Source organism: Microtus oregoni, unplaced genomic scaffold (genome assembly GCF_018167655.1).
Source record: "Microtus oregoni isolate MIOR12 unplaced genomic scaffold, Mior012 000067F_000, whole genome shotgun sequence".
NCBI classification, from domain to species: domain Eukaryota; kingdom Metazoa; phylum Chordata; class Mammalia; order Rodentia; family Cricetidae; genus Microtus; species Microtus oregoni.
In genome coordinates this window covers 1,350,614-2,504,046 of record NW_024543953.1, presented here as the reverse complement: position 1 = coordinate 2,504,046, position 1,153,433 = coordinate 1,350,614, and the positions used below count along the sequence as shown (strand labels likewise).

The following is a 1,153,433-nucleotide window of genomic DNA, read 5'->3' as shown; positions in this document are numbered from 1 at the left end:
GATACATGGGAGCCTGTCCGTATGAATGATCTCAAAGAAATTAAACAGGCTGTCATGACTTTTAGGATGCACGCCTCTTTTTTTAAAGAGATGCTAAAATCTTGGGCCACAACAAGCAGAGCAACCCCCTCGGACTGGCTCCAGCTGAGCTCCGCGGTCCTTGAGAGTGGACCGCAATTAATATGGAAATGCTTATTCAGGCAAGAGGCTAGACTTTTAGAGCAATAGGAAAAGGCAAAGGGAATTGACATTTCCCTAGATAAAATTCTAGGTGAAGGGCTCTTTTCGGACCCTCAGGAACAAGCTAATTTGGATGAAAACACACTCTCCATGTGTACTACAGCAGCCTTAAGGGCTTGGGACAGAGTACAAGACCCAGGACAGAGAATGGAATCATTTGTCACAGTTAAACCGGGTCAGAGAGAACCCTTTAGTGACTTTTTACAAAGGTTAACTAAGGCTGTACAAATAGGGATATCTGACCCAGAAGCAAGACGTATAATGATTGAGTCTTTGGCTTATGAAAATGCAATAATAAACATGGTTGAGCAAGCAGTTTTGGAATAAAATATCTAATCCTCTGGGCAGATGCCAATGAGTGGTATAGCTGTAATATATGATAATTTTAGTTTTAGTTTTTTGAGAATTTTGTATTTTGATTTCCAAAGTGGCTACACCTGTGTACAATCTCACAAACAGAGTCTTTCACCTTTCCTCAGCAGCATCTTCTATTGGTTGTTTTGTTGATCTTAGTCACTCTGACTGCATCATATGTAAATTAGTTTGAAATTATCATATATCCTAGAAAATACAAATTTTACAAAATTTAGACACATGGTTTAAGCCAGAATATGTGAGATCCATGAAAGTTATCCTTGTGTGTTTTGCTCTTAGGGCACAATACCTAGGACTGTTAAAATAAAAAAGAAATCCAATAGTAAAATAAATGAAATGAAAAATACCGTAAGATTGTAACTACCCAGTCCCAACACTGCCAAAGAAAAATAAAGAAGGCCAAAACACAAAATAAGCTTGAAACTACTGATAAGTTTAGAAATGTAAATTTCCCTTTCATTGTAGTTTGGGTGGCTTTAGTTGTTGTACCTGCCATCATGTCAGTAGTCCTTCCCCTGGATTTAATGGGAAGGCCTATAAGATCAGAATTAGTGTCCCTTTTAAAATTCTAGTCTATGTTTTTTTTTATTTTTGCTTTGTATCTTTGTGAATCATTTTATTCATTGACTTTCTTCTCCTATTGGGTGTTTAAGATGCTGGGTAACCAAAAACCAGTCATTTATTCTTTTTATTGTAAAGGTCAGTTGGTGCTATTTTAGGGACTTAAAGGAAACACCTAACTCCTTTACTTTTTTGTCAATTATACTATATTTTGGGATAGAACACAGTCTTATTGCCTATGTAGGTTCTTTTGGAAGCATCAGGAATATTTTCCTTTGTCTGAGTTTCCTTGGCCTCTCTGATCAAGAAAACAGATGACTCATTGTAGCATGAATTCTAACTGGTCTTAATAAATAAAACCCAGAGTCAGATACTAGGGGGTGGAAGCTGAGAGATCAGAGAATCAGAGCAGCAATTTTACCGTTACCAATGCTCAGCCCAAAGGGGTGATCCTGTCCTCAGACTGCCTACTCAGACTGCTTCAGACTGCACCTCAGACGGCATCCTTGGACTGCAATTGTCTCCACATAACCTCAGACTGCATCAGAATGTCTGTCTCCTCCCACTTTAGATTCATATCTCTGCCCAGTCATATCCCTTCCTGTCTCCACCTTCCTAGTGCTGAGATTAAAGGCCTATTACTCTCAAGTACTGGTATTAAAGGTGTATGTCACCACTGCCTGGACTCTAGTGGCTTAGCTCTGTGCTTTGATCTCCAGGCAAGCTTTATTTGTTAGAACAAGCAAAATAGCACTACAACTCACCTGGGCTGTATAACCCTATAAGAAGAGTTTTGTTATTCCCTAGTCCCACGAGATCTAGGTGACCTGGGGGCAAGGGCCAAAATATTGGTTGTTCTTTTACCTCTTATATCCTCATGCAGCCTCCAAGTGTTCATTAACTACACAGAAAGTCAGTTACACCTATGCTGAAAAATTAAATTATGGTTCAAATTTTAGTTAAAGTTATAACAATTAAGTAGGCATGATGGTACATAACATTAATCTCAACACTCAGGAAACAAAACCAGTTGGATCTCTGTGAGTTTGAGGCTAGGCTTGTCTACAAGGTGATTTCCAGGATAGCCAGTACTGTTAACTATTAGATTAAATTTGACTGAGACATATTTTTTATTAAAAATAAGCATGCACTTTATGATTCAGGTTCCTAATTAAAAGTCTGAGATACTCAGTAGAAAGTATAAGTAGTTATCTTGATGAAAGATAAAATATTTGTTCTTCATGGAAGTTTTTGTGAATTCATACTCTTTTAATTTTAATTTTCATAGACTTTTGGTTATATAGTTAAATTTTTGTTTTTCCCTAATCTCCTTGTTTTTATTTTGAAACATCTTTACCTTAGAACAGACATATCTATATAAAATGATCTGTCATTAAAAAACTTTATGAACATTAAAAAATAAAATAAATAATGCATTTTATGTTTTTAATGAAAAACAGAAAATGTGTATTTGCCCTAAACATCTTTGTTATTTAAAAAGGCAAATCACGATTAATGTCCTAAATTTGAATTTTTAAAAATTAATTTGTTAAGGATTTAAATTTTATTGTAACAAGAACTTACAAATTGTTTTTTATTGAAAATATTTGTTCTTATTTTCATGTATGAGGAATGCAAAGCAGGATAAAGTTTTATCACTCTTGGTTTTATTTTGTGCCTATTCCATTCCCTTGTTTAAACTGCATCTGTAGGCAAGTATATTAATTACTAAAAAAATACAGTAAGTTACTGTCTTAATCTTTAGGTTCTAAGAATAATAGACCTAAAGGACCATGCCCTTTATGAGAGCATTTATCCATGAGGGTGATTTTGTGAGTATTTATTTATGAGGGTGATTTAGTGCACCACCATTTCTTGGGAGCCAGTTAATTTCCCCAAAACAAATGAACTTCTTTAGATTTCTTTTAACAGCATAGTTGGGACAAAAATCAACCAGCTAATAACTTCAATAAGACTCCTAAAATATGTATTTAAAAGTTTTAGTTACATTATGAACTAAGAGGAATTATTTGGGTTAATGCAACCATTTAATATATGTGACCATTTATTTACAAGCCAATTTTGAATAATGTAAACAATCTGTAAACAAAATCTGGCGCTGGAGAGAAGGCTTAGCTGTTAGGAGCATATAATATTCCTGCAGAGGACCTGAGTTCAATTCTTAGAACCTATGTCAGACAGCTCACAACTATCTTTAACTCCAGTTTGAGGGGATATATTTAAGATCTTCTGGCCTCTGCAGATACTGCACCCATGTAGTGCACAAACAGTCATGAGTGCAAAACACCCAGACATATAAAATAAATGTAAGTCTTAAAAAAGAAATCCCTATTACAAACTCTGTACTTTGTGCTTAGAATGTTTTGCCTTATTTTCTTGAAGAGCAACTAACACTCTTAACTGCTGAGCCATATATCTGCCTAGCCCCTAAACCCTGAACTTTTAAGGTACAGCTTTCAATCTGAGTAAAACATTTTAAATGTCAAAGACAAAATGCTTAACTGATTTTTGATGAGATTATAGGGCTTTAAAGGGATTTTTTAAGTTTAAATTAGGCATAAGAACTTTGAAAAACCTGGTTTATTAAGAGATTATAGCTGTATAAATACTAGCTTTGTATTTTAATGTGGCAAATAGAGTAGATTTATCTTAAAATCTAAGATGTTGGTTATTATTATTAAAGACTTAATGGCATAGCTGTTTTATTATAAAAGGAGTGAGGTTACCTCAATTCTGGATGTTATTTCTTGAGATTTTATTTCTTTTACTTTTGAAAACGAAAAAGAAATTTAACATAAAAATGTTTGACAAACATATATGCTCATCATTTTACTCATATAACGGCTTTACCTAAAAATGTTTAGATTTAACACTTGCACATTAATATTCTTGAAAATATATCTATTGCACTTATTCCAATAAAATATTTTAGTGATGGTGTTTTTTTTTGTTATTAAAGTAAGATAAAATTGAGACTCTTTCCCCAGTGCTGGGTGAACTCTCCCCTGAGGGGTAGGACCAGCTGACATGCTACAATATCCAGCAAGGGACAGGACCAGTCATCCCAGAACCATTGAAGGGCAGGGATGACTCAGAACAGCATGGTTTCAATGTCCCCCCCCCCCCATGTTAACATGGGCCATTGACATCACCACAGATCCAAACTGCAGCAAGATCATGTACTTACACATGTTCCTCAGCAGCAGCTCAGACCTGGATGCTACCACCACCCCAGTGGCAACACAGGCTCCTCAGATCAGCACTGGCCTCCGCAGCAGCATGGCCCTAGCATCAACATGGTCCCAGGTGGCTATTCAGACCCCAATCATCTGCATAGTCCTCAGTGACAACAGAAGCCTTGGACATCAACTCAGACACTGGCTGTCATAGGACCACAGACCTACACATGGTCCTCAGTCACAGCCCCTGATTTGGGTGATACTATTACCATACTTGCCAGACCTGGCCACCCAAATCAGCAAGGCCCCAAGGACCCAGACATGGCCCTCTGCAGCAGCCCTTGCCTAGATGACACCATGGCCCTGGGTGATAGTACAGGCTATTTAGATCAGGATATTCCTGGTGGCAGCACAGCCCTCAGATGGATCCTGACCTTTCCTCTCTCCTCTGCCAGGCTCTAGAGACCTTGGACAATATTTTGTATGATGGTATTTGATTGTCCCGCACCTCTGGTGCTGAACAGGTTTTTTGGTGAACCCTGCAGACCTCAAAAGTCTTTGGGGGGCACCATCGGTGTCCACTGCTGATTCAGGTCTCTCATTTTAACAGTTTTAAGAAATTTAAGAATACCTTAGTTTGTAACTATTTATCAGACATGCATATTGTATATTCATATTCACACACACACATACGCACAAACACACACAAAATGTTCCTGTGGTATTTTGAATATAATTGGTCCCTATAAGTTCATTGTAAATGGCACTCTTAGGAGGTGTGGCTTTGTTGGAGTAAATGTGGTCTTGTTGAAGGAAGTGTGTCACTATGGGTGCTGGGCTTTAAGGTCTCCTATACTCAAGAATCTCTGCCCTTTCCCTGTCTTGTTTTCTGGAGCATTTTTGGCATGAGATGTGCATCTCACTGGAAGGGAAAGAACAGTTCCTTGTGAATCCAGCATTTATGAAGATGATGTGGGAAATCCGTCTGTAAATGTGTTGCTTTTATTGGTTAATGAATAAAGAAACTGCTTTGAGCCTATAGCAGGGAAGAACAGAGCTAGGTGGTGAAAACTAAACTAAATGCTGGGAGAAAGAAAGCAGAATCAGGGATATGTCATGGAGTCACCAGAGGAGAAAGACACAAGCTGCAGATGGAACCTTGTTGATAGGCCATGAGCCTCATGGTAAAATATAAAATAATGGAAATGGGTTAACCAAAGATATAAGAGCTACCTAACAATATGCTTATGCTATTGGCCAACCAGAGTTTTATTTATTTATTTATTTATTTATTTATTTATTTATTTATTTATTTTGTTTTTCGAGACAGGGTTTCTCTGTGGCTTTGGAGCCTGTCCTGGAACTAGCTCTGTAGACCAGGCTGGTCTCGAACTCACAGAGATCCGCCTGCCTCTGCCTCCCGAGTGCTGGGATTAAAGGTGTGCGCCACCACCGCCCGGCCAGAGTTTTAATTAATATAGTTTCTGAGTGATTATTCTGGGAGTCTGGGTGGCCTGAAGTGAACAAGCAGCCTCCCCCAACAAATTGGCGCTCCAGTGTGTGCTAGCTAAATCCACATAAAACCTGAGAGGGCTTGGAAAGAAATTCCAGAGACTAAAAAACAAAGTTTGGCCACATTTTTTGGGGGGGATGGGCTCTGCTTGACAGCATACCACAGTTTCTTTAAGAGAGGTCTCCCTGATTCAGCAGTAGAAAAAACTGCTCAGTTTCAAAATGGTAGTTTCCTGGTTCTTCAGCACAAATGGCTCTGACTCTCTTAGGAAATCTGCCTATGGAGTATTTGAATGGGGTCGGTGAGCAACATATTACAAACTGCTTAATGACTCGACGTAGACCTGCTGTATACTTGGAACTGGGGCAGTGTGAGCAGCTTGCAGAGAGACATTTGATTCTAAGGACTACTAAGCTAAACCAATATATGCATTTTAAAGATTTCTTGACTTCAATATTTGAGACTAAGGGTATGTTACTTTGGAGAAGAAATTCCTCTTTTGTTTCCACAGAAGATGAGAACCTGTAGGTCTCTTCCAGACTAATGTGCTTTGATTGACCAAGAACCCCCCACCCAAAGGTTGCCATAAACACCCCCTAAAATTACTTTGATTACAAAAAGCAGGAAGCAGTTTGGAAAGAACTATGTCCAAATCCCCTAAATGATTGTTTATAAATGTTTGTTTACATTTAAAGGGGATATGATATAAAGATGAATGCTTTGCATTGATATGGACCTTGTTCTACTGATACAAATTTAAGGACAATTTTGTTACACATATATTTCTGCTCTTGATTATTGTGTTTGCAGCTCATTTAAAATGTAATATAGAAAGTAGGCCTGAGACAGCAAACTGTAAGTGAGCAGAGCAAGGCAGAGGAGCGCTGACCTATCTTCAGGAACACTGAGTAACTTATGGGGTAACTAGAACCGTGACACTGAATGTACCATGAGAAACAACCATCTGAGCTTTAGATTCACTGGCACCTTGAAGATTATTCAACAGAATCTCAGACAGCCCCAACAACACCTATTAGAGGAAAAGATGAATAGATTTCACCAATACCGAGCCACAGACCTAGCCCTACACAAAATACTTGAAGGAAAACTCCAACACAAGGAAGTTGGCTACACCAACAAAAACACGGACAATTGATGGTCTCATAACAGCAAATCCCAAAGAAAAATGCACAAATTAACATCACCAATGATGAAAACTAAATTAACAGGAGATAGCAATCACTGGTCTTTAATATCCTTTACTGTAAATGGACTCAACTCACTGATAAAAAGACACAGACTAACAGATTAGATACAAAAACAGAATCCATCCTTCTTCTGCATACAAGAAATACATCTCAACCTCAAAGACAGACATCGTCTCAGAGTAAAGGGTTGGGAAAAAGATAACAATCAAATGGACATAAGAAACAGTGGGTGTGGCTATCCTAATATATAACAAAATAGACTTCAAGCTAAAATCAGTCAAAAGAGACAAAGAAGTTCATTTCATACTAGTCACAGGTAAAAGCCATCAAGAGGAAATTTCAATACTGAACATCTATGTTCCAAATACAAGGGCACCCTCATATGTGAAAGAAATGCTTCTAAAGCTTAAAACATACATTAAACCCCACATACTAATGGTGGGAGACTTCAACACTCCCCTCTCACCACTGGATAGGTCAATCAGACAAAAAAAATAAACAGAGAAATAAGAGAACTAACAGATTTTATGACTCAAATGGACTTAACAGACATCTATAGAATATTCCATCCAAACAGAAAAGAATATACCTTCTTCTCAGCACCTCAGGGAACCTTCTCAAAAATTGACCACGTACTCGGTAACAAAACAAACCTCAACAAATACAAAAAAAAAATGGAATAACCCAATGTACCTTATTAGATCACCATGGTATAAAACTAGAAATCAACAGCAATATTAATTCCAGAAAACCCACAAACACATGGAAATTAAACAATGCTCACCTGAATCATCAGTGTGTCAAGGAAGAAATAAAGGGAGAAATTAAAGACTTCCTAAAATTCAATGAAAATGATCACACAACATACCCAAACTTATAGGACACAATGAAAGCAGTGTTAAGAGGAAAATTCTTAGCACTAAGTGCCTACATAAAGAAGCTGGAAAAATCCCACACTAGTGAATTTACAGAACATTTGAAAACTTTAGAACAAAAAGAAGAAAACTCACCTAGATGGCAGGAAATAATCAAAGTGAGAGTTGAAATAAACAAAATAGAAACAAAGAAAACAATACAAAAAATCAATAAGACAAAGAGCTGATTCTTCGAGAAAATCAACAAAATAGACAAACCTTTATCCAAACTAACCAAAAGGCAGAGAGAGAATATCCAAATTAACAAAATTAGAAACGAAAAGGGAGACATAACAACAGACATGTAGGAAATACAGAGAATCATCAGGTCATATTTCTAAAACCTGTACTCCACAAAATTAGAAAACTTAAAGAAAATGGACAACTTTCTCGATAAATATCACTTACCAAAATTAATCAAGACCAGATAAGCAAATTAAACAGACCTATAACTGTTGAAGAAATAGAAACAGTCATCAAAATTCTCCCAACCAAAAAAACCCACGCCAGATGGTTTCAGCTCAGAATTCTACAAGACTTTCAAAGAAGAACTAATGTCAATATTCCTCAAATTATTCCATACAATAGAAATAGAAGGAACATTGCCAAACTCTTTTTATGAGGCTCCAATTACCCTGACACACAAACCACAGAAAGACATTACTAAGAAAGAGATTTACGGACCAATATCACTCATGAACATTGATGCAAAACTAATAAATAAAATGCTGGCAAATCAAATCCAGGAGCACATCAGAAACATCATCCACCATGATCAAGTTAGCTTCATTACCAAGATGCAGGGATGGTTTAACTTACGAAAATCTGTCAACGTAATTCTCCATATAAACAAGCTTAAAAATAAAAACCACATGATCGTCTCATTAGATGCTGAAAAAGCTCTTGACAAAACACAAAATCCCTTCATGATAAAGGTCTTGGAGAGAGCAGGGATAAAAGGAACATACCTAAACATAATTAAGGCAATATACAGCAAGCCAACAGCCAACATCAAACTAAATGGAAAGAAACTCCCAGAGATTCCACTGAAATCAGGAACAAGACAAGGTTGTCCACTCTCTCCATATATAGTTCTTGAGGTCCTAGCTAAAGCAATGAGACACAAAAAGGAGCTCAAGGAGATACAAATTGGAAAATAAGAAGGCAAACTTTCACTGTTTGCTGATGATATGATTACATAAGAAATCCCAAATATTCTACCAAGGGACTTCTACAACTCATGAACATTTTCAGTGATATAGCAGGATACAAGACTAACTCAACAAAAGATGAGCCCTCCTGTACACAGATGATAAAAGGGCTGGGGAAGAAATCATAGAATCAACACACTTCACAATGGCCACAAATAGCACAAAATATCTCAGAGTAACTCTAACCAAACAAGTGGAAGACTTGTATAACAAGAACTTTAAATTTTTGAAGAAAGAAATTGTAGAAGACACCAGAAAGTGGAAAGATCCCCCATGCTCTTGGGTAGGCTGAATTAACAAAGCAATCTACAGATTCAATGCAATGCCCATCAAAATCCCAGCATAATTCTTCAAAGACCTCGAAAGAATAGTACTTAAGTTCATATGAAAAGCAAAAAAACCCAGAATAGCCAAAACTATCCTGAACAATAAAAGAACTTCTGGAGCATCACAATCTCTGTCTTCAAACTCTACTACAGAGCTACAGAACTGAAAGTAGCCTGGTATTGGCATAAGAACAGAAAGGAGGACCAGTGAAACTGAACAAAAGACCTGGATATCAATCCACACATTTTTGAACAACTGATTTTTGACAAGGAAGCAAAAAAATATCAAACGGAAAAAAGAAAGCATATTAAACAAGTGGTGCTGGCATAACTAGATATCAACATGTAGAATAATGAAAATAGACCCATATCTATCACCATGCAAAAAACTCAATTCCTAATGGATCAAAGACCTTAACATAAAGCCAGCCACACTGAACCTTATAGAAGAGAAAGTGGGAAGTACACTTGAATGCATTGTACAAGAGACCACTTCCTAAATATAACCCAGCAGCACAGACACTGAGAGAAACAATTAATAAATGGGACCTCCTGAAACTGAAAAGCTTCTGTAAAGCAAAGGACACAGTAAACAAGACAAAATGACACCCTACAGAATGGGAAAAGATCTTCACTAACCCCACATCAGGCAGAAGTCTGATCTCCAAAATATACAAAGAATTCAATAAATTCGTCATCAAAAGAACAAATAACCCAATTAAAAAATGGAGTACAGACTTAAACAGAGAACTCTCAACAGAGGAATCTAAAATGGCTGACAGACACTTAAAGAAATATTCACCATCCTTAGTCATCATAGAAATGCAAATCAAAACAACTCTGAGATTCCATCTTACACCTGAAAGAATGGCCAAGACCGAAAACACTGATGACAACTTATGCTGGAGAGGTTGTGGGGTAAAGGGAACACTTCTGCATTGCTGGTGGGAATGCAAGCTGGTACAGTCCCTTTGGATGTCCATGTGGCGATTTCTCAGACAATTAGGAAACAACCTTCCTCAAGACCCAATAATACCACTTTTGGTTATATATCCAAAGGATGCTCAATTGTGCCACAAGGACATGTGCCCAATTATGTTCATAGCAGCTTTGTTTGTCATGGCCAGAACCTTGAAACAACCCAAATGTCCCTCAATCAATGAATGGATAAGGAAAATGTGGTACATTCACACAATGGAGTACTACACAGCAGAAAAAAAATCAATGATACCTTGAATTTTGCAGGCAAATGGATGGAGCTAGAAAACATAATTTTGAGTGAGACAACCCAGACCCAGAAAGACAGTTATCACATGTACTCACTCATAGGTCATTTTTAAACATAAATCAAAGAAAACCAGGCTACAATCTACAATCCCAGAGAATTTAGACAACCTTGAGGACACTAAGAGAGATTTACATAGATCTAATCTACATGGGAAGTAGAAAGTTGAAAAAGAGAAGATCTGAGTAAATTAGGAGCATGGGGACCTTGGGGGAGGAGTGAAGGGGGAGGGGAGAGGCAGGGAGCGGAGCAGAGAAAAATTTTTAAAAAAGAAAAAAGAAAGAAAAAAATTAATATATAATTAAAATTATAGGTTAATAGAAAATCATCTATAATAGTCAAGCTTGTTGTCATGTTAGTTTTTTAGATATATAGAGATATATTTCAGTTAGTTAGGTATTCATCAAATCTTTCAAAGACTACAGAATTAGAAATTAAAATGTTTTAAGAACTTAGACTTTTCATGACAACAAGACACATCTGTTTCTGGCAGCACTAATTACTTCAAGAAGACATTGGGGCATCAAAGAGGCTCCTTATGGAATTTGTTAGTCATTTGTGTAAGAAACTGCTCTTGCCTGGACTGCTTGATTTTATGCTGTATGAAATGGACATACAAGACCCACAGAGAAATGACTGCTGAACATGCCTTAAGGTGAGACAATTCTTCGAAGTTCCTGCTTCATGAAAGAGTCTGCCAGCCATTCTGCAGGACACAGAAGAAAGTTACTGACAAACGGCCAATATAGGTGAAAATGTCTTTGAAATTTCTTGCTTCATAGAAAAGTCTGGTGGACCCTCTGTCTCTGTCTCCTTTCATCGCCTGATGAAGGTTAATATTCATGAGGATGCCTATGTGTTTGTCTTTGGATTCACCTTCTTATTTAGCTTCTCTAGGAACATGAATTATAAGCTCAATGTCCTTTATTTATGGCTAGAAACCAAAAATGAGTGAGTACATCCCATGTTCCTCTTTTTGGGCCTGGCTTACCTCACTCAGGATAGTGTTTTCTATTCCCATCCATTTGTATGCAAAATTCAAGAAGTCCTTGTTTTTTACTGCTGAGTAATACTCTAATATACGGACAGAAATCTCATGGTCCAAATCAGGAGCAGAAGGAGACGGAGCACGAGCAAGGAACTCAGGACCACGAGGGGTGCACCCACACACTGAGACAATGGGGATGTTCTATCGGGAACTCACCAAGGCCATCTGGCCTAGGTCTAAAAAAGCATGGGATAAATCCGGACTAGCTGAACATAGCGGACAATGAGGAATAATGAGAGCTCAAGAACAATCGCAGTGGGGTTCTTGGTCCTACTGCACGTACTGGCTTTGTGGGAGCCTAGGCAGTTTGGATGCTCACCTTAGGAGACCTGGATAGAGGTGGGCAGTCCTTGGGCTTCCCACAGGTCAGGGAACCCTGATTGCTCTTCGAGCAGATGAGGGAGGGGGACTTGATCGGGGGAGGGGGAGGGAAATGGGAAGCGGGTGCGGGGAGGAGACAGAAATCCTAAATAAATAAATAAATAAATAAATAAATAAATAAATAAATAAGAAAAAAAAGGAAAAAAAAAGAAAAGTCTGGTGGATACTATGGGCCTGTATGCTGAAGATGGATACCCCAATGGTACAAAAGAACTTTGGGTGACTGTCCAGACAGCAAGATGTCCCTGTCAATTCTGGAGTTTTGGATGTTGCTTACAATGCACTTCCTGTTTACTTAAGTGATATTATATCCTTCTGGAGTCTTTAATGGAGTTGAAGAATAGATAGTAATAATTATAGTTTTCCTTAGTTATGATGAAAGATAAAGTAGATATAAATATTGTAACTGTGATTCTTGCTTGATACCTGTTTTGTTATATCTAATTTTACTATGTTAAAGTCCAAACCTTCCTTTTTATTTAGACAGAAAAGGGAATATAATGAAGGAAGTCCTTCTGTAAATGTGTTGCTTTTATTGGTTAATGAATCAAGAAACTGCTTTGAGGCTATAGCAGCGTAGAAAAGAGCTAGGATGTGCGGAACTAAATTGAATGCTGGGAAAAAGAAGTCAGGGTCAGGGATATGTCATGGAGCCTTCAGAGGAGAAAGACACAAACTACCAGCTGAAACTTTGCTGGTAGGCCACAGGACTCATGATAAAATATAAAATAATAGAAATTGGTTAACCACAGATATAAGAGCTAGCTAGCAATATGCTTAAGCTTTTGACCAAGCAGAATTTTAATTAATATAGTTTCTGAGTGATTATTTTGGGAATATGTGCACCCAGAAAATGAACAAGCATCCTTCTTCAATATGAAGCCTCCTCCAATTTGACCCAGCTACTCCACAAGCCTCTTTGAGTCATCTAAGAAACCTCCATCCTGCCATGCATCCCACAGCCCTGTCCCTGTTTATACAAAAATACACATGGTCTACCCACAACCCTACCTTTGCTCAAACATTCTAAATCTCTTCCTTTTTCTGCAACCCAACTCCAAATGCCTTAAGATAAATAGCTCTCTCCTGAACTTCTCTCAGGGCCACCCTACACAGCTTTGCTTTTCCTCATTTGGAAGCCCTGAGAACTCCTGCCAACTTCTACCTCAGCACACAGTCCTACCCAACTCCTCCAGCAGACACTTTTAAGTCTATATCAGAAATCTCAGCAATGAGGTCCAACACCTCCAGCAGTCCCTCTCCGCATTATATCAGAATTCTATGCAAGGTTCACTCACACTTCCTAGGTCCCATCCTGATGCTCCCTAGATTTTCCCCACTAGGTCAGTATTCATAATGCTACCTTCAAATCCTACCACACCACTACAGCTCCAACTCTAGTTTGGTACTCTATGTGTCTACCTACCTAGGTCAGGATTCACAGCTGTGACTCCAATTCTTACCTCAGAAGTCAGAGCACAGTCCTATTAGTTCTTCAGCTCTTTCAATTCTACTTTAGTACCCTCAGTCCCAGTCACATCCTAGCTTTGCTATTCCTATCTCTCTGCCTACCACTGTCAGTGTCAGTTGCAGGAGAGAGCTGTTTGTTCACCCTGCTGCCCAGTTCCCAGCCACCTGGCTGGCTTAGCCCAGAAATAATCACACAGAAACTGTATTAATTAAAACACTGATTGGCCCATTAGCTCTAACTTCTTATTGACTAACTCTTACATCTTAATTTAACCCATATCCATTAATCTGTGTATCATGGCCTACCAGCAAAGTTCTGGCATGTCTGACTCTGGTGTCAGTTCCATAATGTCTCTGACTCCACTGTTCCTTCTCCCAGCATTCAGTCCAGTTTTCGTCACCTACCTAAGTTCTGCCCTATCAACAGGCCTATTTCTCTATTCATTAACCAAGGAAAGCAATACACAGACAGAAGGACTTCCCACACTATTTCCCCTTTTCTATTTAAACAAAAATTAAGGCTTTAACATAGTAAGATTCTAGCAAGAATTATAGTTACAATATTTATATCTACTTTATCCTTTATCGTAACTAAGCAAAACTGTAATAATAACTATCTATTCCTCAACTCCATCAAAGACTATGTAAACAGAAAGTGTATTGTAAGCAACTTCCAAAATTCTAGAATTGAAAGAGACATCTTGCTACCTGGACAGTCACCCAAAGTTCTTCTGTACCATTGGCGCATCCATCTTCAGCCTACAAGCCCATATTATCCAGCAGACTTTTACACAAAGGAGGAAATTTCAAAGTCAGTTCTGCCTATATTGCAGTTTGGCAGTCACTGTTTTTTGTATCCTGCAGAATGTTTAGTAGAGTCTTTTATGAATCAGGAACCCCGAAGGATCGTCTCACCTTTAGGCAAGTTCAGCAGTCATTTCATTGTGGGTTCTACATGTTTAGTTAAGCAGTCCAGGCAGGAACAGTTTCTTGCCCAAATGGCTAACTAGTGCCTATCTACCTCTTGAAGTATCTTGGTGCTTCCAGTAACAGATGTGTCTCATTGTCATGAAAAGTCCTAAATTTTTAAAAAATTTAAATGCCATATTCAGAAGGTCTCTGAAAGATCCGAAGAAAACCTAACTGACTGAAATATATTTCTATACATCTAGAAAATCTAACTAACACGACTACAAGCTTGACTATTATAGATGATTATATATTAACTTATATTTCTTAATTATACACTGCATTTTTAAATAAATACACAAGCACAATACCTTAATCAAGGGAAGAAATATACATATACAGTGTAACAAAATTTACCTTAATTTATATCAATAAACCAGATCCATACCAATGCAAATTATTCATCTCTATAGCATATCCACCTTTAAATGTAAACAAACATCTATAAGCAATATTTGGAAATATGGGCGTAGTTTTGTCCATACTGCTTCTTGCGGACTGGGGGCACTGTTAATCTGGTCTTTTATGGTGTATCCTGTGTACTAGTTTCATCTCAGTCAGCAGTTGGGCAAAGTAATTTTTTGAGGAGTGTTCAAGGCAACCTTTCAGGAGGTCTTATTCCATGAAACCACACCAGTCTGGAAGCAATCCCTAAGTACTTATCCTCTGAGGAAACAAAAGAAGAACCTCTTTTCCAAAGTAAAATAATCTTAGAGCTAAATTTGAAAGTCATGATTCCTTTATAAGATACATGCTGGTTTAGCTTAGCAGCCCATACAACAAAATGTCTCTCTGTAGTTAGGTTATTTACAGTCAAATGATTTAAAGATAACACAATAATATACTTAATCCAGACTCTCTGTGAATTTTCCATATTTATGTGGCTTATTTTTCCTTACTCCTTTTAATCTATGACTATCTGTAGTCTGTCTCTTTAAAGACTTTACCCCCTTTAAAAAAAAAAACATTTGCTTCTTTTTCAACTATCTATACTCTTTTTCTTCTCTTTCAAGCCTACATACATTTATCTAACATTGTGACCCATTTATATATCTTTTTATCTGGGTTTGTCTTTATTGCAATTTATAATTATTTTCTGACCAGAAGCACTTCTTTTTTTTTTTAACTTTTTTTTTAACTTTTTTTTATTGAGAAAAGAAAAAAAAATTTCCACCTCCTCCCAGCCTCCCATTTCCCTCCCCCTCCTCCCACCCTTCTCCCCCTCCCCCCCACTCCTCTCCCCCTCCCTCTCCAGCCCAAAGAGCAGTCAGATTTCCCTGCCCTGTGGTAAGTCCTAGGTCCTCCCCCCTCCGTCCATTTCTAGGAAGGTGAACATCCAAACTGGCTAGGCTCCCACAAAGCCAGCACATTACGTAGGTTCAAAACCCCGTGTCATTGTCCTTGGGTTCTCATCAGCCCTCATTGTTCGCCATGCTCAGAGAGTCCAGTTTTATCCCATGCTTTTTCAGTCACAGTTCAGCTGGCCTTGGTGAGCTCCCAATAGATCAGCTCCACTGTCTCAGTGGGTGGGTGCTCCCCTCGTGGTCCCGACTTCTTTGCTCATGTTCTCCCTCCTTCTGCTCCTCATTGGGACCTTGGGAGCTCAGTCCAGGGCTCCAGTGTGGGTCTCTGTCTCTGTCTCCATCCATCACCAGATGAAGGTTCTATGATGATATGCAAGATATTCATCAGTATTGCTCTAGGATAGGGTCATTTCAGGTTCCCTATCCTCAGCTGCCCAAGGAACTAACTGGGGACCTCAGCTTGGGCATCTGGGAGCCACTCTAGGTTCAAGTCTCTTGCCAACCCTAAGGTGGCTCCCTTAACTAAGAATTGTGCTTCCGTGCTCCCCTATCCAAACTTCCTTTATCCCAATCCTCCTTTTTCCCCAAGTTCCCCCCATTCTCCCCTTCTCCCTTTTCTCTCCCCATCTCCCCTTACCCCCATCCCACAGCACCCCCAAGATCTCAATTTTCTCCCCGGCAATTTTGTCTACTTCCCATAGCCAAGAGGACAACTATATGCTTTTCCTTTGGTTCACCTTCTTACTTAGCTTCTTTGGGATCACCAATTGTAAACTCCGTGACCCTTGTTTATGGCTAGAAACCAATTATGAGTAAGTATACATCCCATGTTCATCTTTTTGGGTCTGGGTTACCTCACTCAGGATAGTGTTTTCTATTTCCATCCATTTGCATGCAAAATTTGAGAAGTCATTGTTTTTTACCGCAGCATAGTACTCTAATGTGTAGATATTCCACACTTTCTTCATCCATTCTTCCATTGAAGGGCATCTAGGTTGTTTCCAGGTTCTGGCTATTACAAATAATACTGCTATGAACATAGTTGAACAAATGCTCTTGTCATATGATAGGGCATCTCTTGGGTATATTCCCAGGAGTGGTATTGCTGGGTCCAGGGGTAAGTTGATCCCGAATTTCCTGAGAAACCGAAACACCGATTTCCAACGTGGTTGCACAAGATTGCATTCCCACCAGCAATGGATGAGGGTTCCCCTTCCTCCACAGCCTCTCCAGCAAAGGCTGTCATTGAAGTGAAAGATCTATTTGACAAGAACTTTAAGGCATTGAAGAAAGAAATTGAGGAGTATACCAGAAAATGGAAGGACCTCCCTTGCTCTTGGATTGGGAGGATCAACATAGTAAAAATGGCAATTCTACCAAAGGCAATTTATAGATTCAATGCAATCCCCATCAGGGTCCCATCAAAATTCTTCACAGACCTTGAGAGGACAATAATCAACTTTATATGGAAAAACAAAAAACCCAGGATAGCCAAAACAATCCTATACAATAAAGGATTGTCTGGAGGCATTACCATCCCTGACTTCAAACTCTATTACAGAGCTACAGTGATGAAAACAGTGTGGTACTGGCATAAAAACAGAGAAGTCGACCAATGGAATCGTAGAGAAGACCCGAATTTTAACCCACAAACCTATGAACACCTCATTTTTGATAAAGGAGCCAAAAGTATACAATGGAAGAAAGAAAGCATCTTTAACAAATGGTGCTGGCATAACTGGATGTCAACCTGTAGAAGAATGAAAATAGACCCATATCTATCACCATGCACAAAACTCAAGTCCAAATGGATTAAAGACCTCACTATCAGTCAGAACACAGTGAACCTGATAGAAGAGAAAGTGGGAAGTACCCTACAGGAGATGGGCACAGGAGATCGCTTCCTATGTGTAACCTCAACAGCACAGACTTTAAGGGCAACATTGAATAAATGGGACCTACTAAAACTGAGAAGCTTCTGTAAAGCAAAGGACACTGTCACCAAGACAAAAAGGCAACCTACTGACTGGGAGAAGATCTTCACCAACCCCGCAACAGACAAAGGTCTGATCTCCAAAATATATAGAGAACTCAGGAAACTAGACTTTAAAATGCTAATTAACCCAATTAAAAAATGGGGCACTGAACTGAACAGAGAATTCTCAGCAGAGGAAGTTCAAATGGCCAAAAGACACTTAAGGTCATGCTCAACCTCCTTAGCAATCAGGGAAATGCAAATCAAAACAACTTTGAGATATCATCTTACACCTGTCAGAATGGCTAAAATAAAAAACTCCAGAAGCACTTCTTAAACTGCTAAGTACTTAAGAATCTAGGTTGTGACATTACTAGGTCAAATATGGTACTTCCTGCTTGCCCTGCCCAGTCTAAAACTTAAGCAGTGCCATTACTATGATATATACAGTACTGCCTGCTCCCTCAGCACAGTTGCTCAACACAGTCCAGCATGGCAGAGCTTCTCACTGCTTCTGAGAGACATGCACAGTACCCCATCTCTAGGTATAGAGCTAGTCCATCCCAAAACAATGGACTATGGATATTTTCCTTTGTTTAGAATGTTGGTTACAAGTTATTAGGCATAATTCTTAAGAGAAAAGCTATACAAAGAATATTAGATTCAGAGTTCTTGGTTTTTTTTTTTTTAAAGTGGAGGAACGAAGTGCTGTGAGAAAATGGTCTGTACCCTGTCACTTATATTTTAAATAAATGCTGATTGGCCAGTATCCAGTCAGGAAGTATAGGCAGGATGACCATGCAGGAAGTAGAGGTGGGGCAATGATAATTTTGGGAAGAAGGAAGCACATTCTGTAGTCGTGATCCAAACACAGTGCAAGCAAGATGTGACTGACCCACTGAAAAAGGTACTGAGCCGTTTGGCTAACATAGACAAGAATAATGGACTAATACAAGTTATAAGAGTTAATAAGAAATCTGAGCTACTAGACCAATCAGTTTATAACTAAGATAGATCTCTGTGTGATTTCATTGGGATTGAATGACTGTGGGACAGGCAGGACAGAAACTCAGAAAACAAGTGTCAGTTCCCCACGCCATGTTTTTATGTCATTACTCAAAGACCCACCTTTTTTTTTTTACCTCAACAAACTTTGCAGGGCTATTACTCCTATAGGACTCCAACTGTTCTGAGCACTCATTGGCCTGCCTAGCTCCTTCCATTGCCCCACCTCCCAGCTCATTTCTTAAGGCTCACAACTTTCCTTTGCTCTTTTCCAGGTCTTTCACCAAGGCCTCAATACTCTAAGTCCAACTGTTGCATGGCCTCACTCTCACCAGTTAGTCCTCTTATTTTTTCCTCAGTTCTATCTGCTTCCTGGTTCTGTGCCAGAGACCTTGCTCTAGCATTGATTAATCAGAGCTCCCCAGATTCTGATGAGTTCAACAGTGTCTTCTAGTGGCCAACCCAGATTAGTGTATTGTTACATACACGACTTTCTAGTCCTTGATGCAGAAGTGGTGGGTCTGGGCCTGATTGGATTCATACATTGCTGTGGTGAGTATGAACTTATATGTAGGTGCAGGTGTGGCTGTATGTCAGTTTATACCTCTTGTCTAAGAGATGTCAGAGTTTGGACAAAAGCCTTGGAGATTAAGCATGGGAATAGCAGTTAACTGGGAGTAGCCTCAGAAATCCACATCAACACTGGTACCATGTGAACTGAACTTGGTCATATATTCTCATCCATAGCTCTGAACATCCCTTCCCTAGGTGTGAGAGACATCTATCCTTATATTGAAAATCTGACTGGGAATCCTGGAGGTGGAAGACTGTGCTGTCCATGACCAAAGAGAGCTTGATCCCCCATAAACCTGCCTCTTGCTTTAGTTCTTACTATTGTATAACCCAATATCCATGGATGACTGGTCAGAGGCCACCCTGGCCAACCCAAGCCTCCTGCCAGCCTATCATGGCCTCTCTCCTTCTAAGCATGGATGTACACAGGTAGAAAGCCTGGACCTTTCTCTACTTGAACCAGGCTCTCTTTGCACTTAGGTTGTAAACTCACCAAGACACAAGACAGGGAGGGATGAAGGTCTGTGATCTGTGATACCATGCTGTGTGTGGTTTGCTAATTACATGAAGGACAGTGGAATTCAATACACCCAAACCCTTGTCTGAAACTAAATTGGAAGAGATGTCATTAATCTGGGAAGATGTAATCTTTTGCCTGTTAGATCCTGCCTACATTGTATAATAGTTCAGTCTACTAACTAAACGTATTTTCTGATCCACTGATTGTTGTCTCTTGTGGTCCTTGAGCCAGATAAGCAAGAAACTTCCTCTGGCCTTGATGAACAGAAACAAGTTATGTTCCGCAAGGAGTATGCTTTTATATCTCTGCTGGTGAGCTAAGAGTATTGGTGGCAGTGACATAGACAAGTATGAGACACAGAGGATCCAAGAATGTCCCTCTATAGTAAATACCAACTTATTCAGCTTAAAATAAACCTAACTAGGCCCAGGGGGCCCTCCCTCCTGTATATTCCTCTAGGGCATGGTGACCTCCTTCAGCACTGACAACACATTGTACTCTTGATAACTTTCTCTACAAATCTATCCTATTCTGAGAGGTTCTCAAAAATCCCACAGACTGATACCAGTTATCTCAATCACAGTCCTTAGCATTGAATTTGCCACTGAACAGGTAGGTAACCATTGACCTTTGAAAAGGAGGGGCCGTAGGCCAAGTTTAATGGAGTTTCAGGTAACATGGAAAATGTCTCTGAAACTGAAGGGCTGGGTTGTGATATCTTTCTCTATTTGGAGCCTGAGAAAGTATCTGAGAAAGATAAGGTTTACTTGCCCCTCCTTCCAGCAGTTTTATGTTGTTTGTCTTATAATGGGTCAAACTGTGACTAGTGCTTGTGTTCTATGCTCAGTACCTACCAGAAATGTACCATCAGCAATCACAATGAACACTATGAAAAAAAGGTATAGAAGAATGGTGCTGTGGAAGCTCCTTCAGGCAATAACTTTTAAGATACCAGCCCACTTGGGTGTGGTCTCTTATAATATAAATGCCAAGGTAAAGAGTGAGCTCACTCTCTCTCTTCCAGCTGCTGGATTCAGTTCCTGTTCCCCGTTCGTGCAGAAGACTGTGATCTGTGGGTCTACACCTAAATAAATAACCCTTTATTATACTCTATTATAAGCTAGTGTGGTATTTCTTTATAGTGTCCATCTTTAGAACATGCTGTGAATGACACCAAGGAAATTAAGGCCTCGCCTTGGCAAGAGTACAGACTTGACAGAGCAGTGACAGGTGCTTCATGAAGGTATGTAGAACATGGTGCTGACACATCAGAGAAGAGACCTTAGGATGCCACTCAGTAAACTGGCATTTCTGTTTTGGTGTGAGCTGGAGGATATATGCTGAACCTTCCTGAAACAGCACTCTGTCTTTAGGCTCACCAGAGGAACTGGGATGGGGTAAATAGGACAAGGTTCCTCGGACTCAGATAGTTACTGCTCCACTCTTGTTCTCTGGTCCTATTTATAATCTGAGAGCCAATGTCAGGAAAGCGTCTGTAGCATTGCACTCTGTGTGCCTGATTGTGTGCAAATGGCAATGCTTGTGACAGGCAGCACGGATACCAAGTGACTGACATGGTTTCTAGAGCTCAATCCCTTGCAGAGGAGGGTGTGACCACTATGGGCTCTGGGGGTGGGGTGTAATGGTGCTGAGAAAGCAGCTAAATAACACCTCATCAACTCACCAACTCACCATCACAGTGCAGACTCTAAAGTCAAAGCAGCATTGAGCCACCAATGGCTTGCTGAGTGAGAAAGACACACTATGGACTGTCCCCAGATCCACGCAGACGGCTATGCTCTCATGAATTGGACGTCAGTGAGGACTTTCCTCTCTCACTGTGCTTCTGTGGCCTTAGTACCTTGGCCTTCAGGGGAATGGAAAACTACCAGGAAAAGACTCTCTTACTTTGGTTGCCTGCTGTTGCCTGGATGGTACATAAATGGTGTTTAATGTCCTGGGACCCCCATGTGCTTTCCCATGTGTTGTTTCTGTCAAAACCCAGGAAGTTCATGCACAGCATCCTGGGGACCAGGTGGCAAGCCTGGGGTCAGGCACAGAGTTGACACCAATGCCCTGGAAAATCTGTGCTGAAGAGGGCAATCAATAGAGAAGCGCAACAATGTTGGGTTCTCCCACCTCCCAAGGTGCAAGAGCTCTCTGGAGAGGTTCCTCCAGGCACAGAAGGGTGGCTCTCACCCAGCCATTTCTTATCTTAAATGTCCTAAATCTAGCTCTGACTCTGAGGTTGATTAAGAAAGGATAAGTGGGGGACATTTTGCAGCAACATTTTGCAGGTTCTGTTGCAAAGTTTCTAGTGTCTGTCTTCCTTTTGTGTCAGGTAGTTTCCCACCCCCATGTGCTGAGAGGAATGGTCTGTATCCCAGGGACCAGGACATAGTAGTGCTCACTCCTTAGCAGATGGGCAGCCAGTTTAAGGCATGTTCATACAGGGCTAATAGATGCTTGATAGTAACCCTCAGGTCTTGCACAGAAATTTCCTGATGACCTCTGTTGGGGGTGCAGACACAAGACAATGGAATCTCCTAATTCCAGACCCCTGAGCAATGTGAGGTGAAGCTAGTATCCAATAAGCAAGTGCCAGGGGAGCATATATTTCCAGGCTTGTTTTCCACCCTGCTGGGAAGAATGCTTTGCTGAGATCCTGAAAGTATTGCTGGTTCTCCTGAAAAGATAAAGTGAATCCAAGATTGGGGAAGTCAAGTATACAGGATGGTACAGAGGGTCAGATATGATACAGACTCTGGATTCTAGTTTAGATTATTTATTTACCATCATGATATTTACGCTTCTGATGCCAAAAGTTGAAATATTCTTAGTAGAAATTTTCTACTGGTCTTCAGGGGCCTGCGAGTTCATAAGCGAGGACTATTCTTTATGGGCTCACAGATTACACACTTGTAATCTGAGGAGCCCTCCTGCTCTTCATCGGGAGATTCGTTTGTTGGCCTTCCTAAGAGGGTAGACAATAGGGCAGAACAAGAACTGTTGTACAGAGACATCATAGAACTTAAAATGGGTTGATCTGATGAACTAGCACTTGGATTTTCTTCTGTGCCTTGAATTCCAGGAGCAGTTGGGGGCCCACATATAATAGTGCCTGAGGTATCATCTGCAATTGGGTTACTTGACTCCCCCGGAAGCTGCATTTCTAGTGAACATGGAGGAATAAATTTCATAGCCCACACAGCAGAGAATACAAAGCCTTGATTTCCTTTGGATGCCTGGTCATTGGAGCTTTTCTTCTTGGCATCTTCACAGTCTTCCTCAGGTTTGCGATGGAATCGTGGAGAATATCTGGTAGGTGACTTCTTCTTTTTTGAAGTTGACTCTTGAGAAGATCTAAGTGGAATGGGTACACAGAGAGCTTGGTGGGCAAGATTTTTTAGGTCTTCTTTGCCCCAGATATACTCAACAAGTCCAGGCTTATCTCTCTGAAAGTTGAAGTGACGGTACATCTGAAACAAAATGAACAGTTTAGCTATCCTAAGATGAAATATGTGTTGATCCCCACAACCCTCTTCACCACCAGTCACATTCTCCTAGTTTGTGATTAAAAAATAATGAGTTGGTAATGATTCTTAAACAGTATGTAAGTTAAGACGGTCACACATACATACATACACACACACACACACACACACACACACACTGTTGTACATGCATGCACCACTATATGGCTTTTCATAGCCATTCTTCTTGTTTGAATACTTTTAGGTGGGCCTTATGTAATTTAAGAACAAAGCCATTACATTCAAAATCTACTTTTTTGACATTTTAGTGACCCTCCTGCTAAAATAGAACTGACATCATGTATGGCATGGATTGGGGGAGATACGTGTATGCTTCTGTTGTTAAATTAGGACAAAAATACTTTGTACATTACCATTATTCTCTTGTACTCTTCAGAGAAAGCCACAGATGTCTCAGGGTATATCTTTCTGAATCCATATATGTTGAGCTGGCGAATAAAACTCTTCAAACTGTCTGTTTCAAAAATCTTCTTTGCCCCCTTTAGATGAAGGACCTCTTTCTGGAAAAGGTCTACCTCAATCATTATGGTGTCTCCTTCCTTAGTCCACTTCACTGACTTGAATGCCTCATTCTGCACAATGGACCAAAGCTTCATGGGAAAGGGCAGACTGAAAAGGTTGGTGTTATCTTCCTCACTGGCTATAGGTTGGCTTTGGTCTTCAGGTAGTGGGATCTCTACATAGGCTTGATCTTGTATGACATCTTGATCATCTTGTCTCACCAGACCCTCTTTTGAATCTGCTTCTGAATCATGTGAAGAATTATATCTATCAAGAGCCTCGCTTTCTGGATCTTGATTAACAACTGGGCTCACATTGATTCCACAATTCTCTTCTACACTCTGACTAGCCATGATGCTATAATAAGTCCATCAGGAATGTTGTGAACAGCAGACCACAAGTCCCTGTCCTAGCAAGTCAGAGTGTTGGTTCCAGTAGGAACACCCAATAAATAGTGACTATAAATTCTAGATTCTCAGAAGGCATCTGTTGAAGTCATCATTCTCTTTGTTTGTCATGTCACTAAGATGGCTCATAGTCAGTCTGGAGAGGGAGGTCAGGCCAAGTATATGGGGTAAGCAGATAGATAGATAGGAAGGCCCAAGTTTTTCTTTTTTCTATTCTAAGATATTATGTAAATTCTCAGAACAAGAGCCCTATATGATGAGACATATCTTGTCATGGGACCTGTATAAGTTGAAAAGCACAAGCACCTTTGCCTCTCTCAATCCTCAAGATTGGGAATGGTTGTTACTATTTTCTCTGTTTAGTTCAAGGACCAGCCAATCTTGGGTATTAGGATGAGTATATATATCTTAGGCAAAGTGGTCTAGCTTTGTTTATACCATATACTTGTCCCCCATCCCACCCCTATCTTATTCTTGCATTGGTTTCTTCCAACCACTCCTCTGATTTTCATAGAGATCCTGATAAATAACTCATTTCCCTAAAATCTAATCAGCTTGTCCCCTAAGTCATGTTGTGTGCCCAAGTAGGATAAGATGGACATACTCATCTGATTAATTAATGGTAGAAATTTTCTAAGCAGTTTTGTTTGATTACATGGCCACATCCTCATTGGTATTTTGAATTTCCATGTACACCTTGACTTGCCAACAAATCACTTTGTTCTTTGGGTCAAGACAGAATAACTAGTCACTTCTGCTTCTTTCCTTTCTTTCTGTGCCTTTACTTTCTCCAACCCCCTTGTTCCCTCTCAAATTTGTGGCCCCTTTTTCTTTGATTGTTACTATTACTACACACAAATTGTTACATATACACAAATAAATAAACAAACAAAACCATATAAGTCCATTTAGTGTTGCTTACATGTATATGTTTTTAGGCTGACTGACTTCTTATTGCATAATCAATTGGGGGCTAATCCCTGAAGAATGATAACTCTCCCATTGTCAGCATTCCTTAGTTGTCTATAGTTCTTTGTCTATGGATATGGATCTGGTGAAATTTCCCCCTTCCATGTATTGGTATTGTCCTTGTAATCTGGTTTCATTGAAACCTATGTTAAGGAAAGTTTCTATCTGTTTAACTAGACACAACTAAAATAAGTCAAACTGATATATCCTACTGTGTAGTGATAAGGAGCGGCGGGCTACACTCCTGGCACCTGGCCGCCCGCCCGCACGGCTAGCTTTATACCTGAAATAATTACACAGAAACTATATTCTTTAAACACTGCTTGGCCCATTAGTTACAGCCTCCTATTGGCTTGCTCTTACATATTGATCTAACCCATTTCTAATAATCTGTGTAGCCCACGAGGTGGCTTACCAGGGAAGATCTTAACCTACGTCTGTCTGGAGTGGGAGAATCATGGCGACTCTGACTCGGCTTCTTTCTCCCAGCACTACTGTGTATTTGAAAACCATCTACACAGTTGTAGTGCTTTAGCTGTGGTAGAAGGTGAATTTCTTCTTGAATTTTAATTATATATAACTTATATAAATATATAAATAATTATATGATGAATATATTTATATATATTTATAATTATATATATCCACATTTAAATACAATCTTCTGAGTTCTTTTAATGTTTGTCATATGTATTTGTGTTTAGGGCTTACCACTTGGGATTAGAGAACCTATCATGGGTTCTTGTCCATGGAGAAGACTGAATCTTCCTCTCTCAGAAGTCTTTGGTTGCCTATAGTTTTTAATCTAAGTATGGAGCCTTATGAGATTTCCCCATGTTGTCATTGTGCTAATCTTACATAAAAGGCTATCTCATAGTAGAAATCCTGGTCCTCTGACTCTTACAATCTTTTTATCCCCTCTTCCATTATGTTAACTGAGCTTTGGTTGTACGGTTGTATTTTAGGTGTATTTTTTAGAGTTGGGCACTCCACAGTACGTTTCTCTCTGAATTTTGACCAGTTGTGGATTTTTGTAACAGTCTGTGTTGAAGGGAACTTAGAGGAATGTAAGCAGGAGGGGGTGGGGTGGCAAAGGTAGGCTCCCTGGGATGGTGGCTTATTTTTCTCAGAAGATGCTGAGAAATATCTGGAATGCACAGGGGCATATATATAAGCAGTGCTAGTGGGGGAAAGGGAAGCACCAAGGAAGAAAATACATTACCCAAGCCAGCACCTGTTTAACAGACTTCAAGCCTTAGGCTTCACCTATCCTAAAGGAATAAGGCTGTTCCTTTCCTTTTCTCCATGACTATAATTTGCTGTCTTTCCCTATTGTTCAGTTCTTTGTTCATGCAAGAGAGTTTCATGCCAGTAATTCCATAAAACATTGCCAACCACACTGGTCCTAGTTATACATGGCACCCTTTTCTTTGCAGTTTTACATTAATTTATTTATTGTGCTCTCAGAGTTGGTAGTAAATGAAACTCTGCCATGTTGCAAAGCCAAGGAGGGAGGAAGCAACAGCCAAAGTGGCTGCTATGGTCCTAGACATGCCTACTTAACAGTTCACAGCAGTGATCAAAAAAGGATTAAGGATGTGCAATAAAGACAGATTCAGACAGAAATAAACCTGCGAACCAGTCATGGTGTGTTTTAAAAAAATGTACATAGGCTTAAGAAAAAAAAGAAAATAGGTATAGGCAGTTATAGAAAGAAATAGTTTTTTAAAATAAAACAAAGTCTTTAAAGAGGCAGTAAAAGTAATATAAAAGAGTACCACAGATTAAAGGAGTAAAGATAATAAAATAAATATTAAAAGTAATGGAGTAAAAAAATAAGCCATGTAAAGATGTAATAAACACAAAGAGTCTGGATTATGTATATTAATGTTGACTGTTAATAAGTTAACTGCTGAAAAACATTTGATTCTAAGCTAAACTAAACCAACATATATACTTTAGAGGTATCTTGAGTCTAAGGATATGTTACTTTGGAAAAGAGGTTCTGCTTTTGTTTCCATAAAAGATGAGAACCTGTGGATTCCTTCCTTGCTAATGTGGCTTGATGGACCAAGACCCCCCCAAAAAAAGTCTCTGTGAACCCTAAAAATCCTTTGTCCAACAAACAGCAGAAAGCAGTATGGAAAAAAACTATGCCCAAATTCTCAAAATGATTGTTTATGAATGTTTGTTTTCATTTAAAGTGGGTTGATTGTAAGTGGTTAATGGTCACAGTAAATCTCTTTCTTAAAGGGGTAATATGATATATGAATAATTTACACTGATATGCTCCTTGGTTTATTGATACAAATTTAAGGTCAATTTTGTTATATGTATATTTCTATTCTTGTTTAAGGTATTATGTTTATACAGCTCACTTAAAAATGTAATGCATAATTTAAAAATATGGATTAATAGATAGTCATCTATAATAGTCAAACTATAGTCACATTAGTTAAGCTTTCTAAATGCACAGAGATATATTTCAGACGGATAGGTATTCCTCAAACTTTTAAAAGACCTACAGGATATGACAATTAAAAGGTTTTAAGAACTTAGACTTTTCCTGACAGTGAGACATGTCTCCTTCTGGCAGCACCAATTACTTCAGAAAGGTTGATGGACATTGAAGAAACTGGTTATGAAATTTGCCTTCAATGTGACAAGGCTAGCCATTTGGTCAAGAAACTGCTTTTGCCTGGACTGTTGATGCATGCTATATGAACTGGACATGCACAGAAAAATGACTGTTGAACTTTCCAAAAGAGAGAAGGGTCCTTCAGGGTTCCTGCTTCACAGAAGAAACAGCCAGACATTCTGCAGGACACAGAAAAAAGCAGCAGATGAACTTTGCCAGTACAAGGCAGAATAGATCTTCAAATATCCTGCTTCACTGAAAAGTCTGACAGAAATTATGGGCCTATAGGCTGAAGATGGATGCTCTAATGTTACAAAAAAACTTTGGGTGACACTCCAGGCAGCAAGATGCTGCTGTCAACTCTAGAACTTTAAAAATTGCTTACAATGCTCTTCCTGTTCACTTTGGTAATATTATATCCTTCTGGGGTCTTTGATGGAGTTGAAGGCAGACAGTAGTAGTTATAGTTTTCCTTAGTTATGAAAAAAGATAAATTAAATATGAAACTTTGGAACCACAAAGAAATATTGTAACTATAGCTCCTGCTTGATATCTGTTTTGTTATATGTAGTTTTACTATGTTAAAGTTAAACCTTCCTTTTTTTTTTGGTTTTTCAAGACAGAGTTTCTCTGTAGCTTTGGAGCCTGTCCTGGTACTAGCTCTTGTAGACCAGGCTGGCTTCGAACTCACAGAGATCCGCCTGCCTCTGCCTCCCGAGTGCTGGGATTAAAGGCATGTGCCACCACCGCCCGGCTCTAAACCTTCCTTTTTATTTAAAGAAAGGGGAAATGGTATGGGATTCCCCTCTGTACACTGTGAATATGTTTTATTACTATTGGTAAAAAAGAAGTTGCTTTGGACTATGGCAGACCAGAATATATGTAGGTGGGAAAACTAAACTGTATACAGGGAGAAAAAAGGCAGAGTCAGGCAGACGCCATATAGTCATGGAAGAAGAAAGATACTAGAAACTTACCAGTAAGCCAAAGTCTCAAAGAGATACACAGATTAACAGAAATGGGTTAATTTAAGATGTAAGATCTAGCTAGAAATATGCCTGAGCCATCAGTCAAACAGTGTTGTAATTAATATAGTTTTGTGTGATTATTCAGGTCTTGGTGAATAGGAAATGAAAGTCTCTATTTATATGTCCCCATTCAAGACCTACACACCAATTTTCTAGGATTGGCCCATGATTTTAAATTTGATAATATTTTTGTTCAGAAATGTTAACTGTTGGAAGGGGGCTTCTTGTTTGTTCTGGCTGCCCTGAACCGAAATAATCACACAGAAAACTGTATTAATTAAATCAGTGTTTGGACCATTATCTTTGGCTTCTTATTTGCTAACTCTTATATCTTAATTTAACCCATCTCCATTAATCTGTGCATCACAGTGAGGTTGTGACCTATCAGCAAAGTTTCAACTCGTCTGTCTCCAGTGGCGGCTCCATGGTTTCTCTCTGACTCCACCTCCTTTTTCCCAGCATTCCATTTATTTTCCCCTCCTAGCTCTGTTTCCCTATAGCTCTGCTATAGGCCCAAAGCAGTTCCTTTATTAACCAATGATATTCACTGCATATAGAGGGGAATCCCACATGAGTTAGCTACAGGAAGTACATCCTAAGAATGACTTCCAGGCAGTTCATTGATTATCAAAGCATACATCTCCCAGAGGACACTTTTTACAACAACTTTAATAGTTATTATTGTTTCCTTGATTTTCTGTGACCCAGTTTACAACTGTAGGTCCAGTTAGGATATAAAGTGGGGCCATTTGCAAGTCTCATTGTTGTGGTGCTACAGCTTCCTACTCCCTGGGGACATAAAAACTCTCCCTTGCGTCAAAGAGTTCCAAAATGTGAGTCACAGAGCACAAACAAAGCAGAGATACTCACTGGTTTGTTGTGAAAGGCAGCACTCAATCCCCTTTGCATAAATATTCCTCTGAGTGGCCTCTCTCAGCTTCCCTTATGTTCATATGTTCCTTGTATACCTAAGAAAGGTTGTGGTGGAAAGTTTCTTCTCTCAGGTGTGATTAGTCTTAACCACCAACTACTAGAAACTCAGTTATTGTAAGTGCTACAGATGAAGATGAGGATATGAAGAAGGAGGAAGAGTAGAAGTCAGAGGAAGAGCTGAATGAAGAGGAAAAGGAGGGGGAAGAAATAAAACAGAAGAGATTGGTAAGAGGAATAGGAAGTGGAAGTAGAAGGGAAAAATCTTCACAAATTGTTGTTGTACACAGTGAGACCAGATATCTTGCCAGCACCCAGGACTACAGAATAGTCATGGCAGACATATAAGTGATGTTATTACCTTTTCTCCTACATAATCCCAAAGCTCTTATTTCTCTGTCAGAGAAAATTATCTACTAGTGAGCACCTTCCAGTCCGCAACTAATCTAATCATTTCTAGACAGCAATTTCCCTTAGCCTTGATGCTTCCCCTACATTCCCATCTGCCAAGGCCATGCCTGCTTTCAGAAATGCTAATGGAAACCACTGTTCGCATACATAAAACCAGGTCCATTTCAGAGACAAGATGAGAGCAGAGGGTAGACTATGGATGCCAAGGTCCAGATATGCAGACGCTGATCCAGCAGCATCCTTGCAAGTGGGCCTCCACCAAAAGGGAGTGACTTGTGAGGATGAGAACTATGTAGAAGTTGGTCCCTGCATTCTCATCTGTGTCCCCGGGGAGCTGGTGCTATTTTGTGAGGTGCCTGGAAGTTGGGGGTCGCCTCATTGCAATAGCCAGACTGGAGTCCCCCTTCTACCTTTCACCATTTACATTCTGGTTAGGGGTGGGATGGTGACCACTTTGTGAGCTTTCAGAAAGAGAGATGGCCATGCCACACTTTCAGAGTGGAGGTGAGCACTTCAGGAGGCAAGAAATGGGCCCTTTTAAGGAGAAGCAGGCCCCTACTGAGGCAGCCCTTGCCTGTGGACAGCCTAGACACAAGGAGGGCCACATAAGCAAACAGGAACAATCTAGTTCCGTGAATGCTCTGCCTAGGCTCCACCTTCTGGAAGGCATTCGCTGAGGGAATGAGTGTCACTTAAATTGCAGGGTGCAAGTAGAACCTGAGTGGACCCTGGAAGGCCGGCTGTGGTCAGCAGGTCCCCAGGTCCCCAGGAGCCTAGTGAAGTCAGTGTGGTGTGTGCTGCCCCAAACAGGGTTGTCCTGTGGAAACTAGGCCCTTACCCTCTCCCTAGACCATCAGCCTTCCCGCTCGGGCTGGAATTCTGAAGACCCAGAGATGTGGAGACACATAACTTCCTCGGGGAATATGGACATGGGGTCTCAGAGGTCCAGCTGAGTGGACGTGAAGTCTCAAAAGCCCAGCTGAATGGATGTGGGGTCTCAGAAGCTGAGATGAATGGAAATGGGGTCTCAGAAGCCCAGCTGAATGGACGTGGGGTCTCAGAAGCCCAGCTGAATGGATGTGGGGTCTCAGAAGCCCAGCTGAATGAATGTGGGGTCTCAGAAACTCAGATGAATGGACGTGGGGTCCCAGAAGCCCAAATAAATGGACGTGGGGTCTCAGAAGCCCAGCTGAATGGACGTGAGGTCCGAGAAGCCCAGCTGAATGGACATGGGGTCCCAGAAGCCCAGCTGAATGGACATGGGGTCTCAGAAGCCCAGCTGAATGAACGTGGGGTCCTAGAAGCCCAAATGAATGGACGTGGGGTCCCAGAAGCCCAGCTGAATGGACGTGGGGTCCCAGAAGCCCAGCTGAATGGACTTGGGGCCCCAGAAGCCCAGCTGAATGGACATGGGGTCTCAGAAGCCCAGCTAAATGAATGTGGGGTCCCAGAAGCCCAGCTGAATGGACGTGGGGTCTCAGAAGCCCAGCTGAATGGACGTGGGGTCTGAGAAGCCCAGCTGAATGGACGTGGGGTCTCAGAAGCCCAGTTGAATGGACGTGGGGTCTGAGAAGCTCAGCTGAATGGACGTGGGGTCCCAGAAGCCACATCTGAAGCACACAGGCCTAGAGCATACAGGCTCGACTGTATGTGTTCACAGTCCTCCATCCAAGGTGAGAGCGACTGTGGGAAGAAGCCCCCTCAAGCTTTGGCAGCATCCACATCCGGGGACCTAGTGAGGCTCCGAGCCATTTTGTGAGGCTCCAGAAGGTCCCAGCCAGGCTCGTCTTCCTACATCTGGGGACCTGGAAGGGCTTGGAGCCATGTTTCTTGGGGACCAGAAGGGTGTCAGCCACATCGCCCTCCAGGTATCCAGGCATTGAGGGTCTCACATGCATTTTCTGAGGGCCCTGAAGGGTGTGAGGGATGGACGAGGCGCCTCTGGCATCAGGATATGGGGGATTGGAGCCATTTTCCTAGGGCCTAGAAGGTTGAAGGGTGAAGGACAAAGCGGGATCCTTCTATCCGGGCCTGAGGGGCTTGGAGCCATTTTGTGAGGTTCCCGGGAGGGAGACCATCAGGCTGGGCTCCTTCCATCCGAGGCCTGGGGGACTTGGAGTCATTTTGTGAGGTTCCCGGGAGGGAGACCATCAGGCTGGGCTCCTTCTATCCGGGGATGGGGGCTTGGAGTCATTTTGTGAGGTTCCCAGGAGGGAGACTATCAGGCTGGGTTTCCTATATCCGGGGATGGGGGCTTGGAGTCATTTTGTGAGGTTCCCGGAAGGGAGACCATCAGGCTGGGCTTCCTACATCCCGGGATGGGGGCCTCAGAGCCATTTTGTGAGGTCCAGAAGGACCCAGCCAGGCTCGTCTCCCTACATCCGGGGACCTGGAAGGGCTCGAAGCCATCTTCCTTGGGGACCAGAAGGGTGTCCAGGCATTGATGGTCTCACAGGCATTTTCTGAGGGTACTGAAGGGTGTGAGGGATGGACGAAGCGCCGCCGGCATCAGGATATGGGGTTTTGGAGCCATTTTCTTAAGGGCCTAGAAGGTTGAAGGGTGAGGGCTAAAGCGGGCCCCTTCTATCCGGGGCTGAGGGGCTTGGAGTCATTTTGTGAGGTTCCCGAGAGGGAGACCATCAGGCTGGGCTTACTACATCCGGGGCCTGGGGGGGCTTGGAGCCATTTTGTGAGGTTCCCAAGAGGGAGACCATCAGGCTGGGCTTCCTACATCTGGGGCCTGGGGGACTTGGAGTCATTTTGTGAGGTTCCCAGGAGGGAGACCATCAGGCTGGGCTTCCTACATCTGGGGCCTGGGGGCATTTTGTGAGGTTCCCAGGAGGGAGACCATCAGGCATCTCATGCTGCATTGGGCACCTTTAGGCCAATGTCCTAATTTGTGGTGCCTGGGGTCAGTCAGAGGGCTCTTCCTGCTCCCTGGAATTGGGAGCCTGGAGCCATTTTGTGACCTGACTAGAAGCGTGAAGGCCATGCCATGTTTTCTGAGTGGAGATGAGCAGTTTCTGGGTCGTCAGAGGCCCCTTTAGAAGAGAAAGTTGTCAAACATGCTAGTGTTGAACCTTTGCTTAGCTTTGGAGTTGGCCTTAACTTTGGAGTTGGCTAGGAGCAAGTTCAAGAGTTGCCTAGACAGAAGCTCCTCTCATTTCCATGGTCAAAGTCAGTGGGGAAGAGTAGACAGGGGAAGAAGCTCCAGAGAGAGGGGCCTACAGAGTTTCTACTGTGTTCCGGTAGTGAGCACTGCAACAAATGAGGGCCCAGTTGCCCTAAAAGCATTGAACTAAGTCAGTCACTGTAGACAAAGGAGTGATGTTTTTCTCCTCTTTGGTTTGTTGTTCTGTTTCTTGAGACAGGGTTCCTTGGTGTGAGATTGGGCTGTCCTGGAACCAGCTGAGTCGACCAGGCTGGCCTCGAAGTCAGGGAGGTCTGCCTGCCTCAGCCTCGCTAGTGTGGGGGTGAAAGGTTTGTGCCACCACCACCTCCGCTCCTCTCAAAGGAGTGACTTTTAAGAGGTCCGGTTAACCTGACACTGGCTTTGCATTCAGCATGTCTGTGGGACCCTACTGGACTGAAGAAATGCGCTCTGCCTAGAAGGTACCCAGATGGTATTTCCACTGTGGTGCACCTGGAGGAATTAACCTGTTTCCCCCTCCTTCCTCCTTGTATGCGCTGTGCCGTTCCTTCTACTGCACTCTGTGAAGGAGGAGGGGGATTTATCCTAGGATAAGGCCTCAGAGATGTAGTGGGAAGGATCCAGGGCCACCAAGGAGGAAGCAGTCAGACTTCTGATACAAGACATACAAAAGCAGCCCTTGCTGTCAGCACAGACTAGGTCGACTGTGGAACGCAGGTGTCACCTCTGACTTGGGGTTGAGGGGATGAGGTGGACGCTCACAAGTGGCTTGGACCTGAAAGATGGATCTGAGAGTCAGGAAGGGCATTGTGAGGAACAAGGAGGAAGGAAACTTCAGAATGTGTGAGAAAATGCAGGGCCTGCCCCCTTTGTCCGTCTTGAGCAGTCGGGGCCCTGGCATATCCAGAGTCGAGACAAATTCACATCTGTGTCCTTTCTCAAGGCTGTGAGCCTTTTCAGCGTCGGGGACCACCACAGCCCAGAGGGGAGCAGGCCTGATCGCCAGAGGTGATATTCATTTTCCATCAGGACTCCAGGTGAGCTGTCACGGTCGGAAATGAACATGCAAAGAGGGACTCGTTCCCCAAACAAGAAGACTTCATAAAGCATGGGCACCCCTCTTCTCATGCGGGGGGGGTGGGGGGTGGGGGTGGGGGGATGGGTGGGAGGGTGCGAGTGGGGTCTTCTGTGCCTGGCTTCCTTGGACTGCATGACTTGGGTTGAGAATTCTACCGGGAATGATTATTTTGTTCCTAGGGTTGATATCAGATCAGCAGTGGCAGCCACGTCTGGAGAGCAGCGGGATTCTGCAGAGTGTGGGCCTCCCCTGAGGACTGAATCTGAAGGGAAGAGCCAGAGGACCTCATTGGCTAGGTACGACCCGGATTCGATGCCCAGGGGCACCAAGGGTTTGCATACTTCAGCGCGCTAGAGTCCTTGTAGAGGTGGGAGCCCTGTAGAGATGAGCCCTGAACACATGGCCATCATGGCTGTTCCCCCACAGGAGTTGATGAGCTGTGCCACCAGCTCTTTTCTCCTGAGAGGATGGTTATAGGGCCGCCAGGTATGGAACTTCACCGGAGCAGGAGACCTTGTCTGAGCCGAGTTCTTGGTTAAGTCAGCCCCTGGGAAGTTCCAGGAAAGGATCCCAGGAGGCAAGTGAAGGAGACAGTGGTCCCTCCAAGGACTTCCCTGAAGCCCTGTCTCACAGACAGTCCTGGGAGGGGCTGCAGGGCTGAGTCTTCTGCCCTGGTTCCAGGGAATAGTCTAAGGGAGCTGAGGTGCCTGCTAAGAGCACCTTGGCCTGGGTCATCAGAGGGAGGCTCGGGTCTGTGAGGAATCATGGTGAGAGTTGAGAGAGTCCCATTAGCCAAAGACAGAGAGTACTGCCTACCTACCTGCCTTCCTGATGGCTGTGGGAAAATGGAGACTTTCTTCCCCTCTCCCATTCTTCTTTCTTTCTTATAGGCATAGTCTCTTGCCTTAAAGACATGGGACCCAGGGGTCACGGGGAAGCTCCTGGAACAAGCCATTGATATAGGTGAGAATCGGGCTGGTAGACTGTTCTAGACCAAATGAGTCACACTGAATCAACCTAGCTCTTTTAGCTCTCTTAACTTCTGCCCCCACAAACGGGTGTCAGGAGGTATAAGGTGTCCTCACTGCCTTCTCTTCCTCTCAGAGACACAGAAACTTGTTTTGAGACTTTACACGAGAAGAAGCACACACCTGGGGAGCTTCCAGCCTCTCAGAGGCACAAGCAGTACCAGAGTACTTTGGCCATAAGTGCACTCCCCAGGCGAAATCCTGTGACAGGTGCTTTTTGAGAATTGCCCAGGGAATAACTGTCAGAGTCCTCTCATCCTCTCCCTTCCTCCCCCAGGTCTGTGAGTCTTCATCTCTGTGAACCGCACCTGCCTGTCCTGCCTGTGTTCCCAAGGGAACTCAGCATGGATCCTACCGAGACCAGCCAGGGCCTCCACCTCCCTGACAGCGCTCAGTCCCAAAGGGAGGCAAGAGGTCTGGTGGGAGCCCAGGTCCCCCTATCCGAGGCAGGGGAGGAGGAGGCCACTGCCACCACCTCGGGTGTGTGTCTCTTGGAGGAATGCTGAGTTCTCCCCACAGTGCTCAGAGAGCCTCTTCTCCCACCGCCATGGGCTTCATTGCAGTGGCACCGTCTGCTCAGGCCTCTGGCAATCAAGCTAGCCATGTGGTTAACCCCGAGTCTCCACTGCAGAATGGGCTCAATAGCAAGAGTGTGGATTTGGTTCTCTTCCTACTCCTCAAATACAGGAGGAAGGAGATAACGACTAGGGCAGAAATTCTGCACATGGTCATCGGAGATCATGAGGCACACTATTCCGTGATCTTTACGAAGGCCGCTGACTGCATGCGGCTGATGTTTGGCCTTGAGATAATAGAAAATAACCCCCTTGGGAACCCCCTTGTCCACTCCTACTCTCTTGTCCATGCTCTTGGGATCGCCTATGATGGGATGCAGCATGGTTTCCCAGGCATACCCAAGACAGGCCTGGTAATAGTCATACTGTGCATCATCTTCATAGATGACGACTGTGTCAGTGAGGAGGTGTTGTGGCGTATATTGAATAGGATGGGGCTCTATGCTGGGAGGGATCATTTCTTGTGCGGGGAGCCCAGGAGACTCATCACTGAACATTTTGTGCAGAAAGGGTATCTGGAGTACAGGCTGGTGCCAGATAGTCATCCTCCCAGCCATGAGTTCCTGTGGGGCCCGAGAGCCCATGCTGAAACCACCAAGGTGGAAGTCTTCAAGTTTTTTGCCAGAGTTGTTAAGCAGGATCCCATATCGTACGTTTTCCCTATGCAGAGAGATGAGATTGAGAGGTGTGAGGCCACGATCCCCCAAACAGTGGCACTCCTGCCCTGACCAGCACACATTCTAGTGCACTGGCAATTTCCAACCAACATCAGGTTGGGCGGAGTCACATCTAAGAGCTGTACCCTCATTGAAGTGCAGGTCGGAGGAGTTGGGAACCTTTTCTTCTTGTTCTGACTTGGTGATTTGAGCATTCTTGGTATTTCAAAATGTTGCTACTTTTACTGCAAGGTTCATTAGGTGGAGATGTTTTCCTTTTACAAATGGAATTAGGAAAGCATGTATTGTTTATGCTGATTAGGAGAATTTTATCATTCTGTAAACACTTGAGAATGACTCATATCTAACTTGTAACATGTTTCAAGATACTGTGGCATTCTATTTGGGATTACCCACTCAATCTGAATGAACTTGGATTTTCATGAAACAAAGAATAAAATTATTTTTGATTGCCTTACTAGTTTTAGCTTCCTATTCTGGTTAGCTTGTGAAAATGAGAGTTAAAATCAGGTGAATGCAGTCTCTTCCCCATCCCTTCACTGAGCAAGCACCTGCTCTGTGAAAGGACCTGTGTTACCAGTAAGACGTGACAAAAGGATTATCCATCCTTTTCTGTGAAAAAGTCAAGTTCAACAGCACCAACCCTGTCAGAAAGAACATGGGAATTCCCCTTAGGTCACAAGTGTAAGCACAGGAACTGTGCAGAGAGGTCCCCTAGGGTGAGAGTCGTCAGTGGTGTAAGCCAAGGCATTTCATTATGGGTCTCAGAAATAATAGGCAGGACCAGGCCCTTGGGAGGAGATGTGAATGACTTAGGACTGTGAGAAGTGAAACTCCTCTGAGCGGTCACTGTTGCTGGTGGACTTGGCAAGGAGGACTCAGGCTGAGGTGTCACTCAGTGATTGAACACTTGGATAACACAACTGGGGGGTTGTATCCTAATCCCCTGAAAAAATTCCAAAATGTACAGAGAGTAATCATGTCCTGGTGCTAGAGTTACAGATGAACACTGAACACTTGGATAACACAACTGAGGGGTTGTATCCTCATCCCCTCAAACAAATCCAAAATGTACAGAGAGTAATCATGTCCTGGTGCTAGAGTTACAGATCAACACTGAACACTTGGATAACACAACTGGGGGGTTGTATCCTCATCCCCTCAAAGAAATCCAAAATGTACAGAGAGTAATCATGTCCTGGTGCAAGAATTACAGATGAACACTGAACACTTGGATAACACAACTGGGGGGTTGTATCCTCATCCCCTCAAACAAATCCAAAATGTATAGAGAGTAATCATGTCCTGGTGCTAGAGTTACAGATCAACACAGCCCATGTACTGCATGGTTTACCCCCACCCTCTGCAAGGGATTTCTGACCCATGTGGTACAATTATGAGAATGTGAATCCTAGAACTCCTAGGAAGATCACTTCTGCATCCCTAGTCAAGAGAGACAGAGCTGACTACCAAAATAACTTTAACAGCTTATAATGTGTGTTAGTGTTGTGCCTACATAGTAATGTATCATACATGACCCTGGTGCACTCAGAGGAAAGAAGAGAGCATAAAACCAGATTTCATAAAACCAGAGTTAGAGATTGTTGCAAGTCTCCATGTAAGTGCTGGAAACTGAACTTTTGTCTTCTGCAAGAACAGCAAGTTTGTAGTCAAAGCTCCAGCCCCAGACAAGTTTTAAGTTAATAAAATTATTCATCTATGTATACATGAGTGTGAGGGTGTATACATGCATCTCTCAGTGCTGGTGGGGATGCCAGAGGACATACATCAAGTTGGCTCATCCTTCCACATTGTGATGGCAAGATCTCACTTTTTGCTGCTGTTGGAGTGTGTAGTCAAGGCTGGCTGACCTGAGAGGTTCTGACCCATTCTGCTTCTCACAATCCCACCAAAGTAGTGCTAAGATTACAGGTGCACCCTGCTGCATCCCAGTATAATGCAGTTTGCAGGGAAGGAAATGATAACCTCAGGCATGAGCAGCTATCGCTTTTATCATCTGATCCATTACCCAGCCTTAAGATTGCATTTTAACTCACTTATCTTTAGTGTAGTTGTACACCCTGCTGCATCCTACTATGTTGCAGGTAGCAGGGAAGGAAATTATATCCTCAGGCATGAGCAGCTATCACTTTTATCATCTGATCCATCTCCCCAGCCTTAGGATTGCATTTTAGCTCACTTATATTTGGTATAGTTGCAACCCAGATTTCAACATGTGTCCAGTGAGTGGGAGGATTTAGTGACATTTATTCATGGAATATCATTTTGTTTTCATAGACATCCCATGTCCACCTTTCACTATAGTTTTTTTCACACAAGCAACTTGGAACCAGGGCTTTACTGGCAGACAAATAATCCGGCCATGCTGATGGGCATTCCATTAACCATCTGAGGAACCCAGAGGCTCCAGCATTGGGAATTGTCATGTGATTCTAATTGGTCTTAACAATAAAAACCTCTAGTCAGATATTAGAGGATGAAAGCTGAAAGGCCAGAGAAGCAGAGCATCCAGCCCCTTGTTCTTACCTCCACAAAATCCTCATACTGAATGGGGTATCGTCTCTCTACAAGTCCTCACACTGAATGCCTTGAGCTCCTGTCTCCTCCTGCTGTATATTCCTCTCTCCTCCCAGGTATATCCCTTCCTGTTTCCACCTCCCCAGTCCTGGGATTAAAGGTCTGAGCCACCACTGCTTGGGTCAGTTTCTCATTACGCTGATTCAATAGCCCAGAGTGGCCTTGAACTCACAGGGATCCCTCAGCCTCTGTCTTCTGATGGCTGAGATTAAAGGTGTCTGCCACCACTGCCTGGCTTCTTTGGCTAACAAGTCTAGTTGGCTATACACTTTGATCTTCAGGCAAGATTTATTTGTTAAAGTACAAACAAAATTGTCACATTTCCCCATTATGTGTCTAAAATAAAAAAGAATGTTATAACAAATATACGAAAACCTATGTCCAATAAGTACAATGGCTATATAAAATACACACATGCAATAAGTACATCAACAATGTCTATTCCATTTGCATTTGAAAAATTCAGATAAAGTATCCACTACATATTCCATCTTGGTGAGTCCAAAGTGTTGTGCATAATTCACTTTTTATTCTAACGTGTACTGCTGCTGTGGGACAATGGTCTGTACCTTGTCACTTGTATTTTAAGTAAACACTGATTGACCAGTAGCCAGGCAGGAAGTATAAGCGGGGCAACCAGGCAAGATGTAGAGGTGGGGCAAAGAGAATTCTGGGAAGAGGGAAGTTTCAGTCTGCAATCCTCACCCAGACACAGAGGAAGCCAGACACAGAGGAAGCAAGATGTGGCTGCCTCTCCGAAAAAGGTACCAAGACACGTGGCTAACACAGATAAGAATTATGGGCTAATATAAGTTGTAAGAGTTAATAAGAAGCCTGAGCTAATAGGCCAATAAGTTTATAATTAATGTAGGCCTCTGTGTGTTTCTTTGGTCTGAATGACTGCAGGACTGGGTGGGACAGAAATGTCAGGCAACACCTTACCAACTGAAAAATATCTTTTAATGTCTTTCAACCGTATACACTTGACATTCCTTTAGTAAAATTCTTTTCTGAGTCTGGTAAACAAAGAAAAATTTAACTATAACTATCTAGTCTTCACTCCCTCAGACACTTGAGAAGGAAATAATATTAACTTAATGAGCAGGAAGTACAAGCAAGCGATTTCCACAATTTGTAAGAGATGACAGAATCAGTGTGCTGCCTGCAAAGACATCTAAGTTTTCTCTGCAACATTGGGGCATCCATCTTAAATCTATAGGCCTAGAATATTTGACAGACTTTTCTATGAAGTAGGATTTTTGAAGGACTGTACAACCTTGTCTTGGCAAGGTTTGGTATTGTCACTCTCATTTGTGTCCTGCTTGTCCAACTGGACAGCAAACTGTCAGCAGTTGAGGTAAGAGTGCGTTCTTGATCAGTGACTTACTTTTACTACAAAGAAAATTAGCTCCATTTGGAGTTTCTCTGATGCCCACCATCTTCTCAGAAGTACATTAGTGCTGCTGCCAAGAGCAGACATGTCTGTCTCTTTGTCATAAAAAAAAATCTATGCTATTAAAACATTTATAATACCATATTATGCATATCTCTGAAGTGTTTGGAGACTACCTGTCTACCTAAAATATTACCTTTTTGATCATGAAGAAAATTCCTAACATGACTACAATTTCAAATATATTAGATATCTAACTGCTAACCTGAATTTCCTTATTAACCTAAATAGTTGGTAATAATAGCTTTCAAGAGTTCCATCTGGACGGGTGAGTTTGTGCTATCCAGGGGCAGATTGTCCCAGAAGAGAGCACAACCCCTCGCCCCCAGCTCCTGCTGCAGGGCTAACTTTCTTACATACAACCCAGTCCCCCAGTTCCCCCCAAGCCTGCCCTGCTGTCTCCTAGGTCCTTTGCTCAAGAACAATTTTCCGCTTCTACGCTAAGGCTACCCACCCAGAGCGGTGAGTGCCTGCCTACTGGGCAGGCCTCAAGGTCCCCCGCAAGGGAGCCTGGGAACCTTCAGCTTGTGCTGCAGGGTCTCCTGTGCTCTACTAGACCCCACCCTGCCTGCCACGTTCTTCCTTTAGTCCCCAGCTCATTGGGCTACCAGGCATCCCTGTTTAGGTGCTGAGGTGTTCCATCTGGATGGGTGAGTTTGTGCTATCCAGGGGCAGATTGTCCCGGAAGAGAGCACAAACTCTCTCCCCCAACTCCTGCTGCAGGGCTGTCTTTGTTACACATGAACCCCCCCGCCCCGCAAGCCTGCCCTGTCTGCAAGGTCCTTTGCTCAGGAACAGTTTCCTGCTCCTACACTAAGGCTACCCACCCAGAGTGGTGAGTGCCTGCCTATCGGGCAGGCCTCAAGGTCCCCAGCAAGGGAGCATGGGCACCTTCAGCTTGTGCTGCAGGGTCTCCTGTGTTCTTCTCGACCCGGCCCTGACCCCCAAGTTCACCCTTTTGTCGGTGGATCATTGGACTACCAGGCATCCATGTTTCAGTGCTGAGAAGTCCCATCTGGATGGGAACGGTTCCTGCTTCTACCCTGAGGAGATACACCCAGAGAGTCAGTCACAGCAAAGTCTGGACCAAGACACCAGGCCTCTCCTGGCTCCATTTGAAGGAAGAGATGGGCAGGCACCAATGCAAGAATTCCTCCAACAACCTAAAAGGCAACATGACATGACGAGAATCCAGGGATCCCAAAACAAGAAGAATTGTACACCTTACTCCAGAAGAATTAGAAGAAAATAACTCAAAAGTGAATAATATGAAAATAATAGAGGACCTTAAACAGGAGGTGAAAAACTGCCATAGACAATTAGAGATTACAAACAAAAAGGTAGAGGAAATGAATAAATCTCTCAAAGATACACAAGAAAACCAATAGAAACAAGACAAAGCAATCAAACAGGTAAGGGAAATGGTTCAAGACTTGAAGAATGAAATGGAAGTAATGAAGAAAACACAAACCAAGGGAAGGCTGGAGATGGAAAATCTGGGTAAACGAACAGGAACTACAGAGACAAGATTACAAGAGATAGAAGAAAGAATGCCAGGCACTGAAGACACCATAGAGAAAATAAACACACTGATCAAAGAAAACAGCAAATCCAACAAATTCTCATCACAAAATATTCAGGAAATCTGGGACACAATAAAAAGACCAAACCTAAGAATAATAGGGGTAGAAGAAGAAGTAGAGCTCAATGGTCCAGAAAATATATTTAATAAAATTATAGAAGAAAACCTTCCCAACCTAAAGAAAGATATTCCATTGAAGGTTCAAGAAGCATACAGAACACCGAATAGACTGGACCAAAAAAAAATCTCGCCATATAATAATCAAAACACAAAACATACAGAATAAAGAAAGAATATTAAGAGCTGCAAAGGAAAAAGGCCAAGTTACTTATAAAGGTAAACCTTTCAGACTTACACCTGACTTCTCTATGGAAACCACGAAAGCCTGGATAGATGTACTGCAGAAACTAAGAGATCATGGATGCAAGCCCAGACTACTATACCCAGCCAAGCTTTCGTTTACTATAAATGGAGAAAACAAAATTTTCAGGATAAAAACAAATTTAAACAATACGTAGCCACAAATCCAGCCTTACAGAAAGTAATAGAAGGAAAATCACAACCCAAGGAGTCCAACAATGACCACAATAACTCAGACATCTAATGACCCTTCACCAGCACAACTCAAAGAAGGAAAACATAAAACTCTACTACCAAAAAAAAAGAAAAGGAAAGGAAAAATGACCGAAGTTATCAACCACGGGTCATTAATATCACTTAATATCAATGGACTCAACTGACCTACAAAGAAGCACAGGCTAAGAGATTGGATACGAAAACAGGATCCAACATTCTGCTGTTTACAAGAAACAAACTGCAGCCACAAAGACAGACATCTACGGAAAAGGTTTATCAAGCAAATGGTCCAAAGAAACAAGCAGGTGTGGCCATACTAATTTCTAACAAAGTTGACTTCAAACTAAAATCAATCAGAAGAGATGGAGAGGGACATTTTATACTCATGACAGGAACAATTCATGAGGACAAAGTCTCAATCCTGAATATCTATGCCCCTAATATAAAAGCACCCACTTATGGAAAAGAAACATTTCAAGGCAGTCATCAAACCACACACACTAATAGTAGGAGACTTCAACACTCCTCTCTCACCAATGGACAGGTCAATCAGACAGAAACCTAACAGAGAAATAAGAGAATTAATGGAGGTAATGAATCAAATGGACTTAATAGACATCTATAGAACATTCCACCCAAATAGGAAAGGATATACCTTCTTCTCTGCAGCTCATGGAACCTTCTCAAAAATTGACCACATACTCGGTAACAAAGAAAACTTACACAGTTACAGAAAAAAATATTAGTAACCACCTGTGTCGTATTGGATCACTATGGATTAAAATTAAAATTCAAGGCTTTGTTTGTGAGCTGCCCAACCAGCACAGAGACCTGATCTCAGCGCCAGGAGACCCAACATTGGGGTGAGTTTCTGACCCCGCGGCACCAGCCCAGGACAGGGAACTCAGAAGTTCCTCAACCCCTTATCCTTCTTGGGCTCTCTGCAGGGCCTCTACTCCCTGCATACTGCCTCTTTCTTCCTATCCCACCCAGCTTGCATCCAGAACCCTCCCCACCTCGGCCCCCCTGCCGACTTTGGGCACATAACATCACCCAGCTCAGCCTGTCTAGGCGCTGGGTCCCACTGAATCCTCAGGGCAACCTAGCGGGCAGGAGTTTCTTTGTTTCACTAGCCTGCCTGCATTAAGCAAGGTAGGCACTTTGTGAGCTGCCCAACCAGCATGGAGACCTGATCTCGGCGCCAGGAGACCCAACATTGGGCACGGAGATCTGATCTCTGTGCCAGGAGAGCCAGCATTGGGGAGAGTCATCATTGGGCATGGTGATCTGATCTTGGCTCCAGGAGAGCCATCACTGGCAAGAGCCATCACTGGGAAGCTACATCAATAGGCAAGGAGACCCGATCCTGTAAAAGAAGATCCATAGGGGAGCATCCGGAGGAAGAGATGGGCAGGCGCCAATGCAAGAATTCACCTAACAATCTGAAAAGCAACATGAAGCCACCAGAAACCAGCGACCTCACAACAGGGGGACAAGAACACCTTAATCAAGAAGAAGTAGAAAAGATTGACTTCATGAAAGTGATTGATGCCCTTAAACAGCATGTAAAGAATGCCCTTATAGAAATGGAAGAGAAATATAACAGAAAATTTGAATAATTGAATAAATCAGTGAATGATACCCTAGAAAACCAAGGAAAAATAATCAAACAGATAATGGAAACAGTTCAAGACTTGAAAACTGAAATGGAGGCAAAGAAGAAAACACAAACAGAGGGCCGGCTGGACATGGAAAATTTAAGTAAACAAACAGAGACTACAGAAACAAGCATAACCAACAGAATACAAGAGATAGAAGAAAGAATTTCAGATTCTGAAGACACCATAGAGAAAATAGACACACTGATCAAAGAAAACAGCAAATCCAACAAATTCTCATCACAAAATATTCAGGAAATCTGGGACACAATAAAAAGACCAAACCTAAGAATAATAGGGGTAGAAGAAGGAGAAGAAGTAGAGCTCAACGGTCCAGAAAATATATTTAATAAAATTATAGAAGAAAACTTTCCCAACCTAAAGAAAGATATTCCTTTGAAGGTTCAAGAAGCATACAGAACACCGAATAGACTGGACCAAAAAAAATCTCGCCATATAATAATCAAAACACAAAGCATACAGAATAAAGAAAGAATATTAAGAGCTGCAAAAAAAAGGCCAAGTTACTTATAAAGGTAAACCTATCAGACTTACACCTGACTTCTCCATGGAAACCATGGAAGCCAGAAGGACCTGGATAGATGTACTGCAGAAACTGAGAGACCATGGATGCAAGCCCAGACTACTATACCCAGCCAAGCTTTCATTCACTATAAATGGAGAAAATAAAATTTTCAGGATAAAAACAAATTTAAACAATACGTAGCCACAAATCCAGCCTTACAGAAAGTAATAGAAGGAAAATCACAACCCAAGGAGTCCAACAATGACCACAATAACTCAGACATCTAGAGACCCCTCACCAACACAACTCAAAGAAGGGAAACACACAAACTCTACGTCTAAAAAAGTGACTGGAGTTAACAACCACTGGTCATTAATATCACTTAATGTCAATGGACTCACCTATAAAAAGGCAGAGGATAAGAGATTGGATAAGAAAACAGGATCCAACATTCTGCTGTTTACAAGAAACACACCTCAACCACAAACACAGGCACCTACTCAGAGTAAAGGGCTGGGAAAAGGCTTATCAAGCAAATGGACCTAAGAAACCAGCAGGTGTGGCCATACTAATTTCTAACAGAGTTGACTTCAAACTTAAATCAATCAGAAGAGATGGAAAGGGGCATTTTACACTCATACCAGGAACAGTTCATCAGCATGAAGTCTCATTCCTGAATATCTATGCCCCTAATATAAAGGCACCCACGTACGTAAAAGAAACATTGCTAAAACTCAAAGCAGCCATCAAACCACACACACTAATACTAGGAGACATTAACACTCCTCTCTCACCAATGTACAGGTCAATCAGACAGAAACCTAACAGAGAAATAAGAGAATTAATGGAGGTAATGAAGCAAATGGACTTAACAGACGTCTATAGAACATTCCACCCAAATAGGAAAGAATATACCTTATTCTCTGCAGCTCATGGAACCTTCACGAAAATCAACCACATAGTCGGTAACAAAGCAAACATCCACAGTTACAAAAAATATTAGTAACCACCTGTGTATTATCAGATTACCATGATTTAAATTTAGAATTCAACAACAATGCTACCCCCAGAAGCCTACAAACTCATGGAAACTGAACAGTCAACTACTGAACCATACCTGGATTAAGGAAGAAATACAGAAAGAAATTAAAGTCTTCCTGGAATTCAATGAAAATAAAGAAACAACATACTCAAACTTATGGGACACTAAGAAAGCAGTCCTAAGAGGAAAGTTCATAGCACTAAGTGCCCACTTAAAGAAAACAGAGAAATCACATATTGGAGACTTAACAGCCCACCTGAAAGCTCTAGAAAAAAAAGAAGCAGACTCACCGAGGAAGAGTAGAAGACTGGAAATAACCAAACTGAGAGCTGAAATCAACAAAATAGAAACACAGAAAACAGTCCAAAGAATCAATGAAACAAAAAGCTGGTTCTTGGAGAAAATCAACAAGATTGACAAACCCCTATCCAATCTAGTCAAACGGCAGAGAGAGAATTTGCAAATTAATAAGATCAGAAATGAAAAGGGGGACATAACCACAGACACAGAGGAAATTCAGAGAATCATTAGATATTATTACAAAAGCCTGTATGATACAAAACTGGAAAATGTAAAGGAAATGGACACTTTTTTAGATAAATACCATATACCAAAGTTAAATCAGGACCAGCTGAACAATCTAAATAGACCTGTTAGTCATGAAGAATTAGAAGCAGTTATCAAAACCTCCCTACCAAAAAAAGCCCAGGACCAGATGGTTTCAATGCGGAATTCTACCAGAACTTCCAAGAAGACCTTATACCTATACTCATTAATGTATTTCACAATATAGAAACAGAAGAGGCATTGCCAAATTCCTTCTATGAAGCTACAGTTACTCTGATACCAAAACCGCACAAAGACTCAACCAAGAAAGAGAATTATAGGCCAATCTCACTCATGAACATCGACGCAAAAATCCTCAACAAAATACTGGCAAAAAGAATCCAAGAACACATTAGAAAAATTATCCATTATGATCAAGTAGGCTTCATCCCAGAGGTGCAGGGCTGGTTCAACATACGAAAATCTATCAATGTAATCCATCATATAAATAAACTGAAAGGAAAAAACCATATGATCATTTCATTAGATGCTGAAAAAGCATTTGACAAAATTCAACATCCCTTAAGGATAAAATTATTAGAGATTAGGAATACAAGGATCATACCTAAATATAATAAAAGCTATATACAGCAAGCCAACAGCTAGCATCAAATTAAACGGGGAGAAACTCAAAGCCATCCCACTAAACTCAGGAACACGACAAGGCTGTCCACTCTCACCATACCTCTTCAATATAGTGCTTGAAGTTCTAGCAATAGCAACAAGACAACATAAGCGCCTACCCTGCTTGGTGCAGGCAGGCCACAGAAACAAAGGAACTGCAGCCCGCCCGGGCGCCCGGAGGACTTGGACCCAGCGCCCAGACAGGCTGGGCTGGGCTGGGCGATGCCACACACCAAAAGAGGGCGGTGGGGCCGAAGTGGGGAGGGCTTGGACGGAAGCTGGGTGGGCCAGGAAGAAAGAGGCAGCACCCAGGGAGTAGAGGCCCCTCAGAGAGCCCAAGAAGGACAGGGGGCCAAGGAACCCCCGAGCTGCCCATCGCAGGCTGGCACCATGGGCCAGAAACTCACCCCAACGCTGGGTCTCCTGGTGCCGAGAGCTTAAATTTAAAATATTTTTAAAAAGTAAAAAAAAAAAATCAAGAAAAACAAGCAAAGAATTTGTGTAAGAAATTGAATATTGCTCTGTAATGAAGGGACAAAGTCTGGTCTGTTCAGGTAGGTCCAATTTGGCTCTCTGGAACTTACAAGAATGTTTAAATTTATAAAAAGAGATAAATTTTAGATACATTAAGAAAGTCATGGTTATGATAGTATAGTGTTAGAATAGATTGCTAGGATTTTATAGGTTGCTGTTAAGATTATGAACAGTTATATAATGAGAGATGAGGGAAGGGAAGAAAAGGAAATTATTAGACCTTTTAATGTTTTACCTGAAGCAAACCTTAAGGCACATGTGTTGGAGGAGAGCCACTTGTTCATCCCGGCTGCCCAGAACTGAAATAATCACACAGAAACTGTATTAATTAAATCACTGCTTGACCCATTAGCTCTAGCTTCTTATTGGCTAACTCTTATATTAATTTAACCCATTTCCATAAATCTGTATATTGCCATGTGGCTGTGGCTTACCGGGTAAACTTCCTAGCATCTGTCTCTGGTGACTCCATGGCATCTCTCTCCACCTCTTCTTTCTCCCAGCATTCTTTCCAGTTTTCCCCATCTACCTAAGTTCTGCCCTATCAACAGGCCAAGGCAGTTTCTTTATTCACTAATAGTAGTCATAGCACACAGAGGGGACTCCCACATCACCTCCCCTTTTCTGCTTAAATAAAAAAGCTTTAACTTTAACATAGTAAAATTACATATAACAAAACAGGTATCAAGCAAAAATTACAGTTACAATACTTCTATTTACTTTATCTTTTATCATAACTAAGGAAAAGTATAACTATAACTATCTATTCTTCAACTCCATTAAAGATTTCAGAAGGATATAATATTACCTAAGTAAACAGGAAGTACATTGTAAGCAACTTCAAAAACTCTAGAATTGGCAGAGATATCTCACTGCCTGGACAGGCACACAAAGTTCTTCTGTACCACTGAGGCACCCATCTTCAGCCTACTGGCCCATAGTATCTATCAGACTTTTCCACGAAGCAGGAAATTTCAAAGACAGTTCTACCTATATTGGCAGTTTGACAGTCATTTTCTTCTGTATCCTGCAGAATATCTCTCAGACTCTTTTATGAAGCTGGAACCCCCAAAGACCATATCACCTTTAGGCAAGTTCAGCAGTCATTTCTCTGTGGGTCCTGCATGTCCAGTTAAGTAATCCAGGCAAGAGCAGTTTTTCCCAAAAAGCTAACCAACTCCATAAGGAGCCTCTTCAATGCCCATCTTCTTGTTGAAGTAGCCTGTGCTGCCAGGAGCAGATGTGTCTCACTGTCACGGAAAGTCTTAAGTTCTGAAAACATTTAAATGCCATATTCTGAAGGTCTTTGAAAGATTTGAAGAATACCTCTCTAACTGAAATATATCTCTATATATCTAGAAAATTTAAGTAACATGACTAAAATCTTGACTATTATAGATGACTATCTATTAACCTAAATTTTTAAATTATACGTTACACTATTAAATGAACTACACAAACACAATACCTTAATCAAGGACAGAAAAATACATATACAGTATAACAAAAGGTACCTTAAAATTGTATCAATAAACCAAGATCCATACCAAAGTAAATTATTCATCTCTATAGAATATCCCCCTTTAAATGTAAATAATTATAAATACTATTTGGGAATATGAGCGTAGTTCTGTCCATACTACTTCTTGCTATTTAGGAGCACTGTTAATCAGGTCTTTCATGGTGTGTCCTGTGGGCTAGGTTCATCTCAGTCAGCAGTTGGGCAAAGCATTTTCTTTTTGGAGATGTTCACAGCAACCTTTAAGGGGGCCTTGTTCCATGAAACCATATTGCTCTGGAAGCAATCCACAGGTTCTAATCTTCTGTGGAAACAAAAAGAGAACCTCTTTTCCAAAGCAACATATCCTTAGACCCAAATTTGGAAGGCATGATACCTTTATGATATATGCTGATTTAGTTTAGCAGCTCATACAATGAAATGTCTCTCTGTACTTAGCTCATTCACATGGTGCAGGAAAATTGTCTATATTCTGTCGATTGTGTTTCAAATAAATGTTGATTGGCCAGTAGTCATGCAGGAAGTATAGGCAGAACAACCAGACAGGAAGTAGAGGCAGGTCAAGGAGAACAGGGTGAATTCTGGGAAGGAGGAAGCCCATTCCTCCACAGTCCTGTGAATCCTAGTAGTGCACAGGGCTGGGCATCTAGTGCATTTGAGGCAGTCAAGGTAATTCCCCCTCTTGAAGATGAATATCCAAACACTGCCATAGTCGAATTCTTTCAGTATTTTTATTTTTTTTCATAGCAACTTGGCTTGTCAAAGTAAAAGAACATAAAGACAATGTTGATATAATTTTATCATGGTATTCAGGATAAGAAATCCCCATGGCCTACCCTAGAGGGAACTGCTAAAACTGAATTCATGACCCCATAGAAAAGTGTCTCAGTTCCAGGAGTACCCAGTAATATACCAAGAGTAGCATTGGTACTCTAAGCAACTTACCACGAATCTTTTGAGAAAACCATGATTCGAGTTATTCAAGAGTTATAGCTGAAAAGCTGTTTTCTTGATGTCTGCTTGAGGTGAAACCTTCGGAAAATAAGATGATACTGGCTACTCAGTATATTGGCAGTTAACTTTTGTTAGCACTCTGTTTTGCTGAAATGTTAAGTTGCAACTTTGTTTCTCTGCCTTCACTAGCAAATTTGTACTGGGCGTATTATGCAAGCTTCTCTTTGCTTTAGCTTTTCTGCACTTTGCTATTCACTGGGAGAGACTTCACGGCTAGAGTTTGGACATCATCAGGAGAGTGGTCAGAGAAGGTGGTGTAGTCAGACTTTTTGTGTCCTGCCAGCCAGCTCCTGAATAACCACATGGAGGCTTATTAATTATGACAGCTCCAGCTGATAGCTCAGACTTGTTTCTCATTAGCTCTTATAACTTAAAATACCCATTTTTTTTATTAATCTATGTTCTACCATGTGGCTTTTACCTCTTTGCCATTTTGTGTGTTTGACTCGTTCTGCATCTGGCTGACTTCTCAATCCTTCTTCTTTCCAGTGTCCACTGTGCCTGGAAATCCTTCCTAGCTACTGACCATTTATCTTTTTATTAAACCAATCGCAGTAACATATCTTCACAGAGTATAAAGGAATATTCCAGCAAGATGATAAAATTCTAAGAGAGGGTCATGGTGCTTCAGTAGCTGGTTGCTTCATTCAGGTTAGTCACTCATAAACGACTCATATAATAATGTCCATGTCTCAGTGGGTGTTAGGGAGAATAATTACCACTTGTGGAATGTTTTCAAGTTTCCAGAAGAAAGATGATACATCATGGCAAAGCATGATTCTCCCAACTGTGTTCATCTTAAGCTTCCCCTGGGGCTAACCAACATAAAATTGTCATTCATGAAACTCAGCTATTGTAACAAAGTTGAGTATTACTCATAATGAACCCAAGTTAATGTTTAAGGTATTGCTGTGCTGATGAAAACAACAACTCTTAAATTGGTTGGAAGTAAATATGGTAGACTAAGTCCTCTGCTATGACGTTGTACTATTTTTGAAGTTGAAAAGTAAACAGAATTCTTTAAAAAGGTTGGCACTTAAAAGAACAACAGCTAGCAACAGCATTCTTGGAACATCTAACATATGGTAGGGCTATGCATTATGCATGATCTCTCTGAACTTTCCTAACCAAAGTGGAAATGTAGGGATTTTTGTGTCCGTTTTGCAGAGGACAAAATCTGAGCCACCAAGATGTTAACTTGTCCAATAAGATGAACCTGGCAGTTCTAAATAGTATGACTGGGAATGGGAAAAGCCCAGCTTGAGCCACCACAAAGTTCAGACAGGAGCCAAGGAGACTCTAAACTAGATTAGGATAAGGATAAGTTCCACATCTTCAATTTGGGCATCCCGATGGATAGACCTTCTGCTAACGACAGTGGAAACCCAGGATGGGGACATGGTTGACAGGGTAGATAGATGACTTTGGTGAAAGATAATGTGAGTTTGAAATTGTCAGGATATCACAGTATGCTTGGAGCATGGAAAGGAAGTTTATATGCAAACTGGATTTAGTGGCAACTCTGGTAGGTGTAGCTCAAAGGTACAGTCAATTTTGGGGAATCCTCCAGACCTTGGTATGGGCCTGGGAGACAGGTGGGTGACAGGTGTCTATGATGATCTCACCCTGGGACTCCAGTTTGGCTTTCACCCTCTTAAGGGCTTCCCCTCAGTTAGCGCTCTCCATCCCTGAGGTTCTCCATCCCTTCCCTCCTCTTTTTGTAGTCGCTCTGCCCAGCAAGCTGGTATTGGGGAGCAAAAATAACCACAGCCGGTTATCCAATAACCTCCCGGCCTGGCGAGCGTGGAGCCTCAGCGCGCACGCGCGTTCTGGCTACGGAAGCCGGAAGAAGTGTCAGAGGCGGTTGGTTGCTCGGGTTTCTGCTTGCGGCGGCGTTGGCGACGCTGCTGGCTTTGGCAGCATGAACCCTCTGTGAGGCGCAGGCTTCGCGGCGCGGGGGGCGGGGGAAGAGGAGGACGCCTCTGTGAAGTTCTCCGCCATGAACCTGAGGGGCCTTTTTCAGGACTTCAACCCGAGGTGAGGCGGTTACGTTGGCGGTGCCAGGCGGGGGCTTGGATTCGGGCAGCGGCTGGGAGAGGCGAGGAGGCCGCGGTGCTGGAGCCTGAGGACCCCGGCACCGGCCCGAGGCTCCTCACGGCTGCCAGCTGCTCTCGGAAAGCTGTTGTCGGCCTCTTAGTCCGTCCATCCACTTCTTCCTCCCGCACCAACTGGAACCAACCGGCCGTGGCCCAAGTTGCCCAGCTTGGAGCGGTGTCCTCCTGGAGGGAAGCCCATTGCTCTCCACTCGTCCTCTCTATCGTATTCCAACTTCTCTGTCTCGATTTCTCTTTTTCCTCACCTCACCGCTCTGCCTGCCTGTCCCCATTCTCTGTGCTAGAGCCATTTCTCTTGACCCTGACAACACCCCACCCCCCACCCCCGGCCACCTTCCCAGATGTTTCCTCTAGTTCCAGCTCTTGGAGTTTTCCTTGGATTTATGCCTGTCTGCCGTTACTTTGCTTATTTATCGAACAGATATCTGAGATACTGAATTTTTAGAGTCGTTGCCAGGGTATTGTAAATCTTACATAATACCTTTGGGGGATGAACCTGATCGTTTCCATACGCATTTTCTTAGCCTTTGTTGTAAGTTTATTCGCAAGAAGTCGGTATTGCTCTGCTTATTTCCAAGACTTGAAATCCGTAGTGGGCAGTGCAGAGAAAACACTGGCTAAAGTCTAAATCTCTGTCCGTTCACTTGCCAAACTGTTGTAAAACTGTTCTCTCTGCGAGGTGTGAGCTTCCAAAACAGAAACCACTTCCTGATTGTCCCCTTCCACAGCACTTCCCACCCACCCACCCCATCTGTCATATAGTAAGTACTTAGAAAACGTCTTTGGAAGTAAACTGAGTCAAGACCTAGATTGGAGACGAGGCCATAGGTAACCAAGTGATTCTTTGTTCCTCTTTAATAAGCTGTGAGGTGAGTTCACTTCACTGATCTCTTTAGTCCATTACTGTGTAAAAGGAGGATCGAAGACAGGCATTCAAGGAAGCTAGTCTTGTCAGTCCCAGCCTCCAGTGCAGGGATAGACGATTGGATGTATCGTGCATTCCTGAACTTTTCTAGCCCAGCAAGATCACTTTCTTGGCTGTTTGTTGGACATGAAAGGAACTAAAGAGAGAGGGAGAGGGTACTATTTGGAGTGCAGTCTTCTTTAAATTCTAAAACCACTGCTAGAGACTGGGTGCTCTCATTTGTCTTTGTGTTCATATTCTGACCTTGATCTGTGGATGTCACTGTTGACCTCGAAGTTATTCTGCAGAGAGGAGTTCATTTAGAATAACTATACTGGAATTTTTTCCTCTGCTGCTCCTAGGACAACTTGGGGATGGCACTGAAGCTGGGCACATCTTGTATATTTTCTAGAAAGAGAAATAAAAGCTGAATAGTTTTATGTCCTTGGGCAACTCACTTATCTGTCAGTTTTATCTATAGAATGAGTATAATTGTTCACAAGGCTATTGCGCCTGAATTAATGGCTGATTCCAGTGTTACAAATAGAAAGTTCTGTGACTTGTTTATTAGGGATCAGCTAGGCCAGAAGCTGCAAGGGGCTGTTTCAAGTTACCTGAGAGCTGTGAAAGCAGTAGTGCGCCACTGACAACCATTTTTTTTTCCTTAAGCATTTTTTCCTCCCAATACAAGTCTAAAAATGATAATGAAATGCTTTGAAGAGATTTATAATAATCATTAATACACTTATTAGTGCTTGAATTCTAAATGGAGTACAATGCATCTCTCCCTGAAATAACTTAAAAGGTCTCCTGTAGGCCACCATTGTCCTGATTCAGTGTTATTAGTGGGAAGGAATAGTATTACCTTAAAGATGTTCCAAGAATACAATGATGAGTTTGATATTAACAGGTTAGATTTTCTTAGATAGTGGTGTTTTATGTATTATGGTTGATCTAGTTTTTAACATTGTGTTTTAATCTTCTCCATGCTGACAAAAGCCTTTCAGACACCTGGAGAGCAAACTGAGGGGCGGACCTCAGATCTTTGTGCTGCTGTCTTTGTCTCTATTCTGAACCAATTCGTGCATGTTCCTCTTACTCCCGGGCTTCATCATACCTACTTATTTAATAGGGACTTTGGTAACTTCTATTTACCATTGAAATCTCTACTCACTTGGTAGTTGCTGAAAGAAGTTGTCCTAGTTTCCCCAACCCCAATCTCTGTGGAATAACATAGTCCCCTGTTTAGAGCACTTATCTGTGCCCTTGCATGTGTCCTTTTGTTTATTTAATATTTCTCTCCCCTACTGAAATTTAAACCATGTAGGACCAAACCTGTGACTTCTATTACTGTTGTTTCTATGATATAACAGCTGGCTCTGTAAGTATTTGCAAAATGAATGGTAACTCAACAGAGCTTGTAGGAACAGTCTAGAACTGCTTTGTTCAATGACTGCTTTCCTTCTCGTTGTATGGACTATTTTCCTTTTATGTCCCTTCAGAGTGCAACTATTCCATTGATGAGATGGGAAGGACTTTGAGAGTAAAGAAGAATGTGCTCTGGAGATTATTTCTGTAGCACAGATATAGCCACTGTTATGGTTTGGTGGTTCCTACCTTGCAAGTCTTGGTCAGCGAAAATTCACTGTGATATTGTCATTTTTCTAGAAATAGTAGTAACACAGAATGATTCAAAAGTGTTTAGCACCCAGCTGTGAAGGGCTAACAGCTGACCCTCTACCTATTTCCCTCTGCCACAGAAGTGGTTGATCATGAACTTTCTTTCCCTAATTGCCTTTTAGTTAAACAAGTTAAAATTCTTGAAACATACTATGTCTACCAAGAATTCTTTTTGACTGCCTGAAGCCTCTAACAGCTTTACAGATTAAACAGACTATTAGAAGTTTACAGAGATGGGAATCTGATTCCAGAATGTCTGTCCCTGGGAGGTACAGATTTGGGTGTATGTGACGTTAAATCGGCAACCTGACTATACCACAAGGCCTCAGGGTTGTCTACTCTTTTGGTAGAGTTGTTATTTGTTAGAGAAGGCCCTTCAGCTCTGCCAGCCAAACAGCATTGAAAGGCTGTGAGAACTCTGCTTGGCCTACTGACTCATCTGTAGTGGGCTCGTGATGGGAGTGCAGTGTATTCCTTGGGTATTCTAGACTGAAACAAAGACTGAAAAATGCCTTTGGGGTGGGGATGGGGCTTCCTTATATGGACATGTAATCCTAATGAACTAAATTATCTTTGCAATCTTCTTGTATACTCCTTATTCTAAAGCTTCTCTTTAATCTTTGTAAGTTGTCTTTTATTTGAAATCAGGAGAAAAAACAATGTGATTGCTGGTGACAGTTCACTAAAGGCCTCTGCAGCCAGCAGATATGCACATGGTGTACAGACATGCATACAGGCAATACATCTATTCATATAAAATAAAGTAGTATGTTTTCAAAAGAATTGTTAAAAAGGAAGGATAGTGTAGTATGATCACTGCACATAATGTGTGCAGTGTTAAAAAATACATGCTGTTGACGTTAGGGTATAGTTCAGTGGTTGAGCTTTTGTCTAACATGCAGGTTTGATTCTCTCTAGCATTGTAAAAACTACATTGTGTTAGTTACTCCAAATAATCCTTAAACTTTTAGAAGTTGGCCACTGATCTGTCATTATGAGTGTACTGTCAGTACTGATAACAAATTACTGTAGGGATGACTGCATATCCATTGGTGGGCGTATAAAGCCACTGATAGAATATTGCCTTGACTTTTACTGATTAATAGTTGTTAATAATAGCAATGACTTATGAGCATCCACCATGTGTCAACACATTTTTGGCACTTTATTTTTCATTATCCTTACTCTTTACAATAGCCCTACATATCAGATATCAGCCTCATTTTATTTGATTTTCTAATTTTAATACTTTTTTTTGTTTTGTGTATGTCTGGGTGCACATATGGCACAGTGTGCATATGGAGGTCAGAGGATAGCTTGCAGAAGTCAGTTCTCTTCTTCCAGCATGTTGGTCTTGGGGATTAAATTCAAGTCAGGCCAGTGGCAAGTGCCTCTGCCTATTGATTAATCTCTCTGGCCCCAGCCAGTTTCATTTTAGAGAGTCTGGACTTCTCTAAAGTCAGACAGGCAGTTGTGAAGTAAATCGAGATTCTAATCTAGGTCAAGTTCCTTCTGAAGCTTTTTGCTCTACCCTACATGTCCTTCCTTCTATGACAGTATGTTCAGTATACTGAGGGGCCATTTTGGCTAGTGTTTTTTCAACTTGGCATCAGCTAGAGTCATTTGGAAGAGGGAACCTAAATTGAGAAAATGTGTGCCACCCCCACAAGTTTGGTCTGTGGACAAGCCTGTGGGGGCATTTTCTTGATTAACAATTGATAGAAGAGGGTTCACCACTTCTAAGCTGGTGGTCCTGGGTTCTGAAAGAAAGCAGGCTGAGCAAACCTTGAGGCTTAAGCCAGTAAGAAGCTCCCCTCCATGGCCTCTGCATCAGCTCCTGCCTCCAGGTTCTTTCTCTGCTTGAATTCCTGCCCTGACTTCCCTAAGTGATGGACTGTTACCTGGAAGTGTAAAATAAAAATCCTTTCCTCTCCAAGTTACTTTTGTTCATGATGTTTTAGTACAGCAATTGAACACTAAGACAGGGACCTTTTATTTAGGAGTTGTAAAATGATTATACAAAGCAGACCTTATATTGGTGTTTTTATATTCAAATGTTATCATTCAAAGAAGTTGGGAAAATAAAATATACCCATTCCACTGCTTAGAACCCTTGTTAATATTCTAGAATGGCCTTTGGAGTCAGTTTTATAAATCACTTAAGAAAATCTATCTCAGTGCATTATAATAATCATTTTTGAACCAAAATAGTGACACCTAGTTTGATCATATATCTTATTCACTAAATTTGGCACTGGTTTAATTTTGGCAGTTTCCAAAACTCACATCCACTCTCAGCAAAGATTTGGCACTATTTATATAGTCGAAATAATGTATGTCAGGCTCTTAAGGCACTTCTGAGAGGCATGTTCTAAAAATGATTTGAGCAATCATAGTGGAATTAATGCTTTACCTTCAATGGGAATCGTCAAAGGATGTAAATTCCATTTACATGTATAATTTCTGATTGTTAAAATATTGCCATTACTTGATAACTTACATAGTTTTTATTGACTGTGATTTCTTTGAGGGTCAGGATTTTGAGGCACTGAGTAAATGTGCTGCATGTGTATATGTTGAGCATAAACTGGCATAAACCATTGGAAAATTCTATCGTAGGAAGGAAGCAGAGTATTGGAGGAGTATTGGTTTCTTAGGACACTAGAAATTAAATTTACCAATATTATGCTATGACTTTCTGATTGTTTTTCCCAGTGATGAGTCATAAGTATATAAGGTGACCAAAATTTTCAGATAAAGGTCTCGTACTGAATTTAGGTGTAGATGGTGTGTGACTGATAATATATGATCAGTCATATCTAATGGTTAAACCATGATTCAGTAGTCAGGAAAATTATTACCAAGTGAGATTTTTACAACTTGTCTCTTCAGTAATACTACAGAAACAATATATAAAATATATTATTTGCACAATATTTCACTTGCTTTTATCTTAAAGAATCAATGCATAACAAATCAGATGAGATAAATAGGCTATAAAGAATTTGAGTGTCCATAATAGTTTGTCAGTTAGAGCCAGTCTCTCACATCATAAACATAAATATGTTACCTAGAGTATGGTGTGTGTGTGTGTGTGTGTGTGTGTGTTGGGAGGTAGCTTACTTGCATCTATTTATACCTGTATTCATACTCTAGTTAACCCAGGAGATTTCACTGGAGAAACCCAGTGGGTCTAAAGGGTCCAGTTGCATTCTTTTAGTTTTCAGAAAACAGTTTTTAAAATTTTATACTTAGAGTAAGCTCTTTGGTGTCTGTTCATGAGCCTGAGCATTAAACTCCTTATACATTTCAGAAAGGTATCTTTTAAAAAGTATTATTTTTATTTTATCAGTATGAGTATCTTGTTTAATCTATGTACCATATGCATGCAATACCCACAGAGGACAGAAGAGGGTATTGGATCCCCTGGAATTGGAGTTCTAGAACTCTAGAACTCTAAAGCTGTTGTCATGTGGGTACTGGGAACCAAAGGTTAATCCTCTGTAAGAACAGAAAGTGCTCTTAACTGCTGGGCCATTTTGTAGCCCTTTAAATTAAAATTTGATGGCATTTAGAAGTAACTTGAGAGATTATTAGGGTACCACATGCTTGCGTTTAAAAATGCCAGCTTCAGAAGTAGGACACTTGGGTACAAAACTAATTTAATACTTCATGTGACGAGTTGGGAAGAACAGTAAGTACATTGATACAACAGTGACTGAGTGAAGGAAAGCACACTGGTGTGACTGATTTTAAAGCTATTGTATGCCTGGCATACTTCGTTTAGAAGACAACCAACGGACAATACTGATTATTTGTATTATGTTCTTTGGCAAGCATTATCTTGAAAATGCTAGACATTTCTAGGAAAAACTACTCATAATACTTTTTTTTAAATGGTAAACTCTGAATTTTTATAGGAAAATGAGATTTTTATCAAAAGCTTGTAAACACTACCATTGGCGTGGACTAGCTCTCAGCATTTAAACCACTGCAAAATAGGGCTGTTCATATTCAGCCCTATTTTGCAGTCCTTTATTCTCCCTTTTCACATTCTACGTCTTTTCCATGTCATTTCTCTTGAAAATATAACAGTTGTCTTTTTGAAGTCTTGCTTATTTCACATAACAGGGTAATCTAAAATTCTATCAATTTTCTTGCAAATGATATAGTTTTATTTTTCATTGTGCTAAAATAATACTGCATTGAGTATATATTCTACATTTTCTTTCTCCATTAATTCCCTTGATGGGTACCTTAGCTGATCCATAATCTTGCTATTGTGAATACTGACTGCCACAATAAACTTTTCCTTCAACTATCTTATTAAAAGCTGACTTATATTATTTTAATTTTATACTTCATAGTACAGTTGGATCATATGGTTAGTTCTATTTTTAAATATACTAATTTCCATAGTGGCTGGTCTCATACATTCCCAATAGCAGTAAATAAGATCCCACTCACTGCCTCCTAGCCAATATTTATTTTTATTTGTTTGAATTTGTTATGGTTTTCTTGATGATAACCATTCTGTCTGGGATGAGATAAAATCTCAATGTAGTTTTGATTTGCTTTTCCCCTTTATCATGTATTCATTGACTGCTTGTATTTTCTCATTTGAAATTATTGGTTCAGTTTATTGGTTAATATATTAATTTACTTGTGTACTCTTTACATTTTGAGGTTTTTAAATGTTCTGGATGTTAATATCAGGTGAATAACTGGCAGATATTTTCTCACATTTTGTAGACTCTCTGTTCACTTAGTTATATAACTTTTTTTTTTTTTACTGTGAAAATGCTTTTAAATTTACTGCAATCTTATTTTTCTCTCCTTGTTCTAACTACCTAGACTATTGGGTCACCACTTCTGACTACGTCTTGAACTGTTCCATATGTTTTCCTTTAGTAGTCTCAAAGTTTCCGATCTTTTGTTGAGGACTCAGCTGTTTGAAGTTTATTTTTGTACAGAATGAGAGATAAAGCTGTAGTTTCAGTTTTCTCCATGTGCCTATCCAGTTTTCCTAGCAGCATTTAACAGGCTGTCTTCTATCCTGTTCATGTAATCAGATGATTTTTGACAAAGATGTCAAATACATTAGTTACATGTGGTTCTGTGATGCCATTTGAAGTGAGGTACTGTGATACTTCCAGCATTGTTAATATTACCCAGATTTACTTTGTGTATTTAGGGCCTTTTCTGTTTCATATAAATGTTAGGATTCTTTTGTCTCTATTTCTGTGAGAAATGTCATTGGAATTTTTTGGGGAAATTGAGCATTGAATCTGGAAATTACTTTTGATAGCGTGACCATTTTGACAATAGGAAATCTACCAATTCATAAACATCAGAGATCTTTGGATCTTCTGGTGTCTTCCATAGTTTCTATTATATTATGTTTGGCACAATGGTACCCCAAAGATATCCATGTCCTAATTCTAGGCTCCTGGAATATATGGTATGACAAAAGAGACTTCATGGATATATTTAAACTTACAGTATTAATTTCTGTTATTAATGTGAAAAAATGCCACAGGCTTATTTCTCAGTTCTATCTACCAAAACGCTAGGAATAGCATGTACTATTTGGATCCTTTGTTTTGAGTCTGACATTGTTAAAATCAAATCATCTGAAGGCTCTGGGCTATTAGTCAATTTCCAAAGTAATTTTGGCTGTTGTGAAAATTTAGGTCCCTGTACAGAAAAACATTGCAAAAATGATTCTGATAATAAAAACATAGAATGTATTTTCTTGAAATTATAGGACTTAAGTTGCCCTATTTGCTGTCTGTCAGCCAAAACTCATTCTTAGGTTTCAGAGGCTACTTCCATTCTGTGGCTTATTTTTCCTTCTTTTCCTTCAAATCCAGCAGTAAGAAATGGCAGAATGAACTCTTACATCTGGAATGTGTCTAATATTTCCCCCCTTTGCCATATCTCTTTGATTTTTTTCTTCCTGGTTTAAAATTAATTAATTGGTGTGTGTGTGTGTGTGTGTGTGTGTGTGTGTGTGTGTGTGTGTGTGTGTGCGCGCGTTTTCAGGTATGTGGCTTACATATCAAAGTCAGAAGACAGCATTCAGCAGTTAGTTCTCACCTTCCACCTTGCTGAGGCAGGATCTCTCTTCTTTCTAATACTATACGGGATATTTAGACTAGCTGGCCTGGGAAATTCGGCTGAGTCCCCTGTCTCCACCTCCCATCTCTCTGTAAAATTGCTGGGATTACAGATTTGCCCCACTACATCAGGTTGTAAGGCTTGTTTGTATTCCTGCTTTAACTCATTGAATCATTTCCCCAACCCATTCCTGTTATGCTTTTAGGAAGTCACATGGTCACCTTAAGCCTACCTGAAAAATTCAGGGCAGTCTCCCTATTTTAAGGTTACCTGATTAAGAGCCTTAATTCTGTTTGGAAGTTTCCTAACACTAGGAAACTTTTGTATAACTAAAGAACAAAAATCTTGGAACACTCTGGAATTAGAATAGGGATATTAGTCAGGGGTTGGGCTTAGTGCTTAAGTATTTAACTATCATGTATGAGGCCCTGGAGTCAGTCCTTGGCACTGTAACAACAGGAAAGGGAATGATTAGCCTGATTTAAGTGAACCCAATCTAATCATATGAATTCTGAAAAAAAAAATCCTGGTATTGGGAGAAATATGGTAGAAATAGAAGTTTAAAAAATGAATAATGAGAAATTTTCAATATGCTTTTGTTGGCTTCAAGATACAGGAACCTATGATCAAGGACTAAAGATATACCTGTAGTATTTAAGGACAGTCCCCAACTAACAACACAGAAACAGAGACCTTAGTTGCGCTTGGGTCTTCCAACACCTGGAATGAATGAGCTTGTAAACAGATTTTACTTAGAATTTCCTGATGATAAACAACTTGACTTTGCGGCTGAGCAGATTTCATGAATTCACGGAGAAGGAAGCAGCAATCACAGGGCAAGAACGGGTCTGCATGCGGTCCTCTGTATATACACTATAGCTTTCAGTTTAGTAATTTTATGGGTCTCTTGACTGTGGGAAGAAGTAAATCTCTAATTCTTGTGCCTTTTCTTGCAGCTCCTTTATTTTTCTTTTGGCTTGGCTTGTCCAGCCTCAGTATGATGGTTTTTTGTTTTATTATATTTTATTTTGTTATGTTTTGATATCATTCCTAGAAGCCTGTTCTTTTCTAATAAGAGATAGAAAGGGATGGATCCAGGTGGGAGGGGATGTGGGGAGAAATTTGGAGGTGGGGGGAACTCTAATCAGATTATATTGTATGAGAAAAGAATCTATATTTAATAAAAGGGGGGAAACAAACATGATTTTGGTCTGCTGAGATTCTAAAATCCAATTATGACCATTTGTCATAGAGAACTGTGAGACAGTTGATACTGTAAAAGATACTAATGAAGTCACTCCAGCATTCTTTTGGATAATATACCTGTTTGGTATACCCGTCTCCATCTTTTTGCTTTTAATTTATCTAACTTTATACTTACATGGGTTTCTTTTTTAACTTTGCTTATTGTTTGTGGCTTTCACATCATGCATCCTGATTCTGTTCATCTCCCCGTCCTTTGGTATCCTCCCTCTGCCCTTGAACAGCCCCCCCCCCCATAAGATAAAATTTAAGAGAAAAGAAAAAAGAGAAAAACTATCATCAGGAAGCTGTAGTGTTACACAGTGACTCCCAGAATATATACCCTTCAGCCCATACATCTTTACTTGCAAATGTTCAGTGCAAAGTCATTGGTCTGATTCAAAGCCTCTGGTTTCTGCTATACTATTCATACTGGGCCCTCACTTGGACTCCTCTTAGGTATCCTGTTGTCCTGTGTCATAAGATTCTGCAGCTTTGGCTCTGCAGGAACGGCCCCTTCAAGTGCTCCTGCAGATAATACATGGGGTGAATGGTGGAGTGGGCTAATACATAGTGTTGGTTCTGTGTCTGGTGGTTGCACCGTTAGTCAGCCCTTCAGCTCTCACCGATCCTTAGCACCAGGTGAGCTCTATCACTGCTCCACCTAGTTCACCCTATGCAGCAAGGAGCAAGGGCTGGGGCTGGTTCTCCTGCTTTCAAGTCCTCTGGGCTAGCTCACCCACACCTACACAACCAGGGCCAGCTCTACTCTGTTGCACAGGTGCAGGAGCCACTCTCCTGAGTACTACAGCCAGTGAGGGGCAGGGACAGCTCTCCCACTCTCATGACCTCAGAGCCAGCTCTCCTGCCTGCCACAGATGGTGAAGGGGGTGGGGTGGAAGACCATTTCTCCCTCACTGGTCACCCCACCATATGGCAGATGAGGGGTGGGGCTAGGTCTCCCACACTCCTGTTCTCCTGGCAGTTCACCTGAGCCAAGTCAACAGGGTCAGCTCTGCTATGCTGTCCAGGTAAGGTACAGGGCCCACTTCCCTGAGTGATGCAGCTAGGGGGCTAGGAGGAGGAGGGTGTAAGCAGAGACTGCTTGTTTGTTTCCCAGCCACTCGAATGATCACACAGAAACTATATTAATTACAACACTGTTTGGTCAATGATTCAGGCATATTTCTAGCTATCTCTTATATCTTGAATTAACTCATTTCTATTAATCATCTATCCGCTTGAGGCTGTGGCTTACTGGTAAGGATCCAGTGTCTGTCTCCTTTGGCAGCTACATGGCACCTCCCTAACTCTGCCTACTCTCTCTCTCTCTCTCTCTCTCTCTCTCTCTCTCTCTCTCTCTCTCTCTCTCTCTCTCTCTCTCTCTTTCTCTGTGTGTGTGTGTGTGTGTATATATATATATATATATATATATATATATATATATATATATATAAAAATTCCCACCTGGCTTTGCTCTGCTAAGCCCTAGACTAAAACAGCTTTATTCACTAACCAATAAAAGTAACACATATACAAAAGGACATCCCACATCAGGAGGTCATCTTTCCCTCAGCACCACATAGCAGATGAGGGTTGGGGCCAGATCTCCCACACTCATATTCTCTGCTGCTCACTCCCCACCCGCTGCTTCCTTCACTCCCCCCACCCTTGTCATCAGGGTCAACTCTATTTTACTGCTAAGGCAAGATGTAGGACCTGTTCTCTGGAGTGCTGCAGCAGGTAACAGGCAGGGCCAATTCTCCCTAGTGTTGCAGCCATTGAGTGGCATGACCAACTATCCTCTTGGCCTTTGGTGCCATCTGTCTATCTATCTATCCACCCATCCATCTATCTAGGTTTTTTGAAACAGAGTTTCTCTGTATAGCAGTCCTGGAACTCAACTCTGTGGACCAGGCTGGCCTCACTTAAAGAGATCCACCTGTCTTCCTGCTACAGCCTACAAACTACCTCCTGTCAGTAAACCCTGGCAATGCTGCTTTTGTCCTCTTTGTTACTTTTCCTAGTTCCTTCTGTTCTTCACTGCCTGTTGCCAAACTGTTGTATATTTTGTTCAGTTCCTTTTTTTATGCTGGGGAGATAATTTTTAAATTTGATTAGCTATGTTGATTATACTAAATAATGGGTTTCTTTATGGCATTTTCACATGTATATAATGCATTTTTTTAAAACTCATATTCACTCGCCATTGGCCCTTCCTGTTCATTTCCCACCCCCACAGATCTTCCGCATTTTCATGTCTTTATTTATTTTAGTGTGCCACTGGGTTTCATTAGGGTCACTTACAGACTCCTGGGGGAGGGATTATTTTCAGAAACATAGACTCCTTATCAGTGACTATGCCACTGAAGGAAGTATCTTTCCTTTCCCCAGGGGCCACTAACTACCTGTAGTCAGCAAATGGTGGGGCCTCACGAGGTACTGGGGACAGGAAAGGTAAATCTTAGTCCTGTTTTTATATCAAGGCTAGAAGTAGATGTGCTTGACAATGTAATATCATATTATTTCGAAGACATCTACCAAAGTCTTTTCTATTTGTGACATGAGTATGTGTATATATAGATGTATCTGTAATTTACTCAGGCATTTAAAGTAATATATATTATTTTAAATATGTGCGCCATATGAATATGACAGATAACTGCTTTTTTTCCTTTTGTGTGTTTTTTGTTTGTTTTAAATATTTTTTATTTATGCATATGTGTATGTGTGTATGAAGGAATGCCACTAGTGTGGTTGTGCCTGTCTGGTCCACGGGAGTTGGAGTAATAGGCATTTGTGACCCATCTCCTGTCCATGCTGAGAAGTAAACTCAGGTCCTCTACAAAAGCAAGTAGTACTCTTAACTGCTGAGCCATCTCTGTAGCCCCCTTTGTTTTGTGTTTAAGATAGGGTTTCATGGGAGCTGGAGAAATGGCTCAGTGGTTAAGAGCACTGCCTGTTCTTCCAAAGGTCCTGTGTTCAATTCCCAGCAACCACATGGTGGCTCACAACCATCCGTAAGGAGATCTGGTGCCCTCTTCTGGCCTGCAGGCACATATGCAGACAGAATACTGACAATACTGTATACATAATAAATAAATAAATCTTTTTAAAAAAAGATAGGATTCCATGATATTTTGCAGGCTGGCTTGGAACTCACTATTTAGGCCAAGATGATCTGGAAGTCACAATGTTCCTCCTGCCTCAGCTACCTAAATGCTGGGATCACAGGTCTGAACCACCATACTTGGCTATTTTTATTTTTATCAGGACATTAATGTCCAAAGGGATACCTTTATGAGAATAGAATCAAATAGTCAATGACAGAGCTTGACTTTCCCCCACTCTCCATGTTGTGGTAAAACTAGCTCCTTCTGTTTGGCATGCTTCCTCATCTAATTTGTTTGTCTGTCTAACAAACCTCCAGTTACCTCTGAAGTTCTGTGGTCACCATGTCTCTTCTTCCTACTACCTCAGCCAGATCCCATACTTTCTTTTTCTAGCCGCCTTCTCACCATTTACACAAATATTACACTGCATCTTAATCATGCCTTTCTGTATACAGATTCTATCAGAAATTCTTTGGAAGCAGGAGACTTAATTACCTGCTTTTGTTTTCTTGTCCCCAACACAATGTCTTCTACATAGAACTTTTAAATAAATAATTGTTGAATTAGTGATTTTTAAATGTGTTATTTATTTTTATTTTATGTGTATGAGTATTTCGCCTGCATGTATGTATGTGCTCCCTGTGTGTGCAGGGCTTCAGAGGCCAGAAGAAGAGGTTGTACCCCCGGAACTGGAGATATAGATAGCAGTTAGCTGTCTTTTAAGTATTGGAAACTGAATTTGTGTCCTCTGGAAAAGCAGCCAATGGTCTTAACTATTGAACCATCTCTGCATCCCTGAATTAATGACTTTATGAACTGAAATATGTCTCTAATTCTCTTCATTATCAGCTGTTTATTAAAATGAGTTCTTTTTATCATTTTTCTTTTCTTCTAGTAAATTCCTCATTTATGCCTGTCTGCTGCTGTTCTCTGTGCTACTGGCCCTTCGTTTGGATGGAATCATTCAGTGGAGCTACTGGGCTGTCTTTGCTCCAATATGGTTGTGGAAGTTAATGGTCATTGTTGGAGCATCAGTAGGAACCGGAGTTTGGGCACGAAATCCTCAATATCGGTAATACTGCTTTATAAAACTCACTGGTCTATATCTTGAGAGAACAAAATCTTGGTGGTTCTCACCAAAGATGCCGTAAGGACAATTTCTTCCGATTCAAAGTTTTGTGAGTAGTGCAGTCCAGCAAACATGCTTGTTATTATAAAAAAAAAAATGTGTTAGTTTGGACGGTTTAGTGCCTAGATAGCCCAAAGATCCCAAATACAGAAATGTTATACCATAGCTGATTAAGAAACACAGAAATACTCTGTGTGTCTTCTCCAGTTTATTTTTAGATCTAGGGTTCATTTTCTCCTACTCTTCTAGTCCTGGAGTAAACTGGTAATGATGTCAGAGAGTGAGCTTGGTCCAAAGGCCATGAGTCCCTCAGATAGGAACTAGGGAATGAGATAAATTGAGAGTCAGGTGTTAAGAAAGGAGGCAGAGCTTTGGGGGGTCATGGAAGTGGAGGAAGCCTGGTGTGTCTGGATTCTATGGGAGCCTCTCCCTTTCCTTTTTCAGAGAAAAGAGAGGCAAGGGGAAGAAGTAGCGAGTGAGAGCATGAAGAAAAATGCAAAAGTTTCTGATAGAACAGCTAGGGAGGTAGACAGAGAGGCAAAGAGCTGCTTAAGGGAAAAAGGATAGAAGAAAGCCACTTCAGCTTTAAAGGTTCTTGATTATCAACTCTTTAAAAAAGCTAGGGACAAAAGCAAGTGGTGGTGGTGCATGTCTTTAATCACTCGGGAGGCCAAGGAAGGCAGATCTCTGAGTTGGAGGCTAGCCTGGTCTACAGAGTGAGTTCCAGGGTGGCCAGGGCTACACAGAAAAACCCTGTCTTGAAAAACAAAGAAACAAAAAAAGCTGTAGTTTAGACTGTGTGAAATGCATATCCTATAGGTATGTAGGACTTCTAAAGCTACACACTAAGAATCTTAGCAAATGAAGCATGTTCTTGTGTGAATGTTTCTTTTTTGTTTTGAGAATATAATATAATTTTTCAAGATTTTGTTTTTGTTTTTTGAGACAATTGTTTCACTGTGTAGCCCTGGCTGTCTTGGAACTCATTTTGTAGACCAGGCTGGCCTCAAACTCACAGAAATCCACCTGCCTCTGCCTTCCAAGTGCTGGGATTAAAGGTATGTGCCTCCACTGTGCAGCTATTTTGTATTTTTAATCATGTGCCTGTGTGAATGTGTGTCCCATGTGTGAGGGTACCAATGAAGGCCAGAAAAGGGTGATAGATGCCTAGGGCTGAGTTATGGGTGGTTGTGAGTGCTGGGGACTGAACTTCAGTCTTCTGGGAGAATAATTATAGGTGGTTGTGAGCCACCCATTGTGAGTGCTGGGGACTGAACTTCAGTCTTCTGGGAGAATAATTATAGGTGGTTGTGAGCCACCCATTGTGAGTGCTGGGGACTGAACTTCAGTCTTCTGGGAGAATAATAAGCACTCTTAACCATTGCACCATCTTTGTATATTTATCTCTTTTATGACAAAAATTTCACATCTCTATTATATGTTTCTCAAAAATAAATTAACTAATTGATACCTAAAAGTTATATGCCCCCTTTCTCTGTTTTGATATTTTCAAGTAAGGAAAGTAAAGAAGTTGTGTTTGTGGCTGGCTAGATGTATGTTATGCACAGGTACAGTCATCCCCTGTGACCATTAATCAGTAGTATGCCAGTGAGTTGTACAGGAATTACCTGCAACCTTCTTTCTTTTCTCTTTGTCCTAATTTCTAGAATACTTATCACCGATAGGACAAATGTGTCAGTAATGGTTATCTGTACTTTGAATGGAATTTTAGGCCTCTCAAATGCATTATATTTTCAATTTTAATTTATTAAAAGTTAATGTTTATACAGTTAATTGAACTTTGAGCACAACTTTAACTTTTTATTTTACAGTATATTATACTGGAATAAAGATTAATAAAAGAATTTTATTACTTTTTATTTGTGTTTTAAAGTAGCACCTAAGAAAATTGGTATATCTTCTTGAATTTAAACTATACCTGCAGATAAAACTAAAGTAATATTTATAGTATTACATGAAATATGGTGTGTATTGTTTTTAACTCAATGGAAAGGATCGTGAGACTTAAGAGATATCAGAACTTTTTTTACAACAGAAGTAGCTAATAGAATAATCTTGGAAGTGTCTCTTTATAGTTGAATTTAAAGTTATGAACATAAGTGGTTATGGAGATTTGAAAGATTGTCTATTAAAGATAGGTTCAAGTTAGCTCTCTATGTCATCTCCTCTGTGCTTTTTAATATTTAAAAGTTGAAAATCAGAATGTGAATTGAGTTGGTATTTGCTGTGGATTTTTTTCCTTGTACTGAGGATTCTGAATTGTATTTTTTCTTTCTTCTCTTTTCCTTCCATCCCCTTTTAGAGCAGAAGGAGAAACATGTGTGGAGTTTAAAGCCATGTTGATTGCTGTTGGCATCCATTTGCTCCTGCTGATGTTTGAAGTTCTGGTCTGTGACAGAATTGAAAGAGGAAGTCATTTCTGGCTTCTGGTCTTCATGCCATTGTTCTTTGTTTCCCCGGTATCTGTTGCAGCGTGTGTCTGGGGCTTTAGGCATGACAGGTCACTAGAGGTAAGATTTGTGTATTTAATCATCTTTTAAAATCTTACTCTAATGTCAGTCTCTTACCCTAGGTGAAGAACAGACTAATCCTTAACTCTGATTGTGGTTTACAGAGGAACAAATGTCTTCAGCTTTCTCCTAGCTTTCTATATTATAAGCTACCTGTGTCTATCAGTCTTGTGAAATAACCGAGAGGATTTACAGAGATACAGACACGAGAGCGATTTCAAGGAATGGATCCACATGGCTGTGGAGCTGGTATGAACAGACAGGAAGGCTGGGGACTCAGCAGGAGTTGACACTCCAGATTGGAGGCTGAATTTCTTCCTTTCCAGGAAACCTCAGACATTGCATTTAAAGCCTCCATTTGGATAAGGGTCACTTACCCTACAGTATTGAGAATAGTCACCTTTAAAAACTTGATGCTGTCACAGCAACACTTATCCTAGTATTTAATTAAATAACTGGTACAATAGTTCATCTGAATTGACACATAAAATTTAACTGTCTCACTATCTCATCCCCTATGATGTCACTTCTTAGCTGCCTTCTAGTTGGCTTGTCCCGATATGCCCATATGTTATTTAGTCTTTCAGCAAATTTTTTTCAAGTATCTATATACACAAGCCCTTTAGACCCAAGAAGAGGAGCTATAGAATTAAATAAAATACTAAGACTAATAATAGTGAAAACAGTTGTAGATGATATTTATAGTATTCTTAATCTGGGCCAAGCATTTGCATGGTCACCTCATAAATAGCAGCAGCATAGTAAATATTTACAACAACCTTGTGAGAGAGGTGCGGTTGTTTTCCTGAGAAGGATAGTTAAATGCCAGAGCATTTAACTACAAAGGAACTGAGGACACAAAGCAATGCACTAATAGATTTGGAGGACAGTGGGATGCGTTAGAAATCCTCCCACACATACTTCTCATCTGATATTTCATTTTCTGTGATTTTTAGCTGCTTGACGTCAACTTTGGTCTAAAAATGTAGTATAAAATAAGATGTTTGGGAGAAAAATTAGTGTACAATTAATAAAACCTCAGAGAAAGATATTGGGGTTCAACCTGAAGTTCAGAAAAGCAAAACAGCCAGCCACTGGCTCTTACCTTCTTACCTCTCCTTCAGTCTGAAATGGTGATCCTGCCTCCAGGAATCTCAAAATGAGACTGACTGAGAGCTTTCTCCTCCCTTTATAATCCTCTCTAGGGCTGGGATTAAGGGCGTGCAGCACGGTTTCTATGGCAAACTAGTGTTGCTACTAGTGGTGTGTGTCAGCACTGTCTGATCTGTAAGGCTGACCAGTTTGGCTGTTTTACTTTTCTAATACTCAGGTATGCTTTATTCAAATACAAATTAAATGCAACTACAAAAGAGCATATGCATGCTACTTTGATCATAGTATTTTGTTAGAGTTGTTCTGTTTAGTGATTATTGTTGTTAACCTCTTAATTGTTACTAATTTATAGATTAAACTCTTATCATAGGTATGTGCATATTGGGAATAAAACAATATATAAATGGTTTAGTTTAGTCTGCAGTTTCGGATATCCACAGAGAATTGTAGAGAATATCCCCCACAAATAAAGTACAGAGTGTGACTGAACATGTCTTGTTTTAACCTGTGTGGTTAAACGGGAGACTGCAGCTGGTCTGGAAGGAACATATAGAACTGGAGGCTGAACCTAGGGATAGGTTTAAAACAAAATCCCAAGAGAAAGGTATAGTGATAGAGCTAGGTCACAGGAACAGTACCTAGAGTATCAAGAAGGATTTAGTCTTGATGGACAGGGATCTTTCTATTATAGAAGTGTTGAAAAGGCATGGAGTGAATGTGATATACTGTAGAGGGAGAGTACCTTTCTCAGCCCTCATTTACTCTTTTTGTAGTTTTTAAAAACCTTCAGTAAATCCAACCACTTCTTTTTTTTTTTGTACTACTCCCCTCTGACTTCTTACCAAAGACTGCTGAAAAAAGTCACCTGATTGATGGACAAAACCATCATAGGTTTATGGTTTGCAGCTTCAGCCAGACATGGATTAGCAGGGCCAGAGCATTATCGACCTCAAAGAATATATACTGATTTGTGGTTAAGAATGGGGAAAGTTGTATTCTCTTTATAGGTAAGGTACAGGTTTGCACATAGTATATTATCACCAAAATATGCACAACACTAAAATTTTATGAGAGGTATAATTAGGAAACAAATATATCACAGTGATTTTTAGAGTTGGAGAGTCAATATGGAAGCAAGGATATAGGTGGTACAGTCCAGTACCCTCTGTCTGTACACATGACCTCTAATTTCCCAGGGGTATTTGAGTCTTTGCCCTTCTTAAAAACCTCCATGTTCTCCATCTTCTCTGTTTTCAGGCCTGTCTCTCCAGAATTTGTTCTAGAAGTTGGCTACACTTATCCCAGAAACTTTGTTTGTGCATCATCCTCTCTCTCTCTCTCTCTCTCTCTCTCTCTCTCTCTCTCTCTCTCTCTCTCTCTCTCTCCCCTCTCTCTATCCTCTCTCTCTCTCTCTCTCCCTCTCTCTCTCCTCTCTCTCTCTCTCTCTCATCTGAATGAGAAAAAAAAGTTGTCATCTTTTTTTCTTTCTAGTCACAGAGCAGCTCTTCCATATTACTCTGTCTCCAATGCTTTATTCACTGCCTTATTTCTTACTTACTCTGTGCTTGCTGAGCTCTATTCCACATTCACTAGGACCTGGCACAAATGCCTCGAACCAAATAGAGTAGGTTTCTTTCAGTAACTTATCTTTTCAGACCACTGACCACTGTGTGGTGGTACCTTTTGCACTTCAATGACCAAAATATCTCACAGAAACACTTAATCTCTGGCCTCCCTGTGTACCTATGTGAGTGAATCCTCGTGCATACACAAACACACACACACACACACACACACACACACACACACACACAGAGAGAGAGAGAGAGAGAGAGAGAGAGAGAGAGAGAGAGAGAGAAAATAATTTCTTATAAATATGCACTGAAGTGCTCTCATCATCCTAGTGAACTCTGCACCAGGAAAACTGACTGGCACCTGTACCATGCATACTCCTAGCTTGAAATAGTTTGTTTTTCCCCTTATCTTCCACTGTGTTATCTGTATTGGTGCAACAAAATTACAAACAGTATTTTCAGCAGCTGTTAGAATTAAAAGCTGGATTTGGAAGATGTGGGTGAAGAGCTGGTAGAGCGTTCTCTAGAGTAAAAATATGTTTATAGACGAGGACGAAGTCTGTCACCAGATAAAAGCAGCCTGGGGACCTTTCGGTGCAGAGTCATTCATCCATCTTCAAGGGACTAGAACTGTGGAATTGGTTTTTGGAGGGTGAGTGAAAACCTGGGCTAGACTTAGGAAGTCATAATATCAGTAAAGAGGGAATAAGGTTGCCTGGGAGAATGGGCAGAATGTGATGACTGAATATGAGAATGTGGAGACCTCAATAGGCTGCCGTGTTGTCTTACAGTGGTACGAAGGGGAGAGACAGGGTTCAGGAGATGGTGAGCTAAGTTGGGGATCAGTTTAATGACAGGTGCTTTTAAGAGAGCCATGTGACACCTGCACACTGGACCTGTCGTGCAGCAGTAAGGCTAGCTTGCAGGCAGATTTCAGAACCAATCACTAGGCAATATGGTAAGCTGCAGTGTTGCTTAAACTTTCCCCACCCCAGGTGAGGTGAATGAGTGTTTGTGTGATTCACTAGTAGGGATACAGTTTGGAATGCTAGAAATGTAACCTTTTAAGGACTGGAAAGGGAACCCAAGGAGAGATTTCTGAGTACTCACAGGATATCAAGACTGTACAGTAGGATTCTTAAAACTCAGATAGTAGTAAAAAGGAAGATGGATTGGCCAACCATGAAACATTCTCCAAATAGACCAGTAAGATACAGGTACAAATATTCCACCTATTGGTACTGAGGGCCTTTGTGGAGACAGTTTTCTTGTAGGATGGAAGTTGTCAGTAGCTTGGAATGGAGGACGAGACAATAGGGCCTCATGTACCCATTTCTATCTCAAAAAGCTGGACTGCAGCAGAAAAGGGGATTAGGCTAGGGGTACTGAATCACAGGAGAGATTAACTTACATATATTTGGACATTTGGAGTTTAATTGGGAATTGACAGTATCTTACTTAAGGTTTCTGCTGTGAAGAGACACCATAACCACAGCAGCTCTTATAAGGAAAACATTTAATTGGGGTGGCTACTGTAGTAATAAGGGCGGCGGCGGGGCTGCGTCCCCAACACCCCAGCCGCCTGCCCGGCTAGCTTATGCCCGAAATAACAACACACAAACTGTATTCATTTAAACACTGCTTGGCCCATTCTCTTCTAGGCTAATTCTCACATATTAATTTAGCCCATTTCTAATCATCTGTGTGTAGCACCCCAAGGTGCGCTTACCGGGGAGATTCTAGCCTAGTCCATCCTGGGTCGGAGCTTCATCCCGGGAGCGGGGCATGGCGTCTCTCTCTGAGGCGTCTGCTCTCTAGAGGAGAGCTGTCGAGACTCTGAGCTCACTTCCTCTTCCTCCCAGTATCCTGTTCTGTTTTCTCCTCCCACCTATCCTCTAACCAATAAAATGGGCCAAGGCAGTTCCTTTATTAGCTAATGACCAATGACCTTCCTCCATCAGGCTACCTTACAGTTTTGGGGTTCAATCCATTATCATCATGGCAGAGAGCATGGCAGCATACAGGCAGACATGGTTCTGGAGAAGTAGCTGAGAGTCCTACATCTTACAAGCAACAAGAAGTCAAATGTAATACTGGGTGGTATCCTGAGCATTGACACACTTCCTCCAGCAAGACCATACCCACTCCAACAAAGCCACACCTCCCAGTAGTGCCACTCAGATGATGGGACTAGTCACATTCAGGCCACTACAGGCAACTAGTTTCTTACTGGGAAAGGTCAGTAGCATAGTCAGAATTAGATGTAACAACGAATCTGTGAGTGTTAGCTTGAGGTGAGAAGGTCCTCAAAGAGTTGGGAAAGGAGGCATGAAATTTAGGGCAGAGTCCTGGGTAGAAGTAAAAAGAAGTCTGAGGGTGGTTATAAGTACAGATGATTGTCGGTAGGTATGGAAAGGAAGCTGGGAGGAAATCTACTGCAGATTGCCTATTTTTCTTTCTTTTTTTCTAGAAAGGTCATGATCTGGCCAACAGCACTCAGATCTTGAACAGCGAAATGGCCAAGGCACCAGCTGACCATAAGGATTAGACAAAAAGACCTGTGCACAGTTCCCCTAAGCATGATACTTCTGTGCTTTTCTAATGGCAAATAATCAGAAGCAGCACAGTAGTATTAAAGTTTTACCATATTATAATTTGCCTTGCCTGCTAGCATGTTAAACATATAATCACTATGTTAAATGCAACTTGTTTAACTGGTTCTTTTTTTTGTTTTTAGCTAGAAATCCTGTGCTCGGTCAACATTCTTCAGTTTATATTCATTGCCTTAAGACTGGACAAGATCATTCATTGGCCCTGGCTTGTATGTAGCTTTTTAAATCCTTAAACAAACACTTTATTATAAAAGTAATTCATATTTATTGCAGGAGACGTGTAAAAAACAAGCAAGCATGTGAGCAGCAGACTAATGATCACATATAACACCAGTGCTGGGGGCTAACATAGAGGGTTTTATTACCTTGTACATAAGCTCTTGAGGTTACTCTGTATGTAAGATTTTGTATCCTGCTCTTTTGTTTTAATGTAGTGTAAGCATTTGCTCAGATCAAGAAATTGTCATTGTAAATGTGACATTTAAGGCTTCATTGATTCATTAGTTGCATTTATGAAACATCTAGTTGCTGCTAGTACTTTTGATTTCAAAATGTTCCCATATGTATATATATTCTTAAATTTTCTGAATTTTTTTAACTGACACCCTAGTTACATTTATGGGGAAGAGTCTGACCCTTTATTGTATATTTATAATATGTAATAATTAAATCAGCTTAATTACCATATCTATTACCTCAGACATTTATCATGTTTTTGTGCAAGGAGTGTTCAAAATGTTTTTCTCTTTTAGCTGTTTTAAACTATTTAATTATTATCAATCATAATTATCCTGCTAGTCTATAAACATTACAAGAACTTTTTATCTCAAATCTCTGGTGTATTTTTGGCTATAAAAATCCTTGTTTAATATTTTACTGTTTTCTTAGAAAGTATTCTAGGAAAGAGTTACTGAGTTATAAGACAGAAACTTTTAAGAAATTTTTAAAGATTTTTTAAAGATTTTATTACTTTTATGTATATGAGTATTATATGTATGTCAGTATACCATATACCTTTAGTGGTTGAGGAAGCCAGAAGAGAGGTCATATGATTCCCTGGGGTTGGAGCTACAGATGATTGTGAGGCACCATGTGGGTACCATGTGTGCAAGACCAGCAAGCACTCTAATCCACTGAACCATTTCTCCAGCCCCAAGATTGAAACTTTTTAACAGATTCATTAACTATTGATATGTTTAGTTAGTGTATACAATAATGGGGTTAATTTTTACATTTTCATGTGTATATGTTATTCATTGTTGTTTGCCTAAGTTTGTCCCCATTACCCTCTCTTATTCCCCCATCCTGCTAGATCTTTCTCCTCTCCAAACCTATAACCTTTTACTTTTGTGTCATATATACATGTTTAAATCTAAATTCCACATATAAGAGAAAACATGTATTTGCCTTTCCTTTACCATGTTTTACTCTCTCTTGTCCCTACCTTAGACTCCTTCCTTCCCAACATATTCCCCATTTTTCTTTTCTTTTTTTTTTTTTTTGAATTTTCGAGACAGGGTTTCTCCGTAGCTTTTGGTTCCTGTCCTGGAACTAGCTCTTGTAGACCAGGCTGGCCTCGAACTCACAGAGATCCACCTGCCTCTGCCTCCCGAGTGCTGGGATTAAAGGCGTGTGTCACCACTGCCCAGCTCCCATTTTTCTTTTACTTTCCTGCCATGCATGTCATGTCATTCATTCATTCATACGCGCACACACACACAGACTTTTTTAATAATATGGAGTTGGATTGATGGCTTGGAAATAGCTCCTATTCCAGAGGATCTGTTGCCTTCTGGCCTCCATGGGCACTGCACAAACTTGGTGCACAGACATACATGCAGGTAAAACACCCCACATACATAAAATAAAAGTAAATCTTTTTAAAAAGAAAAGTGTAGGTTGGGTGGATACCTTTTGAGATTATTCATATACATACATTTTATGCTCCTGAGCAGTGAAGTTGTAAGTCATTCTTCTAAACCATGGCTTCAGTTAACACTTGGTTAAAAGTGAGTGTGTGGGTGGAGAAGATAAGATAAACATTGATAAACATCAGAAGATATGCACTAGAGAATACAGTATTGTTTCAAGTAGTAATAATTTAGAAAAGAAGATTGGGCTGTGGCTGTAGCTGTTTGTAATGTTTGCCTACCATGCACAAGGCCCTGGATTCATTCCGATTACTGAGTAAGCCAGGCCAGGTGGCACATGTTTGTAATATTAACACTTGTGAGGTATAGACAGGAGGATAAAAAATTCAAGGTTAGCCTTGGCTACATGCAAGTTCTGGGCCAACCTATACTACATGAGACTGTATCTCAAGGTGTTATACCAGTGTTTTAAATTTTGAATGGATTGTGTTTTCTTTGGTGCTTAATATATATTTGGTGTGTGTGTGTGTGTGTGTGTGTGGCCAGCCATCCACTTGTATATGTTAAGAAAAAAGGAATCTTGAATGCTTTCCACAATTAGGTAACAGGAACCTGATTCTTAACCCTGTACTAATCCAAATGAATGAAGCAGTCTTACTGCATGTATCTTATAATTGATAATAAAGCAAAAGAAGATATTAAAACCACTATCCTTCTATTCGTGAAAGAAGTACCAATAAATTAACACCATCACGGATGTACTTTAGAGGAGCTATTGGAAGCAATACATAGACAGACATTGTAACAAAACCTGTCATCAAGAACTCCAAGCTACTCAAGAGGCCTAAAAGTCATGAAACAACTCAAATCACATGTGTAAGCTGAAATGGCAATTATAGCACTGTTAAAAGAAAGGTGGGAAAAATTTTGAAGCCTGCAATTAAGTGAAGCATTCTTTATTAATGGCATCAATAATATGCTCTATAAGACAAAATTATAAATTTAGACTTCTTAAAATAAAGGAAAAGATAGATCACTGGCTGAGGAAAAGGTTTTGAAAGTACATGTCAAAACTTTGACTCAGTTAAAAAATAAAGACTTACTTATGTGTATACCCCATACATCCCCCCACACCAATACACACTAGTGATTGAGGAAGTGAGTTGCTGTGAAAATAAAGTGAAGACATGAGTACACGAGATTGCGTGAGTGAATGAAAATGAGACTGAGTGTGAGAGTGGGGGTGAGAAAGTGTGAGTAAATTTGATAGAATGCAAATGTGTGAGAGTTAGTTGTCCTGGAACTTACCATGTAAACCACAGAGATCCGCCTGACGAGTGCTGGAATTAAAGGTGTGCGCCACCACCCAGCTGAGGAAGAATTCTTATGTTGAGTAACTAGACAGAGGGAGAGATTGAGTAAGCATGAGGGGTTATTTGAGTAAAAGACTATATGAATGAGCGATGGGAGGAGGTAGGGATGTAAAAGAGGAAGTATGAAGAAGTGAGTGAGAGTGACTGAAAGCAAGGGAGTGTGAATAAGTGTGTGAGAGGAAGTGAGGAAGAGACAGAGTGGTTCTGGTGCTGAAAGCAGAAATGATTCTAGTGGTATAGAATGGACATGAGTGACAGTGGGGGAGAGAATTATATGAATAGCCAAGAATGAGAGAAAATGAGTGGACTGACAGAGGGTATGTAGAGCCAGCTAGGAAATATGAGGGAGCATGGCAGAGTAAATGATTGCAGACCTGAGGGAATGACCGGTGTGCATGATGGTTAAATATGGGATTGGGAGCATGTGTGTAATAGTGACCATGTTAGTGATGAGTTAGAGAGCAAGAGACCGGGGATGTGGTAATAAGTGACTGAGAGGAAGGAAGTGGGAGTGCCCGTGAGTGAAGGATTATGGGAGTGATTGAGAGAAGGAAGGGAGTGTGGGAATGACTGGGAGTGAGGAAGTTTGGGAGTGAGTGAATGACAAAATGAGTGACTTGAGAGGGAGGGAATTTGGTAAGAAAAACTTTAAAATATGCTGAAGTGGAGGTCCAACTGGAAGGTTGTTACCTGAAGGGAAGAGGGCCTAATGACAGCATTCCTGGACAGAAATCCCACGGCAAATGTGATATTTCCCATACCATCTCCATAGAAGTCCTAGACAGGAGGACTGTCTGTAGTCATGCTTCCCCTTGACTACCTGAACAGACCCAGCCAAGTGATAATGGTAGCTACTAGAGGCTACAGAGGAGCTCTGAAGACACTGTTTCTACTCCTCTGCAGGTCGTGTGTGTCCCTCTGTGGATCCTCATGTCCTTCTTGTGCCTGGTGGTCCTCTATTACATCGTTTGGTCTGTGCTATTCCTGCGCTCTATGGATGTGATTGCAGAACAACGTAGGACACATATAACCATGGCATTGAGCTGGATGACCATTGTGGTGCCTCTTCTTACTTTTGAGGTAACCTTTCTACAGGAAACTTCTTGTGCTCCCACACCCCACCCTTATCTGGGGCCCATCTGCCATAACTAGGTAGGTATACTGTGGTCTGTGTGGAGGACAGGAAGTTCAGAGTGAATTTAGGACAATGAGATATGCTTGCAGAACTCACAGAGAGCAGTACAACTCTAGATGTAAGGCATCTGCCCATGTTCACCTTCTACTTTCTGCAAGTGAGTGTTGGATATCCTGGTTTTGTATTGAGTTTGGTGGGGAATTCTAGACTAGATACTATTGATTCCTTTGAATAAACCCTGGGAGGAGTTTCTCATAAAACTTCTGGCAGTGGGAATCTTTCAGCTGGGTGGACTTTGACCCTGGGAAAGGATGCAAAATAGCCCATGGTCTTTTTCCCTGGATAAATGTTTTTGTGCTATTGCCTATGGTGGCCTTCTTTCTTCTCAGACATGGAGTAGGTGACATGGGGAAGGATTATAATGGGGACAGCTGCAGACTTGGTCTATTTACTGGTGACACATCAATAACACTTTGACTTTGTCTTTCTGTAGATCCTGCTGGTTCACAAACTGGATGGCCACAATGCTTTCTCCTGTATTCCAATATTTGTTCCCCTGTGGCTGTCATTGATCACACTGATGGCAACAACATTTGGACAGAAAGGAGGAAATCACTGTATGTCCATAAACTAAGACTCTCTCTCTCTCTCTCTCTCTCTCTCTCTCTCTCTCTCTCTCTCTCTCTCTCTCTCTCTCTGTGTGTGTGTGTGTGTGTGCGCGCGCGCGCGCGCGTGCGCGTGCACGTGTGTCTTCTGTCTGTGCATGCACTGTGCTTTGTGACATGATGAATCTCAGGACCCCAGTTTAGAAGTTGTTCTGGGTACTATAAAGATGAGGAAGAGCAGTAGTGCTCCTCAGAAAGGACATACTATCACATTTGCTTTGGGATGCTAGTCTGTATTATACCTCATTTGCAGTGCACACTACAGGGACAAGTGGAGGTAGAACCAGACATGGCAGGTGTCTCTTTGAGTTCTCATTCTATGCTCCTTAAAAATGGACTCTAGATTTTTTCAAGGTCCATGAAAAATCCATATCTTTCAGCAAAATGTCAAGAATCATCCCAGGTCCCTTTCTACCCATCTCTCCTCAATAGAATAGAATATTTTCTGTTTCATGGAGCTAGGCTACTCTGTCTTAATTAATATACTATGGCACGCACTTTGGAGGTAGTCTTTGGTTGGTGTACAAAAGAGTTCCACGATATTCTGGAATGGGGTATAAGAAAGGTTTATTTATTTGGGGTTAAACTCACAGAAAGGGTAGCAATTCACAGTCCTTTGCCAGTGCTGGGGACTGAAACCAAATCCAGTCACATAAAGCTGCACTATTTAGCCTACCTCACCATTTTCAACTATGAGCTCTGATTGGAGGCTGGAAAACCACCTTCCAACAGGGACTTGGGGATGCTACCACTACTGGCCTGTGGTCCCACTCTGAGAACTTTGGATGTGGAGATCTAAATCCCTCTGCATACTGGGCAATTAGATCCTGGTCAACCTTCACTTGTGAGGAAACTGAATGCAGTGGTATATAGTGCCATTAAAACTCATTGTTCAGGAAAGAAATGTGACATGAAACCCTAGTGTTTGAAAGAAAAAAATTCTTATTTTTCAGGGTGGTTTGGTATTCGCAAAGATTTCTGCCAGTTTCTGCTTGAAATATTCCCATTTTTGAGAGAGTATGGAAACATTTCATATGATCTCCACCATGAAGATAATGAGGAAACAGAAGAAACTCCCATTCCAGAACCTCCTAAAATCGCACCTATGTTTCGCAAGAAGACCAGGGTGGTCATCACCCAGAGCCCTGGCAAATATGTCCTCCCTCCACCCAAATTAAATATTGAAATGCCAGACTAAAGCACACCACCGGGGCTGGAGTGTGAGTGCACTGGAACGCACACTCCCACTTCCCTTGCCCTCAACCCAGGCCTAGAACTGCGGACCTCCATCTGAAGCCTTGTTTGCGTCCAGTGCCAAGCAGCCACTCATAACAGAACATAGGTGGCAGGAACTAAGGGTGTCTACCAATACGGATGCCAGTGACACATCAGAAAAAAAAAAAACCACTTCTTTCTGTATGGGTACCTGAAGTGTGTTCTCATTCCTGTGGTACCCACCAAGGGATAACTGCTGCCAAGACCTGCAGAAGCACATCTGTGGTCTTGGCAGATTTTCTAGTGCTAAATTTCTTTTAAAGTATTGGAAGATGTGGTTCTTATGGGACCACTTCCATTTGTGGCTCAACTGTGCTGCTATAGGTAGCCAGTGGGGACTGTAACTAGGTCTGTGCACACCTGTTGTGTTCAGATACAGTCCAACCTTGCTTTCCCTGTCCCTGCTGTACAGAAATTTCGCTTTAGGCAGGATGACAGCAGGTTTGCAGGGCTTCATCAGTGAGCCCTCCCCAATGGCATGATTCCATGCCTGTATAGTATTTATATAGCTATTTTAGCATTGTAATATACAGTATCAAATCCTAGTTCTGTACAGCATATTCTCTGTTAAAATATTTTTTTACAAGCTTGTGCTGGAGATGGTTAAGCCATGGTAGAAGCAGATGGCTCAAGTGTTTTGACCCAGACAGATCCCCCACCTTCACTTACCATGACCACCAATACCCTGGAGTCCATCTTTTACATATTAGCTGCTCCTGCTAGCACAGTTTCTATAAGTGAGAAGAGGTCTGTGCTTTTCCAACATGGGGGTGGGAGAATCAGCCTAAAATCCCAAGAAGTGCCCACTTGAGACCAGGGCACTGGAGAAGGTTGCCAAGGTAGAGCATAACAGCCAGGGACCTCTGTCCAAGTACAGAGAGGTGTGCCCATCTGCAAGAAAAATTCTACATGCTGGCTGGTACATAGATGCCCATCACCTGTCAGCAGTTTCTCCAGGTTCGGCTGGTATAGTCAGCCCCAAACCCACCATACAAGAACAATAATTTTTAGTCTAAATCAAATGATTCATTTCCCAATGGAAGTAAAGGGAGCATTGATCTTCTTGATCAGGAGGTGCAATGGATTTTGACAGTCACCTGATAAGTGGCTTCAGACACACATAATTGAAATCTCCTATGACCCTGATCCTACCACTGGCACAGGCCTCTAGCAAGCCTGTTCTGTTTCAGGAGAAACAAGGAACAGAGTGTAGCATTTTTTGCTTGGTCTGTTAAAAATGTGGCTAAATCCACTATTTTTGCTCCTGTAGTAGTTCAATAAAGTGGTTCATTTTACACATGTACTGTGTGTATTTCACTTTGTAGAGAAACTGGAGTTGTTCTTGCCCTGTGCCGAGAACATCATCTGGCTGCCACTGACAAGTAAAGCAGGCAGGTAGGGTGAGCATCCTTTACTGGGTCTCTTCAAAGCAGCAGTAGAGGGTATACAAAGGGAAAAACCACCTGCCATCCATTCATAGTGGCTTGATGATGACCTTCTGCCATTGTGGAAGCTTTGGATGCCTTCTAGACGGTTCCTAGGGTTTTAGAACACTCCAGCAATTGCAATGCACAGTTCTGTCTAGCTCTCTTAGCTGTGTCTGCAATTCAAAAGGAATTTTACTGGGTGGTCTTTCAGGTCATGGTTGACAGGAACTGACAGGAAAATCAAACAGTTGCTATTGGTGAGAAATACCCTGCATGTAACCAGAGATCAGGCATGAATTCTTGAGCTTCGTGGATTTCAGAAAATGCCTTGTTCAGTCAAAGCAGTAGCTGAGATTCACCTGCCAGGTGCTTTGCTCCTGTTTTATGAACCAGCAGTTCTCTGCTCCCTGTGAGGAAATTAAGAAATTTCTGTTCCTATTGCTTCAGCCTACTGCTCCCAAAGGCCTGGGACTCTGGGGTCACTATGTGAACACTGTGGAGATTTTGTTTATTGTAACACGAATGGGGCCTGCTTGTTGGGGTTTCTGTCCCGCCCGGTACCCCACAGCTGGCAAGCCCCAAAGAAAATCACACAGAGATCTCTATAAGTTATAAAAGCTGATTGGCCCATTTGCTCAGGCTACTTATTAGCTCTTGTAGCTTATATTAACCTATTATTCTGATCTATTTTTGCCATATGGTTCGGTACCTTTCTCAGCAGGGCAGCTCACATCTTGCTTCTTCAGAGTCTGGTCAGGAGTGGGAGGAATCAACTTCCTCCTTCCCAGAATTCTTCTGTTCTCATTGCATCATTTCTACTCCCTGTCTGGTTTTCCCGCCTATACTTCCTGCCTGGTCAATCAGCGTCTATTTACAACATGATTGACAGAATACAGACAATTCTCCTGTACCAGTTTATTCTTGGAAATGTCTGAAGAGAGGTAGTTCTATGTGGAAGGACAATGGGTTATCAAAGCTGCTTTGACTTGTCATCTCTGCTCACCTCTCCGCACCACACCCCAAATGAATAATCGATTGCATAGATCAAATGTGGGTACAAAACCCAACCCACATCTTTCTTGATATGTTTCCTGGTCAAGGGAATTGAAGTTAGCTGTGAGGCTAACTGCCAGGTTTCCAGTCCTTTGCAAAGACCCAGTAGTAGTCTATGTTTAGGAGGGGCACATATGTAGGCTAAAGGGATTCAAGAAGCAGGCCACCATTTCCTTTTCTATGAACTGTGACACTAATAGATAGCTAATGCTCATGTCTAAATAGCCATCTGTCATTTCTCTCCTGGTCAATAGCATGATGAGCTTTGTCAGGAGGGTCTTTAAATTTCATGCTACCCCCTATTTGTGTGATGATCAAAAGAAACACATTATTGTAGCTGCATCATTGTTCACCATGCTTGAATTAACAATGTTTGACAAGCATCAGTGTGCAAGGAAGGGCATGTGGTCTATGGGTTCTGACCAGGAGCCTTGTATTTCTTAACCATTACATTCCTATGATACTGCCAAACTTGAAGAGTGTTAAGACAAGGAGGCATTCCATGGATTGTGCTTAAAGTTTGGTGTATCACATTAAACAGCAAAAGACACTTATGTTGTATTTTTCATGATAACTGTGGAGCAAATGTTCACATGATAACACATCTCTTGTCTAGCCAGGACATTTATGAAGTGACTGACTGGATATGTTATGATGCCCCTCTCTCAGGAAACCTGCAGTCACTTTATGATGCCTTTGGCAATATCCTGATCAAGAGTGCACTATCCACATTGCACTCTCTTGTCTACCTCACCCAAAGGTAGGCCATCACTAAGTATGGCCAGACATGAGGAAGATGATCTAAGAAGCTAGGGACTAGTTTGGGGTTTGGAAAGGTACTTTTTCCTATATATACAAGGGACCCGAGGATAAACATAAAAATACTGGAGAGGAGAAAGGCCTCTCCAGCTAGGCCTTCACTCAGGATATTACCATTTCCACTCACTGAGCCAGACCCTAATAGCTCTGCAGATTCCAAGACAAGGCTTAATACAAGAGTCCTTTGGAGTAGAAGTAGAATAATGCCTTCCTATAAGTCTATCTCTTTTGTGGGTTGCATTATTGGGGGTACCTTTTTCTGGCCTAGGGCTTTATCCTTTATTCATCGTCATGTTCCCCCCACAGATCCAGTGTTCTCTCTCTCCCCCCCTCTGTTTGTGTGTGTGTGTGTGTGTGTGTGTGTGTGTGTGTGTGTGTGTGTGTGTGTGTCTGTATGTTCCGTTAACCTCAGAAAAGAGGCAGCTGTGAGAATTCCTTCCTGAGAGAAATACAACTCCCTCTTCATAAAGTTCTAACAACAAATTGTCCTGTGATTTCAACATAGTTCACCCTGGGTATATAATGAGGTTTTGTTTTGTTTTTGTTTGTTTATTATTTTCTATCCTGACCAGTTTCCCCTCCCTCCTTTCCTCCCAGTTCTTCCCCCACTCTCCCTCTGTCCCCACACCCCCAGTCCACTCCTCCATTTCTGTTCAGAAAAGGGCAGGTCTCTGATGAGTATCTATAAAACATGGCATATCAAGTTGCAATAAGACTAAGCACCTCCCCTTGTATTGAGGCTGGGAAAGGTGACCCAGTATGAGGAGTAGGGTCCTAAAAGTCAGTAAATGGACCACAGAGATAGTCCCTGTTCCCACTGTTAGCAGAAGAGGGACAGAAAGGATTGTAGGACCCAGAGGCGTCATGGACACCACAAGAAAACCCACAGAGGTCCAGACGCACAGAGGCGGAGAGGCGCGGCGTCCAGACACGGCGGAGAGGCACCACAATCAGGAAGAGGTTTTGGGGGACCAGTGTGGTGGCAGACGCAAGCGGTGGGGACCGGCAGGGAGGCAGATGCAAGCGGTAGGGACGGGTGTGCAATAACGAGAGCAGATTGCCCTACTACAATTAAATCAAAGAGGTAGGCCTTTTGTTTGCGAGGTCACTGGCAAACGGGGAGCCTGGTCCTCTCCTGAAGACCCTTCGGAGGGCAGAGAGGGTTCTTGGCCTGCGGCAGGAACCAGGAAACAGAGCGAGGGCATTTTGTAAGCAGAGCCCTTGGCCAGCAGGGAAACCTGATCCGGTTTTTAAAAGACCTATTAGATAGGATCAATAGGAGGAGATGGGCAGGCGCCAAGGCAAGAATTCACCCAATAATCTGAAAAACAACATGAAAACGCCAGAACCCAATGATCTTACAACAGAAGTATTTGAACAACCTAACACAGAAGAAGTGGAAAAATTGACTTTATGAAAGCAATAGAGTCCCTTAAACAACATGTAAAAAACACCCTTATAGAAATGGATGAGAAGTATAACCAAAAGTTAGAAGAAATGAGTAAATACGTACATGATACCCTGGGAAACCAAGAAAAAACGATCAAACGGGTAATGGAAACAGTTCAAGAATTGAAAACTGAAATGAAGGCAAGGAAGAAAATACAAACTGAGGACCAGCTGGATATGGAAAATCTAGGTCAACGAGCAGAGTCTACAGAAACAAGCATAATCAATAGAATACAAGAGATAGAAGAATCTCAGATTCTGAGGACACCATAGAGAAAATAAACGAACAGATCAAAGAAAACAGCAAAGCCAACAAATTCTCAACACAAAACATTCAGGAAATATGGGACACAATAAAAAGACCAAAACCTAAGAATAATAGGAATAGAAGAAGGAGAAGAGTCACAGCTCAAAGGCCCAGAAAATATTTTTAACAAAATTATGGAAGAAAACTTTCCCAACATAAAGAAAGATATTCATTTAAATATTCAAGAAGCATACAGAACACCAAACAGACTGGATCAAAGACAAACATCTCCTCACCATATAATAATCAAAACACAAAATATACAGGTTAAAGCAAGAATATTAAGAGCTGCAAAGGAAAAAGGGCAAGTAACTTATAAAGGTAAACCGATCAGACTTATACCTGACTTCTCTATGGAAACCATGAAAGCCAGAAGGTCCTGGATAGATGTACTGAAGAAGCTAAGAGACCATGGATGCAAACCCAAACTACTATACATAGCCAAGCTATTGTTTACTATCAATGGGGAAAACAAGACATTCCAGGATAAGAACAAATTTAAACATTACGTAGCCACAAATCCAGCCCTTCAGAAAGTAATAGAAGGAAAATCACAACCCAAGGAATCCAACACTGCCAACACTGCCTAAAATAACTCAGGCATCTAGCGACCCTTCACCAGCACATCTCAAAGAAGGGAGACACACAATCTCTACTACCAAAAACAATAAGAATAACCAGAGTAAACAACCACTGGTCATTAATATCACTTAATATTAATGGGCTCAATTTACCTATAAAAAGGCACAGGCTAAGAGATTGGATACGAAAACAGGATCCAACATTCTGCTGTTTGCAAGAAACACATCTCAACCACAAAGACAGGCACCTACTCAGAGTAAAGGGTTGGGAAAAGGTGTTTCAAGCAAATGGTCCTAAGAAAAAAGCAGGTGTGGCCATACTAATTTCTAACAAAACTGACTTCAAACTAAAATCAATCAGAAGAGACCGAGATGGTCACTTTATACTCAAACAGGAACAATTCATCAGGATGATGTCTCAATCCTGAATATCTACGTCCCTAATATAAAAGCACCCACTTATGTGAAAGAAACATTACTAGAACTGAAGGCAGACATCAAACAATACACACTAGTAGTAGGAGACTTCAATACACGTCTTTCTCCAAGGGACAAGTCAATCAGACAGAAACCTAATAGAGAATTAAGAGAATTATTGGAGGTAATGAAGCAAATGGACTTAACGGACATCTATAGAACATTCCACCCTAATAGGAAAGAATATACCTTCTTCTCTGCAGCTCATGGAACCTTCTCAAAAATTGACCACATACTTGGAAACAAAGGAAACCTCCACAGATACAAAAAAATATCAGTGTCCACCTGTGTCCTATCTGATCACCACGGATTAAAGTTAGAAGGCAACAACAATGCTTCCCACAGAAAGCCGACAAACTCATGGAAACGGAACAGTCAACTATTGAACTACACCTGGGTCAAGGAAGAAATTAAGAAAGAAATTAAAGTCTTCCTTGAATTTCATGAAAATAAAGAGACAACATACTCAAACCTATGGGACACAATGAAAGCAGTGCTAAGAGGAAAGTTCATAGCACTAAGTGCCCACTTAAAGAAAATGGAGAATGCATACATTGGGTACTTAACAACACACCAGAAAGCTCCAGAAAAAAAAAGAAGCAGATGTGCCCAGGAGAAGTAGAAGACTGGAAATAATAAAACTGAGGGCGGAAATCAACAAAATAGAAACACAGAAAACAGTCCAAAGAATCAATGAAACAAAAAGCTGGTTCTTGGAGAAAATCAACAAGATTGACAAACCCCTCTCCAAACTAATTAAACGACAGAGAGAGAACACGCAAATAAATAAGATCAGAAATGAAAAGGGGGGCATAACCACAGACACAGAGGAAATTCAGAAAATCATTAGATCTTACTACAAAAGCCTGTATGCCATAAAACTGGAAAATACAAAAGAAATGGACATTTTTTTAAATAAGTACCATATACCAAAGCTAAACCAAGACCAGGTGAATGATCTAAATAGACCTGTTACTTGTGAAGAATTAGAAACGGTTATCAAAAATCTCCCTTCGAAAAACAGCCCAGGACCAGAAGGTTTCAATGCAGAATTCTACCAGAACTTCCAAGAAGAACTAATAACTATACTCCTTAATGTATTTCACAATATAGAAACAGAAGAGTCATTCCCAAATTCCTTTTATGAAGCTACAGTTACCCTGATACCAAAACCACACAAAGACCCAACCAAGAAAGAGAATTACAGGCCTATCTCACTCATGAATATCGACGCAAAAAATCTCAATAAAATACTGGCAAACCGAATCCAAGAACACATTAGAAAAATCATCCATTATGATCAAGTAGGCTTCATCCCAGAGATGCAGGGCTAGTTCAACATACGAAAATCTATCAATGTAATCCACCATATAAATAAACTGAAAGAAAAAAAACCATGATCATTTCATTAGATGCTGAAAAAGCATTCGACAAAATTCAACACCCCTTTATGATAAAGGTCTTGAAGAGAATAGGGATACAAGGGTCCTACCTAAATATAATTAAAGCTATTTACAGCAAGCCGACAGCTAACATTAAATTAAATGGAGAAAAACTCAAAGCCATCCCACTAAAATCAGGAACACGACAAGGATGTCCACTCTCTCCATACCTCTTCAATATAGTGCTTGAAGTTCTAGCAATAGCAATAAGACAACATAAGGAGATCAAGGGGATTCGTATTGGAAAGGAGGAAGTTAAGCTTTCGTTATTTGCAGATGATATGATAGTATACATAAGCGACCCCAAAAATGCTACCAAAGAACTCCTACAGCTGATAAACAGCTTTAGTAATGTGGCAGAATACAAGATCAACTCCAAAAAATCAGTTGCCTTCCTATACACTAAGGATAAGGAAGCAGAGAGGGAAATCAGAGAAGCATCACCTTTCACGATAGCCACAAATAGCATAAAATATCTTGGGGTAACTCTGACCAAGGAAGTGAAAGATCTATTTGACAAGAACTAAAAGTCTTTGAAGAAAGAAATTGAAGAGGACACCAGAAAATGGAAGGACCTCCCTTGCTCTTGGATTGGGAGGATCAACGTAGTAAAAATGGCAATTCTACCAAAAGCAATCTATAGATTCAATGCAATCCCCATCAAAATCCCATCAAAATTCTTCACAGATCTGGAGAAGACAATAATCAACTTTATATGGAAAAACAAAAAACCCGATAGCCAAAACAATCTTATAAAATAAAGAATTGTCTGGAGGCATTACCATCCCTGACTTCAAACTCTATTACAGAGCTACAGTATTGAAAACAGCTTGGTATTGGCATAAAAACAGAGAAGTCGACCAATGGACTAGACCTGGATAGAGGTGGGCGGTCCTTGGACTTTCCACAGGTCAGGGAACCCTGATTGCTCTTCGAGCAGATGAGGGAGGGGGACTTGATCTGGGGAGGGGGAGGGAAATGGGAGTTAGTGGCGGGGAGGAGGAAGAAATCCTTAATAAATAAATAAATTTAAAAAAAAAAAGAAAACCCACAGACTCAAGTATCGTGACTTTAACCCACAAACCTATGAACACCTGATTTTCGATAAAGGAGCTAAAAGTATACAATGGAAAAAAGAGAGCATCTTCAACAAATGGTGCTGGCAAAACTGGATGTCAATCTGTAGAAGAATGAAAATAGATCCATATCTATCACCATGCACAAAACTCAAGTCAAAATGGATTAAAGACCTCAATATCAGTCCGAACACACTGAACCTGATAGAAGAGCAAGTGGGAAGTACTCTACAGCACATGGGCACAGGAGACCACTTCCTACGTGTAACCCCAGCATCACAGACACTAAGGGCATCATTGAATAAACGGGACCTCCTGAGACTGAGAAGCTTCTGTAAAGCAAAGGACACTGCCACTAAGACAAAAAGGCAACTCACTTACTGGGCGAAGATCTTCACCAACCTCACAACTGACAAAGGTCTGATCTCCAAAATATATAAAGAACTCAAGAAACTAGACCGTAAAAGGCTAATCAACCCAATTATAAAATGGGGCACTGAGCTGAACAGAGAATTCTCAACAGAAGAACTTCAAATGGCCAAAAGACACTTAAGGTCATGCTCAACTTCCTTAGCGATCAGGGAAATGCAAATCAAGACAACTTTAAGATACCATCTTACACCTGTCAGAATGGCTAAAATTAAAAACACCAATAATAGCCTTTGCTGGAGAGGTTGTGGAGAAAGGGGTACACTCACCCATTGCTGGTGGGAATGCAAACTTGAGCAACCACTCTGGAAAGCAGTGTGGCGGTTTCTCAGGAAATTTGGGATCAACCTACCCCTGGATCCAGCAATACCACTCTTTGAAATATACCCAAGAGAGGCCCTATCATACAACAAAAGTATATGCTCAACTATGTTCATAGCAGCATTGTTTGTAATAGCCAGAATCTGGAAACAACCTAGATGCCCTTCAACGGAAGAATGGATGAAGAAAGTATGGAATATATACATATTAGAGTATTACTCAGCAGTAAAAAACAAGGACTTCTTGAATTTTGCATGCAAATGGACAGAAATAGAAAACACTGTCCTGAGTGAGGTAAGCCAGACCCAAAAAGAGGAACACGGGATGTACTCACTCATATTTGGTTTCTAGCCATAAATAAAGGACATTGAGCCTATAATTCGTGATCCTAGAGAAGCTAAATAAGATGGTGAACCCAAAGAAAGACATATAGTCATCCTCTTGGAGATTAACTTTCATCAGGCTATGAAAGCAGTCAGAGACAGATACCCACATTGGAGCACTGGACATAAATCTCATGGTCCAAATCAGGAGCAGAAGGAGAGAGAGCACGAGCAAGGAACTCAGGACCGTGAGGGGTGCACCACATACTGAGACAATGCGGATGTTCTATCGGGAACTCACCAAGGCCAGCTGGCCTGGGTCTGAAAAAGTATGGGATAAATCCGGACTAGCTGAACATAGAGGACAATGAGGAATACTGAGAACTCAAGAACAATGGCAGTGGGTTTTTGATCCTACTACACGTACTGGCTTTGGGGGAGTCTAGGCAGTTTGGATGTTCACCTTACTAGACCTGGATAGAGGTGGGCGGTCCTTGGAATTTCCACAGGTCAGGGAACCCTGATTGCTCTTCGAGCAGATGAGGGAGGGGGACTTGATCGGGGGAGGGGGAGGGAAATGGGAGGCGGTGGCGGGGAGGAGGCAGAAATCCTTAATAAATAAATAAATTTAAAAAAAAAAAAGAAAACCCACAGACTCAAGTATCGTGGGCTCTTAGGGGCTCACAGATACTAACTGACAACCAGAGAGCCTGCATGGGACTGACCTAGGTTTGCTGCATTTATGTTAGTTTTGTAACAGTGAGTTTTTGATGTGTGCATAGAATATTGCCAGCAGGTATCTGGTAGGTGTGGCTAAGCAACTACAGTGGAAAGTATGGACCCAGCATGGAGCCTCCCTGTATTTCTCCACCCTGATGAACTTGGTGGGGCTGGTGCATTCTGCTCCACCAAAGGCCAAGTGGAACTGGGGCCCCAATCACATTTGCTGCTTAGGCTGGTTCCCTGGATCCAAGAGGCTCTGTTTTAGTACCATGGCATTATCTGCATTTGTTGCCTCTCCATTCACACACACAGCTGCTAAGAGATACCATCTCCACTCCTAGCATAACTTTTTGTCTATGGGAAATATACCCTGCTTAGTCCCAGGAAGGTTAATGACCCACTTTGGGACAGGTCTGATTGTCTTCCCCTATGTTGTTTTATTATGGAAACTTTTTTTGAACTGATTGCTCTTCAGACTTTAAAGCCTTCCAGAAGCTTATTATCACAGAATTTGGCTGTCTATCACTTTTACCCGTTAGGAACTTGGGCTTGATATAAATTAAATTTTGCCATATTTGCCTCCGACAGAACTCTTCTTCTGCTTTGCCTATTTTCTAATTGTAATTGGATGTTTCTTTCCTGCCTGCCAGTTCCTGAATAATCACTCTGAGTCTTAATATTAATTACAAACTCTTTGTCCTACTATTAGCTCAGACTTATTATTAACTAGCTCTTATAAGTTAAATTAACCCACTTCTATTATTCTATATTTTACCACAAGGCTCATGGCTTATTACCACACATCTTTCTTCCCCAGTGGCTGCTGGTATTCCTAGACTGCACCTTTCTTTTCTTTTTATCTTCACTTAGATTTCCTGCCTGGCTCTATTCTGCGTGGCTATTGGACAAATTTAGCTTCTTTATTAACCAATGGTAATAAAACAACATATTCACACCATACAGAAAGGCATGCCACATCACCCCCCCTTTTCTAATTAAAACAGAAGATTTTAACTTCAACATTATAAAATTACATAAAACAAAGCAGTTATCAAATAAGGGTTACAGTTATAATATTAAGTCTATTTGTACTTGATAAAATTAAAGAAAATATTCTATCATCTGTTCTATCTTTGTGAGTCTAAAGTTTCATATCTAATTATCTTTTATTATAACTAAGAAAAACTGTAACTATCCAATCTTCAACTCCATCAAAGACCCGAGAAGGATATAATATTACCTAAGTAAACAGGAAGTGCATTGTAAGCAACTTCCAAAACTCTAGAAATGGCAGATATATCTGGCTACCTGGACAGTCACCCAAAGTTCTTCTGTGACGTTGAGGCATCCATCTTCATCCTAGAGGCCTATAGTGTCTGGCAGACTTCTCAGTGAAGCAGGAGATTTGAAACTGTCCTGCCTATATTGGCAGTTAATATAGTTTCAGTCATTCTGTGTCTTACAGAATGTCTGACAGACTCTTCCATGAAGCAGGACCCTGAAACCCCATCCCATCTTGTTTTGGCAAGTTCAGCAGTCATTTTTCTATGGGTCCTGCATGTCTAATTTATATAGCATACTGTCAAGCAGTCCCAGCAAGAGCAATTTCTTGCCCAAATGGCCAGGCTAGCCACACTGAAAGCAAATTCCTTAAGGAGCTTCATCATTTCCCACCATCCACTTGAAGTAAATGGTACTGCCAGAAGTAGATACGTCTCACTGTCAAGAAAAGTCTAAGTTCTTAAAAACATTTTAAGTACCATATTCTGTAGGTCTTTGAAGTATTTGAAAATTACCTATCCATCTGAACTATCTCTACATATTTAGAAAACCTAACTAACATGACTATAAGTTTGATTATTATAGATGACTATTAATTTGTATTTTAACTATGTATTACATTTTAAATGAGCTGCATAAGCATAATTTCTCAAACATGAGTAGAAATATAAATTTAACAAAATTGACCTTAAATTTGTATCAATAAACCAAAATCCATACAATATAAAATATTTTGATATTAGCAATTTTTTATATTGGAGTAGATTCAATAATCTACCTTTTTAAATCATTTGTATTACATATCCCTCTTTTTTCTCTAGAAAGAGATTGAGTATGACCATTAATCATTTATAACCAACCCCCTTTAAATGAAAACAAACATTTATAAACAATATGTTGGGAATTTGGGTGTAGTTTGTATACTACTTTGTAGGAAGAGGGCCCATTTATTTGTCCTGGCCATCCAGAACCGAAATAACCACACAGAAATTGTATTAATTAAATCACTGCTTGGCCCATTAGCTCTAATTTCTTATTGGCTAACTCTTATATCTTAATTTAACCCATTTTTTATTATTCTGTGTATCACCACGAGGTTGGGGCCTGCCAGCAGAGTTTCAGTACATCTACTTCTGGCTGCGGATCCATGGTGTTTCCCTGACTCCTCCTTCCTCCCAACATTCCATTTAGTTTTCTCTGCCTAGCTCTGTTCCACTACATCTCTGCTATAGGCCCAAATCAGTTCCATCATTAACCAAAGAAAGCAACACATAGACAGAAGGACCTCCTACACCACATTTCCTGCTGATTGGGGGTGCTAATGATCTTATGGGGATCCTGAGAAAATTGAGAATTATGGTTAAATCTTTACTGGAGTAATTTGTATGGTTGATCCATCTCAGCCAGTAGCCTGGAAGCTGATTTGGATGTTGGATCACCTGGGCCGTTACTCCATGAAAACTTCTCAGAAACTTACTTGATCAAACTGTATTAGCCTGGAAGGAATCCACAGCTTCTCATCTTCTGTGGAAACAAAAGCAGAACCTCTTTTACAAAACAACATATCCTTAGACCCAAATTTTGAAGTCAAATACCTTTATTTGGGTTTAGCTTAGCAGCCCCCACAATCAAATATTTCTCTGCAGTTAGATCGTTAGCAGTCAAAAAAGTCAAAACACAATAGTATACACAATCCATTTTTATGTGTCTTATTATCATTTATCACTCTATTTCATTTTTAAGAACCTAGGTTTATTATCTTTAAATTATTCTTTTAATTATAACTCTGTCTTATCCTTTATCCTCTCTCTACCAAGCCTATGCATGTTTATCAAACACATTGTAACCGGTTTAGAGGTCTTTATGCCTGAATCTATCTTTATTGTATATCTGTAATCATTTTTTGACCAAGAGAGTCTTTTTAAATGATAAGCAGCCATGGCTAAGACCAACATGGTGGCTTTGGCTGTTGCCTCTGCCCCATTCATCTTTCCAACATGGCAGAGGTACATTCACCATCAGCACTAGGAGCCATGCTCAACCCCTCCCCCAACTCTGGGAAGCAGTGGATCTACTCTGCCACCAAGCTGCCTGAAGCATGTTGCCCTTAAACCCTTTTTCTCTCTATGAAGAAAAACTAAATCTACCAGACAATGCATGGCTGATTAACATCTTTGTACAAAGGCCTATGTGAGATTGCAGAAACTTGCCACATAGCTTAGCTTATGGTGGATAGTGGCCAACACCATCTTGCAGGCAGCTATTGGGAGATGTCAAAGCCTCTCCAAATTTATAGAGATCCTGTGCCACTAAAGTGCTCAGCAAAGCCATGAAAGCTCCATATTAATTTTTCTATTGCAATTCCCTCTTGAGGAAGTCACCTTGGCCTCAGATATATTTCTCACTACAGGTATCAGTGATTAGGAAGCCTCTGTACTCCATTACCAAGACCCCTGTTCCTCTCGGGGAGCATGCAATAAGGGTTGGCTTGTACATACAAATGACTGGAAATAAAGGTGAAGGTCCAATGATCCTCCCCACCCTCTCATTCTGTTGAGCTTATAGGCTCAATCATAGTTGATGCTTGCAAACAGACATAGCTGGTCTAATGAGGATTGTGGCTTTTTTTTAGTTAGATGATAGTGCTCTCAAAAACCCTGCTAAATTAATTTGTCATTTAACTTAAGAATAGAGTTCTATCAGGCCTAGTAAATTTGGCATCATTTATTGCTCTTCTTATTCAGTAGTGACTCTCCTTCTCTATTGTTCTCTAGCCCATGGTATCCATGGAACCTCAAGAAATGATAACCACCTATCTCTAATGGTTCCTTTGAACCACTCCACCAGGGACTGTTTCCCCTCAGACTGCCTCAGGTTATACAACTTGTGTCTCAAGAAAGGATAGGTGGTTATATCACTTAATTTATCTGCCTCTACAGCACTCAACCTGATCCCATCTGCACCTGTTTCTCACAACTTCACAAGGAAGGTGGTTAGAAGATCCTTTGTTACTTATTTTAAAATGTTTCCCTAATTCCTCCATCCCAGTGCTGAATAGTCCCTTATCACCAGAGTCTCTGCATTGACCCATTGTTAAGTGCACCATCTGCCTGATGGATTATTGATTTTTCTTTTCAATCAAACGTTGACAGTTTGGTGATCTTTTGTTGCCTCTTTTTCTCTCTTCCTCTTTGCTACCTGACTTATCCCATAGTTTACAGTTTTTAGAGCTTTAGGAAGGGCTCATTAATACAGATACAATTTGGCGTCTCTTTACCTTTCCCTGACACCTCTCATACAACCATGAGAAGTGGTAAGCCAACATCTCCATCTCATCCTCTCATTTACCAATTTTCCTGAAAATTCAGAGGCTAACATGAAGGATGTCCCTACATGTAAATTTTCTATTGCAATTCCTCTCTTGGAGCAGCCAGCCACTTTGGCCTCAAATGTATTTCTTTTTTCTTTATGTTTTACATACCAAGCAGTTTCCCCCTCTCCATTCTTCCTGCCCCCCACCTCCCTTCTACATCCCCCCATCTCTTCCTTTATCTCCATTCAGATTGGGTAAGGCCTCCCATGGGAGTCAACAAAGCATGGCATATCAAGCTCTCCCCACCCCTTATCAAGGCTGAACAAGTCATCCCACTATAGGGAATAGGTTCCAAAGAGCCAGCTCATACATGAGATATAGGTCCTGGTCCCACTGCTAGGGGTCCCACAAAAGACCAAGCTATACATCTGTCACCCAGGTGCAGAGGGCCTAGGTCAGTCCCATGCTATCTCCCTAGCTGTTGATCCAAAGTCTGTGAGCTCCCACAAGTTTGGGTCAATTGTCTCTGGATTTTCCTGTCATAACCTTGACCCCCTTGCTCATATAATCCCTCCTCCCTCTCTTCAACTGGACTTTCACAGATATATTTATAAAGGAAACTTCTGTACCCTATGGCCAAGAACCCCATTCCTCTTATGGTACTACTATTAGAGACTGTAATGTCTGCCCTAGACCTTAGAGGTTGACAAAAAGAATGTGTGAGGTAAGTTTGAGAAAAGAGTTTTGTAGAAGACTATCCTCTCACTAAAACAACCACAATCCTCATCAGATCAGCTGTGCCTACTTGCAATCATCAGCTATGTTTGAGCCTATGGGCTCAATGGAATGAGGTTCAGGGCAGAATTAATGGACCCTCACCTGAGTACCCAGCAATTTGTATGCAAGGTGACCCTTACTGCATGCATCCCATGGGTCTGTAGGAGGTGTTAAAGTGCACAGACTGGAAATGAGTAGGAAAAGGAGGCTCCATCTGTGTGGCTGTGGGAAACTAATCATCTATAAGTAAGCCTAATAACCTTATTGACTTACCAGAGTGAACCATGGTGCATTACTACTTTGGTTTGTCATTAGGACCTTAGAAGAGGGGAGTTCTTGTTTATGCATTCTCCACATTTCTCACAATCAAGGGTCTAAGATCTGGAGCCCCTGAGGTAGATGAGTAAAGTACTCTCCCGACAAGTTTGCACACATTTGGTGTAGGTCTGATGACAAGGCTAGCTTATTTAGATTCCCTCTATTTGGGGTGGTTCTGCTTTTACCCTTTTCAGAGCCTGGTAACTCTCTGTTCTGCAGACCTGATCCAGGGAGCACAGAATAGGCTTTCATCTTACTCTAACAAACCAGGAAGAACTGAACGATTGAGATTTTCAGAACCATATCTGAAATTCATTCCCTCAGGGCTGGTAGCAAGGACAGAATGAAATTATCTGGCAACTCCTAAGCTCTCTCTTAGCATCTTTCAATTGGTTTATTTCCTTCATGAATGTTGGTGGAGACTGCTTGTTCATTTCCCATCTTCCCAGATCTGAAATAATCACTCAGAAAGTATATTAATTATAACACTGCTTGGCCTATATTAGCTTATGCATATTTCTTGATAACTCTTACATCTTCTATTAACCCATTTCTATTAATCTGTGCATCACAATATAGTTGTGGCTTACTGGGCAAAGTTCCAGCATCTGTCTCTTCTGGTGGCTAAATGGTGTCCCTTTGACTCCGCCTACTCTCTCCTCCTCTATCTGCTTGGAATTCCTGCCTTGCCCTATTGTGCACTGCAATAGGCCCAAAGCAGCTTTATTTATTAATCAATGGTATTTGCAGCATATAAGGGAATCCCATATCATGTCCCTTTTTATATCAAATTAAAAGGAAGATTTTAACTTTAACATAGTAAAATTACATATAAAAAAGGTATCAAGCAAGAATTACAGTCACAATATTTATATCTATTTTATCTTTTATCATAACTAAGGAAACTATAATTATAATTATCGATTCTTTAACTCCATCAAAGACCCCAGAAGGATGTAGTATTACCTAAGTAAACAGGAAGTACATTGTAAGCAACTTCCAAAACTCTAGAATTGACAGAGACATCTTGCTGCCTGGAAAGTCACACAAATTTCCTCTGTAACATTGGGACATCCATCTTCAGCCTACAGGCCCATGGTATCTGGTAGACTTTTCCATGAAGCAGGAAATTTCAAAGACAATTCCACCAATATTGGCAGTTTGTCACTCACTTTTTTCTGTATACTGCAGAATGTCTGGCAGACTTTCATGAAGCAGAACCCCTGAAGGACCGTCTCACCTTTAGGCATGTTCAGCAGTCATTTTTCTGTGGGTCCTCCAGTTCATTAAGCATACCATGAAGCAGTCCAAGGAAGAGCAGTTTCTGGCCCAAATGGCTAGCCAACCCCATAAGTAACCTCTTCAATACCCATCATCCTCTTGAAGTAGATTTGTTTTGCCAGGATCAAATGTGTCTCATTGTCATGAAAAGTTCCAAGTTCTTAAAACACTTTAAGTGCCATATTCTGTTAATCTTTGAAAGGTTTAAAGTTTATCTATCTAACTGAAAAATGTTTCTGTACATCTAGAAAACCTAACATGATGGGGGAAGCTTTGTTAACCAATCATCTTTAAGAGGTGGATCCAAGGATGAGGTGTGGATTTTTGGGACCCAGAGAAAAGAACATGTGCACAGACCAGGTGCCCTCTCTCTGTGTGGTTCTGCCGTGACCAAGCAGAGCCTGGACTTTCCATTCTTGTGGCCCGACTTTCCCCTTATAATAAATAAAAATCTGTTTATCCTTTAAGCTAGCCTGGTTATTTCACAAATCGAGTTAACTTCTACAGTTGACACCCAACGTCTGCCAGCTCGTTCTCTGCCAGGCTCTGCACACATCCAGCCCATGTTACCTCCTTCAGCCCACCTCAGCCATGGTCTGTGCACAGAACCAGTGTTCATTTGGATATAGAATTCTCACACAGGAGCCCTGAGTAGCCACAATTCTTTATATTTTCTCACGAAACGCCTCAGAGCCGGTTCAAGTCCCCATGCCCAATCCCGCACACCCCTGTCCCTGTGCCCCACCATTCATCTCCCACTGCCGTGCACCACAAAAACTTCAAATGGGACACAGGCTTTCCTGGGTGCCTCTGTTATCTTGTCATTCCTGTGCTTGTACAGCTGCTGACCAGTCAGGGACAACCACAGAGCACACAGTCTATGATTTACACTAAATAAATGTTTTTAATCTTAGCATATCTTTTAACATTTAACTCTAAAATCAGATTCAGACCAGTCATGTAGCTCCAAGTGCGCCAACGACACCTACTGGCACGTAACGGTTACTGCATGTACTCCAGCTCAAAATCAACCACAGGTAAAATTTAAAATTTGAAATATAAGTTATGAATTTACAATTTAAAAGGGCAAGATGACGAACAACTTAACCATCCAGGGTTTCAATAGCCTTTTTACTTATACCATGTATGAGGTTATGCAAGACTTATATGATTTCCCTCCTACATCATTATCTTTGAATCTGGGGATTAGTTTTGTCCTCCATAATTTCTCCTTAAAAACATGGTTTGATAATAGGGCCAAGAATGAGGCACTTTTAGAAATAATATAGTTTTTACAGACTGACACTTATCAATTAAAAGAAAAATTCATAACTCTGGAGAAGGATACAAACAATTTGACTAACAAAACCCAGTCGAATGTGGTACTTTTAAAAATAATACAGTCTTTACAGACTGATAATAATCTACAACAAGAAAAATTCAACACTCTGAAGATGGATACAGCCAATTTGACAAACAAATCCCAGTCAACTTCATAGGGTTCTAAGACATTGTCTGAGAAAATTTGTACTGTTAAATGCATTCATTGGACTCTGTCAAAGGGTTATGGTAGATTAACTAATAAACTGTTTCTCCAGGAAGGTAATATGCATGTTATAAAAACTATGTCCAAGGATGAGACATTATCTCTACTGGACAGACTTTTTACTTCAACATTACAAATGAGACCTTGGGTGATTGCTCAGGTAGCCAATTGTCTCTGTCATATACTACTCACTTTGAAAGCTGTTTGATTGTACTTCCTACCTACTCAAATTATATTTTCTCCCTTCTCAAGCCTACAATGGGGTTGAAGATTAGATAGTTGTAGCTATCTTCCTCTTATAACTTAGATGAGACTCTTTGGAATGGAATGTTTATAAACAAACATTTGTCATGTGTTCCTTGCTTAATATTGTTTATGTTGGTTTTAATTCTATTCTTAATATCTGTTCCTATTGTATATAGTTGAATTGGGTTTGGATCACTCTGTTTAGACAAAAGGAGGAGGTGATAGGGGAAGCTTTGTTAATCAATCATCTTTAAGAGGTGGATCCAAGGGTGAGGCATTGTAAGAGGAGGGCCTGCTTGTTCATCATGGCCACCCAGCTAGCTTATCCCCAAAATAATCACACAGAAACTATATAAATTAATTCACTACTTGGCCCATTAGCTCTAGATTCTTATAGGCTAATTCTTACATCTTAATTAACCAATTTCTATTAATCTGTATATCGCCATGTAGCAGTGACTTACTGGGTGAAATTTAGCACATCTATCTCCAGCGGTGGATCCATGGTGACCCCTGACTTTGCTTTCTTCCTCCCAGCATTCAGTTCTGTCTTCTCTGCCTACCTATGTTCTGCTCTATCAGGCCAAGACAGTTTCTTTATTCATTAACCAATACAAACAACATACAGAGGGGACTCCCACATCACCTCCCCTTTTCTGTTTAAATAAAAAGGAAGGTTTTAACTTTAACATAGTAAAATTACATATAACAGGTATCAAGCAAGAATTACAGTTACAATATTTCTATTTACTTTATCTTTTATCATAACTAAGGAAAACTAGATCTGCAACTATCTATCTATTCTTCAAAACCATCAAAGACTCCAGAAGGATATAATATAACCTAAGTAAACAAGAAGTGCATTATAAACAACTTCTAGAACTCTAGACTTGACAGAGACATCTCACTGCCTGGACAGTCACCCAAAGTCCTCCTGTACAGTTGGGGCACCCATCTTCAACCTACAGACCCATAGTATCCAGCAGACTTTTCCATGAAACAGGAAACTTCTAAGATAGTATTGGCAGTTTGTCAGTCACTTTCTTCTGTGTCCTGCAGAATGTCTAGCAGACTCTTTCATGTAACAGAAATCCTGAAGAACCGTCTCACCTTTAGGCAAGTTCAGTAGTCATTTCTCTCTGAGTCCTGTATCCAGTTTATACAGCCAAGCAAGAGCAGTTTCTTGCCCAAATGGCTAACAAACTCCATAAGGAGCCTCTTCGATGCCCATCTTCTTCTTGAAGTAGTTAGTGCTACCAGGAGCAGATGTGTCTCACTATCATGAAAAGTCTTAAGTTCTTAAACATTAAATTCCATATTCTGAAGGTCTCTGAAAGATTTGAAGAATACCAATCTAACTGATATATGTATATGTACATGTATATATATGAAAATACCTATCTAACTGATATATATATCCTAAGTATCATGACTACAATCTTGACTATTATAGACGACTATTAACCTATATTTCTTAATTATACATTACATTTTAAATGAACCACACAATCACAATACCTTAATCAAGAGCAGAAATATACATATAACAAAATTGACCTTAAATTTGTATCAATAAACCAAGATCCATAACAATACAATTTATGCATATTTATATCATATCCCCCTGTAAATGTAAAGTAGCATTCATAGACAATATTTGGGAATATGGGCATAGTTTTTTCCATACTACTTCCTACTATTTGGAGGTGTTGATAATTAGGTCTTTTATGCTATATCCCATGTATTAGGTTCTTCTCACTCAGCAGTTTGGTGAAGTAATTTTTTGAGGGTTTTCATGGCAACCTTTCAGGGAGCGTGGTCTATCAAACCATATTGGTCTATAAACAATCCACTGGTTCTCATCTTCTGTGAAAACAAAAGAAGAATCTCATTTCCAAAGCAACATATCCTTAGACCCAAATTTGGAAGTCATGATGCCTTTATAATATATATGTTGGTTTAGTTTAGCAGCCCATACAATGAAATGTCTCTTTGTACTTAACTCCTTCACAGTCAAAAAATTCAATATATAATATATATAATCCAGCCGGGCGATGGTGGCGCATGCCTTTAATCCCAGCACTTGGGAGGCAGAGGCAGGTGGATCTCTGTGAGTTCGAGACCAGCCTGGTCTACAGAGCTAGTTCCAGGACAGGCTCCAAAGCCACAGAGAAACCCTGTCTCTAAAAACCAATATATGAATTTTGATTTTTTCATGAATTTTTCATCTTTACATGGCTTATTTTTCTTTACTCCTTTTAATCTATGACTGTCCGTACTGTCTCTTTAAAGACTTTTTAAAAAATGATTTACTTTTCCAACTCTCTGTCTTCTTCTTCTTCTTCTTTCTTCTTCTTCTTCTTCTTCTTCTTCTTCTTCTTCTTCTTCTTCTTCTTCTTCTTCTTCTTCTTCTTTTTTCTTCTTCTTCTTCTTCTTCTTCTCTTCTTCTTCTTCTTCTTCTTCTTCTTCTTCTTCTTCTTCTTCTTCTTCTTCTTCTTCTTCTTCTTCTTCTTCTTCTTCTTCTTCTTCTTCTTCTTCTTCTTCTTCTTCTTCTTCTTCTTCTTCTTCTTCTTCTTCTTCTTCTTCTTCTTCTTCTTCTTCTTCTTCTTCTTCTTCTTCTTCTTCTTCTTCTTCTTCTCTCTCCCAAGGCTATGTACATTTATCCAAAACTATGACTCATTTAAAGTTCTTTTATGTCTGAATTTGTCCTATTGTGAATCTAAATTTGTTTTCTGCCTAGGAATGTTTTTTAAGATGCTAAGCACTTCTTAAAAACTTAAGTTGTGTTATTGCTAGGTCAAATATGATAGTGCCTACCTACCCCACCAAGTCAAACAATGGTGGAGCCTCTTGAGCCTCTGAGCTGCTAGTGCCTCTGAGCTGTGTGCACCGCCCCACTTCTAGGCACACAGAGAGTCCACATTGCCATCAAGCAAGCCATAGCACTTTGCTCACAAACCCAATTCAAATGCTCTGTAGCCGGACCTCCTTCCTGAGTCAGAGGTTGCGCTGACAGCCTGGCACAGAAAGCCTGCATTTCAAAACAGCATGGCATTTTTTCTGCTGCTGCTTCTGCTGCTGGGTCAGGAAAATCTCTCTTAAAAGATCTGTGGCACAACACCAGCAAAGAGCAAAAATCTTTGTTAAACTCTGTATTTTTTTCTAGAATTACTTTTCAAGCTTTCTCAGGTTTTACCATGAAGTTAGTTGACCATGTTGGAGCGCCAATTGTAGGAGGAGGGCCTGCTTGTTCATCCCAGCTGCCCTGCTAGCTTACTGGGTAAAGTTCACAGCATCTGTCTCTGGCAGCTCCATGGCTTCTCTCTAACTCTGCCTTCCTCCTCCCATGCTAAAGGCAGGCTACTTTGGTATAAATGGACAAGAACTTGATGATTTGTATCCTATGATACAGTGATAGATACAGATAACAACACATGGATAGCATACGCATATTGTATGAAATGAAAGATTAATACCACCTCTGACAAAGAAGAGGTATACAAACCCAACAAGATACATATGATTAAGACCCGATCACCTAGTTTATGATTGCTAATTACTACTTTAATATTATATGAAGCAAATAACCCAGACTCTGAAAAATAAACATTATTTGTCCTCTTTATATGTGACTTGTACATTTTAATTTTTACATGTGTGTATATGTGGTAGATGTCATGATACAAAAAGGCAAATGTGAGAAGGGAAAAGAACTCTTGGGAAAATGGGGAGGAGAAAAAGGTGGAAATAGATTAGATATGAAATTAAAATGAAATGAGGGATCCTGGGATGAGGAAAGAGATAAGGGAGGGGGGAAGGCTAGAAGAGAGGACTCAAAGAGAAAAATCAGCAAATACAAAATATGTATGAAAATGCTATAACCAAACCCACTATATTCTGTTCTAGCAATTAAATGTAAAATAAAAAATAAAAATAATTCCAAAGTGAACCTGGCATACAAGACTGAAGAATTTTTTTACTCCATTGTATATACATTGTGGGCCTCCTTCAGACCATAATCTCTGGTGTCTTCAAAGATATCTTACTTTAAAGGGGAGACAAGTCAGCGAGACACTTGAAATCCGTGCAGTATCCACTTGTCTTTAGGGTGCTATGCATCACTAGCCCCAGTAATGGAGCTTTCTCACATGCCATAAATGGGAAAGTCCCACTGAAAACCTAAGTTGTTTCTGGAAAGAGGAGACCATTCAGCTAGAAAGCAAGGGAGTATAGATGTAGCATGAATTCTAATTGGTTTTAATGATAAAACTCTTGAGTGAAATATAGGGGTAAATGCTGAAATATGACAGAAGGAGAATAAATTCACATATTGAATAGATGATCCTGTCTCTAGGAATCCTTAGATTGAATGCTCTATGATACCTAAGACTGCATCTGAGCACCTGGCTCCCCGCATCTTATATGCCTCTCTGCCCAGCTATATTACTTCCCATCTCCATGTCCCTACAACTGGGATTAAAGGTATGAGCAAACACCACTTGGCTGTTTCTCTTTTAGACTGATTCAATCTTGTGAATTCCAGGGTGGCCTAGAATGCACAGATATCCACATGCCTCTGTTTCCTGAGTACTGAAATTGATGGTGGACTAGAACAATCCCCAGAAAGGGGAGAGACAGGTCAAAAGGACAGAGCTCCAGGCACTGGACCCCGTTCTGAGCAGCTGCTAATGAAATGTGTGAGACAGTAGCCTGTGATGAACAAATGCTCATAGTACTGATCAGAAGCATGGAGGCAGGTGGTCTCCTGTGAGACCTTGTGAGGATGAGAACTTTGTAGATGTTGGTCTCTGCATTCTCATCTGTGTCTTTGGGGAGCTGGAACTATTTTGTGAGGTATCTGGATGATGGCGTAAATCACAAAACAATCCCACACCAGTTTGGATTAATAAAAGTTATGATTAATAAAATGGTTATTTATTTAAAAGGAAAAACTTACAGATCACTTTCCTAGACAACAGCCCTCAGCATGACCAGGAAAGGAGTCTAGTAACCGGAAGCGGAGCCGGAAGCAAGAGAGCAAGCGCATGGCTACTGCTGCATTTTAAAGCCAAAGGGACCACGCCCAAGTAGGCTGGTTTCTTAAAGGCTATTGACTGAAGGAGCAGGAGGAACTTCGACAGCACCTTCCCCTTTTGTTCAAGTAAGAGAGTTCTAAACCCAATACAAAACAATATACACTAGGAACAGATATTAAGTATAAGATTAGAATTACAATCAGCATAAACAATATTAAGCAAGAAACATATGCTAAATGTTTTAATAAATATTCTATCCTATGGAGTCTAAGTCTTGTATAGGAAATGGCTTGGCTAGATCATAAGAGGACAGTAACTGTGATTATCTAATCTTCAACCATATCGAAGGCCTGAGAAGGGAGATAATATTACTTGAAGAGGAAGGAAGTACAATCAAGTAGCTTCCAAAGCGAGCAATATATGACAGAGACAATTAGCTACGTGAGCAATCACCCAAAGTCTCATTTTGCAATGTTGATGCAACCAACTTTGGCTATGGCCTAGCGTAATTGACAGACCATTTTCAGAGGCAGAAACTTTTCAAAACTGTCTTATCCTATCTTGGCAAGATTTGAAATCCTGCTTACCCATTTCTGGATATCATGTAACTTATCAGTGGTTGAGGCATTGTCAGTCCTTGCCCAAAGGCCAGTTTTGCCAAGAAGAAAACAAGCTCCAACTGGAGTGTCTTTGGTGCTCAACATTCTCTCGGGAATATATTGGTGCTGTCAGAAGCAGTCATGTCTCATGTCAACAGAACCCTAAGTTATTTAAATGCCATGTTCCACAGAACCTTGAAGTAGTTGAAGATTACTTATCTAGACAGAATATAATCTCTATGTATCTAAGGAATCTAATTGATCTAACTCTGTGTACAGCAAGCATGAACAATTGACCTATAATAATTAATACCTGTATAACTTAAAGTTATAAGTTGACTTAAACTTCATGTCAGAATATTAAATAACCTGTAAACAAATGTGCAACCTGTAAATAAATGTGCAACATATGAGGACAATGACCTCAAAATGTAAATAATATATAAGTATCTCTCTAAGTAGGAGTAATACATAATTCAATATGAAAATATATCCTAAAAGTTGTATTGATGTACAAAATGTCCTAAACAGAGATAATAACATACATATATACAATCTGACAAAATAATTTTGTATAGGTGTACAAATAAACAAAAGTAACATATAATTTGAACTTATATCAATATACAAAAATTATACCAACATAAATTATCCATGAAAAATAGCTCACAAGTATTCACTCTATTACCCACTATTACTATCCTGCCCCTTTTTAAAAACAAACATAGTTTTCACCCTAACCCTCTATCTAATACAAGTAATAGTCAATAACTCCTAAACAGTGTTCCCAACCCTATGAACAAACTTTTTGGGAATGGGGGCATCATCTTCTAGAATTACTTCCCGCTGTCATGGGGGTGATGTTCTCTTAATGGGATCCTGTAACGGCGTAAATGAATGCAGACAGAGTGTAAAAATATATATATAGCTTTAATGTAGAAATAGACTTACAGAACCACCGTTCCCGCGGAGACCAGGAAAGCAGAAGCGAGAAGCTCGGAGCTTGCTCGCCAAATTTATAGGCAGACATTAGCCCGAGGCGAACACGCCCCTTAAGGGGCGGGACTTATCCCTACAGGATCCTGCAAAATTAAAGTGATGGTTAAGTTTCAAAATTACTGTCTAGTATAGTTGGAAATAATTTCCAAGCAGTCGATAGATAGGTTTCTTTGTTTGTTTGTTTGTTTGTTTGTTTCAAAGTTCTTATTTGGAGTCCTGGCCAGGATGTCATGAGAAAGTGCACCATTTCAGCAGCTGGTAGCCAAATAAAGAAGTGGTCTTATAGTAGCGCTGTCTGCATCATGCTGTCATCTCAACTAGGTAGAGTTGTTGATGTTGGGCCCTATCTTATTCCTGGAATCTTCAAAGATTACCGCAGGAAAAGGATCTATAGAAAAATCTATTGTTCATCATGAAAAATTTAAACATCATACATATATACATACATTCAATGAAGAATATGATATAGACAAAAAAGGCATGGAGAAAGTAAAAATTTTTCCTAAAGTCTTTCTTCTGTCCCATACCAGATGGCTCCTGATATGAGACAGAAACTCTGAATGTTTCTTTTAACAACATGCTTGGATTTAGAGAAGTACAGAGCCATTGTCCAACTCCAAAACCAGCTGAATATATTAATATATATATATGTGTGTGTGTGTGTGTGTGTGTGTGTGTGTGTGTGTGCATGTATGTGTGTGTGTGTGTGTGTGTGTGTGTAAATGTAAGTGTAACCCATACCTGGATTCATAAACCATATTCTGTTTTCTAGATGCTTCAAACCATATTCTGTTTTCTAGATGCTTCTTAGTGGATAGTTATTTTTTCTTTTGTCAGCATTCAAACATCAAGGGTCTCTTGAATTTTTGATAATTTGTATTTTCCTGCAAAGATAAGAACATAACCCTACACTAACACTTATGAGCTTTGCTTACCACCTGTATGATAGTCACCATTGTGGATGTGATATCATTTCTCTTTTTCAAGAGGTCTCTCCTTTCCAAAGCGAATCTTTATTAATTTTGATGGTATCTATAATTTTTCTTCTCCTGTGGAAACAAGAGTGAACCCCCTTCCCCATTGTAGTACATCTCCTGGTTTCCATTGTGAGGTCAACACATCCTTGAAATATAGTGGTTGATTCAATTCAGAAGTTTTTTCCATTATCCAATGCCTCTCCCACTGCTGTTGTTCTTTTCTCATTAGCATTAAGAAAATTCAAGATTAATAAAGCATTATGCAATCTATTTCTGGGGATATTTTCCTTCACTTTCTGTTTGTTCAGCATATCCTTTATAGTACAATTTGTCCTTTCTATAACCACCTGAACTGTAGGATTATTTGATATACCTGTAATGTGCTGTTAATTCTCTGGGACTATTCAAATCTTTATCACCATCTAAGGTTTTGTTTGAACTATTAGATCAGGTGTTATCCCAACAGCTGGTCATAGACTGGAAATGTCTCTTAACAATCTTTGAAAGTCATTAAGAGTTTGTAACAAGTCTCTCCTAATTTGTGCCTTTTGTGTTCTAATTTTCTGTAAACCTATTTTGTAACCTAGGTAATTAACAGAATCTCCTCTTTGAATGTTTTCAGGAGCTATTTGTAATCCCCATTTAGGCAAGACTTTCTTTACTTCTTCAAACATCCTTTCTAAAGTATCTTTCTTTGAATCAAATAACAAAATGCCGTCCATGTAATGGTGAATTTTAGACTTAAGAAATTGCTTACAAATTATTTCCAATGGCTGATTTACAAAATATTGGCACAATGTGGAACTATTGAGCATCCCCTGTGGGAGGATAGTCCATTGATATCTCCTAGTAGGCTGAGAATTATTATAAGTAGGCACTGTGAAGGCAAATTTTTCTCTATCCTTTTCTTGTAAAGGTATAGTGAAAAAACAATCTTTCAAATTAATAACTATAAGAGGCCTTTCTTTTGGTAATAGAGAAGGGAAAGGTATTCCAGATTGTAGAGGACCCATAGGTTGAATTACCTTGTTGACAGCTCTTAGATCTGTCACCATTCTCCATTTACCAGATATCTGTTTTTACAACAAACACAGGAGAATTCCAAGGGCTGGTTGATTCTTCAATATGGTGAGCATCTAGTTGCTCTTGTACCAGCTGTTCCAATGCCTGTAATTTATCGTCAGCTAGAGGCCACTGTTTGATCCATATTGGCTTCTCAGTTAACCATTTTAAAGGTAGGGGTGTTGGTACCTCTAAAGGTTGGCTAGTTGCTGTATGTTCTTGTACATCATGAATGGCTGGTGACCATTTTCCATAATACCTCATTATATGCTTCCTAGAATTATGAGTTCCTGGGACTGCAGGAGTGTTAATCTGGGTATTCCATTGCTGTAGTAGGTCATGGCCCCATAAATTTATTACAATATTGGCTATATATGGCCTTAGTCTTCCTATTTGCCCTTCAAGCCCTATGTATTCAACCCATCTCGTGCTTTGTTTTACACGAGATAGGGTTCCAATTCCCAGGAACTAAACAGACATCTACATCTTGAAGAGGCCAATTCAGATGCCAAGATTCTTCAGTAATGATACTTGCATCCGTACCTTCAATAAAAATGCCATTTATACAAACTCGTAGCTTTGGTCTTTGATTGTTAATAGAAGTCTGCCAAAATATATGTTTCCTCTGTCCTACTGGATTTTCTGACTCATCTTCCACATTTAACCCATCATTCAGACCAGTACTGCTTTTTACAGCAGGCACTGGATTTTTTAATTTTCTTGGTAAGACATGTTCTCCACTGTAATTGGGAATGACTAGGCCACTTTTGGCTTGGGGGCCTGTGATAAGCCCCTCAAGGAGTTTCCCAAAGGTATTAGGTTGCCTTGTCTGTCTGTTGTTGACCCGCATTCATTGGTTCAATGTTGTCCTTACTACACCTCTTACATATACCTGAAGGCTGAGGTCTCCCATTTTTGTCATTCTCAGAGGAGATATTATTCCTAGAAATTCCTTGCCTGCAATCCCTTTTCACATGTCCTAATTTACCACAATTAATACATTTGGCAGTTTGACGTTTCCTCATTTCTTTGGAAATTGCTTCTCCTAACCAAGATTCATTATTATAGCCAAATGTCTCAACATTCATTGTATGGTGAATCCATTCATCCATAGGTGCTAATATAGACCTTAAAGTCCCAATTATCTTTTTACATTCTAAGTTTGCATTTTCAAAAGCCAGAGATTCAAGAATTATTTGACTAGCTTCTGGGTCGGTTGCTCCTATTTGCAGAGCCTTAACTAATCTTTGCAAAAAGTCAGTACAGGGTTCTCTCTGTCTCTGCTTAACCCCGGTATATGATTCAATCCTTTTCCCTGATTTTTGTATCCTATACTAAGCATTCAAGGCTGCTTTGTGGCATAGGGACAATACTTCTTTATCATAAAGAGTTGGGACCTGTGGATCAGCATATGCTCCTATGCCAAGAATTTAATATTGGGAGACCTCCACACCTTTTGCTCTTCCTTGCTGTTCCATATGTTTGGATTCTTCTCTGAAATAAATTCCAAACATCAAGAAAGGTACATCATCCAATACTGCAGACACTAACTGAGAGAAATCATGGCAAGTAGCTCTGACATTAAAAGCCCAAGTCCTTATCATGTCCTTAAAAAATGCAGAGTATAGCCATAATTAATGAGGACTTGCTTAATTTCTTTTATATCATTCATTCCTATTGGCATCCATCTACCTACTTTGGCTCCCTTTGAGCCTTTAGAAGTTGATGCTTTGTCAGTATAAATTACAGGGTATGATGCTAAAACCCTTGGTAAACCAGTTCTGACAGCTGGTAGTGACGTTGTATCCTGTCCTTGGGCTTTCTTACCCTGTTCGCCAGCTCCAATAATTTCCTCAATCATTTCAAATATTTTATCATTGTCTCTTGTAAAGCCTGAATCTCTTGACCTGCATATGTTTCTAGTGATTTCACTAAGGTATCAATTTTTTGATCCACATTCTGCACTTGGATTCCAAGGTTTTAATGTTTCCCTTCAAAGGTAACATGTCCTTCTTGAACTTTTCTTGGATATCATGTAGATTGCCATCCTAGAGGAACATTCTGTCTGTTACATTATCAAAATTTTGTGGTAACTTCTAAATGTCAAATTCAACAGTATGAACCCTTTCAGGTAACTTCCTAGTACCTTTGAATATGGAATTGATTTTGCCTATCATAGTATCCACTTGTTCAGATAACCTCTGATTGTCAATAATTTTAATCCATTCAACTAGCTCTTCATTATTACTCTGTAAAAGATTGTATTGTTCCTAAGAGTGCCATATTCTTCCTTAATGATAGAATATAGAGAAGAAAACTGAAACCTAGTAGCCAGTAAATTGAGGTATCCCAATAGTCATATAAACCTCACATGAAATAATCCACTGTATTAGTAAAGAAAGCAGTAAAAGTTGCAATGGAAATGAAAATTGCCAAATTACCTATTATCCAGCAGGTGGCGTTGTTGCAGAGTTGCGCCTAGAACCAATGCAAAGGTGACAAAAACAGGGTCCTGTTTCAGTGTCTGCCTTAGTATTTGTTAAAGACTGGGAAATATGAGTTGCTCAACCAAGTAAATGTAATTAAATTAATTTCATACATGGAACCAGAAACCCAGAATCCAGGGGTAGAGAACAGCAACCGGAAACTGCTTATGCCTCCAAGTGACAAAGATTCGCCATGAGGGGTTGCAGCATTCGGCAACCGGTTGTGCTCTGACTCATGCTGCTTAAGCACTGTGCTGCAAGGGGGACTTAAAAGCCACTCAGAAAAGAGCAAACCAAGCAGCCAGAGACTGTCTAGGCCTGTGAAGCTTGGGAGGTGTGGAGTTTAAATCCACATGAGGAGTCAAACAATAGGGTATGGAGGGACTTGAAGAAATCTGAGGCCTGTAAAGAAAAAATATAAAGAATTGCAGGAAGAAAAGCTACTGAGCAATATTCTGTGTTGAACTGCTGGCTCCATGAACAGACTGTGGCTGAGGGAGGGCTTGTGCCAAGCCAAGCTGATAGCAGACAGCCTAGCTGGGGGGGGGGCAGTTCTAAAACCAAATGTTGGGCACCAGATGATGCCATTAGTCACAAAACAACCCCACACCAGTTTGGAATTATGATTAATAAAAGGGTTATTTATTTAAATGGAAAAAACTTACAGATCACCATCCTAGACAACAGCCCTCTGCACAACCAGGAAAGGAGACTAGTAGCCAGAAGTGGAGCCAGAAGCAAGAGAGCAAGCACATGGCTATTGCTGCTTTTTTTTTTTCTTTCTTTTTTTTTTTTTTTGGATTTTTGAGACAGGGTTTCTCTGTAGCTTTTGGTTCCTGTCCTGGAACTAGCTCTTGGAGACTAGGCTGGCCTTGAACTCACAGAGATCCGCCTGCCTCTGCCTCCCGAGTGCTGGGATTAAAGCCATGCACCACCATTGCCCGGCCTATTGCTGCTTTTTAGAGCCAAAGAGACCATGCCCAAGTGGGCTGGTATCTTAAAGGATATTGACTGAAGGAGCTGAAGGAGCTCCCACAGCACCTGGAGGTCTGGGGTCGCCTTATTGCAATAGGCAGAATGGAGTCTCCTCTCCACCTGTCACCATGTATATTCTGGTTAGGGGTGGAATGGGGACCACTTTGAGAGCTCTCAGAAAGAGAGATGGCCATAACACACTTTCAGAGTGGAGGTGAGCCCTTCAGGAAGCAAGAAATGGGCCCTTTGAAGAGAAGCAGACCCCTACAAGGCAGCCCTTGCCTGTGGACAGCCTAGACACAAGCAGGGCCCACATGAGCAAACAGGAACCATCTGGTTCTGTTACTGCTCTGCCTAGGCTCCAACTTCTAGAAGGCATTCACTGAGGAAAAGAGGGTCACTTAAATGACAGGGTGCAAGTAGGTCCAGAGTGGACCCTGGAAGGCCGGCTGTGGTCAGCGGGTCCCCAGGAGCCTAGTGAAGTCAGTGTGGTGTGTGCTGCCCCAAACAGGGTTATCCTGTGGTAACTATCCTCTTTCCCTCCACGTGGACCATCAGCCTTCCCTCTTGGGGTCCACTTCTGAGGTCCCAGAGATGTGGAGACATGTGGCTTTCTCGGGCAATATGGACATAGGGTCTCTGAAGCCAAGCTGAATGGATGTGGGGGTCTCAGAAGCCCCAATGAATGGACATGGCCTCTCAGAAGCCCAGCCTAATGGACATGGGGTCTCAGAAGTCCAGCTGAATGGACGTGGGATCTCAGAAGCACAGCTGAAAGGATGTGGGGTCCTAGAAGCCCAGCTGAGTGGACCTGGGGTCTCAGAAGCCCAGCTGAATGGACGTGGGGTCTCAGAACCCCAACTGTGATAGAGGAAGGTCATTGGTTAAAAAAGAAACTGCTTGGCCTGATAAGTTAGAACATAGGTGGTTGGAGTAAACAGAACAGAATGCTAGGAGGAAGAGGAAGTGAGGCAGATGCCATGCCTCTGCTCTCCAAGTCAGATGCAATGAAGCTCTGACCCAAGAAGGACGTAGGCTAGAATTTCCCTGGTAATTCATCACCTTGTGGTGCTACACACATTAATAGAAATGGCCAAGCAGTGTTTATATGAATACAATTTGCGTGTTGCTATTTTGGGGCATAAGCTAGCCAGGTGGCTGGGGGCTGGGTGGCAGGAATGCAGCCCACAGGTCCTTCAACAGAATGGCACCCACATGGATAATTACATTCACAAAAAGCCTGAGAAAGCTTGGAAAAAAATAGAGCAAAGCATGTTTTCTTGGTAGCAGCAGTTTCTAGGGTCTGCTCTGCTTGCTGTAGGCAAGCAAGTGCTCTTATCTAAGAGAGGCTTCCTGACTCAGCTTTAACTGCAAAATCTTGCAGCTCTTTTAAGAGGTCCTGCCATGAAACACTTGAACAGTGTTGATGAAAAGCTGAATGGTTGCCTTTCGGTTTTCAGCCATAGCAGGAAAAAAGCTGCGCTGTTTGAAAATGCTGGCTTTCTGGGCTGTCCTGCCAAGGCAAACTCTGACTCTTTCAGGCAGGCGGTCCCTGTGATTAAGCACACTGCTGCAGCTTGCTTGCTGGCAGGGACTTTGAAATGCCAAAGAGCTGTGGCAACAAAAATAGCTCCAGCGGTACCTCCACCATGAGGCTGGAAAGCTAAGTAATGGGCTAGATCCAGCCGCCAAAGTCACGGCTTTAATCCTACCCATATTGCTCAGTAATTTAAAGGCTCATGTGGTCAGAAAAAGAGAGAGAGATATAGTAAAGTGAGATTCAAAAAAACCCTTTAAATGATTTACAGAATGTTAAAAATAAATGCAGGCTAAAAGTTAAAGTTCTTAAAGTAAAAAACAAAAAAAGAGAGTAATTGGGTGTGGTGGTATACACCTTTAATCCCAACACTTGGGAGGCAGAGGTAGATTGACCTCTGTGACTTCAAGGTGTGGTAGGACACATCTTTAATCCCAATGCCTGGGAGGCAGAGACAGAAGGATCTCTGAGAGTTCAAGGACAGCATGGTCTATGGAGTTATTCCAGGACAAAGATATACAAAGAACCTATATCAAAAAAAAGTAAAAATAAACGAAATAGAGGTTAAAATTAAACTGCACAAAGATGGAAAATACAGAGAATCTTGATACTGTATGCTATTATGCTCTCTTTGAATTGTTTGAATGCTGAAGAAGGAGCAATAGCTGCTAAAAGATATTTGTTTATAAATGCTGTTGAACTTACCCAAGATAGATATTTTGAAAATACCTTGACTTTAAAATTTGGATCTAAGGACATGATGCTTTGGGAAGGAGTTTCTTCTTTGTTTTCACAGAGGATGAGACCCTGTTTATTGCTTCTATCCCAATAGGGTATGATAGACCATGCCCTCCTAAATGGTTGCTGTGAACACCTTCAAAAAATTACTTCACTCGACTGCTGACTGAGATGAATCTAGCACACAGGTTATACCATGAAAGACCCGAATAACAGCGCCCCCATTCAGCAGGGAGCAGTTTGGAGAGAAATAACTGCACCCATATTCCCAAATATTGTTTATAAATGTTCTTTTACATTTAAAGGGGGATATGATAGAGATATGAATAATTTGCATTGGTGTGGATTTTAAGGTCAATTTTGTTATATGTATTTCTGATATTGATTAAGGTATTGTGATTGTGTAGTTCATTTAAAAATGTAATGTATATAGGTTGTTGATGGATAATCATTGATAATATACAAGCTTGTAGTTATGTTAGATTTTCTAGATGTGCATAGATATAGTTCAGATAGGCATTCATCATATCTTTCAAAGACTACAGAATATGACATTTAATGTTTTAATTACTTAGGGCTTTTCATGACAACGGGACATGTCTGCTCCTGGCAGCACCAATCTACTTCAAGAGGACAATGGGCATTGAAGAAGATCCTTATGCAGTTTGATAGCCATTTGGGCAAGGAACTGTTCTTGGCTGGACTGTTGCATAAACTGGACACAGAGAACCTGCAGAGAGAGGACTGCTGAACTTGCCTAAAGGTGAGATGGTCTTTCGGGGTTCATGAAAGTGTCTGCAAGACATTCTGCAGGACAAAGCAGATAGTGACTGAACTGTCTTTGAAATTTCCTGCTTTGTGGAAATGTCTGCTGGAAACAATGGGCCTGTAGGCCGAAGATGGATGCCCCAACGGTACAGAGGAACTTTGGGTGACTGTCCAGGCAGCAAGATGTCTCTGTGATTTCTAGAGTTTTGGAAGTTGCTTACTTCTCATTTACTTAGGTTATATTATATCCTTCTGGAGTCTTTGATGGAGTTGAATAGATAATTATAGTTGTTTTCCTTTGTTATGATAAAAGATAAAGTATATGTAAATATTGTAACTGTAATTCTTGCTTTATACCTGTTTTGTTATATATATAATTTTGCTATGTTAAAGTTAAAGCCTTCATTTTTTGTTTAAACAGAAAAAGGGGAAATGATAGAGGAAGGTCATTGGTTAATAAAGAAACTGCTTGGCCTGACAGGTTAGAACATAGGTGGGTGGAATACACAGAAAAGAATGCTGGGAGGAAGAAGAAGTGAGGCAGATGCCATGCCTCTGCTCTCCAGGACAGACACGATGAAGCTCCAACCCAAGAAGGACGTAGGCTAGAATCTCCTTGGTAAGTCACCACCTCGTGGTGCTACACACATTAATAGAAATGGCCAAGCAGTGTTTATATGAATACAATGTGTGTGTTGTTATTTTGGGGCATAAGCTAGCCAGGCGGCTGGGAGTTGGGTGGCAGGAACTAAGCCCACAGCTCCTACAACACAACTTCATGGACATGGGGGTCTCAGAAGCCCAGCTGAATGGACGTGGGGTCTCAGAAGCCCAGCTGAATGAACGTGGAGTCCCAGAAACCCATCTGAATGGACATGGGGTCTCAGAAGCCTAGCTGAATGGACGTGGGGTATCAGAAGCCCAGCTGAATGGACTGGGGTCTCAGAAGCCCAGCTGAATGGATATGGTGTCTCAGAAGCCCAGCTGAATGGACGTGGGTCGCAGAAGCCCAGATGAATGGAAGTTTAGTCTCAGAAGCCCAGCTGAATGGACGTGGGGTCCGAGAAGCCCAGCTGAATGGACGTGGAGTCTCAGAAGCCCATCTGAATGGACGTGGGGTCCGAGAAGCCCAGCTCAATGGATGTGGAGTCCCAGAAGCCCAGCTCAATGGACATGGGGTCCCAGAAGCCCAGCTCAATAGACGTGGTGTCCCAGAAGCCCAGCTGAATGGATGTGGGGTCTCAGAAGCCCAGCTGAATGGACATGGTGTCCGAGAAGCCCAGCTGAATGGACATGGGGTCTCAGAAGCCCAGCTGAATGGATGTGGGGTCTCAGAAGCCCAGCTGAATGGACATGGTGTCCCAGAAGCCCAGCTGAATGGACATGGTGTCCGAGAAGCCCAGCTGAATGGACGTGGGGTCTCAGAAGCCAAGATGAATGGACGTGGGGTCTCAGAAGCCCAGCTGAATGGACGAGGGGTCTCAGAAGCCCAGCTGAATGGACGTGGGGTCTCAGAAGCCCCAACTGAATGGATGTGGGGTCCGAGAAGCCCAGCTGAATGGACGTGGGGTCTCAGAAGTCCAGCTGAATTGACGTGGTGTCCGAGAAGCCCAGCTGAATTGACGTGGTATCCGAGAAGCCCAGCTGAATTGACGTGGGGTCCCAGAAGCCACATCTGAAGCACACAGGCCTAGAGCATACAGGCTCGACTGTATGTGTTCACAGTCTTCCATCCAAGGTGAGAGCGACGGTGGGAAGAAGCCCCCTCAAGCTTTGGCAGCATCCACATCCGGGGACCTAGTGAGGCTCCGAGCCATTTTGTGAGGCTCCAGAAGGATCCAGCCAGGGTCGTCTTCCTACATCCGGGGACCTGGAAGGGCTCGGAGCCATCTTTCTTTGGGACCAGAAGGGTGTAGGCCACATCGCGCTCCAGGTATCCAGGCATTGAGGGTCTCACAGGCATTTTCTGAGAGCACTGAAGGGTGTGAGGGATGGACGAGGCGCCTCTGGCATCAGGATATGGGGGATTGGAGCCATTTTCCTAAGGGCCTAGAAGATTGAAGGGTGAGGGCCAAAGCGGGCTCCTTCTATCCGGGCATGAGGGGCTTGGAGCCATTTTGTGAGGTTCCCGGGAGGGAGACCATCAGGCTGGGCTCCTACATCCGGGGACCTAGCAGGGCTCGGAGTCATTTTGTGAGGTTCCCGGGAGGGAGACCATCAGGCTGGGCTCCTTCCATCCGAGGCCTGGGGGACTTGGAGTCATTTTGTGAGGTTCCCGGGAGGGAGACCATCAGGCTGGGCTTCCTACATCCGGGGATGGGGGCTTGGAGTCATTTTGTGAGGTTCCCGGGAGGGAAACCATCAGGCTGGGCTTCCTACATCCGGGGATGGAGGCTTGGAGTCATTTTGTGAGGTTCCCGGGAGGGAGACCATCAGGCTGGGCTTCCTAGTGGGGCTCAGAGCCATTTTGTTAGGCTCCAGAAGGTCCCAGCCAGGCTCGACTTCCTACATCCGGGATCCTGGAAGGGCTTGGAGCCATCTTCCTTGGGGACCAGAAGGGTGTCTGGGCATTGAGGGTCTCACAGGCATTTTCTGAGGGCCCTGAAGGGTGTGAGGGATGGACGAGGCGCCTCCGGCATCAGGATATGGGGGTTTGGAGCCATTTTCCTAGGGCCTAGAAGGTTGAAGGGTGAGGGCCAAAGAGGGCTCCTTCTATCCGGGGCTGAGGGGCTTGGAGCCATTTTGTGAGGTTCCCGGGAGGGAGACCATCAGGCTGGGCTTCCTACATCCGGGGATGGGGGCTTGGAGTCATTTTGTGAGGTTCCCAGGAGGGAGACTATCAGGCTGGGTTTCCTATATCCGGGGATGGGGGCTTGGAGTCATTTTGTGAGGTTCCCGGAAGGGAGACCATCAGGCTGGGCTTCCTACATCCCGGGATGGGGGCCTCAGAGCCATTTTGTGAGGTCCACAAGGACCCAGCCAGGCTCATCTTCCTACATCTGGGTACCTGGAAGGGCTCGAAGCCATCTTCCTTGGGGACCAGAAGGGTGTCCAGGCATTGATGGTCTCACAGGCATTTTCTGAGGGTACTGAAGGGTGTGAGGGATGGACGAAGCGCCGCCGGCATCAGGATATGGGGTTTTGGAGCCATTTTCTTAAGGGCCTAGAAGGTTGAAGGGTGAGGGCTAAAGCGGGCCCCTTCTATCCGGGGCTGAGGGGCTTGGAGTCATTTTGTGAGGTTCCCGAGAGGGAGACCATCAGGCTGGGCTCCTTCCATCTGTGGCCTGGGGGGCTTGGAGTCATTTTGTGAGGTTCCCGGGAGGGAGACCATCAGGCTGGGCTTCCTACATCCGGGGCCTGGGGGGCTTGGAGCCATTTTGTGAGGTTCCCAAGAGGGAGACCATCAGGCTGGGCTTCCTACATCTGAGGCCTGGGGGACTTGGAGTCATTTTGTGAGGTTCCCAGGAGGGAGACCATCAGGCTGGGCTTCCTACATCTGGGGCCTGGGGGCATTTTGTGAGGTTCCCAGGAGGGAGACCATCAGGCATCTCATGCTGCATTGGGCACCTTTAGGCCAATGTCCTAATTTGTGGTGCCTGGGGTCAGTCAGAGGGCTCTTCCTGCTCCCTGGAATTGGGAGCCTGGAGCCATTTTGTGACCTGACTAGAAGCGTGAAGGCCATGCCATGTTTTCTGAGTGGAGATGAGCAGTTTCTGGGTCGTCAGAGGCCCCTTTAGAAGAGAAAGTTGTCAAACATGCTAGTGTTGAACCTTTGCTTAGCTTTGGAGTTGGCCTTAACTTTGGAGTTGGCTAGGAGCAAGTTCAAGAGTTGCCTAGACAGAAGCTCCTCTCATTTCCATGGTCAAAGTCAGTGGGGAAGAGTAGACAGGGGAAGAAGCTCCAGAGAGAGGGGCCTACAGAGTTTCTACTGTGTTCCGGTAGTGAGCACTGCAACAAATGAGGGCCCAGTTGCCCTAAAAGCATTGAACTAAGTCAGTCACTGTAGACAAAGGAGTGATGTTTTTCTCCTCTTTGGTTTGTTGTTCTGTTTCTTGAGACAGGGTTCCTTGGTGTGAGATTGGGCTGTCCTGGAACCAGCTGAGTCGACCAGGCTGGCCTCGAAGTCAGGGAGGTCTGCCTGCCTCAGCCTCGCTAGTGTCGGGGTGAAAGGTTTGTGCCACCACCACCTCCGCTCCTCTCAAAGGAGTGACTTTTAAGAGGTCCGGTTAACCTGACACTGGCTTTGCATTCAGCATGTCTGTGGGACCCTACTGGACTGAAGAAATGCGCTCTGCCTAGAAGGTACCCAGATGGTATTTCCACTGTGGTGCACCTGGAGGAATTAACCTGTTTCCCCCTCCTTCCTCCTTGTATGCGCTGTGCCGTTCCTTCTACTGCACTCTGTGAAGGAGGAGAGGGATTTGTCCTAGGATAAGGCCTCAGAGATGTAGTGGGAAGGATCCAGGGCCATCAAGGAGGAAACAGTCAGACCTCTGATATAAGACTTATAAAAGCAGCCCTTGCTGTCAGCACAGACTAGCTATGGTGTCGACTGTGGAACGCAGGTGTCACCTCTGACTTGGGGTTGAGGGGATGAGGTGGACGCTCACAAGTGGCTTGGACCTGAAAGATGGATCTGAGAGTCAGGAAGGGCATTGTGAGGAACAAGGAGGAAGGAAACTTCAGAATGTGTGAGAAAATGCAGGGCCTGCCCCCTTTGTCCGTCTTGAGCAGTCGGGGCCCTGGCATATCCAGAGTCGAGACAAATTCACATCTGTGTCCTTTCTCAAGGCTGTGAGCCTTTTCAGCGTCGGGGACCACCACAGCCCAGAGGGGAGCAGGCCTGATCGCCAGAGGTGATATTCATTTTCCATCAGGACTCCAGGTGAGCTGTCACGGTCGGAAATGAACATGCAAAGAGGGCCCTGTTCCCCAAACAAGAAGACTTCATAAAGCATGGGCACCCCTCTTCTCATGCGGGGGGGAGGGTGGGGGGATGGGTGGGAGGGTGCGAGTGGGGTCTTCTGTGCCTGGCTTCTTGGACTGCATGACTTGGGTTGAGAATTCTACCGGGAATGATGATTTTGTTCCTAGGGTTGATATCAGATCAGCAGTGGCAGCCACGTCTGGAGAGCAGCGGGATTCTGCAGAGTGTGGGCCTCCCCTGAGGACTGAATCTGAAGGGAAGAGCCAAAGGTCCTCATTCGCTGGGTACGACCCGGATTCGATGCCCAGGGGGACCAAGGGTTTGCATACTTCAGCGCGCTAGAGTCCTTGTAGAGGTGGGAGCCCTGTAGAGATGAGCCCTGAACACATGGCCATCATGGCTGTTCCCCCACAGGAGTTGATGAGCTGTGCCACCAGCTCTTTTCTCCTGAGAGGATGGTTATAGGGCCGCCAGGTATGGAATTTCACCGGAGCAGGAGACCTTGTCTGAGCCGAGTTCTTGGTTAAGTCAGCCCCTGGGAAGTTCCAGGAAAGGATCCCAGGAGGCAAGTGAAGGAGACAGTGGTCCCTCCAAGGACTTCCCTGAAGCCCTGTCTCACAGACAGTCCTGGGAGGGGCTGCAGGGCTGAGTCTTCTGCCCTGGTTCCAGGGAATAGTCTAAGGGAGCTGAGGTGCCTGCTAAGAGCACCTTGGCCTGGGTCATCAGAGGGAGGCTCGGGTCTGTGAGGAATCATGGTGAGAGTTGAGAGAGTCCCATCAGCCAAAGACAGAGAGTACTGCCTACCTACCTGCCTTCCTGATGGCTGTGGGAAAATGGAGACTTTCTTCCCCTCTCCCATTCTTCTTTCTTTCTTATAGGCATTGTCTCTTGCCTTAAAGACGTGGGACCCAGGGGTCACAGGGAAGCTCCTGGAACAAGCCATTGGTATAGGTGAGAATCGGGCTGGTAGACTGTTCTAGACCAAATGAGTCACACTGAATCAACCTAGCTCTTTTAGCTCTCTTAACTTCTGCCCCCACGAACAGGTGTCAGGAGGTCTAAGGTGTCCTCACTGCCTTCTGTTCCTCTCAGAGACACAGAAACTTGTTTTGAGACTTTACACGAGAAGAAGCACACACCTGGGGAGCTTCCAGCCTCTCAGAGGCACAAGCAGTACCAGAGTACTTTGGCCATAAGTGCACTCCCCAGGCAAAATCCTGTGACAGGTGCTTTTTGAGAGTTGCCCAGGGAATAACTGTCAGAGTCCTCTCATCCTCTCCCTTCCTCCCCCAGGTCTGTGAGTCTTCATCTCTGTGAACCGCACCTGCCTGTCCTGCCTGTGTTCCCAAGGGAACTCAGCATGGATCCTACCGAGACCAGCCAGGGCCTCCACCTCCCTGACAGCGCTCAATCCCAAAGGGAGGCAAGAGGTCTGGTGGGAGCCCAGGTCCCCCTATCCGAGGCAGGGGAGGAGGAGGCCACTGCCACCACCTCGGGGTGTGTGTCTCTTGGAGGAATGCTGGGTTCTCCCCACAGTGCTCAGAGAGCCTCTTCTCCCACCGCCATGGGCTTCATTGCAGTGGCACCGTCTGCTCAGGCCTCTGGCAATCATGCTAGCCATGTGGTTAACCCCGAGTCTCCACTGCAGAATGGGCTCAATAGCAAGAGTGTGGATTTGGTTCTCTTCCTTCTCCTCAAATACAGGAGGAAGGAGATAACGACTAGGGCAGAAATTCTGCACATGGTCATCGGAGATCATGAGGCACACTATTCCGTGATCTTTACGAAGGCCGCTGACTGCATGCGGCTGATGTTTGGCCTTGAGATAATAGAAAATAACCCCCTTGGGAACCCCCTTGTCCACTCTTACTCTCTTGTCCATGCTCTTGGGATCACCTATGATGGGATGCAGCATGGTTTCCCAGGCATACCCAAGACAGGCCTGGTAATAGTCATACTGTGCATCATCTTCATAGAGGACGACTGTGTCAGTGAGGAGGTGTTGTGGCGTATATTGAATAGGATGGGGCTCTATGCTGGGAGGGATCATTTCTTGTGCGGGGAGCCCAGGAGACTCATCACTGAACATTTTGTGCAGGAAGGGTATCTGGAGTACAGGCTGGTGCCAGATAGTGATCCTCCCAGCCATGAGTTCCTGTGGGGCCCGAGAGCCCATGCTGAAACCACCAAGGTGGAAGTCTTCAAGTTTTTTTGCCAGAGTTGTTAAGCAGGATCCCATATCGTACGTTTTCCCTATGCAGAGAGATGAGATTGAGAGGTGTGAGGCCACGATCCCCCAAACAGTGGCACTCCTGCCCTGACCAGCACACATTCTAGTGCACTGGCAATTTCCAACCAACATCAGGTTGGGCGGAGTCACATCTAAGAGCTGTACCCTCATTGAAGTGCAGGTCGGAGAAGTTGGGAACCTTTTCTTCTTGTTGTTCTGACTGGGTGATTTGGGCATTCTTGGTATTTCAAAATGTTGCTACTTTTACTGCAAGGTTCATTAGGTGGAGATGTTTTCCTTTTACAAATGGAATTAGGAAAGCATGTATTGTTTATGCTGATTAGGAGAATTTTATCATTCTGTAAACACTTGAGAATGACTCATATCTAACTTGTAACATGTTTCAAGATACTGTGGCATTCTAATTGGGATTACCCACTCAATCTGAATGAACTTGGGATTTTCATGAAACAAAGAATAAAGTTATTTTTGATTGCCTTATTAGTTTAAGCTTCCTGTTCTTGTTTGCTAGTGAAAATGAGAGTTAAAGTAAGGTGAATGCTGACTTTGTCCCATTTCTTCCCTGTAAATAGTATACAATATACTGTACTTTTTGGGGGGGGGGGGTTCGAGACATGATCACTCTGTAGCCCTGGCTGTTCTGAAATTTGCTCTACAGAACTAAGAGATCCACCTAGCTTTGCCTCCCAAGTACTGGGATTAAAGGCATGCACCACCATGTCCAGCAATGCTGTACTTCTCAATAATCTTATTTGGCATAAGATATAGCTTGTCCTATATCTTCTGACCCCAGCTTTTATCTTCTCTGTCTTTTCTATCTTTATTTCCTGGCACCTTCCTGTTCTGTGATGTTTTGTTTGTGTTCCAACAAATAAAGCTTGCTTGGATTTGGAGGGTGGAGCTAGCTTCTAATTAACCATAGAGGTCTAGAAGCCTGTACAGAGAGACAGGAAGTGGAGCATTAACAGGAATTCTACCTTTTTGGATGGAGGAATGGGAGAGAGGTAGGTGTTAGTATTCAGGCACACCCTGGCACAGCACTTCACATACTGTGCCTGCGTTCATAGCAGAAGGTACCCTGTCCCTTTAAGAGACATACTCTGACCACTTCCAGTTTCCTTTCCTTCCCACCATTCTTTTAAAGAGGCAGCTCTCTGTCTCTCCCCCTCCTTTCTCTCCCCTCTCTGTGTCTATATCTCTCCCTTTTCTCCCCCCGACCCCCCACAATACCCTTTTCTGAAATAAATTACACACTCAAGTTCGCTCTCTCTGCATGGCATATATTGTTACCTGCTGCAGTTCCTCACCTACCATGGCACCCACCGAGTTCTCTCTCAAGCTGTATCTTACATTGGTGTATGAATCAGCCAGGCTCTCTCCATGTTCCTTCTGCCTGCCAGTGGGCAGACAGCTTGAGGCACCTGGACACAAAACTGCCCAGACCAATACTTAGCAATGAAATTTCGTACAATATCAGCACTAACAGTGGGTCCCTACCCCTGCTTCTGGCCATGCCCCCATGAACATAGATTCATCTTGGCTGTGGTTTCATGTGTGAAAAGACCCAGTAGTGGTCAACTACATGCCTATTGTGCTTAAAGCCCTTCAGGTCCCTGATCCCACCTTGTGCTGACCCATTCCCAAAGCTCCTGGACCTTGTAGGTGATGCCTCAAGGTCAGTTTGAGTCACAGTCCATACTCAACCTCTGGGATGCTGGAGTTCAGTCACCAGAACTTTTTCTTTTCTACCTCACTCATGGAAATTGTGTCACTCCCACACCTTATAAGTCAAATTACATACCTGTTTACATTCTGCCAGTGAAAGTAAGGCCTCTGCTCTTTTTTTGTGTTCTCTTTGATTATCTGACCCTCTCTCTTGCCTGCTGCAGGAGCTTCCTGTGTTATACCCTGATCCGCAAAGTCCCCACCAAACCAGCAAGGAGCCTGAGTCCCATATGTAAAAGCAAAGAGCCTTTATTTTATGCAAGTTTGCAAACTCGTTCTCTGATCATGTCCAATGTATTAGAATAATGGAGAGCCCTGAGCTAAGTTAAAGTTGGGTTTTTATAGTTTTAAAGGTGGGTGTGAGGGGTTTCTGAGGTTCCAGACCCTTGATTGGCTGACATTTGTCTAGGGGTGTCCAGGTGATTGTGTGCTGGCAGGTGATCCTCATCTACATAGGTTGGAACATTGGGCATTTCCTTTGGATGTTCTGTTCTTGGGTGGTGCTGGGGTAATCTCAGTTTGTGGTCCTTCCTGTAACCAGATATTGCTTCAGGGTAAACTACTGAGAATCAGGCCTCCATTAAACTTATCAACAGCTGAGGCCTACACTGGCAGGTGATAATGGTAGGAAGTGAAGGACTTACTTTAGGTGGTCTGTTTCTTTTTAGCTTATCATGGTTGGCTCCTACACCTGGTGCCTCCCACTGTGGCTAAGCATGTCTGAGGCAGGATCCTTCCTCTGCCTGGAATGTTCTGATCCACTCACTGTAATTATTCAGCCACAAATAAGGCTGCACTTTTGGGTTCTAGAATTATGCATGCCCTCAGGCAGAAGTGCCTGAATGTTAAAGGGCCCAGTGTGACTTACGGGTTACATCCATTAAGACTCAGCTAAGCCCTTGACCCGGGGTAAGTCCTCCTGCAACTGGAGGCTCAGAGTCCCTCAGATTCTTTTTTCTCTTTTCTTTTCTCCCCCCCCCCCCACCCCACCGTGTTGTTTGTTTTTGTTTTTGGTTTGGTAAAGGCCACTCGGAGGGAGCCTCTGGCTTCTCTGTCTTCCGCGAGTCACCTTGACCAGATCCAGTCAGGCAATAGCACACCACCAGGAGGCAGGAGATGCTCTCCCACGGATTCACACCAATTTACACCCTACCTATAGAGGAATAGACATCTCCCTGTAGGCCTTGTGGTGTTGCTGTTTCATTTCGCAGGTTTACAGGGTTTCAGCTATGGGTAGCAAGCCATCCATGTCCATTCCCCCTGGGACAGATGCCCCAAAACCCCAGGTCTTAATGTCCTAATTCTTCAGCTCCTTCCCTCACTCCGCCAGTGTCCCGCCAGCTCCACTTTTACGGGAGCTTTCTAACTACTGTCAGAGCACAGGCAAATGGAAGGAGATTCCTCAAACTGTCCCTGCCATTGCTACTGCTGCCAACAAGATTGGTCAGATCCACAAGGCGGCTGTTTTCAATTCCAGCCTTTTGCTTCCTGCCGCAGCTTGTGGCATGGCAGCTCAGCAACAGGGTGGAACACACCTCTAGGTCTCTCTTATTATTAAACTTAAAATCCCTGCAGCTCAAAAATTGTGGCTTTTCCATACATGTGACTGCTGCCATTTTGACTGAGGTTAGTGATTTCACTGTCATCTTAACTGAGTGGCTTTTCCATACAACATGAGATTGATGTCATTTTTACTGAGATCAGGTGACCTTACCGCCATCTTAACTGAAGTTGGGTGACTTCACCGCCATCTTAACTATAGGCCCATATTTCAGACAAGATATTTACAGCCAAGTTCTCTGGTCATGCTTGATCTCCAAGGCAGTCACTATTCTGCCAGACAAGCTGTGGCTACCTAACAAAAGCCTCAGGATGTACTACTGCTCCTTCTCTTTTGTTATTATGTAGATCACCTGGGGAGAGGTGTGGATTCCAAGCTGGTGACTGAGTTGCAGGTGTGATGCTACATCCCCAGAAAGAGAATATTAATGAGTTTCCACCTTATTTTACCGAGGGGAATAAAAGGTGTTTGAATAAAAAACACAGGTGATCTTCAGGAATAAATGAAGCCTGAAACTCCTTTCCAATATTGCTGTGTGAACTGTGTCTCATTTTTTCCCCCACGCCTCAGCACTGGTCCAGTTAGGGAAAAGTAGTTTTTATGTTGGGGCATCGGACCCTAACTTAACTCAGTGGCTTTTCCATACAACATGTGAGCACTGTCATTTTGACTGAGGTCAGGTGACCTTACCTGTGGGAACTGCAGCCCCTAGTTGACATCCTTGCCCACATTTGAGGTGCTTATCTGCAAGGAAAACATAATAAATTCCCTCTGCTCCTGGAGCGGGGGAAGGAATTTTGAGTGCATGATGACCCTTCCTTGATCTCTGCCAGGGTCGGTTTACAGTCCCTTCGCAGTCCCCTCCTCATTTGGTGCCATGGTATAAAAGCCAGCCGAAGCAAGACAGTAAAGCAAGTTGTTCCACCTCAACCTCGTGCTCTGTGCATTCATTCAACCTGGACATCCCCTGCCGAGATTCTTGGTTCCAGACTGCGCTGGCGCAGCACTTAACACCATCTTAACTGAGGTCAGGTGTAGTAATAAGAGTGGCGGGGCTGAGGCCCCAGCACCCCGGCTGCCTGCTAGCTTATGCCCCGAAATAACAACACACAAATTGTATTCATTTAAACACTGCTTGGCCCTTTAACTCTAGCCCTTACTGGCTAATTCTGATATACCGATCAACCCATCTCTAATAATCTGTGAGCGCCGGTCTTACCGGGAAGATTCTAGCCTACGTCCATCCTGGGTCGGAGCTTCATCGCGTGTGTCTGCCCGGGAGTGGGACATGGCGTCTCTCTGAGGCGTCTGCCCCCGAGAGGAGAGCTGTCGAGTCTCTGAGCTCACTTCCTCTTCCTCCCAACATTCTGTTCTGTTTCCTCCACCCACCTATGTTCTAAGTTATGAGGCCAAGCAGTTTGTTTATTAACCAATGAAATCAACAGATTGATATATGACACTCCCACATCAGTCAGGTGACTTTAACACTGTCTTAACTGAGAGCCAGGTCAAGTGACCATGTCCTGCCATCTTTACTGAGGTATACCCTGCCTGTTTCCCTGATTTACTTATGTTTTTCTCTTTAAATTCTTCTTATTGACTCTGTTGCATGTGTGTTTTGTACAGTGGCATGCCTTTGATAGGGCCCACCAAGAGCATCCACTTCAACCAATGCCTGTTCACTCTGTGTGTGCATGTTGATTCATGTAACTTAAATGAATCTATGTTTACTGTTAAATGTTATAATTGTCTTTTTCTTGAATCTCATTTCAGACTACAAAAAACAATAAGTCTCATGTTTTAAACTGGTATGTACTTTTAAGTCTCTTACAAAAATACTTTATATTTAATACAACCCTCATTTAAAATATATTAAGCTGTTCACTTAATTCAACCCTCATTTAAAATATATTAAGCTGTTCTCTATTATTGTCAGTTCTGCCATTAACCTTTTATTGCAAGCAGTTTTTTACTTCTTTCTGTCTTTTTATGAGTATAAATTTTACCTGTTAAGCTGAGAGCCAGTATAGTCAGGCTTGGACCCAGCTCTCCAGGCAGATTCTATACTGTAGCTATACCTGATAAATAGCCCTCAACTGTTCAGAGATCTGGGGAATATGGCATTTAAATATTTAATTATTAAAAAAATTATAACAAAAAGAAACAGGTTGGCTCCTAGCAGCAGCACTCTATTTCCTCCAAAAAAGAGAGAAGACAAATGGGCAAACAACAACATCCATCTGCAATTCGCTTCAACTGCCAAGCGCTGACCACTAGGCAAAATTGCCTTTCATCTAAACTAAAGATCACCAGACAGTGGACAGAATCACTGGACTTGACAGCCTAGCTGCTCAGGTCATGGTAGGCTTGTCTTCCTATAGATTTCTTAGACCACAGGATCTTCAAGAGCCTGGCAGGCCCAGCGCTAAACAGCAAAAGGCAAACACGACCTTCAACGAATGTGGAGGACCCTGAGCAGTTGCTCTAGGTGCCAACCAAGTAAGTTCTCTGTCACTTTTTAATCAGTAACTCAAGTAAAATTTTATCCTTCCCAAAGATCTCTGATGCAGTTTGACAGCTGAGAGGTTTTGACAGTTTAAAAGGAGAACCTCACTAACCAAATTTCAGTAAAATACAAATACAAGATCTGCAAGTTATAAAGGTATGAGGACAAAAACAAGTTAACAAATTTCTCTCACATGCTGCCTTCCATAATCTCAAAAATACTTTTCATTATACAAACATATCTGTCACAGTCATTCTGGCATAAATATGCTGCTGTTTATACAATATATATGTCTAAAACTTCTGTTTTCACAAGCCCAAAGAATTTTTGTTAAATTCCAGGGAGCCAAAATGAAGAATCCACCTTAAACAGGTCAGATACACCCCTCTCAATTCCCTGGTCCTAATATTTTTTTCCTTAACTTTGTCCTCTGTTCTGCCAATATCTTAAACAGGTGTAAGATACACCAGACATTTCTATACCACAAACACCAGACAGGAGCAAAGAGACCAGTTATGCCAGGATGTGACAAGCACCCAGCCTTCTCAGGTGCCCCCCAAAGACAACACCCACAAATAAGCAGGAAGCAATCTTGAAAATCCGGCACCCCAATTCCTTTAACCTGTGGTGCTTAACCTCCTACCTTTTTATTATAAAAAAGAGATGGGAATGTAATGATCTGTCCTGTTCCTTTAAGAGACAAGCCCCACCCACTCCCTCCCCTGTTGACTAGGCAGGCAGATCTTTCTTCCTGCTTGGAGCCTGAGTCTCTTCCTTTTCCATCTCTCCCCCGAAGAGGCAGCATCTGCCTCTCTTCGTTCTCCCCACTTCCCCTTTCTTCCTACTGTTTCTCTGCATGTGTCTCTCTATGTGTCTCTATCTCTTTCTCTCCCTCCTCTTCTCCCTCTCCTCTTCTCCCTCTCCCCTTCTCCCTTCTCTCCTTCCCTTCCATAATCCACTAAATAAATATCCAACCTCACTCTGTATAGTGTGCCTATCCATGTCTCTGTCTCTCACCTGCCATGCAGCTCCCTGCCCAGGACCAGCCACCTTCAGAGATCTGCAGCATGGTCTCATGCACCGTCCCTGCCTGGGACTGGCTGCTCTGGGGCCTACTGCCTGCCCCCGCTCGGGAACCTGTGGCATAGTTAAATGGCCCTCTGCCCACTGCAGCCACTCAGGATCCTACAGCATTTTACACTCACCTGTTCAAAATGAATATTCTCTTTCTCTCTCTCTCTCTCTCTCTCTCTCTCTCTCTCTCTCTCTCTCTCTCTCTCTCTCTCTCTCTCTCTCTCTCTCTCTCTGTCTCTCTCCTGTTCAAGCCACCACTGCTATCGTACCATTCAGCCCAGAGGGCAGGTCCCTCTTTCCCACCAAACTGCAGGCTGGCAGTGTATTCTGGGAAAGTTTCCTGTCTACTTCATGTGTGAATGGTGTGTGGCCACATGGATGTAATTCTGTTTAAAATATGTTTTACACATTTTGTATGTCTGCCTTGTTATTTGGAACCCTTTTGAAATTTGCATGACTGCTCTAAAAACCACATGGTTTCTCCATGCCTTGCAACATATATGCAGGCACCCTCTTTGCTACACACATGTCAGATGACCTCACCACTGCCTTTGCTATGGGTGATCATGTAACTCCTGCCATCTTGACTAAGGGCAAAGAGAGCAGAACAGATGACCTCACCACCATCTTTGCTTTGGGCAACCACATTACCACTGCTGCCTGTTGGCTCTCCCAGCTTGCAGTGACCCCACCCACCTGCATCAGATCTGTTCACTCCAAACTTCTAGAAATCTGAAACTTTGATTCTCCACTTTCTCTCTCTCTCTCTCTCTCTCTCTCTCTCTCTCTCTCTCTCTCTCTCTCTCTCTCTGTCTCTCTCTGTCTCTCTCTGTCTCTCTCTGTCTCTCTCTCTGTCTCTCTCTCTCTTTCTCTCTCTCTCAAAATTTTATGTGCAAATGTAAGCTAGTTTTAACTATAAGTGGATATGTAAATGTTATGTATCATGTAAAAACTGTATCAAAATTAAAACAAAATATTAAAATAAAGCATAAATATCTTTTTAAGTGAAAAGCTGGGGTCATAGGCAGTTTATGGTGGCTGGAGAAGAGAGGGAAATGATAGTATTTAAGTCTCTAAGGAAATCGTACCAGCTCAATTTTAACCTTTATTTTTGTATTTATCCTTTAGGATGTTCTGTTCTCCTTTTTTTCCTGTCACAGAGCCAGAGGGCCAACCAGATGGTTTGACCCAGGAGAGGGCTTTAAAGAACATTTGGAGAAAAGGCAAGTTAAATCTGAAATGGGAGGACCAAACCCCATATTCTAGACTTGCTTTTGGGCTTAAACAGCCCAGGGCATTTTGACAGAAGCAGCTGCTCTGTTTTGATTGAGAGGGAGTTCATTGGCATTATTTGCATCCAAACGAGTGTTTAGAATTAGAAGTTGGAACTTATTGTAAGACCTGATTGATGTGTAGAAATTGAGTGGAGATCAGGAATGAGAACAGAAAAAGGACTGGAAGGTGAGAAATGTTTTAGAACTTCTGTCATGAAGTTGTCTGAGTTAGTGCCTGCCTGTCGCACTCAGGCACTTTTGCCCCACCTACTCTGCACCAAGGCCGTGGCTCCACAGGCCTGTACTTTTGAGAGGCTAGTAGGTAGGTCCAGAAGCTAGGCTTGGGCTGCTGTGTCTTGCGAAAGCAGCCTGGGGCTCCAGTCTTCTCAGCCACCATCACTCTTCTGGCCATCTTTAAAAAACACATACACACAAGCTTCCTCACTTTCTAGTGGTTTAGCTAACCTTCCAGAGTTAATGCAACCACTGACCAGCATGGCCTCCAGCTCCTTGCAGCTGCTGTGATTTTGTTGTTGTTTTATTTGTTTGTTTTGTTTTGTCTTTTCTCCATTTGTCTGTAAAATACCTTGCTGTAGTAGGGGCATTTGGCTCAATCAAAGTGGTGGGAGCCATTTTTGGTGGTTTTTATAACAGTATCATCAAACAAGGAAATTTTTCTTTTTTTCTGTAACATCATGATGCAAAAGAAATTTAAAAACTGGCATCACATTTTGTTTTTAGGATCTTTTTATCCCTATTTTTTGACTTTTTATTTTTTCCTTTTGTTCTCTTCCCCCAAGTCTATTGTGGAAGAGACTCAGCAGAAATGCGAGGCTGTTGAACTACAATTAAATCAGTTTTAGTCTGTGGATCTGTTAAATCTAATTTCATAGTGCAAATCTATTAATAGGGAACTTATTTGGGCTTCATAGGTTTTTAAATTTTTTACCTACATGTTCACATGTGTTTAAATTTACGGGAAATTTGTCAGAGAAACAAGGGCAGATTTTTAGAATGAAAATAAAAACATTTTGAAGTGCTTTAGCAATTCATTCTAAGAACTGAAGAAAAGCAAACAAAGCATCTCAAGGGGAAAAAGTGCTCTTTAAAATTTAGCTGCCCCATGTTTTACTTCTCTTATTTCAGGCAGTTTTCCTACCATGATGTGCGTGTGTATGCATGTTAATATATATAATATATTTATATACATATAATATATAATGAGTTTTACTGATTATATTGTGTATAATTATATATCATATCATATACTATATATAATGAATATTGCTGAATATATATATAATGTCTTTCTCCTGTACTCAGGAATCCTTGCTCACGTACAAGTTTGACCTGAACCAGCAGGTTCATTTTTCACTGACTAGATCCCAAGGGGAAGGCAAAGTGTCAATCTAATTAATCTTATCAATAAAAACAGGAGTCAGAAATCAGTGTAAACACCTGAAAGATCAGAGAAGCAGACAAGCAGCCACAGTCCCTTCCTACTGTAAGATACAGCACAAGAGAGACCTTGGTGGGTCCCTGTAGTGGCATTTCATTTGTATTTTAGTTAATAAAACTTGTCTTAGGATCAGAAAAGTAAAACAGCTCCACTGTTCAGCCTTACAGACCCTTTCCACTCTGCCATCTTGTGCACGTGAAAAGAGCAACATCCCTTTAAGTGCCCCAGACAACTGTTCACTTTAGGAGACAAGTGGTCCACCAGAAAAGGCTGCATCTGAGAATAATAGAGATTCCCCTTTGGCCACTCTTAATATGGAAGGACTGGGCATGTGCACAGTAGCTCCTCAGGGTACCTCAGATATGTGTATGTGACATCTCTATACAACACTTGCCATTCTATCCTGAAAGCTGCCCTCTCTGCTGTATCCTTAAGCGAGTCGACTGGGGAGGAAGAGGAGGATGAGGAAGAAGAGGAGGAGTAAGAAGGGGGAAGAAAAGGAGGGGGAGGGGGAGGGAGATATTGAGGAGGAGGAAAAGGAGGAGGACTACTCAGAAAACACGTGTATAATCTGTGTACTGTTTAATAACCAAAAAAGTCCATGAACTCGCAGGCCAAAAAGGACTGAGAAAAATCAGCTTTTTTTTTTCTTTTCCTGGAAATGAACCAATTTTAGTTCTTACTAAATACAGATCTTGTGGTGGTAAATTAAAATCCTAAATGTGCGCCTAGAATTTTGTGCTATCTAACCATCTGTATAGATTCTGTGTCCTTGTCTTCCTCACCCTAGGGTTCACCTTGCCCTCTCATGAGAAGCAGCTGCATTTTTATAGCAGACAAAATGGGTATGGCTTATATCAGAGTAACTTCATACTAGTTAGGTATCTCAAATCAGGAGACTGTGTTCTCTCAGGTCCCCAATCCCAGTCAATGTTACCATGAATTTTCTGATGTCCAACTCTGGCTGTCAGTTTGCCAAAGGATAACTAATATTTCTTGGAACTCAATGATACATAGTTCACATAGCAAGTAGGGCATTTGCTTAAAATTTTGCTACAAGATTAAAACTACCACATAACACTTAAACTTCATGCTACCCGAGTAATATTTAGGATTCTCTAGGTAAAAAGTAGCTGAGTGACACCCATTCTTTACTGCCTGAGGGAAACTCTCCACAGAACAAGAGCAAGGATGGGCCACTGCTGATTTTCTCTTCATCACAGATTTCTCAGTGCATTGGTCTTGATTCCAGACTTGTGACATGGTCCCTGCATGTTGTTTATATGCTGCATGGGGTTTGACTATAATAAAGACATGGGGAAAAAGGGCAAAGGGAGTCCAGACACTAACGCTTATCATCAACACATTTATTTATGCATTCCAGAAAAAGTAGGACTAAGGTGAACGTCAGCAAAAAGCCATTTCATGGCAGTTTTCCTTTTCCCTAAGGCCAAGGTTCTTGAAGCTTTGTGGGTTCACTGCCAGAGCCACCGCAGGAGGGATTTCCTCACTTCTGTCCCCTTTCTTGACGGCACAGCAGTCTGGGTCTGGCAACAGCACAGAGTGGGATGTAGCCTGCATGGCAGTAGGGGCTTAGAGTCCCCCTGATATTTAGAGGTTTATGCTCTGATGGACTAATGATAGGGCCATTATTTAGTTTTCCTGACACTGTTCTGCAGAGCATTCACTGCTCCAACCCTTCCCCAAAGGGATCAGGTGCTCTGGGATGTCCACCTGGAATACATCTTTCCCCCCTTTTCTAGGTATGGGCTCTAGTAACCATCTGGGGTTTGAAATCGGAGTCAGGTACTTCTGCTGCACATTGGTTAGCACAGCTTGGGTTTCCAGTTCAACAACCTCATCAGCAGCTAAGGTTTCTGGACACTGCAAAGTCTCTCCAATGTCAACAAGTCCTGGGAACAAAGAAACATACAGATGTATTCTCTTCTATACAGCAAGGTTATGGTTATGACAGCAGGGTCACTACAGTGTCATTTGATGGGGTATAACATCACCAAATGACAGGAAATAGGAACTGTTCTTGTTGAATACTGCTGACAAAACCAATTGAACTAAGGAACCCTGGGTGAGGCAGCCACAGGCATCAAGGAAAAGGAGAGTGGCTTGTCCTCTGTGCCTCCTGTTTTAAGGGAAAGTCAGATTCTAGCATACTGTGAAGGCTGGCGTTGATCTACTAAAAGAGCATCAGCCCCAGCCAGGAAGCCTACCGTCAATAAGATTCCTAATTAGGTCACCAGGAGACTGAATGAGATGTTGATTGCTGTCTTAGCCAGGGTCCTTGTGACAGGCATCAGAAGTCAGGAAAGCAGCCTTCCTCTAGAGAGCACACCACTTTTTTAACGCCTATGCTGAACTGTCATAGGCAATGCCTTCTGCATATATTCATGCTCAAATAATCCAATACTACAAACAGGTACTGACTTGAAACAGGCTTTCAGGTCACAACATAAACAGGATCTGACACCCAGAATCAAGAGTCTGTGAGTCTGTGGAACTCACGTGAGTCTGTGGAACCCAGGCCTATGTACACCAACCTAGTTACTCCAGCAGCTCTTAAGACAGGCTGCTTAGAAACTTTAGCCAATACCCTCTAGCTAAAAGCAAAACAGAGTGTGTTTTGAATTATTTTGAATCCTGTATCAATTGTCTACTTCATATTTGGTACATCCTCACTTACCAGCAATCACACCTCGGCCATATTTTTCTCCTTCCTGTAGTAAGGTCTGAATCTGCACCAGGGTCATTCCCAACCTCTCTACCAGCACCTGCTGCCAGGCATCATCTTCCCAGTCCCTGTGAGCAATATGGATGGCGATGGTACATTTCTGATGGTTCCTCAACAAGGGATGCCAACGAGTCTCAAGAGTCTTGACTCCATTTAAGATTAAACCAGCATAGGGCTGCCGGAAGGAGAGGCAGGGAAACTTCATTTTCCTCAGAGTCTTTGCGCCTAAACACAGAAGCACATCACAACTCAGCTCTCCAGGCTCATGTTCATGAGGCTTCACCTTCCCCAAAGGCTTCCCATGTGTCCTGAAATGCCATTGAACTTGACATGCTTCCTGTTACAAGTTAATGGTGCCCTGCTCAATACCAGGCCCAATGCCAATGGTTGCAATTAGGATGATGCATGGTCCATGTAGTCTTGGGGAGCTCACAGAATAGGATGGAGATAGCTAGAGGAAGGTACCATAAGAATAGCGTGATCAGTGCTGACAGAGGTCACTGAGCTCTAGGGAAACACAAAGGAGGGAAGGCCATCTTGACCTAGTCAGGCTTCACATCTGAGTAGGCTGGCTTTTTAGCAGAGAGGGACAGTCTAAGCTTTTGTCTTTTTCTTTCTCTCTATGTCACTGTACAATACTCTTTGATTCCTGGTTCTGTCATTATAGGTCATATAGGACTGGAACTGTCCAGTTCCAATCAGAGTTACTGAACACCAATTCTTGAAATGGAAACTAGATTTACTTTTGGAATTCCCTTTGAACTCAAGTAGCCTCATCTATGTCTCCTCCTGGGTCCTGTGGGTGTCATGCTTCTCAAGCAGTTTGTTGCACCCCATGACCGGAGCCTAAGGAAACAAATGATGACACGAGGCACTAGGGTACCAATCCTCATATACTTTCTATGTTCCAGTTCCTAGGTGATCAGAATCTTTGGATAGTGAATCGCATCTTCAAAGGACTCAGCAGAGTCAGTATGACTATTAAGACCCTAGTATAGCCAAGGGGACAAAGATGCTGAGTGAGAAAGCAATGGCCTAGGGTGGCAGTGACCTGATTTTGCACACCTCCTATCCAGTTCCTTGCAGTCGTGTGTGTCCCTTGTGAGAGACACACTGTGCCTTAGAAACTGATAGGGTCGTACTGACAGAGCCAGGGACATGAGGTCAGAACCTCTGCTCAGTGTTAGCATACCACCCAGTTTCCATTTGCATGAAGTGCCAAGAATACATTTCCTGTGGAAGAGCCAAGGGTGACCATCTTCAATATCGTGGCAGCAGCAAAAACAGGGGCACTGAGCACAGGGCTCCATCCTGGCTCTGCCCATGAACTGCCCCCCCCTCCATTCTGGTTTTGGCCTTTCTGACCTTTTTAAAGTATATTACCGTAGTCTCATGGGCCTCCTTCAGTTACACGACATGGCCCTTCCAAGATAAAGGCAGTGTGCCAGGCATCCCTTTCTCCCATCATATTTCAGCTTGTCAAGGCTGGCAGCACTAACAGTCCTACTTAGTTTTAACTATCAACTTGACGTAGCCTAGACTCACCTCAGAAGGGAGTCAATTGAGGGACTGTCCAGATAAGATTGGCCAGTGTGGACATCTGTGCGGGGAGTTTTAAATATTAATTATTGTAGGAGGGTCCAGCCTACTGTGGGCAGTAGCACATCAAGGAATGTGATCTTGGGCTATACATGAAGCTAGCTAAGCCTGAATCTATAGGCAGGCAATCAAACAGCATGCCTTCTTGGTTTCTGTTCCTTGCCTGGGAGTGAGCTCCTTGGTCACTACGCTGAATAGTATACAGGTCTGGCTTCAAGTTTCTCCCTTAAATTCCTGCCCTGACTTCCTCCAATGACAGGCTGCAATCTGTAAAATAATTTTCTTTCTACATCGGATTGGCCTGTGGAAGAATGTCTAGATTATTAATCCCCAGGCAGGTGGCCCTGAGCTGTACAAGAAAGCTAGCTAAACATGCGCCTATGAGCGAGCCAGAAAGCAGTGCTCTGCCTTCTACATTCCTGTCTTGACTTCCCTCAACGATGCACTGTGACTTGGAAATACAAGTCAAATAATGCTACCCCCTCCACACAGAAGTTTTTTATCAATATTTTATCACAGCCAACGAAAATCAAAGTCTAACATTTTCCTATATTGCTTTTGGCCATGGTGTTTGTCACTGCAACAAAGTGAAACTAAAACATTTCCCAAGTCAGTTCTGTGTCACTCAGGACCAATGGCACTCATTCTAGGTCCTAGGATCTAGAGCGTCTGTCCTGCCAGCATGCTCTTGCTCGGCATCACTGTCTGCACACCTCTTTTACCACACAAAGGAAGTCTCTTCTGCGAGGCACTCATGCCTTCAGGCTTAACCTAACTCTTTAAAAATTGTTTGCTAGATTTTAATGTTCTGTTCTAATTCAGAATTTTATAAACAACAAAGGATATCTTCTTATTACTTATGATTGAACAGGCATGACAAAAATAATAAACACATCTTTCTCCATAAGATTCATGCCATGACAATGTATATATATTTTCCACATTTTAAAATTAATTTATTTTAAAAAGTATCTTTTCTCATTTTACATACCAATCCCAGTTCTGACTCCCTTCCCTCCTCCTACTCCCTCCATCTTTCCCTCCCATTTCACCCCCCTCCATTCCTCAGAGAGGGTAAGGCTTCCCATGGGATGTCAACAAAGTCTAGCATATTGCTTTGAGGCAGGATGCAGGCCCTCCCTACTATATCTAGGCTGAGCAAGGTATCCCTCCAAAGAACATGCTATCCTACCTTCTTTACACAGCACTCACAGCAAAAATCTCACAAGACTGCTGCACACACAAGTCTCTGACCTTCCTTCCTTTCATGCTCCATCCCCCGACATGCCTCACAAACCTGGTTTTATAGGGAGAACAACTGGCCTACGGCAACTCTGCCTTCACAATACTTAATACCTCAGCATCCCTGGTTGCTCCCTTTCTGTGCTCGCTGGCCTGCTCTAGCTCCTATGACATGGCCCACACCTTCTTACTCAGGTGACTCATCCAGGCTGTTGGACTTGGGAATTCAACTTCTATGAACCCAAATCCACTGGCTTCCCCTTTGTAAGTGCGGTCATAGTCTGCCCTATTTTTGTTGCCTAGATGTAGTAGTAGCTCCTATGCTTTCTCTTTCCTCCTCCCACCACCTGGTATACAGCAGTACTTGCCTATGAATGCCTCCCTCAACATCTTCCCTTATCTTCCCAGCCACCATCCTATCAGGCCCCCACCATCCACTGCCTCTCCAAGCACTAGTTTTTGGAGGTTCTGGGCTGTGAACCTTGCCTGCTGCCCTCCACTATCCACACTGCACTTAGAATGACCTTGGTACTGGAGTCAGCAGCTCACCTCATTCTTTGGCTGAAACCTGCCAAGGGCTCCTGTGCCACCCAGCCCAGACTCCACCCACTTCAGTAGGCCCCTCAGGGTCTCTTGTAATCTGGCTGCCCACCCCAGACATTTCCTCTTTCCCCACTTCATTCACTGTCCTGCAGTGAAACCAGCTGAGTGCCCTTCTTCAGGGCAATGCAGACAAGCCTGCTCTGAAGATGAAGGAGTTGCCTGCTTCCCCTTGTCTTTGCTTCTCCACTTGCACAAGCAGAAGGCAGATAAAGAGAAAACAGCAAGTAAAAGATAGTTATATTGGCTACTGGCAGCAAGTTTTAGAGATAAGAATTAGAGCTGACCTAATTCTTTGAGTGAGAAGCAAGCTGACACATGCTTCTCACTCAAAGATTGGTTCAAAGTCCCTTTCTGGCTGGGACAAGGACCACCTGATGTAGAAAGTTAATTCTGCAAGTGGTTCCCATTATTGATCCAAGCACGCACGATCTAACAGGAGAAAAATAATGCCACACAGAATGTGGTTGCATGGAAATGTTCAGGTATACCGAATACCAGTGTTTTCAGTCTAAAAGTAAGGAGGGTCCGGGGCCTGTGGAGTAGCATGGTGTTCATCCGCCTGCATCCACACTTCGGAGAGACAGTGAGATGCTGCCAAGATGAAGCAGGCAGAGACCAACCAGCTTCGAGCTAGACCAGCCTTGTGGGATGGCCCTGCATGGGTAACAAGTTGCACAGTGGGGGAAGCCAGAGCCTGGGGTACCTTCAGTAGGAATGGGGAAAGCTCACAGACTGACTCAGAGGTTACCTGTCCTTTGCTGTGGGTCTCTTCAGTGTTACTGCTTAGCATTCAGCAGACTCGAGTTTACAGCAGTCTTCTGCCTTTCAGCGTTCCTGGAGGCCTCCAGTACCAAAGGCTCCTAAGCTTGGGTGGCTAACATTGGCTTGAAAGGAAGGAAAACATTTGGGTGGTGCCGTCCAGTGTTCTGGGACTTTTTAACTCTGCTTTAAACAGAGGAACGCTCGCAGAGACGAATCCACATCCTGTGCACGTAATCTTGCGAAAGCACGCACACCACGTCCTTCAACGTGCTTAAACATTCGCAGCCAATTAGAACTACAGATACCATTCATGCATCAAGGATAGGAGGGCATGGACTTACGTAATTGAGCAGTGAGACACACTGAATGCTAGGATATATTGTAGGACTTACCGGTTTCTTAAAGCAGTCTGGCAGATAAAGCTGGGTCAGGGTCTGTAGTAGGCGGCTGAGAAAGGAAAGAAGTGAGAAAAGGAACCGAATATTTAGTCAGATGGGTCTGCAGAGACATTCGGAAGTAGGAACAGTGTGCCCTGGTGCAGGGTGGGAACTGTGACGGGAGAGACTTGTTGAGGAGGGGCTTGGAATGAGTCCAGGGAAGAGCTGTGAGTTCTGAGGTTAGGCATTGGTCTGGGGCGGGGCGGGGCGGGGCGGGGCGGGGCGGGGCGGGGCGGGGCGGGGCGGGGCGGGGCTGGGATGTGAGTACCAGGTAGGAGTTGGGAATGGGAGTTTCTACACCACAGAATCCCTTGGGAACAGACGGATTTGCCAATGCTTGTAGCCTGGGCCAGGCAGTGATCCGAGTTGGGCGGGATTGTGAGTACTGTTCTGCTTGGGTGCGGCTACCGGGGTACTGGATCCCAATTTAATTTGGCCCAGATCTGCTAAAGGAGAAGGGAAGGGCTGTGCGTTTTGAAATGGCAGTGGTAGCCAGACTGAATATTTAACAAGGTGGGCAGGACCTCAAAGTACCAGCCAGTGAGCGGTGAGATAGGTTGACGGAGCTGAGCTTTGGATCCTGGCAAGTGAGATGGAGGGCTACAGGAGGGGAAGAGGAGGGAATGGCTGTGCTTGCTGAATTAGGAGTGGTGGGTGGGGCTGTGTTTGCTGAGGTAGAGGTTGGAGGCGGTTTAGGGATTGGTGACGTACGAAGCAGGGACAGGGTTTTGGACATTGACATAATAAAGGCCTAGAAACTCTGAAAGAGAAGGGGAGGTGTTTGTGGTGATAGAGTGGCATGTGGGGCATGCATTCTGGGTTAGTAGTGGTGGGTGGTACTGCGCATGTTTAATGCCCGGGGGCGGGACTCTGGATGCTGAGGTTGGAGCGGTGGGCAGTGCTGTGCATACTGAGGTAGGAGTGCTGGGTGGTGTTGCAAGTGTTGCCCTAGGCATGTAGGGTCTACAGAGTACCAGGAAGAGGCTGTAGTTATTAATTTACGGAGGGGGAGGGAGACCTTTGACTACTAAGTGACTATGGCAGAGCGCCGCTAGATGGAGAAAAGCTAGACTGTATGCTGAAGTAGGAGTGGTGGGTACAGCTGTAAGTGCTGACCTAGGGTATGTCTCAACAGTAACAGGCTTGGTTCTCAGTGGTGCCATACCCAATGGTGCTGGAGCTTTGGATATTGATACAGTATGATGCGGGGAGTGGAGGGCAGAGCAGTGCATGCTGAAGTGAGAGTAATTGGTAAGGTAGTGAGTGCTGGCCTAGGTGGGCAAATCTTTGGGAGAACCAGGGCAGTGCTGCTAGTGGCGAAGTATGATGTGGAGCTTTGGCTGCTGTTTAGTGGAGTTCGGACGGCTGCTGAAGGCTGCGCTGTGACTGCTGACCTCTGAGGGTGAGTACCTGGGAGCAGTGATGTAGGAAGTAGGGAGAGAGCTTCGGCTTCTAACGTGACGTAGGCTGGTGCTAATGGAGAAACAGGGCAGAAGGGGTTGAGGATAGCCAGGGGCAGAGATGAAGGAGAAGCAGGGTGGGCCAGTGGGTGGTGTAGTACAGGTAGAGGGGCTTCTGAGAGAACAAGGTAAGGCTGTTAGTGGTTGAGTACTGTGGGACAGGAAGAAGTTCAGGGCAGACCTGTGGGTTACCAGGTAAGGCATTTGGAGTGGGGCTGCGGGAAGAGGAGCAGAGCAGGTTGTGAGAGCTGAGGTAGAAATAGGAGCAGTGATATGTGTGTTGCTGGATAGATGCTGGTGAGGCTGTGGAGGAGCATGGTAGGTACAGTCAAAGAGGCTTGGGAGTGGCTAGGTGTAACTGGAAGGAGACACTCAGAGATTGTGAGGCAGATCCTTAAGTAAGGAAAAATGACAAGGAAGGGGTAACTTAGGGACCTAACCATATCCTGAGGGTGCTTTCCAGGGGAGCACCATTGAAGGCATGGGTGCTGTAAAAAGGCCAGGAATTTTTGTCTGGGACTCCGGTGGCCTTAGGCTGAGTGTTACAGGTCATGGCTGAATTCCTGAAGTCAGCAATCTTTTCTCCAGGTACACTGTCCAAAACTGCCAATGGCCCTGATCTTATTAAGGCTTATTTCAAGTGTGGACTTGGCAGCCAAGCTATAGGTTCTTACATCTGAAGCACCTTAAGGAAACATGTCCTCTTCCAGGTTCTTAGGGCTCCTTCTTGAGGACAGCCTTTATCTGCTGCTTGACTCTCTCCTGAGCCTCTGGATGAGACTGTCCTGGAGAGCTCCTCTCCAACCATCCTCCACATACAACCTTCTACGCTACAACGCTACAACTTCTCCTAACCCCATCACTCTTTGAGGTCTTCTTGTTTTGGGGTCCCAGCACAAGATCTCAATCCTAGCTCTCTTCATCCATATTCTCTAGTGTGGATCAGGGCCATGCTGTGCACTTCCTTGTTTCTGACCCAGTAGACTTCACTAGGTCAACTTCTTAGGACTTCTCAGTGTTCATACTCTGCAATACCTATCTCAATTCTGTCTTAGCTGCCCCAGTCCTTCAAGACCTAACTTTTCATCGAATGCCCCAGATTTAGGCACTTTTGTCTCTCAGCTCTGGAAGCATTTTGCAAGGATCCCTATGTTTCTTGTGTTAGACTCATGGAAGCCACCCAAGACTGTAGCTGTTCTCTCAGAGAGAGAAAGAGTTCCTGCATTCTCCAAGGTAAAGGGGAGAGAATCTGCACAGCATGTCAGGGCATTAAAGACTGCTTGTCAAGATTCCCTTTTGGGTTGGCCTCTCGTGGTGGACTTCTTCCTCCTTGGATGGCAACTGGCTTCCTTCTGACACCTGAGCACATGCTTGGAACAGTTTCTAATCATGAGCCAGGGCACTCCAAATGTGGACTGCCCCCTTCCCCCATACCTGCTGTGTCAAAGAGCTGGAATTTGTCCTAGGAGCCAAATTCTTAAAGTAGGTGTTTCCTGTAGAAGGGCTCTCTATCCTGATTAGTACAGCTCCCCCAGGAGTATGTTGTAGTGAGTATGTTGAGTGGGGTACACACTATAACACAGTTTCCTTGGGGGCCAGACTGAACAGCAGAAGCCTGACCTGTTCCCTGGAATGAAAGTACAAGGTTAGTTTTCTACTGCGGTATCCACAAGGCCTTGGAAGAATCACCTTACCAGGTGCAGGGAGAGTCTAATGGCATTTCCCCTGGACACCAGAATGTCAATCTGTCTTACTTTCATTTGACTTAACAATTCATAACTGTGGTAGCTTGAATATAATTGGCCCCCACAAACTCATAGGGAATGGAGATGTGGCTTTGTTGGAGTTGGTATGGACTTGTTGGAGGATGTGTATCACTGTGGGGGATGAATTTTGAGGTCTCACACATGCCTCAAACTCAAATCCATGCCCAGTACTTTAGAACACTTCCTGTTGCCTCTGAATCAAAATGCATGGACTCTCAGCTCCAGTACCATGTCTGTCAGCGTGCTGCTCTGTCTCATCATGATAATGGACTGAACCTTTGAGAATGTAAGCTACCACAATGAAATGTTTTTCAGTTATGAGTTGCCATAGTCATGGTGTCTCTTCACCGCGATAAAAACCCTAAGACAGCTACCAGTCCTGGAATGAGCTGCTTTCCTACCACTCCTCTCAGACCACCTTGTCCTTAGAGCCTGCCTTCCTGACTACTGCTCTCATAGTGTCCTGGTGGGCACTCAGCCAGCACTCTGGAACATCAGCCTGAATTCCTCTACCCACCAACATTATATGGCCCTTGCCCAGTTGCTAGGGAGATGCTGCTCCATAACAACTCCCGTGCTCCTCGCCTGGTGCTTCTCAGCCTTTCTAATATTAGTGCAACCTTTTGATGGGCCTTCTCATGTTGGGGTGACCCCAACCATGACATTATTTTCATTGCTATTTCATAACTGTAATTTTGCTACTGCTATGAATCATAATGTAAAGCCCATAACTCCTTTGTCTTAACCCTTTTGCACGTCTAAAAACGCTGCCACCATACCTCCCTTACTTATTTGACTCAGAAATACAGGATGAAGGTTTCCTCCACCTGAGAGGGTTTGTTTTTGTTTTTGTCCCGAGTCCTAGGTTCCCTGAGTCTAGCATCCCTTCAAATATTCCTTACTCAGTCCAGCTTCCTCATCTGGGAAACATCTTTGGCACATTCCCCCCCTGCAGTTACTTCTCTTGTTTGATTGGAATGATAGGGGGCCACTTTCTCTTTGTTATTCCTATGAGTATCTATTTCAGTACCTTAACTCTTCCTCTCCAGGGATCCTTTGTCTCTGTTTCAGGGCTACTTTTGACTTATAATTAACTAAGTGCTTGTAAAGATATTTGCATATCAATGAATATCCCATTCCAGGTCCTTGGAGTCTGCAGCCTCCCAGGGCTGGTGAGTTTTTCCCCTGAAGGAGCCTTCCAGGGCTGGTGAGTGTTTTCCCTGAAGGAGGTGCTCAGGCACTGACTCCTGGAGAAGGACTTGCCTTTCTTCTCTCACACACTTAGCGCTTAGACACCACATGTGCTGGAGAAGATCTGGCCTTCTGGGGGCCTATGTGGTGATTGGATTTTTTTTTCTCTCTCTAGCCATTCCTGTTGTGTCCCCTCTCTTCCTGATCCTGTGCTGCCCTGTTCCCCAGATTCCCTTCCACCACCTTCTTTCTTCCTCATCTAGGCAAATGAGATCATATGGTACTACCCTGAGTCCTACATTTACTGCTGGTTTTGTAAGCCCAGTAAGTAAGACATGGACAGGCTACTTCCACTCTCTTGGGTAGGCTTTGTTTTCTCATATACTACATGTGGATGGGAAGAAGTGGCATCCCAGTGACTCTGCAAGATGTGGCAGGCTGCTTTTGCTTCACTGGAGAGCTGTGGTGCCTGCAACAGGCTGGAGAAGCATACTTTGGATCTTCTGAGTTACTTTAAACTGGCTTGTTGAGTTTTGAATTACAAATGTCCTCCTTAGGCACATATATTTGAACAGTTGGTCCTCGGTGGTGCTCTTTGGGAAGGTTGTGGAACCTTTAGGACATCAAGCCTTGCTGGAGGAAGCGTGTAACTTGGGGTGAAATTGGATGGTTTATAGCCTCATCACACTTCTGCTTCATTCTCCCTGCTTTCTGTGTGGAAATGAAAGGTGATCAAGCAGCTTCTTGCTCCTGCCACCATGCCATGCCTTCCCTGCCATGTGAAGTCTATTTCTCTAGAACCATGTGCCACAATAGTCTTTCTTCCTTTAGCTTCTTTTGGCCATGGTATTTTATCAGAGCCACGCGAAACAGTAGCTAAACTGTTGTATGAGCTTTATGTTTGAGGCATTCATTCCCTTGCTTCTAAGACTCTGCTCTCTTCAGCTATCATTCATTTTCTTCTAATACTTAAATCGTGAAATTCACACATGACCCACATGTTATGCTGGAGGGAGGGCTTCCAATGGCCTGTGACTGTGTGGTCCTGCTCACTTGTTTATATGACTCAGAGGTTGGTGCACTAAAGGCCAGTAAACAAATTCACAGGAAATGGATCATCTCACTTTGAATTTAATGACATCATTTGTTCAGAAGTGTAAGTACAGGAGATCCTACTGAGCCCATCTTTCAGATGGACTTCCTTGAGAAACCAGGTATAAAGCTCACATAGGACAAGGCATACAATACCGTTTTCCTGGTGTTTCATGACCCAGCACACAGCTGTAAGTCACTTGGGATGCTCTTTGGGGCCATTCAAGCACCTCCATGTTGTGATGCTGCAGCATTCTCTTTTTTTGGGGACCTGAATTCCTCTCTAGTCATCAGATATAGGTCTAAGAACTGGGAACAGGGCTGAAACAGAGTGGTGGCTGGTTTGTTGGGGTAGCAGCCTTCATACATCCTTTCTCTCTCAGTGACCATCCTGGAGTGTTGGCCTTATGTTCTGTGCACCCATAAGGAGACATTTCATCTGCCGGCTATATCTAGAGCTAAGCTGTGAGCCTGGGCTGCTCAGTGGTTTTCAGTGTTGCATATGACCTTTACTTTTGCTTTGGTTGCTATGAAGAATGGGAGTGGGAAGAGTAGGGGACTACATCCAGGACAGGCTTTGTTTACATTGAGAGCTGCTCTAATAGTGTCTCATGTGGTCTTTCAGGCGGAAGGAGGATTTCCGAGCCCTCTCTCCTGATACCTGCGCCATAGCATGGCCTCTGAGCCCTCCAGGAGCTGCGCCAGTCTCTTCTGTTTGGCTTAGTTACAGAAGTGTACTTCTCTCAGCCTAGGTCATTTCTGTTCTGCTGTGCTTATGAAGGCCTTTCAAGCCTGGTCGGTGTGGATAAGATTTGTTTCCAGGCTCAGGTACCTTCAGCATTCCCTGAGACCCATGCCAGAGATTGAAGACTTATTTCCCAATTGGTAACCCCCTAGTCCCTCATGTCACCTTATTTTGCAAAGCCACTGCTTAGCACCTTTTATTCCCATCCTGTGTTGATATCTTGCCCATACTGATGCAGGAGCATGCTAGTCCAGTGTCTCCTACATGTGCAGCCCTTTTCATAGTGTATTGACCCTTCCCTCTGAGTATGGCTTGGCAGCAGCTTCTCTGACCCTTCCTGATTTACCCCAAACAACCCTGGCGTTTGCATTGCAATTCTAACACTCAACCTAGATGGGCAAATACACTCTAAGAGACAGGTAGGGCCACCTCATGTGAGGGAGGGCCTCTAGGGGGAGAAAAATTATGTAATGTTTTTCTCCCTTCAGTGGCTTGCATCTACTACATCTTACAGGAAAGGAGGAGGCATTAATCAGGCTCAAAATTTCAGAAGCATTTGGGGTGTGCAATACTCAGAAACCTCTACCAGGTGCCAGTGTCCTATACCCAGGACATAAGCTTCAAAGATATTTGACCTGACACTACAGACCTGCTTGGTTCCTCAGACCTTGGCTATCTTTGTTCTTCAGCTACTTATAAGAAGCTTGGTTTATTTCAGCTTCTCCTGCATGCCTACCCCTGAGATGTGGAGCACTATAGGCCTGAAGTGATGATTCCTTACCAAAGCCACTGAGTCACCTCCTGTTGGTCACCATAGCAACGCAGACACCAGCACCCTTATCCAGTGTCATTGGAGATGGCATTTCCAAATGTCCCCGGTATCTGGATGTCCTCAGCAGCAAATGGTCTGTCTCTCCACAGGACAGCCAATTTCTAATGTGACGTGCACAACTACTGGGCTGCCACGTCATGCCTGTGCCTAACTGCATGCCACTTAATCCTCATGGCTTCCTGTGTAGATTCAATGGTGATGTCTAGCAGTCCTTAATTGACCCTTTCTTGCCTAGAGCCCTCTGGTAGCAGGTGTGTCACCTTGGGTCTTCCAGGAAGCCCGGAACTCGGGAGCTAGAGCTATGCTTCTATTTAGATCCACCTCCCACAGTATAACAGGAAGTGGGAGAATTGAAAAGGGTAGGACCCAGCATGACAGTCTTGACCAGTCAGTCAGGCAGGTGAGAACAAATCTTCCTGTTTTGAGCCTGGATGGTGATGTCACATCCTTCTAGCACACGAAACACAGCAGGCCATGGGGTCCATAATGATTGACTGCTGACTCACTGACTGATTCACGGGGTGCTTTGGAAATGGGAGAGTCAGTGTTGGCTGAGAAGCACAAGGACGCTGCAGCACTCCTCATACACCACATTCAGCTTTTCCCCACGGTGCCCTTTCCCCAGACCACACTTCCTAGAAGATGCTTCCACCTCCCCTTGTGCATTAGTCAGCTGTCTGGACGGGAACTCCTTCCAAGGCAGGGCATCTGGAGAGCTGTTAGCATAGATGTGCACAGCCTGCTGGAAGAGCGCGTTTCTTCCAGCACCAAGACACAGCACAGAGAGAGATGAGCAGACACTATCCTGTCTGATACTCCCTGCAGGTACATACCGCCCCCTCCATTGCCCACTGCCCACAGGGCCGCTGGCTGTGTTGTCCTCCTCATCTGTCAATAACGTGACTTGAACAGAGGGAGCAGGAGTTAGGGATGAAAGAAAGAAGGGCCTGATCCATGGGCAGAGAGCTCCCAAGACCTCACAGAAGAGAGGTCACTGCAGCTGGCTTGTGAGGTCCAGAGGATTTTGTTAGGTGGGGCTTCAGGAGGCCCAACCCAAGATGGTTTCTAGAGACTGAGACAGGACCAAGGATGGAATAGACACACGTGTGAAGCAAGGTGGTGGCAGAGAGGGGAGAATATCGGATGGGCTTCAATTCCTGCAGAAGTGTGGGCCCGACTAAGGTCCGTCCTTGGGTTTCACAGCGATCACTGGGTACAGGTGAACAGTCTCTTGTTTCCCTGATGAGATTTTGATGCTGGGCTCATTTGGCTGGTCATCCTCTGACAGAACTTTGTGTGCTTCAGATGCGCCCTGAGCATGACGCCAGAGCCACGGAGATGATAAGCTGCAGCCCTACGACAATGTGTGGGCAAGAGACTTCTGCTTGCTTCACCTCCTGCTGTGTCCAGAACATGCCAGAGTAGCTGCTGCTGCTGCTGCAAAGTCAGTCACAAGGCATCTACTACATGGCCTGAGCTGCCACTGTGTCCAAGGCAAGGTTAAATTTAATCAGAGTCCCCTCACCCACTGCCTCTAAACACAAGAAGCGGCAGGGGTGGATACAAGATGATAAGGAAGGGTGGCCTTGATTGTGTGCAAATGATGTTTGCAGAAAGCTGTAGGAGAAAGGCCCTTTTGCTGGATGAAATGCCACTACTTAGTGTTTTTCCACTGTCTTGAGCAGGACATTTCCTCATAGTGCCACCTGCTGGCCGAATCCTCCAACTTCACTGTGAATTAAATATGGGGTGATCAGAGGCAGGTTAAGAGAGCACCTTCTGTGGCAGAAGTTCTGTCATGCTTAGGAAGCAGGAGTAGAGGTGGGGGTGTGTAAAAGGAAGGACCGCTTCTTGGTTCCCACCCACCTGGCTAGCTCACACATGAAATAAATCACATAGGAACTGTATTAATTAAATCACTGCTTGGCGCAATAGCTCTAACTTCTTATTGGCTAACTCTTACATCCTAATTTAACCCATTTCGACTAATCTGTGTACCACCACATGGTTGTGGCTTACCGGCAAGGTTCTGCGTCTGACTCTGGTGGCAGATCCATGGCATCTCTCAGACTCTGCTTTCTTCCTCCCAGAGTTCAGTTCCATCTTCCCCGCCTACCTAAATTCTGCCCTATCAAGAGACCAATGCAGCTTATTTAGTAACCAATGAAAGCAACACACAGACAGAAGGAACCTCCTACACCAGGGGTGCTTTGCCTTCTGGGTGGATAACTTAGGAGACATTTCTTCTCCACTCCCCTCAGGGTCTTCCCTCCTCCACTTCCTTCTGGACTCCATGTTTTCTGATGAGAAGCCCATCTCTAATTGTTTTAGGCATGTCAGTATAGGATCAATCCTCTTTTGCTGCTTCGAAGGTTTTCTTTTCTTTTTTCTTTTTCTTTTTTTTTTTTGTTCTCAGAATTCTGGTGTGTTATTGCTGTATTTTTATTTGGGTTTGATCTGTTACAGGATTGCTCGGCTTCTGAAATGTGTCTTTTGACAATGTTTGTACTTTTTCTGTTCTTGCTCCTAGCAGTGTGCTAAGTACTGCCACCCTCAGCTTCTGGAGACCCTGTGACAGAGACATTAGATTTATCTGTATAGTCGCATATGTCTCAGAAGCACCTATCATGTGGTGTGTGTGTGTGTGTGAGCATATAATTTCATTTTTTAGGGTGAATCCTTCAGTGTGGAATTTCTAGGGTTATTAGGTATACATTTGATTACTGAGATATTGCCAAACTTTGTTGAAACTCCTTCTTGTTTTCTTGGTATATTTTCTCTGGGTCTTCACTCTGCTCACCCATTGCTGCTACTGACACTCCTCCTGATGATGTCTTCACACTTCAGCTCTCATATTTTTAAGTTTAAATTTTCAGTTGGGTTCTTTGTTCATTCTATTATTTACTGAGACTAGGTCTTTTAGTTTTTCTTTCTCCAAAAAAGATTTATTTATATATTTTTATTTTATATGTATGAATGTTGTGCCTGCATATAAGTATATTCAGCACATGCTTGCAGTTCCCCCAGAGGCAAGAAGATGGTGTCAGAGTCCCTGGAACCTGAGTTGTGCTCACTGGTGGGTGTGGGAATCAAACCGAAGTCCTGTGGAAGAGCACTGAGTACTGCTAACTACTGCGCTGTCTCTCCTGCCCCCAGTCTTACTTTCTTTAAAAGTGAGTTTCTCTTGTTCAGTGAATCATTTTTCTGATGGTTCACATGACAGAGAGTGTTACTATGTATCTGCAGTGTAGACACTGCTGTTCTTTGATGCTACATGATTTTCTGTTGAAATCCGCACTTGCTCATATTGTCTGTCTCAGGATCTTATTGAAACTGGGTTGTAACTGGCATCCTGTGGCACCGCCACATCAGAGGAAAGAGGAGGGAATTGTCTCCTGAGTGAATGGTGGCTTTACACCTCCACGAATCTCTGAATCTCCAGAGAAACTTCATGGGATTTCTGGTCAACTGGAATTTGGGTTCTGAGCAGGACTTCATTGTTGCCTTCTGGCCTGGGGAGGTTGGTGATGCCTCATAATTGCCCTCTCCTGTGTATGTAGCCTGCTATGATATCTTGGAGGATTGGTCTTATATATTATATATGTTATAGGTAGCTGGTGCTTGACCAATATAAATATATATGATTATAACTATATAGTATATATATTTAACCAATATATAATATATAATTATCTATCTGCTAATCCTCTTAACACCATAAAGATGGGTAAGAGGTGACCTAGTGTGATGGTCTCTAAACAGGATTGGAATCTGATCATAGCTGACACAGCTCCCCTATGAAGATGCCAAATTGAAATGACCTTCTGAGCAATCAGCGATCAGATGAGAGATCGTGACATTGTGGATATTTGAGGGTTGTTGTAAGCTGTGTTTAGAAAGGGGGTGTTAAGTGATGTAGAGTCCATAGATCAGTCAAGCAGACTGGGTGAGGGGCAGCCCTCTCTGTCTCTGTCTCTGTCTCTATCTCTGTCTCCTGTCTCTCTCTCTTTCTCTCTCTCTGTCTCTGTCTCGCTCTCTCTTTCTCTCTCTCTGTCTCTGTCTCGCTCTCTCTCTTCTCTCTCTCTCTCTCTCTCTCTCTCTCTCTCTCTCTCTCTCTCTCTCTCTGTCTCTGTCTCTGTCTCGCTCTCTCTTTCTCTCTCTCCAGGAGAGTAAGGCAGCATTGAACCACAAAGTTGAGTGCGTTTTCAGTGAGGTCCTGGAGCATTAGCAGAGGATTCGATTTATTCTCATCTGGCAGGAAGCTAAGAGGTTGTGAGTTGAGAAGCCCAGGGTCCAGGAAAGTAAGAGAAGCCAGCCGTGGGAGCACGGGAGTTAATACTGGAATTCAGGAGTGAGGTGCATGGACAGGTTCATAAAGTATATCAGCCAAGCTGCCAGTGCCACTCCGGGCCTGCATGACTTGGCCAGTCCTGGTGCGGTGCCTGTCACCATGCAAAACCAAATCCTGGGCCCAACACAAATGCCGGCACACAACAAACATTTAGTAGACAGCTGCTGTTCCTAGCTCTCAGCTGCAGCAATATTTTCACTCGTCAGTGTACATTGTTTGAGCTCGGAGCCAATATGTAAGATCCCGGGTTCCTGAGCTCCTAAACAGGCTGATTAAAGAGCAGGAAGGTCGAAAGTTGGAATTCCTGGGCAGGAAGTTCCCAAGTTTGCTGGCTCCTGCTCCAGAGTCCTGGAGTAAGGATAGACAGCCCAGAATGGCCAAATAAGCATAAGTTAAAGAGGAATTTGAGCCACCGGAGGCTGTTGTAAAAGGGTTCATCTCTTGTGCCTAGATTCGTGACATCTTGTGCATACACACATACACACACACACACACACACACACACACACACATACACTCCACTTTCTGATCTTACTCACAGAGTGGACAGTAGCACCCCAAACTTAGCCCTTTCACTGGATGGATATCAAGTACACACAATATTTTGGGCCCCATGTGAGGTCCTCACATGTCTCCTCCTCACCCATACTTTACAGGTAGAGCATAAACATGGCAAAGAGTCAGGCCCCCAAACTGAACTTACATCCAGCATTTCTTCCCACAATTAGAGCCCTCCCCGACGCAACCAAGAAGCAGAAGGACCCTAAAGCACCACTACAGCTTCTAAATGAGTCTAAGCCCTTCCTACCTCTTGGCGCTTTCACGGTGAACCAAAAGTCAGGTGGAAAAGTGGTATTTTTTCTTTTCTTTCTTTTTTAAAGGGCATCACTGAACAGAAAGGCATCCAGCTGGACGGAAGAGCTTGCTGCAAACAGGGTTATAACCAGCAAAGGATCCCAGCACTCAGTCACAAAAACCAGGAACAGAGACTTTGGGTATAGAGCAGCAGCAGGGAGATTTTTTTCAACCCACACAGTCATTTAGTGGATCCACCTGAGCGGCAGGGCGGCATAGAGGCTTTTCCTACACCCACCTCCAGGAGGCAGGTGGGGTCAGCTGCCTGCCGGGGAGGAGGGATATATGGCATAGTGTACAGACTGCTAGTTGTTAGGGAGCAGAAACGGGTGAATGTCACCACAGAAAAATACCTCTGCAGCCTGGAATGCAACGGAGCAACTTTCACATGTCCTCAGCAACAACCTGGCAGCTCAGCCATGCAGATATTAAAGCCAAATGGAGGGATTTGGGCTTTATCTACTTGCTGCGTGTTGCAAAGGGAAGGCAGAAATCAGTATCTTTAACCAGCACAAGCTGAACCCTGCTAAGTGATGCCGTCCCAAGGTGTGCTCAGAGGGCAATGGTCTTGAGAGTCCACCTGAGCAAAGGCTCAGCGAGGAAGGCCACTATGGCCCACGCAGCTCACTTTTACCCATTCACAGGTCAGTCAGCAAACCCACAGTGACATTCTGAAGCTCAAGGCAGTTCCCGTTTCTGGGAGAAACCTGAGCAGGCCCATCTTGAGTGTGTCAGGGTCAGGCCACAGCCTTCATTCACTTGAGGAAGAGGGGAAAGCTCACAGGTACTAACTTTCTCTTCTTTTAAGGTTGATTTGTACTTAGTGTGTGTGTCTGTGTGTGTGTGTGCATGTTTTGTGTATGTATGTCACAGGTGTGTTGCTCTCCTTGGAGGCCAGCACAGAGAGGGCTTTCCCTGAAGCTGAATGTGCAGGTAGTTGAGAGCTGTCTGCTGTGTGTCCTCAGACCCAAACCCAGGTCCTCTGGAAGAGCAGGAGGTACTCACCTGCTGTGCCATCTCTTCAGCTCTAGCTACAAACCTTCTTATGAGCAGACAAGACACTTTCCCAAGCTACAGTTTTCTGTACATTGTGCTTCCTTCTTTCATGGAAGTGTCTAGAGCAGTGAGAACCCCCTAGAATTAGCTAGACGGCCCCCAATTCTTACTTGCAAGAGGAGGAACACAGCCAGGCCTGTCAATCTGCATGAACTTGGGCAAAGACATCCTGGAAGATTAGACTCTGGGACACCCCGTGGTTGATATTTTGGGAGTTCTCTAGATTGCAATGACTTTACTCGATCTCCTCACAGGAGTATAGATGACCCACAAACAGCTACATCCTAAAAACTCCCAACCTAACGTGAATGGCAACTTCCCCAAAGCTTCAAAGATGGGGTCTTCTCTTTATTAACTTTTCACCACCTACATGCTCTAGAACCTCCTGAGACCACACACAGCTGGGAGGGGTGGCAAGAGGGAGTAAGTGACTCTAGTCTGAGGAGAGGATCAGATGAGCCCAGCCCCCACTCCTGTGAATGAGTGCTCAGAATCCCAACCTTGGCAAACAGACACAGCCGCAGTGGTGAAGGGGAGATGATAGCCATGCTCTGCCCAGAGGTCTGCATTCCACAACAGCTTCTTTGTGTCTGCCCTTCCCTGAGAAGCTTTAGGAAGACAGGTCAGTTTGGAAATTCAGAACCCTTCCTGGGTCAACGTTAGAGAGTAAAGGGAGGTGACCAGAAAAGCCCCTCCATTCAGACAAAATAGAATGCAATGGCGACAGAGGGAGCCTGCTCACTTAGTGACAGTGACATACTTCAAAAGATCTGGTGGGGCATTTGAAGCTTAAATATTTGGTTTTGAGCTTATGTTTCACAAAGTAAGGAAATCTGTTGCCTTTCAGTGTTAATAGCTGAACATCTGCCCATTGGCGCCCTCTGGTGGATACATTTAGAATCTCTGCTTTAGTCTGGCAGCCCTTGGGCTTGCCTGCTCCAAACAGCTGGCCCACCAGAAGCTGAGCTGGCTGAACCAATCATGAGGGGAAAGTGGGCTCGGAAAGGAGGAGGGAGGAGAGTGGTGAGATCTGTACTGAACGTGGGGAGAGTGAAATGAAGGGCCACTGGGAAGGTGATGTGCACGCCAGAAGCAAGCAAGCGTGTGTGTGGCCTTTTGCAGGAGCTGTTCATCTCAGAAGCTACTTGACATGTGTGTGAATGGGAGTGGTTGCTAGGCAAAGGTCAGGACTGCTGAGTGGTGCAGCCCTAGTCTGTCTGCTCCTGTTCCATGGGCTGCACATGCACCTTTCGGGAAGGAAGACAAGGTAAAAGTCTGGTCCTGATGCAGTTTACTTTCACTGTCCTCTGAAGCCAAGGGCAGGCCGAGCTGCCACAAATCATGTGACCCGGATATGTCCATGCACAGATTCACAGTTTCCAGACAGCAGGAGAGGAGAGTCGCACTGCTTCCTTGTGTATCTTCACAGCGCCAGTCCTTGGAACACTGAGCTGCCTCCTCAGCATACTTGGCTAGTGCAATGAATGTTATATTCCAATAGGAGACATAATTTCAAGTGTTCACAGAGTCTACCCCTGCCCTTCTTACTCCAGAATGAGTGTCCTTACAGGCTGGGTACGCACACTGGGCTATTCACTCTCATGGAGGTTGCTAGCATCGTGCTTTTTTTTGTTTTTAAAAGAGATTTACATATTTATTATGTATACAACTTTTTGCCTCTGTGTAGGTCTGCAGGCTAGAAGAGGGCACCAGATCTCATTATAGATGCCTGGTGGGAATTTAATTTAGGACCTCTGGAAGAGCAGCCAGTGCTCTTAACCTCTGAGCCATCTCTCCAGTCCAGCATCATGCTTATTTTTTTTTTTTTTCGAGCCAGGGTTTCTCTGTGGTTTTGGAGCCTGTCCTGGAACTAGTCCTGTAGACCAGGCTGGTCTCGAACTCACTGAGATCCGCCTGCCTCTGCCTCCCGAGTGCTGGGATTAAAGGCGTGCGCCACCACCGCCCGGCTCATGCTTATTTTTTTATTGATATTTATTGAGCTCTACATTTTTCTATGCTCCCCTCCCTGCCTTCCCCTTTCCACTTCAACCCTTCCCCAAGGTCCCTATGCTCCCAATTTACTCAGGAGATCCTGTCTTTTCTACTTTCTACTTCTCATGTAGATTAGATCTATGTAAGTCTCTCATAGTGTCTGCATTGTTGTCTAAGTTCTTTGGGATTTTGGTTTGTAGGCTGGTTTTATTTGCTTTATGTTTAAAAACCACCTATGAGTGAGTACATGTGATAATTCTCTTTCTGTGTCTGGGTTACCTCATTTAAAATAATGTTTTTTAGCTCCACCCATTTTCCTGCAAAATTCAAGCTGTCATTATTTTTTTTCTCCAGCATCATGCTTCTTATTCTTGTGAGTCCTTGAAGTCTACCAAACAATGCAAACAGGGATACAGCAGTGAGTGGAAGCCTATCTCAAAGAGCCATCCAATGAGCCCTGGTAACTAAAGAAATAAAAACTTGAATTGTCTTCAAAGATTTCATCTTATGAGTGGAGAAGAGGCTTTCAAACGCTACAGTTTTCTGTACATTGTGCTTTCTTCTTTCTTTCATGGAGGTGTCTAGAGCAGTGAGCAGCACCTAGAATTGGCTGGAGGGCCCCTAATTCGTACTTTCAAGAGAAGGCACACATCCAGCCCTGGCAATATGTATATGCCTGGACAAAGGCATTCTGGAAGATTGGAACTGCTAGAAAGATAAAAACAATAATGTGGAGAATATTTCAATAAGATCTAACATATCAACCCCTGGGCTGCACATGCACACTTGCAAGCACATCCACATAAACACATACAATAGCCACACCCTGCCACATGGCAGACTCATGTGTTCTGTCTCTTGTTGCCCTTGAGACAGAATCATAGGTGGGGGTACAGTAGTGGTCTAAGGGCAAGAGGACTTGTAGCCCCTATCTGTGTAGTATCTCAGAAATTTCCTGGAGTCTCAGAATTGTCTTTTGCAGTACATGAGCATAGCTCTGATACATAGGTGCCTTGAATATGCCCCTGTGAATCCTTGATAATATAAAATCATATGAAGGCTGCTTAATTTTCCCATGCCTTCAAGAAGTATGTCTGGGTGTTATTATAAGGCAATGCAGCTTGGACCAAGGTTAGTGTGAGGAAGACAGTATAAATGTGTACTGCCTCTAAGGGCTGGCTAAGATTGTCCTATGCGGGTCTTGTTTGTTTATTTTGCAGTAGTATGGATTGAACCCTGCGCCTTGCACTTGCTAGGCTGGTTCACTACCACTACCACTAGGCTGCATTCCCTCCTCTAGATAGGCTCTAGGTCAGTTCCCCAGCTGCCTTGCACTTGCACTGCCCCTGCCACAGCCACCTGAGTAAGTACAATCACAGGCCCATACCTCTAGGCCCAGGTTACCATCGATTGTCTTAAGCTTAAGTTGCTTTTAAAGTTGTGTTTGTTTTCTAAGACTGTTGTGTTAAAGTACTTGTGCTACAAATTGTGTGGCTTAGACAATTGTGCCTCACCATTCTGGAGGGCAGAACTCTTAAATTCAAATATCAGCTGACTCTACTCTCTGAAACCGATGTGGGAAGGATCATTTCTTGCATGCTCCTAGCGTCTTGTGTCTCCAATGTCTCTGACATTCTTTAGGTGCAGCAATTCATTTTGCTTTCTTCACATATACCTCTCTTTCTCTCTTGGTTTTTTGAACCAGGGTTCCCCTGTGTAGCCCTGGCTGTCCTGGAACTCACTCTGTAGACCAGGGTGGCCTCAAACTCAGAGATTCATATGCCTCTGCCTCCAGAGTGCCAGGATTAAAGGTGTGCACCACCACGGCCTGGTACATGTATATCTCTTTATGTGTATTTGTGTTCAACCTGGCTCTCATATTTTTGTGTTTGTGTATGTATTGTGTGTTTTTGTGTGGATGTGCCTGCACGTGTGCATGTGGAACCCAGTGGTTGACATGTTGTATCTTACTCGAATGTTCTCCACCTTATTTTTTGAGACAGGGTCTCAGTGACCCCAGAGCTCACCAACTGGCCAAGAGTAAGTGGCTAGTGAATCTTAGGAATCCTCCTGTATCTGACTCCCCAACACTGGGACTACAGGTGTTCTCTGCTGTGCCTGGCTTTTTACGTGGGTGCTGGGGGTTGAATTCATGTCCATTTATTCTTCAAGCACTTCACTGACAGCCAGCTCAATAACTTCCTAATCTTTTACATTTTATAAGGATACTAATCATATTGGATCAGGAACTACTGTACTTTAACTTGGTTACCTCTGTAAAGACTGTCTTTTCAAATAATGATAATATTTTGAGGTGTTGAGTGTTAGGATTTCAATGTATCTTTTCAGGGTCAATAATTCACCGCATACTAAGGTAACACATTTGGCATATAGAATAAATGAAGGTCATTCTTTCTACTTCTTTAAACCATACTTTTCATTTTAAATGTTTCTCACATCAGTTTTGAGACTTTATTTCTATCTAAATTCTGTGTCTATATCTATACTGTTATTTTGTCTTATTTCAGCTTTAGATGTTGTCTGCTGACTACCTGTTGTGATACATGAGATTATAGTTCATTTATTTCTTCCTATTTCTATGTGCATATTTTAAACTCTTGATTATGGAAAGTGATCATATATATCATGACTCAACTGATTCTGGTGTCGATTCTTGTTATTCTCCTTTCTTTCCACAAATGTTCCTTCTGATGGTACTACATAGCAAACATCATGCATATTTAACTTTAGAGTCAGTTTTCTGTTTTTCCTGCTTTTTTGAGAGTGAGTGATAGGATGTGTGAAGTATACATACATGTGTGTGAGAGAAAATGCATATGTGCCTATGCTTAGAGGCCAGAGATATTGGGTGTCTCTTTCTATTACTCTTTGAATTGTTCCTTTGAGACAAAGTCTATCAGTGAACCTGGAGCTCCTTTTTTGTTTTAATTTGTTTTTCAGTTAGGCTGGTATTCAGCAAGTCCCAGTGATGCTGGTGTCTCTGCTCTCTCTACTCTCCTCAGTGACAGAGTTACAGATGTGCTTGGGGATCTTGTAAAGATTTTACTTCAGTTTTAGCATATGAAATCCAGTACTTATGCTTGCAGAGTAAATGCTATTAATCACTGAGCCATCTCTCCAGCCTCTGGAGTCAGCTTTCTGATGAAATCAATCCACAGCAAGAGATAATAAATGCATGTGTTTCTCGTTGGTTGTTTTACTTTTTGTCTTTTTTGGAAGGTCCACCATCCAGCTCCCAAATAAACCATACATATAGGCTTATTATTATTTACAAAGGTCCAACCTTAGCTTGACTTATTTCTAGCCAGCTTTTCTGAATTTAGATTATCCCATCTACCTTTTGTTTTTGGGCTTTTCCCTTTCTATTACTTCTGAATATCATACTTTCACTCTTACTCCATGGCTGGCTGGGCGGCTGGCTGGGCGGCTGGCCCCTGATGCCCTCCTCCCCTTGTTCTCTTGCTCCTCTATCCTCTTTCTTTTTCCCTCTTACTTATTCTCTTTGCCTGCCAGTCCCTCCTATCCTTTCTCCTGCCTATTTATTGGCCATTCAGCTCTTTGTTAGACCATCAGGTGTTTTACCCAGGCAAAGAATCACAGCTTCACAGAGTTAAACAAATGCAACATAAAAGAATGCAACATATCTTTGCATCATTAGAACAAATGTTTTACAACATAAACAAATAATATATTTTAAAATAATATTTTGCAGCATGCATTGGGATTATTAATTTAAATTGGAAGGGAGTCAGTCACAAATTATTTAACATTCTAGAAATTTGTTTAATATTTTTGTATAAATTTTATAGAGAGAATTTCTTGTTTTATTTGGATTTGTTTATTAAATCTCATGCAGGCATTGACCTATACAGGAGTGTTGACCTTTTCCTGTTTTAAAGTTATTTGTGTCATTTTATGAGTACAAATGTTTTACCTGCATGTATGTATGTGTGCCACATGTGTGACTGCTGCCTGCAGAAATGAGAAAAGGGTTCCAGATCCCCTGAAAATGGTGTTATGGGTGGATGTGAGTCATTATGTGGGCACTGGGAAGCTGCCCCGGGTCCTCTGCAGGAGCGCAAGTGCTCTTAACCATTGTCTTCAGCCCCTAGAGGCCTGATTTTATGATGATTTCAGTTAAACATTTTCGATTTTAGTGAAGTTATGTGATTTCCTTAAAAATGTTCAATGAAATAAAACATGAATGTAGATGATGGAGGACATTTCATATTTTGTCTGTTGAAATAAATATTTCAGTTCTTAGAAAACACGAGTTTTGACTTTTCAGTAGTAGGAACCATTCAAGGCCAGAGAGAGTCTACAACCAATTAGGGCCACTTTGTGTTCCTTAAGCCAGACTGTGTGTCATCCCATAGCTTTGACTTTCATTTCTCCTATGCTACCATTGCCATCCTCTTCTGTATTTTTGGCTTCTACGTTTCTCTGGTTGCAATATCAGCTGCAGCTGTGCTTCTATTTGAAACTGAACCATGGCCATGATTGTGGAAAAGACTGAGGATGTCTTCAATATTCTTATTCCTTATGTTTCGTCCTACCCTAAAGCTAGATGTCAGAGTGCTCAGAAAACTTGCTTGTGAACCTGAAGAGTCTACCAAAGAACTGCAGACATTTTTAGAAGTAGGAACCACATGTGGCTTTTGCTTCTTATCTCTCATTCACCATGGGGTTATTTAGACTGCATGTTTTGATGGCCATTTGATAAGCATGCTCTGGCTAACTCCTAAAGAGGCGTGCCCCTCATGGAGACACCCACTGTCCCCCATTTCCTGATGAATGGCTTTGTTTTAGGCTTTCAGACTTTTCAGTTTTGAACAGTAATGGAAATATTAGTAGCATAAGCACAAAGTGTTGATATGAGAAGAAACTATTGCCCTTGGTTTAACATGTTGCCTGGAGGGTAAAATGCCACAATATCAATGTTTCTGCACTAACAAATGCTAGATTATTTTATGGGCAGAGAGGGGTTAGGGATGACTCATAGATAGAGGGTCTAGTTTTTCAGAAGTTCCATTTGGTAGAGATAGGACACAGAGTCCTTCTTGGTCTTCAGTCCAAAATGAATAGGGAATAATTGTTGCCACAGGAGTTCAATTCCCAGTCACTGTGCCTATTTCTGCTCTTCTCTCTGGTGCTCTTCTTCTCTCTGGCTCCAGCTGCCATCACTCTTAACTATGCTCCATTAATTGCTGGTCCCTCTTTATACAGACATCAAGTGGCTTGTCCTTTCCTTCTCACGTTTGTTTAGCTATCTCTTTACCAGTGAAGCTCTGCCTAGACAACCTCATATAAAATAATAAGATCCTCCCAGTTTTATTTTGTCCAGATCAGGAACGCCCAGGAACGTTCTATAAGTTTATTTTAAGTTCAATCAGAGCACGAACTGAGAACTCCAGCACCAACAGCGCCCATTGTATTTGCGTGTGTGTGTGTGTGTGTGTGTGTGTGTGTGTGTGTGTGTGTATGCAGTGTTTAATAAGGATTTGTTTAACTGATAAATAGGGGAAAAAGGTCCTTTTAGGTATAGGATGGAAGTTTTCAAGGGGCTTCTTCGGAAAATGGGCAGCAAGGAAAATTAACATTTATAGAGAGATAAGGGTAAGATTGGAGTTACAGCTAAAAGGCACAGAACCATCACGGAAAAAGCAAGAAACTAGTTCAATAGCAAAACCCTCACAACATCAAGAGTCCTGTCACCGCTTCGTAAAAGGTGCTCTGGAAAAGCCACAGCCCCTGTGCTTCCGGTTAAGGTCCCGCCCACTATGGCTGATTATGCCCACGTACCTCTGTAACCACAGACTCCACCCTCTAGAGGGAGGAGCTGGGGGCAGTTGCGCAAGTGCGGGCCTGCGCCTGGGTCTTTGGGCCTGAGGCTGTGGTGTCACGCAGTTTTCTCTGTTTGCGTCTGTTGGAGCTGCGGCGGCGGCGGCGACAGCTACCCAATGGTCTAGTTGTAACCCGAAGCCACTTTTCTTCAAGGTTGCAACAAAGCAGCAATGTCGCCGCTGCCGCCGCCGCCGCCTGACTGGCGCCTTCTTGGCTTCAGCTTGTTGGTAGGCTCCTTCTGCTTCGCCCTGGAGTCCGCAGCTCAAGGCAACTCTGCTACAGGTGCCAATTGCTCGTTCTTTGCCCTGTCCAACTCTGTCTCTGTCTCTGCCGATGTTTCTTCTTCCATCCATCCTACGTTCTTTTTTTCGCCTCCTTCATTCACCCCCCCCCATTTTATTCCTGCTTACCCTCTAGCCATCTTTTCCTTCCTTCCATCTGTTCAGCTGGCATTAATCTTTCATCATTCCTCCTTCCTACCTCTTCCCCTCCTTTCTGTCCCATCATGTTTTTCTCCATCATCCCATCTTTCTTTTTTCATTAATTTTTGAAGAATTTCATAAGTGCATGCGACATATATTTTTGTCTCACCCCTATTCCTCCCCCCTAACTCCACCCCCCTCAACTTCACGTCCTCTTTTTGTTTTTATAACCCACTGAGTTCAGTTTGTGCTTCTCATACTCACATGGGTGTGGGCCCATCCACTGGTGCGGTGCACAGTCCATCTGTCTAGCAGTCCATCCTTTTCCTTCCATCCCCCTCCCTCCCCCCGTCTCTCCCTCCCTCCTTCCATCTGTCTTTTCCTTCCTTCTCCCTCCCTTCTATCTGTCCTTCCTTCATTTAACTGTCTTTCCATTTTTCATCTGTCTCCTCTATACCTTCTCTTCGTTCTTTCATCCCCCCACCTCCCTCCCCAAGTCCCTGTCTTTCTTCTTCATCTAGGTGTGAAGACATGGCTGACACATAAGATGCTGACCTTAGCTGAAGCAGAGCCCTGGTTGCTCCTCTCTAGATGGACTGTTAAGGAACTGGGGCCAGCCTTGATCTTCTCATTACCTTGATGGTGGTGGTGGTGGGGTTTCATTGTCAGGGCATGTGATGTAACCAAAGCCCCTCCCTCCTGTGCAGATGCTCTGAATGTCCTTCTGATCATTGTGGATGATCTTCGCCCCTCCCTGGGCTGTTATGGTGATAAGCTAGTGAGGTCCCCAAACATTGACCAGCTGGCATCCCACAGCATTCTCTTTCAGAATGCCTTTGCACAGGTATGTTTGGGAACCTTTTGGTGTGGGTAAGTGTCTCTTTGTGTATACACAGCAGGGAGTTGAATGTTGCTGCCCTAGAGATGATCTTGAAAGAGGGAAGCAGAGCTTGGAAAATGGAGGCCTAGGCTAACCTGTTCTCCACTTAAAAGGAAGCTTGTACCTGCAAGGCTCCTCTCCTCCTTGGGTGGAGACTATGCCTGCTGTTTGGAAAGCCTGATGACTGTCTTCCTTTGTTCAGAAGACAATAATCTCTAGTACCTGGGGGAGGCCCAAATCCCACTGGTTAGCCTGGAGATCTGCATGACTCAGCTGCCTGGCGGTTGCTGAGGACCTAGGGGGGTTGCTTAGTTACCTTGAAGACTGCAGATACATTTGGCTGTGATGATGTTGACATTTGCTTCTGCTCCCTAACAGCAAGCCGTGTGCGCACCAAGTCGAGTGTCCTTCCTCACCGGAAGGAGGCCTGACACCACCCGCCTGTATGACTTCAATTCCTACTGGAGAGTACACTCGGGGAATTTTTCCACCATCCCCCAGTACTTCAAGGAGAATGGCTACGTGACCATGTCGGTTGGGAAAGTCTTTCACCCTGGTACTGTCGAATTACCAAAGCCTGGGCTCTCTGTTTCTGTTCCTGAATAGTGGAATCCCTTGCTGGGTTGGGGCTGTTTGTAGTTATCTTTCCTGACAGGCTGGGTAACTTGGTCATTGCGACATTTCTATGAAACAGCAACACCAACAAAACAGTTCTTTAGCCTAGTTTCACATTCATAGTCTCAATGAAAGAGAAGAGAAAGAAATGGTTTTTCCTCTAGCTGTTGGAGGTAACGCTTTGGGACTTGAGCTGCTTGGGTTGCGGAAGTGCATTAGCTGTTGCAGACGCAGCTCTGGTGACAGTCCAGCCCTGGACCTGAGCCTGTGCCTTGCAGAGTGCCTGTCTGTAAAGCTGGGTATGAGGCAACCACATCTCAGGACCTCGGATGTCTAGAGGGCCTGTGTGGACTTGATGTCCACATAAGAGCTACAGCTTGGTGGAGGTAATGCTTTCTCTGTGAGTCATGTCAGAAAGAGGAAGGAAGTTGGGTGTCAAGTTCTGGCTTTGAATACTGCCTGATAAACTGGTTGTTCACTTCCTAAATGAAGCATAGCCATCACTTTAAAACACTGACAGAAGGATCACTTGATTTCAAGAATGGAAAGAAAGCAAAGAATATAAAGGTGTAATTGCACCACGCCGAGGAAAGCTGTGTTTGATGTACTCCTGCCTGTTTTTTGGACATAGTATTTTTCTGATTTGTACTCATGTTGTGTAGCATGAATAATAAAATCCCAGAGGCAGAAATTGAGGTTCAACCTGAAAAGCAGAAAAGAAAGGCAGTCAAGCTACTAGAGAAGTCTTACCTCTACCAAGGCTTGGGCAACCTCAAACTAAGCTGACAACCTCTTTTTCTTCTCTCATTTCCCTCTAGTGCTGAGATTAAAGGCCTGATTCCCTACTGTTATCATTCATGATGCGGGTGACCTTAGGCTGTCCTGGTCCCACGAGGGGCTGTGGCTGGTGACCCATAGCAGGTGCCCTGGTGGGTGGGATATGGACAGATACACCAAGCAGAGAAAGCTTACGTATAAGAGTTTATTTAGTGGGTATTGGGAATGGTTTAAAAGTAAGAGGTTATGGAGGTAGGAGAAGGGGAGACAGAGAAAGACAGGAAAAAGAGGGGAGGGAGAGGCAGAGACTGCCTCTTCAGAAGAAGGGTGGACAGAGAGAGATAGAGAAGGGGGGATTAGGAGTGGGCAGGGCTTGTCTCTTGAAGGGACAGAGTACCCAGGTTGCAGGCCAGGCCAGCAGATTGCAACACCTAGTACTGGGATTATAGGTGTAGGCCACCACCACCTGGATTTATTTCTGCATTGATCTTGTGTAGCCCAGGGTGGCCTTGAACTCACAGAGATCTGTCTGACTCTGCCTCCCAAATCCTGGGATTAAAGGTATGTGTCATCATTGTCTGACCTCTAGTGGCTTTAGCTTTGCCTCTGGTCTTCAGGCAAGATTTATTTATCAAAATACAAATAATATACCACTACAATGTCATGTTTATAATTTTATAACCCGAGTAAATATTTCCCATTATATTACACTCCACTCAAATCCCTTTTTAATGACAGCATTCACATTATTTTGGCTTTTCACTGCCATGGGCATCTCTGGAAGCAGAATAGACTACCTGGGCAATAGATAGCATCAAGGATGTGGGCACCTGGTTGTGGTCTCAGTGCTGCCACGACTTAGCCATGCTGCTGACTTTGACTTTCATTCCTTACTTGGGAAGCTGGGACTGTAGTTATTTTGATGCCCAACCAGGGGAGCTTGTCAGTGTAGGCATCCGGGAGTGTAAAGTGTCTTCAAAGTGCTAGATCCATTCAGATGATGATGCTTATCACCAGAGGGGACAGCTTGAGTGTCTCCAAGAGCCTTTTGTACATTGATTATAACTGCTAGGCTCAGGAGCTTTCTTCTGAAACCTAGCTGGCAGTTCAGGATGAGAATAGTCATCAGGTAGACTATGCCCTGCTCCGTTTTGAAAATAAATGTATCAGGAATCATTTTGTGTGGACTAAAGCTGAATATCAGTTGAACTTGCTAGTTTGGTACTTAGAACACTTGCTTAAGGGCATTTGTAGTAATAGGAGTGGCGGGGCTGCGTCCTCAGCACCCTGGCCACCTGCACGGCTATCTTTATACCCGAAATAATTACACAGACACTGTATTCATTTAAACACTGCTTGGCCCATTTCTATCTAGCCTCTTCTAGGCTAATTCTCACACCTGGACTAGCCCATTTCTAATAATCTGCTGTAGCCCACTAGGGAGATTCTAGCCTACGTCCATCCTGGGTCGGAGCCTCATCACGTGTCCAGGAGAGGAGAGCATTGTGTCTCTGCTCCAGAGAGCAGAGCTGTCGAGTCTGTGCTCACTTCCTCTTCCTCCCAGCATTTTGTTCTGTTTACTCCTCCCACCTATGAGGCCAAGCAGTCTTTTTATTAACCAATGACCTTCCTCCATCATTTCCCCTTTTTCTGTTTAAACAAAAAGGAAAGGCTTTAACATAGCAAAATTACATATAACAAAACAGTTGTTAAGCAAGAATTACAGTTACAATATTTATATCTACCTTATCTTTTATCATAACAATGGAAAACTATAACTATAACTAACCATTCTTCAAGTTTATCAAAGACTCCAGAAGAATATATTACCTAAACAAACAAGAAATCCAAAACTCTAGAAATGACAGAGACATCTCGCTGCCTGGACAGTCACCCAAAGTTCTTTTATACCCTTGGGGCATCCATCTTCAGCCTTCAGGCCCATAGTATCCAGAAGACATTTTCATCAAGCAGGAAATTCCAAAAACAGTTCAGTCACTTTCTGCTGTGTCCTGCAGAATGTCTTGCAGACTCTTTCATGAGTCAGGAACCCCAAAAGACCGTCTCACCTTTAGGCAAGTTCAGCAGTCCTCTCTCTGCGGGTTCTCTGTGTTCATTTTATGCAACAGTCCAGGCAAGAGCAGTTTCTTGCCCAAATGGCTATCCAACTCCATAAGGATCTTCTTCGATGCCCATCTACCTCTCGAAGTAGATTGGTGCCGCCAGGAGCAGACATGTCTCATTGTCATGAAAAATCCTAAGTTATTAAAACATTAAATAGCATATTCCGTACTCTTTGAAAGATATGAATGCCGATCTAACTGAAATATATCTCTATATATCTAGAAAATCTAACTAACATGACTACAAGCTTGACTATTACTGATGATTATCCATTAACCTATATTTCTTAATTATACATTACATTTTTAATGAACTACACAATCGCAATATCTTAATAGCAGAAATATGCATATACATATAACAAAATTGACCTTAAATCTCTATCAATAAAGCAAAATCTATACTAATACAAATTATTCATATCTATATCATATCCCCCTTTAAATGTTAAAGAATGTTTATAAACCATATTTGGGAACATGGGCGCAGTTTTTTCTCTCCAAACTGCTTCCTGCTGAATGGGGGCGTCGTTAATTAGGTCTTTCATGGTACAACGTGTGTGCTAGTTTCATCTCAGTTGGCAGTTGAGCGAAGCAATTTTCTGAAGATGTTCACAGCAACCCTTCAGGAGGGCGTGGTCCATCATACCATATCGGAATAGAAGAAATGAACAGGGTCTCATCCTCTGTGAAAACAAAATAAGAAACTCCTTTCCAAAGCATCATGTCCTTAGATCCAACTTTCAAAGTCAAGGCATTTTCAAAATAACTATGTTGAATTAGTTCAGCAGCATTTATAAATAAATATCTTTTAGCAGCTGTTGCTCTTTCCTCAGCATTCAAATAATTCAAAGAGAGCATAATAGCATACAGTATCAAAATTCTCTGTGTATTTTCCATCTTTGTGCGCTTTATTTTAACCTCTATTTCATTTATTTTTACTTTTTGCTTTTTGAGACAGGTTCTCTGTATCTTTGACCTGGAATAACTCTGCAGACCAGGCTGTCCTTGAACTCTCAGAGATCCGCCTGTCTCTGCCTCCCAGGCATTGGGATTAAAGGTGTATGCCACTACACCTTGAACTCACAGAGATCTGTTTGTCCCTGCCTTCTAGGCACTGGGATTAAAGGTGTGTGCTACCACACCTTGAAGTCACAGAGGTCAATCTCCCTCTGCCTCCCAAGTGTTGGGATTAAAGGTGTGTACTACCACACCCAACTACTCTCTTCCTTTTTTTTTTGTTTTTTACTTTAAGAACTTCAGCTTTAGTCTGCATATATTTTTAACACACAGTAAATCATTTAGAAATTTTCTTTGTCTTTGAATCTCTCTTTACTGTATATCTCCTTTTTTCTGACCACATGAGTCTTTAATGTACCAAGCAATATCAGTAGGACTAAAGCCTTGGCTTTGCCAGCTAGATCCAGTCCATTCCTTAGCTTTCCAGCCTCATGGCTGAGGTACTCGCTGTAGCCATGTTTACTGCCACAACTCTATGGTATTTCAAGGTTCCTGCCAGCAAGTAAGTTGCAGCATTATGTCCACAGACAACACACAAGTCCTCTCTCTGTAGTTGGCCCTCCTGCCTCAAACAGTCAGAGTTTGCCCTGGCAGGATGGCCCAGAAAGCCGACATTTTCAAACGGCACAGTTTTTTTTCCTGCTACGGCTGAAAACTGAAAAACATGCGTTCAGCTTTTCATCAACACCATTTAAGTGTTTCATGGCAGGACCTCTTAATGAGCTGCAGGGTTTTGCAGCTAAAAGCTGAGTCAGGAAGCCTCTCTTAGATGAGACTCAAACCCATGCCTTCAGCACCAAGACCAAGTACGTAATTGTAAAGCATAACTGCAGCCCAAAGTTTAGTAGTTTACTGTGTACCAAGCAAAACAAATAGCATATGAAACCAAGAAAGAACTGCCACCTGCCAAGAGTGCAGAAGTGCCTTGGAAGTAAGAGTCTGTAAGACACAGAGAAGCTCATCCCTAAATCTAGTTAGTCATCAGGAAGGAGATCAACAAACAGGCCTTGTTTGATTTCCCTTCCTAAAGTATAATCTCCTCTGCTAGAAAATACTCACTTCCCTCCCAATGCCTGATGGAGGAAGGTCATTGGTTAAGTAATAAAAAGACTGCTTGGCCTCATAGGTTAAAACATAGGTGGGAGGAGTAAACAGAACAAAATGCTGGGAGGAAGAGGAAGTGAGCACAGACTCGACAGCTCTGCTCTCTGGAGCAGAGACACAATGCTCCCCTCTCCTGGACAAGCGATGAGGCTCCGACCCAGGATGGACGTAGGCTAGAATCTCCCTAGTAAGCCACCTTGTGGGATACAGCAGATTATTAGAAATGGGCTAGTCCAGGTGCGAGAGTTAGCCTAGAAGAGGCTAGATAGAAATGGGCCAAGCAGTGTTTAAATGAATACAGTGTCTGTGTAATTATTTCGGGTATAAAGCTAGCCATGCAGGCGGCCAGGGTGCTGGGACGCAGCCCCACCACTCCTATTACTACAAAATGGTGCCCAGAAGTGTGGACAACTGAATCCACTGAAAGCCTGAGAAAGCTTGGGAAAGAGTAAAGCATGTTTTCTTGGTAGCGACAATTTCTCGGATCTACTCTGCTTGCTAGAGGCAAGTAAGCGCTCTCATTTAAGAGAGGCTTCCTGACTCAGCTTTTAGCTGCAAAACCCTGCAGCTCATTAAGAGGTCCTGCCACGAAACACTTAAACGGTGTTGACGAAAAGCTGAATGCATGCTTTTCCGTTTTCAGCCGTAACAGGAAAAAAGTTGTGCTGTTTTAAAATGCTGGTTTTCTGGGCCATCCTGCCAGGGCAAACTCTGACTGTTTGACTAGCCCATTTCTAATAATCTGCTGTATCCCACAAGGTGGCTTACTAGGGAGATTCTAGCCTACGTCCATCCTGGGTCGGAGCCTCATCGCTTGTCCAGGAGAGGGGAGCATTGTGTCTCTGCTCCAGAGAGCAGAGCTGTCGAGTCTGTGCTCACTTCCTCTTCCTCCCAGCATTTTGTTCTGTTTACTCCTCCCACTTATGTTTCAACCTATGAGGCCAAGCAGTCTTTTTATTACTTAACCAATGACCTTCCTCCATCAGGCATTGGGAGGGAAGTGAGTATTTTCTAGCAGAGGAGATTATACTTTAGGAAGGGAAATCAAACAAGGCCTGTTTGTTGATCTCCTTCCTGATGACTAACTAGATTTAGGGATGAGCTTCTCTGTGTCTTACAGACTCTTACTTCCAAGGCACTTCTGCACTCTTGGCAGGTGGCAGTTCTTTCTTGGTTTCATATGCTATTTGTTTTGCTTGGTACACAGTAAACTACTAAACTTTGGGCTGCAGTTATGCTTTACAATTATGTACTTGGTCTTGGTGCTGAAGGCATGGGTTTGAGTCTTGGCTCTATCATCTATTGGTTGGCACTGTGAAAGACATGAGCCTTCTCTTAACCTCTCTATGCTCATCTGTCTCATGGTGGTGACAGTGCTTTTGCTTTCTTCTTAGGTGGTTGTTGCTTCCTTAGGGTGGGCAAGAGTCTCTAACTTGGGCTCCAGGGAACTGCAGGATGTGGATGGGCAGAGAGGGGACTATATGGTGGGAGGAGACAGGAGCTCAGCCCATTCAGACTGACTGATCTTGTCATTTTGAGGCTTAAGAATTAGGAAGTTAGATGTTCAGTACTAAAATGATGATCTGGAGAGTTGATCTTAATGGAAATGTATCATCTAGCTTGAGCTCTTGATTTTATAGGTAAGGAAACTAAGGCCCAAAGAGGGGGGAAGCTATTTGTATAGTTGTTCAATTTTAATCTGGCAGTGGGTATTAAAGGACCTTTCACATTTTGTTCAGCAACTTTCTTTTCTCCAATTTAAGGTATCTCTTCCAATCACAGTGATGATTCTCCGTATAGCTGGTCTTTTCCACCTTATCATCCATCATCAGAGAAATATGAAAACACTAAGGTAAGTCTATCCAAGGGCCGAGGAAGCACTGTTTTCTTGCCTAGCAAATGGTCTATTAAATATATTGCATTTTCTTTTAAACTATTAAATATATTGCATTTTATGCTGTGATGTGTGTAGCTTTTGCTTGTTGTAATGTCTTATAGAAACAAGCATTAGGATATTTAACAATTGGTTTGATAGGCACAATGATTATTTTTTTGTGAAATTCTTTCTTTATAATATTTTACTAAATGGTTCAGGCAGGCTAGTTTGGAACTTGCTCAAACCCAGGCTGGCCTCAGACTCAGAATCTTCCTGCTTCAGCTTCTCTCATGGTGCTGGAATAAGAGGCATAGGCCACCACACCTGGCTTATGGGATGTTTTTTATTCTAAAACTTTAAGTTGGGCCAAAGACGTAGTTCAGTCAGTAAAGTACTTGTTCTAGAAACATGAGGACCTGAACTCAATTCCTAGCACCCATCAGAAATCTAGTTCTGGGGACTCAAGCAGGTCCCTGGAGTCTGCTGCCCAGCTACTCTAGCTTAAAATCTCAGTGAGAACCCCTGTCTCAAAAACCAAGGTAAATCACTTCTGAGGAACAACTGAGGTTGACCTCTACTTTTCTTGTGTACTCCCCCCCCCCATGTGCACTGGCAAATATACAAACACACATGTGTACACATACACAAGTAATAAATTAAAACCTTAACCTTATATCTAATCATTTCACTTAATGGATTCTTGATGTTCACTCTGGATTGAACTATTGAGCTAAGGATCATAAATGTTGAGATAGTTTTCGATAGTTTATTTGAATATTCTCTAATTAGTTATGGCCTAGAGACAGAATTCACAGGAATAAACTGAATGGTATGTGTTTTTTTGCCCCTGTCTGGAGAAAGGACAAACACTTCTGGTTCAGTTTTGCTTCCAATGTTTGTGTTTGTTCTAAGTGACTTAACAGTTTGAGGGCTGGTGATGTGTTATTTGTTCAGTGTGTGACTATCAGAATCGATTTATTGAATTTAATAGACCAATGTTATGCATTTTGTTAAGACATGTAGGGGACAAGATGGAAAACTCCATGCCAACCTGCTTTGTCCTGTGGATGTGGCAGATGTGCCCGAGGGCACCTTGCCTGACAAACAGAGCACTGAGGAAGCCATTCGGTTGTTGGAAAAGATGAAAATATCAGCCAGTCCTTTCTTCCTGGCAGTTGGGTATCACAAGCCACACATCCCCTTCAGATACCCTAAGGTGAAGAGCTGCTTGAGGGCTGATCCAACACAGTCACTATTATCTGTGTTACTTATTCATCAGAAAGGCATTTGTGTATTGAAAGGTGGTCATAACCCACTGGGATGCCCAATGGCTACTGGTGTACTTGCAATAATGGTAGTCTTAGAACTTGTAAGAATCATGTAATAAATGCTTAGCTTTCTTCCGCTGGAGGTTTGATTTCTTTTGTTTGAGCTCATCATGTGAATGGGATTGTATAATGATGTCCTGCAGAGGTGAGATAAAGCCACCAAAGGGATTGTCTTTGGGAGAAAATATGAGGAAACATGAAGCCAGCTTCCCCAATTGTCAATTCCTCCCTAAGATTCTCATATCAGACCCTGTAGGAACAGGAAACAGAATTGCTTGTTGGCACTTCAAATCCTATGTTTCTCTATATTATTTAGAATGTATAGTCCTTTTAAGTAATCCTTTCTAGATATTCTCTGTTTTCTTTTTCCTGGGACTGAGCAGCCCAGCCTTTTAACTTTACAAAAAATGTCACTTGGTTATAAATGAGAGTACATACCTGGAAGTATGCTCTTTGATGTTGTAGGCATCTTGTTTGATGAGCCTTGAGGATCTTGCCCTCACACAGGAGCTCTCAGCCCCTTTGGAAGAAGCTTGTGACACTCAGTCTCTTCTGCTCCCTTGCAGAAAAGAATTCTCAAAGCTGCCTAGCTGCAAGCCTTTCAGAGGTCTGCTTATTAGGCTGGCCCTTATCTGGCAACTGGGACCTTTGATTTGGGAGTGCCTAAGTGGTTCTGGCAGACATGGTATATGCTGGATCACTGCTTGCCTTATGAAAGATTGAAATTTTGTTCTGGTTCAGGCAGAGTGCCTACATGATCAACCCCATGTCAAAACTGGGTACTGCAGTTTTTATGAGCTTCACTAATTGGTAGTATTTTATATGCATTGTCTTTGAACTAACTGGGGCAATAAGAGCCTCCTATGTGAAATCCGTGGGAAGGACTCTGAAGCTTGTCATTGGTTTCCTCCAGAGTTAGCCACATGTTTGGTTTTGATTTTTTTTTTTTTTTTTGCTGATTGGGTGTGAAATCTTTTCACTCTAATAAAGGATCACTGTAAGTGGGACCTTCTGCCAAGTCCTGTGAGCTCTCCTCATGACTCACAGAAGCTGAGGGAGGTTGTGGGAGCCCATTGTGCTTCACCATGCCTTTGGATGTTGGGAGTAAGATAGGGACAGGAGAAGGAGGGCACCTGTATATGAGAGGAGAGGACAGTTGCTGCTGTCATTGTAGAAAACATGTTTTAACAACACTTTGTTGCTGTTTGAGCCATATGAGAGTGGCTTAAGGTAGAGAGTAGATAAGGGTGGGTGAGTTCCTGGGGAGTATTAGCACCAAGTAAATGGATTATAGGCTTTCAGAAAGTGCAACCTTGTGCTTTTGCCAAATGAGCAGCAACATTGTGGCTTTGTATGTTTTTTTCCTAGGAATTTCAGAAGTTGTATCCCTTGGAAAACATCACCCTGGCTCCTGATCCCCAGGTCCCTGATGGCCTACCACCTGTGGCCTACAACCCCTGGATGGACATCAGGGAGCGGGAAGATGTCCAAGCCTTAAACATCAGTGTGCCCTATGGCCCAATTCCTGTGGATTTTCAGGTACCAGTGGTTTACTTGGAGAGATATGTCAGGCACTGATGGTGTAGTACCAATGGTGAGGCCACATTTGAGTTCAAGGCCAACCTGTTTACATAGTAATGAGTTCAAGGCCTGCCCAGGCTGAGTAGTAAGCTCCTGTTTGAAAAAGCCAAAACAAACAAAAGCCTTCTTTGTGGATTTCTGTCGGTATTTACATGGGCAGTGGTAAGTAGACCAAGTCTCCTTACCTTAGCTTCTAAAGAAGGTAGCATTCAGGCTTGCTATAAGCAGACACAGGTTTGGGATGTAGCTTGGGTGAACCTCCCTAGCCCATGGAGGATTAATGTGAACCACAGTTTAATAATTATAGGATGTTAGAAGCTGTGTAGAAGCCCAGACTCCTTCATTTGCTAGTACTTTTGTTTCCTCTGTGGGAAAGCCTAAATTGGAAGCTGCCACTCTTGGGCTGACTGAGTGAACTGAGCCTTGGTACAGAGGGAGGTGGGATACTCTGGTTAGTGCTGCCAGCTATGGTGTCTGGCATCTCTTTGCTCTGATACAGATATAGGGCAGCCTCCAAGTTACTCATTTGTTAATATTGACTCATCCCTCCTCATCCCTCAGCTTCTCTCTCCTGTAAGTAAAAACAACACAAGGAGCCATATTTTGTCTGAAGTTTTATGACATGAATGCTAAAGCAGGTGGTAGTGGATAGAAGAGGGCAGCATTTTCAGAATGTGTTCCTTGGACTGATGGTATCAGACTTATTGGACAGACTTGCTAAAAGTACAGAGCTCTGGCCCACCTATAAAAGGCTATGAGCATCCTTTTTCTCTCTTTTCCCTCCATTTTCTTTTTTTCTTTTTTTTAATTTTTGCAGTACTAGTGATTGAACCTAGGGCCTCACATGCACTAGGCAAGTACCCTGCTACTGAACTATATTTCCAGCCCTAGAGCTGAAGAAACCAGATTTCCTGAGAAAGCATATCAGGTGATTGTGATGTACTCAGTCCAGCTGTGAGAGCTGCTGGGGAGAACCTCTGTTGCTACTAAGCAGAGGTTCTCAGCTGCCCAGGTGAGCTCTCTGCTTGTTTGGTGAGGTCTGTTTCTACTGATGTTTCTGCAGCCTCTTTGCTCACATCCTGCTATCTTCAGAAATACCATTTCTCTCATCTCTGCCCTGTTTTCTTCTCTTTCCTGTTTGCTGCTCTGCTCCCTCAACTATTGTTTGAGGGCAATGAAGAGTAATCTATTCTGGCTGTATCCATGATCTTCTTGGTCTGCGTGGGTTTTTGCCTTCCTGGATCACTAAGAGTTCTCACTGTGGCAAACTCTGATCTTGTTGGCAAACTCTCTTCTAAGTCTTCACCTTCCCTGGGCTCAGTGCTACTTTCTCATTGTTCACCAATCTAATATGGGATGATTTGACTCCTCTGCTTCCTTCCAGCTTTTCCAGGTCCCCCTCTATTTCACTATGCATAGCAGGGTCCTCCTATATCTCCCACTTAGGTACTGCTCCTTGTCATTTTTAGCCCCCACCTTGGCCTCTCTTCCCAGAGCCCTGTTATTAGATTAACCCAAGAACTACTGCAGCCTAAGCATCCATCCTGACTTTCTGACACACACGCCTCCTTCTTGTGAGTAACTCCCAGGCAGATGATTGTGGAGACCCTGGTTGTAGTGATGAGGTGAGCAGGCCTGCTTTTCATCCCGCCTGGCTCCTGCATGTCTAGCTTAGCCCTGGAATAATTACACGGAAACTGTATTCATTTAAATACTGCCTGGCCCATTAGTTCTAGCCTCTTATTGGCTAACTCTCACATCTTTGTAGTGATGAAGCGAGCAGGTCTGCTTTTCATCCCGCCCGGCTCCCACACAGCTAGCTTTATACCCGAAATAACAACACACAAATTGTATTCATTTAAACACTGCCTGGCCCATTAGTTCCAGCCTCTTATTGGCTAATTCTCACATCTTGCTTTAACCCATATTTAGTAATCTGTGTAGCACCATGAGGTGGTGGCTTACCGGGAAAGATCTTAACCTGCGTCCATCTCAGGTCGGAGAATCATGGTGTCTGACTCACTTCCCTTCTTCCCAGCATTCTGTTCTGTCTACTCCACCCACCTATGTTCTGACCTATCAGGCCAAGCAGTTTCTTTATTAATTAACCAATAAAAGTAACACATAGAAAGAAGACCCACCTACATCACATCTTGATTAACCCATTTCTAATAATCTGTGTACCACCATGAAGTGGTGGCTTACTGGGAAGATTCTAACCACTGTCCGCCTTGGGTAGGAGAAGCATGGCGTCTGCCTGACTCTGCTTTCTTTCTCCCATAATTCTGTTCTGTCTCCTCCACCTATCTAAATCTGCCCTATCAAAAAGCCAAGGCAGTTTTTTTTATTAACCAATGAAAGTAACACATAGACAGATGACCCTCCTACATCATTTCCTCTTTTTCTGTTTAAACAAAAAGGAAGGCTTTAAATTTAACATAACAAAATTAAATATAGCAAAACAGTTATCAAGCAAAAATTAGTTACAATATTTATATCTATTTTATCTTTTATCATACCTAAGGAAAATATAACTATCTATTCTTCAACTCCATCAAAGACTCCAGAAGGATATAATATTACCTAAGTAAACAAGAAGTAAGCAACTTCCAAAACTCTAGAAATCACAGAGACATCTTGCTGCCTGGACAGTCACTCAAAGTTCTTTTGTAACGTTGGGGCATCCATCTTTGGCCTACAGGCCCATAGTATCCAGCAGACATTTCCATGAAGCAGGAAAATTCAAAGACAGTTCAGTCACTTTTTTCTGTGTCCTGCAGAATGTGTGGCAGACTCTTTCATGTAGCAGGAACCCCGAAAGACCATCTCACCTTTAGGCAAGTTCAGCAGTCCTCTCTCTGCAGGTTTTTTGTGTCCAGTTTATGTAACAGTCCAGGCAAGAGCAGTTTCTTGCTCAAATGGGTAACCAACTCCATAAGGAGCCTATTTGATGCCCATCTTAAGTAGATTGGTGCTGCCAGGAGCAGACGTGTCTCATTGTCCTGAAAAGTCCTAAGTTATTAAAACATTAAATGCCATATTCTGTAGTCTTTGAAAGATATGAAGAATGCCTATTTAGCTGAAATATATCTCTGTATATCAAGAAAATCTAACATGACTACAAGCTTGACTATTACTGATGATTATCCATTAACAACCTATATTTCCTAATTATACATTACATTTTTAAATGAACTACACAATCACAATACCTTAATTAAGATCAGAAATACATATACATATAACAAAATTGACCTAAGTTTATGTCAACAAAGCAAAATTATACCAATGTAAATTATTCATATCTATATCATATCCCCCTTTAAATGTAAAAGAACATTTATAAACAATATTTGGGAACATGGGCACAGTTATTTCTCTCCAAACTGCTTCCTGCTGTATGGGGGCGCTGTTAATCAGATCTTTTATGGTGTAACCTGTGTGCTATGTTCATCTCAGTTGGTAGTTGAGTCAAGTAATTTTTTGAGGGTGTTCACAGCAACCTTTCAGGAGGGCGTGGTCTATCATACCATATTGGAATAGAAGCAATCCACAGGGTCTCATCTTCTGTGAAAACAAAAGAAGACCCTTTCCAAAGCATCATGTTCTTAGACCCAAATTTGGAAGTCATGATACCTTTAGAACATATGTGTTGGATCAGCTTGGCAGCTCACACAATGAAATTTCTCTCTGTATTTAGTTCCTTCACCGTCAAAAACTTCAAAGAAAATACAATATACAGAATCTAAACTCTCTGTGAATTTTTCATTTTTACGTGGCTTATTTTTCTTTATTTCTTTTAATCTATAACTATCTGTACTCTGTCTCTTTAAAGACTTTTCCCCTTTTTTTAAGGCATTAACTTTATTCTCTATATTCTTTTTCTTCTCTCTCCCAAGCCTATGTATGTTTAACACTATGACCCATTTAGAGGTCTTTTATGTCTGAATCTGTCCTATTGCATTGCCTGTAACTTTTTTACTGTCCAGGAGCACTTCTTAAAAACTTAAGTTGCACCATGAAGAGATAATATGGTACGGCCTGTTTCCTTCCCATTCTAAACCTTAACTGCCCAGTTATTATGATAATTACGATAGCTCCTGCCTGAGGTCAGCAAAGTTCAGCATGGTGGAGCTGCTGCTCCTTCCTCAGAGCCATTTGGTGCCCATGAGCCAGTGCACAGTTTCAGGCACACAGCAAGTCCACATTGTCATCAAGTAAGTAAGCAAGCATTTTACTCACAAAACCCCATTCAAATGATCTGTCTCCTGCAGGAGCCAGAGGTCGCGCTGTCAGCACAGCCCAGAAAGCTGACATTTTAAAACTGCATGACTTTTTTTTTGCCTCCAGGTAGGAGCCATATTCAGCACTTTAACTCTGAGAATGAGCTTTTTATCTGAGTTACATCCAAATCTGCCAGGCAGAGCACTGCACAGCCTGGAAACATCTCTGTGTATGGTGGCAGAAATCTGCCATGCTCTCCCGACTGCCTAAGACTGATCCCACTGTCTGTCCAGGTGGGGAGTGCAGGCATGGTCTCAGAGTACTTTGTTCCCATTCCCAAGCAGGAACACAAACATCCAGTCTTTTTTTTTTCCATTTGAATGCTGCCTGGCTCACTAGTTCTAGCCTCTTATTGGCTTACTCTTACATATTGATTAACACATTTCTAATAATCTGTACCACCACGAAGTGGTGGCTTACCAGGAAGATTCTAACCTACGTCTGTCTTGGGTAGGAGAAGCATGGCGTCTGCCTGACTCTGCTTTCTTTCTCCCACAATTCTGTTCTGTCTACTCAACCCACCTAAGGGCTGGCCTATCAAAAAGCCAAGGCAGTTTCTTTATTGACCAATGAAAGTAACACATAGATGACCATCCTGCATCACCTGGTTCTGTTGTTTTCCATGTGGCTAGGTCACTACCCCTACTCTGCCTTTTCTCCTTCCTCTTGTACTATCTCCTATCAAATGGGAGCAAATCATGCTGTTGCTGACTGTGAAATTTTGTCACCCTTGGCTTTCTCATCTTCCTCTGACACCATGCTTCTTACCTGTCTCCACACCTGCTTGATCTCCCCAAATTCCAGTTCTGCCCTGTTCTCTGAACACATTTTTCTGGACCAATGTAGTATATTTTGTTTTTTATTTTTTTCCCCATTTTTAAAGAAAGGTCTCACTCTGTAAACCTAGCTGAACAAAAATGCATGGTGATCCTTCTGCCTCAGCTTTCCAAGTGCAGGGATTACAGGTATGCACCCCATGCTTTTCTGATTTTCTTCTAGCAAGTGTTCTGAATTCTTCTTAGGGACCAGCAATGGCCTGATACTATTTTGTCTAAAGCCCTTAGAATCTGACTGCTGTTGCCACAGGACTTTTGCTAACCTGCAGTCTATATTGCATTGCATCTATGTCTTGAAAGACCTTCTTGGCCTACAGCCTGAGACTTTCATTTTCTTGAAGAAATTCCAATTGTATGTCATCTGGCCCTAACTTACTGTTTTTGTCTGCCTTTTATGTCATCATATAGCTCCAAATGAACCCTGTTCTTCCATGACTCCACTCTGTTGTATGCTGTTGCTTTAGAAGCCTTCTGTGACCCTGATTTATCTACACCAAGTAACTTGAAGGGTCATTCACCTGTCTCAACCCTGGCCCTTCCCATAATGTGTATGTTTACTTATCTATAGTTGTATCCTTATTAGCTAGTGGCTTAATAGGTCTGAGCATTATACTTGCTTCTTTATTGCCTTCTTTCTGTGACCAGCATAGGCAGGAGGTGTCTGCCTAAAGTTCTCCAGGCTCCAGACTGAAAAGTTAATTTACTAAACAGTAAATGTAGGTAGAGGTTCAGCATAATCCTTCTATAAGCATAGCAAGCAGATGAAGGGACAAGTCTCATGACTGCCATTACCCTAGCAATGACAAGTAGGATATCTTACAGGTCCATCTCATGAGTTAGAGGCCCTCAGGATAGTAGAAAATGGGACTGATTTGGTAAATGGTTCTTTTGTTTCTTACTGCTTGGGGCGTAGTTGGGAGGAAGAATAGTATTTGCCTTAAGGCCCATGAACAGTATTCAGGAGTCAGTCCAGGAAAGGTTTATGGCTCCTTTACTTGTGGGTGTAGGCTGGCTAGCAGTTCCAGCAGTTCCTCTTGGGTTGCCCCTTATTATTCTTCTGCTCATTGAGAGTTTGTTAGAAACGAGCTACACTTAAAACCTTGGTCCATGAAGTTAATCAGTTGCCATTTCTTGCTTGGTAAGAGTGTGGGCAGAGGAGAGGCCTACTCCGGGTCATTATTAGAAGTTAATTTGTGTCACCCCCAGAAAGCTATATTGAACTCTTTAACTCTTTATACCTTAGAATGTAGTCTGCTTTAAGTTAAGATGTACTCATACTGATCAGGTAAGCCTCTAACCCAATGTGACTTTTGTCCTGATAAGGAGAACAGGTAGGGAGGACAGAGACAGAAACATATGCAGGAAGAGCTCCATGTGATTATGGAAACAGATTTTAATGACTGTTGCAAGCCAAGAAACACAGGTGGTTCTCAACTTGTGGGTCTTAACCTCTTTCGGGGCCGAATGACTCTTCCACAGGGGTGACCTAAAACCATCAGAAAACATAGATACTTACATTACAATTTATAATGGCACAAAATTGTAGTTATGAAGTAGCAATGAAATAATTTTATGGTTGAGGAGTCACCACAACATGAGGAACTGTATGTATTAAAGGGTTGCAGTGTTAGGGAGGTTGAGAACCACTGCTCTAGAACATTCAGAAATGGCCCTCCCCAAACCTTGATTTTGGACTGTTGGGTGTCCATGGCCGGGAGGCAATCGATTTCTAGTGTTTCAAGTCACCTGGTGGCTTGAATGGAGAAGAGTGGTGTCTTTGGCATCCTCCTCATTAGAGAATGGGTAATTCTGGAAATGCAAGGATTAAGGGATCATTTTCTGTTTCAGTGGTCATTTCTAGAGACTCCAGAATATGCAGACCAGAGACAGGAACAGTTAATGCCATCCATTTGTCTTGACATGTATCCTAAAGTGGAAGCTGATTTGTTTTCAGACATGTCAGTTTGATCCTGCGGATTGTTAGTCTGTCCTCTGAAGCAAATGGCTGCAGAAGGGAGGAAAAGGAATGTTAGGTTTAGGCTAACAATATCATCAGTCAATGGAGAGGTTGGGATTGGGAGAGATGTTCAGGCATACTCTTTGTATGCCAAGGCATTTAAAGTTGCTTTTACTCTTGTAATATTCTTTTCATTTGCAGCGGAAAATCCGTCAGAGCTACTTTGCTTCTGTGTCCTATTTGGATACTCAGGTTGGGCATCTTTTGAGTGCTTTGGATGATCTTCATCTGACCAGCAACACAATTATTGCTTTCACTTCTGATCATGGTAAGCATTTTGCAGTGCACTGGTGAATTGAACATCTCAATTTCCTGTAACACCCGATTTTGTGTTACACCCTCGGTACAGTTCGCGTGCCCCTGTACCTAACGCGAGTCGAGCGAGGGCCTGGAGATTGAAAAGAACACACAGAGAGACCAGGGTCATTCAAAAGGAGACCAGCTGAATGCCAGTTTATTCAGACTTGGGGAAATCCTTATGTATCTAACTGCTGCACAAGGATCTCAGCCCAGGCAGGTGGGAAATTACCATATTAACAATGGAGTAAATGCCCTGCAGGTGGGGCAGGGAGAGCATAGAAACACACAGGAAGCTTAGTTAGCTGATCATAAACTGTCCCCGCAAATGCACCCCAGGAATAAGGGAGACCAGGGCCCTACAATTTCCTATGAAGCACATGTTGGGCAATTTCTACATACACAGGGGTATACTGTTGTGTAAAACAGCAGTGCTCTGAGTTCAGGATCATGGGGAGCTTTTAAGAGCAATTTACTTGTTCTTGGCCCTCCATTTTGGATATATGAGATGAAGGCAACCAGCTAGAAGAGGAGCAGAGGGTACAGGAGATGACAGAAGAGGGTTTCAGAGCCTCTGCTGCTGGAGTCATAGACAGTTGTGAACTGCCTTACATGGGTGCTAGGAATTAAACTTGGGTCCTCTGGAAGAGCAGGAAATGCTCTTCCTGTGAACTGCTGAACAACCCCTCCAGTCCTCATGCACATTTTAAAAAAGTTAATATATATAGTTATGGGCTTCATTACAGCATCATCAAATATATGTCATTATTCTCTATTAAAGTTATTCTTCCCCTCTGCTGCCCTCTCCTGTACCCTCTGCTCCTCTTCTAGCTGGTTGCCTTCATCCACTAATATGGTTCCTTCTGCTTTTGTGTCACATGCATTCCAATGATACATCCAACTGTCCTTCCTTCTCCCTTCCTTAATATCTCTTTCTTGGAGGAAATTGTTTTAGTTCCCATTTCTAATCTAGAGATCTGGAGGACGTTTATGTGGAGGTTCTCTGCTTCTTGTCTAAAGAAAATCCTTGGGATATGTGCTTTCTTTCTTACATATTTTTATCTTTTATTTTTTCCTTTTCCTTTATTGAAAACAGATTTTTTTCCTCACACAGTACGTCCTGATTAGAGTTTCCCTTCCTTCTGTTCCTCTCAGTTCCTCCCCACTCCCTTCCTATCTGATTCCAAGGGATATTAAAATAAAATATAAGATAAATTAAAAGCTAACACATTGGAGTTGGACAAGAAAAACAGTGGGAAAAGAGCCTAAGAGAATACACAAGAATCAGATCCACTTGTTTGCTGATGGAGGAGGGTCAGGAATCCCATAAAAACATTAAACTGGAAGCCATTATATATACTCCGAGGACCTGGTACAGACCTGTTTAAGCCCTGTGCATGCTGCCTCAAGTCTCTGAGTTCATATGAGCTTTTATCATGTTGATTCAGACGGCCTTGTTCTGGTGTCCTCCATCCCCTCTGGCTCTTACACTCTTTCTGCCTCCTTTTCCACAGGGTTCCCCGAATCCTGAAGGGAGGGAACTGATGGAGACATCCCGTTTAGGGCTGATGAGTATTTCAGGGTCTCTTACTCTGCATAATGTCTGTTGATCTCTGTATCTGTTCACATATTTGTTCCTGGTTATAGCAGCCTAGAAAGGAGCTTAGCAAAAGAATATTTATTTATTTAGTTATGAACTAATAACAACAACTCTGTGCTGAATGTTGTGGATTAGGCTAAGTGCTGCGCCCTCTAGAGTTGCTGAAGGCCTGTGTACTCCATATTTTGAATGCCAAATGAGAGCTCAGTTTATTTCCCTGCTAGTTCTGTGCATGCACATCGGTCAAACTTCCCAGAGCTGACTCCTGATGTTCCACTGCTGGACTTCTCACTTTTGTGTCCCCTAAGCCTCTTAACCCGCAATCTTTTAGCTTCATGCTACACAGGAACAACTGTGCTAGTGCCCTACAAACGCACTGGGTCATGGCTGCTTTGTCTTGGAGAGAGCAGGGCTTCCCCTCACCCAGTCCACAGAGGTGATAATCTGGAAAACTTATTGAGCTCCTTCAGACTTTTTGAACACTCCTGTCTTACGTCTCCAGTGTTACAGACAGAAGGATGGACAGATTGCCAGAGCCCTTGCACATCCTCAATAACGTGATGTCCTTCTGAGTAGAAGACTGCTAAGGAGATCAGTCTGAGTTTCTAAGACCATAATCTCCCCTCTCTCCCCCTCTCTCTCGAGAGTTATTTTATCATCATTATTTGATTTTTAAATGCATATGGGTGTCAAAACTGCATGTATGTCTGCACATCACATACGTGCAGTGCCTCAGATGGCCAGAAGAGAGTCAAATCCCCAGAGACTGGGTTAGACAGTTGCTTGTGAGCCTCTATGTGGGTACTGCAAAGACTCAAAGCCAGATCCTCTGGAAGAGCAGCCAGTGCTCTGAACTGCTGAGCCATCTCTGCAGCCCCAGTTTATCTTACCTTTATTTATGTGTGTATGTCTATATAAGTATCTGCTATGTGAGTGTGGGTATCCTTGGAGACCAGCTGGACGTGATTCACCAGACATAGGTCCTGGGAACTGAACTCCAGCTCTCTGCAAGAGCAGTAAGCACTCTTTCCTCTTGACCATAATCTCTTAATAGTTCTGACACTTGTTTGTAGCTCCAGCATTGTTTGAAGAATGAATAAGGGAATTTGAAGGCTAGTCTCTGCAACCTCCCTTGGCAAAAGTCACCAAATTTGACTGTGATAAAGTACAGGTGTATGCCTGCACTTTCCTCAGTTCACTCAAGCTTTTAGTGTCTGTGGTTGTTTTTATAACATGAGATTCTTCACATACAATCATTGTCACTCACTTTTGTCTTTAAAGCTTGCTTATATATAAGTAGGTTGAGACATTATCTTTTAGAGTGGACACTTTAAATGAATGCTGAAGATTTCTTTTTCTTACTCAGGACTGAAAATTTGGATTATTTTTTCTTTTTTTTTCCATTTCTTTCACATATGAATGTACATGATATGTCTTTAAAAAATTCAAGGTATTCTTATCTTGTGCATAGTTCTGTTGCTCTTCAGTCATTCAACCTCAGTATTAAGAACTTGAAGCCCATGTCATAGCCAAGAGTTAGGACACAGGGCAAGGTAGTGGAGTGATTAACTTTTAGGACCCTATCATCCAGGAAGAACTGCTCAGTACAGCTGAGTGGTAGAATATGTGCCCAATAGGTACTAAAGTGTGGACAGGTACTTGGCTTGGCAGGAGAGGTGCATTTATTTGGAGCCTTTTGAACAGATAAAATTCAATGTGTGTGTGAATTTCTAGTTACTTTTAAAAAAAGATACTATAGTTTGAGAATTTAAGGTTGTCCCATTTGAAGGTTTCTTCTTTGTGGATAGATATCTGCCTTCTAATAAAGCAGCATTTATGTGAACTAGCTTTTATAATTCTAGAGGAATTTCCTTCAGATATCAGCTTTAGTGTTCTCTGCTTTTTACATTGAGAAATGAAATGTTATCTAAAGTAAACAAACCATAATATTGTCACTAATTCTCTTTCATTGTGTGCTTTTTATGGCCCAGGGTGGGCCCTAGGTGAACACGGAGAATGGGCTAAATACAGCAATTTTGACATCACTACACGTGTGCCACTGATGTTCTATGTTCCTGGAAAGACAACCCCACTTCCTGGAGCAGGCAAGAAGCTTTTTCCTTACCAGGACCCCTTTGATTCCACCTCAGAGTCGATGGATCCAGGTATAATATATATAGAAATGACAGTGCCTTGCAGTGAGAGCACCTTTGGTTTAGATGGGAATTACTTCATCAGACACTAGCTGTCCCACTTTGTGGTGTGTTGGAATTCATTCTCAATATTGTTTAGTGTTCATATATTTTTTTTAAGCATCTCCCATGTACTAGGTTGAGAATGCATGGCAGAGCTAGAGTTGACAAGAATGGTCACTGTATATCGGGGCCCTTAGAAATTACAGAGGGTAAGGAGCAAGTGATATTCCCAAGGTGGGGAGGGCTGTTTGGAGGTGATAGCAACATGTCAGACCTTAGAGGAAGTGTTTGTAGCCTGCTGAGACAAAGTCTCTCCAACATATGAGTGGAATGTTTGGTGTGCATGCTTTTTTGGGGGACCCAGTGCTTACTGAGAGGTGTTTTCCATTTTGGAGCTCATTGATCTACTAAAACACACCAGGTTAATATGCTCTGTACTCCCAGCAGCAAAGGGCATTTTCTTTCATTTCTACATACTATGCCTTCACAGCCTTGAAAAACAGGCACTCTTCCTACCTGTGTGAAATGGCAGATGTAGGTTCTTGAGAGTTATAGCCTGACTTTCCTGTCTGGTACACTTTCAGGTGCCAGTTACATACTTCCAGTGACATTTCTCTTTTCAGAGTGCTTTTCTGTGAGCTACACTAAGTCAGGTGTTCCCTTTTCTAGACTGACTGGCCCCGGGCTCCATCTTTAATACCTATGTCTTGCACTTTATGTTCATTGCTATGTAAATTGATCATGGTTTTAGATCATCATTCTGGCCTTTCTAGATTTCTGAGTTTGCTTATATCATCCAATTTTCTTTTTGCATTTTTAATTTTGTATGATTCATGCTCTATGTTTCTTTCCCAACACCAAGAGAAAAGTTATAGAGTTTCATGGCATGAGCTTGATTCTTTATTGCTGGGACAAATCTGATAGGACTTTTTTTGAAACTTGTTGGCCCCCAAACAAAAAAAAAAAAGCCTGCAGCCACGACCCCCCCCCCCCCAAAAAAAAACCAACAACCTGCAAACCAACCAACAAAAAAATCCTGTAGAGAGATTTGTAATCATGGCTACTGAGAGGCTGAGGTATAAGAGATCACATGCTTAAAACCTGCCTGAGATACAGATTGAGTTCAAGGCCAATCTCTGTAACTAACTGAAAACTCAACTCAAAAATCAAAATTCAGGCCCAGGATCTAGCTCAATGGTAGAACATTTGCCTAGCATGCATAGGGACCTGGTTTGAATCCCAGGTAATGAAAAAAGAAAATTCTGAGTCTTTTCAACCCATCTTTTTTCTTTATTCCATGTGTGCTATGCAGTCCATCAGCAAGCATTCTCCTTTCCATTCAGAATCTTTCTCTGCCCCATTCTCATTAATTCCACTGCCACCAGCCTTCTGGTGTAGCAAGTTTCTGAAGTCTCCTTGCTTGTGCCCTAGACTGTTTCCTTCTCAAGTAACAATTTTGAAACTCAAAGCAGAGGTAGGGATATAGCTCAGTGGTGGAGTTCCTATCTGAATGGACTGAGCCTCAACTTTTATCCCTACCACTGTAAAGGTGAAAGTTAAAACCAAAAACGGAACCGCCAAAATCCAGCCCTCCTGTGTGCCCATCTCACTGAGGAAATTTCTTTACAATGGCTATCAAGGCCTTTCATGACCGGTTTGCTTCCTCATCTCTTCTTCCTCTTGACAAGTATCCAGACCATTCTTTCTGTGCAACGTCCCACAGTCCTAGTTCCTCTTGGCTAGATTGTTTTCTCCAATGATGTATACATTAGGTCATGTTGCCTTCTGCTTTCATAGTGGTGTTTTTTTTTCTAGGGAGATGCAGCACATATGTGCATACACATCTCCTCACCTCTGGAAAGGGAACCCACAACAGACCAAAGTAACAATTACACCAAAGCCTAACTTGGTGAATTAGTGAGTTTTATTGGGGTTACTAATAGGAAGATGGGTGAGAGGATCCTCACAGGAGCACTGATGACTCAGAAGCAGCTGCATTGCTGAATAGCCCACATGAACATGGTTGATGACTCATAAAAGCTATGGCCCTAGAGTTCTCGACATAAGTTGCAAGGGAGCTTGGCAATTCTAAGAGATGGCCTGTAGGCTTGTGGTGAGTCTCCTTCTCCAGTAGTTGTTTTCTGCTCTCAGTCTATGGTGGATATACATAATGTGATATATGTATTCAGTAGAATATTATTCATCCTTTAAGAGAAAGGAAATGCCAGTGTATCCTATAGAATAGATGAACCTGGAGGACTCATGTTAAGTGAATTAAACCAGGCACAAAGGATCAAATGTGGTCTGAGACCATTCCCATGAGATATCTCTTGTAGTCTAGTAGTCAAATTCATAGTTCTAGAAAGTAGAATGAGTGTCCTCAGTTGATAGTAAAGAGTTAAGTGCTGAGGTGGTGGGGACAGATATAAAATGAATTGCAGAAGTGATAATGATGATGACACAATGTGAATACATGTATTGTGACTAAAAAATGGTTGGGTTGTAACTCTCAAGTTTTGTGTATTTTACCATAATAAAAACAAAATATGAATCAAAAACAAATATTTAGAAATGAATAATCTTCAATAGACTTTTACACCATGGGTAGAGGTGTAATTGGTTGAACTTGTCTGGATCAATTATTTGGCTCCAAAATTTAAGTAGTTTAAAAATGCTTCCAGCAGGCAGGAAACACCTTCACTGTTACTGTTAGTGAAGGGAAACGTCCTGTAGAGGCAGCATTTCTAAGCTTCTTTTTCTAAAAATTGGATGTTGTATATGAAAATGAAATGGGTACCAGGTGGTTGGCTCTGCGGTGTACCAGACAAGCTGTGCTGCTTCCTGTTTCAGGTGGGCACGTCACGGACCTTGTGGAACTTGTATCTCTCTTCCCCACACTTGCTGGACTTGCCGGACTACAAGTTCCTCCTTGGTGCCCCATCCCTTCTTTTCATGTTGAGCTCTGCAGAGAAGGCCAGAATCTCCAGAGGCATTTACAGCTCCATGACTTGGAAGAGGATCCACACTTTCTTGGTAATCCCCGGGAGTCAATTGCCTATAGTCAGTACCCCCGGCCTGCAGATTCCCCTCAGTGGAATTCTGACAAGCCAAGCTTAAAAGATATAAAGATCATGGGCTACTCTATACGTACAATAGACTATAGGTATACAGTGTGGGTTGGCTTTAATCCTGCTGAATTTTTGGCTAATTTTTCTGACATCCATGCAGGGGAACTCTATTTTGTGGATTCTGACCCACTGCAGGATCACAATATATATAATGACTCCCAACATGGAGATCTTCCCCACTCATTGAAGCCTTGAGTTCTGCCAGCCTTGGAGGACTGCATATGTGTCCTCTTGCCCCCTTCTGTCTCATGAAAGGTGGCATTAGAGGTGGCTATCTTTTACTACCTATTGTATTAGATATAACCTTAGTGGGTAGCAATCAAAACAGCATCATCAGTTTGGCTTAGGACTATGTGGCAGACAAATCTTTTCATTTAGTTCTTCTTAAGTTATAAATGATCATTGGATTTAGGCTAGGCTGAAGCGCTTCCATTTTAAAAGCACTCATCACTTAAGTAAGTACAAAAGTGAACTTAACAAAATGTAATCATACCTTTGTATATGTAATCCATGATAGCCAAGAAGAGTACTGTACTAAAGAAATAATTTACTGTTGAATTTAGTGCATTTCAGAAAGTGACCATATTATCTTAGGTAGCCCAGTGTAGTCAAAACATGTTAACATGGGATTTAGTTCTTTCTCAAATATGAAATTAAGTACTATTTCTAGAAGCAACTTCTATATGATCTATGATCAACTTTTGTTTATAAGACTACAGATTTCAAAATGAAAGATAAAATACACATGGGATTATTAATGCAGCGTTTCTTCATTAAATAATAAGTAGTGCTTAGTAAAGTATGAATAAAGGTACAAAATTCAGTTAACTATTTCAGTACTTGCTGACCCAAATAATAATTTGCTAGTAAATAGTATAACTCTTGAACTTGGTATCTGTTAAAAAGTCTGTTATTCACAATGAAAAGCATTTAAAATGTAACTATACCCATGATTTGAATCATTCAAAATCATATTCCTATTCCAAGTTAGAGAATTGCAAATACCCACTTATCCTGGAGGCGGGAGCTATTCTACTTCTACTTTTTGGTAAAGAAAACATAAACTTATGAAGTGTACATTATCTTATGGCTTGTGGAAACTTTAGGGTATAAGTAATTTTCAGAATGTACTTCTGCATTCCCTGAATATTCCCTAAATATGGAAGTAATAAGAAGGTATGTAATAGGGATAAGGTTATTTCATTACCTACCCTTGTTTAAAAAAAAGTCAATTCTGTAATGTGCTGAAAACTGTTCAGTTATCATTAATCAACAGCTTTCCAACATACAGTGCTTTTAGTCTTGTATTAAATGAGTAATTTCAATAATTTTCTCCTTAAAAATGCCTCAGTCTTTCAAAGTAAATGTTTTAAAAACAAAATATAGCAAATAGTTAAGTAGATTTAATTATTCTTGTATATTAAATTGTAACCCAAAAGCCAAGTTATTATTTTTAAGTCTGTAAAATCTCAAAGACAGATTGTTTTTATGAGTTGACCTACAGTAGAGGGGTAGCTGATAGCACAGTTATTTTCCTGAGCAATCAAGTGACTGTCTTGGCAACAGCAATTTGTATTTGGGGATTGATGGTCCCATTTGTTTCTCCTGATCCCTACATTTGCCTCTCATCTAGAAACTGGCTTTTGTAGATGGTTTATTTCAGTTTCTTCTTGTTCTTCATCTTTATTGCTCTCATTGTATTTACTCAGTGCCATTTTTACAATTTAGAAGTTCTTCACAGCATGTTTTTATCTTGCTTAGCTTCATCTCTTACTCCACAGTTATAGGGATAGATTTTGATAAAAGGTTTTTTTTTTATTTTACATTCATTTATTGTTTCTGTTTGATCATAGTATATACATTTCAGTTTTCTTATTTTATCTCCTGAATCACAGTTTTAGTGTCAGCCCCCTCCAAATTCTGCCTCTGATGAAATCATAAGCCCAGTGGTGCTATCCACATAGTAGTTACAAGACATTTGTGATTATTCAAATTTAAATTCATCGACATGAAATAACATTTTAAATGATTTCCGGTACATCATAATTCAAGTGCTCAGTAGCTAGACATAGAGTTTTTCCATCATAGCAGACTATTCTACTGGGCAGAACTATCCTGGATTCCAACTGATTAGCAGGTTCCTACTGTCATGCATTTGCCCACAATGAGCAAACTATGTTTTGTTTAGGCATAGAGTAGGGAGTTTGCTGTGGCCATCAGCCTCTTCCTTTCATTCTCATCACCATTGCCTCTCTCCTTTTTACTCTCCTTCCCAAATTGTTTACCTCCCCCCTTTTCCCTCCCCTGTTCCTTAAGGAATCCATGTGTCTTCCTAAAAAATTCCTCTTGACCCTGCCCTTTGAGAACACCGTCAGTGCCTACTAAGGGTCTAGAAAGACCTCCGCTGAGCAGTCAGAGTCTTCCCTGGCTCCACAATGCCCCTTTCCTTGGCTAACATTTCCTTGCCAATCCCTGCCTCCCTGGCCCTTCTAGCTTGTGCCCTCACTTCTTTGCTCCAACCACTTCATGGTCATTATTCATAGCCTGGCTCCCCTACCCCACTGCTTAGAGGCTGAGGCTTCTGGGACTCTTTAGATTATATTTTGGGGAAACTGAATGCTTTTAAAAAAAATCTTCTATTTACTTCACTTTTTAAAAGGCGCTTTTTATCATCATGAATTTTATGTGTTAATTATAGAAAATTTGGAAATCAGAAATGTAATAAAACACAAGAAAATGTCTGAGTGCTTTATCCTGAGATTGTCATGTAATATCTTGTTCTTTTGGGTGTATAAATGTTTGCCATTTCTTGATCCTCTATGTTCTTTATAATGCAATTTCTGTTCTTACGTTTTCTCTAAATATTATGTATAGTTTTTTAGTGACTTTCTCAGATATTTTATATTGCTGGTAATATGTTTTATTGTATAGTTTTATTGTAATTTTCTTAACCTTCTTTCAGTTATTGGAAATTTAGATTATTTACAAATTTTTAGCATTACACATAATGCTATGATCAACTTTGTGAATAAAATGTTGGGTTTCAAAGTATTACCATTGGATGGTCTCTCACTGCCGAGTCATCGAAAGCAGCTCTATTTTGTCCTTTATTGCTGATATAGCATACTAAAGTTAGAAAACAAAGTCAACAAGCCTATACATAAAACCATAGCATCGAGAAAGCAAGCCTGTGGTCCAAAATAATAGGTGAAAGTTGTATCCTGCTTTGACTTCTGATTCTTTGCATATTAGTGACATGAGCCATTACTCTCTCTGTGTGACAGTTGAGCTTTGCATTTCTAGTTGTCTGACTTTGTGTGGTCATATTATGGGTGTTACCTTTTAATATAATAAAATAAATTGCTCTTTTCTGGTGTGATAATTTTTCCTTCATTTTTGTATTAACCATACAAACAATTCCATTTGAGAACTGAATAAATACTTGTTTTCCTTTGGGTTTTTTTTTTGGGGGGGGTTCTTGGTGTCATTGTCTTTCCACCTACTTATAAGAGTAATGGATGTTCATTATTTAAAAAGGTAAAAAATGATGAAGCTAGAAAGAAGCCTAGTTTCTTAGTTGGGTTTTTGAAATTATTTTTATTTTCTTTGTATGAATATTTTGCTTGCATGTGTCTCTGTACACCTTGTGCATGCCTGATGCTGTCAGAGGCCAGAACAAAGAGTTGGATCCCTTCGAATCACAGTTACAGACTGTTATTAGCTGCGTGTGGGTGCTTGAATTGAACCCAGCTCCTTTAGAAGAGCAGTCATTGTTCTTAACTGCTGAACCATCTCTCCAGCTCCCTTAGTTTCTTTTTCAGTTTTGACAGCACACATAAGCAAAGGGTGTTTTAGCTCCTAGTCCATGAGGTTGCAAGCAAAGGTATCACAGTCCACTGACAGAAGAGAGTAATTGATATGTGTTTGCTAGTGTGCTTGCTCGCTCCGTCAGTCCTGGGTTCTCAGACAGTTAAGGTGAATCTTCCCCACATTAGTCAATGTAATGAGGATAATCCCTCACAAGCATGCCTAGATGTCCATTTCCTGGGTGATTCTGGATTTTTATCATTGTGACAACACTAAAAATCATGCCAACCTTCAGAATATAGCTAATGTTGACATCTATATGTATTTCTACTCCTTTTTTGTGTCAAATACATAGGAGTAGATAAGGACATTTTATCTTTTCATAAGTGGAGTCTACTACCACATAGTCTCTGTCTTAATTGTGATCTAGTGTAATGTCAGTAGCTTTTGGAGACAAAAGTTTATTATGTTGCCCAGGCTTGCCTTAAGCTCAGTATACTCTTACTTTTACAGTTGTCTGTAGCTATAGCCTAAATAACAAGATATTTTGTTTTCCAGAACTGGAGATCAAACATAGGCTTCATCCACTCTAAGCAACTGCTATAGAACCAAGCCACACTCAAGCTTTAGCATGGTTTTTCACAGTAGTTGGCAGGTATTGGTTAATAATTGTAACTACCACTTTTCCTGCACTAGTCTGTTTTTGACAGAAATTCTCAAATTTTAATATGCATTTAAAAATCAGTAAAATACAGGTCAGAAAATTTACCATCTTAACCAATTTTTGTTTATTTAATTTTTACATCCCAATCAGTTTCCTCTCCTTCCCCCATCCCCCATCCCATCAATTCCTCTTCCTTTGTTTCTCTTCAGATACAGGTAGTCCTCCCATAGATATCAGCCAGCCATAGTATATCAAGTTGCAGTGGGACTAGGCACCTCTTCTACTAGGACTGGATGAGGCAATTCGGTAGGAGGAAAGGATCCCAAAAGCAGGGAACACAGAGGCAGCTCCTGCTCTCACTGGTCAGAGTCCCACATGATGACCAAGTCACACAACTGTAACATATATGCAGAGGTCCCAGGTTAGATCCATGCAGGCTCTCTGCTTGTCAGTTTAGTCTCTGTGAGCCCCTGTAAACCCTGATTAGTTGGTTCTGTGGGGTTTCTTGTGGTGTCCTTAGTACCACTGGCTCCTACAATCATTCCTCCCCCTCTTCAACAGGATTTTCTGAGTTCTACCTAATGTTTGACTGCGGGTCTCTGTATCTGCATCCATCAGTTGTTGGATTATGCCTCTCTGATGACAGTTAGGCTTGGCATAAATTTATAGATATAGCGAATATTATTAGCAGTCATTTCATTGATTTCTTTTTGTTTTGCAATTTGTGTTTGGTTCGATCCTAGGTCTCTGGGGTATCCCACCTCTGGCTCCTGGCCCTCAGGGGTAAGTTCCCTCTCGGGGTATGTGTCTCCAGTCACAACTTTTGTGCCATCTTTACTGTGGTACATCTTGTAGACAGGACAAATTGTAATTCAAAGGGTGTGTGGCTGAGTCGGTGTCCCAGTCCCTACCCTGGAAGTCTTGCCTGTTACAGGAGGTGGGTGGTTCAGGCTCTGTTTTCCCCATTGCTAGGAGACTTAGCTAGGGTCACCTTCAAATTTCTGGGAGTTTTCATTGCTCTAGGTTTCTAGCTCATCCCAGAGATGCGATACCCCCAGATTCTAGTTGTCTCTCCTAGTACTCTCTCCTTCCATTTCTCCTATCCTTCCTGTTTCCATCACCACCCTCCATCCCCATGTCCACTGGCAATGTCCATTCTATTTCCCCTTCACAGGGAGATTCACGCATCCCCCCCTGAGCTCTCTCTGTTACTTAGCTTCTCTGGGTCTGTGGGTTGTAGCTTTGTTATCCTTTACTTTACAGCTAATATCCACTTATGAATGAGTATATACCATATTTGTCTTTCTGGGTCTGTTTGGGTTACCTCACTCAGGGCAATCTTTTATAGTTCCATCCATTGGCCAGGAAATTTCCTGATGTCATTGTTTTTTTTTTTACCACTGGGTAATAAATACTCCATTGTGTAAATGTAGGACATTTTCTTTATCCACTTTTTGGTTGAGGGACATCTAGGTTGTTTCTAGTTTCTGGCTATTATAAATAAAACTTCTATGAGCATAGTTGTACACATTTCCTTGTGATATAGTGGACCATCCTTTGGGTATGTGTCCAGAATTGGTATTGCTGGGTCTTTAGATATATTGATAACCAATTTTCTGAGAAGATATTGATTTCCAAAGTGGCTGTACACGCTTTCACTCACACCAGCAGTGGAAGAGTGTTGCTTTTGCTCCACATCCTTTCCAGCATGAGCTGTCCCTTGTGGTTTTTATCCTACCCATTTTGACAGGTGTAAGATGGGATCAGAGTCATTTTGATTTGCATTTCCTGATGGCTAAGGATGATGAACATTTCTTTCAGCGGTTCTTGGCCATTTAAGATTCCTCTGTTGAGAATTCTGTTTCGATCTGTACCCCATTATTATTTATTTATTAAAGAATTCCTGTTATATCTTTTTAAAAGGTTTATTATTTATACAGCATTCTGTCTGTATGTGTGCCTGCAGGCCAGAATAGGGCATCAGATGTCATTACAGATGGCTTTGAGCCACCATGTGGTTGCTAGGAATTGAACCCAGGACCTCTGGAAGAGCAACCAGTGAGTGCTCTTAACCGCGCCATCTCTCCAGTCCCTTACCCCATTTTAACTGGTTTATTTTTTGATGTCTAGTTTGAGTTCTTTATATATTTTGAATATTATTTCTCTGTCATGATGAGGGTATGGTGAAGATCTTTTCCCATTCTGTAGGCTGCCATTCTGTCTTTTGACAGTGTCCTTTGCCTTATATAAGCTTGTCAGTTTCATGAGGTCCCATTTGTTGATTGTCAGTCTTAGCGTCAGCGTTATTGGTGTTCTGTTCAGGAAGTTGCTTCCTGTGCTAATGTGTTCAAAGCTATTTATTCCTCACTTTCTCTTCTATCAGGTTCAGTATATCTGGTTTTATGTTGATTAATCACTTTTTTTTTACACAGTCTAATTGTGTAGTCCTGGCTGTCCTGGAACTCACTCTGTAGACCTGGCTGGCTGTGAACTCACAGAGATCCACCCGGCTTTGCCTCCAAAATACTGGGATTAAAGGTGCACGCCGCTGAACTGTCCTGTATTTACTACTTTCAATGGTGTACTTCTGAGGCATTAAGTAAAAGTACATTTAGTGCTTTAATCACCTCTATCCATCTAGAGAACTTTGTTCTAGCAAAACTGACTCTGTTCTATTAAATAGTAACTCTCCATTCCCCCCTTTTCCAACTCCTACTACCATGATACTGTTTTTGTGGCTTTGACTATTCTAAGGTTCCATAGATTTTTAGACATACATTTGGGTCCTTTTGTGACCAGATTATTGCAGTCCTTATAATGTCTTCAGTATGCTACCATGTTGTAGGATGTTAGAAATGTCCTTCCTCTTGAACTGAATATTATTCTGTTGTATGTATATACTACATTTTGCTTAGCTATTTATCTGTGGATGGGTTGTTTGTATCTTTGACTATTACTCACAGGGCTGCTATCAACATGACTGTAAAATGATCTGTTAAAATTCATGATTGTGGTTCTTTTGTTGTGTGCTACACTAGTCATTTATTGTTAAGATGTGCGAGTGTGGTATGAGAGGTGGCAAAGTGACTGGAGAAGCCTCACCTGGGTTACAGAAGAAATTTTCTGCACAGCTGTAAGTGGGTGGGTCCAACCCAAGCCAGCCATAACTACCCTGTGTGAATGGCTTCTATTATAACTTCTCAGATGGATGCTTGACTCCTTTTCCTTCCAAAAGGCCATCATTTTGGTTCCAGTTTCTTTGGAGGGGTCTCGTGAATTCTGGCCTGAGATCTGGGCAGACTGGGATTACCCTTGGGCCTCGGTCCTTTATCTCCTTTTGTCTATTATAAAAAAACTATCAGCTTAGCCTACTCTGAGCTGTCTCTGGAGACTACAGGGTAGTTCTTCTCTGCTCCATATGTGTATGTGAAACAGAAATCTGTCATCAGTGGTTACTGTTAGGTCACCTGTGTGGCTACTGTGGGTCAGAGTTTGAAGGCGTAAGTCATAAACAATGCCACACCAGTTTGGAATTATGATTAATAGGGTGGTATTTATTTAAAGGGGAAAAAACTTACAGATCACCGTCAGCCCTCTGCGCAACGAGGAAGGGAGTCTAGTCGCCCGCGGAGCAGGAAGTGAAGAGAGAGAGGAGAGGGAAGTGGCCGCTTTTTTTAAAGGGAGAGAGACCACGCCCCAATGGGCTGGTATCTCAGCGGCGATAGGCTGGAGGAGTGGGAGGACCTCCCTTAACAAGATTTCTCACCACTTTGGGGTATTGCCTTTACACATGTCACTGGAAGCTCCAGCAAGCTTCCTTGTTCCTTCATGCACTAGATGTAGCAGATGCTATGTACTGCTTGAGGTTTTGAAAAAATACAGGGCAGTCTGTTGTGGCAAGGAGGCCACTGTCAAGAGTTTCCTTGAGGGTTCAAAGTTTTCCAACTGTAACTTCAAATATTGCCTGAGACCATTGTTAGCCATAATGCAAGTCTATTTTTTTATTGATTTTTTAAAGGGAGTTACAGGTCTGCCTATGTAGCCTAGGCTTGCCTCAAATCTTCCTGATTTAGCATCCTGAGTGCTGAGATTTTCATGCTTGGCAAAGATGCGAAATTTAGACTCTGGATTCTAGGCAAAGGTTCTTATCCTCTGATGGGAGAAAAGTCCAGATTAGAGGAAACAAAGTTAGTTAAGATTGACACCAAATGGGGCATCCTTGAGACTAACTTCAGGAGTCGGATACTGGTGGTGCAGCAGAGCCCACTCAGGAGTCTCACTGCTAAGAGGAGTAGTAGAAAATCATCACATGCTAAGGAAGCAAGAGTTAAGATGAGCCTGGGCTTACTTACTTTGCTTTCTTCCTTCTCTAGAATTCGGAGACTATGATTTATGTGGGTAAGAGGGTTTAGAGCAGGACTATTGTGGCATTTACAAAGCCCTTTCACTAATTTATTGCCCTTTTTGGTATGTTGGAAGGAGCATTTTTCAGGTTATATATATATTCAAAACTCATTATTTACTTAGCAGGTTTTATGTATTCATCTCTTTTACACTATTAGAAGCATGCCTTTGTATTTGTGTTAAGAGCAGCCTGAGTTTTCATATGAATAAATCCCTCTATTTTTTTTTAAGATAGGGGTTCTCTGTCTAACAGCCCTAGCTGTCCTGGAGCTAACTCTTTTAGACCAGCCTGGCCTCGAACTCACAGAGATCTGCCTATCTCTACCTCCTGAGTGCTGGGATTAAAGGCATGCGCCACCACCACCTGGCTTAAATTTGCCATTGCTAGTGTGTGTACAGTTCTTGCTGTTCTGTCAGCGCTTTTCAGTGCTTCCTTTAAATGAATGACACTATTGATCAGCTACCTTTGATCAAATTGATCAAATTGTGATAGCACTGACCATGTTTGTTCTTTCCAGGTCCCTAACCTGTTCTGTGTGAGGCTGAGGCTGCTGTGTTGTGGATATTGCTCAAGACTTCCTTTTCTTTTGCTTATTTTTTAGTTATAAAATGGTGTGTTTTGTTTGATATTTTATACCTCTATGTAATTGTGCTTTGCTCATATTTGCTCCTCTGTTCTCTCTTTTTTGTCTCCCACTCCCATGTTGGTCTCCTTCCTCTGGCCAAATACCTTCTGCCATAGTTTTGGGAACTTGATACAAAGTTAGACATACCTGGGAAGAGAGAGTCTCACCTGAGGAAATATCTCCATCAGATCGGCCAGTGAGAATATCTGTGGGAGCATTTTCTTCATTGCTAATTAATGGAGGAGCATCCTGGATGTGTGGATAGCAGGAGGTCCTGTGCTTTAGAAGAAGGTTCTTATCAAGTCATGGTGAGCAAGTCTATACTCAGTACTTCTCCATGGCCTCTACTTCAATTCCTGCCTTGAGCTCTTGCCCCTATCTCCTTGATGGTGGACTATCATATGTCAGTTACATAGACCCCCACTCTCCTTGATGGTGGACTATAATCTATCAGTTAAAAAAACCCCTCTGCTCTCCTTGCTGGACAATAATCTGTCAGTCACATAACCTCCAACTCTCCTTAATGGTGGACTATAATCTGTCAGTCACATAACTCCCCTGCTCTTGTTGAATGTGGACTAACAGACTAACAGGGAAGCATTGTCACCGTAAGTGATGTAGCTTTATTTTTTTTTAAAAATAGAAGTGTATTTGTTAAATTAATTCATACACATGTAGGTATAAATATATAAACTAGCAAGTGAAGAAGAGTTAATATGATTCCCCTATGGCTTGCTCAGATATCACTCTTTGCTCCATCTCTCTTTTGTTGCCATTCCACCCCTTTTGCCAGGAACCTCTCCCCCTTGCCATTTCTCCATTTCCTCCTTCATAATAGCACCTGTATTCTGCTCTTCCCCTCTCGAGCCACCTCCCCATCACCACTTTTTACCTGTCTGCTCTCTGTAGTTGCTCCAGGTTACATGCTTGTATTATAAAGGTTTGGAGCTAGGTTTCGCAAATAGGAGAACAAGTGGTGTAGTCAGAGGACACTTTTCAGTAACCAGAGTCTCTTATTTATTTATTTATTTATTTATTTATTTATTTATTTTTTCATTTGTCATTGCTAGTACCTATTGGATGGAGGCCAGGAATTATAGAAAGCAGGCATTGATTAGACTTCTACAATATATAACTATCTGGCCCAAAGTATAGTCTCTAGCATTAAGTAACCCTAATCCACGCTGTTACTGCACAGAGAATTAACTACTAAGACTTCTGTCTTTTAGAGTTTTGGTTGAATAATGAATATTAATTATTAAAAATAATATGCTTAACTGTATGAAGTCTGGGGAACTTCTCATATAGCATTGGAAATACCTTTAAAATGGTAAAAGAGTTCAAATATAAATAAAAATTCATAGTTTTTCTCTAGTGGTAGTCAGTTGGATTTCTTTCTATTTTCTTTATGCCCTCTTCCATCCAGGTTTTGTCTCTTATAGAAGTTGAGTGATTTCTTTTAAAGAAATAATATATTCCTAGCCGGGCGGTGGTGGCGCACGTCTTTAATCCCAGCACTCGGGAGGCAGAGGCAGGTGGATCTCTGAGTTCGAGACCAGCCTGCTGTACAAGAGATAGTTCCAGGTCAGGCTCCAAAACCACAGAGAAACCCTGTCTCGAATAAACCAAAAAAAAAAAGAAAGAAAAAAAACAATATATTCCTTATTTATGAAAAAATATTAGTTATCATAGAAAATTTGAGGAAATGTACAAGGGCAAAGAAAATTCCAGTGACTGAGGAGACTGGAGCAGAAGGATCAGCCTTATCTGAGCTGCAGAGTTCAAGGCTAGCCTGGACAATTTAGTTAGATTCTGTCTCAAAATTTAGAGAAAGTAAAAAATAGACGTGGTGATAGAAAAAAGTGACCAATGCTTGTTTATAATGCACTAGACCCTTTGTTCAAACACCAGGACAACCAATAAAAACAAATAAACAAACCCAATAACAAAACCACTATCACAGTGCTTACCCAATGTAGCCTTTCTTCTGTGTCATATATTAAAAGTTAGAGTGATAGTATACCTCTTTTTTATTTCCTACATTCTACTTTTAAAACATGTTTTTTTTTTTGTTTTCCATGTCCTTGCTCCCCTCTCCTCCCTCCACTCTTGCCTACTCATGCTACATACCTTTTCAAACATTTTTATTGAAAAAACTTTTTATACGATATATTTTAATCACAATTTCCCTTTCTCTGACTCCTCTCAGATCTTTCCTACCTCCCCAACCACCCAAATCCATGCCTTTTCTCTCTCTGTAGAAAGCAGACCAACAGGCAAACAAAGAAACCCAAATAAATCAGAAAAAAAGAAAAAAAACACAACACAATACACATACCATAAAGCAAAATCAGAAACTATAATATACAAGCAAAAGGCCAGTGAGGCAAAAATGCCTAAACAAAACAATATGAGATTAAAAAGTATACAAAAATATTATTGAGTTCATTTCGTGTTGGCATGTCTACCATTAAGTGTGGCTAATATACCCAGTGATATTCCATTGGAGAAAACTAACTTTTCCTTTGTAAGCAGGTGTCAGTTGCAGATGGCCTTTTGGCTAAAGGAGGGAGCCCATATCTGCCTGGGACCCCATCAGACTTGGACCTGTGTAGACCCTGTGTATGCTGCCACAGTCTCTGTGAGTTCATGTGTGCATCAGGCTGTGTCTGGAAAATACCGTTTCTTTGTAGTCATCCATCCCCTCTGGCTCTTATAATCTCTCTGCCTCCTCTTCCTCATAGATTCTGAGCCCTGAGGGGAGGAGTTTGTTGAGAACATCCCAATGAGGACTGACTGTTCCAATGTCTCTTACTCTGTCTATTGTTCAGTTGTGGCTTTCAGTGTTACTTCCCATCTACTACAAGGGGAAGCTTCTCTGATGATGACTTTGTTCTTGTCCACCCTAGCAGTGTCAGGCATGGGTTCCATCTGATTGAGCTGGCCTTGAAGCCTACCAGAAAGGGGTTGGTTACTCCTATGATGTTTATGCCACTCTCACAGCAGCATATCTCATAGGCAGGTCACCATTGTAAGTCACAGTGTATAGCTGGGTTTGGGTTGTGCTTAGCTTTCTCTTCTGGTAGCATGTTGAGTACTTTACAGTACTGGCTGTTCTAATAGGGAATACATAGGTAGGTACTTGCATCCAAGTATCCAAATCTACCCATTTCCATTGTGTGTCACCGCCTCCTAGCACTTGAACAGAAGCCACCTTCTGCCTGACCTTGCGCCCTTGCTGCAGTACTGTCCAGTCCACAGTTCACAGAGAGCCTTTAGGAAGGCTCCTCTTGTCTGTATACTACGTATATGTTTCCTCCTGCCTTCCCTGGATACGCCAGTGACTTGTCATGACTATGAGGACAAATAGAAAGTTCGTTAAGCTGGCCTTGAGACAGACCCTTTGTTTGGCCTATACTAACCTGCCACATATTCTAAAAATCTACCCTGACTGGCGGGGGCAGCTTTACCCTCTCCGAGGGCATCCTTCCCTTTGACTAAGTCACAGTGCAACTTGCAGCATCTGCATCCCACTTCATAAGTCTCAGTTCATTGTGCTTTTGTACTCATTTGTGCAATGATCTCATTTGCATCTGTTTCCCTAGTCAGTGCTTTGAGGGCTCTGTCTGTGCACTGTCATCTTCCAGGTCCATCTTTATCATGGGTGCCATATTTTCTGTCAGTTCCCTAAACTGTTGCTGACTCTTTGGCTTGTTTTCAGGGCTGTTGCTCCTGTAGATTATGACATGGAGAATTCCATTGTGTGTTCTTCTGTGTATTAACATATCTCTAAAGGATAAAATTTCAATTGTAGTTAGCTGGTCCAAGGCATGTGTCGAGGACATAAGTCAATATTTTGGCAACTAACCTTGGGAAACTCCTGGCACTGTCATTTTGCCAGAGTGGAGAGACAAAATGCTAGGTGCTCATGTTCTTTACACATTACAATGAGACTGTGCTACCTATAAAGTTAATGCTGGAAAACTGTGCAATCTAGTTTTTAAAATATCATAAAAAGCTTATGTTTAAGTAAATTTATGATTTTGTGTTGGGACACATTCATAGATATCCTAGGGTGTATGTGACCCATGGAACACAGGTTGGGTATGCCAGTGAGGGAGGCTTTTCGTGACCAGAAAGCAGGCATGTGACTTGGGACCTAAGCTCTCATTCAGTTTGCAGTAGGGAGCAGTGGTGTCATGGCTCTGTTGTAATGGTGGCCACCACTGTTCAGCAGAAGCAATAAACATTGCTGCTAAAATGCTTTTTGTGTATGTGTGTCTGGACCTTTGGTGGTAGTTATTGGAATATTCCTAATCATTTTCTCTTGCCCATTATTAAGGTCTAAAACTGTGGCCTTCCTTGGGATTTATAAGTCACTTAGTAGATTTTCTTTTTTTTTTAACTTTTTTTTTATTGAGAAAAGGAGAAAAAAAAAAAGTTTCCACCTCCTCCCAGCCTCCCATTTCCCTCCCCCTCCTCCCACCCTTCTCCCCCTCCTCCCACTCCTCTCCCCCTCCCTCTCCAGTCCAAAGAGCAGTCAGGGTTCCCTGCCCTGTGGTAAGTCCTAGGTCCTCCCCACTCCGTCCATGTCTAGGAAGGTGAACATCCAAACTGGCTAGGCTCCCACAAAGCCAGCACATTACGTAGGATCAAAACCCCGTGCCATTGTCCTTGGCTTCTCATCAGCCCTCATTGTTCGCCATGTTCAGAGAGTCCAGTTTTATCCCATGCTTTTTCAGTTACCAAAATAAAATAAAGCAAACAGCCCCAAACAATTGCAACCCAACAAAATAGCTTTTCTAACTAACTATAGCCATCAAAACACAGTGTATACATTTGAGTATGTAGACTCCTGTGCCAAATTGACCTCCAAAGAGGTGACAGAGGTTCCTATTCCAGTCCGCAGGGTCCACTCATTCAGATTCCTGTGTCTTTCCTCCAGAACTATATATATTGTCTTGCAGTGATCTGTTTCCAAGAGGGATATTTCTTACTCTTTCTCCTGTATTAAGCCTGTAACCTAGAGACTGACACATACTCATTTATGTCTGCTAAACAAATGAATGAAATGAATTGTCTCTAAAGTGCTTGAGGCAGGCCAAAGACAGTATAGTCAGAACAGTGACTGGGAGTTGGAAGACTGTCCACTCAGCTCCTTATTTTGAAGTGGGAGCTAGTACCCAAATGAGGCAAGTGACTTGACCATGAGTTCATAGTTGGCTAGGTTGAAGCAGCTGTCACACCCATGTTTGCCAGGTCTGTTGGAAGCCCACCTCCAAGTCCTCTGTGCGGGAACCTGCTGCTGCTTCCACAATGTTTTTTGTCCTAGGCCTTATGACCAGGGGTAGATTTTAGCTGAAATGATGTACAGAGCAGCCAGCCCAAAGCTGAGGCGCTGCCAGAAAATAAAGCTGGAAAAGGAGAAAGGCTGTCGACCACCGGTTTGGAAAATTGCCTTTGTGTGTAACTGGAGGGCACGAACATGTGCATAAAGATCAAGCGCCCTCCTATCTGTGCCTAGATTTTTCATTTCCCTTTTTACTTTGTATTGCTTTCAAATCAAAGGGAAGCCACCGCAGAGAACCTGAGCTCCATATATGAAAATGAAGAAAGTTATGGGATGGGAATGTTTTCAATAATGGGTCAGAGATATGGTCTTTCATAGAAAGTGAAGTGAGGCTGTTGCAAAGCTGTTGCTGAGGAACTGGGGTGGGGTGGGATGGGGGCTACTAATTCCAGTGAATTTTATCCCCCACTCCCAAAACCCCCAGTTCTTTTATGTACAACCAACTGGTTGATTAAGAATCAATTTTGAGTGGAATGGGCAGTTGCTTATCCCATTTAAGGGCTTAGGGTTTTTTTTTTTTTTGACATTTCTATTACCACAGCTTGATTGCTAGAAAAATATTCATAAAGCCAAGTCCATTTTGAAGAGAACATCTATAAAATTGGGTCAGCAGATACGTTACATGATGGAATAAAAGATGAAATACAACCCTGTCTGGTCTGTGCTTCACAGCAACAGGGAAGAGCTTTGTTTCCAGTGCGTGTGCTTGGATTGGTGCCTTTTGGCTCTGAAGACTCTGACCTGCCACATAAACCAGGCCTCTTTGCAGCCACCGCCTTTTGCCCTGGCTTTATGGGCTTAACTCCAGTCCAGAGGCAAAGACAGCAAGCATGTGGTTTCTCAAAGAAACCACTGGAGGCCGCTGTGGCACCAAGAACGCAGTAAGGGCGCCCTTCTGGTGGCGCGGGGTGTCTCTAAGGAGTAATGATTGTCACGCATACAGACTGTTTTTGAATTCTAGTCCAGGATTTTAAAGACACTGTTGTGAATTAACGTGAATAAAATATTCGGTAGATGAAGCTCAGGTCCTGGACCCCATGGGGTTCATTTCTAACTGCTTTCTAACTCGTTTTTAGCCCTCTGGGACTGGGTCTCATTTGCAGCCCAGAGGCACGGGCTTTATCTATGGCGAGAACGTCCTCCCCAAATGACACAAAGGTTGCTGCTGCAGCCTGTAGTATTTATTCTCAAATATTTTGCAAAGCAGGATATTATGCAGTCTTTTCTGTCAGCCATTACTGGCAGCAAGTATCAGCCATCATGTGGACCAAAGAACCAAGCTTGCCTGATTTAATGTGAAATACCATGTTAATATGAATTTCAGACAAGCGGCTAAGAATTTCTTGATAAAATACATCCTAAATGTTGAATGAGTCATCATGCATACCTACATTGACAATTATTTATCTCCCATTCAAATGAGTCGAGATGTCTAATATTCTTGACAAAACCTGCTCTTTTTACACAAGAAGAGTAATTAACTCAGGTTTGGCTATTGGAAGTCGTCCAGGGGGAGCTTGGAGTCAGGATCATCAGAGCTGAAATCGGGCTTTAAGAGTTCTATTTCAAGAAGGGTGGGAAAAAGTGCCACATGTTCACAGCAAGAGCAGACATAACCCTACAGCACGGGAAGGCAGTTCAGAGCAAGGAATTTGCTGGCAGCTAGTCAACTGAAGTAATGCTCTATTCCCCCTCTTTTCTCATTTATTCAGGTGCACATGTGCAGTGCATGCATGCGTGTGTGTGTGTGGGGGGGAGGTGATGTGTTGGTGTATGGCTCATGTGTGGAGGTCAGAGGACAACTTGCAGGAGTCTAGAAATCTGTTTTCTTCTTGCACTATATAGGGTCTGGGGATCTAACTCAGGTTGTCAGACTTGGGAGCAAGCACCTTTATCCACTGAGCCATTTTGCCGGGCCCAATTTTCTTTCTTTTAGGTTATGCCCTTGTGTTAATGTTTATACAGGTATGCCAGCTTCTGGTGACTTTATTCTAAAGGCATGGTTCATCTTTAAACAATGGCCGTATTGCATTGGCTGTGAGAGACCTTGTACACACACATGCACAAGGCTAACCCTGGCATGATCATTCTAGGACCCTGTGCAGGTCTGGGTCTTTGATCTTGTAAGAGAAAACCTGGAAACACCTGGAATTTGGAGTGTGAATTCAGACCTATCCTTGACTAACGGTGTAGTTTTAGGCAAGTGCATAGTCTCTCTGGGTTGTTAGCCGTGTCCTCATGTGTAAATGCTACGTGAGTCTGCTTACCTCTATGTGTTGTTTTATCAGAGCATGTGAGCTGTCAGCCTGTAGCAAACCTGAGCATCAGAATGGTGATACTGCTATATTATCACCTTGATTTTGGCAAGTCCTCAACCATGGAACATCCAGGGAATGGGTAGTGATGCTGACATTAGGAGTTTGTTCTTCTCATCCCTAGATGATTTTTGGTTCAGTATTCATGGCCTTATCAAAGTGACATTGATGAACAGTATGCACTTTGTGGGAGAAAGACTCAGCTTGGAAATATTAATTCACAGCATCTTTGATTTCCTACCTGGACCTACATTGCCCTTCTAACAGGATGACAGACCAAAGATAGGTATGATGGAGCTGAAGGTGGGCCTCATTTGCTAAAATATTTCCTCTGGTGAAGGCTCTGATGGTTAGTTTCAACTGTCAACTTGATACAATCTAGACTTACTGGGGAAGTGATCTCAATAGGGGAGGGACTGTCTGGATCAGGTTGGTCAGTGGGCACGTATCTCTGGGACATTGTCTTGATTACTTTAATGGATAGCAAGACTCAGTCTAAAAGCAGGTGACATGATTTCCTGATTTGGGGCGTGGCTGTCTAAGTAGAGAAAGACAGTTGAGTATTAAGCATGCATGCAATTATTCTCTTCGCTCCTGGGCATCATGTGGCTACATGCTTCAGATTCCTACCCTGGCTTTCCTGCAGTGATGCACTGGAACGTGGAAATCAGAGCTAGAACACACCCTCTCTCACCCGTTGCTTTCTGTTGGGGTACTTTACTACAGCAAGGAAAGGAAACAAGAACAAAGACTGTGCTCTCTCACTGTTTTCCATGGAGTCTGCCACCTGGGCTGTTTTCCTTGTCTCCCTGGCAGTCTCCTGTCAGGCTGCAGCTGTTTCCCTTGCAAGACTGTAGCATGCATAGGGTAGGACTGAATTTGCTAAGGCTGAAGGCACACCCTGACCAAGGCACTGTGCATTAGGAGCTGCCCAGACCAATGCAGACAGCATTGTGCTAGGAGATAATTTCAAGAAGTCCAGTTGTGCTGGAGGGCCTTCAGCAGCTCCTTTGGCTGCTATTAACCTGCTTGCCATCGCAGTCAAGTTTATCTTGTAAATCCACTTCCCCAAATCAATGGCCTTCATTAGATTGTAACTAAAGAGGTTTCAGCATCTGTAAGCACTTTGGCAAATATATGAATGAGCTTATATGTAGGGTCTCTAGAGTAAGAGGATCAGCTTTGTGACTACTTTTTTGCCAGTTGTCCCCAGAGCCAATTGAATAAGAGATTTTGAGGTATTTCATCTCTCTTAGAGGTATTCATTCATTCCTTTTTTTTAAATCTGTTAATGTGGGATACCACCTGCACTTGGCCTGGCCGTGATCGGTTTAGAAGTTTAAGAGTACCCAGGGGAAAGGTGCCCAAGCTGTGGCTGGACTATCATAAGATCTGGGCCCTTGGGCTGACACTTCATTTTAGGCTCTGGTCACTTGGGATTTTTTTGGGAGGGAGATTGAAGGTTTCATATATTGCTTGAGGAAATGCAGTAAGATTGAATCAACTTGTGTGTTAACAGAGAATGGAGTAAGCTAGAAAAGAATAGAATGAACATCCTGGACTAGAATACAGAGCAGAACAGAGCGATGAAGAGGCCTCTTCTATACCAGGCACAATTGACAAGGTCTGCACAAGGATTCACAAGGCATATGATGGCTGATACATTTCTTGAGACTGGAATGAACCTGGAGGAAGTGATCAATTCATAATAACAGCAGCAATGGGTACAGGAATGGGAGTGACGGGCAAGTGCTAAGTCTTCATATATACAAGCAGTGTTTGTTAGCAGCTAGGGATTTAGTTTGAGCTTAGATATAAATAAGTTTATGACCTTAGCTAGTCAACTCACTGTTTTCTGCTATAGAATATTTATCTGTGAGATGGGCTCTCCTGGAGTCAAATGATAAATTAAGGTTTTGGATATAATCAGTTTATTTGAGAGATTGTACTAGTTAGGATTCTTCAGGGAAACAGAATCAATAGGAAAGGTATATTATTTCACCAGTACATATATACCTCACATACTTATCTATCAAATTCATATAGGTTAAGGGGTTTGCTTATGTAATGGTAGGGGCTGACAATCCCAAACTCTTTTGACAGACCAACAGGATGGAGACTTGGAGAAGAGTTACTATTGCAGCTTTAGTTCAAAGGTATCTTGGAGGTGAGGTATCTTCCTCCTTGGGATAACTTAGTCTTTTTATTTTAAGGTTTTGAATTTTTGAATGATTCCTAAGCACATTATGAATGGTGTTATGCTTTATTAAAATAGAATGACTTAAATAGTTACATTAAAAAGCAATATGCCTTCATAAAGCATTACATAGGTATTTGACCAAAAACTCAAGAGTCTGTGACCTAGCCAAGCTGACACACATGATGGACTATTACAGAAGTGAGCTCTGAGATACAAGTAGAGGCCAGACATAGTGACACACACTTTTAATCTTACTACTCAGGAGGCAGAGGAAAGTAGATTTCTGTGAGTTCAAGGTCAACCTGAACTACATAGTGACTTCCAGGCCAGCCAGTGCTATATAAAATGTGATACAGGAAAGTAAATATAATCAATGAAATGTGTACTATCAAGTAAGTTATTGCTTTGGGCAATTGGAGTTGAACCCTGGAGACCTCTGGATATCCCACTAGAACACATGACACAGGGTGAAGGACTTGAGTTGCTGTGTATCCACTAACAATGTCTATTGGTTCTGGGTTCAAAGCTTCCTCATTTGGAGGATAACTCATTATTCTTTGGGGCTGCCATGTGACTCAGACAAAGACAATCTCAGATTTGTGGAAGATGTATTCATATGTTATGAGGGCTATGGGGTATGAGTATATACAGAAAGTCTATAAAACAGTCTTCCTCACTGAGAAATTGTTATTGTAATATGAGAAAATAGATGTGAATGCAATTTTAGTGTATAAATGAGGCATTCATTATCTAGCTAAAAGTCTAGAAGTTTAATAAATTTATTCTAGTAAAATAAATATAATCTGTCTTGAACTCAATTCAATCAATATTGTATTGATAGATGCCATGCCAGGATTATCAATAGTCATCTTCTTCAGTGTTGTGGAGGATGCTGTATTTCCTAGGGACCTTTTCTTTCTGTCGCTTCTCACCAGGTCTCATATTATATACTATTAAAGCACCCTGCTCCTTTCCTTGTGAACACTTGTCCCTAAAAAAAAGGAACCATTCACTTCTTGTTTATCTCTGACTCCCCAGCCAAGCAAAGTCATTGGGATGCATGCTTAATAAATAACTAATTTTAAATTTAAGAAAATGTGACAGAAATCTTTCTTAGACTCTACAAGCAAATTAGTGAAAACTGTAAAATAACTTTGGGCAATAACTCAGGTAAGGATTAGATATATCTTTAGGATTCTGCCTAAATAAGAGAAGATAATACATTTTAATAAACATAATAATTGTTTATAGGTAAATGGTCTCTTTTCAGGTATTTCAGGAAACCTTCTTTGGTAGCTCATTTTTTAAAATTATTTTTTTATTTTTAGTGTTCTAGTGATCAGACTCAGAGGCTCATGCATGCCAGGCAAGCTCTACCACTGAGCTGTTTGCCCATCTCAGAATTATGCTTTAGGAATGTTCTGGCCCCGAAATTCTGTTTACATTTCTTCTTTCTTCAAAGACAGTGTGAGTTAATCATCTGAGTTAGGTTATGCCCCCGTGATCATAGTGTAGTGCTATTGAATGACAAAGTCCAGCTTGTCATTCCACGGAGGCCTTCCTCAATGTAGATCAGCAGGCAGAGTCACACCTCATAATCACTCACAAATGCAGGTCATTGGAGGCCCCAGAACAAGGTTTGGAGTCTGAGAATTGTGGTAAGAAGACTTCAATGGCTACATACACTACAAAGGAATTAAAAGACTTAGGGAAAATTTTCAGCATTCTTCTAGAGCAGGAGTTGAAGGACCCAAGACCTAAACATGGCCTCTTGTTTGCTTTTGAAAGTAAAATTTTATTGGAACACGGTTAAATTAACTCATCTATATGCTGTCTTTAGCTACTTTTTCTCTATAAAGGCAGACCTAAACAATGATCACAGAAATTATATGACTTGAAAACCATAAAACATTTACTCAGTTTTGTCCTTTACAAAGTATTTCTAACTTCTGTCCTAGTGGGTACACAGGACTGGGGCATTTACATTTGTAGCAAAGGGGAGGGAGGATAATGATTTCTGTAGGAATTGACACCAGCATTGAGTGAAGAAGCTGAGGTCTAGAAAGAAAGGCACCCGAAGACAAATCCTGTGGCATGTAAACCAAAGGTTAAGTATCTAATTTTTGGTTGTGATTTGTGTTCTTTTCTGTGCTCTATGCAGTGTTCCTTTCCAGTGTTTACAAGCATAAGAAAACAGTCTGTTATCAGAATAACCTAGTTCATAAGTGCTCGGAAGAATGAAGACAATGGGCTCTGCTGCTTAACAATGAAACAGGAAAGGAGGAGGTAATATTGGGAAAGAAGGTGTCACGGGGTGGAAGCACTTTAGAGAATGCAGATGGAATTTTCTTTGGGCTGTCAGCTCACAAAAAGTTAACACAGAGACTTAATAATTATAAAATCCCAGTCTTTGGTTTAGGCTTGTTCTCAACTAGCTCTTATAACTTAACCTTTTTATATTAATCCATAGTCTATCATATCACCTCTCTTCCATGTTGTACCTCCTGTTTCCTCTCCATGTGGCTGACAACTCTGCCTTTCTTTCCAGAGTTTTCTACCCGTAAGTTCCTCCTATATCTCCCACCTAGCTATTGGCCATTCAACTTTTTATTACACCAATCACAGCAGCACATTTTTCACAGTGTACAAGTATCCCACGACAAGAGAAAATCCTGAAAAGCTTGAAGATACTTTTAGTTTTGTGTCTCATTACTGGATCAAACACCTGATGAAGACAACTTCAGGAAAGAAGCCTCCATTTTGGCTTCCAGTTCCAGGTCATATAGACTATCATGTTGGGGAAGGACATGGTGGCAGGACCATGAAACTGGTTGCTATGTCCATCTGCATGAACTAGAATGATGAGGGGCTCAGCTCTCTTTCTCCTTTTTATGCACTCCTAAATCCCTGCTATGAAATAGTACATCCACATTTAGGGTGAGTGTATTCAACCTCAATTAACCTAACCTATAAATGCCTTGTAGACAGTACTCAGTGATTCTAAATCCCATCAAGTTATCAATCATGATGAACCATCCCAGATGAATCTATATCTTTCACTGTATAAACTGTGAGCTTCATTTTACTTAGATTTCAGAAGAAATTATGAATCAAGAAGCTTTTATGATTTGAGGTCATTTGTGTTATATTAGAATGTGTTGAAACCTTAGGGATCAATTGATCACCCCCCCCTTTTTTTCTCTTATTGTCTGAGTCCCAATCCACATGGGAAACAGAGGCTGATGGAGTTATAGTATCAACATAGTGCTTTCCCAAGATGCAGAGAATGTGTGATGGATGTAGATCCAAGTCACTTATACCGTCATGAATGTAAGAGACAGAAGATAAGGTAAAGGACTGCAAAATGCCATCCTGTAGTCACAAAACAACCACTGCAATTGATAGTTCAAGTGATCTCTAGTTACCAGCATTGGACCCACATGAGAGCAGCTCCACCAAGTCAAGGAAGGAGGAGGGACTCATGGGGCTCTCCCTTTAACCTCTGAAATGTTTACTAGTAATAGATTCTGAGGGAGGGGAATGATTGCCTTAATTGTATACCCTCTACTGAACAGATAGCCTCAAACCCATAGTCACACAGATGATAGCCTTGGGTAATCTTGATGGGTCAGAAAGCAAAAAAAATGAATTAGCATGAATATGAAAGATTGATTTGTGAAAATGGGTGGGCAGGCAAACAAGTCTGATATAGAAACAGGTGATCATTGTGCAAAGTATGTATATGTGAAAGGTTAAAAATAAAGATTAAAATAAAAAAATGCAGTCATTTCTGAAAGACTCATCTTGGAAGCTGGAGCCTGATCCTCACCCTATTTCAATTCCTGGTTTTCTCTTAATGTCTGTATTGTTAGAGGCTATTTGGGCTACAGCTGTCCTCCTTGGATAGAGAGTGCTGATCAGTAGTCACTCAGCAGAGTCCTCAGCTTATTCTCCTTTTAATACCAACCATTTTCCCTTTGGGTACTCTTAGGAGGCAAGATATATCTGGCTTCCAAAAGGCTTTGGAATGGTCAAAACAAAGGCCTAATTAACTTTACTTGAAGACTGCTTTATGTTCAAAGCTAATGCCCCCATCTTGTCTAGTAGAGCTCTTCAGGGATTCTGCAGTGAATTTGAATGACAAATTAAAGACTCTCTAAGAATACAATGCTGGCAATATTAAGATGTCTTGATTTTAAGTGTAACATTCTTCTATGATATAATCCAGGTGAGAAATGAAAGTGAAAGATTAAATCCTTTTGATTTTAGAAGGTAAAGCCTAAAGAAGTTAAGGTCAAAAATTGAAATCTGATTTCCTTATAAGTCCAAAGCTTAGATTTCCAAAGTTCAAGGAAACCAAAACCAACATTTATTCTGATTCCTTATTCTGCTCTGGCAGCTGATGCCTGGGTCTCCTCCTCCAGCAGAAGTGTTCCTCAGAAGTTAGTCTCTCCTGTGCCCCACAAGTTGGACTTAGCTCTCAAATTGTTGCCATCCACTACCATTATTGTGCTCTACTCTAAATCCAGTGTCTTTTTCATTATATAGAATAGATTTCTCTTTGTTTCTAATTTTTGACCTACCTGAACATGTAGCACATATTGTAGCCAGAAACAGTAGTTCCTCCTGGTAACTTTCTTAACCACAGAATTTAATCAGTTGCCAAGTCTTTATAAATTTACTTTCTCATTTCTTTTGTATCCATCCAGTTCTTTCACTAGCATTTTAGTTGAGGAACTCGACTTTTCATCTTTAAAATCTATCAGTATTATGGTGGTTTGAATAAGAATGGTCTTATAGGCTCATGTGTTTGAATACTTAATCATCAAGGAGTAGCACTCTTTGAAGGAGTTAGAAAGATTAGGCGGCATGACTTTGTTGGAGGAAGTGGGTCATTAGAGGTGTGCTTTGAAATTTCAAAAGCCCATGGCAAAGCCTAGTGTAGAGATACTAGGCTTGTGCTTTGTGGATCAGGATGAAGCTCTCAGCTACTTCTCCAGCATCATGCATGCTGCCATTTTTACCACCATCATAGACAGAAGTTTCTGTCCAATCTGGTCCTGCAGCTGTTCAATCCCAAAGAAATATACAGAGGCTTATATTAATCATAAACTGTTTGGCCTATTATCTCAGACTTATGATCAACTAACTAGCTCTCACAACTTAAAGTAACCATAATTCTTATTTATGTTTAGCTATGTGGCTTGGTACCTTTCCTCAGTGAGGCATTCTCATCTTACTTTCTCTGCTTCTGGATGGCAACTGCATCTCTGCCTTTTCTATTCCCAGAATTCTCCTATTCTGGTTGCATCACCTATACTTTCTGCCTGGCTACTGACCAATCAGCATTTTATTAAACCAATACGAGTTACAAATCTTTATGGTGTATAAGAGCATTATCCCATAATATAGTTGGAGGCTGTTAGTTCGTTCCCAGATGTCCAGACTCCAGAAATAATTACAAAAAAATCTGTATTGATTGCAGTACTGTTTGGACAATAGCCTAAGTGTATTTTAGCTAGTTCTTATATCTTAAATCAACCAATCTCTATTAATCTGTGCATCACCACGAGGTTGTGGTCTGTCAGCAAGGTTCCAGCATCTATCTCCTACAGAGGTGGCTACATGGTGTTTCTTCAACTCTACCTACTTTCTCTATATATCTTTTCCAGTCTGGCTATGTTCTGTTAAGCCATTGGCCAAAAGCAGCTTCTTTATTGGACAATGGCAATAAAACATTGTAGTAAAAGGAGCAGCGGGCTGTGTTCCTGCCACCTGGCTCCTGGCTAGCTTAACCCAAAATAATTACACAGAAACTATATTCATTTAAACACTGCCTGGCCCATTAGCTCTAGCCTCTTACTGGCTAACTCTCACATCTTGATTAACCCATTTCTATTAATCTGTGTTTACCACAATGTCGTGGCTTACCGGGAAGATTCTAACCTATGTCCACCTTGGGTCGGAGAGCCATGGCGTCTGCCTCACTGCCTTCTTCCTCCCAGCATTCTGTTCTGTCTACTCCACCCACCTCTAAGGGCTGGCCTATCAAAAGGCCAAGGCAGTCTCTTTATTTAATCAATGAAAGCAAAACATAGAAAGAAGACCCTCCTACATCAAAACATATTCATAACATACATCACCTCCCACATCACCTCCCTTTTCTGTCTAAATAAAAAAGGTTATAATTTTAACATAGTAAAATTACATACAACAAAGCAGTTATCAAACAAGAATTATAGTTACTACATTTATATCTACTTTATCTTTTATCAACTATAACTAAACTATACCTACAACTAAAACTATCTATTCTTCAACTCCATTAAAGATGCCAGAAGGATATATTACCTTAGTTGTAAACAACTTTCAAAACTCTAGAATTGACAGAGACATCTTGCTGCCTAGACAGTCACCCAAAGTTCTTCTGTAACATTGGGGCACCCATCGTAAGCCTACAGGCCCGTAGTATCTGGCAGATTTTTCCACGAAGCAGGAAATTTCAAAAACAGTTCTGCCTATATTGGCAGTTTGTCAGTCACTTTCTTCTGTATCCTGCAGAATGTGTGGCAGACTCTTTCATGAAGCAGGAACCGCAAAAGCCCATCTCACCTTTAGGCAAGTTCATCAGTCATTTTTCTGTGGGTCCTGCATGTTCAGTTCATATAACATACCATCAAGCAGTCCAGGCTAGCAAAATCCATAAGGAGCCTCTTCGATGCCCATCTTCCTCTTGAAGTAATTGTTGCTGCCAGGAGCAGATGTGTCTCATGGTCATGAAAAGTCCTAAGTCCTTAAAACATTTTAAATCCCATATTCTGTAGGTCATTGGAAGGTTTGAAGATTATCTGTCTAACTGAAATATATCTATATATTTAGAAAACCTAATTAACATGACTACAAGCTTGACTATTATAGATGACTATTAGCTTTTTTAAAATTTTATATTACATTTTTAAATGAGCTGCACAAACTCAGTATTTTAATCAACAGCAGAAATATACATGTAACAAAATTGACTTTACATTTGTATCAATAGACCAATATCCATTACAATGCAAAGTATCCATTTCTATAGAATATCCCCCATATATATATATATCTATATATATATATATACATATACAATATTTGAGAATTTGGGTATAATTCTCTCCAAACTGCTTCCTGCTTTTTGTTGCAAGAAGTATTTTGGGGGCTTTTCACGGAATCCTTTCAGGTGGTCTTGGTTCATCAAAACATATTGGTCTGGAAGGAATTTGCAGGTTCTCATCTTCTGTGGAAACAAAAGCAGAGCATCTTTTCCAAAGCAACAAATCTTTAGACCCAAAATTTGAAGTCAAGATACCTTTAAAATATATATGTTGGTTTAGTTTAGCAGCCCATAAAATAAAATATCTCTCTGTACTTAGCTCCTTTGCAATCAAAAAATTCAAAGAAAACACAATACAAATAATCCAGACTCTCTGTGTATAGTCTTTACATGGCTTATTTTTCTTACTCCTTTAATATATAACTGTCTATACAATTGTTTATATTCCCCCCCCTCTCTCTTTCTCAAGTCCACATACATTTATCAAATACTGTGACCCATTTAGAGGTCTTTTCAACTGGATTTTTCTTTATCACATATCTGTAATTATTTTTTGATCAGGAGCACTTTTTTAAATATAATAATTTTGATTTTTATTTTCAGGAAGGGAGAGTCAAAACTCTTTTTTTATTTATTAAAAATTTCCACCTCCTCCCCTCCCCACTCTCCCCATTCCCCCTCACCCTTCCCTCTCCAGTCCTAAGAGATGTCAGAGTACCCTGCCCTGTGGGAAGTCTAAGGCCCTCCCCCGCTCCATCCAGGTCTAGGAAGGTGTGCATCCAAACAGACTAGGCTCCCAAATATCCAGTACATGCAGTAGAATCAAAACCCAGTGCCATTATCATTGGCTTCTCAGTCAGCCCCCACTGTCAGCCATATTCAGAGAGTTCAGTTTGATCACATGCTCGTTCAGTCCCAGTCCAGCTGGCCTTGGTGAGCTCCCATTAGATCAGGCACACCGTCTCAGTGGGTGGATGCACCTCTTGCGGTCCTGACATCCTTGCTCATGTTCTCCCTCCCTCTGCTCTTCATCTGGACCTTGGGAGCTCAGTCCAGTGCTCCAATGTCTCTGTCTCTATTTCCATCCATCGCCAGATGAAGGTTTTATGGTGATATGCAAGATATTCATCAATGTGGCTATGGGAGAAGGCCAGTTCAGGCACCCTCTCATCTGCTGCCCAAGGACCTAGCTGGGGACATCTCCTTGTACACCTGGAAACCCCTCTAGAGCCAAGTCTCTTGCCAACCCTAAAATGACTCCCTTAATTAAGATATCTTCTTCCCTGCTTCCCATATCCATCCTTCCTCATCTCAACCATCCCACTCCCCCAAGCTCTCCCAAATCCTCCCCTTCTCCCTTCTCTCTACCCCTCTCCCCTTCCCCCCACCCCACCCCCATCCTCATGCTCTCAACTTTTGCCCAGCAATCTTACCTACTTCCAATTTCCAGGAGGATAAATATATATGATTTCCTTTGGGTTCACCTTGTTATTTAGCTTCTCTAGGATCATGAACTATAGGATCAATGTCCTTTGTTTATGGCTAGAATCCACTAATGAGTGAGTACATACCTTATTCATCTTTTTGGGTCTGGGTTATCTCACTCAGTAAAGTGTTTTCTATTTCCATCCATTTGCATGCAAAATTCAAGATGTCATTATTTTTTATTGCTGAGTAGAACTCTAATGTGTATATGTGCCACAACTTCTTTATCCATTCTTCCATTGAGGGGCACCTACGTCGTTTCCAGGTTCTGGCTATTACAAAGAGGAGCACATAAAAAAAATTATGTGGGCATGGCTTGGACCAACTTTTTCCAGTTCAAAATGGCAGAGGTATGTTTACTGCCTCTGAAAGCCATGCTCACAGCCCCATTTTCAGGCACACAGTGGGTCTATGCTCTCATTAATCAAGATGTATTACTCTGCTCACAAACCTCATTTAAATGTTCTGTAGGCAGACCTCTTGAAAGAGTCACAGCTGTTTATGCTGGCGAATCAGGAAGCCCCTGTTTTTGAAAGACTGTTTCAAAAACATCTCCCTTGCAAACAGAGCCTATCTGAAAAAATGCTGTTACCAAGAAGCTGTGTTTGGCTCCCATTTTTGTGGGTCTAGAAGCATTTTCTTTTAAAGCTTTCTGAGACTTTACGTGGAGATTCTTGCCCCACGTTGGGCACATGATGAAGATGTACTCTAAAAAGAAATCTCATATTTGCTCAGAGTTTAGTATAATAAAGGGTTATTTATTTAGGGGTAGATGCACACAGATCATGGTCTGCTGCATGAACAGGGAACAGGAACCAAATCTACCAGCTGGGAGTTAGAGTGAGTGCTTAGACTCGGCATTTATGGCTAAAGGAATTTCCACACCACCATAGCATGCCATAATAATAATGAACTAACCTCTAAAACTGTAAACAAGCCCTCAAATAAATGCTTTCTTTTATAAGAGTTGCCATGGTCGTGGTGTCTTTTCACAGCAGTAGAACAGTGACTAAAACAAGTAGCATCCTTAGAAGCACTTTACTGTTGCTTTTCAAATTGTGGCTCTGCCTGTAATGGTAGCAGAGGTTTGCGATCATCTGTGTAGGTCCTAGAAGGCCCATCTAGCCCCCTATAACCAACTCAACCACATGTCTTACAGTCTTTTCTTTCCCATCTTAAGAATTCACATTCAACAAGGTATTATGTTATCATACTCCTATGCAGACTTTTCTTGGCTGCTGAGACACCCATCTCAGAATCTTTCACTTTGCTTTTTCCTATCCATTGCTTAAGACTCTGAGTTGTAGAAGGAGCTGCGGGCTATGTTCTGCCACCTGGCTCCTGGTCGCCTGGCTAGTTTATTCCCCGAAATAACAACACACAAACTGTATTCATATATACACTGCTTGGCCCATTTCTATTGATGTGTGTAGCACCACGAGGTGCGCTTACCAGGAAGATTCTAGTCTACATCCATCCTGGGTCAGAGTTTCATCACGTCTGCCCTGGAGAAGAGTGGCATTGCGTCTGTCTGAGGCGTCTTACCTCACTTCCTCTTCCTCCCAGCATTCTGTTCTGTTTACTCCACCCACCTATGTTCTAACCTATCAGGCCAAGCAGTTTCTTTATTAATTAACCAATGACCTTCCTCCATCACTGAGTATATATCTACTTTACTCCAAGGATGTACCCTGGATGATTTAGGAATCTCACCTCTACCCAAACCACCAGTGCTTATCTCTAAAATGTCTTATCACACAGTGGATGCGGATTCTCCCACTGTGATTTTTAACTGACCTAAGATCATCTCTAAATTCACAGTGCCTGGTCTAGGTCAGGTGCAGCTGATTTAAAGATTTAATAAAATATTGATGTATACCTTTTTGATGTATTATTAGTATAGTTTTGTAGCCATTTAAAATACGGAAACATTTCTATTTATTTTGTGTAATTGGGATGCATTGCTAGGTTACAATTTCCAATATTTCAAGCATATCTTAAAAGGTTCCTCTTTTTTTTTATAATTGCACAGTCCATTTACATGTGTCTAGTGAGTATCCAATTAAGGACAAATGTTTGTTGCTTTCAAAACCTAATGATTCCTATCTATATCCCAAAATACTAAGATTGTGAGATCCATGTTTCTTATCTCTTGAATCAGCACTATAGTTTTTTTTTTGTTTTCACTTTTTTGTGTAACAATAATGATATAAAACAACAAATAACTTCACAAAAATACTCAGAAAAAGAAAGTAGTCATGCTGAAACTGGCCTGGCAAGCACTAGCTTGAACTATTCTTTCATGGGCATTAGAGAGAAACCAGAAATTTACAAGACACAAAGTGGTTATATCAGTGCACAGTGATGCATGAGGATGAAGTTTGATAGTCAACCTCAGAAGAGCTTTAAGGAATTCCTGTTAAATTAAATTAGTAGTCTAATTTGGTCACCAATGTATTTCTAGTACCCCACCCAATTCCTGATGTACACAGATTCCTTCTTTTCAGCAGGAGTTTAGTATTTTGAATTCCTTAGATATAACAAATCAGTGCCTAAAAGATAAGAAGCAAGGCTCTCATGTGCTCTCTGTATATGGACAGAGCTATGAGTGTTAAGGAGGAAGGTTGTAGCACAATTAATAAAAACCCAGACGCAAGAGACTGAATTTCAACCTGAAGGTCAGAAAAGCAAAACAGCTAGCCACTGGCTCTTACCTCCACCTTAGTTCAAAATGGCGATCCTGCCTCCAGGAATCTCAGAATGAGACTCTGTCTGTGAACTGTCTCTTGTCTTATATTCCTCTCGAGGGCTGGGATTAAAGGTGTGCACCACTACCGCCTGGTTTCTATGCAAACTAGTATGGCTACTGAGATCAAACGTATGTGTCACCCCTCCTTGTCTGTAGGACTGACCAGTGGGGCTCTTTTACTCTGATCTTCGGGAACGCTTTATTTATTAATATAAAGATGAAATATCATTACAGAATGTTCTCTGCCTTTTATCAGGTATTCCATCTCCTTCCCTAGTAGGTGTTATTCCTCAGAGGTTAGTCTCTCTTTTGCCCCACAGGTTAGAGTCAGCCTTCAGGATGATGTCATCTACTATGGTTATTGTGATGTATTCTAGGTTCAGTGACTTTGTCACACAGAGTGCATACTTCTTAACTCCTATTTTATTGACTGGCCCTAGAAATTAACACATGACCAGGGCAGAAACAGCAGTTTTACTCAAGTTTTTTTTTTATCATGGTAGTAAATGAATCAATGGATTTCATTTTCTAATATCTTTTGTATATAACTACCAAACACAGAATCTGATGATCTTATTGAGAATGGCATTGCATTTGGACATTTTAGTCATTTTGCATCTCATAAAGGAAAGATTTGTCAATGACTATCTTAAGGCTTTGTAAACCTTCATTGAAATCACAGAGCTAAAAGAGAGTATTGCTGATTTAGTGTGTGTCAGTATTCAGATGTGTGTCCCTTCAGCATAGATGGATACCTAGTCCTCTTTAGAAGTCCAAGGGATTACATAGCAATATTTTATATGACCTACTACTCTCCTTTGAATGCTTTGTTTTTACCCTATTTTAGTAAGTTGCATATTTTTCTTTTCTTCTTTTTTTTAAGCTAAACCCACTTTTAAGCAGTTAATGTGATAGCTAAATACAACTGTCTTTGTATTAACACCACAGGGAGAAAGTCACTTGACTGGAAATCACTGATTTTTGAGATAACCTTGCTATAGTCATGTTTTGGCTTTTGTTTATTGTGTTTAAAACAAAGAAAGGGCTATACTATTTGGTTTTGGAAAGTCTTCATAGGTATAATATTGACAGTTGGTTATTCCTGATATTTTAATACAGACCCCTTGCTAGTTAGAATTTCCTTAGAAGATAGAAAAAAATCTGCTTGGACTGGAAGATTTTTAAACTGGATAAATCTCTATAGTTCATTTTCCTTTTCTTTAGGTGTCTAATACAACAAAGTCATATGACATGTCTCCCTGGAACCTATCACACACACACACAGAGACAGAGACAGAGAGAGACAGAGAGAGAAGGGGAGAGAGAGAGAGGGAGAGAGAGAGAGAGAGAGAGAGAGAGAGAGAGAGAGAGAGAGAGAGAGAGAGAGAGAGAAGAGAGGAGAGAAATTTGGTGGTACAGTTTATAGTTATTGTTGTTTTTTTTAGTTGTAGTGCTGAGGATTGAATTACCAGATCTTTGTACATACTAGATAAAACCTCTATCACTGAGCTACTGTTTCAAGTTTACTGTTATGGATGAAGTTTATTGATTTTTTTCCACCATGAGAAGTGGAGAGAATATTCTAGAGATATACTTATAATTCTGGTTTAGGCAATTGGGTAACATGATATGGCCAATATGTGGGGAAGATGACAAAGAATGTAGACTGACTGAAAAAATGACATACTTTGTTCATTTTTTTGAGGATTCATTCTGTGGATTCAAGTATGATATTTAGACAGATTGCCTTTGAGGTGTCCATGGGACATACTGATGGAGCTATTCCAAAGTCCATCAAAAAATAATATCTTTGTAAGGGGCAGTTATGTTTATTTGCATGACCTTAATTTATTCTTAGGCAAATTTTAGATAATTACCTAAAAGATAAATTTCTTTCTTTTTTTATTTATTTTATTTTTTTTGTTGAAAAGATTTCTGCCTCCTCCCTGCCTCCCATTTCCCTCCGCCTCTCCCCACTCCTCTCCCCCTCCCCCCACTCCATTCTCCCTCCCTCTCGAGTCTGAAGAGCAGTCCAGATTCCCTGCACTGTGGGAAGTCCAAGGTCCTCCCCCGTCCATCCAGGTCCAGGAAGGTGAGCTTCCAAATAGGCTAGGCTCCCACAAAGCCAGTTTATGCAGTAGGATCGAAACCTAGTGCCATTGTCCTTGGCTTCTCATTAGTCCTCATTGTCCGCCATGTTCAGAGAGTCTGGTTTTATCCCATGCTTATTCAGTCCCAGTCCAGCTGGCCTTGGTGAGCTCCCATTAGATCAGCCCCACAGTCTCAGTGGGAGGATTCACCCCTCGCAGTCCTGACATCCTCGCTCATGTTCTCCCTCCTTCTGCTCCTCATTTGGACCTTGGGAGCTCAGTCCAATGCTCCAGTGTGGGACTCTGTCTCTATCTCCATTCATTGCCAGATTGAAGTAATAAGAGCGGCGGTGGGGCTGCGTCCCCAACACCCCGGCCGCCTGCCCAGCTAGCTTATGCCCCAAAATAATTACACAGACACTGTATTCTTTTAAGCACTGCTTGGCCCTTTAGCTCTAGCACTTACAGGCTAATTCTCACATCCCGATCAACCCATCTCTAATGATCAACCCATCTTTGAGCACCGGTCTTACCGGGAAGATTCTAGCCTAGTCCATCCTGGGTCGGAGCTTCATCCCGGGAGCGGGGCATGGCTTCTCTCTCAGGCGTCTGCTCCCGAGAGGAAAGCGGTCGAGTCTCTGACCTCACTTCCTGTTCCTCCCAGCGTTCTGTTCTGTTTACTCCTCCCACCTATCCTCTAACCAATAAAATGGGCCAGGGCAGTTCCTTTATTAGCCAATGACCTTCCTCCATCACCTGATTGCTAAGGAGGTTGAGCATGACCTTAAGTGTCTTTTGGCCATTTGAAGTTCTTCTGTTGAGACTTCTCTGTTCAGTTCAGTGCCCCATTTTTTAAATGGGTTAATTAGCATTTTAAAGTCTAGTTTCTTGAGTTCTTTATTTGTTTTGGAGATTAGATCTTTGTCTGTTGCGGGGTTGGTGAAGATCTTCTCCCAGTCAGTGGGTTGCCTTTTTGTCTTAGTGACAGTGTTCTTTGCTTTACAGAAGCTTCTCAGTTTCAGGAGGTCCCATTTATTCAATGTTGCCTTTAATGTATGTGCTGCTGGGGTTATACGTAGGAAGTCATCTCCTGTGCCCATAAGTTGTAGAGTACTTCCCACTTTCTCTTCTATCAGGTTCAGTGTGTTCAGATTGATATTGAGGTCTTTGATCCATTTGGACTTGAGTTTTGTGCATGGTGATAGATATGGATCTATTTTCATTTTTCTACAGGTTGACATCCAGTTATGCCAGCACCATTTGTTGAAGATATTTTCTTTTTTCCATTGTAAACTTCTAGCTCCTTTATCAAAAATCTGGTGTTCATAGGATTGAGGGTTAAAATCTGGGTCTTCTATTCGATTCCTTTGGTCGACTTCTCTGTTTTTATGGCAATACCAAGCTGTACCATACTGTAGCTCTGTAATAGAGTTTGAAGTCAGGGATGCTAATGCCTCCAGAAATTCCTTTATTGTATAAGATTGTTATGGCTATCCTGGGTTTTTTGTTTTTCCATATAAAGTTGATTATTGTCCTCTCAAGATCTGTGAAGAATTTTGATGGGACCTTGATGGGGATTGCATTGAATCTATAAACTGCCTTTGTTAGAATTGCCATTTTTACTATGTTGATCTTCCCAATCGAAGAGCAAGGGAGATTCTTCCATTTTCTGGTATCCTCCTCAATTTCTTTTATCAAAGACTTATAATGTTCCTGTCAAATAGATCCTTCATTTCCTTGGTTAGAGTTACCCCAAGATATTTCATGCTATTTGTGGCTTTTGTGAAAGGTGATGCTTCTCTGATTTCCCTCTCTGCTTCCTTATCCTTTGTGTATAGGAGGGCAATTGATTTTTTTGGAGTTGATCTTGTATCCTGTCACACTACTAAAGGTGTTAATCAGCTGTATGAGTTCTTTGGTGGAGTTTTGGGGGTTGCTTATGTACACTATCATATCATCTGCAAATAATGAAAGTTTAACTTCTTCCTTTCCAATTCGAATCCCTTTGATCCCCTTATGTTGTCTTATTGCTATTGCTAAAACTTCAAGCACTATATTGAAGAGGTGTGTAGAGAGTGGACAACCTTGTCATGTTCCTGATTTTAGTGGGATGGCTTTGAGTTTCTCTCCGTTTAATTTGATGTTAGCTATTGGCTTGATGTAAATAGCTTTTATTATATTTAGGTATGACCCTTGTATTCCTAATCTCTCCAAGAGCTTTATCATTCAAAGGAATGTTGAATTTTGTCAAATGCTTTTTCAGCAGCTAATGAAATGATCATATGGTTTTTTCTTTCAATTTATTTATATGATGGATTACATTGATAGATTTGTCTATGTTGCACCAGCCCTGCATCTCTAAGATGAAGCCTACTTGATCATAATGGATAATTTTTCTAATGTGTTCTTGGATTCAGTTTGCCAGTATTTTATTGAGGATTTTTGCGTCAATGTTCATGAGTGAGATTGGCCTGAAATTCTCTTTCTTGGTTGAGTCTTTGTGTGGTTTTGGTATCAGGGTAACTTCATAAAAGGAATTTGGCAATGACTCTTCTGTTTCTATAACGTGAAACACATTAAGGAGTATAGGTATTAGTTCTTCTTGGAAGTTCTGATAGAATTCTGCATTGAAGCCATCTGGACCTGGGCTTTTTTTGGTAGGGAGGTTTTTGATAACTTCTAATTCTTCGCGACTAATAGGTCTATTTATTTTGTTCACCTGGTCCTGGTTTAACTTTGGTATATGGTACTTACCTAAAAAAGTGTCCATTTCTTTTGCATTTTCCAATTTTGTGGCATACAGGCTTTTGTAGTAAGATCTAATGATTCTCTGAATTTCCTCTGTGTCTGTGGTTATGTCCCCCTTTTCATTTCTAATCTTGTTAATTTGCGTATTCTCTCTCCGCCGTTTGATTAGTTTGGAAAGGGATTTATCAATCTTGTTGATTTTCTCCAAGAACCAGCTTTTTGTTTCATTAATTCTTTGGATTGTTTTCTGTGTTTCTGTTTTGTTGATTTCAGCCCTCTGTTTGATTATTTCCAGTCTTCTACTCTTCCTAGGTGAGTCTGCTTCTTTTTTTTCTAGAGCTTTCAGGTATGCTGATAAGTCTCCAATGTGTGCATTCTCCATTTTCTTTAAGTGGACACTTAGTGCTATGAACTTTCCTCTTAACACTGCTTTCATAGTGTTCCATAGGTTTGAGTATGTTGAGTCATTATATGCATTGAATTCAAGAAAGACTTTAATTTCTTTCTTAATTTCTTCCTTGATCCAGGTTTGGTTCAGTAGTTGACTGTTCAGTTTCCATGAGTTTGTAGGCTTTCTGGGGCTAGCATTGTTGTTGAATTCTAAGTTTAATCCATGGTGATCTGATAAGACACAGGTGGTTACTAATATTTTTTTGTAACTGTGGAAGTTTGCTTTGTTACCGAGTATGTGGTCAATTTTCGAGAAGGTTCCATGAGCTGCAGAGAAGAAGGTATATTCTTTCCTATTTGGGTGGAATGTTCAATAGATGTCTGTTAAGTCCATTTGCTTCATTTCCTCCATTAATTCTCTTATTTCTCTGTTAGGTTTCTGTCTGATTTACCTGTCCATTGGTGAGAGAGGAGTGTTGAAGTCTCCTACTATTAGTGTGTGCGGTTTGATGGCTGCCTTGAGTTTTAGTAATATTTCTTTTATGTACATGGGTGCTTTTATATTAGGGGCATAGATATTCAGGATTGAGACTTCATCCTGATGAATTGTTCCTGTTATGAGTATAAAATGTCCCTCTCCATCTCTTCTGATGGATTTTAGTTTGAAGTTAACTTTGTTAGAAATTAGTATGGCCACACCTGCTTGTTTCTTAGGTCCATTTGCTTGATAAACCTTTTCCCAGCCCTTTATTCTGAGTAGATGTCTGTCTTTGTGGTTGAGTGTGTTTCTTGTAAACAGCAGAATCTCTTAGCCTGTGCTTTTTTATAGGTCAGTTGAGTCCATTGATATTAAGTGATATTAATGACCCGTGGTTGTTAACCCCGGTCATTTTTTTCTTTTTTTGGTAGTAGAGTTTGTGTGTTTCCCTTCTTTGAGTTGTGTTGGTGAAGGGTCTCTAGAAGTTTGAGTTATTGTGAGCATTGTTGGACTCCTTGGGTTGTGATTTTCCTTCTATTACTTTCTGTAAGGTTGGATTTGTGGCTACGTATTGTTTACATTTGTTTTTATCCTGGAAAATTTCGTTTTCTCCATTTATAGTGAACGAAAGCTTGGCTGGGTCTGGTAGTCGGGCTTGCATCCATGGTCTCTTAGTTTTTGCAGTACATCTATCGAGGACCTTCTGGCTTTTGTGGTTTCCATAGAGAAGTCAGGTGTAAGTATGATAAGTTTACCTTCATAAGTAACTTGACCTTTTTGCTTTGCAGCTCTTAATCTTTCTTTATTCTGTATGTTTTGTGTTTTGATTATTATATGGCAAGGGGATTTTTTTTTGATCCAGTCTATTCAGTGTTCTGTATGCTTCTTGAACTTTCAAACGAATATCTTTTTTTTAGGTTGGGAAAGTTTTCTTCTATAATTTTATTAAATACATTTTGTGGACCATTGAGCTGTACTTTTTCTCCTTCTTCTACCCCTATTATTCTTAGGTTTGGTCTTTTTTATTGTATCTCAGATTTCCTGAATGTTTTGTGATGAGAATTTGTTGGATTTGCTATTTTCTTTGATCAGTGTGTTTATTTTCTCTATGGTATCTTCAGTGTCTGAGATTCTTTCTTCTATCTCTTGTATTCTGTTGGTAATACTTATCTCTGTAGTTCCTGTTCGTTTACCCTGATTTTTCATCTCCAGCCTTTCCTTGGTTTGTGTTTTCTTCATTACCTCCATTTCATTCTTCAAGTCTTGAACCGTTTCCCTTACCTGTTTGATTGCTTTGTCTTGTTCCTCTTGGTTTTTTTGGGTATCTTTGAGAGACTTATTAATTTCCTCTACCTTTTTGTTCGTCATCTCTATTTATTTATGGCAGTTTTTCACCTCCTGTTTAAAGTCCTCTATTATTTTCATATAATTCACTTTTGAGTCATTTTCTTCTAATTCTTCTGGAGTAGGGTGTACAATTCTTCTTGTTTCGGGATCCCTGGATTCTGGTGATGTCATGTTGCCTTTCAGGTTGTTGGAGGAATTCTTGCATTGGCATCTGCCCATCTCTTCCTTCAAATGGAGCCAGGAGAGTCCTGGTGTCTTGGTCCAGTCTTTGCTGTGACTGACTCTCTGGGTGGATCTCCTCACTGTAGAAGCAGGAACTGTTCCCGTCCAGATGGAACTCCTCAGCACTGAAACAGGGATACCTGGTAACCCAATGACCCGAGGGCAAAAGGGCGAATGTGCGGACAGGGTAGGGTCGAGTAGAACACAGGAGACCCTGGAGCACAAGCTGAAGGTGCCCACGCTCCCTTGCCAGGGACCTTGAGGCCTGCTGGATAGGTAGGCACTCACCGCTCTGGGTGGGTAGCCTTAGTGTAGGATTGGGAAACTGTTCTTGAGCAAAGGACCTATCAGACAGCAGGGCAGGCTTGAGGGGGGTGGTGGCTGGGGGGCTGGGTCCTGTGTAGGAAAGACAGCCCTGCAGCAGGAGCTGGGGGAGGGGGGTTTGTGCTCTCTTCTGGGACAGGCCGCCCCTGGATAGCACACACTCACCCGTCCAGATAGAACTCCAAAGCACCGAAACAGTGACGTAGCCCAATGAGCCACAGACAAAAGGGATAAATTTATTTCTTAGGTAACTTTTATTATTTCTGTCTGGGAGATAAGAAATCCATTGAGACTAAGTCAAGTGAAATGAAGCGATGGATGGGACAATGTCATATAAACAACAAAGTATGATGTACTTGAGAAGGGTGATTAGCTCCTATGGGACACCTATAGGTTACTGTGGTTAGATTAGATCCTCAATACTGGCATTTGTTCCTCTGTTCTCTAGAAATTGCATTATGCATCTATAAATCACTCAATACAACAGAATTAATGAGCCAATGGTTAATGGGCATCTACATGTGAAAAATAACCTGGATTCTGAATCAATATCCTTTTTATGAGCTTCTATACTGTTAGGATACCCATTTGGAACAGAATTGTTGTAACTTTCATTCAGTTTAACACTTTTACTTGTAATGTATAGAATTTGGATATGGTAATTTGTGTGATATTTTTTTTTATTGAGAAAAGGAGAAAAAAAAACAAGTTTCCACCTCCTCCCAGCCTCCCATTTCCCTCCCCCTCCTCCCACCCTACGCCCCCTCTTCCCACCCTTCTCCCCCTCCCCCCACTCCTTTCCCACTCCCTCTCCAGTCCAAAGAGCAGTCAGGGTTTTCTGCCCTGTGGTAAGACCTAGGACCTCCCACCTCCGTCCATATCTAGGAAGGTGAACATCCAAACTGGCTAGGCTCCAACAAAGCTATCACATTACGTAGGATCAAAACCCCGTGCCATTGTCCTTTGCATCTCATCAGCCCTCATAGTTCGCCATGTTCAGAGAGTCCAGTTTTATCCCATGCTTTTTCAGTCACAGTCCAGCTGGTCTTGGTGAGCTCTCAATAGATCAGCTCCACTGTCTCAGTGGGTGGGTGCATCCCTCGTAGTCCCGACTTCTTTGCTCATGTTCTCCCTCCTTCTGCTCCTCATTGGGACCTTGGGAGCTCAGTCCAGTGCTCCAGTGTGGGTCTCTGTCTCTATCTCCATCCATCACCAGATGAAGGTTCTATGATGATATGCAAGATATTTGTCAGTATTGCTCTAGGATAGGGTCATTTCAGGTTCCCTATCCTCAACTGCCCAAGGAACTAACTGGGGACCTCGGCTTGTGCACCTGGGAGCCCCTCTAGGGTCAGGTCTCTTGCCAACCCTAAAGTGGCTCCCTTAACTAAGAATTGTGGTTCCGTGCTCCCCTGTCCAACCTTCCTTTATCCCAATCCTCCTGTTTTCCCAAGGCCCGACCTCCTTCCCTTCTAACTTTTCTCTCCCCATCTCCCCTTACCCCCATCCCACCCCACCCCCAAGATTCCAATTTTCTCCCCGGCAATTTTGTCTACTTCCCTTAGCCACGAGGATAACTATATGTTTTTCCTTGGGTTCCCCTTCTTACTTAGCTTCTTTAGATTCACCTATTGTAGACTCCGTGACCCTTATTTATGGCTAGAAACCAATTATGAGTGAGTACATCCCATGTTCATCTTTTTGGGTCTGGGATACCTCACTCAGTATAGTGTTTTCTATTTCCATCCATTTGCATGCAAAATTCGAGAAGTCATTGTTTTTTACCGCAGCGTAGAACTCTAATGTGTAGATATTCCATACTTTCTTCATCCATTCTTCCATTGAAGGGCATCTAGGTTGTTTCCAGGTTCTGGCTATTACAAATAATACTGCTATGAACATAGTTGAACAAATGCTTTTGTCATATGATAGGGCATCTCTTGGGTATATTCCCAAGAGTGGTATTGCTGGGTCCCGGGGTTGGTTGATCCCGAATTTCCTGAGAAACCGAAACACTGACTTCCATAGTGGTTGTACAAGATTGCATTCCCACCAGCAATGGATGAGGGTACCCCTTCCTGCACAGCCTCTCCAGCAAAGGTTATTGTTGGTGTTTTTGACTTTAGCCATTCTGACAGGTGTAAGATGATATCTCAAAGTTGTTTTGATTTGCATTTCCCTGATTGCTAAGGAAGTTGAGCATGACCTTAAGTGTCTTTTGGCCATTTGAACTTCTTCTGTTGAGAATTCTCTGTTCAGATCAGTGCCCCATTTTTTAATTGGGTTAATTAGGATTTTAAAGTCTAGTTTCTTGAGTTCTCTATATATTTTGGAGATCAGACCTTTGTCTGTTGTGGGGTTGGTGAAGATCTTCTCCCAGTCAGTAGGTTGCCTTTTTGTCTTAGTGACAGTGTCCTTTGCTTTGCAGAAGCTTCTCAGTTTCAGGAGGTCCCATTTATTCAATGTTGCCCTTAATGTCTGTGATGCTGGGGTTATACATAGGAAGCGATATCCTGTGCCCATCTGTTGTAGGGTATTTCCCACTTTCTCTTCTATCAGGTTTAGTGTGTTCGGGCTGATATTGAGGTCTTTAATCCATTTGGACTTGAGTTTTGTGCACAGTGAAAGATTTGGGTCTATTTTCATTCTTCTACAGGTTGACATCCAGTTGTGCCAGCACCATTTGTTGAAGATGCTTTCTTTCTTCCATTGTATACTTTTATCTCCTTTATCAAAAATGAGGTGTTCATAGGTTTGTGGGTTAAAATTCGGGTCTTGTATACGATTCCATTGGTCGACTTCTCTGTTTTTATGCCAGTACCACACTGTTTTCATTACTCTAGCTCTGTAATAGAGTTTGAAGTCAGGGATGGTAATGCCTCCAGAAGATCCTTTATTGTATAGGATTGTTTGGGCTATCCTGGGTTTTTTTTTGTTTTTCCATATAAAGTTGATTATTGTCCTCTCAAGATCTGTGAAGAATTTTGATGGGATCTTGATGGGGATTGCATTGAATCTATAAATTGCCTTTGGTAGAATTGCCATTTTTACTATGTTGATCCTCCCAATCCAAGAGCAAGGGAGATCCATCCATTTTTTGGTATCATCTTCAATTTCTTTCTTCAATGCCTTAAAGTTCTTGTCAAATAGATCTTTCACTTCCTTGGTTAGATTTACCCCAAGATATTTTATGCTGTTTGTGGCTATCGTGAATGGTGAAGCTTCTCTGATTTCCCTCTCTGCTTCCCTATCCTTTGTGTATAAGAGGGCGACTGATTTTTTGGAGTTGATCTTGTATCCTGCCACATTACTAAAGCTGTTTATCAGCTGTAAAAGTTCTTTGGTGGAGTTTTGGGGGTCGCTTAAGTATACTATCATATCATCTGCGAATAACGAAAGTTTAACTTCTTCCTTTCCAATTCGAATCCCCTTGATCCCATTATGTTGTCTTATTGCTATTGCTAGAACTTCAAGCACTATATTGAAGAGGTATGGCGAGAGTGGACAACCTTGTCGTGTTCCGGAGTTAAGCCGGATGGCTTTGAGTTTCTCTCCGTTTAATATGATGTTAGCTGTCGGCTTGCTGCATATAGCTTTTATTTTATTTAGGTATTACCCTTGTATCCCTAATCTCTCCAAGACTTTTAACATAAATGGATGTTGAATTTTGTCGAATGCTTTTTCAGCATCTAATGAGATGATCATATGGTTATTTTCTTTTAGTCTATTTATATGCTGGATTACATTGATAGATTTTCGTATGTTGAACCAGCCCTGCATCTCTAAGATGAAGCCTACTTGATCATAATGGATAATATTTCGGATGTGTTCTTGGATTCTGTTTGCCAGTATTTTGTTGAGGATTTTTGCGTCGATGTTCAAGAGTGAGATTGGCCTGTAATTCTCTTTCCTGGTTGAGTCTTTGTGTGGTTTTGGTATCAGAGTAACTGTAGCTTCATAAAAGGAATTAGGTAATGACCCTTCTGTTTCTATATTGTGGAATACATTAAGGAGTATAGGTATTAGCTCTTCTTGGAAGTTCTGGTAGAATTCCGCATTGAAACCATCTGGTCCTGGGCTTTTTTTGGTAGGGAGGTTTTTGATAACAGCTTCTAATTCTTCGCGACCAACAGGTCTGTTTAGATTGTTCACCTGGTCCTGGTGTAACTTTGGTATATGGTATTTATCTAAAAAAGTGTCTATTTCTTTTACATTTTCCAGTTTTGTGTTATACAGGCTTTTGTAATAAGATCTGATGATTCTCTGAATTTCCTCTGTGTCTGTGGTTATGTCCCCCTTTTCATTTCTGATCTTATTAATTTGCGTATTCTCTCTCTGCCGTTTGATTAGTTTGGATAGGGGTTTATCAATCTTGTTGATTTTCTCCAGGAACCAGCTTTTTGTTTCATTGATTCTTTGGATTGTTTTCTGTGTTTCTATTTTGTTGATTTCAGCCCTCAGTTTGATTATTTCCAATCTTCTACTCCTCCTAGGTGAGTCTGCTTCTTATTTTTCTAGAGCTTTCAGGTGGGCTGTTAAGTCTTCAATATGTGCTTTCTCTGTTTTCTTTAAGTGGGCACTTGGTGCGATGAACTTTCCTCTTAGCACTGCTTTCATAGTGTCCCATAAGTTCGAGTATGTTGTTTCTTTATTTTCATTGAATTCAAGGAAGACTTTAATTTCTTTCTTTATTTCTTCCTTAATCCAGGTATGGTTCAGTAGTTGACTGTTCAGTTTCCATGAGTTTGTAGGCTTTCTGGGGGTAGCATTGTTGTTAAATTCTAACTTTAATCCATGGTGATCTGATAAGACACAGGTGGTTACTAATATTTTTTTGTAACTGTGTAAGTTAGCTTTGCTACCGAGTATGTGGTCAATTTTCGAGAAGGTTCCATGAGCTGCAGAGAAGAAGGTATATTCTTTCCTCTTTGGGTGGAATAATCTATAGATGTCTGTTAAGTCCATTTGCTTCATTACCTCCATTAATTCTCTAATTTCTCTGTTAGGTTTCTGTCTGATTGACCTGTCCATTGGTGAGAGAGGAGTGTTGAAGTCTCCTACTATTAGTGTGTGTGGTTTGATGGCTGCCTTGAGTTTTAGTAATGTTTCTTTTACATACGTGGGCGCTTTTATATTAGGGGCGTATATATTCAGGATTGAGACTTCATCCTGATGAATTGTTCCTGTTATGAGTATAAAATGTCCCTCTCCATCTCTTCTGATTGATTTAAGTTTGACGTCCACTTTGTTAGAAATTAGTATGGCCACACCTGCTTGTTTCTCAGGTCCATTTGCTTGATAAGCCTTTTCCCAGCCCTTTATTCTGAGTAGATGCCTGTCTTTGTATTTGAGGTGTGTTTCTTGTAGACAGCAGAATGTTGGATCCTGTTTTCTTATCCAATCTCTTAGCCTGTGCCTTTTTATAGGTGAGTTGAGCCCATTGACATTAAGTGATATTAATGACCAGTGTTTGTGAACTCCGGTCACTTTTTTAGTAGTAGGGTTTGTGTGTTTCCCTTCTTTGAGTTGCGCTGGTGAAAGGTCTCTAGATGACTGAGTTATTGTGGGCATTGTTGGACTCCTTGGTTAGTGATTTTCCTTCTATAATTTTCTGTAAGGCTGGATTTGTGGCTACATATTGTTTAAATTTGTTTTTATCCTGGAAAATTTTGTTTTCTCCATTTATAGTGAACGAAAGCTTGGCTGGATATAGTAGTCTGGGCTTGCATCCATGATCTCTTAGTTTTTGCAGTACATCTATCCAGGACCTTCTGGCTTTCATGGTTTCCATGGAGAAGTCAGGTGTAAGTCTGATAGGTTTACCTTTATAAGTAACTTGGCCTTTTTCCTTTGCGGCTCTTAATATTCTTTCTTAATTCTGTATATTTTGTGTTTTGATTATTATATGGCGAGGGGATGTTTTCTTTTGATCCAGCCTATTTGGTGTTCTCTATGCTTCTTGAACCTTCATAGGTACCTCTTTCTTCAGGTTGGGAAAGTTTTCTTCTATAATTTTATTAAGTATATTTTCTGTACCATTGAGCTGCACTTCTTCTCCTTCTTCTATTCCAATTATTCTTAGGTTTGGTCTTTTTATTGTGTCCCAAATTTCCTGAATGTTTTGTGATGAGAATTTGTTGGTTTTGCTGTTTTCTTTGATCAGTGTGTTTATTTTCTCTATGGTATCTTCAGTGTCTGATATTCTCTCTTCTATCTCTTGTAATCTGTTGTTAGTACTTGTCTCTGTCGTTCCTGTTTGTTTACCCAGATTTTCCATCTCCATTCTTCCCTCGGTTTGTGCTTTCTTCATTGCTTCCATTTCATTCTTCATGTCTTGAACCACTTCCCTAACCTGTTTGATTGCTTTTTCTTGTTTCTCTTGGTTTTCTTGAGTGTCTTTGAGCAATTTATTCATTTCCTCTACCTTTTTGTTTGTAATCTCTAATTGTTTATGACAGTTTTTCACTTCCTGTTTAAGGTCCTCTATTATTTTCATATAGTTCACTTTTGAGTCGATTTCTTCTATTTCTTCAGGAGTAGGGTGTACAATTCTTCTTATTTCGGGATCCCTGGGTTCTGATGTTGTCATGTTGCCTTTCAGGTTGTTGGAGGAATTCTTGCATTGGCACCTTCCCATCTCTTCCTTCAAGTGGAGCCAGGAGAGGCCTGGTGTCTTGGTCCAGTCTTTGCTGTGATTGACTCTCTGGGTATATCTCTTCAGTGTAGAAGCATGGACCGTTCCCTTCCGGATGGGAATACTCAGCAACTAAACAGGGCCGCAGGTAGCCCAATGATCCAGGGCCAACAGGATGAATGGAGCAAGGGGGTGTGGTATCCAGGAGCACGCAGGAAGCCTGGCGCCGGAGCTGAAGGTGCCTGGCTCCCTTACATGGGACCCTGAGGCCTGCCCGGTAGGCAGGCACTCACAGCTCTGGGTGGGTCGCCTTAGTTTAGGAGCTTGAAACTGTACTTGAGCACTGGTCCTAGCATACAGCAGGGCAGGGTTGGGGAGGGGTGCTGGGGTTGCTGGGTGGTGCGAAAGAAAGCTTTGTGTGATATTTTTATTTGAAAAACTTTCATAATAAACTTTATAAAGTTTAGAAACCAATAAGATAATTTTTGCCCTGGAAAACTTTTCAGCCCAGAGAAGAAGGCATATCCCACTATATATATGGGCTCTGAGTTTGATTTATCACTATAAAACAAAATACTCCCACACTTAGCTGATTAAAGCATCCATTTTATTTTGTTCACCACTTTGTAGGTTACAAATCTGGGGAGCTTGCTGTATATTTTTTCTCTAATTCTCATGGTATCAACTTGGGGGTGGTTAGGGTGGAATAGGGTTGGATATTCTACTTTCTAGTCTGCTCTTTCTTCATATGTCTAGTGCTTCAGAATTCCTCGACTTCTTTCCTTTCATGGCTATATATCCTCCAGAATGTCTCTCTCTGGGAATTTAGATTTTTATATACAAACTGGTGGTTCACATTGAGGTCTCTATGAAATCCAGGCAGAAAGTAACTTAGATTTGGAAGTCCAAGTATTTCACTTTTTCAATATTCCATTATTTCAAGTTAGCCTAGACTCAGTGAAGGTGGCAGGAAGATTTTTACCTCTTGGTTGGAAAGTAGCTGTTAACAAAGAATTCATATATGTGCATTATTTTTCTAACTATTGTAAGGAGTTTGGTTTCCACTCCAAGTGCTTTTCTATCCATTTATAATGCTTTAATAAGAATGTCCACATGCTGATGAGGTATGAACTCTTAAAGATAAAATATTTTAATTGATTATTTGAGAATTTAATACATGTATGAAATATATTTTCGTCATACTCACACTGTAACCTTCTCCAAGTAGCTCTTAGATCTAATCCCCACTCCCTAGCCCTATCCTCCTTCCAACTTTGTGTTCTTTAAAAAATAATCCATAAACCCAATTTTCATGGGAGTAGGGCCATCCACCAGAGTGTGGTAGACCCACAATGAACCACACATTTAAAGAAAATGTTTTTCCCTTCCTCAGAGGCCATCAGTTGTCAATAGGTCTTCAGAGAAGGGTTGGGACTCATGAACCCTTCCCTATTATATGCTGGAATGTTAACTGACTTGAATCTTCTGCATTAGACTTGACTTTTTAATAGATTCTATATGTCTGCAGAATAGAGTATAATATGGTAAGGAGGTTGATGTGAGTGGATGAGAGACCTGCTATGGAAAGTTTCAAGAGTCCCATCTAGACTTGATGACAAGATGATGGCACTGTGATGTGGGAGTGATTTCTTATTAATAAAGAAACTGCCTAGACCCATTTGATAGGCCAACCCTTAGGTAGGCGGAGTAAACAGAACGGAATGCTGGGAGAAAGAAGCTGAGTCAGGGAGTCGCCATGGTTCTCCCACTCCAAACAGACGCAGGTTAAGATCTTTCCTGGTAAGCCAGCTCGTGGGCTACACAGATTAATAGAAATGGGTTAGATCAATTTGTAAGAGCTAGCCAATAAGAAACTGAAACTAATGGGTCAGGCAGTGTTTAAAAGAATACAGTTTCCGTGTAATTATTTCAGGTAAAGCTAGCCATGCGGGCGGCCGCGTGCCAGGGACGCAGCCCTGCTGCTTGTAACACAACAGAGTGGCGCCCGACGTGATGGACTAAATCCACTTAAAAACCTGAGAAGGCTTAAAAATAAGGGAGAGAGACTTTAACACAGATTTTTGCTGTTTGTTGGTGGCGTGCTGTAGAGAGATTTCCTGATTCGGCAACAGCAGCAGAAAAAAAAGCTGCGTCATTTTAAAGTGCGGCTTCTTGGGACTGTGCCGCCAGTGCAAACTCTGGCTTTAAAGCATTTCAATGGATTTTATGGGACTGGATGTTTGTGTTCCCGCTTGGGATCGGAAGGAGAGTGCTCTCAGCACTCCCCGCCTGCACCTGGGCAGATGGCAGAATCAGGCTTAGGCAGGCGGAAGAGCATGGTGGAAGAGACGTGTTTTCAGACTGCGCACTGCTCTGCGTGTCAGATTTGGTTGTAACTTGGATAAAAAGAGTTTCTGTGCTGCATGCTCAGTCTCAAAATTAAACTGCTGAGTGCGGCTCCAATGAGGACTTGCTGTGTGCCTGAAACTGTGCACAGCTCAGGGGCACCAAATGGATCTGAGGCAGGAGCGGCTGCTCCTTGCTGAACTGTGCTGGTTGGCAGGAACTACCGTAATTACCATAATAACAGCACAGTTAAGGTTTAGACTGGGCAGGACACAGGTGGTACCGTATTACCTGTACATGGTGCAACTTAAGTTTTTAAGAAGTGCTTAACATTTTAAGAAATGCTCCTGGATAGTAAAAATATTACAGATTCACAATAAAACAGATTCAGACATAACAGACCTCAGTGGATCACAGTGTTGGATGAATGTACATAGGCTTGAGAGAGAGAAGAATAAGAATATAGAGAATAAAGTAAATGTCTTAAAAAAAAGGGTAAAGTCTTTAAAGAGACAGAGTACAGATAGTTAAGAGATTAAAATAAATAAAGAAAAATAAGCCACGTAAAAATGGAAAATTCACAGAGAGTCTGGATTATGTACATTGTGTTTTCTTTAAAATTTTTGACTGTAAAGGAGCTAAGTACAGACAGACATTTCATTACATGGGCTGCCAAGCTAAACCAGAATGGATATAAAGGTATTACGATTTCAAAATTTGGGTTTAAGAATATGATGCTTTGGAGAGGGTCTTCTTTTGTTTTCACAGAGGACCAGACCCTGTGGATTTCTTCTATTACAATTTGGTATGATAGACCACGCCCTCCTGAAAGGTTGTTGTGAACATCTTCAGAAAATTGCTTCGCTCAACTGCAGACTGAGATGAAACTAGCACACAGGTTATACCATGAAAGACCTAATTAACGACGCCCCCATTCAGCAGGAAGCAGTTTGGAGAGAAAAAACTGCGCCCATGTTCCCAAAATATTGTTTATAAATGTTCTTTTACATTTAAAGGGGGATATGATATAGGTATGAATAATTTGCATTGGTATGGATTTTAAGGTCAATTTTGTTATATGTATATGTATTTTTGATCTTGAATAAGGTGTGATTGTGTAGTTCATTTTTAAAATGTAATGTATAATTAGGAAATATAGGTTGTTGATGGATAATCATAATAGTCAAGTTTGTAGTCATGTTACTTAGATTTTCTAGATATATAGAGATATATTTCAGATAGGCATTCTTCATATCTCTCAAAGGCTACAGAATATGGCATTTAAAATATTTTAATAACTTAGGACTTTTCATGACAATGAGACACGTCTGCTCCTGGCAGCACCAATCTACTTCGAGAGGAAGATGGGCATCGAAGAGGATCCTTATGGAGTTTGATAGCCATTTGGGCAAGAAACTGCTCTTGCCTGGACTGTTGCATAAAATGGACACAGAGAACCCGCAGAGAGAAGACTGCTAAACTTGCCTAAAGGTGAGACGGTCTTTTGGGGTTCATGACTCATGAAAGAGTCTGCGAGACATTCTGCAGGACACAGCAGATAGTGACTGAACTGTCTTTGAAATTTCCTGCTTCATGGAAATGTCTGCTGGATACTATGGGCCTGAAGGCTGAAGATGGATTCCCCAACCATACAAAAGAACTTTGGGTGACTATCCAGGCAGCAAGATGTCTCTGTCATTTCTAGAGTTTTCTTATTTCTTGTTTACTTAGGTAGTATTATATCCTTCTGGAGTCTTTGATGGAGTTGAAGAATGAATAGATAGTTATAGTTTTCCTTAGTTATGATAAAAGATAAAATAGATATAAATATTGTAACTGTAATTCTTGCTTGATAACTGTTTTGCTATATGTAATTTTACTATGTTAAAGTTAAAGCCTTTCTTTTTTGTCTAAACAGAAAAAGGGGAAATGATGTGGGAGTGATTTCTTATTAATAAAGAAACTGCCTAGACCCATTTGATAGGCCAACCCTTAGGTAGGCGGAGTAAACAGAACGGAATGCTGGGAGAAAGAAGCTGAGTCAGGGAGTCGCCATGGTTCTCCCACTCCAAACAGACGCAGGTTAAGATCTTTCCTGGTAAGCCAGCTCGTGGGCTACACAGATTAATAGAAATGGGTTAGATCAATATGTAAGAGCTAGCCAATAAGAAACTGAAACTAATGGGTCAGGCAGTGTTTAAAAGAATACAGTTTCCGTGTAATTATTTCAGGTAAAGCTAGCCATGCGGGCGGCCGCGTGCCAGGGACGCAGCCCTGCTGCTCGTAACACAACAGCACTGGTAATAGAGAAAATTGGAGGAATGACTTTCAAAATTTCAGGAGTTAAATCAATAGTTTTATTTTAATGAATCAAATGAAGAAACACTGTTTTTATCTTTTGCATTCCTTTTACGTTTCCTTGTACTCCTCTCTTTTATTCATGCACATATTGAAAAACATTAATTGAACATTAATCACATTAATATTATTTTTTATGAACTGTGCTGGGTACAAAGAGGCATACCAAAAGTTATTTTCTCTCAGACAGCTGAGTCCAGCTATGAGACAATAGCAATATTTTTCATGTATGAATACTGAGCCTATACTGAGATATTCTCTTTATGTATTTAAGAGCCCTTTGTCCTTTGTACGTATATGCAGTCAGTAAGTAGTTTCAATGATTGTTTCATATAATACAGCCATATGTAACTCAGATAGAGGCATTGGGAGATTGGTGTGTGTGGAGAGGTCTAGCTTGATGATCAACACCTGCAAGTCCATATGGTTTTGTTCCCTTGTACTTACTATTGCTCACAGAAAATCTCAAATTCATAATCCAAAAGCACCCATGAAGAATGTGAGTGATATTGCTTTCATGGAATGATCTATATGTCAAAGTCCTTTTAGATCTTGACTACATCATTACAGATATTTTGAGCCTTTTTTATTTTTATTTTTTTAATTTAATATAAAGGTATATGTATAATATATAAACAGTACATAACATGTACAACATGAATATACTTTGTAACATTAAGCACACATACAAAGAAGAAATACATAAGTACATAACATACATTTTAAATGCATTTTCCTTTATTTTTAAAATTTATTTTATTTTATTTATCTTTTATGTTTTTTAATTAATTAATTTATTCATTTATTAAAAATTTCCACCTCCTCCCCTCCTCCCATTTCCCTCCTACTCTTCCCACTTCCCCTCCCTCTCCAGTCCAAAGAGCAGTCAGGGTTCCCTGCCCTGTGGAAAGTCCAAGGTCCTCCCCGCTCCATCCAGGTCTAGGAAGGTGAGCCTCCAAACAGAGTAGGTTCCTACAAAGCAAGCCCATGAAGTAGAATCAAAACCCAGTGCCATTGTCCTTGCCTTTTCAGTTTGCCCTCATTGTCAGTCACATTCAGAGAGTCCGGTTTGATCACATGCTCCATCAGTCCCAGTCCAGCTGGCCTTGGTGAACTCCCGTTAGATTATTCCCACCTTCTCCATGGGTGGACGCACCCCTTGCGGTCGTGACTTCCTTGCTCATGTTCTCCTTTCTTCTGCTCTTCATTTGGACTTTGGGAGCGCAGTCCAGTGCTCCAATGTGGGTCTGTGTCTCTATCTCCATCCATGGCCATAGGAAGGTTCTATGGTTTGCAAGATATTCATCAGTGTGGCTATGGGAGAAGGCTAGTTCAGGCACCCTCTCCTCTGTTGCCCAAGGAACAAGCTGGTATCAGCTCCAACTCTCCACACTTCATTTTGGTCTCAGACACCAGATTCCTTAAAAATCTTTTGTGCAGGTCATTGCCATTATTAACAGCACAGGAAGGTGCCACCTTTGCCTTCTTATTTTTCCACTATGTACATGTATGTGTGTGTGTGTGTGCATTTGATGTATGCATGTATACATGCATGTGTGTGTGTGTGGAGGCTAGAAGAGAATGTTGGGATTCCTCAGGAGTTGCTTACAGGACATATGAGACAGTCTTTCACTGTTCTCAAGCTTACCAAGCAAATTAAGCCGGCTTTTCACAGAGATATACCTATATTTTCATATTATATTATCTATAGATATAACATCTTCATATTATATATATATATCATATAGATATATATGTATTAACTGTTGGCAGAGGCTGTTCATTCATTCTAGGCTGCTCAGACCTGAAATAATCACTCAAAAGCTATATTGTTTGCAATACTGTTTGGTCAATAGCTTAAGGGTATTTCTAGCTAGCAATTATATCCTAAACTAACCCGTCTCCATTAATCTGTGTATCATCATGATGTTGTGGCCTACTGGCAAAGTTCCAGCAGGATCTGGCAGGGTCATCTGTCTCCTGTGGTGGCTATGTGGCATCTCACTAACTCTGTGTAATCTCTCTTTATATATCTCTTCCAGCCTAACTATATTCTGTTGAGCCACTGGCCAAAAGCAGCTTCTTAATTAGCCAATGGCAATAAAACATATTCATAGCATACATCATCTCCCCTTTTCTGTCTAAATAAAAAAGATTATAACTTTAACATAGTAAAAATTACATAAAACAATACAGCTATCAAAAAAGAAAAAAAACAGCTATCAAGCAAGAATTATAGTTACAATATTTATATCTACTTTGTAACGGCATAAATGAATGCAGACAGATTATAAATATATATATAGCTTTAATGGCGAAATAGACTTACAGAACCACTGTTCCCGCGGAGACCAGGAAAGCAGAAAGGGACCGCTGGGAGCAGGCTGGCAAAATTTATAGGCCAACATTAGCCCGAGGCGAACACGCCCCCTAAGGGGCGGGACTTATCCCTACATCTCCCCTTTTTGTCTAAATAAGACAGAACTAAACCAAATACAACTATATACAATAACAACAAATAATCAATATAACAAACAATATTGAGAATAAAAGCTTTGGTAAACATTCTATCTCAAGGAGTCCAAATAATGTAGAGAGTAACTACAATTATATAATCTTCAACTCCATCAAAGATCTGAGAAGGGAATAAACACTACTCAACAAACGAGATATATCCAAAATGTGCAACAATTGACAGAGACAACTGACTACCTGGGCAATCACCCAAAGTCTCGTTTGCAACGTTGAGTCAACCAATTTTGGCTAAGGCCTAACATAACTGACATACCATTATTAAAGGCAAGGAACTTTTCAAAACTATCTCACCCTGTCTTGGCAGGATATGACAGTCCTGTTTTATCCATGGATGCACGCTCTGTATCTGTGTCAGTGGTTGAGGTATGGGCATTTCTTTGCCCCAAGGCCAGTTCTGCCAAAAAGAAAGGCTCCAGGTGGAGTATCTTTGATGCTCAACATTCTCTCAGGAATAGACCGGTGTTGCCAGGAGCAATAGTGTCTCACTATCACGAAACTCTGAGTTAGATTAAAGGCCATTTTCTACAGCTCTTTGAAGAGGTCGAAGATTATCTATCTATACTGAGTATAATCTCTATATATCTAGAGAACCTGATTAGTCTAATTATAAATGACAAACTTAGATGACTATCTATATAATTCTCAATATCTATCTAACTTAAAGACTAAGACAATAAACAACTGTGTAACAAATGAGGATAATGACCTCCAAATATAAACACTGTACAAATATACATTGCAATATGGCAAATATATATCAATACACAAACATTATATAAGTACCTTAATCAGAGGTAGAAATGTACACTGCAATATGGTAAATATATACAATATATATATATATCAATACAATATATGTCAATACATAAAAATGTTTTAAACAGACATAGAAACATGTATGCATACAATAGTCAATATAATTTAACTTTGTATCAATATACAAGAATCTATACCAATATATTTGTCTCAAAGCAGTAACTCACAATTATAAATCTATTATCCCATCATTCCCTCTTTTTTTTTTTTTCAAAATGATCCCTGAGCTTATAAAATTCCTCCCACAACCTCCCAACCCCTAAATGACGTCCCTAACACAGGGGTAAACTTTACTGGGAGAGGGTACGTCGTGCTCTAGAATTACTTCCAGCTGTCATGGGGGTGACGTTCTTTCTGGGGGATCCTGTGAAAGTAAAATGATGGTTAAATTTCAAGATCAATGTCTTTTAAAATTGCAAATAGTCTCTGAGTATTTTGTGGAGGTCTGGCCAGAATGTTGTACAAGATGTGCACCATTTCAGCTAACCAAGTTGGGATCGTCTTGTGTAGCTGGTATCCAAAACAGGTCTTGTAGTAGAGCTATGAGTATCATGACGTCACATCAACCAGGTAGAGTTGTTGTGGGGCCCCATCTTCTTCCTGGAAACTTCAAATGTCACTTCAGGAAAAACTCATTGTTCATTGTGAAAAACTTAAACATTAATCATATAGACATATATAGACATACATATATATTCAATGAAAGGCATGATAGATATATTCAATGAAAAGTATGATAGATATGAAGAAAAGCAAAGATGTTTTCTAAACTCATATTTCTTTCTGTCCCTTATCATGGCTCTTGACATGAGACAGAAACTCCAGAAACTCTGGGTTTTTCTCTTACTAACAGGCTTGGAATTGGAGAGGGACTGAGCCAGAGTCCAACTTCAAAACCAGCTCTGTATATTTATGAAGAAATGTTTAATAAGACATATATATATATATATATATAAATTAATACTTACAAAATGTGTCCATCCATCAGTAATTAAATATTCAGGGTCCCTCAATTTCTTTGAAGATGAGTATTTTCCTGTGGAGATAAGAAAAGAACCCTGCCCCCAACCTATCTGTATTTCTTACCATCAGTATGCTCACCATCCTTGTGAATGAATTGCTATTTATCTTTTCCAAGTGGCTTCTCTTCTTCAAACCGAACCTTTATTAATTTTGACGGTATCCACAATTTTTCCTCACCTGTGGAGATAAGAGCAAAACCCCTTCCCCAACGTAGCACATCTCCTGGCTTCCATTGTGAGGTAAGCACATCCTTGAAATAAACTGGTTGATTTAGTTCAGTAGACTTTTCCATTATCCAATGTCTTTCTGCAGCCGTTGTTCCCTCCTCATTAGTGCTGAGAAAATTCAAGGTTAACAAAGCATTATGTAACCTATTTCTGGGGGTGTTTTCCACCTCTTTCTGTTTGTTCAACATATCCTTTATAGTTCGATTTGATCTTTCTATGACTGCTTGACCTGTAGGGTTGTATGGTATACCTGTAACATGCTTGATATTGTAATAATCAAAGAACCGTTTCATTTTCCTAGAGACATAAGCAGGACCATTATCCATCTTTATTTGTGTAGATATACCCATGATAGTCATGACTTCTAATAAATGAGTGATTACTGAATCAGCTTTTTCTGAACTTAAAGCAGTTGCCCACTGAAAGCCTGAATAAGTGTCAATGGTGTGATGAACATATTTTAATTTGCCAAATTCTGCAAAGTGGAACACATCCATCTGCCAGATTTCATTCCTTTGGGTGCCCTTTGGATTAACCCCTGCAGGCAGTGGTGTTTGGTTATAGAAAGAGCAAGTAGGGCATTTCTTTACAATCTCCTTAGCTTGTTGCCATGTAATTGAAAATTCTTTCTTCAAACCTTTGCTATTAACATGATGTTTTTTATGAAATTCAGAGGCTTGTAGCACACTACCAATCAATAATTGATCAATTTCTGCATTACCTTGTGCTAAAGGACCTGGCAGACCCGTATGGGATCGGATGTGTGTTATGTACATAGGGCAAAGCCTGTTCCTGATCAAATCTTGAACCTGGAGAAACAATGAGGTTAGTTCTGTATCATCAGGTATAAATTCAGCAGTTTCAATATGTAAAATAACTCTTTCTGCATATTGTGAATCAGTGACTATATTAATAGGTTCTTTAAAATCCCTTAGCACCATAAGAATGGCATATAATTCCGCCTTCTGGACAGAATTATACGGACTTTGTTCCACCTTACCCAAGTCTTCTGATTTGTAACCTGCCTTCCCTGATTTATTGGCATCAGTATAGAATGTATGGGCTCCAGTTATTAGAGCATCACGGACGATTCGAGGAAGAATCCACGAAGTTCTCTTTATGAAGTTAAGCCTCTTGCTTTTTGGATAGTTGTTATTAATGTCTCCCCAAAAATTAGCACAAGCTCTTTGCCACGGTTCATTATCTTCCCATAATTTCTTTAGTTCATCAGCAGTGAAAGGCACTATAATTTGTGCTGGGTCTATGCCTGCTAGTTGACGAAGTCTCAGCTTGCCTTTTATACTTAACTCAGAGACTTTTTCCACATAAATTTTCAGTTTCTTACTTGGTTTATGTGGTAAAAAGATCCATTCCAAAATAATATCATCTCTCTGAATTAAAATTCCTGTAGGAGAAATTTTTGATTGTAGTATGACGAGAATACAATCGAGCTCTGGATTCACCCTGTCCACATGTGCCTGTTGTAATTTTTCCTCAATCATTGTCAGTTCCTTTTCTGCTTCAGCTGTTAATTCTCTGGGACTGTTTAAATCTTTATCACCATCCAAGATTTTGTTCAAATGAATTATTAGATCAGGTGTTATTCCAATAGCTGGTCGTAGACTGGAAATGTCTCCTAACAGTCTTTGAAAGTCATTAAGAGTCCGTAGGCGATCTCACCTAATTTGTGCTTTTTGTGTTTTATTTTTTTGCAAACCTATTTTATAACCTAAATAATTAACAGAATCTCCCTTCTGAATCTTTTCAGGAGTGATTTGCAATCCCCATTTAGGTAAAAGTATCTTTATTTCTTCAAACAGTCTGTTCAAGGTATCCATGTTTGAATCGGATAACAAAATGTTGTCCATGTAATGGTATACTATAGATTTGGGAAATTTCTTGCGTATTATTTGCAAGGGTTGCTTCACAAAATATTGGCACAGGGAGGGGCTATTTAACATACCCTGGGGGAGGACAGTCCAGTGGTACCTCCTCGAAGGTTGACAATTGTTATAAGTAGGCACTGTGAAGGCAAATTTTTCTATATCTTCTTTTTGCAAAGGTATAGTGAAAAAACAATCCTTTAAATCAATTAACTATGAGAGGCCATCCTTTTGGTAATAAAGAGGGCAAAGGAATTCCAGATTGCAGAGGGCGCATAGGTTGAATAACATTGTTGATGGCCCTGAGATCTGTCACCATTCTCCATTTACCTGATTTTTTCTTAACCACAAATACAGGAGAATTCCAAGATCTGGTAGATTCTTCTATATGTCCAGCATTTAATTGTTCTTGTACCAGCTGTTCTAAAGCCTGTAACTTTTCCTCAGCTAAAGGCCATTGCTTTGTCCATATTGGTTTCTCAGTCAACCATTTTAGAGGCAAGGCTGTTGGTATCTCTGAAGGGACATCAATTGCTTGTACAGCCTGAATGGCCGGTTTTCTCCGTTTGTAATATCTTTTAATATTCTCAGAAATATAGGCTCTATAAGTAGCAGGAATGTTAATTTTGGTATTCCATTGTTGTAATAGGTCACGACCCCATAAATTCATTGCGATATTGGCTACATATGGCTTTAATTTCCCTATTTGTCCCTCTGGCCCTATAAATTCAACCCATCTCGTGCTCTGCCTTACTCGAGATAGGGTTCCAATTCCCAGGAGCTGAACATTTACATTCTGAAGAGGCCAATAAGGATGCCAAGATACTTATATCAGCACCTGTGTCCAGCAGGCCAGTAATAAAAATGCCATTTACACACACTCTCAGTTTAGGTCTTTGATCATTTATAGAAGTTTGCCAAAACACACATAACTTATCTTTCTGATCATTATTGCTTTTAACAGTAGGCATGGGGCTTCCTAATTGTCCTGATGAGGCACGTTCTCTGCAGAAACTGGAAATGACTGAACCATGTTTGCCATGGGGGCCTGTGAGGCCCCCCCTCTCATGTTTCCCGACTGTATCAGGTCGCCTTGTCTATCTCTTGTAGACCTGCATTCATTCGTCCAATGTCTGCCTTTTCCACATCTTCTACATAAACCTGAAGGCAGAGTCCTCCTATTTCTGTTATTTCTAGAAGATGCATTATTATTATTATTTCTGAAAGATGCATTATTATTATTATTATTATTATTATTATTATTATTATTATTTCTGAAAATCCGTTGTCTACAATTCCTTTTCATATGACCCATTTTGCCACAATTAAAACATTTGGTATTCTGGTGTCTCCTTTTACCATTGGAAATTGCTTCTTCTACCCATGCTTCAGTGCCATAATCAAATGTATCAACATTGAGTGTATGCAAGACCCGTTCTTCCAAGGGCGCTGATCTGAGCTTTAAAGGCCCCAAAATCCTTTTGCATTCCACATTTGCATTTTCATAAGCCAAAGACTCCATTATACGTCTTGCTTCTGGGTCAGATATCCCTATTTGTACAGCCTTAGTTAATCTTTGTAAAAAGTCACTAAAGGGTTCTCTCTGACCCTGTTTAACTCTGACAAATGATTCCATTCTCTGTCCTGGGTCTTGTACCCTGTCCCAAGCCCTTAAGGCTGCTGTAGTACACATGGAGAGTGTGTTTTCATCCAAATTAGCTTGTTCCTGAGGGTCGGAAAAGAGCCCTTCACCTAGAATTTGATCTAGGGAAATGTCAATTCCCTTCGCTTTTTCCTGCTGTTCTAAAAGTCTAGCCTCTTGCCTGAATAAGTATTTCCATTTCAATTGCGGTCCACTCTCAAGTACAGCAGAGCTCAGCTGGAGCCAGTCTGAGGGGGTTGCTCTGCTTGTCGTGGCCCAAGATCTTAGCATCTCTTTAACAAAAGAGGCTTGCATCCGAAAAGTCATGACAGCCTGTTTTATTTCCTTGAGATCATTCATACGGACAGGCTCCCATGTATCCTCCTTGATGACCCTAGGGTTTTTGGAACCAATCACCTTCTTTGTTGTTATTACTGGAAAGGCAGGTAGAGCTGTAGGTAGAGCTTTGTGGAGATTGTCCCGGAGAGATTTACCCATAGATGTAGTTAAAATTTGCCTTTCTACACTTTGCTCTTCTTCATCAGAATTTAGAAATCCCTCAATCTTTTCAATTCTATTCACCATTGCCTTCTGCAATGTCTGAATCTCCTGTCCAGAATTATGTTCCAAAGCCTTCATTGAGGATTCTCAAGTATGAAGTTTGTCTGTTAGAGATAACATCTCATCTTTGGACATAATTTTTATGGCATAAACCGTGCCTTCTTGTATTGACAATCTTTCTGTCAATCTGTCATAAGCTTTAGACAAAATCCAATTGTCACATTCAGCAGTTTTGATTCTCTCAGTTAATGTTTTATTTCCTACAGAAAGGGACTGAATCTTATGGTCCAAATCAGCTGTTCCCTCTTCCATAGTAATAAATTTCTCCTTAATATCAGCCACTAATGTTTCAGTTCCTACAGAAAGGGACTGAAGCTACAATTCAGATCAGCTGTTCCCTCTTCCATAGTAATGAATTTCTCCTTAACATCAGCCTGGAGAACTTCAAACTGATTCTTGAGAAGATTGTTGTCATTCTCAATTGTTTTTAAGCGTTCAATCTCTGCCTTAAGAATCCTGGATTCATCTCGTAAAGACTTTATCATATTTCTATTATCAAACCATTTAGTGGCAATGAAAACTACGAATCCCAGAAGGATCCATAGATGTGGGGTGTTAGACACCTCTTGTAAAATCTCCCACATGGTACAATTAAAAAAACTGTTAAATTCTTGAATACTAATGTGTTCAGACATTTTATTTATAGAAGAAAAAAATTTCTTACCTGCAATGATCGGTTCCTGTCAGTGATGGTCTCTGTGTTTTTGGAGCCTGTCCTAGAACTAGCTCTTGTACACCAGTCTGGCCTCGAACTCACAGAGATCCGCCTGTCTCTGCCTCCCATGTGCTGGGATTAAAGGCTTGCGGTACCACTGCCTGGCTGGCCTCAAACTCACAGAGATCCTCCTGTCTCTGCTTCCCAAGTGCTGGGATTAAAGGCGTGCGCTACCACTGCCTGGCCGGCCTCAAACTCACAGAGATCTGCCTGCCTTTGCCTCCTTCAGCAAATCCTACCAGCATGCGCCACCACAACTGGCCAAGTCACTTTGTATCAGACCAAATCTGCTGCTGTGGCAGCTTTTGTTGCAAAACCACAGGTACTTGAGCTTCTGCTAATTCAGGCAGTGGGGTTCCGCTGCAAATTTAGCTAAGGCAGGCAGAATGGGCCTGTGTGGCTGAGTATGTCTCGGACTCGGCACTGGGGCCGGAGTCACAAACTAAAAAACAGCACCCGGGAGGGTTAGCTAGCGGGCTACCCGCTTGAGTCGGGGGCAGAATAGCCCACGTTGGACACCAAAATGTAACGGCGTAAACGAATGCAGACAGATTGTAAAAATATATATAGCTTTAATGGCGAAATAGACTTACAGAACCACAGGTTCCTGTGGAGAACAGGAAAGCAGAAAGGGACCGGAGCATGCTTGCCAAATTTATAGGCCAATATTAGCCTGAGGCGAACACGCCCCCTAAGGGGCGGGACTTATCCCTACACTACTTTATCTTTTATCATAACTAAGGAAAACTATAACTAAAATTATCTATCCTTCAACTCTATCAGAGAAGCCAGAAGAATATAATATTACCTAAGTAAACAGGAAGTACATTGTAAACAACTTCCAAAACTCTAGAATTGACAGAGACATCTCGCTGCCTGGACAGTCACCCAAAGTTCTTCTGTAACATTGGGGCATCCATCCTCAGCCTGCAGGTCTATAATATCCAGCAGACTTTTCTGTGAAACAGGAAATTTCAAAGACAGTTCTGCCTATATTGACAGTTTGTCAGTCACTTTCTTCTGTATCCTGCAGAATGTATGGCAGACTCTTTCATGTAGCAGGAACCCCAAAAGACCATCTCACCTTTAGGCAAGTTCAACAGTCATTTTTTTGTGGGTCCTGCATGTCCAGTTCATACAACATACCATCAAGCAGTCCAGGCAAGAGCAGTTTCTTACCCAAATGGTTAGTGAACTCCGTAAGGAGCCTCTTCAATGCCCATCTTCCACTTGAAGTAATTGTTGCTGCCGGGAGCAGATGTGTCTCATGGTCATGAAAAGTCCTAAGTTTTTAAAACATTTTAAATGCCATATTATGTAGGTCATTGGAAGGTTTGAAGATTATCTGTCTAACTGAAATACATCTATATATTTAGAAATCCTAACTAACATGACAACATGTTGACGTATAGATGACTTTTAACTTGCATTTCTTAATTATATATTGCATTTTAATTGAGCTGCACAAACTCAATACCTTAATCAAGAGCAGAAATATACATATAGCAAAATTGATCTTACATTTGTATCAATAGACCAAGATCCATAACAGTGCAAAGTATTCATCTTTATATCATATCCTCCTTTAAATGTAAATAAACATTTATAAGCAATTTTGGGAATTTGGGCATAGTTCTCATCAAACTGCTTCCTGCTTTTTGCTGGGTGAAGTATTTGGAGGTTTATGGAAACCTTTTAGGGTGGTCTTAGTCCATCAAATCTTAGTCTGGATGGAATCTACAGGTTCTTATCTTCTGTGGAAATAAAAGTAGAACCCCCTTTCCAAAGCACAAATTTTTTCCTTAGACACAAATTTTGAAGTCAAGACACATTTACAAATATTTATGTTGGTTTAGTTTAGCAGCCTGTACAATGAAATGTCTCTCTGTACTTAACTCATTGACAGTCCAAAAAATTCAAAGAAAACACAATAATATACATAATACAGAATTTCTGAGTATTTTCCATATTTACATGGCTTATTTTTCTTACTCTATTACGTTTTCTTCATTTTATTATCTTTCTTCACTTAATATATGACTGACTGTACTCTGTTTCTTTAAAGACTTTACTTTTTTTTGTAACTGTCTATACTCTTTTCCCTCTCATTCTCAAGCCTATGTACATTTATCCAACACCGTGACCCACTTAGAGATCTTTTTCATCTGAATCTTTTTTTATTGTGTGTCTGTAATTATTTTCTGACCAAGAGCACTTTTTTTTAATGTTAAGCAGATATGGCTAGGACCAACTTCAAGATGCTGCCTGTTGCCTCTGCCTAGTTCAACATGGTGAAGGTGTGTTCATTGCCTCTGAAAGCCATGCTCATTGCCCCGTTTTCAGGCACATAGTGGGTCTGTGTTGCCATTAAGCAAGTTGTAGCATTCTGCTCACAAATCCCATTTAAATGCTCCATAGCCAACCCTCCTGAAAGAGTCAGAGCATTCTTTTTGAAACCACATAGGTTTTTTTTTTTTCTTCTGCTAATGTTGAATCAGGAAGACTTCTCTTAAAAGAGCCACTGTGCTCCAGTTTGCTGCCAGTAAACAGAGCCCATCTGGAAAAAGAAAATGTGACTAAACTTTGTGTTTTTTGTGTCTAGAATTTTTTTCAAAGCTGTCGCAGATTTTATGTGGATTTAGCTGGCACACATTGGCAGACCAATCTGTTGACTAAGGCTGTTTGTTCATTCCTGGCTGTTCAGACCTGAAATAATCACACAGAAACTGTATTATTTGCAATACTGTTTGGCCAATAGCTTAAGCATATCTAGCTAGCTCTTATATCCTAACCTAATCCATCTTCATTAATCTTTGCATCACCATGAGGTTGTGGCCTACCGGCAAAGTTCCAGTGGGGTCTGGTGGGGGTGTCTGTCTCCTGATAGTGAAATGACATTTTCCTAGCTCTGCCTACTCTCTCTATATATCTCTTCCAGCCTGGTTGTATTCTGTTAAGCCACTGGCTGAAAGTAGGTTCTTTATTAGCCAATGGCAATAAAACATATTCACAGCATATTTCATCTCCCTAATCAATTAACTCTGTGTATATCTGCCTCCTTACTTCTGTAATTACAAGGATATATCACCATGCCTGGAATTTTGCAAAGTATGGGTACCAGAGATTAAACTGAGGTCCTTTTACTTGCTTAGCAAGAGTTTTTACTTAGTGAGATTTCTTCTTGACCTCCATTTCAGTTTTTTTTTATTCCAAAGAATAGTCTACAGTATTTCACATCTTGAGCAAAGAATAAGGAAGATTCATTCTCATAGATAGTGGATTTAAGACCATTTTCCATGGCCTCTTCATGAGAATGTCCCCTCTCCCCTTTTAGGGGGCATGGACCCTAGCTGACCCATTTATTTGGAGTCCTATTTAATTAACCTTTCCCATTGCCTCTATTTGGCACTACCCTCCCCACTTGTTTCTAATACCCTCAAAGTTAAATATTTAGAAATTAATCGTTAGTGATGTGGTTTAGTGATTAACTATCAGCTCAAGGTGGATTCAACCTAGCGACCTCAGTGGGAAAGAAATTTTTAATGTCTTGGTTTTCCTTTCTTTCACTGTTTCAAAGAGTTGGTATTATACTTTTCACACATCACAAATTTGCATCTTCAAAAGCTGGAAAACATCAACACTTTAGAAAAATATAGTGCAAAATATGTCACCATCTACTTGCCTGGAATAGTCATCAAAGAGAAAACTATCATCTCCTGGACTAGGTCAGCATTAGGTGTGAACGTTCAGACCCCACTTAGGGGCATCTTCAATCTTCCTAACTCCATATATCATAAAAGCCTGGCAGCACATACCCTAAACTAGGCAGTTGGTAAAGCTAGAGGCTTGTTTCAACAAAAAGCCAACAGTGTTTCACTGTTTCATTGGCTAGCTTAGCTTCCCACTGTGGTCTAACACCTTCCACGAGGCCTTTCTCTCTAGCACAGGCATGTTGGGTTAGGAGTCAGCATTCCACAAGTATTTCCTGAGGGCCTCTCTCCCAGACCCCTCTCAACATGTGCATTCATGGCCACGTCGTTTATCCTGCCTGCCACTTTGGGCTGATGAAAATGTTACTTTGACTTATGGCTTGAGCACTTCCTCAGAAAGTCGGGGACCCCAAGTGAGTTTTATCCCTAAGTTTTCTTCATGGAAAGGTTTTCATTGTTTATAGTCTGTGAATTTTGGATGACAGCCAATGCTGTAGCCAGGAGGAATGCTTTCTCAGTGGGATTTCTCCTGCAAACACCACCATGATAAATACACAATGTTTTATCAGTCTATTCACCTTTATAGAAATGCTTTCTTTGAGAGGATGATGGTGTAGTTTTCAAATTCGTAGTTATCTTATGCTCTTAATAGTCGAACATATTTTCATTTAATTATTATCAGATTAGTGTAATCTCTTTTTGGATCTGAAGGTAGGACGAGGTGAGAATTTCAGTTATTTTTGTGTTGTGCAGAGCTAGTTTCCCACCAGAACTACTTTTATTTTTGAATGATGAGATAATTTCAGCAGGAATTACTAGTGCAAACCCCATAAAGCTGTCTATGGGATGAGGAATTGGTAGCTGACAAAAAGTTAATTATTTGACTTTGATAATATCTCCTCTAGTGACAGCTTTTAGACAGAAGTGATGTGGTTAACACTATGTAGTCATTGTGTTGTTGCAAGTGGAGGGAGAGGAAAGGTGCCAAGCAAAGCCACTAAGTGCTACCGAGGGCTGTTGGATGGTGGTAATATTTATCAGAAACCATTTCTTGGTCAGGTTACCACATTATAAAGAAGTGTATTTTTAAAACTATTGTTGTTTTGAGACAATCTGTCATTACATAGCCTTGGCTTGCCTGATACTTGTTTTGTGGCTCAGGATATCCGTAAAATCATGACAGTATTCCTGTCTCAGCCTCACAAGTGCTAGGTTATGCAATACAATACCAAAATAAGTTTGAACTGATTTTGAACAATGAGTTATTTGGGGAATCCAAGGGAGCCCATGTTTAGGTTCACAATGCCATGTACCCATATGCACATTGTATCTACTTTTATATATAGTTTCAGAGAGCTCACTGATTTATAAAGCCTTCTCTCTAAAAGAAAATAGAGCTATTATCTTTTACTATGCTAAGAAATCCATTTATAGGGTCTCATTCTTAGTGTTTAGTTGTCTGAAGATGCCAGAAATAGGTATATATTCAAGTTATTGGAAACACTAGACAATGATGTATAAGACTAAATCGTTAAAGATTTTTTTGAGGGCTTTTCTCTTTCTAGTGACAGAAAGGATATATACTAATTTTCACTATCCCAAGTCCCGGGAAGTAGAATCATTTCCAAATGTCACTCAGAGAGGTAGGTGACCATATCTTATTTTACTACTGAGGGAGTTTAGTGCCTGTCCTTGTCCCTCAGCAAAGATCTTGTTCTTGATAACTCCAGACCCAATGATTCTTTCCTCTAGACATCACTGATCATACATAGCAACTTGGACTTTGAACTCTTTTCTGTACTGATTAGTCTCACCCTATTAACATGTTTTTCTTTCCTTTTCAGCTAGACTGTCTGGCCAGTAAGTTTTAGGGGTTCTCCTCTCTTTTCCCTGCACTGGGTTTACAGACACATGTTGCTGTACCCAGCTTTTTACATGGGTATGGGGGATCTGAACTCAGGTCCTCATGTCTGTATAATTCCTTTTCCAACTGAGCCTTCTCTCCATCCATATTTGATTGACCCTGTAGCAGTCATGCTTGTTTTGTGTCTCTTCTTACCCTGTACTAGAACTGCATGTGGATAAAAGTGGAGAAAGTTGTCAAGGCTATTAATCAGGGATAGCTCCCTGTTAGTCTTATAGTCATTTCCCCCAACTGAAAAACACAAATGTATTTTTAAAAAGTGTGTGTTTGCATTTACAACCATGTTTCTAGCCACTTACCAGAAACCCATGTGTACAGTGTGCCCCAATGGGTCCACATTTGAAAATTTAAGGTAGGTTACACAATGGAACAGATAACTGCCTACTTTGTATGGTCCACAATCCTCTTAAAATATTGGGACATGAGGGTTATCTGATGTCTCCAACTGTTGCTGTTCATTCATGTATCCAAAGATGGCAAAAAGGACAACTTGCTACCATGATATGAAAACAAAAGGGGCCTTTCCTGGGCTCTGACAGGACAAAGTTACTTTGGAATATAAGGGCACCTGGTAAAATCTAAACCGCAGTGATGTCTGGGAAGGGAGCTGCACTTAATGCTTTCATTGCTCAGTAGGTGAGTGGGACATCTGGAAAGATGATAAGGATCTTAGCCCGGTTATTACTTTCCTGTCAAAGTTTGACAGTTGAGCTGAGGTCAGATATTTCCAACAATAAGAACCAATGTTGCAAACTAATGAGTGGTCTCGGAGAGAAAGGAGTGTCCATGGCACAGAGCATAGATCCTGGGGCACTGTTCCTTAGACTGGCCTTACACCTCATAAATCTGTCAGTCATTTTGAATGAAATTTCTGTTTGCATTGGGCAAACCATTTGCAGCATTTGGTATAAGCTATTTGGCAAGCGTTAAGACAATGAAGTCTGGAATTCACATTGAAATTAGGCACGGTGATGAAGTTTTATCTTAACTGATCATTCCTTTGCTACCTCTAATGCTGCACACCTATTAAAAATCCAGTGTCACATATTCTTCAGTGTAGAGAATTGAATTTGAATCTTCTCATTTGGGTTGCCATCTGGTGTGCTACTAACAATCTCAGAGAGTAAGAGGCCATCTGTTAATACTTTTTCCAGGAAGCCTTTTATAGTGCCGTGAAGTGGCAACTCTCAAAAATACATTGTAGTGACTTACATGATCTTGGACATACATACAATTTGAGGCTAGTATTTTATTTCTATATACATAACTTTTTTTTTATTCAGGGAAAAGAGGAATCAGGAAATACTTGCATGCACAAAAGCTCCTCTTCAACATGTGAAGTACAGTTATGGGCCTCATGGCATTTAAAAAATAAAGCTATAAATACACACTGAAAAATAATGATGATGATATTTGCAGTCATGGGATATTCACTGCCTTTCAACTTCAATGGCAAAGGCCTTATATGCATTGTATTATTTCTCCCTGACACTTATCCTCAGAGGTAATTGCAGATAACATACAAGTTATGAATGGAAAAACCTAGGCTTCAGACAGGTTAATAACTTTCTCATGACATATCAAGTAGTAGCCATCACTTGAACAGTTTGGTTTTTAAAATTTTGTTTCTGATCTTCAAGCTCATGCTACTTTCACTTTTATGAAACAGAAAAGTCCGCCCTTTTGAAGTCAGTCAAAAACAAGCAATGAGACCTTCTATTGCCAAATGTAACAGTTTAGAAAAATGTAATCAAGGACAGCTGATGGTTTTGATCCCACTCATTCTATTACCTGCTCCATTTCTCACCTCCCTTGAGAAACCCTCCTCCCCTGTTATGATCCCCTTTCTACTTTTATGACCTACATCCACATATAAAAATAAACACACAGAGTATGGGTCCTTATGGGCTAGGTTTTGTTGTAGTTAGAAATAACCCCTAAGTCCCAGGGTTTAGCAGAAAAACCTATTTATCATGCTTGCTGCCTGTCTGAGTCAGGTCACCGGAATTCTGTTCCATGTGATCCCTCATAATGTTGGGCCCTTTGTCCTTCTTCATACTATCATGACCATAGTGACAGTGTCCCCTTCTCACTTCCTTACATGTCTCATCAGCCAAAGCCAGGAATTGGCTACATTAAGAAGGAAGGTTAAAGTATAGTGACTAACTACAGTATTGTTTGTGAAGAAGTTAACTTTAACCTTCCTTCTTAGTTTGGCCAAGTCCTCGCTTTTTATTCATGTTGTTCCCCTCCTGCACTTTCCTCATTGGTGGCCCTCTCCTTCTGGTTCTTTGTCTTCTCCTAGTTAGTCCATGTGTTCCATTATCTCTTTGTTTCTAACCTCTATTAAAACTCTTCCTCCCCCACATGATCCCTTTTCTAGTTTCATCACACACACACACACACACACACACACACACACACACACACACACACACACACACAGACACGTATATATGTACATACATACATATACACTCAATAAATAGGTGAAAAATTAATGTTATCCTATTTGTCAATTTTTGAGATTATTCTATGCTATTGGAGTTTACTCATAAAGCCATTGACTATGTTTAAGTCTCAAAGTATGTTTCCTGTTTTCTTTCTTCTCACAATATTAAAGTTTCAGTACTGTTTCCTCGTGCTATGGTGGCTAGGATTAGGAACTTCAGTGTTTCAGGATTTACATTGAGATTGTTGAAGCATTTTGAATTGACTTTTGTGGGGGGTGAGTGATATGGTTCTAGTTCCATTATTCAACATGTGGAAATACAAGTTTCTCAGTACTATTTGTTAAAGAGGCTATCTTTACTTCATTGTAGGTTTTTTTTAAAAAAATATTTATTTATTTATTATGTATACAATATTCTATCTGTGTGTATGCCTGCAGGCCATAAGAGGGCACCAGACCCCATTACAGATGGCCATGAGCCACCATGTAGTTGCTGGGAATTGAACTCAGGACCTTTGGAAGAGCAGACAATGCTCTTAACCTCTGAGCCATCTCTCCAGCCCCATTCATTGTAGGTTTTTGAGACTCCTGTCTAACCAAGGTGTCTGTAGGTATGTGGAATTATGCCTAGGTTCTTTATTCTACTTTGCTAGTGTCAGTCTTTGTTTGTACCAGTACCATGCTGTTTTCACTACTATTGGTGTAGGAGGTCCTATTGTATTTGTGTTGCTTTCATTGGTTATTAAAGAAACTGCCTTGACCTAGTTGATAGGGTGGAACTTAGGTAGGTCGGAAAGACAGAAAAAAATGCTGGGAAGAAGAGCAGAGTCAGGCAGATGCCATGGTTCTCCTCCTGGGGATGGACGCTGGTTTGATTCGTGCCGGTAGGCCACAGTCAAGTGGCGATACACATTAATAGAAATGGGTTAGATTAGGATGTGAGAGTTGGCCAAGAAGAGGCTAGATATAATGGGCCAGGCAGTAATTTAATTAATACAATTTCTGTGTGGTTATTTCGGAGTGTAAGCTAGCTGGGTGGGATGGAACAAAGGGGCCCCACACTCTTATAACAACTATGGTTCTATAATAAAGTTTGAGGTCAAGTGCTGTGATACTTGAAGAATCATCTGTGATTAACAAGACACCAGAACTACTAAAGTGAACCCTTTGCTTTGCTGGAATACTCCATGCTGGTCTTTGATGAACAGTACTGTGTGAAGAGTAAGCCAAATAAACCCTTTCTTCCCCAAGTTGCTTTGGTAATGGTGTTTTGTCACAGTGCTAGTAACTCTAAGACAGTATACTGGGGTTTGCTACGACAGATCTGACCATGTTGTTTTGGGGAAGATTGTGGAAGGACTTTGGAATTTGGGGGTAGAAAAGCCATTGAGTGTTGAGAGTTCAGTGGGCTGTTCTGTAGGAGCTTGAAAGATAAGAACATTGAGAACAGTGCCGATGATGGAGGCCTGGCCTGTGAAGTTTCAGAAGCAAACAAAGACTCTACTGGACTTTTTGTGTGAAGAACCTGTGAGGACTGGTCAGCTGGGGCTGAAGAATCAGCTGTAATTAACAAGAGACTAGAACCACTAAAGTAAAACCCTTCTTTTACTGGGACAATTGATGCTGGTGACCTGGAACTGAGAATTTAGCAGTGATTAAGTAACCAGCATTACTAGGGTGAAATCTTCTGGGAAGTGTTTCCTGAGATCTCAGAGAGACTGTGTTCCAGAAGTGACCAAGGTTGTATATTAGCTAATATACGTTAGTTCCCTAGACCCAGTGAGCCCATTTTGTGTTGGATATGTGGCTTTTCAATGGATCCTGGTCAGTCTACTTTTAAAGAAACACAGAATATACTTTTTTTTCTTTTTCTTTTTTTGGCTCTTTGAGACAGGGTTTCTCTGTAGCTTTGAAGCCTGTCCTGAACTAGCTCCTTGTAAACCAGGCTGGCCTCAAACTCACAGAGATCCCTTGTCTCTGCCTCCCAAGGGCTGGGACTAAAGGCATGTGCCATCACTGCTCGGCTCTTCTGAATATACTTTTAAAGAAAACCAATTTTCCTTCTCCCAGCTGGTAATTGGACTTAATACCCACATCCCCTCTCTGTGCTTAGATTTGGACTGGCTTAAGCTTTCACAGGTCTTGTGTATGCTGTTATAGTAAGCATTGTGAGTATGTGTGTGCAACTCTCTTGCTGTGTCCTGAAGATATTATTTCCTTATAGTCATCTACTACCTTGCAATATTTCCATTTTTTCTTCCACAATAATTCCTGATCTTTGGGATAAGAGGATGTGATGTTGATATTCCATTTAGCATTGAATATTCCTTAGTATAGTATTCTCTGCACTTTTACCAGTTGTCATTAATTACCATCTACTCTAAATAGAAGCTTGTCTGACAAGGTTTGAAAGACTCTATAATCTATATCTGTAATGAATTGTTTGGAGTTGGTTTAATACTATATGTACATTTGGAAGAATAATAGTAGTTTCTCCTGTAGGGTCTATGATCTGTCTCTACACAGGTTCGTGTCTCAAAATAGTGGTGCAATATATGGAATTAAATCTAGTGGAGTGGGTCCTAAATCCAATAAAAAAGTAGCTGGTTATTCCCGTGATGTGTATACGACTATTGTACCTGTCAACAGTCATTATTTTAGTTTTCAGAGTTCACAGATGGATAAGATTGATGGTTACTTTTCTCCTCTGGTAATTTACATGACACCTTCTAGCACTTTGAAAGCTATCCACTATGAATGAAGCTTCCTGGTCGGTACCAGAATTATTTCTTTATGTTCTATGACTCAAGTAATGTACTGCCTTCAGTAATGGGGTTATCATCAAATTTTTTAGAGGGCAACTATTTTTACCTTATAGCATTTAGTATTATTTCTTTGTATTTTTGGCATTTGTACTATAATATTCCATGGAGAGGCTCCTCTCTGGTCATAAGTGTTTGAAGTTATAAATGCCTCATCTTTTATGGCTATTTTTATCTAGATTAGGGAAGTTTCCTGCTATAATTTCATTAAATAAATTATTTAGTATTTGTTTCAGCTTCTTCTATGTAGATTCTTGGAGTTGGATACCAGAGTTCATGTTCTCTGTGTTATGCTCATTTATTTGGCTTTTCTTATTAATGTTTTAATATTGTATCTCATCACTCTTGTCCTCCATCCATAATTTTTCATCTTCTTGGTCGAATCTATTATTTTCAGTGAGAGTGAGTTTTAACTTTGATTCAGTAGGTTTTTATATTCAGAATTAACTTTGTTTTATTTTTTTCACAAAATCTCAGTTTACTCACTGAAATTTTCTTCCATGTTGCTGACTTTTTCAGGTTATTGATCATTTTGACTAAGAACATCTGGTATTTTACCATTTCAAAAGTACCTTTGACCTCAGCCTTTGAGCAGTTGTGTGTTTTGGAAGAGTCATGTTGTCTTGATTGTCATTGTTTTTCAGTTTCTTTGTTGCAATTTATTCTTTTTTTTTTTTTTTTAGATTAGTGTTGTAGTACGGAGCGGCGGGCTGTGTCCCGCCACCCAGCTAGCTTTACCCGAAATAATTACACGGAAACTGTATTCTATTAAACACTGCCTGACCCATTAGTTTCAGTTTCTTATTGGCTAGCTTTTACATATTGATCTAACCCATTTCTATTAATCTGTGTAGCCCAAGAGCTGGCTTACCAGGAATGATCTTAACCTGCTTCTGTCTGGAGTGGGAGAATCATGGCGACTCCCTGACTCAGCTTCTTTCTCCCAGCATTCCGTTCTGTTTACTCCGCCTACCTAAGGGTTGGCCTATCAAATGGGTCTAGGCAGTTTCTTTATTAATAAGAAATCACTCCCACATCAGATTAGGGTGGAAATCTTATTAGGAACCTTCTTGAGGCTCAATTCCCTGTACCACTTGACCATAAAGAAACAAACTGTTGTAGTAGCATCAGACCATAAAAGATAAGAAATGCACTTAAAATTACTTCTGTCTCACTACGCCAATGGACGTGAAATTGGAACTAAATAGCAAAACTAACATAGAAAGTGCAGAAATTATTAATGAGTACTATAAAGGAATGTGTATTGGTTCCCTTTCTTGTTGTTGTGACCAAATATCTAAAAATGAGCAACTTAAGGGAGGGTTGATTTTCACATATAATTCAAGGGAATAGTTAATTATGCTGTGGAAGGCACAGGGGAAGCAATGGGAGGCATCTGGTCACATTATACATACTCAGGAAGCTGAGAAATGACTGATGGAGCTTTGTTTAGTTTTTTCGTTTATTCAGTATGACACCCAACCCATGAGATAGTGCCACACACATTTAGGGTGTGTCCTTCTTCAAATAAAGCTTTATGAAAACATCCTTATAGACCCACTCAAAGTTGTGTTTTCATGAAGATTAATATCTAACTAAATTGTCAATCAAGACTAACCATCACAAGTTTACCATTTGTAAACTTGATACCCAAACATATTATTTTTAAACACGAAAATTTAACTCTCATCCCTAAAGTTTTACTGTTATCACCAGTAGAAAATGCATTTAATCTAGTGCTTTTGTTTAATGTCATTAATTGCCTTTTGAGGATCATGTGTTGTCCTTCCTATTCAAGATCTAACAGACTTCTCTTTTGACTCCATAGCCTATGAGCATAGGATCCTGCTACACATAAATCACCATAGTATTTTTTCCATTCAAATTAGTGTTGAATTCAAATCACATTGTATTTTCTTGTGTTATTATCTGAATATTTACTGTTTTTGAGAATTTTACATATGACTACTGAATTTCCTCCCTTGTCCCCTGCTCTGTCTTCTCAAACTCACGGCCTCTTATTTTTTAATTATCATTGTTATTCAATACAGACTCAGTCACACACACACACACACACATGCACACACACACACAGAGTCTCTTTCCCTTCAGTGTTGCTCATTTGCATATGTGTTTAGGGTCTGATCATTTGGCATTAGATGGTCTTTAGGGGTCAATTCCTGGAGAAGACTGATTCTATCTCAGCAGATACTAATTTAGTAGCTATTCATTTAGGGATGTGGCCTTGTGAGATTTTTTTTTTCATCCAAATTGGCTGCTGCTCCAGCAAAAGCCGTAAATTCTCTCTGCCATACTCTACTCCAGCGAAAGAAGGTTTTCGTCTAAACTTCATTCAGGAGATTTATTCAGATGGAGGAATCCAGAAGAGTAGCTGCCTCTGCCAGGGTAGAAAAAGACAGTCCCCAAATGAACAGATATGGGGCTTGTATAGTGTTTCTTAGAGGCAGAGATTTTCCAGGGTGAAGATTTTCAGGATGGGAATTGGTTAGATTTCAATCCCCGAGCTTGGGCAAATTCAGAGGTTGGCTGGAGTCTGTTCTCAGGGATTGCTTGGTTTTGTCTCAGGAACTTGTTGCTTTTCATGCGCAGTGATTGGGGAAGAGTTGTTTCTTTGGCTCTGGTTACAGCCCTAAAGTCTGTTTCTTTTCCTGGCCCTTTTTGACATTTTGGCTCTGGTTTCAGGAACAATGAATTGGGTCTGATTTCAGGGTTAGAGTGTGTCTTTTTTTTATTTAAATTTATTTATTTATTAATGATTTCTGCCTCGTCCCCACAACCGCTTCCCATTTCCCTCCCCCTCCCCCGATCAAGTCCCCCTCCCTCATCTGCTCGAAGAGCAATCAGGACCACATGGGAGCACCGGACAGAAATCTCAAGGTCCAAATCAGGAGCAGAAGGTGACGGAGCACGAGCAAGGAACTCAGGACCACGAGGGGTGCACCCACACACTGAGACAATGGGGATGTTCTATTGGGATCTCACCAAGGCCAGCTGGCCTCGGTCTGAAAAAGCATGGGATAAATCCGGACTAGCTGAACATAGCGGACAATGAGGAATACTGAGAATTCAAGAACAATTGCAGTGGGTTTTTGATCCTACTGCACGTACTGGCTTTGTGGGAGCCTAGGCAGTTTGGATGCTCACCTTACGAGACCTGTTTGGCTGGCCTTTTATCCTACACTATTTATTCCCCCCTCTATATTGCTGCCTCTTTCCCTTCCTTGTTCGAGTCTTCTCATCTAATTGTCCCTCTTCATAGCGCCCCTTACTATTCCCCTGTTTAGAACATCTCCCTCAATCCCGGTTCCTTTTTACTTTCTGGGGGGGGGGGGCATCTGTGGTGACTCTAGGTTACATACTCACATCTAACGACTAAGAGCTAAGATCCACAAATAAGAGAGAGCATGCAGTATTTGTCTTTCTGGATCTGGGTTACCACAAATTTTGTTTTTTCTTTACAGTTGAACATACAATTGTGTATATGAACCACATTTTCCTTATCCATTCATCATGTCAAGAACAGTTAGGTTGTTTCCATTCCCTAGCTCTTGTGAATAAAGTAGTAATGAGCATGGCTGAGCAAGTATCTGTGGAGTAGGATGCAGAGTCCTTGGGGTGTGTGACTGAGAATGGTGTATGTGGCTTGAATGATAGATTTATTTTTAGTTCTTTCGGATTTTTTTTTTCATTTTTAGTTTTTTTTTTTTGAGAATTCTCCACACTGTTTTCATAGTGGCTACAATAATCAAATGACAAGAGGTGATTATTCACTGATGGAGGTGCAGCTACATTGCAATATAGAAATCTCACCCAATAGTGAACGAGGACTCTCATTTCTCCACGTTCTCATGAGCATTTGTTCTTTTGTTGATCTTAGCCATTCTCATTGGGGTAAGATTAAATCTCAAAGTAGTTTTAATCTGCATTTCTCTAATTGTTAAGGATGCTGAGATTTTTTTTTTACATATTTTGAGATATTTATTAGCCATTTTTTCATTTCTTTGGAAACTCTCTGTTCAGATTCACAGTCCATTTTTAATTAGGTTGCTTGTGTTCTGGGCTCTGTTTTTCAAGTTCTTTATTTATTCTGTAAATTGATCTTTTCACAGATGAATAGGTGGCAAAGATTCTCTCTGACTTTGGGCTTCCTTCCCACTCAGTTGATTGTTACCTTTTCTGTATGGAAGTCTTTTAGTTTTATGAAGTCCCACTTATAAATCCTTGGTCTTAATTTCTGGACAGAGAGCCCTATTCAGAGAGTCCTTTCCTATCCCCATATATCTTAGGGTACTGCTGAGTTTTCTTCTTGCAGACTCAGTGCTTCTGGTTTCACTTTGATCCATTGAGAACTCTGTGTGTGTGTGTGTGTGTGTGTGTGTGTGTGTGCGCGCGCGTCCATGCGCGCAGGGTGATAGATTGGATCTAATATCATGTTTCTATGTGTATACTTCCAGTTTTCCTGGTAACATTTATTAGAGATGTTATCTTTTCTACAGTGTATGGTTTTTGAAGCTTGATCCTAATTAGTCTCATCAATTCAGAAATCAAGGTAAAAGCTGAAAGATCAAAAAAGCAGAGCAACACTCAACAGACTTCTTACCTCTCTGAATTCTCTGACCAAAAAGGCTGAGGTCCTGTCTCTGTCCCGCCTTATCACTTCCTGTCTTCTCTTTGTACAAGCCTCAGACCTCTATGGTTAACTACTGGCTAGCTGTGCTCTCTGGTCTTCAGGCAAGCTTTATTTGTCAGAAAACAAACAAAATATTACAACAGGTTTTTTTTTTAAATCTTTGCCAAATAACAGATGGCAGATCTTATGTGCACTTAAGTATGGGTTTGTTTGTTCCACATGTCTGTTTTTTGTTCCAGTATCATGGTGTTTTTACTAAAATATATCTTAAACTCTGGATTGGTGATCTCTCTCGTGATGCCTTCTTTGTTCAGGATAGTTTTATCTATTCTTGATCTTTGTGTTTCTTTCTTTTTTTTCTTTTTTTATTGAGAAAAGGAGAAAAAAAAAACAAGTTTCCACCTCCTCCCAGCCTCCCATTTCCCTCCCCCTCCTCCCCCCTACGCCCCCTCCTCCCACCCTTCTCCCCCTCCCCCCACTCCTTTCCCCCTCCCTCTCCAGTCCAAAGAGCAGTCAGGGTTTTCTGCCCTGTGGTAAGACCTAGGACCTCCCGCCTCCGTCCATATCTAGGAAGGTGAACATCCAAACTGGCTGGGCTCCCACAAAGCCATCACATTAGGTAGGATCAAACCCCCGTGCCATTGTCCTTTGCGTCTCATCAGCCCTCATTGTTCGCCATGTTCAGAGAGTCCAGTTTTATCCCATGCTTTTTCAGTCACAGTCCAGCTGGTCTTGGTGAGCTCTCAATAGATCAGCTCCACTGTCTCAGTGGGTGGGTGCATCCCTCGTGGTCCCGACTTCTTTGCTCATGTTCTCCCTCCTTCTGCTCCTCATTGGGACTTTGGGAGCTCAGTCCAGTGCTCCAGTGTGGGTCTCTGTCTCTATCTCCATCCATCACCAGATGAAGGTTCTATGATGATATGCAAGATATTCGTCAGTATTGCTCAAGGATAGGGTCATTTCAGGTTCCCTATTCTCAACTGCCCAAGGAACTAACTGGGGACCTCAGCTTGGGCACCTGGGAGCCCCTCTAGGGTCAGGTCTCTTGCCAACCCTAAAGTGGTTCCCTTAACTAAGAATTGTGGTTCCGTGCTCCCCTGTCCAACCTTCCTTTATCCCAATCCTCCTGCTTTCCCAAGGCCCGACCTCCTTCCCTTCTAACTTTTCTCTCCCCATCTCCCCTTACCCCCAACCCACCCCACCCCAAGATCCCAATTTTCTCCCCGGCAATTTTGTCTACTTCCCTTAGCCAAGAGGATAACTATATGTTTTTCCTTGGGTTCCCCTTCTTACTTAGCTTCTTTAGATTCACCTATTGTAGACTCCGTGACCCTTATTTATGGATAGAAACCAATTACGAGTGAGTACATCCCATGTTCATCTTTTTGGGTCTGGGATACCTCACTCAGGATCTTTGTGTTTCTATATGAATTTTATGTTTTTTTATATTTCTATGAAGAATTTTGTCGGGATTTTGATTGAGGTTACATGGAATCTATAAATGTCATTTAGTAGAATTTTTCACAATATTAATTTTTCACAATATTAATTCCACCAATCCATGAACCTAGGGTACCTTTCCATATTCTATGGTCATCTTCAAACTTTTTCTTCAGAAATTTAAATTTTCATTGTAGAAGTCTTTCACCTCCTTGGTAGGGTATTACTATATAGTATTACTATATATTTTGTGTTTTAAAATTTCTATTATGAATGGGAATGTTTATATGAGCTCTTTCTGAGCATGTTTATTATTGATATATAGTAAGCCTACTGATTTTTATAAGTTGACTTTGTATCCTGTCACTTTGTTTAAAGTAGTGATTATTTCTAGATGTTTTCTGGTGTAATTTGTAGCATCTCTCTTGTGTAATATCATTTACAAATAGGAATATTTTGAGTTTTTGCCTATTTCCTTCTTTTGGTTTTTCAAGACAGGGTTTCTCTGTATATCTCTTGCTGTTTTAGAACTTACTCTGTAGACTAGGTTGGCCTCGAACTCATAGAGATCCACCTGCTTCTGCCTCCATGAGTGCTGGGATTAAAGGCATGAACCACCACTGCCAGGCTTATTTTCTTTTAATTTCCTTATCTCATTATTCTACCTAGTGCTTCAAGCACTATATTGAAAAGGAATTGGATAAGTTGACAGCCCTGTCTCATTCTCCTGATTTTAATGTAATTGCTTTGAATTTTTAGGATGGGTTTGTCATACATAGATTTTATTATGTTGGGGTGTTTATGTTTATTATGTTGGATTTCGTCAAAGATCTTTTCTATATCTATTTGAGATGGTCATGTGGATTTTGTCTTTAAGTCTATTTATATATTATGTCTGTTGAGTTACATATTTTGAACCACCCCCAAATCACTCTAATAAAGCTAACTTGATCATGGTATATAACTATATTTGATTTGTAAATACTTTATTGAGGGTTTTTTAAATATATGTATAGATATATATTTATTATGTATATAATATTCTGTCTGTGTGTATGCCTGCAGGCCAGAGAGGACAACAGACCCCATTACAAATGGTTGTGAGCCACCATGTGGTTGCTGGGAATTGAACTCAGGATCTTTGGAAGAGCAGGCAATGCTCTTAACCTCTGAGCCATCTCTCCAGCCACCTTTATTAAGGATTTTGCATCTGTGTTCATATTACTTGTAGTTTTTGTTATAACTGTATCTTTATCTACTCTAATGCTGACTTTCTAGAAGGAGTTTCTTTTATTTCTATTTCTTGAATAATTTAAGTATTGGTTGTAATAACAAGTAGTTAGAAAAAGAGGCTATAAATTTGAAGGAGAGCAGAGAGAAGTTTAGGGGAGAAAGTAATTAAATTATAATATCAAAAATAAATGAAAATAAACAAAGAACTAATTTGGGTCAATAACCATGAAAAACAAACTCCTTGAAAGTCTGGAAAAATTCTACTGTCAATTCATCTGAGCCTCACCCTTGTTTGTTTGGTTGTTTTGTTTTGTTGTTTTTTGGTCAAAAGGCTTATATTACTTTTCCTAACTCCTTTGTTATGGATCTGTTTATATTGTTAATCTCTTTTTGATTTTTTTTGTGCTTTGGATGAATCTAGAAATTTGTCCATTTCTTTTAGGCTTTCTACCTTAGTGTAGTGCAGATTTTGAAGTATTCTTTTAAAATAGTCTGTATTTATTTGGTATCTGTTGTAGGAGGATGCCTTCAACAGGCAATAATTTCAGAGATACTTTTTCTGTGCTGCTGAGTAGTAGAATGTATATTTTACTACTGTGTGGGGGTGAAATATTCTGTAGGTATCTGTTAAGTCCATTTGATGTATGATGTAAATTAATTCTGAATTTCTGTTTATTTTATCCCAGATGAGCTGTCTATTAAGAGAGCTGGACATTGAAATCACCTACTATTAATGGATTACTGTTAATTTGTGTCTATAAATCCAATAGTATATGTTGTATGTGCCAGAGTTTGCTAAAGTAAAATAAGCAGAACACCCAGTTAAAGAGTATGAGTGCTGGAGGTTTGGTAAACTAGGCAGTAAATATTTTTTTCTGTGCATTATTTGTACTTGTTTTCTTTTACATTTATTTGTTTCTATGATTGTCTCTGAAAGTAATACATATTGTCTTACTCCATTTGTGCTGTTATAACAGAATACCATATGCTGAAAGATTTGTAAAAAGTTGGCATTTATTTTCTAACAGTTATGGAGTGTGTAAAATCCATGATCAAGATGTCAGCATCTCACTGTCTGGAGATGTGACTCGATAGGTTAAAGTGCCTACTGTGGAATGGAAGAAAGACCTGAGTTTGGATGCCAAGCATCCGCATAAAAGCTGGGTGTGACAGCGCATGCCTGTGCCTTCAGAAATGAGGAGCACAGAGACAAGAGGATTCTGGGACTTACTGGCCTGCCAGTCTCGATGAAACAGCAAATGCTAGGTTCGGTGAGAAACATACACATACATGCATGCATGCATGTACAACATCAGCATGTTGCTGCATTCCTAATAGAGAGACAAACACTATGTCCTCAAATAGCAAAAGGGAAAAGAAACAAAAGAAAGCCAAACTTGTCTTTCTTTTTTAACCAGCATTAATGTATTCAAGATGGCAGAACATTCATGGCTTAAGTACTTTCCACACTTCCTCATCTTTCAACAGTACTTGCACTGGAGATTAATTTTCCAACACATGGTTTCTTGCAGAGGGTGGAGGGATGCATTTAAACCATAGCAAATATATATTGCTGAGAATTTGGTAAATAAGACAAAATTGTTAAAAAAGAAAATCACTAATAATCATCAGTGAGCTTTTATTAAAATAATATGTAACTTATTGTACAAAATTTTTAATTCTTTTTCTGCTTTGCCCATTTCAGTCATCTAATCAGTGGACAATTATGTGCTACAGTGGCAACCACTAATAGTCTCTTCAAGGTACTTATTAAAATATGTAATTATATATTGGTGTATTTAATGTTTAATATATCTGCTCCACAGGCATGTAAGTGGCATGAAGAGAGGTTTGAGTTCTTGTTCACAGTTGTATCCCTAGAACCTATTGCTTGACATAATGAATGCTTCACAAACATTTTAATATTGAAATGAAATATGCACATACAGAGTTCCAAAACTACATAATTTGATTCTTTTGTGAAAATACTACAATATTTCAGTTTAAGTGTTTTTTTAGTATTTTATTTTAGCAAGTTTCCGGTATACTAAAAACAGACTTTCTTTCCCAGATGTGGTAGCATATGCCTATAATTCTAACCCTTGGCTGGTAGAGACAAGAGAGTATTCAGAATTCAAGATTATAGCAAATTCAAGGCCAGCTGGGCTACATGAGATCCTGTCTCAACTTCCCTTTCCAGACATTTGAAATAAGCCAAGTGTGTGTGTGTGTGTGTGTGTATGTTTGTGCACATGCTCATGAATGTGTGTCTGTTTCTATGAGTATTTTCAAAAGTAAGATCGTATGTAGCAACTATTATAGCATGATTTTACTATACTATATTCTATTGTATTTTGCTTTATTTTATAAGTACTTCTGTTGTTGAGTCTGGCATAGTTTTTTAAAAATTTTAATTATTCTTAACATTCCACCAGATCTCTTCTCTTCTCCTCTTCCCCTCTCACTGAGCTCCTTCTTCCCAACAAGCCTCCCTCCTACTCTCATGTCTTTTTGTGACCTCTTGCATTTAAATAGGATTGCGTACAAGAACATGGGTTGGGACTTATTTTTATGAGAAAGAGCAATGTAACAGTGGCTACAGTACCGATGTATATGATGTCCCCTTCCCTAGCAAAAAAGAGATAAAGAGATCTAGTGGACCCATTCTCTAATCCAACTTCAGGATCCTGAAGTGAAGAAGTATGTAAGAGGAACGCACATATAGAGTTGCCAGTCAAGGTGTGGTCTTGGTCATTGTCTGAACTCTAATTTCTGTAGCAAAGTGGACTTACAACGTTGTCAGCACTGTTTCTAGGAAGCATGTACTTCCTGTGTCAGGCACCAAGCTTTAGGATTTCTCTTTTCTCAGCATGAGATTCTGAGAAGGGTTCCTATTTCTTGTTGTCTTTCTTTTCAATAGGCTGATGGGCAAGAGGAGAGCATGTCCTCCAATGATCCTCAGTCATGCCAAGCCAGTTTACAAATTCCCTTGCATTTTCAGTGTGAAAGTAGACTGTGATAATAATTATAAATATCATAACAGTGATAATGAATTTTCCAAATTATAATGGATTCAGAAAAATAAACACGCATGTGCATGCACACACACACACACACACACACACACACACAAACAAATTAGCCAAACAAATGGGAAAATTAATTGAAAATACAGCTCTTTTAAAAAAAATTATGAGCAAATACATGAAAAATGTTCAACATACTTATCCATCAGGGAAATGCGCTGATAGGAGGAGGAATGTAAATCAGTGGAGTCATTATGGAAAATGTAAAGGAATACTTGAGAAAACTAAAAGTGGAACCTACTATATATTACTACTATATCACTGGTCCCAATGGAAGTTAACTTATAGTATAGCAGAAATATCTATGTTTGTGGTGGCACTATTCTCAATTGCCAATTTTCAAATGAGCCTGCTACCCATAAATGAAAGAATGGATAAAGAATTTTGGCGGCATATATGTACAAGGTTATTTTATTCACCTTAAAGAAAATGAAACCGTATTATTTTCAGGAAAGTGAATGGAAGTAAATGAATAGCATGATATTCAGTAAAAGCCAGCATCAGAAAGATAATTCTTATCCCTTTGATTCATATGAACAGTTTAGATGAACAAATAATATGAGAGTAGAAGAGGACTAGTGGGAACAAGAAAATAAGACAAAAGAATGTAATGGTGTGAACATGATCAAGCTGCATTATAAACACATATGAAAATATGACAATAGAAGCAACCCATTATGTTTATAATAAGCATATGCTAATAAGAATCCAAAATTTCTAATACTATCTAATTTATTTTTTCTTTACTTTTTAAGTATCTCTGGTTAGATTATGCAAAATTGGGATCATATAGAATGTATAATTTATATTTATTCATATATAATAGAATATATGTGAGATGCAATATTACTTATAGTAAGAAAATGTACCATAATTTATTCCTTAGCACAGTATCATTTTAAGAGAGTCTTACATTTTTCAAACTTGCATAAAGTTTTATAGTAAAAATGCAGTGTGATTTAGTTTTATGTTCTTTGTATTTTTCTATATATCTTTTGATTTTCAAATAATTACAGATTTTGAATTAATCTGCACAATATTGCTGAGAGTTCTCAGAGACCCTTCATTCAACTCCCTCAAAAGTAATTGTTTATTTGGTGTGTGTGTGTGTGTGTGTGTGTGTGTGTGTTGTTTTGTAATTCTGGTTATCCTTGAAATCACAGTTCTCCAGTTCCATCCTCTTAAGAGTTGGGATTTGTCTTAGTTTGGGTTTTTACTGCTGTGAAGAGATACTACAACCATGGAAATTCATAGTGAAAACATTAATTGGAGTGGCTCGATTACAGTTTCAGAGGTTCAGTCCATTATCATCATGACAGGGAGCATGGATGCATGTAGTCAGATACGGTGCTGGTGCTGAGAGTGCTACTTCTTGTTCATAAGGCAGCAGAAAGTCAACTGACTGTTATACTGGGGGAAGCTTGAGAAAAACAGACCTCAAACCCTGCTCCCACAGCGACACACTTCTGCAACAAGACCACATCTCGTAATAGTGACACTACCTTTGAAGATTATTTTATTTCATATCACCACAGGATTATAAGTATGTGTACACTACCTGGCTCAAAAATTAAGATTTTATATAACACTAGTATAAGTAGGAAATTAACCTTTGATACAGTACAAATAATAATTATATAAGCTGTGGTGGTTTGAATAAGAGTGGCCTCCATAGGCTCATATACTTGAATGCTTAGTCACCAGGGAGTGGCACTATATGAGAAGGGATTAGGAAGTTTGAGGATTAGGCCTTGTAGAAGGAAGCATGTCTTTGGGTTGACGAGGGAAGGGGACTTCAGTGGGGGAGGGGGTGGGAAATGGGAGGCGGTGGCTGGGAGGAGGCAGAAATCTTTAATAAATAATTAATAAATTAAGAAATAAAAAATTAAAAAAAAAGACCAAGGGCAAGGGCTAACATGCTTGCTTGATCCACGTGTGAAGTACTAGGCTTGATCATGACACCACAAAATATAGAAAATATGAAATAGTTTTCATTTTTGATTTTGTATTTTAAAATTTAAATTAATAAAATTCAATTAAAAAATAAAATACAGGCTAAGGGAAACAAAAAGAAGGAAGTATGTCACTGGAGGTGGACTTTGAGGCTTCAAAAGCTTACACCAAGCTCAGAGTCAGTCTCTCTCTCTTTCCTACCCTCCCTCTCTGTAAACATTTGAGCAGGTTGTATTTATATATTTAGGAACGTGTGTGTGTGTGTGTGTGTGTGTGTGTGTGTGCATAACAAAAATTAAATAAAAGAAAAAGAAACCATTAATTTGAAGGAGATAGAAAAAGAAAGGGGAAGATGTATGGAAGGGTTTGGAGGAAGAAAAGGGAAGGAAGAAATTATGTAATTATATTATCATTCCAAAAAGCATTTTATTACTTAATGTGTGTTCATAATTGGTATATTCATACTATATTAAATATCCTTATTTTGTTTTAAAATAATACATTTCTGATACCTTTGGTAGAGTCTGAGCTACTTTAATAAGCTCTTATCATCTTTTTTCTTTTTTCTTGATTTTATTGAGCTATACATTTTTCTCTTTTCCCCTCCCTGCCTCTCCCTTCCCCTCAACCCTCTGCCATGGTTCCCATGCTCCCAATTTTCTCAGGAGATCTTGTCTTTTTCTACTTCCCATGTATATTAGATCCATGTATGTCTCTCTTAGGATCCTCATTGTTGTCTAGGTTCTTTGGGATTGTGATTTGTAGCTATTATCATCTTAATGAGCTATTAGTTTTGCCACTTACTATAGAACATCAGCCTTACCTTCCAGTCCTAGTGTTGTCTGCTGAGAAGCTATTTGAACTTGTACAATGAGCTGAAATTTCAAAGGGCATGCATATATGCATATTGTCTTTTAGACTTGGGAAATAATATGATGCAGAACAAGACAGAGCAGGAGTTTGCCAAGCTCTGCAAGGAGCATGTGTGACTGACAGGAAGATGGGAGGAAGGGTTACTGGACCAAAGCCAACTTGGAGATTGGCAATTTTATGAAGGGTGAACAGGAGAATGCAAGCTCTTATGTTCTTTTCACAGAGACTGCTTGAAGCTCTCAAATCTTATGTACTTTTAATTTCATTTATATAAAGCTGGACAATTCTTGGAGGTTCATCTGGCCTTGAAGCAGCAGTGTTTATTTTAAACTCACCCAAACATATGAGTGTAATGAGTCTTTTTCTATCCTGACACCTAGCTCCCAAATACTGACACAGAGACTTATTATTAGTTATGAAAGCTTGTCTTTTAGCTTAGACTTGTTTTTAACTAGTTTTCTATTGATTTTATCAAGCTATATATTTTTCTCTGCTCCCAATCCTTCCTCTCCCCTCCCTTTCAACCCTCTCCCGTGGTTCCCATGCTCCAAATTTACTCAGGAGATCTTGTCTTTTTCTACTTCCCATGTAGATTAGATAAATGTGTGTCTCTCATAGGGTCCTCATTGTTGTCTAGGTTCTCTGGGATTGTGAATTGAGGTTGGTTTTCTTTGCTTTATGTCTCAAAGTCACTTATGAGTGAGTACATATGATATTTGTCTTTCTGGGCCTGGTTTACCTCACTCAATATAATGTTTTCTAGATCCATCCAGTTGCATGCAAATTTCAAGATGTTATTTTTTTTTCTGCTGTGTAGCACTCCATTGTGTAAATGTACCACATTTTCTTTATCCATTCTTTGGTTGAGGGGCATTTAGGTTATTTCCGTGTTCTGGGTATGGCAAACAATGCTGCTATGAACATAGTTGAGCACATGTCCTTGTGGCACGATTGAGCATTTTTTGGATATATACCCAAAAGTGGTATTGCTGGGTCTTGAGGAAGGTTGTTATCTAATTTTCTGAGAAATTGCCACAATCACATCCAAAGAGGCTGTACCAGCTTACATCCCCACTAGCAATGCAGGAGTGTTCCCTTTACCACAAACCTCTCCAGCATATGTTGTCATCAGTATTTTTGATATTGGCCATTCTTATAAGTGTAAGATGGAATCCCAGAGTTGTTTTGATTTGCATTTCTCTGATGGCTAAGCATTTCCTTAAGTGTCTTTCAGCCATTTTAGATTCTTCTCTTTTTTTTTTTTTAGAATTAGTTGGAGTTTAATATTTGTATTGATATAAAATAACCATAAAACACATTTAAAATGTTCTTTTCCTGCTAGAAGTAACCAGTTAGGATATATAACATAAAAGATGCTAACCATAGCATTACTAAAACCTAGATTCTTCTTTTGAGAGTTCTCTGTTTAGGTCTGTACCACATTTTTTATTGAATTATTTGTTCTTTTGATGACCAATTTCTTGAGTTCTTTGTATATTTTGTAGATCAGCCCTCTTTTTGATGTGGGGTCGGTAAAGATCTTTTCCCCATTCTGTAGGCTGCCGTTTTGTCTTGTTGACTGTGTCCTTTGCTTCACAGAAGATTTTCAGTGTTGACTGAGGTTTCTGTCCTGCCCAGTTCCTGCAGTTGTTAAGTCCCAAAGAAATCACACAGAGGTCTACGTTAATTATGCTCTGATTGGCTTAGTAGCTCAGGCTTCTTATTAATTCTTATAATTTATATTAGCCCATAATACTTGTCTGTGTTAGCCACGTGGCTTGGTACCATTTTTGGCGAGGCAGTTACATCTTGCTTGCTCTATGCCTAGCATCCGCTGTGTTTCTGTGACTGACCCTTCCTTCTTCCCAGCATTCTCCAGTTCTCATTGCCCTGCCTCTACTTTCTGCCTGGTCACCCTGCCTATACTTCCTACCTGGCTACTGACCAATTAGCATTTTATTAAAATACAATTGACAGGGTACAGACTATTGTCCCACAGCACTTCCCTTCCCCCTTTTTTTCAAAACAAGAACTCTAAATCTAATATCCTTTGTGTAGCTTTTTGTCCAGATCATTATCCATAACCTCTTATAACCAACACTCTAAACAAAAATAAATATCCATAATCCATTTTTTGGGAATATGAGCATAGTTTTCCAGGATACTTCCTGCTGACTGGGGGTGCTGATAATCTTATGGGGACCTGAAGGAAATTTAGAATTATGATCAAGTCCTGACTGGAGTATCCTGTGAGGCTTGATCATCTCAGCCAGCACTCTTGAAACTGTTCTGGATGCAGAACTCAGAGGAAACACCATCAGAGGTCCTCTGAAATGTTCGATCATCTGTACAATCTGTTCCTATTAGAGATTCTGCAGGGGGTCTTCCTTGATCAAACCTGATTTTTCTTAGCCCAGAGTGAATCCACATCCTTTCATTTCCTGTGGAAACAAAAACAAATCCTCATCTTCAAAGTAGCATACCTTTTGACTTGAATGTTGAAGTCAATGCATTTTCAAAATATATATGTTGGATTAATCCAGCAGCATTTATAATCAAATATCTTTTAGCAGCTTTTGCTTCTTCCTCAGCCAACAAACTATTTCATGACAACACAAGAACTTACAGTGCCCATACTCTCTGAGTATTTTCCCTCTTTACATGACTTTATTTTAAATTCTATTTATTTTATTTTTATTTTTTGGCTTTTTGAGACAGGGTTTGTCTGTGTAACTTTGGCTATCCTTGAACTCACTCTGTAGACCAGGCTGTCCTTCAACTCACAGAGATCTGCCTGTTTCTGCTTCCCTAATTTTGGGATTAAAAGTGTGTGCTACCACACCTTGAACTCACAAACACCCATCTGCCTCTGCCTCTGAAGTGTTTGGATTAAAGATGCATGCACCACACCCAACTACTCTCTTTTTTCTTTTAAGGACTTTATCCTTTTTTTCCTCACAAGCTAACATATATTTTTAAACACACAGTAAACCATTTAGAAATTTTCTTTGCCTTTGAATATACCTTTACTGTATATCTCTCTTTTTCTGACCACACGAGTCTTTAATTTGCTAAGCAATATGTCTAGAATTAAAGCCGTGGCTTTGATGGCTGAATCCATCCCATAAATTAGTTTTTTTCTGAGACTCTAGTGTAACATGAGGACCCGCATGCCAGAGGTACTGGCTGAAGCCATGTTTTTTGCCACAACTCTATGGTGTTTCAAGGTCTCTGCCACCACCAAAAGGTACGCAGTCAGCTTTTTATTAATACCATTTAAATGTTTCATGCCAAGACCTCTTAAAAGAGATGCAAGGTTTTTCAGCTAAAGCTGAGTCAGGAGGCCTCTTAAATGGGAGTGCAAGCCGAGCTCACCCAAGAAAGTGCTGCTATCAAGAAGTCATGCTTAACTCTATTCTTTTCTTCTTTTTATTTTTCCTTTCAAAAATTTACACTCCCTCCCCTCCTCTCATTCCCCTCCCACTCCCCCCTTTTCCTTTCCCTCCTTAAGAGGGGGCAGGGAATCCTGCCCTGTGGGAAGTCCAACGTCCTCCCCCCTACATCCAGGCCTAGGAAGGTGTGCATTCAAATAGACTAGGGTCACAAAAAGCCAGTACATGTCAGCCTCATTCAGAGAGTCGGGTTTGATCACATGCTCGTTCAGTCCTGGTCCAGATGGATTTGGTGAGCTTCCATTAGAACAGGCACTCTGCCTCAGTGGGTGGACCAACCCCTTGCGGTCCTGACTTCCTTTCTCATCTTTTCCCTCCTTCTGCTCTTCAGCTGGACCTTGGGAGTTCAGTCCATTGCTCTGATGAGGGTCTCTTGATATAGGTGGGTCTAATATCTGTTGCTTTCATTGGTTAATTAATAAAGAAAACTGCTTGGCCTGATAGGTCAGAACATAGGTAGGTGGGGAAGACAGAACAGAATGCTGGGAAGAAGGCAATGAGGCAGACGCCATGGAGCCAGCTGCCAGGTCTGACATGCTGAATCTTTCCCTGTAAGCCATCACCTCGTGGTGCCACACAGATTACTAAATATGGGTTAAAGAAAGATGTGAGAATTAGCCAATAAGAGGCTGAAACTAATGGGCCAGGCAGTGTTTAAATGAATACAGTTTCAGTGTAATGATTTTCGGGTGTAAAGCTAAGCATGTGGGAGCCGGGCGGGACGAAAAGCAGGCCTGCCCGCCGCTCCTTCTACAGTCTCTCTGTCTCTATTTCCATCCCTTGCCGTATGAAGATTCTATGGTGATATTCGAGATAATCATTAGTGTGATAGTGGGGCAAGGATAGTTCAGGCACCCTCTCCTCTACTGTCCAAGGACTTAGCTGGGGGACATCCCTGTGGACACCTGGGATCCCCTCTAGATCCATGTCTCTTGCCACCCCTAAAATGGCTCCCTTAATGTAGATATCTTCTTCCCTGCTCCTATAGCCACCCTTCCTCCATCTCCACCCTCCCACTCCCCCAAGCTCTCCCCAGTCTTTCCCTTCTCCCTTCCCTATCCTCCTCTCCCCTTCCCCTACCCCTATGGTCCCAACTTTTTCCCAGCAATCATGTTTGCTTCCAATTTCCAGGAGGATCTATATATGTTTTTCTTTGGGTTCACCTTGTTATTTGGCTCCTCTAGGCTTGTGAACTATAGGCTTAATGTCCTTTGTTTATGGCTAGAGTCCACTAATGAGTGAGTACATACCATATTCATCTTTTTGGGACTGGGTTAGCTCACTCAGGATAGTGTTTTCTATTTCCATCCATTTGCATGCAAAATTCAAGATGTCATTGTTTTTTACTGCTGAGTAGTACTCTAATGTGTATATATTCCACACTTTCTATATCCATTCTTCCATTGAGGGGCATCTAGGTTGTTTCCAGGTTCTGTCAACCCGTAGAAGAATGAAAATAGATCCATATCTATCACCATGCACAAAACTCAAGTCCAAATGTATTAAAGACCTCAATATAACTCGGCCACACTGAATCTGATAGAAGAGAAAATGGGAAGTAGATTGCAACACATGGGCACAGGAGACCACTTCCTACATATAACCCCAGTAGCAAAGACAATAAGAGCAACATTGAATACATGTGATCTCCTGAAACTGAGAAGCTTCTATAAAGCAAAGGACACTGTCATTAAGATAAAAAGGCATCCTATTGAATGAGAGAATATCTTCACCAACCTGGCATCAGACAAAGGTCTAATCTCCAAAATATATAAAGAACTCAAGAAACTAGACATTAAAATTATAACTAACCCAATTAAAAAATGGGGTACTGAACTGAACAGAGAATTCTCAACAGAAGAAGTTCAAATGGCCAAAAGACACTTAAGGTCATGTTCATCCTCTTTAGTGATCAAGGAAATACAAATCAAAACAACTTTGAGATACCATCTTATACCTGTCAGAATGACTAAAATCAAAAACACCAATGATAGCCTATGCTGGAGAGAATGTGGAGTAAGGGGAACACTCATCCATTGCTGGTGGGAATGCAAACTTGTGTAACCACTTTGGAAATCAGTGGGGCATTTTCTCAGGAAATTGGGAATCAACCTACCTCAGGATCCAACAATACCACTCTTGGGAATATACCCAAGAGATGCCCAACCACACAACAAAAGCATTTGCTCAACTATGTTCATAGCAGCATTATTTTAATAACTCTATTCTTTTCTACCTAGAATCACTTCCCAAGCTCTCTCAGGATTTTAAGTGGATTTGGTCAGCCCCACATTACAGAAGGATCTCCCACGACATTTCAATTTTAGGAGGTCCCATTTATTAATTGTTTTTCTCAGTGCCTGTGCTACTGGGGCTATTTTAGGAAGTGGTCTCCTGTGCCAATGCATTTAAGTATACTTCCCAGTTTCTCTTCTGTGAGGTTCAGTGTGGTTGACTTTATGTTAAGGTCTTTGATCCATTTGGACTTGAGTTTTGTGCATGGTGATAGACATGGATCTATTTTCATTCTTCTATATGATGATATCCAGTTATCCTAGCACCATTTGTTAAATGTGTTTTTTTCCATTTCATATTTTTTGCTTCTTTGTCAAAAATCAGCTGTTTATAAATGTGTGGATTAATATGCGAGTCATTGTTTTGGTTCCATTGGGTCTCCTGTCTGTTTTTATGCCAATAACTGCAGTTTTTAGTACTGTAGCTCTGTAATAGAGTTTGAAGTCAGGGATTGTGATTCCTCCAGAAGCTCCTTTATTGTACAGGATTATTTTGACTATTCTGGGTTTTTTCTTTCCACATGAATTGTAGTACTGTTCTTTCGAGGTCTGTGAAGAATTTTGCTGGGATTTTGATGGACATCGCCTTAAATCTGTAGATTGCTTTTAGTATTATTGCCATTTTTACTATGTTAAGTCTACCTACCCATGAGCAAGGTGTCTTCCATTTTCTGGTGTCTTCTTCAATTTCTTTCTTCAAAGATTTAAAGTTCTTATCATACAGGTCTTCCACTTGTTTGGTTACAGTTACTCTGAGATACTTTATGCTATTTGTGGCTATTGTAAAGGGAGATGTTTCTCTGATTTCTTTCTCAGCCCATTTATCATCTGTGTAAAGGAGGGCTACTAAATTTTTTGAGTTAGTCTTGTATCCTGCTATATTACTGAAAATGTTTATGAGTTGTGGAAGTTCCTTGGTGGAATTTTTGGGGTCACTTATGTAAACATATCATTAGCAAATAGTGAGCTTTCGGTTTCTTCTTTTTTGATTTGTATTCTCTTGATCTCCTTTTGTTGTCTTATTGCTTTAGCTAGGACCTCAAGGACTATATTGAATAGATTTGGAGAGTGTAGACAACCTTGTCTTGTTCTTGATTTCAGTGGAATCTCTGGGAATTTCTCTCCATTTAGTTTGACATTGTCTGTTGGCTTGCTGTATATTGTCTTTATTATGTTTAGGTATGTTCCTTGTATCCCTGATCTCTCTAAGACCTTTATCATGAAGGGATGTTGTATTTTGTCAAAAGCTTTTTCAGCATCCAATGAGATGATCCTGTGGTGTTTTTTTTCAGTTTGTTTGTATGGTGGATTAGATTGACAGATTTTTGTTTGTTGAACCATCCCTGCACCTTTCTTTGGGATGAAGCCGACTTGATCATGATGGATGAGTTTTTTGATGTATTCTTGGATTCAATTTGCCAGTATTTTATTGAGTATTTTTTCATCAATGTTCTTGAGTGAGATTGGTCTGTGATTCTTTTTCTTAGTTATGTCATTATGTGGTTCGGGTATCAGGGTAATTATAGTCTCATAAAAATAGGTTGGCAATGTTCCTTCTGTGTCTATTGTGTGGAACAATTTGAAGAGTATTGGTATTGGTTCTTCTTTGAAAATCTTGTAGAATTCTGGGCTGAAGCCGTCTGGTCCTGGGCTTTTTGTTTTTGTTGTTTGGGAGACTTTTGATGACTGTTTCTATTTCTTCAGCAAATATAGTTCTTTTTGCTTTCCTTATCTGGTCTTGATTTAATTTTGATAAGTTATATTTATTGAGGAAGTTATCCATTTCCTTTAAGCTTTCTAATTTTGTGGAGTACAAGTTTTCTAAATATGACCTGATGATTCTCTGTAGTTCCTCCATGTCTCTTATTATGTCCCCGTTTTCATTTCTGATTTTGTTAATTTGGATATTCTCTGTCTTTCTTTTAGTTAGGTTGCATAAAGGCTTGTCTGTTTTGTTGATTTTTCTCAAAGAATCAACTTTTTGTCTCATTGATTCCTTCTTTTGTTTTCTTTGTTTTTATTTTGTTGATTTTACCTCTCAATTTATTTCCTGCTGTCTAATTCTCCTGGGTGAGTTTGCTTCTTTTTGTTCTGAAGTTTTCTAATGTTCTGTTAATTCACTTGTGTGGTATTTTCCGCAGATTCTTTATGTAGGCATTTAGCACTATGAACTTTCTTTTTAATACTGCTTTCATTGTGTTTCATAAATTTGGGTATTTTATGTGGTCATTTTCATTCAATTTTAGGAAGTCTTTAATTTCTCCCTTTATTTCTTCCTTGACCAGTTGATGGAGTCAGGTGAGCATTGTTTAATAACCATGTGTTTGTGAGCTTTCTGGAATTAGTGTTGCTGTTGAATTCTAATATTGAGCCATGGTGATCAGATAAAATACATGGGGTTATTACATTTTTTTTTGTATTTGTTAAGATTTGTTACCTAGTATGTCATCAATTTTTGAGATGGTTCCATGAGGTGCTGAGAAATTATATTCTTTTATGTTTGAAAGGAATTTTCTATAGATGTCTATTAAGTCTATTTGATTCATAGCATCTGTTAGTTCCTTTATTTCTCTGTTAATTTTCTGTCTGGTTGACCAGTCCATTGGCGAGAGTGGAGTGTTGAAGTCTCCCACTATTAGTGTGTGAGGTTTAATGTGTGATTTAAGCTTTAGAAGTGTTTCTTTATAAATGAGGGTGCCCTTGTATTTGGGGCATTGATGTTCAGTATTGAGATTTTTCTCTTGATGAATTTTTCTTGTGACTAATATGAAATGTCCTTCTTTGTATCTTCTGATTGATTTTAATTTGAAGTCTATTTTGTTAGATATCAGGACAGCTACACTAGCTTGTTTCTTAGGTCTATTTGATTGGGAATTTTTTCCCCAACCATTTACTTGTAGGCGATGTCTATTTTTGAGGTTGAGGTGTGTTTTTGTATGCAGAAGAAGAATGGATTCTGTTTTCATAACCAGTCTGTTAGCCTGTGCCTTTTTATAGGTGAATTGAGTCCATTTATATTAAGGGATATTAATGACCAGTGATTGCTGTCTTGTGTTATTTTAGTTTTCTTTGCTGGTGATGTTATTTTCTGTGTTTTTCCCTTCTTTGGGATTTTTGCTGTGAGATCATCTATTGTCTGTGTTTTGGGTGATGTAGCCAACTTCCATGAGTTGGAGATTTTCTTCTACTACTTTGTGTAGGGCTAGGTTTTGTAGGGATAAGTCCCGCCCCTTAGGGGGCGTGTTTGCCTTGGGCTATTGTTTACCTATAAATCTGGTGAGCATGCTCCCAGTGCTCGCTTCTGCTTTCCTGGTCTCTGCGGAATGGTGGTTCTGTAAGTCTATTTCTCCATTAAAGCTGTATATATTTTTACAATCTGTCTGCATTCGTTTACACCGTTACAAGGTTTGTGGCTAGGTATTGATTAAATCTGGTTCTGTCATGGAATATGGTGATTGAAAGTTTTGTAGGGTATAGTAGTCTGGGAGGGCATCTGTGGTCTCTTAATGTCTACATAACACTTGACCAAGACCTTCTGTCTTTCATTGTTTCCATTGAGAATTCAAGTGTAATTCTAATTATCTGCCTTTATATGTTACTTGGCCTCTTTCCTTTGCAGCTCTTAATATCCTTTCTTTATTCTGCATATTTAGTGCTTTGATCATTATTATTTTGTGATTTTTCAGGACAGGGTTTATTTGTAACTTTGGAGCCTGTCCTTGAATTAGCTGTTATAGATCAGGCTGGGCTTGAACTCATAGAGATCCACCTGCCTCTGCCTCTGAGTACTAGGATTAAAGGTGTGCGCCACCACCACCTGGCTTAGTGTTTTGATTATTATGTGGCAAGGGGACCTTTTATTGATCTACTTTATTTGGTGTTCTGTAAGCTTCTTATATATTCATAGACATATCTTTCTTCTATGGGAAATTTTTCTTCTATGATTTTTAAAATATATTTTCTGTGCTTTTGAGTTGGACTTCTTCTTCTTCTATATCTAGTCTTCTTAGGTTTGGTCTTTTCATGGTGTCCCATATTTCCTGGATATTTTGTGTTAAGATTTTGATAGATTTAATGTCTTCTTTGACTGTTGAGTCTATTTTTCTCTATTGTATCTTCAGTGATTGAGATTATTTCTTCCACTTCTTGTATTTTTCTATTTATGCTTGCATTTATGGTTCCTGATCATTTTCTCATGAATTCTGTTTCTGTGATTTCCTTGGCTTGTGTTTTTTTATTGTCTCTATTTCAGTTTTCAAGTCTTGAATAGTTTCTTTCATATATTTGATTGCCCTTTTCTTGGTTTTCTTTAAGGAATTTGTTGATGTTTTCCAATTTTTTTTTGTTTGTCTTTTCCTCCATTTCTTTGAGAGAATTTTTCATTTCCTCTTTAAGGGCCTCAAACATTCTCCTAAAGTTATTTTTTTAAGTCATTTTCTTCTGCTTCATCTATATTTGGTTGTTCAAGTCTTGCTGTTGTAGGGCCACTAGTTTTTTATTGGTGTTGTGTTGTTCTTTGTGGTGTTGTTTGTGTTCTTACCTTGTCTACCCATCTTTTTCTCAGATTAGTGTAGTTGTGGCTGTCTGTAACTCTGGTGATTAGTCTTCCAGGTGCCAGTAGATCCAAGGCTCAGATGGTTGCTCCTCATTGTGCGGTCAGGACCGTGGTTACAGTAATCCCACTGGTCACTCTGTGTTCCTGGAGGTCAGTTGGTACTCACAAGGTTCACTCTACAATACCAGCGGTCATTCAGGCCTGCTGTCAGGGAGATTGCTTGCTTGGGGCTCTTTCTGCTGAGGTTGTTGTCTTGGGCCTGCTCTGGTAGAGGTCCTGGCTCAGGTCTCCTCCCTTGGAAGTCCCAGAGTCATGCCTGCACCAGCAGAGATCCAGGCTCATACCTACTCCCTCAGAGGTCTCAGACTCATGCCTTAACTAGTTCTTATAACTTAAAATAACCCTTATATTTATTAATCTATATTCTACATGTGAATTTTTCCTCTGTCCCATTCTGTCCAATTTGTTCATGTTTCTCTCATGTCTAGATTCATTTCTCCTTTGTCTCTCTGGAAGTCCTGCTTATACCTCCTGCCTAGCTATTGGCCATTCAGCTTATTATTAACCAATTATAGCAAATACATGTTCACACAATGTACAAACATTCCACAACAGAAGAAAGTCAGTTAAGATCCAGAAACTGATATATGTAGAGTCTTTGAACATTTCTATTTCTATATTTATTTATGAATTATGTTTTCTTATTTTTGTTAAATAAGGTCTCCTTCTGTAGCTGAGACTTGATGTGGAATTCCCCTCTTTATGCTGTGAATATGTTTTATTGCCATTGGTTAATAGAGAATCTGCTTTATTTAACAGAGTAAAGCCAGGTGGAAAATCCTAACAGATATGTAGAAAGAAAGTAGGCAGGGTCAGAGAGATGCCATGTAGCCACCAAAGGAGACAGATGCCAGCTGAAACCTTACTGTTAAACCATGAGCCTCAAGGTAAAATACAAAATAATAGAAATGGGTTAATGTAAGAGTTAGCTAATAAGAAGCCTAAGCTAATGAGCCAAGCAGTGTTGCAATTAATACAGTTTCTGTATGATTATGTTTGGTCTGGGCAGCTGGGAAACAAACAAGCAGTCTCCATTTACAGAGAGTGGCATCAAAATTGCAGTTGGCCTTTACCTTAAATACCTTAAATACTTCTACTTCTATTTCTCAAGTCAGTAGGATTATAGACATTGGTGATGCATATGAGCTGTATCATTTATACTCATTTTGTATGCTAGCCAAGTTTTATGTCATTTTGGCCACATAGCTAAGAAAAACAACTTAAAATAAGATGACTAATTTTGGCTCATGGTTTGAGAGATTTCAGTCCATGATCACCTGACTCCATTGTTTCTGGACCTGTGATAGAAGGGTCTGATAATTAAAGATGCTCCGTGACAGTTAGAAAGAGAGGGATGGAGGGAGGCCCACAGACAGACAGACAGACAGATACACACACACACACACACACACACACACACACACACACACACACACACACACACACGAGAGAGAGAAAACCAGGTCTTGTAACTGGGTCTCCCAGTTAGTTTCTACAGCCTTGGATACTGAACTCTGAATATGAGCTTCTGCTATATATTAAGATCTGAATCTTCAGAATAAGTAAATATTTCATGATGTTCTCTCAGTACCTCCTATAAAGTTGAACATGCAATGATAGGCAGCAAGTTTCTTTACCACATACTTTGTAATCCTCACAGAAAAGCAAATGACAACCACTTCAGAAGCTAAATTAAAGAATTTGCATAAGCCACTTACAATAGTGAATAGCTATTTATAAAATCAGTTTCCTAATAAACAATCGGAGGACACTAAAGGTAAAGAACGTATTCAAAGTCATTAGGACAGGCAATAGAGTTGAGATTCCAGTGGATTTGATGAAGCTCAGAGGCCATGGCTTCCTGACGGTACCATGCTAGAGGGAAGTGAGCATACCTGTGTGGAATAAAGAAACCCTTTAAAGGTTATTCAGACAAACACACTAAACTCCTTACGTGTCTTAATTATTCTCTAACTAATATGATATATACTTAAATCCAATTGAAATGATTACATGTAGGTTTTAGAGAAAAGATTGGTACAAGCAGGATGGAGAAAAAGAAATGGAGAAGTGACAAGGCACAGATCTTTATCGTACTGTCATGTGCCTGTTTTTCAAATTAAACATTCCAAATTCTTTCATTAGAGTGCTTTGGAGTGTCCATCTGGAAAATGTACAAAGGTTTTTGTTCATCATGAAGGAATTTTTTTCATTCCCACTTATAATAATTGCCAAGAATGAGATCTGTTACATTTATTCCAAGGAATAATTGCCTTCTTTGCTTAATGCCTCACAATAGAATTCAGGACCACTTAAGATGCTGAAGAAGCTGCAGCTTTATGTGTGGGTCAGTGGTTCTCCTATGTGGGTCTTAAAAGGTGTGCTTGGGTTTCCTTTTAGAACATAATAATGCTTAGAATTAATTATGTTCATGGAGAATCCAGGGTATCTCAGCCACCATAGGAGCCTTTTTGCTTTTTGAAATTAGATTTACTTTTATAAAAATTGCTTTCTTGTAAAGAATTTACAAGTTAAAAACACAAAATTAGATATACATAGCAACGCAGGCAAACACTTGTGGAGACCCAAAGCTTCCATGTTTCAATGGACTCCTCCTGTACAGTTAGAATAATCATTCAGAAGTTGTGGAGCTTTAATTATCAATTGTATTCCATGTCCTTATCCACCACAGAAATTGAAAAATCCATGGCTAAGTTAAAACTAGAAAAATATTAAGCCTTTATCCCCTTTCAAGACTTGGGTGTCCTCTTCCTGCATTCTATCCTTCTCTGTCCCCTAATATTATCCTTTTCTTCTTCTCCCTTCTGCATGTTATGCTCCACTCACTTATGGATTTTTGAGTTTCAGCCACTGGAGCTGTCTGTAGAGAGGTGCACCTCTCTTGCTTTTAATATGTAAAACCAAATCACACATCATGTTAGTGGCAGACCTGGGCCATGAACCCAGTCTTCTAGTTTCTGTGGGGAAAACTGAACTTCACCTAACCTTCCTGAAGAATACTGAAGGATGTGATTAATCAAATGTGCTAGGTAAACTGTCAGTTGGAACCAAACGAGGAATTATAAAGAACAAATGTCAGAGTAAGCTTGACAATTGGGTAAAATGACTCCAGAGCAACTACTGTCAAGGTAACGACTGATGTGAGGTGAATATTTGTTGCTTCTTGATGAGAAAATGATATAGAGCAGCCACGGCTTTAACTAATGTAAGAGAAGTGCAGATCCACTGGAGCTTTGTAGAGGCTAGCTGTGTGTATTCAGAACATTTGCCTGATCTGTGCTATAGTCTGCTAATCCTACACTTAGGACTTGGCATGTTCTTGTAGAGGTTGATTTTTTCATTGCTCTCACAATACTTTCAAGCCAGCTTATTACTCTATATTAAACTTATTACCTGTTTGCAGTTAAGTACCTAGGAATTTCTCTGATAATGAAGGATTGAATATTCTGTTTGGAAGAAAACTAAGTGAAATACATTGTATGCTAATGTCCATGAATTCCATTTTACTTGAAATGGTAATGGTATTATTATTTTATTTGAGTGTCTAGAATTCCCTGAAGTTAACCTATCCCCCAAATGTATTCATGCTGTGACAAATAACACATAGTCATCAATGGGCCAATGAATGCTGTGTTTGATTGAAATATGAGCCCCATATATATTAGCTTCTTTCTAATCAAAGGAGATAGAAATATGATTTTACCTGAAATTCATCTTGGTAGACTTAATTAAGTCAAAATCTTGTAATGGGTAGATTGTCCTGTATTATATGAGTGGGCAGCAATTGTGAGCATATTTGCCTAAAGAAAAGGAAGGGAAGAAAGAGGGAGGGGAAGTGAAGATGAATAGAAATGGCTGAAGATAAATTGGTTTTGAGGAGAGGCATGATATAGCCAAAAGCCAAGGAATGTTGATATTGATCAGATACTTTAGAAGCGAACATTTGAGTGCTGTCTTACCTTCACCTTCATTTTAGAAAAGTTAAACTGATTTTCGGTTCCTGGTATCCAGAACAATAAGAACAGAAATCCCCCCTCAATTTTCATAGTACTTTCATTTCATTTATTTTATTAATAAAAAGTGATCGGGAGTCAGCTATTAGGGTAAAACTTGATAGATCCACTGGACAAATGGAGAGAACAATCAGCGGCCTCTATTCTCCATGTATCTCCACTTAATTCCTTTGTACACTTGTGTTCCTCTGTGTGCCTGTCTATCATTCCTAAGTCAGCCAGAAAACTCTATGGTCCAATGCTGCCAGCTGAATGTGGACCCATCCCCCAAACCAAGGCCTGATTAGGCAAGGGAAGTTAGAGTTAAGGATTTCTTTCTGAATGAGATGCCTACTTTGAGTTCCATCTACCCTGTTATTTGATAATTTTGTTTAGATTGACTTCATATATGTATATATTTTAGGAAACTTCTATTGTATTAGCTCTTATTGGCTCTTAATTTTAGCAGTTCCTCCCTGCATTTCCACCTTTGACCACCTTTTCTCTCCCCTTCCCTGTTTTATCCTCTGTTCCACTCCCCCCATCCATAACTATATAGTCTAGTTCTTCCTGGAGACATCCATCCCTACCCCGTACTCCCTTATTCTATACCTAACCTCTGTGGGTTTATGAATTGTAGCCCGCTTATCAAAGCCTTACCTGCTAACATCCACACATAAGCAAATAGATACCATATTTTGTCTTTATGGTTCTGGGTTACCTCACTAAGAATGATGTTTTTCTATCTCCATCTATTTACCTGCAAATTTATTTTTTAAACAGCTGAGTAATACTTCATTGTGTAAGTGCACCACATTTTCTTTTTCAATTTCTTGAGTTTAAGCTACTGAGTTTTTGATAATGAACAATCAGAAGAAACTGACATATTTGACAGAAATTAACTAGTAAAAAGCAGAGAAAAGGAGAGCTCAGGTTCAATATGTATTGAGTTAAGAGTAAAATGGATGAATAGAAGGGATTTCATTGTAGTTAAGGTGGAGCTGAACTGAGGCATTGGGAGACAGTTATGGTTTAAACTTTCTACTAGAACCAAGGAATAGAACACCAATTTGCTCAGAAATTCAGGTATATGAAATTTGGAGATTCATAAACATTCAGATCATAGCACAAGTGCTAGACAGGATATAGAGAAATCCAAACCTTCATGCTTTGCTGTCAGGAATGTAAATTAGTATAGCCATTGTGAATGCAAGTTTGGAAGCTCCTTGAAATATTGCAGCTGGAATGGCTATGTTACCAAGTAAATACAGCCCTAGATAGCCATTCAAGAGAATTCAAACTATGTCTGCATAAAGACTTGTAGACAAATGTTCATAGAATTAATATTCTTAATAATCAAAAGATAGAAATAACCCCAAACACACCAATTAAAATGGATAAAGTAGATGTGGTCCCTGCATGTAATGGGACATAATTCATTCATAAAAAGCAATGATATGATCCATGCTAAAATATGTATGACTCATGAAATCATTATGGTATAAGAAGGCAATCGGAAGAGAACATATAATATATCATTCCATTCACATGGAAGTCCGGAATTGGGGAACCTGTATAGAGAAGAGTATATTTGTGTTGATTAGAATTGGGAGGAGGGCATAGAAGTAAGTAGAGGGGTTATAGTAAAAGGGTACAACTTCCTAAAGTGATTCAAATGTCCTAAAATTGGGAAGGCAGTTGAATATATTTGTGAATGTCCAAACACACTGAATTGTCTACTTTAATTGGATGAATTTATGGTGTATTGTGGTAATTTATGTTTTAGTAAAGCTATCATAAAATCCAAATGAAAACACATTCAGAAATAGTAAATCTTTTTGATTTATTGATTAATTTTATTATGCCTTGCCTACACTCTGCCAGTTCTTTTAGATTGATAGACTCGACTATTTTCAATGGGAAAAGAAAAAAATTTCCATTAAGAAAGAGGCTACTATTATTAAAAATGAAAATAGAATGCTTAAACCTCTGTGGTCAATTTTATAATGTTGCTTGCAATAGAATCTAGCATATTGCCATGCACTAGCATGTCCTCTATTCCCCCACCACTTACGTTTTATCTCCACTACTTTCTTGCCACACCACCTTTTCCACTATCTTAGTCTTATCTTTACTTCACTGCAGTTTGCTTTACTGCCCTTTGTGACTTAAGTGCTTATTCTGGAGTAGGGTAGGGTGGAGTAGGTCTTATCTAACTTCTCATTCAATTCTTGGACCAAAGATTATCTCTGAGATTTGTCTTCTTTTACCTCTCTAGCCTCAATCATTTCCATTAGTGTTGATTTTTTTGCCAACATTATCTTTTGACAATATTTCTATAATATGTATGTGTTTTCAGCCTCCTACACGATACAGTGGAAACCCATGGGATCAGGAACATATTTGAAATTCTCAACAGACAAATTCCAATATCTAGCATAGTGATAAAACAAAGGGTAGAACCTCAGGAAGCGTTTGTTAAGTGAATAAGTAATTTTAAATTCTAAATTAACTGGAAATAACCTTTCTACAGTGTATCCTTTATTTTTTTGTGTGTGCATGGTGCATGCAGGCCTATATGTGGAGGTCAGAGCTGAAATGAATTTGCTGCAAGCTCCCTGGCAGTTTGCTGTAGTAAGCAGCCAGTCCCAAGCAGGCTGCTAGTGCCCAGCAGCTTGCTGCAGAAAGCAGCCAGTCCCAAGTAGGGAAGGTGTACAAGACCTCACGGCAGGTCTCCAGGTCTCCATGTGATGGTGGCCTGTGGGAAAGAGACAGAAACATGGATAGGTACATCATGCAGAGTGAGGTTGGATATTTATTCAGGGAATTATGGAGGGGGAATGGAGAAGGGGAAAGAACAGAGAGAGAGCAAGAGAGAGAGAGAGAGAGAGAGAGAGAGAGAGAGAGAGAGAGAGAGAGAGAGAGAGAGAAGGGAGAGAGAAGAGATAGACAGAAGGGGAAAGGGAGAAGTGGGGAGAGAGGCAGAAGCTGCCTCTCCAAGAGGAAGATGGAAAAGAGAGCAAGCTCAGGCCAGAAACTGAAGATCAGCCTGCCTCAGTGGATGGGGAGGGGAGGGAGTGGGTGTGGCTTATCTCTTAAAGAGACAGAACAATCATTACATTCCCATCTCTTTTATAATAAAAAGGTGGGAGGTTAGGCACCATAGGTTAAAGGAATTGGGAGAGCAGATTCTCAAGACTTCTTCCTGCTTATTGGTGGGCATTGTCTTTGGGGGGAACCTGAGAAGGCTGGGTGCTGGCTACATCATGGCATAGCTGGTCTCTTTGCTCCTGTCTGGTGTTTGTGGTATGGAAATGTCTGGTATCTCTTACACCTGTTTAAGGTATTGGCAGAACAAAGAACAAAGTTAAATTAAGGAAAAAAATAGTACCAGGGAATTGAGGGGGGATGTATATGACCTGTTTAAGGTGGATCCTTCAATTTGTCTCCCTGGAACTCACAAGAATTCTTTGGGTTTGTGAAAACAGAAGTTTTAGACACATACATTGTATAATGACTGTGACATATTTTTGTACAATGAAAAGTATTTTTTAGACTATGGAAGGCAGCATGCAAGAGAAATTTGATAACTTGTATTTGTCCTCATACTTTTATAACTTGCAGGTCCTGTATTTTTATTTTACTGAAATTTGTTTAGTGAGGTTGTCCTTTCAAACTGACAAAACCTCGCAGCTGTCAAACTGCATCAGAGATCTTTGAGAAGGACAAAATTTTACTTGAGTTACTGATTAAAAAATGAAAGAGAATTTACTTGGTTGGCACCCAGAGCTACTCTTCAGGGTCCTCCATAGGTACTGAAGGTCGCATTTGCCTTTTGCTGTTTAGCACAGAGCCTACCAGACTCCAGAAGATCCTATGGGCTAAGAAATCTGTAGGAAGACAACCCTACCTTGACCTGAGTAGCTAGGCTGTTGATTCCAGTGATTCTTTCCACATCTGGAGATCTTTAGTTTAAATGAATTCAGTTTGGCCCAATGGTCAGCACTTGGCAGTTGAAGCAAATTGCAGATGGATGTTGTTGTGTGCCCATTTGTCTTCTGTCTTCTTTGGAGGAAATAGAGTGCTGCTTCTAGGAGCCAACCTGTCTTGTTTTGTTATGGAAAGTTTTTTTAATAATTAAATATTTAAACACCATATTTCTTAGATCTCTGAGCAGCTGAGGGCCATTTATCAGATATAACTATAGTATAGAATCTTCCTGGAGAGCTGGGTCTGAGCTTGACTGTATTGGTTCTTAACAGGTATGCTTTACACTCGTAAAAAGACAGAAAGAAGAAAAAACTGCTTGCAATATAAGCTTAATGGCAGAACTGACAATAATAGAGAACAGCTTAATATATTTTAAATGAGTGTTGGATTAAATATAAAGTATTTTTGTAAGAGACTTAAAAGTACATACCAGTTTAAAACATGAGACTTATTGTTTTTTGTAGTCTGAAATGAGATTCAAGAAAAAGACAATTATAACATTTAACAGTAAACATAGATTCATTTAAGTTACATGAATCAACATGCACACACAGAGTGAACAGGCATTGGTTGAAGTGGATGCTCTTGGTGGGCCCTATCAAAGGCATGCCACTGTGCAAAACACATTCAACAGCGTCAACAAGAGGAATTTAGTGAAAAAATCATAAGTAAACCAGGGGACAAGGCAGGGCATACTACAGTAAAGATGGCGGAACTTGGTCACCTGACCTGGCTCTCAGCCAAGATGGTGGGAAGGTCACCTGACCCCAGTCAAAATGGCAGCAGCCACATGTTTTATGGAAAAGCCACTCAGTTAAGATGGCGGTGAAGTCACTTGACCTCAGTTAAGATGGTGGTAAGGTCACATGACCTCAGTCAAAATGGCAGCACTCACATGCTGCATGAAAAAGTCATAATTTTTGAGTTGCAGGGATTTTAAAGCTTAATTAGAGAGACCTAGTGGTGTGATCTGCCCTGTCGCTGAGCCTCCATTTCACAAGCCGCAGAGGGGAGCAAAAGGCTGGAACAGAAAAAAACTGCACCATGCCACAGCTGGAATTGAAAAAGACCAGGGGACTGACATGGATAGCTTGGTACCCACAGCTGAAATTGTAAAAACCCACAAAACATCCCTCTAGGCGGGGTGCAAATTGGCGCAAACACCACAGGGACTCATGGCAAGGCATCTCCTGACCCCAGCTGGAGTGCTATGGCCTGGCTGAATCTGGTTGGAGTGATAAGCCAGAGAGGCCAGAGGCTACTCTGAGCAGCCTTTTATGGCAAGGGAAAAAAAGGAAAAGAAATGGAAAAAAGAGAAAGAATCTGAGGGACCCTGGGCCCCCAGTTGAATGCACTGCACAGAGTATGCAGTTCTAGCATGGGCTGACTGACCCCAGGTCAGTACAAACACAATTTTAGCTGAGGGAAGCAACCATAGCAGAATGGGGAAAACTCACCAATGGAAGTCGGTGGTGGGAGTAGAAAAAACCCTAGTTTAGGATCCCGACCCATGGAGAATAACTGGGCAGGGGAGCCCCTCAAGTCTTGGCACCAATGTAATAGATTTGCTGTGGGTCCCTGGCATCTTGCTGCGGTAAGCAGCCAGTCCCAAGTAGGGACAGTGCATGAGACCTCGTGGCAGGTCTCTAGGTCTCCATGTGATGGTGGTGGGTGGGCGAGAGAGACAGATACATGGATAGGAATGCCATGCAGAGTCAGGTTGGATATTTATTCAGGGGGTTATGGAAGGGGAAGGGAGAAGGGGAGAAGAGAGAGAGAGAGAGAGAGAGAGAGAGAGAGAGAGAGAGAGAGAGAGAGAGAGAGAGAGAGAGGAGAAGAGAGAAGAGAGAGACAGAAGCGGGGGAAGAGGAGAAGTAGGGAGAGAGGCAGAAGCTGCTTCTCTGAGAGGAAGATGGAAAAGAGAGTGAGCTCAGGCTGGAAGCTTAAGATCAGCCTGCCTCAGCGGATAGGGGAGGGAGTGGGCATGGCCTGTCTCTTAAAGAGACAGAACATTACAAGAGCAACCTTAGGTGTCTGTTATCCCCTACCTTGTTTGAAACAGGCTGTTTTCTTTGGTGTTCTCTGCTGCATGTGCCAGGTCAGCTAGTCTATAAACTCCTGTCTCTGCCTCATGGCTTCCTGTAAGACCACTAGGTAGACTGTGTTACCATGTGTGGCTTTTGCATGACTTCTGGGAATTTGAACTCAGTTTCTTAGGCTTCTTGCACTACATGCATTTCTCCCACTGAGACAACTCTTCATATCTAGTATATATGTATGTGTGTGTACGCTCTTGAAAGTGCCTGTCCACAACACTGCACAATTAATCAATTCTGTTTCTTATCCTTCCAAACTCTTTCCAGTTTGTGTCTGTTTATAGCGTATTACTTGGTACTCACATTCCCAAAACTTGATGATAATCCTGCTCCTAGAGGCATCTGTTTCCTTTTTCCTTGTAGCTTCTACTGTAGCAGAATTCTAATGTTCATGGCAATCTTTGAGATATTTATTCAGTCATTGCTGAGGGCTCCAGCCAACATTAGAATGACAACACAAAAAAGGTATGTGACAAATGACAGAGTGCTACTACTGAGCTGGCCCCGACTGAGCTCTGGGCCAGCTCTTGGAGCTGAGTCAATGACTGTCCTATGTCCCAGCTGTATCAAGTGAATTGCTTCTCATAAGTAACCACATTCATGAAAAGTCTGGAGGTGAATGCCTCCCTGCATTGCCCTAGCTCTCTACTCATTGCCTATTCATACATGAATATACTCTTGTTGGCTCTGCTCAAACCTGGCAGTTCTTATAAAGGTGGGAAGGGGATAGGCCCTCTGGGATGGCGAGGAGTTCTGCCTATCTATACTATTAGGGAGCAGCTACAAAGCAGTAATCTCCATGGTCATTAGCTATTCAATTGGGAATTATCTTTGAATGCAAATAGTGAGGAGAGCTCTGAACCAGGAAGTGCTTGACTCAGGACAAGTTCCCTACTCTCCAAGCCAAAAGGCCTGGGAGTCCTGTCTGTATATAACTCTGTTAAATCATAGACATATAAATAAACTGATAGAATACAGATTAAAATACCAGTGAGTATTAGAAGACAAGAAGGAGGGATAGTTAATAGCTCAGCTTTAGATCACAAATGAAGTAATTGCCTCTGAGGTTGTTTCTATCCTGCACTCTATTGGAAATGTTTTAATTGTTCTTTCTGTTGGTTCGAGCTACCAAGACTTCCCATTTCTGTTTTCTGGGTTAAAAAATATACCTTGGGAGTGCAAGGCTTTAGCTTGAAGAAGAGACAGTAGTATCTTAAGTCCCTTTTAGACAACACAATAGATACATGGAAAACTTGCTTCCAATGCATTCTGAAGTTTCTTGCTAGGAATACATACACAATTATAGTGAATCCTGGGTTCAAGGATGGCATGTAGAATATTGTTTTTTGTTCTTTGTAGGGAGTATGGATGGAATTTAGATGCCTGGGTTAAGCCAGGTCTAGTGGTATAAGCCTATAATCTCAGCTACTTGGTAGGTTCCAGGTTTACCTGGGTTCAAGGTCAGTCTAAGAAATTTAGTGAGAAACTATCTCAAAATTCTAAAAGTTAATAAAAATGGGATGATGGTGATATGATTTGTCAGGTAAAGACACTTGTTGCCAAGTCTAACAACCCGAGTTTGAGCCCTTGAATTCACATGGTGGAAAGAGAGAACCAATTAGTATAAGTTGTCCTCTGACCTCCACCTATGTGCACCCCCCCACACACAAATAACTAAAGAAATGGAACAGATTTTTAAAAACTAGAAAAAAGAGCAAATAGTTTTGTAGCATGAATCTAATTGCTCTTAATAATAAAAATCTGGAGTCAGATACCAGGATAAATGCTGAATAATCAGAGAAGCCAAAGAGCCAGTCACTGGAGAGATTTTTTTTAAACCTCTAATGAATCCTCAAACCTAAGGGGGGCAAGATACTGTCTACATGAATCCTCAGACTGAATCTTGCCTTCCTGTCTTCTCCTATCTTATATTCCTCTGCCCAGCAATATCACTTCCTGTCTGCACCTCCCTGGTCCTGGGATTAAAGGATTAGGTCACCACCACTTGGCTTTGTTTCTCATTTAGATTGATTCAATCTCATCTGCCTCAGTCTCCCGAGTTCTAGTGGTGTGTGCCACCACTGCCTGGCCTCTATGGCTAACTGATGTGGCTAGCTCTGCACTGTGATCTTCAGGCAAGCTTTATTCGTTAAAACACAAACAAAATATTACTACACAATTTCAAACCCTAAAGGAAACAATAAAGATTAAGTATAAATTAATAAGAATAGAGACCAACAATGTACAACAAATCCAGCTATCAATAAATCTAAAAGTCTTTTGAAGATCAATGCTACTGGAAAAGTTTTGGATATAGGGCCAAGAATATAAAAGTAACAAAAGTTACAAAAACATTAAAAATATTAAAGAAACATGGTAAAACTTCAATGACTAAAATAAAGAGTAGAAGATATTAAACTTGACCCCTCAAAAAGCATACAAAGCATGCAAAAACATTATACTTACTCCAGTTTTTGGTGCTGTGTGACTGAATATAGGGTTATAGGAAAACTTTTGGCAACCATGAAGGGTTTTTGAATATACAACAAGAAAAATTAATTCTAATCCATATGCCAATAGATATGCTAAGGTGGAAGAAGGGGCTCTGCTCCTAGACAGAGAACTATAGGCACCTAACGATTGCTGAGAAAGGGAGACTTAGTCTCTACCAGGAATGAACCCCCTAATTGCTTACTCAGTACCAAGTTCCTGAAATACTATATGTTGACTGAGTTTTCTGTCCTGCCCGGTTCCCGCTGTCATTAAGTCCCCCTAAAAATCACACAGAGGTCTGTTAATGATACACTGATTGACCCATTAGCTCAGGCTTCTTATTAACTCTTATAACTTTTATTAACCCATTATTCATGTTAGCCACATGGCTCGGTACCTTTTTCAGCAGTGTAGTCACATCTTGCTTCTTCTGTATCTGGGCAGGACTGTAGAGGGATCTTCCCTCTTCCCAGAATTCTCCTGTTCTCATTGACCCATCTCTACTTCCTGTCTGGTTGTCCCACCTATACTTCCTGCCTGGCTACTGGCCAGTCAGCCTTTGTTTAAAACTTAATTTACAGAATATAGACAATTGTCCTGCACCAAATATACATATGAGAAATAGACAGACTTGAGAGGGAGTGGAAGAGCTTGTATGGAGGAAAGGGAAGAAAGAAATGATGTAATTATATTTTAAGTAAAATAAAAAATAGGCCTAAAGCAGGAGTCTAGGTGCCAGGAGGCATAATGCTAGTGGGCTGCCAGCTGAGCCAACCAACTGTGAGTGCCAGGTGAGAGTACACCTAAGCCATAATTCCGAGTTATTTTCAGTGCTCCCTAACTTCTTAGCTGATGGACCAGAGAAAGATCTTAGCAAGGCTATCACAAAATGGCACTTCTCAGTTGTAAGAAGTCATTGGCCAAGAAATAGAATAGTAAATTAGAAAAAATATACACCATAGCACCTTCATATGAGTTTGAGCACACTAAATGTGAGCTTGATAGACTTTGGAAACTACTTGATAGAATTTTGCAAGAAAAGAAATCTTCTGTGGACTGAGGGAAAATCCTTCAGAAGATTCATTTCAGCCCTATGGAAAGACAAAGGTCAAGAGCTTGCATGGTAATATTTCATCTGTGTTGAGCAAAGTGCTGGTGATGAAACTCATTGGTGGTTTGGGAACTGGCAAGAGTTGCAAGCCCCAAAAATGCTGGTTAATATAAGAAATGAGAACACCTTTTTGGATCTGGCTGTTAAGCAAATAGAACATTTGAACAAAACATATGATACAGATGTTCATCTTGTTTCAATGACCTCTTTTAACATGGATGGAGATACAAAAAAATCCAGAAGTATTTTACATTCAATGCAATCATTGTTGTGGGAAATTCTTTTTTGTTGTTTATTTGTTTGTTTTTTGTTTATTTGTTTGTTTTTCTTTTTGTTCTTTTTTATTTATTTATTAAAGATTTCTGTCTCCTCCCCGCCACCACCTCCCATTTCCCTCCCCCTCCCCCAATTAACTCCCCCTCCCTCTCCAGCCCGAAGAGCAGTCAGGGTTCCCTGCCCTGTAGGGAGTCCAAGGGCCTCCCACCTCCTTCCAGGTCTAGTAAGGTGAGCATCCAAATAGCTTAGGCTCCCACAAAGCCAGTACGTGCAGTAGGATCAAAACCCAGCGCCATTGTTCTTGACTTCTCAGCAGTCCTCATTGTCTGCTATGTTCAGCGAGTCCGGTTTTATCCCATGCTTTTTCAGACCCAGTCCAGCTGGCCTTGGTGAGTTCCCGATAGAACATCTCCATTGTCTCAGTGTGTGGGTGTACCCCTCGCGGTCCTGAGTTCCTTGCTCGTGTTCTCTCTCCTTCTGCTCCTGATTTGGACCTTGGGGTTTCAGTCGGGTGCTCCAATGTGGGACTCTGTTTCTGTCTCCTTTCTTCGCCTGATGAAGGTTAATATCCAAGAGGATGACTATATGTTTTTCTTTGGGTTCGCCTTCCTATTTAGCTTCTCTAGCATCACGAATTATAGGCTCAATGTCCTTTATTTGTGGCTAGAAACCAATTATGAGTGAGTACATCCCATGTTCCTCTTTTTGGGTCTGGCTTACCTCACTCTGGATAGTGTTTTCTATTTCCATCCATTTGTATGCAAAATTCAAGAAGCCATTGTTTTTTACTGCTGAGTAGTACTCTAATATGTATATATTCCATACTTTCTTCATCCATTCTTCCATTGAAGGGCATCTAGGTTGTTTCCAGGTTCTGGCTATTACAAACAATGCTGCTATGAACATAGTTGAGCATATGCTTTTGTTGTATGATAGGGCATCTCTTGGGTATATTCCCAAGAGTGGTATTGTTGGGTCCAGGGGTAGGTTGATCCCGAATTTCCTGAGAAACTGCCACACTGCTTTTCAAAGTGGTTGCACAAGTTTGCATTCCCACCAGCAATGGATCAGTGTACCCCTTACTCCAATGTGTAGCCCAGGCTGGCCTCGAACTCGTGATCCTCCTGCCTCTGCCTCCTTCAGCAAATCCTACTGGCGTGCGCCACCACAACCGGCTGTTGTTTGAAATTCTATATCTTCAATCAAAGCAGGTACTGGAGGATTAATAAATAATCTTTACTTTCTGTAACAATGCTGGTCACCCTCCATGGCATGGTGATGTCTGTCTCAGTGTCTACAGCTCTGGCTTGCTTGATACCACTTTAAAGAAGGCAAAGAGTATATTTTTGTGTCTTAGTGTCTTAGTTTCTCAGTGATCTTTATATTCTTAATCACCTGATGAACTTACCCTTGGGAAATGAGGCGAATTTGTCACGAAGTCACAAATAACCTATGGATTTTTCTTGCAGCAAGCAGTTAAAAGGCCACAGAAACAGAATACCATTGACACGAAAAATCATTGTGAATCCAAAGTTGTTGGAAGGAGGCTTGGCTGTCATTCAGTTAGAAATTGAAATTGGACCTGTAATTAAAAGTTTGGAGAGTTCTTTAGGTATTAATGGCTCAGGAAGTTGTTTTTTTGTTTGTGAAGACCACATCAGCTCTCTTGGTTATGATGTCAAACTTCTGTAGGTTTAGTTCAGAATCTTTAACCATGAATAAAAAATGAGAATTTCCTACACTACTTTTGGTTAAATTGGGAAGTTCTTTTATTAAGGCTTAAAATTGTCTAAGAAAATTTGAAAGAATACCACATATGCTAGAATTGGACCAATTATTGTTTCAGGAGCTGTGACATTTGAAAAATGCTTCATTAAAAAAACAGTTATCATTATTGCAAATCATGGTGAGAAAATTGATATCTGTGTGGAGCAGTATTAGAGAATGAGGAAATCTTCCTATCTGGACTATTGAAATAAAACCTTGCCCGATACTTTGTGCTAATTGTAAACTAAAGTATCCTATAAAATTCTGAAATAGGCAGGTACTTTGTTATTTTGAACTCTGCAGTGTTGATTTTTAAAGCAGAGTTTTATATAATATGCTTTGAGGAGAAGGAAAGCACAGATGGGGCAATATGTTCCTTCTTTCGGGAAGATTCTAAAATGGAGTTCATCTTAAAGTGCAATATTGTTTAATTTTATAGCTGGATCAAATTCTGCGAGAAGGTCTTTTATAGGAGCTCCAATGATGGTCACTTTGAATTACCTGTGATTTCAAAATTAAAGTGCTAAAACAATAAAAAGAGGAAAGATTTGCCAGATATATTCCCCAACTGTTGTGTTTTCCTATTCCAATACTTGATAAATAATAAGAAAAGAACAACTATAAACCAGTATACCTCATAAATGTAAATACAAATTGTTAAACATGATATTAGGAAATCAATACCATAACATATAAAAATAATTTTAGCGCCAAGGACAAATGAGATCATTCCCAGGAATGCAAGCTGGGTAATCCCAGGTTGGGCAAATCATGGTAAGATTGACTATATCAAGGTTGAATAGAAATCATGAACAGAAAATTAATAAAGAATATTTACTTCCTGTAACAAAGGTTGCAATCTTTAGTAATATATATGTCAGTTTCTACAACTCTGACTTGCTTGGCATTTTTAGAATATGGACAAAATGAGTGCCTCAGTGATCTTTATATTCTTTGGACATTTTGGAAAACCTCAGCTATTCAGATATTAAACTGTGTACTTCAAAACAAATCTAACTAAAAGGAGAAACCACAAAGAATTTAGAGAATCAATTGAGATAAAAAAAAAATTAGCACAGCAAAATGTAGCAGGATTGGGTAGCATTGTGGCCTTCTAAGGCCACTTATAGGTTTAAAAGAATTGTAGTAATATGGGCAGCGGGGCTGCGTCCCCCACACCCGGCCACCCACATGGCTAGCTTATGCTCCGAAATAACAACACACAAACTGTATTCTTTTAATCACTGCTTGGCCCATTCTCTTCTAGGCTAATTCTCACATATTAATTTAGCCCATTCCTAATCATCTGTGTGTAGCACCCCAAGGTGCGCTTACCGGGGAGATTCTAGCCTAGTCCATCCTGGGTCCGAGCTTCATCACGTGTGTCTGCCAGGGAGCAGGGCATGGCGTCTCTGCTGAGGCGTCTGCTCCGGAGAGCAGAGCTGTCGCGACTCTGACCTCACTTCCTCTTCCTCCCAGCGTTCTGTTCTGTTTACTCCTCCCACCTATCCTCTAACCAATAAAATGGGCCAGGGCAGTGCCTTTATTAGCCAATGGCCTTCCTCCATCAAAGAATGTATTAGGAAATCAGTCGAAGCAATACACCATAGTGATAGAATGATGTATAAAACATAATTACTTTACTAGCAGTAAAATTAAAGAAATCCAAATACTCCTTTATGGCTGAAATCATTAACATATTAGTAATAGAATGGGACATTTGCAAAAGATACACAGCTAACACAGTACTTAAAGGACAAGACTAAATTCATTCCCCCCATATGTAAGGAAAAGAATGGTTACAAAGCAGGGGGTGTTTGTTTGTTAATTTTTGTCATCTTTATGTAACACTGTTTTGGAGTTTCTAGACAGTCTAACTAGGCAAAAAAGAAGACATAAAGGACATTAATATTGTCAAGGAAGAATAAAATATGCTTATTTATTGAAAGCATGTTTTTATGTAGAAATTTACCATATAATAACAAAACTGTTACAGCTACTGAGTTAAGAAAGATTAAAGACTTATATGTCATTATAAAAATAACAGTTGTGGCCATGTATGGTGGTAGCTGTCTATTATTAGCAGAAGGATGGCAAGTTCAAGTCTAGCCTAGATTACATAGTAGGAGCCTGTCTGAAAAACAAATAAGTCTTTTCTGCATGCTATCCTAAAATTTCTACACAAGCAATCCAAATTGAAATTAAGAAAACAGTTTTATATATTATAGCATCTAGGTTAGAGATTTAGCTTAGTGATAGAGCAGGCACAAAGCCCTGGATTTGGCTCTCAGCTCTGAAAAAAATTACAGAAAGATTAATAAAGGCAGCATTACAATATCAGAATAATAATCTGTTAGGAATACATTAACAATATAAGAACAAGATCTGCACACTGTAGAATTCAAAACATTGCAGTTTTTTTAAAAAGAACATTAAATGTAAAGAGGAACATTCTATGTCCATTTATTGTTAAGGTAACAGTTCTCTCAAAACTGATCTATTGATTCAACATAATTTCTATCTAAATCCTAGCAGAAATGTTTGCAGCATTATTTTTCATAATGCACAAAAGTTAGAAATAGCCCAAATTTTTATCAAGGAATGGATAAGTAATATGTGGTTTGCCCTGACAATAATATCATTTATGTGCAAGAAGAAACAAAGTACCAATTTATGGTATAACTTGGATAAACCTTCAAAAAGACTGCTTATTGTGTGATTCATTTATATTTTAGTCTTCAGAACAGGTATATTCATCAATATAGAAAGCAGATAGGTGGTTGCATAAATCTTAGTAAAAGATTAGGGAAATTGATAGTAACTGTGAATAGTCACCAGTGATTTCCTGTGGTAAAAGGAACATTCCAAAGTTGAGGTAAAAATAGAAAGAAATACATGCTGTAGCAATATATGAATAAATGTGAATTTACTAAAACTCACTTGTTAATTTATCTTTAAAAAGTATGAACTTGGGGCTGGAAAGATGGCTTAGAGTTTCTGAGCATGTGCAGCTTTTGCAGAGGACTCTAGCACCCGTGTTGGGTGGCTCACAAATAACTCTTAAATAAGATCTTTATAGAATATTAAAATGGGTGAATTTTAGTGTGTAAATTACATTTTAGTGAAGCTATTATAGAAACATAAATGGTCCCGAATCTATAGGCTCTGAGCCATTTTCTAGAAATATGGCAAAATCAAGGAAGTTCGTGATTAGAATGGCCAAATATACAACTAATATCTAGTTTTAATTTTCTACTAATTTGCTCTCGATAACTCTGATTGTCCCTCTAACCCCTGCCCAGCATGATAACTAGAATAATCTTTCAGCAGCCTCTGACTGACAAAGCTGTATTTTTTTTTTAAAAAAATCATCTTTCCATCTTTGCATCATTAAAACCTGCACAGTTCTATCCAGTGAACTGCAACAACAGCTGAACCTCCATTTTAATGTGCATGCGAGTCCTAAGGCCAGCCCGCAGAAGCTGTTCAGTGTCATCTTTGGATTTTACTTTCACAGTCTTCAGTATGTGAAGCCGGCAGTAGCTGTATGTGATAAGCTCAGTTTCTATTGCCCCTCCAGAATGTTTATTTCTCTCCATCACCCAGACATTCTATGAAATCTATAGTATAATTTTATTCTGTCACAGTGCTATCTGCAATAAAATAATGTTTAATATGGTTTATCATAGTTGAAATTTGTGTATATGGAAGAAGGCTGGGAAGAAGCTATTTAAGCATAGACAAATAACAGAACATCTGCAGCCCTTCAACAGGAGAACCTGTTTGCTTTTAATCTTTAGGAGTTCAGAATTAGCTTCAGACTGAACAGTTGAAAAATTTACATTGGAATATACCAAAATATTCCAGAAGGTAGGGGTGGAGGAAGCTGGGGTGAAGTGGAAATGCTCTCTTCCAAGGGCAAAACGGGTGCTTTCAGCAGCCAGCAGCAGGCACTGCAGGCTCAGGAGACCCAGAAAGGATTCCAGGTCTTTCTGTAGCCTGTGCAGGCGTGTAGAGCAGCACTGGTACTGTTGTTTTCAAATTGCTGTTTTCAAATTGCCTCCTAGTGAACAGGAGATTTAGCTGTAGGAAGAAAACCATCAGCCTGAGGAAATCAGCATGCACTATAATCTGAAAGTCAAGGGACCTTTACGGGCTGTTCAGTGTTTTGATGGAATTAATGCTATTTAGTGAGGTAGCCACTAGTCACATGTTCCATTAGAGATTAAATTATCTAAAATTTAAGGAAATGAAAAATTCCCCTCATCACATTAGCCACATTTCAAGCGCTCAGTGGCCAAGTGAACTTAGTAGCTACCATTGTGAACAGTGTAGACAGAAAACTTGGTTATTATGTGCAGTGTAGACAGCAAACTTTATTATCTTTGCAAACTCTTTTACTCCTCTGCACAATGCTCCTTCATCTCGGACACTGAAAAATGTTGTTTGGCTTTTCGTTTGTTTGTTTGTTTGACCCCTTTATCTTACAAGCAGGGGAACTATATTTGATTTAAAAATGTGCATTTTGGGGATTGCATTTGGGCTCAAATTGTTATTAGGCTGTAGCTCCTAGGACTTGCCTAGAGTCCACTCTCAGGACCCAGTAGGCTGTATGAAGAACGTTTAGAATTCCCAATGTCTAGGCAACAGACAGATCAATTTAGTCAGGATTTCAGTTGTTTGGGAGACAAGGCATCAGGGTTTTCTTTATTTATTTGATTGACTTTAGAAAAGAGTTTACTTTTGCTTTAGAGTTCTCTTAGCTGTATAGAAAAAATTGAAAAGCAAGTAGAGAGTTCATGTAAATTCCAAACTCATTTTACCCTTATTATTTATTAGCATCTGACTTTATTGTGACAACTTGTCACAATTCATAAACTAAACCTAACAAATTATTATCAATACCAGATATACTTTTGATTTTCTTAATTTTTACCTATTATAATTTTTGTCTCTCAACATAGATACCTGTTATCGAGCATGCCTCTTTTGGCTTCTCTTGAATTAGATGGCTTCTAAGTTTTCTGGCTTTTGATGATCTTGAGAGTTTTAAGGAGTAATGGGTATTTTGTAGGATGCCCTTCAGTTGTGTCTGTCCTGGTGCTTTTCTCATAACTAGAGTGAGGTTGTGGGTTATGATGCATGCTGTAAAGGTACAGTGTCACTTTAATCACATCATTCAAAAGCATAGTCACCATGACTCAACTCTCTCTAAACAACAAGACATCTTTTTAGCTTGTTCTATCATGAGTCACTTCTCCTGCTGGCATTTTGGGAGAAAGTCACTGTGTTTAGAAAGCATACAGAATTAGTCTCCATTTCCTTGAGGGGGAGACACTTACAAAGTACTTGAATTTCTTGTGTGAGTGACTTGTGTCCTCTCTCATTCACTTATTAAATAATTTATTTTATAGTACAGACTCATGGAAATTTATTTTACATGTTGAGATGTATTCTCATAATAAATTACTTATTGTATCACTACAATTCTCTACTTCCAGGTATTACAAACTGTTTCAACTAATTTTTATCCTTCTGGAAGACCTCCTCAATGTAATATGGAGACTTTGAACTCTTATGTTATGGTGCTACCAATGATCATATCCAAACTAACTTTGACAAGGATTTCTTGTTTTCTCAGTTGGTGAATGGCATTTGAGGCCAAGATTTAGATACTGTATTTGTTGTTACTGGACTGTTATTTTTTCATATCAGCTGACAGAAATAAGAAACATGACTATATAATAACCTCGTATCTAACACATACCTGTACACAAACATTTTTAATGTAATGAGCTGAACATGCTTTCCTATTGATATTTGTAATTTTCTACTACCATGCAGCTCCTCTTGGTCAACACCACTGCATATTCTCACACAGGAACCTGACACCTATCACATGCCTCCATACATCTCTTTACTTCTACAGTATATACACAGTGAACTTAGAGTTGGTAATCCATGTCCCTGTGTAGAAGCAGCAGCGGGCTGCATTCCTGCTGCCCAGCTCCCAGCCCCCTGGCTAGCTGATGACCCAAAATAATTACACAGAGACTGTATTCATTTAAATACTGCCTGGCCCATCAGTTATAGCCTCTTATTGGCTAATTCTCACATCTTGATTAACCCATTACTAATAATCTGTGTAACACCACGATGTGGTGGCTTACCAGGAAAGATTCAGCATGTCTGACCTGGTGGCTGGCTCCATGGCATCTGACCTCGCATCCCTTCTTCCCAGCATTCTGTTCTGTCTACTCCACCCACCTATGTTCTGACCTATCAGGCCAAAAAGTTTCTTTATTAATTAACCAATGAAAGCAACAAATAGGCAGATGACCCTCCTCCATAACCCTGTGGCAAATACATGCATCAACTTGAGTATAGTGCTTATACACAGTTTCTATTGTCGTTGGTCTTACCAACTAAACTCGAAGTACTCTTTTTCAAAGTTAATTATATCAGCAACTCTCCCCTGGTCCCCTTTCAGTAAAGCTTGTTTAACACATTGGTAATACAGTAATACAGTTCTTTTTCACATGCATGTCATTTAAATATATTTGAAGTGATAAATAATTTTTTAAACTTACACAAGACTCATTTTTGTAAAATTCTATGGGTTTTAAGGAAAGACTAGCATTATGTATCCATAATTACATTATTTTTGTAGATAGTTTTGCTGTTCTACAAGATCTCCTATATTCACCATCTAGTTTCCTTTCTCATTCTACATCTTTGAAAACCATTATTTTTTCCACCTCTACATTTTTGCCTTTCCCTGAATGCTGAATAGATAAATGTATTCAGTAGATAGCCTCTTCAGATGCACTTTTTTCTCTTAGAAAATATATTTAATATTCACATATCCATTGTGGAATATTAACTTTAAGATGTGTTTCATTTTTTTACGCTGTGGAACCTTTGTTTAATGATGCAAAGATGTGTTGTATTCTTTTATGTTGCATTTCCTTAACTCTTTCAAACTGTGTTACTTTGCCTGTCCAAAACACCTGATTGTTCTAATAAAGAAATGAATGTTGAATAGCAAGGCAGGAGAGAGGGATACATAGGGCTTCCAGGCAGATAGAATAAATAGGAAGAGAAATCGAGCTTGAAAAAGGAAAGGGAGGAGCAAGAAAAGGAGAAGGAAAGGAGGACTCCAGGAACCAGCCAGCCACACAGCCACACAGTCAGCCATGGAGTAAGAAGTGAAGAAAGACATGTAGAACAAAGGAAGATTTAAAAGCCCGGAGACAAAATAAAGTTAAAGAGAAATGGGATAATTTAAGTTAGAAAAGCTGACAAGAAACAACCCAAGCTAAGGCCAAGCATTCATAAATAAGAATAAGTCTCTGCATTTATTTGGAGCTGGGTGGTAGGCCCCAAGGAGTAAAAAAGAAAAAAAAAGCAACTACACACATCTTCCCATGTTTTCACAGCTCATTTCTATTTACTACTGAGTACTACTTAACCTACTGAAGGATGTGCCAGTTGTTTGATGGCCTTGGTGACAGTGAATAAAGCTACTTTCCACATTTATAACCTGGCCTTTGTTTGGGCAGACATTTTCAAATCAGTCAGATAGATACCCAGGTGCTTGACTACCACATTCCATGGGAAAAAAAAATGTGTATGGTATTATTAGAAGCTACCAAACTTCCCACACACAAAAAAAGAAAAACAAAACAAAATAACAATGTTGGGCTGTGGTGGCACATGTCTTTAATCCCAGCACTCAGGAGGCAGATCCAGCTGGATCTCTGAGTTCCAGGACAGCTTTGAAGGCTACAGAGAAACCCTGTCTCGAAAAACCAAAAAAAGAAAGAAGACAGAAAGAAAGAACCAAACTTCCAAGAGGTTATATTTCTACCACCAATGAATGAAAGGTTTTCTTCTTCTTCTTTTTTTTTTTAGTGAGAATCTCACTGTTTAGATCAGTCTGCTGAACTCATGGTTATTTTTCTAACTCAGCCTCTTGTTTAATAAATTGTCAGTGTTTAGATCTTACTCATTCTGTTGCTTGTACTTTTCTGAAATCTTAATTTTTATATATAATTTGCATAAACTTTATGTTTTTACATTTCATTTTACAATTGGAAAACTTGTTAAATTTGTGTATATACCTTGGAACTGTAATCACGTTGATAACATAAATAGTTCATTACTTCTGTCCCCCAACACCATAGGTTGAATTTTTCTTAAAATTTAATAAAAATGGAAATAATTGTATGTTTTCTTTTCGTGTTTTAATGTGCAGCTAAAATTTTGGAAAATCATTCATTTTGTTGTATGGATCAGCAAGCATTTATTTAAAAACTTTATTTCCTTCAGTGGCATTGTTATTAACATATATAATTGTATAAAGGTTTTCATTATGACACTTTCATCCAGGCATGTAATGAACTTGGTTTGGACTCATATCGTCGTATCCTTTCCCCCTTTGTTCTTACACGTTCCTAGGAGTCTCTCCTTTTATTTTTATGTCTGTTTTTGTCTCCTAGTTTACAAATTTGAGAAAAAACAAGCAATGCTTTTGTTTAGGTGAACTGGTTTAATCACTTAGCACAATGATACTCAATTTCATTCATTTTCCTTCAAATGAAGTACTTTTGTTCTTTATGGCTAAAAAAGTAACACTGTGTGTATATCACACTTTCTATTTTTAAATGTCTTTTTAAAAATATTTTCTTTTATTTTATATATATGAGTGGTTGCCTGCATATATGTCTGTGCACCACATGCATGCCTGGTGTTGACAAAGGCCATAAGGGGATGTAAGATTCCATGGAATTAGAGTTACAGATGCTTGTGGACAGCCATGTGGTTTCTGGAAACCATGTCCAGCTCATCTGCAAGAATAGTAAGTAATTTTAACCATGGAGCTATCACTCCAGTCAAAATCACATTTTTCTTTTTCTTTTCATTCATTAATGGACACTTGGATGACTGATTGCATTATTTAGATATTTTGAATAGTAGGCTGGCATTGATATTTTGGGTAATTTTTTTCAGAAGTAGTTTGGCTGGATCAAATGAAAGTTCTAGTCTTAATTTCTGAGCAACTTCCATACTGATTTCTGTAATAGCTGAATTGATTTATGTCCTCACCTGCAGGTGAATATGGATTATTTTTCTCTGCATTTTTACTAGCTTTGATATTTGTTTTCTTGATGGTAGCCATTCTGACTGTGATGAGATGGAATTTTAATGTACTTTAATTTACATTTCCCTGGTGGCTAAGGATATCAGATATTTTCATGTATTTATTAGCTACTTGTATTTCATTTGAAAGCTGTCTATTCTGTTACATTATTGTGGATATTTGCTTTTATCTATTTTATCTTTGTTTTCAAAAATATTCTAGATATTAAACCCCTGTCAGATTTTTCCTCTCCATTTTTAGGTTATTTCTTTAGTATGTTGATTATTTCTTTTGCTCTGCACAAGTTTTTTCTTTTCTTTTTTGCCATTCTACTTGTCAATTATTTTATTTCCTGAGCTATTGGAGTTCTATTAATAAATCATTGCTTCTGCCTGGATTTTCAAGTGTTTCCTTTATAAATTCCACTAGCAGTTTAAAATTTCAAGTCTTATATTAAGTAAGGTCTTTGGTATATTATGAGTTGAATTTTGTATATGGAAAAAGATAGGGACCTAGTTTCAGTCTTCCACATACAGATATCCAGTTTTCTCAGCATCAAGAATTGGATGTTTGTAGCTGTTTGAGCTTATTTTTGCCTCTTCCAGTTGATCATATTAGTCAATATATCTGTTTTTATTCCAAGACCATTGCATGAGTCTTACTATTTCTTTTAAATATAGATAATAGTCAGGAATAGCTTGTTGAGTACTTTGGGTATGGGCCAAGGGGTGGTGTAACTGGTGATGTGGTAGATTTATTTTTAGGATTATCAGAAAATTAGCCTATAGTTTTCTTTTGTTGTTGCTGCTTATCCAAACTTTTGTATCCTGGTAATAATAGCCTTGTTGAATGAGTATAGAAATGTTTCTTATGCTTCTATTTTGTGTGATAGTTTTGAGGAGCATCAGAACAAATACTTCTTTAAAGACTGGATAGAATTCAGATTGTTGAGTTCATCCAGTCCTGAACTGTTGGGAGATTTATGTTTATCATTTCAAACATGTTGCTTATTGTTGATATGCTTATGTTTTCTTTTTAACTATATCTTATTGGTTCAATTTACAGGACATTTATGTATAGAAATTTATTTATTTCATTTACATTTCCTAGTTTATGTGAGTACATGTTTTCAAAATATTATTTAATAATTTTCCAAATTTCAGTGGAATCCTTTTTTGTTCCTTTAACTTAAAATTTTAAATCAAAACACAAAGAAATTAGTTTTAATATATATAAAATCATACTATATATATATATATATATATATATATATATATATATATATATATGCCATTGTAATTTGTTCTGTTCATCAGTCTGCCATTTGTCAACCCCAGTAGGCTCCAACCGTTCTTACTGGTCCCTGCTTGTTACTGAGATAGTTCTCTCTCTGCTTTCATGTAACATATATGACGTCATCCTCTTTTATTCTCATTCCTGCTTTCATATCTTTCCATTCACTCTCATGGTCCCTCTTCCACTTTCAATACACACACACACACACACACACACACACACACACACACACACGTGCACATGCATGCATGCTCATGCACAAGTTCAAACTCAGCAAGGTAGCATGTGTCATTCTCTCTAGCTTATTTTGCTTAACATAATAATTTGCATTTATATGTGTTTTCCTACAAATGCCAAAATTTATTTTTATTTATGCCTGAAAGATCCTTTGTGTGTGTGCTACCTTTCCTGTGTAAGTCTTATGCTGATGTAATATATAGGATGCTTCCATTTGTTGGCTGGGCTGGGTAGTGTCACAATTAACCTAATGCGATGGTATACCTATAGTGTGTTGATTTATAGTCCTTTAGGTATATACTGTACCCACAAGTGGTAAAATTGGATCATATTGAAGTTATAGCTTAGAGTTTTTGAGGTATCTCCACAGTGGCTGGAGTGGTAGCGATGCAGTTTACATGCCCACAAGTAGTATGCAAGAGTTCCTCCTTACTCACCTCAGCAGCTGCTGTCTTCCTTTGTTTTCTTGGTCACAGCCACGATAACTTGTATGAGATCTCAAAGCAGATTTAATTTGAATTTATTTAATGGTTAATGATATTAAAAACAAAATATTTTTGACTCTTTTTACTTCTTTTGATGATAGTCTATTCAGATAAGTATTCCATTTATTGATTAAATTATCTTTAAAAAATTTCAGACCCTTAACATATTCTAGATATTAATATTCATTAGATGTTTAGTTAGTAAAAATATTTTTTCAATCTATATGTTGTCTCTGTATTTTTACTATTTTTTGCGTGTGCATAAATAAATATTTTTTAACTTCACAGGATCCCATTTGTGATGGAGGAGGGTCATCTGTCTATGTGTTATTCTCATTGGTTAATAAAGAAACTGCCTTGGCTTTTTGATAGGGCAGGATTTAGATAGGTGGAGCAGACAGAACAGAATGCTGGGAGAAAGAAAGCATAGTTGGTCAGATGCCATGAAGCTAGCCGCCAGATCAGACATGCTGAATCTTTCCCGGTAAGCAATCACTTTGGGGTGGTACACAGATTATTAGAAATGGGTTAGTCAAGATGTGAGAGTTAGCCAGTAAGAGGCTGAAACTAATGGGCCAGGCAGTGTTTAAATGACTACAATTTGTGTGTTGTTATTTCGGGTGTAAAGCTAACCATGTGGGAGCTGGGTGGGACGATAAGCAGGCCTGCCCACAGCTCCTTCTACACATTTGTCTATTCTTTCAGTTATTTCCTTTGCTATTGGAGTTCTTTGCAGGATATATTTGCTTATCCCTATATCCTGAAGCATTTTTCTCTTCGCTGTTCCAAAGTTTCAAGTTTGACATCTAGATTCTTTACCCTTTCTGAATTGAACTTTGTAAAGGATGAGAGACATGGGTCAAGTTTCATTTGTCTACAAATAGATATCCAGTTTCCTTTTTCAACATATGCCTTTTACTTTCATTGAAAATTAGATTGCTCTAGCTTTATGGGTTCACTTCTGGGCCTTCTATTCTATTTCAGTTTTTGTGCCAGTAACATACAGTCTTTGTTACTATAGTTTTGTAGTGAGGTATGAGATAAGGTGTTGGGATAACTATTGGATATTTTTGAGTTGGATTTATGTGACTATTCACTATTTTTTGTTTATGTGCATGAAATTCAGAATTTTTCTAGATTCTAATGAATCACATTAGAATTTTTGATGGGGAATGAATTAAATCACATTGGAGAATATAACTTTTTATATGATTTTAATTCTGTCAATCTATGAACATAAAAGCATGATGGTTAGTATTAATTTTTATCTTTAACACAATTTAGAATCATTTAGGAAAGAAGCTTCTAGGCATGCCTGTGAGATATACCTGAATTAGGTTAATTGAATGACAAGACCCAATTCAACTTTGGGTATCATGAACTGGGGAAAAGAGGGAGAAAGAGAGTTGAATACAGTCATTCATTGTACTTTGCTTCCTGTCTGTAGATACAGTGTGACAGTTGCTTCAGGCTCCTGTTGCTATGACTTCCCTACCATGATGTTTTTTTTTTTTTTTTTTTTTTTTGGTTTTTCGAGACAGGGTTTCTCTGTGGTTTTGGAGCCTGTCCTGGAACTAGCTCTTGTAGACCAGGCTGGTCTCGAACTCACAGAGATCCGCCTGCCTCTGCCTCCCAAGTGCTGGGATTAAAGGCGTGCGCCACCACCGCCCGGCTACTTCCTACCATGATGTTTATACTGAAAAAGTGTAGTAAGATTGAAGGGGAGGAGCCAGAGAGATAAAGAAAAATGCTGCAAAACAGGACATTCTAAAACATTTACTCTGGGTTCTTGAAACTTGGAGAAATGGTTTGGTAGGATTCTGGACTCTTGATTTTTCTGTGGCTAATGTCACCATTCAGTATCTATTGGAGAAGTGCTCCACATTCTCTAGAGCTCTCTTCATTGTAGGAGCTCCTACTTTTGGGTTCCCAGTTTTGCTTTGTAGTTTATGATTTGAGCAGGTTACCTGACCCTCCTGAGGCTTCCCATTGGGCTCACAACCACTCATAACTCCAGTTCCAGGGGATCCAGTGCTCTCTTCTGACCTTTGTGGGCACTTGACATGCAGATGATCACATACATACATGCAGGCAATATGCATATCCATAAAACTAAATACAAACATCTGAAAGAAGCTAACAAGATAATTTGTGCTTTCAGCATGTAACCTAATACCAACTTTCCAAATCAGTCAATCAGCCTGGCAGAATGTTTAATATAGGTGTGGCTTTTTATGGGAACTTATTTCACAGACTTTTCTTCTCTTTCCCAGGTTTGCCTGGAATTCACAATGCTTCTGCTTCTGCCATCCAGGTGCTAGGAACTGTCATTCACCAACATGTCTTGTAAGATCCCTCTAATTTTTAAAAGTCATGTAACTTCCTTCTTAGAACCACTTCTTTGTATTCCTGTAGTTATGCATATTATGTCTTTATTTTTATTTGACTCTAGAAAGTTTTTGTATCCCCACAATTTCATCAGTGGCATACTGCTTGTTAAAATATATATTGTTTAATCTCTTCATGTTTATGTATTTTCTGTAATTTTCTTTTGTTTTAAGATTTATTTATTTATTATGTATACAATATTCTGCCTCCGTATATGCCTACATGCCAGAAGAGGGCTCCAGATCTCATTACAGATGGTTGTGAACCACCATATGGTTGCTGGGAATTGAACTTATGACCTCTGGAAGAGCAGTCAGTGCTCTTAACCACTGAGCCATCTCTCCAGTCCATTTTCTGTTATTTCCTTTTTATTTTATTTTATTTATTTATTATGTATACAATATTCGGTGTATATGCCTGAAGGCCAGAGGAGGGCACCAGACCTCTTTACAGATGGTTGTGAGCCACCATGTGGTTGCTGGGAATTGAACTCAGGACCTTTGGAAGAGCAGTCAGTACTCTTAACCACTGAGCCATCTCTCCAGCCCCCCATTTTCTGTAATTTTCTTTGCTGCTTATTTCTACTCTTATTCTACTGAAATATGAGAATTTACAAGAAATTATTTCATATTATTGAGCTTATTAAGACTTGCTTAATGTTCTAAGAATGATGTATTTTGTAGAAGTTTCATGTCCTCTGCACCAAACATGTGGCTGTTCCAGTGGAATATTCTGTAGATATTTGTTAAGTCACTTTGTTTTGTAGGTCATTTAACTCTGATTTTTTTTTTTGTTGATCTTTCGTTTAGATGACCTATCCATTGGTAACAGTGTGGGTATTGAAGTCATCTACTATTATTGTGTCAGGTTCTATCCATGCATTACCATTTATTTTGTGAAATTGACTGCATTAACATTCAATGTATATACATTTAAACCAGTACACCAATTGCCTTGGAGAATTAAATGTTTGATCTCCTTTCAGGCTTGCTTTCATTTAATCCTTACTTTCTATGCTCCTGTTCCTGCTTTATGAAAAGAAAATGCTAAAACTGGGGAGTTTATGACTTTTAAAGTTTTATGAGGGCTGTCAGGTAATAGTTTCCTTTTACTTTTCGAGAGGAGTGAATATAGACATTTGAAATAATGCTGGAAATGTATTAAGATTATAATGACTCACAGTCATGGACAAAATGCTTTATGAGTTATGAGAAGACTATGAACCTCTTGGATGGCCAAGGGTAAAATGCTGTTTTATTTTATTAATAATTTTACTTGTTCTTGATAATTTTATATATGTGTATAATGTATTTGTATCATATTCATCATCTATTGGCCTCAATTACCCTCTTTCTCCAATGCTGGAACCCTTCTTCTTTCCAACAAGTTCCTCTTCCTACTTTCATGTCTTTTTATGTGATTAGATAAGTTTAATTTGGGGTTACTATAGGCTTACTAATGAAAGAACATGAACATGAATGAAGAGTTATTAAATGAAACATGGACAATTTGCTAGTAGGTACAAAAGGAAGTGACTTCCTCTCCCTTTAGTAGGAGGCTGCTTATATTTTCCTGGCTGCTTAGCCCTGAAATAACACACAGAAACGATATTATTTCCAATAGTGTTTGGCCAACATCTTAAGCATATTTTAGGCTAACTCATGTCTTAAATTAAACCATTTTTACTAATTTGTGTATAGACATGTAGCTGTGGCTTACCGGGTGAAGTTTTAGCACATCTGTTCCCAGAAGTGGCTACTTGGCATCTGCCGACTCTAACTTCATTCTCCCAGCATTCACTTTAGTTTGCCCTGCCTAGCTCTTGTTATTCTGCCCTGTGTAGGCCTAAGACACTTTATTAACCAATGGTATTCACAGCATCCAGAGGGGATCCCATATCACCTCCTCTATCAGCAATTAATTTCCATTTATACATCAGGGAGGGGTGAGGCATTATCAGCCCTTCCTTTATGTATGATTGTCTTTGGGTTTCTATTGCTGTGAAGAGACACCATGACCACAGCAACTCTTATAAAGGAAAAACATTTAATTGGGCTTTCTTACATTTTCAGAGGTTTGGTCCATTATTATCATAGTGTAACATGGTGGTGTGTAGGCAGACATGGTGTTGAAGAAGTAGATGATGGTCCTATATCTTGATAGGCAGGCAACAGGAAGTAGTGGTCTGAGATACTTGGTATGGCCTGAGCATAGATGAGACCTCAAAGTAGATCTCCATAATGACATACTTCCTCCAAGAAGACCACAATTACTCCAAAAGGCCATACGTCCTAATAGTGCCTCTCCCTTTGGGGGCCATTTTCTTTCAAACCACTGCATTAATGTGGATATGATCCAGTTTGTGAAGATAATCATAACTGCTATGAATTCATCAGTGCAATGGCTATATTATATCCAGAAGATAGCATTTCATACTAGTCTTCCTTATGACTCATTCCTTGTTGCTCCTCTTCTATGATAATCTATGAACCTTGGAGAGAGTGACATAGATATTCTCTTTATGGCTGAGCACTTTATAGTCACTTTGTTTTGGCACTTTGATCAATTTTGAGTCTCTGCATTAACTACTACCTAATGCAAAAAAGATGCTTTTCTGACCTGTGTTGAGAGCAGCACTGATCTATAGCTATAATCTCATAAACTTTTAGAAAGCAGTTTAACAGCATATCCATTTAGCAAAACAACAGTGGTAAGTCCTCCTTCAGGATTTTGATCTCCCCAGCCTTGAGTTTTTGATTATGTTTACAATATGTAATTTTTCTCCTATGGAGTAGGCCTAAAGTCCAATCAGAAGGAATTCGTTACCATTAAAACAGTCATGCCACTCTTGTATTAGTGGGCACATGTTTCCTTGCACATTGGTATTGTGTAGCACATAGGGTTTACTGCTAGATAGACTATTGTATTGATGAATATTCTCCCTTCCCAGCCCACATAGCACCATCTTGCACAAAGAAAGCTATCCAGTATGGAGAAAGGTTCCTGGTTTTACCATCTAGTTCTGGTGAGCACTTAAAAGTAATAACAATTTCCTATATTATTTCGAGGGCCTCTGGGGTCTTCTTGACCATCACTAATAGGAATAAACCTGATACTTGTTAAGGAGATTTTTGTTTAATAACAGCATCTCTTAGAACATCATTTTATACCCGTAAAGTATACTTCTGTCTGTTTAAGTTATTTTTATTTTAGCTATATTTTTAAACCAGCTTATAAAATAGAGGGCTTCCATGTAACTTTTTTATAGTTCTTAGTTTGGATCATATCAATCATTAGTCAAGAAAATATCCCACAGATTTGCCCACAGGACAATCTGGTGGCTCCATTTTCTCAATTGGCATTCCCTCTTCTCAAATTATTTTAATCTGTGTTAAATTTACATACAAACTATCTAGCATACCTCATGTCTTTTCTTCTGGGTATAATGTCTTTTGAGATGTTTTTCTCATTTCTATGTTTTATGAACTTTGGTGATGATATGTAGTGGTATGTTTTTATGTGGTTAGTCTATTTTGGGTGTGCTTCAGATTATATATTTATTGTTTTCAATAAGTTTGGAAAATTCTAGTAATAATTTATCTATTTATTGTCTGTATTTGTTATCTATATCTGTCTTTAGCCATCACCTATATAACGTGTTCCCTTTTATTTTTGTGGCAATACAATAAATGTGTATGAAAACTTGAACTTCTAAGAATAGACTGAGTGGGGTTTGTCGTTCTTTATAGAGTGTTGGGCTTTATCCTGTTATGCAAGGATGTATTCATTGGGCTTCTTTCTGAGGACCACTGGACCTCTGTACTCAAATGTGTTCTTTCTTGATTATCATTTCCATTCTAATATAATATTATCACCTCAATCATTACCATAGAGCATTTATTATGATTATCTTTGAGCCAGGAGCCTTTGTGACTATATTCTTCTCTGTTGAATGTGCTTTACTAAGTAACCATGAGTTGTTAAGCAATTTAAGATATATTTGCTGTTAGCACTTCCCCAGCTGTGCACATACTTTCTTTTGTGCTATTTATATGCCTATGTATTTGAGTATTGATGTTTGCCTAATAATGTAAAAATTAAATTTATTATGTCTACATGGGAGCCCATTTGTTGTAGGAGTCTACTTGTTTGTTCCCTGCTGCTCAACCCCAAAATAATCACACAGAAAATATATCATTTGCAATACTGTTTGGTAAATAGCTTAAGCATATTTCTGGCTAACTCATATCTTAAATTAACCCATCTGCATTAATATATGTATTGTCACGAGGCTGTGGCTTACCTGATAAAGTTCTGGTGTCTGTCTCCAGCGGGGCTACATGACTTCCCTCTCACCCCACCTTCTTTCTCCCAGGATTCAGTTTAGTTTCACCCACATAGCTCTGTTCTGCCCTGCTCTGCTATAGGCTCATAGCAGTTCTTTACTAATTGATGGTAATCACAGCATACAGAAGGGAATCACACAGCACCTCCCATTTTCTGTTTAAATAAAAGGGAAGATTTTCATTTTAACACAGAAAAATTACATATAACAAAACAGGTATGAAGTAATAACTGCAGTTACAATATTTATATTTACTTCATCTTTTATCATAACCAAGGAAAACTATAACTATTTTTCAACTCCATCAAAGATAGATATAATATTACCTAAATTAACAGGAAGTGCATTGTAAGCAACTTCCCAAACTCTAGAATTGGCAGAGATATCTCACTGCCTGGACAGTCACCCAAAGTTCTTCTGTACCACTGAGGCACCCATCTTCAGCCTACTGGTCCATAGTATCTATCAGACTTTTTCATGAAGCAGGAAATTTCAAAGACAGTTCTGCCTATATTAGCAGTTTGTCAGTAACTTTCTTCTGTGTCCTGCAGAATGTCTGGCAAACTCAACCCTGAAGGACTGTTTCACCTTTAGGAAAGTTCAGCAGTCATTCTCTATGGGTCGTGCATGTCTAGTTCATACAGCATAACATCAAACAGTCCAGGCAAGAACAGTTTCTTTTTCAAGGGATGAATGAGACCAGGTTCCTACAGGTTCATTAACCCTGAATGAGTTTATAATTACTAGTAAAGACTGAAGCAAACATCAGATGCTGTACCATAGGTATTTTGTTTTAATAGATATACAAGGTTTTAGAATTGACATTTTTAAGTTCCTTCAGGTACTTTTAATATGTATTTAGAATTTAAGGTACTAAGTAGATATATTTATTATATTGCAATTTTTCTTATGCAGTAAGTAAAAAAATATTTTGCGATTCATTTGATCTGAAAATTACATTCAATAGTTAATTTACATGTTGTATGTGAGCTATTAGAATGTATCAATAAAAATAACATGAAATGTTAAAAAAAGAACAATTTCTTGCCCAAATGACTAGTTCCCAGAAGCAAAGACCTGTATTTTGAGATCTGCATTTTGTTTACAGCCATCTTAAACTCACAGATTAAGAAAAAATATTTACCTCTATCCCCTCTGCAGGGTCTAGGAAATCAACCTGGCATCTTATCTCCTAGCAGAGACCTGCAGGTACCAGGCTCCGGAATCTATTAGCTTTTTCCTTTGTTAGTCAACAATCACAGACCCTCAGTATATACTTATCAGCTAGGGATGTCTCCAGACCAGAATTCCAGCAGACCAGAGTTTCCTGACACCCTGCCCTCCACCCTGACACCCCCCCCCCCTTTGCCCGTTTGCTGTATAACAGCTTCTGAGGAAATAATAAACTAGACGGCTTGATCAGAAATCCTGTCTTGCCGATATTTCTCGTGTCTCTTGTCCTTTCATTCCTCTCCCCAAGGTTTATCAGGGACCACCATTTGTATCCCACTGGCTGGGATAACTAGTACATGCCATAAGGAGCCTCTTCGGTGCCTGTCTTCCTATTGAAGTTATTGGTGCTTCCAGGAGCAGATGTGTCTCGTTGTCATGAAAAGTTGTAAGTTCTTAAAACATTTGAAGGGGCACTGAACTGAGCAGAGAATTCTCAACAGAAGTTCAAATGGCTAAAAGACACTTAAGGTCATGCTCAACTTCCTTAGTGATCAGGGAAATGCAAATCAAAACAACTTTGAGATACCATCTTACACCTGTCAGAATGGCTAAAAAAAAAACACCAATGATCGCCTTTGCTGGAGAGGTTGTGGAGAAAGGGGCACACTCATCTGTTGCTGGTGGGAATGCAAACTTGTGCAACCCCTTTGGAAATCAGTGTGGCAGTTTCTCAGGAAATTTGGGATCAACCTACCCCAGGACCCAACAATACCACTCTTGGGAATATACCCAAGAGATGCCCTATCATATTACAAAAGCATTTGCTCAACTATGTTCATAGCAGCATTGTTTGTAATAGCCAGAACCTGGAAACAGCCTAGATGCCCTTCAATGGAAGAATGGATGAGGAAAGTGTGGAATATATACATATTAAGAGTACTACTCAGCGGTAAAAAACAATGACATCTTGAATTTTGTATGTAAATGGATGGAAATAGAAAACACTATCATGAGTGAGGTAAGCCAGACCCAAAAAGAGGAACATGGGATGTACTCACTCATAATTGGTTTCTAGCCATAAATAAAGGACATTGAGCCTATAATTCATGATCCTAGAGAAGTTAAATAAGAAGGTGAACCCAAAGAAAAACATATAGTTATCCTCCTGGATATTGAAAGTAAAAAAGATTACCAGGCAAAAACTGGGAACTGGGGGAGGTGTGGGATGGGGGAAAGGGGAGATGGGGAGAGAAAAGTGAGAAGGGGAGGATGGGAAGAACTTGGGAGAATGGGATGGTTGGGATAAAGAAAGGGTGGATATGGGAGCAGGAAGGTATATATCTTAGTTAAGGGAGCCAATTTGAGAGTTGGCAAGAGACTTGACCCTAGACGGGTTCCCAGGTGTCCAGAGAGATGTCCCCAGCTAGTTCCTTGGGCAGTTGAGGAGAGGGAGCCTGAAATGGCCCTACCCGATAGTCATACTGATGAATATCTTGCATATCATCATAGAACCTTCATCTGGTGATCGAAGGAGATAGAGACAGAGACCCACATTGGAGCAGTGGACTGCGCTCCCATGGTCCAAATGAGGAGCAGAAGGAGGGAGAACATGAACAAGGAAGTCAAGACCTCGAGGGGTGCACCCACACACTGAGACAATGGGGCTGATCTATTGAGAACTCAACAGGGCCAGCTAGACTGGGTCTAAAAAAGCATGGGATAAAACCAGACTCTCTGAACATGGCAGACAATGAGGACTGCTGAGAAGCCAAGAACAATAGCACTGGGTTTTGATCCTATGGCATGTACTGGCTTTGTGGGAGCCTAGGCTGTTTGGTTGCTCACCTTCCTAGACCTGGATGGAGGGGGAATGTTGAAATAGGGGCAGCGGGGCTGCGTCCCTAGCACCCGGCCGCCCACATGGCTAGCTCTAGCTTTTGCCCCGAAATAATTACATGGAAACTATTCTTTTAAACACTGCTTGGCCCATTTCTATCTAGCCTCTTCTAGGCTAACTCTCGCACCTGGACTAGCCCATTTCTAATAATCTGCTGTAGCCCACGAGCTGGCTTACCAGGAATGATCTTAACCTGCGTCTGCCTGGAGTGGAAGAATCATGGCGACTCCTTGACTCAGCTTCTTCCTCCCAGCATTCTGTTCTGTTTACTCCACCCACCTATGTTTTAACCTATGAGGGCCAAGCAGTTTCTTTATTGCTTAACCAATAAAATCAACAGATAGAAAGATGACACTCCTCCATCATTTCTCCTTTTTCTGTTTAAACAAAAAAGAAAGGCTTTAACTTTAACATAGTAAAATTACATATAACAAAACAGTTATTAAGGAAGAATCACAGTTACAATATTTATATCTGTTTTATCTTTTATCATAACAATGGAAAACTATAACTACCTATCCATTCTTCAACTCCATCAAAGACTCCAGAAGGATATAATATTACCTAAGTAAAGAAGAAATCCAAAGCTCTAGAAATGACAGGGATATCTCGCTGCCTGTACAGTCACCCAAAGTTCCTCTGTACCGTTGGGGCATCCATCTTCAGCCTTCAGGCCCATAGTATCCAGCAGACATTTCCATGAAGCAGGAAATTTCAAAGACAGTTCAGTCACTATCTGCTGTGTCCTGCAGAATATCTCGCAGACTCTTTCATGAGTCATGAACCCCAAAAGACCGTCTCACCTTTAGGCAAGTTCAGCAGTCCTCTCTCTGCGGGTTCTCTGTGTCCATTTTATGCAACAGTCCAGGCAAGAGCAGTTTCTTGCCCAAATGGCTATCAAACTCCATAAGGATCCTCTTCGATGCCCATCTTCCTCTCAAAGTAGATTGGTGCCACCAGGAGCAGATATGTCTCATTGTCATGAAAAGTCCTAAGTTATTAAAATATTTTAAATGCCATATTCTGTAGCCTTTGAGAGATATGAAGAATGCCTATCTGAAATATATCTCTATATATCTAGAAAATCTAAGTAACATGACTACAAACTTGACTATTATTTATGATTATCCATCAACAACCTATATTTCCTAATTATACATTACATTTTTAAATGAACTACACAATCACAATACCTTAATCAAGATCAGAAATACATATACATAAAACAAAATTGACTGTAAAATCCATACCAATGCAAATTATTCATATCTATATCATATCCCCCTTTAAATGTAAAAGAACATTTATAAACAATATTTTGGGAACATGGGCGCAGTTTTTTCTCTCCAAACTGCTTCCTGCTGAATGGGGGTGCTGTTAATCAGATCATTTAGGGTGTAACCTGTGTGCCAGGTTTATCTCAGTTGGCAGTTGAGTGAAGTAATTTTTTGAGGGTGTTCACAGGAACTTTTCGGGTCGTCGTGGTCTATGATACCATATCAGGATAGATGCAATCCACAGGGTCTGGTCCTCTGTGAAAACAAAAGAAGACCCTCTCCAAAGCATCATATCCTTAGACCCAAATTTTGAAATCATAATACCCTTATATCCATTCTGGTTTTAGCTTGACAGCCCATGTAATGAAATGTTTCTCTGTACTTAGCTCCTTCACAGTCAAAAATTTTAAAGAAAACACAATGTACATAATCCAGACTCTCTGTGAATTTTCCATTTTTACATGGCTTATTTTTCTTTATTTCTTTTAATCTCTTAACTATCTGTACTCTGTCTCTTTAAAGACTTTACCTTTTTTTAAAACCATTAACTTTATTTTATATATATATATATATATATATATATATATATATATATTCTTTCTCAAGCCTACGTACATTCATACAACATTGTGATCCATAGAGGTCTTTTATGTCTGAATCTGTCGTATTGTGAATCTGTAATTTTTTTATTATCCAGGAGCATTTTTTAAAATGTTAAGCAGTTCTTAAAAACTTAAGTTGCACCATGTACAGGTAATATGGTACCATCTGTGTCCTGCCCAGTTGAAACTTTAACTGTGCTGTTATTACAGTAATTACAGTAGTTCCCTCCCTACCAGTACAGTTCAGCATGGAGCAGCCACTCCTGCCTCAGATCCATTTGGTGCCCCTGAGCTGCGCACAGTTCCCGGCACACAGCAAGTCCACATTCGAGCCGCACTCAGCAGTTTAATTCTGAGACTGAGCGTGCAGCACAGAAATTCTTTTCATCCAAGTTACATCCAAATCTGACATGCAGAGCACTGCGCAGTCCTAATCCGCCATGCTCTCCCGCCTGCCTAAGCCTGATTAGGCCGTCTGCCCAGGTGCAGGCAGGGAGCGCTGAGCCTTCGGCAAGGTCTCAGAACACTCTCCTTCCGATCCCAAGTGGGAACAGAAACATCCAGTACCATAAAAGCCTTTGAAATGCTTTAAAGCCAGAGTTTGCACTGGCAGCACAGTCCTAGGAAGCCACACCTTAAAATGATGCAGCTTTTTTTCTGCTGCTGTTGCTGAATCAGAAAATCTCTCTACAGCATGCCACCAACAAACAGCAAAAATCTGTTTTAAACTCTCTTTCCCTTATTTTTAAGCTTTCTCAGGTTTTTAAGTGGATTTAGTCCATCACGTCGGGTGCCACTCTGTTGAAATAGGGGCGGCGGGGCTGCGTCCCTGGCACCCGGCCGCCCACATGGCTAGCTCTAGTTTATGCCCCGAAATAATTACACGGAAACTTTATTCTTTTAAACACTGCTTGGCCCATTTCTTTCTAGCCTCTTCTAGGCTAACTCTCGCACCTGGACTAGCCCATTTCTAATAATCTGCTGTAGCCCACGAGCTGGCTTACCAGGAATGATCTTAACCTGCGTCTGCCTGGAGTGGAAGAATCATGGCGACTCCTTGACTCAGCTTCTTTCTCCCAGCATTCTGTTCTGTTTACTCCACCCACCTATGTTTTAACCTATGAGGGCCAAGCAGTTTCTTTGTTGCTTAACCAATGAAATCAACAGATAGAAAGATGACCCTCCTCCATCAGAGAAGGACCTTGGACTTCCCACAGGGCAGGGAACCCTGACTGTTCTTCGGGCTGAAGAGGGAGGGGGAGGGGACCAGGGGAGGGGGAGGGCAATGGAAGGCTGAGGCGGGGAAGAGGCAGAAATTTTTAATAATAATAATAAAAAACATTTAAAATGCCATTTTCTGAAGGTCTCTGAAAGATATGAAGAATACCTATCTAACTGAAGTATATCTCTATATATCTAGAAAACCTAACTAACATGACTACAAGCTTGACTATTATAGATGACTATTCACTTGTATTTCTTAATTATACATTTCATTTTTAATGAGGTACACAAACACAATACCAGAATCAAGAGCAGAAATATACATATACACAGTTTAACAAAATTGACCTTATATTTGTATCAGTAAATCAAGATCCATACCAATGCAAATTATTCATATCTATAGCATATCCCCCTTTAAATGTAAACAAACATTTATAAACAATATTAGGGAATATGGGCACACTTCTCTTCAAACTGCTTTCTTCTTTTTGTTAGGTGAAATATTTTTGGGGGTGTTCACAGTGACCTTTTGGGAGGTCTTGATCCATCAAACCACATTAGTCTGGAAGGATTGCACAGGTTCTTATCTTTTGTGAAAACAGAAGAAGAACCTCTTTTCCAAAGCAACATATCCTTAGACTCAAAGTTTGAAATCAAGAAACCTTTATGTTGGTTTAACTTAGCAGTCCATACAATGAAATATCTCTCTGTACTTAGCTCCTTCACAGTCAAATGTTCAAAGATAATAGTATTCATAATATTATAATAATATACATAATTCAGTCTCTCTGTGTATTTTCCATCCTTATGTGGCTTATTTTTCTTTTCTACAAGTTTAATATTTATTTTATTATCTTTACTCCTTTAATCTATGACTTTCTATACTTTTTTATATTAAATTTACTTTCTCTTTACACTTTTTCTTCTCTCTTCCAAGCCTATGTACATTTTTAAAACACATGGTGACTCGTTTAGAGTTCTTTTATATCCGAATCTGTCCTTATTGTGTATCTGTAATCCTTTCTGACGAGAACTGTTTTTTTTTTTTTTTTTTTTTTTAATGCTGAATGAGTGTGACTAGGGACAATGCAGCCCTTCCTTCTTGCTCTGCTCGGTCTAGCATGCCAGAGGCATGGCATTGATTGCCTCTGAGAGTCATGCACATTGCCCCATCTTTAGGCACACAGTAGGCTTTAGTCTCCATTAAGCAAGTTGTAGCACTCTGCTTACAGACCCCATTTAAATGCTAATTTTCCTGACAGAGCCAGAGTTTGTGCTGGCAGCAAAGCCCAGAAGGCCCAGAAAGCTGCAGTTTCAAAAATGCATGTGTTTTTTTCTGCTACCGCTGCATCAGGAAAATCTCTCTTAATGGGGCCACTGAGTTAAGCCATGCTTAACTCTGTTATTTTTTTTTTTCCTAGAATTCCTTCCCAAACTCTCTCAGGTTTTAAGCGGATTTCAGTTGGCCATGTTGGCATCAATTTGTCGTAGGAGGTGGCTTTTTTTTTTCCTAGCTGCCCAGACTCCCAAAATAATCATACAAAACTATATTGCTTAAATCACGGCTTGGCCCATTAGCACTAGATTCCTGTTGACTAGCTTTTGCATCTTAATTTAACCCATTTCTGTTAATCTGTGTATCACCACATGGCTGTGGCTTACTGGTAAAATTCCATCTTGTGTCTGTGTCTGGCAGGGCTACCTGGCTTCTTTCTGACTTTGTCTTCTTTCTCCCAGCATTCAGTTTAGTTTGCCCTGCCTAGCACTCACTATTCTGCCATTTCTGATAGTTTCTTTGTTAACTAATGGTATTCACAACATACAGAGGGGAATCCCACATTATTATACAGCGTTTATTATAATTGTCTTTGAGCTAGGAGCCTTTGTGACTATTTTCTCCTTTGATGAATGTACTTTATTAAGTAACCCTGAATTGTTAAACAGTTCAAGATATATTTACTGTTAGTCACTTCCCCATTTGTGCACATACTTTCTTTTGTGCTATTTATATGTCTATGTATTTGAGTATAGATGTTTGTCTAATATTATAAAGATTAAATTTATAATATCTACATACAGTGGGAAACTTAGAAAATAACAGAACAAAGAAAGGAAAATGTAAATTATCTATTTTCTAACCCCAGATAGAGGTAAATGCCACAAACTGTTCAATATACATAATTTACACATATCTTTCTATCATAAGTGCTCACTTAAAATTTTATTATTGCTATACATTAATTATACATAATGCTTGGTATCATTTTGATATTTTCATGCTTATACATAGTACGTTTTGATCATATTCAACACTCATTTTTCTCTTTTGATCTTTTACCTACCACTCCTGATGATCCCCTTTCTCTTCCTAACTAATCCCATTTCAATTTTCATGTCTTTTTATTTTTGACAACTTAGTGGGCTTCATTAGGATTGCTAATAGGCCTTTTTCTTTACTGAGCATCTTGTGTCTTATATGACACACTATGAAAATAGTACATTTATTTCTCTGTTAAAAGTGTTTGCAGAAAGTATCAACCATGTTATTTTCCTCCAGGATGACTTTTGCCTGACACTGCTCCCTTACAAAGGACTCCCCTATTAAGACTACATAGCCAGCCTCCAAATTCACCTGGATATAATAAACACACCCCATTGTTCAGCTGTCTATAATAAATGTATTGAGCTTTTGGGATGCTGGTACATCTCCATCAAAGCACATACCCTACCTGATCCCAGCTTTTCTATAAGTGTGCCTATTGTTTCATTCAATGTCTCCCTAGTTTGATCAGTTCCAAATCTGGGCAGGTTGTGGCCCTAAATAATCATTTTACTTTGGGCTTCAGATATAATCTTGTTGTTGGAATACTTCTACCAAGTGTTCTAACATTCATAAAGTTGAGATGAAGAAATCACCATTGCCCTATAATCTATAAGCTCAAATTGAATTTTTAAAATTTATTTATTTTGTAAAGTTCATTTCCTTTCTTCACACATCCCTGATTTCTTTTTGGCTGCTTAGTCTATTGTATTCAGTCTTGACAGTAAATCTGAATGAAAATAGAGTAGGACCTTTAGCAGTTCCTTTGGGCACTTCCTCTGTCTCACTGACCTGATAAACTTGAAGTACTATAAAACTTAAGCATGACAAACTATATGCTGTATAGACTTAAAAAAAAGCCAGCACTGATGATGGGGCACCATGGTCTTCTATGCTATAGGTGAGCATTCTACTACCAAGCCATACTTTAAGCCCCAAGATTTGGATTTTTAAAAAGATTTATTTATTTTTATGTGTATAAGTGTTTCATTTGAGTATATTTATCTGTACCCAGTGTGTACTTTGTACATATGGAGATCATCGAATTCTGAGAACTGGAGTTATAGACAGTTGTAAACCTCCTTTTGCTTGTTGGAAGAGCAGCCAGTACTCTTTTATTTATTTATTTTGGAGCAGTCATTTGCTGTGAGATAATGCTCTTCTACCCTTCAGAGATTTGTCACTTGTATTGGTTTAATAAAATGGTGATTGGCCAGTAACCAGGCAGGAAATATAGGTGGGGAAACCAGACTAAGAGAATTCTGGGAAGAGGAAAGGCAGAGACTCAGTCACTAGCCCGATGCAGAGGAAGCAAGATGAGAATGCCTTACTGAGAAAAGTTACCAAGCCACGTGGCTAAACATAGACAAGAATTATGGGGTAATGTAAGTTGTAAGAGCTAGTTAATAAGCCTGAGCTAAGAGACCAAAGAGTTTATAATTAATATAAGCCTCTGCATGTTTATTTGGGACTGAATGACTATGGAACTGAGAAGGGCAGAAAATTCCACCTATAGCCACTACTCTTACTATTGAGGCATTTCTTCCACCCAGAGGATTTGGATTTTTTGAAGTTTTGATTTCATTCATCTACTAGCTGCATGAAGGCAGGATGTTTTTAAATTCTGAGATTATAATAGAATTGCAATATTTGTCTATTTCCTTCCCCCCTCCAAGCCCTCCCATATATTTCTCCCCACTCACCTTCAAATTCATAACCTTCTTTTCATTAACCTTTGTTTAGGACTATATTTTAGTGCTTTATACAGTATCTGTATACCAGTACTAAGTACAATATTTTTAAGATAAATGATAAATATATGAATACATAGTATCCTTGGCACTGTCAGTCACAGAGTGGATGTTCTTATAATTTATGACATCTAGTTGAAACATTAATCTGTATCAACCTATCTCTCAGATTTTTCAGTACTATGTTTTCTATATAAATGGAGGACTCAAGGCATATGATTTGAGATGTAATCTCTGTGACTAGTTGAAGATGTAGTGTTTACCATGATTTTGTCATTCCTAAGACACTTAGGATATTTATTGCTTTAAGATTCAGTAGTATAGTTAATGTTAGGACGGTTATGAAAAGAGGGGGCCAAACGTTTCCTGTATCTTTATCAGTTACTTAAAAGGACTCTCCATCTTCAAAAGCAAATACCCATGACTTGCATTTCATGTATACTACATCATATGATTTAGTGCCAAAAGTTCTCGGCATGAATTTATCTTTGTAAATCATTCACTAAAATGATATCTTTTATAGTATGAATATAAATGCACCCTAGACTGATAAGTTTGGATTCTTGGCCTCAGCTTATAACACTCTTTTTGGAAGGTTATGCAACCTTTGAGAGGCAGAGTCTTGTGCCTTGATGGAGGAAATAGGACACTGGAAATAGGGGAGGCTTTGAGATTTTATGACAATGCCCTACTTGCTGTTTTCTTTATGGTTAGTGAAGATACAATGGGAACAGACTTCCTTACTCTGGCTACTTTCCCTACTTTTTGCCATGTCTTTCCCATGGTGATGGATTCTTTCTCTATGGAATTGTGAGGCAAAATAAACCTTTTTTCCATTAAGCTGTTTTTTTTTTTTTCAGGGTATTTTATCACAGAAAAAAAATGAAACTAATACGGAGTCAAACCCATTCATCAAATGACTTTGGTAGCACAGAATCAACAGTATAATGGGTAATGCTTAGAACAAAGCAGTCCATTAAAGACCTAGTCATTTGGGAACTATAACATGCATTTCTTGAAACACAGTTCCTGATGGAATAATGAAGTGCTTCATTCTCAGATCTAGAACAGTTTAAAAACAATATCCACTAATTTTATATTCTCTTTTTAAAAAGCCTCTATGGATCAAAGTACAAATTCTGAGATGATCTACATACAGTTAGATAGGCAACCTGGTTCAACATCTATACCATATCCTTTATTTCCTTCATTTTCATTTTGTTTTGCAAGCCTTTTCAGCTCTTGGTTTATGAGAGGTTGTGGGGTTTTCCTGAGGGATAGATTTGCAAGAAAGATAAGGTCTATACAGGTGAATAGTACAGGTGTGCATGCTGGGGTTTCAGAATATCTATTTTCACATATGAAGGGTTTTTTTTTGGTGGTCTCCAGCTTCCAGCTGTTTCCCTATAATTTTAGGATGTTCTTCCCAAGATGGCTATGCAGTGAGACATGCAGTGAGAACTGCTTAACACAGTGGTTCTCAACCTTAATGCTGCATCTCTTTTAATGTATTTATTCATCTTGTGATCTTCAAACATAAAATTATTTTTATTGCTACTGCTACTTCATAACTATAATTTTGCTATTTCATAACTGTAATTTTATGATTATAAATGTAAATATTTTGGAGATAGTCAAATGTGTTGTGACCTGCAGGTTGATAATTACTACCTTAAAGAAAGGGATCATATAACTGTGTATCTTCAATGTCCAGATCAAGGCCTAGTTGCTGGTATCCAAGGGGCCCTGGCTATCAGACAAACAATGTATACAGGAGTTACTATCCTGTGTCAATACCTTTATTTGCTCAGGGCTAACAGTAGCAATACTGAACGTTTCATTGCTAATGACTGAAGCACCTTTCTCCTACCTATGAGAAACTGAAAGACTGTGGAGGCAACAGTAGGCCTGCATCAACTAAGACTTTAGAGGCAGAAGGTTCTTTGGATCACTTGTACAAAAAACATTTGCTTAGAACTATTTAAGTATTTCTAAGGGCAGGAGCAGACCTACATGCTTCTAATCATGCCCACTACAATTACAGGGCAACTGTGTAGAATCCATGCTAGGCCTTCTGTTTAGGTTAATGGTCTCTGTTTTGTTTGGCTTTTTTTTTTTTTTTTTTTTTTTTTTTTTTTTTTTTTTTTTTACTGTCTATCCAGACTTAGAGCTTGGTTTACTCTGTTCATCTTTCAACTGCCTATGAAATCGTTTGCCATTAACTCCTAAATAGAGACATTGAATTTGTATAGGAACTCTATCTTTACCCTGTGGAAAATGTCACAGGATCCATGATAGAGCTTAAACCATGCCATTTGATTTTCTTCTGTTCTAGATGTTTGTACCTAATACATGATACAAGTATTTGTGTGCATTTATGGATGGGAGTACTTGTCTGACAGCTTTCTTGTAGTCAGTGCTGTTATTTTCTTCCTATCCCCTACCATGTTCTGCCTACTGAGGAGGATGTGTGTACAGACTCCATTTATATGTTCCTTTATCTCTCAATATTTCATTAGGGCTAGTTATTAGAGGCTTTGTGTTTTTTGGTTTTTATGTTTCTTTTTTAAATTTTTATGGTTTTTTTTTTGTTTTGTTTTATATACTGACCACAGTTTTCTCCATCTCCTGTTCTTCTGTTCCTTTCCCTCAACTCTGCTTAGCCTTCCATCCACATCTCCTCCATATCCATTCGGAAAGGGGCAGGTCTCCCACGGGAGTCAACAAAATATGACACATCAAGTTGAGGCAAGACGAACCTCCTCCCCTTACATCAAGGATGGGCGAGGCAACCTAGCATGGGGAATGGGTTCCTAAAAGTCAGTTCAAGCTCCAGGGACAGGACCTGAAACCACTGCTAGGAGTCTCACAAACAGACCAAGCTACACAACTGTTACATGCAGAAAACCTAGATTGGTCCCATGCGGGATCCCTAGCTGTCAGTCCAGAATCCATGAGCTCAGTCCAGCTCTCTCTGTGGGTTACCCTGTCATGACTTTGACACCTCCACTCCCACTGGCTAGTACAATCCTTCCTCTCTCTCTTCAACAGGACTCCTGGAACTCAGCCCAGTGCTTAGCTGTGGATCTCTGCATCTGCTTCCATTAGTTTCTGGATAAAGGCAACAATTAGGATAAAGACAACAGTTAAGATAGTCACAAATCTTATTACAGAAAAGGGCCAGTTCAGGCACCCTCTCCACTACTGCAGAGAGTCTTAGCTGGAGTCATCACTGTGAATTGTAAGAACGCCATCCTCTTCCTGACTCCCTGAACACTCACTCCTACCATCCCCAGCATGATGCTTAGCCTCCTGTCGGCCCTGCTCATGCCTTCTTTGGCTCCCCCATCCATTTCATTTCTCTCCCATCAGGACATGGAATGGAAGCTTCCATGTGAGTCTGTGTTTCTCTTACGCTGTTTTACGTCAGCTTCTAGTTACAAACAGAAGTGGAGGGGCTTTAAGAATTCACATAATCTCACACAAAGTGCTTGCTTCGTGTTCTTTTTTTACACATACATACACACACATGTATACACACATGCACACAGAAGAGAGACAGACAGACAGAAAGAGAGTATGTTTCTTTGTCTCTTTCTGTCTGTCTATTATCTAGCCATCTTTTTAAACCATATATACTTTACAGGAAATCCCAAATCCTCTGGTAATAGCTGAATATAATTATCCATAATCACTCAGTAAATTTGTGTGTTAAACTGAGCTTTTCCTGCTGAATATTCCCGGTTTACTCAAGGTTGAACCTAGTACTGTTTGTTTGAGTTTCAAGGGTTTGACTGATGGATGTGAACATGCAAAACAGTCCCTGATGCTACCTGAGTCATGACTGACATATTTTCCCTTTACTCATTTTAAATTGAGAACTTCAGATAGGCAGTGTTAATATTCTTCTTTTCTTGTATTAATGGTCTGTATGTCTTTGTGCTATATTGTCTGGACTGGGGATTATGGGACTCAGGGTTTTGTCTCCAGTGTTTTCCTGATGCTGATGGATGACATCACTTTATGTTTTTTTTTTTTTTTATAGAGTTCAATGGTAGAGCTTTTCCTTTTTTTTAAATTTATGTATTTATTAAGGATTTCTGCCTCCTCCCCGCCACCGCCTCCCATTTCCCTCCCCCTCCCCCGATCAAGTCCCCCTCCCCCGATCAAGTCCCCCTCCCTCACTGCTCGAAGAGCAATCAGGGTTCCCTGACCTGTGGGAAGCCCAAGGACTGCCCACCTCTATCCAGGTCTCCTAAGGTGAGCATCCAAACTGCCTAGGCTCCCCCAAAGCCAGTACATGCAGTAGGATCAAAAACCCACTGCGGTTGTTCTTGAGTTCTCAGTATTCCTCATTGTCCGCTATGTTCAGCTAGTCCGGATTTATCCCATGCTTTTTCAGACCCAGGCCAGCTGGCCTTGGTGAGTTCCCGATAGAACATCCCCATTGTCTCAGTGTGTGGGTGCACCCCTCGCGGTCCTGAGTTCCTTGCTCGTGCTCTCTCTCCTTCTGCTCCTGATTTGGACCTTGAGATATCTGTCCAGTGCTCCAATGTGGGTCTCTGTCTTTGTCTCCTTTCATCGCCTGATGAAGGTTAATATTCAGGAGGATGCCTATGTGTTTGTCTTTGGATCACCTTCTTATTTAGCTTCTCTAGGAACATGAATTATAAGCTCAATGTCCTTTATTTATGGCTAGAAACCAAATATGAGTGAGTACATCCCATGTTCCTCTTTTTGGGTCTGGCTTACCTCACTCAGGATAGTGTTTTCTATTTCCATCCATTTGTATGCAAAATTCAAGAAGTCCTTGTTTTTTACTGCTGAGTAATACTCGAATATGTATATATTCCATACTTTCTTCATCCATTCTTCCGTTGAAGGGCATCTAGGTTGTTTCCACATTCTGGCTATTACAAATAATGGTGCTATGAACATAGTTGAGCATATACTTTTGTTGTATGATAGGGCCTCTCTTGGGTATATTCCCAAGAATGGTATTGCTGGATCCAGGGTAGGTTGATCCCGAGTTTCCTGGGAAACCGCCACACTGCTTTCCAGAGTGGTTGCACAAGTTTGCATTCCCACCAGCAATGGGTGAGTGTACCCCTTTCTCCACAACCTCTTCAGCAAAGGCTATCATTGGTGTTTTTGATTTTAGCCATTCTGACAGGTGTAAGATGGTATCTTAAAGTTGTCTTGATTTGCATTTCCCTGATCGCTAAGGAAGTTGAGCATGACCTTAAGTGTCTTTTGGCCATTTGAAGTTCTTCTGTTGAGAATTCTCTGTTCAGCTCAGTGCCCCATTTTATAATTGGGTTGATAGGCTTTTATGTTCTAATTTCTTGAGTTCTTTATATATTTTGGAGATCAGACATTTGTCAGTTGCGGGGTTGGTGAAGATCTTCTCCCAGTAAGTGGGTTGCCTTTTTGTCTTAGTGGCAGTGTCCTTTGCTTTACAGAAGCTTCTCAGTCTCAGGAGGTCCCATTTATTCAATGATGCCCTTAGTGTCTGTGCTGCTGGGGTTACACATAGGAAGTGGTCTCCTGTGCCCATGTGCTGTAGAGTACTTCCCACTTTCTCTTCTATCAGGTTCAGTGTGTTCAGACTGATATTGAGGTCTTTAATCCATTTGGCCTTGAGTTTTGTGCACGGTGATAGATATGGATCTATTTTCATTCTTCTACAGATTGACATCCAGTTTTGCAAGCACAAATTGTTGAAGATGCTCTCTTTTTTCCATTGTATACTTTAAGCTCCTTTATCGAAAATCAGGTGTTCATAGCTTTGTGGGTTAAAGTCAGGGTCTTCTATTCGATTCCATTGGTCAACTTCTCTGTTTTTATGCCAATACCAAGCTGTTTTCAATACTGTAGCTCTGTAATAGAGTTTGAAGTCAGGGATGGTAATGCCTCCAGACAATCCTTTATTTTATAAGATTGTTTTGGCTATCCTGGGTTTTTTGTTTTTCCATATAAAGTTGATTATTGTCTTCTCCAGATCTGTGAAGAATTTTGATGGGATTTTGATGGGGATTGCATTGAATCTATAGATTGCTTTTGGTAGAATTGCCATTTTTACTATGTTGATCCTCCCAATCCAAGAGCAAGGTTCTGGTGTCCAAGAGCATTTTCTGGTGTCCAAGAGCATTTTCTGGTGTCCTCTTCAATTTCTTTCTTCAAAGACTTATAGTTCTTTTCAAATAGATCTTTCCCTTCCTTGGTCAGAGTTACCCCAAGATATTTTTATGCTATTTGTGGCTATCGTGAAAGGTGATGCTTCTCTGATTTCCCTCTCTGCTTCCTTATCCTTAGTGTATAGGAAGGCAACTGATTTTTTGGAGTTGATCTTGTATTCTGCCACAATACTAAAGGTGTTTATCAGCTGTAGGACTTCTTTGGTAGAATTTTTGGGGTCGCTTATGTATACTATCATATCATCTGCAAATAACGAAAGCTTAACTTCTTCCTTTCCAATACGAATCCCCTTGATCTCCTTATGTTGTCTTATTGCTATTGCTAGAACTTCAAGCACTATATTGAAGAGGTATGGAGAGAGTGGACATCCTTGTTGTGTTCCTGATTTTAGTGGGATGGTTTTGAGTTTTTCTCCGTTTAATTTAATGTTAGCTGTCGGCTTGTTGTAAATAGCTTTTATTATATTTAGGTAGGACCATTGTGTCCCTATTCTCTCCAAGACCTTTATCATAAAGGGGTGTTGAATTTTGTCGAATGCTTTTTCAGCATCTAATGAAATGATCATATGGGTTTTTTTTCAGTTTATTTATATGGTGGATTACATTGATAGATTTGCGCATGTTGAACCAGCCATGCACCTCTGGGATGAAGCCTACTTGATCATAATGGATAATTTTTCTAATGTGTTCTTGGATTCGGTTTGCCAGTATTTTGTTGAGGATTTTTGTATCGATATTCATGAGTGAGATAGGCCTGTAATTCTCTTTCTTGGTTGGGTCTTTGTGTGGTTTTGGTATCAGGGTAACTGTAGCTTCATAAAAGGAATTTGGCAATGACTCTTCTGTTTCTATATTGTGTAATACATTAAGGAGTATAGGTATTAGTTCTTGGAAGTTCTGGTAGAATTCTGCATTGAAACCATCTGGTCCTGGGCTTTTTTCGAAGGGAGATTTTTGATAACCGTTTCTAATTTTTCGCAAGTAACAGGTCTATTTAGATCATTCACCTGGTCTTGGTTTAGCTTTGGTATATGGTACTTATTTAAAAAATGTCCATTTCTTTTGTATTTTCCAGTTTTGTGGCATACAGGCTTTTGTAGTAAGATCTAATGATTCTCTGAATTTCCTCTGTGTCTTTGGTTATGTTCCCCTTTTCATTTCTGATCTTATTTATTTGCGTGTTCTCTCTCTGTCGTTTAATTAGTTTGGATAGGGGTTTGTCGATCTTGTTGATTTTCTCCAAGAACCAGCTTTTTGTTTCATTGATTCTTTGGACTGTTTTCTGTGTTTCTATTTTGTTAATTTCTGCCCTCAGTTTTATTATTTCCAGTCTTCTCCTTCTCCTGGGCGCGTCTGCTTCTTTTTTTTTTTTCAAGAGGTTTAAAGTGTGTTGTTAAGTCCCCAATGTATGCATTCTCCATTTTCTTTAAGTGGGGACTTAGTGCTATGAACTTTCTTCTTAGCACTGCTTTCATTGTGTCCCATCGGTTTGAGTATGTTGTCTCTTTATTTTCATTACATTCAAGGAAGACTTTAATTTCTTTCTTAATTTCTTCCTTGACCCAGGTGTGGTTCAGTAGCTGACTATTCAGTTTCAATGAGTTTGTCATCTTTCTGTGGGTAGCATTGTTGATGCCTTCTAACTTTAATCTGTGGTGGTCAGATAAGACACAGGTGGTTACTAATATTTTTTTGTATCTGTGGAGGTTTCCTTTGTTTCCAAGTATGTGGTCAATTTTTGAGAAGGTTCCATGAGCTGCAGAGAAGAAGGTATATTCTTTCCTATTTGGGTGGAATGTTCTATAGATGTCTGTTAAGTCCATTTGCTTCATTACCTCCAATAAATCTCTTAATTCTCTATTAGGTTTCTGTCTGATTGACCTGTCCCTTGGAGAGAGAGGTGTATTGAAGTTTCCTACTACTAGTGTGTGTGGTTTGATGTCTGCCTTGAGTTCTAGTAATATTTCTTTTACATAAGTGGGTGCTTTTATATTAGGGGCGTAGATATTCAGGATTGAGACGTCATCCTGATGAATTGTTCCTGTTTGTTTAAAGTCCCTATAAGTTAAGATTCTGTCATTGCATAGGCTAGACATGAAGACACGTTCAGAAATCAAAAGGGGATAGTACCACAGAGTTCTGGAACATCCATGGTGGAAGGGCCTATGGTAGATTAATAGCTGGTTTCCAGGTACTCTTCTTGGGGCTTGGAGTATGGTATAAAACAAACATCATCTAATCCAATCCCATCTCTAAGAATACAGACATTTTAATTTCTCTAAAGAATAGTTGGCTTGTTTAAGATCACAAAACAAGTTTAGGACAGGGATAGGTTAGGACCCTGAGCTCCTGACAACTAGACAGCTGTATTAAATATCTTCTCTACTGTTAGCCTGGATTATGATACAGTCATGAGTGGACAGATTCTTCCAAGTGTCTTAGTGCAGGAAGGTGCTTTTCAAAGTCTTCAAGTGTCTTGAGCAAATAGTACCAGGTCCCCCTCTTCTCATTCTAAACAAAACAAGCTCAGGCCAGGCAAAATAGGTAGGTATTTGTGGGGTATAGTCACCTGAACGGCGTTTGTTTGGTTTGTGCTTATGTGTGTGTATTCAACTTGGTAGATTTTGAAGTAGGTGGATAGTATCTTAAGAGTCAAAACTGAGGAAAATTCTGCCAAGACTAGGTAAATATAGCTTAGTAGTGGTCTCTAGGACTGATGTTATATATTTCTCATGAACTGAAGCTCCTTAAAATGCTGTATTTTACCTGATTAATGATCAGAGTCCCTGGGGCCTTGCATATAGCTGGTGCTCGTGAGTTAGTTGTAGGCAAGCCTGAACTAAGTTATCAAGTAGAATACTATTGAAGAAGATGATGACATTATTGAATGCAGAGTGCATGGTCCTGATCTTCTGAACCCTGAACTTTTACCCTGCTGTCAGGTGACTTCTATTTAGTTTTCCCTTCCTCCTCCAACCCACACTCGACAAATTTCCCTGAGGAGAGATCTGGCCTACATTTCCGCACAGAGCTGAGAGCTATGAGGATTAGGAGGCTTGTCACATTAACACATCTTATTCTCTAAGACAAGAGTGCCAGTCACTGTGATTGGCAGGGAGATTCTGTTCATTGTTAATTAATTATACCTGTCAATTCAGAGACTTTATGGAACTAGGGAGATTCAGGCAGGTTGTTGATTTCCTCATTTAAAACTTGACCACAGCACATTTTTTTTGGAGGAAATCGAATACCTTTAATTATCAAAGTCTACTTACTTTTCCACACATGTTTCTGCTAGTGGCAATGTGTTTCATAAGGTTTTACAGTTTTGTGCTCTTATCTACAATGTGGTACTTGTATGATGAGATAGGAAGAAACGAGAGACCTTCATTTGCTGTAATTTTCTGGAATATTTTAAAAGATTTCTTATGCTTTCTAAAGAAAAATCTACAAAGAGTCGAATGAGTCCTAGTGTTAAATTTTTAGTTTGAATATGTGACCATGAGATGTTAGAGATATACATCATAAGGACTGGTTTAGGGGGACTGGAGAAATAGCTCAGTGGTTAAGAAGTCTTGCTTCAGTTCTAGGGCAAGTGAATTTAGCTCCCTGATCCCAAATTGGACTGCTTATGACCTTTAACTCCAGCTCGAAGGGATCTAATATCCCCCTCTGGGCTCTGCAGGCACCTAGACATACGTGGAATTCACACATATTAACACGCACACACGTGCATGCACACACACATTACACACACACAGAGAAACAAATGTAATTCATACATATTAACATGCACACACAAACTAATAAAAATTTTATAAAAAGAAATATTTGGGATGTTTATCTATTTTAGACTAGACGAGGAAACTTTAAAGGTCATGGTCTCTTTTTCTAGTGCTGAACACTCACTTGACATACTTTTACACTTAATGTACTTGATTCCCTCTTCTGACTTTTCTAAATTTCCATTAGAAGAAGCCACTTTTATAACTATTATCTGCTAATTCACTAATTTCAAAACTTGTTTTGGTGATTTTCTTTTAATTGGAACATTTCCTCTAGGAAGGAGAAAGGGAACTCATGAAACTCAGGAAGTAAATACCTCACAAGTCTGTGGAAATTCCTGAAACTAACAAGATTCACAAAACCCCTCCCTAAAGTTCTGGAAGCAGTATATGACCGCTGAGAGAGCAGTCTTTGAAGGGACTCTATCTCATCAAGTAGCCTACACATAAAGCAGAGAACTCCAGGGTTACAGTGCCTGTGAGTCATCACCTGTGCTGTGGTAGAATTTTGTGTGATGCAGGTACTTTTGAGTTGTTCATAATCCTGTAAGTAATCTCTCTCCCATATTCCTGCATGTAAATCCAGTAAACTCACTAGTTTCTCAAGGTGGACTTTGTTAGAATTTTAACTCTGGTCAATCATTAGTTCCCTATATGGAGAGTATAGGCATTCCATATCTCCCAGAAAATATTTACACAACAGGTGGTAAGATGTAAATTGTGCACTAGGTCAACTTCTTTATAGATCCCATAATTCCTCTGGTTTATTGTCTTGGGAAGAAGGCTGTTTACTATTAGTTTTTCTCTGTTATTTACTAAAAATCTTGGGAAAATCATACTCAATTATTGACAGTCGTGGGTTTTTGTAAATGATGTTTAGAATGGTAGATAGCTACATGTTAAAACTTCATATTTATAAAGTGGAAAAATCCACCATCTGTCTAGGTCCATAGCCCCAACATAAAAACTATTTTATCCTAACTGGACTGGTATGGAGGCATGGGAAATAATGAGACATAGTTCACACAGCAATACCGGAAGGGCATCTCAGGCTTCATTTATTCCTGAAGATATACCCGCAATTATTATTCAAACACCTTTTATCCCTCAGGTAAACCAAGGTGGAATATTCTCTTTCTGGGGATGGGGGGGGGGGGAATACCAAAACACCTGCAATTTAAGTCACCAGCTTGGAATCAACACCTCTCCCCAGGCGATCTACATATTAACAAAAGGGAAGGAGCAATACATCCTAGAGTCTTTTGTTAGGTGGCTACCAGTGGTCTGGCAGGATTGCAGCTGTGCTTGGAAACTAACCATGGCCAGAGAACCTGGCTGCAGATATTTTGTATAAAATATGGGCTTACAACCATCTTGGATGTTTCCTTTAGGAAATAGAACAACTCAGCTTCTAGCCATTCAAATCATAATCTGAATGGAGCCTTGTCATTCAAGGTGTGGTCTTACTTCCATAAAAGCCAGTATTTCTCTTGGGAACTTTTCAGAAATGTGTAGTTTTAGTCTTTTCCTAGACCTAGAAACAGAATTTTAAGCAAGATCCATGAGTTAAAACTGGTCTTAAAGATTTTTGGTTTTGTCTGAGTTTAAATTCTAGATCTGTAAATTATTCAATGTTGTAACTTTGAACATGCTCATTAACTGCTCTAAGCCTGTGAAATTGAAATAGGGGTAATGATCATCTCTGTTTCATGGGTTTTAGATGATGACTGCATGCTTAATTACACACAGAGCATTGAGATGAAGCCTGTTATATAGTAAGTCTCTAAATAGGGGAGTGACCTGGCCATAAGGTGTGGTTTAAGAACATGTACTGGAGTGAGACAGGAGTTTGGCCCTTATCACAAAGGATGATTCATCTTTAAGAATTGTTTCTTCCCTAAGGATCTCGTGGTTTTTTTAGTGCTGGGGAAAGTTGTGGAATGTCTATTTTAGCTCAAGGAAGATGTTTAATGTCATATACTGTGCATGTGAAGAAATATACTCCTTGATTTTTATCAGACAAAGGAAAAGAAAAAAAAAACAGTAGACAATGGGCTACACCATACGGGCATCAAACTTCTGCTTCAGCACTGGAAGAAGGAATTAAAAAAAATATTTATTTTATTGCTTTTAATTGTGTGTGTGTGTGTGTGTGTGTGTGTGTGTGTGTGTGTGTGTGTGTGTGTATTTGCACATGCATTAAAGGTGCATTGGGAGGTTGAAGTGGATGTCAGATTCCTTGGAGCTGGAGTTTCAAGTATTTGTGGACTGCTTTATGTGGGTGCTGGGAATGTGGGTGCTGGGAATCAATCTTGTGTCTTCTACAGGAGCAGAGCACATTATTAACTGCTGAGCCATCTTTCTAGGTCTCAGAAGAGAAGATTTATAAAGAGCCAACTATAGACCCAATTATTTCTCTTAGGGCTAAACACAATGCAACCAAGAACTTCCAATATAGTTGGAAGCAGGGGCTCTAGCTTTACACACAGTTGTTTGAGATACTGCTGTGATATGATTTTCCTAGCTCCTTCTATGTCTTGGCAGTGATGCAGAGAGATCAAGGTACTATTAACTCACATCCTCTGTTGTGAGCAATGAGTTTGGGCACTGTGTTTTCTTGGGCAAGTGGTGTTGAACTCTGTCTATACCTTCCTCTTGTTTTACTTGTTCTCTTCCTTGTCTTGGCAGGGCCGTTTAAAGTCCACTTTGAGGTATAATACCATACCACGGGCTTGTGTGCAGCCCTAAAAGCAGTTTCTCTGGCCCATATTCCTTGGACTTCCTTATGGACCTTATCTCTCTTTCCCTACCATTTTATATCAAATATTTGCTTTTATTGCAGCTGATAAATTATCATTTTGTTATGCAATTCTTTTATTTAAACAGGATTACTCTGAATCTGAAGCTATTTTGTTGTGTTTGGAGTCAGAAAACATGAAGAAAGAGCCATTTTGAGACAAGAACAAAAAAGACTCCCACATTTTAGTTGAGATTTTCTTTTCTTTAAATGGGATTATAGACTTCTGAGTCTAATATTGATTCTGACAAATGAAAAACAATTGCTTCTATGGGGTTTTATGAACCCTTATGCTCTTGAGCTGGTATTATCTAAGTCCTCCACTTCTGCTAGATAAACCTTTGGACTTTGTGATCTTGCTATGTTCTGTCTATTCCACCTGGCTGCCGGTATTCACAATCCAGTAGATGACAAACTGAATCAATGTCATTATGCACTGAATCACATATGCCATGAGAATACTGAAACCATCAAAATGTGGCTTCTTCCCTCTGGTAACTCATGACCTGTCTGTAGCGGTGGCTGTATATTATGCTAATGTGTTTTTATTCTTTGGTAGAAGCATAGAGACCAAATAAATTATATAGTACTCTAGTGAGAATTTTTCAAATATTCTAGTTATTTTAGATATTTTGTTTCTCATTGATCACAGAAATATCCTAATGAATATGTTCATTTTGAAGCCCAAATTCTAGATGATTTCCATGTAAGTTTATCATCTTGTGCAATATATGCCATACATAGCTGTGCATACCTGCCTTGCTCTGCTGTTATTAGGGCAGTTATCAAATCTTCTCTGTCAGCACAATAATTATGCAGTGTTTATGTCTTTAAAATTAATTTTTTAAACTTATACATAAATTGGTTCTAGGAAGAATAACTTAAGGTAGAAAATAAAGATAACAACCTCATTATAAATCATGAAGAGCCAAAGATCATTGATGGCAGGGGGTTGAAACTCAAAAGCTCACAGTGGGCACAGAGATAATGAGTAAAGATAGTGAACAAGGGACTAGTGAGATGACTTAGGGGCTCTGAGTTTGGGTTTGCAGAATCCACATAAAAAGCTGAGTGCAGTTGTTATTTCCTGCGTCCCGGCATTGGGGAAGCAGAAACAGGAGGATCCCTGGAGATCACTAGCCAGTCAGTCTAGCAAATTAGTAAATTCTAAGTTCAATGACAGATCTTGTCTAAAAATTTCGGTGGAGAATGATTGAGGAAGATACCCAGCAGCTCCTCATCTAAACATCTGTACATGTGTACTCAGATACAACCCTGCACATATACAGACACACATGCACACACAGACACAAACTTTCTCTCTCTTCTCTCTCTCATGCAAATAGAAGTTCAAGGTTAAGAATGTACCGATAACTTTCTACCACATAGATTTTTCTGGATTTTGCTCCTTCCTTTTGGCCTGTGAGGGTTTCTGTATCTTTTGCAGTCTGAGTAAGCTTTGAATATGTCTAGTGTTATTCTTACCCTACTTTCAGCTCTAACAGTCCCTTGTAAGACATGTTTAGTGTGTTGTATTCTTAATTGTTAATGATTAGGCTAGGTGGTCATTTTATGAGTAGCTAAACCAAGAAAAATAAAAAAGCCTGGAGAGACTGCCGAGCTGTTAAAGGCTAGACTCACAACCAAAAATATGAGTAACTAAACCTTTAACTGACACACAAACTTCCACAGAGTTGCCTATCTGGTGACTTCCTCAGGTTCTCTTCTGTCACATAATCCTCAGTGCAATCATGTTTTCAACTAGTCCTTTGAACACTGTTTTTAGATGGAGACACTGTTCTGTAAGTTTTTAATTTCTCCAAAAGGTGACATAGCTTGAAAGCGCACACTGTCTAGTTTTAGCATGCATATATCAATGCAGATATACACACAGAATTTGCAAGAGAATGCTTGCACATTCATGAGTCACCCAAATGATGGAGTGTTTGAATTCTGGATTTTCTGAAAGTTTCTTTTTTTCTTAAGGTTTGGAATTTCAAAATTATTTATATAAAATAATATTTTAGGAAGCTGTTGATATCATGAAAGGGTGTTATATAGCCAAGGTTTGCCTTGAACTCCTATTTCTCCTGCCTTCACTTTCACAGTAATATAGGTGTGTATCACGACGCCTTACTCTGACATAATTTATTTATTTATTTTTGAGAATCCTGGCTATGCTAATTTTTATTTCTGTCATTTATAATTAAGATTCATAAATAAGGCTGATAGCTAGTCATCTTTGTTTGTGCTTTCTGAAAAATATCTAAAGAATGAATTGTGAGAGTATCTGGAGCATTTGCAATACCGAGGACATAGTCAAAGAATAGCAACTGATCCAGAGAATGGTTAACTCTGGGCGTCATTTTATTCCTACTTAAGTGAAGGCATCATGTGGATTAACAATATGCACTGAAGAACCTCCAGTTTCTTGCAAGTCAAATTACTGAGTTACATTTCTTCCAGTGACTTTCTAGAATTTCCTCAGAATAATGTAATACCATCATCTTTCAATCCCAGCTGTGCTACTTTCTCATCATATGACACCAGGGAAAATATCATTTTAGTGTTTGGGTTCCTTCTCTGTCAAGTGACTGGGAGCAACAATGGCATCCTAGGAGCACTGGAAAGTTTAGATGAAGTCGTGTACATGACAGCACCTAGAAACACATCCCTGCTCTGTGGGAACAATGAGAATTGATTGTCTTCTGTATGCTTTTTCTGCTGTTGAATGCCTTGAAGGGGCCATACTGATGCTTCCTGAAGAGCCCTTGCTGGAGCTATTTACCTATAGAGGCTCATTTCAACATTGAGCCAACTATTAGCTATCTGTTCTTAGCTGTTTTGTTTCTAATCATTTCTACCTTCCCTGGTATTGTTTTCTTGCCCTTTCTCATGCTAAAAAACTCCTGCTTGCATGTGAATTCATTTTATAGAGAAAGAAAAGCATGCACAAGAGTCATTCTTTATAGTGTAGGCTTCCTCTCCTCACCAGCATGATCCGAGAAACATGATCTTAGCATTGAAGATGTTGTCGATTAAAACCATAGTCCTGAAATGTCGGAGCAAAATGAAAGCTTTAGAATGTTATCTGCTCTTAGGGAAGGCTACTTTGTAAAAGTAGGTCTGCATGATATTTATCCTTGTCGCTGATGAAGGATAAATCAAGATTAAAACCATTGGACACTTTTGTTTAATTATGTCATTTTATAGTTTTGTTACCAGTGTATATCTGGAAATGAGAATTCAGAGAAAGCTTGAAAATATGCACCAAGGCTTCAGGGGTAGAGGAGTACTCCAAGATGCTTAGCTGTAGTGACTCTCAGGAGAATTATCTTACAAGCTGTAGATTCTGACAGAATGCACTCTGCCTTTTATTATCCTGTTTACTTAAAGGGAAGTGGAGGAAGGAGTCAGTCTCTGGTAAATGTCCTACAGAGGAGTCATAGAACTCTGTATTGCTTTCAACAATGTGTTTCCATCTCCTTTTCTTACTACCCAAACTATCTTGTGAGCCAAGTAAACCACAGAAAATTAAGAAAAAGGGAATGAAGCCTGTTAATCACCAAGAGATTTCTTATATGCAAATTGAGTGGCAGTTCTGAGCCATGACTTCATTTAGAACAAATAGCTCAAATATCAGAAACTACTGGAGCCTTGGATCCACTTCCTGGAAGAGAGGTTGCCACAGCTTTCTGGATAGAGGTTGGCCAGAACCAAATGGCACCTTCACAATTGGAGGTCTAGAGTTTCAGTTGATGAGCAGTTCTTGCTTAAACAGCCAAGGATACATAAGGCCAAGATTGGGAATAAGATCAATTGTGTGGACCTCTGAAGCAAGTCTTCTTGGAAACCACACAGGAACATCATATATGTCATTGGAGATCTGTATTCTGAACAAGACTGTGAGGGTTTTCAGGTTCTCCCTGGGCTAACTTTCTATGGCAGATCTTCAATGAGAAAACTGGCATATGAGAGGCAGGGGAATGTAGGAGAGAGCACAGCATGCGGAGTCCAGGTCTATTAGTGATCCATAACTCAGGGAGAGTGAAAACAACTTCCATTTTCAGCATAGTGTTTTGGTGACAAGTATAGATTCTAGAGATAGATTAGTTAGATTCTAGCTACATCTTTGCTACTTCTCAACCTTGTGACTTGGGATAAGTCAGTAAATACCTCTCTGTGGCTTAGTTAGTAGTGGCATCTAACTGGAAGATTTATGAAGATTAAACTAGCTAATATTTGTAAATGCTTCAAGACATTGTTTAGTGTATTAATAATAATATTTGGTCATTAAATTTCTTTTACTGTTCCAATATTTTTCATCTAAATCTGTTCTTATAACATTACAGCTATAGTTTATGTTTTAGTAAGCTTCTATAGAGAAAGGAACAAATATATTTACTAAGAGGGGACTAGCTCATGTGACTACAGAGACTGAAAAGGGCCATGGTCTGTTGTATGTAATCTGAAAGCTCAGAAAAGCCAGTGCATTGCTAAATTTCAGGCTCCAAGGTTTAAGAACCAGGCAAACCAAGGATGTAAGTGTCAGTCTGAGTTTAAAACCCTGAGAACCATAAGTCCTAATGTCCATGAACAGTAGCTGCTTGACCTAGCTTAAGCAGAGGGAGTGATATTCACCCTTCTCTGTCTTTCTATTTTCTACCTGAACTAGAAAGGATTGGGTGGTACCCACCCAGACTGGAGAGGGTCATCCACTTTATTCAGTTCACTAATCCAAATGATAAGCTCTTCCAAATAAAATACTTATTTTCTTACCTTAAAATCATGCTTTACTCACGGTCTGAGCATCCCTTAGTACAGACAAATTGACACATATAGCTGTTACCAATAAACTCATTATCATTTGGGCATCTATATGCATTTTTAACAATACACTTAACATCTTAATAAACAATAACAAGGTGATGATAGTTCCTACCTACATCATACAAATGTCTTATATGCAGTTGAGAAACACCAATCTCTTCTCCAGAAGAGGATATAAAGTCCTAAGTGATGTTTTGCTTTTTCTTACATCCTTAACTTAAATATTGTAGCTTAAAATGTTACTTAATTTGTCATATAAAGTTGGTGCATCTTATGGTAACTGATAAGGAAATAAGAGAGGAAAGGAAATAATGATATTTTCTTGTATATTTGCACACTCAGAAACATTGATGGAAAAATGAGAAGATGGCTCATGATATCACAATCCCCATTTCTGTAACTGTAGTTGTCCCTGATATTTATACTACCTTTTTCTTCTACGCATTTTGTGTTCCCATTGCCTACAAGAAACACCTGTTTCTGAAACTGTACTCTGCTGGTCTAGAGGTCTTAGTTCCAGCAAAGTATAGTTTCAAGAGCGGGAAAGTAAATTTTTTTTGTCATATAACTAAGGTTCTGTTTCTACTCTGTGATACCTGAACTCCTAAATCATGGCGTTTGGGAGAGGCAGAACCTTCCATTTGACACTGATTCAAAGGATATATACATATACAAATGTGTGTGTGTGTGTGTGCGTGTGTGTGTGTGTGTGTATTTATACTTCTGGAGAACCTAGCCCAGTCCTACAAAGTATTGTCATCTTTCTGTCATCGTAACAGACTTTAAAAGGCCATTCCACTGTTTTATCGATAGTTCTTCTACATGGCTGGAAACATGCTAAAACCTACTCAGTTAAAAGAAGCACAGGATAATTTTTGCTGTTGCTATTGGGTTTTTTTCTTCACCATAAGCAATGCTGTGTGTGCCATGATGATAATAGGTCAGCCATTTTATCAGTCCATGTGATGGCAGTTACATGCACAGATGGCATATCCTGAATGTCTATTCATTGAAGGACACAATGCTAGTACTCTTACGATTAAAACACTCTGCTGTAATTTGTCTGCCACCAGATAGCTTGCAGATCACCCCAAGCGTGCTATATGCAAGAATTACCTGACACTGAAGGGATTAAAACAGGTCCTGTACTAGCTGCTGCAATGGGTTCCCTCATCACAGAAGGCTACACTGCCTGCTCTTAAGAGTGTCTAAAAGTCTAATTGTCTCAACCTTTTCTCTGAGGCATTATGCCACTGATTTTTGCGTGACTAGTGTTTTTGGTAGTGCAAAGGATGTGCTAAGTAAGTTCTGAATTTTTTTGTCATAGTGCAAAATTGTGCAAGGCTAGGGAAGTAGTCAGCTACACTGAACAAGCCTTTCCCAAGTCAGTATTAAGGAAAAAATAACTCCATTAAATGTGCTAAATGAGGATAATAATGAGATATCCAAAGTCTTGCCAACTGAATTTAATCACTTTCTGATCCCAACAGCCACACAATTCAACTCTTTCTTAGCATAATTAAGCAAGTGACAATGAACATACTATTCTAAGACACTGTAATGAGATGCTGAGGGGCCTGGATTCAGCTGCAGGGAAATTCCTATTAAATATTTATTAGACATGCAAGTTCTTTAATAGCTAGAAAAAAATAGGAAAGGAAATTTAGTTAAGTGAGGTCCATTTCCTTTGAAATTAAACTGTTAAAAACAGAACCTGCTGGGTCACTATTTGTAGACACCTTCATCTTTCTAGCTTGAAGGCTTGGCTAGACTCTGTAGCTATAAAATCTCTTGGTGAGAAGGAGTCATCAGAAAAGTGTCTTTGCGGGGATGATGGAGTTTTCTGACTAGCAAAGAAGGAAGGACCTAGTGAGGCATCAGAATGAACATTAGTTTGATATTTGTAATCTCCACAAAGACTAATGTTTGAATTTGGGTTACAAATAGGTGTGTGTGTGTGTGTGTGTGTGTGTGTGTGTATGTGTGTGTGTGTGTGTGTGTGTGTGTGTGTGTGTGTGTGTGTGTGAGAGAGAGAGAGAGAGAGAGAGAGAGAGAGAGAGAGAGAGAGAGAGAGAGAGAGAGAATATAAATTACTCACTTAACCACTCTGCACCTACCTATATTCTCCTGTACTTTATAAGCCAGGAATGGCAGTAGTTCATGCTTGTAGTGCCAGCTAAATCCAGATGATCTGGCAGAAGGATTGTTTGAACCCAGGAGATGGAGACCAGCCTAGCCAGCATAGTCAGACCCCATTTGCTGGCCTGAAAATTTTAAAAAAGCAAACAATAAATGGCTTTATTTATATCTACCTGACAGAGTTATTTTGAGTTCAATACTGAATCCAATAATGGTTTGGAAAGTGTCTTAGAAACTGGAAAGCACTGTTAACACAGACTAGGGCTTCTCTAAACCTTTTAATCCCTGAAGGGGAATTCTCCTGCAGTGCTAGCAAGATCTTAGGAAAATTCGAGCACCTCATTCAGTTGTCACTCAAGGAGAAAACACCTGGAGCTAGCTGGAAGATTGCACTTTGAAATTTTCCTCTCTGGCAAGGGATAGTCAGCAGACTTACAAGGTTCATGAACCCATGTAATTCCTAACTAATGTTAATCAGGATGAAAATAAGATGTAGGCTCCAGGTCTGGCTAGCAGGAAGGAGAATTCACTTTCTGATAGGTCTCTCTCTCTTTTTAAAGATTTATTTATTTATTTATTAAGCATACAATGTACTGCTGGCAAGGAAGGCACCAGATCTCATTATAGATGGTTGTGAGCCACCATGTGTTTTCTGGGAATTGAACTCGGGACCTCTGGAAGAGCAGCCAGTGCTCTTACCCACTGAGCCATCTCTTCAGACCCCTGATCGGTCTCTTAATAGGAATGTTTTGGGCATGTATGTATCCTGTCTATGCAAGAGTGTAAACAGAGGCTACTGGTTTGTTCCTGGCCACCCAGACCCAAATAATCACACAGAAATTATATAAATTACAATGCTGTTTGTCCTATTAGCTCAGGCTTTTTATTAACTAGCTCTTATATCTTAAATTAACCCATTTCTATTAATCTGTGTATTTCCACGAGGCTGTGGCCTACTGGTAAGGTTCCAGCATGATGTCCTTCTCCTTCAGCAGCTCTCTCTCTCTCTCTCTCTCTCTCTCTCTCTCTCTCTCTCTCTCTCTCTCTCTCTGTTTGGATTTTCCATCTGGCTGTACCTGCTAAGCCATTGGTCAGTAACCAATAAAAGGAACACATATACAGAAGGACATCCCACATCACAGGAGTAGACTAGAATGGGTTTTCCTTTAATCTTTAGGCAGATAATAGGAACCCTGTTTGAGCATGGGTGAATGAATAGAAAGATATTATACATTTGTGTGTGTTGTGGAATCAAATGACTGACAAGACATTGATATATGAGTACAGCAGAATATCATTAGGAATCATTTTATTGCTTGTTTGTTTTATACCAGAGGTGTTTATTTTGGCCCTAGGTCTTTGGGCTATCTAGTCTCTGGTTCTTGGTTATGCAAGCCGTGTCAGGTATGGGTTTCTTCTCATGAAGTGGGCCTTAAGTCAAATCAGACATTGGTTGTCTACTCCCACATCTGTGCCACCATTGCCCTAGCATTTTTTTTTTTCAGGCAGGACAGATTGTAGGTCAAAGGTTTTGTTGCTGTGTTTGTGTATTTGAGATTGCTTTCCTGTACCAAAGACATTAGAACATAGAGTTAAAGGCTCCATATAGGCAATAGCGTGACTTCTCCATATTCAATGAGTTGTCTGGATGTTATTCAATGGGGTCCCATTGCCATTTTGTAGGGAGCAGCTCTTTATCTTATCATCAGCCTAGGTTATTTGGGAATTTCCATGGGACTCCCTTGACCAACAACTCATTTGAATACAACCTAGACCCATTACTAGAAGCCTTTCCTATCAACAAGAGATGGTCAGTTGAGACTCCAAATCCCCCATTACTAGGATTCCTCATTAGAAACAGCTTTGTAGATTCCAGGAAGTTTTCACTGCACTGTTTCCAGAATAACCCACAAAGGCCCTTCGCCAGCTATCTCTGCCTACACTCTCTCCCTCCACCTCCCCCACCTCCCCCTACTGCTCTCATTTCCTTGTCCTCCCATTCCACCCATAAAATCTATTTCTTCCTCCAGGAAAATCCATGCATCTCCTGCTAGACCCCTCCTATCATCAAGTTAATGGTCTAACATACACGTATAAGTGAACGCATGCCATATTTATCTTTCTGGGTCTGGGTTACCTCACTCAGGATGATTTTTTTTCTAGTTCCAACTATTTGCTTGTAAATTTCATGATTCCAGTTTTTAATAGCTGTGTAATACTGCATTGTGTAAATGTACCACATTTTCTCTATCAAGTCTTTCATTGAGGTATATCTAGGCTGTTTCCAGTTTCTGGATTTTAAAAAGAAGCTTCAAAGAACATGGTTGATCAAGTGTCCTTGAGGAAGAATACAGCATCCTTTGGATACAGCATCCAGCCCAAAATAGTATAGCTTGATCTTGAAGTAGATTAGTTCCCAACTTATTGAGGAACAACCACCATATTGATTTCTATAGTAGCTATACAAGTTTTCATTCCTGCCAGCAATGTCCACTTGCCAGCATGAGTTGTCACGTGTTATTGAACCTATTAGACTCTCTGACAGGTATAAAATGAAATCTCAAAGTATTTTTAGCTTTGCATTTCCCTGAAGGCTAAGGATGTTGAACATATTTAAGTGTTTCTCAGCCATTTGTGTTTCCTTTACAGAGAATTCTCTTTTTTATGTTTATACTCCATTTAAAACTCTTTTTTTTTTGCACATTTTATTTACTCTATTGAGAACTCTGTTCAGATACATAGAACACACTTAGTGGAGTACATTGTCTTCTTGACTCATTTTTATTAATTAAATTCATTCATTTATTTTACATCCCAACCATTGTTTCCCCTCCATCTTCTCCTCCCACTCACTTTCCCCCACCGACCCTTCCCCATGCCCCTTAATCTACTCCTCCTCTGTTTCTGTTCAGAAAATGATAGGCCTCCCATGGGTATCAACAAAGCATGGCATATCAAGTTGAGGCAGGACTAAGCTTCTTCACTTGTATTAAGGCTGAACAAGGCAACCTAGTATAAGGAATAGGTTGTCCTAATACTACAAATCATTAGTGATAGCACCTGCTCCCACTGCTAGGAGTCCTACAAGTAGATCAAGCTACAAAACTAACACATATATGCAAAAGACTTAGGTTGGTCCCATGCAGGCTCCCTGGCTGTTGGTCCAGACTGTGTGAGCTCCTATGAGGCCAGGTTAGTTGTTTCTGTGGGTTCCCTTGTGATGATGCCCTTGACACCCTGGCTCCCACAACCTTTCTTTCCTCTCTTCAGTATGATTCCCTGAGCTTGACCCAATGATTGGCTGTGAGTCGCTGCATCTGTGTCCACCAGTTACTGGATGAAAGATCTCTGATGATAATTGGGGTAGTCACCAGTCTATACTGAGTATGGCAGAATATTGTTATCATTGGGTTGACATTTTTTCCCTAATTGTGTTTAGGTCTCTGGGCCATTCAGCCTCTGGGTCCTGGCACTCCAAGAAGTGTCAGGGGTAGGCTTACTCTTATGGTATGGGTCTGAGGTTGGACCAGTCATTGGTTGTCTACTCCCACAATCTCCATGTCACACTGACCCTTTGACATTTTGACATCTAGTTTCTTGAGTTCTTTATATATTTTAGATATTAGCCCTGTATCAGATATGGTGTTGGTAAATTTTTTTTCCTATTCTGTAGGCTGCCACTTTGTCTGACTATGTCCTTTGTCTTACAGAAGCTTTTCAGTTTCATGAGGTCCCATTTATTAATTTTTTGATCTTAGAGCCTATGCTATTGATGTTCTGTTCAGAAAGTTATTTCCTATGCCAATGGGTTCAAGGCAATTCCCATTTTCTCTACCATCAATTTCAAAGTACCTGGTTTTATGTTGAGGTCTTTGATCCACTTGGACTTGAGTTTTGTGCAGGATGGTGGATATGAATCTATTTGCATTCTTCTACATGTTGACATCCAGTTTGCCAGCACTGTTTGTTCAAGATGCTGTCTTTTTTCCCAATGTGTATTTCTGGATTCTTCATAAAAAATCAGGTTGCCACATGTGTGTGGATTTATGTCTGAGTCTTTGACTAAATTTCATTGCTGAGCATATTTGTTTTTATGCAAATACCATGTGGTTTTTATTAGTATATCTCTGTAGCACAACTGGAAATCAGGCATGGTGAGACCTCAGTAATTCCTTTATTGTTCAGGATTATTTTGGCTATCCTAAGTTTTTTGTTTTTCCATATGAGATTGAGACATGTCTGTTGTTTTATATTTGGCACAGTGGCTTTAGCTTAATCTACTGCTAATTCTGCCAAATATTGCAACTCCACAGTTATGGGCTTGCTTCTCTAAGTGGCCAGGCTGCTCAGGCTGCAGACTGATGGAAATTCTGTTCCCACAGGCACTGGCTCTGCTGCTGCTGCTAATGGTAACTTTAACTAAATCTCTATCGTTCTATTTATAAATAAAGCATGAGGCTCAAAGGCTGGGGTGAAAACTGCCAGCTCAGGAAGGTTGAGTAGAACCTAGCTAATCTGCTCTCCTTACTGGTGTCTCCCAAAGAGTCCATCCTTCCACTGTGCCAAAACAGAAAAGGCCTTGCCACTCAAAACCCTTCCCTATGTCTCCTGGTGCACATCTTTATCTGTTTCAGATGCCCTCTGATGCTCTATTGTTACTTTCTGATAACTAGTTGCTAACTCAGCCTCCTGACCCAGTTTAGCTTTATTTAATTAACACAAATACAAACTTGGGGTTCACAGTGTACTCAAACACCCCCCAACAATTGTCCTTTCAATGTCTGTAAAGAATTGTGTTGGGATTTTGATGGGAATTGTATTGAATTTAGATTGTTTTTGGTAGGATGGCCATATTTTCTATGTTAATTTTATTGGTCCATGATCATGGGAAATCTTTTCCATCTTCTGATATCTTCTGTATTCAGAGTCTTAAAGTTTTCATCATACAAGTCTTTTACTTGCTTAGTCAGAGTTGCTCCATGATATTTTAAATTATCTGAGGCATTTGGGAAAGGTATTGTTTCCCTAATGTCTTTTCAGTACCTTTATCATTTGTATATAGGAGGAATGCCAAGTTTTTTAGTTAATCTTGTATTCAGCATCTTTGCTGAATGTGTTTATCAGCTGTAGGAGTTCCCTGATGGATATTTAAGGGTTGCTTATGGATAGTTTGATATCATCTGCAAATAAAACAATACTTTGACTTTTGTATTTTGTATCCCCTAGATCTCCTTCAGTTATCTTATTGCTCTAGCAAGAGCTTCAAGTGATATGTTGAATATATATGAAAAGAGAGGACAGCTTTCTCTTGTTTCAGATTTTAGTGGAATTGCTTTGAATTTCTCTCAGTTTATTTTGATATTGCCTATAGGTGTTCTTTAAATTGCCTTATTATGTTTAGGTATGTCCCTTGTATCCCTAATCTCTCCAGAACACTTAGCATGAAGGAGTGTTAGGTTTGTCAAATACCTTTTTTGCATCTTTTGAGATTATCATACTTTTTTCTTTCATTTTGTTTATCTGATGGGTTACATTTACCATTTTCATATGTTGAACCATCCCTGTATCTCTGGGATGAATCCTACTTGGTCATGGTGGATGATCATTTTGATGTGTTCCTGGATTTGATATTTAAGTAAAAAATACTTAAATACTTAAATTGAGTATGTTTGTATCTATGTTCATAAAGGAAATTGGTCTGTAATTTTCTGTCTTTGTTGAGTCTTTATGTGGTTTGGGTATCAGGGTAACTGTGTCCTTATAAAATGAATTTGGTAATGTTCCTTCTGTTTTATGGAATAATTTGAGGAGTATTAGTGCTAAGTTTTCTTTGAAAGTATAGTAGAATTCTGTGCTAATACCATCTCACCCTTGGCTGTTCTTTTGTAGGAAAACTTTTCATGACTGCTTCTATTTCACTAGGGGTTATAGGTCTAATTAATTGTCTATCTGGTCTTGGTTTAACTTTAATAGTTGTACCTATAGAGAAAAGTATCTATTTATTTTAGATTTTTCAATTTGGTGGAGTACAGTTTTCTACAGTATGTCCTTTTTAATTCTCTGGATTTCCTTAGTGTCTGTTATATTCCCCTTTTTGTTTCTTTCTTTTTTTTTATTGAGAAAAGGAGAAGAAAAAAAAACAAGTTTCCACCTCCTCCCAGCCTCCCATTTCCCTCCCCCTCCTCCCACCCTTCTCCCCCTCATCCCACCCTTCTCCCCCTCCCCCCACTCCTTTCCCCCTCCCTCTCCAGTCCAAAGAGCCATCAGGGTTTTCTGCCCTGTGGTAAGTCCTAGGTCCTCCCCCCTCCGTCCATATCTAGGAAGGTGAACAACCAAACTGGCTATGCTCCCACAAAGCCAACACATTAAGCAGGATCAAAACGCCGTGCCATTGTCCTTTGCGTCTCATCAGCCCTCATTGTTCGCCATGTTGAGAGAGTCCAGTTTTATCCCATGCTTTTTCAGTCACAGTCCAGCTGGCCTTGGTGAGCTCCCAATAGATCAGCTCCACTGTCTCAGTGGGTGGGTGCACCCCTCGTGGTCCCGACTTCTTTGCTCATGTTCTCCCTCCTTCTGCTCCTCATTGGGACCTTGGGAGCTCAGTCCAGTGCTCCAGTGTGGGTCTCTGTCTCTATCTCCATCCATCACCAGATGAAGGTTCTATGATGATATGCAAGATATTCGTCATTATTGCTCTAGGATAGGGTCATTTTAGGTTCCCTATCCTCAGCTGCCCAAGGAACTAACTGGGGACATCGCCTTGGGCACCTGGGAGCCCCTCTAGGGTCAGGTCTCTTGCCAACCCTAAGGTGGCTCCCTTAACTAAGAATTGTGGTTCCGTGCTCCCCTGTCCAACCTTCCTTTATCCCAATCCTCCTGTTTCCCCAAGGCCCCCCCTCCTTCCCTTCTAACTTTTCTCTCCCCATCTCCCCTTACCCCAATCCCACCCCACCCCCAAGATCCCAATTTTCTCCCCGGCAATTTTGTCTACTTCCCTTAGCCAAGAGGATAACTATATGTTTTTCCTTGGGTTCCCCTTCTTACTTAGCTTCTTTAGATTCACCTATTGTAGACTCTGTGACCCTTATTTATGGCTAGAAACCAATTATGAGTGAGTACATCCCATGTTCATCTTTTTGGGTCTGGGATACCTCATTCAGGATAGTGTTTTCTATTTCCATCCATTTGCATGCAAAATTCGAGAAGTCATTGTTTTTTACCGGAGCGTAGTACTCTAATGTGTAGATATTCCATACTTTCTTCCTCCATTCTTCCATTGAAGGGCATCTAGGTTGTTTCCAGGTTCTGTCTATTACAAATAATCCTGCTATGAACATAGTTGAACAAATGCTTTTGTCATATGATAGGGCATCTCTTGGGTATATTCCCAAGAGCGGTATTGCTGGGTCCAGGGGTAGGTTGATCCCGAATTTCCTGAGAAACCGAAACACTGACTTCCACAGTGGTTGCACAAGATTGCATTCCCACCAGCAATGGATGAGGGTACCCCTTCCTCCACAGCCTCTCCAGCAAAGGCTATCCTTGGTGTTTTTGACTTTAGCCATTCTGACAGGTGTAAGATGATATCTCAAAGTTGTTTTGATTTGCATTTCCCTGATTGCTAAGGAAGTTGAGCAGGACCTTAAGTGTCTTTTGGCCATTTGAACTTCTTCTGTTGAGAATTCTCTGTTCAGTTCAGTGCCCCATTTTTGAATTGGGTTAATTAGCATTTTAAATCTAGTTTCTTGAGTTCTCTATATATTTTGGAGATCAGACCTTTGTCTGTTGCGGGGTTCTTCACAGATCTGGAGAGGACAATAATCAACTTTATATGGAAAAACAAAAAAACCAGGAAAGCCAAAACAATCCTATACAATAAAGGATCTTCTGGAGGCATTACCATCCCTGACTTCAAACTCTATTACAGAGCTACAGTGATGAAAACAGTGTGGTACTGGCATAAAAACAGAGAAGTCAACCAATGGAATCGTATAGAAGACCCGGATTTTAACCCACAAACCTATGAACACCTCATTTTTGATAAAGGAGCTAAAAGCATACAATGGAAGAAAGAAAGCATCTTCAACAAATGGTGCTGGCACAACTGGATGTCAACCTGTAGAAGAATGAAATTAGACCCATATCTATCACCGTGCACAAAACTCAAGTCCAAATGGATTAAAGACCTCAATATCAGCCCGAACACACTGAACCTGATAGAAGAGAAAGTGGGAAATACCCTACAACAGATGGGCACAGGAGATCGCTTCCTATGAATAACCCCAGAAGCACAAACATTAAGGGCAACATTGAATAAATGGGACCTACTAAAACTGAGAAGCTTCTGTAAAACAAAGGACACTGTCACTAAGACACAAAGGCAACCTACTGACTGGGAGAAGATCTTCACCCTTTTTGTTTCTGATTTGCTAATTTGGATATTCTCTCTCCATCTTTTAATTAGTTTCATTTTCAGATCTCAAATATTTATTTTTGCCTCCTTCAACTGGTGGATTTCTTTAAGAGATTCATTCAATTATTTTGTTTGTTGTTTCCTTAAGGGATTTATTATTTTCCTGTTTAAGGACCACTATCATCTTTATAAAGGCTGTTTTAAGTCTTTTTTGTACTTCAGCTATGTTGGAATATTCAGGGCCTGATGTAGTAGGATAGCTGGGCTGTAGTGGAGACATATTGCCCCAACTGTTATTGATTATGTTTTTATGATGTCATCTAGGCATCTGGGTTTGGGGTGATTATGGTTCTAGGTGCTGATTTTGGATTTTTTTGTTTGTTTGGTGGGTTTTTTCCCTTGGCTTCTATTTTCTCTGTGAAATTTTGCAGAATGTGATGGTTATGGTTTTACTGCCTTGCCCATCTTGTGTGCTCACAAGTAATGCCTGGAGTGTTGGAGACTGGGATACTGGGATGAGATGGGGGAAGGAAGGTTAGAGGAGAAGGTCTTTATGATCCACTGGTGTGGGCCAGTGTGGAAAGGGAGACCACAGCACATTTCCTGCTACAGAGATGGGAATGAGGCTAGGGGGAGATTGGATCTCAGGAGCAGTAGGAAAGGTGTGGGTCTTCCTTCACACTGTCTATTGCCTAGGGAGGAATGGCGCTTTGGTTTGCAGGGGATGCCTTCTGCGGTTGGGGTCTGGGACAAAGCAACAAGTGGGAGGAGGAAGGTTAAAAGGGGAAAATCTGCTGGAGGGAAGACTGCCATGGGATTTCTGCTGCAGAGCTAGAGATGAAATGGATGTTGGAACTGAGAAGACAGGAGAGAGAAGAAAAGGTCTGTGGGTAACCTGCCTCATTTTTGGCAGGTGTGGCCTGTGGGTTAGCAGAGAGGACCTGTTGGATTTATGGTCTGGGAAAAAGGAATGGATTGGTGGAGGGAGGTTAGAAAGGGAAGAACAATGGGATCCACAGGAGATAGGAATGGGAGTGGGGTGCAAGGAACAATGCCACAGGTATTTTATTTTGCTGTGGAATTGGGGGTGAGCCTGTGGATTGGATCTGGGGGAGCAGTGGGTGTCTAGTTTTCTTTAACAGGTAAACAGAACTTTTGGATTTTACTGTGCCTGATGCTTTTAGTTTTCTGGAATCAATAACATCATCTTTGTTATTTCTTGGGTACTTTCTTTCCCCTTTGTCCCAAACTGAGTCCAGTTCAATATATCTAGAATTGCATATGCCAGTAACTCTGGCTGTGACTTATACACAAGGTCTTATTATCCTGATAATTTCCAGGTTCTGGATATTATATATAACTGACAGGTATGGGTCATAGAAATGTCCAGAATTTCTACTATAATAACTATTTTTTTTTCTAAAATTGGAGAAGATGACTATGATGTAAGCTAAGATTAAGTTCTAATTTGGGAAGAGGAACTTCAAGTCTATAAAGACATGTGGATCTGAAATGTGAGTAATCTGACTGCCATCCAAACTGAGGGACTTTCCTTTCGGAAGACATTGCCCATGCCTATAAACTCTAGGAAGAGGCAGCTGTAAGAGATTGTACCCTGTGTCAGGTGATATGTTCAGACTATGGAATGTAGCAGCATTCCTGGAGCCCTGGAACTGGAGGCAAAACAAAACTTCGGTGGGAGAAAAGGCTATGGCAGACACCCCAGTTAATGAAATATGTACTTCTCCATGCTTTCTGGGTGAGACATTGAAGATATGCAGGTCCTCACATGAATTTTTTAGAGGTATAACAACTTGTAAGAAAGAAGGGAGGAACGCTCTTCCTCAATGGATGGTAAAAGACGAACATTTATTCATCCCTGCACCTGGCTGCCTAATCGTTTAGCTTTTCACACATCATTTACATTTTTATATGTGCCGTGTAGTTCACAGTATGTTCACACTTAATTCAGTTGGTTTTTCAACACTGCTGCTTTGTTCAGATTCATGCTGTTCATTTTATAGATAAGGAAACATTGGTTAGCATGTTTGCTTATGGCAACCTAAGTCTGAAGTGGCACAGATGCAATTTTTACTTCCATCTATTATTTTACTTACTAACATAATTTTTCTTCCATTGAGTTTTCTATTCAATCACTTACTTAACTGTTTCTCCAGATATTTTTATATGTAATCGACAAATAAAATACATATATACTGGGCCTGCATATTGTAAAATTTTGTTATGTTCTTTAAGCTTAGGCCCTGTTATATCCAGTTCAAGGTTCTTTCTGTATAGTCACCACTGTTGTCCTCTCTCATTGTGAGCCATAACAAACAACCATGTTTGGGGTGTTGTCTATGGACCTTTAAAATACAAAAAAATGTATGTCTGCAAAACATTGGGTTTTTACAATTGTGATTCACACTTAAACCCTCAGGACAGAAGAATTATAAAACTATTTCACTAAAATATTTAGGTCAACTGACAGTAGTAATAATTAAACACTTGTAAAAGCATTAAGCTGTATTTCAGATTACTATGAGTGCTAAGGTTCATTCTTTTAGGAAAAGAGCTTCTGCTGAACAACTGTAGGTCATTGAGGACAGGAGGCAGAGCAATGGGAGAATGTTGAAGTCCTGTCAGGGCAGGGTGCTCAGTCCCCTGAGGATCAAAGAATAGGTCCTGATATGGGAGAGTCTTCTGTTTTGTGTTGATTTCATTGGTTAAATAAAGAAACTGCCTTGGTCCTTTAATAGGACAGATAATTAGGTAGGCAGAGTAGACAGAAGAGAATGCTGGGAGAAAGAAGCCGAGACAGGCAGTCGCCATGATTGTCCCACCAGACACAGATGCAGGTTAAAATCTTTCCTGGTAAGCCACACCTCGTGGTGCTACACAGATTATTAAATATGGGTTAAAGCAAGATGTGAGAATTAGCCAATAAGAGGCTAGAACTAATGGACCAGGCAGTGTTTAAAAGAATACAGTTTGTGTGTAATTATTTCCGGGTATAAAGCTAGCCGTGCAGGGAGCTGGGCGGGACACAGCCCACTGCTCCACACTACAAGGTCCATCTTTCTAATGATGGCTTGTTTTATTTGCAGTAATGTTTTTGATCTTGAGATGCTGAAGGATTCCAATGCGGGTATCAAAAGGATGGAGGAAGATTACAAATATTTCTTCACTGTCCGGCCATAGTTTGTCCATCACTGGTGCTAGAGAAAACACTTTTTTACCCTAGAGAGGCTACTGAGATATAGATATGGAACTCAAGGCCTTGTGAGTTGACCGTTTCCCAAGTTACATTTGTCTCTGAGAGACTCTTGATTGGAGCTTGGCATTGGGAATGCCTCATGGATAGAAGAGGTTGACTTATAAAACTTTGGACTTTATGTTGAGCTCTATTCTAGATTCTTACCTACTGGATCTTATATATCTTTTTTAATATTTCCTTGTTTTTGTTTGAACATGAAATATTCTCTAATAAGGATCATTTATTTCCAGGTGTACTCCCTGATGCAGATAGTCAGAGGTGGGACTTTGAGGAAGTGGTTGCTTAATGTGAGTCCTTTCTTCCTCAGTGGATTAACTCATTGATGAGTTAAAAATGTGAATAGCCTATTGTGATAGAAGTATGGAAAGTAGGCTGTAATTGTAGGAAGTTGGGCACTAGGGGAATCCTGTTGAAAGATATACCTTGTTTCTGACTCTTTTCTGACATTCTTTTTACTGCCTGGCTACCAAAAGGCAAATAGGTTTTATCATACACTACTTCCACCATGAGGTTATACCTCACTTTATGCTTTCAGCATCAGCATAAAGTGGGATTGTGGAATGAAGCCATGAGCTGAAATAAACATCTTTCTTTAAATGACTTAGTTCAGATATTTTCATAATGATGAAAAGTTGAGTGACACTAATATATGTATATTATATCATTATATTATATAATAATATATAACATATATAATATATATTAGTGTCACTCAGCTTATATAAGTCACTCAGAATACACACACACATTTGTATGTGTGTGTGTGTGTGTGTGTGTGTGCATGTGTGTGTGTATTCAGACTCTTTCACCTGTTCCTCTCTCATTTCTTCGTTCAGTTCAAGAAGCGCATGTATTTCCTTATCTAGTGGCATGTCTGTAAGAGAGTACTTTTCAAATTGCTATGATTCTATCATTGAATTTTAGTAATAAATATGGTCAAAATCAAGTAACACAGAGGGTCCTAAAATAAAAATTCACAATTTCTATGGCATATCCTTTCCAAGTCCTATCCTGATTCTCTAGGAGTAGACATCAGGAATTACTGTATATGTGGTTTATTACCTGTTGACTCAATGCAATAAAGGAGCAAGATAGTTGTAGATATTACCTCCTGGGGACAGTCAGATTCCTATGTGACTCCTAATGTTCCTTACTTTCTCAGATTCATGTTTCTGTATAATTCTCTCTCACATTATACCAGGGTGCCAAGGTTAGACTGTATGACTATCAGGATATGGTTGAAGTGACACTATGCCACTTTTGAAGTTAATTTATGAAAGATACTTTAGATTCCACTGCGATGTCTCATTCTAGTCTCTGTGGGAATAATGTAGAGTCCTTTTCTTTGCCTTATTCTTTTCTCTAAACTTCTCACCACTTTGGCTAGGTGGAACTCTATTTTTAAAAATATTAGGAATATATCATACACAAGTCTGGAGAGAATAGTATAACAAACCCCTACATAGCCATTAATCTGCTTTGATAATGACCAGCCAATTAGTATTGTTGCATCTATGGCTATACATACTTTTATTCTATATTATTTTGAAACAAATCCTAGGATGATATATCATGTGCATCCATAAATATATGATATATTGCTAAGTATCATGGCATGTTTCACAGAATAACCACAATGCTATTATTAAATGTAAAGATAAAAGTCATTTCTTAATATACTTGTAGTGATATTTCATTTGTATTTTAATAAATAAAGCTTGCCTGAAGTTCAGAGAGTAAAACAGTCCCACTGATCAGCTTTATAGACCAGGCAGTGGTGACACATACCTTTAATCCCAGTAACCATGCTAGTTTGCCCTAGAAGCTGAGCGATGGTGGTGTATACCTTTAATCCAGCACTCAGGAGGCAGAAGAGGCAGATTTCTGTGAGTTTGAGGCCAACCTGGTCTGCAGAGTGAGTTCCAGGACAGGCTCCAAAGCTACAGAGAAACCCTGTCTCAACCCTTCCCCCCAAAAAAGAAGCAAAGAAAGAAAGAAATGACAGTTCATCCACAGAGGTGACAATCCTACAAGTTGTAAGATTATGACAGGATTCTGTTCTATTTTTTGTAGGAAAATAAATAAAACCCACTTTCAAGAAATCCAGAGATCTTGAACATCTAAAGCCTAAAGACGAAAAGATAGCTAACCAGAAATAACTACCAAGCAAAGAAAAATCTGAATTATGATACAAATATTCTCAGCAAGGTAAAATCTCACTACCTAAACATACATATATATGTCCTTACTTCTCAATATAATGGTAGTCCTGACCCGTTTAACAATCAAAGCTGGCTTTGGAGTTGGACTATGTCTCTATCCTTCTCTAAATCTAAGCATGTTGTTAAAAGAAAAATTCAGAGTTTCTGTCTCATATCAGAAAGAGAAAGAAAATAAAAACCTAGGAACTAAGGTTATAAAAACTTAGCCCTCAAAAATTTTTTTCCCATTCCTATTTTTGTTCCTATGGTATCTATCTTTGAATACAGATCTATTGAAATTCAAATTTTCTGTTTTCTCATGAATAATGTTTAAGTTTTTTACAATGAACAATAAATTTTCCCATAATAATCTCTGAATTCTCCAGTAAAAAGATGGGACCCCACAACGACAATTACACCTGGCTTATATGATGCCCTTTAGCTGATAGCACCACTTAAAGATTGGCTTTGAAGTACAAAATGCTCAGAATAATTTTGAGGTGACTAGCCAAGATGATCTAGCCTAGCAGACTATTCTAGCCAGGAGTTGAGACAAGCCATGTACTTTCCCATTACACATAGACTTGACAAAAAAAAAAACGATACAACTAACTCTCCAAGGACTTGGCAACCCTTTTTTTTTTCCAGGATCCTCTAAAGTCACCATCACCCCCCAGACAGCAGGAAGTAAATTTAAGAATACAATGCTCACATTCCCAAGAGATAGTGCAGGTGATTTTTTTTTTATCGTTCAATGTAATATGGATATTTGTCATTGTTTAGGGGGAGCTAGTTACAAGTTCCTATTGGTAATGGTCAGGAAAAAAACTAAACAAAGGAAAATAGATTCAAGGTTCTTGTTTTTTTTTTTTAAAGGTGGGACATCGATTTGATAGGATAAAAGGGTAGATTGTTTAATCTATTTTTAAAAAGCAACTACTATATTTTACATTGGATGGAACTTTTTATATTATATACAAATCTTATATATTGTTACAAATGTAAGATTAATTTTGTTAGAACATACGGTACATGTATTTCTACTATTGTTCAAGGTATTTTACCTATATAACTCATTTAGCAATGTAATGCAAATTTCTAGTCCCCGAAAATTTTTATTAACCACTGTTTAGGATAATAAGGAAATACAAGATTAATAATTAGTTATCTATTATAATCAAATGTGTAGTCATATTAGGTATGTTTTCAAGGTCAAACAAAGATGTATTTTAGGCAGGTCATCTTCAAATACTTCAGAGATCTACAGAATATGGCATTTAAGATGTTTTAATAACATAGGTTCTTCTTTTTGTAACAATGAAATATTTCTGCTCCTGGCAGCACCAATCTACTTCAGAGAAGATAATGGGCATTGAAGAGACCCCACATGGGTCTTTGTGGCAAAAATAAACCACTGGTCAAGAAAATGCCCTTGTATTGACTGTTGACAGTATGCTGTCCTAATTGGACAAGCAGGACAGCCTTTCAGAATATCCTTCTTCACAGAAAAGTGTATCAGATATGGTAGGCCTGTAGGCTGAAGATGGATGCCTCAACATTTCAGAGGAACTTTGGATGACTATCTAGGCGGCCAGTTGTTGCTCTCATTTCTCAATTTTTTGGACATTGTTTGCTCACACTCCCGGCTTACTTATTTCCTTCTTGTGTCTCTGAGGAAGTTAAATATTAGATAGTTATAATTCTAGTTTACCAAATGCAGAAAGCAAGTTATGATAGAAAGTAAATTAGGTACAAGACTTTGAATTTATCAAGTTAGGATAGATGTAGAGTATTTTCTCTAAATTTATCAAATGCAAATGGACTAGTCATTGTTGATGTATTTATTGCCAGTCTATATTTTATGTAGTTATTGTACTTATTGTATATAGTTATTTTAGACAAAAGGGGGAAATGTAGTGGCATTTCAATTTTATTTTAATAAGTAAAGCTTTCCTAAAGTTCAAAGAGTAAAACAGCCTCATTGATCAGCCTTATAGACCAGGCAGTTGTGACACACACCTTTAATCCCAGTAGCTGCACTAACTTGCCATAGAAACCAGACAGTAGTGGTACATGCCCTTAATCCCAGCACTAGAAAGGAATATTATATGGGAGGAGACAGCTCTCAGACACAGTCTCATTCTGAGATTCCTGGAGGCAGGTTAGACATTTCAGACTGAGGTAGAGGTAAGAGCCAGTGGCTGGTTGCCTTGCTTTTCTGACCTTCAGGCTGAACACCAATTTCTGTCTTTGGGTTTTTATTAATTGTGCTACATAATACTATTATAAAATATCTGGCTGATGTTCAAAATTTTCAGTTACACACACACACACACACACACACACACACACACACATACACACACACACACACACCACAGTTTGCTCCAATTGAGTTAAGTGCATTATGTTTCTTTCAGAACTTTTTCCATCTTTTTACCTTTACAATTTATTTGTTGGAGAAACCAAATATGTTTCATCTAGAAATTCTCAAAATGTGGACTTTTGTGCTCAAATCCTTATGTTAACCTGCCCTTTGTATTTATGATTTGATGATTAGAATAGCACCAACTGGTTCTACAAAATCCCAGAGGAAAACTGAGCAATGATTTTTTACATTCATTCCTTTTTTAGCAGCTTAACAGAAATTTACTGAACCCCTGCTGTGAGTTGGGTGCTAATATTATAATAGTGACCAATGAAGGCTTTGTTTATGTTTCGCTAGAACTCCCTTCAAAAATCTAGTTTTCATACAAATGCCTTATTCTGTATTCATTTTTGGGCAGCACCAGCTATGGCGTTTGGTATCTATCAGTAGAAGAAATCTTAGCTTTATTTGCTCAGTTAAAGATACTTTTTTCTTCTAGATAAACTTGCACTGTGATTTTTAAATCACTACCACAATACCCTTTTTAAATTTAGTTTTGTGGTTCATACCCCATTTACTCTTGCAATCTACTTGAAATCACATTCTTTCTCATTATAGGAGTGTAGATAAGATATTTATCCCTATGCCTAGAATAGTAGCTATTTACAAAGCATTGAAAAGAAAGCAATCAGGTAAGTGGGGAATGTTATGTTATTTAAAAATGATTTGATTTGTTTTTCTTCACTACCATGTGTCCGGGTTGGCATCAAAGCTTTGACTCTGGAATCTGTTTGCATTTCTGCATAATTTGAGTTCATTAACAACACCTACTATCGAAAATTATAAGGCAAGCATGTAACTTCGTAGAACCAGAACCCCTTCTCTGTCTGTAGTTTCCAAGAACAAATCATTGTATTGTGTTATACATATGAATGCCTTGACTAAGAAATGAACACAGAGGAAAGTACTCTGTAGAGCAACTGCTGCAATTATGATGCCCCTGAGCTCTGTGAAATGCCTGGGCTCAATCTCAGACAACGACCCTCAGATCCAAAAGCTTCCTGAAACAAGGTAATGGAAAGACTTGAAAATCTGTTTTCTCATAGGAATGTGGATAAGTAGCTTATGGTGGGGAAAGGAAGGAAGTTGTCAGTAATCCATTTATTTATTTTGTAAAAAGTTATCAGAGTCTGAATATGTGCGTCTGGGTTTGAGACTGTGGGTTTTAGGGGAATAAGGCATTATTTGGGGAATGAACCCCATTCTTCCTCATTTCAGAAATACAGGGACTTCTCATGTGACAGAGCCTGTGCCACAACATTGATTTTAATGGAATGAGCAGATTGCAGGAAGACTATGATGCTGCTCAGTAAATTGAATGACTTTATGAAGATAAATGTTTCTCTTCCGAGGCTCCTTCTTGTCAGAATACATTTAATACTGCCATTCCTTTGAGAACTAAATTCCTGTAGCACTTTGCAGCATATTAACATGTTTTTCTCACCACATGAAATTGCACTTCAAGCAAGAAATAATGTTTTTGCCTCCCCTTGTACATTTTTATTACTGCCAATGAATAGGAGTAAATTAACGATTATGGCTAACATTATTCATAGGGACAAATTCCTAACTCATTTCACTGAGAATAATAAATAACTGAATGAATAAGATGCCTTTAATTTCACATATGAATTATCCAAGATTCCGCAGAGTAACAAGAGAGAGACCATCATGTTTATACACAACATACAAATATCTATGTGTCCATTGCTTAGCATCAGAAGCTACATCATGTAACAGCCATAATGCTTCTTTGATTCTGTGGCATCAAATTGCTACTCATTGATTACTTCCAACTATATAAAACACACCCTAATTATACACTGCAAGAGCTATATTTAGCCTTTACAAATTCTAGGTACAATTTTATTTCAAATATTTATTGCTTCATTCCACAAGCAACCTGAAGGCTGGACAATTCTTGTGAATGAAATTGCAAAGCAAATTCCATTCTAATGGAAACTGCCAGTTCTGTCCAGTGGATCGTTCATTTGGAACAACCTTCAAAACACCACATTCCAGGCCAATGACATAATTTAAACACCTTCTTCCCTGTTCTAATGGGATTGTTGGCTATGCCATAAATTGTCAAGGACTTGAAAGGTACAAACAGCAAGGATAATAGGGCACAGAGCAGAATCCATACCCTTTTGGGATTTTCTCCATAATGACCTTCCCAGATCTCCATGTCCATACTGCCACATCTGTGCCCTCCCTGCCAGATGTCTATTGAGCAGGATCTGTGCTGAGGTGTAAGAGAGAAAGCTGAGGGATTTATGGCATCAATGGCAAGGCATATGCTGCCTGGTATTTTTGGTTGGCTGCCTAAATGGGGATAGAAGCTGGAGCTCTGGTGTTGGTTAGGCGGTGAGGGTGTGAGGTAAGGTGGGGTAGCAAGAAAGGGCAAGGCAAGAAGGCTTTCCAAGCAGGCACACAACAGAAATAGGTGTGTGTAGGTATAGTGTGCAGGGTGTGCTAGGGCAGAGGGCTAGGAGGGGGCTATCTTATTTGACTAGAGCTGAAGAATCCTGGGAAGGGATTGGGCATAAAAACAAACTGTCTTCCCGAATGCATTAATGAAGAGAGGACTCTCTAGTTTCTCTGAACACTGAGAAACTAGTAGAATGTTTACATAGATATCTGTTCCAATAACATCCATGAGTATTTTGAGACAGACACTCTCTTATCTCAAATTAGCTTTAAACTTAATATATAGTTGAGGAAGATCTTGAATTTTGAACCTGCTGCCTCCACCTCACTAGTTCTGGAATTACAGGCTATACCACCAATATTCTTTCCCTCTGTTGTTTCCCCTCCTTTTCTTTTCTCTTTCTTTTCATGTCTGGAATTGAAATCACAACCTTGCACAGACTAGGTAAGTGCACTATGATGGAGCCAGACAACTAGCCCTGCCTTAAAATAAATTTTCTTTCTAAATTTTTCTCTTTCTAATTCTTTTCCTCTTTTTCTGTCTCTTTAGAAAATATTTCAGTACTGAGATTGAACCTGTGATCTCAAGCATGCTAGACAAATACTACAGCACTGAGCTATGTTGCTAGCCCTTTTCAAAGGTTTTAGTTAGAGATGAACTCATTAAATAGCTAGAATTGACCTGGAGTCCATTGGAGTCCAAGCAGGTCTTGAATTCCAGTCCTGAGGGGTGTGTGTGTGTGTGTGTGTGTGTGTGTGTGTGTGTGTGTGTGAAAGAGAGAGAGAGAGAGAGAGAGAGAGAGAGAGAGAGAGAGAGAGAGAGAGAGAGAGAGAGAGAGAGAGAAAGGAGAAGAGAGGGAGACATGGAAAGAGACAGAGACAAAGATATGTATACACAAATTGGGGCTCTTCTGAATGTACTGTTTACTTTTTGTTTATATCACAATGTATATTGATACATATAAATTTAGTGTTGTTATATTTTACTTCATATATAGGGTAGATTTTGATTGACTGACTCATCTTCTAGTATAATGTTAAATACTCTTATGTAAAAGTAGTTGCACTTTTCTAAGTATTGTATAGGAAAATTTTTATAAATATAAATACTGAATAAAAGAGTGTAGATTTTAAAAGACTTTATATTTTGTTAAATTATCTTTTAGAAAACATTTACATATTGAACCTTTAATACTAAAGTATAGGTATTCGTTTCTACCTCTTTTCCAATTGTATGAATTTTAATGTTTAATTTTTTGCCAACTTGATGTCTAAATAATTTTGCCTATTTTCCTTTGTATTTCTTTCATTACCGGTTGTATTGGCATTTTAGTATTTGTTGAACATATATGATATATATTCTGCAATTGTTTACTTGTGTCTTTTGTCTCTTTTATGCTGAACATTTATTAAGTTTTGAAAGGAGTTTGTGTATAAAGGGCATTCACTTGTCACATTGGTTGGAATACGTATTTACTTTCTCATTTGTTTCATTTTCCTCTGCAAAGTAGAGATGATTCTATTCACTTTGTAGGAGGGGGCTTTATGGTTTTACATGCCATGAGTAATGTTTCGCTTGTGATTGATGCTTATAGAGCATAACCATGACTTTATTTGTCCCCAACCAGATTCACAACTCACTCTTTTTTTTTTTTTGAGATGATCATGTCGTTTTTTTATTTTTCAGTTTTTTTATGTTATGGTTTTCTTTCTCTTTAAGAGACAAGCCACGCCCACTCCCACTTCCTCTGACCTTCTATAGCCATCTTGGTCTCTCTCTTCCTGTTCTTTTGGGGTGCACACCTACGGGTCTTTGCCTCTCTCCGCCTTTTCTCTTTTCCTTCTCTCTCTCTCTCTCTCTCTCTCTCTCTCTCTCTCTCTCTCTCTCTCTCTCTCCCCCTCCCTCCCTCTCTCCCTTAATAAATGCTTTATGGCTATCTTCTGTGTCTATGGGTCTGTTTACACAGGCTTGCCTGTTGGAAATTCAGCTGCTCAGCCCCCTGCTGCTGGGAATCCACAGCCCACAGCCGCTTGGCCGAAGGTGATTATGGCTCCTCAGTTCCTCCTCCTCTCTGCCAACCCGCCCTGGACACGCAATATATTTTTTAAGAATAAAAGTTTATATGGTGGATTACTTTGGCAGATTTTTGTATATTATTTATTTATTAAAAATTTCCACCTTCTCCCCTCCTCCCATTTCCCTCCCCCTCCTCCCACGCTTCTCCCCTTCCTCCCATCCTTCTCCCCCTCCTCCCACTCCTCTCCCCCTCCCTCTCCAGTCCTAAGAGCAGTCAGGGTTCCCTGCCCTGTGGAAAGTCCAACCCCCCCCTCCCCCCTCCATCCTGGTCTAGGAAGGTGTGCATCCAAACAGACTACGCTCACACAAGGCCAGTCCATGCAGTAGTTTCAAAACTCAGAGCCATTGTCCTTCTTCAGTCTGCCCTCATTGTCAGCCACATTCAGAGAGTCCAGTTTGATCACATGCTTCATCAGTCCCAGTCCAGCTGGCCTTGGTGAGCTCCCATTAGATCAGTCCCTTAGTCTCCATGGGTGGATGCACCCCTTGCGGTCCTGACCTTCTTGCTCATGTTCTCTGTCCTTCTGCTCCTCATTTGGACCTTGGGAGCTCAGTCCAGTGCTCCAAGGAATATGACTTTCCTTTTTAACATTTGGCACTTCTCTTAAAGTGAGGAAATTGATCACCTTCTCACACGTTAAAGAGTTGTTGTGTACTTATATTAAAACTTGTTGGTAATAGCGACAGAAAGGGTCATTCTCCCTCTTCTAACCTCAGCTTCTGGAAGAAGCTGCATTCTTCAAACATCTGTTGTTTAGTGCAGGGCTCCTGAATTGCAACTTTCTCTCTAAAACAGTTATGGATATGCTCTCATTTCTGGCCTTCTTTTCTACATAATTCCTGGGAATGAGTGAGGCCAGCTTCTTTTCTTTAAATATTTAAAAAATTGTTTATGATGGTCATATGTTTTCATCATTTTCAGTTCCTTTTCCTCCCTGACATTACATATGATACATACTTCGTGTTTTGTGGGTAAAGGAAGTCAAACATTTAAATTTAATAACAGGTAACACATCTAAGTTTTTAATGGAAAATGCCCTTGGGAAAATGCATTTTAAGACCCCAAATGCCATTAATGTCATTCAGTGTCTGAGAAACTTATCATTCAGTATCAAAAATCTTTTTCAATATCTTCAGTTTTGATTTTTACCATTGGTCTGTATCAAAATTACAGATGCTGGTTCTGTGGTTAATGGTACTCTTTTCCTTACAAGTTTCTAATCCGCTGTTATATGCGGAGGTTAGAACTACTAGTTACAGGACCAGTTGCAACCACAGCAAACATGAGCCTTTGTTGTCTATTATTTGCCTATTTTATTTTAGATTTTAATAATTATTTTATGTGTATGAGTGTTTTGCTGTATGTGTGTAACACACAATGTATGTGCATTGCCTGCGTATGTCATAAAAGGGCTTGTGAGCCAACATGTGGGTGCTTAGATGTGGAACTATGTCTTCTACAAGAGCGTTAAGTACTTTACCTCTGAACCATCTCTCTAGCTCTGTTATCTTTGTCTTTGTATTCCATTCTCACTTAACATTCTAGCCTGTAGGAGACAGCCCTAGTTTGTAGTGATGTTTCATTTGTATTTTAATAAATAAAGCTTGCCTGAAGATCAGAGAGTAAAATAGCTGCACTGATCAACTTTACAGACCAGGCAGTGGTGACACACACCTTTAATCTCAGTAGTCACACTAGTTTGCCGTAGAAACTGGTCAATGTATACTTTAATCCCAGCACTAGAGAAGAATATAAGACAGGAAGAGACAGCTCACAGGCACAGTCTCATTCTGAGATTTCTGGAGGCAGGATCACCATTTTGGACTGAGGTAAAGGTAAGAGCCAGTGGCTGGCTTTTTGCTTTCCTGACCTTTAGGTTGAACCCTAATTTCTGACTCTGAGTTTTTTATTAATTGTGCTACATTTATAAGTGAAGACTGATTTTGTTTCCTGGCTGCCTAGACCCAAATAATTACACAGAAACTATATTAATTACAATACTGTTTGCCCGATGTCGCAGGTATATTTCTAGCTAGCTCTTACATCTTAAATTAACCAATTTCTATTAGTCTGTGTATTTTCATGTCTCCATGGCGTTACCTCATTTTCTACAAGTCTTGTTCTCTCAGTGACTGTCTGATATCTTTTTGACTCTGACTACTCTCTCTCTATTCTGTTTGGATTTCCTGCCTGGCTTTATTCTGCTAAGCCATTGACTGAAATAGCTTTATTCATTAACCAATAAAAGCAACACATATATAGAAGGACATCCCACATCACTAGTGTAAGATACTGCAACAATCTGAATGTTGCCTTTCATGATTTTGTGCATAAACACAGCTTTAGGAAGGCTGTCCAATTGCAAACAGCTGCCTCCTATTCTGTAGATCTGATTCTCTTGCACTGCTCTGTAATTTTTTCTTTAGGTTTTTCCTCCATTTTTGTCATTTGGGGTCTATCATGGGAATATTTGTTAAGGACAGGCATCATACTTGATTCCTCTCTAGAGCTCTGCAGCCCGGCATGAGGTCTGATTAAGTGGACGAGTACAGCCTTGGAGATTTTAAGAAGAAAACAAGAGGCATTACATGGTGTATTGCCACGATTATGTCAGTAGTTTTTGTCAGTGCAATTTTCTTTTGCTAAGTGTACTCTTAGACTCTAAAAAGTCCATTGCTAAATGTCACTTGAATCAGCAGGATTGACCTGCCAGAAAAAGACTAGTTGGTTTCCCTTATTTTCAGAGAAACCTCCTGGGGATTGCTGCTTGGTGGACTTGGTAATTTCCTCAGGGGATCAATAGCTCATCATTTTGTTGTGTCCAGCACTGTTAGGACTTTAAAACACAGCTTCCAACACTAATATTGCTTTTATATTTTCAGGTCACTTATATACATACATACATACATACATACATACACGTGTGTGTGTGTGTCTGTGTCTGTATCTGTATATCCCTATATGTGTGATGTTACAGTTCTTCCCCTTAAAATTGAGGCAGTCATGTCTTTTCATCCTTATATTTGTTTTCTTACCCTCTCAAATTAATACTAGAAGATGCTTTTTAAACTTTGAGAAACAACAATACTTTATGAATGGCTGTATCTCCAAAATATAACCATGGGATTTTGATTTGATAGACATTGTCTTCTTTCCCAGACATGTTTTTTCCTACCATCTCATCTTGGCCATGCTATGGCTATATTTATTGACATTCTTTTTTTTTTGCCTGAGGGATTTTTTTTTTTTATCACATAGCTGCCTCAGCGTCTCTGTGCAGGGTTGGATGAGACACAGCTCTTACAACTTGAAGTGTATTACAAGAGAAATAATTTTGTATGTGGGAGGAGGTCCCATGGACCATCCCCAAATGTGCTTCAAAAGAACTGTTTATTAGAAGGATTACTGCAGACCACCTGGCTTTTTGTTAGCTCCTTAACCTAACAAGTTGTGTTTAGGCCTGGCTTCTGTTCCTTTCTAGGACAATGCATTCATTTTACCTTAGGAAACTCATTCTATAAATATTTATTGGACATGTAATGTATTGTATGGCAGGGTTCTAGGTTACAGGTTATGCTCCCAAGATCCCAATGAGGAGCAGATGGAGGGAGAACATGAGCAAAGAAGTCGGGACCAAGAGGGGTGCACCCACCCACTGAGACAGTGGAGCTGATCTATGGGAGCTCACCAAGGCCAGCTGGACTGTGACTGAAAAAGCATGGGATAAAACTGGACTCTCTGAGCATGGCGAACAATGAGGGCTGATGAGAAGCCAAGGACAATGGCACGGGGTTTTGAACCTACGTAATGTGCTGGCTTTGTGGGAGCCTAGCCAGTTTGGATGTTCACCTTCCTAGAAATGGATGGAGAGGGGAGGACCTAGGACTTACCACAGGGCAGGGAACCCTGACTGCTCTTTGGACTGGAGAAGGATGGGGAGAGGAGTTGGGGGAGGGGGAGAAGGGTGGAAGGAGGGGGAGAAGGGTGGGAGGAGGGGGAGGGAAATAGGAGGCTGGGAGGAGGTGGAAACTTGTTTTTTTTTCTCCTTTTCTCAATAAAAAAATGGAAAAAAAAGATGTTTCCAGAACTAGTAGTAAGATCTTGGCAACATTGGGATGTCTCCTCCCTATTTTCTTGTCAGATACCATATCCTATAGGTTTCCACTTCATTGTGTTATCCTCGTCCTCACCTCGTCATTATAAGCTAAACATCCTTTGTTTGTGATTTCATGCCACATTTTCTCAACATTGCTCTGCTGTCTGGAAATATCAGTTGACTTATCTGTGTTGTCTTTAATAAATAATGAATCTCCAGTAAAGCAACTCTATCTTGCATTTATCTATGTTCTTGGTGTTCTGTATGTAAGTTGATATAGGATACTTCTTTATATCAAGCATGGTTTTACCTATAAGAAGTTTTACCTAAAAACAGCAAGATCCACAGGAACAGATGTAGATATAGACATACATATATAATTTTTGCCTCCTAAAACTTTTGTATTGTAGACACTGCAGAAAATATATGTGATAGTTATCCTGTAACTATCTAACATCTATATATCTATCAATAATATATCTAGTTATCCATTAATCTATATTAAATTGCCTTCTGTAATATCAGGTTACATAAACACGTCAAAATATTGTCTATTTAGCTATCTATCCATCCATCTATCCATCCTTCTATTCACCCACTTATCTACAAGAAATTGGTTGGCTTCTATAAGTATCAAGGTTAGCTAAATGTGTCCAAAATCTGTAGAGCAGAGTTTGAAAGGGAAGATTGCAATCAGAAACAGTCTGGAGCTGCAGACACTGACTGAAATTTGGTATCCATGGGCAACAGTAAGGAGCAAAGTAGTCAACAGCATAAGAAACCCTGTGGTTTTCACTATTTGAGGTTTTTTCCTAAGGAAAAGTCCAGAATTCACTTTAAAGAGCGCATTTCACTCAGTAATTCTTATCAAGGATAATATCTCCTGGGTTAATTTAAGTCAACTGATTAGGGAATTTAGTCAGAGCTGAAAATTCCCTTTTACCATGGTAGCTAGCTTAGTGCTTGGTTGAGTGAATGTACACTGCAAGAGCACCTTACAAGTCTGCTGAGTCAAAAAGGATCGTGGTGTTCAGTAAATGATGGTGCAAGGAGTGTAATACTGGCCATGAGAAAAGTTACTTTATTGCTGCAGTGAGCATGAATACTTCTGCATTGCGGCAGAACAGGAAACAGCAAGATTATGGAATCACTGAAGTGAAAGGAAGAAAACCATAGTGCATAGAGGCATTTCTCATAACGTTCTCTCTCTCTCTCTCTCTGGCTCTGCAATTAGAACTGACACTAGGCCAAATTCTTAGTGTATGTAGTCTCTCCAGTTGCCAGGGTCAAGCCCCATTTCATCAACTGGTCTATTTAAGAGCATCTGGCACAGTTGAGTCAGACGTTACGGACTTCTAGAGCACGCCGGTATTTTCAGAGCCCTGTTTCTTGGTTTCTGCCTACTGAATGTCTTCTCCAAATCTCATGCTTCTCCTTTGTCCTATAAAGCCCTTCTTTGGGAATTATCTTGACTTCTTCACAATTATATAAAACTTCTGGTCCCAAGAGAATTTAGGTCAGAGCATTAGATCTCTATCTATATAAGCCTTCATAATGCTCTGTCTCTTGTTTATTTGTGGCCTCATCTTCTCATCTACATTGGACAGTGAGCTCTGGGAAGGTGGGCACAGTGTCCTGTCCTTCTTTAAGTCATCCTCAGACATCCTGCACAGAGCAGCTGCTTGACAAATCCAGGAAGCATTGAATTAAAACAAAGACTTTAAAATAAATCACCCTTATTCCTTAAGCTGCTTTATTCTGTATCACATGTTCAAATGAAAGACAATTTGTCTTCTAATTAGCTTTTAATGAATAGTACTTGACCTTTGAGCTCTATTTCCAACCTTGAGAGCAGGCAGTGAATGTGTAAATTCCAAGGCTTGATTTAATAATAAAAGTCACTTCCATTTGCCTAGCCCTTTGAAACCTTCAGAATACCTTGCCTCCTCTTCTGTTGTATAAGATTGTGGAGTAAACAGAGATCCATACAATAGCAGAGACAAGGAAACAGAAATCAGTCAGGTCAAAGGTTCTTCCCTTGGATCTTTCAGATCACAAGAGTCAAACCAGAGAATCCAGAGGGGTGTCATGATACCCAGATCCAAATGCATTCCTCAAAGAGAACAGGATAATTCACCGGGCAAAAAGTAATAGTAATCACTAAGAGTAATGGAATATTTAATGTGGAGAATTTGTATGCAGTGGAATTTAGCCCCACATCCTGCTCTTCCCATTTTTTATAAGCAAAGTCTCTTTGGTACATTTCTCAGTGCTCGCTGAGACATTATAAAACATTCCCTAATACTTTTCAAAACCAATATGTGTGTGTTTTCTGACAGTAGTGGTTCTAATTTGCCTGTGGCAACTTTCCTTTCAGTCTTGTCTCCTGCCATAAATTATTTGACATGTTTTCTTACAAAATGGCAAAACTGTAACACAGGGAAAGTGAGTAGTGTGAGAGAAAAACAATGGCTCTGTTCACCAAACCATAATAGCAATTCAATAGTTGATGTTCCTATTCAATTATCTTTTTGATCACTGGTTGTCTGCTAATCTGTTCTTGACTTTGCTCTGGTATTTGGAGAAAATAAAGAGTAAAATGTCATCACTATCTTGATTATAGAGATACCATAGATGGATTGACAATCAAGGATTAACCATTTTTTCCCTTTGTTAAATTGGAACTTTATGAGTCAGAGAGACTCCATGACTACTTCTGTTTAATTTGTGATGCCCTCCTCAACTTCCATTCCTACTTCACATTCTCTAGGACTTATTCAGATTACACAGTCCTCTTCTGAGTCAACAGGAACATAGACTAGCTACCCACATTGTGTCATCAAGGATGGATCCCTATACAACTTTTGACTTCCTACAACGCACAATTCCAGGAAACTGGCAGAGCTATGCCTTTTATATTCATTGTATAGTCAAGGAACCAGAGGTACAAAATGTTTTTATAGTGACAGGGACAATATACAGCGTACAAGTTCCTTGACCTATTTTTGTATTCCGTTTCCTACTTGATCATAGCCCATGTCATATCTGTCATAGAAGAAGATCTGTGAATGTTCATTGATGTATCCTTGATGCCAACTCCTGGCTTCATGCCTGGCAGTGGATTTATGTCCAAAAAGATTACTCAATGGGAGAAGCACGAATGCATCCAGAAAAGGGAAAGTTTGCTGGCAAGCACTTTTACAGACAATCTGCCAGTTACAAGTGGTGCTACTTTAAATGGGTTTGTAAACATAGGTTTGCCATATAGCCAGACTCTTGGCCCCAAATCAGATCATATTCACAAGTGAGGATTGGCCAGGCATCTGGAGAGCAATAAAAATCTGGCATCTTAATTTGACTCCTGTTTTGTTCTATTATTACCAGAGCCTTATGTTATACCATTTATTCAGCCATGCCAATTCTAAATCACAAGGATGGTATTGTTATGATCATTTAAGACAGCACAATCTACCTGCTATCTTGCCTGCATTCATTGTAGTTTTTGACTTACTTTCAGACAGTAAGGGTTCAGTCATAAGTCTGTAGAGTGTTTTACTTCTTCCTTAATATATTTCATCGCTGGTTCTTTTAAAAAAATATCCACATTAATTAATTATGCCTAATAATGGATCTCATTATTATAATTTTCATATTTAGCCTCCCCCATTATCCTCTCTTGGCCCTCTCTCACTCCTCAGTCATATTCGTATAAGCAACTGCAATGAAATCCATTGGAGCAGACATGCATACACACACATGCACACACACATACACATGTGGGACTATTTTATTATAAATTTGGTGCTATGGGAACTTCTTCAGCCACACACACATGAGAGAGAGAGAAAGAGAGAGAGAGAGAAAGAGAGAGAGCAAGAGATTATTTTTAAGTGGAAAAACAGTGAATTTTACAAGGGCAGTTGCCAAGAGTGATTCAGTGTTTGCTCCTGCTTGAGCCCATAGCCCTGCCAAGAGTAGACCACAGCCCTCCCAGCCAGAATTTTTTTTGCCAGTAGGGGATATGGGACAGATGGTCTAATTCTATATAGTGGTGGCACTGGACAGGTCATTAGAAGTCCTTTATTCCAATCATTTTAAAGCAAGTGTGGAGTGAGTGCGTGCATGGCTTTATTCACAATGATGTGCCAGTGTGCTGGGGATGTGAGGATGGAAAATCAGGTGAGGAAAGTCCCATGAGTAACTCATGAGGCTTAATGGCTAGGATTGTGGTGTCCTGTGTGCCTTGGCACTTGGTAACCCCTAAACAAGGACAAGGATGAGAAACAGCTGAAGGTCCACAAGACCAGGGTTTTCCTTCCTGGGAGCTGAAACAATGACCTTCAGCAGCAAAAATAAATAAATAAATAAATTTTTAAAAAGCTATCTTCTTTCCTTAGCACAACTCTAAGTCTTGTACCAGGCCAGAATTTTCACACAGTGATATAATTCCAAAACAAATTTGAGCTGCCCCATGAGAGCTTTCACCCTAGAGCAGGTCACCTTTGCAGATTTCTGTAGGACAAGCTTTGATGACTGGTGGGAGGCAAACAGAAAGATATTTGCATCTGCTACATTTGTCACACAAATCACAGATTATTTCTGTCTAAAGAGAGATCAGAACCAGGCTTGCTGAATGATTCTCAGGGAATGAATGGGATGATTTAAGCACATAGGCATCTGGTTTATTTAATGTTTGGTGTTTTTCTGAAGATTTGTAGTCACTGGGAATGAAGAGTACACAAAAGCCTGTGGAAGGAAGAGAAAGCTTTAGGATCTCTAGGGAGCATGCAAAGGTGGCCATCTGAGGCTATATGGTTTAAAGAAGCCCATTCCCTGGCAGTGTGCCAGGCTCCATCTGGACTTTCTAGTGAAGATAATAACAATGTACTGTTATGAGTGACTACTGTTTACTAGGTTCCATAAAAATCACTTTACATGTGTAATTCTCATTAATTCACTCTAGGAATCACTGCAATAATGTTATTAGATTCAACTTCTGGGTAAGGAAGTCTAGACTGAGAGAGTTGAACTATTTCTTAGGACACTATGTAAGATGTAGAACTGGGATTCAAAATCCTCAGCATGAAAGGGGTTGAATGTATCTGTTTATCTTGGCAATATGTCACTAACATAACCTCCTTCACCATGTGGAGAAATGTAAATTGGAGACTTGGTTTTACTAAAGAGAAGCTGTGTGATGTTGGCAAATCATTTAGCCTCTCTGAGTCTACATTTTTTTCACTGACAAACTGTAGAGTTCAAACTCCTCTGGGATAAATGTAAGTCTACAAAAAAAAAAAAAAGGAAGAGAGAGAGAGAAAGAGAAAAGAAGGGAAGGAAGAAAAATCTTGTGGGGCTAGTTAAGTGCTCTATACATGGCAAGTAGTAGAGATAGTTCCAGCTCCAAGACCCCCCAAAATTTCTTAAGAGTGCTCATGCAGGATTCTAGGAGCCTATATTCCCTTTATAGCAGTGATGAGGCCGATCAGAACCTGTGAGATGGCAGCAATGGTCCTTAGAGACCATATGGACTCAGCTCTCATTGAACAAGAGGTTCCCATGGAGGAAAGACAAGGTTGATGCTCATCTACCTATCTCCAACACGAAGCATGTCATTTCTTTTTTTTTTAAATTAAATCACTGCTTGACCCATTAACTGTAGCTTCTTATTGGCTAATGCTTACATATTAGTTTAACCCATTTCTATTAATCTGTGTATTGCCACGAGGCTGTGGTTTACCAGGTAAAATTTCCAGCATCTGTCTCTGGCAGATCCATGGTGTCTTTTTTACTCTGTCTTCTCCCAGCATCTAGCCCAGTCCCCCATGCCCCCAATGCCTATCTAAGTTCTGTCCTATCAACAGGCCAAGGTAGTTTCTTTATTCATTAATGGTAATCAGAATACACAGAGGGGACTCCCACATCACCTCCCCTTTTCTGTTTAAATAAAAAAGAAGGCTTTAACATAGTAAAATTACATATAACAAACAGGTATCAAATAAAAATTACAGTTACAATATTTTTATCTATTTCATCTTTTATCATAACTAAGGAAAACTATATTATTACTATCTATTCTTCAACTCCATCAAAGACTCCAGAAGGATATAATATTATCTAAGTAAACAGAAAGTGCATTGTAAGCAACTTCCAAAACTCTAGAAATGACAGAGACATCTTGCTGCCTGGACAGTTACCCAAAGTTTTTCTGTACCATCGAGGCATCCATCTTCAGCCTACAGGTCTGTAGTATCCAGCAAACTTTTCCATGAAGCAGGAAATTTCAAAGACTATTCAGTCACTTTCTTCTGTGTCCTGCAGAATGTCTCGCAGAACTTTCATGAAGCAGGAACTCTGAAGGACCATCTCACCTTTAGGCAAGTTCAGTAGTCATCTCTTTGTTGGTACTGCATGTCCAGTGAAGCAGTCCAAACAAGAAGAGGCTCCTCAGCCATTTGGGCAAGAAGCATTTCATTTCAGTGTAGAATTACATAGTTCTTGTCTACTGAACTGTGTGTGTGCATGATAATCAGCTCATAAAATTATTACAGTGCAAATGGAAAGATAAACGGTCATGACATTTGTTAATACTGTAAACATCATTTGTTTGCAAACATTAAGCTTTACTGATGCCTAATGTATATATTAGCAGAACAATGCACCAGAAAATGTTAACATCTGTTGATGCAGTACAAACAATTGTAAGTGACTTTCTTTTAATGTAAAAATTATACAATAATGAAACGTATGGGTGTGAATTAATATGATACAGAACCTGGTTTATGAGTTCAGAGGCATAAATAATAATTTTGTACAAAAAGCAAGCAAAATTTCTTTTAAGCTTTGCTTTGTCAAAAATGACTCTCTGACACCAAATACAGGAGAAAGTCGGGGAATTGAGATAGTTATTAAATCTGACCTTGATCAGATTTTATTATGTCAGAAAAAATGGTTCTTAAGAGAGAGAGTTGTCATGGGATTAGAGTCCATCTACAGCGAGACGTTTCCATGGCAACAAATCAAACACCATTTCCTCTGACTCCAGTCTCCTGCTTCAGAAGTATGAACTTAGCGTTGAATAATTAGAATGAGACACAGTAATGTTTTGTAACGACAAAAAGGAAAAAAAAAACAGAAGAATCAATCTGGAGGTAGTGAATTATTTTTAAATGGCAATTAACCCCATCAATGTGACTGTCTGCAGCTCAGGCTGGCCATGACAGGTTCTATGTAGGTATTTGGTTTTACAAATTGAAAACACATTTTTTTTTGTCATACACCACCATAATAAAAAACCAAAGCTGAACCATAATCCTACCTGATTTAATGAAGACTGCAATTATGGATAAAGCCATAATAGAAATTCAGAGCTTTGTCTGAGGCTGCAGTAGGTGGTAGTATGTGATTCTGTACCTGAATTCTCCTCATGTTTGAGGGATCTAAAAACATACTTTATGCTGGTGCATGGTTAGTGTCCCACAACCAATGAACTATCTAAATTCATAGGCTTTGATGTCACACTCCTAAAATCTTGGTGGAAAAATAAACTGGTGCATACAAAGCCACTTAGAACTAGGGAGCTTGGCTTGGTTTACCATACTGTTGTTTAATTGCATTAAGGGTATATTGTTCTTCCTTAGGAAATGTATCAGAGGAGCTCATCTGGAGGGGCATCTGATGTTCTCTGCTGGGTTGTTTTTCTCCAGATGTTTCCCATTTCTTTCAGAAATGTTTCCTACCCACAGGGAGAAAAAAGAATCTAAGATGTGCATTTGTGCTAGGAGAGCATGTTGTCTTTCCTGTGCCACCCAAGTCATAATGACTATACTCATCAACAAAGCAAATGTGTCTCATGAAGTCTGTTTCTGTAAAGATTCTCGGGGCCCTGGATGCTCCCCAAACACACTGATTCATTCCTGAATGCTTTTTATCCCATTTGTGTCTCACCCAGTTCACTATTAGAGACAAATCTGCTACAACACCCCACTACCTCCCATAGTGAAGTTTAGCTGTGTGAAAGTTGAGGAGATATTTATGCTGATTTTTGTATACATAGAGCAAAGACTGTAATTCAGCATTTTTGGGAAAAAAGAACTTAACTCTGAGAGCAGTGGTAAAATGCCTTGTTTGTGGCCTGGAATGAGAGGGTTAATTTGGCTTGTTTTAAAGAAATTTCTTGTCTCTTCCTTGCTTGTATTTATTTCTAGGATTCCTTTCGCCCTAGCTCTTTGTGCAAACAAGATACAAATCTGTTTTATTGGTTATAGATGGTAGCATGAAAGAGCCCTGGAAACTTAAAATTAGGAAGCAAAGGAATATCAACCAAGCCCCTTATACCTGCATTTCTTCATTCATTACTACATACAGTGTACATACACCTATAAAGTGCCCAGAGGTGTTAATCCACAGAGAAAAGCAAATTACACAGTTAGCAGAGCATGTTACTCTCCCCTTTGGAGGCTAAAGTAGACTTAAAGTAGACTCATTCTCATAACGGAATATTACCCATCTTGTTGCATTGGATGAAAATGTTCGGTTGGCTTATCAGTGGGGTCAAGTATGAGATGATGTGTGAGAGGTATTCATAGTTTCTGAATGATGAAGACTTTTCTTTCATCTCCTGTACACAGGAGAGAATGCTAGCCTAGAGATTCTTTAGTATGATTCACACAGCTACTATGATCACACAGTAGAAAATGAAGGGTTAAATCTTGGCTATACTTCTCTGGGATCAGTTGTCACATCTATAAAATGATGTTAATGTTGTCTCCCCATTAAATTGTTGCCAAGATAATAGAAGAGAAAATACTTACCTTAGAGATTCATGCATATTAATAAGAATAGTGATAAATTGGTTGCCAATTTTATTTTCTGTTTATACCCTAAATTGAAGGTGAACCTGAGGAATTTCTATTCATGGGTCTAGGTAGATTATTTAAATGCCAGCATAAAACGGGTACCTTATAAAAATGCATTGTGTTAGTATGACATTTGGAAAGAGAAGATAAACATTAGTCCTGTGTTCATTTTTAAATTCATCTCATTGCCCGGAATGTCTTACATACAAACTGTTAGGTGCCCTTAAAAAATGCAACAGCTCCTCACTTCTGTTCCTGACCTGTTACATTTGAATAGTCTCATGATTTCTTTTATTCCGGGACAACTTAAAAGCCAGCTCTATGTTAATGGTGAAATAGTTACTTTAGGTCTATTTTAATGCCTTTAATAATAGTCGGCAGTTAGAAAGGTGACAAATGAAAGTGTCCCCAAATGAATTGTATGGCACATCAGAAGAAACAGTTTCAAGGGTTATCTTTAATTGAATGACTAAAACTGACAAGCATCTTTGCACAGGGGTCAGTTGGTTCTGATAGGGACTGTTAACAGGAGGTAAATATGTGAGTACCCCTTCACCTGAGTAATAAACAACTTCAACTCTGATATACCCCAAATTCTCCACCAAGTTCTCCATAATAAATCAACTAAGCTTGAACACTGGCTTCTAAGGACATCCCTCCTCTACCTTCTATGAATCCAAACTTGGGTATTTTGCCATCTGTTAGTATCCAATCAAGAATGCAAAATTCAAACTTGCTCTTCACTTTTGCCATTTCCCACTACTCTAGCAACAGGTATTATTGCAATAAAGTGCCTGCTTTAGTGAACATGGGATTCATTATGAAATCTTTCTTATGGCATCCACATAGTTGGCCTTTGCTTGATGTCTGTTCTCTGGCCTACCAGCTGAGAAGAAATGGGACTGAGATATTGGGGAATTTGTTTCCCACAGCAGGGGTCATCATTCCCAGTGATCTTTGTGATGTCAAAAATGATTTCAGCTCGTAAACTCACAGCGCTCTAGCATTGGCAGGACCACAGAAAACAAGTAGCATGAACTTTAAAGGTACAGAGAGTAGAGCTGTCACATAGCAAACCTTTGGTAGGCTTAGCAGGGATCCCAGGGCCTTTAAGTTCAATCCTTCATCCTGCCTCTGCTTTCTGATCACTCTGATGACCAGGCACCATCAAGAATTATGTGGACTATCAGGGATGTGTCGATCAAAGGGATTTGAACATTTGGGTCCATAATATTCATAAATTGCTTTCTAAAATTTGTATATAATCAATACAATAGATGAAACTATATAATTATATGTATGCAGTTAATCACAATTTATAATTGAGTGATTAAAAAAAGATTTCAATATGTGGAACAAAATTACTATGAATAATTTACTGGATTACATATTTGATTAAGTATGCAAATTGGTAAAAGAGTTGGAATGACTCTAAGATGCCAGAGCAGAATGTCAGAAGCTTTGTAGGGAAAATTCTGACTGCTATCATTGTGGACGTGACTGCAGCAGGATTAGCACACTTGGGTGGTCTATAGTCTCTGCAGATTAGAGCAACCCCTTGGGGTTGCTTTGCATGACACCCACTGTTAACACTCTTTCACTGTTTCTTTCATCGAATCAGCCACAGTGTACATGCTTAGCTATGCTAAGGACAGCCACTATCCTTTGAAATCCTACTTTCCTTAAGCCTAGCTGTGAAATGGTACTGTTCCAGTTCTTCCTAAAGACAATGTTCTATACCTTAAAATTGTCATTGTGGTGGTATTTGTAACAGTGGTATGTAGACACTACCTAAAGGTGACTGTTGAAATCATTCAGGGACATCGCTAGCAGATTATGTAGCAATTATAACAGTTGGCTGTGAAGACAATGCACAAGCATGGGAAATGCTTATGGTCAGTTAAGAACACCTTCTACAAAGCAGGGTTGTCTGGAATACTGTTATACTCATGAAAACTGGAAACACCTTGATCAAGAGCTGAGCACAGATTCTTCAAAACGGAAATGATGACTTTGTTTGGGAGTATGGTTCTGAGTACTCCCATCTATTTTCCCATCTCAATATGATGTTGTTTGATTGATTTTACCTATTCATTCATTTAAAGGGGAACAAAGCCCAGACAATATAGTACAATTCTGGTGTTCTGCCAGCAGATGGCGATACCCCACTTTCTGTTTTCCAGAAGGCAAGTCACAGAAGGAAGGAAAGCTTTGGTGTCTGTCAGGTCCTGCAGATTTTCTGCATTTTTATTTAAATATCCAGCTATGTTTTTTTCCAGTACCCAGTGGACCCTGAAAGTTATTTTTGATCAGGCAATGTGGCTCCAAGGAAGCAGATCCAAGGTTTATAGGACGTGTGGGGGAGCCTCTTTGACAAAAACAGTTCAAAGTTACAAATGCAAAATTAAGTGCTGATCTTTGAAAGGGATTTCTGTGAAGATTGTCCATTTAGCTGAGTCTGCATTATATTTTGAATAATTTACCTGAGATCAATTGCTGATTTTATACAGTATGGCCTGGCATTGATGGACATTGCCGTGTAAAGCTGCCTGTGGATTCGGGCATATTCATTCCTACCAGGCTTGGTAAACAATTGTCTTTCTTGATTTTTTCAACATAATGACTAATGTCAGATACATACTCAGTGAATGGCAAGTGAGAAGAAGCAGACACATAGTTGCAGCCAGTGGAGGACATGAACCCACCTTGAATAGAAGGGGAAGTTTGAAAATGATGCCTCTTTTCCTAATTCATCGTAGGCCTCCTGCTATCTGGGTGGCAATATTCTGCATACTTTTAAACCCCTAAGCTGCCTGGCTCCCGGAAGTTCTGCATTGCAGAGTTTTATTGTTACAAAGAGTTGTACAGTTTAAAAGACACTTAAAGCACAAAATATTCAGTAGGGATTTTCTTTTCAATTCAGTTTGAATTTAAATTAATATAGGCAAGTAGTCATATCTTTAATTCACCGTAACTATCCTTTTTCAGTTTATTCTGGTGTTTTATTTATAGGTGTTTTCCAGTATCCCATGATGCTCTTTATCTTTATAGCCTAGCTATTTTATTCTTATTTTTCCTCCATAGCCATAGTCTGCACCCCTCTTGCAGCCATGGCACCTCCATTTACAATTATGCCACATGTTTGTTCCAGTCTGTGTCAGTCAGCATTGGTATTTGGCCCTTATGATTTTTATAACTTATTTCTAATGATAATCCACTTAATAAATTAGCCATGTTCTGATCCCCTCTATTTTATCTGAAGCTTAAACTCACACAGAAGACATTCACACAGACACAGATACACAAAAGACATTCACACAAGAACACACATACCACACACACACACACACACACACACACACACACACACACACAGAGAGAGAGAGAGAGAGAGAGAGAGAGAGAGAGAGAGAGAGAGAGAGAGAGAGAATATTACTTTAAATTATGCTTGTGCTACTATCCAGACTAATCTCGGAGGGGCAGGGAAAATTTCTCACAGGTCATTTAGAAGTCCAGGCTAAAAAATGCTCTGGCTAACACTTTATGTTACCATAGCTATCTCCAACATGTCAAATAGAGGGAAGAAAGCAAGAAGAATGCATATTTTTATTTTTAATGGTTTGGGTATCAAACCAACACACTTTTTTTTTTTAAATTTTTTTTGAGATAGAATCTCATGTATCTCAGATTAGCCTCCAACCCACTCTGCAGTTCAAGGCTGGCCTTGACATCCTGATCCTCTTGCCTCTATTTCCAAGTGTTGGAATTACATGTATGAGCCAACACACCTATTTCATATGGCATATAGATCAAACCCAGTGTCTTGTGCATGCTGGGTATGTATTCTACCAGATGAGCTACACTCCAAGTCTTGCTTCTCTACAGGTTTTATCAGCTCAGTCTCAATTCCATGACTACATAAAATCAGAAAGTAGGCAGGTAATGTAGTCTTACTCAGTATCCAAGAAGAAAGAGTAAAGAGAATGGTTAGTATAGTCTTTGTCACATCCCATACAGTGCGGCAGGCATTGGAGATTGGTCAAAGTCCAATCAGACATTATTTTAATGTCTTAGAGTAAGTCTATCTTCATTTCTTCTCTCTCAAAGCAACCTTAGGAAAAATAAAAGACAAAAGCAACATACTTATTTATGTTAAAATAAGAAAATAATAAATCACCATTCACAAGATTAAGAATGGATGATCTGCACAACAAACAATGGAATGGAGGTATAGGGATCCTACTAGAGAATAAATATCGTTTTAGATTTTGGAGACAGCTAACAAGGCACAAAATTCTCTGAAGTTGGTGATAAGGGGAAATTGGCACACATTTGTCGGAGCTATAATATCTGAGTGCATGTTTGATTGTAGGAATCCCCCAAATCTTCTTGGATATAATAAATTGGCAGGTGGGATGGAGATTACATGAGAGAAAACACAGATACTTTATCTTTGTAAACTTGAAATATGTGGGAGAAAAATCTGTAGATATTAAACAGCTCTACAGCAGCCATTCTTTGTGAGCTAAAAAAAGGTTAAGCCACCCTCAGTCATTCTCTCTATCACACACAAAGCATATTCACATAATACACCTTACCATCTTCTCCCACAAAACTATGAATCATAAAGGATTTTACTAAGAATCAAGAGTTTTCTGCTATCCCTCCAAACTGTCCTGGCACCATTTTTGCACTATACTGTTTAAATATTTTGTCTCGAAAGGTTTTTGTTCACTCAAGGATGACTACTAATGAAAATAGGGCAAGGATATCTATATAAAACATCATAAAGCAGTGAAAAACAGGATAAAAAAAGATAAATTAAGCCTACACATTATTAACATATTAATGTTACATTGATGAAAATTATGATCCAATATTGATTGAACAACTCAAAGAACTTAACAAAATTTGTCTTTTGTGAATTATGAGCCCAATGAAGAAAACATCAAAAAATAAAGCTAAGTTCTCTGTTTTATACACAAAGTGGATAAAGAATTAAAATTATCAGAGATTGTCACTAAATTATAAATAATGGTTTCTGACAAAGTACCATCATATTTACTGAAGTACCAGTAAAGATTAATAATTGAGGAAAATGAAAGAGTTGTTAAAAATGATTAGAGAAAAACTATCGAAGGCAGACAAAGTGGGGATAATATAAACATATGTGTATTTTCTTTTAGAAAGAATTAAATTAAAAAATATTAGAAAATGTAAGTTAAAATTTTAATATTCAGGGAGAGTTGAATGTGGATGTTAAAACTGCACAATACATCTTATGAAGAGGAAGATTAGCATTTAACCATAATCTAGTACAGTTTCCTGTAGCAGAGTTTACCTGATGGCCTGCTCCCAATTAACTGGCAGCTGCTTTTCAGATAACTGATTTGGAGACATAACATTACTTATAAATGCTCAACCAATCACTAAGGCTTGATACTAACTAGCTCTTACAACTTAACCTATTTCTGTTAATCTTTGTGCTGCCCCAAATCTGATTGCTTTTACCTCTATCCCAGAAGGATTATTCCACAGCAGTTTCCTGAATTTTATGGAAAGGAAGTAGCTTGTGAGTGCCCAGAAAAGATGAATAAACAACATCGAACAGTAAGATAAAAACACTAATCTATATTAAGCATTATAAGACTGCAGAGAAATGTTTCCAAAGTTATTGTAAAGAGATGATGTGAATATACGTATATATATATATATATATATATATATGTATGTACGCATCTAGGAACACTCTTTTGAAAGTGCTACTAAAAGATAAAGTTAAAAAAGGATGAAAAAAAATCTGTTGCAAAAACCAATGTTATGCTATGGATAAAGGTGCAAACAATAATCAGAAGAACTACCATTAAAATAAAGATGTAAATACAAATATCTACCATAACAATTTATAAATAATAAAATCCACAAAATTAGGGGATGCAAAGGGAATGGAAGTATGATTTGTATGTATTTCTTTTTTTTAATTTTTTTATTGAGAAAAGGAAAAAAAATGGTTCCGCCTCCTCCCAGCCTCCCATTTCCCTCCCGCTCCTCCCACCTTTCTCCTCCTCCCCCTACTCTTCTCCCCCTCCCTCTCTAGTCCAAAGAGCAGTCAGGGTTCCCTGCCTAAAGTCCAAGGTCCTCCCCCCTCCGTCCATGTCTAGGAAGGTGAACATCTAAACTGGCTATGCTCCCACAAAGCCAGAACATTAAGTAGGATCAAAACCTTGTGCCATTGTCCTTGGCTTCTCATCAGCCCTCATTGTCTGCCATGTTCAGAGAGTCCGGTTTTATCCCCTGCTTTTTCAGTCACAGTCCAGCTGGCCTTGGTGAGCTCCCAATAGATCAGTCCCTCTGTCTCAGTGGGTAGGTGTGCACCCCTCGTGGTCCTGACTTCCTTGCTCATCTTCTCCCTCCTTCTGCTCCTCATTGGGACCTTGGGAGCTCAGACCAGTGTTCCAGTGTGGGTCTCTGTCTCTATCTCCATCCATCACTAGATGAAGTTTCTTTGGTGATATGCAAGATATTCGTCAGTATTGCTATAGGATAGGGTCGTTTCAGGTTCCCTATCCTCAGCTGCCCCAGGAACTAACTGGGGACATCGCCTTGGGCTCCTGGGAGCCACTCTAGGTTCAAGTCTCTTGCCAACCCTAAGGTGGCTCCCTTAACTAAGAATTGTGGTTCCGTGCTCCCCTATCCAACCTTCCTTTATCCCAATCATTCTGTTTCCCCAAGTTCCCCCCATCCTCCCCGTCTCACTTTTCTTTCCGCATCTCCCCTTACCCCCATCCCACCCCACCCCCAAGATCCCAATTTTCTCCCCGGCAATTTTGTCTACTTCCCATAGCCAAGAGGATAACTATATGATTTTCCTTGGGTTCACCTTCTTATTTAGCTTCTTTAGGATCACCAATTATAGACTTAATGACCCTTATTTATGTCTAGAAACCAATTATGAGTGAGTACATGGCATGTTCATCTTTTTGGGTCTGGGTTACCTCACTCAGGATAGTATTTTCTATGTCCATCCATTTTTATGCAAAATTCGAAAAGTCATTGTTTTTTACTGCTGAGTAGTACTCTAATGTGTATATAATCCACACTTTCTTCATCCATTCTTCCATTGAAGGGCATCTAGGTTGTTTCCAGGTTCTGGCTATTACAAACAATGCTGCTATGAACACAGTTGAACAAATGCTTTTGTCATATGATAGGGCATCTCTTGGGTATATTCCCAAGAGTGGTATTGCTGGGTCCAGGGGAAGGTTGATCCCGAATTTCCTGAGAAACCGAAACACTGATTTCCAAAGTGATTGCACAAGATTGCATTCCCACCAGCAATGGATGAGGGTACCTCTTCCTCCACAGCCTCTCCAGCAAAGGCTATCATTGGTGTTTTTTATTTTAGCCATTCTGACAGGTGTAAGATGATATCTCAAAGTTGTTTTGATTTGCATTTCCCTGATCGCTAAGGAGGCTGAGCATGACCTTAAGTGTCTTTTGGCCATTTGAACTTCTGTTGATAATTCTCTGTTCAGTTCAGTGCCCCATTTTTTAATTGGGTTAATTAGCATTTTAAAGTCTAGTTTCCTGAGTTCTCTATGTATTTTGGAGATCAGACCTTTCTCTGTTGTGGGGTTGTTGAAGATCTTCTCCCAGTCAGTAAGTTGCCTTTTTGTCTTAGTGACAGTGTCCTTTGCTTTACAGAAGCTTCTCAGTTTTAGTAGGTCCCATTTATTCAATGAGGCCCTTAATGTCTGTGCTGCTGGGGTTACACATAGGAAGCGATCTCCTCTGCCCATCTGTTGTAGGGTACTTCCCACTTTCTCTTCTATCAGGTTCAGTGTGTTTGGACTGATATTGAGGTCTTTGATCCATTTGGACTTGAGTTTTGTGCATGGTGATAGATATCGGTCTATTTTCATTCTTCTACATGTTGACTTCCACTTGTGCCAGCACCATTTGTTGAAGATGCTTTCTTTCTTCCATTGTATACTTTTAGCTCCTTTATCGAAAATGAGGTGATCATAGGTTTGTGGGTTAAAATTCGGGTCTTCTACGTTATTCCATTGGTCGAGTTCTCTGTTTTTATGCCAGTACCACATAGTTTTCATTACTGTGTCTCTGTAATAGAGTTTGAAGTCAGGGATGGTAATGCGTCCAGAAGATCCTTTATTGAATAGGATTGTTTTGGCTATCCTGGGTTTTTTGTTTTTCCATATAAAGTTGATTATTGTCTTCTCAAGATCTGTGAAGAATTTTGATGGGACCTTGATGGGGATTGCATTGAATCTATAAATTGCCCTTGGTAGAATTGCCATTTTTACTATGTTTAGCCTCCCAATCCATGAGCAAGGGAGGTGCTTCCATTTTCTGGTATCCTCTTCAATTTCTTTCTTCAATGCCTTAAAGTTCTGGTCAAATATAGCTTTCACTTCCTTGATTAGAGTTACCCCAAGATATTTTCTGCTTCTCTGATTTCCCTCTCTGCTTCCATATCCTTTGTGTATAAGAGGGCAACTGATTTTTTGGAGTTGATCTTGTATCCTGCCACATCACTAAAGCTGTTTATCAGCTGTAAGAGTTCTTTGGTAGAGTTTTGGGGTCGCTTATGTATACTATCATATCATCTGCAAATAACGAAAGCTTAACTTCTTCCTTTCCAATTCGAATTCCCTTGATCCCCTTATGTTGTCTTATTGCTATTGCTAGAACTTCAAGCACTATATTGAAGAGGTATGGTGAGAGCAGACAGCCTTGTCATGTTCCTGATTTTAGTGGGATGGCTTTGAGTTTCTTTCCGTGTATTTTGATGTTAGCTGTTGGCTTGCTGTATATAGCTTTTATTATATTTAGGTATTTCCCTTGTATCCCTAATCTCTCCAAGACTTTTATCATAAAGGGATGTTGAATTTTGTCAAATGCTTTTTCAGGAGCTAAGGAAATGATCATATGTTTTTTTTTTATTTCCTTCAGTTCATTTATATGATGGACTACATTTTTAGATTTTCATATGTTGAACCAGCCATGCATCTCTGGGATGAAGCCTACTTGATCATAATGGATTATTTTTCTAATGTGTTCTTGGATTCGGTTTGCCAGTATTTTGTTGAGGATTTTTGCATCGATGTTCATGAGTGAGATTGGCCTGTAATTCTCTTTCCTGGTTGAGTCTTTGTGTGGTTTTGGTATCAGAGTAACTGTAGCTTCATAAAAAGAATTTGGTAATGACTCTTCTGTTTCTATATTGTGAAATACATTAAGGAGTATAGGTATAAGGTCTTCTTGGAAGTTCTGGTAGAATTCCGCATTGAAACCATCTGGTCCTGGGCTTTTTGGTAGGGAGGTTTTTGATAACAGCTTCTAATTCTTCGCGACTAACGGGTCTATTTAGATTTCCACCTGGTACTGGTTTAACTTTGGTATATGGTATTTATCTTAAAAAGTGTCCATTTCTTTTGTATTTTCCAGTTTTGTGGCATACAGGCTTTTGTAGTAAGATCTAATGATTCTCTGAATTTCCTCTGTATCTGTGGTTACGTCCCCCTTTTCATTTCTGATCTTATTAATTTGCATATTCTCTCTCTGCCGATTCATTAGTTTGGAAAGGGGTTTATCAATCTTGTTGATTTTCTCCAGGAACCAGCTTTTTGTTTCATTGATTCTTGGGATTGTTTTCTGTGTTTATATTTTTTTGATGTCAGCCCTCAGTTTGATTATTTCCACTCTTTTACTCCTCCTAGATGAGTCTGCTTCTTTTTTTTTCTAGAGCTTTCAGGTGGGCTGTTAAGTCTCCAATATGTGCTTTCTCTGTTTTCTTTAAGTGGGCACTAACTTTCCTCTTAGGACTGCTTTCATAGTGTCCCATAAGTTTGAGTATGTTGTTTCTTTATTTTCATTCAATTCAAGGAAGACTTTAATTTCTTTCTTTATTTCTTCCTTAATGCAGGTATTGGTCAGTAGTTGACTGTTCAGTTTCCATGAGTTTGTAGGCTTTCTGGGAGTAGCCTTGTTGTTGAATTCTAACTTTAATCCATGGTGATCTGATAAGACACAGGTGGTTACTAATATTTTTTTGTAAATGTGGAAGTTTGCTTTGTTACTGAGTATGTGGTCAATTTTCGAGAAGGTTCCATGAGCTGCAGAGAAGAAGGCATATTCTTTCCTATTTGGGTGGAATATTCTATAGATGTCTATTAAGTCCAATTGATTCATTCCCTCCATTAATTCTCTAATTTCTCTTTTAGGTTTCTGTCTGATTGACCTGTCCATTGGTGAGAGAGGAGTGTTGAAGTCTCCTACTTCTAGTGTGTGCAGTTTGATGGCTGCCTTGAGTATTAGTAATGTTTCTTTTACGTATGTGGGTGCTTTTATATTAGGGGCATAGATATTCAGGATTGAGACTTCATCCTGATGAACTGTTCCTGTTATGAGTATAAAATGTCCCTCTCCATTTCTTCTGATTGATTTAAGTTTGAAGCCAACTTTGTTAGAAATTAGTATGGCCACACCTGCTTGTTTCTTAGGTCCATTTGCTTGATAAGCCTTTTCCCAGCCCTTTACTCTGAGTAGGTGCCTGTCTTTGTGGTTGAGGTGTGTTTCTTGTAAACAGCAGAATGTTGGATCCTGTTTTTGTATCCAATCTCTTAGCCTGTGCCTTTGTATAGGTGAGTTGAGTCCATTGACATTAAGTGTGTTTCCCTTCCTTGAGTTGCGCATGTGAAGGGTCTCTAGATGTCTTAGTTATCGTGATCATTGTTGGATTCCTTGGTTAGTGATTTTCCTTCTGTTACTTTCTGTAAGGCTAGATTTGTCGCTACGTATTGTTTAAATTTGTTTTTTATCCTGGAAAATTTTGTTTTCTCCATTTATAGTGAACAAAAGCTTGGCTGGGTATAGTAGTCTGGGCTTGCATCCATGGTCTCTTAGATTTGCAGTACATCTATCCAGGACCTTCTGGCTTTCGTGGTTTCCATAGAGAAGTCAGGTGTACGTCTGATAGGTTTACCTTTATAAGTAACTTGGCCTTTTTCCTTTGCGGCTCTTAATATTCTTTCTTTTTTCTGTATGCTTTGTGTTTTGATTATTATATGGCGCGGGCATGTTTTTTTTTTTTTGATCCAGCCTATTCGGTGTTCTGTATGCTTCTTGCACCTTCATAGGTACATCTTTCTTTAGATTGGGAAAGTTTTTTTCTATAATTTTATTAAATATATTTTCTGGACTGTTGAGCTGCACTTCTTCTTCTTCTTCTACTCCAATTATTCTTAGGTTTGGTCTTTTTATTGTGTCCCATATGTTCTGTATGTTTTGTGATGAGAGTTTGTTGGACTTGCTGTTTTCTTTGATCAGTGCGTTTATTTTCTCTATGTTATCTTCAGAATCTGAGATTCTTTCTTCTATCTCTTGTATTCTGCTGGTTATGCTTGTTTTTGTAGTCTCTATACATTCACCTAGATTTTCCATGTCCAGCCAGCCCTCTGTTTTTGTTTTCTTCTTTGCCTCCATTTCAGTTTTCAAGTCTTGAACTGTATCCATTATCTGTTTGATTGCTTTTCCTTGGTTTCCTAGGGTATCATTCACTGATTTTTTTCAATTCTTCAAACTTTCTGTTATACTTCTTATCCATTTCTATAAGGGCATTTTTTTACATGCTGTTTAAGGGCGTCAATCACTTTCTGTAAGTCAATTTTTTCTACTTCTTCTTGATTAAGGTGTTCCCGTCCTCCTGTTGTGAGGTCGCTGGTTCCTGGTGGTTTCATGTTTTTCTTCAGATTGTTGGGTGAATTCTTGCATTGGCGCCTGCCCATCTCTTCCTTGGAATGCTTCCCTATGGATCTTCTTTTACAGGATCAGGTCTCCTTGCCTACTGATGTACCTTCCCAGTGATGGCACTCCCCAGTGATGGGTCCCCTGGTGCTCAAGTGATGTCTCTCCTGGTGCTGAGATCAGATCTCTGTGCCCAATGACGGCTCTCCTGGTGCCGAGATCAGATCTCTGTGATGGTTGGGTAGCTCATAATCAAAGTCTGTATGTATTTCTTATGGGAATATGGAAGATGTAGACAAATGAATAGTCTGTACTCATCCTTATATCCAAAACATACCCAGACAATGCACACACACCTACATCTGCACATATACATTTCATGCACACACACACACTCATGCACAAAATCTGAAATAAAAAGAAAAAGCAAAAATGGGAATAAAAATAAAGTACACATTTTCATTTTCTTTTTCTTTTTTCTTTTTTTTTTTTTTTTTTGATTTTTCGAGACAGGGTTTCTCCATAGCTTTTGGTTCCTGTCCTGGAACTAGCTCTTGTAGACCAGGCTGGCCTCGAACTCACAGAGATCCTCCTGCCTCTGCCTCCTGAGTGCTGGGATTAAAGGCGTGCACCACCAACGCCCGGCTAAAGTACACATTTTAAAATTAATATCAAAGAGGTTTACTTCAAGTATAAATGGACCCACAATTACAAGATATACTGTGCAATTTTAATCAAGAAATCCTAATTCAAATCATTGAGGAGTATAAAGAAATTATAGTGTAATTGTTAATTTAGCTTTTGACTTCCATAACAGTAAAAAAATAATTAATTGTTCAGGAATTACCAAAATAGCATGGCATATATTAACCTTACTGTTTAAATCTCCTTAATTTATGCTTAATCAATAAAGTGTACATTTCAAGGACTCATAGAATAATAAAAATGATAGATTATACAATTAGAGAACAAAACACTATTGAAAGCAAAATTTAGTGTCACTCTTACCCTTTGGAGAAAACAGGGAGTATATTTTCTTAAATCACCAAGGATTTGGGGTTCATTTTATCATGTAACAGGAAATCTAATGATACTGGGGAGACAGAATAGAAAAGGAGTTATTTGTCCATGGAAGTAGTATAAATAATCATGAGAAAATGAGAGCCCCATGATAGCTTCTTAATGCTGTTTTAGAAACCATCACTTCCTCATTGCATAGTGAAGCCTTTCTTAGAGGTTCTTGAGAATTCTCGAGTCTTCCATTAGGAATTTGAAGATGATTTGCTTCTGTACCCCAACTTGAGCTTTCAATGTCTATTTCTCAGACTTCCATGCCACTGGTTACATACAATTTCCCCAAACTCATTTAATATTTAAGCTCCTAGTCACATTTTATATAGTGAATCCAGATTGATAAATGCAAAAGAAATTTAAATTCAACTTCTAACAGTAAAAATTTAATCAAAATATTAGCAAGAATGGAACAAAGTTGCCTACATTTATCACTTTTATTCAACATAGTATTGGAATTCCTTATTAGAGAAATCAAGCAAGATATTGAAAAAGATATCCAAACTGAAAAAGAAAAAGCCAACTTGTCATCATGTGAAGACATGAATATGTATATATAGATATATTAAACTTAATAATTTCTGACAAGACAAATATAACAAGGGATGTTAAGAATTCAGAGAGTTCCCAGCATAAGGTGGGAATCTGAATTACCAGACTTCCATTGGATCAATCAATCCTACTACTAGATCCAAAGGGCAATGTGTTGAAGAGACTTTCATGCTTCTATGTTTATTTAAAAACTATTCACTGTAGCCAAGAAATTTAAGCAGTGTGTCCATCAAATGATGAATGATTATAGCAACATGTGTGCACACAGATGTGTGTGCATGCATGCACACACACACAAACACACACAAATACTATTTGACCATAAAGAGATGAAGTACTGTCATTTGTGGTAAGATGGATGAAACTGGAGAACATTATGTCACATAATACAGGCCAGACATAGACATGACTGCTTGCACATATGTATTCTAAAAAGTTGATCTCATAAAATTTAACAGTAGAACAGTTGTTAAGCCACAGAGAAAGGGAGAAAAAGTGATTGAGAAAAGTTTTGTGCCCTAGATCTTTCTTTGTTGCTTTAGCAGAATACTAAAGTAGACAATATACAAAGAAACAATTTCATTTACCTTTCTTCTTTTTTACCATCTTGAAATCCTGAGGAATTGGTGCTATAGTGGTTAGCATAGCTGTCTTCCAAGCAGTTGACCCTGATTTGAGTCCCAGCCAATACACTCCTAAGAATGTCTTTGGTCAGGCGTGGTGGTATATGCCTTTAATCCCAGCACTTGGGAAGTAGAGGCAGGCTGTCTACAAAGCACGTTCCAGGACAGCCAGGTCTGTTACACAGAGAAATCCAGTTTCAAAAAAGCCAAACCAACCAACCAAACTTCTGTCTTGAAGTTCTAGAGGATAGAATTGAATTGCTATCTGTCCAATTTCTGGTGAGTTTTGTTGGTTTATTTTCTTTTAATTTTTTTTCTTGTGTGTGTGTGTGTCTTCTCAACATTTATGGAAACAGAAGGGCAAATATATGTGGGCAAACAGAGTACAAGGTATTATTTTGTTATAAGGCACTCTTACAGTAACTAAGCCATATTGGTGAGAACCATAGTAATTGTGGTTACCATCACATCATCTCCTTAAGGTTCTGTCCAGTACCTCTCAGCACTGTCATACTGGAGACCGAATTTGAGCATGGCTTTTAGAAAGGAACAATCATATTCAAACCTTGGAAACTTTTTATTTTTTCATTTTTAATAGTTTCTTTTCCTTTATATATTAGTAGCCAGAAAATGTATTAAAGTTACTGAACTTTGTCTTGGAGACTCAAGTAGGTACTACCCAGGGGAAGGGGAAGGAATAGTGATAATGTCTCTGTGTAGGCACTGGCATACAGTACTTGGCCAAAAATCATTTGGTGTTAAAAATTTGTGGTGCTGATAGCACACATATAGCATTTCAAAAAAAATGTTAGAATTTATTCCAAAGCATTGCCAACACTGTGCACATGCCTCCCGAATCTCTCTCCAAGGACAGGAATTTTTTCTGCTGCCTTCTAGAGAATAGCCAGTCCAGAGAATACACAGCACTTATGAGAAAGCTCCTCACTTTGGTGAAACAACAGGTGCCTTATCCATCTTATCCCTGCAGTGGGAATTCTTTTCAGTGCTGAGAATTATACCCATAGCCTCTTATATGCTAGACACATGTTTGCCAGTGAGCCAGATTATCCTCACTGTTTGGAGACATTTGGGATATGCAAGTAGTCCATACAGGTCTTGAACTCATGACCCTCTTGCTCAACCTTCTGGTTCCTATGATTGCAAGGGTGAGCCATTGCATCTGACAGCTTTGATTATCCTAGGGAATACTGAGAATAAGAATAGGGAAAATTTTATGAGTCTACAAAGCTGGGATGTCTGTATGGTATATAGAATCATTTCATTGGGCTTGCACATCTGTTCATGTAGAGACCCATCTCACTGGACTAGTATATCTCCATGTTACAAAAATAAGCAATTATTGTTAAAATAGTGTTCCTTATCATCAATTCTGGCCATTTTTCTTTATTTTTCCCTTACATATTTACAAAATTCTTTGGTACATAGCAAATGGCACATAAATATTTGAAGTAACTATGTTAAGAGAGGAAGGGGAACTGATGGAGAGGAAAGAGTGAGAGGCAGGATAAAGGGAAGAGATGGTTAAAGAGAGGATGTGAGGGGAAATTTTCTTAATGGATAGGGTTATCTTACCTTTTCACTTCTGATTACTAGGCTTGATCAAAGGTCAGAATTTGAAACACAGTGTTGTCAAATGCCTACAGTAATCAAGCCCATTTCATTTGTCTTTTCCGAGGGGCAGTGGAGACTACATTCTGTGAAGCTCCTCTTCTTTGATGCCAGACAGTTTCATAGTATCACTGCTCCATTGTTCAGATGAGTAAAACAGATGTTGTACCATAAGAATCCACTGTTTGAGCTTTCTGCAGTTGACCCCCCATCTTTCTGAACATCCTCTTTTCCCTGTCTTATTCTCTCTTTCCTTCCTTACTTTCCAATGTACTGAGTTATAGATGTCCCCTCTGTGAGCTCTCATAAGATGCTGACTGACTAGCTAAATTATGCTATTGATGTTGGCTTAATTAATACTAATGACTTATCATGAGAATTGCAGATATATATCCATGTCTAGAAAGTGTCAGTGACAAGAGAATTAAGGTGTCAGTTCTCGTAAAACAGGAACAAAAAATTCCTCAGGGTAATTGGAGACATTTACCTCCTCACTCAGAAAAAAATTGCCCTTGAATTACATTGGTACATGATAGTAAAATGTGAATCTCTAGTCTTCTTCTGTTTGAGATGAGGCTGGTGATAGTTAAATTCCACTTTCCACATCAGCCAGCCATGCAATTTTAAGTGGGTAAATAACAAGGATGTAGAACCAGGTGGCAGGAATGCATTGAGTAATGGTTGGTAGTACAACCAGGCATCCGTAGGTAATATATATTGAGGCAGATGAATGTATAGATTAGCATCCTGGGGTTAATTTCACTCTTCAGATAATTAACATGTTCTTATTTTGGAAATAAATGCTTCTGCAGTTAAAATAAATGTATTTAATTAGTAGAGACAGTTAGTTCTGAAGTGGGAAGTGGATGCACTAATGGAATAAATGGTTGTATAAACATTTTATATTCTTAACAGTTAAATACACTGCCTTTAAGTCATTTGTAGGGAGATAGATCTGAGATTGTGAGAAATCATTGACAGGAGGCTGCACAGCATGACACGACCAGTTTTATACAATTTGTCTGATCTTCTGTATTTTTGATCATTGACAGTTCTGGCCTGGCTCAAGAGTTGGCTTTGCCATATGATCAGCGTCATATCACTGCCATCGTTACTGACCTCTCTTCCCAACTGTCTGTTAGGTATTTCCGCGTGGCTTCTTGTTGAGAATTACAGTTTTACTGGTCAAGTTAGGACTCTGATTCCCTGTCTTCCAATATTCTGCAGTCACTTAAACACTGTTCTGTGGATCTTCTGTTCATCTTTCTGTACCACCTGAGTCACCTTTTGATTTTTGGCTCCCTTCCATTCCTACACATATTCTTCATCTCTTTGTCCTTGACACCCAGCTCTACATCCTCTTCTGTTCTGCTCCTGTTAACTCTGTCCTTTAAATTTGTTCTGAATTACTTACTTTCCCCCATGTCAATTGCCATCTACTCTGAATCTCTTCTTTGTCATCGTGCCCTTGAATATTTTGACCATGTAGTTTCCTATATATACTGAGACAGGTTCAGTTGTGATCCCATCATCCCTTATTAACATCTTTGATGAACTAAAGATGTCGTTCCAATTGATATTAGGATATAGGCTCAGTATTTAAAATTTTCATTCAAAGAATTCCACAGTCTGGTCACCATGTTCCCATTGATGTGTTCTTGTTTCATGGCTTTCACGTATCTCCACATACACAGACAAGCTCTTGACTGTATTCTGAGGAAATATTTAAACATTTCAATGTCAATGCCTTTATTCAGGCTATTGCTTTGTCATGCAGTGATGTGACCCCTGTGTCTATAACCTTGCCTTACTGCAGAGATTGTGGGTGTATATGGCCATGAAACTTGAGAAAGAATTACTCTTATCTATCCTTTGTCCCAGTAAATCAGTATTCACCTTCTATGGTGAAGAGTAGTGGGGATGGGTGGGGTGAAGGAAGTTATCTTCTCTGGGTGAAGCCCTGCTAGGAACTTGTATTGAAGATGGAAATTCTCTTCCTTTCTACATCTTCCCAGATGCCAGTGTTCCTAATGGGAATCCAGAGGAAATATGCTACACTTGTGTCTACCTTTGAGTTTCTTTGCAGTTTAAGTTTTTCTGAAAATCCCACTCTTTTTTTTTTACTGGTCCTTAAGGAAAATCAGGTAGATCTGCCTGTTCATATCTTAGAAGAGGAATAGCAATTTCTTTGGTTTTGCAGGAATAACCCTTATGTTCTGTCCCCTTTCTTTGAGAGATAGTACTCTGAGCCTCCTAGATGGGGCTCATGCTGCAGATTTCTCTGTGTCATTTGCACACAAACAGCTACACATGTGAAAGTGAGTATTAACCCTCACCCTCCACAGAGGATATTGCCAGCTTTGGTGTATACTACAGAAAAATTCCAAGACGTATTATCAAGCATCTAGATTTCAAAAGTGCAACTAAGAAAGCAGATGACCAAAGTCACTGAGAACTATTATGGTCAGAGGCTTAGCCTGTGGAAGAGCTTATTAAGAAACAAATCCAACACAGAGGTTCTTGGATTTGTGGAATTATTATATCATGTAAATATTTATTATTACATACCACTTAGTAATATAACAAGACAGGATAAAATTATGAATAAGCATGACTTTTCCCGATCCGTATATTCTTGCATAAATCAGTCAATTGCCAAGTCCTCACAGCTTTAGTTCATGAATAACTCTGAAGTTCACATCCCTGATTATCCCATGGACATCCCTTTATCTCGGGCTCTCTCTAGCTTCATTTATTCACTCATTCATTCACTATGCCAACAAACATTTCTTATGTAGTTCATTTTTTGGAACTTAGAATCTCGTCAGGAAGACAGATATCAACCTCATTTAATGAACATTTTAGACATAACTCCCAAACTTCTTTTCAGGATATACTTTGAGGACTCTAAAGAAAGAAAAGTCAGAGTTGTCTCTTCTTTCAGGGACAGTGCTATCCAAGAAAGGCTCAGGCAGAATCAGCTGAGTTGACAAATGAGAAGGTACACTTCAAGTGCTCAGGAAATAGGAAAGGCAATGTGGTACTTGAGCAGGACATATATTGGGGTGATTCAGAGAACAGCCAGTGTTTCCAAGTGACTGAAAGATAAAGCACATGGTAGCTTTGACTGTCATCATGAAAATGGACTGAGCTAGGCTGCTGCCATTTGAGCTGGAGGAATTTTGAAAGAGACAATTTACCAATGAAAACAAAGTGCACAAAATGAATACAATATGAGCTCAGTTTTGTAAAACAATGACCTTAAATATATTTTCAAGGAGATGTATTCATGCATATATAAATGAAGCTGAATATGATTACTTGAGTATGTAGGAAAGTTTGGAAAGATACAGTATGGTTGCGGATATGTTATATTATAGATGCAGAAGGAGGAGGGAACATAGTAACCAAGGATTGTGTCAGTTCTTGGGGGCTGAGGGAGGGGTGATTAAACTTAATATAGTGTGTTGGAGTTACACAATTAATTTAAGACCAGTTAAGGCTATAAAGAACAATTCTGTCTCAATGAAACAAACAAACAAACAAAACCTAATTGAGGCAGAAACATTGTAAAAGACAGAGGGGGAGTGTTACGGGAGGTCCTCCCACTCCTCCAGCCTATAGCCACTGAGATACCAGCCCATTGGGGCGTGGTCTCTCTCCCTTTAAAAAAAGCGGCCACTTCCCTCTCCTCTCTCTCTTCACTTCCTGCTCCGCGGGCTACTAGACTCCCTTCCTGGTTGCGCAGAGGGCTGACGGTGATCTGTAAGTTTTTTCCCCTTTAAATAAATACCACCCTATTAATCATAATTCCAAACTGGTGTGGCATTGTTTATGACTTATGCCTTCAGGTGTGGATGGCACCAAGAAAATAGTATCTTCTAGACACAACAAGGCAACACATACATGGACTCACAGATGGCTGCAGCATGCACGGGGCCTGCACAGGCCAAGACACATGGGGTCCCAGAATCGAGAAAGGAAGTGGACACACGCTCCCATCATTAACAAAAAAAAATGTTTCTAATTGACTAACTTTTGCAAATGAAAAATCAGTTTTCCCCAGTGTAATCTCATTGGGTATATAAACCACATTAAAGGGCAGGTACTATGGTCAAAACAAAACAAACTTAATGATAATTTTTAGGTTTCCTATCTAATATTGCTTTATTTAGGCATTCTTTTTTTTTAAACTTACCTGTGTTCTGCTTTGTGTTTTTATGGGGTTTTTGTGTGTATGTGTGTGTGTGTCTTTTCCTGTGCTTTTTCTTTTCTTTTAAGATTATTTTATTTATGTTTGCCAATTTGTTTACTAAAGAGAGAAAGAAGTTGTGGAGTTGGATGGATAAAGATGTGGGGAGGATCTAGGAAAGGATGAGGGAGGGGAAAACATAATCAGAATACATTGTATGGGCTGGGTGATGGTGGTGCATGTCTTCAATCCCAGTACTCAGGAGGTAGAAACAGGCATATCTCATGAGTTCAAGACCAGCCTGGTCTACAAAGTGAGTTCCAGGACAACAACAGCAGTTTCACAGAGAAACCCTGTCTTGGAATAAAAGGAATGTATTTTATTAAAATATATTTTCAATAAAAACAAAATAGAAGAGCAGCAGGAGGAGGACATCAAGGGGAAAATAAGCAGCGACTGAATAAGACTATGAACTTGTGAATGAATGAAAATATGAGTATAGATTGTAATCATGTAAAACCTGCAAGATTAGAATTCCTCCTGAAAATTCCATTCCGAGTGTTAGGACAGGCCTCCTTCACAGGATCCCTGATGCTAGAAGAAAGAATATCCCTGCATCCATATTGCCCAGCTTCTGTGAGCAATGCAGAAATTGACAGAATTTTTGTCTTCCCAGGTTTGCCTAAACTATAATTTTGTGTGTCTATTTCTGTATATAATATGTCATTTTATTTAAATGTGGGTGAACATTTGGACAGAGAGCCAGGTTTTGTGGTGAAGAGCTCGAGTAGCAGCAGCAGGCGTTGTTATGAATCTGACTTCCTGCCCCTAGATGATATGGTTAAGACTAGTTAGTGATGGGGTGTGGTAGAAATAGTCTGCCATGAGTGTGATGCTTCCCAGAGTTGAGGGTTAATTTACGATATAAGAGAGAGATAGAAATATGCATAAGCTAATAGGCCAAGCAGTGTTGTAATTAGTACAGTTTCTGAGTGATTATTTCCTGTATGGGTGGCCAGGAAATGAATGAGCAGCCTCTGACAACAACTCAGTTCTGCCAAGTGGCAGTTCACTGTAGTACTGTTCATCGAAGCCTTTGATGATAACTGTATTGGTACTGTGTCTATTGTGCAGCCCTATGCAGTGAGACAGTGAGAGGAATGAACTAACCAAGGTCAGACAGCTCACAAGCGGCAAAGATAAGACTGAATTCTGGCATCATACTAAGGCTTCTTTTGATTGGCTTAACTCACATACAAATGGTACCTCAAATTCTTTCCTTCCCTCCTTCTTTACAGTCCAATTTCATATTCACAATGATAAAGAAATAAACACTGAAAAAATTCCTAGTAGATGTTGGAGGAAAACTCTTGAAAGATTTACTGTCTTCTCTAATTTCTTTTGGGTCTTGGACCTGAAATGAAGCTATGACTTCCTTCCGAACAAAAATTCTTCACAGGGCCTGCATACATAAAGTTTTGTGGGATGCTGCTCAGCATCTGCTGAGGTCTTGAAGCCACTTCTTGTGCCCTGCTTTAGAGACTGTCACTTGATGGGGAAAGGAGAGCCTCCCGCCTTTAGAGCCGTCCCTTACTGTGTTCTTCCATCCACTTCTAACTTCTGGCAAATTGTATTTCAGAGTAGACACCATTAAAGAGCCAATGTACTTCAGGATGTCCTTCTTTGGATATAGAAACTCAGGCACAGAGAAGGGTAATCATTTATCTTGGTGCCACTATGTAAGAAGTGGCTATGTAAGAAGAGGGTGATGACAGCTACTTCCTTTAGAGCCTTGCTTAGTGGTCTGTTGTTTTAACTGTGTGAACTTATTATAACATGGCTTCTAGTGTAGCTCTGCCTATTTAAGAGCCTTGTACATACATTAGTAAATATCCCCAAACCTCTTTCCTAAACTAGCTAGATAGTGATTCATAAGGTACATCTAAAGAATGGCATCTTGCTCCTGTACCTGTGATATGGGGCTTAGAGAAGAGATTTCTTGTTATTATTTCTCCACCATTTCTCCATTGGAAGACAGTGAATGGTCACCAGCAGAGGGAACACATCCTCTTCTAAGATGGAGGGGGACTTTGAAATACACATCTAGTTTTTGCCTGGCAAGGGAGATATATTTCTGGAGCCCACAGTTAGTGAGACATTGGACAAAGTGCGCAAAGAACACAAGACTCTCCTTTTCAGGGTCAAATCCCACCTGCCCAACCTTTATTGATTGAGTCAGTGAGAGAACTTAAGGTATAGAAATCATGTAACATAGGCTTCAGAATGATGTCTGTAGTTTCTTTTCACTCTGAATCTCAATGCTTCCATTCGGGTGTTTCTCTCCGGACTTATCTGCTTAAATCATGAAGGTTTGCTTTCAGAATCACCAAAGAGCTGCATATCCTTTTACCTTTTATATTAAATAGTGTGTTATCTGGAAATGTTATGTACATTTCCTTCCATATATTATACTTAAAATCATTTCTTAATTACCTACTATATTTAATGCAATATAATCAGATATGCACACAGTTGTTATATTATATTGCCTATTGTTTAGGCTCCTTCATTAGAGTCAGTAGAGACTAAACAAACATAGGTTGTACCGTATATCCTGGCCTCAGGAGATATACTTTGGGGAACAAATTTCAGAGATAGGTGTTGCCATCCTCATAGCCCCTATGTGTCTGTATGGCATGATGAAAAGACTTGTGGAGTAATTATGCCAGAGGTGGCTTCATCTTTGCCTGGGCTAGCCTATTGTGAACATGCAGCCACTGGGAGTTAAGGGGTTGCAGTTTGCTCATTCATAATAAAGCCAATGCCTCAGCTCCCAACCTGCACTAGCATTGTGGGCCACCCACACAGTTCTCTGCTGGAAGCTGACTGTGTCACCTTAGTGAGGCTGGTATAGCAGCCTTCCTGGCCCTGCTTCTTGCAGTGAATGCTAGTGAAAACTCTCTGGGAACCTAAGCTCGAGGAAAGAAGAGGTCATTCTAAAATAACCTGAGTGAATTCTTTGAAGATCCCACTGTCATGACAGATAAAGGGAACTTTGGGCTATAATATGCTTAGATTTTTAAAAGGCATCTGACAATGTTCAGTATCAGGGATGAGTGAGGGAAGTAGAGGGTAATGGGAGAGGCTGTCAGATGGTGTAAAAGTTGAATTAAAACCAGCACTTGGTTGGCTCCTTTTAAAGTATTTTGAAGGCTCTTTTCCATGAAATGCCACTTGCTACATCCAGTTTTCCCTGAGCTGGGATCCCCCATGAGTCTTTTCATCCAGGCTGCTCCCTGGGTGCAGTTTTTCATTGTTGATCTTTACTGCTGTTATTTAGTATAATAGCTCTTGCAGGGATGTTACATGATACCAAGCTCTGGTGTCCAATAAGCGTTTTCTTTCCTAGTGCCTTCCAAGCATGTAATTGGTATAAGTCAGTAGATGCTCTCTGAGGCACAACTCCTTGAAAGTTAAAATAGAATGGGTCTCCTGCACAGAAAAGACCCTCATGTAACTTCATTCTTTCCTAGTCTGTGAGAAATGTTCCCTTACCCAAATGAATGCAGGAGAGCAGGGTTAGAATTGTGGTACCCTCAATTGGCAGCTGTGAGCCTGAGACAAAGCCTCTCTAGCTGGCTTTCGTCATCTGCAGAATGATCATGTCTGTCATTGCTCTTTGCTCTGGCTCTCCATGCACTTGTTCTGGTGGTGCTCTCTGGGCCTACCTGCTTAAATCACCTGAAAGGATAAGCATGAAGATTTCTGGGCCCTCCTAAGAGTTAGAATCAGAATCTCACTGGGTTGGGATTAGAAATCTGTTTGTCTAACAAGGTGATTCTCCTTCTTCTTCTTCTTGTTTCCACTTGTGTTCGTAATGTGGAGGTTTCCAGCCTTTTGAGCGTTGAAATTCGGTCAACAGGAGCACACAGGCAGACCTTGCCATGAACCATACAGGCAGGAGAACCAGAAATGAGTTCTGAGGTTTTCTTTAGGACTCTTCAGAGTCACTTCTTTTCTCTTGTCCCTTGAACAGTGTCTAGCGCCGAGAAGGTACAGAAAGGTTTTGGTGCTTGAATAGCTCTACCAATCCTTTGCAATAATCATCAGTCTAAAAGAGTGTTAGACAGTGGTTTTAAATGGTACAGGCTGCCCACTTCCTCACACCTCCACCTTCCTTAGCAATGTGGGGTTTTGGCTCTCATACTTTCTCCCTAGTGGTAGGTTGGATAAGTTAGAGTTGTCTAAAAACAATTTTGATTATTAAGCTGGTAGGAAAAGGTTGCTTAAGAAGCATCTGAGTATGAAAAACTGCAAAAACATATTTAAAAGCTGGGTGGTAGTGGCGTATGCCTTTAATCCCAGCACTCAGAAGGCAGAGACAGAGTCAGGCGGATCTCTGTGAGTTTGAGGCCAGCCTGGTCTACAAGCGCTAGTTTCAGGACAGGCTCCAAAGCTACAGAGAAACTCTGTCTCGAAAAGTGATAAAAAAAAAAACGCTCTTTGTGGTATCTCTTGGGCTTTTGGCTATTGCATATGAGTATTTTTAGCAGCAGAAACAGCCAGGGAACACTTTGCAGAGTTTCCTGTCTATCCCTCCCATCTTGCCTGGAAGGGATTCATAAATACAGCTCCTATTAGCTCAATGGGCTCCTATGAGAATGTGCTGCTGATAATCATTATCACAACAATATATGTATGGCAACTGACATTTATTGGACAGGTTTATTAGGTACCAGGCACTGTTTGGAGCATGCTTACGAATATAGTGTGATATGCTCCCTTAAGATCTCTTATATAAAATGTTGCAATATTTGCATAGAACCTATGTACACACCATCCTCTATCTTCTCTAGAGCACTTGCTATACTTAATGAAATCTATGTGCTTAGTTAATATTTACTGTAGCACATTGTTTAGGGAATTGAAAAAATATGTATATGTTCTGTGTAGAGAGCATGTTTTCTAGGTTTTTTTTTTATTTGTGATTAATCTGTGCATCCAGGGATCAAATCTCATTCATGATTAGATATGAACATACATATGGTCACTTTTGCATAGCAAAAATATATACATACACAAAAATGTACACACTCATGGAAATGTAAAACTTCACATTTCTTACCATAGTCATGTATATCAGCTCACCCAAAAAGTTACAGGAAAACATATACATATAAATTATGTATTCATACACATATTTCTGTCATAACAGCATGCACATATATACAGATTTATACACATAAACATATCTTATTAATATGTTGACTTATACACACACATAAACACGTATATAATTATTCACCTCTGTAGATACAGGCATACACCATACATGTGTGGACTATCACTCATATATTTTCAAACATATATATATATATATAAATATTACGCCAACCACATATATATTATGTATTTTGTATATTATTTTCAATATACATATTACATACAAATATGTGTAGCCCTTTACTGAAATTCTCAAACACACACACACACACACACACACACACACACACACACACACACACACATATATATATACACATATGTTCTCTTAAAGTCATACTTTTCAACAAGCACACACATTTTACACTGTTTTTACCATATACTCACACAATTAAATTGAACACCCCATAATATTTATCACAGAAATTTATATGTATTTCCATTAATCAAAGTTAACATACAAATGCATATAGATATTTCATCTATATATCCAAACACATATACTTTCACAGACTCATTTTGCTCTAGCACAAACACCTAATAATGCATATATACATACCTCTCATTCATTGAAATATGACATTTTAGGCACTCAAATACACATACACAGAGAGGAATATAGTCTTCTTTATCTTGTGCTCATACACGTATGCGTATATACATCACTTAATCATATATACAAAGCTGTTTTAACATAGAGAAATATATATATAATCCTACCAATATAAACATACCCATATTATCCAAAATTTATATATGCATAAGCATATAATTGCATGACATGCAGATATGTGCACATGTGAGTACACATTCATATGCATCACCACAGCCAACTATTTCTCACAAATATGCACACACACACATCCTTTCATACATATATTTTACCTATACATTCTTTCTCTCTCATATACACACACATATTCTCAATCACAAAGTAAATATAATATACACTATAGATTCTTTTTTCTCAGATATGATGTAGGTGGGTCTTCCTTCTATGTGTTACCTTCATTGGTTAATAAAGAAACTGCCTTGGCTTTTGATAGAACAGCAGCTTAGATAGGCTAAGTAGACAGAACAGAATGCTGGGAGAAAGAAGAAGATTCAGGGAGATGCCATGACTCTCTTCTCTGAGAAAGACACAGGTTAAGATCTTTCCTGGTAAGCCACCATCTCGCGGTGCTACACAGATTATTAGAAATGGGTTAATCAAGATGTGAGAGTTAGCCAATAAGAGGCTAGATATAATGGGCCAGGCAGTGTTTAAAAGAATACAGTTTCCATGTAATTATTTTGGGTAAAGCTACCCGGGTGGTGGGACGCTGCCTGCTGCTCCTACTACACAGATATATTAGTACATACACACAGCATCTCTTATCTACAATCATACACAAGTACACATACATTTTGTACTCATTTGTGTTTTTAGTATGTGTAAGGAATTTTCTCATGTCCTACAAAAGTCACTCTTGTCCTTTTGGATGTTTGAGGGTTCCAAGCTAAGATGCGCAGTGTTGTACAGGTAGTGAAATACTGGGAATTCCCTGCCTTCCTTTTTTATCCTTAGAAAGCATAGACGCTATTTTTTACATGCAACCTGCTGTTGGGGATGGAGCCATATGACACAATTCAGGGTAGAGCTTGAAGACTGTCTTCTCTCCTTTTCACCCTTCTACTTCCATTTAGAAGTTGCTTCTTCCTTGTGTTCAAGTTTCCCCTTCCATGCTTCAGGATACTAGAAGAGAGAGAGTAACTTGCCATGTTCTTACATTGCTACTTTTAATTACAGCTAACTGGAGACCAGAGTGGAACATTTTAGCAATTTAATCTTAGTGTAAAATGATGTGTTTTCAGTTCATTAACTAAAACAGAAATCAAGTGGTTTATCAAAGGTTCACTTGCACATTTGCATATGGCTGGGATTCATCAAGGCAGATTTGTAAAAGCTATAAAGCCCCACAGCTGTCTCCGGGGATGATTGGCTCTATCATTTTGATTGCAGCATTAGAAAATGCCATTTGGATATTAAGTTTGATGAATGTGCTTCCTGCATTCATCTTTGATGGATGGAGGACCCCCAAAGCTAGCTGTATCTCATGTCTCTCAAGTTAAAAAGAAACATGTAGAATCTTTAGCTGGGCATTAGTCATCCACTACTTACTCCATACCAAACTGACCTCCAAACTCAGTGGCTTATCTCAATTTGTATGTATGGCTCAGGAATATTGATACAGCTTATCTGAGGGCTTCTAGATCAATATTTCCAAAAAGTTGTAATCATGACAGCAGCTGGAGTTGTAGTCATCTCAAGGCCTGACTGACAGGAATCATGTGAAATGGGTGTTAGCAAGCTACCAAATCCTGTGAAGGTGGAACTATTAAAGGGCGTTGTTATTAAGAGATCATATTGGGAGCTCTCTTGGATTCCAATTTGTATATTCTTTGCTATAACCTTCAAGAAGACCCAGGAAGGAAAAGTATCTTCAAAGGAGAAATATGGATTCCTCACTCTCTCTTCAGATCTTTCTTCCTTTTTTTCTTTTCTTCTCTCCAGAACTTCTCTTTATACTCCAAAAGACCATTGGTTTGTTTATGAGAACAGAGAATGAATTATTTCAACCTCATCAGAAAGCTTCTGCAGTGAAGAGTGCGTGTCTTAGATACTTTTCTATTGTTCTGAAGGGACACTATGACCAAGGTAACTTATAGAAGAAGAAAGAGTTTAGTGTGTGGGGGGGGTGTTTCAGTTTCAGAGCTTGAATTCATCATGATCACAGCAGGATGTATAGGAGCAGGCAGGCAGGTAAGCATGGTACTGTAGCAGTAACTGAGATATTAAATTCTTATCTGCAAGTACGAGTCAGGGAGCAGTCAGCACAAACTGAGAATGGTTTGAGATTTTTTAAATCTCAAAGTCCACACCCAGTGATGCACCTCTTCCTGCAAGGTCACATCTCCTAATCCTTTGTAAACAACTCCAACAACTGAGAGCATTCAAATACATGAGCCTCTGGGAGCCATTTTCCTCCAACCACCACATATCTACAGAAAACAAGAGAAGAACATACTGGCTTATTATGAAAACAATGAGCAGCAGTCTTCAAAAATGAAAATCACATTCCAAGAGAGGACCAGAATGAAGGGGGAGCACTATCAAAAATAACTGGTAGCTTCATTCTGTTTCAGAAGGAAGAGATTGGAGAACTCCTTACCTGAAAGAGTAAGGGATGGAGATGTAAAATTATCTTCTTGAGGGTAGTTTTCTGAATGTGATAGGATGTATTTCCCTTCTTGTGACTTTGAACCCTATTTGATTCTTGCTTGACTCTTTAAAACATTTTGGACTTGTATGTGTACTCCTTTCCCAGAAATATCACAGGCTGAAATAAGCTTCAGTGTGGTTTGACTTTTTTCTTCTTGCAGAGGATTCAGCTTTCACAGTTTGTTTTGAGAATCAGAAGTTAGCTATTGATCCATTCCCGCAGTTTAACTTATTATGCCATAGATTAGATGTTACTGAGAATGTTTCGCCATTCATTTATAGCCAGTGTTTCCATGGAACACCTACCAAGTGCTAAGCCATTTACGGAGGAAACAAAAGGCAAAGAAATACCCCTTCTCTCCTAAGAATGTAAGACAATGGAAAAAGAAGTTAAGACATGAACCCAAATAGCAAGAACATAACCATACTGTGACTTGTACCAAAAGGGTTAGATAATGCAGTGGAGTTTCCTGCAAAGGCAGAATGATTAAATGACTTTGAGCAAAGAGAGCATACAGCATTTTCTAAAGGCAGCAGTAGTTGAACTTGACTTAGGGATAGTTTCGGTATTGAGATTCAAGGTCAATAGAATCATATAAATAGGTAAGAATGTGACTGGGAATCTGGATCCCTGCCATGGTTAAGGCCTAGAGTCCACACTCACCTGTTTTAATGTATGTTGGTTGCAGAAATAGTTATTGTTATCCAAAAGATTTTGAAGAAGACCACAGTGACAAACTTGGAAAACCATCAGAGTTTTTTTTTTTTGTTGTTGTTGTTTTTGTTTTTTAATAGAATGACCCGTGTTTTGGCCAGAAAATATCTGGCAATTATCTGTTAAACTGTGGCAGAGTTATGGTTATTATCTGGGTGAGATAGATAGAATAGGCATCCGGATCAGAGTAGTGAATGGAGAGTGTGGATAAAGGACCAGATGGGGCTGTATAACCTCATTCTGCTTCTTTAAGACTCAGTGACAGGCTAACAGGCAAAAGTCAAGAGGAAATGGAAGGTGGGACTGTTCATCTTTAAATATTGAAAGAGATTATACCAAACAATAGTGTTAGGCATGCAGAGGGTTTGAGTAGAAATAATCAGAGGGCCACGTAGTTAGCCAGCCTTATTAGGCCAGTGCTGAGTATGGCACTGACTGATTTAGCAAGCACAACATGGGATAGCCACTTAAATTTTGATAAATGTAGAATTATTTCTCTGAGAATTAGAAGAAGTATAACTATGGAATATACTTACACTGATCTATTATTTGTTGTTCATCTACAATTCCAATTTTCCCTTACCTGCTTTGTTCCTGAATGCTTGAGCTCTGTCACTGGAATCTTATTTTGGGATCTGACATGAAAGCAGTCATGCATCTTTAGGGAGGGCTAGTTTGAAATAGTACAGTTTAACTACCCAGACTCTGCTTGGTGTTAGTCCAACTGAATTCAAATCCAATTTCCACTGCTTATTGGTTGTATGACCTGGGTAATGTGTTTCAATGTCCTAGAAAGCTCATCTAGAAATCGGGGAGGTTGCTTTCCTTCTTGACCACCTACCCAGCTGAAATGGCAGCATGCAGCAGTGCTTTGAAACCCACTGGGTGTCAGGAGACACTGTAATGATCCCTAAAGAAGATGAATACGTTGGCTTCATTAAGAAGCCTGCGAGTTGGTGTGGGATTTGGGGGCTCTAATTAATTCTAAATATCAAATAGTAATCTGCAGCATTTCTCTTTCTTTCTTTTTGGAAGCTGGCAGGAGTGGGGCAGGCAAGCATTGTCCATGTACCCCACCTCAGAGATTTCATCATGTCCTAAGGAGAAATATTCTCCAAACAGCTTGCTCTTAATTTCTCTGTAGCTGCCACACTGCTGAAACCAGAGTCTTGGGTCCTCTGGGTACCTGTGTAATTGTCACATTGGTATTCCCCAAATCTATTTCTGCTCAGCAGCTGCTGAGTGCTGACTGGGGGAGGAGAGGGGAGACTTAAGTTCTGAACACATCTCTCTAAAGGGGTATTACGGCCCTCTATGCAGGCAGAGCTGTCATATAACACATGGACAAGACAGGCACCAGAACTGATCACAGGCTGGCATTTGAATAGAATTCAAGGGAAAGGCCATATTTATCAGGAAACAAATAGAAGGGTTCCAGGTTCAGCACAAAAAAGTGTGCGTTTAATTGTGATTTCCCTCCAAAGCATGACAAGCAAGTCAAGGCAATGTGAATGGCAGTGAGAAGACAGATTTTTACAATTCAAATCCCTTTTGTTGCTTGAGATGTGCAGCAGCCAGTGGAAAACCAAACCTAAAACAATACCACAAAACTCACAGTAAATAGGCAGATGCAAAGATCCTTTAAATCAAATGCTCTGAGTTCAAACCTGCCAAAATATGGATGGATGTGTGTGTGTGTGTGTGTGTGTGTGTGTGTGTGTGTGTGTGTGTGCGAGCGATGTCTGTGTGCATCTTTGTTTCCTGTGGTCCATTCACCAGGGAACTTTCTTCTTTGCAGGACTGTTACTCCTCTGCTTTTTAGACTACCTTGGTCACTTGTGATGGCCTGAATTATGGCCCTTTCTCATTTCGCATGTGGAAGTCTTCACTTTCTGTATTTTTCTTATTGTTACTGCTTGGAGATGGTGCCTTTGTAAAAGTGAAATGAAGTCATATGGGCAGGCTTTAATCCAATCTTACCGGTACCCTTCTAAGAAGAGCTTTGCCTAAAGAAATGCACAGAAGAAAAATATATGTGAGTGTAGGGAGAACAGGCCATCTCAAATCCATGGAGAAAAATCTCAGAAAAACTCATTTTAAGATTTCTAGTTTTGAGAATTGGGAGAAAAGTAACATCTGTTGTCTGAGCCACCCAGTAGGTGGAACTTTGTTACAGCAGTCCAAACCACTAAGACATGTGCCTAGGTGATAAGGGCCATCACTGTTGGCCTCTTTCTGGTAAAGTTCTTCTTTAGTGATATAATTTTATATGATTATTAAAGCTATTCATGTACCATGTTAAATATATCTATTCTGTTTTCAGTATAATACACACATATGCATATGTACATGTACATATTTACATATATATTAACACTGATGGCTTTTCAAGTTTATAGTTATCTAAAGAGGAAATAGAGAATAAGGATAGATCAGAATCATCCAGCAAAATATATGTGTATTAATTATTGAGAACGGCAAGCTACACAAATAATGGAAAATATTGTCTATATAATCATAAAGATAAGATGTACTTTTTGTAACATCTAGCACATGGTTCAAAACTATCAATCTGGTTTTTGGACCATCTACACATAGGGAATATAGAGAACAAAATGTCCATGACCACTTTGCAGTCACCTATGTGGAGCTGCCTGAATTCTTATCATAATACATCTGCAAGTAGAAAATTGCACTTTGACACACATTGAACCTTTTAAAGGAAGTACACTCCTTTTAAAACACCAATTCTTAGGGCTAAAGAGCTTATGTTGCACTCATGTCAAGAACCATCTAAACCTGCTGAAAAAGACAGGACTTTATCCTGGAAAAATAGCTGTATTTAGAATTTTCTGGTGAAGGAGTTTAAATTTAAAACATCTATAGATGTATTTTGAAACCAAATGCAAGTTTCATGTGAATACTTAAAGGAAGTCAGCTTTCAAAGAAGATCTGTTGTTGCTTTGGAAAGGTATTAAGGACTAACATGATAAAGTTTGTAATCTATCGTAGGTAATGGCACTCATTCAAATGCTTCATATTAGGAAACCTGACCTACAGTATGTGCACTTCTCTAGATATGTATGAAGGCAAGATTTAATGAAGACAAATCAGTAAAAAAACTTCAATTGGAGTAAAAAAATAGCTGATGTAAGATAAGGGAGTAAATTCCTTGGGATTTACTTGATATTTAGTCTGGTTCCTTTCCCCTAACTACTTCCTCTTAATTTAAAAAAAATATATTTTTATTTAAAATATAAAGAAAAGGGAGAAGGGGATGATGGGGGGAACTTGGGGAAAAAGGAAGATTCGGATAAAGGAAGGTAGGATAGGGGAGCACGGAAGCACAATTCTTTGTTAAGGGAGCCACCTTAGGGTTGGCAAGAGACTTGAACCTAGAGTGGCTCCCAGGAGCCCAAGCCGAGGTCCCCAGTTAATTCCTTGGGCAGCTGAGGATAGGGAACCTGAAATGACCCTATCCTATAGCAATACTGACGAATATCTTGCATATCATCATAGAACCTTCATCTGGTGATGGATGGAGATAGAGACAGAGACCCACACTGGAGCACTGGACTGAGCTCCCAAGGTCCCAATGAGGAGCAGAAGGAGGGAGAAGATGAGCAAGGAAGTCGGTACCACGAGGGGTGCACCCACCCATTGAGACAGTGGAGCTGATCTACTGGGAGCTCACCAAGGCCAGTTGGACTGTGACTGAAAAAGCATGGATTAAAACTGGACTCTCTGAACATGGAGAACAATGAGGGCTGATGAGACGCCAAGGACAATGGCACGGGGTTTTGATCCTACACAATGTGCTGGCTTTGTGGGAGCCTAGCCAGTTTGGATGTTCACCTTCCTAGATATGGACAGAGGGGGGAGGACCTAGGACTTACCACAGGGCAGGGAACCCTGACTGCTCTTTGGACTGGAGAGGGAGGGGGAGAGGAGTGGGAGGAGGGGGAGAAGGATGGGAGGAAGGGGAGAAGCGTGGGAGGAGGGGGAGGGAAATGGGAGGCTGGGAGGAGGTGGAAACTTGTTTTTTTTTTCTTCCTTTGCTCAATAATAAAAAAAAATGAAAAAATAAAATACAGGAAATACTGATAGAAACTTACAAAAGTGAAAATCAGAACAAACTAACAAAAAAAACCCAAATGATTAAACAAAGCAAAGTGAAACAAAAAGTCCTCAAAATATCATTCAGTGGGAGGTCAGGGAGGGGGGAGTGATGAAAATATGTTGCGTGAAAAAAATTCTCAGTAAAAATAATCATATAATTACATAATTTCTCTTCCTTTCCTCCTCTAACCCCTTCCATGTGTTCCCCACTCAAATTCATGGCCTCTCTTCTTTTTTTTTATTATTTTTTAAAATTTTACATAGCAACCACAGTTTACCCTCCTTTCTCTTTTCCTGTTCCTCCTCCCCTACCTTTTTTCTAGTTTAGTCTATTTGTGGGGCCCCTAGAAATGGCCTCTATTCTTTAATTGTTATTGTTAGACATACACACATACGTACATAAATTTATAAATACAACTTGCTTAGTCCCTATAGTGTTGCTTGTAAGTATTGGATTTCAGGCTGACCGTTTAGTATTGAATTACCAATTAAGAGGCTCAGCCCTAGGGAGGACTAATTTTCCCAGCTCTCAGCATTTTTTAGTTGCTTATTTGTCTAAGGGTGGAGAACCCCCTTCCGCATTAACATGTCTATTGGTTATTGCCTTTGTTCTCTTCATTTTTAGGCAGTTATATTATTGAGGTATGAATGATATGTCCTTGTTATTTCTAGAAAACACAATCTCACAGCAACTTCCCTGGTCCTCTGTCTCTTACAATTCCCCACACCCACCACTTGCACAATGGTCCCTGAATCTTAGGTGTAAGAGTTGTGCTATAGAAGTGCTGTGGGATCATGCTTTTGTACACTGTGAAGATTTGTCACTTGTATTGGTTTAATAAAATGCTGATTGGCTAGTAGCTAGGCAGCAAGTATAGGTGAAGCTACCAGACTAGGAGAATTCTGGGAAGAGAAAAGGCTCATTCTGCAGTCACCAGGAAGATGAAGAGAAAGCAACATGAGAATGTCTTACTGAAAAAAGTTACCAAGCCATGTGGCTAAATACAGACATGATTTATGGGATAATTTAAGTTATAAGTGCTAGTTAATAATAAGCCTGAGTTATTTATTTATTTATTTATTTATTTATTCAATAAAAAATAAAAAAAAAAATAAGCCTGAGCTAATAGGTCAAACAGTTTATAATTAATATAAGCCTCTGTGTGTTTCTTTGGGATTGAATGGCTGTGGGACTGGGTAGGACAGAAACTTCCATCTACATAGAAGTATCTATGGGAGTGGGGCATTGTTGCATGATAATGCTTTTGTACTTTGTAAAACATTGCCATTTGTATTGGTTTAATAAAATGCTGATTGCCCAGTAGGCAGGCAGAAAGTATAAGTGGGGCAACTAGACCAAAAACAATTCTGAAAACAGAAAATGCAGAGACACAGTCACCAGCCATGTGCAAAGGAAGCAAGATGAAAATGCCTCACTAATAAAAGGTACCAAACCACGTGGCTAAAATAGACAAGAATCATGGGTTAATTTAAGTCATAAGAGCCAATTAATAATAAGCTTGAGCTAATATGCCAAACATTTTATAATTTATATAAGCCTCAGTGTATTTCTTTGAGAGTAAATGGCTGCAGGACCGGGCAAGACAGAAACTTCTTATGGGGTAACCAGACTAGATTTCTGTGATGGTCTTTTTCTGATGTAGAAGGAGGATGGATTGTAGTAAGGATCTGCGGGCCGCTTCCTGCTGCCTGGGCTCCCGGCCACTGGCTAGCTTTACCAGAAACAATTACACAGAAACTGTATTCTTTTAAACACTGCTTGGCCCATTAGCTCTAACCTCTTACTGGTTAATTCTCACATCTTGATTAACCCATTTCTAATAATCTGTGTAGCACCACGAGGTGGTGGCTTACCAGGAAGGATCTTAACCTGTGTCCATCTTGGAGAGGAGAGCTATAGCATCTGCCTCACTGCCTTCTTCCTCCCAGAATTTTGTTCTGTCTTCCCCACCTACCTATGTTCTGACCTATTAGGCCAAACATTTTTCTTCATTAATTAACCAATGAAAGCAACAGATAGATAGAGGACACTCCCACATAAATGGATGGGACTTACACTTATCTGTGGGTATAAGGATAAGTATTTTGAATGCAGTTAGAAATTATAGTTATTTAGGAAAGTGGCAGTCATAGATTCTCCTCTAGGTTCCATGACTTTACCAGCCAAGGGTAGTTGGTTGGGTTTCCTGTACTAGACATTCACTCTTGTTGAATAAATGGATCTTAAATCCAATTAGATAGTTATTAGTTACATCCAAGATATAAGTATCACTATTTCATGCTTGTGGAATCTTTCCATGCCAGTTATTGTTGTGGCTCATAGGTTTATGATGACTTTTCTTTCTTGATAGCTTCTATAGCATTTTCTGACACTAGGAAAACTTTTCCTCAGGGGAAATACTTCTAGGTCAGTTCCAGTTTGGTTTCTTCAAGTCCTATATCCAAAGTATGTGGTAGCTTTAGTAATTGGATCTTACCTTTAAGTTCTGGGAGGCAACTAAGGGCAATGGAATTAGACTATATTGTTTTGGAAGTTTCTTGAACTGCTCTGACCAAAAAAATTCAAGGGAGTTTTCCCATGCCTACTTCCCATGGCTGGCACTGGAGTTTTGTTAGATAATTTTGGAGGGACCCCCCTCACACACACACACACACACACACACACACACAATATATATATATATATATATATATATATATATATATATATATATATATATATATATATATATAATTTTAAACAGGCATTTCTTTATGGATTTTTTTTCAAATACCCTTAGTTTTATTTATGCCTCCTCTTTCCCTCTTCCAAGTTATTGCTTTTCCTATTTCCCTCTTGATAGCACCTACATCTGCTATACCCTGCTGTGGAGATTTTTCCCTTTCCCCCTTCACTATGGTCCTTTTTTTTCTGCTGTTACCTCAGGTAATATAATCACATCTAAAATTTAGTCCTAAGATCCACAAATAAGAAAGAACACAGAATATTTATCTTTCTGGGTCTGAGTTACCTTTTTTGGTATAAGAATTCAGAAGACAAATTATTCAATTAAAAATGGACCATGAATCTGAATAGAGAGCTCTCAAAAGAAAAATAAAAATACTAACAACTGTCTCAAAATAGTGTTCAATATACTTAGCAATTAAGGAAATGCAATTAAAAACTATTTTGAGATTTTATCTTATAGCAGTCAGAATGGCTAAGATTCAAAAAGAGCCTAGAACCACATAAACAACTGACAATGAGGACTCAGGGAAAAGGGAACCTTCATTCACTGTGGGACTGCAAACTGGTGCAAACACTCTCCAAATCACTGTGGAGAATTCTCACAAAGCTTGAAATAAATCGACCATATGTCCTGGCTATACCATATCTTGGCATGTGCCCAAAATACTTGACATCCTGCTCCACAGGTACTTGTTTAGCCATGTTTGACTCACATTAGCTAGGGAATGGAAACATTCTTAATGTCCTTCACTTGATGTGTGGGTAATAAAAATGTGGCATATATGCACAATTGAGTATTATTCAGATCTAAAGAAAAAATACAAGTTTTTCAAATAAATAGACAGAACCTTCTCTTTTTAAACTACAGTAGAAGAGCTAATTTGTTTTTGCCTCCCTGCCCTCACATGCAAAAAAATGGTAACTTGTTTACGAGAGTATGGAAAGGTAGACCAGCTATTCATTTATCCTGTTTTCTCTACCTATGCTTACAGAAAGGCTATATTTCTGTCCCCACCATAGTGATATGGCTCATTTCCAACTGGTTAAATATGAGTAGAAGTGACAGTGTGGCACTTCTAAGCCTGGATAGAAAGTCTTTTGTGTTACTCTCCAAGCTGCTTATTCTTCTTTAGAGATCATGAAGGCTACATCTGGAAGACTTTAACATCTGAGAGTTGCTGAATGTTTATTGTACTCTAAGCACTGTTGTCTAGTGCCAGATATGTAGCAATGAAGTAAATCAGGCATGGTTCCTCTACTCATGATGCTGGTATGGTGAGGGAGATAAACAGTAAGTAGATGATTGCACAAATATAAAGAAAATTTCAGCTCTGGCAATCACTAGGACCAAAAAGCACATTGTATGATAAGATCATGATCTTTTCTATAGATTAAGGGTTTATGTAGATGGTGCCATGGTATTTGTGTCCCCAAAAGTTTATGTGTTAGAAGCTTTGTATCCCGAGTAGTTCTGTAAATTAGTACAACCTTTAAGAACTATTTCATAATGGGAAGTGTTTAGGTCATAGGTGTGTATGAGCTAATTTTTATAATAACATTTGGTAGATCTATAGCAACTCATTTAATTATTTATTTATTCTTTTCAATTTTAGTTTTGAGATAATAATTAGAAACATTTCTCCCTTCCCTCTGCTCCCTCAAAATCCTCCAATGTACCCCTTCCTTCTCTCATTTACATTCATGGCTTCTTCCACTAATCATTATTGGATGCATATGTGTATGCACAAATATATTCCTAAGTATAACCTTCTCAATCTAATTTTTAGGGGACATAGAGCAAGCCTGGATCCATCCTGTGCTTTTTTTCATTGAGCTACAACTTCTATGTGTTGTGTGAAGATGCTCCCACCATAGTTATATACAGAAAGTAATGTGTTCATGTAGGAATTCCTTCTGTTTGTGTGTTGGTTAGTGACTAAAGAAACTGCCTTGGCCTAGTTGATAGGGTGGAACTTAGGTAGATGAGGAAGACAGAAGTGAAAGCTGGGAGGAAGAAAGGCAAAATTTGGAGAAGCCATGGATCCTCCGCCTTAGATGGACACTGGTTAGAATCTCCGGTAAGCCACTGCCATGTGGCGATGCACAGATTAATGGAAATGGGTTAAACTAATATGTAAGAGTTAGCCAATAAGAAGTTAGAGCTAATGTCCAAGCAGTATTTTAGTTAATACAGTTTCTGTGTGGTTATTTTGGGTGTAAGCTAGCCAGGCGGCCAGGGCAAACAAGGGGTCCTTTCCCCTGCAACAATGTGTAACATGAATAATAGAAACCCAGAGACATGTGTTAAGGTTCAACCCAATTACCAGAATAACAAAGCAGCCAAGTCACAAGAGAAGTCTGACCTTTACCAAGACTGAGCAACCACAGACTAAGCAGACTAAGCAGCCTAAGCGGACTAGGCAGACTAAGCAGACTAAGCAACCAGAGCTCCACTTTCCTCCCATTTTTATATTCCCTCCAGTGTGGGGATTAAATGTGTTTGACTCCTCAGTACTTGGATTAAAAGTGTGAGGCACAACCACCTGGATTTGTTTCTGCACTGATTTTTGCGTAATCCAGTGTAGTCTTGAACTCACAGATATTCATATGCCTCTGTTTCCCAAATCCTGGGATGAAAGGTGTGTGCCACCACTGCTTGCTCTCTTCTGATCTTTAGGCAAGCTTTATTTATTAAAACATAGAGTATGACTATATTTTCCCTTTTTGTCTAAAATAAAAAGAAAGGGTATAACTAATGTAAGAAAACTATATACAATAAAGTACAATAACTATATATGTTGCTGGAGGTTGTTCATTTTCCAGCCACCCAGACTCCTGAAATAACTACACAGAAACGATATTAATTAAATAACTATTTGGCCAATCACTATAGTATGTTTTTAGCAAGCTCTTACATATTAAATTAACCCATTTTTATTATTTTTGGTTTTTTATTTTTCATTACTTTATAAGTTATACCACTAAAATTTCCACTTCCTCTGTTCCTCCCATTTCTCTCCTGCTTCCCCCACTCCAGTTTCAAGAGAGGGCAGGGTACCCTGCCCTGTGGGAAGTCCAAGGCCCTCTCCCCTTCATCCAGGCTTAAGAAGTTATGCATCCAATAGACTAGGCTACCAAAAAGCCAATACATGCAGTAGAGACAAATCCCAGTGCCATTATCATTGGCTTCTCAGTCTGTCCCAATTGTCATCCACATTCAGATGGTCCAGTTTGATCCCATGCTCATTCTGACATAGTCCAGCTGGATGTGGTGAGCTCCCATTAGATCAGGCACACTGTCTCAGTGGGTGGACCAACCCCTTTCAGTCCTGACTTCCTCGCTCATATTCTCCCTCCTTCTGCTCTTTAACTGGATCTTGGGAGCTCATTCCAGTGCTCTAATGTGGGTCTCTGTCTCTATCTTCATCTGTTGCCAGATGAAGGTTCTATGGTGATATTCAAGACAGTCATCAGTCTGACTATGGGACAAGGCTAGTTCAGGCACCCTCTCCTCTACTGCACAGGGTTTTAGCTGGGGACATACCTATGGACACCTGAGAACCCCTCTAGAGCCAAGTCTCTTGCCAACCCCAAAATGACTCCCTTAATTTAGATATCTTCTTCCCTGCTCCCATATCCACCCTTCCTCCATCTCACCAACCCACTCTCCCAAGCTCTCCCCAACCTTTTCCTTCTCCCTTCTCTCTCCCCCTCTTCCCTTCACCCCACCCCACCCCTGCTCCCACGCTCCAAACTTTTTCCAGGCAATTTTGTCTGCTTCCAATTTCCAGGACAATCTATACGTTTTTTTCCTCTTTGGGTTCACCTTATTACTTAGCTTCTCTAGGATCATGCTATAGGCTCAATGTCCTTTGTTTATGACTAGAATCCACTAATGAGTGACTAAATACCATATTCATCATTTTGGGTCTGGGTTATCTCACTCAGGATAGTGTTTTTTATTTCTATCTATTTGCATGCAGAGACAATGACCAATGGAATTGAATCAAGGACCCGGATATTAACCCGCAAAAATATGAAGACCTGATCTTTGACAATGAAGGTAAAATTATACAATGGAAGAAAGACAGCATCTTTAACAAATGGTGCTGGCTTAACTGGATGTCAACATGTAGAAGAAGAAAAATATATCCATATCTATCACCATGCACAAACTCAAGTCCAAATGGACCAAAGTCCTCAATATAAATCTGGCCACACTGAACTTGATAGAAGAGAAAGTGGAAAGTAGCTTGCAATACATGGGTACAGGAGACCACTTCCTACATATGACCCCAGTAGCATAGACAATAAGAGCAACAATGAATAAATGGGACCTCCTGAAACTGAGAAGCTTCTATAAAGCAAAGGACACAGTCATTAAGACAAAAAGTCATCCTACTGATGGGAGAGGATCTTCACCAAGCCCACATCAGACAAAGGTCTGATCTCCAAAATTTATAAAGAACTCAAGAAACTAGACTTTAAAATGCTAATTAACCCAATTAAAAAATGGGGCACTGAACTTAACAGAGAATTATCAACAGAAGAAGTTCAAATGGCCAAAAGACACTTAAGGTCATGCTCAACCTCCTTAGCAATCAGGGAGATGCAAATCAAAACAACTATGAGATACCATCTTATACCTGTCAGAATGGCTAAAATCAAAAGCACCAATGATAGCCTTTGCTGGAGAGGTTGTGGAGTAAGGGGTACACTCATCCATTGCTGGTGGGAATGCAAACTTGTGCAACCACTTTGGAAAGCAGTGTGGCGGTTTCTCAGGAAATTTGGGATCAACCTACCCAGGACCCAGCAATACCACTCTTGGGAATATACCCAAGAGATGCCCAATGATACTACAAAAGCATTTGTTCAACTATGTTCATAGCAACATTATTTGTACTAGCCAAAACCTGGAAACAGCCTAGGTGCCCTTCAATGGAAGAATGGATGAGGAAAGTGTGGAATATATACTCAGTGGTAAAAAACAATGACATCTTGAATTTTGCATGCAAATGGATGGAAATAGAAAACACTATCCTGAGTGAGGTAACCCAGACCCAAAAAGATGAATATGGGATGTACTCACTCGTAATTGGTTTCTAGCCATAAATAAAGGACATTGAGCCTATAATTCGTGATCCTAGAGAAGCTAAATGAGAAGGTGAACACAAAGAAAAACATATAGTTATCCTCCTGGAAATTGAAAGTAGACAAGATTGCTAGGCAAAAATTGGGAACTTGGGAGTGGGGTGGGATGGGGTAAGGGGAGATGGGGAGAGAAATTTGAGAAGGGGAGGATGGGGAGAGCTTGGGGGAATGGGGTTGTTGGGATAAAGGAAGGGTGGATATGGGAGGAGGGAAATATATATATATATATATATATATATATATATATATATATATATATATATATATCTTAATTAAGGGAGCCATTTTAGGGTTGGCAAGAGCCTTGACTCTAGAGAGGTTCCCAGGTGTGTCCAGGGAGATGCCCCCAGCTCGTTCCTTGGGCAGCTGAGGAGAGGGAGCCTGAAATGGCCCGATCCTGTAGCCATAATAATGAATATCTTTCACATCACCATAGAACCTTCATCTGGCGATGGATGGAGATAGAGTCAGAGACCCACATTGGAGCACCAGACTGAGCTCCCAAGGTCCAAATGAGGCCAGAAGGAGGGAGAATATGAGCAAGGAAGTCAGGACCGCGAGGGGTGCACCCACCCACTGAGACAGTGGGGCTGATCTAATGGGAGGTCTCCAAGGCCAGCTGGACTGGGACTGAAAAAGCATGGGATAAAAACCGACTCTGTGAACATGGCGGACAATGAGGGCTGACTGAGAAGCCAAGGACAATGGCACTGGGTTTTGATTCTACTGCATGTACTGGCTTTTTGGGAGCCTAGCCTGTTTGGATGTTCACCTTCCTAGACCTGGATGGAGGGGGAAGGACCTTGGACTTCCCACAGGGCAGGGAACCCTGACTGCTCTTAGGACCGGAGAGGGAGTGGGAGGGGAGTGGGGGGAGTGGGAGGGAAATGGGAGGCTAGGAGGAGGCTGAATTTTTTTTTTTTAAAAAAAAGACAAATGAAAAATATTTTCAAATGGCTAATAGATACTTAAGGACATGTTCAACTTCCTTAGCTCTTTGGGAAATGCAAATCAAAACAACTTTGAGATACCATCTTACACCTGTGAGAATGGCTAAATAAAATACACCAATGACAGCCTTTTCTGGAGAGGATGTGGAGTAAAGGGAACACTCATCCATTGCTGGTGAGAATGCAAACTTGTGCAACCACTTTGGAAATCAGTGTAATCATTTCTCAGAAAATTGGGAGTCAACCTACCTCAGGACCCAGCAATACCATTCTTGGGAATTTATCCAAGAGATGCCCAATCATACTACAAAAGCATTTGTTCAACTATGTTCATAGCAGCATTATTTGTAATAACCACAACTTGGAAACAACCTAGATGTCCCTCAATGGAAGAATGGATAAAGAAAGTGTGGCACATCTACAAATTAGAGTACTACTCAGTGGTAAAAAACATTTGTATTATTTTATATTCTACCATGAGGCCTGTGGCCTACCAGCTATGTTTTTGCTGGTAGCTAGCATCTTTTCCCTCGGGTGGCTCCATGGCATCTCCCTGACTCTGCCTTCTTTCTCCCAGCATTTAGTTTAGTTTTCCTGGCCTAGCTCCATACTGCAAAGCCACTGGCCAAAAGCAGCTTCTTTATTGATTAACCAATAAAGGCTGTATGGGAAGTACTTCTGTATATGTATTGCTTTAATTGGTTAATGAATAAAGAAGTTATTTAGACCAGTGACTTTAAAGAATAGAACTAGACAGGGAAAGCTAAACTGAATGCTGGGAGAAAGAAAGCAGAGTCAGAGATGCCATAAATCCACCCGAGGGGAAAGATGCAAGCTGTCAGCTGGAACATTGCCTGTAAGCCACAAGCCTCATGGTAAAATATTAAACAATAAAAATGGGTTAACAAAAGACAAAAGATCTAGATAGCAATATGTTTAAGTAATTGGCCAAGCAGTGATTTAAATAATATAGTTTCTGTGTGATTATTTTAGGAGTCTGCAAGGCCAGGAAATGAACAAGCAGCCTCTTACAACATTTATACAATATATACGGGCAATAAATACATCAACAATGTCTAGTCCATTTGTATTTGACAAATATAGAGAAAATACTCTATTTCTATCCTATCTTGGTGAGACCAAAGTCTTGTACATAATTTATTTTCTATCATAACTTGCTTTCTTCATCTGGTAAACAAGGAAAACTATAACTATCTAGACTTTAACTTCCTCAGAGACTCAAGAAGGAAATAATATTAACTGAAAGCAGGATGTGCAAACAAGTGACTTCCAAAAAAATGTGAGGAATGACAGAAATAGCTGGCTACCTGGACAGTCATTCAAAGTTCCTCTCAACATTGGGTCATCTCCACCCTAAGCCTACAGGCCTACCATATCTGACGGACTTTTCTGTGAAGTAGGATAGTCTGAAGGCTGTCCCTTCTTGTCTTGACAATGTTTGGTTTTCACTCTCTTTTTTATCCTGCTTGTCTAATTAGGACAAAATTCTGTCAGCAGTCAGAGCAAGGGCATTTTCTTGCCCAGTGACTTACTTTTGCCACAAAGAAAGTAAGCTCCCTGTGGAGTTTCTTAAATGTCCTTTATCATCTCTGAAATAAATTTGACATGTCTCATTGTCAAAAAAAATATAGAAGAACCTAGATTTTTAAAACATCTTAAATGCCATATTCTGTGGATCTCTTAAATGTTTAAAGATAACATATCTGTATAAAATATATCTTTGTTCAACCTTGAAAGCATACCTAATGTGACTACAAGTTTGATTATACTAGGTGATTATCTACTAACCTACATTTTCTTATTATCCTAAACAGTTGGTAATAATAATTTTCTAGTACTAGAAATTTGCATTACATTGTTTAATGAGTTATGTAGGTACAGTACCTTGAACAAGAGTAGAAATGTATGTACAGTATGTTCTAACAAAATTAATCTCAATATTCAAAATTTGTATGCAACATACAAAAGTCCAATCTAATGTAACGCATTTAAAACTAGTAGTTGCTTTTTAAAAGTAGATTCAATAACCTTTTTATTTTATTAGTAATGCAACCAAGGGTTGAGCCTCCCTACAAAGCCCCTACAACACTTTTTAAACTGGAGCTTCTAAAAGTATGGGAGAATAGGGAGAAAGGCCTTCCAGAGAGGACCAATCAGAAAGTATATCGTACTGAAGGGAAGCTAGGGTAGATGTGGGAAACTTTTGAGCTATAGTAAACAGCTCATTAGTTGAAAGCATTCTAATTCTCTTTTTAAGATAATGTTTTGTGCATGGTGATAGATATGGGTCTATTTTCATTCTTCTACAGGTTGACATCCAGTTGGGCCAGAACCATTTGTTGAAGATGCTTTCTTTCTTCCATTGTATACTTTTAGCTCCTTTATTGAAAATGAGGTGATCATTGGTTTGTGGGTTAAAATCTGGAGTAAACAACCACTGGTCATTAATATCACTTAATATTAATGGTCTCAATTCAGCTATAAAAAGGCACAGGCTAAGAGATTGGATACGAAAACAGGATCCAACATTCTGCTGTTTGAAAGAAACACATCTCAACCACAAAGACAGGCATCTACTCAGAGTAAGGGGTTGGGAAAAGGTGTTTCAAGCAAATGGTCCTAAGAAAAGAGCAGGTGTGGCCATATTAATTTCTAACAAAACTGACTTCAAACTAAAATCAATCAGAAGAGATCGAGATGGACACTTTATACTCATAACAGGAACAATTCGTCAGGATGACATCTCAATCCTGAATATCTATGCCCCTAATATAAAAGCACCCACTCATGTAAAAGAAATATTACTAAAACTCAAGGCAGACATCAAACCACACACACTAGTAGTAGGAAACTTCAATACACCTCTCTCTCCAAGGGACAGGTCAATCAGACAGAAACCTAACAGAGAATTAAGAGATTTATTGGAGGTAATGAAGCAAATGGACTTAACAGACATCTATAGAACATTCCACCCAAATAGGAAAGAATATACCTTCTTCTCTGCAGCTCATGGAACATTCTCGAAAATTGACCACATACTCGGAAACAAAAGAAACCTCCACAGATACAAAAAAATATCAGTGTCCACCTGTGTCTTATCAGATCACCACGGAATAAAGTTAGAAGGCAACAACCACGCTACCCCCAGAAAATGGACAAACTCATGGAAACTGAACAGTCAACTACTGAACCACACCTGGGTCATGGAAGAAATTAAGAAAGAAATTAAAGTCTTTCTTGAATTTAATGAAAATAAAGGGACAACATACTCAAATCTATGGAACACTATGAAAGCAGTGCTAAGAGGAATGTTCATAGCACTAAGTGCCCACTTAAAGAAAATGGAGAAAGCATACATTGGAGACTTAACAGCACACCTGAAAGCTTTAGAAAAAAAAGAAGCAGACGCACCCAGGAGGAGTAGAAGACTGGAAATAATCAAACTGAGGGCGGAAATCAACAAAATAGAAACACAGAAAACAGTCCAAAGAATCAATGGAACAAAAAGTTGGTTCTTGGAGAAAATCAACAAGATCGACAAACCCCTATCCAAACTAAATAAAAGACAGAGAGAGAACACGCAAATAAATAAGAACAGAAATGAAAAGGGGGACATAACCACAGATACAGAGGAAATTCAGAGAATCATTAGATCTTACTACAAAAGGCTATATGCCACAAAACTAGAAAATGCAAAAGAAATGGACATTTTTTTAGATAAGTACCATATACCAAAGCTAAGCCAAGACCAGGTGAACAATCTAAATAGACCTGTTAGTCGTGAAGAACTAGAAACTGTTATCAAAAATCTCCCTTCCAAAAAGAGCCCAGGACCAGATGGTTTCAATGCAGAATTCCACCAGAACTTCCAAGAAGAGCTAATACCTATACTCTTTAATTTCACAATATAGAAACAGAAGAGTCATTGCCAAATTCCTTTTATGAAGCTACAGTTACCCTGATACCAAAACCACACAAAGACCCAACCAAGAAAGAGAATTACAGGCCTATCTTACTCAAGAATATCGACGCAAAAATTCTCAATAAAATACTGGCAAACCGAATCCAAGAACACATTAGAAAAATTATCCATCATGATCAAGTAGGATTCATCCCAGCGATGCAGGGCTGGTTCAACATACGAAAATCTATTAATGTAATCCAGCATATAAATAAACTGAAAGAAAAAAAACCATATGATCATTTCATTAGATGCTGAAAAAGCATTCGACAAAATTCAACACCCCTTTATGATAAAAGTCTTGGAGAGATTAGGGATACAAGGGTCATACCTAAACATAATATAAGCTATATACAGCAAGCCGATAACTAACATTAAGTTAAACGGAAAAAAACTCAAAGCCATCTCACTAAAATCAGGAACACGACAAGGATGTCCACTCTCTCCATACCTCTTCAATATAGTGCTTGAAGTTCTAGCAATAGCAATAAGACAACATAAGTGGATCAAGGGGATTCGTATCGGAAAAGAAGTTAAGCTCTCGTTATTTGCAGATGATATGATAGTATACATCAGCGACCCCAAAAACTCTACCAAAGAACTCCTACAGCTGATAAACACCTTTAGTATTGTGGCAGGATACAAGATCAACTCCAAAAAATCAGTGGCCTTCCTATACACTAAGGATAAAAAAACAGAGAGGGAAGTTAGAGAAGCATCACCTTTCACGATAGCCACAAATAGCATAAAATATCTTGTGGTAACTCTGACCAAGGATATGAAAGATCTATTTGACAAGAACTTTAAGTCTTTGAAGAAAGAAATTGAAGAGGACACCAGAAAATGGAAGGATCTCCCTTGCTCCTGGATTGGGAGGATCAACATAGTAAAAATGGCAATTCTACCAAAAGCAATCTATAGATTCAATGCAATCCCCATCAAAATTCTTCTCAGATCTGGGGAAGACAAGAATTAACTTTATATGGAAAAACAAAAATCCCAGGATAGCCAAAACAATCTTATACAACAAAGAATCATCTGGAGGCATTACCATCCCTGACTTCAAACTCTACTACAGAGCTACAGTATTGAAAACAGCTTGGTATTGGCATAAAAACAGAGAAGTCGACCAATGGAATCAAATAGAAGACCCTGGCATTAACCCACAAAGCTATGAACACCTGATTTTCGATAAAGGAGCTAAAAGTATACAATGGAAAAAAGAGAGCATCTTCAACAAATTGTGCTGGCAAAACTGGATGTCAACCTGTAGAAGAATGAAAATAGATTCATATCTATCACCATGCACAAAACTCAAGTCCAAATGGATTAAAGACCTCAATATCAGTCTGAACACACTGAACCTGATAGAAGAGAAAGTGGGAAGTACTCTACCACACATGGGCACAGGAGACCACTTCCTACGTTTTACCCCAGCAGCACAGACATTAAGGACCTCATTGAATAAATGGGACTTCCTGAGACTGAGAAGCTTCCGTAAAGCAATGGACACTGTCGCTAAGACACAAAGGCAACCCACTGACTGGGAGAAGATCTTCACCAACCCCACAGCAGACAAAGGTCTGATCTCCAAAATATATAAAGATCTCAAGAAACTAGACTTTAAAATGCTAATTAACCCAATTAAAAAATGGGGCACTGAACTGAACAGAGAATTATCAACAGAAGAAGTTCAAATGGCCAAAAGACACTTAAGGTCATGCTCAACCTCCTTAGCGATCAGGGAAATGCAAATCAAAACAACTTTGAGATATTATCTTATATCTGTCAGAATGGCTAAAATCAAAAGCACCAATGATAGCCTTTGCTGGAGAGGCTGTGGAGGAAGGGGTACCCTCATCCGTTGCTGGTGGGAATGCAAACTTGTGCAACCACTTTGGAGATCAGTGTTTCGGTTTCTCAGGAAATTTGGGATCAACCTACCCAGGACCCAGCAATACCACTCTTGGGAATATACCCAAGAGATGCCCTATCATATGACAAAAGCATTTGTTCAACTATGTTCATAGCAGTATTATTTGTAATAGCCAGAACCTGGAAACAACTTAGATGCTCTTCAATGGAAGAATGGATGAAGAAAGTGTGGAATATATACATATTAGAGTACTACACTGCGGTAAAAAACAATGACTTCTCGAATTTTGCATAAAAATGGATGGAAATAGAAAACACTATCCTGAGTAAGGTAACCCAGCCCCAAAAATATGAACACGGGATGTACTCACTCATAATTGTTTTCTAGCCATAAATAAGGGTTACAGAGTCTACAATAGATGTAACTAAAAATGCTAAATAAGAAGGTGAACCCAAGGAAAAACATATAGTTGTCCTCTTGGCTATGGGAAGTAGACAAAATTGCCAGGGAGCAAATTGGGATCTTGGGGGTGGGGTGCGATGGGGGTAAGGGAAATGGGGAGAGAAAAGTGAGAAGGGGAGGATGGGGGGAACTTGGGGAAACAGGATGATTGGGATAAAGGAAGGTTATATAGGGGAGCACGGAAGCCCAATTCTTAGTTAAGGGAGCCACCTTAGGGTTGGCAAGAGACTTGAACCTAGAGTGGCTCCCAGGAGCCCAAGGCGATGTCCCCAGTTAATTACTTGGGCAGCTGAGGATAGGGAACCTGAAATGACCCTATCCTATAGCAATACTGACGAATATCTTGCATATCATCATAGAACCTTCATCTGGTGATGGATGGAGATAGTGACAGAGACCCACATTGGAGCACTGGACAGAGCTCCCAAGGTCCCAATGAGGAGCAGAAGGAGGGAGAAGATGAGCAAGGAAGTCAGGACCACGAGGGGTGAACCCACCCACTGAGACAGTGGGACTGATCTATTGGGAGCTCACCAAGGCCAGCTGGACTGTGACTGAAAAAGCATGGGATAAAACCGGACTCTCTGAACATGGCGAACAATGAGGGCTGATGAGAAGCCAAGGACAATGGCACAAGGTTTTGATCCTACTTCATGTTCTGGCTTTTGGGAGCCTAGCCAGTTTGGATGTTCACCTTCCTAGACATGGATGGAGGGGGGAGTACCTTGGACTTTCCACAGAGCAGGGAACTCTGACTGTTCTTTGGATTGGAGAGGGAGGGGGAGAAGATTGGGGGGAGGGGGAGAAGGGTGGGAGGAGCGGGAGGGAAATGGGAGGCTGGGAGGAGATGGAAACTTTTTTCCTTTTCTCACTAAAAATATTATAAAAATAGATAATGTTTTGCTCATCTTTTGGACAAGCTAAAATGTGACTCTCCACACCTTTAATATTACAGAGATTCTAAATCCGTATGAAACACAAATTGGTGAGATGGAACCTTCTTAAGATATCCTTTGCCATAATCATGGTATCACATTAATAAGAAACAGAAACTCTTCATTTGGAGTTATTGTAGTTTGTTATATCAGAGCCTGCCTTATGATTATTAACACTAAAAGCCTCACCAGTGTACTACAGTCTGCTTATAGAAGCCTAAATCCATGGGATAAGGACACCATTGACAATAATGACTTCTGAGAGGAGGTAAAGTAATTGTGATATTGCTGCAGCACAATAAAAATGGAAGATGTAAACTTGACAATGGGAATTCATTCATTTTTTAATAAACAGATGATGTTTGACCTAGAAGAAGGAATAATATTACAGAATTGTTATCAGTCTGAAAGAAAAAAATGTCTAAAAATAAAACACAAATAGCAGCTGTTTGAATTGCCTTCTCAATATTTCAGGGTTGACAGCCTTTTCTTTTTCAATTGTTTAGGATTTTCAAGGAGGCATTTGGAGAATACGACTATTTTTGTTTAAAAGAGCACATTCACCATTTGTAACATTTGACCCTTTGGCACCAGGAGGTTTAACCATCTCAGTTTGTCTATGTGTCTGACATAATAATATGTAGATCATGACTCTAGGAAACCCAATTTTTGAAAAAATATGTAGTATGCATTGATTTTATTTCAATTCTTTTTTTTTATTACCTACTGTGGAACAGTCTCTTAACTGAACCCTGCCAGGATTTTACATGCACATATAGTGAAAGACTTGTCCTCCTTTCCCCTGCAAAGGAATCTGTTGCTATACATGAATTTCAGGCTTGTATTTTCTCCAATTCCCAATATTATACTGACTGAATAGACAACTAGTAACACCTCATAGCATTTTAGATCGGATCCTATACATTTGCCTGTAGGAAGTAATTATTTGTAAGTAGTTCTTGACCCCTTCAAGGTCCTTCTAGTGAGATCCCCAGTCTCAGTGAGTATTCACAGCTTCCATGACGCCAAGAATAGCATGTTGTTGTATAAGACAACTTTTTTTTTTTTCCGGCTGCCCAGACTCCTGCAATAATCACATAGAAACTGTATTAAGTACAACACTGCTTGGCCAATAACTCTAGTGTATTCCTAGCATGCTCTTACATATTAATTCAACTTATTTCTGTTATTTTATATTTTACCATGAGGCTTGTGATATACTGGCAAGGTTTAAACTGGCAGCTCACGTCTTTCTCCTGTGACAGCTTCATGGCTTCTCCTTGACTCACCCTCATTTCTCCTAGCATTCAGATTAATTTTCCCTGCCTAGTTCTGTTCTGCCCTGCTATAGGTCCAAAGCAGTTTCTTTATTCACTAACCAATAAAAGCAACTCATAGACAGAAGGACTTCCCACACCAGCATGTTCTTGCAGGTCCTGTTGCTATCTTTTGCCTCCTTGGCATTCTTGCTAATGGCTAATATATGAGATTATTTTACCTTCTAGAAACAGCTTCCAGTCTCTCATTAAACCTAGGTCAATGGAGATATACAAGGCTATTGTTTTTCCTGTGTGGGCTGTGGCATAAATCCCTTAAAATATCTCTGGGATCGATCTACTTTCCTCCATTCCTAAGTTCAGTACACATCTTGACTGAATCATTTCTACTATTATTATATGAAAAACATCTTTGATCCTTAAATCCACTGTCCATTCTGTAGCTGATGGATTGTTTCAAGAATAGAAATATAGCCTAAACTTTCTGGCCATTCAGCAGGAGCTTTTCTCCCTGGCTACTACCTTTCTCTTCTTATTTTATCCCAGCTTGTCCCCAGACACCCCCTTCTATCTGTGGGGTCATAGGATCCCTCAACTCAGCCTGCTTCGTGGCTGAGGGTCTGGGTACAAAGTGGTGAGTGCAACTGCTGCAGGGGTTTCTTTGTTCTGATGGAGGAAGGTCATTGGTTAAGTAATAAAGAAACTGCTGGCCTCATAGGTTAAAACATAGGTGGGAGGAGTAAACAGAACAGAATGCTGGGAGGAAGAGAAAGTGAGGTAGATGCCTCAGACAGACGCCATAGCTCAGCTCTCGGGGGCACACATGATGAAGCTCTGACCCAGGATGGACGTAGGCTAGAATCTTCCCGGTAAGCGCACCTTGGGGTGCTACACACATTATTAGAAATGGGCTAGTCCAGGTGCGAGAGTTAGCAGAGAAGAGGCTAGATATAATGGGCCAAACAGTGTTTAAAAGAATATAATTTGTGTGTTTTTATTTCGGGGCATATGCTAGCCAGGCAACCAGGAGCTGGGGAGGCAGGAACACAGCCCGCAGTTCCCCACTACAGAATGGTGCCCAGACATGTGGACAACTGAATCCACTGAAAGCCTGAGAAAGCTTGGGAAAGAGTAAAGCATGTTTCCTTGGTAGCAACAATTTCTCGGGTCTACTCTGCTTGCTAGAGGCAAGCAAGCGCCCTCATGTAAGAGAGGCTTCCTGACTCAGCTTTTAGCTGCAAAACCCTGCAGCTCATTAAGAGATCCTGCCACGAAACACTTACACGGTTTTGATGAAAAGCTGAATGCATGCTTTTCCGTTTTCAGCCATAGCAGGAAAAAAGTTGTGCTGTTTTAAAATGCTGGTTTTCTGGGCCGTCCTGCCAGGGCAAACTCTGACTCAGACTCAAGCAGGTAGTCTGACTGAATGTGGTCTGTGAGCAGAATGCTGCAGTTTCCTTGCTGGCAGGGACCTTAAAATGCCATAGGGTTGTCGCAATAAACATGGAGACAGCCTGTATCTCTGCCATGAGGCTGGAAAGCTAAGGAATGGGCTGGATCCAGCCTCCAAAGCCATAGCTTTAGTCCTACCAATATTGCTTGGTAAATTAAAGACTCATGCGGCAAAAAAAAGAGACATATACAAGTAAAAGAAAGATTCAAAGTAAAAGAAAATGTTTAAATGATTTACAGTGTGTTAAAAATATATGCAGGCCGGTTCTCTGTTAGTTCAAGACCAGCCTGGTTTACAAGAGCTAGTTCCAGGACAGGCTCCAAAACCACAGAGAAACCCTATCTCGAAAACCAAATAAATAAATAAATAAATAAATAAATAAATAAATAAATAAATAAAAATAAAAATAAATATATGCAGGCTAAAAATTAAAGTTCTTAAAGTAAAAGACAAAAAAAAAGGAAGATGGTAGTTGGGTGTGGTAGTACACACCTTTAATCCCAATGCTTGGGAGGCAGAGGGAGATTGACCTCTGTGACTTCAAGGTGTGGTAGCACACGCCTTTAATCCCATTGCCTAGAAGGCAGAGACAAACAGATCTCTGTGAGTTCAAGGTGTAGTAGCATACACCTTTAATCCCAATGCCTGGGAGGCAGAGACAGGTGGATCTCTGAGAGTTCAAGGACAGCCTGGTCTACAGAGTTATTCCAGGACAAAGATGTATAGAGAAGGCGTCTCAAAAAATAAAAGTAAAAATAAAAGAAATAGAGGTTAAAATAAAGTGCACAAAGATGGAAACTACACAGAGAATTTTGATACTGTATGCTCTTATGCTCTCTTTGAATTGTTTGAATGATGAGGAAAGAGCAACATCTGCTAAAAGATATTTGTTTATAAATGCTGCTGAACTAATTCAACATAGATATTTTGAAAATGCCTTGACTTTGAAATTTGGATCTAAGAACATGATGCTTTGGAAAGGAGTTTCTTATTTTGTTTTCACAGAGGGTGAGAGTCTGTGGATTGCTTCTATCCCGATATGGTATGATGGACCACGCCCTCCTGAACGGTTGCTGTGAATACCTTCAGAAAATTGCTTCGCTCAACTGCCAACTGAGATAAAACTAGCACACAGGTTATACCATGAAAGACCTAATTAACAATGCCTCCATTCAGCAGGAAGCAGTTTGGAGAGAAAAAACTGTGCCCATGTTCCCAAATATGGTTTATAAATGTTCTTTTACATTTAAATGGGGATATGATATAGATATGAATAATTTGCATTGATATGGATTTTGCTTTAGTGGTATAAATTTAAGGTCAATTTTGTTATATGTATATGTATTTCTGCTCTTGATTAAGGTATTGTGATTGTGTAGTTTATGTAAAAATGCAATGTATATAGGTTGTTAATAGACAATCATAATAGTCAAGTTTGTAGTCATGTTGGTTAAGATTTTCTAGATGTACATAGATATATTTTAGATAGGCATTCTTTATATCTATCAAAGATTATAGAATATGGCATTTTAAATGTTTTAATAACTTAGGGCTTTTCATGACAATGAGACACTCTGCTTCTGGCAGCACCAATCTACTTCAAGAGGAAGATAGGCATCGAAGAGGATCCTTATGGAATTTGATAGCCATTTGGGCAAGAAACTGCTTTTGCCTGGACTGATGCATAAACTGGACACAAAGAACCCGTAGAGAGGACTGCTGAACTTGCCTAAAGGTGAGATGGTCTTTCGGGGTTCCTGATTCATGAAAGAGTCTGTGAGACATTCTGCAGGACACAACAGATAGTGACTGAACTGCCTTTGAAATTTCCTGCTTCATGGAAATGTCTGCTGGAAACTATGGGCCTGTAGGCCGAAGATGGATGCCCTAATGGTACAGAGAAACTTTGGGTGACTGTCCAGGCAGTGAGATGTCTCTGTCATTTCTAGAGTTTTGGATTTCTTGTTTGCTTAGGTAATATTATCCTTCTGGAGTCTTTGATGGAGTTAAAGAATATATAGATAGTTATAGTTTTCCTTAGTTATGAAAAAAGATAAAATAGATGTAAATATTGTAACTTTTACTTGATAACTGTTTTGTTATATGCAATTTTGCTATGTTAAAGTTAAAGTCTTTCCTTTTTGTTTAAACAGAAAAAGGGGAAATGATGGAGGAAGGTCATTGGTTAAGTAATAAAGAAACTGCTTGGCCTCATAGGTTAAAACATAGGTGGGAGGAATAAACAGAACAGAATGCTGGGAGGAAGAGGAAGTGAGGTAGATGCCTCAGACAGATGCCATAGCTCAGCTCTCAGGGCACACGCGATGAAGCTCTGACCCAGGATGGACGTAGGCTAGAATCTTCCCAGTAAGCGCACCTTGGGGTGCTACATACATTATTAGAAATGGGCTAGTCCAGGTGCGAGAGTTAGCCGAGAAGAGGCTAGATATAATGGGCCAAGCAGTGTTTAAAAGAATGTAATTTGTGTGTTGTTATTTTGGGGCATAAGCTCGCCAGGCAACCAGAAGCTGGGGAGGCAGGAACACAGCCCACAGCTCCTACAACATTGTTCCACTGAGCCTGTACCAAGCAAGCCTCTCTTTTATTTACAAGGTCCCTGGCCAGCTAGGGGCCCTGATCCTGTACCATAAGAGCCATAAGGGGAGAGGGAGAGAGAGAAGGGAGAAGGGAAAGACTGGGGCGAGCTTGGGGGACTGGAAAGGTGGAAATGGAGGAAGGGCAGATATAGGAGCAGGGAAGAAGATATCTACATTAAGGGAGCCATTCTAGGGTTGGCAAGAGACTTGGCTCTCCCGGTGTCCATGGGATTGTCCCCAGCTAGGTCTTTGGGCAGCAGAGTAGAGGGTGCCTGAACTATCCTTGCCCCACTATCACACTGATGATTATCTCAAATATCACCGTAGAATTTTCGTCCGGTGATGGATGGAGATAGAGATAGAGACAGAGACCCTCATCAGAGCAAGGATTGAACTCCCAAGGTACAGTTGAAGGGCAGATGTAGGGAGAAGATGAGCAAGAAAGTCAGGACCGCAAGGGGTTGGTCTACCCACTGAGGCAGTGTGCCTGTTCTAATGGGAGCTCACCAAGTACAACTTGACCAGGACTGAAGGAGCATGTGATCAAACCAGACTCTGTGGCTGACAATGGGGGCTGACGGAGAAGCCATTGATAAATGCACTGGGACTTGTTTTTACTGCATGTACTGGCTTTTTGGGACCCTAGTCTATTTGTATGTACAACTTCCTAGGCCTAGATGTAGGGGGGAGGGTCTTGGACTTCCCCCAGGGCATGGTTTTCTGCCCTCTCCCAAGCATGGAGGGGGAGGGAAGAGGGGGAGTAGGGGATGAGCCAGAGGGGAATGGGAGGAGGGTAAGAAGTGTAAATTTTTGAATGGAAATATAAAAATAAGAATAGAAATATAACCACTTACTGCATTGATTTGTATAAAACTTTTCAATAACTATTTGTTTCTGTGATGATAATTCAAATATCTTCAATGATTTTATTGTTAATTTGCTGCCTATTTCTGTAGCTTTATTTCTTGCCATTCTTGGTGATATGGAAGCTGTGAATACTCACTGAGACTTCAGTCTAGACTCAAATATACCTATTTAGGATTTTTCTTTCTTTCTTTCTTTTTTCTTTTCTTTTTTTTTTTTTTCGAGACAGGATTTCTCTGTGGCTTTGGAGCCTGTCCTGGAACTAGCTCTGTAGACCAAGGATTTTTCTAAAAATATTGAAAGTTCAAATACGTTTGCATACACATGTAAATGAGCCCCAGTCCTAAAACCCGTTTCTTAAACTGCCATATATAACTGGACAAGTCTCTCTTGCCCACTAGTTACTCAAAGGCTTATATTAATTTTAAGTGTTTGACTGATAACCCAGGCATCTTACTGGGTAGCTCTACATATAAATTAACCCATTTCTAATAATCTGTTTATTTACAAATCTCCCTTGGCTTACCAGTAATGAATGCTCTGGCATCTTACTCCTTCAGGAACTGCTAGTAAATTCCTGGCTCTGCCTTCTTTCTCCCTCTTTCTCTGGATTTCCTGTCTAGCTATATTCTGCCCCACCATAGGCTGAAGAACCTTCTTTTTAAACTAATGGTAATAAGACATGTTTACAGCATACCAAAGGGGATCCTACATTATCCCTTCTTTTCTGTCTAATTAAAAAGAAAGGTTTTATCTTTAACATAGTAAGATTACACATAATGAAACAGTTATCAAGTGAGAATTACAGTTACAATATTTAGTCTATTTGTACTTGGCAAAATTAAAGAAAATATTCTATTATTTATTCTGTCTTTTGAGTCTAAAGTTTGATATATAATTTATCTTTTAACATTACTGTGTAAAACTATAACTATAATTATCTAGTCTTCAACTCCATGAAAGAGCCCAGAAGGATATGATATTACTTGAGTAAAAAAGAAGTGCATTGTAACAACTTCTAAAACTCTAGAAATTACAAAGATATCCAAAGATATCTGGATGCCTGGACAGTCACCAAGAGTTCTTCTTCAACAATGGGGCATCAATCTTCAGCCTATAGGCCTACAGTATCTGGTAGATTTCTCAGTGAAGCTGAACATCTGAAGGATTGTTCTGACTATTTTTGGCAAAATTGATCAGTCTCTTTCTTTTGTGTTATGCAGAATGTCTGGAAGACTCTTCCATGAAACAGGAACCTTGAATGACTGTCCCACCTTGTTTTGACAATTTCAGCAGTCATTTTCCTGTGAGCCCTATATTTCCAGTTTATATAGCATATTGTTAAGCAGTCCAGGCAAGAGCAGTTTTTTTTTTACTCAAATAACTAACCTTGCCACATTGAAAGCAAACTACATAAGATACTTCTTCAATGCCCATCATCCTCTTGAAATAATTGGATGACGCCAGGAACAGATGTGTCTCATTGTGAAAAAAATTTAAGTTCTTAAAACACTTTTAATGCCACATTGTGTAGGTCTTTGAAGTGTTAGAATGTTACCTATCCATCTGAAATATATCTTTGAATATCTAGAAAACCTAGCTCACATGTCTATAAGTTTCACTATTATTGATGACTATTAATTTGTATTGCTTAATAATACATTACATTTTTAAATCAGCTGCATAAGCACAATACCTTAACTAAGAGTAAAAATGTACACATACTATTATAAAATAGACTTTAAGTCTCAATCAATAAACCAAAATCTATAGCAAGATAAAGTATTATGAGATTAACAGTTTTTTTTAATTAAAGTAGATTCAATAATCTACATTTTTAATCATTTTAATGTCATATCTTTTTTCTTTAGAAAGAGATTGACTATTACCATTAAACATTTATAACCAATCCCCTTTAAATGAAAACAATCATTCGTAGACAATATTTTGAGAATTTGGCATAGAATAATTTCTATATTACTTCCTGCTGAGTGAGGATGCTTATAATCTTATGGGAATTCTGAGATAACTTATAATTATGGTTAAATCTTGGCTGTAGTAGTCTGTGAAGCTGCATCGTCTCAGCCAGTTGTCATGAAACTGTTCTGGATATTGGATCACCTGGGCCATTGCTCCCATAGAGATCTCTCAGGGGGGTCTTACTTGATCAAACCATATTATCCTGGAAGGAATCCACATCTTCTCAACTTGTGTGGAAACAAAACCAGAACTTCTTTTCTTAAACAACATATCTTTAGACCCAAATTTTGAAGTCAAGATACCTTTATGTTAGTTTAGCTTAGCAACCCTCATAATCAAGTGTCTCTCTGTAGTTAGCTCATTAACAGTCAAAAAATTCACAATAGTATACATAATCCAAACTCTGTGTATTTTCCATCTTTACGTGGCTTTTTATTACTTTTACTCTTTCCTTAAAGACTTTGTTTTTATTTAAAACTATTTATTTCTATAACTGCTTATATTCATTTTCTTTCTTAAACCTGCTCACATACATTTTTTAAACACTCTGCGATCCATTTAGAGGTTTCTTTTTGTTTGAATCTGTTTTTATTGTTCATCTGTAATCATTTTCTAACCAAGAGAGTTTTTAAAATGTTAATCAGCTGTGGCTTTGGCTGTTGACTCCACCCTGTTAATCTTTCCAACATGGCAAAGATATACTCACCACCAGTTCTGGGAGCCATTCTCACCACTCCAACTCTAGGAAGTTTTTGTGTCTGCACTGTCTACAAGCAGCATGTTGTTTGCCACTCATAAACACCATTTACATGTTTTTCAGCAGGGCCTCTCAAAAGAGAGGTTGTTTAGCTGTTTTACTCCTAGCACTGAGGCAGAAAACCATCTCTTAAAGGAGCCTCACCTTTTCTTGCCTCCAGAGCCTATTGGAGAAAAGATGGTTACTAGGAAGCTGCATGTGACTCTGTTTTTGTGTGTTTAGAATCTTTTTAAAAGCCCTATGTAGAAATTCCTGACTCATGTTGGCTTGCCATTTGTAACTGGATGTTTCTCTGTTGTATGCCAGTTCCTGAATTACCACTCAGAGGCTTATATAAATTTTAAATGTTTGACTGATGGCTCAGGCTTCTTACTGACTAAATCTACATATAAATTAAACCATTTCTAATAGTCTGTATATCACCATGTGCCAATTGGATTACTGGTAATGCTTTGGTATCTTATTCCTCCAGTGGCTACCAGCAACTCCCTGACTCTGCCTTCTTTCTCCCTCTTTCTGTTTGACTTTTTTGCCTAGCTGTATTTTACCCTGCCATAGGCCAAAACAGCTTCTTTATTAACCAATGGTAATAAAATAAATTCACAACATACAGAGGGGCATCCTACTAAACTTCAAAGTCTAACTCTCATAATGGAGATACCTAAGTAGAATGTGATTTTCCCTCATGAACCTTTGCTATGATCACTGTCACATTATAAAAGGTCACCTTCCTAATAATCCTGTGGTGAATCACCATGATATTTAGTGCTTTTATTTGTTATTTTTCTTAGCCCAGCTTTGGGAAGATGTAGGGGAATTATCTGAGAGAAACTTCTCTGTCACTATTTGGCAGTAAATCCAGGCCTGGTATAGACTTGGCAGAATATCCTGCAAAACTATTTCTCCTTCATCAGCATCAAAACTAAGCATTTCTTTGATTTCATACTGCATTCCAATTTTGTTAGGATGCCTGGTACCATTCTTACACTTTATTCTGTGTTAGCACAGAACCTGAGCCTACCTCTCTCACCACAATTGTTATAGGAATTTCAAATTAGTGTAGCTGTCTGCCTCTCTGCTATCTTGAGGTCACATTGAGGGCCAACACTAAACCCTGAATTGTGCTTCATTATTGTCCTATTCATTAAATAAAGAATTCATAGTTTCTACCCAGCAGGTTAGAAGGTTGTCTGTTACTGTGGGTACAGAAAATAGTTGTGTCATTGGAGAAAAAAATTAATGGGGTACAACTTTAAGGCGTTGCAATGAATGGGCCACCCACACCTCTGTGCAGTGACCCTGGTTCTTCTTTCCTCTCTCTAAAAAATGAGAAAGTACTGCATAAATGGTGACCTGTCGTAGCCTTTCTTAGTGAATAGTGAATGAATTGTTTAGGAAGTGTGAGTTTTAGGATTATTTTTCCACTAAAGTATCTCCACAAGCAGCTTGGTCTCTGAAGTAGTTGATATGGGACAATATTGCTGAGACAACTTTATATTCCAGAGCAGGTGCAAGGCAGATACAATTGATTATTATTTTATATAAATATACTGAACTCCTACCCTGGCTTTGGTCTACCCAATCACAGAGGTGATGCACAAGTTCACTTAAAAGTTATTTGTCTCTACTCTTGATATTTTCAGAGGAAATTTCCATTAGATTGATAGTCCAATTGCTGAAAAGGCACCATTCTCAACAATAATACCAGGAGACCTGTGTATTCTGTGGCTCAGTTTAACCACTGAGATATAGCCTTAGTGAGAGAGGGAGGGAAGCATTGGTGATTGTTAAGTACATTTCAGGTAACCCTGAAGCCTGCTTCTAGGCTACAGGACTAGGATAAGAATGGTCAGAACTGGATGGTTATGCCTTCTGTAAGCTGCATGGATCTTTATGCTAGTTATTAACCATAGTATACATTCTGTGCCAATATGGCCAGAGGTGCTATGTTTGGTTCATTCTCTGTTCTAAGGGAATCCTCATCTTTATACTGTACATTCACAATCTGTAGCCCTTTTTTTTTTCTCTAGCAGAAAGTTCCAGTCCCCTTTTTTCATACATGAGAGCTCGAAAACAGAAAATTCTCTTGAGAATTTTTAATATTGGTCAATCACAGCAGAATATGTGAGGTGTCTGGAACTCAAGTGGCACTGCCAGGTTCTAGGAAAACTTTTAAGGGTGGGTAGCAGCATGTCCTTCCATGGTTGTTGTAGATCATATTCCCTTACTGCCAGTGAAGCCAATAGTCAGAGGACCTAATTCCAGGTCAAGCTCATTTTTTCTTAGATAAAGGGGTTTGATTGATAGCTTGTTTCTCCATCCATATCAAAGTTAGTTTGAATCCTTTCTATATATTCTATATATTCTATACTCTGTTTTTACAGTAAGGTCCCTAATCTGAAAAATAATTTACATTATGTTATCTTAATTATTGTAAAGTTACAATAGCAAGAGCTCCAAATGAAAGGCTTATAGCTTCTGGAAGAACTCCTCTAACCAATGACCTTTGAGATGATGGCCCACTTTGGACATGACCTTGGGTACTATAAAAACAGATGCAGTTATGTGCACACTCTCTCTTGGCTGCTGGATTCAGTTCCTGTTATCCACTAGCACAGAGGACTGTTGAACTGTGACTTTACCCCTAAATGAAGAACTTTTTATTATACTCCATTCTGAGTTAGTGTGGGACTACTTTATTGTAATCCACTACATCTGGCACCCAATGTGGATCCCAACTGTGATGCCTACTGGGAACTGCTCAAAAGGTCCACCATTATAATTCTGTTCAAAAGTAAGAATTATATGCTATTTTCTTGGTACTAAGGGATTTTAAAGAACATCTCAATATAGTTACTGATTCATAATATGCAGAAAGAGTTGTTTTGAATGTTGAAATCCCTGAATTTATACCAGACAATACAGAATTGACTTTATTATTCATTTAGGTTCAAGATATAATCAGTAATAGGCATTGTCCCGTATACATAACACACATCTGATCCTATATGGGTCTACCAGGTCCTCAAGCACAAGGTAATACAGAAATTGATAAATTATTGATTAGAAATGTGCTAAAGGCTGAAGAATTCCATCAAAAACATCATGTCAATAGCCAAGGTTTAAAGAAAGAGTTTTCTCTTACATGGCAACAAGCTAAGAAGATTATAAAGAGGTGTCCTACTTGCTCTATCTAAAACCTAATGCTGCTACCTGCAGGGACTAACTCAAAGGATAGTCAAAAGGATGAAATCTGGCAGATGGATGTGTTTCACCTTGCAGAATTTGGAATATTAAAATATGTATACTACACCATTGATACCTATTCAAGTTTTCAAAGGGAAACTACTTTGAGCTGAGAAAAGGCTCATTCAGTTATCACATAATAGAAGTCATGACCATCATGGGTATACCTGCACAAATAAAGACAGATAATGGTCCAGCATATGTCTCTAAGAAAATTAAACATTTTCTCCTTATTATAATCTAATGCATATTACAAGTATACCAAACAATCCTACAGGTCAGGCAGTTATAGGAAGATCAAATAGAACTATAAAGGATATGTTAAACAAACAGAGAGGGATGAAAAATACTCCCAGAAATAGATTGCATAATGCTTTGTTAAACTTGAATTTTCTTAATACTAATGAGAAAGAAACAACATCAACAGAGAGATACTGGATAATAGAAAAAAACTTCTGAATGAAATCACCCAAAGCATTTCAAGGATATGTGGACCTTACAATGGAAACCAGGTGATGTACTACATTGGAAAAGGGGTTTTGCTCTTGTTTCCACGGGAGACAAAAAAGATATGGATACAATCAAAATTAATAAATATTTACTTTGAAAAATAGAAACCTCTTGAGAAATAAAAATGACAGCTCATCCACAGAGGTGACAATCATACAGGTGGTAAGAAAACCGTATAAGGGTTGGGGCAGGGTTCTGTTCTTGTCTTTGCAAAAAAATGCTCATCTTCAAAAAGTTGAGAGACCTTTGACATCTAGATGCCTAAAGGAGAAAAGAAAACTATCTAGGAAAAATCACCAAGCAAAAAGAAATCTGACTTATGATGACATATCATCTGCAGTGTAAAATTTCATTGTCTGAATATGTATATATATTTAAAAATTAAAGCTGGCTTTGGAGTTGGACAATGGCAATGACTATTCTTCTCTAAATCCAAGCATGTTGTTAAAAGAAAAAAATCAGAGTTTCTGTCTCATATCAGGGGCCGTCTGGTTTAGGACAGAAAGAAAAAAGAATTTAGGAAAGATTTTACTTCGCCCCATAAATATTTTTGTCTCTGTCATAACTTAAGTTGAATATATGTCTATATGAATAATGTTTAAATTTTCCACAATGAACAATAAGTTTTCTTGCAGTAATCTTTAAAGTTTCCAGGAAGAAGATGGGGCTCCACAACAATGATTCCACCTGCTTGATATGAAGTCATGATGCTGATAGTGCTACTTTAAGATAAGTTACCTGAAATGGTGCACCTTTTTACATTCTGGCCAGAACTTCAGATAAGAACTTCGAAAAATCATATCAAGTACTCAGATACCATTTTCAATTATATCAGACCGTAATCTTGAAACTTAATCATCATTTTAGTTTTACAGGATCCCAAAGAAAGAACATAGTCCCTATGACAGCTAGAAGTAATTCTAGAAGATGATATCCCCTCTCCCAACAAAGTTTGTTCTCAGTGTTAGGGACCTCGATTAGGGGTTGATTATAACTGGCATAGGGTTGGGGGTTGGAGTGGAAATTATGTAGGCTCAGGAATCGCTTTTGAAAAATAAGGAAAATTGAATGGGATAATAGGTTAATGTGAGCTTACTCACACTAATAATAATGGTGAATAATAGAGTGAATACTGGTGAACTATTATTTAGAGACAATTTACATTGGTATAGATCTTGTATACAAATTCAAATTATATTTGTTATATTGAATTTGCTTCTATTTCTGTTTACAATATTTGTACACCTATGCAAAGTTCTTTTGTCATATTGTATTCATGCATGTTTCTACTTTTGCTTCAAACAGTTTGTATATTGATACAATTTTAGGATATATTTATCATATTGCACTATACATTTCTCTGATCAAGATACTTATACATTGTTTACATTTTGAGGTCATTGTCCTCATTTGCTGCACAGTTGCTTAAAAATTGTTTGATATTCTAATATGAGGCTTTACTCTTTAAGCTATATAGGTATTAAGAATTACAGGTCAATAGTCATCCATATTTGTCATACTTATAGGTAGACTAATCAGGTTATTTAGATACATAGAGATTGTATTCTGCATAAATGGGTAATCTTCAATCCCTTCAAAGAACTGTAGAATATGGCATTTAAATAACTTAGGATTCTTTTGACATGAGACATTATTGCTCCTGGCAGCAACAATCTATTCCTGAGAGAATGTTGGACACCATAGACACTCCACTTGGAGCTTGTTTTATTCTTGCCAATACTGGCCTTTGAGCAAAGAACTGCCCATTCCTTGACCACTGACAAAATGCATGGTGTCCAGACTGGACAAGTAGGATACAAGCAAAAAGACAGTCAAACCTTGCCAATACAGGTTAAGATGGTTTTGAAAATTTTCCTGCCTCTCAGAATGGTCTATCAGTTATTCTAGGCCTTAGCCAAAGTTGGTAGCTCCAACGTTGCAAATGAGACTTTGGGTGATTGCCCAGGTATTCAGCTGTCTTTGTTGCCTATTACACATTTTGGAAGTTGCTTGACTGCACTCTGTGTTTACTCAAGTAATATTATTTCCCTTCTCAGTTCTTTAATAGGATTGAAGACTAGGTAGTCGTAGTTACTCTCCTTTTATGACTTAGCCAAGCCATTTTTAATACAAGACTTAGACTCCCTAAGGATAGGATAATTATTGAAACATCATTTGTTTCTTGCTTAATATTGTTTATTCTGGTTGTAATTCTGATTTTTATACTTGATATCTGTTCTTATAGTATATTGCTTTGTATTGAGTTTGAAACTCTCTTATTTAGCCAAAAGGGAGAGGTGCTGGAGGATCTTCTTCAGCCATTGGCCTTTGAGATGCTGAACCACATGGGGTGTGGCCGTGGGTACTACAAAAACAGATGTAGTACTGTGTGTGCTCTCTCTTGGCTGCTGGATTTGGTTCCTGTTCCCTGCTCATGCAGAAGACTGTTGATCTGTGAGTCTGCCTCTAAGTAAAGAACCCTTTATTATACTCCATTCTGAGCTAGTGTGGGACTACTTTATAGTAATCTACTACATATAGCCTTCTACTAATGAATAAAGTTCTTCGAATTTGTAGGTCAAAAATGGCTTTCTGAAGAAATAATTTCTTTAGTAAGTCATGATCATGATCTCTTCCATGTAGCTGAAGGTGTTATACCTTCAGCTAGTTGCACAAAGGCTAGAAAACCAGGAAGGCTACCCTCAGACCTTCTCCCTTTGTGTTTCTCTAGAGCCAGTCCCTGGGCCTCATTAATAGTACACAAACAGATCACCTGCTTCAGCCTGAATTCCCTTCCTGCCCCTATTTCTTGTGGATCCCACAGACCATCCCCTTCTAGCCTCCCTCTCCCTATTCATAGTGTATCCCATCCTCCAACTCCAGCATGTTCTCCCTACTACCCAAATGGACACTCCTACCAAGGCAACATATTGGCTGAAAGCAGATCCATATCTCTCCTTCTGCTCCTGAGATCTAGTCCTCCCCAGTCTCATGTCCCAGATCTGTTACAGGCACCTGCTGTGGTCCCTATGTCCTCACTGGCCCCTTTCCCCAGGGATCACAAAGACCTTCTCCCCCATCCTTCCTTCCTCTGACTCATCCCATTATTCCCAGCATCCAACACCATCAGGCATTCTCTGTGAACACACCAGGTGGGAAAGGCCAGGGAAATAAAAAAAAAACATAGTTATCACATTCCCTGAAAATCGAGAGAGGAATCAAAAACCAAGGGAACAAAACAGTCAACAAAGAAAAATTTAGAATTCAATCACTAGACCTATAATCATCCCAAACCCAGATGCCTAAACACCAGCATAGAGGCACAATAACAGCTGGGGCAATATATCACCACAAGAGCCCAGCTATCCTACCACAGCAGGCTCTGAATATTCTAATACAGCTGAAGTACAAAAAAGACCCTAAAACCAAATATATGAAGATGGTAAATGTCCTTAAAGAGAAAAAGAATAAATCCCTTAAAGAATTCCAGAAAATCAGAAACAAAAATGTAGGAAATTAATAAAGTTCTTTTAAAAATCCATGAAAACAAACAAAAAAAAAGTTGAGGAAATATTGTTCAAAACCTGGAAATGGAAATTGAATCAATAAAGCAAACACAACCAGAGGAAATTCTGGAAATGAAAAATCTAGGAATTTGAATAACAACTACAAAGATAAGCTTCACTAACCAAATACAAGAGATGGAAGAAAGGATCTCAGGCACTGAAGATACAATAGAGATAAATGAACACATAAGTCAAAGAAAATGTTAAATCCCCAAAACTCCTGATACAAAAAATTCAGGAAATCTGGGACACTATGAAAAGTCCAAACCTAAGAATAATAGGTATAGAGGAAGGAGAAGAAACCTAGTGCGAATGTCTTCAACAAAATCATAGAAAAAAAATTTCCTAACCTGAAGAAGGAGATGCCTATAAAGGCACTAGAATCACATAGAACACTTAATAGATTGGACCGAAAAAGAAAGTCCCTTAGCCACACTGATTTACAAAGTGGTTGCACAAGTTTGCATTCCCACCAGCAATGGATGAGGGTACCCCTTCCTCCACAATCTCTCCCGCAAAGGCTATCATTGGTGTTTTTGATTTTAGCCATTCTGATAGGTGTAAGATGATATCTCAAAGATGTTTTGATTTGCATTTCCCTGAGTGCTAAGGATGTTGAGCATGACCTTAAGTGTCTTTTGGCCATTTGAACTTCTTCTGTTGATAATTCTCTGTTCAGTTCAGTGCCCCAATTTTTAATTGGGTTAATTAGCATTTTAAAGTCTAGCTTCTTGAGTTCTTTATATATTTTGGAGATCAGACCTTTGTCTGTTGCGGGGTTGGTGAAGATCTTCTCCCAGTCAGTGGGTTGCCTTTTTGTCTTAGTGACAGTGTCCTTTGCTTTACAGAAGCTTCTCAGTTTCAGGAGGTCCCATTTATTCAATGTTGCCCTTAATGTCTGTGCTGCTGGGGTTATATGTAGGAAGTGGCCTCCTGTGCCCATATGTTGTAGAGTACTTCCCACTTTCTCTTCTATTAGGTTCAGTGTGTTCAGAATGATATTGAGATCTTTAATCCATTTGGACTTTAGTTTTGTGCATGGTGATAGATTTGGATCTATTTTCATTCTTCTACAGGTTGACAACCAGTTCTGCCAGCACCATTTGTTGAAGATGCACTCTCTTCCATTGCATACTTTTAGCTCCTTTATTAAAAATCAGGTGCTCATAGGTTTTTGGGTTAAAATCCGGGTCTTCTACTCAATTCCATTGATTGACTTCTCTGTTTTTATGCCAATACCAAGCTGTTTTCAATAATGTAGCTCTGTAGTAGAGTTTGAAGTCAGGGATGGTAATGCCTCCAGAAGATCCTTTATTGTATAAGATTGTTTTGGCTATCCTGGGTTTTTTTTTAATTTTTCCATATAAAGTTGATTATTGTTCTCTCAAGGTCTGTGAAGAATTTTGATGGGATTTTATTGCGGATTGCATTGAATCTATAGATTGCTTCTGGGAGAATTGCCATTTTTACTATGTTGATCCTCCCAATCCAAGAGCAAGGGAGGTCCTTCCATTTTCTGGCGTCCTTTTCAATTTCTTTCTTCAAAGACTTAAAGTTCTTGTCAAATAGATCTTTCACTTCTTTGGTCAGAGTTACCCCCCCCCCCAAGATATTTTATGCTATTTGTGGCTATCGTGAAAGGTGATGCTTCTCTGATTTCCCTCTCTGCATCCTTATTCTTGGTTTATAGGAGGGCAACTGATTTTTTGGAGTTGATCTTGTATCCTGCCACATTACTAAAGGTGTTTATCAGCTATAGGAGTTCTTTGGTAGAGTTTTTTGGGTCGCTTATGTATAGTATCATATCATCTGCAAATAATGAAAGTTTATCTTCTTCTTTTCCAATTCCAATCCCCTCGATCCCCTTATGTTGTCTTATTGCTATTGCTAGAACTTCAAGCACTATATTGAAGAGGTTTCTTAAAGATCTTAAAAGGAATTCTCACCTACTGATGGAAAAGCAAAAACTCAAGATAGCTAATACTGTCCTGAAAAATAAAAGAGTTGCTGAATGTGTCACCTTTCCTGATTTCAAGTTGCTTTAAAGAGCTATAGTAATAAAAACAGCATGGATTATTTGTTCTTTTGATGACCAATTTCTTGAGTTCTTTGTATTTTTTGGAGATCAACCCTCTGGCCAATATAGGGTTGGTGAAAATCTTTTCTCATTCTGTAGGCTGCCGTTTCATCTTGTTGTCCATGTCCTTTACTTTACAGAAGCTTCTCAGTTTCAGGAGGTCCCATTTATTAATTGTTTCTCTCAGTATCTGTGCTACTGTGGTTATACTTAGGAAGTGGTCTCCTGTGTCAATGCATTCAAATGTACTTCCTACTTTCCTTTCTATGAGGTTCAGTGTGGTTGGCTTTGTGTTGAGGTCTTTGATCCATTTGGACTTGAGTTTTGTGCATGGTGATAGACGTGGATCTATTTTCATTCTTCTGTTAATATGTAGTTACATCAGCACCATTTGTTAAATATGCTTTCTTTTTTCCATTTATATTTTTTGCTTCTTTGTCAAAAATCAGGTGTTCGTAGATGTGTGGATGATATTTATGTCTTCTATTCAGTTCCATTTGTCTTCCTGTCTGTTTTTGTGACAATACCTGCAGTTTTTAGTACTGTAGCTCTCTAGTAGAGTTTGAAGTCAGGGATTCTCATGTCCCCAGAAGTTCCCTTATTATACAGGATGGTTTTAGCTATCCTTGTTTTTTTGTTTTTCCATATGAGATTGAGTACTGTTCTTACAAGGTCTGTGAAGAATTTTACTGTAATTTTGATAGGCATGGCATTGAATCAGTAAATTGCTTTTGGTAAGATTGATATTGTTACTATGTTAATTCTAGCTACCCAAGAACATGGGAGATCTTTCCTTTTTCTGGTATCTCTTTCAATTTCTTTCTTCAAAGATTTTGGTTCTTGTCGTACAGGTCCACTTCTCTGGTTAGAGTTACTCCACGATATTTTATGTTATTTTTGGCAATTGTGAAGAGTGATGTTTTCCTGACTTCTTTCTCAGCCCATTTATCATCTATATAAAGGAGGGCTACTAATTTTTTTTGAGTTAATGTATATCCTGCTACATTACTGCAGGTGTTTATGAGTTGTAGAAGTTTCTTGCTTAATTTTTTGGGGTTACCTATGTAAATTATCATATCATCAGCAAATAATGAGAGTTGAAATTCTTCTTTCCCGACTTGTATTCTCTTGATCTCCTTTTGTTGTCTTATTGCTCTAGATAGAACCTAGAGTGTTATATTGAATAGATATATAGAGAGTGGACAACCTTGCCTTGTTCCTGATTTGGGTGGAATCACTTTGAGTTTCTCTCCATTTAGTTAGATGTTGGCTGACAAATAATCCCATCAAAAATGGGGTACAGAGCTAAACAGAAAACTCTTAACAGAGGAATCTAAAATGGGTCAAAGACATATAAGGAAATATTCAACATTATTAGACCTCAGAGAAATGCAATTCAAAATATGTCTGAAAGTCCATCTTACACCTATAAGAATGGCCAAGATAAAAACCACTGATGACAACTTATGCTGGAGAGGATGTGGGGTAAAGGGAGCATACTTCCATTGTTAATGGGAGTGCAAACTGGGACAGTTGCTTTGGATATCAGTATGGTTATTTCTTAGAAAATCTGACCACACTGAACCCGATAGAAGAGAAAATGGGAAGTAATCTTCAATGCAAGGCACAGGAGACCACTTCTTAAATATAAGCCCAGTAGCACAGACACTGAGAACAATAATAAATAAATGGGGCCTCCTGAAGCTGAGAAGCTTCTGTAAAGCAAAGGACATTGTCAATAAGACAAAAAGGCAGCCAACTGAATGGGAGAAGATCTTCACCACCCCATATCAGACAAAGGACTGATCTCCAAAATATATAGAGAACTCAAGAAATTAGACATTAAAATTCTAAATATCCCAATTAAAAAATGGGGTACAGAACTAAGCAGAATTTTCAACAGAGAAATCTCAAATGGCTAAAAGATACTTAAAGAAATGTTCAACATCCTTAGCCATCAGGGATATGCAAATTAAAACAACTCTGAGATACCATCTTACATCTGTCAAAATGGCTAAGTTAAAAAACACCAATGATAACCTATGCTGGATAGGATGTTGAGTAAAAGGAACACTCATCCATTGTTGGTGGGAGTGCAAATTTTATAACCACTCTGGAAATCAGTATGGTGGTTTTCCAGAAAATTGGAAATCAACCTACCTCAGGATCCAGCAATACCAATCTTGGGCATATACCCAAAAGATGCTTAATCATACTCCAAGGACATTTGTTCATAGCAGCATTATTTGTAATAGCCAGAACCCGGAAGCAACCTAGATGGCAAAGAATGGATAAAGATAATGTGGCACATTTACACATTAGAGTACTACTACTCAGCAGTAAAAAACAATGGCATCTTGAATTTTGCATACAAATGGATGGAATTAGAAAACACTATCTTGAATGAGGTTACGGAGATCCAAAACAATGAATATGGTATGTACTCACTCAAATGTTGATCCTAGCTATAAACAAAAGACACTGAGCTTATAGTTCATGATTCTAGAGAAGCTAAGAACTAAGGTAAACCCAAAGAAAAATGTATATAGATCCACCCGGAAATTGGAAACATACAAGATTGCCTGAAAAACTTGGGAGCATGGGCGTGGGGGGAGGTAGGGTAGGAAGAGAAGAGGAGGGGAGAAGGGGAGGGTTGAAGAGAACTTGAGAGAATGGGATAGTTGAGATGGAGGAAGGACAGAGAACAAGGGAAGAGATATCTTAATTGAGGAAGCCATTGTAGACTTAGCAGAAACCTGGCTCTAGAGAAATTCCCAGGAATACATCCAAAGAGAATAGGATCCCGGCAATTCAACTGTCAACCACATTTAGAGGCAGACTGAGGGGCCACTGTCAGTGGCACCAGGTTTTATCCCTACTGCATGTACTGGCTTTTGGGGATCCTATTCTCTCTGGATGTATACCTTGTTCCACCTAGATATAATAGGGAGGGGCCTTGGACCTTCCTCAAAGCAATGTACTTTACCCTCTCTGAGGGTTGGGTGGGAGGAGGTTAGGGGATGTGGAGGTAATGGGAGGAGGAGAGGGAGTGGGAACTTAGATTGGTGTTTTTTTTTTTTAAATCTAATAAATACAAAAAATAAGTAAATGTAAAAAAAAAAAAAACTAAAAAAACCCACCCAAAAAAACTAAAAAAACCCACCCAGCATGGTATCAGTATATAAAACAAACATCTTGATAAATGGAATTTAATTGAAGATCCAGACAGAAATCTAATATGGACACCTCATTTTTGATAAAGAAGCCTGTAAGACACAAGGCAAAAAAATAAATTATCTTTAACAAATGGTGCTGGCCAAAATGGATATCTTCATATAGAAGAACAAAAAGCATAACTCCAATGGATCAAAGACCTCAATGTAAAATCAGACACACTGAACTTGATAGAAGATAAAATGGGTAATAGCTTATATTATCACAGGAAACAGCTTGCTGAACAAAACACCAATGGTGCAAGCACTAAGATCAACAGCTAATAAATGGGACCTCATGAAACTGGAAAGCTTCTGTAATGCAAAGTACACTGTTAATTTCACAAACCAGCAATCTACAAAATGGGAGAATATTTTTTTTTTACCAACTTCATATCCAAAAGAGAACTAACATCTAAAATATGTAATAAATTCAGGAAACTAAATATCAAAAACCCAATAATCCAGTTTTAAAAGTGGGATACAGACCTAAACAGAGAGTTGTCAGTAGTGGAATATCAAATGGCTGAGGAACACTTACAGAAATGTTCAACATCTTTTGTCATCAGGGAAATGTACATAAAAACTTCTTTGAGATTCCATCTTATTTCTGTCAGAATAGCTAAGTTCAATGACACAAGTGACAGTTCATGCTGGCAAAGATGTGAAGCAAGGAGAACATTCGTCCATTGCTAATGGGAGTGAAAATTTGGACAACCACTATGGAAATCAATATTACAGTTCCTTCAGAAAGTTAGGAGTGGATCTACCTACAGAACCAGCTATAACATTCTTGAGCATATACACAGAGGATACTTTATCCTACCACAAGGACACTTAATCATGTTAATTGTGTATTTATTCATAATAACCAGAAACTGGAAATCATCTAGATGTCCCTCAACTGAAGAATGGGTAAGAAAACATGGTGCATTTTCACAATAAAGTATCAGTCAACTATTATAAGATTACACCATAAAGCTTACAGACAAATTGATGGAACTAGAAAAATAATCATTCTGAGTGAAGAAATTCAGAACAGAAAGACAAATATGGTATATATTCACTTGGAAGTGGATATTAGCCATTAATTAAAATGATTACCAAGGTATAATCTGAAGAACCAGAGAGTTTAGGTAAAGAGGAGATGTCTAAGGTGGAATGCATGTATCCCCCTGGGAAGAGAAAATAGAATAGATTTTATGGGTTAACTGAGTACTGGTGGGGACAAGAGCAAGAGGGATAGGGTGGGTTGGGAGATAAGATAGAGGGAGAGAGTATGGAGAGAAATGGCTGGGATTGGGTGGCATTTGGGGTGTGGTATGGAAACCTAGTGCAGTGGAAATTTTCTGGAATCCATGACAGTGATCCTAATGATGACTCATATTAGTGAGGAATTTGAAGTCTAACCTTGCCATCTCTTGTTGCCAGGCAAGCCTTCCATTGGTGGGACTTGATGGGATTCAACTGAGTTGTTGGTCAAGGGGGTTCTATGGAAATTTCCAAACAATCAAGGCTGATGCTAAGACAAAGCATTGCTCTCTGAAAGCTGACAGCAGGGTCCTATTGACAGGGACAATATTTACATAACTTCTTCAAAATGAAGAAGTTGAGCTGGTACCTACATGCAGCCTTCACGTCTACATTCTAGGGTCTTTGGTGCAAGAAAGTACTGTGCAGGCTTATGAAAGAGAAACTTGGACACCAATTCAGCCACCAAACCTTTGACTTACGCTCTGTCCTACATGCAAATTTTGCCAGAAAAATGGTGGCACAGAACTTGTGAGAGTAGCCAACGAATATCTGACTTGACTTAAGGCCCATTCCATGAGATGGAACCCATAACCAACACTGTTTGTGTAACTAAGAACCGGAAACCAACTAGCCCAGAGACTCAGTGTAAAACCAAACATGACTGGTCAAAAAATCAAGAAAATGATTCCTAATGTTATTCTGCTGTATTCATAGATTAGTCATCATCAGAGAGGCTTCCTCCAGCAGCAAATATGAATAGATACAGAGGCCCACAGTCAGACATTATGCAGAAAGTCTAAACTAGAGTTCTCCATCAAATCCCTCCCCTCAGAACTCAAGGAACACTGTGTGACCATGGCTAAATAGTAAGCTTGATAGTTATATAGTTCCTCAAAAAGTTAAATAAACATTGTCAGGTTTATTGGCATGCATCTATAATCTCAGAACTCATGAGGAAGAAAGCAGGAAGGGTAACAAAAGTTCAAAGGCAGCTTTGACTACATTGCAAGTTTTAGATTGATGGGGTCCATGTGCAGCCCCTCTTGGTGTGGGAAATATGTGTCTAAATATGTGTTGCTTTTATTGCTTTTATTGGTTAATTAATAAAGAAGCTGTATTGGCTTGTGATAGGGCAGAATAGAAGCTAGAGGAAGATTGCAGGGAGGAAGAAGGTGGAGTAAGGGAGAAGTCATGTAACTGCCACCAGGGACAGATGCCTTTTCTGGAGTCTGCAGAAACTTTAAAGGTAGGCCATGATCTCATGATAATGCAAAGATTATGGAGATAGGTTAATTTATGATATAAGAGCAAACTAGATATATTCTTAAGCTATTGGCCAAACAGTATTGCAAATAATATGTTTTATGTGTGATTATTTTGAGTCAGGATGGTCGGGAAATGAATGAGCAGCCTCTGCCAACACCTTCTTACTATCAACATTCTACATCAGAGTGTGCATTTGCACAACTGATCATTTACCACAATGATATATCACTAGTATTCAAACTTTACAGTTTATATTAGGGTTCATTCTTGTTAGTATTTTTTATGTGTGTTTGGACAAAGTATGACATGTATCTGACATATTGTATAAATAATAGTTTTAATGACATAAAATCTGTCTTGTACATGTTCATTCCATTAAAGGGATCACACTTAATGATTTTAAAGTATATTATGAATAAATAGTAACAGAAATCATATGGTTCTTACATAAAATGAAACCCTATGGATTAACTTTAAAATATTTCAATCCAAATACCTTAATAGTAAAAGAAAATCTGATTTTAAAATGTGGTAGATCTGAGTAGACATTTGCTAAAATAAGATATGCAAATGGCCAACAGATAAGCAGACAATCTTCAACCTATTAATCATTTAAATTAATTAATCAATCAATCAAGCAATTAATTTAAATAATTAATTTAAAGACATGCAAATAAAAACTCGAGTTACCACAATTAGAAAGGCAAAGACAGTGTAACCAGCATTGGTACTAACGTAGACAAAGAAGATCTTTGTGTTCTGGTAGTGGGAATGTTAATTAATTTACATAGCCATTATAAGAGAGTATGACAATTTATCAAAAAGTGAAAAATGGAGCTCCCTGCTGCATATGCACCCACAGAACATGAAACCAAAACATTGAAAAAACACTTACACTCTGAGATTTTTCTCACAATAGTCAGAATATGGATCCCTCTCAATGTCCATCAGCAGATTAATGGTTAACGATAATGGTATATGCATTATGTATGCATATACATACACAATGAATGGAGCAAGCCAGTAGATAAGTATGTATGTATTCTTTTATTTTGACTGCGTGTGACTAGCTAATTCAAGCTCTTGTCACTATTCCCCCATAATGATGGACTGTAACCTCAAACTCTAAACTAAAAGAAATCATTTTCCCTCAGTTGCTTTCAAATTTTATATTACATTTTATTTATTTATTTGTTGTGTGTGTACATGCATGTCACAATGTTTCAGTTTCTCAGGAAATTCGGGATCAACCTACCCCTGGACCCAGCAATACCACTCCTGGGAATATACCCAAGAGATGCCCTATCATATGACAAGAGCATTTGTTCAACTATGTTCATAGCAGTATTATTTGTAATAGCCAGAACCTGGAAACAACCTAGATGCCCTTCAATGGAAGAATGGATGAAGAAAGTGTGGAATATCTACACATTAGAGTACTACGCTGCGGTAAAAAACAATGACTTCTCAAATTTTGCATGCAAATGGATGGAAATAGAAAACACTATCCTGAGTGAGGTAACCCATACCCAAAAAGATGAATATGGGATGTACTCACTCATAATTGGTTTCTAGCCATAAACAAGGGTCACGGAGTCTACAATTGGTGATCCCAAAGAAGCTAAGTAAGAAGGTGAACTAAAGGAAAAACATATAGTTGTCCTCTTGGCTATGGGAAGTAGACAAAATTGCCGGGGAGAAAATTGAGATCTTGGGGGTGGGGTGGGATGGGGGTAAGGGGAGATGGGGAGAGAAAAGGGAGAAGGGGAGAATGGGGGGAACTTGGGGAAAAAGGAGGATTGGGATAAAGGAAGGTTAGATAGGGGAGCACGGGAGCACAATTCTTAGTTAAGGGAGCCACCTTAGAGTTGGCAAGAGACTTGAACCTAGAGTGGCCCCCAGATGCCCAAGCCGAGGTCCCCAGTTAGTTCCTTGGGCAGCTGAGGATAGGGAACCTGAAATGACCCTATCCTATAGCAATACTGACGAATATCTTGCATATCATCATAGAACCTTCATCTGGTGATGGATGGAGATAGAGACAGAGACCCACACTGGAAAACTGGACTGAGCTCCCATTCTCCCAATGAGGAGCAGAAGGAGGGAGAACATGAGCAAAGAAGTCGGGACCACGAGGGGTGAACCCATCCACTGAGACAGTGGAGCTGATCTATTGGGAGCTCACCAAGGCCAGCTGGACTGTGACTGAAAAAGCATGGGATAAAACTGGACTCTCTGAGCATGGTGAACAATGAGGGCTGATGAGAAGCCAAGGACAATGGCACGGGGTTTTGAACCTACGTAATGTGCTGGCTTTGTGGGAGCCTAGCCAGTTTGGATGTTCACCTTCCTAGGAATGGACGGAGGGGGGAGGACCTAGGACTTACCACAGGGCAGGCAACCCTGACTGCTCTTTGGACTGGAGAGGGAGGGGGAGAGGAGTGGGGGGAGGGGGAGAAGGGTGGGAGGAGGGGGAGAAGGGTGGGAGGAGGGGGAGGGAAATGGGAGGCTGGGAGGAGGTGGAAACTTGTTTTTTTTTCTCCTTTTCTCAATAAAAAAAATGGAAAAAAAAAGATTATTTGTGGAAGTAAGTTTTTTACTACCATGTGGACCTTGGCTAACAAACTAAGGCCATTAGGCTTGGCAGCACAAGCCTTTGTCCCTTGAAACATCTTATTATCCCTCAGCTGCTTGTCAGAATATTTTAATCACAGGAACATAAAGGAAACTGGAACAGATGTCAAAGGGTAGCAGTAGTGGTGGGTACCTTGTGTTGTCCTCGTATGGGTAAGGGGGTAAGAGACTAAAGTGCATTTTTGAAAGTAGAGGTTCAAGATCAATGCAGAAAACAAGTCTAAAACATGACAATACATTTAGGGGCAAAGGGAGGGAACAGGATCCAAAGCTGCCCATCAAAGTCAATGGAAAGAAGAAGAAAAGATCTGTGAGTACGAAAAGGAAGTGATTCTCTGTCATCTGGAGAATGTTGCTTGAATTTTGGTTTTTAATCTCTTGTTTACCAGTTTAATGACTTTGAGAAAATTTCTTAATGTTTCCAAGCCTCAATTTCTCTAATTGTGGAATGGGAATAGTAACAAAACCTGTTTAAAGGTTAAATAAATTAATATACATAATGTACTTGTTACTTGGCAGTATATATTAGCAAACAACATAGCTATATTTTAGGTATTAGTTTTAGTAGACTAAAATTTATGTATTTAAAAATACCTTGATTTATACATGCATTATGAAATGGTTACATGGAGATAATTAACATGTTCACCACTTCATATGTTTATGCTTTTGTGGTGAGAACATTTAAAATTTATCTTACTTATTTTTAAACATGCAATATGTATATTGCTGCTGCTAATCATAGTCAAGTCAATGTGTAAATTCAAGATCTTCTCTATGCCTTCCTTTTAGACAAAATTATATATTCTTTGATCAACAGTTCCCAAATTCCTAGCCATGTTCCTCCAAGAAGGTAAGTCCATATTCATCAAGTCCTTATGGAATATGAAAGTTTCAACCTAAATGAGTTACAATGAGTGTAAACATATGTAACTGATTGAAGATTTTGACTGAATTTTTCTGCCATAAATGCAGATCAGAAGTTGTCATGTGTAGTCAACATTGATACCTTCTAAGTTAAAGTCGCTAGTAAAGCAAAAGTAGGCAATCTATACTAATATGATAAGTACCATGTATTCATGTTTCTCACTTTCATTATTTTTCTGTAACATGCAGGGAAGTGTCCTAGAGGAGTGATAAAACTATTTTGGATACTTAGATAGTCAGAAATCCACACACATGAACCTCTAACTGTACATGGAATATGAAAGTGTGGGAATTTGATAGGTAGTACCCCCAGTAGAGAGCATGTGCCTGATAGCTGCTTTTACAGAAACAATAGTTCACAGGATTAACTATCTGAAAGAGTAAATAAAGAATGCTCAATGTTAATTTGCAAAAGGATTTGTTTGACTTAATTCATTTATTTTGTATGATTTGCCTTCACAATGTCTGAATGTGTTTATGACAGACAAGACTAGAATTAAGACCTGCATTATTTTATGAGATGTCTAATTGATTTGTATGGTCAAGTGAGTTTGACTGTTGAAATGGGATAACATGGTTTCATCTGAATGCTTCAACCTTCACAAATGCTGAGAAATATATGTGTCTAGCAATCAGCTTCTAGTTCCATGAAAATTAGCAAATGGACAACTGCTGCATTCTGGCCTCAAAGCTGCAAAGCAGGAAGCATAGCAACTTGCTGAGCTGAGAGAAAAACAATGCACGACTTGCCAAGATCCACAGATTTGACAGCATGACTTCTACAAAATTATTCTAAAGATTTGGCCTGAAACCACCAGAATCTAAAATAATAGAAGACCCATCCACAAAACTTCTACCGGCAGCTCTTTTAAAGATCTATAATTTGGTTTAGAGCACCTTGCCAATTTACCACAATTTTTTTCAGTCAAAAAACCTGATGAATCTATGAAATCCTCCTTGACCATGTCAGCAAGATTTAGAACTTCTTGGAGCCAGGCCACTTCTGAGATGGCATTATCCTTTAGTTTGGCTGATGTATAGAGCAATTAGAATATGTGGGAGCTGAAAGAAAGCTTAATCTTCTCAGAGAATATGTGCTGGAAAAGTTGCTATTTCTGGGAACTGAAGAAGTACACAAATGTGAAAGCACATGACCTGCACTCTGTTTCTGATTCTGTTCATGGGTATCTCTATACATTCATTTAGCAGACTATGACAAGTTCTTTTTCGTTCTGCCTCTTGTGAAGAATAGATTAGAAGTTCAAAGATAAATGATTTGTTTCAGAAGTGTAAACATTAAGTGTAAACATATATATCAGTATGAAATATATATGTCCACCTATGATCTACTTGTGGTAATAGAACTGGAGTCTAGAATCTGCTGCAATCCTGTATTATTCTCCACTATTAAGTTGTCCATTTGCTATTTAAGGCATATGAATGGATGGTGCGTGACTTGAGAATGAATCTTTGATTCAACATAATATCTTTAAGATTCATTCAAAATGATTCTATACCAGGAGTTCATTTTTATTCCTGAAGATTATTCTGCTGAATGGTGTTACCACAATTTATTTATTCACTGCTTTTGTTAACATTTACTGTCAACTTGACAGATAGTAGAATCATATGAGATGAAAGTGTCAGTTGGGTGTTTTCTAGATCAGATTGGCCTGTGGGCATGTCTGTGAGTATTGACTTACTAATTGACCCATGAGGGCCCAGACCACTGTGGGCATCACCATCCCTAAGCATGTGATATTGAGCTATATAAGAAAACTAGCTAAGTATGTGCTATGAGCAAGCTAGCAAACAGCATCCTTCATGGTTCCTGTTGTATTTCTTTGGTTATGAAGTGAGTTACTTGGTCAGAATTAATGCTTTGTCAGATAACAAATAGACCTACCTTCAAGTTTCTGTCTTGAGTCCCTGCCTTGACTACCCTAAATGATGAATTGTGATGGGGAATTGTAAGCAGAATAAATCCTTTCCTAACCCAGCTTGCTTTTGGCAGACATATTTTATCACAGCAACAAAAATGAAGCTAGAACATTCATTAAAGTAGTGAGAGATATTTAGGTTGTTTTCAAATTAGGAGCTACCAAAGACAAAGCTACTATGAACATAGATACACTGTATATGTTCTCAAGTTTTAATTGCTCTGGGGAAAATGGCCAAGAGTTCTATTAATAGATCATGGAGTTATTATTTTTTTGCTGTTTTCCAAATTGTGGCATTTTTTTAAATTTAAAAACAATCTTTTTTCATTTTACATACCAATACTTGTTCCCCCTCTTACTCCCCACACCTTCCCCCTACCCCACTCTCCATCCACTCCTCAGAAAGGGTAAGGCTTCCCATGGGGAGTAAACAAAGTCTGGCACATCACTTTGAGGCAGGACCAAGGCCCTTCTCCCTGTATCTAGACTGAGCAAGTTATCCTTCTGTAGGGAATGGGCTCCAAAAACCAGTTCATGCACTGGGGATAAATCCTGGTCCCACTGCCAGTGGCCCCACAGACTGCCTAAGCCACACCACAGTCACCCACATTCAGAGAGCTGAGTTCGGTCCTATGCAAGTCCCAGCTGTCCAGACTGTGGCAATTTTAATTCCCACTAGAAAAGTAGAAGAGTCCAGTTACTCATCAGGAATGCCATCTCTCATTATTTTTTTTAGACCTTCTGATAGATGCGTCATGAAAATTCATTTTGGCTTTAATTAGATGTTCCTAACAGCTAATGATGCTGAATTTCTTCCCATATGCACATTTACATTCTTCTGTAAAGCCTTTTTTCAGATATTTCTTTTTCCCTCTTTTCCTCTTCCTCTGTTCCCTCATCCTCTTTGTTATTGTTGTTGTTTTGTGTGTGAGAGAGAAAGAAAGTGAGAGAGCGAAAGAGAGAGGGAGGGAAGAAGGAAGGAAGGGAGGGAGGGAGGGAGGGAGGGAGGGAGGGAGGGAGGGAGGGAGGAAGGGAGGGAAGGAGGAAGAAAAGGAGAGCACCCCTATCTTAGCCCAGGCTGAACTTGAACTCAGGATGCACTTCTGTGAGCTTCCCCAGTGCAGTCATTTGTGAACATTCTTGCCTTTCACTTATATTTGAATTATTTTCTTATGATTGAATTTCTTTGGATTTTCTCAAGATTTCTTTATCAGATATATTATTTGAAGCATATTTTCTCAGTCTTAGATTTTCTTTTCATATTTTTATGTGAATTTTGAACAGCAAAGAATTGTTCTCGGTGAAATCCAATTTATCACCTTTTATTAATCAGTCTGTTGATCATGTTCAAGAACTCCTTGCCTAACTTGAGCTTATGGGATATCTTCTCTGATGTTTCCTTCAAAAGAATGAAAGTAATATGTTTTATATTTTGATATAATAGATTAATGATCTACTTAACTTTTTTACAAAATACAAGGTTAGAAAGACTTTGAATTGTTTGCTTTGCTATTATATGTTCAAAATTTTAAGCACCATTTGTTGAAAAGATTCATTTTTGTCTGCTAAAAGTTAATTGACTAGTAATCAATTAGTAACCATAAATATATTCTGGCTTTTCTCAAATACTTCCTTTAGTCTGATTTATGATTATGTTTTTTTATACTGTTAATGTGGTGGGTTATATCCATTTGTTATAGAAAAATAAACCAGAATTACAATTTTAGAGGAAATTCCACTCTCTACGCTATTGGTCTATATATTTATCACTATGTCAGTGCCACACTCTATATATTATTGTATATAATAGGTTGTATATATGGGTAGCCTAAGTCCTCTAACTTTACTATGTCAAAATTGTTCTGCCTACCCTAGATTTTTCTTTGCTTTGAATTTTAGAATTACCTTGTCTATATTTAAAAGGATTATGCTGGAATTTTGAATGATATTTCATGAAATCTGTAAAAACAATTTTCGAAGAATAGTCATGGTTAGTATGTAGCATATCAATCTATAAATGCAGTTTGTACTTCCATCTTGTTTATAACTTATTCCAAGGTTTAAATGGAGATTCCTTGGCAGTTTTTACGTAAACAATCACAGCAAATAAAATTGAATCATCTTATTTCTCATTACAGTCAGTATGGCTCCATGTTTTTCTTCTTTCTTCCCTGAACTAGAGCTTTTCAGTATGATGTTGAAAACGAGTAATGAAATCAGGCCTTGTGAGTCCAAGTCTTAAGTTGGAAAGTATTCAGTTTCTAACCATTATCTATGATTGTTGCCACAGATCCACAGGATTTTTTGTAGATGCCCTTTATTAGTTGAGGACATGTATATCATGGATGTGTATTTCCTTACTCATAGGGTCACTGTTGTTTGCTTTATACTTTTAATATCCCGTATTTCATCCATTTATTATCGAATAATGAACTAGCCTTACAATTTCATGACAATTTCCAGTTACTTATGACTTGTTTTTTGTATATGTGACAACATTCTGTTGACAATCTTTAAATTCATGAGGAATATTAGTTTGCATGTTTTTTGTTATTGTTAATTAGTATACAAGATGTCTAATAGGGTAGAAAAGAGATAGGTGGGGAGAACTAAACTGAATGCTGGGAGGAAGAAGGCAGAGTCAAGAAGATGCCATGGAGCCTCCACCAGAGTCAGACATGCCAAAACTTTGCTGGTAAGCCACTGCCACGTGGTGATACACAGATTAAAAGAAATGAGTTAAATTAATATGTAAGAGTTAGCCAATAAGAAGATACAGCTATTGGACCAAGCAATGATTTATTAATACAGTTTCTGTGTGATTATTTAGGGTCTAAACTAGCCAGGCAGCCAGGAACAATCAAGTGGCCTCCTCCAATAAACCTTCATTATGGCATTTTCAGAAATAATTTATTTTTGTTCATCTATTCTCTATCTTTTTCTCTCATTATCCTGCCTCTACCTTCTTACTCTGCTATCCCAGTATCCTTCTTGTTTTCATGCCATATTGGTTTTATTACCCATCCATGCTTTCTTTAAACCTATTTTTCATAGTACCCTTTCTAATTTCATAATATATAAACACATATTATACACACATACATACACACATATTAAAAACACATATAGGAGAAACCAGTTCTCTAGAAAGAAACACAAATCTTCAATAAATATTTTTAAAAGTTTTCAACATCCTTAACCATCAAGAAAATGCAAATTAAAATATCAATATTTTTTCTTTTTTGGCTTTTGCTTTTAATCCAAATGAACCTTATTGAGATATCTTTTTGACTTATAAAATATTTGAAATTCTGTTGGTTTATTTCTAGAAGTTTAGGCATTTTCTAGAAATCTCGGTACTCTTGAGTTTTGCTTAACTCTTGGAGCCAAAGTTCTGTTTGGTGGAGAAAGAGTTATAGTTGTCTACAACTGCTGCTGGGAATATAATTTTACACTTGGATTCAAATTCAGCAAATAGTACTTGAATCATAATGTTCTCATTCTAATAGTCAAATTATACTCAACTCCTACATGTTTATGACTTTTGCTAGTCAGCAAAGCCTATAAGCTCCACCTTTAAAGTACATCCACAATTCAAATATTGGTTAACCAATGTTGACACCATGCTAATCTAATCTGGCATAATCTGTGACTATATTACAACCATCTCTTGATTAGACTCCGCTGTATTCTTACCTCAGCTCTTTGTGGTGTGATCTCAGTACAGCAGAGTGTATAATAAAACACATCATGTTTTTTTCTAGCATCAAAACTTCCCACTGGCTTTCCCTCTCAGAATACAAGTCAGAGTCTTTGATAGGGCTGACAAATTCCTCCATTCTTTGGCTCCTCATTGCCTATCTGACTTTATTTGGTATCACTGCCTTCCTCACTACTACTATTTCAGTCATACTGACCACTGTTGGTCTTCATAGACCCATCTCAGGGTAAAAGAATTTGCCTTAAGCTTCCAAATCTTTGTGGTTTTACTCAAAGAGATGTCTTTATATATTGTGTTTAAAGCTGTAATCCTTGTCACTTTCTAATTTTACCTTTCAGCATTTTTCTTTTCCATTATAATCTTCATCAACTATCATACTCTTCAGTTCCCTTATTACATTTGTTATCTTCCCATATTTGCACTAAAAAACAAATCCTCATAAGGCCCAGGATATGGGAATCATAGATTTGATCATCTCTCTATTCCCACTATATATCAATTGCCAAAAATTTAGTAGCTCTCCCAATTTATTTTTTGAATAATAATAAATGAAGGATTACTTTTCCTGTTTTATGAATTTGCAAATGAAAAATTATCACAAAAATCTGTTGTTTATCAAAGATCTGACACTATATGTACTTTACATCATCTACTCATTCAGACAACCTTATGATGTAAATTCTATTATCTGTATTTTATAGGATAATATAATTACCAGTAGAAATAATATATGGGGAGAAGAAAGACAATAACATATTATATTTATTAAATATGACCATCAGTTGACTATTCTAAGAGTTTATAACTCTCTACTTATTTAATTCTTTGGATTCTCTATAAAATAGCTGTCACTCTTCCTCTTTTACAAAATGGTAGTCTTAGAGATTTGGAATGACTTGGACAAGGTCATACAAATAGTTAAAAGGGGCTGTTCGGTTTAAGTCCAGGAAGTTAATATCCAAGTCCAGGCTCTTATCTCTGTGGTCTCTAGTGCTTGTGAAGAAGGAGGAAACAAGAGTGATAATGACTCTCATGTTTCTACTACTGAGGTTGGTAAGAGTGGGAGAGGAACAAATGTGAAACTTGGTTTTGCTTATAAAAGGTTTAAGATACTTGTGAGACATTTATGAGGAGATAGAAAAAGAACAGTTTATGCAACTCTGTAGCTTAGTGGCAAGGGCTAGACTAGTATATCAATTTGCAAGCCATGAGAATAAAGTTGGTATTTAAAGCAGTAGGGATGGATGTTATCCTGGCCTCTGGTGTATTGTTGGTATGCACAGATGTGCTGGAGATAAAGCTTGGCCAGAGAAAGTAAGGAATACATCCCAAATGTATGAGTGATGTTGCCTCTTGAGACAAACATAGGCCAGCCTTCAGGTGATACTCTAGCTACCTCAATGCTAAGTTAGTTATAGATCTTCTCTCTCACCATTGAAAAGCACCCCTCCTTATTTACAGTCTACTCTTGGGACCTATCGTCTGAGTTATCTCCACCAAAGTTCCTGTTAAAAGCCCAGAGGAAGCCGTTGATATTAAAGAGTGCCAATTTCAGGGAATTCTAAATTTTCAAAGCTTTTTATCTATTTCATGCCAGAGCACTAGGGAGCTAGAGACCTGGTCTCTATCATTCTGTTCTCAGTGGACCTGCTTTCCCAGAACTATAGTTTAACATTATACATTTGGATTTTCTTGCGTGTCTACACAATAGACACCACATGTGGAATATCAGTACATTTCTTAAGTAACATTTCTGTTAAGTATACCATCCATTATTTTGTGTTAGTTCCCTTACATTAAGATCTATGTAAAAGGTTTTGTTGGAGTTCTGAAATAAGAAACAGATTATTTCTCTTGCTAGAACAGTCTACTTGCATTTTCAAGATGATTAACTTCTTCTAGGCCATTACCTGCCTGCTCTTTTATTTTTAGTAAATCAGAGAATTTATTTGGAAAGTAGGGTATAAAGTGCATGATTCTAACACTTATTTAGAATATTAACAAGTTAGAAAAAGTTAGAAACTACAGAAAAGGTAGACATCCTGAAGCTGGCTTAATGGCTGGTCACACAGGACAAACAATTAGAATCCAAGATTCTTTCAAGCATTAAAGAAAAATGTGTCAGAATGTTTACAGAGGAGGCCACAACAAATATTTTAAAAATTGACATTAAGAAACTGTATGTAAATGGAAAAATAAATTAGATAATTTACAAGAAATGTTTTATAGGTTACAATAGGCTATAACTTAGTTTTATTATGCATAAACCTTGCATCACATCACACATTTTTACATAAGATTTAATATTAGAAGAATCTAAACATAAAAGATCTTGGACCTAACAAAAATAATGCTACCAATATAATAAGGCAGCTTACACCGAAGTGACCTGTGTAAGTAAAATAATCCCAAATTTAAAAGATGCCCAAAAATGGAACAGAAAATACTTAGGAATTATTTAATCATAACTGAACAGAACTGAAAAGAATGCCTTTCAACTTCAGTTAAAATGCCAGGAATGTGCTTAGCTCAAGCAGTGGGCATAAGTGACCATGTATCTGAACCTCAGAGACTTAAAGCCCCCTTTAAAATTATTGTATTTGTCCAATGCACATTTCTTTGTCACATTTACAAAACTAAAATGGAATTACATGCAAGTAAATTGAGATGGGTGGACCAAATGAGGCAGACAGGAGACCTAAAATTTCTTTTCGGAGCTTAGTGGGATAGACCTGTGTTCAACAGCAATGTATGTCCTTACTTCTAAAAGTCAGTGTGAGTTGATGCTGGAATCTTGCTGCTGGCTTCCAGCACTGTGCTTGGGAATCTGATCTTCATTCACAAACTAGTTTGCTTTGAGTTTTTTTTTCTGTTTCTGTTTTTATTTTTGTTCTTTCAAGACTAGGAATAAAAGTATCTGTCACCACTGCCCGGCTATTGGTTTGTTTTCTAAACAAAGTTTTGATTCTGCATAGCTGAATGTCATAGCCCTAATCCTACATGTAAATCACAGGTCTCCTGAAGTAAGTAAAGTTCAGATACCTATCTGTTCTTACCTTGTCTTTAAGGAACTTCAGAGTTAAATCATATTTAATTTTAAATTTCTGTTTATATGTGTCAACAGCTGTAAACTGAACCCTAAACATCACCTATAGAAACACTGTGTCCAACTAGTGTTTTCTTTAAAAACTTTCATGTGGCTTTGGGGGATATGAATGTTCCTCAGTTCTATGACCTTTACCTCTTCTGTTAGCCTTAAACTTGGCCTAATTCAATTCACACATTTGTGATACTGGCCTGACTTCTGCCGGCATCTTTGTTTGAAACATCTATCTTCTCATAGAAACATCTGCCCTTCTTTTAACTCTTTAATAACACTGACACTTCTATTTTCTTACTTGTTTAAAAGATTTTAATTTTCTTGTATTTATGTTAAAATATTACTTTTGAACTATGTGAACTTCTGGAGAAGTAGATGGTGTGTGATGACATTAAAACATAGATAGTTTTCCCACACACTTTTGTAAGACTAATTATTTTAGATTGTCTGTTTCTTTTGTGTTATCATGTGAAATTTTGTTGGAATTCATATTAATTCTCAGCTAAATGCATCTTTGTTGTTCAAAATTATCCAGACAACATATGAGATGCTGGAGCCCATTTCTTTTGGAGGATGACAGGAATGTAAAAAAATATTTCACCATCAAGTATATTCTTCTAAAGAATCCTATCATGAAGCTGGAGTTTGCAACATTATTAATAAAAACACTGTAGGAGGGAGGCTGCTTGTTGGTTCCTGGTTGCTCAGCCCAGAAATAATCACACAGAAACTATATTATTTAAATTACTGCTTGGCCCATTATCTCTAGCTTCTTATTGGCTAACTCTATTAATATTAATTTAAGACATCTCCATTAATCTGTGTATGGCCACATGGCAGTGGCTTACTGGCAAAGATTCGGCATGTCTGTCTTGGTGGCTCATGGCTTCTCCTAATTCTGCCTTCTTTCTCCCAGCATTCAGTTTAGTTTTCCCCACATACCTCTATTCCCTGCACAGGCTCAAGACAGTTTCTTTACCTACCAATGGTATTCACAGCATACAGAGGGGAATCACGCATCACCTCTCCTTTTTTGTTTAAATAAAAAGGAAGGTGTTAACTTTAACATAGTAAAATTACATGTAATAGTTATCAAGCAAGAATTACAGTGACAATAATTTATATCTATTTTATCTTTTATCATAACTAAGTAAAACTATATTATTACTATCTATGCTTCAACTCCATCAAAGACTCCAGAGGAAAATGATATTACCTAAGTAAAGAGGAAGTGCATTGTAAGCAACTTCCAAAACTCTAGAATTGACAGAGACATCTCACTGCCTGGACATTCACCCAAAGTTCTTTGTACTGTTGGGGCATCCATCTTCATCCTACAGGCTCATAATATCCAGCAGACATTTCCATAAGACAAGAAATTTCAAGGACAGTTCTGCCTATATTGTCAGTTTTTCAGTCATTTTCTTCTGTGCCAAGCAGAATGTCTAGCAGAATCTTTCATGAAGAAGAAACCCCCGAAGGATCGTCTCACCTTTATGCAAGTTCAGCATTCATTTTTCCTGTGGGTCCTGCATGCCCAGTTCATCAAGCAGTCCAGACAAGAGCAGTTTCTTGCCCAAATGGCCAACCAACTCCATAAGGAGCCTCTTTGATGCCCATCTTCCTCTTGAAGTAATTGTTGCTGCCAGGATCAGATGTGTCTTGTTGTCATGAAAAGTCCTAAATTCTTAAATATTTAAAATGCCGTATTCTGTAGTCTTTGAAATGTTTGTGGAATGCCTATCCATCTGAAATATATCTCTATATATCTAGAAAATCTAACTAACATGACTACAAGTTTAACCATTATAGATGATTATCTATTGACCTATATTTCTTAATTATACATTATATTTTAAATGAGCTGTACAAACACAATACCTTAATCATGAGCAGAAATATACATATAACAAAATTGACCTTAAACTTGTGTCAATGAACCAAGATCCACACTAATGCAAATCACTATAGCATACCCCCTTTAAATGTAAACAAACATTTATAAACAATCATTTAGAGAATTTGGTCATAGTTCTCTAGATTACTTTCTGTTCATTGGCAATGCTGTTAATCAAGTCTTTCATGGTGTATCCTGTATTCTAGGTTCATCTCTGTCAGCAGTTGGGCAAAGTAATTTTTGAGGGGTGTTCACAGCAACCTTTCAGGGGCTCTTGGTCCACCAAACCATATTAGTCTGAAAGCAACCCACAGGTTCTCATCCTCTGTAGAAACAAAAGAAGAACTCTTTTCCAAAGCAACACATTCATAGACTCAATCTTTGAAGTCAAGAAACATTTAAAACATATATATTGGTTTACCTTATCAGTCCACATAATCAAATTTCTTTTTGCAGTCAAAAAAATTCAAAGAAAATACAATAGTATACATAATCCAGACTCACTGTGAATTTTCCATCTTTACATGGCTTATTTTCTTTACTCCTTTTAATTTATGACTGTACGCTGTCTCTTTAAAATTTCTTCTTTTTATAACTGTCTATATTCTTTTTCTTCTCTCTCCCAAGCCTACATCCATTTATCCAACACTGTAACCCATTTAGAGATCTTTTATAACTGAATTTGTCCAGTTGTGTATCTGTAATTCTTTACTGTCCAGGAGAGCTTCTTAAAATTCTAAGTGCTTCTTAAAAACTTAAGCTGTGGTATTGCTAGGTCAAATATGGCACTTTTGCTTGCTCCATGCTGTCCAGTATAGTGGAGGAGGTTGGTTCACTGCCTCTGAGCTGCACACACCACCCCAGTTCCAAGTATGCACTGGGTCTATGTTGAGCCATTAAGCAGTTTGTCACACACTGCTTACAAACTCCATTTAAATGCTCGATAGCCCGACCTCGTCAGAGTTCATGCTGGAAGCATGGACCAGGAAGCTGGCATTTCAAAACTGTGGCTTTTCTTCTGCTACTACTGAATTAGAAAAATGTCTCTTAAAAAAGCCACAGCATGCTGCCAGCAAGCAAAGCCCATCCAGAAAAATAAATGTGGCTAAATTTTGTTTTTTAGTGTCTAGAATTGTTTCCAAGCTTTCTTAAGTTTTACATGGATTTAGTCAACTACATTGGTGCCAATTTGTAGGAGGGTGGATGCTTGTTGGTTCCTGGTTGCTCAGCCTAGAAATAACAGAAACTATATTATTTAAATCATTGCTTTGTCCATTAGCTCTAGCTTCTTATTGGCTAACTCTTACGTGTTGAGAGGAGCTGCGGGCTGCGTTCCTGCCACCCAGCTCCCGGCTGCCTGGCTGGCTTATGCCCAGAAATAACAATACACAAACTGTATTCATATAAACACTGCTTGGCCCATTTCTATTAATGTGTGTAGCATCACAAGATGCACTTACCAGGAAGATTCTAGCCTACGTCCATCCTGGGTTGGAGCTTCATCACAACTGCCCTGGAGAGCAGAAGCATGGTGTCTTACCTCACTTCCTCTTCCTCCCAGCATTCTGTTCTGTTTACTCCACCCACCTATGCTCTAACCTATGAGGCCATGCAGTTTCTTTATTAATTAACCAATGACCTTCCCACATTACTTACATATTAATTTAACCCATCTGCATTAACCTGCATATTGCTACATGGTAGTGGCTTATTGGCAAAGTTTTGGCATGTCTGTCTCTGGTACTTCCATGACTTCTCCTAACTCTGTCTTCTTTCTCCCAGCATTCAGTTTAGTTTTCCCCGTATTCCTCTATTTCCTGCACAGGATCAAGACTTTTTCTTTACCAACCAATGGTATTTACAGCATACAGAGGGGAATCCCATATTAAAACCCAGAGACAGAAATTAGGCTTCAACCTGAAGATCAGAAAAGTAAAGCAGCCAACCACTGACTTTCACCTCTTCCTCAGTCTGAAATGGCGATCCTGCCTCCAGGAATCTCAGAATGAGACTGTGTGTGAGAGATGTCTATTTCTGCTTTGTAATCCTCTCTAGTGCTGGGATTAAAGGCATGCCCCACTATTGCCTGGTTTCTATGGCAAACTAGTGTGGCTACTGGGATTAAAGTTGTGTGTCACCACTGCCTGGTCTGTAAGGCTGACCAGTGGGGCAGCTTTACTCTCTGATCTTCAGGCAAGCTTTATTTATAAAAATACAAACAAAATATTACTACAGGAAGTTGATTTTAGAGTTTATTTGCTGAGTAGTTTGAATAAGACATTATGCCTTCTAAAATGTTAAGTTGTTTAAAAATGTTGACAAACATCACTTCATGGTGGACCACCTTACATTTCCCCTGTGTTTTCTATAACCATCCTCAATGCTAAGCTATGGCCAGGTTGAATCATCTATATGCCACTTCTTCTTTGTGTATATATACACATACACACACACACGTGTGTATGTGTGTGTATGTGAAGTATATATATTTCACCTTAGTAGGCAAGAAAAGAGAAGATTGCTGTCAAATTAGGGAATGTCATGAAGTGGATTGTAAAGAACCTCTGGATTAGGAGGCTAAAGGAAGGATTTAGAATGATTTGTGAGTCATTGATCTCTTTTCTTTCTAGTTACTAGGGATCAATGCTGGATATCTTTACAACATGTACCCCACCTACTTCATACATGCATTTGAAGTGGTCAGGTACAAACATCTCAATGTTGGTAGATAATTTTTATGACATATGGTCTAAATATCTGGAAGTTCCTGCATACATTCTAGCTGGATGACTTAAATAATAGAGACATTGCTACGTCAAGAAGAAAGTATTTCATTGTTGTACATCTATAAATATTGATTTTTTCTTCTATCTAATTAAGACCTGTACTATGTAGTGTAAAGATAATTGGATATAGTGCAGTATAGATCTAAAGTGAAGATTCAGTTTCCTAACACAGGATCTCAGGGAAATAATGTTGTCTTTCTGAGCCTCCATCCTGACTGTCAATTGTGAAAGAAAAATGATTAGCTTGTTTTTTCCTATCTGATTCTACTTTATGGATGGTTTCAAGGATTAAGCAAAGTTATGTATAAACACTTTAGTCTGTTTTATAGAACATAAAAGGAGTTCAACAATACTGTGTTTAAATGTTTTAAATGTACATTTTATTATTCTTCTGGGAATCTAGAGACTACATTCTTTCTCTTCATGATATTCTATAAAATACCTGAAAAACTGTATCTGCCAGAAGCCATTACTTCACCAGATGAAAGCCTGACCACCTCAAGGTGTACCCATGCTGTGAGTTGAGACCCTTTTCTCTGATTACCCATCTCTGTATTTACTTTACTTTGTCAAAGCAATCCTAAAAGTGTAGTGCCCAGTCAGGGGTCCCCATACTCCATGCATCTGCAGCAGCCATAGTTATTTAGCCGTACTTGGGAGACCTCCATTCTACTGAGGCCTCAGTTCTTTGCTGCAAAGCCCTTCAGCTGTATTATGTCCTGAGAGCAAAGAAGATGGCCTGAATTCTCCAGAGGTAGACCACTTGTCAGCATATTTTTAATTTTAATACTTCAATTATCCTCTAGTGCCTCTTTATGGTCACCATCACTTTCTGCTAATTTCTCGATTATTCTGCCTAGGCAGTAGTTGAAGCCAATCTTCTCCTGAACTCCTCATTTTCATATTCCTTAACTGTAATTAGCTTTTATCAGACTCCAGATACTTCTCATCATAATCCAGTTTTTTTTTAATTGCAGACTTACTGGAAAATGGAGCAGCCATTGTCCTAGGAAGCCCTGTGGAGATGTGCTATTCAGCAGGGGAAACTTGGCTGTTTTACACTGTTCAGTCCCTAACAAGGCATAAAGTTGGTGGGAAAACACAAGAGTAGAGACTAGGCCAGCCTCTTCTGTCCTTGGCTGTCAACGATACCTAAAGCAAGTAGGATCTTTTTTCTATCATAGTGAAGATCCCACTGATCTAGATTATCTCAGATTTTCTGTGAAATAGAAACGAAATTTATTGATTAAAAAAATTTGAAAAATACAAATTCTGTATTTATGACAGGCTTTCACTGTCATAATTATTTTCCATCATTATTTTAATAATTACTTTACTAAATACATAAAAGCATGTATTTCCTTATGACATTTTCATACATATATATCATTATACTGTCTTCCTTTCCCACTCTTGCTGAAACCCTTCTCCTTTCATATTCTGTATGTGACAGAGTTCATTCTATGTATTTCTTTTTTCACTTTCATCTTTCTTCTCTAACCTTCTGTAGGTATATTCCTTCTCCATAGTTTCTGTTTTATTTTCATATTTTAAGAGAAAATGTGACTTTTTTTTAGCCTGAATTATTTTTGATTGCCATTAACTTCCGCATCAGATGGGACAGTTGCAAATATGACTATATTTTCTTTCATAAAACAACCCTGTATTCCTGAAGACCTGTCTTTGACTTAGAATGTCTGGATCTACCCCAGAATGGTGCTGTGGGTCTGGCCTTTGATGGAGTCCTTGATCTTTTCACTTCAGCCTTCTCTGCACTAGGACTGCCTTACTAAACTTTTTATGTGATGACTTGAACTTTAATATTTCCTCTAATACATAGTTATTAACCTACTTGCCCCAGACAAGATGGGGCTATTCCTACCCTATGCAGAGTTCAAGTTCCAGACTCTCTTCCCATTTCAAGGGTCCCATTACTATGGCTATTCCATCAGTGTGAAGCACTGCCTAATGTTGTGTCCAGGGTAACTCTTCATTATCGTGATTTGGTTCCATTATAGTTGCAAATATCACTTCAGAATATCTGAGTGACCTATTAATAACATATAATAATTTATTTTCCCTCAAGTCCATTTCACAGTATTTCTAGTACTTTTTGATCTAGCTAGAATGTTAATTTCTAGCAAAGAGTTTTTAGTATTGCAATATGAAATCACTCTTGCCTGTTCATAAGCTGGGAAAATAGCATTAGAACGTTCTCAGAAGGCCAACAGATGCTATACTAAAGATTTTGCTAGAACAGCACAATATTCCCAGAGCTGTTTGCTATTTTCACTTCAAATCAGACTAACACAAAATAAGTTGATTTTTCTGACCAACTCAGAGACTCTGGTCTTCAGGAGAGTTGTCTAGATAGTCACAAATGAACTGAATCAAGCAGATCTAAGTTACATTTTCCTTTTTCTTTGTTTTGATACCATCTGCAACTGGTTTTCCTTTAGTGATGTTTTCTTCTGTTCATTGCAATCTAGCCAGTGTGAAATTCTCTGAGGTTAAAAACAGTGCATGACAATAAATGTTTAAGGGAAAAATGAGCTTCTGGATCAGAGAAAAACCATGTGGAAGGCATTCCAAGGCCTCTACTATTTTAAGTCACATGACTTGGCCTTTAACAGTGTCCATAAGTGGGGATGTATCAACTTCCCCATAATTTCTTGCTGGATTTTACCCCTCCCAATCCAGAACCTGGTTAGAGGAAGATTATGGGTCCAGAATGCCCATGCCTCAAATTAGAAGGTAGAATTTTGTGCCAGTGTTTGCAACATGACAGTGCCTTGTATTTGCAATTCATAGAGACAGGTGTACAGTAGGAGGGTTTTCTCCTGATTTGAGATTCATAAGTCCCAGAATAATTTTCAGACATGCAGGTAATTCTGAGCTTCTTTGATGCTAAACAATAATGCATATTAAATATCCTTCAGAATGCTTCAGAATCCATTATTTATGGAAAATGCAGCTCTCCCCTCCCCATGGTGCTTTCATAGCTTGTAACATAGAAAATTTTTCCTTAAACTGAGATTCAAGTTCTAACTTAATTTACACGTTATTGAAAATATTACGAAGCATAAATCAGTTAAATTTTAAAAGTTCCTATATGATATTTTGAGAGCAGTCAAATCTCCTTGCTTGTCTGGACTCTTTCCCGCCTCTTGCCACAGTTCATGGCAGGCTAAATAACTGTGGAGAAAAAGCAGGTTTTCAGCTGCAGCTCAGATTACTCTGTCACCCTTCCTGCATGGCTGACAGGACCCTGCTGACATGGAGAATGAAGACAAGAAAATTACTTCATTATAGTGTGTCCTGATCAATTACAAACATCTAGGAGTTGGGTCTGTCCATCTGTTGCTCTGGCCTGGCCCTAGACACAGTTCTAGGTTATGAAAACAAGGATTGTATTGCCTTGCCTCTTTACCCCCTGGAAGTGAGAAAATTTCAAATCCCCTACCAGCATAGTTCTTCTGCAGTATGTTTCTCTTGAAATCAGTGTTTTCAAACAGGGAGGCCTTTGGAAATCATCTAATTTACTGCTTCATATCCCAATATTTCAGAGAAGACAAATGGCTCACTCAAGGTCAAAAATATTAGTTTCAGAGTAAAGTCTTGATCCTAAAGAACATATCAGGTTATAACTGTTGGAACTTAGGGATAGTAGCATATATTTTGTTTTCTCAGTAAACTGTCTTCCAATGTTCAAGTCATCAGATCCCATATTGTTCAGTTTGTGATTAGACTAGAGGGCCTGATTTCCAGATGGTTTCAGGTTGATATGGAAGAGTCATCTGCAACATCTAACACCTTCTAAACACCTTATGTTTATTCATTACTTCACAAGCCAGTACGGTTTGAAACAGTATTTTAATCAGTACTCGGAGAGGTAAAGTAACTTAGTGGAGGCCCACAAACTACTTAGTAGACTTGGTAGAGTAACCAATCAGCCTGATGTAAGAGTCTGTCTTATATAAATACTGTGCTATACACTTATACTACTAATTACCAGAAATCCTTGGGGTCAGGTGTAGTTCAAATTTATACATTTCAAATTTCAAAAAAGTGATATATCCTCTGTGTGTGTGTGTGTGTGTGTGTGTGTGTGTGTGTGTGTGTGAGAGAGAGAGAGAGAGAGAGAGAGAGAGAGAGAGAGAGAGAGAGAGAGATACACACATGGCATTTCTAATAAAAGAAATGATGTTTCTATAGTGATTCTTAGAAACATTGACATGATTCAGGAGAAATGAATATTATATAGGCCACTCCTTCAATGCTTCATATTAAAATTTGTGACAAAATGAGTTAAAGAGAAACACTCCATGTTCAAAGCTACTTTGATTTTAACAGTACAGGTAGTTGGCGCAGTACCTGTGTTGACATTTCTTATAAGAGCTCTCGTTTGTCTCTTTGCTTGTTGGTTTCTAAAGTTGCTGTCAAGCTGGAGCCACCATTACCTTGAAACTTGTAACATGAGTGGAGGCTGGCTTGTTTGTTTGTTGGAGTTTTTGTCCTGCCCAGTACCCCACAACTGTTTAGCCCCAAAGAAAATTACACAAAGATTTCTATAAGTTATAAAGCTGATTGGCCCATTAGCTCTAGCCTCTCATTAGCTAGCTCTCACATCTTGATTAACCCATTTTTCTGATCTATGTTAACCATGTGGCTCAGTACCTTTTTTTCAGTGGGACAGCTCACATCCTGCTGCTTCTGTGGTCTGGGCAGGAGTGGGAAGAATCAACTTCCTCCTTCCCAGAATTCTCTTGTTCTCATTACATCATTTCTGCTTCTTATCTGGTTTTCCCGCCTATATTTCCTGCCTGGCCAACCAGCATTTATTTAAAACATGATTGACAGAATACAGACAATTCTCCTGCACCAGAAACTGAATGTTATAATAGTCTCTACTTGAAAGCAAACCTGACAATGACCCTTTCTTAAATACTGAAGATTGACTGACATTACAAAGGACTTTGTGGCCTTTGGCTATGTCAAACCAGTCATGGATACCCTGTTTTCCTCAAATTCTATAATGTTCCTGTAGACAATCATTTGTCCTATATCCCAGAGGTTCAGTTATCAAGCATATGTTTTGTCATTGGATAAAGGAGCTTATAACCTTAGACAATATCTGATTCAGTTTGCTCTTTGAACATTGTATCACCAGAGACTTGATTAAAATAAGATGAGTCTAGATCCAAAGCAACTACAGGCCAAAGAAGGCCTGATCAGATATATCTGTTTTGGTGAGCCATCAAATATATCAGAATCCTCTAGCTCTTTGTAAGGTCTAGCACATATCACATGAGTATGTGTGTGTGTGTGTGTGTGTGTGTGTGTGTGTGTGTGTGTAAGATTGGGATGATTTTTTTCTCTTGATGCTGCTATCATTGGCCGTCTAATGTAGAAAAATCTGATTTTTCTTGACAGTAGGATGGTTTTTGGATTAAAAATGGTTATTCACACGTGTTCAGAACACATAGTCACTTATAATTCTCACAGCACCCCCAAAGTGAACATAAGCCCACAGCAATCTCAATGCAGCTTGGCTGGAAAAATTTGGAGTATACACAAAAACATTGCACTCTTCATAGAACAAAAAGTAAAATCTAACATCCAAATTCCTACATTCTTCAGTGTATAGCTAGTGGTTTATCACTCTACTTTTATGTAAAGCACACTGATTACAGCCTAAAAATCTCAAGTGTAGTTGGACAATGGTTGTATTTTTAATGGTTAGCCTTATCATGTGGGTTTTGAAGAACTGCAAATAGATACAAATTTATAGTTACTGAGATTATAAAATAAACAGCTAAAAAACCTGTTGCATAAATGTTTCTGTCTTGCCCAAACTTCAGTGAAATTAAATGTTAAACACAAAGTAGATATATGTAAAGACAAAGTGTTTCTGAGTTGTTAATAATTAAGAAGAGGACTAAGGTGATACAAATGTAAAATCAAACTATTGCAACATATGAAAGGTTTTGAAGCATTTAAGCTAAAATTTCTCTGGAGTAAGGCAATTTATTACATATACATTATACTACTGCTATAATTCAAGAAAACAAGACAAGATGGTTATCCAAAGAGGCCCTCTCTATAGATACTATGTAAGATGGGGTAGCTAACATAAGACATTAAAAGTCAAATCTTGATCTTGAAGAATGGATTGTGTTTGGTCTATTGGGACCTTTCAAGGTATATCAAGAATCCCTCACACCTGAACTTTCAACTCCTTTTAAATGACATTTTCTGCAACCAACATATTTTAACTAGAATTTTTCTGAAGACATAGCTGTTTATAGTTGAAATACCTATTTTTTTTACATCCCATGTTTTGTATAAGTTTGCAGTGAAATAAGAGAACAATGAACACAGTTCCTGTTCTCTGTCTACCTAGGAAGTCCTGGATGAAGTGAAATAATGTTTCTACAGTCATTATTCCAGCTTATGCAATATCAAAACATGACTTCTATGTCCTTTCTAGTACCAGTCTTTTTAGTACATCACCAAGAAAATATATTACACTTTTACTTTTGTCAATACATTTTATGAAGTTTTTAGTTACTATTTTTTATAGTAATAATTCCATGATGAGAAAGGCATTATCATTTTGAGGCTACACATTAGGAAACTGAGATCTGAAAGAGTCAAGGTATTTGTCCAAAATTGGGAGTGATCAATTATACTATAATATGAGTCTGACTCTGAAGGCCCTTTCCTCTTTTGCAGTTTGATTTACATGTCTCTGTCCTTTAAGGACTGAAGAAATGTGGCTCATGTCAATGCGTATAATAGACAGTTTCATTCCACTGTTGGTGTGTGACAATTCTGTATTTTGTCAATTATGTTTTAAATAAATGCTGATGGGCCAGTAGCCAGGCAGGAAGTATAGGTGAGACAAACAGACAGGAAGTAGTGGCAGGGCAATGAGATCATTAAAATTCTGGGAAGAAGGAAGCCCATTTCTCCCCAGTCCTGTCCCAACCACGGAAGAAGGAAGATGCGATTAGCCCGCTGAAAAAGGTACTGAGCCACGTGGCTAACATAGATAAGAATAATGGGTTAATATAAGTTATAAGAGTTAATAAGAAGCCTGAGATAATGGGCCAATCAGTTTATCATTAATATAAACTTTTGTGTGATTTCTTTGGGGCTAAAAGGCTGTGGGGAACGTGTGGGAGAACAGAAACCAGGCAGGACAGAAACCTCAGTCAACACACAGTATATTAGACTGTAAGCTTTCTACCTTCCTTCATTGTATACTATAGTTGGTCAAGAACTAATGTTTTCTTTATTTTGCTTATATCCATTTTTCCTTTTTGTTTCTTTAGAAAGAGTTATAATGTTTAAATGTTGGCTTATCAAAATCATCAATCTTTTACTTCATAAATTGCTAGACTATCTCAAGAAGGTCATATTTTTCTTGCTTTTTATGTTCATCACATGATCAGAACATTTAAAAAGTAACTTTTCAATCCAAGTTTTGTCATCTTTTCAAATTTATTCATTGTTTTTTCAGGTTGATATATCAAAACTTTCCATTATTATCATTCATTTGTCATTTGCTTTTGATGAAATTCTGTGACTACGAAATAAAAATTAAAACTGCTGTCTAAAAAGTATCTTTGCATATATGTTGTGTGTGTGTGTTCTTGTGTGTAAGTGTGGGTATATGCATACCATGGTTCTTGTGTGGAAGACATAGAATAACTTTGGGTGTGCTCCTACCTTTTACCTTGTTTGAAACAAGATCTCTGTGTCATGAGCTTCTGTAGATGGCCAGTTATCTGGTCTGTGTCTTCTGAGAATTTTGGAGCCTCTGTCTTCTTCCTTTCCAGAGGAGCATTGGTGTTACAAATGTCTTCTACACCTTATTTTTCATGGGTTCTGTAGATCTAAATTAAATTCCTCAGGTTTGTGTGGTAAGTGCTTTACGTGCTCAGCCATATATCTAGCCTTGTTTGTAGATATTATTATTTATAAGGCAATTTCAAACTGTGTATCCCAAATTAGCCTTGTATTTTCTGTTCTCTTGCACTTACCTCCTGAAGACTGAGGGAGATTTCAGGAATGCACCACTATGACTGACTCATTACATACTATTGGGAATTATAAGACAGTGGTGTAAGGTCACTCCAGTCTATAGGTCAAAGAATTAAGAATATAGATATTGGGGAGCAGAGAAAGATATACATTATAGCTGAAGAGAGAGAAAATTTCCCCCTTTTGCATTTTTGTTTTAACTCAGCCCTTCAGGATTGAATAATGCCCACCCACACTGGTAAGGATAATCTTCTTTACTAAGTCTATTGCTTTAAATACTAATCTATTCCAAAATACTTTCATAGGTACAGCAGAGATCTTGAAATAACTTTGGAACAACCATCTGGGTATCCTTTATCCCAGTCACATTGACCCATACAATTAAGTTCCACAGATGCCTTTGCTTTATAGCATTATATTTAAGATATTTTTGCTTAAATATATGAATTTTAAGTTACTATAGTCTCAAATTAACTTGTAGAAAGATGATGCTTTGATGTTCAGGACGAAATGTGGAGAGAACTATGCCAGAATTTCCAAAATGATTGTTTGTAAATGTTTTCATTTAAAAGGGGTTGGGTATAAATCATTAATGGTCACAGTCAATCTCTTTTTTAAAAAGTAGGGGTGATACTATATAGAGATTAATACTTTGCATTAGTATGTATCTTCGTCTATTGATACAAATTTAAGGTCAATTTGTTATATGTATTTCTGTTCTTGCATAAGGTATTATGTTTAGATATCTCATTTAAAAATGTAATGCATAATTAAAAGCTGCAGATTAGTAGGTAGTTATTTATAATAGCCAAACTTGTAGTCATATTAGTTAGGTTTTCTAGATATGTAGAGGTATGTTTCAGTTGGATAGATAATCTTCAATACTTCAAAAACTATGGAATATGGCATTGAAAATGTTTAAAGAACTTACAACTTTTATTAACATGTCTGTTTCTGGCAGCACCGATTACTTCAGAAACATTGGTAAGTAATGAAGAACCTTGTTATGAATTTGCCGTCAGTGTCACAAAGCTAGCCATTTGGGCAAGAAACTGTTCTTGTCTGGACTGCTTGATAGTACGTTGTATGAACTGGACATGCAGAATCCACAGAAAAGTAACTGCTGAACATTCCAAAAGATGGGATGATTCTTCAGGGTTCCTGCTTCACAGAAGAAACTACCAGATATTCTGCATGATACAGAAGAAAGTGACTGACAATCTGCCAATATAGGTGAAAGAGCCTCTCAACTTTCCTGCTTCATGGGAAACTCTGCTGGATTCTATGGCCCTGTAGACTAAATATGGTTGCCCCAACATTACAGAAGAATTTTGTGTGATTGTCCAGGTATCAAGATGTCTCTGTCAATTCTAGAACTTAGGGAGTTGCTTACAATGCACTTCCTATTTAATTAGGTAATATTATATCATTTTGGGGTCTTTGAAAAGTTAAAGACAGACAGTTTTAGTTTTTTTCCTTAGTTATGATAAAAGATAAATTAGATGTGAAGATTTCCAGATACAAACAGAATAAATATTGTAAGTGTAATTCCTGCTTGAAAGTTGTTTTGTTATTTGCAATTTTACTATGTTAAAGTTAAAACCTTACTTATTATTTAGATGGAAAAGCGGAGATGATGTGGGATATCCTTCTGTATATGTACTGCTCTTATTGGTTGATGAATAAAGCTAATTTTGTCTATATCAGGGCATAATATAGCCAGGCTGCAAGAGATATATAGAGAGTAGGCAGAGTCAGAAAGATGCCATGTAGCTGCTGAAGGAGAAAGACCTGGAAACTTTCTAGTAAGCCACAGTTTTATAGCAATACACAGATTAATAGAAATTGGTTGATTCAAGATTTGAGAGGTAGCTAGAAACCTGAGTCATTGGCCAGACAGTGTTGTAATTAATATAAATTCTGTATGATTTTTCAGGTCTGGGTGGCTGGAAAATGAATGAGCAGACTTCAGTTACAATTCCTGTTTATATTATTACTAACATAAAAGAAATTACCCTTGCCCCTTATCAGTATTAGTTATAATATATCTAATTTTTTGCATATCTGATAAATACTAAATAATATTATATTACTTTGCTATATGTTCCTGTATCTATGAATGAAACTGAACATATCTTTATGTTCACTTTAATAGAACTATTTTTTATATACTGTAGTTGCTGAGTTCAGATAATAAATTTTAGGGGTAAGATGGAAAATATTATGTAAATTTGATCTTTAGATCACTTTATTCTCTTGTATTTGGGGGTACAAAGGCCTAAAAAGGCTATTATCTAATTAAGCCAGCCTGATCATGTTGCTGTTTTTTCACAGCACCACACATATGACAGGGGTTATACAAGAGATAGATTAAATATCATTTAACTAAGAAGTCATAGAGGTTACCAAAATTCATTATGAAACTGTGGGCAAGTCACTTGTATTTTGATAATCAACTCCTTACTTGGGGAGAATGGCAAGAAGGGAATGGCTCTTCTCATATTGGAGTCTTGCTACATTTAGGGTAGCCAGAAGAAGTACATGATGCTTAGTTAAATTTAAAATGTTTAATGAATAATTTAGTGTTCCATGTATGTATTATCTGAAATTATTTTTTTGCTAAATTTGACAACTGTAGCTATAGTGCCAATTTTATATACACAGTTATATTTCCTTGTTAGTTTCTCTGAGACTCAGACTTCTGAAAATGGGACAAGCAATATGAAAAGGTTGTAATAGGGATGAAACAGTACAATGTTTATGAGATTACATATAAAAATTATACCAACACTTTTAAATATTATATTTGTAGTACTAGTGTTTACTTATAGTATAAGTGAATGCATAGTATAGTACATGTACATATAGTATCATAGAGGAATGCTCCTCTCCTTTTCTTGCCATTTCCATTCCTTGGGAGGTGTTTAGGAATGAGTAGGTTGTATCTTGAGTGCTGTAGTGTCATATAATGAGTTGCCATTATCCTCTCCAATATAAACATAATAATGTTTCATATTTCGTACTAAAAAGCACTTAGGTTTAAATACAATTCTTTCTGTTAAATCGATAGCTTTTTTTAAAAAATAAAAGTCTGCATAGGGTAATTATTTTCCTCAAAGAGTGCCAGGAATACATTGCAGCCTTCTTCCTGCTTAACAGTGTGTAGTAATAAGGGGTCTATCCCCCTCAGATGCTTATTATGGTGACAAATCACTAGGAGAAGGGGGAAATGATTTAGTACCTGTTCAATTCCATTTATTCAGATCCTGTACATTCCAAATCTGAGACAAGCTGCCCTGTTTGGAGGGCAAATGGGAAGAGGTGGTTTGGAGGGAGTGGTACTGGGGCAGTTTTCCACCTGGATATCATTTCCAAATTGCAGGCAAGTAATTAATTTTTTTTATTACTGGAGTTTGATCATCTCCCTACCACCACCACCTCTCCCCAAATAGCAATTCTCTTGTCTTCCCATCCAAGTTAGCCCTGCTATAACTTTAAGAGCATGAAAGCAAATGTGGGGAGGAGGTCAATGTGCAGGGCACCCAGCAGGTTTGATGTGTCAGTGGATAAATGATGGGATCACATCTGGAACAGTTTGGTGAATAAATAAAATGTGAAACCTCATATATCACTGCCCACCTTCCAATCTGTAAGGGAAAGAGCAAATAAATTCTCTAATGACCTTGTAAAGCACACAAAAGATATTGAATAAACTCTAGCAATTTTGTGACTAAAAGTGTCCATATTAAGTCATGAATTTCAGAATAGGAAAATATGTAAAATATAGATTGAGTTTTCCTCGTAAAGTGCTGTTTCATTTTATGTGTTATTTATTAGTCCATGCTTATATAGCTCCAAATAACATAATTTACATTTTAACTTAATGTTATGGAAGCTTTCTTCCTTTTGATATATTCCCAGAGGAGTTTTATATTTAAACCCAGGGAAGATTAGTTTTGATTTTTATAGCTTTGTCTGCCAGATTTTTGCCATCTTCAGCCACCATTAACTTATTGATATTTCCAGTTCCATTAATATTTAGACTTTTTTGAGACATGAGGTTAAGAAAGTTCTATCTTCCAGGTATTAATTAGAACTAAAGTCTAACTCCTGGTTCCTTTTCCTCAGGACTGATTGTGAAGGAGTTGAAAGCTGACAGTGACTTGGTGTGGCTCTGTCACAGAACTATCACATATACCATATACTTGAGAAAATCATGTGTGAATTTCATATTCCACAGCTTATTGGTGAGCAGGTAGTGTCCTAATCACTGCCACTAACATCCAGTGTGACCTCAAACAAGCCACTTCTCTCCTTCCCTCTAGTACCCCAGTTCTGGCTGCTCTTGATTCACTGATTTGTCACTTTAAACAAGTAACACCTATCTGAACAACAGGAAAGTGTTCTCATGGTATTGAGCGACAGTGGGAAGTAAAGCCCTTTCATGTCCTTTGGTGAACATAAGAGAGGAGAAAAGATTGTTGAAACATAAATTTGGTGTTTTCTTTCGTTGAAAAACAAAAAAACCCCAAACAAATAAAAATATGTATCACATATTCACAGGAAGCTCTGTGGGTAAAAGTATTAACTGAAAACCATGTTTACATTTCAATCAATCGAATTCAGGATTGTTAACTACAGTAGGGATATTGTGGAATAGCTTGCTTAATATAGCATTTACTGGACCACTGTTGTTTCATGACAAGTCTGAAGACAAGTGGAACCAGACACCTACTTTCCCTGTCTCTTCCCAGCTACTGTCTTGGGGTCACTTGCCAGCCACCTACCCCTTTTCTTTCTCCAGCTACTTCTGTATGACTCCTTCCTAGAAGTAAACTATATCTTTATTGAGGATAAGTGTCTTAGAAACTTTTTTCAGACATTTGGAGGAGGAGAATGTGACTTTCTTACTTTCTTTAAGATTTACAAAGGTGACTGATACTCAGTTTTCATACTTGAGAGTCTTTTCTCAGTTGCTGTGGGAGGATTCAGCAATGTCACAATGAGGCTCATGGTCATGGCTTTTGGTTTTCTTACCTTTTACAGGTACTGAACACATCTGCAAATATTCAGTGAAGTATGTAATCCGACAGTTTTCTCCTGAAATGACAGATAGTTAAGTCCTATAATTGTACAACACTTGAGTACTTACAGGTGTATTATGGCTATCACCAGCACTGGACTGCCTTAGTAACAAATTACATGCAGATTTAAAGTTTGGTAAGGATGCTTGAATGAAATACCCTTCAATTACGGCATTGTTTATCTTCTGTGCCTTCAAATAGGAAACTCTTAGACTTCTTTTCAAGTGTATTTTGTCACCCTATGGGCCCCAAAATTGTGTAGCCCAGAAGCCCTGGGTCAGGAACCTGCATTTTGATGCTGGTTCATAGAGTTGTGATCCAAATAGCAATAGCCAGTTTTCTGCTTTTCAAAAGTATCTGTGGCTGGGACAAGATCTCCCTCTCTTCCTTGTCTGTCAGCCTTTATGGACACATTAGGATCCTCCATTTGTGTTTAGTTGGGAAGCAGGTTAAAGCTGAAACCCAATTGTGGATTTTGAGGTTCATATTTAGTTTTGCCATTCATCGGGCATTTGATTTAGGAGACAATGTTCATCAGAAGCTGTTGGGTAATGTGAAAATCCATGGAGAGAGATCTAAATCTAAATGCTACCTCTGTTTCTGATGGCCTAGTGAGTCTGGACAAAGCATATGATGTCCTTTCCTTGTTAAAAGAAGTGGAGATAAAACTGTCTTCCAGACTGAGTTGCACAGATTGAAATGAATTTTGTGATATATTTAAGCCTGTGAACTATCATACCATTCTTTACACATGTCTATCCCTTGGTCGTTCACAGGGACTCTTATTTCATATTGATCCTGTAAATCGGTCTTTCTTGTGAAAGTTATACTGCTTCTTATGAGGAAATAGTTCATATAAGCAGATCCTGTGATTACATATATAGAAATCCATGTGTTGAATTAAAGCATGAACAAAACTTTATTTATTAAATTAAAAAATCATTGAAAATGGCTAGCAATCAGGATGAACAATTTTCACAGCTTTAAATTAATTCCAGGGAAGTGTACCTGTTCTCACTCAGTGTGACTGGTTGTAATGTCCACAGAATCAGAAAAGAAAGAATGACAGTAAGTGTCAGCGGTAAGAATACTTCTGTGAAGATACAGAGTTCAGAACGTGCTTCGCATGTACCCCCAAAAGAGCAACACTGCTGGAAAAGTTTTATATGGTGTTGGCAGATGCTATTATTATTATTTTGTTGGCAAGTTCTTTAGACAAACCAAGGGTTAGTAATTCCTTGCCTATTCCTTGTACATTGAAGGAGAAAGTTCAGCCTACACAGAGCAGTGGCAGCATATCTGACCAAGGATACCAAGCAGGGAACATATTTGTAGAATGTGGAGTGTTTGCAGAGATTTGCTGCTGATCTTTCTTTCAGCCAAACCCATAAGTTTAGATAAATGACAGGACCTGAGAAATGGCTCATCAGGTTGAGGTGTCTGATACCAAGCCTGATGTCCTGAGTTCAATTTTTGCAAACCACACAGTAGAAGAGAATGGACCCTTGGAAGCTATCCTCTGACCCCTAGAATATACTGTGTTGTGCACACATACATCTACACACATGCACAAACAACAAACAAATAAAACATTCAGAAAATATCTGGACTATATTGCTGTGTTTACGACTTTCTGTGAAACAGTTGACTCTTGGAAGTTAGCCTTGTGTAAAGTGATTATACCACTTTCTGTTGAACAAGAATTGTGATCTTACTCTGAATTGTCTCCCAATGTCTGAGAGATATGGTGAATCTATAGGACATGCTAGAAAACATTCTTTAAATGGATGATATAAAATATATGCCATTAAAAGAGAAATCAATAATTAAAAATACTTGTATAGTGTTTTACAAACTCCTGGTATACTAACACACACACACACACACACACACACACACACATATATATATATATATATATATATCTTCATAAACAAGTTGTAAATCAGAAGTTTCTTTTTAGAGAAGTTGGTATATTTGCCATTTTGAGCTATGCTTATCTACTGTACTTTGATTTGCAAATATTAGAACTTTTATATCCTGTTATAAGTACTATTGACACTATTCTGGTTTACTATCTATGCTCATTAATTGTTAGTCCTAAATCAGCTAAGAATTGGCAATATCAACAGTATCACTTTTTTCTTATCCAAGCTGTCAGTTCAAAGGTAAATTAGCCCTGCAAGAAGAGGATTAGCCCTGTGCCAGATGGTAGACTAAAACGGATCTAGTCCTTTCCTCCCCTCTCCTCCTCTTCCTTATCCTCCTCTTCTTCTTTGTTCTCCCCATCCTCCTCCACTTTCTTTTCCTTTTCCTCTTCTTTGTTCTCTTCTTCCTCTTCTACATAGTATGGTGAAAAGCACCATTTTCCTATGGGATGTTCCTTCATGGACTTGTATATTTTCATTGTTGTTATAACTAATTTCCTGTGTGACCCAGATCAAATCATTTGTTGATTTTGAACTTTAGTTTTCTCATTTATGAAAATAATCTCTTGAGATTCCTTCTAGTTGTGATAGATTTGATTTTGTGACAGTGTTAAAATTTTTTCATCATAGAAACTCTAGAAAAAATAGATTATTTGACATTTTCTAGTCCAGGGTTAGAAACCTGAATTTTCGAGTTGCTTTGTGTTCAGGGCTAAGTTAGTTAGAATGTCATAGTATGAGGGAGAATAAAATGTCTGCCTCATAGGGTTAATGCAAAGCATCAACCAGAGAATATTTGCTACTTTATTTCTCAGTGGGTTCTATAACAGATTTATGAGGGCTTGGTCATATGTACCTAGTTCAGCATATGACCCAAATTAGGCCCTCAGAAACTTACCAGGACGGTTGTTAATAATGCCCTATTGGTTGTCTCGAATAGTTCTTTCAATGCAGGTGTGTCAAATTAGGCTGTTTCCTGGAAAAGACACAATACATTGACATTGTCTAATATCACTAACCTGTGGTAGAACTCTTATTTTGCAATTGAGACAGATGATCTTTCACCTGCTTCACCTAGAAGTGATATTGAGACATTTTCCTTCAGTATCCCAACGTCATGATAAAATGTCAGAAATAATTTTATTCTTTTGATTTTTTATTAGAGAAACACACAGGATTAGTGTTGTTTGAGAAAAACAAAGGATAACATACTCATGTGTTAATTTCCCATAGCCCCGGAAATAAACAATTCAACTTGATTTTTCTCATGGCTTCATTTCTTGGATAAAAAGTGAAAATTGATACCAAATGAGGCAATTGGTGTTGTTATTAATGAAATTGTTTTACAGATGTTATAAAGTTGCTGGTTTTGAAGAATAATGTCTTCTAAAACATAATTACTTTCAGATCTGCATACCAGTGATACATGTTTGTTGTTTGTTTTTCTAAAGCATGAAAAATATAAGAAATACACACACACACATACATACATACATACTTTGGATTTTGTTAGCACATGGGGATAAAGGAAAGCTATGGTCTGAAGAGAGCTGACTCTTGTTTTCATGTAGCTGACTCTTTTCATGTATTTTTGTTTTTAAGAGTTTTTGGAGGCTGTATGTGTTGGGGTATACTCATAGTTTGGGCTAGTGACTGGGGGGTATTGCACTCTGTGATATTGCAACACTTCCATCTCAAAACAGAAAGTTTCAGGTGTGCTCTCTTCCATCTCAGAACAGGCTTGTCAAATGATACATGTATCTAATCTTGAAGTACTGGATTTGGGAGTCCTTAGACATGATTACAAATTGTCTGACTTTCCAGGTAGATTGCTAAGGCCCATACATTCTATGTTGTCTCTTCCTTATCCCAGGAGAAAGACTGATCTCTTCTCAGCATGAATGTCATTGTTATTGAACCATTTCTAGACCTTAAGCTATGGCTTCCTCTCACCAACAGGGTCAGCCCCATGCTGTCTAAAACCTTGTTTCTACTAACATCATGTGAGTTTATTGCTTTGCAGAAAAAAAAGATTCATCTTCAGGTTCCCCTGGGTTGTCAGCAGCAGAGAAACATGTTTCATGAGTACTCAGATTTCTAATAGCGGCAGGGGGATTGATGGAAATACAGGCAATCAGATCAAATCTGCTTCTCTTAAAAAATATGACCAGGGAGGAGAAGGGATAGGCTCACAAGAACCATCTTTGTTCTGTTATGGTGGGACATTGTCATGGTCAGGGGTCTATTTCTTAAAACATTCCCATAACTTTAAATTTTGAAAGCAAGAAAAGAGGGGAAGGAAAGTTTCCTGTTATAGTCCGCCAAGGCAAACACATAGTCTGTCCCCTAGAAAATAGAAATCACAGGATCTCACAGACAGTCCCAAGGGGATCATCACAGGCCTGAAATGAAAAACAATTGTTCTTGCAGAGCGTGAGAATATGAAAAACAAATGTGGTACCTTCCCCCAATGCCTGCTGACCTTGATTGAGATGATTTATTAGAGCACTAGGCAGAGGGCAAAACTGACCTTAGGGACTGGTTAATTTCATGTTTTAGTTGCTGATAAATAAGTCAGTCTTAGACAAAATGTACTTAACTTTTTCTATGAAGGTTTCATTTGTGGGGAAAAAACCATTATTTAAAATATCTGGTAGATTTAATACCAAATCTACTGTTGCTGTCTGGGTCTGGATATCACAATTATATGAAATAGTTTCCACAATAAAGACTCCCATAGCAAAGTGAATTTGGAAAAGTATTGATTGGGAGGTTACGTTCAAGTAGTTATCATCTACAAGAAACCATTCCAGAATGACACTACTATTCTAACAATTAGCCTAATAATTGGGCTAATTAACCAATCTGAACTACATTCCTTATCTCAAATTGAACTATAGTTCCTCTCTGGAGTCATCTTAGCAATGTTTTGGCTGGCCTATGAAGAATGGATGGCTGAAAGAGTTCTATGTTCTTCATATTGTATGGCAGTCATTGTAATTCTTACTTATCACAAGTTTTGAAGACTGATACCGTTCCTGAACTATGTTTTTGATATGATTATTGTGGGATCCTGTCATTGCCAGAAATCTGAGTCAATTATATAGTGCTGTCCTAGTTTCCTCTGTTGCTGTGATGAATTCCATGACCCAAAGTAACTTATGTAGGGAAAGGGTTATTTGGCTTGCACCTGCAGCTAACAATTAATCAATGAGGGAAGTGAGGGCAAACACTCAGGCAGGAACCTGAAGCAGAAACCATGGAGGGATATTGCTTACTGGCTTGATTCTTTTACAACTAGGGCCACCTGCCCACCCAGGTGCAGCACTGTCCACAGTGGTATGTGGCCTCCCACACCAATCATTAATTAATAAAATGCTCATAGACAAATCTGATGGAGACAATTCCTTGACTGAGGTTACTTCTTCCAAGGGACTAGTTTTTGTCAAGTTGATCAAAACAAATCAGCACAACTGTTTTGTCCTAGGAAATTCCCTTAACTTAGTAGACAGAAATGATCCACATATTTCTTAAAGTAGTTTTCTAACTAATGTAAGTGTATTTAGAAGAAAGCCATGTCTTTTCTTATTGTCACAAAAGCAAAAACCTTTGGGGTAACCTATCCTCAAATTTCGATTGTATACATAAAGATTTCCAGCAGACTACAGCACATTAAGATGAGGACTTAGTAAGAGAAATAAGAGTTGAAGGAGAAAAAGGTCTTGCTGATGATTTAACAGCAAGTTAGAAACAGAAGCCAGAAGCCTGTCTTCATGTACTTCGTCCCTTCACTCATACTCATATCCGATTTCTCATCTGTGCTAGAATATAGAACTTTTGCACATCTGGTTGTATAAGGTAACTAACCATCATCTCTTTGACTCTAAACTAGCTTCTGTCAACCAAGCATACCAGTATTCACCTAACATCATTTTTATAATCCTTGATAATTTGATAATGATTTGTTCAATTTAATATTATAAATTAGGGAATGAAGATGTTGGTGAGCACTCTGTTCTCTGAGTCTACTTCCTGTACCTTAACCAGCTATCATTTGGCTTTCTTTCTTTCTTTCTTTCTTTCTTTCTTTCTTTCTTTCTTTCTTTCTTTCTTTCTTTCCGTCCTCCCTTCCTTCCTTTCTCTCTCTTTTCCTTCTTTCATTAAAAATAGATTTTCCCCATACAATATATCCTGATAATTGTTTCCCCTTTCTCTACTCCTCCTTTTTCTTACCACCTCCCCTTCCATCCAGATACACCCCTTTCTGTCTTTCATTATAAAACAAACAAGAATCTAAGGTATAGTATATAATAAATATGATATGATACAATATAGTATAATATAATATAATATAATAAAACAAAACAATCAGAAAAGTGCTGGGGGATAATGCTATTGTACACTTTTAGGATTTGTCACTTATATTGGTTTAATAAAACACTGATTTGCTAGTAGCCAGGCAGGAAGTACAGGTGGGCCTACCAGACTAAAAAATTCTGAAAAGAGGAAAGGCAGAGACACAGTCACCAGCCAGATGGAAAGGAATTAAGATGAGAATGCCTCACTGATAAAACATCCCAAATTACATGGCTAAAAACAGACAAGAATTATGGGTTAATTTAAATTGTATGAGCTAGTTAATAATAATCCTGAGCTAATAGGCCAAACAGTTTATAACTAATATAATCCTCTGTGTGCTTCTGGCTGTGGGGCTGGGTGGTACAGAAGCTTCTGTTAACAGAAAAGGACAAAAAAAAAAAAAACAAAAGAAACGACGCAAGAAACAGATATAAGCACAGAGACCCACTTATACACACACAGGAATCACATAAAAACACTAACTTGAAGCATATATATATATATATATATATGCATGGAACTATAGGGTAATAAATAAAGTTATATAAAATTTAGATGTAAATGTAAAATGTAAGCAAGACAAGGTTGAGTTTGTTCTCATTGATCATATACTCCTGAGCATGGGGCCTACTCTTATGAGCAGTTTGTTTCCCCAGTGAGATTCCCTTGGAGAAAACTAATTTTTCATTTGCAAGTGGCTATCTGTTTCAGACAGATGGGGGCATAATTTCTTTTAAGGGGAGAAGTCATTTACTCCCACTTTACCTGGTCTTCTCTAATGGTTCAACTTTGAAGAAGCTGCTTCATCGTGGTTGTATTGGTGAGATTTCTTCTCTTAATGTATTATTAATGCCTCTGCCCTCTCAGTCTGTCTTTCCCCAGCCTCACTAAGTCTTTTGGTAGCCTACAATTCTGATTAGCTTCAGACGTGCCTCTTAGTGAGAGTTTTAATGGTGTCAATTCTATCTACTGACCATAGTTTCTGACTTGTGACTGTACGCCTGGACATCTCTGTTCTTTGTTTCCATATTCAATTTGACAGTTTGATTTGTAATATCTTTGGGCAAGGACTTTGCTTTGTGATGCTTGGAAATTGTATTTCCATTTATTCCATTCTCTCAATAAGTGCTCTGGACAATATTCATAACATTTGTCTTACTTAAATGGATAAAACCACTGCCAAGACCTCACTCTGTCTTTTATTTTGGTTTTTGTGGAGGCACAAAGCACAATTTATGAGTCCCAAAACACTGTACTGTGGTGGGATTGCTTTAGCTCATGATACCCTTACCGGTAGCAAGCCTGACTTTGACCATTAACACTATCAGGAGAAGCTCTTGTAGACCTTGGGTTTTGAGTTTCCTGGTAATGTAAAAAACAAAAACTATTATAAGATATTCATTGCTGCTACCTATATAGAAAAGATTCAGGAAGAAATAGACTACTCAACAATGAAGAAAATGGTTTGATGCACTTTGGCACATTCACTTAAGAAACCACACAGCCTTTAAAATTATATTGATGATATAGCAATAGGCAGGGCAGTCCTTGATAAGAAAAAGAGACAAGCTATGAACTTATGTGTACAACATTCATAACTGGGAAAGGGCAGTAGGTTTATGGAGAAGAGCAGAAAGAGAATGTAAAGCTGAAAATAGTTATAACCCAAATACCCACTCCATTATATCTCGGAGGCATTATCTGCATGGAATTTCATTTACTACTTACAGCAATGCTAAGAGGTCAGTCATATCATCACACTTATTCTTCAGTGAGCACAACTGAAGCTCAGTGAAGCTATGTAGCTACAGGTCACATTTCTTGGGAAGAGGAGAATCAAGGGTCAAAAACTGTCTCTCAGCTATAATATCATGTTTGAATCATATAGTTAATAGAAGAACTAGTGGATTCTTTTGCTTTTTATCAGAGTGTAATGCAATTCATTCTAAAAACAATAAACAATTTGAAAAGCAAGAAATTTTTGCAATTGTGAGTGTGTGAACCTTTTGTGAACTTTATTTACTTTCTTTTTTCTTCTTCTGTATATGTTCTAATCTTTACACATTTAGTGAATTGGCATATAACCTTTACTTTAAAAAGTAAAGAAGAGAATGAAACAGAAAAAAAGAAGGAAGATATATAGGAAGGTGTAGAAAATCCATCCTTTATTATATGTACCGTTTTAGAAATACACAGCAATTTGGGATGAACTCTCCCCCACAACTTTTGTCCTAGGTGTTCTGCTTTTATTTGTTTCATTTCCTAGGACTAGTTTGACTATCATATCTGAGAGGGCTATACCACCCATTGTGCTTTTAACACTACTTCAACGATAAGAATACTTCAAGACATGTCTATTTTTATTGTCCTTGCTCAGCTTGTTTGAGAGATTATGTTGGTGAAACTTTATGGGCATGGCTTATGACATTCCTCAGAAGCACAGTCTCAGATAAAAGTACCTGATCCTGTGGATCTTGCAAATTTTTTATCCTCTCTTCTGCAATGTTCTCAAGCCTTAGGTGTAGGAGATGTTTTATACATGTACTCATTGGGAATGGGCTCCGGACTCTGCTTTGTGCCAGGATGAAGACCACAAGGCCTCAATTCTACACAAAGAATTAGAAACAACTAAGAAATTCTGAAAGTGGGAGAAATAGTGTCCCTAAAGAAAAAGCACGTGAACTTGTTAACCAAGTACGAATGGTAAGATTTAAGAACATACCTACAAGTCATAGTCTACAGACTGAGCAGCTTATATTTATATATATATGGCACATTCAGGTAGCAACAATGAAAAAAGAGGCCATGAACTTGAAAGAGAGCAAGAAAGGATATATGTGAGCATTTTGAGAGAGGAAAGGGAAAGGAGAAAGGCTATAACTATATTATACTATGAGAAAAAGAATAAAACTAAAAATTTAAAAAAGAAATGAAAAAAATCTTTTAAGATCTGAATCCCTGAACTCTTTTGTTTTGAAATATTAATTCTTTGAGAAGTTTATAAATGTATTTTGATCATATTCAGCTCCTTCCCAAGTTCTCCCCAAATCTATCCCCACTGCTCTACCCACATAACTTTGAATCCTTTTTATTATTAAACCCATCAAGTTCAATTTATGCTGCCCATATAGTCTTGAATGTGTTTGACTATCAACTAAAATATCATTGACTTACCATGGGGTACACTCCTAAAGAAACCTGATTCTCCCTTTCCCAGGAGCTAACAATTACCAGTCAAACCTCTGTTGGTTATAGAACTTTGTACCCGCCTTTCATCTCCATGCTGGGCTTTGTTCTAGCTTTATCTTGTACAGTTCTTGTGAACACTCCCACAACCACTGTGGCTTCATATGTACAACCGTTCTGCATCACTGAAAATCATTGTTTCCTTGTAGTCACCCACCACCCCACCTATTAAAATTTCTGAGTCTTGGGAGGAGGGGAGTAATATAGATATCTCATTTAGGGATGAGAATTCTACAGTCTTTTAAAAAGTTTCTTTATCTTGGCCAGTTGTAGGTCTCTATGTTATTGTTTCAAATAGAAGCTTCACTGCTGAGAGTTGAGAGATGCATTTATCTGTAGGTTTGACAGTAAATCAGTTGTTTTATTAATATTATAGTCATTTACAAATCAATAGTAATAAGTTTTTCATTATAGTCTGTGTCCTGTCTATCCATAGGTTCTTGGACCAATAATGGTACCAGATATGAACTTTATCTGGTGGAAGGAACCTTAAATCAAAACAGAAAGTGAGCCGGGCTTTGGTGGTGCATGCCTTAATCCCAGCACTCGGGAGACAGAGGCAGGCAGATCTCTGTGAGTTCGAGGCCAGCCTGGTCTACAAGAGCTAGTTCCAGGACAGGAACCAAAAGCTACAGAGAAACCCTGTCTCGAAAAATCAAAAAAAAAAACAAAACAAAACAAAACAAAAAAAAACCAAACAACAACAACAAAAAAAACAGAAAGTGATAGGTTACTCCCATGATATTCATATCACCATAGCACCAGTAGATTCATCTTGACATGCCAATCATTAGTGGAATTTCCAAGCTTCATATCTTGGTGAGATTGGTGATTACTTTTTTCTTCCAATAGTGTGTATAGTACCTTATTACACTTTGAGATAGCTCTTCAGAAGGGATAAAGCTTCCTGGTCAGTATTGCCTTGATTTCTCCATGTTTTATGACTTAAGTATGTGATATATTTAGCAATAAAGTCTTACCATCAAGTTTCAAAGAATACCGAATAGCATTGACAATATTATATAATGTTTGAGGTTCTACTGTAGTAAGACAAGCGGCGGGCTGTGTCCCATCACCCGGCTAGCTTACACCCGAAATAATCACTCGGAAATCTGTATTAATTTAATTACTGCCTGGCCCGTTAGTTCTAACCTCTTATTGACTAACTCTTACATATTTTTTAACCCATCTCCATTAATGTGTATTGCCACTTGACTGTGGCTTACCGGCAAGAGTCTAACTAGCATCCATTTTGGAGAGGAGAACCATGGTGTCTGCCACTCTGTCTTCTTCCTCCCAGAATTCTGTTTTGTCTACTATGCCCACCTAAGTGCCCTATCAAAAGACCAAGGCAGTTTTCTTTATTCAACCAATGAAAGCAACACATAGAAAGAAGACCCTCCTACACCATTTCCCCTTTTTCTGTTTTAAAAAAAAGGATTTCACTTTAGCATAGTAAAATTACAAATAACAAAACAGGTATCAAGCTAGAATTATAGTTACAATATTTAGATCTACTTTATCTTTTATCATAACAAAGGAAAACTATAACTATCCATCTATTCTTCAAGTCCAACAAACACTCCAGAAGGATATAATATTACCTAAGTAAACAAAAAGCAAGCAACTTCCAAAACTCTAGAAATGAATGAGACATCTTGCTGTCTATACAGTCACCCAAAGTTCTTCTGTACCATTGGGGCATCCATCTTCAGCCTACAGGCCCATAGTATCTAGCAGACATTTCCACGAAACAGGAAAATTCAAAGACAGTTCAGTCATTTTCTTCTGTATCCTGCAGAATGTCCCACAGACTCTTTCATGAAGCAGGAATGCCGAAGGACCATCTCACCTTTAGGCAAGTTCAGCAGTCCTCTCTCTGTGGGTTCTTAGTGTCCAGTTTATTCAACCATCCAGGCAAGAGCAATTTCTTGCCCAAATGACTAGCAAACTCCATAGGGAGCCTCTTCTTTGCCCCATCTTCCTCTTGAAGTAGCTGGTGCTGCCAGGAGCAGACGTATCTTATTGTCATGAAAACCCTAAGTTATTAAAACATTAAGTGTCATATTCTGTAGTCTTTGAAAGATAGAAGAATGCCTATTTAACTGAAATATATCTCTATATATCTAGAAAATCTAACATGACTACAAATGACTATTATTGATAATTATCCTTTAACAACCTATATTTCCTAATTATACATTACATACATACAATCACAATACCTTAATCAAGATCAGAAATACATATAACAAAATTGATCTTAAATTTATACCAATAAGTCAAGATTTACACTAATGAAAATTATTCATACCTATATCATATCTCCTTTTAAATGTAAAAGAACATTTATTAACAATATTTGGGAATATGGGTGCAGTTTTTTCTCTCCAAACTGCTTCATGCTGTATGGGGGCACTGTTATTCAGGTCTTTCATGATATAACCTGTGTGCTAGGTTCCTCTCAGTCAGCAGTTGAGCAAAGTAATTTTTGAGGGTATTCACAGCAACCTTTCAGGAGGGCATGGTCTATCATACCATATTGGTCTAAATGCAATCCATAGGGTCTCATCTTCTTTGAAAACAAAAGAAGAACCTCTTTTTCCAAAGCATCATATCCTTAGACCCATATTTGGGAGTCACAATACCTTTAGAACTTATATGTTGGTTTAGTTTGGAAGCCCATACAATGAAATATTTTTCTGTACTTAGCTCCTTCACAAAAAAATTAAAGAAAACATAAAAATACACAGAATCCAGTCTCTCTGTGAATTTTCCATTTTTATGTGGCTTATTTTTTATTTCTTTTAATCTGTAACTATCTGTACTCTGTCTCTTTAAAGACTTAACCTTTTTTTAAAGCATTAACTTTACATTATACGTTTTTAATATTCTTTTTCTTCTCTCTCCCAAGCCTATGTACGTCTATCTAATACTATGAACCATTTAGAGGGCCTCTATGTCTGAATCTGTCCTATAATCTGTAATTCTTTACTGTCAAGGAGCACTTCTTAAAATGCTAAGCACTTCTTAAAAACTTAAGTTGCGCCATGTAGAGGTAATAAAGTACTGCCTGTTTCCTGCCCAGTCTAAACCTTAACTGTGCTGTTATTATGATAATTACAAGAGTTCCTGCCTGAGAGCAGCACAGTTCAGCATGGCGGAGCCGCTCCTGCCTCAGAGCCATTTGGTGCCCCTGAGCTGTGTACAGTTCCAGGCACACAGCAGTTCCATCAAGCAAGCAAGTCATAGCACTTTACTCACAAAACCCCATTCAAAAGCTCTGCCTCCCTCAGGAGCCAGACAGAGATCTTGATGGCAGCACAGCCTAGAAACTGGTATTTAAAAACCACTACTTTCTAGCAGACCTGATCCCACTGCCTACCCAGGCAGGAAGAGCTGAGCCATGGGCATGGTCTCAACCACTTTCCTTCTGACCCCGAGTGGGCACAGAAACATCTGGGCCTACAAAAGCTCTGTAGCAGGAGTTTGCACCGGTGGCAGGGCCCAGGAAGCCTTGTTTTAAAATGCCACTATTGCTGAATCAGGAATCTCTCAATAACACACCCTAGCAAATAGTGAAAAGCTGTGTTAAATTCTCTTTCCCTTTTAAGCCCTCTCAGGTTTTCAAGTGGATTTAGTCCATCACATTGGATACCAATCTGTAGTAAGACGAGCAGCAGGCTGTGTCCCATTGCCCGGCTAGCTTACACCCAAAATAATCACTCGGAAATCTGTATTAATTTAATTACTGCCTGGCCCATTAGTTCTAACCTCTTATTGGCTAACTCTTACATATTTTTTTAACCCATCTCCATTAATGTGTATTGCCACTTGACTGTGGTTTACCAGCATGAGTCTAACCAGCATCTGTCTCAGAGAGGAGAGCCATGGTGTCTGCCACACTGCCTTCTTCCTCCCAGAATTCTGTTCTGTCTACCATGCCCACCTAAGGGCTGACTTATCAAAAGGCCAAGGCAGTTTTCTTTATTCAACCAATGAAAGCAACACATAGAAAGAAGACCCTCCTACACCATTCTATTGGGCCTTACTAGCCAATAACTCCAAAAAGGAAATGCGTTCCTGACACTGGGCTGTTATTTGTTAGCCTGTGGTATCTAATAGGGGCATTTGTTGCCCATAATAGGGTATTTTAGTCACTGGTCTATTGCTATGAAGAGACAACATGACAAATGCAACTAATATAAGATAAAGTATTTAATTGGGAGCTTGCTTACATTTTAGAGTCATAGTCTATTTTTATCCTTATGGGAAACATTGTAGCAGGCAGGCATGGTGCTGAAGAAGTATGTAAGAGCTACATCTGGATCTGTAAACACACATACACAGACACACAGGGAGACACACAGACAGAGAAAGAGAGAGAGAGAGAGAGAGAGAGAGAGAGAGAGAGAGAGAGAGAGAAAGAGAGGAAGAAGAAGAAGAAGAAGAAGAAGAAGAAGAAGAAGAAGAAGAAGAGGAGGAGGAGGAGGAGGAGGAGGAGGAGGAGGAGGAGGAGGAGGAGGAGGAGGAGGAGGAGGAGGAGGGGAGGGGAGGGGAAGGAAGGAGAAGAGAGGCAGAAGGAGGGAAGGGGAGGGAAGAAAATCAATATAGGCCTGACATGGCTAGCTCTAGAGGCAAAGCACACCCATAATGACATACTTCCTCCAAGGCCATACCTACTCCAACAGGACCACACCTCCTCCAACAAGGCCAAACTTAATAATCCTTCTAGTTTTTTCAAATAGTGCCACTCCTTGGTGACTAAAGATTCCAATCTATGAGGCTATGTGGACCATTCTTATTCAAACCACCACATAGGGCATTCTAACTCTATCTATCTATCTATCTATCTATCTATCTATCTATCTATCTATCTATCTATCTATCTCTCTCTCTCTCTCTCTCTCTCTCTCTCTCTCTCTCTCTCTCTATCTATCTATCTATCTTTCTTTCTATCTATCTTCTTTTTTTTAAGGTTTTGTTTTTTTTTTAATTTATTTATTTATTAAGGATTTCTGCCTCCTCCCCACAACCGCTTCCCATTTCCCTCCCCCTCCCCCGATCAAGTCCCCCTCCCTCATCTGCTCGAAGAGCAATCAGGGTTCCCTGACCTGTGGGAAGCCCAAGGACTGCCCACCTCTATCCAGGTCTCATAAGGTGAGCATCCAAACTGCCTAGGCTCCCACAAAGCCAGTACGTGCAGTAGGATCAAAAACCCACTGCGATTGTTCTTGAATTCTCAGTATTCCTCATTGTCTGCTATGTTCAGCTAGCCCGGATTTATCCCATGCTTTTTCAGACCTAGGCCAGCTGGCCTTGGTGAGTTCCCGATAGAACATCCCCATTGTCTCAGTGTGTGGGTGCACCCCTCGTGGTCCTGAGTTCCTTGCTCGTGCTCCGTCTCCTTCTGCTCCTGATTTGGACCTTGAGATTTCTGTACGGTGCTCCCATGTGGGTCTCTGTCTCTGTCTCCTTTCATCGCCTGATGAAGGTTAATAATATTCAGGAGGATGCCTATGTGTTTGTCTTTGGATTCACCTTCTTATTTAGCTTCTCTAGGAACACGAATTATAAGCTCAATGTCCTTTATTTATGGCTAGAAACCAAATATGAGTGAGTACATCCCATGTTCCTCTTTTTGGGTCTGGCTTACCTCACTCAGGATAGTGTTTTCTATTTCCATCCATTTGTATGCAAAATTCAAGAAGTCATTGTTTTTTACTGCTGAGTAATACTCTAATATGTATATATTCCATACGTTCTTCATCTATTCTTCCGTTGAAGGGCATCTAGGTTGTTTCCAGGTTCTGGCTATTACAAACAATGCTGCCATGAACATAGTTGAGCATATACTTTTGTTGTATGATAGGGCCTCTCTTGGGTATATTCCCAAGAATGGTATTGCTGGATCCAGGGGTAGGTTGATCCCGAATTTCCTGAGAAACCGAAACACTGCTTTCCAGAGTGGTTGCACAAGTTTGCATTCCCACCAGCAATGGGTGAGTGTACCCCTTTCTCCACAACCTCTCCAGCAAAGGCTATCATTGGTGTTTTTGATTTTAGCCATTCTGACAGGTGTAAGATGGTATCTTAAAGTTGTCTTGATTTGCATTTCCCTGATGGCTAAGGAAGTTGAGCATGACCTTAAGTGTAGGTCATATTTTTAATTAGTAATTAATGGGGGAGGGCACAGCCTATTATGGGTGGTACTCTCCCTGGGCTGGTGTCGCTGGGTTCTAAATGAAATCGGGCTGAGCAAGCCACTTGGAGTAAGCCAGTAAGCAGCACCCTTCCATGGCCTCTGCACCAACTCCTGCCTCCAGGTTCCTGCTGTTTGATTTCCTTTCCTACTTTTCTTAAATGATGAACAGTGATGTGGAAGTGTAAGCCAAATAAAATTTTTCCTCCCCAACTTACTTTGGTCATGGTGATTTATTATTCATTCCAGCAATGATAACTCTGACTAAGGCAGGTTGCTGGTTTGGGAGAAGCTAATTCTGTCCCTCTCAGTAGCCATCACTTGCCTATTCTATGTTTGCATGGCTTTGGATAATTGAAAGTTTTCATGTTGTGTTTAGGCAGTTGGTATTAGTGCTTGCACTACTGGAGTTCTGCTTGGAAAGTTCTTTCTTATGCCAATGATTTCAAGTCTATTCTGTTCTTTCTCCGTTAAAAGACACAGAATATTAGATCTTAGGTTGAGGTGTTTGATCCATTTGGATTTGAGCTTAATGCAGAGTGAGAGATGGGGATCCAGTTGTATTCTTCTACACATAGCTATTCAGTTTGATGAGAACCATTCATTGACTATACCATCTGCTTTCAAATATGTAGCATTAGCCTCTTGTCAAAAATCAGGTGACTATAAGTACTATGAACTTAGAGGTAAGTACTTCATTCTGTTCCATTAATTAATCATTTTCATGTCAGTATTATACTGTTATTATTATATCTCTGTGGTATAGCTTGAAACTGGAGATGGTAATACTTCCAACATTTTTTTGTTGTAGTTGCTGTTCAGTATTGTTTAGGCTACACTGGATCTTTAGTATTTCCAAATGAAATTTTAGATATTTTTTCAATTTCTGTGAAGAATTTCATTGTAATTTTGATAATGATTGCATTGAATCCTTCCATTTTCTGGTATCCTCTTCAATTTCTTTCTTCAAAGACTTAAAGTTCTTGTCAAATAAATCTTTCACTTCCTTGGTTAGAGTTACCCCAAGATATTATTTTATGCTATTTGTGGCTATCATGAAAGGTGATGCTTCTCTGATTTTCCTCTCTGTTTCCTTATCCTTTTTGGATAGGAGTGCAACTCTTTTTTTTTTTGAGTTGACCTTGTATCCTGTCATGCTACTAAAGGTGTTTATCTGCTGTAGGAGTTCTTTGGTGGAGTTTTTGTGGTCGCTTATGTACACTATCATATCATCTGCAAATAACGAAAGTTTAACTTGTTCCTTTCTAATTCGATTCCCCTTGAACCCCTTATGTTATCTTATTACTATTGCTAGAACTTCAAGCACTATATTGAAGAGGTATGGAGAGAGTCGACTGTAGTCCCATAGGTTTGAGTATGTTGAGTATGTTGAGTTTTGGAAGTTGCTTACAATGTACTTCCTGTTTACTACTGAATTTAAAGTTATAGTTTTCCTTAGTTATGATAAAAGATAAAGTAGATATAAATATTGTAACTGTAATTCTTATTTGATACCTGTTTTGTTATATGCAATTTTACTACGCCAAATTTAAAGCCTTCCTTTTTTGTTTTTTTTTTTTTGTTTTTTTTTGTTTTTTTTTTTTGTTTTTTTCGAGACAGGGTTTCTCTGTGGTTTTGGAGCCTGTCCTGGAACTAGCTCTTGTAGACCAGGCTGGTCTCGAACTCACAGAGATCCGCCTGCCTCTGCCTCCCGAGTGCTGGGATTAAAGGCGTGCGCCACCACCGCCCGGCCGCCTTCCTTTTTTTTATTGAGAAAAGGAAAAAAAACAAGTTTCTGCCTCCCCACAGCCTCCCATTTCCCTCCCCCTCCTCCCACATTTCTACTCGTCCCCCCACACCTCTCCCCCTCCCTCTCCAGTCCAAAGAGCAGTCAGGGTTCCCTGCCTTGTGGAAAGTCCAAGGTCCTCCCCCCTCCGTCTATGTCTAGGAAGGTGAACATCCAAACTGGCTAGGCTCCCACAAAGCCAGAACATTAAGTAGGATCAAAACCTTGTGCCATTGTCCCTGCCTTCTCATCAGCCCTCATTGTTCGCCATGTTCAGAGAGTCCAGTTTTATCCCATGATTTTTCAGTCACAGTCCAGCTGTCCTTGGTGAGCTCCCATAGATCAACCCCACTGTCTCAGTGAGTGGGTGCACCCCTCGTGGTCCTGACTTCCTTGCTCATGTTCTCCCTCCTTCTGCTCCTCATTGGGGCCTTGGGATCTCAGTCCAGTGTTCCAGTGTGGGTCTCTGTCTATATCTCCATCCATCACCAGATGAAGGTTCTATGGTGATATGCAAGATATTCGTCAGTATTGCTATAGGATAGGGTCGTTTCAGGTTCCCTCTCCTCAGCTGCCCAAGGAACTAACTGGGGACATAGCCTTGGGCTCCTGGGAGCCACTCTAGGTTCAAGTCTCTTGCCAACCCTAAGGTGGCTCCCTTAACTAAGAATTGTGCTTCCGTGCTCCCCTATCTAACCTTCCTTTATCCCAAACATTCTGTTTCCCCAAGTTCCCCCCATTCTCCCCTTCTCACTTTTCTTTCCGCATCTCCCCTTACCCCCATCCCACCCCACCCCCAAGATCCCAGTTTTCTCCCCAGCAATTTTGTCTACTTCCCAAAGCCAAGAGGATAACTATATGATTTTCCTTGGGTTCACCTTCTAATTTAGCTTCTTTCGTTTCACCAATTGTAGACTCCGTAACCCTTATTTATGGCTAGAAACCAATTATGAGTGAGTATATCCCGTGTTCATCTTTTTGGGTCTGGGTTACCTCACTCAGTATAGTGTTTTCTATTTCCATCCATTTGCATGCAAAATTCGAAAAGTCATTGTTTTTTACTGCTGAGTAGTACTCTAATGTGTATATAATCCGCACTTTCTTCATTCATTCTTCCATTGAAGGGCATCTAGGTTGTTTCCAGGTTCTGGCTATTACAAATAATACTGCTATGAACATAGTTGAACAAATGCTTTTGTCATATGATAGGACATCTCTTGTGTATATTCCCAAGAGTGGTATTGCTGGGTCCAGGGGTAGGTTGATCCCGAATTTCCTGAGAAACCGAAACACTGCTTTCCAAAGTGGTTGCACAAGTTTGCATTCCCACCAGCAATGGATGAGGGTACCCCTTCCTCCACAGCCTCTCCAGCAAAGGCTGTCATTGGTGTTTTGATTTTAGCCATTCTGACAGGTGTAAGATGATATCTCAAAGTTGTTTTGATTTGTACTTCCGTGATCGCTAAGGAGGTTGAGCATGACCTTAAGTGTCTTTTGGCCATTTGAACTTCTTCTGTTGAGAATTCTCTGTTCAGTTCAGTGCTCCATTTTTTAATTGGGTTAAGTAGCATTTTAAAGTCTAGTTTCCTGAGTTCTTTATATATTTTGGAGATCAGACCTTTGTTGCGGGGTTAGTGAAGATCTTCTCCCAGTCAATAAGTTGCCTTTTTGTCTTAGTGACAGTGTCCTTTGCTTTACAGAAGCTTCTCAGTTATTGTAGGTCCCATTTATTCAATGTTGCCCTTAATGTCTGTGCTTCTGGGGTTATACATAGGAAGCGATCTCCTGTGCCCATCTGTTGTAGGGTACTTCCCACTTTCTCTTCAATCAGGTTCAGTGTGTTTGGACTGATATTGAGGTCTTTGATCTATTTGGACTTGAGTTTTGTGCATGGTGATAGATATGGGTCTATTTTCATTCTTCTACAGGTTGACATCCAGTTGTGCAAGCACCATTTGTTGAAGATGCTTTCTTTCTTCCTTTGTATACTTTTAGCCCCTTTATCGAAAATCAGGTGATCATAGGTTTGTGGGTTAAAATTCGGGTCTTCAATACGATTCCATTGGTCGACTTCTCTGTATTTATGCCAGTACCACATTGTTTTCATTACCATAGCTCTGTAATAGAGTTTGAAGTCAGGGATGGTAATGCCTCCAGAAGTTCCTTAATTATATAAAATTGTTTTGACTATCCTGGATTTTTTTGTTTTTCCATATAAAGTTGATTATTGTCCTCTCAAGATCTGTGAAGAATTTTGATGGGACCTTGATGGGGATTGCACTGAATCTATAAATTGCCCTTGGTAGAACTGCCATTTTTACTATGTTGATCCTCCCAATCCATGAGCAAGGGAGGTCCTTCCATTTTCTGGTATCCTCCTCAATTTCTTTCTTCAAAGACTTAAAGTTCTTGTCAAATATAGCTTTCACTTCCTTGGTTAGAGTTACTGCAAGATATTTTATGCTGTTTGTGGCTATCGTGAAAGGTGAAGCTTCTCTGATTTCCCTCTCTTCTTCCATATCCTTTCTGTATAAGAGGGCGACTGATTTTTTTGGAGTTGATCTTGTATCCTGCCACATTACTAAAGCTGTTTATCAGCTGTAGGAGTTCTTTGGCAGAATTTTGGGGGTACATTATCATATCATCTGCAAATAACGAAAGTTTAACTTCTTCCTTTCCAATTCAAATTCCCTTGATCCCCTTATGTTCTCTTATTGCTATTGCTGGAAATTCAAGCACTATTTTGAAGAGGTATAGTGAGAGTGGACAGCCTTGTCGTGTTCCTGAGTTCAGTGGGATGGCTTTGAGTTTCTCTCCGTTTAATTGGATGTTAGCTGTCAGCTTGCTGTATATAGCTTTTATTATATTTAGGTATGACCCTTGTATCCCTAATATCTCCATGACTTTTATCATAAAGGGATGTTGAATTTTGTCAAATTCTTTTTCAGGAGCTAAGGAAATGATCATATCTTTTTTTTCATTTCCTTCAGTTTATTTATATGATGGATTACATTGATAGATTTTCATATGTTGAACCAACCCTGCATCTCTGGGACGAAGCCAACTTGATCATAATGGATAATTTTTCTAATGTGTTCTTGGATTCACTTTGCCAGTATTTTGTTGAGGATTTTTGCGTCGATGTTCATGAGTGAGATTGGCCTATAATTCTCTTTCTTGGTTAAGTCTTTGTGTGGTTTTTGTATCAGAGTAACTGTACCTTCATAAAAAGAATTTGGCAATGACTCTTCTGTTTCTATATTGTGAAATACATTAAGGAGTATAGGTATAAGGTCTTCTTGGAAGTTCTGGTAGAATTCCGCATTGAAACCATCTGGTCCTGGGCTCTTTTGGTAGGGAGGTTTTTGATAACAGCTTCTAATTCTTCGCGACTAATAGGTCTCTTTAGGTTGTTCACCTGGTCCTGGTTTAACTTTGGTATATGGTATTTATCTAAAAAAGTGTCCATTTCTTTTATATTTTCCAGTTTTGTGGCATACAGGCTTTTGTAGTAAGATCTAATGATTCTCTGAATTTCCTCTGTGTCTGTGGTTATGTCCCCCTCTTCATTTCTTATCTTATTAATTTGCATATTTTCTCTCTGTCATTTGATTAGTTTGGATAGGGGTTTATCAATCTTGTTGATTTTCTCCAAGAACCAATTTTTTGTTTCATTGATTCTTTGGATAGTTTTCTGTGTTTCTGTTTTGCTGATTTCAGCCCTTTGTTTGATTATTTTCAGTCTTCTACTCCTCCTGGGTTAGTCTACTTCTATTTTTTCTAGAGCTTTCAGGTGGGCTGTTAAGTCTCCAATGTGTGCTTTCTCTGTTTTCTTTAAGTGGGCACTTAGTGCTGTGAACTTTCCTCTTAGGACTGCTTTCATAGTGTCCCATAAGTTTGAGTATGTTGTTTCTTTATTTTCATTGAATTACAGGAAGACTTTAATTTCTTTCCTTATTTCTTCCTTAATGCAGGTATTGGTCAGTAGTTGACTGTTCAGTTTCAATGAATTTGTAGGCTTTCTAGGGGTAGCATTGTTGTTGAATTCTAACTTTAATCCATGGTGATCTGATAAGACACAGGTGGTTACTAATATTTTTTTTGTAACTGTGGATGTTAGCTTTGTTACCGACTATGTGGTCGATTTTCGAGAAGGTTCCATGAGCTGCAGAGAAGAAGGTATATTCTTTCCTATTTGGGTGGAATATTCTATAGATGTCTGTTAAGTCCATTTGATTCATTACCTCCATTAATTCTCTAATTTCTCTGTTAGGTTTCCGTCTGATTGACCTGTCAATTGGTGAAAGAGGAGTGTTGAAGTCTCCTATCATTAGTGTGTGCAGTTTGACGGCTGCCTTGAGTATTAGTAATGTTTCTTTTACGTATGTGGGTGCTTTTATATTAGGGGCGTAGATATTTAGGATTGAGACTTCATCCTGATGAACTGTTCCTGTTATGAGTATAAAATGTCCCTCTCCATCTCTTCTGATTGATTTAAGTTCGAAGTCAAATTTGTTAAAGATTAGTATGGCCACACCTGCTTGTTTCTTAGGTCCATTTGCTTGATATGCCTTTTACCAGCCCTTTACTCTGAGTAGGTGCCTGTCTTTGTGGTTGAGGTGTGTTTCTTGTAAACAGCAGAATGTTGGATCCTGTTTTCTTATCCAATCTCTTAGCCTGTGCCTTTTTATAGGTGAGTTGAGTCCATTGACATTAAGTGATATCAATGACCAGTGGTTGTTAACTCTGGTCACTTTTTTAGTAGTAGAGTTTGTGTGTTTCCCTTTTTTGAGTTGCATTGGTGAAGGGTCTCTAGATGTCTTAGTTATTGTGATCATTGTTGGACTCTTTGGTTAGTGATTTTCCATCTATTACTTTCTGTAAGGCTGGATTTGTGGCTACGTATTGTTTAAATTTGTTTTTATCCTGGAAAATTTTGTTTTCTCCATTAATAGTAAACAAAATCTTGGCTGGGTATAGTAGTCTGGGCTTGCATCCATGGTCTCTTAGTTTTTGCAGTACATCTACCCAGGACCTTCTGGCTTTCATGGTTTCCATAGAGAAGTCAGGTGTAAGTCTGATAGTACTTTATAAGTAACTTGGCCTTTTTCCTTTGCAGCTCTTAATATTCTTTCTTTTTTTCTGTATGCTTTGTGTTTTGATTATTATATGGCGAGGGGATTTTTTTATTATTTGATCCAGCCTATTTGGTGTTCTGTATGCTTCTTGAACCTTCATAGGTATATCTTTCTTTAGGCTGGGAAAGTTTTCTTCTATAATTTTATTAAATATATTTTCTGGATCATTGAGCTGCACTTCTTCTCCTTCTTCTACTCCAATTATTCTTAGGTTTGGTCTTTTTATTGTGTCCCAGATTTCCTGAATGTTTTGGGATGAGAGTTTGTTGGACTTGCTGTTTTCTTTGATCAGTGTGTTTATTTTCTCTATGATATCTTCACAATCTGAGATTCTTTCTTCTAACTCTTGTATTCTGTTGTTTATGCTTGTTTCTGTAGTCTCTGTTTGTTTACTTAAATTTTCCATGTCCAGCCGGCCCTCTGTTTGTGTTTTCTTCTTTGCCTCCATTTCAGTTTTCAAGTCTTGAACTGTTTCCATTATCTGTTTGATTGTTTTTCCTTGGTTTCCTAGGGTATCATTCACTGATTTATTCAATTCTTCAAACTTTCTGTTATATTTCTCATCCATTTCTATAAGGGCGTTCTTTACATGCTATTTAAGGGCGTCAATCACTTTCATAAAGTCAGTCTTTTCTACTTCTTTTTGATTAAGGTGTTCATGTTCTCCCGTTGTGAGGTCGCTGGTTTCTGGTGGCTTCATGTTGTTTTTCAGATTGTTGGGTGAATTCTTGCATTGGCGCCTGCCCATCTCTTCCTCCAAATGCTCCCCTATGGATTTTCTTTTACCTGATCAGGTCTCCTTGCCTACTGATGTACCTTCCTAGTGATGGCTCTTGCCAGTGATGGCTCTCCTGGTGCCGAGATCCGATCTTTGTGCCCAATGATGGCTCTCCCCAATGCAGGCTCTCCTGGGGCCGAGATCAGGTCTCTGTGCTGGTTGGGTAGCTTGTAAACAAAGCGCCTACCTTGCTTGGTGCAGGCAGGCTATAGAAAGAAAGGAACTCTCACCTGCTTGGTTGCCCTGAGGATTCGGACCCAGCACCCAGACAGGCTGAGCTGGGTGATGTTATGTGCCCAAAGAGGGCAGGGGGGCTGAAGTGGGGAGGGTTCTGGATGCAAGCTGGGTGGGATAGGAAGAAAGAGGCAGTATTCAGGGAGTAGAGGCCCTGCAGGTAGCCCAAGAAGGATAAGGGGTTGAGGAACTTCTGAGTTCCCTGTCCCGGGCTGGCCAGCCTTCCTTTTTTTTAAACATAAAAGGGGAAATTGTATAGGAGGTCCTTCTTTCTATGTGTTGCTTTTATTAGTTAATGAATAAAGAATTGGCTTGGCCTTTTGCATGGGAGGAAGAAGGTGGAGTTAGGGAGATGCCATGGAGCCACCACTGGAGATAGACATGCTGAAACTTTGCTGGTAGGCTGCTGCGGGAAGGTTTGCAGCTAGTAACTAGCCATCTACTGGGATATGGCCTCATGTACTATTTACCTGGATGTGGAAGTACATTTGTCCTTTTTTTCTTGTCCCCCTGGTTCCCCCTTGGCTAGATCGGATTGTTTTGGTTCCCATTTCCATCAGCAAATGACGACCTTGTGGTGATATACAGATTAAATGAAATGGATTAAACTAATATGTAAGAGTTAGCCAATAAGAAGCTAGAGCTAATGGGCCAAGCAGTGTTTTAATTAATATAGTTTCTGTGTGATTATTTCATCTCTGTGTGGCCATGTCAAACAAGCCCTCCTTGCAACAAGAGTTAACAAAGCCCCACCTCTAGTTTTAGAACTATAGGAAGTCGCTAGCTACTGTTGGACAGAGAACTCATTTTCTTTAGGGACAAACTTCATGATAGTTTGACTATGCCCCAGTGACCAGTACTTATGCATATTCATACAGGCAGCTGTAGGAGGAGAAGACCACTTGTTGGTTCCTGCTGCTCAGCCCCATATATATATATATAATGTGTGTGCTTGTGTTTACATACAAAGATGACATATATTAATATTAATATGTCAGACTTATATATAATATATTTTCTATGTGTAAATTACATCTATTTAGAAGATGTCATGAATTTGAGAATTAGATATGAGAGTCTTAGATAAGTTGTAAGGACAGAGAGCCATATATAATCATAATGCATTATGCTCAAGAATATATAGTGGGGAATTAACTTCTTCAAAATGGTATTGGGAAACTATATATCTCTATGTTGATGATTCAAACTGGGACCCTATCTTTTCTTCTGTGTGAAATCCAGCTAAATGATTCAAAGGTCTAATGAAAAGCCTGAAATCTTAAAATTAGTAGAAGAAAACACTGTAAGAGAGTGATATAATCAATTATCTTCTGACTAAGACTGCCACAGCTAAGGATCATAATCAAATATTAAAAAACAATTGTGTGAAATTACAAACTTTTGCTACAACAGGTAAACAATCAACAAGGTAAAGAGTCAACCTTCATAATGGGAAGAAATCTTTGCAAGATATCCATGTTATGGAAGACTAATATCCAGAATATATTAAGAATTAATAAACTCCATCAACACAAAAAAGTAATCCAGTATAACGGGCAAATGCTATTATTAAACACTTTCCTGAAAAAAGTACAGATGACAGAGAGGAGATGTTAAGCTAAAATTTTCACAATATGTCTTTAAAATAGGAATCTTGCTACATTTACACCAAATCTTATCTCCAGTTTTCCCCTATCATAGAAGAACATTGTTCTTCCTACTTTTCTCTTGATCCCATTCCAATCTACTTTTCTTAAAACATCAGCATTATTGAATGTGTGCTTTTATAACATTAATATCAATGATATTTTCTCAATTATAACTTTTTTCTTTGTATTAAATATACTCATGATGTTAAAAAAGTAAATTCATTAAGAGGACAAAGGATATTATGAGTCTTAGTAACGTAGCTTCAAAATTCAAGCATATAAAAGAATTATTTCCTAGTGGAATTTAACAATTCATAGTTATTTATTTAAACATTCCTCTGTTAATAATTGACAGAGCCAGTAGGCAGAAAATCAATTCAATTATTGGGGGTTTGAATAGCAATCTCTTCAAATCTAACCTAATTGACATTTATAAAGCATTCCACTTCATGACAGCAAAATACAGATTCTTTTTCAGTGTACATATTATGCTTATGAAGTTAAATCATATATTAGGTCATGGATTTCAATCATATAAATTACATTGTCGGAGAAGAACAGAACTAAATGAGACGTTTGTGGTGGAAAGAGAACTGGAAAAATCTTAAGCAATTTGCATGTAAATACCATACTTCTAAATAGCTGATGGATTAAAGATCAATTAAAAGAGGAATTATCAGGCACATTAAGTTGAATAAGAACATTAGTGTTTTTGAGATACAGTTCAAGTTGAACCAACAGATTAATTGATAAGCATTAAAGGATATGTATTAGAAGAGAGGAAAGTCATTGTCAATTAAATTAGTATGAAGCTTGAAAAAGTGAATTAGGAGAAACTAACAAAACTGAAATCAAGAAGAAAAATTGGAATAATAAAGAATGAATGAGAAATTAGTGAAATAGAAATGAGAAATTTTTTTTGGTTTTCTGAGACAGGGTTTCTCTTTGTAGCCCTGACTCTCCTGGAACTCACTGTATATAGAACACACTCAGAGATCTACCTGCCTCTGACACCCAAATGCTGGAATTAAGGGTTTGCACTACTACTTCCCAGCAAGAATCATTTTAAAACTTAATGGAAAATCAAGAAAACTGAAACAGTTCTTTGAGGTTGGTAAAATGGATAAGCTTCTAGCCAACTGATGGACCATGAGACAAATGATCAATTCAGGATGACAGAAGTAACAAACATTCAGATGTTTTAGACAAACGGATGAGATGCTATTTAAAATATTTTATCAATAACATTAACTTATTTTATATAATGGAAAAAATCCTATGGAGTTTTCTTTTATGTTTTATTATTTTTTTAATATTATTATTACTGGCTGAGGAGTTCCATCTGGACGAAACCTTCATCTGGCAATGGATGGAGATAGAGACTGAGACCCACACTGGAGCACCGGACTGAGCTCCCAAGGTCCCAATGAGGAGCAGAAGGAGGGAGAAGATGAGCAAGGAAGTCAGGACCACAAGGGGTGCACCCACCCACGGAGACAGTGGGGCTGATCTATTGGGAGCTCACCAAGCCCAGCTGGACTGGGATTGAAAAAGCACAGGATAAAACCAGATTCTTTGAATATGGCGGGCAAAGAGGGCTGCTGTGTAGTAATAAGAGGATCGGGGCTGCGTCCCTGGCACCCCAGCCGCCTGGCTAGCTTATGCCTCGAAATAACAACACACAAACTGTGTTCATTTAAACACTGCTTGGCCCTTTAGCTCTAGCCCTTACTGGCTAATTCTGATATCCCGATCAATCCATCTCTAATAATCTGTAAGAACCGGTCTTACCGGGAAGATTCCAGCCTAGTCCATCCTGGGTCGGAGCTTCATGGCTTATGTCTGCCCTGGAGGGGGGCATGGCATCTCTCTGAGGCGTCTGTTCCCGAGAGGAGAGCTATGGAGTCTTACAACACTGTTGAGAAGCCAAGGACAATGGCACTGGGTTTTGATCCTACTTCATGTTCTGGCTTTGTGGGAGCCTAGCCAGTTTGGATGTTCACCTTCCTAGACATGGATGGAGGGGACAGGACTTTGGACTTTCCACAGGGCAGGGAACCCTGACTGCTCTTTGGACTGGAGAGGGAGGGGAAGAGGAGTGGGGGGAGGGGGAGAGGAGTGGGAGGAGGGAGAGGGAAATGGGAGGCTGGGAGGAGGCGGAAATTTTTTTTTCAATAAAAAAAAGAAAAAAAGAAAAAAATATTATTATTACTGTATTGCGTGTATGTTTGTGTGTGCACATGCATTCTCACACAATGAATGTGGAAGTCTGAAAAAACATATGAAGAGATGTTTCTCTCTTTACACCCTGGTCTCTGGGTGTTGATTTGTTGTTCTCCGGTTTGCCTGACAAGTATTTTTACCTTCTGAGTCATTTTCTTTGTCTCAAATGGGTTTATAGATAATAACTATTATAATTTAGATAGAGAATGTTCAAGCTGTGGATGTAATTTGGTAGTATAGCACTTGCCAATCATGACCCTAGGTGGTGGGTTCAATCTTCAGCACCACATCATAAAAACAAAATTAATCAGGAAGAAAAATAGATAAATAATGTTCCCCAACAACCATGTACTTAGGACTTGGTTGTCAGTCTATGGGACCTTTGGAAGGTGGTGCAACCATTTACATGGGGAGTGTGTTTGAAGAAACGGTTTATTGTGGCTGTACCCTCTCTCTTTCCCTCTCCCCTTTCTCCTTCCCTCACTTCTTCTTTCCTTCTTCTTCCTCCCTTTTCACTTTTCCATTCATTTATCAACTATGTTCATGTGATATAGTTCAGGCAATTATCTCATGGTTCTCTTGCCTCATCCTTTTGATTACTGGAATTACAAGTGTATGGTACCAGACCGAGACTACTAAAATTTTAAAAAATGTCTAATAACAATCTGAACAAAATGATTGTGATTATTGAAGAGGAACTAAACATTTTCTAATGTATTACTATTATGCCAAAATTATCCAAATAACAAAATTATCAGACATTATAAATGAAATTAAACATTATATAGCTGCCACAAGTATAAATGCAAAAATTAGTCATACTCTCAGAAAATTTGATCAACGACTATATAAGATAGTAATACACTGGGAGAAAGTGAAATTTAAATCAGTGTTTCAGGATTAGTCTAACATATGAAAACCAGTCAATGAGATCAATCATGCTTGTGAGATATCAAAAAAGAGTTTTATCTCAGTAGATGCATAAAAAGCAGCTAACTAGATCTTTAAATAGTAACTCAGAAGTTCTCACTAGTATAATAAAATGAAAGAAATAAAAAGTATCTAGATGTGAAATTAAAATTTGAATTCTCTATATTTTCACATGGGTCTATAGTAATGGAATCTGTATAAATGATATTAGAACTAATACATGAATTTAACAGATGCAAGGTGCATGTGCAAGGGTTCATAACAGCTCTATGCAGCAGTTAAGACAAACCTAATTGCAGTTAAAAAAAGTAGTGTTGTTTATGATAGCATCAAAAATATATGGGATTACATTTGGCAAAACATGAAAAAACAATTTGAGTATATTGTCATCATAATATTAAGTCCTCTAGTTGTTGACTATGAATGATGTTTCCACTTTTAAGTCTTTTCACAATGCACTGTAGTTTTTACAGTACCTGTTATAAACTCCTGTTGTTAGATTTATTTCTAAGTGTTTTATTCTTTATACTATTTAGAAATGAAATTTCTTAATTTAATTTTCACATTGTACATCACTCATGTAGAGAAATACAATTGATTTATTATATTGATATTGTAATCTACAAAATTGCTAAGGCCATTTATTATCTCTAATAGTTTTGTGTGTATTACTTTCAATTTTCTATATGTAAAGTCTTTTCATGTTCAAACAAGGGTAGTTTCATTTCTTCTCCTTTCTGGATGAATCATATTTCATTTTCTTGCTGAATTGCTCAGCTCAGAAACTCTCATTCAATGTGGGATAGACATAGGAAGAGTAAGCATTCTTTTCTTGTACCTGATCTTAGAAGAAAATCATTACCTCTCATCATTATGTATGATATTATCTGTAGAGATTTTCTGCATATATTTTAATAAGTTGATGAAACCTCATTATGCTTTAAGTGTCTTGAGAAAAATTTTCTGTAGTTCATATTTTGCCCTACTCCTCAATTCATACACTGAAATTTTACGTCACAATGTAGTGATATTGAGACCAACTTTTGGGAAATAATTTGGTCATAATAATGTAGCCCATTGGTGTCCTTATAAAAATAGGACTCAAAAACCTTAGTCTCTTTTCACTGTGACAACACTATGAGAAGTTAGCAGTGTGCAATTAGGAAAAGATTGCTTATGTTAATTCTACTGTACTAATGCCCAGATACTGGAGTTTCCTCTTCCAAGCATTTTTTTTTCCAGTGAGGAACAAATTTCCCTGTTTATACAGTACTTAGTATGTGGAATTTTGTTAAAGCAAACCAGAATTGCTAAGGCATGAAAATATTTTGACTTTTTTTCCTAGGTGGTATAAAGATGACTATGATTTTCTTTATTTTATTGGTAGGTGTGTTACATTGATGGTAAATCTGCTGTGCAGTCCTCTAATAAACCCTTATTGGTTGTGTTTTACAATTCTTTCTATAAGTTGCTCTATTAGGTTTATTAATTTTCTGGGAATGTTTTCTATCTTTATTCTTCTAATTGTCCATCATCTAATTTCAGGCAGTGCCTAATCTCCCTCATCATATCAACTTCAGAAAAATAGTTGTCTTCAATTGTTGTCTGGACTTCTTCATTTCTTATCCTCTTCCCACCTGACTGTCCTGATCATGCCACCTTACTGAAACTGTCCTTGACAAGATTATCTGTAGGCCACTAAATCCAAGGAACACTTTTCCATTCTTGTATTACCAGATTTCTCAAGTGTTGGGCATAGCTGACTACTCCTTATCTAGAAACATGTTTTTACTTTGATGTTTATCACACTACATGCTTCTACTTTTTCTTCAATATTAGCGGTTGACTTTCTTCAACTACTTTGACAGCTCATCTGGTTTTTCCAGTTTTCTGTTAAACATGTTTAGTTTTTGGAGGATTTAGTACAATGTGCTTTGATCACATTAACTCGGTTTTTCTTAGCTCCTCCAAGAGCCAGCCCATTCTACAACATCGCATCAGTGGGCATTATTTCCATATCAGTCATTCCTTCAGCTTTCCAGGTTCATGACTGGGTATGTCTGATGACTGTTTTTTTTTCCACCAATAGTATCATCCATAACTATGAAAGCTAGCCACTAGAGATGAAATTTCTATGTTAGTACCAGCTTGATTTCTTCATGTCCTAAGATGCAAAATTGTGATTTCTTCGGTGATACACTCTTGATTCTTGAGAGTAACCAAAAGCATGGACTATAACCTGTAATTTTTGTGGGAGTCTATGAGACTTCAATGGCCAACAACTCCAAAAAAGAACTAGTTTCTGACTGTGGTATTTTTTTTTATTTGTCTCTGATGTCTAGTAGTGGTATTGTAGCCTCATTGTAGGGTAACTCCATTTTAACTCTTTATTATGTATGTGTGTGTGTTTGTGTGTGTGTATACACACAATTATATTATTTTTCCCCTTCCCTTGTCTTCATCCATTCCTTCACATATATCTTTGTACCATGTAAGTTGATTTCTATTTATTGTTGTTATATACAAACATACACATACACAAAACCTATAACCTGCTCTGTTGGTTTAGTATTTGTTGTACAGATATTTTCAGGACTGACCACTTGGTATTGGATAATCAAGAAGTAGAAGGCTCACCTCTAGGGAGGACTAATTTTCTTATTCTCAGAATTGTCTAGTTTCCTGTAGTTCTTTGTCCAGAGGTGGGGGCCCATGAGATTTTCTTCTTCCACACAGCATGCTTATTGGTGTTGCCATTTTTCAGGTCTTGTTTAGGGAGCCATATTGGTGAGGTATCACAAGTATAGCTTCCCTGCCATTTCAAGGAGACACAATCTCACAGCAGACTTCCCTATCATCCAGCTCACAAAATCTTTCCTCTCACTCTTCCACAACATCCCCTGAACACTGAGTGCAGGTGTCATGTTGTAGATGTGTCTACTCTGGCTGGACAGCCTGTGATTCAATTGTTCTCTGAATTGGGACTGCTTCTAGTTTTCTGTGTTTGTCCTCGTCTGCTGCAAAGAGAAGCTTATTTGAGGAGGGGTGAGAACTACACCTCTGTGTGGGTATAAGGGTAAGTTTTAGAATGAAGTTAGGAATTATGCTGGTCTAGGAGTGCAGCAGTGCTCAGTTCTCCTCTAGGATCTATGATCTCACTAGTGCCAGTAGTTAGATTAGATTTCTAATCTAATATATTAGATAATAATAATAATAATCTAATCTAGTAGTGAGATTAAATTTCTAGTACTAGCCATTATTTCCTTTCTGCTGAGGAGGGCTTAAGTCCAGTTAAAGAGTTGTTGGTTACCATCAAGATATAGTTGCCACTGTTGCATTTTTTGGTATATCTTTCCATGATGGTTAATGGGGGATAGGCATCAAAATTGGTGGATCTATTGATTGCTTCCCCCCCCCCCACCACCACCACCACCACACCATTAGCAGCTTGCACAGAACTTCTGGAAGGAGGCATTCAAGTCAGATCCAACTTGAATATTTTGAGATCTGTGTCTCTGAAGTATATAGTGTCTTCTACAATCGGTATTTACCTTCAGCCTCTGGGAGAACGCCTGAGAGAAGTAGCCTATGTTGTTTGGGGAGTCTCTTAGACTTCCCTGATCAACAACTTGAAAGATTTCACATGCTTAGTACTGGGGTTTTCGTAGGTAGTCCATGGTTCTTGTGGGAAGCAGTATCATCCCAAGTGGCATGCACATGTGTAACATGAGGGCCAGCTTGTTGGGGTTTCTGTCCTGTCTGGTTCCCACAGTTATTAGGTCCCAAAGAATATCACAAAGAGGTCTCCATAGGTTAAAAACTGATTGGCCCATTAGCTCAGGCTTCTTATTAGCTCTTGCCTATGTCAGCCACATGGCTTGGTACCTTTTTCCGTGGGGTAGGTCATATTCTGCTTCTTTGGTGGTCTGGGCAGGACTGCGGAGGAATGGGCATCCTCCTTCCTAGAATTCCCCTCTTCTCATTGCCCTGCCTCTACTTTCTGTCTGGCTGACCTGCCTATACTTCCTGCCTGGCCAATAAACATTTATTTAAAACATAATTGACAGAATACAGACAATTCTCCTGCACCACTCCCCCCCCCCTTTTTTTTAAACAAAGGAAAATACCCATAGTCCATTTTTTGGGAATGTGGGTGCAGTATTTCAGGCTACTTCTGGCTAGTTGGGGGTACTGATAATCTTATAGGGACCTAAAGAAAATTTTGAATTAAGATCAATCCTGACAGGAGTATCCTGTGAGTCTTAATCATCTCAGGCAGCAGTCTTGAATATGTTCTGGATGTAGAACTCAGACGTCTGGGCCATGACTGAGAAATTTTAAAATTTTTAAAGAGATTTTGGATTTTCAAAGAGACTGGATATTTTAAAGGGACTGAAATTTAATGTGTTTGAATTTGTAAAGACTGTAGGACTTTTAAAATTATTTATGTTTTTAAATGTAAGATCCTAGGTATGAATGAGAAAGTAAAAGTTGTGACTTAACAGTGATGTGTTTATGTGTCAAGTTGACAAGGAGTCAATTGTGTTGTCTTGTTTTATGATAACTTGACATAAGTCAGAGTCATTTGGGAACAAGGAATTTCAAGTGAGAAAATTCTCTCATCAGACTCGCCTGTGGGCAAGCCGTTGGTGAAATTTTCTTGGTTGATGATTGATGTGAGAGAGCCCAGTTCACTGCAGGAGATACCATCCTAGAGAAGGGTGTCCAGATTCTATAATAAAGTAGGCTGACACTTTAGAAATCTGTATGGTGGTTTCTTAGAATATTGTGAATCAATCTTCTTTGAGGCTTAGCTATGCCAATCTTAGCCATATACCCAAAAAATGTGCAATCCATATCACAAGGACACTTGCTCAACTATGTTCATAACAGCATTATTTTTAATAGCTGAAACCTGGACATTACCTAGATGCCCCTCAATCAAAGAACTGATTTTTTAAAAAAAATGTGGTACATTTTTACGGTGGAGTATTACTCAGCTGTAAAACAAATGACATCAGGAAATTTGCTGCCCAATGGATGGAGCTAGGAAAAAAAAACATTTTGAGTGTGGTAACCCATACCCAAAAGACGAACATTGTATTATTAACTTATACGTGGTTCTTAGGGGTAAAGTATAGGATAACAAACCTACATTCCACAGACCCAGACAGACTAGATAACAAAGAGGGCCCAAAGAGGGATGTGTGGATTTCCCTGGGGAGGGGAAGTAGAAAAAAATCTCCTGGGTAAACTGGGGACAGGGTTTGGGAGGATGGAGGGATAGGAACTAGAGGGAATAGGTTGGGTGTGATGGGTACAGGAGGCAGGTTAGAGGCAGGATGGAGGGGGAGAGAAACAAAAGAGACATTTTAATGGGGTTCTTGATGGGGGGAGTCATTTCTGGGTTAGGAAAATCCTGGTGCCAGGGAAAACCTCAGGAACACACAAAGATGGCACCAACTAAAACTCCTAGCAATAGTGGAGAGGATGTCTGAACTGACTATCTAATTAAGCAGATTGGTGACTACCTTAATGGCTATCAGAGATACTCTTTCCAGTAATTGATGGAAGCAGAGGCAGAGATCCACAGATAAACCCTGTGCTGAGCTCTGAGAGTCTAGCGGAAGAAAGGGAGGAGAGATTGTACCAGCTATGGGTGTCAGGATGGGGGAACCAATAGAGACAGCTGACCCAAGCTTGCAGGAGCTCATAGACACTGGACCAACAGTCAGGAGGCCTGCATGGGATCGACCTAAGCCCTCTGCAGGTGTGTGGCAATTGTGTAGCTTGTTCTCTTAGCAAGGGCTCTAACAGTGAGAACAGAACCTCTCCCTGGTGCTTAGCTGGCTTTTGGTAATCTTTTCCCCGTGTTGGATTCCCTGGACCTACCTTGACATAATGGGAGGAACTCAGTTGTGTATCTACCTGAGGTGCCACTCTTGGTGCAATCCTGTCCCTTTCTGAGGAAAGATGGAGGAGGAGTGGATGGGGAGGGGGCAGATGGGAAAGGGGAGGGAATATGAGGAGTGTAGGGAGGGGAAATGGTTGGTAGGTAAAATAAATGGAAAAAAGTTATTTAAATAAAAAAAAAAAGCAAGCTGAGTGAGCCATGGGAAGCAAGCCAGTAAGCAGAACCCTTCCATGGCCTCTGCATCCACTCCTGCCTCCAGTTCCCTGCCCTGTTTGAGATCCTGTCCTGACTTCCTTCAGTAGTGAACAGTGAAATGGAAGTGTAAGCTGAATAAACCCTTTTATGCCAGTGTATTTATCACAGCAGTAGTAACCCCAACTAAGACAAGGACCTAATTTCAGATACCCATCATACAATTAAAAAGCCAAAAGTGATATGGTGACACATGCCTAAAATTTTGACATTGGAGTGACAGAGACAGTAGGATGACTGGTGATTGTTGACCAGCCTTTCTAGCTGGAATGCTTATCTACAGCTTCAGTGACTGACCCTGTCTCAATAAGGTGGAGACAGATTGATGAGAACACTCAGTGTTTCCCTCTGGCCTCTGAACACACAGACAATTGCATACGCATACAGCATGAACACACACATACACATACAAACACACACACAGAATATTAACCCCCAATATTTCATGTACAATGCTATATTGCTTTATGTGACTTATTTATTCTATTCTACTCTAAACTAAATTCTCTCCCTCTATATTAACTGTAAACTTCATGAGAGCAAAATCTTTTTTTCTTGTATTCGTTGTTGTCTCTGTGGCATCTAGAAGAGAAGATGAGCCCATCATAAGAGCAGAAACCATTAACTGTATGTTAAATAAATGAATAGTGATTTTATTTAATGTCAAATGTTGTTCTTGGTTTAAAATAGTATAAAGAAATTATTTTAAGTTTTCTTTCTTCACAATACATAGTAAAGTGCATTCCTATTGACAGCAACATTGGTTTTTGGTTTGATTTTAAACAAAGTGGAAAAATAAGAAAAAACTCAGTTTTTTCGTTATTTTGAAAATTAAATTAACATTTGAATTTTTATTTTTGACATATTACAACTGCTCAATTTTTACAAGCTAGACAGTTTCATGTGACTACCATCTAGATCTGTCTCTAACACTGTCTTCACCCTTCACCTATTAACATTATTCATATAGTTCTAATTTGGCTGATTCTCTACTTTATATAAGTAGAATAACAGGGTATAGAGATAAACATATAGGCTTATTTTTACCAAAGGCATTTTCTTTTTTTTTTCTGTGTTTCTTTCTTTTTGTTTATTTATTTATTTATTTATTTATTTTTTAGTTGTTGAAAAAAAAATTTCTGCCTCCTCCCCATTTCCCATTTCCCTCCCCCTCCTCCCACACGCCTGGATATGGGAAGTAGATAAGATTGCCGGGCAAAAACTGGGAACTTGGGGGTGAGGTGGCATGGGGCTAAGGGGAAATGGGGTAAGAAACGTGAGAAAGGAAGGATGGGGGGAGCTTGGGGGAATGGAATGGTTGGGATAAAGGAAGGGTGGATAGGGAACAGAGAAATATATATCCTAATTAAGGGAGCCACCTTAGGATTGGCAAGAGACTTGACTCTAGAGGGGCTCGCAGGTATCCATGTAGATGTCCCCAGATAGTACCTTGGGCAACTGAGGAGAGGGAACCTGAAATGACCCTATCCTATAGCCATACTGATGAATATCTTTCATATCATCTTAGAACCTTCATCTGGCGATGGATCGAGATAGAGATAGAGACCAAAATAGGAGCACCGGACTGAGCTCTTAAGATCCAAATGAGGAGCAGAAGGAGGGAGAACATGAACAAGAAAGTCAGGGCCATGAGGAGTGCACCCAAAGGCATTTTCAATATACCCTGTATGTTGCTTTAGGCTACAGATTGATTTTTTTTTCTCATTGTATAGTACTTAATTTGTTTGAGAATACAAGTTTAGTTATTCAGCATACTATGATGGCCATTTTGACAATTTTCAATGTGGATCCAAGACAGGGACTTGTACTTTGAATACTTGTATAAAAAAAATGGAAGGTTATTTAGGACAAGTAGATCATAACATTTTATAGCACTGTAGGCTAACTAGGTCTAGTAGTGACTATATTAAATAGCAAGCAGAGGGTTTTCACATTATTTCCAACAGAAGAAAAGGAGGTAGTTGATACATCAATTACCTTGATCTGGTTATAATTTACTATATACATAAATATGTACTAAAATTATATTAAAACAAAACTATTAAAATAAAAATAATATCAAATTCCCCATTGAAGGATAGCAGTATAAAGCAATCGTTAATTTTACGGAGGGAGAATGCACTCAAAATATACTCATTTGTAATATCTTACAAGAAAAGTAAAAGAAAATCAGGGAAAAATTTATTTCATTGTGTTATTTATGTTTTTGACACAGGGTCTTACTATGTAGCCCTGATTGTCCTGAAATTTACTATGTAGGCAAGTCTAGCCTTGAACTCAGAATCTTTCTGCCTCTGCTTCTTGAGTGATAAGATTAAGATCCAAGCAAACACCCCTGCCCCATTGGAAATTTAAATGAAAACTAAAATACAGATATGTATCATGTTCACAAATTGTAAGAGTTAATTTTATAAGGGCATTATTTCTCTAAAAATTAGTTTTAGATTATAATTGGAGGAGGAGCCGTATAGAGTTACTATGAGACTTAAAAAAGACAAAACAAAACTATGTTGAGACTGTAATATCGCTGTAATCCAGCTAATAAACCACCACCTGTATGGCTCCAAGTTCATAAACAGTTTATTTCTATAAAATAAAATGCATTTATTTCTGAATATAATATTATGTAATAGGAGCTGCGGGCCTGCTTTTCGTCCCACCCGCCTCTCACACGGCTAGTTTTACACCAGAAATAACACACAAATTGTATTCACTTAAACACTGCTTGGCCCATTATATGTAGCCTCTTCTTGGCTAACTCTCGCACCTGGACTAGCCCATTTCTAATAATGTGTGTAGCACCCCAAGGTACGCTTACTGGGAAGATTCTAGCCTACTTGTATCCTGGGTCGGAGCTTCATTGATCGTGTCTGCCCGGGAGAGGGGAGCATGACCTCTGAACTCACTTCCTCTTCCTCCCAGCATTCTGTTTTGTTTACTCCTCCCAGCTATGTTTTAACCTATGAGGACCAAGCAGTTTCTTTATTTTTTAACCAATGACCTTCTTCCATCAATATTAAAATATTGTAGTGGTTGAAAATGTAGTCTTATTTTGTTCAATTCATGTGTAAGAATGTTTTGCTTCTATGCATGTCTGTGTACCATGTATGTGTGTGATGTTCAAGGAGTTGAGAAGAGCGAATTGGATCTCCTGGAACTGGAGTTGTGACAGTTTCACCATTTTGATACTGGTAATCAAATGTGGATCCTCAATAAGAGCAATGAGTGCTTTTAACCCCTGGGTCATCTCACCAGTCTCTGGTTTTATTTTCATTAGCATAGGGGTCAGCTCTGAGTAACTTAATTATCACATACAAAGCATAATTAACAGTATAAGGTTTGTCTTTCTGCGGGTTTTTCAAAACTCTCACGTGACTCCATAAGAGTTTTAAAACATTTTATTTTCTACGTCATGCAAAAGGCAAACTTTCAGAATGAATTTTGTATATGAAGGGAACTCTTGAATAAAAAAAAGATTAGCATTGTTTAACAAAAAATTGTTTATTATTTCTAAAGTTAACTAATGTTGTGAAGTATTTTCTTTTATTTTAAAATTTATTTAATTATTTATTAAGGATTTATGGCTCTTCCCCGCCACCGCCTCCCATTTCCCTCCCCCTCCCCCAATCAAGTCCCCCTCCCTTGTCAGTCCAAAGAGCAATCAGGGTTCCCTGCCCTGTGGGAAGTCCAAGGACCACCCACCTCCATCCAAGTCTTGTAAGGTGTACATCCAAACTGCCTAGGCTCCCACAAAGCCAGTACATACAGTAGGATCAAAAACCCATTGCCATTGTTCTTGAGTTCTCAGTAGTCCTCATTGTCCGCTATGTTCAGCGAGTCTGGTTTTATCCCAGGCTTTTTCAGACCCAGGCCAGCTGACCTTGGTGAGTTCCCCATTGTCTCAGTGTGTGGGTGCACCCCTCGCGGTCCTGAGTTCCTTGCTCGTGCTCTCTCTCCTTCTGCTCCTGATTTGGACCTTGAGATTTCTGTACGGTGCTCCAATACGGGTCTCTGTCTCTGTCTCCTTCCATCGCCTGATGAAGGTTAATATTCAGGAGGATGCCTATATGTTTTTCTTTGGGTTCACCTTCTTATTTAGCTTCTCAAGGATCACTAATTATAGGCTCAATGTCCTTTATTTATGGCTAGAAACCAAATATGAGTGAGTACATCCCATGTTCCTCTTTTTGGGTCTGGCTTACCTCACTCAGGATAGTGTTTTCTATTTCCATCCATTTGCATGCAAAATTCAAGAAGTCCTTGTTTTTTTACTGCTGAGTAGTACTCTAATATGTATATATTCCATACTTTCTTCATCCATTCTTCTATTGAAAAGCATCTAGGTTGTTTCCAGGTTCTGGCTATTACAAATAATGCTGCTATGAACATAGTAGAGCATATACTTTTGTTGTATGATAGGGCCTCTCTTGGGTATATTCTCAAGAGTGGTATTGCTGGGTCCAGGGGTAGGTTGATTCCGAATTTCCGAAGAAACCGAAACACTGATTTCCAAAGTAGTTGCACAAGTTTGCATTCCCACCAGCAATGGATGAGGGTACCCCTTTCTCCACAACCTCTCCAGCAAAGGCTATCATTGGTGTTTTTTATTTTAGCCATTCTGACAGGTGTAAGATGGTATCTTAAAGTTGTCTTGATTTGTATTTCCCTGATCGCTAAGGAAGTTGAGCATGACCTTAAGTGTCTTTTGGCCATTTGAAGTTCTTCTTTTGAGAATTCTCTGTTCAGCTCAGTGCCCCATTTTATAATTGGGTTGATTAGCCTTTCACGGTCTAGTTTCCTGAGTTCTCTATATATTTTGGAGATCAGACCTTTTTCAGTTGAGGGGTTGGTGAAGATCTTCTCCCAGTCAGTGGGTTGCCTTTTTGTCTTAGTGGCAGTGTCCTTTGCTTTACAGAAGCTTCTCAGTCTCAGGAGGTCCCATTTATTCAATGTTGCCCTTAGTGTCTGTGCTGCTGGGGTTATATGTAGGAAGTGGTCTCCTGTGCCCATGTGCTGTAGAGTACTTCCCACTTTCTCTTCTATCAGGTTCAGTGTGTTCGGACTGATATTGAGGGCTTTAATCCATTTGGACTTGAATTTTGTGCATGGTGATAGATATGGATCTATTTTCATTCTTCTTCAGATTGACATCCAGTTTTGCCAGCACAATTTGTTGAAGATGCTCTCTTTTTTCCATTGTATACTTTAAGCTCCTTTATCGAAAATCAGGTTTTCATAGGTTTTTGGGTTAAAGTCAGGGTCTTCTATTCGATTCCATTGGTCGATTTCTTTGTTTTTATGCCAATACCAAGCTGTTTTCAATACTGTAGCTCTGTAATAGAGTTTGAAGTCAGGGATGGTAATGTCTCCAGACGATCCTTTATTGTATAAGATTGTTTTGGCTATCCTGGTTTTTTTGTTTTTCCATATAAAGTTGATTATTGTCTTCTCCTGATCTGTGAAGAATTTTTATGGGGATTTCATTGAATCTATAGATTGCTTTTGGTAGAATTGCCATTTTTAATATGTTGATCCCCCCAATCTAAGAGCAAGGGAGATTCTTCCATTTTCTGATATCCTCTTCAATTTCTTTCTTCAAAGACTTAAAGTTCTTGTCAAATAGATCTTTCACTTCCTTGGTCAGAGTTACCCCAAGATATTTTATGCTTTTTGTGGCTATAGTGAAAGGTGATGCTTCTCTGATTTTCTTCTCTGTTTCTTTTTCCTTAGTGTATTGGAAGGCAACTGATTTTTTGGAGTTGATCTTGTATCCTGCCACATTACTAACGGTGTTTATCACCTGTAAGAGTTCTTTGGTAGAGGTTTGGGGTCGCTTATGTATACTATCATATCATCTGCAAATAACGAAAGCTTAACTTCTTCCTTTCCAATATGAATCCCCTTGATCCCCTTATGTTGTCTTATTGCTATTGCTAGAACTTCAAGCACTATATCGAAGAAGTATGGAGAGAGTGGACATCCTTGTCATGTTCCTGATTTTAGTGGGATGGCTTTGGGTTTCTCTCCGTTTAATTTAATGTTAACTGTCAGCTTGCTGTAAATAGCTTTTATTATATTTAGGTATGACCCTTGTATCCCTAACCTCTCCAAGACCTTTATCATAAAGGGTGTTGAATTTTGTCGAATGCTTTTTCAGCATCTAATGAAATGATCATATGGTTTTTTCTTTCAGTTTATTTATATGGTGGATTACATTGATAAATTTGTGTATGTTGAACCATATGTGTTGACCTGGATGCTTCATGAGACAATATCAGGATCTAGGCTGAATCCAAGTAGATCTTTACTTGTGGCTAAGAGTTGAGAACTTCCTCTACTCCCACCTCCATTAGATGTCAAGCTCTATGAATTCAGGGATGATATCATCTTTAACCCTACATTCCCTCTATGTGCCAACTCTATCTCATACTCTAGGCCCAAAAGGGCAACCAATGGATGTTTGTCACATACAGTGAGAATTTACTTTTGTCATCATAGTTCATTGTGGGGTATTTCACAGCAAACCTCCATCTTCCCTTATCAAATAAATTTTTGAAGGGAGAATCTCAAGGCATGCATTAGATCCTAAAAAATAAATTAGGAAATCTCACACACTTGCTTGGAAAGCAGCAACAATGAACATTGCCGACTTTTCGCTCTTTAACCTCTAGGCATCAAAGCCTTCTAACAGGGATTCTCAGAAGGTTGAACTATCCCTGGGATACTCACAGAAGATATAACTCAGCCTTAGGGCATTGGAGTCATAAACTGATGCTTCAACACATCTCCATACTGTTTTATGTATTGAAGTCAGGGTAGTAAAGATAGAAGAGACAAATACTAATATTTAAGTGAACCTGTCTCAGATCACTATGATATCTAGCCTGGAAAAATATTTATCTCTTGTCATCCCAGTTCTGAAAGTATGGGTATGATTTATTGTTAAGGATGCTCCTATTAAAATCTGTCATTTTCTTGGCCAATGTTTTTGATAGCTTCCCTGAGTCAGTGCCCTTAATCTGTGTACCTCTAGACACTCTCTGGGATGAATTAAACATTGATGATCTCTAGGCCATGAACTCTTTGCTCCTCCATGCCAATAGTGATATTTCACAGATTGTAGGGTCAAATTCATTTATCAGATGATGTCTGATGATCCTGGCAAGAGTTGGCACAGCTAAGCATAGGAAAAATGTGCAATGATGTATTAAGGGGAATAATTAATGCTAAAGAAATGGCCTTCATATTTTTGTAGCTAGAAAGTTCGGAGACATTTTGGTGTTGGCAATTATTGTTTTGAAGATAATGTACAAACGCTATACTATGTGCCTGACTCTGATAAGGTAGGAAAGATCAGAAGACTAGAGTTTCATTATGATGGTGATTTCCTCCAATGTGCCAAAATGCTCCTCTGACAGTGGATACAGAGCTTTGCTGAGTATTAAGTGGTGATCAAGGCGTCAATGTTTTCCACCTTTCCAAGAGGGGAAAACCTACTAGTTACTGTAGTCCTATTAAATGCCAGGCACAAAGTGACATCTTTTACTTGTATTATTCTATAAATGTTTGAGAATCACATCACAAGCTAGATGCTTTTATTCTTGTTTATTTAACAATTTTACAACAAAAGTGATTTCCCATCAATGACTAAAGACAATTACACAATCACATCAACATATACAGAAAAAACAACAAAATTCAACCATTTAGGCTTAACCTCAGCAACTTAAAAACAAAGAGGAAGGAACTCTTTTGACTTAAGGGATTTATGAAAAAGCTTATAACAAGCATAATGTTTAATGTTAAGAAACTTGAAGCTTTCCCAGTGACCTTATGATTTTTCCATTCCTTTGAATATTGTGCTGGAATTCCTATGGAATACAATGAAAGAGGAAAGGGAAGTAAATACATAAGAGAACGAAGGAAACAATAACTATTTTCCTTTGCAGAGGTGCTGATTATCTAAGTAGACAGTCTAAAAGAACTGAAAAATGGCCATAATTAAGGGATAAGCATAGCATGATTGTAGAACATAGTGTTGGAATAAAAATTCAAACATCTTCCTAAATATTGATAACATAAAAATAGAATTTGACACTAAAACACATTGATTTTATAGTATCTCACTTTATGCACATATCTAGTATAATATGTACAAGTTCAATATGAGTTATGGGAGAACCCAGTGTAATATTCAGTAAAGTGATGTGTTCCATGTTCATGCACAGGAAGACAATATTATAAACATGTTAGTTTTTCATAATATTATATATTCAAATTTTTCTTAAGGTAAATTCCAGTGAGTACTTCTTTGACCATCAAAATACTGAATCTAAAGCTGTTGAGGTAAGGGTAAAATTCCAAAATAATGTAATAAAATATAGTGTATAAAAGATTAAAGAGAATCAACTTCAGGAAAGTGATAGATCCAAATTCAAGGCTTACAATAAAGTTATAGTAATCAAGACAGTATGGTGTTGATGAAAATGAAGCAAATAGATCAATGGAGCAGAAGAGAGAATCCATACATCACACACACATGCACGCACACACACACACACACACACACAGCACACACTATAGTTAACTGAATTTTTATGGTTAGAAGTGCACTACAATAAGACAGAGATAGTCTTGTCAAGAACTACTACGTTAAAAGCATGACCTCTTTGCTGGGCGGTGGTGGTTCACACCTTTAATCCCAGTATCCAAGCACTTGGGTGGCAGAGACAGACAGATCTTTGTGAGTTCAAGGCCAGCTTGGTCTACAGATCAACATCTTTATGTCAAGAAAGAAATCTATATATGGACCTTATACTTCTAACAAAAATTATGTCAAAATGTATATAATAGCCCTAAATGTAAAATCCAATATAAAAATATGCTAGATGATAACACCAAACATTAATTATGTGAAACAGAAACTCATTCTCTGGAGTCTGTGCATGCAAAATTGATATAGCCATGTTGGAAAATTATCTATTATTGTTACTGTGGTATCTAGCAAACAACTTCAAACAAAATATATAAATTAACATTTGTATATTTACTCAACCAAAGTGAAAATGAATATCCACTGGGATAAAATCACAAAAAGTTCTTTTGGTATTTTTGTCTAAATTATAATTTTGAAAACAATCAAGGTATCTTTCAGTAGATGAATGAATAAAGTAATGTATTTGGATAATGGGCTGTTACTTGGTACAAAAAAAAATGAACCAGATAAAAGAATCAGGTAAGTTGAGAATCAATGGAAGAATAGACAAGGAAATATGGTATATTTATGCATAGAAACTTTACTCGATCATAAAGAATGAGTTTTGTTATTTGCAGAAAAAAATGTTGAAACTGGAGAGCATCATTTTAAGTGAAATGAGCCAGTTCCGTAAGACATCACAGTATTGGAGGATCTTAGAGATATAGAAGGGGAATGGGAAAAAGATGGATGGGGATAAGAAGGATTAATAAAATGGGTGAATACGATCAAAATTAATTATATGCATGTATGGGAATGTCACAATGAGACACTTTACTTTACATAATTAATATATGCTAATAAAAGAAAAATGAGCTATTAAGCCACAAAAAGACATGGACAAAACCTAAGTGCACAGTAGTAAGTAAAAGATTCGATTTGTAAGTTATAAACTTTACAATTGTATGTAAGATTATGAAGAAGGCAAAACTATGAAGAAAATTTTAAAAAATGGTAGCCAGAGATGAGAGAGTATCATGGTCTGAAGAATAACATTACCTATGAATATTAGGATAATCAATTTTACATATAATGCTATAATGTTAGGCATATATTATAATACATTTATGCAAATCTAATGAATAAGAACCAAGAATGAATTTAAGTGTGAATTATACACTATTCCTGATGAAGGGTATCTAGGTTGTTTCCAGGTTCTGGCTATTACAAACAATGCTGCTATGAACATAGTTGAGCATATACTTTTGTTGTATGATAGGGCATCTCTTGGGTATATTCCTAAGAGTGGTATTGCTGGGTCCAGGGGTAGGTTGATCCCGAATTTCCTGAGAAACTGCCACACTGCTTTCCAAAGTGGTTGCACAAGTTTGCATTCCCACCAGCAATGGGTTTTTGATCCTACTGCAAGTACTGGCTTTGGGGGAGCCTAGGCAGTTTGGATGCTCACCTTACTAGACCTGGATGGAGGTGGATGGTCCTTGGACTTCCCACAGGTCAGGGAATCCTGATTGCTCTTTGAGCTGATGAGGGAGGGGGACTTACTTGGGGGTGGGGAAGGGAAATGGGAGGCGGTGGTGGGGAGGAGGCAGAAATCTTTAATAAATAAATAAATTTTAAAAAAAAGATCCACATTGGATTTGCAATGTTGGAGACAACTCTCAGTATGATGATAGAGAAAGAATGATGATACAAAGACAATGGAACTTCAATAATGGTCTATATGTTACAAACTGCTAGGATGCAACCAGTGAGAATAGTAGAAGCAATTGTCTCCTGGCTATTACATGGCTGATGTAATTATGAACCAAAAACTGCTAACTGCACAAGGCCTGTACACACAGACATGAAAGTGGGACAGGGATGAGTTGGGAAAAAGAAGGGGTAATGATGTGAATATATGAAACTGTCAAAAATTAAATAAAAATAATAAAAATCAAGAGTAAAAAGCATATTATTCATTTATGGATGGATGAACACATAGAAAATTTTCGTTAAGGTAATATATGTTTTCCAAAGCCATAAAAGATGCCCATTAAGATTTTGAAAATGATAGTGTTAGATTTTCTGGTTAAATTTTATTTTTGAACTCTTCGTATTAAATGGCAAACATATTAAAAACATTGATATTTTAATTATACTAACTTGTTTGTGTACCTATGTCTTGGGTGGTATTCTTCATTAGATTGCAGCCTTGTTTTTTGAAACAGTGTTTCTAACTTTCTCTGAAGATCACCAATTAATCCGGGCTGGTTGGCCAGTGAGCAGCAGGCATCTGCCTCTTTCTGTATCTCTAGAGCTGGAATTGCAGGTGTACAACACCATGCATGTATGACTTTTTAATTTTTGTTGTTTCATTTTTTTAACATAATATAATTACATCATTTATTCCTTTTCTTTCCTCTCCAAAGCCCCCATATGATCCCCCTTGCTCTCTTTCAAACTCATGGCCTCTGCTTTTGGTTCTAAAATCAAACTCAGGATCTTATACTTGTACCATAATCACTTTATCTACTGAGTTATTTTACAGGATCTTCTTTTTATTAGCATATATTAAATATATACAATAGCAAATTGCATTGTAACATTTTTGTATATTTCTATATTTTAAACATATCCACACGCTGTTTTCCTCTCTTGTTTCCTTTCCTCTCCTGTTAATCCTCTTCCTCTTTCCCCTTCTACTTGCATGTATTTTTTGTTTTTGTTTTTGTTTTTTTGATTTTGTGTGTAAGAACCAATGAGCGTAATTGAGGTTGCTTACTGGAGTATGAGTAAAGGGTTATTTACAGCAGCATGGGTAACGTCTTAGTGGCGATACCACCGAAGAAAATGTCTTCCTACTTCAGCAACCACTACCTACTTACAGATTCTCAGGAAGGAATGGTGCATCTTGAGCCCTTCTAACCTAGTAACACTTAGCTGCATATAAATCCTCTGGGAGGAGTGGAGGCATAATGAGCTACTCCCTCATCCATGACAATGTTGATGGGCCTGGTCTTATGTTTGCCCGCTGTACAGGTAGGTTATCACAGCTGCCATAATTGATGAGCAAAATTATTACAGGGAAACTGAGAACTTTTTTAGAATAAAATAATTTAGAAATAGATTCAGAAGGAAGATTGAGGATCTTTTTATTACAATTTGACAGAAAAATAAGAGGGCAATCAAACTACAAATCTTTATAAAGTAATACAAATTATTAGAAAAAAAGAAACACAATAATAGCTTTCCCATCTATGTTAATGACTCATCAGTCAAGTATTTTCAGTCCTAAAAGTAAATTTCCTCCTTTGGAGTAGGCTTCAAGTCCAATGCCAAAGTAGTTGTTTACATCTTCAACACAGTCATGCCACTAATATATCAGTGGCCACATTTTCCCTGTCCAGTCGGAAGTACTGCATTCAGGAGCCATAGCTAAGTAAGATTGTTTCTGGCAGTTCTTTCCCAGCAATTGGCATAGACTTTCTGTCATTATGTGGCCAAGCCAGCAGCAAGAAATTTTCTGATTCAATTCCAACTTCACTATGTATTGTCTTCAGAAGTGGGATTTTACAGTGGGAAACCAATAGCAGTGTAATATCCTGTATTGATAGTTTTGGGGGACTTAGGAAATTATCTGACAATACTTTCTTTAATCTGCTCATCTGTTATTGAACATTTAGGTTGATCCCATTCCTTGACTACAGGGAATAATTCTGCAACAAATATTTGAGGAAAGAAATTTTTTTGATATACTGATTTAATTTCTCTCTAACATATACCTTTTAATAGTATAGTTGAATCATATATTTTCAATAGTCTTTTATTTTTCAACATTTATCTAGTTTTATCATTTGCCAATTTTGGAAGTATTTTTCTTTTAGAGTTTCTTACAATGTTTTTTTTTCACATTCATATCCTAATACTCTCCAGATCTGCTGCTACTTCCATATATATCCAACTTCTTGTTCTCTCTCTTACCAAAGCCACTGAATCTAAATGAAATTCATGTTATCCAAATACTTTTGGGCGTGAACCCTATCAGAGGCCATACCCTTAAAGAAAACTGGCTAATCTTCTCCCAGCTTGAGCTGCGCTTTTATACCCAGCTCTCCCAGTCCATGTTGTAATTGTGTCTGGTTTTATCTTGTTCAGGTTTTATGCATTCAGTTACAACTGCTGTGCATTTATCACTGGAACTACCCTCTTGAGTTTAGAAAACACTCTTTCCTTAAAGTCATCTACCACTTCTGGTTCTTGTATAATCTTTCCATCCCCTCTTTCAGGTTGATCCTTGAGACTTGGGGAGAGGCTTGCTATATGTGTGTCCCATTTGGGCTTGAGTACTGTTCAGTCTCTTATTCTCTGCATTTTAACCAGTGGTGAAGGAACATATTATTTTCCAAAGAGTCATGCTACTGGTGTGCACTTACATCAATAATGTAAAGGAGGTCCTCTCTCTGGATTCTTACCAGAATGTGTTCTCTTTTGTCTTTATGATAATTATTCTTATTTGTTTGACATGTTATTTCAGTGGGAACTTGATCTGAATAAGTATAATTATTTAAAATGTTGAGTAATGTCTTTGCATTTAATGTGTGTGTGTGTACTATAACACAAGTGTAGAGGTCAGAGGACGTCTTGTGGAGTTCGTTTGCTCCTTCCATTAGATGGATTCCCAGGGTCAAAATCAGGTTGTTAAGCCTGGAAGCAAGTACCTTTGCCTTCCTAGACATCTTACTGACACAAGCATTTTCTTCATAAACTTATGTTGCTTTGTGCACCTTATTTTGAAAAAAAAAAGTCTTTTTAGACTTTTTTGCCCATCTTTAAATAGTATTTTTTGCTACTGAGTGGAGTTTCATATACTGTGGATGCTAATAACTTTACAAATGACTAACTTGCAAGTATTTTTCACATTCTATAGATAATCTCTTCCCTGTTAACTGTTCACTTTGCTGTGCAGCAAGTTTTCATTTGGTACAGTCTTACCTGTTAATTTTGCCCTTTAAAAGTGTTTATGAAGGTCACATTAAAAATGTTTGTGAAGATCAAAGCCCTGAAGTGGCTCCCTGCTTTTTCCTTTTGTCTCATGTTTAAGTTTTGTATTGAGCTGAGTTTGTATATAGATAGGCGGGAGATAGAAGTCTACATTTTTCTTCTGTATTTGAATGTACAGTTTTCTCAATATCATTATTGAAATAGCAAAATGATGGGATTATATGAAATGACCATGAAAAGGTGAATGGATAAAGGTAATATGATATGTACACACAGTATTCAACTATAAAGACAAATAAAATGTGTCATTTGTAGGAAAATGAATGGAACTGGAGTTTATCATGCTAAGAGACTAAACTGGATTTCTCTATTTTTCCTTCTCTCTTTTATACACACTTAGCATGCAAGTAGAAGGAGAACAACTTAGGAAGAGAAAGGATCAGCAGGATGACTGTGAGCTGTATATAGATATATGAAAATGTTATAATAAAGCCTATTATTGCATACAATAAATATATATTAATAAAAATTAAAATTAGGTAAATAAAATCAGTTTTTTTTAAAGCTAAAGAAAAGCTTTCTCTTTTGCAGTGAATATTTCTGCTGATTTTTATTAAAATCAGTTGGCTATAAATACACAGAATTATTTCTGGGTTCTCAATTATTTTTCATTGGCCTATATGTTGCTTTTATGTTAGCATCTTGCTTTTTGGTTTACTGTAGCTGTGTAGTTAGTTCTAAACTAAGGTATCTGTTTTTTTTTGTTTGTTTGTCTGTGTTTATTTTTGGGGGGATTTTTTGGCCATTTAGTGTTCCTATATATGTTATAGAAATATCTCTGACCTTGTAGAATGTCATTTGTATTTTTATAGGAATTAATTGAATCTGTACATCTCTTTGAGTAGTATATTAATTGTTCAATACATGAATGTGAGGTATCTTTGTATTGTTTGTAGCTCATCTTCTATTTCTTTACTGGTGTGATTTACATTGGGAAGATCATTTACTTCTTCACCATGTTACTCGGGGTTGTCTAGAGGAACACAATTTATAGAATGAAAATATATTATATGTAGATATTATATATATGTTATATAGAGAATGAATATATATTCTTTATATATTCACATACATGGACATATAAGATATTATATATTCATTCTATATTAATACATAAATAAGTTCATATAAAATATATATATATATAGAATGAATAAATATCCAGTTTATATTTATATGATTCATTAGAATATGTTATTTATTAGAATATATATGACTTATTACAATGGCTTACAGGCTGTGGTCCAACTAGTCCAACAATGGTTTTCTACCAAGGGAAGGGTCCAAGAGTCCAACAGTTGCTCAATCCATAAGGCTAGATATCTAGGCTGGTCTTCAGTATATGCCAGATCCTGAAGGAGTAGGCTCTAATGGCAGTGAAGAGACAGGCATGCCACTGAAAATGAGGGCAAGCATGCAAAGAGAGGGCCAGCTTCCTTCTTTCACGTACTTTATATAGGGTGCCACCAGAAAGTGTGCCTCAGATTAAAGGTGGATCTTTCTACTTCAAAGGATTTGAATTAAAAGTGCATATTTCCTTCACAAAGATACAAATTGGAAATATGTCTTCCAACTTCAAATGCTTTAATTAAGAAAAAGCCCCTTCACAGGAGTTCCCAGACATTGGTGTCTTCTAGATGTAGTCACTTAGACAATTAAGAGTCATCATATTCAAGTAAATGTATTCCAAGGCACTTTTGCAACTGTTGTGAAAGGGACTGATTCCTTAGATATTTTGCTATTGACCTTAAGAAGCCACTGAATTTGATATACTGATTTTGTATTATAAACCTTATAGAATTTATCAGTTGTACTACTTTTTTGTATGGAATATTTAGGTTTATACATATACATACATAAAAAAATCATGACTACATATAAAATCATGACACCTGTAAATTTTACCTACCCACATTCATTTGAATGTTTATTTTTTCTTTTGCCTTATTGCTCTGAATAACTGTCCCAATACTAAATTTGAATTGATGTGCTAACAGAGTTAACCTATAACTAATTTGAGTGATGTTTTTATATCCTTAGACAAAATTAAATTATCCTGCATGTTTTTTCTACCTCTATTTAGCTAGATAATTGTTTTTTTCTTCATTCTGTTGATATATGATGGTATGTGTGTTGACTTCCATACAGTGATTCAACCTTGAATCTTTGTAATAAAATTACAATTAATCTGAGGCTTACTTATTTTTGTATAGTATTGAATTTTATTTGAGAAATTCTTATAACATATTTTAAACTGTTTGTTTATTTATTGTATGTGTGTATGTTTTCACTGTATTTGCAACACTTGTTTGCAATTGCTCACAGAGGCCATCCAAGGGCATCAGATCCTGTTGAAATTTTTGTTTTGTTTTGTTTTGTTTTATTCTTGAGACAGGGTTTCTCTGTGTAGCTTTGGAGCCTTCCCTGGAACTCACTTTGTTAACCAGGCTGGACTTGAACTCACAGAGATCTACCTGCCTCTGCCTCCCAAGTGCTGGGATTAAAGGTGTGCACCACCACCACCTGGCTCCTTTTGAAATATTTTTCTCTATATTTCAGAAGGTATCAATCTACAGTTCATTGTTATGTTATTTTTTGTTGTTAATAAAATTATTATTATTAATATTATCATTATTAAATTGTGTGTGGGTCTGACTCTGTGTGTTCTCATGTGAATTGTCTGTTATCCTAAGAATGAGTGAAGAATGAATTTGAGTGCTAGATGTACTTTAATTCTTTATATAGGCCATTGTGAATCTCCATGCTCTGCAACATATCTATCTCATCAAACACTAGAGAAATACCTTGGTTTTGTTTTATTAGTTTTAATTCTTAGTTGTGAAGAGAAGTCAGTCACCTCTACTAAATTTGAATTGGTATGGCATGCGAGATTGCAGGAACTGGGTAAGCATCTCAGAAGTTTGTAGGACAGAATTTCAAGAGAAAAGCCTAGAACTTTCAGATGAGCACATAATCTATGATTCACAGTTCTTGCAAATTCAAGTATCTTGCTATATTCGAACTCTATAAATTCAATATTAAAGTCATCTAAATCTAATAGTTATAGTGATGAAGAAACATCATCAACAACCTGATATTTTCATTAATCTTCATGGACAAATGAGTTTGATTGAGGGAGTTATTTCATACTTTATACAAAGCATAACATTCAATAATAGCCCTTTACAAAGCAAATATTTGTAAGTATAATTTTAATACAATTTCCCACATGTTATTATGATTATAAAAATCAAATGAATAAGATAGAGTGAACAATAAAGCCAATAATTGCAATAATATCTATATAGTGTATAGAATACTCCAAGTGCTCTACAAATATGGGCTAACTACAAATAAAAAGTTACAAGATTAACAGCACTTTGAGTAAAGTGATTATCTTATTTTCATTTAATGCATGATTTAAAAGAGGCAAGGAATAGTAACTTAAAAAAACGTCATACTGTGAGTGAACAGAAGTCAAAATTTGGCTCAGCTAGTCCAATTCTCTGTACCAGGAGCTAAACTTAGCATTATTATACTGTTCTCTATAGTAATATTACTGGAATTTATAGCTTTTGCGTTTTAAGAGAAACACAAAAAGCACTTTATATAGGCACTGACTTCCTTTGTCCTCCTTCTTATTGTAACCTATTAAATAATGAAGTGATTAATGTAATTCTCCTTTTTCTTTCTTTCTTTTCTTCTTTCTTTCTTTCTTTCTTTCTTTCTTTCTTTCTTTCTTTCTTTCTTTCTTTCTTTTTTTTTTTTTTTGATTTTTCAAGACAGGGTTTCTCCATAGCTTTTGGTTCCTTCCTGGAACTAGCTCTTGTAGACCAGGCTGGCCTCGAACTCACAGAGATCCACCTGCCTCTGCCTCCCGAGTGCTGGGATTAAAGGCGTGCGTCACCACCGCCCAGCCTCCTTTTTCTTTCTAAAACTATTATTTATTAAATATCCTTTGATTTAACTATAACTTTCACAGATTTCTTTTTCTGGCTGTAACATTTTTTACCTCATATTTATTATCTCATATTTATTATTCACTTTGATGAAATGCTGCATTAAGAACTTCCAAAGTGACTACCATATAAACTTTTGGAATTCAAGAATGCATGGATGGAAGTTAGATTGTTTTAGCTCTCTTCACGAAGCTTGTTTGAGGTTAAGACAGGTTCAAAATAACTTCTATCAATATCTCATGATCTTTTAGTATTTAATATTATTTATATAAACCCTTATGTGAATATGGTTCTTGTTCTTCTATATGCAACTTATGACAGTGTTTAGCATTTCTTCTTTATCTTCAGAGTGTGAACGTTGCATCATCGTGGTGGTGATGGTGGTGGTGGTGGTGGTGTGTAGTGGCATTTCATTTGAATTTTAATAAATAAAGCTTGTCTGAGGATCAGAAGAGTAAAACAGCCATACTGCCCAGCCTTACAGATAAGACAGCAATGGCACAGACCTTTAATCCCAGTAACTACAATAGCACAGACCATTAATCCCAGTAGCCACAATGACACACACCTTTAATCCCAGTAGCCACACTAGCTCGCCATTGAAACTAGGCAGTAGCTAGAGAGCTAGAGAGGATTATAAAATGGGAGCAGACAGCTCTCAGGTTCAGTCTCATTCTGAGATTCCTGGATGCAGGATTGCCATTTTGGATTGAAGTCAAGGTCAGTGGCTGGCTGCTTTGCTTTTTGGATCTTCAGGTTGAACCCCAATTTCTCTTTCTTAGTTTTATTAATCATACTTTGTGTGTGTGTATTAGAACTGAAGCGTCATGTGTTTTTTTTTGATTCTAGAAAATTGTCTCCTATCACATTAAATTGTTGGTCCCCATTTATTATCTTTCTCATGTCCTTTTCTGGAACCTTTATTGTAGACAGTTCCACAATTAATTATCCATCATTAATTCTTGAAGTTACTTGTATCTATTGCTCATAAGCTTAAAGAGATTTCTACTGTATATGTTTCTTCAGTTTTAGTTCACTCTATTTTTCATTTTATAGAAAATACATAGCACTTGTAGTGATCTTACTTTGTTTTTATCAGGACTAGTTTACATTTCTTACTTTCCTTTAAAACAAGTTTTACCTGTTTTTAATGATGTAGAGAAAGAGTTGACTATATCTTTAATTTAGAAGTTTAAAAGATCAAGATATAAACACATTCATTAGCCTAGGCTCTTACATATTAGAAGAATCAATATTGCTTTCTTTGCCTGCAAATTTTGTCTCACCACAAGGTTGCCAATAACTCTATAGAGCTGTTATCCTTTTGGATTAAAAGGCCTCCTTCAGAAGCAAGCCCTGTGGAACATGCCTGAGGCTCTTCTTCAAAGATGGTCACAATTTTGGAAAACATGTCCATATGTTTTGCTTGTGTTATTTCTCTCACATGTATATTATGAAAGCAGGTAATGCACCAGGCACTCACATCTCTATCAATAAAATTTTATCTGACTTGGCATGCAGGTATACAATCATTTAAAAGAATTTCTAAAGTTTTATAAAACTTTCTGCAAAAACTTTTCCTGAGAATTGTCTTAGAATCACATAATTACTCTTTTGCTACTTTCCCTTTGTCTGGCTTCTTCTGTTATTTTCTGTTCTGGTTCAATCATTCTCCTTATTGAATTATTGAAGACCTACTACTTTGAGTCAGAATTCTACATATCCTTCGGTCTTACAATAGAGTATAGAATTTATGCTGTATTGTGAGCATTGGGGGTTTTTAGGCATATTAAAAATAAGAAACACAGCCAGGCAGTGGTGGCACATGCCTTTAACCTCAGCCCAGAAGGCAGAGACAAGCAGATCTTTGTGAGTTCGAGGCCAGCCTAGTCTACAGAGTTAGTTCTAGGACAGGCTCCAAAGCTACAGAGAAACCCTGTCCTGAAAAAACAAAAAATATTAGAAACACATACACATAAATAAAGATAATTGAAGTTATCAAGCTACTACCCACATATTTTGACACAATTCCTTGTGCAAACCTTGAAATTCTGAAGGAAGTTTGGGGTGGGTTGTTACGCAGACAGTTTGGGGACTTGTGTCCTACACCAAAAGAACCCCAGAGACAGAAATGTGTAGTTTTGGAATAGTGGAGGGAATTCACTTTAGATATTTCAGACCTACAATTGGAAGGAAGAGGTAGACTCTATGTCATACCCCTCCAGTATGTTATTACCTCTCCAATATTTATTAGTATATTTATTAGTATATGTTTCTTCAGTTTTAGTTTTATAAATATTAGTATATTTATTAGTATAAATACCCCTCCAATATTTATTAGTATTATTGCTCTCTTCTATGTTCTCTAGCCATACTATGTTAGTTCAGGAAGAATGGGGAAAATAACCTTTTGTTCAAGAAGAATATACTAATTATCCTCTCATCCTTATTTTTCCAATTCTTACATGGACACTAGAATGAAATTTTAACCAGAGGCACCCTATGGATGTAATCTTGAAGCCAGCCATGTAAGTGAATTCTTTCTTCAATAATTATTCAGAATGTTTCATTATCTACCAGTAAAAAACAAGAGATGATACCTACTCAGTGCTTACTTGGTCATTGTTCCAAGTGTTAGTTGTGTGCAATCTTTCATTTCTACTCTAAGTAAACTACCATGATGTTCATTGCAGATAGGGAACCTGAAGCTTAGGGTCATTAAGTTATTGTATTCCCATAGGTAGTGACAGCAGAGTTAGAACTTGTATCAAGGCAAAGGGATTCAAATACTACGTCATGATGGCACACTACCTTTGTTGTTGTGGCCTTACTCTTCGTCGATTTTTTTCACATCCCCTGAAGTCTTTGCCTGGAGCACTTTCAGTTGATTCCAGAGTCTTTGGAGACATAATGTTTCATGCTTACCCTGGTATTTTCTCAGCCTATCCCATGAAGTCAAGACACTAATCAGATCCAGACTAATGCAGTCTGGTCCAGTGCAGTGTTTACTGCAATAAAGATGTCTTCTATGAAATATTGTATGGATTCAGTTATAAATTCTTCTCATAAAAATCTGTAATGGTTAGCAACAATTTCTGGATTTAACATCATTAGTTAGGAAATAGTCATTTAACCAATGCTATACTGTCATTTAGAAAAGATATGACTACCTTTATGTATTGATTTATGGACCATACATTCATGTATAAACTACTTTTTAACTCTGTGACACACCTCATAAAGTGAACAGGGCAAATTCACAAATGATGTAGCAGTTTGATCATTCCCCAGAGGGACCTTCTCTTTCCTGCTTAACAGATATGTTGCATTAAATCTAGCAGCCAATCACTTACACATTTAGTTTTGGCTCTAGTCATCCAGATTGCATTCAAGTTTTCAGTTTTGTTTGTAAGAAGTGACCAGTTATATTAAACAATGGATTGATACAGTTAGTTCTTAGAATATAAACATGCCCTTTAGGGTCAATTCTGCCACATTTGCGCCAAGTATACATATATCTGTGGGATTTTTTTTTATTTTCCTGTTCTGTGTGCTTATTTTTCATCAATTAATTTCTCTTTATTTTCTGTATGACTTCTATTTTCACATCTCACACTTGAGAATTATAATAATAAATGTTCTGGGAGCAACAAATCATCACACAGATAAGCTATCTGGTCTTAGGAAGGACAATATGTATGTGTGCCTGTGTGTGTGTGTGTGTGTGTGTGTGTGTGTGTGTGTGTGTGTGTGTGCACGTGCGCAATGAATAAGGTTGAATCCCTGTAAATAAAGGCACCATTTTGGTCAATACTGGATGGAAAAAACAACAAACTTTATGCTTTAATGATCTGGAAAAGACTGTCACTATGCATCAGTCATATTCATAGATTGGAAACTGGGGGGGGAAAGGTCCCTTGCCTGGAAAAGGTTAAAATAGATTGTAACCGAAAGAATCTGTCTAAGGGAATTTTTTTCCCTTTGAGACTTAAATAAACTGAAAAAACATGCCCTTCACTTAGATGGATTGAGTCCAGCTTTTCCCTTTTAAAAAACGAAATTGGAGACCTTCACCCTAAATAGCAAAGGTCTCTTATATTGAACCTTGTGTAGATGGGATCAGGTTTCCCTACTTGCAAACAAGACTGAAACCAGCCGGAACTGATCTCCTACCCCATTCCACATCCCACCCCCAACCTAGAACTGAACCCAAGCAACAATGTTGAAGTTTCAAAAATTAAGTACAACTAAAGTACCATAACTTTTCCCCAGCCAGAGAAAACGTAGTGCTCCCAGTAATTTTTTAAAAGTAGAGCCAATTAAAACCTCCCTGAACTTGAATTTGCAACATTTTAAGTAGATGGAATATCCTGTGAGTTTCAAACCAAAATTTTGTGTTTGAGGCCACGGTGTGTATGGCTTTTTACCTGTATTTGTCTGAAAAGAAAAAAATTATATTTTGAAACAAAGAGAGAATTTAACAGGATGGGGGAAGTGCAGATCTACTTTCAATGGAATCTATGCACACACACACACACGTGTGTGTGTGTGTGTGTGTGAATATCAGTACAGACAGTGTGTACAGAACAGGGATAGTGTGTAAATCACCTACAATATAGTTAAAATAACTTGTCACTTTAGCCTTTTTTAGTAGAAGCTAATTATGTTATCGAGGGCCACTCTCTCTTACATGTTCACAATAAAAGCTCTGCATTTTAAAGCCTTCCCAAGCAATGCAAGATGTTTCATTTATTCAATGTTCAACTGTCATGGCAAAAACCACTTTGGTAAGAAGTTTCCCGAGGTACACTCCATACTACAGACATCATGGTGATGGCCTCATGTTTTTAGCATCTGGAAGTCACACGAACATTTTCCAACATGAAACAAGCCTTGGGGTTTGGGAGTTATAACTGAATGGCTAAGTTAGTTTAACTCTTCAATTCAAGTGACTATAATGTTGGTACAATCAATACAATTGTCTGCCATGTTAGTCTATTCTCTTTCATATTCCCTGCTCTTGGTGAACTCAGGGTGGCTATGTGTGTTCTTGAGAAACCTGTTATTTCTGGGTTGTATTAATCTACCTTCAAAAGCTTGAATTTCTTTTGCAGAGGCTAGAAGACTTAACAAGAAGAGCACAAAAGGCAATGGAAATAGAAATGCACACTCTATACAGAACAAAAGGATTCAGGCTGAAAATGAGCAAAAATTGAATCCCATTTGAAAGTGGAATTTGCAATATGAGGTAGCAGTTGCTTGTGGATGTTGGTTGGGAATTATTTTTTCCAAGTTTCAAATTAAAAGTCCTTCTTGGAATAAAGAAAGGTTTGAGGAAAACAAACTCAAACTACCATAAATTTGCGGCAAAAACTATTCTGAGTGGTAATGAGAGACATTTGGCAATAATAGTGTTGCCCGCTCCTCGAACAGTTGCTTGATTTTACAAAGGAATCCCTTTCTTCTTTTTTCTACGAGAAAACCTTTTGAACTTTCAGAACTCCATTCATTTGTGTTGATCCAATTTTTCAAGGCTAAAAAGACTGTCTGGGTGAAAGTGACACTCGTTTCTTGGCCTAGATTATGTTTCCTAACCAGATTATTGCTTCCCTGGTTCTTCTCCTCTATTCTTCCTGACTGGTGAGTCATTACATTGTGGGTTACACTTCAGGTCATCCAAGAAGTTCTCCATACATCACAACAACTAGCATCTGTCAGTTGGGAGTGGCCTTTGTTTTGAAGCCTGTGATCTGTTGTTAGGATAGTCTGTCCCCTTTGACCTTTTGGGTGTAACTCCTTCTATAGACTGCTTGTGTAGCTTTTAGACCCCTTAGGATGATTAGACAGAGTGATTAAATCTCCCGGATATGTTCACTTACATTTAATGTTTTTGGACATTAATTTTAATGCTCACTAAATGACCTGACTTGATAAGGTGTTAAGTGACCTAAATGGATAGAAAACAGCTCTGGGACCTAAAATAGCCACTAAGTGTGTGTGTGTGTGAAGGGAGGGGTCGTTGGTGCATTTTTCATCTATTTTAACTATAGGAGGCTCCTGACTACTTGGTTTCAGGAAAGGTTCTGAGTGGCAGCATAATGTGGAAGGGCAAAGTGACAGCCAAAGTACAAGTGTTGCTCATAGTGCAGTCCTCAGAAATTATTGGGAGAAACATTTCATTTCTGAAAATAAATCTGGTTTGCTACTAAAATAACAAAAGCAATTCCCCCAAAGCAAAGCAATTCTATACATGATTATTTCCTTTCATGGCTAAACCCAAAGAAAGCAATAGACCATTTTTAATCTCCAGAATTGGCATGGTTTCTGTGACTTCCCTTTCAGAGTCCAGGATTTTACATTCAGCTCATGATTGAGCCTGTGGTACCTGAAAATCACATCCCAAGATGAAAATGTCAATTGATCCTCAATAATCGGCATTAGAGAAAAAGTAATTTTTAATCTATGATAGCTCTGCTTCCTGAAGTCATTACGGTGCCATCAATATATTAAAATACAGGTCAAAAATAAAGATCAACTAGAAAATATTTTAATTCCTATTTAATGAAAGCTGAATCAATCACATATGAGCCAATAATGAGCTTGGTGTGATCTAACTAATGAAATCTTTACTAATTTGACAAATCCTGGGAAAGAATTCTCAGCTAATTATCATGAACTTGCTTCACATCAAAACTTCATTCAGAAATAAAAAGCTAATAAGGATTCCAATTTTCAAGTTATAATTAATTTCATATATATCTAAACATATTTTAAAGTTTTTGAAATCTATGCTAATAAAATCTAGAGGGTGGAATAGGCCTGTTGGACACTCGGTTAGGGTAGGTTCTAGTATTACCTACATGTGATATGGGAGGTCCTTCTGTCTATGTGTTGCTTTTATTGGTTAAGGAATAGAGGAACTGCTTTGGCCTATAGCAAGGTAGAATTTATCTAGGCAGGGATTACTGAACTAAATGCTGGGAGAAAGAAGGTGGAGTCAGGGAGAAGCCATGTAGCCCTGCTGGACACAGATGCCAGAATTTTACCTGGTAAGCCACAGTCTTGTGGCAATACAAAGATTAATAGAAATGGGTTAAATTGAGATGTAAGAGATAGCCAATAAGAATCTAGAGCTAATAGGCCAAGTAGTGATTTAATTAATATAGTTTCTGTGTGGTTATTTTGGGGCTGAGCAGCTGGGAACAAACAAGCAGCCACGTATAATATACAAGGAAGGAAAAGATGGGATTATTACTGAGCATTGTACAAGACACGCATATTCACTAGAAATAATAGAGAAAGGAAATTCATGATCAAAGAAGTGCATACTAAATCTCTCTCTCTCTCTCTCTCTCTCTCTCTCTCTCTCTCTCTCTCTCTCTCTGATGGAGGAAGGTCATTGGTTAAATAAAAAGAAACTGCTTGGCCCTCATTGGTTAGAAGATAGGTGGGAGGAGTAAACAGAACAGAACGCTGGGAGGAAGAGGAAGTGAGCTCAGACTCCACAGCTCTCCTCTCGGGAGCAGACGCCTCAGAGAGATGCCATGCTCCCAGCTCCCAGGCAGACACACGCAATGAAGCTCCGACCCAGGATGGACATAGGCTAGAATCTTCCCGGTAAGCGCACCTAGGGGCGTTACACAGATGATTAGAAATGGGTTAAATTAATATGTGAGAATTAGCCTAGAAGAGGCTAGATAGAAATGGGCCAAGCAGTGATTAAATGAATACAGTTTGTGGGTTGTTATTTCGGGGCATAAGCTAGCCATGTAGGCAGCTGGGGTGCTGGGGACGCAGCATCGCTGCCCTTATTACTACTCTCTCTCTCTCTCTCTCTCTCTCTCTCTCTCTCTCTCTCTCTCTCTCTCTCTCTCTCTCTGTGTGTGTGTGTGTGTCTCTCTTTTTCTCTCTTCTGTCTGTCTGTCTGTCTGTCTGTCTGTGTGAGGCATTAGAATTTGGTGTGGATTCAATTGCCAGGAAGCCAAAATGAAGAAAAAGGGAGTTAGCAGAATTATCCACTTTGAGTAAAAGTATGAAGTCATGAAAGTTGATGGAATATGGAACAAATGGAAGTCATCTAGTGTAACCTGGACATCAAAGGGACTATGTAAGGCATGACTGAAATGGTAATTTGAGAGCTAGTTGTAGGACAACCTTGAAGGTTCTAAAGTGAAAGTCAGTTGTAACTTTTCCAATCATTCTCTTCCTTAAAATATAGTCAAATCAGTCATCTAAAAATCAGAGTGTGGAAATCAACAAGACATAATGTACTCTCGTAAACAACATGGTTTTTATGTACTGGTTATTATTAATAGGAATAGATGTACTCAAAAACAAGTTTCTACTTCATGCTTTATATTGTTACTCTAGCAAGATTTAAATTATCAGTTTGTTTGCTCTGTAAGAAAAATGTAGACCAAAAGAACACTGACTAAGCTTTTCGGTATATAGTCAAATAAATACTCATTCATAATGCCCTTATTTCTTGTGGCATGCCTTTGTTTGCCAGGCCGTAGGATAAAAAAGCTAAAGTTGTGGAGAATAATAAAACCACACCCTTAGACCTCAAGGAGATCACCTACTATGTGAGAAGTAAGTGAATCATCCATTCCTACATGGAAGGGAATAGGGGCAGGCTAATAGAAGTGTGGCAACAGGGTAGGAGAGAAGGGCATATATGTGAGTGGAATGAAGATTCTTATCCTCCTACGAACAGTCCTTAGAATGAGTAAAAGCATTAATAAAGAAATATCACCATGCTATGGCAGCCCCACGTGAATTTTCAGCCCTGCTGAGTAAAGAAAGACTTGTATAGTTTAGAGAGGTCAATGATGATACCCACAGGATCTTTGATGTTGAATGAAACAAAAGGTAAGATGGAGTTGGGGGAAGGTGAAGTCCAGCTTTGTAAAAAGCAAAGAACATAATGTTGTGGGATATTTAACTATGTAAAAGTATATTACATTTGTTTATGCTGCATTTGTTTAATGATGTAAGGATGTGTTACATTTGTTTACACTCCTTTAGCTTAATTATAAAAAGATGTGTCACATTTATTTCACCTTGCCTGCCTAAGGCACCTGATTGGTCTTAAAGAGCTGAGCATCCAATAGCTAGGCAGGAGGGAGACAGGCCAAGCTGGCAGGCAGAGAGGATAAACAGGAGAAGAAATCTAGACTCAAGGGAAAGGAGAGGAGGGAAAAAGAAAGAAGAGAATAAAAAGAATGAAACGGACAAACCTGGGACCAGAAACTAGGCAGCTACCAGCCAGACATGGAGACAGCAGGAAAGGAAGATATACAGAAAGAGTGAAAAGTAAAAAGCCCCAAGGCAAAACATAAAGAGAAACAGATTAAAATAAGAGCTAAACTAAAGTTGAGCATTCAAAACTAGTGATAAGTCTCTGTGTCATTATTTGGGAGGTAGCTGGTGGCCCCCATAGAGAAAGCCTGGTGCTGCTGTTTGTTTTTGCTTTTCTGGGGGCCCACCACCTGGATCTCAATTCACAAGGACAATTTTACTCACTTGTAATCACCCGGCCTTAGCTTGGCTTGTGGGTTTTTTTTTTTGTTTGTTTGTTTTTTGTTTTTGTCAGCTTTTCTTTAATTATCCCAACTACCTTTTGCCTCTGGCCTTTTTCCTTTTCTTCTGTAATCCTTTCTCTCTTGCTCCATGGGTGGTTGACCCTTGATATCCTCCTCTCCTTGTTCTGCTGCTCCTCTTCTTCCTCATTTTTCTTTCTGTTTATACTCTCTGCCTGCCAGTCCTACCTATCCTTGTTCCTACCTCGCTAATGGCCATTCAGTTTTTTATTAGCCCATCAAGCAATGATCACAGCTTCACAGAGTTAAACAAATGCAGCACAAACAAAATCATACACCTTTAAATAATATTCCCCAATAGCCTGGTACAACATACCTTTATTTTTATCCTCCTGTGTTTTATCAGGTGTTCTTAGGAGGGTTAGAAACAAAGAATTATAGAAGATATAATTACACCACTCTTGCTAAGAATTTTTTAGATGGCCAGAAAAGGCAACTCTTTGTCAGCTCCTTAAGATGCACATGGCTACAGAGTGATGGCTATAATAAGAAACGAGTGAGTGATAAACATGCTGGGAAGAGGATATTGTGAACCTGGCACTCTCACCTTTGTTCAGCTTGCTCATCACATACTTCAGACTGTGTTCTGCTTCCCCAACCCTGCTCCTGCAGCCCTCCATAAGGGCAAGTAAGGCCAGTCTGCTCAGTGTTTGGTTGTAGTTCTAACTAATTGTAAGTGGCAGAGCTGAGATTGGGTCTTGATTGCTCAGAAACACATCAGTTATTTGATGAAGGAGGTAGAATTAAGTGTTGGGTATCCCTGGTCTAGTCTGCAAGGAAGTTTGTAGTCACAATGCTTTCTTTCTTGCAGCCGTCATTTCCCTAGATGAAAGGTTGGACAGCAATTAAAGCACTTACAGCCCCAGCCAAGTGAATTTTCAGAGGTTGAAACTGAGGCCTGTTGATATAGAGAGGGGTAATCTCCAAAATTCAAGCAATGCCCATGAGTGTTGGAGGGTCACTGTGTTGTTTTTTCAGGTGTCACCCTGAAATCGCACTGCTCAACTAAAAGCTTTTAGTATTAAAACTTTTTCTTTCTGATTTAATAAGGATAATTGTTTGTTAAATAAAATATACAAACCAGTTGTCATAGGGTTCAAGTGCAGCATCAATTTTGGAATTGACATAGGCATTTATTATTACTGAGTGAAAATATTTCCCATGATCTAAATAAAAAAGAAGCAGGTTGCTCATGTCACATATTTGGATTGATGAGCAGTGTACAGTTGTTGAATTTGCAGTACTTGTTAATTAAACACCTAGGAAGTTTACATAATTACATGCCTTATTTCATTTAAAGACCCAAACAGAATTTTGTAACATGCAGTTTTATTTTTACAGAGGAGAAATTGGAAAGGGCACCAATAAAGTAACATTTTTGCAATCATATTCCCATTATGTCAATTTCATCTATTGTCACTACTTTTAGTTTAATGATTTAAAAAATTTACATATCTGTCTACTCAAAGCATGCTATTTGTATTCTTGCCATGATGTTAGTAGAGAGAAAAATTAACCTACCATCTAAAACCATGTTTTTTTTTCTTATTCATTGATTGCACTTGTCTCCGGAACTGATTGAGTTCTAGAAGTTTCTTGTTATTTTTAGCTGGCGTTTTGGGTAAAAACTAACAGTGTAGAACAATGGAATAACGCCATAAGAACTTTGGGAAGCAGGTAATTTTGCATTTCTTGCTCTGGATAGAGGGATTTCTTGGTGGGGAGAAAGTGTCACTTTGGAAAATTATTGGTTTTTAAGACTTCTGTTTTCTCCGTTTTTTGAAATACCCTACCTGATCCCCATCTTTACTTTTCATTTCACTTGTAAGCAATGATTCAGTCTCTTAGTAACTATCCAGAATAAAAGCTATCTTTGACAAATAAGCAGAGAGCTTGATAGAACAAAAGAGCCGAAAAGTCCACCTAGAGGTTAACCTGGAAACCCTAGTCTGTTGAGTCTATGATCTAGCCAATTGAGTTCAATTAGCTCATACACTACAAATTCACACTATCACAAATTTTCTTTCTGCACGATATAAGTGTTATTTTTGACTGCAAATGAATGGATCTGATTCTTAGGTGTGTTCTGGTCAGAGTTAAATGGCTTATCATTTGCTGGGAGCAACTTCAGCAAAAGAAAGTAGGCTCATGAGGGCATATCTGAACATTTCTTATTTAGTAAACCTTAGAAAGCACTCAAAAGCACAAATGAGATATGGGTGTTGGGAGGAAGGGCACCAGCAAACAAGGGAGAGGTCAATGGGTAGATAACTAATAAGAACAGAGTACATAAATGCCACAACAAAACACATTTCTTTGTATTATAACTTTAAAATATTGCTTTAAGAAAAAGGTAAATTTAAATGGAAAAAAGAATATAAAAGGGAAAAGAGAAATTACTATGAAATAATCTGCTTGGCTGATTTCTCCTAGAATGTAGTAAGGCGAAATATTGGTGGCAAGTGTAGGAAAATTTATCTCCAGGATTCTTATTTCTCAACTGTGATAACATCCAGACCAAGGGCATACCCAAAGGGGATAAAGAAAGGTGTAGCATGGACTGGTCCTCTGGTGTTCTTTAGATACCTCATTTGTGTTGGGCTAGTGTATTTGCCTTTTCACGCTGGCAAAATGACACTAAAGTTTATGAGAAATCACTGTTTTATACTAGCCCATTGCACCTAGGTCAGAAAAGACCAAACATTAAAATAGAACCACTCAGGCTAAATTCCTCAGAAAATTAAACCTGTTCCCAATTTAAAACATCTGTCAGGTTTAGAGAAAGATTCAATCCAATATATTATTAAATATGAGTTTTTGCCTATTCTAGAATTTCAAATACAACCCAATTGGATTTATAGAGTGAATTAATTAATTAGCTAATTAATTAATTTCACTGTAAGAACAATTATTATGTCCATTTTATATATCAGGAAACTGAAAACCAAGGCACATGACTGATTTACCAAGGAAGTATAATTACAGTGTGGCCAAATCCAGGAGATACCCATATTTTCCACTTGGTATAGGAGGTCCTTCTGTATTTGTGTTGCTTTCATTGGTTATTAAAGAAACTTCCTTGGCCTAGTTGATAGGGTAGAACTTAGGTAGGCAGAGTAGACAGAATGGAATGCAGGGAGGAAGAAGGGAGAGAGAGCTGCCATGGAGATGCCAGGTCAGACATGCAGAATCTTTCCCAGTAAGCCACGACCTTGTGGTGGCATACAGATTATTAGAAATGGGTTGAATCAAGATGTAAGTGTAAGCCAGTAAGAGGCTAGAAATAATGGGCCAGGCAGTGTTTAAATGAATACAGTTTCTGTGTGGTTATTTCGGGTGTAAGCAAGCAGGGTGGCCGTAACAAACAAGGGGCCCCACTCCCTACTACATCACTCTCTGCTAGTTTCTATGCATCCAAATCATCTGGATGAAGGGCATAGGGATATGAACTGAATCAAGCAACTATCATCCTATTAGAAACTGTCTCCTAACATCAGGTTTTTTTTCATATGGACAGAGGTGTTAAAAGCACTCAGAACTGAAGGAGCAAAACCAGATTCAACTCCATCATCTGCCAAAAGATGTGACTCATCTGATAACAGACATCACAGATGTAAGCTTCAGTTTCTTTATTTGAAGCCACATCTATATAAAAGAGTTGTTAAAAAGAACATATAGGCAAGATGTCTTAGTCTGTTCAAGCAGCAATAACAGAATACTATAAACTGGGTGACTTGTAAGGAGAATTTTGTGTCTCTCAATTCTGGCAGGTTTAGATTCTGGTGAGGGTTCATTTCCTGCTTTAGAGTGATTTATTCTCACTCTGTCCTCATGAGCAGAATGAGCTCACCAAGCTCACTTGGTATCTTTTTTCAGGACACTGATCGCCTCAATGAGCTTTCTGCCCTGATGACCTAATTACCTACCACAGTCCCCACCTCTTACTAAATCATATAGGAGCTTAAGATTTCAACAGAAATTCTGAGAAGCTGAAACATTATAATAATAGCACTTAGGAAACAGGACAATTTCTGAAAAAAATCTGGTGATTTTATGTGGAGGAATAATTGCAGTGCAGGCTAGGTAATGGCAAACAGAAAAGATGCAGACAACAATTAATTTTAGGTGAGTCAGAAGATGAAACACTCACCTCTGGCTATGGAAAACAGAAAAGACTTCACAGAGGAATTAACCTTTGAACCAAGTCTCAAAGGACTACATAAGATTGGGATGCATAAGTGAAGAAGAGGAGCACAGTGGAAAAGATTGTAGAGACAGCTGAAACGAACAGCTGTGGCTTTGACATCTGTTGGATGCATTGGGAACAGCAAGTAGCTAAGCTGGAGGAGAGGGTGACCATCAGCAAAATGGTGTGGAATATATATGGGAGAGGTTCTGAACCCTTACAAGGGGTGGCATCAAGTGCTATAACAAGGCAGTGGAACTCTTGGGCAAGCAAGATGAATTCATTCATACTTTTGTGATGGAAAAGAGAAGTAGAGTGGTGTGTAATCCGAGCAGTTTCAAGATAGAAGCTATAGTGAACTGGGTGGAAGAGCATGTGGAGATCATCATACTACTGCAACCAAAGATAATAAGTTGCTAAGTGGGAACAATACAGGAATAAGTGAGCAGGTTCAAAATGATATAAGAGACACAAAAGCAGAAGCATGGTGATTCATGTCTACAATGTCAATGTTCTGCAAGACTGAGTCACAAGGATCAGTGTATGTTCAAAGCCAGCTAGGATTATATAGTGAGTTCTAGAACAGTGTAAAATATATAGCAAGACTCTCTCAGTTGCTGCTGTCCAATCAGACCAATGACAGAGAAGCAATAGGACACAGTATTGAGTGAAGAGAGGCAGAGAACAAAGATGAGGAAGGAACTATCTATGGTTCAAGGCCTGAGGTCAGTAGCAAAGGTAGGGAGGGAGGTGTGATGGAGGGGAACAAGGCAAAACTGATAATACACATTAGACTTGTGCATAGATAGGTCAGCTTCTACTACTTTATGGAAGTCCACTGACACTTGGGTTGAATAAAGCCACCGTTGTGGGCTAGCTTTTCCATGTTATAAACCCCAGTTTTTCTAGCCCTGTGATAGTCCAGTAACATGCACAGAAGCCCACTGATCCCCAGACTTTAATATGCTGTGAACACAATTCTGTATCTTTAAATGAACAGAAAGCACTTTCTCAGACCCCTGGCCTTGTCTGGGTTTTATTGTTAATATGAGAGGCCCAGCAAAAGACTGTCAGAGCTGTATGATTTATGCTTAAAAGATATTGTCAGAAATGGTTGGGGAAAATGTGTGAAGGAAAGAGGCATTTCATTTGTCTTCATGTAACTCTTTAAAACCTGTAGCAAGATGACAGTATACTTCAATAATCCTTTGATAAGGCATTAGGAGGCTGACATGGTATCTATCTCTTGATGGGCCATTACTACCTGCTTTGGATGCTGAGGACTTTCATCCACTGCAGAGTATATTAATGATGCAGGAAAGGCCTATCTGAGAAATGAAACCACCATCTAAGCATGCTTTTTTGCTTTGTTAATCATCCCTTCTTTCTTTTTTTCTCCTTTACATTTCAAAAGTTTGTCAGTCTGGGTACAGTGAAGCCTGCTGGGGTTTCAGGAATAAGAATCACACGCTATTGGCTCCCACTGGGCTTTACTGATACTGATTTTTTTTTTTCTTTTTGGTTAGCACATACCGGGAACAGTCATTTTGATGGTTGCTACTGGGCTGCTTTTCCAGGTGCTTTTCTCCCTCAGATTTACCCTTTTTGCTGGGCTTCAAAGGGGCAAAGGGGACTCAGCAGCCACATTTAGCAGTTAAAATAGAAACAATGGCTTCTTAAGGGGTGCCCACAGAACAGAGGTGTGGAAGGTGGTTCCCTAGCATTTCTTGGAGCAAGGGGAGTTGAGCAGTGCCTGGCAAGTTGCTTCATTCAACAGAGGTTTGCCAGCATTCAGAAACCTTTTAACTGCAAGTTTCTGTATTTATTTTATATAAAAGGGGCAAGAAAAGAAATCAGAATCATTCTTCAGATGCAAGTCACTAGGAGGCCCTGCCTGTCTTCTGCACAGAAGTCTGTGTTAATCCGTAAAAAATTGATTTATGTCACTGCCAGTTATGTGCTCATGTGGAGATGAGAGCAGGCCCCATGGAGATGAAGGGCTGCTCTTCATGCCATATTCCTCTGTGAACTTAGCCCAGAATTGCCCTCATCTCCTCAGCTCCCTTCTGGGAAAGACAGAGGCTGGGTGTGTTCAGGAATAGTGTTTGCTTAATGATGCGCTTAATGAAAGTCCTTGATCAATGATAATTTGTGGGCTTTGAGTTTGAAGAGGCCTGAAAAGCACAATCGTTAAGCTAGTAACTGTTACTTTCACAGGATCCCCCAGAAAGAATGTCGCCCCCATGACAGCTGGAAGTAATTCTAGAGCACGACGTCCCCTCTCCCAGTAAAGTTTGCCCTTGGGTTTAGGGACATCATTTAGGGGTTGATTATAATTAGTATATGATTGAGGGTTGGGGGAGGAATTTTATAAGCTCAGGGATTATTTTGAAAAAAAGAAAAAAAGAGGGATGATGGGATAATAGATTTGTAATTGTGAGTTACTGTTTTTAGACAAATATATTGGTATAAATTCTTGTATATTGATACAAAGTTAAATTATATTGACTATTGTATGAATGCATGTTTCTACCTCTGTTTAAAACATTTTTTATGTATTGACATATATTGTATTGATATATATATATATTGTATATATTTACCATATTGCAGTGTACCTTTCTACCTCTGATTAAGATACTTATATAATATTTGTGTATTGATATATATTTACCTACTGCAATGTATATTTGTACATTGTTTATATTTGGAGGTCATTGTCCTCATTTGTTTCACAGTCATTTATTTTCTTAGTCTTTAAGTTAGATAGATATTGAGAATTATATAGATTAATAGTCTTCTAAGTTTGTCATTTATAATTAGACTAATCAGGTTCTTTAGATATATAGAGATTATACTCATTATAGATAGATAATCTTCAACCTCTTCAAAGAGCTGTAGAAAATGGCCTTTAATCTAACTCAGAGTTTTGTGGTAGTGAGACACAATTGCTCCTGGCAACACCACTCTATTCCCGAGAGAATGTTGAGCACCAAAGACACTCCACCTGGAGCCTTTCTTTTTGGCAGAACTGGCCTTTGGGCAAAGAAATGCCCATACCTCAACGACTGACAAAGATACAGAGCATGCATCAATGGATGAAACAGGACTGTCATATCCTGCCAAGACAGGGTAAGATAGTTTTGAAAAGTTGCTTGCCTTAGAAAATGGTATGTCAGTTATGTTAGGCCTTAGCCAAAGTTGGTTGCTTCAACGCTGCTAATGTGACTTTGGGTGATTGCCCAGGTAGCTAGTTGTCTCTGTGATTTGTTGCATGTTTTGGAAATTGTTTTACTGAACTTCCTAATTACCCAGGTAAAATTATTTCCCTTCTCAGATCTTCGGTGGGGTTGACGACTATATAAATGTAGTTACTTTCTCTCATGACTTGGCCAAGTTATTTATTATACAAGACCAAGCTAGTTAGAATGGGATATTTGTACTTATTGTATATAATTTCATAGTAGGTTTAGAACTCTCTTATTTAAACAAAAGGGGGAGGTGTTGCGGGAGGTTCTCCCACTCCTCCAGCCTATAGCTGCTGAGATACTAGCCCATTGGGGCGTGGTCTCTCTCCCTTTAAAAAAGCGGCCATTTCCTTCTCCTCTCTCTCTTCACTTCCTGCTCCGCTGGCGACTAGACTCCCTTCCTGGTTGCGTAGAGGGCTGTTGCCTGGGACAGTGATCTGTAAGTTTTTTCCCCTTTAAATAAATACCACCCTATTAATCATAATTCCAAACTGGTGTGGCATTGTTAGTGACTTAAGCCTTCATTTATTGCTTTTTCCAATCAACATGCTCAGGCTGAATACGCCTGAACTCTCATCCCAGAGCTTATCTTTCTGGCTGTCTCCTCCAGTTTCTCTAGGAACCCCTAGTTTTTACCTGTAAAATAAAAATCCTTTCAGTAGTACTATGAAGATCATCACTATCAATAAAATCAAGTATAAAAAATGTCAATCAAGTGTATAATATGCACTGGTCCCTTTTCTTCTGCATTATGTCATAAAATTGTCCCTACACTTCTAAAAGGAAGGCAGAAGTAAGTAAAATCTTACAAAATTCCAAGTATTTAACCATTTCATGGCGTTCAAACTAATATGGTAGTATGTCTACTGAGGGACCCAAACTTAATTGTCTGATTTTACAGATGAGAAAAATGGGGCACACACTAATAAGCTGCTTAAGTATAAATACAAAACTCTTAATATAAATAAGAGGTAGTATCCATTGTATAAAGCTATCATAAGGATTAGATGAACTAATCGGTATAAACTTAGCACAATGCCTACATAGAAAAATGATTTAACAAATAAAACCTTCAGTTCTCAGTAAATCTTTGCTAAACTCAATGATAATTAAAAACATTGGCTCTTGGGATGACAAGATAGCTCAGAGGGTTAAGGCACTTGTCACACAAAGCCTGACAACCTAAATTTGTTCCCTAGAAACCACATAAAGGTGGAAGGAGTGCATCCCACAAAATTGTTCTTTGACCCCTCTCTCTATATATATACAATGTGACCTCTCCATTATGCACACACATAATAATAATATTTTTAATGAAAAGGAAAATGTAAGCTCTTTGAAAGTGAGGGAGGAAAGAGATTTTGAGATCATAGAAATCTAGCACTTTTTCCTTCTAAGCTAATCCCTTTTATGTTACTTTTATGTGCTTGTAATGCCACAGTCACAAACTCTCAAAATGAGTACAGACCCTTAAAGATGCCCAGAGGATCCTGTGATGCCTTCTGGCTGCTAGATTTCTTTTCATAAGCTCACAGACATACACAGCACACCCCAGCTTTTGTCATCTGGCAGCCACTTTCTCTTATGGCATATGGCAGATCTCTGTGGATGGATGGCGACATCTACTTCAGCACACCCTTAATACATGAATCAGAGACTGATTGCTGCCTACATACTGATGTGCTATAATGCCATGTTTCCTGCCAGATCTTCCATAGTACCTGACTCAGATGCTTGGGCCCTTACTTGGAAGAGAGACCAGTTTGGTCAGAGACGTGGTGTGCAGGGAGAGGCCAGAAGAGGAGTAATGGTCCGGAGGCACAGGTAGCTGGGAACTCATTTGAGGGAGCTGCAGAGCTGCTTGGAGTTGGGCCCACCTATCATCCTACCTGATTTGATAAATAAAATGCAAATGTGAAGGACAATTATTAAAAATTATAAGACAGTGACCACAGAGATTTAGGCCAAGCACAGGTCCTTTCTGAGGGCTGACCTTGGATCCTTGACCACATCTCCAAGGAGCCAGCACTGACTGAGCATACCTGCTGTATCTAGAGTGGTGATAGTTGCAGAAGGAAGTACAAAGAGGGACCAGAATCGCCTCTCTCTTCGGTGTTGTAACCCATCTCTATACTACAGTAATGCTCCTATCTATGGAAGCACTGTGTGGTTTCAGCTATGTAAGAATGGGTCAATCCCAGAAAACCTTCAGAGAGATGGACACAATAGAGAGGACAGTTGTATATCTGTTTATTTTTCTTTTTTTTTCTTTTTTTTAATTTTTTTTAATTTATTTATTTATTAAGGATTTCTGCCTCCTCCCTGCAACCGCTTCCCATTTCCCTCCCCCTCCCCTGATCAAGTCCCCCTGCTCGAAGAGCAATCAGGGTTCCCTGAACTGTGGGAAGCCCAAGGACCGCCCACCTCTATCCAGGTCTCCTAAGGTGAGCATCCAAACTGCCTAGGCTCCCCCAAAGCCAGTACGTGCAGTAGGATCAAAAACCCACTGCGATTGTTCTTGAGTTCTCAGTATTCCTCATTGTCCGCTATGTTCAGCTAGTCCGGATTTATCCCATGCTTTTTCAGACCTAGGCCAGCTGGCCTTGGTGAGTTCCCGATAGAACATCCCCATTGTCTCAGTGTGTGGGTGCACCCCTCGTGGTCCTGAGTTCCTTGCTCGTGCTCCGTCTCCTTCTGCTCCTGATTTGGACCTTGAGATTTCTGTCCGGTGCTCCCATGTGGGTCTCTGTCTCTGTCTCCTTTCATCGCCTGATGAAGGTTAATATTCATGAGGATGCCTATGTGTTTTGCTTTTGGATTCACCTTCTTATTTAGCTTCTCTAGGAACATGAATTATAAGCTCAATGTCCTTTATTTGTGGCTAGAAACCAAATCTGTTTATTTTTCTAGCCTGCTCCAGACAATCAAGATGCATACCTGATCAACTGGCCCATAACTACTATATTCATCCCTGCCTTGTTGCACTTCTCTCGAATTTTCCAAGCTTCTCACATACCCACAGACTATTCCTGAGGAATATACTAAGTAGATAAATATCTGTAATTCTGGTTTACTATAAAAATAATTCTTAAGTCATACTTAAAATAAGTAATAAGAAAAATATATAGCTATCCTCTTGGGTAGGGGATGTAGACAAGATTGCCAGGCAAAAATCGGGATCTTAAGGGTGGGAGGGGAGGGAGGTAAGGGGAGATAGGGAGAGAAAAGTGAGAAGGGTAGGATGGGGAGAACTTGGGGCAACGGGATGATTGGGATAAAGGAAGGTTGGATAGGCGAGCAGGGAAGCACATATCTTAATTAAGGGAGCCATCTTAGGGTTGGGAAGAGACTTGGACCTAGAGGGGCTTCCAGGTGCCCAAGGTGAGGTCCCCAGTTAGTTCCTGGGGCAGCTGAAGATCGGGAACCTGAAATGATCCTATCCTATAGCCATACTGATGAATATTTTGCATATCACCATAGAACCTTCATCTGGTGATGGATGGAGACAGAGACAGAGACCCACACTGGAGCACTGGACTGAGCTCCCAAAGTCCCAATGAGGAACAGAAGGAGGGAGAAGACGAGCAAGGAAGTCGGGACCACGAGGGGTGCACCCACCCACTGAGACAGTGGGGCTGATCTATTGGGAGCTCACCAAGGCCAGCTGGACTGTGACTGAAAAAGCAGGGGATAAAACCGGACTCTCTGAATATGGCGGAAAATGAGGGCTGCTGAGAAGCCAAGGACAATGGCACTGGGTTTTGATCCTACTTCATGTTCTGGCTGTGTGGGAGCCTAGCCAGTTTGGATGTTTACCTTCCTAGACCAGGATGGGGGGGGGGGGGACTTGGGACTTTCCACAGGGCAAGGAACCCTGACTGCTCTTCAGACTTGAGAGGGAGGGGGAGAGGAATGGGGGGAGAGGGAGAGGAGTGGGGGGGACGGGGAGAGGAGTGGGGGGGAGGAGTGGGAGGCTGGGAGGAGGCAGAAATAGTTTTTTTCTCAATAAAACAAAAAGAAAGTTAAAAAAAAAGAAGTTAGAAAAAAAATAAGTAATAAAATGTGTACCCTGGATTTCTTTTTCCTGATGAATGTTTTATTTCTAGAAACACTGCTTATTTTTTATTTAAAAAAATGAAAGGAACAAGCAGCCTGGAATGGTGCCTCATACCTGCAACCCAAACTTTCAGAAGGCAAAGACAAAAAAACTTCATGTTTATAAGATGTCTCAAAAAATATCACAAACGCAAAAGCAAAATCTACGGTTGCTTCATGATTCACCCCATCTCATGTTATTCTTACTGGTTGTCACGACAAGCTCTGAAACAAGAATAAATCAAACCTTTCTTTTCAATTCCCATTAGTATAGCTATTAATTCTTTGGGTGCTCAGCACATAGTCAATAAATGCAAGGGCTGTACTTAGGGAAGGTCAAAGTTTGGAGAATTCGAGACTGCAGTATGCTAGATGAATGTATATGATAAGAGGTGGAAAGGGTATTGGAGTCTATGGTGGTGGGTGACTACAAGGATATATCACTTTCTGAATGCAGTATGTACCTTGGATTTCTAAGTCAGAAAAGAGTACTACATTCAGAGAATTCTTTGACATCCTCCATTCTGGCTTCCCACCCAAAAGGCTGGGGAGGGATATTCTAAAAAGGAATGCTGTGGAATTTAACTGGTTACTATAGTTAAAGTACTTGGAAGATAAAATGTGATACATTAATTCTACATTCCATTATTGCTAATAAAGGCTCAACCTTTACACATTGAAATATTCAGAAAGGGACATTTGATTCATAACGAGTCAAGAGTGATTTAAAATGTTGACCCTGGCTCTAAGCATAGCTAGAGTTTTATGTGAATCATATAATGCAATAATTGATATGGTAACCACTCATTTATATTAATTAGAGGAGGAAACAGAGTTCTGTAATACGTATTCTAGAATAATGCCAAGAGCATAAGTAAGATCTCCCCATTGAAGGGATTAATTGATGCACTTGTCTTGTAGAAAAATTTACCTTTATTCTTTATAGATATATTTAGCCCATTTAAAGCAATTTTCTTTTATACTCTCTTTCCTTTCTGTCTTGCACTGCCTCTGGGATTTCAAAGCAATTAGCCATTTGTATGGAGGAAAAGGAAACCTTAATATGCAGAGATCCTGATAATTTCTTATGTGAGTACCAGAGATATTTTAAGAATAAATAATAGCAACAAATGCTTCTGAAGCCTTGGATACTATAGCGATTCTCCAAGGAAGTGCAAAAAAGGTAAAGTTGATATCATCAGGTGATTTTAAGGTGTCACTTGGAAGGTAGAAAAATATCTATTCTGAGTTTACTGAGTTCTCAACATTGTCAGGAGAAAAGCAAACAAAACCTAGCAACAATAACATTAACTAGATAGACTTTTCCAGGTCATCAACGAGTCAGTCACAGATTGGATGTGTCCTTGTCAAATGTGACTTACACGTGTCTTTATTCTGTCTTCCATAATTCTCTATTACTCACTATTCTAGTAAGCTTAGCTGAGGCACATCATGTATTTGTATGACCTTCTAGTTTCTAGAAGGCACAAAGGTAATAACTCAGGGCCCACCCTCTCTTCTTAGAGATGTGGAGGCAGATGAGCTAATAAACTTAACCAGGGTTGTACCATCAGTGGTAGACTTGGTACAGAGTTCTCTGTAACCACAACGTCCAACAGAGTAACAGTCCATGAGAGACAAGAGGGCAGTTCAGTTCAATAAGACTTAAGTATCTACTGTTGGGAGTCTGACCCCAAGTAGTCCATTTGAGGAACAATTGAGCACATCAAAACTTGGTTAAAAACCTTTTCTGGTGATGCTTTACTCAGTCCAGTGGATAAAATAAAATATAAAGTAAGCTAAATAAAGATTGGTTGTGAGTACACTGAAATTCTTTGTACAGTATATGCGACACCTTCCATAAAGATGGGTTATACAATTGACTGAAATGCATTCACTCTGGTGGTGGAGTTCTCCAGCCCACAGCTCATTTCTTAGCCTTAATGAGGCTGTTGCTTCCCCGAGTAAAGCTTTCGTCCTGTAGATTCAGCACAAGGAGGTCAAGCACGCCCCACCCTGCAAGCATCATCTGACAGAGTCCTCTGTACTTGGCCCTCTTGGATTAAGGAAGACTGAAGACCAGCTGTTGCTGAGGGCTTTCCTCCTCCCTGTGTTGGCCTGGGGGAGGGGAGAAGCAGTGTGATTTCTCGGAGATTCCCTACACTGTTGTCCCACCCCCATGGGGGGAGATAACCAACATCCCAGAAATTCTCAATAAAACTTTTATTACTTAAAAAAAATAAAATTGACTGAAAAAAAAAACTTACAATAAGGGCCTGGGGAGGGTCCCGTGTGGTCTTTGATCCCCAGTCTTTTAACCATGTCCACCACTTCCAGCCTTCCTTTGACGGAACAAACCTTCCTGTGTGTTTAACATCCCAGATTCTCAAGTGCTTATCTGTGAGTACAAAAACATTTGTGCCTTTTACAACTTGGGAAAATAGACTGAGTCTCCTGGTCCCCAAGCCAATGTGCTTTCTGTCATTTTATGAAGACTTTCTTATCATCAGTAGGTAGACTAATGTCATATTCTCTGGCACTGACCCTATACCTCCATAAAGAGATTGTTACTTGATATATATTTCCCTGTCTCTGTGTCGGAATCCCCTAATAATATAGCTCATTACTGCCCTACAACATGTTTTACATTATTCATGTAGAGATTACTCCAGTCATGTAATGGCTAACTTTAATTTCCAACTTGATACACTCTAGAATCTCCTGGGAACAGAGTCTCAGTGAAAGATTGTCTATATTGTGTGGGCCTCTTGGCATGCTTGGGGAGGAAGTTGTCTTAATTAAGTTAATAGAGGTAGAAAACTCCAGCCCACTGTTGGTAGCCCAATCTGTAGGCAGGGGTTCCTGAATTGTATATGAGTAGAGAAATCGAGCTGAGGATAAACAGTCAAGTGAAAATAGATGGATTAATTTGTTTCTGTTCTTAATTTTGTGAATATGTTTTTACTAGCTGCTTCAGGTTCTTGCAACCAATGCTGGAATTGTAAGGCAAAGCAAAACCCCTTCTCCCCTAAACTGCTTTTTGTCTGGTTATTTTACCACAGTAACAGACATTAAACTAAGACAGATGATATGATAATATTCATTGTCAAATTGATGAGATTTAGATTCACCTTAGAATGTTGTCTGTGGATGTGAGACTGTTTCCAGAAAGATTTAATAAATAAGCGAATACCAACTAAGAATTTGGGAGACACCATCCCATGAGCTGGGATTCTGGAATGGATAAGGAGGAAGTGAGCTGGGCACCAGTGATCATCTTTCTCTTTCTCTGCTTCCTGACTGTGGAAGCCATATGACCACCTGGATCACACCCCTGTTTGGCACACTTTCCCTGTCACAGTGGAGTTTATATCTCCAAACTGTGATCTAGACAAACAAACACAAAAACAAAAACCATTCAAATGGCTTTTGTCAAGAATTTTGGTCACAGAAATGGAAAAAGTTAATAGAAGTAAATTTAATCCACCAAATTAAATCAAGACCAGGTGAACAATTTAAATAGACCTATAACCTGCAAGGAAATAGCAGCAGTCATCAAAAGCCTCCCAACCAAGAAAAGCCTAGGGCCAGATGGTTTCAGTGCTGAATTCTAGCAGAACTTCTAAGAAGAGCTAATACCTATACTCCTTCCACATAACAGAAACAGGAGGAACATTGCCAAACTTTTTATAAGTCTACAGTTATCTTGATACTAAAGCCACACAAAGACTCAACTGAGAAAGAAAATTACAGGCCAATCTCACTCATGAACATCGACGCAAAAATTCTCAATAAAATACTGGCAAACCAAATCCAAGAACACATTAGAAAAATTATCCATTATGATCAAGTTGGCTTCATCCCAGAGATGCAGGGATGGTTCAACATACGAAAATCCATCAATGTAATCCATCATCTCATAGATGTTGAAAAAGCATTTGACAAAATCCAATACCTCTTCATGCTAAAGGTCTTGAGAGACCAGGGATACAAAGAATATAACTAAACATAATAAAAGCAATATACAGCAAGCCAACAGTCAACATCAAATTAAATGGAGAGAAACTCAAAGCAATTTCATTAAAATTAGGAAGAAGACAAGGCTGTCCACTCTCTCCATATCTATTCAACATAGTTCTCAAAGTTATTTGCAGATGATATATATATATATATATATATATATATATATATATATAAACAGGGAACTCCTACAGCTGATATATACATTTAGTAATGTCTAAGGATACAAGATCAACAAGATCAACTCAAAAAAATCAGTGGCACTCCTATATACAAATGATAAAGAACCTTAGAAAGAAAACAATGAAACATCTTCACAATAGCCACAAATAACATAATATATCTTGGGGTAACTCTAACCAAAAACGTGAAAGACCTGTTCGTCAAGAACTCTAAGTCTTTAAAGAAAGGAATTGAAGAAGTTACCAGTAAAATGAAAAGATCTCCCATGTTCTTGGATAGATAGGACCAACATAATTAAAATGGTAATCCTACCAGAAGCAATCTATAGAGTCAATGTGATCCCCATTAAAATCCCAACAAAATTCTTCACAGAATTTGAAAGAACAATAATCAACTTCATATGGAAAAACAAACAAAAAAAACAGGATAGCCAAAACAACCCTGTACAATAAAGGAACTTCTGGAGGCATCACCATCCCTGATATCAAGGTGTATTACAGAGCTACAATAATGAAAACAGCTTGGTATTGGCATAAAAACAGAGACCTTGATCAATGGAATCAAATCAAAGACCCAGATATTAATCCACAAACCTATGAACACCTGATTTTCAACAAAGGAGCTAAAAATATACAATTGAAGAAAGAAAGCCTCTTCAACAAATGGTTCTGGAATAACTGAATGTCAACCTGTAGAAGAATGAAAATATATCCATATCTATCGCCATGCACAAAACTCAAGTCCAAATGGTTTAAAGACCTCAATATCAGTCCGAACACACTGAACCTGATAGAAGAGAAAGTGGGAAGTAGCCTTCAATTCATGGGCACAGGAGACAACTTCCTAAATATAACCCCAATAGCACAGACATTGAGAGCAACATTATATAAATGGGACCTCCTGAAAATGAGAAACTTCTGTAAAGCAAAGGACATAGTCATTAAGACAAAAAGGCAGCCTGCTGAATGGGAAAACATCTTCACCAAGTCCACATCAGAAAAAGGATGTTTTGATTGAAATGCAAATCAAAACAACACTGAGATACCATCTTACACCAGTCAAAATGGTTAAGATTGAAAACACCAATAATGGCTTATGCTGGAGAGGATATGGAGTAAAGGGAACACTTATCCATTGATGCTGGGAATGCAAACTTGTACAACCACTCTGTAAATCAGTATGGAGATTTCTCAGAAAATTGGGAATCAAGCAGTACTACTCTCGGGTACAAAAGATGCTCAATCATACTACAAAAGCATTTGTTCAATTATGTTCATAGCAGCATTATTTGTAATAGCCAGAACCTGGAAACCGCCTAGATGCCCATCCACTGAAGAATGGATAAAAAAAATGTGACACATTTACACATTAGAGTACTACTCAGTGGTAAAAACACAATGCCATCTTGAAATTTGCATGCAAATGGATGGAACTAGAAAACACTATGCTGAGTGAGGTAACCCAGACCCAAAAAGATGAATATGGTATGCACTCATAAGTGGATACTAGCTATAAACAAAGGATTGAGCATATAGGTCATGACCCTAAAGAAGATAAGTAAAAAGGCAAATCCTAAGAAAAACATACATAGATTTATCCAGAAAGTTGAAATAGACAAGATCTCCTGACAAAATTGGGAGCATGGGGTTGGGAGGAGAAGGGAGGGTGGAATTGAAAGAGGAGGGTAGAAAGGAAGGGGGAGGACAATTTGAGAGAATGGGATAGTCAAGGTAAAGGAAGGACAGTGATGAGAACAAGGAAAGAGATATCTTGATTAAGGGAGCCATTATGGGGCTAGCAAGACACCTGGCTCTAGAGAAATTCCCAGGAATCCACAAGGATGACCCCAGCTAAGGCCCTAAGCATTAGAGGAGAGGGTGCCCAAACTGGCCTTGCTCTGTAGTCAGACCGACGAATATCTTAAATATCACCATAGAACCTTCAGCCAGCAAGTGATGGGACCAGAGGCAGAGACTTGCATCAGAACACTAAACTGAGCTCCCAAAGTCCAGTTGAGGAGTAGGAGGAGTGAGAATATGAACAAAGAGGTCAAGACCATGATGAATAAAACCACTGAAACAGTTTGCCTGAGCTAATGGGAGCTCACCAACACTAGCCGAACTGGGAAGGAACAAGCATAGGACCAAACTAGTCCCTCTGAATGTGGTTGACAGTTGTATGGCTGGGGCAGACTGAGGGGCCACTGGCAGTGTCACCAGAATTTATCCCTACTGCTTGTACTGGCGTTTTGAGAACCTATTCTCTTTGGATACCTTGCTCAGCCTAGATATAGTAGAGAGGACCTTGGACCTTCCCCAAAGCAATATGCCTTACCCTCTCTAAGGAGTGGATGGGGGATGGGGGGATAATTGGAGGGAATGGGAGGAGGCGAGGGAGTGGGAACTTGGATTAGTATGTATAATGAAAAAGGATAGTTTTTCTTTTATAAAAAAATAAAAAAAATTCAAAAAAGTGTTTTCCCTAAGACCTGTTGTCTATCTCAAATTTGTGAAGATATTTCTCTTATGCTTTATTTTATTCTTTTTCCTATCAGATTTTATTACTTTTCATCCAACAATTTAAATATTATTACCTATGTAACTAGTTTTATCTATTTCATGTCTAGTTTTAGTTCTGGAATTATCCACCTATAAGTCTTTTAATATTTCCTTGTTGCATCTAAATTCTTTAGGTCTTGAAGTTTTTCTGTTTTGTTTATCTCTTTATTTTCATATACTTTAATTTCTGTCTCTACTTATTATTATTTTAGATGAATTCTTCAATATTACCCCTAATTAAGTTATTTTCTCTTTGCCTGTTTCTTAGATTTTCAAGTTTCAATAGTGAATTTTATTTTATTTTGTGTGTGTATGTATGTGTGTGTGTGTGTGTATGTATGTGTGTGTGTGTGTGTGTGTGGTGTGTGTGTGTCTGGTGTGGAGGTTTGAATAGGTCTGGCCCCCATAGACTCATGTGTTTGAATGTTTGGCCCATAGAGAGTGGCACACTTAGGAGGTATGGCCTTGTAAGAGTAGGTGTGGCCTTGTTGGAAGAAGTGTGTCACTGTAGAGGCAGGCTTTCTGGTCTCACATATGCTCAAGCCATGCTTAGTACAGCAGTTTACTCCCTGCTGCCTACAAATAAAGAAGTAGAACTCTCAATTCCTTCTCCAGCTCCTTGTCTGCCTCCATGCCACTGTTTACTACCATGATAGTAAATTACTCAATTTCTGAAGCTGTAAGCCAGTGCCAATTAAATGCTTTCCTTTATAAGTGTCGCTGTGGTTATGGTATCTCTTCACAGCAATAAAATGCTAAGTCAGATGGCTATATACCTTTGTATGGATATATGTATGAATGTGAGTGGTGTGTGTATGGTTGGATAGTTTCTAATTTCAACTTTTGTTTTTCCATATCTGATTCAATAATTACTTGTTCATTTCCTGAATTTTGCATTCCTTTGTCATTTTGAGGATCATAAATTCACTTATTTGAAAGTTTCAGCTTAGTGATTTTGAATTAGCATTTATATAACATCCTTGGACCTCAAGTCTAGTAGAGGCTTCCCTGATGTTAGAAGTTCTTCTGTTTATGTTTTGCTTTTATTGGTTAATGAATAAAGAAGCTGCTTGGACTTTTGACAGGTCAGAATAGAGCTAGGTGGGAAAACTAAACTGAATGCTGGGAGAAAGAAGGCAGAAACAAGGAAAAGTCATATAGTAGCAGTAGGAGACAGACACCTCTGCTGGAGCTTGCTGCAACTTTCCCCGGTAATCTGTGGTGATACACAGATTAATAGAAATGGGTTAATTTAAGATAAAAGAGCCAGCTAGCAATATACTTAAGCTATTGGCCAAACTGCATTTTAATTAATACAGTCTTTGTGATTATTTCGGGTCTGAGCAGCTGGGAATTAATGAGCAGCCTCCACCAACAGTTCCCTTCCCCTCTGTGATACTAGAAACATCACAAAACAAGCATATGGGTGTTAGTAAGTTAGACAAAGAGAGATATGAGCAGTGTAGCTTTTTTTTCTGCCCCTGAGCCTAGATGTGTTTTATATAAACTATACTCCAGATGCAGTAAATAGCAATTTGTTCTAATCCCTTACACAGTGAAAGATCCCAATCCTGTGACAGTTTATATTGGCTCATTATTTCAGGAAGTCCAGTCCATCATCACTTGGTCGTGTGTTTCTGAGCTTCTGTGGAGGCAGTATATCATAGTGGAGATAAGCTTTTAACTCCAAGGCAACCAAGCAGAAAGGAATAAATAGGAAGGATCCAGGACAATATGTGTGCTCCAATGATATACTTCTAGTAACTTAACTTCAGCTAACCAGTCCTTACCTGCAAGGAGTCCATTGGTTAATTAAGTGCCCTCATAATATGGTATCTTCACAATAAGTTGATCAGATGTGGACCAAGACTTGAAGACATATGCCTTTTGGGGGATCATTTAATACCTAAACCATACTAGACAGGATGGGAGAAAGGGAACTATGGCAGACCATTTTTTTTCTTTGAAAAACTGCTTGCATCATTATGTTCAACATTGAAGTAGTGATATCTATTTCTGTAATTTGTAATGTGTTCATTTTTTTTGCCTTGTCTGATGTGAGATGTAATTGCAAAAGAAGAGATCAAGTTTGCTGAAAACTTCAAGGATTGGAGTCAAGCCAAGGCATTTCCTATTAAGATGAGTTTCTGTATTAATCTGAAATTTACTTTGTATTGTTGTCTAGGGGCATGATATCTGATGTTGGAAATCCCAGCATTGATAGCTGGGGGACCTTTATAGCTACTTTCTGATTGAAACTTCAGAATTCTTGAAGATTCCATATCAATTTAGGATTCTTAATGCCATTCATTTTCTGTTTGCTCTTACAAATCTGCATCCTATAAATCTGGAAATTGCTCAGTATGTATGCTGTCAATCACTAAAAATTTCAATGTGTTTTATTGTTGTAAAAATGTCTGTTCCTCATAAAAATACCCCTATTAATCAGTCATTATTAGTGATCTATATGGAATATTTTACAGAAAAAACAAGTATGAAGGGTCAGGACATCATGTAGTCAAAGTTTGACCTAACACAATCAGGAAACACAAGTCAAGTCAACCTTAATCTCCCCCTCCCATCTCTCTCTCTCTCTCTCTCTCTCTCTCTCTCTCTCTCTCTCTCTCTCTCTCTCTCTCTGTGTGTGTGTGTGTGTGTGTGTGTGTGTGTGTCTCCATCTCTCTCTCTTTCCCCACTTTCCTTCTTCCCCTTTCCCTGTGCATAGAATTAATAGCTACAATCCTAGATCCTCTATTTTTATAATGGTTCCTAGGCTTTTGGGGCCTTTGTTGAGATGTCATACTCAGCTGTTAGGGCCGAGAAGTGAAGAATCAGTTTTACACAGAATAGGTGGAAACATACAGTGTTACAAAGGCAAACCCATCTCTTTTGCTGGTTTTTCTTTTCTAAATCGGTACCTCCAGTTATTTCGGTATCTTCACCTGCTAGAGTCCCACTGAATCATAACCTATTTCAGCATTAATAACCTTGGTGGGAAATAAAGTGATAGAAGACACATTTGGAGAGCTTGGGTACTTGAAAAGAGTATTGAATTTACTTTTTAAAATAATTTTTAACTTTTTGAGATTATAGTTACTTCACTTTCTTTTTTTTCTCTTTCTTCCCTCCATGCCATCCCTAGTGCCCTCCTTGCAAATTTATGACCTCTTTTTCTTTAATTATTGATGTTGAATGTGGCATGCAGACTTACAAAGGAAGGAGGTAACCAACCATCCTACCTAGCTATGATGCCTATGAACTACAATAGTGACCAGCATGACACAATAACCCTAAGGGTACAATAGAGATACACATACCTTTGAATAACCAACAGTTCTCTATTTGGAAGTTAATGTCACGGAGATGTGAGGAAGTAAGAAGATATAGATTATTTTGTTTTGAGTTGGTGCTGAAGAGCTTCAGAAGCATGAGTGACAACAGTGACAATTCTTGCCCCAAGTTAGTCACTCATAGTAGACAAAAACGAATAAGCAGATATCCTCTAAGCAGCAAGATATGGGGCCCAAACCTTTCACATATCTGCATGTGCACTGATAGCACAACAAGCAAGCATTTCAGTGTCCATTCTTGCCCTGTCAGGCTGACTGAGAAATCGCTGCATCTCAAGCAGGCATGTGAATTTTGTCATTCATATTCTGATCAAACATATCATTTAAACTGGAGCAACAAAAATCTTTCCTTCAGCCTCTGATGTCCTAGGTATAGGTCAGCCTGTCTGAACAGCCTCTTCCTTGCCATGTTATTTTCTTTTTAATCAAACATTTGTTTATTCTCTTCTCCTCTCTCTCCCTTTCTCTGTGTGTCTGTGTACATGTACACATGAACATGTGGAAGGTGGAGGACAAGTTTCAGAGACTAGTTCTTGAATTTCATTATGCAGGTCTGGGATCTTAACTTGGGTTTGTAGGCTTGCTGATGAACACCTTTACCCACTAAGCCATCATTGCAGCCCTCATCATTGACCGTTATTTCACACTACAAGATGGAGAGTATGTATTTCAACTCATATCTTCTATGGTAAGTAGAGTCTTAACCAGACAGGGTAAGAATGAAGAGTGTGGCCTGGCATGGGGAGACCAAGGTCAGTAGGGTGAAAACAAGGTTCAAGTAAGATGGTAGCATACTCTGAATAATTGAAAACTCAAAGGAGTAAGGATGATAGATATAAATGGTAGTGTCTGATACTGTAAAATATGTTCTTTGATTTAGTAATATAGCTCTTGGTACTCACTGGTTTATTAATTAATTCACTTATTCAATTAAACTACTAGCCATGTACTGTACTCCAGTGACTATTATGCAAGTCTTTCTGTGGTCACTGCACCCATTTGCATGGTATGTTCCACAAAAAGCAAGACAGTGGTTATTGTCCTGCCCGGTCCTGCAGCTGATTAGTCTGAAAGAAGCACACAGAGATAAACTGGTTGGTCTATTAGGTCAGGCTTCTTATTAACTCTAACATCCTGCTTTAATTTATAATTGTTGTCTGTATTAGCCACGTGGCTTGGTACCTTTTATCAGCGAGGCATTCTCATATTGTTTCCTCTGTGTCTGGCTTCCTCTGTGACAACTGCAGACTCAGCCTTTCCTCTTCCCCGAATTCTCCTGTTCTGGTCACCCCGCCTTTACTTCCTGCCTGGCTACTGGCCAATCAGTGTTTTATTAAAATACAAGTAACAAATCTTTATAGGGTAGAAGACCATTGTCCCACAGCAGAACTCCATGTGGGATACTGTCTTTCTTGTGTTCAACATTTATTTCTTCTATGACCTCTGTAAGCTTCCTTTTAAAGTGGGATTTGTTTTTAGTTGTGACTTTTATTTGCAAGACTCTCTATAGAGTGCCTCAGAAGAGCTATTTGCTATGCCTCATTCCTGTTCACTCCAACCTGTCCTTCAGGAGCAGCTTTCTCTCCCTGAGGGGCCTCCTTGTACCATTTCCTCTGTCAATAGACCTCATTAGGCCAGCATACTAAGTATCTGAAAATAAAAACAGAAATGGCCTTTGCAAGAAAAAGAGTTGGATTTCCCTGTTTCCAACTGAGCTCTCATTTAGTACGCAATTTGAGGACCTCTGCCAATACTCCCTGCAGAGGGGGCTCTATAAATGCAGCTTTTGCTTATATCTGAAGTACCACTATTTCAAAAGTGATATAATCCATTCCTACATATACAGGAACCAGGACAATGGACAAATTTTCTGCAGAGCTGAGTGGCCACCTCTTAGAGAACCTTGTATAGTGCCCATATTCAGCTTTTCTCTGAGAGCATTCATTTGTTCCGAAAATATTAAATGAAGGCCTACCTTTTACCAAACAATATCAGGTGACAGGACTAGTGTAATGAACAGAATTCCCTTCCTCCAACGTTCATACTGGAAGATTTGCATATTTAGAAACAGATGCCATCAGAGTATGGGACAAGGTTTAAAAGCAGTGGTGAAAAGGTTAAGTAGAAGAGTGATGTGAAAGAAGGTGTATCTGAAGTTGCACGGCTATTCCAAGAGCTATTAAGGAGTCTACAAGGCAGAGACCTTCACTACTGGCTCTTTCTGTGAATTGGCATCTGCACGCACAGTATGAAAGTGGGTAACCTTGCTGGACCCTGAGTGCAGTTCATCTAAGTGACACTAAGCTATACTTTTCACTGCCAAACATGGGCAGTCACAACAGTTACAAATTAGTTGCAGTTAAGAATACCCCTGATAGAGCCAGGCGGTGGTGGCACACGCCTTTAATCCCAGCACTCGGGACTCAGAGGCAGATGGATCTCTATGAGTTTGTGGCTACCCTGGTCTATAGAACAAGTGCCAGGACAGGATTCAAAGCTACACAAAGAAACCCTGTCTGAGGGTGGGGTGTAGGTGGAACAAAGCAAACAAACCATCAAATACCCTTCCACCCACTTACCTGAGGTCAGTTGCCCCAGGGGCCTGTCTGACTAGTTTGGCCTACCCCATCTAGGACCTGCTGGAGCTGGTGATGGGCCTAGTCCTGTGGAACAATACCCGCAAGATCTCTAAACCTCATGGTAAACACAGGATACCCCAGAGGAATTCTGGTGAGGATCCAGTGATTATGGTGTACCAGAAACCAGAGGCCTTGAAACAGACCAGTGACTCACTGCAACAGACATTTGCCAGTAAAAGTGATAGGAAAATGAGGTATACTATATGGCACACTGAAGCTTCCTTCACACCAGAACAGATGGAAAGGTGTTAGAGAAGCAGGAAAGAAGGAGAAACAAAGAGACTTTTCTGTTGTGTTTTTTGTTTTTGTTTTGCTTTTGTTTGCTTACTTGCTTACTTTGATTTTTTTTTTCTTATGGGGGTATGGTAGGGATAAAGGGAGGATTGGGGGTACCTGGAGGTAAATTCAATTGGGGTGCATGATGTGACACTTCCAAAGGCTTAATAAAGAAGTTATTATAAAAATATATATTTCATATATGTATATGTATATTTCAAATATAAATTGCAAGAACTAAAAATCTTAAGACAAATGAGAACAATCTTTAAAAAAAGAATACCCCTGATAAAGTAGAGAAATAAGTACTAATTCAATTAAACATCAAACTTTGGTTGCATTGCCCGGGTGGGAGGAGGGGGAGAAGGGTGGGAGGAGGGGGAGGGAAATGGGAGGCTGGGAGGAGGTGGAAACTTGTTTTTTTTTTTTCTCCTTTTCTCAATAAAAAAAATGGAAAAAAAATCTGTGTCAAAAGTGAGAACTGGGTAAAGCACTCATTATCCCATAGCATGATGATGGGTGACTGGGAGAACAGCCTAAGTGTAAGTGACTGTGGGATGAACTGGCAGCCTGCTGTTTCTAGAAGCTCCTTTTCACTTCAAAGGAAGAGGAAATACTGTGATGGTTTCAACTTGAGTATTTATTTGACATTTCCTTAAAAGGAAACAAACGAAGCCTGCTACCTCAGAGAAAACAATGGACAGAAATTTGTTTTCAATGATAAAACTTGAACTTTCCAGGGAAAATATGAATTTTTAAAAACTTAGATCTTCTGTTCCCCTTCCCCACAGTAAGCTTGACAGTTTACTGATTATTAAAAAGACATTCCTGATCAACCTGTCAGAATTGTGGTGATATTTTAAAACTATCTTTACATTATTTTGTAATGAAAAGTACTGTTGTTTGGAAGACTGATACAATAGAGGGCATCCATGTGTTATAAATGCTCAAGTGCACACTCTTATAAAACAATGTTTCAAAGATCCATTCAAAGTATAAGACAGACAAACTAATCACTATTATCTGAGTACACAAATTCCATATATATGAATATGTGTTTCATATATTTATATTTACCACCTTTTTAAAACCCTTGTTGAGATGTTTAATGAATAAGAATATCTACAACCATTGGAAAAATATATTAAAATGCATTTTGAATCAATTTGAAATAGTTTGATTCAGCACAAGCCTATATTGGTAGACATCATGAGATGTGAAGACCAGGTCAAATTTTTAACCTATGTGATTTAGATAGTTGGATTAAGCGTAAGGGCCTCTCTTAAGCTAATTCAATTGGCCAGGCTAATACATCGGTACCTTAGAGAGGGACTGCTCCAGAAGGAAGAAAACCAAAGTGATGTATTTTCCTTGAGTTCACGGAAATGAACCCATTCTGTATGAAATGTGCATGACTGAGCTGCCAAAATCTTACTAACTAGGCTCCCAAAAGTGATAGCATACTAGTGAAGTCTGCATAGACAAATGTATATGAATGTGCCCACCTCACTATAATGACAGAATTTATGTTGTAAATAAGCAATTCTTATTTAGTACTTTCTGATTTGATGTTACATGTGCTGTGTTCACTCTGCAGCAGTCACAGAAGTATATACCAGGTAAAGTATTTTGGTAAATTCCCTGCATAGATAAGCAAGGAAGCTTGTAATTTCTTCTGTGCAGGTGCACATAGGCGACTATAGTGGGACTTAGTAGTTCCAGGTTGAGCTGTGTGAAAACTTGGGACCCTGGCAAAGGGAATTTTGTAATTGGAGTCAAGCATGGTCTGGTAAACTTTAAAATCTTAATGCAGAGCCATAAAGACATTGGCACACTTGGAATTTGAGTTGCTATTTGATGGGGCAGCAACAGAAGACTGTCTGACGCCCATAGGAATTTGATCAATTGAGAAATATGCCCTCAGCGTTCTACACCAGGGAGCGTTGCCAGATAAGCCCAATTCCTGCACATTCTTCCAACTGACTGTTTCCAAATTAGCACAAGTGTGTGATTTTTAATATCCTTCTCAGCATGAACTTCCTGCTTTATAATCTTAATGTCTTCCATATGAGAGAGATCTTGATCTTTCCATTTTTCACTGTGGACTAACTGGGGGTGAAGAAATTTCCAGAAATATCCATGGTCTGTCATCTTTTTGACTTGTCATTCTGTTCTGAGAGACCCTACACTCCTCTTGGGATGCTAACTACCCTTCCTTGATGGTTATCTTCTTTGCTTAGGAGCATATTGACTGCTCTCATTTGTCCATTTGCATTGGCCTAGGAATGAGCATAAAGGACTAGAGCTTTATGTAGTGGTTTGGGCTGAGTTGTCCCTCTGAGAATTTACAGTACAGGAGAAAGCAAAGCAGTTCTGAGATTTAAGTGCCTCTAAATAAAATTTGGGATGGTACAGGTCTTAAGATAGTATATATATATATATATATATATATATATATATATATATATATGTCTTTAAATGGGACCTAACGGCAGGCTAATCTTGGAACCTTTCTGGAGAGGACTTTTATTTTTTGAAAGGTGGGGCAACAGAGTAGCTTTGGGACAGGATGAGATAACTAGGCAATCGAAAAAGTAGACTGGTCACTTTCAGAGAATCACTTCCAGCAAAGCCTTGTGAAAATTTAAAAGGAGACTACGAGCAGAAAAACATCTTATTTAGGGGCAAAGGAGAGGTAAATAATAGGCATTGCAAGAAAAGGAAATAGTATGGGAAATGTATACTAGATAAAAGCAGAAGACAGTGAGAGATGGCTGGAACGGAGAGGTGTACGCCCGCCTGCTAGAGAGGTAAGGAGGCTGGCAAGAGCTTCAGTAGAGGTGGAGCATGGAGTTTCTTGGGTTAAACATTTTGGTAAGAATTTTATGAGAAATGTTTCCTGGAACACTGGAACATTTCATTCTAAGATGTGTGTGCTAGTGTGTATAGCCTTCCCCTCTATCACAGTGGGTGGACAGTCTGTACTTCCATGTCGGGCCAACCCTCCTTTTCTTTTCCATTTGGTCCTCTCCCCAGTCATCCTCTTGACCTACTTTAGCAACAGTTACTACCTGATGTTCTAGATATATGAGTTTATATTGTGCACTGCCTATCTTCTTCACTGCTGTGAGCTCTCTAAGAACGAAGACATTTTTTCCTTTTGTCTCAATGATGTATTCTCAAAACCTAAACTACTTCTAGCACAAGAGAGCATTCCAGAGTGGTTGATGGATTAATGATGTTAATAGTTTTTCAACAACAGTCACAGTCAAATATCCATGGGAACCTGAGAACTGAAAGTATTTTCATAGCTTTCCTCCATGAAATTTTTTGGAGTCTTTTTAAATGCTAACATGCCAGTGAGAAGAGAGGCAAATTTCTTTGTCCAGTGTGAATATAGGATACAGTGGAAGGAGGGGGATGGCTTATTGATCTATTTTAAAGGTAAAATTGGCAAGACTTCTAATGGATAGTATATAAATGATTTTAACTAGAAAAAAAGCAAACTAAACAGTGTGTGTACACAAGTGCCTGTGTTCATGTGTGTGCACAAGTGCCTATGTGCACGTGCGTGTGTATGTGTGTGCACACGTGTATGTGTATTTTGAGAAACCATGTTAATTGATTGCTGGCCCACTCACTGAAGCTTTCCAGAGGCTGGCAATTACAAGGAGAAGCAAGAGCTATCTGGACATCAGGGCAGGGATGGTGTCATGCAGGACTTGTCAAATCACAGGAGGATTTTCTAGTGTGATAGCAAGCTTCTGAAAGATTTTAAATGGGCAATAGCATAATAAGATTTACATCTTTAACAGATAGCTGGTGTGTAGATGGAATGTATTGAATTTTGCAAGAATGTGAACAGAAAAACAAAACAAAACAGGAGGCTATTTTTACAATTCCAAGGCAAGTGCTCCTGATTTTAACAGCTTGCCAGTCAAATGCCAGTCAGACCGTCTGAGCCATGTTTACATCTGACCAACTCAACTGTCACATGGTCCTCATTTTTCACATTGTTTCCTACATAAGATCCCGATCATAGCTGGGCAGTGGTGGCACATGCCTTTAATCCTGGCACTCGGGAGGCAGAGGAAGGTGAGTTCGAGGTCCGTCTGGTCTACAAGAGCTAGTTCCAAGATAGGCTCCGAAGCTACAGAGAAACCTTGTTTTGAAAAACAAAACAAAACAAAGCAAAAACAAAACCCAAAAGATCCTGATCGTAATAGATTCCTCTTTAAATATTTGTGTGGAATGAAAGAATGTAGACACCCAGATCTTGTCCCTAGTACCACTCTTAGCACAGAGCCTCAGGCGCGTTGCCATGGATACCTCCTCAAGACAGGGAGTCTGCAGGGTTAGCTGAACCCACCACTTCATCTTCGTTCATCTCTACTGCAGCCTCATCAGTCAAGGTCTAATTTCATTTTGCTATATATAGTTTTGCAAACCAGAGCCTGCAAACCCAAAACACTCCACTGGAAGAGACTATGATGCTATGATATAGGCAAAAAAAAAAAAAAAAAAAAGAAAAGAAAAGAAAAAACAACACAAACAAACAAAAAACACTGGATAAGCTGTGCCTGGGCCATTAGAGATTGTGAAAATAGATTCAGGAGATCTGTCAAAAAGTGCGAGGGGAAAATGGTTCCTTTGTATTACTGACTAAAAAGTAGGAATAAGACTGGCTGACTACCCACATGTCCTGGAGTTGCACTCTATGAGAGCTGAGGAAGCAGCATTTCAGGAACACCCAGCCTTTTACCCAGAAACAAAGAAACCGAAGTACAAAGAGAGACGCTAAGGTACTCAGGCCAGCTGACACATAGGCTCTAAGGCAGTGAATAATGCCAACTGGATGAGGCAGGCAGAATAAAGTGAGAAGATTGGCCCTCCACATTTGTAGACTTGCCTTTAATAGCTCTACCCTCAACTCCCTCAAGGCTCAATTGCCTGAAACATGGTATTGAGCTCTTCACTTAGGTTCTTCCCAAAAGCCCAAGGTTCCCTCTCATCCCTGACAGACACCCTCCTCCCCTATGGGCAAGGATGACATTTCAAGCACAAAAATTTCAGACCAGCACCTGTGCACTCAGTCCCTCGTTGCACAAAAAAGCATGTGAAACAGTCAGCCTGATTCCAGACACTGGAATTCAATAAAGTAAACAAACAAACAAACAAAAAAAAAACCAAAAAAATCTCTGCTCCAAAAGTTTACACCTGAGCAAAAATAAAATTGTATCTAAACAGCAAACCTGCTAGACTGCAAGTTTAATAAGCTATTAAACGGCACCATCTGAATCCTGCAATCAAAGCAAAAACACTGTAAAATAAATCAAGAGAGATAAGAAAAGATTTCACATTGTTTAAAGTTTCTGCTATTTCTGACGTCCCCAAATGTTACCAATAACCTGGGAGTTAATCAGAGTTTTTCATTTACCTGTTGTTCAGAGCCATAATGAGCACGTTAACAGGGTAAATAAAAAGATCTAAAGCAGCAATAAAGTCTAATGTCACAAGTGGCAATCATCTACCTTGTGAGGCTCCTGCATTACAAAGCATCGCCCAGCTGGAAACAAATGATTCCACAGAACACTGTAAATAACCTCCAAGCCCACTCCTAATTAAAGCGAAGCCCCATTTTCTCATGGGCATTGAATATATGAACCAATTAAGGAAATATCATTTATTTTCTGAAAGGGCCATGCCTCCGTTCTCTTTCTCTCTCCCTCGTCCCTCTCTTCATGTCTCCACTCTGTCTCTGCTCTGTTCTGTCTCCCTTCTAAACTATTTCCACCAAAGAGCTGGACCCCAATGTTCCTGAGCTGCAATAATGAGACATCCCTGCTTTAAGCAAATTTTGCACCTGTAACCTGCAGAAATACAGCCATAGCATTTGAAAAATTACCTCCACACTGCACAGTGCCATGAAAATTTATCTTTGAGATGATTTTATTGCATGGTTACCCTAGGCAATTAAATCAATAAATCTTAACTGTCAGGAAGGTTGGCCCCATGCCAGAAATAAATGAAATGCACGAAATCAGTAAATAAAAGGTTCCTGACAACTCATTCCAGAAATTATTTAGCAGTTGCAGTTGTGGGGGGTTCGGTTTCACTCCTCGGCCTTTATTGACATCCTCTCTGAGAAATGATTATGCTAACAAACACAATGGCTCCGCTGCAAAGAAGTCAGAGTTTGCCAAGCCATAAATTACAAAGCAGGAAGGAAATACAGCCACATGGCCAGAAGTGGTGAGCTTGGAGCAGTTTGGGTTGGGGACAGGTTAGGGAATCGATTCCTGGTGCCTTTGGGAGGGAACCAGTCATAGCTCCTTTGGTCTGCTTCTTCAAGGCCTCGGCCTTAGCCCTGATAGGACTCAGCCTCTGCTCAGGGAGTCCCACTGATTTGTGTCGTATTATGTGATTTATAGGACTTCCTGGGCATTTCTTCAGTGCTGTAGCCTTCGGAAGTGTTCAGTCATAGGAAGCGAGTTATTAGCCCGTTATTATCCCCATTATGCAAATGAAAAACAATGAGACCCAGAATGTTTGAGTGTTAAGATGGCAGGCAAGTTGAGCCAAGACTGGCCTCATTAAGGCCTTGCCTCACAGTACCGTACTGCTTTAGTGTGCAACCCTTGGGCTCAGGAACCAAAGAATGTAAAGCAGTGTTTGGACTCATTTGTCCTTGCTGCAGTCCTCATTGCCTTTGTCTTTTGAGCTCTCTCCCCCTCCTCTTCTCAGCTTGCCTTCCTTTAGTGAATGTCCTCTAATAATGTTGTTTCAGAGCTGGCAATGGCTAAATGGCACTGACATGTTTCCTGTGACGGCCATAGGCTGGTTGAGAGTTACTTGATAGTCTCGGCAGAGACCATAAACTTTCTTCAAATATTGGTGTTTTTTCTTTTCTTATATCCTTTGGGCTCCCTAAATTTCCTAATTTCAGCCCTCTGTGAAGCCTTTCTCATCTAGCCATACCCTCACCCCTGTGTTTACGGTTTTACCTTCATTGTGTGACTCTCCTGCAGAATGGCTTTTTATTCTATGTATCACAGGCAACATGAGTGCAGGGAACTTTCATCCTGTTCACATAATGACCAATTACCAAATGATAAGTGGGGCGAGGTGCGTTAATTTGCTGGAGCTGTCATATGGAAGCAGATCTTAAACAAAAGAAATCTTGGTTTCATGGGGTGGAGGCTACAAGTCCAAGACAGTGGCAGGAAGCCTGGTTCATTTTGAGGGAAAGGCATTTAGAATTTTTCTTTCTCTCTCTCTTTCTTTCTTCCTTCCTTCCTTCTTTCTTTTTTACTGTAGAGGTGGAGAGAGTAGTAGATCCATTGCTAGTTTTTTCCTACAACTCTGAACAATAGAATATAATCAACCCAGGTGAGCTGCATGGCTCTATCATCAATGACTACCTGGAGGAGGATGGTTAGTTAGAGTAACCCAAAGATGTGGAATAGCTTGGGCCACAGTCCCTTGCTACCAGAGTGAGATGCTTCAGTGCAGCCAGGGTTGAGGCTAGACACAAAGCCTCAGGTTTGGACATTTCCAGGTCAAGGCTTGCTTTCCTTTCCATGTTTAGTCACTTAAGCATTTCTCTTATTGTTTCAACTATTCTTTATTATCTCCCCCTAGGGGTAAGGGAGAAAGAGACTTTAATAAGTCTGGAGGAGAGTACCCTCTGGGTGAATATAATTGGAAAGACTAATATAGGGCAAGGGAGGGGGAAAGTCTTCCAGAAGTGTGAAAGATGTTTGTGGAACATAGATTTCCCATGATCAAGAGAAGGATGGAGTTCAATGAAACTGTTTAGGAGACCATCTCAATAGGTAGAGGGGACAGGAGTTAGAAATAAAGGCACAAAGAAATGCTATAGAGATTATGGTACTTTCTGGTGAGCAGGTCCCATATCTTCTAGGAGGTCTTAAGAAGAAGGAAGCAACTAGGAAAGAAAGTAGCCCTTGGCAAGTCCCTAGGCAGGAAACCCTAAATTATATTGGAAGCAGCTATAGCTGTAACAGTAAGGAAAGAGATACCCATTTGAAACTTAGCCACGAGAACACTGGGACCTCCCTGGGATCCAGAAGATGCTGGAAACCTATCAGCATGGCTAGTCTGTAATCCATGGAGGACAGGAGAGGCAAACTAATCCAAAGATGTTCCTTCTGCTTCCTCATTAGTTCTGCTCTTCAAGCTTCAGCTAATGTACATCTTTGTTGTGCTGGTTTTTTTCCTTCATAATTCTTGCTGGCAAGTTCCCAGGGCAAATAATTCCCTATCAGTACATCATAAGCACTAAGGTGATTATTTTCAAATTAATGGTTTGAGGCAAAATACAAGCATTGTTATAGAACTAGAGGCTGATAGATGGCAAAGGCGAAGTATCTAATAACTAAGTGCAGACTTTGCAAAGACAGCCATAAAATTTCAAAATAATAGTAATTTGCATTTCTATAGCACCTTTTGTCTTATTAATGAGCTTAGGAAAATTAATTCATTAATTTACTGTAGTCCCATATACAGCAAAGAAGTAAAGATTGCTTGAATAATTTCATGATTTGGAGAAACTGAGGCAGGAAAAACGATTATGTTGGCAGGTTACTGTGCATGAGGCTTTAGGTCCACTGCTCCTGTTAGCACAGGTAACGGGTGAATCTTCCATGTAAGAGTAAAGTCTTCTTAGCCCTACCTATGTGGTAAGGCTTCAGCAGAACTTTGATATGTTCCTCAAGATTTTTGTCCTACAGTATATTCACTTAGCTAATACTTCTCCAATGTGACCAGGCCCTATGAATATAAAGAATATTGTGTGTACAGTGGGGGCAAAGGGCATTAATTAATATTACATGGCAAAGAGGAAGAGATGTCATAGAAGAAATTAAGGCTGCCAGTGTTTGCTTTGAGTTCACCGAAATGGAGATTATTCTAGCTGTGGGTTCACCATAATTAGGCGAGTACTTGAAAGAACTATCTAAAAGCCAGATTCCCTTTCTTACTAGCATTGAAGGAGCCAGGTGATAGGAGTCGCACATCTGCAAGGAAATGAACTCCTCAATAATTTGGGTTCATTTGTAAGCAGAATCAGAGCTACTCAGGAGCACATAGCTCTGGCCAGTATATGACTGTGGCTTTGGGAGGACCCTCAGCTATTGCACAGCTAAATGATGCTAAGACTCTTGACTCATAAAATCTGTGAGGAAATAGATGTGTGTACTGCTTTAAGACACTGAGTTTGTGATACTTCATTACTAATATGAGGCATCATACACATGCCTCACGAATTCTGTGTTTTGTGTTCCGAGCTGTCCCCAGATAAATGGTATAATCTAAGAAGACACTGGCTTATCTTAACTCAAATGGAAGAGCAATTTTACTTGACAGTTCGTCTGATAAAGATTATCATTATTTAGTGGATGAAAATTGTTGTTGGTAACAGCTTTGATGAAGATTTTAAGTGATATTCAAGGATGCAAAACATCTCATGACATTTTGTTTTTAGTTGTGTGTGTGTGTGTGTGTGTGTGTGTGTGTGTGTGTACGTGTGCATGCACACATTCATATGAATACCCACAGAGACCAAAATCTAGTGTCAGATGCCTTAAAGCTACAAGTACAGGCAGATGTGAGCTTTCCAATGTAGGTGCTAGGAACTGAAGTCTAGTCTTCTGAAAGAGCATTAAATGCTCTTACTCACTGAGCCACCTCTCCAATCACATCTATTGACATGAGTTGACCTTTAATCACTTGCAATAAAGAATACAATGGTGTAGATATTCAGCTATATGCAAGGATTCTACCCATTAAAGAAAGCCAGAGACTGGTGTGAGTGAGTGTAAGAAGTACAGTCCCAGCTGAGTAGTAGGACGGCCGGTTTGTTTATTCCCGCCACCTGGCTAGCTTACACCTGAAATAACCACACAAAAACTGTATTAATTAAATTACTGCCTGGTCCATTAGCTCTAACTTCTTATTGGCTAACTTTTAAATCTTAATTTAACCCATTTTTAGTAATCTGTGTATTGCCACGTGGCAGTGGCTTACCGGCAAAGATTCATCATGTCTGACTCTGGCGGCACCATGGTGTCTCTCCTCCACTTTCCTTCTCCCAGAATTCAGTCCAGTTTTCCCTGCCTACCTAAGTTCTGCCCTATCAACAGGCTAAGGCAGTTTCTTTATTCATTAACCAATAAAAGCAACACATAGATAGAAGGACCTCCCACACCACAACCGGAGAAACGTTGATGAGAAAACTGATTCTTTATCTCAATTGGAGATTAGAGCAACATAGAGGGTTGGTCATATTTATTAAGTGGGGTTAAGTGCTTGATGGTAGCCAGGCATGGTGGTTTATACCTTTCATCCAGTACTTAGAAGACAGAGATTGGTGGATCTCTGTGAGTTCCAGTCCACCCTGGCCTACATAGCAGTTCCAGTATAGCCAGATATACAGTATAGAGGCCCCTGTCTCAAAACAAACAAGAGTTTGATGTTAGGGGAATTATATCAAAGTCATCTATGACTAGCAGATATCGGCCCTGGTTTCATAGGATACCTAAAGCAGGCAGGCTCTAAGTGACTGAAACTGCTTCTCAGGGTTTGATTTATAAAAATTTTCAGTTTGAGGAAAGTAGGCTTTTAAGTTAAGTTGTGTGTTGTAAAGAACTGTATGATATCTTGAGATCTTGTGCATTCTGTCAGTACTGTTGTATATTCATAAGTGCCCTGCTGTTTCTGGAAAACATTATTTCCTTGTAGGCATCCAACTATTCTGTCTCTTACAGTTTGTCCACCTTCTCTTCTGCAATGACTCTGAGCCTTGGAAGGAGGAGGCATGATGTAAATATCCCATTTAGGGCTGAATATTCTGCAGTCCAGGCAAAATCTCAGCATGGTGGTGGGAGATGTTGCCCAAGTCCCATGCCCAGTTAAGGAGATATTGGCAATTGATAACTTCTGGGAGAGGCTCAGTTTGATTAAAGAGTTTGGCTCCTGGTATGTCTGACACTCACACTCTAGTGGAAGGCCATGAATCTATGAGTATATGAGCGGCACCAATTGGACATTATGAATTTAAGAAAAAAAAAGAGGACACGAAGTTGGGTTGGTTGTAATGAGGTAGTAATGGTAATAGTTGGGGGAAGGAGGTGAATATAATCAAAATACAGCGTATGAAATTCTGAAAGAACTAATAGAAATGTGAAAGAAAAGAGTAACATAAGAGTCGATATATTTAGCACTATGTGAGTCACTGGAAGTTTTGCCTCTATGCTTAATCTGTCATGTTCTTTCCTACAAGTGCTGTCATTCAATAAAGATGAATGGAAGTTATTTGTAAATGAACCCATATGACAGATGCTACCTTACAACTCCCTGAGTCATTGGTGTGCCCTTAGAGTTGGGACCCTGTTTCAGATCACCACCACTATCCCTTACTCATCATCCAGGCATGCTAATTGAGAATGCCTCTAGAGACACACCCCTCCTTGAGTACTCCACCTTGCATCCAGGGCCTGCTGCAGGAACAATTTTATTGGGAAAATAAGAATATGATCAGGAGACTATGGCTAAGGTAATTATAAAGTTCGTGAAGAGTTATAAAAATGTGAAAGGAAGTCCCTTTTCTTGAGAAGAATGTTCTATGTTGCTGTCCCATGGGATATTTTCTCTAGAGGGCTAGGAGCACAATGTGCCCTGTGCCTTGGAAAGGTATGTGTGGTGCACAAGTAATTGGGCTTTTCTCTAAAAAGGTCAGAGAAACAGTTCTTCATCTTGACTTCATGTGAGTATAAGCAAGAGAACTTGAAAAGTTATTACTACCAACATGGCCCAGATACCTGTGGCTAGAAAAATCGTGGACTCTATGGGAGAAATACTACTATTGCTCTGCTAAGTGGACATAGCATTAAAAATAACTTATAATAACTTATAGCTAGAACCATAGATTAGTGCATCTTTCAACAGGCACCAGAGAAGGTTCTTCTTGATAATTAATACATACAAAGGTGTATGTATTGATTATCAAGTATGTATTATGTATTAATTATCATGTATTTATACATAATTGATAATTAATACATACATTTGCAATTGATCACCATGCAGAAAATAAGAGACTTTGAAGTGTTCCAGCTTAAATGAGATATCTATATCACACTCCTCCCGTCAAGGCTCAGGAATCTTTGTGGAGAGGAGGCAGAATATTTTAAAAGTCAGCAGTGATAGATGACCTCAAGAAAAAAAATGTTTCTAAACACATCAGGGCAGATGCACATAGCAGCAGTTGTAATAACACGTAGGTCAGGAGCTATTGACATCTGATTGCTATTGAGAGTGGCAAAGTCAGTTTTCTTAAAGGTGCAGACATTGGTAAGTCAGCTATGCTCCAGGGCAGGCCCCATGCCCAGGCATAGTTGGCCAGTACAAATTGAACTTTGTGCTTGATGGGTTTTAATGGAAAGGGAGGAAAAGAGAGAGCAAGAGAGAATTTGGGTGGGCAGTGGGAGATGATCTTCCAGGAGCTGAGGGGAGGATGAATATGATCAAAATATATTGAATGAAAATCTCATTCAATTAAAAGGAAACTATTCTGGAACTGAGAAATGATAGTTCATGTACAATTTAAAAACTGTGCTAAAAGTCACTCAATTGCATATTTTAAAATGATACAGTTCATGATATATGAATGATACTTTTGTGAAACTTCTATTGAAAATAAAAAGTACTGATATCAGCGACCTCTGACCCAAAACTCTGGAATGAGAATCTCTTGAGCAAGACTTACACATGCATTTTTAAAATGCCTCCAGGTTATTTTCTCAGGAGGAAGAGGCACAGGACTATTTCCCTTCTTAAGAAAAGAGAGGACATGTTTCCCTGTTATTGGATAACTGCAATATATATGAAACTTCTGTAGTATTAGGTTTCCATGTCTTTTAGAAAAATTTTTATCTAACTTTTTAGACAATATTTTGGTTATGTTTTTCCTCCCTTGATTCTCACAGATCACATTTCCCACCTTCCTACTCACCAAAATTTTCTCTTGGTAAAAATCTTCTCTTCTCTTCTCTTCTCTTCTCTTCTCTTCTCTTCTCTTCTCTTCTCTTCTCTTCTCTTCTCTTCTCTTCTCTTCTCTTCAGCTCTCCTCTCCTCTCCTCTCCTCTCCTCTCCTCTCCTCTCCTCTCCTCTCCTCTCCTCTCCTCTCCTCTCCTCTCCTCTCCTCTCCTCTCCTCTCCTCTCCTCTCCTCTCTCTCTCTCTCTCTCTCTCTCTCTCTCTCTCTCTCTCTCTCTCTCTCTCTCTCTCTCTCCCCCTCTCTCTCCCCCTCCCTATTATGCTGTTAAATGGACGTTATTTTAAACTGACTCGTAAGCATTTAGTGTTATAACCAATGTATGGTCAACATGCAGATAAGAAACTGTAGAATGTTCTTTCCTGTAGACAAAATGTTTCTCATATTCCCTTCTCAAGGTTCAAGGATCGCTAAAGAAGAGGGAGAAGTGGGTGGGTGCACCCCTCGCAGTCCTGACTTCCTTGCTCATGTTTGGGGCTGATCTAATGGGAGCTCACCAAGGCCAGCTGGACTGGGACTGATGGAGCATGTGATCAAACCGGACTCTCTGAACATGGCTGACAAGGAGGGCTGATGAGAAGCCAAGGACAATGGCACTGGGTTTTGATCCTACTGCATGTACTGGCTTTGTGGGAGCCTAGTCTGTTTGGATGCACACCTTTATAGTCCTGGACGGAGGGGGGAGGACCTTGGACTTCCCACAGGGCAGGGCACGCTGACTTCTCTTTGAAATGGAGAGGGAGGAGGAATGGGAGTGGGGGGAGTGGGAGGGAAATGGGAGGAGGGGGAAATTTTTAATAAAAAAAAGGAAAGAAAAGAATATGGATAAAAAAGAAGAGGGAGAAGAGAGATCATTAGAGCAAGAGGCAGCAGAATGACTAGAGAGAAACACCATGCTCTGGACAGAGTAACTGCACATATGAACTCACAGTTGTTGGGAGAGCATGCTCAAGACCTGTGTAAACTCAAGCCAGACCAAATCCCCACACTGCTCATGGAGCAATTGGGAATTGTTAGCTGCTGAGAGAGGGGAACACAGTTTTCTCTAAGAGTATTGCCCCTGCTAAGTTGGCCAATTCTCCAGTGGAAGACTGCATATCCAAGACTAGTTGGACAGCACAAATTGGTTTTGAAGACTTTTTAATAAAATAGAATTTAAGTTTGGTGGCTTGTGAAGGGGTATGTATTTGGGAAGAGTTGAAGGAGAAAGGTTAATATGGCCCAAATACGTTTTTATGAAACTTTCAAAGAAAATAAAAAATGAAAAAAGAGAATGGGTGTCACAGTATTGTGTTCAAGTCCCAAATATGCTTCCTAGAGAAAATTTGAAAGCTTAATTTTCTCTGCAATGCTTGAATCTCCAAGTATTGCCTTTTACATAAAGAAACTCTGCAACCACCTTCCCAATTGTATGTGCTGGTGTAGCTTCAACTTTGAAGCTTCCCTCACTACTTTTATGCCTGTCTAGTATTAAGACTGTTGGCCTTGATAATGACAGTGTGTCAAAGCAAAGATTTTGGAGGAGAATATCCTCCAAGCTGCTGAGGCAAAACGTAGGATGAGAAATACCAGTCTGAATGTCAGGGGAAAGGCTGATATCAAATCCATTTCATAGAAGAAAGTGGAAGGCAGAGTGGTTAAGTGTCAGGTAGCAATAACCTGCCCCAAATTCTTGCTCCAAAGCCTCACATCCTGCAGGAGTTAAGTGGAGTCTGGGTCTGTATTCAAAGCACACTGATATTAAATCTCCATCAGTTCATGTTCTGACTCTCCTCTCAGAGTGGCTGGCCAGGAAGGTGGTGCTATCTCCTCTCAGAGTGGCTGGCCAGGAAGGTGGTGCTATCTCTTTCTCTCTTTTTTCTTCTAAGCTAAAGGTGACTCGTGACACTGAACCTTACCCAAGTTGCAAGATTCTCTTGTGCCTTGGTCTCAATCTTCATCGAAAAATCTATTTTTGAAAGGCTGGCCCAGTGCCTTTTCCTTTTGCCAAAAGGAGATCACTTCCTGAGCACTGAGTGATCCTTTGTACTTTTGTTTTTATAATGAAGATGATACAAGCTCCAGGATCAGAAATCAAGTCCTTTGGTACCACATAAGATACAACTTTTGGCTTTGTAATCTTTGACAAACAGATTAAGCATGTTATGTCTCTATGTTGCCACCTATCCAAGAGACATCTGATAATTTTTACTTCATGGGGCCATTATGAGGATTTTACCCAAACGTGGATGGAAGTCACAGAAGAGCGCCACGCTGCTAGGGTACTAGTATAGTGATAAGAAGCCCTATGCAGCAGATCAACTAACATAACCTCAGCACTTTACTTTTCAAAATGCCATTCTGCATATTGTCTAGTTCTCTGCATGCATCCATACTTTTATGCACGCCATAATAATTTATGGAATGTATTTTTGAGAGGAGTAAGAAATACCATGGTTGCTTAAGAAAAATATATATTTCATTTAGCTTTATTTTTTATCACAACAAAATTTCATATTTGTTGATGTTACAGGCTTCAAATTAGGAAAAGCAATTTGAATTCTTAGTGGTAATTCTATATCAGTTTTAAATACATTTAGTCATATTAGTATTCATACCTAGATTGTGATTGTTACTTTGTAGTGTCAAAATATCTGGCCATGGCAAATGTAGCTCATATTTATCCTACAGAAAACTCAGCTAAAGTAATCATGAATGCCATAATTATTGATAGATACTGTGTGCTATATGATCTTAGTATTGTAATTACTCATTTCACATTGTTCGATGTTATATTCCGTATGTGTGGTACCCTGAAACCTGCATTTTATCAGTCTGGAGAATGCTGAACATTTTGGTGGCAATCATTCTAAATTCTAAGCATGTGATTCTGACACAATATAAAAAGTATACTTAAAAATAATTTCTTTCTCATGGTTTGAAATTAATATTGTCACCTAAAATCACTGTCTACATTGCGTTTTCAGCCTTGTGGCTGCATACCCCTGCAGTAAGCAGCAACAGCTTCTGACCTTTTGAGTTTTTAGACTAGCTTTATCATTTCTGCTGTCTCTTTTCTCTGTGATAATGAATTATGCTCTCTTGCTTTCAAAGAATTTTTTTTGCTCTGTATACTAAGAATCCATAAAACCTAGCATGTTTCTCTTAAATAAGATTTTCATGATTGTTCTAGTGTCTGTCTTTTAAAATGAATTGAATCTGTGAAGGTTATTTTTTAACACTTGATTTTCCCATTGAGGTAAGTAGGAACATTGGTTCTGTATTATAATGCAAAACAGGTAGTAGTGAGACATTTTTTGTTGAACAAGTCTGTAAGAAGAGTAATGTATATGTTAAAAATGAGATTTTCACAAAAATTTATTTTGCATTTATAAATAATACATTGCATTAGCAGTATAGTTAATACCATTAGGAGAAAGACCAATGCCCTGTTCAGCCATGATCATTTTTACAGAGCCGTCTTGTTGGGAGGTAATAAGCCACATTAAAATGATTGTATATAGAATGATTGTACAACAAAACAGGAAAACACATATGTGTCACACATTTGAAATGTAAAGCCATGTATGTAGATACAGTTTATCCATATAAAGCACATGAAGCCAGATTTTAAAAACCAGATGACAGACAGTTCATTAACTGACTGATTTTTTTTTTCAGTTTCCATTTCTGTTTAATTGAGTTTCAGTAAGTGAATGGCAAACGTTTGTTTGTTTTTGTTTTGTTCTTGTTGCTTTTTTGAGACAGGGTTTCTCTGTGTAACAGTCCTGGCTGTCCTGGAACTAGCTCTCATAGACCAGGCTGGCCTCGAACTCACAGAGATCCACCTGCCTCTACAGTGCACATTCCTCACTGCATCCCCATTACACGCAGGTAGACAACACAGCAGTAGGCACAGCCTTGGTTTATGTTTTTGTCTTTTTTTATGTTTTTTATGTTTTTCTTTTCCTGAGACATGGTCTCCCTATGTAGAACAGTTTGGCCTTAGCTACATAGTCCAGGATAGTCCTGAATTTAAGACATTCCAGAGTGTTGGGATTACAGACATGTTTGTTTTTTGTGGGTTTTTTTTTGTTTGTTTTTTTGTTTGCTTTGCTTTTGGTTTATCAAGACAGGGTCTCTCTGTGTATCTTTGGCTGTTCTGGAACTCACTCTGTAAAGTAGACTGGCCTCGAACTCACAGAGAGCTGCCTGCCCCAGCCTCATGAGTGCTAGGTTTAATGGTGTGCACTATCATGCCTGGCTGATAATGAAGACTTCTGTCTCAATGTGAGATTTTCCAGAGCTTAACTGACTGATGTTAAACAATTAATTGAGCCTATACAGAATATCATAACTCACTGAAATTCTGATGAGGAAAGCATGCTTATTAATAACAGTGACGGTGTGAATATTCGCATTCTACTCCGATGAAGGAATGGTTCAAAAGGATAATCGCTAAAGCCAAAAGAGCATTTCCTGAATGATCATTGAATTTTAATGGCCACCTGGAAGGCCATCAGTATGGAGGAGGCATCTCGTAGGGACAAGGTCTCAGGTACATTTTCTTAGGACGTAGGCAAGGCTATTCCTTATGGTTATGTTCCTTTGTTCACTTGGAAAGAGCCCAGGCTAAATATTAGCCCCATAGATCAGAGTAGATGCTTGAAACAAATTTCTACCATGAGTGCCCAACTCCATTCTTAGAGCTGAGATAGCCTGTGTCTTTCCTATCATGTTTCTTTAAGTTTATAACAAAGGCCAATGGAATCCATTTGATTTGAGCCATGATATTATTACATAAGCTTCCAAGAAGAGAGAGTTTTTATTTTGAAATGCTCTCTTCCTATAAAGTGTAGCTATGGCCTCCTGTAACTGTGAAATAATGGTTTTCAGGAAGGAAAATAAAAATCCCATAGATAGGCAGCCAGATGCCCCCCCACGACTTGTATAGTTATGGCTTGACACAGCAGTGGTCCAGAGACATGTTGTCAGTTCCCCCAATACACAGAAAAAGCATATGTTGGTTTATTCCAATTTGTTTCTTGGTTAATCAATAAAAAATTTACATACAGTTACATATACAATATTTGTTTTTAAAATATGCAAGAAGATGTTGCTTTTGTTACCCTCCCAGAAGAATAAGAAAAATGTTACAGAGTTACATTTTTACTTATAAAATGTTTGATCTATCTTTCTGGGAATAATATGAAATAATATAATTGGGCACAATTAACTTAGCCAAGTTAATGCACTACAGAGCACGAAGAAGATACTCCTGGTAACAAAAACTCCTGAGTATATGTATGCATCAAATAACTTATTGTATGATATGTGGAATCCTTTATTAAACTACATTAAGTCTCAGGGAATATTGTAGTAGGAGCTGTGGGCTGTGTTCCTGCAGCCCAAGCTCCTGGTCGCCTGGCTAGCTTATGCCCCAAAATAACAACACACAAACTGTATTCTTTTAAATACTGCGTGGCCCATTATATCTAGCCTCTTCTCGGCTAACTCTCGCATCTGGACTAGCCCATTTCTAATAATGTGTGTACCACCCCAAGGTGCACTTACCGGGAAGATTCTAGCCTATGTCCATCCTTGGTCAGAGCTTCATCGCGTCTGCCCCAGAGAGGAGAGCTATCAAGTCTGAGCTCACTTCCTCTTCCTCCCAGCATTCTGTTCTGTTTATTCCACCCACCTATGTTCTAAGCAATCAGGGCCAAGCAGTTTCTTTATTAATTAACCAATGACCTTCTTCCCTCAGAATATTATAAAAACACTAATTTGCAAAATTACCTCTATTCTTTTAACCATTTGTTTCTCTGTGTGCTCAAAGGACATAACAAAGAGGGTGTGTTCTTTTTTTTTTTTGTTAACCTAGCAATATTTCTCAAGATGCATTCATGGATAATAAGTTTTCTAAAATAATTCAATTTACTAATTTACTAATGATTTCAATTTCAATATTTTAAAGGGGAAGAGGGAATTGCAATCAAACTAATTCTTCAGTGAATAAGAACAGCCCACCTTCCAAAAATAAAAGAAGAAAAAACCCAGATAAACATAAAATTGCTCAACTGAAGTGCTCTTCGAAATTAATTGAAGAAAGATATGTTATTGTATTTACCGTGGTTCCAACAACATCTTTGTTTGCCAATGCCAGACTTCCAATTAAAGTTTATTAAAAATATCCTTATATAAGCCGTTTTTCATTTTCCAGTAATCATTCTACTTGTTCCAAAACTGCATAACAGAGGTCCAAATACACACACACACACACACACACACACACACACACACACACACACACATATATATATATACACACACACACACATATATATGCATTGCCATGCAAAAATGCAGTTATTATTTTATTATGATTTCATAATACAGTGTGCCTTTCCAGGTGGCACATCTCAAATCAAGACATATCTATTTTGATTAATTCATTGTGTCTTAAGGGGATGAACAAGTACAATTCAGAAAGTTGCAATTAATTCAAATATTTATTTGTTTGGAGAGAGAAGCAGCATCAGCAGGGACACCATTAGGAAGTGCTTGAAGGGAAGGGAGGAAGAAAGAGAGGCAGAAAAAGAAGGAAATCAAGGCAGATAGAAGAAAATGGAGGGAGAGTGTGAAACAGATTGCAATAAGTACAGCCTTAACCACAGCCACTACCACAAAAACAGAACAAATACTAGCTATTTTCTTTCTGGGAAGACCCCAAGTATTTATCCCTCACATAATGAGATTTACAAAGGAGAATTTTATCTTTTGAACCCAGGGTTCATTTCTAAGCATTTTGTCTCTGTAAACCTCACAGTTCACATGTTAATTTTGCAATCAAAATTCATCAAAAGTACTACTTTGGTGAAAATAAGAATAAAAAAACATTAATTCATAGCATTAAGTAAATACATAAAAATTTTATCTCAGAGATTGCCCTTTCTAACATATCCAGAGATTAGAATCATCCAGGAAGGAAACTACTTGACAAACCATCTAGAGGTAGACCCAATCTCATTTTTAATATTCAAGAGGGAGTGGTTGATTAGCAAGGATGGATTGATCTGCAGTACTGGATGCACCAACTGATGTTAAATACACTTGTAGTTCCTTGCCGCCATGAAAACCAGTTCATTGCTTCTAGCACACAGAGTCCCCATATAAGTACAATGCCACTTTAACCATATCCAGATGTTATACCATTCTCTGGCAGAAACAAAAGTTGTAATAATATCATGAAATGATACAGCCCCCAAACCCTGCCATTTTCTAGTTATAGAGGCAAATGGCACAAAGGCCAGGAAGTATGAAAAAGGCATTTATCTCTTCTAATGTTTACACTGAGCCCTTACAGAACATGGTATTGTTTAAAGAACACTAAGATATTAAGTCAAGTTCTTCGATCTTCCTTTATACAAGGCTCTTAACTGCAGATGTGTAGGCCCACAAGAACTGGTTCTTTGAGCATTTCTGTCCACTCTCACAGAGATTTTTGGTAGAAGTCTAATAAAGTTGTGTATATTTAATGAAAGCTTAGATTCTGTCTTCTTGGTAGTAATGTTAGTTTTCTTTCTAAGCGCTGAAAAAGAACTGTCATTTGGGAATCGCAGTTATCGCTTCAGGAGATATTCTGGTTTGGATTCAGAGCTATAACAGTGAGTAGCAACTTTTAATTGTGAACAAATGTTAAAGATTGAAATGATGTGAAAGTCATATGATCAACTGTGCATATGACAGGGCTGCTGTGTTTCCATATAGCAATTAAAAGCACAATTCAAAACGAATTGTGTTTTGTCACAAAGACCCTGTAACTATTTTACCTAAATTACATTTAAAAATTAGAAACACTGCATAGAGTATGAAAACCAGTGTTAGTAAGATAAATTTGTATCCTTTAAATTTAAAAATGAGTTATGGTAGTTTCCTAAGTGTTAGTCTCACTTCCATGTTATCTTTGAGATGCAGAGGAAATGCCTCTGCACTGATCTATCCGTCTTGTCAGCTTTTGAGGATTTCATTCTGTCTAGCTAGCTCCAGATTAAACTTAGACTTCTAGAATTCCCCATACCTCCAAAGTCTCACCATTAATTAACTTTACAAATATATTGCTTCATATTAAGCTTATATAGTAGTTTTAGTTATTAAAGTAGCTGTGGGCATGAGTATCCTCATAAACAAAGGTATGAAGCATGAGCCCTTTTTGGTTGTGTCAAGTAATGTGCTGGAGCTGGATTGGCTCACAGGAAATGGTGGTATTCAGTGATGCCACAGTTCTTAGCTTGTTATCAGCTATGGTGGTAGAATTTACAGCATGTGAATTAGAAAATTCTAAAAATGAGCTGCTTTGTTTTAACTACTTCATAAAGGTGGCACACTAAATGTTCAAGTATTAACCCAGGATCTTAAGGTTTAGCCAACTGTGTTTTCTGCAGTAAAAGTTCTGAGAAGGCATGGAAGGACTGGAACATCTGGGATGCATTTGGTTATTGTCACCACATTGGGCTGTGCTCTGAGACATGTCTGTTTTGTAGCCACATAAGTGATACAGGACAGAACCAACTCTGTAAGGCATTGGAATCCCTCTGGATATAACCGCTGGTTTCCTGCTGTGGAGATTGACGAACAATTTCTTCGTATGAACAAGATATCCTCAGTGGAAAGCATCCATCAAGCCATTCTTCGGGAGCGTCTGCATGCTGTCCTGCATGCTACTGCTCACAGGTGTGCAAGCAGGTCTGGGTTTGCTGCTGCAGCGCATTATCCCACCACCAGCCCATTAGCAGGTTTTTTTTTTTTTTTTTGCTTGCCCCTTCCCTCCTCAAAGTCTGATACAATCAAACAGCCAAGAAAGTAGAGATCACTGGCAAAAGTTTGCAATTTTGAATGATTTTTATTAAACACCATTAGTCTACACTGCACAGTTAATGAAACAGCAAAGCTCCAATCTCAGAAGAATGATTGACCATGGATCTGAAAAGCAGTTCAGTGTCCCCTAACCCAGTGTGAACACTATGAATGATTCTTTAACATTTTATGTCAGAAGCAGGAAGGGGCATGAACTGCAATCTGGCCTCCAAGGGCCTCCCCACCCTCCTCCCCCCACCCACACTCCCCTCTGCCCTCCCCACAATGCAATTTTCTTTTGGTTAAAAGATTACAGAGAAAAATGTGATGCTTTTGGTACAGAGGGCTTCTAGATTCATGAGGAGGGGAATGGAAAGGGAACTAACATTTTCTCCGTCGCTGGAAATATCAGATGATAGGATTACTATCTGAGACCAGCCTATCTGATTAGTTCTCTGCCAGGGCAAATGCTGATTATCAATACACAGATGCCATTTCTGTCATTGGAGTTTGCTAACACCAAAGAGAAAATGATTCGGAGTTTAATTATGAGAATAAGGCTGTGCGAGTGGAAATGGGAAACAACAGCAACAACAAGAACAACAATGACAAAGAATTGAGTCTGCTAGTTGAACACAACACTGACAACTGGCTCAATACTTTTCCCCACAGAGTTGAATTTAGGGGCACCCATTTGTTTGATACTGTGTAGCTGTTTCAACTTGCCACACATTTTTTTTTTTCTCAATGGGGATAGTGATGCTTCTCTAAGCATGCAGTTCATTGTTTTACTGAGTAGTCCTACCCAGTGATCCAGTTTGGTTCTCCCACCTGCTAACACATGCAGGGGAATTTTATTATGTCTGTTGAGAAGGAAATAAGGGCTTCACCCTCACAACTTAATTGAGTCTGCCTTCAAAAATGATTTTCAACTTCAAACTCTAACTTCAACCTCCGGGATCCAACTTTGGATAAACAAAATTCAATTTAGATAGCTTCCGGTACAGTAGAACTAGCATCTTTCCAACGCAGACCAAATCCACTGCACTTAACCATCCATCCACTTGGAAACGCAACAAAACCCATTTTAGGAAATGCCATCTAATTTTTTTTACTTTTGACTAAAGATTTGGATCTTTTCATTTCACTACATGAAAGAAAAAAAAAGACATCTCAACCTTAAGTCTTTAAAAAGTTTCAGAAGCTAGTCTGTTTTTTCCAATTATGCCATCTGAATATAAAACTACTAGTTTTCCCCCAATGAGATTATTAAGCAATTAACAGTCTATAGTCTGGCTAAACAACATGCTTACAGGTAAATTCTACCTCAAAGACCACACTATCAAACTTTTTAAAAATTAATCCTACCTACAAAACTCAGACATTAATATGACAAAACCACTAAAAAATCCAAAGCTAATTAAAGATACAAAACCAAGCCAACATCATAACACAAACTTGTCAGACTCTCTGTGGTTGGAGCTTGTGTGATAAATGAAAGCATAGTTCTGGCCCTACCTGGGTCGTGTTGTAGGGCTGTGCTTGTGTCTTGTATTTGCTTGGGAAGGGCGCTGCCTAGTCCTCTTCCCATCACCACACCTACACAGACTTGTTTGGCTGTGGCTCACCAAGCCTCCACCAACATACAGAGGCACAAATCTGTCACTTCCGTCCACATTACTCATATCCCTCCCACTTAACTGGTACACTGAAGAGATTCCCTTGACAAAGGTCTCAATCTTTCAATCCTGCAGTTAGCTGCACACCCATGATGTACATCACCATTTGTAGTGTGATGCCCAGAGTGCCGAAATAGTACCAAATCTTAATCAGGAAACCAAAGATGCTCATCTCCAGGGATATAAAGGTAATTCATTCTCCATGTTTAATTAGTTTCTAAGCTGTGTTACAAGTGGGTTACTAAATAGTCAGATTACTAAATAGATCCAGAGCTCGATTGTCACATTTGATAATCTTAGTGCTGACATGACACTTTATATTCAGCCCCCACAGATGACAGAGCATCCTCTTTCCTATCTGCTGTATATAAGAAGATAAAAACAAGTCCTGGAAACTAGAGCTACAAGTCTTTTTCCTATGTGCAGTATGCTTGTTTCTATGGAAACCTGCCCCTGCCCCTAACACTCTAATGTCTATTTTCTGGAGACTTAATTTCAAAAAGAATCTGTGTGTAAATCTATGATGGTCTAGGATTGTGGACTCGAATTAATTTACAAGTCAAGTTGGTAGGCATCATTATTAAGTAATAGCCAGGAAAGCTTCCTGGTAGACTGTGGAAAACATAGAACTTGAATTACTGCAAAGTCATCAGCTCTTTTGGTTTTTCATGTGGCAGCCATTTGGGGTGTTCTGTGTTTCATATTTTCATTTTCCTCATTTAAGAGGCACAGAAAAGGTTTAGATTTCATTTGTGTGTGCAATATGTAAGTGTTGTTGCTGAAACTGTAGACTTAAAGCTCAACCACATTGGGAGCATAAAAAGTGCAAGTTTCAGCTGCCGGGGTGCACCTATAGAGACAGCATGGCTTTAGCCATTAGAATGCAACATCCATAACTTTATTATACAACAAAGGGCCTTAAACTCAAGTATGATCAGAGATGAACTCAAATCTGGCTCATTTGAAACTGGGGAAATGCCTAACATTTTCAATAAGAATACAGAGTGAATGCCTGCTGTTCTTATTACAGACCTGCATGACTTGCTTTAGAAATCATACAAGTTTTCATCTTTCATGTACGTATCTATTATTTATCTGGTCATAACTCAGTGAACAGAATTCAATCATTGAGCAGATTAAAGGTTACACAGAATTATATGCCAGCAGGCAATTACAAGTAACTAATGAATGCATAGTGTTTACTATAGTTGAAGACATTTTCTGGTGAGCTGGAACTCTGAAGATGATATTTACAGGGTGATGTTTAGGGACATAAGATAAATGCAGAGGATCAGAAAGAGAGACAGTCATAATTCATAAGGAAATGCTCCAAATTAGGTGAACTGTTCTCAAAATTCAGGAGTATTTCCAAGGATTCCGGGGTGAAGCACTACCCCAAGATTTTTGGTTTTTGAAAAGAAAAGTTAGGTCTTACTTACAGAGTTTAGTATTTTCTTTTGACTTTTCATGTGGATAATTTTTACAAATACAAACATTAATAAAAATCAATGATTGTATTTTAGCCAGTCTCCAGAAAGAAATAAAGGAAAGGAGAAAGAAAAGAAGTTCTAGAAAATAGAAAATAAGGATAATATTTGGGAAGCTCAGGTAGAGCAGATGCTAGGAAATTAATTGTGCATTATTAATTCTGGGAAGTGATAACTTGACTTTTGATTTCACAGATTTGATATGCAAATTTATCAAAATATTTCAAGTTAAGGATTTGCCGACTGGCTACAAATTAAGCAGAGGCATGGGGAAGTCTTTCAGTCCAGTCTAATTTCTCAAGTCTAAGATGAGTGTGGACTAAGATGTGCATTTGCCAAACTGCTCCTTATGAAATGGAGCTTTACACAAAGAGAATCCCAGATGAGGAGTTAACCTGATGCCATAACGATATTCAAATAAATGTTACTCCTCCTTCTCAACATTAAAATAGTAGAAAAGTAAGTCTTCAGGAACAGGATGTTAAGAAGAGTCTTCTGGCTGTATCATTGCAATAGTAGAATTCTTATGCTTGTACTTTTCTTGCTACTCTTGACTATATAATGTAGTTAAAACATCAGATCTGTGGGTTTTGACAATGGAGATTCTCACCTGAAGATTTAGTCTGTGGGAACCACAGATATTGATTAACAATGGATTCTGAAATACATTTTTTTTTCTGGACTGAAGAGTGTAGTTTGGGAAACGGCTACTGCTGAAATCTCTGCAGGTAGGTCCCTTGCTCATATGTGTGTTTACCTCTTGTTTGAGTTCTCAGGAACCTCTCATCATCACATGTGCTTCTCATTCTTTGCTTTGAATCATGTGGACTTAAATCAATACTGTAGGGATTTTCATTCCATAAAGCACAAAAATAATGTGATATGAGAAATGCATATCAAAACTGAAAAATAAAACATATGCTTCTCTGAAGTTGTAGTGTTCACTAACAATGACTTCGGTTTTCCACAGATATCAAAAATGCATAAAAACAAACATAATGAAAGAGAACTTTCCCAAATGAATGGAGTTCCACCAGTGACCATCAAGGCACTGGTAAAGGTAGGGAGATGGGCGGTGATGCTAGATCTTAGAGAGCACCCACTACAACAAATGGGCGTCAATGCGCAGCCAACACAGTCCCTGACGAACGTAGCGGACAAGATTGGTCATGCTGCTGTGCTGGGTCAGAGGTCCCATCAGTGTATCCAGATCGCCAAAGAATTCTGAAAATCAGAGCAGTACTTGGTCAAGCCTTTGAAATCATGGAACTATGTACCAGACTAAAAAAGCTCTAGTTAATATCACAATCACAAACATTGAAAGATTTATTCATTTTTTCATCCACCTATCCTTTTACTCTTTCATTCAGCCAAAATTAGGCAACCAAAATTATCTATCTATCTATCTATCTATTCATCCATCTTTCCATCCATCATTATGAAATTTATATATACTTTATGTGTGAATTACACACACATTATAATATATATTATATATATAATTAGTATATACTTATTAAACTCCAAAAGTTTGACAATACAATGTTTGTGTCATTGTGATTAGTGAAACAGAACTCATTTAAATCTGTTAATTCATGGTAAGCATTTTTTCGATCACTATATCCTTTCTCAAACAGCATGTTGTAAAAATGCATTGCTATCCTATGAAGTTTGTTACATGATCACACACACACACACACACACACACACATATATATATACTTTGCTACATATTTATGTAAATGCATGAAACTAATATTTATGTATGTAAAATGTACATAAAACACATAAATATAGTTTAATATTTTATACAATATTTTATACCTTATATATTATTATTATTTTTATGAAAGCTCTCTAATGCAATAAATAGGTCCTGATAAGCATCATTATTTCTCTAAAGTAATTATGTTTTTATGTCTATGCTATTAAATTGAAAATATATTTTCTTTTGGTCCAAGTGAACTTTTTTTTTTTTTTTTTACTTTTATTGGCATAGTATAGAAAGCTCCAGTGAACCTGAGCACCAAATTATGGTCATTGACATTCAAAGCTAAATACTAAGTTAGGAAGTTTTGCTACTGATTTCATTTGGGGTAGAAAATGGCCTGCAAGTATCCAGCACATGACAACTTCTACCAAGCTTCTGTCTGATTTAGGAAATGGGATAGTCTTGAGGCTACATTACTAACTACTTACCTGTATGACTAAAGTGTTAGAATGTCTGCCTTTGGGGAGGGAAAGACTATATGATGTCTGAAAATTCCCTAGGCATCCCTTTGTTTCACTTGGCTTGTGTGACACCTTGTCCCAAGAGGGTTCACTGGCATTTTTTTTCTTGTTACCTTCCCACAGGAAAGGAGGCCCCACGGTTCCATAAGAAACCAGCCTGTACTGGATGAGGATGAGGAATCCAAGTCCAGGGCAGGGGTGTGACTGGAAACTATCCAAAGTGCCTGAGATGCTCTTCTGCATTCTTGAAAATTCCATGCATGAATTACATGTACTTGATTGCTCAGAAGTGATAATTCCCTGAACAAAGCATTTATTTATGTTATATGTAACAGATGGGCTCCTTCTCCAGCTAACAACTTCGTTTGATTATGTGATATTTTTTAACCTGGGCAATATAATAAAAGAAAATTTTCCCAACAAAGGGATAAATTACTTGTGGTATCTAAAATATTTTCTTTGGTAATACAATACTAATGAAAATATTAAAGAATAGTCATTGCTGAATGAATGGGATCCTTATGTGAGCTAACACATTCTCTGACCATTCTGTGAAAATCTGCCTTTGGCATTTTAAATTAGACTGTCAGGTCACCATTTTAATGAACACTTCAATGGAGTAATATATGTGGCTGGAGCAGGTAGGGAGTAGGGCCTCTTGATCAAAGGGCAGAGGACATCATCAGTCCTTTGGCCTGTTTCAGCACCAAAACTTTCTGTAATAGGTTCTCTACAGCTGAAGGAGTGGGCAGGCAGTGGCATGGATGGAGGCTTTCTACCAAAAGAGCCAAGACTGCCCATATCTATAACACAGCTCTCTGTGAAAAAGTCTTAAGTACAGTTGTCTGAGAAGGATTTAGAATTCCTCTCTAAGGAGAGGCTTCTGATTTATGTCATTTCTATCTCTATAAGGTAGATGTTAGAAGAGTCATCAAATCTAAGCACGTCATAAATACATGTGTGCAGAACTAAAGACTGAGCACAAAATTCCAAATTAGAGTCTCTTCCTTGTCCACTGAGAAGCCCAGTGGCAGCATCTCCAGCATGTGTTCTCTCTTTTGGTACAGTGACAGTGTTGTTTTGATTCAATATTAGGCAGAGAATTTAGCAACTTCTTGGCAGGCTGCGCTAATGACAAGATTAGCACTATTTCACCCTGGCGTCAGCACAGTCATCACACTGCTCTTGGAAAGTTCTTCAGTTAATTTAGAAGAAATTGCTTCAACAGATTTTGAAAGTGAATGCAATTTTAAAAGGAAATCCATAAATATTGAACCTCCCTCCAAATACCAATACAAAATAAGACAGATTAAAACCAGATAAACCAGAAATATCTCTAGATGCCTATTCCTTGTGCTCACAGTTGTAGAGCTTTTTTGGGGGCTAGTTGTCTAGGCAAGTTGTATATTGGTTTCCAGAAGTCTAGGAAAAAAAAACTATGTAAAAATTGCCTTTATTCAGATAACAGAATTTGAGCTTTTCACCAAAGGTCTCTAAACACCTACTACTAAATGTGCTTTCTAGATAGGTACAGTAGCTTATTGGTTTAAATTCTGCTTCTAGAATCATAAAATTTGACAAAGTATCTGCTGTTTCTATCAAACTTAAAGCACTCTGATAACAGTGGTAGCACATGCCTTTAATCCCAGCACTCTGGAGGCAGAGTTAGAGAACAGCCTGGTCTACAGAGCAAGTTCCAGGACAGCCAAGGCTACACAGAGAAACCCTGTCTCATAAATGAGAGAAAGTGAGAAACAGAAAGATGAGAGAGAGAGAGAGAGAGAGAGAGAGAGAGAGAGAGAGAGAGAGAAAGAAAGAAAGAAAGAAAGAAAGAAAGAAAGAAAGAAAGAAAGAAAGAAAGAAAGAGAGAGAGAGAGTACTGTGATACAATGGACAAATTTTTAGCCTTAAATATCTTTAGAAATAAAATAAGGGCAAATGATGAGACAGCCAACAGCAAATATCGTAGTACCTAAGATATAGAAATCAGTGTACAAACAGATATAACTACATGTGTATATTCTCAGGAGTCAGTACAGGTCGATAGCTTGGTTCAGAGTCAATGTCTCAAATTATGAAATAAGCTTTGGTAGCTATAGTAGAGTGTGTGTGTGTTGTATATACACATGTGGATTTCTATGTTTACTCAGTTGTTAGGGATGCACATGTGTTAGTGGAAGTCAGAGTTTTTCTCTGTTACTCTCTCCCTTCCTCCCTCTGTCTCTGTCCTCTCTCTCTCACTCTCTCCCTCCCCCCCTCTCTCTCTTTGTGTGTGTATGTCCTATATCTCTTCCTGTTCATTGGAAATTCATATATTTGCTCAGGAACTAGCAAAACCCATGTCCACCCCAAGCAACCAAGATTGTGAAGGAGGATAATTGCTCCCTGTTGCTAGACATATTTCTATTACTCTATCCTGCTTGTTACCTCTTTCATGGTTGATTCTCATAGATCTGCATAAGTTTCCACCTTGTTTGCAATTGGCCATTCTGTAATTAATGGGCCAGAAAGAGCCACAGCAAATGAATTGCTATAGTAAGAATGTGGTTTTAGTTTTATTTCTTAATGATATTAGGTTGGTGGGGTTTTATTTTGAGTCTAAATGATGGCTGAGGTCACAGATGGCAGCACAAGTCATCAATGATTATTGAGTTTGTGAAGCAGGGTCTCCTTTGCATTTGTTCTGTAACAAATCTCATGTGTTCCCATAAATAGGGCCTTGATCCTCCTGTCAGGGTGTGAAGAAATCCTAGCTGATGTTTAGTCCTTACTTGCAAATGCAAATTGTGTTGTTATATATTCGTCTTGAGCTGGTAAGTGTAATGAAGGTACATGACCTTAATTCCACCTCACCTCTCAAAAAATAAATAGAGGCCAACAGGATCTTAATTTTTGAATCACTCCTTTTGCCTTAGTGACTATTCCTCTACATTGATTCTAGTCACTGAATAAAATTCTGAAAATATCATGTGCTGATACATTACAAGTCTTAAAGGAGAATAAATATTTTGGCCTTGAATCACTCTAAATGTAAAAAAATAGGTCACCATGTCAGTCCTAAGCTAACTTTCTCTCACCAAAGACATAGAAATCAGAAGAACTGAATAATATATGGCTATCGGGTACAAGGGACCTAGTCCTTCAAAGCACAAGTGACTGCATCCTCATCCTTAAGCGAAGAATAGAAGAGATAATCATACCTTTGTTGTCTCTTGTCAGTTTGTCAGCCATATCCCAGTGTTCATAGCCCCGAAGCACATTACTGGTGATATTGACATGGCTAGCAGCCATGTGGTGGATACGTTGGGGGATGGTGACAGGACCGTTGTTACAGTTCCCCATTGTGTCGATAGGAGAGGCATTGTTAAGAGACACTGGGGATGGAGTATTCCTGGAGAATGGAAAGACAGACCAGGTTAAGTTGGTAACAAAGAATGGTAGCAGGGTTTGGGGTGCATGGAACATCTCTTGTCACAGTGAAATCTCTTAAGAATATCACTAGCTAGAGTGAAGTTTAGTGTGATAAAGATACACATAGCTTCAGGTGATTGCCCACATCCCAGTGACTCTTCTGAGACAAGATCCTAAAACTCTGATCAACATCATAGTTTTATTCAGAGGCTCTAGTGTAGCTGGAGCATATTGTCACTTTAGACCTAAACCATCTGACTAACCCACACAAGGCTATAGGGCTGGTCCTAGAATAAATCACCTGTGTTTATTTTCTAACTTGAAACACTGAAGACCTCCTGTCTCTAACAACTGGACAGCCCTCTGTGTACACTGCTGTTTTGTTTTAAACCAGAAAGAGGAAGCAGGAGAGGAATAGGGAGCGGGAGGGAGTCAGTTGAGTGAATCCTTCTCTAGTATTAATACTGCTTACAAATATATCTCTTAGTTTGAATGTATATGACATGCTGCAATGTTGAGAAAGAAACAGCTCAGAACTGTGATACTTATTCTACCTCTTCAGAATGGCTACTGGCAGTTGGAGAACATGATGTGCAATATTGGTCTGTCTTCAAAGTGTTTTGTGAAACCACAGTAACATTTGTCACAAATACAGTTGCCACAATAAGTCAAGTGCACTTCGTAAAGGCCCCTTAAGGTGCAGTGTTTGAGAAGCTAGAAAGAAAAGACTTTGACTATCTACTTAGGATTTTCTAAGATGTGCAAAGGAGATGGGCTATTAATTGGTGATTGTTTACCTTCCTTCTGGTTTATAAAGAGGAGTCTTCAAAGTCCTTACTTTTGACAGTTCCACTGTTTGGACACATTTTTGTTGAGTTCTTTAACATCAGTAACAACGAGTTACCTGTTGGCTACACACAGCATGGAGGTAATTTGTTTTCAGGTCCTGACCTTAGGATAGCTCCAGGTAGACTTGCCTAAAGACAAGCCTGAATGAATGAGCAGTGTCCTAGGCATGACAGCAAGATCTACACACCAGTTGTAGGGAGCCTTTCTTCAGCCACACTTTGAGCAACTTCCCGAACAGATGTATCCACTTTGGGCAGGGCATTTTAAGGGAGTAAAAGAAATCGGCAGCACTATGTGGTGACACATTCCTATAGTTGCAGAAGCCTGAGAGGCTCAGAAGTGAACGTTGTTGAGGATAGGCATTTAAAACTAACTAGTACAGGCAATAAAGCCAGATCAAGGCTCTTAGGAAAAAACAAACACATAAACAACAGAAAGGAGGGAAAACTATATTTAAGAGTCTACATGTGGATTGTAGGCCGGTTTTCTTTGCTTTATGTCTAAAAGCCACTGATGAGTGAGTAGATATGATATTTGTTTTTCTGGGTCTGGGTTACTTCACTGAATATGATGTTTTCTAGATCTATCCATTTGGCTGCAAATTTCAAGATGTCATTATTTTTTTTTCTGCTGTGTAAATGCACCACATTTTCCTTATTTATTCTTTGGTCAAGGGACATTTAGCCCCAGAGAACCTAGACAGCAATTAGGACCCTAAAAGAGACATACATGGATCTAATCTACATGGGAAGTAGAAAAAGACAAAATCTCCTGAGTAAATTAAGAGCATGGGGACCATGGTAGAGGGTTGAAGAGGAGGGGAGAAGAAAAGAGGGGAGCGGAGAAAAATGTATAGCTCAATCAAATCAATTTTTTAAAAAAAGACAAAAAAAGAGTTTACATGTTTGAAGGAACCTCTTCACCATTGCAGACCATCATCACAGAGCCCTATATCATGCTCCAAACCCTTACCAACTTCTATTATTGACAACTTTGCATCTCCCCAGGAGCTGTGTTTCTCAGTCTACGTATGCTCAAAGAATAGAGGCACATGCATTTGACTGGGAAATAGGTCACATATAACAAGATGCTGAAGTGATATTGACAAGTCCCACGAACAACTGCATCTGAAATCCTCTTCTTCAGATACATAAAGATTGCTTCTACAGTCATGAGAGAAAGTTCAGGTATTTTTGCCAATGGAGTCTAATCTATGGGGTGCTCTAGTCTTGGTAGGAAGGTAGATCTTCAAATTTGCTATGTATTTGTGTGGTCTAAGAACATGTGAGGGTTTTTCCACCATGTTTATGATTTCTAAAATAGTTTCCTGCTTCTCCATAGCATGATTTATTTTCAAAACAGGGATAGAATATAGGAACTCCCAAGCCAAGAAACATTAAGAAGCAGGGCTACTTAGTGATATAAAAATAAAATTCTTTGTCATCATAGGTCAGACAAGCTATGTTATAATCTCTTTCTTTAGTGATTGTCATTAAGTCTTAAATGTTAGTTTATAGCTAGAAATACAGACATTCTCACTCACAGATGCAATGAGTAGAAGCATGGTTAATACAGGCTACGGAGGAAAAGATGGAAGAATCTGAAAACTGGTCCAGAATCTAGTTATTTACATATGAGAAATAAGTTGTAGTGTTCTAAACACAGTAGGACAAGTATAATTTAATGAGAACTTGCAATATGTTCTTTTAAGGAGAAGAATTCTAAAATTACCAGCAAACAGAAGTAGAGCATATTTAGGAACATGAAATTCTGTATATCCTGATGTGATCATTATATATATGATGTACATGTATCATCAGATCAACACATTGTCTGTCCCCTTGCTCTCCCTTGACCTCATGGGGCACATGCTTTTTCCCATGTCTCTTTGCTTGGAATTTTCAGTGTCAGATATTTCACGGCCTGATCTACTATCCTTTGCCAAAAACTTATTCAAGATTGTGCCATTGCTTTTCTTTTGGCCCCAGTCAATTTTTTGTACCTGTTTCTCTTGTTTTAGTTTCTTCCATGCTATTAATCATAAACTAAACTAATGTACTAAAACTGTAATAAATTGAAGAAGACAGAAAGACCTACTATGCTCATGGATTGGTAAGATTAATCTTGTGAAAATGTCCATCCTCCCAGAAGAAACTTACAGAAAAATGTAATCTCCACTGAAATTCCAATAAATTCTTCATAACAATTGAAAAATAATCATAAATTTCATTTAGAAACACACACACACACACCAAGATAACCAAAGCAATAAAGGAACTGCTGGAGTTAGCATCATTCCTGATTTCAAATTATACTACAGAGATATAGCAATAAAAATAGCACGATACTGGCATAAAATTTCAGACACATTGATCAATGTCTGAATTGAGGACCCAGATATAAGTCTACACACCTAGGGCCCTTTGAGTTTTGACAAGGAAGCCAAAAATACACACAGGAGAAAAGGCAGCATCTTTAACAAATTGTGTTTGTCAGACTTGATAGTTCCATGTAGAAGAATGAAACTGAAATATTGGATATTTTTAATTATTTTTCTCTTCTAACAGAACAGAACACACAAACAGGGACTAGGATTTTCATCAATTTCATCCTATGCTATATCACAGCATTCTAGATCGTTGTCTGGCATATAATGTGTTCAAAGAATACCAATTGAATTTCCTTATTTAGTATCCGTCATAAAATGCTCGGCAACATAGAAAGGAAACAATCTGCATTGCTGTAATTGATATTTGTAAATGCACTTTCAGAGTGTTTGTTATACTATAAGTGCTTGGCAAATGAAACAATGAATGGCCCCTCATTTTAAAGAAACATAAGGAAGCTAGAGAGATATTCAGTGGGGAATGTGCTTACCCTGTGAGCTTAAGGAACTGAGTTCAGATCCCAATAGTCACTTAAAAGGTAAGCATAATGGCTAGCACCCATAATTTCAGTGCTGTGAAGTCGTGATCTGTAGATTTCAGGGACTCATTAGATAGCCAGTCAGGGAACTCCAGAGTCAGTAAAAGATTCTTTCTTTAAAAAATAAAGCTTCAAGTGATTAGAGGAAGATCACTGATACTTGTAGTAGGAGCGGTAGGCTGCATTCCCACCCAGCTCCATACGGCTAGCTTTACCCGAAATAACTACACAGAAACTGTATTCTTTTAAACACTGCCTGGCTCATTAGTTCCAGCCTCTTATTGGCTAACTCACACATATTGATTAACCCATTTCTAATAATCTGTGTAGCACCATGAGGTGGTAGCTTACCACGAAAGATCTTAACCTGCATCTGTCTTGGAGAGGAGAATCATGGCAACTGCCTGACTCGGCTTCTTTCTCCCAGCATTCTTTTCTGTCTACTCCACCTACATAATTTTCTGTCCTATTAAAGGGCCAAGGCAGTCTCTTTGTTTAACCAATGAAATCAACGCAAAACAGAAGACTCTCCCACATTTCCCCTTTTTCTGTTTAAACAAAAAAGACTTTCCCACATCAGATACTGATCTTTGGTCTCCACAATTGTGCGTACATGCTTATACACATGTACATACACATATGCTACACACATGCACATCCTGTTTCAGTGAAGGGGAAAAACATTATTAGTTGGCAATCTAGAACAAGTCCAGACTAAGAGCTGTAATATTTTTGAGAGCAAGATTGGTTATGCCTTATAGCTTTAAGAGGTAATGAGACTAACAATAACTATGACAGCAGCCTTAGTCACTGTTGTCTTGTTGCTGTTTTTTATGTTTTTTAAATCAGGGCACTGAGCATAGATCTTTAAAATTAATTATTATTATCACTAGCCTCCTGCCAACACAGATGTTTGTCTTGCCATTGTCTTAAAGACTGGAGAAAAGACTTCAAGGAAATCAGCTTCTTCCTGGGGGCCATGCTGCAAATTGCACAGAGCATCAGAGATTGATGATAGACCTAATTTCTTCCAAAGGCCTTTCTATGTCAGAACAACCATGCTACCTCAGTCTTCTCTGTGCTTGACTAAAGATTCCATCTGACACACGCCCACTTCTATCATCTTTGTGTCTGTATTAGTTTACTTTCAGTGCTCTCCACAGATTCCTAAGTTTTTTTTTCATACTACTATTGCCTTTCCCAAGTTTGTATGTGGTGTTGAGGCAGTTTTAGTTGATGTGGATGGTCTTTGCATGACAACCAAAGTTCTTGCTCAAACAAGTAAAAAAAAAATTATTTTCTTTTTAATTCCTTCAACATAGTACTCACCACTCACATGTCTACTGAAAAGCATTTAGGGAGTCTTCAAATGAGTTTCTAATTTCAAATTCCAATTGTTACCCCTGTCTTCTTTCTTTTTGTTATCTCTCTGTAACATTTGAGATGGTTGTCTAGTTCTTTTAACCTCTCTATGTAATGACTTCCAGAACTCTGTCAAGGATCTGTAAATCTGGCCCAACTGTTTCTATGTGGCTTGTGAATTAGTGGTGGTTGGAAAGGACAAGCAGTTTCAATTGATTTGATGAGAAAGAAGACTAAGTTTGAAATACTATTAAACTATACACACACACACACACACACACACACACACACAGAGTTGTATTTCAAAACTTATACAAATATTTTTGTTATTATATTTTTAATTTGAACAGGAAGTTTGTTTCCTCTCCTCTTTTCTTTCCCATAATTTGACTTGTTTATTCTTCTGGATTTACAAATCCCAAAATAGGAATTACCAAGCCCTTCTCTTTTCCCCTACTACTTTTCTGGACATTTTTTCACAGTCACAACTGAGACAAACCTACTCTCAACTGCCTTTTCATCTCTCATCTTTCCATGTGTTTTCCTGTGACAGCCTCATGCAAGAGTAACGTGGTGAGCAGCACCTCTGGGCAGTTCCCTCCCCAAATCACTAGCCAGGTGAGGAGGCTTTTAAGTCAGGGTGTTGCCCCTGGAACATGCTATGAGAGTCTGTTGAAGGAGCACACCATTCTTATTAATTGGGAAGCCAGGGTATTTATCGGCTTGAGATAAGAAGGCCAAACACCCAAACTCTTCCTATAGGTCTTCCATTAAACTTTTGCTTATACTTGTAATTTCTCTTCAGTGAACTGTGTTCTTCTGTGATACAGAGATCATATGGACTTCATCTTGGTGATCCCATCTGTCACACAGGACCTTGTGTGGAACCAATGGATTTGAAGTAGTTGCTGAATATGTGTGACATCCTTCCTATGTGATTATTTCAAAACATGACTATTAACTAAAGGAAATGCAGACTGAAGCTCCTTGAGAAGCATTTAATGAGTCTTTTCATATGACCTCACAGGCTTATTTTGAGTTCTTCCATTTCAGAAAAAAAAAAAATCCCAGCGATTCTTTAAAGGCTGTTTACCTGACCTTACCCTTGCTTTATTCTGTAGTCAGAGAAAATAGCTTTCTCTGGGCCTCTCAATGGTTATTTCTATTTTCTGAACTTTCAGAGAGAGAGAGAAACATCTTTCCTTTATGTTTGTCAAGAGTAAGACCTAATTCAACAATTGGAGCAGCACTTCCTTTCAGCACAGTAATTGCACTGATGTGTAGGTTTTAATGGATCTGTTCCCTCACTCTGATGGTTTTATGATCTCAAAGCAGAGGTCACTGGCCCATTGCTTTTGGAGCATACTTTGGAGATACTTATAAAGTGACAGTAAAAGCTATTTTACTCATGAGGAAGGCATTTTGATCAGAGGTGCAAGATTTTTAATATGACAAAAATGGTAAAACCAGTAATAGCAGGCTCATTGTGAATGTGCCCACTGACATACTTTTTCTTTCCCATACTGGTAGAAAATGGGCTTGGAAGGGATGGGACACTTTTTGAAACTAGAATTGACATGGCTAGTCAGGAAAGTTTGCAAAGGTAAATGATGGAGTTGAAGTGGGATTCATAATGGCTCTCTATAAGGGTCATCTCCTCTGTGGTCCCAGTTGGCATAAGACCTTACCCCTATTATTCAGAGGGAGAAAGACAAAACTAGAAGAAGAGGGGTCCATTTTGTTTAATCAATGAGATGTATGCAGCCTCAGGTCTAGAGCAAAAGTCTCCTTCAGACTCTCATTGTAGTGTTGTGAAGTCTAGGGAAGGAGCCTAAGCAGATAGGGTTCTAAATAAGGCTACATATAAGTCTGGGAACGTCCATGAGGTCTTACAGCAGCATCAGAGTACATCCTTTTATATTTAGGTCGAGGTGTTTTAGTATTGATCTAAAAATCTTCATGAAGACCCAGATTATTGACTATGTACCTTCACATTTTCAACTCTATTATTCCTTAGGTTTTAGTAAATATCACTTGCCATATATCCATGAATATTCCATTCACTTTTCATTACCAAGTGGATCATTGACAAATCATTGCAGTGGATTTAACTTTCTGCCACCTCCCAGAAATGGCATGTGACTTGCTATTTCATTAGCAGATATTTTATGGTCATAATTTAGTTTATAGATCTTAAAGGAACCACATCATTTGAAACTTTTTTTGTCTCTCCAACAGCTGAAATTTGGCTAGAATTGTGTGTGCACAAAAAATAACTGCTGTCTTGAAATTGTCCTTCACTCTTGAGCAATCAATGCAAAATATGTGGGGTCTATCCAATCATTCATTTTCATGAAAAAGCAATTTTTGGTAGGATACTTACTTTCCATTGCCTACCCAAGGAGATGGTATCTGAGCAACTTTTGAAGCGTTTTGCTGAAAGAGAGAGAGAGGGGGGAAATAAGGACATCTATTTTGTGTTTATTAATTCTGAAACAGATGTAAGTGTGATTTAGAGTACATTAATATTGATTGCAGCATTTTGGGATGCAGAACTTGGATGTATGTGCACATCAGCACACCACGACACACACTCGATGAAAATAGCTGGTTAGGATAATCAGTGGGCTCCAATCAGGACCATGAAAGTCACTTGATGAAAGATCTTATATACTAAAAGGCCCAGTGAAATCAGACTCAGTTCTCCAAGAAGTGGTTTAATTATCCTCATCTGAAATTTATTCTGCAAAACAAGTCCTTCAGAGAGTACAAGTAAGCTTTTCACCTTTAACTTTAGTTGCAAGCTTTTGGATACAGGTTTGACTGTAATGTCTGATAACTAAGGAAGATGTCAGAGCCAAGCAACACATTTTTTTTGCTTGTTTGTTTTCAGGACTCATTGTGATTAGTGGTCTTTACATGCAAATAAATGTTCATGGTTGGCGGTTTTCTCTGTTTAGCAATGCAACTGGTCCAGGACTGCATTGCAAAGGTAGTTAGAACTCAAAACCTTTTCTTGTTTCGCTGACAGAATCTGGCTGATTTAAAGCACTGGCTTTCTAGGGGGGTGTTTTTGTTGTTGTTGTTTTTTTTTTTTTTTTTTTTTTTTTTTTTTTTTTTTTTTTTTTTTTTTTTTATCTGGTTAGAGCCTTGTGGATCAGAGAAAACCCTGATATTCAGAACACCACCACCATGACAGGGCAGGGATCAAGCTCCTTGTGACAAGAATCTGAGCCAGGTCTGTTCTTGGCCATTGGTGCCAGACTGTGTGTCTTCTACTGCCTTCTGGCCTCCAGTCCAGCCCCCTTTGCAAAAGGAATATTTGAGAGAAGAGAGAGAGAGAGAGAGAGAGAGAGAGAGAGAGAGAGAGAGAGAGAGAGAGAGAGAGAGTCACCACTTTCTAGAATCCAATAAGAGTTCAGTGCTACCTTGGTGTCACAGAAAGCTAGACATAGTGTGCATTCTGAAGACTTGACTAAATGAGCACTGCACATCCACAGGCAGGTGGGTTACTTAATACCTGCTTGATAGTTTCCAATTCCCTGACAAGGCACGGAGGGCAGATACTAGAAGAGTAGCTATCAGGAAGATGACAAAGCCAGCATCATGAGAATGACTTGGAAACTGGCTAGAAATGCACATTCTCAGGCCCTATCCCAGGACACGTGTTTGGGGCATGGGACCTGGCCATCTGGGAATGTTGGATGTCGAATGAAATTTAAGACCCATCTTTCTACTGTACACTGTGAGAAGGTAGACTTAAGACAGGACCAGAGAACTATTGTATGCGATCCCTTTCGCCCACATAAGCCCTAGCTTTATGGCATTCTATCCATACCACATAGTCACTAGGGATCTTGCTCATGTTTTCAGATGGGTCCCAGATGATTCAGACAGACACTAGTACTTACAGGATATTTGCTGCAAGGTCATGACATAGTTCACTTCAGATAACCGCTAGGTGAAATGTGGCCAAGAGGTCTCATGTACTTGGCAAAACATCATTTTCCACATGGGCCAAAACGAAGGAGAAGTAAGCCACCTCAATTTTCAGTTGTGGCCAGTAGTAGTAGACAAGTGCCATATTGGAGCACGGAGTAGCCAAGCTTAGTGGCACGCTCCTGCTTGGATTTTTACGTGGGTTCATTCCCAAATGTTGGCATTGTGTTTTGTGGTTACCTCTCTTGCTCATTTGTAAATTGAAACAAAAACAAAAACAAACAACCTCAGTTCACTAGAGGATGATTTTGTCCATTTGTTTTCTTTGGTATCCAACAGAATCAAATGCCTTAGATGGAAACTACAGCACTCCGAGGTTTTCAGTGAGCAAAACACTTAGAGAAGCATAGAGAGATGTCCATACATTGTCAGTGTAGCTATGGTGACTTTTGTCCCTGCTGAAGGATTTCTTAGATGGTCTTTTTAATTTTTTGTTTATTTATTTATTTATTTATATTTATTTATTTATTTATTTATTTTTGAGACAGGGTTTCTCTGTAGCTTTGGAGCCTGTCCTGGAACTAGCTCTTGTAGACCAGGCTGGGCTCAGACTCAAAGAGATCTGTCTGCATCTGCCTCCTGTGTGCTGGGATTAAAGGCATGCAGCACCACCATCCAGCACAGGCCTTTTTAAGATGAGAGATTAGTTACACCCACAGACACAAGTTATGATCACCTTGATGGCAGGCAGAATGCATCTCCTCTAATTGCAGTCAAGAGGCTGTTATAGGCCTTCAGCATTGCTGCACCTTCTCACTTGGGAATCAGAAGACTGTGGCCAGCTGGAGTAAAAGGGGGCAGGCCTGTGGCAGGCAGTATCTGTCTTCCCTTAGTCATCTGACATCTGCTAACATGCCCAGCATATTTCATTCGGGTTTTGATCACCCTTTACCCACAAATCATACAAAATAAGAATTACCTTAAAATATTCCATCAGTGATCTGGAGTATTTCATAGCATGATCCTTTTTCAGCTTAAACATCCTCAAATAGAGAAGTGACAAGCATCGGTAGCTGCATGAAGAGAAGAGGATTCAGTTAGCAACAGCGCCTTAAGAAGACTGCACTGCAAAATACACATTCATATTTTGCAGTCATTCATCTGATCTCAGTTTCAGGAACATGTGTAAATAAAGACACTTAGTAAATGAAGTGGAATTATTTCAATCCCATTTTGATAAGGGTATAAATTAAGGGGGGAGTAGACGTTCAGTCAGTGACTGAAGAAATCCATTAGTTATCCTTTAACAGTTCACTGGAAAGCCAGAATAATCATCTGGAATAAGCTGCTTAAGTTGATGCAGCATGTTCGCATCCTGCTGCAGTTTCAGCACTTTTCTTGCGGCCTCGTGAAACTCACCATAATACTGCTAGCTTTTTGTCCCCATCAGAAGCCAAGGGGCTTGCAAAGTTCTTCAGCCTCATTGCATACCTTTGAAGAAAAAAAAGACATACTCAAGTGACATCTTGACCTTTCAAAATTCTGATTACCCAAATGACTTAGACTCTCCGCTTTTTCTTTAAGGCACAGGTCAGACTGGTCCTTTCTAAAAACCATATACAAAAGGGTAATCCATACAGCATAATGGGACCTGATGTGACATCAAGAACTGAACTCTACAAAAGACAGTTTAATCATGGGTTCATGTTCTAGAATAATGCTGTAGAATATCCTCGAGTTTCTGGCTATGTATGAATGTTGGCTGGCAAAATATTGTCTCTATGAGCTTGCTAGGTAAACAGTATTTGTTTTCTATGCAAGGTAAGCAAGTATGTCCGTCTCAGTTCACTTTATGACAGATGAGGAAATAATAAAGAACCACGTCTGACATTCACTAGGGAGATCTCAATCAAGTAAAAAATTCTCTTCTAATGGCTCAAACTTTATATATGTTCTCTTATAAAAATGTGTGCATGCATGCATGCATGTTTGGTGTGTGTGTGTGTGTGTGTCTCTGTGTGTGTGTGTTTTGAAGGACTGATTTCATACCATTTTTAAGTCTAAACAACCCTACTTTATGTGGCTTGTATATTTTGCCTTTTCATTTTCTTTAATTATCACTGTTCCATGATGCTGTGATAAAAGATCAAAAAGTTCTCTTTGCTTTTTTTTTCTTCTAGTTGAGCACAACTCATTCTGAGCATTCAGTCTTGAGAAATCAATTCATTGCATAAAATCATTGTCTAAGCTTTAATGCAATTTCACAGGTACTTATAGCAGAATAAGTAATTGAGTTCACTGTAGCAGAAAAAAAAATTGAAGTACACATGCAGGCTGTGTGGGTTAGCCCTCATTTATGGAAGGCAATAGAGAGCCTATCATATCCTCTTATTTGTTACTTATAACAGCCTCTCCAGAGCACCAGGGGCCCTGGCTCATCCCCACTCAAGACTTTGAATTTTCTCAGCATGCTATCTGCTCTGCTTTCATGGTAACTTCTCAAAATCTGTTGAAAGAACGTTTTCAGTAATGGGACTTATATACTTGATGTGGCTGCTTTCCATTGTTACATGGCAAGAAGTGGTATTTTTATAATGTAATATATCTAACTTTCTTTGACAGCTGTATTACTGAAATGTCAAGTCACTGTGGTGCATTCTTGTTTTCACAAATACATTTCTATTATAGATTCCCAGGACTAAGAACAACTCTAATTATTTGAAATAAAAAACAGAATTCTCCCTCTATAACCAATGTATTGTTGGGAAGAGAGCAATAAAAATCTCTTCCAGATAATATTGTACTACTAAACACTGTATTCATATTGCAATCATCCCCTAATTGCAACCACATTCAAAAGTGACTCAATAGTGGATTTTCAGTTGGTGAAATGGGCCTGAAGACCTAATTCATTTCAAGTCATTTTATTCCCAATAGAAATTTCTCTCATTAAAAATATGCAAATCACAGAAAATATGATAAATACAAATAAAGAGAATGTATAAATGAGATCATGCAAAACTGGGGAAAATCTGAAATAAAAAACTTCTTTGATGAAATCTGATGAAGTCCATGTATTATGCCAATGCCAGTGCCCTGATTATGATCCTGAACTTCAGCTACAGAGGTTATTATCATGGAGGCAATCTGATGAAGGGTACTCAAGAATTCTTTGTATTAGTTCCTACGACTGCATGTGAATCTTTAATTACGTCAAAAATCAAATTTAAAATAGTGACTTTAGAGAGAATGTCAATAAATTCTCCATTAACTTTCACCAAGATTCCACAAAATATATTTCTGTCAGTACTAATAGATGATGTAATGATTAAATTATAGTTATTTTATAAATAAGGAAATGTATTTTTGAAAGAATTTAAGAAAGAATGATTTAATGATTCTCTTCATCTTTTTATCACAATGTAATTTGGTGTCTAACTTGTGAATTATAAGAGTGGTTATTCTTATGTGTGAGTGTGTCTGTACAATTTTATGTGTACCAGGTGCTACATATATAGAGCTCATAGAGGAGAGAAGAGGGTGTTGAAATCCCTGGAACTGGAGCTATAGGCAACTGTGAGCCTCCATGTGTATATGTTAGGAACAGAACCTGGGTTCTTTGCTAGAACAGCAAGTGCTCTTAATTGTTAAAGCATCTGTACAGCCCCTGCTTATGTACTTTTAGAAGAGAATATGTTTCTTTAAAAAGTAATAAGAAAGAAAAAAAATGTAGAGAAGGAAGACACCCATAATCTCACCCTTTCACAATTACAGCTCCAATCTTATTTCCTTCTACTTTGATTTAGATGAATGCACATTTTTATTGTAATTTGTATGTAATTAGGCAGCATGATTTAAGTGTTTTGAAGTACTGGAGATCAAATCCAGGGAATCCCACATGATAGGCAAGCATTTACCACTCAGCTCAGGCCTTCATTATACATTAATATGATTTCACATTTGCATGTCAGTGCTTAGACTTCATCGCTCTTATGTATCAATGGCTGCAAAGCAGTTTTGAATGTTTTGTGATATAATTAATTACTCTTCTATTATGATTTTTGTTGCTTCTTATTGATTGTTGTCATATACATACATATGTGTTTATCTATCTATACATATACATATATGTATTGTGTTCTACAATACTGTTATGTTTTTCTATATTTTCCTTTGTTTTGCCATTCCACTATTTTACTTAGTAAACTGTAACTTTCAGATCAACATTAAATAAACCGTATCCTAATAGTTCTTTTAACTTTCCTTGAGTTGCCGCCCTGTCTCATTTTGAGGCAATAAAGCATTTCCTTTTTTTGTGATGGGGCAGACGTTGTTTGTTTTATTCAATAATGGAAAAGTACAATAATTCAGCATTGTGAAAATGTCTTTAAGGAAATTCATATTTTCAGAGATTGAAACCCTGTATCCAGAGTTATATATGTTTTCTCATGTGGGTTTTTTTATATATTTCCAAATTGTTTGCAATTTTCAGTGATGAATTTCTATTCTCATCAGCAATACAGAAGAGGCCTACAATATAATTTTCTTTCATCTGGTTTTAAATAAGTATTAACATTTTCTTGTTAACATAGCATACATTGTCTGAACTTGCATATTTGAGTGAGTCAAGGAACACAAATTGTTTGTTCATTTTTCATTCACTTTCGCCATAAATTTTTATTATACTTTTTCAAAAATTATATTTTTGACTAAGGAATATCTCCAAGACAAACATGGTTGAATGACCGAAGGGCAAGGTTGTATCTTTCCTTGGAATCAAACTTTGTTTATTATTATAACTAAAAGTAGTAGTAATAATAATATATAAATATAGTAATAGTAATATATTACTAGATAATAATATTACTAGATAGTAATATATTAATAGAAAGTTGTACAAAGAGAGAGTAATGCGAACAACAGAAGGTAAGAAGAAAAATGTCATAATGTACATTGCCTTTCATGTGCAGATTTAATTATAAACTAATTACAAATATTTGTTTTGTTTATATATTTTATGTTATATAACATGAAGGAGGATTATTTGAGAAGAGGAAAGGAACCAGCTAGAAAGGGAGGGGAAAGAGGAAGGAGGTAGGGGCAATATGATCAAAGTACCATGAGATCCGTATAAAATATATAACGAAAGGTCTTATTTTGTACACTTACAAAAATTAATTTTAAAAACCTTCAGTTCTATGGTGTTTATAGTATTCTCTATATTTACTCTTCAGAATACTTTCTTTGGGAAATTCTCAAGATAAATCTGTCCAGTGTTTGTTTGATGGCTTCTGCACAAAGATCTGAAGTTATTTAACAGTTTATGTATAAAAAAGCCTGATAATATAAAGCAAGCCTTGCATTGCTAAGCAATGGAGCTGGCAGGAATAGAATAGAAGAACCTCTCAGATAAAAACAAAAAACAAAAAAACCTACTCACCCAGATGAAAGTAATTTGGTGGTTGATGGATATTGATCAGTGGTAGAGTATTTATACAGCAAGAACAAGGGTCTAGTATAAGAAATGATAATTGTGTCCATGCAGTGAACTGTGGTACATGTCTACTATTTAGGGAAAGCTTAAATTCCTGTTCTAAGATTTTCAAATCACTAAAAAATACTAGAGTGAGTACTTCTTCTACCTCCTTTTCCTTTTCTTTTTGATTTGCAATAAATTTTACTCTACCAGATTCCTCGCTAGCCCCATAATGGCTCCCTCAATCATGATATTGCTTTCCTTGCTCTCCCTCTCTATTCTTCCCCCTTCTCAACCATACCATTCCTTCATGTTCTACTCACCCATCTGCTTCTCCCCTCCCTTTCCACTCTCCCTTCTCTGCACCCCCCCCCATGGCCCTAATTTTCTTAGGAGATTTTGTCTATTTCCCCTTCCCAGGAGGATCCATATTTGCCTCTCTTAGGATTCTCCTTGTTACCTAGCTTTCTAGGGTCTTGGACTATCGGCTGGTTATCCTTTGCTTTATGTCTAATATATTCTCAGGAATCCACAGGAATGACTCCAGCTAAGACCCTAAGTAATAATGGAGAGGGTGCCTGAATTGGCCTTCCTCTGTAATCAGATTGATGACTACTTTGTCATCAGAGAATCTCCATCCAGCAACTGATGAAAGTAGATGCAAAGATCCACAGCTAAGCACTGGACAGAGCTCCCAGAGTCTAATCTAAGAGAGGGGGAAGTGATAATATGAGCAAAAGGGTCAAGACCATGATGGGCATACTCACAGAAACAGCTGACCTGAGCTAGTGGGAGCTCACTGACTCCAGACTGACAGCGGGGAAGCCTGCATAGGACCAAACTATGCCCTCTGAATGTGGATGACAGTTGTGTGGCTTAGGTAGTCTGTGGGGCCACTGGCAGTGAAACCAGGATTTATTCCTAATGTCCATTTTCTTTGGAGTGATACCTTGCTCAGCATAGATGTAGCAGGGAGTGCCTTGTTTCTGTCTCAAAGTGATGTGTCATACTTTGTTGACTCCCCATGGGAAGCCTAACCCTCTCTGAGGAGTAGATGGGGGTGGGGAGAGATGAAGGATGGGAGGAAATGGAAACTGAGGTTGGTATGTAAAATGAGAAAAGATTGTTTTAAAAATAAATAAAATGAAAAGTTTTTACTCTACCAAGACATCATAAATTTTCATTAAAATATGAGTACAACAATATATGCAGTTAATATATCTTCCTCCACTATCTTCCTTTCTTCTTGACCTTCAGCCCTGCCAACACTCTATCTGAATTTCTTATTCCAGATGCATGAAAATTCTGCTATATACTTAAGACCTTCAATATCCCAAAGGAGAGTGTTGTTTCCTTCCTATTAAAAATGATCCCTTATTTATTTATTTATTTATTTATTTATTTATTTATTTATTTATTTATTTATTATTGTGTATATGCAACAGTCCATGTTTGTAGATCAATAGACAACTTACACAAGTCAATTTTTTCCTTTCTGCGTCTGGGCCTTTGAGATCAAACTCAAATTGTCAGTCTTAGTGGCAGTCACCTTTACCCAAAGAGATATCTTTCCAGTCCTTCCTTCCTTTTATAATAACCCAAACAGAAGGCCTTAGAAAACATGGCTCTTAACATAAATCTGGAGAGCACTAGTTTTTTTTTTGAAAAGGCAAGCCAATGCCACATGATAAAATGATTATACTTTACTTTCACCTGTGACATCTTAATTTTAAATAAATGAATATTACAAATTATCAGAATCACATTATAACCTCTAAAGGGAATAATTTATAAAACAGTGTCCATCAATTATAAATATTCTATGGCATTAATAAAATGGCAGGAACTAATTATAGTGACTTTTGGACACATTAATTGTGGAAATGATATTGTAGCAAAAAGCATTAACAGCTTCTAACTCTGTATAAAATTACTTTGGGAATATGAGTCTAGGAAAGCTATTTACCTGAGGAGCTCCACAGTCTCAGAATACATGGTATATGGTGACTTTGCTTCCAGAGGATCACGTTCCATGGCATTGCCACACTCAGTGAAGGAGAGCGCTGCATCAGCATAATTCACAGCTTTGCCAAATTTCTCAAACTAAAACAGGAAAATGACTGTCAACGTGATAGTCTTTTTTCACCTTAATATAAATGAACAATTCACAGCTGTGAATAATTTTGTTCCCATTTTCCAGGGAGCACTTATCATTAGACAGAGGTACTATGGGTAGTTAGCACTGGGGATAGGAGTCACCTAGTAGGCAGAGAATAGAGAGGCTCCTAAGCCTTCTGAAATGCAAAGGACAACCTCTGCAATAGAGAACTAGATGTTCCAGATGTTCATCTGAGAAACCCTGAAATGGAGAGAGGACAGTGTGCAAATTGGTATTAATGATGAAGGAACTAGTTTAATGCTCTATTGCCCTGACTGTGACTGATTGAAAAAAAAGGAAAATGCTGCCAAGGTATCAAAATGGATTATGGCATAACTGTTGGTGTTTCAGTTACATTTGGGCCAACCAAAATCTAAACAAATTACTTGACTAGTTTCTAATCACCAAATGTACAGAACTGACCAGAGACTGAAGTATCATTTAGTCAGATCTTGCAATTAAGCCTTGCTTTTGTTATCTTCATAGGCTGCTTCTTGCTTTAGAATGTCATCAACCCAATCTCAAGGTGGAGAGCAACAGACTGAAAACTGAGAAGCTCCAGTATGATAGTTGACAGAAAGCACATCATTCTTATTGGAAATGATGGGTTGAAATAGAGTCGAAAAGCCCAAAAATATAGCACTGGCAAATATGTTTTAGTAAAATTTTTTTGCAAAAGGTTTTAGCCTTGATAATGATCATGATAAACTGATTTAGCCATACTGATTTCTTTTTCACATGTAATGAATATTATATATGACACTTTCATAGTGAGCATTTTAATAGGGTTTTACACTTTCAATTTTTGATAGTTGGATGTAGGAATTCTACTAATATCGAGCGTTATGTCAAATAACCACTATAATGCAGATTTAACTATTTTAATTTTTGCATACCTTTTAACAAAATATTGTGTATGCAATTGTGAAGATTTCAACTTTTAAATGACAGAGTAGCTCACTTCTAAAAATGATTTAATACATTTACTAAAGAAATTCTGTGATATTTTGTGTAGCTGTTGGGTAGAAATATCACTTTTCATTATTTCAACTCTTTGTTATAGAAACCTAAGTGCATAGCTATAAACTAGTTTCTTTCTATTTTGTCTTATTAGATGATTTCCATATGTCTTCAGACTTAACTAGCTTTCCCTTTGGGGAATTAATGTGTATATTATGGTTCTTGAAGGTGAGTTTTAATTCACAACCCATAGCTGGAATGATAATTAAATATTATCAAGACCCAACCTATCTTTTTCCAAAAGGAGCAAATATTGAAGTCCAGAAAGAAAATTACATAGCCATAGTGCCAGATAACTTCAGTTTCTCCATTCCAAAATTGAAAGGTTTGAACTAGAAATATTTTTGCAACAGGAAGATAGATTAAAAACCTCAAGGAAAATATCATTCTGATTATGTCTCAACCTTTACCCCTGTGATCATACTTCTCCAAAGAATTTCCAAAGACATTTATATACTACCAACGAAGTTTTCACAAAAGAAAATACTGAGTATCTCTTTATGTGGTTGTTTTGAATGGTCCAGATCGAGGTAGTAGTATTTTTTACACTTTAAAAATCAATTTTTGCCCCCATGAAAATAATATCTTCACAGCTGTCCATGATTCAATTCCTTAACCATATATTCGGGGATCTCTGTAGGTTTGATATTTCTCAGTTTTTCTAATGGTCTCACATGTGCATCAAGGTCTCTTGATCATTCCACGTGCCACCTTGTAAAACGGACATTCATATACTTTCTCATTCCAGAACTGAAAACATTTGCAGAAAACCCTTATTCTTGCAGGCAGCACTACTGTTACCCAGTAGCTTTTAAATTGTTGGCCATCATCCAGTGATTATAGGCAAAAATCTACCCAGGTCTCTTCAATGGCATCCTCAAGCCTACCTTGTTGTTTTTGTCTGTAGTAGTGTGGGAAAATAGTTTTCAGGAGAAAATTCAGCCTTTAGCTCTAGTTGGCACTGCAAAAACTGTGATGCAATATCATATCAGGCTCACCGTAATCAATGTGTGGTCAATATCAACTGCCTTTGCTTATTGCATCGGCTACTTCCCTATTTTTTTCATTTCTCACTGCTGTTTAAATTGCTAAAAGCTGAAATGACACAAGGCAGTGCTTGAGGATAGTATTTTTCCTCATAATGCCATTGAACTGATATTTGCAATTGTTCTGAGATACAGTAAGCAATGAGGTATCTAACCCTAAGACTGTCTTTAGGACCATGATTCTTAAACAGTTGCATTTGGAAGTCAGTTTGTTATTATGGCAGAACCTCAGTCCAGTAAATTTGTCTTTCATTGTTTTTTTTTTTTTTGGATATAGCTTGAGCAACTCAAATGGCTGCAACATATGTTTGAGACCCCTTGTTATGAGGATCAGTTAGGATAAATGATTCAACATAGTAAGCTTATCACTAGTATAGCTCAACTAAGATCCTGAGAGATAGAGTTATTTCATGAGAAATCAAGATGATAGCATTATCATCCTGTGATCAGAAGACAAAAGCCTGACTATGAACTTTGCTCTCAGTACATGGAAGCAAATGCAGGAAGAATCTGAACTTTTTATGTAGCTTACACTTCTCCAAATCAAAGGTTAAGACCTATTTTTAAGACTCAACACCTTCCATCTTTCTACCCCAGATTTGGTTTATTGAACCCAACAGAAGCTCCCATCATACCCAGAGCAATTCTATAAAATACCATGACAATGGTACGTATGAATGATTTTCTAAAGTTGGTCCAAAGGGAGAAAAAGTGATAAAAAATAATAACATGAGAAGCCAGGTCCAAAGAACTTTGGGAATCAGGGTACTGCAGAATTCACTATCTCCATGTAAGTGCAGCACTGCTTTAAAAAGGTCTGGGTGGTGCTACTTCAAGTTTGCCCCATTTGCAAAAATGCATTTATTCCTTGTTTCCATTTAGAACATCACACTTCAGTAGGGTGAAGCAATGAGAAGAAGGAAACCTACCAGTGCATCAGCTTTGTGTTTCAGCTTCTTAGCCTCTTGCATGTAAAAATCAGCATTGTGAACACTAAACAAACAAAATAAGATCTTTTACAAACCAGTGGTTCATCTTTTCATTGAGAAAATGAATAGTACAAATATTTTTGGCTATAAATTCATTCCTACATGAGGCTTGATAAAAGCATACTAATATTGTCACTCACTTATATATAATACTGATAGGAACCTTGAAATGACACTATAACTGGACTTTGAATTGCAGGATGACCTATTATTCTCAAAGAAACCTTTATTCTCTAAGCCCACTTGTTACAGTCGCCCAAACATGTCATATAAAACATAGCTATAAATCTCTCTATATAACTGAAGTCATGAATAAGAATGAACAAAAATGGCCTAGAAGAAGGACTCCACCTTGGGAAACAGTAGCAAAGATCTAGGATTAAAGTGGCCTAAAGACATTTCCTACTAGAGATGGGAGTATGCATGTGCAAGGGGTTTTCATTTAACATTACAAGAGCGGATATGAACTTTTAAATGAAGAAACACATGCACGGCACTAGAAAGTCCATACTCTCCTCATCCCCAATCACCACTCCCAAACTAGGTCTGCAATAATCTGGGAAGAACATACGAGTCATCAAAAGTGAGTTTGGGTCTTCGAACATTGGTGCTGCTGCTAGACAGGAGGGGCAGGGCTGCCCAGGATGTCATCTCCAGGTGACTACTATCCATAAGGCCAGTAGTGATTGTAGAGGTGATGGTAGAAATAGTAGTGGTGGTCATTGTGGTGGTGGCCGTGGCAGTGGTGGTAGCAGTAGCTGTGACAGTGGCAGTAACAATGGCAGTAGCAGTGACAGTAGCAGTGGCAATAGCTGTATTGGTGACAGTAATGGTGGCAGGAGCAGCCTTTTTTGGAACATCTCCCTCCTGGAAAAAAGGAGGACAAATAGCCATTAGATCTGGCTTTCTTTTTTTTTAATTTATTTATTTATTAAAGATTTCTGTCTCTTCCCCGCCACGGCCTCCCATTTCCCTCCCCCTCCCCCGATTAAGTCCCCCTCCCCCCTCAGCCCAAATAGCAATCAGGGTTCCCTGACCTGTGGGAAGTCCAAGGACCACCCACCTCTATCCAGGTTTAGTAAGGTGAGTATCCAAACTGCCTAGGCTCCCACAAAGCCAGTACGTGCAGTAGGATAAAAAACCCATTGTCATTGTTCTTGAGTTCTCAGTAGTCCTCATTGTCTGCTATGTTCAGCAAGTCCAGTTTTATCCCATGCTTTTTCAGACCCAGGCCAGCTGGCCTTGGTGAGTTCCCGATAGAACATCCCCATTGTCTCAGTGTGTGTGTGGGTGCACCCCTCGCGGTCCTGAGTTCCTTGCTCGTGCTCTCTCTCCTTCTGCTCCTGATTTGGACCTTGAGATTTCTGTCCGGTGCTCCAATGTGGGTCTCTGTCTCTGTCTCCTTTCATCGCCTGATGAAGGTTAATATTCAGGAGGATGCCTATATGTTTTTCTTTGGGTTCTCCTTATTTAGCTTCTCTAGGATCACTAATTATAGTCTCAATGTCCTTTGTTTATGAATAGAAACCTGGACCCAGCAATACCACTCTTGGGAATATACCCAAGAAAGGCCTTATCATACAACAAAAGTATATGCTCTACGATGTTCATAGCAGCATTGTTTGTAATAGCCAGAACCTGGAAACAACCTAGATGCCCTTCAATGGAAGAATGGATGAAGAAAGTATGGAATATATACATATTAGAATACTACTCAGCAGTAAAAAAACGAGAGCTTCTTGAATTTTGCATGCAAATGGATGGAAATAGAAAACACTATCCTGAGTGAGGTAACCCAGACCCAAAAAGAGGAGCATGGGATGTACTCACTCATATTTAGATCTGGCTTTCTTAAAACATTTCTTCACCGATGTCAAACACAGTAGGAAACAGCAATGTAAGGGAGACTGCGCTTTTGTTTCTTGGCTGCCTAGGCCCAAATAATCACACAGAAACTATGTTCATTGCTACATTGTTTGGTTAATGTCTTAGGCATGTTCCTAGCTAGCTTTTATATGTTAAATCAACCCACTTCTATTAATCTGTGCATTGCAACAAGGCTGTGACTTATTGGTAAGGTTCTGGTGTCTTTCTCCTTTGGTGGCTACATGGCATCTACCTGACTCCACTTTTGTTTTCCCTGCATTCAGTTCAGTTTTCCCACATAAATATATTCTGCCATGCCATAGGCCAAAGCAGCTTCTTTATTAACCTATGGTAATAAAACATATCCATAGCATACAGAGGGGAATCACACATCACAGTGAGAAAAAAGAAACAATATACACAGTATGAGGATGGAGAGGTGATCCTGTATATTTTATGAATTTTGTGGATCACCAGATTTTAGTCTCTAATTACACTAAACAATAAAATGACTAGGTGCTGCCATTACATAGTCCCATGATCTATTAAGACTGGCATGGCAAGGGTTTAAATCTAGAAGAAAATCTGAAAGGAGGGAAGGAATAATATAAGGCAGAGAAAGAAGTTGAAGAAAGACTGAGAAGTGAAGGGAGCAAGAGAGAGAAAAGGATCAGGAGATCTGGCACTGTTCTGCAGCAGTCAGTGTCCTGGCTGGCTGGAAGCTGACACATCGTTGACTCATGAAGCCTTTGACTGCTATCTGACATGTGAATGCCATGGTATTTTAAAGCCTTGAGAGAGTAAAACCTCATTTGCATTAGGTCAAGTACCAAGTGAATAAGAGACTTTTGAGAGCTTTGCTTTGAACTGGCATTGCTTGAGAAAATCTGGAATCCAGAAGACAGTATGTGTTGAGAATAGGAACTATGTGCTTGCACTGTGTCCTGAGACTGCCTGCCATGTTCATGTGACAGATTGCTTTTCCCCACCTGGCAACTATGGACTAGCCTGCCTTTTCTATCTCTGTTAATACTTTCCCTGGTTCCACTTATCCCTTATATCCTTACTAGCTTGTGTCTCCCTAAGATTGCTATGACTCAAGGTTTGTCCCTCATTTAACTTCTTTTTTGATCAGATTTGTCAAACTTCCATGTGTTGATACACACTCAGGAATGAACAGATGATTCCAGAGTGGAAACATCAACCTTTCCCTTTGAAGCTCTGAATCTGCAGTGACCACTTCTGTAAAGATCTGCCAAGATGGTCCAAATTTTTCTCAGAAACTTGGTAGGAAAATAACTATTTCATTTGAAGAAAGGATGGTATTCCATCTCATCACTTAGGAGCTTGCAATTCAGTTTGCCAGTTCTTGTGGTTGTCTCCATCATAGGAGTATTGCAACAGTCAGGTAGAGATAAGTGCCTCATCCACTAGCAAAAAGACCTTGTTCCTATAGCCAAATGTACTTTCATGTCCCTTGTACCATTCACAGGCCTGTCTCTCTTCCTTTTTAGATATAAGTCACCAGCCATTTTATATTCTCCTTTGAGCACAAGTATGTCTCATTGGTCACCTCAGATTAAAAGCCATTTCTGGTTTATGGCTATGCCCCTTCACCCAGTGCTCTTAGAATTTGCCGAGTGTATCCAGGCACATAGGAGTGCATGCTTGCCATGGTGAAAGAATTCACTTTAAAGATAAAAGCTAAATATGGTTGTCCTTAAATCCATGAAAATTGATCTTTTCCACTTGATCCTTGAGCTTCATGGCTATCAGATAATTCTTACTACCTATGCCACATTAATATAAATGTACAGAAAAAATATATATGTGTGTGTGTGTGTGTGTAAATTCTTATGATGTATATAGAAAAATATTTTAAAGATAATCATAGATTGTGTGTAGACCAGATATGTGCAGCTGTAAGAAACTCCTATACCAGCTCCATATCTGCATTATTAGAGTCAGACTGACAGTGTCAACTGTTTCTATGACCAAGATACCTGACATGAACCTTGAAACACCATATGTACCACACATAAGGCATTGATGATAGTACTGAAACATCTAACTGGGAAAGATTAGATACAGTCATGATCCTGAAAAGAATGTAAACATGAAATCTGTCCACAAGTCCATAAATTTTAAGAAATCAGAAATTTGTCATAAAACATGAAAGAATGATGCATTTCCAGGAGAAAATATACTGGTATTTATAACATTTCCCCAGTAATTTCTATCTCTTGGGTACCTGACTATATCTTCATGAAGCATTACCTTTCTCATAATAAAATTTATAATATTTAGAATAAGTAGTTTAATTATCAGCATTATAGATTATTTTCAGCTGAAATGATGTGTAATTTGGTGATTATTTACCTTATGTGAAAAAATACACACACACATTTGCAAATATGGAAAGTTTCAACTTCACACTAGTACAAATATTTATATTTGTAATTGCATTTACCTAAATAAGCATGTCATCCTAGTCATCTTAGATATTTTAAATAAGGAAGGCTTGTGTGTCAGTGTCTTCAATGCTAAGAAACCTCATTGCCTTTTATGAGTTGTTAAATGGACTACAGAGTTCAGGTCTAAAAATGTTATATCAGAAATCTAAGAAGTTACTCATATTTTCATATTTAAAGAAAAGTGGGCATATGTGGGTGATGTATATCCTCATTTATTAATATATGTGTGGATGTGTGCATAGGTCTACATTCAAGGGGAGATATATATTTGTCATAAATATTCTTTAGTCTTTAAAATTAATACTCTATTCTTAAAATTAACATTCTTTAATTCTCTCATGGTTTCAATAGTTCATATTCCTATAGCTGAAAAATAAAGTGACATTGTTTATGGATATTGAAATGATACCATTCTTGAATCTATGCTAATCAAGCTGCATTGCAGAAAATACAAAGGACTATAGAGTCATTTAGTGTAGAAACATTAGTGTGCCTTTTAGAAAAAGATTCATATTTAAGATCAATCCAGTTTAACCATTGTTTTTCCAACAATTCACATTTACAAATCTGAGTGGTAGAAAGAAGCAATTTGGGATTCCCTTTTCCTGTTTCGTGACCTTGGGTGACCTTGATTCCATCTGTTTCTTTCATCCACTAGAAGATCAGTGTCGTCTACATGGCATTTTCTGCATTCATCCTCAAGATACAAAGACTGAATCAAAGGACATTCTATTATTATAATAAAAATAATAATATTAAATAATAATATTAAACTAATAGAGTTTGAGTATGGCTGGGAACCAACAAGCAGCCTCCCACTACATTTGTATACAATGACGCACTTGGCTTTTATGTGCCTATTACACCCTTGTGACATTCCTGAGGCAAAGTCCCACTGGCTAAGCTGCATTAACATTGTTTTATTTGACATAGTATTTCCTTTAAGAAACTTACATTTATAGTTATCCCTTTGAAAGTAGCAGAGAATTTGCCTTCACTTCTCTTAGGCTTGGGAGAGGTGAGTTGTCCAGCCACTGAGGTGCTTTTGTCTTGACTGAAGATCCCATTGTTGCCAGTGACATTTCTGCGATGTGGAGGGTCCTCCAGCAGTGGGGAAAGTGCAGGAGGGAACAGCTTTTCTTCTTTTTTCCTGTTTGTTCTCCTGGATGAATTTCTGTGGAAACAAAAAGTGTAGGGTGTCATAAAGTCTCACATTGCTTTATTTGGAAATTTTGCCACTTTGCTGCTCTTTTCAGCTGATGTAACTTAACAATTCTTTACCTTATGTGAATATATGTCTATAAACACAGACAATGCATAGAATTAGAAAGAATTTCATTACATACATATGAAGATACATGCATACATACATATACAAGACTCATGTCTTAGAAGCAAAATCCCATGATCAATGTAGATATTTAATGAATGCTATCTTATATGATATGATATCTGAAACTTATCAAGATTGGTGTCAATTAGATTTTTTTTTCTATAGAAAACACCATGTAGATGTCAATCCTTCCATTTTTCAGGATATTTCCTATTACGACTTAACCAAACAATCTAGCAATGAATGGCAAATAAATGATACATTTCATATTTGAAAAGATATACTGTGCTTATACACTAAGAAATAAATTACACACTAAAGACTAATGTAAAACATTGTAAATTGATTGTAAAATGCTGTATCTCAATGCTAAGGAATAAACATCCACTCACCTTAAATTGTTAAATTGAAGTACAGATGTAATACGCTTCAAAAAAGTCCACTTAAAATATTCTTTGATGATATCGACAAGAGACATCTGTAATACTAAAAGTACCCCTGTGCTTTTAAAGTGATTTATCTGCCCATTAAATGGGCACCATCAAACAGACTGAGACTTCAAATAAAACAGAACAACTAAAATCTTATGCTAACAGCCTTACATGGTAATTGGGTCATGGATTTTCATTTTAGTTACTGTCTTGGACTAATCAATGAAGATGACTTGAATTTTAATCTTCTCTTAGACAACTAATATTGCACTGTGCAGCCATTTACTTTTCATGATTATTGACTGCAATTTTCAATGGCAAATTAAGTCAGCAAGAATTTATGTTTTCCTCTTGGTCAATTTCAGTCAGTGTCTAGATATACAGATTTGCTATATCTCAGAGCAACAAATCAAGGATGAACAATCATTCAGGTAGTCTGATTTCCTGAAAGAAAAATAAGCACAAGGTCCATGTTCCCTTTTACTGTCATAAGGATTTGGCAACTATAACAATACATGCCCTCTTCCTCATCTATTCTCTCATAAATGCAATCCTATTTTATGGCTATGTAGTGAACCATTTAAACAGTGAAAATGTTTCTGCCATTATCTTAAATGACTAAAATTAATATAAAATACTTCCTAATTATTTTTAAGATTTCTTTGAAATGTTAGCCATTTTAACACAGTTGTGATGCCAGATAAAATGATAGTGAACAAATGGATCAGGAACTTTTTGTTTTAGATTTCTTTATGTGCATCAGTGTTATTTCATTTATATATGTGTGTGATAGTGCCTGTGGAAATCTGAGGAAGGTGTTGGATTACCTGAAACTAGAGTTACAGGAGTTTGTGTTTTACCATGTAGGTGCTGGGAACCAAACCCAGATCCTCTCCAATAGCAACAAGCACTCTGGACCACTTAGTAACCTCTCTAGCTGTGGATCAAGATTCTTATCCACGAAGAAATTCCACCAACAATAGAACACATAAATTAAACTAATTATGCTAGTACATGAGCTTTGGAGATATGTGTGTATATACATACACACATAAGTAAACTATTGCTGTGATCTCTACAGGAAGTGACTCATTATTTGTAACCAGCCCCTCCACTTGAGCTGGCTGAGAAGGTAGTGAGGTTTCAAGATGAAGAGTTGTTTTTGAGAGGTAATTGGTCTTAAATTGGATGTCAGCAGTTTCCCATCTGTTACTGACCTGACAAATGGAGAAACAGTCCATTTTGTGCAGTAGGTACCAGTGTCTTAGTCCTTTTTTCATCTACCCAGTAGCAAACTATAACTGTTGAATATTTAATAATCTCATTGACAAAAGACATCCAGGGAACCTTTTCTAAGAAATCTCTCACTGTGATGGTTTTCAACCACAAAAGGATTATTTTTTCGTATTTTTGATTTTATTTAAATAGAATACTACTCTTGTATTCCTCAGTAGATCAGGAAGAAAGAATATTACCATGGCTTTGTCAAGTTCTAAATGTTATGAAGTATTCAAAGGAATGTTCATAAGGTTGATGGGGTAACTTGAGTTGTTACACTCAGACATAACATCTTTTCTGGGTTTAACAAGTTGATTTAGAAAAGTGAACACTTTTCTCTTAGGAGTTTCTAAGGATCTAGAGTGAAGGGTCAAAGAACAAGGTAGCAAATAAAGCTTGCTAGAGGGTTCCCAAAAGAAGACCCTTAAGACTCCAATCTGCCTTATCCTTCTTCAATTCCAAGGATTTGATGCTGTCAACAAACATAAGACTCTGTTGAAGGTCCTATCTGAATGATAAATACTTCTCCCAGAGAAAGAGTAATTTTCCATTTAGTGTTAAGAGCAGAGTGCATACAAAGCCTGAGCTATAAAAATACTATTCCTTAATTGAGATTTACTTTACTTTGATAATGACTCTTCCATAAAAGAGAGCAACAATTCACTGGGTTCCTTAGTAATATTGCTTAGTAAGGCATTGAATGTGTGGCAATATCCCACTGCTCTGGCCTCTATGTTTTATCTGTAGGTAGTCTGAACTGGGCCCAGCTTGGGAACTGAGGAGGTGTTGCACCACCACTATGTCGTTTCATTCTGGAAGAAAGACTAGGAATGATTATGTTTGACCATCAAGATCACTGTTTTCTCATCCACCTGGTTGCCCTGAACAACATGAACTCAGGTTGCCATCACTGGGTTTTCTTTTCTGTGAACTCTGTTAATGAATATTTTAAAGACAGACTCTACCAAAAAGTATATATATATATATATGTCACAAACAGTAACTGGTTTTCAGAGTGGGGGCAGGCATCTTAGGGATCGAATGTTGTTATGTAGAGCAGATTTAGCAAAAACGACTCTGTTTCTGCCTTTCATTTCAAAACAAGATGCCAGACCCATGCAAGCTAATAACTTTTTCCCAACATTTCATCTGTGGCAGATTGATGCTGTAGCACTGATGTTAAACAGTAATCTGGTAGATCAATTGTTAGCAGCAGTTGTCCAGATTGTCTCTCTGCTTTGGGCTGCTAATAGACTCCAAAACTGGTCTTTGAAGGGAGTAATCTCCAATGTTGAATGAATTTATTGCAATAATTACACAGACAGAATGTCTCGAGTAGCTGTCATGATTGTTAGTTAAGTGAAATTTATAAAACAGAAAGAACTCATTCACAATACTTGCTAGACACAGAGGGTTAGCCTTTCTGGAGAAGGATGATGTTCTTTGACTGGGAAAATGACAAGGAAGCCACCTGCTTGATTTTGGAAATTTGCCAAAGAGAAAGAAGGGAGAGAAGGGGCCAGTTGGTTAGAATCAGCATACTCATCTCTACCAGGCTTTTCTTAACACAGAATTGGCCTCCATGGGGGTAGAGCACAATTTCCCAAGCATGTCATTCTCCTGGCCTCTGTGGAGTCGGGATGCAAGTACTGGTCTTCAAGATTTGTATTATCATCAGGAAATGTCATTCAACGAGGTATCATATCAAGATTAAGGGAAATTGTCTAGTCATCATCAGAACTAAATCCTGGCCAAAAGCACATTGACCTGATTAAGATGATATACATTTTTCTCTTTTTAATTCACGTTTTTATTTTTATTTTTTGTTTGGCAAAAATCACTCTTGATTCTAGTTTGACATTATAATGGAACAAGAAGATCCCAATATGTTCAAATATGATTTTTTTAAAGTCAAAACACTCATCCAAGGGTCTTCACACTGAAACAGGGAAAACTTACTCTCTAGTGTTGGGATGCTTATGGGGTGGGGCTGGTGAAATGCAAGGAGGAAGCAAGCAGATAGTGTCCTCCAGGCGTTGTTTCTTCTCAGGAATTTTCTCTGCTGCTTCTGCTGGCTTTTAGAAGGGGAAAAATATACAGAGCTTGAGATACACCACACATTCAGACAAGCATGTTTCACACATTTGAAAAAATGGACAAGAGAGTTTGCGTCTATTTAAACTTCTAGATTAGATTGGGGAGTTAAATGAGTACTTGTCATCAGACAGAAATGTAATCAACATTCCCTAGTCTAGTCCTACCAAGAGGTTGTCATATAAGAGGGTTAAACTTCACTGTAAATCTCTGATTAAAGATTGTGTAGCATAGGAACCTCCTAATGAAAGTGAAGAGAATTTATTATTTTCAATGCTTCTCTCATCCACTGTGCCTTTACAAAGTGATAGTTAGATTCCCCATAGGGAACCTTATTTTCTCTGAGGAGGGGATATGGGTTGGTGTGGGGGAAAGGTGGGGGGAGGTGATGGGAGGTGGGAGGAGGGGAGGGCGTGGGAACTGGGATAGGCATGTAGAATGAAAAAAAGACTGTTTTAAAAAACTTTAAAAATTAAAAAAAAAAAAACAATAGAAGTCACCAGTTATATAACTAAAAAAAAAAATCAAGGTTAGTTCGGAAATGAACATTGTAATCTCAACATGGTACAAACCCTGTTTAAATAACATAGGGCTTGAGGGTGACCTAGAAAGGCTGTCTATAAAATCAACAATATGCAAGGGAATGGTCCATCTGCAAAACGTGTCCTTCGCTATTAAATGTGTTCACTCTCACTCTACTGCTGGCATCAAGAAGAGAGAAGACTCCAGGGGCAGGCCATGGACCCCACACTTCTACTCACTGTTGTGGAATTCTTTTCCTGGACAAGTTCCTGCGTGACTCTCAAAGGAGCACTGAGCTTCTCTGAGCCTGGAAGCCTCTCCTCAGGACTCACCTGCCTGACAGCATTGCTCTGCCTCCTACTGATCAATCCCCTTTAGCCAGTCAGTCTCTACAGCTTCCCTTGACTCCTGTCTTTCCATTTCCCTGGCACTCCCTGCTTCCTTACCACTTTGCTGTCTTCTTGTGTCCCTGTCACCTGGGAAGTTGGCCCCCTCTGTCCAAGTCTTCTACAACGTTTACCCCTTTCAGAAATTGACTGTCTCCTAGTGATGCCCAGTGTCCTGCCCCTCCTCCACCTCCTAGTCACTCCTCTATCCAGGCTTTCGGTACCATCCATTCTACTCATACTTTTCTGCCCACTCTCCTAGAGTTCTTTGACTTAGAGTGTCAGAAATGTTCGGTCTCAAAGTATTTTTGTACATTCCGGGACACTAGCCTCTTAATCTGCTCCTCTCTACAGCTGGTTTTAGTATACTATTTGCTGGCTTCAAAGTACTTACAACCTCAAATTTGAAACTAGACACCTGGTGTTCCCAGTAACACAACTTCTTGTCTCCTAACAACCCTGCCTCCTATGATTCCCTGTTCCTCAGGACTCATCTGAGCCCCTATTCCTCTGGTCCTCAACACTGCCCTGTCCCTGAGCACTCCCCATCCCTGAGCACTCTCCTGTCCCTGAGCACTGCCCTGTCCCTGAGCACTCCCCATCCCTGAGCACTCTCCTGTCCCTGAGCACTGCCCTGTCCCTGAGCACTCCACATCCCTGAGCTCTGTCATGTATGTGAGCACTCTCCGTCCCTGAGCACTCCCCATCCTTGAAAACTCCCCATCCCTGAGTACTCCCCTGTCCCTGAGCACTGCCCAGTACCTGAGCACTTCCCATCCCTGAGCACTCCCTGTCCTGAGCTCTCCCCTGTTCATGAGCACTGCCATGTTCCTGAGCCATCCAACCCTGGGCACTCCCAATCCCTGAGAACTCCCCATCCCTGAGCAATCCCTGTCCCTGAGAACTCCCTGTCTCTGAGCCACTCCAACTCTGAGCACTCCCTATCCCTGACACTCCCCGCCTTTTAGCAATCCCCATCCCTGAGCAATCCCCATCCCTGAGCATTCCCTGTCCCTGAGCATTCCCTAGCCCTGAACACTGTTCTGTCCTTGAGCACTTTCTGTCCTTGAGCACTCCCTGTCCTTGAGCACTCTCTGTCACTGAGCACTCCCCAGTCCCTGACACTCCCCATGCCTGAGCACTCCCCTGTCCTTGAGTACTGTCCTGTTCCTGAGCACTTCCCATCCCTGAGCACTCCCCATCACTAAGAACTCCCCATCCCTGAGCATTCCCCAACCCTGAGCACTGTTCTCTTCCTGAGGACTTCTTGTCCCTGAGTACTTTCCATCCCTGAGTACTCCCCATCCCTGAGCACTCCCTGTCCCTGAGCACTGTCCTGTCTCTGAGCATTCCCTGTCCCTGAGCACTCTCCATCCCTGAGCACTTCCATGTCCCTGAGCACTGTCCTGTACCTGAGCACTTCCTGTCCCTGAGCACTCCTTGTCCCTGACCATTCCCAAACCCTTAGCACTGTCCTGTCCCTGAGTTCTCCCCGTCCCTGAGCACTCCCCATCCTTGAGCACTCCCCAGTCCCTGAGTACTCCCCATCCTTGATCACTGCCCATCCCTGAGCACTCCCTGTCCCTGAGCACTCCCCAATCCTGAACACTGTCCTCTCCCTGAGCACTGTCTTCGAGTGCCTTGTTTAAAAAGTTGCTATTGTCTACAGGTCTTCTCTTAACAAAATGAGCAATGACCAAGCTCAAGACATCCTCCTTGAGAGAAACAGAGGGAAAATAGAAAGGATTAGGAGGTGTACTTCTATCTACTATGGTGCTTACTATTAGCAAAATAGCACCACAAGAGGACTTGATTCTGAAAACTTAACCCAAAATACAGAGGTAAACAAGAAAGAGTTTATTAGCCATAAACTCATATCTAGACATATTGTAATTGGTAAAAGTGACTTTGTATTTCCTCTTCTGGTGACCCTATTTAGGCCTAGAATTGAAACCAAAGGATGTTTAGGTGAGATTTTCACAGAGCAATCCTTCAAACAGGTCAGTAATCCTAGAAGGCTATCTAAAGCCTTCCTGTGCCAGATGCCAGGATGCCCCAACATAGCTGACTCATTAGTGCATTAATATGTTTCCAGAGAAATGAACAAGTGGAGAAGATGCACTTGGCCATTGTAGGCAGATGGGCCCCCTGCTGATGCTGGCATGGGGAACTGTAACACATAATATAGGAGCTACTTGCATTGGGAGCAACTTAAGGAGCTGACTTCTGGGACTGGCTACCTTGGGGAAGATGCTTCTTTGTAATCTCATTTCTTATATGTCATTATTTCTCATATTCCTTAACAGCTATCTTTGCCAATGGCTCCCATAACACCTTGATCATCCCTAACACTGTTGTCATATGCCAAGCATAAAATTTCTTAGAAAATGTCATTTCCTTTACCAAAACTTGTGGTCCCCTGCCATTGGTCTCCTTAAAAACAAGACTACAGATAAAGTTAGACTCTTCTCACAGCCACCTGGCAGACTCTGTGGAGATATTTTGTTTGTGATATAACAAATAAAGCTTGCCTGAGAAAGAGTACAGAGCTAAGCCAGTAGAAGCCAGACAGTGGTGGCACACAGCTTTAATCCTAGCACTCAAAAGGCTGAGGCACATAGAGGAATCTCTTTGAGTTCAAGGCCAGCCTGGACTACAAGAGATCATCCAGTCTAAAAGGGAAACAGAGCCAGGCAGTGGCTCACACCTTTAATCCCAGATTAGGGAGGCGGACACAGGAAAGGGATATGGCTGGGCAGAGAGAGGCCTATAAGGCAGGAGAAGACAAGAGCTCAGAACATTTATTCTGAGGATTCCTGGAGACAGGATCTTGCCCACTTTAGTCTGGGGATTCATAGAAGTAAAAGGTCTCTCTAAGAGGCTGGCTGCACTGCTTGTCCGATCTTTCAGCATTTACCCCAATATCTAACACCAGGTTTCAAATTTTAAGACCACTTAGAATTCGCACAACAAGCCTCCACTGGGCAACTCACCTTGTGCTTACGCTTGCCCTTAGCGACTGGCTTTTCCACAGCGGTGGCAGCAGTTTGACGCTTGGGTTTTGAGGCAGTCTCCTTGTGCTCTGTCTTGGCAGGTGTTGCTGGGACTGTGTTTTGGCCAGGTACTCTCGAAAGTAAGTCAAGGTCAATCTTCACCCAGAGATTTTTCGGATTTTCGTGTTCCCGTAGTGGGGACAAAAGCTCAGTTTGCATGGCAGGAGGAGGTGAAAAAGCTGTCTCCTCATTGCTGGTGGATAAGCTGCTGCTGCTGCTGCTGCTACTGGTGGTCAAGGTGCTAAGGGTCAGTCTGGCACTGGACAGATCCTTGGATTTGGAAGTGTGATTTCCGGGGGCAACGCAAGGAGGCAGTACTTTGATCTGCAGGGTCTCTTCCTGGTCTGTGTTGGAGTCAGATGTAGATGAATCTGTTTCAATGAATTCCCGGGACTTTGGTACGATCTTTCCGGGCCCTCTATACTTCTTCTTCTCAGTGGCCAAAGAGGCATGGGGTCTTGGTTCTTTCCTAGGGACTGGTTTATGGGCGGTGACTTTGTTGCGGCTTCGCGGTGGGTCAGAAAGCTCTCCACTTTCTTTTTCTTTGGGAGTGCTGCTGGTAATATTTGGTTTGGGCCAGGTAAACTCCTCAAAGCTGGTGTTTTTCTCAACCTTTTTGGGCTGTTTCTTCCCAATTGTCCTTTGAGAAACTGTGTCAACTGATGTTGACAACTTATGCTTCAAAGCCTTTGTTTCTGGGGTTTTCTGAGTGGGCCTAGGTCGAGCCTTCTCCCTAATGAGGCCAAGGAGAGGCCTTTCTTTGGGTCCAGCCACAGTTTGGCTGGGGTTTGGTTTTACTTTGACCTGGACTTCCACTGGCTGTATTATTGGAGGAGGCAGAGAAATGGTCTCTATGGGTGTCTCATTTTGGCCACAAATAAATGACTTGTTCTGGGATGTGACTTTGTTCAGCCATTTGTCTAGCTGCCATTTGTTGGTGGAGGGTGGCTCAGGCTGCAGATTGAGAAACAGTAACAAATATGAATTTTGCATCTGTGAATACTTTAGGGGGACTTTCTGTGTAGTGACTATTTGCTTATAAAATGTCGGATGATGTGGGCTAGGAATGTAGCTAGCAGAATAATTGCCTAGCATGCATGAAATCCTGGGGTTCATTCTTAGAACCATATAAACCAGGTGTGGCTCTGGAGGAGGAGCAAATCTTCAAGGATATTTTGGAGTATATATCAATTTTGGGCTTGTGGCTATTTTTTGAGACCTTGTAAACAAAAACAAATAGATGACTTTGAATATTAAATGACAATCCACATGTACACACACACACACATCATCATCATCATCATCATCACATCATCATCATCATTGAGAAACATACTTTCAGAGAAGATTGAAAGAGTGATGTGGTTTCTACTTGCATCTGACTAGATAAAAGTCATCCAGCTACAAATCAACCAAAGTCTGTTTTTTTTTTTAACATCAGTTTCTATTGTCCTTTTGAAAATATTCTCTACTCTAGCTACAAAGTAGTTCTTCTCAAGGAGATGCTTAAGACTGTAGCCCAGGATTCCTGAGAGAGAACTCTGTTCCCAAAGTCTTTTGCTAAGAATCATTGATCAACCTATTACCAGGAGACAGAGGTCATGGTGTCTAATCCTGAAAAGAAATCTAAGTGTTTTTCAAGCATGTTCAGAAGGAAAAACTTTCCATCTTCAGAAATTCTAGGATCTACTACACAATGCTGTCATTCATTGAAAACAACACTGTCTTTGTGTTTTTACTGTAGGATTAAAAAAATTGACTCCCTCAAACCACCACACTTTCCTAAATACATGAGCAACAATCAATTTATGGAGTTGTGTATGTGTAGACATTAGCATTCACTATTAAGCAATAGAAATGGCATATTCAATTCAGGCTCTTGATATTCAACTCTGAATTCTACCAGTTTAAATAAAAAGCCATAATTTTTATTAGAATATCTCTTCTTCTGAAAGCCACCGATCATGTGGCACCAGTAAATAGAGGATGGCAGAATTAAAAAGAATTAAGTAGCTGTGATCCCAGCCTATAGAAGATAATAGCAGGTAAGTATGAAGGGAACTGTATGAGCTGCTATTCTTAGTAGTGTAGCTCCAGGGCTAAAACTAACTCTGGCAGCTTACTGATCTGGGTTTCAGTCCCAGCTTTACTATTGTATAACTATGAGAGCTTGGGGGTAGTTTTGGTTTAACTTCTCATAAACATACATTGTCACCTATGAAATGGACTATAGTAAGAGAGAATACAGTATCGGGTTGTTAGCAAGAGGAAATGAGAAAATGTAAGTCAAGTGTCGAACACAGCATTTGCTATTTTTAACAGCAATAAAAAGACTACTGCCTCCTCTTTTTGGTTATTAAAAAAGAAATGTATAAAGATCCAGGAGATGAATTTCCTTGTTGTACCATATGCAGACTCGGGAAGCCAAAGCACTTATCCTCACCTCATAGAGGATGGGAAGGGAAAAACCTAATTCTTCTGTTTTAAAGTTAATTGTTCTGGTGTTCTGTGGTGCTAGGGTACACATTTCATGACTTATTATCAGGCATATGGTGTGAATTGAAATAAGGAGCATCTGACTACTTGAGCGCTGTTTTACCTTTATGTAAAGACATATTTTTCAAGTCTTCCTCATTTAGGATCCATTTATCACTTTAATGAATTAAAAATAGAGTTAAGGGTAGGAATCTTCAGACCCTGAAGTGGGTCATAACTGGCTTTGTTTCTTCACTTAAAAAATTCATTGTAAGCTTCATCATTAATGTACTGGTTCTTTTTTGTAGGATGAAGCTGGAGGCTCAGACTAGCTAAGTGACTCTCACAGAAAATCAGACATACAGCAAGCAATCTGTACAACACAAATTGAAGCACACAGAATGAATCTATATATGTTAGGACATATACAGATATGTGCTTTAGAGAAATAATCTCATCACAGCTCTAGCTACGTTTCTGAAGTAACTACTGTACTCCAGTACTTAGACTGGTGATATATGTGGCATGCTGCCTGAGGCTCAGCACATAGATGGATGTTGGTGCCTTGACAACTTCACTCACCTCTGGAGTGGCCACTCGAGGAGCATCATTGGACTCACTGTCAGTAGTGCTGCTTTCAGTATCTGAGTCTGACTCTGAACTGCTCTCTGACTCACTGGAGCTGCCAGATCCCACCACAGGTGGAGGCTGTGGTGTGGCCAAGAGTGGGCTGAAAGAAAAATGACATCATTTATTGCCTCATCTGGTTTCAGACTAGAAAGAAACAGTCCCATTCAACATAAAGACTTATTAGTGTGTGAGCTGAAGGCAGAGTAGAACACAGGATCCCCATCCAACAGAGACAAAATATAGGGCACCAGGAGCCCAGTGGCAGGGCCAACATCAAAGGCTTGATTGGAACGGCAGCACTTTGACCCAGCACAGTTTCTTTTCTCCCAGGAAAGCCTCCCCACCATCACATTCCACACGGAAACTTTCAGCGGAGATTTCATACCTTATGGATACAGACTAGAACCCGAGACTTAGATGTTTCCATTTCCCATTTATTTCAGTTAATATTCCATTTTTATTGTTATCTTACTGCCATTCCTAAATTCTTGGAGTATTGTAGACAAGTTCTGTCATTCAGTCCCAAATAAACACACAGAGGCTTATATTAATTATAAACTATTCTCCTATTGTTCAAGCTTATTACTAATTACCACTTTCAACTTAAACTAACCCATAATTCTTATCTATGTTTAAACATGTGGCATGATACCTTTCCTTAATAAGGCATTCTCCTCTTGCTTCTTCTGTGTCTGACAGGAGACTGTCTCAGCCTTTCCTCTTTCCAGCATTTTCCTAGTCTGATTGGTCCACCAATACTTCCTGCCTGGCTACTGGTTAATCAGTGTTTTATTAAGCCAATATGAGTGATAATTCATTACAGTGTACAAGAACATTATCCAACAGCAGAGTATAGTCCAGTGTAGTCATATTTCTAAGAACTGGTAACTTCAGTTTTCCTTTTAGTGGAGGAAATTAAGGCCCAGGGTCAAGGAGGGACTTGATTAGACCTCATGGTGGAGACTAGCATCTGGCACTACGGTACCCTAGCTCCTTTAAAGGAGCTAGGCTCAGTCCATATTATTCCAAGGGTCTGTTGGATACAGGAGTAAAGAAATGAGAAAATGTACTTCTTTGTGTTCTTCACTCTCATTTTTGTAAATGCTTTGAAACTTTTATCAAGGATGTAAGACAACTATCTCCAATGATTGATTTTTAAATGTATAAAGCTGATCAAACAAATTATTTGAAGAGTTACACCATCTGCTACTCTGCCCTTGTTGGGAATCAGCTCTTCATTACCAATCATTGACTCTCTGTGCACTACACTGAATCAACAGTCTTAGAGCATTCTGGACCACAACAGGGATTTTCCGTCTCTTTGCCTCTTGTTTCTTTGGATTGAGTTCTGCTCTTCTTTCTATTATGAACTGTACAGAAAAAATCCATAAAAACAAAAAAACAACAACTACAAAAACAAAAACAAACAAACTTTGAGGAGGGTTTTCATCTTTGTGAATCTTTTCAACCCTGGCTTCCTTAGGAGATCAATTGGGGTAGCGCATTTTGCTTGTGATACTATGTCTGGTCCCCCCTTTTGCTTGTCACCCTACCCCTGTGCTTCTCAGTTCACACACTACTGCAATTTTCTTGGCTTTCTCACCTATCATTCTTCAAATCTGAAGTAAAAAGTTCAAATAAGCGGCCATGCCCTAACCTTGGGGGCCACCTAATTCTCTGGCTCATCTTCAAATCTAAGATAGACATTTCAAGAATTCTCGTGTGCAGGACTCTAGAAGCATAGACCTTTATTCCTTGCCTGAAGCTATAGTGGTTTATGCCCCATCCCACATCCTCAGCAGAGCTCTTCTCCAACACTGTGGCTCTCATCACTGGGATGAAGATTTCCTTCCCTGCTGCTAGGGAAGAAATGAGATCCTTTTATGGCAGCATTCAACACAGAGAACCCTTTTCACCACTTATAACTTCAATCCCTAATGTGTGGTCCTTTAATCTCCTAGGTTTTCTTTCATAGAACAAAGGCTCATCTTAAATTGCTAGCTGCCAAGTAAATGCTATCCACACGCACTTTCTCTGTCAAATACACCAAGAGATTAGACGAAAGCACAAGAAATAGAGGACTATATCTGTATATATATATATGTGTATATGTTTCTCTTACAAGGAAAGGGAGGAAGCCTGTATTTGGTGCTTGTATTTCTCTACAGTTCTTTGCAGAACTCCTTTTAAGTGCCAGTGATAACTCCATACTTATGCAAAGTACACTTTAAATTGAATCAATTGTTTTTATCTTTAGTTACTAAAGACTAAGAGAATATATCTAAGTGAGACTAATCCAGAGATTAAGCAAATTTGGCCTCAATTTCCCTCAAGCAAACTTTCAATTATAATTTAACACATCTGAAATGCTGAGAATACCGGGTGGTGAATTGAGGGATTAAAAATCCAATTTGGATCGAAGATTATTATTTACCAGTAAAAGGCTGTTTCCTAATGTTCATTTGTGCATGCATTTATTTGTGGCTTCTTCTAAGAAGTTAGTCATCCTGCTATTATCAACTTAAAACAGGCTCTGGGTTTATTTTGGGATATTTCTGGATAGAGTTCCTATTTACTAGATTATTTTTTTAAATTTCTGTAAGAAAACAAAGTGACCACTTAGTTTATGCCCTCAAGACAAAAGCACTAGCATGATACACATAAAGCACAGATATTTTACTTAGCAGATTCAATTTATTCCTCTAAACTAACTCAGAATGAAAGCTTCACAGGATTAATAGGAAACTGTGGGAACATGTGTGTTTAATGTAAGTGTTCTTTATGCAAAGTCATTCTGATGGACAAATGCATATGGTAAATACAAATCAAAAGCCTTAATGAAACAATAACAGTAACTTTTGCAGTATACTTTACATTAGTTTAGGTCAGGGGTGGCATCACATGAATGTGTCTCAAACTTAAAGAAAAGTTCTAGAGATTTCTAGTTTCAGACACATAATTAAGAGATCACAGACATGCATAAAAACCACTGCACCCAGTCTGCTAAGTAATGGAAGCAATATAAGTAAGTCTAAGCTTCACTTTCTATGATGATGGCTGGGACTGTTCCCAGGAACAAAATGAAGCAAAAACGGAAATACTTGTCTTGACATACAAGTTTTCAAAAGCAGAACAAATATCAACATTAAAATAATTGGTTCAGGCCCTTATTCTTGTCTTGTATCCACTGTGGAACTTTTAAGTTGGCAAAGCATCACTGTATTTCACTTTTAGTTATTTGCCTAAAGCTGTTAGCTGGTCAGCTAAATTCCCACTTCTACTACATTCATTTTCATATGTCATTTATTTTTAAAATGTATACTAAAGTGACTTCGAATGAATTCAACCAATGCAATACTTAATTCATCATAGGAGAGGAAGGATTAATGCATAATTTATATATCTTCACTCACCAAGTCTACATTAAAATTATTTCCCACACACCATTTACTCTTATATTTAAATAAACTACATTTCTAAGAAATGCTAGTGGTTTCAATGTGTGATATTAAGATCATTATCATTTACTATATGAAACTAATGTCTCCACACTCTGTACTCTATGACTTAAACTCTACTGGAATATAACTTCTCAAAGGACACACATGTTCAAAGTCAACAGTTGAGTCTTTTCATAGATAAGCTTTGCTACTGTATTCATCAGTGACTCAGCCTTACTGAATGAAGCAAAGCCTCATTTTAATTCCAAGTTCATTCATTTTGAATTTTGCAAATGCAGCCCAGACTAGAAGGATAATTCAAGGCACAGAGGAGGGATCAGAGCATGTCACTGGGAGTGAAATTTCAGGGGGAATTAAAATGACTTCTTTTGACAGAGTTGTCTCTGGTCTAAGGATCTTGAGGAGGCTGGGAGAAACTAGGGACTTTAGAGATGATCTGCCCACTGCACGTTATATTCTAGATATTAATACACTTATGAATGTATTGAATAAATATTTCCAGAAACACCTGGGATTGAGTCCTGACGCTATAATTAATGGGTAGATGCAAGAAAAGCAAAGAGGCTGGAAACAATATAGAAGAAACTAGGACTATTTGATGGAAGGAGACGTGGGGGAAGATAGGTGGGTGGATTATAAAATTAATGACAGTATTTAAGCAAACTGAAGGTCTATCCTCTGGGAAAGGGAGTTACATGCAGAGTACCCTCCAATATAATATAAATCTAATAATCTAGACATTTACTCAGGAATAGTTCCCTTAAAATTTTTAACAATTTTTTTTCCAAATGTTGAAGGGAAATACTACCTGCAAGTCAGTGACCAGGTAGCAAAATGACCGTGAAGACTGTGATAGTAAGATTGCAAGTACGGGTTTGTAGTAGAGTTGGATGGTGTTTAAGATATCTTCTCACTCAAAGGTTATAATCCTTTGACAACTAAATTGTATAGGAGATTTTAAGGGAGGGTATGTACTAGTTATAGGAGAAAGTAGGAGAAAGCATTGATTCTGTTCAATCTGCTTAAGGCAGGTCTAAGATGAGCTGCTCTCAATAGCACTTTATCACTCACATAGCTCTTGTTAAACTCTAGGCTACTAAAACATGTATTCCTGAAAGGCTATTTTATGACTTAAGCTTTTCATTAATTCAAATTAACAGTTTTCAGAAAGCTGAACATTTGCCAAACATTCTTTGAGTCTGCTCCTAATTTAACTGCAAGTTCCTTTCCTTAGGAGTAAAGAAAATGTATGGATTAGGCAGTTTACTTGTTCAAATATGTTTACATCAGAAAAAAATTCTGCATTCTTGAATAGGTAATAAATTTGTAATGACAAACAGAAATGGAAAATTTTGACAAGAAAGTCTTTGAGATACTGAAATTGGCAACACATACCACAAGATCCAGCACTTGCCAATGACATGTAACATCAGATATGTTTCAGAATAGATGCGCATTAGATCTTTCTTTTAGTTGAGACTTATGCAAATTTTGACATGGTAGTTTCATAATTTTAAAAGGACTGCATGCTTGTCTACATAATTTAGAGTAATTTTATATTTGTGTTCATGATTAAATTGTGAAGAGATCTCTACCTGATCTTTCCTCTATTCCCCTCAAATGTTACTTTATAAATTCTTTTTATAAATTTTAGTTTATAAAACTAAAGGAACATATTTGCTTCACCACGCTACATCATTCTGAACCCTGGACCTTTTCCAGCCAAATGTGTGAGAAGAAACCACTTTCTGTCACTATTAAGAAGTTTGAATCTTCCTGTGTTTCTTCCAGGATCCTTGTAATCCATTGGTCCAGTGGAAAATCTGTCAAAAACTGAAAACAATATAGACGCTAAGCAGAAGTATACTGTATGACAGAGATAAAAGGCAGAGCAAGAGAAAATGGGATAACCCTTAGCACCCTTAAAGGCAAAATACCTTATCTGCTAATATCATGAGCAATAAAATATTGAGTATTTTTTGAAAATGCTCTGATACTATTGGTGAGCACTCAATTACTGTCCACTTGTGACCTGTGTCATATTCTGATACAGCTTCAATGATACAAAATATGTATGTACACAATATTTGCCTTGCTAGCTTGTCCCTGTGTATGAAATGATGTGTGATTCACTCCTATGTATTCATTCATTTTCATGAACCACTTATTGTACGCTACACTTTTAAAAGCTATGAAGACTGAAGAGGCCTGTGGTTGGCAGAATAATAACTGACTCCCAATGACATTCAACATAGAAGTTTCACTTTTCTTAATCTGCAAATTAGCAATAACACATTACACAGATTTTTAATGAAGACAATATGGTCACTCAGGTTATATAATTACTTTAACCAGTATATCTCAAACTTTATTGTACATGGGAATCACCTAGAGAGCTTGTTAGTATGCCAGTTCTATTGAAGGAAGCCTGGGGCAGGGTCTGATTTCTCTATTTTTAATGCAATCCCAATGATATCCATACTGCTGGTGGACTCCACTGAGAGTAGCAAGACTAAAGTCTACAAAGGGATAATCAAGAAATGAGCCGATAGAAAAAAAAGAAAATAATAAGCTACACATTTGGAATTAAAGACTAAAACATAATTTGATATCAAATCTGCATTTCCCATAATAATTTTCTCCACTTTCTTTCTTTTTTTTTCAAAATGTGGGCTTCTCTCTGTTATTTTTAAATTATATATGGTAAAACTTACACTTTTGTGTGTGGATGCATACATGCATGTGGATGTGTGAGACCAATGTGTGCACGTGTGGAGGCTTGAGATCGACACTGGGTGGCTTCCATTGCTCTCAACCTTATTTTTGAAGACAGGGTCTCTCACTGAACCTGAAGCTGATTTATTTAGCTAGACTGATTAGCCTGGGTAGGAGGTTTTAGGGATCTCTCTATTGTCCCCTCTCCAACCCCTGCATGGTTCCCTAAGCACTGGGGTTGCAGGTATATACTGTGTGCCATAGTAGCCAGCTTTTTAATGTAGGTGCTATTGATCCAAACTCAGGTTCTTCTGCTTGTATACCAAGTACTTTATTTGCCAAACCATCTTTCTAGCCTCTCTTTATTTTCCTACATCCCCCTTTAAGCTTTCTTTAAGTAATCATTGTGGAAGAGTTATATTAGACACCTGATAAGCAGGGAGTTTAGTTTAAAACTTTCTTGATGCCTTTATCTACACCAATAATTAATTACCCCAGTGCATGATTCTTCCATTTGACATTCCCTAAGGATTGCTAATAAGGTTCAGAAATGAGATGCTTGTGTCTCAACAAAAATTTGGGTAAAAACCAGACTGTATTGATGACTATTTCTAGGAACCAGGCTTAATCCACAATGGAAGTGCTAGTTATGGGTACAACTTTCTGAGCATGTACTCTGTACCAGGAATTGGGTTAGTCAAATTTTCCCTCCATCACTTCTTTTAATGTGTATGCCAGCACTTAGATATTATCCCTCTTCCATTTACAGCTATGAAAACTGATGCTCGGCACACAGCAATGACAGGATGAATACCACTTTAAATGCTTTAGAAACTGAACATTCAGTTTCAAAGAAAAAGAAAACAAAGACAGTGAATTCTGCCTCACCATGGTACCTAGTGAGATATCACCGCAGAAGATTCTGGGAATGCTAGCTAGTGTTTGCTAATGGGATATTTCATTTTGAAAGCATCAATATTTGTGTGGCACTGGAAGGGTACCTTTTGCCTTTAGAGATCATTTGTTATCAGTTGGAACAAGCGAAACAAGTCCAGGAAACGTTGAACCCTAAGATCCTGGTGGAGAAAATCAATGTTGGGTTTGCAGCTGGCACTCATAAGGAACCTAAGAAAATTAGTCTACAAGAGTCTATATACCAAGATGAAAGCTCTCCAATAATGAATTATGTCTGTCGTGAATCTTAGGTGGAATTTGTTATGTATTTCCATTGGGTAATCTTTGTTCAGGAGTCTTGCTCTGTGTTTCTAGAACTGGTCTGGAGATAGAGTCCAGCTGCTTGTCAGGAGAGCCAGTAAGATTCTCATGCCCGATTCCATGAGAAAATACAAGACATGCTAAGACAGCTCAGCTACTCTGGAGACAGATTTAGGTGTCTCAACACAGGCTACAGCCTTTTGCCTGTTTGGTATCTCCTCTCTTGTTGCCTAGAAGGCTTAGATTTGCTGCTTCCCTGTAAGTGGCCATTCCTCTTCCACTCACTCTAGACTGTTTTTCTTCTCAGATGTCTCTCAATGTCAATCTCTTTCTCAGTGTTGTTTGTTCCATGTCATGTCTGGTCTGTTACCTGACATATCACAGACACTTGATTTAGAAGGCAAGCTTCTAAGACAAGAGGATTTATAAACCACACACTGTAAAATGCTTAGTGTGTTTAATAAACCCTAGAGGAAAACAATAAAGGTTTCTCCTTATAGATGTCTGGGAGGACTGTTCACAAAAATATCCTCTGCCTGTGGCAAGGCACTTAACTTCCCTCTTGTTCTACGCCTCTATGCTCTCAAGTAAGATATTGTCATTATCAGATTAATAAGGCCAGAATCATTTTTATTAATTATAAGGCATGTGATACTTCTCTTGCAATTTTACTCCAATGACTTTGCTGTTTATGATCTGGGACTTAATGGCCACAAGAGCACTTGGAATTAGAAGGAGCAGATACCAACTTGTTTTTATCAAAGAAATTCCAGAACTTCTTATTCATGTGCCTGGGACCTGGGGAGAGCAAAGGGGATGCTTTCACATTGCTATTAGGGCTAAAAGTCAACTTTATCTGGAAAACAGTTTTTTAGTCTATTATACAATGCATAATTTTTATCATATCCAATGGGGCTGGGTGTGGTGGCACATGCCTTCAAAACTAGAACCAGGGGGGCAGAGACAGTCAAATCTCTGTGAGTTCAAGGACATTCTGTGCTACAAATCAAGTTCCATGCCAGTTAGCCATGTAGTGGGACACTGTCTCAGAAAACTTAACAATCGAACTTTTAAAAGGGTAAAAGGGACTTGGAGTTAATCCCCCATGTTTCCTTCAATAAAACAATGAGATAAGCTGCAAAAAGTTGTTGTTGAAAATATAGAAGGACTGGACTTTTAATGAGGATTATCTTGCTACAGTTTGTTCAAAGACAAATAACAATTTCTAAAATAAAATGAATTCACTGTCTTCGCTGAAATTGTCTTACTTCCTAACCATGTCTGAAATATATCATGAAGATGAATGGCAATGGTATAAGTTAGTGGCAAAACTGCAACGTGGAAATCACTGTTTCCAGCTCCCACAAAAGTGCCAGTAACACACAGTGTTGCTGTGTGAAGTGAATATTTCAGAGCTAACCCTAGTGGCTGAGGGCCTGGGTTAGGCCACTTGTTCTCAAGAACAAACTAATTGCTGATTGTCCTCTTGATAAAACTCCATAAAGATTTTGTGAATACTTACCGGTTTGACTTCCTCACTACTAGAAAATTCTTTGGGCTCAGTAACTTGGCTTAAAATTATTTGTAACTGTTTGTTCTTGTAAAACTGATTCTTAATAGCACAGAAAATCTTTAGTCTGTGTTTTCCTCATTTCATATGTGATATTCCTTACATATTTTAATTCCACACTCCCTGACAGATTAAAAGCTATTCTGTCTTTCTTCTTTGACCTGCGACAACAGATTGAATTAAGAACTCCTTGGACTGAAATTGATGGCTTCTGTGTTGATAGGTACATCGCTGTCCATAGCATTGCCAGATGCCTATCTTTATCACCTTAATGCCAGGCTAAGGTCCTTTTTTTTCCAACATACCTCCCATGTTTGTCTTCTCCCTGTCCTTAAACTTCCCTGATGTGATTCCCCTCTGTATGCTATGAAAACGTTTTATTACCACTGGTAGGTAAAGAAGCTGCTTCAGCCTATAGCAGGGTAGAATATAGCCAGGCTGGAAGAGATATAGAGAATAGGCAGAGTTAGAAAGACATCATGTGGCTGCTGAGGAGAAAGACAGCAGAACAAAACCTTGCCTGATAAGTCACAGCCTCGTGGAGATATACAGATTAATAGAAATGGGTTAATCTAAGATAAAAGAGTTAGTTAATAAGAAGCCTGAGATAATAGGTCAAACAGTGTTATAATTAATGTAGTTTCTCTGTGATTATTTGGATCAGGGCATCAAGGAAACGAAACAATAGTCTCTGATTATACTGCCCTTCTCTTTCTGCTTCTCCTATTGGAGTTTCCAACAGTGACAATTGTTTTTTCCCTTCTGCTTGACTAATTCCTTCTTTTCAAGCTCATATCCAAATAGGTCTTTACTAGTGATTTTAATTCTCACAGATATCGCCGCCTTCTGAGATCTTTTCACTATCTACATCATAGCTGAGTACTTTATTTTATTTAATTGTGGTAGCATCAAGTATACATTACATGATGACACGGACTTTGTATATTCAAAAAAGACTGGCATAATGGTAAGTATATAACTTTATATAATGCTTCAAATGGCCTTCTAATTGATAGAAATTCAGAACAAATCCAGTTGCCCGGTAAAGAACAATAGTTAACTATGAAATGTATCAGTATTGTTGATTACCAACAGAAAGCAATGATTCATCCATCCCACCACACATCAAAACATTCTGAAGCATACATTAAGTTGATGAAAATAATTAGGTTTGCCTGACGATAGACTTGTAATCTGTCAGTTTGTTGTGTGAAGGCTGATCCAAAACAGTGTTCAAAATTTTCTGCTTCAGTTCCATCAACAGAATGAAATTTATTTAGAAAGATCTTTTTCATATAATTGGTATTTGTGATAACAGCTTTCAATAGCTCACAGTGTGTATATACATTCATGAGCATGGAAAATGAACGCTATATTCCTTCCTAAAAATGAGTACTGCATGCAAATAGACCATCCTTATTTTAATTCAAACACAAATTCCATTAGTTTACTTTATGTGAAATGTGGGCTACTCTCACATTTTGATACATTGACCAGTGTAGACTGTGCTCAGGTTGATATTAAGTGGTTTTCTAGTTGATTTTTCCAATGTAATAATTAATTTGCTTATGAAGCCAAAATATTCAATCAAGTTGTGATTAAATATAAAGTTGAAGGACTTTCATAAAAGACAGGACTATATCCTTTAGCCCACATGCATTGCTAATTATGACACACATGTTAATAAAAAGAAAATATTCCCTTCCCATAATTGAAAATTCTCTCTAGCATTTACTATAATTCACAAAGTATATTGCTAAACAGATAAGGGAAAACATCAACTGTTTCTGTATGAATTTACTCCTATCTTTTCCTAAAGCCATCTACATCATTTATAACACTGACATCTTATATCTTTTGCATAAAAACCCTCTTAGTAAAAGGCCCTGGCTATTTTGAAAGGAATTCCCTCTACTTGGTATTTTGAGTGACAACAAAAGAAAGAATGATCCTTAGTTCTTTAATACAACCTCTTTGTTGAAGTACGGATCGGCGGGCTGTGTCCCGCCACCCGGCTAGCTTTACCCGAAATAATTACACGGAAACTGTATTCTTTTAAACACTGCCTGACCCATTAGTTTCAGTTTCTTATTGGCTAGCTTTTACATATTGATCTAACCCATTTCTATTAATCTGTGTAGCCCACGAGCTGGCTTACCAGGAATGATCTTAACCTGCCTCTGTCTGGAGTGGGAGAATCATGGCGACTCCCTGACTCAGCTTCTTTCTCCCAGCATTCCTTTCTGTTTACTCCGCCTACCTAAGGGTTGGCCTATCAAATGGGTCTAGGCAGTTTATTAATAAGAAATCACTCCCACATCACCTCTCTGAAAAACTTACCTTCCAGCTAACACAATCTCCCTTCTCATCAATGCTAAATTGAAAGAGGTCGGGTGCAAAAGAGAGAAGAAAGGACCACACTTTTCCTGAGCTTGGAGAGCTCATGTGATCATGTACTCAAACCACTTTTACCGTTAATAAGAAAAGTCTGTTTAAGGCCATGGGGGGGTGGGGGACTGTTGTAATAAGGGCGGCAGGGTTGCGTCCCCAGCACCCCTGCTCCCTGCTCGGCTAGCTTATGCCCCGAAATAATTACACGGACACTGTATTCTTTTAAACACCGCTTGGCCCATTTCTCTCTAACCTCTTCTAGGCTAATTCTCACATATTAATTTAGCCCATTTCTAATCATCTGTGTTGCGCCCCTAGGTGCGCTTACCGGGAAGATTCTAGCCTATGTCCATCCTGGGTCGGAGCTTCTTAGCGTGCGTCTGCCCAGGAGCCAGGAGCATGGCGTCTCTCTCAGGCGTCTGCTCCCTAGAGGAAAGCGGTCGAGTCTCTGAGCTCACTTCCTCTTCCTCCCAGCATTTTGTTCTGTTTACTCCTCCCACCTATCCTCTAACCAATAAAATGGGCCAGGGCAGTGCCTTTATTAGCCAATGACCTTCCTCCATCATTTCCCCTTTTTCGGTTTAAACAAAAAAAAGGCTTTAACTTTAACATAGCAAAATTACATATAACAAAACAGTTATCAAGTAAAAGTTACAATAATCTTTATCATAACTAAGGAAAACTATAACTATAACTAACTATTCTTAACTCCATCAAAGACTCCAGAAAGATATATTACCTAAGTAAACAAGAACTAAGAAACTTCAAACTCTAGAAATGACAAAGACATCTCGCTGCCTGGACAGTCACCCAAAGTTCTTTTGTACCGTTGGGGCATCCATCTTCAGCCTTCAGGCCCATGGTATCCAGCAGACATTTCCATAAAGCAGGAAAATTCAAAGTCAGTTCAGTCACTATCTGTTGTGTCCTGCAGAATGTCTCGCAGACTCTTTGAAAATGAATCAGGAACCCCGAAAGATCATCTCACCTTAGGCAAGTTCAGTAGTCCTCTCTCTGCGGGTTCTCTGTGTCCAGTTTATGCAATAGTCCAGGCAAGAGCAGTTTCTTGCCCAAATGGCTATCAAACTCCATAACAAGCCTCTTCGATGCCCATCTTCCTCTTGAAGTAGATTGGTGCTGCCAGGAGCAGAGTGTCTCATTGTCATGAAAAGTCCTAAGTTATTAAAACATTAAATGTCCTATTCTGTAATCTTTGAAAGACATGAAGAATGCCTATCTAAAATATATCTCTATATATCTAGAAAATCTAACTAACATAACTACAAGCTTTACTATTATCGATGATTATCCATTAACAACCTATATTTCTTAATTATACAGTACATATTTAAATGAACTACACAATCACAATACCTTAATCAAAATCAGAAACACTTATACATATAACAAAATTGACCTTAAATCTCTATCAATAAAGCAAAATCTATACTAATGCAAATTATTTATATCTATATCATATCCCCATTTAAATGTAAAAGAACATTTATAAACCATATTTGGGAACATGGGCGCAGTTTTTTCTCTCCAAACTGCTTCCTGCTGAATGGGGGCGTCGTTAATTAGGTCTTTCATGGTATAACCTGTGTGCTAGTTTCATCTCAGTTGGCAGTTGAGCGAAGCAATTTTCTGAAGGCGTTCACAACAATCCTTCAGGAGGGCGTGGTCCATCATACCAAATCGGAATAGAAGAAATGAACAGCGTCTCATCCTCTGTGAAAACAAAATAAGAAACTCCTTTCCAAAGCATCATGTCCTTAGATCCAAATTTCAAAGTCAAGGCATCAAGATATCTATGTTGGATTCGTTTAGCAGCATTTATAAGTAAATATCTTTTAGCAGCTGTTGCCCCTTCCTCAGAATTCAAACAATTTAAAGAGATCATAATAGCATACAGTATCAAAATTCTCTGTGTATTTTCCATCTTTGTTCGTTTTATTTTAACCTCTATTTTGTTTATTTTTACTTTTAACCTTTTGCTTTTTGAGATAGGTTCTCTGTATCTTTGACCTGAAGTAACTCTGTAGACCAGGCTGTCTTTGAACTCTCAGAGATCCGCCTGTCTCTGCCTCCCAGGCATTGGGATTAAAGGTGTAGGCTACTACACCTTGAACTCACAGAGATCTGTTTGCCTCTGCCTTCTAGGCACTGGGATTGAAGGCTTGTGCTACCACACACAACAACTCTCTTCCTTTTTTTTTTGTTTTTTGTTTTTTTTGTTTTTTACTTTAAGAACTTCAACTTTTAGTCTGCATATATTTTTAACACACTTTACACCATTTAGAAATTTTCTCTGTCTTTGAATCTCTCTTTACTGTATATCTCTCTTTTTCTGACCACATGAATCTTTAATTTACCAAGCGATCTCAGTAGGACTAAAGGTGTGGCTTTGCCAGCTAGATCCAGTCCATTCCTTAGCTTTCCAGCCTCATGGCAGATATACAGGCTGTAGCCATGTTTACTGCCACAACTATATGGCATTTCAAGGTCCCTGCCAGCAAGTGAGCTACAACAGACAACACTCAAGTCCTCTCTTGGTAGCCGGCCCTCCTGCCTCAAACAGTCAGAGTTTGCCCTGGCAGGACAGCCCAGAAAGCCGGCATTTTTAAACGGCGCAGCTTTTTTCCTGCTACGGCTGAAAACCAAAAAGCATGCGTTCAGCTTTTCGTCAACACCATTTAAGTGTTTTGTGGCAGGACCTCTTAATGAGCTGCAGGCTTTGCAGCTAAAGCTGAGTCTGGAAGCCTCTCTTAGATGAGGCGCTTGCTTGCCTCTAGCAAGCAGAGTAGATCTGAGAAACTGTCAGTATCAAGAAAACATGCTTTACTCTTTCCCAAGCTTTTCAGGCTTTCAGTGGATACAGTTGTCCGCACGTCTGGGCGCCAATCTGTTGTAATAAGGGCGGCAGGGTTGCGTCCCCAGCACCCCTGCTGCCTGCTCTGCTAGCTTATGCCCCGAAATAATTACACGGACACTGTATTCTTTTAAACACCGCTTGGCCCAGGGGACAAAGTATAAACAGCCTTCTTTCTTTCACAAGTGTAATGGCTGCACTTGCACTCCCAGGTAAATCTAGATCAGTAGCCGCAGAAATGGCAAGCTTGTGTCACCAATGAATCCACACAGCCAATTCCAAGATGACTTAAAAAGAAATGGAAGCAAACAGGCATCTCGTTAGGAGCTAATACGAGCTTTGATAACTGCAAGGAAGATAGTAGTAGTAAAGTTGGGGGGGTTGGTTTTATTGTTAAGAAGAATTTGTCATGAGGATGAATTTTAAAACTTAGCAGGTCCAAAGAATGCAGAAATTAGAATAAAAATAGATTTAAATAGGCAATTACAAACATCTTTTGAGATTAAACAAATTATAATTGTATTTGATCACTTCATCAGAAAAAAAAACAGGAAATCTACATATTATGAATGGAGCTCACATATCATTTTCATGATGTCAACAGTAAATCAAAATGGTACATGCTTTGCACTGGCTAGATTCAACAAATGCACATTTTGGGAATAGTTTCTGGTAGACTGTAAATATCCAAAAGAGGAAAATTTTGCTTACTTACAAACCTTGCAAAATGTACTTTCACTGTTTGTAAATGTCTGTAATAGGACTGCATTGTTATCAAAAATTCTAGTAGACTTTCCATAAGTCCTACTCTTTTTCAGCTTCACAAGTATAAAACTTGGGCATTCTACTCTGACAGTTGGAAACTTAGGCAACAAAATATGTGGCAAATAAATAAATACATTCCAGGAAGATCGAGTGCTAAAATGTTTGTCTATAATTACATTTCAACATGTATTTCAGATCATTCAAGGTGTTTAAATGGAAAAGGATGTACATGTGAACATGTGTATGTTGATAGTTGTGTATATATTTACATGTGTGTATATGCATGTTTGTATTTGAGTGAACATATATGTGAGAATATATTTAGCTATTTACTAAAACTGAATAGAGCTGATATCAAAGAAGGTAAGTAATTTCCACATTAGTTTTTGCTTCCTTGATTTTCAATACTGAGAACTTGGGGTCTCACAGATAGTAAGCAATTAGTCTATCACTGACCTACATCCTCAGCCCCTAAGTAAAGTACTGAATAATATGATTGGCTAACTATAAAAATAGTTTTTAGACAAATATCTTCAAATGAAGCACATTATATCAATTTGAAAATAAGAGCCAAAGTATTGAGTTCTACCCCACATACTGGCCCATTAGTCATTTAATAAAAGGAGATATTATTGCCTACCAATGTTGATATTGGTCCCCATTTGTATTCTAGCCAAATCTTATTAGCATATATAGTAATATTTATTAGTCAAAAATAAACCCTATTTTAATCATATAACATAAACTAGCATTAAAATTAGAATACATAAAGACAAGAATAAAATTTCAAGCATTAATGGTTGGGGAGATGGGTCAGTGTTTAAGTGCACTGGCTGCTCTTCCAGAAGATTCAGGTTCAATTTGCAGCACCCATACAGCAGCTTCTAACCACCTGTAACTCCAGTTCCAGGGGATTTGACACCCTTTACTGGCCTACAGAGCACCAAGAGTGCATGTGGTACACAGATATACATGCAGGTAAAATATCATAAACATAAAATAGGAATAAATAAAAATAAACAAATCCTTTAAATTCCAGAATGGAGGGGTGAATGAATTCATGAGGTCCCACCCCTAACTGAAGAGTTATTGCCAGGTGATGAATGATGGGGGAGGTGGTCATTCTCTTTTTGGGGTTGGCCACTGGTGATTCATTCATACCCAATAGATGACTCCACATCCATGGGTAAATGAGCCACTCTGTGGGTAAGTAAATGAGGAAGCCATGAAGTTGGAAAAGATATGTGATGGGGATACTAGGGGGAGCTTGATAGGGAGTGAGTAGTAGACACATAATCAAAATACATTGTATAAATGTATGAAAATTTTAAAGAATAAAATTTCTAAAAGGCAAAACGTCTGAAAGAACTGCCACTGTGTCTCTAAATGCTGTTGATGATTCACTTCATACCAGTTAGTCACAGAGCTAAGGAAAGCTACTACAGCAAGGAGTGCGTTTATATTGAATTGACCTACTCTTGGTTTAGATGATCTCTTTACTCTTTTAGGTAGTTTTTCATCCTTTTATGTCTTACTCCTGAGTGCCCCTTCCATTTTTCTTTTCCATTACTTTCTGGTGTCTATTGTTTTCTTCCTTGTGAATTATTGGAATAACCATAAAGGAAGATCTTTTCCCTCCACGTCCCTTCTAAATCACTTGTATACCAATAACAAGATAGTGGTGTGGAAAATAATTTCAGAAATAAAATTGTTGAAAGTTTTAACAACTGTATTTTAAATGGTACTTAGTTAACTCCTGTTTAGAATGAACTGGCAAAAAGAAGCTAACCTCCTATCATTTGCATGTTATTAATGTTGTTACAAAAGGGCTTCAACTGAAAGACAAGGCATTTGTAACCAATGCTTTGCTGCCTGTGCTCTTTCTTTAGAGACTGTGTCTTCGAGAGCTCATTATGAATTAATTGTGCATTCAAATTGTACATAGATCTCCAAAACGAAACCAAAGAAACTTTTGCTCTGAGGTTTTACTTTCCTTTAATATGATGTTTTATACACTGTGGTTTATTCATTTATTGCTTGGATGGTTTTTATGAGTTGTGATTCAACATAGATTCTTTTCTAGTATCATGTTTGATAAAGATATGGGGGATGTAATATAAGTCTGATACAATTATGGTTATGTGCCATGCAAGACAATACTGTAAATATAGGGAGACTCTGAAAAGCTACTTAGCAAAATGATTTTAGTATACACAGCAGTGTGAAATGTAAGAGGAATCTATAATGACAAAGAAGATTAGCCATTTGCTCTCTAACCTTATTTACAGAAGCAACCAGAGGTATTCAGGTCGGGTTAATGACCCTGTCTCCAATTAATTCAATTGTCTACAAACAACACTGGTGCAGTAACTGTCTCTAAGTCTGCCTCACAGTCTCAGAGGGAATACATAAGACTCCATTAAAAGTGACAATAATAATGCATTTATTACTGAAACACTATTGTATTATAAATAAATTCCTCATGTTAAATTATGCTCCACGCTTTAACAGAAATTCAATTACTGAAATAATAAAAAGACAGTGTATTTGCCAAGTGCTTGGACTATAATTTGGCTGCTTAGTTACCAATGGTGGGCTGTTTTGCATTTTTTTTCTTCGTAGACTATTTCTTTTGAATAAATGCCAGACTTTTTCATACAAATTTTATGAACAAGTTGCAAAATGAAATTTTGAGCTCTTGAATCCAATTATGAAAGACATAACGATATCTATTATTGAAAAAAATCTAGTAAGCCCTTTCTGCCGTTGTTCAGAATGGTCTGGTAATTGAGGTAAGCACAGGTGCTGCTCATTATGGACCATTGTGCATCATCTGAATTCTGGGAACTGTGGAATTCAGACGCTTTAAACTCTGTTTATGTGAATAACAAACAGGCCTGATTCTGCACTTGTTTGTACAAGCTTGTACACAGCTCATTTGGGACATTGGAGACACCTGCTTACCCCTTTGGAGCCAAAACAGTATCATTTATGTTCTGGCTATCCTTTTGATGACAATTCTGCAAGAGCAACATATTTTGTGATTTCTCTTCATTCCCACTATCATCTCTTCCACCATATAATAACTCTGACATACTCTAGTCTTCAGTGATACGGAAATTAGTTGAATAAATCTATTGTGATTATCCAATGATGAGAGACAATACAAAGTTGTTAGATACAGTCACAGGGAATAACAAACCAATGCTTCTCGTGGAAGGATGCTGTGACAGACAAACTGATGTTCTATAGTGGGCTGAGGATATGTTTGTGTATGTGCATGTGCACATATGATTAAGGGCTAGAATTTCTTTCTTCTTTTCTTCTCTAGGGTTCTCACGTTTGTCTTTGCAAAGTCTTATCCTGGTCTTTAGATGGGTCATTTGGAAACAGAGAACCGCATAATCACAGAGACTTGCTTCCTGTTTTCAGAATGCGAAGAAAATCTACACATACTGTAGTTTTTTAAGTACCACTCCCAACCCACAGGGCAAGAGCTGGGCCAGCACCCAATAATTGCACAGGCTTGTCAGAGGAAGCTGGGGCTCAGACTGCTGTCCTGAACTTCTGAGTAAAGTTGTAGTAACCCGGATATGGCAACCCTACAATAGCTTCCCAGGGTCTCTGCCATCTTTAATTATTCAGCAAGTCTGACTTTTCTCTGTTTCTCTTGGAGGTTTTACCTATTGGACAACCAATGCCCATGTGATGATGTTCTGTTGTAGAGCAAAATAGACATTCAGGTCATTTCTACTGCCAACAGCAATTCTGGGTCTCCTCAACCACACCTGCCCTTTTCACAGTGACTGGCTATAAGAAACCAGACTTTAAAATCCTGTGCGTTTAAGGCCTAAGGTTGAAGTGAGATTTCATGTGAGAATTAAGGAAGTAAGTTTAAAGTTGTGGTGTAAGGAATGATAAAGGCACCAGAGACAGTGCAGGCACATTCTAACACTGGTTGTGAGTTAGAAACCTCTGCCAGGAGACAGCATGGTTAATAAATTCTCCCAACTCAGCTGTGCTTGTACTCCAAGGTCCCAGGGAAGTTTTATACCACCAGAAGTGGATATGCCACAGCTACCTAAAAAATATAATGGACCATGACCCATATACTGCTAACTTGATATCTGGTTAACATGATAGCTGCTCACACTGCTGTTTGGCTCCTCAAGCAGATGAAAGTTGTGGTTTTGATAGTATCTATAACTTGGTAGAAGTGGAGGCCAGCCAAAGTCAAGTTCTCAGCTATCAGAGAGTGAATCTGACTACTGGAGTGGGCCAGTTCCACAGCACGTGCATCGGAAGCCCACTTCTCCCTTCCGGTGATCACAGAGAGTATAAGGCAAAGCTCTGCAGGAAGATGAATAATTTGGAAACCCTCATGAACAACATTCTACTGTGTCTCATTTGCACTTAAAGAAAGCTGCCCTACAGACCTTGTGTACTTTTAAGATTTATCTGGAAGATACATGAAGAAGACTTCCAGTCAAAAATGTACATATTTAATCGAATTAGATCTCCAGGCAAGAAGATGTCAAAAGGAAAGGAAAATATTAAAGTGAATGTGAAGTGTTCCTCTCCACAGATGTCCTGCTTTGATAAATACCTTCTGGGATGCCATTTACTACAAAACCACGATTTTACTGAATGGAAAAAAAAAACCCTGAAGTATAAACTATAATCTCTTTATAATTGTTGTTTTCACATTTCTCTCTGAATTATGCTTTTGTCATTCAGGAACCTTGATATTTGTTTGCCTTTTGAAAATTATTCTTTGTGAAAACATGACAATTATTGTGGAACACTCATTTGCAGTGAAGGGAAGAGCTAGGGAGCTTTATTGCAAGTCATTATTTACCTTCTGGCCTTGAGAATGAGCGGTTTCACAAGGAATCAACGTCTGTGGAGTTACCTGAGTGCTGAGGGCTGCAGGTAGGTCTGCAGTGTGGACATATGGATTTGGTCATGAGAACATCAAGTACCAGCAGCATTATCTCTAAAAATATGTTTTAGATATAGAAAAGGGTGATAGAAATATGATATTTGGGCTTTTACTTGCCTAAAATGTTCTGTGTCCAGATTCATATGTGTGCACACATGTGTGTAGGGAGAATGTTTCCAAGTTTTTAAAAAAAATGCTTTTGATTCTTAGCATGTCAGCAACCTGTAACATATTTGTATAAGGAGAAATGTTATATAAATATAACTATATATATATATATATATCTGTGGTTACATATGCATATTTATGCTTGAAACAAAAGGCTTGATTCCCTAGGTTTGCTGCAGTTTTTTCATATTTATACTTTTAAATAACCCCCCTATATGATTTTTATGTATACCCCAGTTTTAAAGTCATTGGTTTGGGGCATGATAGCACATGATAGCACAGAAAGGAATGAGGGAGCACTGGTTAGAAAAATATCCATTTATACTTTAGACACTTTGGCCTCCTATTGGAAAAACAAGAGAACAAGTAGTTACATTCTCTTGGCTTATGTATTGTGAAAAACTATTCAAATATTTCCACACAGTCTCATTTTTAGTTATGCAGTTAATAGCATTTATAATAATCTAGTCAACAGCAAATAGCATCTTTATAGGTGTTTCGGTTAATCTTGGACTAATTCATGAATTCATTAGTCTATTTACATCCCATCAAATTAGTTCATCAGTGAACATGAACTATTCTTCCTGTGAACACTCCTACTCCAAACACTCATAATCATCCTCACTATCTTCCCTTGTTGAAGACCACTACCTGTATGCCAAAACTATTGCGATAGCCTGCATGCTGTTTTTATTTTTTTTTTATCCCAGCCTCTTTCCTTGGTCTTTTCTTGATAGGTTTAATATGATCCTATTATGATGTAAATTGGATCATGTCATTCTTCTGCTCAAAGTTTTCCAATATCTTCCAACTCATTCAAAGAAAAAAACCTTTCCAATAGCTTGTCGGCTCTTCTGCACTCTGATTAATAGCAAACATTCCTATCTCTTCTTTCAGTATTCTGATCCTTGCTCACTTGGCTTCACTATTTGCTTTCCTATTTCTAGGGCACCTCATGTAATGTTTGGTCTCAGAGTTTTTGCATATGTTGTTCCTCTTCCTGGAATGTTCTTTTCCCAAATCACTCTAAAGCTCACCTCCTCAGTTTCTTTAAGGCTTTGCTCAGATGGCAATTCCCAGAGAGGTTTCCTCTGAAACCCCAGCCCTCTCTAGCACTCATCATCAATTTATTTCCCTCTATTAACCTTTATGAGATTCCAATAAATTTTATTATTACATGCCTATGCTGTTCATCATCTGTTGCCGCACAAGAGAATATAAATACAGCTAGGTAAGAGATGCAGACCAAATGCCTATATCTCTAGATCTTAAGAAGATACATAGCATGGATTTGATAAATAAATACATGCAGTTTTAAACTACAAAGGCAACAGATTCAAAATGACTGACAAAGCAAAGCACTAACAACATTCTAAGAATGTGCATGTGTTCAGAAGCTACTCTAGGCCAATTGCTAATCACTTGATACAAATTACTCCAGCCTTCGCATTAATTGTCTGGAGAGAGAGAAACTGTGTTAGATCCAGTTAACACAACTAGAAAAAGAATGTGTGTGAGCTTAATGTTGGGACTCAGGTAAGATGCTCCAGTGTGTATTTAGATGGGGTTCTCAGACATCAAGGCTCAGGTAGAGGAAGTAAGTTTTCCCAAGAATACACAGCTAATTAGATTATTTTTCTCTCAAAATTTTAGAGAGGAGCAGTGGCTTCTAAATAGGGCTGTAGTTTATTGTAAAGTCTCCAAACAACAAAGGAGAGCCCTCTCTGGTAACTAATGTGAGAAATGCTTGGTAGATTATTTTCTCAGGACATGCCCATACTGAAGCTAGCTGGTACCTTTAACTTCATAAGATTGGTCTTTGGGGGCAAATCCAAACATATAACATTCTACATGGAAATTTTTAGAGTTGTACTTGGAGAATGTGTCACCCATTCACTGCCCCACTCTACAGAAAAATACGCTGAGGCTCAAAATTGATAACAGTGACACAAGAAGTTAATGATCTGTCTGAAAAGTGTCCGCTTCTTGAACCTCAGTGAAGCTGGCCACATACTCGCCAGATGGAGAATGCTTCATCATTGCAGCAGCACCAACAGAAGCAGAGAACACCGAAATAAAGCTCTAAGGAAACCAAAGTAGGAGAGGAATATCCCATACAGCCTGCTTTCTGGCTGAGCTGACTGTGATCGTCACTCCTTTCTTATTGGAGTGGATATTTTCCATAATGGCTTCCCCTCTAGTGCTCAGTAAAAGTCGGTAAAAACGATTCTCTAATGCACTTTCAGAAAAAGAACCGCAGCTACTCCCAGTGTGATACAGTACTTAGAGCAGAATAAAAGCATGTATCTCGGCTATTCTTTACCTTGTTAGTGGTCACAAGGTAAAACATGATGTTTTCCTTTTTCAGCTGTGAAAATATATTTATTTTGATAATGGAATCATTATGGACGATAAAGATGGTGAAATCATGCAAATCAGAAGATTCGAGTTGGTATGATTTGTGTTTATTAAGGCTATCATTTGCTTGAAGAGAGTTTTTATAACAGGTACTTTGATAAATGGTTTATAATTATTATTAAACCTTTATATTTTTACTCTAAATGCAGAAATATTACTTTAAATTCCAATGTACTATAATAAACAGATAGTATGTCAAAAATGCAGATCACGAACATGTCTTGAATTTGGATTTGTATGCCCATCTTAATAAAACCACAAATGAAATGCTTGCTTTTGATAAAATGAGTCAAATCTATTACTCAAGATGCATTTGTACCTTGGAAAAATTATCAGTGATCCCTTGATTCCAGTTTTGAAGCCAGGCACAGTAGCTGCTGAAATAACACTGCCTTGGTGGTCAGAGAACCAGAAAAATTCTATTATTCAAGCCTCCATCAGCTGCAGGTCAGTGATTCAAAAGGTGATATGACACATCTCCAAGTTCAGTAGCCAGAAGTCTCAAAGAGCTCCTGCTCTACTTATCATGTATAGAGGTGCTTTGAGGCCAATGTAATTGAACTTGTAAGATCAGGATGCCAACAGAAATGGGGAATGAAGCACTTCTAAACTCGGTGGCTGGTGGGCAGGGCACTGTAGCCAATTGTTTCTGGCTACTTGACATGTACACTGATTTTTTACATGCAGAGGGAATGTCAGGGGACTGGCTGCTACATAGTTCACAATGGTGCTAGCTGATCAAGAGACACGAAGGGCTCCTGTTAGACTCTGGGGAATTGTATTTCAGCATCATGATGGTAAGTACCCTGGACCCTGTTGCTTTTAGTTTGGAATATGAGGTTTTCCAGATTCACAAGGCACTCTTTTATGTGTACTCTAGGCCTAGGCATATTGTTCTATATAACCTACCCCTTTGGCTAATGTGTGGTGAGCATAATGTTATGCTAACTTATGAATTCAAACAGTCTATACATCATTGGGAAAATAGTTATTTTTGCACCTTAACTTTGTGAGGAAACTGAGGAAGATTATCACTCCTATTTACCGAGCCAAATTTAGCAGTGAAGAAACTGATGGCTCTTAGAAAAGTTGACTAGTTCAAGGCCACAGAGTGGTCAGTGTCAGCACTGTCAGAATGGCTTAGGTCTGTCTGACATCTGGCTTTTTACATCCCAGCTCTGGTGAGGCTGTGATACTCCCTGACATATAAAGGGAATGTTTACCCACTGATGCAGTCCCTGGCCTCCAGCTCCTATACTGTTGGATTCAATTCACTTTATAGTGCCTGCTAGAAGCTAGACATAAGTCCTATTGAACATCCCAAAGACTTTTATACCACTATCTTTTCCCCCATTTTTCTTTGTGTAGGCCAGGAAAGGGTACAATATCCGCTGGGCCTAAGGATTTGGGCTGGTACACTTTAGGCATGGATTCATGGGGCATAGGAATTCTGCAAAACATAGAAATAGACATTTCTGTCTGGTCTCAGAGAGGCCAGTTAAGCTGAAGACAAAAATTGGTTTTCCATTTGAAGAAAGCACTTCAGTGAATCCCAACCCCAGCAGAAACACTATTACTCTTCATCAGCTTCACTTCAACCTAAAGGCACGTAACATAAGGATTTCTGATAATATTTTTAAAAGCAACTTTACTTTTAATTTTTTGAATAAATCAGATTGATTGCAGCAGTAGTGGAATTTTCTTTCAAATCTTCATTAATAGAATGCAGTCCCTTAAAGAGAGATGCTAACTTAAGAGAAACCAGAGACAATTTTTCTAACTCAAATGGAAATAAAACCTGTAGAGCTTGATCATGTATATGCTTGTAATCAACAGTAAATTATCAAGATTCATGCTAAAATAATTGCAATCTAATTAGTGTTCTCACAGTTTTGTTAGATTAATTTAGAGTTAGACCAAGAAATACAGAATCACATGTAACCAGAAGATTCACTAGCTTTAGTTTTCATTCTGGGTGAGAATGTAGAGACTAAACCTCAACTTTCCAATGCCAAGTGTGACCCATTAGGTAAAATGTGCATTATGTGTGTCTCTGCACTACCTGATTCATAAAGTAGAAAAAGAGCCTGGAAAGAAGCTAGGTGGGAGAACAAAGTTACTGAGAGTTTGATTCTTTACTACTAATAAGTAGCCTTTCTGAACTCTGTTTCCCCCCCTGTAAGAAGATAATAATAGCCGGGCGGTGATGGCGCATGCCTTTAATCCCAGCACTCGGGAGGCAGAGGCAGGCGGATCTCTGTTAGTTCGAGACCAGCCTGGTCTACAAGAGATAGTTCCAGGACAGGCTCCAAAACCACAGAGAAACCCTGTCAAGAATAACCAAAAAAAAAAAGAAGAAGAAGAAGATAATAAGGTCTTATAGAGCTGCTAAGCCAATTAGTAATGATGAACCTAAATTTGTGGTGCCCAGCAGGCCCTCAATATAGATAGAAATTATTACTACTATTATTCTCTGAAGGCTGGCTAGGTCTGCAGAGCATGAAATAACGGGTGCACGCCTCGTCTCCAGCACGGGACAAGTATGTTTCTGCATGCCATTTTGGAGTCTGCATTGGAACATGAGAGCACTGCCACTCTTTCATAACAATGCATCAGTCATTCACAAAATGATTTTTAAAGGTAGAAAAGAAGCATCCTGGGGTGAGAGCCAAAATTGCTACTGACAATTGGTCTTTGGTGGAAGCCTTCCATCATGTGGCTAAATGAACCCAAGAAGCTCTAATTGCTTGGAGTCAATAAAGAGTTTGTTGGCTTCAAATAATTGGTATTTGTTTGGCTGGTATGATGATAGTTATCACAGTCTGGCTACATGATGGGATCTGGCAGAAGTTTCTACCTTTTACAAGTTTTAAATCCCAACAGAATTGACAGAAAAAGCTATAACCACAAATTGGTTTGCAATTTTCCTTCTCCTTCCCAGAAAGTCCTATGTGGTTATATTATGAACCTTGCTTCATACAAACTGCTTGTGACTTTTATGGCCCTTTTGTGATCTAAATGGCTATCTCATAAGATATTCCATTCCAGCTTCTTTCTCAATTGCTTTTACTGTGAAATGCCCTTGTGCAGAGTACTGGGGACAATTTCACACTTAGGGTATTGATTTGCTAAACCTGATGATAGGTTTATATTTAAGATACAGTATTGTATATGAGCAGAGTGAAAAGCTTATGGAAAACAGAGATAAAGCTTCCACGAGGATATGTTGGACAGCCTTTTTGTCTTTAAAACTACATTAAGAATCCCTTATCATCTTTATAATTTACAAATTTATAATTTCAGAAATTCAGCATATTGAAATTCTACTGAAAAATGATAGGTTATTCTGCTGCCCCAACATCTTTCTACTCAAATGAAATACAATTTAATAGTGGACGTGTGAAGTCATTATAAATATCATATAACAATATTATATAATATTCTAACATTTTATAATACTCGAATGTTGCTTAATGTTCCCATTTGTTCTGTTTCTGAAAATAGGGACATAGGTAGTATTTTTGCTACAAATACTTTTCATGCTCTTCCATGAGAGAAGTCACCCTGCAGCTGGGATTTGGAATTCCGCATACAACTTTTCTGGCATCTGAAGTGCTGTTTAGTGCTCAACATGAAAATCAGGTTTAAGTGAGTAGTTCACAGTTCCTTAAACTTTCCAGTTCAGACCTAGTTATCTGTACTTTCATTCTGCAGATTGTGCTATGAGAACTGGGCTGTTTGAGCCTTGATATGTGTAGCATGATAATGTGAGCTAGAAAAAGAAAAGGAAAGAACTAGGCAGAAATAACTAATACGGGGGGCAGGCATATCTAATAGAAAAACTGAGATGAGAAAAAATAAAAAGGAAGAATGAGAGGAATGGACTATTGTAGAAGGCTTATTTGTTTAAATAGGGAAATTATGAAGCTATCCATTTTTACTGCTATTAATATTTCTACCAAGAAACCTTTTACCTATCATATTCCTTTGTTTTGATAATTTTGTTGATGTTCATGTTATTAATATCAATAATTATTTTAAATATTCACATTAAAGGTTGCAGTTTCTATTTAGAATCTATATTAGTTCTTTCTATATAATGAAAAACTATCACACATATATAAAATGCTAACATTATTCAAAAAGTTAAACAAATTATCCAAATTCATAAATACTCAAACACAACCCCTAGAGAAAAATGAGGTTTTAGGGTCTCAGAGTTAGAGAATCTTAAACTGTCTGAGAAAAAATGGTTGTAAATAGGATACCAGCTCAATGTTTTTGTGCTTTTCAATTATATCATCAGGGAAGAAATCATAAGCTCCATTTTCCATATGACATTGACACTTTTATTCTAATAGCTCAGCATATTAACCCTACTCATATGCCTCCATTTAAGTAACAAAAATCAATAAATATAGATTGGTGTATAAGATTCAATCATTGGGCAAATGGAGAGATCACTGCAATTTGGCAGTTCTATGACATGGGAGGGACTGGATTACTGTGAATACCAAGCAAGGAGGACTTTAATTAACATCCTCCATAATTATGAATTATAAATTCTACTCTGTGTTTTCCATGTGCTCTGTCTTCATTTAGAAATCATAGTTAGCCCCGATGGCTGCTTCTGTCCCAGTTGAACAGTGAAATTGATTTCCTATGGCTCCTCAATAAGAGTGACAACTTTCTTTGAAGGAGGAAAGTGACCTGATTGAGGATGGGGGAGCTATCTCACAAAATTGTACCACCATGTGACTACTGCCATTGATGGGGAGCTAATTGCAACTAGTGTGCTGTAGAGTGTGAAAATTTCTATTCATCCTTTTTATCTCGGAAGAGGAAAAAGTGCCTGAACTGTGAAGCTTTGATGTAGCAACGTTGTTTTTGGCAAAAGCACTAACACATACCTTGTTATTTTCTTTTATAAAACAGTAAGTTTAGAACTAAAATGGAGACTAGTTCAGCCTTGATTCCTCTTCCCCTCCTTCAAACTTCCTTTTGATATAATGAACAGGGCATGGGTAGCAGCAGAGCTGTCAGGTCAGACAGAAAATACCAGCTATCACTCGGAAAACCTCCAGTACACTCAATCGATATTTATACAAAATTTGCCACATACAAGGCTGTTTATACACATAAAAAGTGATTTAGTAAATTCACTGATAAGACCCACAATAATTATACAAAGCAAACATTATCACTCTTCTTAAATAAGAAAAATAAAGGTGAAAAAAGTATTATTCAAGGCTAAAAATTCATTGGATTTCAAACCCAGTTGTGCTACCATGTCTGGAGTGCTGGCCATTTAACAAACTGTAGTTTTCAACAATGGAAATCATTGTCACAGGAAACACTCAGATAGCTACACTATTTCAAGTGCACTATGCAGATCAAACATATTTAATATCCATCATAATCCTATGAGGTGTGTTGTAGCATAATTCTCATGACACATTTGAGAAAAGAGGTGAAGCTACTAGATCAAACTAGCACCGAGAAAGTACCAGAGCCAGCAAAATCCAACATTGGAGCCTGTGCTCCTCAAAACTTCATTTTATGTCTTTTATGCCCTGTAGATGGGTGCTCGTTTACTTACTTTAGCATCTCTTACAACATTTAGCAGAAGAGAAGCCTCACACATCTCCATTTATTATAACAAGTCATGCAGACTACTTTCTGTTGGGGAATATTATTTTAAAGTGTCTTACTTTTATGTCACATTTGTTTTAACTCTGTGAAGCTGTGTTACTGTGCCTGTCTTAAATGCCTGATAAAAAGCTGACCAACCAATAGCAAGGCAGGAGAGAGAAATAGGCAATAGGCGGGGCTGGCAGGCAGAAAGGATAAATAGGAAAAATCTGGGAGAAAAAGGCTTTGAGGAAGGAAGAGAGAAGAGAAGAGGACACTAGAGGGCAGTCACCCAGCTACACAGCAAGCCAGAGAGTAATAGTTAAAGTAAGATATTCAGAAGAAAAATAAAAGGCCCAGAGGCAAAAGATAGATGGGATAAGATAGGAAAAGTTGGCTAGCAACAGGATAAGCTAAGGCCAAGAATTCATAAGAAAGAATAAGTGTCCGTGTGAGATTTATTTGAGAGCTGGATGGTGGGCACTCCCCAAAAGCCTCCAGAGTAAAGAGTAAAACAACCAGCACCTTTCCTTGATTGTGGTACTAATTGTTCATCTAGTGGAGAGATATAAAAGCATTGATCTCCTAAATAAACAGATTCGCCTTTAATGTCAGAAAATTAGTGTTTGCTAAATGTGGAGAGGGGACAGGAAAAGAAAGAAAGGGAGTAGATTTTCCACAAATTCTATTACAGTAGTATTTTCCTTTTGCTATCTGGAAAATGTAATCATTCTGCTTAGCTATTAAGTCCCTGACACAAATCAAAGCATATGTAGCATATGTAATGAGAGATTTTTGTATTTCAAATTCCCATAGTTGTTCTTCTTGAAGGCCATCCAACAGCAATATTGAATTCACTTCTTTTTAAAACATAATTTGATTGTTTCAATTGTTAGCTTTATATAACCATGACCAAATACCAGAGAAGAACTTCAAGGAGGAAAGATTTATTCACTGGTTAGTTAGCTGTTCCATTACTGTGGGTCTTTAGCAATGCTGAAGTAGCATGCTGGAAGAGCATGCTTGAAGAAGGCTGCTCATTCTACAGCAGACTGCAGGAGAGAGACATGAAGAAAGGGGCCATGAACAACATATTCTTCAACAGCATGCTCCTAATGAGCTTCTGGTGACCTACTTCCTCCAATGAATGCCCAACATTCTAGTCCTTTAAATAATGCTATCAAGTTGTGAATGCATCAGTGGATTAACACTGTGATTGTGTAAGAGCCCTCATGGCCAAATTAAGTATTGACTAGATCCACCATCTTGGGAAATACGTCTCCAAAGTGTTCAGAGCAACATGTCATCTCCTCGTCATTCCCAATGTTATTATCAACATTAATATAAATAAGTCTAAAATATAATTTGGTCTTAAATATCTGCTATTAATTGCCAAAGTCTATGTTTTATTTGGGTTTAGAGTGATTTGAGATTCTGTGGTTGGGAATATTTGGTACACTTTGGATTCCATCACAGGGAACACAATGTCGCTAAAGCAAAGATTATCTCCATACTACACGGCAAACAACCATATGTTTTCTTAGTGGTCAAACTATCTTTTCAATCCTCTATGCTTTATTTGAGAGACCCCATTTAGTTATGATTTTTAATATAATATAACTATGATTTATAAATCATAAAAATCACACTATGATTTTTCACATACTCTTACTTTGTCTATGATATGTTTAGATTTTACTTACTAGCAAGTTAGATATAATTTGCTGTTTATAGTTTTGAATTTCTGCAAATAGTATTTGAGATTAATATTCATCCTCTTAGGATTCACATCATAAACCTGACTTTAGAGGCAACACTGTGGGATGATTTTATTGACAGAAACCATCTTTTACTAAATTAAAGAATTAAACTCCTTGTGCCAGGATGGCCGGGTGGTGGTGGTGCACGCCTTTAATCCCAGCACTCGGGAGGCAGAGGCAGGCGGATCTCTGTGAGTTAGAGACTAGCCTGGTCTACAAGAGCTAGTTCCAGGACAGGTTCCAAAACCACAGAGAAACCCTGTCTCGAAAAACCAAAAAAAAAAATAAAAATAAAAAAATAAAAAAAATAAAATTAAACCTTCTTTAGATCTAAATTTACAAATTCTGGTAGAAATATTCTAATGGTATCATTAATAATTCTATCTCTACAATTTGATCATAATAGTATAGATTCAGTTCATCTTAATAAATTTGAGGCATAAGTTTCCCCAAAGGTTTTAGTATGTTAATGATAAATGTGTTTATTGTCTCAGAAATGTCTATGTGCATTATCCATGGTACTTGTATAACAATGAAGACAGCATTAGCCAAAGGACATTAACGCCTGAACAATGCCAGCCAATTGCTTGCTATAGATTCTAAAATCTGTCAGTAAAATCTGTGCTTCCCATAATAAACATGTTCCTCCACCCATGGATGTTGAACCCCTGCAAGCCAATGAGCTGCTCTGAGTTGGAACCAAGAGAATATACTTTGGCAAGGAGAAAACATTGAAATGAATAATGAATGCCATTTCCTCTTTGCTGGCAGGGAGGGATAGGGATTGGGGGGGATTTTTCATTTATGATTGACTTTGAGTGTGGGGCAGAAAACTGGAGAAAAGGGATGAGAGGTGGCAAATAGACTTATATGCTTTTGTTTGCTAAGGACATCCTGGTAACTGGGAAGAGAGCAGAGATGTGTGAGTGCTGTTAATAAACAGCACTGGGTATCTAAATCCTCTTGGCAATATTCTAATGTTTGAAAATGAAAAGGTAGAAAAAAAGAAATTCCCTAGATGTAAGATCATTTTTATGCTTTGCTTTGCTTTAACAGAGAAGATAAGAGAGATCAAGATGAAACAGATACATTGAATTTCCAAAAATCTAAGCCATGCTCCATGAGGACCAAATGGTGCTGAATTTGAATTATTTTTTAGCCACAAATTAGCACCTCTCAAGATCTTCATGTTTTTGAGCCATTGATTTTTGATAAATACTGAATGGCAAATGTGAGAACAGATGTAGGTGTGCCAGATGGTTTTTCCAGACATGTTCCGGTCTAACTGCCAAACTTTGGGCTAAAACTGAGGAAAATGAAGCAATATTTTATTCTCGTTCTCCTGGCTGTGGGGAGGGTACTAATCTGTGCCCACTAGTTCATATACTATACACAATGCCATCAATTTGAAAAAGAATCACTGATTCATCTTCTGGGCCAAAAGAAATATACCAATAAAGAGGAAATTGAAATAGCTTCCCAAAATTAAAATATGCTGGAAAACAGGGGAAGTATCCATTATCAGTTATGCAAGATTTTATGAGAAATTGCCTGAATCCTTTGAGCCAACAGTGTTTACAGTTATTGCAATGAAAATTCTAATTTTGTGCTCTAATGAACACAAAACGATCCATATTCAACCTTGGCAAAACTTATAATGACTATGTAATTGAAGTGACTTTGCCATACTAAAATATTTTGTAAAATTATAGGAAGCTGCCAAGATGTAAGAACAAGGAGTTTGAAGCCTTAGATATGTGGTATGATAGCCCCCACACCTCTTATCATGCAAGTAGGAGGAACAATCAGCAAAATAGAAAGCACCATTCACACTTAACACTATCTTACTAAGATGTCATGAAATACATCAGATGCTTTTGACAACGAAGAATACAATATAGCTATTTTAAGCATCAAAATATACCAGGTTACCATTACTTGTTTTAATATTTTTCAATATACTTAAAATGCTATCAAATTTTTGCTACTTATACAGCTGAAATATAGTGAAGTAAAGCCTTCTGCCCCATGATTTTTTGTTAGAACTGACTAGTATTTATCACTCATGCAAAAACATGAAAATAACTTGCCAAGTGAAATAAGGCATGCATTACATGTTATATGATTCCGGTCCTGTGACATACCCGGAAAATCCAATTCCATGTAGATAGCAAGTATATTAGTAGTCAGAGCATGCTAGAGAAGAGTGACTTTTCCCTCTAGGATTGATGGGTGTTCTAAAAACAATTGTGATTATTGCCATAATCCATGAATATACTATATGCTGTTGAATTGTATATTTCAAATCTGTGAATTGTATGACATGTGATGTTTTTCTGAGTTAAGTTGTTTTAAAATTATGCTTGTAGTGAATAAAATTTTGAGATAGGGATAGACAGTACAGTATGGCTATAGGGATAGACATTAATACTAATGTATTCACCTAAGTAAACCAAAATGCTTCATCTTAATGGCTCACTTTATTTTTTTTGAATTTATTTTTTTAAATTTATTTATTTATTAAGGATTTCTGCCTCCTCCCCGCCATCGCCTCCCATTTCCCTCCCCTCCCCCAATCAAGTCCCCCTCCCTCATCTGCTCAAAGAGCAATCAGGGTTCCCTGACCTATGGGAAGTCCAAGGACCGCCCACCTCTATCCAGGTCTAGTAAGGTGAGCATCCAAACTGCCTAGGCTCCCCCAAAGCCAGTACGTGCAGTAGGATGAAAAACCCACTGCCATTGTTCTTGAGTTCTCAGTAGTCCTCATTGTCCGCTATGTTCAGCTAGTCCGGATTTATCGCATGCTTTTTCAGACCCAGGCCAGCTGGCCTTGGTGAGTTCCCGATAGAACATCCCCATTGTCTCAGTGTGTGGGTGCACCCCTTGCAATCCTGAGTTCCTTGCTCGAGCTCCCTCTCCTTCTACTCCTGATTTGGACATTGAGATTTCTGTTCGGTGCTCCAATGTGGGTCTCTGTCTTTATCTCCTTTCATCGCCTGATGAAGGTTAATATTCAGGAAGATGCCTATGTGTTTGTCTTTAGATTCACCTTCTTATTTAGCTTCTCTAGGAACATGAATTATAAGCTCAATGTCCTTTATTTATGGCTAGAAACCAAATATGAGTGAGTACATACCATGTTCCTCTTTTTGGGTCTGGCTTACCTCACTCAGGATAGTGTTTTCTATTTCCATCCATTTGTATGCAAAATTCAAGAAGTCCTTGTTTTTTTCTGCTGAGTAATACTCTAATATATATATATATATATATATATATATATATATATATATATATATATATATATATATATATATATTCCATACTTTCTTCATCCATTCTTCCATTGAAGGGCATCTAGGTTGTTTCCAGGTTCTGGCTATTACAAACAATGCTGCTATGAACATAGTTGAGCATATACTTTTGCTGTATGATAGGGCATCTCTTGGGTATATTCCCAAGAGTTGTATTGCTGGATCCAGGGGTAGGTTGATCCCGAATTTCCTGAGAAACTGCCACACTGCTTTCCAGAGTGGTTGCACAAGTTTGCATTCCCACCAGCAATGGGTGAGTGTACCCATTACTCCACAACCTCTCCAGCAAAGGCTATCATTGGTGTTTTTTATTTTAGCCATTCTGACAGGTGTAAGATGGTATCTTAAAGTTGTCTTGATTTGCATTTCCCTGATCGCTAAGGAAGTTGAGCATGACGTTAAGTGTCTTTTGGCCATTTGAATTTCTTCTGTTGAGAATTCTCTGTTCAGCTCAGTGCCCCATTTTATAATTGGGTTGATTAGCCTTTTATGGTCTAGTTTCTTGTGTTCTTTATGTATTTTGGAGATCAGAAATTTTGTCAGTTGCGGGGTTGGTGAAGATCTTCTCCCAGTCAGTGGGTTGCCTTTTTGTCTTAGTGGCAGTGTCCTTTGCTTTACAGAAGCTTCTCAGTCTCAAGAGGTCCCATTTATTCAATGTTGCCCTTAGTGTCTGTGCTGCTGGGGTTATATGTAGGAAGTGGTCTCCTGTGCCCATGTGCTGTAGAGTACTTCCCACTTTCTCTTCTATCAGGTTCAGTGTGTTCGGACTGATATTGAGGGCTTTAATCCATTTGGACTTGAGTTTTGTGCATGGTGATAGATATGGATCTATTTTCATTCTTATACAGGTTGACATTCAGTTTTGCCAGCACAATTTGTTGAAGATGCTCTCTTTTTTCCATTTTGTACTTTTAGCTCCTTTATCGAAAATCAGGTGTTCATAGGTTTGTGGGTTAAAGTCAGGGTCTTCTATTCGATTCCATTGGTCGACTTCTCTGTTTTTATGCCAATACCAAGCTGTTTTCAATACTGTAGCTCTGTAATAGAGTTTGAAGTCAGGGATGGTAATGCCTCCAGACAATCCTTTATTTTATAAGATTGTTTTGGCTATCCTGGGTTTTTTGTTTTTCCATATAAAAGTGATTATTGTCTTCTCCAGATCTGTGAAGAATTTTGATGAGATTTTGATGGGGATTGCATTGAATCTATAGATTGCTTTTGGTAGAATTGCCATTTTTACTATGTTGATCCTCCCAATCCAAGAGCAAGGGAGATCCTTCCATTTTCTGGTGTCCTCTTCAATTTCTTTCTTCAAAGACTTATAGTTCTTTTCAAATAGATCTTTACCTTCCATGGTCAGAATTACCCCAAAATATTTTATGCTATTTGTGGCTATCGTGAAAGGTGATGCTTCTCTGATTTCCCTCTCTGCTTCCTTATCCTTAGTGTATAGGAAGGCAACTGATTTTTTGGAGTTGATCCTGTATCCTGCCACAATACTAAAGGTGTTTATCAGCTCTAGGAGTTCTTTGGTAGAATATTTGTGGTCGCTTATGTATACTATCATATCATCTGCAAATAACGAAAGCTTAACTTCTTCCTTTCCAATACGAATCCCCTTGATCTCCTTATGTTGTCTTATTGCTATTGCTAGAACTTCAAGCACTATATTGAAGAGGTATGGAGAGAGTGGTCATCCTTGTCGTGTTCCTGATTTTAGTGAGATGGCTTTGAGATTTTCTCTGTTTAATTTAATGTTAGCTGTTGGCTTGCTGTAAATAGCTTTTATTATATTTAGTTATGACCCTTGTATCCCAATTCTCTCCAAGACCTTTTTCATAAAGGGGTGTTAAATTTTGTCGAATGATTTTTCAGCATCTATTGAAATGATCATAGGTTTTTTTTTTCTTTCATTTTATTTATATGGTGGATTACATTGATAGATTTCGTATGTTGAACCAGCCCTGCATCTCTGGGATGAATCCTACTTGATCATAATGGATAATTTTTCTAATGTGTTCTTGGATTCAGATTGCCAGTATTTTATTGAGAATTTTTGCTTCGATATTCATGAGTGAGATAAGCCTGTAATTCTCTTTCTTGGTTGGGTCTTTCTGTGGTTTTGGTATCACGGTAACTGTAGCTTCATAAAAGGAATTTGGCAATGACTCTTCTGTTTCTATATTGTGAAATACATTATGGAGTATAGGTATTAGTTCTTCTTGGAAGTTCTGGTAGAATTCTGCATTGAAACCATCTGGTCCTGGGCTTTTTTCCGAAGGGAGATTTTTGATAACCATTTCTTATTCTTCGCAAGTAACAGGTCTATTTAGATCATTCACCTGGTCTTGGTTTAGCTTTGGTATATGGTATTTATTTAAAAAAATGTCCATTTCTTTTGTATTTTCCAGTTTTGTGGCATACAGGCTTTTGTAGTAAGATCTAATGATTCTCTGAATTTCCTCTGTGTCTGTGGTTATGTCCCCCTTTTCATTTCTGATCTTATTTATTTGTGTGTTCTCTCTCTGTCGTTTAATTAGTTTGGATAGGGGTTTGTCGATCTTGTTGATTTTCTCCAAGAACCAGCTTTTTGTTTCATTGATTCTTTGGACTTTTTCTGTGTTTCTATTTTGTTGATTTCTGCCCTCAGTTTTATTATTTCCAGTCTTCTCCTTCTCCTGGGCACATCTGCTTCTTTTTTTCTAGAGCTTTCAGGTGTGTTGTTAAGTCACCAATGTATGCATTCTCCATTTTCTTTAAGGGGGCACTTAGTGCTATGAACTTTCCTCTTAGCACTGCTTTCATTGTGTCCCATAGTTTTGAGTATGTTGTCTCTTTATTTTCATTAAATTCAAGGAAGACTTTAATTTCTTTCTTAATTTCTTCCTTGACCCAGGTGTGGTTCAGTAGTTGACTGTTCAGTTTCCATGAGTTTGTCGGCTTTCTGTGGGTAGCATTGTTGTTGCCTTCTAACTTTAATCCGTGGTGATCAGATAGGACACAGGTGGACACTGATATTTTTTTGTATCTGTGGAAGTTTCCTTTGTTTCCAAGTATGTGGTCAATTTTTGAGAAGGTTCCATGAGCTGCAGAGAAGAAGGTATATTCTTTCCTATTTGGGTGGTATGTTCTATAGATGACTGTTAAGTCCATTTGCTTCATAACCTCCAATAATTCTCTTAATTTTCTATTAGGTTTCTGTCTGATTGACCTGACCCTTGGAGAGAGAGGTGTGTTGAAGTCTCCTACTACTAGTGTGTGTGGTTTGATGTCTGCCTTGAGTTCTAGTAATATTTCTTTTACATAAGTGGGTTCTTTTATATTAGGGGCATAGATATTCAGGATTGAGACGTCATCCTGATGAATTGTTCCTGTTATGAGTATAAAGTGACCATCTTGGTCTCTTCTGATTGATTTTAGTTTGAAGTCAGTTTTGTTAGAAATTAGTATGGCCACACTTGCTTTTTTCTTAGGACCATTTGCTTGAAACACCTTTTCACAACCCTTTACTCTGAGTAGGTGCCTGTCTTTGTGGTTGAGATGTGTTTCTTGCAAACAGCAGAATGTTGGATCCTGTTTTCCTATCCAATCTCTTAGCCTGTGCCATTTTATGGGTGAATTGAGCCCATTAATATTAAGTGATATGAATGACCCGTGGTTGTTTACTCTGCTTAATCTTATTGTTTTTGGTAGTAGAGATTGTGTGTCTCCCTTCTTTGAGATGTGTTGGTGAAGGGTCGCTAGATGCCTGAGTTATTGTAGGCAGTGCTGGCAGTGTTGGATTCCTTGGGTTGCGATTTTCCTTCTATTACTTTCTGTAGGGCTGGATTTGTGGCTACGTATTGTTTAAATTTGTTCTTATCCTGGAATGTCTTGTTTTCTCCATTGATAGTGAACGATAGCTTGGCTGCGTATAGTAGTTTGGGTTTGCATCCATGGTCTCTTAGCTTCTGCAGTACATCTATCCAGGACCTTCTGGCTTTCATGGTTTCCATAGAGAAGTCAGGTATAAGTCTGGTCGGTTTACCTTTATAAGTTACTTGCCCTTTTTTCTTTGCAGCTCTTAATATTCTTTCTTTAACCTGTATATTTTGTGTTTTGATTATTATATGGTGAGGAGATGGTTTTCTTTGATCCAGTCTGTTTGGTGTTCTGTATGCTTCTTGAATAATTAAATGAATATCTTTCTTTATGTTGGGAAAGTTTTCTTCCATAATTTTGTTAAAAATATTTTCTGGGCCTTTGAGCTGTGACTCTTCTCCTTCTTCTATTCCTATTATTCTTAGGTTTGGTCTTTTTATTGTGCTCCATATTTCCTGAATGTTTTGTGTTGTGAATTTGTTGGCTTTGATGTTTTCTTTGATCTGTTCATTTATTTTCTCTATGGTGTCCTCAGAATCTTAGATTCTTTCCTCTATCTCTTGTATTCTATTGATTATGCTTGTTTCTGTAGACTCTGCTCGTTGACCTAGATTTTCCATATCCAGCTGTTCCTCAGTTTGTATTTTCTTAATTGCCTTCATTTCAGTCTTCAATACTTGAACTGTTTCCATTACCTGTTTGATTGTTTTTTTCTTGGTTTCCCAGGGTATCATGTACGTATTTACTCATTTCTTCAAACTTTTTGTTATACTTCTCATCCATTTCTATAAGGGCGCTTTTTACATGTTGTTTAAGGGACTCTATTGTTTTCATAAAGTCAATTTTTTCCACTTCTTTGTGTTAGGTTGTTCAAATACTTCTGTTGTAAGATCATTGGGTTCTGGTGTTTTCATGTTGTTTTTCAGATTATTGGGTGAATTCTTGCCTTGGTGCCTGCCCATCTCCTCCTATTGATCCTATCTAATGGGTCTTTTAAAAACCGGATCAGGTTTCCCTGCTGGCCAAGGGCTCTGCTTACAAAATGCCCTCGCTCTGTTTCCTGGTTCCTGCCGCAGGCCAAGAACCCTCTCACCCCTCAGAAGGGTCTTCAGGACAGGACCAGGCTCCCGTTTGCCAGTGACCTCGCCAACAAAAGGCCTACCTCTTTGATTTAATTGTAGTAGGGCAATCTGCTCTCGTTATTGCATGCCCTTCCCCGCCGCTTGCGTCTGCCACCACGCCTGTCCCCCAAAGCTTCTTCCTGATTGAGGTGCCTCTGTGCCGCGTCTGGACGCCTCTCCGCCTCTGTGCGTCTGGACGCCGTGCCTCTCCGCCTCTCAATAGCTCACTTTACCTTCTTATAATGAGCCTATGTTTAAATGGCACACAGAAACACATACACAATTCCTACACACACATGTGCACACACCCACACATTGCATTTTTTATCTTCTAAAAATAAACGTTTGTTAACTACTAACATACTTCCAAGCATTATTTGTAGATGATACAGGCTGAAAGACTGAATTCACTAATAAAATTCACTGAATTATAAGATAGCCATGATTAACATTGTCTGAGTCCTTTATCTTTCTTAACAAAATTTTAAAACAACACAGATGCAGTTGCCTTTCCATCATCCCTTCCCACTGCCTTCCTCATCTTCATGCCCCAGATCCATACCTCCTCTCTTTCTCTTCAGAAAATAGGAGGCCTCCCAGAGACATCAGCCAAACATGATGTAACAAGATGAAATAAGAGTAGGCACATACCCTCATATAAGGCTGAACAAGGTAACCCAGTAGTAGGAAAAGGATACCAAGAGTATATGAAAGAGTCAGAGACACCCAGACTCCCACTGTTAGGAATCCCACAAGAGGCCCAAGCTATACAACCATATCATATATGCAGAGGACCTAGGTCAGGCACATACAGGCTCCCTGATTGTCACTTCCGTCTCTGTGGGCCCCTATGAGCCCTGCTTAGTTGATTCTGTGGGCCATGTTCTGTAGTGATATTTCATTTGTATTTTAATAAATAAAACTTGCCTGAAAATCAGAGAGTTAAACAACCCTACTGGTCAGCTTTACAGACCAGGCAGTGGTGACACACACCTATAATCCCAGTAGCCACACTAGTTTGCCATAGAAACCAGGCGGTGATGGTGCAGGCCTTTAATTCCAGCCATAAAGAGGAATATAAAATGGGAGAAGACAGCTCTCAGACACAGTCTCATTCTTAGGATTACTCAAGGCAGAATAGCCATTTTTGGACTGAGGTAATGCTGAGCCAGTGGCACACGCTTTACTTTTCTGATCTTCAGGTTGAACCCCAAAATCTGTCTCTGGGTTTTTATTAATCATGTTACAATCTTCTGGCATCCTTGACTGGTCAGGCTCCTATAACCCTTCCTCCTCCTCATCTGTGGGCTTCCCTAAACTCCACCTAGTGTTTGGTTGTGGGTCTCCATATTTGCTCCCATGGGTTGCAAAATGAAACCTCTCTCTGGTGATGATTATGTTAGACTCCAGTCTACAAGTATAGCAGAATCATTAGGAGTCATTTTAATTTTTTTCTTTTTCTTTTTTCTTTTCTTATCTTCTTTTTTTGCCAGTCATATTTGGTTCCACCCCTTGTCTCTGGTTTCTGGCCATCCAAGCAGTTTCAGATATGAGCCCCCTCTTGTGGCATGGGCCTCAAGTTAAATCAGACATTGGTTAGCCACTCCCACAATTTCTGCACCACCATTACCCCAGCACATCTCCAAGCAGGCCAGATTGTAGGACAAAGGCTTTGTGACTGGTTGGTGTTCCAGTTCCTCCACTAAAATCTTGCCTAGTTATAGAAGATGGCCAGTTCAGACTTCATATCTTCCACTACTAAGAGGCTTCGCTAGGGTTACTGTCGTAGATTCTAGGATGTTTCCATTGCCTTAGGTTTCTACCTCACTTCCAAACTGCCCCTCCCCCATTCTAGTCATCTCTCCTACTTCTTTTTTCCTCTGTCCTCCCCCAACACAACACCTCCTGTTCCCATCCCCATGCCCCACCTGACCCCAGTCCACCCATGATATCTATTCTATTTCCCCCCTTCCCAGGAAGGCATGTGTCACCTCTTGGACTCCTTGTTACTTAGCTTCTTAGAGCTGTAAGCACCAATAAACCTGCATTTCTGTACTGTATACTAGTGAAAAGCACTAGAGAACTTATGCTTTCAACAGTATGTTGAAAAATCCTCCTGATTCAATCATTTTTCATGTGGGTGAATTACCAAAGAGATGATTTACTACCTACATACCAAATCAAGGAACACAACTGGATACTTTTAAGAATTAGGTTTAATATGATTGTGTCTAAATCCTTAGAACTTTTGAGCACCCAATGTTTTGTACAAATAGCAAAATGAGAATTTATCATCACATTGATAATTTTGTATAGGCTACTTGATCATCAAAGGGATTAGAATGCATCAAATTTTTTCATCTGAAGGGTACTTGGTATCTTTTAATTCCTTGAAAATCATTCTCTCTACATGTGGTATCTTCATTAATTAAATTATGTTGATTACCGGAGAATTTCTTTCTGTGGACCTGTATAACATCAAAGACAAAAACACAAACTTTCAAATGTAGCAATTTTGTCTTTATTACTCTTTGACCATATTATTCTTTTTTAAAAGAACTATACCTATGTGCAATTTTTCTAGAAGAAAATGTACTTCAAGGATTGGATTTCTGAGTGTTTCACATTATGCTTTCACTTGAAAGACAAATTCAATTTGACATGAAGCTTCATTATGAAGAAACAGTTACATGTAGTGACACTGGTTATTGAAAATTGAAATGAAGTGAGAGAGGAAGCTAACACCAATATGTATGAGAGTTTTCTTTTTTGAAATGACACAAATAACTCAATATATCTAATCATCTCTGCTATAGCCACTGGGGACTGAGCTGTAGTGATATTGCATGAGGTAGACTCTTGATTGCTTGCAACCTAATTATTAAGCCATATGTCACTTAAAACAGTAGGTAAAAACCTTTTTTGCAACTGCTGGATTTTGGGGATTGTTTTTACTCTCTGTTGCTTAAAGTCAATAATGTTAGTAATCTAGACATGAAGTTCATAATGTAAGAGTACAAGCCAGTCACTATAGACTGACAGTTTGGCGTTTACATCAACAGCTGAATGAACTACTACAAGCCTAGCAATAGGCATCAGTCACATCATCTCTGAACATATTTTCTTAGGCTCTGAATGTCATAAGGAGAGAGCAGTTTTTAAAAAAAAACATGAATTCAATAGGGTATTTTTATCCTCTTATTGTACCCTTTGTATGAGAAGCTCAAGGACTAGATTCAATTTATGTTTCTTTGGGTTCTGCAGTGTTTTTCTCTCTTACCCACAAAACTATGGCTTCTGGTTCCCTTGGCAGATGATTCTTCCAAGTTTGTAAAATGAATCATCTTTTGACTACCCATTCTTTAGCTACTAGAGGTAATGTTACCCAAAGTTTGTCAAACCCCCCTCCTATATGAAGTTTTTTTTTATCACTTCTCTCCTTCCCATCTTGCCTCCCCTTGAAGAGGCTCAATATATTCCCTTTAGATAGTCTGTGTTTACACCTGGATTTTTACAGGTGGAGTACACTTCTTAATTTTGGCTTCTTGATGAGATGTGATACACAGTGTCACTCTAGATTCCTTTTATAATAAAAGCTCCAATATAAGCTGGGCTTTGTGGCACTGGCATTTAGGAGACCGAGTCTGGATAGTCAAAATGTTTATATGGTTTAGGCTGTATACAAAGACTGGAATAAAGAAGAAAACCAACATAAAACAAATCCCAGTTGGCAGACAATGATTGATGGGTGATCCCTGCCTACGTTAGAGTGAGGTCTTCACCACTAGATATGACCATCCATCATATCCTCTCTTGACCTTTTACCAAAATGTCCTTCTGTCATTTGAGATCATTTATAGTAGTAGGTCATTATGCAAAAATGTAGTTTTATGCTAAGCATTTGGAGTAAAAGTTAGTGATCCCTATCATTATAATAAAATATTTAATGCTCATGATTAGAGTGACACTTTGAGTTGTTTGGAGGACTTATTGTTTAGTAGGTCAAAAATCAAAGTTAATTTCCCTGATGTGACTAGTTTTTAACATCTTACTTGAAGAAATACTATTGAATGAGCTGCCTGAATGAACAGAAAATTGGGAACCCAAACACTTCTAGATTGAGTAACATGTTACTGACACCAGAAATGAGTTCATCCCCATACAAAGTTTTCTCTGAAGTTATGTTCCTCACCCAGAGGTAATTTTTCAATAAAATCAACTTTCATTATTTCAAGCATAATGGCAGTCCTTGAGGAAATAAATCAGGTAATCCAACACTAAAATTCTGCACGAAGCAAACTTTACTTTGTAGGTTTATTTTCTAAAATATAGTCTTGCTTGTTAGTATCCTTTGTACACTTTAGTGTTAAGTACAGACATTTTACCCCATCATTGATATATGACCAAAGCTTTGAATGGCTTACATTATTTATGGAAAATTAAAGAAATCTTCTTTAGTTGTATAATTCTATAGTGTTATTTCTTAAACCCATGCAACTAAATACATCTATGACCTGATTTGTCAAGTCAGGATTAATAGCAACTCCAATTGCACTAGTTACTTGGTGTCATATAACTTCTGTGACTATAAGCCAAAGAAAAACATTACCAAATGTCTCTTCGCACTGTGATAGTAAGCTAAGACAGGAACAAAATAGGGAAGAACAAATATCCTTCTCAACTCTCAGAAAGAGGGCATGAGTGTTTCTGTGTTGGACTTGGCTGTTTTATGTTTTATGTCCTGTTCATTTCTGAACATAAATATGGCCTTTCAAAAATAGTATATATCATGTATCCTCTATATCTTCATGATTTCGCTTTTGTTTTCTTATCCTGTGTGATAAAAATTTGCCTTGGCTTTCTTGGAAATGCCTAATGATATCAAACAAAACTGAAATTGCCCATGTGGAACCTCCATCCTCCACAGTGAGAAAGTGGGGACAGAGCAAAAGAATCACTTAAAAATGCTTACAGAAGTAATGAAAAGTACTTACTTGTACGGCACTTGAAGTTTTGTGGAAGGAGAGTATAACAGCTTAAATTAAGGATATCTCCCATAGACATATACTTGAATTCTGAGTCCCTAGTAGGTGGTGCTGTTTGGGGAGCTTTTGAAACTTTTAGGACAGGAGCCTTGTTGGAGGAAGCATGTCACTGTTGACAGGCTTTAAGAGTACATGCCTTGCTCCACTGTTGTTTTCTGCCTCTGCTTCTTACTCCTGTTAGCATGCAATTCCTATGGATACATCTTTCTCTGGAACCTTAACACAAGAAATTCTGAAGTTTCTTTAGGTTGTGATTTTTTTTTATTTATTTTTTGGTTTTTCGAGACAGGGTTTCTCTGTGGTTTTGGAGCCTGGCCTGGAACTAGCTCTTGTAGATCAGGCTGATCTCGAACTCACAGAGATCTGCCTGCCTCTGCCTCCCAAGTGCTGGGATTAAAGGCGTGCGTCACCACCGCCCAGCAAGGTTGTGATATTTTCAAAACAACTAGTTATCTAGCACCATTTATGTTGGAGGGACTATTTTAACAATGCTCTTGCTCAAGCTTAATGCCCTCAGAAAATTCCCTTTTCAGGTATTCTTTCAGACAGCAGGAGAGCATCACTCTTATTTTGAACTAATAACCACATTATTACTCTGATCACACATTTCAATGTCCATTGTTCTGATTTGCCATCTTGGACAGTTTTCAAATGTTGAAGCCACATCCTAAATCTATCACCTATTGTCAAAGACCAGGAGAAAATTATCAGACACGGTTTGATTGTACTTTCCATGGGGCTCCATCAGCAGGATCTGTACCAGAACAATATCACTGCAGGGAGGGCACAGATACTCTCTGCTCTGTCGCCGCAAAGCAGCTCTTATTTGGGGGTTAATTGAAAACAAATACCATGCTATATTTAAAACACTATATGAACAGATCATTCTACAGTGCTTAGAAGTGATAGTTCTGTTCCCTTTTAAAATGTCTACAAACTTGTTCTAATCACATTAAATCCCTTCTTGAAAATAGGTAAGTTTAAACTATATATGATTATATTGTGTGTGTGAAGTACATATGCATATACCTAAAGCAAGTACATTATGAGCATCATTGTTTAAGTACCACATGTTAATCAACTGCATGACTGGAACTCTACAACACTGTGTAAATTCAATTTTAACCTAATTTAAGTTGGAAGTAACAAACATCTCAAGGTAGTAGAGAAGAGATGCATAATGCATGTTTCTACATGCACTATCCACAGGTTTCCAGGAACTCATGATGTAGTGCATGATCATGCAAAAACAGAAATGGTATGAATGAATTCCATGACTGCTATAAATTTCATAGTACTTTCCTGTATTGTCACATGCATTATGAACCTGCTCAAAGATAAGCAAAGAAACCCACTAAAATTTTCTGAAATATTCTTCAAAGTATGCAGAATCTACTTGTAAGAACATGGTACAGAGAAGAAGCAAAAATACTTAAAATTTTGGTCAGGATGAGAACTGAGAGAAAGGTTTCAAAGGGCTGGGGAGAAGACTTATTTTCTGCATAAATTTTCTGCATAAATGGACTGGAGTTTGAATCCCCTTCACCAGCATGGCACCCAGGTAGGCATGGCAGCTTGCTTATAATTCCAGGGCTTAGGAGGTGGGGACAGATGGTTCCATGCCAAGCTGGTTTGTTAGAAAAGTCAAATCAGCAAGCTTTGAGATCAAGTGAGAAATGCTGGCACAAATTTAAAAAGTGATTGAAGAAGATACATAATGTCAACTTCTGGCTTCCACATGCCCCTGCACACATTTGCACATACACCTACACACATATTCTCACTCATACACATGTGGACTTACATCACATAAGAATGCATAACACATAAACACACAACACACAGAGACACACACACACACACACAAAATCCCTGAAATTTTCTTTTAGTCATGGTTGTCTCTTCCTTTCTCACCCTCAGCAAAATTCTCTTATTAGTCACCATCTATATAAACATATGTGTAAACATTGAATTGTAATGACATGCAGTATGCCACAGTTATAAATTCTTCAAACAAAATGCTTTCCTGTGAAAGAATTAATTACTTTTTTACTCCAAATATTGGGTTTGTAAATAACTGATATTAGTTTAGGTCAGAATTTTAAGAAAGCAAAAACTATTTGTTTCCTATTTTAGTTTCCAGCTAAAATGAGTCATGTCTTTAGTTCTTAGTCCTACAAAGAGTAAGCGATTGCATAAGAAGTTACTACTTCAGTATTTTGACTTTATGCACACTTTGTGGTTGGTGGATGACGAATTTACTGTTTGGAGCCTTATGCATAGCTATCATAGATATATGCATCATTTCCATAGGAATAAATAGCCCCACTATGCTTATGGATATTTTTCTGATGAAAATATAATCCAAAGAAAAATTATGTCTATGAAAAAAATGTTTTCTAAACCTGAAATATTACTGTTATATGTCATGACTTATACCATATTTGAGTAATATGGAAGGAAATGTATGGAGAGATATCAAAAGATTAAATGTTAGAAAACATTCAAGACTACATGAAGCTGCAAGGGATCATCTGGATACTTGGGAAACTCCTACATAAGCTGACATTTACCCAAAAGTCTGCAGAGGATTAGTCAGATAAAATCAGACTTGATGTCTATTTCTTTGGAAGCCATTTAAAAGGGGTACCTTATAACCCCTCCTTAACTCTAACCTATAACTCTGTACAATAAATTAATCTTCAGATCTTAGTTCTCCACAGTTCACTGTTCTTCACTTAAACATCGAAAGTAGGGTGCACATTTTGGGGTTCCAGTACCATGGCACTTGCAACTACTCCTCTTATTTTTTCTTTCCTCTAACTTGCAGTGTTTTCTTCTTCAGCTGTAGAAAATGGCTTCTCTCATAAGCAGCCTCTGAGTACCAGACGTTGCTTGCAGCACAGCACCTGCTTTCTTCCTTTAGTGCTTTTTGAAAGCCTTATTTGGCTCTCTTGAATGCCTTGTACTCCCACAGTTTATCAGGGGAGTCCTGCTGTGACACAGAGAGCTGCTTCCAAGCACTTTCTCAGTCCTTCATCTGTATCCCCACAGGATGCTGCATGAACTTCAATCACAAACCCAACGTGTTTACATTTCAATGGAATGATTTGTGAATTTTCCTACCAGAGGGTGAGGATTGTCTGGGCCATGATCTCTTCTGACTTATCCCTCTAGAAATTGAGTTAGGCATACGATAGCTACATAATTAACATTTGTTAAAAGAACAAAGTTATGTGGCTTGCCTGAGTTTTTAACCGATCAGCTATATGACTCTGGATTTTTGACAGTTTTCTCAAAGGTTACTGAACAGGATCTGGAAAGACAGCTCTGCGGTTATGAGTGTTTGCTTCACAACCAGGAGAAGTGGAGTTCAGATCCCAGCAATCATGTAACAAGCCAGACATGTCATATGTGTCTGTAACAACAGATACATGGGAAACAATGCCCTCTTCCTTTGTCTGTTTTCATAGGCGCACACTCATGAACATATGATCATGCAGGAACACACATATAAATAAAATACATTGTAAAAGAGAAGATGGCAAAATGGCAGTGTTAAAGTATAATCCTCAGTGTAACTGATGCACACCCAAACTAGAACTGACTTATGTGAACAACAGTACACGGAACTGTTGATTTCTGTCTGTGCAGAAAACACTAACAAGTATGGCAATAAACTAGTATATGAATCAGTAAAGGAGTATTCGATAGGTACGCTAAAATAACCGGGTCAGCTCAAAACAACAGGTATAATTTAATAATTGAAAACAGGGAAACTCACACGACCGGAGTAAAAGTTCCAATGTCCAAACGGGTCAGGTGAACACCAAGAGTGAGTGCACCTGGATTTCCAAGTTTATCTACCTGGCTCCAGGCGGCCACATTGTAGCCAGATGTGATTGGCTGAGCTTACCCATCAAATCAGGACTTATTATAACCAAAGAAAAGCCTAAATAAACCTTTTAGCTGTGCTTGCCTTTTTTGACTTTATTAGTATACTTTCTAGTATTACTGTAGATAACACCTCTGTTGTATGGGCCTGGAGGTAACAATTGCCTAGGTTACTTTTTAAAGACTTCAAGGTGGTATCTCAAAGTTGTTTTGATTTGCATTTCCCTGATTGCTAAGGAAGTTGAGCATGACCTTAAGTGTCTTTTGGCCATTTGAACTTCTTCTGTTGAGAATTCTCTGTTCATATCAGTGCCCCATTATTTAATTAGGTTAATTAGCATTTTAAAGTCTAGTTTCTTGAGTTCTTTATATAAATTTGGAAATCAGACCTTTGTCTGTTGCAGGGTTGGTGAAGATCTTCTCCCAGTCAGTAGGTTGCCTTTTTGTCTTAAAGACAGTGTCCTTTGCTTTACAAAAGCTTCTCAGTTTTAGGGGGTCCCATTTATTTAATGTTGCCCTTACTGTCTGTGCTACTGGGGTTACAACTTTGAGATACCATCTTATACCTGTCAGAATGGCTAGAATCAAAAACATCAATGACAGCCTTTTCTGGAGAGGATGTGGAGTAAGAGGAACACTCATCCATTGATGGTGGAAATGCAAACTGTGAAACCACTTTGGAAATCAGTGTGGCGGTTTCTCAGGAAATTCGGTATCAACGTACCCCTAGACCCAGCAAATACCACTCTTGGGAATATACCCAAGAGATGCTCTATCACACCAGAAAAGCATTTGTTCAACTATGTTCATAGCAGCATTATTTGTAATAGCCAGAATCTGGAAACAACCTAGATGTCCCTCAACGGAAGAATGGATAAAGAAAGTGTGGAATATGTCCACATTAGAGTACTACTCAGTGGTAAAAAACAATGACATCTTGAATTTTGCATGCAAATGGATGGAAATAGAAAACACTATACTGAGTTAGGTAACCCAGACCCAAAAAGATGAATATGGTATGTACTCACTCATAAGTGGATTCTAGACCTAAATAAAGGGTATTGAGCCTATAATATGAGATCCTAGAGAAAATAAATAAGAAGGTGATCCCAAAGAAAAACATAAAATTAACCTCCAGATATTGGAAGGAGACAAGTTTGCCAGGCAAAAATTAGAAACGTTGGGGTGAGGATGGGGTGGGGGTAAGGGGAAATGGGGAGAAAAAAGTGAGAAGGGGAGGATGGGGAGAGCTTGGGAGAATGGGATGGTTGGGATGGAGGCAGGGTGGATATGGGAGTAGGGAAGTATATATCTTAACTTAGGGAACCATTTTAGGGTCGGCGAGAGACTTGACTCTAGAGGTGTTCCCAGGTGTCCATGGAGATGTCCCCAGCTAGATCCTTGGGCAGCTGAGGAGAAGGAGCCTGAAATGGCCCTATCCTATAGTCATACTGATGATTATCTTGCATATAACCATAGAAACTTCATCTGGCGATGGATGAAGCTAGAGACAGAGACCCACATTGGAACACTGGACAGAGCTCCTAAGGTCCAAATGAGGAGCAGAAGGAGAGAGAATATGAGTAAGGAAGTTAGGACTATGAGAGGGTGGGGCTGATCTAACAGGAGCTCATCAAGGCCAGCTGGGTGATAGAGCAGGTGATCAAACCGGATGACAAGGAGGGCTGATGAGAAGCCAAGGACAATGGCACTGGGTTTTGATCCTACTGCATGTACTGACTTTGTGGGAGGCTAGTCTGTTTGGATGCTCACCTTCCTAGTCCTGGACAGAGGGGGGAGGACCTTGGACTTCCCACAGGGCAGGGAACCCTGACTGCTCTTTGGACTGGAGAGAGAGGGGAAGGGGGATGGGGGGAGCGGGAGGGAAATGGGAGGAGGGGAGGAGTTGGAAAATTTTAATTAAATAATAAAAATAAAAAAAGACTTCAAGGCCACTCTTGTTAAAAGCACCAACTCTTTATTTTGTGCTTCAGATGCCCAGTAGTGACTAACACAGGATGAAACAGCTTAACATCTAAAATATCCTATCCTGTACTGTCCTGTCCTATCCTATCCTATCCTATCCTATCCTATCCTATCCTATCCTATCCTATCCTATCCTATCCTATCCTATCATGTCTCCTTTGCTATCTTAACCTTTTTGGGGTCAGATACTGTCTGCCCAACTCTACACATAAGCATATTTACATTATTTTTTCAAAATATCTCTAATCTCTTCCCTTTCCTTTCAAGGTTAAAGATGTCAAGATAATAGTAACTAAGATACTTTTAAGATTTGCAATGGTAAAATGATAAGCAGATTGATAACCATCAAGTTTTACCAGATTATCAGGGGTTTTCAACAATCATTTCTCTGGCTCTCAGTTATCTCCTCTGAGATTTTACAATTTTACTCAAATATTGGAGGGAGGGGTTCCTGGAAACTTGATCAACTTTTTCTAACTGTGAGGAAAAGTTCTGAAATCCTTTGCATCCAATTGTAGCTATCCATACAGCATAAAGACCATTTATTTTATATATCTGTTTAGAGAAATAATTTTTGCTATCTTCTCATTAATTGACTTTAACCACAGCTGATTGGAGATTGACTAGAGATTTATAAAGACCAATGCTGTGGGGTTTCACTGTTAAGGTATGAGTGGACAGGGTACACAGCCTGCCTCCCTGGTGTGGCACGTTGGAGATTGCAGGTAATTGCCTATGCCATTCAGAGGGAATGATGCCTACGTGTTCCTTATTCTCAATGGGGGATGTGCCAGGGGATGTTTGTAATTCAGGAAATTATTTAGAATGTGACTGGAAAAGAAATACAGAAGATATTTTATGGTTTTATGATTAGAGTTTTCTGTACTTTCCACAGGACCTTTGAAGATAGTGTGCTTACTTCAGGTATTCCCACTAGAGACTAGATAAGATTTATTAGAGCACTGGGTTTTTCAAACTACCTATAGAGACAAGGATTTTGAAATACAGACTTAATTTTCCCATTCAATATCCCATGATATATTATCCCAAGTAAGTATGTTCTTTGGCCAAACACATTTTGGAAACTCTTTGTAAAACAAATCTCAAGAGAACTGTCTACAGGACTTCTCTGATCATACATTATGTGAATACGCACAGTAATGCCCATCTATGTGCTAAACCTCCATAGTGCTGTAATCTTTTTGTTCTAAAGAAGACAAACCCACAAGATTAATGTTTGTCAGAACCCAGTTGATAACCCATTGTCTGATCACTATGAATGAGACTGATGAATTCACTCCCAATCTTCATATCTGTGATATGCATATATGCAAGAGCATTCAAAGTGAATCTCTGAAAACTTACATAAGGAATCATTTGAGAGTATCAGCCCAACATACTTAGAGCCACACTTATCTCCAACAGAATAAACCTCTTTAAACATATAATTATATGGGTTCTTGTCCTTCAATTCTCAAATATAGAATGTATAAATGATAAATAGGAAATATACTCATGTGTGTGCACATAAACCAAATAGACCTCTTTAAAAGTATAATTATATGCATTCTTGTTTTCCAATTCTCAAATGTAAACTTTAGAAATGATGGATGAGGATGTGAGTCTGTGTGTGTATGTCTGTTTAATAAGAGTTGATACACACACACACACACACACACACACACACATATATATATATATGTTTTTAGCATGCACATGGTGCTTCAAACTGGATTAAAATGATCTAGAATGAGTATACTTATAAAACAAGGTTTTAAGCTTTTGTTTTTATTAAAATATGAAGTACCATATGAATAACCTTGCTGAGATTTGGAGCAAGGAAGGACAAGTTCAGTTTTATATGTTAAGCTAATGTCATCCCTAGGACTTGAACCCAAAGGTCAGTGTCTAAATGATTAAAGTACTAATTGATGGTTCATGTTCATCACAAGATAAGAGCCCTTCAGTGTTGTTTGTCTCTACCATGCTAATTTCTCTCACTTCAGTTTTCAAATCTGCCCTTCACTGTAGACATTTCACCAGGCAGTGGAACTCTTTGTGCCCCCTGCCACACCTCAGGCCAGTATCTTAAACCAGTAGTATTTACACTCTTGATGCAAATGTTTCTACTTCGCCCTTTCCACCCCTGACTCCAACAATACTAGATCTCCTGAAAGCTTTTTCCTTGATTTATCACTTCCTGCACATCAGAGACGTCCATCACATACACACTCTCTCTTCTATTTTGTTCTTTACAATAGGATTTTTATCACTGCTACTGGAGGCTCTGCTCCTCAAGGGTAAGCATGGTGTCAGATTTTCTTTTAGATCTCAGCATCTGTCACATTTCTTGGAACTCTGTAGGTCTGTAGGTCTTAAAGAAAAATATCCATTGTAGAAATTAATGAGTAATATGCAAACAATGATTAGGAAAGTCTTCCTGGACATTTGCCATTTTCAATAATGAAACCACCATATCTAGAAGACATATCAGTTCCCAAATAAAACTGTAATTTTATCATCCCAGTTGATTCTGACTATGATATGTGAATGACAGCAACCATGTTCTGCAATGTTGCTAAAGTGTAAATGCAGGAGAGAATTTTATGTTTTCCTCTCTCTTTTTATCCCTCAACAAATGTCAACCTCAGTTAGATTCAAGTCTACTTATTAGTGCATGGAGTTTAGCCAAAAGCAATTCACATTTCCAGAAATATACTATCACATATGTCTTAATAACAGAAAAGTAGATTTTCTTTTTTTCAAAAATGTATGTGATAGGTCACACATATGGTAGGAGAAATCTGTACATCTCTCAGTCGTTGTTACGATGACAACCGTGGGGATGATTGCTATAGCACTTTAATATACAAGTGAAAGGCTCTTCCCTAGCACATTACAGAGCTCTGATTTTACTGCACCTATCAAGTTTTGTTGCCACTGTACTTCCATTATACAGAGAAATCACCCAGGCATCTCTTGCCATGATTGTTGATCTTAGGAACGGTCAATGGAGTTTTACCCTAGAAGTAATATTTAATGGTCAAGTTAAGGTCTTTAGTATATATGGCGATATTATGTGCTTACATTCCTTAAACATGTATATATGTATCCTCTTTTATATAGAATATCTACTAATGTTTACCATAGTGATGAAAGGAGCTTACACCCCGGAAAGTGTTGAAACTAAATTGAATGAGTGGCTGAGAAATGTAAAGAGGAAATTGAGCAAAGTTAGTGGACCTAGTCAATAATTTATTACCACCCCAGCAATTGTTCATGTAGCCTTAACTAGATCTAAAGATAACATAATTTCAGAAAACTCATGTGATCTTTGAAATGTGAAAGACTAACAGTATTTGTAAGTGAATATTCATTGCTTATTAGGTGTTATTGGCCTATCATGGATCACCTACTCGTTGGATGGTCAAAGAGAGTGAGTGGCTTTGTTTGTAATAAGAACTAGTTGACATATCAGTTCCAGGAAATCCTGAGCACCCAGTAATGGCTCAGTAAATGTCTACTCCATGTTTTAACATCTGCTCTTCACATTCTCTATCTCCTTTAAACAGTTTAAAGAGTCAAATATTAGGTAGACTCTGCATTGTGAATTAATGAAAATCCACAAAAATGTATAATTTCAAGAAGGGTCAAATTGGGCTGGAGAGATGGCTCAGAGTTTAAAAGTACGAGCTATTCTTCCAGAGGTCCTGAGTCAATTCCTAGCAACCACATGGTGGCTTACCACCATCTATAGTGAGACCTGGAGCCCTCTTCTGGCATTCAGGGGTATATACACGCAAGCCGAACACAGCATATCTAATAAATGAAATAAATCTCAGAAAAAGGGGGGAGGAATACATCTTTAAAAGGAAGGGACAATTTTTGGCAATGACCAGACAGAGAACTGGCCTTACTTTCTGGTTATTAGATTAAAATGTAATGCAGCCAGCCCCTCACAGAGACAATGTGCTGTCCAGTACATGTAATGGTAAAGCTTGGACTAATTTCCTATACGAATAGCTGAACGTGAGGAGCAAGTTGCCACATTAAGGGCGAGATTTATACTCTCCTATTCTTTGCCCTACCCCTTATGACCTGAACCACATATGTGTATGCAACCAAACTGTGTAGTCTGACTGTGGGAAAGAACATCACTAATGGACCACACAGGGATTAAGCCCTAGCCCTGCCCTCATTAGCATCATCCTCTAATCCTCAGAACTGTCCAGATACAGGCTCACGGTGGAAGAGCTGTCAGTGTAAACAGATGGAAAAGAAGCCAGGGTTCAGAAATGAGTCTAACCTCAACCAGACAAGATTAAAACTCAGCAACTAAACTGGCTTCCCCACATCCCAACTGTAGAGGGCCCTGCAAGAGCTATGGACAGAGAAGATTCTGTTGACTAAAAACATTAAAACATGTAAGCATAGTATACAGTACCTTTAGAAAATGTATCAGAGTTTATATTTAATGATATGCTAAATACCACCTGTATGTTCTGGAAAAGCTAGTTCTCTCACACTACAGAAACAACTTTCTTATTCTTGACATAGCTGATCCATTCTCCAAGAACTATAAAAAAATCAATGCATTTCCCATTTCTGTATTTTGTACTAACTATAATGTAAGTTTTCTGGCATAAATTAACACATACTCTCTAGACATGTGATATTCCAAGACCTATAATAACTGAGTAAATAGAGCAAGTCCTTCCTTGGCCATGTCGCTGATAAAAATGGTATACATCATAACATTGCAATCAGGTGTGACAAACCCAATAGACAAGACAGCCATTCCTTTTCATTTAAAAATCTCCCTTCTAGAAAAGACAGGATGCCTAATGTATCCAATATTTAAAATAACACTGTGTGGCTTGTTTACGATTTTTGTGTCTTACAAAAATGGCTTAGTAACTGTTCTTTGTTAGCACCCCTCATTCAGTTAAATGTATTTTTATGAGCTTTTTATTAACAGAGTAACTGAAGCCTTGATGGCAAAGTGCAAACCTCCCACGTGGCTGAAGATCACTTGGCACATGTTCAGACATTTATGTCTCTGTCATAAGTTCAGGGTTTGCAATTAAATATGTAATCTTTTCAGCATAAGAAAAAACTCAAAGGCTTGAAGTAGTATGCATTGAATATGATTATAATAGTATTTGGCAGCTATTCATGATGGCACATATTAATTTATGTAAACTGTATAAACTTGGGGCATTTCCTCATCAGGGTCGCATGGAAAACTAGAAGCTGGTCGTTGTTCATTGGAGGGTATTTGTCCCCTGTGTTCTATTTTGTCTTTAAATTGTCATGAATAGAGATAAATGAAAACTACACATCTTATATGACCTCAATTTCCCCCATGCACAGAGTTCATTAAAATTAACAACTTAAACTACTAAAAATAACTTACTTCACAGGATTATTCTTAGGTTTTGCCTTTTCAACAGCCTGCAAATAGAGAGAAAAATGCAATTAGACAATATTAACAGGCATAATCTTTGCAACTAGTAACCAAAACATCAAGCAATAGAAAGTTAGCAAATGCTTTGTAGAAACTTTAGGAAAGAACTGAAACCAGCTCCCATGGATAAGCAGTGATATAAATACCAATTTTCTTCCCCAGAGAAGGTGTTTACTTGTCCAAGCACAGGCAAGCATTGTTAGAGCACCTGGCAAAGTTCAGCAGGAGTCATGAAAGTGGCTCTTGGGTGAGCAAGCCGATCATCCCTTCCCTACCATTAAATCTAACTTTACACAATGTGGGCCTGATTGGATTGAAATGACAACATTGAGAGAAGGCTGCAAAACATGCTGGCTCCATGGCAGGGGTCATTAATATTAACATTCTTCTCAACACCTAACCACACCTACACCATGAGGAAAAGGACAAAAAGTTACCCCAAATTCCTTTGAGTAACAGACATTACAAAAGCACAAGGAATGCCCACATTCTGAGATTAATTTCCTCCCCTGGAACCTTTAGGAAAATACACACCAAATCTCAAAATGAGGACATTTCTGGGCCACGTGGCCTGAGTCACCTTAGACATGGAGACTGGTTCCAGTTTATTGCTGAACCCATTGATCTGTGTACAGTCCATTTATCATTCATGAAAAGAGCTAGTGATCTTCACAGTGTATTAGAAGAAACAACTCTGATCATCTGTCAACAGCCCTCTTATGTCTGTTTCCCTCTCCACAGGGATTTCATCTTCTTTGATTGTTCTGGAATTAAAATGTTGCTAAGCAACACAGCTGGGGGCACTGATGGCAGAATGGCTAGAGTCTATCAAACTGTTTAAGCACCTGGAGGGCTTGAATGATGATTTTTTTCATATATCTGTAGCATAATTATGTAATCAGAAACAAACTTGCACTCTGCTAGATTGTCTCAGGCTATCAGAATAGCATTTAATATGGAGAGCAATGAAACAGCAGTCTGACCACCTTCAGGCTTGTTCAGACACTTTAAAACAATATCCATTAGGGGACCTTGTTTGTGAATCTTGAAGTGGGCAGAGTCTAAGTGGAGGAGAACAGTGCTGTAAATTAGAATACCGAGGCAATCATTTCCAACAGTGCTGCTCTCCCACCGCACTTGACATTGTAGCTAATCATCAGTGAGATTCAATATGTTGAACTCAGCTATGTCAAATCCATGCATTCAATAGCCGTATACAGTTCCCAACTTTCAAATATTACTGTTGGAAATCTAAGCTTGTCTTGCTTATTAAGTCTTGGGATCTGTCATTAGATAAACATCTGCTAATATTCTCATCACCTGTGCCTGAATTTGAATTTTAGCAAGTTCTAGAATAAGAAGACAGTTAGAAAATGAAGCAACAGGTAAAAATGAGGAAACAAGAACTATGTGTCTGGCTTCTCCTAATCACCTCTCTGTAGATCTAGGACTTGTGACACCATTCCTATGCAATCCATGTAGATAAAAGGTGTTAACACTGATTACCATGGATTCTTCCAGATCAGATAGACAAGGAGGAGAAAGATGCATATCACTGACCTTTCCTATGGTACTGACACTTATTTAGTCTGCAACGGCATGCACAGTCCCCTCTGCTGTAAATTCCCTTCCCTTCCCTTGCCTTGCCTTGCCTTGCCTTCTCTTCCCTTCCCTTCCTTTCCCTTCCCTTCTCTTCCCCTTCCTTCCCCTTCTTTTCCCTTCCTCCCCCCCCGCCCCCCATCCCCTTTCTTTGTGCTTTCTCTCTACCTCCCCCCTCTCTTGTCCTTGCTATTTCCCTCTCACTCTCTGTTGTACCTCCCTCCTCCTGCTTTCTCCAGTTTTCCCCTCAGAACTGTCTGGTAAGGAATAAGGTATGGTAGTCAGATGAAAATGCATCACTGTGGAAATCATATTAATTCATTTTTTTACAATTAAAATGCAAGCAAGTCTGTTCTAGAAGCTGTAAGTTATCATCATGTAGTAGGCACTGTTCCAGCAGTTTCTCTTGCTTGATGTGATAAAGTGAACATGGCACTGGCAGGAGATGTAGAAGGCAGAAATCAAGCTGACAATGCTAAACTCAGCTTTGATTCAGAGACACAGTTTTTTGAAAATGTCTTTTCTTTCTTGTTTCACAGCTGTCAATCATAGCCATTTATTTATTTATTTATTTATTTATTTATTTATTTATTTATTTATTTATTTAATTGCTGTTCAGAAGCCTTATTCTGATACAGGCCAGGTTCTTTGAAATATATGCCATTGTGTACAGTATTGTAAGAATATTACTTCATTCAAATAATATTTTTTTTCCTAGATTGTTTGGCTATTAATTGGAAATGTCTATTCTTAGAGGTTCTGTTTTTCTTTAGAAATGAACTTACAGACATTTAAATGTCTCACAGTTATAGGCAAATATACTCACGTCATCCTTTGTGACCTCATGGGGGAATTTCTAAACTAAATGGTGACAGGGAACCTATGTCAGATGAGACATGGCTCGCAATTTATATTCTCCACATTTGCTGTAATGCAACTTTGTTATAGGCATTGATGAGGGATTGTAATACTAAGGAGATGTAGAAGAAAAACTTAAGCATATTTTTGGATGCAAATTATATGTGCCTTTAAGGCATAAAAGAATTATTCTACAAAATTTACAAGGAGAAAATTTTCTCCCTTGAAATGAGCAAATGTAAGAAGACAATCTCACACTCCAGATACATGGGGAAGGATGAGAGACATGATGCCAAAGGTAAATTAAAAGGAAATGACACAGTGTAATTCAGCAAGCATTAAGTCATAGCTACATTTAAATTTAAAAATATGCATTAAGATAATTCAAATTGATTGGAAAAATGAATAGTCGACAGTAACAGTTATGTTGCTTTAATTTATAATGTCTGTATGTTTTAAAAAACATACATTCTCCTATTTTGCATCATATTTCTGTTGTATGATATATATCTCACCAAGGAGGACATTCTCATGTAAGGAAGAATAATGAAAGAAAATTTTAAGGATTATTTTCAAGTAAAACATGGTGAGGGTTAGCAAGCTGTACAAAAGTGCTCATCTTTTGACGTTCTCCCATATACAAATGAGTTAGGTTTCATTCATAGCCACCTTGGACTACCTGCAGCCAGTGGATCACAGGTTGGACCTACCTGTTAGTACAAGAGCAAGGTACTGTAATATTAATAAGCTGGGTTGTGGTTTTGGTTTTGCTACGTATGGTACTAGCAAGAGACTAAAATCTCTAAGTCCCATTTTTTCTCATTTTGAAAATGAAGACAATCACATGATCCATCAGTCCCAGTCCAGCTTGCTTTGGTGAGCTCCCATTAAATCAGCCCCACCATCTCAGTGGGTGTGTGTACCCCTCGTGGTCCTGACTTCCCTGCTCATGTTCTCCTTCCTTCTGCCTCATTTGGACCTTGGGAGCTCAGTCCAGTGCTCCAATGTGGTCTCTGTCTCTATCTCCATCCAACGCCAGATGAAGGTTCTATGGTGATATGCAAGATATTCATCAATGTGGCTATAGGATAAGGCCAGTTCAGGCACCCTCTCCTCAGCTGCCTATGGAACAAGCTGGGGACATCTCCTTGGACACCTGGGAACCCCTCTAGAGTCAAGTCTCTTGCCAACCCTAAAATGGCTCCCTTAATTAAGATATCTACTTCCCTGCTCCCATATCCACCCTTCCTGCATCCCAACCATTCCATTCCCCCAAGCTCTCCCCAATCTTCCCCTTCTCTCTTCTCTCTCCCCATCTCCCCTTACTTCCACCCCACCCTCACCCCCGTGCTTCCAATTTTACTTGTCAATCTTGTCAACTTCCAATATCCAGGAGGATACCTATATGTTTTTCTTTGGGTTCACCGTTTTATTTAGCTTCTCTAGGACCACCAATTATAGGCTCAATGTCCTTTATTTATGGCTAGAATCCACTTATGAGTAAGCACCTACCATATTCATCTTTTTGGGTCTGGGTTACCTCAGACTCTCTGAATGTGGCTGACAATGAGGGCTGACTGAGAAGCCAAGGTCAATGGCACTAGGTTTTGATCCCACTGCATGTACTGGCTTTGTGGGAGCCTAGTCTGTTTGGATGCTCACCTTCCTAGACCTGGATGGAGGGGGGGGGGGACCTTGGACTTCCCACAGGAAAAGGAACCCTGACTGCTCTTTGGACTGGAGAGGGAAGGGGAGGGGGGAGGGAGAGGGAAATGAGAGGAACGGAGGAGATGAAAATTTTTAATAAAAAATAAAATATAAAAAAAAGAAAATGGTGACAATCATACCTGCCCTTTATATATCAGTGGCCATTGTTAGCATTCCACATTGATGGCTATGCTCAGAACTTTGGTATGCTAAGTAAATGCATGCACATCATTTGTGAGTGCTTTACATAAAGGTGTTAGTGTATTGAGTTTCGTGGTAAGATTGTTTGTGTATTTACTAAGTAGTGGTCAGGTAGATGTACCAAACATATGTAGTTACTGCAATAAGGATAGAAATACCACTATCCTGCTTTCTCCATATCAAGAATATTTTTGAGGTGAAAATAACAGCCCTGTCTAGAAAACATTATTAACAGAAGACTCTGAAGAACTGAGGAGACATAATGAAGTAGGTGAAGGCCTTCTAACATTTCATAGTTATGAATCTTCTAGGATTCTTGGAGCTTACTGGTAGAACACTCTGGGACCTGGAGGTAGGTGTATGGGTCACAAGTAAGTCTACATACCACTCAAATCTCTCTCTCCTTTCTTTTCATTCCTTTATTCCCTCCTCTCTCTGTGTGAAACCTAGGATTATCGATTGATCCTTCTTGTTTTTTGACTCTTGCTACAAAGCCCAGTCTAGCATCAAACAAGTGATCTCTCTGCTTCTGCCATCCAAATGCTGCAATCACATGTGTGTGCTGCCATACCCAGCTTTCTGAGCCCTCATTTTCAGGTTATCCATCCTTCAGAAATCCCTCATTCTGCAACTTACACTATACGGATGCTCTAAACTTTCTCACTAACGCTCTATGCCAAGAACATTGAAAAAGAACTATATTCCAGGATGAAGTCACTTCTATTATTCTAAGGAGTGTTTATGAGATGAGTCCTATCTTATTACCACCATTGTGCTATCCAAAGTATCCTGCTAAGCAATCAATTGATTTCTTCAGGATGGATGATGTGGACAGACTGCTAACTGCTAGTTCATTAAATTTGCCTTCTTAAAACTAAAAACTTACTCTTCTTTTTATAAAGAGAATCCAAGTATTGTACTGAAGCTAAAATGACTCATACTGCATCACAAGAAGCACATAATGTAGAGTTCTCACCATAGAAAGGAAAAAAATGAATTACAGTCAGTGACTACCACCTGAACTCCATCTACTAGAGCATATATAACATTTTGAGGAAGAAAATGCTACATATAAGCAACTTAGAAAATATGTTAACCATCTTCTCTGTAATGTTGCTTTCCCAATATTCTTTATAGTAATTTTGACTCTGTGGCTCTGATGAATTACCGTTCTTGTCCACTAAACCAGAGAAAACCTAGAGAATTGAGGTAGGGGGATTTTTCAGAAGGAAGGCTTCAATAGTTACATCCAGAGTTAAACATTACTCATCTGTGGTTTATAGAAAACAAATGTAATGCTATATATTTTCTTTATGTTGAGGTTGTCAAAGAGAGCACTCAGATGGCCTGGAGATATTGTACCAGTGGACACATTTTGAAAGGATATGTATTCAGGTACTGCTTTTTTCTGTAATAAATAATAATACTGTCAGTAAAACCTAAAATATTATTTTATTAGTATTTCTGTGCATAACTTTTACTATCCCACTTATATGCTTTTCTCTCACTCTACACACATGTGTGCTAAGCTGAATCTTTATGCTTCTTGGTAAAAAGGAAAAATTCAATCATTCAGATAATTTCAAATAACTGCACATTAGGCAATGCAGCACTAAGACAGAAGATCAATTATTGTATTGATTTTTATTCTTTATTGCCACACATTTCTCTTTTATTTTTAACTATTCACATAGTTGTGCTACATGGCATAGCTATGTACAACCTAATGACATGCACTGGTAAATTTTATTGATTACCTTAGTTCATAAAAAAACTGCTCTATTGACAAATAGCCTCATCATCAAGGTATTCAAGTAGCTTCAAATCAATGCCTGCATAACTAGCTAAATCAACTAAAAAGATATATACTGAGAGCACTTGTCCAAATATAACAATGAATTTTTTTTTCAAAACAGGGTTTCTCTGTGTTGCCTTGACTGTCCTGGAATTCACTTTGTAGGCAAGGTTGGCCTTGACCTCATAGAGATCCACCTGCATCTTCCTTCCAAGTGCTGAGATTAAAGGCTTTTGTTACCAGTGTGTGGCATAAGAATAAATTTCTTAATTAAAGTGTTTACACATATTTCACTTGGATGAGTAAAATGAGAGAAGACGGTATCCTGGAGACTGAGGTTTCAGCTAGCATAAAGTATACACAACCAAGAGGAAAGATTAAGGAAAAATGTCACTCAAGTTGTATAGAACCTAAATTCCTGGTTCTTTGCTGTGGGACAATGATTTTGTACTTTGTTAAGATTTGTCACTTGTATTTTAATAAGATTCTGATTGGTCAGTATCCAGGCAGGAAGTAGAGGCAGGGAGATAAGAACAGGATAGTTCTGGGAAGAGGAAAGATGCAGTTTTCAGTTATTACCCAGATGCAGAAGATGCAAGATGAAAATGCCTTACTGATAAAGTTACCAAGCCATGTAGCTAACACAGACAAGAATTATTGCTTAATTTAAGCTGTAAGAAATAATAAGAAGCCTGAACTAATAGGCCAACCAGTTTATAATTAATGTAGACCTCTGTGAATATCTTTGGAACTGAACGACTGAGGAAACTGGTGGGACAGACACCTCAGTCAACAGCTCTATTTCTGGTTTTACTTCCAAGGACTAGGAAGATGCCACTTATCATTTTATTTTTAGTGATACCCAGAAGAGTACACAGAAGTTATACTATACATATAGGAGGCAGGAGTAGAATTTTGACAGGAGAGATTAGGATAAATTTGTTTTTGGTTTAAAGAATCATGACTTGTATCCAATAGTCAATAAACATTTACCACAGAAATGAATCAAAGACCTTGGCAGTTTGAGAGGCATGGCTATTAAATCTGAGCATGACAGAGTGTCCTGAAGGAATACAGGCTCCATACAGGTAGAAATGGAAGACTCTGGTAGGAGAGATTAGTTCTACGCACATGTATATGTGGGTCCTTCCTTCTGTTAAGAAGATGACATTTACTAACATTGCAAATAGGAGGGGCTCTCACTAGTACTTCCATTTCACTTGGTGTCAGAATTATTTTCCTTACTCTTCCGGCATTACTTCCAAGCTTGATGATTATTACCTCTTATTAGCCTGTGGGTCCTGCCTTTTTACTGTTCCATGTTTCTTTTTTCTTACCCTGTTTTATTCCCTTTGCTAGAGAAATCCTTTGAGATTCCAATTTGATCACATTATTCCCCTTTTCAAAATCTGGGATGGGCTGTAGCTTAGTACTAAATATAAGCAAATCTATGAGTTCTAATTATAGCTGAAGAGGCAAGCTACTAAAAAACAAAAATATCATGATTCTAGAAACTCATTTCTCAGAAAATCACATATCAACCTCATCTACCCTGATGCTTACTAAGACTCTGACTGAACAGCTGCCATGTGGCAGTTTCCAGTGATTTTTATGTATATGTTTATTAATGTGACAACCAGTTTTTCTAGTGCCTGTCCAAAGATGACAATAGGATTCTGAACTATATGCTTTCTTAAAGGTTTCTCCCTTATACCATTTCTTGTGAAGGATACACAGTCCTTTCTAAGGGCTATTTGTCAGCTGGTGATTTCTTCTAGAGCTTAAGTTTTAGCTTATTTTAACTAAGTGGAATATATACTGTTATTGGTGAAGAAGCATATCTCACCCATAAAAGCAACCTTTTGATAGTAATTTTCCTCTATGAAAGTACGGATTCACTAGGAAAGAACATCTCAGTATGAGCTAGACATGTTCATTTTCCTATTAGAAGGGCCAATGAAAGTGGTTCTTGGTCACTATTTTCCTGCTGTTTGTGGATTTAAAAACTATAGTTTTCTTTCTCCCAATCAGTTTGAGCATACTTAGTCTCACACTAAAAATACTCAAACAATGGCATGTGGTCTTTTCATAGAAGACAGTCAATACAATAACAGAAACTCTCACCCTATCACATATAAGAAGAAAAAATGGGCATTATACTTTTCATAGTCAGCAGATACTCAGTGTTTCTTATTTTCCAAAGCATGTATCAGTGAACTTGCTGTTGATCAAATAACCTTATCATTAGCACACTAATGTTATCAGTTTTTCTGTCCCTTCCCAGCATATTACGCTCAGGATGAAGAGGGCACATCAATTTTTAATCCAGATGGTGAATACTGAGGGAATTATACTCAGTTTCCATAGTGGCAAAATGAGGCAACTGAAGTGAAATATATTTTTTGTCATTTTCAGCTCCAACATCCTATATTTTAATATACATATGCATGACTCAAGACTAAATATGAAACTTGTCTACCTCCATTATCAAAATAATTATCTTGAGCATATTTATACATTTTTAGTAAAACAGTCTAAAAACTCATTTTAAATATATTTTTTGAGATATAGATAGTATGGTTGTATACATTTGGCAAGTATTCTGAATGAATAATGTTAGATTTGTAGCTATCTGGAACTTGTACAACTCTCTTTTATACTTACAGTCCTTATGCTTTATGCTCATTATTCATTGCTATATATGGAAAAGTAAACATGGAAGCCCAGGAATGAGATAAACTCTTTGTTTCCTTCAGAACTTGATCCATGGTGCTTAAAGCTTGTCTAGTGGCTTTTCTAGCACATGGTCAATACTTGGTGAGGGTATAGGGTAAGAGCATGTTTGAAACCTCAGTTACTTTTGTTTCAAAGCCAGCATATCAATTTAAACATTTTATACTTTTAATTTGGAAATATTTTATTACCAGCATTTATGAGAGATATTCATATTTCTTATTATAGTCTAGAATTCTGATTAAAATCAAAGCTTGGAAACTTCTCATAAACTCAGGCACACATGCTACATTTTCCAGAGTTTGCATACTAATGACTGCAAGACATAACCTCCAGGCTTCACCCATCCATTAAGGCAGAAATTGGGGAGATAAATGGATTTAAGAAAAGTAACACAATTGAATAAAACACGGAATATGGTAAAAGCAGAGACAGGGACATTGCTCTTTGGTCACTTCTTCTCAGGGTCAATGGCAAGAGCAATATGGTCATTCCCCTTTCTACTGACACTTCAATTTAGATGTGCATATAATGATCTATAGCTTCTCAGATATGGCTGCTGCTTCTACTACCATAATCTTTACACTGGCAAATATGTTCTGTTTGCTCTTTGTGGATGGAAAGTCTATGATCATCTTATCATACATGAATGTTATCTATTCAAACATTTAAAAATGCTTACTTTTTCTGTTTGGATCTAAGGCAAGCACTTTATCATTACAAGTGTCTAATTTGACTTCACTAAGAAAAAAAGTATCAAGCTTAGCAAAAGAGACATTGGATTTGCAATTAGAAAGTCCACAAATGGATAATTTATGAAGTATCGTGAACATTAACTAGTATGTGGTCACTACTGACCATGTGACAAACACTCCATGCAAAATCATTGTGCTTTTGTACATCTTTGCATGCTCAAGGCATTCCATTATAGAGAGATTGCAAACCAAAATATTTGGTACTAAAAGTGGAAAAAACATAATTACAATAAAAATTTCAGCACATGGGTTTCTGAATAGTCACAGACTTGCCAGAAGCATATTAAAGATCATATCATACAAGCCTTAAGCAGTTTTTTATTAATCTAGTTTATGCTAATACAGCCAAATGGAAAATACAGTCTTGGGAATATGAAGGCCAATGTTATTCTATTAACCTTATATGTTATCCTATTTATTCTCTTGTCTTTAATGAATAAATTAAAATGCCCTCTCTTTTTCTAATTGCTGGGTGGTCTGAGTGTGACAATGTATGGATTTTATTCAGTTATCTTCTGTAACCTCAACAGCCCCAACTCAATCATTTTGTGGGGGATTTCAATGAAAGACAATGACAGATAAACTGTTTACATTAAAAGACTCTATTAAAGTTATTTTGAATCCAGTTTCAACCTAATCCATCTGCTGCTTCTCTAGTTCTGACAGGCTGACCTCTCTTGCTGTGGGTGTCTTTTTGATGTCATTACCAAAGAGGCCTTCCCTAGCCTTTCTGCTGATAACAAAGTAAATGGAAATGTGCTGAAACCTTAGGGAGGCAACAACTTGTTCAGCATGATGAGGGAGAACTGTGACCACAAAACAGGAATGAATACAGCAGCGAAGATTATCTGTTGTCACAACTAATGTACTCACAACAGCAAAGCAACTCTAAAAGAAGCAGCAGATAGCATGAGGAAAATTCATTGCATTGTTTCCACTAGCAATTTTTCTACATAAAAACAGGTTTTCAGTTTAAGTTGGCTAATGTATTTGGGAAGTTCAGTATAGGTATAAGCAGCTAATCCAAAATCTGTCAGAATGCCCAGAATTTCCACTGATAGGAATTTTGTGTCATCTGAAATTATTAAATAGCAACTTAGCCAGAAGGTAGCCCACCAACAAAAAACAAATGGTTCAGATAGAAATCCAAAATTAAGACTCAGGATTGGCAACAAACTTTTTTAGAACAACAAAAAGGTTTAAACCAAATAAGAAAAAAAGAAAAGGTTTTCGTTTTATTTAAAACAAAAAGTTTTTTTTAGAACAAACTTTCAGAATGAGGTAGTTCTAAATATACAGAGAAAACATGAATTAAAATAATGAATTGGAGGGCAAGAGCTAAGAAAATATTTTTTCTATAAGTAATATGTTTGAGATACAGCTTTGGCATCAGCTTCTATTTGAAAACTATTCACAGTCTCCACCAACATGCTTTGAATTAGGTGCATGTTTCAGAGGGTGTCAGACTAATCTTTATGTGGCAAAACAAATTTGGTTACATTTGAACTACTTAGATAATGTATCCAGAAACAAGACATTAGAGTTTTTTGCTTTAAAAGAAATTTTAGATTGACATTTTTTTTGGAAATTTAAAATCATTAATATAAACATTTTTTAAGATATAGATGTCTTTATCTGACATCTATACTGAGCATCACAAAACATCCTGTCTCCAGAAGATAGCAGACTACAAACTTGGAGCTATGTCAGTCAAATACTCTGCTATCATTTGGTGAAATAATAAGCAGGTGTTTACATGTTCTCGATAACTTTTAGAGGCTGGTCACTATACATTTGAAATCTTTGGAACTGAACGAATTCTTTTTTTTTTTAATTGAGAAAAGAAGAAAAAAAAACATAAACAAAAAAACAAGTTTCCACCTCCTCCCAGTCTCCCATTTCCCTCCCCCTCCTCCCACCCTTCTCTCCCTCCTCCCACCCTTCTCCCCCTCCCCCCACTCCTCTCCCCCTCCCTCTCCAGTTCACTGAGCAGTCTGGGTTCCCTGCCTGTGGTAAGTCCTAGGTCCTCCCCCCTCCGTCCATATCTAGGAAGGTGAACATCCAAACTGGCTAGGCTCCCACAAAGCCAGCACATTAAGTAGGAACTGAACGAATTCTAGAGTGCTTAAAATTTTAAAGACAGCAATTTTAATAATCCTGTCAACATAATTCTGTTGTTAAAAAAACAGTTGAGACTGGTTAGCCCACTTCTATTGAAAGAGAAGCACAAGGTCTATATCTTTAGATCTTTTATTGAACTGCAAGCACAGCATCAATAACTGCTTCTCAGCTGTAAATGAAAATTGATTCCAGGTTTAAATCCTCATTTTCAGGGGTTCCTTTAATCCCAAGAAACATGAGAAGAAAAAATTTGACAAAAAAAAAATGGAAGCAGTAGATTCAATCACATGAGGCAGGATTATGCAGAGAAAATGATATACCCTATTCTTAAGGAGTCCATCCTTTTGAATCCAGCTACTCCTTGACTGAACCCCAGTGAACTGATCATAGCACTACTGCTTGCCCTGAATGACCGACTTGAAAATGGTAATTCAATAAGTGTTGTAAGGGGAAGGCCAGAGATGGAAATATATCTGAAATGTGAAAAATCCCAGATGACAAGTAAAAATTCACTTAGCTGGTGATGGACATCATGTTACTCCCCCAATCAAAAACCTTCCATTGATAGCCACCTGGTTATTTTCTTTCTTTTAAACACTGTATTGCAACAGAAATGTTCACACAAAAACTAAATAAAAAGCATTGTTTCTTAAAACAAGACTCTTCTGGAACTTTGTAATGTCTAATATGGACTTAAAATGGTATTTCTGTCTTATTTGGGGTTAGTTTCCACAAAGGAAGCAATGGGAATAAAGCATTCCAGGAGAACCTTTAATCCTTTTTGTTTTCCCTGGGGCAGAGCAGAAGCTATCTCAGAAAAACGAAGAGACAAACTAAATTCGAAGTGTATGGTTCAACTGTCCATCTATATCAGTTCTTTTAAGCAAAGCTTCCAGGGATATGTAATTTTCTGGAGGACTTGATTCAGTGCCATTGATGACCTAGGCTTTATTCCTGGAGATGCTGGCTTAACAGTTGCCAGAGCCTAGGGGAGTTAAGGTCATCCACACCTGACAGGTACCTTTAAATGCTACTTAGAACATTCAGCCTAGTTCTTAGCAAATCCTATGAACATCTAAGCCAAAATGAAGAGTAATGTCTATTCTTTTGTATATCTAAGAAGGAACTATAGCCAACATGCTACGAGGAAGAATAACCACATATTTGTCATACTTAGAGTTTTCCACATACTTTCTCATATCTAATTTCCCCTCACAACACTCCAATGAATTAGACTGAGAAATCTGATACTTAAGGATGTTTGGCAATTTCCCCAAATGTGATATAATTAGTATGTATGAAGTAGGTCTTATTACCAGGCTTATCCAGTCCAGAAACTACAGACTTAATGATTATACGTCTAATTTCACACAGCTAAAAAATATGAAGAAAAGACAGATTCTTCTCATTCAAGTTTGCCACATGCTGACTATTCTTATGTACCTAATTCAGTAGTTCTCCTTAGCTTTCCATTATTCACAGTAAAAGGGAACGTAGATAGACCTAGTATTTAAAAAAAGTACTAGACTTTTTATATCCTCAGACATAGCCATAACAACGATGAATATTATCATAAAGTGATGAGCAGCTGCTATGCCCTAAAGCTTTAGTGTGTCAAGTCCTTTGATATATATTGGTCCATTTCTTTATTGAATGAATGAGTAGGTGCTACTGTTATTGTTACTTTATAGAAACTAGATATTTTGCTGAAACTCATTCAGTTTGAAAGTGGTAACACTAGCATTAAAACCCATATCTGTTTGAATATAACACTATCTCCATACTTATTCATCAATGGTGTCTTAGCATGACAAATTCATGTCATCTCTCAAAGTCCTTATTAAGGAGTGAACTGCAATAGGAATATGAAAAAAAACACTTGTATTTTCACTTTCTTTCTGTGTATGTATTGTGTATTTTCTTTATGTTGCTGGAGATAGAATGGTGCCAATAATGAGACAAATTAATAATGCCATATCATTTATATGTCCCTGTATTAGTCAGATAAAAACAATGTCTGTGGTTCCTTAATAAGACAAACATAAAGAAGACTCAGTTGTTAAAATAACCAGTCTAGCTAAAGATAAAACAATTATATTTTTATTTATTATAAAGGGAAAAGTCAAAAAACAGGAAATGAGAAGTCCAAGCACAGCAGTGTCCTAGGGGAAATGGTGCACAGAGAGAGCACCTGGCCACACACGTTTTTCTCTCTGTCTCAGGAAGCCTTAACTAAAACCCACCTCTCAAAAATAATTGGCTAACAAGGTTCTCCATTACCCAATGATTATGTTTCTTTTACCATGCTAAAAGGAGTCAATACAAATGTCCATAAAAATATTTGCCCTTAAGTACTCACAACAGCACAAAATAGTAGCCAAAGGGCAGGTATGACTGAAATATCATCAAGAGATAAGTATATAAGCAAAATGTGCTTCATCCAAACAATGGAGTATTATTTTGCCATATAACTGAATAAAGTGATACTATATGGTACAACCTAAAATAACTTAGAAAGAAATCATTATGGTAAGTGAATTCAGACATTAAAAAGATCCAACGCCATAGCATTCCATTATAGGGATAGGCAAATCCATGTGGACAAAAAAAATAGATTAGTGAAGTATCCTCAAGGATTAAAAGAAAGGAGAGTTGAGCATATTTCAAAGGCATAGAGTTTTCATTTGGGATAATGAAAATATTTTGGGATTGGTGATAGATGTAAAAGTTTGTCAATATACTGAATGTCACTAAACTGTGAGTTTATAAATAATTTGTGCTGTGTAATGTTTAGTAATAAAAAGGAAAACAGTTTTAAATCATATATTCTTGAAAAAGAATGCTAAGACTTATAAATCCACAGTTCACCAAATGTCGTTATTACTACTAAATGACTATAGCCTTCCAAGTCTCTTAACTTGTCCTCGAAACTCTGCAAGGTGGCTCATCTGTGAATACCTGTAGCCTTGTGAACACTTCTATTTCATGAACTCAACTATATTATTTTTCTGTATTGTGGTTCTATCATTTCAGATTCTCTATCGAATGGAAGAAGTTTAGCTATGTCTGATCCGAGGGCAGCAGGTTCTAGGTACTTCCAACTTATCATTCTGTATCAGCTCTTGATATAATTTCAGCAAAGTTAGCTCAAAAACTCAGATGATGCAGATCAATAGGACTGATGCCACTTCTCAACATAACACAAAAAATAATCCTATGACTTACAAGGCAGAGTGTATTTATATATTCACATAGAGAGGAAATAAATGTGCAAAATTTACTCTCAGTTATTGCTACATTCTCATCTAAACATTTCCATTAAAATTTAAGGTTGTAGCTGTCAAACTCAATGATGTAGAATTTTTGCTTTGTTTTTGATTTGTTTACAAATGTGATGCTTTTGTTATTGGCATAGAAAATGCAGAAAGCAGAAATGACAGACATTGGAAATGAAGTGTGTGTTTCACATTTGTTATGAGGCTCACACAGCAAGGAGGACTGCTTGCACTTGGTAAATGCACAGCAAGCACCTTGGAAACAGCTGTCAGTTTGTGAGCCACAGGTAGTAGTTTCCTTGCATTTTGTTCCTGATAGGCCACTAAACTCACAATTATGCATTATTTTCTATCATTAAAACTGCTTTCTGTACTCCATATTTGGTGGCATAACAATCAGAAGAACTAACCTTTTGGAAACTGTACAGGGATCATTTATATTATACACCATTGCTGGGACTTATAATGTTATTTTACTTACTAAAACCAAAAAATTCAGGCTCACCTGAAGTAACATACAAAAAAGATTATAGTCCTCTTATCTGGGGAGATAGTATTGGGAATACTTGTAGTATAGAACAGAAGAAATGAAGGACAACTGAAAGCTCTTGCTAAATGCATGTTGCTGCAGCATTCATTCCCATCTTGGAGAAGAAAATGGAGCAGTCACATTTACACCAAAATTAATGACTTTAAATGCTAAGCTTCACACTGGAGTCATCCAATGGACATGACATGACACCCAAATAGAGCAAGTAGTTTAAAACACATAGAGATGATACTCTCTATTGCTCATTGATAAACAGTATTTGTGTATAGAAAAGAGAGACAGAAGGAAGTGAAATTGGTTTTGAAGAACACATCTACTTTAATATAACTTTAATGAAAGTGGCAGTTGATTTCACCTGTTCCCAAACACTGATCATCTTTGTTTCTTTCTCTTCCTGTAAATGAAAGAGGTTGTGTTTATGAAAGCCAACATATTCCCTTGTGTTTCCCCACTTTAGGCCTAATGCAAAGCTCTAAGCTCCTCCTACCTGATAGAGCTCGTTGGCTGTGCATTGAGTGGTCAAGGTCTTGACAGGCTCAAGATCATCTTCGTCACTGCTCAGCTTCAGGTCATCCTCCAGCATCCTGGAAGAAATCAGAGTGGTATTTGTGTTACAAAAAAAAATCTTCTCTAAATTATTCTCAGATCCATCTTGCAATAAGAATAAAACTATTGTTACTATAATCTCACAGCTGCAATTCTGTCGAAAGTGCAGAGGGAACCAAGATTCTTTCAGCTAATTGGATATCTGAGTTCTTTTAGTTGTGTCATACACTGTGTACATATCTTCTCTCTCTATCTTACCCTAAATCAGGGGAGGAATAGATGATTTCATCATCTCCAGAGATGGTGGGAGTTTATATATTTTGACTATTAAAAGTATAATAAATGTTCTAGTCAATCATTATTGGGTGATGGGGGATTGCATCTCTATAGGATGTTTTTCTGACTCTTCCAAGCAGGAAGCCAGGCATGATAACAGTGCTAGGATGCTGTGGGGGCTCTTGGGTTAGACTTCTGGGGCTCTCTGTATGAGAAAGTTTGAATGTGCTGGGTAGTTCACTGACAACAAAATAACAGAGCAAGAAATGGTTATTCATTAACCTTTTGATATATGATCCATCTCTTGCTGTAAAATTTGATCCACAAGATTTAAACTCATGTTGTGTATAAGAAATTGTTTCTTCCTAAAGCAAGGCATCTGAAAAATATGAGAGGTCTAGACTTTGGTAATGAATGGGAACTTTCAAGACTCTTTGGTGGCCACACAACATCTTTAGTTTTGACAGAAGTACTAATTTGTGTGCTATCTCTCTCTACAATCGAGGTTGGATTTATAACAGGAAGAGAAGCTTATTTCCTTAAAGTTCCAGCTACACAGGCTTTAAAGACCAATTTGTATTCATCTTTTAATTGATTAATTATGAGTTTAAACCTCATTAGAATGCAAGTGGAGGGATTCTCAACCATTCTGGACCAATCTCTCAGGCATGATACTCTGTTCTTTTCTTTTCTTTTCTTTTCTTTTCTTTTCTTTTCTTTTCTTTTCTTTTCTTTTCTTTTCTTCTCTTCCCTTCCCTTCCCTTCCCTTCCCTTCCCTTCCCTTCCCTTCCCTTTCCTTTCCTTTCCTTTCCTTTCCTTTTATTCTTTCTTCCTGGGTTAGCATCAAGCTTAACTATAAATCCAAAATTCTATTCCTCAACTCTCGAAATAATATACTGTGCCCTTGCATGGCTCACTCAGACTTTATTTCCTCTACAAATGTTTTCTAGAAACAATAATCGTTACAAAGAATCTGTTTCCTATGTCAGTTCTCGAAACTGTGTCTGATGGCAGCACAGTTTGCCACAGTGCTTCCCTCATTACTTCCAGTCCTTAATTCTCATGTGGGTGATAGGGCACACTTGATTCACTTCCATCTTCTTTAGAGCATCTTTCCAAAGAGGATAGAGTCCACCAACTTCATTTTGTATACAAGGAAGGAAAGTTTCAGATAGGTAAACTATTTACTCAAGGTCACACAGATAGCACAACATCTATGCTTAAACTACCATTTCTGAATTCACATCTGTATTATGTATCTATAAGAAGGAAGAGAGAGAGGGAAATTAAGCTTCTAGTTTGATTTAGCATGGAATGCTGTTTTAGGGATCTTGTTCAAGTGTTGCAAAGGGCTTCATGTCACAGTGAGAATGCAATAATTCTTCAAAGAAAGCAAAACTCCCCCACTCCCATACTCAACCACATAATCCCAGAAAGCAGATGTTAAGGTCAAAACAACAACTGATATAAAGGATGATTTATGAGGACAATTATTTGAGTTGGTTTTAGATAAACTAATTTTGCAGGGTTTATGACTGTACTGCAAACAACTAATAGCTGTTTTGAAGATCTTAGAAGAAAAAATATGTATCTTGATATTTCTTTTGAAGTTTTGAGTTTGTAGTTCTAAACTAGTAGTTCTTTACAATGCATCCCAGGAAATGAAACCTGTATATTGGATCATTTTTACAAGCTACAGAATCAAAATATTTTTAAACTATCTGTGTTTCCAATTGTAAAATATTCTTTGCTGTGTGTTCATGTATATATATATATATATATATATATATATATATATATATGTTAGTATGTGTCAAAATGGTCAGCACAACAAATGACACAAGATCCATCCATTTGTAGTGCTTAATTTTCTGACTCAAGTAAAGTGCTAAGTATCTGATCTGGGTCACAGAATTTAACACCCACAAGGAGTCTGTGATAGAAATCTGTTGCTAACAATGCTTCCTAAATGAGCTTTATAGATGTTATAAAATGTGCTTATGACTATACAAGTAGAAGTCATGAAGACAAATTTGGGACCCAAACCATCTGCAGACACAATTTAGGAGTACATGTTTTCCTAGAAGACACAAATTATAAAGTATGGTACATGAAATCATATCAGCAATAAGAACAAAATGAGCTCACAAATGACATTAACATGAAATGACTACTGGTTAATCATAGGCTCTGACATTTGGTGGAATCATTATGATCTTTGAGCCACATGTGCATCACTCGGTTTCCAGTGGGCACAGACTTTGGTTGTGAGCACTGGAATCACAACTGGAGCTAATGGTGAAAATACTCCACAAAATCATACAATGGATCTAGGCAGACATTCATTTGGAAAGATGTTATCTTGGTGAGAAAAATAATAGGAATTATTAATATTATTAAGTCACTACAAAGGAAAGCTTCTGTATTCCTGCACTTCTACCATTTGAATTTACTGAGCAATCTGTGGACAAACAATGGTCATTCAGGAAATGTCTAATAGTATCTCAAAGGTGGATATACAAATGAGGTCATGGTTTTTAAGGTTACTTTCCTTCATGTAGAATGAGCAAATTTGGGCAGAAGTACAAATTTGGGTTATTTTACTTCCTAGACAATTTTACTATTTTACTTCCTAGACAATTTACCATGGAAATGAAATATTCTCTAATTTATAATTTTGAAAATGGTTAGCTGTTGATACCATTCTGTTCCTTCAGACAATCCTGCAAGTTTGAAGTTATTCTATGCTTTCCAATGTCTTCTACCTGCTTGTCTTATGGATGTGGGGTATTCTTACAGTCCTAAATGGGGCTGTTCTCTCAGCCCCCCTTCCCTGAGTGAGGATGTTCACTTAGGTTTTAAAGTTTCAGCTAAAGTTAAGAGCCACAGCCTCTGGACCTTTTAACTATTTTGGGGTCTTCTGATTACTTAGATTGTCATTGCCATCCTGAGTATGCAGAGCTGATGGCAATCAGAGTAAGATCCAGATAGCTTCAGTTGCATTCCACAGCTGGGCTTTGGAGTAATTGTATAGTCCAAAGAGTCAAGGGATACTTGAAGACTTATGCCTTTTCATCAGAGTCTTCCTGTATACCATCTTCTAGAATAGTAATTTGGCTTCTTATAGTTATATTCCTTAAAGGACCTTTCTTCTTAACAAGTAAACAGGAAGGAATGTGATATAAGCAGTTTAATATTACTTGAGAAATTGTATATTTGTCATATGTAGTGGTCTGTATTCTATGAAATACTAACTTGTTGGTTGGTAGAAAGATAGGTAGCTAATTAAGAAGTGGTGATATTTTTCAGAACATCAAGTTTCCCGGGGTAATGGTTCTGAGGCTTCCCCCAAGATCTTATAAGGAGTTTCATCTAATTTCTGAGATTTTAAATTATAAGTTTCTGATTCAATGATTATCTCACTGGGAATCTTCAGCTTGAGAATCATAACAATTGGTCACTGGTTTGAAAACTTGTATTATATTCCATGGGAATCTCCAAAATCTACCAAGTGGGGACAAGTGCCTCAAAGAAGACCCACAGCCTGTGTCTGTGCCAGATCTTGCACCTACTATGTGCATGTTGACACAGGAAAGATGGTATTGAATAGTTTAGCTTATGGCTTGCTACAAATTGCAGAAAATAAGTATCTTCAAATATTTTGGTGGTTTAGCATAAGAATAAAGAATTTTCTCCTAGAGGCTATCTAGTCCAGACCTCTCTCTGTCTCTGTACTGCGCACGAGTCAGGAACACATTGTTAAATGGGTGGGAGAAAAAAGTAGCATTTCATAGCACAGGAGAATTATATGGAAATTAGATTTCAGTTTTTAAAAGTACAGTTTTATTGGCACACAACCATTCCCATTTGTTATGTATTGGTTCTAGCTGCTTAAATATCACAGTGGTCAAGTTGACTAGTTGCAACAAAGATGAAAACAAGTAATATTTGACTTTGTTGAAAAAATGTTTTTTGATCTTCCATGAAAAGTCAATGTTTTTCAAATTTTTAAGGGAAAAATCATTCCTATGCCAAATGAAATCTTCCAAGGAGTTCCAAGCAAAAATAGATAAAAACAGGACTTCCTTAGATAGCCTCAGAGATAAGTAGAACATGTTTGAAACAAGTTCATTTAGTTAAGTTTCATTTTATTGAGATAATATAGCTTTATAGGTACTTCTAAGGATTTATTCAGAAACCCAACTTCCTTATTTCAGTTTCCTGAACCTCAGTTTACTCTTTTGCTCAATGAGGATAAAAACAAGTGTCTCAGAGATTTAGTTACTATTGATGATATGTACACCAGGATGCCTGAAAAGCACAGTGGCTGTATTCATCCTTTTCTAAGCATAGCTGTCTTTTTGTCTATCCTGCTTACATTAGCCAAAGTCAGTAGTATGAACTCTGACATGAATGACTGCTGATGTGTACTAAATTCCATCACATAAGCCTTGAATTTTCTTAAAACTGATTACATAAATTCAGAATAAGTTCAAATTTCCTGCCCTATGGTCATTATTTCAAACCTGACTTTAATCTTACTGCTATTTTTCTTTGGGTTGCATAATTTTCTACCAGTTATGATGCAAGTATAAACTGCCCCAAAGCCATGCAGATTGCTTCAAGATCTTTCAGGGTTTTTTCTTCTCTTCCGTCTCTCCTGTCCTCTTCCCTTCTTTCCTTTAGTTTTCTTCTCCTTCCCCTTCTTCTATTCTTTCTCCTTCTTTTTCTTCTTCTTTCTCCTTCTTCTCATCTTCCCCTTCTTCCTGTCCCTACTCAAGCATCAAAACTGGGACTTCCTGAGAGAAAATCTTTTAGATTTGTGCAGATTTGAAAAAAATAGCCTGGATAATTTTGCAAGAAATAATAATCTTTTTTTATTAACTCTGCTTTGAGAATTTCATGTGGTTACTGCATTATATCACCAGCCCTTCCAACTCCTTCTCCACTGCCTTGAAAAACTATGACTTTTTTTTCTTTAATTAGTATTCTTAGACAGACACATATACTCCCCTCACACACACAAACGTGCTGAGTCCTTTAAGTAATGTTTATTTGTATATGTGTTTAGAGCTGACCACTTGGTATTGGGTAACTGAATAGGGAAATCATCTTTGAGGAGGACTGATTTCTCCTTCTCTCAGAAGTCATTAATTGCCTGCAAGTCCTCATCTAGGGGTGGGCCTTGTGAGATTTCCTCATCTAAGTAGGGATGTCAAACATTGGGCTTCTAGGCATCAATCATCATACTCAACAGCACTGTTCTAGGAGCTTTTAATCCAAGCATCGCACTGTCTGTAGTTTGGAAACAGATTGGGCAGCTTTATTCTCGATTGGAAAGACAGATTTCATGCCAAGAAGCCATCACTTTGTGGTTATCCTTTTTTGCGTTTCTTAAGTTTCTAAGAGCCCCCAAAGCTGATTAGAGAGAAGAAACCTTTGTGAATACCTCCAAAGTACCTCATGATCAGAAGGTACTTCATTGCTCATCTCTCCAGATCAGCTCCTAATTACTAAAGGATTAAGTGAAGAGCTCCTTTGTGGAGCTGGCCCATTAATCTCCACCTAACACTCCTCGAAACAACTGAAGTATTTAAGTGTTGTTAAGGGCACTACAACTCAGGTATGCTGAAAGCCATTTTGCCTTAAATTAAACTCATTGGTAGTTAGGACCAATACTTTAGTTGTATCTGCAAATTCTAAGACACTGATAGCTGAGTACTTTAACTTGGAATATTTCTAGAGAAAGGCTACAGATAAGAGCTATTTCCTGGCATCAATATAGCAGGTAGGATTTATTTTATGCTGATGCACAAAGAATTTACATTTTATTTCTGAGTATGTAAGTGAAATATTCAGATGACTCTATGTGTCCAACTAAATGTTGACAGCAGTGTTGCTCAGTTGTTTATAAAATTCTATGTGATTTGTATGCTAAGCTCTTTCTGGTGCCAATAAAAGTGACTCTTTATATTTCAAAGTAGAAGGAGGTGAATTGCCTCATAGCCTCCATCGACAGTATTTCAACTCTATACAGTGCCTCAGCTGCCATATGTTGCCTATGGCACATATACATTTCAGCAGTGAATATTTTTAACGTATATACTATTTTTTAATGTGCATGCATACAAGACAAGTTAAGGTCAAGAATGAGTCTTGGTTGATCACCCTAGTAAGGCCACAAAGAAGATTTTCACATTTAGACTGGTTACTACATACATGATAAAAGATAGGAAGAACTGCCAAAGTTTTCTGTCCCTTTTAGATTCTTGGTTCTATACACCAAAAGAGGTATGCTAAAATCCAAGTGGCTCTGAGGAAACTTCAGAGCAAGTTACAGGATAGTCTGTAGCTGGGCTTTTCTAAATTTGAGCTCAGCAGGATTTTAGGCTGCATTTCTTCCACTCTACAAGGAGAGGACAGGTTGTACCTCTAGAGAATCTGGAACGCAAGAGAAACTGTCTTAGGATAGTCTCCCACAGAAGAGAAGAAAACAAGTGGGAGATGGCCCTGAAGTACATACCATGTTTATCTCCACTCTCTGGGAAGGGAGGATCACTAGGTTTTCCGATGAGGTTCAGATTGACTGCAGCTCAAGTTGCTGACTAGATGGCCTGTTTGTGTACCTGAAGTCTTCATGGTCGCATAATAAACATACTTCCCACATCACCAAACATCTTCATCACTTGCTAAGTACATCTTACAGGACCTCCCTTGCAGACTCTTATGCCATGCTGAATATATTATTTATAAATTTTTCAGGGCAAATCTAATAACCACAGTTAAGTTCTAGCAAATGCTGGGAATGTTGTTACTATAAAGGAAACAAAAGCTAACATATTTATTTCTCTATTAGGCATGATATATGTGACCTACGATGGCTCACATCTTACATTGTCATGCAGCACCCCTTCAAGTCTGAGGGTCCACACTGGTAGGAACTAGCCAATGTTCTATAAACTTAGATTACCAAGTTTTCTTTCTATAAAAGTACTTCAGTGGTACTGTGACTTCTGAATGCAGTCAAGCACTGGGTTTATATGAAAGAAGACTTTTCTCCAGTCAGATAGGCCGCCATTCAAATAATTACTACCAATTCACATTGTTTAAATTCCTTGAACTCTCAAGTGTCTCTGTGAACTGGAAACCTTATATGCCACCTTATAGGATTGTTGCAACTATTAAATGAGACAGCTAATGTCATATACTTATCATAAAAGAATCAGCCAAATCCTTACCATTAGTTATGACTATTGGCTCGCAGTTTTTAGGCCTAAATTATAGTGAATACATCAATACAATTCTATTTAGAAATACAGGAAATTAGAAGAATGAGATTCAAGTTAAGATAAAGCTGAATAATGAAGAACTGTACCCTTTCACACTATTGCATATCAGAAACCTATGCAAATCATTATTCACACAAAAGGAAACTTTATAATATTATTTTCTCAGATCTTTCAAATTTAAAAAGTTTAAATCTATTAAAAATGCAACTGAACTTTATACCACAAAATATTAATCAACCAGATTCCAGAAATATACAGTTTGATAATTTTGTTTTGTTTTGTTTTTTAAAAGGGCAATGTGTATTTAATTTTTTCTAAAATAATATATTATTACTCATTTGGAAATTTCACATCATGCACCCTGATCACACTCCCTTTCCAGGCCTCCCAGATCTGCCCCCCTACTTTTGTGACCTCCCCCGACCAAAAAAATAATAGAAAGAAACAAACAGAAAGTCCAATTTTTTGTTGCCCATATCCTTACTCGTTAATGGCTAATATCCCAGTGACTATCCCTTAAAGAAAAAAAACTGATCTTCTACACCTACACCCCAGCCAGAAGACATCAATTTTGGTCTGTATTGCCACCGAAGACCATACTGAGGTCTGTGGCATGTGCTGACACTGGAGACCATGTGGATGTCCCTGGTCTGTGCTGTTGTCAGATCCCTGATTTTTTCCTTTTCTTCTTTTCTTTTCTTCTTTTTAATTTATCTCAACTGCATCTTCCCTTCACTCCCTTCCCTCCACTCCTCTCAGACTTGTCTACCTTCTCTCTTCCCCTATATCCATCCATCCTGTTTCCCTTTAGAAAAGAGCAGGCATCCCAAGGCTATCAACTGAACATGGCATAGTAAGATACAATAAGACTAAACACAAAACCCTCATAACAAGGCTGGACAAGGTAAACTAAGTAGGAGGAAAAGGGTCCCAAGAGCATACAGAAGAGTTAGAGATGTCCCCACTCCCACTATTAGGGTTCCCACAAAAACACCAAGCTTATAACTATAGCATATATGGAGAGGATCTCTAGTGCAGACCTATGCAGGATATTAATGTTTATTCTTATGATATATAATGCCATCAGCCAATAAAGTGATAAAAGCCATGCAGTCACATCAAGAGATTGTAAACTTATTTAATAAAGGTCCAGAACCTTTCCTTATCCCTACTTTTTGAAAAATGAGGTCAAGAAAGAAAGTTTCATTCTAGGCAAGGAATTTGTAACAGTAAAATATGAATCTAAGCACAGGTTTTAATTAATTGTGACTATACTTATATTAATCTTGAATGTATATTTTGAAACAAAATTAGAAATCCTGGTGTTTTGAAAAGTATGAATAATGCCAATTTATTTGCTAAAAAAAGAATACAGACTAATATAAACCATTGGTTCTTTCTTTCTTTCTTTCTTTCTTTCTTTCTTTCTTTCTTTCTTTCTTTCTTTCTTTCTAGCTTTTCAAGGCAGGGTTTTTCTGTAGCTTTTGAGCCTGTCCTGGAACTAGCTCTTGTAGACAAACCTGGCCTCGAACGCACAGAGATCCACCTGCCTTTGCCTCCTGAATGCTAGAATTAAAGGCATGCACCACCACCACCTGGCTTTGGTATTATTTTTCTAATAATTACATCAGTTTATGTTTTTATGCTTTGTGTAGTCTAGATAATGGTCTACCCCAACCATGTTATTTTTTTTATTTTAAATGAATGGAAGCAACAGATAGTAAAAATGACAATATAGAATAAAACATCACCAAATTAATGTTTACAGCATCTAGCACAACTCAACTAAAGAAGCCCTGTTAAAACTATTGAGTTGCTATTGTGAAGCTTATTTTTTAAGCATAAGGTCCTCTGTATCCTCTCTGATGTGGGATTCTCCTCTGTATGCTGTGAATATCATTGGCTAATAAAGAAAACTGTCTTGGGCCTGGGCAGGGCAGAATAGAGGTAGGCAGGAAAACCTGAACAGAATGCAGGGAGAAAGAAGGCAAAGTTAGGAGATACCATGGAGCTGCCAGAGGAGAAAGACACAGATGCCAGTCAGAACCTTGCCTTTAGGCCACAAGCCTCGTGGTAAAATATAAAATAATGGAAATGGGTTAACCAATGGTATAAGAGCTACTTAGCAATATGCTTAAGAAATTGGCCAAGCAGTGATTTAAATAATATAGTTTCTGAGTGATTATTTTGGGAGTCTGGGTGGCTGGAAATGAACAAGTGTCCTTACAACATCTCTCTATGGACTTACAGTCAATAGTGTTTTACTTAGCATCATCATTATCACCGTTTAGTACTTCTAATCTAGATAATACAGAACATAGAAAATAATAACATCTAAAAGGATCAGAAAGGGAGATCAAATTAGTTTTTGCCCCTTAGCCTGTCTTTAACATTGTAGCTGGAAAGTAAAAACAAAATCAAGTGTACCCAGGGCTCAGTGGGGGCAGAAATAAGAACAGAGAATAAGCATAGAACAAAGAAGTCTAGAAGAGAAGGAATATTCTATCTCATTTAGAGAAAAACAGGCTAGGAGATGCTGGGCAGACAAAATCCAGTATAGTCCACATCTTTTGACTGTAGAAAACATGATCCTCCCTCTATAATAACGAATTCCAGAGAGACTGGTGAAAATGAAGCAGTTCTTGCTATACACTGTAAGGAACATCAGCACAGAGAAAAGGCAAAAATGCCTAGTGTGCTGACTTAATAAAAGACAGTGTGGTGTTTTAAAATCCCCTTATTATGAGAAATTTCTGATCTCTTTTTCCATCTGCTGGTCCTTGCCCCATTCCCAAATTCTCCATCCTGTTAGTTTAGGATGCAACAATTTAATAAATAATATGACCTTGAGACTGCTACTTTTTCTGATCATGTGCTCAGTCATATAGCATGTTGCCTGTAACATCCCAACTATTAGAGTTTTGAGACCAGCAGGTGCCAGCTCACAGCTATGGGGGAAGGAAGGACCTAGTGCCTTCTGTAACTCTGAAGAACTCTAAAAGCACCTCATACTGAAAAGGAACCACAACAATTTATTCCTTACATGTCTAATCAAGCTGATACTTTTTTCCCCCTAGCTGTTGCTTCTTCACACTGCAGATTATCTAGCATCTAGTAATCTATCCTTTGGTTTCAAGATGGGATCTGTGTTTTCTCAAAAATTGTCCCTGGGATGCTGAAAAAAAAAAAAAACAGATGAGTCTTAACTTGGGCCAAGTCAATCACTTGGTCAAGGGACCAATCCTCAGCAGGTAGGCTCACCTGAATCCATGCTAAAGAGATAGGTGGAAAAAGAAATTCCTTGAATTAGGGCCCCAGAGGTTTATTGAGACCAATACCCCCCACACACACACACATACACATCATTTGTCACAACAATAATTCACTCTTACTAGAGACTTTAGAAAGTCCACATGCACTGGGTGAGTTTGAAGACAGAAAAAAAAAATGGGAATGTGTAGTAAAGAGAGAAGAACTGTCAGAATTTTTTTCCAATCAAAGGTAGCTTGCCTGCCAAGGGCCAATGTTCCATAACTTTCCCACCTTTAATTTTCCCATCTTACAAATAATTTTTGCAGCTATTTCAATCTCCCTAACCTCATAAAACTTTTGTTTATACTAAGGCTCTGATACCTTCTCATGCCCTGGGGCATCAGGCAGCTTCTCCTCTCCCTTCATTTCCTTCACACCTACTCTTTTAAAAATTGCACAAGACTAAGAGGTTATACCCCAGCCAATGGTGAAAAGACAAATTCACCACCTTCATTAGGATAAAAACTAAGTGAATTTCCCTCTCTTGGTGTTCTTGCTAGCCCAGTTTGTGTCAAGGCACACTGTTTTTGCAAAAGGAAAAGGTGATGCTAAGCTTAAAATGGCAAACAAGTTTAAACAGTTTTGAGGTACTGCATATGAATGAAAAATATTAATGGCATGAGAAGCCATAGTTATCATTTTCATTTTCATTAAAATATTCAACAATTCTATTGACACTCATGATTATCTATAAGGCTCATAAATACAGAGGTACTGGAAAATGTAATTGAAAATTTGATCACACTGTTTTAACAAAGTAAGAATTGTTTCATAAGGGGCTCTACAATGTCTATGCATATATTTCCCTAAGTAACAATCTAAGACATTCCCCCAAGAGAATTCAACAGTTATGTTGAAACACTTGGCTGCAAGGCCAATCTTGCATGAACTGTAATACAGAAGAATTTTCTGAACATTTTGAGTAATGGAACTGAAATAATTTAATGGCTCTTTCTGTACATGTTAAATGAGTTGCAAGATATACTTTGCTTTTGCAGAAGGCTTGTTTACACTGTAAATTGTAGTACATGGCACAATCACATTGAAATAGAAAGCAGTCATATTGAGTCATTCTAGCCATCTCTCTCTAAATTTCACTGCAGTGTACATGAATTCTCTGTGACTCATTAATATAACCAAAGTTTTTCTTAACCTGCTATGCTGAAGGTAAGGCTAACATCTCAGCATTGCCACTGAACCCTAGAGAAAGACTGTTCAGATGATCTTAGAGAACATTGGGTCCATCAGAAAGGTTCAGAAGATGAGTGGAGCTGAGTTAAGGAGTGGCCACTAATGTTGTAGGGATTCTTTTGGCTGGTAAGAACAATGGAGTTGGACAATGGTGCTGGTTCATACTGTGTGAATATACTAAGCAGAACGCTGAATTATAAATTCAATAAAAATTCAAATGGTGAATTGTGTAGTGTTGCATATCAAAAAGACTAAATCCCAGGTGGGCAGTGGTATGGGAAGTCCTTCTGTCTATGTGTTGCTTTTATTGGTTAATGAATAAAGAAACTGCTTTGAGCCTATAGCAGGGTAGAATGAAGCTAGGCAGGGAAAATTTAACTGAATGCTGGGAGAAAGGATGTGGAGTCAAGGAGACACCATATAGCCCCACTGGACACAAGCACCAGATGGAACTTTATCCGGTAAGCAACAGCCATGTAGCAATACACAGATTAATAGAAATGGGTTAAGCAAAGGTATAAGAGCTAGCTAGTAATATTCTTAAGCTTTTGGCCAAATAGTGATTTCAATAATATAGTTTCTGTGTGATTATTTCAGGGCTGAGCAGCCAGAAACAAACAAGCGGCCTTTGCCTACAACAGGCCAGCATGGAGGAGAACTAAGATGTCAACTAATACCTTCCTGCTACAATGTCCCTAATCACTCTTCTTGCTGCCCTGAGTGACAGAGATTGACAGATAGTCTCAGATGTACTCTGCCATCTACAGAGAAAAGCTAAGAAGCTACTTTGCCCACGTAATCCCTTTCTCTACTTTTTTTAAAAACACATTGAAACTACAACTGATGAAGCTACCACATGCCTTACTGTGGGAACAACAAGAACAACAACAAAAAAAAAAAAGCAAAAAAAAATTGTCATTTTTGGAGTGAGACAAAGCATTGCATTAAGATGCAGCTGTCTGGATGGCGTGTGGAGCAATCCAGGATCTCATCCACAGAGACTACTTTACCCTTCCTGGCTTCAGAATTTTTAGACCCGAGGCTAATGGTGAAAGGAAGTTATCTGATCAGCGGCCCCTTCTTGGTAGCACACATTTCCCATGCCTGTGCCTGATGAGCCCTACAGGCAGCTTGTGTTTAATAGAGACTGACAATGTAGGTGAGTTGCTCTAATTGGGCCACAGGACTAAAGAAAGAAACCCCGCATTTTAGTAGTTCACAGAGAAGTGGGGAGAGGATGTGGATTTGGTGGTTGCAACAAGAGATTCACAAAGCACAAGTAAAACAGGCATGTGTCTATGTCAAAACAGGAAAAGGTATCAGTCTGCCCTGGTCTCAGGTGTGGAGTCCACAGGACACCTAATGTTCTATCAGCTAATCCATTTTCCAGACTGTGACACATGGGGTTAGGTTGCCGGACTCCTAGGAGGGCCCAGCATGGACAGTACAGCACCTACACAAATGCAAATGTTAGGCCACAAATCCCACTTAAATTGGCTTCCCTTAAGATGAGAGATCATTTTCCTTTAACCCTGTTCTGATTATCTGTCCTTTAACCTTCACAATCTTAGATTCAACACTCTTAAAATGTTCATGATGTTTTTTTTCATGCAGAGAGAATTCCTCCACAAACACACATTCCCATCACCAGCTACTGTCTGCTTTCCCTGGTTATTAGCATTGTAAACTGCTTGTCTACCTTGGACCTCTTTACAGACCTTGCTGCTGTCTTCCCTACTATGACCTTGCATTCCAAGATCTGGCCAAAGAAAACATCCATGGTAACTTAGGCGGGGGTGGGGGAGTGGGAGGATGATGTCTTGTCCACGAGCCTCCTCTCTAAGACTATGAAGGTTAGAGAACCTGCAGTCTAGGACCAAGCAGGGAACACTCAGTTGCCCTCTTGGATTGCAGTTTACAAAGTAATATGGGTGTCTCTATGTCATCTTTCTTGACTTTGGTTATTTTTAAACACCCACCCACTCATCATGGTCAAATTGGCTTGTAACTGTCTACTAGACTTGAATCTGACAGGGATAACTGCTGTTGTTAATAGGAGCCTTCATTCTGCCCATTCAATTCACCTCAGTTTGACAGCTTCACAATAACCATCTTTCTTTGAAATAAAATTGATTTAGTGGGCAGAGAATGTGGGACAACAGCCTGATTTCTCTCTTGGTCTCCAGTGAGTTATCTTGGCATAGTGTGATACTATGAAGCCAGGGAATGAACTCCCATAGGAAAAAAAGGATGGTCAGAATCCAGAATCAATTAAGAACACAATAGAACAAAAGTGTTTATAAAGAATGTGGGAACAACTTCTACAAATATTTTGATTTTGTAGAAAAAAAAGTATATCATCTTCTTAAAAATATTTCATCAATTACCGAAGCAATGCTAGAGCAGTCTTTTCTTAATTGAGTAACTGTAGTAATAGCAAGCAGTAATTAGCCAATAACATTATTTACTATAGTTGCTCATTAAGAAAAATCAGCTTCTTAATTCCAAGTCATTCCGAGAGATTAGGGAAGAAGAAAGTACATTGGGGATTTGTGGATGGTAGAGAGGTGTGAGATACATAACTAAGTACCTGATTATTGCCACAATCTGAGAACTATTAGAATTTGCAAATTCAGGAAAGAGTATTGTCAGAGTTTGAACTGTGCTTTCTCTCTTCTTATATTGAAGTCCCAACCCTCAGTACTTTGACATATAATCTTGGTGGGGGATAGGTTTAAGGGCATTATGGTAGACTCTAGGACAAAGAAACAGACATGCATATGAGTAAGATGTGAAGATGCACAGAGAGAAGACATCCAGGGACAGAAGCCAAGAAGAGAGGTGTGAAACACACCCTTCCCTCACAGCCCTCATAGACAGTATATTGTATACCAGTACCTTGTCTTTTAGAATTTTAGCCTGGAAAATTGTGAGACAATACATCACTGTGGTTTTGAGCCTCCTAGCTTGTGGTCACCACATATAGATACTAGTTCCTATGTGTAGTTTCTTCCATATTACTGTGAGAATACACCATGACCAAGGCAACTTATACAATAAAGAATTTATTTGGGGTCTAAAAGTTGTATGGGGTTAGAGTCCATAATGGTGGAACAAAGACATGGTAGCAGGAATGGCTGACAGAACACATCTTCAACAACAAGCAGGAGGCAGAAAATACACTAGAAACAACAAGAACATTTTGAAACCTAAAAGCCCACTCCAATGACCCAGCTACTACAGCAAAGCCGCACCTCCTAATTCTCCCCCAATAGCTACCAACTTAGAAGCAAATTTAATGAGATGTCCCCCATAAGTCTCTAGAACATCAAGTCAAATCACATTGTACAACATGTGGGCAGAGGGGAGGAAGGCAAGGAAAAGGAAGGTCACAAAGAGCAACTGGAGGACTGGAACTCAGAAAGTCCCTACCTTTTGTCACCTTTGCTAAGGAAACAACTAGCCAGCCCAATTGTAGCCCATATTTTATGGTGTTCCCATTATCCCCCACCCCACTCATCCTCTTCTGTTTAGAGTCTTCTGAGAGCTGTTCTCTGCTTTCAAGATAACACCTGATTCTGTATTACCCACCATCAGGGGAAAACAGTGTTCTCTCTGAGACTAATGGGGAGACATCTCATTGAAACCACCATACTAGGTCCCCAAATTACATGGTTGAGGCAATATAGTTACATCTCAAATAGCTTTTTTTTTCTATCTAATTTCCATTCATATAATTACCTAGAAAATAAAATATTTAGGGATAGGATATAAATGTTAAGACCAAACAGCAACTAAGTTGACATACAGATAGTGGGGATCAATTTACTTAAATAGAAAATAACTGAAAGAAAATAACTTGAGTCATCTAAGCCTCTTGAATTCAAATCTCATCAAAATCCAAACTCAAACCCCATGCTACCCTTCATGCCTTTGAGAAGTTGTCATAGTTTAAGAGATATTATTTTTTTGGTTTTAAAAGCTTCATTTATTTTGCTTTCATCTTTGCTAATTATAAAGCTGAATTTTTTGACTGTTAAAGAGCTAAGTACAGAGAGACATTTAATTGTATGAGCTGCTAAGGTAAACCAACATATATATTTTAAAGGTAACTCGACTTCAGAATTTGAGTTTAAGGAAAAGTTGCTTTGGAAAAGCGGTTCTTCTTTTGTTTCCACAGAGGATGAGAATGTATGGATTGCTTCCAGGCTAATGTGGTTTGATAGACCAAGTCTGCCCCAAAAGGTTGCCTTCAACACCCCTCAAAAATTACTTTGCACAATAAACAACAGGAAGAATTTTGTATAGAACTATGTCCATATTCCCAAATATTGTTTATAAATGTTTGTTTACAATGAAAGAGAGTTATGATATAGAGGTTTGCATTGGAATGGATCTTGGTTTATTGATACAAATTTAAGGAAATTTTGTTATACTATATATAATCTTGATTAAGATATTGTATTTGGCCAGCTCATTTAAAAATGTAATATATAATTAAGAAATATAGGTTAATAGATAGTCATCTATAATCGTCAAGCTTGTAATCAAGTTAGTTAGGTTTTCTAGATGTACAGAAATGTATTTAAGACAGATTGCTATTCTTCACATTTTTCAGAAACCTTCAGAATATGACATTTAAAATGTTTTAAGAACTTGGGCTTTTTATGACAGTGAGACACATCTGCTCCTGGCATCACCAGTCTACTTCAGGAGGAGGATTGGTGTGAGAGAATGGTCTGTATTCGTCAATGATATTTTAAATAACGCTGATTGGCCAGTAGCCAGGCAAGAAGTATAGGCGGGACAACCAGACAGGAAGTAGACATGGGTCAAGAAGAACAGGAGAATTCTGAGGAGCAAGCCCATTCCTCTGCAATCATTTCCCAGCCATCGAAGAAGGAAGGTGTGACTGCCTTGCTAAAAAAAGGTACCAAGCCATATGGCTAAAATAGATAAGAATAATGGGTTTATATGTTATAAGAGTTAATAAGAAGCCTGAACTAATGGACCAATCAGTTTATAATTAATGTAGACCTTTGTGTGATTTCTTTGGGACTTAACGACTGCAGGAACCGGGCAGGACAGAAACCCCAACAACATAGGATGGGCATTGAAGAGGCTCCTCATGGAGTTTGTTGGCCATTTGGGCAGGAAACTGCTCTTGCCTGGACTGCTTGATCAACTGGACATGTAGGACCCACAGAGAAATGACTCCTGAAGTTGCCTAAGAAGATGAAACAGTACTTTTGGGTTTCTGCTTCGTAAAAGAGTCTGCCAGACATTCTGCAGGACACAGAAGAAAGCAACTGATGAACTTTGTCATTACAAGCTAGAACAGAACTTCAAATTTCCTGTTTTATGGAAAAGTCTGCTGGATACTATGGGCCTATAGGCTGAAGGTGCCTCAACAGTACAGAAGAACTTTGGGTGACTGTCTATGCAGTGAGATGCCTCTGTCAATTCTAGAATTTTGGTAGTTGCTTACAATGTACTTCTTGTTTACTTATGTAACATTATATCTTCCTGGAGTCTTTGATGGAGTTGAAGAATTTATAGTTATATTTTTTCTTAGTTGTGATAATAGATAAAATAAATCTTAATATTGTAACTAATTCTTGCTTAATAACTGTTTTATGTAATTTTAATATGTTACAGTTAAAATTTCCTTTTTATTTAAACAGAAAAGGAGAGGTGATGTGGGATTCCCCTCTGTATGCTGTGAATACCATTGGTGAATAAAGTAACTGTCTTGTCCTGCTGATAGGGTAAAATAGTGGTAGGCAGGAAAAACTAAACTGAATGCTGGGAGAAAGAAAGGCAGAGTCAGAGAGAAGCCATGTAGCCTTGCTAGAAACAGATGCCGGAACTTTACTTGGTAAACCACAGCCATGTGGTTATACACAGATTAATAGAAATGGGTTAAATTAATATGTAAGAGTTAGCCAAGAAGAAGCTAAAGCTAATGGGCCAAGCAGTGATTTAATTAATACAGTTTCTATGTGATTGTTTTAGGACTGAGCTGCTGAGCAGGAAACAAGCAAGCAGCTTCCTTACAACATATTGTTATTCTCTATTCTGCTCTTACTTCTCAATATCTCTTACCTGGGTCAGAGCAATATTTCTAAAACATCATTCTTCCCTGGTAATTCTCTTAACTAAGATCCTTTAAAGGCAGCAAAAGCTAAAGTTCCTAAAAAATCAGTTGGTGGGCGGGGGGTGCAGATTTGTGTGGCCCTGAAGGAAGTAGGTTCTGGACCATCTGGAGAAGGTTGCTAGAAAGTTCTGAAAGGAGGCAATTGGATATTAACTATCATTTTGATATTTTCTTTTTTTTCTTTTCTTTTTTTTTTAATTTTCGAGACAGGGTTTCTCCATAGCTTTTGGTTCCTGTCCTGTAAACCAGGCTGGCCTCGAACTCACAGAAATCCACCTGCCTCTGCCTCCCGAGTGCTGGGATTAAAGAGGTGTAGCACCACCGCCCAGCTTCATTTTGATATTTGATATTTTCATATATTAGAGAAGGGTTTCAAACTTTGATAAGCTGTAGTGTCAGCACAAGAGTGTACTAATGACAAGGGTTATGTAATGGTTATGAAAATGGGATGAGAGGAACTTCATTAGGCTTATTAGACTCTGATTATACTTATTCCATTTGTGGAATGTACTCGAAAAAGATGCTTTAAAAACAAGACATATGTGAGGGCTGGGAAGAGATTCTAGAATATGGACTTGGATTCAGAATGGTTAGGAGATAAGATCTTTGACATTGGTAGTATGATCTAGTCGTTGTTACTTAGAGTATTTATATTGCATCTGGATTGACTTCAATTTGTGGTAGACATGCCAGATTTTCTTCAGTTGGGAATCTTTGTGTGCAATCCTGAGAGATATAGAAGGCAAGGACTCCAGAATACTACAGAATAGAGAGATGGATGGCATTACACATGGGGTATATAAAACTATAGACTGGTATGAACAAGAACAAATTGATTTAAGAACAAATATTTGCTATATTTAATGAATATATAAGACCCTTTGAACCTGTGTGTATTTTCATACCTAGAAGGCTACTGTTCAGTTTAAGGAAAATATTGTTCATCATATCTATCTATCTATCTATCTATCTATCTATCTATCTATCTATCTATCTATCTATCTATCTATCTATCTATCTACCGTTGCTACTTGCTACAGGGTTAAAAACACCAAATAGAGACTTATGATTTCTCATTCCTGTGTGTTTTGATGGGAATTACTCGGGTCTGTATAATTTTATATATGTAATCTCTTGATCTTCCTGATCAAAACAAAAAGTGATTGAGTGAGGCCAATCTAGATGTAAGACTGTTTCTAGCTCTTCAGAAAAGAAAGACAACATGCTACAGTAGAAGAAAATCTGTCATATTACTAAAAATGGTTTTAACCCATATGACCCATATGTCATATTACTAAAAATGGTTTTAACCCATCTTTATTAGTATTTAATTGAATTAATGTAGAATAACCACTTTGGCATAATTCCTAAGCTTACAATTATAGAAAAATGAAAATTTGCAGAAACTTAAAACACATTTCAAGTAGGCTTGTTTAATATTTATTAGAATATAGCTACAGGCTGCTTCTGCAAAACTTCTACTCTTCATCACCACTCACATTAGAACTAAGTTGTAAGAAGATATCATTTTCCCCAAGATTTTCATATTCTCTGTAGAGTGTTGGCTTCTCATGAAGTTAATGGTATTTTCCAATTTTGTCATGATTGGTGTCAGTGCCAATCATCTTCTGTATTTCTGGCTCATGTTAACATCTAGAATTTGTTGAGATGGTTTTTCTCCTTTTCAATGCCTGCTTCTTTACGTTGTAACAGACTAACATAAAATTGCCTGTTATTCTACTGAATTGATTGCTTACTAGTAATTCTGTATTGTTTTATTAAAACAAATGCCAATGTATACCTTAGGCAAAGAATCTTACTAAGCTGACAGTTTAGACATGTGAAGACTGTTTGGCAGTACACATAATCCTTGAAGCCTTAAAGACACAAGTTTACCTACACTGCTTTCCTCTTGTCCTGGAAACAACACTGGGAGTCAGCAGGGGCAGCAGCCATAGAAATAACCCTATCAATCCTTCCCTACCAACAAGGGCACTAATTAGTGCCAATTAAAGACCCCCCTTCTCTCCCTCTCCCTTCCTTCATTCCTCCCTTCCCCTCCCCTCTCTCTCATCTGTCCATACACACTGAACTCAAACTTCAGCTCATTTTTTTTCAAGGGCCTAAGTATCAGACAACAGTACACTTTAGTCTCTGCTAATAGAGTCTGTAAGAAGTTCTGACTATTTCTCTTCCTAGTCAGCTCCAATATTCCTGTCTACTCTAATCCACATTCATAGTTATCTTATTGTGACAAAGATGCTTTCATGAGGTTTGTGGCTTAGAAAAGAGGTTGCAAAGATAAAACCACAGAGGCATGGACTTCTTGCTTATCCCATATTCTGCACTATGACTCATTTTTTTCCAAAAGTAATGTATTGTTGCTCAAATAAATGGCCTTTGTTTTGTTTCTGAAAAAAATTCCTCATGGGGTAAAGGACAGCATAAATGGATGCTGTATAACTGAACGGATTCTATGTACACAGTGTGTCCACAAAGGCATTTGGTGATGCAAATGCAGGGATCCCTGCTGTGCCTTTCTCCCTTTAGAAAGTGGCCTTTCAATCCTTGTTTGGGACAGGACAACACCCTGGTGACTCCCATCTTGTTTTATTCTGTGTGGCCCTAGGAGGAATTTCATTCATCCCCGAGCAGCTTTCTAATACCATGTTATCCGACAGCCTTATGCTAGACTGTCTACTGAGGAGTACTTTGAGAGATTTTCAGAATTCATCACAGACCAGGAAGACCAGTTTAATTTAGAAAAGTATTTCTTTAATTTGGATGTTTCTCTGGATTCTATTATGAAGCTTTTGTCTTTTCACTTCAAAGTAAACAAACACAAGCACTGATCTTTAAAGAGCTATCAAATTTTCCTATAAAGCACATTATTGCCCCTATCATTTTCTTCAGTTCTCTAATAAAGTTATTTCACATTATTCGATTTGTGACCTGCCTTGTGCAGTGAAATGTCATGACTCTTCTCAGAGAGAGTTGAGTCCCATAAGAAGTAGAAAAAGAAATTTATTTAGCATGATGTAGTCCTGGCTGCTAGGTTGTAAATTGTTCTATTTTAAACATCTGAACTGGGCACACTTAGAATACAAGAACCTATTTCATCAGCATTCATGTAGCTTTTCCCAAACCTGTCCCGTGCTTCCCTTATCATCTGATGAGCGAAAGCTTGTCAGGAAAAAATATCACAGTTAACAGTAGCTAATGATGGCTGAATGTAATAGACTTGTTTCTATTTTGTTTTACTTTTGCTAGAAAGAATGAAACTATTACAAGAACAACTGCCATGTTGCTTGTAAAAATGTGTCCAGCCCCAATGCTAGGAAACAGAAAGCTTTAATCTGATTTACAGAACAATTCTTATAATTTTATCTTTATTTGATTCTCTCCATTATCCTGAGCTAGGAAGAAATTCTAAAATATATCTCACAGCAACAATTTGCCAAACTATGCTAAATTAATCTGCATAAGTCTATACCTGTGTTTCCAGAATATTGGATAGATATTAATGAAGAAGAAATTCACTTCTTCAGCAGTACTTGCGGAATTTGAAGGATTTAACTTTACCCAGCAACACCAAGTTTCCAGAAGAAATAATGTCATTGAAATTAACCACACCCTCCTAACATTCTAAGTTGTAAGTAGGAAAACAGGAATTGCAGATACAGAGAAGTCTTTTCATCATCAGCATATTCAGTTATTTAGTTGAATCTCCAACAAATTAGCATTGGGTATTATTGTAAAAAGACAGATCAGTTGCCCATTTAAAGCCAATCTACTCAACTTTGAAGTAGGGCAAGTAAAAGCATGATATGTACTGATTCTTCCACTTGAATCTATTTGACTAAAATATTAATTGTTGACCACACAGGAAACACTAGTGATTTGCTCCCAGTGTACTGGGCCTTCACAAAGCATACATAGTACATTTTTGAGACTTACCTTACTACTGAAACTGGTCAATTTACTTTTTTTTTCCTCTTGGCTTTCATGAAATCCCAACAATAGTGGGAAAAAAGATACAAAATTAGGAACTTCTACCCCAAGGCCATGTCCCTCTGGGGCTGATTTGCCAATTTACCTTATCTTACAGCAATCAAGACATTCCAACTTCTAAGAATATGATGTTACTTTCCTTGGAAGATGAAAAACTCTTTCTTCTATAGCCTCTTATATGTCTAGTTTCATTGCTCGCATTGCCTCCTCTTTCTTTGTGAACGAAGAAATACTCACCAAGAGGAAACTCTGTTCACACTGAGTGGCATTCATCATTATAATGGCCTCAATTATACAAGCTAAGATCACATCTGTATTTTCTATTTGGTCTGTCCTCAAAGATTGCCCATCAGTGTAGATTTGGAATACATAGTGAAGTTTTACTGCTGTTCCTTTAAGAGGCTTTGAAAATGTAGCCTTTGCTACTGTCTGTATCATATTTCATTGTAAGCTTCTCAAACCTCTATGAATAGACAATTCATCTGCCATGTTTTACAGTCAAGAAATACAGCTGGGCCGGGCGGTGGTGGCGCATGCCTTTAATCGCAGCACTCGGGAGGCAGAGGCAGGTGGATCTCTGAGTTCGAGACCAGCCTGGTCTACAGAGCTAGTTCCAGGACAGGCTCCAAAGCCACAGAGAAACCCTGTCTCGAAAAACCAAAAAAAAAAAAAAAAAAAAAAAAAAAGAAATACAGCTGGATGGCTATTTCTTAACCCAAGTATCCACAACACTTTAAAGACGGGTTTGCTCCGTGGACAGTGATCTCAGATAGATCCGGTGTGTATTTGTTGGCTACTTTTGTTTAGGATTTTCCACCTTTGAGGTGAAATACATGATTTACAAGACCTCGAGGTTTTATGAATGATGATTTCATTCCAGCCTTGTGACATTTCATATTTCTATCTTTGTTATTATATGGATCATGCTTCTACTACCCAAGTTTCATAATTAAATATATTAGTTTATAGAGAAAAACCATTTATAAAATGCATAAAATGGTGATCATTACAAATTAAAAAGATCCACACATAATAAAAGTTAATCCAGGCATACAAATTTCAATATTTATTTTCTTCTCCAATAAATAGTAGTCATTACAGTACAGTCTAACTATAACCACTAGACAACTTCTCTCTACATAGTCCCAAGATACATAATACTATTGTGTTTACATCATGAATAAGTACTCAGAAAAATATTGTAATTAGAAAAGAAATAGTCAGCTAATCAGAACTCACCTTATCTCTTTTACTCATAAATATTTTAAATGTTTTCCTATCCAATCAACTAATTATCTACTCTCAAACTTCAGACATAAATAAGACAATAAAATTATGATTTGCTTGTATATTGTATTTGTTATTGCAAAATTTGTTCAATATTAATTTTTGTGTTAATAAAATAATTAAAATGATAATCAAATGGAGTTCTGGGTACACAAAATCATTTTTGCTCTAAATATGTAGATTAGATTATCAGCTTGCCTATCCTGTCAAATTAGCTACTGTATAAATGTTTCTCACAATAGGAGATTGTCAAGAAAGTTACTAGATGAAGGACACATTCTTGGTCTGGTTAAAAAAAAGATTTGGGTGCATCAAGAGAACTACTGCACCTCTGGATTCCTCGTACTGACAAGCAAGAACTCACTAAAAAGCATAGAGACAGGAAACTGTTAGGCTTTGGCTTCTGTGAGATGCCTCACAACATCTCAAAATTCTCTTCTTAGTTGTGGGTTCTTTCTTTACTTCCATGCTGTGAGAGTATGCATTCTAAAAATCCATTCTCCCAGAAGTCTGGGGAAGGCAATTCTGCGCGGGGATGGATGGCTGCAGCATGCCAAGTGGAGATGACATAATTGGAAGAGGGCAACCATGCGTTAAGATTTGAGAGTTGACTTCATCACTACAGTTTCAATAGTACCAGCATTCAAAATAGTCTTGAAAATTACCAGGATAATAGTACTATTATCTTTCTCAGCAGTATTTACTATAAAAATTTGCTAAGCACATCTAGTTCTTGTTTTAGAAAATATGGCAGCAAATGATCTCCCGAGAATGTGGAGTGAGAATGCTGCATTCTTTTCTATTCGGCCTGTTTTTCTCCCTAGCAAGGAAAGATGATCCAGAGTCAACCACCCAGAGACAATGTACAGTTGTACGTGGTGGTGGGGTGGGGTAGAAAGAAAGAAAAAGACAAAAAGCTGTTTATGAAAGAAATCTCCTGGGGAAAATTTGGTGGGATTTCAGAATACCATCTATATTATCAGTACAAAAATGAAGATCCTTAAGTCGTGAATGCAAATTGTCTGTGATTTCGCTATTCTGCCTGAAAGAAACATTTGATTCGAAATGGATTTTCTGATCTGTGGGGCAGTTACAGGGAATGTGCAGTGAAGGTAACGAGATCAAAAATCAAAGAGCAACTGCATCTAGGTATATAGGGGAGCGAGCTAGGGCTGCACAAGCAGAGACATCGCTGAAAGATCCACGCTGGTGTAGACTAAACTATTCCACAGGATTTGGGTAGGTATTCAAGGAACAAAGAATTCAATGGACAGATCAGTTTGGGAAACACTTCCCATTCTGTACCCACTCCTTTTGTAGAAACACACTGGTCATTAGTGTATTAAAGGCTCCAAGAATTCCTACAATGAAAAAACTCGTTAGGTTATGTTTAAGCCACTGCTTCCCAAATACATTGTATCCAAAAATTCTTCTTTTGGAGGGAGGGAGAAAAGGAAAAAATAATATTTCAAAGTAACCATTTCCTGGGTGAATATTTAGCAAGTATTAAACTAGCTATTTCATCTCTAAATTAATTGTGACGAGCATAGATATAACTGACTGTGGAATGAGGGTCTTTCTTTCCCTCTGATTTTACTTCCCTCAAATATTCACATCACTGGTATGGCGTAAATCATACTATACATTCAGAGCTTCTAAAGAAAGGTATTTGATATTAATAAGGGATGATTCTAAGAGCATGAGAAAACCTTCACCATTAATACATACAAGAGGGTCAATGTAGTCACCTTTCTAAATAGCACCCGACAACACAAACATAGAACCTTCATGTTTAACCACAGATACATTTTAAGAAAGTAAATTTATTTTGAGGAATTGTCACAGGTAATTCCATTTATAAAGCCTGAATTAGTTCTTTATAAATAAACCCCCCAGGATCAACCTCGTGTAACAAATTGATAAGCATTTTTGACAAATATTTAAATCTGGATTCCATATGGAAAAGTAAAAGCCTGTTAAGTCTAGTTATAGGCTTGTGGATTTTAAATGCTTAGATTTATTTTAGGGACATCAGTGTGGAAATCTTAGAAGAATAGATAATAAAAACAATCAATCTCCCAGGCTCTAAAGCTACAGCAAAACCCTGTCTCACTCAAAAAACCAAGACAAAGAAACAAACTAAATTAACAAATGATCTCAGCAGTACAAGGGTATTCCTGCCTGATTTGACTCTCCAAGACTGAACACATTTGCTTTAAAAACAACACTAGCCATTATTCAAAAAAAATTTTTTTGAAAGGACAAGGCATGTCTTCTGTCTTCAAGAGGCACTTATAGCACTTATAGTTCCTGGTCAGAGAGACATCAAGTGATGCTGTACAACCTAGCCCTGCTGAGCACCCAGTGGCAGTTTGTTCAATTCAAAATGATGATTCCAGGTAACCTTTGTGCCATAGTTCCATGGATTCTTTAGAGAGTTTTTTTTTTCTTTTTCTGAGAGATGACACTCCACCCTTCTTGTCACTGATCTGTGTATTTTTCAGCAGCTGCCATGTTCTGCACACTCAAAATTACATCCATTTCACATGGTAGTCCTGAAAACTGTTCTAATTTTCTCAGTAATTTATTGTTCGATTTTTCATCTCATACTGTGTGTCCGTGAACCAGGCCAACTTAAGAAGGGACTGAAGGATTAGGTTCCCATGAGAACAAGAACAAGACTGTATTTGATTGACTGCTGCTGAAATAGGGCATTTCACTAATTATAAATGAGCATTATGGAACTACCTCTGAGGCTGCCTGTGGCATCTCCATCTCTACTTGAGTTAACAAAAGCTGGTTGACTATAAATATTTAATATTAATGATGAAGAAACTATAAACCACCTACTCTATATTTTTTTATGAAAATGTGTTCGCTTTATCTTATGCAAATAAGCATTGATTTGTACAATAGATTTGTTTCTGGAAAGTGCATGTAAACTGATGTTTTGAAAATTAAGCCATATTGTAAATGCATGAATTTAGAGGAAACCTGTAGCAAATTATTTTCAAAGTAAAGGATTCTTTTTAAGGGTGAAAAATTACCTTTTCATATATTTGAAAATATATGCTAGGATCTTTGTGACAGCTTTGTGTCAAGTGGGAAAACATCTATATACAGCTTTTCTTTTTCTCTGACATAAAATTATGCATCATAATGATTCAATTATAAACATCATACAGTCAATCTAAAGCATAATAAGTTGGGCACATACATGTGTATTTTCTCAATTCTGTTCAAACAGACATTTACCACAATTCATCTAATGTATTGCTTGCTTTTTATTTTACAAAGAAGTGGAATTCTACTTATAGGAAGCAATGCTTCAAAATCTTTGTGTTTGTGGCCCGTTACCTCCTTGGAATCAAACCAAGAGTCTTATGCTGTATATTAAAGCTTTGGAAACTACTTAATAATTTTAAAGCAAAAGTGTTCTTAAATGTTTGCAGAATGTGTAATAAGGCATCTCATCTAGCATCTCTCTTTTGTTGAACAGACATTATCAATTTTCTTCTACACTGAAAAGACAATCACAATTTAGATATGATTTGAAAAGCCAGGTTACTATAGTTCAGACCTATAATTTTTTTTTACTTTTTATTAAGTTCAAAATTTATTAGTAAGGATTATTCTTCAATAAATAAATTAGGATTTGCACTAGTGAAATACATGACCATATTTGGATATGGGGGAAATGATCTTCCTAGTGTGTTTCATGTTAAGGAGGCACTTTGTGTCTTCCTTGGACATTGTTTAGCAAGGTCACAGCATATGTGGCTTACCTATTTATTTTAGATGTGAGAATACTGGTTCTAGGAAGTAGACACAAAAAGAATATTGTGGTTTATGCTTAGAACTAATGAAGGATGAAGGGTTGGTGTTGCTCAAGCCTGGATCCCATAAAGTGCAGTAGATGTGGGTGCTGACCCACAAAGATGAGCCAATAGAAAGGTACATGCTTAAGAATAGCTATTATTCTATCATATTTTCATTGGGCTTCTGGATTTTAACAGAAAACAACATGGAAATTTGTTTATTTACACTATTATACTTATTCTACTTATTGTTTTAGGCTCAGAATAAAGCTGTCAGTAGTGAATGCACTGGGTGTGAAATGACAAGTTATATGGCAGGCTGGAAAGATTTAATCGAACCTCTTTTGATTCTACTTTACCAAGTTAATTTATGCCACGTTCAGAATCAAATTGCTAAGAACATTTCATTGCTCAAAATCATTATCTTCTAAAAACCACTTTAGACCTGTACTTCATATGCCACTTAGCTAAATTCCTTGCTGTGTAGTTTTTCTAGCAAGAGAAGAAAAAATATCCCATTGGGTCTAAAGAAAACACATGCACAAATATTTTTAAACAGTGTACATCTACTTTATGGCAATAGACTCTTTACTGAGTACGAAGGAATAAAGGAAATAGCACCTTTGTGGATTATTTATCATAGTTCACTCTGCAATGTGTTTACTATGTCAGTTACAATTACATACTTATATATTTTGATATACAGTGTGTTCTACAATGTGTGTCTTTTGAGATTCTATTCTTATTTTTGAAGCCTATTTAAATGTTACTTTATCTTTCCTCCAAGCAAAAAGATAGCTTATTTCTCAAGAGACTCATAGTCAAGCCTTATAATAATTAATGCAGAATTGAAAATGTCTTTGTAGACCAAAGAAACAGGAGAAGATATGTGAGATCAGGAAAAATACGTCCAAGCAATGAGGGTAGACTGTTTATTTTACAGAATCAAACTTTATTTGCATTTTTTATTCAGATGATTTCCCTTATGCATTCAAAGACCTAGAAATTCAGAAAATGATCCTGTTTTACTTCATTAGAAAACTGCCAACACTCTTATTATGATATTTCAAATGTAGTCATTCACATATATATGAACCAAGCAACAAATTATGGTTTTAAAAATGTTTGCATCAATGTATTTAGAAGACAAAATGTTTTTTGCCCAAATGATTGTTTTCCTCCACTGTTTTTTCTTGTCCCCTTGTCTTATCTCTGAAAAGATATTGCCTTGGTCAGGGAAAATTGAGTTCAGGTGTACCGTGGATTCGAAACTGTATGGACAGGCAAGAAGGACAGGCTAAAAGGCTTCTTTCAGAATCAAACACAGGAAAAATCATGGATTCATGCATATTGGTTATTCAAAAGAAAAGTGTGGATGATAACAATGAATACATGCCATTGAGTTGTAACTAGTTAATTTTATAATGCATATGAAATATGCAATATCGAGTCTAGAACTTAGTATGTCTTATCTTTTATTTTTTAATACAACAATGAAATAAATAAAAGTAAAACGTCACTGTAATAATGTGCATGACTACATCAAAGTATGAGAGGTTGTAAAGTATCAAACATGCATGTATGTATTTAAGGTGATTTTCATTTTGATTATTATAAATAAGAATTCAGAAAGAGCTGCTTCTCTCAAAGTACTCTCCTTCCACAAGTGGAGGAGAATTTTCATAGCTCTACTCCCTTAATCACACTATTTAGTATTCTCCAAGAATAATTATTTGCTTGATATCCATTGTATGTAGATGTATGTTAACTTTCTTAGTTTCTACTTCAAAATAGCTCCTTTCTGAGAGTAAGAAACTCTTATTATTAAGAGTAAATAATAAACTCCTATTACTGACATGTTAGAAAAGAAGAGAGAGGAAGAGAATGGAACAAGAGGATGAAAAAATGAAGAGGGGAGAGAGAAGAGGGGCAAAAACAGTGGTTTCCAACTTGTGGGTTGTGGTCCCTTTGGGGGTTGAACAAACTTTTCACAAGGGTTGCCTAGTACCATCAGAAACCATAGATATTTACATTTATGATTCATAATGGTAGCAAAATTACAATTATGAAGTAGCAATGAAAATAATTTTATAAATTAAGGTCACCACAATGTGACCACTGGTCTAAAGAACAAAAACATGTTGCCATGGAACCACAGATGTACTCATAACTCATTGCAAAGTCTACGATGCCAAGTTTGCTTTGGGACAGAAATGTACAATGAAATTCTGAAAATTACCATTGTCTTATTTCTTAATCTTCCTGAGAGATAAGACACATTATATTTTTGTTTTGTTTCTACAACTTGGAGAACAGTCATGGGATTCAGGGCTTTATGCCACCAGGGGCATGAGCAACTGCTTGTCCTTTTGAATTGAAAGTCTCTCAAACTGCTTCTCTGCATTGTACTCAGATGCCTAGATGCAGCAATCTGCTTTGACTGTAGTTGGCATTTACTTCCTAGGGTTAGTGATGCTTGTCTGGGATATACCTCTATCTGGGATATCTTCTCTATCTTCACATCTTTACTGTGCATCTTGGCTTCCGGCCACCATGAATGCTGAACATCATGGTTCATTTTGAATAGCATAAATTGAGCTAAAGTTGATTTAAATTTCATGGAGAAAAGAGCTTTCTTCAAACTGAAGCCAGTCTTTTTTAACACTTAAAAAAATCCACCCATAAGTAATCTTGGTCTTCCCTCTCTAACACATACAAACACATTCTAATCAATTGACATACATATTATTTTCATCAAGAAGCTGTCAAAGTTCACAGCAGCTCTGTCAGGGTCTAATTTTCCAAGGTACAGTTACCATAGTAACAACCTGGAATTTTAATCCACTAGTAAAGAGCAAGTAAGGTCACTTTGTAGGTCCTTTTCAATCTCAGAATTAAAAAGCACCATGAAAAAGAATGAAGACAAAAGCAGGCCCAACCCCAAATTCCATTTGTATGACCATGAACTTTTATGAAGCACGTGATTTTTTTTAAGTTTTCAGATTATTCTGTAAGTACTTGAAGAATCATTACATTAACCATGTCCCAATGAATCATTAGTTATATATTAAGAAACATATAAAATATAACTGGGGTGTGACACTTGTCATTATAGATTTAAATCTGTTGTTCTCTGACAGCATTGCCAGCTTATGCCTTGATTCCAAGCACATTGACACAACATTTGTGAAACATAATGCTAAACAGCAAAAAGAACATTCAGCTATAAGCCTAAATGCTTGGGACTGAGCAACTGCCAATACTAGTAGCTGTCTGAACTTGGAAACCTCATTGAACCTCTCTGAATATGACTCTCATTTCCAACAGGAGAGGGACCTTGGGAATAGTTGCCTTCAAAGCCTGTGCATAGGCTCATCTGAAGATAACACAGTCCATCAAAGAGTCTGAGAACGAAGAGACAAATGCTAAGAAAAGCACTCAGTTAATTCACCAGGGTATAGAACAGAGTACGTCAGAGAGCTGCAATTTGAGTAACTCTCACAAGTAGAGATCATAGCTCTTAGCCTGGAGAATTTGGTAAAGTCCAATTGTAACAATTATAATTATTGCATAATGCTAAACAAGTTAGTCAACTTATAACTTTATATCTGTAATTTGAGTTCTAAATTCAAGAATCTTAGAGAAAATTTCACTTCCCTTCAGAACTAATTCTGAGATTTTTCAGCAAGTCATTTAATTTCTTTCTGATTAATTTCTGTGATTTTTCAGAAAGTCATTTAATTTCTTTGAGATGAAATCTCCTTCTCTATAAAATTGGTTAAATCATATCTACCTCTCAGGGTATCATGAGAATGCAATGTGGTTAAATATGTGAACCTGTTCAATGGATTGGTACAAAGAGTGCCAGACAGGCCTGGCTAATGCAACACATGAGTAGCTGCACTGATTGAGCAGACATGCATGTCTGTTTGGATATACCAGAGACCTGGAAAGACAATCATGGGAGTGATATTCATCTTTCCTTCTAACATCACTCTCTTAGGCACCCTGGTCCCTCCATTTAGGACATGGCAGTGTAATAAAGTGTTATTCTTGCAAGTTCTAGATGTAGACATTCCACAGGGGAGCAAATACAATCATACTTTATTCCCTCCAAGCCTCTTGGCAGCATCTTTGGGGATGTCAATCAGATAGCTTTGAGACTTTATTTTTCCTTTTGTGCATATTGTTAATAGAAATGGACAAACCACAAAGAAAGGCATTTGTCTAATTTTTCAACTGATTTCCACTTGTAATTGTCTGTGCATCTGTGGTACTCTACCAACATTGTCCCCCATTTGTCAATAAAATTCAAAGGCTTTTAACAGCTCTGAAAATATGTCAAAAGCAGAGCCTTTAAAGCATGACATTGGGAAATAATGTCATTGTGGCAAAGGTTCTGCCTGGTTATGAGATGCTTCATAGAATGGAAAAGCAGAACAAATAGGTTAAAATTAGGGACTATAGTTCTTTTCATCTAGTCTGATCTCAGTTGGGGTTTTGTTTGGTTGGAAGTGAGACCCCACCCCTCTGACACCCCTATATCCAAGGAGTCTGGGATGTTTGTTTGGAAGTGAGACCCCAGCCCACTGACACCTCTATATCCAAGGAGTCTGGGATGCCTGGTTGGAAGCATCGCCCCATGCCCACAGGAAGTAGCCAGACTTGAGCCAACACCTCTATATTCAAGGAATCTGGGATGTTTTATTGGAGGAGCAACTCCAGCCCTTGGCATCCATTTCAAGCCTGCTTCCCTGGGAGTTGCCTTAGTCCTGACTCCACCTCTGGGAAAGCCTGCCAAGTGGTGACTCCTCCCCCTCCCCCCAGAAAATGAATATGTTGTTTCCGGGTTTCGCGCAGTCTCCCCTTCTGTCACTTTTCCTCACCATGCTTTTCTGGTGCCACCTGGGAGTAAGGTAATCTATTAAATATGGGTGTCTTTTATTTGGTCTAATTTGGTCTGATTGGAATTATTTGCATCAGCGGAGAGGCTCGTTCTAAGAAATATTTTTAACAGTTTTCTCTTCTTATTTTTAATTTCTAGGAATGATCTATGTGGAATGTCTACTCTGCTGACATATTTTCTACACTTGGGACTGGAAGACTTATCAGAATTTTATACAAATTCTGGATTTGTACTCATCTGGGAACTCTAGAAACAAGGCAGCATATTCTAGTGGGCAAACCTTGTTTTCACTTCTAGTCTTGACTACTCCTTAGGTAGGAGAATTTGAGCAGGTATCTTACCTTCCCTATGTCTGGTCTCTTCCTACCTGATTCTTTAACAAAACTGCTCTTATTGCTCACAGAAGGCTAATAAAGTGAATGAAAGTGCTTTAAAAGTTCATATGCACAGGCATCTCTGATTGCAGTATTCACGAACTAGTATGTGAAGAAGAACACGTGTCCACATTCATCTTATTAGATCAGACAGCATTAGACGACCCTCAAATTCTGGAATACAGAATGTGTGTGCATGTGTGTGTTATCATGGCACCCTATTTAATTACACTACTGAAATTATTTTAATTTTTTCTGTTATTAATCCTATGTACTCTTAACAGTATTATTTACTTCAATGCTAGTTACAGTTCAAAACACTGATGGAAACTCTGAAATATGTTACTGTGGTTAATAACAGAAGGGAGTATTTTTAGTTTACCATTTCTCATCAAATAGGTTGCTAGGCATGAAGGAGAGGTTTAAATGTCTCATAAAAGTAGGACTGTGTACTAGTTCTATCTTTGCTTTGTTTTAGTATGAAAATGGAGTTTTCCAGAAAGAAATGTTTGCATCACATGCCATAACAATCTATCTTAGATCTTTCATGATGATGTAAGTCCCTTGAGGGCATAGATCCTCCCGCCTCACTGTAGGGGACATATTTACAGTCTTAGTGATGTAATCTGTCTTCAGTCTCTGAGATGAAGAAGAATCTGCTTCCAGAGTTTCTACATTGCCATGTGTAGTATATGCAATACATGGAAGACTCAACTTAGCAATACTATGTAGATACCCGATTTTAACTAAATTGATGCCTACCATATAGGTCTGCATTGAGATTAGGCCCAATTCTTAATTAATATTATACCTGTCTTCAAATGCTACTTCCGAAGTACCCAAAGTTAGGCCCTAATGGAAAAAGATCACGTGCTCTGCAGTAAGTCCCAGCTTCAACCTTTGCAAGACTAGTGCTTTGGGTATCTTACTCAGTGACTCTGAGCTTTGGCTTTTGCTTTTGTAATAATAAACAACAGCATAGGCTGGTTGTACATAGAACGAGTGACTGGAAAGGCCTGGTACATATAAGATGCTCTGTAAGAATGAATTAGTTGAGTTACTGATTTCTAATTTTACTAAGACTGTGCGCTCCTTGAGAGAACGATGGGCAGTATTTACCCTGAGCTAGTGTGTCTGACCCAGTGAATCACACATAGTAGGTACTGAACGCATACTTGTTAAGAGAAATGAAAACCTGAATGGATGGATGGATGGATGGATGGATGGATGGATGGATGGAAGGATCCATCAATCAACCAATCAATCAGTCAATTTAGATATGGATACAAATCAAATAGAAGAGGTACCCAATTTTTCCCAAAGAGAGAGAGGAAAACATTTTTTTTAAACTGTATAGATGCCTTAAAATCCATCTAAAATGTTTGACTGCTAAGAGTTTTGGACCTATGAGCCACAGCACAAAAATAAAACATGATTTTTAACTACATTAGGTAAGTAAAAAGATGTGATGGTGAATGCAGAAAGCTCCAACTCCTCTTAAAGGAACTCCAGGTCTCAGTCCTGGCACCATCAAACTACAACAGCTTCAGCATGCTTGATATGATCCTTGCAAATGCTGATATTGCTTGTTGAAACATTAGCCAATATACAACCCTCAATATAAAATTCTCTTGATGTCTGATTACTCTTCTTAAGGACCTCATGCTGCTTCATTTCAAACTGTGAATTACCTTTAATTCACAGCTTGAACAGACTGCCAAATTTTGTTTTCTCTGCTCCCAGGTGGTTGTACTGATGCAGTGGAGAACATCCAAAAATATATTAAGTCCTTTGGAAAAGTTGGCAGGATGTGAGACACAGGGCATACAAGACAGGTTAAAAGCAAGTGTTGGCATGATTTTTTTAGTCCAAAAAATCAGAATGACTGTAACTACTGAAAGTTACTACAATTACTAGATTTTTCAGGAAATTAAGTTGTTGAGTTAACTCAAAGTGATTATTAGCATTTCTGAATTTCAAGTATCATATCCCATATTTTGATTAAGGATTAATCTGATGAAGAAACCACTTTTCTGCTATACCACATAGCCATTTTGCTACCAAATTGCATCCAAGTAGCAGACCAAACAATCTACTTACAAAACAATGTCTGAAATAGCTTGAGAATGTGGGTTATTGCTGTGTAATAAAGCAGAGCAGTTGATAAATCTCAAATAAAATTCTCAAAGGAAACATTTTCCATGATGAAAGTTTTGGCAGAAGGATGGCCATGCCTATAATGAATGTGAGGAATTTTTGTTGTTAAATTGGTGAAAATTCATCTAAAAATAATGCTTTCTTTCTATTGATTATAGCATTCTGAAAAACACATTCTCATAAGCTTCCTGTTCTCCATGGTAATGAATTCCTCCTAACATTTAGAGACAATTTAGAGATGATGATAGTTGAGTTAAATAAAGCAATTTTTACCAGTTTTGTATCTTACAAAGCAGAGAGGTATAATTTCTTGTGGGATCCATCCTTACCAACCAGCTCTACAAATCAAGGTTTGTATCAGGATACAAAAAGACTAATATCCCCTCTCTCTCCTCTTCCAACATCTTCCTCTCCTTTATTTCTCTAATTTTTCTTTTTGACAGAGTCTCATTTGACCCCGGCTGGCCTTAAACCTCAAACACTTGATCCTCTTGTATTCATGCCCCAAGTTCTGGGATTATAGGCATGTACCAACAAGCCTGGAAAAAAGGTCACATTTGTATCTAATTCTTGAACCCATCAGAGTGCATGTAAAAGAATAGTCTTGTAGGAAATGAGGAATATTTAAACACACAAGGCTCATAGTCTGCATTGAAACTATTTTAACTAAATAACAGTTACTTGAATAATCCTTTGTAGCCAAAATGTGATGTTAAGATAGAGGTGCATGGATAATTTATCTTCCAAGTGGACTGCATAAGCTTTAGGGATAGACTGTATTTAATATAGCTTCAGGATGACTGATAAGATCATCAGGACAGGTGTGCTCAAAAGCACAATGGACATTATTTGAGGTTTCTGCCCTTCATGTAAGAGCATAGCTTCCTTTCCTACTACCTAGAATTTCATGCATGCATTTGTTCATGCAACAAACATGTTAACTACACATATGGAAACTGTTGCTGGACACAGTAAGTCTGACTTCAAATAGCTTGTCATCATTTTTCTGAATTTATGATTGTTTTCAAACACATAGTCAACATTATAAGTAGAGGTATTTGTTTTATGGCAGGGAAAAAAAGCATGATGATTACATCTGACTTTATATTGGGGCTTGTATGGAAACTATCCAGACACTCTCAATAGTATGCCTTAAAACACAGAGTTGTTTGGATAAGAGGGGTTCTGGATGGTTTCCAAATGAACAAAGTCCAAATGCTAATAACCAAGTTTGACAAAGGAACTTAATATCTAGAGTTGCAATCTTCTCAACAGTGCTCACAAAACAACTGTGTTCAAAGGCTAACTGAATGAACACTTTTGGGTTCATGGAAGTTATCTAGAATTCTTCTCGGGGAAACTAAATACATCTCATTTGTTGTTACTGTTGTTGTTTCTAAATGCCTAAGCAAAACCAAATATAAATAGGCTAATAAGAATGCTGTAATGGCAAGTACTTGATGATTATATTAGATCAGTTTCATGAAGCCATGTAAAAAAAAAAATCCAAGTTTTGTTTTCTCTATTGGCCTTTAATGGGTTCCTTGAGAGTCAACGAAGTAGTATATCTGAATCAAGTAAGTGATAAATACAGAATGGATATGATATTTGTGCTCAAATATACAACTCTGTATTTCTGAGAAAAATAACTTGACCTTCTAACACTTAAGCTTTTCCCTGTTTAAGGAACACAAGCCGATTATGAAGGAGATTAGAAACTATTGTATTTAAGAGATTTGAGTAAGGACATTTTAGCAATTATAATAAGAGACTCACAGAGGCTGAGGACTTGCAGTGGGGGCGGCTGACTGCTGAGACTTCAATCCTCTAGAAAGTATTAAGGATTAAAGTTAAACACACTTTTATGTTGTTTAATTACTAAAGAGTATGCTTATATTTGGGATCTAACAAGCTTTTGTGGAGGTATTCATATTTGTATATACATTTACTCATTAAGTTGCTTAATTTCATTTAAGGGACTCTATTTACCTTCAAGTAAAGATAAATTACACTGTCTTAAACTTACATATTTTACATTCAATGTTTTCCCTCAAATTCCATGACTGCGGTAGCAGCAGAGCCTTCTAAATTCACCCAGTCAGATTTTCTTTACTTATCATGAGCTGATAGAAGTACTATATGTCGACAAAGTAGAGCAAATGAATGGGAAAATACCCACTTCTCTAGAAGGTCAGTTAAGTGCTGAAGCTTTCCCATAGAAAGAGCAGCAAATGTCAAGTACAAATATGGAGTCTGGATAGTCACAAGCCAAAACTCAGAGCCATTGAGGTATGTGATCACAGGCTTGGTGCCCATGGGTGCAAATCTTATAAACAATTCACACTTGAATGGAAGATCTACATCTTGTCAAGCAGGCAAAGCAAACCAAGCTGAGCAAAATGAATAGATGATCTCAGTAATTAAGGGATTCTGTTTTCCAAGGCTCTAATCTCTCTCCACTGTACTAAGCAGTAGGTGGTCTGCCTTAGATATTTGCTGGCCATGAGTAGGCATATCTTCAAGCCTGCCTGTCTTGGGAGTTATTTCTTACCGAGTTCCAAATATTGGCAGTTGCTCTACACTCAGAATGTTCTTAATCACCTTCGGGATTACCCTGCCAAATGTAAAATCCTAGAAGTTGGCTTAAACATATACTGCAATAAAATATGAAAAATAATAATAATGACTGTGTTTGAAAGCTAAAATAAAAATACTTTTTATTACAACTATGACCTTTCTTGTTTTAAATCCATATCTTGCCAAAAGATTGGAAGTATTCCAATTACAATGTGATGAACAATACTTAGAAGAGGTTTATTCATAAAATGGACTTAGTACCCTCAAGTCTTTCTGATTCTTTTTACAGAGAATTTTATTCTCACCAGCTATACTATACCCTATGCAGTAAAATGCTGTTCTCAGAAATGCAGCCTCCAATCCTAAGCAACTCTTGGTGAGTTTCCCTGTGTTAGGTTTAGACTATTAAAACATTTTAATATACAACATATTTGGTAAGTAACATTTCACTATGGAATTCTAATGTACATCCTTTAGGAGTAAGTTCATTTTGCCATTAAAATACAAGTTTATACTATTCCTTGTTTGCAAGCTTACATTGACTCCTCAAATGTGTTCTTTTGTATCTTATTATTTTTAGTAGGAAAATGATAATATAGGAGTGCCAATTTGGAAGTAAGATCTAAGGTTCATTCATTCTGAAGAAAAAGAGCAGTTCATGTGATTAATGGAAAAGATGAAATGTACAATATCAGAAAAGATTTTTATTTATTCATTACCATTAATGTGACCATCACATCAAAAACATGGCTTTATTATTCCTGTTCCTTGTTTTGTCTTGTGCTTTAAAATCGAGGACTCTTGGTTGTTAAAGTTGAGATTTTAATTACAAGGTCACTTCCAAAGACAAAACAAAAAAATAAAACAAAACAAAAAGAACGGGTGATCAGGTCAGTGCTTTGAGATTAAATTACTACACTGAATGAGAATATGGAATGGAAACACTATTGACTATGCTGGTGTCTCAGTGTATTTGAAGTCATTCCTAGCTGTTTTATGCAATTATTCATGATCTTCCAAAAGGTGAGCAATTCCCTTCAAGTGTGCCATAAGGCCACTTGTGTGTCATAAATTATTTCATTTTCAAAAATTTCAAGTACATAATTTATTTTCATTTTCTATTATTAGGAAATAAAGAAGTTATGATAGAAATACTGCACTGATAAGCTCTTGGGCAAATGGATATTTTTAAAAAAATCTATATTAGTTAACCAGAGGAAATTGGTTTTTATAAAGCCCTCCTTTTGCTGATATTAAAAAATGAAGACAGTGCAGAGTGAATTGCAGAACTCTGACTTTTAAACTTTGATCTGGTTCCATAGCATCTTTCTCTCGTCTTTCTGACTGTCCTTGTCTGGCTGCAATGCACAGATGACAGATGACCTGCAATCAGTGGGGTATTGGACTAACTGGCTAGATCAAGCCACATGCTTTTTCACATCCATTCTTTGCCCTTAGGAGTTCCAACTGGCTGTTGCTTAGCTATAGTTACATGAAGCTCAATGTCTCATCAAAATGGTGGAAAGTAATACCTAGATTTTTTTCACTGGAGTCACAGTTGTTTTTAGGTATTGGCCCTAAGTGTGTCTACATTATTAGAGAGCTGGTTACTAACCACATTCATTTTTACTCTTCTTGCTGATCACAGGTACTTTAGTTCAAATGATTCTATCTACTCAAAATATATATTTCTCGTCCTTCCTTGGAAATGACAGCACTAAGGGTGGGACTTCAGAGAGAGAATTCTGTCATGAAGGTGAGCCTTCATGAATGGAATTTGTGTCTTTACCAAAACCACTTCAGAGACCTCTTTCCACTTCTATGACATGAGTTTATAGTGAGAATATAGCTATCTCAGCAGATACCATTTGTACTGGTGACTTTGCCTCTGACTTCCTAGAATCTACAATATTTAGAAATTCGTGTCTCCTATTGATAAACTTCTCAGCTTATGGTATATATGTTATGGTAGCTGAAACATACTAAGCTAATGAGAATTTGATTAACCCCCACTAACTTGAAACTGAGAGTAAAGTTCATAGTCTCAAAAAAGAAACCACAAAAGGGAGAGGTTGCTCAGCATCCTGGTGCTGATTCTGTGCCAAAATGCCCTAAAAAGTCCTTCTTTGGGAGGCCAAATACTCACGACTTCAATGATACTGACTTTGTAGAAGCTCTGCTGGTCGGGTCACTCCACTCTGAATAGAAAGGACACAAACAATTACTGTTCATGCTTCTCTTGTAAGTGAGTATTCAGAATTAAATTACTTTCTAAACATGCAGCCCTCCCAGATAATTTTACAGTCTTCTGCCATAATAATAGATGAAAAAGAGGAACTAGAATGGTAAATCACCAGGTAACCTTTCATTATTATCACTCTTTCATACTATAATGACATTAAGTAGAAAAGAGGGAAAAGTAAGGGAACTAAGATTATGGGTGACTGGCATAAGGAGTTGAAAAAAACAAAAAATAAAAATCACTTACTTTGTAAGGTAAATCCTGGAGTCAGATGCTGAGATTCCTGTAAGAAAAAACATATAATAGAGACATTACTAAAATGATATGAGTGTGAGGAGAGTTGCCTGTTATTGCTGAGGATATAATCTTGTTAATGTTTACAAATAAGAAATCACTGTTAACAATTGTATTAGTTAAATTTCTGTATGTAGCTATATTTGTACCTACTAACCAAGGCTGTTGCCACAAGATAAAAAATGTCACCTAATTATAATTAACAGTAAAGATCATGTCTATTTGAACATGAGTCCCACCCACATGAGAACAAATGACCCATATGTATAAAATTCAAGTTGAGAATTTATTACGTAGCCAGGCAATGATGCCTCTAAAAAAGTTAAGTGTACTTGGTTCAACCAAACACATGATCATGGTTTTTGTAAAAGTGTAAACATGATTGTAATTAATAAATATGTCAAGTTTCTCCCATGGTAAAAAACACCCCACTTTTAAAATGTACAAGTTTTAAATTAGTTCAACAGAGGTGTTCATAAAACTTTATTACAAGTCTGCTGAGATATAGGAAGTAATTTGAAATATGTTAGTAGACTATATTATTTAAAGGATTTAGACTTTGTTTGAAAATCACCCTTCACAAAATTCATTCACTGTTTTGAGAAATCGAGACTTGTACTTATGAGTCTTTCTGAGAGTGTGGCAGATCTTGACAAATTTGGTAGGCAAAAGCATTACAGTAGTGCTCAGAAGTATTTAAAAGAGAATGTCCCCTACGGTCTCTGACTCTTGAACCCTTTGCTGCTTAGGTAGGTTTAGGAGGTGTGTGACCTTGTGAAGGATATCACAGGGGTGTACTTTGAGGTTTCAAGTTCATGTGCTAATTCTAGTTCACTCTTTAAGGTTGGAAATAAGAGCTCTCTCATTATTCAAACCTGCCTGCTGCCATACTTCCTTGCCATGATGGTGATGGATTTTTATCCCTCTGGAACCATAACCCCAAATAGAGCCTTCCTTCTGTAAGTTGCCTTGGTCATGGTATTTTCTCATAGCAATAAAAAAGTAACAAATCCATCAGGTCATGCACAGTAGTGGAGACTCAGTAGAGAACTGGCAAGGCTATGCAACAAAGCACCAAGGTCCCAGGTTCCATCAATAGCACTTAACAAAAATTGATATAAAATTGGCTTTCTCGGAGTCATTGCTTTGAGTAATGTATTCTTTAGGGTGAATCTTATACTACAGAGAAGAAAAAAATCACAGCATATTTTTTTCTTTAAAAAAATAAGCAAAGAACCATATGGCAGTGTTGCACATTAGCTAAAAGTAAAGTTTTCAGTCTATTTTATTGTACTTTGATAGTAGGTTTGGCTTCTTGATAGTCACTCTAGAAAACTACAATTAAAAAGTAGTAAAAAATTCCTCTCAGCTAAAGAGCATAAATAGACTGTGTGTAAAGTATACTGCTCAACGTCTTCTGCAAATAATAGAAACATTAAATATTTTTGTTTGTTAATATAAACATTGAACAAAAATCCATGGGTGATGTAGGATTCCCCTCTGTGTGGTGTGAATATGTTTTATTATTAGTGATTAATAAAGAAGCTGTTTTGGCCAATGGCTTAGTAGAGTAAAGTCAGGTAGTAAATCTGAACAGAGATATATAGAGAGAATAGGCAGAGTCAAAGAGACTCTGTGTAGCTGCCGAAGGAGAAGGACATACCAACCAAAACCTTACCTGTAGGCCACAACCTTGTGATGATACACAGATTAATATAAATTGGTTAATTTAAGATATAAGAGTTAGTTAATAAGAAACCTGAGCCAATAGGCCAAACAGTGTTGCAATTAATACAGTTTCTGTTTGACTATTTGGGTCTGAGAAGTCTGGAAATGAATGAGCAGTTCCCGGTTACACATGGGCTAGAAAGGTTATTGGCCAAAGGAGGGGCTCAATATTGTTTAGTTAAACTAATATAACACCAAACTGCATTTTAAATATTTATGCTTATACCTATAGACAAATGCCACTCCCACTCATCTTTAATTATGGAAGCTCATATTTGCACTGAGTAGAGGTGTATACAGAGTAATGGCTGCACAAATGCTGAGAATGACAGTTGAATATTCAGCCTTAAACAAGACGTTTATGCCATGCTCTCAAAGGTTCAGGGAACACTGCAGAAGAGAATGAAATACTGTAGGAGTCAGAAGATAGGGAGAAGGACTGTGAAATGTTCTCTTCAAGACACAACACAGCTGTTGCAAACAGAATCTCATAGCAGCTATGGTTGCCTGCATTAGAAAGGTCTGTCAAAAGCCAATTGTGGATTGGGGAGGGGGTCATGGAATGCTACCTTACCTTCTGAAATACTGACAACTGAAGGACTCTAGGGGAAGGATAGTCATTGTCTTCACTTGTAAACCAAACAATGAACAAGCATCCAAGGAATGGCTCTTAAAACGGTTACTACACATTGTTTGTTGGTTAAGCTCACTGGATCACAAATGAAAATGGCATGAGACAGGAAAAGAAGCTATATGGAGGAGAAGGATTTTGACAGATGTGAATGGAAAGTAAGAAAGTTGAGGGCTGGTGAGAGTAAGTACAATCAATGAACTATATACATGAAATTGTCAAAAATGAATTTAATAGAAAGAAAGGAAAAATAACGGAACACATCTAAAAGTTGTGCTGGTGTGTACTGATCACTGATTTTATCATTATATTTTTATACAAATATATGTCATTGTACCTTTCTCATATTTACTTCCTTACCACTGTCCCTTTTCTGTCTGTAACTAGAGCACCAACTGCCTTTTGATGAAAGGTCTCTCAAATGTTGAACAATCAGATTCTACTACTTAGGAAATTACAGATGGCAAGGAAGGGAATTTATTTGTAGAGGTCATATCATTGTTAAAGATCAATGAAATGTGAAAATTACAGCATAAGAGTCCATGGAGAAAAGCATAGCAAATTCAGAACTTAAAGAAAGCACACAAGTCTATGGCCATTTAATGGCAAGGAAAACATTCATCTTATCTGTCTTCTTATTCCTTCAGGGAACAGTTATAGCATACTGGATCATTACAGCACAATGTAATAATTGATGCTGATAATACTATCAAAGCTATGAAGAAACACTAAAGAATGTTCAACAAAACCTTCCAAAGATGGCAGAAAAATATTAATTATACTTCAAAATAATTTATGCCAAGTGGATTCTCTAAAATTGTTCAAGAGTTTCAACTATCAAGAATGTCATATGTCTTTCTTAAATACATAAAAATGAGTTGCTAACCATTTGTATCAGCTTAATTTTAAACAAGTATTTCTATCTACTGTTTCTCTAGAGGATTTAGATGCAGGGCAGGTTTAGACTTGTATACCATCAGGAAATTAAACACAGGTTCCAAAGTCAATCAAAGAAGATCTGATAGGAGAATAAAACACATTTTATTTGTTCTGTAAACTTGTTTTTAAGATGGCCTTTATACTCAAACACTTGGTTGTTTCAGTGCATCAGTATAGTGATGCATAAAGAAAATAGGAGGATGAAGTCACTCCACAATTTTGTATAATTGATTTCATATATTCTTGACATGATTTTAATGCTAATATGGATAAATAATTTTATACAAGATATACAAATAAAGAAAACACTTTTATATGCTGCCAAAGTCACCATGCATATACAACCATATATCATGGTCCTAAAAAAAATCTATGTTCATACAATAATTGTTATTGCGTGTGATATTAAAAAAGTCACTAGACATGAAGCTCAGTAATTTTTTGCACAGAAATACCATATAGTCCAGTACATAGTAAGAACAAACCATATTTACAAATTCATGTAAGGCTCTTTTAAATAATCACCTGGATGACAATCCTATGGGATCTGGATTTTAGAGGTCAGCTAACTTTTCTCTTAAAGGGCTAAATAATACATATTTTTGAGTTTTGAAAACATATGGTCTTTGTCATCATTGCTCAGCTCTGCCATTATAGCACAAATAGCTGTTCCAAAAATGATTGATTCATAGACATATTACAAACAATATTGTGTTATTTTTCTTTTGATTTTATTTAGTATTTTAAGATGCCATTGCTGTTCTAGAAGACACTTGCCTATGCCAAACTTCCCCCAAGGAGACTGGTGCTCTCTTGGTTCTACCTGGCATGTGTTTATTCCCTTCTTTGTGAGGATTTATAGTCTCCATAAGAAATGGGGTAATTTAAGTTTGTGATTGGTAAGGAAACACACTGAGAATTTTAAATTGTGTTTGTCTTTGTAAATTTACAGATTCATAAGTCGCTTGACTTGAAAATCACACACACATAGAGGAGGAAAGGAGACATACTGATGTGGGAGTGTCAAATATCAATCTGCCGATTTCATTGGTTAATTAATAAAGAAACTGTTTGGCCTGATAGGTTAGAACATAGGTGGGTGGAGTAAACAGAACAGAATGCTTGGAAGAAAGGATGTGAGCTCAGACGCCGTAGCTCTCCTCTCTGAGGCAGACGTGATGAAGCAAGCTGCCAGGTCAGACATGCTGAATCTTTCCCGGTAAGACTGGTGCTACACAGATTACTAAATATGGGGTAGGCAAGATATAAGAATTAGCCATTAAGAGGCTGGAACTAATGGGCCAAGCAGTGTTTAAATGAATACAGTTTGTGTGTTGTTATTTTGGGGCATAAGCTAGCCAGGCAGCTGGGGGCAGGTGGCAGGAACGCAGCCCACGGCTCCTACTGCAACATACATACAGACAGACAGACAGACAGACAGCCTTATATAGATGAGGAAAATGAAACTTAGAGGAACTTCAACAAGACTAAGAAGCATGCAAATGGAAGAGTTAGATTAAAGACATCTAGGATTGTCGTTCTCTTTTTTGGATGAGCTCTGTCATAGCTTTTTTGGGGTGGTATAGGTTCTCAAAGGGTAGTTTCACCTAGTTCTGGTACAAGCACAGAAAAAAAGGCAATCACCCATTTTAGGCACATTGATTGGAGACAGCCACTGTTTAAAAGATATACTTTAAAATAGGGCATCTGTAATGAGAGCTAGTTTGACCCCTGGTCTCAGAATATCTATATCTCCAAACTAGTTTTCTAAGTTATTAATGGCAGCTCTGAAGCACCTTATTTATTGACTACACTTCTCAGTTTTCTTCTCTGTATGTTACGAATGATCAAATTACCAGCATGTCTGGGTTGTAGTGAGGATTGAATTATTTGTTCTATTTGAAGTGCTTACAGTGAGTTGAGACTACAGAAAAGGATGGCAAGCCCAGGGTAACCAATGGGGTGTGGGGAGCATGGGTGCCAGAAAAAAATGTCTCATACCCAGACTGGGACAATGAGGCTTACTGTTTAGTGTTGATTCAGTTTAAAGGGAATAGGGCTAGTGAAACAGAGTTTAAATGACAGATATTGCCAAAAGTATCAGCATAAAATCTGATAAATATGATTGCTCTTTTTTTTCTTTTATAAATAAGACCAAACTAATTGCATTGCTCCCAGGTCATGTCACAGGAATGAACTTGATTCCCCAGAGTTTAACTCTAATTGGCCATCTAAAACTACTAATCCAGATGCTTCGGTACTCATACCCATATGGGTCACAGCATCCTTCAGTCTTTTTTGTTGTTATCATGCAGGGCTTATGCAAGCACTGTTCTGTTGTGCCCTTTGCCACCACTCAGAGTCCTATCTATTCTCTAAATGTTGCCCCTTCCTTGATGACTGCTTCCACAGCTCTGCAAGGAAGAGTTGGTTATATTCTGTTGAGAGCCTTATGTTTACTTTGAAGATGCACACATTGTTTAGTCTTTACTTGATAGTGTATAGTGTGCTTTTTTACATTTCTGTGCTGGTTTGGATAGGTACAGCCCCCATAGACTCCTGGGTTTAAATGTTTGGCTCATAGGGAGTGGCAACATTAGGAAGTGTGGCCTTGTTGTAGGTGTTGCTTTGTTGGAGAAAGCAACTATGGGCATGGGCTTTGTGGTCTCAGATGCCATAGGTAGGCTTGTGTGGTAGTCTCCTTCTGCTACCCACTGATCAAGATGTAGAACTCTCAGTTCCTTCTCCAGCATCATGTCTGCCTGCATGCTGCCATGCTTCTCACCATGGCAATAATGGATTACACCTCTGAACTATAAGACAGCCCCAACTAAATGTTTGTCTTTCTAAGAGTTGCTTGGTCATATATCTCTTCCCAGCAATAGAAACCAGAAGACAATTGCTAACTGTAAGTGCACTTCATGCCTTTAGCAATCATTTCCAAATAAACAGATTATGACATAATGGAGAAAGGAAGGATAGAAGGAAGAAATATTCTTTTAAATAATTTTATTAGAATAGTCCCTCCTTTAATTGAAAAATAGGGTTTTTCTTATTCAATTTATTTTGTTTTTTTATATTTATTTATTTTTATTATTTATTAAAGATTTCTGCCTCCTCCCTGCCACCGCCTCCCATTTCCCTCCCCCGGTCAAGTCCCCCTCCTTCGTCAGCCCAAAGAGCAATCAGGGTTCCCTGCCCTGTGGGAAGTCCAAGGACCACCCACCTCCATCCAGGTCTAGTAAGGTGAGCAACCAAACTGCCTGGCTCCCACAAAGCCAGTATGTGCAGTAGGATTATTACACTTTCTCCTCCCTCTACTCCTTCCTGCTCCTCCCCTCCCTTCTGTAACTACTCCTTTTCTGGTTCTCACTAGAAAAGAACAGGCTTCTATAAGATAACAACCAACATGACAATATCATAAGATAAATTTCATAAGATAAAAACAAAAATAAAAAACCCACATTACATAGAAATTGGACAAGGCAAACCAACAGAAGAAAAAGGGCCCAAGAGAAGATACAACAGTCAGAGACCCACTCGTTAAAACACTCAGGCATTCCATTAAAAAATGAGACTGAAAGCTATATTATTTACACAGAAGACTTGTTATGGACCCATGCAAGTACTGTGCTTGCTACATCAGTCTCTGTGAGTTAATATGAGCTTTGCTCAGTCGATTTAGAGGGCCTTGTTCATCCAGTATCCTCCATCCCCTCTGGCTGTTGCACTCTTTCTGAATCCTCCTCTGTAGGGCTCCCTGGGGAGAAGTATATGATAGGGACATCCCATTTACAGATGAGTGTTCCAAGGTCTCTCTCTTTCTACATAATATCTGAGAAAATCTACAACTTTAAGGCACATTAAAAAAAAAACGGATGATGACAAATTGTTACTAGAAGCTAGTAAAGAAACTACACTCAAGGCTTGACAATGTAACCATAGAGGAAAAGGTTCTACTTGTATGGTATCTTGGTTTGTAAGGATTAGTGTATAGGTAAGCAAGGACTAGAAGCTGATGTAGAAAAGCATGGGATAAAACTGGACTTGCTGAACATAGCGGACAATGAGGACTACTGAGAACTCAAGAATAATAGCAATGGGTTTTGATCCTACTGCACGCACTGGCTTTGTGAGAGCCTAGGCAGTTTGGATGCTCACCTTACTAGACCTGGATTGAGGTGGGTGGTCCTTGGACTTCCCACAGGGCAGGGAACCCTGATTGCTCTTCGGGATGACGAGGGAGGGGGGCTTGATTGGGGGAGGGGAAGGGAAATGGGAGGCAGTGGCGGGGAGGAGGCAGAAATCTTAAATAAATAAATAAATAGATAGATAGATAGATAGATAGATAGATAGATAGATAGATAGATAGAAAGAAAGAAAGAAAGATAAAAACATGGTGACCAGAATGAAGAATATAACTTTTCTATCTCTCAGTATCCTGTTCAGGTATGATAAGATAGCTCCAGGAAGGCTAACATCTCACCAGCTTCAATATGGATACCTGAAACTCATCTATTGATGCACCCTAGCAGATAGTGTCAAGATGATGTGCATGCTCGTTATTGTTTCCTGCAAAGATGAGGCAGCTAAACAGTATTCCTTCATTCACAGAGAAGGTTACTTTGACATTTCTGGCTTTGTTCTTCCATGCCAGTCATACAATGTATTAGTACATTCAGAGCTCCAAATGGAAAAAGTCCCACAGTTTCCCATCCCCCCATCCCCCTATTATCAGCAGGCACACATTCTAGTCACTTCAAACACTCGTTGAAAAAGAGGTGCTGTTCAAATCTTGCTCAAGTCTTAGAGCTCATAGCCAACATGCTTTACCCCCAAAGTAAGGATGATTAAACAACATGGTCACAGTTCCAGCAACAAAGAGATGACGGATTTTGAGTCTGCATGAGTAGTGTTCACCAAACATTTTCATATATAAACACTAAATATAAAAATCAATGTAATGATGAAAATAAAGAATGGTATTGGGAAGGACATACAAGGATCAAAGTTAGTAAATATCTTTTTAATGAATAAGTTACATAAGTCTTCTTTTCAGTTCTTACAGGTAACGTAATATTAGTAAGAATATTAGTAAGAACTCTCAGGTAGCATTAAAACATGTCTTTTTCTCCTATAATTAACCAGTTTAAAAAGAGCGTTTGATGTATGAAGAGCTGTAATTCAAGGAGATACTTCACAGCTTCATTCACAGCAGCTCTGTTGATGCAGAATTTGTAAGTATTATTCTGACAAGCACTGACACAGATAGAATTTTCCCCAGCACTAGTTAAAATGGGGGCGGTGAGTACATTAAACGTGTGCACAAGATTTAGAAGGGATGCTTAACCTACTTAAAAGATAGGCTGTTTCCAAGTGTTTTTGACTTGAGCATTTGTATCCAGTTGATAACATTCATGACAAATGACAAGTGCTGCTTATGTATTCATCAAAACTTGCCCCAAAGTAACTCGATGTGATAAGAATTTCAAAAAGAATTCTAATTACTTGATGTTTTTACAATACTCACTGATCTATTTAAAATGTATGTGGTTTTCCTGATTACAGCTGGTCTCTAAAATATAATCATTTAAATTATGCAAGAAGATAGAAGGAAGGAGAAGGTGTTCTCAAAGTTTATGACATTTTTGTTAGGAGAAGTTGTGGAAGTCATTGTGTAGAATAATAACATGTTATTAGTAAAATATTGCTAATGTAGTACATGAGATGATGGCTATTTTGTTAACTTGTTTTAGTTATTCCACAATGTACAGATTCCATACTGCACATCACTATGCTATAATTCACACAACACACACACAAACACACACTACTTTCATTTGCCAAATGAAAATTAGCAAATAAATAATAGTTCATATTTTCTTCAAAGTCAACTAAGGGGTTATAAGCCCTGTCCTGGGAGAGAAATGTTAGCTCTTTTCATCAACTGGGGTAATCAGAAGCTTATTGTATCCCCCTTTTGCACAGTTTCCAGGGATGCTTTTGAGCTATTTAAAGGTGTTTTAGGCACTGAAACTAATGAAATTACATTTCACAGGTACACCATTTCACCCATGTGTTGTTCTTCTGGATTTACTCCATGCGCTATGAAACATATTATCTTGAATTACTAATGGAATATGCCGCCTTGTTGGACAATCCAAAAAGTGCATATAGCACGGCATTTTCAATTTGAGCTAATTCTTTGCATTTGAAAATGTGAAATTTCATGAAACAGGTTACTGAGCCTATGTTGCCACAGACACATTTGGTTACAGTGGAGGCAATGTAGTTCAAATATAGTTTCCTGAAAGGATATCTTTGGTAGAAACTTTAAAGCAATCTCTTCACATCTCAAAATGAGTTAGACAAGTAACATGTCAAGTTACAGCAGACTTTCCATTGTTATTTGATGTGGGAAGGTCATTGGTTAATTAATAAAGAAACTGATTGGCCCAATAGGTCAGAACATAGGTGGGTGGAGTAGACAGAACAGAATGCTGGGAGGAAGAGGAAGTGAGGCAGATGCCATGCCGCTCCTTTCCAGGGCAGACGCAATGAAGCAAGCTGCCAGGTCAGACATGCTGAATCTTTCCCGGTAAGACTGGTGCTACACAGATTACTAAATATGGGTTAGGTAAGATATGAGAGTTAGCCAAGGAGAGGCTAGATATAATGGACCAAGCAGTGTTTATAAGAATACAGTTTCTGTGTTGTTATTTTGGGGCATAAGCTAGCCAGGCGGCTGGGAGCTGGGTGGCAGGAAGCGGCCCGCAGCTCTCTTCTATGGTTATTCATTTTTAATGCTTGAAAATTATGAATCTATTTTTCTCTTCTTACTACTCCTGAGATAAGAACACAGATGCAAGCTTATGCAAGTATATATTGATTGTTTACCCATTCAGCACCTAGAGATGAGAACCTGCTCAGAAAAAAAAAATGTATTTTTTTTTTTTGCAACTGGAGCTAATGCTGAGTAGCTGTGCTCAACACCAAGCATCTTTAAAAAAAAAAAAAACATATGCATGCATTTAAGATTGGCTTGGACCTCCCTAAAGAATCTCTTCTCTCTTCTTTACTTCCAGATTACTTTGCTCTTCCTGGAGAGAGAGAGACAGAGCAGGTAATCAAACGTCTATTAGAGCCCTAAAGTAGTCAGTGTTCTGAGAAATGAAATTGTTTACTTAAAATTTCATGCTTAGTTGGAATTGAAAGTTAGGGGTCAGTTCCAAAGACACACTAAAGCAAGTATACCTCCCCCTTTTAATGTAGAGAAGATGGTTAATGAAAAAAAAGAGCTAAGTAATGATGCTTTACTTTTTAGTACTTGAGAAAGAATGTATTTACAAGCAATACAGCATTCTATGCTATTCTGACTATTGGCAGACAAATCATAATGTCATCTCAAGCATTAAAAGTTTCATCCAGAAAACATCACAAAACACCCAAATTTCTACCACATTAATCATACCTTGCTTATTGACCAGGACTCCAAAAAATCTGAAAAATTTGTGGGTAGTTCTGCTTTGCCCAGTTTAAGACATAGAAATTGGCTACCCTGTAAGCAGAGGGAGAAATGGTGTTGTCTGATCTAATGTTCTCCCAACCTCAATTGTATTCCATGCTGTCAGAGGAGTTTGCCTTTCAAGTAACTAGTGTATTGTCATAAGCCTTGGTACAGACACGATGAAGTCAAGATATTGTGGTGATATTTTGTCTGTGCTTTAACAAATAAAGCTTGCCTGAGGATCAGAGTGTGGAGTGAGCCACTAGATAACCATAGAGACGAGACCATTTAGGCACACACCTTTAATCTCAGCACTCAGGAGACAGAGGCAGCTGCATCTCTGTGAGTTCATGGTCACCCTGGGCTATACTAGATTGATCTAGTCTCAAAGAGAAAAGGAAGTCAGGCAATGGTGTCTCACAGGTTTAATACCAGTATTTGGGAGTTGCACACCTTTAATCCAATCACTAGGGAGGTAGAGACAGGAAGGGCTATGACTGAGCAGAGAGAGAACTATATGGTGGGAGGAGACAGAAGCTCAAAGCATTCAGTCTGAGGATTCATAGAGACACAACCTTGCTCCCTTGATTCTGAGGATTTTGTAGAGTAAGAATTAGTAGCTGACTGCTCTGTTTCTCTGACCTTCTAGCTTTCACCACTAATATCTAACTTCGTTTTTTTTTATTATTAATACCAATTAGAATTAATGCTACAAATTCCGTCCCTAAAAAGCTTATTCTTCTTGACATTCAAGTTTGTTGCAAAAGTTCCAGGAACACAGGAGCTGGAGGAAATCATTGTATGAAAGACACATAGTGGGACTGTAAGAGGAAAAATAGTGTGTGTGTGTATTTTCAGAAATGTATATTACATTTCACGCAGTAACTAAATAATGAAATAACACGTTAATACTACAAACAAACATTAAATTCTTTACCTTCGAGGAGTTAAAACTTATGAGATAGTTAAAACAATTTTTCAAATGATGTTTTAGCAAAAGGAGATTGTGGTGGTACTGCTTATATTCCATTACTCTTTTAGTTACAGACAGGAGCCCAACAGGCAAAAATAGGATGAAAGGAGCTAAAGTCCCATCTGATCCCTACCAAGAGCTTCCTGAATTATCCTAGTGAAGTTTACTGCCCATCTGCCCACCCCAAGTCTGTTTTTCAACTTGTAACATGCAGACCTTGGCTTGGACAGTCCAGATTTATTTTTAACTACCCATGTTATTAATGTCTAATTTTACTTGCTCTGCTATGTCAGAAGCCTGCCACGAGAGAAGCATGTATGGGAGTTCTAGAGAATATGCAGTACTGTATACATTCAAAACTCCTCAGTCCCAGCCCCACAATCTGTCTATAATATTGCTGACATGTACTGTCAGATCTGTGCTTCATAACAAGCCATGCAAGCTCTGCTCAGAGCTGATGAGATAAAGGGGTACCCATCCTCCTTTTCCTTTTAACTGAGATATCAAAAATATTATCACAATTTTGGAAGCATTTACAAAATCCTGTGATTAAGAGTAGTAAGTCTGAATAACTTAGTATTCTAAGATAGAAGTAGAGAAGACCCACAGAATTGAGTTAAGGCTTTCTTTTCATAAAGATTTAGAATAAATGACTTGTACAGCCTCTGACATCCTTTAGAATGGTGGGTCTACCTGTCCTTTTTTACTTTCTAGGGTGTTTATTTCTCAGAAGTGACAAGGTACATTTTGACATTGCACACTCTTACAAGTCAACACAGCCTAAGAATGCAGGGACATGAGGGTCTGAAATCCTGAAAGCCCCAAATCCACATGACCGGTTTATATGAAAGAGATATTGACATTACACAAGAATGTTTCCCTTTTTAGCTAATGTGCTCCTTTCCTCCTGATAGAAAACAAGATATAGTAGTGGACACACCTTACCATAAAAATAAATGACGTAGGCTCTATCCATGGACACTGACAGTTCTACAAAGTGAAAAGGACAAGGGCTTTCAGATACACAAGAGTGGTCACCCAAGGATTCAGCTTAGAAGGACAGGTGAATGAAGACCAAATCATTGCTAAATCCTCAGTCTGTTATCAGTTTCTAATTGGTCTGGGCAAAGCTGCCCATCCCTGATAGGAGAGAGAAAGGCAGAAGCATTAGCATATTATTTATAGGCCTCTTAGTACTATTGACAGGAAATGAATGAAAAAAGTAGAGCAGGCTTGTGAGGTACAAAGGGCAAGGGCCAGTTAGTCATTGGGGGGGGTGTTCATGAGATGGCTGTGGTCTGTCCAGGCCTCCACTCCTCAGAATGTTTTATCCTCAGAATTCAGCCACACTACTGTGCACCTACTGTGGAAACAGGAATTCATGTTTTCCAGTGTATCTTTTTCCAGAAGTCAAGGGTTTGGGAGGATCACGACTATAGGAGAGAACATTTTACTTGGTGCCCATGAACTTGGCTGTTCCACATGAGATTTCTCATAGAGAGTGGCAGGGCACATGAGAAGAGGTTCTAGCCTCTTTCTTCTCTGGTCATTCCCAGGATAGATATTGCATTTTCCAGAACAAGTGAACTTTATCTTTAAGATGTTTATGCATTATAAATGATTAGGAATGGACTCAAGTGTAGTGACATTTCAAATGTATTTTAACAAATAAAGCCTGCCTGAAGATCTGAGAGTAAAACAGTCCCACTGGTCAGGCTTACAGACCAGATCATGGTAACACACACCTTTAATCCCAGTAACCACAATGACACACACTTTAATCCCAGAGCCACTCTGGTTGCCATAGAAATTGGGCAGTACCTGCCTTTAATGATGGTTGGACACACCTTTAGTCACAGCCCTAGAGAGGAATATAAGATGGGGGAAGATAGCTCTCCGAAGCAGTTTTCTTCTGAGATTCCAGGAGGCAGGATTGCCATTTTCAGACTGAGGTCGAGGTAAGAGCCAGTGGCGGCTGTTTTGCTTTTCGGACCTTCAGGTTGAACCCCAATTTCTGACCTTGATATTTTATTATTCATGCTTCACTCAAGGGCCTTTATAACCCCACCATAAAAAATTAGCATACTGAGACCACTCAGGACACAGGTTCCTTCCAGGAAGTGTAGGAAGATGGTATTGGCATAGTATATCTCGGCTACAGCAAAGCAAAGGTCACATACATATCTTGCAGAATAGAGAAGGACAGTTAGAAGCTGTCAGAATAGTGTTGTCAGACAGGTGAAGGCTGTCAGAGGAAGAGATTCGGGATCTGCTTTATGGACGAGTTTTATGAGGAGAACAGGAGACAGAGACTGATTAAGCAGTTTTAGGACAAGGACCTCAAAAGTGGGCAGTCTTACCTTGGCCCCAAATTATGAATGCCCTTGGTTCTTTCTTGACCAGAAGCCAGTAATATCAGAAAATAACACTTATTTCTAATCTAGTTTCTTGATATCTTCTTTCTTCTTCTACAAAACTTAAATGAGTAATTTTAACTGGTATCTATGCAGAACTTGATTGAAACTGAGTGTCATCTGAACCTCTAATAGGTGGATTGACTGGACTGATTCATTCATATCCCCATATCTCACACCAGTTTTGACATAAGTCTCATAAAAGACACTAGCGTAGCAGCTTGGTGGTTCTGCTACACCAGCCTCTCTCTCTTTTTCTTTTGAACTCACGTCTGTAATCCTATAATAAAACTCTTTTCTAAACTCATCCTCCTATTGCCCTTTAATTTCTTATTTAACTTCAAGAGACAGAGATGCCAGAAGCCTTGGTTGGCTCTGAAGGCCATTGATTTTTGTCAGACACTATCTCTCCAAGCGAAATACATATCTGAGCTGGGAGAGTTCCTGCCACACTCAGGACTCCCTGTCCTTCTGTTTCACTATGAGTAAAAGGTTTTAGGGAACAATTTTGGTTCAGACTAAGAGAGAAATTCCAATCATGTGAGCCCTCCAACCTCTGACTTTTCTATCTTAGAAAGCAGTGAATGAATACTCAGTTGTTTAAGGTGGGATGTTCACTACTGAGAATAATGGAAAGGGGATTTCTAGGAAGGGGCAGGGGATCGAGCTGCACATTGTTCATCTCTGTATAGTCAACAATATGTAAAAGAAGACAGATATTTGATTGTGTGTTTGTCTCTGTCTCTCTCCTGCCCCTCTGTATGCAACTATGCGTGTGGGTGTGTGTTTGTGTGTCTCTGTGTGTGATATAAATATAGACAATTGAATTGGCTGAGGAAATTCATCATTCTTCCAAAAATCAGTCTTGGGGAGGCTGTAGGAAGAGAGCCTGCTGTCTCACAGCGAGGCAGCTTACATCTTAATTTGGCTGACTTGAAAAGTCCAACAACAGTGGAAGCAGAGAATTCCCTGGATTTGATCACTAGCTATTCCTGCCGAGCCTTTCTAGTGGTCAGAACACTGTTCCGCACTTGACTGAAGAACATTCTTCTGTTTGTAATGCTTTTACAACAGCCTCCAGAGATTGGAGCCCTGATTCCTGTGCGTGCTGGCAACAAGGAAGTAGAAAATCAACCGTTACATTAAATACAACTTCCAAATAATGACATAACAACAGCCCAATACCAAATACAATTCACTACACAAAAGAAGACTAATTCTTTTAAAAGTTAAAATAAATTTATGCTTTCACTAACTTGTTACTAAACTCCTGACAATAACTTCTTTAAATATGTAATTTGGGCTTTATTCAAACTTTTCAGGGCTAGAAACTGTTTCAGGAAATCTGGAAAAACTATCCCTTGCTTTACAACTGTGAGTAGAAAATGTGTGGCTCATATAGGTTATTTTCATTCTGAAAGCCCCCAAACCAAGTTTATACATGAAAAAACCCTAGTTCTAAGTTACAAGTGGGAAGCATGATCATTAATGCCACAGAATTATGTCATGTGCTCAATCAGACCACAATGAATGTAATGAGAGCTTTTATAACAAGGAGTAAAGAGTCCGTACAACTTTTTGTTTGGTTTTGTCTTATATTTTGTTTCTCAAGGCAGGGTTTCTCTGTGTGGCCTGGGATGTCCTGGAGCTCACTCTATAGACCAGACAGGCTTCTGACTGAGAGATCTGCCTGCCTCTGCCTCCAGAGTGCTGGAATTGAAGGAGTGCACTACCACATCTGGCAGCGTCTGTAGCAAATTCTTTTAGGTCACTACTTTCCCACACATCCTATCCTCATACACTTCAGAGAAAGCTCCTCATAGAGAGCAGTGAAAGAGAAGAAAACTACATAGTGAAAATCTGCTGCAATCTGAGCGAGGCCATAGTTTATGGAGCAGACACATTTGTCATTCCTAACAGGTGCTGACCTTGTAAACTTCAGTCCTTATCGGAAAGCCTGTATAAATTAGGTTGAACTGGTCGGAACAACAGACTCCCCACGTTGCTGAGAAAGGCCATTAGACTGTACAATGCTAAACTGTTTGGTGTCTGTGATAAAGGTAACATTAACACAAATTCAAGGGGTAGAAATACAAGAACTGGCCTTAGGGAAACTAGTTTTACACAGATCAGGATCAAATAGAAGTCCAGTTACAGTTTCTGCTCAGTGGTCAGTAAAAACATCTGAGGATTCTGAGATTCTCGGGGTTTAGGTCCTACCTTTGAACCTGTCTTCTTAATTCTTAAGCCAAGTTTGACAATATAGTACTCCCACTCTTTTTTATAACGCTATCCTGTATCTAGCTCTTCTGTTTCAAATTATTTTGTCATAAACTATTCTTAAATGATTAACACTTAAAAGACTCGAACCACATCCCGAGTCTTTCATAATGTTATGGCCATGCTTCTTTTTCTTTTGCAGTTATTTTCTAGGTGGAATGCTGTTCTATATCCTCCTAAAATGAGAAGCTTCTTTTAGAGTTACTCTCCAGTTGCACCTTTCTGTGTAGTTCAGGCTAATCAACATAAGAGATGCCATAACTTCATTGTATTTTTTTTCTCCAAGCAGTATATTTAATGATCTACATCTAATCTTGTTCATTCAAATATCATTTATTTAATGTATACTTTCTACAAGGTTTCTAAGAGTCATCAGGATAGAGCAGGCCTAGGCATGGGATCCAGCTGTGCTAGCAGTAGGCAGAATATTAGGGAGCAGAATATATGTAAGATAATGAAAATTGATAGTTATCATTCAAATTAGAGCACAAACAAACTTGTCAGTCTTTTTTATTCCTAAAAAAGCAGCATGAAATTTATTATCATATTCTATAAATTACCAAGGGGATTTGTTGCTGTTCTATTGCTGGAGACTTGCATTGTGGAGATATAGCAACAGAACTGTTCTTTAGAAAGCCAGGTTGGACTGTGCATGGAAGGCACTAGTGAACAGCAACTGTAGGCCAAGGGGAGAATAAGGGTACTTTTTCTGTAAACCAGAGCCCAAGGCTTTGCCGGGTGTTATCATTCCATTAGTAAAGGCTGCTTCAGCTTTTCAAACATGGGAACTTTCTTGTAGTTTACACTTATCACATCAAGAAAAATATAGTAATGAGGAGTTCATGACAACTGCTTTTAGAAGAAATGAAGGCTCCCTTGCTTGGGTGGATCAGGATCAGAAATAATACCTATTTTCATGGAAAGAGACCTCCAGGCAATAATCTGGCTGTAATTTTGCTCTCTCATTATTTCTGGGCTCAATAGGAGATTCAAAAGGAACACTATCAAACCCCTCACTGGAGATGTTCTAGCAGGCAAATGCATCGCTGGGCGGGAGGGATCTCCACTTACACAGAAACCTTTCTCAGGCCGGGGTTTAGGTTGTTGCTTGTAATCACTTTCTAACTCTTGTTGACAGCCAGTTGTAAGCCAGAGGTTTAATACTGGACAATAGCCACCTACATCTTTCCTACCAGTTAAACCAGACATCAGTCCCACCCCTACCACAGCACCCTTGCCAGTAGCTCTTGCTTATGTAGCCTCCTCTGCTCTCCTGAAGGAAAACCATTATAAAAAAAAATCTTAAAAAAAAATAAACTTGGTAAGAAATTTGCAAGTAACCCACAGAAACTATTATGTAGCAGGGAAAAATCAACATGGCTAGGCTCTGGGTTAATTCAACACATATGACAAATTGCAAAGCTTCAAAGTGTGTTATGAACCTTGTCAACAAATCAGACACGTTCATTGTCTTAAAGATATGCAGGGCTACTGCGGAGGCAGATAGGTTCCTAGAGTGCTTGCCCTTCAGTCATGGGTATCTGAGTTTTTATCCTCAGTACCTACATAAAAAAGTCACTCATGGCAATGCCCCACCCTCCTTAACCCTGTAACTCTAGCGCTGAGGGGGCCAAGACATGAAAATCCTTGGGGCTGTCTGGCCAGACAGTCTAGCTAAATCAGTGATATCTAGGTTCAGTGAGAATAAAACAAGGCTGAGAGCAAATGGCACTCCATGTTAAGCTCTGTTATTCACATGCATGTGCATAGACATGCATGCATGTGTACTTGCACATACATTTGCATACACATGAATATTTATATACACATAGCATACATGATAATGATATTTATGGTGCTTATATATCTTTAATTAAGAAAGTGTAAGGGCAATTTTAACTCCAGCTAAAGCAAACTGATAATCCATAAATGGTTGAAATATAAGTTCAAAGGTATATTTTGAAAATGTAAATATTCAGAAGAGCAATAAAAAAAGTAAGCATAGCAATCCAGTAAGAGCATGAACAAGGACAGGGGCTAGGATTTACTGAATGATTCATTTATGTTGCTGTTGTAAATTTACTCCTGAATGTGGTAGAGTAGTTAGTTGTTTATTTTTCCTCTTTGATTGATGAGATTATTTAGTATAGAAGACAAAGACATGCAGCTAAGGAACTTCCACAAAGGATTGTTCAGGCCTAAATGGGCATCTGCAGCACACCCTTTTTCCCAAGTCTTGGCGACCATCACAGAAGAAAGAGGGGCAGAAAGATGATAAAAGCTACAAGTTAGGGAGTACTGTTGTGAAGCAGTGTTTTCTTGAGATGACAAAGAAGTTTAATTCATAACTTAAAAGACATAAGAAAAAATGGTTCCTGAATGTCTTGTGATGCCAACAAATACTTCAGCTGGATTCTTTACAAATGTAAACAGTATAATTCATGTGAAAAGGTAAAGAAGACCAACTAGTTAAACCCTTTAAAATAAAAATGATGATTCAAGTTATTCTATTTTAAGACTTACTCTAAAGCTATACATATCAAGAAATTATGGTACTGACAAAGAGTTTGAGGCATGGACTAATGGGAAAATGTGTACTCATTTAACTTTTTACAAAATGCAAAGCAAAAGAAATTCAATGAAAGAAGATAAAAAGTATTTGAGGTGTAGTTCGAAAGCATAGTAAAACTAATCTCATGCCACATACCAAAACTGATTCAAATGGATCAGTGACCTAAACAAAATTCTCATATGGAAACAAAAACTGTGGTGAACAAATATTATAACCTTGGGATTAATGAAAAAAATAGACTTTACTTCGAAATCATATCCCATTAAAAAAAATATAGTGGATATTATCAAAATCAAAAACATACGCTTAAAGGACTGCATCAAGAAATATTTTCAAATTACATATCTGACAAAAATATCATAATCCAGAAATATAACAAAAACTCAAGATCTAATCAAAAGGTAAAAAAACAAATCATTTTTAATTTACAGATGATTTGAGTAGACATATTTAAAAAGCACATATGGAAAATAAGCTCACAAAGATATTCAACATTATTTTTCATTTAAGAAGTAATAATAACACTAATAATAATAAAAGAAAAAATAAAAAAGAAATATAATTTATGATCACAATGATAAATCACTCCACATACATTAAAAACATTAAGCAAAAATATAAAAAGTCAATTATTTGCAAACATGGTAAGGAACCCGACGATTGATTTGTGTACTGCTGTTGTAAACACAGAGTAGTACAGATACTCTCTCTCTTTCTGTGTGTGTGTATAACATACATGTCACTGATTACCCTTTTTTATCTAACCTAGATATAAGGTACTCTAGAGTATCCTCATATAATTAACACTGCTGTGAAACCGCATTTTGTTAGACATGGTCCATCTAGTAAGCTGTTTTCCTGATTCTTTCCTGTGGGAATCTTAGCTATCTTTTTTTAGTTTCTCTATTGTCCACTGAGTCAGGAACTAAGTCCCTAATAGTCACATAAAACCAAAACCTTTAATCCCATATCCTTATGCACAATACATAATTGACATTGGATACTGACTACCTAGATTGTGATCTTGACTCTTTCTGCTTCTGGTTAACTACTGAATTTGCAAACTCCAAGTGTTTCAAATTTCATTATCTCTAATGGGAGGATTATTTTAGATTTGCTTTCAGACATTAGTTTGGTGATTCTATGGCTTATTATATGTGAATTTTTTATGATAGAACTAGGTACCTGTAGTGGCATTTCAATTGTATTTTAATAAATAAAGACTGCCTGAAGATTTGAGAGTAAAACAGTCCCACTCGTCAGCCTTACAGACTAGGTTATGGTAACACACCTTTAATCTCAGTAGTAATAATGATACATACCTTTAATCCCAATAGCCACACTAGTTGCCATAGAAACTGGGTGGTGCATGCCTTTAATGATGGTAGTACACACCTTTAATCTGAGTCCTTAGAGAGGATTATAAAATGGGAGGAAACAGCTTTCAACACACTGTCTCATTCTGAGATTCTGGGAGGCAGAATTACCATTTCAGACTGAGGTTGAGGTAAGAGCCAGTGGCTGGCTGTTTTGTTTTTCGGATCTTTAGGTTGAACCCCAATTTCTGACCCTGAGTTTTTATTAATTGTGCTTTTATTAATCATGCTTCATTTCGCACCCACCTTTTTGGGACCCAAATTTATTTACAAAAGAGCCATTTGCCTGAGACTTTCTAGCCACCAACCCAGGTGAGAGCTGGGACTGGAATTTCAACTCTGGGAATTGGAACCCAAACCTAGCACACCTGGGTTCAGGGGAAAAACCTCACTCCCAATATCCTTCTGCCACCGCCTAGTTTCCTGTAAAGATGGAAAATGCACAGAGAATCTGGATACTGTATGTTATTGTGTTGTCTTTAAATAGTTTGACTGCTGCGTAAGGAACAATCACTGCTAATAGATATTTGATTATTAATGATGCTGGATTAATTCAACCTATATATTTTGAAAATTCCTTGACTTCAAAATTTAAGTCAAAAGGTATGTTACTTTGGAGAAGAGATTTTGCTTTTGTTTCCACGGGAAGTAAGAGGCTGTGGATTCATTCTGGATTAAGAAAAATAAGGTTTAATCAAAATGACTTGACATCAAAATTTAAGTCAAAAGATATGTTGCTTTGGAGAAGAAGGTTTGCTTTTCTTTCTACAGGAAGCGAGAGGCTTCTGGGTAAAGAATAAGTTTTGATCAAGGAAGGCCCCCTGAAAAATCTCCAATGGGAATGAATGACACAGATAATCCAAAATTTCAGAGTACAGGTACCAAACAACAAACAAAAACTAAAAACCGACTAACGTAAATGTTTGGTATTACTGTGCTTGTATTTTGAGTTTTAACAAGCATATTTTCAATCCTATGTCAAATAATACTTAAGTGACTGATTGGGGAAATTTAGTCCACTATTTTGAGACCTCCAGCATGTCACAGATTTGATAGTGACCTCTATGCTATGAGATAAGTAATGTTGAATATTACACAACATATAAATTGAAACTTGTCAAAATATAGCATCATTGGCATCACTCAGAGCCTTGATACTAACTCATAAACTTTTGGATTTCCTTTTCCTTTTTCTGTCTTTATTCCCCTCAGTCCTCCAGATTGAACCCAGGGTGAAGTAATAAGGGCGGCGGGGCTGCGTCCCCAGCACCTCGGCTGCCTGCTCGGCTAGCTTATGCCCCGAAATAACAACACACAAACTGTATTCATTTAAACACTGCTTGGCCCATTCTCTTCTAGGCTAATTCTCACATATTAATTTAGCCCATTCTAATCATCTGTGTGTAGCACCCCAAGGTGCGCTTACCGGGGAGATTCTAGCCTATGTCCATCCTGGGTCGGAGCTTCATCCCGGGAGTGGGGCATGGCGTCTCTCTCAGGCGTCTGCTCCCGAGAGGAAAGCTGTTGAGACTCTGACCTCACTTCCTCTTCCTCCCAGCGTTCTGTTCTGCCTACTCCTCCCACCTATCTTTCAACCAATAAAATGGGCCAGGGCAGTTCTTTTATTAGCCAATGACCTTCCTCCATCACCAGGGCTTTGTAGGTGCTAGACATCTTCCTGGACTTTCTAAGATATGTATCTCTTCGTTTTAAATTACTAGTCTTGTTAAAATCTCTGAAATTCCCCTGAGTACTTCTTAACTCTGCTGGTTCATTCAGAGACATAGCCTGGAATTTTAAAGACTCCAGTTCTCTCATCCTTATAATGTTTTTACTTTTTCATATACATGGAAGTAATGTGATATGATGTGAGGTGAGGGACCACGGTTAACTAAGAATAAAGAGAATATTTGTGATGTTTTCTTCCTTCCCAAGAATGGTAGGGCTTTCCACTTGTTATAGTATTATTTTTATGTCTCATGGTGCCTTAGCTTGATCATATATCCATGATATTTTTACTGTTAAACTAAGTCATAAACTGTGACTTACATAAAATATAAATGGAATCTTTAGAACATTACATCTGATACTTAGCTGTTTTATCTTTTTTAGATTAATTTACTTGTTTTACATCCCAAACACAGTTTCCTCTTCCTCCTCTCCTCCCGGTCCCTCACTCTCTCCTCCCCTCTGCTACCCAATCCTCTTTTTCAAAAAATGTCAAACCTCTCACAAATATCAACAAAAACATGACATATCAAGTTACTGTAAGACTAAGCACCTCCCTTTGTCTTAAAGATGGGCAAGGCAACCCAATATGATAAATAGTTTCCCAAAAGCCAGCAAAAGAGTTGATGACAGCTCCTTCTCCTACCGTTAGGAGTCCCACAAGAGGACCAAGCTTAATAACTGTAACATATATGCAGAGTGTCAGGTCAGTCCCATGCAGACTCCCTGGTTGTTGGTTTAGTGTTTGTGAGCTCCTATGAGTTCAAGTTAGTTAATTCTGTGGGTTGTTTTGCTGTGTCCTCGACCCTTCTGATTCCTATAATCCTTCAACTCTCTCTTTATTGGGATTCCCTGAGCTCTACCTGATGTTTGGCTGTGGATCTCTGCACCTGCTTCTGTCAGTTGAAAGATAAAACCTCTCTGATGACAATTTGGCCAGGTACCAATCTATGTGTATAGCAGCATATTGTTAGACATTGTTATATTGTCGTTGGGAAAAGGAAATAGAAGAGATTTCATGGTGGATGAGGGTGGGTGGGGATGGGAACATGAGGTTTCAGGTTGGTTGGAGATGGAGAAGAGAACTGGAAGAGATGAATGGAAATGGGGTGCATCTCAGGTTGAGGTAGAAACTTGGTACAAGGGAAACTCCCAGGAATCTACTAGAATGACCCTAGCTAAGATTCTAAGCAATAGGGGCTATCTAGCCTGAACTGGCCATTTCTTGTGGTCAGGCAAGACTTCTAGTGGAGGGATTGAGTCAACAACCCTGCCACACAACATTAAATCTACAGTTTGTCCTGCTTATGGGATGTACTGGGATACGGGTGTTGCTTAAATTTTGGGAGTGGCCAACCAATGACTGGTCCAGGCTCAGACCATGCTATGAGAATGAGCTTACCTCTGATACTGCCTAGAACGCCATTAACCATTAAAAGCAATGTATAGACAGAAGGACCTCCCATACCACTCTCCTACTTTAATTTTCTTTTTCTTTTTCCTTTATTTTGTCTTGGCTAACCTCTAGAACAATATTAAACAATAGTGGTGTAAATAACACTTAGTCTCTTATTGACTGTAATGGGAATTCTAGTTTTCTCACACAAAAAAATGTGATATTAACTTTAGGGTTGACACAAGTGTGTCTTGACACTTTAAGAATTTTTCCATTTATTTTATTTTATCAAGAATGTGTATTGAACTTCCTCAAGTGTCTTAGTTATCTTATGATGATCATGTATTTTTTCCTTTTACATTCTATTAATAAATGGCAGTATTATATACAGTTTAAGTATTAGAAAGACTATGCAAACCTAAACTAAAATCCACTTGTCATGATCTATATTCTTTAAAGTGTTGCCTGATTTTCTATGTCAATATTCTTTTACAAGTCTTAGGATCTATATTCTTGAGTGATATTATTCTTCAGCTTTGCTTTTATATGATATTTTGTCATATTTATCTTTGGTTAACTCTCCTAAAATATTTGACAAACAATTTTTCTTGTTTTATGTTTAAAATAATTAAGTCATACTATTTTTGTAAAGAGTTTGCTTGAACTGACTCAAGAAATCCAAAACGAGACTCATACTTTTTAAGAGGTAAGATATTTTTATAGATAGTTATCTGCTGTGGGATAATGCTTTTGCACACTGTAAAGATTTGCCACTTAGTGTTGTTTTGCCTTTTTTTTTTCTCCCATCCCAATTATACTGACAAAGCCAGGACCAAGATGTTGGTTCTCAAGCAACAGTCAAAATCTATTTCTTCTTTAAGATAAACCTAGAACTCTCTTTGCCAAACCAATGCATTGTTTTGTTACCCTTTTCTGTATACCCAAGATACAGAAAGCAGGTGTAAATTTTACACATGACTCAAATTCACCTGCTTTCATCCAATTCAATGGAAAATAATGAATCACCATTTTCACAAAAAGAAACAGGTTGACAGAAAACAGACTTACTTTTATAGCTCACCTAAAATATATAGGACTCATATATTTACTAGCTATTTTAGAGGGACCACTCTTGCTCCCTCCCTGGATAGCTAAATGCTCCGTTGCTAAGTAACTGGTATTTGACATCATCTCTTTCCTGACATCTCCCCATGTGTGACAGGTCCTCATGATTCACTGAGCCAGTCACCTCGTTACTCACATTGCTCACTTTCCCAATGACGTCTGTAAAATAATTTAAAATTCACCTCATATGCTAGCCGTAACCCTTCAGATTGCACATGAAAATATTTAAACTGCTTGACAGGCTGCGAGTGCATTTGGAAGCACATTGGATGGCTTACCTTCATTGTTCACATAATAGTTTTTCTAATTAAATTTAGCTTCCTTTTTTTTTCTGGGTTGGTTTGTGCTTGAGAAAAGAGGAAATGATTACTGGGAAGCAAATAATGGGTAATATCTCTTACGGGCTAATTTGGTTCTATGAATAGCTCACCTCACATGTGCATGGTTCTTATTAATTCCATTAGTGGTTTGAATTAGTTTCAGAAAGGTAGTACTCCATATAATTTACTCAGTCAAGGGCATTTTCACCTGCTGACAAATTTACATATTTCACAGTATCATTTGGTAAGAGCTAGTCATCAGATTAGGTGAGGGTACAATCATTAGTTAGTTCATTTATTTGACTCTATCAATGTTAACATTAATTATAGTCTAAATTATATTTTGTAATTGTTGTCTTCCTTGGATGGACTATTATATCAGCATTTCAAAGAAACTATAATTTTAAAAGCCCATACCAGAATGGGATAGATGCTTTTAGAGACAGACCAGAGGGATTAATATTTAAGATAATTATATAGAAAATCTCCTACATGAGCTCAGTTTGAACACTATTTACACACTCATTTGACAGGATATAAAATCAATTGCCTAAACATTGGTTAAATATGTAAGAGAAATTTTACTGAAAGGTCCTTGATTCCTCTGTATAATTATGATAATATAATCAAATTTTCTTTCAGGCAAAATTGTCTGACCAATTTTGTTCTCTGATCCGTTTTATCTTCTTCTTCATATAGACTTTTTCATTAACCCCGTTAAAGGTTAAGAATAACAAGTACTGTATATAGCTGTCCTGTAATTATTTGGTAAGTTTGTTCCATGGTAAAACTGTAAACAAAAATATAAAACCGATGAGTATTCTGTAGAGACACAAATCAGCTGTAATGAAAAAGTGCTGCCCATGTAGGTGTTTACCAACCTAATCCATATGGCAGGGGAAATTGTAAGAAAGTACAGTTTATCAAATACATTTCCTAAATCCTAGATAGCAAATTCAGCATTTCTCATAAACAGTGAATTACCCTTACAGATGTTTGCCTATGAAATTATCATCTACAGAAGGTACTTTGCTAGGAAACACAATCTGTTCATCATCAAATCTAAGAGACACATGCTATCTGCATTTTTGACTCTAGAAAGGATTTAATTGATAGTTTGTTGACATTTTATGTAAATTCTTGCTAGAAACAAATAAATCATATTGTTGCAGAGCAAATAATCACTGAACATTCATCCTTAGCTAGTAGCATTTAGAGCATTCTACTCTCATTGGCTTAATGCTCCCAGAAATAATGACTCTATGATGCATAAAATCCCATAGAGCTCAGAAAAGAGGCTGTTGGTGTTGCCATATTATTACTTACAAGCTGTCTAGGAATCCCTGCATGATAGATGAATTTTAACTGTGAAATACCATCACTGGGGTAGAGCTATTGTTATATTTTATTTCTGTTTGCGTTAGAGAGTAGCTTGACTCTAAAGAGCAAATGGTACACTGATAAAAACAAGTGCACAGGCTAGGATGCACTACACAAATGGTTGCCTTAAAGTTTCTGATTTGTGAAATTTATACTCAGTAATAATATTCTTGTGAAGTACCAAATCCACTTAAATAATATAGCTTGCTTTGTAGGATTAAATCAGTTTTATGACGTTCTGTATCTGGGTGAATTCTAGTGTGTTTGAAGAAAAATTTAAATATGTTGGCATAATTTAATTTGTACAAATTAAGGAAATAACAGCAGGAAAAATACGTAATTCACTGGGGACATTATAATATTAACCATAAGGTGAACTGGAGCCTATTAAATAAAGACAAATTGAGGTAAGCCAAATGCACAAGAAGTCAGGATGGTTATTGAGACCTGGGGAACTGTGACTTAGGGCAATGGCTTCCCTTCTCAGAATCTGACTTTTCTCAGTTATGTAAAATATGATAAACAGTGCAACCTCTGAAAGGTTTTCTGAAGATTCAATAAATGCATGTAAGTGCTGTCCAGATATTAATGTTATTACTTCTTTTATCACTGGTAGTATATTTGCTACTGCTCTCTTTATTATTAGTTGAAATGAGACTTGTAATATTCAAAAATGGCAAGAAAGAACTGTTGTTGAGACTTGCTTGCTCAAACTATGTTGTTATCACTGTTCTTTAAAAGTGTAAAGAATGTCAGTCACTGTCTGAAGCAAATTTTCTGATAATTTTTAAGAGAATCTCAATGAAAGCAGGTAGCAGTGCAGTTGACAGCTAAGCACTATGCCAAGGTCACTAGATTTAGACAACAAAGAAGACTATGTTTTATTCTACTTCTGCCTCATGTAAGCTCTAAACTTGGATGCAGGTGATTTAACCTTGAGGACTTTGATTTGCTGGAATTATGAAGGACTACCATATTTTCTCAATAAGCATAATAAGGTTAAAGTGATTTGAACTGTAGTCAGCTACCACAGGAAAGTAAGTTACCTATAAGGTCCAGCTAGCCTGTTGTACTGTGACTGTGCCTGCAAGGGCATGAAGTCAAGAAGGAAAGTGCTAGAAGGTTAGGCAGCTAGGAGTGCAAAGAAAGGGAAGTTGAAATACTGTTCTGAAGAGAAGATGAGAAATGGTGAGAAGGACTTTCAGTGAAAGTGAGTTGGTTTGAACTTAAATAGTATTTTGAAAAATGGGGCCAAAATAGAAAATAGGAGGCAAAAGCATTTCTATTTACTGGGAGGCCAAAGGGCTGAATGAGGTAGACAGATGGTGTCACAACTGGCTCATCCAAAAATCTGTTCCAGTGTTTTCATATATGGTAGGGAAATAGGATTAGAGAGGACGAAAAGTTAGGAAAAGCATAATAACTAAAATATACATATTAAAATAGCTTTCCCAGTGACTACTGTCACGAAACATAACATGATATAAATGTGGGAAAGAACTTGATAGAGGGAGTGAGTGGTTGACAGGGATGGAAGGGAGATAAGAGACTGTGGGTGAGAAGAGTAATCAGAGTGCATTATATACAATATATAACAAATTGTCAACGAACAAATATAATTAATAAAAAATTCCTTCCCTGGGATATGGGTAGAAAGGGGCTTTAGATAAACAGACTGAAGGAAAGCAATGTCAAGAGCAACTGGGATCCAGTTCTCCCTCCTCAGGGGGCTAGAGTCAGATCTTTTGGCTACACAGTCACTTTACCTAGGAGAGATGAGTCTTCTTTTCAATCAATTTAGTTTGAAAACCACAGAAGGGTTCAGGAGAAGAACTGAGAAAAGGAAAAGTTACTTTGCCTGTGTTTGAATCAATTTAGTTTGAAAAGCACAGAGGGATTCAGGGGAGGAATTTAGAAAAAAGAAAATATTTCCCCTAAGAAGGAGGCAGATGGGGAGTAAAATGGCAAATAGATTTATGGTAGAATAACCTTGAGATTACAAAGGTCCTGAAACCAGCAGCATGTATGTGTGATTAAAACGAAACAAAATCCCACAGCATGCTCTGCTGTGGCATGCAATGTGGTCTATAAAAATTAAGAATTGGAAGGGAGCCCGGGCACCTTCAGCTTGTGCTCCAGGGATGCCTGTGCTCTCCTAGATCTTGCCCTGCCTGCCCCGTTTTTCCATTTGTCCCCGGATCATTGGGCTACCAGGCGGCCCTGTTTAGGTGCTGAGGAGTTCCATCTGGATGGGTGAGTGTGTGCTATCCAGGAGCGGATTGTCCCGGAAGAGAGCACAGACCCCCCTCCCCCAGCTCCTTCTGCAGGGCTGTCTTTCTTGCACACGACCCAGCCCCTCAAGCCTGCGTTTTCTGCGGGGTCCTTTGCTCGGGAACAGTTTTCTGCTCCTACACTGGGGCTGCCCACCCAGAGCAGTGAGTGCCTTCCTACCGGGCCGGCCTCAGGGACCCCCGAAAGGGAGCACACGCACCTTCAGCTTTTGCGGCAGGGTGTCCTGTGCCCTACTCATCCCCGCCCTGCGCCCCAAGTTCTCCCTTTTGTCCGCGGGTCATTGGACTACCAGGCATCTATGTTTTGGTGCTGAGGAGTTCCATCTGGACAGGACAGTTCCTGCTTCTACACTGAAGAGATACACCTAGAGAGTCAGGCACAGCAAAGACTGGACCAAAACACCAGGCCGCTCCTGGCTCTATTTGAAGGAAGAGATGGGAAGGCGCCAAGGCAAGAATTCCTCCAACAACCTGAAAGGCAACATGACATCACCAGAATCCAGGGATCCCGAAATAAGAAGAATTGTACACCCTATTCCAGAAGAATTAGAAGAAATCGACTCAAAAGTGAATTAAATGAAAATTATAGAAGACCTTAATCAGGAGGTAAAAAACTGCCATAAACAATTAGAGATCACAAACAAAAAGGTAGAGGAAATGAATAAATCGTTCAAAGATACCCAAGAAAACCAAGAGAAACAAGAAAAAGCAATAAAACAGGTAAGAGAAACGGTTCAAGACTTGAAGAATGAAATGGAAGTAATGAAGAAAACACAAACTGAGGGAAGGATGGAGATGGAAAATCTGGGTAAACGAACAGGAACTACAGAGACAAGTACTAACAACAGATTACAAGGGATAGAAGAAAGAATGTCAGACACTGAAGATACCATAGAAAAAATAAACACACTGATCAAAGAAAAAAGCAAAGCCAACAAATTCTCATCACAAAACATTCAGGAAATCTGGGACACAATAAAAAGACCAAACCTAAGAATAATCGGGATAGAAGAAGGAGAAGAAATACAGCTCAACGGTCCAGAAAATATATTTAATAAAATTATAGAAGAGAACTTTCCCAACCTAAAGAAAGATATTCCTTTGAAGGTTCAAGAAGCATACAGAACACTGAATAGACTGGACCAAAAAAATACATCTCCTCGCCATATAATAATCAAAACACAAAACATACAGAATAAAGAAAGAATATTAGGACGTGCAAAGGAAAAAGGCCAAGTTACTTATAAAGGTAAACCTATCAGACTTATACCTGATTTCTCTATGGAAACAATGAAAGCCAGAAGGTCCTGGAAAGATGTACTGCAGAAACTAAGAGACCATGGATGCAGGCCCAGACTACTATACCCAGCCAAGCTTTCATTCACTATAAATGGAGAAAACAAAATTTTCAAGGATAAAAACAAATTTAAACAATACGTAGCCACACATCCAGCCTTACAGAAAGTAATAGAAGGAAAATTACAAACCAAGGAGTCCAACAAGACCACAATAAATCAAACATCTAGAGACCCTTCACCAGCACAACTCAAAGAAGGGAAACAAACTCTACTACTAAAAAAGTGACCGGAGTTAACAACCGGTCATTAATATCACTTAATGTCAATGGACTCAACTCACCTATAAAAAGGCACAGGCTAAGAGATTGGATACGAAAACAGGATCCAACATTCTGCTGTTTACAAGAAAGACACCTCAACCACAAAGACAGGCACCTACTCAGAGTAAAGGGATGGGAAAAGATTTATCAAGCAAATGGTCCTAAGAAACAAGCAAGTGTGGCCATACTAATTTCTAACAAAGTTGACTTTAAACTTAAATCAATCAGAAGAGATGGAGAGGGACATTTTATACTCATAACAGGAACAGTTCATCAGGATGAAGTCTCAATCCTGAATATCTATGCCCCTAATATAAAAGCACCCACGTATGTAAAAGAAACATTATTAAAATTCAAGACTGCAATCAAACCGCACACACTAATAGTAGGAGACTTCAACACTCCTCTCTCACCAATGGACAGGTCAATCAGACAGAAACCTAATAGAGAAATAAGAGAATTAATGGAGGTAATGAATCAAATGGACTTAACAGAAATCTATAGAATATTCCACCCAAATAGGAAAGAATATATGTTCTTCTCTGCAGCTCATGCGACCTTCTCGAAAATTGACCACATACTTGGTAACAAAGCAAACTTCCACAGTTACAAAAAAATATTCGTAACCTCCTGTGTCTTATCAGATCACCATGGATTAAAGTTAGAATTCAACAACAATGCTACCCTCATGGAAACTGAACAGTCAACTACTGAACCACACCTGGTTCAAGGAAGAAATAAAGAAAGATATTAAAGTCTTCCTTGAATTCAATGAAAATAAAGAAACAACCTACTCAAACTTATGGGACACTATGAAAACAGTCCTAAGAGGAAAGTTCATAGCACTAAGTGCCCACTTAAAGAAAACAGAAAAAGCACACATTGGAGACTTAACAGCCCACCTGAAAGCTCTAGAAAAAAAAAGAAGCAGACTCACCTAGGAGGAGTAGAAGACTGGAAATAATCAAACTGAGGGCTGAAATCAACAAAATAGAAACACAGAAAACAATCCAAAGAATCAATGAAACAAAAAGCTGGTTCCTGGAGAAAATCAACATGATTGATAACCCCCTATCCAAACTAATCAAACGGCAGAGAGAGAATATGCAAATTAGTTGGATCACAAATGAAAAGAGAGACATAACCAACGACACAGAGGAAATTAGGGAATTGTTAGATCTTACTACAAAAGCCTATATGCCACAAAACTGGAAAATGTAAAAGAAATGGACACTTTTTTAGATAAATACAATATACCAAAGTTAAACCAGGACCAGGTGTACAATCTAAATAGACCTGTTAGTCGCAAAGACTTAGAAGATGTTATCAAAAACGTCCATACCAAAAAAAGCTCAGGACCAGATGGTTTCAATGCTGAATTCTACCAGAACTTCCAAGAAGACCTAATACCTATACTCCTTAATGTATTTCACAATATAGAAACAGAAGAGTCATTGCCAAATTCCTTTTATGAAGCTACAGTCACTCTGATACCAAAACCACACAAAGACTCAACCAAGAAAGAGAATTACAGGCCAATCTCACTCATGAACATCGACGCAAAAATCCTCAACAAAATACTGGCAAACCATATCCAAGAACACATTAGAAAAATTATCCATTATGATCAAGTAGGCTTCATCCCAGAGATGCAGGGCTGGTTGAACATACGAAAATCTATCAATGGAATCCATCATATAAATAAACTGAAAGAAAAAACCGTATGATCATTTCATTAGATGCTGAAAAAGCATTTGACAAAATTCAACACCACTTTATGATCAAAGTCCTGGAGAAATTAGGAATACAAGGGTCATACCTAAATATAATAAAAGCTATATACAGCAAGCCGACAGCTAACATCAAATTAAACGGAGAGAAACTCAAAGCCATCCCACTAAAATCAGGAACACGACAAGGCTGTCCACTCTCGCCATACCTCTTCAATATAGTGCTGGAATGACTAGCAATAGCAATAAGGGGATCAAGGGGATTTGAATTGGAAAGGAAGAAGTTAAACTTTCCTTATTTGCAGATGATATGATATTCTACATAAGCGACCCCCAAACCTTCACCAAAGAACTTTTACAGCTGATAAACAGCTTTAGTAATGTGGCAGGATAAAAGATCAACTCCAAAAAATCAGTCGCCCTCTTATACACAAAGGATATGGAAGCAGAGAGGGAAATCAGAGAAGCTTCACCTTTCACGATAGCCACAAACAGCATAAAATATCTTGGGGTAACTCTAACCAAGGTAGTAAAAGATCTATTTGATAAGAACTTTAAGGCATTGTCGAAAGAAATTGAAGAGGATACCAGAAAATGGAAGGACCTCCCTTGCTCTTGGATTGGGAGGATCAACATTGTAAAATTGGCAATTCTACCAAAGGGAATTTATAGATTCAATGCAATTCCCATCAAGGTCCCATCAAAATTCTTCACAGATCTTGAGAGGACAATAATCAACTTTATATGGAAAAACAAAAAACCCAGGATAGCCAAAACAATCCTTTACAATAAAGGATCTGCTGGAGGCATTACCATTCCTGACTTCAAACTCTATCACAGAGCTACAGTAATGAAAACAGTGTGGTACTGGCATGAAAACTGAGAAGTCGACCACTGGAATCGTATAGAAGACCCGGATTTTATTCCACAAACCTATGAACACCTCATTTTCGATAAAGGAGCTAAAAGTATACAATGGAAGAAAGAAAGCATCTTTAACAAATGGTGCTGGCACAACTGGATGTCAAGCTGTAGAAGAATGAAAATAGACCCATATCTATCACCATGCATAAAATTCAAGTTCAAATGGATTAAAGACCTCAATATCAATCTGAACACAGTGAACCTGACAGAAGAGAAAGTGGGAAGTACCCTACAACAGATGGGCACAGGAGATCGCTTCCTAGGTATAACCCCAGCAGCACAGACATTAAGGGCAACATTGAATAAATGGGACCTACTGAAACTGAGAAGCTTCTGTAAAGCAAAGGACACTGTCACTAAGACAAAAAGACGACCTACTGACTGGGAGAAGATCTTCACCAACCCTGCAACAGACAAAGTTCTGATCTCCAAAATATATAGAGAACTCAAGAAACTAGACTTTAAAATGCTAATTAACCCAATTAAAAATGGGGCACTGATCTGAACAGAGAATTCTCAACAGAAGAAGTTCAAATGGCCAAAAGAAACTTAAGGTCATGCTCAACCTCCTTAGCAATCAGGGAAATGCAAATCAAAACAAGTTTGAGATATCATCTTACACCTGTCAGAATGGCTAAAATCAAAAACACCAATGATAGCCTTTGCTGGAGAGGCTGTGGAGGAAGGGGTACCCTCATCCATTGCTGGTGGGAATGCAATCTTGTGCAACCACTTTGGAAATCAGTGTTTCGGTTTCTCAGGAAATTCGGGATCAACCTACCCCTAGACCCAGCAAATACCACTCTTGGGAAAATACCCAAGAGATGCCCTATCATATGACAAAAGCATTTGTTCAACTATGTTCATAGCAGTATTATTTGTAATAGCCAGAACCTGGAAACAACCTAGATGCCCCTCAATGGAAGAATGGATGAAGAAAGTATGGAATATATACAAATTAGAGTACTACGCTGTGGTGAAAAACAATGACTTCTCAAATTTTGCATGCAAATGGATGGAAATAGAAAACACTATCCTGAGTGAGGTAACCCAGACCCAAAAAGATGAACATGGGGTGTACTCACTTATAATTGGTTTCTAGCCATAAATAAGGGTCACGGAGTCTACAATTGGTGAACCTAAAGAAGCTAAGTAAGAAGATGAACCCAAGGAAAAATATATAATTATCCCCTTGGCTATGGGAAGTAGACAAAATAGCTGGGGAGAAAATTGGGATCTTGGGGGTGGGGTGGGATGGGGTTAAGGGGAGATGGGGAGAGAAAAGTGAGAAGGGGAGGATGGGGGCAACTTGGGGAAACAGGATGATTGGGGTAAAGGAAGGTTGGATAGGGGAGCACGGAAGCACAATTCTTAGTTAAGGGAACCACCTTAGGGTTGGCAAGAGACTTGAACCTACAGTGGCTCCCAAGAGCCCAAGGTGAGGTCTCCAGTTAGTTCCTTGGGCAGTTGAGGATAGGGAACCTGAAATGACCCTATCCTATAGCAATACTGACGAATATCTAGCATATCACCATAGAACCTTCATCTGGTGATGGATGGAGATAGAGACAGAGACCCACACTGGAGCACTGGACTGAGCTCCCAAGGTCCCAATGAGGAGCGGAAGGAGGGAGAACATGAGCAAGGAAGTCAGGAACACGAGGGGTGCACCCACCCACTGAGACAGTGGGGCTGATCTATTGGGAGCTCACCAAGGCCAGCTGGACTATGACTGAAAAAGCATGGGATAAAACCAGACTCTCTGAACATGGCGAGTAATGAGGGCTGATGAGAAGCCAAGGACAATGGCATGAGGTTTTGATCCTACCTCATCTTCTGGCTTTGTGGGAGCCTAGCCAGTTTGGATGTTCACCTTCCTAGACATGGACTGAGGGGGGAGGACCTTGGACTTTCCACAGGGCAGGGAACCCTGACTGCTCTTTGGACTGGAGAGGAAGGGAGAGAGGTGTGGGGGGAGGGGGAAAGGTGGGAGGAGTGGGAGGGAAATGGGAGGCTGGGAGGAGGCTGAAACATTTTTTTTCCTTTTCTCAATAAAAAAAATTAAGAATTAGTCATAAAAACTGGGGAATAAACTTTGGAAAGTTAACTCTTGTCCCATATATGGGAAATAAAACAGTCTTGTCTTCCATTAGAGGAAGTGTTCATTTATAACACTGCTGAAGAAAATGAACAAATTGCATGCCTGTACAATCAATGCCCCTCCCCCTCAGAAAAAGCAAACCAAACAACCAAAACAGAAACCAAAGCACCAATTTTTTCTAGATTTTCTTCCAAGCAAAACAGAAGGGCTTTCGTTACTTTTTCCAATGCTGCTATCATCTATCAACTTATAAAGGCAGACTGCCTATCCTTCCATGCTTAAGTGAAAATGTGCTGTTTCTCTCAGTGCTCCAACTGTGACAGGTGTTCTAGTTAATTCCCTCACTGTCACTGTGGGAAACATTTAAGCGCCAGGCTGGTCTTCCCCAAAGGAGAGAATTCAACTGTGACAGGTAAGGTGGTGACTCTTAGATAGATCTGGCATTCTCGGTATAAAGAAAAAGACCTGACTGACTGATGGACTTCATTTATGCTTGCTCCCACCCCCTCAGGGGAGTAAGAGATGTCCGAGGTTAGTATGTCTACTGAGTAAGTCATTTCTTTCATTGTTGCCTTTCTTTAAGGAAGGTGGCTGACAGAATGGAAGGGTTGAATGTAATTTCTTGTATCTACTCAATGGGGCAGAGCAAATAGCCAAGCTCCCAGAGTGTATCATACTTGTAGATTTCACTATGACTGCCATGCCTTCTTTCAAGCCCCGGGACCCCAAGAACAAATAATGAACAAATTGTTAGGTTCTTTCTTACAAAAGTGGCTGCTCTATCTTTAGTCTATACACTATCATCTCTAATTAGATGGGCAAGCCCAGTCTGTTTGATGCTCAAAAGCAAGGTCTTTGGGCTGAAGCACTTTCAGAGACAGTCATAGGAGGGGGAAGTATTTAGCAAGCCACCTTGACTGTTGGGAGCTTATTGTTCTTCACTATTCCTAAATAGCATGTTAGCAAGGATAAGTTTAAACACTAAGATGCAGAGAAATATCTTAAACAGGAACCTGTGCTAACGAGAGTCATACAATCTTACCTGAGGGAAAAGGGTTACTAAGTTTTCACTCACTCAGACTTTGTCTTCTTTTTTAGGCAGAAAGCCTGAATGGTTTCTACATGCCCACACTGGTCACCAATTAATATAACAATGAACATTCATATACTACTAGACAGTTTATGGGAGAATTATGGTTTTATAATCTTTGACAGACAAAGAAGGGAGATTCAGAAAGATGAAGTTGCCGGGCGGTGGTGGCTCACGCCTTTAATCCCAGCACTCAGGAGGCAGAGGCAGGCGGATCTCTGTGAGTTCGAGGCCAGCCTGGTCTACAAGAGCTAGTTCCAGGACAGGAACCAAAAACTACGGAGAAACCCTGTCTCGAAAAACCAAAAAAAAAAAAAAGTCACAAAAGTGACAAATGGTCAATCCAGGGCAGGAACTTGGTCCTACTAATCATCTTCTTGAAATAGTATATTAACATATAATGGCAACCAACAGAGATAATAGGTAGATACATTGTTCTTACTTTTGTTTTTTTTTTTTTTAACTGGTATGTTGACTTCCATGAAGGTTACTGCCACACATTCCCACTTTCTTCTTCCCAGTCGTAAGCAGGAGTGCCTGCCCATACATGCCATGACTTGTCAGTCTCCCCGTCCTCTCTCCCCAGCACACCACCTGCAGTCTCCAGAACCATATTGCATTGACAGTTTGTTTCTTCAAAGCTCTATGATGAGCTATCAAGAGTCAGCAGGCAGAAAGGTGAGGACTGAGGTTTGCTGCTTGAATAGGGAAAGTTTCCTAAAGAAGGTGAGAGGCATTTCTGTCTAGGACTCAAAATTATTCCTCAGACAAGTGACAAAATTGCCACCATTTTAATGACATTAGAGTGCAATTGATGGAAAGTATGAAATGAAGCAGGCGATAGAAGTAGCAGAGCATGGATGTTGAATGCAAGCATTCCTCATTATCATACTTCGAGGATTTAAACAAATACATTGCTTTCTTACCACCAATGGGAGTGAGTGTTATCTCTGACTCTTTTGCCTGCTCTTGGAATTCTTTCCTCCTGCTGGGTTGTCATGTGCAGCACTGACATGATGGGTTTGGTTCAGTCTTACTGTATCTTATTAGGGAATGATCAGTGGGAGGTCTACTCTTTTCTGAAGGGAAAAGGAGCGAAAAGTGGATCTGGGTGAGAAAGGAGGATGGACTGGGAGAAGAGGAAAGAAGGGAAACTGCAGTCAGGATGTAATGTATAAGAAAAGAATAAACGTTTGTTTTAAAAAAAAATACACAGAAATAAAAGTTCAAACTTACCCGCAGGATTTCCTCAACACAGCTTGGATCACTGGGAAGGCTTACCTAAAATAAACAAAATGCAGTAAACATAAGTAAGTTCCACTCAGCGAAGCTCTCCATATAGCAGTGTTCACTGTGGGATATATCATAAAGGACAGAGGAAAAAGCTAGAAACATTATTTTCCCTATTAAATACAAAGTGGCAATGTCTGCAAATGGCTAATTCGGCTTTGCTTTAATGAAACAGTGAAATCAAGTACAAGGTGTGGAAAGAAAGTAACTACTGATGTGCTGTAGGACACTGAGCTGTTTTCATCCCCTTCAGGCTTATCCAAATAGGGAACTTGACCTTGAGATCCTTCAGTCTCTCAACACTTGAACATAGTTTAGCATATTATTACATTTAAGGAGAGAAATATATAAAAAGACTTCTCTGATTAAATTGAATTCCCCTTCAACTCGGGCCAGTCAAATCTGATGCCTATACTTTTTTCATGCAAAAAAAAAAAAAATGAACTGAATTCCTGTGAGTACTGCACATTTGCCTTGACATTTAGAGGAAATCTCAGGCATATAGTAAGGGAATGCCAGGAATCATCTTTCCTTCTCTCTCTTTCTGTGACACTTGCTTGAGCAATCAAAATCCCACCTGAACATAAACATACTGAGGACATGCTGTATGTCAAGCAGATAACATTTTTCTCCCAGGGCTTAGCAAGCAGTAAATGCAATGATCCAAATTTCAAAGTAAGATTGCAGCTCCATTGTGGTGCATGATGGGGGACTTGGGAGTAGAACTATCACCTGGTGACTTGTCTACCTACCAATCGACATATTACTTGTGCAGCCTGAGCAACTCCTAAACATTTCCATTTTCTGCCCTTCAAATCTTCACCTTCTCTGGGATAAAAACCCCATCACTGGTGTTCTGGGAAGGAAAACAGTGGTTATCTCTCATTAACTGCTGCAATAGCTTAGCAGCAGAAGGCAACCTTGGCAACCTTGGAGCCAAGGGGCACCACAAAGTCACACAGTGCAACAGAGCTCAAGTAGGAGGTTTATTGGGGGGAGGTGCAGAGGTAGGCTCCTAGTGAGAGCAGGAGGAAAGGAAAGAGGTGGGGCGAGAAGGGATTGCCTTTTATAAGGGGATATAAGCTCATGTGCATAGGGAGAGCATTCTACTTAGTGGCTGTAGTAGCTCCACTGTCAAGTCTTGGCTGATGCAGATGACTTGCCCTGCTAGGTCCTGGAGAGTAGGCCTGTATAAATATTTGAACGCTAAGGACTGCTTTGAGGGATGACAGGAAAATTTCTGCAGTGTGAACACTACTACAATATCTGTGAACTCCAGACCTGTCACAAGACAGGTTCATCACTATGCTCACATTGCAGATAAAGTTAAAGAATATTTGAGAAAATCTAAAGTGGACTATGGCACAGATTTCCTCAACCTTAAAAAATATACAGGATTTCACATAAATATCCAAGTATTATAAAATTCATTATTGAACATCCATTGATTTCCATCTGAATTTATTGAATTTCTCCTATATGTAAGGGTCCCTGGTCCAGGAAGCATAAAATCCCAAGTAAGGGAGACAGGCCTTAAGATGGTCTCCACACATATTTCCAGGTTACACTTGTTATTCTAGTATAATTATTAACTGTTTTCCCTTTCATATTAAAAAATGTTCCATTTTGGATGAGAAGTTATATAGACATCCTTCCTAATGTAATAATACTTGAATATGTGTTATGAGACAATACAAATCAAGACAAAAATTGGCTATGCACACATTATAAAGAAACATAAATTATAACTTTCAAATAGGGACTCACCAGTAGATTGGCCTAACACAGTTAATTCATTCTTTAATCTACTCAAGAAATATGTTTTTGCAGGCTAAAGTATTCTTCATCAGGCTGGTGGGAAACAGAAATGCAATAGTAAGCAAAAGAAGGCACAGTGTTCTTCCTCATTGAGCTGGCATGCTTGATAGGATGGTGAAGAAGAAGATATTCAATATGCAACTATGACTCTGGGCTATAATATGCTATAAAGGAAACTGGTCCATGCATTCTGTCTCTAAAACATAAAAGGCTCTATGTACAAGTATGTATAGGAAATGATCCAATCCACATTCCATTCCTGTAGTTCCATGTTGTAAACTTAAGGTTGTGAGAAATATGCCTACAGGTTTGGAGTCAACATGATCCCAAATTACTTGATCTTTCAATGTGAATCTTTATTTTAGAATTAAAATGTTTTAATTTTGTTTGTTTTATGTGTATGAGTGTTTTACTTGTATATATGTATGTGCACCACATGTGCCTGGAGGAAATGGAAGAAGGTGCTAAATCCCTTAGAACTGGAATCATAGATGGGTGTGAACAAGCTTGTGGGTACTGGGAATTGAACTCTGACCCTCTGCGAAAGTGTGAAGTGCTCTTAACAACTGAGCCACTACTTTAGATTTTGATTTTTAAATTGACAACTACTGATAATGCACAGAATATGTATTTCCTGGTCTAACATAATATTACACAACACAACTTATAATTTTCCTTAGTGATAATTCTTAGTATCAGACAACATCCCTACTAATTGCTCAGTGATCCAGCAATTGTGTTTTCAAGATGATTCTTAAACTTCCAATAAATACCTTTCCTAAACATGAATATTCAAAGGGTCGTACTGAAGACTTAAATTGTCATTGTTCCACAGTATCAGTATGGGCTCTGTAGATTAAATATGTATGGGCAAAGCCCCCCCCCCATACCTTTGCTCATTTTTAACGACAAATATATCAATACAAATTTTGAAGCTAAAGAGGATGAAAACAACAATATTCACACACAGAAAGAGTACTCTCCTATGAGTCAAAAGTTTTGGGTAGAAATATTGGCCCTAGCTCACAGGAGTCAGATTTAGTAACTACCTATCAAAGTTTCAGCATTTATAACCATACAATATAATTTAATGTAAAATATAAATAACAGTAACTGATCTTTTCAAGTTTCACAGGGTTCCTGTTTATAGCAAATGAAATAAGAGAGGTTGAGTGTGCCTTGTAGTTGCAAAACTACACAGACTAAGTCAAACCTTTCTCCTGCGATTCCTCATACTTCTATTATTAAAAGTGTAGCTAAGAGCTGCCTCTCATCAACTGCAAATATCATCCCTCCACTTTGAATTACAGATACTCACTTCTTTATGGAAGGAAATTCTGTCAAGAAAAAGAGATGTAGGCACTGGGACTTTGCAGCAAATCAGATAATGACAATCAGAGTCAGATTTGAGAACTCTACAGATAAATCTATATGGACCCATTCCCAGTGTTTAGATATGTTCCTTTCCCCAAGAAAATACTGGAATCCAGTATTCTTGTGAAGTCACTACTCCTGCAAATTTATCTAGCTCAGCCCCACAGCTGGTTTTTCTCCAGACAACTGAAATGTACCTGGGAGGGCTTCCTAACCAGAAAAAGACTTCCTGTGTGTCTGGAACAGTGTTGGGCATGGGGGCTTGCAAAGACAAATGCTGTGAGACCTGGTCTGTCTCTCAGAGTTAAAAGTCTAGACAGGACAGGAAAACAAACAATTAGAGACCCACTGGGACATACATGGTAAGGTAGTCTTGACAAGGGTAATAGGATCTCATTCATTCATCAGATCTCCCATTTCCTTCTTTAGACAACAAATCCTGATTGAGCTCACACTGTGCTCAGGATGGTGCCAAGGAGAGCAATTTAAAGACAAAAGACAGTATCACTCTTGCCTTGAAGACTCCATGCAAATAAAGGAAAAGGGAAATTGTCTGTTTACAGGGGGAAAAGGAAATAGAAAACTGGGAGTCTCATTAAAGTGCCATGGAAAGCGGAAAGAGTACCTATTAGGTTTACTGAGGGAACCATATCCAATGGGATATGGAACCATATCCCAGCCCTTAAAGTCCTTACTGTATTCCTCACACCATATGGGAGTAAGAGGTCAGACATAGGACATTTCTCAATAGTGCTGGGGCCACCTGAGGCTACTACAAGCCCCCTACAGTGCAGTGACTCACTGGGGCCACAGTGCACACTGGAAGAAAGCTGCACTAAGACCAAAGCTGGATTTTGTCTTCTTGAACACTCTGTGTCTCAGGCAAACCACCCATACCTCTCCTAGGGATTCCAGAGGAGCCACTCGACAGGTGTGAAAGAAAATGACAGAAAAGAAGTAGTGGTGGTACTAGGATCAGAACTGCCACACTGTTAGTTAGTTCCAGAACCACTTTCTCTTCCTTTTGAATCCACTCTTGAGTATTCGGATAGTCCACAAATCACAAGTTAGCCACTCAGATCCTTTCTAATCTGCCTCCACTCCCTCCTCCTAGAGCAGAAAGCCAGCGGCACAAGGAAGAAACACAGGAGAGGCTGTGCTCTCAACCCTGGCTAGAGAGGACCCTATTGTGCTGGGCAAGGATGTTGTCCTCTGAGAGCCAGGGAAGAGAGTCATATGTCATCAAGCAGGTGGTGAGTAGCTAGAGAATTCTCACAAGTGCCTATCCTCTGTGAATCTAACACTGCAGGCAGTCACCCCAAGAAACCACAAAAAGACCACACAGATCATCTGCCTAGTGATAAATGGATATCTTGTGAAATAATCAGGGTACCTTTAAATCATCAAATTTTCAATTAACCATAACAACAATAAGTGAATTGCATAGGATGTTTTAATAATTTTGAAATTAATCAGTTTGGAGCATCCTTCTTGGTGATTAAAGGAATACAAGATATGAAAAATAGCCAGATTGTGGCATCGGGAAATATAAAAAGCAACTAGAACCAAAAGAAAACATGGAAATTAATGTAAAACATTAGCACACCAGTGATCATTGCATGCTTAACTCATAGGAGTTTAACGTGTGCCTCTAAGTGCATTATTGCTAAGAAATTGGGAGGGAAGAATAGTCACTTTTTTTGCCTAAATCATCCCAAGATTGTAACATAATACATGGGAATCAAAACCTACAACTCTGGGAATACTCTACACTGACAAAGTTTTCTCAAAATAAAGTATAAAAAATGTAAGTTTAATTATAAATTAAATAACGGGCTCAGTTAAATAATATTCACAATTGACACTGATGGCAGCTTTAAAACTAATTCCATTTGTATTTTCATTACCAGATTACCAAATTTATGCTCATGATTAAATTATGGGATACAGAGGTCACTGACATAGTATTACCAATAAAATGAAAACGCAGGATATAATGGTCTGAGAAATGAGCCTTGGTCTTTTTAAATTGTTAATCTTCATCATTGGGCATTTATAAAAACAGGGAGTAGCAGCCTCTTGTTTCTCATTTGAGTTTTCAGATCCTTTCATTTTCCCATCCAGGGGTCCCAGTTTTCCAAAATGAATTTGGAAAACTATAAGCTGAGTTCACAGTAGTATCTGCCACTGTCCCTTTTTTTCTTGCCTCATCTTTACCTGTCCCCAGTCTCATTTGTATTCACGAGTCTATGATTAAATGGGAGTAGTTAATATTACATAAGTTGCAGACAGAAATCCTTGGATAATATGGCCTTAATCAAAACAAAACAACAACAATAACAACAACAAAGATTTGATATGGTCAAATCATCTCATATTCCAATTTTGTTTTAACACAGAAAAAGTCCTGTGTATCCAAAGAATTGCTGTTTACTTTTAAATATTCATCTTGGTAGAATTGCCATTTTTACAATGTTGATCCTCCCAATCCAAGAGCAAAGGAGATCCTTCAAAAGCAATCTATAGATTCAATGCAATCCCCATCAAGATCCCAACAAAACTCTTCACAGACCTTGAGAGAACAATAATCAACTTTATATGGAAAACAAAAAACCCAGGATAGCAAAAACAATCCTATACAATAAAAGTACTTCCGGAGGCATTGCCATCCCTGACTTCAAACTCTATTACAGAGCTACAGTAATGAAAACAGCTTGGTATTGGCATAGAAACAGAGACGTTGACCAATGGAATCGAATCAAAGACCCGGATATTAACCCACAAACCTATGAACACTTGATTTTTGACAAAGGAGCTAAAAGTATACAATGGAAGAAAGAAAGCATCTTTAACAAATGGTGCTGTCATAATTGGATTTTAACATGTAGAAGAGTGAAAATAGATCCATATCTATCACCATGCACAAAACTCAAGTCCAAATGGATTAAAGACCTCAATATAAATCTGATTATGCTGAACCTGATAGAAGAGAAAATAGGAAGTAGTCTGCAACACATGGGCACAGGAGACCAATTCCTACATATAACCCCAGTAGCACAGACAATAAGAGCAACAATGAACAAATGGGACCTCCTGAAACTGAGAAGATTCTGTAATGCAAAGGACACAGTCATTAAGACAAAAAGGCAACCTACTGACTGGGAGATCTTCACCAACCCCACACCAGACAAAGGTCTGATCTCAAAAAATATATAAAGAACTCAAGAAACTAGACATTAAAACTCTAATCAACCCAATTAAAAATGGGGTACTGAACTGAACAGAGAATTCTCAACAGAAGAAGTTCAAATGGCCAAAAGGCACTTAAGGTCATGCTCAACCTCCTTAGCGACCAGGGAAATGCACATCAAAACAACTTTGAGATACCATTTTACACCTATCAGAATGGCTAGAATCAAAAACACCAATATCCATTGTTGGTGAGATTGCAAACTTGTGCAACCACTTTGGAAATCATTGTGGCGGTTTCTCAGGAAAATGAGAGTTGACCTACCTCAGGATCCAGCAATTCCACTCTTGGGAATATACCCAAGAGATGCTCAATCATACTACAAAAGCAGTTGTTCAATTATGTTCATAGCAGCATTATTTGTAATAGCCAGAACCTGGAAATAACCTAGGTGCCCCACAATAGGAGAATGGATAAAGAAGGTGTGGAACATATATACTTTAGAGTTCTACTCAGCAGTAAAAAACAATGGCATCTTAAACTTTGCATTTAAATGGATGAAACAGAAAACACTTTACTGAGTGAGATAACCCAGTCCCAAAAGGAGGAATAAGGTATGTACTCACACATAAGCAGATTCTAGCCATAAACAAAGGACCATGAGCCTATAGTTCATGATCCTAGAGAAGCTAAATAAGAAGATGAAACCAAAGAAAAACATAGAGTTATCCTCCTGGATATTGGAAGTTGACAAGATTGCTGGGCAAAAGTTGGGAGCAGGGGGGAGGGAGTAAATTGGGAGGAAGGGGAGATGGGGAGAGAGAAGGGAGAAGGGGAGGATTGGGGAGAATTTGGTGGAATGGGATAATTGGGATGGAGGAAGGATGGATATGGGAGCAGGGAAGAAGTTATCCTAACCAATGGAGCCATTTTAGGGTTGGCTAGAGTCTTGGCTCTAGAGCGGTTCCCACGTGTCCAAGGGGATTTCCCCAACTAGTTCCGTGGGCAGCAAAAGAGAGGGTGCCTGAACTGGCCTTATCCTATAGCCACACTGATGAATATCTTGCATATCACCATAGAAACTTCATCTGGTGATGGATGGTGTTAGAGACAAGAGAGCTCCCAAGGTCCAAATGAGGAGCAGAAAGAGGGAGAACATGAGCAAGGAAGTCAGGACCTCGAGGGGTGCATCCATCCATTGAGACCATGGGACTGATCTAATGGAAGCTCACCAAGGCCAGCTGGACTGGGACTCTTGGAGCATGTGATCAAACTGGACTCTCTGAATGTGGCTGACAATGAGGGCTGACTGAGAAGCCAAGGACAATGACACCGAGTTTTGATTCTACTGCATGTACTGGCTTTGTTGGAGCCTAGTCTGTTTGGATGCTCACCTTCCTAGACCTAGATGGAGAAGTAGGACTTTGGACTTCCCACAGGGCAGGAAACCCTGACTGCTCTTAGGACTAGAGAGGGAGGGGGAGGGGGTTGGGGGAGGGTGAAGGAAATGGGAGGGGAAGAGGTGGAAATTTTTAATAAATAAATGAATAATAAAAAAACAAACAACAAAAATATTTATCTTGGAAAGAGGCTATGAATTTGAAAGAGAGCACTGGGTAGGGTAACACATAGGAAAAATTAGAGGGGGGATAGGAAAAAACAGAATGATATAATTATGCTATAATCTCAAAAAGAGATAAAAATGCTGTTCTTGGGCAATTTATTAGGAAGCCACACAATAAAAATACCCAATGTAAAAACAGGCTAAAAAGTACCAACTGTTCTCTCTAAGAAAGGAATGGATGAAAAATAGAGAATGAAGCGTAAAGGAATTCAACACATGTCACTTTAATAACTACAGAAAATGACTGTCTAGAATCATGGAAGTGACTACATCTACAATTGAATAGGTCTCAATAAGTATTTTCTCACTTAGAAAATATATGAGATAGATACATACTGTAGTTTCTATGTGGTGTCTCTACAACATCTTTGAAGCTCAACAAATTTTGGTATAGATTCCAGCTCTAAAACTTGCTTTATGAACTTGGACAAATCACTTGAATGTCTCTGCCTCTTTTTATCTACTTAAGAACAAGTTTTAAATTAATCTACTTTTGCCAATTCTTTGAGGTTGAAATGAAGTGAGGTATATAAGTAAGATACCTTAACCCAGTAGTAGTTACACACTTATGTTCATATTCTAAGTCTTGTTACTGGCTTGTAAGAAGGCATCAGCCTCCTCAGTCTAGACAGCTTTAGGAGCTAATGTTATAGGTTTGTCACTATGACATCTGAATGTTTGTTAATGAATTGTTAAATCCTCTTCAGGGGCCTAGTTTATAAAGAGTTTCACGTTGTTGCTCCATCTGCTGGTTCTCACTGAAGGTGACAAAGGAGACTAGAGATGGGACTTGAAAGGATATGACAACAGAGAATAAGAGGTGTGAGTGGTGAGCAGGATGGGGGAAGGGTGATCAACGTGCTTCCTGATGAGGATATCTCTTCACTGATTACATTAGGAATGGGCAACAGAAAAATGCATATGTAGAAAGTCTCATCATTAGCTGAGAGTGCTAATGACAGAGGGAATTTGAAGTGAAGAGTACTTAATTCTATGGGTCCTGAATAGCCATTTGCTCACTGTTCATGTATGTGTTATAATAACTATTTTCTGTAGAAGAGGGACCTGAACTGTAATCAGGAGGGTGCTTGAGTATGTGACATATATGTGTGCGTGTGTGTCTATATACATACACATGTGTACATATGTATTTGTGTTTATTTTATAGACTTTTACCAAACAATAGACATCTAGGAATATTTCTATAACAAACCAAGAACCATCTGGAAATTCCTTGTTGTCTAGTCTCTTGGCTGGCCTCTGGCATCATTTTGGTTGTGGCTGCTACCCCTGCCAATATTCAAAATGTGCTGTCTCTTCCTCTGGCTAAGTTTCCAAGTTCAGATTACCACCACAACATTCTCTCCATGGTTTCACGTTCATTCCTTCAATCTAGGCTCAAATTTTGAACCAAATCTTCCTTGTTTGTCAGCTTCCTAGAGTCTACCCCAAGTTTCTTGTTCTTCCTTTCCTGTTCTCTTCTCAACCTAGTGTCTACTTTGAGGTTATATCCTACAAGGATGGTATATAGGAGGGTTTGGAGGGAGGAAAGGGAAGGGGGAAATGATGAAATTACATTACAATCTCAAAAATTGCCACCTTTAGTCCCAGCACTCAGGAGGCAGAGACAGGCAGATCTCTGTGAGTTCAGGGCCAGTCTGGTTTACAATAACTAGTTCCAGGACAGGCTTCAAAGCTACAGAGAAACCCGGTCTCTAAAAAACAAAACAAAACAAACAATTAATGGTAATCATTTTTATAGATTATGCTCTAAAATCTACAGACACTCTGACAGTGTCCCTTTACTTTTGAAATTTCTACATGTGTATGGAACTCCTCCATTACTATGAAACATCCACTTCCATCCTGTAGAAATCTTAGCCATGCAACAGTGACCATTTTACAGTTTAAATGGATTTTACTAAATCTCTTGTTATTGTGCCTACATTAAATTTAATAGCTTACTGATGTAGGGCCCTGTGATTTCTTCTAGCCAAAGAGGAGAATGGAAAATTACAAATTAGAGTGAAATAGGGCAATTTCAGAAATAAAAATTGGTACAAATATATAATAAATATGTTTCAAGATTAGCATTCACTTCTTAATTCTATAAATTAAAGAATAAATGTTGGGGTGTTTAGAACTGTCATGTGTTTCTAAGCTCACCAGCAATTATAGCATCTTCTGGCATTGAATAGTTAAACAATTGCAAAGCAGTGATCTCATTTGCTGGTAAAGTAGTCTATAAAACAATAAAAAGAACAATACACTAACACTCAAAATATGACACTTCCCTGTTCAAGTTATACCTCTGGTGAACTATGTAATTTGGGGCAAATCACTTTCTCACTTTTTAGCTTATATCCTAAATGCAGGAAAATGTTTCTAGTATTTTGCATCTCACATAACTATCAAAGTCAATAGGGGAGACATATAATGTAATCAACTTTATTTTGTTTACAAATGGCATTATGAAATAAAAATATGATTACTATTATTTTCTAAAAGAAAAAAGAGCACTGAAACATTCTAATGTTATGAAAGACAAACAGTGAGAATAAATAACAGTGCCTTCCAACCGTAGGCCAGACACTATACATGTACTGACATCACATATATGTGCATTTAACTACACCCAAATGTGTAGTATTTTTTTTTAATCCATATTTTTCCAAAGAATGATTTTACTTTTACCTGGGGCTTGTAGCCCATGTGAACCTGATTTTTCATTGTGAAAAAGGGAGGCATGCGGAGCTTCTGTCATTCTCATTATGTAAAATTAGGAGGGAGATGCAGTGATAGGAAGTGGTGATGTGGAGCCCATAGTTTTCTTTTGCTCAGTGCAGAAAAGAACAATGGAGCATAAGAAAAACTGGATGATTGAGAGAAAAAGCAAAAAGCACAGGACACGAGGGAGAGGGTAGCTGAAAGAGAATCACGAATACTTCTTACCTTCTGTTAGCAAGAAAGGCAGTGCTGAGGGATACAAGCAGCAGATTGTAAAGAGAGATGGTAGGACATGCCTGACTGTGTCTGCTTTTCTTTACAAAACAGGTAACAAGGAAGATCATCAGGTGAGAATTTGACACAGCTTTGGGAAGGAAGAGTAGAAAAGAAGCTGTGGATTTGTCTTGTCTTGGACAGCAGGGACATGTAATGTGGATTTGCTATGGATGGAAAGTAGAATTATGTAATAGCGTTTGGAAGAGAAAAAGAAAGCAGCAGTGTGAAACACAGGAGATATTTCAAACAGACCACACACTAGATATAAGGAGAGAAAGGAAGAAAACAATGGAGACAGGTAGAAATCACAGGCAAAGAATTACTGACAATTTTGACTGAGGTGGCACTTGGCTCCTCACCACTACATTATTTTATTTCTACCACTTATTTAATTAATGGCAGTCTACAGATCTCCAACTGTTCTCATCTGTAAGAAGCTTTATTCTCAATTCATGAGATAAGCAGAGAACGCAAGAATAAGGTTAATGATTTGGGAGACCCACAGTAGTAATTCTGGTAATGTTAACTAATTCCAAATGAAATAAAATCAAGAGCCAAACATGTTCCCAAGGGTTGGGATATCTATGAGCCCAAATAAATTCAGTCTTGTATCTAAGGGACTAAAGAGGACTCCATTTGCCTACATCTTCTTCCTAGAAAGTACACCTATGCGTCATTAAGAGGAGCTAATGAATCGTTTAAAATGAGTTCTTCAATCATTCTGATATTGTATATTTCAGCAAAATTTTGTTTTTAATTATTTCTTTTATTTTTTTGAGATTATGATATAATTATATTATTTTTCCCTTCCTACTTGTTCTTTTTAAATTGACGGACTCTTTTTTCATTAATTTTTCTTACATACATATATTTCTATGTATATACGTGTATATTCCTAAATATAAACCACTTAGTCTGTATAATGTTACTTGTGTGTTTTTAAGGCTGACCATTTGGTATTGGATAATTAATTGATGTGCTTTTCCTCAAGGAAGAGTATTTCAACAATAATTTTATGCATTTAATATATTATAGTCAACATGAAGCATATTATAACATGATTAGCTTTTATAATATGTCTTGGATTAATGACATATTATATTAATGCTTCAAAGCACTAAGATTTTTGACTTGTTAAAAAAAAATGTGATGCCAGCCCTGGGTATTTTGGGAAACTTTCAAAGGCATGGCTATGGACACTTGGTGAGATCTTTAACTTCTATAATCACAATTACAAAAGAAATTTAAAAATTTATATCTTTAGCTCCATTCTGTGAAAATTATTTTTAAAAAAATCAATGTCTTTCCTTGACTCTGGTCCCTCACCCTAAAGAAACCGCTATGCTCACCGATTAAATCCATAATTATTTAAATGCTAATTTCAGAATAAAGGAGCCCAATTTTAGTTTGATTTTCTTAGTGTGATTTCCCTGAAAAACACGTAAGTAGGTGTAATTTTAGAAATTGTACTCATACATGCACTCAATGAAAATGTGGCAACATAATGCACTTGATAGAAAGCGGCTCCACTTCTAAAGTAACCTCTAACGAACTGGGCGCCTTATTGACTTCTCAAATTCTGCACTTAACAATTGTCTTAATTGCTGCTGGATGACATCGCAAGTCCACAGGAACAGTTACAATTGCTCTTCTCTGACAGTGATGATGCTAAGGAACAAACCACGTGCATAGGAAACCAAAACCTCGCCAGCTCCCCTATTATTTATAACTCTAATTAAAACACTTTTATCTATTAAGGCCAAGTGACACTGCTAAATATATCCAGGGAACTTCACATTTTTCCTATGCTTCTGAAATTTCGTAGCTCTTCACCTACTTACATGTGCTTTAACTGCTCACTAAAACGAACTGATAGCTAGGAATAACTTACTTCCATTAGATTTATAAATCTCACTAATTAATTCTACATCTCCGATGGTGTAAAAACCAAACTCAAATGCAAGATCTAATTACAGAGAAGCAAAAAAAAAAAAAAATGTTAAGGCACAACACCGAGATTGAAACACAGAAGTAACTGTTTAGCTTCAAATTAATGAGCCGCTATGCTAAGCAAGCATGTCCATTAATCCCTAATGAGGATTTTAAACACATTAAAACTTCTTAATGCAAAATGTTTGCCTTCCCTTTATCCAATAACAAATAAGCCAATAATTTTCTCGCTCTAAATGACACTATTAACTGTCACGGCATGTTTTATTTGACAAACCCTCCATTCAAATACTGTAAAACCAATTAATTTGCCTGCTGTGAAATGTGTTTCTTGATAGCCTCTATGAGAGGTGTTTTTTTTTTCTATTCAAAGCAATGTAAGTAGAAGGTCAATGTAGATGCTTGATTTTGTTTTAAAAACAACGCCACAGTAGCTATAGATTGTCAAATATGTTTGCATTTCAAATGAATTGAAACCCAACTTCCATTTTCAGGTCATCAATCCCCAGATTGTTTTCCTGATAAGACTGCCTCAGAGTCTCTGTCTCCTTTCATCGCCTGATGAAGGTTAATATTCCTGAGGATGCCTATGTGTTTGTCTTTGGATTCGCCTTATTTAGCTTCTCTAGGAACATGAATTATAGGCTCAATGTCCTTTATTTATGGCTAGAAACCAAATATGAGTGAGTACATCCCATGTTCCTCTTTTTGGGTCTGGCTTACCTCACTCAGGATAGTGTTTTCTATTTCCATCCATTTGTATGCAAAATTCAAGAAGTCCTTGTTTTTTACTGCTGAGTAATACTCTAATATGTATATATTCCATACTTTCTTCATCCATTCTTCCGTTGAAGGGCATCTAGGTTGTTTCCAGGTTCTGGCTATTACAAACAATGCTGCCATGAACATAGTTGAGCATATACTTTTGTTGTATGATAGGGCCTCTCTTGGGTATATTCCCAAGAGTGGTATTGCAGAGACAGAGACCCACACGGGAGCACCGGACAGAAATCTCAAGGTCCAAATCAGGAGCAGAAGGAGACGGAGCAAGAGCAAGGAACTCAGGACCACGAGGGGTGCACCCACACACTAAGACAATGGGGATGTTCTATTGGGATCTCACCAAGGCCAGCTGGCCTAGGTCTGAAAAAGCATGGGATAAATCCGGACTAGCTGAACATAGCGGACAATGAGGAATACTGAGAATTCAAGAACAATTGCAGTGGGTTTTTGATCCTACTGCACGTACTGGCTTTGTGGGAGCCTAGGCAGTTTGAATGCTCACCTTACTAGACCTGGATAGAGGTGGGCAGTCCTTGGGCTTCCCACAGGTCAGGGAACCCTGATTGCTCTTCGAGCAGATGAGGGGGCGGGGGACTTGATCGGGGGAGGGGGAGGGAAATGGGAAGCGGTTGTGGGGACGAGGCAGAAATCCTTAATAAATAAATAAATTAAAAAAAAAAAAGAACATGGCACATTCACACAATAACAGAATGAAATGGCCTATAGTTTTCAGAATGCCTGTAGTGAAGTCATAAAAAGTATATCCATTTAAAAATACCTTTATAAATTTATGTTTTTGAGATAAAAAAAAAAGACTGCCTCAGAGTAATAATTTGATTACTATGAAGATGGTCTCATGCTTGAGAAGGTCTCATGCTACTCTGTTCAATTGTATATAATGATTTGCAGCACTGTCCCTGGCCCCGCTTACTTTGTTAAGTTACCTGGAGCTTTGTTAGATGCCTCCTTACATGCAACCTTTCTCTAAACGTATCTATTGACATGATAATCCAAGACACCACTTTCTAAATTTGGAGTTCATTCATGATTTTTAAATTTCCTTTGCTAATTATCATTATTACTTTCATTTTCTATGCAAAAGAATGAATTTATTATAACTTTTCAACATGTATATAATTGTTCTTTGTTCATATTCTCGGCATCACCATTTGTCTCCTTCTATGCATCCACTGGTTCCCTTCTTCCCCACAAATATTCCTCTTTCTGCTTTCATGTCATGTATGCACACGCACACACACACACACACACACACACACACACACACATGTATGCACACACTCACCCACTCACCCAGGCATACCACAAATGTGTGTGCACACTGCAGATGCACGCGCGCACACACACACACATATTCTGGAAATGAGAGAAAAATATACATTTGTTTTTTCTCCATTACTAGTCCCCCTACAACCCTGTTCTCTCCATTCTCTTCTCCTTAGGCCTCTTCCTCTCATCAGCATAATTTTTATAATTTAGAGAGCATGTATAAGATAAACATGAAATATTTGTCTGAGTCTGATGACCTTTTTCACTTAACATAGTGATCATCCATTTGTGTGCCAATTGTTAAGTCTTAGGGAAACCTAGGACATCTAAGGTACCTATTAATGTATCTAAGTGAGACTCTGTCATCATTGGTATAGAAAGTATCTGCTACAGAGTCCTGGATCCACTAAGCACTCTCATTCCCACACCCTACCCTAAATCTCCCAGCCCTTGAGTTTCATTGCCTTCTCCATCCCCCACCCCGCTTCTCTTTCCTATATGATCCAGTCCTTTAGCTCTGATCTCTCTTGGCTCCTTTCTTGGTTCTCTTGGTCTTCTTTTTGGTTCCTCTCTTGGGTGTCTCCTGGCCTGCTTGCCTCCCTTTCTCTTTTCTTCTCTTGCTCCCTGTCACTTCTCCCGGCCAGATCTACTCTGTTGGTCATGTTCAACTTGGATTCTTCCAGATGCCTCTGACTGTTCCTTCCCTCATATCTACAATAAAAACGTCTCCTCAACCATATCTAGGAGCAGTCATGAATTCATCCTTTATAAATAAACTAAACTCCATTGTCCATATATAATTGGTTTTCTTTACAGATTTAATTTTTCTTTTTGAGACAGGATTTCTCTGTGTAGCCCTGACTTTCCTGAAACTAGCTCTGTAGCCCAGGGTGGCCTAGAACTTATGAAGATTCACCTGCCTCTGCCTCCTGAGTGCTGAGATTAAAGGTATGCGCTACCACTGCCCTGTATACTCCATTTTTCTTATTTATTCTTTGTTGATGGGCACCTAGATGCACCTATATCCTGGCTGTTGTGAATAGTGCCATAGTAAAAAAGGATGTACAAAGTGCTTCTGTGATATGGTGGCTTAGATCCCTTTAGGTATTTACTCAGAGGTTGTGTAAATGAACCATTTTGTAGTTTTATTTTCAGTATAAGAATTTTGATAGACATTCATGATATCCACAGTGTCTACAATAGCTCACATTCTCATCAGTACTTTATATGGGTTACTCTTCATGAATCTTCAACTCTTGTGGTTGTATGTGTTCTAAATGATAGTCATGTTGAAAGGAAGATTTGGAATCACGAATAAGTTTTATTTTTCACTTCCCTGAAGGCAAGGTATGTTGGTCTTTCATATATTTATGACCAATTTTATTTCTTCAGAACTGACTATACAACTTCATTTGACAATTTAGTGATGGGATGATTTGACTTTTGGTGTTTAACCTCTTTTTAGTTCATTATGGAGTCTAGATATCAATCATCTTTCAGATTTATAGTTGACAAATTTTTTCTTTCTTTCTGTAAGCTGTCTCTTCACACTATTGATTGTTTCATTTGCTGGGCAGAAAGCTTTTAATTTCATATGTATCACTTGCCAGTTCTTGCAATTATTTCCTAAGCTTTTTGGAGTCCTCCTTAGAAAGCTTTTCCCTTGTACCTTAAAGCAGTTTACTTATGCTTACCTTTAACACTTTCAGAGCTAATGTTAAGGTCAGTAATTCATTTTGAGTTCATTTTAATAGTGTTAGAGATATAGATAAGTTCTGTCATCTACTGTAAATATCCAGCTTTCCCAAGTACTACTTGTTGAAGGGACTGACTTTTACTATACTATGTATTTTTGTTATGTTTGTCAAACATCAGGTTGCTATAATTGTTGGGCTTATGTTAGGATCTTTGGTCTATTTGTGTTGGTCTATTTGTCTGTACCATGCTGTTTTGTTAGTTTGAAGTCAGTTATAATGGTACCTGCAGCATTTTTTGCCTGTACTTGCAATTCCACTACCTAGCAGAGAGATTATATGTTTATGTTATTTTTCATTGCTCTTTTAACTGCTATTATTGAAAATTTGATGGTGAATTCTCTGAGTCTGTAGGTTCATTTTTGTAATACATCAATTTTGACATTAATTTGGCCAGTCCATGAACATAGATGCTCTTTTCATCTTCTTGTAACCTTTAAAGTTTCTTCTTTCCGTGCAATATTTCATCTCCTCAGTATAAGGTTTAGTCTTAGTCATTTTGAACTGCTTATTTTTCTGGATTTCCTTCTTAGCAACTTTGCCACTTTTACATAGAAAAGCTGCATAGAGACTGATTATTTTTTTCCTTGTGCTTATGTATCCTGCTATTTCTCTGGATATTCTAAGTTTTCTGGTGGAATATTTCAGGTTTTTAAGCATAGAATTTTGCACTCTACAAATATGGCTAATTTGGTTTTATCTCTTTTGTATCTTTCTTTATTCTTAGATAGGCCTAAGACTTGCAATACTATGTACGATAGGAGAGGGGGGAGAGGGTGTTTTCCATAAAACACCCATAATTCTCATGAAAAATCTGTTGCCAATATTATTCTAATTAAGGAAATTGAAGATTTTTCTCTACAGAAAAGGCCTAGGACAAGCTTTAATATTCTTTCAAGATCAAAGTCCTGTAGAAATAAGGGCTAGAATTAAAGGAACATAAAAGAAGGGCTTTTATGCATGTATTGAGATAACAAAATAATTTTATACCATCTGACTCAATTTATGTGCAGTGGTATTTTTTATACTGATTTGTATATATTGAACTATTCTTGAGTTTTTTGAATGAAAGCATTTTGATAGAACATATGATCTATGGTCTTTTTATGCTTTGTGTTCAGTTTGCAAGTATATATTATGAATTTTTTCATCTATGCTCATTAAAAAACTTATTAATATTTTGTTGCTATGTATCCTTACCTAGTTTTAATGTCAGGGTAATATAGTCTTCATAGAATAGATTTCATGTCCTTGTGTTTCTATTTTATAATATATTTTGAGAAGTATGTGCTTAATTTTCTTTAATGGTCTGGTAGAATTTAGTAGTGATTTTATTCATATCTGAGCTTTCATTTGTTCAATTTCATTACTCAGATATATTCAAATTGTTTCTGTTCTCTTTTTAATTTTGTAGTTCTTATGTGTTCAGGTACTATGTCTTCTATATTTTCTTTTTCTTTTTTATTTTATATAAATAATATTTTTTATTTTGCATATAGACCTCACTTTCCCCTGCCTCTAATCTTCCCGTCCTCCATTCCCCTCTCCCCCTTCCAGCTTCCCATCTACCCTTCTCCCCATCCACTCAGGAATAAGGTTTCCGTGGGCTTGAACAAAGCATGGCACATCAAGATGAGGCAGGAAGTAGCTCTTTCCCTTGTCTCAAGACTGGGCAAGGTAATTTTCTTCTTTTAACATAAGGTTAATAAGTATTCCCAAATGATTCTCAGAATTATTGGTACCCACTGCAATGCTCCCTCTTTATCAGTAATTTTATAAATCCCTGCTCTGTATTAGTTACTTTACTTCATGGTTTGTTGGTTTCGATTATTTTTTAAATAATAAATATTTTTAAAACTCTTTTTCCTGTTATTTTTGTCTTTCTTTCATGATTTTGGAACTGATTTTTAATATTTCTATCCAGTTATCTGGGATTTGGGCTTGTTGTTATTTTCTAAGACCTTGAGGTCCATCATCAAGTCATTTATTTGAAGCTTCAACAATTTTTTGAGTAAGTACTTATAGCTATAAACTTTTCTCATATGAAGTTATGTATTTGGTGTGGGATTCCCCTCTGTATGCTGTGAATACAATTGGTTAACAAAGAAAGCTGGCTTGAGCCTATGACAGGGCAGAGGAGAAATAGACAGGAAAGATGGAACTGAATGCTGGGAGAAAGAAGGGCAGATTAGAGAGAAGTCATGGAGCCACTGTCAGAGACAGACGCAGAGACAGTTGTGCTGAAACATTGCTGGTAGGCCATGAGATGGGGTGATGAACAGATTAATGGAAATGGGTTAAATTAATATGTAAGAGTTAGTCAATAAGAAGTAAGAGCTAACAGGCCAATCAGCGATTTAGTTAAAACAGTTACGGTGAGGTTATTTTGGTTCTGGGTGGCCAGGACGAACAGGCAGTCTGCTGCTACATGTATTTTCTTTAATTGAAAATAGATTTCTTTTCATACAGTATACTCTCCACCTTTGCTTCATCCAGATCTACTCCCTTTCTCTCTTTTATTAGAAAACAAACAGGAATCTAAGGAATAATAAAATGAATAAAATATAATAAAATAACCCCCAAGCAAACAAATTAGAATAGGATCAAACAACCATAAGGAAAGAGCCCAAGAAAAGGCACAAGAAACAGATAAAGATGCAGAAACACACTTGTTTGCACATTCAGGAATCTCATAAAACACAAAACCAGAAGTCATAATATATTTGCAAAACCTGTAGGGTTATAAATAAATAAATGCATAATTTAAAAAGATAAAATAAAAAGCTCTGACATTACAATACAAGAAACCTCAAAAGATGCCATTGATTTAGTTTTCTGTTGGCCATGTATTGCTGGGTACGTGGCTTACTCTTAAGCATAGTTTGTTTCCCAAGTGAGACTCCCTTAAAGAAAACTACTTTTTCTTTTGCAAGTGGTTATCACTTGGAGATAGCTTTTGGGATAGGGATGGGGGCACATTTCCACTTCCTTTGAACTCTAGGATTAGGGGAATCTGTTACAGTTGTAGTGTTGCAGAGATATCCTGATAACTCAGACAAAGAAAACACACAATTCATTGCATGTGGAGAAATAAAGTGGTGCCTATCTAGAACCTTCACCCCTATGTGCTACAGTCTTTGGTACACGAAGGTACTCTGCATGCTACTAAAGGAGAAATGTAAACATTAAACCACTCACAAACCCTTGGGTCTTCAGTGGTGTGTTTTCTTTGGCAATGGGGCCTTGTCATTAGTGGGTGGAGAGCAACCTATAGTCTTGGCAATGGCCTGGATTGTTTGGGGTTTCCCTTTGTCCTACAATTTAATTAGATGTAACTCATTTTGGTACTGGAAGCACATTTGTGGATTAGGGATGTCCTGTTGGGCTCTGTCTTCTCAGTTACTGTGCAATTTAATTAAGATCACCTTCATATATGTATAAAATTTAAACTGCCTTCTAAATTAGTGTCTCTATATCCATAGATTAGCATAGCTCTCAGACCTCATCAGAAAAGTTTCTTTGTGCAATGAATGGCTAGCTAATGAAGATATTTACAACTGGTAAAAGTATAGAGAATAAGTGTTTGTGGAGTGCTCAGCCACAAGTGGGGCATCTGTATCACTGTACTCCCCACAAACTCAAAGATCATCATGCAAAATGTACAGAAAAATTCTATGAGCCTAAGGAAGGGACAACCAGGTCAAAGAGGTACCTTCTGCGTATGTCAAGATCACTGTACTCATAAATTCACAGCAGCAGTGGTTGTATGCATAGTTCAATTTTTAATATTGGGATGATGTTATTTAAAGAAATAATATTTGAATCCCACAGTCAGTGTGCCCAATCATGTGAGAACTGCTCCCTGAGTAACATACATATACATTGTTACCAAAAAGCAATGAAAATACAATTAAAAGTCCAGCCAAAACAATCCTGTATAATAAAGAAACTTCTTGGGGCATCACCATCCCTACTTCAAGCTCTACTATAGAGCTACAATACTGAAAACAGCCTTGTATTGACATAAAAACAGACAGGTTGACAATGGAATTGAGTCGAAGACCCAAATATTAATCAGCACACTTACGAACACCTGATTTTTGACAAAGAAGCCAGAATTATAAAATGGAAAAAAAAATATCTTCAACAAATGGTTCTGGCATAACTGGATGTTGACATGTAGAAGAATGCCAATCGATCCATATCTATCCTAATATGCATAAAATTCAAGTCCAATGGATCAAACACATCAACATAAATCTAGTTACAGTGAACCTCATAGAAGAGAAAGTGGGAAAATTCTTCAATGCATGGGCACAGGAAACCACCTCCTAAATATAATATCAGCACCACAGACACTGAGAGCAACAATTAATAAAAGGACCTCTTGAAACTGAGAAGCTTCTGTAAGACAAAAGGACACTATCAATCAGACAATATTGCAGCCTACAGCCTAGAGAAGAAAAAGGTCTTTACCAACTCCACATCTAACAGAGGGCTGATCTCCAAAATACATAAAGAACTCAAGAAATTAGACATCAAAGTACTAAAAAGTTCTATTTTAAAATGTGGTACAGTTCTAAAAAGAGAATTTTCAACAAAAGAAACTCAAATGGCCAAAAAACATTTAAGGAATTGTTCAACATCCTTAGCTGCCAGGGAAATGCAAATCAAAATAACTCTGAGATACATTCCTACACCTGTCAGAATGACTAAGATTAAAAATACTGATTACAGATTATGTTGGAGAGGATGTAGAGTAAGAGGAACACTCCTTTATTGCTTATAGGAGTAGAAACAGCCATTCTGGAAAACAGTATGGCAGTTTATCAGAAAATTAGATATTAATCTACCTCAAGACCCAGCAATACCACTCTTGGGCAAATGCCCAAAGGATGTTCAATCATACTATAAGGACATTTGTTCAACTATGTTCATAGCAACATTATTTGTAATAGCCTGAACCTGGAAACAATCTAGATGGCCCTCAATTGAAGTATGGATAAAGAAAATGTGGTACATTTACACAATGGAGTATCACTCAGTGGTTAAACAAACAAACAAACAAACAACAACAACAAAAACCGATACCTTGAAATTTGCAGACAAATGGATTAAACTAGAAAAAAAAACATTCTGAGTGAGATAACCAAGACCCAGAAAGGCAAACACGGTATGTACTTACTCATAAAAGTGGATATTAGATGCGAAGGAAAGTATAACCAGGTTACAATTCACAACCCTAAAGGAGCTAGGTACAGATAAGGACCTTAATAGGGACACATATGGAGGACCTCAGGGAGGAAAATAATTAAGATCTCATGGGTAAACTGGGAGGGTGTTTGAAGGGAGGGGTTTGGGGATGGGAACATGAGAGGTCAATATGCCTAAGTTAGGAGAGGGATGGAGAGGGAGAGCAATAAAAGAGGTATCTTGATAGAGGGAGCCATTTTGGTGTTAGAGAGAAACCTGGTGCTAGGGAAATTCTAAGAAATCTACAAGATGATTCCAGCTAAGACTCCCTGCAATAGTGGAGAAGGTGCCTGAACTGGCCTTCCCTTATATTCAGATTAGTGATTACCCTAATTGTCATCACAGAACCTTCACCTAGAAACTGATGGAAACACTGGGCTGAGCTCCTGGAGCTTAGTTGAAGAGAGGGAGGAGGGATCATATGAGCATGGGGGGGGGGGATTAAGATCATGATGGGTAAAACCACAGAAACAGTTTTGACCTTAGCTAGTGGGACACCAAGGACTCTGGATTGACAGCTGGAGAACCTCCATAGGACCAAACTAAGCCCTCTGAATGTGGGTGACAGGTATGTGGCTTGATCTGTTCGTGTGGCACAGGAGAACTGGCAGTGAGACCAGTACTTATCCTGAATGCATGAACAGGTTTTTTGGAGCCCATTGCCTATTGATAGATGCCTTGCTCAACCTTGATACAGAGTGGAGGGGTTTGGTCCTGCCTCAACTTGGTATGCCAGACTTTGTTGACTCCCCAAGGAAGGTCTTAGCACCTCTGAGGAGTGGATGGGGGATGGGGGGGGTAGGAGATGGGGAGGGAAGGGGAACTATAGCTGGTATGTAAAATGAAAAAAACACATAAAAAAGAAGGTGGAAACCAAAACCAAAGATATATATATATATATATATATATATATATATATATATATATATATGGGCTATGATTTTCTATGTTAATAAAACTAAAATCAAATCATATAAAAATAACTCTGAAATGAGTGTAGTGAAAAAAATGGAGAATGATTTCTAATATTTTTTTACTGTAATCAAGGATATATGATTGATCATATACAAACATCACTAGACATCAAATATGTTTTTCTTCTTTTTACCTGTCATACCAGACAGATTTTTATCTTATGTGACTAAACTTAAAACTTCAAGTGTTCAGTTGTAAGGCATGCATCCATTTTACTAGACAGACACCAACATTATAATTTAAAGTTCAACTTAGTTTTGCATATTTTGTTGCAATATTTTTGGCATCTCAGCGCAGAAAGTGGAAACTTGGTTTGTAGTGAAAATCACATTAATTTTTTTCTTAAATGTGGGAAGTGAAAGTTCCTCCTTGCCATGGTGATCAGTTAATACTGCATTCAGTAATAGTCTTTCAGTGACTACTACTTATCTTTGGAAGACTTTCTTCATCTAAGGATGGTGACTCATTGTTGAACCCCATTAGAAACAGAGATAAAGTGACATTAATATATTAGAAGGCTGAGAAATTCACTTTACTGTCTCTATTTATTCTCATTGTGGGAAAAGCAAAAAGAAATATGTTAAAGACATATACCTGGAATCTGTAATATTTCCGAACTCAAGTTGAACTTGAGTTGGAAGATATTAATAAAGCTATCACCTATAGATGCTATAATATCAAGTATTATTTGAAGATCTTTAGAATCACTTTTAAAGTTTTTATCTAAATGTATTATTATAAAGATATGGAGCTTTTAAAATTTAAAATAATAGGCCAATGTAAGTGGCATAACTAGTGAGCTCTGTGCTGATGACATAGATTAAATAAAAATAATGATGATCACACTAATTAGAAATTATGTTTCTTGGCATACAGATATCAGATGTATTACTCTAACTTCTAAATGGTTTGCCTTTTTTGAATCTATGTTGAAAAAGTATGATCTTTTCCCAATATGATATAGTTTTAAAGCATCATCTATTATCTAATAATTTTAGTTTTCATTTAGCAAAACTAAGATTCTCAGTTTCTCTTCTCTATAATTATGGTCCAATTCCAAAAGATAACTTTTAAATCTTTGAATGTAGACATTAATCTTTTAATATAAAATTCTTAAGAACACTCCATGACATACGAAAGGTCATTTATATGAGTGTGTTATTAAATATGTCTATTTCTGTTACTATAAACCACCATTCTTTGAGAATTTATAGTCTTTATTAGGTTAAAAATGCTTCATTATCCTTCTTTTTCTCTCAATTTCAGTGTATTTGTTACAACAATCATCTGAAGAGACAAAGATCATAGAATGAGAATAATCAAGACTTTACATGGCTATATTATTTGCCTGTTTTCTAGCTAGTCATTGAGTTTTAAGCCACTCAGACCTATTTCTATGTTATGGTATTAAGTCTTTCAATATGGATTTATCCCTAAAATTCCCATTAGAGCGAATAAAATTTAGAATCAACGTTCAAGAACAAATTTAATCCCCCAACATAGTGCAAAATGTTTTTTTACTGTTATATGCTACATAATATTATTTCACTGTTTATGATGTTTTTACAAATTATGAAAATAAGAGGTAAAAATACTGATGCTCTAAAATGAGATTTGCAAATTGATACACTGGAGAATTGAGAATTTAACAAGAACATTTTGAGGGAGCACTGTCTATATAATCCTGACACAGAACACATTTTGAAGACCACCCACTATTATCACTAACAATGCTAAGCTCTGAGAAGTCAGGTATAGCACTGATTTCCTTATCTTGCTACTGCTGTTATCACTTTAGCTTTAGTTTTGTTTTCCATCTATAGGAAATCCCTATAGGTGCACTGACAATGCAAATGCAGCCCCCCCCCTCCAAAAAACCTGTCATTCTCCCCAAACCCATGCTCATAAGAGTTGCTAATCTGTGGAGAAATGGACTTATTGGTGCTAAAAGGGGGTCAGACTGATTCTTAATGTTATAGCATATACACATATACTTTTCATGGTTGTCGTAAAGAAATGAGAAACAGTCAAATGGAGTTGACAAGGGCAAATATTCTATCTTAAAATTCTGGTTATTTATACTAAGGCATATAACTGTCCCTTAAGATTGCCCTTTTGCTTTGACCTAAACCATTAAAGCTGTGACTGACATCTGCTAAATCTGATGGAACAGAGGAAGGAGAAGGGCTAGGTCATCAGTGAAAGAACTCTAACAATTAAGGTTTCATCTTTTTCATGCAAAGTGAACATTACTGGTTCATTTGCATTGCATAGAGTATTCTTGAATTGCCTTCTTGGTAAATGAATATATTCAGCTCATAGACTCATGTTAGAAAAAGGGCCCTCAGAGTTATATATTCCAACATTTTGCTCTCTGGGGCATTTTAAAGTTAAGGACATTAGCCGGGCAGAGAGATGGAATTATTTGTCCAAAGTCTCAAAACCACGTGAATGGAAGACATAATACTAATTTCAATGCATCTGATTTAAAACCTCAAAGTATTATCCTTTTCTATACAAGCACTGTTTATATGACTCTTGTGATAGGAGATTCATTGCTTCATGATCCTATTAGTTCGAGTTCAATTCATTTCAATTTAATTAATTAAACCAAGAAGCTCCACTCGAGCTGATTTGACTAGAAGATTTGATCTGTCAACACAACCCAGTCTGCATTCTGTTGGAAACAGACAGAAGAGTTATACCATATATGAAAATATGTCTCCAAAAATTTAAACATTTGTGGTAATTTATTGAATATACTATGATGAAAAATGCCTTTGAAAGCAATATGGAAGCATGAAGTGATGTTACATAAAAGATGGGCTAGAGAGATGGTTCATGCATGCTGCTCCTGCAGAGGACTTCATTTGGTTCCTAACATTCAGATAAGGCAGTTCACAACCACCTCTAACTATAGCCCCAGAGGATTCAACACTTTGTTCTGGTCTCTGTGGGCATCCACAATCTAGGACACATACCCAACCTCCTATATTCGCATAATTACAAATGAAAGAAAAAAACTAAGTTATAAAAAGAAAAGGGCCTTTTGTGGTGCTTTCTCTTCTGATACTCAGGAATCTATGCCCTACTATTCCTCAACCATTTTGCCAAAAACTGGACCACTGACAAGTCAGAATCTATCTTTGTCAGAACTAGAGGTTAGCCATATAGTCTTTTGCTATATAGTACAGTGAGGTAAAGTGGTGAATTTGGAGGTTATAATCTTTTGTCTTGGCCTCCATAACATTATATGGAGTCTGAAAAACCAAGGTAAACAAAGCAATAAGATGCCATATAATGTTAGTCAATTACATGAATGAGGAAATTAGATAAATGAATCCACTTTGTAATTTGTAAAACAAACACAGCAACAATAGTGCTTGTTAATTTCTGAGATTTGCATTTTAACAGCTGCAAGTCTCATTTCTTATGGTTTCTATTTTCAGATAATGTCTAGGAGTTGAATTTCTTAACTTCATTCTTTTTATTGACTACTCAGTTCACAAATGAAGCTCTGCCTGGTATCCAACCTATAAATAAGACAACCACTGTATTATTTACCAATAAAAAGTAAATACTAACAAGAAGCAATTTAATGAAGGAGCGTTTACTTTAGCTTACAGTTTGAAGTGATACATGTCATCATGCAGGGCAAGGCATGGAGGCAGGAGCTGGGAAACTGATCACACTGCACCCAGAGACAGGAAGCAAAACAAGAACAAGGCATGGGGCCTAGCTATAAAACTGCAAGGCCCACCCCAGTGACCCATTTTCTACTGCAAGGATCCAGTTGCTTAAGGTTCTACAACATTCCAAAACAATACTGCCATCTGTTGAGCAAGTGTTCACATACACAAGTCTATATAGGGGACATTTTACATTCCAAACACAACAGACACAAGAACAAAATGATTCCTCCCTTTCAGTGGGACTACATACTTAGTGTCATATGTCCTGAGAACCAAATCATGACCAGACTTTTAGATATTGTCCATTTGAGCTGATGAGTATTTGGTTGTAGCTTTCCTGTAGCCACACATAGTTATAGAAAGCTTCCCAATGTTGGCATTCACAGCTGAAGAAAATAATCAGAGTCTGAGTTGAAGGTAAGGAGAAATAAAACATACTTCTATATAAAGGACCACTTTTCTTTTAATGTTTTCTATTAAACACTAATATAAATTTCTATTGTATAGAAATATTTCTTGAGTACATATGTGTTGGAGGAGAGCCACATGTTTGTCCCAACCACCCAGAACCAAAATAAGTACAAAGAAACTTTATTAATTAAATCACTGCATGGTTCATTAGCTCTAGCTTCTTATTGGTTAACTCTTACATCTTAGTTTAACCCATTTATTTTAATCTGTTTATCACCACGAGGTCATTGCCTACCAGCAAAGTTTCAGCATGTCTATTTCCACAGCATCTCTCTGACTCTGCCTTCCTCCTTTCACGCTACAGGCCAAGCCAGTTCTTTACTCATTAATCAATAAAAGCAACACATAGACAGAAGGACCTACCACACCACACATGATATGCCAAGTCTGATCTTCACATTGTTTACTATGACAATTTGATGATATGACCATTAATTTTCAAATTATATTGATGAAGAAAGTGAGGTTCACAGACGTTATAAAATATTTTCAAGGTCATTTAAATATACTGTGATAAATCTAAATTATAAAACATCTTCATAAACTTTAGGTCCTTAAAAATCTGGTAGCCACTAATAAATATAAAAGATGTTCTCTGTTATTATTTTCATTTTTCAGATCCATTGTTATAGCAATGTAAGGTAAAAAAGAGTATGACAACAGAAAACAGTTCAATGAGCCCAATTTGTCTATTATTTTACTGAACATGAGGTGACTTATATGTAGATTTTCAGTATAAAAAAGGATTACCATGATCATTTTCTTGCTGTTGTAACAGCTATGGCCAAATACAATCTCTTCAAATCATGCTATACATAAAGTATAACATTGAGCTCAATGAAATTTTTCATAAAATAGCAACAAAAAACAAATTAAAATAGTCATATTTGTGTCATTTTCTTCTTTATGTAAGAAGTGAAATAAAACTAGGAGCCAAGTTTTTGTCAGGCTATTGGATAAAATCAAATAACTCAAGAGCAAATGTTTAAAATTTTGCTTATCTTTATTTTGTAAATTGTGTTTTTATGTGTGTGTGTGTCTGTATGTGATGGGTTTAGAGTCATAAGACAGCTTTTTAAATTGGTTCTCTTCTGTCGTATTGGAATTGAACTTGTTGAGTTTCCAGTCTTGGTACTGAGTGCATTTACCACCTAAGCCTTCTTGTTGGCCTGAATGTTATAAATATAATTGGCCTGTTGTGTATTTCTATATTTGAAATTAGAGTGTTGTATCAGCAAATATGATATGTGCATATACACATACAAGAATAAATATAGATTGTCCCATAGCTTTTCAATCTTGTGGTAAAAGGGTCATTTTGAAATGTCTCTCTCATTTATTTTCAATCTACAAAGTTTATTCAGATTTACTAACTGGGAAGCAAACAGAGAGATGAACTCACTAACAAGGTCAACTTTCCCTTGCATCTGGACTAAGCAGAGTGCTAGCAGGCTTCAGAGTAGTAGTGTTTACCAATTTCAAAGGTTACATTTTTTCACAAGTTCTATCTAATGCGTTCACTAGTGGTTAGTTGGTTCCATTGGCTTCAAATGAAAGAAAATTCTGCTCTTTCTGTCATTGGCTTTGAAATGTGTTTTGTAATCTACTCTTTTTAAAATTGTTTTTTCAATTTTAAGCCAATGTGACCCTTTGACAACCAATTCCATCGTTTACAACATTCAACAAATTTACATGTCAGAGACCTAGTTGGTTTGAAAAATGAGTATTTTCTATCATGCGCCTTAATATAAAATCACAATATAGCACACATAAAACAAATGAGGTCAGAGCAGGGAAGAGATGGCTTGGTGATTAAGAGCACTCACTGGCTGCTCTTCCAGAGGGTACAGGTTTGACTTCCAGCACCCATATTGCGGCTCACTGGTGTGGAAATTTGAAAACATCTCTTCTGCAGGGGACCTAGTATCCCAAATTCTACAAGGCAAAGGCCACGCCCAATTTATCCTTGATCCAAGATAAGGTACATTTAATAGAGTATTAGAAATAGTGCAGACCTAGATGGTACCTGTATTCCAGGCATTCTCAGTTATGCTGTTTATTAGTTGGATAAACCTTTATGGAAGAAAAAAATGACCATCAAAAAGTATGATCATGTCAAGTCCCTAGAACACAAATAATAAAGTATGAGGGGGAATCATGATTGTTTTCCATGTTTGAAAAAAACGATGTGATCTGATTGATGGTCTTGAGAAGACTTATTTCTGGTATATTTAAGCGGAGTGTAAATAAAATTACTTGGATCTTTATAGGACAAAGGTAGAGGGAGTCTTGAGACACACACACATACAAAGGAAGAGATGCAGATGCCAGCTCTTTATGTAAAGATGAAGTCAGGGAGTGGAATAATGAGTCCATAAATGAAGCAATGCCAGAAGATGCATACTGTATAGAACTTACAATTTGCAAGAAATTTTGAATCATGAGAAACTTTATTTCCCCTGGCTAGCTAGTCACTATTTCTAAGAAATATTCTTTGATATTAAATACATCTGATTCTACAGGAGGGGTAAATAACACTCTACAGCTTTTCACTAAGTAATATGCATTTGCATGAATAATGATTCAAAAGAAGGATGTGTTGATTGTGCATAATTACAATGAATCAAGCAAAAGAGCTGAACCACACAATCAATAAAAATTCCTCTGCAAGTTTCAGTCCAATAAAGCCCACCTCCCTCTTGACTACTCTAAATGCTCTAAGAGTACATTCCATGATGAAATCGTCACTACTGACTTTTATTTTTCTGCTGAAGAACAAGGACAATAGCAATGTTTACAGCCAGTTATTTATGAACTGAAGTCCTTTTAAGTCATTCTGAGCATGGTAGAACACACCTTTAGTCTCAGTTTTCAGGTAACAGAGGCAGGAGGATTTCTCAGGTTAAGGTCAGACTGGTTTATATAGTAAGTTATTGGCCAGTCAGGGCTATATAGTGAGACCCTGTCTCAGAAACACAAACACAAACACAAACACAAAACAAAACAAAACAAACAGCATATTTAAAATATAAATAAGATTTAGGAAAAGATTCTGGAATAATTATACATATTTTTAAAGCATTAACAATCACTATTACAATCGCAGTAGCCAAGTTATTTATTCTTGTCGTAAACTATGAATAAATACTGATATAATATGGAATGATTTATGACACAAAGTCAGCAAAGCAGGACGGAAGATATGTTTGTTGAAACTGCTTCTCTTTAAACACCTAAAAATTGTATGGATCAATGAATTCAACTATTTCCAGATTCTTGTTTTCCTCTATAGCACTCTGAGCTTATAGAAGGAATATGTAGTAGAGGCATAGGAGTTAAGTGTTTAGTTATGGATAGCTACTACAGGTGAAGTTCTTGGTCATATGTATTCTTTATTTTAATTTTGTGAGATTATTATTTTAATTTTCTTTGACTAAAAGTTGAAACATAAACTAATAATGTGAAGTGAATTAAAAATGACAGAATATCAGAGGTGGAGAAATGGCTCTTGTGAAGGATGTGAACCTACAGAGGATGGTCCACTGTGCACTACATCACATGCACATACCCCACAGACACATATATTTATTAGTAAAAATAAACCTATAAAATATAAATGGATAAATGTGCCATTTCTGGCTAGTAATACTAGTAGATGTCTTTGTAACTACTAGAGATGAACAGATATTCACATAAAGGAAAAAGACAGAAGTGGAATAGATCTATCAAAAGCTCAAGCCGACCTACATGAAATAACTTATTAGAGCTGGAGTGTGACACACCTCTCATTTTCTAATCCTTCAAGACATGAACAACATCTAACTTCAATTGCTTATAACAATCCCAATTTCCTGTGGAAATAGAGGCTTTTTCCACATTTTCTATGTCTTCAGAATGTAGAGCAAATGTACATGACAAATACCCATAGAAATATGGCTACTTATCTTCTCTATTACAGTGAGATCTTATTGCCAGAGGTTTCTGTCCCCCCTGGTTCCTGCAACTGTTTAGTCTCAAATAAACACACAGAGCTCTACATTAATTATAAACTGTTTGGCCTAGTAGCTCAGGCTTCTTATTAACTAATTCTTACATCTTAACCCATAATTCTTGTCTGCGTTAGCCACATGTCTTGGTATACCTTTCATCAGTGAGGCATTCTCATCTGATTCCTCTATGTCTGGGTGACAACTGCAGACAGAATCTTTCCTCTTCCTAGGATTCTCCTGTTCTCCTTGTTTCGCTCCTACTTCTTGCCTGGTCACACTATCTATACTTCTTTCACGGCTATTGGCCAATCAGCATTTTTTTTTTTTTTTTGGTTTTTCGAGACAGGGTTTCTCTGTGGCTTTGGAGCCTGTCCTGGAACTAGCTCTTGTAGACCAGGCTGGTCTCGAACTCACAGAGATCCGCCTGCCTCTGCCTCCCAAGTGCTGGGATTAAAGGTGTGCACCACCATCACCTGACCCAATCAGCATTTTATTAAACAAGTATAAAAAACAAATCTTTACAGTATAATACCATTTTCCCACAGCACTTCCCCCAAAAGGTGTTTGTGAAGTTGTCCTGGACTTCCATTTGATATTCAGAGGCTGGCTAATAAAAGCTGCAGATAGTCTTCTTTGGAGGGTTATATTTTCTCAAAAAGATTTGGGAAAATATAACCACAATCTATTGTAAAGTCATAGTAACTTCCATTAAGTTACGCATTACTATTTTTAAAGAGAATTTTTTTTTTACCTTATAATAAAAGAGATATTTATTTAAAATTGGGAAATATGGATTAAGATTAGATTTAGCAACTTGGTGTGAGGTCATCTACTCACTATATTCTAGTGTTTTTACCTATACATATTTTTTTCCACAGTAAAATAATTTGGTATATAAACAGTTGCTTTTTAGTCAGTGGACACGCATTTAGTTATCATTGTACTCATTCTACTATGATTTTGTTTTCACAGGACTATAGCTAAGTACTCTTACAGTGTCAAACCAATAAGGCACCTGTTTTCTTAACCCCATTCTATACTAATTATGTGTATTTCTTTATTGCCTTCAACTATTCGGAAATTTCTAATAAAGAAATCAACGCACAGTTTTCATTCAGATGGTGAAAGGATTACACAAAAGGACTTTTGGAATGATCCCTCGTTGGAAATTTAAAGAAATTGATTATTCTACTCAAGAATTGTGGAAAACATACAAAAAATAATTGAAAATACAAGAAGCATCTATAATAATCACATGGTGTTTTATGGCACCAGTGTTAAACGCATCAAAATCATCATTCTGCCATTCTTTCCTCTTGGATTCCAAATTTCGAATAAGCAAACTGCTTTTAGATGATCCTTTTTTCATGGCTACACACTGTGATGCATAAAGGATGAGGAATCAAAGTTGTCAGTCATCTGAGAATTTTAATGTATTAAACATTATTTCTAAATACATTTCTATTTCATTTCAAAAACAAAACATGAGTGATTTGGTTTAAAGAAGTCAGTCTGGTTCATTAACCAATAACTGTACAAAAACAAGAGTCAATTACATTGCCACTTCAGATGTGTGTTGAGATAATTACCCTGAAAAGAAGATGTAAGGGTGCCCATAAAGGCAGTGAAATGTGACCTATTAAATCAGGCTCTAACCTATAATGGGTCAAAAACCCATGTGTAAGGCCAGCAGTCTCCTGTCTACATTCAGTCTTGCATGAATTCTGCATGTGTCTTTTGCATGTAAACTTTAGATCTGTCCTTTCATTTCAAACTGGAGTTCTGTCTGCTTACTTTCACTTCTCCTGGCTGTCTCAGATGCAAATACATACTTCACAGAATCGATTTCTTATTTAAAGCAGCTTCCTTTGAAATTTTTCAGTCTAACTGGACATAACATCAGGAAAAGATCAGGCCTATTAAATCAGCAGAGACAGATTTTGGTTGCCTTTCCTGTAAGTTCTCCTCTTGTTAATACTATATAGCATTGATTTCCATCTGCAAAACCAACACTTGTTACAAGAAAGCAAATGAATCAATGATCAAATTGAATGAAAATTACCTGGTGTGAGAGGAAATCTATTTACTACGGCCTATAGTGGGATCATAACCAACTATTTCAAAGACAAGATAGTGGACAGGTCTAAAAGAAGCCTCTATTCTGAAAATTAAGTGAGGTGGGGGATGCTTCTTACCATTTAGCTGAGTATAGAAATAATAGGTTATCTTGAAATGAGAGATGGAAAAATGTTAAATGATTGTACTGAAGAAATGTGAGTCTTGTTCCTGTTTGTGGAGCCTGAGAAGGCTCTCCACGATATCATAGCTTTCATTTAAAACTAATATTTGGATGCTAGGGATGTAGTATAGTGGTAAAGCACTGGTTTGCACACACAAGGCTTTAGAGTCCATCCCTAGTCCTGCAAAATTTTGATATTTTCTTGGTTCAGAGGATACAAAGAACATAGTACTAGGTATAATTTAATTCTATTTGTTAAGGTTCAAAACACCACCCATATGTTTAGATAATCCTTAGAAATATTTACAGGAGAACAGGCTGTGACTGCACAGAGAGATCCAAGAAATCAGTGATAACCCACACAGTTGGGCATGACACTCTCTAGGCCCTGGGTACTGAAGCAAAATGCTGGCCCCCTTTCCCACATGACACAGTTTCTTTGGCTAGCCAGCAGGCAAGCTTCCTCAAGGTAGGCTGCTCCAACACCCCAACCACAGAAATCTGACCCTGTAAGCTACAAGTCCCACTCCACCCCAAAACCCTCCTATCCCCATGCAACCTCAGAGGAACTCTGAAGCACAGTCTGTGACTGTACTGGGTGGACTAAGAGAGCAGACAATGAGAGTGGTCCAAGAGAGACCTCATTGGCTCCCTGAGGCACAGACAGCAATAGTACAGAGCAGACTGAGAAGGGATGACAAAGACACAGACAGCTACTGCAAGGATTGGGACAAGAGGCAAAGACACTACTATCAGCAACTGGAGCAATTGTAGGCACCAATGCAGGATTTCATTCAACAACCTAAAAAGCAGCATGGTAACACCAGAAACTAGTGGCCATACAACAGGAAGAATTGAACATCCTAACTCAGAAGAAGCAGAAGAAAACGATTATAAGTGTAACTTTATGAGAATGATGGAGACCTTTAAAGAGGAAATGAAAAATTCCCTTAAAGAAATGGAGAAAAAGACAAACAAAAAATTTGGAAGAAATCAATAAAACTCTTAAAGAAACCCAAGACAAACAAGAAAAAAAAACAATCAAACAGATGAAGCAAACAGTTCATGACTTGAAAACTAAAATAGAGGCCATAAAGAAAACACAAACTGAGGGAATTCTGGAAATAGAAAATCTGGTTAAACAAATGGGAACTACAAAAATAACCAACAGAATACAAGAGATGGAAGAGAATCTCAGGTGTTGAAGATACTGAAGAGGAAATAGATTCACTGGTCAAAGAAAATGGTAAATCCAACAAATTCTTAACACAAAGCATCCAGGATATCCGGGACACCATGAAACAACCAAACCTAAAAATAATAGGAATAGAAGGAAAAGATACCTCAGCTCAAAGACATAGAAAATATATTCAGCAAAATCATAGAAGAAAACATTTCAGAAAATAGAAAGATGCTCTTAGTTGGTAGGATCAGCATAGTAAAAATGGCAATCCCACCAGAAGCAATCTACAGATTCAATGCTATTCACAACAAAATCCCAACACAATTCATCACAGACCTTGAAAGAATACTCAATATTGGAAGAAAAAAAATAAAAAACTCAGTATAGCCAAAAAATCCTTTACAATAAGGGATCTTCCGGGGCCATCACCATCCCTGGAAGCAAGCTCTATTATCAAGCTACAGTAATGAAAACAGCTTGTTATTGGGATAGAGACAGGTTGACCAATGGTGTCAAATCAAAGATCCGGATATTAATCCACACACCTATAAACACCTGATTTTTGACAAAGAAAATTAAAATTTTACAATGGAAAAAGAAAGCATTTTCTGATGGAGGAGGGTTATCTTTCTATCTATTGTTTCATTGGTTAAGTAATAAAGACACTGCTTGGTCTCTGATAGGACAGAAAATTAGGTAGGCAGAGTAGACAGAACAGAATGCTGGGAGAAAGAAGCTGAGTCAGGGAGTCGCCATGATTCTCCCACTCCAGACAGATGCAGGTTAAGATCTTCCCTGGTAAGCCACCTCGTGGGCTACATTGATTATTGGAAATGGGTTATATCAATATGTAAGAGCTAGCCAATAAGAGGCTGGAACTAATGGGCCAGGCAGTGTTTAAAAGAATACAGTTTCCATGTAATTATTTTGGGGCATAAGCTAGCCATGCGGGCAGCCGGGTGCCGGGGATGCAGCCCTGCCGCTCGTATTGCAACAGAGTGGTGCTCCAATGTGATGGACTAAATCCACTTAAAAACCTGAGAGGACTTTAAAAAAAAGTGAGAGAGAGAGTTTAACACAGATTTTTACTGTTTGTTGGTGGCATGCTGTAGAGAGATTTCCTGATTCAACAACAGCAGCAAAAAAAAAAAAAAACAAAAAACAAAAAACAAAAAAAAAACACTGCATCATTTTAAAGTGCGGCTTCCTGGGGCTGTGCAGCCACTGCAAACTCTGGCTTTATAGCATTTCAATGGCTTTTATGTGACTGAATGTTTGTGTTCCCGCTTGGGATCAATCAAAAAGAGAGTGTTCAGAGACCATGCCAATGGCTCAGTGCTCCCCGCCTGCACCTGGGCAGAAGGCAGAATCAGGCTTAGGCAGGCAGAAAAGCATGGCGGATTCCTGCTGCCATATAGAGAGGTGTTTTCAGATTGCACAGTGCTCTGCGTGTCAGGTTTGGCTGTAACTTGGATGAAAAGAGTTTCTGTGCCGCATGCTCAGTCTCAGAATTAAACTGCTGAGTGTGGCTCCAATGTGGACTTGCTGTGTACCTGAAACTGTGTGTAGCTCAGGGGCACCAAATAGCTCTGAGGCAGGAGTGGCTCAACTCCTCCATGCTAAACTGTGCTGACCTCAGGCAGGAACTACTATAATTACCATAATAACAGCCCAGTTAAGGTTTAGGCTGGCAGGACACAGGCAGCACTGGATTACCCCTACATGGTGCAACTTAAGTTTTTAAGAACTGCTTAACATTTTAAGAAATGCTCCTGGATAGTAAAAAAATTACAGATTCACAATAAAACAGATTCAGACAGACCACTAAATGGATCACAGTGCTGGATGAGTGTACGTAGGCTTGAGAGAGAGAAAAAAAATATAGAGAGAATAAAGTTAATGCCTTTAAAAAGGGGGGGGGGGTTAAAGTCTTTAAAGAGACAGAGTACAGATAGTTATAGATTAAAAGAAATAAAGAAAAATAAGCCACGTAAAAAAGAAAATTCACAGAGAGTCTGGATTATGTACATTGTGTTTTCTTTAAAAATTTTGACTGTGAAGGAGCTAATTACAGAGAGACATTTTTTATATGGGCTGCCAAGAATGGATATCATAAGGGTATTATGATTTCAGAATTTGGGCCTAAGGATATGATGCTTTGGAAAAGAGTTTCTTCTTTTGTTTTCACAGAGAATGAGACCCTGTGGATTTCTTCTATCCCAATATGGTATGATAGACCACGCCCTCCTGAAAGGTTGCTCTGAACACTTTCAGAAAATTACTTTGCTCAAATGCCGACTGAGATGAACCTAGCACACATGTTATACCATGAAAGACCTAATTAACAACACCCCCATTCAGCAGGAAGCAGTTTGGAGAGAAAGAAACTGTGCCCATCTTCCCAAATATTGTTTATAACTGTTCTTTTACATTTAAAGGGGGATATGATATAGGTATGAATAATTTGCATTAGTATAGATTTTGCTTTATTGATAGAGATCTAAGGTCAATTTTGTTATATGTATATGTATTTCTGTTATTGATTAAGGTATTGTGATTGTGTAGCTCATGTAAAAATATTATGTATATAAGTTGTTAATGAATCTATAATAGTCAAGTTTGTAGTCATGTTAGATTTTCTAGATGTACATAGATATATTTTAGATAGACATTCTTCATATCTTTCAAAGACTGCAGAATATGGCATTTTAAATGTTTTAATAACTTAGGGCTTTTCATGACAATGAGACACGTCTGATCCTGGCAGCACCAATCTACTTCAAGAGGAAGATGGACATCAAAGAGGCTCATTATGGAGTTTGATAGCCATTTGGGCAAGAAACTGCTCTTGCCTGGATTGATGCATAAACTGGACACAAAGAACCCGCAGAGAGAGGACTGCTGAACTTCCCTAAAGGTGAGATGGTCTTTCGGGGTTCCTGATTCATGAAAGAGTCTGTGAGACATTCTGAAGGACACAGCAGATAATGACTGACTGTCTTTAAAATTTCCTGCTTCATGAAAAAGTCTGCTGGATACTATGGGCCTGTAGGCCGAAGATGGATGCCCCAAAGGTCCAGAGGAACTTTAGGTGACCATCCAGGCAGTGAGATGTCTCTGTCATTTCTAGAGTTTTGGATTTCTTGTTTGCTTAGGTAATATTATAGCCTTCTGGAGTCTTTGATGGAGTTGAAGAATGGATAGTTATAGTTATAATTTTCCATTATTATGATAAAGATAAAATAGATATAAATATTGTAACTGTGATTCTTGCTTAATAACTGTTTTGCTATATGTAATTTTACTATGTTAAAGTTAAAGCCTTTCTTTTTTGTTTAAACAGAAAAAGGGTAAATGATAGAGAAGGGTCATCTTTCTATCTATTGTTTCATTGGTTAAGTAATAAAGAAACTGCTTGGCCTCTGATAGGACAGAAAATTAGGTAGGCAGAGTAGACAGAACAGAATGCTGGGAGAAAGAAGCTGAGTCAGGGAGTCACCATGATTCTCCCACTCCAGACAGATGCAGGTTAAGATCTTCCCTGGTAAGCCACCTCGTGGGCTACACAGATTATTGGAAATAGGTTATATCAATATGTAAGAGCTAGCCAATAAGAGGCTGGAATTGATGGGCCAGGCAGTGTTTAAAAGAATACAGTTTACGTGTAATTATTTCGGGGTATAAGCTAGCCATGCGGGCGACCTGGTGCCAGGGACATAGCCCCGTAGCTCGTATTACAATTTTCAACAAATTATGCTGGCATAACTGGATGTTAACATGTAGAAGAATGAAAAAAAACAGATCAATACCTATCCCCATGCACAGAACTCAAGCTAAAATGGATTAAAGACCCTCAATATAAATCCAACCACACTGAACCTGATAGAAAAGAAAGTGGGAAGTAGTCTTCAAAGCATGAGCACAGGAGACCACTTTCTAAATAAAGCTCCAGTAGAACAGACACTGAGAGCAACAAAAAAATATATGGGACCTCTTGAAATTGAGAAGCATTTTCAAGTAGAGCAGAGGATACAGTCAATAAACCAAAAATGCAGCTCTCTGAACAAGAAAACAATCTTCACCAATCCCACATCAGAGGACTCATCTCCAAAATATAAAGAACTCAAGAAATTAAATATCAAAATATCAAATAATCCAATTTAAAAACTGGGTACAGATCTAAACAGAGAATTCTCAACAGAAGAATCTAAAATGGCCCAAAGGCACTTAAGAAAAGTTCAATATCCTTAGCCATCTGTGAAATGCAAATCAAAGCTACTCTGAGAGACCATCTTACACCTGTCAGAATGGCTAAGATCAAAACCACCAGTGAAAGCTTATGCTGTAAATGATTCAGAGTAAGGGGAACACTCCTCCATTGCTGGTGGGAATGCAAACTTTACAACCACTTTGGAAATCAGTATGGTGGTTTCTCAGAAAAGGGGGAATCAACCTACCTCAGGTCTCAGCAATACCCCTCTTAAGCATACTACAGGAATATTTGTTCAACTATGTTCATACCAACACTATTTGTAATATCCAAAACCTGGAAACAAACTAGATGACCCTCAACTGAAGAATGGATAAAGAAAAAAGGGTACATTTTCACAATGGAGTACTACTCAGTGGTAAAAAATTATGACATCTTGAAATTTGCATGCAAATGGATGGAACTAGAAAAAAAACCATCCTGAGAAAGTTAACCCAGATCCATAAAGATGAGCATAATATGTACTCACTCATAAGTGGAAACTAGTTGTAAAGCAAAGAATAATGATCCTATAGTCTGTAATCCCAGAGTAACTAAGTGCCAAGGAGAACCCTAAGAGAAACACACATAGGTGTCCCTGGTAAGGGGAAATAGTCAGGATAGCCACAGAAAATCAGGAGCATGGGCATGGGGAGAGAAGGAAAGTCAGAAGGGGATGAAAATGGAGAAGGGGGGGTGGAGAACTAGAGGTACAGGATGCTCGAGATGGGGAGACGACAAAGACTGAGAACTAGGAAACTGATACCTTGACTGTGGGAGCCATTATGGGGCTAGCAAAAAATCTGGCACTTCCCAGGAATCCACCTACATCATGAAGTATTTGAAGATCACCTATCTATCTAATTATATATTTTTCAGCCTTGTAAACATACCTAACATTATTATTTGATTGCTATAGATGATTAACTACTAACATGCATTTTTAAATTATCCTAAACAGTTTGTAATAATAGCTTTCAAGGACTAGGACTTTATATTACATTTTTAAATGAGCTACAAAGGTACAATACCTTAAGCAAGAGTATAAATGTGTGTATAGTATAACAAAAACAACCTTAAATTTGTATCAATATGCAAAAACTCATACCAATGTGAAATATTTGAGATGGATAGTTACCTTAGCCACCGAAAGTTCAGTGTCAACTTCTCTTGCTTTTGAAAGCTTTCTTTATAACCATGGGTGAACTTAATTTGACTCTTAAAGGTCAAAATTATGCCTTCAACTATAGCTGCTTGTTTTCACAGCTATCATGTTGCATGCAGGTTTTCCTTCCTAATCTACAAGTCATATGAAAGTAGGTCTACTTTAATATCAGTTGGTGTTATCTATGTCTCCTGTGTTACATCCCATTAATATCCAACATAATATATTAGGTATTTTTACTGATGTTGTGACAAAATGCTGAATAAAAAAGTAACTTAAGGAAGGCACTGTTTAATTTCCATCAGAGTTTAAGAATTCTGGACTCACAGGGGCTCACAGAGTATGAATGTGCAACGAGGAAATGCACGGGACTGCCCTAGGCCTTTTGAAAATATATTATAGTTTTGTAGCTTGGTCTTCTTGTGGGACTCCTAACCATGGGAGCAGGAGCTGTCTATGATTCTTTTATTGACTTTTGGAACCCTATTCCTCATCCTTGGTTTTCTTTCCCAGCCTTTGTAGAATGGGAGGTGCCTTAGTCTTACTGCAACTTGATACGCCATGTTTTGTTGATATCCTTGGGATGTCCTACGCTTTCTGAAATATAACAGAGGAAAAGTAGATTGGGGGTGCAGGTGGTGGGGGGTGAGGGGATGGGAGGAAATAAGAGAAGGAAAACTATGATTGTGATATAAAATAAATAATAATGAAGAGTTTAGGGTGTCATGGCAGTGAAGGCATGGGGGCAGGAATGTGAGTCAGCTGGTCACATTGCATCTCTTGTCAGGTAGCAGAGAGGATGAATACTATGGTTCAGCTCACTGTCTTCTGTTTATTCAGATTGTGCTGTCTACATTTAAGGTGGTTTTTTTTTTTTTACATCAATTGACTCAACCTAGAAACTTCCTGATAGACATACCCACATGTTTATATTTTAGATGACTCCAGGTGTAGGAGACAGCCATGATAGGCTAAATATGAACAGCTCACCCAAATGAAGTCCTTTATTCCAAACCTGCCAGAGTAAGACTCAGCCACTGATAAATTTAATAGAGGCCCAAGTCTCAGTAGTTTACCCCGAAGCAATACCTGGTTACAGGAAGAACCACAAACTGAGGTTACCCAAGCACCACCCAAGAAGAGACCATCCAAAGGAAATGCCTAACATTCCAACCACTGTTGATAAGACAATCTGCCAGTGTAAATTCAGCAGGACACCCCTAGACAAATGTCAGCCAATCAGGGGTCCTGAACCTCAAAAACCCCTCACTCCCACCTGTACTACTATTAAAACCCAATTCTAACTGAGCTCGGGGCTTTCCGTTTATTCCAATACTTTGGACATAGGGAGAAACCGAGTTTGCAAACGTGCATAAAATAAAGGCTCTTTTGCTTTTACCTTGCTTTTCTCCTTGTTGGCTTTGGGGGGGGGGGCTTCTCTGATTTGGGCATAACACAGGTTCTGTCAAGTTGTACATAGTACATGTACAAAATAGTCACTTGGAAAATGCCTATTTCCATGTGATGGATAACAATTATGGGACATTTGGAAATAAGGGGCTCTTTCTTAGGAGATTAGCCACAATTTTGTATCAAGTCAACAAGATAAGATCTGGATTTAAAAACTGTTCAACTGATTATTATGATTATGAAATATCCATCTAAAGATCATTCTCTAGGGGCTTGGTTGCAAGTAGATGGCTTTTGAGAAGTGATTATATAATGATAACTCTGCCTTCATGGCTAAATTAATACATAGAAAGATATATACATGGTATGATGTCATTATTGGGAGATGGTAAAAGAATTTGGAGATGGATCCTAGTAGGTTAAAGTAGGCTTATGTGATTGTGTTTTTATTTGGGGTGAGGAGTATATACCTTGTTCCTTAATCTTGCCCCTGTTTCTTTCTACTAACCAGGAGATAAGCTTCATTTCTTTCCTACATGCCTTCTCCCATAATGTTCAGCCTTATCTCATTTGCAGTTACCCATGGAATAAAACCTTGGAAACTGACTCAAAATAAGTTTGTCTCCTTTTAAAACATTTCTCTAGGGTATTTGTCACAGAAGCAACAATAACAACACAAATCCTAAATCAAAGAGAATAATTTTCTACATTACAATAACAATTGTGACTTGTTGTTAAATGCTTCCAACTATCTACTTGGGACTCCCTCTGATGTTATTTCAAGCAGTGGGAAAAAGGAACCAAATCTGTGGTAGATGAGTAGGACTAATTCTTCATTTAAGACTGAGAAGTGGCTTAATATTTCTAACCAAGATATTCAATGACATGTTCAGAGGAAAATGAAAGGTTGTACATTTTAAAATTGTCCAACAGTTTATCAGTAGGCACAAAAAGGACATCACTGTCAGTGCTGCCTATTACTCTGCCACCTTAGTTTCTTCTGTCACAGGCTTGGATTCCTGCTGTTCATGAAAACTACTCAGCACTTCTTGCTTGTTGGCAGCCTTCATGCAGCTATAACTGCCTTTTATCTCACGTATTCAAAATAGTTTCTTCACACGAAAGCTGCACCTAGCCTTCCATAAAGCAAGGCCAATTGTAAAGACTTCTGTATCAAGTCTTTTTTTAAATAAAAAAATCAAATTTATCTATTTTGTAATATGATTTTTCATCTATGAATTTTTGTCCAGGAAGGCATGCCTCCATTCAGTTGAGAGGGACGAGAAGCTACCCAGACAACCTGGAGTTCATTCCAATAGGGTGCACAAAAGCTGATCTCCTTGGCCTCTCAGGGTATTAATGTCTTCCTCTTCAAATGGAAGAGAATATCATCAACTTCAAAGCACTCTAGCGAAAGGAATTAAAAGGAGAAATTTTGGGATAAAAAAGAAATGACATAGAGAAAAATCTGATTCTTGATCTTGATTTTGATTGTCTCTGAGTCATCATGAACATCCAAAGCACAGGTGAGACAGATGGCTGGAAGGAATTGTGTGCTTTTTTTCATGACAAGTATTATAGTAAAAAAAAGATGTTTCTGTAAATTTTTGCTACAGCAAATACATTTCAGTCAATGAACCCAAAAAGATGCTTTATAGTTTTGATTTTAATGCTTTAGAAAAGCTTTTTGTTCAACCTAAGTTATTATTGCTTTGAAAGTGAATGGTCCTCTTGACTTACAAATACATGCATGTGTGTGTGTACTCATGCACATTTTGGTCTTGTTTGAAAGAAAATCTCTAAAGATCCTTTCTAAAATTGTCAAAAGCGGCAAGAGTAGTAAACAAGAGGCTTGCAACTCTAAAGACACGGATGTGCAGTTAAGGAGCTACAACCTGTTTTTAATTAGGATCTAGTCTGAAGAAGACGAGATTTGAGATATAATGGATACAGATATTCAGTAGCTGAGTCCAAGAAATACATGTGCGTAGATCACTATATTCAGAGTGGTAGATGTTTTAATGACCACAGGAGCAACAGGGAGTCATGATCAACTAACTACTAGGAGTGAGAATGGGGCTAGAAAAAGGGCTTTGAGGGAATGAGAGAAACTTGTAAAGCAGGGAACAGTTTGTGTAGGCTCTTATGGACTGAAAGAAAAGTTCACTGCATGGAAAAAGTAAGCACAATTATTTTAAGCAGAAAAGCATATCAGGGGAGAGGTATGTCAATAGAGAAAGACAATAGTTAGCTTTTCTAATATCAATGGCAATATTTAGAAGTCACATGACACTTTCAATTCTTATCAAAGTGGGACCACAATTTACAGTTCTTTCTATACAATGACAGGGATTTCCTGAGTTCCTTTGCAGAAGCTTTAGACGAATAAAAAAAGGGGAAATAAAATTGATTTCAATGATATCTGCAAATGTAAAATGCTATATAAGTGTGTAATATTGCTCATTAAAAAGCATTAAATATTCTTCACCCTCATTATAAGCTAAGTTGTGAAAACAAAGCTGTCTTATTTCATTAAGAATAACCAACTGAGTCAACAATGTCAATAATCACCCTCTATCAACATGGCAGTAATTTGCTTGTCAGCCCTTTTAAGTTGTTAGCAAATTAGTTTGTTCAGCATGTGGTTGCAAGGATATGATGAAATGACAGGTTTTGGAATACCCTTTGCTTTTTAAGACTAGCTTTACATTGTTTAGAGCTTCAAGAATGAATGCCCTACGAAGTACTATATTCAGGTAGGAGCAAGTGAACTTATTGCACCAAATCTCTTTCAATTAAACACTCTCTTCTGTGTCAGAAAATGTCCTTAAATGGCCATATTGATGTCACCTATCACATCACAATCATACTGTCTTCCTTGATTAGACTTTTCTTAAAGTCTTTGGATTTAAGGACTGGTAAGCCTTTACAATAATCCTTTTTTAAACTCAATATAAGACTTTATTAAAGATTCATATTTGTCATGTTTTTAAAATTTAAATATCTTTAAAATACACATTTTTTGTTCTATAACTTGAGATTTCTGTCTTGTTCTTAAAGTCATAACTGAAATAAACCATGTTGGCAAATAGGGAAAAAAATATAATTATTTAAATTTTTACATATATAACATATAAATTAATATGTAAGAGTTATGTCTAATTATATTAGCAAAAACTTTCAAAACCAATGTGAAAACATAAAATCACTTATAAATTTATTGTATGTGTCATAAACACTTTTTTTAAGTCAATTTTTTTCTTCGATAAATCTTTTTTTACTTTAATTTATTAAAAACAATATCTTTTCTCATTTTAGATGCCAAACCCAATTCCTACTCCTTCCCCTCCTCCTGCTTCTTCCACCTTCCCCCCATACCCTTATCCCATCTCTATTTACTCCTCAGAGAGGGTAAGTCTTCCCATGGAAGTCAATAAATCTAGCACATTGCTTTGAGGCAGGACCAAGTCCCTCCCCACTATATCTAGGCTGGTCAAGGTATTCCTCCAGAGGGAATAGTTCCCAAAAAGCCAGAATAAGCAGCAGAGATAAATCCTGGTCCTACTGTCAGTGGCTCCACAGTCTTCCCTAATCATACAACTGTAACCCACATTTAGAAGGCCCAGTTTGGTCCTATGCTGGTTCTTTCCCTATTCAACCAGAGTTGGTAGGTTTCTATAGATCAGGTAACCTGTTTCAATTGGGTATTCCCATCATGGTCTTGACCTCTTTGCTCATTATTCTCACTCCTCCCTCTCTTCGACTGAACTTTGGGAGTGCAGCCCAATGCTCAACTGTGGTTCTCTGCATCTGTTTTCATCAGTTGCTGGATGTATGTTCCATGGATATTTAAGATAGTCATCAATCTGACTACAGGGCAAGGCCAGTGCAGGTACCATCTTCACTATTGCTTAGGGTCTTAGCTTGAGTCATCGTTGTAGATTCCTGGGAGTTTCTTTAGTGCCAGGTTTTTGCTAGCTCCATAATGACTCCCACAGTCAAAGTTATTTGCCCCCCCCATTTTGAGCATCCTGTACGTCTAGTTCTCCATCCCTCCCTTTCTCCCATTTTCCTCCCTTTCTGCCTTCCCTTCTCTCCCCACATTCATGCTCCCAATTTTCTCAGGATATCCTGTCTATTTCCCCTTCCCAAAGACTTCTATGTATGTTTCTCTTAGGTTTCTCCTTGGTACTTAGTAACTCTGGGATCGTGGACTATAGGTTCCTTATCTTTTGCTTTACAGCTAATATTCACCTATGAGTGGGTACATACCATGCTCATATATCTGGCTCTGGGTAACCTCACTCAGGATTTTTTTTCTAGTTCCATCCATTTGCATGTGAATTTCAAGAAGTCATTTTTTTTTACTTCTGTGTAGTATTTAATTGTGAACATGTACCCCTTTTTCTTTATCCATTCTTCAGTTGAGGCTCACCTAGTTTGTTTCCAGGTTCTGGATATTACAAATAGTGTTGCTATGAACATAGTTGAACAAATGTACTCTTGAGCATCCTTTGGGTATATGCTCGAGTGGTATTGCTGGGTCTTGCAATAGGTTGATTCCCAATTGTCTGAGAAACTGCCGTACTGATTTCCAGAGTGGTTATACAAATTTGCATTTCCACCAGCAATGTAGGAATGATCCCCTGTAGTGGGAGCTGCAGGCTGCATTCCTGCCACCCGGCTCCTGGCCACTGGCTAGCTTATGCCCCAAAATAACAACACACAAACTGTATTCTTTTAAACACTGCTTGGCCCATTAGCTCTAGCCCTTACTGGCTAATTCTCATATCCCGATCAGCCCATCTCTAATAAACTGTGTAGCACCAGTCTTACCGGGAAAGATTCAGCATGTCTGACCTGGCGGCTTGCTTCATCACGTCTGCCCCAGAGAGCAAAGCTATTGATTCTGAGCTCACTTCCTCTTCCTCCCAGCATTCTGTTCTGTTTACTCCACCTACCTAAAGGCTGGCCTATCAAATGGGCCAAGGCAGCTTCTTTATTAGCCAATGACCTTCCTCCATCAATCCCCTTACTCTGCATCCTCTCCAGCATAAGCTAACACTGGAGGTTTTGATCTTAGTCATTCTGACAAGTGTAAAATGGTCTCTCAGAGTCATTTTGATTTGCATTACCCAGATGGCTAAGAATGTTGAACATTTAAGTGTCTTTCAGCCATTTTAGATTCTTCTGGTGAGAATCCTCTGTTTATATCTGTACCCAATTTTCAAATTGGATTATTTGATACTTTGATTTTTAATTTCTTGAGTTCTTTATGTATTTTTGAGACCTGGTGTGAGAAGTCCTTCTTTATATGTGTTGCTTTTATTGGTTTATGAATAAAGAAACTGTCTTGGGCCTATGCAGGGCAGAATAGAGGGGTTCCCTGCCCTCTCTTAAGGAGGAAGGGGGAGGGAGGAGGAGGAGTGGGGGAGCATGAGGGAAATGGGAGGAGGGGAGGAAGTGTATATTTTTGAATAGAAAAATTAAAAACAAAAAAAACAAAAAAAGAATACAGGTAGACAGGGAAAACTAAACTGAATGCTGGGAGAAAGAATGCAGAGTCAGGGATGTGCCATGGAGCCACCAGAGGAGAAAGACGCAAGCCATCAGTAGGAACCTTGCCGGTAGGCCATAAACCTCATGATAAAGTATAAAATAATAGAAATGGGTTAACCAAAGATAAAAGAGCTAGCTGGCAATATGCTTAAGTGATTGGCCAAGCAGTGATTTACATAATTTAGTTTGTGAGTGATTACTCTGGGAGACTGGATGACTGGGAAACAAACAAGAGGCCTCCTATAACTGAGATCAGTCTTCTGATGTTGAAATGATGAAGATATTTTTCCCATTCAGTACAATGCCATTTTGTCTTATTGACTGTGTCCTTTGCTTTATAGAAGCTTCTCAGTTTTTGCATGTCCCATTTGTTTATTATTATTCTCAGTGTCTGTGCTACTGGGGCTTTATTTAGGTTGTGGTCCCATGCAGTGAAGACTACTTCACACTTTCTCTTCTATCAGGTTCAGTGTGGTTGGATTTATATTGAGGCCTTTAGTCCATTTTAAGCTGAGTTTTGTACATGGAGATGGGTAGGGACCTATTTTCATTCTTCTGTATGTTGACATCCAGTTATGCCAGCCCCATTTGTTGAAGATGCTTACTTTTTTCCACTGTATAATTTTAACTTCTTTGTCAAAATCAGGTGTTTGTAGGTGCATGGATCAATATCTGGGTCTTTGATTCGATACCATTGGTCGGCCTGTCTCTTTTTATGCCAATAACAAGCTGTTTTAATTACTATAGCTTGATAATAGAGCTTGCTTCCAGGGTTGGTGAAGCCTCCAAAAGCTCCTTTATTGAATAGGATTGTTTTGGCTACCCTGTTTTTTGTTTTTGTTTTTTTTTTCTTCTGAAATTGTGTATTCTTTTTTCAATGTCTGTGATAAATTGTGTTTTAATTTTGATGGGGATTGCATTGAATCTGTAGATTGCTTTTGGTAGGATTGCCATTTTTATTATGTTGATCCTACCAAGAAAGAGCATGGGATATCTTTCCATTTTCTGATATCTTCTTCAATTTCTTACTTTAAAGGCTTAAAGTTCTTATTGAACAGGTCTTTTACGTCTATGGTTAGTGTTACCTCAAGATATTTTATGTTATTTGTGGCTATTGTGAAGGGTGATGTTTCTCTGATTTCTTTCTCAGCTTCTTTATCATTTGTATATAGGAGGTTATTGTATTTTCTGAGTTGACCTTGTATCCTGCAACATTACTGAAGGTGTTTATCAGCTGTAGGAGTTTCCTGGTAGAATTCTTGGGGTCACTTATGTACACTATCATATCATCTGCAAACAGTGAAAGCTTGACTTCTTCCTTTCCAATTTGTATCCCCTTGTTCTACTTCTGTTGTCATATTGATCCAGCTAAAACTTCAAGAACTATATTAACAAGATATGGAGAGAGTGGACAGCTTTATCTTCTTCCTGATTTTAGTGGAAATGCTTTGAGTTTCTCTCTAATTTGATGTTGGCTGTCAGCTTGCTGTATATTGCTTTTATTATACTTAGATGTGTTCCTTGTATCCCTGATCTCCCCAAGACCTTTATCATTTAGGTGTGTTGGATTTTGCAGAATGCTTTTTGAGCATCTAATGAGATGATCATATGGTTTTCTTTTAGTTTATTTATATGGTGGATTACGTTGATAGATTTTCATATGTTCAGCCATCCCCAAATCTCTGGAATAAAGCTGACTTGAACATGGTGGATGATTTTTTTAATATGTTCTCAGATTCTATTTGCCAATATTTTATTGAGTATTTTTGCATCAATGTTCGTGAGTGACATTGGCCTGTAATTCTATTTCTTGGTTGAGTCTTTGTGTGGTTTTGGTATCAGAGTAACTGTAGCCTCATTAAAATGGTGCTCGAAAGGATCAAAAGATGCACTGACGTACAAATTTACCTTAAAATGTGGGTAATAGGATCTTCCTTGGTCCTTCATATTTTGTTTCATATCATGATTACAGTTTACTGGTCTCTGTCTACAGACAAAGATCAGTGACAAGATGAAATATCATTATATTTTAAAGACCTTGATATTAAAAATGTCATCTTAATTTAACTCCTTTGATAGTTTTGAGTACTGTGAAATTTTGAGAGAACTGTAAGCCAAGAAAATAGATCACAATGACCAGGATCATATAATGAGAGATGCCTGAGACACCAGCATTTTAAATAATCTTTGATTGATCAGAATCTCCCTTGGATAGGACAGAAATCTATAATTTCACTTAGTCATCACATGCACCACTTTAATGAGCCCCATAGTATTCGGTTCTATCCTAGACAGAAATCCTGTATGCTATGTGATCATGATGCATGTTTATGCAAAGAAAATTCTTTACTCACAATCAGGAAATAAGCTTTGAAATGAATTTCTATTACTTAGTCTAGACCATGTCTCTTTTCAGAAATTCATGTATTTCCAACAAAGATGACATTAGGAGTTTCACAATTAACAGTAAAGTGCTGTATTATATGGTGGAATCAATTTATTGGAGATGAAGGAATTTGGCCTATAGAGTTTCCGGAGATTTATGAAAAGAATTTAACCAATTTCTGATAATGAAGAAATTAGAAACCCCACCTATAGAGAAACAAAGGTCAAAATGAAACAAAGGAAGAGAGAGAGAGAGAGAGAGAGAGAGAGAGAGAGAGAGAGAGAGAGAGAGAGAGAGAGAGAGAGAGAGAGAGAAGGAAATCAAGAAAAACAAAGAATAGAGCACTGAATTACCTATTATAAAGTAATGACTTCCAAAGCCCTAATAAAACCCCAGATTGCTGACCAACAACTCATGCTGCTTCTCACAACTGCCAAGATCATAGAAAATGTCAAGCAGTTGAAGAGATTGATTCCAGTGCGGAAGTTAGGAAGAAATATTTCATAAGGATCTATAAACAGGAAGCAAAATTTCCCTTTGAGTAAAACCACTCAGAAGTAGTAAATTTGAGTTCCAAGGTGAAACAGTAGAGTGTTCCGAAATCCTTTTGACATCTGCATGCACAAAATTGTAACCAGCAACCTTTGGCATGCTGACTGAAGAACTGGATCCCGTGTCTCTCTGTGTGTAACTACACATATGAAAAAGAGTTTTCATAAAGAAATGGATGGTACATTTTAAAAGTAAAATCGTAGTGGGGAAAATAATAGGCTCCAAAACAAGCCAACAGGATTACAGTTAGTTACTGACAAAAGATATTAACACACATTACCCTACTAATACTATTCAAGTTGTACCGTATTTCTAAGGCCATTGACAACTGGGACCTTGAACGAACAGACAAAAAAATTTGCATGTCCATAGTTTAATTATTTAAACAACGTATTTTATGGCAAAACCCAGAATTCATCAAAAGTCATATATTTAATGTTAATTCTAATTAGAACAAGCATTGCATTTTATATGCTTCCAAATTATACATGAGAAAAGTCAGCATAAGTGTCCTCCCTTATCATAATTATCTGTTTCTAATTTCAATTTTGGCCATGACTTTGTACTCAGTGATGTAAATGTAACTGTTCCTGTCAGATGAAGATTAATTTGATTTAAGCTTTCTTTGTTCTAATTATATATTCTATTTCTGCTCACTATGCAAGTTTCTTTCTAAGCCATATCTGTATTTTATCACAAAAATGGAGAATTTCTTTGGTATTTAAAAGACCCCTCGCAAAAAAAAAAATTCTTTTTGGCACCATTATGACAACTTTCATTATGCCTATGCCAATGGATTTCTCATCTGACTATTCTACAGATTAATGCAATTACTGTTTGAATAAAAATAACCACACTTTTCTCCAATGAAATCTCTATAAGTCATTGCTCTAAATACTCTCTCTGCTCTCAGGAAAACATCATCATTGTTAGTTCATTTCTTGAATAAATTCTGTGGTTTTATATGACTTCTTCCATATATTCACAATGGATAAAACAATACATACAAACAAATTTAACCAATTGTTACCTTTAAAAATCAAATAATAATATAAAATGATAAAAATTAGTAATCATACAAAAATATGATATAACTAAATATTTTAGCTATTGTCACAAGTATAACTATGCATAATTCTATCCAGTCAATTGCTTCTGATGTCAGAGCAAACCCATGAAGTATTTTGAAGGCATAAAATTCATTTTATACATAAGTAAGCAGAGCCAAAAGAGTGTTATTATGTGTAAAACTGTGGTCATTTCACATGTTTATTCTAAGATCACAGATAGATAACATAGGAAAATTTCAATGCTGACAATTAACACTGAAGTCCTCTCTTGTTCAACAGAGTGTTTGGCAGCTATAGTTCTGATATTCAATGTCAGTTTAACTACCACAGGAATATTATCAATCCAACCAATTTATGTATTCTAAAGAAGTAACTTGATATCTTGAGATAAGCTGTATAAAGTATTTTTCATGCCAACAGACTATTCAGCATACTCAGGATATTTTGAAACAGCTGCAAGTGTTCAAGTAGATGGAAGAGCATTTCACCATTTTACACATAGAACATTTCTAATTTGTCTTAGTGACTTAGCTTTTTCTTAATAAAGCTTGTCAATTCACTGTCTCCTAACCCATTGAGTCTGTCCAGGTTTGAGCATGAAACTGACAATACATGTTTTTTCAAAGTCCATTTTCCTATAGATATTTGACAATGCCTGAAGGCCAACATTTTTTCCCCTGAGAATTCACTGAGCTAGACACTGATGGAAAGTTGAAATTTTGTGATTTCTGTCAGTCTATGATATCTTTACTTTTTAAGCTGCTTTATGTAATCAGGTTGTACAGGCAGGCATCAAAGTCCTTTGAGAGGAGGCCTGTAGAAAAGTGCACACTAGCTTTATTCAGTCCTGTTTCACAGGCTTCAAAGGGTGTGTGACTGCTTTCATTGAAACCTAACTATTGTTTCTTCTATAGTTTATCTATTAAACCTGGCATAATAGATATTAGCTTGGGGGTGGATTCTTCCAGCCTGATGAAAATTCCAACTATGGCAGGGATATTGGAACAAGAAATGAACAAACCGCTCTGTTTTGATATATTGTTTTTTAACTTAAAAGATTGTTTGCTATTACAAAATCAGTAAAAGCAGCTGTGGGCCAGATATAGTTGTTAGAAAAATGAATAAACTCCTTCGGGTGAATTTTCAATTTTCTAACCTAACTGTGGCTCATAGCAAAAGGATCAGAAAAGCATATTTAATACATATCAGAGACATTGCAACTGCCATTAGTCAGTTACTTCAAAGTTTCTTTTCTAGCATGTTCAATAAGTTGACAAAATTAGTGAATTCATTTGGCCTAGCAATGATTTTCTTTAATCCCTGGCTGAATGTGGCTGAGGTTTCACAGACATAGTTCAGGCAGGCATTCTCATAATCACAGTATGCTGCTGAAGTGAAGTGAGACACACAACTGATTCTATTGAAGCTATTTGCATCTACTTATGATGAAGATAAAGAGATCAGGAGCATTTCCACCCACAAAATAATCCCTAGGACAACATAATGATACTTCTAACTTCAACACAAAAGAAAGGTGCTCTCATCCCACTTTTATTGCTGTGACTTGGATCAACACTGTCCTCTTAAAGTGCATTTTGTGGTCACAATAGTGTGACTTGAGAGAACTATGTCAGCAAATATCCCATTATGAAATGTTTACCTCTTTGGAATACCTTGGACATCCATGGCTGAGCTAAATTTCCATACCTCAGTAAAAATACATGAACTTACTTCACAATTTTATTGGAGTTTTTCTGGTCAAATTAATTTTTTAATTTGGAAAAATACAAATATTTTTCAGAACCCATAATATGAATAATTGAGCACAGAGCAAGAACTTTCTTAAAACTGAGTAGTTTATGACTTTGTAAACATTTTTCAAGGGCCATTCCAAACTAAACAGATGACTTCTTCATGGTAATGAAGTTTGTCATTATCAAGGCCTCTTTCAAATGCCAAACCCAATGTTATCTGATAGAGAATGGAAATACTTTGTAACAAACATTTCAATATGACATTTAAACTTTCAGAAAAGTAAAGTTTCAAAAGTCATACTCCTCAGTGCTGTCATGATGTTTGGATGTTGGCTGAAATTTCTTAATTTCCACACTGACCAAGGATTTTTATGTAGTAAGAAGGATCTGAATGTAGTAAGGAGGTATTCAAGAGTTATATATTTGTCATTCGTTCATTATGTGTATGTATTTCCTATTCAAGTTTGGTTACTATCTGAAGTATATCTTACTATCATATGTAAGACTTGTATCCTGTATGAACCCTCTAAATACTCTGTGTCACATAAATCTACCCATCCTCAGAGTGAAGATTTCCTTAAAAACATGATCCATTTATTTTATTTTTATATTCCAAACTATGATTTTGGTTAAAATACTTGGGTGAGTTTCTCTATTATTCAGACATGATGGATTAAGACTCAGACTTTTTACCATTGAGGTATAATTCAATTCGCAAACTTCCTTTTTCTGTTTCAAACAAGTTGATTATTTGCTGATTACATGGGATACCAATAACCACTATTAGATGAAACATTCTTATCTTGAATTCATCAAATTCAGAATTTTCATACTTCGTCATTAAAGAAGACAGGAAATTTAGCTGTTGTATATGAGATCATTAACACAGCTAGCTATGTATATAGCTGTTGTGTATGAGAGCACTAACACAGCTATGTATATGTATGTTGTATATGAGATAACTAATACAGCTATGTATATGTATGTTGTATATGAGATCACTAATACAGCTATGTATATGTGTGTTGTATATGAGATCACTAACACAGCTCACTGCATCAATTTACTAGCTGCTCTTACACCAACTTTAGTCAGCTCCCTTCTTCAACCAAGACAGATAATTGAAGGTTAGCTCATATACAGCACAGCTAATATTTTGTGATAAGCACACAATTCCACGTGATCCCAACTAACACTTCATGGGAGCACTATTATGCCCATTTCACAGGTAGTGAAAATTAGGATAGCATAGAGAAACCTTGTCTTGAAAACCAAACAAAAAATCCTTCACAAGTGGAATGATACACTGCCTGGGTATAATAAAGTCAGGCCATTATATTATAAAGTCTGTTTTATTCCAACTATATATCCTATATTACTCCTCAGTAATATAGGAGAGGCCTTTTCCCCATCAAAGTCAAGCTTATATCAAGCATATAAGAAATCAGTACCTGTAAATATTAAAACTGGCTATTTGGGCTCACTGATTTTCCTTAAGACCGAATGGCACAGATAGTCAACTGCGTATTTCTTTCAGGGATGGATTTGAGTGTTGCAAGTGAAATATAGGAAACATCGTATGTGATAGCTTAGTAGACAGAAGTAGGGGTAGATAGTCAAACATGTAGATACTCAATAATTCATTGTGTGATAATTTCAATGATATTTAGATAATCCAGTGATAGTAAACAATCCCATATATGTCTTGTACTAATTATCTTTGTCAATTTACTATAGCATCTGAGAGGAAAGCCTCAATTGAGGAATTGCCTAGGTCATATTCTCCTATGTGCATGTCTGTGAAAACTTGTTTGCTGTTAATTGAGAGAAAAGGCCCTGTCTACTATGGCTAACAGCAGTTCTTGTACAGGTTATATATGAAAGCTAGCAAATCATGAGCCTATAAATAAGTCAACAAGCAGTATTTTGCCCCCAGATTCATGACTTGACTTCCTCCTTCAATGGAGGATCTTGATGTAGAAGTGCAAGCCATGTAAACCCTTTCATCCCCAAGTTGCACTTGGTCAGAATGTTTTAACAGAGCAGAAGAGAGTAGACTAGAGCTTGCCACTGTCTGGGAACTGTAATGTTATGATCTCATCTAAGAGAACTTGGAGATAGTCAATGACATTTTTAAGGGGGAAGGGGTGATTTGGAACATACAGGTAAATATCTGACAATACCTGATTCCAACTTAGTACAGAACCTATCTCCCCACTCCCATGTTTGTGATTCAAGGTAACCTGAGAAGGGATTACTCTACTATTTTGTTGAGAGGAAAAAACACAAGGTGATTCAGAAGTAGGTGGCCAGAGTTAAGGCTCTGATTAAGGAATGCTGCAAAAAAATGATTTTCTGTAATTGAATATCTTAATTAAGCACAAACACTCAACTGTGTAAATATCACAGGGATTTGGAAACATAAGCTGATAAAAGATAGGGTTGATCTGTAAGAAGGAAAGAACTGGGGAGTTGCTTGTTTCAGTGTAGGTAATTCTTATACTGATATAGTAAGCAAAATAGAAAGGAAGTTCCCAATAATACTTCATTTATTTAACTCTGAAACCCACTAAACAACTGGAAAAGCAATCATTTTTGCAACTAATATAAAAAGTGTCTTCTATGAGAACAGGATTCCAACAGGCATGCTCATGTTTTTATCCATTTTGTCCATAGGTCACACAGGTGTTATGGATAAAAGCTTTAGTATTTATCTCACTGTAATACATTGTATATTTATATTAAATTTCCTTATAGAGTGAGTACATGTGATAATTGTCTTTCTGTGTCTGGGTTACCTCACTCAAAATAATTTTTTCTTGCTCCATCCATTTTCCTGCAAAATTCAAGATGTCGTTATTTTTTTCTGCTATGTAGTACTCCATTGTATAAATGTACCACATTTTCCTTATCCATTCGATGGCCGAGGGACATTTAGGTTGTTTTTAAACATAAAGCAAAGAAAACCAGCCTACAAACCACAAAAACAGAGAAATTTGACAACAATGAGGACACTAAGAGAGACTTACATAGATCTAATCTACATGGGAAGTAAAAAAAGACAAGATCTCCTGAGTAAATTGGGAGCATGTGGAACTTGGGGGATGGTTGAAGGAGGGAGGGGAGAGGTTGGGAGGGGATCAGAGAAAAATGTAGAGCTCAATAAAAAAAATTCCTAATATATGTTGGACTTCTGGAATGCAGGAATTATGGTAGTATTTATCTTATGGTCTCTAACTAAAATTGAACTGAATAGTCAATCAATTGGAAATAGAAGGCTATAAATCATAAGAAGATATATTTTTAGCAGTTTATACAACTGTATCCAACACTGATTAATTGTTCACCTACTGTACACATAATCACTACCCAAGCAGCGAATGGATTCTATGCAGAGATTTATTCTGTTAGTATAGTGAGAGATAATAGGTAACACTACAAGAAGAAAAAAATAAAGATATAATTCCCTCCACTAGTTGTATCAAAGGCCAAATATTTGAATCCATAAACAGCAGTTGGGTTTGTAGATCTAATAAATAAATCTTCCTTCTTGTTTATACCTTCTTCTACTACCACTGTTGTTTGTCATTTAGGGATTTCTGGTCTTCTTCAGTGATATTCTAAATTCTGTCTTTTGAAGAATTTATTTTAGACTGAGAGATACAAAACTCAGAAAAGAAAGAACATTAAGTTTCTCTGAACTTACGGTGCCAAGTAAAGGTATCCAGGTATGTAGATTGTTAAATATATGATTACATATATTTGTGCAATTTTTAAATCCCAAGGCACAATTTTGATAGTTTTTGTTATATAGAAATAACTGAAAAGTAACTATCAATTCATGTATCCTAGAAAAACACTTATAGATATGTGGAAGTGTAAATCAATGCCTTGGAGTTCCTTAGGATTGTAACAAGCCAACCAAAATATAGATAATTAAATGTTTAATTGATGGCAATTAAGAAGAGAAAAAAAACCTGTTATTTAGCATGGCTATTTTTGTGTATTATGTATTATATACAACTTAAAAGGATATATTATATAACTGATGTGTACCAGACATTATTTTCTCATAAAAGGATTGAGAATATAGCATTACCAGTTTTGTTGATTTTGTAAGCTTATACTTGTGTGTTCTTCTTTTCTGGTTTATTCCTAATAATAGTCAGAACTTACTACATCATAAAACCTTGATCCAAGGCAATCTACTTCCACATATTTCATTGTACCATTATATACAAAAGATTACATAAATATAAGAAGATTGCAGTCTGAATTTTGAAAGTCTTATCTAGACATATGTCATAAGATTGGAAGACTATTATTTAGGCAGATGGAGTTGAAAAGCTGTTAGGAGGCTAAATGACAGACCAGGTAGCATTATTTTTACTGAATGTGGAGATAAATGAATGAAATTAGACATCATGATCACGCCATGTCAGTTGTTAGGATTTATAGTAAACTTTTCAGTTAAGGACATTTGCTGACTTCTTCACATCAACTTATCTTGTCAAATCAGTGATGAATATTGACCTGTGCTACTCAGTAAAGTGCAGACTATTTATTAAAACTGTAGGAAATCAAGACAATTGCAACATAATCTCCTCTCAAAAGATGTTAAGTGGGTGTTTTGCCACTCCACTGCAAAATTAGGAACTACGACATGAAAAATGTGTCAGAATAAGCTTAATGAGATAAATGAAGATGCACCAAAGCATGTCAGACAAGATTTATATTTTTAAAAATCAACTAGGACGTATTATCTGTTCCATAGTAGTCCATTTGGGTTATTGCTTCTAAGGATTACTCCAGTGAGATATATAGATAAAGATATATATATATATATATATATATATATATATATAGAGAGAGAGAGAGAGAGAGAGAGAGAGAAATAGAGATAGAGATATGTGTGTATGTATATATGTATATGTATATATACACATTAAAAATTTACTGCACATTATATAATTTTCTCACTAAATCCACAAACTTAAAAAAAATAGCCTCAGAAATACTAGAGCAGTCTCAAGCACAGATTATTTCAGGAGAATTGAAACTCAACAATACCCAGAGGCAGCTACTTTTGTGAAACAAGAAGTAAAGAAAATCTTTCATGGATTTTATTTAAGAAAAAAACATCAACAAGTTATGCATACTATAAAAATGTGGGGTTGAGTGATTCTGGTATGACTTCATTTCATTTAATCCTATTTTCTTTTCCATAGCCAAACAGCAACATCATCACATCATGCAAAGATCTTATATAGAACTTACAATGCAGTAAACTCTACAAATAACTGTTCACATCCACTCTACCTTGACCTCAGCATCCATGCACAGGGGATGGTGTGTCTCAGGAAAGGGGGAGAATAATCAGTAATATGACATTGTGAGGGATTTAATATTGTTAAGGTGGCATTTTAAGGAATGTGATTGATGTCGAAAACTGCTTCTAGTCAATAAAGGAATCATTGTGAAGTTCCTGGAAGAATGTCAAATAGTGTACTTAAGAAGACAATTAAAACAGTATAATGTCAAAGCTATAATTAGAAACATATCCTTGCAAGTAATATATAATTTTCAATGCAGTTCAAAGAAATCATGAATTTCTGCCAGCATTCATTAGGATCTTGACCAGATAACATTACCATATTGAAGATATGGTATTATCTTCCACAAAGGCTAAATTTTAAAAAAAGCCAATGCCTCAAAAAAGATATGTTCTTACAACACTCTTTAGATTATCACCTAGAATAATTAAATGAGGGATGTGCGGCGACTGATTTAATATTAATACAACCATGGCATTCTTTTACTTGAAATCCAGTTTTTAAAATCTGGATGCTATGTAAGAATACAAATAGATGTGCAGAATACATAGTTGGACAATTAACATGTTGTTTAGTTACCCAGTGACTTGGATAACATGCTCCTTTTCCATCCCATCTTCATTTTTCTCTCTTCTGTTCTTGTTAAAAGCATTGAGAGAGTAAATGGAAATAAGAATAATTGGCTTGCTCTGTTGTCAGAAGGAGTTATGAGAAATAGAAAAGGAAGAGTATGATATTTCTGACAGTGGAAATAACACACTGCTACAGATGAAATGTTTGCATGCACAGATTTAGATGTGAAAAATCCTGATATCAGAGGTGATGTTCACAGGAAGTGGGGCCATTAGAAGGTGATCATTATTTCATGAGTGCAGAGACTCTCTGAATGGACCTACTGATGAAAGAAAAACCCTAGAAATATGATTTGTCTTTTCCATTATGCAACAAAACAGTGAGAATACTCCAACTTTGAGTAAGGATGGTCACACTTAGCACACATCAAGTCTCCACACACTACAAATTGAAAGTTCCAGTCTCCTGACCTGTGGGAACTGCTATAAATGACCTTTAATGATATGTTGTTATAGTAGCTTAACTACACTAAGCTAATTTGCATAGATATTGAACAGCATGTGTCAGTAGAAGCAAACAACTAGATTATTTAGGAAGAACCCCAAAGACCTAGTTAAAAAAATATGAGGTATTTTATTACCCCATCAAAAAGTTTAAATTACATTTATTGGTGTGTGTGTGTGTGTGTGTGTGTGTGTGTGTGTGTGTGTGTGTGTGTGTGTGAATGCACAAGCAGATTAGACTACAGCTCACAGGGCTGGTCCCTCTTTTCACCATGCAGATTTCTGAAATCAAAATCAAGTTGTTAAACTGAGTGGGAAGTAGCTACAATTACTTGAGCCATTTTGCCAGCATAGTGCTACTTTTTTTAAAAAAAAAATCTGCTTTGTTTTTTGTTATTTGAGACAAGGTTTCTTTTTCTTTATGTAAGGTAGTCCTGGAATTACCTCTGTAGACAAGGCTGGCCTTGAACTCACAGAGGCTTGTCTGTGTCTGCCTTCTGAGTGCTGGGACTAAAGGCATGTACCACCACCATCCAGCCTGTAGTAATTTTTTAAAGCACTTTATATTTGGTGACCCCAGATAAGATGGGTCCTAGAAGCATAATATTCCCAAACCTACCAGTACACAGATGATACTCAAGGTAGTTATCCCCAGAACACAATCTCTATCATAGAGACTGTTAAGTATACCTTATGCTTAATGCATTTTTGACTCTGGGAATGCCATCCTAGCCTCACATTCTTTGTCATGATCAACAAGATGTCATAAAATTGTTCAGAATTAATTTATATGACCTGCTAATCCCAATCTGCTCTAAATTGGCCTAGAATTATGGATAGAACATATACATATGTACATTTGAGTATACATTCACACAAACACACACTCACTCACATACACACATACCAGAATAAAGCTATTGAACTTGATATATAACTTTAAATTTCATTTTCTCTGCCCATTGCAACCCACATCCAGCATCATGAACTAGCCAGAAAAGTGATTAAATCAAGTCAGTAACCTTACCTCAGTGTTGGCATGACTAAAACTTCCCTAGAGATACTGGCTCCTTCCTTGAAATGTTATGCTGTACTGCAAACACTGGCTTCTTTAGGTGCTTTTAAAGGTACTTTTTATAAGTGGAAGTATTTGGAAAAAAGAAAAATATTATGTTCAGCTCATAGAATGAAAGCAAACTCCTTCATTTGCCATCAAATGAAAAGTTGATGGCATGCCTTTCTTATTGTGGCAGCCTGGTAGATATACAGAATTTCTAGCTGCTCATGGGGATGCTGATTAAGACATGATATGGCCATTATGAATGACAATGCAAGATATTGTGTGATGTGTGACATAACAGCAAGTGTTAATAAGACTAACCACTCTTGTTTACGGCATACAAGATTCTGTGCTCAGATCTTTACTGTCTCATTTTAAGCTCTTACAACCACCCTATAAGGAACTATAATTTTTTCCAGGTTACAAATAAGGAAACAGGGACTTACAAATGTTCATCGGTTTTATTGAATTTACCTAGCAAATACCTTAGAGAATTCAGTTTTCAATCCAAATCTGGCACAGAGGACAGCTAGATGTGCAAAAAGGGATTCTAGAAAAATGACAAAAGTTGAAATGCCTGGTTAAGTGACTACAGCTTTGACAATGAATAAATCTGATTGCTAACAATGACAAAAGTTAAAACACTGAAAAACTGATCCCTTAGAATATGGACAGTAAAGAAATACACAGCACAGCATAGATCAAGGGGAAGAATGTGTGCTGTGTGAATTCAGTGCCATGGAAAGATCATCAAAATGAATAGTGTCACATGCTATCTCCTGGAAAGGAAATCAAGAAAAGATGAGGTCTGACAAAGAATCATTGCTTAGGAGATCCACTGGTCAATGTTAAGATGTAGGGATTTAATGTGATAGTGGAGTAACACATTGGAAATTAGAGAAAAGAAGCATCAGTGGTGAAGGTAGGAAGGTAAAAGACCCTTGTTCAAATTCCACATGATGCCTTCATTACGTTGCCACTAATTAGCTGGTATCCTTAGCCTCGTTGCCCTCATTGCAATGCTAACTCTTTTACATGCCCTTTGAGGAGACAGGAAGAATCATTATACTTTATTAGAGCTTCTCCGGTCTATCCAACGGAGACTGCAGTACCTGTTTGACCACTTTTAGAATGAGGACTTTTGCTACCACACTGTTGTTCCAGCACAAACCTCACAGTCTGATTACCAATAGTATAAATAGTCATCTTGGCCTTAAGAATTATTTTCTTTATGATAGATGTATTGGTATTAATAAAATTTGAATTTGTGGATTAAGTTATATTCTACAAAGGGTTCAAAAATTATGTAGTAAAAATCTAAAAGGAGAAGAGCTACATTTTGAGAAGGTGTTTAATGGCAGTGGGAAAAAAAGATATCAGAGAAGAATATGTGGGTGAATATGATCAAAATATATTACACACGTATATGAAATTGTCAAGGAATAAATAAAAATGGTTTTTAGAAGGTAAGCTGGAAAGCCAAGATAGGTTTCATTAGTTTGAGTAAAGCTCAGTCACTGTAATGACTATATTTTGAGTAAGCTCAGAAGTGGAAAGCCAAAACAATAGCACTTCTACTTAGGAAAACAGAGATGAAGATATATTGGGATCTGTGCTGTGTAAGAGGGTCTCTCTTCTTAAAACTCTGTCAAGTACAGATTTTATAGTTCCTCTGACAGGTAGAACCAAAAAGAGAGAATTTTTCCAAGCCTAAAGGTTATTATTCTTGGCAACAAAGAATCTTGAAATTAATGAGCTGTCTACTTGAGATCTACCATTAAAAATGTATATGAGAAAACCAGTCTATGCAAACTCCATTCCTCAACCAGTAAACACTATCCTGGGAGTTAACTCAGCATTTAACAAAAGTTCCATTAACTCTTGCAAACCACCGTCATCTTAGTCAGTTGTGAAAGATGAATTGGTTCCACCCTCTCCCCACGGTGGCCGGCAAAGAGTAAGCACTTTTCCAGGAATGAACACTGTTGTTCCCAACGATCTTTTTATTTCGTCACTGGAGTGATTTCTGTGACTTTGAAAATCAAGATAGGTCCTGCCTGAAGCAGAGCATGGCACCCACAATCTGCAAAGGATAGGTAAATGCCCATGATTATTAGTACCACACTCATTGCTTATATTGGAAAATGAGTAAATGCTAATGAAATTGCTTTTATAGGCTGACATTCATGGGTGGCAGAAAGGGACATTAGAGAATGACTGCAATATTTGCTCTTCAGAGTATTTAAACTTCTAGCCAAGCTCAGTGGCAAAATGTACACGTAGATCACCCACCAACACACTCACATCATCACCTAAGTTGTAAAGGTCGCTGAGCACTTGTTAACCTTGAGGGAGATTTTTTTTTAAAAAAAAAAAAACTTTTTATTTTTCTCCAACAACACTCCAAGCTTCTTGTAAATCATATTCGTAAACTTAAGCATTAATTTACATACTTAATTTCTGACAGACTGACAACAAGCCTGCTCCTCTCTTAGTGTAAAGTGAGAAGTCACTTGTTATTCAGTGTATCCGTTTCAGTGGTGGTGCCGCTAACGGTATTTTATATAATGTGCTATCTGCAGAAAGGCAGATAAGAATTTGATTTAACATCCAATTAAAAGCCGTCATTGAAAAATTACTTCAAATAAGCCTTTTATTTTCTTTAATCAGTCTTCAATTCAACACTTCCTTGGACCTACTGAACCAAGCATCAGGACTCATGAATTTTGATTAAAAAATTTGAGCCCATTTCTAACTTAAGCAGATTTTTTTGTTGCACTGTTTGATAGAAATTTAATAAATCTATGAATCCTAGCCAGCATCATTTATCATCTTTTTTTCCGCAAGACTGGCCTATTACACCTAGGCAGTAAATTATGAGAGAACCAGCAAACCAAAACTTTTCAGCCCGTTACTGAAGAAGAGATATAATCACTTGCATTGAACCATATAATTATAGTAGAATATGAAGCTCTGAACCATTAGGTCCTGTTTGGAATATGTAATATGTAATATGGAATGCCCATACTTTGAGAGCCTAAAAGATTCTAGCTGATCTAATACAGCTCACTATAGCATCATATTAAAGTGTTTGTTATTAATGAAAATAACAGAAAGGAAAAAAAAGTAAAATAAAACAAAACCCTAAATGCTTGTAAACAAGAAATCTGAAAAATGACTGTGGCTTTTAAAAGGCAGACAGAAAGTCAAAAGCTGCCGACTTGGTACTTGACAGTTAAATGTCTTGTTATAAATGTGTGGATTGTGCTACTTCCACCTGCTCCTCAAACTAAAATAATTTCTTTTTAAACTAGATACATGTTCAAAACTGTACCTGCATCTCAAATGACACTTCAGTGTGTGGAATGTATACTATTTTGATCATTCAAAAATGTTTCTTCAAACTTGTAGGGGGCACATAGTATGTTGTGATTTGAAATACAGTTGTGAAAGACAGGCAAACCTAATTTTTAATACATGTTATGCAAAAAGTAATATGAAGAAGTTCTCCTGATGTTTTCCTTTTAGCTTTGATTACCATTTTAAAAACTGGAAGGCTGCAATGGCTTGCTTATCTTTATTTTTCCTCTTTTAGTTATATAATATGATTATCAGTCTTTAGTGCAAATGTAATATTAATGAGTGTGTCAGCCCTCAGGTTTTAAAGACATGAAATTAATAATCATTGCATTCATATAAAAAGCATAATCACAGGAAGTTTGGCTTAGTTTCAAGATACTTTTAAAAATATGTCAAAACATTTGCTTCATTTTTAAATCAATGGACATTTCAAGTAATATAGAGCACGTATGTTGCTAATCCATTTAAAACTACCTCATCAAAATAATAATGTTTGTAAGATGTCAAGAAGCAATTGGTTTCTAAAATGATTTCTGATTTGGGGTAGATGGGTGATCTAGTTTGCTTTCTGTTGCTGTGGCAAACACCAAGATCAAAATCAATTTTGGGAAGAAAGGATTAATTTGGCTGCTACTATCATGTCACACAGGGGTTTGAATGAGAATGCCCATAGAGGCTCATATATTTTCATGCTTAGTCACCAGTTGATGAGCTGTAAAATGACTAGGAGCAGTGGCTCTGTTGAAGTAGGTATGTCCTAGATGGAGGAGGTATAGCACTGGGGTGGTCTTTAAGGTTTCAGAACTCCACACCATGGCCCCTAGTCAGTCTCTGTCTCTTTGTCTCTCCCCCTCCCTCCCTCCCTCCCTCCCTCCCTCCCTCCCTCCCTCCCTCCCTCCCTCCCTCTCTCCCTCCCTCCCTCCTTCCCTTCCTCCACTCCTCAGCTACTTCTTCAATACCATGGATCAGGATGTAGCTCTTAGCTAATATTCAACAGTATGACTGCTTGTGTGCCACCAAGTTGCTTGCCGTGATGATAATGCCATAAACTTCTGAAACTGTAAGCAAGTACCAATTTAAATGCTTTATTTTATAAGCATTACATTAGTCATGGTGTCTCTTCACAGCAATAAAGCAATGACTAATATGGGCCAGCTATATTAGCCTCTTCATTTTAGAGATAAAGCAAGAGAGGAAATGAGTGGTTTGTAGTTGTTACACAACAATTGAACCAAAGCACGATGGAAAATTTTAAGCACTGAGTCACCCCTTGATTTACCAAAGGATCTATGTAAGAGAATATTTACCAGAGCAGTAAACCACCAATGACTCCATAAAAAGAAAACAGAGAGTCAGGTACAAAAGTCATCACCCACTAAACTATTGTAGAAATATCTTGGAAAGTACTAGCTTATTCTTTGCATCTTCAGGCAAAGCACTATGTGTTATCTGATTTATTTATTTATTTTTAAAACAATCTTATTTTTACATACCAATCCCAGTTCCCTCTCCCTCTCGCTCTTCTATTCCTCCCACCTTCTCCTCATCCCACTCCTATTCACTCCTCAGAAAGTGTGAGGCCTCCCATGGGTTGTCACCAAAGTCTGTCACATTACTTGAGGCATGACTAAGGACCTCACCCAATATCTAGGCTGAGCAAGATATCCCTCCATAGGGAATGGACTCCAAAGAGCCAGTTGATGCACTATGGATGATACTGATTCCACTGCTAGTGGTGACCCCACAAACTGCCTATGCCACACAACTCTCACCCACATTCACAGGGCCTGGTTTGGTCTTATGCTGGTTCCCCAGCCATCAGTTCGGGGGCAGTGACTTCCCACGAAGTTGAGTCAACTGTTTTGTGGATATTCCCATCATGGTCTTGGCCCTTTTGCTCATAATATCGCTCCTCCCTTTCTATGACTGGTCTCCCAGAGTCCAGTCCAGTGTTTTGCTGTAGAACTCTGCATCTGCTTCCACCAGTTATTATATGAATTTGACCCTTCCTTCCTTAGTGAGTAGCATTTCAACTTTACAGAGAGAAGTCATACTGCAGGAGAGCTAGAGAGATGGCTAAGTGGTTAAGAGCACTGACTGATTTTCTAGAGGACTCTGAATATGATTCCCCAAACTGACATGATTCACAACTGTCTGTAACTCCAGTCTCAAAATATCCAATGTCCTCTTCTGGCTTCTGTGAGCATTATGCATTCATGTGGTACAGAGATGTATGTGTAGACAAAACACTCATAACACACAAAAAGTAAGAAATTATAAGGGACAAGATAAGGACAAGTCTAGAGTTAGCAGCAGAAGCAGAACCAGCTGAAAACCCAATACAGATAGAAACCTCTTTTTCCAATATTTTCCTTCTTGGGATCTCGTACAAAATAATATAGAAAAATAAAACCAAAACAGACCTCTACTTTGGGACTCCCACATGACAATATAATTGCATTATAAAAAGTTCCTAGAGGGCCCACGTGTGTAAATTTTTTTCATTTGGACAATCACCTATGATGGATGAACACTTTAACAGAGGACAGCATGATCTGTAGAAAGGCACTGATACTTTAAAATTGTTATTCTGAAAACTACCTTATAATATCAGAAAATGGATATGTTTTAGGAGGAAAACCAAAGGCAAGATATGACTGTAAGAATAATCTCATTTTTCATATTCTACCTACACATCATGCATTTGGAGGTAAACCAAAAAGTTGATAGTAGTTATTTTTGAATGACAAAATTTTTCACTTTACTTACTTCTTGGTTTGTTTACACAATTTTTAAGTAAACTATCATATAAAAATAAAATTGTGTTAACAAACGTGTGCAGGCACTTGGTTATGAGGTAGTGTTTGACTCTCTGTCCTACCGACCACTGTTTGTGTGACAAAAGCAGACATATTTCTATTTAAGTTTTTTGAGACCTATGATCTGTATCTTTCCAAAGGGCTTTACCCCTGGCTCTGCCTCTTACCTGAGGGGTATGGTACTAGCAGCCCCACCTGGCCAGTTCAGCTGCCCACACAGACATACATCCAGGGCTTTGAGTAGGCACTCCCATCATTTATCCCATCTATGACCTGCTAGAGTGCATGCCAGGGGGCAGGGGGGACTGGCCCTGTAGAACCATAGCCACAGAATCTCCATGTATTGGGCCAAGAGTAGCATATCTGAGAGGAGTTTTCATGAAGACTCAGTATTGTTTGTGTACTAAAAGACAGAGGTCTTGAACCTGATCAACAACACATTATACAATGAACATTTGCAAGCATAACTGTTTGGTCAAAAGAGTATACAGCATGACACACAGCAGCTTCCAAAGACACAGAGACAAAGGAGGATGCAAGGGGGAGGTGGACAAGATAGAGAAGCAAAGTGTTCTTTTTGCTTTTTGTTGTTGTTTTGATGTTTTTTGTATTTATTTTTGTTTTAATTAGTATTCTTTTTTATTTTTTTATTATTTCTTTTTAAGTTTTCTTTGGGGACAGAACGAGGAAAAGGGGCAGATACAGAGAGACTAGGAGATAGGTAGGATTGGGATATATGGTGTGAAATTCCCAAAGGATAAATAAAAAATTATGTAAAAAAAGGGATAGTTTCTATCTTACTCGGGTATTGTATGCATTGAAAGAGACTATGTAGAGAAAAGCAAATGAAAACAGATGAAGGCAATCTGGTGTTCTTAACATCATTTTTGATTGATAAAACTTGGAGGATATAATTTCTTAGGCTGATTCTACACAGAAAACTTAACATCATGAAGCTTAAGAAAATTTGCACTTGGATGTGTTCTACATATTTTGCACACATTTAATTTTGCTTCTGTCCCCCTTTTAAAATATCTTTCAAATAAATTTAATCTAAAATCAGCATTTTTGATTCATTCATTAACAGATGGACTTCAGCCTGTAAGGAGTGGTAAATCTGTTTAAGATGGACACCACTTATGACTTTATTTTAAATGAAATAAATGGCATATGCTATTCTAATCTTCAAATAATCCCTTTTATAGATTTTATTCAAGTCTCATCTTTTCCATATTTGTATTTCATCTATTATATTTGTTGAGATGGGAGAGAAAAAAAGTCAGAAACTTCCCATAAAATTCAAGAAGCACAAGGAGGAAGAACACCAACCCCGCAACAGACAAAGGTCTGATCTCCAAAATATATAGAGAACTCAGGAAACTAGACTTTAAAATGCTAATTAACCCAATTAAAAAATGAGACCCTGAACTGAATAGAGAATTCTCAGCAGAGGAAGTTCAAATAGCCAAAAGACACTTAAGGTCATGCTCAACTTCCTTAGCGATCAGGGAAATGCAAATCAAAACAACTTTGAGATATCATCTTACACCTGTCAGAATGGCTAAAATAAAAAACTCCAATGATAGCCTTTGCTGGAGAGGCTGTGGAGGAAGGGGTACCCTCATACATTGCTGGTGGGAATGCAATCTTGTGCAACCACTTTGGAAATCAGTGTTTCGGTTTCTCAGGAAATTCGGGATCAACCTAACCCTGGACCCAGCAATACCACTCTTGGGAATATACCCAAGAGATGCCCGATCATATGACAAGGGCATTTGTTCAACTATGTTCATAGCAGCATTATTTGTAATAGCCAGAACCTGGAAACAACCTAGATGCCCTTCAATGGAAGAATGGATGAAGAAAGTGTGGAATATATACACATTAGAGTACTACGCTGCGGTAAAAAAAACAATGACTTCTCAAATTTTGCATTCAAATGGATGGAAATAGAAAACACTATCCTGGGTGAGGTAACCCAGACCCAAAAAGATGAATATGGGATGTACTCACTCATAATTGGTTTCTAGCCATAAACAAGGGTCACAGAGTCTACAATTGGTGATCCCAAAGAAGCTAAGTAAGAAGGTGAACCAATGAGGAGCAGAAGGAGGGAGAACATGAGCAAAGAAGTAGGGACCACGAGGGATGCACCCACCCACTGAGACAGTGGAGCTGATCTATTGGGAGCTCACCAAGACCAGCTGGACTGTGACTGAAAAAGCATGGGATAAAACCGGACTCTCTGAACATGGCGAACAATGAGGGCTGATGAGATGCAAAGGACAATGGCACGGGGTTTTGATCCTACGTAATGTGATGGCTTTGTGGGAGCCTAGCCAGTTTGGATGTTCACCTTCCTAGATATGGACGGAGGGGGGAGGTCCTAGGTCTTACCACAGGTCAGAAAACCCTGACTGCTGTTTGGACTGGAGAGGGAGGGGGAAAAGAGTGGGAGGAGGGGGAGAAGGGTGGGAGGAGGGGGAGGGAAATGGGAGGCTGGGAGGAGGTGGAAACTTGTTTTTTTTTTTTTTCTCCTTTTCTCAATTAAAAAAAAAAAAGAAGAAGGTGAACCAAAGGAAAAACATATAGTTGTCCTCTTGGCTAAGGGAAGTAGACAAAATTGCCGGGGAGAAAATTTAGATCTTGGGGGTGGGGTGGGATGGGGGTAAGGGGAGATGGGGAGAGAAAAGGGAGAAGGGGAGAATGGGGGGAACTTGGGGAAAAAGGAGGATTGGGATAAAGGAAGGTTAGATAGGGGAGCACGGAAGCACAATTCTTAGTTAAGGGAGCCACCTTAGAGTTGGCAAGAGACTTGAACCTAGAGTGGCTCCCAGATGCCCAAGCCGAAAATAGGAAACTTATCATGTTGATTCTATTACAGCATGATACATTCACAAATATACCTTCTACTTACCCAATAACTTTTAAAGAGTTGCTGTAAGTTTGATTTCATTGTTGAACAAGACATGGAGAACAAAATTTCTGTACATATTTAAAACAAAGTGGTATGTGTGGGGTATGTTTGTATGTCTGGGGTCATTTTTCCCATTAGTTTCTTTACTACATTTAAACATGTGCAGCTACTGCTATTCTAAGTATTTATATAACAAACCATTTAGTCTTTCACTTTCATTGTCACCATTGAGGGGCAGCAGTTGCTGCCCATAATTTAAAATGGAATAACCCCTGCTTGATAAACACCATTATTCTGAGAAACATCTCATTCACACCACAAGAAACCTGATGCTAAGAAAACTGCCAGGAATCTACAAGAATGACCCCAGCTAAGACTTATAGCAATAGTGGAGAAGGTGCCTGAACTGGCCTTCCCCTGTAATCAGATTGGTGACCACCCTAATTGTCATCATAGAACCTTCATCCAGTAATTGATGGAAGCAGATGCAGAGATCCACAGCTCCACAGCTAAGCACTGGGCTGAGCTCCCAGAGTCCAGTCAATGAGAGGGAGGAGGGATTATAGGGGAAAAGGCACCAAGAACTCCATGTGGAAACCCACAGAGACAGATGACCCAAGTTAGTGGGAGCTCACTGACTCTGGACTGAAAGCTGGAGAACATGTGTAGGCCCTCTGAATGTAATTGACAGTACCAAGGCTTGGGAAGTCTGTGAGGACATGGGCAGTGGGACCAGGACTTATCCCCAATGCATGAACTGACTTTCTAGAGCCCATTCCCTATGGAGGGATACTTTGGTCAGCCTTGATGTGGGGAAGGACTTAGGCCTGCCTCACCTTTAGATATGCCAGACTTTCATGACTCTCCATGGGAGGCCTTACCCTTTCAGAGGAGGGGATGAGGGCTGGGTAAGAGTAAGGTAGGAGAGTGGGAGGAAGGGTGGGAGAAAGAATTGCAGTTGGTATGTAAAATAAAAAAACTTTCAATTAAAAAGGTAAAAAGACAGAAAATTCTCCTTTCTTACATTTTTGATTTGTACAGTTTGTCAGTCCTCTCTCTCTTCTCAACCTCCTCTAATTATAAGTATCTCAAATTGATGTTTAGACTAAAGCCAATACCTTGGCATCTATTTCAAGTATCCTTGGCAATGAAAAGAGGGAGTGCCTAAACGCATAACAGGCTGACTGCAAGTAGTTTAGAAATATGATATATTCTCAGAAATTTTGTATGTTGGATAAAATAGAAGGCACTGGATATTCTATAGTGGAAACATATTTTATGAAATCTATTATTAGTTATGTATATATTTCCAGGGTCAGACTAAGTATTTCCCACACTGAAGGTGCTAGTATCACATGTAAATTCTATGAAATTCTATGGCTATTTACATTGCTATATCAAGGTAAATGACTAATGGTGATCCAGTTCCGTATGCACTAAAATCCCACACAATAGTATCTTGTCTATGTTGTTGAAATCCCTCCAATTATTTTTCACATTACACAGTATAAGATCTAGGGTCCTTGCAAATGGTCTGCAAGGTGTTCCTGACCACTTTATCCCAAACTAAATCAAGATTCCTTCTCCTGTCTCATCTCCTGTCATTTACCCTCTTCTATGTTACAGCCTTCCTGGAATATCTGATGTTTTCAAAATTCCTTGTACTTACTGCTGTCCTTAGCTGGAAGGCTGTCCTACCACATGGTTCCTAGATTGCTTCTTCATCTTTAGGGTTCTGTTTAGAAGCTATTTCTGTGTGGCTTCTCTTACAAGAAACTGAGCTCTTATGTAAAATTGTCTCATTGACAACCCCACAAGAAGACATAAAATAAGTCCTTATGTAATGACTCAATCACTGTATTTCACAACACTAATCATTCCCATATGTATTCTATATTTTACACATTTTTTTCTATACATCATCACATTTTACCAATGGTCATGGAAAACAGAGGTTTTATTTTATATTTTATTCAGTAATGCAACCTAATGCCTACAAAAGAGACTATGAACACTCATTGTGTTCAAATAAGAAAATATAACTTAGCACCACGCAGTGAAAATAAAAATCATTAAGTGGGATAATTCAATAAATACTGAGTTTATGATTAGAATCTTTTAAAACTATACCTAGTAACTAATATTTATTTTTAATTGGTGAGAGGATTGTCTCTTCCATTCTGATCACTGCTCATCTTTCAGAGAAGGGTTCTAAACTAAAAGGACTGTCTCGATGGAGAAATAGGAATAATGTGTCCTTTTGAGGTCCTTTCATTGTCCTTGGCAAAAAGTGATCTTTGGGGTCATAAGGATAGTAAAGTCTAGAATTTAAAGAAATATGAATAAAGTCATGTTTTGAAATCAGAGTTTGGAAATAAGCTAATGTTCAACTATAATCACCTGGGTCTGGCATGAAATGATATCTCTAAATCATCAGAACTCCTGTTGATATACATGCATTCTGCATTTCCAAGTCATAGTAATGCATCTTAGGGTAAATTTGACTACTATTATAATAAAATCCTTGGTAAAATCAGCTAAAGTCTCTCTTCTATGTGAGGATGGAGACAGGTGTGACTGAATTTCTGAAACCATTATTTTTTTCCTATCTGCGTATTTAATTGGAATATCTGCAGGGAGATAGATGATTCTTACTAATGCCAAGGTAATGTAGCTCAGTGTACAGGTGGATGCATATGCAATATCATGATTATCACTGAAATCAGAAAGTATGTATGATATTGAAGGAGGAGAGTGTAAAGACAAATAATTGACCAAATAGCGCAGGTCCTTGAACAAATGCTTTTTAAGATACTCAGAAGGTGACACAGAACACATTTCTTTATCAAGAGGCATGTGTTTAATGATATCAATGGGGCGTAGTACATGCTATACTTTAAGTAGTGGTGGTAGTACCTAAGCACAGTATGGAGTGTTTCCATTTAAAATTATTAATTGGGATAATGGCTTGAGCTCAATAAAAGGGATATATTGCATAAAAGGGAAGGTGTAACAGTATTGTCTTCATTAACATAAAATCTTGTAGATTTTTTAATATACTTTCCAAAGAGAATGGGTAAAATGCCTCAATATTCACCAAATTTTTATAGTTTCATAGCATCCCTGGATATGCATGATTTTCAGAATACATTTACTTGAAAATTCATTATATGAAACACTTATCCCCTGAATAAATTAGAGACTCTGAAATATAGTGCAGTCAATGTTATGCTGCTAGAAGAATTTTTATGAGTGAAATAATGTGAAAATTAGTAACATCAAATATGATTTTCCTTAACCCAGAGTAGTCCTCCACACAATTATTTTGACATGATATGTCATACATAATAATGTAGCTTTTCAAATAAGGCTACCAAAGAGTGTTGTAACAATTCTTATCTGAGTTTCCAAGTACATGATGAATCACAGTGTAAGGAAAATTCTAGTGTATTTATCTATTTCACAAAATAATTTCCAGATTTCAATTGCATTGAATAATTTGTTGTCTCAAAAAAATCAGCTATGCTATACTCATGCAAGAAAATAAAACCATTCTACACAGTGAAAACATATTTGACTTTGGTTTACTCAATTGCACTTGACTATGTTGTATGTACTCAGTAAATGAAGCACCTCAATGATAGTATTTGACTATGGTTGACACATTTAAATGCATCGTAATGCTGTAATTTCATGAGGTACAATTCATTATAGAAATGAGAGATTTCTAAATAATTAAACAACATATAAAATGACAGTCAATGTGTAGAGTATTAAAATGAGCATAGTCATTACTTTCAAGAAAGATCATTATTACAGGCCATCCTGTAATTGACCTGAAGCCAAGGCCCAATCCTATCATGTGGAACTGTTATAATTTTGCATATGCAAATATGTGAGAATTGCCTCCAAGGGAAATGACATAAACCTAGAACAAATAAAATAGTTGTTTAGATTTAATTATGCAGGAAATAATAAATGCACTGTGCAAATGATCCATGAGGAGATAAAATACTACTGCAATACAATTTTCAAAAATATCAAGATAGATTTTATTCCCCCAAACACAAGATTAGAGATTTTTGTTTGAAGTGATATAAAACTTTTGGAAATAAAAATGATGGTTTAAACACTGTATGTATTTTGTGCCATTGCATTGTACACTAAAAACAATTAAAATGGTAACTTTGGTGTGGGATTTTTGATCCAAGAATGCATTAATGTTACTTATAAAATCCTGAATTTAAATGCTTCTGTTTCTCTAAGGTGGAAGATGAACCACAAACCTAAAGTTCTAAATGTTGTACTCAGATTTGTATTGCCTATATGATGGATGAGAATAGCTATCAAGGAAGACTGGAATGAAGAGTATCTGAGATTCATTGTGAAAGATTCATTTTATTGCTGCACATGTATAAAAGTCTTATTATCTTCAGTTCTATTGTACCATCACTGTATTACAAGTTAGTTATAAAATGAGTAATAACTTGATCAAGTTATCCACCAGTCAAAAGTATAATTTTTGATTGGACTCTTTCTTTAACAAATTGTAACTGAGGTCTGGATAGATGGCAGTGGTTAACAGCACTGGCTACTCTTCCTGAAGATCCACATTTAATCCTAACAACTCCATGGTGGCTCACAACAATCTGTAACTCCGGTTCCAGGGGATCCAGTGCTGTCTTCTGAGTCACACAGGCAAAAGGTATGCATGTGATACACACAGACATACATACAGGAAAATGCCCATGCACAGAAAATAAAATAAATTTAAACTTCTCTGGAGTACTTGTTAAAGATTCTTAATGGGCTTCAATAAATTATAAAAATATGATACATTAAAAAATTACATAATATTAGTTTTATGTTCTACTAATTTTTATATAAGCATTTATGGTGATGAACAGTGATCCTAGAAACATTATGCTAGATTAAAATTGAAAGAATCTTTCTTTTAGAACATATGAAAATGAAAAAGTAAATAAATTGTTCAGGATAAGTCACAGTTTTTAAAAACATGATTGATTTAACTTTATTTTTCTATATGTGTGTGCTTTATTTGCATGTATTCTGTATACCATGTGTGTTCCTGGTCTCCACAGGATTCAGAAGAGGACACTGAGACACGATGTGTTTGCAAGGAATTGAACCTGAGTCCCTGCAACAGCAGCAAGTGCTATTAACTGCTGATCCAACTCTTAAACAGCAACAAACCTCTATCTTTGCAAAGTCTAGGTACTCTAATTTCTACTTTATAGGCAAGATAAATGAAGCAAGATAGACAATGACAATTTCTGAAGTCAGAGAATATGCAAAATGTGAAATGAGTGGAAAAAGATTTCTTATTCTGCCAAATCACACACTGTGTGTGTGTGTGTGTGTGATATTTCACAGTTTCACTGACAAAGACATAAAGACACTGTAAAGTGGAATTCCTTGAGTATAAATATTTGTTTTATTGAAAATGTTCTAGACATTATAAAAATGATTTAATAATATTTAATTATGGAATTTTATCCTTATATCATGATACCAGGACGCTGACACAATTATTGTACAGAGGTGATAACACAACATAGCATAACATAACATAACATAACATAACATAACATAACATAACATAACATAACGTAACATATTAAAGGATTTCCCCTGGGCAATGTTCACAGTAAAGAATTGAATTCATGATTTCAATATGCATTTATTTAGTGCCAAATACCAAGGGCATATACAAGGCTTCTTTTAAAATTAATCATTTTCATCTTATATTTTCCATTCAGGCTCAAAGTAGTCAGCAAGGAAATTGTTGCTTCTCTCCCATTTGACAAAAAAGTCACTCAATACAAAAGTTGCTTATTGTAAACTTAAACAAGTAAGCTGAATAATGAAATCTGATTTGAAATGGCCCACTTGCATCGTATTACCATATGCTTGGTGTTCGCTTTCAGACCAAAGTAATTGTAAGATTTTCACTTCTGTTGGAAGAAGAAAAACAAAGAACTAATGTGCTGGAGTATTTTTCTTGTTGCTGCCTATGAATTTCCACTCACTTTAGCTGATGAAGGATATGAAAGGTAAACATTACCTTTCACTTACACTAAAATGTGATTTATTGTTTATAATGGAGGGATATGATGGAAGTTCTCAGTTTATATCTTTTTTATTACAAGAAACAACTTTGCAGAATGGTCCAAATATCTTTATGCATGTATGAGCTTAGTCTATGTAAATTTAAAAATGAGATCCCTTTTAATTGATCAAAGATATTTTTAAAGATCTAATTAGCAGACTATTTGGGAACAAAAGGTCAGGCCATCATTAGACAGACAAGCACAAAATCTGAAATACTTAATGGTAATAATGATAATCTAAGAGTCATTGTTAAATTTGAAATGGTTTGAAAAATTTTAGGGATCTGCAGAATTATTACAAAAGTATGGCTTGAGCCGGGCGGTGGTGGCGCACGCCTTTAATCCCAGCACTCGGGAGGCAGAGGCAGGTGGATCTCTGTGAGTTCGAGGCCAGCCTGGTCTACAAGAGCTAGTTCCAGGACAGGAACCAAAAGCTATGGAGAAACCCTGTCTCGAAAAACCAAAAAAAAAAAAAAAAAAACAAAAAAAAAAAAGTATGGCTTGATCTTTTTATTTTATGTTTTTACTTATTTTAAATTTGAGATTATTTAAAATCTTTCCCCTCTGATGTTACTAACATTAAATTTTAAGGGACCAATTTATTGTATTTTTAGAATAAGTAATAAGTATAACAAAATTTTAATGTTGACATCAGATCAGGAATAAAACACCAAAATAAAGCTAGATGTCATGCATAGCAAGCTTGACTAAGTGGATTCTCTGTATCAAAAGGAATGGCATTTGGAAACATGGTATATTTGAGACCAAATCTTTTATACTGTTATCTCAGGATGGTTTCTGTAATCTTTCTCAGATTCACATTCAATATTAACACAGCTGGGATAATAACATGTGTCACAAAAAAATCACACACAAAAAATGAAATCAAGCATATAAGACAATGTACCACCATTTTAGCATAGAAGATTTATGTAAATCACCTTTCTCCCACCAAGTGAAAACAATGAAGGGAGCCAGGAAGTATGACTCAACAGTAGAAGCTTGATTGCAATGTCCTGAATCAATACTCAGCACCTAACAAAAGATCAATCTTAAAAAGGCACATTATTTCCATTCCTGCAATAGTATATCATTTTCCCAAAGAGCAAATAAAATGACTAATTATAATAAATAGAATTTTAAAACATGAAAGTGACATATAGAATTGTTATAGGGAACTAGTGCAAATTAATGTTAGTAATTAAAATATGCAGATTCTAGCCTACAATTAGTAGGTATCATTTAATAAAATGTTTCTTTAGGGATCAGATATAGTTTAGTGGTAGGATGCTTGTGCTTGCCTAACATGATTAAAAGACAGAGATATAGCAAGACAGGGAGAGAGACACAGAGAGATACAGAGAGAGACACACACAGAGTTATGCAAACATAGCAAACAAAACTATTACTGAATTCCCCCATTCAAAGGACTCTCTTGCCTTCAAACACTGTGACTGGAAAGTCTTAACTTGCTGGCTGCAGGATACGACTTCAAAATTAGTATCCCTTTTCTACACTCAAAGTATAATGGAAATTAAATAGTTTTCTAGTTCTCCAAGTTAGGTTCACATGGTAATACCTGAGTGTCGTTGTTTCAAATTTCCTCTCAGTCATCTGTAATGTGGCCTTTTTAAATGTAGCACCAAGTCCTCCGTGAAATTTTCACAATGCAATCTTAAAATTATAGGGTTATCTGCAGGGATCATTGTCTTTATACAAGATACAATATTCTGTACTGGGTAACAAGTCTGTTTGCTGTTTAGCTCATCACATTCCATCAACAGCACCAAGAATCATTTTGCCTTCCTATGAGGTCATGACTGCTTCATACTGGTCTTGCACAATGATTTACTAGGATAGACTGAATCTAGTCAATTTCACTCAAAAATGCTTATGAGGCAACTACCATATAAAGAATGCCCCCCTTATTTCCCCAAAGTTACTTTAGTACTATTTCTTGGATTGCTTTCGTTTCATTGGCCCAGTTAATATTAGGCACCATTCGCAAAGGAACTACACAAAGTTTCATTTTTCTAAGCCATGTAACTCAACAGTTTTAAGTATGATAGAATTTAGCTAGGAGGTTTGTACTATTAAAAATGAATTCTAGTTATGGGAAAACCCATTAAACAATTCTAAATTAAAGTAAGATTGAAATAAAATTATAGTAGAATATGTATAAAAGAACATGTGATATCCACATGGTTACCAAATGAATCCATTATCCTAAGTACTCTTCCAATAATAGCAAATGAATTCATAATGATAGCACACTTAAGATCAAATGAAATCTAAAAATATAAATGTCAAAATTTCTGTATATAACTCACCCTCATAATTTACCTTTCGACTGCACAGCAAATACAGTGTCAAAATGTATCTATGTAAAGGATTTCAGCCTAATACTTCTGACTTGTGAATTGGTCCTGATTATAATAAATGGAATTTCATGTAAATCAGAGAGACAGATGATAAATTTCATGGGTCGGTCATGGCTAAGATGGCAAATTTCACAGTAAATCACAAGCTAATGGACAGATACACAACCACAAATATAATCACTTCAACTGCTAAGTAAATTACACTTCCAGGTTGAAAATAAGTGCATGGGTGTACCAGAGGGCATTCCAGGAAGATACCCTGAAAACTACATCTTAAAATCATGACTCTAGAATTCATTTCATATTGCAGAATAATGATATTATGTACAGTTCTCAAAAATTTAAATTTTATTGCTACTTATGAAAATATAAACTTAGAGACATTAGTTGAAAATAATGCTTTCTATTTCAAATGTGGGTCTCTGGGTTTGTTCTCTTTACTTAAGCATCACATGGGTTTCTTAAAACTTTTGTCATTTGTCATTGGTGTAAAATTACCAAATTATGAGCATTCTTTTCTAATTCTGGAAGGATAGTAAGAGATGAGATGAGAGGGCCTAGATAATATTTTTAGTCTGTTAAAGGAAATACTTTGTTACATGCTATAACTGACTCATTTCAATCAAGCATTGAAAGAAGGAGTTAACGTTTTCCACACCTAAGTTCATGTTCATCAAAATGCTCACAGCAAATCAGTAAGAATAGATGTTTTCTGCATAATGTCACTTTCTTAAATCTACAAGCCCTATTTCTCTATTACGAACACAACTTAATTGCTATTAACAACATTACAGGTTTTTATAATATAATGACAGCACATTTAAGATCAAATGAAATCTAAAAATATAAATGTCAAAATTTCTGTATATAACTCACCAAAGCAATTTACCATAACGGTATAGGCACATGTTCACATGAGTACAACACACAGATACAGACACAAACATAGACATGCACTATGCCTACAGGCACTCCTGCACACTCACTCCCTGTCATGTTGCCTAAAGAGTGAAGTGAAGGTGCTCACAGAATACCATAGACAAGGATCTCAATGACAAATTTATATTTTATTTAGTGAATTCTAATTAGTTTTGAGCCTTATAATCTCTAAGAGGTGGAAAGACTTCCATCCACAGAAAACATTTGATAGGACATTTTCTAGTTAATTGACTTTTCAAGAATATAGTCACAGAGTAAGGCTAAGTAGAGATAACAATTTTTCCTATGGTTTAAGCAGCAGTAAATTAGAATTTTGAAAAATAATTCAATCTTTAGATGTTATTTCAAAACAAAAATGTTAATATTTTTCTGTCTTTATATTCACAAACACCCCTTGTTAGCTTCCTTTCCAGGAAGAATCAGCAAAAGGGCATGGCCACAATAGGTTTATCAACATGAACAAATAATCAGAGAGTTGTCTATGAAGATTAGGAGTTCTTCACTGTCAAGGTCTATGCTCCTTTAGGAACATGGTTGTGGTCTTGGCAGAATGACTTCTCTCCCCACTTCAGCTATAGTTTACCACTTTGGATCAATGTGGGCTACAAATATCTTCTTGAGTAACTTCGCCATATTGGGTGCCTCACACATTTAATTAAGCTAAATAGAAAGAGAGTCTGCCTTGGGAGATAGCCTGCTCACCTGGCCCTGTTGCAAAGAAGGCTGATTTGAACAGAGCATCAGGAAATAGAGACTTGGCAATTTTTCACTTCATCTGTTCAATGAAAGTGGCCAAAGTAGATTATTTTTGTCTGAATCATGAAGTTTGGCTGTCTGTGTTGAAGAAATGATCCAGATAATTGCTAGCTCTCCATTTCACCCAGGTCCATAACCCAGATATGTCACCAGTCTTTTGAAAACCACATCACTTACCCTGACAGCGTTCCTATTTGTTAAATAAGGTGAACAGTGCCTGACATCACATCCCATTTAGAAAGCAATACAGAACCTTCAGGTGAAAGACATCAATTACTGTGTACTTAAGCTTGAACAGAAAACACAATGGCAAAACTAAACACACATACAGTGTACTATTAAAATCTTAATATTAGATTGGATATAGTTTATAGTTATCGTGGTCTTCTTTGTAATTATTTTCTGAGATTTAAGTGCTCTCAGTGTTCTCCTCTCAAAAGGAAACATATGGCGAGGCGATGCAAAGGGAGGGCACCACTGGCTTTCTATTTGTACTATCTATTCTGGCAGATCATCTAAGGACAAATTGTGGCTGTAACTGAGCTATGTTTCTAGAAGCCAATTTTCCTCTATGAAGGACCTGAGCACAGATCCAGTATGAAAGCTCATCATTACCTACCAAGAGGCTTGACTTGCCCTATCATTTCTACCTCTTTCTAACTTTGTTATGACAGTACTTGGCCATAGAGAAGTCTGTTCTAAACTCTTCCAAATATCATTGCCACCCAGCTGGCACTATAGATGCCTTTTTCAAGTCCCGCCTCTACGTTTTCCTTAACTGTGCTATACACTATTAGTCATACTGTAGCAGCTTACTCTAAATAAATGTGTCTGCAATCTGACTGGCAGCAGTGTCATAAAACAGTGCAGATTGAATGTGTGTATGTGTGTATACACTTTTACTCATTTACACATGTACACTCACATAAAGATGTGTGCACATACACTGAACATACACAAACATATTCACTTGCGTTCTAAATGTCTCTGGAGAGAAATAAGTGTTTATTCTTTCCATAATGAAAAACTAGAATTGATTGCTATCAGTCAATCCTCATCTAATCCATCTCTGCTCTCAGTGAAGCCAGGGCCTACATGAGATCCAGTCTGCAAACTCCTGACATACTTTCTATAATACTACTGTGGCTACTCCAACAGAAAGAACAGCAGTGTTATGCCCATATGAACGGAAAGCTATTCAATATCTAGACACACATTGCTTGACACATTCTAATATTACCCAAATGATTTTATCACTTCCTTCCATTGTTATCAGTTGATCTCCCTTACTGAAAAAATAAACAGCAAGACTTAATAAAGTACATCTCTGCTTAGATTGGCATTAAAAACTTTCAACCCTATTTTAAACACAGAACCTAGGCTAAAGAAAAGCATAAAAAAATACCTAAACTCAAGAGATCTATAACTTTAACTGAATATTTAATTTTATTTATATCCTGAGAAGGAGCAATACATCTGTAAACATTTTCAAAGTTTCAAGCGCAATGCAGAAGGACTGGCTATGTTATTATCTATTCAGTGCACATAGTTTAACATTTGTTTATGCAAACCATATAATTGGAAACTGTCCATTTTCTGCTTGTGCTAAGTGTTCTGTGTATAAATACTTTTTCATAGTAGATAAATAGGGGCTTTATTTAGGTCTTATCAAATTCATATTACATATTCATTGATTTCTAAACTGCCTTAAACAGCTCTGTAGCTGGGAAACATTACAAATTCAGCTTTGGCACCTTGGTATTAAATTTGCATAGCAGGTCACGCGTCACTTGACATACATGCAAAATTGCACTGCGGCTATTTTATTACAGGCCACAAAAGATATTCAGAAACTGCATACAGCTTCAAAAATAAATTAAAATGGATCAAAGACCAATAAGAAGCCACCATTTTATTGTTTTGTGATGCCTAAAGCCATTTAAATGCTCTAGTCAATAAACAAAGTTAGACTAACAATTTTTAGTATTCTTGGTTGCATATTGTAATTACCAAAGGTTAACACAATATTTCTTTATAACATGAGGACTGACTTACATATTAGCTAAGCATTTAATATTAAATCCACTCTATTATGACACCAACAATGACATGTGTACTCTAGATACTGATGTGTATTCTTGTCACCATAATAAAAGTATGCTTTGTTGAAAATATTCAGCATTTTATCTTCTGAAGCAATCTGGCATTTATTAAAATATATTGACATCCCCTTATAAATTACCTTTACTAGTATTTTGTTTTTAAATGTATTAACAAAACATTTTCCTGGCTAACTATATGACATGCAGTACAAATGAGGTATGTTCACATTATTTCTAGAGACACTGAAATTGTTTTAAGTAGCCAAAAGACTCTGGATTATGGACTGGATTCTGGTTTTATATATAAAACACTACTTGCAATTCATATATGAATATGATTCAAAGGTCAGAACTATTGATTTACCTAAATTAGTTTTTTTTTAAAAAAAATAGGATGGTTTTCTAAGCTGTTGGGGAATAAATAAAAATGGTGTTTGATATGGTGAGAAGGGAACACAATAAATAAGAGAAGGTGGTATGAACAATAACTTAAAAAAGAAGTGTGCCTGTGGAGCCTGAATGTACCAGGGTATTTGTTGCAGAAGATGGACTAGCAGAACACAGAGACAAGATCTGCAGTGTTCAACTTTGTTGAACTGCAACAGTAACTCCAGATCTGAAATGACCACAGTCTCTAGTAAAAAGAAAAATTCTTTCAGATGAATATTGTTTTGGTCATTGACTCAAGTGACTTAATTTAAATGGGCTATCATGATATATGGAACTGACTGACAAACTGCCAATATAGGCGGGACAGTTTCAAATTTCTTGCTTCACTGAGAAGTATTTCAGACGCACTAGGCCTATGGACTGAAGATGGGATGCCCCAAAATTATAGAAGAACTTTGAGTGATTGTCCAGGCAGCCAGATGTATCAGTCATTTCTAGAGTTTTGGTAGTTATTTGCAATGTACTTCCTGTTTACTCAGGTAATATTATATTCTTCTGGGGTCTTTGATGGAGTTGAAGACCAGATAGTTATAATTACAGTTTTCCCTAGTTATGATAAAAGATAAATTATACATAAAACTTTAAAGTCACAAAGATAGGATCTCCTTTTTTAATTTTGCCAAGTACAAATAGACTAAATATTATAACTGTAACCCTTGTTTGATAACTATTTTGTTATATGCAATTTTACTATGTTAAAGTTAAGCTTTCCTTTTTGATTAGGCAGAAAAGGGGAAATTATGTTTATGTCTCTCTATATGCTTTGAATGTTTGATTATTATTGATTAATAAAGAAGTTGCTTTGGCAGGACAGTCATGGAGGAAGGTCATTGGCTAATAAAGGCACTGCCCTGGCCCATTTTATTGGTTAGAGGATAGGTGGGAGGATAAAACAGGACAGAACGCTGGGAGGAAGAGGAAGTGAGGTCAGAGACTCGAAAGCTCTCCTCTCAGCAGCAGACGCCTGAGAGAGACGCCATGCCCCGCTCCCGGGATGAAGCTCGACCCAGGATGGACTAGGCTAGAATCTTCCCGGTAAGACCGATGCTCACCGATTATTAGAGATGGGTTGATCGGGATATCAGAATTAGCCAGTAAGGACTAGGGCAGAAGGGCCAAGCAGTGATTAAATGAATACAGTTTGTGTGTTGTTATTTCAGAGCATAAGCTAGCCGGGCAGGCGGCCGGGGTGCTGGGAACGAAGCCCTGCCGCCCCATTACTACAGGACAGGACATAGTTAATTAAGAAATCCAAACAAAGATACATGGAGAAAGAAGGCAGAGTTGAGGGAGATGCCTGTTATGGTTTTGGTCCCTTTAAGAGACAAGCCACACCCATTCCCCTCCCCATCCGCTGAGGCAGGCTGATCTTCAGCTTCCGGCCTGAGTTCGCTTTTTTCCATCTTCCTCTCAGAGAGGCAGCTTTGCTTCTGCCTCTCTCCCTACTTCTCTCTTCCCCCCTTCTCTGTCTCTTTCTCCTCTTTCTCTTCCTCTCTCTCTCTCTCTCTCTCTCTCTCTCTCTCTCTCTCTCTCTCTCCCTCTCTCTTTGTCCCCCCCTTCACCCTTCCTCCTCCATAACCCCCTGAATAAACATTCAACCTCACCCTGCATGTCGTGTCTATCCATGTTTCTGTCTTCTGCCCACCCGCCATGTATCTCCCTGCCTGGAACCAGCCATTGCTCGGGGACCAGTAGCTGACTCTGCCTGGGGCCCACTGCCTGCTGCCACATGGCCCGCCACCACTGCTCTGGGACCAGCAGCTGTCTCTGCCTGGGACTGGCTGCTCCCAGGGCCCGCTGTCTGCCGCCACATGGCCCTCCGCCACCATTTGGAACCTACAGCATGTCTGCTGCCTACTGCCGCGGGGATCTTGGAGCATTTTTAAAAAAAGAACAACAATGCCAGCAGCCTTCAGAGAAGCAAGATACCATAATCAAAGATGTTCACAGCCTAATTCTCTGATCCTCTCAATAGCTTACTTTACACCAAAAACGTGATTAAGGAAAGATTCTTGAGAAAAAGGCATTGTCTTCAATCATACAAGCCTCATGTAATGACAAAGGGTTTTCAGAATGGAATAGAGAGTAAAGAGAAACAGTGGCAGAAAAGACAATGTAACAGTAGAACCAGAAGTATAGGTGACAATAGGAGCAAAACTTCAGAGAAAAATATGAAATGTTGTGCTGGCCTTGATGGTGAGGAAGAAATTAAAAACCAGAGAAGGAAATTTTTGTTTAATGATAAGAAAATAAAGTTTGACTGCAGAAGAAACACATACTTCAGGCCATGGCTTGTTGTAAATATTATTTTAAGGTATGATACTTTTGTTTATGCTGTGGAACATTTATTTTAATGATGCAAAGATGTGCTGCATTTTTCTATACTTTATTTAACTCTGTGAAGCTGTGTTACTTTGTCTGTTGAAAACACCTGATGGTCTAATAAGGAGCTGAATGGCCAATAGCAAAGCAAGGGGTAGGCAAGGCTGGCAGGCAGAGAGTGTAAATAGAAGGAGAAATGGATGAGGGCAGAGCAAGTAAAGGAAATAGAGGAGGATACTAGGGGCCAGTTACACAGCAAAGCATGGAGAGAGAAGTAAAGAAAGGTATATAGAAATAGAGAAAGATAAAAATCCAGAGGCAAAAGATAGATGGGTTAGTTTAAGATAAGAAAAGCTGGCTAGAAATAATCCAAGCTATGACTGTGAATTCTGTAGGGCCCTGGTCTGCCCTTGTTCCTGGGGTGCATCTGGAGGACAGTTTCTGGTCAGCTGACAAAGCATTCTGTTAGTTCCTGTGCTTCCTCTGCCCCGCCTGGTGATTAGCTGTAGGGCATTGACTCCATTGTTGATATGGTAATTTCCCACCTGCCTGGGCAGAGGTGTGCAGCAGTTAGGTAGATAAGGACTTCCCCAAGTCTGAATAAACCGGCTTTTGGCTGATCTCCTCTAGAATGACCCAGGTCTCTTTGTGTGTTCTTTCAATCTCCGGGCCCTTGCCTGACTGGCTTATGGTACAGTGGCTAGCGAACTGTATCGAGGATGTAACACAAAATCGGGTGTTACAGAATTCATAAGTAAGAATAAGACTCCATGTGTGATTTATTTGGGAGCTGGGTGGGTGGCCCCTCCAAATGCCAAAACATCCAAAAAAAAAAGAGTAAGCACTCTGGATGCAGAGGCAGGCGGATCTCTGTGAGTTCAAGGCCAGCCTGGTCAACAAGAGCTACTTCCAGGACAGGAACCAAAAACAAAACCTAGGAAGAAACCCTGTCTTGAAGAAAAAAAAAAAAAAAAAAGAGTAAAAACAACCAACAATATTTGGATATTCTAATGTGTGGCTAGAGTAAAGTAAAACCAACAACTACATTTTGGCATCCAACGTGAGTCTGTATTTCCATGTAGGGGCCTAACAAAGTTGCAAAAAAGTATATGACTTCTTTAAGATTTTCTGCCCGTTTGTGAGCCCTTGAGCAGCCAGTATGTTAAGTAGGAAACATAATCAAAGTAGAAATGCCTGACACAGTGCAAGGATCAGCCAGGTTGCAAACTTTAGGCTTGGCTTTCACGACCAAATCTGGGAAGATAGAGCCAGCTGCTAGAGCATGCAGAGGATCCTGGTGTATCTTAAAAGTCTAAAACTTCTCCCCCACATTAAGAGAGCCTAGTTTGGGCCTATGAAGGTCCCTCCACTATCAGTCTGGAGTCAGTGAGATCCAACTAGTTCAGTTCAGCTGTTTCTGTGGATATCCCCATCATGATCTTGACCCCCTGGCTCATATTATTGCTCTTTTCTCTCTTCGCCTGATCTCTGAGAAGTCAACCCAGTGCTTAGCTGTAGATCTCTACATCTGCTTCCATCCGTAGTTGGATGAAGGGTCTATGATGACAATTAAGGTAGCCATTAATCTGAATGTGGGTGACAGTTGTGTAGCATAGGCAATCTGGGGAGCCATTGGCAGTGTGACCAGGATTTATTCCTTGTGCTTGAACTCACTTTTTGGAGCCAATTCTTCTTGAGGGGATACCTTGCTCAGTTTAAATATATGGGGGAGGGCCTTGGTCCTGCCTCAAAGTGATGTCAGTCTTTGTTGATTCGCTATGGGAAGCCTTACCCTCTTGGAGTAGATGGGGGTGAGGTGGAAGGAGGCATGGTGGAGAGGAACAGGAGGAGGGAAGGGAGTGGGAATTGGATAGGTATGTAAAATAAGAGAAAATCATTTAAAAAATAAAATTTTAAAAGTCTAAAGTTTGTTCGTGTGGTTTAAAAAAAGGCTAAAAGATATGCAGTAAAAGAGGTCCAGATGGGAAAAAAACCTCTAAACAGGTTTCAGGGTGTTTTTAGTAGGCACAAGAAAAAAAGAAAATGGGTATAGGCAGTTATAAAAAAGATAAATAGTTTCAAGATCTAAAATAGAGTCTTTAAAGAGACATTAAATGTAATAAATAGGGAAAGGGCCATGTAAGGATGGGAGATGCACAGGGAGTCTGGATACTGCATGTTATTGTGTTGATTTTGAATTTTTTTGATTGCTGAAAAACAAACAACAGCTGCTAAGAGGCATGGGATTGAAAGAGGGACTGATGAAATAAAACAGTCTAGATATTTTAAGAACGCCTTAACTTTAAAGAAGTCAAAAATGTATTTGTCAAATGAAATAAAAAATTTTTTGAAGAAGTGGTTTTGCTTTTGTTTCCAGAGGAAACAAGATGCTGTGCAATCATACCAGATTACTATGGATCTGGTTTGATCAAGGGAGAGATCTTGAAACTTGGCAGGTGATATCTACCAACAAAGGTTACTTCTGGTCTTCCCAAGATTTTGCCATTATCTCAAAATTTCTCAGGGACCCTTAAAGATGCTTTGTTCATAGAAGGAAGGAAGCAGTATGGAGAAAATGATATCCACATTCCCATGAATTGGAGTGAGTGGGTGGTCTTGGTTATTTGGTGGGTCATAAATGTTTGTTAACTTTAGGGGAATACAAGAATATAAGACAAAAACACAACTGTCATTTTCAAATGTTTTATATTGGTATGAACTTTTATGTATTGATACAAATTTAAGATCATTTTTTGGTACAACATACTATATATGTTTCTACACTTATTTAAAGAATTTTTGTATATTAATACCAATTTAAGATTTTTTTTGGAGGAGGAAAGGTTTTATTTGGATTTTATTTCCAAGTCATGGTCCATCATTGAGGGACATCATGGCAGGAACTCAAGGAAGGAGCTTCCATCCATCTGTCCTTTTATGCATGCATGCATCCATTCAACCATCCATCCATCTATACATCCAATGATGTATGAATTCATCCATTCTTCCATCCATTTACCCACCATTCCCATTCGTTCATTCATACATCTATCCTTTCATCCATCCACCGAGTCATCTATCCATTCATCCACCCATGAATTCATTCACTTATCTGTGTCTGCATTCATTTATTTATCCCTGCAGGCATTATTTATTTATCAGATCTTCACTCATTCTTTTTGACAATGGACCAAAATTTGATTTTGTAAGCTCATGTATGTTGTTAATATATTTTCTGACCTCAGGACTCATAACCTTAAAAGAGAATATCACTAGAAGCTGAGAGAGAAAAGGAGTTATTCTCCCCCTGAAACTTTCAGAGGGTGTCTGGTCCTACCAACCCCCAACTATTCTACTCTGGGATAAACTTAATGGTCATGTAACTAACAGAAGACTAGCCTATCATCATGTGTGGCATCAGGATAATCAAGAATACAAGCAAAAAGATGATTTCTGCTTGGGGCCTGCAAGCAAGTTGGTAAGCAGCATTCTTCCATGTTTTCTGTTTTAAGTTTCTTTTTGATACAACATGTTGTATATTTGTTTCTAATCTTGTTTAAGTTATTGTACCAATGAAGTTCATTTAAAAATGTAATATAAAATTCCAGATTTTGAAAGTTATAATGAGATATTTAGGATAATCAAAGGTCAGTAGTTAGCCATCTATAATGATCAAATTTGTATATACATTAGGTATGTTTTCAAGATCATATAGTGAAGTAATAAGGGCGGCGGGGCTGCGTCCCTGGCACCCCAGCCGCCTGCCCGGCTAGCTTATGCCCGAAATAACAACACACAAACTGTATTCATTTAATCACTGCTTGGCCCTTCTGCCCTAGCCCTTACTGGCTAATTCTGATATCCCGATCAACCCATCTCTAATAATCGGTGAGCACCGGTCTTACCGGGAAGATTCTAGCCTAGTCCATCCTGGGTCGAGCTTCATGGCGTGTGTCTGCCTGGGAGCTGGGAGTATGGCGTCTCCCTGAGGCGTCTGCTCCCGAGAGCAGAGCGGTGGAGTCTCTGAGCTCACTTCCTCTTCCTCCCAGCATTTTGTTCTGTTTACTCCTCCCACCTATCCTCTAACCAATAAAATGGGCCAGGGCAGTGCCTTTATTAGCCAATGACCTTACTCCACCAATATAGAGATATATTTGAGATATATTGTTTTCAAACACTTTAAAGCTCTACAGAATATGGCATCTTAAAATGTTGTATTAACCTAAGGCTTTTCAGGACAATGAGAAATATTTGTTCCTAACAGCACCAAGTTTCTTCAAAGATGATAGGCATTGGAGAAACTTTTTATGGGATTTACTTTCATATTGACAAGGTTAGCCATTAGGAAAAAAAAAATCTTCTCGCCTTTGACTGCTGACAATATGCTGTGTAGACTGGACATGCAGAAAATATAGGAAAAAGACTGTTAAACTTTGCCAAAACAAGGCAGGATGGTCCTTCAAAATTCCTGCTTCAGAGAAGGGTCTGCCAGATATTCTGCCAGACACAGAGGAAAGTGACTGATGAACTATGTCAATACAAGGTGGGCAGTTCTTCAAATTTTCTGCTTCACTGAAAAGTCTGCCAGATTCTCTAGGCCTGAAGGCTGAAGATGCCTGCCCCAACATTGCAGAGGAACTTTAGGTGACTGCTCAAGCAATCAGTTGTCTTTGTCTTTCCATAGCTTTGGAAGTTGTTAGAATCTACTTCCTATTTACTCATGTAATATTATATCCTTCTGGGGTCTTTGGAGTTAAAGATAAAATAGTTATAGTTGCAGTTTTCCTAAGTTATGATAGAAAGTATATTAGATGTAAAACTTTGGATTCACTAAGATAAGATAGACAATGTATTATTTTCTCTGAATATGCTAATTACAAATGGACAGAATATTTTAAATGTAATTTTCAGTTGATAACTGTTTTTGTCATGTATAGTCTTACTGTTTTAAAATTAAAACCTTTAATTTTTATTTAGACAAAAAAAAGGAAATGTAGAATATTATTTTAAGGTGTGTTACTTTGTTAATTCCACAGAACATTTGTTTTTATGATGCATCAGACCACCTCATGGTGTAATAAAAGCTGAATGGCCAATAACGAGGTAGGAGAAAGGACAGTTGAGGTTGGCAGGCAGAGAGTATAAAAAGGAGAAGAGAAGGGGGAACAACAGAAAAGGAGAGCAGAATGCTAGTGGCCAGGGATCCAGCCACACAGCCACATAGCCAGCCATGGAGTAAGAGTGAAGGTAGGATATACAGAAGTAAGAGAAAAGGAAAAGCCCAGAGGCAAAAGGTAGATGGGATAATTTAGGTTAAGAAAAGTTGGCTAGAAACAAGCCAAGCTAAGGCTGGCATAAATAAGTAAGAATAAGTCTCCCATGGGAAATTTATTTGGGAACTGGGTGGTGAGCCCCCAAGTAGTAGAAAAAAGTAAAATGTAAAAAAAAAAAAAAAAAAAAAAAAAAAAAAAAAAAAAAAAAACAACAACAACAATGGCTTTTGGACTTACAATTACTAGTGGAGGTTACAAACCTGTAGATCTGAAAGAGAAAACATTAATGCTGTTTTAAGTCACTAAATTGGAGGTGATTTTTTAATAGATACTATAGAAAAGTAATACAACTGTTTCTTCCAAAAATATTTCACTTCATTTCAAAGAAGAAAGAAATTTCTTATTATAGAGTTCATTTTTCATTTAGTACTGAATTATACTAAATGTTTACAATTATAAGTACAACTTCCATTAATATAGTTGAGAGGATTGACTGCTAATTCCTGTTAGCCAACTTCTGTTTTGACTGAAAAAAAGCAGAAGCAGCAAATGTCCTCCAAAGTTGCCTCTTACCAACCCGGTGTATGTCATGGACAAAGCAACCAATAGATTTACCAAAGAGTTTGCATTATGTAGGTTTACTTACACAAATTCACAAGTAGGTAAGGAGAAGAGTGTTCTGACTCTGAAATTGTTAGAAGATTCTCCAACCTATTTGCTTAGTCTTATTTATTTTTGTTTTTTTGTTTGTTTGAGACAGAGTTTCTCTGTGTAGCCTTCGTTGTCCAGAACTTGTTCTGTAGACCAAGCTGGCCTCAAGGAGATCAGCCTGCCTCTGTCTCCAGAGTGCTAGGATTAAGGACATGCAACATCACCTGGCTTTTTTGCCTATCCTTAAAATCACAATACCGATCTATGGCACAAATACACTTTGAATAGCAAAATGGATTTTAAATCTAAATTTTACTTTTTAAACTTTCTTTACAATCACTAGAAAAGACTAGTAATATCACAAAAGGGATTTAAAAGCCTTGATGGGTTTTCAGAAGGCTCAGTTGCAAAACAGTTCTTGAATGGGATACCTAAGTATGCATATGAAGGTAAAGAGAGATACGGGTTAGAATGTCACTAGAAAATACCCCTGGACTTTGTTCTTATGCATTGTGGTTAAAGATTCAGTAGCATCAGTAAGTCAAAACTGAGACAATTGATTAAGAAAGCATTACTTATTCATAGAATGAAGTGAGATTTGTGGAATGGGTGTGTATTTCTGATTAATGTTCTTATATTAGGATCCTGGTAAGGGATCACACAATGCTACACCATGAGAATTAGTTCAGGTCTTTCATCAAAGTCTCTATTTTGTTAAAATAAATAAATAAACAAATACACAAACAAACAAACTGCTGGCTGGTGGGGAGGCTCATTTCTGGATTTTCTCTGGCTTCTCAAATAGACCACCCCGACAATGATTTCTATTCAGAATAGCTTTCTCTAGAGCACACTTTTAAAAAGGAACAAATTCATCCAAAGCATTATTATAGACCGCCATGTGAAATTCCCACATTCTTAGCAGTTTGAGAAATGTTTAATTTATGTTTATGTATTCTTATTCAAAATGTTAGTTAACAGCCTGTAGGGACCCAGTAATAGGACCTTTTTTCTTTTTTTATGTTTATTAGCTACATTAATGACTGTTTCTGCAAACCCACTGCAAAGACTTTCCTTAATGAACGCCAATTAATTCTAAAATGATTTTAAACAAAGGGTGATGAGAAGAACCAATCAACCATGACAGTGCAGAGAGCAAGCAAGCTGTTGGGGCCCAAATTTCTTGTGTTGATTATTTGCTGTCAGATGGTATTGTTATTCATCAAGCCTGTCTTCAGATTCCATGTACATGAGTTCTCCTGGAGTGTCATTATCTCAGTGAGACTTGGGGTCCTGCCTCCAGTGGCATGCAGTTTTGTATTTAGCAGGTATTAGTAGATAATGTGCAAAGTTAAAATGAGGTAGAAGCAAAACAAAGTGTATAGAAAATGAAGAGGACATGTTAGATGACATCAGAATTGTTTTTATGATGCCACTATTTTATGGTTCAAAAAACAGATGCACTATTTTCAAACTTAGAAAGCAATGCATTTTCAAAACACTGACCATAACTATAATTTTCCTATACTATTCATTATAATTGATAATGTATACAAAATGTGCACTTATCTTTTGGAGCTAAAATATCAACCATTCAAACAAAATACAGTTTATTTTGGTATAGTAACACCAATATGTTTGTTGTAGAATGAAAATACTCAAAAGTTCTATTTATAGTAGTTGTGGAGCTTTATAAACTTTATAAACTTTGCTTTCTCCTCCTGTATCTCCTATGTGATATAATCAAATGTTCCTTTCAAGTTTAAAGACATCAATGTCCAGTGCACACACATCTGACCTTAGAAACTTTTCAGCTAATAGTAATTTCTCCACAGGAGATCATGAGGAGGCTAATCATAGCCAACTACACAGCTTTCCATCCATGGGCTTTTCATTATGTCAAACAACCATGCTTTTCCTGCTCATTTTCAAGGGATAGAAAGAAGAGAGTGACTTGAATCCAATAGAAATTTATTACTAATTATAAGATGGTCAAATGAATCCATTATACTTATTCCATTGAATAAATGAATTACTTCTTTTTTTGTTTTTTGGGGGTTATTTACAATTTTATTTTTTAATATATTTTATTTTTTAATTAAAAATATCCACTTCCTCCCCTCCTCCCATTTTCCTCCTCCTTCCCCCAACTCCCCTCCCTCTCCCTCTCCAGTCCAAAGAGCAGTCAGGGTTCCCTGCCCTGTGGGAAGTCCAAGGTCCTCCCCGCTCCATCCAGGTCTAGGAAGGTGAGCATCCAAACAGACTAGGCTCCCACAAAGCCAGTACATGCAGTAGAATCAAAACCCATTGCCATTGTTCTTGGCTTCTCAGTCAGCCTTCATTGTCAGCCACATTCAGAGTCCGGTTTGATCACATGCTCACATGCTCCATCAGTCCCAGTCCAGCTGGCCTTGGTGAGCTCCCATTAGATCAGCCCTGCCCTCTCAGTGGGTGGGCGCACCCCTCGCGGTCCTGACTTCCTTGCTCAAGTTCTCTCTCCTTCTGCTCCTCATTTGGACCTTAGGGGTTCCCAAGTGTCCAAGGAGATGTCTCCAGCTTGTTCCTTGGGCAGCTGAGGAGAGAGTGCCTGAATTGGCCCCATCCTTTAACCACACTGATGAATATCTTGCATATCACCATAGAACCTTCATCTGGTGATGAACGGAGATAGAGACAGAGACCCACATTGGAGCACTAAATGAATTATTTCTAGACAACCTAATAACCCATTTTCCCTTAGCACACAAGACCTAATGGATGTTGGGTCTCACATATGTGAAAGATGCAATGTTATGTCTACATAAAGAAAACGATGTCTTTCTTCAAGTGGTTTTAACCAGAAGGTCAGAAATAAGCCTAACATCAGATTAGTTGAAAATGTCTAAACATCCAATTCATGTGTGCAGCCAATATAGAGAAAATTGGTGGGAAACAACTAGCATGGCAATTCCTGAGTTAAATATCTGTTATATGTACCCTTACCGGTACTCTTTCAGAAGATGCAGAGTATGCATGCTTGTGTGGATGCATATACCCATATCGTGTCATTAGTGACCCAGATCTCCCATAACTTATTTAGAAGCAGTCATTTGCCTGTTGGTGGGAGAACATAGAATTGAGCTTCCATTATTGGACTTATCCTTCTCCATCAAGAGTCACCAATACACAGTTGTCACAATTTTCCTGAGGGCACAATCAATTACGGGTTGATGCAGTAGTTTAAAAACCTAACACTTGATCTCATCTCAGGGCAACTCTAAAGAGTTGTTCTATTTTTTTCCCCAAGGGTTTATTCCCAAACACATTCCTGAAGAAACTTCCCACATAGATAAATCTCCATATCATAATCAGAAGTTCAGTGACAGTATCACTGGTAGCCTCTTGTGCATCTGATACATATTGAACATAATCAAACCAAGCAAATAGGAAAAGGATTTATATGTCAAGTTTTATCTATGTACAATTTTGTGCATGACATTAACTTAAGTGAGATTTTAACTTCTAAGAATTTAACAGTACATGATTCTTGGTCATTTAAAATTAATTTACCTTCTTAACAGGATTCTATTTCTCACTGATTAAGAACAAGGATATTAAAACAACACAAAGAATGGGAAGTCAAATTATCCAGAATGCTGTGTATTCTAGATAGGTCTGACAATAAAAGTATGTAGTTCTGACCAATACAATCAATAATTGCCTGCCTCATTACAAAAAAGGAAAAGCCCACGACTTTCTCTTTGCAGTTATGAGGAAAACAATGCATTATTCCTTGACAACAATCATGTATTCATTTTGTAACAAATAAAGTTGTAAAACTTTTTAGACCATGACTCCAGTGTCTATCATATGATATTATAATTTGAACAATTCATTGAATATCAAGGATCTAGTGCAGTCAGAGAAATATGAAACAGAGAAATCTATGATGTGCCAAGACCATGAGATTCCTACACCTTTCTGAGTGGAGCTAGAGGAGAAGTGGATGGGGACAGGGGAATATGGGAGGCAGGGAATGGAGACAGAAGGAAAGGAAGGAGGGGAAGCTATAGTCAGTATGTTAAAGAACAAGTGAAGTCTAATCCTCTATTTATTTTTTCATGTAACTCTTGTAAACTCAGGCAAAAAAGAATATCTAGTAAACTGAAAAAAAATACAGTGTTAGATTATGAGTCTCAAGAATAGTTTTAGGCAAGATGAATTTTTCTGTTAATCTTATTCAATAATAATTGGCATTGTCTGCAGCTAGGATAGAATCTAACTTCCATTGACTGGTAACAGTTGTCTGAATGGCTGTGCTGAGGAGGACTTGAAACCCAAGTCAGGCTCACTAGGAACAAGCACTGCAGTTACTAATGTTCCCATATTTATTAGCCAGTTTACAGGATATAAGTCAAGCCTGCCTTGCAAGACACAAATGTTAAGCCTCATCAACATAACTATCTGCAATACAGTGGAAGTTTCAGTTGTACCAAGATATTGTGGGGGAAATTTCTACCAAGCTCTTTAATATACTTTAGCCTATGTATGTACTTTGTGACACAACTGAAGTTTTTCTTATTGTTGGCTACTTGGTCAATTCTGCTCATATATCACGATTAACTTTCTCATTTAAATCCTCTGAGAAGTGGTTTGTTTTCCATTAAATCAAATTAGTTTCTTGTAGTCCCTTGCTCATACATCTTTCATTCAATTTATACTCTAATCAAATAGTTCCACCCCTAAACTATGACATTTTTGAGACCAGAGATAACACCTATTACAATATACTGAAATTCTAGGGGCTAGAGAAATGGATCAGTGGTTAAGAGTAAGCACAAATCTTGCAGAGGATGCAAGTTTGATGCTAGCATCTACATCATGCTGCTCACAACTGCCTGAAACTCAAGATCCAGAGGGATCCAACACCCATATCCACATACTCACGCATCATCTCACACACATATGGACAAAATTAAAATGATAAAAATAAATCTTAAAAACTGGAATTATATATACTTGATCTATTGGGTTACAAGGCCCAGAAAATATTTACAGTGCTAGTCAGCTAAATACAATTTTTCTCACTGAATGACATCATTGAGTATATTAGTAGTGTATTTATACACTCAAAATCAAACAGTTTCAAAACTGTTCTATATTAAAATTTCCAGAATATTGGTTAAGGCTCATTATATATAAGGTATAATTCTAATTACTCTGTGTTAAATCAATATGTTGAATGCTTACACCCATTTTTAGTAAGATCTTTTATGATCCCTATTTTGTAAATAAGATATGCACGTCCTAATGCCATGATTGTGTCCAAAATTGTGCCTCCCACCAAGCTTCACTAATTTCTGCAACCTCAGAATGTGACTGTGGTCAAAAGAGGCTAAGAAGAAAATTAAGATCAAAGGAAGACATTGGGGCAGTTTCTAATTTATTCTTACTTTTATCCTTATGAGAGTACTTTTAAAACACACAACATAGAGAGCCAGTTTAGCTGTTAAGAGCAGTGGCTGATCTTCCAGAAGACCCAGGGCTGTTTCCCTTCACCCATCCAACAACTTACAACTGACTATAACTCCAGTTCTAGAGGATTGAATTCTCTCTGATATCCACGGGCAGAAGGCATATATGCAGGCAAAATGATAATACATATAAAATAAAATATTAAAAAAGACACCTACAGACAGAAAAACATGAGAAGACCAAGAAAGAGACTCTCAGAAGAAATCAACTCCACTGAAGGCACGGTCTGGGACTTTTAACATCAATAATTATGAAAAAGTGAAAATTTTTTGGTTAAGCCACTAAAACTGTGATGATTTGTTCTGGCTTCTCTAGAAAAATGAATATGAACAGGAAGTGTCCTGCTTGGTGCCATGGGGTGAGTATGGGGTTCAAACTGAGACATTTTACTTGAGTCCATGCCATTATCTGCCAAACTCCATTGGCTCTTAAATGCAATTTAACACCATAATGACTTATTATGTTGGAGCTACCTAGATCCTGTTCTTAGTGGTGTGATGAAGAAGTCTGAGTGTCAGAGGGACTAACTCCACTGGTCCTAGAGCCAGTACTGCTCAGCACAGTGCTTCTGAGTAACTCTGACTCTTCTCTTCTTTGGACTTCATTTCACCATATGTCTAAAATAAAAAGGCTTCAGCTAAAGGGTGTCTGTGGTGTTTCAGTCCTTTGTTTCTGCCGTTCTGTGCTTCTACAATTCACACTATAAGACAACAGGTTGGAGTAATAATTAGTTGAGTTGAAAACACAAAAGCTTTTTTTTTTTTTTGGCTGGGTGACTGACTTATTTTCTTTCCAAAAACAATAATATTTTCCAATAGCCTGAAATATCTTCTTTCCAATTATTTTTTATCACACCTGGTGAATCTATCAAGTTTTCTCATGGTGACAACTCCTCCTTGTAAATTTTAGTGTGGGCAATCAGCATTTATCCTCTGGAAGAGCTATAACCACTATAACCAAAGAAGACTAACGAAATCTCAGGTCTTCTGATTCAAACATACCTTCCACCAGGTAAATCATGAAGCCTGGCTGAAAACAAAGCCCAATTCTTCGGATAGTATTTTAGTGTCATGCTATACATTAGGATGGAATTTTGTAGGTTTTGTACACACACACACACACATACACACACACGCACACGCACACGCACACGCACACGCACACACACACACACACACACAGAGAGAGAGAGAGACAGAGACAGAGAGAGAGAGTTTAGAGAATATAACCAGAGCTCACAAATCCAACATGCCAGGAAGAAAACTGTCTATTGATAATTTATGTTTCTGAATAAGCTATCACATAAATATAGTATTCTGGTAATAGTCACACATTAAGTTATTATGGTATGTTTTGGTTCTGAGAATAAAGAACATGCCGAAGATCTGACTGAACAACCGACATCTACAAAAGATATCTATTCACCTCTGGTCCTCAGAATATTCTATTGGCATTGTTGCTGGAATAAGCAGGCCAGTAGAATCCATGAATTAGGAAAGAAGTTCACTACTTCAGTGTGGTCTTGAGGAGCACTTACAGTTAAAGCCTGTAGACTCTGTGACAGTTTTATGACTATTGTGATTATTGCACTGCAAATATTTCTATCTGTACATAGTAAGGAAGTTTTCTGTCTACTAGACTGTAAGCACCTGAAAGGCAAGCTTGCATCTGAATTTTATGTCTACAAATAATCTATGTTCAAAAAGAACAGCCAGAAATTCTTCAGGATACACCACACACACACACACACACACACACACACACACACACACACACATAGACACAAACACAGACACACACACACACACACACACACACACGGCTTTGGAAATAAAATCGTTAAAAGGTAATTCAGGTGAGATGGAGCCGTAAGGGTAGGCTTTAATTTAGTGTGAGGCAGTGGAAAGTGTGAACTTATAGTACTTTGTTATGACTACTGTAGGGAACTAATAGAGAAAGAAATGTCACTGTTATTATGTATTGGTACTTTAAATAAATGTTAGGCACGGTGATGGGTAGGTGGGAGAAATATAACAGGAAATAAACTTTCTATACTTCTTGCCCTCAAAGAGTTTCTAGGTTATTGCAGAAAAATCTTTAACAAGCAATTAAAATCATATGTGTGGCATGCTTAAGTTGAGCACAGATCACAAATGGGAGAAACACAGAAGCAGGGTCCTTACTTTACAAGTCTCACTGGAAATTGTGAAACATAAAATGAGACAGACGAGAGAAAATGTTGGGCATTTCATACAGCTGGAAAGCACCAGATGATAGAACGTTGGGAAAAGATAGAAAGTATAGTAAGGGCCAGGTCAAAACATATTTGAAGACGCGTGGCCTCTTTCTTTAGAAAATGGTAACAATAAAAACCAACAGTCCCTGGTTGCAATATGGAAAATGCAGGGATAAGGTGAAGACAGAATTTGGAGGGACCAGAAGTAAGAAAAACAGGTGCAGAAAGATGGTGAAGAAATAGGGAAAGTGACACTAGGATAAACAAAGCAAAAAATAAAAATAAATAAAATAAAATAAAAATATCTAGAAAGCAGTCTATTATGCACACTCAGCACATAGTAGGTGCATTATACACTAAAAGGGGATGAGACAAACAGCACGGGGAGAGAATAATATCAAATTCTTTACAGTCAGTTTCCTTTAGCCACTTCAAATGTTTGAACACCAGTACCTAATAAGTAGGTGGCCTATATCTCCCTAGCATCTTCAGTTGTGCCATGAAGGGAAAACTGTTTAGAATGATACCAGGAAGTGAGAGAGACACAAGCTGCTGGTTTTAAAGAAGAATTAAACAGAAGGGAAACCAGAGGCTTAAGTATAATGAGCTTTTATCTAAGTACCAATATCATTTTAAGGAGCAAACTAAATATGTAGAAAACACTAAATACCATCAGTTAAATGATATTTGAAAATACGCCTTTCAACATTTTTTTCTAGAGGAAAAGTGCTGCTAAATCTTCTGCTGCTGCTAAATCAACACATTGATTTGAATCTGAATGACTCTCATTAGGAATAAAGAAACAAAGACACCTCCATGTGAAAACTTCAGATTATTTTGTAATCCAAATAAGTTGCTCTTGAAACATCTGAATATTTAAATATATATATCAAAATGGACCAAATTACTGGTTTTAATACTTAGTCTTGCCCACACATTTAAATAGTTCCTATTGAAATGTGATTTGATTTGGTCTGTTTTTAAACTTGTAAATCATAGGACATGGGAAAGGATACTTATATTTACTTGCCCCTGCTTCTACAGAAATGCTGGTTATAATACAACAAGAATATAGACAATTCACACATCTAAATACAGGCAGGAGCTTCCCCTGCTTATCCCCATTGAAACATAGTAAAACATTAGTCCCAAGTGTGTCCATAAGCCAAATAGGCAAAACAAAGCAAACAAACAAACAAAAAAAACCTAAAAATAACTTCTAAGTTGCACAGAATTCCAGTTCTCCATTTGACATGGATGTGTTGTTTTATCTACTTGATTATGTATTTTCATTTTGTTTTTAAATTATTGGTATGTGGAAGCGGAACAACCCATAGCTACTAAAAAGTAATTCACATAGACAGCCTAGCATACAATAAATGCTCAGTCTTGGAGACCTTGGGAGAGGGTTGAAGTGGAGGAGAGAGGTAGGGAGGAGAGCAGAGAAAAATGTAGAGCTCAATAAAAATAAAATAAAATAAAATAAAATAAATGCTCAGTCTAATGGAGTAAGGTATTCTGACAGAATGAAGGTCAAGGTCATTGCTGCTGCGGACATTGATGCTGCAGGTAGGCAGATCTCTGAGAGTTTGAGGACAGCCTGATCTACACGGTAAGTTCCAGGACAAACACTCTGTCTCAACAACAACAACAAAAAAAAAAAAAAGAAAGGAAGAAAGAAGAAAGAAAGAAAGAAAGAAGAAACAGAAAAAAGGAAAAATAAAAAATACAATATGTATGTGAGTGGTAAATATTGAATATGGAAACAGACAAATCAAGATTTTTTTTTCTAATAAAATGAAAATGATTTGAAAACAAAGAGCTGTAAATTCTCAGTATCATTTATGCGACATCTGATTTCAATTATACCTCAACAGGTGATCATTTCCTTACATGGTACAACTAATTTGAAATAAAAGATCAACAGAAAAATGAGGAGAGATGGGTGGCCTGCCATGGGCATCCACGGTGACAAGAGTCAACAGGAACGTGACTGGGTTCTAAATGAATTCAAACATGGAAAAGCTCCTATTCTGATTGCTACCGATGTGGCCTCCAGAGGGCTAGATGTGGAAGATGTGAAATTTGTCATCAATTATCACTACCCTAACTCCTCAGAGGATTATATTCATCGAATTGGAAGAACTGCTCGCAGTACCAAAGCAGGCACAGCATACACTTTCTTTACACCTAATAACATAAAGCAAGTGAGCGACCTTATCTCTGTGCTTCGGGAAGCTAATCAAGCAATTAATCCCAAGTTGCTTCAATTGGTCGAAGACAGAGGTTCAGGTCGTTCCAGGGGTAGAGGAGGCATGAAGGATGATCGTCGAGACAGATACTCTGCGGGCAAAAGGGGTGGATTTAATACCTTTAGAGACAGGGAAAATTATGACAGAGGTTACTCTAGTCTGCTTAAGAGAGATTTTGGGGCTAAAACTCAGAATGGTGTTTACAGTGCCGCAAATTACACCAATGGGAGCTTTGGAAGTAATTTTGTATCTGCTGCTATACAGACCAGTTTTAGGACTGGTAATCCTACAGGGACTTATCAGAACGGTTATGATAGCACTCAGCAATATGGAAGTAATGTTGCAAATATGCACAATGGTATGAAGCAACAGGCATACGCATATCCTGCTACCGCAGCTGCTGCGCCTATGATTGGCTATCCGATGCCAACAGGGTATTCTCAATAAGACTTTAGAAGTATATGTAAATGTCTGTTTTTCATAATTGCTCTTTATATTGTGTGTTATCAAACAAGATAGTTATTTAAGAAACATGGGAAATGCAGAAATTACTGCAGTGCAGCAGTGATTATGGTGCACTTTTTTCGCTATTTAAGTTGGATATTTCTCTACATTCCTGAAACAATTTTTAGGTTTTTTTTGTACTAGAAAATGCAGGCAGTGTTTTCACAAAAGTAACTGTACAGTGATTTCAGATACAATAAATGAAGGCAATGCATGGCCTTCCAATAAAAGATATTTGAAGACTGAAAAAAAAAAGATCAACAAGTTTGTCCTATGAGTTCTGAAATGCTCTCAATATGTATGAAATTGTCAAGAATTAATCAGAATAGATACCATTACAGAAATCCAATAAGTATTATGATTTTTATTAGTTTCCACAGATTCATATTGATTTTGTTAAAGTCATAAACTTTATAATCTCATCACTAATATACTATGGATTTCTATCTCAGCTATTTCTGAAATTGAACTTTTTACAAACCCTTTGGCTTTAAGTATCCTGAGGGGGGAAACATAAAAAATTAGTTTGGGTTTGTAAGAAAAAAATACATGTACTTGTAAGCCTACCTGAACACAGTTTGTATCAAAGTGCTGAAGGTTTAGAGTTAAATTGATTTGTAATTTTAAAAAGGGATTATGAGATGATAGGTGGGCAAGAGGGAGATATTTAGCAACCATGAAAATTAGTTTACAAACCCCATAGTGTTCCTTATATAAAGAACAAATGTCATCTCTCCAATAAGACTTATATATTGTAAAGCTTGAGACTCTTATTTGATATCTATAATACAAAATGACTTGCCCTGTATCCAAAGAGTCAAGTTCATAGTTATCCCAAATCACTATTGTTGTTAATGCCTGTAATTTGGAGATAAGATCTTGGAAATCTCTATGCAAAGGCTATAGATGGCCATATATGTTCATTTAGCCTTATCCAATTGTCATTGCCATGAGATGGGGGCACAACTATGCTGAAAGTATGTCTGGTTTTGTTTAAATAATATAGGAGTTATACAGTTCTAATCATAAAATTACATTTGGCAAGGCCACTGTTTCTTTATCCTTTTCCCCTACAATGTAAATCTGCACTTAATCCTTCTTCCACAGAGAGGTAAAACATGCCCCTCTCCTAATACCAATGCTACATGCTCATTGGCAAGATTACCACAACAGCAACCCAGTTCTACTCCAAATTCCCTAGCTCACAAGAACACAAAGGAGTGGAGTTCATATTGGGTCACTCTGGAAGTGCAGGAGCATGCAAAGCTAGAGCTCAAAGCATGATGGTTTAACCAATTCAGTAACTGAATGCTGTGGAAATGACTTATTCATGTTCAAAGAACATATATGCAATTCTGACTGAATATGTAAAAATGTCTTGAACACTCTACTGAAGATATTTGAAATCACCATACATGTACAAGACAATTTAAAATTTGCACAACTTGAATAGCACTTGTGCATCTAGAACACTAGTAGATCCGCAGAGCTTTAAAAAAAGCAAATCAAGGGTTATTTCTCCTTCTGACATAGCTGACATGTATTTGGCTTGTAGAATAGATATAGATATAAATTACTCAGTAAATAGGTAACTAACACAAAATTCAAGAAATACAGCCAAAAACAGTTATATGGTAATAATTCTCTTTTACTCTCTCCATTAGCTCACCAGAAATCCAGTTTATTAAACTACATAACCTCCCTTATTATTAAACCTCTAGATAATTTGTCCCTCTAATAATGAAAATGGGAATCACACGATTTGTCAGTTCTTATGCATCTTTCACTGTTTTCTGATACAGTCTACAAATACACAGTGCTTACAAATTGCTATTTATCAAAATCACCAGCATTTTGGAATTTCTCAAGCAAAAGAAAGAAAAACAGCTTACTTCACTAACAGTTTAAGAAGCTTCTTATAAGTATATGATACAATATAGAATGCTAACTTTTCGTACAGCAAATTACAAGCATTATGTTCTTTAAAAAGTGATTCCTTTCTCATGTAAATAAGCACACTTTGGTAAAGTACTATATAGATTCTAATCTTGCTATATCATTAGGCTTGCCTAACCATCCATCCATGCAGCCACCCAGCCATTTTTACTTCTATGAATCAAATACCAACTGTTTGTTTCATTTTTGACGAGATCTCCTTGCTGCCCTCAAGGTCTTGTGTTTTGCCTCTTTCTCAGGAGTGGACTGGTCTGACAATCTTTTATTTCTCTTGAATCCCAGGAGACTAAGGTTCACATGACACTTGACAGTCGCCCATGGCAGTGGGGGTCCTTTGGCACTTTCATTCAAAGGACATTCGATGTCAAGAACAAGCTTAGCCCACATAGTGTGTGTGCTAAAATGTATTCAAATAATTACACATTTTATTTTGGAGAAAATGACTACAAAGCAATGAATAGCTCAAGGGAAAGCTTTGTGTATATAATGAGCATTAATTCCACCACTTTTCTTAAAATTGGGATTACATATTTTAAGCGTAGGAATCAACATGTTCACGGTTTACAAAGCAATTCTGAGTCACCTGTACAATGACCAACTGAAGAACTTGATTTTAAAGCTAACCACCCACTGTTGCCTTCCTTTAATTTCCTCACCAAATGCCATGTTTACAAAGCTACCTATTTCATCAGTTTGCATAACAACTGCAGTATATGTCATCTACTACAACCCTGTTGTTATATATGGTTTTGTGCATGCATGTGTGCATATTCCTGTGTAAATATGCATATTTTTACAAAAATGCTTTGAAAGTGTTACAGTGTAGGGAGCTTGTTCATTTAGGTGGCTATCTTAGACCCAAAATAATCACACAGAAACTGTATTAATTAAATTACTGCTTGGCCCATTAGCTCTAGCTTCTTATTGACTAACTCTTATATTAATTTAACGCATTTCTATTGATCTGTATATCACCATGATTTTGTGGCCTATCAGCAAATTTTAGGACATTTATCTCTGAGGGTGTCTCCATGGTATCTCTCTGACTCCATCCTTCTTTCTTTCAGAATTCAGTCCAGTATTCCCCGTCTTCCTAAGCTCTGTTCTATCAACAGGCCAAGGCAGTTTCTTTATTCAATAACCAATAAGAGAAACACATAGACAGAAGGACCTCCCACACACAACAGAGCTCCTTGTTGCCCAGCTGGCCTTGAACTCCTGATCTTGCTGCTTCCACTATCCATGTGGACCATCACAAATCTTCAGCCATCTATTGGTAAATCAGTATAAACCATGGAGAAATCCCTTAGGATGGTAGCAGCTGTGCTTGTAAAGTATGAAATTACAAACTTTCTGATAGGGAGAGTAAAATAATATAACCACTAATGTGACATTTTATAACATTCTAATGTTCCTGTACATCTATACATCCATGCATGTATCCTCAACCCACTGTGATTAACAATATGGTAACTAAACACTTGGGCTTGCTTTCTCTTTCACTTATTTTAAGAATTCAGTGTTGGTTTATATTATCAAGTTATTATCTCTCTTGGCATTCATAATCTTAACATTTTGAGGAATATTTAAGATCCATACTGATATTGGGTAGGAGAGCATGGAGAAATGACATCTCTAAATAATAGTCTAGCAATGTAGCCAATTCCTTTGTCCTTGCTGGAAATACATAGAAACATGGCAGGTATTGAGAATAGTAAAATATGTTTGGTGTTTTACAATGTGACTAAATGATTCTTATTAACACATTCAGTGTCAAACTGTCAGAGAAGTTATTGTTATATACATTTTACATAGGAGAAAACACATTGTAAGAACCTGAGATACTTGCCCAAAGCAAGTGACTAAAGGAAGTAAATTGAGATGTGAATATGACTCTGCTTCATTTCAAAGCTAAAATTCCTCCTGTATATGAATCGTGTCAAGTATCAATACACAGACTCTCTGAAAGACCCACAGGTTATCTTCAGGAAGTCTAACACATTGTCTTGTACTTCCGGTTTCTCTAAAGAGAGGATCTAGTTAGTTTATGAGCATCTTAAACAGTTCTAAGATTCTGGAAGTTTATGAAGGACCATGCTTTAGATAGTTCGATGAGGTGGCTGTACTTCCCTTAAAATATCCTAGATCTGCATTCATCCTTGTAGACAGAGATTGTGGTGGCACACACTTTATAGCTGCATTGATAGTATGAGAGACCACTCCCAAGTGGGTGGCTGGTATCATAAAGGTTATTAGCTGAAGGAGCTCCCACAGCACATCCTAGATCTACTTTACAGCATGCATGCATCTCTTGCTCCTATGGGTTCCCCTGGCACTGAAACTCTAATAATTAACCTTACTTTGGTATCATATGTGTATGTATCTCTCCCTGCTATGCACAAATTTCTTAAAGGGAGGATATGACAATATTGTCTCTTTCAAATATAAGGTATCAAGTTTTACATATAGTAGAAGCTTGAAAACTGTGCCTGGTGACCTCAATACTCTCTTTGAAGGTCAAAGGAGTCTATGGGCAATCAAAAACTCCAGATTAAGAAGGCTTTGCATATAAGAGTTTTATATTTTTATCTTGTTACCACACTTCCTATACCTATTTTCTTGTGATTATTGTCTTTGTAGCATATATGTGATGACCAGGAGATTCATTCTGTTATTCATCCTTTGTTTAATGAGAATTTTCTATGTATCATTCACTGTAACTCAAATTGGAAAAAAATCCTTGTCTTTGAAAATTTTTTTTTGAGAGTGGTTTTCTTTTATTATTATTAATAATAATTTTATCTTATTTTTATTCTTTTTTAGGTTTCCTTTCTGGGGGGGACACTACAAGAGGGAGGAGCAGATACAGAGGGACTGGGAGATGAGTGGGGTTGGGGTGCATGCTGTGAAATTTCCAAAGAATCGATAATAAAAATCATGGACATTCTCAATAGAGTAGCTGATATTTGCGCTTTAAAATCCATAAAAATATACTAATAAATTTGACAAGTGTCCTAGTTTAATTTTATTGCAAAGAAAACATTTTCAAATGCTTGAAATGAGTTTTTTTATACTGATATATTTAATAATCATATATACATATGTGTAATGATATTTTGTTTCTGTTTTAACAAATAAAGCTTGCCTGAAGATCAGACTGCAAAGTTTAGCCACTAGAGGTCAGGTGGTAGTGGCTCACACCTAGTTGTCCTCTTGGCTAAGGGAAGTAGACCAAATTTCCGGGGAGAAAATGGGATCTTGGGGATGGGGTGGGATGGGGGTAAAGGGAGATGGGGAGAGAAAAGGTAGAAGGGAAGGAGGGGGGACCTGGGAAATAGGAGAATTGGGATAAAGGAAAGGTGGATAGGGGAGCACGGAACCACAATTCTTAGTTAAGGGAGCCAGTTTAGGGTGGGCAAGAGACTTGACCCTAGAGGGGCTCCCTAGTGCCCAAGATGAGGTTCCCAGTTAGTTCCTTGGGCAGCTGAGGATTAGGAACCTGAAATGACCCTATCCTAGAGCAATACTGACGAATATCTTGCATATCATCATAGAATCTTCATCTGGTGATGGATAGAGATAGAGACAGAGACCCACACAGGAGCACTGGACTGAGCTCCCAAGGTCCCAAGGAGGAACAGAAGGAGGGAGAACATGAGCAAAGAATTCGGGACCACGAGGCGTGCATCTACCCACTGAGACAGTGGAGCTGATCTACTGGGAGCTCACCAAGGCCAGCTGGACTGTGACCGAAAAAGCATGGGATAAAACCGGACTCTCTGAACATGGCGAACAATGAGGGCTGATGAGACACCAAGGACAATGGCAGGGGGTTTTGATCCTACTTAATGTGCTGGCTTTGTGGGAGCCTAGCCAGTTTAGATGTTCACCTTCCTAGATATGGACGGAGGGGGGAGGACCTAGGACTTACCACAGGGCAGGGAACCCGGACTGCTCTGTGGACTGGAGAGGGAGGGGGGGGAGAGGAGAGGGGGGAGGGGGAGAAGGGTGGGAGGAGGGGAAGGGAAATGGGAGGCTGGGAGGAGGTGGGAACTTGTTTTTTGTTTATGTTTTTTTTCTTCTTTTTGCAATAAAAAAAATTAAAAAAAGATATATAATAAAGGAAACTAACTTTGAAATAGAATTAAAGAAATTCAGTATGTATAAGTGTATAACAACATATATATGTGTAGTACAAATTTTAATTGGTATTAATAATAAAAACCCAGAATCAGATTTAGGGGTTAAGGCAGCCAGCCACTAGAGAGTTCTTTTAACTCCACCAATGCTCAGACTAAAGGGGTGATCCTGTCCTCAGACTGCATCTCCCGACTGTATCAGTCTCCATCAAACCAGACACAGTGAGTTTTTTTTCTCCTTCCTCCTTATATTCCTCTCTCCACCCAGCCATGTTCCTTCCCGTCTCTATCTCCCTAGTGCTGGAATTAAAGGTATGGGACTCCCAAGTCTTTGAAAATTTTTGACCATAATAAGAATTAGAACTATATTATGTATTTTGATGTTATCAAATTAATAACTGGATGAATAACTATCAATATTTTCAGGAAATTACTTTTGTTCATGATAATGGCTGAGAACAGTCTAGCTTTATTGCTCTCATCTTTGGGAATATTGATTTTTTTTTGGAAATATGAATGCTTACTCAGAATTATACTGCTTATTATGTTTATAAACTAGTTTCACCTTAATGAATATATGTAAGGAAATAGTCACCTGTGGAGTTATAATTGAAATCAGATGTCACAGATACGCCTCCCCTAGTGAATGAAAATCATAAACCTTGTAATTAAACAACACACAGTCCTCTTACACACTCAGGATAAAAGATGAGAGGGAAAATGATAAAATTTACTTTTATAAGAATTAGACTAGAGCTGGGCAGTGGTGGCACACTCCTTTAATCCCAGCACTCGGGAGGCAGAGACAGGCAGATCTTTGTGAGTACGAGACCAGCCTTGTCTACAAGAGCTAGTTCCAGGACAGGCTCCAAAGCCACAGAGAAACCCTATCCCCCCCCCAAAAAAAATAATTAGACTAAGAGACAGTATTCAGTGATGTTCTCCTGGAAATATATATAGATTGGTTTGCATGGGCTGTAAAGATGTCATATTCTTCACAAAGAACAAAGTTCATTTATCTGGCAAGTTATTACATCATTGGCTTTCATTCGTAAAGTTTTTTTCAAATTAATAATTAAAGGGACAACTGAAAATAAATATTAATATTCCACTAAACGCATATTCTCAAAGCATCTTTATCTCATTTAAAATTTGAGGATAATTAATGACTACTAACAAGAAAGTTAATACTAATTAATAGAATAAATAATTGTTTACAAATTAAATGGGGATGCAAAACCTGAACTGCAGAATAGCAGAAAAAGTAGAAGAGTTATTTCTAGCTCTAGTACCATATTCTCCTGATTTATGAAGATGTAATTTTAAAAACATTTCAGTTAAAACTTTTTAACTTATACCATTTTAACATCACTATTGGGTTGTCACTAAAAATAACAGTAAATGTTCCTTAACAGCAAACAAGTATGGTCTTTGCTTGTTTTTATACAGCTTTTATAGGTGTATGGTTATATGGTTTACAAATATATTTATCTACCTATTTATCACATAATGAAAGATGTTATAATTAAAACTCACAAAAAATCCATTTTTCATTAACTTATTCACAATATAATATGTCTTTTAATACTACAAAGTATTACTATATAAAGCATAAAAATATTGTTATGGGTTTTAATGAACTCTGTTTCAGAGATGAAGCAGTGGTCACAGGATTCACATAAACAAAGCAGCTGCTCTCTTTCCACCCATTTTACTCTCTCTCTCTCTGTGTGTGTGTGTGTGTGTGTGTGTGTGTGTGTGTGTGTGTTTGTAAGGCATTGACCTCAGTCTTTTAATCTTGTTACACTTTAAAGGTAATTTCAAGAAGGTTTAAAACCATACAATAGCTATGATTTTGCTCTCTTCTCTTAAATGGCAGGAAGGTTGAGGTCAAAACACAGATGTAAGATGTTTTCTTAATATGGCTAGACTAATATGTTTCCAAACAAAGAGTTAACATCTGTAGCCTCAAGGTGTGCAAAATGGTCAAGTGTCATGACCCACTTGTTTCTGAAGGAAGTGTTTTGGGATCAAGTTTCTCCCTGTGACCTTTAAAGACTCCACAGTAAGAAATATGCAGACTAAAATCATGAGAATACGTTGTTACTGAGCCAGTAAACTATGTGCAGTTCTTCCAGTATCAAGATCCTCTCATTCCATAAACCAAGCCATTTTTATTACCACCACTCCCAAAGGACTCATTAAAATGATGACTCAGCTTTTTGGGATACTGCATATGTATATTAAAAGAATATGAGCTATTTTTAAGGTGTTGACTTTTCTTACTTCCTTTAACTAACTGCCTGGACTTGGGAGTAGAGAGCCCAATGTTTCATTGTATAATTAGCCGCCAAAAATGGCTTTAGTGAAATTTTCTACCTGCTCTCTAGATTCTCCATTGCTAAAAGTGACACTCTTATCTTCCAAAGTCTCCAGGTTTATAATGATTAAAAATAAGAAAATATACATGTATTAAAGAGGTAATTTCAAACAACTATATATAGGAATGGATTAGGAAAAATAATCAAGCACATCATAATTAATTTCCCTGTGTCAGAAAATTACAATTCCATCCCAACAAACTATGGACTCCAAAATATTATACACTTAATTAAATTTGTTTTTTTCCCACTCCCACTACCAAAAGTCCATTGATGTTTGCTGAAATTCAATGACCATACAACGTCTATCTAAGGAAGTAGAGCTAATGCAATATTTGAGATAAAATTTATACAAGGTGAAATAACTCTATACTACATACACCAATTTCCAAAAATGTGATTTCTCCCTCAATTTTACATTAGGTGTATTGAGGGTGAGTGCAACGTCACTCTAATGCCTCATTGATGGAGGAGGGTCATCTTTCTATTGTTAAATAAAGAAACTTCCTTGGCCCTTTAATAGGACATAAAATTAGGTAGGCGGAGTAAACAGAACAGAATGCTGGGAGAAAGAAGCTGAGTCAAGGAGTCGGCATGGTTCTCCCACTCCAGACAGATGCAGGTTAAGGTCTCCCCTGGTAAGCCACCAGATGGGCTACAAAGATTATTAGAAATGGGTTAGTCCAGGTGCGAGAGTTAGCCGAGAAGAGGCTGGAACTAATGGGCCAAACAGTGTTTAAAAGAATACAGTGTCTGTGTAATTATTTCGGCCCGTGCAGGCAGCTGGGTGGTGGGACACAGCCCCGCCGCTCCTATTTCAACACCTCATTCTAAGCTACTTGAAGACAGCTTCAGTATAAAGGAGAGAAATGCCAAAAAGAAAAAAAAAGAAAAGAAAAAAAATAGCAAAGGTCACAACTATCACTACAACTAAAAGCCTCCATTCCCAAGACTTTTAAAGCAATATCCAGCATAATTCCTAATGTTTATAAACTACTATATAATCCTTCTGAGAGGAGTTATTAGTTTCTCAGTGGCAATTCAAGAAAGTTGTTTGTAGGAAATAAATTCTTCATGGATACATAAAATGTCATTTTTTTCACATAGCTTTACACAAGGAGCACTGTGTAATGATTAATATAACAACATTAAGAAATATGACATCATGATAGCATGGTGATAAAAGTAATAAAAGGAGAAATTTGTCTACTTTGTGAAGATCTGAGTATCAAGAAAAGAATCTTCAATAATGAAAGCACCACCCACTGTTTGTTCTACTGCAACATCATTTTATGTCTCTCTTTTAGCTTGCTTTTAATAGCCCATCTAATTAGCTACCTAATCCCATTGAACCAACCTTAAAAATCTATCTCAGAAATAGACTTAATTCAAATTGCTACCGTTTCTGTCCTAGTATATTCTGACAGCTCACTCAACAGATCTCCTGCTTCTAATATTGGTGGCCTTTTCAGGCTTTTGACCTCCTTCTTTCCATTCTTCTGCCAATTATCTTTTAAAACACCATTGACCAAGCGTCAATCTGATACCCCTTAATGGTTTAATATCTTCTCTTATTTCAAAAAACTGACACAGTACTCTTTTTGAGTCTTTCAGCTATTTTCACTTAGAACTTCTCAAAAATTGCTATGGTTCATGATTTCCCAGTAACAGCATCATCAGGCCTACTTTTAACTTGCTCTGTTTTCAAGAAAATGTTGAACCCTAATTCAAGATCTAGCATACAGGTTATTTTACAAATATTTCTGAAACACCTCAGACAGTCTTACAAGCCTCTCTACTCTCCGAGAAAATCAAACACACCCTTTCCCCACTTTATTATTATTTTTTCCATTTTTTCTATATTTCCTAATTGAAACTACCAACAGTGATGCATTCTCAAGTTACGTTTCTAGCTCCTTAGCATACTACCTGGAATCAAACAAGTTGTTAATAAAAGTTTATTGAATGAATGAAAAACAATATAGGGTAAATGAAAATATAGAATCTTATAGCATTTGTCTTTTTAGGAATCTTTCTACCAGTGCACATGATTCACTGTAGAAGAGTTCAATGAAAAACTTGAAATGTGTTATTGTGCTGTATGTTTGTTGTGAAAATTTTGCCAACTAATATTTAAAAGGATGTTTTATTTTACACATATCTGAGACATGTTATAGATTGTGACTAAAGTCTCCATTGTAAGCCCATTCTACCTATCAACCTTGATTGAGAAGGAAGCTTAGATTTTTCTACCTTCTCAAGAATTTGAAGGCTACACTTATTCCGATGAATATGCATAGTCTCATAATGATCACCTTATCCAGAGGAACATTCTGATCAGTATCTTGGGCAGGTTTTCATGGAAATAACCTTGGGACTTCTCAGAGAAAACTAACCTTCCTAGTATGCTTTCATGAAGTCCTGGGTGAATACAGGAAATCCTTTCATGGAAAGATCAAAGAACAGTTGTACTTTCAAGCCAGCATCATCTTTTTACACAGCTCCAGTAATCATTATTCATGTGGTATTCCATAGGAATATTGATCCTTGAAACTATACAATATGGCATCCAATACTAACCTTTTCAAAAAAATTATAACACTTTTAAAATTCCATTATGATCCCTATTTGAAGCAATGAGCTGCCATGATACCTTTGTATCATAGGAAGCAGGGTCTTTTTGCAGTCCATTTCAGGTGGTGAAGGCGCAATTTTCTTTTTCCATCAACACTTGCATTACTTAAAGACTTAGCTCAAATTCTCTGCATCCTTAAAGCCTTAACTAAGATCTTTTTTTTCCTACTACTATTTCACTCTATATCACCTAAGAACCAAGCTGTTCTTATTCACACAGGGATTTTCTGAAGTAGGCAGTCTATCACTTTTCAGCATTCCTTTATACAGTGAGACTCACCTATTTACTACTTATGAAAAGCATGGAGGGGGGACTCTGCCTATTCCTTGCTAAGCTCATTTATCTCCACATATGATAAGCAGTTTGTGAAATTAATGTAGTTGATGAGCTGCAGCATTTGAGATAAATCTTATTCCCCTCCAATTGCTAGTTTTCATTTTCAAATTTTACTATTCTTTCATTTGCATATGTGAAATGGTGTAAACAAATGCAGACAGATTGTAAAAATATATATATCTATAGCTTTAATGTAGAAATAGACTTACAGAACCACTGTTCCCGCGGAGACCAGGAAAGCAGAAGCAGCAGCTGGGAGCATGCTCACCCAATTTATGGGCAAACATTAGCCCAAGGCGAACACACCCCCTTAGGGGCGGGACTTATCCCTACATCTCCCCTTTTTGTCTAAATAAGACAGAACTAAACCAAATACAACTATATACAATAATAACAAATAATAAATATAACAAACAATATTGAGAACAAAAGTTTTGCTAAACATTCTATCTCAAGGAGTCTAAATAATGTAGAGAGTAACTACAATTATATAATCTTCAACTCCATCAAAGATCTGAGAAGGGAAAATATTACTTAACAAACGAGATATATCCAAAATGTGCAACAATTGACAGAGACAACTGACTACCTGGGCAATCACCCAAAGTCTCGTTTGCAATGTTGAGTCAACCAACTTTGGCTAAGGCCTAACATAACTGACATACCATTATTAAAGGCAAGGAACTTTTCAAAACTATCTTACCCTGTCTTGGCAGGATATGACAGTCCTGTTTTATCCATTGATGCATGCTCTGTATCTCTGTCAGTGGTTGAGGTATGGGCATTTCTTTGCCCAAAGGCCAGTTCTGGCAAAAAGAAAGGCTCCAGGTGGAGTGTCTTTGGTGCTCAACATTCTCTCGGGAATAGAGCGGTGTTGCCAGGAGCAATTGTGTCTCACTATCACGAAACTCTGAGTTAGATTAAAGGCCATTTTCTACAGCTCTTTGAAGAGGTTGAAGATTATCTATCTATACTGAGTATGATCTCTATATATCTAGAGAACCTGATTAGTCTAATTATAAATGACAAACTAAGATGACTATTTATCTATATAATTCACAATATCTATCTAACTTAAAGACTAAGACAATAAACAACTGTGTAACAAATGAGGATAATGACCTCCAAATATAAACACTGTACAAATATACATTGCAATATGGTAAATATATATCAATACACAAACATTATATAAGTATCTTAATCAGAGGTAGAAATGTACACTGCAATATGGTAAATATATACAATATATATTTATCAATACAATATATGTCAATACATAAAAATGTTTTAAACAGAGATAAAAACATGCATACATACAATAGTCAATATAATTTAACTTTGTATTGATATACAAGAATCGATACCAATAATTTTGTCTAAAAGCAGTAACTCACAATTATAAATCTATCATCCCATCAATCCCTCTTTTTTTTTCAAAATGATCCCTGATCTTATAAAATTCCTCCCCCAACCTCACAACCCCTAAATGATGTCCCTAAACCCAGGGGTAAACTTTACTGGGAGAGGGGACGTCGTCCTCTAGAATTACTTCCAGCTGTCATGGGGGCAACGTTCTTTCTGGGGGATCCTGTGAAAGTAAAATGATGGTTAAATTTCAAGATCAATGTCTTTTAAAATTGCAAATAGTCTCTGAGTATTTTGTGGAGGTCTGGCCAGACTGTTGTACAAGATGTGCACCATTTCAGCTAACCAAGTTGGGATCGTCTTGTGCAGCTGATATCCAAAACAGGTCTTGTAGTAGTGCTATCAGTATCATGACGTCATATCAACCAGGTAGAGTTGTTGTTGTGGGGACCCATCTTCTTCCTGGAAACTTCAAATGTCACTTTAGGAAAAACTCATTGTTCATTGTGAAAAACTTAAACATTATTCATATAGACATACACATATATATATATATTCAATGAAAGGCACGATAGATATATTCAATGAAAAGTATGATAGATATGGAGAAAAGCAAAGATGTTTTCTAAACTCATATTTCTTTCTGTCCCATATCATGACTCTTGACATGAGACAGAAAGTCCAGAAACTCTGGGTTTTTCTCTTATTAACAGGCTTGGAATTGGAGAGGGACTGAGCCAGAGTCCAACTTCAAAACCAGCTCTATATATTTATAAAGAAATGTTTAATAAGACACACACACACACACACACACACACACACATATATATATATATATATATATATATATATATACTTGCAAAATGTGTCCATCCATCAGTAATTAAATATTCAGGGTCCCTCAATTTCTTTGAAGATGAGTATTTTCCTGTGGAGATAATAAAAGAACCCTGCCTCCAACCTATCTGTATTTCTTACCATCAGTATGTTCGCCATCCTTATGAAAGAATTGTTATTTATCTATTCCAAGTGGCTTCTCTTCTTCAAACCGAACCTTTATTAATTTTGATGGTATCCACAATTTTTCCTCACCTGTGGAGATAAGAGCAAAACCCCTTCCCCAACGTAGCACATCTCCTGGCTTCCATTGTGAGGTCAGCACATCCTTGAAATAAACTGGTTGATTTAGTTCAGTAGACTTTTCCATTATCCAATGTCTATCTGCAGCCGTTGTTCCCTTCTCATTAGCGTTGAGAAAATTCAAGGTTAACAAAGCATTATGTAACCTATTTCTGGGGGTGTTTTCCACCCCTTTCTGTTTGTTCAACATATCCTTTATAGTTCGATTTGATCTTTCTATGACTGCTTGACCTGTAGGATTGTATGGTATACCTGTAACATGCTTGATATTGTAATAATCAAAAAACCGTTTCATTTTCCTAGAGACATAAGCAGGACCATTATCCATCTTTATTTGTGTAGGTATACCCATGATAGCCATGGCTTCTAATAAATGAGTGATTACTGAATCAGCTTTTTCTGAATTTAAACCAGTTGCCCACTGAAAGCCTGTGAATAAGTGTCAATGGTGTGATGAACATATTTTAATTTGCCAAATTCTGCAAAGTGGAACACATCCATCTGCCAGATTTCATTCCTATGGGTGCCCTTTGGATTAGCTCCTGCAGGCAGTTGCATTTGGTTATAGAAAGAGCAAGTAGGGCATTTCTTTACAATCTCCTTAGCTTGTTGCCATGTAATTGAAAATTCTTTCTTCAAACCTTTGCTATTAACATGATGTTTTTTATGAAATTCAGAGGCTTGTAGCACACTACCAATCAACAATTGATCAATTTCTGCATTACCTTGTGCTAGAGGACCTGGCAGACCTGTATGGGATCGGATGTGTGTTATGTACATAGGGCAAAGCCTGTTCCTGATCAAATCTTGAACCTAGATAAACAATGAGGTTAGTTCTGTATCATCAGGTATAAATTCAGCAGTTTCAATATGTAAAATAACTCTTTCTGTGTATTGTGAATCAGTAACTATATTAATAGGTTCTTTAAAATCCATTAGCACCATAAGAATGGCATAAAATTCCGCCTTCTGGACAGAATTATACGGACTTTGTTCTACCTTGCCCAAGTCTTCTGATTTGTAACCTGCCTTCCCTGATTTATTGGCATCAGTATAGAATGTACGGGCTCCAGTTATTGGAGCATCATAGACGATTCGAGGAAGAATCCAAGAAGTTCTCTTTATGAAGTTAAGCTTCTTGCTTTTTGGATAGTTGTTATTAATGTCTCCCAAAAAATTAGGCTGAGTCCTCCTATTCCTGTTATTTCTGGAAGATGCATTGTTATTATTATTTCTGAAAGATGCATTATTATTATTATTTCTGAAAATCCGTTGTCTACAATTCCTTTTCATATGACCCATTTTTCCACAATTAAAACATTTGGTATTCTGGTGTCTTCTTTTACCATTGGAAATTGCTTCTTCTACCCATGCTTCAGTGCCATAATCAAATGTATTAACATTGAGTGTATGCAAGACCCGTTCTTCCAAGGGCGCTGATCTGAGCTTTAAAGGCCCCAAAATCCTTTTGCATTCCACATTTGCATTTTCATAAGCCAAAGACTCAATCATTATACATCTTGCTTCTGGGTCAGATATCCCTATTTGTACAGCCTTAGTTAATCTTTGTAAAAAGTCACTAAAGGGTTCTCTCTGACCCTGTTTAACTCAGACAAATGATTCCATTCTCTGTCCTGGGTCTTGTACCCTGTCCCAAGCCCTTAAGGCTGCTGTAGTACACATGGAGAGTGTGCTTTCATCCAAATTAGCTTGTTCCTAAGGGTCGGAAAAGAGCCCTTCACCTAGAATTTTATCTAGGGAAGTGTCAATTCCCTTTGCTTTTTCCTGCTGTTCTAAAAGTCTAGCCTCTTGCCTGAATAAGCATTTCCATTTCAATTGTGGTCCACTCTCAAGTACAGCAGAGCTCAGCTGGAGCCAGTCTGAGGGGGTTGCTCTGCTTGTCATGGCCCAAGATCTTAGCATCTCTTTAACAAAAGAGGCTTGCATCCCAAAAGTCATGACAGCCTGTTTTATTTCCTTGAGATCATTCATACGGACAGGCTCCCATGTATCCTCTTTGATGACCCTAGGGTTTCTGGAACCAATCACCTTCTCTGTTGTTATTACTGGAAAGGCAGGTAGAGCTGTAGGTAGAGCTTTGTGGAAATTGTCCCGGAGAGATTTACCCATAGATGTAGTTAAAATTTGCCTTTCTACCCTTTGCTCTTCTTCATCAGAATTTAGAAATTCCTCAATCTTTTCAATTCTATTCACCATTGCCTTCTGCAATGTCTGAATCTCCTGTCCAGAATTATGTTCCAAAGCCTTCATTGAGGATTCTAAAGTATGAAGTTTGTCCGTTAGAGATAACATCTCATCTTTGGACATGATTTTTATGGCATAAATGTGCCTTCTTGTATTGATAGTCTTTCCGTCAATCTGTCATAAGCTTTAGACAAAATCCGATTGTCACATTCAGCAGTTTTGATTCTCTCAGTTAATGTTTCATTTCCTACAGAAAGGGACTGAAGCTTACAATCCAAATCAGCTGTTCCCTCTTCCATAGTAATGAATTTCTCCTTAATATCAGCCACTAATGTTTCAGTTCCTACAGAAAGGGACTGAAGCTTATGATTCAAATCAGCTGTTCCCTCTTCCATAGTAATGAATTTCTCCTTAACATCAGCCTGGAGAACTTCAAACTGATTCTCAATTGTTTTTAAGCGTTCAATCTCTGCCTTAAGAATCCTGGATTCGTCTCGTAAAGACTTTATCATATTTCTATTACCAAACCATTTAGTGCCAATGAAAACTACGAATCCCAGAAGGATCCATAGATGTGGGATGATAGACACCTCTTGTAAAATCTCCCACATGGAACAATTAAAAAAACTGTTAAATTCTTGAATACTAACGTGTTCAGACATTTTATTTATAAAAGAAAAAATTTTAACTGCAATGATCGGTTCCTGCCAGTGGTGGTCTCTGTGTTTTTGGAGCCTGTCCTAGAACTAGCTCTTGTAGACCAGGCTGGCCTCAAACTCACAGAGATCCGCCTATCTCTGCCTCCAGAGTGCTGGGATTAAAGGCGTGCACCACTACCGCCTGGCTGGTCTCAAACTCACAGAGATCCACCTGCCTCTGCCTCCCAAGTGCTGGGATTAAAGGCGTGTGCTACCACCGCCTGGCAGGCCTCAAACTCACAGAGATCCGCCTGCCTCTGCTTCCCAAGTGCTGGGATTAAAGGTGTGTGCTACCACTGCCTGGCAGGCCTCAAACTCACAGAGGCGTGTGCCACCACCACCCGGGCAAGTCACTTTTTATCAGACCAAATCTGCCACTGTGGCGGCTTTTGTTGCAAAACCGCAGGTACTTGAGTTTCTGCTAATTCAGGCAGTGGGGTTCCGCTCCAAACTTAGCCAAGGCAGGCAGGGAGGGGTTAATTGCTCTGGTGAGCAGGCGGGGCAGAATGGGCCTGTGTGGCCGAGTGTGTCTCAGACTTGGCACTGGGGCCCTAGTCACAAACTAAAAAACAGCACCCGGGAGGGTGCTGTGTTAGCTAGCGGGCTACCCGCTTGAGTCGGGGGCAAAATAGCCCCATGATGGGCGCCAACATGTAACGGCGTAAACAAATGCAGACAGATATATATATATATATATATATATATATATATATATATATATATAGCTTTAATGTAGAAATAGACTTACAGAACCACCATTCTTGCAGAGACCAGGAAAGCAGAAGCAGCTGCTGGGAGCACACTCGCCAAATTTATGGGCAAACATTAGCCCAAGGTGAACACGCCCCCTTAGGGGCGGGACTTATCCCTACACATCTGAATTTTATCTTAATATTTGGATTTCATCCATAGATGTCTTGGTTGTTAGCTGTGCTATTTGGGTATATGGTTAAAATCATCCTACCAAAGTGACAAAGACTCAGAAGCCTTATGAACCAATAAAATGTCCCCTAACAAGTTGCATCATATATTACTCCTTTAGAAATATGGCAAAAACACAACTTCTTAACATGTTTGTAAATGAAAAATACATGACTGTAAGCTGTAATATCACAAAAAGTGTTTGTTTCTTATGATCAACTTCAGACCTTTGAAATATGAACCTAGCAAGGGTATTTTATGCTTAGTTGAATTCAGCTCATTATATCCATGCTCTATATGCTAAAAAAGTTCTTTTTACAAAAGTAACTAATGTCTATACATTACTATATCTTCTACTAAATGTCATCAAAAAAATGTCAGTCTTTACATAGGCAGGTCCAGCATGGTCAACTGTGTTGATCTGGCTAGCTGTGTGATTTTAATCAAGGGACCATAAACTTGGTTTCTTTTACGTGAAAAATGAATAATGGCTATTTAAGATCTTGTTAGGACTGGGTCAAGATGACACCTTGTATTATAGCAATAGGCTTTTGTTTTTGTCATCCATATTGTAAACTCATCTGGCAAGCAAAGCATACTCCATTTTTAAAATAATGGTTAATTAAAGATTATTTCCTTTCACAGTAATTACAAATACTAAACAAACTTACAGTACCCATAAACAACTCTACAACTCATCTCTAGAGCCCTTTGTATTTACTATTTGAGTGGAATCAATATGGTTATCTACCTGTCGATTTTTCTTATTCTTTTACACAGAATGAAAGCCACCTTTTTTATGGCTGTCTCAGAAAGTACTGAGCTAATCAATGTATCCAGTGATAACAGCATGATTTGGAACACACATAACAAAGGCTTATCACTTTACTGTATACTGAACCTGTCAAAATATTTTCCTGGACATAATATGAAAATAGATGTTCTCTGTTCTCCATTATTTTAGTGGGTAGTAACTAAAAGATTAGAAGGCTATTTGATGAGTCCACAACTTAATGATTTTGGTTGAATTCTTTTGCACTATATAGTTATTCTTAAAAAGTTGAAATATAATAATTCTCTAGGCTTAATTTCAATTTATTTCTCAAATATGCTCAGTTGCTCACAGCCTCAGTAATTCCTAGGTTATTATAATGAGGTAATGAGGAATGTGAAGGAGTATATGTCCGCCATTCTGTCCTCTTGTGGATAATCTGGGAAAATGGGAAAAGACTGGATAAACTTACTTTAGAAAAAAATAGAGTTGGGCTTACTTGGGAAGGAGAAGTACACTGTTAGTGGTCTACCAAGGAACCAGTCTAACAAGAGGTCCAGGAAGGTAAAACCACTCTCCAATTCACAAACCAAAATAATCAAGTAGATCACAAGTGCCAGTATAACTCATTGAAACTGGGCTTTGCAAGAACACCACACATTCCCTCACAGAAACATTTGCTTATAGCTATCTCCTAAAGAATCACAAAACTTAATAAAGTGTGATGTTTTAAGTTTTATCATTGGTAATGGTGATAATCATATTTGTATAGTATACCTAGAGTTATATTACAAAATGAGGATAAAATAATCTTTTGACTTATTTTCTGTCAAAAAAATAATGGAAATAACAATGGATTTAAAAACAAAGAATGCCAAGATCAATGAATGAAAAACAAATGTTCTTTTAGCTTTAAAGACTGGAATTTTGATATTGCTGACAGTTTTCAGGAAGCTGATAGCTACAATTACTTGTATATAAGCTCAGGAAGGAAAAGAATACATGTGGAAAAAAGTAGGACCTGAAGAAATAAGAAAGAGAACAATCAGGAAACCAAATTTGTGTTAATGCCAGTGCTTCTCTGTACCACTGTTTGACTAGTTCTAATAAGCAAATGAAGGGAGAAATGAAATGAACAAATAGCAGGGATCCACATTGAAAGAGGCATTCTAGCTTTATCTTAGCAAGACCTTTAAGACAGCCTCCAGAGGCAGAGTTGCAGTTTAGAAAAGAAGAAATATGATGTTCTTTCTTCTAATGAAGTAGAGAACAAGCACAGGGGAACTCAGACTTCAGAATTCAAGGGGAAACTTGCTTTTTATATACATCTTAAATTAAAATAGACTTACTTAACTTTCCCCCTTCCCTTTCCTCCCTTAGCATCTTCCCTTTCCCCTTACTCCTAAACTGTTACCCTTCTTTACTTTATTATGGCTACATATATCTATATGTGTGTGCGTGCATGTACAAATGCCTAGGCTCAACCGTGTTCATTTTTGTTGGTGGTATATGTGTGGTTTCAGGGATTACCACATTGTTTTGAACAAACAAAAAGGAGGCTTGTTTTAGCACTTTTAGAGTTCCTCAATTACCAGTGAAGGCAGGGAAACTGAAGTGTGTAGTATTCAATTATATTCTGACATCCACACTGCCTATATATTCAAGAAAAAATAGTATGCTTTAGCCCTATCTCATTTTAATCCTACAAATCTTTAGTTATAGACAAATATGTCTTTTTCCAGAATAAGTCCAACATTTTTTAATTATCTTCCAACTTTTACAGTTCATTCTCTCCATCTATTACTAATATGAATATATATGACCTGTCATACAGATTTGTAATTGTATTTAGCATTCAAGACCAAGTTCAAAGTCTATCTCTCAATCATTCTCTGTGAAACTCTGCCTGTATAGTCCTATAAACTAATGTTTTATAAATCTGGGCAACTATTCTAGGAATGGTATATGGTTCTCCTCAGAACACCTTTCCTAATTACTGAAACATAGCCATGTTAAATGACTCCTCTCTTTTCCTCTGTGTCTTCACACAAAACACAAGGGGATTCTTTACTGTTTCAGAAATTTTGCTTGACTTCTTTCATTTAGCCTCAACAAACCTTAAAGTTAGGAAAAATATGAAATGATGTGTTTGGGAAAATGAATGTGAATACCAATAAAAATGAACCAATTAGAAAAAAAATTATCCAAAAACATAAAGAAGCAAGCACCAATGTACATGTATAGAACATTCTGAATTCTACACATCTGTGCACAAATGTTAAGGTTGAAGGCCTTTTCTCACATCCAGAATGTGTAACACCATATAAAGCGTACCTATTCCTTTCTTGTTAACCACAACCAACAGCAGCCTCTGAAGCAAATTACCCTTTAGGCTGATATCACTCTCTCCATTAGTGCCATATTTTTCAAAGGTTATTTGAGACACTTTATATGAGACACTGGATCACCCATTTTTAAATAACACCAATAAGAAACTGAAATTACTACAAAATACAAAGCTATCTATACCAGCATATTTTCATCATAATGCAAAAAATAAAAGCAAAAACATAAAACCAAACATTTGTAACAGAATCGTGTATAAAGTTCTACTTATCAACAATTTTGTTTTTAAAAAAAACAAAATTTTGTTTTTAAGAAAACAAAATTTGTAAACAACTTTCAGTTTCCACTGGGCATAAATAAAGCTTTTATTGTTTTCAGATTCAGTTTCTAAAAATCCTTCTGGACACAACTACATCGTACATACAACTCTTCTTTAGTGGCACGGAATGTTAAAAAAATTAAGATGAAGTTTTTATACAAAAAATTATTTACTTAAATGATATGCTCCAATTGGCCAGTTAACTTTACGCCATACAGTTGCTTGGACTTTTTATCTTCTTAATGGGGTGTAGAAATTATAAGAGGCAAGGAAATGTTTCAAGAATAAGAAATAAAAATTCCTTCCAAATATAGATCTAAATGAATATGGGCACATACACACATGCACACACACACACACACACACACACACACACAAATATATAACATGTTTAAACAAAAAATTTAACTTCTGAATATGTGAAGATTATCATATCTGATTATTTGTATATGTTTGAGTGGTATCTGTTTTCTGGTCATTTAATTTTTCTTGCTTTTTAACCATGGCAAACAAACTTCACTAAAACACGTCAGCTTCCTGTCACTAGATCCAGAGAAAAATTGCAAATGCTTAAAAAATACTGAAATTGCTCTGTAGATAAGTCTTTAAGGTAATAATTCAAAGAAATACTGCAACCATCAAAGATAGCTGTTCTGACCAGGGACGCAGAACCTACTGGCTGACATTCTTGGCACTGTGAACTGGGTCTGAATTCTAATGCTAAGTGCTTTCAAAAAGTGCATCAAGATTTAATAGAGTAAATTTTCAGGCTTGGTCAGAGTTTTAGCCACATAAATTCCATTAGGTTCAAAGCTCCATAATGTTCCACCCTGTCTATATTTATGTTCACATTCCAATCTACACCCTTCTCAGCTCTCTGTTGGGCTCTCTAATGTCTCAATTTCTTTCCTCCTATTTTGGATTTTCAAATTGCCCCTCAAATATGTTTCTTCCCCTTGGCTTTAGGTTCCTAAGCTTCACTCTCCCCATGTTTGAAATCCCTTGAGACCACTCTTTTAAAATAAACACTCTCTTCACTGATCTCCTATCATGATTTTATTGCACCCGATCCATTTTCTAGACAAAGCTCTTCTAAAGTCAATTTGAATCATCACTCCTTTGATAATCATATCCAGAGAAGATGAAAGCTCACTCAGACACTTTGAAAATATTCCTCTCATTGGTGTATTGGAGAAATGAGGAAAAACCATGAAGTCATTTCTGAAACCGGGTCAGCCATTTTGTGAATGTGTAAGAAAGAGGATTACAACAGAGTGGATCTCACTGGATGGGTGACCTGTCTCTCCATTAATGAGTTATGGATCAGCCTAGCAGACTGTTTGTGCAGCAACGCTACTTGCAAGTCAGTACAGAGCCACTGCTACGTAAGAGAGAACAATACTAGGTACTCAGACAAAGGAAGGGTCATATGACATTCCAATTTCCTATTAGCCTCTTCTTTCATAGCATATCCATATTTAGTTTGTATATTAAAACTCAGTATTAAGGCATGCAGTAGGAATTAAGTTTAAGATTCCTTGGTGACTACATAGTAGAATAGAGTAATGCATAGGCAGAAATAATATAATTATGCACAGCTGAGGATACATTTTTTTACCAAACATTTGCCTTTATTCATAAAAGGAAAAGTGAAGTCAAAGTGTGAAGAAGCACAGACCTGGAAGGAAGAACCCTGGACTTATCTTGGAAAGTAATGACAATGCAGTAAAGAATCAAAGGAAGGTTCTGACTTGTATACAGAGGATGGTTTGGAAGAGACATGGGACAGGAGTCAGTGAGTAGTTATGGACGGTTACAGCAATCCATAGACAAAGGCACCAAGTGTAGAGATGAGGGGGCAGATCAGAGAGATACTTAGGTGCAAGCTTCACAAGACTTTATGAGTTATAATACAAAGCCCAAATCACCTCAAAATGAGACACTATCAAAATGTGAGTCTATAAAATACAACCAACTGTCTCAGGCCTTTCTTGCTTTGTGTTTGTATTATTCACCAATGTCACCACATTCTCTAGTGAGAATGAAGAAAAGAAAAGCTTAAGGCCTTACTGGATCATACTTCCACAATTTAGACAGTACTGACTCAGAATGTCTAACAATTCGGGCTGCTGATTAAGAAAGTTAACATGTTTTCTCCCTCTGTTATTACAGGCTTCTAGTTACCAGTTACAGAAATTGAACCTAAAGGAAGTGACTTCTTGCTTGAAAGGGCAGTGGGCAGCTGTTTCCTTAAGGGCTATTTCAGTATCACTAAGACCTGTCTTAATCATTGTCTATTTATTTGTTTGTGAGAGGCTATATGGAAGATAATATTAATACCTTGTCAAATAATACATCTGTAGACACACTGAATAAACTAAGGGAGTGTTCACAATGCCTTGTGTTAGGCACTGAGTGCGGTGGTGTGTCTTTGTTCATAGAAAACTTGGGCTGTGGCAGTGGAAGGATCAGGAAGTTTGGCTCCTTCTTTGAGGATTTGATGCCAACCTGGGCTATGTGGGTTCCTGTTTTTTTTAAAAAAAATGCATTGATTCTAAAGAATGCTATTATTTTGTACATAATTTCACTACAAGATAAGTTTCTAAAATCATTTTATAACTATACTATTTCATTCACTCAGTCAGATATTTCAACATTACAAATTATGGAGACTTAACTGTACTTGAAGTGTTACTCATTTGTGTCCCAAGTTACCCCAGACCAAGAATCAAACTCACCTCGAAGAGAGCTATGCACACAGAGAAATATGATAAATGAGTTGCATATGCGTAGTTACCAGTGACTAGAAAATCAATCATGGAAAATTTTTTTAAAAACCACTTACTTCAGTTGTTTGCAGGATTGTGAACTTCGGCAGCTTGGTCTTTGAACTGGTTGTGCTGGGTTTCCCATCCAACAGTGACCCAAAGGAGAGGTTTCCAAAGCTGTTCTCAAATTCAATGGAAGGCTTCAGTGTTGGAGAGATGTCAGTTGCTAGGTCCTGCCCGTCCATGGGCCTTACATATGCAGTTGGCTTTTGTTGCGCCATACTTGATTTGCAGTAAAGCCCAGGTGGGAAGGTTGGGACAGAAAGGCCACTGCTGGGAGCTAATAAAGATGAGGCAACTAGGGGAGACCCAGGTGCTTGCACTGTAAAATCGGATTCTTTTGGTGAATTAGACTGAAAGATTTCTTTGAAAGCATCTTCTCCAGACTTGGTGTCATCCTCCTTTTCAGATGGATTAGGTTTTTCAATTGTATCACTTTGGGGTTGCTCAGCTGGATAGACGAAGAAGTCTTCCAGTCGGGTTTGAGGTGGATCCTGTGTGGATGTCTGCATCTTGTTTGGCTGATTAGTGGCCTGGCTTGGCTGTGTAGGACTAGTGTTCTGATTATCTCCTTGCCATTCAGGTTTCGATTTTCTGTCGCTGTGTATTAGAGTGGAATTCAGTATCACGACTGAAGGTGGAGGCATTGGTGCTGAGGAGTGGGTATTCTCCTGGTGAGATGGCATCATTCGATTCTTTTGTTCTGGATAAAAGCTTGCTTCACTTTTGCTGATAGGAGTTTGGGGCACAGAATTTTTCGGGATGCCCACCAAGTGATTCTGACTGGAATGGTTAGTTAGTAGATCCTTCATTTCATCATAGCTTCCAAGAGTGTTCTGGACTCGATTAGCAAGGGCATCCCCTTTGTTTGTCTAAAATAACAAAAAGATGGGGTGAAAGAAGAGAAGGTGAATAGGTGTCTGTTTCCTAACATTACTGCTTCAAATAAATACCTTATATAGACTGACAGACAGAGTTCTTTAAAATTGCTATACTGTCACATATTTTCACACTGTTATGTGCTATGTAAGGAAAAAAAAACTTATATTACAATGGTTTTTGCATTCCAATACCATTCTACACAGATCTTTAATGGAAAACTTTCAGCTTAGCATGGACACACAAACACAAACAAAACAACAACAAAACAAACAAAAAAAGAAAACTGAAGCAATAGTGAATAATGATGGAGAAAGGTCATTGGTTAAAAAATAAAGAAACTGCCTTGGCCCATTTTATTGGTTAGAACATAGGTGGGTGGAGTAAACAGAACAGAATGCTGGAAGGAAGAGGAAGTGAGCTCAGAGACGCCATGCTCCCCTCTCCCAGGCAGACGTGATAGCTCTGCTCTCTGAGGCAGACGGCCATGCAGCCAGCCACCAGGTCAGACATGCTGAATCTTTCCTGGTAAGCGCACCTCGTGGTGCTACATAGATTATTAGAAACGGGTTAAGAGGCTGAAACTAATGGGCCAGGCAGTGTTTAAAAGAATACACTTTGTGTGTTGTTATTTCAGGGCATAAGCTAGCCAGGCGGCTGGGGTGCCGGGGATGCAGTCCCGCCGCTCCTATTACAACAGAATAATAATAAAAGAACTTCTGGGAGGGTATCACCATCCCTGATTTCAAATTATACCACAGAAGTATAGTAATAAAATAGCATGGTATTGGTACAAAAATAGGCATGTCAATCAATGGAATTGAAGAACCAAACATAAATACATATACCCATGGAAATTTGATTGTTTATAATGCCAGAAATATGCACAAGAAAGAAAGCAACATCTTCAATACAGGGTTCTTGTTAAACTGGACAACTGAATGTAGAAGAATCCAAACGATCCATATTTGGGTCTGCACAAAACTCAAGTACAATGGATCAAAAAATTCAGAATAAAACCAAATACACTGAGCTCGGTAAAAGAGAATGTGTGGAATAATCTCGAACTCATTGGCACAGGAAAATACTTTCTGCACAGAACACACCATTAGCACAGGCACTAAGATCAACAATCAATAAATGGACCTCACAAAACTTGAAAAATTCTCCAAAGCAAAGGATATTTCCACTCAGAAAAAAGCGACAGGTTACAGAATAGGAACAGATTTTTACCAAATCTGATAGAGGGTTAGTAACCAAAATATATAAAGAACTAAAAAAAACACTACATGTCAAGAAAACAAACTAATAATAAAAAAGAGGTACAGATGTAAACAAGATTCTCAAGAGGAAACTCAAATAGGTAAAGAAACAAAGAAATGTTCAATGCCCTTAGACACATGGGAAATGCAAATCAAAACTACTTTGAGATTTCATTTTATACATGTCTGAATAGCTAAGATAAACAAAACAAGTGGAAACTCAGTCTGGCAAGGATATGGAATAAGGAGAACACTCTTCAATTGCTGGTAGGAGTGAAAAGTTGTACAGCCATTGTACAAATCAATGTGGTGGTTCCTCAGGAAGATGGGAATTTATCTACCTAAGGATCCAGCTATTATACCACTCTTGAGCATATTACCTAATGAATCTTTTTCCTACCACAGAGACACTTGCTCAACCATTTTCATTGCTTCTATATTCAGAATGCCTAGAAATTTGAAACAACCTACATGTCTCAGCAGAATAATGTATAGAGAAAATATGATATATTTATACAATGGAGTATTACACAGCTGGTAAAAAAACGAAATAATAAAATACAGAAGTAAATGAATGCAATTAAAAAAAATCACCCAGAGTGAGGTAACTCAGAAACATATGATATATATTCACTTACATGTGGATATTAAATATTAAGTTAATGATCAAGCTACATTATACAATCATAAAGGTTAGGTATAGAATAAGGTACTGGGAGAGACATATAGATCTTCCTAGGAAAGGGGAGTAGAAGACATAGTTATGGATCAGTGAAGGGAGGGACTAGCATGGGAGGATCAATTACAGAGATGGAGGGAAAAGGAGAATGAAGGAGGAAATTTGAGGGGTAATATGGAAACCTAATATAGTAGAATTGTTCTAAAATATACACATATATAAAGGAGATCCAAATCACCAAAGAATGGGAAAGACAGAGCCCCTCTGGATTACCCATTATCTCTTGTTACCAAACGAAGCTTCCAGGATCAGAATTGTGCTATATCTGAGTTGCTGACCAAAAGGGTCCCATTGGAATTCCCAAAATATCCAGGCTTTTTCCAAGATTATAGGTTGCTCTTCACAAAATGATGACAAGACACAATAGCTAAAGACAAGACCTATAGAATTCACTGAATATGGAAAAATCAGGTTGGTGCCTACATATAGCCTTTAAATCTAAGAACTAGCATCTTTGCTACAGGGAGTTACTATTTATGCTACCAAAGAAGAGACAAAAACACCAACACAGAAACAAGTCCTTTTATCTACAATGGTGTCCTGCCTGCAAAATATACCAGTGCAATTTTGGCACAACATTCTTTGGGTTAGCCAACAAATATCTAATATGACTGAAGGCTTATTTCATGAGAGGAACCAGTTCCTAATACTGCTTAAGTGACAAAGAACTTGAGACTAGATAGACCAGGGCCGTAGAGTAAAATTAGATACTCCTGTTAAAAAAAAAAAGATAGAAGCAAAATGACTCCGAATAATATTCTTCATATTCATTCATATGTTAGTGTTTTGCTCACCTGTCATCAGAGAATCTTTCTCCCACAGCAAATGGGGAAAATATAGAGAAACCACAGCCAGACAATATGCAGAGAATGATAAACCTTGAAAGACTTAGTTTAAAAATCTTCTCCAAATTCCTCCACTTAGGGTTCTGGGGACTCAGAAGAAGAGGATGTCAAAAGAGTGTAAAAGCCAGAGGGAATGGAGGACATTAAGGAAACAAGGCCTTCTAAATCAACATACATACACGAACTCCCAGAGACTGAGGCAGCAAGTGGACACATGTTCCTATCTGTAATCCAGAAGCAACCTCCAGTTGATAACCACTTGCTGAAGAGAGTTTAGTTTCTCTAAGGAGTCTCACTGGGGAAACAACCTACACTTAAGGGTAGGCTGCATGCCCAGTGGTAGATGGCCATCAGAAAATGAACCAAAAGGCATCTTAAAAGGTTCCTCATCTCATAATGTTTTATCAGAGCATTTCATTCATTATTTTTAAATTTTATCTTATTATTAACACTTAGAGGCCAGTTTGTTTTCTAATGAGAGACAAAAGGGGGAGATCCAGATAGGAGAGTGGCTGAGGAGGAACTGGAAAGCGGGAAAATTCATAATCAGGATATATCATTTGAAATAAAAATATATTTTCAATAAAAAGGGAAGGGTTTGAATAAGTAGGGATGATGAAATATTAGTTTTCTCCATGTCTTTCCTTTAAACATGTTTATTGAGAGATAATTTTAAGGTAATATCCATACTTTTGCAAAATAAAATACTGATTTTAGATTACATGAGATGAACTGTAACATTATACATTATGATTAAAACCATCTTCTTTCTAGTGTTGGATTACAAGAAATGCTAGACTTGTATACATTTTTGACACATTGCAATACTTTGTACCATAAAATGCTAAGCCTGTTTGATAAAGAAATCAGTTAAATTGTGATGTCCTCACTACTCAAACTTCAAACAAGGCATGGGATTAAACAACATCTAATTGAGCTAACTTATGACTAACATGAATCTAATTCCTTTTAATCAGAGAACTGTATAAATTACTGGTGCCTGCCTACATATTCTGGGGGCGATTGTGTTTACACATTGATGATTCATACTCATTTACTTTGAAAGGCTGCAATTGTTCATCAACAGTGACTCAAGCTTTCCTGTGTCTTTGCAGTGAGCTAGAAAATTTTATTCAAGAATTTAAATTATTGCTTAAGTAAATCAAAACAAAGTCATCATTTCAAAACAATGTTAGCCTAATGTGTAAGAGTAACAGAGGCAACCAAATAAGTCTATGGACAATCAACAGCCTAGCTCTACCATCCCTTGTAGGATATGCTAATCTCACAAAAATGCTAGATTGTTTTTATAAAATAATTAGGCTCTTGCCTGTGTTTTTGCAATGAGGAAGCAAAGCATTCATGATTAAAATATGAAGGGAATACTTGGGAATAAATTTGATTAAATTCAGTTGCTAATTCTCAAAATTAACTTTTATAATTCTCTTTGTATCCAAATAGGTTATCAAAACAAGTTGTTGGATTCAGAAAAGCAAAAGACTTCTCTGTGCCTATATTCCCTATTCTGGCCCCCTATATTACAAAGAAAAACGTTACTGTTATACTTGGAGCCATCTGACTAGTGGACCATTTGTTAGGAAATACTCCCTATTATGTGGTCTTTATGTCACAGAAGTCATAAGCATGTTCTTCACATTTTCAAGAATGAAAAGCACTTGCCTACTCCTTGGTACATGGTCTACAAAAGACAGAGGTTAAATATCCAAGATACCTCACATGCTCCAGCACTTCCTAGTTTCCTATGCTGCCTAGGTGGAATATTTAACTCTTGGGTCTTAATCTCCATTTAGGATATAGGACTCTGTAGTCTTTGTATGTGAAGATTGGAGAATATAGAGGTTGTAGCATTAGAAATGAATAAAATCACGAAGGGAAAGAAAAAACAAAATGAGAAGATTGTTCTCAGGCAAAATACCTGGCATATATGCATCTTTAATAGACTAGAAAATGAAGAGGAACCAGGAAAGGACACCAAAAAGGAATAATGAGACACACACACAGACACACACACACACACACACACACACACACAGAGAGAGAGAGAGAGAGAGAGAGAGAGAGAGAGAGACAGAGAGAGAGAGACAGAGAGAGAGAGAGAGAGACAGAGAGGGGGGAGACAGGAAGGAAAAAGAAAGAGAGTGAGGGAAGGAGGGGAAGAGAAGGAGAGGGAGGGGGGAGGGAGAGGGAGAGAGAGAGAGGGAGAATCAAATCAGAAACCTTGACCTCATTACGAGGATGATCTCCACATGTTTAATTCATACCATGTGTTCATTCATGGACACTTGTAAAAATTAGGACAGTTAGAGAAATATGAATTTCAAAGATTACACTGAAATATGCTAAATATATGCTGGGAAATTTCTGTGATTGATGGAAATCTTTAGAAGCTGAATAAATTTAAGTCACTTTTAGTTTGCTTTTCCTCAAGAACATCTTACATTGCATCATATGCAGCCTTGGTGCTGAAGTAGTGATTAAACAATTAACATTCTGTATAATTCTCAGTAGAATAATTGCCCCGTTTGCAGAAGTGCATTTGAAAGACATATTTAAAAGATATAGAAGGGAAGAAATCATTTTTATTCCCTGAAATTCCCTAGGTTTGCCATTTTAATGGCAGAAATTACTTTTTAGCAAAGGCAAGAATAAACTCTTTGCATATAGCAATTTCCTTCAACTGACTTACACAATGAACCATTTGGACAGCAGCCAAAATCAGTCTGCCTACTCAATCCCTAAACAAAAAAACAAAGAAATTTCATTTTCTTAAGGTCCCACCAAGAATTTGATGCAAGTCTGAAACATTTTCAAGGATATTCTGGTCCCTGAAAAACATTTATCTCTCACGTCATATGACTGATCTTAACACAGATGTCTGTCTATGATCAAGGATCTGAATCTATCAGCATAAACTAAGCTGTTTAATTTCCCACTTGAAATATCCTTGCTGTGTTTAATGGACTTTGTGGCAGTAGATTTCAACAAAATCACAACCTTACCCCTCTCCACTACAACTACCAACACAAATACTACCTCTTGCCTTGAGAAACCAATGCCCTCTCTCTGGGTCCACATTATAAGGATCCAAATCCCTTATATCTCATTTGCTTACAAGAAAGTTAGTAATATACCTGTTGTTACATTGATGATATTTAGAAGAAATAATTTTTTTCACAGTAAGAGGAAGTATTCCTAGTTCTTAATATCTATTCATTAATATTTACCCATTTCAATCATGCTAACAGTTTTTTAAGACTCAAATTTTTTAAAATATTGTTTGAACAAAGAATTTTTAAACTGACCAAAATCAACCAATATGATACTAAAATTAATAGAAAAGTAAGAGTCCCCCGAATAAGACAAGAAATTAACACCTTGCTATTTTTATTGCTGTTTCATAAATGTAATTTTGCTACTGTTATGCATAATAATGTAATATGTGATATATAGAATGGTCTTAGACAACCCATGTGAAAGGGGTTGTTCAACCCTTAATACATAGGTTGAGAACAACTGGTCTAGTATATACTAAATTCTCAAATAAATTGTCACAGAATTCAATAGAAAATAATTATATTCCATACTATGCTTCTATCAAATGAAAGAATATGTAATATCTCAAAGTAATTGATACATAGAAAGACAAATGGCAAGTTGACTTTGTTACTCCTGATTTAACAGTAAGTTGAAGTTTTTGAAGTTCATGATAGTTAATTCAAAAATTATGAGTTTACAGGTTATAGAATTATCATTATCTTATGAAAAGCAGAATATCACCTTAGATCATTAAGTGAGGAAACATTATGCATAGTGTTAAAACGTGAAAAGAAATTTCTTTCATTGGTTTACCTACAAGAAATTTAAAGCTATTAAGAAAACATTTTCCAAAACAGATTTTCTAGAAGATACTTAGGCATTCCTCATATACATTTTTCTTTTATGAAGACTAAATACTATGAGCATTACATTTATGTCTAATTCAGTGAAAGTGAGTGTACATTTCAAGTTAGGGACTACACTGATATCATCAGTCTGTAGCTTTCCTCTACACATAGAGTATAGTGGTGGACCAGTGATAACCTTAGGAATGGAGTCAACTAATCTTGTAATTTCTCAAAAAGTCAGTATGACACAGAAAACCTAGTGGAGCCTGATACACATTTATCCACCTACATTATATACTCCCATTATACACCATAGCAATTTCTGATGTATACTAAATGTTCCTTCTTTGCCCTCCAGAGTTTTAGTAATCCTATTAAGGAGGAAGGTATTCTCGGCAGACTTGATCGAACATTCTAAACATTCCAAAGATGAAGTTTAGCTGTTTCAATCAATTATAGGCTTCTTTCAATGTGGCCAATACTTTAATTCCCATTCTACATAATTGGTTGATTCCTTAAAGGTAACCTCTATAGCCATTATTTTCTAAGTAATTACATTTTTTTATCATCAAGGAAATGCATTTTCCAAGTATTTTCAAGCATAAATTACATGTCTGGTTTGTGGCTCATGACTAACAGCACTCCTTCATTTAAGCTTTTTGTTTCTCATTACTTTAGGAAATGCAAGGCTCCTTTAGTTTGCTTCTAATGTTATCCACAGATCAGTAGTATAATTTCATTGCCAGACTAATGTGCTAAGAGGCTATTGTACCATACTATTTCCTTTTAATAAAATAAGCAAAATAATTCAAGTTTTGAAGTTCTCCTTTCTTCTACTTTATTGTAGTATAGCTAAAGTATGTGATTTAGTAATTTCCTTTTTTCCTGATTCTGATATTTTTACAGTTAATCTCTCTGGGCCATAAGTTGCCATTCCTTTCTTTATTTGACAAGAACTTGAACTTTATAGTACTTTCCAGATTTTAAGGCAAGGAGTTCCAAGCTGGTTCATTTTATCCTTACAACAATCTTCCAAATAAGCCACTGTCATCTTTACCTTCTTTGAAACAAATATTCTTTCACAAACTACTCAAACCTTGCTGTACCCCAGTTTCCTCACTTTTATTGAGCCATTGAAATCTGTAAACTAGTAGTAATAAAAGCAACTGCAGTAATAATAATATGATCTGTTTCAAAAAGGATGAATAATGGCATAAATGTTATGGGAAGAGGATGTAAGACTCACTGGGAGGAGATGGAATTCATGACAGATAAGAACTTGAGACTAGATAAATCATGAGACCAGGGAAAACCTCATACTATCATTCTGCTAAAGGAACATAGCAGCAAAATGATGGTTAATGACACACTTTTATTATACCCATAGATTATTGCCTCACTCAACATTCATTAGAGAAGATTTTTACTAGAAGAGATGGTAATTAATAAATAGATCAACAACTGAAAAATGGGCAGAGAATGAGAGACTTTGAAGTACTCAGTTCTAAATGGAATGTCTTCATAAATCCCCCTCCTCCTTCGAGGCTCAGGGCTCTCCGCAGAAGAAGAGGCAGAAAGATTGTAAGTACTGGAGGAAATGGATGAGTCAAAGAAACTATCGTCCAGATTCAATAGGACTGATGTACATATGGACTCACAGAGATTGCGGCAGTATGCACAAGACCTATACAAGCTCAAGACAGATGTGGTCTTAGCACTGAGAGGGAGAAGTAGACACAGGGCAGTAGGCCTAGCCAAACTACATTGCAAACATAACCTATCCTAATCATTTGCTATCTGTTATTGACACCTGTTGACAAAGACAAAAATCAGTTTTCTGAAATGGGATCTCACTGAGTATATAAACCACAATTTATGTCAGACCCTAAGTCCAGGAACAAAATGGTCTCGAAGGTATAAAAATACCTTTTCTGGACTTTTTGTATTGTTTTTACTTTGTTTTGGCATTTTCATCTATTTGATCTTTTACTTGTTTCTTTTAATTTTTGTTTTTGTGGGTTTTTTGGTTTCTTAACTTATTGTTTGTTTTTATTTTTGAAAGAGAGGAGAAAAGAATAAAGTTGAATGGATAGAATGGTAGGGAAGCTATAGAATTAGTTGGGGTAAAGAAAAATAATCAAATTGCTGTTTGAAATTTTTTATTAAGATAAAAATAATAGCTGAGTAGTGATAGTATATGTCTTTAATAACAGGACATTAGAGGAAGAGGCAGAGTCAGGTGGATCTCTGATTTAGAGGCTGGCCTGTTCTACAGAGTGAGTTCCAGGATATCCAGTGGCTATAAGGAAAAACCTTGTTTCAAAGAGCCAATGATAATAATAATAGTGATAATAATAATAATAATAATAATAAACAATTATGATATAAATTTAAACAATAAACAAAACCAAAGGAAACTGTGGAAACAAGAAATGAGTCACTTAGTAGAAAAGCTTATCAACTCATTTGACTTGTCAGAAGAGAGAGAACTTCCTGCCACAGACAAGAAAGTCCCACTGAACTGGATACAAGTCTAGCTTCACAGTGCATGAAACTATAGAGGAGCACCTAACAACTTAGGGCTAAAATTCCTCAAAAAACATGAAGACAATGTGTACTCCACTTGTTTCTAGGATCAAATACACATACACATAAAGCTTTAGTCCATAGTTAAGAGCCTACATTTTCCTCACAAATCTTTCTGTATTGACACAGACATGCCAAAGTGCTTCATATTTCTCAGACCCCCTTAAAAACGTTCTTCTCAGCATTATAACATAAATGTGAGTTTCAAAGTTCCAAACTACAAAAGTATCCCCAAGAAGATAGTTTCCACCCACAACCAAATCTGCAGAGAGTCAATATTCTATTCCATTGTGACTGTAGTACATTAAAAACAAAGAAGAAAAATAAGTCAGTAAGGAACATGATCGAGTCTTTCTGTCAAGAAAAATCAGCAGGTGCAAGGGAAGGGTTCTCGTATTGTCTAGCTTATGAAGCATTGATAGTATTGGATAAGTTATGATGTCATGACTTAAGGCACTACAGACCTACCACCACAAAATTTGATTTTCTATTTGATAAGCATTTCCATTGTAACAATAAGGAAGAGTTTTTGTGTGTCTATAATTTTACTAATAATTTGGAAACCAACTTGAGGACTGCCATTGCATATTTGGATACTCCAAGGACAGGAAACCCATCATTAGTCTTGGTCTATGGAATTTTTTCTGGCATGCATCATTTTTTTCTAGTGTTGTGATATGACGATAAAATGAGAAATATTCCTCATTTATCTACTAGTGAAGCCTTAACATGGGCACAACACCATATGACAACTGATTATCATTTCCAGAATAAATAAAATTACCATATAATAAACCTGTTTCTATACTACAATTACTTCTCTTAATAGTTACGGCTTAATAAAAAAAAAAGCTGCTCATCAAGGACCAGGGCAATAAGTGACTATGCCACCACCCTAAGCCTGACTAAAGCTTTCTTTGTCTATCCCAACCTGATGTATCTTTATACTAGCAAGTGATGGAGGAAGGTCATTGGCTAATAAAGGAACTGCCTTGGCCCATTTTATTGGTTGGAAGATAGGTGGGAGGAGTAGGCAGAACAGGACACTGGGAGGAAGAGGAAGTGAGGTCAGTCTCGACAGCTTTCCTCTCGGGAGCAGATGCCTGAGAGAGACGCCATGCCCCGCTCCCGGGATGAAGCTGCGACCCAGGATGGACATAGGCTAGAATCTTCCTGGTAAGCGCACCTTGGGGTGCCATACACAGATGATGAGAAATGGGCTAAATTAATATGTGAGAATTAGCCTAGAAGAGAATGGGCCAAAGCAGTGTTTAAATGAATACAGTTTGTGTGTTGTTATTTCGGGCATAAGCTAGCCGTGCGGGCGGCTAGGGTGCTGGGGACGCAGCCCCGCTGCCCTTATTACTACAAGCAAGGATGTTGATACTTTGACAATGTTGAAAAGTTCTCTAAATGACTTAAAAAACACACTGCTTCCATCAAAAAATGCCACAGACCCATACAATGCACCTCATTAAACAGCAATCACTATGAAGGTACAAGATTACTAATTTTTATGACATAAAATAATAAAACCAATGGTTCTTCACATTACAACAATGTTAAGAATTGGGTGGATATTGAGAAATAAAGATACACACCCCCAAGTAGGGTTCCCTTTTTGAACCCATCCAAAGATGTAAAGCTCAATTGATCAGTTCCTCTTTCATGTTAAAATGCCCATCATCTTTGATTTTTTTTCCCAAAATGGTGGCTATGATTTCTTTCTGTACTCTCTCCCATCTTCATTTTATTCTGAAGATTTGTTACCATTCTCAAGTTCTGCCTCCATTTTTCTTGCTGTGTCTTGTGATTACTTATGTTTTTTTTAATTTATATTTGGTTTAATCTCCTTTGGGACCTTGCTATACTCTTCATTACTAATCCCTGCATGTTCCACCTCACCAGGGTAATCTCTAGACACATTAATGTTTCTCTCATGTAAAGGTAAACTTCTATGGGGCTAGAGAGATGGCTCAGTGGTTAAAAGAACTTTCAGACGATCTGGGTTCAATTCCCAGCACATGCATGATGGCTCATAACCACACATAACTACAATTTCAGACAATCTAACACCCTCTTTTTGCTTCAGCACACATGTGTTGCATATACATACCTGTAGGAAAACACTCATATACAGTAACAAAACAAACCTCAATATATAATTGTTTGTTTTACTTTCTTCATGCAAGATAAAATTCACATTGATTATCTGTCTTTCTGTATTTAACCATTTCCTGCCCATTCTCCAAATTGTAGCAATTTGTTGCCCACAACTTTCCTAAGGTTTTAAATTATACCTTAAGTTTAAAATTTAACAATAAATTTATAGCACTTAAATTCCTTGGTTTCCTGGGGAAACACTAGTAGCAAATCTGTTCTCCAGAGAATCTTTTATTTCTTTGGTTCTCATTAAATGATTCTTTCCTCTAGTGATCAGATCCTTTTGATTCTTTCCAGGACTCTGATTTTACCACATTTTACCCCTTAATTGTTTCTATTTCCTAGAAGTCTCATTTTGTCTCTCTTCACATGATACTAGCTAGCGTATATATTCTCGTAGCTTTCTTGTGCCCCTCAAATCTCTCCCTTGACTTTTCCTGTGAGTTCCAGACTTGGGTATCCAATGACTTTTCCTTGTGATCCCACTTGCATTCCATATGCAACATGGCCCAAACTATATTATTTTCTCTATAATCAGCCACACTGTTTTCCTCCTAAACTACTTAATAATGAGAACCACTATCTCCTCATTAAGAAACAAACAACCAGAGGTTCCTCATCCCTCCTACACTTCCTGGTCATCCTGCAGGGGCTATACTGCCCAATACCTCCTCTCTCTTCCTATCCCACCCAGCTTACATCCAGAACACGCCCCCCTTCTCGTCTCCCTCCCTCCCGCCCCTCTTTGGCAGCATAGCATCTCCCAGCTCAGCCTGCTTGGGCGCTGGGACCGAACCAGAAAAGGGAGGGCAAACGGGGGAGGGTGGTAGTTCCTTTGTCTCCATAGCCTGCCTGCAGCAAGCAGGGTGGGCCCTTTGTTTGCGAGCTACCCAAGCAGCACGGAGTTCCAATCTGAGCACCAGGAGAGGCATCATTGGGAACCTTCATCTGGTGATGGATGGAGATAGAGACAGAGACCCACACTGGAGCACTGAACTGAGCTCCTAAGGTCCCAATGAGGAGCAGAAGGAGGGAGAAGATGAGCAAGGAAGTCAGGACCACGAGGGGTGCACCCACCCACTGAGACAATGGGGCTGATCTATTGGGAGCTCACCAAGGCCAGCTGGACTGTGACTGAAAAAGCATGGGATAAAACCGGACTCTCTGAACATGGCGAACAATGAGGGCTGATGAGAAGCCAAGGACAATGGCACGGGGTTTTGTCCCTACTTCATGATCTGGCTTTGTGGGAGCCTAGCCAGTTTGGATGTTCACTTTCCTAGACATGGACGGAGGGGGGAGGACCTTGGACTTTCCACAGGGCAGGGAACCCTGACTGCTCTATGGACAGGAGAGGGAGGGGGAGAAGAGTTTGGGGGAGGGGGAGAAGGGTGGGAGGGGGGGAGGGAAATGGGAGGCTGGGAGGAGGCGGATACTTTTTTTCCTTTTCTCAATAAAAAAAATAAATTAATTAAAAAAATTAAAAAAAACGATTCCATGCTAGATCAAAATTGAGTACAATAAAGGATTATTTATTTAGGGGTAGACTCACAGATTTATTTATTTAGGGGTAGACTCCTGTTCCTCTGCACAAATGAGAAACAGGAACCAGCCAGAAGAGAGAATGAGCACACGCTTTGCGTCGGAATTTATAGTATAAGAGGCCACGCCCGAGTTGGCTGGTATCTTAAAGGCTACTGGCTAAAGGAGTTTCTACACACATGTGTATTTTCAAGTGTGTAAGTGCAGGCACACATTTGCCTTAGCACACATGTGGAAGTCAGAGGATAGCTCAGGTGATGGTGTTTGCCTCTTGCCTCATTAGTTACAAGTGTATTTCCTGCCGTGGTTGCCACACTGAATGGCCCAGGAGCCTCAGGATTCACCTGACTGTGCCTCCGATCAAGCTGGAGGAGTAAGGTTATCATGGACACACACAATCATTTTTAATTCTATGTGGTTCAGGGGATCTGTGTTCATGCCTGTGGAGTACTGCAGAAGTGCTCTATCCACTGAGCAATCTCCACACTTGCATCATGCTTTCTAATGACCTAGGAACACTTTTATTTTATCTAGTGGAAACGATGTGGTAATAGGTTTGAATTGAGCCCGCCTCTTCAATAATTCCAGTGTTATGAAGCAGATCTAACTTGGTTAAACACAACTCCAGCTTTTGTTGATAAAATGGGAACTTTACAGGCTTGCTCATATCGGATATTTCATATGAATATGTTTTTATATTACTATTCTTCCAATAACTAATGTTCTGATTTTTCCAAAACATGTAATTTTTGATTTACATTCACAAAAAAAGAAACAAACAACCAGATATTCAATCCTTCTTATCCCATATTACATTTAGTTAGACATTCAACCTTGTCATTTAAACCTCCACACTTTTCTTCAATACATCCTGTCATGGGTTTCCCTTAGCAAATACAATAGCTCCTTAAAGTTTCTCTGACTATTTCTATCACCAATGTTATCGCTCATTCAAGAAACTCTCTTGTCACCAGAGTAGAAATTCCCTGAAAACAGGGATTCTAAGACAGTGATTAGTACAGAGTGGATCTTCACAATATGTAATTTAAATTAACCATATATCTAAATGTTTAAACATAGAACATAAATTGGATCAACTGAAATTGTAAAAACATTTTTGGTGTGTGTGTTTGTGTGTGTGTGTGTGTGTGTGTGTGTGTGAATATGTGAATTGCTGATCATTTAAAAACTAGTAGTTTAGTCTGTCAGTCTTACAGAACTTGGAAGGTACCCAAGTATATAAATCAAGAACTCTTTTCTTTTTCTAAACCAAAAAGCTTAAATCTTGCCTTACTAGCCACCAATGCAAACCACCAACTCTCTAGACCAAAGTAGAATCTGGACCTACTCTGTTTTCATTGAGAACATTTCTTTTCCAGAAGTCTTTTAACTGATGCCCTTCTTAAATTACCTTTTGAATATTGATTCCTTTATCTCTTTTATTGGTTTAGTCTCATTAAAAATTATACACTAATACATTTTTAATAAAACCCAACCATCCACCAATAATACAATAAAACTCTCCTCTTCTAATTTCTTTTCAGTTACCCCTAATCTCCCCCACCAAAAAAGGTCAGAGCGAGTCATCACAAAATCAATTTTTGTAGTTATAGCTGTTTGATCCTTCACAGAGATCCATAGGAGGCTGAATGCCACTGGAAAAAAATCAACCTTTCTTCCCTCCATCCTCTGGTTGAACAATCTCCTAGCCCATGACTATTAGATACAAGGAAACAAACATTACTGGCTTATTTTCATTTGCCATGAAGACAAGGAATTTTTTGAAAGAATTATTAAAGCTATCTGTAGCTATTACTAAAGTAAAATGGAAAAAATGTATCAGTCTTGCAGTAGATGATAGTGATTCTGAAGCTCATTAGTCCTGCCCATTGACATTCTATTCATGTCTTCATGGTTTGCCTGGCTAAAGACATTGGGAAGCAATGAAGGGATATTTTGCTGTAATGAGAGTTGGGCTGTGAGGGGCTCTTTGAAGACAGTCTTACAAGCCAGAGAAAGCAAATTTTATTTTGGGAGATATCCTTTGAAACTTACAATTGCCTCCAAAGCAGAAACACATTTATCTTGTAGACTAGCTTTGGTGCTTGAAAATAAAGTTAGTGTTAATAAACATGTTCAAAACTGTAGCAAAAGATTTGTCCAGAAAGATAAATTACATACATATTCAGCTACCTTGTAGGGCTCCCCAAAAAGATCAAAGCCTGAAGAAAAGAGATCGTCTTCTTGCTGAACTTCTTGACTTCTCCGTTCCCATTCCCTCTTTTTAAGTGCACTACGGTCCTGTTCATAGTGACTGACATGAAAAAGAAAAGACAAACAGAGGGAAAATTAATTAGCCATGAAGTAATTTATATTTCCGTTGGTATTCCTAGGAAGAAAAAATGTAAGTCAATCCTACCCATGCTGCATAAAGAACAGAGAATCCTTTTGTTTATCTTTACTAACATGAAAATTGAGAAAGAACCCAGAAATTTGCTCATTAGATGTTGTACCTGTGGTCATGCAAGAATGTAGAATTCTTCTCCCTTGTTCTTTTTTGATTATTAGATGTAATTTCACCCTCTGAAAATCCAGTCTACTTTACAGAGGATTGCTGAATTAAGGTTACATCATGTTGTCAACCACCTGGGGCCATGAATGCACATATGCCACATAATACAAAGGAAACAAATGATTAAAGTGTGGCTCTTTATGTAAACCGAAGTCTTCCCAAAGTCTTTACCATATTTTAATTACCATGAGTGAGTTTAAGAACATTAAGCCATCTTATGTAGAAGTGAACAGGTGAAAATATTAAATTATTTAAATCCTTGCATTCCTTTTAATTTGGATGTTCTTGTTTTGATTTTTTGATTATTTTGTTGTTGTTGTTGTTGTTGTTGTTTCACAATTGACCAGGAGTCCTTTGGGAAAACTGTTTAGAAAAAAAGGGGTCCTAATTAAAACAATAAACAATTGACTATCATTGAAAAAGATATGAGGCAAAAGCATTGAATGAACTTGATATAAAGCTGTTTTATAAAGACTACCTATGAGAAGTTCATCGAATTTTAGACTTTTCCTCTGAAATATTGAAAGTTTCCAGACATCATTTAAGATCTAGTCTAGGACCTTGGAGGTTACAGAACGCAATGTTTCTTTATTCAGAAATTTATTTCTCATTGGGACCTTGGGAGCTCAGTCCAGTGCTCCAGTGTGGGTCTCTGTCTCTGTCTCCATCCATCACCAGATGAAGGTTCTATGATGATATGCAAGATATTCGTCAGTATTGCTCTCGGATAGGGTCATTTCAGGTTCCCAATCCTCAGCTACCCAAGGAACTAACTGGGAACCTCATGTTGGGCACTTGGGAGCCCCTCTAGGGTCAAATCTCTTGCTCACCCTAAAGTGGTTCCCTTAACTAAGAATTGTGGTTCCGTGCTCCCCTATCCACCTTTCCTTTATCCCAATTCTCCTGATTCCCCAAATCCCCCCTCCTTCCCTTCTACCTTTTCTCTCCCCATCTCCCCTTACCCCCATCCCACCCCACCCCCAAGATCCTAATTTTCTCCCCGGCAATTGGGTCTACTTCCCTTAGCCAAGAGGATAACTATATGTTTTTCCTTGGGTTCACCTTCTTACTTAGCTTCTTTAGATTCACCTATTGTAGACTCCGTGGCCCTAATTTATGGCTAGAAACCAATTATGAGCGAGTACATCCCATGTTCATCTTTTTGGGTCTGGGACACCTCCCAAGGTCCCAATGAGGAGCAGAAGGAGGGAGAACATGAGCAAAGAAGTCGGGACCACGAGGCGTGCACCCACCCACTGAGACAGTGGAGCTGATCTACTGGGAGCTCACCAAGGCCAGCTGGACTGTGACCGAAAAAGCATGGGATAAAACCGGACTCTCTGAACATGGCGAACAATGAGGGCTGATGAGACGCCAAGGACAATGGCACGGGGTTTTGATCCTACTTAATGTGCTGGCTTTGTGGAAGCCTAGCCAGTTTGGATGTTCACCTTCCTAGATATGGACGGAGGGGGGAGGACCTAGGACTTACCACAGGGCAGGGAACCTGGACTGCTCTGTGGACTGGAGAGGGAGGGGGAGAGGAGTGGGGGGAGGGGTAGAAGGGTGGGAGGAGGGGGAGAAGGGTGGGAGGAGGGGGAGGGAAATGGGAGGCTGGGAGGAGGTGGAAACTTGTTTTTTGTTTATGTTTTTTTTTCTTCTTTTCTTAATAAAAAAAATTATAAAAAAAAAGAAATTTATTTCTCTGACAAGCAACATTCCAAATTAAACTCCAAATCTATGTGATTTATGCTAAAATTGAGAATCCCTAACACAAATATCTGAAACTCAAAATTCCCCCAATTATGAAAGTTTAAAGTGCTTACGTGATGCTAAAAGTAGAAAAATTCCACATTTAATAGTAATGTGGCAGGTCAAAATTTAAATGCAAATATACTAAACATACTCTCTAAAATTTCCTTCACATTAAGAGCATAAGATTTATATGTAATATAAAATAAATTCTATGTTTTGATTTGGGTCTTTTCCACAAGATTTATATGTAGGAACCTGAGAGGAGCAATAACAACTAGCTTAGCAAAATATGTCTACTGGTACAATAGTGGCATAGATATTACAGAAGAAAAGAAGCACTTTCTGGTTTAATTTAAATCTCAGTTCATAGGACAAAAATCTATAAGTGCATAGGGCAGAAGCCCTAGAAGAGAACCTAGCTCTATAATTTTGCCCCTAGGCTTTTAATCTCCATATTTCTATAGTAGTATACTTCTCAACCCTCATCAGAGAAAATTATTTTTGCAGTATATGGTGAATAATCCACAACTGATAAAAATGAAGGCAATATGATATTGTACAGTTCACAGGCCTAAGTAAGACATCTGTATCACATACTTCCCACCCCAGGGCTCAGGGTTCATTTCAGAAGAGTGGGTAGAAAGATTCTAAGAGCCAGAGATAGTAGACACATGAAGATTATTTTCTAAATATTACAGAGTTATTGTACACACTAACAAATAGCAACTATGACTAAATGCATGTATATATGACCCATAAGAGATCAATCCATCTAAATTCCCAGAATGGACAGGAAAGAAGTTCATAACCTCCCCTCAAAAAATCACACACACACACACACACACATACACACACACACACACACAACACACACACACACGAAAAACTACTTACAAATAATGGCTCTGTGGGAAGTAAAAGTCAATTTTCTTAGAGATGTGGCCTCTGAGAGGCTACCCATGCTCTATTAGATTGTCCTACAGCCATGCACACTTGATGAATTTAATTTAAAAAAATGAGCACATGAAATTGGGAAGGAAAATTTTGATGAGGGATAAGGAAGAAGCTGTAGGGTAGGGAGTATGGGATAAATTTGACCAAAACATTGTATTTGTATATGAAGTTCTAAATAAAAAAGAACCAGGTATAGTAACACAGGCCTTAATCACATTACTCAAAAGGCAGAGAGGCATGTGGAGTCTGTGGTGGTTTGAATAAGAGTGGCCCCTATTTGAATGGTTAGTCATCAGGGAGTGGTACTCCTTGAGAAGGATTAGGAGGTGTGTCCTTTTTGCAGCAAGTGTGTCACTGAGGGTGAGCTTTGAGGTTTCAAAAGTTCACGTCAGGCTCACTGTCTTCCTCTTCCTACTGGCTGTGGAACCAGATGTACAACTCTCAGCTACTTTTCCAGTATCTTATCTGCCTATGTACTGCCATGCTCTCCACCATGTGATAATGTCTTGCCTGGACTATTGTATAAACTGGACACAGAGAACCCGCAGAGAGAGGACTACTGAACTTGCCTAAGGTGAGATGATCTTTCGGGGTTCCTGATTCATTTTGAAAGAGTCTGCGAGACATTCTGCAGGACACAACAGATAGTGACTGAACTGACTTTGAATTTTCCTGCTTCATGGAAATGTCTGCTGGATACCATGGGCCTGAAGACTGAAGATGGATGCCCCAACGGTACAGAGGAACTTTGGGTGGCTGTCCAGGCAGTGAGATGTCTCTGTCATTTCTAGAGTTTAAAAGTTGCTTTTTTCCTGTTTGCTTAGGTAGTATTGTATCTTTCTGGAGTCTTTGATGGAGTTAAGAATAGTTAGTTATATTTATAGTTTTCCTTAGTTATGATAAAGATTATTGTAACTTTTACTTGATAACTGTTTTGTTATATGTAATTTTGCTATGTTAAAGTTAAAGCCTTTTTTTTGTTTAAACCGAAAAAGGGGAAATGATGGAGGAAGGTCATTGGCTAATAAAGGAACTGCCTTGGCCCATTTTATTGGTTAGAGGATAGGTGGGAGGAGTAAACAGAACAGAACGCTGGGAGGAAGAGGAAGTGAGGTCAGAGTCTCGACATCTCTCCTCTCGGGAGCAGACACCTGAGAGAGACGCCATGCCCCGCTCCCGGGCAGACACATGGCATGAAGCTCCAACCCAGGATGGACTAGGCTAGAATCTTCCCGGTAAGACCGGTTCTCACAGATTATTAGAGATGGGTTGATCGGGATGTGAGAATTAGCCTGTAAGTGCTAGAGCTAAAGGGCCAAGCAGTGCTTAAAAGAATACAGTGTCTGGGTAATTATTTTGGGGCATAAGCTAGCCGAGCAGGCGGCCAGGGTGCTGGGAATGCAGCCCCGCCACACACCCTAATTACTACAATAATGGACTAAACAATTAAAATTGTAAGCAAGTCCCAATTAAATGCTTTCTTTTACAAGAGTTTTTTTTTTTTAAAGGAGGGAGAGTTGATCCTGAGGTAGCAAAAGTGGGAGAGCTGCCCCTGCTCCCCAAAACCTGCAAGACTTGCGAGAACAGGTAGTACAATAGAGTCATCTCTGTTAGATCAGGTGTGGGTGAGCCAGCCTCAAAGTTTTAAGCATGGGACAAATATCCCAATTTATCATTTTACTTCTGGTAGCATGGGCAGAGGAATGATACCCTCCCACCTACCCATCAATGTCTGAGGCAGGTGGGAGATCTGACTCTTTTGTCATAAGAATGGGAGAACTATCCCTGACCCCCACCAGCTGTAAGACTCTTAAGTAGACCCTGTGACTCACCAGGGAACTAAATTAAGTTAACTCTGTGTGCACAGGTGTGAGTGAGTAAGCCCCAAATGTGTGAACATTAGAGAGCTATTTCCATTACCTATCCATCTGGTGGGTGGCATGGACAAGAAAGAGCTGCCCTTCTCTCCCAGCCTCTCACAGGCCCTAGGAACACCTTGGGCAGGTAGAAGAGCTTACCCTGTGGTCCTAAGAGTAGGAGAGCTCTTCCTGTCCCACACCAGGTGCAACACCCAGAACTAAGGATATGATTTTCCATATCATTCACCCCATCTATGATCTTCTGGAGCACATGAAGGGACCGGACCCAAAGCTGCACTATAATCACAACATATGGCAACAACAGGATATCCAGGAAGATCCCTAAGAAGGGCCCAGCATCTATAAGGTAGTAGAAACCAGAGGCCTCAAACCAAACCAGTGACTTTTTGCAATAAACACTTGCAAGTAAAGATAAGTGGAAAGGGGGGTTTATCACATGACTACTGTATCACACTTTAGCTCCCATGATCAATTTTTTAAACTTTTTTTCCCTTTTTAAAATTTTCTCTTTCTTTTACCTTTTTTTTCTTAAATTTTGATTTATTTGGAGTGTGCAAATGGGTGGAGAGCACATGCAAAGTTATGGGTAAATGAATGGGATCAAGATACATGATATAAAAGTCACATAAAATAAATAACTAAATGAAAAGAGTTTCTTTGATCTTCGTCTCTCTTCACAGCAACAGAACACTGTTAAAGAGGATCTCTGTGAATTTGAGACAAGTTTGACCTGCATACTGAGTTCTAGGCCAGCCATAAATAGATATATAGTGAGATTCTATTTCAAAATAAATAAATAAATAAATAAATAAATAAATAAATAAATATTTTAAAATTAATCGATGAATCTGAAATCTGAAAGTGAAATTTAATTATATAATTATATAAATGTGCATAACAAAACTAGCAGGTAATTTACATATATTATATCCTATGTAATGTATGTGTTTCCTTCTGTATACTAAGAAAACCATATTAAAACTTAATTAGATAATTGTCATACAAATTGCCATAATTAAAAAGGGGGTTTAAAGAAAGATGTATGCTAATATAATAGTGAAGTTGGTGATTTTGAATATATCATAAACTCCAGTGCCTAGTAAGCTATTTCACTTATAAGTACCATAATTGTCATCTACAAAATGAGGGTCTAGAGCAGTGCTTCTCAACCTGTTTGTTCCTATCCCCTTTGTGGGTGTCAAATGATTCTTTCACAGGGATTATCTAAGACCATCCTGCATATCAGATATTATGACTCATAACAGTAGCAAAATTACAGTTATGTGGTAGCAATGAAAACAATTTTATGGTTGGGACCACCACAACATAAAGAATTTTATTAAAGGGTCTCAGCATTAGGAATGTTGATAAGCACTGGTCTAGAGAATCAACTACACAGTTTAATAAAAAAATGTGATGGATGCTACTACACTTAATAAACCACCCTTCGTAGGAATCTTGGGACTGTCAAATTCAACACTTGGATTGATGAGACTATCATTGGCATAAACAACCTTTATTTTTCCACTTTAAAATGGTGACAACATTTCTACAGTATTCAGGTGTACCTCAATCTTTCATAATATATATTTAGTATTTAGCTAAAGTATTGAGGATTTCCTGCGTATATTATCACTGTGTGAAGAAGGAAAAGAAACCCTCAGGATTCCTACAAAATCCTAGGCTCCACATGGGGTCTTGAGTAGTTGAGACTGCTGTCATGTCCAGACTCTGAAAGCTAACCTATCTAGTCTCAGATGTCCTCTATAGTTCCAGTCTTCCCTTCAGGCTGAGGTACAAACATTACATGTTAACATATATCCAGTGTCCATGTTGGAGGCTGATTTGTAATTAAGCAGGCATAGGAGCAGCTTCAGTCCTTTTACTATGGCATGGTACTGTAACCTTAATACTACAAATAGACTATATGTAATTCAAGCTCATCAGTTTATCAAAAATGTAAGAAAAATGGTGCCCGAGGTGGGGATCAGTAACAATTTCAAGCTATATTTGGCATTGTACAAGTAGGAGGATTTTTGCAATAGAGGACATTCATTTCTTTGCTTTACATAGCAGATGTTTTCAACACAAAAGCAAGAACCGAAGGCTCCTATTTTTGAGGAATTGTGAGCAAAATGTCAGTTGCCTAGCTATCTGTTCACTTTTTGCACCTGACAGTTCAAAATGACAAGTCCATAGATCACATTTAATTCTCCCATGAAGAGAACTGAAGTGCTTTGGTATCTTGGCTTTGCAAACTACCTTCTTCCTCCTCTGAGGGAAAGACATAATTAAAACCCTAAAGGGAAAAAAAAAAAGAAAGCAAGAAGAAAAGGAAACGTTCTTTAACTTATATGACAGCTCTTCAAGCGGCCAGCAGTAAGGGCACTTTAGGGGTTTTAGCCCTAGCTTTGATTTGTTAGGAGACTCTTGGCTGCATTTTGTATCAGTTCATTAGCTACCAAATTCCAGATGCAAATTTGAATAGCAGATTGAGCGTGCACACGGGTGTTATCTGTTGCAGGCAAAATTGCCTGCTGCATTTTTTAACACATTTAACAAAGAACAGTTAATTCTTATATCTCTGGTGAGAAAGAATTTACTCTCCATAGAGTTCTACTGTTCTTGGACAGCAACCAAATAGGTCCAACTTTTTTTTTTCCTTTCAAGCTCAGCATGTTGTTGTATTGAAAGCTTCACATGGTGAAGTCTAATGAGGAATGAACTACATGGTGATGAGGTTTTCAGTGTATAACGTCACTGATTTCTGACTGAAACCAACATTACTAATTTGAAGCACCAGCTAATTAAAACCACAGCTATGTATTTAACCTCTTGTTATACCTACTGCAGTTTATAATTATGAGGACCTCTTCATCTACTCAATTAAATTTCTTACAATTCAGGCAGGTTGCGTTTGAACCTGTGAACCCTGCAGACACTGCAACAAAGTCTGTTTGTCCCCTGAGGATTTGATGTATTGTATCTTTATGCTTGGACTTTTTTTTTTCTGTGAGGGAGCAACTGGGGAACCAACATAGAAAGCTCAAGCCAGAAATGAGTTGCTTGACATATTGATAGACAATCTGAGTTTATTAAGGAGTCAAAGGAAAAGTGATTCAGGACTATCAAGCCAAAAAACCATCTTCCCATTGAAAGGTTCAGCCCCAAAATTCAACTCATTGTCCCCAACTCTTATTATTAGAATTTTTTTTCAATGTTTTCTCCTAGATATAATGGCATTTATCATATTAGGATGATATAAAACCCCTGACTACTGAAAGACAAATATACTCCTTGGTTAAAGACCCAAAAGCCTCTGCCTACCTCTCGTATGTTTTGGGATCCTTATGTCAGCTGTGCCCATACAGAGAGGTTTCTTTTATCTGATGTCATCTTACCATCCCTGTTCCACTCTATACAGTAGTAGATTAAGTCCATTTATTTATGCAGGGGAAAACTATAATGGGGGGCTCCCATAAGCTTTCATGAAGTGAGTATAATCAAGAAAGGCCTGAATTTGACTTCATACCATCTTATGTTGAAGTATTTTCTTCTCTTGTCTTCTCTTTCTCTCATATACTTTCCCAACCTTGTCCTTAAATCTTATCTCAAATGTCCCTAATTTAAATTTTGTACATTAGAGTCCCCAGGTCCATTTGTGGGGCAATAAAGCCCAGGGCACATGTAGACTCAATGAGATCTAGAAAGTTCAATTCTGCCCTTTCCATTAGCTCACAGTGGTAGCTCACCGGGTCAACAATGCAGACTTATCTTTTAGGATGGCTAAAGCAGGAAGATACTTTAGCAATCATCTAGTTGTGTTGTCCTCATTTTACAGATGAGGAAATTTAACTAAAAAAAAAAGGTAATGGTCTTCATAGCAGGTTCCAGGCAAAATTCAGAGTTTGGAAGTCAGATTTTCACATTTCTGAACTAGATCTCACCACCATCCAAGGTTTGACCCTCCTGTTTGCAGAATACTCAAGAATAAACATGAGTCTTATTGTTACCCATTGGTCAACTTTCCTTGGGACTGCATTGTATTAGAAACTGTCAGTAGGGAAACACTTTAGAAATTTAATTTGGATTTGAGTATAAAAAACAATGTTTTAATACACAAGGTATAGAACCAAAAGTGATTATGAAAATGGGCTACATCTGTGGGATGAGGCTGGGATGAGTTGAATTTTAATTTAAGTCTGGTTAGCTTGAATATTTCATGAACCTTAATAACTGTTGCTTACTTAATTTGACTGTTTTGCATAGATACTTGAGGAAACATTAAAAACACTAGTATTTTAAAATATTTAAAATACAGTAAGTTAAAATACTGCTATATAATATGGGACTGACTGTGATCTAGCAGAGTAGCACTAAGTACCCATATCCTAACATCTTTCATTTTCTTAGAGAAATGGGCCAGTGAATATCCTTTGGTTCCCTTTAATCTTTGCAAGGCAATATTTACAGCAATATGGTGGGAGAATCTTAATATTCCTTTATAGGACTCCTTCAGGAACATGGGAGCAAATATATACTTTACCCAAAAAACCTGTAAAGCACTCTCTAGGGAGAACAGACTTCTCCAGAGTCACCTGTCTTACCTCACTTCAATGTCACCTGCTAGCTTTCTTTCTTTTAACCCCATCTCATCTGTTTCTTATTTCCATTTTATTATATAGCATTTATTGAAACACAATTCATATCTTGTGCAATTTTATCTATTTAAAGTGTACAGTGCAGTGACATTTAATATAGTCACTGAGTTTTACAACCATCCTGGTATGCTTTAGGGAAAAGTTTTACCAACCACCAAAGAAACTCTTTATCTTTCAGAGATCACCATGTCCTACAATTCTTTAGCCCATACAATACATCCATAGCTTGGTACTTTTTCACTGAATAAATTTGTCTGTTCTGGATATTTTACCTTCATGAAATGATATATGTGGTCTTTTCTATATAGCTTCCTCCATTAAGCATAACCTTTCAAGGAATATCAGTGCTGCATTGAGCAGTACTCATTCCTTTCTGGAGTTGAATACTTTTCACTACATGTGTACTGATGATCTTATTTCCTATCATAATTTTTAAGAAGGCTCAACTGACACATTTTTAATGGTTTATTCACCATTCTATATGCTCCCCATTAGACTTTTTAACTTTTTAATGTCAGAATATTTTATTTCCCTTCCCACATCCCAGGAAGCACTATTAGAATTCATTCATTTTTTTAAAGAAGAGAACATGAAGTTTGTGGAAGAAAGTGGTAGTGGGGGGAATATGGGAAGAATTGGAGAGGAGGGAATTGGGGGTGTTGGATTTGATTAAAACCTATTATATGTAGATGTGAAATACTCATGCTCTAATTAGTTTAAAAGCATAGCATGTGGTTTAGGTTTTAGATAAAATTATTTTGACTCGCCTACCAAAACCCAAACTTGCAGAGTTTATAGCCTCACAAATTACATTATAATCAATAACAAATACCAAATATTAAACTGCAATGATAGTTAAAACATCTACAAATTTTAAAAATATAAAAGCAAGAAAACAGAAACCCAACATTCACTAAATAAACACCTTTCTTTTTTACTGGGAAGAAAGCAAATTTCCATGGGTGTTACCTACTGAGCTCCCAGATAGTTTCTTTCATTTACTAGATTCTTGATCAATAAGTGACTTAATGTTCATAATTATGCCTCTGCTTCCTCGGGTATAAAATAGGAATGATGTTTATGCTCTCTTCATTAAGTTAGTGCAAATGTTGAGCAAGATGGTGATTGAGAAAGGGTTTTGTGCACAAAACCCTTTTTTTTGTGATGGTTGATCACAGTTAATAAACAACACTAACATGGTCTAGGTTTACCATACAACATTTCACTACATATTTCTTTGTAATGACATCTGAATAATTGGTAAGATGTGAATAACAATGTTTATTTAAAAATAGAAAACTTGAGGTGAGAATGTTGTCTTTATACTACCTGTATATTCAAATGTGATCTTTAAAATATCAGCACCAAATGATAATTAAATTAACTGAATTCACAATTTATCAATCTGAATTTCCACATAATAGAAATATTAGTTAATGTTTTCCTATATCTTGGTTCTCTTGCTTGACTTCCCATAGAAATACCCCACGAGTAGTGTTTTAAGCTTTCATACCAAGGTCACACATTAGATCAATTAGATAACATTTTTCATGGTGAGGCTCAAGCAATTCACATGCAACAACTTCTGGTACTTCCCCAGGAGATAATAAGTCATAAATAAATGTGTTTATTCAACTCATTTATATGTTCTTATATCTGATGGACTGGACCTGAAACAACCATTTATTTCTGTATTACAAGAAAGCAAATCAAAGTCAGGCACCTTTGGGAAGCTAAAGGATTCTGTTATGCAGAAATCTATATTGCTGATTGGATAAATGCCTTCAAGGAAAAAGCAGTTATTACAAGAATAGACTTGTTACACAGAATAACAACAATAACAAGAACTGAATCCAGAAGCCACAATCTGAACCAAAAGTTGTTCATCTTTCTTATAGAAAACAAGAACACTTGCCTAGGCACAGCAATATACTTAAGTTTTGATCACATTTCAAGCACAACACAGTACAATTGATCTAGCGTTATGTCTCAATCATGAATTCTATACAAAATATCTTGGCTTATAAAAGGGCTTTTAGAATATGAATGGTATAGATTCTTATTTGAAAAGAAAGCATAGATGAACACTCAAGTGTATATTGATCACCAGTTCCATAGTAGTCCAATAAAATGCAATTTTAATTTTAAACTTAATTTTTAATTTTTTATTGTTTTCATTGAGCTATATGTTTTTTCTCTGCTTCCCCCTCTTCCTTCTCTGTCCCCCTTTACCTTCTCCCATGATACTCATGCTCCCAGTTCACTCAGAAGATCTTGTCTTTTTCTACTTCCCATGTAGATTAGATCCATGTATGCCTCTCTTGGGGTCCTCTTTGTCTAGGTTCTCTGGGGTTGTGAATTTTAAAACTCCATTATTTAAAGATTCCATTTTAAGAGAAATGTCATTTTTCTATAGAATGACCATGACTGTAACATCCAGCGGTTCCCACCTGTTTATAATAGTATTCACCATATCAACAACTTTTTAAAAAAGTTCTGTCTGAATGTACACCTGCAGGTCAGAAGAGGGCACCAGATCTCATTAGAGATGGTTGTGAGCCACCATGTGGTTGCTGGAAATTGAACTCAGGACCTTTGGAAGAGCAGGCAGTGCTCTTAATCACTGAGCCATCTCTCCAGCCCCTATCAACAACTTTTTAGAGACAAGTTAAAATATATTTGGAAGGCATTTTCTTCAATGAAACAAACCGCCTTCTTCTGTCCACATAATAACTATTGGCTAAATGGTAGAGCCCTATATCAAACATTCTTTGATTGGGGGTGTTCTTACATGATATTTTTTTTTGTCTTCTCCTGCAGGCAATTAGAATGTATGCCTTACATGTTTCATGCTTTCTGACTATTCCTCAAAACTTACTCAAATCTTGCATCCTCCCCTTCCATATGCACACAGCCCTCTGTAAGAGGCCTACATTACACAATAGATATTGAAGAATCTATTAAGTTTCCTTTTGCCTGTAGGATTCTTGCTTTTATAGAAAATTGATTAAAACTCACATTAGTTCCACCGTACTCTATAAACTGAGACTTTACTATAACACCAATGGTTTACTGACCAATGCAAAGCAAAGCCTTCCTCTCAACATGACCAAACCATGAGTACTACAGGCAATTGTTTGGCAAAGGAATTTACCAAAATACTTCTCAACAGCAGTGGGAGCTTTTAGATACTATATACCAGCTACAGAAACAAATAATGAGAGACTACAGTGAACACAAATTGATATATTTGTATGTTTAAACAAGTTCAACATTTAAGCTTATTATCTTGTTTCCCTATATCTTCCTGTCTTGTACAGGTGCTCTTTAGAGTGACCTTGAACTTACCTCATTCATATATCTCTTTAAATGAATCAGAGGCAATGGTGGTACTGTGCTCTAAAGAGTGACTAGATCTAAATCTTGATTTACTTTAAGTGTCTGTGTGTGTGGATATACCTTCTAATAAAAAAAATGGTTTCATGGATCCTGGGGAGATGAATCATAGCAGAGGAAGTGAGAGGCTTTCAACACCTGTGATGGCAATTAAGTACTTTGTGGTTTATTTGAATTCTGGCTTGAGGCAGAATTCAGTTCATTCATTCTACGGTTCAGTTAGATCAGGAGTCTATGTTGTTTCTGTCATCGAGGCTTGCCTTGTATTGGTCCCATTCATTGACCTTTCTCAACCTTACTTCCCTGGTTATGTAGGCATAGTACTCTGCCTGGTGTCCTCATTATGTTTGGTCCTTTGTCCTTCTATTATCCCAGTGTGTTCTGTCTTTGTCACTTTTCCTGAGCCCATACCATTGGCATCTGCACCCTACATACTCCAAATCACTCTCTTTTGTGTTTAAAATATTTACCTGAATTATTTTCTTCTTATACTCATTAAATGATGGGAATGCTTTCAAAGTTAAAATTTTTAATATAACCTTCAGCGTACACATAAATGACACTTTAAAAAGGTGTTTTATTTTCAGTTAACTACAAGTAAGGCAATTTCAATAACTACTTAATTTAAAACAATATTTTCTCAAAAATAGTATTCTTAATTACTTTTAAACTAAGGAAATTAATGCCCTTAAGTAGCAGTTTATAACTGACAATTTTAATCTGACTCTGTTTTTATGTTTCACCAAACTCGTTGATCCATGGGTACTCACAAACTTACCCAAGCAAATTCTACCCCCTGCAGGCCTAACCTTTGGCCTCTGTCTCTTTCTTTGGGGCACCCCCAAAAGAGTGTTGCCTTAAGTATGATACTAGGACAACAGGCAAATATCTAGGCATAACAAGTCTGCTTTGCTCTCTGCAACTTGTGACCCCACATTTGTTTTCACCTGTGGATGTATAGGTATGTCCTTCCCCTCTTGCTCTGAGAAGACGACTAACTAAAACCAGAAGAGTCTCCAAGGGAGTTGAGTTGTAACGGTCAAAAATTCACATGTTCTGACCCTCAGCACCTTTGAAATCACCTTATTTGAAAACAAGATGTTTAAAATGTTAGTTAAGAGGATGTCATACTGGAGCAATGAGGGTTCATAAGCTTATACGATTATCATCCTTATAAAATGCCAAAACATCTGGGCAAGTGCCTGTAATCTCAAGTCTGCAGAGGTAGAAGCAGGAAGATAAGTTCAACGCCCTCATTGGTTGCTTAGTAAGTTTAAGGTCAGATTGAACTACATTAGAATCTGTCTCAAAAACAAACAAGTGAAAAATAAATATGGTAAAATGCAAAATGTTACTGTAGAGACATTGAAGTCCATGTGAAAATGAAGTTGGAAATTGGGTGATGCTTCTACAAGTCAAGGAAGATTAAAGATGGACAACAAATTATTATAAACTTGAAAGGAACAGATCTTTACAACCAACAATGGGAACCAAACCAACTTGCCAATGCCTTGATTTTAGACTTCCAGCCTCCATAGCTGGAAGATAACAAATGAGCACTGTTTAAATATCCATAGTTGTGGTGCTTTGTAATGACCACTCCATGAAATGAATACATCAGAAGACACCCTGAAAACTTTTAAAAGCCAGTTTACAATATAACACGTGGACTGACCAGCTAGGTGTAATGATCTAGCTTTAGGGCTTGTCCTTTGTATCTCATACTATTCGATCTCTGCCCCCTGATTAAGCATAACTTTCCTCTGGGCTTCCAACTCCAATCTCCCACTCATGCTCTGACTCAGAGAACTCATAGGTACCAAAAAAAAAAAACCCTGTTGCTAGTGAGGAATATTGTATTTCTGCTTACCATTTATCTGGAAACATGCTATGTTCAATGTTCAACCTTAAATACATATTTTTGACTGAATGAACAAATGACGGGCATATTCTTTTGTCCAAGTTCAATGACATATGTTGACACATATCCACTCATATATTAATTAGAGTCTAATCTAATCAACAAACATTTACTATATGACTATATCATGCAAGGTACCATGTTAGGTCCTCAGAAAAAAATAAGACAAAAGTTTTCAAGAAATTTACAGTTGAGAAGGCAGTAAAATTTATTCCAATGAGATCAATGAAGGGTAATATGGGAATAAAGCCATAGAAAGAGTTTCCCATTTACTTAGGATAAGAAGAGACATCAGAAAGCTGTTAGGCAGCCAGGTCTTGAGCAGTGTGAAAGGTCACATGCTTTACATGACTAATGCAAAAGCACATGAACCAAATGACACCAGAGAAGATCTCCTGAGACAAATGTGGAAGAAGAAAAAGAGTTCATAGGCACAACTATGATTAGTCCCACTGATTGTTTATCGGCTGTTTGTTGACAATGGTCTAAAATCTTCACAAGGAAGTAAGTTTAAGTTTCTGATCTTTGTAAATGCTTGTCTTTAATGGTATAACTCTAGCTTCACTTGAGATGAGAGGAATAACTTTACAAAAAGAAATGGACAATGAAGGAAAACATGCAAATGGTGAACTCATAAAGAATAGAAATGATATTCAAGGGGAAGCATTTGCTCTTTTCTGTATTATAGCACACTGTCTCAATATGGTCAGTTATCAGTCTCAGTTGTTCAAAACTGATATTAAATAAAGCATTTGTGTGATTATGCTTCATTGATGCCAGCTAGGGGAACATGAAAATCTCTATAAAAGTGGATAATTGATGTGGGAATCAGAGCTCAAACACTCTGTAATAGAAATGGCCTCACTGAAAGTATGCTTGTTGAACACAGTCACATTAAAAGCCAAAAGGAGGGAGGGAAGGATGAAGAGGACACAAGGCTAATTTATTAAAAATAAAAATCATGGACAATTTGTGCATTTTTTCTTCACCATAAGATTTTGTCAGAAATGCTTTCAAGTAAATTATGACCAGTATATTGCAATAGTTTCCTTCTAGTCTGATGAATTGTTTCTGTTTCACTGGAATGTATGGAGGATCTGCTTAGGTATTTAAAACACAAATTAAAACAACATGATCATTTTAGAAACATGACACATGAAAAGATACCAGTGACAGTGATCTGGTTGACAATGTTTCCCCCACTAAATAGGTTTCCCGGTTACATCAAATCTTTCTATCACTTTGCATTTGCATTCTGAATAGCACTGAATAAATGTGGACACTGTCTTATAATTTAATAAATTAATACTTTATATTTTAAACCAAAATAATTTGCTTACATCACTGAAGAACTAGAATTTTCTATTTATGTCAACATTACAATCATTCTCATTAGTACTACTTCAGGTCTTATGACAGTGTTTGGTGGAAGATTTTTCTTCCCCTCTCCTTTAGTAACTGAAAAATGGAAAAAGCTTCTTTGCCATCACTGTCACAGTAATTTAAATAACTATCATTCCCATCAGTTAATTTGAAAACATATGCATCCTGCCATCCTCCCTCCTCCTCTTTTTTCTTTCTTTTTGGCTTCTTGATTTAATATTAGAACCAGGTTCATCTTGTGTCTCTATCATGGTTCTCGTAAACTTCTTACCTCAGTGCATAACCCACTCTCGAGCCTTAGCATCTCACATATGCACAATCCTCACACTCTTTGTAAGGATGGGATAACACAAGAACAGTGGTGTTGGTGCCAATGTGCTCTGTCTGGAAGTTTACCTGAGGCCATCAATTCAACATTGCACTCAAGTATTGTATAGACTGTTTCCTCTTTAGCTGGGCTGCAATTGTCTCACCTTAAGTACTATGTCTAAACCTGCCCCACTAGCAGCAAGTACTGAAGTGGAAAGGGAAGCAGAGAGGATTGGGGGTTGATTGATGATCATTATATTTTATCTTTAATGGCCTAGATTTTTAAATAGGTTGCCTTGATCAAATATTATCAATTCTACTAGAACACATATGAGTGTATGAGTAAGCGGTATACCAGCACTTTAAATTTTGTTTCTTTTTTGAGAAACAGTAGATCTCTTACTTTTTTATTGTGTTTACACCTCATCCTTAATTAGTCAGATATGATTTTTGTGAGACTTATGGTGACACTAAAAAAAAAATAGGAAGATAGGTACTCTGCCCTTCTATTTACAGATGAAGACCTGAGATGCAGAGGGGCTAGATTCTTACAGCTCTGTAGGACTCTGGTGATGAGGTGAAACGGTAAAGCATGAAGACAAAGTTTCTCATTTTGTCACAGTAATCTTCACAATGCAAAATTTTATTCTAATTGCAAAAAAAAATATAGTTTATTCATTCAGAACATGGAGGGAAAGGGTTCTTACCTAACTGTTAGAGTAAAGGCTCTTCATTTCGAGGGTTCAGGCAAATGGTTTTTGCAACTCACTACTATTAAATGTCTAGCATAAAGGTCACAATTTCCCTTTTATTGTAGGACTGGAGGACTTTATGTGATGTAAAGACCCCAGAGAGTTAAAGATTATGTGACCATGAGTAAGGCTTAAACTCAGTGTTTACTTCTATTCTCAAAACATTAAAAATAATACCTTCTCCAAAGAACAACAAAATAAAGGAGGTGAAGGTAAATAGTAAATAAACCATCAAAATGGCATTGCCTAGCCAACTTAAAAATGTGAACATTTGGGAGTCTGAATTGAAATGTACTGTAAGCATAAATTACCTTTTGTTGTCAACAACAGATTATGTAAAAATAGCTAAAAGTTAATAATTTTATATATGATTTCATGTGATGATGTTTTTTCAGATTTTGCTTAAGCAAAGATACAAATTCTATTTTAAAGTTTTTTTTTTAAATATTGCTAGTAAAACATTTAAATTTACATATTGGCTTGTATCTCTTAGCTCTCATTGTATTATACTCAATAGAGCTGATTTAAAAGGACAGATTTTGCAGGTCTACTTAAGCAGTCACGTAAAGCTTATATGACACTGTTTCAGTGTTCTACTTCTAAGCAGAAAAACATCTTTGTGCCTCCAGATTCACTGTAATGGTGTGTGGTCCTCTTTTATTAGCTGCTATTTTCTCTTCTCTGTTCCCTTTATCCCATTTTTACTTGGACCTTGGATGCATGTGCCAGTGTTAATTTTCATGACTACTACATATTCTAATTGTTTCATAGCATTGTTGATCTTAATAATAAGTAGGGTGTAGTGTTCTGTTTGTGTAATATGTTAATATATTTGTAACCAAATGCCCCATATGGAGGCACCACACTGTCTGTATGTTATGAGCATATTAATGCTAAGACTCAATTGAGTGTCGGTGCATAGAAAACTAGTAAAACAAAGTAGACTAAGCAGTTGCTAAACATCACATTCCCTAACTTTTTAATATTACACCTCACATTTTGGTGATTTGGTTGTGTCTGAGGTAGTGAATATTCTCTGAAATAGCCCAAGATCCTAAGCACTAGTTTAGGCTTGATATACTGTATTTAATGAATGCCATTTATGACAACCCCCCCCTACCTGTTAACTTCATGTATTTGTGAAGTGGTTTCGTTTATTTGTTTTTCTGTTTCTTAGTTTATTTTTACTTTTAAACCCAAGACACTTACAGGAGCTGGGAATAATTTTTATTCACAAAAACCACTGGTAGTTTTTTTTTTTTTTTTTTTGTTATACCTTCTCCACATACAGTTCACACATTACTTTCAAAACTTCTCAGTTTACTGATATTTTCTTGAAAACTTGCCAGCCAATCTGTAGCAAAATGAAACTGTGCCTTTTAACATAAACATGTAGGGATAGCCCAGCCCCTTAGAGGGCGTGTTCACCTCAGGCTAATGTTTACTTATAAATCGGGCGAGCCTGAGCCCTGCCACTCTCTTTTTTGTACTTCCTGCTCATTGCTGGATCCCTGGTGTTGTAAGCTATCCCTTCATTAAAATTTACTGTTTCATATTAAGCTAGCCTGGTTATTATGCCGCCTACAATTTGGCGTCCAACGTGGGACATTTTTGCCCCTGCCCCTGCACTGCTGAGGGCACAAGCTCGATCTTTCCCCGCCTTTGCGAGCAAGTCAGCTGAGCGTAGCCCACTAGCTTTCACAGCATGCTCCCAGCCCATTTTCCCTTCCCCCACTCCTGTCCAGCTGCAAGTTCATCGGTGGTTAGGCCCAGGCCACCATACAGTTACAGCTCTGCAGATTGCGGACCCCACTCAGCCTCACCCGCCATACTAAACAGAGCTGCAGCCGGCAGGATTCCCCGCGGCCCTGCTCTGCCTGCCAGAATTGCTTGGATCTAGCAAGTGGTGCAAGCGCCTCTGTATTCATAAAACAAAAAAAAAAAAAAATCATCCTTGGATAACTTGTTTACAAATCACATTCTATACTTTTATTAATGCAGATGTGTGTGATACCTTTGAAAGTTTATGTGTTTTCAGATGAAGGATACCAAATATCAATAAGAACTGATGACCCAAGTGATCCAACATATGAGAGCATCTCTGTTGCAGTTTCTTCAGAGTTCTACATCCAATACAGCTTTAAGGCTGCTGACTGAGATGATACAGCTTCACAGACTACTCCAGCCAAGACTTCAGGATTATCCTGATTTTCTCAAGGTTCCCCAAAAAATGTCAACACTCCCAGACAACAAAAATAACTCTAGAGAAAAAAATGCCCATGTTACCAAAAGATGGGTTATGGATGTTTGTCATCATTTGTGGGGGGTTACAAGTTCCTACTGGTCATGATAAAAAAATACTATTGAAAGAATTTTAGATTCAGGTCTCTCTTTCAGAAAAGAAAAAGGAGAAGAGGAATGATAGGAAAAAGGGTATAATATTAAATCTACTTTAATCCAAAAGGCAATTCAATATTAATCTTAAAATATTTACATTGGTGTGGATTTTGATTAATAGATATAAATTTAAAGTTATTTTTGTTATACTGTATGTATGTTTCTATTTTTGTTTAAAGTATTGTACCTATGCAGCTTGTCTAATTATGTAACATAAATTTTTAATCCTTGAAAGCTATTTAGGATAATGAAAAAATACAGGTTAATAGTTACCCAAAAGTATCAAACTTGTAGTCATTTTAGGTATGCTTATAAGGCCATACACAGATATATTTAGATAGATAGTTGATCTCCAAATACTTCAAAGACCTATGAATTACAGCATTTAAAATGTTTCAATAACATAAGACTTTTCTTGACAGGGAGACATGTCTGCTCCTGACAACACCAATTTACTTCAGAGGAAATGATGGACATCAATGAAACTCAGTATGCAGTTTTCTTTCTTTATGACAAAAAAACAGCCATTTGGACAAAGAGATTTCCATTACCTCAATTTCTGATAGTATACCATCTAAACTGGACTAGCCGGACACACAAAACACAAAAGTAACTGCCAGACATTGTCAAGATAAGGTAGGAAAGTCTTTCAAAATTTCCTGCTTCACAAAAATTTCTGTCAGATATTCTAGGTCTGTCATAAGATAGATGCCGCAATGTTGCAGAAGATCTTTGGGTGACAAGTGCTCAACTATGTTCGTTGCAGCATTGTTTGTCATAGCCAGAACCTGGAAACAACCGAAATGCACCTTGACCAAAGACTGGATAAGAAAGTGTGCAGACAGTCAGGACTACTGAGAACTCAAGAACAATGGCAATGGGTTTTTGATCCTACTGCATGTACTGGCTTTGTGGGAGCCTAGGCAGTTTGGATGCTCACCTTACTAGACCTGGATGGAGGTGGGTGGTCCTCGGACTTCCCACAAGGCAAGGAACCCTGATTGCTCTTTGGGCTGACAAGGGAGGGGGACTTGATCAGGGGAGGGGGAGGGAAATGGGAGGCGGTGGTGGAGAGGAGGCAGAAATCTTTAATAAACAAATAAATTAATTAAAAAAAGAAAGTGTGATACATTTACACAGTAGAGTGTAGGAAGAGGCTGCTTGTTTGTCCTGGCCGCTTAGCCCCAAAATAATCACACAAAAATGTATTACTTAAATCACTGCTTGGCCCATTAGCTCTAGCTTCTTATTGTCTAACTCTTACATATTAACTTAACCCATTTCTATTAATCTGTGTATTACCACATGGCTATGGCTTACTGACTAAAGTTCTGGCATCTGTCTCCATCAGGGCTACATGGCATCTCTCTGACTCTACCCTTCTTTATCCCAGCATTCAGTGCAGTCCTCCCCACCTATCTCTGTTCATCCTTGCCCTGTTCTGTTATAGGCTCAAAGCAGTTCTTTATTTATTAACAATAATCACGGCATACCGAGGGAAATACTGCATCACCTCCCTTTTTCTGTATAAATAAAAAAGGTTTTAACTTTAATGTAGTAAAATTTCATATAACAAAACATATATCAAGCAAGAATTACAGTTACTATATTTATATCTACTTTTTCTCTTATAACTAAGGAAAACTATATTATTACTATCTACTCTTCATCTCCATCAAAGACACCAGAATGATATAATATTACCCAAATAAACAGGAGATGAATTGTAAGCAACTCTAGAATTGACAGAGACATCTCATTACCTGGACAGTCACTCAAAGTTCTTCTGTACTGTTGAAGCATCCATCTTCAGCCTACAAGCCCATAATATCCAGCAGACTTTCCCATTAAGCAGGAAATTTCAAAGACAGTTCCACATATATTGTCAGTAACTTTCTTCTGTATCCTGCAGAATGTCTAGCTGACTCTATCATGAAGCAGGAACCCTCAAGCATTGTCTCACCTTTAGGCAAGTTCAGCAGTCATTTCTCTGTGGGTCCTGTCATTCCTCAAGCAGTCCAGGCAAGAGCAGTTTCTTGCCCAAATGGCTTACCAACCTCATAAGAAGCCTCTTTGATGCCCATCTTCCTCTTGAAGTAAGTGGTGCTGTTAGGAGCAGATATGTCTCACTGTAAAGAAAGTCCTAACTTCTTAAAACACTTAATCGCCATATTCCAAAGGTCTTTGAAAGATTTGAAGAATAACTATATATCTGCAATACATCTCTGTACATCTAAAGAATCTAGCTACCATGACTACAAGTATGATTATTATAGATTACTATCTAATAACCTGTAAACCAAGATCCATAACAATGCAAATCTCTACAGTATATTCTCCTTTAAATGAAAGCAAGCATTTATAAACAATATTTGGGAATATGGGAAAAGTTCTTCTCCAAAATGCTTCCTGCTGTTTATTGGGCAAAGTAATTTTTTGAGTGTTAACAACAACCTTTGGTTTATCAAACCACATTAGCTTGGAAGGATTCCACAGGTTCTCATACTCTATGGAAACAAAAATAACTACTTTTCCAAAGCCACATATTCTTTGACTCAAATTTTGAATTCAAGATACCTTTGAAATATATATGTTGGCTTAGTTTAACAGTCCCCAGAATCAAATGTCTCTCTGTAGTCAAAAAACTTATAAGGTAACCATAATATGCATAATCCAGACTCTCTGTGAATTTTCCATCTTTACGTGGCTTGTCTTTAATACTTTTTGTATAAGTTTAATATTTATTTTATTATCTTTATTCCTTTAATCTATGACTGACTGTACTCTGCCTCTTTAAACACTTCGTTTTATTTTTTTTTTTTTAAAAAAATTACTTCTTTTTATAACTCTCTGCACTCTTTTTTTTTCTTTTGCCCCAGCCTAGGTACATTTATCCAATACTGTCATTCATTTAGAGGTCTTTTATATATGAATCTGCCCTATTGTGGATCTGTGAAGGTGTAAGTCACAAACAATGCCACACTAGTTTGGAATTATGATTAATAGGGTGGTATTTATTTAAAGGGGAAAAAACTTACAGATAACCGTCCCAGACAACAACCCTCTATGCAATCAGAAAGGAGTCTAGTCACAGGAAATGGAGCAGGAAGCAAAGAGAGAGAGGAGAGGGAAGTGGCGCTTTTTTAAAGGGAGAAAGACCACACCCCAATGGGCTGATATCTCACAACCATTGGCTGGAGGTGCGGAAGGACCTCCAGCAACAGATCTGTAATTCTTTACTGTAGTAAAGAGCTTTTAAAATAGTAAGCAGCTTTTCTCTCCCCATCTCCCCTTACCCCCAACCCACCCCACCCCAAGATCCCAATTTTCTCCCTGGCAATTTTGTCTACTTCCCTTAGCCAAGAGGATAACTATATGTTTTTCCTTGGGTTCCCCTTCTTACTTAGCTTCTTTAGATTCACCTATTGTAGACTCCGTGACCCTTATTTATGGCTAGAAACCAATTATGAGTGAGTACATCCCATGTTCATCTTTTTGGGTCTGGGATACCTCACTCAGGATAGTGTTTTCTATTTCCATCCATTTGCATGCAAAATTCGAGAAGTTATTGTTTTTTACCGCTGAGTAGTACTCTAATGTGTAGATATTCCACACTTTCTTCATCCATTCTTCCATTGAAGGGCATCTAGGTTGTTTCCAGGTTCTGGCTATTACAAATAATACTGCTATGAACATAGTTGAACAAATGCTTTTGTCATATGATAGGGCATTTTTTGGGTATATTCCCAAGAGTGGTATTGCTGGGTTAGAAGGGAAGGAGGTCGGGCCTTGGGAAAGCAGGAGGATTGGGATAAAGGAAGGTTGGACAGGGGAGCACGGAACCACAATTCTTAGTTAAGGGAACCACTTTAGGGTTGGCAAGAGACCTGACCCTAGAGGGGCTCCCAGGTGCCCAAGCTGAGGTCCCCAGTTAGTTCCTTGGGCAGTTGAGAATAGGGAACCTGAAATGACCCTATCCTTGAGTAATACTGACGAATATCTTGCATATCATCATAGAACCTTCATCTGGTGATGGATGGAGATAGAGACAGAGACCCACACTGGAGCACTGGACTGAGCTCCCAAAGTCCCAATGAGGAGCAGAAGGAGGGAGAACATGAGCAAAGAAGTCGGGACCACGAGGGATGCACCCACCCACTGAGACAGTGGAGCTGATCTATTGAGAGCTCACCAAGTCCAGCTGGACTGTGACTGAAAAAGCATGGGATAAAACTGGACTCTCTGAACATGGCGAACTATGAGGGCTGATGAGACGCAAAGGACAATGGCACGGGGGTTTGATCCTACGTAATGTGATGGCTTTGTGGGAGCCCAGCCAGTTTGGATGTTCACCTTCCTAGATATGGACGGAGGTGGGAGGTCCTAGGTCTTACCACAGGGCAGAAACCCCTGACTGCTCTTTGGACTGGAGAGGGAGGGGGAAAGGAGTGGGGGGAGGGGGAGAAGGGTGGGAGGAGGGGGCGTAGGGGGGGAGGAGGGGGAGGGAAATGGGAGGCTGGGAGGAGGTGGAAACTTGTTTTTTTTTCTCCTTTTCTCAATAAAAAAAAAGAGTAAAAAAAAAATGGAACAATCAACTGCCCAAATAAAAATTCACTCGCTGCTCACAACCGCTCACCCTGTGGGCCACAAGAAAAAAAAATAAAATAAAATAGTAAGCAGCTTGGTTGCAGCAGCTCTGGATGCTGGCTCCATCTCTCTCCACTTTCACAATGTTAGAGGTACCATTACTGCCAGCTCTGGGACCTCCAGGTATGAACCGTCTGTGCTCAGCACTTTAACTCTGAGAATAAACATGCAACACATTTTTTTCTCTGAGTAATAGCTAAATATGCCATGCAGAACATTGCATGGTCTGGAAATACCTCTGTGTATGGCAGCAGGAATGTGGCATGCTCTTCTGCCTATGCACTCCTAGCAGTCCTGATCCTGCTGCCTGCCCAGGCAGGAGGCACTGAGCTGTGGGCATGGTCTCAGTTACTTTCCCAAGAGGGCATAGGATCACTCGGGCCCACAAACCCCATTCAAGTGCTCTGTAGCCAGACCTCCAACAAAAGTCAGAGTTTGCACTGGCAACATTTCCCAGAAAGCCAGCATTTCAAAACTGCCACTTTTTTTCTGCTACCACTGAATCAGGAAAACCTCTCTTAATGGAGCAGCAGAGTGCTGCCAGCAAAATGCTGGCTACTAAGAAACTGTGCTTAACTCTCTTCTTTTGTGTGTAGGATTTCTTTCCATGCTTTCTCAGGTTTTATGTGGATTTTAGTCTACCATGTTGGCGTGCCAATTTATATAAGGAGGCTGCTTGTTGTTTCTTAGCTGCTTAGACCTGAAATAATCACACAGAATCTGTATTAACTAAATCACTGCTTGGCCCATTAGCTCTAGCTTCTTTTTGACTAACTCTTACATATTAATTTAACCCATTTCTATTAATCTATGTATCACCACATGGCTGTGACTTACTGGCTAAAGTTCAGGTGTCTGTCTCCAGCAGGGTTACATGGCATCTCTCTGACTCCACTCTTTTTTCTTCCAGAATTCAGTTCCATCCTCCTCACCTAGCTCTGTTCTGCCCCTCCCTGCTCTGCTAAAGACTCTAAGCAGTTGTTTATTTATTAATAATAATCACAACATACAGATGGAAATCCCACACTAATGGAGCACTACACAGCAGAAAAAAAATCATTATGAAATTTGCACGCAAATGAATGGATCTAGAAAACATCATATAGAGTGAGGCAACCCAGACCCAGAAAGACAAATATCCTATGTACTCACTCATAAGTGGCTTTTAGTCATAAAGCAAAAAAAAAAAAATCAGTCTTCAATTCAGAATCTTAGAGAACCTAGACAACATTGAAGACCCTAAGAGACATACATGGATCTAATCTACATGGGAATTATAAAAAGACAAGCTTTCCTAAGTAAATTGGGACCGTGGGGACCATGGAAGAGGGTTGAAGGAGAGGGGAAAGGAAGGGGGAGAGCAGAGAAAAATGTATAGCTCAATAAAATCAATAAAAAACAAACAAAAAGGAACATTCTCATAGTTCTGTAGGTTTTTAAAAATAATATTGAATAGACACAATGAGTTTGCAATGTTTCCTTTAAAATGCTCATGAATTACTCAAATCTATACATGGCTTAGTGTCTACAAGCAATCCTATCTGTATGAAAAGGCTGTGGTATTCCAGACTGTGGGGATTAGTTTAGGAAAGAAATAACTTGGAAGTCCTCCAAGGAAAGCCCATGGTTTGGCATAAGGCCAAGAGAGTTATTAAATAAAGAAAGATGTGGAAAATAAATGGCCATGTGATTGACAGAATGCTTTCTTTGTAACTGGTTGTCTTCATGTTATTTTGTAGGCACAACCTGAGGCTACTAAACCAATGATATGGCTGATATTAGCGTATAGTCAATGCTAATTTTATTGTATATGCATACATGCAAATGTGCATCTGTAATTCATAGCAGAATATCATGGAGTAAAAGAGGCCACAGGAGACACACAGTTAAACTGCCCAACCCTCTATTCAGTATGGAACATTCGTTCTGATAGCTTTAGGGAGCTCACTGCCTCACAGCTGTGATGGGGCATGAAAGGACATTTATTTAGTCTTCCCCCATAGAGGCCCAGCGCTCTAAAATACCCAGACTTGCATTTGTTGCTATTTTTCACAGCACCCAATAACTAAGTATCACCCACTTGTACTCCTCTCTTCAGCTGCCTCTTGAATTCTCTCTATACTACTATTAACAACAAATCTAGGGATGTTATTATTTATGTATGTATCTACAAATAGGTCAACCTAAGGTAAGCACTTGTGGGTTTCCATCTACAGGTGGTAAAGCCCTGTGGATCCTAGGTACATATGTGGAGTTTTATTAATAAAATGTAAAGGTAGCCAGAATCACAATGGAATCATTTATGTCAACACTAACAAAAATTAGTAAAGCTGTAACATTATGAATAAAGAGCCCTTATATATGACCAACTGATAGTAGCCATCACAAGACACTGCTCGACTAACAAGCTTATACAGAAGTTAGGGCGACTTTATACAATAAGGTTTTTACAAGAATGTTTGCGGAGATATTGTGTACAATCAATAATACTGGTACCACTCATTTCTTTACATTGTAATGATATATTATTCAATTAATATCACTTCCTTTTAAAGAAGTAATTTTTACTTTAATTCCATATATTTCTGCAAAATTATAAGTTACACTGTGATATTTAATATCCACATCTGAGATATTTTGATGATACTGCCAACTCTCCTCTAGTTACCTACACATATCCCATCTGATCCAGATCCATACCCTACTGGTTCCTTTTGAATTTTTACATATTTTTTATTTAAAGAATCCACATATGAGAAAAAAACACTATAAAGTTTGTCTTTATGATTCTAGCTTATATTTCCTAATATGGTGATCTTCGCATTCATTATTTTTCTAGTTTTGTGAGCTTACGGTTTCCATCACAACTATTAAGTGATCTTAAGTAATTCATTTAAACCTTTTAAACCCCCAGTCTCTTCACATGTGTATAATGCTGTTGGAGTCAGATAGTTAAGTGGGAAAATGCACTTGCTGACAAGCCAGATGGCCTGAGTTCCACATGGCGAAAAGAGAAAACTGACTCTAGCAAGTTTCCCTTTGACCTCCAGATAGACATAGAAATATGCATCTGCACATGTGCACGAATGCACACACATAGTAAATACATGCAATAAAATTTTAAGATGGCATTTGTACCAGATAGTTTACAGAGTACTAAGCAATTCTTACACACTGATATTTCACTATTAGACTCGTAGTTTTGTTATGTCTCCTACTTTCTATCTCTAAGCCCATCTAGCTCCAGGCTTTTTCAAGAAAGGTTCCTGGCAACCCCACTGACTTCACTAACATTCACTTAGTGGATGGCATGGAGTGCAAGCCAGCTGTCCCTAAGTATTTAACTTATGGTGTAATCAATAGTCAGCCACTATACAAAATGCCTTGCCAAGTAACTCAAGTAAGTACAAACTAGAATCACATACTGAGCTGTGTTTATATTTCAAAATCTATTGCTCAGACTGTTCCAGTATTGGTATTAAATAACCCCCAATTCTCTGTGTGTGATGACTATCATACTATAATTCTAAGTCAAAATCTATTCTATTTTGAATTCTCCACTCTCAATCTGTTGCCTCGTATAAATATTATACTATGTAATGTGTAAATATTAAAATTTTTCTTTAACAAGTTGAGTTACAGTTATTGGAATTCTGCCAAGACTCTAGCACTTTTTCATTATTTCTAAAGAAAGACCAATTTAAGAAATGCAAGCCAGTTCCAAATCATTTCAAAATTTGGCTTGACGTCAAAGAAATTTTAATGAAATTCTGCTTAAGCTTTAAACATGAAGGTATTTATTTGATTATTAAGGCAGTATTCAAGCTCAGTAGAAATGACTGTTGAGTTTCCCACTGCTGTGTTCAAAGGCTAGTGAAGCCGAAAGTGATAGCTACATTTTTAGCACAATCCTTCTCATGATGTAGAAATTGAAATAGCCATGAAGAGATATCACCATTTATTTGTGTTACCTGGCCTCTTTTCATTTGGGCATGGTGCTGGAATGCTGTCATGGGAACTTTGCTGATATCTGAAAAGTGGAATTCTTAACTATAACTGACCTATGTTGTGATCTCTTTAAGCAGTGGAATACTCCAGGATATTGAGGAGTCGCTATCTGTTGCGTACATCCCTACCATGTCTGCAAAATTGACACAAGATAGTTTCTCTTTTATTCCTAAGTTCTGACCTATGCATGCCATGTACTCCCAATCATATTATAAATATGTTGTAAGTAGAAAAGTCGATTAGTTGCAATCTAGAAGCAATTCCTTATAAATGGGATAACTCATAACTTATTCTCACATTAGAAGTTCACTTTTGTTTTCATGATGCTTGTTATGGTATGTAGAAGATGACCCCTTTGGCTCATTCTTTTTTTGCATAATCTGTAAGTATTGAGATGTCTGATTTCAAAAGTATTTTGCTTCAACTTTCTAAGTAGTTCAGTTAGACTTTGGCCTCGCCCTTGATACTATTACATATATATGTACATACATATATATGTGTAATAACAATATGCATATATGTCCTGGTATATACATTTGCAAGACTATGTATGTGTGTGTGTGTGTGTGTGTGTGTGTGTGTGTGCTAGATAATCCTTTATAGCTTGCTTCTCTCTGAAAAAATTTCTAAAGCAATATTGTATGAATATGGGGCCTTTCTTCCATTTCTTTAATGATTTTAATCCAAAGTGGCTCATTGATAATATATATATATATATATATATATATATATATATTCAATATATACTTGGATTAAGTAGAGATGTATTCTTCTTTGGGGTACAGTTTCATTATTAGAGAGTCTTTAGACAAATAAAATTTTCTGAAATCCCGAACCCTAACAAAGTGTTGAGAAAACAATCCAGGGTGCTTAGCAAAGACTGAAGTATCTTAAATTCCAAAGCCTGTTAAGGGACTTTATAATCACCTGAAAAATAACTACCTATTGGAGCTTTTAGTGGGAATCCTTCTCACTAATTGAGGGGCTTCACATGCATGGGCAAAGGCCCACAATAAAATAAAGTAAAAAAGATTTGCAATCCTGACCAGAGAGGCCCTTGCAAATCCTATGGTCAAAGTCACTTATAAGCAGGCCTGTGCTGTCAGAGAACTGGTCAACATAGAATGTGTCAGCTTCAAGGGAAAGTTCACTCACACGAGTGTTGTGTGGACACTTGTTGAAAAGCAAGTGATGCTAAAAAGGCGTGAATATGAGCAATAAGGCTCTTTCATTCAGTTTCTGAAGGGTAGTCATGGTGAAGACAGAGCAGCTGTACTTGTGGACTTACAGGGGAAATTTTTTTAAAGGGGAAGATCCTGGCTCTACTCAAAGGCTCAAGAGTTACTGACTGACATTCCTAAAGGTAGAAATCTTGAGACAGTTCTTCTAAACTTCTGATTTTTCTGAAGAGAAACAGAGGAAGATTAGAGCTCAGGAACCCTGCAGAAGTCAGGGAGAAAGAATTGTAAGAGAAAGAGGGGTTGAGGACACCATGAGAACACTGCCCACGGAATTATCTAACCAGGATTCCCAGGGGCTCAGAGACACTGAGGTGATAATTAGGGAGCCTTATGGGACTGAAAAAGACCCTCTGCATATATGTTATGGTTGTGTAGCTTGATGTTCGTGTGGGACTCCCAACATTGGGAGTGGGTTGTCTCTGACACTTTTGCCTGCTTTTGTGATCCTTTTCATCCTACTAGTAGTTTGCTTCATTCAGTCTTGATATGAGGCTTTGTGCCTTATCTTTCTTAATTGCATCTTGTTATACCACTTCTGGTTAATATCCCTGGAGGTTTGCTTTTTTATGAAGGGAGACTGAGGAGGGATGGGTAGGCAGGGAGACACTAAGGGTAGGGGGAGGTATTGGGAGGAGTGGAGGAAGGGAAACCTGGATGTATTGGAAACAAAAAATAAGTAAAAGAAAAATAAATATTTTAAAAAGAAAAGAAAATTCTGAGTTTTCAGCTTGATAAGGACAGTGCAAATCATGTAGACTGGCAAGTGCATCATTTTTCAAAAACTTCACTGATATTTTTCAGGGATCCTTTATCCTCTTTCCAGGTCCAGTTACACAGCCTTGCAATAGATCTAGCTTCTTACAGATGATCTCTTTCTACACTCTCATTCATCAAACTCTATCCATGTACTTTTTATTTTAAAGAGTACATAATAAGATTTTAATTAAATTACAAATTTACATATTACCAACTGAAAATTAATAAACAACTTGTTTTAATCAACTAAAAGAAACAGATTAATGATGCAATTAATCAGACATTTGACTTTTTAAAGTTTTGATTCATTAAAGTAAATTAATTATTTACTACTTGAAATCTTGAAAGATTTATCAACAATACCAGTTGTTTTTTAGGTCATTATGGTAGAAGCACATATTTGTAGCTATAAGAACTCAAAACATTTACTGGATCTTCACCCTTCATTTATGAATGAGAAAAGTGAAACATAAAGAGGATGTCACTTTCTCTCCCTATTTCACTCTCACTTACTAACACACACAAACACACACTATATGCACATACACACACACAGACCCATATGCACACACTATGCACACATGCTCAGAAAAAGCTCTTCTAAACTCCTACTGTATATTTAATCCAATGTGGTCAGTTAACATTGTTTATGATTTTTGTATTACTTTTGAATAATTATTTTAAAAGAGGATATATTTGAGGAAGTGCATATTTTATCATCATCACACCAAATAAGATCATGGTTGTCATCAAAAATTACATTTACATATGTTGAAATTTTCATTCATATTGGCAACGGCATCCAACACATTAAAGCAAAGAGAGAGTCAAACTGCTATCTTAGCATACTACATACATATTGCCCTAATTTATCTCTCAAGAAAGAATACATTTTTATAGTACAGTCCACCCATTAAACTAGAGTACTTTAGAGAAGGTGTCAGAATCTTGATAACATCATTACTGTATCTTTATTGAAATTAGCATATCTTTATTAACATTGGGATTCTTCCTTGCCCCATGTGGTACTACTTTAGTTGTCACATTCAGACTACCATGTGATATTTTTATAATTTTACTTATTATTACAGCACACATTTGTATATCAATGTTTGTGAAAAGAGGCGCATGTGTGGAGGTCAGAGAACAAGTTTTGGGAGTCAGTTATTTCCACCATGAGTTCTGTCTGGAGATGGAGCTCCCATTATCAGAAATTCATGGATAGCACCTTTAGTTGTTGAACCATCTTATTAACCCCCATGATGCTTTCATAATACCAATTCAAGATATGCAGTATAGGAAGAAACTTACTATGCCAAGATGTTTCCCAGAAGCCCTGATAAAGCAGGATTATTGGCTATTTAAAGCAAATATTTAAAAAATAAATTGCTTCTTCACACTTATCCTCATCATTTCATGCATACAACTGGATTTTGATTGACTCTACATTTTAATGTACTAAATAATTGATCCAAATGTTGATAAAATACACATCAAGCAAAAAGTTTGCCATCACAACCGTGTGTAAGTATTTGATTCAGCTATGTTATGTGAATTCACAATGTTAATGGAACACTACTTCACACCAGTGTCACTGCTGGAGAGTAAAGGGCACTGGCTCTACGCTGATCCTCTTGCCTTTCCTTCGTTGTCTCTTATCCTGATGTCCTCTGCTCCTCCTACTTTTGGAATAGAGGTCCTTAGTCCTCTCTTTCTTTTTAATGCCATAAAATTTTACTTAACCACACTGCCCAGTTCCAGAACTTTGAAGAGCAAACTATACATAACATCAAATCATTAGTGTATGATACCTCTTCTAGTTGAAGTCCTAGAGTTGCGTTTGGAGAAGGGTTATTTCTGTGTGCCCTTCTAATATTTCCAAACTCACAGTACATCATTTTGTCTCTTAATTGCTTTCCACACTGTGCTGTTTATTACTTTAGTTGATTTTATGAGAGTCTCAGACATCTAATACTGATATTAGATTGTCTGTCATCTTTGTACCCTTACTCTCATTTGCTTTTGCACACACTACATTTGTGGCATGTAGATTATATATATATATATATATATATATATATATATATATATATATATCATATCATATCATATACATGTTCCTAGACCATTTTACTGTCAGAACATATCCTTCAATCAGTCTCCATTGCTTATATCATAACACACATTTCTACTACTTTTCTTATATGAGTGCTTTATAGCCACCTCCCTCATTTTATGGTGTTTCCTAGGACAGTGATCACCTTATAGCATATGTCCATTTGCTAAATGCATTGCTTACTCTCCTATATGAAGTTCACACGGAAGATTATGTCCATTCCATTGTAAAATACCATACCTTCCCCAATATCTCTCCATTTTGTACTCTGTAAAGATGTGTAATTCTGATTGGTTTAATAAGAAGCTGAATGGCCAATAGCTAGGCAGGATTTCCAGGCAGAGTATGCTGGGAAGAAGGGCGGAGAAACCACGAGACATAGAAATAGCACAGCATGGGCAATAAACAATAAAAGTAACTGAGCCATGAAAAAGAACATCGATGAAAAGATACAGATTAAGTTATAAGAGTTAGTTAGAAACAAGCCTAAGCTATTTGCTGAGCTTTCGTAATTAATATCCAGTCTCCATTTCATCACTAGGGAGCCAACAATCTTGACAAAAGGTCCAACTGCACTTTCCACCTAGAGAGTCCTTTCTTATACAATTCTGAGTATAAAAACCATTACTTTCAGCACAAATTCTCTGGTTTTGGACCTTAAAATTCACTCCATGTATATGGTTTAATAATGATCTTCAGCAGACATGTCAACTTAGAACCCATGAATGGAAAATTATTTTGAAATATGGAATTTTCAGTATAGACATAATTTAAAATCTTGGATGAAATTATCATGAATCTGGAGTAGGCCCTAAATATTATGACTGGCACCCTTATAGCAAATAAAAATGAGACATGAAAAAGGCCATGTGAATACGAAGGCAGAGACTGCACGTATGCAGCCACAGACTAGAATATTTAAGGTCCTTAAAAGCAACCAAAAGGAAAACCGTACTTTTTCCTTATATTTTTTTTTCAAGGAAAGAATGGCCCTGGACACATTCATTTTAGACTTCTGATATTTAAAACTGTAAGAATGACTAATACATGTTGCTTTGTGGCAAATTTGTTAAGATATCGAACTTGTGGCAATTTGTTATAGCAGTCCAAGGAAACTAATGCACCTCCTGCCTAGCTCAGAAATCCTATTATTAAAGTTTTCCATCCTTTATATGAGCTATTCACTCATTCCAATCACAGGTAACAGAGTGCAGCATCTGGTACAAAGTGAATTTTTAATCAACAGTGTTGACAATAGCGAGAAAAGAGGGAAGAAGAGATCTGGACCTACAGTAGCAGAGTGAAGAACGTTAGAAAGAAGGCCTGCCTGCCTTAACATCCCTCATTCTCACCCTGAGCACAAGCAATCTACAAAAATTAAGTGAACGGGGAGGGGAGCAGAGAAAAATGTAGAGCTCAATAAAAACAAAACAAGAAAAACTGAGTGAAATGATGCTTTATGATAACTGAACCTGACAGCAGTATCTCTTTAGTTCTGGATGTCTGGAATTAGCAATAAACACACACTAGAAGGGACTGAGTACCTATCTCTACAACACCAATCCCCCACCCCAAAGAAAAAATTATAACAGGAAAACTCTCATTTTCAAGTCTACTACTTTTCCTTAGGCTAATATACTACAAAATAAAGTGATCAGACCATATAACTATAACTCATGTACCTCTTGTTTTTTTAAGTCATAACTGCAATAATTAGCTGTGAATAAGTTTCCTCAGCAATTAACTGACTGATGGGGTTAGTGGCCCTTTGGTTTTGCTGTGGGTTATCAGCTCCTCTGAGTCTATCATTAATTCTAATGTTATACTCTGCTTAAACAGGTCATTGGTTATAATGATCTGTGGTGTTTAAATTGAACTAATGCATTTTTCCTGTTTTTTGTAAAGCAAATCAGCATTCCTGAAACATACTGTACCTTTAATATGAAGACATTCTTACCATGGAGGAAAGAAAAGTGTGTTTATATCCATTCATATCACACTAGTAGTAAAGAAATAGAAAGGCAACTGACACCTGAATTCTTTGATAAGCGTCCAGCCCAGTGGAGGAAGAAAAGACAGATAGCACTAGATAGTAAGTGAAGTGGCTTCCAAATCTTAGGAAGTCAGATGTGATGGATAATGTGGTTGATTGAGAACAAATGGTTTTGTTTTGCTCATTGTTTTTCTCCCTCTTCTCTCAGTGGGAAAGGATAGCTACTTTTTCATCCCTTGTTGTTTCCTTTTACTCCATTGACCTTTGTAGAGAGAGGCAAGTCAAAAGTCTGCATTCTTTAGTATGTCTGTCAGTGACAAGATAATGACTCTACAAGCCACATTAGTCTTTGGACAGGGCAGCTAAGCCAGCAAGAGACATATCAAACTTGCATCTCTGGAAGATCTTTCAACCTAATGCCTAGAAGCTAGTATTCAAGTTAATGATAAGGTTTGGTAATGTGTCTTGCAGCTTTGAGTAAGCTCTTCCTTCTACAGATTTGCTCAACCCTGTGTTCAAGAAAAGCATGCAGGGAAAGTAAATTATTAGGACAATGTCAGCAAAGACTGACAGGTTCCCTCTAAATAGAAAGAAATGTCACAGATGTCTGTGAGATGGGTACATCACAAGAGACACTTCCTCTGATTAGGATGCAAAAGGGTGAGGCCAATGGAGAAAATTGAGCCCATAATTAGAGAAAGCAAGTGTTAGGACTGGTTTTCTTCTATTCACTTGTGGTTTTCTATTGGCTGAGTACAAGTAAAGTTTCTGACTTACTTGTGCATTTTGAACTCCATTCTTAAACACACCGAAGTTTCTAAATAAAATTTTAAGATACAGATAATCTTCAAACATAGAATGGACTGTCATTGTATGGGGTACAAAACTGTGTATTTGAAATTTTGGTTCCCATCTGTCTTTAGACAATAGTCATCTTTCTTAAGTCAAAAATTATTTGAGTGCTATAAACAGTATTAATGGTTTAATGAAAAGAGAGATAAAAAGAAATGCAAATAATTCCATTTATTAGTATAATCTCTTACTTTTCTTGTGGTTGTTATTAGTCTATAATAAATATAAAAGAAAAATGTAAAAGTCAGTTGAAATTCATCCTCTTGTAGTTTACACATTAAACATAATCTGCATAGACAATATAAAATGTGCATGGATGCTGGGATATGAAGTAAAATAATGTAGACAATATGATTGCCTCATATTGAGAGAATGACATCATGTCCTGAGAAATCCTCAATATAAAAATGACACAAATAACAACTTGCCTGATTTGATACAGTGTATATGGTATGGCATGTATTAACATATCATGTTGAAATGCATCAAAATGTAAAATTAATACATTAATAAAAAGTTTTTTAATAAAAATAAAAGTTATTTTGAAATAAAACACAATTGGATGAGTATAGTTCTATGTATAGAAGAGGAAAATGTTCCACGCTAAGGGAGAAGAGTCCAATGTAAAGACTGGCGAGTGACAAATTTAGAAGTGGGAATGAGAGAAGGAATGTAACCTATAAAACATCCGATGATTCAAAAAGCTTCACTATTACAACTTTCATGACTTAACACTTTAACACTAAATCAAAAATTATAAAGGCTTGATTCATTTTTTTAAAGTCCATGCTATGTTATTATTACATTGTATTGTCTGGGGCTATTGGTTTTCTAAACTTCTTACTCATTCAATGAATCATTTGGTATGTGGCATCTGCAAAATTGCTCCTACAAATCACCATCTTCAAGTATACATGCTACGTTTTTACAGACCTTCTAGGGGAGAATCAGTGATTACACTGGATACTTGAATCATTGTTAACAAACTCCTGTGTCATTAACCTCTTTGTCACACTGTCCCCAATATGCCTAAAGAATAGTTGAAAAGAATGACTAGTGACAATGGAGCTGAACCACTGGGTGCACGATTTTGATGCAAAATCAAAATCACATTGTCAAATCACATGCTGAAAACAAAGACTCAGTGAGTGAGAATGGTGTAGGGCTAGAGAAAAAGTGGTATGAACGGAAATAATAGCCAATTTTGAAAATCTAGTATGGACTGACATGCAACTACAACACTGGAAGTAAGTATTAGAGGATGACTCCTGTCTTAGTGCTGCTATTGCTATGATAAAAAAAAAAATGACCAACGCATCTTGGCAGGAAAGAGCTTATTTGGCTTAAATTTCCATAACATAGTCCATCACTGAAGGTAGTCAGGAGAGGAACCTAAACAGGGAAAGGACCTGGAGGCAGGAGCTGATGCAGAAGCCATGGAGAAGTGCTGCTTACTATATTGCTTCCATAGCTTGCTCAGCCTGCTTTCTTATAGAACCCAGGATGACCAGCCCAGGGATGGCCCCACCCATAATGATCTGAGCCCTCCCACTTCTGTCACTACTTAAGAAAAGGCCCTACAGGCTTGCCTATAGGCCCAATCTCATGGAGGCATTTTCTCAATTGATGTTCCTTCCTCTCAAATGATTCTAGCCTGTGTCAAGTTGACAGAAAATTATCCAGCACAACTCTCTACTACACCAAAGAGTTCTAATACTGATGACAAATAGCCTCACTGGCAAGGTCCTGATTTGCAGTGACAGAGTCTATGAGCAGCCGGCATTCATCTTGGGATGTGAAACTTGGCCAGTTTCTAGTTTCCAGTTGATTCTCAAACACAAGCCTAGGTGCTGTAACATTGTACCTGTGGTTAATATTTATAATTGCTTAACTTTAAATAGAGATTATAATTTGGGGTATAGGTAAGTCTCATCTAATCATCTGAAGGTCTTAGCAAAGACTGAAGTTCCCCAGAAAGGAAAAAAAAATCTCTGCACCAGATCTGGAACATAGACATGCCGTTCTAGTGGGCTTTTGCTTCCACACTGTATCAATATTTAAATTTCCAATCAACTAGCCTGTTGCACAGACTTTAAATCTTCCAGTTCCCACAACCACATGTCTTCTTCTCACTATTTATACGTGTGCTTATATCTCTCTATTTATCTTTTCTATCATATTTAGGTTGTTTCCTTGGGTAATACATTGTGAAACTTTGGGCTCTAAATGAAAAGATACCACTGACAAGCTTTTGAAAAATATCAACTTCATTGGTGTTTGTCCTACTGCTTTTGGCTTCAGTCTGTAGACAAAGATGTAAGTAAACTGTCCTATTTCATTTTTATTACAGAACACCTAAATACTCCGTTCCATTTAATTAATATGCATTCTTACCATAAGGTCTCCTATCACAGTGTCTTTTTGATATGACAGGACTTATGTACTCACAAACTCACAGGAGTTGTGATTGTGTGTACCAGACTTGAATAAGATAAAGGGAGCCAGCATCTCAGTATGTATGAGGGAGTGTCTTACATGACTCCACCTATAACTAAGGAGTTATTGGCACGTTCTGACTTCTTGGAGAGGAAGGTCAGTTTTCTTTGGGGATACAGAACATATAGGAAGCCAGTACTCCAATGTATGTCCCTATATCCAGGAATATAAGGGTGTAGTTATAGAATTTACTTAATTATTTTTAAAAGAAGACATGAAGTCAGTAGAAGTTTATTTTAAATGGTGAGGCTTGAGTTGGAAGAGGGAATGAAGGATCATGATCAAAATATAATATAATATATATAATATATATGTGTATGTGTATATTTCTCAAATGATAAGTAAAATTATATTATAAAATGACACAGCAGACAAATGTAATGTTCTAGAAGTTGAGATGTTGACTCAAACAAATCAACTGCAAAATAAAAATATAGAACAACTTAGGTATCTTTAAATAATAATAAATCATTTTGGCAAGTAAAAAACTAAAACTGAGTTCAATCCCTAGTGGTAGTCTTGGTTTCTGTTAAGTCTATTTTCTTACCTTTCAACCTTCTGCCTAGAAGAGTACAACTTCAATAAATATAGCCACTTCAAGATTTTTAGCTTTCTGAAATGTAAAACTATACCCTGATCCTTACACATTATTTAAAATGCTGTGATTCTTTTACAGAAAGATAAAATAGACTAAGATTTAATATATTTAAACATATATACACATTAACATGCATATTCACAAATTGAAATATTCATTATTTATACCCTAAATATTCTCACTGGATGTTTTTCTCTTTCATAAAGTAAAAGCAACATTTGAAATTCAAAGCCATGCAATTCAAAAAGAAACTTTATTTTTTATATCTTCTGGCAGCTAATATTTTAGCTTCTTGGAGTGTGAGATTTTTGTATAAAGTTCTTATATTCTGCTTTTATTGAGGAGGAATACACAAGAGATATCTTTCATAAGTAAATGTGAAAAGACTGTGAATCATGTTAATATTTTTAAAACAGAAAGGGAGGCTAGAGAGATAGCTAAACAGCTTAACAACATTTGCTACTCTTGTAGAGGTCCTGGGTTTAATTTCCCCCACCTGCTTTGTAGCTCACAACCATCTGTAACGTTAGTTCCAGAAATTTTCTGGCCTCCACAGGTACTCAGCACACATGTGGTGCGCAGACATACATGCAGGCAAAACCCCCATGCACATAAAAAAAAATTAAAAACCATGCTCATCAACATAAGTGCCTAAACATTACCTGAAAAAAGTCAATAACAGACATGCTAAAGTGGACATGAGAAAGTCCACAGGTCTCAATCCTATAGAAAGAACTAGAGGCAAATAAGGAAGGCTTAGATCTGTAGAAATAGTCTTTCCAAGGGAAAATACCAATTGATTATCCAATAACAAATGGTAAACCCTGAAAATGCACAAAAATATATAAACTGAAAAGGTTATATTTAGGAATAAATGTATATGCATATATGAATACACATGTAAGAAAACTTAATGAAAAAATCACAACTGTGAAAATATGTAAGTAAATATTTTTTTCCCTAGAAATATCATTTTTATTCTTGACAAGGTGATATGTGACTTTTTCTCCGGATACTATTTTCTTTCTTTTTGTATTGATTTTTATTGAGTTCTACATTTTTCTCTGCTCCCCTCCATGCCTCTCCCTTCCCCTTCAACCCTTGCCCAAAGTTCCCTTGCTCCCAATTTACTCAAGAGATCTTGTCTTTTTATACTTCCCATGTAGATTAGATCTTTGTATGTATCTCGTAGGGTCCTCACTGTTGTCTAAGCTCTCTGGGATTGTGATTTGTGGGCTGACTTTCTTTGCTTTATGTTTACATAAATACTTTTCAAAAAGTAAAGCCTTTTAAAATATTGTCCATTGATTTCATAATTTAAAAAAAGCATGGTTTTAGTTTTTGCTTGCTGCACCAATATACTTCTAGATGTCAAACAATCTCTAAGCATCTAATTGATAACAAAAAAACATAGTAATATTAGCTAGCAATATTAGTGTGTGTGTGTGTGTGTGTGTGTGTGTGTGTGTGTGTGTGTGTGTGTGTGTATGCGTGCGTGCGTGCATGCAGGCAAAAGTAGGCACATGTGCTCAGGTAGTAAAGAATTCACAGAACTTCATGTTGCAATGAAGTTTGGACCATTTTAGCTCCATTTAGTTCCTAGCCTTCTTTCACTTTAATAGTTAAAAAAGAATCCCAAGAGAAGTTAAATGAATTTCCTAAGATCACATAGCCCGTAAGTAGTGGACTTTCTGACTTGGCTCAAAGGCATTCATCTAGAAAATTAGCATGACCACTGGGAAAGACATAATGGAATGCCAGTTATTTATCTCAGAATTTGATTATCTTGCCTGCCTCATTGTTGGGAGAGGAAAAGAAAAGGCAAAATCAGATCATAAATATGATAAGGCATGTCATATTCACTTTGTCCATTTGAGTAACCAGAAATGAGTTATTTCCTTTTAATCCAGAGAGTAGACTCATAGACTGGTTCTTCATATATCAGACATCTGGATGAACTGGAAACTTAGGTTAAAAACAAGAAACTAAAACTAAAACTGGATATTTACAAATTTGTGCTTTCATCTACATATTAGATTCTGAATAGACATAGTGGAAAATAGAAAATTAAATATCTCCATGTTTGGATAAATTATTAGCTTTGTTAAGGAGGGAAGAAGGGTAGTGTGTTCAGTATGCATGGAGCATTTTGAGAGATTTTATGCGATGGATATTTTTACACTCATTCTAACCATATATAGAATGCAGAAATTAACACAAGAATATCTTAATTGGGTTTATTTTATACACAAAAGAATAATGGTCTAAATAGTTTAGAATGAATACCATATTTATTTTTCAAGGGAGGAAAGATATGATGATTCACAGGCAGCTAAGCCAAAAGCACTGGGCAATTTTGTGAGTAGAATAAATATGTCTTGTCTCATAATATTTTCCCTTTTAGCCCTGGAAGTCTTCCCAAAGGCACAAAACGAAAATAAATGGGAAACCCCCAAATAATTGATTTCAATTTTACATATAGTAATTTTCTTTTGGGGTCTATAATGCACAGATAAACTATTCTAAACTTTACCACCTTAACGACACTGTTATAATAATGCTTCAATTTCAGACATACCTCCTATATGTCAGAAAACCAGTGGCAAGAGACTCCTAGTAGTACACTTGTTAAGGAGACTCCAACAGAGCAGTAGTAGGTAATTTCAACAATGTACTTCTTCCCAAAAACTCTTGGAGTTTCAGAGCTTTGCTAAATTTAGTGATTCTGTTTGTTTTATATTTATTCTCTTAACTTTGTTTTGCTGAGACTGAAATCATTTTGACTCTCTCAGAATGGAAATCTCAGGCATAAACTGTGTTGGTGACAAGGACAGATACAGTTGCTATTGCTGCTCAAGAATTGATGACAAAATACTTAGAGCTGAGTGAAAACTTACATTAGCTGGCCTAGATAGACTTTTGAGAACAACAACAATAAAATGGAATTGAAGAATCATTTACTCTATCTTGTGCATAGGATTAAACATCCTGGAAAAGTGATTAGGCTTTTATATTCAAGAAGGAAGTGAAAGTGAACTTTTGTGTGAAAACAAAGAAACTGGAGAAGCAAGAGGAGAATAGGGGACAGAGGGAGAGCAATTTCCACTTGAACATTCAATTCAGCTTTTTCTAAATTGCAAAAATAGTCTGATGGATTTAAGGAAGGCAGAGCAAACTTATATGAAGTCCAGTTTGTTGATATTATAGTTCATATAGAGTCATATGTAAATTAAAGTAGAATCAATGACTTCTTATTAAGCTGAGTTTTAAGTAGATTATTTTCATTATTAATAGATAATTTGTCCTGAAACCTTATCTCTTTATCTGCGGAGGCTCTTCAGTATTTTCACTAAGTTGCTACATATTTCATGCAAAGGTATGTATATACTCAGGTTTTCTTAGGACAAATTTTCCTATAAGACAGCTATATCACAGTTTTTAAGTTTATAAATTGATATCAAAGTATTGAATTGGGTTTTATAGGGATGTGTAAATGAATGAAATAGAGAACACTCAAATTTAAGTCCAAGTACAAAAACAGAAGTACAAAACATTGAAAGAATATTTGCAAAGATTTTACTTTTGACTAGAACGATATGGAAGGTTTCTTAGAAGAGGCAAAGCCTTGAGGTACATCTTGACATATTAGTTAAAGCACACAAAGTAAAGAGAAAGAGGCAGCATGAATGACAATAGGAGAACTAAACAGGGGAGATATAAGCTTGTACACTAGAAGACTCACATTGCGCAGTGATGTGATTTCTAGACCAAACTGTTGACCTTAATTTTGAATGGAATGGAGTAGCATGGAAAACGAACTAAATTACTTTAGGCAGATAGCAAAGCTGAAACATACCTCTAATTTTCATCCCCACTTCACCTTTTGGTAGTCTAGTGGAATGGATTTAGTGTGATGAGTCTCCTTTGTCTAGTCAAATATGTCAACAATTAGATGAGCATTTTTGTATCCATTTTATCCCCTTTCTACATTCAACATTCGTTTAATATTCTTTTCACCAATCCCCTCAAAAATTCTGCATCTCAATGCATAGCAAGAGATCTATTTCTTAAGGTAATTTTCACCCAGGCCTCCTTATGAATGTGTTCAAGATTTTGCACCTGCAATTGGCTAATTGCCAACCAATGGAACACTTGAGTCTATAAAATTAAGGATTTAAGTATAAGTGGGAAACTGCAATCATAAATGAAAGGCTGAATTCACACTTCTGATTTCTATGTCCTAATATGTTAAGGGATGAAGTTGGAGGAAGCTCATAATGAAGCCTAGCAATGATCCTTATGGTCATCATTGAGTCTCCTGGAAACAGTCTCTCAAATTTTGAAATCAGAGTGAAAGACTGTCTTGAAAACTGTGGTGTTTTCATTAGTAGAATCTCAAAAGGCAGCTCAGAAAAATAGAATGGTAATTTTCTAACTTATCTGAAAAATTTACTACTTTCCTTCCCCTTCCCCTCCTCTATAAGAGCCAATTAAAAAAAAAAAAGCAAAAGAACCAAAGAATGGGTACGTGAAGGGAACATTTTTCAGAGTCTCAAAACTACCTGAGAATTTTCAACAATTGGCTTATAAATAATTGGACTTCTGTTATTTCCCTTATTAACCAGAAAATTCCCTTGAACAAAATGTCCTGTCACAGTTAACACCACCAGTGTCTCTTCCACAAGAGCAATAACCAAATCACAAATCTAAGCTTTACATAAACCACATACCTAAGACTGATCTGAAAACCATGTCTCCACTTTACTTTGGAATCCCCATATATGCAGTGTCTGGTTTTGAAGCATCATCACTTGCTATTATGGCTGCATGTACTTTCCAGTTTGGCAATAGTGCTAGTGGTATTGGGTTGACAATACCCCTTCTGGGAAGCAATATATTTTCAGTAGCTTTTACAGGATACAGGACACCTGACTCCTTCATATTAAGAACATCCTGTGAAGAAATTTTAAATACTATGCCTTGAAAATACTGTGGGCAAGGATACAGGGCTTTGATATTAGATATTATAGGCATATTAAGTTTAGAGGGTCTAACATAGTTTATGTGAAATTTTGTATAGCTTGATGTGGTTTTACTCTAGAGAAGTAGAATCAAAAGAAGATAGTGTAGTTAAATAGTGTTATAGTAGCATGTATAAATAGTGAGAGGATGATATGGAGTTATAGCGAAAGGCAAATATGAGGTGTCTGGGGCAGGTCAGCTGGCAGATGAAAGGGATTTTCATGAGCAAGCTAAGAAATTAAATTTCAACATAATTTAAATAGCATAAAGTGTTTAATTAATGTCATAGAAAAATAAATCCCAGAACAAAAGACTTGCAAAAGTAATCCTCATTCACATGCAATATTATCAAAAATATTTATTTCAGGCTTATTGGCTACTAAATAGTGAATAGTGAACCTGCCTATATGAAAGATATGTAATTATTTGGACAACTAAGACCTATTGATATATAAAGAAAATAAACTAAATTAGATATGACATCTGCTAAATAAGTGATATCAATATTAATGACTGAGGAACTCAAAAAAGGGCAGTCTTTGTACACTGGAATAGGCAAGCAAAGCTTCACAAAATATTTGAAAATAGAGTTTTATACGATGAGAAAAGGAAATTGTAAGGTTCAACGAGAGAAATGGACCCAGCCCACTGCAACGTAGTGACTGACTATCTGAGTCTGTCTGAAGATAGGGAAATAAAGAGATGGGTTTTGGAAAGTAATTGTGTGTAAGGGAGGCATAATGGATGATGTAAGATGCAGGCCATGGAGTACAAACTACACAGTGGTCAAGGAAAGAAGTGGTATTTGCCAGAGAATACAGATCTCCATACTGGTGACATCTTGTCAAATGGATCCAGTACAATCAACTACAAACAGGAAAATGTTCTAATTCCCCATGGTCAATAGAATACACTGCTACATGAATAAACAATTAATAAAATAAGGTGTCATAAGGCATTTCCATGTTTTCTCAGTTTGCAGATTTCAACTAGCATATTGTTAATCACTTTTTATTTATATAAATCTGTGTCCAAATGAGTTTAACATACTATGTAAAACTATTTTACTAGACTCTAAGGAGTGTAAGTGTTTACAGGAAGACAGAAAGACATTTTAGTTTGCCTTTTATAAATTAAGAAACTGAGCCATAAAGAGCTTAATCACATGTATGCCAAATTGAATAATGTACAGACGTTCACACCCTAATCTAAATCTGATCAGGTATAAGAGACAACTTCATTAAGAAATGAATCTTGAAGATTATCCTGGATTATCCCGGTTAGAACAAATGTGAATACATTATCCTTAACAAGGGGTAGCGAGCAGGAGGTCAGAACCAGGATAAGAGGCAGAAATGAGACAAGGACAGGAGAAAACAGGAAAGTGAGGCTAATAGACAAGCAATGTGAACAGCTTCTAGAAGCGGGGATGGTAAGAAAGGGATTTTTACCTAGATCTTCCAAAAAGTATGCCAACCAATTGGCTTTTGTTTGTTTGTTTGTTTTGGCCTCCAGAAAAAACAATTGTGCTGTATTAAGTCACTAAAGTGTATAATGGATTGTTATAATAGCCCTAGGAAGCAAGTCCATCATATCTATAAAATGGACTTTTCATCTTCATGGACTTACTACTCTGACTGCTAGACCATACTGCCTGTATTTAATTTTTAATTTTGACAAATTGCAGACAAGACAGCAAGACATTGAGAGCCATCCAGAAGCAGCGCACAATATGCCAGCTTTTCCCAGGAGAACTCCTTCCAAATTCCAAATCCTAGTGAGAAGTTTTCCCTTTCAAAATCACAACACACTTGTAGCTGTCATTTGTAATAAATTAGACCTCTTTAACTCAAGACTACATGATAGAAAATACCACATTGCTGAATGCAACAAATATCTACCCAGTGCTTCCTTTATTTGTCAAAACATTTAGCTATCCAATATCCAAGCTCCAGAGTACCAATGTTCACTAGTGAAAATTTAGCTCAGCTTCCTGTCTGAGCACGGTGAATATTTTATGAATGATCCTTTCTTCTGTGTGACCCCTGAGTCACTAAGATAGAATTGTATTTGAAAAACATTGGAATGGGTAACAATAACTTAAAAATATTATTTTAATGATATTCTTTGATTTTTGGGTGTTTGGCAATATAATTACTGAACATGGTACTCCTTAGCTTAATTTATAATAAGTTCCCTGAAGTACCTTTTAGGGGATATTTATTATTTCTGTGGAGGAGAAATAAAATATATGAGAAATGTATTTTTTTCTAACTCTTAACACACAATAGGCTTTGGGAAACCAGATATGACCAGTTGGTTCCAGGATGACACATACTAGAAATTAAGTTATGAGGGCAGGAATTCACTGTTTGAATAAATCCTACAAGTTAATTCCATAAATTACTCATCTGGCAGATTAAAAATAGAGTAAGCACACAACTTTTATGTATTAGCATTTTGGCTCACTCAATATTAAAGTGAATAATACAAAAGGCATCACAGCATTCTCTACCCTCACTTGATTTTAATTGTTCTCCATAATCTTTGTTGTATTTTGGTTGTTCTGGAATACATTAAAATGTAGAAATTCATTAATAAACATAGAGAAAGCAAATATCATGAACAGGACCTCTTACAACAATAATTCAGAACAATTTTTGTCTCAGTGGGATTTATATTATTTAGCCTTGAAGCTTGGGAAGTGTTAGAAAAAAAACAATATAATAAAAGCTTTCCCATGTTCTGTTTCCACCTTTCTCTCTCGTTTAAAGGACAAGCTGGTAGGAGGAAAGACAAATTGCAGGCCATTGAACTAGAATAAAAGTTTTCTATGTGCAGTTAGAGGCCTCCTTGCTTTCTATAGAAGCAGGAAAGGTTCAGAATTCCTGACAATCCTCATCCTTGCAGGACTCGGGATGGGTCAGATGAGCCAGTCACCAGGTCCATATATGATGTCTGTGTCTCAAGAGTTAGGCTTTCACAAGGATCGTGTTCATTTTTTTCCCTACCTCTCATGCACATGCTGACTTAAGAGGGATATGTGGTAAAGGTGAAGAGTGAGCAAAGAAAAGTACTTCAACAATTTTGTTTCCACAAGGAACTGGAATGTTCCAAAAAGAGCTATCCTAATACTCCCTCAATTAAATCTTAATTTAGATCAAAAGCTAGGGAAATAGAGAAAACCCCTTAGAACTTAGCCAGTCACTTCATCCATATATTCAAATGGAACAGAAATCAAACACCCCCAGAAGCAGACCCACGTGCATTCGAAGCTCAATGTAACTCAACCAGCAGAGAAAACAGGTGCTAATACTATTCCCTAAACCACATTTCCACAGGATTTCAACAATTTATAGCTTGTTATAAATTACACCAAGGCCACATATCAAAGAGTGAAAATCACCCATATTAAATTAATCAGAGATTTAAGAAAATTATACATTGTGCATGGTTGAGCATAATCCATTTAATGTTTCAATGTCATAGAACATTTGCTTTATAAATAAAATATGAAAGTGATTAAGCTCCCACAGGCCCAAAGGAATATGACAAATCTGTATGAGATCTCCCTAAGCCTTGGATTTGTATCTCCGAATTTGGGTGAGTGGAGAAAACTAAAAACTGAACACAGGCTAGTGATGCTCCAGAGGAAAGTCAATTTCAGCATGAAAAAAAAAGCATAATTCAATATCCTAGCACCTAATACTTTGATTTCCTACAGCAGAATTCAAATGTTACCCTCAGCTCTGAAAGCTCAGTAGCAGCTTTTCTTTAGTGGAAATTGAAGTGCATGTTGAAGGCAAGTTTGGGCCCCAAGACTCTCGATGCTGCACTAAACACTCCTGTTGTTAAAAGCACCTTTATGAACCGGGATGTAATCCCAGGATGAGAATAGAAAAGGAAGACTTTGAAGAAGACTGCAGAACAGTTAAAACATCCAATGACTCTTTTACCAAAAACTGAAATGAAAAGAAGTCATAATGCAAAATTACCAAATTAGTCTCAGTATTCTTCAGTCAAGAAATGATGCCATAATTATCAGAGGATGAAGATGCAGCTCATATTCTGTGTAATTCCCTAGTTGTGCTTCTTCAGTTTCCTTACATCCTTCCAAATCATTTATAGAGGCACTGCATAGCTCTCTGTGTAAAAATGTTAATCAAAATGAATTTGGCTTTGAAAACCTTTTAATAGCTTTATAACAGAATCCGGAAAAAGTCATTGACATTCAGTGACACTAGAGCATGGCAAGTGCTATGAATCCTGGAACATGTTTTGTCAGACTCAATAATCCAATAAGAGACCATGGCTTTGTTGTCAACTTTTCTAATCAAATGCCAGAAAGAAAGGGATGTCAGGGTGACTGCCACAACACTCTATTCCCTTGATATGGTGGCTAGATCACAGCTGTATGTTGACTTTAAAGGTCTATAATTCAATTGCCTCCTTTTAGTATATATTAAACATTTCCTTTAAGTGAAATTTTAGCATACATTTGATTAATACTTTGAGAATTTCACAAATGTATACAATGTATTTTAAACATAGTCAGTGTTTTCTCCTCTTCCTTAACCTCTTGCCCCAGGATTTCAAAAATAAAAAGACAAAGCATTATCACCTTCTCACACAACTTATGTTATTCTTATTGATCAAACTGCACATGAGAAATACCATACATTTGAAGCTCAAAACCTCTTTTGTGCTTGATGAACTAGTAAATGCCCACTAAGCACATTCACAGAATATAGGTTGTCTAAGAAGAAAGACAACAAGAAAAATTTTAGATCTATTCTGAAAAAAATATGTGTCCCCTTATTTCGAAATACATAATCAAATTTCCATGTTATGAATGAATTGGTACAAAACTTTAAATGATAAAAGAGGTGGTTTGTAGTGGACCACATATTCATGACTCTTTCTTAATTGTTATGGTGTTGGAAGGTGCTACATTCAAGTTACCATTGTCTACACCCATCAAGATCTCAACATATTATGAATTCTTCTAGGGACAAGTTTAGCATTGAGCAAACAACTGTAAAAAACTGAAAATTTGGGTGAAATTTTCATTTGATGACTGTTTACTAATATAGCAAGCTCACAAACCAATTACTCCATGCCTACAACATTCAACTCCAACATTTCTAATTACATGACCCCATAGCAGGAGGGATGTCAGTGTTCTTTGAACCTTTTGTTTGTTTGTTTTATATCTTTATATGCTATCTCCATCTTGGCCATGGTGCTTGGCACACAGTTTACTTCTTATAATTGGCGTTTAAGGCAAGAGAACCTTGCGATGCTCATAAGCAGTATCGTGTGAGCTCGGAGAAGTTCTTCATTTCACTCTTCCAAGCCCATGCTTAAATGGAGAAAGTACCTGGTACAGTAAGAAAACTGCTTCTCCACAATTTGACACTTCTGTATTATCTCTTTGTTGTTCATAATCTTGACCCAGAAGTACTGCAGAATCATCAAAGATTCAGTTGCAGATAGGCTCTGCATTGTACAGAAACTGAAACTTTTGACATAAAGCCTTCATATTCTGTGATATCTTCTAGACTTGAGAACACAGTGGAAAATACATAGGCATTATAAAGCAGACTTTTAGAAAGTTTTATAACTCTATAAGAAAGACTACCTGTAAAAATATTCTGAAATGATTTTATTTTAGAAAAATCTTATAAGGAAAGTATATTATTGTTCTTTCAGTATATCACATTAGAAGGCTCATGATAGCAATGCATCTTACAATAGATAATACTAGGGTTCATCTATTAGTTAGGACACACCTGCTGTGTTGTCAAAATCATTCTTTCCCAGTTTAATTACTGTAATTACTTAATTACATTACAGAAAATAATCTTTAGATAACATTATCTGTATGGTGATATTCAATTTCTCCTCAAACATGCATACACAAACTTTAATATCCATGAGATCTTGCATGCAAGAATTATACCATTGGGCCCTGTTTAGGTACTGAGGAGTTCCATCTGGACAGGTGAGTGTGTGCTTTCCAGGGGCAGACTGTCCCGAAAGAGAGCACAGGCCCCCCTCCCCCAGCTCCTTCTGCAGGGCTGTCTTTCTTTCACCCAACCCCCCCCCCCCACAAGCCTGCATAATCTGCTAGGTCCTTTGCTCAGGAACAGTTTTCTGCTCCTATACTAAGGCTACCCACCCAGAGAGGTGAGTGCCTGCCTACCGGGCAGGCCTCAAGGACACCCCCCACCCCGAATGGGAGCACGCGCACCTTCAGCTTGTGCTGTAGGGTGTCCTGTGTTCTACTCGTCCCCACCCTACCCCCCAAGTTCCCCCTTTTGTCCTCGGGTCATTGGACTACCAGGTGTCCATGTTTTGGTGCTGAGGAGTTCCACCTGGATGGGAACGGTTCCTGCTTCTACACTGAAGAGATACACTCAGAGAGTCAGTCACAGCAAAGACTGCACCAAGACACCAGGCCTCTCCTGGCTCCATTTGAAGGAAGAGATGGGAAGGCGCCAAGGCAAGAATTCTTCCAACAACCTGAAAGGCAACATGACATCACCAGAATCCAGGGATCCCAAAACAAGAAGAATTGTACACCTTACTCCAGAAGAATTAGAAGAAAACGACGCAAAAGTGAATAATATGAAAAGAATAGAGGACCTTAAACAGGAGGTGAAAAACTGCCATAAACAATTAGAGATTACAAACAAAAAGGTAGAGGAAATGAATAAATCTCTCAAAGATACACAAGAAAACCAATAGAAACAAGACAAAGCAATCAAACAGGTAAGGGAAATGGTTCAAGACTTGAAGAATGAAATGGAAGTAATGAAGAAAACACAAACCAAGGGAAAGCTGGAGATGGAAAATCTGGGTAAACGAACAGGAACTACAGAGACAAGATTACAAGAGATAGAAGAAAGAATGCCAGACACTGAAGATATCATAGAAAAAATAAACACACTGATCAAAGAAAACAGCAAAGCCAACAAATTCTCATCACAAAACATTCAGGAAATCTGGGACACAATAAAAAGACCAAACCTAAGAATAATTGGGAAAGAAGAAGGAGAAGAAGTACAACTCAACGGTCCAGAAAATATATTTAATAAAATTATAGAAGAAAACTTTCCCAACCTAAAGAAGGATATTCCTTTGAAGGTTCAAGAAGCATACAGAACACCAAATAGACTGGACCAAAAAAAAAAAATCTCCTCACCATATAATAATCAAAACACAAAACATACAGAATAAAGAAAGAATATTAAGAGCTGCAAAGGAAAAAGGCCAAGTTACTTATAAAGGTAAACCTATCAGACTTACACCTGATTTCTCTATGGAAACAATGAAAGCCAGAAGGTCCTGGATAGATGTACTGCAGAAACTAAGAGACCATGGATGCAGGCCCAGACTACTATACCCGGCCAAGCTTTCGTTCACTATAAATGGAGAAAACAAAATTTTCCAGGATAAAAACAAATTTAAACAATACGTAGCCACAAATCCAGCCTTACAGAAAGTAATAGAAGGAAAATCACAAACCAAGGAATCCAACAATAAGCACAATAACTCAAACATCTAGAGACCCTTAACCAGTACAATTCAAAGAAAGGAAACACACAAACTCTACTACTAAAAAAGTGACCGGAATTAACAACCACTGCTCATTAATATCACTTAATGTCAATGGACTCAACTCACCTATAAAAAGGCACAGGCTAAGAGATTGGATACGAAAACAGTCTGCTGTTTACAAGAAGCACACCTTAACCACAAAGACAGGCACCTACTCAGAGTAAAGGGATGGGAAAAGGTTTATCAAGCAAATGGACCAAAGAAACAAGCAGGTGTGGCCATACTAATTTCTAACAAAGTTGACTTCAAACTCAAATCATTCAGAAGAGATGGAGAGGGACATTTTATACTCATAACAGGAACAATTCATCAGGATGAAGTCTCAATCCTGAATATCTATGCCCCTAATATAAAAGCACACACTTATGTAAAAGAAACATTACTAAAACTCAAGGCTGCCATCAAACCGCACACACGAATAGTAGGAGACTTCAACACGCCTCTCTCACCAATGGACAGGTCAATCAGACAGAAACCTAACAGAGAAATAAGAGAATTAATGGAGGTAATGAATCAAATGGACTTAACAGACATCTATAGAACTTTCCACCCAAATAGGAAAGAATATATGTTCTTCTCTGAAGCTCATGGAGCCTTCTAGAATATTGACCACATACTGGGTAACAAAGCAAACTTCCACAGTTATAAAAAAATATTCGTAACCTCCTGTGTCTTATCAGATCACCATGGATTAAAGTTAGAATTCAACAACAATGCTACCCCCAGAAAGCCTAAACTCATGGAAACTGAACAGTCAACTACTGAACCACACCTGGTTCAAGGAAGAAATAAAGAAAGATATTAAAGTCTTCCTTGAATTCAATGAAAATAAAGAAACAACCTACTCAAACTTATGGGACACTGTGAAAGCAGTCCTGATAGGAAAGTTCATAGCACTAAGTGCCCACTTAAAGAAAACAGAAAAAGCACACATTGGAGACTTAACAACCGACCTGAAACCTCCAGAAAAAAAAGAAGCAGACTCACTGAGGAGGAGTAGAAGACTGGAAATAATCAAACTGAGGGCTGAAATCAACAAAATAGAAACACAGAAAACAATCCAAAGAATCAATGAAACAAAAAGCTGGTTCATAGAGAAAATTAACAAGATTGATAAACCCCTATCCAAACTAATCAAACGGCAGAGAGAGATTATGCAAATTAATAGGATCAGAAATGAAAAGGGGGACATAACCACAGACACAGAGGAAATTCTGAGAATCGTTAGATCTTACTACAAAAGCCTGTATGCCACAAAACTGGAAAATGTAAAAGAAATGGACAATTTTTTAGATAAATACCAAAGTTAAACCAGGACAAGGTGAATGACCTAAATAGACCTCTTAGTCGCGAAGAATTAGAAGCTGTTATCAAAAACCTCCCTACCAAAAATAGCCCAGGACAAGATGGTTTCAATGTGGAATTCTACCAGAACTTCCAAGAAGACCTAATACCTATACTCCTTAATGTATTTCACAATATAGAAACAGAAGAATCATTACCAAATTCCTTGTATGAAGCTACAGTCACTCTGATACCAAAATCGCACAAAGACTCAACCAAGAAAGAGAATTACAGGCCAATCTCACTCGTGAATATCGACGCAAAAATCCTCAACAAAATATTGGCAAACCGTATCCAAGAACACATCCAAAAAATTATCCATTATGATCAAGTAAGCTTCATCCCAGAGACGCATGGCTGGTTCAACATACAAAAATCTATCAATGTAATCCATCATATAAATAAACTGAAAGAAAAAAAAACATATGATCATTTCATTAGAAGCTGAAAAAGCATTTGACAAAATCCAACATCCATTTATGATAAAAGTATTGGAGAGATTAGGGATACAAAGGTCATACCTAAATATAATTAAAGCAATATACAGCAAGCCGACAGCTAACATCAAATTAAACAGAGAGAAACTCTAAGCCATCCCTCTGAACTCAGGAACACGACAAGGCTGTCCACTCTCCCCATACCTCTTCAATATAGTGCTTGAAGTTCTAGCAATAGCAATAAGACAACATAATGGGATCAAGGGGATTCGAATTGGAAAGGAAGAAGTTAAACTTTCGTTATTTGCAGATGATATAATAGTCTATATAAGCGACCCCCAAAACTCCACCAAAGAACTTTTACAGCTGATAAACAGCTTTAGTAATGTGGCAGGATATAAGATCAACTCCAAAAGTCGCCCTCTTATACACAAAGGATATGGAAGCAGAGAGGGAAATCAGAGAAGCTTCACCTTTCACGATAGCCACAAACAGCATAAAATATCTTGGCGTAACTCTAACCAAGGAAGTAAAAGATCTATTTGACATGAACTTTAAGGCATTGAAGAAAGAAATTGAAGAGGATACCAGAAAATGGAAGGACCTCCCCTGCTCTTGGATTGGGAGGATCAACATAGTAAAAATGGCAATTCTACCAAAGGCAATTTATAGATTCAATGCAATCCCCATCAAGGTCCCATCAAAATTCTTCACAGATCTTGAGAGGACAACAATCAACTTTATATGTAAAAACAAAAAACCCAGGATAGCCAAAACAATCTTATACAATAAAGGATCTTCTGGAGGCATTACCATTCCTGACTTCAAACTCTATTACAGAGCTACATTGATGAAAACAATGTGGTACTGGCATAAAAACAGAGAAGTCACAACTGGAATCGTATTGAAGACCCGGATTTTAAGCCACAGACCTATGAACACCTGATTTTCGATAAAGGAGCTAAAAGTATACAATGGAAGAAAGAAAGCATCTTCAACAAATGGTGCTGGCACAACTGGATGTCAACCTGTAGAAGAATGAAAATAGACCCATATCTATCACTATGCACAAAACTCAAGTCCAAACGGATTAAAGAATTCAATATCAGTCCGAACACACTGAACCTGATAGAAGAGAAAGTGGGAAGTACCCTACAACAGATGGGCACAGGAGATCGCTTCCTATGTATAACCCCAGCAGCACAGTCATTAAGGGCAACATTGAATAAATGGGACCTACTAAAACTGAGAAGCTTCTGTAAAGCAAAGGACACTGTCACTAAGACACAAAGGCAACCTACTTACTGAGAGAAGATCTTTACCAACCCTGCAACAAAAAAATTTCTGATCTCCAAAATATATAGAGAACTCAAGAAACTAGACTTTAAAATGCTAATTAACACAATTAAAAAATGGGGCACTGAACTGAACAGAGAATTCTCAAGAGAAGAAGTTCAAAAGACTATAAGACACATAAGGTCATGCTCAACCTCCTTAGCAATCAGGGATATGCAAATCAAAACAACTTTGCGATATCATCTTACACCTGTCAGAATGGCTAAAATCAAAAACACCAATGATAGCCTTTGCTGGAGAGGCTGTGGAGGAAGGGGTACACTCATCCATTGCTGGTGGTAATGCAAACTTGTGCAACCACTTTGGAAATCAGTGTTTCGGTTTCTCAGGAAATTCGGGATCAACCTACCCCTGGACCCAGCCATACCACTCTTGGGAATATACCCAAGAGATGCCCGATCATATGACAAAAGCATTTGTTCAACTATGTTCATAGCAGTATTATTTGTAATAGCCAGATCCTGGAAACAACCTAGATGTCCTTCAATGGAAGAATGGATGAAGAAAGTGTGGAATATATACACAGTAGAGTACTATGCTGCGGTAAAAAACAATGACTTCTCGAATTTTGCATGCAAATGGATGCGAATAGAAAACACTATCCTGAGTGAGGTAACCCAGACCCAAAAAGATGAACACGGGATGTACTCACTCATAATTGGTTTCTAGCCATAAATTAAGGTCACGGAGTCTACAATTGGTGAACCTAAAGAAGCTAAATAAGAAGATGAACCCAAGGAAAAACATATAGTTATCCTCTTGCCTATGGGAAGTAGACAAAATTGCCGGGGAGAAAAGTGGGATCTTGGGGGTGGGGTTGGTTGCTGGTAAGGGGAGATGGGGAGAGAAAAGTGAGAAGGGGAGGATGGGGGGAACTTGGGAAAACAAGATGATTGGGATAAGGGAAGGCTGGATAGGGGAGCACGGAAGCACAATTCTTAGTTAAGGGAGCCACCTTTGGGCTGGCAAGAGACTTGAACCTAGAGTGGCTCCCAAGAGACCAAGGCGATGTCCCCAGTTAGTTCCTTGGGCAGCTGAGGATAGGGAACCGGAAATGACCCTATCCTATAGCAATACTGACGAATATCTTGCATATCACCATAGAACCTTCATCTGGTGATGGATGGAGATAAAGACAGAGACCCACACTGGAGCACTGGACTGAGCTCCCAAGGTCCCAATGAGGAGCGGAAGGAGGGAGAACATGAGCAAGGAAGTCAGGACCACGAGGGGTGCACCCACCCACTGAGACATTGGGGCTGATCTATTGGGAGCTCACCAAGGCCAGTTGGACTATGACTGAAAAAGCATGGGATAAAACCGGACTCTCTGAACATGGTGAACAATGAGGGCTGATGAGAAGGCAAGGACAATGGCAAGGGGTTTTGATCCTACTTCATGTGCTGGCTTTGTGGGAGCCTAGCCAGGTTGGATGTTCACCTTCCTAGACATGGACGGAGTGGGGAGGACCTTGGACTTTCCACAGGGCAGGGAACCCTGACTGCTCTTTGGACTGGAGAGGGAGGGAGAGAGGAGTGGGGAGAGGGGAAGAAGGGTAGCAGGAGGGGGAGGGGAATGGGAGGAGGGGGAAACTTTTTTTTTCCTTTTCTCAATAAACAAAAAAAGAATTATACCATTGCTTTTTCCTAATAACTTTTAATTTCATTCATTTGTTCACATAACATTATTACAACCCTTGTACTTATTTCATTTTATATGTAAAAACTATATCATCTATAACCATTATATATCTGTCTGCCTTTCTGTCTGTCTATCAATATCTATTATTTGTATAATGTGAGTTAATACTGATACTCCAGTTATGATATTACATGTTTGATTCTAGCATTTCCATTTGATTATTTGTAATGCATTTGCCAATACTGTGTAAACTGAGGCTTCTCTATCCTACCCCATTCTATAACTTCTTCTAAATAATCACTCAGAGGGTTAATATTAATTACAAACTGTTTGGCCTATAGTTCAGGCTTATTATTAACTAGCTTTTATATTTAAGCAATCCATTTCTATTAATCTATGTATTGCCATGTGGCCATGACTTTTACCAGTCTGCTGGCATCTTGTTTCTTGGGCAGCTGGTTCACATCTCTCTTGACTCTTCCCTTCCTTCTCTCTGTATTGTACTATGAACAATAAAAACCCAGAGAAAGATATTGAGGTTGATCCTGAAAACCAGAAAAGCATAGCAGCCTAGCCACTAGAAAAATCTTAACCTCTACCAAAGCTGGGTGATTGCAGACTAGGCAGACTATGTGGCTTAAGCTTCTCTTTCTTCCCTTCGACTTTAATTTGATCTAGTACTGGGATTAAAGGTAGGACTCCCTAGTACTGGAATTAAAGGTATGAGCTGCCACCACCTGGATTTCTTTCTGATTCATCCTGTGTAACCAAGGGTGTCCTTGAACTCACAGAGATCCCTCTGCTTCTATCTCCCAAATCCTGGTATTAAAAGTGTATGCCAGCCGGGCGATGGTGGCGCACGCCTTTAATCCCAGCACTCGGGAGGCAGAGGTAGGCGGATCTCTGTGAGTTCGAGACCAGCCTGGTCTACAGAGCTAGTTCCAGGACAGGCTCCAAAGCCACAGAGAAACCCTGTCTCGAAAAACCAAAAAAAAAAAAAAAATGTGTATGCCACTACTGATTAACCTCTAGGAGATTAGCTTTCCCGTTCTGATCTTTAGACAAGGTTTATTTATTAAAACATTAATAAACTATCACTATACTGTATTTCAGTTTTGCTCTTCTGTACAATTATAGTTTTCTTTGCTATAGGCCAAAGCAGCTTTTATTATTAGCCAATGAGTTCACCATATATTCACAGCATACAGAAGTGTTATCGCACAGCAATACTGAGAAACATCTACCATTTGATATATGCTCATGTACATTTACATGTTATCCACATAATAAACAGTCCTATATTTGATCAAAACAAATAAACAGTTAATAGATTTAGAACTGTTTAACCATTTGGGCCTGGCGCATGCATGTGTATGTGTGTCTATGTGTGTATTTCAATAATGGCTTTATTTCTTTCATGAACCATAATATACTTAATGTTCTAAATCAAGCAATGCTAGTTTTGGTAATCTATATTTTTGTTATAAATTATTAATTTTACCTAGGTATCAGTATTGCATGGATGTTTGAAAAGTGGAATATTGCAATTTTAAAAATCCTTTTTCTCCACAGGTTATTTCTTCTTTGGCATCTCTTATTAAGCAGTTTTCCTTTTTCTTTTTCCTTAAGCTATTTGGTAGTTCTTCTATTTACATTTTAAAAGTAGAATTTTTTTTCCTTTTTTATTATTTAAAAAAATACCAATCCAAATTCCCACTGCCTCTGCTCTTCCCAGTCCCCTCCCTCTCCCTCCACAGACCCTCCCCCCACCCCTCCAAACCTAAGGGAGTGCCATGCACCCCGTCCTGTGGAAAGTCCGAGGTCCTCCCTACTATGTCTAGGGTGAGTAAGGTTTACATCTAAAGAGAATAGGATCCCATGAAGCCGGTATAAGCAAGTAGAGACACATCACAGTGTAATAATTACATTAGCCTTTCTTTAACCTGTTCTTAATTTTGTTAGGTTACATTTTTATCTCTGTGCTTTCTTGATGAACTTTATTATTTTTGTATTTTTAATCTGGACATTATATCTTTTATTTTACTTATTGCATTGCTAATAAAAGGGTTAATTACCAAAATTAAATCAAGACCAGATAAGCAAATTTATCAGACCTATAACTGCTAAAGAAAAAGAAACTGTCATCAAAAGTCTCACAAAAAAAAAAAAAAGCCCAGGACCAGATGGTTTTGGCTCAGAATTCTACAAGGTTTTCAAAGAACTAATACCAATACTCCTCAAATTTTCCCACACAATAAAAACAGAAAAGTCATTGCCAAACTCATTTTATGAGGCTACAATTGCCCTGATACCCAAACCACATAAAGACATTACGAAGAAAGAGAATTACAGACCAATCTCACTCATGAACATTGATGCAAAAATACTAAATGTAATACTGGAAAATCAAATCCAAGAACACATCAGAATCATCATCCACCATGATCAAATAGGCTTTATTCCAGAGATGCAGGGATGGTTCAACATATGAAAATCTGTCAACATAATTCAACATATAAACAAACTGAAAGATAAAAACCACACAATCATCTCATTAGATGCCGATAAAGCTTTCACCAAAAGACAACATCCCTTATTGATAAAGGTCTTGGAGAGAGCAGGAATATAAGGAACATACCTAAACATAATAAAGGCAATATACAGCAAGCCAACAGCCAACATCAAACTAAATGGAGAGAAACTCCCAGTGATTTCACTGAAATCAGGAACAATACAAGGTTGTACACTCTCTTCATATCTATTCAATATAGTTCTTGAAGTTCTAGCTAGAGCAATAAGACAACAAAAGGAGATCAAGGGGATACAAATTGGAAAAGAAGTCAAACTTCACTATTTTCTGATGATATGATAGCTTACATAAGTGACCCCAAAAAGTCTATTAAGGAACTCCTACAACTCGTAAACACTTTCAGTAGTGTAGCAGGATACAAAATTTACTCAAAAAAAAAAAAAACAACCCAGTAGCCCTCCTTTACACAAATGATCAATGGGCCAATAAAGAAATCAGAGAACCTTCATAATAGCCACAAATAACATAAAATGTGGTATATTTACACAATGGAGTACTACACAGCAGAAAAAATAACGACATCTTGAAATTTGCAGGCAAATGGATGGAGCTAGAACACATCATATTGAGTGAGGTAACCCAGACTCAGAAAGACAATTATCATATGTACTTACTCACACGTAGTTTTTAAACATAAAGCAAAGAAAACCATTCTATAATCACAATCCTAGAAAACCTAAACAACAATAAGGACTGTAAGACATGGATCTAATCTACATAGGAAGTAGAAAAAGACAAGATCTCCTGAGTAAATTGGGAGCATGTAGACCATGGGAGAGGGTTGAAGGGGAGGGAAGGGGCAACTGGGGAGCAGAGAAAAATGTAGAGCTCCATAAAATCAATAAAAATGTGTTAATTAGAATGATTTTCTCTGATAATTGCTTTCAATACATCTCAGATTTTAGATGTAATGTTTTCACTTCAATTTTAAGTGTACAAGTTCAACTTGCATTTCTTTACCAACTTTTTAAATTTTCTAGTTTAATATGATTTTCCTGTATTTATTTTGTTGATAATTTCTCATTCTTTTGTAATTAAAAAATAGTTTTAATTTTCTACTTAATGAAATAATGCATGTTATTAATTATCCAATATATGATCAATTTTCATTAATGTATCAATCAATAAATTAAACTTTACATACTGTTAATTCAGGAGACACTTTTTCATGAAAGTTATTATGTATAATGTACAAATAAATAAATAAATATAAATAAAATTACATAAATTCAAATAAATTATTTTATTTTAAATTAAATTATTTTTATTTATGCATATGTATTCCTTCCTGCATAAGTTTATACATATCATATCTGTACAGGTGTCCATGGAGGCCAGAAAGGGTATTGGAGACCTTGGAGCAGGATTTATAGGCAGTTGTGAGTGTCCAGTATGGGTGCTAGAAATCAAACTCAAGTTTTCTGCAAGAGCAATAAGTGCTCCTAACCATTAAGCCATCTCATCAGCACTCAAAAGAATATTTCTAAAACTGGTAGATGAAAACCCACCTTAAGTCAGAAATACAAATTTTAAAGTAAGAATTGCTTAAAAAGATGGCAAGAGGACCTAAGTTCATTGTCCTGCATACTCATGCTGACTCACAACTGTCTGTGACTCTAGTTCCAGGGGATCCAACACCCTCTTCTGTCCTCAACTGGCATTTTATGCACATTGTACATATTATAAGTTCATAAATACATCCAGACAGACAAAATATTCATATATATGTATATATATATAACTTCTGATATCATAAATACATTACATTTCTCTCTTTCCTTTACTCCTTCCAAAACATCCCATAAATCCCTCTGTGTTCTCCTTCAAAATCATGGCCTCTTTATTCTCTAATACCTATCATATGCATGAGTTTACATGTAATAAAAATCTGTTCGTAAATATAACCTGTTCAGTCTCTGCTTAACTAAACTCACATAAAATTTTTAAAAGAATTTTTTAGGAGTAAAACTCACTAAGAAATTGAAAGTGAATTATAAAACTCAAGAAATAAATATTATGGAAAGAATCATCTGAAAGTTAGAAAATAAGCTAAAAGTACACAAAAGAAAACAAAGTCAAATGAAAATTGAATTGCACTTATTGAACAAAAGCAAGAAATCTTCCAAAATGAAAAAAAGAATCAGAAATAAATCAATGGAGATGCAATGAAGGCAAAAAAGAAGTAATATTTATATTAGTTGTCCCTTGAATGTAACAAAAGCTAAGTCAGATGTATTATTTAAAATCCTAAAGAAAATATACACGAATAAAAAGGGCCCCAGTCAACTTACAGTTGAAAGACCCTCGACGAGGACCTCTTTTCGGGAGGAGACCTCCCCAACGCCAAGGAACAGGCCGAGACCGCAGGGATGCAAATCGCAAGAGGTTTATTGAGTAGACACAGGTACCTGTGGGCAGCAAGATCTCTCGGAAGATTTGCGCACCTGCCAACTGGAGGGCGGGCTTTTCATAGGGAAGAGCAAAAAGGAAATTTACAGAAGCAAAAGCGTGGTTATCGATCGACCGGAATGAGGCGGGGGCATGAATGGTTTCCCCTCTTAGCATGGGTGAAAATCCATAATAATCAGCAAACTACTAGGGAAATATTCATAAAAACCCTGGAGTTCTTTAAAGAAAAATAATTTGATTAGGAAAAACAATTAGGTTTGCATAAAAAAAAATTAAACCCAAGATACAAATGGTGAGAATTACAAAAAAATAAATAAATAAATAAGTCTTTCAAGCAAGCTGGACTGGGACTGATGGAGCACGTGATCAAACAGGACTCTCTGAACCTATAGGACAAGGAGGGCTGACTGAGAAGCCAAGGATAATGGCACTGGGTTTTGATCCTACTGCATTTACTGGCTTTATGGGAGCCTAGTCTTTGTGAGATGCTCACCTTCCTAGACCAGGATGGAGGGGGGAGGACCTTGGACTTCCCACAGGGCAGGGAACCCTGACTGCTCTTTGGACTGGATAGGGAGGGGGAGGGAATGGGGAGAGGGGGAGGGGAATGGGGAGAGAGGGAGGGGAATGGGAAGAGGGAAGGAGGTGGAAATTTTTAATTAAAAATAAATAAATAAATAAGAAAAAAGAAAATGACTAGAATTAATGCATAGTTGAACTGTTGCTTAAATCATAGCTATTGAGATATGATTTAAATGTTTCATTGTAGAAGAGCTCAGGGACTTCTGAACTCATCACTTCTCTTTGAAATTGGTTCAGTCTCCTCTGTGGTGGGACAGAAACCTTTGAGCATGGTGATTTGCTGATTGTTCAGAGTATTTGGTTTCTGTAGAGTTTACTATCCTTATTTTGTTATTCCTTTTTGTTTAACTAACTGGGAATCTTGCTTGATTTTAAAAGCATGAAATAAGAAATTCCAAGCAGTTGTGTCATCTCTTGACTGTTTTACCTACATTACCTTTATTTTAACATAATTGCACCATTATATTTTTCATCTGAGTTTTTCCAAAATGTCTTCCTATCTCTCCACCTATATTTCTATGATTCAAAGCAGAATCAACTCTTACCTGGATGACTACCATAATATATTACTGCGTCGTCCATCTTCCACTATCACCTCCCCCACCCAGAAGCTGGAGAAAATTATTATTACTAAAGCATAAATCAAACTTTGTCATTCTAACATAATTTCTGCAATGGCCTCCCATTGCAGCTCTTTGCCATAATCTGCCAAGTCCTCCAATGCCTGTATATTTGCTTACTGACACTTTATTAAATCTCATTCCACTTGAGTTCAATTATTTTCTTCTTGCGAATACTGGCTTAATTTCTCTTCTGTAAACTTGCCAATATCCTTCACACCTCGGAGCCTTGGCATTTTCTGTACATTTAGCATAGAATACTTTCCTCTAGTCTCTTTTTGGAGGTTTTTATTTGAATATCCCTGAATATTTCCCTAAATATTCTATTGAAGCTAAGGACACTACTTTACCATGAATCACCTCATCCCTCTCAGCTACTCAGTTGATGAGAGTTAATTGCAGACAGCAATGCATTTGTTTCTGTTTTTCTATTTGCTGTATTTCAAGTATTTACAAAATGTAGCACAGAGAAGAAACTAGATCAAAATTTGTTGAATTGGGAGTGAATAGTTTACACACTGGTCATATTTGGAATACCAATAATGAGGATTAAATAAAAATATTTTTATATTTCTTGAAGAAAAAGACATCTAGAATTTGTCATTGACATGTTTAAATATTGAAAACTATAAGGAATGTTATGGACTTAGATAAATCTTTTAAAATAAACTATTCTTGAAAAATATAATTTATCCCAAAAGCAAATCCCTTGATGGAAGAACTTAAGCTCTTCTCTATTTAGAAAGAGGTAGTGAAAAATCAAAAAAAAAAAGAAAGAGGTAGTGAATGCCTATAAAATATGCATATGTAAATTATGTCAGTGCTAAGTGAAAGTTACAGAGCTAAATGCCATGGGAATTTAACTAGCATGGAAACAGTAAAAGATGAGGTTAAAATTGATCTCAGAGGATGGGAAATAGTCAAAAATCTTTTTTTTAAAAAAAAATGACTTTTTGTTGTTGTTCTTTAACGGTGCAATTGGGTTAAAGCCACTGAATCTTTGTATATATACTAAACTCTCCTAAAGTGAACACTCACCTCTGATGTGAGGTGTTTTGGTAAACTTCAGAAAGACTTGTAGCCTCACTGGGGTACAATATCAAATGTGAAGCAGATAACTTGCTGTAGAGTACACACGTAGTGGTCTCAAAGAAATCCAAACTCTTAAGGTGCCTCATTCACTAGGCAAATAGTACCTTTACAGTTGTGAGATTATGATTAATTAGCAATATAAATTCTACATCTAAAATTACAATTAGTACTTACTTAGCAAAAGCATCCCACATAGAAAAACAATTGTAAAAAAGAGATAAATGGAATATATTCCCTTTTTTTTCTAAAGGAAAGATAAGAGCCTTATATGGTAGAAGCTCATTAATAACTGACTTTGGAGGATTGCTAGTGAGTTCAAGAGTTATAGGCGTCTGGATAAGTGAAGAGGGAATTCCCCATGATATTAGTGAGGAACACTTCACTACAATGTGGGAACAGGTGAACTGTCAACAAACACTTTCTACACTATATATCTTTCATGTGGAGAGCTGCACATTTAACAGAGCAACAGCTGTCACTGCTGAAGGATTAGTCAATACTGGTGAGCTGACATAGAAGAACTGCTGAACTGAAGCTTTTCTATCCCTCTTGCATTTACAAATAAAATGCTCATTATTTGAATAAAGCCTGTTGACTTAACCAGAAAGTATCAGAGTCCTATTTAACTGACATTTGGAGAAAATGAGATTTTCTTCTGGCCATTACTTCTTATCGCTAATAATATCAGATTTGTGGGTTAAGGCTGGTGGAGGATTCTTTTTTAAAGCATCTCTTTCCATCTGTCTAACTAAGCCTCACCCCCCCCCCACACATACCTGTTTAAGCCTATGTGCAATTCCTAAATGGTCCTCATTGAGGCCATGAGGACTTTCTATTTATAGACCTATTCTGACGCTCAGTTATTGTTTTTGAGCTCCATCTATGTTATTTACAAGTGCAAATATTCTTCTAGAGAATTGCTACTAATGTTGAGCCATGGGGTTTAAAAAAAATAATCCCAAGTGATAGAACTATTCAAACACATTCAATTTGTCAATTAAGTTTCACTTGTCATCATTTCAACTCAGCAGACACATTGCAATGGTTAATTGTGTTTGGAGAGGCAGAGGAAAGACCAAACAGTCACAAGAAACATATAAGGGAAGATACTTTTTTATTATTAAACGTGAATTTTGAGAGTCTGAATACCAAATATGATTTAAAACCTACTTGCCACGTCCCACTAGGATGAATGTAAATATTTCTAAAGCTTTCTCATAAATAACCATAGTTAACATTCTTTTACAGCATATGGCACTTTAAAGCACTTTATAATTCACACCTATGCTACTTAAGTTAATAGCTGACATTTTCTCTACATAAAGCATAATGGATGCCTGAGCGTTGCTGTGAACTGGGTAAGGCAGGAAGATCACTAAACATGTAGTTCACTGCTATTATTCCAAGATCACAACCATTGACTACACTTTGTTGTAGTTTTAGTTTTCAAAAAGTCTTCATTATTAACCCTGACCCAAAAGGTTTCAGCACAGTAACAAACCTCCTCTCAAGTAAAGCCACATCAAGACAAATTGCTTGACTTGAATGTTCAGCAAGGTAAAAATGAGAGTTTGTGTTTTCTCTCTTTCAGAATAAGAATTTGAGTTCTCTCTTCTTCGGTGTACAATTTTTGTTCTTACTCATGTTTCAATGCATTCCAGTCCACTGCTAACTCTGAAAAATCCAAGGGTGCTTTTATGGGAAGGATATGCTCAACTGTCAATTTATGTATGCCATAAAGTCAGGAAGGTATCCTACAGAGGACACCATTTATCTTCATTTTTCAGGCTCACAATAAGTACAATACTATATTTCCTTCAGCAAGCCCAGAGATGCTAGGCTAGCCATCAGTATTTTAAAATAAACCAAGAACTTTGGATAAACACTTTTAAGAATGAACAACTAATCAACTAGTATGCTATTACTCAAGAGTTGTTATTGAAATAGAAAAGTTTAATAAACCCACACATTTCAGAAGACCAGAATTATTTTAGCTAAAAGGCAAGAAATGTGAAATAAACCTGATTGTTTAAAGCATAACTCATGGGGAAAAGGTGATTTAAAGATATTTTAATTATTTTTTTTTTCATTTTTTTGAGATTATAATTACATCATTTCTCCTTTCCTTTTCTTTCGCCCAAACTATCCAAACTATACAGCCTTGTTCTTTTTAAAAGGCATGACCTCTTTCTTCATTAACTGTTTTTATACACACATATGGATGTGTATATAGATATATTATGTATGTATTCCTAAATGCATAGCTAAATCAGAAAAGTTTAGTTGATTAGTCTTTCGACTTTACAGTACACCTGCTTGTATTTCAAGAAAATAAAATCACCTGATATAAAAAACTGTAAAATTAATTGTAAATACAAGAACTGAGCTTCAGAGGTGAGGTTTGTCACCCATTATATTACATCTACGATCTTTGTTGGTTAAAGTTGCCAGTGAGAAAAGTATGTTTATTTGACACTCTGTTTTCTTATATGAACTCCACACAAACTCCAACATTGTTCTTGCATTGAAAAAGCATAGCTTGCTATGGTGTTGAAGATGAAGCTAATAGTCCTCCGAGTAGGCAATGTGCAGGCAAGAATAAGTAAACTATAAGACAGTGACACTTTAAGTATCAGAGCTTCCTCACCCTAACAATTGGCCCTTCCACAGAAAACCGATTGGGAATTCTGCTTTGTTTTTCTTTGTGTGGATTGAATTTCTCCACTTCCCAGTCTGTAGGTGGCTGGGCAGAAAGAAGAAGTTTCAGAGTTGGAAGAAAACTGAGATTATGTCTAAAGCCTAACACATGTTATTTTTCTATTTCTTAGACCTTGAAAATGAGGTGCTCTATAAGACTTTTTAAATTTTGTTTAAAAGAAAAAATTTAATTAAAATAGCTTTTAAATAAAAGATATTATTTTATGTGCATGGGTGTTCCTTTGCATGTGTGTCTTTGTACCATATTCATGAAATTCCTGTGGAGGTCAGAAGGAGGAATTGGATCCCCTGGGACTTGAGTTTTAGATGTTTGTGGGTTCTGTTTGTGGCTACAGTGTGGGTTCTGGGATCAAATTTGGATCATCTGCAAGATTTGGAAATATCCCTAACTATGAAGACATTTTAAAATTTCAATATTCTTACTTGTTTTAGAAAAAAGGTTTTATATTGTAGTTGACCATAATTTTCCAATATATCAAACATCAAATTATAATTCTTTTGTGAAAATCATTAGGAAGACATTCTCTTGGAAAACCTTTCAGAGAAAGTAGCATTAGAAAGCAATGGTTAGGCTGCGTGGTGTTGGCACCACCCTTTAATCCCAGCACTCAGGAGGCAGAGGCAGGTGGATCTCTGTGAGTTCAAGGCCAGCCTGGTCTACAAGAGCTAGTTCCAGGACAAGCTCCAAAGCAACATAGAAACCCTGTCTTGAAAAACCAAAGCAAACCAAACCAAACCAAAACAAATCAATGGGTAACATCAGTGAAGTTTTGGAAATGCCCTGTAGCTATTCAGAGCATGCAAATAAGCATATATAAGCAGGAGGAAGGTGGGGTCATGCACCCCCATCTTTTTCTAGTTAGGTACATCTTGACAATGAAGGCAATCAAGAGAACTATGGTTGTATCTTGTTCAGTGTATCTCTTTTTTTTTTTTTTTTTGGTTTTTCAAGACAGGGTTTCTCTGTGGTTTTGGAGCCTGTCCTGGAACTAGCTCTTGTAGACCAGGCTGGTCTCGAACTCACAGAGATCCGCCTGCCTCTGCCTCCAGAGTGCTGGGATTAAAGGCATGCGCCACCACCGCTCAGCTCAGTGTATCTCTTGATGATTGCAATGCTCCATTTTGGTTAGACACCCTTGAAGCTGCAGGTGGACTCCTCCTGACGTGTAAGAAACTAACGCACCAGTGGACTTTCCCAGTGACTATACATGTCACCAGTGAGAATGCTGACAAGCAGGGAAGGAAATACTGTGGGAACATCTTGGCCCTGGAATAATTTCCATAATTGTAAATCGGAGAGAACTTCTATAAAAGAACTTTTCTGTTGAATCAAACTTAATCCTTTGAAACATGAATATTTGAAGACTTTTCACACACCCAGACTTATGTGCTCTTCAGAATGTAAACAATCAATAAGCCCTCACAGCACCCAAGGAGGATGTGAGAACAGCGTGATTGATTACTTAATCTTCTAAAACATACACTATTGTTGTCATATTTAATGTATGAAATCTTTACACTATTGTGAGTCATTTCCAATGGTCAAAATCATTTACCCACAATTCATTTCTGGGTAAAATGGCAAGAGTTTCGGATGATCATTAAAGCACTGGCTGGTGGGATTCATGGTTGTCCAAAGGTAATCATGGCCCAGTGGTAGCAGAAGAACTTCATTGTACCTTCTGTCTCCTCGATGTGTGTGTGTGTGGGGGTGATTATTTAATGATACCCATGTACTCCACCATTGTGCCTTTTTGTTTAATTAGCTGCTGCATGAAATGTAGTTCTGTTTGGATCAACTTTATGTCTACTATAATTGCCCTGAATTGTAGTTCTGAGATGAAAAAAAAAAGTGGCTCAAATAACTACATATATTTTGTTTGATTAATCATGAAAAAAATCATTAAGGGATTAAAGGGAAACTATTTTACTCCTACTGATCATGTTCAGCAATTTGAAATTATTTTATGATCCTGATCAATGTAATTAATGAGAATGGCTGTTAATTAGTTACACTAGCAGGTGGGCCATGTAAAATGTATTCACTTAATCATACCAAAGAGCAACATGTGATTAAGGGCTCCTGTGCTAATTTTGCTTGCTACAGAGAAAGGAAATTCCTGTCCAGCTCATGCTGCATGTTCTTTAACAACACCTCACTCCCTTCTTGAGGCACTTCTGCTTCCAAGCCCTTTTGTAAAGTCTTTCTTAGGGCAACGCACAAAACCAGCAGAGTGTGAGATTGTAAATGCAAGGAAGGAATGCACAGTTGCAAAGCTCTGCTTTCTGTTTGAAGACCCTGCAAGCAAAAGTTTCTGATAAACTCCAGGGAAGCCTTGACCACTTCAAATTGACTGTGGTGTCACCTCGGAAAGTAAGGAAACTCATTCACTCTCCCCTGCCCCATTTGGTGGTATATTCATTTCTCTAGAGAATCCTGCTCTGGAAATCTCAGGATAGCTCCTGATGATACACAGGCAGGAAGACAATGTGATCTACCAAATGATTCATTAATAATGCTCACCTTTTGTCAGGGAATATTTTGTGCTGTAACAAGATACCACATTCCCAAAGGAGTTACTTGTGCATACAGTAGACTCTACAAATTTTGATCATGCAACAATATAAATGGAGGAGAAATAATAAAAGAACTGTTTCAATTGTCTCCTAACTAAACATCTCAATTAAGCGACTATAAGTAACTCTTAATAAAATTTCCCTAAGTACTTGGAATTCATTAAATTCTAACTAGTATTTAAGATCCGTACCAATATTCCACATATCACTAGTTGGCCTAACATAGGGAATTGAACTACTAAGGAATGAGGCTCATGTAAAAATTCGGGGAAAATCCTGATTTCCATAGAAAGGAAGAGATAGGAATATAGTTGTCCCACTGTATGCTTTTTGTAGGCTAAATCTCGAGTATCTATTGTATTTGGGTTAGCTTTATTGGATTTACAAGCAATTAAGAAGAGAGACCTGACTTGATGAAGGGGTCTTTGTGCAATTTTCCAGACTTCTAGGTTATATACTCTCTCTACAGTACAAGATGAAGAGACCTGTTGAGAAGATGGTCAAGTACAGGGAAGTTGAGCCTGGAAGTGCACTGTAGCTGTTTCTTTGGTGTTAGATTACTTTCCTTGCAACATTCAACTTCTGATGAAGACTCTACTTCTCTTTGAGTTGCCTTCATTTTGCAACTATTACCTGAATAGAAAGAGCTTCTAATGTTACTTTGTTCATTTCATTTTCCATTTCTAGGGAGTTTAATTACGGTATTTGCAAAAGGGGACAGTAGATTCTTGAGGTATTCTCAAACTGACTTCTACACATGATGATTCTGACAATTAGCTACAAAAGTTTCTTTAAGGCAAACATGAAAATGAAATCCAATTGATCTACAATCGTTGTTTAATTTGATTCTTTTGAGCATTTGATACCATTTATCTAACAGGACTGATTTTTTAGGTTCAGGTGTTGTTTGTTATTTGTAGAAGATGGGTAATATTCTCAATATTCTTGCTTTCTTCTTTCATTATCACATGTTGAGATATTTTCTATCCTTTTGTCTTCCAGAAACACATCAAAATTAAGCTCATTTAATATATTTTTTACATTTGACCAAGTCATTTACTCAACTACAATTTTTTTTTCTTTCCTTAGAAAATACTTGGTTTTAATCGTCATACGTGGCTTTTATTATTTGGGGGGTGGTTATTTTTCATCATCACCAATGCAAATGCAAACTGTCAGTTTTATTTGTTTTTTTTTTTTTTTTTTTTTTTGGTTTTTCGAGACAGGGTTTCTCTGTGGTTTTGGAGCCTGTCCTGGAACTAGCTCTTGTAGACCAGGCTGGTCTCGAACTCACAGAGATCCGCCTGCCTCTGCCTCCCGAGTGCTGGGATTAAAGGCGTGTGCCACCACCGCCCGGCTCCAAACTGTCAGTTTTATGAAAATTCTAAAAGCATTCATTAACATCAGCTTTCAACTCTGCCTTTTTTATAAGTTTTATTCAGAACTCTCTGACTGGTGTGGGAAGTCCTTCTGTCTATGTGTTACTTTTATTGATTAATGAATAAAGAAACTGTTCTGGACCTATAGCACGGCAGAACTCAAGTAGGCAGGGGAGACGGAACTGAATGCTGGGAGGAAGAAGGCAGAGTCAGAGGAAAATGCCATGGAGCCACCAGGAACAGATATGCTGAAACTTTGCTGGTAGGCCACGACCTCGTGGTGATCCTCAGATTACTAGAAATGGGTTAAATTAAGATATAAGAGCTAGCCAGTAAGAAGCTAGAGCTAATGGGCCAAGCAGTATTTAAAATAGTATAGTTTCTGTGTTTGGGTCTAAGCTAGCCAGGCAGCCAGGAACCAACAAGTGGTCCTTCTTACTATATCTGACCTTCTTCAATCTCAATTGTCTGTCCATTAACATTTTCCTGCAGGTTTCTGTCAACTTCTCTCCTTTGGTAGAAATTCTGTAGCCTACAGACACACCATCTTTCTTTCTTGACTCATTCCTTTACTTTGGGGAAGAGATACATTCTATTGTAGCTTATTGTGGAAGGATTATTTTGAGAAAGAATTGAGAGTTCCTGAATGTTTGAAATTATACACACACACACACACACACACACATACACACACACACACACACACATTTGGCTTTTTGAGACAAGATTTCTCTGTCCGTCCAAGCCAGGCTTTGTAGACCATACTGGACTCAAACTCACAGAGTATGCCTGTTTCTGCCTCCCAAATTCTGGGATTAAAGACATGCACCACCACTGCCCAACTTGAAAATAATTTATTCTTCCAACTTGATTTAGAAGTTAGTTTCTTTCAGTCACTACATAGTTTCTAGTATTGCCAGTAATTCTAAAACAATTACTTTTTCAATGCTGCCTGTTCTCTCCTTCCTTTCTTATTTTCTTTCCTGGAAGCTTGAAGAATTTCCACTTTATTCATTTTTTTTCTTAAATCTCACCAAGATTGCAGGCTACATTCTGGGGAAAGAAAACCAATGGTATGTACCCTTACCTAGGCACATATCCATGTGCTCACTTATCGTCACTGTTTCCATGGAAAAATCTCACAACAGTTTATTTCACACTCTCCAGAGAATTAAGGCCTAAGAAGAGTCTCACAAGAGTCAGTGAATAGTGTATGAAGGACGAAAAGCAGCTATATTTAGAGTCTCTTCATTTCCACTTACAGACATATCTGTTACAATGAATTATCAAACTTCTTTATATTCCACCACAAAAGACACAAAATAGTCAAAGTCATCTAGAGCAAAATAAACAATTGGGGGTGGGGAGTATCAAAATACCTGATTTCAAATCACACTATAGGGACATAATACAAAAGACATCTTTTCACTGGCACGAAAACAAACATGTAAACAAATCAATAGACTATAACTAATACACAATGTTACACTCCATTTGCATTTGGCAAAGTGTTAAATTATATTGAAGAAAAGACAGTCTTTTCAATATACAGTGATAAACAAATAAGATTTCCGTATGTAGAAAAATGAAATTAGAGCTATATCTCTCACCTCTAGAAAACTCAATTAAAATGGATCAAAGAGAAACCTCAATGTAAAGAGTTAATATCTGAAACCATTAGAGGAAAGCATGAGGCCAATATCTCAAGACACAGCATGTTTGGATTCTGAACTATTATTTTGTCTTTCACTGATACCCTAGATTTCTTGTCTGTAACATGAAATAAACTAATAATATATTAGTTATAAAAAGTATCAAATTTGAAAATTATAGGAATTCTTCCCTAAAGACAGTTATTTGACCACTACAGGACCTTTCTGCTTTAAAGAAATTATAACTTGTCAGAAATAACTAGAAATAAAGATGTCAAGTTTCAGCTCTGGTGTTGCCAAGCTTTCAAGAATTCATGGGGAGGTCATTTTTATTTTTCATTTTTCTCTTTATAATTCTTTTTCTTTCCTTCTTTCTTTTTTATTTAAATTTATTTTTTTAAAAACCTATCTTTTCTCATTTTATCTGTCAAATACATTTCCTACTCTTTCCCCTCCTCCTATTCCCTCCACTTTAACTCCCTCCTATCCATGATTCCACTCCCCATCCACTCCTCGGAGAAGATAAGGTTTCCCATGCGCAGTCAACGAAATCTACACATTGCTTTGAAGGAGTACCAGGGTTCTTCCCACTATATCTAGGCTGAACAAGGTATTTCTCCTGAGATAATGGGTTCCAAAAAGCCAGAACAAGCAGTAGGGATAATTCCTGGTCTCACCGCCAGTGGCCCCATAGTCTGTCCTAGTCATCCACTATCACCCACATTCAGAGGGCCTACTTTGTTTCTATGTTGATTCCATCACTGTCAGGCCTGAGTTGGATGGCTTCCATTAGCTCAAGTAAATGGTTTCAGTGGGTATCCCCATCATGGTCTTGACCACTCTTCAACTGTACTTCGAGAGTGGATGTAGATTCTATGATGATATTTAAGGTAGTCATCAATCTGACTAAAGGGCAAGTCCAGTTCAGGCACCCTCTCCACTATTGCTTAGAGTCTTAGCTGAGGTCATCCTTATTAATTCCTGGGAATTTCTCTAGTGCCAGGTTTCTTCCTAGCCCCATAATGGCTCCCTCAATCAAGATATCTCTTTCCTTGTTCTCTGTCTCTGTCCTTTCTCCATCTTGACCACTCTGTTTACTCTTTCTTCTCCTTTCCCCTTTTCCCATCATTCTTCCCTTCCACCTTCCCTTTTTTCTGCACTCCCATGTTCCCAATTTTCTCAGAAGATTTTGTCTCTTTCCCCTTCCCAGGGGCATTTATATATGTTTTTCCTAGGGTTTGTCTTGTTACTTAGCTTCTCTGGGGTCGTGGACGATAGGCTCCTTATCCTTTGCTTTACAGCTAGTATTTACCTATGAGTGGTTACATATCATGCTCATCATTCTGGGTCTGGGTTACCTCACTCAGAATGGTTTCTTCTAATTCCATACATTTGCATACAAATTTCAAGATGTCATTGTTTTTTTTTACCCCTGAGTAATACTCCATTGTGTAAATGTAAATTTTCTTTATCCATTCGGACATCCAGGTTGCTTCCAGGTTCTGGATATTACAAATAATGTTGCTATGAACATAGCTGAACAAATGTCCTTGTAGTATGGTTGCACATCCTTTGGGTATATACCCAAGAGTAATATTGCTGGGTCTTGTGGTAGGTTGATTCCCATTTTTCTGAGAAACTGACATACTTATTTCCAGAGTGGTTGTACAAGTTTGCATTCCCACTGACAATAGAGGAGTGTTCCCCTTACTCTGCATCTTCTCCAGAATGTTATTATTGGTGTTTTTTAGTTTAGCAATTCTGACTGGTATAAGATGGTATTTCAAAGTCATTTTGATTTGCATTTTCCTGATAGCTAAGGATGTTGAACATTTCCTTAAGTGTCTTTCAGCTATGAGATTCTTGTGTTCAGAATTCACTGTTTAGATCTATACCCCATTTTATTGGATTATTTGATATTTTGATGTCTAATTTCCTGAGTTCTTTATATATTTTGGAGATGAGTCCTCTGTCTGATGTGGGGGTGATAAAGATCTTTTCCCATTCAGTAGGCTGCCTTTTGTCTTATTGACTGTGTCCTTTGGTTTTCAGAAGCTTCTCAGTTTCAGGAGGTCCCATTAATTCATTGTTGCTTTCAGTGTAAATGCTACTTGGGTTATATTTAGGAAGTGCTTTCCTGCACCTACGCATTGAAGGCTGCTTTCCACTTTCATTCTATCAGGTTCAGGGTGGTAGGTTTTATATTGAGGTCATTAATTCTTTTGGACTTGAGTTTTGTGCATGAGGATAGGTATGGATCTATTTGTATTCTTATATGTGCTGACATCCAGCTATGCCAGCATCATTTGTTGAAAATGCTTTCCTTTTTCCATTGTATAATTTTAGCTCCTTTGTCAAAAATCAGGTATTCATAGGTGTGTGGATTAATATCTGGGTCTTTGACTTAATTCCATTGGTCAACCTGTCTGTTTTTATGCAAGTACCAAGCTGTTTTCATTACGGTAGCTCTATAATAGAGTTTGATGTCAAGGATGGTGATAGCTCCAGAAGTTCCTTTATTGGACAGTATTGTTTTAGCTATCCTGGGTTTTATGTTTTTCCATACAAAGTCGAACATTGTTCTTTTGAGGTCTGTGAAGAATTCTTCTGGTATTTTTATGGGGATTGCATTGAATCTGGAAATTGGTTTTGGCAGAATTTCCATTTTTATTGTGTTGATCCTACCTATCCAAGAGCATGGGGGATCTTTCCATTTTCTGATATCTTCTTCAATTTCTTTCTTAAAAGACATAAAGTTCTTGTTGAACAGTTCTTTCACTTGTTTGGTTAATATTATTACAAGATATTTTATGTTATTTGTGGATATTATGAATGATGATGTTTCTCTCATTTCTTTCTCAGCTTATTTATTATTTGTATATAGAAGGGCTACTGATTTTTTGAGTTGATCTTGTATCTGTCACATTACTGAAGGTGTTTATCAGTGGTACGAATTCCCTGGCAGAATTCTTGGTGTCATTTATGTATACTATCATATCATCTGTAAACAGTGAAAGTTTGACTTCTTCCTTTCCAATTTTTATCTCCTGATCTCCTGTTGTTGTCTTATTCTCTAGATGAAACTTCACTAACTATGTTTAATATATATGGGAAAAGTGAACACTTTCCTGATTTTAGTAGAATCTCTTTGAGTATCTCTCTATTTAATTTGATGTCGACTTGCTGTATATTGATTTTATTATGTTTAGATATACCTGATCTCCCCAAGACCTTTATTATGAAGAGGTGTTGGATTCTGTCAAATGCTTTTTTCAGCATCTAATGAGATGATCATATGGTCTTTTCTTTAAGTTTGTTTATATAGTGGATTATAGTGATACATTTTCATATGTTGAACCATCTATGCATCTCTGGAATGAAACCAATTTGATCATGGTAGATGATATTTTTTATGTGTTCTTGGATTTGATTCACCAGTATTCTATTGAGAATTTTTGCATCAATGTACACAAGAGAGAATGGTCTATAATTCTCTTTCTTGGTTGCATCTTTGTGTGGTTTCAGAATCAGGATTAACTGTAGTCTCATAGAAAATGTTTGGAAATGTTCCTTCTCTTTCTATTATGTGGAACAATTAGAGGAGAATAAGTATTAGCTCTTCTTTGAAGTTCTAGTAGAATTCTTCCCTAAAACCATTAGGCCCTGGGCTGTTTTGATTGGGATATTCTTTATAACAGCTTGTATTTTTTGTAGGCTTATTTAATTTGTTCACCTGGTCTTGATTTAATTTTAGTATTTGGTACCTATCCAAAAAATTGTCCGTTTCTTTTACTTTTTTTCAATTTTGTGAAGTACAGGGTTTTGTATTATGGGGAGTTCATTTTTGTTAACAGCCTACATTTCTCTGAAGGATTGGTAAGCAATCACTTTCAAGCACTGTGGGGCAACCTGTACTGATGATATAAATTATTTAGGATTATGAGTTTCTAAGTAAGAAGTAATAAAAAAGGAGGTTGGGCAGAAAGGCAAAGCAAAAGCAAAAACAAAACATGGATATTTCTTAGAGAATGAGATGCCCATAAGAGGAGAAATGTTGCTTTAACCTAAAAAGGTTTTATCGAGAAAGCAGAAAGGATCCTAACTAACTGTGCTTGAGAATGTATGGAATTGAGACCAAGGTTACAGAGTTGATTTTCCATGAGGCATCTGTGAGAGCTCTATTTCAGGGCCACATACCAATATCTGTTGCCATTCACCTTCTTCTCGAGATTCTCACAGGTAGGCCAATAACACAAGAAAGCATAAGTCACATCATTAAAGATCAATCCCTGAGGACAACCAGCAATATCAGGACCAGAGAATTTCAAAGATCATGGATTTTGTGAAAATAAAACTGAGATTTTATGCTCTGTAAATGAAAGTTCTTGTTAAAATTTGTCATGAGAAAAATCCTGTTTCTTATTAGCAGGATGTGGACTTAACATACTTCCTATCCATGGTCTAGAGAAAAATGATCATGTTTAAAACATAGAAAAAAAATGAAATGGACAACAGGGGATAACATGGTGGTGGTGGGGAATGTTAATCCGTAAGCTACGAATTTCTTACATAGTAAACCAGAGTCTGTTTCCATGAATCACATCTAGCACCCATGGATTTGGGCCAATTGATTCTCACATGTGAAACCTGTTCTAGAAATCTGTCTGCAAAACGAGAAACTGTAGACAGCACCTATTAGCTTTTTCAAATAAAAGACAATTGGCATTGTGTAGCTTCTGAGCACATTTTCATAATCATTCTGATCATGGGTTCATAGCAGCTGCTCAATTGATGCTGCTAGACAGGGAATAAAGAGAGATGCCAGGAGTGCCCTCAGATCTGACATAACGAGGCAAACATCAGTCATTTGGCTAAAAAGCTCATAAAGGCTCCATCAGCTGTGACACAGGATCTGTCTTAGGCAAAGCTAATGAGGAAATGTGGCATTGCAAGCAATTCCCTTCAGCAGGAACAAGTGTGAGAGCTGCATTTTCAGAAAAAAAAAAACTAAAGAAGGAGGAGGAGGAAGAGAAGGAGACAGAGAGCTGAAAACTGCACATACTCTGGCTATGATGAGAAATGATACATACATGTTTTGAAACAATTGTTTGAAAGAAAACATTTCTGTAAGTGTTCTTCATTTGCTAAATGCTCAAGAGTACGTAAAATTAGTACTTCAAAGTGGTCACTTCTATAGAAACCAACATTACACACAGTGTAATCTTCTCAGAAAAGGAAACTATTTTGTTAATGGTGCAATAAATCCAGTGCACGCCATGATAGACCTGATCATGGCTGGAAGACATTAAATAAAGGACTGAGATAGATAATATAAAAGCTACAAGAGTAGCAACAAATACATGTTTTTTTGTTTTGTTTTTTTTGTTTTTGTTTTTCCAAGACAGGGTTTCTCTGTGTAACAGCCCTAGCTGTCCTGAAACTAGCTCTTTTAGACTAGGTTGGACTCGAACTCACAGAGGTTTTCCTACCTCTGCTTCCGGATTCCTAGGATTAAAAGCATGTGCCACCACCACCATGCTGTTTTTTTTTTTTAATTTAAAGGACTTTTACAGTACTTCATTTGGTCCTTATTGACAAAGACAGTGAAAAAAATTATTAGTTTCATTACACAGAGAGGAAAGAGAGAGGGAGCGATGGAAGGAGAGAAAGAAAGGAAATGTGAAATAGACATTAAGACAGATATTTTGCAGCATAATTCATTTAAGCCCTACAATAATCAGTTGTGGAATAAGCTTGCCAGCCAGGTTTCTTATTTTTAGAATTTTAGTTATGCACAAGATAGAGAGGTAGACCAAAGGAATGCTTTAGTGGGACCCTTTGCACATTTTTTCTTTAGACACAAAAGAAGGGCTAAATACACAGTGATGGGTTCTGTTGTTGTTGCTTTGTTTTTTTTTTTCTAATAACTACTAGCTGCATTTGCTCTTCAGATGCCAGGAAAATCCAAGAGCAGATCTGTCTTTCTCAGTGTCAGCTCTGTTCTCTCTGGAAGATAGTATATTTCAATGTCATTACAACTGCAGGTTTGGGGGCAATGATGAGCAGATACCCATACTAATAGGGAATTCAATTCATGCTCTATAAGTGCGTCTTAGCCTGGTAACTGCTGTGTGATAGCCTTGACATTTAATCCATTGAGAAACAAGGCTTTGGTTTTGCTGAAAGATAAGTTAAACTGTTGTGGCATTTGACTGTGTCATCAACTTCCCTGTCTAAGTAGGTTTTCTTTCTAATGTAGCCTTTGCAGTTTACAGTCACATAAATTAAGAGCTATTGAACAGGAAGATTTTTGCTCCCCACATCATCTCCCTTACAGCTGTACTATTTATACTGGTGTTTTTTCACAGTTTACTTTTCTGCAAGGTATTTGGGGGTAACAAGATTGCTATTTAGTACAATATATTAGGCTGGTATAACAGTGCCTACTTTCTAAGGAGCTGGGAGAATTTTCCTGAGAAAGAAATGCATAGTCCAGAGGCATTTGGGTGACATAATAAATGGTAAACTATTACAGGGCTCTGCTAACCCACCAGGTAGCAGTTGCACAGAATACACAGTGACACACGCAGTGAGGACTACATATTTTCACATGAATAACATGCCAACATGCAAATAAGTAAGATCTCCTTTCAAAATTTCAGCTTTCAGGCAAGTTTTCAAGGCAGGTGTTTATGTGTTTTCTTCAAACTGTCAAAGAAGAACCGTCAGCATTCTTGGTTTCTTGCACCATTCCTGGAGTTCAAGATTCAGTTTTCAAGCTCTGCATAGAATAGCCTTCGTGTTATGGATATTAATGAAGAGATGCTTTCATGCCAGCTTCCACTCTATTAGAGTGCAAAAGGTACAGTCTGTTTGGAGCAGCCTTTAATTTTATATAATAATAATTAACCCTGTCAGAATTAACATTCATGATTTCAATGACAACAAATTTAAAAAATAACATCAACACAGCTAAATAACTCTCAGTACCTCCATGCTCCATCACACTTATGTTGAAAGATACAAATTCTGAATCTGTCACACTGACTGCCTAATTACTACAATAAGAGACCATCCAGGCTAGGTATGATGGGGTATCTTTCCAACTCCCACCACCTGCGATGAATGCCAACCTAGTTCAGCTCCTTACTGACCACAGTCCATATAGAACCAAGTGGCCTAATGAAAGCACTATTGCTAATAACACATGGGTTCTATCATGAAAATTAGGTTGGGAACTACCTTTTGAGGGAAACACAAACTCATTTAAAATATCAACAACCAACAAGCCCACATGAGACATCTTTTTTTTTATTTTTTGTTGATTATTTTTATTATTATTATTTTGGTATTTTTTCAAGACAGGGAATTGCTGTAGCTTTGAAGCCTGTCCTGGAACTAGCTCTTATAGACCAGACTGACCTTGAAATTACAGAGATCTGCCGGCCTCTGACTCCTGAGTGCTGGTATTAAAGGTGTGCACCACCACCACTGGGTATGAGACTTCTCCTATATACAAAGTATATATGGGTTCCAGGAAAATATGACATATAAGATACAGAGGATGGATATACATCCTAACATACATGCTGTCTTTGAAAACATGAAAAACAGATATGTTTCCAAGTCAATAAATCTGATTTTAATAGATGTGCATATAACTGGGTGCTCATTTTCAAAGGTATTTAATGCCAGGAAGTTATATGATCTAGTTCACCTATATTTATATTATACAGCCACATTCCCTTGGATAAGACATAAAGGTAACTTTAGTGTGATTTTTCCTTTTAAGAGTTCGCCTTAAAGTTTTACTACAAGTATTTTTCCAGATATACTACTCATATGCTCAAGTGGTTATACATTTGTGTGCTTTCTCTAGTAGCAATTAGCCCGTCGAAACCATTGTTTTAGAAATCACCTTTTAACTTCCAATTATGAAATTTATAACATATTTTATGCTGGATATTATAAAATCTACAAAGTTGTCTCAGACCCTTTGCTTAATGAAATATTTATATGCTAAAATGCATGCTTTTTCAACATAAGCAATACATTTAAAAGTAATTTCTTATTACACATTCAATTTTTGAGTGGTTGATCCTTTCTGGCTTTGAGATCACTGTGATAAATAAGGTGAATGTATAGATCATCTTGTATATATCCCCCAAAATATGGAAATGTTGGTTATAATATTATAACTGTGTCTTTTATGTAGAAATGATCTCTGCCAGTAGATTGTCTCATCCAGTGAATTACTAACAGAATAATTTTGTAGTGAGGAAGCTTTAGTCCGTAGACAACTGTTAAACACACTGAGCTGTGGTTATACCCACAAGGAATACTCCAACCTTGTTTATTGCTGGGTCTTCAGTAGTGATAATCTGAACTGACACCTGGAAGATTCCAATAAAGAAATGTTTTGTAAAAGAAAACAAACAGGCAAGAAGGAGAGAAGGAAGGAGAAAACAAAGGAAGAGGGGAGAAAGGCTGCATGAAGTGTGTGATCTAGCTCAAGGAAATTACTCTTTCTAAGTCATTTATCCCAATATTTGAGCAGACTGGACAAATAATTTCTAGAATTTTTTTGCCTGCTCTATAAGTCTAAGATTCCATGACTTAAGGTATTTATAATATATATAAGAAAATTACGTTTAGCAATGACATATGTAAAAAGTGTTCATATTGTGGTTATTTATTAGTCCAATATATGTCCCATTTTCCAAACATTGAAGAATTCCTTGTTTCAAATGTGGAACTCTATGGGAGAGATGAATTTGGCATATATTTGCTTAATTTGCAGATTGACAGCTCAAACTCAGAAGTGCTACTATAGGTTTCCTAAAAACATTCCTCAGTCTCAGCCCTCCCATTCCCCCAAGATCCCCCCAATCCTTCCCTTCTGACTTCTCTCTCCCCCCTCCTCCCTTTCCCCAACTACACTCCCACCCCTACCCCAACTCCTATGCTCCCAATTTTTGTCCGGCATTCTTGTCTGCTTTCAATTTCCAGGAGGATTTATATATATTTTTTTCTTTGGGTTCACTTTGTTATTTGGCTTCTCTAAGCTTGTGAACTATAGGCTCAATGTCCTTTGTTTATGGCTAGAGTCCACTAATGAGTGAGTACATACCATATTCATCTTTTTTGGGTTTGGATTATCTCACTCAGGACAGTGTTTTCTATTTCCATCTATTTGCATGCAAAATTCAAGATGCCACTATTTTTTACCGCTGAGTAGTACTCTAATGTGTATATATTCCACACTTTCTTTATCCATTCTTCCATTGAGGGGCATCTAGGTTGATTCCAGGTTATGGTTATTACAAATAATGCTGCTATGAACATAGTTGTACAAATGCTTTTATAGTATGATTGGGCATTTCTGGAGCAGGGAAGAAGATATCTACATTAAGGGAGCCATTTTAGGGTTGGCAAGAGACTTGGCTTTAGAGGGGAACCCAGGTGTCCAGAAGGATTTCCCCAGCTTAGGTCCTTGGGCAGCAGAGGAGAGGGTTCCTGAACTGGCCTTGTCTCATAGTCACACTGATGAATATCTTGAATATCATCATAGAATCTTTGCTCGGTGATAGATGGAGATAGAGAGACCCACATCAGAGCACTGGACTGAGTTCCCAAGGTCCAGTTGAAGAGCAGAAGAGCAAGAAGTCAGGACTGCGAGGGGTTGGTCCATCCGCTGAGACAGTGTGCCTGATCTAATGGAAGCTCACCAAATCCAGCTGGACTGGGACTGAATGAACATGTGATCAAACTGGACTCTCTGAATGTGGCTGACAATGGGGAGTGACTGAGGAACCATTGATAAAAGCACTGGGACTTGTTTGTACTGCATGTAATGGCTTTTTGAGACCCTAGTTTATTTGGATGCACAGCTTCCTAGGCCTGGATATAGTGGGGAGGGCCTTCGACTTCCCACAGGGCAGGGTACCCTGCCCTCTCTTAAAACTGGAGGGGGAGGGAGGAGGGTAAGTGGGGAAGAGGGAAAGGAATGGGAGTGGGGGAAGTGGAAATTTTTGAATGGAAAAAAAAAACATTCCTCAGTACTCTAATTCAACATTTGAGTATTATCTTTTCATAATAATATATATTTAGGAGGAAAGGAAAGCTAATAACATGTAAAATACATATACAATATTATTGCTTAAAGCTCTAATTTATACTCAAGAAGTATTTCCTTCATGCTGAGGCTGCGATTATCCTTTTCCAACTTGTTGCTGCTATCACTATTTTTCTCAGTTCCATCAGTAATGTCTCCTAGAAGAGTAGCGATGCTTCATCAAATATCCATAACTGTATAATTCAAAGCTTGTTAATGTATATTTGCAAATTACAAATAAAAGTATTCACTCAAGTGCATAATAACTGAATCCTTACCAAACAGCTTTAAAGAAACAAACAAACTTTTAGGGCTATAAAATTGCTCAGTGGTTAAAAGTGCTTGCCACACAAACCTGGTCACTTGAATTAGATCCTCAGAACCACATAAAGATAAATCAGGATAACAAACCCCACAAAGTTGTCCCCTGAACTCCACATTCATGAAGCAGCACATGCACACACATACAAACACACACAATAATGATATTAGTAATGATAATGATGATGATTATGATGATACTTTTAAAGTCTATTTTCTTGTACCTGAAAACATTCTAAGACCACATGTACTTTATCAACTCAGCTCCTTACACACATACAGAGTTTTAAGTACTAGGATCATTGTACTTGACAACAGTAGTGACAAGGATAGAAAACTGACATTCAGTCATATTCTCTCTTCCTCCAGCCTTAATGTCTCAGTAATATAGGCTCATTTTATGAACTCACGTAGGCTCCAAAGGACTCTAAAACCCTTAACTATCCATGAATCCTCTCACAGTTTTGCCTGGCTTTTAGTGCTCTTCATTAATAAATTCTCAGAGCCGGCCTGAGCTCCTGGACAGCTATTAATCAAGTAATTTTCTAGTGGACTGGAATATCGACTTTGTTTTTTAACTTTTAAAAGGTTTGACTTTATCATGTACCAATTTGGTTTGTTTCTCCCATTATATCTCCTGAGGTCCTTTAAGGTCAGGGGCCAAATTTCATTCAGCTTTTAAGGTGATTTTTGATTTAGCCCCAGGGGCAAATGACTAGGTCAAGCTAACCTTAGCTCCCTACTTTAGAGCTGGTCAGTAGACATAATAAACTTAAGGCTGGATTATTCAATTATTACATCAGTCATTTCCCTATTTTTCTTTTTCGGATGTTAGTGTTTCATTTAGATTCCATGGTATCATATTTTTAAAAATGTTTCTTAGATACTAATATTTGGGAATAAATTTCAAGTAAAAAATAAAAGTAGCATTTTATTGTATAAAAAGAATACATTATTTGAGACTCCCTTAATAGAGACTTGCTTAATGAAAATAAGTTTAGATACATATGGACCAATATGAAAGAACTAAGATATATTTTTAAAATAATTTTGACGTTTGAAATTATCTTACAGTTTCTTTTTGTATTATTTTTTTTTGTTTTTATACTCTAACCAAAGCTTAGCCTCCCTACTCTCTTCCCAGTCCTCTCCACCTTCTCTATTCCAGCCACCTACCCACTTCGCTTTTAAAAAGAAAAAAAAAACAGAGAGAAAAATCATGGGCAAAAAATACTAAATCTTTAATGAAATTCAAACAGAAATAAATTGGACTAAACTACCATAATTAAATTGGAGTGTATGGGAAAACGGGACTAAGTAGTAACCCAGGTGTTGCCATGCTACGTTTCTAAAGTGAATGTCCTTAGGTTAAAGAAAAAACAGAATTTAGCAAATGGTGTGTTTTAGTAAGCTTCTTCCATAGCACCATGTGGTAGTCATGCTGAAAATACTTTCTATGGATTCTAAAATTAAGCATGTAAGTTAATATATGCTGAAAAATGGGGTCCAGGGTTCTCAGTGTTAGGATTTGGAGCTATAAATATGAAAAGAGTGAAGAGTATAATGAAACCTGTGGCATTGAGTGGGAACTGAAGGTGGAAATAAAATCTCATGGTTTCTAATGTTTGCCCACATCTGTCGTATATTACATGAAAGAAAAACTGAAATGTTCAATATATGTGTGTGTACATGTGTGTATTTTCTAGCTCCACTAGCTCTACTCTAGTAAAAGGGCTTGGCAGTAACAAGAGGCACATTCAGTGCTGAGATCTTGGTTTCTCAACAACATTTTCCACTGAAAATGAATGCTCGGAAAATAGCTGATTACAGGCTATAAAAAGGGAAAATACAAAATGAACTGAGAATAAATTTCCTATTTTAGCAAAGAAAGACTTACCTAATGATGAGTAATGGTAGAATGTCAAAAAGGCATAGGGACTATCTTGTAGGGGTTCTTACTAGACAAAAAGACATTTAGAATCAAAATATAAAATGACAGTAAAAGCATATAGGTACATTGAATCACATAAGACTATAGAGAGTAGGAAAAACAAATGGATTCGGGAGAGAGGAGAAAAGAGAGAAATGTGCAAAGAAATCAGAAAGGGAGAAAAAAGAGAAGAAGATAAAAGAGGAAAGTAAGAAGTAAATGAAAAAAGAGAGAAAATAGAGATTAGGAAGAGAGAGATGATACTTTGTCTTTACTGTGGGAATCTAACATAAATTTCAAAGAAATTATGAGATTTTTTTTTCTTTTAGTAATGGTGCCGTCACTGAGCTATATCCCCAAGCCTTAGATTTTTGATGAAGGATATCACTATGTAGTCTAGCCTTGCGATCCTCTCATCCCTATCTCCAGAGTTCTAAGATTACAGATATATGTTAGCACTTAAGGCTGAAGTGGTGGAATATTAAGCCATTATTTACAAAATGCTTTTTGCTCTGTTTACTGCTGTAATGGTGCTTACATGTTATAGGTTTGTTCACATACTCAGGATGCAAAATAACAACCACAGGTCCTAATGTAAAGTATGAAATTTTGGAGCTAGTGGTGTGCTAACATGATTCCTCACTATAGCGGGAGATATTAATAGTGGGAAGGCTATATGAAAATGCATGAAGACATATGAAGAGAGTGCATATATGGAAAATTTGTGTATTTCTAGTAATGGTGTTATAAAAGGCAAACTAGTGTAACTGTAATGATGTTTATTTGGCACTCAGCATATACCATAATAAGTGATTCAGTGGAATCATTTGAGTGCTAAAACTACTACCAGAAGTTCTGTGTGTGTGTCAGGTTTCCTAAGATCCAACTCATAGAGCACATAACTGAGCCATTTAAAGTATATAATTTAGTGATTTTAGTGTATCAACAATGTTATGCAATAATCACAATTAATTCTAGATAATTTTTATTACCCTCAAAAGAAACCTTGTGCTCATTAAGCATTTGTTGCCCAACTGCCTCTCTCTCTACCCGATAACATTCATTAATCTACTTTCTGTCATGGTAACTTTGCCTAATGTGAACATCTTATATAAATGAAATTATGCAATTTGTAGTGTCTTGTGGCTGCCTTCTTTTACTTCCTGTGTTTTTCAAGGATGTCCAGGTTGTAATATATGTTTTACGCTATTTTTTCAGCAACTGAAAAATGTTTACTGAATGGCTAAGTCATGAATAGACTACCCAAAATTCGGCTTATAGACAATTGTTTTTATTTTCACAGCTCATTATTAGTTCTTCTATAAACATTCATGTACAAGCTCTGGTGTGAGAAAATGTTTTCAAGTTTCTTTGGTACCTTCATACCTAAAAGTACAATTGCTGATTGATTTTGTAAGTGAAGTACTGTTTTGTTTTGTTTTGTTTTTAAAGCTGTTTTCTGCATTTGGTGCTACACTTCTCATTCCTTTCAGTCATACATGAAACATTCTCCGTTTTTGTGTCAGCACTTATTATTACATATCCTTTTGAGCACAGTCATTCTAGTGAATATGTGAAATGCTTCATTATTGTTTTGATTTGTTTTCCTTGATGACTTATGGTGTTAATATACCTTCATATGATTATTGGGCATCTGTACATCTTCATATTTTTTTCAGTTGGTTTATGGGTGAAATTGTGATGAGGAACAAGATAATAGACTCATCATAAAAAGATACTTAATTTCTCACAAGACCCATTAATTACTGAAAAGAAAAATGCTGACTTAAAATGAAATTTATTTATTGATTAATGGATAAATGGATAGGTGGATTATTAAGTGTGTGTGCATGCACCCCATGGTGCATTTGTGGAGGTCACAAGAAAACCTGCAGAGTTGGTTCTGTCCCTCCACAATGTGGATCCTAGTGATTGAAATCAGATTATCAGGCCCAGCAGCAGGGTCCTTTACCCACTGAGCCATCTTAATGGCCTGAAAAATACTGAATTGATATGGGACAAACTTGTTAGATACCACTTTAATTAAGTGATCAAAATCAACATCTCCAGTAATAGAACAATCAACCCTGTGTCCCTCCTGATATAGTATACTGAAGAGAATACAAGCCCCCTCCTGTGGGTTTCATTCCAAGAGTACAAGATGTGAAGGTAATCTCAAGAAGCACAAAATGAAGGACATTTAGCAAGATAAACTTGCTTGTGTTGTTCAAAAGAATGATGGTCACAAAATATCCAAACAGACTGAGGAACAGTATTAAATTAGACAATTAAAAAAAATAAAAATATTCAGGAGGATGCCTATATGTTTGTCTTTGGGAAAGGAGACAGAGACAGAGACCCACATTGGAGCACCGGACAGAAATCTCAAGGTCCAAATCAGGAGCAGAAGGAGAGAGAGCACGAGCAAGGAACTCAGGACCACGAGGGGTGCACTCACACACTGAGACAATGGGGATGTTCTATCGGGAACTCACCAAGGCCAGCTGGCCTGCCTGGGTCTGGAAAATCATGGGATAAAACCGGACTTGCTGAACATAGCAGACAATGAGGAATACTGAGAACTCAAGAACAATGACAATGGGTTTTTGATCCTACTGCACGTACTGGCTTTGGGGGAGCCTAGGCAGTTTGGATGCTCACCTTACTAAACCTGGAAGGAGGTGGGCGGTCCTTGGACTTCCCACAGGTCAGGGAACCCTGATTGCTCTTCAGGCTGATGAGGGAGAGGGACTTGATCGGAGGAGGGGGAGGGAAATGGGAGGCGGTGGAGGGGAGAAGGCAGAAATACTTAATAAATAAATAAATAAATTTAATAAATAAATAAATTAGACAATTATAAGCAAATGAATTGAATGATCTTGAACTTTTTCTCTTTTTGCTAGAAAGATCATCTTTCACTGGGGCAATTGGCAAAATTATTAATTTAATCAATTACTAAAAATAAGTAATTAAGCCTCTGGTATCAATATTAGCTTTTAATTTTGACAAATACTTAAATAAAAAAATGTGTTTAGGAAAAATTCACTGAACAATTTATATGTGAGGAAATAGCATGTCTATGACTTCTTGTCAAATAATTCAGGAAAAACATGTCCATGAATGCACATATACATATATATATATATATATATTTAAGAGGAAGTTTTAAAAAGCAGTGTGGTAACATATTAACACTCAAGGAATCTGGGTAAGGGGTGCAAAAAAGTTGTTTGCCCCATTCTTACAAGTTTTCTGTGGGACACAATAAAAAGAAAGAAGATAAGTTTTAATAATAAAATATAGTTGATCTTTTTTGGTATTTATATTATATTGAACTTTGACCCTTTTATCTGAGATTCATGCTTCTTTCTTTTGAGAAGTGATTAATTTCAAGTAGGTTTTCTTTGTAATTTTTGGTTATTTCTACAACTATATTTGAAATAAGTCATTATTTTAAAAATAGAGAATGATAGATTTATTTTTTCCACATTGTTATTTGATTCTTTTCAAATTTGGAGATTATTTTACTAAAGGTGAATGTGCCAGTCTCAAGGATAATCCCCTTAAAAGTGTTCCAAAGCTAAGCTTGAAGGATTCACTGGTTTATCAACAACTGCAGCCATCTGGCAAGTGGGAAGCACTAGGCTCAAAGCCCCTAAGTATGAATGGACAAGTGTATCCAGGCAGGTTTACCAATTCCCTGAGATATAGCTCGAGAGTTAAAAAGTGTTTCTTTCAGCCTGGTGGTGGTGGTGCAGGCCTTTAATCCCAGTACTCGAGAGGCAGAGACAGGCGGATCTCTGTGAGTTCGAGGCCAGCCTGGTCTACAAGAGCTAGTTCCAGGACAGGCTCCAAAGCTTCAGAGAAACCCTGTCTCGAAAAAAAAGTGTTTCCTTCTTAGGAGCACCTTGATTTTCAACGAACAGAGAAGCATGAGTCCAGTTTGTAATCACAGAACTCCTTGGTAGTAGGAAAGCTTGTAGTAACCTAGCCATGCACTGGGAAAACTTAAAACAACATGCTATCTTTGAACTAACGGAGAGTCCATTAGGTCCAAAGAGAATCAGTTAAGTGAAACTACAGGAAAGATATTGCCCTCCTTCTCTTTCACTCCCAGCACTTCAGGCTAAAGCCAAACACTCCACCCATTCACAACTGTTTACTCCAGAGGACTCTTCATGTTTTAGCTTGTGTCTTTGGCCACTTGGGAGACTGAATGGCATGAAACCTAGCTGAAAGTGTTGTTACAAGGTTTCCAGGCATACTCACAAATATCAGCCTATTTTAAGCTGTTTTTACATATTGTATGCACCGATTTCTCCATTTTCTTTAGTATAGTTTTCATGTAGGTACTAGAATACCACAATATTCTTTCCATACTATTGTATTTAACAATATAATAGAATGGTATTTACATGAGGTCATAACTGATGGATAGCATAATTTTAATACTGCTATTGAATATTCTATTTTTAGTGTGTTAAATTGCAACTATCACTTTATTTTTCAAAACGTGTATAGCAGTTTTATACATTCTGCTGATAAAGGCCTATTATTTACTAAATTAAACAGTGTTTGGCCTTACCTGAAGCTCAGGAAATATTTAGCTGCATATTCATGCAGGGACACACTCCAGTATTATTCATAGATAAGATATATTGAAGACATCCAGAAATTAATATTGAGACTTTTTCAACCATCCATCTAAGTCATTAATTACAGACATATTTGGGTTTTCAATTCAGCATATAGAAACTAGCTACAATGCTTAATCATCAACCTAAAAACATTTTCATTCAGACTAATATTTCATTTTTTTCTGTAGCTAGATCACTGTAAGGGTGCTTTGTTCCTAATCCTCCACACAATTTCTATATGTTTACAATGCAGTAAATAGCTACTGTGCTTCCACGCATGGCGAAATTAGACAAGACTCAAGTTGGTCAACAGAATCTTCAATGAGTGTTTATGTGGAGGATCAGAGTTATACATAGCTGAGCAATCCAGGTCAAGGTATGATTTTATCACTCATCTCGGATTCAGTTTCTTCTGGAAGGCATTCTGACAAGTGGTAAAGCTCTTGCTTGGAAAGATAAGCTTCTCGTTCTGACTGAACCTGGACCTAGCCTTTTATTCTCTCAGCATGAGATGATAAATGGAATTCCAATTTCTGGGGGCCATTATTTCAATAGCCTGATAGCCAAAGGAAGAGGCACAAGAGTCCCTCAGGGTTTCATTTATGTCAGGTTGATTACAGTATCTCAATGTACTATGGCATGTCTTTTTCTCTTAGACATACCTATAGGCAAAAATTAATAATAATATAAAGCAAGGAGTTGAAGAGATTGAAGATCCTTAAAGAGTTAATGTGGAGCAGGTTCTTACTAGGAAAATTCATTGGACAGATTATATGAGCCCAATATTGCCCAAAACACTTGGGAGAGAAAATAGCATATGTTCCTTGTCCTCAAGAATCTCCCAGGCAGTGGAGAGAAACATGAAGCACAGGACATTTGGGGCAAGATGGATCTAAATCACAAAATGGTAAGAGATATCAGTAAAGTACACTCTTCAAGCAAATAAGCCAGGAAAAAAGGATGATAGAGAATAAAGAAACTGTGGAGCTATAAAAAGGAACAGTGACAGGCAATGTTAAAGAGACAGCATACAAAATAAAGTAGAAGCATAAGAGAACATGGCCTCATATACAGGTAAACTTTAGAAACCCAGCATTGCAGCTTTGCAAAACCTAGAGCTCAGAATGTGAAAGAGTACATCCAATTACAGATATTTGAAATTCTCTGTGCCAGTTCACAAAAAAATTAAAGACTAGCAACTAAATTAAGTGTAACACATGAACAACTAAAACGAATAAGATAATGTGCCAACTCAGGGCCCAGAGAAAGAATTTGAGGCTTTTGCTGAAGCATCAGTCCTTTTGCTGAATAATTCCAAAAAGCACGGCCAAAGCGCTGCAGCTTATGAACAGATGGAAGGACACTGGGCCAGCGATGCAGTCAGAATCCTAATGAAAGTACACATAGCCCCAGAAGAGAAAAGTAGGTGGTACCTGATTCAAGTGAGACACAGGGCTTGGATAGAAAGGCTTTTGAAGAAATACACAATAATACCTTTGAGTGTGCTTATCAGAAAGCACTTATGGAATTAGAAAGAGAATGCAGGTCTCCCAGGATGTCCAGTATTCAGTTTCTTTGGCAAGAAAGAATATACAGAAGAACAGCTCAAACATGGGATACTATCCATGAGACTGCAATTTGTTGTGAGAAACTGAGTTGTAAATAGGCAGCAAACTGGCAGATATAATGAACACAGGTCTTGCTTTCCTTTTTCCTTTTCCTCTTGCCTGATTTGTAAATGGTATCGCTGCTAATCACCCATCATCAGTCTAGGACAGTAGGGAGTTGGAAGTCTGAGACATACAGTGGTTTGTGGAATAAACCTGACCAAATAACAGCATAGCATGGTTTATAAAACCAGAGGGTTTACTATTTATTTACTATAAATAATTTTGAACTTTTCCTATTCTATCCACGTACACAGTTACTGAAGACTGGGTGATAGCTTTTTGCTATTGCTTGGTTGACTTATCACACACACACACAAACACACACACACACACACACACACACACACACGCACACATGTGCACGTGCACACATACACACTCCTTCAAGGTAATGACAATATTAATTCTGAAAAGGCATCTGTTCTAGACAAGTAAAGGAGCCATAAAAGTAGCCTAATAGAGCAGGTCTAGAAACTCTTTTGCTGTTTTCTTTTTACCACTCACAATTGTCTAAATGCACTCACAAATCCTACATTTTAATATGATCAGAGGTTTGCATTGACGTTAGAAAGAATATGATACCTTAGAGATACTCAAGACAGTGAGTGGTCTATGCTATTCTATTGTAAATTAAGCTCTACATTTTCTCTTTAATAAAAAAGTAATAACCTGTGACTAAACCACTTTAGATAGAGCAAGAAAATGGAAGCTTGCATGTGAAAACAACTCAATTAAATAGAGAATTCAAATACAGAGCGATGGGAATCCATTAAGCAATTCAAACACAAAAATATGAAAATAATTTTATCACGAAGCATGGATTAGTTTCACATACCTATAAATTCATATTCATTTCACTAAACCAGGGGAATTGGGGGAAAATGCTTTTGTCTTTGGGGGATAGATACTTCTTTCAGTTAAATGCAATATTCAAAATGTGCTTAATTCTTAAAATCCAAATGTGTGACACTGTTTGGGTTTCCATGACTACTGTTTTAAAAACCATATTAATTATTCAAGAGGTCCATGCCATTCTCCCTGTGTGCCCTAAGGAATCATGGGAAAGGCAACATTTTGTTATAAAGGGAATAACTACTAAACAGATTGCATGGATAAATATAAATAGGAAACTCCTTCCCTTCAAGTACTGAACCCCACCATGAATAACACTAAACATTATTATTTAAACTCAGAAGAACCAAAAAGAAATAAGGGGATTCAAGAGTTTTGCTAACAGTAATATCATCACAACTTCATTAAGTATAGTTACACACTCTATTTTTTCTTCTTAGATGATTTTGTTTCTTAATCAAATTGGCTTTTTTGAAAATAATCCTTCTTATTCCAAGCACTGTTGCCTCAAAGGCTACCATTGTAGAATTTGTAAACTGGATAATCAATTTATTAAGACAAACTTTGACTATGCACCCAGATGCTGTAGTTCCAACCCTAAATACTTCAGTAACTAAAATATATGCAGGACATTATTTTTCATTGATTACAGACAATATTATCAAAGCAGAAGCAAGTAGGTCTGTCTGTTATCAAGCAACATGCACACCATTACAGATTTCCTGTCATAGTGAAACTCACAGTTTTAATCTCATAGCAGAGTAACAAAAATATTATCAGTTTAGCTACACAGACAGGATAGAGAGCTAAAGACTACATGCTACTGAGCTCCTTCATGGGTCAGAGAATCTTAGAACATTTCTATTTATTATATACAACCTTGTAATATGGTGTGGGAAGTCCTTCTGTCTATGTTTTGCTTTTACTGGTTAATGAATAAAGCTTTTTTGACCAATGAATATACCGAGGTTGGAAGATGATAGATAGATAGATAGATAGATAGATAGATAGATAGATAGATAGATAGATAGATAGATATAGAGAGATATAGAGAGAGAGTAGGCAGAATCAGAAAGAAGTCATGTAGCTGCTACAGAGACAGATGCCTCTTTGAGAGCCCATCAAAACATTGCTGGCAGCTGGCAACAAATGAGCAGCCTCCAACAACAATAATATTAGGTAAAAGGTACATAATAAAATACATTATTTTCAATATATGTTAAATTTTGGTGTATAATTTTTTTGTTTTTGTTTATACCTTGCCTTTATTGGATATAGCTATTGCAAGCAGACACAAGTGCAAGTTCCAAAGTACAAATTCTAAATTCCCTAAGTTGGTCATTTAAAGAAAGTCACATTATTATCAGATGTCTTCAATTCTGAGTCCTTATTTCATATATGCCTACAGGGAGCAGAAAAAAAGGGTAAAATTTTCAGAAGCAAAGAATCTAAGAAATTCAAAGTAATTTGAATACACTGTATTCTTTTCTGCATAATCTTGCAATCAAATTTCAAAACAATGTGATAAAAATTATACCCTGTAGAAATGTAATCACCTGCCACAAATGATAACAAAGTAAAAAATCAAATGATATGTACCAATTATCTAAAACATAATGAACACTCTATTTGCTAATTAAAAGGAAAACATATCATGTATTATAATTATTATTCAATATTTAGTAATGTAATTTCTTTATAGTTAACTTGTGAGGCTTTCGTGAATTAAAAGTTGATGGAAAGGAGTAAAAACAATGATAAATGCTCATCCTACAAATAAACAACTTTTATTATATATTATTCATTCCATCAGGCATTTACTACCCATATTGTCAGAAAGCTAATTAGAGAACAAAAGTCACTTGTAAAATTTATTTAGTGAGATTTTAATTCAATTTCACAAATGTCTATTGAACCCACTAGGCATTGACAAAATATTCAGTACTGGGCGGGACAAAAAAATATGAATCTTTTTTACTAAGTGATCTTCATTTCCCAGATATTGTGTGCAATAATCAGTTACACAAGTGTGTAAAACACACACAGACACATACACACAGCACAATCACTATTCTGAATTTGTGTGTGTATAAGGGTTATGCACACTATCATAACAGAGGAAAATAATAAGGCTATTGGTATAGGACTCTCAGGCTCTATTTCTTAATCCCTAAAATGAAGGCTATAATATGTACTTCTTTGTTTTATTCTGAGGCTTAATGTACAAGGTGAGATAAGGCATGGACCAGTACTTAGTGAGTAGAAATAGCTAATGCCAGATGTCAGCAGATGAGTAATTATTAAGACCAAAACTACCAAGTGCTAAACTGTCCTGTTACCAGACTTTCTTTATCACAATAACAGTAGAAAAGCATTCCAAATTCAACCCATTATCCCTATGCCAATATAACCCTCCCCCCAGTCATGTCCCCTGACTAGAACAATGTGATCCCAATAAGAATAAGTAACTTCCTGAGATATAGGATGGAATCTTGGCCTTTTCTTTAGGGAAATTTCCATGTTACTGAGAATGATCAAAGCAATTGGACCTAGAGCAGTGGTGGTTAGGGCTGCTATGTATAAGAGACTGAACACGAATCATAATGCATATTTCAATAGCTTTGATTTTTGTGAACACCCACACTGACTTATTCAATATATATATATATAGACACACACAAAGTCCTAGCCTTTGTCACTGGTGCAAAGGAGCTGAATGCTATGAATATATCATATCAAATCATTTCATACATAATTGGTGAGAATTGGCTATATATTGACAAGAAAAAACAAGGTGTTATAGAGGACCAAACATTTTCATGAATGTTCAATATAGTATAGGAAAAGTACGAATTTTCAGGATCTAACCAAGAATAAAACAATTTTATACTGATTTTGTTTGTTTCTTTGTTGTTTGTTTTTTGTGTGTGTGTGGGGGGGGCAGGATCTTACTATACAGCCCTGGTTAGCATGGAACTCACTATGGTAGGTCAAACTGGACTTGAACTCAAAGAAATCTGATTACTTTATTCTTCTGTGTATTGAAATTAAATGTATGCACTGCCACACCTGGTATTGTGTTAAGTCTGAAATGAACACAGCTTGCTCACTTTTGGATGATTCAGGTAGTCACAAATCATGATGCTTCTACAGGAAATAGAGATTGGGACAAATCTCTACTATCCTTCATATGACCCCTGTATTTATTTGTTCAAAAGAGTGTTGACTTATCCTGTCTCCTACTCATCATAATGTACTATGAAATAATAAAAATAAAAATTATCTCCCTGAGCATTACAATTTGGAGTGCTAAAAATAAAATTTTACCATGAACTTTTTAGTTCACAGGCAGATGAGAGCATGACACTTAACACTAGTTTCTTGTTAATTCCAGATATTTTTGCAGTACACAAAATACTCCACATGCCCCATACTTTAGATTTATTTTCCAGAAAATAAAATTTAAAATATATGTATTATTTAAACAAAACTAAAAAAAGATTAACATTCCCCACATAGTGAAAATGAGATATTAGCCTTAAATGTTTGATGTGAGCTTTAAGCGCTGTTTACTGCAAAGTTAAACTTGTTCCTATTTTAAAGAAAAACAATACATCACTGAAAATAACCATGATGTTGGCTGCAAATAGATTCTAATGCTAATGTACTTTGCATGCATATATTGCAGATAGAAATTGTGGTTCTAATGCCATTTCCAAGACCAATGTTTAGAATTGACTATTGTTTTTTGAAAACACACAAGAAATATTTGTCTTTCTACAATTTCAAATCCCTATCATTACATGCAGAATTTCCTCCACATGGGACCTAAATTCAGAGAACTGTTTTAGCTTCATACATCCTGTATCTCATGTGCTCTCCCATAGTGAAAGTCCTAAGGAGAATGAACCCTTAGGCTCTAGGAATTAGGGATGGCTAAAGTGTCCATCACTAAAGCCAGAGAAACCTGGGGTGTTGATTGAACCTGCAAACTGGCTCAGTACTGAAACCTTTTTATGTATCTTCTTTTCCATGAAACCAGGTGGTTCTTACAAAATAGAGTGATTACTGTGTTCCACCATAATTTTTCTAATACTTTTTAAAGTCTGTCTGGTATTTAATATCACCATGTAGCAGCAATTTCAAAAGCTTGTGATAAAATAATCCTCAATAGGGAGAAATTGTTGGTCTTGATTGTAAACAATAATCTAGTTAATGCTTTAGTGAATCATCTCTGAGTGTTAAAGATATTGAGTGAAAGTGTCGAGTGTGTGTGTAAGAGAGAGATAGACAGAGAGAGCATTACTGAGCTATAATGCATCTATACTACACTCTTGAGAGAGAGCATTACTAAACTATAATACATCTCCCTACACTTTTGAAAACACTCAATATATCTTTCCCACTCTGCATATCTTACATAAATGAAAACTTACAATATGTTATATTTTGTCTTTCTTATTTACTGTAGAACTCTAAAGGTTTATATATAATGAAGCTTTAATTGATAGTTTCTTCCTTTTGTGATTCAATAAACTCCATTGCATAGACAAGCCATAGTTCTTTATATATTCATCAGGTGATACACTTTTGGAGATTACTCCCATTTTTGGTTACTACAAATAATGCTATTATGAACAGCTTAATATTACTTTTTATGAAGGCCTATGTCTTTGATATATACTTACAAGTAGAAATGTGTTATATGCTAACTCCATGTTTAAATATTTGATGGAACACTAATTTGTTTTCTGCAGCAGCTACACAGTGCTTTTACTAAGATTTTCATCTTCATACAAGCTGAGAATTTCAGAGTCTCTACTTCTCCAGCGACACTACAAATGTGGGTATTAGTGAACATAATCACCTTTATGAATGTAAAGTAATATGTCACTATGGTTCTTATTTCCATTTCCCTCATAAGACAGTGAACATTATTTTATATATTTGTACATATATATGTAATATCTATTCTTATGCCTTTTCCATTTTCAATAAACTTATTTATGATTGATAATCATTCTTAATAATCAGAAAGAATCTATTCAGAGATAGAGTTTTAAACTGTATGAAATTGTGTTCCATCATAAAAGGATATGGCTGAGTACTAAGCTGTTATAATTTGCTGCAGTTTCAGTAGTTGTGAGTTTCAACATTCACCACTGTACACTGGAAAGAGGTTTCTCTGGTTACACCTTGGAACAGCGCTTGTCTATGTATATAAACACAGACATTCAGAAGGCAGTTTGACATTACATAAATTTATCCATATGAGTAGTAAGTTCCCCGCTATGGCCTGTGACTTCCTTAGTCATATTCCTTTTTTAAAAAAAATCAGATTTACAGGAAATGTCTGTGGCCCAGTCAACAATCAGTTGTGGATGGAGGCAGGGTTCATGGGTCCTTATCCTTCAATGGAGGACTATTAGCTCTGAGGAGAAGTTATGATCTTCAAGTTATATGCCCATTGGCAAGCCCACAAAGTTCCAATAGAAAGTTCCAAAGTCATAGTTGAATGGATGATCCTGCTTAAATCAATCAGATCAGAAAAAAATAAAAAGACATTAATGCTGGAAAGGGATTATAGGAGGTGGTTTGATAAGGATGGGAGATAAGACTGACTAGAATACACTTTATACAGGCAGGACAATATTAAAGAGTTAGTTTAATTAACAAAATCAATAAGAAAAATATATGTCAAAGTCTTAATGCTCATAATCTCAGAATGTTATTTTATTTGGAAAGAGGACCATACAGAGCTGTGCAGGCTAGGTTGAGGTAATCAGAGTATTCCTTAACTGAAGAAAATTAGTGTCCTTGCAGAGCTAAACATTGATTACAGAAATGAGCAGAGCAGTCCCACAGGAAAGACTAGGTGAATACACAAGAAGACAGCCATATAAAGGTATAGGGTTACTCAGTTTACCCAAAGGTAGAATACTGATATGGGAAGCATCTTTCCTGGCACCTTCAAAGACAGCACAATTAATGCTTCGATTTTTGACTTGTAGTCTGTGAACTGAGAGACTATAAACTTTTTGTGTTCTAAAACACATGAGTTTTTAAGGTTTTATTTGAGCATCCATGACAAACTGTAACAAAATGCCAAACACTATAAACAGGGAGAACTTCCTATATCTCACATAAAATGAGGAGCTGCTATGTCTCCGCTGACTGCTCCCGTTACATTGGCATATCCAGACGAACTGAACAGTAGTGACATATGGTATACTTTCCACATTTCTTCTCTAAAGATTCTAATTTTGACCTTATAGAATATAAATATAAAGTTCAAGTCTTAAACTCTGTGCATAGTAGATGCAAAATTAGAATCATTTGGATCAAAGTGATGCTTTTGTGATCTCAATAAAACAAGAAATCAATCACAACTGCCTCCCCATCTATAACTCAGTCAAGTAATGAAAACATTTTATTCAATGATGAAATTTCATCATTACCATATTGATGAGAATTTGTAACTCTGTAGACATGGTAATAGTATACAGGTAGTGGGGTTCATAGTATGATGTGGGATTCTCCTCCTTACGCTGTGAATGTCTTTGGTTAATAAAGGAACTGCTTTGGGTCTTTAGCAGAGCTATAGGGAAACAGAGTTAGGTGGGGAAAACTAAACCTAATGCTGGGAGAAAGGAGGTAGAGTCAAAGAGAAGCCATGTAGCCCCACTGGACACAGATACTGGAACTTTTACCAGTAATCCACAGCCTCGTGGTGATACACAGATTAATAGAAATGGGTTAAATTAAGATGTTAGAGTTAGCCAATAAGAAGCTAGATTTAATTAATACAGTTTCTGTATTATTATTTCAGGAGTCTGAGCTCCCAGGCAGCCATGAAATAAGCGGTATCCCTACTACAATAGAATGCTTAATAAAGATGACAATGACAATTTGAGAATTACAGGTCAATAGAAACATATACCAGGCTATTTTAGTTGGTATAAATTATAGGCTCCCTCCAAAAACAAAATTAAAGATAAGTACTAAAGAAAGTAATTAAGATAGCCTGTCCTTAAAAAACAGTGTATATAAGTGCCTATCAACCAAGTGTGTGAGATGCAGACAATGATTCTTGCCATGTCACTGATGGCTATTTCTTTATCATATGTTACATGTGGCCTGACACAGCACAGGTTCTTTAGAGAAGAAAATCACAGAATATATTCATTGAGAATTGTTTGGTAAACATTATAATCTTTATTTAATAATATTTCATTAATTCATAAAATACATAATTACTGACCTAAGTTTTATGCAGGCTCTTCATTAGGCAACCAAGACTCACCCATATATACAAAGTTTTAGAATACCCTCATAATGATATAATGACTTCACCCCAGAGATCAAATGTATGAATCTCCTCAGAGACTCAGAAAATCTTTGGTTCTGTCATAGAAAACCTAAATTTCTTAATCTTAATTGAAAGTTGTAACTGATTTTGTGTCCTAATTTTGTTTCCAAAGGAAAAATTGTTGGAATAAAATGTGTTGAGGATATGTGGGATATTATTAATTAAGTATGTGTCTTTCACTTAAGAAAAATTATTTTTATTTTGGTCAAATTATGCTTTAGCAAAACTTTAGGTCTCATTTAATATCAGAGAGATGAGAGTTAAAACCTTGATAAAGGTAAGGTACTAATGTGGTTTCTTCATAGAAAAGTGGAAAGAAACAATCCTTATATTGCATACTTCTTATGACTCGAGTATTCTTATCTAAAGCTGATAGCCATATAATCCATCATCTTCTTCCTTCACCCCCTAAGCATCATCCCATCACTATCATCACCATCAGATAAAGAAACTGAAGTCACAGAGGAGAGGTGACTTATCAGAGCTCCCACAGCCAGTGAAAGGGGACTCCATAGGCTAGCTACCACATTGTACAACACTGCCTCCACAAAACAGTTTCCAGGAAATCAAACAGCTTTTAATACCTGGTCACAGAATGTAGTTCTCTTCTACACATTTTATCTAGCATCCTATTAATGCCACTCTATTGTATTTATAACTTATAGAGTGTGAAATGTGATCTTTTTATTTTACAATCAAGTCCTCTTGTGCCTTCTGTTTTTCTGTGACATATTTCAGATCTTAGGAAGTTTGTATTTCAGAATGATTCATTATGCTCTGCCAATTGCAAAGAAAGACTGCAATAAATACTCTCTTGTTGATCAAGTTTATATATTTGTAAGCAGAAAGAAATAATATCTAAATTTGTGTCATGTTTTGGACTACCAACAACTAATACTTTGAGATGTCAATATACTGGGTTTTTATGTACAAAGCAAATGTCAAGCAAAGGTAAAAGTCTTTTCTCTATTACTGGATATTCCTCTATTTTCTGGGACTTGTCAGATTGAAGCAAAACAGGCTTGCTTCATCCTGTCATTATGTTTGACCTCAACTTCATTTAAAAGACAGGGGAAATCATTTTAAAGCTGTGGTATTGATTAGGCTTTAGGGAAACATTTATCTTAGAATTTGATTGTCTTAGCTAACATCCACTTGTCAAGAATGTCCCAGCTCTTGAAATTAAATGAAAATGTAGACATTTACCTCTAATTTTATTAAGAAAAGATTTTATGGAAGTAGGAAAGTTATAAGAGCAAAAGACTGGTATGAAGTCCTGAAGCTTAAAAGCTTCCTTGGAAGAGTTTATAATAGGTGATCTGGGTGAGGACACACTAAGCATCCTGCTCTCAATGGCAAGGAGCACATTTAAAGGTCTGCTGACAATTGATGCTGAGTTTTCTCTCTGATTATTACTTTCTTCTTTTGACAGAAGTTTTTTCTGGTTTTCTGATGCTGAGTGACTGGTTTGTGACTCTACTCAGCATGTGAAGGAGCAGGGATTTCCAGCTGGCCCTCCCCTACTGCCAATGAGATTAGAGGGATGCAGACAGAGGAACTTCCCCAGCAAGTGGGCCTTGTACTCAGCTCCTCTAGCAGGCTGGGGCTTGCTGAGCAGGCCTTACTAGCTTATAAACTTGAAAGAACATCTTTATCCTCCTGATTGCTACTTGTTTCTATAGAAACAAGAATGAATGCTTTCTTTTGCTAAAAATTTCCCCTAAAGTTATTAGTACTGTAATATATATATATATATTACATATATATATTACATATATATAATATATATTATATATAATATATTACATATATATTATATATAATATATTATTACATATATATATTATATATATATATATTACAAACACATACGTGTGTGTGTGTGTGTGTGTGTGTGCTATCACTGTCCTCCTTTTGAAACATCATTTAACTGATCAAATAAAAAAGAAAGAAAATGATGGACTACATAAAGATGAGTAGAAGTGTTGTTTGAGAAAACCAAATCCTATCTGCATGAGGAAAGAAGCATTTGTGGTTAGTTTGTCTCTCTTGCATCACTTTAGTACACAAGACTCCAATATTTTAATGTAAATATTTGAAACAATAGTATATCAGAGTGTTAAAAATGGCCAACAAGATGTTTACTCAGCTAGGTGCTGTTTTTTTTTTTATTTTTTAACTTTGGATTACTTCAACAATTACAGTATTTAAATAAAATCTGCACATCAGCATCACCATAAATTATCCTTGACATCTCCAGAGCTCCTTACCACAGGAATACAAGTCACAGCCTCAATGCCTGTGTGACTTGACTTCAAGATAATGGCTGTGTTTCCTTGCTTTATTACTATGTGCACCTCTCAAGGGACTACATTTGTTCAGGAGTTGTGAAAGCTAGTAAATATTGTATCTGTCCTCTTGTAATCACCAAGCAAACAGACTTGCCTTCTATCACATAAACTCCCAAAGCTGTTAGATCTTGAGAGAGGTAGAATTAGTTTGGCACTGCAGAATTAAGAACAGGAGTCTATATAATATAAATCAAGTCTAAAACCACTGTATGGCTCATGTATCCAGTTTTCTATTTTTCATCTATTCCTATATTATTAAATATTGATCATTGTCTAGTATTTTCCAGCTACATCATTCAACATTGCAGGTGCAGTGAAAGACTGAGCAATAAAATCACAGTCTTTGTCCACCTGGATTCTGTAGTTTAGCATGGGAGAGATGTATAACACATATAATGACACAAATAACTAATGAACCCCAAAGATTAAATAATGCTGTGAAACCAAAAATACCATTTGTGCCAATTAGGGAGTGTGAAATGGCCTAGAGACTATCAGACACACAGTAGCAATTTTCTGTGACTTTGTTAGCAAATAAAAAGACTACAAAGTAAGATTTTGCTTACTGCACCATGAACTTGAAATGACCATATTTTCCTAAATCATGCCAGACATTTTAACAACTGAGTGGTTCAGTATTTGGGGATAAATGCAGAAATTCATTAAGGACCGAGGAATCGGAAACTTCACCGATAGCTTATGTGGTATTTAAACTCATTCTAAGTCTAAAAGTTCCTTCCTAGCTATCAATATGTCTGTCACAAAGTAACATTTTTACTGTAATGCTGCATTTATTGCTCAGGATCAAGTAGACAGCCAATCAAGTAGACAGCCAATGTCTTAGGAGTTGACATTATCTCATTCAGAATCACAAAATCATGCATATCATAAAACAAATCTACCATGGTATTCTTAACCAACCAGTTTTGACATGTAGCAACCATTTTATGCTTTTGTTATTTTTATTTTTATTTTTATTATTTTTTTTTTTTTGGTTTTTCGAGACAGGGTTTCTCTGTGGTTTTGGAGCCTGTCCTGGAACTAGCTCTTGTAGACCAGGCTGGTCTCGAACTCACAGAGATCCGCCTGCCTCTGCCTCCCGAGTGCTGGGATTAAAGGCGTGCGCCACCACCGCCCGGCACTTTTGCTATTTTTAAACTGTTATCCAAAACCTGGAAATCTTGAAAGAAACTGAGATATAGTTAAACTAAGGTTATTTCCAATGGATAGCGGTTGATAGCAAAGTTTGGAAGTTATCCACACTTGGATTTGAGCCCTGACTGTACCTTCTAACAACCAACAAGTTTAGGCAAAATGAATGGCGATTCTGATGGTTGATTTTCACACTTGTAACATGGGGAAAATAGTAATTTACAGAAAACAAGCATTACATAAAATAATGCATGTAAATTATTTGTCATAGTGCTTGACAACTGGAAAAGAAAATTACTAAAAAATGCACATACATCTAACAATTGTTTCTCACTTTGAATAGTACGTATGCATACTCACATATACTTTAAACCTAGCAATATAACAATTTCATTAATCATTTGACCTCTCTATGCTCTGAGTGAGATGTGCAACCGCTGTGCCACGAATGGCTATTGAATAACAAGGGCAGATAGGATCAAGTGCATATTTAAATTTAAGAATTTTTAAATTTTGCTTTTATGTTTTCAAGTGTTTTCCCTGCATGCATGGCTGCATTCTATGTGGGGCCAGAATATGTATTGGATCGCTTGGGACTGTATTTACAGATGTTTGTGAATGTGGGTGTTGGGAACTCAACGTGGGTCCTATAAAAGAGCAACAAGTGTATTTAACCACTCAACCACCACTTCAGCCTATAAATTAGACATGAAAACTGTGATGATTCTATTAGAATGTTTTTCTCAATGGCATTTTAACTTCATTGACAAGAGTTTCGACTTGTACTTTCCCAGTGACTGAGGAATCAATTCTTCTGTTGACTGGATGAAAACATGATGAAATAAAAGAGTAATTAAATGTTACTCTTACAGCCATAAAGTTATGAGCAAGCATATAAGTTACTAAATTACATTCATCCCCTAAAGTTTTTTTGACACCTTAAGATGAAAATCAATGTGAGATTTGTTTTATCATTATTAAATTAATATAGAAAAAGTTATAGATAGCAGATAACTAAGTAGGTAAAACTAACATGTTCATATAACTATATCTATAAAACTATTATGGCTAATGACCTTAAAAAATTTTATCTCTGTTTCTTAGGAAAGTTATCTCCAATAAAAACATTCATAAATTAGTGCTACTGATGCCTATGGGGGGAATATTACATAAAGTGCTTTAAAGTCATTTGTATAACCTAAGAAGGTAGAATTTAGCAAAGGAAGAATTTTTTCACATCACAAATATATTTTTAAAACACAAATTCTATAGTACTCCTCCAAGCAGAGATAGTCAGCTCTTTACTAATATGATGGTTCCATATATATTCATTTCTAAAGTCTCAAAGCCAAGTACTGCTTGCTGGGTTCTTAGCTAAAATCAATGGTCCTGAAATTATAATATTCTCCCAGCATACCCATGCTACCATTGAAAATAAGCATTATGTTCTTGCCTCTTGATTTCAATTCTATGTATTATATTCAAGTTTCCATTTGCTTTAAACCATGGCAAAGAACAGATTTAAAAGCAATCACCTCTACATACTTTCCTTCTGACTCAAAGCAAGAGAATTATAGAAGGGATCACGATCTGATCATTACTCAATTTAAGCATTCCCTAAATCTCCAGTGAGCACTACTGCATGATGTACTAAATGACCATGGAAGCTGTTTAACACAAAGATATGAGAAACATCCATAAAAAGTGAGCATAATGTAAAGTAAAGGAAACATGAAGAGTGCTATAAATGTAGTATGAGAAAGTCCAAGATTGCCAAGATTGCTCTTCAGAAGAGGCTACCTTTTAACTAAGCATAGAAGTATCATTGAGCCTCTGGCAAAGAGAAGGCAAGGGAGTTCTCTTCTTGTACATCATAAGGCTAAAAGAAAAGGCACAGAAGACAGGTAAATATAAATAATCAAGAATGGGAAAAGGTGTCAAACTGCATAGTACAGGGTAAGAAAAAAAGGGGCAGATGAGGGTATGTCAAGATGCCTCCAAAACGGGATGCCAAATAACTCTGATGCTTTTTCTCTAATAAAGAAAAAAACAGCCAAATGCTTTGGAAGAAAATAGCTGTTCCTGCAAACAGTTCGTTACCCCCATTGCATCACAGAAATAATGCCTCTCTAATTGCATAGACAGTTTGGAATTTCCTTTGTTAATTTCTTTATTAGTTACCAAATGTAGCCTAATGATAGTACATTTGTCATCCTATGTGTCTCAGACATAAGAGGAATGCATATTTATCTAGAACTGGATTCAATAATCATGCTAACACTTGATCATCACTGTTCTAAGACTTGCAAGTTGGAGGAAAATCTTGAGTTTTCCATGAGAAAATAAGAAAAAAAAAATCAATGCTAAGAAAAGAGTTTCTGGAAGCGGATTTCATCCTTACTTCGCTATTTGGCAAACTGTGAAGTGGGTTTCATCAGTGTACTTTGAGCAAAGAACACCTTCTAAATGGTAATTGTAATCTACATGTTCTAGAACCAGTGAGGTCATCTCCATAGGACTTCCAGTTTCCAAATGGAAGGACCAGATGGACCCAGCAAAGGTTGAATTTAAGAATGCTAACTTATTAATGAACTGAAAAGCTCATGGGTTATTCTTATTTGCTCATTTAACTTGTTAATTTATTTGATTGTTGTCTTAAACAACCATAAATTATGTTTTAGTCTTCAAATAACCTTTCATGACTGTTGGAAATGCAAAGAACAAAAAAAAAGGCATGTTATTTATTCTGAAAGGGTAATCTGTAGTGTGGAGCGGCGGGCTGCGTCCCACCACCTGGCTAGCTTTACATCCGAAATAACAACACACAAATTGTATTCTTTTAGACATTGCTTGGCCCATTAGTTCTAGCCTCTTATTGGCTAATACTCACATCTTGATTAACCCATTTCTAATAATCTATGTAGCACCATGAGCTGGTCGCTTATTAGGGAGATTTTTTTTTTGATTCAAATTCTGAGTTTATTTTAGGCACATATAAGCACAGCACAATTTAGAAAAAAGCTTCCTGGTGATAATTAGCTCAATCCCACGTACACAACAAACCTTATGACTTGACTACATCAAACCTCTTTGTGCAGTACAAGTGACGTCTTCCATAAAGATAGGTTCTGTAGTAACAGAGAAAGTGGGCTGAAGATAAGGGTCTGGGGGAAGATAGCATTATATATTGACAGTTACAAACAGGCTCAAGATAAGGGATGGGGAAGGGTCTGGTGTGGTCTCAGCACAAAGGTCACCTGGCTGTTAACTACCTTTAGTCCCCAGTCTCCTGGCTGGAAAACATCTCTCGCTTTGAAGAGACAACCCTGTGTGTTTAACATTCCTGTTCCCCAGTGCTTTTCTGTGAGCACAGGGAACCTATGTCTGCCTCGGAGAAGAGAATCATGGCGACTGCCTGACTCGGCTTCTTTCTCCCAGCATTTTGTTCTGTTTACTCTGCCTACCTAATTTTCTGTCCAATTAAAGGGCCAAGGCAGTTTCTTTATTTAACCAATGAAATCAACACAAAACAGAAGACTCCCACATCAGTAATGCCCTTCTGAAAAAGGAGGCTACTCCAAATAAAGAATTACAGTCACATGGGCTACAGCTGGAAGGCCTACAAAGTGCTCTGGGAATCCAGAAGGGAAATCACTCTGACTGAAACCAAGAGGAATGGTGCGAGGAAAAATCAGTAAAAATTCCAAAGATGGCAGTAAGACAGGAAGCATCTCTCTCTCTGTCTGTCTGTCTGTCTCCCTTTTTTGTGTCTCTCTCCCTATCTGTCTCTGATTCTCTCACACATGCATGTACACAGAAATACAAACTCAATAAAGAGAAATGCAATATTTTTTAAATCAAAATTAAGGGATTTATTTATTTATTTATTTATTTATTTATTTATTTATTTGCCTTAGTCTCCAATATAACTCAGAACTGCACTATTATAGATTCTGTGCCTGCTTAAAATGTTCATCTTTTGTTCATTTTAGATTTAGTTTTGCACTGATTTTGAGGTTTTCAAATACCACATCAAAATAATACTCTTCTCAATTATTGGAGCTTCAGAGTATGGCATGTTGTGGCCCTTCTCTAAGCTAAGAATTATCTATGTTACAGGGTAGATAATAAGGCATTTCTTCTATCCAGTCATTTGAAGTACAGCAAATCCAATTGCCACTAGCTTTTCTCAAGATATGAATGTATCTCCTTAGAGGTGATGTCTTGGTGCTCACTGTTATTTATCCTTTGCCCAAAATTTTGCACACTGAAATCTTCTAGAGTTGAGAATGAAACATAGATCATCAAAGAGGCTTGTCCCTGTCTCCCAATCAATGTCTAGGATGCTGGTTTTCTGTTGTTTCCACGCAGCGCAGCCATCACATCCGAAAATAGTCATATGCAGTCAACAGAAAGCTGAATGGTATCCATTGCTATACCTCTCCATTTCACTAAATAAATTTGACTCTGGCAAATTAGTTTCCTTTAGCTGATTAAACCTAAAGAACTGGTGCCAGCCTCACTGGGAAGGAGGGAAGGAATATTTGCAAGAACTCCAGGTTGTAGCTTATATTACAATGTCACTATCAAGAGGTGATTTGATTTGAAAGTTTTTGTTAGTGTTGCTTAACATATTTAAAAACATTCATGAGAGCATACATGCTCTCTATTACTTCTAAATATTCCTCTTGCCATAAAGGAAAAGATGGCACTTATCTTGATGACGCAGTAGCTTTATAGGTAGATCTGTGAGAGATGAGAGTACTAACTATATGGAACAACAACCCAGAAACTGTCTTCTGACTTCAAAGGTTCAGTATGCAAGTCAGGGAAAACACAGCATGCCCCCATCCCCACAGATTCATTTCACTGTTTGAGCATCTAACCTCATTGATTTTATTCTGAATTTATGGAATCATTTTTCCTTCATCAGAACCACTTGTCTGCATAACTCTACTAATCAAAGTAAAATATACCCTAGACAAACAAAATAGAGGGGGGAAAGAAAAATCAAAGGAAGGCCATGAAAACTCCACATCCCTTTTGCTTATATTCTTTCATTCATTTAACAGACTTTTTTTTTAAAGATGACCAAACAATCTCTTTTTATACTTCCACCCACCCAGGATACTGGGAAACAATAACTTACAGTTTTATTCACATCACATATTGTAATGCCAACATTATGCAATTGGCAAATATGCAGACTGCTAGTCAGGTCCTTCTGAATTTAAATTCCTTCTCTGATTTTTATAAGCTCTGCATTTTGAACAAGATACTTAATCTTCCTGCACAGACCTTCTACCACTGAAAAACAAAAAGAAAACTTGACGTTCAATGTTGTCAAAAGTCATGAATAATCCAATTAAATCATCATCACTGTCAAGAGCTGAAAATCTAGGGAAGAAGATGCTCTAATGGACCCATTTATGGATTCCCAAGGCTACTTTTAAAGATGGAATTGGAACTGCCACTGTTTAGGTCCAACAGCACTACTGGAATAAGACAGGCGTGTGTAGAAACCCACTGTAAAAAGAAACAAGCTCAGGATAGATGTGTAAAATTCTAGAATGACAGTTCAGTATCAGCTACTTTTAATTTTATGGTCAGTGCTTTAAGGACATATAAAGAGAAGCACAAGCTATTTCTAGCAATATAATTTCCAGACTTAGCATCACGACCATTTCCATTTTTCTAAATTAATTTCCATTTTTAAAGATTCTTTACATAAACAGAAAATTTCAAGGAAATACTTCCTTTGAAATAAAATTTTTATATAGGTTACCCTAAGTAATCAAATGGATTCAGAACTAATCCTATGTAAAACTCAATTCTTTCCTGAAGGAACAAAAATGGACCACTAGAAGATCATCTTGTCCATACAGGGTTAATAATGAAAATGCTGATACAAACTTAAGTATGGTGGTGCCTGGAACCAGGGCTATAATTAATCTAAATGTACTGTAATTACACTAAATGTTACTTCTGTAGAACAGTTCCAAATCATGTGGCTTTTTAATGTTTAGATAACATGCAGTTTATTTCCAATCATGGATGTAGGCATGATTTGCCAAAGGAACATTAGGACTGGAAACAATATCTTAATCAAATCAGAATTTCTTCTGTGAAACAAATCTTTGGTCTTTGAAGAATTAGTAGCATCCAATGCCTTAGGCTAGAGACATGAAACTGAGCTGAACCCCCTCCCATTGGCTCTCACTTTGCCTTCTGGCTTCCAGTCATTTATAAATACACAACCGTGTAGCCTCATACCCACACACCTACACTTGCTATGGTCATAAACCACCACAGCTACATCTAAATTACAGCCTGAAAACTCCCCACTTAAAATTCGTTGTAGGAAAATTCACCTCATGTGGTTTATTCATGAAAAAAAAACTGGTTACTTTTGGGAGGTACTCACTTAAACAAAACCTAATAGCAAGCACCCGTAAATTGCAGGGCTATTTGTATGTGCATAACTTGAGGGATAAAAATGAATGAATATTCTAGGGAAGAAAATAAAGACTTACATATGCAGATATATTTCTTATGATGACTTGGTTACTACATAGGATAAATGAACTGGGGAGCTTATAGTAATTGACTTTTGGCTTTCCTGTTCCTAGATTCTCTCTTACTGTTCTTTGCCCTAGGGTTGTGGACTTAATGAGTAACTATCCTAAAACCATCCATACTGGTGAGATGCAAATCTTGACAAACCAAAGTCTAGTACTTAAAAAATAGGATAACATGGTATATAGCTAAGAGGTGGAAAAATTGCTTCATCTTGACTGAACTTAGAAACATTTTAGGCCAATGCACAGATGCATCTTTTAAATATATCAGTATGGGGTTAATTCTTCCTCTTTATCAGACAGAGAGGTGATCAAGGGCTTAGCTGATAAATGATGAAAGACAGAGAAAGGAAAAATGATTAAACAGAGATTCCAACAGAGATCATATCCTTCCATTGCCTTTTTTTCCTTTGTACCAACAAGTGGATCAGACAGCTCCACTAGAACTCTTGACAACTTACTCTTTTGAAAATTGCTTTGAGTTACATTCCCCAAACTGTAGGTGACTGAGAAACTTTCTTCAAGTCTGGGTGTCAGAAGCCAAGAGAGTGGGAAAAAATGAACCTTGAGAGTTAGAGAATCATAGAATTAGAAGTGTGAGAAGCTCCCAGGCCATGGAGTCAATATGTAATATTGTATAGCGTGTGAACAGGCCCAGAGGAGATAAGTGATTTGCCAAAGATCACAAGCAAATTATGACACAGAGAAGGCTAGAATCCAAATTACAGGTCAGGGACCCTCTATTGGGCAGTGAACTGGCACTGTTTTGTTTGTGTTGACTTATGGGATGGCCTTTGGTAAACTAGGTTGGGTGCTGAGGCACAAAGGCATAGTCCAGTCACTTAACACGCATTTGTTAATCATCTATTCTGTTCTAAGCCTGATGTTGTGAATGCAGTTGTGCTTGCTTGAAATCACAGCAATTAGGAAAGAGAAGGGGATTATGAGTTTGTGTCAAACTCCAGCAATGTGACAAGACCTTGTATAGAGAACAAATAGAAAGAAGAGAAGAAGCGTGCAAAAGAGAGCAAAGAAGAAAGGCCTGAAGTCTCAACAGCATTCTGAAAGCACTTAGTAAGGTTAGGGTACAAGATTTTGATACTGAAGGTTCCCTGATCTTAAAAAGTGAAGTACACCTGGTTTGACACAGCACATGCATATTGAACCAAAGTGTCTTGATATCTCCCACTGTACTTATGACAAAATAATGACAAAATAACCCACGTTGATTTCATTTATTTATTTATTTGTTTGTTTGTTTCTTTTCTTTCTTTTTTTATTTATTATTAAAGATTTCTGCCTCCTCCCGGCCACCACTTCCCATTTCCCTCCCCCTCCCCCGATCAAGTCCCCCTCCCTCGTCAGCCCAAAGAGCAATCAGGGTTCCCTGCTCTGTAGGAAGTCCAAGGACCACCCACCTCCATCCAGGTCTAGTAAGGTGAGCATCCAAATTGCCTAGGCTCCCAGAAAGCCAGTACGTGCAGTAGGATCAAATCCCATTGCCATTGTTCTTGAGTTCTCAGTAGTCCTCATTGTCCGCTATGTTCAGCGAGTCTGGTTTTATTTATATACATGAATTTTCCCAAGTATTAGTAAATATATTGATAGCTTTAGACCATTTTCAGCAGGAATACTACTTATAATTGGGTTGTTCATTTTAATCCTCCAACACCTCCAGTCCATTTTCCCTTTAAGCATAGGAAAATGTGACTTCAACATTTCATCCTTTCCCAAATGCTCCATGGCCATTCCCATGTTGGCCTCTACTCATAATAACAAAATCACTTATGAAGACATCAATTATTGTAGTGATATGGACTGTACTTGACTCATTTGCTGCTATATTGTTCACAACTACCCTAATATCTGGCATATGATATATGACTTAAAATATCTGTTAGATGAATGAATGAGGTAGTCATTCCAAAAATGTTTAAAGATTTTGTTTAATGTCTTGCAACTCTGATAAATATGTGTAATCTTGTTTTATAAGTGATGAAGAGAAGACTCAGAGAAGCAAAACCATTGGCTCAGTGTGACAATTTATGTTATTATCAGTATTATTTTCTGTTCTTTTTTCTCATTGCTTTTTGCCTTATGAGTTTCTAAGCATGGTTCAAGAATAGATCTAATCTCTAGAAGCTTACTCTAACTTGAGAACTATGTAATTATTCCCAAAAACAATATAGAGAAATGTCTTCTACCACTGTGTTCTAGGCTATTAGAGAGTGAGAATGATGTCATTGTCTTTCTTGTGAGAACACTCAGAGAGTGTCCCATATTTACCAAAGAGAGACAGTTTTGTGAGTGTATATTTATTGATATTTATTGGTATATATATATATATATATATATGTCTGCATACACATGTGTCTATGGATATGCTTTTTTGTTTGCATGTGTAAGACAGATGTTGACATTGCTTGTTTTCTGCTATTCCTCTCTATCTTATTTTGATACAGGGTCCCTTAATAAACCAGAGTACACCAGATTGGCTAGTTTGGGTGGTAAGAAATCCCTAGAGAGCCTGTTTATCTCCCACCACCAGTTCTGAGGTTATAGATAAACCACAGTGCCCCAAAACTAAGGTCCTTGTGTTTGTTCAAGTATTGTACCTACTGGGTTATCTTTTTGGTAATATCCAGGTGTATTAGAGGCATGATATTATGAGGCTGATGAAGGCAGACAACAGTTTGAAGGGAATGAGACTTTATTTATAGTTTCAGTCTTCAGAACAACCAGGGAAGAATCCTCTTTCTGCCAACTGTGAGTGGGTACTCAATGCAGCTAGGAAGAAGGCACCCATAGGAAATATTTTGTTTGTGCACTTGTTTACACATGCACAGCCTTCTCATTTTATACCCCTTTCCGAGATTGTCAAAGAACATTCCATGTTCTAGATTGTCAAAAGTTTGCATCCAGAGAGTTATAAATACACTATGCTTCAAAGAATCATCAACAAAAAATAAGAATTCTTTTTGTAATGTTTGTGTTGCATGTTTAAAAGATAATGAGAAGAACATTAAGTAAAATACAGCATCAAAATTGATTTCATGTTACCTTTTCTAACATGGCTCCTAGAAAATTTTAAATTGCAATTTTGAAATTCTATTATATTGTTATTGAACAAAGTTTGCTTTGAGAGATGGTTATATGTGTGAGTGGATAAAATTATACACACTAATTAAACTAGGCACCTAAGCTCTGTGCATTTCATTTTGTATCCGTTACAGTTCATGTGGAGAGAAAGAGAGAAAGAGAGAGGGGGTGAGAGAGAGAGAGAGAGAAAGAGAGAGAGAGAGAGAGAGAGAGAGAGAGAGAGTCACATAATAGAAAGATCTAACATTTTTTATTTTTATTGAGCTCTACATTTTTCTCTGCTCCCCTCTCTGCCCCTCCCCTCCTCTTCAACCTTCCCCCAAGGTCCCCATGCTCCAAATTTACTCAGGAGATCTTGTCTTTTTCTACTTCCCATGTAGATTAGATCCATGTATGTCTCTCTTGGGGTCCTCCTTGCTATTCTTTTATCTTTAGAAAATGTGCTTGGCCATAGATGAGAGAAGCCCATGAGCAATGCTGACATCCCCATCTGCTCTAGGTATGAGGTGTGATTCCCTGTCTCACCTCCACGATGGAATTATTGGAAACTATAGCTCATTTTTTTTGTGTGTGTGGCTTTTCCCCCTCTCCACAACAACAAAGGATCCAAATGAAGCCAAAATCCTGACTGACTTAAGTACAGTTGTCAATACAGAAGCAGCAAGTGAAATATGATCCAATATCCACATACATAGCCAAGAATGTTCTTTAAAAACAGAACAGAGAGACATACATAGCTGTAATCTACATGGGAAATAGAAACCGATCTCCTGAGTAAATTGGGAGCATGGGGACCTTGGGGTAGGGTTGAAGTGGGGGGAGAGGCAGGGAGGGGAGTAGAGAAAAATGTAGAGCTCTATAAATAAAACAGAACAGAAGAGTCAGAAGCCATAAAGTCCTTGCATTCTCCCAGATTTAGGTTTTTCTTTCGCATGAAGACATATGTACTTTGAAGCTAAAAGATTCACTTTGTACTACCAAACTCATTCACTCTGTTATAAAAACAAAACAGCAACGTGAACATGCCAAAAAGCATAGCAGGTGGCTCAGGAATACTGCTTAAAATGTACTGAAAATTAAAGGCCATTAGAAGCTACATTCTTCTTCTGCTTACCTGTCAAAAGACATCCTGTCGAATGCAGCCACAGGTGGAACTCTAAGGGTGGAAGATTCTGGCCAGGTATCTTCTGAAGTAGATTGAATAATCTGTCTGCAGGGAAACTTGTCCCTACTTATGTCCTGGGGCTCCAACATCCCCTTGGACTCCAAAAACACTGGCCACTCAAGAAGGACAGCAGGAAAGCGTTTTCGAGTTCAGTACATAGTATTTGTTTGGAGTCAGTCTGAATGTATGACGCACTCAAATGCTTGACCTTAGTTACTCAGTCTCCAACTGCTCTAGTGGTCAGAGATAGTGAATGACTCAAGGCCTCTACCATAGCCTGCCTTGTTAGCATAAACAATCTGCCTTGGCCCAAGGTCTCAGGTATACAAAGATACTCTTATCAGACAAAATATTCCAAGGGCCTAGAGGTTGCCTCCCTGGAGCCAGAGCAAGACTAGCACTTTCCTGCTCACTTAACCCTTTATTACACAGAGATCGTCCAGAAGAGAAGAGGCCTTCTCGATAGCACCTCTGCTGGATAGTGAGTCCTAATTCCAAAATTTACAAGTAGGGAGCACTTCAACTTCCATCCAATCTCCTTTGTTTTGTTCTCTGTTTTTCTGAAAACACACAAGTATGTTTACAGTAGAGAAGGTCTGTGTGCCTAAAACTAATTCATAAGATGCTAATTTCTCATTATCAAACATACATATAATAAGTGTTTGCTATAAATTATAAGAAGTCTTTTATGTTCTCAGTTTTTTCTAATATGGAGGGAATTGATAAAAAAAAAAAACATTTATTACCAGAGAAATTCCAGAAAACCCCATGAAAGCAGCCTTGGCTCAGACCTCAAAGGTCACATATGTACTCCCTGATGGGAGAAGGCGTCAGAAAGATCCCTAGGCTCACTATCTAGCCAGCCTAGCCTACTGAGCAGTGAGAGATCCTGGCTCACACAAAAATGGTTAACAGCTCCTGTGGAACACATGTGACTGTCTTCTGGTCTCCACATACTTGCACACACTTGTGGACATGCACCTGCATAAACATGTTTACCCATACAGATATGTACAAGTATGCACCACACATACAGACACAGAAAATACTAGTTCATTATATGTAAGTCGTTTTCAATGGGAGCTAAATTTTCCTTAAACCTCCATGATGCTGGTATTTGGCAATGCTTAAATACATTCTTGCTTGTCATAACACTGGAGTGGCACATGTTAATTACATCAAGTGGCTAGAGACCATGTTGCACAGGACTGCCCCTCACTGCAGCATTCCTCTGTTTCCAATGTTGGTGATGCCAAGACTGAAAAATCCTAGTTCACATCCATACAATCTGTAAAGAAAACTGTAAGATACAGAGAACAAAAACTAAAATAGTCTATAACCTTATGCTTTATCAATAACAATCATAATTAGTGCATTTTGGTGCACTTCCTTCTATTTTTCAGCATGTACATATATGTATATACTATTTTAGTTTATACAATGCCTGTCATCCTAGGCTTACTTTTATATACTGTTTGTTGCTTTTATTATATGAGCATACATAAAAATAACAAAGGATCATTATAAGACAAAAATTAAGAATCACAGTAAAGTACAAAGAAGAAAAAAATCAGAGTAGCAAATTTGATGTAATTATTCCCCTAATGTTTGATATTTGAATGGTTTTCTATTTCAGACTGGCTTTATGACTTAACCTGTATAAAACATGGGAAAACTCCTTCCTTTGATTCACAAGGAGACTTAGGGATTTAACAATTATCATCTGCAAATCTACACTACAAAGGTCTTGATTCCAGAAATGACTTCTTTTCACAAAATCCACACAAAATTTCCTGGGTTAATATCCCATTTGTTCTCACTCTTTAACATTTTACCAATGCTGACACACTTCACTTAACTAAATCTGAATTCTGTCAACTCACATTCTAACCAAAATGCAGTTGTAGAGATAAGAAGCACTCCACTGGGGCCTAAACAATAGCAAATCAATATTTCCCAGCTAAAGGATAATCTTTGCGCACCAGAATTGCATAGATGGTGAAATATTTCTCCAGTTCTTAGAGGAAGCTATTTGAAAATGCATAATAAACTATTAGGTGTATTGTTTTCCTAAGCCAGGGGTGGAAGAGAGCAGCAAGGAGACATCTTTTTTTTTTAATGGTGTCAAATTATAGACGAGTTCTCGAAATAGCAACTATAGAAAAGCAGCACAAAAAAAATCTCACCACACATCTAACCAAGCCTCTATTGTCTTAATGTTTTCTTTCTCCACTAATGAAGCCTGTGATTGTCATCATTCAGGTTTTGAAGAAAATGCTCACTAATCCCTCCTTAAGTCTCACTTTGGTATATTTAGGCCTGGACTCTACAGCAGAGAGAGGATTATGATGCATTCCAGGATCAGAGTGCAATGCAGACTCTTAGCGGCTCGGAGAGATGAATGTAGGGAAAAAAATGTACAAAGGCTGTGATTATTCAGCCAGAAGAATGGATTTAGAAAAGAATTAATAATTTCTCCTAAATATAAAAAGGTAGTATGTAACTGAGGGAACTCTACAAACTGAATAAAATAAAACAAATTTCCTCGGAATGTGAAAAAATTAGCTGACGTCTAACAGACAATTTTCTAGTGTCTTGACTGCCCATTTTCTCATCTACATGTCTACTCAACAATTATGTGTTTAGATCTTACTTGTTAATAAATTGATGCATTTACAATAAAGGTCCATTCATTTATTTGACAAGTATTTGTTGAGGTTCTGATAATCATAGATAAGGGAATTGGTACAGAAATAACTGACTTTACTATCAGTTGTGAAAACAGTTTGATAGGGTACCATTGGAAACTAACTACATTTCCATCTTAGGTTAATCACTATAATAGAATAAATCAGATGATCTCCAAAGTCTGTCTTAGCTATGTGATCCTTATATTTTCATTCAAACAAAAACTCATAAAGACCAAAATATTTTTACCCATGCACTGTAATGTGACATCTTTGCAAATAACAAGAGTTGTATCTAGCTAGTTTATATCATGTATAGCTGCATAAAAATTCAAATTGTATCCTATTAATTATATGAATCGATTTGTTAGATTCCATTCGAACTATTAAACTGTTCCTACTTGATGAACATGACTATACTAGAAGACTTGAACAGTTGTTAGACTTCAAATGGGGAAACTGTCGCCTATTTGGGTTTATCTTTAGGTGTAAGTGGCTATTGCTACTACAGAAAACTCCAATTTGCAGCTAAAGAGAGCTCCACATTAGAAAGTATTAGCAAGATCTCAGTGAGAGTCCATCAGTTTCATCAGCCTAATTCAATGGCAACAGATGCTGAGAACCGGGGTTGATCTTACTCCTACTCATAAACTGGCAAAATGTTTGACATGAATCCAGCACAAAACTTGCTGTAAGTATTTTTAGGAAGCCACAACTCACTTTTGGGGAGATGGCTGAGCTGAACTGGCCATAGAACACTGCAATGCTCTGCTTAGCACGTAACTACAGCTGAGTCAGCAGGAAGTGTCCAGAGATACAAGAGCTTTGGGAGTTAGAATAGTGGAGAGTGACAGTTACATGAACAAGAGGAGATGTAAACCTTTCCTCAGTACATCTGTAGGCAGTCAGGTAGCACCAGGACTAAGGACATACTTCTAGGTAAAATACAAGTCTCCAAGAAAGAGTTTTTATTGCTTAAATTTGAATAAACTCAGATATCCTGCAATGTTCTGAATTGTAGAGGACCTAGGAACAAACTGAAACTATAAACTAGTTACATGGCTTATTGTTTGCACTTACTTATTGGAATCATTTTAAAAGACTCTGTTTTGAAAATGTATTTGTAGGCCTTACCTTAAGGTGAAATCAAAGCATTTCCTTCATCCCTATGGTCAGATTTAGGCTCACTAGAGTTTGTCAGACAACCTATTTGGATAGATTCCCAAGACAAATCCTAAACAAATACAGATTCCCCACTTTAGACTTTTTTGAAGATATTTGTGGCATATAAGAACATTTGTAAACTCTTAGTAGTTTGCATTGCTACTGTGTTATACTCATATAAATTCAAATGGGAATATTGACTGAGGAGAATTTACTTGGTCTGAAAGCACAAAGGTATTCCAAATGCCTGCACTTACAATATAGGCCGTTGGTGAAATCAAAGCACTGCTTCAGCTTGCCTCTTCACTGTACTTCTTCACCTCAACTACTCTAACCATAGACACCCAGAGCTAGGAATGCAAAGCCAAAGTTGCTTTCAAGACTGTGTGTGTAAACCACACTTGTACAAAAGTTGCCAGCAGTGTGGCCACACTGTTATCTCATGCTGTTAGCTCTTAGTGCTTCCTTCCTAAAGGAAATCAGTTCCTATTATTTTCAGCTAGTTAGTAGCCTCCTCCTTATCCTTATCACATAACCAGTCAGATGATCCAATTGTCATTACACATTTCTACATGTACAAACCAGTAATGCTACTCTTGCCTTATTACTCCCTGAAAGGAGTTCTATATCTATTGTCTTATGATGTCATATTCTTTCTTTAGCTCTAATACTTAAAAACACATCATTTATTCATTGATTATGTTTTGTGTGTACTTATCTATGGTGTGAGAAATGCACAGGATACCATGTGTGTGGTCAGAGGACAAAATTTTAGTGTCAGTTCTCTCCTTTGACCATGAATTCTAGGGATCAAATTCAGGTCATTGTAATTATACAGAAAGCACTTTTACCCACTAAGCCATCTTGCCAAGCCTCATAGGCTTATTTACACTTATTATGTTTTTTGTTTGTTTGTTTTTGTGGGCATTCATTATTTTCATGACAAGGCTTTGATTCTTGGAAAGCAAGGTCAACATGTTAGTAGCTGCTCAATAAATAAATGCCTCATATCATTCAAACAAACATAATGAATTAATGTCAAGATAACAACATATGACTACAGCAAAAAACAAAGCCGTTCCCAGCACCTAAACACAGTTTCAACTAAAATGCTCAATATCCCTGGCCTGCACTGAAGGAAAAATTAGGTACAAGTCTCAAGTCTTAGCTTATCAAGACTTAGCTTATGTATGATTAGAACCATAGACATTCAACCATCCATGAGATTCTCTCACTTGAAGCTAGAAGGAATTATTCATGTTTATGTTAATGGGGAATGATTTAAAAAAGTAAGGGACAGTTACTTAAAAGCTAGAATTGTCATTGTTAAACAACAATTTCTGTGAAAAATATTGCTTTGTAGAAGATTTGTTTAATCATATAATATATATATATATATATATATATATATATATATCAATGCATTAACTGCATGTATATATGAATAACAAATGTACACTGGCCAAAGAGGCCAGAAAAGGGTTTCAGGTCTTTTGGAATTAGAGATACAGATGGCTGTTTGCCATCATGTAGGTGCTGCGAATCAAACACAGGTTCTCTGGAAAAACAGCCAGTTTTCTTAAATGCTAAGCCACAAATCCTGCCAAGAATGAGTTTTTGGCTATTGATTTTTCTTAAGTGTGTTTTCATCACCACTGTAATGTATATCAAGAAACACACTTAACTTTATGTTAAGGAACTTGTCTTGATATCCATATATGTTCTCAATACATAGTATAAAAATGACATTTGGTTGCATTTTTTTTTTTTTGTTTTTGGATTTTCGAGACAGGGTTTCTCTGTAGCTTTGGTTCCTGTCCTGGAACTCACTCTGTAGACCAGGCTGGCCTCGAACTCACAGAGATCCACCTGTCTCCACCTCCCGAGTGCTGGGATTAAAGGCGTGTGCCACCATCGCCCGGCTTTTGGTCGCATTTTCTAAGAGGGCAGAAGAACATCTGTCCCCAAATCCACTGTTACAAAGAATGGGCATTGCAGGCTCTTCTAACAATTCTGTTTCTTAGGAAAATCAGAGAAATCCTGTTTTGATACTTCCAAGTTAAAATAGTATGTTACCCTTTATCTGGTACTTCATTTCCTGACTGAAGTTACTTTTTACTTTAAGCTTGAATAAAAACTTTGATTTCTTAATGTAAAAAAAAATTTAAATGGGAGCCAATACAAAATTAAAAATTCATAAGGGTGAAAATAGCTTTAGCAATATTTATAGGTTCTATTCAAAATTCGTTTTGTATCTGACAATATTTAGTATTATTAATGATTTTTGGTTTTATTGATGTCACCTTTTATGTACAGAAGTATAATCATCAGTGCTTTTTATTATTGCTATTATTGCTCTTACTCTTCTGTCACTAAGTGAATTTCTATAAACATAATTTAGTAGAGAGAGTAATTGAAGGGTTAGAGAGATGGTTCAGCAGACACAGGTGCTAATTGCCAAGACTGATGCCCTGAATTTGATCCTCAGCACTCACAAGGTACGAGAGACTGGAATTGCACAAATTGTCTTCTGACCTACATACACACACACACACACAGAGAGATGAGGAGACATGGAGAGAGGAAGAGAAATATAGAGAAAAAATAAATTTAGAGAAAGTTGAGATTTTTAAAAATAAATCTTTAGTGTGACAACTCACCAATGTCACAAAATTATATTCTACCAACAAATATTAAAAAAATATCTACAATTAGAACATATTGTGCCATGGTCTTAGTCCAACCAATCTTCCCTTCCATAAGACCTCTCCAATGCCTTTATCTAGTGGCATTCCTACTTCCAGTGCCCTGACCCAGTCTGGCCACTACTGTTTATGCTAACCTCTTCCTCCAGGCACAGGCAAGGACCCTGTTGCCTGGCAACAACCTATAGTTCCCTCACATGGCACATCCAGTTCTCTACCCAGCCATGTCCTTAACACCTTAAGCTGGGGTCTAGCCAGGTGAGTTCATTTGATCCTCCCCTCCGTGAACCATCCATTATTGCTAAACCCAAAGTTTTAGGATTAAACCAGTATGTGTGCACTATGCCTGCATGCCAGCCTAGACACTGAGCCCATCTGGCTTTATTCCATCTAAGTCACATCCAATCATTATGTCCAAATTGGCTTGCACATTTTGTGCTCTGTACTAGCCTACTGTGTTTATATCAGACACAGACCTAACCTAAGTACACATACCCAGGTCTCATTGCAGAAATGTAAACAATATGAAAAATCAAGGTCATATCCCCACCCCCAAATTCACCAATCATATAAAAATAGCATTTGATATGAATTACATAATTAACCACAGGACACAGGATTTAAAAGAATAACTATAAATTCCATAAAAAATTTAAAGAAGTCATAAAGAAACAGTTCAATGAATTTAAATAGAATGAACTTGAGAACAAATTCCTGAAAGATGCCCAAGAAAATATAGACATCAGGCTGATGGAAATGAAGCAGATATTCCAGGATTTGAAAATGGAATTCAATGAAGTGATAGAAATATTGAAGAAAACTCAAACTTAAATTAAGGTGGAATTTTAAAAACCCAATAGTCCAACTAGAAAACTCAATGAAAAGCTGTGCAAGTGGAATTAATCAAGCAGAAGGCAGGATATCAGAGCTCAAAGATAAAGTAGAAGAGCTATGCCAAACTAGCAATGAATATAGAAAAAAATTAATAGCACAGAAAATGAATGTACATGAAATATGAGATACCATAAAAATAATTTTGAAATTATAGGAATAAATGAGGGAGATGAATACCAATTCAATCGCAATAGAACAAAACTTCAGCAAGATCATAGAAGAAAACTTAGTGAAACTAAGAAAAACACACCCATACACATACAAGAAGCACACAGAGGGCTAGAGAGATAGCTCAAAGGTTAAGAGCATTGCCTACTCTTCCAAAGGTCCTGAGTTCAATTCCCAGCATCCACATGGTTGCTTACAACCATCTATAATGGGGTCTGGTGCCCTCTTCTGGCCTGCAGGCAGACACACAGACAGAATAGTCTATACATAATAAATAAATAAATAAATAAATAAATAAATAAATAAATAAATAAGAAGCACATAGAACACCAAAAAAGACAAGACCAGAAAAGAAAATCTCCATGTCATATCATAGTTAAAGCACTAAACAATAGGAAGAAAGAAAGGGTATTGAAAATTACAAGAGAAAAAAAGGCATGTTATATATTAAAAAAACAACATATTAACAGTAACTTCTCAATGGAAAGTTTTAAAGTCAGAAGAGTCTGAAGTAATTCCTTTTAAGTTCTAAAAGACCACTACTATGAACCTACAGTACTGTACCCAGTGAAATTATCTTTCATTATTAAAAATTAATAAAATTTTTCTTATAATATAAACAGCTTAAAAATCTATATCTAACAGACCCAGCCTAAGGAAAATACAGAAATAACATTTCAGAATTTCAGGTGAAGAGAGGAATAAAAATAACCACATTTATGTAGAAAGGAAACAAATGAAGCTATAATTACTGAAATGAAAAGGATTACTGAGAACACAGTCAACATCAGATATCAACAATACAATAACTACAAACAAGACACATATTTCAATAATAACTTAAAACATTAATGGCCTCAACTCTCCAATCAAATGATATAGACTGGGTGAGTGGAACAAGAAATAAAAATGCATCTATCTGCTGTCTTCAAGAAATTCGTTTTTGCTTTAAAGATAAGCAACACCTTGGAGTAAAGAGATGGACAAAAATACCCCAATCAAATGGGACCAGCAAGCAAGCAGTCATTGCAATCCTAGTATCTGACAAAATAGACTTAAAACTAAAATGAATCAGAAGAGTTCAACGAAGTTCCCTTCATTCTAATCAAGGGAACAGTTAATCAAAAAGATACTAGTATTCAAAGCACATAGGCACCAAACTCTGATACACACAATTTCATAAATTATACTTCTAGAATGAAGGACACAGATTAACATCAAACCATTAATACTAGGTGATTTAAACTTTCTCTGATATACAGGTCATCTAAACAAAACCTGAACAGACAAATATCAATTCAAACACATGATACATCAGATGGACTTAACAGATAACTACAATATGTTCTTCCCAAACACTAAAGAATATGCATGATACTCATCAGCTCAAAGAAGCTTTTCTAAAATAGACTACATCTTGGGACACACACACACACACACAAAAAAATCTTAACTTCAGAAAATTGAAATAACTCTGTGTATCCTATCTGATAACAATCTATTAAAAGTTAAAATTGACAGAAAGCAAATCTATAGTAAATACACAAACTCATGGATATTTAACAACTCATTATTAAAGTTGAATGGGTGAAAGAGGAAACCAAGAAAAGTGTTGTGATCCAGCTGCCCTCACTCTCCCTGACTGACAGAAGAACTTCCTTGTGGTCTGTAATTGACAAGGATGTTTGTGTTCTTTCTGGCTGGTGGGTCTCCACAGAAGGAGTAGAGGTATAAAAGGTTGCTGGGCAAAATAAAGACTGCTGTTCTTCCACCTGAAAAAAAGCCTCCCTGTGTCAATCCTGGCACCCCTCCCCCGGCCAGTCTTGGCTATCCAGGCTGCACTGGCTGCAGCAAGAAAGTAATTTAAAAATTCTTTGAATTAAACGAGACTACAACACACATGCATGCACATGTGTGTGTGCGCGCACACACAGACACGCATACACACACACACTAATAATACTTACTTGTTTCAAAAGATGGGAAAAGAATAGGAAATAAGAGTGGAAAAGAAAGAAGAAGGAAAAGACAGAAAAATTCAGAGAAATAGATACACTAATTTTTTTCTTGGTTCCTTAAAGCAATAAATCATTTTCCAACTGGGATACCTTTATGAAAGTCATGAGTATACATGGAAAAAGTTATAAAAGTAGTTCAAATAGCAAATTGACAAATTGCTGAACTTTAGGAGATTCCATTTATAACTAATGGTGGTACACATTTTGTTCAAAAAATGTGATTATATAATAGATTTCAGCATCCCATGAAGTAGAACACAGTCCCTAATGCAGATATGTGGCCTTGAAAACTTATTTTCACTCGGTTTCCATTCCATGTTCATTTTCACAGTTCATAATCATTTACTCCAAGTTGAAAAGTTACCACCTCACCTCAAACTGCAGCAAATTACTATATTAAACTGGGTTGACCTTTTCCATGACTGCTGTCTTTCTAGAGATACCCAAGGGAGGTAATTAGTTATTGTGGCTTAAAAGACTTCTATCTTCATGAAACAAAGAAGGACAAAAAAATAAAGAAGCTATATGCATAGAAAAAGCAAAGGACTCGTTCACCCACTTTAACCCTGTTGATAAAAAGACAAAATTAAGCCATGCAGAAAATTGAACATTCAGTGAAACATCTCAAAATATCTTTATAACTCAACACTATTTTTCACAATATCATTAAATAGCTCTTCTTGTGTGTTTATCAAGAGAAACGTAAAAACACTATTAAAGCAAACTCATCATAATAATTAGAACTACTAAATAATATTAATGAAATCATTCCATATCCTTAAGACATAGGCAGCTCCAACTATTCTAGACCTGCTGTTTGCTGTCTCTTATGGTATGTGATCAGAAGAAGGGTTTGAAATCTCACACTTGAGAGTAAGACCTCAGCTTTGACAATTACCCTGTGACCCTGTACATCCTGTTATGTGTCTTTCAATCTTAATTTCCTTATCTATAAGATGATGAAGATAACACTTGGTTCATAGGATTGCTTTGGAAGGGGAGCAAAGAGATGCACACATGGTAAGCATGTTCAGGGATTGACACTGGGTAGAAGCTTAATAAAGGTCACCTCTCCTTTTCCTCTGCAAAAGTAAGGCTGAAGAACACAATCTTTACTGGTCCAATATAAGATTCTTATTGCAGTGACTATGGAATCTCCCGCAGCAGCACACAATCAATAGCAGGGCTTCCTCAGTCTCAGCCATACATGTATTCCTTGGCTATCTTCAAAGAATGGAGACTGAGAATCAGGGGGCTTGTGCAAGGACCTCAAATTAGGCATTCCTCACACATTACATGAATTGAGATTTATGCTGCTGATCTATAACTTCCACTTTGAATGCCAAGTTACACAATTTAAGTGGGGGCATTCCAAGTCTTCACTTTCCTTCTAGAGCACCAAAGGTCTCAGGAAGATCTTGTCAAACTCACCCAGAAATGGCAAGTACACCTGATTCCTAGAATATCTGCTGTTGGTGATCCCACCTGTGATATGTAAGCCAAAGTTCCAAATTTCACATGTGGGTCCTCTTGTGATGATGACAAAATGGTCAAAGATATCATAGACTGATGTGGGAGTCTTCTGTTTTGTGTTGATTTCATTGGTTAAATAAAGAAACTGCCTTGGCCCTTTAATAGGACAGAAAATTAGGTAGGTGGAGTAAACAGAACAGAATGCTGGGAGAAAGAAGCCGAGTCAGGCAGTTGCCATGATTCTCTCACCCAACACAGACACAAGTTAAGTTCTTTCCTGGTAAGCCACACCTCGTGGTGCTACACTGATTATTCAATATGGTTTAAAGCAAGATGTGAGAATTAGCCAATAAGAGGCTGGAACTAATGGGCCAGGCAGTGTTTAAAAGAATACAATTTGTGTGTTGTTATTTTGGGACATAAAGCTAGCCATGTGGGTGGCCGGGAGCCAGAACAAAGCCCGCAGCTCCTCACTACAATAGACTGTTAAAAAGCATTCTCTTAGCAAGTGATCCTAGCCTGTCATCACTATGTGAACAAATGATTTTTTATTCCTCTATGCCCTGGGATTTAGTCCACCTAGTTCACAGGAAAATATGATGATAAATAGTTGTTTTCTACTCCCAACCCAATTCCTTCTTAGCCCATGAGTGCCTTTATCTGACAGCCTTTCAAGCCTATGAGCATATGCAGACAGGGTTGGATGCTAAGTCATTCTGCCCAGCAGCCAGCCTATCTTCAGTAGGGTATCATGCATCTTCTTGCTCCCAAGCACCTAAAAAGCAACACCCTTGTGTAGGGGATGAAAACTTATAGCCTCTGCCTATATGGACCATTAAATGTGTAAGATACCTACACACTGGGTTTTGAGTATGCATCCATTTACGGATAAGCTATGACTGGTAATGCCAGTTACTGGCTCTGAGAGGCACAAATTTTCCTTAGTACATAAAAGGAGAAACATGACATTGGACTTGCTATCACTCTAAAAGAGATGCTTACTTATCTGACACTTTGGGAACATTGGATTTCTAAATGTTTGAAGACCAAAGCCTCTACCTTTAAGAATATTTTGCTTGTCCAATAAATAGTCTTCACTCAGCCTAAAAAGCTAAACACTTTTGGGGTGGGCTAAAGCCAACCACAGGGCAGGATTCCTGGGGCTTTATGTAATACACATGGTTCTCACTGATAGCATTTCTTATATTTCATCAGAATCAATGCAGAAAAAGCACACTATGGCCAAAGAATACCCCCATTATTAAAAAAAAAAAAACAGACAAAGTACAGAGTAGCTATGTCTAAGCAGTTATTTAAATACCATTTGCACAGACTTTGTCCAAAATACAGCACAAGTCATGCGTTTCCAAAAGAAATGTACTTACCAAGAAGTTAGTTTCACTTTTACAGTAAAACCCATAGATGGAACAAATACCAATTTTTGATGTAATGTTCCAGTGTGTATCTAAATGGGAAATTTATCTCCACACATCTTCTAGTCTCACTAACCTCAGTTCTCTTATCTGTAAAATAGGAGTGCACAGTTTCTGGCCTGTATGTTCACTGACAAGTATGAAGGAGCTTTATGAACTCTATAGTATTCTTTCTCTTAAGCATAGAACAGCATGCCACTTGCTGTAATGTGGTTTGTGTAAAAGTGACCTGATGTGCTCGGTCAATGAACACAGACACCTTCATAATGTTAATATGCTATTCTGGACTGACTAAAATTTCAACTATTCTGTCCACCTTCATCTCCTTGGAAAATTAGTGAGTTAATGAATCTTTAAAGGACAGTCAGGAAAGCCTTAAAAAGAAGATGCCTTTTTGAATAAGGAAAGAAAGTAGTGGATTACAACTTAATGGCTTCAGCATAATGGTAATTTCCCTATTTTCTTCACTTGCCTTAGCTCAGCTAATGGCTTCATTAATGGTCACACTCCCTAGCGAATAATAGAGCCCCATGTCACATCCATCATAGCCATGTCACAATAAAACCAGTTAAATACAATCTAGCGCTCTGTCTCATGCCAGTCAGCAGGAGGAATCAAAATTAGGCGAACAGCCCATCTGAAAGCTTATATGTTAAATTTTTCCTAACAATAAGCACACAACGGGCTACTGGCAATGAGATTGTAACTATACTGTACATCCTGAGTTGAGTAGATAACTTTGACAACACTCAAAAAGCTGCAAGGATGAGCTGTTCTTTATTATAAGTTGAGCCACAATGTCTTTTTTATTTCCTTCATTTTAATTTGATCAAAGTAACATATTTTCTCACAATTAGCACAGTCATGTCAAATCTGCAATGTCATATCATAATCTAAAATGTCACCTCATAAAATCAAGCTGTTTGAATGACTGAGCTGTTTCTTTTCTAAAGCATCTGGTGTAGCTGAAAGATCTTAAATTTTTATACAGTTCTTTTTCTCTCTCTTTCTCACCTTTTGACTGAGGAGAGGGGGAAACTAACTTTCAGAGGGCAGTTTAGATGGTCTCAAGGATGTCAATGATTTATATTAATCAAAGATACCAAATGCGCTTGAGCCACAGCTTTGCATCAGATGTAACAGCATTTTGGAAGGTTCACAAGCCATCTCATTGCCTACAGTTTGCATTTTCCCTGAACAAAAGCTACTCCTGAAAGATGGGCTATATTAGGTGCTATATCCAATCATTTGGGGGACATTAGGAAACTGGTAAGTGTCCCAAATCAATAGCTAATTTAATGAGACCCCAAAGGCCTGGAATCAAATGGGACAGCAGCTAGCAAACCTGGCTCATTTACTCTCAGAAAGGGCTGTTTGCTCATGGGGAAGCTGGACCAATAGGGAAGATGCTAAAGAAGACTCTCTGGTGTGGGAACTGGAAACTCAGCACCTGGTACTCCATCAGTGTTGCTTTTCTTTGCTGTATTTTAGTGCTACATTATAATGGACTTTAATGGAACTCCGTATTTGGATTCAAAGAAGATGAGAAAAAAAGGTCAAATTTTAACTAGTCTTTGTTTCTGTTAGGGGTTACCTTTTCTCTCTCGGCATACAGTTCATTTCAGATAACAATTTGTCCCTTTAATTTTAAGAATGAAGAAGGTGTTTCCTAATTCCATCCATTTGCATGCAGAATTCAAGATGTCATTTTTTTTTTCCGCTGAGTAGTACTCTAATGTGTAAATGTGCCACATTTTCTTTATCCACTCTTTAGTTGAGGGGCCCTGGACAATAGAGGAGTGGGGGCCCAATCTTGACTTGCCCTGTAATAAGACTGATGATTATCTTAACTATTACCATATAACCTTCATTCAGCAACTGATGGAGACAGAGGCAGAGACCCACATCAGAACCCTGGACTGAGCTCCCAAAGTCTAGTTGAAGAGTGGAAGGAGTAAGAATATGAACAAGGAGATCAAGACCATGATGGGTTCACCCACTGAAACAGTTTGCCTGAGCTAATGGGAGCTCACCAACTCCAGCAGGACTAGGAAGGAACCAGAATAAGACCAAACTAGTTCCTCTGAATGGAGTTGACAATTGGATGGCTGGGGCAGACTGAGGGGCCACTGGCAGTGGAACCAGGATTTATCCCTACTGCACGTACTGGCTTTTTGGGATCCTAATCTCTTTGGATAAATACCTTGCTCAGCCTAGATAAAGTAGGACCTTCAACAAGGCAATGTGCCTTATTCTCTCTGAGGATTAGATGGGGTGGGGTAGGAAGATGGGTAGAGGAAATGGGAGGAGGGGAGTGAGTGGGAACTTGGATTGGTATTTTTAAAAAATCTAACAAATTTAAAAAAAGAAATTTTAGGCCAAAAAAAAAAAAAAAGACTGCAGAAGTTGTTGTGTGCTTTCAGTTCTTCCCTAATCCCTACTTCTGGCAATGTAAATATGAGGCAGCTGGACCTGGAATAGTTTTAGGTATTTTATTTTCATCCTCATCTTGAAATACTATTTATATTTAACATTTCTCTTTATTAGCAAATGTAATATAGAAAGCCCCTTGCCATTCTCCTGAGTAACCTCAGATTAAGGAGAGAGCTCATATTTTCTGCAGATGCCTTATGGCTATTCCTAATTTTAAAAAGCTTATATTTATAGTAACAGAATAAAAAATACTTTATACCAAACAAATTATATGTCTTTTTAAACTGGGGATACAGACATACTCCAATACCATTACTTTCAAAGTTATATATTGTATTTGCCCTTAATTAATGCAAAATAAAGCAATAGTCTTTGAAACTGTGAGGACAAGAGGGAAGAATATTAACCTGAAAATACCTGTGTCCAAATTGTGGCCTACCTAGAGTGTATTTCAATTTCAGAGAAGTCTGAGTGGGGGAAAAGAGAGAGTTGCATGGTAAAGACAGATATACGATAGAATTCTGTGTATTTATATTGCTTTCACTTATTATGTTCAAAAAACACCAAAAGTTAAAATAAACAGCTACTGTGTATTGAATACCTAATCTACACCAGAAATTCAGTTTTGCCTCTGTAGTGGCTATTAGTTCCCTTGTGTGATAACTAATGAATCTTAGAAGCACAGTGGTGGTGTCCTTCACATCTCAAGTTTCTCTTAAGCTGTGTGGTATTGAACAGGTCAGTAGCCGTCCCAAATATTCTATATAAAAAATGACAATTATTTTTACCTTTAAAACATTTAGAAGTTAAAATAGAAACTAGATATGAAAGCACAAGGTAGATAATAAGCTTTGCATTGTTTCGTAACTCTTGTAACCTCTTGATACATCCTGAGTTTAAAGGCTGACCAGAGGGTAACAGAAAATTACTACTCTGTAGACTATTACATGATTATTGGAAAACTTAAAATATACTGGTGAGAAGAGTGCAAGTCATGAAAGAAGCAGAAAAGGAATATAAATTTAATGTAGATAGTTGAGTCGCTGTTTAGCGGATATGGTTCAGTATAAAAGAGAAGTCAAGGAGCTTTGAACACCACCACACCTGGCTTGGGTCTGGAGTCTGTCATTTATTTATCTACATGATTTGTGTAATCTCCCCTGGCCTTGAATCTTGCCTTGGGAAAATGGAGATTGTCTTCACTCAGGGTTGTTGTAAAAACTAAATGAGATAAGGCAGTTGAAGGATTTAGCACAAAACCCTGAACCTAGTAAGAATGTAAGAAATGATTGCTATTTGGTCCAAAGGATTATTGTCTTTTTGAAAGCCATTCTTGAGAAATCAAGTCAGGTGAGTAAACCAAAAGACTTTACTTAGACTATCAGGTCCATCGAGGCAGCACTTTGCCAGATCTTTGAGTCACAGTCTATATTTTCACAAGGTCATGTAACAATTCATGAACATACTCAAATTGAGGTCAAATCTCCTAAGATATTTTTTGCCCTCACTGCTTTAAGTGTGGTATAACACCAGCATAATGAATTCTGGCTTGCCTGCAAACCTGTACTATAGCCATGTGTTTGTTAGGGAACCAGGAACTCTGATGTTCCACTGTTACTAATGAGAACAGAATCAGCCACAATGCCAGGAATACAGAAAATGTTCAACACAAATACCATCACTTTGGCTGGCCTTAATTCCCTGATAGTTACTAGATTAGAAGCAGTAAGTTTTTATTGCTTTTCATTTGTTCTTTTTTTTTTGTTTACTCAAATATCACTTAATGTTCCTATAGAAGAGATTTTGTTAGGAGGATTTAATGACACTAAGTTTGTATTTAGATGTAAGAAATACTGATTCACACTTCAGCCACTTTATCAATTTGCATAATTACAAACTACCAACTGCCTACACATCTTTTTTTTTTTTTGTGGTTCTTGCTTTTTTTTTTCCATTTTTTTATTGAGAAAAGGAAAAAAAAAAAACAAGTTTCCACCTCCTCCCAACCTCCCATTTCCCTCCCCCTCCTCCCACCCTTCTCCCCCTCCTCCCACCCTTCTCCCCCTCCTCCCACCCTTCTCCCCCTCCCCCCACTCCTCTCCCCCTCCCTCTCCAGTCCAAAGAGCAGTCAGGGTTCCCTGCCCTGTGGTAAGTCCTAGGTCCTCCCCTCTCCGTCCATTTCTAGGAAGGTGAACATCCAAACTGGCTAGGCTCCCACAAAGCCAGCAGATTACGTAGGTTCAAAACCCCATGCCATTGTCCTTGGCATCTTAAGTGGCAACCAACACAAGGGCATAGCTACCAAATCTTGCCTTACAGAAAATGCATCATTTCCCACCATAAGATGGGAGAATTGTTTAATCTTGATATGACTATGACTGGTGATAGCAGTTCAGAAATTTCCTAAACTGCTGTCTTTTTCCTCTGGGCTACCAATACCTTGTTTCTAGAAGACTAATACAGGGACGCCCTTATTATCTTGACCTCCCCAAATGCAGCCAAGCTCTCGTAGAAGCAGTAAGCTGAGCAGTCAGGGTGAAATACAACACACGTAGTCATGGGGGATTCTGGAAATCAACAAGAACTTCTGCTGAGTGTTGTTTGCCTTAGCAGGATCCAAGGGAGCTCCAAACATATGAACATTAGCCAGAAAGAAGAAAATCTTGGAAAATATCCCCAAATAAAAATTAGATAGAAGTCGTTCATCCTTCATTTCTAATCCTACAAGTGGCATCGATGGTGGGGCAAAACTCAACTCATCTTAGAATTTAATGTGACCTAGTACCTAGTACCCAGAAAATATTCCATGAATGGATATGCCTCTTTGAGACTAAGTGTTGTCGTTACTTTTCTATTGCTGTGATAAGACACAATGAACAAGGCAACTTCTAAAATGGTTTATTTTGGAGCTTGCAGTTTCAGGGCTTGAGCCCAGGACCATCATGGCAGGGAGCATGGCAGCAGGCAGGCAGGCATGACACTGGAGCAGTAGCTGAGAGCTCACATATTGTGACAAAAGCATGAGGCAAAAGGAACTCATTGGGAATGGAGTGGGCTTTTAAAACTGTTAAGTCAATCCCCAGTGATACACCCACTTCAAGAAAACTATACTCCTTATTTTTTCCCAAATAGTTCCAACAACTGAGTACCACATATTCAAATATCTGAGTCTATGAATGTGGGCCATTCTCATTCAAACCACCGCATTAAATAATACTTTTAGGAACCCTCTTGTTTAAGGCATCTTTTGTCGTTTGCATTATACTTGCTTTGCTTTCAGTATATTAAGAAATCTTTTTGAATTTTAACCACTGTTAGAAAACTTAAGTGGCCAATGTTCAGAGTAATCTTGGTCTAATGTGAAATTACCACATTAGTTTTGTAAACTTGAAAGTGAGATAATACATACAAAGATGTGTGTTGAAAAGATGACAGCAAGAACAAATGAGGACTAGAGAGATGGTAGATCTACAGGCTTTATTTGGCACTCTGCTAAAGGTCAGACACATGGGAACCAGCAGGATCAATGACAGGACATAGCCTTATTAGTGACATTCAGAGTCACTCTCATACTTCTAGGTCATGTGGAACAGTTATCAAGATCTTTTAAAATTCAGTTTCAAGGCTGAATATGATAAAATACATACATGTGTATGTACAATTAATATATGCTACTAAAAATAGTTCTCATCCTCAAATGGACATAAATATACTAATTTGTAGCCTTTCTAGAGCTTACTCTGATGGCAGCTAGGAGGTATTTTTAAATAATTTAGTAAGCAAGACAAATACATTATTCTGCTGTTTAAATAACACCAATTTCTGAAGTATGTATATCCTTTCCGAATAGGTGTGAGTGTATTAGCTGCCCAAACCTGTCTTATCTGAATGAAGTATAAATTTAAGAATTTACTTAATTAAGTGCAAATATCCTAGGACTTTAATAATAAATTGTTTACACCAGACTGAGAAAAGGCCCCCAGAAACTTAGACAAGCGTGGGGATAGTTTCAATTGTGTGATATAGACTTAGATTTCATGGCAATGGGTAAAGATCTTTTAAAATCCCTTGGCTTAATCTTTAAATAAAGTGTAAAAATCACAATGGGCATTCAATATTCGCATAAAGCAACAACAATTCCAAAATCACAACTACTAATTAGGTCATTTCAAAGACGTTTCCTTTGCTCTTGAAATAATTTCTTTTGAACTTTAGCTACCAAGGGAAAATTACAAACCAAAGTTCAGTGTTAGATAATTTTTCTACGAAAATATTGATTATTCTCTTGAAAAAACCTTCAAAATCGCTACTGAAATTTCTTTCAGTCTATAATAAAAAACTAATAAATATCTACATTAATTTTTCATTTTTCATGGTGAGTAAGGGAAAGAGTTGTCATCTTAATCAATCTCTTTGAATACAAAGCAACAGTTGTTATCATTTTACCTACTCAAAGCACATGATGCCGTAGGTAGAGTCACTTAAGTCTATTAAGCAAATACACAACAAGGTTGGATATATGATACATAGAAAACCATTACTGAGATGAATTTAAGATAGCCTTAACAACTGTGGTGAGATCTGACTAGCCAGACTTCTGGTAGATAGATACTAAATACAAAGAGAAATAAAGCTTTGTCAGGCATGCTTACTATTTGGAAAAAATGCAGAGAAAAATAGTGTTTTAATTTTATCTTTAATAATAAAATATGTTCCAATAGCAGCAACTAACATCAATTAATGTCTTTTATGCTCCAAATATTCTTTAATCTGTATAATCTTGTGAGTTAGATACTGTTATTTTTACAGGCTTGGAAACTGAACTCTAAAGACAAAATGATATGGCCATGTTTGTAGAGCTCACCAGTTGGAAAAAAATGCTGCTGGAATCAGCATATGGTATCAGGGGTGTTATTTACTTGGCAGAATCCTATCATTTATATGTCTTTTGAAGATGCCAAAGGCTTTTCCCATGTCCATATTATTTTATGTTTGCAGTACCCACAGAGAAGTGACTTCAGTTAGAATCTGAACAAAGTCAGTAAAGTCATGAATGTGGTTCTAGGCATATATTGTCAGTCTGTGGGCCTTGTGCTGGCCCAATCTTGTGCCCATTCATCCCAACTCAGAATGAACAAGGCTGTGACATATTTCATTCTCAGTTTTTCTGAAATTATTGAAAGAAGAAGATAATTTGAAGCCTTTGGGCTTGAAATCTACAAATTAAATCTACTAAGTCTTTGGGGTTCAAATCTACTAATCAGATATACTCTTGTAATACATTAGTTTGAAAGCAGACACTTCATTTTAAAACCTCATTTTTCTGCAATAGATTTGCCAAGGAAATGGAATATTTGGCAAATGAAATGATGGGGCTTACAATTCAGTGTGATTGCAAAAGAAAACCAAACTATATAGTGAGCTGTATTTTTATAAAATTTAAACTAGAAAGTCTTTCATGAGATTCATAATTAATCACTAAGATGTAAAATAATAAATATTAAAGATAATAATTTACTCTTCAAAATTTTCAGAATAATGATATATTTTAAGTGAACTCCAATGAAAATCGGTTTAGAGATTATAGAAAACACATTTATGAAGCCAGTAAAACAAATCAACATCTAGGTTTGTCTTACTAAAGTTTTAATTTTTTTTTAGCATAGATGTGACCATAGTGGAATTTTTGCAAGTATGGTGGTTTGAATGAGTATTGTCTCTCTACACCCATAGGTTCATATGTTTGAATGCTTGGTCCCAAAATGGTGGAAATGCTTGGGAAAAATTAGGTGGTATTGCCTTGTTGGAGGGGGTGTGACACTGGGGGCAGGCTAAGAGGTTTCAAAAGACTCTTAAAATCCCCAGCCATCCCCACTATGCCTCTCTGCCTCATGATTGCAGATCAAGACATGAGCTCTCAGCTACTGCTGCCATCCTTCCCACCATGACAGGCATGGACTTTAATTCTGTGGATTCATGAGCTCCAGTTCAAGCTCTTTCTATAAGTTGTCTTGGTTCTGGTGCCTTATCACAGGGATAAAATTGTAAGACAGTAACAGTCTTTTTATTGAGTTAAACTTTCAGGAAAATCACTTGCTATGAATCTTATTTTCAAAATTCATTGCTGATTAGAGAAACTAAAAAGAAATAAATTACCAAAGGCTGACACAATCTATTCATCACTTTGATGCCATGTTTCTGCATAAAGCTGCTACTGCACCAGCAAATCATAATTTACACACTCTTTCACACAATGATTTTTGATGAAAAGGAAAAGTTATTCTCCTTTCATAATAACTGTGTCAATGTGCTCCACTTTTGTAACTGTGAAATCCTATAATTCTGACAGAAAATTGATTGGACCTGAGTTCTAGTTACTCTCCGTACACTATGTCTGTATCTTTCTGGTATCTAGAGAAGTGGGCTGGGGTGAGCTTTTGTAGATTTAGTTTTCTGTCAAACATCATTGGAAACTGAGCTGCTTGCCAGATTTTAGCACTTCATAATTTACCTAATATTTTATACTGTATGAAGACAGTGTTCCCATTATCACTGAATATTCTTATTCTTTCTTTCTTTGCTCTCCCTCATTACACTCCTCCCTCTTGCTCATTATTTTCTCTCTCCCATCCCCCCTCACTATCCCTATTCCTTTTACTTTCCTTCACTACTCTCTCCGCAGAAAGAATATCTATATACTACTAAGATATTTGGAAAAAAAATGTATGCCATGGCAAAAACACACACAACTGGTATGACCAAAATAGGGGTTATATTTGTCATTCACACACAGAGGAGATATCTAAATTGCAATTACCTGCCAGTATTTTTTTTTTTTTTTTTTGGTTTTTCAAGACAGGGTTTCTCTGTAGCCTGTCCTGGAACTAGCTCTTATAGACCAGGCTGGTCTCGAACTCACAGAGATCCGCTTGCCTCTGCCTCCCAAGTGCTGGGATTAAAGGCATGTGCCACCACCGCCCGGCCCCTGCCAGTATTTTGCTTCAAAGAATGAATAGATGATTTGGTCTCTTAATAAATTCTATTTCTTTTATTATTCTGTACCTACATCTCTCTAAGTGATTTCAATTTATCATTTGTTGATTTATACTTTTCTATAACTTTCATAAAGAATGCCCACTTTTATGGAAAGATGCACCAGTTTTTTATGAATGAACTACCATGAAATCATTTCTTGGTTGTTCTTCCAGTATCTATGTGGATTTTGGTTGTATGCATATTGTTAAATAAATCTTACTGCAATGTACAATAGTGTCTTCTACAACCAATTACCATTAGCAATTGCTTTGTAAACACTCAACAATGAAACAATTTATTTTAGTGAACAGAGTCTGTGTCAGTCCAACATTAAGTTAAAAAATAGCATGGAACCACCTCAACCACAGTAGTGCTTAATTGCTACTCAATTTGCATAATTTATACAAATTAATGTAGACTCAATAATTAGCATTTTAATATGGTTTATTGGAATCTAAAAGGCATAACAGTATGGTCTGTTAGCAGTCTGAACATGTTCAAACAATATGTTTTGTGAGTCACTGGCATCTCAAGTAGCTCTGCACAAAACTGGAATCAAGAAAACATACACATGCCAGTTTGTGTGTTCTGTCTATGCCATGATATTGGATCTAGGTTTCAATGATATACTTTCAGGTGATCATAATGGCATGATTAAAAACTACCATTAAAGAATATTGACAACACTTGTATAAATACTATGGACATATGCTATTCCAACATTTTATGCCCTTTTAAAGAAAAATTCATATTTTTAAATACTTATTCTTTCCACATGTGTATGCAATTATTGTAACATAAATAAGCAAAAAGTTGTGAAAAAATATAGCTAAGTTGTACTAATTTAAACTCAGCTAGATCTCTAGTAATATGAAGACAGATATTGACAGACATAATATTTCCAATTATTAAGAAAATGGAAAAGTGCTCACCTTTTATGCCACTTAATAATCTATAAGAGCTTTCATATTTATCTGGAATACTTTTCTCTGTCCCATCTGATTCCACTGGACTATTTTATTTCCCACCTACTGGAATTATAATTATGAAATAATCATTTGGATAATTAATATTAATTATAATTATTTGGCCTATTAGCTCTGGCCTATTATTAACTAGCTCTTACAATTAATTTAACCAATTTCTATTAGTCTATATTTTACCATGAAGCTCATGGCTTGTTACCTCACATCTTGCTTTCCCAGTGCCTGTTGCCAACTTCTAGTCTGTGCCTTCCCTCTATCTTTGCTTGGATTTTCTGCCCAGCTCTATTCTTCCTGGCTATTGGTCAAATCAACTTCTTTATTAACCAATGGTAAGAAAACATATTCACAGCATAAAGAAGGACATTCCACATCATCTCCCCCTTTTTTGTCTAATAAAAAGGAATATTTTAACTTTAACATATTAAAATTACATATTAAAAACAGGTATCAAGCAAGAATTATAGTTATATTTAATCTATTTGTATTTGAGAGAATTAAAGAAAACATTCTGTCATTTCTTTTATAAAGTTTCATATATATTTTATCTTTTATCATTACTAAGGAAAGTTATAATTATAGCTATCTATCTTCAATTCCATCAAAGACCCCAGAAGGATATAATATTACCCGAGTAAATAGGAAGTACATTGCAAACAACTTCCAAAACTCTGGAAATGACAGAGATATCTGGCTGCTTAGTCTCCCAAAATTCTTCTATAACATTAGGGCATCCATATTCAGTATATAGGACTAGAGTATCTGGTAGACTTTTCAATGAAACAGGAAATTTGAAAGACTCTCTCAACTATTTTGAAAAAATTAATCAGTTGCGTTCTTCTGTGTCTTATAGAATGACGGGCATACTCTTCTTTGAAGCAGGGACCCTGAATGGCTGTTCCATCTTGTTTTGACAAATTCAGCAGTCATTTTCCACTAGGTCATGCATGTCCAGTTCATACAACATACATCAAGTAGTCCAGGCAAGAGCAGTTTCTTGCACAAATAGTTAGCCTTGCCACACTGAAAGCAAACTCCATAAGGAGCTTCTTTGATGTCCATCATTCTCTTGAAGTAATTGGTGCTGCCAGGAGCAGATATGTATCACTGTTAAGAAAAGTCTAAGTTCTTAAATCATTTTAAATGCCATATTTTGTAGGTCTTTGAAGTATTTGAAGATAACCTATCCATCTGAAATATATCTCTGTGTATCTCAAAAACCTAACTAACAGGTCTATCTGCTATAGGAATTCCTACCTCCAGTAGCCTTTAAGTTACCTGCCCACTTGTGCATAGCTTCTTATACTATATATGTTGATGTAAAGCCTGCATCCAGCCTCTCTTTTCTGGCTGTGGGATTCGGTTGCTGTTCCCCATTCCAACAGACGACTGTAATCTGTAAGTCTACTCCTAAATAAATAGCCTTCTATTATACCCAAATTATGAACTAGTATGGAATTTCTTTTAAGTATTCTTCTTTATTTCTAAGTTTTATTTTATAGATGCCTATTAATTTGTATTTCTTAACTGTACACTACATTTTTAAATGTGCTGCATAAGCATAATATGTTTTGTTAAATTTTTAAATTTACTTATTTTACATCCCAATCACAATTTCCCTTACCTCCTCTCCTTCCATTTCCTCCCCCTCCTTCCCTCTGGCCCCATCGAATTCTCCCTCCACTTCCCCTTGTCCCCCCCCCATCCAATCCTCTGTTTCTGTCAGAAAGGGGCAGGCCTCCCATGGGTATAAAAAGCATGACATATCAAGGTGTAGTAAGACTAAGCACCTTCCCTTTTATTAAAGTTGGGCAAGGTGATTCACTATGAGGAATAAGTTACCAAGAACCAACCAAAGCATTAGGAACAGTCCCTGTCCCCACTTTTAGGAGTCCTATAAGTAGACCAAGCTATCCAACTGTCACACATATGTAGAGGGCCTATATCAGTCCCATGCAGGCTCCCTGGTTGTTGTTTCATATTCTTGAGTTCCTTTGAACCCAGGTTAATTGATTCTGTTGGTATTCCTATGATGTCCTTGACCCCCATATTTGTGTTTGCATTTTCGAACTCATGCTGACATGGTGTTCAAAAAATGATACCTGGACCCAAAAATGTACATGATTCCGCACATCTTGTTCTTTAACTACGACTTTCCTATAAAAGCAATCAGGAATTAAAAAATAATGATTCTAGGATTGAAACAAAGAAAATTTAAGATGATCTCAAAGTATCTTGATCAAGAAATGAACAATGTACTCAAAGAGCAAAAGGACATGACAATCAGATTGAAGTGTTTCCTAATGTTCAAACCTGGGGCAATAGTGTTGACAAAAAATGAAACTGTGATATTAGATATTGCATTACAGTTCTGTTTTTATAAAATTGGTATTAATTTTGCAAAATTAGTACTTACTTTCTTGCATAAATTTTCAACTACCTCAAACTTTAAAATAAATAATAGTAACAATGTGTTCTCACTCATTAAAACAAGAATATACTCTTTAGAGAACTAAGCTTAAACAGGGAATATTTTGTGAGTTTTTTAAACCAAATGTTAGCTTTTTTCCTAATTCCTGTTTGATTTCTGCCAACTCATTTTATTGAGTCAAAACTGTTAGCTACTATAATTGTTCTGGGAAATAGCTGATGCTTACACTGGGTCCAACAAATTTTCAAGCTGTGTTTATTGTGCTTTGACAGTGCAAAGGGATACAGGTCTGCACTGTCAGATTTCACAATTCAATTGCTTTTCCTAATGTTTTAAATTTTTACAATTATGGCTTAGTGTGATCCGTATTAATAGTGCTATAAAACATCTACAGCTATTATCTTACTACATTAAATTTATATCTCTTTATAGCTTGATCTATAAGTAAATATGGATGAATTCTAAAGCTAAAATCATAATACATAATTTATACAATTTTCTGTCCCAATTACTTAAATGCAAACTATTTATAAATAACATAGTCAGGTTGCAAAATCTGACTAATAGTACCATTGTCTTTTAAGAGTCAGCTCATTCACTAGGCTGAGGTTATCACCACGTACTTGTATAATGGTAATTTAGCGATAAGTGTTACAATTTTGTTTGTGCTTATAAGCTTTAATATCAACCAGACCTTTTTGATTAAATTCAGTATTAGCTATACAATATTGACATTGGCTGGAGTTCAGATTTTAAATGTTGTGTCAAAGCTTTTTCAATGTCTTACGTTCGGTAACAGAAAAAAAGAGGAAGTTATCATATATGCTACAAACCTGCTACAAGATCTCCCCAACACACACACACACACACACACACACACACACACACACACACACACACACACACAAATGCTCACAGATGAAAACTTATACTTACTTGCTTTCATACCATTGCCAGAGCCAATGTTTCTATCAGGATTATTTTTCCCAATAGAATCACAATCTCTTGTTCTCCATTATAAGCTACAATTACAAATGTAGTCAAAGCATTTTAACAGTCAATTTACCTTAAAAAAACACTAGAAAATTCATTTGACCTAATTTATCACAATCTGCTACTTTAAAAGAACATGTAACAGAAAGAAGCTTGCATAGCATTTGCCAACCAAATAAATCCACTGCTTTATCAATGATGATTCCAATTGGTAATGTGGTACTACAGTCCCCGGTAAAGAGAAAGGGAACCTCAGTTTGCCAGGACTTCTATGCTGCCTCTTGCATGCTCTATGGAAGATAAGACATGTGTAGGCTAGATATCTAATGTTTTTGTGTTTATGTGTGAAACCCTGATAATGGGAAAATACTCTTTATACCTGGCCTTTAGTCCTAGGATTATTAGACTTTGTCTCTGCATTTTCTTTAGAAGTGGGAAATTCTGGGCATATTTGCATGACAAGATGTTAATGGAAAACAAGTGTCCAGAAATCTTCTTTCATGAATCTTTATTTTTGAAAGTGTTTTATATTGGGGAAGGCATGGTGATGAAAAAATATCTCAACTATACAGCCAAGTTAATGAGTTAGACTGACACTTTCGAAGTAATTTCCCTTGGGAATTTCTTATGGCACACTTGGAAAAACAGATTTTAATATTTAGTTCCTGGGGACATATTTATCTAAAGGAAACAGAAGAAATGTGAAGCAAACAGAACTCTTATCTTCCTTAAACAGAATATTTTCTGGAAAACATAAAATCATAAAAATATGTTTGAAAGATTATTTAGAATGGGAAAATTCAAATGGAAAGGCAAAAAACACATTACCTAGAAAATAAATAAATAAACAAAATAATACAGTACTTTATTGTCTCTATTTTAAATGTTGCTTCCTCATATTAAAGGGCTAGTTTACAGTTCATGGGGTAGCAGTGGTAATACGGATCATTGTCAGACTGCCATAAATCACCACCACATGCACCTACACTCATGTACTCTCACCTGGGCTTCAAGAGAAGTATACACAGTACTGAGACAGTTAACAGTAAGTTTAAATGGCAAGGAGCATGGTTCTTCCATGGTGTCTGGTGCTTTGAATGAGAATCATGCTGCTTCATAACAAAGAGCCCCTTTGGAACTACTTTTCCAAGGCAGTACTTTTCAAAGGCAGTACTCATACTTTTCCAAGGCAGTACTCATACTTCTTTCCCTTTGTCCCACCTCCTTATATCCCCCCAAATGGTTAGCCCAGGGAATATGTCATTAGTTTCTCAGTCTGGCTAAGCTGGATTGGAGGACTTTCTGGAAGGGTGACAAGGCTGAAACTTCTGCTATAAACAACGTGAAAGAGAAAGAACAGTTATACTTCACTTTGCAACTTGCCTAATGTAAAAGCTGCCAAAGAAGGAAGATTAATATTTTGAAATTATTTTATGAACAATTTTTTGCATGAAATCAAACAAAGAATGTTTCGTCTTTGATCCCAATTTCAAAAGTTCCTCATAAATGGTTTCTAACATCTTTATCTGTGCTTTAAGAGCGCTTTTTTTCCCTTGAACTACAAGGTATATAATTGAAGGCAGAGTTGTAAATTACACAACCATCTGTCCTTAAGCTGTCACAAATCATACATGGAAGAGCATATGTATAATGCGAATAGACTGACAAACTTTTTAGAGTTTACATGCGTCTGAGTTAATTAGTCCTGTATCCCACACATTTCCAAGATTCTTCAACAATATGTTTGATGAATTGGTTTAATTACGTGAGGAATGTGTATGGAAGTAGATGGTTTATAAAGTCACTGTTACATAGCCAAAGAGTTGCAGTTGACTTGCCATTTATTTTAAATTGTTTATAAACACACATATATATGTATATATTTGTATGTGTATATTACAGAGAACTATAAGTCTCATTCATTTTTTCACCTTGTTATCAATGTTGAAGGTGGTTATTAACATTGTTATACTTTGATATTAATGAAAATGTAGATGAATATACATTATCATCATGTTCCTCAAACGATGGTAGGGTATAATGCTTTCATCACTAATATTGAACTCCAATTATTTCAGAAGAGATGCGTGTTATCTGTGCCTCAGTTACTCATTTCCTTAGGGTGTGTTCCTGTATCTTAGAGTTCAATCATAGAAGTAAATTGTTATGTTAATTTGTTAGTGGTTTACAAATGAACACATACCAACAGATCTAGCAGCAATTAGTAAAGAAGTATATATGTGATAATATAAATAGATTACTTCATAGCTAAAGTTTCTTTTATAACACAACTGTAAGAAATTATTGTACAAATGTAAAAGAATCTTCCAGCTACAATTTCAGAAAATACTTGAGGTGCATTTAAATAGTAACTGCCACTGAATGTAAAGCAGCGAAGAAGAAACTGAACAAGTTCCTGCAGCATGTTCCCTAAACAGGAAAGAACTGAAATTAGCCTCCAAAGCAGTGGTTCTCAACCTGTGGGTCGTGACCCCTTTTGGGGCCACATATCATATTTACATTACAATTTATAACAGTGGCAAAATTACAGTTATGGAGTAGCAATGAAAATAATTTTAAGGTTGGGGGTTATTAGAACACGAGGAACTGTACTAAAGGGTCACAGCACTGAGATGTTGAGAACAGCTGCTCCAAAGCCATTTTCTGCTGCTGCTTTGTAGGAATAATCTATGCCTATATATATGAGCACGAAAACACTTATTCCTCTTAATACAAAGGAAACGGTGAATTCAAATTGTGTGGAATTTTCTTTATCATTAGATGGACAAGAGGCAAAAGCTGATCAGCCTGCCTCACACAAATGCATTCATCAAAATTCTCAGGTCATTCTGTGACAGCCTGTACAGTTAAATATAGCAGTCATGCACCTGCAATTCTTGGAGAAGAAATGAAGATTTTAAGACAAGTAGGGGCACCCAATGTTTCCTCTTGTCCTTGGGACAGGTGGCCAGCAAACTCCAGCCATGATTCGACCATTTTGCCTCAGACATTTTCCAGGGAATACTTTGAAAAGGAACAACAGGGACCTTGTAAAAGCCCAAAGGCAAGCTGGAACACACTGGTGTACAGTGCAGTCATCTGTATATCCTTGGGCCACCGTCAGACAGGAGGCAAAAACTTTGGCTCTCTGCAATATGATGACAAATGCTGACACTCTGGCAGAGGTTTCACTGGGAACTCTTTCTTTATTTGTTATCCTAACCTGGCAAAGGCATGAACTCTGCAGATTACTGATGTGAATGGAGAGGATGGCAGTGTCCTTGTGGAATACCAGGCCTGTTTCACAGTACTATGCCTTTTAATCCAGTCAAGACTCCCAGATAAACCTTTTTATTTTCTTCCTTTTCTTATATTGAATTCATACATTCACATGCTATAAAAAAACAAGATTATGATCAAGTCTAATCTGATCTGAAATATTCATTGTAAGTCCATATGGCCCCAGATGAGAGAAGCTATATGGTTACTTAGCCTTTGGCATTTCCATCAGGAAAAATCCAATGTGTGGTGATGTACTGATATAGAAATCCTCAGATACACTCACATATAAGTATATAATCTGTGCAATGTAATTTGTTTCTAATACGTTCTTAAAGAGTATGAGATCCACTGACACTCATGACTGTAACTCTGGACTGTTTACCTCAAGCCAAACTCCTATGAGGAGGCAGCAAGTTTGGGGGAGATTTGATTCCAAGTGTACTTTCAGTGCACAGTTGTCCATGCACTGAGAAATGGCCACCCTCAACTTAGCCTTCTTTATGCTTCACTAGTCTGTTTGACTTCCACACAAAGACTTCTTCTCAGGGCCAGTGTCTGAGTCATTATAGAATGGGGTTGTCAAAGGGCTTTGTAATTGTAACCATAAACAAATTACTTTAGGAAACAGGCCAGAGCCACCAGCCACAATAAAAGAACTTGTTCAAACATCCTCTTGATTACTGTATATCAGATTCCTTATTAAATAAGAAAAAAGCAACTGTAGGTGAAGTGATTGACATTTTAACAGAGATTTAATAACTAAAATAGAAGACATGCTACAGAGCGTTGTTCACTATTTAAGTCTTTTGTTCCCTTGCAGATCACAAATTAGGAGAATGGCCTGTCATTGATGAAGATTTCACTGAAACCTTGGTCAACAGCATGCAATTCCTTGTTCTGTTGAATTTATTTGAAAATGCATTTGAGTGTATCCAAAGCAGAGACAGCTGGGACAGTAAAACACAGAACCAGGAGAATATGACCCACTGAGCATAGTGAGGCCAAGACAAAAATGTGGGAGCCTGTTGCCCACCATCTGGGATTCTCAGATGTACTCTGCTTAAGCAACTAAAAAACTCAACCCTGTTGGGTTGTTTAGCCTTGGTAAAATCAGACTTTCTATTGCAAAGAAGAGTGGGGGTAGTAAGGAAAGTTTTTTAAAGCTGATTTGAGAAAAAAAAATCCACGCTAGCGTCTAGAACATCAAATGGCTCTACAAAACAATATTTTGATGATTTCAGTGTAAATGAATCAGAAACATATGGATTACATTTCCCTTCACATGCATAGGGGTCTCAAAATTAAAGAGGGGAAATAAGGGCTTCAGGCAACATGCATTTGGAGTTATGCTAAGCCCAAAAGCATTTGAAAAGTCTAAAGAGTGGTGGGCCCACAGTTCAGCTGGGTGTGTCTATCATGGACAGTGAGACATTTTATAGGTTTTAAAAATGTTAGATAATTAAAGGTCCATTCTTTAATGCATCTAAAATGTAAGCTGATGTTATATGATTCTTCCCTGTAAGTGCACAAGTGCTTAGAGCAGCTGGCATTGATTAGTTTATTGTAAAAAGTAATGCTTAAATAAAATAATAGCATAATTTGTGTAAACAAAATGGTCCCCAACAAGAGAAAATGGTAAAACAAAAAAAAGCATATTTACAAATATGGTAAAAAAGAGAGATGGGACGGGGGTTATCAGGAATGGTCCTAATAGCTTAAGAGTTCATTACACTAAAGCCTAGAATTTAAAAGTAGCAGATGAACAAATGCATGCTTATGTGTATATATGCATATACATACATGTGAACAGGCAGATGTATATATAACAACATATTTATGTATGCATATACTTATAAAATCTTTACTAATACCTTACTTCATCAGGTCTCCAAATGGACAATCTTAATGTTTTTAGTTGATATTGTACACACATATGTGTCCTTATATTCAGGTACAAAGTAGAGTTGAAATTCTCTGAATTTTTAAACTTTCTTATTTTGACTCATTTTATTTTGCATTTAATTTCCTCTGCTTTGTATAACTCTCATGTCAACATGAGTGGGAGATATTTATTATAAATGAAACTGAATCAAAAATCATTGCAAGTGATTTCACTAAAAATGTTTTCAAAGACTGGAATATTTATTCAAAAGTGTTTTAACAAAGTAGAGTAAGATGTTTCAGTATTTTTCTGAATACACAGAAAGTCTGTAATCCAATGTGGAATGAGAAAGAAGACTAAGATACTTGAGTCTTATTCTATAAACATGTAAAAGTGGGTAGATACAAGGCAGAGAAATATATATTCTTCATTATGAGAATATAACCCTCTAAATTCATACCTTAACAATAATAGTCTTCTAAGAAGCATGCCAATACTCAGATGGAGACTGGTTCCCTGCACAATGTCACGGAAGTAACAATGAGTTAGGTTGGGGGAGTAGTGACTAGCTACACTACCATAACTTACATAAAATGTCATTTAAATGTCACTAAGAGGTGATAGTAACTAATAGGGTCCATTTACTAATATCACAAATGAAACAAAATGTAAAAGGATGCCATAAATAGGTCTGCAGTTCTAAAATTTTTAACTTTAATATTTTTAAAGATAAATTAATTTGGAATTGTAATACTAATTTCATTGTTTGCGATATTTATATTGCAATAATCTTTTTCTTATTTGCCACCTTAAACTCTGCCATTGGGAAAAATATTGCAAGCCATTTACTTCCAAAATTTAAAGTGAATTTAATATTATTTGTGTTTTATTGTCTGATAAGTTCAAACATGAGAATCACAACCAACAAATGGCTGATACTGTAGCTTTTCCCTTATGAAACGATAAAAAGCATTATAAAAATTCAGTGACTGAAATAACTCCAAAATAATCTAGTTTAATATTTATCTAATGTTGGGATCCTCTTAACAGTTTCACTGATAGGGTCATCCAGGCATTTCTTAAACAAAAGACACATGAGCATCTACACCTTAAACACTAGGTAACCTTCACTTGAATAAAGCAACCAAACATCTAGAGTCGGACCTTCCTTTTTCCATTCATGATTAAGCACAGATAAGGTCATTGTTTATGGCAGTGCAAAGAGAATATTGATTTAATAAATGACACATGGTCACGTAATGTTTCTCTCACAGAAGACAACCACCATGTCAAGGGTACATTACAAATATAACAGGCCTCAGTCCAATTAAATGCAAGAAAATTATTATCATAAAGGCCCTCGTGTCATCTACACTTATTGACAAATTAGATCTCTGGAAGAAATCAGCCCCTTTGGCAAAAAATCAATATTATAAAGTTGAATTCATGGGTTTCTAAATAACTCATTGATAACAAATCAAGAGAAATGGCTTTTTGAGTAATGACTTAAAGACAGCAGTAATCGACAACGTTTGTGGGGGCTAGATTTTTACTTCAGATACTTCTTAAGCAACAAGTAAAAAAAGTGAGCACTAGACATTGACAAAACCATTCAAGGCAACATTGGATAAGCCTTGACTCCTGGCAGCCACAAAAGAAAGCCAGATGCCCCATGCCACAAATTTCCACATATAATTGATGACTCCAGTTCTTTTGGAACAGAATCTTTGGAAATGGTATTCTGTGGTTGGTTCCAAACAATTCTTTTCTCTCTCATGTTGATTAGTGACATAAATTTCAACTATGAGTTTACCAGAGTAGAAGTGCTTAAGGGATCTGGGTAGATTGGGCTATCTCTATGTATGATTTTTTAATTTATGTACATATGAGTATCTCTCTTTGTGTGTACATTTGTGTGTAAGTATCTGTGAAAACCAGAAGAGGGCATTGGATCCCTTCGAGCTAGAGTTATGGAGTTGTGACTCTCCCAATGTGGGTTATAGAAACCAAAATATGGTTCTCTGTGAGAGAAGAATGCACTAGTAACCTTGGAGGCATCTCTCCAGCCCCTCAAGCTATCTGTTTCTGTCATTTTAAAGTGCCATAAACTTTGTAACCACAAGGATCCTTATGCATGACCTTGAATGGTTTAAAGAAATACAGGATGTCTGCCAAACTTTTACTGTGTTTTAAGTTATTTAATGATCAGAGGGCAATCATACAAAAGTTACTGTAATATATCTGTGTCTGACGTATGACAGGCATTCACAATTCAGGAGATGAATAAATAAGGGGATGCACATTCCCATCCTCAGGATGTATTACACTTGGTGTTTCATTCATCCTGGTCCAGACTATAGTGTGCCACACAGAGTACAAAGAGAGTATCACTTCTTGAGGCTGTAGTGTCAGAGTAGTGGAACTTGAAATCCAATTTTCACCTTACAGGGCCTGTGGATAATCATCACCAGGGAAGCACGGGTATTTGGTTTTTTTTGTTTTTTTTTTTTTTTTTTTGGTTTTTCAAGACAGGGTTTCTCTGTAGCTTTGGTGCCTGTCCCGGAACTAGCTCTTGTAGACCAGGCTGGCCTCGAACTCACAGAGATCCGCCTGCCTCTGCCTCCCGAGTGCTGGGATTAAAGGCGTGGGCCACCACCGCCCAGCTGGAAGCACAGCTTTTATAAATTCCAAGTAGTAGCTTTTTAAGATGCAGCTAATGAGGAGCAATATCTCAAAATGTCTCTTTGGGAAGCCACATCACAGTACAGTGTTATGGTGTCAAGGCTCAAATACAATCTTGTCTATTATCTACTTTTGTGAATTTGAACAAACAAGTCATTCTTTCTGGGCATCGACATCAAAGCAGCAAAGTAAATAAGTTTACTATTTCACTGGAAGGTTTAGCAGGGTTTGCATGTGCAGATTGTACAAGCTAGTATCTGGTATGTAGCAATCCATCAATTCTGGGAGCCACTATTGTCTCCCAAGTATACAGTTATGTTGCTATGTGTATTCAGTTTCCCAGGAGGCATCAGGGCTTGACATTTGTCTTCTGATTTCTCACATGACAATTAGAGAGGATACAATCTGGAAGGAGGCTGCCCTCAGAGAAATTGGTGGAGACCTGCTTCTCATTCACAGGGTAGCTGAGCATGGGCTATCTAATGGGATAAAAGAAGATCAATAGCCTCTTAGGAGAAACAGTGCAACCACCTACCACCCACACACTTCCAGAAGAATCTTAAGTCTTTCCAGGTTTGAGACATTTTTTCTGAGCTATGAGAACACAAGTGAAAGCAAGAAGGGACCTGCCCACAGAGCTTTGGGAGGCAACTTGAACTAAAGATCGTAGATTATTCTGCAGTGCCCCTAGAGCAAAGCTGCAAGGAAGGGTTTGAAGCTGGAAGTCTTTTTTCCCCAAGCCCCAAACTGAATTTTTTTCAGAACTTCCCAAATGGAAATAAATCAGCTGCCTTAAAAAGTAGAAGCTGAAAGCCCAGCTGCTGGTGGGGAGGCTGAAAAAGGATCTGGGCTATCTCTGAACCTCTTCAATGACCTCTACAGTTCTGAAGTTCTGCAATACTCCACTGCTACAGGAACAAGACTCCAGAACCACTGATGCCAAATCAAGTAGAGGCTTTTTTTTTCTGTCTTCTTTGCCATCTATACTGCATGAGAATTGAGCCACAGCTGCATTTATTGATAATCCCACAAATAACTGAAATCATTTACACAGTTTCACGATGAGTGGTTGTAGGTCTTTTCATTTCCTTTATAACTCTTTTATGATTTTAAAATTTGAGTTTTTAAATGGAAAATTATCTTCATGGGAAAACTGACCAGTAGAAAGTCCTAGTTCTCATGTTGCATGATAATGGAGAAATACATAATATGAGTACTGTAACTAAAAATTCTTGGTCATCCTTTGTCTATGGAAATTCAGCCTTATTGTAAATACTAAAAATACAAATAAGTGCATCTTGATTTTCCACAGAAATACAGTTTGAGTATCCAGTGCTTTCCCTTTAGTTAAAAATTCAAGTTTTTAATAATTCAACAGTTTGAGTTCAAGATACCTGTTTTTTTTTAATTGATGGATTATAAATTACATGAGTCATGGTTTTGTACCTGAACTTTAGAATACAAGGAAGCAATTTGCAAGACATTAAAAACTTCTATCTCCTGGATGTTATTTTCCCTTTCCCCAGTGAGGAAACAAAGAAATTTGTTCATCACCCCTTCATAATCTGTGTATGAAAGGTAAAAAATGCTCATTTTCTTCTAAATAATGTTTCATTTTGTCCAATCCCCTCAGTTATTTAGCATAGGCTGCTCCAATAATTACAGTCTTTTAAACATTTCCCTCATAAAACGAACAAACAGTGTTTAGGAAAAATTAGTTAAATGACTCCAGGACAGTGATATTTTTCCCTTTCAAACATTTGATGTAAGCATCCAACAAATGGTAGAAGAAACTCTGCAAGTGTGATATTTTCCCAATGCTTTTAGAAATACTTAAGGGCACAAGTAAACCAATAACTATGATGGTGTTTATAAAAATAAATGTCAGGAATTTACAAGATAATGAAAGGGGTGAGTAGGTGATAGAGAAGGGAAGGTTTGTATTTACGAGGAACAGCAAGGCTTGTCCACAAGGCCAGTTGAAATCCACTGAGAACTTTGTTCACAAAAAGAGGCAGTAGCAACACAATAAAAGATCTAACTTATATAGATCAATTAAAATAAAAATTTCCCCACTTCCCACCATTAGTACCAACATGCACCATAGTTGCTGGAAGTTTTTTTTTATTTTTAATAATAAAATTTTAGCAAAAAATATGTACAGGTCCTAAAATTGTGTGAAAAAAATAGACTTACAAGGATCTATTTGATAATCTATCACCTATTCCCATGCTATACATCTTATAATAGAAAACTCAAATTCCCAAGTAAGTTCAATTCCAAAGATTTCCAGCATGTAGAGAAAAGAAGACAGATGAGACATGAGAGAATAAATAACCCTCACTTTGGCACACTTTTTCTTCAGTTCTGATCTCTGGGTGTTCACCATTTCATTCCTGGTGTTTACACCTTTGTGGTATCTGGTTGTCATCACGGGAAAGCAAATGTGTTCAGTTCAAAAATAATAATCACAGTTACCTCAAGACCTTGAATTATTATTTCTGTGAAGTCTTGTGATCATAGTCATCCCCGTTCAATTCATATAATCACAACAATATAAAAATGGTAATAATAGTGTGAGGATTTATTATGAAGTCCTTTCCCATCGTCTGACCTAAAGTCCTTTTGAGAAATACCAAGAGCCATGAAGCTTCTGACCTGTGTATCATTTATGATGCCCTTGGGAAGCAGGCCCTCCCTAAGAAAACCAAGGCCTAGTGCCTCATAAGGTTCTCATTACAGACAGGAATGTGCCAGGCCATATGCACTGAAGGTTGTCAAGCTTTGTGAACTCCTCCACCCCCCCCCCAAAAAGGAACCTCTCATAAATTTTGCAGAATATATTGCTTTTCCTTGAATTTTTATGATTATGTTCAATTTAAGGAAACTTACCCCTTGCTTCATCATTTACTTTAAGAGTTAGGTGATGTCTGTGAACTCTTATCAACCTTTTCAGAATCATGTTTTATATATCTTAAAAGTATAAACCCTCATCTAACCATTAATGTAATAGATTTTCATTTTTAGTATGTGAACAAAAGCTATACAGATTTCAAAGTTTTTTTTTTGAAAGGACAGACTTACTTTTCCTTATTCCATTAAGGCAATGAATCTAATGAAAGATGGAAGTAACAAGTGATTCGAGTATAGAACTGACCAGGTCTTGGTATTAAAATCATACTTAGAGTGATAAGAAACAGCTCAGAAAGATGCCTGCTTCTGTAGCAGTCACTGTTGTGTTCACAACACAAATAAGAATTCATCCAGCTTGGGGTCAGGGGCCTGACTGCCATGGTAAGCTCTTGTGGCCTCAGCAAAATTTCGTGGTTCCTGGTAATTCACTTATGTGAGTTGTTTTTTGCTGTTAATTTAGTACATGTGTTTTATAATAGTATGTGCAAAATACCAAAATTCAGTATATAGTAAGAACATCAGTGCCTTAGATCTGTAGATGTGATAATTCTTAATATTATCCCCCAGATTGGAGTCTTCTTTCCACACCCTAGTAACCTAGAAGAAGGGAAAGGGCTCAATAGACTGGTGTCATCAAGTGGGAAAGCAAATAAGAGACATAAAGATCTTTACCTATAAGCCTTAAAAATAGGAATAAGTTGCAAAGACAGATGCAATCTTTTTAAAAATCACATTATAAGAAGCAGACAAAATCACAACTTTATTCAATGTGTCATTTATCTTGAGTGACTAATATATTATTTGTCCAAAGTTAAAATTGAACATTGATAAACTCTGAAATAAATCAAATGCCATAATTTATGTAATTTTAAAAGAAAGATCTCATCGAGAGTTTACTACTCATAGATGTTGGTTAAAATCTTTGACCAGCATCCCTACAAATTAATCAACTGAGGCTATGTTGGCTTGACTGTCATTGTTTACTACAAATCTACATTTAGAGTTCACTTTAACTTTTCAAGCTATTTGATTTCATCAAATTTATCTTCTTTGTTCACGATATATGAGTCACAGCAGCTGTTTACAAAATCCTTTGTGGTAGAAGTGTGTAATGAGTACATTTTTCAATGGCATTAGTTTGTGCATTGGGCATTTTACTGCAATTCCTGTGTAAGATGCCAATCAGAACCCAGTGAAAATAGTCTTCATCATTCTTAATGGGAAATTTTATAGCTTTCATTCTGAATATATTTGAACTATTGAAGTTTAAACTGTCACCAAACTTTAAAACAAAGTGAAATATAAAAGCCAAAGAGTTTAATTGTAGCAAAAGGAAATGGTTAACATTTTGCTTCTTTTTGCAAGGGAGGGGGCATTTCATGACTCTTGCACTTTTCTGCAGGATTTTTAGCTTATGTATGTGCTTGATCTCTAGTTAAAATCCCATTAAGTACTTACTCACTGCCTTCTTAGTATATCCCCATTAAGTACTTACTAACTGCCTTCTTAGTATATCCTTCAACATCTGGTTAATTTAACCAGATGGGTGTTTTAGAGCCACTAAAATTTCCTAGATATCCTCATCACCTTCCCTCTCTGTAGCTGACTTCTAGACTTACGTGCTCTCACCTTCAATTTTGGACTGTGAGAGGGTAATATATAGGGAGATTTTAAGCATCCTCTTATTACCTTTAAGTCATATATCAATTCCATATCTGCAAAGGCAGGAAGTGGTAGAAACACAGGCAACATTTGCAAGAAACCTGCACTTTAATCAGACTTTTGCAGTTTACTAATTGTGTGAATTTGTGGAAGACATGTGAGTCTCTGATCTGCAATTTCTCAGGGGAAAAGTACCTATGCTTTAGGGTGTTTGTTTAGTGGGGTGATGTTTACAAATGATATGATATAATATACTGTATGCTCTTTTGCTTTTTGCTGACTGTGAAAACATCTTTACAGACTTCTTAAGTATCAAAACATGGAAACTTTTCTGCACATTCTCGAGATGAAACTGTCATCTGAATCCTCCAGAAGCATAAATAGAAGATATGTTCCATCTAAAAATATATGTTTGCAAAACCCAAATCCTAGGTTAACCTCTCAAGCAGGAAAAGTAGAAAAACAGCATCTGGTTCAGTGTAGAGAAATTACTCAGCAGAAGTTCAAGGCATATTTGACTCATTTTGTACTACACGATCCTTAATACAGTGATTGTGACACACTGATACTTTTAACTATGATATAGCATTTCCGCAATATAAACTTTCTTATTTTTAATTACTTTGAGAATGTCATACAAGAGCACCATCTACATCACTGCTGCCTCTTCCTTCCCTCTTTCAACCCTTCCTGTTCTTTCTCTCTCAAATTTTATGTCCTCTTCTTCAGTTTTGGCCATGGAATTCGCGTCCCAAAGTATGTTGGGTAAGAATTCTGCTTCTGAGTCTTAGCCAAAAGCACTTTATCTAAAATTTGAAGCACTAACCCATAAAATACTATGATACTGGATGTAGTCATAATTTATCAGAAGAAAAATACTAGATATAAAATATAAAATGATAGACAAAGCTACAACTCTGAGTTACCTCTTCACAAATTTGATCACTAAAGTGTGAATCAACTTGTTGTACAATAATTCTTTTATAGACATAAAAAGTGAAGCTAAACCCCTAGTGTGAATCAGTATTGTCGAAAATCACTGTATAACTGGAAAATTTAACCTTGTTGATTTCAGTTCTGATGTCTGAATTATATTGAAGTTTACAGACTGATGTAAACTCTCTCCAAGCCCAAAATTTTCTGCATACAACAAAGACAAACAGAATCATGAGTCTCTTCTTGGAGTAGATACCTAGACAGTTATGCCCCATATTTGATTATTAAACCCAAAGCTAATTTATATTAAAAAAAACTGGAAAACAATCAGCAAAAGCTTCATCAACAGGACTGCCTTATTATACATTCATCCCAGGGAATCATTGTGGGTTAGCAGGATAACTAAATATTTACTAGATTGTACATTAAGTCACGAATCCATTGTACCCTCATTTTGTACTGTGTAAATTAGAGAAGTCAGACAACAGGAATCATAACCTATCACATAGGAAATTTGTTTTTGCACTTTTATTCTCAATATTTTAGTTTTAGTATTACTATTCAACCTAGATTTGCTGTTTTGAAAACCTAGCTCAATGATCAACTGAATTTAGTAAATATGTGATGGTCTATGCTGAACTGAGAAGCTATTATTACTCTAGGTCAAACATTAGCAATACAAAAATAAGAGATATGGTCTAATCCTGCACAAGAACAAAGGTGAATAAAGACATCAAGAAAGTGAGAAAGTGTCCTGCACTCAGACAAAATTGTATTAGTAATGATAACACAGAAGTGGGGAATTTGAAAAGATTGGGCAAGAGTATTTGAGTTAGAAGGAGAAAGGAGCCCAGGGTATGTCCTTATCCGGATGCTACATAGATTTAGAGTCGATATATGAATGATGAAATAACCAAAGAATTATTTGATGTTCAATGAGTTAATTGTAAAAGCACATGGAAACACCAGTAAGATGCTATAAAAGCTTAAATTTTAGGGAAAGTAAAAACAAAAATTTAGAAAGTAAAATATTGCTACACACCTTCTAATTAAAAAAGATTGCATCATTTAAAAGCAGGCATACACAAAGACAGAATATTGTATACATAATAAATAAATATTTTAAAAAAAGAAAAGGATAGAATGAAGAGGAGCTATGCGTCTGGGAGTATTTAAAAAGCTGTGATATATACATCTTTTGAAAATAGTTATTTGGCCAGTTGCCAATTTACAAACATTTAATGGTTTTGGGAAAACAAATTTTCATTTGGCATTTCTTTGAATAATTGCATCTATGTTTTCATAGCTCAGGCAGTCAAAATAGCTGTTATGAGGTTTGTGGCCATCTTTCATCAAAATGGTAGTTGGTGTTAAGGAGAGTATGCAACTACACAGCAAAACAGAATACTGGCAGTTGTGAGATAAATATGAGTCAAAGGTTCAAAGTTAGCCATTTCATGTTGATTGTTGGGTGTTCCAAGCTTTCTAAATACTACAGCTTTCTACTATTCTATTTTTCGTTTGATTGTTTTATTATTTTTGAAAAAAAGGTCATAATCTGTAGCCCAGGCTAGCATTTCAATCCACCTGGTTTAGGATTACGGGCATTCACTAGAAATCTTGCTAGCCACTCCATTTCTCCTTGGACACTGTTCAAAGTTCTTAAAGCATTTTGTGAGTCAAATGAAAACTATATCACTTATAGCAGGTCTTTGTAAATTCCTCTTTTAGTTGCAAGCCTGTAACACAACCTTTTCCTACATTTAATTCTATATTCTAGTGTTATGTCTCTAAGGCCATAGAGGCCAGTACATTTTCTTAATCTGCTACTAAAAGTGACACTAGCAGAGTGACTGAGAAAGTCACTTTACCATGCTAGGCCTCAGTCTCCCTGTCTGTATTATGTAGATACAAGACCAGAGGGTTCTAAAGAGCCCCCTAGCCTTAAAACAGTAGGTTCTAGGAATTGATTAATGTCTATGCACCAGAGCCAAGCATTTTGCCAGCAAATAAGTAATAGCTAATTGATGAGACCTCTCCATGGCACTTCATCAGAGACATCCATCATACTGAATCTAATTTAGTTACTGTGGCTGTGCCGACCTGGCATGAAAACAATCAGTCCCTTTGGAAAATTAATTTGTTCAAAAAATTAGTTGACTGACATCCTGGAGAGGGAAATAAAACCCATGTGATTACATTTTTACGTTGTTCAACAGATAGTTAGGCCATCCAGTACATGCTGCCATGGTCTGGAGGTTAAACTGACCTCATAACATACTCTTTTTGGGTGGCTGATTTGATCAAACCAGCAATCCTAAGATAAAGGAGACATCACTCCCAGAAAACTTCTTCCAATCTTTGTTAAAGCCTAAACTATAGCTTCAACACTGCTTTAAGACAAATAATGATTTGTTTCTGTTTTGTTGTTGCTGTTTACATTTAAGAAAAAAACATTTTAACTCTATTTCAAGGAGATATTCTGCCTACCAAAGGAAATTTCTGACTCCAAGAATAGAGTTAAAAAAAAAAAAGTTACCAAAAGAAACAGTATCTGCTCCTGGGATCAGCTTTTCACAGAGGATTATTTTTTTGGAAATCTAACAAAACAAACCATTCTTCTCTGGATAGAAATGATTTTTTTTGTTTGAGGAAGGACGGAACATTGAAGAATAAACAGGTGAGTAATTTTGAGCTTGGGATGAAAAAAATCATATTTCTCTAGGATAGTCCCCAGCATATGGCTTAGATATATCATTACTTGCCTTCAGAAGAGCAGACTGAAAGATTACATTAAATCACTAGTTGATATTCCTTTCCAAATGAAACAATGTATATTTCTTTAAAATCCATACCTAAGTAATCCATAATCAAAATCAGATTCAGTCTATAGTACAATATAAACTCACGGATAATTTTTCTAATTCCAGCAAGTTTGTAAGCATTAGTAGCTAAGGTCATCAAGAAGATTTACTTTAAAGAAATTCAACAATTCGGTGTATCACCTACTCCATAGTGTGGAGTGCCTTGAACAAGCATATAAAATTTCATTAAAGTACTACATAAAAGTTTAACATTAGATGAAGCCAGTGCTGGACCTTTGTTTAACAGTCATGATAATTTATGGTGTAGATCTGCTACAGTTAAGTAGAAAAACAGCTTTCTCATGATGAAATACAAGTCATAAAGGCTGAAACTAAAGGAATGCTCAAGGAATCCAAACCCTCCAATCTCTCATCCCTTCTTCAGATTTTTTGTCACATTTTTCCTGAACTTTCTCTGTATGAATCAAGACACAATAACATGGACTCCTTTAGCCACATGCTTTAAAAAGCATTCCTTATGCTTTTTCAGTGCTAGGCATATCTTCCATTTTATAAATTTATATGTTTAAAAGTTGTACACATAGCATGGTATCTATTTCTGTCTTTCCTATTAAGTTTTTCTGTAACCATTACTTGTTTTCATTATCTTCTGCAAAAGAGATCAGACTGCTAAAAGACAAAAATAAGAATAATCAAAACGCTACAATACAGACAGAGGCCGGTATTATCGCATGGACTTATTAGACAATATTTTTGAAAGATGTACATTTGCATGGATCAGTGTTTGAGCCTAGTACGGTTCTAATGTAAATCAACAGATGGTTATTGAGTAACTCTAATGGGAAGGAACAATGCTATATGGTGGAAGGGGGAGATACACTATCACTTAGGAAACAATCAGGATCTTAAACATAAATTCCATAATGTAACAGTAGTGAAACATTGAAAAGCACAATCACCACGTTTCATTTGATAATCCATTTGCTGTGTAAACTTAAGCAAGTCACTTAACTTCTCTGAACCTCAATTTTATCCCCTTGAAAATTGTGCTAATTATGCCAATTTTTATAAAGCCTCAAGGTTACTGTTAGGAGTAAAAGTACAGATAAGATAGATTGAAAAACTTTGTCAAGGAGTGTTATAAACTTCCTACACCTAGCTTTGAGCCTCCAAAAATCAGAGAAACATACTATTGTCTCCTTATGATCAATACCAAATTTGGAAAATTTGAGCATTCAAATTATATGGGCAACTCAAAGATTTCAGTTTTCTCAAACTTCAATTTTCACTGTTGTATGTGATGTACATAGATGCATATCACAAATGTAATTTCAGTATTCTGTACTTCTAGAAAATATGTTGATACATATGGGTTAATACTTATAACTGCCCATGAAAAAGGCATTCATGCAAGTAACTAGAAATAAGATGATTGATTATAGTAAAAAATATATCAATGCATAAAATTGTCATAATAAAATCTATTATTTTTAATATATGCTAATAAAAAGGAAAGAAGACAAGCATGTCAAAAGACAGTATCAGTACACATTTTTTTCTTTAATTAAAAGAAAAAAATGTGAATTCCATGGCTGGTCAAGTGCATGGTGATTGCACAAATATTTTTTTTCTCATGTAAGTTTAATATATATATATATATATATATATATATATATATATATATTTTCCAATTCATTTGGTTCAGTAAGAGCTAAATGTCTTCAACACACACAATAAATTAAAAGTCAATAAGCTTTTGTGGAAGCGCACCTGATATGGAATTCAGATATTAGATTTTCTGATCATGTCCACGAGGCTGAGTGGAGTTGGATAAGGTATACACCCTCTCTAGAATCCAGTCTACTCATCAGTAAAACAAGAACTCTGGAAATATCCCACCCAAAATGATAAAAACAGACATGTGATATGGAATAGTAATGATCTTGCTGGAAATATTCTACCAAAATGTTCTTGGGGTTTGCTCCATCTAGGGTGAAACCTGACCTGCTTACTAAGTAGTTGACATTCCTGAAAATAACTATCATCTTAGGACAGGATACCACAGAAAGTTGTTGGAAAGATTAGGCGAGGTTGAGTATTCAATGTATGGAGTAGAGAGTCTCCCAAGATGAATGAACCACAAGAGAAATGATGAACCCGGGCCCTACTGCAGCTTGAAACACACATACAAATGCATGTGCATGCACATGCCCTCAAAATAAATTCTTCAAGTTCAATTCTTGAATTCATTAGTCTGCAGCACAGAGTTTTTGCATTTATCAGTGAATATGTGGCTTTTTACGTTGTTCTTCCTCTATCTCACAGCAACCACAGAAAGACAAAATTAAAGGGGAAAAATGTAATCACTGAACTGTTTTGTCTACATGAATAGTTAATCTAGTATGTGACGATTAACCACTTTGAAGTATGACCTGGAATTACAAGTTCTTAGAAAAGCAGCTTCTATATTGTTCTACAGGTGGTCGTTTCATTGGATTTGTAAAATTTTGAAATTAGGTTAAATATGTGAAAATATTGCATGCAAAAAATAGTCACATCTAAGGACAATTGACATAAAATGATGGTTCAATGAATTGAACCATTTCTATGTAACATTAATTAGCATATTTGAATGCAATATAATTTTATTCATCTATAAAATGTTTGGAAGGTCAAGAACGAATAGAATAACTGATTCATTTTTGAGTCAGTCATTTTCTTTCATGATTTGTGTATTTTAAAGTTGTTAAGTGCTTGACCGGATCATAAACAAAACAATTCATGTATCATCAAACTGATTTCTAGCATGAAATTATTTCCTTCTACGTTCAATAGATATAACTTCTAAGATTTACTGAGACAGCTTTTTTGCTTTTTAATTTTTATTTTTTTCCAGATATCTGGAGGTTGTAGAGTGCATCTTTTCAATAGAAAGCATTACCACTTTCAATCTCTCCTTCTCATGCACGTCCTTAAAACACTGTATCCAATATAATTTGCTGAGTGAATACTAACGCATACCAGAGATGCATATAACACTAGGTAAAAGCATGAACTTTAGAGTTTCTTTTTAATGCACTACAGAGTATAAAGAGAAAAAGATCAATGGACGACAGCAGAGAACAAGAGTTCTGTGAAGCACCAGGCCTTAAAGAAAATGAGACACTTTCCCCTCCCCGTGCTGTTCTAGTAGCCCCAGCATGATGGAGGTTATACTCCTATTTTCCACACTTTCCCATCCACAAACAGTCCTGTTCCACTCCTCTGGTAGACTATAGCTAAGGAAGCCCTAGAGGACCTGTGTGGACCACGGGAGTGGGTGGAGGCAGATGGGCTGCTGTGATGCAGGCCATGCCTGGCTGGAGCTAGAACAGTTCACTTTTGTCTGGAAAGCAGGTCCCCTCCTCCAGCCCCCATAAGGTCCAGAAAACTTGGGAAAGTGTTAGCTGCTGAATCAGGCCCTGGGGGCTGCCTTCATTCAAATGGAAGAAGCCTGGATGGCACATGGCCCCATCTCAGGCTTGACAGCCTCACATAGACCTTTGAACTTTCTATTTATATAACAGTTTAGTGAGTTTAAGTCTCTTCCTGTATAACTGCCCGTTTCAAGCTTGCCTCTAATTAGGCTACTTGTGGGACATCACATAAAATCTACAAACAACTGATGCAGTCCTTTGCAGTGAGAATCAGGCCACTGTCATAATCACTTAACAATTTATTTCCTTGGGATTTTTAATATTTGAGGTTTGATATCATGGAACTTTTCACTTTTCTGCTCTTAAATTTTTTTTTATATTCCTCCACACACACATTTTCTTTTTTAATAAAAAAGAAACTGCCTCACAAAAACAATTTTGCCTGCCACAAAAACAGCACTTAATGCTATGGAGGTAGATTCTCTAGGAATAGAAAACCTGTACAATTTATAAACTTTTACATTTATATTAATGACTTTGACATTGCTGATAAAGGAGTCCAAATCTAGCCACACTATCTCCAGATTCCTCAAGAATTCATTTATTAACAAGGACAAATCTATGGAATGATTTAAAGCATGAACTACGCTTTGTCCCCCTCCTATGTCTTTATTCCTTCTTTTAAAAAGATAAGATAATGCATTTGGCAGGCACAAACATCTGTGCCTTTCTTTTCTTTCACAGAATGGTTCATATTAAGCTCTAACTCAGGTGAACACTGTTCATGCATCCAAGAATCCTAAAGAACTTGAGCTTTCACCCTTTAATTGAGTCCAGAGCACGACCCATTAAGATACCATTGTAGTTTGTAAAAAACAGTGATACATTCTGAAAGGCATATGAGCACTCCCAGGTACTGCACGTATCTTCACACCACAGCATCATTTTTACCCGATCTTTAGAGTGAACATTTGTCCTAACACAAGCTTATGTTTATCAATAAGCATTTATTTTTATTTGCCATAACCAAGTGTTTGTAAATAATGCATATATCTGCTTATGTTCAGTCGTTCTTCATTAAGCTTAAGAAAATGGGTTATTTTCATTTAATATTTTTACCTCTCCTGATGCATTTACTGATAGAAATTTAGGTTGAGTTACTGTAGACATAGTTCCAAGCTTGCTGTTCCACAAGTGAATAGGTTTAATGCAAATGAGCTCCTTAATTTTCATGCCTTTTCCTCCTGTCTGTCTTTCTACACACTTGGGACAGTGTCTATTATCACTTTAAGGCCCCCAGTAATTTAATGAAGTGGAAGTAAACATATAGCAAAGATATAACTAGTATTCTCATGAACTCTGAAGTGTTTTGAAGGTTACATAGATTATTATTAAGAACAATGTCAAGTTCACACACCATGGTCATATTCATGTTTCCTTTCTCTTTGTAGGTGCTTAAAATATAGAAGCATAACCATACCACAAATATTTATAAACATAGATTCATGAGAAAACTTGCCCCTCACATTCAAGTGGGAAGGAAAAATTGTCCTGGATTATGGATACAGAAAGAAAAGGTAGGTTTATACTATTTCCTCAGTATTTTTCTTCACATCTACTAAATTATCAAATCGGTCAACATGCTCTAAAATGGATGTGACACAGTTACAGATGAAGAGGAAAATGATTTTGTATTTTCCTTAAGAAGAGATATCATCTCTAAAGGAGAACAGGGACACATGTTCCTGAAAACCAGAAATTAAGCAGAAATGTTCACAACCCCTTTAAATATTCAACTATGTATATGTAACATTCAACTAGAATTAAAACAATAATATATGTGTGTGATGTATTCTGGAACATAATGTCTAGTATACGTTTAAAATTTCAGCTAACCCCTGAAATCAATTATAACAATGTCTGTTAAATTAGGTGTTACCTAAAACACATATTAGACAAATTTGTATGTAAATAATAATGCTGGGGTTATCAGTTGTCAGGAAAATACATTACTATAGCAGAGTATAGGTTGTATACAGGAATACAACATTAAATTGAGCAGCAATTTCAAGATTTTTAAAATACTTTTCATAAGATTAGATTCTTTAGTTGTAATATGTTTTCCTCATAGCCGAGAAAATTTCACAGTTTTGAAGACATCTATTGATTAATATTGATATATTTAAACATTTATTTAGAATTGCTATAAAATAAAATGTAAGGGATCTTGGGTTTGCAACCGAAGCAGTCATGAGTGGCATGAAGCTATTGGCCAAGCCTCTGACCCTTTTTAAAGAAGGAAATTGCCTAAAACATGACATTGACAATGAAAATCCCTACAAAAATAATGCGCGGCATTCATAGCCAGCAGCTTGTAGTTTGAACCTTGGAAAAGATTTCAAACTGTTGATGAGCACTACAGCTTATTCTCATCGCATTTAAAAGGCAAGAGGAGTACCATTCGAAGTCCCTGCGCAGAGTCTGCCTCCTTATTCATCTAAATACTTGGGCTTCGGGGATTTTTTTTTTTTAAAGTCACGAATAAAGGAAGACAACGTTTGTAGTAAAGGGTGAAGTTTTTCTAAAGTTAATAGATCCGAGGATCAGTGTCTATGCGCGCCTGCACACCACAGAGAGGAACAACTTTCTGCCCCCCTCCCCCAGTCACCTTTGCACCATCTTTAAAAAGCTCTCCACTGCAACTTTAGCATATTTTGTTAAACCTTGGAATTCTAGCTGTGTGCCCATTACACAAACCTAAGGCTGCCTCCCACTGGGAGGCCAACAGGGGTTCAGAGGCTAATTAAATGTGCATTGACTTGGGAGCTACAGACTTCAGGGGACAACTTCAAAAAAGCCTAGCGCTAAAGGCAACTGGGCCATAGGTCCCTAGTGCAGTGGCCCCTGAAGACGCTGTTCTGAGAAGAGGAAAGTAGGTTGGGTAGGCTTTAGGGTAGGTTTTGGACCTATGCCTTTCCGGGTGGGGATGGAGGTGGCGACAGTGTGGGCGGTGGCCGCTAAGCAAGCTGAGGGTAGCCTCTGGGTACCTGGCTGTCTCTTTTTCTCCCGCCACTGGCTGCTGGCACTGACAACTGGAAAGTTAAAGCATTTCAGACTGGATCCTGCCCAGTGATCCACTGGCGAGAAAAGCCCCTGAGGTCGTGAGGGTGGATGGCACGGAATCTGCTATGGGCCAGCTGCAACTCTTAAGACTTGGAGTGCAAAGGGATGCTTTTGCCGGCATCCCTCCCTGTCCCTGCACCTCCCCCATCCTTGCTCCCCACCAAGGAGTCACTGAAGCCAAAGCTAGAGGTATCTGGGAGCAAGTGGGAGGGTGTCCAGGGCGCCCCCCACAACAGCTCTGGCTCTTCTTAACAAAGGCGAAAAGCCAGACCAGACTAAGGGATCCCGCTTATCAAAAGAGAAGGCAAATTTTAACACCTACCACTGCTGTTCCAAGTCCCAATCCCTGAAAAAGTCGAATAGATCCATAGCGGCCGGCCGGGCGGCGGCGGCTGGCTGCCGTCTGTCCCTGCTCGGTGCTTGTCTGCGCCGCTCTAAGCTGCGCGGCTCTCTCGCTGTGGTCTGCGGCACGGTTCTCTGGCCCTCCCGCCCTGTTAAAAGTGCTTGGGCCGCATTAGCGGCAGCGGCGGGCGCCGGGGATACCTGGTCTTGCGCTCCAGAGCAGTGGTGGTGACCGCGGCGAAGGCGATGGCACCAGGCAGGCAAGCGCCTGACCGCCCGCTCGGGTCCACTCACTCCGCAGCTTCCCGTGTGCCCAGCGCGCCCAGGCTGAGGCTACCGGCGCTTAGAGCTGGGGCTGACTGGGCCGCCCGCCTGGCAGGCTGCGGGCGGGTGGCGACGGCAAAGGCGGGGGCGAGTGAGGCAGTGGCAGTGGCGCGGCGCGGCAGCCCGGGCGGCAGCGGTGGCGGCGGCTGCACAGGCGGCGGCGGCCAAGGCAGCATCACACACTTACACACTCACAGGGGGCGGAGCCTGGGCAGCTCGAAGCCGCGACGTGGAGCAGACACGTTATCATCCTTGGATCTGGCAGAGGCTAGCCCCGCCCTCCTGTGCTCCTGGACCCCCCCCCCCCATTCTGTCAAAATCAGCTGATAGGGGCAGTTGCAGAGCTGAAGACTCAGACTCGGCCCAGGACTCAGAAGAGGTTACAGAGACACAGAAGAGGGTCTTGCGGGACCAGAATGTAGGCTAGCAGAATGGGACACCCCTCACACCCTCAACCTACCGCAGGAATGTAGTGTTTGCCACCAGAAAAGAGTATACAAACTGCTGCAAGGGAGGGGTGGCACCCTGCTGCCATTGCCTGCAGTCCCTGCCTAGATATTTCTCTCAGACCACTGGATCAAACTTTTGCGTCCCCAGCATCCCTCGGGGCCACATCACGGGACACATGTATTCAGGGAGAACAAGGCGGTCACCTTCACCAATTTCTGCTGTGCTGAGTATCCCAGCTTGAGTTCATGCTGCAGCATTCTCCTGGGCTGAGGTGGGTAGTGGTTCCTCAGTAGGTCAGCAAGCTGGGGCCCTGGATTTAGTATGCTGCAGTGGGAAGGACAAAGGGCAGCCCCCTTGAGTAGTCCTTGGGATAAGTGATTACAGTATTAGTTTCCTTCAACAGCTACCTCGTGTTTTGGGCAAAAGTCTCCGGGGTTTTCCTTCTCTGGGAAACGGGGAAACCGCTGGGTAATGTGCCCACTATCCCACGCACCAGCTGTTTCTCTCCCTTCTGGCTTGAGAATGGTCTCTCTGCGCGTGGAGGGCTTAACCACACCCCTCTTCTCCTTTCAGTCTGCACTTCTAGCCCAGGAAAGGATGAATGCATTCCTTTAGCTAGTTCCTCAAAGGAAAACTTTCCTCACGTACTCAAACGAAAAGAATATAGGGCATTACAAAAGCTTGTTCAGTCTGGAGTCCAGCCGTCTGATTTGCTTCCCTACTGTCCTTTCAAGGAATGTACAGTATTGGCACAATGGTGACATCTTAGGGCTGGACATGAGCACAGGTATAGACAACATTGATATAACTTCTTAGCCTCAGTTTTACCACTTGTAAAACTGAAGACTTACCCTATTGGCCATCTGGCTTATCCTCATCTTTTCCCCTTTCCTATTTGAATATTTGTTTTCAATCACTTCACACACTCAAAATCATCCAAATAGTATTGTTTGTTTTTTTTATCCAAATGAAGTGGGGCCCCCACTGGGTAATTTGCTCAAGAGCTAATGCTTTTCACAACCTTGAACTTGAGATGCTATCCAGTGTCTAACCCTGTAGAAAGTACTACGGCTCTGTCTTTAGATTGCTTGCGCTCCGGATTTAGTTTATTTTACATTTTTAAGGGGAAGAAAGCACATTCTTGGCATACAGAAGTAAAGCTCTAAGGTGCTTTTACCGCTATATCCAATTTAACTTTCCCCAATGTCTATTTTGCATGGAACCAAGTCTTCAATCGATACTATTGAACTGACAGAAAATCAACCAATGGACAGCCAAAAGGAGACCACACCTCAAATCAGTTTGTTAATTGGCTACGTGTTGACTACACTGCACAATATTTGCTGCTATAAGAGTTACAGTATTTAAAAAACAGGGTGGCCTCAAATTATCTTTGTGCCTTGTATATATTCTGTCCTAGATATGAGTCCCTCAGGTGACAAGATATACCCCATTCAGACTCATGGCCCTCAAACTTTGTGCTCTCAGTAAATGATACTCACATTTCATTTGATTTCTAATAGTGATTGGCACCATTGGTTAGTGCTTGATTTGCTTAAAAATCCTAACACAAACCTAGAACATCTGCAGTTAACATTTAACTGGGGATTGTGGTCAATTGTTTTATTTTCATCAGAATGAACTATTAACTGGGAGAGGACATAAAAGCTATATTCTAAATAAATTCTCAACAGAAATAAAGCTGCTCCTTTAAGAGTTCCAGACCCCATCACCCTACTGGTGCACTTTCTTCCCAATCAGCAGGGAGACAGAAGCAGAAGGAACCAGCAAGAGGCAGCACTCTGAACAGAAGTGTCTGCGGGTAGGAGAGAAGAGACAAGTGGTGCTGGCTGCTGCTTCAAAGAGGGGCAGGGGCTTCCCCTTCCCAAGATCAAAGCCAAGCTGGAAGGACTATATAGAAGCTGGAAGGACTATATAGAAGCAGGTTCCCCTCCCCACTACCTTCTCCAACAGGAAAGAGGCTAAAAGAGGCAACATAGTAAAAGCCAGGCTGTCCCTGATGTGAGCCAGCCCAGCCCTAGCACACACTCACTGGGGGAAGTTCTGTTTAGATGTTAAGACTAGTTTTCTCCCTTAGTGCCAGATTTGCCCACCCCTGGTTCTAAGATCAGTAAAAGGTGAGAATAGGCTGACTCCTGGATACTTGGGCAAACACCATGGATACAAACCATTCTTTCTTTACCAAAATCTGGCAATAAAAAAGGGAAATACAGGTTTCAGAAGTGATAGTTAGCAAGAAGTAAAAATTCTCAATAATGCTCCCTAGAGTCAGAGCTCCTTGCAACTGTCCTGCTACCAGCAAGACCATCTAGTCTCCAGGGGACAAGTTACTTTCCTCCCATTCCACTTATTGGACCAACTTCCCCAAGGTGAAAGGCTCCTCAAGGCTAGTTGTTGTCCTGGATTTGGCAGGCAAATCCCCTTAGCTGTTCCTGCTTTCCTGACCTAGCAGGGCCTCCTACTTCAGGCCACAGCTTCACAGCTGTCAGTTCAATTCAGTATTTGGAAGCTGCACACACTCTCTGATCTGCTTGATCCTCCTCTCTGATGGCATCTGTCATTTTGACTACCTTGCACACTGTTCTTCACTAACCTTCCCCATTCACCAAATCTTGAGCCAAAGGGAGCCTGCTAGGATGACCACTGAGCAGTCTTGGCAGGGAGCACAGTATCAAGAGCAAGACTCCATGTCTCAGTCCACTTAGGTAAAGTGAAATTGTTATTAAGAGGTGTGATTTTAGAGAAATGCTGAGTCTTAAGATTGTAAAAAGGGAGATTGTTTTTTCTTGAATTACTTTTAAAGGAGTTTAATTCATAGTCTCCAGGTATTAATATTCATTTCAAAGAATCTGAAATCCTCAATTCCTGCAGTTTAATAAATTTTATTGTCACATAGATTCTGAGAGTGTATAAAAACTAAAATTAATTTAAATTACTTTAACCACATATGTCAATTACAGGAAAGTAACAAATTACAGAGTGATATATATGATATATATATATCACATATATCACACACACACATACACACACACACACACACACACACACACACACACACACACACACATATATATATATATATATATATATATATATATATATAGTTATCCTGTCTTAACTCAGATTTCCACATTTGTTTCTGACCTGGCATGCAGTAAAGGCTGATTTACCTCCTAAGAAGAAATTATGATCTGGGTTATCTTATGTTAGTGAGCCTATTGTATTTAATTCCATGAACTCCATTGGGAACATCAAGGACCTCTATGACAGAGAAAATTGACGCCAGCTTAAGTTTAGAATGGGTCACCATAACCGACACTAGGACAGTTTGCTCAAATAAGAAGCAACCTCCAGAATAATCCATATTAAAAGAGCACTTTTCTATTTTTTAACTTCCAGGTATCTGTACTTAGTTGTTTAATATCTGTTGCATTAAAGAATCACAGGCCTCTTGAGGACAGGGAGAGAGACTGTGCAATGAAATTCAGCACAGCATTTGACATCTGTTGAGTCTCCTAGGGTTCATTCAACCATTCAATGATGGTGGTCCATGAACTGATTTTGACTTGGCTCAGGGCCATCCTCTAAAACTGTGATGATTCAATTTAAGAATATACATAAGGATTTTCCCCAACTATTCTACTTCGTACTTTGGATCTCAGTCATTACCTTGGGGCTTTCTAGTTTCTAGACAATGAGTTGACTTTAAAGCTTTTTCAAAGTTTCTGGTTCTGGGTTCCTGGTGAGTATTACATATCAGATTCTATCATGCCCTTAATAACAGTTTGTGATATTTCAGAGGTGATGCTATTCTGATTCTTAATACAAATTAATGTAATTTCTTCAACATATTTAGCATGGCAGTAAACAGATAAACTTGATTGAGTGTTTATTACATACCTAGCTATTGGAGTAAACATACATTTCCTTTACACTAAAACATGATTCTCTAATGTTGGTACTGCTACATTATAATGTAGGTAATGTAAATCTCTCTTACAGAGAAAATACATTTACTTAAATTTACAGAGCTCAAAAATGTTTTAACCAGGTTTTGTACCCAGGTTGATTTGCTACCAAATCCTTCTATTAATACGTATTTACACAAAGCCACCATTCTGCATTAACAGGGGGTTTCTATCACTGTAATTATGGAAGGTATGCAAGGCATTATTTCCATTCAACAGCCAAGAAAACTCAGGTTAAGTGCACCAATGAAGGTCACATAGTTGTACAGTTGAGTAGGTGAGACACAGATATGATTCTCTTTGAGTCATGTACAGTGTGCACTTTCTACTTACTTTATTTTTATAGTTTTAAAACCTAGGAGTTTGGGAGTGTAGGTATGTCATCAGTTAGCTGTTACATTAAAAAATATTTTCATGATGCAATTTCCCTGATCTCAATTGTGGCTAAATCTCAGGAGTCAGTTGGCTTAAAGAAAGCTAGTATGACAGGCAACAGGAAGCAACAAAAAAAATGGTGGAGAAATTCTTGCTTCATTATATTGAAAGACCAAGGCACATCTTTTTCCTGAAAATTAGAAATCTAGAGCTAGAAAACCTCTTTGATCAACTTCTGAGGAGAACTCGGTAGTGGTGCTCTGAAAGGCATCCACATGGAATTGTCTTCTACATAAGATCATAATATAACTTAAGTACAAATCTACAGCTATCTCTCTCCTAACTTACTAAGGAATCCATTTCCTTATGGAGAAATGGAGAGAGCTGGGTATGATTCAAGACTAATATTCCACGGCATCTAGACTTCAAGTTTCTAGGAAGGGACATTCTCCCAGCCTCTGACCTAATGTAGATTTCACACTATAATGATTATGTAGGCATTATAAAGAGTCAGTCACATCAGTCAGAGATCACTCATTTACATTCTTTGCCCAGTAGATTAAGCTCTGTCTGTCCTGGAGCTCTGATCAATGATACTGGGCTGCCTTGGTCAATCCTTTCAGCAGTGCAGCTACCAGAAGACGTTTCCCTGATTTTCCTCCCCAGAGATACAGGACTGGGTTCTGGAAGCATGTCATTTTCATAATGGTCAGGGAAGAAAACCATTGTATATGAAAGTGCTCTGCAAATAGCAAAAGTCACAAATCAATGTGTACTGTCATCCCTTTTAGAACTGGCATCTCAGAGGCTTCTCAGCAGGTGAGATCAGCAGTACTCTGTGTAATAGCTGTGTCTGCAGGTCTTTCCTAGGAATTGTTGTTTGTTTGCAAAAAGGGTTTCAGAATAGGAGTCCCAGGGGTAGGTTGATCCCGAATTTCCTGAGAAACTGCCACACTGCTTTCCAAAGTGGTTGCACAAGTTTGCATTCCCACCAGCAATGGATGAGTGTACTCCTTTCTCCACAACCTCTCCAGCAAAGGCTATCATTGGTGTTTTTGATTTTAGCCATTCTGACAGGTGTAAGATGGTAACTTAAAGTTGTCTTGATTTGCATTTCCCTGATTGCTAAGGAAGTTGAGCATGACCTTAAGTGTCTTTTGCCCATTAGAACTTCTGTTGAGAATTCTCTGTTCAGCTCAGTGCCCCATTTTATAATTGGGTTGATTAGCCTTTTACAGTCTAGTTTCTTGAGTTCTTACAATGGGGATGTTCTATTGGGAACTCACCAAGGCCAGCTGGCCTGGGTCTGAAAAAGCATGGGATAAAACCGGACTTGCTGAACATAGCAGACAATGAGGACTACTGAGAACTCAAGAACAATGGCAATGGGTTTTTGAATCTACTGCACGTACTGGCTTTGTGGGAGCCTAGGCAGTTTGGATGCTCACCTTACTAGACCTGGATGGAGGTGGGTGGTCCTTGGACTTCCTACAGGGCAGGGAACCCTGATTGCTCTTAGGGCTGATGAGGGAGGGGGACTTGATTGGTGGAGGGGGAGAGAAATAGGAGGCGGTGGCTCGGAGGAGGCAGAAATCTTTAATAAATAAATAAATAAACACAAATGCACACACACACACACAGAAAAAAAAAAACAGAATAGGAATCCCAGTATCTAGTAAGTTTCAAATTTGATATTTTAAAACTAGTATTCTAGTAAGAAAAATAAGCTTTTTTTAAGATGAGATGCTGGTCATTAGTTTTCATATTAAGACACTAAAAAGGTTCTAATTTAGTGTTTTTGTTAGAAGCTTCTTGACTTTGAGTATAATTAGGACTCTTTCATTGTCTAATAAATTGCTAACAATTGAAAATGTTAACAGTACCCATAGTAGAAATGAAATGATTTCCTAAAGTGACCACATAACCATTTCTGCCATTTTTTTTTCTTTTAGAGGAAGTAGAATTCATTAAACTATTCAAGCTCTGATTTATTCTTGAAAGCTTTGATGCTGGCACTAGGAGTGATTGTCAAAGGTACAAAGAGTCTGTGGTGCTTTGTGGGCAAACGGATGGCAATGGCAATGATCCTCAACCTTGGGAACATTGGTCTAATGACTTGACCTCCTGGGCATTGCTGTCCTGAAGAGACCTAGCCTGTTACAGCAGAGTTGATCCCTTCTCCTTTCCCAGCAACTGAACCATATCAAAATAATATTCAACCTGAAGTTCAACTGTTACATGACTGAACAGATTTTCTAATGTTTGCCCAAAGATTCCATATAGGCTCCTTCAACCCAGAACCTGAAGCATTCTTAATGAATCCATTTCCTTGGTATTCACTGATAATGATATTTAGATATGATGTAATTTTCCTGTGGATAGTTACCCATTTCTAATCTGATACCTGCTTTATATGTTGTGAAACATTTCAGATTGACTTGAGCCCAAACTTACTTCAATAACCTGAGAAAATGTAGTCTAGAAAAGGGACCTATCCCTTGCAAACCTGTAATGGATGTTTTTACACTTGATTCCTATAGACTAACAATTACTGATGTTGCTTGGCCATCTTATGTGACTTTACTTGTTAGATCATGATGTCTTAATCCTTCAATGCAACTCAATCAACAAGATGATTAATGCAAGATGTTTCCTTTTACCCACCACTATCTATTTTTATATATCAAAATATCAGATCCATCAGGAGACTTTGTGGCTGTTCATAGACTAATAGAGACCTAAATTACTCACCAAGACTACACAGACAGTTATATCAGGATCCATAATCATTAGTAATTTCTTTCATTTCAAAATCATGCAGTCCCAACATAATAAGTCACTGTGTCTTGTACCATTTTCTATCATCAAATACTTATTACTCAAAATCTTAAGGAAAGTCATAGTCTTTGGAGAAGAATGTAAGATTTAACTTAAGAGTCTGTGAGAGACAGGTTCATTTATTTAACAATTAGTAATCTAATAAATTATTATCTGCAAATATCTATTTATCTCCAAGAGTTTTCAGGCTAAGTAAATCTTTGTCTCATACTACTGCTTGAAAATATGTAGCCTCTAAACAGAAAAACATGCAGCCCTCCTCATTTAAAAAAAAATAGTAAGCACTATATGGAAAACATACAGTCAATTTATTTAAAGCCTACATTCTTAAAATAAATTATTTTGGGTCAACTGAGTATAAAGTGCCAGCAGAGTTCTCAATTAAAACAATAAACCTAAAGTATAAAACCACACACTCTATAGAGGGAAAAGTTCTGTCCATACTTTGTGCTTCCATTAATTTCATTAATAATGTGTTCTCTCCAGTTAGTGTGAGATCTTCTTTCAGTTCTTATGCAAGCATCTCCAATCCTCCTGCAATATTATCCTCCCCATTTTGATGGGGCTCAAGGCCACAGCTTTGCTTAGCATAGCAAACATTCTACCACTGACCCGCATCTCCAAACCCACTCTTTATATTTCCACCAGGAGAGAATGCTTATGTCCATTGTAATCTGCTGGATTACGATAATACAAATGTTTTGTATGACCCAGATGAGAACCATATTCTGTACCTAAAGCACACAAACTTGCCTGTTCTATGTATTTATCTCAGATTCATCATGACCCAAAGTGTCACAGATAAAGAAATCCTTTTGATCTGAAGAGGGATTGAAAAATACAAAACATGTACATCTCTCTTCAGTTTCCATGAGTTTGACTGCTAGCCGCTGAATTGGCTTTCCATTAAAAGTTTATGTAAATAAGCAATTATTTGAACTCATTAACCAATATTAATAGGTTTCCAAGTAGCCAGTTGGAAGTTGTGCATCATACTCACTAATAAAAGTATTCAGGCTATTGGGCTGTTTAATCAATGGCTTTCTATACAAATAGAGATATCATAAAAGTTATCAGATAGTTTTTCATGTTCTGAAGTGAAAATACATACCAATCTTAGAATAGAATAGAAAATACAACACTGGTCATTGCTGAAAACCATACAGATTTTAACCGTAAAATATTTATCACAGAAAATTTAGAGCTCAAAAACTCCTTGAAGATTATGGATAAGTTGGGGTAACTGAAAAAAAAATAAGCTGAAAATGAGGTAACTGAAAAAAATAAGCATGAGAAAGTTTAAAAGCCTTGGGATTTGTAAATAAAGACATAACTCAGGGGTTAAGAACACTTGCTGTTCTTAGCAAAGGACTCAGGTTTGATTCCCCCAGCACACACATGCTAGCTCACAACTATTTGTAATCCTGTTACAAGGGATTTGACACCCTCCTATGACCTTCACAAGTATAAGCATTTAGTGTATGCAGACAAAACCCTTAGGGACAAAACAAAAATAATTATTTTTTTGAGACAGAGACCCACATTGGAACACTGGACTGAGCTCCCAAGGTCCAAATGAGCAGCAGAAGGAGGGAGATCATGAGCAAGGAAGTCAGGACTGCGAGGGGTACACCCACCCACTGAGATATTGGGGCTGATCTATTAGGAGCTCACCAAGGCCAGCTGGACTGGGACTGAAAAAGCATGGGATAAAACCGGTCTCTCTGAACATGGTGGACAATGAGGGCTGCTGAGAAGCCAAGGACAATGGCACTGGGTTTTGATCCTACTGCATGTACTGGCTTTGTGGGAGCCTAACCAGTTTGGATGCTCATTTTCCTAGACCTGGATGGAGGGAGGGGGCAGGACCTTGGACTTCCCACAGGGCAGGGAACCCTGACTGCTCTTTGGACTGGAGAGGGAGAGGGAGAGGAGTGGGGGGAGGGGGAGGGAAATGGGAGGCTGGGAGGAGGCAGAAATTTTTTCAATAAAAAAATAAATAAATAAAAAATAAAAAAATCTTTATAAGGAACAGAATCAAATTTCAAATGCATGTGACCTGCCTAGGGCCTCTATTCTTCATCAAATGGCCTATCTGGAAAACACACCTATATGTGATGTCTTCTAGGTTGTTGTCTGGGCTCCATAGGTTCATATATTTGAATTCTTAGTCACCAGAGAGTGGCACTCATTGAGAAGGATTAGAAGGCGTGATCTTGTTGGAGTAGGTATAAGTTTATTGGAGAAAGTGTGCCACTGGGGGTAAGCTTTGAAGCTTCAAAAATCAATGCAAAGACAGCCCCCTCACCTCCCACCTTCACCTGTAGATCAGGACCATGTCTGCCTGGGTGCCACCATGCTTCCCAATAATAATAATGGAGTAAAACTCTGAAATTTTAAATATGCCCCAAATCAAATACTTTATCTTCTAAACATTTTATTGGTCATGGTATCTCTTCAGAGAAATAGAACAGTGACTAAGACAAGGGAGATATAACTTTTAAAGCTTGTAAAATAAATAATCCAGTCTTCTATATGATAGATTCAAAATTGGCACAAGACCAGAAAAGGGTCATGTGATAAAATATTATGCAATCATTACAGTTATGTTTATAAAAGGTCACTCATAACTGAACAATGTTTTATTTTTAAAGGTAAAAATATACTATACAATTAAAAAAAAACAGATGAAAGCCTAACCTGTGAAAATCAGATGCACTAAAAGAAGAATATGAAGAAGAAAATATATTAAAAAACATAATAATACCCTCCAGAAGTGGGATTATTTGTTTTTCCCACTATTGTTCTGTATTTAGTTTAACTTTATAGCTCTGATAATTTTATATGGCTATATGACATCTTACATTAAAAGTATTGATAGTATTCTATCAATTATCTTTTAACATAACATCTTCTGTAACCATACAAAGTTATCAGAACTATAAAATTAAATTGACACACAATGACAACCATACAAATCATCCCAATATCACCTCCAATCTCATTTTTTGAGGGTCCAATTCAGGATACCATTTTATGTTTTGCTTCCTGTAACCTTAGTCTCTACTCTGTGATGGTTCCTTAGTCTTTTTATGACTTCTTCTGTGATAACAAATTGTTTTCAGGGTGCCTTTCAGTTTGGATGTCTCTAGTGATTTATTATGATTAAATCAAGAGTATTCATGGGAAGACTTTCCCACACTGCCTACTGTCTCTTTTTCTTATGATGATTTTTCTATTATAATGACTATCTCGAGAAGATACCTAAAGATAGCTCCCAAAATCTTGTTCACTAACTTAAAATCCATCATTGCTTACAATTTGCAGCTATTCTTGTGATAGGTAGACAAACAGAGACATAGAAATAAAGATGATAGATTTATTCTAACAAATCGAGCTTCATGATTACGGAAGCTGGCAAGTCCTAATGTTTGTAAAAAAGATTTTTCAAGTTGCATATATAAGAAATTTTATGGTGTAGTTCCAGTCAGAGGTCTGTAAGATTGAAGACTGAGGGAAAGGCTGTGCTACAGCTAGAGTTTAGAAGTAACAGAAACAAAAATCTATTTATTTAATTATTTTATATACTATTTTTAGAGTAAATTTACAGAGAAACTGGGCAAAAATCACAGACATTGCTCATACAATCTGTCCCTACAATTTGATAGCCTGTTATTTTCAATATCGTTTATGTGTGCAGTACATTGTTATAACTGATGAATATGTAGTCATACATTGCTGGAACAACTCAGTCAGCCAACAGCCTTTGAGATGCTGGACCATGTTGGGCATGGCCTTGAAAACTAAAAATGTGCACACTTGTTCTTTCTCTCTCTCTCCCTCTCTCTCTCTCTCTCTGCTGATGGATTTTGTTCCTGTTCCCAGCTCATGCAGAGGACTGTGAGTCTATCCCTAGATAAAGTACCATTTATTATACCCCATTCTGAGCTAGTGTGGGATTACTTTATCACATCCATTTATACCTGGCACCCAATGTGGGGTACAAGTCCTCACCTACTAGAAGCAGCCCAAATGCCACACATGTTTCCTCCTCCTCACACTCCCTGGCCTTGCAGTCATGCAGAGTTTTCACCCACATCATGCACTGCAGTCTCTCCAGTTGACAACCAGACTACACAGAATGTCCTGCCCACAGTATGCCTCTGAAAACTCTCCAGTCAGCGTACAACTGCTTTGAGCTTTGACTGTTATGGACAGAAACAAACTTAATAAAGTTGTGGTTTAAAAAAGTGAAACCTCTTGAGACAGAGAAATGAAAGCTCACCCACAAAGGTAACAAACATACAGGTGGTAAAGAAACATTATAATGGTTGGAACAGGGTTCTATTCTTGTCTTTCCAGGAAAATATTCATCTTCAAAAATAGCAAAAGATCTTTGACATTCAGATGACTAAAAAATAGATAACTATCCAGGAAAATTAAAAAAGAAAAATCTGACACATGATTACATGTCATCTGATAGGTAAAATTTCATGATCTAAACATGTATATATCTCTACTTAAAAATTAAAGCTGGCTTTGGAGTTTGACAATGGCTATCTTTCTCTAAATCCAAGCAAGTTGTTAAAAGAAAAATTTAGAATTTCTGTCTCATATCAGAGCTATCTGGTATAGGACAAAAATAATAAAGAATTTAGAAAAAATTTTACCTCTCTCCATAACTATTTTTTGTCATTCTCATACCTTTTATTAAATATGTCTTTATAAATAATGCTTGTTTTCCACAATAAATAATAAATTTTCCTGAAGTAATCTTTAAAGTTACCAGGAAGAATATGGGACCCTACAACCACAACTCCACCTGGTTGATATGGCATCATAATACTAATACCACTTTAAAATCAGTTTTGGGGGCTGGCTATTCAAGATGCTTCCAACTTGGTTAGGTGAAATGGTGTTCCTTCTTACAACGCTCTGGTCAGAACTTCAAAAAACTCTACTGAGAACTGAAAGACTACTTTTAATTATACCAAACTGTAATCTTAAAACTTAAACATCAATTTAGAGTTACAGAATCCTGTAGAAAAAATATTGCCCCCATGACAACTAAAAGTAACTGCATTCCATATAACTGGTATAGGGTTGGGGTTTGGTGTTGAAATAAGGAGCGGTGGGCTGCGTCCCTGGCACCCGGCCGCCCACATGGCTAGCTCTAGCTTATGCCCCGAAATAATTACACAGAAACTGTATTCTTTTAAACACCGCTTGGCCCATTATATCTAGCCTTTTCTCGGCTAACTCTCGCACCTGGACTAGCCCATTTCTAATCTGTGTAGCCCACAACATGGCTTACCAGGAATGATCTTAACCTGTGTCTGCCTGGAGTGGGAGAATCATGGTGACTCCCTGACTCAGCTTTTTTCTCCCAGCATTTTGTTCTGTTTCCTCCACCCACAGGGCCAAGCAGTTTCTTTATTGCTTAACCAATGAAATCAACAGATTGATATATGACACTCCCCCATCAGTTTGGGATGGAAATTATGTAGGTTCAGGGGTCTTCTTTAAAAATAAAAGAAAAAAAATGGATGGAATAATAAGTAGATTAGTGTGAGCTTACTCACACTAATAATAATAGTGAGTAATAGAGTGAATACTTGTGAACTATTATTTAAAGACAATTTACATTGGTATAGATTCTTATATATTGATATAAATTCAAATTATATTTGTTATATTGAACATACTTCTACTTTTATTTACAATATTTGTACACCTATGCAAAATTATATTATCATATTGCATTCCTGTATGTTTCTACCTCTGCCTAAGACATTTTGTATATTGATACAATTTTATGATATATTTATCTTATTGTACTATACATTTCTACCTCTTATCAAGATACTTATACTTCATTTACATTTTGATGTCATTGTCCTTATTTGCTGCATTGTTGTTTAAAATTGTTTAATATTCTAATATAAATACAGATATTAAGTATTATAGGACAATAGTCATCCATGTTTGGCACACTTATAGCTAGACTAATCAGGTTCTTTAAATACATAGAGATTGCATTCCATATAGACAGATAATCTTCAACCACTTCAACAAACTGTAGTACATGGCATTTAAATAACTTAGAGTTGTGTTGATGTGAGAAATGATTGCTCCTGTCAGCACCAATCTATTCCTAAATGCTGAGCACTGAAGACACTCCACTTGGAACTTGTCTTCTTCTTGGAAAAACTGATCTTTGGGCAAAGAACTGCCCATGCCTTGACCACTGACAAAATGCAGATATCTGGACAGGACAAAAAGAATACAAGAAAAAAGACTGCCAAACCTTGCCAAGACAGGGTAAGATGGTTTTAAATTTTTTCCTGCCTCTAAAAATGGTCTGTCAGTTACTCTAAGCCTTAGCCAAAATTGGTTGCTCTAAAGTTGCAAATGAGACTTTAGATGATTGTCCCGTCATCCAGATGTCTCTGTCGATTATTGCATATTTTGGAAGTTGTTTAATTGCATTTCCTGTTCACTTAGGGAGTATTATTTTCCTTGTCATGTCTTTGATGAGGGGTGAAGACTAGATAGGTATATAATTATTTTCCTCTCATGACTTAGCCAAACCATTTCTAAATATAAGATTTAGACTCCTTAGAATTAAATAATTATCGAAATATTTAATATATGTTTCTTGCTTAATATTGTTTATCCTGGTTGTAATTCTAAATTTCATACTTAATATGTTATTATAGTATAGAGTATTGGATTGGATTTGGAATTCTCTTACTTAGACAAAAGTGGGAGGTGCTGGGGGAACTCCTTAGAGATGCTGGACCAGATTTGGCATGGCGTTGTGTTCTAAAAAAACTCCTTCCAGGCCAGAGAGATGCTCTTCCAAAGGTCCTGATTTCAATTTCCAGCAACCGCATGGTGACTCACAACCATCTGTAATGAGATCTGGTGCCCTCTTCTGGCCTGCAGGCATACATGCAGACAGAATACTGAGAATAATGTACACATAATAAATAAATAAATCTTAAACAAAACCTCCTCTCTCTCCTCTCTCTCTCTCTCTCTCTCTCTCTCTCTCTCTCTCTCTCTCTCTCTCTCTCTCTCTCTCTTTCTCTGCTGCTGCTGCTGAATTCGGTTCCTGTTCCCCACTCGTGCATATAATCCCTTTATTATACCCCATTCTGAGCTAATGTAGGATTACTTATTGTACAATTCATTATGGTCAATTGGTATCCATAGCTGACAATGAGTTTCACTCTTGGTGGCTGAAGTATAGTCTATGTGAGTGAACACAAGCATCATCAAGAAACATCACTTCATCATTATACTATACAGAGAGGTCTTACTGCCCCTAAAATTTTATGCTATCCCACTTTTCCTTCTTTCCCACCCACTTAGCCATCCTTAGAAACCGCTAATGGTTTAGGGTCTTCATAAGTTTGCTTTTTCACCAAGGTTATAAACATGTAGCCTTTTAAAATAAACTTTCTTTGTCTAATAAATTTTAAGTGATTTTTGCATATTATTAGCAATAGCTTTTTATTAAATATGTTTTATATTTTCTCCCTAATCATCTATATTTTTGGCTCAGTGTTTCAACAGTAGTCTTCACAGAGAAGAATTTTTATTTTAACGATGTATATCATAAGACTGAAATTGGAAATATATGTTGTCTATTTTAGTCTTTCTTTAATTTTATAGAGAAATCCTTGTTATTTGTTTTGCAGTATTAAAACTAATTTATGTAATAATAATCACAACATTTATTTGTAGTGCATATTTTTCTTCAAAACTATCATTGTCTTTAATTTTCTTTATGACATTCTTTTCCAAGTATTTTAAATTTTATATGCTTAACTTCATCATCAATTTCTCATTTTATTGGTTCCGAAGTTTTAGTTACATTTAAAAGGTCTCTGCATATTATGAGGTTAAAGTGAACATTACCCAGTGTTCTTCTAACAGTTGTTTCATTTTGACAGCTGTATCCTAATCTATGAGAATTGTGTCTTATGTAAGAATATGATTAATACTAAGCAAATATCTTTCCATTTTTTTGGAAGTCCTTATGAAAAAGCTCATCTTTATCACACCTTGGCTCTATTTAGTTGAAGTAAAATCTTTGTTATATATTAAGCATTGGTATTTTATTTTATATCTTTGCAAATTGAGAACTGATTTCTTGATGTAAGAGTTCCCTCTGTGTGCTGTGATTGCCATTAATAAATAAAGGAACTGCTTTGGACCTAAAGCAAGGCTGAACGTAGGTAGGCAGGGAAAGCTAAGTTGAATGCTGAGAGGAAGGGTGCAATCAGAAAGAAGCCATGGAGCCTCTCGAGACAGACATGCCAAAACTTTGCTGGTAGACCACGACCTCATGGTGATATACAGATTACTAGAAATGGGTTAAAATAAGATGTAAGAGATAGCCGACAGGAAGTTAGAGCTAATGGGCCAAGCAATGATTTAATTACTACAGTTCCTGTGTGTTATTTTGTGTCCAAGCTAGCTGGGGAGGCTGGGAAGAACAAGCAGCCCCTCTTTGCAACAATTTCTCCAAGAGGTTGTTCCATAAGTGATCTGTGTCATTACTGATTGAGAAAAATGTATGGTTGATACTATAAGGAAATAAAGTATAGATAGGGAATTTGGGGAAATGGTGGGCTCTTTTCAGAAGAGGAGGGAGGGTATATACAGGAGAAGGAGGGAAGTGGGTAAAATAACAATGTGGATGTCTGAAAATTCACAAGGAATCATACCATTAACTATTTACCAAAAAATAACTTAACATGCATGCAATTCAGCATGTACATATACATATATAATTTATTTTTATTTTTTTAATTTATTTATTTATTAAAGATTTCTGTCTCTTCCCAGCCACAGCCTCCCATTTCCCTCCCCCTCCCCCAATTAAGTCCCCCCCTCCTCAGCTCGAAGAGCAATCAGCGTTCCCTGCCCTGTAGGAAGTCCAAGGAACCCCCACCTCCATCCAGGTCTAGTAAGTTAAGCTGCCTAGGCTCCCACAAAGCCAGTACGTGCAGTAGGATCAGAAACCCATTGCCATTGTACTTGAGTTCTCAGTAGTCCTCTTTGTCTGCTATGTTCAGCAAGTCCGGTTGTATCCCAGGCTTTTTCAGACCCAGGCCAGCTGGCCTTGGTGAGTTCCCAATAGAACATCCCCATTGTCTCAGTGTGTGGTGCACCCCTTGCAGTCCTGAGTTACTTGCTCGTGCTCTCTATTCTTCTGCTCCTGATTTGGACCTTGAGATTTATGTCCGGTGCTCCAATGTGGGTCTCTGTCTCTGTCTCCTTTCATCACCTGATGAAGGTTAATATTCAGGAGGATGCCTATATGTTTTGCTTTGGGTTCTCCTTATTTAGCTTCTCTAGGATCACTAATTATAGACACAATGTCCTTTGTTTATGGCTAGAAACCAAATATGAGTGAGTACCATCCCATGTTCCTCTTTTTGGGTCTGGCTTACCTCACTCAGGATAGTGTTTTCTATTTCCATCCATTTGCATGCAAAATTAAAGAAGCCCTTGTTTTTTTCTGCTGAGTATATGTATATATTTCATACTTTCTTCATCCATTTTTCCATTGAAGGGCATCTAGGTTGTTTCCAGGTTCTGGCTATTACAAACAATGCTGCTATGAACATTGTAGAACATATACTTTTGTTGTATGATATGGCCACTCTTGGGTATATTCCCAAGAGTGGTATTGCTGGGTCCAGGGGTAAGTTGATCCCGGATTTCCTGAGAAACCACCACACTGCTCTCCAAAGTGGTTGCACAAGTTTACATTCCCACCAGCAATGGATGAGTGTACCCCTTTCTCCACAATCTCAGCAGCAAAGGCTATCATTGGTGTTTTTGATTTTAGCCATTCTGACAGGTGTAAGATGGTATCTTAAAGTTGTTTTGATTTGCATTTCCCTGATTGCTAAGGAGGTTGAGCATGACCTTAAGTGTCTTTTGGCCATTTGAAGTTCTTCTGTTGAGAATTCTCTGTTCAGCTCAGTGCCCCATTTTATAATTGGGTTGATTAGCCTTTTACGGTCTAGTTTCTTGAGATCTTTATATATTTTGGAGATCAGACGTTTGTCTGTTGCGGGGTTGGTGAAGATCTTCTCCCAGTCAGTGGGTTGCCTTTGTGTCTTAGCGACAGTGTCCTTTGCTTTACAGAATCTTCTCAGTCTCAGGAGGTCCCATTTATTCAATGAGGTCTTTAATGTCTGTGCTGCTGGGGTTATACGTAGGAAGTGGTCTCCTGTGCCCATGTGTTGTAGAGTACTTCCCACTTTCTCTTCTATCAGGTTCAGTGTGTTCAGACTGATATTGAGGTCTTTAATCCATTTGGACTTGAGTTTTGTGCATGGTGATAGACATGGATCTATTTTCATTCTTCTACAGGTTGACATACAGTTCTGCCAGCACAATTTGTTGAAGATGCTCTCTTTTTTCCATTGTATACTTGAAGTAATAAGGGCGGTGGGGCTGCGTTCTCAGCACCCGCGGCCGCCTGCCCGGCTAGCTTATGCCCCAAAATAACAACACACAAACTGTATTCATTTAATCACTGCTTGGCCCATTCTCTTCTAGGCTAATTCTAACATATTAATTTAGCCCATTTCTAATCATCTGTGTGTAGCACCCCAAGGTGCGCTTACCGGGAAGATTCTAGCCTAGTCCATCCTGGGTCGGAGCTTCATGCCGGGAGCGGGGCATGGCGTCTCTCTCAGGCGTCTGCTCCCTAGAGGAGAGCTGTGAAGTCTCTCTTGGTAGCCGGCCCTCCTGCCTTAAACAGTCAGAGTTTGCCCTGGCAGGATGGCCCAGAAAGCCAGCATTTTTAAACGGCGCAGCTTTTTTCCTGCTATGGCTAAAAACCGAAAAGCATGTGTTCAGCTTTTCGTCAACACCTTTTAAGTGTTTCGTGGCAGGACCTCTTAATGAGCTGCAGGCTTTGCAGCTAAAGCTGAGTCAGGAAGCCTCTCTTAGATGAAGGGCTTGCTTGCCTCTAACAAGCAGAGCAGACCCGAGAACACAGCGAGTCTAGTTGCCATCAAACAAATCGTAGCACTTTACTCCAAATGGTCTATTCAAAAGCTCTGTCTCCTGCAGGAGCCAGACAGAGATCGCAATGGCGGCACAGCCCCAGGAAGTCACGCTTTAAAATGACACAGCATTTTTTCTGCTACTGTTGCCGAATCAGGAAATCTCTCTACAGCACGCCACCAACAAACAGCCAAAATCTGTGTTAAACTCTCTCTCCCTTACTTTTAAGCCTTCTCAGGTTTTTTAAGTGGGTTTAGCCCATCACGTGGGTGCCATATGAAGTAATAAGAGTGGCGGGGCTGCATTCCCAGAACCCCAGCCGCCTGCCCGGCTAGCTTATGCCCCGAAATAATTACACAGACACTGTATTCTTTCAAGCACTGCTTGGCCCTTTAGCTCCAGCACTTACAGGCTAATTCTCACATCCCGGTAAGACCGGTTCTCACAGATTGTTAGAGATGGGTTGATCGGGATGTGAGAATTAGCCTGTAAGTGCTGGAGCTAAAGGGCCAAGCAGTGCTTGAAAGAATACAGTGTCTGTGTAATTATTTCGGGGCATAAGCTAGCCGGGCAGGCGGCTGGGGTTCTGGGAATGCAGCCCCGCCACTCTTATTACTTCATATACTCTTTGCTCCTTTATCGAAAATCAGCTGTTCATAGGTTTGTGGCTTAATATGAGGGTCTTCTATTCGATTCCATTTGTCGACTTCTCTGTTTTTATGCCAATACCAAGCTGTTTTCAATACTGTAGCTCTGTAGTAGAGTTTGAAGTCAGGGATGGGAATGCCTCCAGACGAACTTTTGTTGTATAAGATTGTTTTGGCTATCCTGGGTTTTTTGTTTTTCCATATAAAGTTGATTATTGTCTTCTCCAGATCTGTGAAGAATTTCGATGGGGTTATAATGGGGATTGCATTGAATCAATAGATTGCTTTTGGTAGAATTGCCATTTTTACTATGTTGATCCTCCCAATCCAAGTGCAAGGGAGGTCCTTTCATTTTCTGGTGTCCTCTTCAATTTCTTTCTTCAAAGACCTATAGTTCTTGTCAAATAGATCTTTCACATCCTTGGTCAGAGTTATCCCAAGATATTTTATGCTATTTGTGGCTATCATGAAAGGTCATGCTTCTCTGATTTCCCTCTCTGCTTTCTTATCCTTAGTGTATAGGAAGGCAACTGATTTTGTGGAGATTATCTTGTATCCTGCCACATTACTAAAGCTGGTTTTCAGCTGTAGGAGTTCTTTGGTAGAATTTTTGGGGTCGCTTATGTATACTATCATATCATCTGCAAATAACAAAAGCTTAACTTCTTCCTTTCCAATACGAATCCCCTTGATCTCCTTATGTTGTCTTATTGCTATTGCTAGAACTTCAAGCACTATATTGAAGAGGTATGGAGAGAGTAGACATCCTTGTTGTGTTCCTGATTTTAGTGGGATGGCTTTGAGTTTTTCTCTGTTTAATTTAATGTTAGCTGTTGGCTTGCTGTAAATAGCTTTTATTATATTTAGGTATGACCCTTGTATCCCTATTCTCTCCAAGACTTTTATCATAAAGGGGTGTTGAATTTTGTCGAATACTTTTTCAGCATCTCATGAAATGATCATATGTTTTTTTTTCTTTCAGTTTATTTATATGGTGGATCACATTGATAGATTTTTGTAACGGCATAAACGAATGCAGACAGATTGTAACAATATATATATAGTTTAATGTCGAAATAGACTTACAGAATCACTGTTCCAGCGGAGACCAGGAAAGCAGAAGCGGTGGCTGGGAGCATGCTCACCAAATTTATAGGCAGACATTAGCCCGAGGCGAACAAGCCCCCAAGGGGCGGGACTTATCCCTACATCTCCCCTTTTTGTCCAAATAAGACAGAACCAAACCAAATACAACTATATACAATAACAACAAATAATAAATATAACAAACAATATTGAGAACAAAAGCTTTGCTAAACATTCTATCTCAAGGAATCCAAATAATGTAGAGAGTAACTACAATTATATAATCTTCAACTCCGTCAAAGATCTGAGAAGGTAATAAACACTACTCAACAAACGAGATATATCCAAAATGTGCAACAATTGACAGAGACAACTGACTACCTGGGCAATCACCCAAAGTCTCGTTTGCAACCTTGAGTCAACCAATTTTGGCTAAGGCCTAACATAACTGTCATACCATTTTCAAAGGCAAGGAACTTTTCAAAACTATCTTACCCTGTCTTGGCAGGATATGACAGTCCTGTTTTATCCATTGATGCACGCTCTGTATCTCTGTCAGTGGTTGAGGTATGGGCATTTCTTTGTCCAAAGGCCAGTTCTGCCAAATAGAAAGGCTCCAGATGGAGTGTCTTTGGTGCTCAACATTCTCTCGGGAATAGAGCGGTGTTGCCAGGAGCAATTGTGTCTCGCTATCACGAAACTCTGAGTTAGATTAAAGGCCATTTTCTACAGCTCTTTGAAGAGGTCGAAGATTATCTATCTATACTGAGTATAATCTCTATATATCTAAAGAACCTGATTAGTCTAATTATAAATGACAAACTTAGATGACTATCTATATAATTCTCAATATCTATCTAACTTAAAGACTAAGACAATAAACAACTGTGTAACATTGAGGATAATGACCTCCAAATATAAACACTGTACAAATATACATTGCAATATGGTAAATATATATCAATACACAAACATTATATAAGTATCTTAATCAGAGGTAGAAATGTACACTGCAATATGGTAAATATATACAATATATATTTATCAATACAATATATGTCAATACATAAAAAATGTTTTAAACAGAGATAGAAACATGCATGCATACAATAGTCAATATAATTTAACTTTGTATCAATATACAAGAATCTATACCAATATATTTGTCTAAAAGCAGTAACTCACAATTATAAATCTATTATCCTATCATTCCCTCTTTTTCTTTTTCTTTTTTTCTTTTTTTTTTCAAAATGATCCCTGAGCTTATAAAATTCCTCCCGCAACCTCACAACCCCTAAATGATGTCCCTAAAACCAAGGGCAAACTTTACTGGGAGAGGGGACGTCGTCCTCTAGAATTACTTCCAGCTGTCATGGGGGCAACGTTCTTTCAGGGGGATCCTGTGAAAGTAAAATGATGGTTAAATTTCAAGATCAATGTCTTTTAAAATTGCAAATAGTCTCTGAGTATTTTGTGGAGGTCTGGCCAGAATGTTGTACAAGATGTGCACCATTTCAGCTAACCAAGTTGTGATCGTCTTGTGCAGCTGGTATCCAAAACAGGTCTTGTAGTAGCGCTATCAGTATCATGATGTCATATCAACCAGGTAGAGTTGTTGTTGTGGGGCCCCATCTTCTTCCTGGAAACTTCAAATGTCACTTCAGGAAAAACTCATTGTTCATTATGAAAAACTTAAACATTAATCATATAGACATATATATATATATATATATATATTCAATGAAAGGCATGACAGATATATTCAATGAAAAGTATGATAGATATGAAGAAAAGCAAAGATGTTTTCTAAACTCATATTTCTTTCTGTCCCATATCATGGCTCTTGACATGAGACAGAAACTCCAGAAACTCTGGGTTTTTCTCTTACTAACAGGCTTGGAATTGGAGAGGGACTGAGCCAGAGTCCAACTTCAAAACCAGCTCTATATATTTATAAAGAAATATTTAATAAGACATATATATATATATAAATTAATACTTACAAAATGTGTCCATCCATCAGTAATTAAATATTCAGGGTCCCTCAATTTCTTTGAAGATGAGTATTTTCCTGTGGAGATAAGAAAAGAACCCTGCCTCCAACCTATCTGTATTTCTTTCCATCAGTATGTTCGCCATCCTTATGAAAGAATTGTTATTTATCTTTTCCAAGTGGCTTCTCTTCTTCAAACCAAACCTTTATTAATTTTGATGGTATCCACAATTTTTCCTCACCTGTGGAGATAAGAGCAAAACCCCTTCCCCAACGTAGCACATCTCCTGGCTTCCATTGTGAGGTAAGCACATCCTTGAAATAAACTGGTTGATTGAGTTCAGTAGACTCTTCCATTATCCAATGTCTTTCTGCAGCCCTTGTTCCCTTCTCATTAGCACTGAGAAAATTCAAGGTTAACAAAACATTATGTAACCTATTTCTGGGGGTGTTTTCCACCCCTTTCTGTTTGTTCAACATATCCTTTATTGTTCGATTTGATCTTTCTATGACTGCTTGACCTGTAGGGTTGTATGGTATACCTGTAACATGCTTGATATTGTAATAATCAAAGAACCGTTTCATTTTCCTAGAGACATAAGCAGGACCATTATCCGTCTTTATTTGTGTAGGTATACCCATGATACCCATGACTTCTAATAAATGAGTGATTACTGAATGAGCTTTTTCTGAACTTAAAGCAGTTGCCCTCTGAAAGCCTGAATAAGTGTCAATGGTGTGATGAACATATTTTAATTTGCCAAATTCTGCAAAGTGGAACACATCCATCTGCCAGATTTCATTCCTTTGGGTGCCCTTTGGATTAGCCCCTGCAGGCAGTGGCGTTTGGTTATAGAAAGAGCAAGTAGTGCATTTCTTTACAATCTCCTTAGCTTGTTGCCATGTAATTGAAAACTCTTTCTTCAAACCTTTGCTATTAACATGATGTTTTTTATGAAATTCAGAGGCTTGTAGCACACTACCAATCAATAATTGATCAATTTCTGCATTACCTTGTGCTAGAGGACCTGGCAGACCCGTATGGGATCGGATGTGTGTTATGTACATAGGGCAAAGCCTGTCCCTGATCAAATCTTGAATCTGGAGAAACAATGAGGTTAGTTCTGTATCATCAGGTATAAATTCAGCAGTTTCAATATGTAAAATAACTCTGCCTATTGTGAAACAGTGACTATATTAATAGGTTCTTTAAAATCCCTTAGCACCATAAGAATGGCATTTAATTCCGCCTTCTGGACAGAATTATATGGACGTTGTTCCACCTTACCCAAGTCTTCTGATTTGTAACCTGCCTTCCCTGATTTATTGGCATCAGTATAGAATGTATGGGCTCTAGTTATTGGAGCATCACGGATGATTCGAGGAAGAATCCAAGAAGTTCTCTTTATGAAGTTAAGCCTCTTGCTTTTTCGATAGTTGTTACTAATGTCTCCCAAAAAATTAGCACAAGCTCTTTGCCATGGTTCATTATCTTTCCATAATTTCTTTAGTTCATCAGCAGTGCAAGGCACTATAATTTCTGCTGGGTCTATGCCTGCTAGTTGACGAAGTCTCAGCTTGCCTTTTATAATTAACTCAGAGACTTTTTCCACATAAGTTTTCAGTTTCTTACTTGGTTTATGTGGTAAAAAGATCCATTCCAGAATAATATCATCTCTCTGCATTAAAATTCCTGTAGGAAAAATTTTTTGATGGTAGTATGACGAGAATACAATCGAGCTCTGGATTCACCCTGTCCACATGTGCCTGTTGTAATTTTTCCTCAATCATTGTCAGTTCCTTTTCTGCTTCAGCTGTTAATTCTCTGGGACTGTTTAAATCTTTATCACCATCCAAGGTTTTGTTCAAATGAATTATTAGATCAGGTGTTATTCCAATAGCTGGTCATAGACTGGAAATGTCTCCTAACAGTCTTTGAAAGGCATTAAGAGTCCGTAGGCGATCTCTCCGAATTTGTGCTTTTTGTGTCTTAATTATTTGCAAACCTATTTTATAACCTAAATAATTAACAGAATCTCCCTTCTGAATCTTTTCAGGAGCGATTTGCAATCCCCATTTAGGTAAAAGTATCTTTATTTCTTCAAACAGTCTGTTCAAGGTATCCATGTTTGAATCGGATAACAAAATGTGGTCCATGTAATGGTATACTATAGATTTGGGAAATTTCTCGCATATTATTTGCAATGGTTGGGTCACAAAATATTGGCACAGGGAGGGGCTATTTAACATACCCTGGGGGAGGACAGTCCAGTGGTACCTCCTCGAAGGTTGAGAATTGTTATAAGTAGGCACTGTGAAGGCAAATTTTTCTCTATCTTCTTTTTGCAAAGGTATAGTGAAAAAACAATCCTTTAAATCAATAACTATGAGAGGCCATCCTTTTGGTAATAAAGAGGGCAAAGGAATTCCAGATTGCAGAGGGCGCATAGGTTGAATAACCTTGTTGATGGCCCTGAGATCTGTCACCATTCTCCATTTACCTGATTTTTTCTTAACCACAAATACAGGAGAATTCCAAGAACTGGTAGATTCTTCTATATGTCCAACATCTAATTGTTCTTGTACCAGCTGTTCTAAAGCCTGTAACTTTTCCTCAGCTAAAGGCCATTGCTTTGTCCATATTGGTTTCTCAGTCAACCATTTTAGAGGCAAGGCTGTTGGTATCTCTGAAGGGACATCAATTGCTTGTTCTTGTACAGCCCGAATGGCCGGTTTTCTCCGTTTGTAATATCTTTTAATATTATTCTCAGAAATATAGGCTCTAGAAGTAGCAGGAATGTTAATTTCGGTATTCCATTGTTGTAATAGGTCACGACCCCATAAATTCATTGCGATATTGGCTACATATGGCTTTAATTTTCCTATTTGTCCCTCTGGCCCTATACATTCAACCCATCTCGTGCTCTGCCTTATTCGAGATAGGGTTCCAATTCCCAGGAGCTGAACATTTACATTCTGAAGAGGCCAATACGGATGCCAAGATTCTGGGGTAATGATACTTACATCAGCACCTGTGTCCAGCAGGCCAGTAATAAAACTGCCATTTACACACACTCTCAGTTTAGGTCTTTGATCATTTATAGAAGTTGCCAAAACACATGTAACTTATCTTTCTGATCATTATTGCTTGTAACAGTAGGCATGGGGCTTCCTAATTGTCCTGATGAGGCATGTTCTCTGCAGAAACTGGAAATAACTGAGCCATGTTTGCCATGGGGGCCTGTGAGGTCCCTCTCTCACGTTTCTCGGCTGTATCAGGTTGCCTGGTCTATCTCTTGTAGACCTGCATTCATTCGTCCAATGTCTGCCCTTTCCACATCTTCTACATAAACCTGAAGGCTGAGTCCTCCTATTTCTGTTATTTCTAGAAGATGCATTATTATTATTATTATTATTTCTGAAAGATGCATTATTATTATTATTATTATTATTATTATTTCTGAAAATCCGTTGTCTACAATTCCTTTTCATATGACCCATTTTGCCACAATTAAAACATTTGGTATTTTGATGTCTCCTTTTACCATTGGAAATTGCTTCTTATACCCATGCTTCAGTGCCATAATCAAATGTATCAACATTGAGTGTATGCAAGACCCATTCTTTCAAGGGCGCTGATCTGAGCTTTAAAGGACCCAAAATCCTTTTGCATTCCACATTTGCATTTTCATAAGCCAAAGACTCAATCATTATACATCTTGCTTCTGGGTCAGATATCCCTAATTGTACAGTCTTAGTTAATCTTTGTAAAAAGTCACTAAAGGGTTCTCTCTGACCCTATTTAACTCAGACAAATGATTCCATTCTCTGTCCTGGGTTTTGTACCCTGTCCCAAGACCTTAAGGCTGCTGTAGTACACATGGAGAGTGTGTTTTCATCCAAATTAGCTTGTTCCTGAGGAACGGAAAAGAGCCCTTCACCTAGAATTTGATCTAGGGAAATGTCAATTCCCTTTGCTTTTTCCTGCTGTTCTAAGAGTCTAGCCTCTTGCCTGAATAAGCATTTCCATTTCAATTGCTGTCCACTCTCGAGTTCCGCAGATCTCAGCTGGAGCCAGTCCGAGGGGGTTGTTCTGCTTGTTGTGGCCCAAGATCTTAGCATCTCTTTAACAAAAGAGGCTTGCATCCCAAAAGTCATGACAGCCTGTTTTATTTCCTTGAGATCATTCATACGGACAGGCTCCCATGTATCCTCCTTGATGACCCTAGGGTTTTTGGAACCAATCACCTTCTCTGTTGTTATTACTGGAAAGGCAGGTAGAGCTGTAGGTAGAGCTTTGTGGAAATTGTCCCGGAGAGACTTACCCACAGATGGAGTTAAAATTTGCCTTTCTACCCTTTGCTCTTCTTCATCAGAATTTAGAAATTCCTCAATCTTTTCAATTCTATTCACCATTGCCTTCTGCAATGTCTGAATCTCCTGTCCAGAATTATGTTCCAAAGCCTTCATTGAGGATTCTAAAGTATGAAGTTTGTCCGTTAGAGATAACATCTCATCTTTGGACATAATTTTTATGGCATAAACTGTGCCTTCTTGTATTGACAATCTTTCCGCCAATCTGTCATAAGCTTTAGACAAAATCCGATTGTCACATTCAGCAGTTTTGATTCTCTCAGTTAATGTTTCATTTCCTACAGGGACTGAATCTTATTGTCCAAATCAGCTGTTCCCTCTTCCATAGTAATGAATTTCTCCTTAACATCAGCCTGGAGAACTTCAAACTGATTCTCAATTGTTTTTAAGCGTTCAATCTCTGCCTTAAGAATCCTGGATTCATCTCATAAAGACTTTATCATATTTCTATTATCAAACCATTTGGTGCCAATGAAAACTACGAATCCCAGAAGGATCCATAGATGTGGGGTGATAGACACCTCTTGTAAAATCTCCCACAAGGTACAATTAAAAAAACTGTTAAATTCTTGAATACTAATGTGTTCAGACATTTTATTTATAAAAGAAATTTTTTTTTTACCTGCAATGATCGGTTCCTGCCAGTGGTGGTCTCTGTGTTTTTGGAGCCTGTCCTAGTACTAGCTCTGTAGACCAGGCTGGCCTCAAATACAGAGATCTGCCTGTCTCTGCCTCCCAAGTGCTGAGATCAAAGGCGTGCACCACTACCGCCTGGCTGGTCTCGAACTCACAGAGATCTGCCTGCCTCTGCTTCCCAAGTGCTGGGATTAAAGGCGCACGCTACCACTGCCTGGCCGGCCTCAAACTCACAGAGATCTGCCTGCCTTTGCCTCCCAAGTGCTGGTATCAAACTCTTGCGCCACCACTGCCCGGCCAAGTCACTTTGTATCAGACCAAATCTGCCGCTGTGGCAGCTTTTGTTGCAGAACCGCAGGTACTTGAGTTTCTGCTAATTCAGGCAGTGGGGTTCCGCTGCAAACTTAGCCAAGGCAGGCAGAATGGGCCTGCGTGGCCGAGTATGTCTCCGACTCCTGGGGCCGGATTCAAGGAGTCAAGAACTAAAAAACAGCACCCGGGAGGGTGCTGTATTAACTAGCGGGCTACCCGCTTGAGTCTGGGGCAAAAATAGCCCACAGTGGACACCAAAATGTAACGGCGTAAACGAATGCAGACAGATTGTAACAATATATATATATAGTTTAATGTCGAAATAGACTTACAGAACCACCTTTCCAGAGGAGACCAGGAAAGCAGAAGCGGCGGGTGGGAGCACGCTCGCCAAATTTATAGGCAGACATTAGCCCGAGGCAAACACGCCCCCCAAGGGGCGGGACTTATCCCTACAGATTTTCATATGTTGAACCAGCCCTGAATCTCTGGGATGAAGCCTACTTGATCATAATGGATAATTTTTTAATGTGTTCTTGGATTCGGTTTGCCAGTATTTTACTGAGAATTTTTGCGTCCATATTCATGAGTGAGATAGGCCTGTAATTCTCTTTCTTGGTTGGGTCTTTGTATGGTTTTGGTATCAGGGTAACTGTAGCTTCATAAAAGGAATTTGGCAATGACTCTTCTGTTTCTATATTGTGAAATACATTATGGAGTATAGGTATTAGTTCTTCTTGGAAGTTCTGGTAGAATTCTGCATTGAAACCATCTGGTCCTGGGCTTTTTTTCGAAGGGAGATTTTTGATAACCATTTCTAAATCTTTGCGAGTAACAGGTCTATTTAGATCATTCACCTGGTCTTGGTTTAGCTTTGGTATATGGTACTTATTTAAAAAAAAGTCCATTTCTTTTATATTTTCCATATTTTGTGGCATATAGGCTTTTGTAGTAAGATCTAATGATTCTCTGAATTTCCTCTGTGTCTGTGGTTATGTTCCCCTTTTCATTTCTGATCTTATTTAGTTGTGTGTTCTCTCTCTGTCATTTAATTAGTTTGGATAGGGGTTTGTTGATCTTGTTGATTTTCTCCAAGAACCAGCTTTTGGTTTCATTGATTCTTTGGACTGTTTTCTGTGTTTCTTTTTTGTTGATTTCCGCCCTCAGTTTGATTATTTCCAGTATTCTACTTCTCCTGGGTGCGTCTGCTTCTTTTTTTTCTTGAGCTTTCAGGTGGGCTGTTAAGACTCCAACGTGTGCTTTCTCTGTTTTCTTTAAGTGGGCACTTAGTGCTATGAACTTTCCTCTTAGCACAGCTTTCATTGTGTCCCATAGGTTTGAGTATGTTGTCTCTTTATTTTCATTAAATTCAAGGAAGAATTTAATTTCTTTCTTAATTTCTTCCTTGACCCAGGTGTGGTTCAGTAGTTGACTGTTCCGTTTCCATGAGTTTGTCGGCTTTCTGTGGGTAGCATTGTTGTTGCCTTCTAACTTTAGTCCATGGTGATCAGATAGGACACAGGTAGACACTGATAATTTTTTTTTTATCTGTGGAGTTTTCCTTTGTTTCCAAGTATGTGGTCAATTTTTGAGAAGGTTCCATGAGCTGCAGAAAAGAAGGTATATTCTTTCCTATTTGGGTGGAATGTTCTATAGATGTCTGTTAAGTCCATTTGCTTCATTACCTCCAATAATTCTCTTAATTCTCTATTAGGTTTCTGTCTGATTGACCTGTCCCTTGGAGAGAGAGGTGTGTTGAAGTCTCCTACTACTAGTGTGTGTGTGGTTTGATGTCTGCCTTGAGTTCTAGTAATATTTCTTTTACATAAGTGGGTGCTTTTATATTAGGGGCATAGATATTCAGGATTGAGACGTCATCCTGATGAATTGTTCCAGGTATGAGTATAAAGTGACCATCTCTGTCTCTTCTGATTGATTTCAGTTTGAAGTCAGTTTTGTTAGAAATTAGTATGGTCACACCTGCTTTTTTCTTCGGACCATTTGCTTGAAACACCTTTTCCCAACCCCTTACTCTGAGTAGGTGCATGTCTTTGTGGTTGAGATGTTTTTCTTGCAAACAGCAGAATGTTGGATCCTGTTATCTGATCCAATCTCTTAGCCTGTGCCTTTTTATAGGTGAATTGATCCCATTAATATTAAGTGATATTAATGACCAGTGGTTGTTTACTCCGGTTATTCTTATTGTTTTTGGTAGTAGAGATTGTGTGTCTCCCTTCTTTGAGATGTGCTGGTGAAGGGTCGCTAGATGCCTGAGTTATTGTAGGCAGTGTTGGATTCCTTGGGTTGCGATTTTCCTTCTATTACTTTCTGTAGGGCTGGATTTGTGGCTACGTATTGTTTGAATTTGTTCTTATCCTGGAATGTCTTGTTTTCTCCATTTATAGTGAATGATAGCTTGGCTGCGTATAGTAGTTTGGGTTTGCATCCATGGTCTCTTAGCTTCTGCAGTACATCTATCCAGGGCCTTCTGGCTTTCATGGTTTCCATAGAGAAGTCAGGTGTAAGTCTGATTGGTTTACCTTTATAAGTTACTTGGCCTTTTTTCCTTAGCAGCTCTTAGTATTCTTTCTTTAACCTGTATATGTTATGTTTTGATTATTATATGGCGAGGGGATGTTTTTCTTTGATCCAGTCTGTTTGGTGTTCTGTATGCTTCTTGAATATTCAAAGGAATATCTTTCTTTATGTTGGGAAAGTTTTCTTCCATAATTTTGTTAAAAATATTTTCTGGGCCTTTGAGCTGTGACTCTTCTCCTTCTTCTATTCCTATTATTCTTAGGTTTGGTCTTTTTATTGTGTCCCATAATTCCTGGATGTTTTGTGATGAGAATTTGTTGGCTTTGTAGTTTTCTTTGATCAGTACGTTTATTTTCTCTATGGTGTCCTCCGAATCTGAGATTCTTTCTTCTATTTCTTGTATTCTATTGATTATGCTTGTTTCTGTAGGCTCTGCTCATTGACCTAGATTTTCCATATCCAGCTGGTCCTCAGTTTGTGTTTTCTTCCTTGCTTCCATTTCAGTTTTCAATTCTTGAACTGTTTCCATTACCTGTTTGATCGTTCTTTCTTGGTGTCCCATGGTATTATGTACGTATTTACTCATTTCTTCAAATTTTTGGTTATACTTCTCATCCATTTCTATAAGGGCATTTTTCATGTTTAAGGGACTCTATTGCTTTCATAAAGTCAATTTTTTCCACTTCTTCTGTGTTAGGGTGTTGGAGACCTTCTGTTGTAAGATCATTGGTTTCTGGTGTTTTCATGCTGTTTTTCAGATTATTGGGTGAATCCTTGCCTTGGCGCCTGCCCATCTCCTCCTATCAATGCTATCTAAGGGGTCTGTTAAAACTGGTTCAGGTTTCCCTGCTGGCCAGGGGCTCCTCTTACAAAATGCTCTCACTCTGTTTCCTGGTTCCTGCCGGGTGCCAAGATCCCTCTCACCCCTCAGAAGGGTCTTCAGGAATAGGACCCGGCTCCTTTTTTTTGCCAGGGACCTCCCCAACCAACGGCCTACCTCTTTGATTTTATTGTAGTGGGGCCATCTGCTCTCAGTGTTGCGCGTGGTCCCTGCAGCCTGCTTCTGCTGCCACGACGGTTCCCGCCGCCTGCAGCCTGTGTCCTATGCTGCTGCTCCGGTCCCAGCCGGTCCCAGCCAATCCCAGCCGGTCCCAGCCAGTCCCCGTGGGCCGCGGAGGGCGTCCTCCGGCCGCCTCCGCTGTCTGGGTTCCGGCCGCCTCCCCATATATAATTTTGATTTACTTTTTTTGTCTGGGCTAATGGCACTTACTCCAAGAGTCAAAGACAAATGATCAAACCCCCTTATACCAGACATGAAAATCCTTCTTTTGAGTTGTTTTTCAGGGCTATCCAAGTGAATCACAAAACATATTGATGTTGCCCTCGGTTACCCCTCAGAAGTGGATTGTAATTACCTATTTCTGAAGATGCCATGAATTTTCGAAACAAGGCTCATGGACCTTGAACTAGAACTGACCTGAATGGACCCTCCCTGAGGACTAGATTTCATGGTACCAAAAGGTACCACACAAGCTTCCAAAGGAGGGACACAATCAATAGCTTTACCTAGCTTATGAAGCACATTAAAAACCAGCATGACATTATAATCCTAAAGGTGCAGTTATGACACATGTACCTTGACAATAACCAAGTTGGATGTAAGACCTGCTCAGCAATAGGGATAACATGCCTGGTAGTAGAAAATTAGCTAATTAATAAATTCCTGTGCAAACATGGTTATCAGAGAAGAATCTATAAGTAATAATTTACTAAACCAGTATAATCCCTCATAACAGTCTATAAACATATGTTTTGATAATCACAGTTGTCTTCTTTGCCCCTCATCAAGGCAACTTCTCTTTGAAACAGATGAAGGCCATTACAGAAAACCACAGCCAATCAAAATTCAGAATTGTAGAACCCAGTCCCAAGTGATGTACCTACAACATAATAACTGCACTCAAGGCTTAGGGAACACAGTAGAAGAGGGAATGGAAAATTTGTAAGAGCCAGATGATCAGGGACTTTGCTAGAAGATTGTGTCTCCTAGTAACCTTAGGAGTTATATCCACAAAGTTTCACCAACAGGAATGTGCAAATGAGAGCTGAAAAAGAATACCCACAAATATGCCAAAGTGCACAGGAAAGAGCCCACCAGTCCTCAAACTTACACAAAGTACTACATACTACTGAGCAAAGTTGGGAGAGGGAGATGTGACTTTCCCCAGGGAAAAGCATACAAATTAGTTGTTCAAAGCCATACTACAAGCCCTGAAAACAGACATACAAATAACATTGTGTGGACTCAACTCATTGTGTGTGTGTATAAATACATTTATACATACAGTAAAAGTCATGTAAAAGGGGCCAATTAATTTAAAGGAGAGTGAGGAGGGATGGAGAGGATGGTTTGCAGGGAGGAAAGGGAGAAAAGCTTTAATTAAATGATAATCTCAAAAAAGTTAAAAAGAAAATGTAAGAAATAAAGACATAGAAATTCAATATACCCAAGAACACATTCTGTAGATGATATTTAGAACTTTTATTCCCATGCTTATTTTCTCTTCACAAAATGTTTCTTTCTGGGAATTGTATTATTAATCTTTCTCTTTATTAGTATCATTTCTCCTGCAGGTTTTGCTTTATAAATGTGGTTGCTTTGTCCTTCAGTACATAAATACCCATGAGTGATACATCTTGGTTGTGAATTATGGCTTTTTGTACTAATATGTATCTTCATGTCTAAAAATCAATCTACATAAGTACAAATAAATGGTCCGGTTAAAAGTAAATGATGGAAAAATGGAGTACCATGCAAGCACCCAGTAAAAGGGAACTTAATTTCATATAGAGTAGACTTCAGATTTAGAAAACAAAAGGATACTGTATAATGATAAATGCTCAATTCACCATGAGAAAATCCTCTGAACTGTGAACCTTATAAAGGGACTTCAAAATTCAAGAGAAAACACTAACGTTAAAGAAGAAATAAATGTGCCCATGTATCCTGCCACCAGAAAACCATAAGCATTTTTTAAGTTAGCAGCAGATTTTCATCAAATCTAGTTACTGTAGTTATAAATACCCAGCTTTCCAATATTTAAAAACAGCAGTCAAAAAGGAAATTGAAAACAGCTGTTAAATTTATCAGCTGTTGATGTCTGCTAATAGTTTCCACATAGCTGACACAGACCTCACTAGTAAAGATATCAAGTACTTCCAAAATAATAACTGTTGTCAGCCAGAAACTTGCTATATGTATGACAGAGCGCTTCAAGGGTTTCCTCATTCTGGTTATTTAGTTATACTTATACTTCATATGACTTAAGGAAGGCTTACAAATTCTATTCACATACCTGGGTGTTTTGAAAGGTATCATGGGTAGTTCACTAATAGTGTTCTGAGTTTGCACTCAAGGCAGAGTCTATTCACAGAACTCTAAGACTGCTTGAACATAAGTTGTTTTTGTTGCTGTTAGTGGTGTCGGTTTGTTTCTTTTTGTTGTTGTTTTTACACCTTAATTTGGGCAGAAGAGCAACAGTGTATCTAAATAGAATAAAGAAACTCAGTTCCCCAAAGCCATTTTTATAAATTCCTAACTGAAAAGTTATGTATGGAAACTGATTCCAGAAGAACCATGAGCTTACAACACTTACTAATCTTCCCATTATGCATTACAATATCATCTGTCTCCTTATTTATCTGTGTTTACTTCAATATAAATATGCCAGCTGGCATCCTCACAGAATATAAACACCCTATAGTTATTAAACAATAACAAATCATATATTACTCATGACATAATCAACTAACAGTTTCCATTCTCTTGAAGGATTAGCAATGACCTTTCTCAATATGAATCCAGAATATTTATCTGAAATTTTATGATTTGGAAAACTATTTATTGGCGCCTCACAAGAAAACACAACTATTTATTCTCAAATTTAAGATGAGAAATGTGGGTTCACTGAAGGGAAATGACTTATCCAAAGTCTCTTAGATTTTTCCTGAAAGGAGCAAGGCTTGGCCTTAAGCTTTCAGAGTATTGTTTCACTGCTTTCTCCCTTTACAGGGTACATTTGGGACTACACTGAAGTCCAGGTTTCTGAAAGGGAGTGCCTATATTAGGTTACATTCCCACTGTGCTAAAAAGACTTGAAGCCTCAAATATGTGATTTATCTGGGACTGCCATTTCAAAAGAAATTAACTCAGAATCAAACATGCTGGCTTACTGTTTTGTCAGTAAAGACACTTCGCCATTTTTGTGTTTTTCCCATTCTTTTCCACTACAATATGAACTAGACAGTTCATGGCACCATGACCAAAATCAAGAGCTAGTTTACCAACTGCAGAATTCTAAGACTCTTTGCTGTTTCAAGAAATGCCAACAGATAATGAAAAAAAAATCTGAGATTATATTGATGTATCCACATAGAATTGAGAAGCCAAAATAAATATACTCTACTGTTCAATTTCATATTTTATCCTCCTTAATGATACAGAGCCTATTATACTTGGTTGAGACTGATTTATTTAATTATTGTCTTAATATACTATTTAAAAGAATCAGAAGTAAAATATAGGAATTAATTTAACCAAAGCTTACAAACAATATTAGTTTTCAATTTCTGTAACATTTCTCTCCTTATTATAGTTTGAGTCTCTAATGTCACAAAATTTAATACTTAGCCTCTTAGATAAATATGTTTAAGGATTCACAAGTTTACTACACAAGATATGAATCTTATCAGTAATTTTCTCAAACATGAACTTCACTTTTCTGTTAAAAATAGAAATCTGAGAGGAAGCATTGAAGAATCATTTTCCAAGATCAGCATGACATAGCTGTTCAGGAGAAACATATAGGTAAATTCATTTGTGTTTTAAGGGCACTTGCTCTCATCACCTAGAGTTCAAAATATACTAGATCTTAACACAAATTTCTATATCAAACAACTACTTTTATTTGAAAAAATTAATAGGCAGCCTTGGAAAAAACAAAAAATAGATGTCAGTGTTTCTATTCTGTTTTCTTTTGTCTTTGTATCATCACTAGTATATAGTAAGATTATGGTTGGTCTTTTTAGTCATTCATCATTGGTTCAGTAATTTCTGTAACACACACACACATGCATATATATATCTATACATATATATATATATATATATGTTTAACATGCTTTTTCATTTATGCCTGCCTGTAAAAACATGTTTCAATACCAAGTAGATATTCAAGTCAACACTTGATAACCCATAAAGGGGAAGGACATTATACTGCAGATAACATGAGAATTCCACAACTTAAAGCCATTTCTACTGGGCTTCAAATGTATATATACCTTAGGTTAAACTATTTTTATCATTTACTTAAACTAGGTTTCAAATTTAGTTTTACATTTAACAAGTCAGAATTATCAGAAAATTAGAATGTTAATAATTCTAGGCAGTGAAGAAATAAGATTGAACAGTGATAAGACACCGAAAAGGCATTGAAATGTATGAATAATTTTCATAAATAGGAAGGGGAATTAGGAGGATTAGAAATTTAATGTCATCTTCAGCTACATAGTGAGTTTGAGGTCATCATGGACTATATGAGACCTGGATCAAGCAAGATAAGTAAAATAGAAACAATTCAATAACAAAATATATTGTACATGGATTGTCAAGAGTTTGCTCACTTATTCTGAATTCTGAAGGCAACCATTCTGCCTGCTAATACAATATCTTCGTGGGGCAAGTCATATTGTATACGAACTACAGAAAATAATGTGTTTCTGTGACTCTCAGTTCTTCATTGTATTATTTTGCCTATTAACATTTATTTTCAAAACTCGTATGCCATTTTAAGAAGCAAAATAAAACAAAACAATAACAATAACAAAACATCAAGTAAAACTGTCACAGTAGTATTAGGTATTGTAAGCATTCAAATGAGATACTGTTTAATGCTACATTGGTAAAGATTTATAAGGTCATCCAGAATTCCAAACACAAAAAATAAGTTTCAATTCTCTTTTATATCAGTAAAAGAGATTTTTAAAAATAAATAAAAGCATAGCCTATATTAGGTGTGATTCTACAGAATGCTTAAATCTAGAGGCTTAGCTACTATATAAAGCTTGATGAAGAAAAGGCAAAGGCAACTCTCCTAAAAGTTCCCTATCACTACAGGAAGTCATAGGCCTGTGCAGGGGAGGACTCCAATGTCTGCACTGCCCCCCCAGCTCACTTTTAACATTGTCTCTAATTAGCAGGGTGGCTCTAGGAATTGGGTTTTATTGTGTTTTCAGACCAGTGCATTTCAACTTCCTTCAGTGTAACCCAAGATCTTTTAAAATAAAATTTTAATCTACCATTTGTATACAATTGACCATAAAAATATGAATAACAGATAGATTCAAGGCAGTACAGCATTAAAGGTGCAGATGCCAATGAAGATGTAAATCAATTAAGGAACTGTCTGTTTAAATCAGAAGGCAGCACGGGGCTTAGCTGCCCAAACAATTCTAGGATTAAGGGTTTAAAGTATCTTTGTACCAAGGACACACCAATCTTTGGATTAAGTTTTCTGTCAAAGAACAGTATCCAAGATGTTCTTAGAGATTTCTTGTCACTGAGAGTTTGATGCCTGACATATTTATTTCATACAGTGAGAACTAACACCATGTGAAAAGAGCTCAAATGAGTGTTATCTAGCTCCTTTCCTGGCAATGAAATGACTTTGTCTTGTTTTTTCTGGGAAACCTGCCAGGTGAGCATTGAGAGGCTAGCATGGCTGAAGTGATTGCCCTGGCAGTGAAGTTTAATCTGGCACACAGAAGCAACCTGTTTAAGATCTGGGTACCAGGTGTACAATATTTGTCTCTTCGTTTAATGGAGACTAACTTGGTCTTGCCTTTTTAAAATGCAGACTTTAGCACCCTGTCCAAGTTCTTGGGAAGCAGAGTACCTCCATTGGAAGATGGGTAAGGCCTTTGCACACAGAGCCCTGATTGAAATTCTTCCTTTGTCACTTTGTAGTATTGTGACTTTAAGTAAGTTAGTTAGTCTTCATCAGTTTCACATCTATATTTACAAAGTGAGCACAACATTAATTATTGCATTTAAAAATTTAAAAGAAACTATCTTTTTTTCATTTTACATATCATAATAGTTTGAAAACAAGGAAATATGTGAGCCGTAACTCTAAGTATGTAAAATTCATGGCTTCTTTTATTTAAAATCATCATATTTCCTTAATTGCCTTCTGTTTGGCTAGGTAACAAGCTCATCTTTACTATCAGGAAAGACAATCTGTTTCACTTAGCAATGGCATTCCAAAATCAAGTGTGTCTGATTTTCAATGGCTATTTTCCGTTCACACTGGTAACATGCCTTGTCATTGATTTTTACTATTATAATATAATACATGAGTCTTATTCATTTATTAAAAAAAGAAATTTATTTTCTCACAGTTTGGAATTTCAAAAGTCCAAGAAGGCATCAGGATATTGAATCATGTGATTCTCCCTGCAGCATCCTCACATATTACACTGCAAAAAAACAAGAGTATTGAACTTTCTAAATTTTTTTAGTGACTATGTATCAAAACTAGGGCATAGGAAGGACATGTTAACCTGCTGAGCTATATGCCTAGCTGAAATTATCTTTTTACAGAGGTATTAGTACTACCTATGAGAACAGAGTTTGCATAGCCTAATCACCCCTCAAAGACATTATTTCTTAATACAGACACTATGATGTTCAGTTTGAGCGCAGGGTTTATAGAGAATTAACAATCTAAGTGTCGCATGTTCAAATAAGTTGTCACTGCTCTGACCTTCATTTTTACGTGTGTCCCCTCTTTGCCTTAGCTTTTTCTTAGCTCAAGTTTTTACTTATGGGGAATGGGAAGCTGTCCGATTACTCTTTGCTGTTGTTTGAACTGAGGGTGAGTAGGAGACTGGCCTCATATCTTCAACCTAGCAGCGGGGCATACAAATGATTTGCAATCTATTGCCCCTGAGCAATGATGAACTTACTAGATCACTCTGAAACTCACTATTACTCATCAATCACCAGAATCCCAGGATCCGCCTGCATTTCTTATCATGCTAACTTCCTCTGTCCTTAAGATGAGGCTACAGAGATCTTCTTCTTCTGATCATATAACCACTTTAACTTACTCTTCCTTCTTTTCATTCATGACTGACTAACATTTATATAATGCCTATTATCACTTACTACCACCATTCTGAACACATTACAAACTTCATTTTCAGAATATCTCAGTGATGTTGCTACCACAATTCGTCTTAATTTGCAGATGGAGAAATGTAGGTGCCACAGGGATGATGAGCCTTGCCTAAAAAAACACACACAGCGAATATGTGGTGGAGGTGGGATTTGCATATGTTGCTTGTTTGTTGTAGTCCTGTTCTGAAAAGGCCATTATACTGCCCCCTAGAAGGCATGTACTGAGGACATAGCTGAATGAGCTCACTGGGCTGGTTCATGCTTAGAACTCCTACTAAATCTCAGCACTTGGAATTCAGAAACGGTAACTTTGGCTCTCATTTCCTTTCCATTTCAATAATGTCATGCTTTCCATGTGCCAATGAAGAGGATTGGACTGCAGTATAACATGCATGCCCCAGGATGGAAGGATAGCACAATACTTCATAATCAGTATTCTGTCATACATTTCAAGCATCACTACAGGGTAGAAGCTAATAAAATACTAATTCCAATCCCTTCTCTTCAAATGCTCTATCATAATGTTCACTTTCAAAAAGACTTGCTCCACACAATATCAACTACATTCTATACAAAATGTTTTATTGCCAATATTTAATTCCTTAATGGCAAGATTCTGACTATTTTATATGTTTATCTTTAATTAAAAGAAACAGTGATCCTATGACCATTATCATAACCCCTACACATTAAAAAATACCAAAAAACTAGGACATTCTAATGTGAGGAGACCAGGTCATATTAAAAAGTCTCTGTGCTATCCTTTCTTAGCCTATCCATTGATATAGATCACTGTTTATGTAAGCATAAGCTCCTACACAGTTGCCCCATAAAATAGTAGTTGATTGATTATGCAATGACCACAAAGAGGAAAGGCTTCAGATGAGGAAGTGATTTCTATCTCATGCTCGACTGGACAGTTCTATGTGGCTGAGCATAGGTCTTCTGGTATTTTCAAGTATTTTCAACTGAATTCTTGTAGAATTTGTGACCTCTGATGGCTGAAAACTCATATCTATATCCTTCATGGAATAGATTCACAACTATTCCCTTGTTAAAATAAATCCAGAAGTGCAGTTAGGCTTTTAGGAAAGCTCATTTTTGATTCTGACAGTGTTGTTTACATATTCCACATACTGCATGAGGGGTTGTTAGACCAAAAATCTCATAATTTACAGCTTGGCAATTTCATTAAAGTGCCATAGATGACTGACTAATATATTCCTGTGTCTTGGATAAATTTTTAATAGGGGAATACTGGCATCATAAAAAACCAGACCACATTCTCACAACCTAAGAGAACTGATGAATTTAAGAACACCAAAGATGAACAGAATGCTACAACGAATAGAAACACCGACATGTGCCTCTGCCAATCCCCATTACAAATATGTCTTTCAAATGGTGATTAAATGGAGTGTCAAAATGTGTCATCTGTTATTGCATTTTGGTAATGTGGACGAATGTCGACAAAATTCATGTGGAGAATCAAAAAAAATCTTACTATGAATTAAAATCAAATTTAAGTTTTGCTATAGAGAGTAACCTTAACTATTAAAGCTAGACTCACTGTGCTATTAGCAATACAGAATTTCTTAGGTCCTACATTCAGTAACTCAAAAATAAAAAGAAGGAAAAGAAAGAAAAGGGGGGCATCTGGCCTTCACAAGAAACATCTGCATATATGCTCTGTTCTGGGTGCTTTATGCCTGTAACTTCAGCAAATGAAACATATTGGAACCGATGGGGGGGAAAAAACTGAAGACAGGGGAATAGCTCAGTCAGAAAAGCCCTCACGGTGTAAGCACAAGGACCTGAGTTGAGATACCGGGAACCTAGATAAAAAGCTAAGTGTGGTGACTTATACATATAAATCCAGTACTGGGGAGAAGGAGACAGAAGGGACCTTGGAACTTCCTGGCTTGATAGTCTTACTGAATTAGTGGGATTCTGCTTCAGTGAGAGATATAGAAGTCCCTGGGTAAGTTACCCAATGTCAACCTCTGGAGTATTTGTGTGTGTGTGTGTGTGTGTGTGTGTGTGTGTGTGTGTGTGTGCGCGCACACGCGCGCACACACACATATGCATGGAAAGACTGGGGAGGAGGGGAGGGAGGTAATAATGACAACGAGAGGGAGAGGGAGTAAGAGAGAGAGACAGAGAGGGAGGATGGTTTAGGTATTGTCTATACTAAAGGTAGCTGTTAATTTCAACCTAAGAAATTCATTCACAGTTTTGGCAGGCATAAAACATACCTTGCATTTTGTCTGTGAAAATATGTTTGTACTGTATGTTGTTACCTCGAATCAGTCTCTCTGTCTTCTGATCCATACAACGTCTCATAGGACCTTTAGACACTTAACTAAGAAAACAAAATTCGGCCTATATTCAAGATGCTCAAGATTGGAATGTTTTTACTGCACTGGGAAATTAAAAAAAATACATACACATTACAAATTCTGGAGAGCTGAATGGTAGAGTTTGTATTTATATTTCAATATAAACTTTAATTACATATATTTGTACACAAAATAACTTCAGTTAAGTGAGCTAACTGCAAAGGGTGTATTAGCTTATTTCATACCCATAGTTGTCTCTCCAGTGAATGAGCTCCATAAATAACATTACATCTTCACAGAAAGGGTTTGGCTTGACAGTCAAAGTAACTGTTCATGGAAATTTAGCTATTTGATGAAAATGGCTTTATAGTGAGAAGACAGGGTGATAGACTGAAACAGATATGCCTAGAATTTGGTCTTAATAATTGAGCTATGTGATAACCACATCAGATAGAAATGCCCAATCATTCAGAAACACTTGGTACATCAAGGAATACAGCAAGCTCAAAACCAACATTTTACCTCTCACATATGCTCATCTAAGTAATTCTGATTAAATCAGTGGGTAAGACGTGCATTGGGAAGGCAGGGGGTGACCTATTGGGAAGAACAAGGGTCTTGGCAGGGGAGATGGGAGAATGACTGATGTGGAAAGTCTTTCTGTATATGTGTTGTTTTTATTGGTTAATGAACAAAACTGTTTCAGCTAATGGTATAACAGAGTAAAGCCAGGCAGAAAATCAGGATAGAAATATATAGACAGATGCCTCTGGAACTTTTACTGGTAAGCCATAGCCTTATGTAGATACACACATTAATAGAAATGGATTAATTTAAGATGTAAGAGTTAGCTAGAAATATGCTTGAGTCATTGGCCAAGCAGTGTTGTGATTAATATAGTTTCTCTGTGATTATTCAGGTCTGAGCAGTTGGAAAATGAACTAACAGTCTCTGGCTACAAATGAGAGGAGCAGTGTGAGAATGACCAAATTTCATTATATACATATATGGAATTGATAAAGCCAGAAACTAGAAAAACAAAATGCTTGGTACAAGGTGGGGGTATTTCCCTTCAAGTTGTTGGTCAGGGTAGTCAAAGAGACCCCACAAATAATACACACTCTTGCCATGGCTCTTATTTGGTTTCTGAAAGTTGGGGGAAAAACACTTTGGTAAAGATATTATTCTCTTCATTCACAGGTCAGGAAGAAATCAATATGGTACTGAGCTGTCAACCTCCCCTTAGCTCTCGCAACGTTGCAAATATGGCAGTGGAGACAATTTTCAAGGTCAGCCTAAGTTGTAATTACTGAAAACTACAATAACAACAGCCCCAGTAAGATATACTCAATGATACATTAGGGAACTAATATCTTGGAGGCAACTGAAACTGTGTCAATGGACTTAAGGACTGCTCAATTGGACTCTTGCTTGATACTATAAACCTAGCCAAGAATTGATGGCTGGGAATCTCATATGTTTCAGGATTCTACTACTATTATTTTGTCAAATGGATATAATATCAAAATGTCTTTTAAATACTTACCCTTGCATCTATAGATAAATACATCTCTTATCCCTTATCAAAGAAGCCTATTTTCACTGTGAATAAAGTTGCTAGATAACCACAACTGGCAAAGGTGCAGAATAGAAGTGACTGTGGAGGGCTCAGCCCTAAATGGTATGTTTGTATCATACCTCTTCCCTGTAAGTTCAGCAAACTCATTAGAGAAGGAGTAGAAATATTGGTGGAAGAACTGAAAATAATGTGTCTTCTGATCATGACAGGGTTTCTGCACCTATAAATTAATAGCAGTTTGAATGACTATTATCAAATCACTCATAATTCCAGCATAGTTAGGCAAGAGACTCATGAAACCCCCACAGATAACTAAAATGTTATTCATAATTGATAGTTGCTGAGGGAGAAAGGGTAAGTTTTCTTCAGAGGGATATCCCCTGGTAGGCACCCCCATACCATGCACATATTGGCAGCACTAATAAAACTTAGTGGGTATAAAAAAGAAAAGAACATAAAGTTTGGAAGGTGACACGTTAGAACATTGTCCTTGAGTTAAAGAAAGGCAGTGGATGATGGATGTAATCAAAATATGTTGTGTATATGTGTGAGATTCTTAAAGAAAAAACAAAACTTCAAAGAAGAGAAAATATATTCATTTTATCATAACAATATATCACATATTGATTTTAAAAGTTGATTTCATCTCTTACAGACACCTTATGTTTACAGTATCCAATTCCAATATTTTCTCAAGCTGTGAAATCTACATACCCTCTTCAGTCAACAGTTTTCTACCTTAATATACGGACTTTAACTTCCCTATGTTTCTTTTCATTCATCCTAAAATTCTTAAACCCCTTATCTATCTTCTATACCATTTTCATTTTCACAATCATCCTTTCATCTACCTCAAGTCACTATTCATTCCTTAATGAGTTGCATGTATTTGTTTTCCATATGCTACAACTTTCATTTCCTGTCAACTTTAACTCTCACTAATCCAATATGTTCTTCTTCTTTAATTTCTGATGTGTTGCTATTTTCTTCTTGAAAATTTCTTTTTCCTTCACTTATGCAATCTCATTCTGATGTATTTGACCCTTTTGCCTTCTGGGACCTTCTTGTTTTTGTTTCTCTTCCAATACTTTGTAGTAGCACAATTCTATTTTCTTCATAAGAATAATTCTAATTTCAATAGAAATAAACTTAACTTCAGAAAAAACAAGAGAAGCTCTATGATTTTATACTGTATTGTGCTTTTGGATCTGTGCCTTTCTTTGGGTGAAAGGATTAACTTTCATTAGCATTCAAAGGGACCTAAGAAACTCCACTCTATATCTCTCCCTTGGGCAAATTCATCATCTTCCAAGACTATCTGATTTCTTACCAAATGTCAATTCCCTGCTTTACATTCCTCCTAATCTTTAGTCTTTTAATTATGCCTCCTGGTATACTGCATCACTAAATACTAGTATGAACACTGTATAGGCTCCAAAACCATGAACACACCCTGTATAGTTTCCATAACAAGCCAGAAACTGACTTTACAAGCCTCTCTTGCCAGGTACACATATGGTAGCTTCACAGAAATCTGTAGAAGCATTCCCTCAAGGCAAACTTGGTGCTGTAAGCATATGGTACTAGATGGTAGTGTTTTTTATTTGTTTCCCAAGAGCATTATTATTGGATTTTCAGGTTGTATCTCTATCATGCCCATATAAAGTACAAGCTGACCTTGAAGCATCGTTTCTTGACCATTAGGGCTCTTTCTCCATGATACCATCCTAACTATGCTTTTAACATTATGACCTGTTATTGAACCCCTTCACAAAGTATCCACTGCACTCAACTAGTCTGTTTATAGTTGCCCATATGAATCACAGACATTTACATATGTTCACTGTATTTTACCTACCTAGAATCTCTGATGTCTATAACATGTTCAAATAAGTCCTCTGCATTTTTATTTACCTCCCAGTTATGGCTCCACTTCTTCTACTTAACATTATCTAACCACTCGTTTGTTAATTGGTACTACATTCTTACAGAGCCTTGCAGTGTTTATTATGTGTATCAAACTATTGACTCTACATGCAACTCAGTTTTTGACTTTGAGAATTATTCCTTGGTATCTTACTACTCAAAAGAAAACTCATAGACCAATCACATCATCAGTTACTTGAGAGCAGAAGATAAATACAAAATCCCATAAAACCTACTAACCTGACAAAATCAATATCATGAGCAGTAGATTTGGGAAGGAACTGATGTATTCTGTGCATTTTTAACATAATTTGTTAAAGATTTTCTTGAGAATTTTACATCATATACCCCAATCCTAATCCCTCCCTGGCCCTCCATATCTGCCCCTCACCCCTGCAGTGTGGCCTATAAAAGAACCTCTTCAGAAAATTCATTAAAAGCAAAATAAAACCAAACAAAACATGTCTTATCTGTGTGTTTTTTTAGTTGCTAAAAAATATAAGTATCAGTCTCTGAAGGTACATTATCTTTTAAGACTTTCAGTTTCATAGGATTTTAATTCCATTATAGCTTTTCAGAGCACACACACACACACACACACACACACACACACACACACACACATTTTTCTGTATTCCTCTATATTCCTCCTAGTAAAAACATAAAATTTACCTTATTTTGAGCTAAACAATTAAATAATACCATCATTACATGCACCTTGAATTAAAAGGCATTTTTTAGACAGCGATAATAACTCCTCTGCTAGATAATAAGTTCTTTGAGGACAAGGAAATTTGTTCATTTCTATATCCTTGACAGTTTCTGGCAGAACTCTTGACATCAAGTAGCTAACAATAATAAACTATTTATTGGATAAATGAATAAATGGGTAATTTTACAACAAATCCACTTGGATTGTTGAGTTCACTTGAAAAGATGTGATAGATAATTGACCATGGGTCATGCTGTTCATAATTGCAATGTTTTTCTTTTTCAAGCCAAATATTAATTATCTAAGCTAGTCATGCTGTTTCTTAATGATTTTTAAACCTGTAACACATGAATACAAGACTGCATGAATTTTTAACAATTTCCAAGTAGTTCATAATTAAACATCAAGTGATTCAACTCACTGAGTCAATCAATGCTTTTCTTTATTGCTTAGTTTGCAGTCCTGTAGAGATAACCAAGAACATCACTAGAAATACAAAAAGATAACCAAACCACAGAAACAATGTTTGAGCATCAAAAAGTATCCTGTGTCTAAGTGTGGTGGCCAGCCCAGGCTACAAAGCAAGGCCTATTATCCAAAAACAAATATAAGAGTAAATATATTTTATGTTTGAATGACTAGAAATGAAAGGGAAATGTGTCAGTAGGCACTAAAGTTAATCAATATACTGACTCACCTAATTCGAGATGAATCAGAGATCATTTAGTTACAAAGATTATGACTCATGGCTCTTGTTGTCTATGGACATAATGATAGGAGAAAATATAGAAAGAAAATTAAATGATTCAAATAATCTTTGAAAATTTTAACATACCATTTCTCTCATTTTTTAAAAGAAAATTTGAATTCTGAAAATTATTTTGAAAAATCTCAGTGTAACTTCTATTCTATGCCCATCATAGTTACTGAGAAGCAATAGCCATAACGTTTGCCAAACACTGTGATAAACACTAACATAAACGATGAAAGTTATGACACCGATAATTAAATTTTGTGCCTAAAGGACAATGTGTCATTTGCACTAACACCTCAATGATCAGTGCTGGTTCCAATGGAAACAAAAAGAAGTTAGGAAATGCCTTCATACTATCTGTATGAAGAGTGACAAATATAAATATTGTGATGAACTCATTGAGCATTACTACTTGTATCTGCAAAATGGAGAGGAAATAATCATTTGTGATGATTAATGAAGTAAACACATGTAAAGTAAAAATTTTTCGATACTTTCTGAGGATCAGAGAGATGATGGACTTCAGCATTTTGAGATGAGGATCAGTATACATGGTGAAATGAATTATATAGAATTGTGGTCAGATTGACAATGATTAGTAACAGAACAAAATTATGAGCAATGACTAAATAAATTATAGTCATAAAAAAGAAAGACGCCTCAGAGGTGAAAAGCGCTTATTGCTCCAGAAAACCCAAATTTAGTTCCCAGAATCTACAATGGGCAGCTTCTAATCACTTATAACTGCACATCCAGGGGATCTGATTTCCTCTTCTTAAGTCTGAAGAAAGCTGCACAGAGGTGGTTCACATAAACTTATGAAGGTATAGACATATACACAAATAAAAGTAATCCTCAAAAATAAATTATCTAAAATATCAGGAAAAAGATGCTAAACAGACATTTCCATCATTGTATCTCAAGTTTCACATCAAATAAATACTTCTGAGTTGAAACTGTTTTATGATAATTGCTTATTGAATCTAACCACCATGGAAATCTTGTTTATAATCAGAAATATGATCTTTATAGACAATTTCTCTTTAGCTAGACTCAAGATACTGTTGCCATTTACAAGGAAAATATTAGGTATCATTTATTTTATTTTCTTTCCCCAGTGTAAATATTTTTGTATTGTTTTTTTCTTTATTTTTTTGTTTGTTTTTTTTTATAGTTGTTGAAAAAAAAATTCCGCCTTCTCCCCATTTCCCATTTCCCTCCCCCTCCTCCCACATATAGTTCACTCCCCCTCCCATCCCTCTCTCCCCCTCATCCCCACTGCATTCCCCCTCCCTCTCGAGAATGAAGAGCAGTCCAGATTCCCTGCCCTGCGGGAAGTCCAAGGTCCTCCCACTTCTATCCAGGTCCAGGAAGGTGAGCATCCAAACAGGCTAGGCTCCCACAAAGCCAGTTCATGTATTAGGGTCGAAACCTAGTGCCATTGTCCTTGGCTTCTCATCAGCCTTCATTGTCCGCCATGTTCAGAAAGTTCAGTTTCATCCCATGCTTATTCAGTCCCAGTCCCGCTGGCCTTGGTGTGCTCTTAATAGATCAGTTCCACTGTAGTAATATGGGGCGGCAGGGCTGCGTCCCCCACACCCGGCCGCCCACATGGCTAGCTTATGCCCCAAAATAATTACACAGACACTGTATTCTTTTAAGCACTACTTGGCCCTTTAGCTCTAGCACTTACAGGCTAATTTTCACATCCCGATCAACCCATCTCTAATAATCTGTGAGAACCGGTCTTACCGGGAAGATTCTAGCCTAGTCCATCCTGGGTCGGAGCTTCATGACGGGAGCGGGGCATGGCGTCTCTGCTGAGGCGTCTGCTCCCGAGAGAGCAGAGCTGTGGAGTCTCTGAGCTCACTTCCTCTTCCTCCCAGCGTCCTATTCTGTTTTCTCCTCCCACCTATCTTCTAACCAATAAAATGGGCCAGGGCAGTTCCTTTATTAGCCAATGACCTTCCTCCATCATTCCACTGTCACAGTGGGTGGGTGCACCCCTCGTGGTCCTGACTTCTTTGCTCATGTTCTCCCTCCTTCTGCTCCTCATTTGGATCTTAAGAGCTCAGTCCAGTACTCCTATTTGGGTCTCTGACTCTTTCTCCATCCATCACCAGATGAAGGTTCTAAGGTGATATGCAAGATATTCATCAGTATGGCTATAGGATAGGGTCATTTCAGGTTCCCTCTCCTTAGTTGCCCAAGGTACTAGCTGGGGACATCTCCCTGGACACCTGCGAGCCCCTCTAGAGTCAAGTCTCTTGCCAACCGTAAGGTGGCTTCCTTAATAAGGAATATATATATAAGCATATATATATATATATATGCTCCCGTGTCGACCCTTCCTTTATCCCTATCATCCCATTCCCCAAAGTTCCCCCAATCCCCCCTTCTAATGTTTCTCACCCCAATTCTCCTTAGCCCCATGCCACCTCACCCCAGTTTTTGCCCGGCAATCTTGTCTACTTCCCATATCCAGGCGGATGACTATATGTTTTTCTTCGGGTTCACCTTCTTATTTAGCTTCTCTAGGATCACAAATTATATGATCAATATCCTTAATTTACGGCTAGAAACCAATTATGAGTGAGTACATCCCATGTTCATCTTTTTGGGTCTGGGTTACCTCACTCAGGATAGTGTTTTCTATTTCCATTCATTTGAATGCAAAATTCAGGAAGTCATTGTTTTTTACCGCTGAGTAGTACTCTAATATATATATATATATATATATATATATATATATATATATATATATTCCACACTTTCTTCATCCATTCTTCCATTGAAGGGCATCTAGGTTGTTTCCAGGTTCTCTTGGGTATATTCCCAAGAGTGGTATTACTGGATCTTGGGGTAGGTTGATCCCAAATTTCCCGAGAAATCGCCACATTGATTTCCAAAGTGGTTGCACAGTTTGCATTCCCACCAGCAATGAATGAGTGTACACCTTTCTCCACAACCTCTCCAGCAAAGGCTATCATTGGTGTTCTTGATTTTAGCCATTCTGACAGGTGTAAGATGGTATCTCAAAGTTATTTTAATTTGCGTTTCCCTGATTGCCAAGGAGGTTGAGCATGACCTTAAGTGTCTTTTGACCATTTGAACTTCTTCTGTTGAGAATTCTCTGTTCAGTTCAGTGCCCCATTTTATAATTGGGTTAATTAGCATTTTAAAGTCTAGTTTCTCGAGTTCTTTATATATTTTGAAGATTAGACCTTTGTCTGTTGCGAGGTTGGTGAAGATCTTCTCCCAGTCAATGGGTTGTCTTTTTGTCTTAGTGACAGTGTCCTTTGCTTTACAGAAGCTTCTCAGTTTCAGGAGGTCCAATTTATTCAATGTTGTCCTTAATGTCTGTGCTGCTGGGGATATACGTAGGAAGTGATCTCCTGTGCCCATATGTTGTAGAGTACATCCCACTTTCTCTTTTATCAGGTTCAGTGTGTTCAGCCTGATATTGAGGTCTTTGATCCATTTGGACTTGAGTTTTGTGCATGGTGATAGATATGGATCTATTTTCATTCTTCTACAGGTTGACAATTAGTTCTGCTAGCATCATTTGTTGAAGATGCTCTCTTTCTTCCATTGAATACTATTAACTCCTTTATCAAAAATCAGGTGTTCATATTTTTGTGGGTTAAAATCCATATCTTCTAATCTATTCCATTGATCGACTTCTCTGTTTTTATGCCAATACCAAGCTATTTTCAATACTGAAGCTCTGTAATAGAATTTGAAGTCAGGGATGGTAATGTCTCCAGAAGTTCCTTTATTGTATAAGATTGTTTTGACTCTCCTGGGTTTTTTTGTTTTTCCATATTAAGTTGATTAATGTCCTCTCAAGATCTGTGAAGAATTTCGATGGGATTTTAATGGGGACTGCATTGAATCTATAAATTGCCTTTGTTAGAATTGCCCTTTTTACTATGTTGATCCTCCCAATCCAAGAGCAAGGGGGATCCTTCCATATTCTGGTATCCTCCTCAATTTCTTTCTTCAAAGACTTAAAGTTCTTGTCAAATAGATCTTTCACTTCCTTGGTTAGAGTTACCCCAATATATTTTATGCTATTTGTGGCTATCGTGAAGGATGATGCTTCACTGATTTCCCTCTCTGCTTCCTTATCCTTTGTGTATAGGAGGGCAACTGATTTTTTTGGAATTGATCTTATATCCTGCCACGCTACTAAAGGTGTTTATCCTATTGGGCAGGTATTTTTCCATCTGTCAGTATCCAAACATCCAGGGTCCCTTGAATTTTTCAAAGATGAGTATTTTCCTGTGGAGATAAGAACAGAACCCTGCCCCCATTTTATATGTTTTTCTTACAACCTGTATGAATATCATCATTGTGGATGAGTTGTCATTTCTCCTTTCCAAGAGGTTTCTCCTCTTCAAATCGAAACTTTATTAATTTTGATGATATCCTCAATTTTTCTTCTCCTGTGGAAACAAGAGCAAAACCCCTTCCCCAACGTAGCACATCTCCTGGCTTCCATTGAGAGGTCAGCACATCTTTGAAATAAATCGGTTGATTTAGTTCAGCAGACTTTTCCATTATCCAATATCTTTCTGCTGCTGTCATTCCTTTCTCATTAGCGTTAAGAAAATTCAAGTTTAATAAAGCATTATGTAATCTATTTCTGGGGATATTTTCAGTCCCTTTCTGTTTGTTCAGCATATCCTTTATAGAACAATTTGATCTTTCTATAACAGCCTGACCTGTAGAATTATTTGGTATACCTGTAATGTGTTTTATATTATAATAATCAAAAAAGCATTTCATTTTCTTAGATACCTATGCTGGACCATTATCTGTCTTTATTTGTGCAGGTATATCCATGATGGCCATAACTTCCAATAAACGTGTGATTACTGAATCAGCCTTTTCTGAGCTCAGGGCAGTAGCCCATTGAAAACCTGAATACGTATCTATGGTATGGTGTACATATTTTAATTTACCAATTTCCATAAAGTAGAACACATCCATCTGCCAGATTTCATTTCTCTTAGTACCTTTGGGTTACTCCCTGCAGGCAATGGTGTTTGATTATAGAAAGAACAAGTAGGACATCTCTTTATAATGTCCTTAGCTTGTTGCCAAGTAATGGAAAATTCTTTCTTTAGGCCTTTACTATTGACATGATGCTTCTTATGAAATTCTGAGACCTGCAACACACTTCCAATCAATAATTGATCAATCTCAGCGTTGCCTTGGACTAGAGGACCAGGCAGACCTGTATGGGACCGGATGTGTGTTATGTACATTGGGCAAAGCCTGTTCCTGATTATGTCCTGTACCTGGATAAACAATGAAGTCAAATCTGTGCCATCTGGTATAAATTTAGCGGTTTCAATATGCAAGATAACTCTTTCTGCATATTGTGAATTTGTAACTATATTAAGAGGTTCTTTAAAATCCCTTAGCACCATAAGAATGGCATATAATTCTGCCTTCTGTACAGAGTTATAAGGGCTTTGTTCCACCTTACTCAATTCATCTGACTTGTAACCTGCTTTCCCTGATTTATTTGCATCAGTATAGAACGTACGGGCTCCAGTTATTGGAGCCTCACGTACAATTCTAGGAAGAATCCAAGAAGTTCTTTTTATGAGGTTAAGTCTATCACTTTTGGGATAGTTGCTATTAATTTCTCCCCATAAAATTAGCATAAGCTCTTTGCCATGGTTCATTGTCTTCCCATAACTTTTTTATTTCTTCAGTAGTAAAAGGCACTATAATTTCTTCTGGGTCTATACCTGCTAGTTGATGAAGTCTCAGCTTTCCTTTTATAATCAATTCAGAGACTTTTTCCACATAAGTTTTTAATTTTTTTTTTTTTTTTGGTTTTTCGAGGCAGGGTTTCTCTGTGGTTTTGGAGCCTGTCCTGGAACTAGCTCTTGTAGACCAGGCTGGTCTCAAACTGACAGAGATCTGCCTACCTCTGCCTCCCGAGTGCTGGGATTAAAGGCGTGCGCCACCACCGCCTGGCAAGTTTATCATTTTTTACTTGGTTTATTAGGTATAAATATCCACTCTAAAATAATATCTTCCCTCTGTATTAGAATCCCTGTAGGAGAAATTCTGGAAGGCAATATGACTAGGATGCAGCTAAGATTTGGTTTCACCCTATCCACATGTGCTTCCTGTAATTTTTCCTCAATCATTGTCAGTTCCTTTTCTGCTTCAGCTGTCAGTTTTCTTGGACTATTCAAATCTTTGTCACCATCTAAAGTTTTGTTTAAATGAACTAATAGATCAGGTGTTATCCCAACAGCTGGTTGTAGACTGGAAATGTCTCCTAACAATCTCTGGAAGTCATTAGGAGTCTTTAACCGGTCTCTCCTAATTTGTGCCTTTTGCGTTTTAATTTTCTCTAACCCTATTCTGTAACCTAGGTAATTAATAGAATTTCCTCTTTGAATCTTTTCAGGGGCAATTTGTAATCCCCACCTAGGCAAGACTTTCTTTACTTCTTCAAACATCCTTTCTAAAGTATCTTTATTTGAATCAGATAACAAGATGTCATCCATGCAATGATAAATTATGGACTTGGGGAATTGTTTACAAATTATTTCCAATGGCTTACTTACAAAATATTGGCACAATGTAGGACTATTGAGCATACTCTGTGGGAGGACAGTCCATTGATATCTCCTATTAGGCTGAGAATTATTATAAGTAGGCACTGTGAAGGCAACTTTTTCTCTATCCTTTTCTTGTAACGGTATAGTGAAAAAACAATCTTTCAAATCAATAACTACAAGAGGCCATCCTTTTGGTAACAGAAAAGCAAAGGAATTCCAGATTGTAGTGGGCCCATAGGTTGAATTACTTTGTTGACATCTCTTAGATCTGTCACCATTCTCCATTTACCAGATTTCTTTTTTACAACAAGCACAGGAGAATTCCAAGGACTGGTTGATTCTTCAATATGGTGAGCACCTAGTTGCTCTTGCACCAGCTGTTCCAATGCCTGTCATTTATCTTCAGCTAGAGGCCACTGTTTGATCCACATTGGCTTCTCAGTTAGCCATTTTAAAGCTAGGGCTGTTGGTACCTCTAAAGGTTTGGTATTTGCTGTATGTTCTTGTACAGCCTGAATGGCTGGTGACCGTTTTCCATAATACCTCATCATATCCTTCCCAGAATGATGAGTTCCTGGAAATACAGGAATATTATTCTGGGTATTCCATTGCTGTAGCAGGTCACGGCACCATAAATTGATGGCAATATTGGCTATATATGGCCTTAGTCTTCCTATTTGTCCTTCGGGCCCTATGCATTCAACCCATCTTGTGCTTTGTTTTACACGATATAGGGTTCCAATTCCCAGGAACTGAACATCTACCTCTTGAAGAGGCCAATTCGGATGCCAAGATTCTAGAATAATGATACTTTCGTCTGCACCTGTGTCTAATAAGCCTTCAATAAAAAGTGTCATTTATACAGACTCTTAGCTTTGGTCTTTGATCATTAATAGAAGTCTGCCAAAATATAGGTTTACTCTGTCCTACTGGGTTTTTTGACTCATCCTCCACGCGTAATTCATCATTTAGACCAGTATTATTTTTTACAGCAGAAATTGGAGCTTTTAATTTTCTTGGTGAGGCACGTCGTTCCCCACTGTGACTGGGAATGACTGTGCCACTCTTGGCTTGGGGGCCTGCGAGAGGCCCCCCAAGGAGTTTTCCAATGATATCTGATTGCCCCTTCTGTCTGTTGTTGACCTGCATTCATTGGACCAATGCTGGCCTTTACCACATCTCCTATATATACCTGAAAGCCGAGGCCTCCTATTTTTGTCATTCCCAGAAGAGATATTATTCCTAGAAATTCTTTGCCTGCAATCCCTTTGCAAATGTCCTAATTCACCACAATTAAAACACCTGGAAGTTTGATGTCTCCTCATTGCTTTGGAAATTGCTTCTCCTACCTAAGATTCATCATTACAGCTAAACATCTCAACATTCATCATATGCTGAATCCATTCATCCATAGGTGCTGATCTAAACTTTAAAGGCCCAATTATCTTTTTGCATTCTATGTTTGCATTCTCAAAAGCTAGAGATTCAAGAAGTATTCGTCTAGCTTCTGGGTCTGTTACCCCTATGTCCAGAGCATTAATGGATCTTTGCAAAAAGTCAATAAGGGGTTCTCTCTGTCCCTGCCTAATTCTGGTATATGATTCAACCCTTTTTGCTGGATCTTGTATCCTATTCCAAGCATTTAAAGCTGCTTGGTGACATAGACACAGTACTCCATCATCATAAAGAGCTTGGACCTGTTGATCAGCATATTCTCCTGCACCAAGAATTTGATATTGGGAAACCTCAACACCTTTTGCTCTTCCTTGCTGTTCCATATGTTTGGATTCTTCTCTGAAATAAATTCCAAACATCAAGGAAGGTCCATTATCTAAAGCTGCAGACACTAACTGATGGAAATCATGGGGGGTAGCTCTAGCATTAGAAGCCCAAGTCCTTATCGTTTCCTTTACATATGCATTGTGCAAGCCAAAATTAACAACAGCTTGCTTAATTTCTTTCAGATCATCCATTGCTATTGGAGTCCATCTCGCTTCTCTGACTCCCTTTGAGCCTTTAGAAGTTTACGCTTTGTCAGAATTTTGTATAGGGTATGTCGCTAGAACCCTGGGTAAGCCAGTTCTAATAGCTGGTATAGGTATTGTATCCTGTCCTTGTGCCTCCTTACTCTGTTCACCAGCTGTAATAATTTCTCCAATCTTTTCAAATCTTTTTATCATTGTCTCTCTTAAATCCTGAATCTCCTGACCTGTATATGTTTCCAGTGATTTCACTGAGGTATCAATTTTTTGGTTCCTATTCTGCACCTGTGATTCCAAAGCTTTAATTTTTTCCTTCAAAGATAACATGTCCTCCTTAAACTTTGCTTGTATATCATGTAGATTCCCATCTTGGAAGTACATTCTGTCTGTTACCTTATCAAAACTTTGTGATAAAGTCTGAACATCAAATTCAACAGCCTGAACCCTTTCAGGTAACTTTCTAATACCCTTGGATATGGAGTCAATTTTGTCTGTCATAGTATCCACTTGTTCAGATAACCTCTGATTTTCAATAATTTTAATCCTCTCAATTAGTTGTTCATTATTAGTTGGTAACGATTCTATCATTCTTAGGAGTGCCATATTCTTCCTTAATGATAGAATATGAAAAAGAAAACTGAAACCTAGTAACAAGCAAATTAAGGTATCCCCATAATCATATAAACCTTGCATGATGTAATCCATTGTATTAGTAAATATAAATTTACTAATCCATTGTATTAGTGAAAACAAAGAAGTAAAATTTGTGTTAGAAACGAAAACTGCCATATTACCTATTATCCAGCAGGTGGCGCTGTTGCCTAGTCGCGATGAAAACAGGATCCTGTTTCAGTGCCTTAGTAGATGTTAAAAACTGGAAAATGCAAGTTTCTCAACAAAATAAATGTAATTAAATCAATTCCAGAGACGGAACCAGATACCCAGTATCCAGGGGTAGAGAAGAGCAACCTGGAAGCCCCTTATGCCTCCATGTGACAGAGTCACCCTGAGGGGTTTCAGCTTTTAGCAACCGGCAACTGCGTGCTCTGGTTCGCGCCACTTAAGAGCTGTGCTTGCAAGGGAGATTTAAAAACGACTCAGAAAAGAGCAAACCACGCAGGCAGAGACTACACAGGCCTGTGGAGTTCAAATCCACGTCGGGAGGCAGACGATAGGGTGCGTGGGGACTGGAAGTCAATCTGAGGTGTCTAAAGGGAAAATATAAAGAACTGCAGCAAGAAAAGCCAGTGCGTGATGATTTATATTAAGCTGCTGGCTCCACGCACAAGACACAGGCCACTAGGGTGCTGCCACCGCAAGGCACAGGCCGCAGCTGAGGAAGGGATGCTCGCGCCAAGCCGAACTCGCTGCCGGCAGCCAAACGGGGGAAGGAGAGGTCCTAACACCAAAAGTTGGGTGCCAACTGAAGGTGTAAGTCACCAAAAATTCCAGTTTGGAATTATGATTAATAGGGTGGTATTTATTTAAAGGGGAAAAAATTTACAGATCACCGTCCCAGACAACAGCCCTCTGTGCAACCAGGAAGGGAGTCTAGTCACCGGCGGAGAAGGAAGTGAAGAGAGAGAGGAGAGGGAAGTGGCCACTTTTTTAAAGGGAGAGAGACCACGCCCCAATGGGCTGGTATCTCAGCGGCTGTAGGCTGGAGGAGCGGGAGGACCTCCCACAACAGAATGGGATGTTCAAGGAGTTCTGTATTTAATCAGACGTCAAGATCACTTCCAGATAGTTTGGAAGCTTGTCAAAAATTCAGTAATTTGTATACGGGTTTCTCTTTAATAATCACAATTTCCTTTCCTATAAAAGAGAGAACAAATAAGATGCTTCATAGTTTTCAGTTGCCACTAGATTTCCACAGTGACAGAGTTCAGGGTTGTTTTTGTCTCTCTCCCCTGGCTATCATAGACTGGTTTCCCAGCATAATTTACAACTCTGGAGTATTCTTCTATGCTTACCATTCCTGCTTGAATATTTCCAGGAACTCATGCATTACCTACCAGACCAGCAGGAAAGGAATGAAAGAAGTGATATCTTTTTCAGGTAAATTGACTTCATAAATAGGATGCAGTTATGACAGAGGTTAGAAACATGTATCATGATATTTAATCAACATTTTAATTATAAATGGATAACACAAATGCCATGTTTCTTGTTACTAAAATGAGGAAACGGTAATTCAGTTTCATAGACTACACTGAAAGCAATATATTGCAGAAAATAATACATTTTCTGTTTGGAAATATCCATATTAAGTTGACTTATGCTTTAAGAAGTCTACCTGATGCTTTATCATTTTCCTTACTCAAAAGGTGATATTACATTCTATAGTAAACCTCAGTCAGTATGTGGTAAGGTGCTAAAGGAGCTCAGTCTTACAAATATTTGCATACTATTAGGATTGACTCTAGTTTTTCTGAAATCCCATAAAGCACTGGACCAGACCCAATACGTGAATTCAGGTGAAGGATCCAGGGAAGGGGGTGTTAAAAGGTGGCTGCTAATTAGTAGCTTATCTTATAAAGGTTCACATGGTAGTCAAGAAAAGAGCTATATTATAAAACTTGTTTCTGAAGTTCTTCATAGGATCTTGCCATGATTTCCCAGAGTCACTCAGATCATTTATCATTGCTGAAAAATGCATCATATTTTGACATTTATAGATGGTGCCAACGGCTGCTTAGAAGAGAAGCAAGTTTTTCTCTATGTGTTTACTCTGCTTACCTTAGCAAAATTGCTGAATTATGTAAGTTCATAGAGCAGTCACTATTAGAGGAAGATAGTCAAGAAAAATGAACAGATCTGTTACTACAGGTGAAAGGAATCATATAAAATGCCACCAAAACAAAATGTAAACCAAAAAGTGCAAAATTTCTTGAGTTTGAAGAAGTTTCCTAATCATCTTTAGGGTGTATTTCATTTCCATGCTGTTTTCATGTTTCATTGCTTTCAAGTTGTAACAACAGAAGCAATGTATTTTGAAAAAGAGCTTGGGATTCATAGGACAGATTTATTTGGAGTCCTTACACATCATGTTATTAAGGATATTCTGATTTTCAATTTGCATTTCAAGAAAATGCAAATGTGGGTACCTGTCCTTTTGCTAGTAAAGTCACAAATGACAATACTTTTACTCCCTCATTGATTCAAAGAGCAGACAAACTTCAAGGGCTGCTCACGATTACTTACTAATATAAATTATACAAATATCTCAGTCTGCTCTTCAAACTGCCCTTGCAATATTCTATAAAATTATTTAATTTATTCTGATTATTAATAACATCATGATTAACAAAGGGCCCTATCTATCTGTCTGTCTGTCTATCTATCTATCTATCATCTATATATCTTATCTATCATTTATATCTAAATTAGAAACTGAAGATATAGCAACAGGTATAGAAAAGTCATGACAGGTTCATCACAGACTCAGGGAAATCAGCTTTTAGATTATATTCTGCAAGAGAAACCATTGGCAACAGGAGTAATGGGCAGAGTTTCAAGGGCATAAAGTTTGGCACATTAAATGAACCACAATGTACAGTTTTTCTGCCTGTACCACTGGTGATTCAAGTGTCAGAAAACAAGATGGATTGCTTATATACCAGATATATATCACAAAGAGCTTCATAGACCATATGTGATCACAGGCAGGATACCTGATAGATTTTTTTTTTTTAGCTGCAATATAACCATGTGCCAGTGTACATGTCTACTGACAGGTTTTAGATAGAAGAGATGCATGGTTGTGTGTCGTTTTGGGGTTATAGTTTTATAAACTAAACTTAATTAGGTACCATAACCTGATTACCTGTGAATATCTAATTGTCAAGTACTTCATCTATCTCAAAGTCCTTGGCCTTTTTCCTATGTCTTGCCACACAACTTTTACAAGAAACAGTTTTCTGAAGACATTAGTGTGCTACCCAACATTTTGATGAGCAGAATCATTTAATCCTATTTGTGTTTTATAAGGAGCATTTTTGCCACATAATGGATATATTGGAGAAGTGTTTCTCAGGCAAATCAGTTATGAGGTTGTTGGCATAGGCCATTTTGAAGTATATGAGTACCAAATGATCACTCATGTTATATATTATCATTCCTTCTTTCACTCTCCATTTGTATTTTTTTTTAATTTTTTTTCGAGACAGGGTTTCTCCGTAGCTTTTGGTTCCTGTCCTGGAACTAGCTTTTGTAGACCAGGCTGGCCTCGAACTCACAGAGATCTGCCTGCCTCTGCATCCCGAGTGCTGGGATTAAAGGCATGCGCCACCACCGTCCAGCATCACTCTCCATTTGTAAAGAGGCAGCATCTCTTGAGATAAATGAGGACTGTCCATTCAGATTTACATTCCCTAGAGTACTAACACTAAAACCTTGCAAAAATCATTGGTAGAATAAGGACAGCTTGGTGTTTCTGACAACAAAAAGGAAACCCCCTCCCAACTTTAAGAAGCAACTTGTTTGTGCTGGTACTTTGTATGTAGACTTTAGGGCATAGTATGTGAAAGCTGAAACTTGATCACATGTATAAACTTTAGTGATTTGCAGGGAGCCGGACAGGATCACCATTACAAGATGGCGCCGACATCCTGTCTTGTTGGAAATAAACAACTCCATATTTGGCTATGCCTTTGAGAGCGGCATGTCCCCCGCTTCCCGCATGCACGGTGGATAATGGTCCTTGAGCCTATCCTGATGCGGTCTGGTGTCAGCCGTTGGTGGCAGCCAATCACAGGGCAACCTGTGTGCCAATTCCCTATTTAAGCAGCTGCCTCAGTGCCCTCGGCCCCTCGCTTCATGCCCTTCCCTTCCTGTCCCTCATTTCCTGCCCCTCTTGCTTCCTGCTCCCCATCAATCAAGGGCACTCCAGTAAAGCGTGATCTGAGTAGAATCCTGGTGTGGTGGTTGTTCTTTCTCACCGGTCGAGAGGTTCACCACAGCTGGTGCTGAAACCCAGGAACTTGGGTCGCCAGGCGAAGGGCAGAAGAGGATTCAGAACTCAACACGTGCAGTCATGATGTCGGTAAGTTTCTCCCAGTATGCTGATTTCAGTCTCCCCAAGTATGCTGTTTGTGAGAGTTGATTTTTGGGTGTTTGGTCTCATGTTCTTGGCATTTGTGGTGTTTGTCCTAGCCTGCTGTTTCTGGTTGCACTGCCGTCAGTCCGGCCACAGCCTCAGGGAGGAGAACAAGGTGGACATTCCGAGAGAAGGGCAGAGAGCCCTCAGTAAACACCAGGACAGTCTTTTAAAATCATATTCAAAGGGAGAAAACTTGGATAGGCCTAAAAGAAAAAAGGAAAAGGTAAAAGAAAAGGATCCTGATACAGTCCTCCCTAAAGGGGAGGCAAATGAGAAGAGGGGAGGTCCCCTCTATCCAGTGCTTGAAGAATTTGCGGGCCTGGATTGGTCTGAGGAGGAGTTAGACCCTCAGGAGGAGGAAGAACTGGAGGAGGAAAGATATGGGTGGAGGCCCCCCCGACATAATGCATCAGGGGGGTAGGTATGGGTCCATTGGCGCCTCAGGAACCACACCCGCCCCCTGGGCCTCCATCCTATTCACAAGTGGGAGGGGGATGCCATTTTATTAAAAGAGATACATGGGTGCGTCTAGGGTCTGCATTTCCAGTTTTTGAAGACCTGCAGACTAATGAGAAATATTATGAGCCTGTATCTTATAAACAGTTAAAGGATTTATTGGAAGCAGTTTGAACCTATGGAGTTACAGCTAATTATACCATAGCCTTGCTGCGTAGAATTGCCAACACGGCCATGACTCCTACAGATTGGTTTGAGATTGCTAAGGCTTGCCTAAGTATGGGACAATTTTTGGATTTTAAATCCATTGTTACAGATAAAGCTCATGTCCAAGCTAGAGTAAATGCCCAGAATAATCATCCCCAATGGACAGCGGATATGCTTTTGGGGCAAGGGCAATGGGCTGCCAACCAGCTAGGATAGCCTCAGGAGGTGTACCAACAGATTAATGATATCTGCTATAGGGCATGGAAGTCTTTGAATAATAAAGGAGAAGTCAAAGGCCACCTAATAAAGATTATTCAGGGGCCAAATGAACCCTTCTCTGATTTTGTAGCTAGAATGTTTGATATGGCTGGAAAGATTGTCAGGGATGTGGATCAGGTGATGCTGTTGGTACAGCATATTGTTTTTGAACAGAGTACTAAGGAATGTCAGGGGGCCATTACTCCTGTTAAAGGGAAGGGAATTGAGGCCTGGCTGAAAGCCTGCCGAGAGATTGGAGGGGCCCTTACCAATGCAGGCCTAGCAGCTGCTGTTTTATCTGCTACTCAGGCCACAAAGACCAGAAAAGGAGGAGGATGTTTCAAATGTGGACAACAAGGGCATTTTAGGAGAAAATGCCCATTACTGAAAGGGCTGTCATCTCGGGCTCGGACTCCTAATGTAAGACAACCTGGCCTTTGCCCAAGATGTAAGAATGGAAAGCATTGGGCCAATGAATGCCGGTCTCTTAAGGACATCAATGGGCAGCCCATTGTACAGCTCAGTGGCCAGGAGTCAAAAAACGGGTTGAAGGGCCCCCGTCCCCAGGGCCCGAAAATTTATGGGGCACTGCAGCACACCACCATTCCCAACCCAACTGTATCCGCCGAGCAACCTCAGGCTCAGCAGGGTTGGACCTCCGTGCCTCCACCAGACTGGTGTTAACCCAGGAGATGGGAATTCAGGTGGTTGATTCTGACATGAATGGCCCATTAGAAAAAGAAACAGTGGGGATTGTCTTAGGGCGATCCTAATCCACTATGAAAGGCTTGATTGTCTTTCCAGGAGTCATTGATTCCAATTATACTGGAGTGATTAAGATCCTGTGTCATTCTTCCTGTGGTGTGATTTCTATTGCGCCAGGGGACAGGATTGCCCAACTGCTTATACTACCATCTAAGCATGAGACCTTTCCTGCACATCTTAAGGAAAGAAATGACAGGGGTTTGGGCTCCACTGGAGTGGACCTTGCCTGTCTATCTATGGAACTAGATCAGAGGCCCATGTTGGATTTAATGATAGAGGGAAAGATATTCTCCGGATTGGTGGATACTGGGGCAGACCGGAGTATCATCCAGCTGCAAGCCTGGCCTAAGCGCTGGCCATTGCAACAGTCATCTCAATCCTTACAAGGGCTGGGCTACGCTCGCACACTATACATGAGTGCCAAAGAGCTGGTCTGGAAAATGGAGGACCAACAAGGCACGGTTCAACCCTTTGTGGTTGAAGTCCTCATTAATTTGTGGGGCTGTGACATTCAACATCAATTGAAACTTAAGCTAACTAATGATTATTCAGAGGCTAGTAAAAGTATGATGAAAAGACAAGGTTTTGTTCTGTCTAAGGGCCTGGGGAAAAATCTTCAGGGTTGTCACAGGCCTATAGAGTCTATGAAAAAAACAGGATAGAAGGGGCCTGGGTTTTTCCTAGGGGCCACTGAAGAATTGGCTTCCAATAACAGTCTTGTGCCCATACCCTGGGAGTCCAATAAGCCCGTGTGGGTTCCTCAGTGGCCCCTTTCTCAAGAAAAATTGGAAGCTGCAAATAACCTGGTTTTAGAACAATTACGGCTAGGGCATGTGGAGCCTTCTGTTTCACCATGGAATGCCCCTATCTTTGTTATTAAGAAGAGCTCAGGAAAATGGAGATTATTACATGACTTGCGTGGAGTTAATGCTCAGATGCAGGTTATGGGTGCAGTCCAGAGGGGACTACCCTTACTCTCTGCCTTGCCACATAGCTGGCCAGTCATGGCCTTGGACATCAAGGATTGCTTTTTTCCATTCCTTTGCATCCGGATGATAGGGAGCGATTCACATTCACTTTGCCATTGGTTAACCATGAGCAAACCAATACTCATTATCAATGGAAAATGCTCCCACAGGGGATGGCCAATAGCATGACAATATGCCAGCTGTATGTAGCTCAGGCCCTCCAACCCGTTAGACAACAATTCCCAAAAATAAGAATAATTCATTACATGGATGACGTCCTGTTGACTGCCTCTTCGCAGGAAATGCTCCTGGCCGCATTCCAGGAAACGGCCTCGGCCCTACACCATTGGGGCCTGGTCTTGGTACCCGATAAGATCCAACAGACTACTGCTATAAAATTTCTGGGGGCAATTATATCCCCTTTGATGGTGACCCCTCAAAAGATTTCCATTCACACCCGTCATTTGAGGACACTTAATGATTTTCAACAATTATTGGGGGATATTAATTGGATTAGGGGGTATTTAAACATCCCCCGGGCAAAGTTGTTGCCCTTGTTTTCTATTTTGGAAGGTGATCCAAATGTTAATTCTAACAGAACTTTGACCCCCTTGGCTGAAAAGGCTTTAAAACAGGTGGAGAAAGCAATGACTGAGGCACAATTATGCCGAATCAACCCTGCTTTGCCCATATTCTTATGCATCTTAAAAACTGCACATTACCCTACTGGGGTGCTATGGCAAAATGGCCCTTTATGGTGGATCCATGGTAATTCTTCAGGTACCAAAACTATTCAATATTATCCCGAGTTGGTTGCTTCTCAAGTGGTATTGGGACTAAAACATTGCTTAACATCTTTTGCAACCATGCCAGATAAATTGATTATTCCCTATACAAAGGGACAGGTAGAGACATTGGCAGCTTCAGTAAATGAATGGGCTGTTTTGGTTTGCGCTTTTCCTAACCTTATTGGTAATCATTATCCAAGACATCCCCTATTAAATTTTGTGGAAAGGAACTTAGTGTATTTTCCTAAGGTTACCTTTAAAAAGCCCATTAATATGGCCTTGACTGTTTTTACTGATGGCTCCAAAACTGGCAGAGGTGCCATAGTAATTCAAGGTAAGGATCCCATTTTGCTTGATTTTCGACCTGATTCCCCACAAGTCACGGAATGTATGACCATGCTGGAAGTTTTTAAAAGATTTTCAGAACCCTTCAATTTATTTTCAGATTGTAAATATGTGGTAAATGCTGTTGCGTCATTAGAGGTGGCTGCCTTTGTTAGAAATTCAAGTATAGTTTCCAATATTTTGTGTCAAATTCAAGCATGCATTTTACAAAGGGATAATCCCTTTTCATTGGACATATTCGGGCTCATACTTTGCTTCCAGGACCCATGTCTGAGGCCAATGATTTGGCTAACTGCCTTACCCGGTCCATGGCTTTGGTCGTCTCGGACCCTGTACAATTAGCACAAGATTTTCATAAGCTTTGGCATGTGTCTGCCAATACCCTTAGAAGAAAATTTCATATTTCCAGACACATAGCCAGAGAAATAGTTAAAGCCTGTTCTTTATGTGTGACCTTTTTACACCCCCCTAATGTTGGGGTCAATCCTACAGGGCTGCAACCTAACGCGTTGTGGCAAATGGATGTTACCCATGTGCCTGAATTTGGCAAATTAAAATATTTACATGTATCAGTGGATACCTTTTCTGGCATTGTTCATGCCACGCCCCTGGCAGGAGAAAAGGTATCTCATGTAAAAACACATTGCCTTGAGGACTGGGCTGCCTGGGGAAAACCCCTACGCCTTAAGACAGACAATGGCCCGGCATATACCTCCCATGGATTTCGTGCCTTTTGTGCACAGCTCCAAGTGACCCACATTGCAGGTCTTCCATACAATCCGCAAGGACAAGATATTGTGGAGAGAGCCAACAAAAATATTAAAGAAATAGTACAAAAACAAAAAGGGGGAATAGCTGAATCTGCTTCCGCCAGGGAAAGAATCTCCCTTGCTCTCTTCACACTTAATTTTTTAAACCTGAATGAGTCGGGTACTGCAGTAGCTGAAAATCATGCAGCAGGCCCTATGGAACAAAAGGAATATGTGATGTGGAAAGATGTATTGGATAACAAATGGTATGGACCGGATCTTGTGGTGGCAAGATCCAGGGGAGCTGTATTTGTTTTTCCACAGGGCCAAGAGGCTCGGCTTTGGGTTCCGAGCCGGCTGACACGCATGATCAAGGAAGTTCCTAAGGATGAGGCTGAGTCTCTGGAGGAAGATCCTGCTGACATCCCTAATGACGTGGATCCAGGGGAAGGCGGAGCACAGAAGGGGAATCCTGTCAGCCTTCCCAAAGGCGATGCCTGTTCGGCATGATGCCACAGTTTTCCCCAGATTTTTACCACCAATAGAAACCTTGATTTACCCTTTTTAATGTATAAGTCTAAAGTAGCCCTTTTAGGAGAAGCACATAACATTACAGAGAAAGGGTCCCTGTGCTTTCAGTTGCGTGGGCATGTTTTTTGGTAAGCTGCCTGGGTGGCTGTGTGTTGTTCCTGTGGTTGGTTTGCTGCCTTCGAGCCCAGACCAATAGGGATGAGGCTATATTGGGATAAGGTTATAATCTCTCAGGCATTAGCTACCCTGGAGTGTGGCTCCTTCCCCCAGATATGGTTGTCAGCACTAAGAGACGCTTAGGGCTTCCATCATGCACAGCCTATGCACCCCATGGTATCTGTTGATCCATTGCACTTGGGTAGGTGTGCGGATGTAGGTTCCTGCCACATAGCCTTTGCACCCCCGGGGTTCCTCGAGTACCCATTGCACAGGGAAAGGTGTGTCCATGGAAAATATCTTCTATCCTTGATCGACCATCACATCATGAGGTGTGGGTGAGATTGGATGACGTTAGTCCTGTGCTCATTGCTCACAAACAATAAGGGGGAACTGCAGGGAGCTGGACAGGATCGCCATTACAAGATGGCGCCGACATCCTGTCTTGTTGGAAATAAACAACTCCATATTTGGCTATGCCTTTGAGAGCGGCATGTCCCCCGCTTCCCGCATGCACGGTGGATAATGGTCCTTGAGCCTATCCTGATGCGGTCTGGTGCCAGCTGTTGGTGGCAGCCAATCACAGGGCAACCCGTGTGCCAATTCCCTATTTAAGCAGCTGCCTCAGTGCCCTCTGCCCCTCGCTTCCTGCCCTTCCCTTCCTGCCCCTCGTTTTCCTGCCCCTCTTGCTTCCTGCTCCCCATCAATCAAGGGCACTCCAGTAAAGCATGATCTGAGTAGAATCCTAGTGTGGTGGTTGTTCTTTCTTGCCAATCGAGAGGTTCGCCACAGTGATTCTTAATCTGGAGCCTACTTTTCTAATCCTTTGCTTGATCTGGAAATAGTGAAGAAGAGGTTTTATGAGTGTTCAAGACACAGCCCATTATCATTAGCATAAACAAAGTCCTTTTCCTGTTTTTTTTATGTATCTATTTTTTGTTATTGATGTTCTTATATTCTTAAGTAACTTTAACCTCAAGGATAATTATTGTAATATATTAAGTGACATCTTTTTATTTATATTGTTATAAGGTACAGAGATACATTTTGCTGAGCACTTGGTAGATCAACCTGGTTTATTACTTACCATTGTGTAGTATTCTACTGTATATTAACTTTTCCAAATAGTAGAAATCAACTTGTCCAGTGAGCCTCTATAATTCCGTACCATCTTGTGATGGCCAATATGGTCATAAATATTTCTCTGTCAGTTCCTTTTTGATCTATGTGAATCATTTTTGGAGCAGAAAAATTCAGGAATTAAATGGCTATGGAGTATATGTTTAACTTGTATAAAACTATCTATCGTATTCCAATATGTTTTGCACTAACAGCAACTATAGTACATGGCTCCTTAGCCCCATGTCTCTGTGGGAATTTATCAGTATCCATTCTTTAACATCTACCTATAAAAATCCCATTGTTACTTTATTTTGTATTTTTCAGATAACTAAAGAGTTTGAGCTTGAGCATATTTTCAAATGCTTTCTAGTCTTCATTTATTTTTTTCTTCTTTTTAATCAGTATTATCTATTCAAAGAAACTAGCTGATGATGTACAACATTTTATTTTCAGCTTTGGCTATTCCCTAAATTCTATGCTCAAATTTGAAAATCTGCCCTGGCAGTTCTCAAAAAATGACTAAATTTTCTAATACCAGCAAATAATACTCTTATCAACATAGTTGACCATGTCAGAAAACTAGTAAAAGTGTTTATTTAGGGGATGGAAAGCTTTTATTTCCCTACATGCTATCCATCAGTAAAACAGAATAGCTTTATTTTTAAAATAGATCTTTTTTCTTTATCTCTATCCCTACTCTTAGAATATACTGTGCTACTAATTACACTGAGTTTACATATTTAATAATATGTAATTGACTCTTCTACTTATTTATTTAGGACTTGTCTGTACCCTCTATCTGCTTATTATTTCCTAGAAGGCAAAATAATGTCTGCCTTGGATACTATTTGATCCACAGATCCAGCACAGGTGTCCATTAAATGTTACAGAATAAAAAATGACTTTCATTTTGTTTTGGATCTCTGGGATGATGATCAAGCAAATGCCAAC

The 1,153,433-nt window shown here is 38.4% G+C and overlaps 6 protein-coding genes and 2 pseudogenes across 10 annotated transcripts; 5 read left to right on the top strand and 3 right to left on the bottom strand.

The window, feature by feature from the left end:
* Positions 1-22,954: 22,954 nt before the first annotated feature.
* LOC121440225 (heat shock transcription factor, X-linked member 3-like) lies at positions 22,955-24,486 on the bottom strand. The gene is made up of 2 exons (XM_041640963.1): positions 23,986-24,486; positions 22,955-23,557 (listed from the first exon to the last, which is right to left on the bottom strand). The coding sequence occupies exons 1-2, from the start codon at positions 24,484-24,486 to the stop codon at positions 22,955-22,957; spliced, it is 1,104 nt and encodes a 367-aa protein (XP_041496897.1).
* An 11,631-nt stretch (positions 24,487-36,117) lies between these two features.
* Positions 36,118-37,076, top strand: LOC121440224 (annotated as a pseudogene).
* A 15,535-nt stretch (positions 37,077-52,611) lies between these two features.
* LOC121440256 (transmembrane protein 185A) lies at positions 52,612-81,137 on the top strand. The gene is made up of 7 exons (XM_041641011.1): positions 52,612-52,794; positions 66,826-67,002; positions 69,383-69,590; positions 75,015-75,098; positions 79,037-79,213; positions 79,762-79,885; positions 80,887-81,137. The coding sequence occupies exons 1-7, from the start codon at positions 52,757-52,759 to the stop codon at positions 81,129-81,131; spliced, it is 1,053 nt and encodes a 350-aa protein (XP_041496945.1). The 5' UTR covers positions 52,612-52,756; the 3' UTR covers positions 81,132-81,137.
* Positions 81,138-103,846: 22,709 nt separating this feature from the next.
* On the top strand, positions 103,847-103,965 carry LOC121440260 (annotated as a pseudogene).
* Positions 103,966-121,861: 17,896 nt separating this feature from the next.
* On the top strand, positions 121,862-122,728 carry LOC121440218 (melanoma-associated antigen 10-like). The gene has a single exon (XM_041640952.1). The coding sequence runs from the start codon at positions 121,862-121,864 to the stop codon at positions 122,726-122,728; it is 867 nt and encodes a 288-aa protein (XP_041496886.1).
* A 10,975-nt stretch (positions 122,729-133,703) lies between these two features.
* Positions 133,704-139,878, bottom strand: LOC121440237 (protein EOLA1-like). 3 transcript variants are annotated; one of them, XM_041640980.1, is made up of 4 exons: positions 139,696-139,878; positions 139,290-139,425; positions 135,050-135,322; positions 133,704-134,264 (listed from the first exon to the last, which is right to left on the bottom strand). In XM_041640980.1, exons 3-4 carry the CDS (start codon positions 135,300-135,302, stop codon positions 134,005-134,007), a joined length of 513 nt encoding a protein of 170 aa, XP_041496914.1. In that variant the 5' UTR covers positions 135,303-135,322; positions 139,290-139,425; positions 139,696-139,878; the 3' UTR covers positions 133,704-134,004. The 3 variants fall into 3 exon arrangements, with proteins under 3 accessions (XP_041496914.1, XP_041496915.1, XP_041496913.1); XM_041640981.1 differs by lacking the exon at positions 139,290-139,425; XM_041640979.1 differs by lacking the exon at positions 139,696-139,878 and having other exon boundaries at positions 139,290-139,522.
* A 262-nt stretch (positions 139,879-140,140) lies between these two features.
* Positions 140,141-190,079, top strand: Ids (iduronate 2-sulfatase). Of its 3 annotated transcripts, none has more exons than XM_041640954.1 (10): positions 140,141-141,142; positions 161,099-161,227; positions 162,075-162,211; positions 162,626-162,803; positions 169,650-169,738; positions 170,778-170,978; positions 172,459-172,629; positions 179,950-180,076; positions 183,697-183,870; positions 186,751-190,079. In XM_041640954.1, the coding sequence occupies exons 2-10, from the start codon at positions 161,116-161,118 to the stop codon at positions 187,221-187,223; spliced, it is 1,662 nt and encodes a 553-aa protein (XP_041496888.1). In that variant the 5' UTR covers positions 140,141-141,142; positions 161,099-161,115; the 3' UTR covers positions 187,224-190,079. The 3 variants fall into 3 exon arrangements, with proteins under 3 accessions (XP_041496888.1, XP_041496889.1, XP_041496890.1); XM_041640955.1 differs by lacking the exon at positions 140,141-141,142 and adding an exon at positions 152,797-152,816; XM_041640956.1 differs by lacking the exons at positions 140,141-141,142; positions 170,778-170,978 and having other exon boundaries at positions 160,959-161,227.
* A 400,579-nt stretch (positions 190,080-590,658) lies between these two features.
* Positions 590,659-1,086,748, bottom strand: LOC121440230 (AF4/FMR2 family member 2-like). Its single transcript, XM_041640968.1, has 20 exons — positions 1,086,288-1,086,748; positions 924,054-924,174; positions 907,957-908,811; positions 783,036-783,080; positions 745,629-745,665; positions 745,305-745,338; positions 705,727-705,823; positions 689,595-689,632; positions 635,005-635,152; positions 631,888-632,901; positions 627,852-627,967; positions 623,805-624,024; positions 619,082-619,377; positions 618,451-618,514; positions 615,264-615,400; positions 609,241-609,312; positions 608,801-608,894; positions 606,266-606,318; positions 598,536-598,726; positions 590,659-594,327 (listed from the first exon to the last, which is right to left on the bottom strand). Exons 1-20 carry the CDS (start codon positions 1,086,332-1,086,334, stop codon positions 594,206-594,208), a joined length of 3,801 nt encoding a protein of 1,266 aa, XP_041496902.1. The 5' UTR covers positions 1,086,335-1,086,748; the 3' UTR covers positions 590,659-594,205.
* Positions 1,086,749-1,153,433: the final 66,685 nt, after the last annotated feature.

What these genes read in the sequence shown, in the direction of transcription:
- LOC121440237 (XM_041640980.1), bottom strand. Translation starts at nt 135,302, where the DNA reads ATGAAGTTTCCCTGCCTCTCCTTCCGGCAGCCCTATGCTGGTTTAATC. An exon ending in TGGCCGAGGTGTGATTGCTG is followed by an intron (nt 134,265 to 135,049) that starts GTAAGTGAGGAT and finishes CTTTGTTCCCAG; the next exon opens with GACTTGTTGACATTGGAGAG.
- LOC121440218 (XM_041640952.1), top strand. Translation starts at nt 121,862, where the DNA reads ATGGATCCTACCGAGACCAGCCAGGGCCTCCACCTCCCTGACAGCGCT.
- LOC121440230 (XM_041640968.1), bottom strand. Translation starts at nt 1,086,334, where the DNA reads ATGGATCTATTCGACTTTTTCAGGGATTGGGACTTGGAACAGCAGTG. An exon ending in AGGGCAAGCGTAAGCACAAG is followed by an intron (nt 627,968 to 631,887) that starts GTGAGTTGCCCA and finishes CCCTTCTAAAAG; the next exon opens with CCAGCAGAAGCAGCAGAGAA. An exon ending in AACACAAAGCTGATGCACTG is followed by an intron (nt 615,401 to 618,450) that starts GTAGGTTTCCTT and finishes TTCCTGTTTTAG; the next exon opens with TTTGAGAAATTTGGCAAAGC.
- Ids (XM_041640954.1), top strand. Translation starts at nt 161,116, where the DNA reads ATGTCGCCGCTGCCGCCGCCGCCGCCTGACTGGCGCCTTCTTGGCTTC. An exon ending in TGGGAAAGTCTTTCACCCTG is followed by an intron (nt 162,804 to 169,649) that starts GTACTGTCGAAT and finishes CTCCAATTTAAG; the next exon opens with GTATCTCTTCCAATCACAGT. An exon ending in TCCCCTTCAGATACCCTAAG is followed by an intron (nt 170,979 to 172,458) that starts GTGAAGAGCTGC and finishes TTTTTTTCCTAG; the next exon opens with GAATTTCAGAAGTTGTATCC.
- LOC121440225 (XM_041640963.1), bottom strand. Translation starts at nt 24,486, where the DNA reads ATGGCTAGTCAGAGTGTAGAAGAGAATTGTGGAATCAATGTGAGCCCA. An exon ending in AAGAGTACAAGAGAATAATG is followed by an intron (nt 23,558 to 23,985) that starts GTAATGTACAAA and finishes ATTTTGTTTCAG; the next exon opens with ATGTACCGTCACTTCAACTT.
- LOC121440256 (XM_041641011.1), top strand. Translation starts at nt 52,757, where the DNA reads ATGAACCTGAGGGGCCTTTTTCAGGACTTCAACCCGAG. An exon ending in GCACGAAATCCTCAATATCG is followed by an intron (nt 67,003 to 69,382) that starts GTAATACTGCTT and finishes ATCCCCTTTTAG; the next exon opens with AGCAGAAGGAGAAACATGTG. An exon ending in GGCATGACAGGTCACTAGAG is followed by an intron (nt 69,591 to 75,014) that starts GTAAGATTTGTG and finishes TTTTGTTTTTAG; the next exon opens with CTAGAAATCCTGTGCTCGGT.